The sequence below is a fragment of the Rhinolophus sinicus genome, chromosome 3, assembly GCF_057876585.1.
Source record: "Rhinolophus sinicus isolate RSI-liver-muscle chromosome 3, RSI-T2T, whole genome shotgun sequence".
NCBI classification, from domain to species: Eukaryota; Metazoa; Chordata; class Mammalia; order Chiroptera; family Rhinolophidae; genus Rhinolophus; species Rhinolophus sinicus.
Window position 1 is genome coordinate 42,359,814 of NC_142503.1, and position 1,153,433 is coordinate 43,513,246.

At 39.5% G+C, this 1,153,433-nt stretch overlaps 3 protein-coding genes, 2 long non-coding RNA genes and 1 pseudogene across 26 annotated transcripts; 3 read left to right on the forward strand and 3 right to left on the reverse strand.

The window, feature by feature from the left end:
• Nucleotides 1-15,234: 15,234 nt before the first annotated feature.
• SREK1 (splicing regulatory glutamic acid and lysine rich protein 1) lies at nucleotides 15,235-61,756 on the forward strand. Of its 5 annotated transcripts, XM_074328880.2 has the most exons (13): nucleotides 15,259-15,546; nucleotides 25,068-25,201; nucleotides 30,391-30,514; nucleotides 30,801-30,916; nucleotides 35,472-35,636; nucleotides 35,780-35,958; nucleotides 37,160-37,290; nucleotides 38,156-38,270; nucleotides 43,152-43,271; nucleotides 43,643-44,005; nucleotides 48,752-48,847; nucleotides 54,756-54,900; nucleotides 55,632-61,756. In XM_074328880.2, exons 4-13 carry the CDS (start codon nucleotides 30,854-30,856, stop codon nucleotides 55,779-55,781), a joined length of 1,527 nt encoding a protein of 508 aa, XP_074184981.2. In that variant the 5' UTR covers nucleotides 15,259-15,546; nucleotides 25,068-25,201; nucleotides 30,391-30,514; nucleotides 30,801-30,853; the 3' UTR covers nucleotides 55,782-61,756. The 5 variants fall into 5 exon arrangements, with proteins under 5 accessions (XP_019599704.2, XP_019599695.2, XP_074184981.2 ...); XM_019744145.3 differs by lacking the exon at nucleotides 30,391-30,514 and having other exon boundaries at nucleotides 15,235-15,546; nucleotides 54,759-54,900; XM_019744136.3 differs by lacking the exon at nucleotides 30,391-30,514 and having other exon boundaries at nucleotides 15,236-15,546.
• A 297,650-nt stretch (nucleotides 61,757-359,406) lies between these two features.
• MAST4 (microtubule associated serine/threonine kinase family member 4) lies at nucleotides 359,407-905,056 on the forward strand. Of its 13 annotated transcripts, XM_088796534.1 has the most exons (31): nucleotides 359,423-360,079; nucleotides 512,146-512,299; nucleotides 543,647-543,771; nucleotides 621,953-622,027; nucleotides 650,005-650,036; nucleotides 664,795-664,830; nucleotides 795,207-795,295; nucleotides 828,897-828,966; nucleotides 834,401-834,479; nucleotides 840,332-840,489; nucleotides 842,381-842,456; nucleotides 844,297-844,506; nucleotides 850,076-850,177; nucleotides 852,834-852,966; nucleotides 856,475-856,542; nucleotides 858,889-858,974; nucleotides 865,716-865,924; nucleotides 867,303-867,441; nucleotides 868,798-868,930; nucleotides 869,796-869,961; nucleotides 871,882-871,983; nucleotides 877,266-877,388; nucleotides 877,591-877,703; nucleotides 879,531-879,658; nucleotides 880,560-880,795; nucleotides 884,800-885,000; nucleotides 887,446-887,675; nucleotides 888,244-888,366; nucleotides 895,710-895,846; nucleotides 898,080-898,261; nucleotides 898,587-905,056. In XM_088796534.1, the coding sequence occupies exons 1-31, from the start codon at nucleotides 359,732-359,734 to the stop codon at nucleotides 902,483-902,485; spliced, it is 7,962 nt and encodes a 2,653-aa protein (XP_088652660.1). In that variant the 5' UTR covers nucleotides 359,423-359,731; the 3' UTR covers nucleotides 902,486-905,056. The 13 variants fall into 13 exon arrangements, with proteins under 13 accessions (XP_088652662.1, XP_088652663.1, XP_088652665.1 ...); XM_088796536.1 differs by lacking the exon at nucleotides 621,953-622,027 and having other exon boundaries at nucleotides 359,407-360,079; XM_088796538.1 differs by lacking the exon at nucleotides 884,800-885,000.
• LOC109438131 (large ribosomal subunit protein uL11 pseudogene) lies at nucleotides 544,364-544,865 on the reverse strand (annotated as a pseudogene).
• A 2,651-nt stretch (nucleotides 905,057-907,707) lies between the features above and the next one.
• CD180 (CD180 molecule) lies at nucleotides 907,708-929,314 on the reverse strand. Of its 5 annotated transcripts, XM_074328877.2 has the most exons (6): nucleotides 929,082-929,216; nucleotides 928,328-928,427; nucleotides 927,141-927,234; nucleotides 926,904-927,008; nucleotides 919,459-919,625; nucleotides 907,708-915,969 (listed from the first exon to the last, which is right to left on the reverse strand). In XM_074328877.2, exon 6 carries the CDS (start codon nucleotides 915,879-915,881, stop codon nucleotides 914,241-914,243), a length of 1,641 nt encoding a protein of 546 aa, XP_074184978.2. In that variant the 5' UTR covers nucleotides 915,882-915,969; nucleotides 919,459-919,625; nucleotides 926,904-927,008; nucleotides 927,141-927,234; nucleotides 928,328-928,427; nucleotides 929,082-929,216; the 3' UTR covers nucleotides 907,708-914,240. The 5 variants fall into 5 exon arrangements, with proteins under 5 accessions (XP_074184978.2, XP_074184976.2, XP_074184979.2 ...); XM_074328875.2 differs by lacking the exon at nucleotides 927,141-927,234 and having other exon boundaries at nucleotides 926,904-927,100; XM_074328878.2 differs by lacking the exon at nucleotides 926,904-927,008.
• Nucleotides 929,315-929,460: 146 nt separating this feature from the next.
• LOC141570700 (uncharacterized) lies at nucleotides 929,461-990,770 on the forward strand. Of its 2 annotated transcripts, none has more exons than XR_016020625.1 (8): nucleotides 929,461-929,943; nucleotides 932,258-932,433; nucleotides 932,600-932,706; nucleotides 936,683-936,816; nucleotides 940,126-940,209; nucleotides 987,323-987,457; nucleotides 990,064-990,176; nucleotides 990,287-990,770. It is a non-coding gene; the product is annotated as an uncharacterized LOC141570700 (long non-coding RNA). The 2 variants fall into 2 exon arrangements; XR_016020626.1 differs by lacking the exon at nucleotides 929,461-929,943 and adding an exon at nucleotides 930,364-930,948.
• A 51,219-nt stretch (nucleotides 990,771-1,041,989) lies between these two features.
• Nucleotides 1,041,990-1,067,862, reverse strand: LOC109454892 (uncharacterized). The gene is made up of 3 exons (XR_002138533.2): nucleotides 1,067,644-1,067,862; nucleotides 1,049,695-1,049,838; nucleotides 1,041,990-1,042,090 (listed from the first exon to the last, which is right to left on the reverse strand). It is a non-coding gene; the product is annotated as an uncharacterized LOC109454892 (long non-coding RNA).
• Nucleotides 1,067,863-1,153,433: the final 85,571 nt, after the last annotated feature.

Below are 1,153,433 nucleotides of genomic sequence, written 5' to 3' on the forward strand. Positions count from 1 at the left end.
ATTATATGCACTAGTATTTTATTCTATTCTAGTTAAAAATTTTCTTAATGTTCTTATACCACATAAAGTTGATTAAGAAAGTTTGTTACCAAGAGGAATAACATGACACATGATATAACTTTAAAAACCTAATAACAAAAAGGTTTTGCACTTAATAGCCAAAGTTTTCTTCTAAAATACGGTAAAATTAAAATTAACTCCTCATTAGAATTTTTGTTTTGGTAATGATAAAAGTTTCAAAATTTGAATAAAAGTAATAATTTAAATCTTTTCAGGATATAGACAGGATAGTTTTAGTTTGTATAAAGTTGAGAATTGGTAGTCAAGGCCCATACCCATTACAGACTTTATTTTAATACTAAGTATTATGTAGCAAATCATCAAAACCAAACACTGTCTTACTTTTAGTAACAGTGTTTAAAATTGACCACTCTAAAATTTTAAACCATTAAAAATTATATGTTCAGAGTAATTTATTCACTACAGAATTGTTTCCATAAACTAAGTTTTATTCTGATTCATTAAGGAATCATCAGTTTATCTGAATCTATGAAATTCTAAAATTCCCTACTTTGTAAATTTTTTTCTGACCTCTTTGCACTTGAAGATGTTTATGTACTTGAAAAAAATTTAACACACAAGCATTGCCATAAATAGAACTAACCTTTTAAGCATTAATATACTGTGCTTAAAAGAAAATCCCATTAGCAGCTATGTAGTATTTTTATCAGCATTTATGAAACATTCCAAATTTTTGTATATATCTAGATTGTTTGAAGTAACAGTGAATAGGTAATAAACTAATGCTGTTTAAAGTTGTGTGATTTATTTTATGAATTTCAGGTTGAGATTATTATAAACATGATATACATCTATTTGACCATTGCAGACCTTTTATTTCTGGATATAGAGGAAGTGTAGTTTAAATTATTGGTTTTTAGTTCTGAAGGAAACTATTGGGATGAGAAGTATTTTTCAATTAGTTTGAGGATGGTGAACAGTCATATCTGTTTGAAAGGGTTTTTATTTCTGTTGAAATTCTTATTAGCTTATCCTTTTGGTTTAACGTGAATGTATTTTTTACAAAAAGACATTGAAATCAAAATTAAAATAATTTTATGTTTCATCAAAAGCATTAATGAATACACATAATTGATGGTGAACAAGGGAACAAAATACCACTTCATTCTTTTAAACGATAATCTAGATTATATAGGCATCCAGTTCAAACTTTTAGGTATTCCCCTTGTTTCTAATAAGAGTTCAGAAAAGGTTGACTGGTTTCTTTACCTCTGCAGAATTTTTAAACTCTCCGGATAGTAAGCAAGGTCATTCACAGTTTTGGAAATCTCTTAAAAGAATGCTACCTTTTTTTTTTAGGACTATACAGTCTCTTTGTGAAGATACAAAATTTACTGTCTCCAAAAATGTACAGTCCTAACATCCAAGCATCTGAGAAGCCCATTCTAAACAGAAAGAAAGCACCTCAGCGAATCTCCTCAGGTTTTACTGTAAACAACTAAGCTATTCCTGAACCTATGTATAGGATTGTTAGGGAAGAGGCTGAAAAAATATCCTATTATAATTACCTTTTCAAATAAACAAATAGTTATGATCTCCCATTGGATTTCATGTGGCTCATCTAAGCTGCTCAATCAACCCTCAATTTAATTTCAGGATGAAATAGGAGAAGTTCGTGTATCACCGGTAAAGGAAGAAATCCAAGTTGTAAAGTTATGCTCCCCACCCTACCCCACAGGATTCAATAAAGCTGTTTTTATTTTGCATGAAAAATTGTCTTATTTTCATAAACTTGACCTTTCTTTAAATCTAATCAAACCAATTTTGTTCTTCCAAGGCAAAGCTTTAGAAGGATTCTTTTTTATACATACGCTTTTCTTCTCAATTAATTTCCTTGTCAACAAACTAAAGAAAAATAAACTAAATTTAATGTGATGTGTTTATTACCATAATAAAGTCCAAAGGCAGCACCTTGTATTTATTACTTTGAATTTCATTTTGTAAGCTGAGATTGATTATTTGTACCTATTGGGATCTTTCTGAATCAACCTGCAAGCTAATGAAGTTGCTATTCCTTTTAACTCTTGTACTCCACAAATATGGTACGCATACCTTTTTTTTTTTTAAATCTTGGTCATTGAAAAAAATGCACCGAGATTTGTCCATATGGCATTCATAGGCCCTCCATTTTTTTTGTTGTTGTTTTTAAAATTTTTATTGGGGAACAGTGTTTTTCCAGAACCCATCAGCTCCCAAGTCAAGTTGTTTTCAATCTAGCAATGGAGGGCGCAGCTCACTGGCCCATGTGGGAATCCAACCGGCCACCTTGGTGTTCGGAGCCCTGCGCTCTAACCAACTGAGAAAGCCTGCTGCCCCAGCCCTCCACTTTAACAAGAGCCCCACACCAGATGTGATTTCACTGTCATGTAGAGATCCTGTTTGAATGGCAGACTCCAGTGAGATTTTGCCACATTTCGGAGGAAACCCCAGATTGGTGTCTTTACTGTCAATGCCCTCTCTCCTGACACCCACACATCCACCTGTACAAAGTCAACTTCTGTCTCCAGCTCCTGCTGCTTTTTCATTTGGGGTGACTTTAAGCAGCACTTAGGCTACCCAATTGTCCCTTCCCTAGCTGTCTTGAATTACAGATCTACCATTTAGCTAGTACTGCTTGTGTGAATTTAGGGAAGTTCTTTGACATTTCTATGCCTTATTTCCCAATTTGTGAAATAGGGTTAGTAATACTACCTAGTAAATAATTAATGGATGACAGTAACAAGGTATTAGTATATGTGCTGCCGAAGCGAGCACATAAGTTATTAGAAGAAGAAAAATTCCCTTTTCATAATGTATTTTTATAGCTAGTATCAGAGAAGAAGCAGAATATGAAGGAGCTACAGAATTAGAGATTATGTTTAGACAGGGAGACGGACACCAGGCCTTCTCTAAGAGACTTGAAGCAAGAGATGCTCTTTTGACCTTGAAGAAGCAGACATACTGTGAACATCCTATAGAGGGCAACTTCTAGGAGCTGAGGGCCTTAGTTCTACAACTGCAAGGAATGGAATTCTAACAACCTGAATGAGTTTGGAAGAGGACCCCCCCTCCAGATGAGGCTACAGCCCGGCTGCATTGACTGCGACATGTAGGCCCCTGAGCAGAGTTCCCAGCCAAGCCGAGGATGGCATCCTGACTGACAGAAACGGTGAGGTAATACATGTGTGTTGCTTTTAAACTGCTAAGTTTGTAATCACAATAGAAAACAACTAGCCATAGTTCACTTTCAACTTCCACTCCCCATGACCCGTCTCTCTAGCCAGCAGAGCTGGAGTGGAGCCTGTCTGAGAGCCTAAACCCCTGGCCTTGGCCTTGCGCTTAGAACCACATTTCTAAATGCCCTTTCTCGGGCCCATTCCACTCCCTTGGATCAGATGCCTTGACTAATATTAGCCCTCGTGGGACTTGTTAGATTTGGTGATAGGGGGAGCACACCGTTCTCTATCAGACCTCAGAGCATCCAGAATATCTAGAAAAGATGTCTAACAACAGGGCCATTGGTGTAATGCAAAGCATTTTATTCTGAGGACAATAATGAGTGAAGTAAATGATTTGAAATTTAGAAAGATTACTGCTGTGTGTGACGTGGATGGGGTAGCAGTGACTGGGGTAAGAAACTTAGTAACATGGTTACAAGATTATTGTAAAAGCCAGAACAGAGATAATATTGGCACCAGCCAAGGTACTGGAAATGGAAGTTTAGAGAAAGGGGATCTATATATAGCACATACTTAGAAAGTGTCACGTCAATAAGATGCAGATGGGTAAGGAGGCAGGAGGAAGTAAGGGTGGCTTCCAAGTTCTGGCTGGAGTTGGAGGATAGGTGGTGATGCCAATAATTGAAATCAGGAATAATAAATTCTGGCGTGCACTTGCTTACTTTGGAACGTTTAGAAATGCCCACCTGATACTCAGGAGAAACTAGTGGGAGAGCAAGATTTGGAGGCCTTCAGATTATTATTGTCATGATGCTAACTGGATACAAGGAGCTAGTCCTCATCATAGCTTTTCTGAACTCTAAACTTCCCTGTTCTTTGGTTTTTAACATTCATGCTATGTAATTTAGTAATGTCTTATTGATCTCATAATGTTACGTGTATTAGTTAGTCTCATTTCCAAAATTATTAGAAACTCCTTGATGGAAGACTCTTTTATGTCCATTCTGGCATACTGGGTATGCATTAGGTACTCAACACAGTAGGAAGGACCATTTGTTCCTCTACAATGGAATTTTACATTTCATCCACACATGAAGAGAGAGAGAAAGAGGTGCCAAGACGTCAGAAATACAAGGGAAGTTTGTCTAGGGTCTGTTAGGCCATTGTAAGGATGACTTTGGTTTTTACTCCGAGGGGGAGAGTATAAAATGAAAGTGATAAATGCCATGAAGAGGTGCAGGAGGAAGTTATGCTGACCCGCAGCATAACCAGCTTTGAAAACAAAAGATTTGTTATGTACATATTAAAGCACTCAGCACTTGAGTTCAATAAATACTTGTGGATGATGAATAAATTATACATATGCTGTTCAGATGGTGACATAATATCATCTGAATAGTAACATTTCACATTAGCAATATTCCCAGGCAGGAACATACATTCATTGAAAAACTGACATCAGCTGACTGTCAAAAGTGAATCCTAAATTGGCTGCTTGCCTCCATGTGAGGTTATAATGAAGCTGCTCTTGCTTTAAGAAGAAGTAGTTAAGATGTCTTCTGACTGGCAAATCCTGCGTGGCACTTATTTGATTGAGGTATTATCAGCACTGTGCGCTAAAATATGAGCCAGCTCCTGCTGCTGACAGACTTGCCTGCTCTTTGCCAAAAATCCCATCTGCTCCCTAATCTTAGTTTCTTCACAACCCAACAGCATGTTTGTTATCTTTAGGAACAAAATCAAAAATATCTTTTATGTTAATCACTGTACTCGTGATTTAAAAATGAATTGGACTTAACTGCTTAAGTTTTCCAAGAATTATATATTGATACATCAGGCAACTGTACAAATGTCAGAGTATAGAAAATCTGCTTTTCTACCTCTATTTTTGAAAACTTTCTTGCTACTATGTTAAGGAAATGGTATTTAGCTGTACATAATCTTCTGTTTTTAAATATCATTATTTGTGCTACAGCTTTGGAGATACTAATTTATCAAGCATTAATTTTATTATAAAATATATTGCCAAAATCCAGTTTGTATCAACACATTTAAAAAGAGGGAAGGATTCTACTGGATTAGTACATTAGGCAAAATCAAGTGTTCATTTTTCCATCACTCTGAAAATCCAGAAAAAGCTTTCTATAAAAATAATTGGGGTGGGCCCGGTGGCTCAGGCGGTTAGAGCTCCATGCTCCTAACTCCGAAGGCTGCCAGTTCGATTCCCACATGGGCCAGTGGGCTCTCAACCACAAGGTTGCCGGTTCAATTCCTCGAGTCCCACAAGGGATGGTGGGCAGCGCCTCCTGCAACTAAGATTGAACACAGCACTTTGAGCTGAGCTGTCGCTGAGCTCCCAGATGGCTCAGTTGGTTGGAGTGCATCCTCTCAACCATAAGGTTGCCGGTTCGAGTCCCGCAAGGGATGGTGGGGTGCGCCCCCTGCAACTAGCAACGGCAACTGGACCTGGAGCTGAGCTGTGCCCTCCACAACTAAGACTGAAAGGACAACAACTTGAAGCTGAACGGCACCCTCCACAACTAAAATTGAAAAGGACAACAACTTGACTTGGAAAAAAAGTCCTGGAAGTACACACTGTTCCCCAATAAAGTCCTGTTCCCCTTCCCCAATAAAATATAAAAAAATAAAAAAATAAAAAGAGTCATAATCTAGATTTCATTTCCATGGTGCACATTTATAAAACACACACACAAAAAAACTAAGTATATATGCACCCAACATCAGAAGAACTTAAATAGATAAAACAAATATTAACAGATCAGAAAGGCAAAATAGATTATAAGACACTAATTGTTAGGGACTTCAGTACCCCATTATTAATGATGGATAAATCATCCAGACAGAAAATCGACAAGGAAACATTGGACTTGAACCATAGTTTAGAGAAGTAGACCCAACAGACATATACAGAAATACAATCCTATAGCAGCAGAATACACATTCTGCTCAAGGGTACAGGGAGCATTCTCCAGAATAGATCATATGATAGGTCACAAAACAACTCTGAGTAAATTTAAGATTGAAATCATGCCAAATATATTTCCTAACCACAATGGTATGAAACTAGAAGTCAATAACAAGAGAGAAACTGGGAAATGCCCAAATGTGTGGACATTAAACAACACTCCTGAATAATTAATGGGTCAAAGGAGAAATAAAAAGGAAAAATAAATAATTTGAAACAAAATTGTAAAAACAGCATACAAAACCTACTGCATGTAGCAAAAGCAGTTCTAAAAGTAAAGTTTATAGTGACAAATGGCTGCATTAAGAAAAAAGAAAGATGTCAAATAAATAACCTAACTTTACACCTCAAGGAACTAGAAAAAGAATAAAAAAACTAAGCTTAAAATTAGCAGATCTAAATAGAGATCAGAGCAGAAATAAATGAAATGGAGACCAGAAAAACAATAGGAAAGATCAATAAAGCCATGGCCTGGTTTTTTTCAAAAAGCAACAAAATTGACAAACCTGTAGTTCCACTAAGAAAAAAAGAGAGAAGACACATAAATATCAGAAATGAAAGAGGAGACATTACAACTGATAATAAATTAAATACAAAGGATCATAAAAGATAATGAACAACCATATGCCTACAAACTGGATAATCTAGAAGAAATAAATTTCTAGAAACATACAACTTAGTAAGACTGAATCATAAAGAAATAGAAAATCTGAACAGACCTATAACTAGTAAGAAGATTGAATCAGTAATCCAAAACCTCCCAATACATAAATACAGATGGTTCCACTGGAGAATTCTACCAAACACTTAAAGAAGAATCAACACCAATCCTTCTCAGTCACTTACCAAAAAACTGGACAGGAGGGAACACTCTCAAACTTATTTTATGAGGCCAGAATTATTCCTGGTGCCAAAGCCAGACAAGGACACTACAAGAAAAGAGAATTACAGGCCAATATCCCTGATGAACACAGATGCAAAGTTCTCAACAAAATATTGGTCAGCTGAATTCAAGAGCACATGGGGGGCGGGCTCCATGCTCCTAACTCCGAAGGCTGCCGGTTCGATTCCCACATGGGCCAGTGGGCTCTCAACCACAAGGTTGCCGGTTCAACTCCTCGAATCCCGCAAGGGATGGTGGGCTCCGCCCCCTGCAACTAGCAACTGCAACTGGACCTGGAGCTGAGGTGCGCCTCCACAACTAAGACTGAAAGGACAACAACTTGAAGCTGAACGGCACCCTCCCCAACTAAGATTGAAAGGAAAACAACTTGACTTGGAAAAAAAGTCCTGGAAGTACACACTGTTCCCCAATAAAGTCCTGTTCCCCTTCCCCAATAAAATCTTAAAAACAAAAAAAAGAAAGAGCACATGGGATCCTACACCATGATCAAGTGGGATTTATCTTTGGAATGCAATGATGGTTCAAAAAATGATACACTACGTTAACAGAATGAAAAGATAAATATATGATCATCTTGATAGATGTAGAAAAGTCATTTGACAAAATGCAGTATCTTTTCATTATAAAAGCACTCAACAAATTGGATATAGAAGGAACATAACATAACAAAGGGCATATGTGACAAATCCACACCTAACATCATACTTATCAAGGACGATGTTAGAAACAAGACATGGGTGCCCACTCTTACCACTCCTATTCAACTTAGGACTGAAGTCCTAGCCAGAGAAATCAGGAAAGAAAAAGACATAAAAGGTATCCACATCAGAAAGGAAGAAGTTAAATTACGTTTATAGGTGATATGATCTTGTAATAGAAAATCCTAAAGACTCTACCAAAAAACTATTAGAACTAATTAACGAATTCAGTACAGTTGTAGTATACAAAGTCAGCATACAGAAATCAGTTGTATTTCTGCTCACTAACAATAAAACATCTTTAAAAAAAAATGAAGAGACCAATCCCATTCACAATAGCATCAAAAACAATAAACTACTTATGGATAATTTAAACTAAGAAGATGAAATATCTATGCATTGAAAACTACAAGAATTCATATAACTCAATAGCAAAAAACCAAAACCAACCAAACAAAAAAGGTCTGATTTTAAATCAGACTGAGGAACTGAATAGATACCTCTCCAAAGAAGACATACAAATCGCCAACATGAAAATGTACATGTAAAAGTACTCATTAGTAGTAATCATCAGGGAAATGCAAAGAAAACCCACAATGAAATATCACCTCACACCTGTTAGAATGGCTTTCCTTGAAAAGACAAGAGATAACTTGTATTGACAAGGATGTAGAGAAAAGGGAACCCTTGTGCAATGTTGGTAGGAATGTAAATTGACACTGCCACTATGGAAAACAGTATGGAGCTTCCTCAAAAAATTAAAAATGGAACTACCATATGACCCAGCAATCTCAGTTCTGGGTATGTACCCAAAGGAAATGAAATCAGGATCTTAAAAAGATATCTGCACTCTCATGTTCATGGCAGCATTATTCACCATGGCCAAGATATGGAAACAAACTAAGTGTCTGTTAATGGATAAATGGATAAAGATGACAGAGATAGAGATAGAGATATATATATAAAATTGAGTATTATTTAGCCACGAGAAGGAAGAAAATCCTGCCATTTGTGACAGTATGGTTGGACCTTGAGAATATTATGCTAAATGAAATAAGTCAGACAGAGAAAGACAAGTATTGTATGATGTCACTTATAAGTGGAATCTAAAAAAGCCAAACACTTAGAAACAGAAAGTAAATGGTGAAGAGGTGGGGTAAATGGGGGAAATGTTGGTGAAAGTGTACAGACTTCCAGTTACGACAAATAAGTTGTGGGGATCTAATATATAGCATGGTGATCAGTGTTAATAACACTGTATGTATTACATACCTGAAGGTTGCCAAGCCTTTTTTTAATGCTCAGTTCAAATGTACTTTTGATAATACAAAAAAGCAATCACTGAAAAACATAATACTCATCAGAAAAGAGCACAACTTAAGTTAAACAAGAACATACAGTTATTTAAAAAAAAAAGAAAGAAAACCCTACATGTAAAAAGAGTACATTTTTCAATGTTCTCACCACAAAAAGAAATGGAAATTATGTGATGTGTTGGAGGTGTTAGCTAACGCTATGGTGGTCATTTTGGAATACAGACGTGTATCAAATCAACACCTTGAATTCCTTTAATTCACACAATCTTTTATGTCAATGAACATAAATAAATATCTCAATAAAGCTGGCAAAAAAATTGAAAACAGGCATTGCATATGATTAAAACCAAATATGATATTTAAGATAGATAGTTCTTTTGAAAAAGATTGCAATATTTCTATAAATATGCTTTTGAATTCATTAGCAAGAAAGAGAATTATTTTCCATACTAAATTTTTTCTTTCAATTTTCCCAATATTCTTTATATTTTCAGTTTGTCTGTGAGTTCATCAACATATCCATTTTGGAATTCAACTTGATCACCTTGAATGTTTGCACAAACACCCTCTGTGACACATAAGGTGACATTTGGTGTATTATGGTCTAATTATAAGCCTGAAGGGCTCTGCCATATGTCATTTGAAAGTTGTTTTTCCGTAGAGTTCCATTAGATCCCAGGTCCTATCTGAATTGTTTGTGGTGAAGATGTTCCTGAGGCAGTTTCTAAACTAAAAGAAAATGTAATTTAGCTTGTTTTGTGCTTCGTCAGATTCTAGAATAAAGTTAAATACTAAACATTTTATGAAGTCTCAGGTTGGACACTGGTGGGTTAAATCAGAATGTGGCCCTATTCCATCTCTGATACAGTGGTCAGCCTGTGTGCGGGACGGCCATAATCTTCACAGGCATCTAGACTATATGGAGTCTATTGTCATTTTTAACTTGTCAATTTAATAATCCAGTAATGAGATGACGGTGAGTACAACTTCCTTGTGTGGCATTTGGTAAAATATTTTCTGAGCTTTCCTTACTTTTGTTCACTTTGGTAGGTGATTTTTCAAATATAATAAATTTCTTCTTCCCAGAGATTTCCCTGCTTTGCTTTCTCCCACTCCCTTGATCTACAACCAATGGATGTCATGTAACCTTCCTCCTTTGATTCTTTTAAAACAAATTTACTGAACTAATAAATAGTGAGTCCTTTAGGATCAGAGAATTATCTTATTCATTTTTGATTTTTGCTGGCACCAAACATAGTATCTGTCTTATATGAAAGGATGAATTAATACTGTTAAATTGAATTGTGTCTTTAAGAAAGGATTGTCTCCTTAAAAGTATTTTATTGTCTATGCCAGCACTGTCCAATAGGACTTACCGAAATGATGGACATGCTTTATCTCTGTGCTGTGCAATATGGTAGCCAATAGCTACATTTCTTCCACTCCATGAATTAAACTTGCCATTATTGTCTACTTTCCTTTCTGTTTAAGCTAAGTAAAATAATTTTTTAGTAATTAAAAAAAAAGTTAGGCCAGTGTTGAGGTTCCAGAGCTAGCCTACTAGAGATACCATTCTGGATACTGAAAAAGGGTGATGTGCTTGAGCACAGGAAAAGACTAAGAGTGTCTCCTTCATTTCTGCATGAGTTCTATTTTGAAACACACTACACACATGCACACATACTCGTATACACATACACTAGTGCACTCATGCATGCACAGTTCACACTCCTTCTCTGATTCTTTTTATTATAACCTATTAACCTTTCTTCCAGTGCTTTCTTGTTGTCTTTGGACTATAAGCCGTACTCTTCCTTCAAAGATAGGGCCACTTACATATCCTTCCTAACCTGAAATTGCTTTTAAATTATTCTCTATCAAAATTCCCTTTAAAATTCCATAGATTCTTTGCAGATCTCACTTGTTCAAAAAGCAAAACAAGAAGACCAATCAAAGGCATCAAAACCTTTTCTTGTTTGTCCAGACTCACCTGCATACCTTCACAGCTCAAGCATTCCCTTCCTGTCTCTGTACTTCACAGGAGTGCTCTCTTCAAAGTTACTTCGTGGTTCTAAATCCGATAATTGCATACATTTTAAATGCATATCTTTTTCCTTTTTTGCTGTTAATTTATTTACTGGAGCTAATCTTTCTTATTTTTTGGTTTCTGGTTTATCTTATGGGCCTGAGCCTACTTGTGAGAAGCCCCTCTCTTTCTGCACTGAAACTTTTGTCACTGCTTGTCTTATTGTTTTAGAAGATGTTGGTTCAGTCAGTAGGCAGATGAAACCAAGAGGACTAGTAGAGAAGAAATATATGCAAATTGGGGCCGTGAAAGTGATTACAGAGGTTGCAGTTCTAAAATTTATTTCAGAGGAGCAGGGTTGAGCAGTCTGCAATTGGCCAGAGTTGCAGGGCTAGTTTAGGCCCAGGGTTGGGAACTCTTGCTGGGAGATTCAGAAAGACATCAATGGAAGTAAAGCTACATGAATCAGTTTAGAAAAGCAAATCAGTTTACAGACAGTTTAGAGAAGCGGCCTTTGCTTCTCTAAACTGATTCATGTAGCTTTTTGTCTCAGTAAGTCACATTATGTCTATCAATGGACACATTTTATCCCTGATTTTGGCATCTTTGCAGAATTTGACACCCTCCTCATTCTTTCCTCCCGACTCTTCACTTTTTCCTTAAAACTTTTCTTCCCTAATTTTTTGTGACTATCCTCCCTCCTGTTTTCCCTTCTGGCGTGGTTTTGTTTTTGGCTGTTTATTGTATTTGTCCATTTAATGTTGCTCACTGTATTTCTCCTACTGCATGTATGGCTAGAATAACTATGTTTATTCTCAAGCTTAAATCACATACTATTATCTTAGTGCTGGACAATTTCCTTACATTTTTATTTCAGGAACTTGTCTGTAATAGATCCCAGTATTTTCTGCTCCTTCCTCAGAAAGCTGCTCTTCCTTCTCATGTTTGGTCCCAAATTATGGCACTATCCTCCAGGCCAGAAACATAAATTCCTCCTTCTGCTTTACCATCAACAGAAGATTACTAAATTTACTATGTACTGCTTTTAGAGCTGTGGACGGAAAAGGGGCCACATGTTAAACCTGAAAAGCTCAGGAGACTGAAAATAACCACACAGGATGTTGTGAACATAAAAATTCCTAACTAAGGTGGGCCTTGGCGGGAAGTCATATCCTTGGCCTGTAGCTTCCTTGACAAAGGTCAATCTTTGCCTTAAGTGAGCCTATCTGTTGTCTTTTTGCTTCTAAGATAACATACCCTTGGAATGTAAGAGTAATCCCTTTCCAGACCCCCCAGGGGACACAACCCACCACACTAGAGCGGAAAACTACAAAATCCCTCCTTATTATCTTGTTCCCCCAATACTATCTCTATGTCCTATTAACTATCCTGTACCAAACAATGTAAAAGAAGTGTGTCTCTCCATTTTGCTTTTTATCTAATCCCAGAGATTCTCCCCCCACACACACACACTTTGCTTTCTTTCACCCCCTTCATCTACAACCAATGGATTTCATGTAACCTTCCTCCTTTGATTCTAATGTATAAAACAAGTTGCAAAACAGCCATTTTCCAGAGCATTTTTTCAATCCCTTGAGACTTTGCTTCCTGGCAATTGTTATCAGCTTGGCTCAAATAAACTCTTACAAGCTTTCTCTTAGGCTGGATGTTTTTTTTACAGAAGCTTCGAAACCAGCGATTCTCAAAGTGGGGTTCTCAAATCACCACCAGCAGCATCACCTGGGAACTTGTTAGACATTAAAATTTCCAGGCCCCACTCTGGACCTAGTAAATCAAAAACTCTGGGGATAGAGCCAGCAATCTGTTTTCATATGTCCTCTAGGTGATTTTGACGCACACTGAAGTCTAAGGACCAGTATTCTAAGTTAACCTTAGGGATCCATGGTAGGGCTTCAGGAGGACTGAAAAGCACCTATAATAACGATACAGGATTCTGGTGTCTGGTACCCAGAGATCGTGGTCTCACATACCTGAAGAATGAGAACGCGGACTCAGAAGGAGAGGTAGAGGAGCAAAGATTTTTATTAAAGCGAAAGTACAGCTCCCTTACGAGAGGGGGTCCCCGAACCTGGGATGCCCACTGGCTAAGGCAAAAGGCTCTTATTTTTATACTTTCTCTTGCATGCTTGGGGAAGGGAGTTGGTGGCCTTCTAATGGATTTTTGTCTCAGATTCCCTTTGTTGCACAACCTAAGGGGATTTACGAGATAACCCATTACCCCCTAGAGTGCAATTACATTTTTGCCCTGGAGTGAATGAATCATTTCAGATCCTGGAGTTCCAAGATATGGCTGCCTTTGTTTAGTCTATCAGGGACGTCTCGGTTTACCTAACAACATGCTAGCTAACCTGTCTCAATTATGTCTAAAACTGAATGTGTGTATGTATATATATATATATATATATATATATATACACATACATACATACATATATATATATATATACACATATATATATATTTTTTTTTAACTGATTTTTCACTATTCTTTTTTTAAAAACTTTATTTATTTGTGTTTTTCCAGGACCCATCAGGTCCAAGTCAAGTAGTTTCAATCTAGTTGTGGAGGGCGCAGCTCACAGTGGCTCATGTGGGGATCGAACCAGCAACCTTGTTGTTGAGCACCGCGCTCTAACCAACTGAGCTAACAGGCCGCCCCGCATATATATATTTTTTGAGTCGAGAGCTTTTATTCCGTTTAGTTTTAAATGGGTTCAAGGAATCCCACATTTGGGACTGTTCCTTGCTTTCCATTACTACCACCACTTACCCTTCGAATCACTTGTTCATTGAGTTGCAGAGATCTTCCCAATGTTCACATATTTTGTTTAATGTCAAAAATGCATTTGTTAACATCACTGGTATTTTTAGCAGAAAAGTCTTTAAGTACTGGAAAACTGTCAAGATGATGGATATAAGTTTTACAAAATTTGGATTTTTGCAGGAAAAACTCATGTATACAAATGATTTCTTGGCAGACAACCATTTTACTTGGGCACGTAGCAGAAGTACTTACCATTACTTCACAGATATTAAAATGACATGTATGCTAGGGTGAAGACTTAATAAAATTGTTTTACTCCTTTGTCAAGGTCATTCTTAAGTTAAACTAATTTATTTTAAACATCTTAAATATTGTATGCTGTGAGTGCAAGGAGGTGAAGAATACAAAGTCCTGCTAGGTATTAGTGCAGTTTGGTGCCACTACCTTGATTCTTGCTAGGGTGCCAGCAGTTTAATTGACTATTACTTTTATGCCGTCAGTACAAACGTTAACAAAGTGAAAAAGGTAAACAAAGTCTTAGTTTTATTATAAAAATTGTTTGGCCTTGCGGACCCACTGAAACTGGCCTCTAGGACCCTCAGAATTCTGCAGATGGCATTCGGGGAACAGCTGCCCTAGTGTCACATACTATACTGTTCCTTGTCTGTCACTGGGTTGCAAGTTCTATGTGGACTGTCTGTAACTTCCTTTCATGTGCCCTTGTCTAACAGCGTCTGGTGTATAAAACACTGAATAAATATTAATACCTGCGGAATGAGCGAATAACTGACAAGTTATAAACAATGATCGCACAGTCTTCATCTTACTACCTATATCTTTAATAACTCACATTTTGTAAAATTTTCCAAGTTTTTTCACAACTGTGACGCACGCTGGCCAATTTCTTAATGCTTTGGGGCGGGGCAGCTGCCTGTATGTAATAATGACGCGTTACAGTTTAGTTAACTGTATCTGTGATACCCAAGAGTCATTCCTCCTTGGAAGCTCCGCAAGAGCAGCAGGTCAGGACTTTCCGTTCCCCAGTCCTACTTAAAGATCAAAAAGAGCTGAGTTTCCCACGTTTACTGGAGTACAAGAATTCGACCGAGTTGTAGCGGGGTGCAAAAAAAGATAAAAACCTTCGAGAGGAGAATAGGAAAGAGCAAGAACTACAGCTTCAGGGACCAGGGACCTCGCCCCCACCGCTCCATCGCAATCTCGCGAGATCCGCCGGGTTGCCGGAGCGACGCTTCCGGCTGGCGCGCGCAGCCCTGGGAGCAGGAGAGTTGGGAAATGGGCGGCTAGACCTGCCCGTCGCCTTGAACTCGCCTGCGGGAGCGCGCTCGCGGCCGCGCGTGCTCCGCTTTCCCGGCTCCGTCGCTGACGCGTCGTAGACGTTGGGGAGTGGGAGGGAGCGGCAGAGGGGTCGGGATGAACAGCGGCGGCGGCTTCGGTTTGGGCTTAGGCTTCAGCCTCACCCCTACGGCGGTGATTCAGGTGACGAATCTGTCGTCGGCGGTGACCAGCGAGCAGATGCGGACGCTTTTTTCCTTCCTAGGAGAAATCGAGGAGCTGCGGCTCTATCCCCCAGAGTAAGTGCTCGAGCTCGGTTGGGGGAGGGGCGCGGGCGCCATAGAGATCTGGGGAGCCGCGGCGCGGGGGAGAGCGTGGACGGGGGCGCGCGCGGTGCTCGCCACGTGACCGCCGGGGCTTACCTTGGTGCCCACGTTTGATTTGGGCACCGAAACCCGGAGCCCCTCGGGCGTGCTCTCCTTGTTAGTCGGACTTTAGGGTTATACCTCTGCACTGAGACCTTAAAAGGTTGCCTTTTTCGTGCCTCCCCGACTTGTCGCCGCCAAGTTCTCGAATTCAATGCCTCCCTGTACGGTTTTTTCCCGAACTTAAGATGGCCGCAGGTGGGCCATGAATAGTCCTGGCAAACGCCTGCTGTGCAATGTGAAAATCGCGGAGACCGCCTGAGAAACTGTCCAGTTCTTAGGGCCTAGTGTCAGGCCGTCGTTGCTGAAAAAGCCTGGAACTAGCGCTGTATTTGTTCCCAGGGCGGTGTTCACAAATGTAGCATCATTTTTGTTAATTTAACCGAACCCATCCGTGGTATTAAAAGATCATGTCTATTCACCCTTTTGGCAACAGATTAAAATTTCCTCCTGGAAGGTCACACTGTCGTCCTAAACCTTCCAGAAAAAAATATTAGTTGTTGCAGGATTATCTACTGCATACTTTTAAAACTGGATTTCGACTGGCATTCACAGGTCGCGGACACCTCCCAAGTGGTGTATTTTGAAGTTAAGATTTCCCTCGTACGGTACTATCTACCCACAGAATTTGTAGGGGGTTTGCGGGTTGTTCAGATTCTTACAAGCATAAACTTTTTTAAAGACTAGAGTTTAAAATCTTAAAATCCTGAGTATTTTGTTTACTGTGTCAAAATCCTTTGAAAGAAGGAGAGTAATTGGTTGCCCAAGATTTTTTTTTGTTTTAAAAATTTGTACTTGAGTTTTTGGTTTATTTCATAGTGATACATGGAGGTGTACTTTTAAATTTTCTGTCTGAGTATAACTCATTGCTACTGCCTAGATACTGGTAAAAGTTGGTATTTGGATTTAAAAATTTTACTGTTTAAGTTTTTCTCCTCTACTTTTTGTTTTGAAGTAATTCATGCACACAGAAAAGTTGAATGAATACCCATATTCCCTTCAGCTGCGTTCATCGTTTGCCACAGTTGATTTCTTTCTGTCTCTGTCCCCCCTCCATCTTTACACGCACACACTATTCCTCCTTCCCATCCTTTTGAAAGTTTGTAGTTGCAGACACTGACTATTCTTCCTTCAACACTTAAGTATAAGAACAAATAAATTCTCCTACAATACCACAAGAAATTTAATGTTGATAAAATAATATATAATGTATATATTTAAATTTTGCCAAATAGTCTAACAATTGCTTTTTTTCTTTTCTCAGTCTAGAATATAATCAGAGACCACCCATTGCATTTAGTTATCCCCTTACTCTAGAACAGCCCCCCATCACCTTTTAAAAAGTCTTTTATGACATTGGTACTTTTGTCTTGCAGTTTGTTTTGTAGAATGACTCATAATCTGGTTTTACATAGATTGTTTCTACATGGTTAGATTCAGGTAATACATTTTCGTCAATACTACACAAGTGCATGCACATAAATCATTTTTGACTAGCTGTGGCATATAAGCTTGGAGTATCTTTTGAAAATGCTTTCAGCTATCTTTTCATTTAAACGCTCAGAACATTTTTTTCTTTTTTAAATAGTTGCATCTCCTTTTTTTTTTTTTTTTTTTTTTTTAAAGATTTTTGTAGGGGAAGGGGAACAGGACTTTATTGGGGAACAGTGTGTACTTCCAGGACTATTTTTCTAGTCAAGTTGTTGTCCTTTCAATCTTAGTTGTGGAGGGCACCGTTCAGCTTCAAGTTGTTGTCTTTTCAGTCTTAGTTGTGGAGGGCGCAGCTCAGCTCCAGGTCCAGTTCCCATTGCTAGTTGCAGGGGGCTCTGCCCACCATCCCTTGTGGGAGTCGAACCGGCAACCTTGTGTTTGAGAGGATGCATTCCAACCAACTGAGCCATCCGGGAGCTCAGGGGCAGCTCAGCTCAAGGTGCCGTGTTCAATCTTAGTTTCAGGGGGCGCTGCCCACCATCCCTTGTGGGAGTCGAGGAATTGAACTGGCATCCTTGTGGTTGAGAGCCCACTGGCCCATGTGGGAATCGAACCTGCAGCCTTTGGAGTTAGGAGCATGGAGCTCCAACCGCCTGAGCCACCGGGCTGGCCCCATCTTTCTTTCTTTCTTTCTTTCTTTCTTTTTTTTTAACTTTTGTTTAAGTGTGTTTTTCCAGGATCCATCAGCTCCAAGTCAAGTAGTTGTTTCAATCTAGTTGTAGGATGCAGCTCACAGTGGCCCATGTGGGGATTGAACCAGCAACCTTGTTAACAGCACCACGCTCTAACTAACTGAGTTAACCGGCTGCCCAGAACATTTTCTTTTTTTTAAATTTTTTAAAATTTTTATTTGAAAACTGAGCCATTCTGCCACCCCTCCGGAAGCTCAGCTGCACGTCGGTGTCTTTAATCTAGTTGTGGAGGGTGCAGCTCACTAGCCATGTGGGAATCGAACCTGCAACCCTGTTGTTCAGAGCTTGCGCTCTAACCTACTGAGCCATCTGGTCGACCCTTTCCCCCACCCCAACATTTCTTAATAATTGAGAAATACTTGGAGGAGTGCTGTATCCTTCAAGAATTGGAATCAAGCAGTAAAATGTTTTGTACATGAACCTTGTAAACTAACCTTGCTTTCAAGGTTGTTGTAATGTGTCTTATAGATAGAAGAAATATATCACAGAATATTCTTCATTGCCGACATAAATACCACTTATATAGTTGAAACCTGGGCTTGGGTGGCAATATGATACCAATTATTATGACACTTAGTAATAGGCTGTTTTTTGAAATCAAATGTTAAATTCAGTTTAAAATAAAAAAAAAAGCTCTTAAACATGGTGCATTAATATGTAGTGAATGTGTCACAAACTGTAATATATTTTGCAAAATTATAACATAAATATAACACATATGGGCCAGACAAAATCCTTAACCGGTTTTCCTTTCCACAAGTTCAGTTCCTTATTCCTGCTTTTCAAAGATACTGACATGCTTTACTAACCGCATGTTTTCTACTCTGTAATGAAGCTGTCATAACGCAGTCCTTATAATAAGGATGTATTTGAAAATTTGGTCCGAAATGGATAAAAATGCTACACCGTGTTTTCCCAGAAATAAGACCTAGTCGGACAATCAGCTCTAATGCGTCTTTTGGAGCAAAAATTAATATAAAACCAGGTTGGCATGGTCTTATGTAATGTAATGTAAGACTGGGTCTTATATTAATTTTTGCTCCAAAAGACGCATTAGAGCTGATTGTCCGGCTAGGTCTATTTTGGGGGAAACAGGATACTTAGTAGTTGTACTGAAGACAGATAATTGTTTGCAGTGTTGCGGAAACAGTATTTTGTGATTAATCTTTGGAAGCTGAGTAGAAATTCATTTGTTTTAAATTTGGAAATATATTTCTTTAATAGAATGGAAAATAGTTTCTCATTAACATTTTAAGAATTCAGTTGCTAATATGAAACTTCAGATTTTAAATTTAATTCTTTTGGCATGAGTCAGTGATTCAGTTCTTAAACATTAAGAATTAGTGTAAACATTCATTGTAAACATAAGTCTTGTTTGTCATTTTTTTTTGTGCTGCCACATGATAACTATCCAGAATTTCTATTTTAACTTTTTGCACAATAAATTAATTTCGTATGTTGTTAAAATCTTTTTATACCAGCAAGAAATCTTTGTAGTTTTTTCATTAAGCTTTTTATTGAGGTAAAAGGTGCATACAGAAAAATGCATGGGTAAGTGTAGAGCCCTATGAATTTTCACAAAGTGAGCATAGCTGTGTAACCAGCGCCCAGATCAGGAATTTCAACACCCTGGCTGTGCCCCTGGGCCTTCTTTTAAAGCAGGGGTGTCCAAACTGCGGCCCATGATCCATTGTTAATTGGCCCGCAGCAAATTCCAAAAATATATTTAGTTTACTTAAACCAGGTGAGGCATTACGTACTTCACCTTGAGTGAGTGGCCCTGGTGTTTGTGTATTACCGCATATGGCCCTTGGTGAAAAACGTTGAAAAAAGTTTGGACACCCCTGCTTTAAAGGGTCATCGTATTCTGATTTCTAACACTATGTTTAATACCAACACCAGTGTTGATTTTTTTGCTTGGTTTTCTTCTCTGGTCTTCAGAAGTAGTAATAAGAAAGGCAAAATCTGTCAACTACTTATTTAAGTTTAGTTAAAAATATTAATGTAGTCAATGTAGTCACTTTATGAGAAATAGAGAAAAAGAAACACCACTTGTGATCCTATCACCCTATCAAAACCTTTGTCCATTTCCATACCTTTTCCTCCAGCTGTTTTTATATATGTTTATTTTAATATGGGATAATCAAAGGATTTCTACACCGTGATTGTAACCTCTTCTACGTTCAACTTGTAATAAGCATTTTTCATATTGCTGTTGGGTGTATAATAATACTTAAAAGACTGTAAACTGTCCTGTTTTTGAAATTCTATCATTGGAGATATATTGGTTGCTTTTTTGTGTGTGTGTGTGTTTACAAGTCAGTGAATTTTAGAAGCATTTGAAAATGTGTCATTTTTTGATTGTCATCAGTGATTTGGAGGGCATTCTGGCATTTACTGGGTGTCAATCATTCATAAGAAAGTCTTATACAAGGAAGAAGTGTGCCATCCAGAGTACCTCTGGAGCCCTACTGAGAAGCCCTGTTACAGTTTGTGTCAATATTTTCATACATAAAACTACATACTTTGTCCATATTTTGGATTATATCCTTTTTGATAGATCCTCAAAGAGTGTATGTTAATATAATATTGAACATGTTATTTCCACATTGATTTTTAAGAAAATTTTACAGTGCCATCACCATGTTTAACGAAAAAATAACCAGTTGGGGCCCAGGAAATTTGAAGCTCAAAAAATTGGTTCTGTGATTTTTGCATTAAACTCTCAGAATTACTGATTTTTTTGAAAAATGATTGTGGAAAGTTTTATCTTTAAAAAATCGAAACTTGATTCAACAAATGAGGTCAAAGTAAAATCTGCTTTCTTTAGAGGCATACATTTAGGCAAATGGAATACGTAACCCCGACTTTTAAAAATTAGAACTTTAGTTCAAAAATACATTTTAAAATAATTCTATTTAAATTAAAGGCAAATCTATTTAATAGCTTAGAGGTACTAAAGAGAAAGCTCTAAATATAAGATTTGGAAACATACTGATTAATAAATAAAATACACATTTGTTTACTGAGATTCATCATCTCTATTTAGGCTTGTGTCTTATTTTAGCCTATAGTGTTCAAAATAAAATAATGTTACTACCCCTCCTGAAAAGCTCAATGTTTACATTTGTATAAACTAAATATATATGTTGATCTTTGCTCTGTCTTTTCAGGAAGGTAATTGGAGATGAAGGTGAAGAAAGTTGCTTAAAGCAGTGGAATAGCCATGTCTAGTAGTATCCAAGCTCCTATGCTAATGCTGTTCAGCACAGACCATAATTTTTTCATCAGTTCCTGGGCTTCTCAAATCCTGGTGGCATGCCTTAACATACAGTGGCTTTGCTAACCAGGCTCACATTTCCTATACCTGTTTTAAATTTAAAATGATACCGGTTTCAAGTAGGGGTGTTTGGAAATGTAGTTTCAGTGGTGGCTTGTCAGATTCTGGAAGATTTCAGTGCTAAAAGAGAGTACATTTGTTGGAATTGCTAGGGCTTTAGTAGCTCATTGTAATCATAGATATTTTTGGTTCAAAAGACAGAAACAGTGCTATCCAACTTAGCTTAAGAAGAGACATTATTGAAAAGGTGAAGATTTTTCTAAATTGGAGAATAAAGACTACATGGTACAGCCAGGCCTCATGGGACCTGGGACTGGGAACCAGAAAGGTGTCAAAATACAAGGTATAAAGCTTCTTCTCAGAGGCTTTGTCAACTCAGTTTATTTCTGTGTATTTGTTCAGTTTCTTTATAGATCTATTCTGTACTCATCTAGCATCTGGCTCTTAAGTGACTTCCCAGCCCAAGAGAGAGAATCTGCTTGTTCACCCAGTTCGTTTGGTCAAGCCAATCAAATTACAGATTACTGGTTAGTCAGTGAAATGGGCCCTGGTGTCATGTAACTAGTCACTTGTGGCTAGCAGCTTACAAGGTCTGTTGAGGATTTCACATAAAACTGGTAAGGCCTGCACTAAAAGTATATAGAATGTCTTGGTAGCACATGTAGGAGGGGTGCCAAATTACTTTGATATCTTAAAATGGCTTTCCAGAAGACTTGGAAACTTGATCCTTGAAGAAAAATGGAATTAACATCCAAAAAGAGACTTAAAGAGGACATCTTAAACAAATGGAAGTCAACATGTATACAGATGGCCCAGATGTTCTGGATATGTTCTGGGAACCACAAGTATTCTATTCCTGGATTTTTGGGTGCATTTAGGTGATAAAGCAAGAACAGAAGGGTGCCTTGAGGAAATTGAAGCAGTGGTGAGACATGATAAAAGTTAGAGTTTAGAAAGATCACTCTGGCAGCTTTTGTAGAAGACCCTTAGTAAGGAGTTGAGATTGGAGGCAATGTGGTTAGGAGCCATTGTAGTAGTAATACAGATGAGAAATGATGAGGGCCTGAATGAAGGCATTGATAATGAGAATTATGAAAAAATGTGACAAATATTTGAGGCGCAGTCTTCACAGGATTTAATAAACAGTGGAATTGAAGAAGATGGAAGGGTCAAGGATGGACTCCACATCTCAGAAGTTTGGTAAAAATAGCTTATTTCTTAATACCAAACTGGTAGGGTAGGAAGCTACGTTGTATGGTCAAGCTGATGTACGCATCAGCCACCCCTCTCTGGAATGTTGTTGATCACTATGGCAGATAAAAAGAGCTCAGCAAAGGCCCTTAAAGCTATGGAATAATGACACATGTCAGTTCTGCTCGTAGGTAGCCAAAGCAGGTTGCATGGCTACATTTCAAAGAACAAAGAAGTGGAATTTTACTGTGTAGCCAGAAGATTTGGAAATGTTTGGTGAACAGTACTAATGGCGGTCACATTAGTGGCTGCCAGATTTCTGACTTGGGTAATTGGGTGGTGTCTTTAACTGAGATATGACATATAGGGCAGTGGGCAGGACAGGTGAAGAAGAGTGTTGAATTTAAGACTTAAGGCTGGGCCCAGTGACTTTCAAGGTGTTATATTCTAGCAGGCACTTGGATCTAAAAGTTTAGAGCTCAGGAGAGGCCTAAATTCGAGATTTGGTAATGTGAGGGTGGGTTAAATCTGGATGCGAATGTATTTGCCTCAGTGACGAATACAAGTGCTTGACTTAGATGTTGAGTAGGGGGCATAGTTGGAGTGGTCTGGCCTGAAGCCTGAATTGATGGCCTTAGGGGTAGATTGAGTTGGATTGAGTGAGGAAGGGATAGAGTTTTATCTTTATTTTTGCAACTTTAATTAGCCCGACTAATTATGTTAATAAATTATTGCAAGTTTTAAATGCAGATATATTTTATTATCAAGTGTTTGATTGATAGTATAAATATGTATATTTAGCCATTATCAATATGGGTTTGTTGCTATAGGAAAGATTTTTTCAAAATATTGAATATTTGTGGAATTACTAATTAAATAGTACATTAAAACTGTTTTCAAATTTCTATTAGCTTCAGGTGTACTAAAGAACATAATGGTTAGACATTTACAGACCTCACAAAGTGATAACCCCACCAAATCTACTATCCCTCTGACAGCGTACGTAGCTATTACAATACCATGAACTGTATTCCCTATGATGTACTTTATTTACATCCTGTAATTGTGTGAGTGTGTGTGTGTACACACACACATATAAAATTATAGTTGACATTTAGTATTATTTTATTTGACATTTTATATTAGTTTCAGGTGTATAGCGCAGTGGTTAAGCATTTGTATAATCTATGAAGTGATCCCCTGATAAGTCCAGTACCCACCCAACACCCCACATAGTCTTTACAACATTATGACTATATTCCTGATACTCTATTTCACATCCCTGTGACTATTTTGTAACTCCCAATTTGTATTTCCTAATCCCTTCACCTTTCTCACCCAGCCCCCAACCCCCTCTTATCTGGGAACCATCAGTTTGTTCTCTGTGTCTGTGTCTATTTCTGTTTTATTTGTTCGTTTATTCTGTTCTTTAGATTCCACATATAAGTGAGATTGTATGGTATTTGTCTTTCTCCGACTGACTTATTTCACTTATCATAATATCCATCCATATTGATGCTTAAACTTCTTGATTAATTGATAAAGTTTGCATTCGATTTGGAATTAGGTGATTATACTTTAAGTCCCATCTTTGCCATTTACTAGATCTAGGATTATGGTCAACTTCCTTGATCTGTTTTGTAAACTAAATTACTGTTATTGCACAAGGCATATGTGATATTTTTCAAATGATCTCTTTTAGTATGAAAAATATTAGTGTTTTAAAGTATTGTACATTTGTGTTATATATTAGGTATATATTTAGTTTGGGCTTTTTTTCCCTTACTAAAGGCAATTAAAGACTTTAATTGAAAGTAATTATGGACTGGTTGACAAAATGATTGTTCTTGAAGGTAGTATATTTTGGAATCTTAACAAGATGGATTCACATTATGGAAAAATTGCTTTCATATGTGCTGTCTGGTTTCTATTTACTGTAGGCCTGCCTAGGCTGAACTGAATCTAGTTGGACTTGTAAGAGTCTTTTCTCTTTTGCATATATAAAATATGCAAAATTTTGTTTGTGAAATCTTTTGTCTGGAAAATCATAATGCACTTGCCTAGCTTGAAGTAGTCTAGTAGATGCAAAAGACCTTAATTTTGATTCCATGTTATCTCATTGGTTCTAAGAGCGTTAAGAAGTTTTTAGTGATTTAAATGTGCCAGGGAATCACATTAGGGGGGTTAGAAGTGGTTTCAAAATTTGAAATCTTGGGCGGTGGCTGTTTAGCTCAGTTGGTTAGAGCGTGGTGCTAATAACACCAAGGTTGCCGGTTCGATCCCCGTGTGAGCTGCGCCCTCCTTTTAAAAAACAAAAAAAAAAATTGAAGTCTTGAGAATTGGGGCTTTTAAAAAGGGATTTTTGCCTGTTGATAATGATACAGTGGTTGAACATCTTTGGGTTCAATCAGCTGTTTTCACTGAGATTAAGAATTTATTAATTTAAATTTCAAGTTTTTGCAAATAAGACTATAGACCTGCCTAGCTTGCCTTCAGTCATTGTATACAAATCCCCATTAAAAGAATGCTTTGCTATTTCATGTCTGATACTGATCCTTAGCAACAGAAATTCATAAGTCTTGATTATGTAAGAGTATGGAAAGGGCTAAGAAAAATTAGTGGGAATGACAAAAACCAACCAAATATTTATTAGTCTAATTGTTTTTCTTTTTATTTTGCAGCAACGCACCTCTTGCTTTTTCTTCCAAAGTATGTTATGTTAAGTTTCGTGACCCATCAAGTGTTGGCGTGGCCCAGCATCTAACTAACACGGTTTTTATTGACAGAGCTCTGATAGTTGTTCCTTGTGCAGAAGGTTGGTATCTCACATGTTTTTTTATTTTAATCTCTGTCCTGTCTGTTACTACCTTTGGCTTTTCTAGAAATTGGAAAGTAGGTAGTACTCTGGTGTGTGTGTTTGTGTGTGTGTGTGCATGAGAGAATGAATTCTGGAGAAGGAAAGAATTTTTAATAAAATATATTAAAATGGTTCATTTATTAAGTTTGAGGAATAGCTAAACATTTAAAAATCTATAAATGACTTCTCTGGTTTGCTTTGGCTTTCTGTAGTCAATTTGCAAGTTATAAAGAAAGCTTTCTAAAATTAAAAAAAGTTAAGGTGGTAGGGGAAATAATTTTAAATGTGTAAATAAGCATTTACCTTGGTGTATACAATATTAATATTACATAAATAACAAGTGTACACATTTTGCCAGGTTGGGGTTAAGTGGTATTTATGTTCATAAGAAAAATACTCATAATTTAAGCTTTAAAGTATCCTATTAAGGTAATTTACCTTAATTGTCACTGAGAGTATTACTTCATATTCAGTGTATATGTTTACTATGCAACTGGAATTTTTTTCGCAACTGGCTTTTTTTGGAGGGGTGTTGTAGTTGAAGAAAAATCATGAAAAACAAATTTCATTCATCCGGAGATAGTTGTTGAAGATGTGAACACGGCCAAAGCCTTACAGTTATTTGTTAAATTTTATTACTTAACCTGCTGTAAGAGCTAATTATTACTAATATTTATTTTTTTAGTAACTTCTATTTACAGAACCACTCATATAATAGGCTGTGCCGAATTTGACAGTTCCGGTGTGTAATTAACTTTTATTCAGAGTACTGATTATGGCATGTGTACATGGATTTTAGAATTGAGTTATAATTAAAATGTCTTCAAAATATATTTTCACTGGTGGATGTTTTTTACAACATAAAAAAATTACCTGAAACCATTTCATGTGCTTTCATATGTAATGTTTTAAAACCTCTTTTAGAAATCAGATTAATACTAAAATAACTTAGTGTATAATAAAGTGTGTTGCACTTTCAAGATTTTATGCTTATTTCAGAATGCCTATTCTGGGATGTCAAAAACATTACCGTTAAGACAGTGAGTATCATTCTGTTATTTTTAAAGTCCCAGAATAGGACATTCTGGATTTTTTGCAGATAAATTTGAAAGTATTTTTCTCATGCCTGGGGGTTAGAGTGGGGTAGGGAGAATAAAAATGGATTAAAGTTAATTACCTGCTAAATCTGCCCTTATCTACTCATCTGTAAGGGGACAGTGAGCCCAGAATTGGAGAGCAAGGTGAGAGAAGAGCTGGTAATGGTTTATTTAGTTCTGCAAACCAAGTTCATACCAATTTCATACCAAGTAAACTGCATGGGACAAAAGAAATCAGGTAGAAGTTTCATTAAATGGGAATATTAATTATATCAGAAAATTATGCCACCAGCAGCACAGAATCTTGTAATATGTTAGCTCATTACTGAGTTGGAAGGAAGAATTTTATCATTGTTGCTTTGTTGGAACCTTACTATATTCCCATAGAAATTTTTATATAGTATTTGAGAAACCCTGACCATAATTTGTCATAAATATTCAAGGTTATGGTCATGTAGAGGTTCTTTATTTTGTTTGTTTTACTTGATAGAGATGAGTAAATGCACATAAATTACAGGTTTTGAATATTTCTAATATTACAATTTTGAGATGAAGTTTTGCTATTTTTGAACATGAAACTATAAATATTTTTATTGCAGTTCAGTTATAAGTATTTTAGAACACTTACTATAAAATAATTGAATATTAGAAAAACATTCAGATACATGTTTTTCATTATAGTAAATACAATGGATAAATTTATAGAACATGAAGAACGTCGTAGTGAGCTGTTAAAGATCTGATTATGCACTGCAAGCAAAGTAATAATGTATTATATACCTATATTGCACCAAAAAAGATAGCAAAGTGAGTTTGAAATAAACCAAAGGAAAGAGTTCCAGTGGAGTAAATTCTATAAGAGAAATGTGCTGTGGTGCTGTAAGCAGTCGTCTATTTACTTCACTGATTGCATTCTTTCTTGATGTTATAGGAACAGCATTATGAAAGAAATGAGAAAACCATAGAAAACATTTTAAGTTTTTTCTTTTTCTTTCAATTGCTGTTTTGTTTTAATGCAGGCAGTATTGTGGGAGGATCCTGAACTATAGAAGTAATGTTTGATGTGTAAGTTTCATGCGTATTAAGTATTAGCTATTGTCAATAAAACATGCCATTTGAAAATAAAATATATTTTCATTATACTTGTCCAAATATGACTTCTTTTTGTTGTTGCGTGCATCTCAGATTTATTTTTTATAAATGTTAACACTTAGAAAAAGATAAGGTCAAACATAACAAGGGTGTCAACCTAACCATCAGTCATAACTTTATGTCCACATTTTCTGGTAGATGGATTTTGACTATTAATTTGGTTTTGTATGTTTTCTCTATGTGATATTTGTGCATTATTAGATGACTAGACTGGCCAAGGCAGACCTGTTACACTTGCCTGAGTTAGGCATTGTTTGCCATGCCACTAAACCTGCCGTCAAGTGAAACCTTCATTGGGGAAATGAGATCGGAGTCTGAACCGCAGAAGATGGACGCCCTGTCTCTGTTTTTTATTGTTTTACTTTCATTTCTTTTTCTTTATTTTGTCCCTTTTTTTTTGTTTGTTTTTGTTTTTGTTTTGTTAAATCTATTTCACTTTAACTTGTGAGCTGGTTTTCCAGTTCTTCGTAAATGGTATTCCATTAAGGGTTCATAACATTGCATTGCAAATTATATTGGGAGATGATCAGCAGAGCTCAACCTTAAGATAAAATAAATTATTCCCAGTACATTAGGATACAATGTTGTGAGGCCCAGTGTGAATCTTAATTGGTGTTTGTAGACTGATGAGGTACATTTTATTCTTGAAACACTAAAACACTGATAAGATTCTTAGGAACACTTTCTGATATCAGTGCAACATTTTTGCAGTTTTTCTCCCAACAAAAACCAAAACCCCCAGATAGCATCTTTCTCCCTAGAATTTTAGACATACAAAATCAAGGAAAATAAGTACATTTCTTATAAACATCTGGGGGTAGGAGACAAAAAGAGACTTTCACTTTTATGATAGTTATTCATTATAGAAATAACTTATTTCCTGATTTATAAAGACTTGCAGTTACCTATGTGGGGAAGGGATATTTGAGAAACTGTTGAATACTTGCGTGTATGTTTCTCTGCTTGAATTATTTTTTGTTGAAAAACATTCAGAGGTTACTAGATTTTAAATGGATTCTGAGATTAGAATTCGTACTTTAACTCTGTGAGAGACATTGTTTTTCCTCTCAGTTGCCAAGCATAGTTTGAGAAAAATGTTAAATGCTTAATTTATACACTCAGGTAGTATTTAGAAGGTAAATTTGATAGAGTTCTATCTTGGAAATTAAGCAATGAAACTTCTTGACGTATCTTTAATAATAGTTGGAATAAGGAAAAAATAGTGTGCTTATAGTTAGACTTAAAATTTGTAATAGTTTTTTACTACTGTGAGAGGCAGTGCGAGAAAAAACCTACTGATACTTTATTTTTCAAGCCAAAAATGAAAGGCTTTATAATAGTAAGTGATCAACTTTTGGCCTTTGTTGAATGTACCCTTTTTGTTTGTGTAGTCTATCATACTCTTGTATGAATAGTTTTGCTTATTTAAGTGATAAGTAATTTTAAATTAGGACAACATTAGATTGGAAACCTTAATTTGTTTTTTAGGTGCATAAATTAGGCTAGCAAAGCATAGGGTTTGTACCTTAGGACCTCAGTTGATTTATTATATGTGTTCAGGTTTTATAAATGTTTAAAAAATACCACCTACTTATCACAAAACAGGTCTTATAGCAATATAAGTAGTATAGTATATATGTGGGTATACAGTTAAATGTGTTAATATTAGTAACTAATAAAATGAATTATTTGATGTCTTCAATAAGGCCTACTTACCTTTTATCTATATGCATGATAATAAAGTCTGTGCTTATGCAGAATTTACACTGAAATAAAATGACTTTCTTTTTGAAATTAGTAACAGATTTAGATGTAAAGCTTAGAAAAAAGTAGGCATTTGCTAAAGCTAATAAAATGTAATTTTTCTGTTCCTATAAATAAGGTAACCATCATTTAAAGCAAGTTTTAAAGTCTGTCTTGCATTCCATTCATTTTTAGAGATATATTTAGATAATATTGTTTAGAGGTTTATACCTGCACATCTGGTTGTTACAGAGTTTTACCCCTAAAACCCAGCATGGTGCTTTTGAAAATTTACTCCATATGCGATTTTCATTTTAGCGTGATTTTGTACACTGTGTTTTAAATTATTTTTGAAGAATTTGTGATGAAAATGTATAGCCAACTAATACATAATTGTGAATACTTCTAGAACAGCTTATATGTAGACAACTTCTTTAGAAATTTTTTTGGTTAGGAGGAGTAAGAGAGGACCAGAAAAATGCATTCAAGTTGCAGTTCTTATCAAAATTAGTTGAGTAGAATTCAGTAATTAAATACAGCAAATTCATGTAGTTATTTCAGATTTCATTTTTCAGTTTTTAATTGTAGCGATTTTTTTCTTAGTGTTTAATATTATTTTAGTGTTGTTGTTATTAGTAGGCAGTTAAGATGTTTATAAGCAAGCATTGAGGTATTGACTACCCCTTTTCAGATAAGTATACATAAAATTGGTTCCAAAAGTCAAGGGTTGGAGAAGTTTCCTGAGACTAGGGAAATTTTTATGTTAGTTATTGTCACAAATTTTAGCAGTTTCCGAAGGTATATTTGGAACTGGATACTTTTGGGCATCTCTCACGTTGTTGATGAGGTGCTGCCTTATTAACTGAATGGATGTAGGCCTCCTTTTAAATTGAAGTTGATTACATGCAGTAGGTTTTTGTTTTTTTCCGTCTACTTGAAATTAAATGGAATTTATTGGAAGGGTTATCAAAATTGTTTGCATCACAATAGGTAGTTTCAATAGCAAGATAGGGGCACTCAGGAACAAATTTAAATTCGCACATATTTGTTTTTTCTTTTTCTTTTTTTTGACTAATTTGGTTATTTGCCATTTCTGGGGATTAAACTTTAAAAAATGTTCTTCTTTTCTGTATCTGATGTTCTGTGTGCTATTAGTGATGCAGCCAACACGAACGGTTGTCATGTGTAACACAACTTTCGATCAGCGCGAAAACACCGTCCTGGGAAAGCGTCCATGCTTGATATCGTTTGGTTCATGAACATTAAGTTTCCAGTACAGGTGACCCATAGCTCAAAGTGTTAAATAATTGTCTACATTATTCAATTTTTAAAATAATATTCCATTAATGAGATTGTTAGTCTTTGAAGTTTTGCTCACTTTTATTTTTCCTAGTAGAGCAGGATAAAAGGAAAGACTTAAGTTCTAATTTATTTCTTTATACGGATCTGATAGATAGATTCATTTATTATTATTATTTTTTAAGTGCAAGGGTAATTGTAAAATCATAGTGTAAAGTTTATGTGGTGTTTCTGCTTTCTGTAATGTTTGGAACTTGCCTCTGCAGGTAAAATCCCAGAGGAATCCAAAGCCCTGTCTTTATTGGCTCCTGCTCCAACCATGACAAGTCTGATGCCTGGTGCAGGCTTGCTTCCCATACCGACTCCAAATCCCTTGACTACAGTAAGTACTACACACCCTCTCCTATGAGGGGTAAATGTACAACTGTGCAATCAGTTGACTAAAGAACCTAGAAAATTTTTATTTTAAATCTTTTTTTTTAAATGGAGAGGATTTGAAATGTCTACTTAATTTCTTGTCCTCACGTTGTCACTGACTTAAACTATCTTTTGGAATTACTTCTGAAGTAACGAGATTGATTTAAATTTGAGAACTAAAGTTGATTATTCACTAGAAAATCAGTTATTGAAACAGCATTTTAGGTAGCATGGTGAATTGGAGAATCCAGGTAACTATTTCCTGGTTCGTGAGGACTAAATTTATTTTTAAAATATGAAATGACGCACAGCTATGTCTCAGAAGCATTTGTCTGATTAAGAAGAAAAGGTAAAAACATGGCAAAAATTTTTTTCATTAACTCTCTGGAGTTAGGTAATAATTTAATGCCGCCTCTGATTTCTGAGTGGGTTTAAGAGATTTTGCTGTTACTGGACTCGTGGTTTTTATATAAAAGACTGTGGTCATATTTATTTTAAAAGTCTTTTTTCTTCAAAAATAAATCCAAGACAAAACATAAAACGCAACTGTAATTGAAAGTTTTGTTTAGCTTTGTGATACTGGATAATTAGGGAGTGAGCTGATGAGCTTTAAGATTGTAGTTAATTTATCCAAGTTATAAGAGTGGTTTCTGAAACTTTGAAGTGCAAAATGTTAGATCTTTTAATTTTTACATTACATTGTTTTGCTGGAGACCTGCATTGTTATCCAAGGGGGAAATGCTTTTTAATTGAACATTTGATCATTTGAATTGAGCTTTCCTGAAATTTTATTTTGGGTATGTTCTGGTATATTTTAACATGTTAATTCCTGGGTCATCACCCCTTCAGAAAAATGTTTTCTTGATGTCTTGAAAATTCTTAAGATTTATGAAGTTTTATTGTTTGTTGCCCTAAGGGGGAAATGGTTTTCTCTTAATTCAGCTGTAGATATCTATTATAAAATTTAATTTAGGAGGAATAACGTCAATTAGGCAACAGGGGAAAGGTGGCCCATTGTGTTTTGGCTCCTGGCTCCCTCCCTGACCTTTTTCCTACCTGTTTCTTTGGCTAACCCTACTTCAGCGACATTATATTGGCTTTGTCGATTCTTGGATGTGCCAGGCATATTTCTGCCTTACAGCTTTTGCACTTATTCATCCTCTGTCTAGAACTTTATTTTTCAGACATTAAAAAGGTTGACTTTTAAACTCTTTCACATGAGTGAAACTGTTCATCAGGTTTCTATTTAAAAGTCACATTTTCAGGGAGGCCAGAGTTTCTATGTCAGAAGGCAAAAGTTTTACATCTGGAGTCCAGATCATCTAACCTACCAAAGATGAAAAGGGCAGCTAGGCAGCTAAATACTTAGGTTTCTTAGACCAGTACTAGAAAGTGGATGAATCTGAAAGAGGGTAAGTGTATTGTTACGAAGCCGCCACATGCAACACAACTTTCTGCTGTGATGGAAATGTCTGTATCTGTACTATTGAGTATGGCAGCCACCAGCAGTGGAGCTAGTGAACACTTGACATGTGGCTAGTGTGACTGAGGCACTGAATTTCCATTAAATAAAATTCCACTAACCATATGTGATTAGTGACTACCATATTATATTAGCACAGGTTTAGAAGAATGGTCTAATGCAACGAAGAGACAGGAAAAGTTGTGTAAAAAAGAACTGAATGATCTTTAAATTTGAAAAACAAAGGGATTGGATTAGATGATTTGAAAAAGCCCATTCCAGGTCTATAATTAATATTCCTAGTGGAGAAATTTGCAGATCAAAGGGATTGACAGTTGAGAATACCTGGAAAGGCCTGTTTAATGCTTTAAATCCATGCAAAGCTAACAAATAGTAAGACTCATGTTTGTGATTTAGCTTAACTGTATATAATTCTTTTTCATAGTAAAAATAAAATTAAGGTATGGTTCTCAATTATCTGTGTACATCAGACCATAGAAGACAAAGTGGGGTTGGAAGAGGAGTAATTGTAGAAGCAACACGTGGCTAGAGGCCAGGCTCAGAGGGGGTGGTAGCCTTGACTTTCACAGATTACTCACCTGTTTGGAACTAAGATGTTTTCTACAGCTTTATGATAACTTGAGATGGTGATAGTGAGCAACAAATCTAAGATCTGTTAGTAATAAGATACAGATTATAGTAAATACTATGAGTAATGTGGTAGAGACTAAATGAGACTTCATATAAGGTCAGGGGATGATTGATCTGATGATGCTTCAAGGATTCAGCTGGTAGCAGCAGGGAGAAGAGCTTTCTAGGCAGAAGGAACACCATGTGGCAAGCCCTCAGGTGGGAAATATACGTGTACAGAATGGCAGTCAGTGTGGTTGAAGCATAGTGAGGGGTGGGTAGTATGGCTTTGAGATTGGAGGGTTGATTGCGCACTGATCACATAGGGCTTTTAGACCATAGAAAGGAGTTTGAATTTTATTCTAAAGGTAATTAGAAGCCATTGATGAGTTTTAGGCAGGGGTGAGACATGATTTTTCCCTCCCTTTTTCCGCCTCCCTCCCCCCCATTCTGGTTCAAGCCGTTGTTTCTCAGTCTAGTTGTATAGGACACAGCTCCCTGGCCCATGCTGGTATTATGAGCCTTGAGCTCCCCATGCTCCGGCTGAGGCTGAGGCAGTCAGTCCAAGGCCGTCAGTCTCTGGTCGGCCGCTCACAGTAGCTCATGGCAGCTCTCGCTGGCTGATGGCCACTCAGATGTCTGCCAGCCACTCACGCTGGCCGCCGGCCGCTCATGGCAGCACACGGTAGCTCATGCCGACCTCTGGCTGCTCACAGCAGCCCAGCTCTAGGGAGAGCTGTTGTTCACAATCTTAGCTGTAGAGGGTGCAACTCACTGGCCCATGTGGGAATCGAACCAGCAATCTCGGCTTTAGGAGCACGGTGCTCCAACTGCCTGAGCCAACAGGCTGGACCTGAGACATGATTTGATGTTTTTAAAAGATCATACACTGGCTGATATGACAAGCATATGTGATAATCATTTTATAAACTTGTATTTTCACCTTTAGGAAGTGTTATTAACAGCTGTTAAATCTTAGTTTTGCAGCAGTATAATACATAAATGTTCAAAATTTTCTTAAGTTGTATAAATGGAAATGAAAATGGTAGTGTTTTTTTTTCCTTGAAAGATCTTTCTGTTAATTTTGCAAAACTTTCTATTTTCAAATTCTGAGCTTTCTCTTTTTTAGTTTGTTTCCATTAAAAACATGTTCCTTAATGTTTGAACTGAAAACTGAATTTAGTAACGCTATAGAAGATCAGTCAAGGTTTTTTTTCCTTTTCTTGTAATAGTATGAGTAAGGGTTTAATATTTTAGACTTCTTTTCTTAGGTAAACTGACCCTGTTTTATTTTTAGTCTGTGCATGGTGGTACTCTTCTTTGACTACTTGGTAGCTGGGTAGCTTTAGGAAAATTAATTTCTTGACGTATTTTTATCTGTGAGATTGGCAAAATAGTAACACCTATCTCTTAGGTTTGATATGAGGATTAAGAACCCAGCAAAAATTAAGTACTTTGATTATTGTTAACTATTAGGAACTTGGTTACAGATCAGTGTTGAATGGCCAAGGTTCAGTTGGTTTTCATTATTTGTGAATTCACTCACTAGCTAAAATGTATTTGAAACCTCAAATCAATACTGGCGGCACGGATGCTGTACAGGTACACTCATTGTATTGTGCTCCTCCTACTGTGCTTCACAGATGGTGTTTTTATCACATGTTGAAGGGAAGACCCTCCACCAGCAAAAAGATAACTTTGCTTTGTTGTGGTCGTCTGGAACTGAACCCCTAATGTCTCCCGCGTATGCCTATAAATAAGTGCCCTTTCTGTGGTCTGTTTTAGTGCCATGCTTTTTCACATTTTTATACTTTTTCTTAGTGATTTCACTGTTTACATTAGCCCCCAAATGTAGTGCTAAAGTACTGTCTAGTGTCTCTAAGTACTGGAAGCTGTGATGCGCCTTATAGAGGAAATATGTGTCAGGGTTCATTCAGGAACGAGTTCATAGTGCTTATGGCTGTGAGTTCAGTGTTCATGAATCATAGTATATAGTAAATAATACGTCTTTAAGCAGAAATACACATAAAACAAGGTTATGTATCTATCAGTTGATAAAAATACTGTGACCAGAGGATTTTAGGAACCTAGCCCTGTGTTTTCTGTAGGACCAGTGATTCAGTGTTTAATAATTCAGTGTTTGTGGCAACTTTATAGGACATAACTACTATAAATAATGAGAGTTGACTCTTTTTAGTGTTAAGTTTAAAAGTCGTGAAACTATCTGGATAGTTAAATATTTTGCATTTCTAATTACATTTGAAATATTGTGACCTCAGGTATAATTCAGGCATATACCTGGCTTACAGTCAGGCATTTCTAGTTTCTTCCCATTCTTGTTGAGTTGATCGTTTCTTTTCAAGATTAGAGAATGGTAATTTTTTTTGATATTAACACGAAATGTCTTTGTTTTTGTTTTTTTAAATAGCTGGGTGTTTCCCTTAGCAGTTTGGGAGCTATACCAGCAGCAGCATTAGACCCCAACATTGCAACACTTGGAGAGATACCACAGCCACCACTTATGGGAAATGTGGATCCTTCTAAAATTGATGAAATTAGGAGAACCGTCTACGTTGGCAATTTGAATTCCCAGGTAACTAATTTAGAAGAAACTGAGTGGTAGGACCTCATACTCTTTTGCTCTTCTAAAAATCTTGTTGATTGATAACGTAATATTTATCTGATTTTTTTTTTAAAAAGAATATACTTTACTAAAGTGTTACTTTGTTTCTTCAGACAACGACAGCTGATCAACTACTTGAATTTTTTAAACAAGTTGGAGAAGTGAAGTTTGTGCGGATGGCAGGTGATGAGACTCAGCCAACTCGGTTTGCTTTTGTGGAATTTGCAGACCAAAATTCTGTACCAAGGGCCCTTGCTTTTAATGGAGTTATGTTTGGAGACAGGCCACTGAAGTAAGAAACCCTAAACGAAGACATTTTAATGATTTTGAAAATCTTTAAGTATTTTTCATGTAATTAAGGCTTTTTTTTTCTTTTTAATAGTAATTGGCAATTTGTGGAAAGGAAGACTTTGTGTTAAGTATAAATGAATACCTGAGATACTTATCATTTTAGTCTTTAAGGTTGTATTTGAAGACATCCTATTTCCTGTATTATCAGGTCTTAATTTAATGTTAGCGTTATTTGTATACGTTATGTAATGATCGTAGGTTTTTTTACATAAGCTTTAACAAGTCAGGTTGGTTTTGCATTCTGACTAAACTAATGGATAATTTAGCATATGGGTTGAACTTTAGTAATACAATAATAAGAATTTTGGTAAATCCAAAATCCCAGGAAGAAAATGATATTAAGTACTCAGAAATGTTTTAAATTACACATTTTGAGTTTAAGGTTTGCTTACATCCATTTTTGCAAAATGAAATATTGATGTAGCCTGTCAGATACTCAAGACAGAAATTCTATCTCATGCAGATTATTGAGGTAACAGTTTTATCTGAATTTCATAGGTAATTGCCTTAGTTCTGCAGTTTTATCATGATTCTGCTATTAAAAGATAAATAAATGTTCTTAGTAAATTGCTTGTTTTCTCAGTGTGGAAGGGGTAAAGCGAGACACACCAAATTCATTTATGTGCACCAGAGAAACCACTCTTGACCTAGTAGGAAAAGAGTTTTATTAAATGTCTCCCAAATTCAAAGCTGTGTCTGATTCAGCCGTGGTTCAGGGTTGATTAAAATGGTGCACGTAATATACAGCTTCCCCTTCATCCTCCCAGGGTGCAGAGGTTATGAACAAAATCTTAAATCTAAGAATAGAAATGATTTATTGTGATATTGATGTCAGCATTTTAATTTATTATAATTCTAAGCTGTGTGGAAAAGCACTTGTCCTGGTCTATTCAAGTTGTTAAAGAAGTCAGCTAGGGTTCAGTTTTGTTTCCCTTGCTTTTGGCTTTGTTAGCAAGAGATAATGGCAGGTGGGAATGAGATTAATCATGGTTTTCAGGTTGGTTTTGGTTATTCTTTATTTAGCTATATTCTTAATGTGCTCTCGAGACGTCCATTTATAAATACGTGTCTCATGTAAACGATTGTTTCATGTTTTGTAAAATATGGTGTGCATTTGTGATATGCTAATGTTTTTAATTTAGAATAAATCACTCCAACAATGCAATAGTAAAACCCCCTGAGATGACACCTCAGGCTGCAGCTAAGGAGTTAGAAGAAGTAATGAAGCGAGTACGCGAGGCTCAGTCATTTATCTCAGCAGCTATTGAACCAGGTAAGGCCTTAGTGTTGTTTCGTAGGTCATAGTTTAAGATCATAGAATGTTAGAACTGGGAGGAATTGTAGAAATTATTGTTCAGTCCCTTCATTTTACAAACAAGAAGACTGAAACTCAAGAAAGAGTAAGTGACTTACTAGTGTCAAAAGTCAACGAACTGCTTAGCACAACGTTGTCTTTTCCCACGATACAGAATTGAGACACATTAGCCTGAGTTGATCAGTTTTTTATATTTTAGGGCACAGTAGTGCTCAAAACTGGTTTGCTTAAAGCAAAGTATAAATGTCACTGTGAAGCTAAAAAAAAGGATAAATATATTTAGTGTTATGATTAAGCAGATTCACTTTTCTTTTAAAGTCTTAATTTAAAAAAATTAAAAAGAGAGCCCATGATTTAGGAAAAATACATTCTATTTTAGCACGGTAAAGAAACCTCTTCAGACTTTTGTGTTGCTAACTAAAATTAAAAAATCCAATCTAAAAATGTCTAGATGGTTTACATTTGAGCAGATTTTCTAAATTAGAACTCAGAATTTAGGCTTCAATTCTAGCAAAATAAAGGATTTGAAATCACTGTCATAGGAATTACAGACATGTTATAATCGTACATTATGGCAGCAACAAAATTTTACGAACAGCTGTTTATAATCATCTGGTTTATATGTACTGCTGCAGGGTGGCTGCACTCAACGAGTTTATGCAATGACTTTCTTGGATGTTTCTGAAGGATAATTGCACAGGAGGAGGATGTACAGAGAGTAGGCCCCTTGCACTATATGTGGTACATTCCACTTGTGCCTGATTATTAACTGGGATTTTTAATTGTTCTGAGCTTACACTGCAAAGTGGTTTTTTCCTCCCAGAGTCTGGAAAGAGCAATGAAAGAAAAGGCGGTCGATCTCGTTCCCACACTCGTTCAAAGTCCAGGTCTAGCTCAAAATCCCATTCTAGAAGGAAAAGGTCACAGTCAAAACACAGGTGAGAATTTCTGCTGTCATTTAAATTTTTTTTGGTTTTGTGTTTAAAATAGTTAAGATTTCTGAGTTTTTGCCTAAATATCAGAATTTAGAAATTCAGTAGAGTTCCCCAGGAAGTATGGTTATCATTAAATATTGCTTTCAGTATAATACTATAGTTAAGAATGAAATCTTAATATGTAATTTTTATTCAATTTTCAGTTTTAAAAGTTGGTTTTCTAAAGATGCCCTGTATCTAATTTTTAAAGAGTAAACTATAGTCTTCATACAGAACTGGAAGAAACTTTTCATATTGAGGAAAGGGAACATGTTTATGATGATGCTGAAAATATTGCAACTTCCCCTCCACCCCCCCGTTCACACAAGGGCTGGGGAGTTACCAGATCTTGATTTCAAGTGGTTACCTATCTCCAGTAGCACGAGTCAAATGGGACTCTTTAAGTCCTTGGCACTCTTGGTATTAAGTGCCTCCTTTACCCAACCCACTTTGGGACAGGAAACACCGGAGTCATTCGAAGCTTTAGCTCCAACTATTGTATGGTGCTTGAGCTCTGTGTCTGTTCTATTTACTTTCGAGCATAGCTCTGTTATTTTAATTTTCTTTTTAAATCCGTCGTGTTATGTTTGGTGCAGAGTGGACCTCAAAATGTAAACTTGCAACATCATTTTGATTGGAAGTGCCATAAGAATCATGTCCAAAAGTGTTAAGTTTTATTGTCTTCTTTAAGATGTGGAGGGGGCGTTACTGGAATGTGAAAATGTATATACTGGATCCGAGCTCCGTGCTATATGTGCACACGTACTTAGTCTAAAGAGAAGAGGTAGAGAAAAGTGTGTGTGCATGTGTATGTGTGTAGATGTGGGGTTATTAGAAAAGGAGGGAGGGTTTGAGGGGAAGGAACCAGTGCGCTGTATGTTGAACCTCATCAGCAAGCTTAGTTTAGACTATTTTTCTGTGGTAATCAAGGTGATTGAAACAAAGAGGAAAATCTGATATTTTTTCTTTGACTCTAGTAGGCTGTATACTTCTTGCTATGTACTAGTGTGTACTTCTCTATTATTATTAGTTTGCAAAACCTTTTTTGGGATATGGTTTTACTGTCCTTTCATTCAAAGCTTACAGTAAGGCAAGTTCAGATCCAAGTGAAGGAAGTTGTTTTATGTACAAGGAATGAGGTAGTGCGGTAGAAGCCAGAATTGGAGAAGAAAAGTGGTATAGAACCAGTGGTATTAGATGGTGGATATTTTCATAGGTTGACAGGATGTTGTGAATATAAAGGAGATGAAGAAAGTATAGAATTAAGCTGAGGAGTAACGGCTTCTTCTCTGACAGGAAGAAAAAAGACTAATGACCTGAATCTCATTTTGTGTTGATTACAAGAGCCATGCTCCAAATCTAACACATTAGTGGTTTTCTAAGACTAGAATAAAGCAAAACTTGATGATTAGCATCATTGTTTCCTTGATCATCTCTGGGAAGCTTTATCATTTGGGGCAGATAGTTTATCCACTTTAAGGTTTTTGCTCTTTCTATCATTTTAGGAATATATCCGAATATTTTCCCCCTCCAAGGGTTAGTGGGGGGTGGGGATGCGGTGGGAGGCTTATTCAGTCTAAAATGAAATTTTTAAATTATTCTTATTCATAGATCTAAAATGTAGATCTATCTATGTAGCATTATTAATAAGTTATTTTTGGCATGCATACAATTGCTCCTTTAACAACGTGGGTTTGAACTGTGTGGGTCCACTTACCTGGGGATTCATTTCAGTAAATATATGGTTGGCCCTCCATATCCACAAGCTTAGGATATGTAGATTCAGCTAACTGCAGATGCAAGACAGTGTTTTCGATCTGCAGTTGGGAATCCACAGATGTGAAAGACCAACCATATGCATTGTTCTCTGCCATTTTATGTAAGGGACTTGAGCATTTGTGGATTTTTGTGTCTGCGGGGGGTGGGGGGCGCGGGGGTTCTGGAACTAATCCCCCATAGATAATAATGGATGACTGAAGTTTTTGAGGAGTCAAGATTTTCAACTGTGCGGGTGTCAGCACTGTGTGTGTGTGTACAGATAAATCTGCATATATACATGTATATATACACACATATACATAGACACTTTTACGTACACATTTCTTTTTGTAAGCATACGCTATTTTCATACATGGTTTATAGAAAGACATGTACTTTTTACTAAGTTCTTAAAGAAATAAATAAGAGGATGAGTTCTATTTAAAGGAAAAAAAACCCTTACCCAAAAAACATTTGACTTAAGGATCTTGACACGGAAGGAACTTCCTCCACCTCCGTAGGGGAGGGCAGCCTTTCTTGGCTTCCCCTCCCCTACTGGGGGGTTTGATACCCTCAGCTCTGGTACACTCCACTAGACCTAGCAGGAGTGGGTGCAGGCCCTTACTCTTGAAGGCCCACCCTCTCACACCTTCTGACTGTTCTCAGCTGCTTCTGAAGCTTCCCCGCACCCTGTCCCTATCCTTCCCCTTCTTCTGTTAGGAGGGAAGCAGGCATTTCTTGTCACTCGGACCTTGGCTAGAACTGGGAAGATTGTTTCCACTTTTTGCTGCCAAATTTTTATGTGTTTTTTTTCATAGGGACAGTGTTAGAAAAGGTGGATAGTGCTATAATTATTATTTTAAAGTAAGTAACCTTTACAGACCAGCATAGGAGTTATAAGACATTTTACAGTATTTTAATGAGAAACAACTGACTTACAAATGAACTTTGATGCAACATGATGGTAAGTTGCCTTTTATTCACAGTTTAATTTACAAATGCAATTTTGCATATTATGGTAAAAATGGGAATTCCTAACATTAACTCAGATTTTTATCTTTGGTTGGATTGGATTTGCTCTTGATCTGAAGCTTTTAACATTCCTAGTCAGAAAACTTGCAGACAACTAGTGGGTGAGATAGAGGCATGAAAATATTTAATGTCAGAATTAAAATATAGTAGTTATTCTTGGGCAATAACTTTCAGACTGAGGACACTACAGGGTAAGTTGCAAAGCCAAGTAATCAGTGCTTTTTATTACTTTTATTTATTAGGGTCATGCTTAAATTTTTAAAAGGAGTTTCTTTTGCTTAATTAAGGTTGAAAAACTGTTTGAGTTAAAACAAAATTATTTATATTTTTAGCAAGGTTAACTAGAACAGAAATTGTAAGACTTTTTATTCCATAGAAGCAAAAACCCTTTAAAATATGTGGATGTCTGTAAATGGACTGAAAGTGTTCTAAGTTTTGCATTTTTGCTTTAATACATACTACTTAGGTTATTAGTAAACGGTTTCAACAAACTATGAATTATCTTATTAAAAATGTATGAAGATGCATGCATAATTTTATAAGGCATATAATAGATGAGTGATTCACTTGAAAATTAGCTGTTGGAAAACAAATTGTAACTAACTGGAAATGTGTTTAAAAGCAAGATTTCATTATCAATTGAGGGTTTTCTGGAGGTTTTTCTGGTTTCGTAGCATACCACAAGCATTTAACTATATGTATTTTTTTTATAGATACTTGTTTTAATTTAATTCATGAAAACATGACTATCAGGATGAGTTTTAATTATAAACATACTTGTAGAAGTTCATTTGGCCTCCTTGGAATAAATAAAGATGGAATTTAAAGTTTTCATTTCTATTAATTCTTGATGATGATGATGTTGTGAGTTAAGAGTTTTAAGCATTTACTCTATGCCAGAGACTGCTAGGCCATCAGTTTTCATACATCATCTGATTTAATCCTCATTGATAGCCCTAGAAGATGTAGGTGATACATGGTTCTTTCTCAACTTTATAGATGATGAAACTTAGGCTTAGAGAGATTAAGTGACTAGCCAGAGTTCTCAACAGCTAGTGTGTGGCAGAGCTGAGTGTCAGGGCCATATTGTCTGACTCCAGAGCTGGTGAGTCTCATAAATTTGTTATTAAAGTTGAGTGTATTGAATTTTGTTATATTTTAATACACAGTTCCTAGGATACTTCATTATGGAAAAAAAATCACATCATATAAGCAGTTATTTCAGTGGGGAAAAGGAACCTGGAGAATTTCACAATTGGAATAACAGTTATTTTTCCTGCAAGAATTCCAGTAATAAAGGTTTCTTTTAATAGCTATGTTTATACAGTTATAGAACCAAGGCCACGCAAATCCAACATTTGATTATATCTAGCTTTAACTCGTGAGTAATGATGTTTATTTTCCCGTCACACTAGTACAGTTGTTAGTACTGTACTACTTATAGATTCTTCTTAGCATGTGTTATGACAAACAGCACACAGCAGTTTATAGAAACTATTGAACTGTTAACTCCCTGTCAAGATAAGTTATAACCACAAGCAGGCATATCACATGCAAGCCTAGAGTTAAAGAAAATTTATGGTACGGAAACTTGGACCATAGGGGGAAAAGTCTTCTCTACTAACTGAGCATATAATAATTAGCAAACGAAATTTGTATGAAGAGACAGTTCATATAGCTACTAACATTATTTTACATTCTGTCTTCACAGATGCATATTCTGTTGTTTTATAAGACATTCTCGGAAAAAAATTAAAGAAAAAAAATTAGTAAAAGCCACATCTGAAAATACCAGTTTAAGTTTGACATAGGAAATAAGTTCTTTCTCTGTTTTTATCTTTGTATTCTGGACAATGACCTATTTGGTAAAGTTTCCAGGAAATAAATTTATTTCAGATAATTTAACTGAAGTATTATATAACATAGAATTTTAAAATACTGATATATATTTGTGGGATAGGGTTTAAATTTTTCTTATTTGATAGATGTCTTAAATATTTAAAAATTGAAATTCTAAGAAAAAGGTTTGACATTCTAAATTTTGTTTTTCTTTAGGAGTAGATCCCATAATAGATCACGTTCAAGACAAAAAGATAGACGTAGATCTAAGAGCCCGCATAAAAAACGATCTAAATCAAGAGAGAGACGGAAATCAAGGAGTCGTTCACATTCACGGTGAGTTTTTGGAAAATTAAGGTAATTTTTTTCATGACTTCATTTGTTAAAAATCTGTTGTGGTTTAGGTTTTTAATGAGAGAAAATAAACTTTTTCCTGATTGTTTTAGTAATGATTAATATTGGTTGCCATTGATTTGAATCTGATGGCCATTATGACTCATGAGGTTTCCAGGCTACTGTACTTACTTTTGCCTGGTAATTGTTTCATTTAACAGCTTCATATACAACTGAGTTACATATACATTTATATGTAATGTCTTAATAACTGTCATACATTGTTTTGTGTTAATTATTGAGGAAGGAGAGGGAGGTCCTTTTGGGGAGTGGAATTATTTCAGTTGTAAATCTATTTATTTTTGTTTTTAAAGGGACAAGCGAAAAGACAACCGAGAAAAGATCAAAGAAAAGGAAAGAGTGAAAGAAAAAGATAGAGAAAAAGAAAGGGAAAAAGAGAGAGACAGGGAAAAGGAACGTGAAAAAGAAAAGGAACGGGGTAAAAACAAAGAACGGGAAAAGGACCGAGATAAAGACAAGGAAAAGGACAGAGAGAGAGAACGGGAAAAAGAGCATGAAAAGGAGCGAGACAAGGAGAAGGAAAAGGAACAGGATAAAGAAAAGGAACGAGAAAAGGACAGATCCAAAGAGATAGATGAGAAAAGAAAGAAGGATAAAAAATCCAGAACACCACCCAGAAGTTACAATGCATCAAGAAGATCTCGTAGTACCAGCAGGTTTGATATACTTTAATTTTTTACCCAGGGGTTTAACTGATTTCAAATGAAAACATATATTTTAACTGAGGGGAAAAAATTGTGCAAGTGGAATCAGTATAATAATATCAGAACATTTGCCTCTACTTCCAGAGTAAGTGTTTCTCTAACAGGGAGCTTGACACAGTATTGAACCAATTTGAAAAGTTTTAACTATCCTTTGTAATTCATTATTTTAACCTGGTGGTGGTGGCAGTGGGCTGCTGCTGATTTTCTTGGAGGGTGGGATAGCAGGGGCAAGGTTTTTTTTTTTAAATATAGAAGAATTGATCTCTCAGGCTTCTACATTTCTTTGGAATGGTGGTGGTGTGTTAAGTTTTAATATGTAAAATGATTTCTAAAGTTGCAGTGTTAGTCGTTTCTGTCATTTAAGTTAATTTTTACTGCACTGTTTCATTGAGTGCATGGCATTTAAAATTTGGTTTTCTTTTGTCAATTTTAAGGTTTTGCTTTATTTTTAGGACTGTTCTTTCAATATATTAATAGGTACACTGCCAACAGGTGGCAGCAGGTTGCCATAGTAACAGTGGCAAAATGAGGACCTTCATTGAGTCAAGATTATCTAAACCTGCATCCATTACTCCAGATGATAACCATGACTATAAATAAATGGAAGTTCCTAACTTGTGTTAAACTATATTAAAAAGACTAAAGAGTATATATATATTAGCAAGTTTTAAAGATACTTTAAACATAATTTTTCAGAGAAAATATTATCTGAGACAGGAATGTGTGTGTGTGTGTACGTGTACACACACACATATATATTAAACTGTTTATTTAAAGGTCTTAGGGAGACCCAACCATTCCCAAAACACTTTTTTTTTTTCTGTTTTAAGATTTTATTGGAGAAGGGGAACAGGATTTTATTGGGGAACAGTGTGTACTTCCGGGAATTTTTCCAAGTCAAGTTGTCCTTTCATTTGTAGTTGTGGAGGGTGCAGCTCAGTTCCAGGGTCCAGTTGCCATTGTTAGTTACAGGGGGCACAGCCCAGCATCTCTTGTGGGAGTCGAACCGGCAACCTTGTGGTTGAGAGGACACACTCCAACCAACTGAGCCATCCGGGAGCTCAGCGGCAGCTCAGCTCAAGGTGCTGTGTTCAATCTTAGTTGCAGGGGGCAGAGCCCACCATCACTTGTGGGAGTCGAGGAGTCAAACCGGCAACCTTGTGGTTGAGAGCCCCCTGGCCCATGTGGGAATCGAACTGGCAGCCTTTGGTGTTAGGAGCACAGAGCTCCAACCACCTGAGCCACCGGGCTGATCCCCTATATTAAACTCTTTTAATAGCTTTTATAAAAAATTTTTTTTATGAGTTTATTTTGTCTTTACATTTTTTTTTTAAATTGGTGAATATTGGGAAACTGTGTTTCTCCAGGGCCCATCGGCTCCAACTCGTCCTTCAGTCTAGTTGTGGAGGGCGCAGCTCATTTCCAAATCCAGTTGCTGTTTTCAATCTTTAGTTGCTGGGGACACAGCCCACCATCCCATGCGGGAATTGAACCGGCAACCTTGTTGAGAGCTCGTGCTCTAACCAACTGAGCCATCCAGCCGCCCCTAATAGCTTATTCTTTTTTTGTTTTGTTTTTTAAAGATTTTATTGGGGAAGGGCAATAGAACTTTATTGGGGAACAATGTGTACTTCCAGGCCTTTTTTCCAAGTCAAGTTGTTGTCCTTTCAATCTTAGTTGTGGAGGGTGCCGTTCAGCTTCAAGTTGTTGTCCTTTCAGTCTCAGTTGTCGAGGGCGGAGCTCAGCTGCAGGTCCAGTTCCCATTGCTAGTTGCAGGGGCACAGCCCACCATCCCTTGCGGGAGTCGAAACTGGCAACCTTGTGGTTGAGAGCCCGCGCTCCGACCAACTGAGCCATCCGGCAGCTCAGAGGCAGCTCAGCTCAAGGTGCCTTAGTTGCAGGGGGTGGAGCCCACCATCCCTTGTGGGACTCGAGGAATTGAACTGGCAACCTTGTGGTTGAGAGCCCACTGGCCCATGTGGGAATCAAACCGGCAGCCTTCGGAGTTAGGAGCATGGAGCTCTAACCACCTGAGCCACCGGGCCGGCCTCCCCCTAATAGCTTATTCTTAATGCTAGTATTTGGTTAGGTAATTGCAAACGTTAATTGAGTGCTTTTACTATATACCAGATTTTATGTCTCAGCAGTTTTTCATGACTAACCTTATTTAACCCTCACAGTAAGCCTGTGACGACTATTATATTACCGTGGTTTTAAAACATGAGGAAACTGAAGCTTAGAGGAAACTTTCTGTCTTCTCTCTACTTCAGTATTAGAAGTATACTAGCTCTTTCTCTTTTTTAGAGATTAAGTTTGAGAATGCTCTAACCAGTACATGCTACCTGCTTTAAAAAACTTTCTCAGAAGCATAAAGTTGAAAGCAACAGTATGTGTTAAAATGGGATTTAAAATAAACCAGATCACTGGCATATTTTAGCACACTGAACCAAAAACTAAAGAATTAATTTAACCTCATTTACTGTGGGTATCAGTTGAGTCTTGCAACTGCCCATACACTGCACAGTGTTTTTATTGATTGTATGTCACACATTCTTTTGTGTTTATATGATTGTCTAGACATTTCACAACACCAAATAATGCTTTGATTCCTTTTAAATTCAGTTGAATTTATTTTTTCTGATGACTGAATTGTTTAATTTTTTTTTGTAGCCTATTTAAAAGGCTCTTGATATTTAAGAAAGTTCAGATGTTCATGTTCATTCCTAAATATATTCTTAAATAACCCCTGGGGCCTGGAGAATAAATGCTGACTAACATTAGTTCCTAAAGGTTCAGCAGTTTGGAATGTTTCATGCTTTCGGAAGAACTTGTTGAAGAGTTACAATTTCTCTACTGGTAGCATTTTTCTGCTTTTAAAGTGCTGTTGATTGTTTAGTAAATGGGAAATATTTTAACTATTCAGAAAAATAGTCTGCTTAATATTTTTATTTCCAACATTGTCTCCTAATCTATATTTTTAAAAAAAATTTTGGTATTTAAAAAATGTTTAATGCCTGAAAGCTACTATCGGTAAAGGTGAGTCCAAGAAAGGGAATAAAATATTTATTGAATACCTATCTTGTGCCAGACACTATGCTTGGTACTTTACTAGTATTATCCTAAATCCTCATAATAACACTGTAAAGCTTGTGTTATCTCCATTTTCCAGTTGGAAAAACTGAGATTCAGATTAAAAGTAATATGACCCCAGTTGTGCAGCTGGTAAAGTGTGGAACTAAAATTTAAATCTAATTCTAACCAATTCCAGTTTATCATACAACTGGCTGCTTTTTCTCAAATTAATTGATATTCTAGGTTGCTGCCTATCCAGTCTTAGCGCTCATGATCACCAGCTGGTAGTTGTTAGATATCCACCTGTACATAGTGCTTTCTGGATATACAAGTGAAGTTACACTGGTCAAGGCAGGGCCATTTCATGTAAACTGAAAGTCTGGAATATACTGACTTTCTTTTGCTGTGAATAAGTACTTCAGGTTTTTGCCCTGAGCTATTACAGAATAGCATTGATTGAATAAAATATTGTTGTCTAAGTTCCTCGTTAGGAAGTATAATTTTGAGGTATTCTTGAAATAAAATTGTACTGGAGGAGAGAGAGAGAGCCTTAGGTAGAGTTGGAATTGACTTACTTGTGTTCTCAAAGTTTTTGAGCTTTTCGGTTTTAACATCTGCCATATATACCCACATCTGAGCATTATTTAGGTTTTAATTTTATAAATGAAAAACAGACAAAATGTTTCATTAATCTAGAGTCAGTGTACGGAGGTGGTAAGAAGAACTTCAATTCTAGAAGACTTGATGCTTTCAGCTATGTGCTCACTAATTATCAGCTTCTTGTGAGACTGATCATTGGATATATCAATCATTTAACAAATATATCCTCATACCTCATCTCCTGAATTACGTACATCTTGAAATTCATTGTTTCTAAGTTGACCACCCTTAGAAATGAAGTAGTTAAGAGTATGCATATTTGCTAATATGGTAAGCAAAAATAGTTTTTAATAATAGTCTAGTAATTATTTTTTACTTCGTTATATTTAAATCCCAGGTTTTAAATATTTTACTTATATCTAAGCAACTTGTGCACTCAATTTTAAATTAATAGGACAACAGCAATGAAATGGTAGGAGATTGGAGGGTAAAGCAGTTTCTTCTAAGATAAATTGATGTAAATACTTTTTTAGAGATCTTCTAAATACTTAGGTCTAGAAAGTTCACATTTTGCAAGCCAACTTAGCTTGCAGTTCTTGAAAAGGCCTTGTTAACCTTGCTACAAAATAATCCACAGTGGGGCAGCAAGGAGCCAGATGCATGACAAAGGATCTGATAAGCAAAACACGGTTTAGATGCTAAGGAAAAACATACTTAACTTGCTTGAGAGATTCTGAAACATCCATTAATATGTTTTTCTACTCAGGAAATTATTGTTCAAATGAACTAGGTGAAACGAAGATCCTCTACCCTTTCATATGTGAAATCTTTTCATCAGTCTGTAAAATTTATGGTTCATAATGTGACCTGCATTAAAATTAGATAATAGAATGTGCTCAAAAATGACATAAGTTTAAACTGGCCTCTGAAGAATACTATTTACTTCAGAGCATTAAGAACCCTTCTGCTTTTGCATATTTGAATTGCCCTTTATTTAAATTGCTGTTTTTTTATCTTGACTTTCAGGGAAAGGCGTAGGAGGAGGAGCCGGAGTTCTTCCAGATCCCCAAGAACATCCAAAACCATAAAAAGGAAATCTTCTAGGTCTCCATCCCCGAGGAGGTAAGTTGAAAGTGTGTGCTAAAACTGAGGAGGAAGCAGGGGGAAGACGTTCTCCCTTCAGTCTCGTTTTTAAACTTCATATTTTGAGGCTGTAATATGTAATAGGTTTGGATGGTTCAGAAATCAAAACAGTATAAAAAGTTATACATTGATAGGTCTTAATTTCCACTTACGTGCCCATCTACTCTGTCCCCATAAATAATGACTTTATTTTTTTGTATGTTCTTCTAGTTTTGTACACATACAAGATGAGGATATATATAGTTTTTATTTTCATCTTTCTTATACAAAAGGTAGCACAACATATACACTGTTGTTCACTAACTGTTATCACTTAACTACCAGATCTTTCCATATTCATCAGAGAGAACTGCTTCATTCTTTTTTACAACTGCATGGACTTCCGTTGTGTGATAGTACCTTAGTTTATTTAACCATCCTGCAGTAGAATGGGTTTCCTTAATTTTCCTATTATAAATTATACAATGCTGTAATGAATAGTTTTGGACTTACATCATTTTGTAGTGTGCAAGTATGTAGGAAATTTTTCCAGAAATGGTAATGTTGGGTCAGAGGATAAGTGTGTTTGCAATTTTGAGGGCTATTTCCATTTGCCCTCCATAAGGGTTGGCAGCACCTTGTACTTCAACCAGTTGCATATGAGAATCCTGTTTCCCTTTAGCTGTGCTATGTTATATTATCAAAGTTGTAGAATTTTTGTCCATCTGATAGACAAAAAATGGTACCAACATATAGTAATTTTAGTTGCATTTCTCTTAAAGGTAATAATCTCTTCATACAGAGATTGAAAGCCACTTGTATTTCCTTTTCTGTGAATTGTCTATATACTTTGCCTATTTTTCTATGGAGTCTGTTTTTTTACTGTTTTCAAAAAGGAGCTCATTTGGTATTAGGGAGATCATTCTTTAGTACTTTGATTTCATCATTCTTAGTTTGTCATTTCTTTTTAGGAATTGTTTATGAAACTTGATTTTACAAATGTTTTTGATTTTTATATAATTTAATCTCCCATTTTCTGTCTTTTATGACTTCTAGATTTTGAGTCATAAATTTAAAAAAGTCTTTTTCCATTGCAAGGTTATGACTAATTTTCACATTGTTTTTTCTTGGACTTTATGGTTTTATTTTTATATTTAAATCTGATCCATCAGGAGTTTATCCATTTGGTGCATATGGCTTATGGGTCCAATTTTATTTTATTTTTCCAAATGCTTCTCTATTGTTATAATACCATTTATTAAAAACTCAGTTTTTCTTGGGACGGCCAGTTAGCTCAGTTGGTTAGAGCGTGGTGCTCTTAACAAGGTTGCCAGTTCGATCCCCACATGGGCCACTGTGAGCTATGCCCTCCACAACTAGATTGAACCAACTACTTGACTTGGAGCTGATGGGTCCTGGAAAAACACACTTAAATAAATACAAGTAAAAAAACAAACCAAAAAAACCTCAGTTTTTCTAACACTAGTTTGATATGTTGCCTTTGTCATGTACTACATGTTCTATCTGTTGGTGTCTATTTCTGGGCCTTCTGTGCTGTTGGATTGGTCAGTGTCTCATGCTTTTAGTTATTCAGATTGTACAGTATCTCTTAGTATCTAGTAAGGCCTGTTCTTCGCCACACCCCCGTTGTTCTTTTTTGAGCCTTCCTGACCATTGCATGTTTATTTTTCCATTTGAGCATAAGAGTCAGTTGTCTAGGTTCTAGAAATAAAACCTATTGATGATTTACTACAGTTGATTACGTTTATTAGAGAAAGTTGATAAGGAGCTTTATTAACAAAGCTTTATGATGGTGAATCTTTCTATCCAGGAACATGATACATCTTTCTGCTTATTAGGCCCATCTTGAGTGTTTTGCAGTGTTGGTTTCATGTAGATTTTATGTATTTCCTAGGTTATTTTTACTTTTTTTTGTTGCTCTTGTAAGAGAGGTCTTTTCATTCATTATGTCATCTAATTGGATGTTGAGTTTCTACATAGGAAGGTATTGATTTCTGTATATTTTTTCGTACAACTAACTTACTGATAAGTCATAGTTTTTCAGTTGGTTTTCTGTGATTTTTCTAGGTATAGAAAAGAGAAATTTATAAAAAGCTTTGCCATAGTGTAAGGAACATATTTCCCAGCAGGGGTCTTTTGTTCATTTGCTTGTGGGTTATTGTTTTTAGGTGAGAATAATGGAAGGCATAGGATGCTATAGAAATGGCCATATTTGTATTTAAAAAAAAATTGCTTAGGAAAGTCGAAACTTTTCTCAGGGCGGCTGGATGGCTCAGTTGGTTAAGTAGCGCGAGCTCTCAACAACAAGATTGCTGGTTCAATTCCCGCATGGGATGGTGGGCTGCGCCCCTGCAACTAAGATTGAAAACGGCTACTGGACTTGGAGCTAAGCTGCGCCCTCCACAACTAGATTGAAAAACGACTTGGAACTGATGGGCCCTGGAGAAACACACTGTTCTCCAATTAAAAAAATAAAATTATATATTAAAAAAACTTTTCTCAGTTGCAAACTTAGACAAAAAGATATATATTCACAAGGTGTCACTCTCTCCCCTATTCGTTTTACCTTGTTTTCCCTCCACCTTCTGTAAGTGACCAATTGTTTATTTTAGCCTTCCTTTCTTTTTGCAAAATTAAGCAGATACATATACTTGAATTTCTCCTTTCTTCACAAAAGACAGTATGTAATATGTACACTGTGTGTGTGTGTTGGGAGGGGGGCAGTGACTGTATCAAGCACCACCTTCACCCTGAGTAACTTTTTAAAATGAGAAATAATTCACATCATAAAATTTACCGCTTTAAATGTGCAATTCAGTGGTTTGTTTGTTTATGTATGTTCACTGTGTTATGTAACCATCACTGCTACTTAATTTCAGAACATTTTTCATTTCAAAGAAAGCTCATACCCATTAGCAGTTATTCTCCATAGCTCCTGAGAGCCACTAATCTATTTCCTGTCTCTGTAGATTTGCCACATATAATATGTGTGGTCTTTTGTGTCTGTCTTCTTTGAATGTAATGTTTTTAAGTTTCATGCATATCGTAGCATGAATTACTCCTTTTTGTGGGTGAATCATATTCCAGTGTGTGGATACAACCATGTTTTATTTATACATTCATTAGATGATGGATATTTAGTATTGTTTCCATTTTTTGGATATTATGAATAATACTGCTATGTACATTCATGTATAAGTTTTTGTGTGGAACCATGTTTTCATTTCTCTCAGGAGTGGTAATTGCTGAGCCACAGTTACACTCTATCTGACAAACACACTGTTTTCCAAAGTAGCTATGGCAGTTTACATTCCTGTCAGCAAAGTACAGGGTTCCAGTTGCTTCCACGTGCTCACTGACACTTGTTCTTGTTTGTCTCTGATTATAGTCATTCTTGTGAGTGTATAGTGGTGTCTCATTGTGCTTTTAATTTACATTTATTTCATGATTAGTGATACTGAGCTTTTTTTCCCCTGTGCTTATTGTCCATTTTTGTACCTTTGGAGAAATGTCTATTCAAGTTTTCTGTCCATTTTGAATTGGGTTGGTTTTTTGTGTTTAAGTTGTAGGAATTCTTATATTCTGGATATTAATCCCTTACCAGATACATGATTTACAACTATTTTCTCCCATTCTGTGGGTTGTCTTTTCACTTGCTTGATAGTGTCCTTTGCACAAAAGTTTTTAATTTTGATGAAGTCAAATTTATTTTTCCATTTGTTGCCTTTGCTTTTGCTTTGCTCCAAGAATTCATTGCTAAATTCAATGCCATGAAGATTTCCCCTATGTTTTCTTCTAAGAGTTTTATAGTTTTAGTTTACATGTTTAGGTCTTTGATCCATTTTGAGTTAATTTTTACACGTGGTGTAAAGTAGGGGTTCAGCTTCAGTCTTTGCATATGGATGTTCAGTTTCCCACCACAATTTGTTGAAAAGGTTGTCCTCTTCCCATAGAATGGGTCTTGGCAGTCTTGTGAAAAATCATTTGACCATACATGTGAGTTGTTTTTTGGGTTTTCTATTCTGTTCCATTGCTCTGTACAAGGTGTGATCAACTAATATGGTGAATGTATAAATAAAAAAAAATTTTTTACAGTAAAAATCATGGTGCCATTAATCCCCCTCAAAATACAACCACCTCCCTACAACAAACACACTTATCCCATCGTTCTTGCCACTTTCTGAAGCAGTTCTGGAATCTTCTGTTGTGTCTTTAGTTCAGCTGTCATGACTGCCTTGATGTCCTGAATTGATTTAAAACATTTACCTTTCATCGTCATTTTCACTTTGGGGAAGAGCCAGAAGTTGCACGGTGCCAGATCCGATGAATAAGGTGGATGAGGACACACCGTAATGTTTTTGTTTGACAGAAATTGCCGTACCAGAAGTGAAATAGTTTTACATATTAACCATTTTGAATTAATTCCAGACATCCAGACAACCACAACAGCTCAACTAAAGACACTTACTACAGAGGACTTCCAGAACTGCTTCAGAAAGTGGCAAGAACGATGGGATAAGTGTGTTTGAAACAAGGGAGAGTACTTTGAGGGGGATTACATGACAATGTGTCCTTTATAGTAATAATTCTTTGAGTACTCTTGCCATCTTAACAATATTTAAGTCTTCTGTTCTATGAACATGGAATGTTTTCCCATTTATTTGTCTTTATTTCTTTCAGCATTTTTTTCCCCTTGGTTAAATTTATTGCAAAGAATTTTCTTAGGAATGTTAGATGAGCTTTTCTTGACTTGAGGAGTTATGTGTAAAGATAAACATACACACACAAATGTGTTGCAAATATATTGTCTTGATTTGTCATTTTTCTTTTGAATATGCTAATAGTGTTTTTTTACCTTGCAAAATTTATGTAAGGCAAATCTTTTCTTTTATTGGACCTGAAATTTGGTTATGGTTAAAAAATCTTTCCCTTCACTCACGTTATAAAGAAATTTGACTATATATTGTTTCATTGGAAAAACTTAGGTCTTCAATCCATTTGCATTTATTAATTTATATGGAATGAGATATGGATCCAATGTTAACACTTAATCAAATAATAATCCAGTTATGTCCAAACCTTTTATTTATAAATGATCATCTTTTCCCTAGTGATTTGAGATGCCACCTTTGTTATACTAAATTTTCATATGAATTTAGGTTTGTTTCCTAAGTGTGTTTATTTGTTCCACTGGTCTTTGTGTTTATTTTTAAACTATTCATAATTAAGAGAAGAAAGTTTAGAATTCCATATTAGGGTTAACTATTTTGAGTAGAAGCTATCTATTATGCTTCTGATGGGAAATGCATTATTTTTTTCCTCTAATTTTAAGGGTCTGTTATTTTTATAAATAGAACTTGATCTTTCCGTCTTCTGCTTAACTTTTGCTCTTGAATTGCGGGGCTTCTTTGTAATGGTGACTGCTTAGGGCACATGGGACAATAGGTTATTTGAAGTTCCAATTTTCCTAATAGTCATTCAGTCCTACCTGGGAGCCACATCTTATTCTTTATCTTTTTCATTCCTTTGTGCTAATTCATTTTTTGCTTTGAAAAGGTGGGTTAAAAAGTTATATTTGGTTTTATTTTATCCTAATTACAGTAGATAAACAAATCTCAAAAGTTTCAAAATGAATTGAAAATACCAAATTGTGTTTTATGTGAATATAGGAGGCCTCTGTGAAAATAACTTGTGTATCTTTAAAAAATTAATTAGGGTGTGGATGGAGTAGGTTGGATTATAGGTCCCATTTATGTTACTTGGTCAAACCAGATTACTGATAGGCTTATTTACAATGCATTAGTGTTAGATAAGACTGTATTGTCAACAATATAGCAGGTCTTTAATTTCTTAAAAGTTAACTGACATATTATCAATATTCTTATAGCAGAAATAAGAAAGATAAAAAGAGAGAGAAAGAAAAGGATCATATAAGTGAAAGAAGAGAGAGAGAACGTTCCACCTCTACAAGAAAGAATTCTAATGACAGAGATGGGAAGGAAAAATTGGAGAAGAACAATACTTCACTTAAAGTAAGCAACCATCATTCAGTGTTTAGGTTTTGAATAATTAATAATTGAGATTCTTTATTGCGTAGAAGAAATTTTAGGCTAAAATAGCTCCTTGAGGGCAACAGCATCTTGTATGATTTTCTATTCTTTCATATTTGTTAAATTGACAATCTTTTAAAACTAAATTTTGAAGTGATGAGATAAGAGCTAACTAAAATTTAAACAATTACATTCCTTACTTTAGAAAGTCAGAATGGCATACAATAAGAAAATTTTTAGACTGTCTACATGTAACAGATGTATTTGATTTTATGCTAGGATTTCTACTCGATGCCATTTTCTTCAGTATGTTTGTTTCAACAAATGTGACAGATGTTCTTTCGTTACTGGTTTTTGCTTCTTTGGTATCCAGATTGTAAATCTACCCTGGTATCTTTGGGAGGTATTCTACTCTTTCAGCAGACCTGTCCCACTTTTTGAAGTCAGTGAGCAGCACTTACTGAACACTTCCTTAGAATTTCTGTTCATCTATTTTATTCTAACTTAATTTCTATGGAGTATCCATCTTTTATTAGAAATACAGAAGACATACTGATACATGCTTGTATAACCTATTTATGTGAAAAGGTTATGGGAGAAAATATCCAGGTTTATTAATTCAGAAAAGATATAGTTACATATTTTAGCTATAAGCAGATGTAGCAGGCAACTCAAGAAAAATAATTAAATGTTTATCTTAACATTCATTGCAGGAGAAAGAGCACAATAAAGAACCAGAATCCAGCGTGGGCAAAGAAGTAGATGACAAGGATGCACCGAGGACTGAGGAAAACAAAGTACAGCAAAATGGGAACTGTCAGCCAAACGAGGAAAACCTCTCCACCAAAACAGAAGTGGTATAGGACCAACGGATGCACCTCTAAACACATGCTGGAATCACATCCAAAGCTTTTAATTCTCTTAACAAGTTAAACAGTGAAGAAATCCAGTTGATCAAAAAGATAGCTAACAGCTTTTCTAGTTGTTAGGTGACTTTGGCCATCTTGTTACTAAGAAAATAAAGCATGGACATCATGAAAGTAACATATGTTACCCAAACTCATCTTCTAAAATCTGTACATTTCCATGGTGGCTGACACACTTGTCATGTGGTTTGTTAGTGTTTGCCAAGAAACATTACAAATAAATGGGACAAGGATTCAAATTTGTACTATCCATAAAGACTGGAGACAAGCATTGGAGGCTCTTTTAAAAAGTGCTAGTTACTGAATTTTGTATTGTTTTACCTTTTTTTTTTTTTTTTTACTTTCAATATATGCAGATTGATGATGTGCTTGAAATCGGTGCAAATATATACCCACCCTTGTCAGTGCAGAATATGTAAGAAGTTTTAACATTTACTTCACAGGATTTATAGTGATTGTGTTAAATTCTCACTGTTGTGTTTTCTTTTCCTCACTGTTTAGGACAGCAGTTTTCCTTTAAGATAGTGTTACATATTAAATTGCTTAAATAAGTGGATTAAAAAACAACTGATGATGCATGCTACTACTGTTCTCTTTCAAAAGGAAGAACAGCAGCTGTGTTTGAATACTAATAACAATGCATTAGTATTCAGTGTTTAGAATCATTGGTTTTCCCCACAAAGTAAGCACTTCTTTTTGAACTTTTGACATTTCCAAGCTTTATTATGAATAATACTGCAGTGTGTATGGTCAGCTGTAGGTGGCAAAAGTGTCATTATAAAAAGAAAACTGGGTTTTCAGAATGGGCTATGGGAGCACAAGCTGAAGCTTTAGTGCCTTCTACAATGCGGTATACTGTTTGCTAGAATTTTATATGTGCTAGTCATTCTCAGTTCATACGGAATTTAGATGGATATTCCATTCACTCCTGCAGAGAAGTGTGCAAGTTATATGTCAGAAGAGCATCTTAGTTCTAATATGAGAGGGAGGTCCTGTTTTCAAGAATGACTTTAGAGCTTAAAATGACAGTGCAGTTTTGGGACCATCAGTTTTATACTGTGATTGAAAATGAAGCATGTTCTTAATTTACTTAAAGCAAACCGTTTAGTTGTCTACATTGGATGGCCTTAATTATTACCTCTCAATCATCTTCTCATAAGTGATGTTATACAGAAATTGTAGGAGAATATGTGAGGTTATTTGTTTTATGTTTAAGGATATGTTTACTTGAGTTTAAAATATAGGTCATCCATTATTCTTAGATTCACTTTTTGCAGAAAGTATGTAAGTAGTAAAACGACAACATTGCTAATATTTGCCCCCAAAACCGTAACTGATGGTGTCAGGATTCTTTTCATTATTGTTATATTTCCAGAAAAGTTAAAACCTTTTAATTAGCATGTTACTGAAAAATCAAGTATAGTTATTTTAATGCACTCTAATACAATCAAATTACTCAGTTGCCTTACCTCATGGGAAGTTATTTATAGATTTAAAAAGCTAAGTAGCACATCAATTACTTGGTTTCAACTTGAGTTTTCTTTTAGTGTTAATACTATTGAAACTTAAGTATTTGGTGGAGAATGGAAATTCCCTTATTGCAAGTAATGAAGCCTGGTTTGATTATGAAGCTGCTTAATTACTCTTCATGTGTCCAGAATTACTGTGGTATTTTTTTCCTTTTTGTCACTGTGTACATTAAAAAGTTTGAAAATGCTTTACTATGTAAAGTATAGATGGTCATTTTAATCATTCAACCACATACGGTTGGCTGGTAAACAGCTTATTCTGATACAAGAATGCTTGGTGCATATGGAAAGATCGTGAAGGAGTGTGTCTTGCATCAACAGCTGTCTTATTTATGATATGTAAGTAGAATAGAGCAAATGTTTGAAGCTTTGTTATTTTTAGTACCATTTCTCTAATAAAGCTAAGTATTTTAGAGGAAAGTATTTGTTTATGCATTTCAAACAGCATCTTAGTGTTATCCTGTTCTTATTTTAGTTGCCATAGAAATTGTTTTGACATGGAGAGTGCATGTTTGTGTGGTGTCTATAAAAACAATCATTTAAAGTTTGAGTGTTTTCTTGTACTCTGGACTCTATTAAATGTTTTTTATGTTGTAATTAACATTTAATTTGGGTCCTGGTAATTATTTTTCTTGAATTTATTCAGCTTTAAAATAAAGAAAGACACTAATATGTAAAGTTGGGCATGAGTAGGAATACAAAAGATCTGGAGAAAGTGAAATAATTTTCTTAAACGTGCTTATCGAAGCATGGCTTTCTAGGGTCTTGAAATTTAGTGGGATCTGTGTGTGAGAGTATATTTTCTCTTTGTTCACTTATAAAAGCTGATGTATTTTTTTGTTTATTATTTTCTTTCAAGATATTTTTTTTTTCTCTAAGACTTCCTTTTTATTCTAGATAGATGTTGTCAGAAAAACTTGAGGTAAGGCCAAGAAGACAGCCATTTTATACTTGTTAACCTTCTGTAATTATCGTTTTTAGCTTGATCATACAGAGAGTGCACTCTGTTCCTTAAATTGTAATGGCTCTTCATCATTCCAGACAAATTCTGTTGGTCCTCTTGTTCTTGTTTTTTTTTATCATGCACCTTGAACTGGTAATGTAAGATGCTCCTTCATAAAAGGCATCTAGTTTCACGTGAGAAGATAAGTATAAATCCTTAACTTATGCAACTGTCTCTTTAGTTATTATTTTCCATCTAACTTAAAATTGCAAACACTAATTAGCTTATGATTTTGTTTAGAATTCTTTGTCTCAGTAGGTTCAGTGTGTACTATGTCGATCTTCAGAAGTGTTAGAGGCCCAAATTTTGACATGCCCAATTAAAAACAAACTGGCGTACAGAATCAATGTTTTTGTCAAAAAAAGAAAGTAGTATCTTGTGATATTTTCAGGACCCCCATTCATACATCGTGTTTCCCTGAAAATAAGACCTAGCCGAACAATCAGCTCTAATGCGTCTTTTGGAGCAAAAATTAATATAAGACCTGGTATTATATCATATATCATACCCAGTCTTATAGTAAAATAAAACTGGGTCTTATATTAATTTTTGCTCCAAAAGATGCATTAGAGCTGGTTGTCCGGCTAGGTCTTACTTTCAAGGAAACACGGTAAGTGTATATATCATTTATATATATATATATATGTGTGTGTGTGTGTATGTTGCTATCTTTATCTGAAAACTTAGAAAACTTGATCTAAATCAAGTGAAGATAGTATTCAAGTTTAAGGATTATAATATATAGTAATAGGCTTTTAAAGGTTAAAAATATTCAAAATAATATGATTTTATTGAAATCTTCAGTAGTTGAATTAGCAATTAAAATAAATCCTTTTGAAAGGATATATTGAATAACATTTCAATGAGTCATTTCTTATTTTCACTAAAAGATAGTATCTGAATTTAATTGGGTGGGTTATAAAGTAGAGCAACTTCAACAAAGTACGTTCCTTATATGTTTAAATTTTTAAAAAATTTTCACTAATGTGTTTTATTTTATCATGTTTGTTTACTAATTCATTTAACATTGAATTGTTCTCAAATTTAAAAAGTTTTCAAATTTGAAAGGTGTTCTTCAAAGGACTAAATTATATTTCTGGATGCAGAAGTCTAGTATACGAGGTGTGATCAAAAACTATGGTGAATATTTGCATTTATTACAATAAAAGACACATTGCCATTAATCCCCCTCAAAGTACTCCCTCGTGCTTCGAACACGTTTATCCCATCATTCTTGCCTTTCCTGAAACAGTTTTGGGAGCCCTCTGTCGTGTCTTTAGTTGTGCTGTTGTGGCTGCCACGATGTCCTGAATCTTTTTCACTTTGGGGCAGAGCCAGAAGTTGCATGGTGCCAGATCCAGTGAAAAAGGTGGACGAGGACACACCGTAATGTTTTTTTTTTTTTTTTTAAAGATTTTATTGGGGGAAGGGGAACAGGACTCCACTGGGGGACACTGCGCTCTTCCAGGCCTTTTTTTCCAAGTCAAGCTGTTGTCCCTTCAATCTCAGTCGCGGAGGGTGCTGTTCAGCTTCAAGTTGTTGTTCTTTCAGTCTTAGTTGTGGAGGGCACAGCTCAGCTCCAGGTCCAGTTTCCGTCGCTAGTTGCAGGGGGCACAGCCCACCATCCCTTGCGGAGTCGAACCGGCAACCCTGTGGTTGAGAGGACGCGCTCCAACCAACTGAGCCATCCAGGAGGCAGCTCAGCTCAAGGTGCCGTGTTCAACCTTAGTTGCAGGGGGCAGAGCCCACCATCCCTTGCGGGACTTGAGGAGTTGAACTGGCAACCTTGTGGTTGAGAGCCCACTGGCCCATGTGGGAATCGAACCGGCAGCCTTCGGAGTTAGTAGCATGGAGCTCTAACCGCCTGAGCCACCGGGCCGGCCCCCGTAATGTTTTTATTTGACAGAAATTGCCACATACCAGAAGCGATGTGTGACACACAGCATTGTCATAATGGAGGCTGATTTACAGCGCACTTTAAAACACACCTTCTCTCAACTGTACACGACGGACTGCACCGAACCAGTTAAAACTTGTCACACACTGTTACTGAGGTTCGATGCACTACTTCCCGAATTGAAGATCCCTGCCTTTCCGTTGGATGGCACAGCATTTGCCATATTGTTTGATCATAATGGAAAGGCTCCATGTCACACATCGCTTCTGGTACGGCAATTTTTGTCAAAAACATCAGTGTGTGTCATCACCTACCTTACTTACCAAATCTGGCACTGTGTGACCTCTGGCTCTCCCCCAAAGTTAAAATGACCATGAAAGGTAAATGTTTTTAATCAGTTCAGGACATCGAGGCAGCCACGACAGTGCAAATAAAGACAAAAAAGGGGACTTCCGGAACTAAGTGGCAAGAACTATGGGATAAGTGTGTTTGAAGCAAAGGGGAGAATTTTGAGGGGGATAAATGCCAATGTGTCTTTCACTGTAATAGATTTTTCTGTTTTAAACATTCACCGTATTGTTTGACCGCACCTCGTAAATGTAATAAAATAATCTTTTCAAATAAAATTGACTTTCCTACTTAATCTTGGGTTTGTGGGTGAATTTGTTTTTCTAAGTACATTTTTATTGGTGATTCTTCCCAGAGACCAATACATTATTTCAAAAATAAAAGCTAAAGCTAGGAGTGATTTTTTTGGTCCATATTCTGTTAGGTTGGATTTAGTAGCTAATAACTAGACTTTTTTCCCATGCTATTTTAATATACTTTTGTAGTTTCTAGCAACTTATTACGCTTTTTAGTTTATATTTAATATACCATTTCTTAATCTTTTGATTTTAAGAGCAAGTTTGTAGTCTGTTGCCTGATTTTTTAATTTAATTGTATCTAGCTAACGTTTTAATTTTGAAAATAGGCGACTTTTGGGAAACCACATATTTTACAGCTGATATTTCCTTTCCCAGGATTGGAATGAATAACAGTTCCCTCCATTCTTGATTAACCTTTCTTTATTTCCTAAACGGATGATTTCTTAACTATATTAAGTTCAAATTCATGAAAATAATACTGAGAGAATTAAGAGTTGGAAGAGATTGAGTTCCACTAGTTTAAGGTTACTAGTAGGCAGAAAACTTGAACAGTCTAGAATTCCCTTACTTCCACAGGTTACGTTTGGTGTATTGTGTACGTGTGTAGGTAGTTCAGTCTAATGGTTAGATATTACTCTTAATTAGGTTAATACCATAGTGCTCTTTACATAATGCTGTGGATTATCAAGGGGAGTGTAAAACTTGAACATGAAGATGCTGCATAGGTGGTGTACATTTCTGTGAGTAGGACTACTAAGTGGTACTAGTAAAGATTTACCAAATGATGCTGCTATTGTGTTGTTATATTTTTAATAAAATTAAAATCTTAAAATCTTGCCACTCTTGAGTACTAATTTTACCTATTTCTGACATTTGCACATTTACAGCTTATTTTTATAACTGAAATGTAATAATACGTTATTCCAGGATTTCAAAATTACTACCAATAGGTATTTGAACATTGGCCAGTCTTCATGTTCTGTGGCAATAACTTGACTCAAAGGCTTTGCATATTAAGGGTTTTGGCGTGTCCTAGTAAGTGATAACTGATTTTGAAATCCCCCTTTTGTTTTCAGAATCAGATTCTTAGTAGGGTATTTGTGCAATGAAAATTGTCACTGCTTGTCTTTTAAAGCAATTGGAATGCCTTCTCCCATTCATCAGAAGTATAGGTCCCCATTTGGTGACTGAGCTGTGTACTCAGGGTGGTCATTTAAATGAGAACCTATTAGTCAAAAGTGCCTCTTTTAAAAAATGAGACCGCTATCAGATATGTAAATTGGAATTCTGTATGACCTGATGGTTTGGTTGGTCCAGAGATGGTGATGCTGTATGGCTGTATGCATTGATTTCTCTATGTAGGCCAGCTGTTTTAGTGGCCTTCTGTGATTAAAAGCCATGAGCCGTTTTGGTTTTCAAATGTGAAACTACATGCATGGAGATGGGTGGGGGTGAGCGGAGAGACCTTTAAAGTGTACTTATCAGTAGTGGGTTTGAGTTTCTCCAGGACTTCTTAAAGGAAAGCTATGTTGGGTAGTAGCAGTGTTTGACAGACTTCCAAACAAAACGGCTCTTTGCATTATTTTTGTTGCGAATGGTTACTATTAAATAGTAATTGCTTAAGGAGTATAGTTATAGAACATTTAATTTTTATAGTTATTTTCTTACATTAGGAATAACATCCTAAGATTCACTGAAAAGAGTAGTTAAGTCTTAAAAAGTATTCTACTCTAATGTAGTAAAGCCACAGTGTGATAATCAGGTGGTAAATGGAATCAGATATGTAGGCATGACCTCTAGTATTGTATTTCCCTCTCTCCTGAGCTCCAGTCTTAAAATCCAGTATTAACCTTTATAATGCTGGATATTTTACTAACACTACATTTATCCTGTTCCAAACAAAACGTTGAATTTCCAATTTTATGTCTGCCTCTGCTGTATTATTTTTCACCAGAACTGACAGCTTTCTGGTTCTGCATTGCCACTATTTCTATCTTGACCCCCACCCTCAATGCATTTGCTAAGTCCTAGTTCTGCATTTCCTCTGCAATATTTTAGATGCACCCTTGTATCAGTCCTGGTTCTTAGTTGCATGAAACAGAATCCACCCTAGCAGAAAAGTCATTATGGTATTAGAATTAAGTCCCTTTTCCTTTTAGTCTGTTTCTGTAGCCTACTAATTTGTCTTCCAACCTCAGGACTTTTTCCAAATTCATTTCAACTCGTATGTTGCTACTTAAATCCCTTTAAAGTGGTCTGTAGTTTTGTAATGTATGTTTGGTTTGGGGATAAGGGTTGTGCTACCTTTGTTCATAAACTTTAGAATTCTCCAATAAAGCCAACCTGAGCTTGAATTTCCATTTTATACTACAGGTTCAATTTAAAAAGTAGATTTAGGGTTATTTATGTTATTTATTCTTAAGTGAGCTTTGGTGGTGTGTCTTTAAAGGAATTTGTCCATTTTTTCTTGTTGAGTTTATTGGCATAAAGTTGAGGATATTCCCTTTTAATATATGTTAAGACCTATAATGATATATTCTCTCATTCCTAATATTGTTAACATAAGTCTTTTTTATCCTGATCAGTCTAGCTAGACGTTGATTAATCTTACTTACTGATTTTCTCAAGTAATAGGTTTTTTACTTTCATCAGATTTTTAAAATTGTTTTTCTGTTTTTGATTTCATTGATTTCTACTCTGATTTCTTCTGCTTACTTTGGATTTAGTTCGCTCTTTTTTTCTAGTTTAAAGTGTGAGCTTGAGACCATTTTTTTCTAATATAGACATTTTAATGCTATAAATTTTTCTCCTAGCACTGCGTTAGCTGGGTTCCAATGAATTTTGATACATGTGTCTTCATTTTCATTCTGTTCAAAACACTATAATTTTTCATTTGGCATTGTCTTTGATCCATTGGCTATCTTATTTATTAAAGTATAGTTGGCATACAATATTAACTTCAGGTATACAACATAGTGATTCGACATTTATATAACTTACCATGTGAGATCCATGGGTTATTTTAAAAGTGTTATTTACTGTCCAAAATTTGGCAGTTTCCAAAGATCTTTGTTACTGATTTCTGACTCTTAATTCCATTATGGTTAGGAAAAGCTTATATGATTTGATTCCTTTTAAATTTTCTAAGACTAGCTTTATAGCCCACAAATAATACATCTTTGTTAGTGTTCCATGTGCACTTGAAAAGACACTATCTTCTGTTGGATGAAGTAGTCTATAATGCCCTATCAGGTCCTGTTGGTTGGTGGTAGTGTTCAAGTTTTCTATATCCTTAATTGTCTGCTTTTTCCATCGCTGAATAAGAGCCAGGTCTTGAAATCCCTGAGTAGATTGTGGATTTGTCTTTTTCTCATTTTAGTTCTATCTGGTTTTGCTTTATGTATTTTGAAGCTCTGTATACGTGTTTAGGGTTACTATGTCCTCATATTAAATTGACGTTTTTATTATTAAATTATCCTTTTTATTTCTGGTAACATTCTTTGAATTTTTTCCCTTAATACTAGCAGTCCAGTTAAATGAAAAATAGCATACTGTTATCTTTTCACTTCAATCCTGTTTGTGTTTTTATATTTAAAGTTTGCTTCTTGTGGGCAGCATATAGTTTGGTCTTGCTTTCTTTTTAAATCCAGTCTGACAACCGCTTAGTTGGAGTGTAGACCAGTCAGTTAGTTACGTTGAGGCTGATTACTGAAGTCATCGGCTTTGTCTACCGTCTTGCTGGTCGTTCTCTAGCTCCTCTGTTTTCCTTCCCTTTTTCCTCTTTATCTGCCTTCTTTTGGACTAATTGAATACTTTTTTTCCATTTCATTTTTGTTGGCTTATTAGCTATGATTCTTTTTAATTTTTAAGTGGTTTTAGGGTTTCTTGTGTGCATTTTTATTTTTCACAGTCCATTCAGTAGTATACCATGATGTTTATAGTATAAGAACCTTAGAGTAATATTCTTTCATTTTCCCACACCTAGGTTTGTGCTATTTTTGTCAAGCATTTTACTTAAAACGTTAAAATCGCCACAACATGGTGTTATTTTTTCTTCAAATTTTAAGGAGATTTTAAAGAAGAAAAAAAGATCTCATCTTTACTCACAGATTGACAATTTATGATACTCTTCATTTCTTTGTGTAGATCCAGATTTCTACTTGGTATTATTTTCCTTCTGCCTGAAGACATCCTGTAACATTTCTTATAGTTCAGGTCTGCTGGTGATGGATTTTTTTTTCCCACCTTTTGCATGCTGAAGTTTTTATTTCAAATTAATATTTTAAACTCATTTTTGGTGCATATAGACTTTAAAGATGTGGCTCTATTGTCCTCAGCTTGACTTTGTTTCCAACAAGATGTCTGCTGTCATTCTTATTGCTCCTGTACACAGATGATGGCCTTTTTTTTGTGTGTGGCCACTTTTAAGATTTTATTCTTTCATTGGTTTTAATCAATTTGATTATGATGTGCTTTGGTGTCATTTTATTCATGTTTCATGGCTTGTGGCTCCTTGAGATTCTTGGGTTTGTATGTTTAGAATTTTTATTAAATTTGGAAAATTTCCAACTATTATTTCTTCAAATATGTTTTCTTTTTCCTCCCTCCCCACTTTATGTAGTCTCCAATTACGAATATAATTGTCACTTAAAGTTGTCCCACAGCTCACTGATGCTGTTCATTTTTCAGCTTTTTTCTTTGTTTCATTTTGGATGAACTGTTTTATCTCTGAATTTATTAATCATTTTCTTCTGTAGAGTCTAATCTGTTCATCTTATCCAGTGTATCTTTAAAAAAGTCTCAGATACAGTATTTTGCAACTCTAGTTCAATTTAAGTCATTTTTATATCTTCCATGTTTCTACATGTTTAAATACAATTATAATTTAAGCATATAAAATATATTGGTGACTTTTACCTTTTTGTGTATGCCGAGTAGTTTTGTATCCTGTAGATTCTCCAGAGCTTTGTTCTGAGATGCACTTAATTTTCTCGGGAACTGTTAGGGAGTACCAACTCAGCCGTTTATCTAGGGCTGCTTTTGCCCCATTACTGAAGCAATACTTGGTTCTGAGTACTTGATTCCCTGTGAATTATGCTCCCACCACGCTGTGCGCACGCACACATATGAACAATTTCCACTCTTATTTAAACTTTGGGGATTTTTCCCTTTGATCCATTCTGATGTTTTTTCCTGGGCCCCAGATAGCTTCTTCACATGCATATGCTCATCATGACTCAACTGAAGAAACGGATGTCCCCGTGTGCGGATCTGTGGAGCGCTTTCTCTGTGCAACTCTGTCCTCTGTCCTGTGATCTGTGGCCACCTTGTCCTGAGTGGACTCCCAACATGATCTCCTCAACTCACAACACTGGGTTCTGCCTTGGTTCTCCATCCTCTGATTCAGCCCGTAAGCTTTTCCCAGACAGTAAGCCGGGGCAATTACATGGCTTACCTCCTTTGTTGATCAGGGATCACTGACCTGCATTGCCTGATGTCCAATGAAAACCATTGGTATGTATATTTATTTTTTGGTAATGTTTTCTTGTTTCAAGTGAAATGATAAGCATAGTTCCTGTGTTCCATCTTGTCCAAAAGTGCATGTCTACTGTAATACTTTTTAACCTGCATTTTTTTTTTGCTACATACCTTTTTTGTTGATGATATATATTACCATCTGCAAAAAAAAAAAATGACTAGAATCTTGGAAAGGACTGGTGCACGTGATCGGTCCTAAAGCTTAAACTGTATTATCTTTACAGTAAATCCATCTTTGGATCTGATTTAAGAAAAGAGGAAGGACGAGACAGAGGCTTCAATCCAGTCTGATCAGATTCTTCCCAAATGCAACATGGCCTGTGACAACCAATGAAGTAGGTAGTGTTTACAAGGACTGATTTCTTAGCAGACCATCAAAACTTATTTGCTTAAAGATTCAGGGAGACCACTCAGCCAGAAGCTTGGACATAATGGATCTACTTGTCGCTCCAGGGCCAGGCAGCCTGGAGTTCCCGGGGGCTCAGGAGCGGATTGAGGAGGGGACCATGTCTCCATGAGGTTGCCCTCCTGCATGGGACAGGCCTTCCTTTACCACAGGAGCTGAGTCTGTGTTGCGTATCTTTATCTTTTTATTATTAGTTTCAGGTGTACAAAACAATGTGCTACTTAGACATTTACACCCCTCGCAAAGTGATAACCCCCCGCCCCCAATCTACTACTCCTCTGACATTGGATATAGCTATTACAATTCCACTGACTCTACTCCCTATGCTGTACTCCACATCCTGGGATGGGGGAAAAAGAAAGGGAGGTAAAGGGATTAGAAAGTACAGTAGTACCTTGGTTTTCTGTCCCCGTTGACAAACATTTCGGTTAACGAACGCCGTAAACCTGGAAGTAAATGCTTCAATTTTCCCACACGCCTCAGAAGTCAGACATGTCACATGGCTTCTGCTGAGTGCAAGATCCTGAGGCCTAGCTGTTGGCTGTTTTCGAACATTTCAGAACTCGAACAGTCTTCTAGAACGGATTACATTTGAAAACCCCGAGGTACCACTGTACAAATTAATAGCCACAATATTGCCATGGGGATATGAAAGACATACCTTTGTCTTTTGTTGTCCTGACTTCAAGCTCCTACTCATTGCATGGAGAGCAAGCTAATATCGGAAAGTTTCAGAAGTTAAACCGAGATGAGGTTGCCCTAATCAGGACAATGCAATTATAGAACAAATCACAAAACTAACAATTTAAGCTTAACAATTTAACCAAACTACAACTTAGCAACTTCGATTGTTATCATGTATAGAGTATGATGATACAAGAACAACTAGAATTTTGAAACTATATAGCCAGTTCAGTTTGAGAGCTCCCTAGGTTCATGTGCATGTAGGCTCTTCCGTTAGTTCTACAGAACACTGATAATTAACAGTAATAAATTAATAGCAATAATAAAGAATAACTGTATTCATTAACTGGTTTCTCTGAAACAGGAATCTGGCAGCCTCTCAAAGGAACTAAAATCCAGGGAGGTGGGAGCAGGGCTGCTGCAAGCCTCTTTGGTGCCTTTGTGTGAGTTGGGAAAACTGCCTGTGGGTGCGACCTCATGGGTGCAAATGGAGCTCAGTTTGGAGTTCAGCCTCCCTTGTCTCCTGGTCGTGGACTCTCCATGCAGTAAGACTACACGATTGTCCGTGGGTAAAAAACCTCCTTCCTCAAGCCCCAGACTCTGACTGGCCTGTTTGTCAGGTAGAGGGACTGAGAGATCAGTGAGAACTTTATTAGCTTAAAAAAGGATAAAAGCCTAACTATGAAATTCTGAGCCAATATAAATATGCCTCAGAGGAATAAGAATAAGGAGTCCAGACATCAGTATTTTAGAGCTGGAATAATTTTTGGAAATGTATTAGATTGGTGCAAAAGTAATTGTGGCGTTTGCAATCATTTTTAACCTTTTAAACCGCAATTACTTTTGCACCAACCTAATAGTTTTTCACTTTCTGCCATTTAACAGATGAGGAATTCCAAAGCTCAAAGAGGAAGTGAGTTAGCCCTAGGTCTCACCACTAAGCAGCAGAGTGTGGACAGGTCCTGAAGGCTGTGATTCTAGGCTGTGTTCTTTCCAGGACCCACCCAGTACTCGGCCATCAACAATTTCCTTTCCAATACCATTTTTATGAATTAAAATTTGGATAGATTTCCCCCCCCCCCAAAGTGCCACTTATATTACAACCCATCTCGAAAATACAGATAAAAAGATAAGTTCTCTGATTCAATGATTATAGGGCTACCCAGCAAAGTTATTTATATATAGTATTTGGAAAAATACAGTTTCATTTCCATGGATCATGGCCTCTGACAGTAAGCATTCCATTACTCTTGATGAACCAAGATATATAAGTTAATGCAATTTGTGTTTGAAGATGTCCTAAAAGGCGGATGTAACTTCATTATCAGTACATGACTTTTAAAAGTATTATACTTACTAAAACAATGAGAACATGTTCTAACATCACTCTAATATGATTTTCTGTTCTCCCAGGTCAAGTGGCAAGTTTAATGAACAATTTAATTGCTTGATGAATCAAATATGTCTTATTTTTTGCTCCAAGTGTTCGGGTAACATTGGTTCGTATGAAATATTAGAGTTTCAGTTAGAGTATTTTACCTTCAAGGAATTAAACCTGCCTTAGAAATCACCTCCAGGTTCTCCAAATCCTGTATTGTGCCCAACTTCACTCCCTCACTAATTACTGTTCATAAAATCCAGAAATCTTAGAGCTAGAGTTCATTTTAGAAACCGTTTAATATCAGCTCATTTTACTCAAGTGTCAGACAATAAGACTGCCATAACAAAGTTCCACAAACTGGGTGACTTAAAACACCAGAAATTCATTCTCCCTCAGTTCTGTAGGCTGGAAGTCTGAAATCCAGGTGCTGGCAGAGGCATGTTCTCTCTGAAACCTCTAGGGGAGAATCTGTTCCAGGCCTTTCTTTTAGCTTCTGGTGCTGCTGGCATTCTTTGGCTCGTAGATGCATCTCTCCAGTCCCATTGTCACAGGGCATTCTCCCTGAATGTATCCCTATGTCTCTTATAAGGACATCAGTCATATTGGATGAAGGTCCCTTTTTAGTTCAGTATGACCTCATCTTAAAGAATTATATCTGCAAGAACCCTATTTCTAAGTAGGGTTACATTCGCAGGTTTAGGACTTGAACACACCTTTTTGGGGGACACAATTCTACCCACCACCGCATGCAGCCCTACTACTCCTATGAGTACAAAAACACGACTGGCAGTCAGTAATCACCCTGCTTTTCTGTGGGCTCTTTGCGTCAGGTAAAAGTGGAGTTCAGGGAATCATTATTTACACAAACCATCCTTGTCATCACAAAGCTCAAAGTCTCATGGAAAAACTGACGATACACAAGTCCACCAGTCGGTTTTCATTAGAAAAAATGAATATGTGTAGGACATGGTGTCCATAGTGTGGCTAGGGGAGGCCTGTCTGAGGATACGACACTTGAAGGAACTGAGACTTGAAGGGTGACGAGGAGCTAGCCATGAGGAAGATAAGAAGAATGTTCTAGGTGGAGGGTACAGCAAAACCTAAGGCTTGAAGGTGGGAAAGAGCTCAACAATCTCCAGGGACTGACGGAACCGAGGGGGAGATGGTAGAAGATGAGATCAAAGACGTAGGCAGGAGCCGTAGCCTGGTGGGCAGTGAGGGCTGCCAGACTTTGCACCCCGACAGCTGAGAAATACAGGTACATAGATGCGTATGTACACAACTGGGTGGTGAAAGAGAAGATACTGGGCAGTAGTTAGGCTTTCTGTTACATTCTGGAGGCAGCATCTCAGGATGCTGTAATACGTGTGGGAGGCTGAAGGAATTCAGGACGACGATCGGCATTTTCGTTTGAGCAGTTGGGTCAAAGGCAGTGCCAGTCCATGAAATGGTGAAGCCTGGGGAGGGAGAAAGATTTTGTTGGAGAGGGAGGGGCTGCAAATAAACAGTTCAGTGTTTGACATATTCAGTCTCAGACACTTATAAGTCATCCAAGTGGATTTGTCTCTGAAGCTCAGAGACAAGATCTGGCTGACAATATAAGTTTGGAGGATAGAGTTTAAAGCCATGGGACTACATGAGATTTGAAGAAAGGGAGTAGAGGGAAGACAGTGTCATTGGAGTAAGTCTTAAGAAACCGAAAACAAGCCATGCAATCACTAAGTGTGTTAGTTACCATTATTTTGTGCAGAGCACAGATGTGCAAGGTGCAGTGAGTCAGATTGAGAACCCCCGCCGACCAGTGTGTAAATCTTTGCCCTGGTTTGTCCCGGCCGTGTGACTAGAGCAAGCCATTTAATCTCTCGGAGCTTCGTTCCCACACCTGCAAAATGAGACTAGCACCTACTTCACAGAGCCTCAGTAAGTGCTGGCTTCCTGTCCGTTTCCTCATGGTCATAGGTTTCAGAGCTGGGGCAATGGGGCGGAGGAGGGAGGGCAAAAGAAAAAGATGTTTTGGAACAACTTGAACTTATTTAGGGCTTTGCTTAAAGCCATCCGAACAAAAATCGCATGACACAGGTATTTAATTTAATGCCTACCTAATTCCTCTGTTGAAGGCATGTGCGTTCCTTTATTCCTCTGTTGGTGTGAATTGGGAGAGCCTAACCTGCCTCTGAGTGAGTCTTATTTTCTATGCACTGTATGCTTCTTACTGGGATTCTGCATAATGATATTTATTTCTCATTTAAGAAAGCTCTCGAATGCGAGTCAGTTTCTTCATCTGGGACCCAACTGAGTAAACAGCCGTCAAAAGCAATTTTGATTATCCTGGCCTTCAGATTTATTCACTTCAAGTACCTGCTGGAGCCATGCAATTGTTGTATATTTGTTTAAAAGCCACTGGCAATAAAACAGATCACAGTTATTGTTCTCGTTTGTCAGGTCTCTGCTGAGTTCACACTAGAGAGTGAAGTTCATATAGCAACTGTCCTAGCTCAGTTTTAATGAGAAGAGTTGGCCCATGAGTCAGAATGGGGATTTTGGAGGGATGAAAGGAGGTGGGAATCTGATTTTCACAAAATTCCCTGGTGATTTTTGTTTAGATTGAAATTTGAGAACCATTTCTATATGCTGAAAAAGTTATTACCCATATTTGATCATTAAAATAATTTATTCAGTCCCCTGTTATCACTAAATAAAGCCGACGTGTAGAGTACGGTCTGCGTGAAGTATGTCTCACTTAGGAAAGAAATTGCCTCTGGTCTTTCACCATGAGTTTCTAAAATTTTTTGAACTGTGAGAAACTCGGCACAAATTAAATCTCAGGGAATAGTAAAATATAGAAATTACATATAGTAATAACAAATCACATTTTTCATCCTAAGAAAACAAAGCTTATTCTTTGCTCTTTTTCATAAAATAGTTTTTTGAAATGTGAATTACCCATTAAAGTTTTTGTTCTGTAAAAACAGATGTGAGTGTATGTATGTGTGTGTTATACTGAAGATTTCTAGAAGGCAATCCTGCCTCCATCTGAGCCCCAAACCATCCCTGCAGGCTCCCTGCCACCTGCTCAGAGTTGTCCTCTGCAGCCACAGGTGTTGTGATTGCATAGCCCTAGGGGTGCCATTCACAAGGCAGTCATCACAGATTTGACCATTTTCTGGCAGATGTCAGCCAAGTGTTTTGAGGAAGGAGTGCCATTCTGTCCGCCACGTGAAAACTCTGTATGCCCAGCAGTAGTGCTGCCCCACAGGCCTCAAACACCCGAGTCTCAGCAGGGATTTTCCTTCCAGGATAACCTTGGTCTCAGTGTAATCAGGAACCCTTAAACTACTGCACTGGGGTTGGGCGTGCTCTCGGGGGGCTTGGCTCAAACCCCTGGTCTGTGAGCACCCATACCTTCCTTGTGACTTCTCTGAATTTCTGACCTTCCTCAAGGTCTCCGGGAGTCAGCTTCTTCATCCAAGGGTGCTACTCAGTTTGGCCCCAGATGAGCCAGTCCATTAGGCTTGCCCTGGTCTTCTTTGTTGTTTCAGAAAGTCCTATTCCCCTCCTGGCTTTGTGAGTTCAGAAATGCCGCCGAAGGTCTAATGAGTCACAGGGCCACGCGGGCACTATAGCTGCTTAGCACCACACTGGCTTCCTCACCTTTGGCTCCACCTGTCTCCCAAAGGTCCTCGTCCTGACCTCTGTCCCTTTCTCTGCTGCAGTCTGTAGACCAATACTTTCCCCCAGAAGTTTGCTTCTATTAGGCCCACCTCGCCTAGTCTACCTTGAAGTTCTGGTGAATAAATGTTTTACATATAAATGTGTATTTTAAATTGTTTTACTTCATTTTGAATAGGTTTTACATTCATATAATTTCCCTCCTCAGTGACAAACAATGTAATTCATTTCTTGTGCATCATTCCAGAGATATTTTATTTATCAGCAAGCAAGTTAATTTATATTCATTTTCTCCCCCTTTACAATTAGTAGCTCACCACACACAGGGCTCTGCATGTAGCTTTTTTCACTCAATATTACAGTGAAAGTTTTCCCGCCTCATTCCTGTCATGGACTGATGGTGCAGCAGTGTGTGTCATCCAGGGAAAGCATCCACTCTGCTGGGTGGATGCCAGGACTCACTGGGTGAGCAAGGCTGTCCCTCAGGCCAGGGTGTGGGGGGGAGATGATAACGGGCTCAGACTCTCAAATCCGAGAGGCCTGGCTTGGGTTTTCAGAAGGTTCCTAGGAGAAGGTGGGATTTGGCTGGGGTGTTAAAGGAACTGGGGAGAGAACATGCCTGTCATTGTCTTTCTCCCATCCCCAGGTGACACAAGCAGCAGGAATGAAACCCTCTAATCTGCCTGAGGAGCATGCAAGGGGTTTTCTAGGGATTCAGACTCAGGCATTCTCTGGTAAGCTCCGGGTTGGGGCACTTCAAATATTTTAGGACTTCAAATCCTTCATTTTTCGGTTTGGGGGGGAAAAAAAAAGTGGGTGGAAAGTGGGGTATTTTGGGGATAAGTGGCTAGTGTAAACGAGGGCACCAGGAGCTGCTTTTGGAATTTTCCATTTTGTCCTGCGGTTCAGTAACCCAAACTGTCTCCTAAACATCCATTTTGCTGTCCCAGGATGACTGGGCTAGTTGCATCTAAGATCTTGTAATGCAGGGTCTCAGCTCCCGCTCCCCGCACAAGAACACAGGATATGGTGAGGCCGAAAAGGAACACCCACGGAGCCATGGATAGGTGGTTCATACCACTATATTCTGGATGGTGGATGGTGGAGACACAAAAGCAAACATCCGCCAGTACCCCAACAGGGGGTCTTCCTGCACCCTCCCACTCCTCCACCCCCCCTTCACAGGTGGCTGGGCAGATACAGGCAATAGGATCACTTGCTAGCTGCAATCTGACGAACGCTTCTCTGCCAACCAACCCCCGAGCGTAGCCACGGCAGTTATATCAGTGGCCAATGGCTAACTGGTTACAGCTGATGGCCAGCCAGTCACAGCTGATGACCATCTACTGCCTGAGCCAGCACCTTTCCACGTGAGGCTGAGAGCCTGGAAACTGCTCTCTGGGGCTCTGTCCCCGTAGATCTCTTCAAAAGATGTTAAACGACAGAGATCAAAACCAGAGAAATTATCACTTCAGTAAAAGGAGGCAAGGTTCCTTTGCTGCTTTCATGCTGAAATAGCTCTGAAACTCAGTCTGCCTTCTGTAAGTGTGTGCATGTGTGTGTGCTGTGCCGAAGGGCTTTCCTGAGGTAAAGCAAAGTTCAGGAGCGAGCCTGAGCCGAGCTGTCCAAATTGGTTTCAGCTGACGGCCTTTGTTAGTGCAGGCCGCACGCCTGCTATACGTCTTGTTATTTTTTTCATTTTCTTTCTGAATTCATTTCTTGAGCTTGGGGCCTCAAAAATAACAAGCTTTTAAAATGACTGAATGTGCTCTCAGGCTCCATGGAGCCCAGCTTCCCCCACTTCCTGTTCTAAGCAGGACTCTGGGTCCTCGTTTTCCAGAACCAAGTCCAATAGAACAGTGGCAGGGAGCCAAGTCTGTAAAACTTCTCAGCTGGGGGAGGAGGGAAATGAAGGTTGGGAGGGCAGGAAAGGGAGGTGAAAGTGTGGGTCAGAGGCATGGGGAAAATGCTCACAAGTAATGATTATCTTTCAAAGCATTCTTGAGCAATCTTAAGATCGCACTTAAGTCTGAAATTGCTGAGCAAATGCCTTTTGGTAATAGATGCCTCTTCCGCTCTAGCTCATAGTCTCCTGGACCACGGCAGCTGGCATCTGCAGGAGCCTGCCAGGCACTTATGCAGGCATGACCTCGTAAGAGAGTGTTTGTTCTCCTCAAGAACCAACCCCCACTCCATCAAGATTTGCATCTAGACAAAAACCAGTGAGAGTGAAGCACAACCCAAGAGCACAGAGGAAATATCACATGTGCTGAAATAACTGCAAGGCCTAGGTCATAGGTGACCACTGGACCAGGGGGCTGTGTGTCTGGATGGATCATGAGGGTTTGAAATGGGGATGGGGAGAACGTAAGGACGAGAGCGGGGAGCTTATTGGCAGGGGAGCCCTTCTTGCAAAGACATCTGGGCTGGTGCTGACAGGCTGCTTGCTTGCCCCTTGAGACGGGAACAAGCGTGGTAGCTGTAGCTAACCAGGTGGAAAGCACAGCTGCCTGAGCAGAGCGCTGAGGAAGGGCTTAGGTGTTCAGGGAGCCAGGATGTGAGAATGGATTTATTGGGTGAGGCCTGACTATGTTTCTCAAGAGACTTAGAGGACGCTTCCTTAAGGATAAGGGGTGCGCTGGCAAGGAGGGGCTGGGTGTTTTTGAGAAGCTCAGGGGTGGCTGTCTTTGACAGTGTGACATGCTGCCACTGACCTGGCCTCCCTAGTGTCAATGGGATGATCAGATCCCGAAGGGCAGACACCAAGTGGAGAGCTAACCTAACAGGAGGCAGAAAAAGTCAACTCTGGTTTATAATGATAAAGACCATAGAACTTTAGACTTTACCTTAAGAAAACGCTCCTCCTCCCAGAGCCTGTCATCCACTGGCAGCTCAGACCGGAAAACTAAGCAGTATCCCTGACATGTACTCCCACTACCCCCAAGTCCCACTACCCACAAGTCCTCACAGGTGTGAGAAGCCCTCTCCATCCTCCCGCCTGGGACCAGGTCTTCATCCTTCTGTTCTGATTATCCCAGGAGCCTCCTGTCTCTCTCCCTCCCTGTGAACTTGGTGCATAGTGGTCTTTCTAAACTCAGGGCTGCTCCTGCCACATCTCTGCATAAAATCTTTCAGTGGCTTTCCGGTGCCCTCAGAACAAAGCCCCCTCTCTGGGGTGTGCATGCGGGCGGGGTGACTGAGCTGGCCTCTGCCTGCCTCTCCACGTGGTCTCTGCTCTGTACTCCAGCTATCCAGACCTGCCAGGCAGCTGCTGGCCCCATCCCTCCATCTGCCCTGTTTCCTCAGCCTCAAATGTCTCTTTGGGTCTTGTTGGTCTGGTCAGTACTTGCTCCTCTTTCAAGTCTCAGCACAATGAACATCTTCTCAGTGAAACTTTCCCGAGGCCCTCAGACAGAACTGCTTTCCTCTTGTGCTCTCACTGTACCTAGTTCATCCCCCTGTCCTAGCAAATCTATTATGTCCCAAGTCACCAGCTCAAGGTACAAAAAGGCACAATTTCTTTCCTTTACGATGTATATTTTTGCAATGCATACATGACAAATATGTCTGCACTACATAGGTATATTTTTATTACAAATGTAAAACTATTTACTTGATACGATATCAGAGTGTTCAAGTTATAAAGTGAAAGTTCACTCTCCTCTGGAAAGACATCACTATGACAGTTTGTATGCATCCTTCTACATCTTGTTGCATACACGTGCAAAGCTCATGTAATGATCATTCTGAGCCCCCCGCAGATGGACAGGGAAAAGTTCATCCTGCATCCCTCCTCTCCTCCAATGCGAAGTCTGAGATGAGCTTTGCGAGTCTGATGCAGTCAGACTTTGTGAGGCTTACAGAGAGAACGCTGAACCCCGATTGTTTCACCAGGGCCCTTGTTCTCTGTTGCTGTCATGGTTCTCAAGGTGAAGAGGCAAGGACAGCTCTCTCCCCGTGTTCTACTCTCCCCTGTTCTTCTACCTCGGCAGGACCTGTCCTCTGTCCTCTGGTTCCCTTTGGGGTAAAAGCTCAGACACGAGCCTTAGGGCTGGAGGGACCCTTCCCTCACCATTGCCGTCCATCCTGCACACTGGTCTTTCTGTCTCACATTTCTGGTTTTGCTTCTCACTTTAAAAGCATTCGCTCTGTCCCTGCCATTGTCTAAACAACACAGTCCCAAGCTGGTACTCTGACTTGCAAGGTCCTCCGTGATCTGACCCTATGCGTACACAAGTGGAGTCTTGTTTCTGTCTCCCCTTTACTTCTGGTCACAGACCCTATTCTCTGGCAATAGGGTGGCAATAGGTTAGCCAGGCCTGGCTAACCATGGCACCCATTTCCTCAGGGCCCAGTGATTGGCCCAACGAGCGGCAAGTGGCTCAGATGAGGCCAGAGATTCACCTGCTGCTTTCCTTGACTTCCTAGAGGAAGTTGGCCTGCAGAGGGAGACAGCTGAGGGCGGGGAGAGAAATGGAGGCTATTTTTAGCTCTTGGGTCCAACTGTGCCTGAGGTTGGCAGCATCCCTGGATGTTCCAGTTAGAAGAGCTGATGAATTCTCTTTTTTTGACTCAGCTCATTTGAGTTGTGTTTCAAATACTTCCAGTGGGAGAATCCTGCCTAATGCAGGCTCCATCCATCTTTCCAATCTATGTTCCTTTTTCCTCCTCTGAATATATACTCTGTGTTCTCGTCAAATTCGGCTCCCTGCTACGTGGCCCCCTTTCCTGCCGTTGCCTTCTCAGCTGGGAACACTATCTGCACCCCATCCCCTCCCATCCCATTTCTAAAGTCCGAATTCCACTGCTTCAATGCCCAACACAATGGGCCTCCTCCATGAAAAGTTCCCTCAGATATTGTCTAGTTCATATGGGCAGCGATAACAAAATACCATAGACTGGAGAGCTTATAAAAAAACAGAAATTTACTGTTCCCAGAAATTTATTGCTTAAACACAGAAACTTTAAAGCTGGGAAGTCCCAGACCAAGGTGCCAGCATGGTCGGATGAAGGCCTTTGTCTGGATTCATAGCAGGCACCTTTTCAGTGTGTTCTGTGGTAGAAGGGGACAGGGAGGTCTCTGGAGCCTCTTTTATAAGACACTAAGCCCAGTCACCAGTGCTCCACCCTCAGGACTTAAACACCTCCCAAAGGCCAGTCTCCTAATACCATCAACTTTGGGGGGTAGGATTTTAACATGAATTTTTGGGGGGACGCATTCAGACTGTAGCAGGTTTTATTAATATAATCAAATACTCACAGATTGTTTCTTTCCCCGTGCACTGCAGTCCCAAACTGTCCAAGATAGCAAGCCCTTTGTAGTGCTCAGAGAGAGAGTGGTGGCCTTTTAGGAGTGGGTATGCTGTGCTCTGACAGGGCGCCCACACAGCCCCAAGACAAGGCAAGCATTGCACCATTTATCATAGAAATTGATTTTTCTCCAACATGTATTACTAAGATATATCCATCTTACTTTGAACTCAGAATGTGCCACCGCACAAAAATCACAATAAGCATTGAGCAGCAAGGTCAGTGAAAGGTATTGATGCTTAGAAACGTAAATTGTTTCAGTCTGATCTCGGTGAGAATCAAGAATGGCGCTGCAATTTGCACAAAACTCACTCCAACTGTCTCAGCCTTTTTTTCTTTTTCTTTTTTTTTTTGGTGTGTGTTATTTGGAGGAAGCTTCAGAGCCATAGTCAAGAAGCCCAGCAGTTCACAAGCCTTTTCTTGGCCTGTCCTTCTTTCAGGTTTATGGGTTGGACTCAATTTTGAAATAAGCAAGCCAGCCCAATTTTGTCAGCTATAGAATTAGAGGGTTAAAGTGGAAGGATATTACTAAGGTCATTCCAGTTGGAATTCCGTGAACCCAGAAGATGCTCCAGGAGAGCAGAACCTCATAAGTCTAATTATTGTAAATAAAACAAGTGTAAAAACCACAGTAACACATCGAGCCTGCTTCCTCTTTTGTCAAGTGGGGGATAATATTATCTACCTCACAGGCTTTCTGGTAAGAATTAGAAATAACACTTGTATTTAGTGCTGTATCTGGTAGACAGAAGCTACTTAATAGATGGTTGATGCTATTATTAACATTGCTTGTTATTACTTATGATAGGAGCCCTCAAAGAGCTATAAACCAAATGCTAAGGGGGTGCCATGGAAGGAAGTGAGAAAGACTTCATGGATTTAGAAGGAAATTAAGATGGGTAGCGTTGGGTTTCAGTAGGTGAAAGTGGAGACAGGCCTTTTGCTTACAGGATTTGCTCTGGCCTGGAGAACATTCTCCCTGCTCCCAATTCATACCCACAGCATAATGTCTTTCCCATTAATGTCTTTTTCTAACGACACCGGCAAATAGGTCTCTTTACTTTCCTGTGTTTATGCTACAGTGATCTTAAAACGTCTACATATAACAAACCCCCCAACAGACAATGTTATAACTTTCATTTTCAACAGCCACACATATTTTAAAGAACTCAAGAGGAGAATAATAGTCTGTTATATTTACCAGATATTTTCCATTTTTTGTTTCTCTTTCCTTGTTCCTGAAGATCCAAGTGTCCTTCTGATATCATTTCTCCACTTTCTGAAGAACTTCTTTCAGCAATACTTTTAGAGCAGGTTGGCGAGCAATGAATTCTCATAGTTTTTCTTCATCTGAGAATGTCTTCCATCTTGAGGGATATTGTCCTGGATATAGAATTCTGATAGTTCTTTCCTCGAGGGACTTAAAATGCCTTGCCTTCTTTCAGCCTCTAGGGCTTCTGAGAAGGAATCTGCAGTTATTCAAATTGCTGTTCCCTACAAATAGTGCATCATTATTCTCTTTGTCTTTAGTTTTCGACAGTTTGATTATGATGGATCTGGGTGTGGATTTATTTGTGTTTATCTTGGAGTTGCTGAGCTTCTTGAATCAGTAGGTTTGTGTATTTCACCCAATTCAGGAAGTTCTCAGACATTTTTTCTCCAAATATATATATTTTTCACCACACCCTTTTCTCTCTCCTTCTGGGATTCTGATGTCCTGGGATGCTGATGTCCCTTTTCATTTGTCCCACAGGTAATCTGAAGTTACTCACAGATTCATTCTTTTTAATTCATTCTTTTCCTCTTGTTGCTCAAATTATATAATTTCTTTTTTTCTTTTTTACCCCCTTTCTTCCCTCTCCCCTACCACTCTGGTTCAAGCCATTGTTTCTCAGTCTAGTTATGTAGGACACAGCTCCCTGGACCGTGCTGGTATTATGAGCTTTGCGCTCCCCCGGCTGAGGCAATCAGTGGTCAGTCTGCCACTCACAGCAGCTCATGGCAACTGCCGGCCGCTCACAATGGCTGCCGGCCACTCATGCTGGCCACCGGCCGCTCCTCACGGTAGCCCACAGCAGCACAGCAGCCCTTGGCAGCACAGGCCAACTTCCGGCTGCTCACGGCAGCCCAGCTCCAAGGAGAGCTGTTGTTCACAATGTTAGCTGTAGAGGGTGCAGCTCACTGGCCCATGTGGGAATTGAACCTGCGACCTCAGTGTTAGGAGCATGGTGCTCCAACCACCTGAGCCACCGAGCCAGCCCAATATATTTTCTATTGATATATCTTCACCTTTATTGACTTTTTTCTGTCTTTTCTATTCTGCTATTAATGAGTTCTTTTTGTTTGAAATTTCCCATTTGACTCTTCTTCCTATCTTCTGTTCCTTTGCTGACACTTTCTATCTTTCCGTTCATTTCAAGAATATTTACTCTTATGTGATGGAGGAATTTTAGAATAGCTGCTTTGAAGTCTTAATCAGATAATTCCAACATCTATATCATCTCTGTGTTAACATCTGTTCCTTGTGTTTTCCCTTGGAAGTTGAGATTTTCCTGGATCTTTATGTTCCACGTGAATTTAGATCGTGTATTAGACATTTTGACGATTATGTTGAGACTTTGGGTATCGTTTAAAATCTGTGGAGTGTGTTCATATTTTACTTTAAGGCAATTGACTCATTTGAGTTCAGGTCGCAAGCTCTTAACCAGCCTTTCATGGGTTTCAATGTCAGTTCCTTTTCAAAGCCTTTGCAGTGCTGTTCAGATCTGTCCCATGTGTGTGCCACCACTCTGACACTTGGGTGGTGCTTTATCATTTAGTTCAGCTCTCAAAGTTGTTATGCTGGTTAGCCTTATGTCATTGCATGTACAGCTTGGCGGGGAGCCCAGGGGTTCATCAATAACTTTATGGAATTGATTTTGCAAGCTTCTTTCTTTTTGATTTCTTCAGCACCTTGCAGTTCCCTGGTTAATCTTCTTTTTGGTACTTCTAGAAAGCTGTGGTTTTATTTACCCTGTTCTGCCAAGCACACCCACAATGGTGTCTGCCTACAGAAAGTTGTGCGGGGAGGACACAGAGAACAAAGCAATGGGATTTGCCCCGTTCTTTTGAGAATACAGCTCCTCTGATTAGAGAAGGTCCCCTCCCTGAGTTTTAGTTGTCTGCGGGCCCCTTTTTTGTCACTACCAGGGGACCTGTTTACTGCTCCTGGAGCCAGAACTGTAGGGTTTCTCCTGGAGCTCTCTGTCTGCACTGAAGCCTACCTTTGCTTCCTCCTCCCCACTGGCCCCCAGCACGCCGAGTCCAGGCCAGGGTACACTGGAGTTAAAAACAGGGTAAGCTCTCCAATAGTTCGGGTTACTTCAAATGCTGATCTCTACCCCTGCCCTCCTGCTACTCTTTATTTTGCAGAGCCCTTATATTGCTGCTCTTTGCATTCTGTCCAGGTTTTATAAGTACATTCAATGGGGGTAAAGACAGGGGTGCATCTGCTTACTCTGTTTCCCCCAGAACTGGAAGCTTACTACTCAGAAATAAACATTGTTAATATTTTGGTGTCTTTTCTTCCAGTATATTTTCTTTGTGAACACATATACACAATTGTAATCACGCCTGTGTATAGTTTAGTAGTTCAGTATTATTGTGAGAATTTTCCCAAATACTATTATTAGTATATGAGTCAAATATTTTAAACCTGATTTCAAAGTATTGTATATTTATTGTTGAAATGTTGGAAAAAGGAGAAAATCATGAACAATAAAACAAAGAGCATTTGTAGTCTCACCACCCAGAATAACTCTTAACATTTTGATGTATACCTTTCCACTCTTCTAAACACTGTATGTGTATAAATTACTGTGCATGCTACTGTGAAACTTGTTTGTTGTTTTTACTTGATACATAGTGAATATTTTCCATACTATTTAATAATCTTCTGCATCACATTTTAAAGTCTGAATTGTAATCCATTACATGAAGGTAGCAGAATAGATCAGAATATATTTAAATAACCAGAAATTGTTGTAAATTTAAATTGCTTATAAATATCCTTTCTGCAAGGATATATTTACTCAGCATTCTTAGCATTCATAGAAATGACTCTTTCTGTACATCTCTACTTTTATTCTTAGGATAAATCCTAGCATATAATTTCTGGGACAGACATTTTACATTTATTGCCAAGTTGTTCTTAAAAGAGATGGTACCTATTTAGAATATTAATATATCCCTGCACATATGCCAAACTAGGTATCATCATTTAAAATATATATTCTAATATGATAGATTGAAAGTGGCCTTTAATAAATTTCATTTAATTACTATTTTGTGTATACTATTGAAAATATTTTATGATTGAATAATATTTCACAATGTGGATGGAGCATTCTTTTATTATTGGACTTTTTTGTACTATTTTACATAATTGTGCCATGAATGTATCTCTATCTATAATAGATCTATATCTATCTGTCCTCTATCTAGCATAACTTTCCCCACAACCCTATTTCTTAATTATAGAATTATAGATGTATAGAATGAGGTTACTGGGTCAAAGATTTTATATATATATATATATGTGTGTGTGTGTGTGTATATACACACACATATATATAAATTAATAATGTTGAAATGTTGGAAAAAGGAGAAAATCATAAATGATAAAACAAAAAGGATGTGTAGTCTCACCACCCAGAAATAACTCTTAACATTTTGGTGTATACCCTTCCAGTCTTCTAGTCTCATCTCTCACCGTTTTGCATTTTACACACCAGCCATAATCAACAACTGGCTTCACCTTCCATTCCCCACACTCCCTACAACTCAGCTCATGCATTTATTTTCCTCGTAAGTCTTCCCAATTCTTGGTATATTAGTTTCCTGCACCTGCTGAATAAATTGCCACAAATCTGGTGGCTTAAAACAACAGAAATGTACTCTCTAACAGTTCTGGAGGTTTGAGTCTGAATCAAGGTGTTGGCAGGGCTGCATTTCCTCTGGAGGTTCTGGGGGAACATCTGTCTCTTGACTCTTCCGGCTTCTGCTGGCCTCTGCCATTCCTTGGCTTGTGGCTGCATCACTCCAATCTCTGCCTCTGTCTTCATATCACCATCTCTTCTGTGTGTCTGTGTCAAATCTCCCTCTGCTTCTTATTTACAAGGATCCTTGTGATCTGATTTAGGGCCCACGAGGGTAATCCCTCCATGTCAAGTTCCTTAAGTAAATCCAGTCTGCAAAGACGCTTTTTCCTTAAAAGGTAACATTTACAGGTTCCAGGATGGGACCTGATAGGGTGGCCATTAGTCAGCTTACTACACTTTTTAGAGGCCCTTAGAAGTGTGTGTTCTAGCATAATATTCACTCCCGTTTATAGTACTTGTACACTCACTCATAATGACCTGCTTTTGAGTGTGAGTTCACACACAAGTCTTCCCTCTAAACTGAGCTTCTCAAGGCCAAGGAGTTTATCCTATTAATAATCCCTCTTTTCCACATCCCTAGCACAGTTTGCCGCTCACGGCTGGTGGTCAGGACATACTCATTGGTGAGTGAATGAAGATGCAAGAAGCAGAGTTTGTAATCTATGTGCTATTGAGACTCAATAATCTTAGGAAAATTAACATAGGATTGGTTCCTCAGACATCTGCACAGTGGCATGTTCTGTGTCTTTCCTGATTTCTTTTCATGTCCAGCTGTTGTATTAGACAGTCTCCATTAAACAACCCTGCTCAATCTGGCCTCAGGCAGAGTTACAGCCCTTGGTAAACAGCTATAGTTGGATGGAAGAAGAATATATATTTTCCTTTAACTGGTATATCAAATCTGGAATTTCGTATCTTTGAGGTTACGTGGGGTGTTAAGGTGGTTAATCATGCTGCCTATTTGGGACCTCAGATTTCTCTGGCTTGTAAGTGGGGGTAGCAGGACATCCTAATGGTCCTTCCTTTGTGATGTGGGTTGTCATGGTGTTGTGAGTGGGACTGCCAGGGGCCAGCTGGAAGGTGCTGTGACTTTGGCCTATAGGCCAAATATTTGTGTCATTCCCTGTCTATCTGGGTTAGAATTTATAATAGCTGGGGCATTAGTTGGCTTGCATGTTGTGGGGCACAATTAGGTCAAAATAATCTCCCAAGAGTCTGTTTGCCAAGTGGTTCCTGGTTTTATTTACATTATGCTAGTTGTGCACGGCTGCAGCCAGAATAGCTTCTTGTGGCTGAGAAGCAAATCAGTGTCGTTCTTTGGCAGCAGGTTTTATCAGACCAGAGAACATACAGTATTTGATTTTCTACCTTGAAAATTAGTTTCCTCTCATTGTCTCTCCAGGTTCCTTTGATTGCTGTGTGCTATATTGAGTAAATCAAATTTATTGTTAGCCTAATTTGATAGAGACCAGACACACTCAAAGATTACACTGGTTAAAACCATATGTATTTGAAGACCCTTATAGAGCAAACAGGCACATTTTAAAAATTCTTGAGCAAAGTCTGGATAAACGGAATGATACATTTCCCCAGCTGGTATGGAAGTGCAATGATTTGTATTAATACTCTGCCTGAATACAGAATCCCGAATGACCCCTGTCTTTTTACTTCCATCCTTCCTTGTGTTCTGGTAGGCTGTCCCAAATACCCATTAGGCAACCCCACGCCTAAGGAACATGTATCTCATTTTTATCAATGAGAAAAATTATAACTGTGTTGACAATGAGGGATTAGATGGAGAAAATTGAAGTTGAAGAGGGGAGGGAAAATGGAAGAGAGCTGTAAGAGAGAGCTCTTCCAGCTGGGTGCAGCAACATCCCTTTAAACTTGCTGTACTTGACATTTTTGCAGCACTCGCACTAAAACAGGCAGGCCAGACTCTGCTCTGCTGTGCGCTGGGTGATCTAAAGGTCCAGGAAGAGCATGAAAGCCAAGCTGGGAGCTCAGTCAGAGGAGGGGAGCAGGGAAGAAAAGTGCTGGCTACCAAAGAAGCTGTCTGGAGCCTTGGGCACTGAAACTGGTTCTGCTATAAACCGAGGGCCTGCTTGCTACTTGCAATATATTCTCTGGGGTCCTCTGCCGTTACTGCCAACCAGCCGGGATCGTTGTTGCCTGTGAATGCCTGCAGCCCTCCTCCATGCCCCAATTCTGTAGGCTCTTACCTGGCTCTCAGCCCACACCCAGCTGCTCCCTCTTCAGGGGAGCTCTGAGATGGGTTAAAATGCAGAATCTTCCTAAGAAGTATTTGCATTTTGATAGGGGACTTAAAACAAATTCAACTCTTACTATCATTTTGTAAACGTTGTTCCTGAAGTATAACATACAGATAAGTGCCCAAGTTTTAAGTGTACAGCTTGAGTTTTTACAAGGTGAAGTCACGATCCAGATCAAGGCTAGCAGCACTTTGTGCCACACCTGGGTCACCGTATTGTCAAATGTTAGCTGCTCTTCTGATTTCTATAGCCACAGGTTCGTTTTACACGCGTTCCATTGCATTAGAAGGTATGTACTTTCTTTTGGATTTGGTTTTGTTTGCTCCACATTATATCTGTTAGAGTTATCAATGTTATTGCTAGTAGCAGTGTTTGTTCTTTTTCATCACTATTTACTATTCCAGTTTTTGAAAAATTCCATCCAGTCTCTTGTTGATGGACATTTGGTTTGATTTTGGCTATTATGAACATACACCTATGAATATTCTTAAACATGTCATTTCATGTATGGGTGTGCATTTCTTTTAGGTATATACCTAGGAGTGGAATTTCTGGATCATAGAGTGCATATGTTCAATTGAGTATATATATGGACAAGTTCCTTAGTGGTTCTACCAATTTATACTCCTGCCAGAAGTATGAGTCCCAGTAACTCCATACTTCATCATATTGTTTGGTGTTGTCAGATTTTTAAAATTTGTTTGTTGGTTTAGTTTTAGCCATTCTGATGGGTAGGTAATGGTGTCTCATTATGGCTGTCATTTGCATTTCCATGGTGACTAGTGTTACTGAACATCTTTTCAAAGTTTTGTTAGCTTGGGTATTCTCTTCTGTGTAGTGCCTGTTCAGATGAGAACATTTCTGTGGATGGTCTATCCGCATAACACATATGTATGTGCATATCTAGTATAGACAGATAACACATAATTTTTTATAAGCATAATTGGGGTAATGTAGTATGTGCTTGTGATAGATTAATTGAATTGGCCTGAATTCAGAATTTGCAATATGATTTTACACGTTCTCCCATCAACAGGCAGAGTCAATTTCCCTCAAATCTATGCTGCCCTTGTGACTTGTTCTGGATAATAGAAAGCAGTGAAAGTGATGGTATGTGCCATTCTGAGCCCAGGGTGCGAGAAGCCGGTGTGTTTCCATTCTCTCTCGACCCCTGCCTCTGCCATAATAACAAGCCTTGCTGGTCTGATGAAGAATGGGGAGAGCTGAGAAACCTCAGCTGGTAGCTAACTTAATAAGGTAGCCCTAATGAAAGAAAAATAACCAATTCAAATTGGTAGATGCACATAGTGTTATATTTTAATCTGTATTTCTTTGATTACTGGTAAATAGAACATTAAAAATATATTTAATAACCATTGCTTGTTCATATTCTTTGCATATTTTTCTCTTGTGGTATTTATCTATTTGCAGAACTTTTTATGTAGAAAAGATATTAACTCTTTGCACTATATGCACAAAATCTGTTTTCCAGTTTGTTGTTTCCCTTTAAAGTTTATTACTGGTATTTCTATATTAAAAAGTTTTACCTTTTTATGTAGTTAAATGTGTTAATATTTTCCTTTACAAATCATTTGCTTATGTGCAATACTAAGAAAAATAGTTCCTTTTCTAAAGTTATATAGTTATTTGTCTATGAAATATTAGGGAACACAAATATTCAAAGGAATAAATCTCTAATTGTAGAACATGGGACTTGTTAGGCTAAAGAAGGTAATTTGTGCAGGGAACCAATATCACTTTGGATGCTTTGAAATGCCAGTGACAAAAACTCTGCCGAAAATTAGTTAAAAATAAAGACACACTTTATTTCCAAAACAAGAAATTCAGAAGCATGACAATTTCAAAAATTGGTCAAGTCGGAAACTCAATGGATTTTTTTCCTGCAGACCCCAGTTTTTTTCCATCTTACCACAGTGCCATTCTTGGGGTGTTGGCTTTGTCTTCATGTGGTTCTCCTTGTGGTCACAACATGGCTGCCAGTTAGCCAAAGGGCAACACATTTCCTTGTTCTTGAGTAGTAGTACTTGAGTATCTCCCAAGTACTGTATATATGCTCATCCCCTCTATATAACTGGCCATCTAAGGTCATGTGCTCATCCCTAGATCAATACCAGTGGCTGGGGGAATACCAGTCAAGGATTCTCTTATTTCAATCAGGACCCTCCTTTGAGAGTTGGAAATTGGATGATTAAATATATAACATAATTGAGGTTTGGACAGGAAGGAGGAAAGGGGGAAAGAATGTTGGAGAGGCCATCAACACTGGTTGTTCTGGGTTCTTCTAGGCATACCTCAAATTATTATAGACGCCATTTCCCAAATTGTAGTCTTAGAAAAATGATAGCCATTTCCCATGTAGTCTCAAAAATTTATGGGCTTTGGATTCAACTTGACCTTGACTTGGATCTAGGCTCTGCTTTTAATCTGTGGCATCTGCTATAGCTTATTGAACCTCTTTAAGCCTCGGTTTCCCCATCTGTAAAATGGGAATAATATCTATCTTGTTTGGCACATAGTAGATCCTTAAAAATGGTATTTATCATTATTACCAATCATAAATCAACTCATAATTCCAACTATCCTTAGCTCTATTTTGTCTCAACAAGCCATTTGAGTCAATTTGTGATTACTGTGCTATATATTATTTGCTTTGATTCCAGTTTTAAACATTGACCTGGTTTTTCTTTTCAACAACACTCCTATTTGCCTTTCCACTGCCCTTCTATTTCTTGTGTACATTTATGAGTTTTATGAGTTTTCTGCACTTTACACATGAATGGCATTGACCCCGCACCCGCCCCCCCCGCACCCTTAAGTAAATTATGTCTGACTTAAAGTTTTGAGAGCTTGCATTTACAAAAAGATGATTCCATTCATGGTGAAGTTTCCAACTCTCCAACATGTGTTAAATCATCCTTTGTTTTAATGATAAAAACCAACTGCCTTTTCCCATGCAAAACTAATACGAGTTCTTTATTTGCCTCATGCTTATCAAGTGAAGCTGAGATCCTTTCAGGCATCACTTGTTTGTGTGTGTGTGCTCGTGTGTGTGTTTTCCCCAGCATGACACAAGGCAATCTGTCATCCTGGCAATGAGGAATGAGTCTGTTGGATCATCGGAGGACTGAGAAGCAGAAAGTCTCCTTGTGTTGTCAGTCTGGGCCGATGACCTAGGGCGTCTGCACATATCAAAGCAGTCAGCACTACTGCTTGGGCCATGACCAAATGAAGTGTTTCTGCACTGGCAGCCATGATGAGCTGGTCTGGAGTTGAGGCACAATTTTGTTTTCCCTCCCAATGATGGGAGTGACTGCCTCCCCATTTATCAAAACAATACAGGAGCCATTTGGACCTATTTACTATACCTCAAATATGCCGTACGTAGATATATGTAGTGATTGTTGTGCATGGGTTACCTCTACACAAAGGCAGGGTGCTTCCCCCGCCCCCAGTATTTTCAGAAGCATTTCGATATTTCTCCCATCATTGTGTTTATTTTTTTCTCAAGGGAGTTGCCACATTAGGCCATAAGACTGGAAGATGGTATAGACTAATGATTAAACCAACAGGCTCAAATCAGCCTACCCTAGTTGTATGACCTTGCTCAAGTTAATTAACCTCTCTAAGCTTCACTTTTCCCATCTGTACAAAAAAAGCGAACAAAAACCACTGGTGATATCATAGAAAACTATTTGATCTTTCTCTCAGGTTCGTGGCACAGAGTTCCTAAAACGCTTGTAATTTTCTTAGTGACAAAGGTGTTGGAGCATCTTTTATTCTAATGAAGTGACTCTTGATGGGTCCCTAGATAGCTTCAGGATAAGGGCCAATCTCCAGAAAGACCAAGGCCTGATTACAGGGTTGGAAATTTCATCTCCATCCCCAACTGCTTGGAAGGGGAGAGGGGCTGGAGGTCGAATTCAATCACCAATGGCCAATGATTTGATCATGCCTCTGTAATTAAACCTCCACAATAATCTCTCAGCAATGGGGTTTGGAGAGCTTTGGAGTCAGTGAACACTTCTACGTGCCAGGATGCTGGCACATCCCGCTCCACGGGGACAGAAGTTCCTGTGCTGGGGATCCTTCCCGACCTTGCCCTGTGGACCTCTTCCTCTGGCTGTTCACGTGTGTGCTTCATAGTAAACTGGGGATGCTAAGTAAAGTGTCTTCCTGAGTTCTGTGAGCTGTTCTAGTAAATTAGTGAACCTGAAAGGGGTGGTTGTGGGAACCACCGACTTTGTAGCCAAGTCAGACATAAGCGTGCACGCCCTGGGCACCCAGGACTTGCCACTGGTGTCTGTAGTGAGGGCGGTCTGGGGGACTGAGCCCTTAAACTTGCCGGATTTGATGTTAGCTCTTGGTAGTGAGTGTCAGAATTGAGTTGTAGGACACCCAGTTGGTCTTGGAGGATTGGAGAACGAGGCGTTGGTGTGGGGAAAGCCCACAGATTTGGTGTCAGAAGTGTTGTGAGTAAAAACAGCTCCTACCCCACAGAGGATCACGGTGCCAGTAAGTAAGATAATCCTCAAAAGTCTCGACCATCGTGCGTGGCCCACAGTGAAGCCTTGACAAGTGGTAGTGTTGAGGCGGGCTAGGATTTTTTTTTTTTTAACCAGAATTAGAATAATTTACGGGAGGATTATACTTGCTTATTCACTTGGAAATTATTGTTTTATTCCACTTTTCCCAATTTTAAAGTTAATTTTTGCTCAAACATTCAGCACACCATTCAATTCTCGATTTAGAGAACGGTCAACCCCACTCGTTTCTCTGTGGGATGGCATAGATACTTCCAAATGAGCTATGGGGAAACACGTCTTTGTAGATTAATAGGGTAAAACAGCCTGTCTAATCAGCTGAAAGCCTTTTTGTTTGTTTGTTTGTTCATAATTTCCACCTTTCTCTCCTGGTTTTCTTCTGGAGAAAAAGCTCAGGCTTGATGTGGTTGCCTCCTGCAGAGTTAGTTGAGTGGGGATCCTGTAATTACCTGCTGGGTCACCCCCACAGCAGGAAGGGCTCAGAGGCAGGTCTGAGCCCGGGATGGTTGGGTCGCAGTTACTCTCTGAGCCTCACTGGACTGTAGGAACAAAGTGTGCATGTGAGGAGGCTGGTTGGCCTAATCAGATGGTGTTGAAGACCCAGACATAGCCAGCTTGACCGCCATAAGGCACCGAATCTGGGTTTGGCGTGGAGCCTGCATAATTGATCTCATCATGTGGGCTCTGGGATGAAATTAACTGGTGAATTCATGCTTGTTTTAACTCTGAAATGTCCAGAGGGCCTTCCATTTGGCTGGGTTGTATTCTGCTTGAGCAGTAGCTTTGCAGACGGCACATTTCTGGGAGCGCCTGACAGAGGTGGAGTCTCCAGCCTGATGCTGTTGGGGGCTCCATCCAGAATGGGGTCCAGCCCTCCGCCTGCCTGCACAGTTAGCAGGCGGTAAGTCAGCAGCACCGTCCCGACAACTCAACACGGGCTGAGGAAACGTGCCTAAGGAGAGGAAGCGTTTCCTGCTCCACATCACTCGGAGGCTGTGGCTGAGGTGACCCCCGTCATGGACGGGATCTCCCTTCTTCTGTCCCCTGTCCTCACGGCTGCTGAGAGGGCACTGTCCTGCCTCAGAGCCACAGGGCCAGGACTTGGAGGGAAGCTCATGGATGGCTTTGTGTTCAGCGGAAACATCTCCAAGTGTTGGGGGTAAAGGCTGTGGCTGTCCTGGCCCGGGAGCTCCAGCTGCCCCGTGTGTATGATCCCCCTCCCCGGGCTGTCTCACTAGCGTGCAGCTTCTGCTTCAGAAAGCCCGCGATTCTGCATTTCTAACAAGTTCCCGGGTGATGCTAACGCTGCTGGTTCTGGGACTACAGGCTGAGAAGTGACCGTCTACACCAGAGTGTCTTAAAGAGTGGGCCATCCCAGCAGACGCAGCACCCCTGGGAACTTTCTAGAAATGTAAATTCTTGAGCTTAACCCCAGACGTACTGAAACAGGAACGCTAGCAGTGGGGCCCATAATCCGTGTTTTCACAAGTCCTCCAGGTGATTCTGATGTTTGCTCAAGTTTGAGAACCACGGGTTTCGGGTGCAGGCCCCCTTTATCATTCTGACGTCAGCAATGTATGTTTTCTCAGAAATAACAGAGGGGGGACTTTTAAAATATTAATGGCTCTGGGTAACAGCCACGTTTGAATGGAATGTTCCTTGAGCAGATCACAGTTAACAACTCCTGACATTAGCTGTCCACACCTGGCCATTTCCATTTGGCGAACAGCTGTGAAGAAAGAGGAGGCAAACAGAAATTGTTTTAATTACAAAAGAAGTCCATATTCATTTTTTAAAACTCACACAATACTGAGTGTTATAACCGAAAAAGTGAAGGTTCTTCCATTCCGACTCCCTCCCATTTCCTGGGGAAAGTAACCACTGCTCACAATTTGACATGTTACCTCAGACTTTTCTTTCTTTTTTCTTTTTTTTTTTTGTGCTCAACTAAAAGTTTGTACACAAATACACCATGGAGAGTCCATTTTTAACTATAAAAAGTATAGTACCCTGCATATTGTTCTCCAATTTTCTTTTTGCATCTCACCTTCTTCCGCTGGGACGTGGAAATTTGTGGAGACCTCAAGGCCATATGAGAGCCAGCTCTGTGATCACCCCGTGTTGGCACGTTGACAGGGTACCTGCCAGGGCTCTGCTTCACGGTGCGATGCCAATGGGGAGCAGGGCACGAGGGCCCCCCTGCTTTGGCTGGGCCACACTGTGTCTTATACAACATCTTCCTCTGGCTGTTGCCCCGGAGAGAGATGGTTAGAATATACGTCTCATTGTTTGCTTCTCCTCCCTCTCTCCTTCCCGCACCACACTTGTTGGAAAGGACAAACCTGTTGCTGCTTCTTCCTGTTTAATAGGGGTCATATCTCGGTCTGGGGTCCTAGCTTGAGAGCATTCTACATGATGAAAGACACTGGGTGATCTGAATTGCCTCCTAATTAAGGAGTGGCATCAGTTCCGGCTGGCAGCAATCACTCAGGCTTTAACATGAACAGGTAGAGTGCATTTTGTTGGGTAGGCTGGAGGAGGAGGCTCCAGGCTGAGCCTCCAGAGCTGACTCCTGGCACAACATTGCAGAATTAGTCCACCAAGGGTGATGCGGTGTCTGCCGGGAAGTCAGGAAACCTCCGTGTCAAGTGCAGGACCACCGGCCTCAGCCAGCATCCAAGCAGCAAGGTGTGTGCCCTGTGTTCTGCCGGTGGAAAAGCCACCTCACCGAGACCTGCAATTCTCCGGTGGTGTCTGCTTGGTGAAATCCAGGTAACAGGGAGCCTGGGATCTAAGGGGGTCAGGAAAATGCCGTCTTGTTTTCCATCCTCTGGTGTGTACAGCAGGGCTGTTGGGGCGGGCATTGGTGGTGGAATGGGAATACACGAGACAATCCTACAGAACACCTGAGGACTCGATAGAACAAGTATTATCTCATGCCCCAGCTACCATATCCTTAGGGTTCAAACTCTTCTAGAACTCTTTTCTTTTTAGACTGTGTTACTTCTTGGGTTCAGAAGGCATTATGTAAAGTGATGTGTCCTTCCATTTGTCCTGCACACGATGCTCAACACAGCATCCCCAGGCCAAACTAAGCGCTAAGGAAACCTCAAAGTGAAAAAAGATGCCTGGGGCTGGCCCGGTGGCTCAGGCGGTTAGAGCTCCATGCTCCTAACTCCGAAGGCTGCCGGTTTGATTCCCACATGGGCCAGTGGGCTCTCAACTACAAGGTTGCCGGTTCAACTCCTCGAGTCCCACAAGCAAGGGATGGTGGGCTCCGCCCCCTGCAACTAAACTTAAACACGGCACCTTGAGGTGAGCTGCCGCTGAGCTCCCAGATGGCTCAGTTGGTTGGAGCGCATCCTCTCAACCACAAGGTTGCTGGTTCGACTCCCACAAGGGATGGTGGGCTGTGCTCCCTGCAACTAGAAAACAGCAACTGGACCTGGAGCTGAGCTGTGCCCTCCACATCTAAGACTAAAAGGACAACAACTTGACTTGGAAAAAAGGCCTGGAATTACACACTGTTCCCCAATAAAGTCCTGTTCCCCTTCTGCAATAAAATCTTAAAAAAAAAAAAAAAAAAAGATGCCTGGACCCCAGGGGAGGTACAGTCTGGTGGGGACTCACTGAAGCCACCTCACAGTGACAGTCTCTATTAAGCAAGTGTGATGTACAATTTAGTGGCGGCTGTAACCACGTCATCTCATGTGTGCCTCATGACAGCCCTGCCAGATAAGGGTTATTTATCTTTTTGACAGATGAGCAGTCTGAATATCAAAGGGTTGAATAATTCACCTGTGTTACAGTTAGCACATGCAGGGCTGAAATTTGAACCCAGAACTTGTTCCTGTTGAAGTTAACGCTTTTTTTCACTTTATCTTACTGCTTCCTATAATTGCCTGAGATTGGAACACATTCAGCCCAATTGCATGTTTACAGGGATGAGCAAATTATGGCCCAGGGGTCAAATCCAGTCTGCCATCTGTTTTTTAAAGCACAGCTTCATTGGAGCACAACCATGCCTATTTGTTCACGTGTTGTCCATGGCTGCTTTTGTGGTACAGTAGCAGAGTGGAACAGTGGAGACAGAGACCAATAGCCTGAAAAGCAGGAAAGATTTACTACTGGCCCTTTACAAAGTTTGCCATGATTTAAACAATTCTGAGCTGACTCCTTTTTATCCTTTATCTTTCAAATAAGGGCACAACAGACCTATCATTTGAGGATTTAACCTCTCTGTGCTTAGCTGTGAGCTCTCTTAAGCATATGTCATTACGCGAAACAGGGAAGTCCACGTGACCATGGCCTTGGCGGCCCTGGTTCTGCCAGTTACCAGTTCTATGGACTTTGAGAAATTGCTCAATCAGCCTAAATCTATTTGTTCTCATGTATTCACTCATTAATCCAAAACTATTTATTGAGTACATGCCAGTCACTATTCTATGTGCTCAGGACAAAGCAGTGAACACAACACAGAAACCCCTGCCCTGGTGGAGTTGGCATTCCACCAGGTGGAGGCAGATACTAAAAAAAGAATCAAAACTTTATAGAGTGAAGATGACAAGAAGTGTCATGAAGAAAAGTCAAACAAAATAGGGGAACAGGACATTTCAGGGCAGGGAGAGAGGGTGTAGAGGGGCTGCAATTTTCAGTTGGGTGGTCAGAGAAGCCCGCAATGAGAAGGTTTGCTACTTGAGTAAGGCCCAGAACGAGGAAGGAGAGTAAGGTAGTGAAAATCTACAAGAAAGAACATGCCAGGTTGAGGTGAGAGAAAGAGCAAGGCCCTGAGGCAGAAGCATGTCCAGCATGTTGAAGGAATAGCAAGGAAGCCAGAGGAACAGGAGCAGAATAAACAAAGGGGTACAGCAGGAGAGAAAGGCTGTGAGGGGCTGGGGGACCCTTGCATCTAAGGTCTTATAAGTCACTGTAAAGCCTTTGGCTACCATTAATGTGACAGAAAGCCAATGCAGAGCTTTTGAGGAAGAAAGACATAACCTACTTTATGTTTCAATGGTCCAGTTGGGGTACTTTGCTGGGAAGAGACTGGAGGTGAGGAGAGTGGCCCAAGGTAGAAGCAGTGTGACCAGGTAGGAGGCTACTGCAGAAATCCAGGTGAGAGGTAATGGTGGTTCGGATCAGGGTGGTTGTGCTAAGTTGGTGAGATGTGGTTTAATTCTGGCAATATTTCAAAGGTAGATCCAACAGGATTTCCTGACATACTTGATGTGGGGTATGTGAAAAATTAAATTTTGGCTGACACACCTGGAAGGGTGGAGTTGCCCTTAACCGAGATGGGAAGACAGCAGTTGGAGAAGATTTGAGGGAAATGTCAGGAGCTTGATTTTGGATGTGGTACGTTTGAAATTGCCACCAGATAAGTGTAGGCATTAAATAGACTGTGGGCTCGATGAGTGAAGTACTTGAAATCGATGCCAGGATGTGGTCACAGGAATGAGCGGCTGAGGGAAGGTGGAGGATAAGACAGAAGGACCTGAAAAGGCAGAATACTGGCAAGATCATCCATGTGGGCATTAAAATCCCCAAGAATTTCGATAAGCGTACTGCTGGAGAAAGTGCCAGGAGCCAAGAGCTAAAATCCCCGAGGAATGAGGGGGGTGATGTTGGGCAGGGGCTCCGGAGGTGACTGCAACCCGGGGGGGAGTGGATGGGAAGAGAGATATACGACACAAAGCTGGAGGTGGAAGGAGGACAGCGGTTTACACGGGGTGAGGGAGAAAAGGGCCACCACTTGAAAGGGCTGCAGGAGAAGCAGTATCCTTAGGTTTTAGTTAGAACAAGAGGGGAAGGAAATGGTCCCAGAGAAGGCTGAGGTTAGCTGAGACACTGCTGAGGCCTGGCTGTGTGCAGGAGAGGATTTCAGAAGCTGGGGGTAGGCGATGGTGGGAGCTGGAGGTCAGAAAAGGGCATGTGCAGGTACTTCCGAGTCCTGGGTTTCTTGTGGTGGCTGATGCAGCAGGAATCTTGTGCCTGGTGGTAACCAGGGTGTGTGTGGTGGTGGAGGGTTCAGGGGAGGGGGCCAGAAGGTCTTGCCAGAGCGTGCGGAGTTCTGGGCTTCCTCTTGGCTTCTGTTAGTGACAGCGCAGAGGCTGGATGGAGTAAGGTCTTATCAGGATATAGAGCTCCCTCTGTTCTGGAGTTGTCTCCTGTCACCCTCTTGTCTTCTGCCATCAGAGGCATGGAAGCCACAGCAAGGAACAGAAAGAACTCAGTCGAGCTTAGGCAAAAGGGAGCCTGCTGGAAGGTCTCTCCTGGGCTCTGAGGGCAGCCTGGCTCAGCCGTAGGTGGGAATTCATAGATCCTCTTGAGTCCCTGCTGCTACGACTTGGCCACCAACTTTAGGTCTCTCTGGCTCTCCATTCAGATTTGGGGTTTTGAATTGCTCGACTGACAGCACCGGGTGGCACAGATATGTTTCCTGGGGAGCCAACTCTCTGCATTGTGGGCAAAGATGGGGGAGTTCACAGAGATGAGAAAATGCTTGTGAACTGGAGAGACACTTGCTGGAATGTCTAATTCACCAAACGTAAGATTCTCACCTATACAATGAGGAGCAATAATGATATCTGCCTCATTCAGATGAAGTGAAGAATAAATGAGAGCATATATAGACACCATTTAGCACAGTGCCAGGTATCCAGTTGGCACTCTGTACATATTAGCCATTATTTTTATAATCACGGCACCTAATAATTTTTCATCATACTGAAGGACAAATTTGAATTGTTCCTGCCGTGTGTGAGTCATTCAGCTGGTGAGGAAGAAGGCATGTGTGTGCTGGGCCGGGTGGGACCACTGGGGTCTGGCTAGGTCCCCACCAGGACTCCCAGCAATGGGCATTGACATTTCAGTGTGGCTTTGTTTGTCTCTGCTTGGATCTGAAGGGGCATTGCATTTCTATTTGTATTTTATTGCTTTTTATTGGGGAATGCTCACCTATAAAGACTTGCTTGAATATGGGGACCCCTGATGGTATGAGGACTCATTCTCAGCTAATGCCAAAGGTCTCGGTCAGTCTCCTTCTGGTGCTGTCTGCCATGGCAGCCCCTTCTTCTCCCTGACCTTCTCAACTCACCTCTACGAGCTTGCTTTTGTCTGGTTGCTCATTCAGTTTCTGTTAGGACAGGTCTTGAATGTGAGCAGCCATGCATTCACCTCCTGGATAAGAATTTTAGTTAGTTGTTTGGTTTAAAATTGCTTGGCTTCTGTATCTATCTGAGCCCTTGTGGATAAATGTGGGCATGATGCATTGGTGTGCCCTCTGTTGTGTGCTTTGAAAAGATCATCAGTGCACTATCGATGGAAGCTGTGTGATAAGAAAAATGTGGTATGTGCTGGAATAATTTTGGTTCCTACTAAGAAATCCTGGGAACACTGCATGTACCGAGTCTATAATGTATTATTGAAGAGGAGACTATTATAATTCAGAGCACAGTGATTTGCAGCTACTCCAAGGTCACTGAGACCCCCTCTGTGATCTCTGCATTGTCCCAGGTAGCAGAGAATGCTAAACTGGGGATATCAAATGCAGATTTTTCTGATTTCTTGCTTTATTGCTGTGGAACTTGTAAAACCTGGGCATAATTTTGGGGAAATAAACTGCTATGGAACTGAGGAGTGAAAGCCCCAAGGCATTTTTGACATGAATCCTAAATAGCACACATTTGGAACCTGGGAAATATGACTAATATGACTATAGAAATTCTTTGGGTATGTTACTGATGATACTGTTTGATCAATTTCTTCCAAATTATCCTATTAGATGTTGGGAAAAAAGTAGATAAGTGACTGAAGACAGGTGTTCTAAAATAGATGATTTAAAAAATATTGATGTTTTTATGCCTACCTTCTAGTGACGCACCAAGTTTTTGAAGCCAAGTGCTGTTTCCCCATTATCATGAATGACAGATGAAGAGCCAACCATTAAAACTGTTACGTATTAGGACTTATGTTCAGTCACTACTACTCTTGAAAGGGGCATGGAATAGATACTGGTTTGTCCTCTTTAGAATATCATCGTGTTTTTTCACTTTACTCTCCCATTTTAAAGAATTTCGTGGCAAAATATCTACCATATTACTTTAAGCACATTTTAAAGATGCATTGTGAGATATTGCATGGTTATTATGAAATGAATACTATTGATTCAATTTGCCCAATTATTGGAACAGGTAAATTTAAAAAGTTATTGTAAGTTATCAACTTGAATTGCAAAGAGCCATCATTTTATTGGGAAAAGCAATCCATGAGGCAAACTGTGATATAAGCATTGGACTTTGTGTAGGGGAAAAGATTTCCATTGTCACAGACGATAAAATACAGCCCCCAGCGTCTCCACTTAACTCTAGGCTGAAAAATAAAGAGCAAGCCCGCTTTATTCCCCATTTTTTGGCCCTGTGTTGGATCCCGTTTCTCAGCCATGTTGGGGTCATGGGAGTGACTTACCAGGCAGCTTTCTCACAAGACATCAGAAGAGAATGGACAGTGTTTGTGAATGTGTGTTTGGTGCAGGATCCTGTCCTGGAATCGAGATGCCCTGTCATGAGTGAGCCAGGCCAGTTTCCTATGGACTTGTCAAAGCCGGTGCCAGTGCGCAGACCAAGACTGCAGTCACCTGAGGGGTACAGGTGACTTTGGGCCCCACACAGAGATCCCACTCCACCCGCAAGAAGACAGTGTGGACTCCTAAGTGTAACGCTGAGCTCCTGCTCCAAGAAAACACAGCTGCCATTTGGGTGACGAGCATCCCTTCTTCAAAGCCAGACTATTCTAATTCGCTTTCATTTCCTCCAGTGGACTCTCTCACCTCCTTGCCTTTGCACAGGCTCTTCTCTCTGCCTGGAACACCCCTGCCACCAACCATTCTTCTGGCTGATTTCTACTTGTCCTTCAGAACTCAGCTTAGAGGTCACTTGCCCCAGGAGTCCTTGGGCCTGACTTGGATGCTCTTTGAGCACCCCATGCTCTGCTAATTGAGCCTTTCCTACTCTGCATTGGAGCTTTGCTGTGTACGATAACTGCCTCCACCAGTAGGCCGTAAACTATCTTTTTCAGTACTTTAAAAGAATTGCTTCATTTTTTACATTTAGATCTTGAATTCATATTGATTTTGTTTTGGTGTAAAGTGTGAGACAGGGATCTAACTTTATTGTCCTAATGTGAATGGAAGAATCCTTTCCTGAACCTTTTTCTTACCTGTGCCAAGAAGATCACTACATACTCATTAAATTTTTATTGAGGAATCACTATGTACCACTGCAGGCTGAGGCTGGGGATGAGACATGAGTAAGATACTACTTCTGACCTCCAGAAGCTTACATTCTGTTGGAAAAGACCTAAATGCAAACAAATAATCGTTAGTCAGATCATATGAAATTGCCATTTTTGTAGGCTAAGAATGGTCAAATACTGGCAATTCCATATAGTTTAATCCAGTACAAAATACAGACAATGCCTTAGCTTAAGTTTCCCTGAAAATGGAGCCTGAGACAAACACACGCATGTAGGTTGTTTATTTGGAAACGATTCCAGGGAGCAGTAGTAAGGATGGAGTGGGGGGTGTGGGGCAGTGAAACGGAGGGAGAAAAACCAATACAGGAGGATGTTTTGGAGTTGGCCACTCCTCAAGACATTTGTGCCAATCTGCTGGAACTTCTGGGGAGCTTTTTGACAAAAGGGGAAGGTTGATCCATGAGTGAAGGGTCAAATGCGCTGTGCTCTTCCATGCCTTATGTGCCGAAGCTGCTTCCTCTCCCTGGAAGGCCCACTCCCTACCCTCCTTCCCCATTGTCTTGCCTTAGGTCAGTGGTTCAGAACTTGTCAGAAGGCCTGGGCCAGGAAGTGAGATGTAAGTAGTGTGGGTTTGAGGAGAAGGGCAGTCAGATCACACCTGCATGAAGCTAGTTGAAGTGGGCCTGGAACTGGTTGCAGCAGTGGCTGGAGTAAGAGATGGGGCTGAGAGGACGTGAAGAGGTGTTGGAATCAAACAGCAGCAGTGGTATAGCTAAGGAGGAGGGTTAATTCTGTGGAAGTTTGGCTGGGATGGAGTAGGGCTAGTGACTAGGGAAATGGAAGAAGGGAAGATTGAGCTGAGTGTTCAAGGACTTGTCAGCTCCCTTTGACAAGTCCTGAACCACTGACCTAAGGCAAGGCAATGGGGAAGGAGGCCTTCCAGGGAGAGGGAGCAGCTTCGGCACAGAAGGCATGGAAGAGCACAGTGCATTTGGGGAACTCAAAGTAGACTGGTTTGGCTGGACTGCAAAGCTTAGGGGTTGGAGGTGGGCTGTGGCTGGAGAGATAGAGGGGGGTCAGATCAATAAGCTGATTTGGGAAGTGTATTAGTTTGCTAGGGCTGCTGTAACAAAATACCATAAACGGGGTGGCTTACATGACAGACATTTGTTGTCTCAGAGTTCTGGAGATCAGAAGGCCAAGGAATTGGCAGGGTTGGTTCCTTCTGAGGACGACTCTGTTCCAGGCCTCTTCCTGAGCTTCTGGTGATTTGATGGCATTCTCTGGTGTTCTTTGGCTTGTGGAAGCATCACCCCGATCTCTGCCTCCATGTTCACATGGTGTTTTCTTGTGTGTGTCTAACTCCAAATTTCTCCTTTTTATAAGGACACCGGTTGTATTGGATTAGTATCCATTCTAATGATCTCATTTTAACTTGATTACCTGTGTAAAGACTATTTCAAAAGTAAGATTCCGTTTTGAGGTACTTAGGTTAAGACTTCAACATATGAACTTTTGAGGGGGGACACATTTCCACCTGTAACTTGGGAAATCAGAGAATACTTGGGAGTCAGACACTGAGTTGAGCACGTTCTGCTGGGTTTTGCTGAGCTGTCATCTTTCCCCAGCTCGCCACACTTTGCAATGGGGCCTGAGTGTTGCTTCTTAAGCTTGAACTTGTTTCCTCCCAAAGCTCTGAATTGCATCCAGCATTGCACAGCAGTTATGTGGGGGTGAATATTTGAACACGTGTTTTAGAAAATGTCTTTGTTAAACATGTGAATTTGCAACATCTTCCCAAGGCTAGATCACTCTTTGGTTCAAATTTTATCCCTTGGATTTGTCATAACCCCTTTATTAGAGTGTTGTGTGTGTGTGTGTGTGTGTGTGTGTGTGTGTGTTGTTATAAAATGTTGGTGTTAATGAGCTTGGGTTTTATTAGCTAGGTACTAAGGAGATACTGAAGAGGCAAGAATGGCATAAGATTAGTGTTTTTAAAAGGTCATTCTGAAAGCAGGATGAAGAAGGGATTTGAAAACATCAGAACTGGAGGCGGGGGGCCCAGGCAGATGACTCATGCGGTGATGCTGGCGAGCAGCAACGAGAGCATCAGCTAAGGCTTGGCTGCACAGCAGAGCCCCTGGAACTTTCAAAACATTTGTGTTCAAATGCCACCTCACACCAGTTCAAACACAATCTCTGGAGGCAGGCCCCAGCACTGGTATATTTTTATTAAAGATCCCTAGGTGATTCCACAGTGAGGTCAAGGATGTGAATCATCGATCTAGGACCAGGCAATGGGGAAGGTCAACGGCAGATAGGGTCAGGAGACACTAAGGACGTAGACCACAGGTCTTGATGATTGATTCAATGAGAGTGATGGGCAGGAGAAATATTGAGGGTGAATCTGGTATTCTTGCTTAACTGGGCATTACTATAGCTACCAGGGATACATGATGAATTTCTAAACAATCAGAATATTCTGAGGTACACCTAACACAAAAATTATATTAAACATGACGTTATTTTTCTTTTATTCATATTTGGGGACCTGTCAGTATCTCTAGGACATTGTTATGTACCTAAGTTTATCATTCAGCACTATGCTAGGTGTCCGCATGTAGGAGAGAGGGTTGGATCACAAACTACGGGCCATCACCATCTTCTTATGATACGATTTCACTCACATTAGTGTTCTACTCAGAAGCCTTGAGGGACACACGAATGTTTTTATAATAAATCCCACATTCCTTGCCTGGAATCCAAGACCCACCCCCTAAATAAACCCACTGCTCAGTCAACCTATTTTCTATGGGCCTTAGAATATTTCACTACAAATATTAGTATGAACACTGGGTGTGTGAAATGCATCAGGCACTGGTCTAGGCACTTAATACTATGTTCTTTCTAGTTCTCATAAGAATACTGTATGGTTGGCTATATTATCGATCTTACATATGAGGAAATGGGCTCAGTAATGGTATGTAGCTCTCCTAAGTTTGCACAGTTAGTAAATAGCAGAACTGGAATTGGAACCCATGACGATAGCCCAGATTATACCCACCACACCACACTATCCCCTTCAATATGAGCATTTCCGCTTCGGCCATTTTTACACATGCTGTTACTTCTTTGTGATGTCGCCTTCCTCCAGTGGTGTGCTGATAAACGTTTAACAACTGCCTTTCTCGTTGAAGCTCTGACATGAATGTTGGTTGATGTTTTTATTTACATGAATGAACATGTCAGAACTTCACTGTTCATCAGTGACATGAGGGAGTTCTTTGCTGAATCAGATAGTAATTTTCAAGTGCTGGAAGAAGATCTCAATTTCTTGGTGATCACAAGGTACCAAGTACCAACATGATATATTTTAAGGTTTAACCTGCATTATTAATATTTTTCCATTAGTTCCTTATGTCTCAACAACCAACAAAACAGTAAATCAATCCCTAATTCATAGCGTCTGCAGATTTCTGCTGTGTAGATGCTCCCAGCATGGAGTCGGGAAGAGATGCACAGTAGCACCTTATATGATATAGCATTTCCACCACACAGATGCAGTAGATGTAAAGAACATCAAGAGCATAGACAGCAGTGAAATGCAGTAAAATCATTAGGAAGGGATGAGTTCTGAGTATTTGCTTATATAATAATACACACTATTAAATTATGTAAGTTTACATTAACTTACAAATAAAATATAATTTACTTAATTTACAAATAAAATATAATTTATGTAATTGTAAGTTTTTACAATTTAATTTTTAGTAATGGCTGCATTTAACAACTGGCTGACGATATTCCTGAAATATGTAACTACCAGCTCTCATGAGATAGCGCGAGGAGGCTCCTGCACAAATCTCTGCTTTGCCCTTTCTTCTCCACTGACCCAAATTCAACCTAATCTTCAGGGTCCGGCCAAACCTCCAACTTGCTACCTCCCAAATATATCACCAAGTCTTCCTTCCCACAAAACCTTTCATCCTTTTAGCTGACAATAGTCTTACTTATATTATTGCTCTTTTGTTTTCAGTTGATCTGTTTCACCCACAATTTGTCAACTCTGTGAGGGCAGGGAGCTTGCTTAGCAAACTTTGCACTTTCTGACAATACCTAGCATCATCTTCACACCTAAGGACTTGACATTATGCTGTTGATTTAGTTGTTTTTTGGATAAATTACCCTTCTGCAGTTGTATACGCCCCATTTGTCCTTATAAAGACGAGCACAAAAGTATGAATCCGGTTCCAGGCTAATGGGAGTTTATTGTGTTTGCATAGCTCAGACGCCACTGACTCTGGGGGCTGCACAACTCACTCAGCATGACCTTGGCCTGCACTGGTCACGTCTCCAGAGTCAATTTATTTGAAAAGGTCATCCTTTGGCCCTCAGAGCCCTGGCAGCCCACATCCAAGCATCGTTACTGTGTGGCATTACTTGCCTCCCCGGAGTCACCTCATCCTTTTCTTATGTGGGGGTTCTGTCTACCTGTGGAATTTTGAATGAAAACCCCAGTGGACAGAAGCTCTGTACTGAATTCTGTATTTTGTTCCTTGCTGAGCTTCCATGAATATAAAACACCATCACAAAGGGGAGAGGCAGCAGGTAGAGATCAGCGGTATCCATATTTAATGGAAAGGGAGCCTGAGTTCATAGATGGGAAAACCATGTTAGAAGAAGGCGAGGTTCAATAATTTCCCATCTTACTGAGTGAGCTTCTAGCAAAAACGGAATAAATATCTTATGACAAATTTTCATGAGTTGTGCTTTAAAGTAGTACCACCATTTTAATTCCTAAGGGGGGAAAAAAAAGCAAGCAAGTACAGGATTGTATAGCAATTAATAATCAGGAAACTCCCCTCACCTACAGAAGCTGGGATAGGGACCCACATCCTTCAGCAAGAATCTGAGCTCTGTGACTGGACTGGCCCAGATCTCCACCACTCTTTGTCCCCAGGAGGAAGACATTGAAATACCCACAATCTCTACCCTCTACCAGAAAGTCAAGGGTTGCAAGGCAGAGAGACCCGGAGCCAGAAGCACAGTGGTTCCCCTACCTGTCACTGGCTGTGTGGCTCCCAATGTGGAAGCCACAGTGGCTCTTGGCGAGTTCTCCCAATGACAGCATGACCCAGCAGAGTTTCTTCCTGGTCCCTGGTGGTATATGACATCTTTCTGAGGAAACTACTCTGCTGACACCATGATCAATAGCCATCGTTTCAGTTATAACACCTCAATAGCTATTCTTTCCAGAATCCTGTTTGGGGTTTCTGGGATCTCTCCTGTGTCTCCAGACTTCTCCAACAGGTGCCAGGTCTCTGTAGCTGGGCAGCCATCGTCACTCTTTCAGTATCAAACATACAAATAAATATATTCTTATAATAACTACATCAACAAATAAAACATGGAGTCCCACCATCACCCCCTCTTTCTAGTCATGCACACTCCCTTTGACTTGGACATAGAAGCACCAGTGAATATCTTGCCAGAAAAACCTAGCAAGTTCCGAACTTACACTCAGTGGGACTATGGCTTGTTCTTACAGCTGCTTGCTCATTTAGATTGTTGTTCATTTATTCATTCCTTCAACCACCCACCCTGTATTTGTTGAGCACCTACTATGTGCCAGGCAGCATGGCATGGAGATAGACCAAGTGCTCCCAGTCTAACACCACCACCAGAAAATACCTATAGAGTGCTTAGTCTATGCCATTCCTCACTACCACGAGGTAAATATTATTATTGTTCCCCACTTTATAGGTGAGAAAACCAAGGCACAGAGAGGTTTTAGATGCCCATCGTTACACAGCTAGACAAGTAAATAGACAATTGTTGTTTGATACAGCAGCTGGTGAGGCAGGGAACCCCCCTCCACCCCCACCCCCCGTGCAGGAGGGATACTCAGGTCAGGTGTCAGGTGTGATTCAAACCTAACCTGGTTATGTACTCGCACCCCCACCTAATTCTAGGATTTTCCAGGGGACATAAAATTTAAAAAAGAAAAAAATTAATTGTTTTTAAGCAAAACTGCCAGGAAGGCAGTAACAATAAAATAAAGAAGGGTTCATTTGAAATAGGAAAAGTTTTCAGTTTTAGGGTTAGCAGGACCTTTAATTTACATATGTCTTCAGTGCTTCTGGCAAAACTCAACCCTATTTCTGGGGAAATGGTCTTTACAGTGATGAATTAGAAAGGGTCAGAAAGATTTGTGATTACTAAAGAACTCTCAGGAAACCTCCTCGAAGGAGAAAAGACCAGACACATGGAGCCCATTTCCTCACATCTGGAAGAAGGCCTCTGCAGACACAGAAAGGAGAGCCTTGAAGCAGCAAAGCTGCTTTCAGTGCTGTGTGCTGAATTTCAGTTCCCAGCATCGCGCTAACTCGGGCAGTGGAACGTGAAGTTCACGTGATCTCAGGGCTTTTTACACTGACTTTTTAAGAACTTAGAGGGCATTTGAACCTAAATCATATCACCAACAGTTTGAGATGCTTATAAATACACACTCTGGCTGTAGTCACACGATACCAAGTCCCTCCTCAGCTCTGTCAATTCACAGAGAAAAAAATCAATACAGTGTCCCTCCTCCCCCGCCACCACAGACATCCCCAGATTTCATAGACTGAAAGAAGTCCTTAGCTGGATGTATTCAGCCATTTATATTGTTGTCATGTAGAGACAGCTCGTGGTTTGGTTTCTGTCTTTTTGTTGATATTCTGCTTTGGTGATCAGCTAAGGACAGTCGCTCTGATGAGAACTGAGTTCTTCTGGAGGTATTTTTCCACACCAGATCGGGGCATGACAGAAGTTTTTCCTGTCAGCAAGAACGGAGGGTGATTCCAAAAGGAAGCAGCTTAATGAGCTCTTGGCAGTGATTCTACACTTATCTCTAGAAGAAAAGGCCTAGCTAGGTTGCAGTGTGGTTTGCCATGCAATAATTCTTGGTTGCTGTCTTCCTAACCATGAAGAAACAGTTACTGTTAATCTCTTTAAGTAATAAACGGCATTTAATGACAATATTTGCTTGATACTAAAAGATTCTGGGGGGCTTTACAAATTATTTTTGCCACTATTTCTTCAAATATTCTTTCCCATTCTCTTTTATGATTGATGGTGTCCAACAGGTTTCTTAGATTCTTTCATTTTATTTCATTCTTTTTTCTTTGTTTCTCAGATTGAAAAATTGCAATTGACCTATCTTCAAGTTTGCTAATTCTTTTGCGTGCAATGATCTGATGTTGAGCCTCTCAAGTGAAATTTAAATTTCATCTATTGTATTTTTCAACTCCAGAAATTCTATTCAGTATTTTTTTTTTTTTTTAAGATTTATTGGGGAATATTAGAGAATAGTGTGTTTCTCCAGGACCCATCAGCTCCAAGTCGTCCTTCGATGTAGTTGTGGAGGGTGCAGTTCAGCTCCAAGTCCAGCAACCCAAGTTGGTAGAGCTTGAGCTCTAACCAACTGAGCCATCCGGCCGCCCCTCTGGAAACTCAGCAGCAGCTCGTTGTCTTCAATCTAGTTGTGGAGGGTGCAGCTCACTGGCCCATGTGAGACTCAAACCGGCAACATTACAGCTTGCGCTCTAACCAACTGAGCCATCCGGCCACCCCTATTTGGTGTCTTTTAATAATTTTTCTCTTTATTAAAATCCTCTATTTGGTGAGACAATAGTCTCAGGATTTCTTTTAGTTTTTTTTTTTTTTTAAATTAGTTTCAGGTGTACAAAGCCATGTACTACTTAGACATTTACACCCCTCACAAAGTGATAAACCCCCTCCCCCAATCTACTACCTCTCTGACATTGTATATAGCTGTTATAGTTCCATTGCTCTATTCCCTATGCTGTACTCCACATCCTGTGACTACATATATATAAAATTATAGTTGACATTCATTATTATTTAGCTTCAGCTTCAGGTGTACAGTGCAGTTATCAGGTATCTACACCATCCCTGAAGTGGTCTCTCTAATAAGACATGTGCCCATCTGACACCCCACAAAATCTTTACAACATTGTTGTTTATATTCCCCAAACTGTCTTTCATATCCCCATGGCAATATTGTGGCTACCAATTTGTGCTTTCTAATCCCTTTACCTTCTCCCCCATCCCCACCCCACTCCCATCTAGCAACCCTCAGTTTTTCCTCTATGTCTCTGAGACTGTTTATAATTAGTTTGCTCATTTATTCTGTTCTTTAGATTCCACATATAAGTGAGATCATATGGTATTTATCTTTCTCCATCTGATTTATTTCACTTAGCGTGATACTCTCTAGGTCCATCCTTGCCATTGCAAATGATACGATTTCATTCATCTCTATGGCCAAGTAACACTCCACTGGATAAATGTACCACAGTTTCTTAATCCAGTCATGGGCATTTCAGTTGTTTCCATGTCTTGGCTATTGTGAATAGCATTGCAATAAACATAGGGGTGCATAGATTTTTTCGAATTAGCATTTGAATTTCTCTGGATAGATACCTGAGAGTAGAATTGCTGCGTCATATGGTAGTTCCATTTCCAGTTTTTTGAGATACCTCTATACTGACTTCCATAGTGGCTGCACCAATCTGCAATCCCACCGACAGTGCATGAGGGTTCCCTTTTCTCCACATCCTTGCCATCCTTTATTTCTTTAGGCACTGTTTCCTTTAGGTCTTTGAACATATTTAAAACAACTGATTTAAAATCTTTTCCTAGTAACTCCAGTGTTTGAGGTACTTCAGGGACACTTTCTATTGACTGTTTTTTTTACGCTTGTGTTAGGTTGGTACAAAAGTATTTGCGGTTTAAAAGGTTAAAAATTGCAAACACTGCAATTACTTTTGCACCAACCTAATAAATGGACCATATTTTCTTGTTTCTTTCTGTACCTCATAATCTTTAATGAAAACTGGTCATTCTGAATATTATAATGTGGTGACACTGGAAATAAGATTCTCCATCTTCCTGAGGGTTTGTTGTTTCTGCTTGTAGTTATTATTCGTTTTTTAGTGACTTTTCTGAACCCATTTTTAAAGTCTGTATTTTTTGTCATTTGTGACCACTGACATTTTTGTTCTTTTTTTTTTTTTTAAATTATTATGAAATTTATTGGGGTGACAATTGTTAGTAAAATTACATAGATTTCAGGTGTACAATTCTGTATTACATCATCTATAAATCCCATTGTGTGTTCATCACCCAGAGTCAGTTGTTCTTAGACCCTAGTGGTCAGCTAATGATTGAATATAGATTTTCTTTTCTTTTCTTTTTTTTTTTTTTTGAATACAGATTTTCTTAAATGTTTGGATTAAAAAAAATTCCCAGTTTTTGCAGTAGGGCTCTGTGTGTGTATGTTGGGGTACATCTTTAATAGTCAGCCAGGCATTTTACAACTCTACCTTACTCTTCACTTCCTGCTCATGCAGAGAATCAAGGTCAGCCAGAAGTGAGAGTTCAAGGCCTTCTTAGGTCTTCTCTGAACATGTGCAGTCCTGTGTATGTGTGTGGCCTTCTAGATTGCCAGAAATATGTTGGAGCTTTTCAAAGCCCGTATTCCCCAAAGACTATCATTGCCTAGTCTTTCCTCCAAGCTTTTTCAGTTAGTCTATTTTGTTTTGTTTCAATTGTTAACCATTGCTGCAGACAACAGCAATGAAAATGTCTGCTAATAAATGTTTTTGACAAATAACCCCTGGGTAGTGGTTGTAGTGCTGGATGAGTTCCAGTTAGGTGAGATAAAATATGCTTTTTGAGCTGGTCTTCCCTTTTTCCATGGAGCCACCAGACAGATGAACTAAGGATAATTCTTTGCAAATGAGGTCTGTACTGCTTCTTCTGGTATCAGTACCAGTCCTGGGAATGTGGGCTGTTACGCTTATGGCTTCTGTTAAGCTCAGGAACAGGCAATGGGACTGGGGTAAATGAACATGCCACAGAGCTCACTGTTTTCACTGAGATTCACCACTTTCTATGGATTAAGTGCTCCTAAGGTTGCAGCAAGCTTGTGGTTTGTTTACAGAATTCCAAAAAAAAGTTGATTTTGACTGTTTCTTGCTAGTGTTTTAGTTGCTTTTATGCAGGAGTGGACTCTTGTAGTTTTTTCCTATGCCATTTTCACTGAAGTCACCTAGCCTATTTTTATTAAGGATTGTTGGAATTTTATTCTTGTGTTCTTAGAAGTTCTTTATATATAAGAGATTTTAACACTTTGTTATCATAGTTGCAAATAGTTTTGCCCAGTTCATCCTGTGGTATTTTATTTTGTTCATGGTGTTTTGACCTAGTCAAAAATTTTTATGTTTATTATGTTATCAAATTTGTTAATCTTTTCTCTTACTTCTGGATTTTCAGCTATGGTAAGAAAAATTTCTCCTTCTCTATTCTAGAGCAGTTAATTTATGTTTTCTTATAGTATTTGTATAGCTTCATGCCTTAAATTTAAATCTCTAGTCCCTGTGAAATAGATCCAATTTTATCTTTTTCATATAGCTAGCCAGTTATACTCAGCGCTTATTATCTTTCCTCACTGCTTTCAGATGCCTCCTCTATTGTATACTAAATTTCCATGTGCAGTTAGGTCCAGGTCTGAATTTTCTCTTTTGTTCCACTGGTTTCTCTCATCATGTGCCAATACCACACTGTTATTAATTATAGAGGCTTTATTTTATATAAGCTAGTCTCCTGGACTCTCTACATTATTTTTGTTTTTTTAGGGATTTTTCCCTGACCATTCTTGTTTGTTCTTCCAAAAAAACTTTAGAGTAAACTTGTTTGTGCCAAAAAATGTTCTGATGGTATTTTATATTTTGATTGTGTCAAATTTATATATTACCTTCATTAGAACTGATATGCCAAAATGTGGTATATCTTTGCATTTCTTAAAGTCTCCTTTTGAGCCATAAATGAATGCTTTCCAGTTTTCCTCATACAGGTTTTGGACAGTTCTTACTAAGTTTGCACCCAGGTGTTTTATATTTTGATATCATAAGTGGGGCATTCCCTTCCATTGTAACTGGTTTTTATTTGTCTATATAAAACCTATTTTTGTACATAAATTTCATAATCTATTTTACTATTATTTGTAATAGTGTTCCTGTGGATTCTTTTAGGTTTTCCAGATATAAAATAATATCAGTTGCTGGTATATTATATTTGGGGGTTTTGGCAAGAACTGTGAAAGCCCTACTATAACAAAGTTCTGGATATTAGTATTCAGCAATAAGACCTAAAAACCAAGTCATTCTCTCAGATGCTTCAGCATTTCTTATGATTTTAGGCCTAATCAGCCTCTAAAAGAGAATTCAAAAAGTGACATTATTTATTAGGACCCTCTGTATCTACACACACACACATGCACCCATACATATACACTCAATCTGTTTTGCTTTTTTGTCTTTCAAAAGAAAGTATATGTACAAGGCTAGATATATTCTAAAGTGACATCAAATCCCTACACCTATTGTTTGCCAAAGCTGAGATAGTAATTCCTTGACTTTTGCTGACACCCTTCACTTTTTAAATACAATTTTGTGCCTATCGTTGCTTTTTGTTCTCACTATAATCCTGAGGCAGTAGGTGGGGAGGGGGTCTCCCATTCTAACTTCCCAGAAAACAGAGGTAGCGAGGCCCATCAACTGGCTAAGGGAGGAGCAGGGGTTACTCAGATCTTCCGAGTCTTAATGCCTAGTCTTTCCAACACTCAGATATCTTTTTAAGCCCTTTTGTTGTTATTAAAGCCCATTTCTTACCTGTCCTCAGAGGAATCAGGAACCGCTGCTCAGCATCCCTTTATTCTAATATCCCTTCATATGTATGAATCCTGCTATTTTGTTCCCTTCCAGCTTCCCCTTCGGCAGGTTAAATAGGCCCGATTCTGTTCCTCACAGAGTTTATCTCCCACCTTTTTTGTCAGTTTTAACAAAGAGTTTGTGACTCTTGGGTTCCTGCTCAACAGAGCTCTTCCTCATTATTTTGTAACCTTTATACCTCCTTCCACGGAGAGTTAAATAAAGCCTGTGGATTTTTGATATGAATGTCTGGCAGGCTCCTGCTCGCACAGAAACCTTTCCAGCAGGCTCGCTGATGAAAGCCTCCGTCCAACAACTGAGGCTCATTCACGGCAGATGAAAGACGGCAGCACCTCTGCTCATTCCAAAACCCACACATGGGAACGGTGCCCACGTGAAGGTCCAAATTCCAGAGCAAGTCCCATTTTGGCAGGCAGAGATAGGCTGTAATGACAACATTTAGAAACTGGGAACCACTGGCTAATTACTTCAGGTGAACAGTTCATTCTGTGGAAAGGCACAGTTCTTTCAACTTGTTAATTATGTGTAAAAATTACCCCGGCCTAGAGTTTCATTATTGCACCTGAGCCAGCCTGAAAATTAGAGAAATTAAATACCATAAAATATACGCAGTAAAAAGGAGAATAAACCTTGAGAGTTAACAGCTATCTAGTGTTCTGGATGTTAAAGCATGAAGCATGTCAAGCTTCAGTGATTTTTTTTTAAAAAAATGACACCAGATGCCACTTTTCTTTTAGTAGCCTTGTGTTCTTTTCCTAGCCCCTTCTCTGGATACCCACAAAAAGGTGCCAGATTTCGATCAAGGGAGGGTGTTTCAGCCATCAACCAAGTTACTGGCTTTGTCTTTTTCTAGGAATGATACATGGCTGATAGCACTGTGTTTCAAAGAATATTGTTCCCAGAGTAAGAAAAATGGGTTTATGTCCCACACGAGCAACTCTCCTTGTTTATGAAGAGAGTCCCTTTGCAGCTGAGCGCCACCCCTCTCTTGGGTTCCCTGGTTTTCTGTCACTAAGTCCTTTAGGGAAATGTCAGAACCACTGGCTTCTGAAAAGAAGACTCTCCTCAAGGTTAGTTAGCATCACTTCAGGCCAAGAAGAGAAAGCAGGAGGGGTGGAGGAAACCCCTTTGTATGTTCCTTATCTTAGTGTGAAGAACTGCAACTTATATTGATTAATTATTTGTTTGCAAAGGATTTGTTAGCAAGTGGGGAGAACTTTCCAGAAGGGAGGAATGTGGTGAGTGAAGGAAAAGGTATGAATGACGAGGCTAAGTGAGCACCAAGAGTCCAAAGGCAATTTGATTTGGGTTAAGTCAGAACCTGACTATTGAGGTCCTCAGTAGCATAATGAAGCAGGTGGGACCTCTGTTCCTTCTTTAGCTGGGAAGGGACACTATAAAAGGGGTGTTTTAGAGTAAGAGTCTGGTGATGGTGCGTGTGGAGCATGGTCTGAGGGGCAGCAGTGAGAATGATGGGAGAACATGACATCAACGTCTATTATAAAAGGAATTTGCTCTGACCTTTGACAGAAGGAAGCTGTGGTAGTGGAGAAAATACTGATCTGAGAATTAAAAAAGCCTAAGTTTGAATTCTTATTCTGCCTTTAACTTGCTTGACAACCTTAAGAAACTCTTCTTTGCGCCTCTAAGTCAGAGATGCAACCCAGATGTGGCCTGTTCATCAGTTTTCACTGGCAGGCATGTTTATTTTGGCTGACAAAACGTTTTAGTTTTCTACAGTCCCCACCAACCCCTATTGCCTCAGACGTAACTTGCTTCACACTTCTACATCACCAGCCTGGCTCCTTTAGGTGTGCAGTCTCTGCTACACATTTTGTTAAAACAAGTGTATTTATGTGTTCCTAGTTTGCTGTTGTCTGTTTAGGTTTTAAGTTCTTAGAGTCAGGAAACTATTTAACTTGTTTTCTTTTCTTTTTTTTTTTTTTTTAACTTCTTTTCTTTCAGTAGAATGCTAAGGGCAAATTAGTAATTAATAATTACTATTTGAGAATATTCAAGTACGTAAACATAGATCCTTTCCCTTCTTCCTTAATGCTTCTGTTTTCTGGGAAAACCTACAGCAGTTAGAAAGCATGTTTGGGTAATTGTCATAAGGTTAGGGTTTTTTTTTTAACCTCTGCTTTCCCTGCTCCAATTTGGACCTTTCATATATTTAGAGCCACAAATGCACAAGTGTCTGTGTTTGGAAGGAAACTGGTTCTGGCCCTGTTGTAAATTTATGACAGTGCCTTGAGGATTGTGAGGAAGAGAGACTTGATGGAAAAGCAGCGCAGGAGAGAATCTGAGAGATTATCAGGCTCAACAGCTTTATTTTGCAGAGGGAACAACTGAGCCCCCGTAGGGCAGGGGACTTGTTTGGTGCTCTGTCTCCATCACTGGAGTCCAGAAATCCCTCTGCTGAGCTCATGGCTCATCTGGCTCAGGGTTCATGTTTATAAGAGGCTGTATTCTGCTTTGGCCTTGGCTCAAGACATTCATCTAAAGTTAATTAAATCTTTTAGATTGAATACCCATACTGAGTTGCTAAATTTGCATTTTAAAAAATGGGGGGTAGTGTGATATGTTCTTATAGAATTGAAAATCTGCAGACTAGGTTTATTTTCCCCAAAGATTTAAGAGTCAAGTCACAGAAACCAGATGATTAGAAAAAGTAAAGATTAATTCAATTATCACAGAATTCCAAGTATTTAATCACATTTTGAGATAATTGTTTAGTTATGGTAAATGATTTTTGCTCTCATTTTCCTTCATTTTATTTAATATGAATTATTTTATTGTTCCCAAGAGGGTATAACTTTAAAATGAGTTAAAGTGCTGCAGTGCATTTTCCTTTAGAACATGAAATTTAATTCTATTGCATTTAGTTCACCTAAGTGTTCATCTAAAGATGGGATTTTTCAGTGTTTTTAAAGTTATTGGAAATAGACCTTCTATTTTCCCTCCTCATTCTCTTTTCCTTTCCTTTTTCTCCTCTTCTTCCTTCCTCCTCTTCCTCCTAAAATTAATTCTTCAGCATTATCTCTCGCTTGTAGGTTCAGAAAGCCCTGGCATTATTGGAGCTGGTAAGGCTGCTGGGAGCTCCTGACCTATGGTTCATTTACACATGTAAGGTTCTAGGGGGCCTTTGTGGTGAGCCCAAGAACCCTGAAATTGTGTGCAAAATTCTGTGTTCATGTGCATTTCTCTGGGAAGAGGGTCTATAGCAGGGGTGTCCAAACTTTTTTCAACGTTTTTTTACCAAGGGCCATATGCGGTAAAATACACAAACAGCTGGGCCACTCACTCGAGGTGAAGTACGTATTGCCTCACCTGGTTTATTTAAGTAAACTAAATATATTTTGGAATTTGCTGTGGGCCAATTAACAACGGATTGCGGGCCGCAGGTGGCCCGCGGGCAGCAGTTTTGACACCCCTGGTCTATAGGTTTCATCAAATCCTCAGAGGGCCCCTTAGGTCCAAAAGTGTCACTGATGAGAAAAACAAGGCCCAAGATGTCAAAATAACTCATGCAGGATCACAAAACTGTGTAGTGGCAGACCCAGGAGTAGAAACCAGGTCTTTTGGCTTCTGGTACAAGGCTTTTTCTGTTCCGCCAAGAAAGCAGGCTTAGTTTCCATTTTAATGACATTGTTTATGTGTAGTTGTTATATCTCCTTAAATCTGTACTCTGTGGATGGCTAAGGAATTAGAAATAAATTACTAATAAAATAAGATTAATTGAAACATCAATCAACCTAAACCAAATACCTTCTAAATTCCGAGTGCTCTAATTCTTTTCCTATAAAATTTCACATATTCTGAGTATACCTGATGTCATATATATACTTGAAGACAAAGAGAAAGAAGGATGGAGAGAAAGAGAGACAGGGCGTGTGTGTTGAAGGAATGGGATGGGGTAAGTACAGTATTTTCCACTTACTCATCTCCCCTCCCCTCCAACACTCCTCACTGACTCCTGACCCTGTAGGGCTATGATTGCTTCAGGGCCCTGTGTGACCTAGGAAGGATCTCTTATTCCAGTTTCATGTTTCATTTTAGGTGTTTTGTCAGGTAATAGAGGCTTCGGTTTTATTGTCCACATTAATGTATTAATGTATAATCGTTTCAGACAGAAATATCAACTCCTTCCCCAATGCTCTGATCATGGCCAGCTCATTGATTGTGAACAGCCATGAATGGATTTTAAATTTCTGTCTGAGCCGAGGTGTCTACAATATGCAGGGAGAGGCTTTTTTTTTTTTTTTTCCTATGGTGATAAAGATGATGGTTTAATCTTTCTTTCTCATGGTCTCCTATAATAGAGACAAATCATGCCCAGGCAGTTTAATCATACCTGCCATAATGGAGGCTATAATCCTTTGGATTCTGTTTTATTACCAGTATTTAAGGGTCTACAGCAACTCAGAGTGCTCAGTAGGCCAAACAGCTTGACATCTCTTTCAAAAAAAAAAAAAAGAAAAAAAAAAGAAAAATTAAATTAAATAAAGGGAAGGAAGGAAGACAAAGTTAACCCACTTGTCACAGAGGCTGTTCACAGCACTGGGTCAGGCAGTGTTACTACTGCTGCTTGAGAGGGAGACAGCAGAGCCAAGGGCCCAGAGAAGAGTTGCAGAGGGTACCCTGTCTCTGAGCCTGGGCCACGGACCACAGTCCCCTGAGTGACACCTTACGTGGGTTCCAGGGAGAATGCTGAGGTTAGATCAACTCTGGGGCTTTCAAGTATGGATTTTTCCTGCTTGCTACCCTCTTCCTCCTCCTCCCACTGAGCCCATGTGGACCTCAGGATGATTTGAACCTCCATGGCTGATGTCTTAGGTAGGGTTTGACTCTAATGGACTCTTCAGGGCACCCTTTACCTCAGCAACTGCAAGGGCAGGGAAGCCGCTGCACTCATCCACTGGATTTGCCATCCTTCTCTGAGCTTTTAGGGACAAGTAGTGATTTTCGGCAAGTCTACGGCCTCAGCAGCAAGCAGAGACATCGCTTTTAATTGTCTGGGTTTTACCAACATTTCCTCAGCCTCTGGCTATGGTGGCAACCATATGGCATCACGTTCTGGAGTACACAGCATTTAGTGGCAGCCTACTATCCTCCAGGGAGGAGTGGGAATGAGTTTTTAATATACCAAGACCATTATTTGGCCCATGGGAAAGACCATCTGCCAGCATCTATTACCTAGGGGGAGGGAGAGAGCAGGATGACACATGGCAGGCAAGCTTAAGCAGTTGTATTCCTTGGCCTGTGTACTAAGGGTCTGAGTTCAAAAGTTAGTATCATCCTGGGAACACCCTAAGACATGGATGGCCACTATGACATATGAATAAATCCAAGCACCTGATAGCAGAAACTTCTTTAATTGACTTCTAGTGATTTTTTTGGCAGAAGCTTCTTTGATTGTTTTCCAGATATTTTTTGCATCATTGAGATCAAAATTAGATGGAAGGGAATCGTAAACAGCCTGGCAGCAATTGTGTGTGTGTGTGTGTGTGTGTGTGTGTGTGTGTGTGTGTGTGTACATGTGTACAATAGCACTATATATTCTGGAAGATGTAGTATCTGTGAATAAAGCACTAGTTTAGGAGCAGAGACAGGAAGTCTTTGCAGCAGTGCATGCTGGGAATTCCTCTCTTTCATGTACTCCACTGATTCAAGTATGAAAGAAAAAGGGAGCAGAGGTATGAAATAGATACCTCTGCAACAAATCAAAGATCAATGGATAAAAACCCACACAAAACCGAGATTAGCCTAGCAGATTTGGCGTATCACACTGCCTGTTGACAAACTCTGAGTGGAGATAGATGCTTCAGTCTAGGAAAAGAAAACAATAATATGGGGCACATGAAAAAATTGTGCAAAGCAAAGGGAAAAATATAGTGTCTGGGCAACTCAGATGAAAAGCATACCTTTAAAAATCATCGCCCATAGAACTCAGAAGAAACTTTCACAACACTTCTTGACATTCTTAAAATAGTTCAAAAAGACTTGACCTTTACGAATCAGGAGAGAAAACCAGAAGTAAAAAAGAGCTGTAATGAAAAGGCAGACAGATAAGATAAAAAGAGAGTTAGATGAATCAAGAAAGGTTTGTTCACAGCTAGAAGGTAACTGCAAAATTAATAGTCATACTGAAAGCAGCAAAAGCAGAATTGAGGTGGAAAGAAGCTGAGGGCAAATGTCTCACAATCTTCTTTAAAGAGAGTATATAATATGAAATTAACAATAATCTGGATTTTTAAAGTCCAGATTATATTAACAAAAAAAATGGCAATGGATAGAAGAGAGGAGGGAATGCGCAAATTTCCTATCTTAAATAGAGACACCGGAAAAATAAAACATTCTCTTGATCATGACAGAGAAATATGGGTTAAAGAATCATTTACAGAGGCATTAAATTATTTAGTGTAATGAAAAACAAACTAATCCTGAACCCCAGAGAATATAAATCAAAACCAACTAAACAAGCATAAAAGTAGAAAAAAAGAAAAGTCTACATAGTAAAAGACATGAAGCTAATTAGCATAAAGAAAACATAGAATACTGTGATAAAAATAACAACAACTAGATCAGTTATAATGATAAATATAATGGGGCAAAAAATCCTTAATAAAAGAAATAGAGTCTCATATTGAGTCATAAAAAAGAATCCAACTTTATGCTGTTGAAAAGCAATAAACCTAAGACAAAGTGAAGCAAATGTTTTACATGTAAAAGGATGGGTATAGGTATATCATGATAACGAAAAACAAAAAGCAGGGGTTAATGTAAATAAGATAAGGTAGAACTTAAGAAGCATATTAAATAAGATTATGGGACATTTTATGTTGATAAAATAAACTATTGTCAAAAATATATAACTGTCATAAACCCTTATGAAGCAAATAATGTTGCCTCGAAATATATAAAGTAAATAATGTTAGAAGTAGAAAAGGAATCTGAACAACATCAATAAAAGTTTACTCTGGTATGTGTTTTCCCGAAACTAAGACCTAGCCGGACAACCAGCTCTAATGTGTCTTTTGGAGCAAAAATTAATATAAGATCCGGTATTTTATATGATATGATATATTACATTATATTATAAAGACCCAGACTTATATTATTGTAAAATAAGACCGGGTCTTGTCTTATATTAATTTTTGCTCCAAAAGATGCATTAGACTGGTTGTCTGGCTAGATCTTATTTTTGGGGAAACACAGTATATGTACCTTCTTTTCCAGTGTCCTTGGAAATATTATTAAAATCACCTAAAATGGATCTTAGGAAAAAAATATATTTTTTCAAAAACTAAAAATTAATACAACAGAAACTCCAACCAATGATAAAAATTGTAGAACACTTTCCTGCATAACTTTTGAGTCTAACTGGAAATAAATACTGCAAGTAAAGACGGAGTAAATAAGCATTGTCTGAAAGTCTCATTATATTCTTGATTAGAATGTTCCACTTTAGGAAATTGTGGAAATCTTTTTCTCTGAATAGTATTAAGAAAATACTAGAACAACCACATTCTTAGAATGGTTTCAATAAGATTCCTAAATGCATAGTTTTTCTGAGGTTTCTAAATATATCTTCTAACTTTACTAGGATGCAGTTTTGCCCCTTCCTCCAATTAAGATAATTATTTCTTTCAATGCCAAAACAAAATAAAGCTAACAAAACTCCAAATCTCCAAACAAACAAACAAAAGCAAAAAGCAATAAAAGAAAAAAACAACCCAGCAAACAAAAACAAACCCCCCCAAAACCACTGAGACACAACACAGCAGCACACCGTGGCCACCACCAGCACCATAGCCTCATGATCTGGCAAGCTGCAAGAACTTTGTTGAATGCACATCCTCTCAGGACTCCAGTTTGCATGGTCCCTCCAATCCCTGACTGTTTTACTTATTTGCATGACTTGCCTAGCCGTATGCATTTGAATGTCCAATCTTTGAGTTTAACAAGAGTTTAATTGAGACTTTTGTCTTTTTTTTTTGGGGGTTAAAAGCATTACCCAGGAGTTTGTAATCACAGAATCTGCCCAGGGTAGGGTGGGTCTATTTCCAAAATGTAAAATAAGTTCAGTTGAAGATTGCATGGGAAAGGTGACAGCTGAGGCTCTGCCAAAATTCTAATGAAAGGTGGCTCTTCATTCTTGATTGAGTGGTGAGATAACTACATCTTCCTACAGCAAAATAGAGACATGGAAAGAAGATTAAGCAATGATTGAAAACAGCTATAGATTTATTAGATTGGTTTTAATGATATTTCTTATAAGTGATAGTATTCTGAGGTTGCTAGGTACATCTTCTAGGTGTACTTAGTTCCTAGCTATATTTGTGTTCATTCATCTATACATGCCTCATTTTAAAAAGGATTTGAGGCGTTTACTAAGGCTGTGGCATACCAATGTGTGGTGAATGGTCCACCCCATAGACAAGCAAAAGAGAGGTTTAAGATCAATGATAAAACAGACTAGAAGCCAGTCTGTCTTTTACTAGCACCTGCACCAATAATTCTAAACAATATCAGTGATAAAATTCTCCTCCTTGCCAAGATGGACCATTTCATCATTTATTTTAAAGACAAACAATATTTGTACCGATTTAAAGTAGGTGTTTTTATTTATTTTAAATCATGCTTCAAAATTTCTATCATTTTCTATAAACTGGAATATAGTTAGTGTCAATGCTTTATTTGTAATAAAAATTTGGTTTCAGTGAAAAATGTGTGTGATATGTCTATAAAATAACGGGATTGAATTTCTATAGGACTCAGTTCATGACTTGCTTAGATAAATTGCTGGCTAAGCTGCCTTTCTCTTCAGCTCATTGATCAGCCATCACCCTTAGCCTAGTTCTAGTTGCTCAGTTTCAGGCAGAGGAACTAGAAAAAGTAAAATTCTTGGCATGTGCTAGTGTTTCAAGCCCACATTTAAAAAATGACAGGAAACGTCACCCTAATTTATGTTTTTTAAAAAATTGTCATGTATATCTAGTGACTAGCAGAATGGACATTTGTGCCATATTTAGATTCATAGTAAAATATGTGTTGGATGAATTTTTTTTTCCTAAAATGGTAGATACCTGTATTTTATCATCTGTATGCATTTAGTCTGTATGCACTTTAAATTAGACCTCAAAGCAGTTCCACATATCTTCTCATTAGTTTTTTCTACATCAGACTTGGATTTTTATCTTCCCTTGAGATAAGCAAATGTCAGCGCTTTAATATTCTTTGGTGTCTTATTATATTTAAAAACTAGGAAGCTGGCTCCAGGAAGGCAGGTGAACAGTCACTTGACATGAAAGTCCTATTAATCTGCCTATGTGACTTTCTTAGGAAGATATTAAACTCCTAACTATTCTTTGGAAAAATTAAGATAAGGTAAACATTTAAAAAAATGTAATGCATTCTACACACAATTCTCTTCTTTTGTTTTAAACTGGGGAATATTGGGGAGCAGTGTGTTTCTCCAGGGCCCATCACCTCCAAGTCGTTGTCCTTCAATCTAGTTGTGGAGGGCGCAGCTCAGCTCCAAGTCCAGTCGCTGTTTTCAATCTTTAGTTGCAGGGGGCACAGCCCACCATCCCATGGGGAATTGAACCGGCAACCTTGTTGTTGAGAGCTCACGCTCTAACCAACTGAGACATCCGACTGCCCCTCTGGCAGTTCAGTGGCAGCTCATTGTCTTCAACCTAGTTGTTGACAGTGCAGCTCACTGGCCCATGTGGGAATCGAACCGGCAACCCTGCTGTTCAGAGCTCGGGCTCCAACAAACTGAGCCATCTAGCTGCCCAACCTCTTTATTTTGAGTGATGGGCCCGAATGATATTTTATTTCTCAAGAAGTTTACAGTCTATTACTCAATTTTTAGGTACAAAGTTATCCTTTTTTTCTAGGTGGAGTGTGGGCAGTGGTGTGTACAAGGTAGGGTGGGACAGCGAGGAGGGTACTTGGGCCACAAAGAAAACAGTGAAAGTCTTAGGATTGGATGGATGATGTTGCACCAGCTATAAAGCTGAAGAGAGGTTTATTCCTTTTTTGTCCATTCAGTGCCCTTCTTGTGAGTTGGTCTGTCACCATCAGGCAATGAAAGGGACCAAAATAAAACAGAAACCAGATCAGAGCACTCAAGGGTCTTCAGTGAGGTAGAATTCAAGATAGTGTTGCAAGGAAGAGTGAAGTTGTTTGCTTTGCCCAGACTCAGAGCGTGAGAACAAGTGTGGCCCAGACTCACTCCAGCCTAAAGGAAACAGGGAGGGGCGTGAGCTGTGTTGGCATGCTTCCTTGTCAGCGCTGCCTGTTGGATTTATCACACTTGCCACAGGTGATGGGTTTTGACATCTGAGCCCCATTGTTAATGCATAACTTGTACATATGGCTTAAAAGCCTTTGGAAATCTTTGAACAGAGGTGCTTCTGGGAGAATTACGCATCTCCTGGGAAAGGAGGTAGATGAGGCCACAATCTCCTGTTTTCTGTTTCCTTCCTTAATTTTTGAGGGGAAAAATCGGCATAAAAATCAGCCATTTTATAGCTTGCAGAGGATTGGCTGACAAGTTGTGGAAGGACCAGGAAGGACAGGCACTGTTGTATAGAAAACGCTAATTCTCAGAAGGAGAAACAGGTCTAAAGTTGCTAAACACCTTGTTAGGGGATAATTATGAATATGACTTGGCACTAGAGCAATCAGGCAAGAGAAAGAAATAAAAGGCATCCAAATTGGGAATGAAGAAGTTAAATTGTCACTCTTTGCAGATGACATGATGCTATTTATAGAAAACCCTAAAGACTCCACCAAAAAGCTATTAGAAACAATCAACGAATACAGCAAAGTTGCTGGCTACAAAATCAACATACAAAAGTCCATTGCATTCCTATATATTAACAATGAAATCTCAGAAAAAGAAATAAAAAAACAATCCCTTTTGCAATTGCAGCAAAAAGAATACAACACCTAGGAATAAACTTAACCAAGGATGTGAAAGACCTATATGCTGAAAACTATAAGACATTTAAAAAAGAAATTGTAGAAGACACAAAGAAATGGAAAGACATTCCAGTGCTCATGGATTGGAAGAATTAACATAGTTAAAATGGCCATATTACCCAAAGCAATATACAGATTTAATGCGATCCCCATCAAAATCCCAATGGCATTTTTTAAAGAAATAGAACAAAAAATCATCAGATTTGTTTGGAACCACAAAAGACCCCAAATAGCCAAAGCAATCTTAAGAAAAAAGAACGATGCTGGAGGTATCACACTCCCTGACTTTAGCTTGTACTACAGGGCAACAATAATCAAACCAGCATGGTATTGGCAGAAAAACAGACACATAAACAAATGGAATAGAATTGAGAACCCAGAAATAAACCCACATAAATATGGACAGATGATTTTTGACAAAGAAGCAAAAAACATACAATGGAGAAAAGACAGCCTCTTCAATAAATGGTGCTGGCAGAATTGGATAGCCACGTGCAAAAGAATGAAACTGGACTGCTATCTGTCACCATGTACCAAAAGAAAGAAGTCATTGGGGGCCAGATCAGGTGAGTAGGGATGGTGTTCCAATGCAGTTATCTGTTTACTGGCTAAAAACTCCCTCTCAGGCAGTGCCGAATGAGCTGGTGCATTGTCGTGATGCAAGAGCCATGAAATGTTGGCGAAAAGTTCAGGTTGTCTGAACTTTTTCACGAAGCATTTTCAGCATTTCCAAATAGTAAACTTGGTTAACTGTTTGTCCAGTTGGTACAAATTCATAATGAATAATCCCTCTGATATTAAAAAAGTTTAGCAACATCGTTGCAACAGGTTCACGAACTTAAATGTCAGACCTCGTATATGTATATGTATGTATACATATGTATACACACACACACACACACACACACACATATATTCAGAAGACTCTTATATATTTCAAAGTCCCAAACTCTGGCCCCTTGCTGGGCTTGCCTGAGGCATGGGACAGATAGATCACAGCATATACCTAGGCCTGCCTCTTTTTGGGGCCCTTGAATAAATGAGTGATCTAACTGGAGAGCCGTTTTCTACCTCATACCTTATTGTGAAGGTTAAAGGAGACAAAATGCATGGAAGTGTTACAACTTCCGATGTGAACAGTGATCATTCCATGAATGTTAATTCCCTTCTCCTTAGAACTCTTTGTTAAGAAAATGATTCAGGGCTGCTGGTTGGCTCCGCTGGTTAGAGCACCGTGCTTATAGCACCAAGGTCATAGGTTGCATTCCCACATAGGGCAGTGAGCTGCGCCCTCCACAACTAGACTGAAAAACAACGAATTGACTTGGAGCTGATGGGTCCTGGAACAATACACTGTTCCCCAATATTCCCCCATGAAAAAAAAAAAAAGGAAAAGAATTCATACCTCTGAGTTAGGCCTCCTGTTTGTTTGTTTTTTTTTAATTGAAAAAGATCCGTTTTATAATTAGGTGATCTGAAATTACTGATATTTAAATAGCTACATCCGGATGAGGCTCTCTAGGCCTCCCCACAGGACCTTTGCAGTGCTCAGGAATGACTAGTACTGCCAGGGCCCGCCGGCTGAGTGCAGCGCAGCAGCGAGCCTGTGGGCCGCACCGTGATCTCTGTCTTCTGTCTTACACGTGCACAAGCAGTCAGTTCCAAACATGGCATTTTCCAATACGAAGAGCCGCAAACGATAATTGCTAAAAAGCACAAGCTGCTGAGCGAGCCCCACCTTCAGCTTTTCTTCCCTTGTGAAAGGCGTGAGGTGTGTGGGGTAGGAAACCCTGCAGAAAGACCAAGGGCGCAGGCCTCCCACGAGGCCCAGCCGTACCCAGGTAACGCAGCACCCCCATGGGCGTTCAGACTGAAGTCATCATCCGTGACAAATATTTAGTAAGCCCCACTCTGCGCGTTTGGTTTCTAGGTATAATAAATGAGGTGGCAGAAGGTTTTAGGTTAAAAGGCCGAAAATCCATTGAACACCTGGATGGACATCAGACTTAGGTCACAGATGAATCTTGCAAAAGCTAAGGCAAAAAACGATCTCTTGTTGAAGTATCAGCGCTGAGATGCCAGTCTCCTGATCCTTTCTTATACTTTAGAGCCCTCGCACTTCTGGGGACTCTGTAGGTGCCTGCTGGGTAAGTGCTTGTTAATTTATTGTGTTGTGGATTTTGGAATTCCACAAACTGTTCTCTATTTCAGAAACATGCAAAACAAATTACAAGTGGTGATAGTGTATAAACATGTCTGCATTTGCAGGAAGGAATTTAGAGGATTAAAGACAAATGTTTGTGAGCAGCCCCTTTAGATGAGGGTAACCACTGCTCACCTGTGGACCGGGGAGTGTGTCCTCAGGCCCTGGTACCTCTGTGTTGTCCGAGTGCATTCATGCCTGAGGAGCCCAGAATATTGCATAGCTTCAGTTTGGGCTTAAAGTAGCAAAAGCAAAGAGGCCTCAGCTCTGGCATAAAATTGCCAAAGGACTCATCATGCCAGTTGTCAAGATTTCTACACTCTTGCCTCCTGGGAGCAGTGGGAAGGGGAGAGGAGGCAAGCAATCAAGAGAGTGATAGACATATCAATAAACTTTAGTAATTATGCCAGGGAAGAGAGCATCGGGCAGTGAACAGTGATACAAATTTGAACCTGGACTCAGTCTGACATACTGCTGTCCTTAGAATCACCAGGAGGTAAGCCATTGGACAGGATTTGTCAAAATGTGACTCCACCTGTCAGCTGACTTTGCGGTATAGTGAACTTGAGCCGACACGTGTTGCTGTACCAATTTTCCTTAATCTATACTCTATTTTAAAGTCAGAAGGGGTGAGCGATACGAATATGGTTTGCTTTTGGAGAATCAAGCGGGCATGAGTGATAATGTGATATTTTTCAAATGTACACATATATCTGTTATTCTGAGTGTGTGTTTTAGGTGAAATGATTTTTTATTATGAGGAAGCACAGTAGCATAAAGACCTCAAGAGGACGCAAACCAGAAAGATGTTTTGTGGGTTACATGACTGGAAGTCCAGAGATGGGGCAGACTTCAGTGCTGGCTTAATCCAAGGGCTCTTGCCCCATTTTTCTGGGATGTTCTTAGCTTTGTGGGCCTCTGTGGGTGGCCTTCTTCCTGGGCTTGTATTATCTGGCCATGTCTAGAGAAAGAGAGCAAGGTTTGTGTGAAAGCTTGAGAAGACCCCAGAAAATCTTTTCTCATGTCTCATGGGTCCAAATTCAGTCAAATGCCCTTCTGGAACCAACCACTGGGAGGGGATGGGAATAACATTACCTTTGGAACATTCTGGAGCTGGCAGTGAAATCAGTGTTCCCATATGGGCTGTGGAGGAGTGTGTTTCCTTGAAGAAATCAGGGTTCTGTTAGGAAGGAAGAAGAGTGGAGAAGAGATACTTGAAGACTTGGGGACAGCAAAGTGGTGTTCATAGTCTTTTTACTGCTTTGACTCTAAAATATCTCCGTGTTATGGATATAAGTTTTATTAATTCAACACGTATTGAGCCATTGAACCTGAGCTTGGTACTATGCCAAATACTAGAGATACAAAGAATAATAAAAATATTGTCTTATTGCTTGAGGATTTTACAGTCTGGTGGAGGAGACATATGGGTGAACAAAATCATTATGAGAAATACTAATATATAAGAAAGCTGTTGCATAGAGATAAAGCAAAGTTTTATGAAAACTCCGGAAGAAGCAACTAAATCTGTATAAAAGGAAGCTGAGGAGGAGAGTAGAAATCTGGGAAGATGGGGAAGGTCATCCTGGTCAGACGGAAGAGCATGTGCAATGGGACACAGGCATGGAAGAGGGTGGAATGTTTAAAAAAGCATCACTATTTGTGTGTGCATGAAATGTGGTGAGCATGTGGGGGGTGGTGAGGGAAGGCCCTAGGATCCAGGTCATGGAGAGACTTGGACTTCATCTTGTACTTAATGGAAAGTCAGGAGATAAAGTTGGTAGGAGGAACAAGGGATAAAACTAGAAAGACTGTTCTGGGTTTGCTGCAGAGAATGACTTGGAGGAAGCAAGCCTGAAGGCAGGGAGGTTATTTCAATAGCTAAGTGAGAAACAAAAGGTAATGCGAGCCTGAACTAAGGCAGGGTGGAGAGACCTGAGTAGAGGAGACAGTTACTTCATTCAAAAAGGTACTTGAGTGAAATCACAGAGCAGGCCCTGAAAATATTTCAAACAAGTAGCTGGCCAGTTCTCCAGGCTGCTTTTCCTAAGAACTATAGAGCTATGGAGCCAAGGTTGGGAGCAAGAAGCTCACTGACAGGTAAAAGGAATAACCTCTCTCCTCCTGTGGGTTATAATTGTCCATTTGTGAACTCTGGTGAGGCTGCTGGCTCTGATATTGAGTGTGCTAGAGGATTCCCCAGCCCCCAGCTATGCCTCCTCCTTCTCCCTCCCATCCCTGATTCCTGCAGAACACTCTAGGTCTTCCCTGGAGTTCGGCTGTCTGTAGTGAGCGCCCCTTGGAATAAATACTGCCCCTGAACACTAGGGGGCTCTCCTGAGACCCTGAATCAGCCTGGATGACATCTAGGGCGATGGCTTCTTGCAGGAATATGATGCAAGAGATGGAAGCATTATGCAGCTTATTCAAGCTCAAGTCATAGTTTTAATTTGGGCTCAAAAGACACCTCATCCAACACATATGACTTAGACAAGAAAATCTCATAAAGGTCTCATTTTTCTACTTTACTGATCTTGGTCTTGAATTACATATCTGTTGTGTGAATGAATGAATGAGTACTTATGCAAAATTCCAGGGGAATTTTCAAAAATCGGGGAGAATAGGAAGTAAATCAATGGCTGTTTTCCTATACTCAAGACACGTCCCATCTGAGTGTTATTCTCTATCTACTTGAAATAACCCTTGCTCCTGTCACTGCTGATTTGTGCAGAGACCTTCACTGGCTTCTTGATAGTAAAGGATTTATAGGAAAGAGTGTCTCAGAAGCTGAAGCTTGTGGCCAACTGAACACTTTGAGTGTTTGAACACACATTGGAAAAGTCCTGTCTTGAAGCCTCACTGTCAAGGAATATGCTAGACCATAAGATGGAGTTTATGCTAATCAGGTTTGGATAATATAATACGAAAGAACAGTAAATCCAATGGGTAAAATGGAAAATGGCTGCTGTTCTTGGGTAAAAACATCATTTAAAAAGTCTTAATATTTTAAAGGGGAATATGCTGTTCATTCCTTGGACAAGGCTATTCTTTGGTGCCACTGTCTCTTTAACATACTGTCTGCTAAACCAGGCCTGTACTAGGGCATATGTCTTGGATCACTGGCCCATATTCCTGCTGCTACAATCATCTATTGCGTCTTAAGAAAGCAGGCTTAAGCATCAATTTATATAAAGATTACAAATACAACAGGCCTTAAGATGGTCTATTCTTTTCTGTTATTGCTATTACTATTTTCTGCCATCAGATGTGATTTCTCAAGTTCAAGTCCATGGGGGATGGGCAAGTGAAGTTGAGAAGTGCAAAAAGCTATGCTCTGACCCATAGGCAAGTTTGGTGAATTCCTTGTTTTCCCATCCTAAAAATCATGCCTACAAAGGCTTTTGTATCTAACACCACTAGATGTCACTAAATATTAAGCTTCTTACAACAACTGAGTTGAGGGTTTAACAGCTGCTGCTCCCCTCATTCTATTAATATTTTAAAACTGTATTTGTACTGTATACATTTTCCACATCGTTATTTTTCTCTGAATCTTTTACATTTAATGTGACATTCATTCCTAGGAACACAGCTTCATCCCATTTGACTGTAAGCCAGCTTTTTTTTGGAGAGGGGATAACTCCTCTGTGTGGCAAGTGAATTCACATTTCATTTGCTATTAAAATACTGTGGTAAAAATGTACATGATTCTGTTTTTGACATTGGTGGAATACGAGGTGTGATCACAAAATAAAAAACACTTGTTACAGTAAAAGACACATTGCCATTAATCCCCCTCAAAATATTCCCCCTTGCTTTGAACACACTTATCCCATCGTTCTTGCCACTTTCTGAAGCAGTTCTGGAAGTCCTCTTTCGTGAGTGTCTTTAGTTGCACTGTCGTGGCTGCCTCGATGTCCTGAGTCATTTTGACTTTGGTGAAGAGACAGAAGTTGCATGGTGCCAGGTCCAGTGAATAAGGTGGATGAGGACACACCATAATGCTTGTATTTGACAAAAATTGCCATACCATGGAGCGTTGTCATGATGGAGGATGAAGTAAAGACACTCATGAAAGAGGACTTCCAGAATTGCAAGAATGATGGGATAAGTATGTTCGAAGCAAGAGGGAGTATTTTGGGGGAGTATTTTGAGGGGGATTAATGGCAATGTGTCTTTTACTCTAATAAATTATTTTTTATTTAAACATTCACTGTACCTTTTTATTTTATGTTTTTAAGGAGGGCGCAGCTCACAGTGGCGCTGAACCGGCAACCTTGGTGTTATCAGCACCACGCTCTAACCAACTGAGCTAACTGGCCACCCCTCACTGTATCTTTTGATCACACCTTGTTTTTGTTCTCTGCCATGGTTTGGCTGATCAAATGCAGTGTGAAAAATGGGAAGCTTGATTGCCTTGCTTATTATAATGTAGGCTCCTCAGAAAGTGGAATGCTCTGATAGGGATCAGTGTGGCTTGCCATCCGTGGCCTTCCGACAGGGCCGCCATGTGAACCATCTGGGGAGAGTGAAAAGCCCGTTAGAGTTGAAAGACCTATAAGGAGAAGGTCTTTGCTAAAACAAAACACCTTGCTTTGATGCCCCTTAATCCTTTTATCTGTGTCTAGGCTTCCTTGTCTTATTTTCTGTGACAGCTCTCAGGGGTCCAAGGCCAGAAGAATTTTCTATGCCTTGGGACTATCTATCCCCTTCAGTAATTCAGACAGTAGGAAGGAGAACTTGCTGTGGGTCCCAGAGGGACCCTTCAATTGTGCATTTGATGTTGCTGGCTTTCTTTGTCATGAAGAATGGATTTCAGGGCTGTATGGATCACATAGTCTAAGGTAAAACTTTGGAGTTATAACAGGCTTTACAATACACAGAGTGCTTTCACATCGGTCACCTCACTTCATTCTCACAACAATCTATTAAGGGAGGCGGGATGGGTGTTTTGTTTCTGTTTCACAGAAGAGGAAAGGAAGCTCTGAGAGATTAAATTGCTTGCCCAAGGCTGTCCAGATATAGGATGGGGTTGTAACCTTCACTTGCATCTCTAGGTTCCTGGGCTCTGACACACCTCCCTCCGGTGACACCAAGCTGCCTCCTGCAGTGGCATTGCTGGGGGAAATAAATGGACTGCTAGCAAGGCAACCTCCACAAAGCTGGTAAAGAATCAGAGGTTTGGTGCTGGAGAACTCAGGGCAGGAGCGGAGGGGTCCCTGGTCCCTCTGCTGCCAACTGCACCCTTCCCAAGGCACATACTCAGGACACACTGTCATCTAAATGAGTGCTTGATTGGCACTGCTTACTAAAACTGCCATTTAAGGGATGTGAAAAAGGTGGACAGTACAGAGGAAGCCTATAAAAATACCTCCACAATTGCAGGCACTTTGGAAGAAAAAGCTTCAAGATATGGAGTTGGTTTCATTTAGAAAAGAGAATTGGGAAGGAGAAGTTGAATACTGTTGTCAAGTCAAAAATTAGAACTGATCCTCTCCTAGGAGTGTCAAAGGAGGTGGAAAGGATGGAGTAGAAGGAGGTCATGGAAGCAATGATCCCAGGAGTCTGTGGGATGAATGTCCTGCCTTCCTAGACTGTGAGGGTCTTTAGTGGGTGGGGGAGAGGCTCTGGGAGACTCCTTTAGTCAATATCAGGGGCTACTGCTTAAGGGAACGACCTATCAAGCATTTTGCTAACCTGATGAAAAACACTAGCTAATCACTAAAATAATCTTTTAATCTGTTGAGGGGGATTCCTTTCCTGATGAATAGAGACTTTGAAAATTACTGCTTAATCAATGATGACAACTGAGCTAATTTTCAACTGCAGCTGATATTTGACTGAGACTGGAGCTGAAATTTCCTACCTGTATGCCATCAGGTGTTTGAACTAAAGGCACCTGCCTAGCATTATTTCAAAAAGAGGTCCTAGCTGTAGAATCCATGTTTGTGAATTTCAAAACAGCTTGCTTTCCGGGTATATTCTGAAATACTGGTCTTTCCACCACATCCCTAATTATTTCTTAGCCCCAGCCTGAGTGCCATTTGAGAAATAGGCAGTAATATTTGCCTTTGTTTTCTAGGGTTGGTTTTGCAAGACTAGCCCTTCAGTTCTCATTAAAGCCAATAGTTCTCGACCGTGGCTGCACATGAAACTGCTAGGTGAGCTTTTAAAAATTGCTGATACCTGGGTTACACCCCCAGATGTTCAGATTTAATTGGTTTGGGGTGGAGCCCAGGCATTGGTATTTTAAACAAGCACCCCAGATGATTCTAATGTGCAGCCTGGGCTGAGAACCCCCATGTTAGAACATCTACACTGGGGGAGCTGCTTTCTAGGATGCCCTTCTCACAGGTAGGGGTAACTGAGAATCCTAGTTAGCATAGCTTTCCATTCTGTTTTTGTTGTTTGTGTTTGTTTGGTTCAGTGACAAAAATTTATCCAAATAGCTAAGTGCAAATATTCACAAATCAATAATGATTTTATGTAAAAGCTCAGTCACATTTAAGTGCTAAATTGAAATCTATACCATCACCTAGCTATAATTTGTTCCACAATTTAATCCAGTGATTCTCAAAGGGTAGTTTTCTTTTTTAGCATTCATATCAGAATCATCTAGGGTGCTTTTAACATGCTGGTTCCTGGGCCCCATTCCAAATCTACTGAATGGAGTACTCTGGGTGGAAGCCCAGGAATCTGCATTGTGGCAGTTGTTTCAGGGGATTTTGATAAGAGTTAGCACCAATGGTTTAATTAACTGGTTTTAATTAGTATTAACTGTGTTTGTCCTGAGAGCATTAGTAAAGCTTAGTACTTTTAGTATTTTTGTTTTGTTTTGCAATTGCAAGGCCTCTAACCCTTGTAGCTCTCTGTCCCTTCTCCATCAGAACTATAAACTTTTTTTCTGTATTGGCTGTTTGCTAATGAGAGATATGGCCTGATTTACCCTTTCTGGCATTCCTGACTAATAAAAGGTCCCTTGTATCTTTTCTCAATTCTGTCACAAAGCAGAAAAAGAAAAATGAAGTAGCAGCATGATGTCACTAGTCTGCTTAAAAACCCCATGATTGTCTATTTCCAATTAGCAGTTTCCCTGCCAGCTGGCCTCTAAGTCTCTCCAAGCTTGCCTTGGTATCAGGTATCCAGCTGCTTAGTGTTTGTTGATGTATTTGCATTAAATAGTCCCTTAATAACTATCTCTCACAGGATCAAATGCCTCTGCTTTTTGGCATGGTTTTCTCTCAAGAGCTAGGAGTTACAAAGCCAAGCTCTGCCCATGATGTTGAAAATCGATTAGGGAGCTCAGTGTAATTGTAAAATAGCTGTAAAATGGCTTCACCATGCAGATGAAATCTTTCAGATTCCTGCTTTTCTGTTGTTCCTCTCCTGGTTCTGGCCTTTCGAACAGTAAACAGATTCTGGGTACCTTCCTCATACTTCTATTATCATACTTTTCCAAAAATCAAGCTGCCTTGGATGCAATTCCTAGTTACACTGATGAATTAGTGTGATGAGTTCCAAGTCAAAGGGACTAACTGAAAACTGAGCACATGCTAAGAGACCCTAGTCCCACATCAAACATATGGAAATGCCATAAAAATAAATTATTCAAAGTCAAAAGGAGCTAAGCAGAAATCTTAAAAATGAGAGACTCATTGAAATAAAAACCTCATTAAATAGGTTATAGAATAGTTTCGACACAGATAAAGGAAGAGTTAGTGATTTGGAAGATAGAATTGATATAACTTTTTCATACGTAGTACAGAGAGATCAAGAGATAGAAATATGGCAGAAATTAGATGACATGGAGGATATCCTGAGACTCTCTAACTTGTATCTAACAGGAACTCCACAAGCAAAGAATAGAGAAAATAAAGGAAAGCCAAGACTCAAAGAAGAAATTGCTGAATGTTTTCTAAATATGAAACATGTTCTAGAACCAAAAAGTCAGAATGCCAACAAGGATTAGAAAAGAAAAGAAAAAAAAAATCCAAAAAACATCCTTCAGTAGATTTCACTGTGCTAGAATGACAGAATATAAAATCCTAAAGTCTACCTACAAGGCAATCAGACTGACAACAGACTTTTCATAATTAGATGCCAGCAGACAATGGCAACCATGCTGAAACACTCTGAACCTAGAATTTCACATTCAGCTATTAAGAATTAACCTAAGTCTATTTAATCACTGCTTATTCTTTTGTTAAATTTTGGTGGCTTCCAGGGATTAGTAGTGAGTAGGTCCCTTCTGTACAGTATGGCCACCAGGTAGGATGTCATAGTGAAAGCAAGTCTCAGACCAAATTCTGCCACACTCACAAAAATTTTTGGTAAGCAGGCACAAATAATCTTGTTCTTATAAGGTCAAGGAAATTCTAGTTCTGCATCCTTTAGGCATTTCTACCAATGCCTTGCATAAAATATTCCCTAGAGGCAGATATAACACTAGACTAGAAGAAGGATCAGCTGATCTTTCTGTTTGGATCAATGACAGAGTCCTCTATTAAGTGGTGGAACACAGGTCAAAAGGAGCCCACTGCTCCGTAGGAAGGTAAATTGTTGGGGGGGCCCAGTTTTGCACCTTATTCATGCAGGAGTGAAGGAGGTCTATACAATATTTGTTACCAATTCCATAGCTTGACCACCAATTATTTCAACAATGAAAACATATTTCTATAAAGTTATGCTAATTAACATGCTCTCTATGTTAAGAATGAAATTCTTTCTGAACTGTTTCATGAGATACCCAGAAATTAAACTTATTCCACTATTCCTTGAAATTGGAACTCATATGGCATCCTATTGGTATTTATTGCATGCTACCTTGATTTATGAGTTATTCTTGGGTGCACAAGTTTTGTTTCCTCAATTCATGTATAAACTTCTAGAGAGAGAAACTGTGTCTGGTGCTTTATATCATACATAGTGTCTAGCAGAGCATTCTGTACATACACAGGGTGTGATCAAACAATATGGTTAATTTTTAAATAAAAAATTTATTACAGTAAAAGACACATTGCCATTAATCCCCCTCAAAATACTCCCCCTCACTTTGAAGACACTTATCATTCTTGACACTTTCTGAAGCGGTTCTGGAAGTCCTCTTTTGTGAGTGCCTTTAGTTGCACTGTTGTGGCTGCCTTGATGTCTTGAATCAATTCAAAACTGTTTCCTTTCATGGTCATTTTGACTTTGGGGAAGAGCCAGAAGTCACACAATGCCCGATCCAGTGAATAAGGTGGATGAGGACACATGGTAATGTTTTTATTTGACAGAAATCGCCGTACCAGATGCGATGTGATCACAGAATATGGTGAATGCTGCTGCCGAGTACCATCCAATGGAAAGGCAGGGCTCTTCAGTATAGGAATTGGCTTGTTGAACCTTAGGAACAGTGTGTGACAAGTTTCAACTTGTTCAGTGCAGTCAGTTGTGTGCGAGCCACGGTTGAGAGAAGGTGTGTTTTAAAGTGTGCCGTAAATCATCCTCCATCATGACAACACTCCGTGTCACACATCGCTTCTAGTATACAGCAATTTCTGTCAAATACAAACATTACGGTGTGTCCTCATCCACCTTTTTCACCAGATTTGGCACCATGTGACTTCTGGCTCTTCCCCAAAGTCAAAATCATTCAAGACATCGAGGCAGCCATGACAGCGCAACTAAAGACACCCACAAAAGAGGACTTCAGAATTGTTTCAGAAAGTGTCAAGAATGATGGGATAAGTGTGCTCAAAGTGAGGGGGAGTATTTTGAGGGCAATTAATGGCAATGTATCTTTTACTGTAAAATTTAAACAGTCACTGTATTGTGTGATTATATCTTGTAGGTGCTCAGTGGTTGTTCATTGACTCCTTAGCAAGAGCCAATATGGAACTTGATAGGAATTATCAAAGTTAAGCTTGTTTTAAAGGTGATAGTGTTTTTTGTAAGTGTTTCTTTGCTCCTATATATACATAGTCTCCTTCTGTGTGTCATCCCATGTATCACAGAATTACATACACACACATGCAAAATACAAAGCAGGGGATGACATTTAAGAATGAATTGTGGCAAAACAGCCCCAAATTAGCCAAGAAGTCAAACACAATGCAAAAGGAAAATTCAGAGTAAATAAAATATATTCAAAGTAATGTCCCCCAAAACAGGGCCCAAGACAAGGATTTGAGTTCACATAGTTTATCCAGGAGGTCACCCCAGGATCCCACAATAGAGGATTGGTGAAGAGACAGGGAAGGAAGGAAGCCAGTAAGGGGTATGTGAAAGCCAGTCACCACTGAAGGCACCTGGAGCTCAATCTTCTAGGAGAATGTGGGAGATGGTGAAGGAATTTCCTAGAGTTATCCTGATGGGGCAGCAAGGGACTTCATATTGATTCACCAAGTCTCATCCATCACTGGTTTGGGCTACTTCAGGGGCATTACCTCCCTGGCTCTCCCAGCTTTCCCTGCATATCAGCTGAGCAGAGCAGAATAATAGCCCTCTTCAGTTACACAGTCACAGGGGTTCCTGGTAAGCCATGTTGGTCATGTTGTACGGAGTATAGCTGAGGAGGTATGCGGGCTCCAACAGGTCCACCATGTGTATGCCATGCGGCCCCATGAGGAGATGCTAAGGTGAAGGCCAGGGTGGGAGAGACTCCTGTGGTCTTAGCCAATGGCTTACCTCTCCTTGGGAACTTGTCTCTAACAATTCCCAGCCTTAGCAAGTCAGTCTTGGCTCAGAGACCAGCTATCTGTGCTGCCCTCTTTCCTGAGCATTAGGTCAGGGCACCTGGCTCTGCACTGGGGTTAGGCCACTCACCAGCCTGTTTCTGGGCTTGGCTGGTACAGCTGAGAGGAAAACAGCGAAAGGAAGGCTGTATGTGTTCCGAGGTATATTTGAGGAGGTACAGCTCCTGGAGACATTTGCATTTTAACAGGTGACTCTCAGTCCCAGAAAAGTCCACAGGATTCAAGAGAATATCTTTAAGGTAAGATTTGGACACCTTGGCAGTAGGGGCATGGGAGGCATTTATGGCAGGGGCTGTGGGGACATCAGACTCAAGCAGGTGTCCTTAGATTGTGCCCCTCCCTGGTCCTGCTGACCACAACGGCCATTGTTTCAGAATAGGGCACTGGATGAAATTCCAGTTGTAGATCATGTAGGCACAACAGTCCCTGCTGGTCCCTGCTCTTACCCATTGAAACTGCCATCCCTTTGCTAGGAGCAGGGTCCTGGGACAGAGGGAATTCCCTCTGAGAGGAGCTAGGCTGGGCAGGAGCCATATAGCCTAAAGGGTCTTAAACTACCTAGGTTTACATGCCTGTCCTGTCACTCATCAGATGTAGGATCTTGGGCAAGTTACTTGAAGTTACTGTGTCTCAGTTTCCACATCTGTGAAATGGAGATAATAATGGTACCCACATCAAAGGATTTCTATGATGATGACATGAGTTATTTTATGAGAAATGCTAAGAACGGCTAAGAATTTGGGGCGTAATATGTGCTTGTCAATTATATAGAACAGTGGTGTGGCCGTGAATGCTGGGGGTGGGGGCTCTAAGGAGCAGTGGGATCCAATAGATAGGGGATCAAATTTGTACTCTGCTACCTGTAAGTCACGTGTCCTTGGATGTGTTATTTGGCCTCTTAGAGTCTCAGTTACTCATTTGTAAAATGGAGATTCTAATTCCTATACCAAGTGGTCGTGAGAATTAAATAAGATAAGGGATGTAATGTATCAACACAGTATTTGTCATATATAATAAGCTTTCAATGAATATTATATTTGTAGTAAAATATCTCCTCAAAGATTTAACTTATGTTTTGCCTGAGAGATATAAATACTGTGATGAAACTTGGGAGGTAGCCTTTGTCTTTCTTGAGGTGGGCACAGGGAGGGGAGGGGAGAAGGTAGGGGAGGCACAAGGAAGGGGGAGGAAGAGCGGAGGGATGGAAGGGGAGCTGGCGGAAGAATTGAGGGATCAGCTCCTTGAAGAAAATCAAGATGATCATCCTTTGCAAAATAGCCTTATTTTTAAGATGTTCATTGAATTTCAAAGCTGAAAAAAATCTGCTTGCCCTCTGAGGGTGTAGATAGCAGGGAATCAAAAGGGCCAGAGGGTTCTTGCCACATGAACTAATTCTGCTATAGAACTCCTGAGAGCTCTGACATCTGGGCAATGAGTGTGGAGGGGGAGAAAAAGCCTCAGCTAAGAACTGTTATCCTGGAAACCCATGTTGGGGTGGGCGTCCTTAGTTGAACTTGATGTTGAAGTTGACTGTCCAAGGGTACAGGATCAGGGTGGATGGCAATCTCAGGCTGTCAACAATCAGCTTTCAACAGCCACTCAGGCAGCAGCAAGAAACCAGGGTGGGAGTGGTCTGCCTAGAGACCAGGGCTCTCCTTGTAGAGTGTGAAGGCATATGGGCCATTACTTTGAGGCTGTAGTTAGGAAAAATACTGGACTTATTGCTGTATGGTAGGTGGGTGAATTTTTTTAGAAGAGAGAGAGAGAGAGAGAGAGAGAGAGAGAGAGAGAGAGAGAGAGAGAGAGAGAGAGAGAGAAAGCACTGTACCCTGGATTAGTGGCTCTTTCTTATGTCTTATTGGAGTAAAGATAGGAGAGGTCATCAGTGTTGTCAGAGATGCCTCTTCCCATGGCCTTATGGTCAGGAAAGGTGACTATTCTGATAAGAAATCTAGGAGCTGGACATATGCCCTTCCTTACACAGGATGCCTATACTAGGCATTTGTAACCACTTTGAAATCCATCCATTACTTTCTCCCATTTCATTATCACAATGCTGAGAGTCAGTATTTCTATTTTAGAGATGAGAAAACTGAAGCCTAGAGAGGTCTTGGAACTTGCTCCTGGTCTCGTGTGGAGGTGGTGCTGTCTGATCTAAAATTCCTGGTTGCTTCCAGTATCCCATTCTTCTCCCAGGCGATTTCACAGTTCCCATGTGACAGGCTCCTAGGGTTGGAATTCTATGCAATGGCACTTCTATTGCACTCATTTATTTTCCTTTATTGCTGGGAATCTAGACTTCCTTAAGCCCATAAATAATACATAAATTAGTATGTTAAGCTGATTCCCATCTTTTTTCAACAAGCCTTCAGTTCTTTCTGAGATCAATAAAGCTTAAAAGAAAAGAAAAAGCCAACTCAGCTTGTGTGCGGGTCCTGGACCTTGTGCTAATACAGACCTCTTTCCTGGAGTGGAAGCCATGCTTAACAGCTCAGCTTTCTTGTCACTAATGAGCTGGGATGTGATCAGGCATTCAAAATCGAGTAAGGACTAACTTGGTACACTTGGATCCACACCACTGATTAAACACAGATGGAAAGAAATTTCGTTTGGAGGGGTCATGTACGAGCAGAGGCAGAGAGAGGTGTGTGAGATTTCTTGTAGATGCAATGCTTGCTGTATACCATGGCTGTGCCAGGGCTGCTGAGCTTACCATGGGGGACAGCAGAGATGAAACCACACAGATGAGATGAAAGGAAAAATCACTAAAGAAGAAAACAGCAACAATTCAACACGCCTAGGAACAACAGCAACAATATAACCACCCATTGGCCCAACTCAACATCCAGAAAAAACTACCTACCCACTGAAAAGCAGAGCTGCTGCCAACCCAGATGGCACTTTGGTGCAAAGTGTGAAAAGGCACCCTCTCTGGGTACATGCAAATGTATGTGGGCTGAATTTCAGGTTCTCTCACCCCTCAACCAGGCTCCCTCGTACAGTGAACCCCCTCGCAGCTGTACATGAGGTTCCCAGGGCTCACAGGTCATTATGTCATATTTCTGGCTTTTTCTCAAGTTTTCTTTTTTTAAAAGGCTCAATAGCGCCTTTTTTTTTTTTTTTTTTTTTTTTTAAGGACTATGAAGCTGCAGCCTCTGAGATGATATGTAGATAAAAGATGTCACAGGGATAAGAGCTAGAGAAAGCTTTAACGAGAAGAGCTTAGACCATGTTCAAAGCTCCTCCACAGTGCATGGAGGGGCCCTAGAGCGGGCAGAATGCTGGGGGACACGCCGTGGGTGACACACATGTCAGTGGGCTCTTGCTGGAGCTAAGGCCTCACTCTGATGAGCTGGGCAATTGGAGACTGTTTGAACAGACCAAAGAAAAAATATCAAAAGGCAAATTGGAGTCAGGGAGAAAATGAATAGCCCATGATCTCCAAGGGAGATTGCAGAGGTAATGACAAAGCAGTCAGGTTTTAAAAGGGAGCTGTTATTCCAAGAAAGGTAATTTTGTTCAATTTTATTTTATATATATTTTTTAAATGAAAAAGAGGATGAAGAGATCAGTACCAGCTAAATCATCACTGTCAGACAAAAGATAAATCTTTCATTAGGAAACATTTCTTTCCATGCCCTTTTGACATTGAAGAATATATTTGATGTAAGGATTTGGGGCTTTATCAAAACTGTAATATGCTAAAATAAACAAAAACACAATGTCATGTTTTATTGGAGAAGAGCAGCCATAAAAAAATGGAAGAACTTTCAAGATTAATTGTGTATTTCCCCTATAGGAGCTTTCCTCTTTTTAATCATTTTAAAGATCCATACTTGTGCATGTTGCACATTCAGCAAACATGGGCTCGGATAATGAGAGCAACTGCTTTCACCCCTAGAGATTCAGGTACAAGCTCCCGTCCAGGGTCTTCTAATACCTGCAAAGCTTGGTTCCCTAAGTAGTTTCCTTGTCCCAGACCACTACTGAGACCTTGCTTCTGCACTGACCTCCCCACAATCCACTGACCTCCCCACAATCTCTCCCCATCATCCCCCCACACCACCGAGCCCCCTGCAGGCTCAGCATGCTCTTCATTCTGGGGCCAATGAGAAGGGATAAAAGAAACCCTCTGCAAGAGAGGCGATCTGCTACTAGCCCTGCTGGAATCTGGTGCTCCCATGAGGCTCCTGCCTTTCTTCTGCCTTCACGCCTCTCATTGACCCCTCTTCCACCGGGCCAGCACTGTGCACCACTGAGTTTGCCTGTGATTAGCCTGTGATTGGCCTGTGTCCCTCGTCGTGCCTCCTGCCTTCTGACTTCCCTAGGCTGTTGCAAATCACCCGTGCAGTCTGCTTCCATCCCCCTGGTGAGAGTTCTGCCACTTAGCTGGATCCCACTCCTTACCCTGCACCCTAATTCTGTCCTCACCACCCTTCATCTGTCCCAGCTTTTCTGCACACTGTGTGCTGATTGCTGGTTGTCCTCCTACGGCCTGCAGCTGTGTTCACGCCTTAACTATGTTCTACTCTCATGGACAAATTCGTTCCCCAGGTTACCACCCCCCTGGTCTTACTTACAGAACGGTACCTCAGTAGGAAGAGTCTGTGGATCTTCATTTTGGAGCTCTGCCATGAACACAACTCAGACACACCCTCTGTGTGTGTCTGTGTCTCTGCTCTAGTCTCTGGTAGCTTAGACTCCTCCCCCTCCCCTCAGTATCTTCCCTCTACCAAGAGTCTCTATTACCCATAGTGTGTGCTCCTTATAACTTCACGGTCTACATGGAGCCCTATTGGAGGCATGGCAAGCACTTTCTAAGGGTTCCCCAAGCAACTCTCATAGAACCCTCTGGAAATGACTTTTATCTCCCACTGGTGGCTAAGATCGTTCAGCTGCATGAGTGTTTAGTGCCCTGTTAGGCTAACAAGGTGAAGTCAGCTGAAGAGAGACCAGTGAGGTCTTGAGTTCCAGACCAAAACCCTTACATTCAGTAGTTTAGTTAAATAAGGTTTTATAAGTGAAGGTAACTCGTGGCTACTTGACAATAGTCATGTGATAAAGTTCTGGCAAATCTTGCTAACTTTTAAGAATAGAAAAGGGAGACATTGGATGGCTAGAATAGCCACGCTGGAGACACTGTGTTGTAAGAGTTTTAATTTGGGGGAAGAGCCTTTCTGTTGCAGGGTTGTTCGCGCCATTAACTTTGATGATCTAATTTACCTTCAGTTTTTCCATGACCCAAACCAAGACTGAAAGTAGTCAATAATAAGAGCATGTGCAATTAACATTTTTAAGATACCAATAATTTGGAACACAGCCTGCCTGTTGCTTTGCATGACTTACAAATTGTGCTGTGAGAAGAACATCATGTGAGTCTTCCAAATGTCTGTGGACAGGTAACAAATCAGGCTGATAGAAGTGACCAGATAGGTGCACCTTCCAGGAACTTGGCACCCTAAGCTGTCTGCATGGCTCAGCAAATCAAGAGCTTTGTGTGCACATGGTATACCATGCTGATAAAATCACACACATGAACAAATGAATCACGGAAAAGACCTTAAATCATCTAGCCACTCCTTCCTGCCACCACAGAAACCCCTCACATGACAGCACAGATGGATGATCACACAGCTTCTGTTTCAATTTTTCCATTGGAAGGAAACTCACCACACCTCTTAATGAGGATAGGCTTGAATATTCCACTGTGGGACAGCCTTAATTGTTAGAAACTCCTTCCTTGTGTAGAATTAAATCTGCCTCCCCTTGGGCATAGTTCTGCTCTAGATCTAAACATTCAAATGTATTTTAATTTACTTGAAATGTATACAACTGTAAAAGAGTGAGAGGGTTTCACATTTATTGCAAGGGAGCATGGAGTTTTTTAAAAAAAGAAAGCCAAGACCTCCTGGCTCAGAGCTGATTTGGAAGGGGTAGGCCCTGCCCTCATTATTTCTGTGCTCCCTCCCTCCTGAGATGGATGTAGCTATTTTACTCTCACTGCTCATGGCTTACAGTTCACTGATTCTGATGAATGAGGCGTCTTTTCTTGGCACACGCTATAGCTCAACTTCTGGGACCTTCTCTCCTTTGGGTGTCTAACTGCTCACAGAGGTGGGACTTTTCACAGAGGAAGAGAGGTTAGTCAGCAGGATGCAGTGTGATGCAGATCACACCCCTGTGCCCTTTACCCACCATGTGGCCACTTTGCAGACCCCTTTCTCCAAGATATCCTCAAATTCTTGCTGCTCCTGTGCTGTGAATACCCTGGGCTCTTTGGCCACCCAAAACACTTTCCTTCAGTGAAAGTGAGTCCAGCCAAAGGTGGCAGATGCCCCATTGCAACCATGGCACTGATAACCCAGAGAATCATGCCCAAGGATTCAGAACACTCGGCTGTAATGCAACTCATAGTGGGCGGGACACTTCTTAACAGCAGACAGGGAAACAAGACAGTGGGCAGCAGCTCATCCAGCTGCCTTGCACAACTGTTGCAGCCACGGAGAACACAGCCCTACACCCATGTTCTCATCCCGACTTCCAGAATGTGCTCATTCTTCCAGGCAAAAGTTTCCCAGGTCAGATTGTCCAAAGATACATCTTATTCTAGCTGCTATAGAACATTATTCCTTTAGCCAAGCATCTGTCAGTTCTAGGTGGGATTTCTCGTGGCCAGGAACACCGGCTCAGTCCAGCCCAGCTGAGTGCTCAGTAAATGTTGGCTGAATGGAAGGGTGAACTTGGCTGACATAGGGCTGGTCTTTGCCAGGTAGAATTCTTGAATCCCGGAGATGGTTTTCGTGGAGGGGAGCATTTCCTCATATCGGAGAATCATGAGCTGGTGCAGAGACATAACCCGTTCAGTTACCCACAGGGAAGCCGAGGTAGGTCATGTGGATTAGGAATCTGGAATTGAGAAGGAGAACCTAGGGTGCCCGGTGTGCCCACACATTGGGGTATCAGAGGGCACCTGGGGTCTGACCAGCATAGGAGGCCTCTGAGAAGGGAGTGGGCTGCCTCAGAGGAGACAGTTAATTAAAACCCAGTCAGTCTCAGTAAGTAGGAGCAGGACTGGCTACATAGTTTTCAGGGCCCAGTTAAAAATGAAAATGGGGACACCTTGTTAAAAAAATTATTAAGAATTTGAAGATAACAGCAGAGCACTAAACTAAGCACAGACTCTTCTAAGTGCGCCTGCTCAGGTCACATGTGCATGAAGCTGGCCTGGGTAGGGGTCCTTGTCTGTCCCTGTTTCAGAAGGAGCTGAGCCAGCTCCTCTGTGATGCATTCCTGTTTCACTCTCCTTGGCTCATTGCATTAAACCCAGTTTGCCGGTTCTGGATCTTGTATGTTTGCTTGGTTTTATTCCCTTGCTCCGTTGTTAGCTGCTTATAAATAAGTCTGAGGTTCTCCATAGCTGATAATGCTGGTGCTGTTTACCTAGGTCTACCACGCCCCTGGCAGAAGTGCTTCATACATATGGTCTCTGATCCTTTCAGAAACACTGGGTGCTAAGTATTTTACCCCCACTTTATAGCAGCGCAAAGCGATTTGGCTATAGCCACACAATTTATAAATGACAGAATCCAGATCAGGATGGCTTCAAAAACCCATGTGCTTTCCATTCACCGTCCATGGTACTGATATTCCACAGGATCTGGTCTTTGAGGGCACAATTGTATCCTGTTAATTTTTGTGTCATATGCAGGACCTTGTATATAGCAACTCATATATATATATATATATATATATATATATATATATATATATATATATGCCAGAGTTTATGATAGGAGAAGCAGTCAGAGGTGAAACTAGAGAGAATTAGGGGTCTTGACTCCCAGGCAGCATTCTGCTCACTGTACCAGGCTGCCATCCTGTCCATTTCTGAGCACCCTAAAAGAAAGATGCCTCCTGTAAGCTAGGGGCTTTCTGGATTCTGGGGCTCCGTAGATGTTAGAGGTTCCCCAACTCAGGCCTGATTTGCGCGTCTTCCTGACTCTCATAGACACTGAGTTCATTCCAGCCAAATGCGTTCTCCGGAGCGTCATCTGCCCAAACCTCATCTCTTTTCCAGCCAGAGGCCTGGAAAAGAGCCACTTGCTCTCCTCTCTTTTCCTAAAGACTTAGCCAGGTCAGGTCTGGGTCAGCTATCTCTTTGCTCCTTTCCCTCGGGGTTCACCCTGACCCCTCTCAGCCTCCCAGAGGTCACCTCTCCAGCAGAAGGGAAGTCCCATTGCTATCAAGCCTCCAGGAAAGAGCGGGAAGAGCAAGTGCACACACAAGCAAGGAAATCGTTTTTCACTGATGCCAATGATTCCGCTCCCCACTTTTATGAGGCAGGAGGGGCGGGGGAGGGGAGCAGTTTTCTAGGTGAGGCCATTGTCGGTGTCTCAGGTCTCCTTTTATGCTGAACCAGAGCCCTTTCCTTGTGGGAGCCTGCAGGAAATTGGAAGGGCAGGTTTGGCGAAAACTGTAGAATTCATGTAAAATAAAACCTCATTGCCCTCCTGCTTTCTAAAGCAACACACACACACTTCACTGTGCTTAATACACATGCTCCACCGTGGACAGGTATGTGTTCCAAAGCCTTTGTCTGGGAACATTGTTGTCGCCTCCTGGGCCCCACAGCCTGGACACTTCATTAGGCCCGGCTCCTTGAGACTTTGATCTCATTGTTTCCCCGCCTAACCAAGCTCCCGGGAGTTTCTGAGTTTGCCCACTAATTTAAGAGTCCCCGGTTCATACTCTCCACTCATTTTCCTTTGGATGGGATTAGGTTAGTGCCTCTGTGCAGCTTGGGATCTTACTTAGCCGGTTCCTTTCCCCATGGTTTATAATGAAGAATAAATTGAGAGGACTCATAGGAATATTCTGCTGACTCTTGCTGTTCGAGGAAACGGAGGTTGTGTTGGCAAATCTCATTTGGAAACCGTCACTTCTATGTCCAGAATATTCAGCAGGACAGGTTTTTACATAAGTAATGTGGACAACTGATTGGATGGGCCTGCTGGGCCATGGGGGATTACATCTTTGGAATCCCAGCTCCGTGATGAGATGCCGAGAACACTGCAACTAACTGGAGTTCCCGTTGGGAAGATCCTGTTCTCCTGAGTCCTTCAGCGTGAGGTGGTTCAGGTTTCATGCTGTTTTGCTCATCTCTGTTCCGTATTTAGTAGCAGAGCAGAGGAAGGGAAAAAAACTGCTCTGCTGGTGTTTATGTGACTGTTGAGGCTAATTGTTCATGTGCTGAAAAGAACAAAATCAAAGATCAAGGATCGCTAAAATATTGCTCTGTGTGTGTGTGTCTGTGTGTGCATACTTATTTCCGTAGGTGTTAGCAAGGGAGATGTGAGCACCAAGGTAACGACGAAGACAAGAACACTGTATAAAGACGATTTCCCCTTTTCTTTTGCCCCAGAGGTGACGCCTTTCAGTGGTAATCACATCTTCTGTGTGCCACTTGCTGGGAATCAGTTACTTACGTCCCGTGCACACTGTTGTATCATCATGTCTGTCTTTCAATATGTAATTGTGGTGGAAAGACAATGAGACCATCCGATTTCAGGAATAAGAAGACAGGTAGCATCAAGCTGAAATTTGAGATCACAGCTCTCTAGAAATGTCTGACTGGGGAAAGAGAATTCAATCTCCTGGGCTTGGTGCTCAGACAATGCCTCCAAACACAGGCAGGCAGTGTCCATAGGCCATTAGAAAAACCATTTCCCCAGAATACGTGTCTGTATAGGGGAGGACGAGGAAAAGGTGGGGAAAAAAATGACCTGATATTGTAGCCACCAGAGACTGCTGATGAAAATTGTGCATAGCTGAAAGAGCAAATCATTCTCGTTTTTCAGTGATTGCACTGGATTTTGAAATTAAACCCAGTGGGGAGAACGTACCTGCCTGAGCTTCGAGAGAGAGACATTGGGTTTGTGGGCTTGTGAGCTGAGAGCTTCTCTTTTTCAGGCTCTGGAGCTCTGTGCCTGCCCTGCTGTAGCTTCCATGTGACCAATCTCTGGATTGGTGCTCTCTTTTTCCAGCTGTGCTTGAGGCAGGAAGGAAAGCCAGTTTTACCTTGGGAAGGTGTGGGGGAGGGAAAGAGGGCGGTGGCTCCTTTAGTTAGTCACAGCCCCTCTTTCTGGGTTTTTCTTGTCTGGGAGGCATTAGTCTTACTCCTCAGGCTATGCTTAGGGGTGATTTAAACTGTTCCTGAGGAAAGACTAGCTCTCAGAAAGCCTTAAAGATTTCTAATTTAATTAGAATGTACACAGTGCTAAACCGACAGAGGTGGTGAGGTGTCTCCTTTTTAACCAGGGTTGGGTTCTAAAGCCAGCGTGGAGGGTGGAAATGGCATGGAGCCCAAATTGCGCTTGCGAATCCCTTAACGCACCTGCAAAGTATACTTCAAGATACACCAGGTGAGGCTGGGAAAGCAGCCTCATGGGAGGGATAAGCACTCATCGCCCTCTCCTCTGGGCTCATTTTGGGGCCTCTGCTTTTTCATAGAAGGGTGAGAGGACCGGCAGTATTTAAATTGTTCTTTTAGTCCCATTCAGCCAGGTGAGCTCCCTTAAATTTGCTTAAGGTAGTAAATCCATGTAGGATGCAGATTTATAGCGCCAGTGGGTGGCCCATAAATCTGCATTTGCCTTGTGTAGAAGTGAAGGGAGGGGAGAGGAGGAGAAAGCAGTGGAGAGGAGAGGAGAGGAGGTGAGGAGGGAAGAGGATTGGAGAGGTAGACTACCCAGGTCTCAATGTCCCCAGCCTGATCTAGGGGCCCTCTGGCTTCCCTGTAACACCTTTACAGGGCTTCTAGCTCATAATAACTGCTATACCGGTATTACACTGACAGTGTGCTAGGCTCTCTTCTAAGCACTTCACATGTGTTAATCCGTTTAACACTCATAATAACTCTATAAGGTGAAACTTGATTATCCCATTTTATAGACAAAGAAACAAAATCTTTGAGCCCATTCACAGTTTTGTCCTTCCAGTAGCTTAAGATGAAGATGGGTTTCAGGGCAGAGCTACTGAGAGGAACTGGAACTTTCATTTTCTTTCATGGGGTCCAGTAGGCAGTGTTGCAATGGGAGGGCCTGCTCTGCTTGTCCTGTGCGGCTCAATGATATAGCTACACTGAGCTGCCTTGCTCTCTGGTCTCTGAGCTTTTGCACAGGCCGTTCCCTCTACCTGGCACTCTTTCCTCTTTCACCCCGGGAACTTTTACTCACCACTCCCTGGCTCTTGTACCTGGATTAGGGTCCCTACCACCTACCTCCCCCTCCTCCCCCAGCACCCAAGCTTTGTCTCATCCTCTGACACATCCAGAGGCTCTGCAGGACAGGGATGCTGGCTTCCTTCGGTTGTCTCCGGTGCCCTCAGAACAATGCCTGGCTCACTGTACTCAACGTTTTCCAAATGGATATCAAAAAAACTACTACAGTGCATCTTATCCAGTTTTTAAAATACAGGTCCCTCCCACTAACCATCAGTAATCTGTTACTAAAAATCAGATATTCTGCATGAAAATGTTAACTGGAGCTTATTTCTTATTATTTGACATGGGAAAAATTGTACTGTTTAACACATCAATTCCAAATCTCGAATCCATTTTCTAAAACATAACTGAAACACAGCGACATACCTATATGTGATTAAAACACTTGTATTAGGATGTAAAATGCTTAAAACTTTCCTTTCTAATCCCAGATTATTAATGTGGTCATTGATAAACAACTGCTCTGTGTGCAGCAAATTCTTCTCTTCTAGTGCCATGGCTTTTCTCTCCGGCTTTACTTTCTTATCCAAGTTTGTCTTCAACACTTTCTCAAATTTTGGGGTACTTGTCCAACTCGGGGCAAAAATCAGGTCAAATTATTCAAGGCTTGTGGAAATATGTTCAGAGTAAGGACACAACAGGCAAAGAATGGCTCATACTGAGTATGAAATCTTACCAACTGAGTTTGGAATGTAACTTAAGTCTTTCCCCACACATTTGTTAAAAATGATACATGGAGTTTTGAGGATGTAAACATTTTTTTCCCCTAAAATTTATACATTGCCTGAAAAAGTACGTTCTAGCCAGTGCCTGCTGTTCTTTTATCTTTCCTTTTTTTCCTTCCTTCCTTCTTTCTGCCAAAGTAATCGATTCTATAAAATTTGGGTATGACCTATGAAGGGATCCAGAATACACTGTTGAGGCCTCAGGATTATTTTGAGCTGAAGGCATTTGAAAATCAACAAATGCAGGAAGAGGCTTTCTCTGTCCTCCCCTTATTTGCCTAAAAGCAGAGCCTTCCAAAAGAATTCAACTGTCATACAACCCTTTTAAGGAAGGCTTCCCATACCAGAAGGAAAGAGTGACCCTTGTCACAGGAGATGAGAAGTCAGCACTGGATACATAAATAGACCTTAGTAAAACAAAACTTTCCTTCCGTTAGTTTCCCCATAGATTTCTCCTTACTATTTTTTTTAAATGAAAGTTTATTGGGGTGACAATTGTTCGTAAAGTTACATAGATTTCAGGTGTACAATTCGGTAATACATTATCTATATCTCACATTGTGTGTTCACCATTCAGAGTCAGTTCTCTTTCCATCACCATATATTAGACCCCATTTACTCTCTTCTAGAGCCCCCCTTACCCTTGGTAACCCCTAAACTATTGTCTATGTCTATGAGTTTTTGTTCCTTCATTTTATTGTCTTGTTCTTTTGTTGTTTTCAGTTTTATATACCACATATCAGTGAAATCATAAAGTTCTCTACTTTTTCTGTCTGACTTGTTTCACTTAACATTATAATCTCAAGATCCATCCAGGTTGTCACAAATGGTACTATTTCATCTTTTCTTACCGCTGAATAGTATTCCATTGTGTATATATACCACAACTTCTTTATCCATTCATCTATCGAAGGACATTTTGGTTGTTTCCATGTCTTGGCCACCGTAAATAAAGCTGCAATGAACATTGGAGCACACGTGTCTTTATGGATAAATGTTTTCAGATATTTTTGGGTAGATATCCAGGAGAGGGATTGCTGGGTCATATGGTAATAATATTCTTAGTTTTTTGAGGAGCCTCCACACTGCCTTCCATAGCAGCTGCATCAATTTGCATTCCACAAAAGTGTAAGAGGCTGTGGAGAAAAGGAACCCTTATACAAGGGTTCCTTTTCTCCACAGCCTCTCCAACACTTGTTACTATTTGTCTTGTTGATGATAGCCATTCTAACTGGGGTGAGGTGATATCTCATTGTAGTTTTTATTTGCATTTCTCTCATCAGAGAGTGATGTTGAACATTTTTTCATATGTCTATTTGCCATTTGTATGTCCTCTTTGGAGAAATGTCTCTTCAGGTCCTCTGCCCATTTTTCAATTGGGTTGTTTTTTTTTTGTTGTTTTTGAGTTGCATGAATTCCTTGTATATTTTGGATATTAGCCCCTTATCGGAGGCACTGTTTGCAAAAATCTTCTCCCATTCAGTTGGTTGCCTCTTTATTTGGTCGATGGTTTCTTTTGCTGTGCAGAAGCCTCTAAATTTTATACAGTCCCATTCATTTATTTCAGCTTTTACTTCCCTTGCCTTTGGAGTCAAATTCATAAAATGCTCTTTGAACCCAAGGTCCATAGGTTTAGTACCTATGTTTTCTTCTATGCAGTTTATTGTGTCAGGTCTTATGCTTAAGTCTTTGATCCATTTTGAATTAATTTTGGTACATGGTGACAGACAGCAGTCCAGTTTCATTCTTTTGCACGTGGCTTTCCAATTCTCCCAGCACCATTTATTGAAGAGGCTCTCTTATCTCCATTGTATGCTTTTTGCTTCTTTGTCAAAAACTATCTGTCCACATTTATGGGGTTTTATTTCTGGGTTCTCAATTCTATTCCATTGGTGTATGTGTCTGTTTTTCTGCAAATACCATGCTGTTTGATTATTGTTGCCCTGTAGTACAAGCTAAAGTCAGGGAGTGTGATACCTCCATTATTGTTCTTTTTTCTTAAGATTGCTTTGGCTATTCGGGGTCTTTTGTGGTTCCAAACAAATCTGATGATTTTTTGTTCTATTTCTTTAAAAAATGCCATTGGGATTTTGATGGGGATTGCATTAAATCTGTATATTGCTTTGGGTAATATGGCCATTTTAACTATGTTAATTCTTCCAATCCATGAGCATGGAATGTCTGTCTATTTCTTTGTGTCGTCTTCAATTTCTTTTAAGAATGTCTTATACTTCTCAGCATATAGGTCTTTCACATCCTTGGTTAAGTTTATTCCTAGGTACTTTATTCTTTTTGCTGCAATTGCAAAAGGATTTTTTCTTTTTTTATTTCTTTTTCTGAGATTTCATTGTTAGTATATAGGAATGCAATGGACTTTTGTATGTTGATTTTGTAGCCAGCAACTTTACTGTATTTTTGTTGATTGTTTCTAATAGCTTTTTGGTGGAGTCTTTAGGGTTTTCAATATATAGCATCATGTCATCTGCAAAGAGTGACAATTTAACTTCTTCATTCCCAATTTGGATGCCTTTTATTTCTTTCTCTTGGCTGATTGCTCTGGGGAGGACTTCCAACACTATGTTGAAAAGCAGAAGTGATAGGGGACAGCCCTGTCGTGTTCCTGAACGTAGAGCAAAGGGCTTCAGTTTTTCACCGTTAATTATGAGATTAGCTGAGGGTTTGTCATATATTGCCTTTATTATGTTAAGGTATTTTCCTTCTATACCTATTTTATTAAGTGTTTTAATCATAAATGGATGTTATGTCTTGTCAAAAACTTTTTCTGCATCAATTGGTATAATCGTATGATTTTTGTCCTTTATTTTGTTTATGTGATGTATCACATTGATGGATTTGCATATGTTGAACCATCCTTGTGCCCCGGGGATGAACCCCACTTGGTCGTGATGAATAATCTTTTTAATGATTGTTGCATTTGATTTGCTAAAATTTTGTTTAGGATTTTTGCATCTGTATTCATCAGAGATATAGGTCTGTAGTTCTCTTTTTATGTGTTCTCCTTACCAGGTTTTGGTATCAGGGTAATGTTGGCCTCATAAAATGGGTTAGGGAGGATTGTCTCTTCTTCAGTTTTTTGGAAGAGTTTGAGTAGGACAGGTATTAGATCATCTTTGAATGCTTGGTTGAATTCACTAGTGAAGCCATCTGGTCCATGACTTTTGCTTTTGGGAAGGTTTCGGATGACTGATTCAATTTCCTTACTGGTGATCAGTCTATTTAGGTTTTCCAATTCTTTGTGATTTAGCCTACGAAGGCTATGTGTTTCTAAGAACTTGTCCATTTCTTCTAGGTTATTGAATTTGGTGGCATATAGTCCTTCATAGTATTCTTGATGATCCTTTGTATTTCTGTGATATCATGATAACTTCCCCTCTTTCGCTTCTGATTTTCTTAGTGTCTTTTCTCTTTATATCTTAGTGAGTCTAGACAAGGGTTTGTTAATTTTATTAATCTTTTCAAAGAACCAGCTCTTTGTCACATTAATTTTTTTCTGTTGTCTTTTTGTTCTCTATTTCATTTAGTTCTGCTCTGATTTTTATTATTTCCTTTCTTCTGCTGACCTTGGGTTTCATTTGTTCTTCTTTTTCTAGATCTTAAAGGTGTAATGTGAGATAATTTATCTGAGATTTTTCTTGTTTTTTGAGATAGTCCTGTAATGTTATAAATTTCCCTCTTAAAACTGCTTTTGCTGCATCCCCAAAATTTTGGTAGGATATATTTTCATTCTCATTTGTTTCTATGTATCTTTTGATCTCTCCTCTTATTTCTTCTTTGACCAGGTAGTTCTTTAAAAGTATGTTGTTTAATCTCCACATATTTGTGGTTTTTCCTGCTTTCTTTTTGCAATTGATATCAAATTTCAAAGCCTTGTGATCAGAGAATATGTTTGGTATGATTTCATTCTTCTTAAATTTGCTGAGGCTAGTTTTATGTCCCAATATATGGTCTATCCTTGAGAATGTTCCATGTACACTAGGAAAAAATGTATAGTCTGATGTTCTAGCATGAAGTGCTCTATAAATGTCATTTATGTCCATTTCATCTAAACATGTCATTTAAGGTTGCTATTTCTTTATTTATTTTCTGTTTGGATGATCTAGCCATAGCTGTCAATGACATATTTAGGTCCCCTAATATAATTGTGTTTTGGTCAATTTCTCCCTTTAGTTCTGTTAGTAGTTGTTTGGTATATTTCTGTGCTCCTTGATTGGGGGCATAAATATTGATGACTGTTATGTCTTCTTGTTGTATGGTCCCCTTTACCATTATGAAATGTCCATCTTTGTCTCTTGTTATCTTTTTCACCCTGAAGTCTGTCTCATCTGATACCAGTATGGTACACCCTGCTTTTCTCTGGATACCATTGATTTGGAGTGTCAATTTCCACCCTTTCACTTTGAGTCTATGCTTGTCCTTGTAGCTGAGATGTGTCTCTTGGAGACAGCGTATGCTTGGGTTTAGTTTTTTGATCCAAACTGCTACTCTGTGCCTTTTTATTGGCGAGTTCAGTCCATTTACATATAGGGTGATTATTGATATGTGAGGATTTCCTATCATTCGATGTTTGGTTTTCTAGTAAGACTGTGTCTCCATTGTTTCTTTGCCTTTTTGTTGTCTGTTATTTCTGTGTGGTGGTACTCTATGATTTTCCCCTCAGTTTCTTTTTTTTGTGACGTTACATATTTCAGTTCTGGATTTTTTTTTTGAATGGTTACCATTAAGTTTATGGAAAAGAAAATTTCATATTTAGAGTATTTCATTTTCTTCAGCACGCTTACTTTCTCCATTCCCATATTCCAGTTCCCCCTTTTTGTGTTTTGGTTGTCCCTATTTATGCTGATCAAATAGCCTCCTTCAGTGTTTCTTGTAGTGCAGGTCGTGTGTTAGAAACTCCCCTCAGCTTGTGTGTGTCTGGAAAGGTCTTTATTCCTCCTTTATACCTAAAGGATGTCTTTGCTGGATATATTATTCTTGGCTCATAATTTCTCTCTTTCAATAGTTTGAATATTTGGTTCCACTCCCTCCTGGCTTGTAGAGTTTCTGCTAAAAAATCTGATGATATTCTAACGGGCTTTCCTTTGTAGGTTACCATCTTTTTTTCCCTGGCTGCCTTGAGGATTCTTTCTTTGTTGTTGATTTTTGACAGTTTCAGTACAATGTGCCTTGGAGAGGCCTGTTGGGGTTGAGGTAATTTGGTGTTCTATTTGCTTCTTGGATTCGAGGATTCAGTTCTTTCTGCAAGTTTTGGGAGTTGTTGTCGACTATTTGTTTGAATACACTCTCTGTTCTCTTCTCTCTTTCTTCTTCTTCTGGTATGCCTGTTATTCTTATATTGTTCTTTCTGATGGAGTCAGAAAGTTCTTGTAGAGTTCTTTCATTTTTTGAAGTCTCAAGTCTCTTTCTTCTTCCATCCATTTCATTTCCAGATTTCAATATTCAATGTTACTGAATCTTTCCTCCATCTGGTCAACTCTACTACCTAGCTGTCTATTTCGTTCTTCATTCCTTTTATTGAGTTCTTAATTTCCAGAAATTCTATTTGGTTCTTTTTTAAAATTTCAATCTCTTTGGTAAAATGTTCATGTTGTTCTTTGATTGTGTTTCTGAGTTCATTAAACTGCCTGTTTGTGTTTTCTTGCATCTTGTTGAGTTTTTTAAGAACTGCAATCTTGAATTCTCTGTCATTTAAGTCACATATTTCCATGTCTTTAAGTTCATTTTCTGGAGACTTTTTATTTTCTTTCTGAGCTGTGTAGTTATGTTGGTTATTCATGGGAATTAATGAATTATTATTTCTCTTCCTACTCATCTACAGGAGTGGGTTCTGCAACAGGTTGATAGGAAGAGGTTTTTCTTTTGTTTTCCAGTAGGTGTTGGTAGAATGCTTTATTTTCTCTCTGACTGCAGCCTTTTATTCTCTTTCACACTGTAGTGTTATGTTTTCTCTGCACTATTCCGGCTTCTCACACAATGGGGGATTGCCTGGAAGGCGGGCTTCTCCTCTGTTAACAGCTCACCTGGGTCATAGGGGGCCACGTCCATGGGGGGATGTGGACACTTCTGAAGTTCCAAAGCCCTTCCTGCACCAGATTCAGACCCCATGTGTTTCAGCAGCTCTGTTTACTCCTTTAGATGATTTCAGTAATGCACCTGTTAGTCTTGCCTGTCTGTTGCACAGGGAGTCCTTTGTGGAGTTATAGTTGTTCAGTTTTTGTAAATTCCAGGGGAGATTTCAAGAGGCTCACCTCATGCCACCATTTTTATGATGTCGTCTGAGATAGGGCTTCTTGTTTCTGTTCTGCAGGTAGAGCAGTAGTACATACAAATGCGTAAGTGAAGCAGCAACGAGGAGTGAAGGCCCATGGTGCTACAGGTAGCTGACAAGATGGCGCTGTTCCTCTCAAATGCTGGGAGCTTTCCTTTCTATTTATTGTCCCTTGAAATCCCAAGCCTCTGTATATATACAGTGAGTGCCAAAAAACTGTATACACATTTTAAGAAAGAAAAAAACTGTATTAATATACTCACATGCTGATAACAAAAGATGAATATAAGTCACATTTGACTTCTGTAATTACAAGAGGTACTCAAAGTGGTTACCTTCAGCATAATTTTAATACAGTTTTTTCCTTTCTTAAAATGTGTATACATTTTTTTGGCACCCTGTGTGTGTGTGTGTGTGTGTGTATTCCAAATTCTTTTTTCTTTTTTTAAATTGGGGAATATTGGGGAACAGTGTGTTTTTCAAGGATGTCAAGTCGTTGTTTTTTCAATCTAGTTGTAGGGGGCACAGCTCAGCTCCAAGTCAAGTCGTTGTTTTCAATCTTGTTTGTGGAGGGTGCAGTTCACTGGCCCATGTGGGTATCGAACTGGCAACTTGTTGTTAAGAGCTTGCACTCTAACCAACAGAGCCATCTGGTGCCTGTGTATTCCAAATTCTAACCACTTCTTTGCCATTTTCTTTGTGAGCTCCCACATACGTAAGTGGGTAAACTTTATCTTTTCTCTTGCTTATCTGACTTGTATCAATTTAATTTGCAGGCTCCCAAATACTGAACCTAAGAGGATAGAGGAAAAGTTTTTCCTTCCTGATACCAAGAAATGTTCTATTAGGAAAATGTAAATCAGGGATAATTCTGTAGTATGGGTCTTTATTTTCAAACTTTAAAAAGGTCCACATATGCCTGAATAAGACAAAGCACTGTCTTTTCTGAAGTTTGCCTGAGTGGTGATGCCTCCATGGTTCATCTGTCAGTCCTCTAGGAGCCTACGGCCTGCACTTACCTCTGAGGCTTTAAGTAGGGTCGAATCCCAGTGGAGAAATTTTCCTGCATGGCTCTTGGCTCCTAGCCATCCCTCCATCTCTATGATCTATGAAGATGACCCCAATTCTTACCTCATCAGTTTGATCAGTAGTCTTTGTTATAAAAGCAAATATCTTACTATATAGCGGGGACAGTAATATAGGTTTTCTCTTTCTTTCAACTGGTAATGGAACCTCTGAATTTCACCTGGGCATAGAATGAAGATGACATTTCATAGAATGAAGATGCAGATAGGTGTGGCCATATGATTAGTTCTCACTAACAGACTGTGAATGGAACTCATGTGTGTCACTTCTAGGGTGGTGCTATCTTTTGGAAGCCAGAAGAACAACAAAATTCCCAATTTGGTCATATAAGCAGTTTTGCCCCAAATGGGCCCTGTGCAAAGTACCAAGAGCTCACAGTTGCACAGCTCACTTTCAGTGAAACTAGGAATGTGTTCAGTACCATGGCTGGCATGAAAGAGGAATTCAACAAATACCTATGTGTTGAGTGAACAAAGGGATGAATAAATGACTGGACTACCTGGAGATCTAGGTGTTCATGCTGAATGGTGGTCATCTTTCATTGTTCAGAATAGGCAATTCATGAGCCAAAGATAGTCTAAGCTCAGCTTTCAGTGGACCCCAGGCTGGCTACTGCTGTCACCTGTACCTTTCCATTACCTGTATGAGATTTCTCTAGCTCAGTCATGGTGGCCCCTTTTCATTTTGTGTGGCCATGCGTGATGCCAATCCTACCTCCATGTGATGTTCTGGGGGGTCTATAAAGAAACAGGGTTGAAATTCTGGCCTGCTATTTTGTGGAATTGGTTAACGTGTTCTATATCATAGCCAGTTTCTTTCTTTAAAAAATTCATTCCCTGGATTCAAGCATATATGATCAAATAAAGGAACAGAAACTCATTCCTTGTGTAGCAAGGGGTGAGTACAGTGTCTTGAGGGGAACAGTCTTTCCCCGCACGAGATAAAGTAGGCAGGGCCTTGTTTGAAGCCCTTTTGGGCCCGGCTTGAATGTTGGTCTCAATAGAATCAGGATTTAGGGTGAACCAACCCTCTTGCACAGTGGCTGCAGCCATCCAGGGAGGGAGATGAACCTGACGTGGGTTAAAGGAGGTATTCGGAGCAGCTGGCCTACATCCTTAGCTCTCTTGTCCTTGGATTTTATCTTTTTTATTGGCAAAAAATATCACAAGGACATAGGGCCTCACAGCATTGATTGTCTTGATAGTTTGTTGATTAAGTCCGGGACATGCTGGCATCTGCAAATACATCTTATTAGGTGTGATCAGGCAAGTAAATTGTCCCTGCCCTCCAGCATGCTCCAGTAATTAACTCTAATACTAACAACTCAAAGTTAATCACAGTACGGACAGAGCCAGGCTCCCTTTGTCTGCATGCAGAAGCTCTTTCCCACCATGGCCTCAAGGTGTTCGCTTTGAGACTTGGAGCAGGTTCTTTGAAAAAGGGCCTTTCCTTCCAGTAAAACGGTTCCACATACTATTATTTTAATTTAATTAGGCTTTAAAAAGGTTAACCATGACATTTTAATGGCTTAAGCTCACATTAATATTCTGAGAACACTATTTAGGCTAGCCATTTGTGATTCAAAAAGATGTTTTTTTTCTAGAAAAGGAATTGTCTTTTAGGACAATTATTGAAAAATTGCTGTCATTTGACTGAAATGGGTATTTTGCTACGAAAAAGACAGCTCTTGAAATAAAATACATATAAGATATTGAAAAATGTTAAAACCTTAGCTTGATAGTATTTATCTAGGAGCGAGGGAGTCCGGGCAGTGTGTTTATGGATATTATCCCAGAGATGGCCAGTGTCCTTCAGCAATGAGCAAATTAGCGAATGTGCTTATGACGTGCTGTCTCTTGTCAACCTAATATTTTATTTATTTGCCCGAGAGCTGCTATCTTCATTAGGGAGTTTAGAGAGCAAAGCAAGATGATATTTACTAGCCTGGCAAACTAATAAGCTCTGCTCATGTTTCTTCTTTTGCTATCACGGCTAATTTTTTTTTTTAATAGCCATTCAATATGCTAATGGATCCTGTGGGAACAGGAGTAAACCATAACTTCCCATAGAGGGAGGTAGCAAGGAATAGCTGAGTGTTACATGTGTGTATGGCTACTATGTGCCAAGCATTGGGCTAGCTCTGCGGGTACCGAGGGGCTGAAGCCATGGGCCAGCCTTCCGGACACTCACAGTTAGCAGGGAGCTGGCACTGATTATACAACTAACTTCCAGTATACAGTGTAATAGGCGCTATTCCCTCCCCAAAGCAGCACAAGGACTGAGTCACGAGTTCAGCGTGGTGGGACCGGAGATGGCTGCAAAAGGTAGAGAGGAGCTGGGGCTGGAAGGACTAGAAAGGTTTTCCCAGGAGAAGGAGGGGGCAATCCTGCCAGCAGGCTACTGCTTCAACCACTTGTTCTCCAAGGGACCTGCTCCCTGACCAGCAGCCTCCACGTTACCTGGAGCTGTGAGAAATGCACAACCTCCGTCTCCCACAGGACCCGCTGAATCAGAACATCGGCAGGGAGCAGTGTGTACGTCAGAAGTCTGTGTTTTAACCAGTTTTCCAGGTGATTCTGAGGCTCATGAAAGTTACGAACCTGTGTATTCATGGGCCCTCTGGTCAACTGTGAGAAGTGTGACTTACCAGAGTTTGGTGGGGGGTGCGGTGGAGAGATGGGGTAACAGGTGGCGAGCTTGGAAAGGTCAAGTGGGATCAATTTTGAAGGAAGGGGAGCATATTAATATTTATATAAGCTATGTTTATGTGTGAGTGATTTTATAAGAATGACAGCTTTGGAGCTGGATAACAGGAACCAGTTCAAGCTAGTTTAAACAAAGAGAAAATTTATTGAAAAGATACCATGATAGCTCATTGCTGCCCAAGGGAGAATTCAACATTCAGGGCTCAGGAAGATACTTTTTTTTCTTTCTCTATTTCACACTATTTCCTTAGGATAGATCCCCAGATGTAAGATTACTGGTTCAGAGAGTGTGAACAACTTCATGGCTCCTGATATCTTTGGCCAAAGAGCTTTGAAATGGCTGTAGCAGAATTTGAGGCCGCCAGTGTTCAGCATAAACACAGCTTTCGCTGCGTCCTTGTTTATATCCATCCTATTGTTTCTGACTTGATCCGGGGAAATGGCACATCAGCGCTGGAGTTTGCAATTAACTGATTATTTATGAAGTCAAATATTTAAAATTATGTTTATTTACCAATTGTATATTTTACTTAAAAAGGAGTTTTTGTCCTTATTTTAGCAGGAGAGGATCTATTTTCCTCTCTAGGGACTCAAGACAAAAGGAATTCTAGCAAAATAAAGAGGAAATCATATTAGTTTTGGTTGCTACAGAGGCTGTGAATTTATCACTGGGCACACCTTTGTACTGTCCTCTACTGGCAGCTGAAAGGTCCAAGGAGTCACAAAACTCTTTCCAAATCCCAGCTCTGTCACTTTCAGGCCTTGTGATTTGCTGTAAGTTTCTGCACTCCTGTAAGCCCAAGGTTTCCTCACCTGGAAATTAAGAATTATTTTCCCTATCCACCTACATGATATTTTGAAGATCAGATTGAGGTCAGGTACTTGAAAATGCTTGATAAACTTGATAAAGCACTATAAAAATGTAAGATATCAGTATTATAACTTTGGCTTACCTAAATGACCAATTTCCAAGGGGTCATGCCAGGTCAAGACTTTTGCTGTTGACCTATAAGTAGAGGCATCCCTGATTTACTTCAACTTTTTCACTTTTCACACAAATGGGGCTCAATTCATAGATGCAAATTCAGGATAGACATGGGTGGTGTGTCAGGTATGCTTACTCCCACCAGCAGTCAACAGGCTTCACACATATGTTGAAGGACCTGATATTTCATATGTCCTGGATGCCTCCTTCCCTCCGTCTTCCCTCCCTCCCTCCCTCCCTCCCTCCCTCCCTCCCTCCCTCCCTCCCTCCCTCCTTCCTTCCTTCCTTCCCTCCCTCCCTCCCTCTCTCCTGCCTTTTTTCTTCATTCTTCCCTTGCTCCCTCCCTATTTCCCTCCCTCCCTCCTTTCCTCCCGTCTTCCTTCTTTACTTCCTTCCTTCCGTGGGCCAAGCACTGGGAATAAATAGTGAGCAAGAGCTGACCTGGCCCTCACTTTGGTGGAGCTCGCATGTTTATGCAGAAAGGTGTACTGCCCATGTGTCCAAGGTTGGTATGGATCTTCAGTAGGCTAAACAGGGCTTTACATTTCATGAGGTATGTTCATAGCAACGCATGCATCTAATTCTGTTGCCTGCATCATGAGGAAGGCTGAGAGGCATAATCTGTTGAAGTCAGAGGGGTGAGGTGACTTACCTAAAATCATATAGTAGAAGAAGCTGTGGGCCTGACCCTGTGCTGGGTCCCCTGAAACCTAGTTTGGTGTCTTCTTCATACCACCCCATTCATCAGTCCTTTTCATTCTCATATTTACAGCGGGTTCAACCTAGCTCTACTTTGATGAGGGAATGGAAATGATAAGATTCCCCTACAGAATACTAACTCACCTGAAATCTGGATTGGCTTTTGTTGTGTGAAGTGTATCCACATGTAATTAAGAAGAGAAAACCCAGCAGCCAGAAATTAAAAAGCTGAAGGAAAGTCCCCACTGGCCGAAAAAGCCAGGCAGTGGGTCCTCTGGGGTCAGAGAGGCCGTAGAGCAGAGGGGCAGGGAGGGAGAGGCAGTGGCTCAGCTCTGCTCTCTGACATGAAAATGTCCCCACCAGTCATTGGAATTATGGGAGATGGTTCTGAGGGATGAAGGGAGATAAGTGAGCCAGGTAGAAAAGCTTGCAGAAAATTGAACAAAACCAAAAGAAGATGAGATGGGCTAAAAAAAGAAGCTGCAGGAACTTGGGTAAGAGAAGCAGGCTGCAATCCTTAGCCTCTCCTCATTGCAGAGGGAGAGAAAAGGTGCTGTGTTAGCTGGCAGTCTACACAGCCAGTCAGGGGAAGGGTCAGCCTGAGACTCAGGCCCAGAATGGCAGTGTGAGTGCCTCTTCCGAGATCCTCTGCACATTGTGGCTGTACAGAGCCTGAGTTATTCACCTGATGGCCCCTCCACTGGACTACAGACCCTCAGAGCTGCCACATTCAGCTTTTACCTCCAGCTCACAGTAGGGTACCCCGGGCACACCAGGCATAAGGGATTGTGCTAAGCAATGTCTGCTGCTCAGTTTCTGTTTAATATGTTAAGGTTTTCAAGCCATTGAGATATTTTTCACACAAAGATAAAAATGCTGTTGCATAACACATATTCCCCGACTCACATTAGGTAAGGAGCTTAGAACTGGACTTGGGGAATTATTCTGTAGCATAAATCTACAGGTGAAACAGAGATAACAGCAATTACCCTCTAATTCAGGCCAAGATAATTTTAAAAAAATCCACATCTCTGGGAAATTGCTTCTTTCTTTGCTTTAATCTGAAGGAAGAATGATTTGACCATTGGCTCCTGAATTGGACATGGCCTGTGCTGTCTCATCCTGCCTTCTAGTAGGTAGACATAGCCAGCTTCATCTTCTGACGCCGGAAATAGAAGAAGGAACTTTTTTTCTGTACCTGCCTTCCTACTTTTCTCTTCCACCTTCTCCAGCTTCATCCATACTCCCAGGCTATAATAAGAAGACTTCAGAGACTTGTTGGCCACTGAGTGTCTCCTATTTCTCTAGTATTTTGGGGCCATGCTTCTAGTTGCCAGGCTATAGAATGACTTGAGCCTCCGTCTCCTTTTTAGAAAGCCCACTGTTCTCCCACATCTCCAAGAATTGTAGATAGCCCTATGTTTCTTCTCTAGCTCTAAGTTCCTGCTTCTGGTGTTCTTTTTTGATCTCCTTGTCTGTCATTCTGTACACACTGTCCTTTTTCTGCACATCATCTGCCCGACATGGGCACATCCCCCTTTCCTTCAATTCTCCAGGGCAACCATGCACACAAGGCCATGATGTATGGCAGACTTCACTGAAGGACCATAGGTACCAAAGCTGGTTACATTGCCATATCACATAACAGATCGTTTTTACAAAATCATCAAACATGTACTGGACACCTCTGTTTCCTCATTTTCCCTGGCTCTGCTCACTACCATGTTTGCTTCGGCGTTCCATTTTCTTTTTCTTTCCTTACGTCTCTCATTTCCCTGTTCCCAATCACTATACCCTTCCCTTGCAGATCACCTTTGGAAACTGACTCCCAGGATGAAGAAGGGGAGACACTCAGCTGAGCCAGCCTGTGATGCTCCTGAAATTTACACATCATGGGGCACATTTGGGAAGAGTAACTCCCAGGAGGAGGCAGGAGAACCAGGGTGGAGAGACCAGGAGACTTTTTCATCTTTGGATGATCCTTAGCCTACTTGTTAGTTTCTCATTCTCTATCCTCAGGCTCGCCTGACGAGCTTCCATATCTAAATGTAAAACTGTGGCCAAAAAGAGAGTCTGCAATTGTCAATGCTTCATTGCTCAGATAGTTTCATATAGTATATTCCTTTTGCTGTTAGCTGCCACCAGTTCCAGTTCTTTCTTTAGATGTGAAATGTCACATCTAAAATGTCACAAGATACCAACTAGCAGGCGTCTTGAACGTTTACTGTTGACCTTTGTTGTCCTCTTATTTTATGACAGCTGTCATTGAAGATCAGCAGTTATCGAGCACCTAATGATAGCTCTGGGCTAGGAACAGTGGAATATACAAACATGATTAAGACACGCTTCCCACTCTCGAGGAACTCATCATATAGTAGAAAGTACGTATAAGGTTGTGCTGTAACCTTTAATGCACTTCTGAAAACATTATTTTACACCTGTGAAGTAGGGAAGGCAGAGGATGATCTGACATGAAGAATGACACAATAAAAGCTCAGAGCGATTAAGTCTAGACTTGTGCAGCTAATAAGTGATAGACCAGAACTGAAACCTGGAGTTTGATACCTGATCTAATCCCCTTCCCACTTCCTACACCCACACTTAGCGTATCACTCCAATTCTAAGCACATTCTCAGAAAGAGAAGTATTCTGAAAATTATTGGATTGATTCTAGAAATGGAGGAGCTGCACTAGCTCTTGGGGAAAAGAATATGTTATGGCAGGCAGTAGCTTTCCTCTTTATCTTTTCTTTTAAAAGGCAGTGTCCAAATTTATGTCAGTCTGATAAATCATATCAGGCTGATTTTCAGGAGAATTATTCTCCAAATGTTGACACAGAAACCCCAGAACTGTCCAACTCTCAAATGGAAGGGACACAGAGAGCTTCCATGCACACCGCCAGGCTCAACCCTTCCCAGCACCTTGATGTGTTCACCAAACTAGAAACTCTCCAAACCACACCGTTCAGGGGTTTTTATGGAGGCTTTATTACATAGGCGTGATTCATTAAATCATTGCCTATTGGTGACTGAACTCAGTGTGCAGCCCCTTTCCCCTCCCCAGAGGTGGTGGGTGATGAAAGTTCGAACCCGCTGATCACAGGGTTGGTTCTTCTGGCAACCAGCCCCCATCCAATCTAGGGGCCCATCAAGAGTCACCTCATTAGCATTAACTCAGCTAAATTTGCAAGGGCTTGTTATGAATAACAAAAGATGCTCCTATTACCTCTACCACTCAGGGAATTCTGAAGATCTTAGAAGTTCTGTGTCCGGAACCAGGGACCAAGATCAAGTATTTCTGATTATACCACAGACGTCAATGAATTGCTGTTCATATTAGCATTTTAGTGGCTAAAAAGTAAGGCCCATTCCCAGTGACATTTGTCTGATCAATAAAGTACATCATCTCAATGATAAAAATATACACCACTCCCCCATCCCATAGGATTCAGTAAAGTCACTTTCATATTAAATTTTAAAATGCTGGTCATAAACATTTGTATTTTTTTCTGAGTTGGCTGTCAAACAGAAAAGGTTGTTCACCACTAGTTTAATGTCACTAGTAACCATATGTGTTTCTTGGGGATGTAAATTGTTGGGCTTGTTAAAGCAAAATGCTCCCTAGGGTACTGTAAACAGATGTTGTGGAGGCATTACCCACATCAACAGAGAAAACTTCGCTCGTCTTCTTGCTCTGTCAAAGGAGTTACACTGGCAATACGCTGGGGGGTTCACTCACTCCTTCATTTAACAAGTACCTACTGAGGGCCAGGCCCTGGGCTAGCCCCTGGAAGTGAATGATTAAACATGAGTGATGTGGTCTTTACCTTCATGGAGTTTACACACTAACTGGTGAAGGGCAACAACAGCAGACAAATGAAATGGTTACAGACAGGGTGAATTTATGCAGGAAATGCTCTCAATACTGAGATAGAGAACTGTGGAGGTGGAGGTAGGCATGGAGCCTCCTGAGAGGCAAGGAAGTTTCTTTGAAGGGCCGTGTCAGCCCTGTCTGAAGAATGAGGAGCCTTAGGAAGCCAGTCGAAGCAGGCCATGGGACAGAGCGCTGGAGAGCACAGGGTGGGAAAGAGTTTGGCAAACGTTGAGAGCTGAAATAAGGCTAGTGCGGTTGGAGAGGGGTGGGCTAGGGGGAGAGGAGCACAGTGCAGAGTTGGAGAGGAAGATAGGGGCCATATGAGCAGGCAGGTAGAGACCAATGTGAGGCAGGAAGGCAGAGACATATCTTGGCTTATCTTCTCAAGTGATGGTAAGGAACTGGGATTTTATTTGAAGTGCAGTAGGAGGTCATTGAAATGCAAGGGAGGCAACACGTAGGGAATATGCTGTGGATAATGAGGGACAGGCATGGAATTGGGGAGACTATACCTGTTAGTAGGTGTAGTGGGTATAGGTCAAACCTTAAGAATGCTGCACAAATGGAACTTATCTTTTTTTCTATAACAATCTAGCTTTCAACTCCCCATTCTTCTGCGTACTGGCATCTTCACTTAGAATCTTGAGTGTCCAGATTCTAGACAATTCAAGATATACATAATCACTTCAGAGTTTCTTTATCATTTGAGGACTTGCTCCTCCTCTTTCTCCTTCTCTTTCCCCCAGGGTGCTCTAAGTTCTGGGGTTGGTTTACATACCCTCATGGCCCCGAGGAACAGGATTCTGCTCCTCATCCACCCCCAGACCCAGTGGCTTCCCTGAGATGAACAGTTCCTGTTGGACTTTCATCATCTCTTCTCACTCTTGTCAGGTTTTTGAAAATCAAAACTGTGCTAGCTATGGAGACTACTAGCTTTACCATGAATCTGAAAACAATCTACTTAGAAACTCAGTTGAATTCTGTCTCCTCCTTCCACTGAGGTGAGTGAAATACATGCCACATGGAGCTGTGAGGGGATGCGGCTGACCCTTTGGGCATGGGGTTGGTGGGAGCAAGAGAGGTATGGGACAGATGCCACAAGAAAAAGCATTGGCTGGTAGTTCCAAATGTGCTTTCTCTACATTTTTTTCCACAGAAAGCTTGGAATAACTTCTTCTGCCCCCCTACCCGTCACCTCACACCTCGTGGTCTATAGTGGGGTGCTGGGGCAGAAAGCTAGTTAAGTTCTTTTCATGAATATGTTCCTCCGAGGCTTTCATTGTATCAGGGATGTTACATGACGTGGGAAGATTAAGTTTGTGAACAATGTTGCTAGTCTTTTTTGATATCAGAGGGGTTATTCATTATGCATTTGTACCAAACAGACAAACAGTTAACCAAGTTTACTATTTGGAAGTGCTGAAAAGGCTGTGTGAAAAAGTTAGAGGACCTGAACTTTTTACCAACAATTCATGGCTCTTGCATCACAACAATGCACCAGCTCACACGGCACTGTCTCTGAGGGAGTTTTTAGCCAGTAAACAGATAACTGTGTTGGAACACCCTCCCTACTCACCTGATCTGGCCCCAGTGACTTCTTTCTTTACCCGAAGATAAAGGAGATATTGAAAGGAAGACATTTTGATGACATTCAGGACATCAGGGTAATACGATGACAGCTCTGATGGCCATTCCAGAAAAAGAATTCCAAAATTGCTTTGAAGGGTGGACTAGGTGCTGGCGTCGGTGCATAGCTTCCCAAGGGGAGTACTTTGAAGGTGACCGTAGTGATATTTAGCAATGAGGTATGTTGCTTTTTCTAGGATGAGTTTGCAAACTTAATTGTCCAAGCTCATATCAGGAATGCAAAGCAGAAGAAGCTGCTCAGTTTCTGCTTTGTAGTATCAAGATAAGATCTTGAATATCAAAACAGTGACAATGTCTGTAGAGAAAAAGAAGTCTTGAACATTTATGAGCTAAGATCCTGGACTAAACAATGGGCAAAGAAGATGGGTCAAAATGAGCTTCCTCCATTCTCAACAATGAGGTGTTCCTCAGGCGACAAGAGCAGAAGTGAGGAGCAGACCACTGACCAGGCACCTCACAGAATGTGGCATCATTGGCTTCCAGAAGAGAGCAAGGAAAAGAGTGCAGAGTAAGGCCTAGTTTCCTGTCAGGAGAAATAGGATTCTTTTCGTGCACCCCTCACAACTTAAAGTACCAGGGTATGGGGAAGAGGACAAAATCTGATTGAAAAGAAAGCGGGTGTCCTCAGGTACGAGTTAGGTTTCAGTTAAAATAAGGAGGCAGATGACTTAGTGAAAAGGGTTAGAAGTGGGGGGTTTGTTCTTCATGGAGTGTATGTTCTACAAAAGCTTGGGAGTCAGTCTTGTGAGAGGAGATAGGGTCAGGAGAAATGAAGCTTAATGTTGGTGGAGAAGAGATAATCAGAGAGACTTACATCCTGGACAAAGACCAGACCACAGGACTGTGAGGCTTGATGGGCTTTGTGGCCATGAGATTCCATCTTCAGTAGCTTAGGAAGGACTTGGGCTCCAGAAGGTGCCTTGACCAGAGAACCAGGGATTCCCATCGGCTGCCTTTTGTGACTGAAGGAGCATTTATGAGATTGTGGTCTTTGAAGAAAACAACTGTCATAGTCAATGTCAAACTCTGTATCCCTCAGAGCATTGTAAGCTTTACCTGGCCCCTAGTAGGCACTTAGCGAACGTGTAATGAATGGATATAATGTGTCTTCCCATTGCATTAGCTTGCTAGGACTATGATGCCTCATGGCTTAAACAACAGAAATTTGTAGAAATTCATCTCACAGTTCTGGAGGCTGGAAGTCCTAGATCAAGGTGTTCATAGAGTTGGTTCCTTATGAGGGCTGTGAGGGAGAATCAGTTCTGTGCCCTTCTCTCAGCTTCTGGTGGTTTGCCAGCAATCTTGGAATTTGTTGGCCTGTGGATGCATCACCCTGATCTCTGCCTTCACGTTCGGTGGTGTTTGTTCTTTCTGTGTCTCTGTCTTCACAAGGTTGCCTCCTTATAAAAACACTAATCATATTGGGTGAGTGGGCCCTCCAGACTCCAGGATGTCCTCATCTTAGTTTAACTAATTACATCTGCCATGATTCTATTTCCAAGTAAAGTCACATTCCAAGGTAATAGGGGTTAGAACTTCATAGCGTTATAAAATGTTTGGGAACATACTTCAACCCATAACACCCATCTTTTTGAAATCCACCCCATCACAGTGTTGCATAAACCTAATACTGTCTCTGAAATTTGACTTAAAGCCACTTACTTCTCCCCAGCTCCTCTACTACTCCCTGGTCCAAGCTGCCATCAACATTTACTCCAAATTCTGCTGTAGTCCACGGAGTTGGGTTCACATGTCTCATGTGCAGAAGTGTAGCTTTTTAAATTTTCTTTTAGCTTTACTGAATTTCTACCTCCAGTCACCATGGCGACTGATGCAGAAAGCTCAATCTTGTCACTTCCAGGTTAACTCAGTGAAATTCCGTGATTTCTCAGTTTACTTGGGTTAAACTCAGTCATATTTAAGTATTTCTCTCTCCCTCTCTTTCCTTGGCAAGGCGAGACCATTTCTGTTGGGGGCACGTCGTGGTGCGGTGGCACTGAGGAAGCCCCTGGGTTCATGGTCCACCTGGGCTGACATCCATATTTGTAGCGCTGTCTGGTCTTGAGTGTTGGTTCTGGTGAAGAACCCCCACTGGTATTCACTGAAGCGCCTGGGCCCACATCTCAGGACCATGCTGCTATCTGTGCACATCTTATCCTCATATCGGCAGGACTCATCAAGCGCTTTCCCTGGAAGCTGGGAGACTTTGGTTGCTCTCCCTGCAGGACCCTGGAAAGCTGTCCCCACTCACCCAGTGGCTTGGACACTTTGCAGAGCAATTGGTCTTCTGTGGGTTGATCTGCATGGATCGCCGGTGTCCCAGAGCGCCAGGTGGAAAGTCAGCACCAGCTTTTATCATTCTTGGATTTCCTGAAACCTATTTGAGAGTTCAATTGTCTGTTTTCACAGGACGCACTGTCGGCTGAGTATCATTTCTTTGTCTTTAGGAGCTATAGCCTCATGTCCTCCTTTGTATCCCTTGTCCTGAGCACAGCAACTGACATATTCTAGGTGCTCAATACAATGTCTGTTGGAGGAATGGTTCTCCAGCTATGTTCTGGAGAGAATAGGTGACATCTATGATGGATGACATAGCGTAGGAGTTCCAATGTAGTGAATAAATCATGGGCTTTGGAGGCAGAGCAGACCCACATTCAGATCCCGGCCCTGCCATTTGCTAGCTGTGCCACCTTGAGCAAGTGACTTTTGCTTTACACGCTTTCGCTTTCTCAGACATAGATGTGAAACTAATTCATAGGTTGAGATTGGGTGTAAATTAGATAATGCATACAAAGCATTGAGCATGCCTCCTGCTGCTTGAGTAAGTGCACTATAAATGGCTGCTTTTGTTATTACTATGCTTTCTTTAGCTTCTGTGAACAACTTGCAGATAAAATGGTTTCTGTGAGCTCTGAAGGAGGGACCGATGCTGCTTGGCTTCAAATCCATACTTGGCTAATCATGGAGTTGGGTTCATCAAGCTGAGATGTTGCAGCCTCTGGAAAGGAGGGTGTGGGAGCAGCCAGGGCTGATGCTTCCACCCTGGGCTCCAGGAGAGCGATGGTCTTCCTGGGTTTGACACTTGTATGTCACCTGGCAGAATGCACGACTCTAGCAGCTGTTCATGTGTTCAGATAGAGGGACGAAAAAGTTACTGTGGTCGAAACACAAAAACCATTTTTTTTTTCCTTAGAAGGTACCAGACTATGGATCTGAACTTCATTTCAATTTCTAGAAGCAGCAGAGATAAAGCAGGAGGTTTTAGATTGTGGGGGAGGAAAGAGATGTGTTTTCTTGGCAGGAGTTTCTTTTGGGATTTGGGGTGGAAGCTGCTCTGTGAACATTGGTCATGTGCTCTAATTACTGTAATAAAAAGATGGGATCTTGCTACCTTCCCTTCTCTGTGTTCTGCTCTTCCCCACAGATGTTTGGAAGGCCCAGTGTGGGGTGGGGAAGTGGTGACGTCATTATTTTCTGTCTCTAGGTCAAGCAAGTGCCAACTTGAAGGCCTGCTCCTGTTTTCCACAATTAGGTCTCAGTGTGTTGGGGAAATTTTCCAGTGTGCTCTTCTATTCTGAGCACTGCAGGTTTATTTTTACGGAGGGAACTGACAAGAGTCTAGCAAGTCTGAAATGGTAGGTGAGTTGGCAAGGAATACCGACCTCCTTGTTTCTAAAATGCACCAGAGGAAAATAAAATCACACACGAGTAGTACCCACACACCAAAAATCAACCTATGTTCAGAATGGAGTTTAATGGAATGAGCAGTAAAACAGAAGGCCGAGCTCCCAATGCGACTCCAGCGCTACTGGCTGCCTTGGTTCGCTTGTTTGTAAAATGGGGACAACAGCAACAATCCCACCCAATTAAATCAAAGTTAGTTAATTAAGCTCCTAATAGCAATAGCTGATAGCATGATTTTGAGCATGACGTGCTAGGCACCGTTCTTCACAGCCACCTTTGGAGGTAGGTTTATTATTTCCTAAGGCAAAGGGGAGTTCAAACACATGCCTGAGTTTGTGCAGCCAGGCAGACCGGGGCCAGGACTGTGGCCCAGGTGGTTGGACCCGACCCCCGAAGCCCTCACCACACTCTCCTCCGGCCTCCGTCTTCAAGACCTGCACAGGCCGCTGGTGAGAAGGACGAGATTGCCCTCCACTAGAAGTGAAAGGCAGTGGTCTGAAAAAGTCCATTTTCTTGATAAGGGAAGATTTACTCTGTAAGGGTCCAAATCTAGTGTTAGCCACTTGATGAAGTCTCCACAAACATCTCTCCTTGCCTCTGTTCTTCAGCAGAGAGTACAAGAAAATGACATAATTTTATACCCTAACATATTTAGTCTAACATGCATACTATGTGGCACAGTTGTCCGAGTGCTTTACCTGCATCACTGCCCTTTCAGTTTCCTACCAACCAGAGAGACAGGCACTGATAGTGACCCTTTTGTCTGGTAATAAAACAGAGGCATAGAGAGGTTAAGTGGCTGGCACTGGGTCACAGAGCCAGGACCAAGACTGGATTTGAACTGAGTCTCTGGTTATAGAGCTATTGACCAAGAGTTCTGAATTATGACCCAGTGGAACACGCAGGGTGGCGTGATGGCAATGATTGTCTTTGCTGCTTATGTATTTTTTAATGAAAAAAAAATTTATTGATGTGTGATTGACAGATAACATTGTATTAGTTTCAGGTGGACAACCTAATGATTCAATGTCTGTATATATTGTGAAATGATCACCACAGTCAGTCTAGTTACATCTGTCACCATACGTAGTTACAAAAAACATTCTTTTTCTTGAGATGAGGACTTGTAAGATTTACTCTCTCAGCAACTTTCCCTGAGTCTGTGCCAAGCACTGTGCTAGGAGATTTACGAGCCTGAGCTCACTCAGTCCTTTCCATCCGCCTAGGAATTCAGTGCTGCCATAATCCCGTTTTATAGCTCAGGGAACAAATGGCCGGGTTGAGGTTCAAATTTATGTCTGGAGCACCCGGACACGTGCTCTTTCAGGTATACATCCCGACCTTTCGATGCCGGCCTCAATAAAAAAGACCTTCAAAGGTTGTTGGAGATCAGTATGAGGTCGCCCTCCTGGAGGGCTGGGCACGAGCTCCTCCGCTGCCATCATCCTGTTGCTCTGCTTCCGCCTTCCCCATGTTGCAAGTCTAGGTCTTTCTCTCTCAGCAGTTCCCTGGTGGATAGGATGAGTAGAGGCTGGGAGTGCTGGTCAGTGTTATACCCATTTCAACATCAGGCTAATTTGTCACCTGGGACATGGTGCCATAGCAGGGAGCAGAGATATTGCATTTGGGGTTTGAAACAGGCACAAAGGACCAGCCCAAAGGGAGTCGGCTGGCTAAAGTCCAAGGTCATAGCAGCTGGGGACCCAGAGGTACCCAATAACCATCTAAGGCAGGAGTGGGGCCAGACAGTGTTCATTATTCTATCCCATGGACATTCTTTCTTGCTTCCTTCATGCTAGCTAATCCTGCCTCCCATAATGCCACTTTTCCAGACTCCTTTGCAGCTAAAGGTAACACTCAGAAACAGTCCCAGCTAGTGAGATTTTGGGAGAAGTCCGTTAGAAAGATTTTTCTCTTTGATATAAAGAGAGAGAGATAAACGAGGACAACTCTTTCTCTATCATTTTCTTCCTGCTCTGGATTTTGTTGTGTTAGATACTGACGTTTAGAGCTTATGACCATGAGGAACAAGAGTTGGAGTAAGAGCTGAGCACAGCACCATGGAATAACAGAAAAATGGTGATATAGCTGAGCTACTGAAATAATGCTGGAAACACCTACCTTGGAATTTGTGTTCTGTGAAAGAAAATTGTTTAAGCCACTTTTAGTCTTGTATTAAAGCACCCTAAATGACACATTAACCTCAGATGGTTTCACTGGTCACCTGTATCGATTGCAGCTGCCACTGGTACGGCTAGGCCACTGACACCACCATCCAGCCAAAGCCCTGCAGCACACACAGGGACCTAGAGCTGTGCACCACACACCAGGCGGGCTTGAGATAAATGAACAGAAAAGGGTACATCTGGGGAGGGACAGGCTGATTGGCTGTGCTGTTGGCTCCCTATCTGAAGGCACTCATCACTCTCCTTTGCAACTGAGAAGAAATTTGGTTAAATTACACCTTTTCCCTTCTCGCAGCCTTTAAAGGTGTGTCAAGCTTCAAGACAATTTGTCTCTTGATAATTTCCTTTCTTTTGTAGTAATGGGCTTGTCTCACCACTGATAAGGCAGCCTTATCCTTGACTGACAGACATCAGGTAACCTTTGCACAATCCACTGCTCATCAGCAGCTGTGAGAACTGGGCCATTTGCAAGCTCTCCTCCTCCTCCTCCCAGGGTCCAGTCCTAAAGGCCAGAACTTCCATAAACAGCATGGCTGCCCATTGACCACTCTCAAGGCAGAATCGGCATTCACTTATTTTGCAGGATGGCCAAGACCCAGTCCCCGTGCCCATCCCCATTCTCTCACTGGGGCAACAATCTGGTGTTCAAAAAAAGGGATCAAATATATGGTGATGAAAGGAGAACTGATTGGGTGGTGAACACACAATGTGATGTATCGATGATGTATTGTAGAATCGCACACCTGAAACCTATGTAACTTTACTAACAATTGTCACCCCAATAAACTTTAATTGAAAAAAAAATCTCTTAGGAGCTATTATTAGCACAGTTCACAGGTAAGGTAGGGACCCCCAAGAGCCGTCAAGCGCTCCTTTGTACAGTAGTTCCAGGGTTGTTATTTTCACAGGAGCAGGTCTAATGCATGATAACAGAAGGTCATGCCATCTTCATATGAAATCAGACAATGTTGTCTTTGGAGAAAAACTAGTCTTCATGCAGCAGGACGAAACTCTGTTTACATTGAGGTGTTCAAGAAAGATAATTTTGTTTTTTTTCTGGCTTTATTAAGATGTAATTGATATATAACATCGTGTAAGTTTAAGGTATACAACATCGTGATTTGGTATGTGTATGTATTGTGAGATGATTACCACACTAAGGTTAGTTAAGACTTTCATCACCTCATATAATTATATATTTTTTCTTTTGTGGTGAGAGCTCTCAAGATCTGTTCCCTTAGCAACTTTCAACTATACAGTATGCTTTTGCTAACTATAGTCACCATGCTGTACATTAGTTACCTTATAATTGGAAGTTTGTCCCTTTGACCACCCGCACCCATCCCCATGGAGTCCCCTCTGACAACCACCAATCTACTCTCTAAAGAAACCCAACTTTAAATTTTATAATATACTGTGATTTCTATTTCTGACCGCCTCTCCCCACAACACACAACACACACACACACACACACACACACACACACACACACACACACACATTCTTCTGGCTCAGTTGAAACACATTGTGTTTCCTGGAGCTTTTCCAAGTCTGGGAATTACCCAGTACCAAGGGGTTTGGACTCACTTGGTCCTTGGAGACTGGTCTACCCAGGGGTGGCTTGTGGTGAACACTGTCATCCTGGTTCTCATGGCTCTTTGATGTGGTGATTCTCTGCTGCTTCTGTGCTGTCCTTGCTCCATGGACATCTTTGCTGAGGCTGATTCTAGTCCAATCTGCCATGATGCATTGAACTGTCATTTTTCTCTAGCGTCTTTCTGCTTTTCATTGTTGCTTCTAGGACTTGTCCCATTTTGCTCTTAGAACCCACAGAACAATTGATCTCTCTCCCTTTCTTCTTTCTTTTTCCTTCCCTCCCTCCTTACTCTCTCCTTTTCCTCCTCTCTCCCTTCTTCACCTGAAACCTGAAGAGAAGTGTTTTCTAAAATGAAGGAAATTCTCCCTTCACTTTTCTTCTAGAAACTCTGTTTACGATGAGCAAATTCCCCTTTCCTAACGGCTTAGGCTTTTAAAACAAAAACAAGAAATATTTACAGGCCACTTTGTTACCATTCTGCCAAGTTTCCTACCAACTATTTAAATGCAGGTGTGGGGATGGAGGACAGAAAAAAGAAGACACAAAAAGAAAAAAGAAATCATAGAGTAATATCTCAAAATGCTATAGAACAACATTCTCCTTGTTTAGACGTGCTTCCTCAGAAGGTGACGCCAGTTTACATCTCTCGCTGCTGGGGAGACAGAGCTCTGTGCCCATTCCTCCCTAGACTTTTCCTTTGGGATCTTCAAAGTGTGAGTTGCTGGAGTTTCTCAGACAGAAGAAGCAAGTGGGTTCATAGGCTGGTGGGGGGAGGCTGGGGCTTGTTTTCTCACCTGGGGACTTAGAGTTTCCTGAGGGAAAGATTGAGCTCTGGATCCAAGGAGCTTCAGAGGGAGCTGTGGCTGGTGGTTTGGATTGTGGAATTGAGAAGAGATGAAGAGACAGAACTTTTTAGCAGGTACTTCCTGTCTGAAACCTAAGACCTCAGTAGTGGAAGGAGGGCGTAGTTATAACCTCTGCTCTTTCTGCAATGCACTATTTTGAGAGAGATCTATTTCTTAGACATAACTTGCTGTGTCTGGCTCCCCAAGAGTCAGGGGAACCCTGAGGGGTGGGAGTGGGGCAGGATGGGGATGGCTTCCCAGTCACCTCATGGGATCCAGCCAAGACATAGTGGAAAGGGTCACCCTGATTGCCGACAAGTGTGGAGGGATATGTAGACCAGATATGGTCAAGAGGATGTCTTGTTCCTTGAGACCTCATAGAGTTTGAGGTCACTGATTTATCTCACTCCCAAAGGTGGGCAAGTGACCTAACGGGCAGGAGAGAGAGGCCCTGCCACACTTGGGTTGCACATCTATTTATTCAGTCAACATCAATTGAATAAAGCACATGTGGCAGCTGGCGAAATTTATTTTCCTTGTTATTCAAAGATTAATGAGATAGTCCTTGCCTTTGAGAAACTCAAAATTTGGTGGAAGAGATGGAATTCTACAAAGATGATTATAGTTCTTAGGGTGTGTGTGTGTGTGTGTGTGTGTGTGTGTGTGTGTGTGATCCATTTTCTTACTTTTTTCATGTCTTTGCCTCAATCTTCTCTAAACTATTGGAAATGAGGTTCTGCCCTGTCCCTGCCACCTTTCACTTTCTCCTCCCTGGAGTTAGAGAAGTGGCTTACCTGTTTGCTGGGCTGGAGAAAACTTGACATCCATTGCTCCGCATTACTCTATTGGAGTAATGTGTTAATTGAAAGGTCCCCTCAAAAGGCTTGCTCTTTTTCTTCTCTTTTGAAGCCAGAATTCTCCTAGCAGGTGAGCGCATATGCTCTCTCCTCTGTGATAAGAAACCAGCTCGGTCAAGGGAGGCCTGAAGTTCTCCCGTGGCTCAGTTTGCCAAGGGGATAACTCAGGCCCATTGCGGTGTATATGTTTGGGGGTGTGTGTGGCATATTGGGAAGCTCATTTGGCTGCAGACCCATTGCTATCTCCCATCTGGCTTCATTTGATGTGAATGAAGCTGATATTGTGAGCTGCAGCCCTTGACTCATATATGTTTCTCAGTTGATTTCAAAATCAGACAGGATGGGTATAATACATTGTATCCCTTAAGGCCTAACACAGGATAAGCACTGTAACAAAAATAAGGACAGAGGGCTGTGGGGTCACAGAGGAAGGTAATAGTCAGGAATGCCTTCACAGAGGAGGTGACACTGGCGCTGGGCATTTGTCAGGTGGAGATCCAGTGGCTTGCCAGCCTGCATCTGATGGGTCTTTGCCCCCACCTCAGACTTAGCACAGGGCAGGGCACCTAGCAGGGTCTCTGTACCTGTCTGTAGATGGAGAGATGGTGAGCCCTGGAGGACACTCGCTGGGAGAGATGTAAGAGTCCTCAGAAGCGGGACAGGGCCACCTGCCTGCCACGCTCATGGCCCACCTCCGACAGCACAGGGGCCACATACATGGTGCAAGGCAAGAAGCACAGGGCCTGGCCCATGAATGACCTGCAAGTGAATGCAGCACTGGATGGAAACTCAGAAGGCAGAGAGAAGAGGGCAGCGTGGGAGGAAAGCTATAGGAGTTTAGAAATCAAGAAGAACGCAGGAGCTTATAGCAAATGGCTTTTGAAGTGTGTACTTATTTGGAAGAGAAACCAAGGAGAACAATTCAGTTCAATGACACGCAGTTCAGACTTCTTCTAACACAGAGTGCCAACTTGGAGACAGGATTTTTACTGTGACTTGACAGTGGGTAAAAGCATTAAAGGACTCTGGGAAATCCCACTGCACAAGCAGAAAACTAACTCTGGCTGAAAAGAAAGGGCTGGAAAATTATTATTGAAAAATTGTTTTGCTGTGTTTAATCATTCTATATCGGAGACCTGGATTTTTTCATTGATGTAATTAGTGATTACATTTTCTAGAGGATATTTTTCATGTCAAGCAAATAATGGTTCCAAAGAAGAGGGAGGGTGGAGCTTTGTGGAAAGGAAAAGAAGTGTCGTGCTGATACAGCAAAGGGGTGAAACTGGATTTAGCAAGGACACCCTTCTTTCACAACAAGTTCCTCCCAAAGCATCAGCCAGCAGGAGCTGCTTTTTCAAATGTAGTTGAAACCCTGTGATAACACACTTCTTGGAATCTCCAAGTGATTTGGCTGTGGTGACACTTTGCCAGTTTGGTTCACGTTCACTTAATCTCTCTTTTTTTTCTTTCCTTCTCCTCCTCCCTCCTCTCCCTTCCCCGTGACCCCACTGGGTATTAGAAATACTTAGATGAGTGAGACATAGTCTTTGTCCTTCAAGGAGAGAGGTGAGTAATGACAATACAGTGTGCTAAGTGTTGTGAAATAGGTTAGAACAGGAAGCTGTGTTAGAGGAGCACACAGGATGGGCCTCCAACCAAGCCCGGGAGGAAGGTCACCCAAGGCTCTCGGAGAGGCCATAATGTCTGACATGAGTTTACGAGAGGACTTATCACAGTTTATTACTGGGTTGCAGCTGTTAAAGTCTTCCTTGGAGCTAATGCTTCAAATCAGTCCTTCTCTTTATTTCATTCTCTCCTTAGGGACCTCCTAGTTCTTAACTTTTGACCACCTGCCTGACCCATCCATTATAACTACCATTAACATCAGCAGAATCCTGGATCCCACCCGCTTCCTCGTCTCTGATAGTTCCAGCTGTGACACTTGACCATCATTATCTGCATTGCTCCACAGCCTTGCTCCTTTGGGCCGTGTATTAATTAGGCTTCCCTGGGTTTGAGGATCAAAGCCATACTCCAAAGTGGGGACGAGTTGTGCAGGTCACCGGAAGTAGGGGGATGGCATATGTCTGAGCAAGTGTGCAGTCAGGACTCTTGGAGACCTGGACTATGGCTCTGGAGTGGGCAGCTTGGTGCTCCCCTAGAATGGGGGTTCTGGCCCCCAGCTCAAGTGACTCTTGTGCTGGACATTCCGCTTGGCTCATCTCTGAGTTCTCTGCGGCCTCTGCTGCTGCTCTTTCCCTGCCCCTTCTTTCCCCTTCCTCTTGCTTTTGAGCATCCTCAAGGAATTTCTTCCCCAGTTCTGGGTCTAGTTGGCATTTCTTTGGTAGCATCTTTCTTGACACAGATATGACAGTGTATGTGCCAGGAGCCACCCAGTGTCTGCTTTGCTCAGAATGAGTCCCAGGATATGACAGAAGCATAGGTCGCCACTGACTGCTTGGTCCTGGGCAGTTTCCATTCATGCCCATGCTCTCAGACCCAGAACTTCCAAGCACTCTGATCTTAGCTCCCAGATTCTAGCCTGGGGGTATTAGGTTTCCTACAAGAATCTCCCTGGTACTCCCAGTCTTGATTCTGCCCTCACTCGGACATCACAGCTTCCTACTGTTAGCATGTTACTTTCTCAAAATATTATTGCTTTAAAGCAACATTGTTGTGCCTTAGGATGGACCCCAGAGCTTTGTTTCTAGGGTTGGGGAGTGAGCAGCCCTTTTTTTTAGGGGTTATAACAAACAATATTATTTAATTTTCTCCAATCTGGAAATTAGATACAGATTAGGCAAATGTCACTTTTAGTCATCATATTCTTTTTTTTTTTTTTTTAGTTTCAGGTGCACAAAACAATGTAATAGTTAGACGTTTATCATTTATATCCCTCACACAGTGACAACCCCCCTCCCCCCATTCACTACCCCTCTGAGATCGCACACAGCCATTACATTTCCACTGTCTCTTTTCCTAATGCTGTACTCTGCTTCATATATATATATATATATATATATATATATATATGTATATATGTATATATGTATATATGTATATATGTATATATACATATATATATACATATATATATGTAAAATTATAGTTGACATTCATTATTGTTCAGCTTCAGCTTCAGGTGTACAGTACAGTGACCAGGCACCTATATCATCCTTGAGGTGGTCTCCCTAATGAGACTAGTGTCCATCAGATACCCTACAGAATCTTTACAACATTATTGATTATATTCCCCAAATTGACTTTCATTTCCGGGTGTCAATCTTGTGGTTACCGACTGTGCTTTCTAATCCCCTCACCTTCCCCCTTATCCACCCCCCCTTAGTTTTTCCTCTGTGTCTTTGAGACTGTTTCTGATTAATTAATTCATTTATTCTTTTCTTTAGCTTCCACATATAAGTGAGATCATATGGTATTTGTCTTTCTCTGTCTGACTTATTTCACTTAACATAATGTTCTCTAGGTCCATCCATATTGTTGCAAATGGTAATATTTCCTTCTTCTTTATGGCTGTGTAATACTCCATTGTATAAATGTACCACAGTTTCTTAATCCAGTCGTCTGCCGCTGGGCATTTCGGTTGTTTCCACGTCTTGGTTATTGTGCATAGTGAGCGGCCCTCATGTGAAGGCCCATAGTCGCCAGCACCTAGCCCAGCTTCACCTCCTCAGATGACCAGGCCACTGACTAGCTGCTCAGTGCTTTCTTTGCCTCAGCAGACTTTGTTTTACTCCTATTACTCTACTGTTATAATTCTAGATTACATTACTTTTCAAAATGTATCTTTTGCATCATATCACCAGTTTACATTTTTTGAAATCGAAACAGGAAGTTGAATGTTAGGGGTCTAGCCGAGGCTCAAACAAGGCAGGCAAGCTCCACAAAGGCCCCAGACCCCATCACGCTCCCGGCTGGTTCCTGGAAAGCCTCCTAGGGTGCAAAGCTAGCTCTCTGGGCAAGGTCCACAATTCCCCCACACCTAGTGACTGACACTCCTTTTGGTCACTCTGCAGAGCTGGAGAAGTAAGAGTCCATCTACAGAGCAATAAGTTCAGCCTCAAAAGTAACCCAGTTGAGCTACTGGACATTGATGATTTTTAAAAGACCATGCAGGGTACGTGCTAGTGTATTTATTGGCCAGAATGGGTCTCCAACCTTCTGATATTGGCCAGGTCAGCCAAGGCAGCATGTGTTATGAACCAAGAGGATGTAGTCAGTGTTTCCTTAATTTCAGTCTTTCATATGCTCATCTTCATTTTATTGACTATTATTGACTTAGCATTTTCTTTAAATCAACTCAAACAATTATAAGAATAAGGACCTTAACCTTGTCCTAATCAATAGTACTTATAAAATCATATTCTAGGCATAGGACTTACATTTTTTTCTAATTAACATTAAATAAATTCAGAGTAATTATAATAAAATATTTGCTTATGTACATATTAAATCCTTTTGAATAGGGGAACACATACTGCACTTTGAAAAACACAAACATAGAGGAGCTTTAAGTGACTAGAATTCTGTTTTCATCACTAGAAGCCTCTCTATTCAACAGATTCACCTCCCCTCAAGATAGGGCTTCCAGAGGATTCGCCTTGATGCAGCTATTCCTGATGCTTTTTCATGGTGGAAACCAAAGTCACTTTCACCGGAAACTTGAATTCTTCACAAATGATTAAGATTTCAAAGTCTCTCAACTCAGCAAACATTTGTGTGCTCACTCTATGCATGGTGCTATGTGGCCCTACCTTTAAGCAGCTCTCTTTCCCTGTGAAGTTACAGAGGATGATGGCAAAAGAATGCAAATTTCCATTTGGTATGATAGGATCTTTGTGTCAGAAACCGCGGTGAGGAAATCTGTGGCTTAGGCTGGAGGACCAAAAGGGACCTCTCCCTCCCCTGAAACCCAAACTGTCTGACCACTCATCAGCCACATCAGAGGATAGAGAATGAAACAAACAAGAGAACATGGGGGGAGAAGAAAACAGAGAGAGAGAGACAGATAGCCGGAGGTCCTCGTGTCCATTTTTATCTGCCATGTGTAGAAAAAACATTCACATGCAGGAAATTTGAACACACCATGACCGCATTCCTTAGGAAACAAGGACTAGTCACATTCTTGAATTTCCAGTGCAGAGCACCCCCTGATTCCTGCCTGGGGCACAAGAAGAAGGGACAATAGAGAGGCCATGGTGGAGAATGTGGCTCCAGAAAGATCCCTGCAGGGTAAGAATGTTTCCAATTGAATGATTAGATTTAAAGTTCCATTTCAGGACAGAAATGTTGATTCTTTCTACCACCACCTCTGTGGACAGCCTCCGTTCTGTATCCAAATACAAATTACGTCCATAAATACACACAATAGGATATTATTACGGTAGAGATCCCTCGAGCAATCTCGCCTAGGGCCCAGGTCCCTCCAAGAAAATGCCACTGTATGATGAGACTTTCTTTGATCAACAGTCTCTCCTATAGAGCAAGCAAAGTATGTGCCTTAGATAGGAGCTGTGGATGCACCTGGGCTACAGTTGGGATTGAAGTGTTAGTGCTCGAATGGACATATTGCTGTGCGATTGTCTTCTAGCTGTATGTATGTTTTGAAGGCTGTATTGGACACTGTCACTCAGCAAGAGTCAGGACAAACTCAGCTGGTCCCATTTGAGGAGAAGCCCAAACCCCATCCCCAGGGGTCAGCTTAAGGAACAGGAACAATAGTGGGTCCCTGCCTCTGCTCTTCTACCTGCTGGGATGTTATAAAATGTTAACATGGCGCTGCTGTCTTTTCTCACATCGGTCTGAGCATAATTTTGCCTAAAGTGGTGAGAAATTGTAACACTGAACTCCCCACTTGATCTACGGATCCCTTCCTCTCCTCCCCACTGGGTCTGTGGAGAATGGGGGGCAGAGGAAAGCTTTCTTGGGTTCTGTTCACACGGTGAGCCTGGCCCACTGTGCAAACTCCCATTAATGTAGAGGAAAAAGAACCCACTTTATTTCTTCCATAAGAATAAGTAAATTCGTCCTTAAATAGATGAATGCCGCATTGGCTCTGCACTGATGGATGACACCTTTAAACCATGGCAACAATAAACAGTACTTCATATATTTGTGAAAGAATCAACTGGAAGTTGTCTGCAACCTAGCAATTGCTAAAGGCCACTTGAGACATCTGTCACTTGAAAGGGACAGTCTAAGGGACATGCTCCATGTCACTTTCATGACACCGTCTAATCACCATATGTACATTAATTCAGGAGAGAGCACACTAATGCTTTCGAGCTCCCTAAAGAAAGGTCTAGCAGGAGTGAAGGCTGTGTTAGGCTTTTGAAAGTCCGGAGAGTTGACATAGCAAACAGTCATTTTGCAGGTGTTTTTGTATCTTTTGCATTTCTGTTTTTGAAAGTGTCACTCATTATATGATTCAAGTAACATTTCCTGAAATTTTTGCGAGGAAAAAGCTCCTTTGACTAGATGCATTTATTAATTCTCCCAACAAACTGTTATTGAATGTCTATTGGGTGCTAAGTATTAGAACTGGGAGGGGGGTGGGAACTGTATGTTTTCTTTTATTTGATATAAACACTGTGTAACCCAAGGTTTTCTATATCTGGCAGGAGCACCAAACTAAACAGACAATTCAATTTAAATTGACTACCTCTTTCCATATACAACTTTTTCATACTATTCTCATTTTTATTATTGATTAAACTGTATTATAAAGGGATATATTCCAACTTAAACATTTTCATAACATACAAAAAAGTTTATACATTCTCTGCTCTTTACGTATCGTCCAATCTTACTCCTATTAACTGTGTGTTGTGTATCTTTCCAGCTGCTAAATACACACACATACACACACACACGCACACGCATACCAAGGGAAAGAAGTTTGGAGTGGTCCACCCAGATCAGATAATAAGGAGGTGCATTGTTAGAAGAATTGCAGAAAATAATAAAATTTCCTAAAAATCAGTCTGCTTTTTATTAACACCATGCACCAGCAATTCTAAACAATATCAGGGATAAAATACTCTTCCCTATTGAGTAGATCCCTTTCATCAGCCCACCTTCCCCATTGGTACAGCATTGAAAACACACATACAGAAACAAAATGTGTATGTATATGCATATATATTCAGAGGCAAATGTATCAATATTTGTGTGTACCGCATATATCCTTTGCAAAATACAAATGGAATAACATTATGCGTTATTCTTGCAATATTTTTCTGTTAATTTATATTGGACTTCATTTCACATAATTTCTTGTATATCTAGTTCTTTCTTAATGACTGTCAGATATTCTATTATATGAATGTGCCATAAATTTATTATCCAAGCCTCCTATGTTTTCACCATTAGCATTATAAGTAGATGAGTTTTGTAAATCCAGACTGGTAGTCTTTTTCTTTTGTTATGTAGATTTATCTCATTTACATTTATTTTTTTAAACATATATTTGTGGCACTTACTTTTCTCACAATATCTATTTGGTCATACTATTTCTATATTTTCTGTTTACATTGTTGACTTATTTATTTATTTTGGCTATTTTATGCTTTCTTTGATTTACTTTGTCTTCCCCACTTCTAATAATAATATTTGAAACTTAGAGTTAGTTAAAACTCTATTTCTTGTTTTATCAATGTTGGGCAGTTTTATACTTCATCATGAATTGAAGAGGAAAATTTATATTTTACACTTCCTTCCAGCTTCTTCCCTTCATTTCACTTTTTTTCCCCCCAGTATTACCAAGATTTATAACTTATACAGAACTGAGCTGTGGAAATGTAATTATATATTCAGTGGTCATCAACAGTCCCTTCATCTATGGCTTTCCCATTCATGACGTGACTTCAAACATTTTTTACTTTGGGCTGGCTTGATTTTGTTATCGTTTCTGTCTGCCTATTTTTTTTTTAAAGAAGGGTTCATAAGTGCTATATTATCAGAATCTTTGCATTATTAAAACTATCTTTCTGCTACTTTTAGACATAAAGCATATATTTCTTGGGCCACAGATTTTATCTATTAGAATTCTGTAGATATTGTTCCACCAACTTCTTGCATTGAATATTGTGATGGAGAAGGCTGAGGTCAGCCATTTTCTCCTTTGGGGCAACATGCTTTTAATTCCTGAATGCCCATAAGATTCTGTTTTTATTCTTGAACTTCTGGGTCTCCACTAAGATATGGCTCAAATTTGAGACGTTATTTTTCCTTAGACAAAAATTCTACTTTCTGCAGATTTTAATCAATGGGTTCATATTATCTTCCTTTATTTCAGAAAAGTTTTCTTTCTTATATCTGTGAATATTTGTTCTGTTCTCCATTTTAGTAAAATCAATTATGTGCATGAAGAACCTCCTCCTGCCCTCCCCCATCTATCATCTTCTTTGTAATCTCTTTTATTTAAAAACATTCTTTCCATTTCTTTTTATATGACTTTTTTAAGCTATACACCCCCCTCCACATTCCTGTGTTTTCAGTATTATGTATTCTTCTTGCTGCCTCTTATGTGATTTTCATTCCAATGTTTTTATCATTATCTTAAATTTTTCCAATGTTTCTTTTTATTGTTTTTTTCCAATGCTTTCTTTTTATTGTTTCATATTCTTAGCTTTGATTCTCTGGTTTCTTTATTTTTTCTGTCTCTCCTCAAAGAGCCTAAATTCTCCTTCTTTGAAAACAGAGTTAAGTATATAACATTTTTTTCTCTTTTCTAAAGTGATTCTCTTTATGAATAGTTTTTTTTTTTTTTTAAATCTGCTTATCATTTCATAGGTTTGTTTCTTTCATATTAGGTTCTATCTTTACATGGATTTTATTTTGCACTCTTTGTCCTCACATGTGAAGGGGACAAGTCTATAAAGCAGGACAGTAAAGGGGGAAGTCATGAATGTCAATCTGGGGAACATCTTCTCGGGATTGTTCCCAGATTTCTCTTCCTCTGCTCTGAGGGCACATCTCTCCTCAGGTATTTGCTCCTCCCCCATTTGGGGAGAGTAGATCACCCAGATCAGAGGTCAATGTAGCAAAAAGGGAGACTCCAGCTCACAATTTATTGCTTAAACATTCTTTTTAATAAAAATTCAAACCGTAAAAAATGATGTAGATTGAAAAACAAGTGTACCCCCACACTTAACCCCTTCCCCTGAGGTAACCACTCTTATAGCTTTTTTGTTTGTCCTTCTGGATCAAGTCTCTATGCATTTATAGCTCTATTACTCAAATAGTAGCACAGTGTACATGTACTTGAGTTTTCTCACTTAACAATCCGTGCTGGGGATTGTTCCATATTAGTATGTATCAGTCTACTTCAGTCTGACTCATAGCTGCAGAGTGTTCTTTTAGACTCACACTCAGGACATACGATATAATTCAGGCTTTCTTAGCCATCACACGACTTCTGATAATGATGAGCGAGTATTTTCTTTCCTTTGTGTTTCTTTCCTGCCTCATTGTTTGCTTGAGTTGTCGGGTCTCCTGAAGGCCCAGTAAGGGCCAGGGGACAGAGGCAGGAGTGATCTTGTTAGCCGAAGGTGAAAGAACAACCAGTAATTCCTGCTCATACCTATGTCTGTCCAACCTTAAAGTGGAGGACTAGGAGAAACTTGACTGTGAAAACTTGATCAAACCAGCATTAAAATAGGAAAGAAAATTATGTGAGTTGAAAATGGTACTCTGGATATTTTTTTTCTCTCTAGTTCCCCTTTGTACAACAGGCAATGAGAATCCAGAAGATACCAAAGTGTATTTTGTTTTGGTCTGTCTGAAGGTTGGTTTATACAGCTGGCTTCACTCTGTACTTAAAATGTTTTCCATAAAAACATTAGCATTGTATCTGAGTTGGGACAAAAAATAAGGTAATAATATCAGACAGCTTAAACAGATTCAAGAAAGGTTGAGATAAAATATTGGAAGTTTTAACCTTAATGGGAGAGATTTTTAAAACACAAATCTTGGATCCAATCTCCCAACTTATATTTATTATCTTCCATTAATGAAGATAAATAGAAATTTCTCCAGGGGGTGATTTGGAATGCATTTCCTGGTGAGGTAAGACTTTCCCATGGTGCTTTCAATTGGAGTAGCATTCTGTGTAAACAGAGTCCCCACACAAACTGTCGATGCAGCCTCTACTTACTGCAGATCTGTTGGTTGTAGTGGGAGTGGGGAACGGTGAGCCACTCTTATTTAAAAGGATCCATGGTGAGCATTTTGTACACATCTCATTTAACTTTCATAAACAACAGGATGAGGAAGTTAGAGTCAAATGCATGGGGTCAAATTCTGACTCTGCCAACTCGAATTCTTGGTGAGATTGTTTAACTTCTCTTTGCGTCTATTTTCTCATGTAGAAGATGGGGATAGTGACAGTACCCATTCAAAGGACAGTTGTGAGGATTAAATGAGGTGATGTATGGAAAGCTCTCAGCAGGGTGCCAGGGACATAGTCAGTACTCATAAAATGCCTGATTATATTCGTATTAGTGCTCTTATTACTCCCATTTTATAAATGAAGAAATAAGGACCTATTGAGGGAGTGTCTTTTGCCATGTCACCCATCCAAGCAAGTGGAGCCAGAACCCAGACCCCGGCATGACTGATTGCAGAGAGGAAGATTTTTAGACATGATATTCTCTAGCCTTTTCAATGTGCCCAACATCAAAACTCAAATTTGGGTCTCAAAGCTTTTGGGGGATACTGTGTTCTATAACAAGACAAAATGCCTTTGAACTTCCACATATAATAGATGCATTCTTGAAAATGGTGTTCATGTTAAATCCTGTTTTTTCTTGGCTTTCATTATATGAAAAATTTTATGATTGTACCTTTTATTCCTGTTCAGTATTTTCATTCAAAGGCTCACAAACACATTTGAATACTGTTTTACTCTTTGGAATCTTTGTTATTCTTTCAGAGTTTTCATTCATTTACGAAAGAATTATGCCTCAGCTAGAATTACTCATAGGAGGAACTCAGTAACCATTTTTTGAATGTCACCAGGCATTTCACTAATATGCGTCCCTTTGCCAATTAGTTAGTGCATTCCTAAAATGTTTTACTTAACACAAAAGATTGTTTTATGTAAGGCCAGCTTGGTATTTACACGAGTTGTTTTTGTTTTGCTTTTTAGAAGTATGCAATTATATATGGAGACAAGAATATAGCTTTTGCTATTTAAAAATCTTTTTTAGAAGATAATGCTCAAAATAAATGGAAGCACAGTTGATTCTCATTATTTGAGGCAATTGTGTTCTATAAAGTTGCTGCAGACAATGAACTAGTGAATATTGAACCATTGCTCCCAGAGTAAATATTAGGGGTTAGGTGCCTGTAAGCCTCTGATCACATTTTCATCAATCAATACATGCATAACTTTGCTTTAGGTGTCTGTCTGTTTAAAGACACCTTGTTTAATATATCCTGTCGCTCATTATCATTGAACTCATGACCAACTTCTCTGTAACTCATGCCTGAACCAAGTTTATCTAACACATGTATTTTCTCCTTAAGACACAACACAGCCTTCTTGTGCTCAGGAACACCAGCTAGCACTTCCGCATGAAACATGGGGGCCATTTTAAACACTGCAATCACCAATAAAATGCACGAAATGCAAAAAACGTGGCACTGAACATACCGTGAGAAGGACGCTTGCTTGCAGTGTGAAAGCTGAAGCAAGAAGGCGGAGCATGTCCTTGTTCGACCACAACGTAGGGAACACGTGCGTCAGGCAATTCACATTTTACACTGCTTGGTGTGAAAGTTCCCCTTGTATTGATTTTGAGGTTACAAACAAATTTCAACAAATAGACAAATTTGCAAATATGGAATCTTGAAATCATGAGGCTTGACTGTATTTTGCTTTCAAAATATCCTTTTTTTTGCCCAGTTTCAAGTTTTAATTCAGGAACTATGTAGACTGGTTGCATTAATGCCCTCCATATTGGTCTGCCAGTATCAGGCTCTCTGCCCAGTCTCTTACTTTAATTCCAGGCTTAGCCATGTGACTTGGCTTGGCTAATGGGGTGTTAACAAACCTGGTACAAGAAGAAGCTTGAAAAGCACATGTGCATTTCCTTTTTCTCTCTTGGACTCCTGCCACCACCATGAGAACACGCTGCAAGATGGTGTGAGAGACACGTGGGAGAACAGAGTTGTCTCATACAAGGCCATTTAGACCAGCTGGACCATTAGCTGACAACAGATGCCTGAGAGAGCCCAGCTAAGATAAGCCAAACCTGGCTCAGATCAGCTGGTCCCTCCACCCAATCCATAGACTGTGAGAAATAATCAAAAGTTTTTGTTTTAAGCCACTAAATTTTGGGCAGTTTGTCATGCATCATGAACTAGCTGATACAGGGACTTGAGCATCTCCAGTTTTATCTGGGGGCCTTTAGCCTTCTAGGTCCCCTAGACCAGCATCAGGCAGCTCCTTCTGCTGAAGATCAGTGCCTGCCTCCATCATGTGGAAGATGGAAAAGGAGATAGTTATTTCAACATAGACCAGGAAAGAGAGAAGAAAAAGAATGGCCAGGAGCGAAGGGCATTTGATTGGGGTAGAACCGAGAGTATAGTTTTTCACATCTGCTTACACAGGTCTTAATGAGTAGCTTCCCATACTTTTAATTTAACTTTGGCTTTATTAAAACACAACCTATTTTTTTAAAAAAATTCTTTCCCTGGTATTGGTGGTTATTTTATATATTTTGCACTGAAATGAAAAAAAAGGCGGTGAGGGAAAACGAAGGGTAGAGGTGGAAAAAGGGAGTGAATTATGTACAGAAAATAATTTCTCTCGTTTCAGCCTCGGAACATGAAGGGGAAGGGAATTCACAAGGGGTACAAGACATCAATAACTACAGTATATTTTTCTAGAAAAGCTGCTCGCCCCAAGGCATAATAAAAATTACACTTAAGAATACCATAAACCTTTTAAAAGTCACATTTGGAATCAAAATAATTTTCTTATAAAATATTAATTCTCAAAATGAGTTGTAAAATATGAACACAAAATAGCTTAGGCTATTTTTATTTTTGACAGTAAAGCTAAAATTTCTTAGAGAAAACGACAGCTAGTACAACGTATTTTTCAGAGTCAGTGAATGAAAATATGAGTCTAAAATTCCCTTGGATTCTGTTCCATCTTTTTGCCCACAGTTACTAAGCAGGTACCAGGCTCTGTGCTAGGCGCCTGAGGGACCTCTAGTTCAGACCGTCAGAGGGAGATCTCGAAACACATTGAAGCTAAAAATACAACTTCAGGGTCACTTATCATTCTTTAGTGGTTCTGAACTTATTTCCTGGACCCTGGCTTTTAAAAAATGAAAAGGTAGATCTGAGCTAAAGACACAAATTAGAGGCAATTATTTTAAAATGTAGAAAAAAATTAACTCACTTATTGAAGGACAGCTCTGAGTGGAATTGAATATTCTATAATTAACTGAAAATTACCTTACGGAAATTTATGCTAATGTAATGCTTTACAGTTAATATTAAAAGGATCATTTTTCCGATTTATGAATTTTACTGTTGGGGTTTTTGATACAACAAATATTGGTTTTGGGATGTATTCCTGTGGAACACATGGGTCTCTGGAGTCTGACTCCTCAGGTTCAAATCTTAACTTTACCATTTATGAAATCTATAATTTTTAGGTAAATTTCTCACCCTCCCTTTCTCCTCAATTTCCTCATCTGTCAAATGGAGACAATATTACCTGCTTCAAATGTTTGCTGTGTGAATTAATGAGATGATATATATAAGGGGTTATTCTATGTCAGCGATTATTAAATATATGTTAGCGTCAACTAGGAACTGAGGACTTCATCTGATTATTTCCCAATCCATTTCCTGACTTATCCCTAGTGTTGATTCCAGTTCCACCAACATTCACACCCTGCTTTTCTTTATCCCTGTAGTAGGTGAATTTCAGGCATTACTACATAGGAGAGTCTTTTCCCACCAGGAACACTGCCCTCCTCGTGAAACGTAAAATCAGCACAAATCCTTCCAGATTTGACTGACCACACCTCATGCAGCTTGTTTGTGTGGGAGACTAGAGGAAATGGGGACCAATTTGCCTTCAGACTCTTCAGAGAACCACACTCTAGGCAGCTGGCAAACCCTTTAACGCCCCTCTCTTGTACTCAGGCCTCAACTTGCTCCTCAGATGCAGCCTGGAAATTCTCTCTGGTTGCTGGGTCTGAGAAATTCCTGCCCCGTCAGGGCTGGGCCCTGGCAGTGACATTTTCTGGGGCTATGTAAAGTATTTGTTTACATTTTTGCTGGGTGTCTGTGTTGTACTATATTTCTTTACAAATTCGCTCATTCTTATTTTCCCTACATTAAAATGACCCCCTTATTTACAGCTCCAAATCTCTGGGGAATTCCTGCTCAACCCTAGGAAATCCTATGCAGCTACTGGACACAGAGGCCGCAATACACCTGAGGAAACTGAGTGCCCGTAGTCGTTTTCCTCCTAACGCTTTTCCAAATGTATTGAAGAGCAATTACAAAGCAGAGCCTCTGGCAACTCCCTCTCAGACTAACTGAGCCAACCCCCGGTTGACTGTCAATAGATCAATTTTCATCTTGCCTTATTTAACTTCTCTGCTCTCTTGAGCTGCTGTACCAGAAACAACATAAAGTGTAGGGGGTCGCCAGGGGTAAGAAATGATTTGGAGTTGCACGGTGAAGCACTGCACGGAAAGGCCTGAGTTTGGCTGACCAGCCGCCAGCCATAGTTCTACATCACCATTCACACTGACCTTCATCAATCTTTCCTCTTCCAATTAGCCCCCTTCCCTAAAGAACAGTGACCCGCTCAGTTCCTAACAAAGTTAATTAGGAGTCAGGTCTCTAAGTCGTTCCTCCTTTCCTTAGGGGAAAAACAACAACAACCCCATTTCCAAAAAATGGGGTTTAAAACAAAGCAAAATGGAAAATTCTGTGATGGAGCATAATGACATTTCTGTGAGATGGAGCCATACATGCAGCATGTTTGTCTGGGAGAGACAAAAAGAATGGAGGAAGACTGAGGCATATTGTGTAATACTGTTTAAATAATAACAGTCACAGTAATGGCTAACATTTAATTACTAAGCATGTAAAATATGCCACACATTGTGGCAAGAGATTTCCACATTTTATCTCATTTTGATTTCCATGACAACCCTGTTATTCATTAAAAGGCCTATTACCCTGTGCTCAACAAATAAAAAAAGAATATAGATATGACAGGGATAATATTTTCAAAATATTAAGCCAATGTATTTTAATTTTTCTACCCTGTAGTGCCTGGTAACCATTCTCTTCCCCCACTGTATCAGGTACAGGGAGGCAGGGTTATGGCGTGAGACACAGGAAGGTCAAAGATAGAAAGGAAGAGGAAGTGGGAATCCTGTTCCTTCCAGCCTGAGAGTTATGGGAAGAAGAAGGGGATAAAATAGGGGAAAGATGTGGTGGCAACATGTGAGTCCTGACCTTGCTTCCTCTGGCTGGAGTCCAGGGGGATATATGAATGTGTGTTTACGGTGGGGTGAGGAAGCACTATTAGATTGAGGTACAAGCAGCAGAAGAGATCCTGGTAAGAAGCCATATATAGGACTCATGGAGAGGACTACCATGCAGAATGAAGCACAACCTGGGGCTGACGGGCTGCGTGACCAGAGAAAGCTTGAGTGAGAACTTGGGGACATGGAATGGGATGAAATGAATGTAGAAGTTCCTGCAAGTCAGCAGTGATGACTGGCTGTTTCCATACTATTCCTTTCTTTGTCTTCCTAAGTAATAGAATCCCAATTTCAGGGCAGAAATTCACCCAGATGAAAGACTACATTGTGGCTAGTTATGGCCAATTATGGACAATAAAATGTGAGCAAAAGTTTGAGTGGAATTTCTGGGATGGCTCCTTAAAGGAAGCTGACCCAGCAGGGATACACTCCCCATTCTTCTTTCTATTGCTTGGAGACCGGACACAATGGCTGGAGCTTCAGCTGCCATCCTGTAACATAGAAGCATACCCAGCAAAGCACAAATATATAGGAAGCCTGGATCCTTGATGATTTCATGGAGCTACAAACCCTGGAGTATCTACCTCTAGACTTTTTTTTTTTTGTTTTAAAGTGAGAGAAACGTACTACTAAGAGAGTCAGAGTCTGCATAATGTGAGGCGACAGAGTTTGTGGGAGCAGATGAGAGTGAGAAGATGGATTCACAGTGGTTGGGATGAAGTGAAACTGCAGCTAAGGTCTATGAGGCTAGTTGCTTCGTCTGGGGATTGACTGTGAGTCACTGCCAGATTTTAGGGGTTTACAGTTCCAGCCACGGCTCAGCTAAATCCAAGTCAGCAGAGGACTTCCGCCAGGCTCGGATTTAGCCAAGAGAACAGACTGAAACATGACAGACAGATATCACTGTTGCCAGGCAGAAAAAGGAGACCAGAGGAGTCAGTAGACAGTACAGGGACATGTCTAGATGGATCTTAATTGCTCAGAAAGCTTCCCAAAGGCCAGCTGTCATCATGCGGAGGAGAAACAGGAAGGAACGAAGCACTGCAAGATGGGGTGTTTATGTGAAAGAGACTGAATTAACTAAAGAAACTGCTATGAGTGTTGGGTTGGGCTGATTGTCACTGGATTGAATTAAATTATTATTTTTTTCCCTTACTGCTCAGTCAGCAGTGGAAGTTATGAAGAGGATCAGATCAGATATAGGGAAAAAAAGACACTGGCTACATTTGTTTTGCGGATGTGAGTAATGTGCCTGCTGCCTTGGCTTTCCCACGACATGGGTAGTTTTTATCACCGTTTCACAGATGAGGAAACTAAAGCTTGGAGAAGTTCAGTAACTGGAAAGTCACATGGCTATTAATTATGCTCATGTTTAATATTTCTATCAAATTTCAAATTTGGGCCTCAATCTCCTTCAGGGCAAGAGCAGGACTGGGGAGTTGCCGCAGTCACGGTCTACTTGTTCTGTGTGTTCCATGTTAAGTGGTTGATCAAACCACAATCCATTTTCAGAGCCTCTCCAATTTCTAAACTCCTTTCTGTTAGATCATGTGGTATTTAGGAACTGAGTGATCTTGATCTGACTCTAAAATGCACCGCCTGTGGATATTAACCTATCATTCTTGGCTACTGAGACTATCAACATATACTTGATTTTTGAAATGAAAACTAAAGGCCTATAGACCCAACATAAAGTGACAAAAACTGACTCTAATAGACTTAAAGGTAGTGATTCAACAGGGTACAGCCAAAAGGAGATGACGATGGCCAAGCTGGAACAACTGATCCTGGATCCTTGAACAAATCTTCATAGTTTTATTATTTATTCCTTTGTACACTCATTCCTTCATTCATCAAATATTTTTTTGCATGTCTATAATAAGCCAGGCATAGACTGAGGGGGGAAGAAAATATCTGAGAACAGCTAGGTAGAGGCTGATCTCTTAATGTTCTATTATTGTCCTTTTATTAGTCTGTAATCTTTCCTGCCTTAAATATTTCAATTATTCCAGAAAATTCTATTTAACCACCCAAACAGAGGCCATCTGAAACACAAACAGCTTGTAAACTAAAATGTCTAGGGTAAGTAACAAGATGTGAGAAGTGTATATATGCATATCTCCTCCTAATAGATTAATACCTTTCATTTGTTAATTTCTAGAGTTTAGTTCCGTAAGCTGTTGATAAGATTTATATTTATGATTTATACTCTACTTAGCTGTACTTATCTATAAAAATGTTAAATGAGCATACCCTTAGACCCAACAATCTCACTTCTAGGAATTTATCTTTATAGATCTATTTGAACATATGCTAAAATATATATACAGAGGGTGCCAAAAAATGTATACACATTTTAAGAAAGGAAAAAACTGTATTAAAATTGTAATACTCAATATTTACCAATAACAAAAGATGAATCTGAGTCATGTTTGACTTCTGCAATTACAAGAGGTGCTCAAAGTGGTTACCATCAGCATAATTTTAATACAGTTTTTCCCTTTGTTCAAATATGTATACATCTTTTGGCATCCTCTGTACATATGGTGAAAGATATGTATAAATATATACTCATACTATATATAAATACATATATTTATGTATTATATTTATATATATTATATATGTATATAAAATATATGTTAAATATATGTATTTATATACATTCACTGTAGCATTGTTTAAAATAACAAAAGTCTGAAAATGACCTAAATTCCCCATGCATGTGGCAGTGATAGAGTAAATCATAGTGTACAGTAGAATACTCGGCAGCAGTTAACAAGATTGAAGCAGAACTATAGATCTACTTCCGTAGCTCCAACATGGAGCGATTCCAGCATACATTGTTAAGTGAAAAAATTCAAGGGACAGAGGGATGAATACAATGCTACTATTTAAGTAATAGCCCTTTGGGTGGAAACATTTAGAGAGGAAACCAAAAATGAGAGAAAATATTTCTTTCTTATAATCATTAAAAAGCATGTGTTAGGAGAGGAACCCCACGTTTGAGCAGTATGCCCTGAGTGAGAGTCTAAAAGACAAATGAGCTCCTTGTAATAATATTGATATTTACATTCTACTACAAGGTTTCATGCTCATGACATGGCTGAGGTAAGCAGGGGTTTAAATCAGAAGTCAGAGAATGTGGGTGGCTGCCATACACTGTCCTTGCTCTTCCTCGGATGAGGTAGGAAGAGGTGTGAGGAAAGCAGAAGGAAGTTCAAAATTTGGCACCAAAGTATGGAAGGGGACAGGGAGGGGCAGTGGAAAGCTGTGGGACAGAGGTCCTGGACTCTGTAGGGTAGGTGGACAGCAGCCTTTCTCACTTCCTGCTTGTTTCTTTCCCTAGTATTCTGTCAGTGGGGAAACCTCCCAGTCGAGAAGTGCTGCCCCATCACCCACATTTGGAGATGATGTGCTAAAGGAAAGCGAGAAAGAGAAAGCTGGAGCTCCTCACAGAAGCAGGGTAGCTTCTCTGAGAGGGCAGGTCCCCCAGGGGTCCCATGGTTCCAGCCATCTTTATGTTCCTGACCTTTAATCTTTCGGGTGGACAGATTTGTGGTGGGTGTAGCTCTGTGTCACCATTTCCCTTGTTAATAGAATGTGAACAGAATTAAATATTTGCAAGAGTGGGTGACAGATAGGCTGTTTACAGAACATTCTCATTTATGGTCATTAAATGGGGCCTTTTGAAGCAGTGCCCCTAGAATGTTGACGGTCCCTTTCCAGGAAGGAATTATAAACTCCACACTGTCCAGTGCCTGGTTCCATATGATTTCCCAGAACCTTAAGTGACTTTCCCACAACTCCCCCGCTAGGTCCCTGGGTCTCTTCTCCCCTCTATGGACAAATCCACCACGAATCCTGTTTTCTTCCTCTCCTGGTCTCAGTACCATCATTGGCTCATTCCATACTGCTACGCTCCTTCGCTAGAGAGGAGCAGTTTCAGTTATTGAGGCACAGATACTGGGGGGCTATGGGCCCTCACTTCAGCTGGAATGATGCATGGCACCTCCCCCTCAGCTTGGCTTATTCCTGAATCTTCTTCTCTTCCTAATTTTGTTTAGAAAGTGAAGTACTAAAGTGAAAATATCAACATGTGCTTCATGTGCAGAAACAATAAGCAGCCCTCATGAAGGCTGACATGCGTTAGGTACTGTTGGAGTGGGGAAGGCCCAGAATCCTGCATGTCACAACTGCAGTGAATGACGGAGGCCCGACCCCTCCCTCTGCTCGTGTGGGCTGAGAACCAGAGTCGTGAACTGCTTTCCGAGGTTACACAGCTGGGCCTCCACACGGCTGAACTGGAAGCCAGTTCTCTTGATTCCTAGGGGTGGTTGTTTCCACAGTGATTTGGTGTGTGAGGAGGTTGGTTTTCAAAGGAAAAGAGAGAGGCTATACTTTGCTGTTTCTCCCATTCTGTGGTGACATTAGAGCCCTGCAAAGTTCCAGCCCAAGGATGTGAAGACCCTACAGACTTTGAGGGCTTGTGCATGCCTTCACCCTCTTACACTAGGGTTCCCACTCCCCAGAACCTTTAGCCACAAATGTTGCACTAACATTCTCCTCCCTTCCCACATCCCCTCATTCCTCCTGCCAGCCAGGATCTCCCTCTACCAGCAGACCCTCCAACACCCGCTTCAGCCTCCACCACTTCTGAGGTGATTTTTACATTCTAACTCAAACTGGGGGTAAATTTCCTCTGTCTGTCCTTTCTCCCCAACCTGTTTCAAGGAACATGCAAGTCACACTTGAAAAGGGCAACAGGGTCTGATGAAGATCAAATGATCTGAGCTCCACAAGGGCCTCATGGGCCAGAAAGTTACTACAAAAGTCTGCCTTGACCTCCTGCCTCATGGCACCTGCTCCCCCTCTGCCTCCAGTACTCAAGGGTCCTCTGAGGCATGTGGTCAGGTCCAGTAGCAGAAGATTCAAGCAAGGGAAAGCTTACCTCGAAACACGCTTCTTATGAGCTCTCAGGGCAGTGGGGAATGAGGCTGATGACGTACTACTCGCGGGCTCCAGGGAATGACGGCAGGCAGGCTAGGCCTGGAGACATCCCCAAGGGACTCCTGTTGGTGATGGGAAACTTTGGCTGCTCTGGGTGAGCAGAACCGTGGAACACAGACCCAGGAACCAGGCCAACGGTCAGAGGTTCTGCCACATTCCTGCCTTGTTAGCGTCATAGACTCTTAGCATAGGGAAAGACTACAGAGAACAAGACTTGATGTCCTAGTCAATGTTCCACATTCCCGATGTGCTCACTCAGCGTCTGCTTGCATACTTCCAGTGATGAATATCTCACTACCTAAAAAGGAAGCCCATTCCATTTTAGGTCCCTCTATTGCTATTAGCTGAAATTTGTCTCTGTGACTTCTACTTGATCCAAGGCCTACGCATGGAATGCATAGACCAGTTTAATTTATTTTCCAGATGATACCCTTTCCAATATTTAAAAGGAGGAACCCGTTTCCTCCCCGTCTTCCCAAGTCTCCTCTAGGCTCTGCATCTTTAGTTTCCCAGACACTCTCATGTAGACACACTCCATTTTATCAAGAGAGTATTGAAAAGTCACTAAGCATAGGCTTTGGAGTCAAACGGGTTCAAATTCAGGTTCTACCAGTACATTAACCTAGGAACCTCAGCGTCACCATCTGAAAGTGAGGGTAAAGCACCGTAACAGGGGGAGTCGTCATGCAAGCTTAGGCACTCCTGACTGCTTCAGATTGTGCCCCATCTGTGGAGACTCTAACCCGCTCCTGCGGTTCCCGTGTGAATCAGGAGAACAAGAAAATCTTGACCACATGCTGCGTGGTTTCCAGTGATGTGAAATTCCCATGGGATCTTTCTCACGGACTGTTTGGCATAGTCTCTGACGACAGCGATGGGCACTGTTCTCTTGAGTGGAGGCTCCCACGCTAAATGCTCAGCTGGTACCCTTCATGGTCCCTCCCACTCCTGGGTGGAGACCCCCCTTGGACATTTTCTCTTTGGCCAGCTCCCACGCTCCTCGGCACGAGAGTTCAAATCCATGGAAAGTTAGGTTGCCTTCTCTCAGTAATTGGGATGGGATGGGCTTAAACTTCAAATGTACTTCATGCAGTAAAGAAAGGAAAGAAATACAAAATTGTTGTGCTCCTATCTTAAAATAGTCTGAAGCTTCATCACTGCCCACAACCACGACCTTAGCAGGTTATTATGAGAGTCAGTAGTGTGGTACCAGAAATATCCACATACGGCCTGGCCTGGCCAGGGAGGATGCTCAGTGAGTGATTATTTTCCTCCCAGTAATAATTCTGCCACTGGTAAGTGTGGTAAGTGTGTGGTGCCAAATGGAAAGCAATACTTCAGAAGCAGTTTGCCTGGGCAAAACGGTGTGGAAATAATATTTTCCTTAAGTGGGGCAGCCTTCCTCCACTGAAGCATGTTGAGGCTGCAAAACCATTGTTTGGTCCTGCGTCATTACTATTATCCTCCAGTGAGCTGTCATAAACTAAACTCCTACAGTTATTTTGGTATGTAAACCACAGTCAGTCTAGTCAGGTCTCTCCTGTTTGCACTTCCATGATGAATTTTAAAACTTGTGGTGCATAATTTCATTTTTAACAAATACGTCATTTTATGCTAGAACTCTCTCATCCTTAGCGATCTTATCTGAAAAATGAAAGATTTGGGCTTCATGACCTTGAAGGCATCTCTGGCTTTAACAGCCTCATATTTCAGAAGTTTGTGTTGTCCTTAGATTCTTTCAGAAATTTAACAAATCTCTCACATTCAGCGTGTCTCTCAGGTCTGTCTCCTCTGTGAATCCGGGACTTTTTCCTTGTCTGACAACTTCCAGCCCCAGGACCAGGGACAGAACCTTGCCAGAGGTGAGAATTAATTTTAAGTGTCAACTTGATTGGGCCATGGGGTGCCCAGAGACTTGGTTAAATATTATTTTGGGTACTTCTGTGAGGGTGTTTTTGGAAGAGAGTAACATTCAAATTTGTAGACTGAGTAAAGCAGATTGTCCTCCCCAGCGTGGGTGGGCCTCATCCAATCAGTTGAAGGCCTGAATAGAACAAAAAGACTGACCCTCCCCTGAGTAAGACAGAATTCTTTTTGCCCACCTGCCTTTAGGCTGGGATGTTGCCTGTTTTCCTGACTTCGGACTCCAATTGAAATATTGGCTTTTCCTGGGCTTCAAGCCTGCCAGCCTACAGACTGGAACTGCACTACTGGCTCTCCTAGTTCTCAGGCCCTCAGATCTCTATGGAACTAAATCATCACTTCTTCTGGGTCTCCAGCTTGCTGACTCTCCCTGCAGGTCTTGGGACTTGTCACTTCTGTAATGACATGGGTCAATTCCTTATAATAAATTTCTTTGTGAGAGTGTATGTGTGTGTGCGTGTGTGCACGTATGTATGTGTGTATGCACGCGCGCACACACACCCACACATCTTATTGGTTCTGTTACTCTGGAGAATCTTGACTAATATAGCAGGAGAGATTGCCATCTATATTGACTGAATCTCATCAGCCAACACACTAAAACAGGGTCAGCAAACCATGGCTTCCTTCCTGTTTTTATAAATAAAGTTGTCCTGGAACACAGCCATGTCATGTATTTATGTACTATCTATGGTTGCATTCACACTCTAATGACAGATTTGTGTAGTTATGGCAGAGACCATTCATCCTGCAAAGCCTAAAATATTTACTGTCTGGCTTTTTTCAGAAAAATGTTGGTTAGCCTTTCCTCTTAGATATTGTTGTTTGGTCTGCCTCACTCTTTTCTTCTTTTCTTTATTGTCAATCTTGAAAATGTGGGCTGTGTCCATCTCTGAGCATGGAGCCTTTAGCTTTAAGCTGGTTTGTGCCATGCCACCTAGGAAGGGCTGTTTTAGAGATGGACTGTTTCTAGAACCATTTGTTGAGCAGTCTAGAATTCCTAGTTCTGGCACTATCTATTGTACTATAGGTCAAAATATGAGGAAACAGACTTAAAGTAAGCTGAGAGATTTAGGTAAGACATCAGATAAAACTTCTCAGTAATAATGGTACCTACAGACATTGGTACCCTCAGAATTTTGGGAACTCTACCCAGAGAGCCTTGAGAATGGCACAGGAGTGACCTGTATCATGTAGTTCAGGTATGACTCTGTTCTGAGCTGGAAGGACTGAGTAGATCTCTGCTTTCCAAATGTAATATGGTTTGCATCCAACAAAGAGCATATAAGATACTTTTAGATGACATGTGCATCGACAGTTCTTATTTTAATATTAATATTCTAATTTTAACTAATGAAATAAATATCCTCACTTTAATGCGTGTTAGAAAAAAGAATAACTAGCACATCTAGCTCTAATTTTCTGGTTACTGTGGGCTAAGATGGAGCTAAATAAAAGCAAATCAGTACACAGTTGATTTAAGGAAGCTATGATATAAATAAAATTACAGGTATTAGGCAGAAATGGCAAAAATCTCAAAGTTGGAGCACAGATGACGGAGGCTGGGGAAACACTGGACTCAGTGACACAGCTTGTGTCCTTGTCTCTTGCTCCTGTGACCTTTGGAAGGGTTCCAACATAACTGAGATCTTTAAGGTCTCTTTCTTCCACCCACTGTCAGTGTGACAGGAGAGGTTGTGCCTGGCTAATATGATTTTCAGGGATTAGGTGAGGAGGCCCCGCAGCCCGACCTGGGTAATGACGAGTTCACCTCCCTGGCAGCAGAGGCAGCTTCCCATCCGTGGTGCAGCGAGTGATACAGGGCTACTGATGAAGATGGAATGGCCAGGCCTGCAGTGTTATTAATGCCAGTGCCGGATCTGTGAGCATCTGCAAGTGAAACAAAGTGAGATGCCCTTCACTTAAGCCCATGAGGACAATGAAAGCCAGCGCGCCACTTGGATGGGAGCCAGACTCAGGCCTGTTGTCAGAACAAAGAAATTCATTAGAGGAGATCTCATACCAAGGACTAAAGAGAGAACGAAAGAGGGGGCGGGTGTTGATCGAACAACAACAAATTAAAACTTTGTCCCTTGCTCCGGGATGCACTTAGGTCCCTGCTTCTCGAGGAGATTTATGACATGCAGGCCTGAGAGGGGCTTGTTAATGCCTGTGATCATCAAGCCACACCATCCACTCCTGCCCCTCCCCAGCCATGGGCACGTTTGCTTTCTACAGTCAGCAGAAAAAGCTGTCATGACATCTCTCTGCAGAGGGCAGACTTTCGAACAGGAGGATCTGCTGCCAAAGAGGATGAAGGTCTCTACAGTCCTGTGACAGAGAGTTAAGTGATAGTTTGGGACCCAGATGTTCGTAAGATTCTTGGTACAGAGTTTGCATATTTAAAGGGGGCAAGGCAAGTCACCGAACTTGATGTGGGCTGAGAGTACATGGCAATCGGAAGTGGTGGAGACCATGGCAGCCCAGGCCCCATTTAAAGAGGGGGCAGCCACTGCTTGGTAGCAGCCCATTGTTTAGATGAGGAAATCCAGGCCCTTGTTCCTAAGTCCCCTTAGGGTTTCAGAGAAGCTATATAAAATATATATAAAAGCTCCTGATTTAGAAACATTTAACTTAATTACAATTTTTAAAAAAATACTGAAAAAAGAGGAAAGAAAAAGAAACGCAAGGCTATGAAACAAAGCATGTCCGTGGCCTGGGTTTGGCCTGAGGGCATCTGTGGTCAACAGAATAATGGCCTCCCAGAGATGTCTGTGCCTCAATTCCCAGGACCTGTCAATATGTTATGTTACATGGCAAAGGAGAATTAAGGTTGCAGATGTAATTGAGTTGTTAATCAGCTGACCTTCAGATGGGGAGATGATCTTGAATCATCTTGGTGTTCCAGTGTTATCACAACGGTCCTGAAAAATAGACAAGGGAGACAGAAGAGTCAGCTTCAGAGTCATAAGAGGTGAGGAAGGATCACGTTGCTGGCTTTGCAGGAAAGGGGTCCATGAACCAAGGAATGTGAATGGCCTCTGGCAGCTGGAAAGGGCAAGGAAACGCATTGTCTCCTGGAGCCTCCAGAAAAGAAAACAGCCCTGCTGAAACCTTGAAATAAGACCTGTTTCAGACTTCTCAACAATAGAACTGTGAGATGACACATTTCTGTTGTTTAAGCCACTACATTTGTGGTAATTTGTTATAGCAGCAAGAGGAAGCCAATATGTCCTCTAGATTAAAATTCCAATCTAGAGATTGGGCAGGGGAAATATATGTACATACCGTGGAAGCAGAACACACTGGAGAAATCTATTAGTCTTTTGTAATAACGGGGGACAGATGGAGAGAATGAATGCTAGGCTTGGCTGTTTGAGTTCCTTAGTGACCATTCTGATAAAAAAAATACTGGCTCAGGTAACCAGATGCATCTGTTATTTTAATTCTGAGATAATCAGCCCAGTCCTGGGGGCAGTTTTGGAGCAACGTCCCAGAAGATCTGTAGGTCTGTAGTACCAAGTTTATCATGGCAGAGACCCTCAGTACTTACCAATATCTGTGGGATTGGCTGCATTTCTCCGCCTCCCTTGCAGTTGGGTTGGGGTCACATGGCCAATGAGTGTGAGCAGAAGTAACATAGGCTGCTTCTAGGCCTGGTCCTTCAATAAGCCCATATGATCTCCAGCTCTTTTCTCTTTCCCCGCCATAGTGAACCTGGAGGCCTTGTGTTCCAGGTGATTTAGCTACAAGATAGATGGAGGAGGGCTGTTCCACCTGTGTCATGAGCCAGGCATAAACTTTTGTTGTGTTGAACCACTAAGATTTTAGGATTGTCTGTGGCAATATTACTTACTCATCAGTTACTGAGTTCAAAAATGGACAAAACAAGATCAGGGAGTGCATGTGGAAAGATAAGTGATTGGGAACCCAGGAGAGAAGATATGTATAATGGTTCAGAGTAGGACTATGTTTGTCCAAGTGTTATCTGTAAACCAATAATAGGAAATAAGCATATGTAGGTAGCCAACAGAAGAACACTTTAAACATTTTAATAGACATGCATTTATTTGACTGTATATTAGAAAAAAAATTTCCCTGCATGTATGTCTACCCTGTAATTTCACAGATAGATTTTTGCTCAGGTAGAAGTCAATTAGAAGTAGACTTAAAGAAAACTATTAAATGACAAATACACCAGTGGTATGTAGGAATGGAATAAAATGTGAAGGTGGCATTTGAATAACCGAAATTTAGGGGCCATGAAAGTAGGCCATAGGAAAATAAAGGAGGTTAGGAGTATATCTTTGTAATGTAATCCCTAGGCTTTTGCTGCCATGGCTTTTGCACATATTTAGCTCTAAAATTCTAGGATTTAAAGGGGACCTAAAATACTAGCTTCTTGTTGCCTTAATAAAGATGTCCAGCTTCCTCAGCCTGGCATTCAAGACCTTTTAGATGCCTAGCATCTAATAGTAACTTAACTTTCCAGTTTAATTTCTGTTGACCTCTGTACATGATTCTACCACTTAATTCTACCCATCTTATAAGCCACAGCTCAACCCCCATTTTCTTCATGAAGCTTTACCTTATTGCCCTCAGATAAAAATGATCTCACCCTCTTTAAAAGACTTATAGTGCCTATTCCTGGTACCAACCAGACATACAGTCTTGAAGTTGAGTTATTTGTATAAGCATATTGCTTTCCCGTTTAAATTGTAAGTTCCTGGACGAGACCAATCTTATTCTTACAGTATTTCTTTGAATATTTTATACTTCCTGAGAATTTTCAGTAACATACAATCAATGTATTTATTGTAACTTTTTGTTGTAAAACATCTGTTTCTCACACTTCAGAGCTTTTCAAAGCACAAGCCAAGAATTGCTGGATATAGCAGAATTGAGCTGTCTTATCGCACGAGGGTAACTAATGAGCTTTCTGTTTGAAGAAACTTCTAGGCTGTAATGAAGATGTCTATTGGGAGTGTCATGAGGTTTGCTGCTACCTGGTTTATTAAAATGATAATGCTGGTGAAATGTTTTCAGGCAGGATGTTAAAATAATGATAGCTGCTGAAACAAATAGACCTCAAAATTGAATTTATAGAATTTTATTTCTCACTTACTCAGTAGTCAAGGGAAGTCAGCTTTCCTCAACGTGGTTTTCCAGGAACTAAGATGCCTTCTGTTGTATGGCTCAGCCATTGTCTAAGTCATTTCACCATCTGCATTTAGCTGCAAGAAGATAAAAGAGAATGTGAAGCAGGTACTCCCAGTTTTAAAAAACTCTGGTCAGGAAATGAAATACATCATTCCAACTCACAGTCTATAGGTGAACCCTAGTCACATGGTCACAGCCATATGTCACGAGGCTGGCAATGTGATCCCTAGGTGCTTCTCATCATAATTTTAAATTATGGATTGAAGAGCATGGACAGTGGGTGGATGGCTAACTAACTCTGGCGAACACAGCTAGGGTCAGTCCTCCAGCTGTCTTCCAAGTTTAGCCCTCACTTAACTTGATTTACGTATAAGGAAATGTGGAAGAGTTTGGGAAATAATTGGAACAAAAGAGGAAAACAGTGGAATAAGACTATCTGAGAAATAAGTGAGAAAAACAAAGCCCATCTGGGCCCCTAAATGACTGTCTTAATCGTTTTAGGAGATGAAGAAAGGCGTAGCACAGGTACTGGCGCCCAGCTATGCCGAATTCTGGAACGGGGAAGCATGGATGGAGTGTGGCTCTTCTAATCTGTATGTTTCTAAGAATCGTTTTCGAATTCTCAAGTGGAGGAGTGAAGTTGCCAAGTACTTCCTTCTGGACTGCCTACCCTGTTATGTGGCTTCTGTGAGTACTGGATGTGGGAGAGAAGAACCCAAATCACTGGCTTTTAGGTAGAACACTGTCTTTACTTCATTGCATTTTTACCTGTTTTCTAATTTGAGCTTTATAACATTGTAATTTGGTGTAGTAGGGAATATAACCATATGACGGATGAGAAAAGTGAGGCATGGAAATGATCCAAGCCCTCACATGAGTGTCTGAGTCAGGACTGGACCCTCAGTCTCCTAACTCTACGTTCAAGGCCCATTCTACTGCAACACCATTTGGCCTCGGGAAACAATGGGCCTGAGGTAAAAATGAGAACCAGGTCAATTTTGTTCTAAAATCTATCAGGTCCTCTTTTCTATGACCTTTTGCCCTCTCAGATAGCAGTTCCCCGATTTCAATCAAAACTTGCTCTGATTCCCTTGGTTGTGCTAACTTGTGTCTCTCCTAGAGGCATGGCATTTTTTCTTTGGCTAAATATAAAGGAAGGTGGCTCTAATAGTGGGCATCTTGTGGAAGCACGAGGGCCCGTCCCAGCACCTGTGAAACACAGTTAAACAACCACATACTCCATACCTCCAATTCTGGTTTCAGCCAGCATTGTGCAACTATCACTTCTTGCTATAGCATAAATCACATGTCAAATTTTACAGCTGTGAAGAATTTTAGAAATCACCTGATCTAGCTATTTACATTTGGGTAATAAACATATGACTACTTGAAAAGATGCTCACTCCCACTAGGGATCAGAGCAATGCGATTAAAACAAGCAGACAAAGTCCTCCCCTGTCAGATTGGCAAAACCCGAAACATATCCAATGTTAGCACGGGTGTGGGAAAATTGTTTCTCTCATACACTGTTGTACAAGTATAGACTAGTAACAACCTTTTTGGGGCACTTTGGTGTATTTCAAAGTAAAACTTGAAATAGCAAAAACTTAAAAAGCAATTTAAACAACAAAAATAACAAAAACAACAAAAATTTAAATAACAAATAAATTTAAAAACAAAAAATTAAATTGACATAGCAATTTCACATGGAAGAATCCCTACACCTATGGAGGGGCACAAAATTACATGTTCATGAATAATCATGAGTAATTGTAACTATGAAAAAAATGGAGAAAACCTAACTGCATTTCAATAGAGGAAGTGTTCAATTAATGATAGAACATCCATATTGCTATATTGTGGAATTTTATGTAGCCATTAAAAAGAATGAATTAGACATGTAAAATGGTAGAGATGCTTTGCAAAACACTTCTCAGTTCCTTAAAAAGTTAAACAAAGAGCTACTGTATGACCCAGCAGGTTATAACCAAGAGTATGAAAATATGTGTCCACAGAAAAACTTGCACGTGAATGTTCATAGCAGAATTACTCATAATACTCCCAAAGTGGAATCAGCCCAGATGTCCCATCAATTGATGAAAGGGTAAGCAAAATGTGTTATAACCGTACAATGGAATATTATTCAACCATAAAGAGAAATGAAGCACTGATACATGCTACATCATGGATGAACTTTGAAAACATTACGCTAAGTGAAAAAAGCCAGACACAAAAGGCCACATTTACAGCAGGTATTTGATTAACGCTGTTTGGTTCAACATCATTTTGTTATAACATTGATGAGGAAAAAAAAGTGACTCCTTTGCACATTTTCCCCATGTCTGTCTGCTTGGGTTTTTTTTTGGGAGTCCGGTTTCCTCCCACATCCCAAAGACGTGCCCATCAGATGAATTCGTGTGTCTGCATTGTCCTAGTCTCAGTATGGGACTGAGCACACCCTGAGATGGAAGAGTGTCCTGTCCAGGGTAGGTTCCCACCTGGAACCCTAAGCTGCCAGGACAGGCTCTGGCCACCAGAGACCTTGAATTGGGATCAGTGAGGGGTTGGAAAAGAGTTTCTTACTTATTTATATTAACCTTTCTTAAATGCATGTATAGCTCACATTTATTTCAATGTTTAATATTAGAAGTGTTTTGGTCTTTCTTTAGAAGTTTGGTGATGGTTCTGTGACCAGAAATATGCCAAAGAAGCTTAACTCTTACTTATATTGATTAGGCTATGGTAAAATTGGTTTCATTATACGTCGTTTTGCTTAAAGTTGCAGTTTCCAAGAACTTATCAGTGATGTTAAGTGGGGACTTACTGTATATAAAATGTCCAAAAGAGGCAAATGCATAGTTTCTAGGGACCAGGGGAAAGAGGAAGAATGAGGGAGGGAGAATGATTGCTAATGAATACAGGGTTTCTTAGGGCAGTGATAAAAATATTCTGGAATTAAACAACAGTGATAGTTGCACAACTTTGTGAACAATATATTAAAAACTACTGAATTGTAAACTTTAAAAGAGTGAATTTTATGCATGTGAGTTATATCTCAAAAAGAAAAAGAGAGATTTGTTTGTCTGTAGAAGGGTATCCCTGATGCATTATAGGTTTAAAGAAGAAGTTGTTGGACAATATATAGCCTATTTTTATAACATAACAAAACAAACTATATGAATTATGGTCCAACCAGAAAAATAAAAATCCCTATAAATAGTTAATACAGAGACTTGATTACAAAGGTGAAAAGCACCCCTGCTTTGGAGAGGCAAAGTGATGAATATTACCAGAGCCCAGGAGGGAGAGCACTTCTGGGCACGGAGGGCCTATCCCATGGGAGCTGGAGCTATGGAGGAATTGTAGCCACTACAGAGATGCCACAGGAGAAATACTCCATCTTTTCCCCTCCTCCCCCTCCAACCTTCCCCCATCATAACCTATTAACCATGTCAACTCAGAACCCCGGGGGAAAGAGAGACTGAGAAATATAGTTCCCTGAGTACAGAATAGAGCAAAAGAGGAACAGACAGTGGACAAAAAAACAAACAGGCATTTGACCTACTCAGTGTCTCTCCTTTGCAGCCTGGTATCCATTCTCATCTGCCTGACATGAGGCATGTGTCATGTAAACCAAAAATGTTCTCACCCTCTTAACAAGGGGAGACCCAAAGTCCCATCAGTTGTCATTATTTATTTCAAGCACATAATTTCAGTTAATATGATCCTTCCCAAAGGGCTGGATGTGGCTTTTCATAGTCAGGTGGTCTATTGATTAAATTATAAAGTTAAATACTACTGATACGTATCATAAAAAATAAGGGAAGAGGAAAGAAAAAAGAAAGAATTGAATAATATAAACATAACAAAACAGTCAGAGATGCTAAAGTCATCATTTCTATACCTGGTCATGAGAGTACAGTTGATATTTATCACTTCCTCCTTTCACCACCCTGTCACCTTCTCTGTCACCTTGCCCTTAGCCAGCACTCCACCTCGTTGGGGCTCTTGACCTGGTGGGGTGACTGAAATTACAATTCCTAGAGGCTCTGAGACTTTAGTGAGCATGCTTTTATTGTTCTATTCTTCTATTGATTTTTATTTGGTAGTGCTAAGAGGCCCTTGAGATTATCCCCTGGGCTCAATGATGGCCTCTTAGCCTCCACTGTGTAGTAGCAACCTAATATCCCCTCTATTATTAAAATCAACCCCATTCTCTGTCTGTTGATCCAGTGACATGAAGAAATCCAAGTAACTACCGTGTCTCCCCGAAAATAAAACCTAGCCGGACCATCAGCTCTAATGCGTCTTTTGGAATAAAAATTAATATAAGACTGGGTATTATATTATATTTTATCTGGTCTTATATTATATTAATATACATCCAAGTCTTATATTAATTTTTGCTCCAAAAGACGCATTACAGCTGGTGGTCCGCTAGGTCTTATTTTCGGGGAAACAGGGTAGCTGGCAGTCTCCCCTTCCTTTTCCCTGTGGAAGCAGTCCTCCCTTGGGAACAACTCTAAGATTGTAAGTACAGGAAACAAATCTCTGAGAGTGAGTGTAATAGTGAATACGGCCAGTCCTCTCCTCTTCGTTTCCAGACCCATCTTTTCTGGCTATAGGAGAAAGAGCACCAACCATTTATTGCAGTTTAAAGCATATATTGCATCCTATAGGACAGTACCCAACCTCACAGGGCGTTGTCTCCCATCTGGCACATGACTGGCTCTGTAATAAGCCATTCTATCAGGCCAGCTTCTTCTGGGCAATTGAGGTATATGGTAAGACCAGTGAATTCCATGGGTGTGAAGTCATTGCTGCAACGCTTTCATTATAAAATGGTATCACTTAGAATGTTGTGTGTGATACCATGATGATAAATGTGGCACTCCCTAAATCCCTGGACCGTGGTACCAGCAGAAGTCTGTAAAGCTCATTATACCAGGAAGTTTTGGCATCTTGATGTAATTGAATGTAGGCAGTTGAATCCAAGGTTGAGTCAACCAATCAAGGAAACTATTGGAACTATTTCCAGCTGCATGAACTAGAACATGGTCTGGCATGTTGAGTAAGTGTACCCTTATTGACAAATTCAGCCTCATCTAATGTTATCTGCTATTCTTAGGCTGTCACCCTTAGAATCTGCTTGCACAGCTGTTCTCTAGGTTCATGCTCATAAGAATTAGCAAGGTCTCACTTTTCCTTTGGTGTGTACAACACCTTTTCCCAAAGCGTACATTGCATTTCCCTCCCTAGAATATAGTGGGATGGATTCTATTTATGGGTCCAGAGGTAATAAGAACTAGTAAAAGTGGGTCTTGAGGAGAATAGTATTCCATTACAAGAAGCTGCCTAAGGTAAGATCATTATATTATAGAGACTTTAAGCAAGGGAAGGCTAGTTTCCAGAGACAGATGTAGACAGACTGCTCCATAGGAAAGGGACCTCTGAAGCTTTGCAGGTTCAAGGTTGTAAATGTTATCACATCATCCAAATGCTACCTCTCAAGGCTCAGGATCCCACGTCATTTCCACTAATGCCCCAACATTAACGTATCAAACATGGCTAGGTTTTGTGTTCAGCTTACAATGTTACTCTGTAGCATGCTCTATTAGACTTTGGGCCAAATCTTCAGACATATCTCCACAGTGGCAGAAATAAGAGATTCTCTTAAAGACACCAAAACAGCTCAGTGGTTCTGTACGTGTGTCTGAGCTTATAGTTTCCTTTCTGTAAGCTCTCAGTATCTTTAGAAGCAGCAGGCCACCTAAACAGCTTATACCAGTTGAGCGCAGGAGTTATTTGATTTCCTGCAACCTTGTCTTAACTGGTACATTATGCTGGGCAACAGTCAAGTGATAATTTAAGTAAAGATGTGGCCACTGCATGCCGCCTTCCTTCCATTCCTGAGACCATCACTATATTCATGCTCTAACAGGTGAAAAACCCAAACCAGAATTCTATTTGGAGAAGCTGGTTTTTGAAACCCCTCCAAGAGCTACATCAGCCAGGAAAACAGAAACTTCTCTAGTTTTCAAAATAAAATGAATCTCCAATAAGGTGAATATACTTAATACTACTGAACTGTACACTTAGAAATGGTTAAGATAATTTTCTGAGTGAATCTAGTACAGAGAATTGGTTTCATTAGATGGAGGAACTGAGAAGCAAAGAGAAGACCTGGAGATGACCCGGTGATTAGCAGCAGGGGGAAACTGCTATCACTATTCTGCTAGAGGGACAAAGAGAGATGACAGTATTGAAAGACATTCAGAATCAGGGTCATACTCTAGAAGCTGAACCCGGTGGTCACCAGGTGGGCCTTAAGAACCTGGTGGGTTCTGAAACTGTGCAGGAGATGCCATAGGAGGCAGAGGAAGGCTTTTCCCTCCCTCCTACCCTCCAATCTTCACCAGGGCCTCCCATTGGCGAGGTGACCAACAGCCCATAGATAGAGAAGCGGAGCGGGAAAGGACAAACAGGCAATTGGCCTGTACACTTTGTAGGTATGTATAAATGCACAGAAAAGAGTCTGGAAGCATATACTCCATCAACAAACTAGGCTGCCTTTCTCAGGAGGGCGCAGAGACTTCCAGACAGGCCCTTACCTGGGAAAACTCATGCCTTTGAAGAGAGCGCCCCGGTACACTGGCAAGAGCAGAGGCAGCTCTAGGCAGTTAGATGCAGTCAGCCAACAGGAAGTGGAGCCTGGACTCTCCTGTCAAAATGGGTCACGACATCCTGTCTTCTGTCCCAGGAGGAGCAGAGCAACAATGCTGGCAAGGCTGAAAGCAGGAAAGGATGGTGGCCGGCTCTGCTGAGAGGGGAGAAGTGGTTTCACAGGAGCCGAGGCTGGGAGAAGGGTGAGTGCTGGAAGTGGGAGGGAGGGAACAGCTGGATACAGACCCACTGCTGTCAGTGTGTCAACTCCCAACTCATCTGTACTCCTCAGGAGAAGACAGCAAGGGGTAGGTGGGGCAGGAGTGGAAGCCTCCGAATATTTTGGCCCTCTTATATTTGGCTATGTCACTTCCAACACCTCAATCAGGCAGTGGACAGTGTCTTTTACAGCCCCACAAATCAAATATTCTATTGGGTCGATGCAGAGCAGTCAAGAAGCGACCTGCCTTGGGGAATTGGATGATCACTGTCATCAAACTGGTGCTTTCCTGTCAAGCAGGCACAGGTCTGGCTACAAAGTCATGGTTATTTCATGACCCAGACTCTAGCGACCACGGGAACAGTGGAGGAGTTGCCCTTGCAATCCCCAGCTTTGTTCTGTGGTGATCAGCACTCTGCCTTAATTGAATTATGTAAATATTCATTTTTTAAATGTCACAATGAGGCAATTGCTTAAGCAGAAGGCATATATATTTTTGTGGCTCTTTCTCCTCTGTATTTAAGGGGTCAAGGGCAAGGCAATCCTCAAACACTTTGCAATCCCGGGAGTGCCTGGAACAGGGAGTGTCTGCAGAGCAGGGAGGAATCCCCCCACCCCCCCTTTGACAGGCCTGTGAGATCTCTCCTGGGGCTTAATTACCCTGGTCCTTGTTCCTTTGTTGCTGGCCAGGAGCTGAGGCTTGGACAGACGCTTGCACAGTCTGAATGAGTGCCTTCCCCTTCTGGCCCCAGTTTGAAGGGGGACGTACTGGTCCCTGGGCCCCAGGAAGACCAGGGGAGGCATGCCCCAGCCTTACCGAAGCCCATGTTGGTAGGCCACTGAGGCAAGCCATTGAGGCCTGCCCATCTGCCACGCTGCCTTGGTCTTAACATAAACTGCCCACATGCTGCTGCTGATTCTTATTTATCTGCTCTGGCCTGGCTGGCGGATGTGTTTATTTTGTAGCTGCCAGGCTGGTGGACAGGGTTTTTTCATGAAGAATCACAGCCCTTTCAAGTTGAGTTTTCTTTTTGCCCATCATTTGTTTTTGCAAACATTTCAGGATTAATTGAACACTCTTCCCCTTTCCAACCGAAACACATGCTTGCCTTCCCTGTGCAATATGGTAATCTTGGCATCTGATCATCTCCGCACTCTTTCGTTTCTGAGTTCCCCATGCTGACAAAAGACCAGTCTCAAGTAACCTCAGGCCGCTGTGTTGGAGAAAATTGAGTTTCATTTCAGATTAGCCTCTTCAGCTTCTGTCTCTGAAAAGCTCATTTTCAATAAATCTAGGTTTGGATATCTTCAGGCTCACCTTGAGCATGCTACTGCATATCTTTTGCTCATCTTTTTAATTATAACTGTGGTTTGGAAGCTTCATACAATATGTCATGATTTGAGTAAGGGAAGAAGGGGAAAAGAGCTCTGGGCAGACTTGAAAAAGTGTCAACTAAAAATTGTTCTTCCCTAACATAATTTCACCATTTGGACTCCACTGGAAAAAAAGAGTGAGGAATTGACATGAATGTCTTCTTTATTTCTACAATTTATAAAATCAAAACAAAACCCAAAAATGGTCAGCTCTGTTGTCATTGTCATTTTCTTGTGTGGCTTAATTCTGGCTGCTCAGAAGAGTCACCTGCAGTGTTTGAAATCTCACCTGTGTGTGGTCATCAGAATAACAGCCTCCCAAATATGTCCTAATCTCCAGGACCTGTTACCTTTCTTGTGATTAAGTTAAGGATCTTGAGATGGAGATTGTCTTTGACTATCCAGGTGGGCCTTAAATGTAATCCTTAGAGTCTTTAAAAGTGGAAAAGGGAAGCAGAAGAAGAGAGTCAGAGGGAGATGGAGCTATGGAAGAAAGGAACAAAGTGATGCAATGTTGTTGGCTTTGAACATGGAGGATGAGGGCCTCTAGCAGCTGGAAAAGGCAAGAAAACAGATGTTCCCTGGAGTCTCTAGAAAGGAACTGAATTCTGTTGACACCTTGATTTTGGCTCAGTGAGACGCGAGTCAGACTTCTAGCCTACAGAACTATGAGATACATTTGTGTTGTTTTAAGCCACCAAGTTTATGGTCATTTGTCACAGCAGCAGGAGGAGACTAATAACATCCTGTAAATGAACGTGAGTTCAAGTAAATCTGAATTTGGAAGGGTGGGCCTTTTGAAAGCTCTGTGGGTGGTTCTAGCGGGCAGCAGGATTGGGTACCAGTGGGTCGCACTGTCTCGGTATCCTCACACCTCCGTACTCCTCGGTCCACTGCAATCTGGCCGCTGCTCCCACCACTTCTCTGAACCTCTTCTTGAACACCAGCCACCGCTTGTTGACAAATTCAGTGGGCAACTCTTCCTCCTTATTTCACTCAACATTTGACATCAGTAGCCATTTCCTCATTGGCTTCCCTGACACCACTCACCTGATTTCCCTCTTATCTCTTTGGTCACCCTCGTGATTCTCTGTGGCTGCTGCCTTTCTTCAGCTCAATCCTTCAGTGTTGATGACGTGAGGGTCCCATCCTAGGTTCTCTTCTCTTACTCTATATATTTATTATTCCTGGGATTTTTTTTTTTTAACCTATCACTTTGGCTTCTATGTAATGATGAATCCTGACCTAAATCTCTCGCCTAACTTTCGAAACCATGTATATTCAACAAGCTACTTCAAACTCATTATGCCAAAACCCCCAAACTCCTCCTCCCATCTCAATTCCTTTCCTCTGTATGTGGCCTTATAATCAATGCAGCAGCTTACACCAGAAACCTAGGAATCATCTTTTCTCTTCATGTTCCCTCACCTCCTGCTCCCCTACATCTAATTAGCACATCTCCCATCCACTCAGTATCATCCTGGTTCAGGCTACTTGCACCTTTCCCTGAATTATTGGCAATGGCCAAAGCCATCCCTCAAAAATAAAAATGTTGTAACTCTACGTAAAACACATGAACATCTCCCTCATCCTCAGGAATGAACTCCAGGTTTTTCACTGTTTTCAAGACACAGTGTCACCTTGCTCCTGTTTTCCTGCCTCTTTATCCCCACTCACCCCTCTCCAACTCTATGCCCCATCTATTATGAGCTACTTTAGTCATCTAAATTCACCTTGCGTCCTTTTGCCCCAGACTCTGTACTTGATGGTCGCTCCTTTTAAACACTCTGGGGCTAGCTGTCTTCCCCATGCACCAGTCTCAGCTTAGCTGTTGTCCTGGACTTCTGTCAGTTTTTGGCTGCGTTTACTCTTCCTTTATCATTTTGATTACCTTCTGGAGAATTAGGCCTTTTTACTTTTGTATATCAAACCCACTGTCTGCTCTCCATCACAGAATCTAAAGGGAGTTAGTTCCTTTCTCTCATGGTCCTGGTATAATCAGGTAGATACGTTGTGACCTAAGCTGGTCAATCAGATGTATTCTCCCAGGACTTTGAATCTTGTATAAATAGTGCCAGGATAAAAGCAATTGGAACTGCTCCATGCCAGTGGCAGGGCTCTGACTGGGCTATTCTGGCTCAGAGATCCTGCCTGGGTTCCTGGTTTTCAACTTCCCAAACTGCCTTGATTTCTATCTACAAGCCTGCTTTTCCAGCTGTTCCTCTGATTCTGTTTGTATCCAATACCCCTTCACTAAATTTCTTTATTTTTAAATCAGAAAGAGTTGGTTTCTGTTTTTTTTTTTTTTTTTCCACCTATAAAGTCTTCTATGGCTCCTTAGGCTTCCTATGGGCTTATCTTTATCATAGTAGTTACCACAGTGTATTAAAATTTCACTATACTTCTCTGTTTCTCTTATTTGACCGTGAACATCTAGGGCAGGGACAATACCTGTTCATTATTCTACACCTAGAGCCAAGCACAATGTTTGGTATATAGTAAGCATTTAATAAGCCACTGAGAAATGCACGAATGCAATTTCACTCTTTGAATATGAACAGAACAAGTGAGGAAAAGGCTCATAGTCTATTTTTTCCAGTTTTTCCCAAACTATTGCCAGCTTACATAAATAATCACCAGAAACTTTCAGTAAGTCTTCCTCTGCCCAATGACAAAAACAAGCATATAACGGTGCAAAGCCTAAACCCAACTAAATCTAAACTAAAAATACCAAAACAAGGACTTCCACTTCCAGGAAGATGCAGTAGACATACCTTTTCCTATTTCACTGCCCAAATACACAGAAACCCCCGGACAAACATCACTAATCATTAGGGGAATGCAAATCAGAACCACTTTGTGCTTGTTAGAATGGCTGTCATCAAAGAAGCCAAGAAAAAAGCAAATGCTGGCGAAGATGTGAAGAAAAGGGAACCCTTCTGCACTGTTGGTGAGAATATAAATCAGCACAGCTGCTGTGAAAACTGTGTGGACGTTCCTCAAAAAATTAAAAATAGAACTACCCTATGATCCAGCAATTCCACTTCTGGGTATATATCCAAAGGAAATAAAATCACTACCTCAAAGAGGTATCTGCACACCCATGTTCATTGCAGCATTAGTCATAATACCCAAGACATGGAAACAACCTAAGTCTACATCAATGGATGAATGGATAAAGAAAATGTGGTATCTGTATCTATATCTATATCTCTATATCTCTATGTCTCTATATCTCTATCTCTATCTCTATCTCTATCTCTATCTATGTCTCTCTTTATAATGTGATATGTGTGTGTGTGTATATATATATACGTATACGTATATATATAATATGTATTCTATTCAAAATGTGATACATATATAATCCCCAAAAATATACACAGATGACTTGTATTCATCTTTTGTTATTGGTATATATTATTACAATTTTTTTAAAAAAAATTTTTATTGGGGAATATTGGGGAGCAGTGTATTTTTCCAGGACCCATCAGCTCCAAGTCAAGTGATTTTTTTCAATCTAGTTGTGGAGGGTGCAGCTTAGCTCCAAGTCAAGTCGTTGTTTTCAGTCTAGTTGTGGAGGGTGCAGCTCACTGGCCCATGTGGGAATCAAATCGGTGACCTGGGAGTTATGAGCACTGTACTCTAACCAACTGAGCCAATTGGCCGCCCCTATTATTATAATTTTAATACAGTTTTTCCTTTTCTTAAACTGTGTATACAGTTTTTGGCATTCCCAGTATATATACATATATAATGGAATACTATTCCATAAAAAAGAAGAAAATCTTGCTATTTATGACAACAAAGATGAACTTTGAAGGCATTATGCTAAGTGAAATAAGTCAGAGAAAGACAAATACTATACGGTATCACTTATATGTGGAATTAAAAAAACCCCAAACTCATAGAAAGAGATCAGATTTGTGGTTGTTGGGATGGGCTTAGGGGCTAGGGGCTGGGGGAGTTGGAAGGTGGTCAAAAAGCACAGACTTCTAGTTATGAGATAAATTAGTTCTGGATATGTAAAGCACAACATGATGACTATAATTAACCATACTGTATTGTATATTTGAAAGTTGCTGAGAGAGCAGATCTTAAAAGTTCTCATCACAAGAAAAAAACAATTGTAACTATGTCAGGTGATGGATATTAACTAAACTTATTGTGGTAATTATTTCACAATATATACCTATATTGAATCATTACATTGTACATCTTAAAATGATACAATGCTGTATGCTAATTATATCTCGATAAAATTGGAAATTATGAAATAACCATAAAAATGTAAGAGTACGCATTAAAAATGATGTGTAATTAGTCATATGGAAAATGAAAAACTACAATGCAACGTCATTACACACCATCAGAATGGCTGGCCCAAATGAAAAAATGTTAAGAATGTGAAGGAACTAGAACTCTCATACATTGCTAGTGGGAGTGTAAATTGCTGTAATCACCATGGAAAATGGGTAGTTTCTACTAAAGCTGAACATATACATACACAATGACTCTAAATAAATGGAGAGACATACCACATTTGTGGATTGGAAGAGTCAACATAATAATAAAGATGTCAGTTCTCAAATTGATATATAGGTTTCAAATAATTCCTACCAAATTCCAAAAAAGTGTTTTTATAGATATAGACCAAATTATTCTAAAATTTATATCCAAATGAAAAAGGACTAGAATAGCTAAAACAATTTTGGGAAAAAATTAAGTAGGAGGATTCAGTCTACATAATCTAAAGATTTATATAACTATAGTAATCAAGACTGTGTGATATTGGTGAAAGAATAGACCCATAGATCAATGGAACAGAATAGGGAACCCAGAAATAGACTCACATAAATATGGGTCCAGCTGACTTTTGACAAAGCTTCAGTAATAATTTAACGAGGGAAATATAGCCTTTCCAACAAATGGCACTGGAACTTGGATATTCATAGAAGGAAACAAAGTAGAAATAAAAGTCTTGGCACATGTCTCACATTTTAATAGAAAACCCAACTCAAAATGGATCATGGATGTAAATGTAATATGTAAAACTATATAACATTTAGAAAACAATATATCCAAAAAGCCAATAGGTAAATTAAAATGGAACACTAAAATATTGGAATAACCCCAAAGAAGGCAGGAAAGGAGAAACAGAGGAAAAAAATTGATAGGATAGACAGAAAACAAACATAAAATGATAGACCTAAATCTAACCATATCAATAATTAGATAAAGTGTAAATTACCTAAATACATGAAGAAACCCATCTGAAATATAAAGACAAAGATAGATTAAAAGTAAAGGGATAGAAAAAATATATTGTACAGATAGTAATCAAAAGAATATGGAGTGGCTATATTAATATCAAGGCAGACTTGAGAACAAGAAATATTACCAGCAGTAAAGGGACATTATACGATGATAAAAGAAGATATAACAATTCTAAATGTGTATTCAGAATTTGTCATAGTTTGACAAAATAATAGTTGGTTAGTTTTATTATTATTATTTTTAACAGCTTTGAAATTATAGGCAGAGCCTAAAAGAATGAGTGTAGTCTTTATCAGAAATAAAAAGTCACATTTATTGTATCCTGTAATAGCTCCTAAAACAAATTCCTAGTTGTTTCTCAGTAAACAAAACATCCCTTGGAAGTGTGTGTTCTCTGCCATCGTACAGGTAGGAATTTTGAGCAAATACGGCAAATGGCTCTGATAGGCTAGCTCTTGATTTCTGACCCTAAAAGGTATGAATGTTTGAAGCTATAACTCAGGCCTGGAGTGAGCCATCACCAGTGACTTCACACTTACCGCCCTGTGTTGCACTTTGCAGCGTGCTTTGTCTTCTGAATTAATGAAAATCAAGACACCTCTGGAAACCAAAACCATGGCCTTAGAGATTCTCTCAGTTCCTGGCTTCCATAGCCCCCTCCTTATTGGCTGCAGGAGGCCTTGGTGAGCAGATCTTCATCTGACATTCCACTAGGAAGTATTTCTTGAGTTTTCTGTCTTCATAGCATGGAGGTTCATTACCAGATTCTGATTCTGTCTATGTTTTCTTACAAGGTAAGGGAGAAGGTAAGGGTATAGGCCAGTCTACCTACTGACTTTTGACCCGTCTGCCAACTGTTTCTAAAATTACAGAATGACTAAATGGAGGGAAATCAGGAATCAAAAAGATGTTGGTAGATTGCTGTAATAAAATAAAGCTAAGCATCAAGTCCAAACATTTATGTTTAAAAGATCAATTTCAGTGAAATCAGCATATAGGAGGCCACTAAAAGGAGCCCTGAGGAGACTGGTAGCAAGGTCACATTCTGAGACCGGAGCTAATAAAAATCAGCTTAAAATGGATGAGGACGAAGAGTGCACGTGTACCTACAGACCAATTTCGCTCATGACAATCAGTGCGACAACATTATAAATAAAATATGTGCATAGAGATAGCATATTAAAAGATTAATATTGCATAACCAAAGGAATTTATTCCACGACTGTAAGGATGTTCCAATATTTGTATATTTGCTAATACTTTTCACATTAATGGATATAAATAAAAAACTCATATGATCATCTCTAAGAGTGTTGTAAGGCTTTTGAGAAAATTCAATACCTATTCTTGACTTTTAAGAGAGTTTTAATAAAACGGGAGTCAATAGATTTTACTCTATTATGCACAAGCCAGAATTATGTGAAACCGCAAAAGAATGGAAGCATTCCGATTAAAGTCAGGAAAGGACACACTATCACCAGTATCATTTATTGTGGTCTGATGGTGTTCTTCAGCACTATTAGAGTAGAGAAATAAACAAGTGGTTTAACAGTTGAAATAAAGGACATAAAATTATAATTATTAGCAGGTAACAGCTATTTGCTTCAAAAATTCAAGGCAGAGTAAATTGAAATACTGTTACAGCCAGGTAATTCAGAAAGATAACTGAATGAGGATCATGTATGGAAATCAATAGCTTTCATATATGCCAATGATAATCCATCAGAACAAGAGAACTTCTTGAGCAAATGCAAAATACATGAAATACTTATGAATAAACTTAACAAGAAATGTGCAATATCTATAAAATAAAACTAAGGTCTAGCAAGGATCACAAAAGGAGACTTGAATAAATGAACTGTATACTTACTGATTTAATAGGTACAGAATTGTGTCATCGTAAGGATATGTTCCTAAGATACACTATAATGTAGTTCCAATAAAACACAAACTAGAGTATTTTGGGACCAGGCAAGCTAATTCTAAAATTAGCTAGTTTATTATATAGAAAAGTAAACAATCCAGGAAAGCTACAAAATTTCTAAGAATGAAAAATAATCTTTACTAGATATGGAAACATAATATTCAAAACAGTGAGACGATTAACCTTAAATAAATGACTGAGGAAAAAAAGTCCAGACCTTCATACATAGAGAAATTTATTGTGTGATAAACAGGGCTTTTCAGATCAGAGGGTGGGCTGATTATTGTTAGCACTCAGCTCCATTATTTTTTTTAAATTATAAACATTTTTTATTAGTTTCAGGTGTACAAAACAGCATAGTGATTAGACATTTACACACCTCACAAAGTGATAACCCCAATAAGTCTATTACCTAACACTGTATGTAGTTATTACAATAGTATTGTATTATTGACTATATTCACTATGCTGTACTTTATATCCCCATGACTATTTTTTAAAAATTATAATTGACATTCAATATTATTCTATATTAGTTTCAGGTGTACAGCACAGTGGTTAGACATTTATATAGTATATGAAGTGATCCACCTGACACCATACACAGTTTTTACAATGTTATTGACCTTTTATGTTCTCCTGTGTTAAACAGGTGCTGGCTGGTAGCCAGGATGCTACATTTCCAGGTTCCCTCACTAGCTTCCTTTGCTTAGGTTCTGTGAATGGGAGGCATTGGTTGGGATTGAGGGAGAAGAGGTAAGAAGAAGCCATTTTATGCTTCTGCTTCCTCTTCTGGCAGTAGTAGTAGCATTAATGGCAGGCAATTTGGGCTCCATCAGCACTAATGAGAGTGGTAGTGGTTTCAGCAGCATTATTAAAGTTTAAGTTCCTGGGCTCCTACTCAGTGTCTGTAGTGAGATTACAAAAAAAGCAGTGACCATGCTGCCAGCAGTTAAGCACCAACTGGGTTTGTAGCCCGGGGCACTAGTGGCTTCCTGATCACTGAGGAATATCCCTTTGCTCCTTTAACCCATCCAATGTCTATCACTAATTCACTGCCTTAAATTCCCCTCTGCTTGAAATATCTAGAGTGCTTTCAGATTTCCTGACAAGAACTAACTGACACGAGGAGAAAATAACCATTAGTCAATAAATGATATTGGTGAAATGAGGTAGCCAGCCTCTGGAAAAAAAAGAAAAGGTTTTGGTTCCTTATGCTACTCCTTATACCAAAATACGTTCTAAATGAATCAAAGATTTGAATGTAAAAGAAACAATAAAAACACAGAAGGATATATGGTGGATTAAAAAAAAACTCAGGGGGAAGTTCTTTCTAAACGTTCCAGATAACAAACATTTGACAAATTTAATTCTGTAAAAATTGTTGGGATGACAAAATAAAGTGCTAACACAAAGGAAATCAATAAACAGAAAAATATTTACGGTGCATATAATAGACAAACATCAAAACCCCAATAGAAAAATCAATAAAAGTCATGAGCAGAAAGTTTACAGAAAACACAGGAATTATTTCTTTTTTAAATACTCAGAATTCACTAGTGAAACCATCCGGTACTAGGCTTTTCTTTGCTGGGAGGTTTTGGATTACTAATTCAATCTCCAGATTTTTGGTTTCTCCATAATTCAATTTTGGTAATTTGTATGTATCGGAATTTATCCATTTTGTATGTATCTAGGTTATCCAATTGTTGGAATACAATTGTTCATAGTAGTCTCTTATGATCTTTTTTATTTGTCTGGTATCATTTGTAAGGTCTTCTCATTTCTGATTTTATTAATTTGAGTTTTCTCTCTCTTTTTAAAGTTATTCTAGCTAAAGATTTGTCAATTTAGTTTACCTTGGAAAGTGTTGGATATGCCCATCACCTTGTTTGTGGTGATGGGATCATGGATGTTTACATATGTCCAAATTCATCAAATTGTACACATTAAGTATGCACAGTTTTTTTATATTAATTACACTTTAATGAAGCTGTTAAAAATACTCGGTCTCACTCATAATAAGGAAATGCACATTAAAACGACAATAGATAACACTTTTACCTATCACATTGGCAAAAAAAAATTTGGTAATTCACTGTGATGGTTTAAACATATATCTGCAAAGTCTTTGGTATTCCTCCTCTTCAAGAGAGGGAACTTAATCTTTTCCCTCTGAGTGTGGGCTGGACTTAGTGACTCACTTCTAATGAATGAAACATAGTAGACATGATGGTTTGTAACTTCTGTGACTAGGTCATAAAAGGTCATGAAAGACGTCCCTGTATCCCACTTGCTCTCTCTTGATTCACTTGCTCTGGGGAAAGCCAACGGCTACGTCATGAAGACACGCAGAAGTCCACATGGAGAGAAACTGAGGTATCCTGCCAACAGTCAGCAAGGAACTGAGGCTTTCTGCCAAAAGTCATGTGAGTGAGACATTTTGGAAGTGGATCACCCAGCCTCAGGTAAGCCTTTGGATGACTGCAGCATCGGCCAACCTTGTGAAAGACAGTGAGGTAGAACCATCTAGCTACACTCCTCTAAAATCCCTGTCTCACAGAAACTGTGAGATAGTACATGTTGTTTTAGCTATGAAGTGTTGTAGTAATTTGTTACACAACAGTAGATAACTAAAGAACTCGCTCTGTGGTCAGTGTGTGGGAATAGACACCTTCAGAAATTCCTGGTAGAAATATAAATTGGATCAATGCTATAGAGACATATTAGGCCATATGTATTACAATAATAATGTAATTCCACATCTGGACATACAGCCAAAGATATACTTGCACAGGTGTAAAATATTAGTTAAACAGTTCTATTTATTGTGTCATTTATTGGCAGACTGGAGATAATCTAAATGTGTACTATTACTGGGACTAGTGAAATAAATATGATACATCTACATAATGGAATTGTATGCAGCTGTTTAAAAGAATGTAATTCTATAAACAGGGAACAAAACAATGTACCTACTATATTACCTCTATGTAATACAAAAGGAAAGAATATGGATAGATAATCTTTGGATGGATAACACAAGAGACTGACAACAGTGGAGGAGATGGGGACCAGAAGTGGAAGAGAACTTTTCACTATATATCATTTCTGATATCTTTTGAAAGAAAAAGTCTTTTACCATGTGCATGTATTACCTATTTAAAAAATTAAATTATTAGAAAATTAAAGTACATGAAAGGTCATCCATGATAAGAGATAGTTTCTAAATGTGTAACTGATGTATGGGAAATCTTCTATTACAATCATGACAGAAGACTATCTTCATGCCTGGAATATAACCTAAATCATTGTATTTTCTAGAGAAAAAATAGATTTATGGGAGGTGAGTGGTCTGCTTAGAGTTTAGATAAAGAGAAACTAGACAGTAAGGATTTGTTACTGTTTATGCAAACCAAGGAGAACGGCAGCATTTAGCAGACACAAGTACTTTAGTACTATGGGGGGGGGGGGTGAGGGATATTTATATGTCTCAAGAATTTGAGTTCCCTTGATTTGAATTCTGTGCTCAATAGAGCAATAACTAATTAAACTTCTTTAGGCTTTTACAAGAGATCCTTTTTTTTTTTAAACTAAAGTTTATTGGGGTGACAATGGTTAGTAAAGTTACATAGGTTTCAGGTGTACAATTCTGTATTACATCATCTATATGTCACATTGTGTGTTCACCACCCAGTCAGTGCTCCTTCCATCACCATATATTTGATTCCTTTTACCCTCATCTCCCACCCTCCTACCCTCTTAACCTCTGGTAACCACTAAACTATTGTCTGTGCCTGTAAGTTTTTGTTTCTTTGTTTGTTTGTCTTGTTCATTTAGACACAAGTATTGTAGTCACTATAAAACTAGAGCTCCCATTAGAAATTTAAAAAGAGCATTTTAGTTTATTTATCACTCTTTCAGGAGGTAGATTTGTGTGAATCTAGCCCAAAAGCCTGAACAGCAATGGCTGCCCTGATAAGATTTTCGACACACAAAACTGATAAACAGTATCCACTTAGGTCCCATCTCCCTCTGAGGCCAGTGGAGTAGCCAGCCAATCTCTCTTTTGGCCAGCTGACTCTTTTTAAATATGAACAAGCAGTAAGCATATACAAAGCAAAAGGGAGAGCGCGCTAAACAGTCGTTCCTATGAAAAATCCCTGTGTGATCTGATGGTGTGACCCAACTAAGAAAAGAAGGCTCATAAAGGACTGGGTTCCACAATGATCCCGGGGACCCAGTAATGGAAAATCATCAGTCTGCTGGGATTCCTTGTTAGTCCATTTGGAACAATCTTTCACCTTGTAATTTGAGAGGAATATGACCTAAGATCCTTGAGAAAGCCTAGAATTTCTGCTACCATGATAGAATATCATGTATACTACAAAACATATGCATAATAAAAGTAAAATTGAGATTTGGATGTTGGAGCATCAGCTAGGTTCACTCACTAGCTAAGTAATTTAAAGGACCAACGTTACACCAACCTGGTAGGATCAATTCAAAATGCTTTTTGCCGTAACCAAATGAGGAATTTCTACAAGGTGTAGACCTTTAAAGTCAGACACTCATGCGTAGTTAAATCAGCCAATGTTAACTTGGTGATTGCGCAAAATCAGCTGTGCTGAGCCCAGGTCAGGGCATCTCACTTAAAGACAGTTGCCAGCTTGAGAGGGTGGGAAGGTTAATATCTGTGTTCACTCAAGCATTGAGTTATTAATTTATTTAACTTACGTTTATTGAATGTCTCCTATTTGCCAGCAGCTATAGTGTGTTTTGGGGTAATTTGCTATGAAAAACAGCTGCGGGAACTTCAGACGTACTACCAAGAGAAGATTTAAGGAGGATTGACAGCTGTTTTCAAGTGTGTGAAGAGGGAGGAGGCTTATCTGTGTTATTCCAGAGGGCACAACTAGGGAAAGTGAGTAGATGATAAAGGGTATCAGATTTGGGCATAAACTACAGAAGAACCTTTTGGCTTTGGAACGAGCTGACCAACAATGGAATCCACTGCCTTGCGAAATAGTGATCTTCCGGCCAGTCAAGGGACCTGCCAAAGCGTAGATAAGGAAGATTGGGCCCAGAAAGATGAAATGACTTGGGCAAGAGTGCATGGCCCATTAGGGTAGGATCTGGCTTAGCACCCAGAATGCAAATCAACACAGGCCAGTTGACCATTGGTATGTAATGATTTAACTTTTGTTCTTTTCAACCTCAAAGCGTCATGATGTATTGTAATTTATAATTTTGATGAAACACATGCTGCCAGGCTAATGTGTGGGAGTGAGTCCCTGAGCCAGCAAGCAAATACCCGCATTTCAAACAGACTTTGAAGTTCTATGCTTGTGGGATACACAGGAATTCTTGTGATGTATTACACCTTGTTTTTCCCATTATGAAACATAGTTAATGCTTATGGTAATAAGCAAAAAACCAAAGATAACTAAGAAAGTGAAGGTTTGTATCAGAAATATGAAGTTTCAAATAAATTAGCATGGCATGTTAAATTCCATGGTGACGTGAATCTGTGATGTGAAATTGTTTAATTGAATATTCCACAGTTTCAGCAATCTGCCACAGAGGCGTCTGGGGAAAGATTTAAGAACAACAAGAGTATTCTATGCTCATTCAACTATATTCCACCATCTCCCTTGATCTTTTGCTCTAATTTGAACAACACTGGTTATGAGGAAGGAGAAAGGGTTCCTAGTCAAATCTTATTATTCGGGCAAGAAGTGTGGGGAAGGAATTGCAGGGTATCTCTGATCTGTGATTCCCCCGTAAGTCTGTGCACACAATGGGAGAAGCTGGCTCCATGGGACTTAGATGTTCCAGGTTAGTGTGATACCAAACATAGTCTCACAGCACGGGCACCAAATCCAGATGTTTTTGCCTTTCTCTTTAAGGACTTTCAGGGGATGCCCCCTGTCCCCCAAGTTTCCCTAATATAGAAGTTCTCAAAGTGTTGTCACTTGGGAACTTGTTAGAAATGCAAATTTCCAATACCTCCTCTCCCAGAAGCACTGAATGGAAAACTCCAGGGAGGTAGGAGGGGTCTCAGCAATTAAGTGTTTTTAACAAGCCTGCCAGTGATACTGATATCTGCTAGAGTTTGAGAAAAGACGGAAGACATTCAGGAGCAGGAAGAGTGATCTGGGATTAAGTGGTTGGTTTCATGTCCAACCTTGAGTGCCCAGCCTCCTTCTCCACTGAAGAGGAGACTGCTCCTGGAAGCCAGCACCACCTCTGTCCGCATCCAGAATCTACACGGTTTTCTGCGATTTCCTGGGACATACAGTAGTAAGTAGAAAATGCTGTTAGATGCTTTCTGTTTGGCTCCCTGTGGCCTCGCCAAGGTTGAAGTGGCACCCAGATTTTTCATAAATGGAAAATAGAGATGTCAGCACACCCATGATAAGCCATAAACAGTGATTCAGTTTGCGGAAATTGTGCCGAGACCCCCAAACCAGCTGCTTTTTGCATATTTCTACCTGCAAAGCTGTTAACACAGCACTTTTGTCAGTTCCAATTTTACGTGAGAAAGCTAAAGCCCAACCATTTATACGAGTCATATCTTTTATTGCTAGAACTTTACCAAATTAAGTGTTTAATAACGAAAATAACAAATTCTCTGCCTGTGTGTGCATGGTGTCGTTAACCTAATAAACATTGCGATCTCGGTCACGTCCCTCCTCCCTCCATCAGTTGGTTCTTGTTTTTCTTCTTTATGGCAGGCTGTGTTTATGTGACAGCTGTTTTATATTGATATAAACATGCACCCCACTCCAACTGAATAAATGTCAGGAGAACAGCAGGAAGCCCGTTTCTTCCTGTTACATCCTATCCCTGCTCTAAATGTGTGTGCCCAATAATGACAAGTGACATTTGTGGAGTCCGCACCTGGAAGGGCCCTGGATGAGGGAGGTCTGAATTATAAACCCGAATGGACTTTCCATAGCAGCTCTTGATCTCACCCACTCATTGTTGAGATCATCAGTGTATTCATGTCATAGACAAATGGTAAATATACAGAGGCTGCTGAGAGGGGAAGAGCTGCAGGGAAGAGCGTGGGAGAAAGGAAGAGCCTGATTTCGCATAAGCAGCTGGGAGCAAGCCCTCTATCATGGTGTGGCTTGTGATTTTGAGGAGAAGTCACTAACACTTCTGGATCTGACCTGTTTAAAAAACATATAATACCTGTCAGCCCAAAGTGTTATGTTCCAGGTGGTGCTCTGGTTAGCAGGTGGTTAACTGCTTAATGAAGTCTGTTTCTCTTCTCGTTGACAGCAGCTGACTTCACACCTTAACCCTGAATCTCTGCTCTTTTTCCTATAGCCTGAAGGAAGGAAAGAAGGAAGGAAGGGGAAAGCAAAACACCAAAAATTAGATGTGACGTTCAGAAATTCTAATCGTGGGGTCCTGAATATGTGTTCTCACTGGAAAATCATCTTTAAAAATTTGGGGTGAGGTTCCTTCCTTCTGGGTGGTAAGGGGTAAGGGGGTTTCCTCTGTGTGCACCCCTCTTTTCTCCTGGCTAGGATGCTGGGGGCTAGATGAGGCACTGGCCCCTGTCCTGCTGCTTGACGAATGCCTGTTGACAGCCTGTATGAAGTAATTCTGGGTTTAGGGATGGAAGTAAGCCTCTTCCTATAAACCTCTCTCTAGTAGTTAAAGAAAAGGCAATCTTTTGTAAATAGACCCATCTGGGTTGGCCTTTACCTGGCTGCAGAATTCATTCTGTAGCATGCGTGTTTTTATACAAAACCTCTGTGTGCTAAATAAAGGTCAGTGGAACAGTAGGCAGCCTGTTTCATCCCATTATGTCCTTGTCTCATCACAAACCAGTTTAGCCTCCAAACCCTCCTGACAATACAAGGCAATGAGGGTGGCTCTGCCAAAGAGCTCTGGGTGGCAGGGCTGCCCCACTGTTCTATTTATAGTCATTTTCCTGAACAGCATTCAAGATCCTGGTGGGAGCTGGGGTGGGTGAGACTGTAGCTAAATCATGGCACAGGGACTGACTGAAGCTCTGGGGGGGTCTTGTGCCCCCACAGGCATCCCTGAAATGGAAACTGCCCCCTCCCAAACAAAATGTTGGGGGAGGGCTGTTGGCAGGGAGTTGTTGGAGGAAAGATTTGTGACAATATGTGGGCTATGAAATGGAAGGTATTCCTAAAGAAATTGGGGCTCCAGAGCCAATCAGTGTGTTACCTGCCCAAATATTTTACCATGTAAAGTCACACTGAAATGAATTACAAGAGGAGGCCTGAAGGTAACAGGGTATTGTGCCCTTGGTACACGGTAGGCATTACTCTTTATGTATTGTGTCAAGTGTCTCTTTTCGTCCTGAATACAATGGCTTCTCTCATTTAATCCTCCTAATAATCCTCGGATGTAGATACTTACTGTCCTTGATTCCACAGATGAGTGGAACATGCCTGGGGTCACACTGTGGTTTAAGTGGAGAACCAGGGAATTCTAATTCAGATGCTAGAAATCCGGCCTCTAAACATAACCTCTGTAGGAGTGAGTCTCAAATTTAATGTTACTCCGACTCACCTAGAGATCTTGTTAATAGCAGAAACTAATTCTGTTGGTCTCAGGTGGGGCCTGGGATTCTGTATTTCTAACAGGCTTCTGGAAGCTCTTTGTGCTAGTGGGCTGCTCCAGGCTTCTGGCCACCTTTAGGCAGGAGGTAAATTATTTGCTTAAGAGCCCAGGGCCTGGTCTCCTCTATCTCTGAGCAGAGCAGTGTGCTTCGCATTGAGCCACCTGACCTGGCCACCGTCCTCTCCTTGTTAACCCAGGAAGGAGACGGGAAGGAATTTCCAGATTTTTCACTGTGACACTCTCTCCCAAGCTGCAGAGAAGGCCTTTGCACCTAGGACCATGCAACCACTGGATTCCTGTTTTCATGACCCTAGGGGACAGAGTGTGCAGGAACAAGAACATAATTGCCATGCTGCTTAAGTGCTGTAGATTAATATTGTCCAACCCTACCCCCGGCTCTATCCTTACAGTCTAAACTGCATCTTACAGCCACAGAACACATTTCTGTGCATTTCTCATTTGTACTAGAGGAATGGAAACAGCCCTGGATTGAACCCTAGATTGGAGGGACTTGAAGTCCATTCCCAATTTACGTATTCTTTGCTTGGTGACTAGAAACTAGAAACTTAAACACTCTAAGTCCTCACTTTTTCTGTTTCTAAATGGAGCTAATAAAACTAATCCCCAATCTGTAGTTGAGGAATACTTCAAAGATTAAGGAACTTGGATTTATAAAACAATTTGAGCTCCCTTGGAAATAAGATCTTATTATGGAAAAGTATAAATAATGATATAATCATGGCCAAAATCTGTGAATGCTTGCTATGGCATTCAGGCACTCGTTAGGCTTAGTGACCAACTCTTCTTTTTGGTTTTAAAAACCTCTCCTCATATAGCATTTCCCTGAAGTAGTCAAAAGGAAATGGCCTGCTTGAAATTCACACTCAATTTCACCATCAGTCAAACCCCACTTACGTGCCAAGACACTGTAAGTCTGGAGAGAGAATTCTACATCACCAACCCAGGCTGGAGCCGTGTGTGGCTGGGTCTCTGACCGGAAACAGTCAAAAAATGAGACAACTCCACCGGATGTACCCCATGCAGATAGGCTGTATTGGAACCCAAAGTGTTTCTTACTTTCCCTAAGAATAGATGAGTTCCAGGCAGGTTCATTTTCCCACTAGCAGTTTAGGGGGCTAGCTCAGTTGGAACAGGAAGAGAGTCTGGGAAAGACGGCAGACTGTGAACACCTCTGACAGGCATTTTCAATTCCTTAGCCAAAGTACCACTTCTCACTTCCTGTGCAATATGCAGGGAAATTATTCTTGTCTTAGGGCTAGATTGCTTTATTTGGAAAGGGAGAAGTTCACCTGACATATTATCTGCCAGGAATCAGGCAATTGCATTGTTGAAACGATGATTTATCGTCCTAACAATCTTTCAATCACTTCATTACAAGGTTATGTTTTTGCTTCCCCTGGCTCTTGACATGCAGCATGGAGTTCTCCTGCCTTTTTCCATTTGATTTTCATTTGTTCCTCTGCTTCCTGCATTATGAAGCTAGGGGTTCACATTGCATGTGACAAGGCTGAGGATTCAGAAATCATTTATAAGCAGCTGGGGCAGGGCTGCCCAAATCCAAGTGCACTCAGAGACCTGGAGGGTTGGTTTGTTTGTTTCCTGCCAAACAGATTATCGTTCACTTTCATGTAAAGAGAGGAAATGGTGGATGGAGTCCAGAATTCTCCAAATGTCCCTCAGTCTAATTAATCGCTGCTCACGTGGACCATCTCTTTAGGCTGGTCGCTCTGGTCCACTTCTCTCATTTGCAGTTTTAGTTATGCCCCCTCCTTTGGGACCCCTCTGCTTCCCCTTCCCCCCATTTTCCTCTTTTTTTCTTTTTCCAAGTTCTTACTTTGTATCTGGGACAGCCTCTCATTTTCCTTGGTACCTTAAGATTCTGGTTTCCAAATTGTTTTCCTCCAGTAAATCTCACAAATAAATCTAGATGCAATCCACTCTGTAATCCTAGCATCATCACCTCAATTTCCCTCTCCCCTTTAGTTTCCAATTAAATCTTTAAAAGTCAGAATTGACCATTACACTTCTTGGTAAGTCTGAATACACAGTAGTGCCCGAAATATGAAAATATGGCTATACATGCTGTGAAAACACAACGAATCCCCTTGTAAAGTGCACAAGTGTCATTTGCACCCAGGTTGGGTTTTGGTTCTGTATAAATTGACCACTGCTGTCCTCTACACTGTTCCCTCCTTGCCTTCTCCAGCAGCAAGACAATTAAGGGACTGGGAGAACTGGTTTATTCCAAAGTTCAGGATGGCCCATTTTTTAAACTTTTGATATATAATTTATTTGACATGTTATATATTTATTAAATTAGATCAAACAGAAATGTCGTATTTTTCCATTACAGTTGCCATACAATATTATGTTAGATTCAAGTGTACAACATAGTAATTAGACATTTATATAACTTATGAAGTGGCCACCTCATAAGTCTAGTACCCATCTGACACCATAATATTGTCATTACAATATTACTGACTGTATTCCTATGGCGTACTTTACATCCCCATAATTATTTTTATAACTGGCAATTTGTACTTCTTATTACCTTCACCTTTTTCACCCGTCTCTCAACCCCTTCCCATCTGGCAACCGTCAATTTGTTCCCTATATTTATGAGTTTGTTTCTGTTTTGTCTGGTCATTTATTTTGTCTTTTAGATTTCACATATAAGTGAAATCATGTGGTATTTGTCTTTCTCTGACCCATTTCATTTAGCATAATACCTTCTAGGTGTATCCATATTGTCACAAATGGCAAGATTTCATATTTTGTAATGTACAAAATTGTATTTATATTTCATTGTTGTATATATATTTCATAATTGTATAAATATTTCATTGTATATATGTACAAATCTTCTTTATCCATTTGTCGATGGGCACTAAATTGTCAAAGGGCGCTAAATCTTGGCTGTTAAAAATAATGCCGCAATGAACATGGGGTGCATGTATCTTCTCAAGTTAGTGTTTTGGATTTCTTTGGATAAATGCCCAGAAGTAAAATTGCTGGATCATATGGTAGTTCTATTTTTTATTTTTTGAGGAATCTCCATACTGTTTTATATAATGATTGTACCAATTTCCAATCTCACCAACAGTTCATGAGGGCTCCCTTTTCTCCACATTCTCGCCAACACTTGCTCATTGGTTTATTGATGATGGCCATCTGACAGGTGTGAGGTGATATCTCAGTGCAGTTTTAATTTGCATTCCTCTGATGATTATTTATGTTGAACATCTTTTCATATGTCTATTTGCCATCTGTATGTCCTCTTTAGAGAAATGTCTATTCATGTCCTCTGCCCATTTTTCAATTGGATTGTTTGGGTTCTTTTGTTATTAATTGGTGTGAGTTCCTTATATATTTTGGATATTAATCCCTTACTGAATGTGTCATTGGCAAATATCGTCTCCCATTCAGTAGGTTGTCTTTTCATTTTGTTGATGGTGTCCTTCACTGTGCAAAAGCTTTTTAGTTTGATGTAGTCCCATTGGTTTATTTTTTCTTTTGTTTCTCTCAGGCAAGAGAAACAGACATAACCAAAAAAGACATAACCAAAGACATAACCAAAAAAATATTGCTGAGAGTGATGTCAAAGAGTTTACTGCCTATGTTTTCTTCTAGCAATTCTATGGTTTCAGGTCTTACATTTAAGTCTTTAATTCATTTTGAGTTTATTCTTGTGTATGGTGTAAGAAAGTGGTCTAGTTTCATTTTTTTTTTTTTTTTGCATATATCTGTTCAGTTTTCCCAACACCATTTACTAAAGACACTGTCTTTACCCCATTGTATATTCTCTTCTCCTTTGTCATAGGTTAATTGACTATTGGGCTTATTTCTGGGCTCTCTATTCTATTCCATTGATCTGTCTCTGTTTTTATGCCAGTACCATGCTATTTTGAGTACTATAGCTTTTAGTATAGTTTGATATCAGATAGTGTGATACCAGCAACTTTATTCTTCTTTCTCAAGATTACTGTGGCTATTCAGGGTCTTTTGTGGTTCCATACAAATTTTAGGATTATTTGTTCTAGTTTTGTGAAAAACACTATTGATATTTTGATAGGATTGCATTGAATCTACAGATTGTTTTGACTAGTATGGACATTTTAGTGATGTTAATTCTTCCTATCCATGAGCGTGGTACATGCTTCCATTTATTTGCAGCTTCTTTTTATTTCTTTTTTCAATGTCTTATAATTTTCCAGGTACAGGTTTTTTATATTTTTTTACCTACTTAGTTTATGCCTAGGTATTTTATTCTTTTTGATGCATTTGTAAATGGGATGGTTTCTTAATTCCCCTTTCTGATAGTTCATTATTGGTGTGTAAAATGCAACCAATTTCTGAATACTAATTTTGTATCCTGCTACTTTACTGAATTCATTTATCAGTTCTACTAGATTTTGGTGGAATCTTAGGGTTTTATATATATATATATATATATATATATATATATATATATATACTATATACATATTATATATAAATATATATAATACATTAAAATATATAATATATAAATATATTATATATTATATAAATATATAATATATAAAAATATAAAATATATATAAATATATATAAAATAAAAAATATATAATATATGTATGTAATATATATAAAAGTTACATATATAATATATAAAATATGTATAATATATAAAAATATGTAAAATAAGAAAATATATATAAAATATAAAAATATAATATATATTTTAATATATAAAAACATATAAAATATATAATATAATAAATATAATAAAATATACATGTATAATAAAAAATATAATCACGCCATCTGCAAATAATGATAGTTTTACTTCTTCCTTTCCAATTTGGATGCATTTTTATTGTCTGATTGCTGTGGCTAGGACATTCAATACTACGTTGAATAAAAGTGGTGAAAGTGGACATCCTTGTCTTGTTTCTGATCTTAAAGAAAAAGCTTTCAGCTTTTCACCTTTGAGTATGATGTTAGCTGTGGGTTTGTCGTACATATGTTGAGGTATGTTCCTTCTATACTCACTTTGCTGAGAGTTTTTATCATAAGTGGATGCTAGATTTTGTCAAAAGCTTTTTCTGCATCTAGTGATATGATCATATGATTTTTATCTTCATTTTGTTTACATAGTGTATCATATTGATTTGCAGATTTTGAACCAACCTTGAATCCCAGGAGTAAATCCCACTTGATCATTGTGTATGATCTTTTTACTGTACCACTGAATTCAGTTTGCTAATATTTTGTTGAAGATTTTTGCATTTGTGTTCCTTAGGGATATTGGCCTGTAATTTTCTTTCTTTTGTAATGTTTTTGTCTGGTTTTGGTATTAGGATAATGCTGTTCTCGTAAAATGAATTTGGGAGCCTCAGCATTGTTCGTTCTTTATGGCAGGCCAAAATCTACTTCCTTCTGGTGAAGTCTTCTTGACTGCTGGCTGCGCATGGGAGTATGGGTTTCACTATCAGCTGGCTCTACTTCTTAACGGCTGTTTGACCTTGAGCATAATATCCCCACCTGTAAAACAGGAATGATATTGTGTACCACATGGAATTGTTGTGAGGCTAAAAATGAAATAATTTATGTAAAATATTTAATATAGAGCCTGGCATATGTTATGGAAACGATAATTTATTAATTCTTTCAGTCATCAAATACCTATAAAGAATGGAAATAGTTCCAGTTATGACATAAAAGTACCCTCCCTCCTAGTTTTTCACCACTATACGAACTATTTAAACTGATTAATTAAAAAATCAGTTCTCTCTTTTCCTGCCCTAAAATTTGTTTTTGACCCCGGATGCTGATCTTTTCCAGCAACCTAAGTAGAAGTGGCATTGACTCCATATAACCCCACCTCTGGAAGAAAATATTTCTTTTTTCTCAATAGATTTTTTTTTTTCTCTCAGTGAACAACCATAATAATCATCACTGTTATGATAGGAACAAAAGCACCCTCATGGTTCTCGGGAGGTCTTTGTCTATGCGGCTTTGGAATACTCTGTTTTTACATTTATGACCAAAAGACATCAAACAAACAAAATAGTTCACATTTTCTTCACATTAGGGGACCTTTTCTCACTTATCTAATTCAGTATATTTGGTAAACTATATTTTCGAGAACATTTTTCCAATGGTGGAACCAGCTGCTAGATTGTTTACATTTCTTTCCAAAAAAAAAGCACTCAGGATATTGGTCTGGTCCCTCATTTATCTGTTCCTGCTAGTAATATACTTTGGAGGCACTGTTTCATTTTCATTTTAAGTGCTTTGGATTTTAGGGAATTGAATTTTGTTTTGATTTGTTTAAGGTTTTGTGTGTGTGTGTGTGTGTGTGTGTGTGTGTGTGTGTGTGTGTTATTGCCTGCTCCCTAGTCTTCCCTCTTCTCTCCTTCCCTCCTTTCTATCTATCTTTACTTAAGGCTTCTTTTCCCAAATGAATGCATGATAGATACATGCTTCTTAGACACTCAGTAAGATTCAGCACCTATTAAACTCTAGAAAGTTCTTTTTATTTATTTAAAATAAGGATTCAGAGAGAATGGTCTAGTGTCATGAGCCCTGTCCAAGCTCCAAATCAGGTGATTCAATGGTCAATATACTGGCCGCATGCAGCTCAATTGCTCCATAGTCACTAAGCCCTTGATTTGATTCGACTTGCCTAGATCGATCATTTCACCTCAACAACTTAATTGTTCTGTAATTTAATATATTGTTTATTTTTCTATTATTAGTTATGGCTGTGAAAGAAACCAATTAGAGAGAAAATTATTGAATCGGTGTACCAGGAGGACATTTTTAAATCTCTCTGTCAAAATTAGAATTATAGTCAGAACAACTAAAGCTCTGAATTAAATTTCTGGGTTGATCATTTTTTAATTGATTTGGCTGCTTAATTTGGTCAAAATACCTATCAAATTGATCAGGTGACAAATTTGACTAATATATATATATGAATATATATATATATATATATATATATATATGTGTGTGTGTGTATATATATATATATATATATATATATATGTATGGCACAGAATTTACACAAGAGTCATTCAAAATGGTTATGTTAGCAACTGCATTCACTCATTTATTCAACACAAATGACTAGGCATCCTATTGTGTTTTCTGGTAATCTAGGAGCTGGGGGTTACAATTAGGAGCCAAACAGTCCCTGCCCTCATGGAGTTACATTCTGCTGGAGAAATAGACAATAAGCAAGAAAACAAACAATCCATTTAGAATTTTAACAGAGAGAAGTGTTCTAAAGACAAAGTAAGAGATTACGAAATAATAAACGGGATCATTTACTAGGTATTAAGTGATAAGGGTGAGCCAGCCTGCGAAGGTGACATTTGAGCCACCCACATTTAATTATGGTGAACCCACTGTGCTGCTCTCTTTTTTTCTATCCACCCACCCTCTTCTGGGAGGAAGCCTGGAAATTTTGGTGTTTAATCAATTTCCCTACAACCCACAAGAAACGACTCCTAAGCTGGCCCACATTGCTGTTTCTCAGAGCTTTCATATCTGTGGGTTTTTACAAATTGTAGAAGATGGCATCGATAACCAGATTTTTCTGAAAGCCAGAGAAAACATTTTATGTTCTCTTCTTTGTTCATTCAAACATGTCTTCTCCAATTTTTTCTTTCATCTGTGATTTAAGAGCCCCTTTTCTTTTCCCACAAAATAATGTCCACTGTAAACAGAATTAAGCAAGTACGTAGGCAAAAGTCCATTTCAGGATGTAGAGCCGAACCAGTTGTACCACAAATAGTGTCTCTTTCTTCCTAATCTCACGTCTCAAACACCATCTTAGTCAAGTCCCCCAAACCTTGCTGAAAAAGAGCAAATACCTTTGAAATTCTTATAGTTCCAGTCATGAAATATGTCTGTTGTGAGTTTTTGGTTTCATTTCAGAGGGTTTTTTTCCTCCTTTACTGAAATAATCTAAATAAAGTATTTGAAGCAGTTGGGATATTTTCTACAGTTGTTTAGTTGAACTGATGATGATAATCATATTTAGGAGTTTTTCCAAGAGGAGATCATGGTTGCATGACTGCATCATTCATTCATTCAGTCATTCATTCATTGCTTACCTATGAAGATTCAACACATCTGAAAGAGCAAGACTCAGTTCTGTGGCTACAGGGAAGCAGATTTCCTCAAGGCCTAGGTCATTCTTCAGAAGTAATATTAACAACTAACATTTATTAATACCAGACATTGTTCTAAAATTTTTTTAAACTTAGTTTTCAAGACTTCGTGAATTATCCTCATTCTATAGATAAGGAAGCAGAAAGACAAGTTTCATAAACATTCAATATCACACAACTAGAATGTGGCAGAACCAGGAATAAAATACAGGCAGACTGGATCCGAAGCCCACCTTCTTAGTCTCTGCCTTATACTGTCCATCAGCTGTAACGAGAGTTTGGGGAGGTGCACAGTCAGACAGTGTGACCTGACAGGTTGTTTGTGTCCTGGTATCCCTCCTGATTGGTGGATGGCTCGCTCTGATTTGGGGATGTCAATGCTAAATTGATTGTTAAAAATTACGACAGCTTTAACCCATTTTCTTTATTTTCCATGTGGAGAAGGAGAGAGATTTCTTTTTATTACATGGTATCCCATCACAGCATCTTGAGATATTGCCCAAACAGTTGATTTCCATGCAACTGCTTTACCCTGTCTTATTGCTCACCCCTCTCTTGTCTTCTGTGTGGCTTCATTTCCCAGATAGATAGATAGATCGATAGATCGATAGATCGATAGATAGATAGATAGATAGATAATAGACAGATAGGGAGACAATATATACACATCTATATCTATGTATCCATGGAGAGAGGAGGGAAGGAGGGAGAGAGGGAGGGAGAATGTATTATATAATATAAGGTCGGACAATTAATTTTGCAAACTTTCCACCGTGTAAGCACACGACCTATTGATACTCCCCAGGGGTCCAACCTCAATCTACTTCTCTTCTCAAACAATACATTCTCCTGGCTGACTTTCAACTGACATTGCTCATTTACCACTGAGCAATATCAATTATCTATATCTGTCCTTTCCCAAGATAGTGACCTTTATTTCAAGCTTTCTATTGCTTCAATGGTTTAAGCTCAACAGATCTCAAACTAAAACCCATTCTCTTCATCCCAAATCTATTCTTCCTCCCGAATCCTTTCTCTATAAACCCTGTCTTGGTTAATGCCAACGTTATCAACCTGGCAGCCCAAACTCTAGGACTCCTTTCTCACATTCTGTTACTTACCAAGCCCTATTGATTTTGCTGTTGAAATCTCTCAAATCTGACTTCTTCTCCTCACACCAACATTAATGCATACTTCCCCATCTTTTCCTGGATTAAAAAAATGTTGAAGTATAATATGCATACAGAAAAGTGCATGTATCATTAGTGTACAACTGAACACATGTGTGTGACCAACACGTGGATCAAGAAGCACAGTGTTACTTAGAGCCTTGTCTCCTCCAAGACTGGAATCCGAAACTCCACTGCTGATGTTTAATGACTTTAAGGTTCTTACCATTATCAAAATTCAAATATCCAAGGCGGCCAATCATTTTAAGCCATCGCCAGTTATGTATAGCTAAGTGTGTGTGAATGAATTAAGAACACACTTTAGTAAATGTGGGGAGGAAAAAACCTGGGCCACTGGGCAATTGAGATGAAAATTTCCTCAAGGGATGGAGAGTTCTGAGAGCCATGGTTGGGGATGTTGACCTTGACTATCAAAGATGAACTGTGTGCTGGAGAGTTTTGCAGAAGACAGACTGCTATGGTAGCTAAACAGGGTAATGAGACCCTCTTTCCCCTGAAAGTTCTGTTCCCTCTTTGCATTCAGTTATTTGTTGTAAATAATAATGATGGAAACAAAAGTCAACGTGAAACTCACGAGGCTTTCAAAGTCAGGGTAGGTGAGAGCAAAGAACTGAAAATCCGCTTATGTGAATTTATTTGATTCATGTTATAGCACATTCATTCTTGGCCTCATAATAAATCAATGTGAAAGTATCTGACTTGAACTGCATTTGAGGAGAGATCCTGAATAGCCCATTCCTTACCCATAATTATGTCCGCAGGAAAAAACCTCTCAGAGCAAGCCTTCTGTAAGTTTCTTGTTCCTCTTCTGGATGGCCTCATTCTCAACTTTAGGATTGCCATTTGGACCCTCAGCTAGATTTATGCTTTTGGCCACTACAGTTCCACCTATTTAAATAGCCATTTGATTAGAAAAACGTCTCTAATCAAATAGCTATTCTTTATAGCCATTAGAAGAACATTCAGATTTACTTTTAATGACTAGAAAACAGATTAATATTAGTGGTCAAAATTGTTTCTAAGGGCTTCCTCTAAGCTGGCTTTCATGTAGAAAACAATTGTGACATGTCATGGAGTTATGCCATAATAATTTTTAAGCCCAACTGAATAGTGAGAAGAAGTTTTCAAATACAATTGAGTTACTCCCAACTGTATCAGACATTTATTCAGTTGCCTCTGAAGATATCAACAAGCAACTCAATTGCATCTGATTTCTTCAGGAACAATTGGATTGCTTCTCGGTAACCCAACTGATTCTCACCTTCTTTGGCAGAGCTCAGCTGTATGAAAAATGAAGGACATGTGGTTAAAGGAGTACTCAGTCCATATCAGCTAAGAATTTATCAGATGTCTTTTTGCACCATAAAAGCTGTTGGGTTGGAACAAGGAAAGGAAACAGTAAGGAGGCAGTAACACTTACGTACTCCACATCGATTTTTCATCAAACAGTCTACACTATGCCAAGCACTGTGCTAGATGCTAAGTCTATAGAGACCAGGTAGAAAGACCAGAGTCATTTACCAACTCAGCTCAATTCTTTTTCTGGTTATGAGTCTCTGACTGGGGGGGTTGTGAGTTCATCCTCCATGCTTGATCTACGCACCCCAAGATTTAGGGTTGAATATATATATATATATATATATATATATATATATATATATATATATATACACACACACACACACACACACACACACACAGGATTGTAGTTTAAGCTAATTACTGTATCATATTCTCTTGGCCACAATGATAGATTCAAGAGATGTATATGACTTAACCCATCCCAATCAGAGTGAACCCTTAGATTTTTAAGAGCGCTTTCCAAAAAGACTCTTGCTTTTACTACTATCTGAAAATACTCTTCCTCTTTAGTCCATCTGAGAGGTTTTAGCTGCTACATGCATTTAACTACCACAAAGAGAGAGCTCAAGCTTTCAGGGTCATCATGAGGTTTGAGCACGAAGGCAGTCTAGCGGGACGCTCAGCTAAGGGATATGAAAAACAGTTGCAGTGAATTATTTGATCACTGAATCTAATTGTACCTGAATCCAGCTCTCTACCCTTATACCTTATAGGCCTATACACAACTTTTCAGTTTAACAGATCAGGGTGAAATACTCAGTGGATCTATACAAAAAGAAAAAGGCTGAGCTAAGTGTGTCTTCAATCTGAATCAGTTCAGGGTCAAGGACATTGAGATGGGTAGAAAGAAAGCAATGGAAATAGAACAGTATTTATGGAGCAAAGAGTGGTTGGGTTCTTTCATTTCTGCATGTGCTTTCCACCTTCAGGACAATACTGATCCAACAGGATGAAAAGTAAAGAAACCAACAGTCAAGATTTCCAATTGCATGGCCCCAAGTAACCAAGGCAACTTCTGTTTTTTTCAGTGAATTGATTTGCTGTGTGAGTGACCTGGCCAAATTAAGTAGAAACAACTCTAAGATAAGCCTTAAGAATGCAAAATACATAGGAAGGTAACCAACAGCATGTGAAAAATTTTAATGTGAGCCTATGGAACAGAAAGAGATAGAGAACCCTCTTTTTCATCCAAAATGCTTTCTTGCCCTAACAAAGTAAAAGAGCAAAAATTCTGTGAAATACAACTTGAAGCAGAACTGCAGAGGACTTGGTTACTGAGAACAGCCTGGAGAGATAGTGGAGGTGTCTGACTCTAGGATTTGATTTGAGAGCCACAAAGAAAATCAAGTCTGACCTTAAGATTTTGCCAGACATTTAGGTCTGTTTAATGTAAGAAGAAAAACGTACTACCCAATAGCAATCTAACAGACATAAAATTGTGAAGCCATGTCATATGGCTTCAAATGTTGCCAGATATTTTATATGGCAGTGACAGCTGCTACCATATTATATATCTCTTGTCCTTATCATGGTGGTAAATATGAGGAAAATGGAGGATTGACACTTCATTTCTAGCTCACCTTCTGATATGCCTTCCTACCCTTCACAGGTTGGAAAGCTAAAAGTGTCATTTGCTAAACTCCCTTGCAGCTAAGTTTCTTGAAGAGATTCAGGTTTCTTCAACTAGATACACTCAAATGAGATTTAAAGGTAGAAGTGAGATATTGGACATCTTTCTACTCTCTTTGCCATATTTTGCTGGCAAGCAAAACTTGTGAAGACACTGGGTTTTTCTGCAGCAAGATTTCAGTGTCCAGTCACTGGCTTCATGGATTTCGATAGTTAGCATGGGAAGCATTTATTTATTGATTGATTATTAATTCATTGATTCATTGATCATTCATTCATTCATTCATTCATTCATTCATTCATTCATTCATTGCCAGTTCAGCTCTAGGAAGCATAAGTGTAATCTTACAGCTTCCAGTTGCAGCAGCAATGACTTCTGATCCCTGGATCTCAGTGAGGGTTCCACTGGGGCAATTGGCAATTCTCCTGGGAGCCTTGTGAATCCCCAATTTACTGGCTGAGACTGAAGTAGCAACTCCCTAGATGGTTGAGTCGGTAAGGTTTTTGTTGGAGGTCCAGCCTACCCCAACTACTCTAACTTTTATTATAAATTTGCAAACATTGATGGCCCTCTATTAAATCTGTTTCTACCGAAAATAGCTAGAGTCATTTCTGCTCTGCTGCTACTGAACCTTGATTGAGACAATCACCATGACCAAAACTGTTCATGAAGCAAGGCTCTAGTTTTGATTACTACTAGAAAAGAAACATAAAATGGTCTTCCTTCTTTTGAGAAGTTAATGCTCTAAGACAAAACCCCCCAAAAAACCAAACCCACATATATTTAAGATGAAGAGCAAAGTTGAAATATTATGTACAAGTCAAGGAGGTAGAGAATCAATGGGGCGGATGGGGAGAAAATACAGAAAGTGACTGAGTTTGGTGTGCAGACTGAGTGGAGTGAGGAGAAGTAATTAAAACCAGGAAATCCACAAGCAAAAAAAAAAAAAGAGAGTGAGAGATGACGTTGGATTCTTATCTTATATATAGCATATACACAAATTAAATTGATCAAAGGCCTACACATAAGACTAAAACTCTAAAATTCTTAGAAAAAAAAAAACAAGTGAAAAGTTTTACAGTACTGGATTTGGCAAGGATTTCTTAGATATGACACCAAAAACATAGACAGCAAAAATAAAAATAGGTAAGTTGAATTTCATCAAAGTTAAAAACTTTTGTGTTTTAATGGATAATATCAACAGAGTGAAAAGTCAACCTACAGAATGGGAGAAAATATCTGCAAGTCATATATCGGAAAAGGGGTTGGTACCCATAATAATATATAAAGAACTCCCACAATTCAACTGCAAAAAAACCTCCATTTCATTTAAAAATGGGCAAAGAACTTGAATAAACATTTCTCCAGAGAAGATATATAGATAGCTAACAAGCACATGAAAAGATGCTCAACATCACTAGTCATTAGGGAAATACAAATGAAAACCACGATGAAATATCATTTTACACCCAATAAGATAGCTATTATAAGACACAAACAGAAAATAACAAGTATTGAGATGGATATAGAAAATTGGAACCCTTGTGCATTGCTGGGGGTGGGAATGTAAAATAGTGTAACCCTTGTGGAAAACAGTATAGTGATTCCTCAAAAAATTAAAAATAGAATTATTATACGATCCAGCAATTCCTCTTCTGGGTACATAATCAGAATACAATGAAAGAGGGTGGTCCATGGAGAAAGGAAGAATTAAGAGGCAGAAAACAATGGCAGAGATGTTCTTGAGGAACTTAGGGAGTGGGTTTCGTTTATTTGAGTCACATTATTTGAGAGTCAACTATCTTTAAACTTTTAAAAGAGCAATATATGTATATACTTCAGTTAGTATTACTTTTTAAATGAGAAGTAATACATTTGCACAATGTTGATGGTGTATGTTACACCCAAGGCAGAATTTCACAGATCCCATATATCCATGTTTAAATCTCAGGCTTAATGCCACAGTAGGGCATGTAAAAATCGATTTTACAATATAAAGTAATAATAGTAACAACAATAATAAGAATGTCATTTGAAAACTGACGTGAAGTGATTGTCCAGGTTGATTTGTAGTGGTTAGCCATGTATTTTTATTGCTCTAATTCTTCTCTCTGACATCATGGTGAAAATTTGATTCAATTATGAAAGATAATCTGTTGGGGAGAAGTGGGAATAATGTTTTTAAAAGGAGTTGTGAGTTCAGGAATACTTTGATTTCAAAGTAATTAATTCCAAGGGGAACATTTCTGAGATGAAATAGTGAGGTAGGTTATTTGGTCATGAGAGATTTCATAGTCGTGAAGAAAAAAGGAAGCACAATTATTTTATTAAATTGATGTTGCATCATGAAAAAGAGCTAAAAATGATTGATTGCAAATATAATATAAAGGATAGAAGCATCTGGTTCAGGCATAAATAACAAAGGCTCTTCAACATTTGGCACTAATTTGTGTTTATACGTATGTAATCCCACCTTTTCAAATTGGAATGCCTTTCTCAAGATGAGCTGTCCTTTGTATCAGTGTGGAATGTTAGCACAGGGTGGTATCTTCCTGGCCTGTTTCTTTAAGGAAAAAATGTGCAGTAGTACGAATACAGAGACTGTGGTAGGTGTGTGTTTCTGGCTCCAATTCACCCATAATCACAGCTGCAAACCTAAGAATGGAACAGCATTAAGTCTAGTGTCCTTTATTAGAAATTGGACTTCAAATGTTGAGTACAGAAGTGTTTTAAAGGTTTACTGAGGCTTAAATTCTCATTTCTAATGCAAAAATAACAACCTAGCTTTGGCAAAGCACAAAAAGATGGCATTGTTTTAGGCCTGTCTCTCTGTACTAAAGCGAGCTTGACTCCATATAGCTTTAAGGAAACCAGAGAGAACTAAAGAGTTCCTTCATAGATGGGGCATCAAATGAATCTCCCTTTCATTGGTGACTCATAAAGAAAAGGGTAGCAGCATTTCTTGTCCCTTACTCTTTGGTGGTATGCTGGTCATTAGGCACTTTTAATCTCCAGGCAGACGTGCAGTCCCATGGCCTCCGGCCTCTGCGCTCTGCTCCTAAGAGCTCACAGACTAAGAATCCAGGAGAAATGCATCTGCAGAGAGAGAGAAACAATCATATATATATATATATGGAGAGCTGTATACATATCTCCAATATACCTGTGATAATAGAGGATAATATTTTCTTTAGATTTAACTATTGAGAAATATTCCCCTCCCTCTTTCAGGAAACGGCAGGTTTAAATCTGCCTTCCCTCAATTTTCTGAGGAAAGCTCACTAAGCCATGGCACAGTCCAGAGTGCTTCACTCTCAGCTCGACCCTGACTCAAAGGAGCTCAGTTACTCAGCCCATGGCCGGCGGTAGCCATGACCTCGTGCATAGTTTCAGGTTATGTCCTTGAGAATAACAGGCCTTTGAGAATAACAAGCCCTGTTCTTGTAAACAGCCATTCTGTCTTCTCCTGGGAGAAACGGCTCAACTTTTCATGACCCTTTCTTATAAATCAAAATTTTAAATGAAATTTTTCTTAAAATAAAACAATGAAAAAATCAGTTGCTCTCTGAGCTGACTGGTTTTCTGCTTCCCACTAGCCAACCACCTACCGCTTCCTGGAAAAGTCTGACATGATGTCCCAAGTGTCAAGTCAGCATGAAGCGTTACTAACGCTAAACTCTTTTTATAGATGATGTCTAACTTTTAAAATGAATATTTGTCTTTTCAATTTTTAACTGCATTGATGACACATCTGAATTTTCCTGACAATAAAACTCCAAGTCTTATCTCTTTGCTGGGACAGGAACCTCTATTTTATGTTCTGATCTAAGGAAACACAGCAATTGATTTAATAGAATTTTTCTCCCTCAGAAGTGGCTTAAGTAAGTGGGTGTTTAAAGATTATGTAGACAGCATATAGTCCCTCCACTTTTTTTTCATGCATGAAAAACCTCATCTTGGTGTCTAATAAATTTTTAAATACTGTTTTCAGCTCAGATTTTCTAATCATGAGGCTCATCCTATATTTCAAATTTATCTTCTGAAGATTTGTAATCTCCATGAAAATCCATCAACTGAATCATAGATGAAAATATGTTTTGGATCCATAATAGTTCCCTGCTGCAGGAAATAACAAACAACCAGCTGAAATACAAACACCACCATTATATGCAATTAATTTTTTTTCCTGTAAGTGTGATGGTTGCCAGAACATTTTCATTTCTCCAGGAAAGTACCCAAAGAGCCATACCCAATCGGGTGAGAAGGATGGATGATAATTTAGAGGACAAAAGATGAATTAAGGAGTATCTGTGTGAAACTCTGTGTGACTAGTCTTATTCTGGAAACTGAATTATATTTACCCGAATTATCAGAAGTGGTTGTTTACACACATTTCTGGAAAAACTTTGGAAACGCCCAACTACAGCAGCAAGAACTTTCAGACTGAAGGCTGAAAACGTAGTCAAATGTATTTGGTAACATAAAACCACTGTCTCTGTGGCAGCAAAGGCTGTGGAGAAATCTGCAGGGAGGAAGAGGATGAAAGGCTCTGGGCACTTAGTGCTTTCTGGAATGGAGTTATAGCTCTGTACGGGAGTCTATACATCCAGAAACAGTAGTCAGCTTAGGTACAGTGAAAAAGTGCATGAAATAAACTTAGTCTGAGATTCTTGCATTCTGATGCTTCATCTTAGTGGATGCTACATCTTTAATTAAACCTAATGGAAGTGATTCTTTTAAAAATAAACCTCTATGTGCTTTAACAGAAGTTATTGAAGTTATAAAGGCTATCCATACCGATGATGGTTATTCATTCCTTTAGTATTTTGGGGGACTTCACATGTTTCCTGGGAGATAGAGAAAGCACCCCTTCTTTTGCAAGTTTTTTAGTTTTTTTTCCTGTTCTCCTTATCATTTTGAGAAAGAGGCAGTATGATAGAAGTTAGATAATGTGAGAAATATCTAGGCATAATTTGTACATAGACAGTCTGACAAGATGGGAAATACAGGTAACCAAATTAAAACCTGACATGTGAATATTCCGTAACAGATGAACATATGGAAAATTTCTCAGTTCCCTTCTAAATATACCTTTTGCTCTTCTGCCCCTTTTCCATTCCTCCCAGATTGCATTTTCTCTCCTGTCTTTACCTGTTAATATTACATGATTTTATTAAGCACAAAACATGAGCCTTTCAGAGGCTAGACATGATGTCCATTGCTTACCTCCGTGGAATGTAATTTCTGTGCCAGACATGCGACACATTCTGCAATGGCTTGTATTAGCAACAACATGACACAGGTCCTGACTTGCCTGGGAAGTCCAGATTCACCTCTTCTCCTGGCATCCTTTTTTATTTGGCATTTATTTCAGATTTCTTGTTTTTGTTTTTAGCAACGTCTTATTATTCAGAATGACCTTAAAAATAAGCCCAGATGGGTTTGGTAAACCTCCCCTTTGCACTTCTGTTCTCTGCCAAGGTCTCATCTAGTCGTGTGTGAGATACACGTGTAGTGATCAGAGTTCTCACTTTAACCCGTATTTAAATATAAAGACCACCAGCAGTGACCCATCTCGCTTGTCCTGACCCTTTTTAGATGCAGTGTCAACTAACATTTCTCCAGCAAGAGGCCAGCAAGCGGGACACTGACTGATAAACACAGTACTTGGGAACAAGTAGTGAAGGACAGCTTGCTCATGCTAGCCTACAGTGGGGGTGGAAGTGGCCTACACCGTTGTGCCAGCTGGACACTGGCGTACCAGCCAGTCATGCCAGGCCCTCTAGGAGCAAAAAACAACATTTCCAGGCTATTTGGCATGAGGCTTAGAAGGAGACTGGGGAAATTATAGGTCTGACCATGGAATATGTCCAGAAATAGAGGATGAACAATCCTGCCTTAGTGCGTAGAGAGAAGATTCTTGGTATGCTTTTGTCACAATGATTGTCTCATTTATCAGATGGTGCAAACCAACACTGATTTATTTTATGCTTGGCAACACTTTTTATTTTGCCAAAAAAAAAAATATGTATCCTGTTATCAGCACGAACTTTATTATTATTATTGAGATAAAATCAACATGACATAAAATTCACTATTTCAACCAATTTGAAGTGTCGAATTCAGTGATTTTTAGTGTATTCACAATATTGTGCGACAATAATCACTATCTAATTCCATCATGCAGAAAGAAACCCTGTAACCGTTAGGAGTCATTGCCAATTCTCCCTCCTTCTATTCTCTGGCAATTACTGATCTACTTTCTGTCTCCATGGATTTACCTATTCTGGATATTTTATATAAATGGAGTTATAGAATATCTAGTCTTTTGTGTCTGGCTTCTTTCACTTAGCATAATGTTTTCCAGGTTCACACATGTTGCAGCATGTATCAGCACTTCTTTCTTTTTTATAGAGGAATAGCATTCCATTGTGTAGATAGACCACATTTTGTTTATCCATACATTAATTAACATTATGTTGTTTTCATTTTTGGGCTATTATGAATTATGCAGCTATGAACATTCGTATACACGTATTTGTGAGAACATATGTTTTCCACTGTCTTGGATGTATACCTAAGAGTGGAATTGCTAGATTGTGTGGTAACTTTTTGAGGAATTGACAAACTGTTTTCCGAAATAGCTACACCATTTTACATTCCCAACTGGAATGTACGAGAGTTCCAACTTCTTTAGCTCCTCGCCAATACTTGTTATTATCTACTGTTTGATTATAGCTATCCTAGAGGGTGGGAGGTGGTATTTCATCTTGGTTTTGACTTGCGTTCACCTAATGACTAATGATATTGAGCATTTTTTCATGTGCACAATGGCCATTTGTATGTCTTCTTTAGAGAGATGTGTATTCAAATCTCTTGTCCATTTTTAAATTGTGTGGTTTATCTTTTTATTGTTGAGCTGTAAGAGTTGATTGTATGTCTGGATATTAAACCCTTAATAGATTTATGATTTACAAATATTTTCTCCCATTGTGTGGGTTGTCTTTGCACTCTCTTGCTAGTGTCGTTTTATACAGAATGCTTTTAATTTCTTTTTAATTAAAAAAATATCTTTTATTAGTTTCAGGTGCACAAGACAAAGTAATACTTAGACGTTTACCATTTATATCCCTCACATGGTGTGAACCCCCCTCCCCCCATCCACTATCCCTCTGACATCGCACAGAGCCATTACATTTCCACTGTCTCTATTCCTAATTTCCTAATGCTGTATTCCACTTCTTGTAAGTATATACATACATATATACATATATACATATATACATATATACATATATACATATATGTATATATATAATTATAGTTGGCATTCATTATTGTTCAGCTTCAGCTTCAGGTGTACAGTGCAATGATCAGGCATCTATGTTATCCCTGGGGTGCTCTCCCAAATGGGACAAGTGTCTATTGGATACCCTACAAAATCTTTATAACATTATTGATTACATTCCCCAAATTGATTTTCAAAGCCCCCTGGCCATCTTGTGGTTACCGACTGTTTTCTAATCCCCTCACCTTCCCCTTTATCCCCACCCCACCTCCCATCTAGCAACCCTCAGTTTTTCCTCTATGTCTCCAAAACTGTTTCTGATTAGTTCATTCACTTATTCTTTTCTTTAGATTCCACATATAAGTGAGATCATATGGTATTTGTCTTTGTCTGTCTAACTTATTTCACTTAACATAATGTTCTTTAGGTCCATCCATGTTGTTGCAAATGGTAAGATTTCTTTCTTCTTTATGGCTGCGTAATACTCCATTGCATAAATATACCAGTTTCTTAATGCAGTCATTTACCGATGGGCATTACGGTTGTTTCCATGTCTTGGCTATTGTGTATAACGCTGCAATAAACATGAGAGTGCATAAAGATTTTTGAATTAGAGTTTCGGATTTCTCCGGATAGATACCTAGGAGTGGAATTGCTGGATCATAAGGTAGTTCCATTTTCAGATTTTTGAGATTACCTCCATACTGTTTTCCATAGTGGCTGCACCAATCTGCAATCCCACCAACAGTGCACAAGCGTTTCCTTTTCTCCACATCCGTGCCAGCACTTGTTGTTTGTTGATTTATTGATGATAGCCATTTTGACTGGGGTGAGGTGGCATCTCATTGTGGTTTTTATTTGCATTTCTCTGATGGTTAGTGAGGTTGAGCATTTCTTCATATGTCTGTTTGCCATCTGTATGTCCTTTTTAGAAAAATGTCTCTTCATGTCCTCTGCCCATTTCTTAATTGGGTTTTTTGTTTTTTCGGAGTTGAGTTGAATGAGTTTTTTATAAATTTGTGATATTAACCCCTTATCAGATATATCATTGGCAAATATCTTTTCCCATTCAGTAGGATCCCTTTTTTTTTAATTGATGGTTTCCTTTGCTGTGAAAAAGCTTTTTAGTTTGATGTAATCCCACATGTTTATTTTTTCTCTTACTTCCCTCGTGCGAGGGGATATATCAGTAAAAATCTTACTCCGGGTAATGTCAGTGAAGATTCTTCCTATATTTTCTTCCAGGAATTTTATGGTTTCAGATCTGACATTTAAATCTTTAAGCCATTTTGAATTTATTTTTGTATATGGTGTAAGGAGGTTGTCCAGCTTCATTTTTTTGCATGTGTCTGTCCAGGTTTCCCAGCACCATTTATTGAATAGACTGTCTTTACCCCACCGTACATTCTTGCTTCCATTGTTGTAGATTAAATGGCCATATAGGCATGGATTTATTTCTGGACTCTCTATTCTGTTCCATTGATCTATGTGTCTGTTTTTATGCCAGTACCATGCTGTTTTGATTACGGTAGACTTGTAGTATAATTTGATGTCAGGTATTGTTATACTTCCTTCTTTGTTCTTATTTCTCAAGATTGCTGAGGCTGTCTGGGGTCTTTTATGGTCCCATATAAATTTTAGGATTATATGTTCTATTTCTGTGAAAAACATCATTGGTAGTTTGATAGGAATTGTGTTGAATATGTATATTGCCTTAGGCAGTATGGACATTTTAACTATATTAATTCTTCCTATCCATGAACATGGTATGTATTTCCATCTATTTGTATCTTCTTTCATTTCTTTCTTCAGTGTCTAATAATTTTCTGAGTACAGATTTTTTACTTCTTTGGTTAAATTTATTCCCAGGTATTTTATAGTCTTTGGAGCAATTGTAAATGGGATTGCTTTTTAAATTTCTCCTTCTGATGTTTTATTATTGGTATATACAAATGCAACTGATTTCTGAATATTAATTTTGTACCCTGCTACTTTACTAAATTCATCTATCAGCTCTAATAGTTTCTTGGTGGAGTCTTTAGGGTTCTCTATATATAGTATCATATTACCTGCATATAATGACAACTTAGTTCCTCCTTGCCAATTTGGATGCCTTTTATTTCTTTTTCTTGTCTGATTGCTGTGGCTAGAACTTCCAGCACTATGTTGAATAGAAGTGGAGAAAGTGGGCAACCTTGCCTTATTCCTGATCTTAAGGGGAATGAATGGTTTTAGCTTTCCCCCATTGAGTATGATGTTAGCTGTGGGTGTATCATCTATGGCCTTTATTATGTTGAGGTATGATCCCTCTAGTCCCACTTTCTTAAGGGTTTTTATCATAAATGGCTGCTGGATTTTATCAAATGCTTTTTTTGCATCTATTGATATGATCATGTGATTTTTATTTTTCATTTTGTTAATGTGGTGTATCACATTAAATGATTTGCGGATGTTGAACCACCCTTGCATAGCAGGGATGAATCCCACTTGATCATGGTGTATGATCTTTTTAATGTATTGCTGAATTCTGTTCGCTAATATTTTGTTGAGGATTTTTGCTTCTATGTTCATTAGCGGTATTGGTCTGTAGTTTTCCTTTTTTGTGGTGTCTTTGTCTGATTTTGGGATCAGGGTGATAGTGGCTTGTAAAAAGTGTTTGGGAGTCTTCCCTCCTGGATTTTTTGGAAGAGCTTGAGGAGAATAGGTGATAATTCTTTTTTGAACGTTTTGTAAAATTCACCTGTAAAGCCATCTGGTCCAGGGCTTTTGTTTGTTGGGAGATTGTTGATTACTGATTCAATTTCCTTGGTGGTAATCAGTCTATTCAGGTTTTCTGTTTCTTCTTGAGTTAGCCTTGGAAGGTGGTACGCCTCTAGAAAATTGTCCATTTCTTCCAGATTGTCAAATTTATTGGCATATAGTTGCTCATAGTAATTTCTTAAAATTTTTTGTATTTCTTCGGTGTCTGTTGTCACTTCTCCTCTTTCATTTCTGATTTTATTAATTTGGGTCCTCTCTTTTTTTTAATGAGTCTGGCTAAATGTTTGTCAATTTTGTTTATCTTCTCTAAGAACCAACTCTTGGATTCATTGATCTTTTTTATTGTTTTTCTGGTTTCTATTTCATTTATTTCCGCTCTGATCTTTATTATCTCCTTCCTTGTACTCCCTTTGGGCTTATTTTGCTGTTTTTTTCAAGGTCCCTTAAGTGTGAAGATAAATGGTGGTTAGTGATGTTTCTTGTTTCTTTAGGTAGGTCTGTGATGCTGTGAATTTCCCTCTTAGGACTGCTTTCGCAGTATCCCATAGATTTTGGGTCATCGTGTTTTCATTTTCATTTTTCTCGAGATATCTTTTGATTTCTTCCTTGATCTCCTGGTTGACCCATTCATTATTTAGTAACATGTTATTCAGCCTCCATGAATTGGTGTGTCTTCCAGTTTCTTTCCTGTAGTTCATTTCTAATTTCATAGCACTGTGGTCAGAGGAGACAATTGGTATGATTTCAATTTTCTTAAATTTATCAAGACTTGTTTTGTGGCCTACCGTTTGGTCTATCTTGGAAAATGTTCCATGCGCGCTAGAGAAGAAAGTGTATTCTGCAGCTTTGGGGTGAAATGCTCTGAAAATATCGATTAAATCCCAGTGGTCCAATGTATCATTTAAGGCTGTTGTTTTCATATTGATTTTCTGTCTGGAAGACCTGTCCCTTGTTGTCAGAGGTGTGTTGAAGTCCCCTACTATGATAATGTTACTGTTGATCTCTGTCTTTATGTCAGTCAATATCTGTTTTATATATTTAGGTGCTCCTATGTTAGGTGCATAGATGTTTACTAGGGTTATGTCCTCTTGTCAGATAGATCCCTTTATTATTATATAGTGCCCATATTTGTCTTTTAATATGTTCTTCATTTTAAAGTCATTTTGTCAGATATAAGTATTGCAACTCCAGCTTTTTTCTCATTTCCATTTGCATGAAATATCTTACTCCAACCCTTCACTTTCAGCCTATGTGTGTCTTTTGATCTGAGGTGTGTCTCTTGTATGCAGCATATACAAAGGTCTTGCTTTCTTATCCACTCATCCATGCCTCTTGATTGGAGCATTTAATCCGTTTACATTTAAAGTGATTATTGATAGGTACATAGTTATTGCCATTTTTATTTTTGTATTTAGATTGTTTTCATCTTTCTTCTATTTACAGAAGTCCTTTTAGTATTTGTTGCAATGCTGGCTTGGTGGTAATAAATTCCTTTAGCTTATTCTTTTCTGGGAAGCTCTTTATCTCTCCATCAACTTTAAATGATAGCCTTGCTGGATAAAGCATTCTAGGCTGTAGGCCTTTGTTTTCCATCACTTTGAGTATCTCCTGTCACTCCCTCCTGGCCTTCAATGTTTCTGTAGAAAAGTCATTTGATAGTCTTACGGGAGTTCCCTTGTATGTAACCCTCTGTCTTTCTCTTGCTGCTTTTAGGATTCTCTCTTTGTCTTTAACCTTTGCCATTTTAACTATAATGTGTTTTGGTGTGGGCTTGTTTGGGTTTATCCTGGTTGGAACTCTCTGCACTTCCTGGGCTTGTATGTTGGTTTCCTTCATCAGGTTAGGGAAGTTTTCGGACATTATTACTTCAGATATGTTCTCAATCCCTTGCTTCCTCTCTTCACCTTCTGGTATTCCTATGATGCACATGTTGTTGTGCTTGATGTTATCCCATAGGTCTCTTAAACCATCTTCATTGCTTTTTATACTTTTCTCTTTCTGTTGTTCTGTTTGGGAGATCTCTACTAACTTGTCTTCTAAATCACTGATTCAATCCTCTGCTTCATCTAACTTGCTGTTAATTCCTTCAAGTGAGTTCTTTATTTCAGTAATTGTGTTCTTTAGTTCTAACTGGTTGTTCATTATGATTTCTATATCCTTCTTTATATCGTCTCTAAGCTCCTTAAACGTTCTTATCATCAGTGTTCTGAACTCTGTCTCTGATAAGTTGGTTACCTCTGTTTCTTTTGGTTCCATTTCTGGAGGTTTCTTCTGTTCTTTTATTTGGGACATGTTTCTTTGTTTCCCCATTCTGGCTGACTGTCTGTGTTTGCTTCGATGTATTAGGTAGATCCCCTAGAGTTCTTAGTTCTTGCTGGGTTATCTTATGCAGTATGTGTCCTTTATATTTGACTTGCACTACTTCGTTCTTCTCCTCTGTGTGTGCTCCAAAGGTGACTCTTGTGTTGTGTATATTGTCTTGTTAAAGAAGATCTTTAATTGCTTTTCACTTGTGAGTAGGTGGGGTTAACTCCTAGTCCGACTAGTTGTGAGACTTGGCTCTGCCCACTGCAGGGTGTTCTGCTGTGTGAGGATTGACCACTTAAATGTGGTTTGGCCTCTATGGGCTCTTGTGCCTGTAGAGAATTCCCTCTGGGTGTGTCACTTGTTGGTCAAACCCGGTAGTACTCTGGTTTGGTCTGGAGTTGGCCTCTGGGTGTGTTGAATCTTGTGCCTCTTAAGCTGGGCCCTGGTAGGGCAATTTCAGAACAAAGCAAGTCACCAAGCACAACAATAACAACAACAACAAAGAAAAAATCAAATACATTCACATGTAAAAACAACCGACAACCCCCACTCAACACAGGCAAAGATATCAAAGATATAAAGACAAAACAAAACAAAACAAAACGAAACAAAACAAAAAGCAGTGCCAGTCTTGGCTTAAGCCCACCAAGTAATCTCCAGGTTGTCCTCTGCTGTACCAAACAGTCCCCTGCATATTGTGCAGGCAGAACTGGTCATCTGGTGCCCAGAGTGATGATGGGACTGCAGATTTAGATGCGTGGGGCTGAGGGGTCTGGATGGTAGTTTCTACAAAGCCAATGCAGTTTGTGCCCTTGCCTGCACATATGCGCACTGAGAGTAGCACCATCAGCCCTGTGTCCAGTTCTCCTGAGTCTTAGGGTACTTCTTCCGTGTGTGTGCGTGCGTGTGTGTGTGTGTGTGTGTGTGTGTGTGTGTGGCGGGCGGGAGATTTCTGAGCTGCTGAAAGCCCAGCCTGGAGCTGCGTCTGCCGCCTATTGCTGATCCCTGGGAGTGCCTCCGCAGTTGTAATTGCCCTGCCCTAGGCAGGCCAGAAATGGTGGGGGCTAGGGGATGGAGGGGTTTTCTCTCTCCCAGCCCAGCCGTGTCACACCCTTCCCGCAGGCCAGAAAAGGTGGTGGCTTGGGGTGGAGGAGTCTCTTCTCTCCTTGCCCAGCAAAAATCACACTCTTCCCAGCCTCTTCCCTGGGTCAGAGCTGCACACCAGTCTTCCCAGAGCCTGAGCACTAAGGCTCCTCTGTAATCTGACACTACTCTTCAGTTCAGGGGCCAGTTTAAGTCTCTGGAAGGGCAGGGGTAGGATTGGAAGAGCGGGGTTGGGAGGTGGGGATGGGCGAAGGGCCCAGGTATGGAGTTTGTGTCCTTTGTCTGGCCTAGGGCCCAACTGGAGGTATCAGCTGAGGTTATTGCCTCAAACGCTGAATATGCTGCCTTCTTGGCGGGAGAGATCAGCTGTGGGACATAGGGAAAGAGCCCACCTCCTGGCTTTTGTGTTCTCTGTTCCGTCCTGGGATCCCTTGCATCTCTGCTGCTGCAGATGTGGGCCGCATCTCCACAGCTGAAGGTGCGGGCTCCGCCTCCACTCTGCTCCCTTCCCTCTTCCCCTGCTCGCCCAATTTGCCCACATTCAAGTAATCCTTCCATGAGTCTCTTAGCTGTTCTGTGTGATGAGCAGAGTGTCCTTTGATGAATTATAGATGTCCCATGTGTGATAAGATCCGGAGGAAAACTCAAAATGTGCACCCTGCTGCCGCCATTCCTATGACGTCACTCAATGCTTTTAATTTTGATGAAATCCAATTAATCTATTTTTTTGTTGCTTATGATTTTGGTGTCATATTTAAGAAACCATTGCCTAATCCAAGGTCACATTTACACCTATGTTTCCTTCTAAGCATTTACAGTTTAGCTCTTACTAAAGATCTAGTTTTAGATCATTTGTCCATTTTGAGTTAACTTTGTATATGCTTTTAGGTAAGGATTTATATTTATTCTTTTGCATTTGGATATCCAGTTGTCTCAGCACCATTTGTTGGAAACACGGTTCTTTCTCCAGTGAATGGCACTGGCATCCTTTTTTGAAAATCAACTGTCCATAGTCATATAAATTCATTGCTGGACTCTCAATGATGCTCCATTGATCTACATGTATATCCTTATGTTAGTACCACACTATTTTGATTACTGTAGCTTTATAGTAAGTTTTGAAATCAGAAAGTGTGAATTCTTAAGCTTTGCTCTTTTTCATGATTGTTTTGGCTATTTAAGGTCTCTAAAAACCTTAGCTTAGCATCTAGCTAATGACTGGATAGAGATTTCCTTCAAGGCCTATGACCAAAAAAGTTCCCAATCTTTGCAGAAGAGTTTTGTATATTCGGACATACCTTCAACACCTAGCCAGGAAATTTACAGCTCTGCCTTCACCTTTGCCTTCACTTCCTGTTTCTATAGAGCCTCAAAATCAGCTGAGGTTAGAGCTTAGGGCCTTTTCAGTTCTTTTCTGAGCATAGCCTGAGCATGATCCCAGACATGTGTTTGACTTGCTGAATTCCCAGGAATGTGTCAGAGCTATCTTAAGCCCTTGTTTTTTTAAAGCATCTTACTCTAAGACTTTCCTCCCAAGACTTTTGTTTCATCTATTGTTTGCTCCATTATTTATTGCATTGAGTAGCCGGGACTAAAACAGTTGCCGATAAATGTGTTTGACAGAGTCCTTGCCCCCATAGTAGCTTTAGCACAAGAGGAGAGTTCCAGTCAGGTGAGATAAAGACAAGTCTTTTGAAAAGTTACTCCAGAGATCCACCAGACAGATCCACTAAGAGCAATTTGTAAATGATATCTGTTCTGTCCTCTCATCTACTGATACTAGGAACGCAGGCTGTTATTTTCAAGGCTAGTATTGAGCTGAGAAATGAAGAATGGGATTAAAGTAAGCTAAGAGGCCACAAAGCTCATTGTTGTTATTGAGAGTCAGCCATTTTTCTTGAATAAGCACTCCTTAGGTTGCTGCCAACTTTTGGCTAGTTTCCAAAGTTCCAAAAAATTTGATTCTTACTGTTTTTGTCAGTTTTTTTTTTCATTGCTTTTATGGAGGAATGGGTTTTTGAATTTCTTATCTCCCCATTTTGTCTCAGCAATGGACTTTTAAGAGCACACATGTTTAATGAAAAATTAAGAACTGAACTTTAATTTCTCAGTAAAATCAATGGTGAAGACGTAATCTGAGCAAAATTGTTTTTCAATTTTACCATTCACGGTAGTCAGTGGTGACATCTCTGACCACTTGAAAACAGGAAATACAAATTGGCTGAAGGACTATCAACATCTATTAGGTTGGTGCAAAAGTAATTGTGGATTTTGCAATTATTTTTAACTTTTTAAACCACAATTACTTTTGCACCAACCTAATACTTGAAAAGTTGGTAGTTATTCTAAGAATACTGTGTAATGCAATTTAACATGTACAACTGCAGAAAGTGTGTTTATATATCACTCTGTGAAGTATGACTTTTCTTTGTACATGACTAGAGTTCTAAATTAATTTCTCCCATTTTAATCCCAAATTCTGTTGTACATGTACAAAAAAATGAGGTAATAACTGTCAATGTGTTGTTTCCATTAACAAAGGAAGAATTTGCAAACAGATAACTGATGCCTGTTTTATGTCTGCGGCATCAAATGATATCAGTCAAGTTAACACCAATGATGCTTCATTTAAAAAAAATCAAATTAATGAAGTCAAAGTAAAGCTTTTGGAAGGTCATTGTGTTGAATTTGAAATATTTGACATTATAGTGAATTTCACTGTACTTATAGTTCAAGACTTTAGCATGGAAGATAAAATGCTGTGTTTTTGTAGTCATAATACAAATACAAATTTTGGTAAGGCACAGAATCATAGCAAAAACAATGTTCTTACTAAATTAGGAAACTATGGAGCAGAAATGTATTTGGAATTGGTTGTGTGCATGCATAATTCATAACTGTGTGTTCAAACAAGCTGCAGTACACTACCAATCAAAATAGAAGTTGTAGTTGTTAAGATTTACAAATATTTTTATATATGCACAGAGAAAATAAACTACAAAATTCTAATGCTGAATTCAGAAAGCTGTTTCAGCCTGGCCATATGTGTGTTCTCTTTTCATTGTCCATAATCAATTGGAATTTAGAAAATTCTGAGCCTTTGAAGAGCTCCAAATCCACCTAACTGACCTACCATGGAATACTATTAATGTTTTGTAAATGAGCCCTTTAAGTCTTCGTTGCATTCTGTTTAGAAAATAAGCATTTAATAATAAACAGAGAAAGCATATTAACAGATTATTACTCTGAATAGAAGCACAAGACAGCACTTGTGAAAATATTGGGCTTAGATATTTACACATTTCAATTAAAAAATCAGAATTGAGACTATCTTCCACTTAGTAGGATTTGCTCTGAGCTTCCCATGTACTTCAGCCCCTGTACAGAGTATATTTTCTTATTTTAAATGTCATTGTCTACAGAGAAAAGTCAATTGAAGGTGTCAACAAATTCAAATTTAGTAACTATTAATAAAATGTTGAAAAATATTACAGTAAATTTTATGAAAAATTAAGGATAATTAACTAAGTAATTATACTTTTAAAAGTATAGTCTTCAGAGGGGTAATAGTGACATGCTGTGGGAAACAGATATGACTAAAAAACTGATTAAAATACATGACTATATTCCAGGAGTGATTATTCTCTTTGAAAATGTACAGGTAATCGATATAAGAAAATTTTGAAAATTTTACTTTACATTGATAGGTAATTTTATTTGTAAACATATTAATTTAATTTTTCTAGAAAAGTTTTATATCTGAAAATATTTTGAATATAACTGTTTTGTGTTCATGATACCAATTTGTTAGTTAACAGTAAAATGTTGGTAAAAATTATATAATTGTAATTATTTTGAGTCCCACCTTCACTCAATGATGTCCTGGTTTGGATAATAAATGACATAACCTTAGCTATAGTTATTAGTCATGTACTCAGAATACCGGGACTTCTGGGTTATCATGATAAGTTGATACATTATCTCTTGTCCTGTAAATCCCACCAAAATGACTGTAAGGGAATATAATGCTTTAAATCTATACAGCCAAAGTAGAAACATAGTGACAACAAAGAATGCAAGATGGCAACAAATTGCTATAAGATTTGGGGCAAATAGATGGTACTGATTAAGCAGAGTCAGGATGTTTCAACCTAAGTATTGATAGAGGGACAGGCTCGTCACCTGAAAAACCCCAGCAGCTTCACGACTTGTAGGAAGACAGGGTGAAGCATGGGGCTGAAAATAAGGGAAGAGTCTGAGAGTCTAGACATGCAGTCATTACCAGCCTTTCTCAATTAGGCTTCTGCAGGAGCATTAAGCCCTAGAGAAAGTGGTTTAAGTGACTAGTCTCTCAATTATCTCGAGGACGGCACAAAGCGAGTAGTGCCATTCTCAATGCATAAGAGAGAACTTCCTTTATTATTTGCATTGGCTGCCTTAGTGCATTACAGATTAAACCTCTTGGAGCATCCAGCTGAGAAGGAACAGCCGGACACTCCAAGGGCCCTCTGTCACCTGAGCAGCTACTTTTGAAAACAATGAATTCTGAGACCCTCTGGCTCTTTCCCCCACCCACCAAACATATTTATACCTTCTGAGTCAGAAGATTAGAAGACGCTTCCTTGTGGAGATTGAAGAGCACCAAAAAATAATAAAAAAAGGACCTACAGATATTGACAGTGAGACCCTCCAAACAACAAGTCCTGCCCAGACCTAGAATTTTCAAATCAACATTTTAGTACCTGTCTGTCTCACACACACACCACACACACACACACAAATATATATATATATATATATATATATATATATATATATATATATATATGTTAGAATTCTCCAGGGAAACAAAATCAGTAGAATGTGTGTATATTAATTTAAATTTTTTAATTAATTAAAAAAACTGGCTTATAGCATAGTAGAGGTGGGCAAGTCTCAAGATCTGCAGGGTGAGTTGGCCAGCTTTTTCTTGAGAGGAGGGAACAGCCATTTCTTTTCTCTTTTCTCTTCAAATCTTCAACTGATTAAACAAGGCTCACTACATTAGGAAGGGCAATCTGCTTTACTCAGTCTACTAATTTAAATGTTAACCTCATCTGAAAATACCTTCACAGAAACACCCAGAATAATGTTTGATCAAATATCTGGACACCTGGTGGCCCAGTTGATACATACAATTAACCATCACAACAGTCAACTAAAGATCAACAGGGGTTTGAAGGAAGCTTTGTGTGTAAAAAGCAAAAGCCAATATAAACAAATAGAAGAAAAAGTCCTGAGGAAACAGAGATAATGGGAAATTATAAACTTTAACACTTAATTGATACTCTCAGATAGGTAAGAGAAAATATTGCATCTATAAAACCCAAGGAGCCATAAATATATCTGAACTTGAAAAATAATAGCAGAAAGAGTTTCAGAAGAACATTTGAAAGATAAAGTTGATGAAATCTCCTAGGAAGTAGTATTTAAAAAAAAAAGAAAGGAAAATAGAGAAAATTAAAAATATTAGGGAATGAATGAAAGAGATCTTACACCGAGCTAAGAAGAATTTTAGAAATAAAACATACAAAACGGACAGGGAATTATTAACAAAAGCATATAATAATCTCCAGGGCTGAAGGACTCACATCTCTAGACATAAAGAGTTCATCAATGATAGTAGAGAGGAAACAAAGACATAAATGAATCTGTTCATAAAAAATACATTCAACAAAACTTCACTGGCCACTGTAGTGTGTCCGGCTCCATGCTGGGCAGCCCACAGCAAGGTGGTAAAGACATGCTTGCAAGGACTGCGCAGTCTGAGGGAGAAATTGAAATCAGTAATTTGTGTTTAGGAGATGCTTCCAGCAAACTCTCTGAGGCCTTGGTTACAGGTGTGCCCTGTTCCTTTCCGAAACTCTTGATCCTTTTAAATGGGTGGCAATTTACACTTGAAAAAGAATTCTTAAATTTGAGATATTTTCACAGAGTGTTTTTCAAAACTGTGAGCTTCTCTTTTTTACCGATTTGTTTACACACCATTAAGTATTGCATAAAGTGAAATATCATTGGAATTCTAAATGTCTTCTAGGGAGAGCATAGTCATGCATTGTTTAGCGACAGGGATACATTCTGAGAAATGCACTGTTAGGCGATTGCGTTGTGCGACATCACAGAGTGCACTTACACACACCTAGATGGCACTATCTCTCAGGTACAGCCTATTGCTGCTAGGCTACAGCCTGTACAGCACAGATACTGTCCTAAACACAGTAGGCAACTGTAACACGATGGTAAGTGTTTGTGTATCTAAACCTATCTAAACATAGAAAAGGTACAGTAAAAATATGGTATAAAAGATTTTAAAAATGATACACCTCCATTCACTTACCATGAATGGAAGTTGCTCTGGGCGAGTGAATGGGAAGGCCTTGGGCATTACCGTCCACTACTGTAGACTTTATAAACACTGTCCCACAAGCCCTTTCCCTGCTTCCTTCTGATAGGGTCAGGAATAGAATATTGCAACTGTCAGTGTTGCTCCATGAGCAGGGATGTGGGCTGGTTTGATTGGAAATATGAAGGACAAATTGGCTAGGTAAGGCGTAGGCTACCATAATAGTGACTGTCAAGAGGGAGTGCAAAGTGGCCTAAGCATCAGTAGGAATAAGAAATCAAGACAGAGAGATAAAGAAACATAGGGAATTGTCATGGCGATGTGGTTTTATCTATTGCATGTTGAGGCAGTGGTCAGATTAAGGACATCTGTGGCATTCATAGAAAAGGGGGTGTTTAACATGGAGAAGGTACACAGGATGGAGGACGCAATAGTTTGACTTTGGAAACTTGCTTTTGGTTTTATTGATCTTATCTGACTCAAAAAGCTCTCTCTGGCCTTGAGTTGATGGAAGAAATAAAACTTACCTATGCTTCACAGCATTACAACTTGAAAATATTTCCAAAATACAAGAACAGGCTGGCTCCACACTACCACGAAAAGCTTTCACTAAAATGACAGTGGCACTTAATGCTTGTTACGGTAACTCCTGTGGACCTGTGTCCTTGGATAGGATCTTAGGTCCTCAACAAAGAATTGACAGCAGTGTGCTCTGCAGACCACCAAGCTAGGTGGGCTGTAGCGCCCTCTGCACATATATTACTTGGGAGGCAGGCTCCTTGTGCTGAAACAGGTTAATGGCTGACTGGCATGTAATCTGTGCACTCAAAATTGAGGTGCTATGAGTGAGAAGGAATCTATTGCCACGCTCCACAGATATTACTCCCACCAGAGAAAAGAAAAATTCCTCTTGAACCACATATCCTGACTTTTGTTATAGGAAATTCAGCTCCTTTATAATATTATTGGGATCACCATTGTAAATGCGGTCCATTGTTGACCAAAACTTTGTTATGTGGTGTATGACTGTCCATACTTTTGGATCTTAAATATGCTCCCCGAATTGCTTCATTGTCCCTTTCCTACCCTATACTTAACTTCTGGCAGAAAACTAAGCTCCATCAGGCTGATCTCCTTGGGTCCCTCTGGGCACTACACTTCCCCTAAGACTCATGCATATGGAGCACCTATGCCGGCCTCTCACTGAGGCAGATATGACCCACCTGATTCATAAACAGAATGACTGTCCTGCTTGAACACACCCTTGGGAGGAGTTCTGGTGAGGGCTGAAGGTGGATGACATCCTCAACAAGAGAGGGCATTTGCTGAAAAAAAAAAACGTGATAGAATAAAAGCATCTTCTTCAGAGAAAGGAATCTAGAATAATGCTCTGTCCAACAGAACTTTTTGTGATAATGGAAATATTCTGTGTTACCCAATACCTTAGCTGTGGCTATTGAGCACCTGAAATATGGCTAGTGAGACCAAGGAAGTGGAATTTTAATTTTGTTTAATTTATTTAAATTTATATTTAAATATCCATGCATGGCTAGGGGCTACCATGGTGGACAATGCAGGCTTAGAAAGAAGCTGTAAATGTTTCTGGTTCAATAATTTATGGATATAACATTTTAGTATTTCCTGAACCCATTATTTCCTTCCCTTTAGGGACTAATAATAAGAAGCTAGAATTATAAGGCATGGATTAATTATTTTAGGGAGAATTGAAAGAGGGAGAATAGAGATAGGCTTGGGGAATAAAATAACCCAAGGGGGAAGCTAGAAATAAGAAAGGCAGAAGTATTAACTACTTTGGAAGAAGAGAGAGGGCAGAAGGAAGGAAGGGAACAGTAAACCTGTCAGAGGTGAATGACTGAGGGGGGGGGGGGCTGCAGGCTGCCCATTGCTAGGGGGGCCCAGCTACTGAGAGATCACACTACCAATAGTATGAACTCAATTCTTTAATTCATTTTATTAAAATTAACCACTCATTTATTTTAAGTGATATCTTCCCATTTAAATACTTAAATTACCATGAGTAAATGCAATGTGTTTCATCTTGCTTAGCATAATCAAGGCTGTGATTCTTTTTAAAATGAATAGATGAAGTCTAATGTATGCATTTACTAGTTAATGATATGAACACCAGAATGTGTGCAAAATGGAACACACTGACAATCTAACCTTATATTTTTTTCTGTAACTTATTGACTGATCCTTCCTTAATTTATTGACAGAAAAAATAGGAGCAAAGATCCCAAGGAACTTCCTATTGTTTCTCTAGAATGCATGATGTCATCCCCTCACCTTTGCAGTAAGGGCCCCTACCCTCAATGTACAACTTGAACATATTTTACACACAGACACACACCCACACCCACACACACACCCCTAAGTTTTTTCGTAAACCTGTGGGTAAATGAATGGATAACCTGAGTCATCTGGGGGCTTACTTTCTCTCAGAAGAAATATCAAGTTTCTGTGACCCAGATTTGGCCAAATGATTTTTGTCTTCAGAAAAGTACCAACATTTATTCTAAACTATCCTAGATCCATAAGTCCAGGACCTGAAAGATACTCCCTTTGGAAAGTAAAAGTTAATGTAAAATTTAAACAATTCAAATTTGACTCACAACATTATTATCAGGCTTCATCACCCACAGAAACCATTACTATATCATAGGGACTGTGGTAACAATTTGTGCAAACTCTACAGGTTGATGACATGGTGCTTGACTGAATGGTATTTGTGTAAAATAACAAGAACAGCAAAAAAACCCCCACAAATAGCCATAAGAATACTCAAAGTAGTATACTTTATTATATTTAGGACTTTAAATTGGGTTCTGAAAAGTCAAAAGTCAAAACTTGCTCCATAAGTCTTTATTTAAACAGTTCGAGATTGGCAGGTTAGCAAATTTCTGCAGATTAGCAAGAAAAAAAAAAAAGCACCATTCAGGAAAAGAAAAACTGACATTTTGAATAACATGTTCTTCAGAGAGGCTAGAAATTTTAGCATCTTTTCTTCCTCAGCTCTTTCAGTTCATGTACTAGAAAATTACAAGGGTCCAAGTACAGGTATAGTCACATACGTTTGTCAAAGTGACATTTATTGGGTCTGTCCTCCGTGCAGAAATGGGAACTGACATGGTAGCAGAGATTCAAAAGAGCTGAAAGATCAGATCTTGCTCTCAAGAAACTGCAAATGAAAAGAAATGAAAAACATTCACAATAGTATAGCAAGAGTATATGAATAGAGTAAAATCTCTAGGTACATAATTAATGAAGGCTCATTGAGTAGAGGAATTAAGAAAACTGGGTCAAGTTAATCAGGGAACATTCTTATGAAGTGATTTTGAAGCCAGACTTGAAAGGTGAAATAGAGTTTAATGGATTGATATGAGAGAATACACCCCTCATTGGTTGCCCATCCCCGCTTGAGGATAGGTGTAATTTGGGGCCTGTCTGTATAGCCAATGTTATTTGTCGTATGTACTGGTTGATGGTCTGGCTGAGGTGAGGTGGCATTATACACAGATGCTGTTTAAGTGGCATGCTACAGGACAGTCCGGGGACAGGGTGATATGCAGTGATCCTTCTCTTTGAATGCCAAGTTCCAGGACAATTGCAGGTCAGATGAAGGTACAGATCCTTCTTAAGAAGAGGCAGTTGAGGGCGGGAAAGCATGCTGTACATTTTGAAACAAAAGAATTGCTTAAGAGCAACCTTGGAGGCACCAAGCAAGGAAGGAGGACACTTCAGGGGGGGGCACCCCTGGTGGACGGTGGGGGTGGTGAGGGAGTGATAGGAATCCAGGTGTTCTCTACAACGTGGGACGGAAGGCTATTGTCTATGCCTGATTCTGATCAGATAAGATGGTCACTGCTGTCAAGGCATGGAGGTGGGGTGGGGATGCTGGGTGCTGGGAAAGGCCATGACTTCAGGCAATTTTGACTGACAGGGTGTAGCAAGTGGTGGGATAGGCAGGACTGAGAACATGAGGGCACACTCTGCCTCGGGCCTGTGTGAAGACCTCGCAGAGTTGGTGAGTGACATTTGACTTTTGAATTGGGCCCTGAAGACTCAGCAGTCATTTTCTGGAGAAAGCAGGGTAGGCATTTCAGGCTGTGGGACAAACTGTTAAAACAACGACAACAACAAAACAGGAGCATGAAAAGGGTGATGTGCCCAGAAAAGCTGAATTTGCACCCTGGACAAAAGGCCTGTTCCTTCTGGGTGCGGAGAAAGAAGGAAGAAATTTTGGTTCCCAGACGTATTAGTGCCAAGCAGTATAATGAATCCAGCTTCTAACTTGTAGGAAATCCCACAGGCGGGAGAGCATGTGGGATACGCCATCAATGTGCCATCAGCAAAGTCCAGACTGTGGTAAAATCTGGTCAGGCTTCTGGAGTCCTTCACCAAAAATACTGTAAGGAAAAGAAAAGGGTTCAGGGGGTATTTGCAGGTTTAAAGAGACTTAAAACGTACATATCTTTTTAAATAGTCAAGACTAATTTATAGTTTTTATCACTTGAGTGAAAAACTACAAAGGAACACAAGAAAGACTTCTATAAAAATCAGAATGGTAATTACTTTGGGAGGAAGGGAAGGGCACGTGAAAGGGCTCCTGGGATTGCCGGCCTGTGTACTGACTGACCTGAATGATGGTTGTAAGAGTGTTTGCCTTGATTATCCAGGAAGCTACACATTTGTTTCATGAGGTTTTTCTGTATTTCTGTATAAAAAGCTTAAAAAATAGGATAGCGAGTGACACTTTCCCGAGAGTAAATGGACTTTCATGCAGAGATGGGTATTACTGAGCCAGGGTGACAATGACAGGAAAGGCCAAACACACTAAGGCAGAGATTAGTTCTGCTTCGTCCTGGCTGCTCAGAGCTCCAGAGTTGATGGTGCAGTATTCTCTGCCTAGTGAACCATCAGCTTCCTCACCTGGCTTTTCAAAAGCAGCAACTTGTATTAAAAAAAAACCCCAAATGAATAACAAACAATACCGATGACCCCATGTTCCTCTGACTAGAAAGCCTCAGATCGTTATATCCTACTTTGGTTGAGTACTTAATTTTATTTAACTTGGTTTAAAGCATATTCATTAACTTTTCAGTTTGCCTGAGACTGGGATCAGGGGTCTAAGGCAGGAAAAAAAAAAAGCAGCTATATGAAAACCCGTGACTTTCTCTCTTCCCAATAATCTCTGCATTGTGCAGGCCTGGTGTTGAGTTTCAGGTCATGCTCCTCTGACAGTTGTGCATGTTTGTTTTGTAGTAAGGAATTAAGCATCCCAAACTGTGGATTCCAGCCTTGAATGTACATGAGTACAGCCAGACGTTAAGCAGGAATAATAAGAAAGCAATAAGTAATGTGCTTAAACAAATATGTTCCCAGTAATTGTGTTCTTCAAACATCTAATGCAGATGTCTCTGTTTTTATTAGCCAAGCACCTTCTCTCTCTCTGCCCTTCCCCTGGCACTGGTGGAAGCAGCAGATCTTGAAGAGTGCTTTCCCATAAAGAAGACTGTCAGAATCTCTTAAATATAAACAAATGAAAGTAACTAAGGACTTTTTCTGTGTGTGGTGCTTTTGATACTGGTCCCTGTAGTAATTTTGGCTTGCTCGTTTTAATGAGTAAGGTGTGCACCTTGCTGTCCTTGCATGTATATTAACTCCTCACACAAAGACAGGAGGATATGGTGTGAATAACAAATCAAGGATCAGATGCTTCAGGTCAATAGAGCCTTCACAATCAACACTGTTCAATGTCATAGTCAAGGTCAATTGACTTGACAGATAGAGAAGAGGCTGAGAAAGAACCTTCAATGTTTGAAGGGGATTAGCCATCAAGCATTAACCAGCATGTGTTAACTATTTTATAAAAGATCTCACTTTGAATCTCTCTCATGCTGAACTCTTGCATGGAATTTGTGGGAGAGTAAAATCACAGCTTTCTAGTATACTTCTGGAATGGTTCATTCTAGGTAGCTAACCTGAAATAGCCAGAAATTCATCTAATTAAACACAAAATATTTTTAAAACCATGTTGGATGAAAATCTTTCTAGAAAATGTTTTACACACTGTCCTGAATGGCCAGTAGAAAGATTCCAGAATTTGGTGGGAAAGAGAGCTGGAATACCATGCCATAGCCTTATTTACTAATTGAGTGCTTTGCTTATTATCCATGCTGAGCCTCACTTTCTTAACCTGTAAAATGGGCATAAATATACTACATACTAAATTGGTAAATTGTACCACATAGTAAGTACTCCTCACTATTGGGTTCTCTTAGGCCACCAGATTGCTCCAAACTTCTGTATGTTAAACATGATCTGGGAAAATACCAATACGTGGAAGGGGCACAGAAAGGATGGAAGGATACACTTGACTAAGTTGGAGGATTGATGGTTTGACAGGTTCTAGAGGAAATCAGGGGGCTGAGTAGACAGCATATATGTGATATGCTTGAGAAGCTTTCCCTGCTCCCACCCCACTCTTTTCCATCTACCTACCATAATCAGGATGCCTCCTTTGAAGTCAGACATTAATTCTTTAGAATTTTTCTCTTAAACAGGATGTTGGAGAATGTGGCAGACACCACACAGACCCTGCCCCTCCTCCTTCAAGGAAGTTCTCACTACCCAGCTTCAAGGAGTGGGATTAGTTGTGGCCCTCAGTTCTTCCTTCAGGGTAGGCCACAGCTTTGAGCCAAGATCATTATCTTCTTGGAGCCAATGCCTGAGCAAACAGATAGTAGTTGAGGGCATGCTTTTTTCTGAGTGATCCGCAGCCAATGACTGAGGACAATGGCAGAGCCAGGGCCTAGGTATTTCTGCCCAGTGTGGTTGTCAGTCTAACAGAGAGTAGCTTCCTGTTGGGCAGAGAGTTTGTCATGTCTGCTTCAGTCTGAGAGTTCTCTTTGCCCAATCTTCTTTCTTCCCTTTCCCTTTCATAGGCATTAATCCCCAGTAAACCCTTTGTACTCCTAACTCTTTCTCAGGATCTGTCTGCTTCCTGGTACAGAGGGGAGGGCACACATCACCTGGGGAAGGGAGGGACTCGCACAGCACAGATTAGTGAGTCAGTGACCAAGGGGTATGGTCTGAACGTTTGTGTCCCCGCCCAAATTGGTATGTTGAAATCCTCACCCCCAACGTGATGGTATTAGGAGGTGGGGGCTTCGGGAGCCTTTGCCCTCATGAATGATATTAATGCCCTATGAAAGAGCCCCAAGAGAGCTTCTTTGTCCCTCCTATGATGAGAAGTAGTCTGCAACCTGGAAGAGGGCCCTCACCAGGAGCCAACCATGCTGGCACCTTGACCTTGGGACTTTCACCCTCCAGAACTGTGAGAAAGAAATTACTGCTGTTTGTAAGCCCAGTCTGTGGCATTTTGTTGTAGCAGCTGTAACGGACTAAGACACCAAGAATGGGGCAGGGAACTCTGCCTGGTTTAATGAGGACAAGATAAAGTCGTGAGGACACATTAGGGATTTCCAGGCAGCCAGGGGACAGCTCCAAGAGCTGTAGGGAAGAGGGCTGAACAGATGAACAGTGTCTTCTTAACTATGGGGTGAGGACTGGGGTTTGAGCAGGTATCAAGCAGGTACAGAAACACATCAGGGAGGAAGGGAAGCAGCTGAATAGTGCTTTACATAGATGGCCTTCAACCTTGCAACAACTTTGCAAGTTTGATATTAATGAGAAAAAATGAAATCCACAGGGGTTAAGTAACTTGCTCAAGGGAGTGAATGGTGCAGAACTGACTGATTATAGATCCCTTGCACTGAGATGTCTCTGGAAAGAGTGAAATGAAGATTTATTACTTTTTTGGGGTCTGCTCAACACCTTTGGAAATGGGCTGTCATTCACGTAGCCCTGTCTTTCTCATCATGGGGGTAGGGGTGGGAAGGTAGGGGCAGGACGCAGGCTGACCAATCAGATTACTCAAAATCCCTGGGTTTAGTGAATTGTCTCAGAGAGCGTGTAACCCAAGGGGGGTAGTATTTTCAAGGATTAATATGGATGCTGGGGGAGAGGGTTCTCTTTTTTCTTACTGAGATTAGAAGCCAAAAGATGGTGTAAATCTGGAGCTACTGGGGGCATCTTTCCCATGATGTGGAGAGAGTCTGTCTGACGATGAAGTCATTGTGGTGAAGCCATTTGAGGGCACTTTAGATACATAAGAAAAACGTATTCTTTGTGTTTCCTTGAGCTATTTTGACTTGGGTCCCTGCTATTACAATTTATGTGCATTTTGGCTAATATAATACCAGTTGTCCAGATTGTTCCTGGTGCTAAAACTCATATTGCCTCTGAAAAGTGTTCAGCTGTGAATCAAAACCTAATGTAATTTTTTTGAAAAACAAACATCTGCTTCTAATGGTCCTGGCTTAATACTGGTTACTCAATGTTTCTTAACAAGAAACCAGTTATACTCTTGTATTTGAATCAGAAATAACAGCTTTTCTTAGATTTGTCAAGTAGCATAATACCTTATTCTGACATAGAGTTAGGATATTCTATCTGGGAAATACCTAAATTTTGTAAAAAGTTGAACATGAAAGAAAAATAATTGATCATTGGGTAGAAACACTGAACTGGATTTCTCAGGGTCTGAGAAAAAATGAAAATGAAGATGTTTTAGATTGTAACCCTCAGTCTAAACTGATGTACTTTCTGATAAGGTAAAAGCATGTCACCCTTTGAAATTGCTCATTAAAGATAGGTCTGAGTAGACATTTGGAAAAATCAACTCAGGAGTTAACTCAGGAAATGATTTGTTAGTGCAGGATTGCTGCGACCAGGGAGTTTTCTAATGTTCAGGAAGGGGTTTTAGGTGACTCCCTTACAAGGAAGCCATCTACTTAAGCACAATTACAGTAGTCTGCAGATACTCTATCATCTTGGAAATGGGGAGATGTAAGGACAAGTCTTAATGATTCAATACAGAATATTAAAATAGGAAGGTTGTTGAGTAGTAATCCAGACCTGTACATGGGATAAAGATACTGTCTAGGTCTGGAATCCCAGACTCCAATAATTGGCTTAACACACCCCTCCAGACTTCTTCAGGCTCCACGGAGTTGCCGCTTCATGTTTCATTGGCTTTATAAGACAATTGCATTAGCTGGTGGTTAAGGTGGTTCCACCCTCCCTAAAGTGCTGCTTCTTCCTCTCTGGTTCTAAGATAATATGTCTGAGAGGGTCCTTGAAAGTGCCTTATAGCACTTCTTGTTTGAAAGATTGTGATTCCTATTGTACACTGCTACTCTCTCCCCCCAATTCTGCCACCAAAGTTTGATTTGAGAGATGCAGTCAGTCCTTGAGTTCATTTGCAAAGCCCTATGCCCTCTGACTGCTAACTTGCTGACTTCCTTAAGCTCTCTGTTCTACTCTCTCCCACTCTCCATCACCTCACAGCATTCAACAGTGCAGTTAACATATTAACAAATAATTATTGTACATTTACATGTACCTGGCCCTGTCTGAGGTATTGAGGATACAAGAGTGACAAGACAGACAAATATCTACTTTTTTAGAGTTTATATTCTCTGGATAGCTTGCAAGCAAATACAGGTTGACAGTTGGGAACCCCCTCAACTAACTGCCCCACCCCATTCCATAAATAAACATCTCCAAATCCACATGCACCCTTCCCCACAGCTTAGTAGAAAAGCTGTCCCTTTACCTCTTTAAGGCTAACCTTGCTACCTGACATATTTCCTATAGTATCCTGACTCCTCATAGAATTTTCTCCCATAATCAATTCCTCATTCATGGGTCATCGCCTTTTCCACTTTATTAGTTAGTTTTCCTTTGCGTACCAATATAAACAAAATACAAGTGAAGGCCTCAAACAGCTCAGTCTTTGGGTGGTGGTAGGCTGAAAAAACAAAAAGCAGGCAGGGCAATACGGGTGGTGATTGCATGACAGCAAATGCCCGTGCACAATTTATAGTACATGGACGCATTTTGTTCATGCTTGTGCATTATTAATCAGTTTCCTAGAAACCTTCCTGAACTGAAGAAAATGAAACTCTCGACAAACAGTGATCCCATGAAGACACTACCAACTGGTAAAATCTTCTGAAATAATAAAGCTCTTCCCAGCTGTCTCAGTCAGTTCAGGCTGCTGTTATAAAATGCAAGATTGGGTGGCTTAAAGAACAGGTAATTATTTTCCCACAATTCTGGAGGCTGGGAAGTTCAAGATTGAGTTGCTACTTTTTACTAGTTTTGAAAGTTAAACATCTTATTTTGATTCTTCTTTTTAAAAAATTTTACCACGCACAACCAACTTAACAACATCGAAATGATTGTTGCCTAGTATTGTAGTTCCATCTTATTTTTAAGACCTCCAGCATCAGTTATTATTATTAAAGAATTTTTAATTGACCCACAGAAAATGGGTCTCTTTGCTCAGCCACGCACCCAACTCCTTCCTTTTAGGTTGAATTTCCTTCTTTCTGAAGTATTCCTTCTACTAGACCTTTCAAGTGAGGGTATATGTGAGTTGAAACTCTTTCAGTATTTGTTTCAAATTGTCTTTATTTTAGCCTCATTCTTGAATGATATTTTTTCAGGGTATAGAATTGTGGGTTACCTGTTATTTTCTCTCAACCCTGTGAAGATTTGATTCTATCGGGTTTTTTTGCATTCTATTTGTTGCCAATGAGAAATGTGCTATAGATACTCTGCATAGATACTATCTGTTCCTGCATAGATACTCTGTTCTCTTTGGTTGTTTATGAAAATTTTGTTTTGATTCTTGCATTCTGAAGTTTCATTAAAATGTGACTCATTGTGCTTTATTTATATTCATCTTGCTTGAGACTCAGTATGCTTCTTCAACCTAAAGTTATACATTTAAACATTCAGGAAAATTATCTTTTCTTTTCTCAAACATCAGCTTTAATCCATTATCTCTGGACCAGGGGTCAATAAGCTACAACCCAAATCTGGCCACTGCCTGATTTTACAAATCAAGTTTTATTGGAATTCAGTCATATTCATTTGTTTATGTATCTGCCTATGGCTGCTTCCCATTACAACTGCAGAGCTGAATACTTATGACAGATTGTATGTCCCACAAAGCCTAATAGATTTACTATTTGTTTCCTTACAGAAAAAAAACTTGTCAAATCTCTGCCCTAAACTTTCATTTTGGAACTTCTATTAAACATCAGTAGATTTTTTCATTCTATCCCTTGTGTCTATTAATCTTTATTTCTATAATTTTATTTCTTTGTGCTGCATTCTTTGTAATTTTTTTTATGTGAAGCATTTTTCTGTTATATTTCATGTAGAATTCCTCTCTATATATTAATCAGCATTGGGAGCTGGTTAGCTCAGTCTGCCATGTTTTCAGAACCAGAAGTCTGTCTATCCCTTTAATACACTGTCCTAATGGAAATACTTATGGCAGCTATCAACAAGTGATCTGATATGTTAGTTGGGGGTCAGGGTTCTCTTGAGAAGCAGAACCAATCATATATATGTATATATGGAAAGAGAGAGAGAGAGAGAGAGAAAGAGAGAGAGAGAGAGAGAGAGAGAGAGAGATTTCTTTTAAGGAATTGGCTCCCACAATTATGGAGGTTGGCAAGTCCAAAATCTGCAGGGTGGGCCTGCAGTCTGGAGACCCAGGGCCCAGTTGCAGTTCCAGTCCAAAAGCAATCTGCTTCAAAGTTCTCTCTTGCTCAGGGAATGTCAGTCTTTTGTTCTATTCAAGCCTTTAACTAGTGTGGTGAGACCCACTCACATTATGGCGGGCAATTTACTCAAAGTCCACCATTTTAAATGTTAACATTGTTCAAAAACACCCTCACAGAAGCATCCAGAATAATGTTTGACCAGATATCCGGGCACTGTGGTATAGCCAAGTTGACACATTAAACTTAACTATCACAAGGTCACCCCTTGTCAACTTGGCACCCATATTCACCTTCTTAAATCATACTTAATTTCCAAATAAAGGTAATAAAATCATACGTATCCTTAACATGATACAACTATCCTGCCTGCAACCAAAATGCACTAACCCTTTCCCCAGAAAAGGATGCAAAGAGATGTTTATTCTTCTTCTTGATTTTCCATAACTGAAATATTATGGTTTAAATGTAACAGTACTTAAAATCTGTACTATAAAGTCAATATATCTTATGCTGTATGATTAGGGAATATGAGAAGGAAGAAAACAAAGACATTTACTATATACACATATACACACACACAAACACATTCATAACAAAATAAGGAAGAAATAGTCTTGACAATTACAGTCGTTGTTTTTGTAACTGGTCATGTAGTTGTAGTTAGTATTAACTGTCTTCCAGTATCTATTCCATATTCCTTTCCTGTCAGCAAGCCCCTCATCTGGTCACGGTTCTTTGCCTGGTGCAGTGAACCAAACCCTCTTTCCTGAGGATCTGGGTCATAAGTAGTCCTTGAACTGGGTTGTAGCAGTTGTCTGCTGATTTTAATCATGGGACATGGTAATACTACCAGATGTCCTCAGGGATCTCCTTAGGAGTGTATTCCAGACACTCTTCCTTACCTCCATTGTGGCACAGCAGTCTAGTTTCTCCTGGTAGTCAGGCTCAATCACCCCAACCAGCACAGTAAACTCCCTTTTTTGCCTGTTGATTTAGAGGCAGGAGGAGCCCACAGTGACTGGGGGGCAGGCTTCACTTTCAGTTCAATGGAATCCTTGTGACTCCTGGTGGAAGTACTCCTCGGTTTGGGACTAAGAGCTCTGGGCCAGCAGAGGATAAGATCACAGGAACAGGAAGCAAAAAATGTGCTAAGCAGTGCCAATCTCATTGCCACCCCTTGATTCCTGGAGCCATGATTCCTGGCTATAGCAGAAAAAGAACCATGCATTGGACTCTGATTCACAGCATATACCATCTCCTGGAGAACCTTATCCTAGTCGCATAAGGTATTGCCATCCAGCTGGTGCTATAACTGAACCTTCAAAAGGCTATTCCATTGTTCTCTCGAGCCAGTTGCTTCAGGATGGTGGGGAACATGGTAAAACCAATGAATTCCATGAGTACAGGCCCATTGCTGCACTTCATTTGCTGTGAAGTGATTTCCTTGACCAGAAGCAAGGCTGTGCAGACCACCATGACAGTGGGTAAGGCATTCTGTAAGTCCCCGGATGGGAGTTTTGGCAGAAGCATTGCATGCAGGGAAGGCAGACTTGTATGCAGAATAAGAATAAGTGTCTCTCTCTTTTTTTTCCTGGCACACGACGTATGAAGTCAGTTCTCCTTTCCAGAACTGTGTATAATCATAAACACAGCTGATTGACTTGTCGCAGTTACCAGAAATAAACTGAAACTGTGGAAAGCCCATGAAAGAATCAACAGTGTTTAAAAACCAGGGAAAATACAGTAAATCTTTACATACCACTGAACCCACAAAAGTATTGAAGTATTCATATTCCATAAATCAATCTGAGTCCAGAAATGATTGAGTTAAACTTCTAAAACATATATTCATTTCCCCTTGTACTAAACACAGCCATTTTCCAAAAGGAAACACCAATGACCCATATTTTAAACTAAAACACACACTGCTCTTAGTGCAAAAAGCAGTAATTTAATGCAACTAATTAAAACTCCATTGAAGCAATTACAATGGGTAACAAGATGAAAAAATCGTTAGGAAAGTAGGAGCTTGTCACTGAAGCTCCCATATGATCTTATAGACTAGAAGTAGACTGGTCAGGCTTCACAGACATCAGATAACTGAAGTCGCTAAACTCCATTAAGTCCTCAAATTTCAGTGTCCTAGTTTTTTCTGAGAAGCACTAGAGCAAAAAAGAAAAAGCTATGGTAAGGCAAATATACCATGACCCATGGTAAGGATTGGCCCAAAGTTTGAGGCATAAAAACTTAGTGTTGGTTCTATATATACATATAAGCCATCTAGGTCAAGTACCTACTGAATACTTAGTCATGTTAGTGCTTTGCTGGTTCCTCTGGGGAAGAGCAAAAAGAGGTGTTAAATACTATGAGATGCTTCAGCCTAGTTGAAAACACTTAAACATAAGATAATTAAAGCCCAAGACTGCGTATGACATGGCCCAGGGAGAAAGGTCTTGTACATGACAGAGCAGCAATTAGATAGGGGGGCAGTGACTGCCTCAGATATCAGGGAACTATGAGATGACCAATAGGGCTCCCCACCTTTTAGTTGTTATTAACGCCAAGGATGAACTCACATCCAGAAATACTATGTATATTTGGTTCTCATTTAGATAAAAGTCTTTGTTTATAATTTAAACCACCTAGTCGTTCACGTTGCCTGTAGTAAGAATGTCCAAGGATGGCTAGCCCCCCTAACCTGCTTCAGTTATAAATTCTATGCCCTGGGGATGGGATGGGGGAGGCTTCTTTCTCTGGCTATAAGTACGTGCCTGAAAGGCCTGGATGGGGCAGCCCAGAGCAGGTGATACAAAGTGTGAGAGGACAGAGTGCCAAACAGCGTCTGCCTTGAGAGCAGCCATATCGTGGTGAGCCCTTTTTGCCAGTGCTGTTCTCCCTAACGCTGGACCCCAGATGTCCCTGTGCCTTGGTCTCATCCTTTCTATCTTTCCTGGTCTCTGGATGCTCCTTGCCAGACTGCTGAGCTCAGCCTCCTGCTTCCAATTCTACTTCCACTGATGGCCTTCATGGTTTCTCTGACCTGAGATACAAACAGACCTTTCCTGTTGGTGGGACTCTGAGTCCTACACACCACTGACATCTGAATCCGCTCTGCTCTGGATTATTTCACTATGATGACATAGGAGCATAATCCTTTAAGTGCTTGCCTTTCGGGGTACAGTGTTGGCATGCTGCTCTACTCGGCCTTTAAATGTGGCTATTCCTCGGCATCCTGTGCTTAGCCCATTTCTTTTTCCACCTCCACACACTCTCCTGGGCAATCTGATTCACCCACTACAGCTTCCACCTTCATCTTTTCGCTGATGAACCTCTCCTCCCCCCCTCCCCCCTCCAGTCCTTCCTCCAGGCTTCAGACTATGAGCTGGCTGATGAGTTAAGTTGCAAGCCATGGAGGCTAACTTGAGCAGCAGTGTGAATGATCAAAGATGCTGTGTAGCTAGCAGCATTGTTGGGAAACAAGACTTGAAAATGGGCTGGAAGAAGGGGAGGCCAAGGCTAAGCCACAAGCTTTAGTCCACGGAGGTCCCTGCTGCCCCGAACCCTGGGTACTGCAGTTTGCACTATCGGTGTTGTTCCCTGGAAAACAGGTACTGTGGCCACCTCCACAATGAACCCTTCAGTGTCCTTGCTTTTTTGAGTTACTCATTCCTAATTGAAAGACTCAGATGGGTGCATTTGACTGGTGAAACCTAGTTCATGTGTACATATCCTAGCTGTAAGGGGGCTAGGAAAGCAAATATCTGGCCTTTTAAGATTTTGTGTTGGGATGTGGTCTCTCTCTCATCAGGACTCATTCAGTGTGAAATTTCCCACCTGCACAAAGCAGGAGACATGGGCAATGGAAATAAATAGGAAGAAAGGGAAAGAATGAAGATAAAGGAAAGGAAAAACAAATACACATCACAGAGACATTTATCCAGTTTTCACTGTATTTCATTAGATCACTTATAAATTCTGTGTGTGCGAAAGTGAAATATCCGTAATTTACCCCAAATTGCACCTCCGATCCAATTTCCTTTCTTGGTATCTGCTGGAACTCATTCATCTAGCCAGTCAGGCTTCTAGAGTTATTCCTCCCTTCTTAGAGCCACTGGTCACCAAATTGTACGGATTATACATTATAAATGTTTTTCAGACGCATCTTGCTTTTCCTGAAAGCTATGTTTACATCAGATCAAAAATTCATCAATTCTAGCCTTGGTTATACAGGCCCTCCCTAACTATTCTCCCAGACTCTGACATCACTCACTCCACGGCTTGTGTGACAGTTGCCATCCCATTTGTTACGGGATTATTTGTCTATCTTCCCCTCTTCATCCTCTAGTTCTACTTTCTTCTGCTCTGTCAATGACATCCCTTCAGTTATCTAAAAGTAGAACAGCAAGAGAACCAGCTCTACTAACAGAATTAAATTGCATCATCACAACTAAGATTGCCTCCATCGGCCTTTTCTCACTCTGAAATCAGAACTGCTATGGCGTTGCAGTGCTTTCCTGCAAAACTGACTCCTAGGAAAGAGTAAACTGAAAGGAAAAGATGACAGGCCAAGTACATCACATTTCTTATCAATGCACCCGGACTCTTCTAGACCTTGACTGTTATGGCATGGTGCTTATTCTCATTGCTGAGACAGAGATATGGTAATAACTTCCTAGATGATACTCAGTGGGCCATACCTCCTAGCGTATATCCTTTTATGTTTCCAGCCCATTGAACCTGAAATGAACGTGTTCCTCACTTTAACCATTAGAATTTGGCAGAAATGACCCTATGCTGAGGGACTAAGTCTTGAGAGGACTTGGCAGCTTCCACTTCTGGGAACGGAAAGAGAGTCGGAGGTATAATTTGGGGGAAATGATAGGTATTTCAGTTTCAGACATACAGAATTTGAGGTGCTACTGAAATACAATGGGCAATTGGATAAATGTCTCTTTGGGGAATCCTGAACAACTATATTAGAAGTATGGCTACCCTGCTGGAGAGACCACACAGAGAGACCTCATAGCGAGGCCATATGGAAAGGAAGAGGCTTTGAGATCACATAGGGAAACAGAGAACACCCAACTGTCCCAGGGTTCCAGCTGTACTCAATCTTCTAGCTGTCTTCACCAAGGCACCAGTCATATTGAGAGAGCCAACTTGGATGTTTCAGATCAGTCAAGTCCCCAGATGACCGCAGCCCCAGCTGATATCTACCGAGCAGAGCTGCTTAGATGAGCCCGGTCACAAGGATAATAATATAGTTGTTGTTTAAAGCCACTGTTTTGAAGTGGTTTCTTACATGGTGATAGAGAACTGAAACAGGGGTCATTGATTGTGTGTGCAGTCTTATTTAATTATTCATTTAACCCGAATTTCACTTCCAGGCATTTAGTGTGTTTTTTTCTGTGGGTTAATGTTAGCTATTCAATGCAGAACCTCTCTAGTTTGCACTCAGCACAAGACTTTGATTTTTTAAAAGATGGACTCATTTGATGGCCCTTATCAATATTTGAAGCCGAGAAAAGCACACACATAACAAAACCATAAGCTACAGGCTATAAATTGAATTGGCTAGATTCCTCCTGATCTTTTCTCCATCAGACTCAGCGTAGCACAATTACCGTGGCCCATGTAGATAGTTGTTTAAGACCCTGAAATCGATTGATTTGAAATTCCTTTGGCAAGAAATAAGGACAATGGTAGGTAAGAGGAATGAAGTTTAAATCTGGAGAAATTTTATGAAATAACAGGGAAATAAACCCATGAAATCAAATAGTGTCTGTCATGTTTAAAGATGCTGTCAGTTGACCCACTGACAGAAAGTGTTGAACCCTATATTATGTTGACATTGTATTCCCCTTTACACAGACTAGAGTGGCCACTGGGAAGCCTCTACTTGGCCAGGGACTATATTTCCCAGCACCCTCTGCATCTTGATGTGGTCATTGACTAGTTCTTACCAATAGAATGTCAGCAGAAGTGATGTCTGATGAGCCAAGGCTTTTCAGAAGTCATTACACCTTTTCCATGCTCTTTCCCCCTTGTGTTAGTTGGATATAAATGACTTAGAGGCCTTAGGGGATGGCAGAACTCCCAGATGGAAGGAATCTTGATGTCTGAATCATAGCAAGGAAAAGAGTAATTTGCCAACTAGGAACACCCATTGTGAAAAGTTACATGGAAGGAATACATTTCTGTTGTGTTTGAACTTTTAAAAACTTGAGATTTAGTCATTGCAACAGCTAGCATTACCCTAATGAATATAGTAGTTTATTCATTTGAAAAAATTCATTTTTTTTTTTTTTTACTGATGAGATCATTCTTAGTGTTGAAGTTGTGGAGACATCAATTCATTTTCCTTAGCCTCTGTTGTCACATATAAAAATGGGGCGAATGCTCTGTGTGTCATAGGATTATTGTTATACTAAATGAGACACTATAGTATCTTATTTATTGAGCATTGCCATGGACCAGACCCTGTGCTAAACATTTTATAGAGCTTATCTCATTGGAGCATCCCAATAACCCTGTGAAATAAATTCTGTTAATATTCATGTTTCATAGGTGTGAGAATGGGAGCTCCATGAAGTTAAGTACAAGTCTAATGTGACATGGCTCGTTATGGCAGAGTGAGGATTTCAACCAAGACTGCCTAACTTCAGAGGCCATATGCCTAAGCACTAGGTTGCTTTGATTAGGACCAGCACAAAGCCTGACACGTAATAAATGCACAGAAAACATAATTTTATTTTCCTTCTACTTCAAGGACAGAGGCAATACAAAACATAAGTGTAAATGTATGCGAAACGCACAGCATACACACACACACACACACACACACACACAGCCTTATGTTTATTCATACTCGTAACCAGCTTGGTGTGTTTAAACTAGAAATAAGCTAGAATTTACTTGTGTTCATTGCCAGCACTGCTACACAACATAATAGATCCTCTCAACTGAGAATGTTATTATTTTGTACTTATAGCTGAACATCAGCCACATGATCAAAAGGAGCAGTAAAACACTGAAGAAATGAATCCCAAAATGATTAATGCACTTTAAAGTTACTTGTGAAACATTCATGTTATCGACCTGTTGGACGAAAATTGACAGAAAACCCACCTCAGGATGGACATTACTACAGGAAAGTGCAGGAATGCTGGGTCTCTAAAGACTTTCTTATTTCATTTACTATACCACATATTTCTTGAAGCAAACTCAGTTAAAACATCCAGTCTGAGGTATACCTTAGAAATAGACGGGCCTATAGAGTTTTGGTCATGCAGCATTTTATATACCTGAAGTTCTTTTTAAAAAAATTACAAAACATAATAGGCGTGCTAGTGCTTCCTCTAAAGTCATATCAGCTATTATTAGATTGTCTACAGAACCAAGCTCAAAGTGCTTTTTCAGAAAGGTGCAGCAATTTTCCTCATTCTAATTGCTATACCAAGAATAATTTGTCATCTGGGCTCTGGAGCTGCTGAACCACTTTCTTCTTTCGCCTGAAGTTTCATCACGACAATATGCTTAATCAATATTTGCTGATGTTTATGGTCTAATGCTTATTTACAGCAGGTGCAAAAAAAAGTCAATCCCCATCTGCATAAAAATCTTCCTTAAATTCCCCAGCATGCTGTTTTGCTGTAATTTTAGTAGACAGGTGATTTTTCAAGGCACCATCATGAGTGGCTTCCCCCCATAGCTGGCTCCATTTCCCTACCTGCTGTTCCCTGAAGCTGTGCTCTTATTTGCACCGCTGCGTGGTTGCTCCTTTCAGGCTATCTACTTGGCTTGCTGATGATCTCTCTTTAGTGCTTGGTTTCCACGTGTTGGTCCAGGAATTGGACTTTATCCCTGGGTAATTTAGAACTTGTTTCTAATCCATCAGTTAAGACAAGCCAGAGGTGAGCTATGGGATTGCATTTTTTGGATAACAGCAGAGACCCTAAAATAGCCTTATTGACTCAAAGAATCTATTTCCAATGGATGGTATACAATGGATGGGAATTTAACTGAGGGAAGTCCGTTAACCTTAATGAGAGTCACTTGGCTAATTACCCATCAAGGCCCTGGAAATGTGCATCTAACGACAGCCTTCTCCTCCTCATTTGCTTACTGAAGCAAAGGCGGTGCTCACCTTTCTGCTCTCTGTGAGGGAAGAACAGTAATTTGTAAACTGAAGACAGCGTACAGTGCTCCAGGCAGACTTTTTCCCCCCCCCAACTTTGGCTTCTGCATTTCAGTTAACCTTAGGTTCCTTTAGGCAAAGGGAACAACTTGTAATCCCTTTGTGCTGAGGAGGGAGAAAGCAGAGGAGGGCTCAGCCTCCTGGAGAGACCCCGTTGATCCCTTTGGGTTATCAATGTTTCCATGTGTATTTCTGACCTGCCAATATGCAGGATTGTGCTGAAAATCATGTGAGCTCCAGTGAAGATCTTACATTTTTAAATATCATGTTAGGTTGGTGCAAAAGTAATTGCAGTTTTTACAATTTTTAATCTTTTACACCACAATTACTTTTGCACCAGCCTAATACAAAGTGAAGGCACTGTTTTACTCTGTAGAAATAAAATTTTGGTAGCACCATGCCTTGGACAGTGGGCTTCTTTGAACGTCAGGCAGCAAAAATAAAAGCTGCAGAACTAAACCTCAACATTAAAAGACTGTTTTGTTTGCTTGTTCTTAAGACATGGAAAATATACAACTGCCCTCATCAGAAGCACTTCAAAGACTCCCTGAAGATATATGACACACATTTTAAAATGTAACTGAGTTGCGAGTATACCAGTGCTTTTTTATGAATGTGACTTTTCCCCACCACACATTATTTCTAAAACACTACATGAAGATCTTGCTAAATCAGCTTAAAGAAAAAGGAAAGGGGATGGGGATGGAAATCAAGCCCCTTGGGGGGTTCAAAGGCCAGACATAAAACGACAAGCAAGGGAGAATTAAACAAAGCCTTGTGAGAGAAATCTCAAAACAAGATGCATCAGAACCAATAGAAATTCAAGATCAATTGTGTCAGCAGATCAAAGACAAAACCTAGCCTAGTGAGGAGTATTAACTATTATCAGGGGAGACCCATCCTATGTACTAGGGTGAAATAGACACTTTGCCTCTCTGTGATGATCAAGCTGGCTTTTGAATAATGAAAAACAAACTGAGCAAAGTAGATGCATTTACCCTAGGATTGGGGTTAGAAATTGAGGAAAAAGTATATTAGCTTTGTAAAAGGTGTTCTAGAGAGCTAAGGTACTAGAGATTTTAAGAGCCTAGAGTTCGTCATCCCTGGTGGGGGAGCTATTCTACCCAAACAAGATGTATATCCCATTGGCAGGTATTGTGTAGGAAGATTTCCTCTGACTGTGCTTCATTGAGTAATTCTTGCTGTGTATCTGGCAGGTAAGCAGAAAACCTGTTCCTCAATTTTAATTTAGCAGACTTAAATAAATGCATTGTTGGCTGAGAGTCAGCACCATAGAATAATGGTAACACTCATGGTTAGCCTTGGCAGGAGCAACGGCACAGGTTTGTTCAGACTCTGTTTAGAGACCAGCATGAGACGGAGGGTGATAGACTGCCAGCGCTCTGTCTAGATGCCAGGAGTCTATACTGATCTCCACACTGGAACATTAAAACGATGCTCAAAATGAACCAGACTGTTCATGCAGTACACGTGATGTGCATACCTAGAAAAGTGGAAAAACTTACCATGTATGAGTTTAAAATGGAAATCACTGCTCTTTTATCAAGATAAGACAAGAACCCGTATTCCTGATGGACCATAGTCAATAGTAAAATAATCCTCAATCCTAAGGAACAGAATGATGCAAAAAGAGCGAAAACATCATGAATAAGTGTAATTAAGCAGATGATGCAAAATGCAACTGAACTATCTTATAGTCGTTGTCAACAGGTAGAATAGAGGAAAATGGAACAGTTTAGCTGTTAATTGAATATTTGTGTAATCTCTGTGATGATTGTTAATGGAAAGTAAATTATCACTATGGGGGAATGGAGAAAACTGAACCACTGAGGAGTAAGATCAGCTCTGCAAAATGGGTAGGTGTACCTTGGCTGATAATCTATTGGTTCCTTCATTATAACACAGGCCACACTCCTGCTAAATACATGTTAGGATCTAAAAAAAAAAATTTTTTTAACAAAGATAGTTTCACTAAGTCCACAAATAGATTGATGCAGGAAATTAATCTCCATGAGAATCTAGACAGCTAGTCCTTCCCCAATCCATCTAAAACTCTATCAGTTGATAAAGCTTAGGTAGAGGATGGATGAGAAATTTTAAGATTTGAGATTAAACTTGGGCCTCTCTTAATTTCTTTGGCTTGAACAAAGAGAGAATGGTGAATCATCACTTAGAATAATTTCTTCAATATAGAATGGGTAACACCCACAGCAATCATCTGACACCCTTGTTACTTGTTGAATGAGGATCCAAAAGAAAGATTAAATGACTAACTGAGCTAACGAATTAGTTGAAAGTGTTTTAAAATCTCTCCATCTAATTGTGGACTCACCTATTGCTCCCTTGAAGTACTTTAAATTTTTGCTTTATATATTTTACCCCTATATTGTTATATGCATACAACTTTCATATAATTTTTCTTTCTGGTGAATTGAACATTTTATCATTATAAAGTGTACCCTTTTATCTTTAATAATGCTTTTTGCCTTAAGGTTTACTTTCTCAGATATTAAAATAATCACGTTATTTTTATTATGGTTAGTGTTTGGATGCTATATATTTTTATTGTTTTACTTTTGAACTTTCTATGTCTTTATATTTTTGATGTTATCTCTCATGAGCATTATATGTATTTCTTTTTGTAGATCTTTGCTGGTGATCTTTTTCTTTTAACTGAGATGTTATGTTCACTTAATGTAATTGCTGGGTTATTGAGATATAAATCTGTTATTATATTCTTTCTATTCCCATCTTTCTTGCCACTTTTGGGGTTGATTAGAGTAGTTTTAAAGATTTCATTAAATTTATTGTGGTGACATTGGTTAGTAAAATTATATAGGTTTCAAGTGTACAATTTTATAATACGTCATCTATCTATTGCATTGTGTGTTTATCACCCAGAGTCAGTTCTCCTTCCATCACCATATATTTGACCCCTTTTCCCCTCTTCTACCACCCCCCAGCCCCCTTACCTTCTGGTAACCACTAAACTGTTGTCTGTGTCTATTAGTTTTTGTTTGTTTGTCTTGTTCATTTGTTGCTTTCGGTTTTATATCCCAAATATGAGTGAAGTCATATGGTTCTTGACTTTTTGTCTGACTTATTTTGCTTAGCATGATAATCTCAAGATCCATGCATGTTGTCACAAATGGTAGTATTTCATCTTTTCTTATGGCCAAGTTACATTCCATTAGTGTAGTATTTATTATTTATTTCTCATCCTATTTCCTATCTTGGGAGCTGTTCTGATTATCCATTGTTACATAACAAACCACCCCAAAACTTAATAGCTTATAGTGACCATTTTAGTTTATTTGGTCGTGATTTTGTAAGTCAGGGACTTAAGAACAACTTTGCTGGGCAGCTTATTTCTGATTCACATGACATAGCTGTAGGTTCAACTTCTAAGATGGCTTCTCTACTCAAATCTGCTGCCATGGTGCTACTTGGCCTCTCTTTTTCACTCTTTTTCTCCACACATGATGTCTCATTCTGTAGAGTCTCTCCACTTTGCTTGTGCTTCTCATGGCACAATTGTTCAGCATAACCCCTCTTCTTTTGTGAAGCCTAGCTACTATGAAGCAGAAGTGGAAGCTGTCAGGCCAGTCCACAGCTTTCCTGGAACTGATGCAGCATCATTTTTGTCGTATCCTACTAGTCAAGGAGTCATAAGGCCCACTCAGATTCAAGGGAGTAGAGAAATAGAGTCTGTCACTTATCAGGGGAGAGGCCAGTTCATATTGCCAAAAAGCATGTGGGAAGACAGTGAGTGCTGTGGCTATCTTTGGCAAAAAAATTCTACCACAGAACATACATTATACGCAGTTATACATTTCTTTACTATTTTTGTGTTAGTGCTTACTCAGAGATGAAAACATGAATGGGGTATGATCAAAAGATATGGTGAATGTTTAAATAAAAAAAATGTATTACAGTAAAAGACACATTGCCACTAATCCTCCTCAAAATACTCCCACTTGCTTCAAACATACTTATCCCATCATCCTTGCCACTTTCTGAAGCAGTTCTGGAAGTCCTCTTTCGTGAGTGTCTTTACTTCATCCTCCATCATGACAATGCTCAGAGTCACGCGTCACTTCTGGTATGTGGCAATTTCTGTCAAATAAAAACATTACAGTGTGTCCGTGTGCATGCTATTCACTGGATCTGGCACTGTGTGACTTCTAGCTCTTCTCCAAAGTCAAAATAACCATGAAAGGAAAACGTTTTGAATTGATTCAAGACATCGAGGCAGCCACAAAAGTGCAACTAAAGACACTCAGGAAAGAGGACTTCCAGAACTGCTTCAGAAAGTGGCAAGGATGATGGGATAAGTGTGTTCAAAACAAGTGGGAGTATTTTGAGGGGGCTTAATGGCAATGTGTCTTTTACTGTAATAATTTTTTAAAAATTTAAACATCACACCTTGTATACTGACTTATGGTTTAGAAATTAATACTTTTATCTCTTCCTGGCCAATGCAAAGACCTTACTTACATATACACTATTGTTGCTGTGTATTTTAATTCTATACCTAGTTTAAATCACGTCAGAAATTATTATCACTGTTTTATATAGATGCTGTTCATTTATATTTTGCCATCCATTTGCTCATTGGTTGTTTTTCATCCTCTCTATATCTTATAACTGAGATCATTTTCATTATGTGTCTTTAGTGTTTCCTATAATGTGTCTCTATCGGTAACAAATTCTCTCCTCCCTTTCTCCCTCTCTCTCCTCTCCCTGGTATGAAATTGTTTATATTTCACTTTCATTCTTGAAGGATATTTTTTTCTTGACATAGAATTCTATCTTACAGGTATTTTCTTTGAAGATATCAGTCCATTGTGTTTTAACCATTTGCTGCTTCTTTAAAGATCATATGACTCTGGCTGCTTTTAAGATTTTTATTTTTGTTTATTTGTTTAGCTGCTTTCAGCAGTTCTATCTTGATGCATCTTGTGGTTTTTTTAATTGAATTATTCTGCTCTACATTTGTAGAGCTTCTTGAAAAGAAGGCTTAATGATTTTCCTTATTTTATTATTTTTTTGGAAAATTTTCAGCCACTACCTGTTTAAATGTTCCTATTGCTCTTTTATCTCTCTTTTATCCTGGTGGTTTCATTCCATGTATGTTAGATATTTTTCACTGAACCCCTATGTCTCTTACACTCTTTCCTAGCTTTTTTCATCCTTTTTTGTTTTTATGTTTCATTTTGGATATTTTCTTTTCCAAGCTCCTGAATTCTTTCTTTAACTGCATCTAATAAGCAATTAAGCATTCAGTGAGTTTGTCATTTCAGTGATTACATTTTTTTAGTTCTAGAATTTACATTTTGTTCTTTAAAAACATAGTGTCCATATTCCTCATGGGTCTGCTTACAATGTCTGCTGTTGCTCCTGGTTTTCAATTACATTGTCTTGTCTATTCACGTACCAGATTATTTTTAATCATTCACTGGTCAGTAGCTTTTTAAAAATGCAGAAACAATTTGAAGCATAAGAAGATTTACATTTATTTTTGGTAAACAACAAGGGATAGGCTATCCCAGATCCCCTTGATACTAATATAAGGATTGGTGTTATTTACAGTTAGCCTTTAGTCCAAGCGAGGGCCAGACTATTCTAGTTCACTTTTATTCCTAAAGTGTAGCGCTTAAGGATTCCAACCAAAAGCATGGGAGTTCCTCAGGCCTCCCCTTCCTTGGTGGGTCTTGGACCAGCCTCCCTTGAGGAGGCTGACAAAATCTACACTTAATCTCTTAATCTCTTAAGAGAAGATTTAAAGGCTGAGCTGGTTTTTACTTCCTGTTTTGTATCTTTGTCCCACAGGTCTATACTGTCTTTGTTAGTTTATGCTTTCAATGTTCCTCAAAAAAGCCGTTGTTCTACATTATCCAGTCCAACATTAACTGAAGCCGGAGTCCTACTCTCAAAATATTTAATGTAATATTTATAAAATAAACTGAATTTTATTTTATCCTGGAATTGATTCAGGGAAAATACTAAGAATAATAAAATATTTGCCAGTTTTAAGTTACTTTTTAAACACGATGGAATGTATGAGTCTAAATTTTCTGCAAAATATAAGGTAACCCAAAACTGTTAAATAATAAATGGACTAACCCATTTTAAGTTCTTATACCATTGTCACTCATCCATGTAAAATCTGACTTACATGACAAAATAAGCCTATTTTTTCAAAGTAAACTTTTATGCTTGAAGATAGAAGCAGAAAATCAGTTCCCCAATTCAGAAAAGGTAAACTCAGCATTACAATGGGGAAGGACACTAGTTGATAACTGTAATGTTCACAGCCCAAGTGAATAGCAAGATCTGAAGAACACAGCTTATCTCTATCTAATTTAAAATGATTGTTGAGCAACATCTGGTTATAAGACAGTACAGGCATACCTCATATTTTTGTGCATCACTTTATTATGCTTTGCAGATAATTGCTTGCTTGCCTATTTATTTATTTATTTATTTATTTATTTATCTATTTATTTATTTTACAAATTGAAGGTTTGTGGCAACCCTGTATTGAGCAAATCTACTAGTGCTGTTTTTCCAATAGGTTCAGATGATGGTTAACATTTTTTAGCAATAAAGTATTTTTAAATTAAGATTATGTATACTGTTTTGTTAGACACAATGCTACTGCACACTTAATAGCCTACAATTGAATGTAAACATAAGTTTTATATGCACTGGGAAATCAAAAAATTTGTGTGACTCGCTTTATCATGATACTCACTTTATTGAAGTGGTCTGGAACTGGATCGCAATATCCTGGAGGTGTGCCTCTATGTAAGTTCTACAGGAAACACAAAAACTAGCGAGTCATAAGCTTCCCTTTAGACTAGTTTTTTCCCCTCAGGAATTTGCAATTATCTATTATGTAAATCAGATTTCTGCCTAATATCAAGTTCTATTTTACAAATTCGTAGTACAACAACACAGAAGTGTGGTGCTTGTCAGAAACAGGCAAATGCCTCAATGAAACAAATAAGAAAGCCCAATAAAAAGACTGGTGAGTACCTGAAAACTTAGTATATAATGAGCTGACATCCCAAATCAATGTAGAAAGAAGGGGGTAGTTAATAGATCATGCTGGGACAAATGGTGTTCTGTCTGAAAAAATAAAATTGAACCTCCATATCAAGCAGAGTAAAAATCTAAGTGTAAAAGGTAAAATTATAAAGTTAATGGAAGAATATGGAGGAAAATATCCTTGTGATCTTGAATAAGAATTTCTTAAACAAGACTCCAAAAAGCACAAACTATAAAAGGAAAAATGATGACTTTACACAAATATTAAAGATTGCTGAATAACAAAGAGAATGATGAATAAAATTAATAGATGAGTAACCTTCTGGGAAAATATATTTACAGCATCTAAAACAGACAAAAGGTATACAATGAACACAGCATACATAAGTAATTTCTCATTCAGGTCTTTACTCAAATATTACCACCTCATAGAGGACTTCCCAGACTATCTAAAATACTACTGCCTCCTTACTATTTATTCCCTTAACTTTATTTTCCTTTAAAACACCCATCAAAACCCAACATTATATGATTATTTGTTCATTGTTCTTTTCCTCAATAAATTCCAAGCTCTGTGAGGTAAAGACTTTTTGTCTCTTTTGCTCACTTTACTGTCTTAGCACATAGAACAGTGCCTGACACATAATAGATGCACAATAGAAATTTGTTAAATGAATAAAAAATCTTCCTGCTAATAAATGGACATGAAAAACAGCAGAATCCCATAGAAAAGCATCAGAGGAGATGAGTAGGTAATTACCAGAAGAGGAAATCTCAATGACTACTAAACATGTGAAGACATGGTTAATCTCACATCAAAGCCAAGTAAATGAAAAGAAGTATAAGTAACATTCTCTATCCATCAGATTGGCAAAAATTCAGAAGTCAGAAAACAAAAAGGAAGTAGAAAAGTGGAAACTCTTAAGCACAGCTAGTGGGAGTGTAAATTGGTGTAGCCTTTCTGGCGAGTCATCTGAAAGTAGTCAATGCAGTTGTGTGTACACATCCTACAACTCCCATCCTCCCACTCCTGGATGTATACCCAGAATAACTCTCACACTGATCCAAAAGGGAAATGTATGCAGTTGTCAATGGAAGCATTGTTTGTGGTAGCAAAATGTAGAAAACACTCTACATGTTCTTTACCAGAGAACTTGAGTGCGATAGTATGTATTATGCATGCAGTGGAATATTGTGTAGCAGTCAGACGTAAGAAACTAAATTTACATATAGTGACATGGAAGGAGTTTCTATTTTCCTTTTCCTCATTAAAATAAAGTAATAGAATGTTTAAAACTCAACAATTATCTAAAAGCAGGTAGACAAAAATCAGACAATATAAGTGGCTCTCTGTGTATTTCCTCTGAGTCTGTGGCTGTTGGTAGGAAAAGAACCCCCAACTCGAATAAGGGCTTTCTCTCCTTAGCAATTGTTTGATCCTAAAATCGACCTGATTTAATCAGTTTGCTTATATACTTATTTTACTTTCAGAGGGCTCATTTTCATTTGCGATCTCTGATCTGTTTTAGATTCTGTTTAACATCTACTTTGAGGAATTATTAGATATCCAGTGTTGTTCCTGGGTCTTAATTTGCATCATAGCTTTAAGACGGTATGAAGTTTACTAGATGAGGGCTTCTCCAACTGGGAATCTTGTTAAAATGCAGATTTGGATTCAGTAGGTTTCGGAAGAACCTGAGATTCTGCATTTCTGACAAGTTCTGAGGTGTGACCAACACTGCCTATCCTCAGACCACACTTTGGGTGGCAGAACTACCTGGAACACCTTGGGAAGGGGTTACTTTTAGGACATCTGCGAGCTCACTCTGGGCCTAGTACAATTCTTGGATACGCACATTTAGCAAAAGATTGCTGAGGGGCCATCTGGGGATACTGCAGTATATGTTATTACAAGGGCTTGCTTCCTAGTGCCACCCTGGAGAACGTGAACAGGTTCCTTCAAAGAGCTCAGTGCAGTGGTGTGATGGGGCTGGATCACATCTGAGCCGGCTGCGTGCATCTCATCCCAACACCGTGTTTAGTAACATAATGTTGGTACTTAGAAATCTGCCTTGGTCGTAATATTTATACCATGGATATTGGCAGATGCTATAAATCAGGACTCACCCCTCCCCCAAGGGAACTAGTTTACCAGCACACCACTCTGACCACAGTGTTCAGCAGGGAGGCCAAGCATGTCCCCTTGTGTGATCCAAGGTGGGAACAGTAAATCCCTACAATGGTTTCTGGTTGGGACAAGAGCCCGGTTAGAGAGAAAACACCTAGAAGGATGTAACGGAGAAAATGAGAGAATTACATAGGAAAATGGGAAATAGGGCTTTAAAAATAAAGCTCATTTTCCCTACATCCATGTTTCTTACTCCAATCATATGCAGGCCAACATTAAAAGAACATTATGCCTGCAGTGAGGGGTTTGTAGTCCACACTGATGAACACTTAAAACAAATATCTCATTTTAAGTATTCATAGAAATTAAAAACCAGGAAGGAAAAAATAGAGAGAACATATTATTTAAAACAGGAACACTTTCATTAGAGAATGAGTCTTTAGTGTAAGCTAAGAGCACAAAGGAATCAGGACAGCAACTGGGGAGTTAAGTTCCTATTAAGAGACCACTGTATTGGCTTATTTAATGATGCCTTTTTTTTTTTTTTGCCATACTTTCCTAACTTGTAAAATAAGAGTAAAAATAGCTTTTGCCTGCCTTACTTCCTCACAAGTTCCGTAGCACATTGGGGTAATAAATTAGGTTGAAATAGAAACTAGTAACTATCTGTAAAGTACTTTTAGAAAGAAAAAATGCCCGTGTGTAGATTATTATCTGCAGTCAGAGACATATGCCTTCTTTGGGTGAACTCAATTCTTACAAAGCCCAATTAGAAAAACTAATATGTGTCTAAAGAAGCAGATGCTGTGGAAAATCTCACTGAACCACCACAGGAAAGAGCAGAGAGACGGGTTGACTTCCCTCACTCCGACAACATATTCTGTCATTCGTACAAGTCCTGTGTTATAGCTACTGTATGTGTAATATCTATTCTGTGACCAGCTCAGGGTTGTCATTGCTTCTTCTAGGCATTCATTAATTTAACACTTGAAAACATATTTTTGGGGGTTGAACTTTGAGCTCTCTTACCAAGGAACCAGTCACATCACATATAATTTCTATTGTGATTCAAAATTATTGAAAAAAACCAGCCAGTTACAAAACATAGAAACTATGATCTTGTTTACTATAAACATGTGCACATCTTCAAACATATGGAAGGCTATTTATCAAATTATGTCTGTGATTATCTCAGGGCAGTGTGATTAAAAAAAGTCCTAGAAAAAGTGCTACATACCTCATTGTTGAATATCAGTACGATCACCTTTGAAGTTCTCCCCTTGGGAAGCTATGCACCGATGCCAGCACCTAGTCCACCCTTCAAAGCAATTTTGGAACTCTGTTTCTGGAATGGCCATCAGAGCTGTCGTTGTATTACCCTTGATGTCCTGAATGTCATCAAAATGTCTTCCTTTCAGTATTTCCTGTATCTTTGGGTAAAGAAAGAAGTCATTGGGGTGAGTGGGGAGGATGTTCCAATACAGTTATTTGTTTATTAGCTAAAAACTCCCTCATGGACAGTGTCATGTGAGCTGGTACATTGTCGTGATGCAAGAGCCATGAATTGTTGGCAAAAACTTCAGGTCATCTAACTTTTTTATGCAGCCTTTTCTGCACTTCCAAATAGTAAACTTGGTTAACTGTTTGTCCAGTTGGTACAAATCCATAATGAATAATCCCTCTGATATCAAAAAAGATTAGCAACATCGTTGCAACAAGTTCATGAACATAATTGTCAGACGGTGTATACATATTTGAGAGGGATTTCGTTTTCCACGTTTAAGCCTGTCACTTTTAACTACACCACAAGACCTCAGAGTCAGAAGACAACATTTCCAGAAAAAAGAGGTAAGGGATGAATTTGATTGTCCTTCAGTATTGCTATAGAACTTCATTTCTGAAATGTGTTTTGAAGGCATCTGCTAGATAAAACTCCTTGCAGCGCTACAAGAGGCTTCCACTTACTAGATGATGAATTGAAGTTTTAGGATAAGCTGATTGGTCAAGTCTCTGTAGAAAGTTTTTCTGTCTCACTATCCTATACTTCAGCCTCTGGTTCATGCTGCTTCTTTCAGTCCCTAAAAGTCCTATAACTTGCGCAGAGACACAGCTTGCCAACTGGAACTAGGGTTATGGCAAACTAAGTATTGACATCATCTGGCCAAACACAGAGCCAAGGAAATGAACATGCCTGATCTATGTGTGTTCTGATTTACTTTGGAACGCCATTCCATGGCTCACAAAAAATCAGTTGTACTTTTTCCATAGCGGTCCCCAAACCCCCATACAACTGGCCAAAGGTTAGACTGTTACAAATGGTAAGGAAGGACAGAAAAACCTGCCACATCCTATGTACTCTGAACTGTCTGTTTAGGGAGAGAGTATATATTTGGTGTTATGTTTTGAATATTTTAAGTCCGGGATTTCCATTCTTGACTGTGTGACTTCACCTGGTTATAATTTGCATTTTACTGAAAGAGTCAGTGGAGCGCTAACCCCTTTGGAGACATTACCTCATCAGTCCTCCCCGTGGCCCTTTGGGAGAGACGTGGCCAGGCATGTTAGGAAAGAGAAAGCAGAAATCAGGCTTTTCTCTTAGGAATGCGACTCAGAGGCATGGGTCCCAGTTCAGAAAGGAACATGGACTCAGTTATGTGTGATGTGACTGGTTCCTTGGTAAGAGAGTGAAGTTCGAAATCCATTGTGGGGCTCCTGCACCTGGGGAGGGCGGCAGCTCCTTTATTTCAGGGCACCCCCTGTTTCTGATCCACACAGTGGGGCCAAGGTACCTTCTGGTGGGGGTTCTGTCCTTTTTCTCTCCCATGCAATTTCTTTAATTCCAGAGCATATCCCCAATCCGTTTTGAATTTAGCTCAAGCATAGTCGTATAAACTATCTTGTTTGGTTCTCTAAATGTCAACCTGTAGTGTTTGATTTCTTTGTTCAAATTTTAAACTTTTTATCACAGGGATGATATTCTATGATTTCTGCTGTTGCTCACAGCCCCTGCCTGGCACAGCACAAATCATGCCCACTTCTGCCTACTTCATCCTTCTCTGTCCCTTTCCCCAGCATTGTTTTTCTGATATGTGCCTCCCGCTCAGTGTGTCTCTTTCCCAATAGAATGTAACTTCCTGAAAGGCAGGAACTTTTCCTGTTTTGGTCATTGCTGCATTCCAAGCACCAGAATAGGGCCTAGCACACAGGAGGCCCTCAATAAGTACTCATTGAAGAAAAGAAAAGAACCAATGTTTAGAGGAAAGGCTTAGTAGAGGCCTGGAGATATAGATATATAATATATGTGTATATATACATATATATATATATATATATATATATATATATATATGATATATATGGTACAAAAAATGCCTACACATTTTAAGAAAGGAAAACTGTATTAAAATTGCAATACTCAATATATACCGATAACAAAAGATGAATACAAGTCGCGTTTGACTTCTGCAATTACAAGAGGTGCTCAAAGTGGTTACTAGAGAGTGCCACTGAAATGTTAATAGGCAATAGAGTACTTTGCATTTGCTTAGATTCAAAGAACCCCAGCCCAAGCAGGATTCTAGGTGAGGAAACTGGGGTGCAGAGAAATGAAGTAATCTACTCAAAAGCTGCATGGCTAAATAATGTCTGAGCTAACTTCTAGTCAATGCTGTATACTAAGTCACCTTTAAGAGTATTTACTTAAAAATAAATCTACTGGGACCCCACATCTAGTAAGCTTCCATGGTTTCTCAGAATCCTAAAAGTATCTTAGCTAGTTTTACACTCAGTGATCATAGAGAATTACGTTCATCATTTTGTGTAGCTTCTGGTTATATCTGCTCAGACCAGGTTATACCTGGGTTTAGATAAGTGAGGCAAACCTTCCAGGAAGACAGAAGCCCCTAATATTACAGAGCACCTTAGTACAAATCCACCTGTTCCAGGAGCTACTAAGATTGCCAAAGCCTGTGAGTCCACGAATCATTACCCTGACGGGCGCGCTTCAGAACCCACGCTTTTGAAAACCTGAGCTGGGATATTATAGAATCCGATACTTGTTACCAGGCTGACAGCTTGAGTGCTGTTTCTTGACCAGAAGCAAGGCAGAAATGCTGTGTACTTCACCCAAGTGGGCTCTGATCTAAGGTAATGCTCTCCTTCTCTACTCGGAGATCGTGGTAATCCCTGGCTGTGGGACGGCTTTCTGATCTCATCGCCTTCGAGGCTGTGCGTGTGCACAGAAAAGAATGCTGGAGTGAATCTAAGAGGTTTAGAAACCAATTAAAGCCTCTGTTCCAACAACTTGAATCAAGTTAATACTCTTTGGGGGTACTATACTATGGAAATATTAACTTTGTTCAGGAATAGGCTAGTTAACAATGGATCTTAGTGGAAAAGAAGATAGCAAGGGTACTGCTCATTACCGCCCATGTTAGTCTGTCTCTCTCCTCTGCATTCACTCTTTTATCCATCCTCGTCCCCTGATTTCACCTTCTTCTTTGCCTGCTTCCTCACCCTCTCCCTCCCTCTCTCCCTCTTTCCCACCCTCCCTTCCTTTTCCCACTTTCCTGGCTGGATCTTAGACCTGCCACAATACTCACTGCCACCCTAGTAGTTGGCTCATCCGCAGGCAGGACGGAAAGCAGTCCCTGGCCTGTCCCCTAGTACACTTGTCAAGATGGTCTTCAATATGGTCATTTCTCTTTATTCAAACAGAATATTCAGGGCTGTAGTTTCCTATTGCTTCTGTAACAAGTTACCACGAACTCAGTGGCTTAAAACAATACAAATTTATTATCTTATTTCTGGAAGTAAAGAAATCCTAAACATCAAGGTATCAGCGAGGCTGAGTTCCTTCTGGAGAATCCATGCCCTTGCCTTTTCCATCTTCTATAGGCCACGTGCATTCCTTGCCTCATGGTCCCTTCATCCATCTTCAAAGCCAGTAGCATACATCTTCAAATCTCTCTGTCTCTCTCTCTGTCTCTCTGTCTCTCTGTCTCTCTCTCTCTGTCTCTCTGTCTCTCTCTCTCTGTCTCTCTCTCTCTCTCTCTCTCTCTCTCACTTCTGCTTCCATCATCACATCTCCTTCTCTGACTCCAACCCTCCTGCCCCATTTGTATAGGGACCTTTGTGAATACATTGGGTCTACTTGGATAATCCAGGATAATCTCCCCATTTGCCATGCCACGTGGACGTCTTAGGGAGCCATTATTCTTTCTACCACAGCTGGAAAGCCAGAAATCCCAGAAGCAAGTTACTGATTGAAGCATTCTCATTCAGAGAACAAGCAACTTTAGGACCTCTTGTGGGAAGGAGCTCAGTTTCTGAAAACAAAACCAATAAAATACATGAGCAGGGATTTGCATAGAGATAGGATTTTAGTTTCTTCTGGGAGAATTTGTCTCAATGGTTTGGTTTGGGAAAAGCTGGAGCAGCAGCATGGTCAAGGAGATCTTCGAAATAAACGAGACTCAGGGTTTGACATTCAGCTCCGGTGCTTGCTATGGACCTAGGTATGTTTGCTTAGTTAGAAGCAAACCTCTGTTTGCTTAACTGTAAAATGGGGGTGATAATTCTTCCCTCATAGAGTTGGAGGACCAAAAAAATTATATATGTATGTCATATAGTTGTATGTCTGGCACATAGAGGATGCTTCATAAAAGTTATTGCTTTTACCCTTTCCTTAGTGATTAAAGGTCAAAATGCAGTGACAATGTTGCCAAAAATAATTAGGTTGAGAGTAATCAACTATATGTCAAGCAATGGAATTTTAAAATAAACATGGAGGATTCACCCATACAATCCCATGGGAACTGACAAAATCTATTTGTTCCCATCTGGCTTCAGTCTAACTACATTTTCTGTCTCTACATTGAATGTGGATGTGTAAGGGAAGGCTTGACCTGTCTCATGCCTGTGCCTGAAGAATTGTAGAAACCAAAGGGGATTTCTCTCATTTTCAAATTAGACAGAAACATATCATCTAAGGATTCAGTGCATCTTTAGGTGCCATCCAGCATAAACTCCCAACAAATGTTAGCACTCTTTACTTGTCTTTGCTTTAACACTTTCTACAATGAGATGTTCACTATGTTTTGAAATAGTTCATTGCATTGTTGTGCTATTCTTATTAAAAAGTTCCTCCTAATTTTTAGCCAGGAAACTGCTTCCCTAATGTTTCTATCTTTTGATTCTAATTCTGCCCTCTAAACTTACGAAAAGTTAATACAATTTTCATAACAATTCTACAGATGCACCCACCCTGAATCTCTTCTCCCTTCCCACCCTCCCTCCCTCCTTCACTCCCTCCTTCCTTCTTTCCTTGGTCTTCCTTCCTTCATTTTCTTCTCTTTTCTTCTCTTTCCTTTCCTTTTCTTCCTTTCTCTTTCTTTCTTTCCTTCCTTCTTTCTTTCTCTCTCTCTCTGTCTCTCTCTCTCTTTCTTCCCTCCCTCCTTCCCTCCCTTCCTTCCTTCCTTCCTTCCTTCCTTCCTTCCTTCCTTCCTTCCTTCCTTCCTCTTTCTTCCCTATGTCCCTCCCGCCCTCTCCTTTCTTCTTTCCTTCCTTCTCTCTCTCTTTCTTGTCTTTTTTTCTAAGTTGGAATTCCACAGTTTCTCCATTTGTCATTACTACTTTTTTCCCAGATCTTTCCAGACCTTCTAGTTGTCCTCCTTTTACTGTACTCTAGTTTATGAATGTTTCCCCTAAAAGGAGTTCCCCAGAGATAAACAGAGTATTCCAGATGTGGCTTAATCAGGGCACAGAATGCTGGGAATTATATTTCTGTGGGATCAGAATTATATTTCCATTGAGGAGGTCTGATTTTATCAGTTTTTTAAAAAGTAGTCCCATAAGACTGTTATTTGGCTTATTCTGAGCTTGCAGTCATTCAAATCACCAGGTGCTTTGTAAATAGTAGCATTTGTTTTCCACCATCCTTACCAGTCCAATTGATCTATCATAATGTTTGTTGTACAAATAATATCAAAGAAAGAGAGATAAAAATGAAATAAGTGACCCAGAATGTTACTGCTCTGACATTAGCAATTTTCAATTGTTTATATTCCTTTGTCATCCTTGCTCATAAGCTTATGTAAATTTTATATAGTTTTCAACATAAATGCAATGATTTTTTATACCCTGACTTTAAAGGCTAACCTATTAACATTTTACAAGCTACTACAGTATTTTTTATAATTACCGTCATGTGCCACTTAACAACAGGAATGCGCTCTGAGAAATGTGTCATTAGGCTAATTCAGTATTGTGTGAACATCCTAGAGGGCAAGTACACAAACCTAGGTGGTTCAGCCAGCTTCGCAAACACCTAGACTGTATGGCACAGCGTCCTGCTTCTAGGCTACAGCCTGTACGGCATGGTGCTGTTCAAAACAACACAAGATTAACTCAAGCACACGAGAAAATTATGCAATCAACAGACATGGTAAACACAGGACGTATGAGGCTGCTGATAGTGTAACACGGTATACTGTTTTACAATAAACATTTTTTCATAAGTACAAAGAATCCACTTTAAAATAATGATAAAAAATGTATAAAAATGCATAAACCAGTGATATGGTCGTTTATTATCACTATCAAGTACAATGTAATATTCAAGGTCTAAGTGGTTAACTTGGAGAGTGCGTCTATTCTGGAACCTAAAGAAGAGTCAACACAAATCATAAGTTGCACTATAAATTCTTAGTGACTCTCTTCTAAGGGATCTAGTGCCTCTTTTCTCCCCTGGCAGGAGAGAAAATGCCACTGATGCACCCAGTAAAGCATCACCCCCACACTTACTGCCAGGGACCCAGCAGAATATTCCTATCTGCTGTTCTCTAAATTCACAACGCTGTTCTAAGTGATGGTTTGGTAAACATACCATGAAAATGGGAATGGGAATACTAATGAGTAAATCCGCAGTGGCACTTACGTTAAAGATGATTTTCTAGGAGTAATCTTTAGGCTCTGAAGGATTCTTGGCCAAGTGGATAGGTCAGTAGGAGGGACGAGTTTTGAGAGGGAAGTTCTGTGACATGACTTCTTACGTCACATCACATAGAACTTTGATTCAGCCTGAATAGGGAACCAAACATCTCCTAGTAGCAGACTTACATCTTTATCGTCTTTCCTTTTTCCCTTTTGTTGTTGCTATTCACAGATCAATTCATCCCTTCTACTATACGCACGTGCTCTTTTTAACTTATTTCCCTCCCCACCCCCTGTATTTATAGTTACTCAGAAAAACCTTTCTTTTGCCATGTTATCCTCTCTTTCCCTTCCTGTGCTTCTTTTAGAAGTATATACATTCATGTACACACACCTCTATACCTATATCCTCACAGCCTGCTTATATTTACCTGTTTCAAGCAAAAAGGGAGCAGAGATTTGAAGTTAAACATAATAAAGACTCAGAACCTTCAATTTCAAGAGTATTTAAAAGTGCTCAGAATATTTCCGTCATAATTTTTACAAAGATCTCCATCTGCCCCTTTATTTTCCACTAATTCAACCAGCTTTTACTCAAGCACTAATATTGAACGTAAACAGAAGAAAAAATTTGCTACTTAGCTTCCCCTTGTTTTCTTTTTTTCGATGATAGCTAACTTTGTAGCCTCACCTTTTCCTATTTTTCATTGTAAATCTAAAGCATAGGCAGCAATAGCATGTGGCAAATAGGTTTGGTGGACTATGTGGAAACGTAGGCACCGTTTTATTAGAAATGATTAGAAACAGAGGGAAAGCAGGTGGTAAGGTGGGTTCCAGAATGAGACTACATGTTTGAGACAATAAAAGGCACAGCACGTCTGGCTTTTGAGCTTCAGTCCTTCATTTATTCATTCTGAAGGGGCTTCAGAAATCTTTAAGAGAGGCCTCAAACCGGGCATACGCTTGAAAATAGAAAGGACTCTGGTATGCTCTATCAAGTTCTAGTATATTCCAGTGGTCTGGCCTGAGAACATCACTGAGGGTTGGGCTAAGAGGATATAAACGCTGTATGAGCAAGAAGTACTCAGAATTGTGGGTCAGTGTGCAAGCTTGACATCTCCCAGAGGAAAGAGGATGGGGAGGGCAGTTGGAGGCCATCTGAGTTCCAAACAACAGATGTACATTGCATTTGTATGCCAGAGACCTCTTGTATTTTACAAAGGTCTTTTTATTAATTCACATAGCAAACCTGTAAAACATAGCTATTATCATATTTTATAGATGCTAAGTAATTTGCCAAAGTTAATAGCATATTTGACTTCTCTCTCTCCCACAGCTTCAAAGAATCAAAGCCCTGTTGATTTTTCCTTCAACATGCTACTCACACTCACTGCTTCCTTTTCATTCCATGGCTGTGTCACTTTCTGCCTACGCCCTGCAGTAGCCTCCTAACTACCCTCCCGTCTCCAGCCTGCCTGGGCTTCAGTATATCCAAATATCCAAGCATCGCTGCCAGAGTTCAATGGGAGATTCATTGTCGTAACACTGCTTTAGCTATTTCACTTCTTCCTCATTTAAATCGTTCACTGATATCCCCATCCTGCTACAGCATAAGGACCAAACCCTTCAGCTTGACCCTCAAGGTCTTCCGTTGTATTTCCTCAGCCTACCCTTGCAGTCTGCCTCACTCTACACGACATTCAAACTCTTGTATCCTTTGTACTTTAAACACCACTTGCACTCCATATTCACACTTCTGCTTATCATGTTTTCCCACGTGAAATATCCTCATCTCTTTTCTCCTCTATCCATCTAAATCTGTGCAGCTCAGACTCACCTTCTTGTGAAAAGCCACACTTGGGGTCTGTATCAGCCCTTGGACATTAGTCATGCAGATCCGGGAGACACCTCTTTCATATCTGTTTAATATTGTTACTTCACTTTTTATGATTATTAACTTTTCATGCATTTCCCCATTTTTTCATGTTTTTGCGGTTATGTAGGCAGCTTGGAGGCAACAATCATGTTTTGGACTATTTTGATGTAGCAAGATAACATCTTGAAATATCAATCTTTGTGCTTTTGTTTTCCTCTTGTCCTTGCAAGTGACTTTCTCCCTCTCAGGCAGAGGCATCTACATGCCTCCGGGGGAAAAACAAGAGCAAGAGAGAAAGCAAGAAACCGTTGAAATTCCAGGTTTCTTTTTGTCTTAACTTTCAAAACAGTTCTATTTTTGAGAATCAAAAGGGGAAGTCTGAAGGCTTTATCCCATACCCAGGGTTTATACTGTAACCATGGAATTGGACACAGAATGTGGCATATTGCTCACAGCCTGTGCAGCTGCCTTTAGATTGTTCTGAGACCTAGTCAACATAATCCACGTAGACACCTTCCCTCAAGACCATGGACCAGGAAACTCATAACACCAGCAACCCTGAAAGAAGGCAGAGGACAGGAAGTGAGAAAAAACAGCCCAGCACTAAGACTTAGGAAGACAGACAATGGGAAGTGCCCCTCTACTACCTTATATCCTGTATCTGTGCTGCCCAAGATGGTAGCTGCTAGCCACATGTGACTAGTAAGCACTTGAAATGTGACAAGCAGCTAAGGAATTGAATTTTAATAGACACATGTGACTTGTGACTACACCGTAGGGAAGTGAGAAGCTCTAAAACACCTCACCACAGTCTGTCTGATTCCAGTGGCCGCAGGGTCTGGCACCATTCCTGACACACAATAGGCACTCAATAAATATTTCTAGAATGAATTAATGACACACATTAGAGAAATAATAAATACATATTGACCACTGGTTCAAGATAGACCTGAAGCCTCTTAGCTTCAGAGCTCTCTGTTCTGATCATATAGATGCTACTACAGCTTATTCCATTAAAAAAACTTTATAGGAATTGATTTTTCTAGGGGTATATAATTCCCAAACCATTGCCATCAATAGATAGCTTGCTATTGAGCCTGACAATCACTGCACTGCTTTGAATCTGAAAGCACCTAGACCAAGCTTTCCGAACCTTCAAATTACTCTGTAACACCCTGAAGGGAACTTGGCTAACATGTCTTTTCACTTCTCCCAGTTGAGTTTAGTGTTCTTTTATGTTATATTTGTAACCAGATTGTCCCAGGCCTTACCAAAAGAGATAACCGTCATACTGATATTCAAATCACAGCAGCTGTAGAGGTTCAGTCCTTCTCTGGGTCTCTCTAATGTTCTCACCATTACTTCTGCTGCCTTGTAAGAGAACATTCTTGAACTAGGCACAGCCAGCTTTCCCTGGGAGCTGGTCCAAGCCCTGGGAGTGCCCAGACTCCAGTGTGGTCCAGGACTGACCTCCTTGTTTCTTCCTGGGCCCTGAAGCAGCTGCTTATGTTTTGAGTTGCATTACATTACAGGTTTCATTCTGTTTTGTTTCAATGAACATACCATGTTTCCCTGAAAATACGACCAAGCCAGGCCATCAGCTCTAATGCGTCTTTTGGAGCAAAAATTAATATAAGACCCGGTCTTATTTTACTATAAGACCGGGTCTTTATAATATAATATAATATAATATAATAATAATATAATATAATATAATATAATATAATATAATATAATATAATATAATATAATATAATATAGTATAATACTGGGTCTTATATTAATTTTTGCTCCAAAAGACACATTAGAGCTGATAGTCCGGCTAGGTCTTATTTTCGGGGAAACATGGTAGATCTTTCATCTTCTGGCCCTCACTTGGGGATCAGAACCAGTTCATTAGCCAGAAGAACTAAGCTGAATTAAAGAAATCAACAAATACTTGTGGCTTTATATTATGTGTAAAGCTCCTATTTAAAAAAAAATCAATAGCTATGAAATAAACACCATAATGTTTAATATCCAGATATCTTGCCACACTCCCATCTTCCATGTCCCTTTCCTTCATCTAGAAATCCTGAAACTCCTGTGCATCTCAGAGAGACCCACAAGGATGTCCAGTTACACATGCAGCCAGATACTGAAACCCACCTTGGGCTAAACTGGGAATAATTATAAATAATTCCTTTAATCCAGGGGTTGTCAGACTTGTATCCAAATCATTTGGAGGGCTTATTAAAACACAGATTGCAGGGGTGGTCGGATGGCTCAGTTGATTAGAGCTCAAGCTCTTAACAACAAGGTTGCTGGTTCGATTTCCACATGGGCCAGTGAACTGCGCCCTCCACAATTAGATTGAAAACAATGGCTTGAGCTTGGAGCTGAGCTGCAGCCCCCACAACTAGATTGAAAAACAACGATTTGACATCCTGGAAAAACACAGTTCCCCAGTATTCCCCAATTAAAACAACAACAACAACAACAACAACAACAACAAAAACAACAACACACACATAGTGCTGGGATTCCACCTGCAGAGTTTCTGATTTAGTTGGTCCTGGGTGGGACCCAAGAATTTGCATTTCCAACAAGTTGCCCAGTGATTGCTGGGTGATACTGATGCTGGTCTGGAAAACACACTAGGAGAACCACAGCCTTAATCATTTGGTGACTAGCTCTCTGGAAAATCAGCTTATGGATGCATGGTATTTCCCCCAACTTTACTTCATTTTAGTTTTACATGCCCTGAAACATTAGTTGCTAAAGAACTTTCTTGTCTGAATCCAAGAAGAAAGGAGTTTGAAACATGATGAGAATTCGCAATACCTTCATTCTCAGTTCTAAAAAAATCATGTTTGTTTAAGATTTCTCTAAGCTTTTGGACAGCTTAGTTTAGAGGTGGTAGAAAGCAGTGCTTCACTGGGGAGTCAAGGCCTTGGGTAGTTTAAATCAACTTCACTCTAATATTGAACAGACTTAACTAATTAGGTGCAGCTCTCGCTGCTGTATGAGCCCAGAGGAATGGATCCACTATCAAATGAAGATTGCTATTTTAATTGTGTAATATAAATTATTCCAAAACAAGATCAGACAGAATATGACTCCTTCGCTTTTCATTATTTAGGTGAAGTTTCCCAAAAGCCACACAACATTTACTCAAGTCAATTAATTCATTAAAAAATCCAGTTATCTTGCAGATGTTTTATCCACATGACTTTAAAAAGGTCAGCTGGAGGAAATTTTCAATATCACCAGATACTTTGCTGTCAGGAAAACAAAGCTTCACTCAAAGTGTTTTAGGAACCTAGATTTTTCTCTATGTTTAATTACTATTCTGATCAACAAATTCTACTTTTCAGTGACCGAACTTTACTGGTGCAATTTAAACTCATTTCTTGTTTCTATCTTGTATAGTGTGAATGAGCAATACTGCTAATTACCTATTGGTAATTATTCTTAATTTATTTGAAGACACCTCGTTGCTCTTTAGCTTTTTCTTTTTCATGCAAAATTACCTCTGACCCTATTTAAAGCTTCTGCCATAGATGCTAATTTTAATCTCCTTAATTTGTTCATAACTGTCATATAAACCCTATTTTTTCCAGGCCCTTTTTTTAAAGCCCCCACTAAAATGGAATACCTGGCTCCAGACAGATGTGCCCTCATCACCTGGGCTCTGGGCTGTGAAGGCTCTTAATCCTGTGATTCCTGGATCCCGTAGCCTTTTTCTGCTAAGTCTGAAGTGGGAAAGCATCACATCCATATTTCCTCAGGTCTGAGGAATATGCTCAAGTTGCAGTTTTGTTTTTAGTACTTATTTTTTTTAAATACATGAATTCAAAAGAAGTCACTAGATTGATACAAAGAGATTCAGTTCACAGTTAAGTAAAATGTATAATTAGGTTCAGCTAATGAATGCAATTTAGGTTCATGCTCATTTGGGGTTCACTCGGATTTACTTTAAGGCAAGCTTTACATAAACAAAAGTTAGTTAAGGCAGCTCTCATGGGTATGCACCAAAAATGCTTATTATTGTTATTATTATTATTATTTTAATTGTGAGAAACCTATTACTCTAGGCTACCTCTAGGAAAAGTGAAGATATAGCTAACAGTTGTGGTGCCCTTCGTCCTAATGCTCCACTCCCTGTTACTAACTGAGACCTGGGGGGCTTCCAGCCTCCTTTCTTCCTTTGTGGCTCAAACCCTTGACATCATTACCAATTTTCATCATTCTCATAGTTGTGGTAGAACAGGATGAAGAAGAGGTTTTTCGTCACAAATTATACTTTGATCACCATAGGACACAAGAAACTTACACCTGCTACTTTCATTTCTACCTGCTCATCTTTTGTGATATTGTTGAAATTTTACTTCTTCATGTTTTATTTTACATTTTCAGAATATGTTATTTTTTCTTTTGTTTTAAACAATTACTTTTTTTTTTTAAAAAAAGGTATTTTTTAAAGAGAAAAAATGGTTTCTATTTATCTACATATTTACCATTTCTGGCTCTCTTGATTTCTTTATTCATTTCCATCTGGTATCTTGTTCCTTCTGCCTGAAAAACTTCCTTTAACATTGCTTATAAATCATGTTGGCCTGAAATGAATTTTATTTGCCTGAAATATCTGTAGTTTACCTTCAGATTTGTAAGTCTTTTTATAGGTATTGGATTTTAGGTTGCTATTTTGCTCTTTTCATACTTTAAAGATGACTTTCCACTGTCTTCTGACTTGCATAGGTTCTGATACGAAGCTGGTTACAATTCCTGTCATTATTCCTCTGTACAGACAATATCTTTTTCCTCTAACCGCTTAAAAATTTTTTCTCTTTATCGCTGGCATTAGTCATTTAATGACTATGTGTGTTTTATGTTTATTTTGCTCAAATTCATTGAGCTTTTTGAATTTTTAAGTTTATAGACTTTATTAGATTTGAAAAAAATTGACCATTATTTTCTTAAATATTTTTTGTTCCCTTCCCCCTTTTTTTCTGAGACTAAACTTAACACACTTGACAGTGTTTCACAGGTCACTGATGCTGTTTTGATATTCTTGGTTGCTTTTCTGTTTCGTTTTGGATATTTTAATTATTATGCCCTCATAACCACTGAGCTTTCCTCTTCAGTGTCTAGCCTTCTATGAATCCCATACAGTGAACTTTGCATTTCACATTTTGGATTGTTTTTTTCTGTAATAATTCACTTGAGTCTTTCTTACATCTTCCTTTTTTTTTTTTTTTTTCCACAGCATGGTCATGTTTCCCTTTACCTTCTTAAACAGATGGAGCACACTTATAATTTGTAATAGCAGTTCCAACTTAAAAAAAATTTTTTTTTAGATACTTGTCTGCTAGTTCCAAATGACTCCCTCTGTCATTTCTGGATTGGTCAAATTCTATTGGTTGAGTTTCTATCAGTCGAGTTCTTTTTTGGTTTGGGGTCTTATTTTCCTACTTCTTTGCATGCCTGCTAATTTGTTATTGGATGTTAGATATTGTATATTTTACATTATTGATTGCTGAATTCTGTTGTTTCTTTTAAATAGTGTTGGATTCTGTCCTGTTGCAATTAATTTAGTTGGAATTAGTTGAAAACTTTAGAGACTTCCTTTTAAATTTGATTAGGAGAAGTCCATAAGCTAAAGTTAGCATAAGCTAAAGAATATCTGAGAATTCTGCTCTATGTCTTGTAGATTATGATCGCTTTCTACTCTTGCCTTGTGTGAACTCTGGAAATTGTTCTGCTTACTCCTTCCTGATGGTTATTTCCCTGAATGCAGGTTGTTTCTGCTTAGACATGTATAGATTAATACTCAGCCAAAGATTTAAGGGATAAATTCCCTCATTAAATATCCTCCTGGTAATAAGCTAGTATAATGGTTCAATTTTGTTTGTTTCCCTTCTATTAGAAAAATCACAGTCCCTCAGTATCTGCTGTTCAATGTCTATGTGGTAGGCAGATTCTAAGATGGCCCTCAATGATCCCCACCATCTGGTATTCATATTTTGTGTAACCCCCTTTTATTGAGTGGGGGCTGGATCTAGTGACTAACAAATGGGATATGGCAAATGTGATAGGATGTCACTTCTATGATTATAGAAGGTTACAGAAGACCATGACTTCCATTTTGCTAGCAGACTCTCTCTCTTACTGGCTTTGATGAAGCAAGCTACCATCTTAAAGAGGCCTGCATGGTAAACCTCTGGTCAACAGCCAGAAAGTAACAAAACCTCAGTTGAATTGACCAAAGGAACTGATTCCTGCAACATGAGTGAGGTTCGAAGTGAATTCTTCCCAGTCGAGCATTCTAATAAGATCACGGCATTGACCAACAGCTCAATTGCAGCCTTGGGAGAGAATCTGAGTTAGAGGATCATTCTTGATATTGGTAATTTGTAGTAATTTCATAATAGTTAAACCATGCATGAATCCCTAAACCACAAAAACTGTGAGATAATAAATGTGTGTTGTTTTAAGCTGCTAAATTTTGGGGTAAGTTGTTACTCAGTGGTAGATAACTAATCCAGTCTGAAAATTATTGTTTCACATATGCTATTTTTGTTCTGTCATTTAAGGCAGGAGGATAAATTAGGGTCTCTGTTATTCCGTGTTGGTCAGAAAGAAGTCCCAGACCATTCAAATTAGAATTCGGACATGATTTTGTAAAGCTTTCCAGGTGATTCCAATATACAGACAACTATGAAAGCCACTGTCTTAGACCAATGATTCTCGGCCTTAAATGTGCATTAGATCACCTAAGGATCTTGTTAAATTCAAGATTCTGATTCAGTAGGTCTGGAGTGGGACCTGGGATTCTTCTTTGCAAAAGCTCCCAGATCATGCTGATGCTGCTGGTTTGTGGACCACACTGTGGATAGCAAAAACTGAGATGATTGGATGCTTTCTGTTTATTCCATCTATTAAGAAACTTGGAACAAGTTCCTTAGTATCTGTACCAAGGGATATTTGAGTAGCTCTATCCTCTATATTATCCACTCTCCATTAACTGGTGTCTGATTCATTAATTCAACAAATATTCATTTTATAACTTTTGTATGATAGATGAATTTGCTTGATGAAGAAACACAGCCCCATAATCCCTGGCAATCTGAAACCAGTCTCAGTTTAGTGGAAGAAGTAGGTATGTGAAGAAATACATGATAAAGCAGGCTAAATGTGAAAATAGAAGCACAAATTAAGTATGGATCCTCCTATAGGCTGCAGTGGTCAGGAAGGCTTCTAGAAGAGATTTTTGAGTTGAGTTTGGAGAGAGAAATGGCTTTCAGAGTGAGCACATTGGAGAACTGCATTTTGAGAGTTCCCTCTGCTTCCTCTCACTGCTTGAGAGTCTTAATCTTGGTGTCTCTTGCTCCCATGCAAATTGGATTCCTGGTGGTCTGCCCTGAAGTCTCAGAACCCTGAGCGAGGTATGCAGATTAGGTCCCTTCCTCTGTAGTCCTCGCTGTCTTCACCCTCTGTGTTTAAGTAAACACATTTAAGAAATATCTTTTTATTTTTAGCCTCAAGTCAGTTTTATTATAGAAATGTTTCAAATGTTAAAAATTACCATCTTTCATCTTTATCTCTCCTCATTTCTCTGAGGGTGAGATGGGGAGTAGAATACATAGACACTGGCATGTTTCACATTTATTTTACCCATCGCTAAGTTCCTGACTTTCCCTCCAGGAGAATTATTTGTTGTGAAACTGCTTTCAACACTTTCCCGAAATATTTCAGATAGGCTAATGAAAGTAACAGATGAACTTCACTATGTAGAAAACAAAGCAGACATTTTTAAGCTTTACTCTGTTGGGATCATAAGTAAGAGACTGTTAGTTTCCTTTGTAGAATAGCCAGTGCAATATAGGCTTATGAACTGACAATAACCGAGAGTTTTTCCCCTTGAGGTAGAAAAATCAGCCCCTCAATATCTGTCCAAAATTTTTTAATAAAAATTGGAGAGTAGAGAAAGTCTCGCTCCTCCTCATAGTTAGAACATGAGGTTTCTTCGCTGTTATTATTACGCATCTGAGCCTAAACCCGACTCAAAGTCTCCAGAGAACGTGTGGTTAGAGACGAGAGCTGCTAAGTAGTCCAGCAAAGAAAGTCCTTGCACCTACCCACAGATTATAAAGACATTGAAATCCTAGAATCAAATAGTAAAGGGTTTGTCATCCAAGTTTGGAAGAATTATTTTCTTCCAATTGTAAGGCTCCACTGGTTTATCTTCCCAAAGTCTAAGGAAAGAATCCAAGTGAATAAGCAGTTTGATGTTCCCAATTCTGATTGTGATCATGATGAAGAGAGTAAGCACGGCAGTGCATCAGTGAGCTTTTGCGAGGTAACACACCACTCCAAACAGTAGTGGCATAAAGCAACACACATTTATAACTTCTCACTATTCTGTAGGTTTTATGAGCATTTCTTATCTAGGCCAGCTTATCTGAGGCTGAATGATTTAGGTGGGTGTCACTCAGATGTCTGGATGATTTAGGAATAGCTGGAATAGAGCCCCTACCTATTAGGTCTCTCAGCTTCCAGAAGTGTAGCCTGGGTTTTACACAATAGTGGAAGAGTTCCCAGAAAACCGCATGAGGTGTAAACTCCAGTACATAAGCAGTTTGAAATCTTCTTCTGGCCTCACATTTGCTAATGACCCATTTGCCAAAGTTAATCCCATGGCCACACCTAGAGTGAAGCAATGAAGAAATATACTAGACCCTTCTTTGGGAAGAGTCACAAAGTCACAGTGAAAAGGACATGCAGATAAGGAATTGCGTTCTACCACAGGCAGCCACATCTTGCTTCTCCTGTTCTCAGCAGCCTGGGTGAATCATCTCATGAATCAGTTATTCCAGGCGGTAAGTAATTAAAGACTGGTCATTAAAGGCAATTTTCAGAATTACTTGCTATCAGTCTCCAACCACATACCACTAGGTTTCCACTCTGCCTAAGTCGCTCTTGTCATTTACCCAAAACACCTAACATCTCTGGCCCCTGCACGTGTAGTTTCGTCAGCCTTCAAGGCTCATCTACAGTGAACTCATCTCATGAACTCCCGCGTAAGCGCTGACTCCCAGCCGACGTAGCACTGGTGCGGAATCTGTCCATGACCTCAGTGGATGTGGATGAGCTCTCAGCCCTGTGCTCCCAGACCAGTGTTCCTGACTCTAAGGTTACCATGTAACATCACATCAAAATCCTTCATCTATCACCCCTCTGGGCTATAAATCTTGAAGTTTAGGGAAGGCATTTTGTCTTATTCACCTTTGTATTCCTGGTGCCTCGCTCAGGGTCTGGCTCACAGTAGATGTCTGGTAATTGTTGATAGAGTATATGACACACAGCATAAATGGTGCTGTAGTCAGACAGCTTAAAGTCTGTGTGGAAAGAAAAACAAGTGAAACATTTGTACAATAAATAACATGAATTATTTGCTGTAAGAATCAAGAGGAGGGGAAAATATCTCCTGATTCGACTTATATTCTTCCCTTAAATTCTTCCCTTTCCATCATTTCCTTTTGTCTCCCTCTACCCTGTGTTTCCCTCATGTCTCTAGAAACAAATGCTTTGGATTCTAATCTCCCTTACTTACTGACCTTGTACAAGTTACTAACCACCGAAGGTTGCAGTGTCCCTTTTTCTGAGGCTCTATGAGGATTAAATAAGTTAAGACACCTACAAGCACTTGGCATGGTGCTCAATATTGATGTTTATAATATCATTATCATTATTAGATTTCCAAACGGACTCCTACTGCCTTTGTTCCAGCCCTTGTCATTCCTTTCCTGGACCGTTATAATCACCTTCTCAAGACTTTCCCCCATAACCCATCCTGCAACTGTCACCTGATTACCTTTCCTGAAGGACAAATCTGACCACTTCTTGTTACATGCCTTGAACCTTCTTTGGCTTCCCTTTGCTTGAAATATCAAGTTTAAACTTCTCAGCATTCCTCCAGCAATTCTAGACAATCTGCAGTTCCCTGAATATGCACTGCTATTTTAAACACCCTTGCTTTGCATGGAGGCAGATTTACAGTGATGACATGAGGCTTATGCTTCAGGGCCCCTCGTTTGCACATGTACCTTCCAAGGCTTGGCATATTCTCTAGAACTTGGAGAAGGCAGCAACCCAGGTGGGGGCCTGAGCCAAGGAGCCCTGTTGAATCCAGAGACGATAGTCCTTGGGCTACAAGTAGGGCTGCCAGCATGGCCTCCCCCTCTGCCCAGACCTCAGTGACAACCTTCCCCTGCACTCTCATTGGGTATCTGGGTCCTGTCTTTCACCCTCAGAAGAAAATCTCAAAGTGGCTCCCCCCTGCTTGGGGGCCACTATGACTTAGGCTCGACTTTTACGCACCTCCCCAACCGAGGGCCGCCATCAGGGGATAGGGAGCTTCTCGGGCTTCCCTCTGCCTGACCAAGAAGCTGTACAAAAAGTTAGAGAAACCATGGCTGATAACAAAGCTGTGAATCCCAAAGAAACTTCTAAAACCACAAATAACAAAAAGCAGGTTTCTCTCACCCATATCAGAGGAGGTAAGACTGAATTAATTGTCTTCCAAGTCTCTCTACAGAAAATGATATTACAGAATCCCTCAAAGAGTAGAAGGCCAAAATGGAAGGGGGGAAGTATCATAGAAATGGTTCAGCCAGTTAATTCATTGATAAAAATAATAATAAAAATAATAACACTATGTTGCTCTTCTGGAAGTTGTGATGCCCATGGTACTTATAAGCTTTTGTAAACTTGTAGTTTTGCCTAACTTTATATTTGTAACAATGCATTCTTTTTAAAATCACAGACCCCAAATGTTATTAGCTTCAGGCGCCATAAACTGAATCTGTCCCTGGAACACACAAGGCTCCCTCTATGCGGGATGCTCATTTTCTCTGATGATGGTGTTTAACGGTCCCCTCTAACAGAACTGACATCCGCTTTCCTGGGCCATCACTGTGCCTCATGCATGCACCATTCCTGCTGCATTAATCAAAAATCACTATCTCCCTCTGTGGACTTCTTCAGGACAGGAGACTGCTTTGACCTGCCTTTTTATTCTCTGTACCGAATATGTGTCTGTCACATGAGTGCTTCATAAATGTTTCTTGAATACATGAATGAATAAATAAATGGATGGATAGCTGGATAAACTGGACAGTGAATGGGCATACTCAGAGACAGTTTCATGGAGACATGGAATTTGTGTGATATCTTAAAAGATGATCACTATGTGACTTGGAAGAGAAGAGGTGTGTGGACATTCTTGGTAGTGAAATCGGCATACATAGAAGATAAGTCAGATTGTCAGCAGTTATGGTGGAAAGAATGGATGACTATAAAGGGATAGAACTATAAAGGGAACTTTTTGGGGTGATAGAACTGTTCTGTATCTTGATTATTGTGGCGGGGCCATGAATCTATATATGTATTAACATTAATACAACCACACATCAAAAGAAAAAAGTAAACTTACTGGATAATAATTTTAAAAACAAAGTTTACATAAAAACAACTGGGGCCAGACAAATTGGTATTTTTGATAGACGATAAGAAAATAAAATTTTTTTAATTAAATTTTTTGGGTGACAATGGAAGAAATTTGATATAACTAAGGGATTAAGCTTTTTTACTTCCATGATATAATATAAAAAATAAAATATGCTAATAATTTATATTGGGAAATAGTAGAAGTTAAAACTGAACAGGCAAAGTCAGGATTGACATTTAACTTTGATCCGCTATGGAACAGACTGTTTTGCCTTACAAAGACGTGCAGGTTAGGGGGCCAGTCAGGCACAGCAAGGGGCTCTCTGTCCTCACCAAAGCAAAGGACTCAGGAAGCAGTGAGTCACAGGTATGATGATCAGTGTTTTCTCAACATTTTACAAGAGAAACCACACATGCGTATATGTTTTCATTCTTCTGGCTGATGCTTCTTATGCAGAACAAGAGATCAGAGCAAAGGATTGTGAATCACTTGGAAATGAAGAACAATGGCCTCAGGCAGATAAAGGGGTATGTCAGGTGTGTGGTTTTAGCCAACCCTGAAATATTTGCTTTCAGCGCACTTAGGAGGGTTATAATTATAAGGTGTTAAACCCTCGGAAGTGTCATGCCTACTCAGCACTCCACTTGGTGATCATTAAAAAAAGAAAATAACAGCTTTATTGAGATATAATTTATATACTCACAAAGTGTGCTTTCATCACCACTATCTAATTTTGGAACATTTTTATACAGCCAAAGGAACCCTGTATCCATTAACTGTCATTTCCCTTCCCCTGTCCTTTAGCCCCTGGCAACCACTAATCTACTTTTTGTCTCTATGGATTTGCCTTTTCTAGACATTTCATACAAATGGAATCGTACGATATGTGGTCTTTGGTGACTGGCTTTACTTTACTTAGCATAATGTTTTCAAGGTTTAGCCATGTTGTAGCCTGTGTCACTACTGCATTCCTTTTTATGGCTGATTAATATTCCATTGTGTGGATATACCATAATTTGTTTATCCATTTATCAGTTGATGGACATCTGTGTTTCCACTTTTTGGCTATCATGAATATTGCTTCAATGGACAGTCCTGTACAGGCTTTTGTGTAGAAGTACATTTTCAATTCTCTTTGATATATAGGAGCGGTATTGTTGGGTCATATGGTAATTGGTTGTTCAGGGGAGATGCAGGAGGTCCTGTGATCAGAGGTCTTGACATATTGGGCCGAATGTCCTGAAACATGGAAGCACAAAGTCTCTCTCCAAGTCCCTGTTTCCTTTTTCTCTTCCCCCTTTTTCAATTTCTCTTCCAGTGATCTGCTCAGCTGGCCACACTAGAGAGAAATGCTGCAATTGATTTTTATTGACCTTAAATGCTGCAACCTTGCTAAACTTGTTTATTAGTTCTAATAGTGTTTTTGCTAGATTCTTCAAGATTTTCTATATGTAAGATCATGCCATCTGCCAACAAAAATAACTCTGTTGCCCAAAAAACAGCTTCTTGGTTTATGTGCAGGAAAGAATTCAAGGGCACATCGAATAAGCAAGCAGTGGATTTATTTTTAAAAAGGAGATAGTAGTATACTCTCAAGATGGTGTGAGAGTGGGCAGGCCCAGAGAAAAGCAACTTCCCTGAAAGAACAAAGAGGCTTAGGATTTTGTTACCCTCAAAATAAGGGCTTGAGAAAAAGCAGAGAACCATGTGATTTCACTGATATGTGGTATATAAACCAAAAACAACAAAAGAACAAGACAAACAAATGAGAAACAGAAACTCATAGACACAGACAATAGTTTAGTGGTTACCAGAGGGTAAGGGGAGTGGGGGGTGGGAGATGAGGGTAAGGGGGATCAAATATATGGTGATGGAAGGAGAATTGACTCTGGGTGGTGAACACACAATGGGATTTATAGATGATGTAATACAGAATTGTACACCTGAAATCTATGTAATTTTACTAACAATTATCACCCCAATAAATTAAAAAAAAAAATGAGGGCTTGAAATATTTGAAATTTAGTGGTGATGTTAAAGGTGTTCCCAGGAGAGTCCTGGCTGACCACTCCTTCCCATTGTGAGGCGGGATTTTTGTCCTCATTGTCTCTTGTCGGGACTGTCATGGCGGCACAGGAGGTGGAGATTTTCCCTACCTTTAACGCTAAAAATATTATAATCCATTACAATGATCTAAAGTTCACCTTGAGGGGCAAGATAGCATCCTGGGTCTGCTCTTAGACACCAAAATCTGGTTCTGGACAGTCTGGTAGCTGCACCTTTTCTTAAGAGTGATCTCATCTCCTCCCTGCTTTGTTTTCCTGCACTTCCTCCTTCCTTTCCTCCCCTTTCCTCTCTGGGTCCCTGCTCTGCCCGCCTATGGTAACAAATCTACTTATTCTTTTCCAATCTAATGCCTTCTGTTTTCTTTTCCTTGCCTAATTGCCCTGGCTCAATGAGCATTTTAAACACAATTTAAGAAGACTCAGGAGAATTTAGAATTTCTTTTGTCAAAAGAGGAAAAGGTCAGAAAATGCAGGGCCAAGAATATCTAGGAACCCAGTATCTTGCAAATAAATCTATTTGTTAATGTTCTTATTTCCTTATTCCCCCAATTAAGCCATTTCTCTTCTCTGATTCCTCTGTTTAGGAAGGAAGATGTAAGCAAGGCAGAGAACTTTCACTTTTTCTTTTAGAAAGCATTTCGTGGATATTATCCAAGGTCCCAGTGACCAGCATTTATCTAATTCTCTTTCACCCCCAGTGTCCAGACTTATCCTAAACCACCATACTAGATACAAAGGGTAGAAAAATGTCAATTTTAAACAATAGAAACAAACAAACTTAGGTTGCTTTTCATTTATGTACCTGTGTTGAAACCCCCAACCACTAGATTAGTGACTATCACTTTTTCATTTTTAGCCCCCTTTCTCTGGCTTGGAATACCTGATCTAATTTTTGTTTTAATTCCCCATCTATGTCAACATTGGGAAATAAATGTCTCAACTTGGAGGCTATGTTTATCATTAGGCCTTTGCTGTACATGTAGTATTTAGTCTTCTTATTACATGGCTCATATAGAGAATTTAAAGTGTCAACATAAATTTAATACTAATTTCTCCTAATAAGAACTGAAAAAAATATGGCTGATTGTACAGGGATTGTATAGTGTCAATGGGAGAATATCCAATTTCTACCAATAACCCTGACAAGTCTGAAATAGTGTGTTATTATATTGCACTTTGAGAGGCCTATTTTTCAGGGAAGCAGCTGTAAAAGGATGGAAAGAATAGTGTGCTGTGAGTGCAATCCTGGTTCTGGTTCTTACTCTCCGGTTAGCTTGGTGTGTGGCTTTGGCTAAGTTAAGTTGCGTGGGATCCCTGAGCCTGAAATGAAGAAACTGTACCAAAGAATCCCTGCGAGCGCTCATGTCCTGTGATCCTATGAGTGAGAAGGGCTCTATGCCAGCCAAGTACCCTGCTGGTGAAAAGTACATAACTTTCAGAAAGCATTGTGTACATGCAGTGTATTCATAGCTACCAGGGCAGAAGAGCCTCTTAAAGGAGAGCATATGGCAGGGTGGGGGTAGGGGGTGGGGGGTGATTTTAAATTCCTACCTATGAGCTTCTATTATCTTGTCCCTTTAATGACCATGGAAGGCTGAGTGATTATATGACAAGATGTCGTCATGTGTTCTAGATGAGGATTGATTTTTCCAGATAATTCTTGGGAACAGAGTTCAGCTAACAAGAAGGCAATATAAACCCATAGTCTCCTGAATATTGCTAACATACAGCCTAGGGAATTTTGTCTTTGAGCTCCCCCCACCCCCCCAGCCTAATGATTGACAGACTAGGTGAAGGTCTCAAGAAAGTCCCATCCTATGGGCTCGGAACCACTGATTACCAGCAGTGACTACCCATCCTGGTTTGCACAGGACAGACTCTGTTTATACCTGTTACTCCAGACAAATTATTAATAGGTCCCCTTTCCTCTCTAAAGTCCCCTGGTTTAGATAATAAATTATACGCAGTAAGTCCTTACTAAGTGTCATAGTTAGGTTCTGTGACTTTAGGCAAAATTAGCTGTATTTTACCATAGGGCAATTGATAGAAACAAGAGTTAATTTCCTACAGCATCTCATCAATGTTATAATGAAATGACGTTATTCGAGGACCTGTTGTAATCACCATAAGAGTATACTTATCCCTAGGTCCGTTTACTCAAGTGTTGGTTTTTTTTTAGTAGTAGTAAAATAATTTAATCCCCTCACTTGCTTCATTTTCTTACCTTAATAACAGTATTTGCTTCCATTTGTTCCATACCCACATGCAGCACACCACATGGGCCAACATTTTATGTATAAAATTGTATTCATAGTACCTTGGTGCGAACTATTAGCCCCCATTACAGATGACGAGACAGGCTCTGAGAGGAAAAGTAGTAGAGTCAGAATTTGAACCTAGGTCTATTGGCATCAGAAGTCTTTTGTCATTATGTCTTTGTGTATTCAAAAAACAAAATATTTTTAACTTTCAGGAAATGAAAATTGTCTCCTTTGTATTTTCCAAGTGCTGACATTAAAATTACTAAAGCATTTCAAATCCTGGCATCAACACTCACTGTATATTCTCTCTGTTCCTCAGTCTCCTCTTCAGGAAAATGGGGTCATTAACAGTTCCTACCCCATAAGGGTGTTGTTGGGATTAAGAGGTAATACATGTAAAGTGCTTAGAACAGTGCCGACATATTGAAATCTCTCAATAAATGCTAGTGTTACCATTGTCATTACTGTCATTGCCACCATAATCATTTATATTTGAATTAAGTGCTACACAATGGCCGATAAAGCTGCTGTTCCAATTGTTCTCTGCCATTCTTTGTTGTTCGCAACTGCCCTACCTTATCCTGCCTGCCAGTTTCCTCTTACCTTGCCATCTGTCTCTGATTATATTAACTTTTCATTAACATCTCTTCACTGTTATAATTTCAATAAGTACAAACTATAAGAATTGTATATTTTTATAGTGCAAACATATGCTTTTGCTCTATCTGCCAACTGACTAGTCCAACTTTGAAAAACTGAAGGGTTCTGTGGTAACACTTGAAACATAACTTGAAAAGGAAACTAAGGGATCATGATGATTTTTCAATTTTGCTGTAATTCACAGTATTATTTCATTCCTTAGTTTTTCTATCTCTCAAATGGGTAGAGCAACAGTTTCAAGATTCTTTTTTTTTTAAATTTTTTTATTGGGGAACAGTGTGTTTCTCCAGGGCCCATCAGCTCCAAGTCGTCCTTCAATCTAGTTGTGGAGGGCACAGTTCAGCTCCAAGTCCTGTCGCCATTTTCAATCTTTAGCTGCAGGGGACGCAGCCCACCATCTCATGTGGGAATTGAACTGGCAACCTTGTTGTTGAGAGCTTGCACTCTAAACAACTGAGCCATCCAGCCGCCCCTCCGGAAGCTCAGTGGCAGCTTGTTGCCTTCAATCTAGTTGTGGAGGGCGCAGCTAACTGGCCCATGAGGGAATCGAACCAGCAACCTTGTTGTTGAGAGCTCATGCTCTAACCAACTGAGCCACCCGTCCGCCCCATCAACATTCTTATATGGAAGTTATAGTCTTAAGATGAAGAATTGGTAGTTAATTATTGACTTGATTTAGGCATCGTAATGGTTGAAAAACTTGAAAACATTATCGAAAATCATATAGAAAACATAGTTTTAAAGTTAAAAATAACTTTTCTTCCTATTACCCCCCCCAAAAATAACATGTTCTTTGCTATATAAATTCTTTGTGTATATATTTTTATGTGTTTTTATACATATACATATATAATAACAAATGAAATGAAACTGAAGTAGTTTTGCAGACTTTTCCACTTTATAAAGTATTTTTAACCTCTTTCTGCTTCAATAATATTCAATTTCCAACTATTTTTGGCAGTGGAATTAATTTTCCAAAAAGAATCACCCTGTATGAAATCCATAAAATTGAAGCTTTTGAGGTTGAAGCAGGGATGTGAGATCCAGGGCTCCACCCACGCAGGCTCCCACTAGTTTTCTTCCATCCCTCCCCTTCACCCAGTCTCCCTGAGACATCACCAAGGAACCCTGTGCATCCAAGGATCATTACAGATATGCCATAATATGTTTAAGCAATCTCTCTTCATTTAGATTATTCCTAACTTTTTCCTATTAGTTAATCTTTGCACATATGCTATTTATATACTTATTTATCTCCTTTGGACTTTTTTTTAAAATTTTGTTTTTTTAAATTAGTTTCAGGTGTACAAAACAACATAATGATTAGACATTTACACCACCCCCAAAGTGATAACCACCCCCTGTCCCAAGTCTACTATCCCTGTGATATTGTATATAGCTGTTCCAATACCGGCACCATTGACTATATCATTTGGACATTTTTTAGAAGCAGAAATTCTGGATCAAAGGATACGTATCTTTTAAGGTGTGTTTTTTTTAAATCAATAATACAAAAACTGCCTTTTAGAAAGTCTGTACAAACTAACTTGCTAACCCTGGGCATTTTCATTAAAAATGAAATCCTGGCCAATGTATTCATTAACAACAAAATCAGAACGTTTAGAACCCAAACTAGATGCCATTAAATTAATAGAGGAAGAGAGACAAGATCCCCCACACTCAAAAGGATTTTGTTCTTTCATGCTTGCAGAGAACTTGAAAGCAAAGGCCATACCCTCAAAGAGCTGTATTTTACAGTAAAAAACAAACAAACAAACAACAACAACAAAAAACTGGAGAAAATCTTGCTCATTCCTACAACCTGGGCTAAGGACAGGTCTAATGCAGCAAACACTCTGGAAGTAGGAATCCAAAAGAGTCAACCTGGCCTCAACGATGCTGCCACTTCTGTAAGCCTTGCTGGGAAGAACAGATACAACCTGACTGACCATGTAAGGTAGCTTTACCCGCCATGATGATTATGTATTTGATCTACTGGCTACTGACCCCATCAATTCTGTGGTCTCACTTCAGGCTATGGGAGAGTCCTTGAAAAAGCCATCTAGCACCCCTTCCACACACCTGAGGGTGCTGTCTTGCTCCCGGTCATCTACCACATCACCAGCCCTTGAACCTGAAATACTATGGCGTCCATGAAATCACATTGGGTGGGGGCAACAGCCTCGGGTGAAGCATCTTCTCCTTTAAGTTGGGTAGAATTTTTCTTCCCTTTTTTTCCTCTTAGGGAAGAAATTAGCTTAATTTTTCCAGGAGGTTCTTGTGTTCGTGGCATTGACTATCTTTAAAAGTTAGCGAGGGGTATACAGATCTCTCCACAGAGAGAAACTAACTTGGTGAAAAAGTTGGTGTTGGGAACCTTGTGTACATACCAATGCTTTGCTTTTTTATTGGATTCCTCCTGTTATAGTAGGTCGCTGAGGGTCCCTACATTAGCATGGTACATGAATTTGAAAAGTCTTTTTAATTAAACAACATAAAAGTCTTTCCACAGATAATTTTCTAAATATAAATCATCCTTCAGGTTCTTTTATGCCATTGATTGCAAGAGACTCCCATCCCTGGGCCAAGTGCTACACCCGGGCAGGGAAACTAAACTGTCCTTTTGAAGACCCGAAACACACCTCATCAACTTGACTCAACTCTCCTAAAGATTCTCAACACTTGCTGCACATCGGAATCTTTTGGCGAATGTTAGAAACAGATACCTGGATCCAGCCCCAGACCTGCTGACATTATTGGCCTGGGGTGGACACAGGGCATGGGACTATTTAAGAGCTCCATGAGTGATTCTGATGGGCAGCCAGGTTTGAGCATCCGAATGTAACCCAGTATTTCTCTGATTGTATGTTTTTGTGTAAGAGGTGGGTTGGATGTAAAATCATAACTTTAAGGAAGCTAGGAAAAATAAAGATAGAGATTGGAGGAGAAATAATTTCTCTATTTTAAAAATGTCTCTTTTGCTCTCCTAAACCAAAGCATAGATATTGGGACAAGAGCAAGTTACTTTGTCATTAACTTACCTGGAGGAAAGGTGAGCATCAGGGCATGAATGTAGGCAGTGTAGGAAGAGGCAATATGTAATTAATATCAGTTTAATGTAAGTAACGCCTTCCTACAGCATCATTGCTCAGTGGTGAGTGGTTAGTGCAATCATTCCAAGCTAAGTTTTTGGCTTCTGAAGAAGGCCTTACTTTTTGCTTTGGATCAAGCACTTAATTACTTAATTTGTCTGGAATTTCACTGTGGAACTTCTTACTAAATCCATCAGGACCCAGAGGGTGCCAGAATGATTTAGCAGTTTTATAAATTTCTCTATATTCTCTAGTAATTCTTATTGTATGTCAAATGCTTCAGAATGACAGGAAGATGTAACTTATCAAAATGACTGAGAATGTGGTTGAAAACCTTTTATTTTTTTAATTTAAGAAGAGAAAAGAGCTAAGAAGAAGTCTTTTAAATCCCGAAATTAATATTTAACTAAACATTAAATCTGTTCTTATTCAAGTCCTTGATTTTTTTTCAATTATAGTTGACATTTAATATTATTTTATAATAGTTTCAGGTATACAGCATAGTGGTTAAACATTTATGTAATTTATGAAGTGATTCCCCCAATAAGTGTACTACCCATCTGGCACTATACATAGTTTTTACAATATTATTGACTAAATTCCCCATACTGTACTTTACATCCCCATGACTATTTTGTAACTACCAATTTGTGCTTCTTAATCCCTTCACATTTTTCACTCATCCCCCTCACCCCCCTCCTATCTGGTAACTATCAGTTTCTTCTCTATATGAGTCTGTTGCTGGTGGTTTTTTTTGTTGTTGTTTGTTTGTTTGTTTTTTTTGGTTGTTTGACGTAATTCCTTAACTTGGTTTAAGAAGCTTGGTTAAGCCAGGCTGCTCACTTTTATGTCTCATTCATATAAACTTTACATTAAGTATTTTAAACGCATTTTAACTTCAAATTTTGCAAATTAGACAGGAACCTACAGAAAGAAGAGGTATTTTTCTTTTTTTTTTTTTACATCAATATATTACTCCTATTAAAAATACCATTCTCAGTAATGTCAAATGGTCCTTTGGTACCTAATGATCTTGACAAGAACAAATACAACTGTGTGGATTTGGAATCAGGAGAGAATAGGGTCATTTATTTGTGGTGCTGTGGGAAAGACATTTTCTTTTTCAATTTTCTTCCTCCTTTTTCTTATTACAATTACTGTTTGGGTTCATTATGACAACTCCCATCATTATGACTTTTCCAGCTCACAAGCTGGAGAAAGATTAATGGTAGAAGAAAATACAGTCTTTGGCATTAGAGCTGCATCAAGCTGTTAATATAACAGAGCAGAAATATATGAAATCCATTTATAAGATTTATGATTGTGATGGAGAAAAAGTGGTACGAAGTATAAGATGTTAAAATGCAGAACCTGAAATGTTGGCAGGTGGCATGTAAATTTCATTCATTCAACAAATCTTGAGCATCAATTATTTGTGCATGTCAAACACTGAAATAAAAGGGAACCCTAGGAAGACCAAATACGAAAGGGATGTGGGGTGGGGAGCATGCACAGGGTGCCAGGGGGAGGGGAGAGATACATGCTTTGTTTGCCCATCCTGAAAAGTAGAATTTTGATTGCAATGATCAAATTATAATCAAAGCTTTTGGTGGCAGCTTCTGGGCCTAGGTGTCTATATAATAATGATAACTAGAGATTGTTTAACACACAGCTTTGTTGAGAATAACTGCATCTATAAATGAGAACTATATATAAATGAGAACTATATATAAATGAGAACTATATATTTACTAATTCATTTCGTAGTACACAAACAGTAAAGTTCCGCAGTGAGTCTGATATAAGCCTCTAATTTCTCCTTACCAAAGAAACTGATAACCCTTCTTTAACTGTTATAACAGAGAAAGGTTCTGGTCCAGACTGGGTTATTTTCTTCCAATGAGGTTGTGTATCTATGTAGTGTCTAAACCTATCTATGATGGGTTTGGAGATGCTCACCTGGCTGCAGGTCTCTTATTACTAGTCCCAGAGAGTTATTAGACTTTAACCCCAGGAAGGATTGCTCTAGATTTGGTTTATGAAAGCTCTCCAAATGTTCTCTCTGTGAGATTTTCTTTCTCAACCTGTGGCTTTGGGTGGGGCATTTAAAAAATGCTTTGGAGCAAAAGAGTCATCCTGTTTGAAGCCTAACTATACAGGGCTTTGTCGTTGCTCAGAAATAGGAAGTCCACGACAATTGTGCAACTCCGTTTAGCAAGCTCCCAGGTAGAAGCAGGTTAGAAGTAGCTAGGGGTGTTGCCCTTTAATTACTTCTTGCTCAATATTATATAGGTTTCAGTTAATTGTGCTAGGCCCTGGAGATGCAACAATTAAGAGTCGTGTCATGTCCCCAAGGGGCTAATTGTCTGGGGAGGAAGTCAGATGGTGTGGTTAGAGCTGTGATAGAAGAATGCAGGTGGTGGGGGATTTGCTATGGGATCATAGAGAAAGGTTACTGAAACCATAAAGGCTAAAAGCATTTAAAATTGTGCAAAATAGCACACTTTTTAGAAAGTTGACCACTCCAAAATAATCTGGGAACTTTTTAAAGATTTTGTAGTTGTGTATTCCGATATAAACTGGTAAATCTTGTGCTGTGTTTGTCAAGGTAGCATCCTGTTACTCTTCAAGTTCATTAACTCTTAAAACGTAAGATACATGAGGAGAATGTCAGGGAAGATTTCCCACAAAGATCCTATCAGAGCTGGGGCTTAAGGAGCCAATGACAGTAAGCAGGAGAGAGCTAAGAAGAAGAGTAGGAGTGTTCTTTGCAAGGAGACAAGAAATGGCAGGTTGGGAAAGTTAGGTCGGTGCTTTCCATATGGCACTGGGAGGGGAGCGTAGGACTGGGAAGGAGTGAGGCTAGAAAGGTAAGTAGAAGTGTGATCATGGGGAATCTTATGTGCTGAATGAGGAGTTAGAGTTTATCTTGAAGGCAGTGGAGGAAGGGGAGATGATGAAGTCTTTTGAACAGGAATGGGATAAGATCAGGTATGTATTTTACATAGAACACTGTGGCTGTACCTTGTAGGATGACTTGGGGGACAAGACTAGAGATAGGAAGACCAATGGGAGGCTGATGCAATGAACCAGGGAAGGGAAGCTAGTGGCCTGAACTTAGGCAAAGGGAGTGGAGGATAGAAAGAAACGATGGACTAGACAGATAATTACTTGGACTGGATTTGGTGACTGGCCAACGAAGGGATGAGGGAGAGGGGAAAATCCTGTTTAGTCTTGACCATGAGCCTGAGGGTACTGAATCTAACTAGACCAACAATAAATGTCCACTGGAAGGAAAGAAATTATAATAAACCAAATAAATAAACCAAATAAATAAACAGTTCCCTTTCTTTGTCATTAGTACCACATTTTAAATGTTTTTTAAAGAATTTATTGGGAAAGGGGAACAGGACTTTATTGGGGAACAGTGTGTACTTCCAAGACTTTTTTCCAAGTCAAGTTGTTGTCCTTTTCAATCTTAGTTGTGGAGGGTGCTGTTCAGCTTCAAGTTGTTGTCCTTTCAGTCTTAGTTGTGGAGGGCGCAGCTCAGCTCTAGGTCCAGTTGCCATTGCTAGTTGCAGGGTGCGCAGCCCACCATCCCTTGTGGGAGTTGAACTGGCAACCTTGTGTTTGAGAGGACACGCTCGAACCAACTGAGCCATCTGGGAGCTCAGCTCAAGGTGCCGGGTTCAATCTTAGTTGCAGGAGGCAGAGCCCACCATCCCTTGCGGGACTTGAGGAATTGAACCGGCAACCTTGTGGTTGAGAGCCCACTGGCCCATGTGGGAACCGAACCGGCAGCCTTCAGAGTTAGGAACATGGAGCTTCAACCGCCTGAGCCACCGGGCCGGCCCCTTAAATATTTTTATATCATTCTATTAAAATTTTATTATTTATTTTCAACAAGTAATACATGCACATGGTTCAAAACTCTGAAAACTTGAACAAGGTATACAACTGAGAAGTCTCACTTCCTGCCATCTACTTGTTTCTTGTGTACCTTTCCAGGGTCTTTACGGAGATGCCTATATATAGAAATACAGGTTATCCCTTTTCTTCCATAAAAGATAGTAGCTTATATTATGTAGTGATCTTTACCTTGATCTTTTGTTTAGCTTTGCTATATTTTTTTAATCTAATGGTATATCTTGCATAACTTTCCATATCACTATAAGAGTGGCTTCCTTATTTTCTTTTTACAGCTGCATGGTATTTCTTGGTATGGATGTACCATCATTTGTTAAACCAGTTCCATGGTGTGGGCACTTGAATTATTTCCAATCTCTTGCTATTATAAAAACTGTTTCAATAAGTAATTGTATGCATTCATCATTTTGTGTGTGGGCATGTGTGTCTGTTGGAATAGGCTTGACATATCAAAGGAAAACAGCACTTATATATAGCAGTATATTTTAAAAGTTGATCACTCCAATATACTTGGGAAAATTTCTTCAAGATAATTTGTACACTAAAATATAAACTGGTAAATTTTGCAGTGTGTTTGGTGTTGTAGCATCCTGTTATTGTTCAGTTTTATTTACTTTAAAGTGGCACATGTGATACATTAAGTTGATAATTTTGTGATGCCTGTGAGAGTAACTTGGGATATGACAAAACCATGGCTTGTAGTCATTGAGATTCCATTTTTGGTATCAATAAATAAGAAGTGTAAGTCATAATTTTATGATTTTCTCCTCATATTTCTTAAAGCATCCAACTTTCTAAGAGATCATAGAACCTTGACGCTAGCAGGTCATGGACAGACAAGAGGAAACACATAAACTCACATAACCCCCTGGGCTTCTATATCTCAAGACTGCCTATGCTAGTATTTTTAGATATCAAAAGAAACAGAAACAAATTTTAAAAATCTTTCCTTGTATCTGGGATGTTTTATAGGTAGAAATGAGTTTTAGATAAATGTGCCCGATTACACAATTATACACATTATAGATAAATTTGCTGTAGCGACAAGATGCTTTTCCCTTCAAATAGCTACTGCATAAAACTAACTTTTAGCTTAGATCTTACAATGCAAATCCCATGAGGCTTACTACACAAAGATGTTCTTTTTGCCTATTGGCATGGATTTTGAATGTTGGTGTCTTTTGAAACAATTACAGCCTCTCTGCCAGCGTTAGGCAGGAGGCTGTAACTCAACGTTGCATTTCTGGAAATATTGAATCCAGGAGCCCTGCCTGTCCTAACTCCACGTCTGGGGTTAGAGCCCATTGAGTCTGTGGTAGTTCCATTTGCTTTTGATATTTAGTCAGTAGGAAAATTGAGGATATTCAATTTCTGTAGGTCTTACTTCAAAGCACAGATATTGCTTGGATTATGAATATCCTTGAGCCTTCAACAAGAGAAGAAAGAAAATGCTCTGAGGAAAGGGTAGGTCTTGCCTTTGGTTTTCCTTTAGTTCTGGCCCTTTGTTAATAGAAGCGCATTCTGCCCCTGCAGACCTACCCAGCCTCTGGTGTCTGTTGACTTTCATTATGCCCCAACCTGTCTTCCCCAGAAGTTCTTGTCTTTTGCCTCTCAGCATTGACCTGTGCCTGTCCCCTCGCTCCCTTGCTCTCCCTGTTATAATTCTGTGTTCTATCCACAAGTAGGGACTCTGCCCTATCCCAACGATTCTTAAACCTTACTGTGTTTCAGAATTACGGGAAGTGCTTTTTAAAGTCCAGGGCTACTTGTCTTGTGTTTCTGACTCAGGAGGTCTGGGCCAGAACCTAGGAATCTGCGTTTTAACCGGTAGGCTCTGTCTCCCACCCTGGGTGACTGACTGAGTGAGGAGACCATGCTTTGAGCAACCTTCCACTCTGCTGGAGGAGAGCAGCACTCTCCTTCTGTCAGGAGACTTGGGTTTGCTTCCAGCCCTGCCCCCACCAGTTCTGTGGCTTTGGGTAAATCACTCTAGCTCCTTGTGGTTCTGTTTTCTCCTCTAAAGCATGGGGGAGCAGGGAGAGAAATTGCACTAGAGATCTAAACTCCCTTGCCCAGTTGTCTTTCCTTCTTACCTGCCTGGAAAACCCTAACTCTGGATGACCCTACTATCTGCCCTCTCTTCCCTGCACCCCAGCTATTAAATGTAACTAGAGAAAATCATGAACCCAGGCCTATTGGTGCTGCTCAACCAAGCTCTCAACCCTGGGCAGGTGCTGTGGTGCTCCTCCAGCCAGCTCACTTTCTCATTCTTTACTCGGATCGTTCCAAATGTTCTTCTCTCTCCTCAACTTCAGATCCGACCACTTTCCCCACATCCTTTTCTTTTCTTAATTAAAGTTTGTTAGGATTGCAATTGTTAGTAAAGTTACATAGATTTCAGGTTTACAATTCTATAATACATCATCTATATATATATCACATTGTATGTTCACCACCCAGAGTCAGTTCTCTTTCCATCACCATTTATTTGATCCCCTTTACCCTCATCTACCACTTTCCTCCCCCCTTACCCTCTGGTGACCACTAAACTATTGTCTGTGTCTATGAGTTTTTGTTTCTTCGTTTGTTTGTCTTGTTCTTTTGTTGTTTTCAGTTTTATATACCACATATCAGTGAAATCATATGGTTCTCTACTTCTGTCTGACTTATTTCTCTCAGCATAATAATCTCAAGATCCATCCATGTTGTCGCAAATGGTACTATTTCTTCATTTCTTATGGCAGAATAGTATTCCATTGTGTATATATACCATATCTTCTTTATCCAATCATCTATCAAAGGACATTTCGATTGTTTCCATGTCTTGGCAACCATAAATAAAGCTGCAATGAACATCAGAGCCCATACGTTCTTTATGGATAAATGTTTTCAGACTTTTTGGGTAGATACCCAAGAGAGGGATTGCTGGGTCATATGGTAATTCTATTCTTAGTTTTTTGAGGTGCCTCCACACTGCCTTCCATAGCAGCTGCATAAATCTTCATTCCCACCAACAGTGTATGAGGGTTCCTTTTTCTCCACAGCCTCTCCAACACTTATTTGTCTTGTTGATGATAGCCATTCTAATTGGGGTGAGGTGATATCTCATTGTGCTTTTTATTTGCATTTCTCTGATGATTAATGATGTTGAGCATTTTTTCATATGTCTATTGGCTATCTGTATGTCCTCTTTGGAGAAATGTCCATTCAGGTTCTTTGCCCATTTTTTAATTGGATTGTTTGTTTTTTTGTTGTTGAGTTTATGAGTTCCTTATATGTTTTGGATATTAGCCCCTTATTGGAGGTGTTGTTTGTATTCCCCCACATCTTAACATGTGAACTCACCTTCCAAATCACAGAGAAAATAGGAGCCACAAGAAGGATATTCCTTAACTTCCTGCCATCAAATCTACAAACACTCCTCTTTTCATACCCATCCTTTTCTGCTTCTTTCTATTACAGTGTCTCTCCTCGTAGTTAAGCCAATGTTTTCTTGAATGCTCTGGATGCCATTACTTGATGTTTTCTCATCTCTCCTGTATCTTCAACCTTCTACAGCTATATTCCTACCCCACAGAGATTAGCACTGTTACATATTGATATAGTTCCTTTCAGGTCTTTTTATACATATATAAGCATACATTTTATACAGCATTGAGATTTTTATCAATTAGAGTTCAAACAGGGGAGCAAAGTTACTATGCTATGGGATTTGTTACAGGAATCGGACCTCACATTGTTGCGGGAGGAGAGCAATGAAGGATCACAATGGGGATATTGGAAGAAGAGAAGAGTAATTAATCCTTCAACTAAGAAGCAAGCACATTATCCTGGGTTATCCAGGTAGGCCCAGTTTGATAATGTCCTTATAGGAGGGAGGCAAAAAGAGATTTGACCCCAGTTATAGGAAATGTGATGACGGTTGGAGAAATGCAAGAAAGAGGTCATGAGCTAAGGAATGCAGGTGGCCTCCAGAAGCTAGAAAAGGCAAGGAAACAGATTTTCCCCTAGAGCCTCTGAAGGAGACCGTCCTGCCAACACGTTGGCTTTAGCTTAGTGAAACTGACTTTGGACATCTGGTCTCCAGAACTGTAAGAGAATAAACGTGTGTTGTTTTTAAGCCACAGAGTTTGTGGTAATTCATTACAGGAGCAAGAGGAAACAAATGCACACATTCAGCCACAAAGGGAGATCCTTAAGGGAGCACGTCTGAAGAAGTCTCTTGAAGCTGTTGCCTTTGTTAGCCTTGTCTTCTATGGATCTGCAGCCAGCATCTGATGCTGGGCCTGACACCACTGTTGGTCGGACAGCCAGGCCAGAAGCCAGAAATGCCGGATGCAGAGCAGAGAAGTCCTGGAACCCACTTAGTCGCCTCTCTATCTGCTCTTCACTACATCTGACCACAAACACCTTCAGACAGCAATGGTGGCTATGTCACTTTTGCCTTCTCAATCTCACACAAGTTTCTCTTTTGGCCAGCTCTAACCCATATAGGGGGCAGCATTCATAGCTCTGGGATTCATAGTTCCCCACTTAAGCATTTGACACAGCACATTCCAACCTAGGATCAAATGGTGTTACAGTTTTTCATCTGGCTTTTCCCACTAACAGCAAGAGCATTTTCCTATATGAATGAATATCTTGATGAACTCTTATTTATTTAACCATGCCTCTAATATTGGTAACTTAGGATGTTTTCTGTTTTTTTCTTCTTTTTCCCCCCTATATTACAAAGAGCACTGCAGTAGCTCTGTGCATACAAATCTTTGTCAGTGCTTCTACCATTTCCTAAGCATGTATTCCTAGAAAAAGGGAGTTAAAGGAAGTTACTGAATTAAAGGAAATGAATTTCTATAAAGCATGATGATTCCTGCCAAACTGCTTTTCAGAAATGATGTATCAGCTTTCATTCCTATTAACACTGGGCCCTAGCCAACATGGAATACTATGTTTTAAATCTTGTCAAAGAGGCAGTCTTGACTATTTCTAATGCTAGTTAATAATTATTGTTGGAGAATTGGATGTGAGGTGACCTGGCTGTGATACTCACCTCCAGCTGGCTGGATGGGCTGCTGCCACTGTCCTCCCCTTACCTCCATGGGTGCCTGCACCTTCAGAAGCTTCACTCTGGGTGAATGGGGACAACCTGTTCAGATAGGAAATCCAGCATTTTTCAGTTAAAACCTTGGAGAAATATATTGCTTAAAATTAAATATGTCCTCAATAAACACTTGTGTACAAGGAAAACTGCTATTCCTATTTCACAAATAGAGAAGCAGAAATAAAATGAAAGCAAGTGACTTCTCCAACAATAGCTAGCAAGTCCTTAGCAGAGTGACAATTAGCATTTACAAGGTCTGACAATTAAGTTCACGAACTTGTTGAAATGATCTTGCTAATCTTTTTTTTTTTATATCAGAGGGATTATTCATTATTAAATTGTACCAACTGGACAGTTAACCAAGTTTACTATTTGGAAGTGCTGAAAAGGCTGCATGAAAAAGTTAGACGACCTGAACTTTTTGCCAACAATTCATGGCTCTTGCATCACGACAATGTACCAGCTCACACGGCACTGTCTGTCAGGGAGTTTTTAGCCAGTAATCAAATAACTGTATTGGGACACCCTCACTACTCACCTGATCTGGTCCCCAATGACTTCTTTCTTTACCTGAGGATAAAGGAAATATTGAACGGAAAACATTGTGATGGCATTCAAGATATCAAGGGTAATATGACGAGAGCTCTGATGGTCATTCCAGAAAAAGAGCTCCAAAGTTGCTTTGAAGGGTAGACTAGGCACTGACATCAGTGCATAGCTTCCCAACGGGAGTATTTTGAAGGTGACCAGAGTGACATTCACCCATGAGTTATATAGCACTTTTTCTAGGGTGAATTCGCAAACTTAATTGTCTGAACTCATACTTTCCTAAAGTTTTCAATCATGATTTAAGACAGTTCGAAGTATTTATATTGTACCAAAAACTAGTTTCTGCATCACATATAGCAAAAGCATAATCTTTGCTTGACTGCTAAAACACATTACCTGGCTAATTCCCATTGCAAATGTTTAAATTAATCAGGATAGTTTTATGGCACCCTATCTTAAATAATCGTTTTGATTCTCAGCTTTACTGAAACAGAAATGAAAAAATAAAAGATAATTGTAAAATGCTGAAGTGACCCAAGGAGAAAACCCTACACATCAGAGAATTGTGTGCAGGGGGTGTTGAAGCAGTCTGTGCTACGTGTTTTCACAAATTTATATTTCAGCTGAAATGTAATAGTTAGATGGATAAGCAGTAATTGGTACACTGAGAAAGTAAATTAATGCTGACTTACCTTCTGTCCAAACTGTGTAGTGTGTTTTTTATATACAATCTCAGAATACTAATAAAAAAACTCATTTCCATTTATCAGAATGAGAGATGCCTGAATTTTCTGATGATTGGTTTGCTTTATGAAAGCCTATTTTAGAGTTTTCAGACTGTCTGAGATCCTTAGGGAGTTTCTGCATTAAGTGAGCCAACGCACAAATGAACTTGACACATACAAATTCATAGAAGGCTGAGCAACAAGGGACATGGCACAGATGGTCAGTGGTTCTCAGAGTGGGCTCTAAACCAGCAGTATTAATATCATCTTGGAAATGCAAATTCTTGGGGCACTGCTCAGACCTACTGGAGGTGAAACTCCCGGCGTAGGGCTGTCAGATTTGTGTTTTAACAACCCCTCTGATGCACGCTGACGTTTACTTAAGAACTACTGATCTAGGGTGATGCCTTCATTCTGCAGGTGAGGAAGCTGAAGCCCAGAGAGGTAGGTGGTACTCCCTAATTCACATGAAAAGTTGATGGCATAGCAGGACCAGACTCCCTAGTCTCTAGACAACTTCAATAGTCTCTCTACAACACACAGCATCCTTGAGATATCCAGTAAGGATGAAAGTATGTTCAGCATGCTCCACCAATGCAGCCAGACAAGCTATGTGGCAACATATTCTAGAAAGGAAAACATAGTGCTACAAGAAGCAACCTATGCAAAACTTAGCCACTAAGAATTCACCTCTGTGGCACAGCCAACCAACACTTCAATCAACTAGATGAATAAACGATTACTATAGCTCTTGGTTGGATATTTTAATCATAAACATTCAGGAAGTTCTATATTAATATCTCAAAAGTTCTCACAGAGGTCTGTATGAAATCCACCCAGTTTTCCATCTCATAAAACATAAAAAACTGTGTAGCTTGACCCCTTTGAGTGAATTACCTTGTTGAAATGACCTTATTCATTGTGGGCAGGGAAAAAACTGGGGATGTTTTGTCGAATTGCATCCACATAGTTTCTCTCTATGATCTTTAATCAAAGGGAACTTTTCTATTTCTAAAGGGAAACTCTTGCTGTAATAGCAATGAAAAGAAAATTTGATGTAACTGATTTTTGTGGTATGTTAAGAATCTCACAGATGATAAAAAAAGAAAAAAAATCTAGTTATCTCTAATTCATATTGTGACCTTATTAAATAATTAAGTTTCTCTTCATTTGATCAAGTTGTATTTCACCAAATGGAAGAAGGGATTTATCTGACTGAACTTTTTTCAAAGTCAGCAAGGACATCTTAAGTCTTATAAATATCAAGGATATGATACCTCCATTTTAACAGTTTCCCAGTTCAGCAAGGATCAAATGATCCATGTGGCATTGTCCTTACTAAAATATAGGTCTATTTGTATAATGTAAACACGTATCTAAAATTCCCAAGACATTGGCACTTTTCTTTAAGTTGTGGACATGACTGATGCCTTAAGAAAGACTTGGAGCAAATGCCTATGGAATTGCTTATAAATTCAAGGGTACTGTAATATGTCACAGTGGCATATCTGGAAAACCAGGATGAGGCTGTGGACATAGCATTAACCATCAGCCCAATAGAAATAGAATGTGAACCATATATGCAATTTAAAATTTTCTAGTAGGTAGCCACATTTTAAAAAAGTACAAAGAAATAGGTGAGATTAATTTTAATAATAGCTTTATTTAACCCAATATATCCAAAATATTGTCAACAAGTAATCAATACAAAAATTACTGATGAGAATTTACATTCCATTTGTATTAATTATTTGAAATACATTGTGCATTTGATGCTTACACACATCTCACTTTGACAACTCACATTTCAAGTGCTCAACTAGCTGCATGTGGCTAGTGGCTACAGTATTGGATCACACAGGTATAGACTCACTAGTCAACTGACCAAATTTCTAGATGCCTTCCTTAGGCTGTCTTCAACCCAATCCTAACTATCAAATTGTCAGCCTCAGCCTCTGATCTCTATAAGTAACTCTTTGAAATGCCTCTGGGGTATCGTTCATTACCTTATTCTCTTTTTTTCCACATTCTCTCCTTAGGTTTTATTGCTAGCCATATGGTGATGACTCTCAAATTTAAGTCTCTAGCCCAGAGCTCTTCTCTGAGCTCCAGACCCTCATATCCAACTACATACTCAACATTTCCTCTGGGATGTCTAATAAACAACAAAAATGTAATGTGACCAAAATAAGTACTGATTAGCAATCCCCAGCATAATCACCATATTTGCTCCCCCATGAGCCTTCTTCATGGCAATAAATGGTACCACTACCTACACAGTTGTTCAGCTTAATACCTCTCTTTCCCACATACCCACACCCCACATCCAATCCATCAGCCAACAATGTTGACTCTACTCCATAATATACCTGTGTTCAAACTCCTCTCCACCTCCACTATTATAGCGCAAATCCAAGATGCCATCATCTCCCTCTGGATTACTGCCACCATCTTCTAACTAGTCAACTGCCTATAGTTGAGTTTCCATTTAGCAACTAGATTGAACTTTAAAGCATAAATCGGATCAAATCTCTCCCTTGCTTACATCTTTTCCATTGGTAATAGAACATGAAAAGATGCTAAACATTAGTCATTAAGGAAGTGAAAATCAAGTTCACAATGAGATACCATTTCATGCCCAGTAGAATGGCTATCATGAATAAGACACACTACAACTAATTTTAATGAGTATGTTGAGAAATGGGTACCCTCATCCATTGCTGGTGGGAATGTAAAATGGTGCAGGCACTTTAGAAAGCAGTTTGGCAGTGTCTCAAAATGTTAAACATAAAACAACCATACCACCCAGCAATTCCACCTCTAGGTATCTATTCACTAGGAATGAAAACATATGTCTACACAAAGACATGCATGCACCTGTTCATAGCACTATCATTCACAGTGGCCCAAAACTGGAACAACCTACATGTTCATCAACAGGTAAATGAATAAACAAATGGTGGTACAGTCGTATAATGGAACATCACTCAGCAATAAAAAGGAACAAACTACTGACACATGCTATGGAACCTCAAAAACACTATGCCAAGTGAAAGAAGCTAGACACAAGAGACCATATATTGGATGATTCCATTTATATGAAATGTCCAGAAAAGACAAATTTAAAGAGACAAAAAATAGATTAGCAATTGCATGGGGCTGAATGTAGGAATGTGGAATACCTGTAAGTGGGCATGAGGCATTATTGGGAGGATGAAAATGTTCTAAAACTACTTTATGGTGATGGTTGCACCCCTCTGTTGAGTTATTAAAAAATGTTGAATTGCATACTTGAAATGGATTAATTTTATTATATGTAAAATATACCTTAATAGAGATGTTTTGTTTTATTTTTTTTTTTTAAATACAAAACTTCCCATTACACTTAGAATAAAACCCAAACTCCTCACTGGTCCACAGTGTGGTTGACCTCTACTTACTGCACCTCTCAGACCTTGTTTCCTGTTGGACTCTTCTTTGCTCACTGCACCCCAGCTACATTCTTCCTTTATTCTACTCCTCTAACATGCTCAGTGCATTTCTGTCTTAAGGTGTTTGTTCCTCTACTAGGGTTGCTATTCCCTCAGGTTTTTACATGCTGCCCACTGCTCAACATTCAGGACTCAATTCATAGATCTTCCCCAGTTCCATCTGAGCTAAAGCAGAAACCCCACCCACCACAGCCCAAGTCATCCTGTGCAATGTTGCTTATTTGTTCTCTTCTTCTCTTCATGGCAATCACCAGTACTAGTATTTCAAATTTTTCTTTTGCAAAGAAATAAATAATAATTATATCTGCCCTTCCACCTCACAGGACTGTTTGTGAGGGTTGTATCAGAATTATGTGAAAGCACTTTGGGCACAAAGCTAACTGCTGTTATGTTTCTGAGAGGATTATCTCATAATTCCTTCGGGCCATCCTTCTGTTTACATAATTTGGGGTCAGAAAAATACTGTAAAGGAATGGCTGAGTTGTACACTCTGTATATGCCAAGGTAAAGGAGACAAAGCATATAAAGAACCATTCTATGTGGTTATTGGGGGAAACCAATGCTCTACTGCTGTGTAGGACAAACAATGTTCTTTCCTGTCCCCTGATTCCAGAAGACAGAAAAGAGGACCTCATATACCCACATAGGAAACCAGCTATTCTTCTGGTGACAATGAGGAATCTGTAGGGCAGTAGATCTATTTGTTTGCCCTTTGCCCTTGCCATGGAAGGGGAGGGGGACAAGGACAGAGCACTTGCCATATTTGTTGAGAGTGTAAAACCCCAAATTCTAAACTGGAGTTCAAAACTGGCCTATTTTACATGAGTCACTAAATGAATATCAGAGGGTAACAACATTTTGCTGTCCCTTAACTAAGCTGCTGAATAAGAAGTTGTCCTCCTCTCTCTCTCTCTCTCTCTCTCTCTCCCCTCCCCTCTGCCTTTCTCCCTCCCCCTCCCTCCCTCCCTTACTTACTTTCTTGCTCCTTCCTCCCTCCTTCCTTCCCTCCTTCATCCCTCCCTTCCTCCCTTTTCTCCCTCCTTCCCCTTTTCTTTCTTTCTTTCTTTCCTTCTTGTCTTCTGTAATATTCTTTAAGACTTGATTTATTTAGAACAGTTTTATATTCACAGCAAAATTAAAAGGAAGATGTGGAGATTTCCCATATAACCCTGCACCCACTCATGCATACCCTACACTATTATCAAGATCACTTACCAGAGTAGTAAATTTGTTACAATTGATGAACCTACATTGACACATCATAACCACCCAAAGTCCCTAGTTTACATTAGGGTTCACTCTTGGTGTAGTACATTCTATGGGTTTAGACAAATATATAATGACCTATATCAATCATTGTACTATCATACAGAGTATTTTCACTGACCTGAAAATTCCCTGTGCTTGCCTGTTTATCCCTTCTGATCTTTTCACTCTCCATAGTTTTGCCTTTGCCAGAATGTCATATAGTTGGACTCACACAGTATGCAGCTTTTTCGGATTAGCTTCTTTCACTTAGCAATGTGCATCTAATTTTTCTCCTTGTCTTTTCATGGCTTGATAGCTCCTTTCTTTCTAGCACTGAATAATATTAGGTTGCTGCAAAAGTAATTGCAGTTTTTGCAATTATTTTTAATCTTTTAAACCGCAATTACTTTTCATTGTCTGGATGTACCACAGTTTATTTGTACCATTTACCTATTTAAGGACATCTTGGTTGCTTCCAAGTTTTGGAAATTATGAATAAAGTTCCAATAAACATCCATGTACAAGTTTTTGTGAGGACATAAGTTTTCACTTCCTTTGGGTAAATACCAAGGAGTGGAATTGCTGGATCTTGTGGTAAGAGTAAGTTGAGTTTTGTAAAAAAACCCCACCAAATAAGCCAGGGATTACTTGCATGGTGCTAGGCATTAAGGATGTTGGCCTGTCCACCTGCCCCGCTCCCTCCGTGACTACTTTGGCCCTGCTCTCCCTGCTCTGACTATCAGACCCCCTCAACAACCTTTCCACTCAGAGGAGGAAGACAGTAGGCCTGCATCTGTTGTATGCATTAGGATTAATATCTTCTCTTCTTGCTCAGGAGGAAGGTCAAAATCAAGAGCCCAGAGCCATGACCAGTCTCTCTAGCACAGGTGAAGTTAATAATAAAAGAGTCTCATAAACTACTGTAAGTAAAAACAACTGAAAAACTCTTTAGCTTCCTTAGAATAAAATATGAAGGTGGACATTTTAACTTTTCTTCCATCCACACGTTTTCAAGTTTATATTATAAAACTATTCAAAAATGCACAAAAAGTAGAGAGAATAATATAATGAACTCCCATGTACTCCTCATCCAGCTTCAACAATGATCAATAATAAACTAGTTTCATCTTTCTCCTCTCAACTTGTTTTTTGCTTGGGAATATTTTAAAGCAAATCCCAGCTTTTTTGTGCATTTCCATCAGAGGAGGATATAATTTTTTAAAAAATTTTTCCTATGGTACAATTATACCTAACAAATCAATGATAATTTGAGGTGGACCATTAGGCATGAGGCTACAAGGTGGAATGAGAGGAGAAAGGCTAGCAGTGAAGTGTTCAAGTCTGTATTAGTTTCCTATTACTGCTGTAACAACCTTAAATTTAGTGGGTTAAAAACAACACAAATTTATTTCCTTATCTTGCAGTTTTGGAGGTCAGAAATACACACACACATACACACACACACACACACACACACACACACACACACACCAAAAACAAAACAAAACAAAACCCAAAAAACAAAACACTAAACTGTCTTCCAAGGTGGTTGTACCATTTTGCATTCCCAGTGGCAGTAAGTGAGAGTTCCTGTTGCTCCACAGCCCCACCAGAATTTGATGTTGTCAGTGCTCCAAATTTTGGCCATTCTAATAAGTGTGCAGTGGTATCTCATTGTTGTTTTAATTTGCATTTCCCTGATGCTATATGATGTGGAACATCTTTTCATATGCTTATTTACCATCTATAGATCTTCTTTGGTGAGGTGGCTGTTCAGGTCTTTGGCCCATTTTTTGTTTGTTTTTCTTATTGTTGAGTTTTAAGAATTCTTTGTATATTTCTTTTTTTAATTTTAAATTTATTGGGGTGACAATGGTTAGTAAATTTACATAGCTTTCAAGTGTACAATTTTGTAATACATCATCTATATATCATATTGTGTATTCACCACCCAGAGTCAGTTCTCCTTCCATCATCATATATTTGATCCTGTTTACCCTCTTTGTATATTTTGGAAAATAGTCCTTTATTAGGTGTGTTTTTTGCAAATACTCTCTCCCAGTCTGTGGCTTGTCTTCTCATTCTCTTGATATTATCTTCTGCAGAGCAGAAGATTTTAGTTTTAATGAAGTTCAATTAATCAATTGTTTCTTTCATGGATTGTGCCTTTGGCATTGTATCTAAAAAAGTATCACCATACCCACCCAGGTCATCTAAGTTTTTGCCTATGTTCTAGGAGTTTTATAATTTGGCATTTTATATTTAGGCCTATGATCCATTTTGCAGAGAGTAAGGTCTCCTATTTAGGTTCCTATTTATGCAAGTGGATGTTCAAGTTATTCCAGCACCATTTAAAAAAAAAAAAATTAGAGGTGATGGAGGGCTGGTTGAAAAGGTGAAGGAGGAAGTACAATTGGTAGTTACAAAATAGTTACAGGGATATAAAGTACAGTATAGGTAATATGGTCAATAATATTGTAATAACTATGTATGGTGCCAGGTAGGTATTAGACTTGGGTAGGGATCACTTTGTAAATTATATAAATGTCTAGTAAGTGGGCTAGATACCTGAAATTAATGTAAAATAATATTGAATGTCAACTTTAATTGAAAAATAATTAATTGAAAAATAAAAAATAAAAGACTGTCTTTGCTTTATTCTTTCTCTTTTTAAAATGTACATCTTTAATAACTTTGCTGAATGTTCTCTTGAAAATTCTTTCAAAAGCAATCAAAATTCTCTTTCTCTCAAACTAAAATACAACTTTCTGTCTCAACATTTCAAAACTTTAATCCCCTTATAAATTCTTGAATGCAAAATGAGGCTTTTGCACTTAGAATTGTCATTACTTGTTGCCCTTTAACTTGAATGTTAGTTTTTCTAGGAACAAAATACTCTATTCAAAATACTTTATTTTTTACAGCATAGGTAATATAGTCAATAATATTGTAATAACTATATATGGTGTCAGATGGGTACTAGACTTATTGGAGTGATCATTTCATAAGGTATATAAATGTCTAATCTCTATGTTGTACACTTGAAACTAATATAATATTGTATGTCAACTATAGTTGAAAAATTAAAAGAAAATACTTTCCGTTTAAAATTTTGAGGAGCTTTCCTAGTGTCTGTTAGCATCCAGTGTTTCTGATGAGAAGTCTGATACAAAATTCATTCTCATTGTAAGTCATCTTTTCTCTCTTTCTCTTTATGGAAACTTCCTCTTTGTCACTGTCACTGGTTTTCTGAAATTTTGTCAACATGTGTCAGTACCAACCAGCTCAGCATTCTATGGACTCTTTCAATCTGGAAACATGTGTCGTTCTTCAGCTTTGGGAATTTTTCTTATATTATTTTGCCTCTTCCATTTTTATTATTGTCCTATTCTGGAGGTCCTCTTAAACCATTCACACTCCCTTAATTATGTTTTTTCTTCTTGATTTTGGCTGTTGTTTTCTTACCAATGTGATCACATCTTTAGTTTTTCAGGATTTCTTCAAAATTTCTTGATTGCTGATGACACACTATTTCTACATTTCCAGGACTGATGTTGTATGTCTGTGTGTGTGTGTGTTTCTTGGGATTCGATTCTGGGAGTTAGAATATGCCACATTGATCCAGGTTCCCAAGTGATTATTTCTATAAGGCTGAATCCTGCCTGTCTCACATGTGGAAGTTTCATATTTGGGATTGCATAATGCCGTCCTCAGATAAACTTTAGGAAGAAGTATGAATTTTGTGCATGTAGAATGCAAAAATTATTCCCTCATTGCTTTTGTTCCGTGTAAGTTAATCTTTTCATTCTAGTCTGCCACATTCCTTTTGAGGTTCTACTTTCTGTTAACAGTTGTGGCTGATCTTAATATTCTATTATTTTATATGGAATATAAATGCAGGCATCAGATGGAGGATAGGGTTTAAATTTTCATCCTGTAATTCTTGAAGATCTTGGAAAGAAATAGTTCCTTTATGTGATTCAGAGATGGAGGTAGGGGGCTTTTAAAAACATGCTGCCTGGAGAATTAATCTTATGTCAGCAACACCTTTGTAAGTTCTAAACATTTTAGGAGAAGAGAGATCATTAAAGAAAGAAAAAGGTCATGCTTTTCAACTCCATAGTCCTGGGAACCATTCAAAGGAATAATAATGTTCCAGCCAGAGTAATCAGAGCAGATATGGCTAATAGGTTTCAACTTGAGTTGAAATAAATGATTGATAGGGGCTGCCTGGAGCACAGCTGTGTTGGAAAAGATTTTTGAGGCCACATCTGGGTTCACAGGACAAAGTGTGATTAATGATGTCTGCCATGGTTGTGAAAGGAGGTAGTGGTGGTAGCCATGCCATGTATTTTTAATCCCTGAATAAAAATCTTCTGATGAATAGAACTATTCATCCATGAGGTTGCCAGATTGCAGTTGGAAGATTATGGGCATATTCTGACAGCGTGGAGATAAGATGTTAATGTTATTTGGGCTGATTTTATTCAACTTGTAGGCAGAATGATTTCCTGATTTGGCAGAGACAGTAAGTTAGAGAATAAAGTATGTCATATTTGTGTACCTACTGCTTGGTTTAAACTTGAGCACAGGACCATAACGCCTCCCAGTGCAGACACAAACAGGATGTTATATAGAAAAAGTGGGATATTAGGCTGTTTGAATATCAATCATTCAAATAAAAATTTTCCTGTGTCCTACAAGGCAGGGATGGATTCCTTTTTACTTGCTTGATTTTATGCTTTGTTCAGTCAGTATAGAAAGATATAAATAAGAGTGTGGTATTTACTCATAAGACTTCCAAAAATGTTAATATTGCAGTGTAGAACCTTCTAGTAAATATATATATATATATTATGTATATATATATGTATAGATTTACATTTAAGGGGATCATACTATCATCTTGTTTTTAGCAAATTTTTTTCATTTAACAAAATCTAGGCCTCTTTCTAAATTAATAATAAATATGACTGATTATAGTGTTTAATGAATCAATATTACTTTATTGTATACACACACACACATACACCATCATTTATTTAATCAAGTTTCATAGGTTGTTTCTCATACTCTGGTATTGTAAATAACACTTTGGTGAGTGCCCTTGTACATAAATATTTTTACAGTGATTATTTCCTCAGAATAATTTTCTAGAAGAGCTTTTGCTGGGTAAAATTTATAAATTTTTGTTTTCATTTTAAGAGTTTTGATACTGTCTTCCAGGAAGGTGTTAACAATATGCTTAATAAATCTTAAAGAGAATGACATAGAAAGCCCAATAATGTGAAGAGCATTCCTCTGAGTGAAGAGCCTGAACTATTCCCCACTCACACACTCAGCGAGTCTCTTTTCCTACTTCATGGTATTACGTATCTTGATTGTAGAAATCATTATAATCCCAAAGTGCTGCAGCCAATTCAGAAGCAGGCATATGCTCTGGGGGTCTATGGAATAAAGCCAGATAGGATCGCAGGGGGTTGCTTCAATCGACAGACCAAACAGCTGCACAGTGACAGCTGTCCCAAGACTGCTGGGCTCTCGGGGGGGACTGAGCACTCTTCGTTGTACTTTCTAGGACATGTTAGGCTTATGTTAGCAAAGTATGTAGGTCCCCAGTTCCATTCTATTGATTAATCTCCGAAGTTACCTGCAGGCCTGCAGAGTTTGGAAGGCTGGGGAATGGAGGGCTGGTGAGGTCTGAGGAAGACTAGGGTACAATTCCCTGGGTGGTGGTGGAGGAAAGCAGAGTGCTGTCCCTCAGAGTGAATATTATGAGGTGTGAGTTAGTGATCTCCTTCAGGGAAGATGGAAACTATTAAGGGACTAGGATGGTGTTCTTGTACCTAAATGTCTTTTCTCTCATCCTGAGACACTTCTCTCTTTATCCTGTTCCATCATTCTCTTTTTCCTTGAAGTACTTTTTGACCTTCAGAAGTCCCTTTTGTCATTTGTGTCACCTGAACAAGTGTTGGGTATTATACATAAATACTGGAATAAGTAAATCACAGTAAATAGCATTATAAAGCATAGTTTCTGTAGTTTTTAATAGTATCTATAAAAAGTAGGAAATTGCACTTCAGGTAATCTATACCTGCACATTTTAGGGGGAAAAGTTGTCTAGTTTCTCTTCCTAATAATAGTATTACTATTTAGTGATTCCAACTTCAAAATCTTCACTGTCCCCATCAATTGTTGTGTTTATGCCTTTTAAAAACTGATAGCCAGAACAACCAGGACAATTACCTGTGCACACTGGAATGCACAGTGAGCTTTCCTGAAGGCGTGATGGAAGACTGTTAGCTCACGATTTACAGGGCGAGTCTCCAAACACACCCAAACACTGAGTAGGTGAAATGAACAGTCATTATCAGTGATAACTGAGTTTAGTTTCTGACCTAGAAAATCCTAGTGGCAAACATATACTCATCCCAGGAGACTAGAAAAAAGTACAATATTTCACATTCCATTTGTTTTCTTAGAACATATTAATAGTAGAAATTTTTTCTTTCTTTCAAAAAGAAAAGGTAAAACAAATTATGGGTGGAAAAAATAAAAAAACAATTGGGAAATTAGAAATGTATTGAAATTTATTTCTGGAAATCTTTTACTTGCAGTTTTATATTGGGAATTTGTAAATTTATTTTCTCCATTTAAAAAAGTAGTACTGGGGCCAGCCCAGTGGCTCAGGTGGTTAGAGCTCCATGCTCCTAACTCCAAAGGCTGCCAGTTCGATTCCCACATGGACCAGTGGGCTCTCAACCACAAGGTTGCCAGTTCGATTCCTCGACTCCCGCAAGGGATGGTGGGCTGTGCCCCCTGCAACTAGCAACAGCAACTGGACCAGGAGCTGAGCTGTGCCCTCCACAACTAAGACTGAAAGGACAACAACTTGAAGCTGAACAGCACCCTCCACAACTAAAATTGAAAGGACAACAACTTGACTTGGAAAAAAGTCCTGGAAGCACACTCTGTTCCCCAATAAAGTCCTGTTCCCCTTCCCCAATAAAATCTTAAAAAAAAAAAAAATAGTACTTACATGCTCACTGCAGAAAATTTAGAAAATATAGAGGTTTTAAAAGATTAAAATGTAGTCCCACCATCCAGGTACAACCCAAAAATAAGCAGTTTTGTTTCCATTTATATAGATATCTGTAAAATTTCTTCTCCGCTTTATCTTCTTCTAAGTTTGGATCAAATTTTATACATACTTCTGTATCCTATTTTCTCTACCTAAAGTTTTATCATAAGAATTTCCTCAAATTATTTAATATTTATTTAGCCACTATTTATTGAGTGCTTAAAATGTGTCAGGTATTTTTCCAGGAGCTGGAACTATACCTGAGAAGAAAATAGACACAACTCTTGCCCTCTTGGAGTTTGTAGTCAAATGGGAAGACATGCAATTAAAGAGCAACTATAACTGAAGGAGGGAAGTGTCACAACATGGAGACAGAAAATGTGAGAGTAGCACCTAACTGGGAAGACTTTCTAGAAGAACAGAGCAAATAGCTAAAGGATGAGTAGAGGCTAGCCAGCAAAGATGATTGTTTTTATGACTACATAATATTTCATAATATAACCATGACACAATCTCACTCGTTTTTTATTATTGGACAACTAGATTATACCTGATTCTTTGCCCTTATAAATAACACTATAATGAACAAAATTGTCTTTAAATCTTTGTCAACATTCCTGGTATTTCCTCGTATCAGATTCCTAGAAATTAACTTACTGGGTGAAAGAAAATAAACCTTTTGCAGTTTCTTGCTGTATCCTGCTGAATTGCTTTCTAGAAGGCTGTACTTCTCTATACCCACCCCCATGACCTGATATTACCCACAATGGTACTCTTTTGCTGCAGTTGAATATTATCATTTTTTAAAAAATACCAAATTGATAGGCAAACAATATATTTTACTGTTTTTAAATTTATCTTTCTTTAATTACCAGACAGATTACATATTCTTTTTTTATATGTATTGGCCTTTTAGGTTCTCTTTTAATATAATTATCTCTTTATGCCCTTTATCCAATTTTCTATTTTGCGTGTGTGTTGATATTTTTATTAAATTTATTAAGGTGACGTTGGTTAGTAATATTATAAACGTTTCAAGTGTACATTTCTGTAATACATCATCTATATATTACATTATGTGTTCACCACTCAGAGTCATTTCTCCTCCTGTCACCATATATTTGACCTCCTTTTCCCTCTTCTATCATCCCTCGCCCCCCTTACCCTCTGGTAACCACTAAACTGTTGTCTATGTCTATGAGTTTTTGTTTCTTTGTTTGTCTTGTTCATTTGTTGCTTTCAGTTTTATATCCCACATATGAGTGAAGTCATATAGTTCTTGACATTTTCTGTCTGGTTTATTTCACTTAGCATGATAATCTCAAGACCCATCCATGTTGTTGCAAATGGCAGTATCTCATCTTCTCTTATGGTTGAGTAATATTCCATTACATAAATGTACCATATCTTCTTTATCCAATCATCTATCGAAGGACACTTTGGTTGTTTTCATGTCTTGGCCACCATGAATAATGCTGCAGTGAACACAGGGGTACATATATCTTTATGGATCATTGTTTTCAGATTTTTGGGGTAGATACCCAAAAGAGGTATTGCTGTGTCAGACAGTAATTCTATTCTTAAGTTTTTGAGGAGCCTCCACACTGTTTTCTACAGTGCCTGTACCAATTTATGTTCCTACCAGCAGTGTATGAGGGCTCCTTTTTTCCCGCAGCCTCTCCAACACTTGTTATTCCTTGTCTTGTTGATAATAGTCATTCTAACAGATGTGAGGTGGTATCTCCTTATGTTTTTGATTTGCATTTCCCTAATAGCTAGTGAAGTTGAACATTTTTTTCATATATTTATTGGCCGATCTTAAAAGAAGTGTCTGGGCCGGGCCGGTGGCTCAGGCGGTTGGAGCTCCATGCTCCTAACTCCGAAGGCTGCCGGTTCGATTCCCACATGGGCCAGTGGGCTCTCAACCACAAGGTTGCCAGTTCAACTCATTGAGTCCCGCAAGGGATGGTGGACTCCGCCCCCTACAACTAAAATTAAACACGGCACCTTGAGCTGAGCTGCCGCTGAGCTCCCAGATGGCTCAGTTGGTTGGAGTGCGTCCTCTCAACCACAAGGTTGCCGGTTCGACTCCCACAATGGATGGTGGGCTGCACCCCCTGCAACGAGCAACGGCAACTGGACCTGGAGCTGAGCTGCGCTCTGCACAACTAAGACTGGAAGGACAACAACTTGACTTGGAAAAAAGTCCTGGAAGTCCACACTGTTCCCCAATAAAGTCCTGTCCTGTTCCCCTTCCCCAATAAAATCTTTAAAAAAAAAAAAAAAAAAAAAAAAAAAAAAAAAAAAAAGAAGAAGTGTCTGTTTAGGTCCTCTGCCCATTTTTTAACTGGATTGTTTTTTGGTTGTTGAGTTGTATGAGTTCTTTATATTTTTTTGATATTAACCCCTTATTGGCGATGTTGTTTGCAAATACCTTTTCCCATTTGGTTGGTTACCTTGTTGTTTTATTGATAGTTTCTTTTGCTATGCAGAAGCTTTTTAATTTGATACAGTCCCATTCATTTATTTTAGTTTTTTTAAAGAGAATAATTGTATTTCAAGGGCTTGAAACTGCTAAACTCTGAAGTTGTACAATTTGTGCAAATTAATATGATAAAAAGAGACAATTAAGGTTTGTAATTAACAGATAAATACAAATGATCTGGTGAAAACAATCTAAGTTTCTGCTCTGCTTTACAAAGCAGTGTAATTGATTTTTTTTAATTAAAATTTATTGGGATGACAATGGTTAGTAAAATTACATAGATTTCAAGTGTCCAATTCTGTAATACATCACCTATATATCACATCGGGTGTTCACCACCTAGAGTCAGTTCTCCTTTCATCACCATATATTTGACCACATTTACCCTCATCTACCACTCCCCTCCCCCCCTTACCCTCTGGTACCCAATAAACAATTGTCTGTGTCTATGAGTTTTCGTTAATTTGTTTGTCTTGTTCCTTTGTTCCTCTCAGTTTTATATCCCACATATCAGTAAAATCATATGGTTCTTGATTTTTTCTGTCTGACTTATTTCGCTCAGCATAATAATCTCAAGATCCATCCACGGTCTATTTTCGCTTTTACTTCCCTTGCCTTTGAGGTCAAATTCATAAAATCCTCTCTGAAACCAAGGTCCATACATTTAGTACCTATGCTTTCTTCTATGCACTTTATTGTTTCAGATTTTATGTTTAGTACTTTGATCTATTTTAAGTTAATTTTGGTATAATTTTGGTGGTGATAGCAGTCTACTTTCATTCTTTTGCACGTGGCTTTCCAATTCTCCCAGCACCATTTATTAAAAACTCCATTGTATGTTTTTTGCTTCTTTGTTGAAAATTGTCCACATATATGTGGGTTTATTTCTGGGTTCTCAATTCTATTCCATTGGTTTGTTTGTCTGTTTTTCTGCCAATCTCATGCTGTTTTGATTATTTTCACTTTGTAGTATAAATTGAAGTCAGGGAGTGTGATACCTCTAGCCTTCTTTTTTCTTAGTATTGCTTAGGCTATTTGGGGTCTTTTGTGATTCCATACAAATCTGATAATTTTTATTCTATTTCTTTTTTTCTTTTTTCTTTTTTGGCATTTCTTTGAACTCTTTTTTTTAAATTAGAGTTTATTGGGGTGACAATTGTTAGTAAAGTTACATAGATTTCAGCTGTACAATTCTGTATTACATCATCTATAAATCCCATTGTGTGTTCACCACCCAGAGTCAGTTCTCCTTCCATCACCATATATTTGATCCCCTTTACCCTCATCTACCACCCCCCTCCCCCTTTACCCTCTGGTAACCACTAAACTATTGTCTGTGCCTATGAGTTTTTGTTTCTCATTTGTTTATCTTGTTCTTTTGTTGTTTTTGGTTCATATATCACATATCAGTGAAATCATATTATTCTATTTCTTTAAAAAATGCCATTGGGATTTTTATGGGGATTGCATTAAATCTGTATATTGTTTTGCGTAATATGGCCATTTTAACTATGTTGATTCTTCCAATCCATGGACATGGAATAAATATCTTTCCATTTCTTTGTGTCTTCTTTGCTTTCTTTGAATAATGTCTTGCAGTTTTCAGTATAGGTCCTTTGTTAATTTTATTCCTAAGTATTTTTTCTTTTTATTGCAATTGCAAAAGGAATTGTTTTGTGTTTGTTTGTTTTGTTGTTGCTATTGTTTTCATTTTCCCCCTGGAATTTCTGAGTTGTGTGTGTTGAGTTTTAAGAGCTATTTTTATAGTAGGAATTATGTGGTGTGTATATGAGGAGTGATTTTAGGAATGTTTGTTCTCCAGATGTATCACATTATTTAGATCATTTGTTTCTTATCACCAGACCTTCCCATGAGCAAGAATAGAAGGTTACTTAATGAGCATATATGCTGAGCAACTTTGATGAATGAATAAGCAAGAGAGGTAAAATCTTGCTTTAGGTTCTCCTGTTCCAAGTGAATGAGCATGGGCAGCCATCTAAAGGGAATGTCAAAAGTCCCACGCTGGACAAATATGAAGACAGGTTGGGATTTAAGATAAAAGTGACCCTTATTGACTGACCATCTAGGTCCATTCCCTGTCTTTACACACAGCCAGGAAAAGGAAATGCCCACCTGAGAGTATCTCCTATTTCCAAATGGAGGATGGGTGATGGGTATTAAATCCCAGGGCCAGGTCGGTGAGTCTCTCCTGACAATCCTGTAGACAAGGTTGGGAAAGTGCCTCACCTGGGAGGAGCAGTTCTGGGGCTCAAGAAAGACTTGGATATTTACAATAGGTCATCAAAATATCTCAAGTCAAGTTGCTTCAGCCTAGAACTGAGGGTGAGGGACAGGCCCAAGCAGGTCATAATGGGAATTCTTTATCTACCAGAATGCCAGAGAAATTTTGCTTTAAAGCCTGAATCAGAAAGCCTAATTGGATTGGCCTACTGTGATTTAGAAAAGAACTTAGAAATCAGTAGGAGTACTGCAAATTTTTAATCTGTGACTTAATCCTAATCTAAAGATAACTATAACCTACATAATAACGTCTCCTATTTCTAAAATTATAGTAAACTCTATCATGAACATTTATATACATAAATCTTTTAATGCATCTCTGATTGTTCTCTTAGGATAAAAATTATATTAGACCAGCCTGGGGAATTTTATCCCAAATATTTGTATTTAAAAGAATTGATATTATACTGTACATATGTATTGCCACCCAGATTATTCACTTAGTAAATTGTGAGCATCATTCTATGTTATTAAGTAGTCATTGAAAGAATTGTTTTTCTTTTTAGTGGCCATATGATCATTTACTTTTTGAATATGTCATCATTTATTATTTTTAGCCATTCTCTATTGTTAAATAAACCATTTATTTCTACTTTTTTGGTGTTATAAATATTGTCATTGTGAACATCCTTGTATATGCATTTTATTCAACTAAGAAAAATGGAGTAGAATAATGAACTCTCTCATCTAATCACCCAACTTCAACAATTATCGACACACAGCCCATCTTATTTTGCTTGTAACCTCCAAATCCCACTCCCCAGTGGTTTATTTTAAAGCAAATAGCCCAGGACATTTTTGTTTCATAAGGCACAAAAGAAAGGTGATCATTTCAGGCAGATAACAACATTATAGGGTTTTTTTGTTTGGACATATCTGAAAATTTTAACTCAGCCATTTATTAGAAAAAAGTATTAGAAGAGTCACAAGAAGTAGCAAACAACATTGCTAAAAATGTGGTTCTCAAGTAAACACATCGTTCTTAATTTTATTTTAATAAACTTTAGGTTATGTTTGGTTATCTGAGGGCAAAGGAGTCATTGTTTGAATTTTCTGGTGGAAGACTGAAATAGAGGAAGTAAGTGTGGCCCTTCCTAGATAAACAAATGTTACCCCTGAATCTCTATTAATGGTAAAGAGAGAAAACACTGAAAATAACTAGAAAGCTTATTTACTTTATAAGTAGTATAATATGTTCTATAACTTCATTTTATGCTTTTAGCACTGAAGCTAGAAAGACAAAGAGTGAAAGGATGGTCATATGAGGAGAAAAATTGTTCAGTGTGATACTTTAGAAATTCAGTAAGTGGCTTTTTAGAGTGTGGTATGCCACATACTCACCCACTTTGAGCCATGTGAGGGAGACTAAAGCTATAAACGCATCCCTAAAATATGTAAGTGCTTCACAAATCAGGTATCAGTAACAGACACTCCCCTTTCTTGTAATCCTGCTGTATTATCTCTGTACAGAAAACTCTCCATTCCTTCCTCATTCACACACTCCAGCTCTCTTCAAGAACCTCCTTTTCTACCTTTTGTTAACAAGCAGGTATTAATTACTCAGAGAGAACCAACAAAATATCAGTCACTTGCTTTTAAGTCTTTTCACTCACCCTAAATATTCCAACAAAATTATTTTTTTCAACCATAGGACCAATATTTCCTTACTTCTGTTTTTTAAATATTCCACATGCTTCCTTTGTTTTCCCTCATTGACTTTAAGCACTTAGATATCTCTTTGAAGCAATTAGATTAACCTTTTTTCTTCTCTTGTTTTCTTTAGTGGTTTTTGTTTTATTTCTCCCACCATTCATTTATTTTCAACAATTTTATTTTTCCAACGTTGCTGTATTTTCAAGTCGCCACCTAAGACTCGATTAGTTCTTATTTTCTAATCAACCTCTCTATGTTTTTTTCCTTGTAAAAACAAAAACAAAAACAAAAAACACTGTCAAGGACATGTAGTCACGTCTGAAATTCTTGCCTGCTTTTCTGCTAGTGGAAAGTTAGTTCAATTAAGGTGACGTTATTTTATATCTCTTTTTTAAAAATCATAAGCTCTAACTAGAAAAGGTAACTTTTGATAAGCTTTGCTTTGTAACCCTAGCCCATTCTGAAAGCAGTTTTACGTGTGAAATCATGATTCAGAATTGATTGCTAGGTGGGAGAGAGTCAGGTTTCCTCAAAAGAGAGAGTCAGAGAGATGGTAAGATGGAGAACTTTATTCTAGTTTGGGGAAGAGATTGTCCCAGGGCACTCACACTGTAATTCCAGAGGTACTATATGTCTCTATATATTTCTCTCTCTCTCAATTTCCACTAAGATATCTGAAAAAAAAAAAAAAAAAAAGAACAGAACAGTAAAACAACAAAGATATGTTCTAAAAAGAAGAGAGTTAGAACTTGTGGAAAATTGCTTTAGCAGTAGCCTGGGAAAATAAGCAGTTACAGGAATAAGCCTTCATCAGAAATAGCCAAAAATGTGTCAATTGGGAAAAATGGTCCAGAAATTTGAGATTTGATTCTTGGGAAGGTGAAGGGTAAGTTAATTCTATTTATATTCAGGATAAAACCAGGATTAAGTTAAGCAGTGATTAACAAAATTATAAGCAAGAAGAATGTAACTTTATAAAAAATGTTAAATTTTTAATTGCATCCTTATTATATGTCCTATTTAAAGAGAGCAATTAGTAATATTAATACATATTTGTGCTTATCTATTTTAATGAAGAGTTTTACGTAAAAAAGCATAATTACAAGGGAAAACATACTAATCTTTATTTCTCATTTAATAATATCTATGGGATAGCATTTTGGGGGGTAGCAAAGTCATAACCACAAATAACATTCTGACAACTGACATTATTTATAGTTTAAATGTTTATAGTTTAAGTCCTAGTAATGGAATAAAGAGTCCTTTAAGAATTTCTTTGGAAACCAAAACTTACAAAATGATAGCAAATGTTAGGCCAACTACACTGTTTCCCTGGAAATAAGACCTAGCCGGACAATCAGCTTGAATGCATCTTTTGGAGCAAAAATTAATATAAGACCTGGTCTTATTTTACTATAAGACTGGATGTAATATAATATATAATATAATATAATATAATATAATATAATATAATATAATATAATATAATAATATAATATAATATAATATAATATAATATAATATAATATAATACCAGGTCTTATTTTACTATAAGACCTGATATAATATAATATAATACCAGGTCTTATATTAATTTTTGTTCCAAAAGACGCATTAGAGCTGATCTTCTGGCTAGGTCTTATTTTCAGGGAAACACGATAAGTTACCTTTCTCATAACAAAAAATCATCAGCAAATATTTTAAATTATGTGATTGGATCACTTACTATGTGTATAACCAATATAATTGGATAATATTATTGAAATCTTATCAGACATATTCTTTTGTTCCTGGAAAATCTTAGTTGTCTTGTGTTCTGCTCATTGTATCAATTACATTTATTGGTTAAGAAATGGTGAATATAGTCTAGAATAAAGTAATTTTCATTTTCAAGAAAGGTATTAAATTCCAGAGAAAAGAAAGCAATCTGAAGGCCAAAATGTTTTTGATTTTCAAGAGTTCTTAAGGCTCTTAAGAGAGAATAGGTTTTGGGAGAGATCCTGAAAACTTAGCGTTGTGTGTGATATTCTATGCCCTGCATTTGTATTGTGACATAATAAAAAATATATAACAATGTTTTTCTTTTTGGTATAAATTTAGAGAATTTATACCAGGGGCTCTAAAGAAGCTCCATGTGCAGTATGGTCACTGGGTGGTAGGGTAGGAATGACTGAGGGAGATGTCTGTCCAGGGTTCCCAGGGTTCTGCCCACCTCAGTGGAGGATAAGGTAAGCAGCTAAGAGGAGGGCAAGGAAGAGTGACTAGTGAACCTAAGGAAGAACAGAGATGATTCAGGTTGCGTAGGCTGTGATGGGACCTCAGGTGTTAGCAATGGATGCAATGAGGATGGAAGTTTATGCTGAAGATCTGGAGGGATGAGCTACATATGAGCAGAGTCGAGAGCAAGCAGTGGACACTATAGGAAACACATTCCCTGCCAGGACCATATATCAGTATCCCTCAAACCCTGACCATTTCCAAGAAGGAAAGGCAAAGGGGAATGAGTAGATTCCTGGATTTGAGCGCGCGCACACACACACACACACACACACACACACACACACGTGTTTTAAAACAGAAGGAACTATATTATATGAATGATGGCAAGATTAAACCTACCATCAGCAGAAATGGAGAACAGATAGTCCATTTCAGTTAGCAATAAATAGTTTTTGTTTTACACATCTGAGTCTTGTATCTGTGAAATTCAAATTTGCAACATAAATCATTCCTGTCCACAAAGAACTTATAAGTCTAGAGAGACCTTAATACCTAAAAGTGTTTTCAAATAACAACCCAAGACCACAACAGAAGGGATGTCAGAGACATTCTGATTGTCTACATGAATGTTATGTTTTTCAAACCTGATCTTATTTGTTCCTCGTTCCTCCTTTCTCCCTGCCCCCATAGCATTTGGCATAGTTGACTTGTCCCTGCTCCTTGAAACACTTGTTTACCTTGGTTTTGGGGACCCACTTTGGTTTCCTCGCTCTTTCTGTGATCCTTCTTTTCCTTTGAAGGACACTCTTCCTTTGTGCTTGGGTTCTTGCCTAGACTCTCTACCTTTCCCAACCCAACCCCTAGGGAATCTCATCCATGCTCATGTCTTTCACGATCATGTTGACTCCCACATCTGTGTCTCCAGGCTACTTGTCTCTCCAGAACCCCAGTCGACACACTGAGTTATCGCTAGGATAATTTGAATCTATATCCCAAAACCTATAAAAATCTGTATTTCCAAATTCATCTCTCTGTGGCACAGTGCCTGGCACAAATATTTATTGTAGATATACGTATTACAGTTGCCTGTTTTCTTGTCAAACTCTGCCAGATTGTAAATACCTTCTGAGCAGGGAGTGTCTTTCTCAAAACCTGTTGCTTCCCCAGCATCCGGCACAGTGTATGTCACTTAGTAGATGCCACAATTAACGTTTCCTGAATGAATGAGGATAGAGAATAACTGCTTGGAGTGTCAAGGAGTGAGAGGTGACCCTAGGATTGGGAGGTCAGGGAGAGAATTTCTGGGGGTGTTCTAATTACTGTTGTTATTTAAAGAGTACCCTAAAACTTAGTGACTTAAAACAACCATTTATTTTAATTTGGGGGTTAGGAATTCAGGGAGGGCTTGTTGGGGCATTCCTTTCCTAGGATGTTGACTGGGGCTGTCCTCTGAAGTCCTAACTGGGCTGAATATCCCAGATGTCACCCTTGACCAGTAATTATGCTAGAGCTCAGCTGGGCTGTCAACCAGAGTGTCTAGATGTGGCATCTCCAGCATGGTAGTCTCAGAGTTTGGGGACTTCTTATTTGGGGCGTGGCTGCCCTCAGAGCAAGCATTCCAAGACAAGCAAGTGGTAGGTACATGGCCATTTCTGACAGAGCCTTGGAAGCCATGCAGCATCCCTTCTACTCCATTCCATTGGGTAAAAGCGAATCCCTAAAGGTCAACCCAGATTTAAGGATAGGGGACCTAGACCGAGCTCTTAGTGGGAGAAGTATCAAAGAATTGGAGGACATGGTTTAAAATTGATGTCGAGGGGACTGGATTTTAATTGAGTTTTGGCAGGTACATAGAATTTGAGTAGTTGTTGGATTTGAATGGATGGAGAGAAGGGCTAAATAGGCTTGTCAGTGTATAGAAGCTTACGGGGGACAAGACTGGAGGAGAGTCTGAGTCACAAACAATGAATAATCCAGTTTGGCGTGAACATAAGTTTTGTGGAAGGAGGCTTGGGAGGTGAACCTGGAAATATAGTGGGGCCTTGCGTGCTAGGTTAAGAATATTGGCCTTTATCTTATTGGCATGCAGGGGAATGGCATGTTCAAAGCAGTATTTCTAAAAGATTAATCTGACATGGAGATACAAAATAAATTGGAAGGGCCGGTCTATAAACTAGGAAATCATTTAGAGGGCTGTTGCAGTAATCTTAGAAGTGATGGGACCTGAGTCAGGGAAACAGAACTTAACATGAAAAGGAAGGGATGAATGGGAGAGTTATGTGAAGGCAAAAAACAACAATTGCTAACTGATTGGCTATGGAAGGAATCATGAGAGCTAGAGTGTTGTCTGCTTCCCATAGAGACAAAACAATGTAGCTCAGGTTTCCTGTACCACCGGCAGTCTGAAGAATTTTTTAACTCCTGGGAAGGTAGCTCCTGCTCTCCCATTAGGCATCTAACCGAATAAGTACAATTAGTCTTCATCCAAGCAATATAATATGTAAGAAAATGGTTTGAAATTACAAACGACAGTAGTTGGAAGAAAACATCAAGGGGAAGCTGTTTTCAAAATTTCTCCTGTGTTTCTTCTCCCTGCCACCTGCTTAATAAAATATCACATGTTGAATCCTTATGTTAGATGCCATAATTATGGATTTCTTTATAAAAACCACTCAAGAAAAAAGCAACTCAACAATAATAGCAAGAGCAACAATCAACAAATGAACTTCATACTGTCTGGCGTTGTACCCTATTTGAGAAGCGCTCTTGACTTCCCCTGTTGAAAATCCATATTTCCATTGGTATGAGTAGGGTGAGTTATGGAAATTACTCAATGTTTTTATTTATGGCCCATTCCACAGCTTTGAAATTAAGTTTACATCCTGTGTTAGTAGATATTCATTACCTTTCTAAAATGCCATTTTAAAAACAGATTGCTTGGGGACTAGATGGCAAAGAAGGGGGCATTTCATACTCCAATGGTTGGCCCTGTTCATAAAATGCTACATTTAGACATTCTTCTATATTTATGGTGTATGCAGCTACTTCTACTAGTGGGACATGCTAACTCTCCTGGGCTTCTTTGCATCTTCTTGTTTTAAAATAGTCATTATCTTGTTTCTAGAGTAAAGCTTTTGTATTCTGTAAAATAATATGCATGTTGACAGCAAGACATAAATAATGAAACATCTAAAACAACGTTCCAGCTAGATAACACAATTTGAGAGACTGATTTATACTGGAATTAAAAAAAATACAACAAATGAAAAGGGGAGGTGGGGAAGAAGCAACCTACTAGAAATGAAAAACTAAGAAATAAGTTGTTCTTCACAAAGAACATCCTATATATGGATGCCTGTGAGGCTCAAAAATCACTCAGTGCTAGAAGCAAGTCAAGTCTCCTCTGATTTGATTTTCTTTCCCCCAAAGAAGTCATAATATATATATATATATATATATATATATATATATATATATATATATATATATATATATATATATATATATAGCCTTTCTGTTGGGGAAATGAAAGTACTTCCAAAACAATTTCATAACATTGTGATAGAGAAAATGATGGCAGATTTTATATTAACCTGATCATACAGGTGATGGAGGCCCGGATAAATAGAGTCGGTGACAAAGTCACAAATGGATGCTAGGCCTTCTGATGTACAGCTAGGACTTCAGTGGTTAAGTGAAAAACATGTTCTTATTTTGCTCAGCTCTTTCTCATCTCACAGAGAGCAACTTTTTAACTCCTGCTCATTCCTGTATAGACATGTATTTCCCCCCATGAAATAGGGCTCCTGACTCAAATTTAAAATTTGAATCTCATATTGCAAAATGATATCATAATCAATAAGAGCTAAGAACAAATATCAAAAAAATTAGTTTGAGTATACCTATGCACCCCCACCCCCAACAGCTGTGTGATCATAAACTGATCTACTACAACTTTGGGTAGTGCAGTCATACGTTAGTGCTTGGGGGTGATATACCCTTTGGAAATCTGCTAAAAACTACAGATGACATCCTTAGACAGATGGACATCCACAATTACAAGGGGTCCTGAAGCCAGTACCACCTTCAGTAGGTCCATGAATGCCCTGGTTAAGAACCCAATATCGTAGAAAGAGCATAACTTGAGTGAGACCTTGGCTTAAATCCTAGCCCCACCTGACTGTGTGATTTTGAGAAAAAATATTTAATTTTTTGGCACCTTTTTTTAAATCTGTAAAATGGAAATGGTATCCTTGAATTGGAGTTATGGAGGAGACTAAATGTGTAATACATATTAAGCATTTAGCATAGAGTCTGGCATGTAGAATGTGCTCAGTACAGGAGAATTCTTTTCCTTTCTGAGATATTTAGCAGGGAAATGACTGATGATAGCAGCAGGCACCCTGAAACTGACTCCCTGGCCTGTTCCTACCTGATAGCTGCAAACACTATACCAGTGGGCAGATGCGTACAAGTAATCAAGAGTTGGAGCCTTTAAAGTCTAAATCATTCTGATTTACCCTGTTTGCCAAATCTTTCGACACTCTTTCTACATTAAGATGGTTCCCCATGGTGTGAATCCCATCTTCCCAAGACAGAAGGCAAAAACTCCCACATTTCTGGGTTTCCGTTGCCTCCAGGGTGCAGTTGTGTGACTTAGGCTCTGCCTATCAGATACACATACAGAGATACAGATACAGAAGTGATTTCTGTGTGGAAGCAGGTGGGATGCAGGGCATCCATTTTTCAGGCACAGATTGTAGGAGAGGCAGTGTGGTTCTGGAATCATCAGGAGCAGAGAATCCCTTCTCAGCCAGTTCTGCACAGAGGTTCTGGGGATTGTTCCTGGAAGCTCACTCCAAAGCCTGTTTCTTCAGTTCTTCCCAAGACTCTGTGAAGATTCTAATATCTTTTAATAAATCACTTCCAACGTTAACCTGATAGAATAGGTTCTGTGCTTGGCAACTAAGAACCTGCATTTCACAATGCTGACACATCCCACCATTTTGTTTCATCTTCTTCCCTTTCAAGAGGCTGGACCAGTACATAGTTTCAAGGGTTCTTCAAGTGTTCCTTTTATCCTATTCACAGTACCTCCAGGCGGTGCTTATTAGTTTGGCTGTTTTAGGAAGGCAAATAGTTGGGAAGAAGGTTCTGTGAGCATGACATTAATAATAGTTTGAGCTGAAGATTTTTGTACAATTATTATTTTATTAGAAATGAGGGGCTCTTCAGGAAGGAGGCTACCTTATTACATAAACAGGTTATTTTCCTCCCAAAGTATTTTGGGTTCTTTCAATCAACCTATACAAGTCTTAGACTGAACACACTTTAGAAAACACAGACTGTTAATTAAGTTGGTTTAAAGTCATGTGGTAGCAATAGTTTCATGCATTCATTCAATGTGTATTTATTGTGAACTACTCTGTCAGACATTGTGCTACGTGTTTTTGCCATCAAGACTCTCATAACCTAATAGAAAGACAGGCTGACAATTCCAACATAGTGTGGTAGTAGGATTTGTTTCTGCCATAACTGGAAATAGTCTTTTTTTCTGCCAGGGCACTCTTTTTTTAATCAAGTCTTTTAACCTCCAGTAATAGACATGCCTACTTATACCTGAAAAAGTACTGCTGTTTTCCTAAAATTTGATGGAAGCACCACCCTCTTTGAGGTCAGGAATAAATCTTTAAGTTTAGTATCACTAATAACTTTTGGATGGCATTCAGATGTCTTCTTCCTACCTGCTCTGGTGACCAGCGGGTTCAGGTCAGCACACCAATGTTTCTTAAGAGTTTCTTGGTGGCAAGCAATAGCTGATTTTAGCTAATCCAGTCAGAAGGAAGTTTTATTGATAGCTCAGAGAATCTAAGGAAAAGCCAGATAATAAGACTTGGAAAAGTTCTGGAATGACAGCAGCTCTGGATCTGGTTAATGGGAGCTAATTAATAGCTTTGTCTAGACACTCTGTCCTTGTGTTACTCTTTTCAGTATTCAGAGTCCAAGGATAGTCCACTCCTGGATTAAGGCCATCAAGACTGCTCAAAAAGAAATGGTAACTCCTTAAAAATAAATTAAGATGTCCTTACCAAAAGAGGCAGAATGGATATAGGACATCCAGATACCAAATACGTCTATCATTATGTTTATGCTCCAAGTATATGGTCCCCATGACACCAACCATGGGCATTTTCCTGGGCGTAGCATTGATGTTGTTACTTACAGTGTTGTCCCTAACCCCTACCACCCCAAGATAGTCTACTTGATGAGGGCGAGTTAGGAAAAATCATTTTCTGTGAGTAAGGAGAAAGGAGGGAGGAGGTTTAGCTGTTGCTGGCTGGAGTAGTAGTTTTCAACCTTGGCTACCATTAGATTCACCTAGGGACTTTTGTGTTTTAACGTTTTATTTTGAAATAACTTTAGATTTACAGGAAAGTTGCAAAACTAGCACAAAGAGTTTCCTAATATCCCTCACCCTGCTTCTCCTAATAATAACATCTTATATAACCATAGTATAATTACCAAAACAGGCATTCATAGTGGTACAATATTATTAACTAAACTATAGACTTGATTCAAATGTTACCATTCCCCCCCCCACTAATGTCCATTTTTTGTTGTTCCATCATCATAGTCAGGATCCTACATTGTTTTTAGTGGTGATTTCTTAGTTTCTGTAATAGTTCCTCCCTTTTTCTTTATCTTTCATGACCTTGATTCTGTTGAAGAGTACTGATGAAAAATTCCATACAATATCCAATTTCGCTTTGTCATGTTTTCTTATGATTGGATTGAGGTTATGCATTTTTATTAAGAATACCACAAAAATGATGTTGTACATCATAGCAAGGGGTTCAGGATGTTGATGTGTCTTATTGCCAGTGATATTTATATGGTTAAGTTGATGTCTGCTGGGATTCTCCACTGTGAAGTCACTATGTTTTACTTTGTATTGGTAAGTTTCATGGGGAGAGTTCTTCAAGCCTATGCAAATCCTTTTCTCCTCTTCTGCTCGCTAAATTGAGCATACATTTTTGAGTATCCTGTGCAACAATTATTCTTTGGTGTTTGTCTAATGGTGATTCTCTATTTCCCTCTTTTTTTTACATGTATTACTTGGAATTCTATTGTGAGGAAGTGTTACCTCTGCTCCTCCATTTACTTTTTTATTTTGTTATTTAAATGAAATTCATGAATTTTTATTTTATTCTATGGTTCAAAAATCCAACACTATCATAATTTATTTTGTTGCTCAGATTGTTCTAGCTTTAGCCATTGGGAACTCCTTTAGGCTGGCACCTGTGTTCTTCTGACAAGGTCCTTTTTTTTTTTTTTTTTTTTTTTTTGAGCATTTTCTTAATTTGTGGTACAATGAGTTGTTCCAGGCTCATCTTGTGTTTTTTTTTTGTTTTGTTTTTTTGCCTCAGCCCTAAAATCAATCACTTCCCACCTAGGAAACTTGTTAAATTCTCATGCCCAGGTCCCAGTTCAAACCAATTAAATTAGAAGATTTGGGGGATGGGACACTAGTATATCTTAAAGATCCACAGGTACTTCCAATAATAGCCAAGTTTGAGAACCAAACTAGAGAAGTGCTTTGCTAACTTTAAGGTGGCTATGAAGTTCCAGATAATTTTGTTAAGATTCTAGTAGAGTAGGTCTGAGGTAGGGACTGAGATTCTGTGTTTCTAACAAGCTCCGAGGTCAGCATATTAGCAAACCACACTTTGAGGGGAAAGGACTAGAAGATGTTATTTCCTCAAGTACAAAGAAACCTTAAAAATTACCCGTAGAGTTGCATATTGACTCATGGCTGTTAAAAGATTCACTACTTGCTAGGTTGCTATTCAGCATCATTTTATTTTCTAATTAGTTTGGGTTAATGGTGGAAGGAACTATTTGCCATGCAGTGTAGACAGCATCAAAGCGATTGCTCTAAGAACTGAAAATGGAATATGAAACCACTTGATTCTGAAAGCTAACCACTATAATGAATAAAAATGAGTAAATGTGTTTGGTTGTCTTCTATTTCCTAAACAGGCAAAGAGTACTGAATAAATCTTTTGGAAAAATGAAGAGTGATAATGAAAAAATATGTCAGGCTAAAGGCATAACAAAAAAAGTCCCAGATGTGAATATCCATCTTATCCATCTTGGAAAGATAAATACAAGAGTTTGGAGTCTTCTGTGGGAAATAGGTCACCATTTTGAATTTTGTTTAAACAGAATCCTTCAGGGAATACTATCCTCAGTTCTTTTTGTATATTAGGTCAGTTTTTCCAGCTGTTTTCAGAACATGCATATTTCTGTCCAGCTGCTAAGCTGCTTTGATCTCCCCAAGGTAATTGTTTTCCAGGAGAATGAGAACAAAAAGGTCCAAAGAGACACAAACTATAGTCAGTCAAGTTCATTCTAGTCCCCTTCTACAGAGCCATGCCCATTTGACTCAGAAAATGGCTCTTTGATCTCCGAACGGGGATCATCTTCTATAATCCTCAAGCTTTTGTATAATTGATACTTGCTTACAGTGATACTTAAAAAAGGCTGATTCCCAGTCCTTTAGGTGGGGCCGGGAAACCAGCATTCCCTCCTCCCTTGTCTGCACCCTGGTGATCTGATACAGTGTTCCATATACAGAACTTTGAGAAATGCTGATCTAAGAGATCAGACCAGCAGCACCCTCCCTTTGGCCCATCACAGGCTTATTTTAATTTGCTAACATAGCTTAGTTTTCCATTCTTTTCAACTTTTATGTCAGAGACTCCAACAGCTGCAAATCACATTATTATTTTTTCTCTCTTGTCCTTTTCAATCATCATGTAAACATTCTACTACTTTTCTTCTGAACCTTGTACTGTAACCCTTCCTTCCCTAGAGCCTCAGATAAACAATAGCTTGAGAGGCTGTGATGGCTTTTCCTCCTGACTGAATAGTCAGAAACTGTTATGGTCTGTATTATGCTACAACCTCTGGTATAAATCAGAAACCCCAATCTAGGCCACCTCAATGGCCACCTTTATATTAATATTTACTTTGTCTTGAAATTGTACTTCATTGGTCATAGGGTAGCAGGAAAATCGATCATAAATAATGGTAATAAAAAAATCTATCAAAGGTGAATAAGATCATCTTCATAATCTAAAGATAATGTGATGTTTAGGATTTTTTAGTGTATTAAATAGAAACATGTTTACTTGCAATTTTGCAAAAAACGTTCATTCTGAGTTTTCATGTTCTAACTTTATGTATGTAAGGAAGAAAGACAACTGATTTCAATTTTATTAAATCCTAAACTTAACCCTTAGGAGAAAAGTCATGACTCTAGAAATAGACTAAGGGTGCCATGACTTTTGCTTGAACATCCTCAACCTCAGAGACACAGATTTGGCCATTGGGAGCTCCACCCAATGGCCATTGGAGCTCCCCTTGGCCCAAACCCACAGCGAGAATGGTAGAGACAACAGAGACTCCCAGAGGCAATGTCTCCCATCACTTAAGAGAACAACACAGAAAACTGAGACAGGTGTTCAATTATAACACAATGAACATTTTCTCAGTGCCCAGAGATGTTTGTCCCTGAACCAAACACTTGGGAGTATGTCCAACAGAAAGTCTGGACCCTGATTATCTTGAAGGGGGCTGACCTTGTCCTTTCTTGTCTATAGGCTAATTTAGTTGTGTCATGTGAAGCTACACCATTGGCTTCCCAGGAGTAATGACAAAGTCATTTTATTTTTCTGGCTTTTGCCTAAAGTGACATTGCAGGAGAAAGCCATGCTTTTATACACATGTCTGGCCCCAAAGTCTCCAACATTAGGGATATTTATGAGAAGCTCTCTTGGAAGGATGCTTTCCTGACCACTGAGAAAGATGTTTATAATTTAATTACAATAATAAGATAAGAAAGGTAAACTGTATGATTTAGATAAATCAAAACCCCAGCAGTTGTCCATAGGTATAATTGGGATGACTTTAGGGAACTATTCTGACCTTCTGATCATCTTCAATTTATAGAGTCATTTTGAGTTTGCCAAGTTCTGGTCTGGAAACTCTCAGCCTGAACCATAGTCATATTTTCCCCATGGGTCAGCTGTGGAGATGATCACATACACTGTTTTCCACTGTGTGTGTCAAAGTGGAGTATGAAATCCATTTAGCTGGTCGCCACTAGCACTATTATTTTCCATAAAATATACTAAAAATTTTAGACTGCAATGCTTATAAGATGGGTAAGTATTCTTCCATGGAATTTTATTTGTATTCGTATGTATATATGTATGTATATGTGTCATGGGTTGCAATGAGTTGCTATACATTGCTTATTTGGAGTTAAGATTTAAAAAGTTCAAGAAGCACTGATTTGTACTTGACTTTGATCTGTAGGTGTTAAAAGCATAAACACTGGGGCCAACTTGTTCAAATCTTGGCTCCATCACTTGCCAGCTATGGAAAGCTGGTAACTTCAGGAAAGCTGGAAAGCTGGTAACATAGGGAAAAATTACTTATCTTCTCTGTGCCATAGTTTTCACACATTTCACATATGTAATATGAGAATAATATTTGCTGCCCCATAGAGTTGATATGAGGATTAAGAAAATTAACACTTTGTATCGTGCTTAAAACCTTGCCTGGCATTTAGTAAATGCCTTATGAATGCTTGTGGGGGAAAATATCTGTTCCACAAGTATCCTTTTATATCCTTTTACATATTGAATCAAAACAACAAAGTCCCTGCCCTATGGAATTTGTAATCATATATATATATATTATACATATATACATATATGTATATGCTTTCCAAGTATATATGTATATATACCCATATACACATATATATACTTTCTATATATGTACTTTCCATATATATACTTTCCATATATACTTATATACTTTCCATATTTTATATATATATATATATATATATATATTATTATTATTATTATACTGGAATGTTTTAAAAAGAGTGCCTTGGAATGAGACTGCTGGGTTCAACCACAGTTCTACCATTCACTTGTTCTGTGTCCTTTGGTAAGTTCTTTTTTGACCTTGCAGATCTGTTTCTTCATCTATAAAGTGGGGCTAATAGATAGTCTCCTACGGTTGTTGCCAGGATTAAATGAGACCATCCACAGACCATGCTTAGGGCTCAAGTGATAATAGCTATTATCATTCTTCCTGTTAGTAATTTAGATTATGTCATTGCTTCTACTTTCCCTATGTGCTGAAAAGCAACCCCTCCTCCTTTTTCATGTGAATGGCTTGCTTAAGTCATTATTTCACTTTGGCTGTGGCGAATCAATCACATAGGGGCTCAGATAAAGACCAGTACTCCTGACTAGAAAAGCAATTGTGAAGCCCAGGGTCTACTCAGACTGTCCCACTGTGCTTTCTCTTCAGCCTTGCTCTCACAACTTATCCAAGTCACTAGAATTGTCCTTTTGCCTCAGCAGGTCTTCACAGTCCCGCAGATAATTCTGAAGTGTCACAATGCAAGCCTGATAGCCAGAGTCCATTTTACAGTATGGTTGCCTATGGCAATGGGGGTCACATCATATTTCCTTCCCCTTCATCTCAGGGGAGGAAACCGATCAGAACAAAGCTTGCTGTCTAATATGATGAAGCATTTTATATGATGTATCACTTGTAAATACCGTGATAACATAAAAGGGCTCATTAGCTGAACGGGCTTTCAAATCGAGTCATTCAGTTCTTAAGGACCTTTGGGAAAACTGTTCTGACAAAGAGAAATCTAGGATTCTGGAGGACTCCTGAGCTTGAAGACCTGCTAACTGTTTTTCTGTAACTCACCCCTCATTTCCCATGGCACATTGTTCCTGTAGCACTACCATAGCTTTTAAAAATTAATAATGGAGCTATATTATGCAGCATCAATCTCTTGGTTGACCATAAGCTCCTCAAGGGCAGGGGACCTGCCTTATTCATCTTTGTATCCCCTGCAAGCACCTGGCACACATCTCAATCAATGTCTGTGGAATTGAATTTGTTTGAATTTATATCCCAGGTCACAGTTCCAGAGCTCAGAATAGGACTGGAGCTGAAGGCAAGTGAGGACTCATTTATTTCCCACTACAGAACTGAGTGCTGGCCTCTGAGAAATTCAAGTCACCCCATTACCCCAAAGGCTGCCTCCTCCATCCCCAGAAAGGGCCTTACGGTGATTCTATTTTTGCCTTTGGTGAAAGCTCTTTCTCCTAGTTTTTAGAGGTAAGAAAAATGAAGCACCGGGTCCTGCATTTTGTTGGTTTACAATACAAAGCTAGGAGAAACTAAGTGGAAACGTGGACTCTTTTCATCCTCTGCTGAGCTGATGTGGAGACAGGCAATGTGAGGCCACAGAGCCCTTTCTCATTTAGCTTTGTCTAGGATTGGCACAGTGCTGGGCGTATTCTTGGTCCTAATTAAATACAGGGACATAATTAGTTGTTTCCCTTCCCTTCAAAAGGTAAAAGTCGTTGACTTAACTGTTTAGTTTATAAACAGAAACAAAGACAAAAGATAGTCTTTTGAAAACTCTCCACGTGTCTAAGCCAGGCAGTCTGCTGAAGCTTTATACTATATATTTGCTCTAATTCTGTCCATAACCAGACAAGAAAGGTATATGTCCTCATTTCCAATTGAGGAAATGAGGCCCAAGGAGTTTAAATGGAGAATCCGGGATTGGAGATCAGCTCCGATCGGATCACTATACCTGGAAGTTTCCCCTTTCTCCTGCAGCACGCTGGAGGGTACGTGTGTGTGTTTCCTTTTACCATGAAAGCTCTGCTACTTCTCCTTCTGGTCAGTTTCCTCGATTCCACTTTTACTGAAACAAAGTCCAGTTCTTGCCCAAGGTCTCACAGCCACCTTGGCCATCTCCCCCTGGCGTTCCAAGGACCGCCAGCCACTCCTCCACTAAGTTAGGAGTCCCAGCCTTTGGATTCCGGGCTCCACTCAGCATTCTCCAGGGGACCCGCGCCTGGCCCTGGTCCCGCGAGCCCCAGCACTCTGGTGGGACCGAGTAGCCGGCACCTCGGCCCCGCCTCCCCTACCTGACGCCTGGGCCGCCGGGGGCTCCACAGCCTCCGCCCACCGGCGCGCCCGCCCTGCCATTGGCTCCCCGGGCTGCCCGTCTCCTCCGTTGGCCCCGTTCGCTCCCGAAGGCAGGTTTTGCTGGAGAAGCCGCAGTCCCGGCGGCTCGGGCGCAGCGCGGGAGGACAGTGGAGCATAGAGCACCAACCCGAGCTGGCATGTCCCCGCGCGCGGGAGCCCCCTTGAGCCGCCGGGATCGGGCGGCTGCTAACTTGGCCGCAGGCTGTAGCAACCGTGCGGCGGCCATGTAGTCGCCGGCGGGGCTCCCCGCAGCCCCGGAGCGACTGTGAGAGCGATCCAGAGACCCGCAGCCTGCGGCTTCCCGCGGAGGCGCTGAGTACGCGCAGGGCCCCCACCACCCCTCGGGTCGCACTTTGGGCCGGAGAGGGAAATGGGGGAGAAAGTTTCGGAGGCGCCGGAGCCGGTGCCCCGCGGCTGCAGCGGTCGCGGCGCTTGGACTCCAGCTCTTGCGGCGGCTGCCGTGTCCTCGCCGGGCGCTTCCTCGGCCGAGTCCTCCTCGGGCTCAGAAACTCTTTCGGAGGAAGGGGAGCCCAGCGGCTTCTCCCGCCAGCAGCCGCCGCCGCCGGGCGGCGCCCTGGGCACCCGGCCGCCCACCGCGTGGGCTCCTGCGCGCGTGGTGCTGGAGCTTGGAATCTCTGAGTCGCCGCCGCCCCCGGGAGGAGCCGCGCCGCCTGCGCCCCGGGGCAGCAGCGCGTCCCAGGAGGAGCAGGACGAGGAGGTGGGCGCCGCCTTCCCCCACCTCGGCCCCTCCGGGTCCCGGCTGCCGGGCGACCCCCGCTCTCTACCCCGCACCCGGGCAGTGGGCAGGGCACACTGGGACATGAAGAGGGGGAGGGACCCCAAGTGCTCTGTCCCAAGCCGGGGTAATGACAGGAGCCTCCCTGTGGGTCATTCCCTGTGGTTGTTACCTCTGTGTGGGATGTGGGTATGTGTGTGTCTACATATGCTGCCTGATAGTGTGCTTTTAAAATGTCAAAGCAGCAAAATTCCTTACTGTCTGTATTTGCTACGGTGGGTCTGTGAATGGATGTGACCTGGACGCCTGGCTTGTTCTCACAACTAAGATCTCATTCTCCGAGTGGTTGTTGCTTCTCACTGAAGCGCTTGGGTCAAGGAGGAGTGTGGTGAGAGGCAGAGACAGTGTGTTGGGGGTGGGGACGGGTGTGAGCCGTCCCCGCGGAGTTGCACGGCAAGGTTTCAGTGGCGCCAGCCCCCTGGGATTGCCTGCTGGTGGTTTTGGCTGGTCCCCGCAGCGATTCTTCTCGAGAGGACTCCCAGCTCTCGGTCGGCGGCGCTGAAGTGCGTATCTGCAGCTCCCATTCAGACTCGTTTCAGGGTGTGCAGAGGCGCGCTGGAAGCCAAACTGAATAGCGCCCACCTTTTTCGGGGGCACTGTGTCCACCCTAGTTTCCTGGAAGGATGGGTCCAAAACTTGTAGGTCGCATCCTCACACGTTGAGCATGTGACTTTGGTGTTCTCCGCCAACTTTCGCTGACCTTTTTGTTCTGCCCTTGGAGGACAATTCAGGAAGCATAAGGCTCTTCATGTCTTCGAGATTGTTTGTTTTGGACATTTCTTGCGGGGAAGGCATCTTGATCAGGCAGGGCCATAAATAAAACATCACTTACACAGCCTCTTGTGGAGTTGATTCCTCAGTGCCAGAGTGGTATTTTCCTTCTCTCTGACGGAGTTAGCTTTAGGAAGTGCCTTTTCCCTCAGAGGATGCAAGCTGAGGCCATTGCCCTGACAGTAGCCCCCTGGGATCCCAGCCTGGAGGCAAAGACTAGATCTGGCACAAGGTGAGAGGAGTCAGGTCCTAGCCTGGCAGAGATGGAGCAAACCCTCGCTGGTCGTTGGCTCAGCCTCTGGCCATCGTCATAATCTGCTCTCCAGTTCCCCGTGTAGGAGTGCAAGGATCCTGGACAGGTATCTGGAGACCTACTTTCTAGAACTGCCTCTGCTCCTGAGTTGTGAGACGTTGGATGAGTTGTTTCATTCCTCTGAGGTTCAGTTCATTAGTTTAACCAATGAACTTCAAAGTAAAAGTCATTTCCACACATACACTCTCATTTTCTGATCAGAAATTTAGTTGGGATTCAACGTTCAGATTTATCCTAGCGCTAGGATGCCAGGAGTTAAGCAGAGTGCCACACCCACCAACAGAGTTACTTGACCAAATCTTAGACTGACCTAGGGTTCCTTAGTGCTTTCTTCTCCTTTTGAAGATGACAGGCATGTATTTTCACGTTTGTTTGCTCTGTGACATCTGCCTCAACTTTCAGAGATTAGCCCACTTATCACTGGGCAGCTGGGGGTCTGCCTTAATTTATTGACTTACCAATAGATTATAATTTAGTGTTGTCATTGGTAGAGAAGATAGTAGAGTTAATTGTCCTTTGTTTTCTGTGTAGCTTGGAGGGTGCTCTGTGGCACATGACATGGTCTTGCAGATCCCAGGCAGGGGAAGTCGGGGACTTCTCACTTTTGATCTGGATTCTGTAGCTGATTTATTGCCTGGCCGCGGGTTGACAGTGTTTTACTTTCTCGGAAGTGAATATAATGATAGCTTATTTCACAGGTAATGTGGCGAGGATTGGTTGATTGAAACACATTTTGGAAAGTGGAATGACTAAATAGTACTGGTCAGTATTTGTGAAATCTCAGAATTGGGTGTAAACTGATAAGAGTATTGCAATTTATTGTGTAACTTAACCTGTAGCAGGGGATGCTGGAAATTGTCCAGGAGTGGAAATCTTGATTTGCTCTGAGAATTTTAAATTGACAAAACTGAGGTTTTTTTCCCCCCGTCAGGAGGTAGAGAAGTGATAGTCTTGGTAAAAGGGGTTGAAGTCTCATGACCATTGTCTGGTTCTTACACTGGTGATGGGATGGTGCAGTGGTTCCCAACCTTTTGAGAGGGGGTGGGTTGTGGGCCTTTTGAGAATTTAATGGAAGCTCTTTACCTTATCCTCAGAAAATGCACACAATTATAGATACCATTCCAGAAGTTTCAGTCTGGAGCACTGGGTTATACACACTCAGTTTAGTGGAAAGACCTGAGTTTGATTTTCAGCTCTGCTACCTTAACTAGATGTGGGACTGTGAACCATTCAACTAACATAAGCCTCAGTTTTGACCTCTTTTTTTTTTTTTTTTTTTTTTTTTCAGTTTTTACCTCTTAAATGGGCATAGTAGCAATAGAATTGTTAGGCATTTTATACAACCATCTAATTTAATCCTAGCACGGTATCTAACATATTGCATTGAATGCTAAGTAAATATTAATTTTTCAAGTTCACTTGTGATAAAAAATTTGTGAAATGGAAGTATAAGCTTGGGCTGGCTTATTTATGCCACATTAATCTGCTATCTACATTTAGAGAATCTGAGGCTGTCTGTTCCGTTTATTCTCATTAGGTTAAAGTGGGAAACAGTTTTTACTTACATCAGGTTTTATTATAGCAAGGCACTGTCAGTGTATTGTATGGCAAGGCATTGAGTATAAAGCCTTAAAATGCCTAAGTGCAACCCATAAAATGTAAAGAGGTTCGTTTAGATTTTAAAATTGTTATATGTAGCTTGGGAGAGTCATTGTTTTCCAAAGTTTTTTTTTTTTTTTTTTTTTTTTTTTTTTTTTTAACAATAACTTACTGGGTGAATACTTAAAAAGCAGCAAGATTCAAGTTTCTAGTGTATTATTGCCGTGCTAAATCTTGACAACCTTGTTAAAGCTATTTTGAATATATCTAGTAATGTCAATAGTGTTCGACCTATTTTATATTTTATTCTATTGTTGATATTTGTGTAAACTTACAAAGTCTCTTAGACTTACAGCGACCCTTTACGCTTTTGGTGCTTAAAAACAATATAGGCAGACCTCAGATTTTGCAGGTTCGGTTCCAGATCACCACAATAAGGTGAGTATCTCAGTAAAGCGAGTCATGATCTTTTTGCTGGTGGTGAATCCTGCCTTCAGTGTGAAAAAAATGCAACATCTGTGAAGTACAATAAAGTGAAACTCAATAATATGAAATATGCCTATACTTAGTTTATGTCATGACAGTGATAATAGTTTTTATATACCTAATGTCAAACACAAGATTTAGAGATGGCGCTTTGCTTTTTGTTTAAATAAACTGCCTCTGACTTTACCACTGCTTCCCCAAGCCTGTGGATTTGGGGTCTGTGGGTGTTGAGGCGTAGTGGGCTGCATTTCTGTCAGTTACAATAATGTCGTTCGGAGGACGTTTCCTCTGACAACATTTCTGAGCTTTGCTGTTAGGCACTCGGTCCTGTTCCTTCCCAAACCACCTTGTGATGACTCAAAGTCCTTGGTTGCTGTTTGCTGTGTGCCAGTGAACTCCAATGGGCAGGTGGTTCGTCTTTGTATACCTAGCTCAGTGCCTCTACTATAGTAATAGGTTTCAGTAAATCTATGTTGAATGAATTAGGAAAGAATGACATTTTTGAAAATAGTTGCACATTTGATTGAAGGGTGACCATGTGTGTATTCATCTATTGTGAATTATGCTTAAACGTCTAGGTCTTTTATCAAAAGAACCTCATGGATCACAGTGAAAATGTCATGAACAGTTTTTCCAGGTAAATTTTGAACACAGTCAAATCCCTGATGATTCACTCAGAATGACTGTGAAGGGTCTCGTGTGTTAACTCTGTTTTTCACTTTGTGTTCGAACTTGAAACTTTCAAGGATTCATAGAATGGCAAGGGGAAAAACGGCTTAGTAGTTTAAAAGGATTTTCAATTCAATATTAAGCGACTCCTATATACTCTGCTACACTAAAGGATTTATTTTATTGACATAATTTGGGAAACAGTTCCCCTTATTAACAATTGGCACAATTATGGGATGTCTTTTAACTGGTATATGAGTTTGAGGACTGCTTTTAGTATCATTTTGGATGTGTATATGTGAGGCCCATCACATGACAGTAATGCAGTAGATTAATTTCTAGGGTTCGTTGGGTAAGAGAGTAAATAGCAAAAAGCAGCCATGAATTCAGTAAAACTTTTCATTGCATTTGCATTTTATTAATCACAGCAGCTACATATTTTGAAAAGACAGTACTGCATAAATCTTGGCATGTATATTATTTAGTCTGCTTTTTGACTCAGTACTTCAATAAGAGCCGCAAGTTCAGAAAATCAGTCAGTCAGCCAATGCATATTGAGTCTGCCTCTGTGAAGAGTACTCCTGAGGAAATGAGGGTAGATGAGACAGAGAGAGTTTTGACCTCACAAAGCTTCTAGTGTAGTAGAGGTGATAGTCACTAAACACATGATGATTAATTGGTTTCAGAGGGGGTAAATGATGTACAGGGGAACAGGCTGTGCGGGAACGTGTGCCCACACTGTGTAACTCATTCAGTTTGGGAGGTAGGAACTGCCTCACTGAGGAAGGTGATGTTTGAGCTGAGAACTAACGGATGAGTAGGAGTTAGCTGGGAGAAGGGAAGAGATAAGAGTGATGCTGTAGCAGGAGTCCCCGAAACGAGAGAGGATGGGGGGTGTGAGAGGAATCTCGGTTGTTTGGTATAGAGGAGAGCATGGCGTCGGATGATGCTTGTGAGAGAAGCAGTGGCTGGGTCATACAGCGCCTTTTGGACTTTATTCTAAGGGCATTGGGAGCCACTGCAGGATTCGAAGCAAGGAAGTGACATGATGAGATTTGTATTTTGGGACGGTCTGGCGGCAGGGAGCCCACCTGTTGGGAACTGCTGGTGTAGCCTGTTTAAATGTCTCAGGGTTGGAACTGATAACATGAAATGATGGCATTTATTAATTGGTGTGTAGATGGAACAGGGCGTCTTTCCTGGTAGTTCAGGCATTCCAGGTACACACATATGAAATATAAGAAGAAAAGAATTGAGGTCTATTCAGGAGAATATTTTAGTGTGCACATTAGTCTTACTTTTCCTTGTGATATTGCCTTCAGCCTACTATTTTCTTGAAGGAATATGTGGTGTTTGTGAGCTAGCACCCAGTACCAGAGTCTAGCATGTTTGCTTGGATTTTCCTAGAGAAGAAAGGGGCAGTGTCAAAGAACTAAGGCTTTTACCCTTTCAATCTCTGGCTGAGGTATTCTAGGAAGTGTCAAATATCTATATTTTGCCAATGTTTTGGAGTCAGTGATGAAGGCTATCCATCCCCTCAGACTTTTCCAATACTGTGTATAAGTCCAGTTGTTTTTTGGTTTGTTCCTATGAGGAAGGGTACAGAAGTACGATGGTGAGGGGTGCAAAGAAGACAAACCGTAGAAAGAATCCTGTTTGAAAATTTCTTACAATGACAGGGGTCTACATCCAGGTTGGCTGTCATTAGAGAAAACTGAGTGATGTGTGTGTGTGTGTGAGTGAGTGTGTGTGTGTGTGTATGATGTGCACGTGTATACCTTAGAAGAGATGATTGTGTTTTTCAGATGAAAGATGCCCCATGCTATTTATAGTCAGGTTCTCACATTCTATGGTGTTGCCTGGACAGGGCTGTGCTCCTCGCTTTCTTCCAGTCAGAGTCAGCAGCCAGTGTTTCCCTGCTCTGGGATCAGGGTCTGTAGTGCCTAAGGATGTGGACTAATGACCTTGGTTCAGCCACTTATAGATCATGTGACTTTGGAGAAAGGTTATTAATACTGAGACTGTTCCCTCATTTGTAAGGTGAACAGGCCAGTATTTATTACAGAGGGTCATTATGAGAATTCATGGAAGTTGCTATTATTATTGAGTATGGAAAAGCTGGTTTATGCAGAATATCAGTGCCATGGCCAGGAATAGCAGAAGCCTAGAGGTCGCTTCCCTGGTGGACTACTGCCAGCTTGTCTTGCTGGTAGTCCTGGCAGGCCCTTTCATTCATGAATAGGTAGACAAGTTACATAGTTATCACTTTTAATTTCATGGACAGAGCATTTCTTATGATGTACTAACAGCAAAGCTTTATGGTGTATGGTTCATTAACCCTTCTATTAAAACACTATCTCTCTTTTGCTCATGGAACCTGCTCTTAGTGATCATTTATTAAATAATATCCTAAAAGTCTCTATGAACGTGCAAATTACTCGCTACACCCAGGGAATTAGAAGGCAGCATGTGAGCCATATGGTGAGGCCGGTGAGATGACCCTGTACTCACTTAAGCTTCCTAGGTAAAGATTTAGGGGCTGAGAAGGGAGTAACAAGGAAATTCAGTGATTTTTTTTCTGGAAGCCAACTTTGGTTCATAGAAGCATTAGGGGTGGGGGTGAGGCAGGTAGTCCAGGCCACCCTAACTTTGCAGAGGGGAAATCTGTTAGAAATACGATAAAACTTCTAAAAATGCAAGAACTCATGTATGTAAATTGCCCAATGAAAATTATGTTGTGTCCCTTTGGGACAGTGTAAACAATTCAAGTTTTAAGACAAAAATGCAAATAACCCAGGAACACTTTTGTTACAACTCAAATGCTGGTGCTGTGACTGCAGCCAGTTTTCCTTGCATCACCCTGGTTCTCTGTTCTGTGCACGTGTGAAGGTTGACATTTACACTGCTTTGCATCGTTTAGTTCAAATATTCTTGTTCTCTTTTGTGTCTCCGATAGTTTTTCTGGTTTCTTATCCAGTAATGTTAGTTTGGGGACAGCATAACATAAAATATAATTAAGCAGAAATCTGTTTCTCCAACAGCTGCTGTGTACTTGTTTCTTTCCCTCTCTTAGCCCTTCTCTCTCACCTGGTTTAGAATTCCTGGGAAGGATTGGAGAGTAGCCACCTATATGCTTCCAGGGTTAGGAGAGAAAGCCCTTCCCTAAATGTGAAATGTTGGTTCAGGACCGTGGTCAGCGGTACATACACAAAAGTCACATTTAAGTGTATAGAACTTGTGTGAAATTTCTGGAGGCTTCTCCAACTTCTCTTAATGCAAAGCTTCACTGATTATTTAATGATTTGAATTCATAACTAGACACATGTGTCAGTGAGACAGCTTATAAATTTATACCCTAGGCCTGTACTCCTTTGCTGGCCCATCAATTCCTCTCTTGGACACAGTCGATATAATTTTGATTGCGGTACTTACTTCTGCTGAACCTTTCAGCCTAAATGCTTTGTACTGATATTGGGGTAAGGGGGAGGTAGGGAGGTGGGAAGGAGCATGGCATTACTGACAAACTGGCTTTCTTTTCTTAACAAATTTCATAGGCTATCATGTGGAAAATTAAAATTTAATTTTAATATTCTTGACTTTGTAATTTTGAGATGTTTTTTGGTGGATGGCAAGCTCACCAGTCTTTTGGCCTCTGCCTTAGAACTTGGTCAGCTGCTTTTTTAATACGATGAGAAATTAGGTATAAAGTTCCATCCTAGCTGATAATTTTGTGCCTTTCTCTGTTTGTTTTAAAAATAATACCATCATATCTCAGGTGTCTAGTGTTAACATTTGTCTTTTCAGGCAATTCTTTATGCGGAGATGTCTGCACCTTCTGCAATGCAAGAATAGCCCCAGTGTCTCATCAGGGGTAGGAAATAAAGTAAAATTGGGTTAGAATTGGTGGTTAAAATCTTATGTTGCTGTACAATGTCATTGAGACTTATATTCACAGAAATTACAAATTTAAGATTGCTTCCTAGGGCAATCACTGCTAGCTAAATATGTCAACTTATTGAAATAGAATACAGTTGTGGTGGAATCCATTTTGTGTATAAAGGTAAAGTGATTATTTTCACAAATAGGTTTTTTATGAATAAACTGGTTGCATAGAAATATGTCTGGCTCCTGTACACAACAAACTCACACACAAAAAATGGCATTGTCCCGCCTTTGTTTTAGCTGGAGAGCTTAATTGAAATCACCTAAGGCTTAATTGAAGTCATTATCACCCCCAGGCTTCTCAGTTTTTAAAAGGGAAGCTCTGATGATGCTCTCCTAGAGGCAGCCAAGAAGAGGAGGGCAGAATTCCTGCAGAGAAATGGGCAGCCCCAAATGCTTGTTTGGAGAGAGAGGACCACTGAAAAGTTTTACCGATGGAGGAGGACGCATCTCAAATGAGTAGAGTCCCTATCAGGATGACCCAAGAAAATGCCGACCTTCCCATTCTTGTGGCCCTTGTCAGACTAGTAAGTAGAAGCACCACATTCGGTCAGTGTGGCCTTACAGCTCAAGTGAGTGTGTGTGAGCTTGAGAGCAGAGGAAAATGGGAGGAAAGGACTTGTCAAGGAAGAAAGACAATCTTATCTTTGCCTTATGTTTTGCTACTTTAAATTGTTCATCTGTTGTTTGAAATATTTGTAAACTTTATTTAATGTACCATCTTATTTCTCTGGAGTTTCTTGGGTTTTTGTTCTATGGGCATTAAGGTATCCTAATAAGCTACCTGTGTCACTGTTGGCCGGGAAGAGGACTATGGTTCAAAAAGTGCCTCTAAGACCTTTTTAGGACTAACTTTAGTCATGACGATGGGTGGGTTCTAACCATGGTACAAATTCTCTATTAGGATGAGAGGTAAAATGGAAATTACAACTTTGAACTCTCTTGGTTTTCCTTATTAAAATGTCAATATCATTTTTGTTTTCAAGAGTTCTGCTTTTGAAATGAAAACATTTCTACCTGGAGAAAGCTGAGGGCAATAGTTTTAAAATTATGGACTAAGACTGGTCGAGAAGAGTTATTGACATAAGCACATGACACTTTTGTAACCTGCTCAAATCATACTGCTTAAAATTCCTTTAAAATTATTTCTGAGTCATCACTTTCTGTGTATTACGTTACCTGTCATTCCTTGTTCTAATTCATCCTGTTGCTTTCTTCCCCTTCCCATCCATAGCTGGGTCATCAGAATTTGGAAAAGAACATGAGAAACCACGTTAGTAGGAAGATTTTAGTAAAACCCTTGTTACACAGAAACTTTGGGGGAAAGGCCTTTTTTGGTTACTGAGTTTTATGAGTCACCAAAAATTAATTTGAAAGCTCTTTTTGTTCTTACTTTCTCACTTACATTTTTTCCTTAAGATACTGTGGCGTGGTTTTCCTGACTTATTACTTATTATTCTGTGCCGAACAAGCTACTTTTTGTTTTTGTTGTTTTTAATGATTGGACATCTTGTAGTGCTTTAGGGCTCTCTCTTTGTGCATCAATCATCTTTCAAGACTACTGAAGACATAAAAGTGTATAAAAAGAGATAGCAAGTGAGTAGAAAATTGTGTGTGCTGTTTGCTAACAAAAGTAGATAATCTTGGTTTTTTTTTTTTTTTAACTTTAAAAGTTGAAGATAGCAAGATAAGTTCTGTTTTTCTGAGGGTTGTACTGCACTACCTTTGTGCCTGGAGTATGCCAGATTGTGCATATATTGTTAATATATGTACGGTGATTAAGAATTTGCACAACCTTTTCTGATATTATTACAGTTTTCTCATTTCCATTGTGTGCACATTTTCTATTTGTAGTAGAGTTAATGGTTAATCTCTCTCTCCCACTAGATTGTGAGCTCCTCAAAGTGGGAACGATGTCATATCAACTCAAATATCTGCCGTCGGGAGAGCGGATAGCATATAGTGGACAGTGATACTTTGCACAACATGGCTATTGAAGCAAATTGTGTGACAAGACACCATTCTGAGTGTTTTACCTGTATTTACTCATTGAATTGCCATGCTGCAGCTAAGTGATCCTCTCAACGTTATACAAATGAAGAGGAGAGTAGTGGGAAGAGACTGGGAGAGGAGGGTTTGAGGACGCCGTTGAGGAACACTGTGCATTCCTAATGTCCCAGCCTCTTGGCCATCTCTATATCCCAGAGCCTAGCACATAGCCTTATCTGATGTGGCATTGTGGGGACAGAGTCCCAGAGAGCAGTTTCCAGGCTCTCGGCCTCACATCAAGGGGTGCTGGCTCAGTTATTAGGTGGCCATCAGCTGTAATCAGATGGCCATCCACTGTGGCTGGGTGGCCATCAGCTGTTACCAGTTGGCCGTTAGCCACTGATATAACTGCCATGGCTATGCTGGGGGGTTGGTTGGTTGGCAGCGAAGCGGACAGCAGATTGGGGGTCGTATGGCTCCTGCTTCCTCTGTCTCCAGCCCAGCCGCCAGCAAGAGTATAGCGGTATGAACCCCCTATCCATGGCTCCATTTGTGTTCCCTTTTGGTTTCATCATACTCTGTGTCCACCCGCCGAGAGCAGGAGCGGGACCAGAGACCCTGCATTACAGGCATGCAGTAAGTGATGGCTGAATGAATGATTGTTAAATGAATGAAATACCACTTAGCAGGTAGGTCCCTGTGCATTTGGTATTTAAGAGTTTGGATTAAGGGTCTGTCTGTAGAATTTTTGTTAAGGTCAGGGCTAAGACTTAAAACTATGATCCTGAGTTTTAGGTTGTCAGTTAATGGGTTGAGTAGGTTTCTACAAATGAAAGGTTTTGACTGTAAAACAATGCTTATTTTCCTGTTGGCTTTGGGAAACTGTTTTCTATTTAGATACCTTTTGGGTATTCATTACAGTAACACTTGTAGCAGTAAGCCATTTTTGGCCACACGTTAAAAGGAATTAATTTCTGATGATATATTGACAATTAGCCTTAAAATATTAACAGTGACACTGGGTTGTATTCTTAGTGCTCAGGATAAAGCTGCCATTAGTGGAAATGGATTGCAGGAATTCTGGCAATTTGATCAGTCGTGGATGAGTGTTGGAGTAGGAATTGGGAGGTCTGAACTTTGCCTTGGCTGCTTGCTAGGCAAATTATTAGCTTCCATGATCTCCACAGGTGATGAAATAAAAGGTCCTTTCAGGTCCACATCCAGTTTCTTTTCCTCTTACTACAGAAACAGCAATTTCAAATTTCAAATTTGTTATAGGTATATAATTTGTCATAGAACTGCTAAATCACATTTTTCTTTTGACAAACTTGATAGTCCGTTGTGTTTTCTGATTTCTGAATGGGAACATATTCTTTTATTTTTTTAAAGTGAAGTAAGCCTTTACTTCCTTGTTTCACAAATAAAGCTGGCTGTGAATAGAAACATATTCTTGAAAGGAATTCTCACAAGGACACTCATGGGTTCTTCCTTTCAAATTATGCTGACTTAAACATACAGAAGAAATATAGTTGACTTATGTTTCACTTTTATTCATCTTTTAAAATCATCTGGTATGTTTCTGTCAGTCATCAGAATAAATGTTGAGGGTATGTCCCAGTGTCTTCAAGGGAATTTCACTCTGGATAAGAAGATCAGTTTTGCGTTTTTCTTGACACTATAACATACTGTTGTGTGCATCAGATATTGTTCTAAATGAAATTATAAAGGGTGGAACTTTTGGTGCCAGCTCCTGGAGACACGGACCGCAGAATCAGATCTTTCTCCCATTGAACTATCTGCAAATCCTTCAGTCAGTGGCAGAATCTACTTTCTTACCATAGACTCCAAACAGAAAAGTTTGCAATTTGCTTGCTGCCTGGAATTACTCTTTGGGCCACATGTCACATCACAGGTCTTTCATTCCCATGTGCTAGCCCAAGAACTTCTCATGTCTGAAAATTATTTTTTCATTTAAGAGATTTGTATGGTCTCTGCTCCCCCAGTTAGCACGGCCCTCCTGTGCTGTTTTGGATCCTAGCCACTCAGTCCTGGAAGTGGATTAAAGTTTGCTTGCAAAGTTAAATCAGTCTATCATACAGAGAACATTTTGATGGTTGTCAGATGGGAGGGGGGTTAGGTGGATGGGTGAAAAAGACAAGGGGATTAAGATGTATAAACTGCCAATTATAAAAATAGTTCTGGGGCTACAAAGTACAGCACAGGGAATATAGTCAATAATATTGTAACAACTATGTACGGTGTCAGATGGCTACTAGGCTTATCAGGGTGATCACTTCTTAAGTTATATAAATGTATAACAACTATGGTGGACACCTGAAGTTAATATATATTGTATGTCAACTATAATTGAAAAATAAAAATTAAAAAAATCTATCAGAAGTTGCTTTTTACCAGACTACCCATTTGATTGATTGATTGATAGATTTACCTACCTACCTACCCACCTACCTACCTACCTAGCAGAGGCTGCTCCCACCTAAACCATAAGCCTGAGCTATCGGGGTTGTTTTATATGTTTGTTTGAAAGTCAGTTGTTTGGAATTTGGAGTATGAGTCTCATAGAGTAGTTTTAAATAGTGATTCAGCTTCCAGATCTGTCTACAAAAGTGTAATTAACTTCTAGAATGGGATGATAAAGTCCTAGAAATGGGATAATCGTGCTAGAAGACGTGACAAAAGTAGCATTTTGATCTGAAAGATCAAAGACTGCTTTATACCCTGTGTTCCTTTCCCCAGAGAGGTTAAGTGTTTACGCTGATCAGAGTGGGCTTTCTGACTCTCAGCTGCTCCCACCAGCTGGGAAGTGCTGCCTATAGCTATTTCATGTTGAGGTTTCTTTTGGGGGCACTTAGGGCAAGTCTTTCTTCTCTAGGGTGTTGGGGGCAATATAGCAACTTCTGGAGGCAGATGACTGTGGCATGAGTAATTACTGGCAATTGCTTCTCAATATTTGCACACCTGGATGAGCAGGGCCCTGGCCTCCCAGGTGTTCTGAGTTAGGGAACAGGTGTGTTAGAGGAGAAGGGACCCAATGCTCAGACTTCAATCCAGCTACCTGGTGACTCTGGGTCTCCTCCTGGAGGTGTGGCAGTGACCTTTCTTTGTCTTTAGGACACCTTGATGGAGGCCTGAGACTCCTCCACATATGGGGGCAAATCATTTTAACCCAAAGCAATGTCTCCTGCCATTTTCCAGTTCAGTTCTAAGTCGTGGAAATGTAATGTACAGCATGATGACTATAGCTAATACTGTACTGCATATTTGAAAGTTGCTAGGGTAGTAGATTTTAAATGTTCTCATCACAAGAAAAATAAATGGAACTATGTATGGTGACTGATGTTAACTAGACTTATTGTGATGATCATTTCACGATATGTACAAATATCGAGTCATGTTACATACCTGAAACTAAAGTTACGTGTCAGTTTTACCCCAATTAAAAAAAGGTAGAATGTGGTTACCTCAGAAAACCCATCAGAATGCGTTTTAAATTAACCAAGTACTATTAATAGAAATAATGAAAACTCGTGGCCATTTGTCTAAAACATCATCATTATTATTTTTTGTATAATAAGATTTCTTTGTAGAACAAATGATGTTCTAGTTTGTATGGTCTTGTCTCTCCCTCAGCAGCAGACATTAAATTCTCCCATGCTTTTTCTTTTAATTTCACTCAGATGATAGAATGACAGTCCTATAGATGAGGCTTGAAGAATTGCCACATGTCCACATTCCTTTGGGAACCGACGCTTCCATGTGTGTTTTTAGGGGTCTCTTTCTTTTCTGAACCCGAATCTACAGTTTGAGGAAGGGTGGCCATATCACTCCACCTGGAAGATGTTTTCATTCGTTGTGCTGCGAGCTTTTTGTTTTCTTTTCTCTTCACTGTCTCTTTCTCCCCTCCTCCCATGAGATGGTTATGGCTGAATATGGAATTTGTGCAACTTGTTCTTTTAAAGAGATGGTGAAGATCCCATCAGAATTATTATAGCAGTTCCTTCCAATGGGGGTGTTCCCATCAGAGCCTCACTCAATGTGCCTTTACAGATGATCTGTGGTAATTAAAAGGAAAGAGAAACACAGATTTAAAAAGAAAAAAGATAAATGCAGGTTTACCAAGTGATTTTGTAATGATAAGTGTAAGCCCTGCTGAGAAACATCAGGGGTGTGTACTTTGTAAGCCTGGAAAACCTGTAATCAAATGGGCACTTTCTTGAATTGTTCAGATACTATTACCTGCCGTTTTCAGAAATTTATTTTGACACTTAAGGACATCTAAGGATGTAAATTTAATTACGGCTGCTGCTTTCTCTGTGGGCTTGGATGAAAAGTGGCAGATTATATAACACAATTGCCAATAAGATGTAGTTTTTGGTTTTTTTTAAAGTTAAGTTTCATGGGTATTCAAAATTTTGTTTCTAAACTTGTAATATGGACTGACAACTTTTAAAGCATTCATTCCCTGAAGGTCTTGCGCAGTCAGGCTAATTTTGAGGGGAGTCTCTTTCAGTTTGCGGTTAAAACAGCTGCTTACTTAGTGTATTGTAGCAAAGCAGGGCTTTATTACAGTGGGATTTTGTACATGGGGCTCAATTTAACCTACACTTGCAGGCTGGAGCTCTATATCTGGTATTATTACAGTCCAGGGGTGGTGAGCCTAACAAAGTCAACTTCTTGGGTTTCTTTTTTGCAATGCTTCCCTTTTTCCCCTGCCTGTTGGCCTGCACTTTTGAAAGGCAGAAAGGGAAGACATATTAGAATACGGGGTGGGTGGACATGGGGTCCTGGGAAGAAAGGGTGTTATCTTCGCATGCTGTTTCCATAATAGGTGCTGGTGAAGATATCCTTGGTAGACTCCTCCCGGTACCCAGCTTGCTGCTAACCCTTCTTGCTGGAGGGCAGAGCTGATGTGAAAGTGCGCCGTTGTTTTTCTTTGTCAAGTCAGGAGGTATTTATTGAACCTTTCTGCTTGCAAAACTCTGTAGGAGTTGGAGGGAAGGGAGATGCAAAAGAAATAAAAAATCTGGTCAGTGCCTAAAGCAACATACAGTTGGGTTAGGAGACAGAGCGAGCAGAACTGAATGTGCAGTGTGCTGTCAACAAGTCGGAATGTGGTTCAGACTGAAGGTGGTTTTGGGGAGGGAACCAAGTACAGAACCATCAGCCTGATGGGATTGATCTGGAAGCTGCTTTTCTTAGTGCCTTGAAGATGTAAGACTGGAAAGGAGAAGAGAAGGTTGTACCAGATGAAATGAATTGCCCTGTTAGATAAATTCCCCAGATATAGCTGCAGTCTTAGGAAAGTCTTCCATTTTTCTTTTAAAAATTAACAATATTTAGAAGGAATAGTAGTTAGCAAGTTGGTTTTTCTATATGCTTATGGTTAATTCTCTGGGCCTGTGTCATTTAAAATTACTGGTACAAAATATACTACCAAAATGTAGTATTTTCTCTAATACCACCTTACTTGGGGCTTCATAACTTTCAAATCACGAGTAGTTTTAAAAAGATTTTCATTTCCCCAGACAAGTAAGCAGTGTTTACAACTAATACTTTTTTTAGTCACTATCTTAAGGAAACTTTTTTTGTTTGTAGGGGCAGAGTTTAGGGAGAAAGGATGTTTGGCAGGAATTTACCAGGTAAGCCATTTTGGGTCGTATCTCTTGAGGCTAGCACTTACTTTTCTTGCTTTTGGATATCTTTTGGTGACTCATTTCTTGAAATTTGCCAAGTTTAGAGCAATGATGTTTTTGGCCCAGCTGGAATTTCAGACACTCCCTCAATCTTCTTTTTTTCTTCCTCCTTCAAGGAGAAGCTCTCACCCTCTAGGTTGTTGGCAGGAATCATGGCCTCTGTCAGAGTGGATCCCCCAACATAGCTGAGGACCCACTCTGTGCCTGTGGCAGCCCCTCACCCAGGAGCTCTTAGAGAGCTCTGAGCCATGTGGACTTGCTTTAAAACCTCAGCATACACAGCCTACAGTACCTGGCTTTATGAGGCAGATCCTGTGATTTTTATCATGTAGTTTCTCCAGGCTCAAACCTGTCAGGGTAACCAATTTTCAGTGTTTGCAGGTGGGGAGGAAAATGAGCCAAGTGAGGATAAAACATATTCTCTAAAATATTCTCGGGGCTTTGTCTGTCTCCTTTAGGATTCTGCAAGCATGAGGGAAAATTCCTTCACCAAAGACTTAGTGATTTCCACTCATGCGCTATGAGTGTGGGGTCCCTGTGTGACCTGGGAGCAACTTCCAAAGCCACACAAACTTATAACACAAGGCAGCCCGGGGGATTGGAGAAAATGAGTTTGTAGCATCAGTGGGGAAAACTTAGAGGAGATGGTGTTACTTATAAATGTCCAAGCCATGGTGGAATGATTAGGGCAGTTCTGCTTTTATAATTAACATGAAACTCCCAAGTGAACTTACTCTTAGCCCTATTCCCTCTTCCTTGGCCTCGCACCTCTGATCCTTCAGTCTTCCCTCGGGAAAAATAACAAGAAAGCAGTCTATGAGGCCCCGTGTGAGCGTCTGGCCCGTTCCACTACTTCTTCAAAGATTCTCTGTCCCAGCTATTTTTATTATAACCACAGTGTGTACTTTGGATTTTTGAAATTTACAGTTACAACTATGCTATTAATCTTAACTCGGAAAACAAAATATTCACTCTCTCCACCTAGAGCCTGCAGACAGCTGGCTAATGCATGAAGTGATAAAGTAGAAACTTCCTATGAGACTTGAGTCGTCGGATATGTGAACTTAAGGTTTTCATTTGCCCTTATTGAAATGTATTTGGGGGTCTCTAGAATTATTTGACTCCTAGGGAGGCAATGATACCCCAATTTTAGATGAAGCTTTGAAAAAAATCTTATTGGAGTTTTTCTGTGTTGCAGAACAGAAAGCCATTCAAGGGAGCGCAGTTTTTCCATTCTTTGGAGAGCAAGTTAAGTTCTTCCTGTTCTTTGAGCTGGCAGATGTTTTTTGTGCCAAAAAGACATGGTACTTCCCACACACCACACACCTCCCAATGTGAACGAGCTGCTAGGACAGTGGTTTGGGAGAGCAGGAACGTCATGGGCCACACGCAGGGAGAGGCGCAGGGTCTGTCCTGCTGGAGGTGGGGGTGCTTCTCTGAGGTATGTGTTTATCTGCAGCTAGAGACAAGGCCTCCTTTCTGATTCTGTGTTTTGGGGGCTCATGTGGCAGAATAATCCTTTTTAAGTGATTAAACCTGTGTCTTGCGCTGTGCTTTTTCTCTTCTCTGGCATTTCAAGCAGGAACTGGGACGGTTGTAATTCCTTGCCTTGGGGATAGCTGCCTGGGAGAAAACAAGCAGTTTGAAGTAGAGGTTCTCAGTCTTTTTATAAAAAGTCTAAAACTATAGGACAGAGAATACAGTGCCTTGCAGGGTGGAGGCTGGTTTCTGTTTGAGGGCAAGGAGAGAAGGAGAGCAGATTCCTCCCAGATGGGTAAGGGAGTCAAGGTTGGTGGGTCCTGCATACAGGGTTTGGGATTCGGTGATCTAGGCACTGGTATCACAAGGCCAGGGAGGAGGTCACTGGCTACTTCCCTGGGAGACTGGATTTTAGGCACCTGGCTTCCCGCCTGGGCAAGGATTCCAGTGCCACCTGCAGGGCATGGAAGCACCGATGTGCTGGCCTTCTGGGCCTTCAGAGGCTGGTCGGCCAGAAGATTCAGCAAAGAGCATCATAGGCTGCCTTTTGTGCAATATCCCAGGAGCAACTAATTTTCTTGCCATGGGCCATGGAATAAGAATTAATTTGATTTCAAGAAAAAAGTGCTATTTTCTTTTCTTTTTTTTCTTTCCTTTTCTTTTCTTCTTTTTTCGGACACCTGATTTTGTGAATTGAGGTTTCTTGCCTGCAGTACCCACGATCAAAACTTGGATTCCTGAAAGTGTCTAGATGAGCTGCTTAGCCCCATAAACTTAATCTCGGTCCTGCCCTTCTATGTAATTTTTATTAAAAATTAAAGTATGGTGATCCAGACAAATCAGAAGAAGACACCCAGAGCTCAGTTTCTCAGCTCAAAGTTGTCACTTCTGTCCATCCTTCCCCTTTGCCTGCCCCCAGCAAGTCAGTGACTTCTTGCTTTGGCCATCACCCTGCTTATTATTGCACTGAGCTCATCGTGTTGTGATGTCTTCTCCCCTCACCCGACTGCAAGCGACACACGGGCAGCAACCTTGTCTTATTTATCTTTGTAGCCACAGCAACCTGGTATGCAGTAAATCTTTGTTGAGTAAATAAATGCACAGAGGAAACTTTATGCTGTAGCTTAAGGGACGTCGAAGCTTTAAAATGGGTGCTAGCACTGATACAAGCAGAAGCAGAGCAAGACAGTCCTTTCACTTTGCGTCGTGGGTCACAGGTAGGTGCAACGTGTGAATTTTTCCCATTCTGTGTCCCCCTGTCAAGGTAAACAATTCCGAATGGGATTCAAAGAAGAGATGATTAAAAAAGATTTATTTATTTATTTATTTATTTATTTATTTATTAGTTTTAAGTATTATATGTTCAAATTACATGCACGAATCAGTTTCTAGAAGTCTGGCACTGCTGGCTAGCCAGTTGTCACCAATCAGGCAGAAGTGCCCGGAATAAGACGACTTCAGGTTGCCTGGACATCTGAACAATATATCTAGGGCTCCTGGTTCTCTTTCCATAATTCCTGAAAGTGCTGGTCCAGCAGAGGGTAAAGCCCACAGCTGGCATCTTCGGAGGTAAAGGGTACCTTTTCTGGATTGACAAGTTCATAAGGCCCCGGGGAAGCCAGCGTTTTGCTTTCTCAAGCTCCCGGGATGAGCAGCTGGCTGGGGTCTCTTGTACTCCATCCTCTGAATGGGCAAACATTTAAAAATATTTGCTAGAGAAAATTCTGAAAAGAAACCAAGACTTCCTTGTGTAAATAGTTGGTAAGTACTGCTTCTTTCTTTCCTGTTACCAATTAATTTCCCTGACAGCATTGCTGATGGCTCTTCTTCACAATTGGTTGCTGAATTGCAGTGCTCAATTACCTGTGTAATGACACGCTATAAACACATATAAAGCCAGAAAAAATGGTTTCCACCAAAGTGGCTGAGCCTTGAAAGTACACACCTTGCACATTCACATCTGGAATGAAAGAACATCAAATCTGTCATGAATGATTTGATTGACTGAATCTCCAAAAGGTAAATGAAAACATTAAATTTAAGTATGAGGCACTTAAACTACCTTCAAATATAACCAGAAGCAGTATCTCACTAAAATATTTGGATTTTCTGATGCTGTTAATTAGAAATGATTCTCTGTAGCTATCTAGCTTTTGAAAATATTCGTAAAGTGTTTCAGCATAGGCATTATTGAAGACCTACTATATGCTGAGCACTATATTCATGCTTTGCATAGATTAAATTTTTTAATTCTACCTGCAATCTTGCAAGAAAGGTGGGGGATAGCTCCATTTAACAGTTAAAGAAAGTGAAGCCCACAGAGATTAAATAACTTGCTCACGGTTTGTCTGATTTTGAAGCCAGTACTCTCTTCCTTGGTGGGTCTATAAAAGCAGAGAGGAGCTGATTTTTTTCTTAAAGTTGTTCATGAACAGATTTACCAATTTATTGTTAGTTACATAAAAAAAAATGTCAAAGCATATATAGAACAGAATTGCTGAGGCCTGCCTGAATTCCTGGCTCACAGAATGTGAGGTAAAAAGAGACTGTTTATTTGAAGCCACTGAGTTTGGGGATAGCATGTCTCACACAATAGATAACCATCTCACATGCCTCTGTTCTTTCGTTTTTCTTGCCCTGGATGCTCACTGTGTCCCCACAGTACCACCTTGAGGGGAGTGCACCAGATAAGCACAAATGTGGAATGGCCACTGACCATTAACAAAATTAAAACACCAAAACAAACTAATAAAGGGAGAGAGACAGTGCTCGGGAAAGTCAGGGGCATAATCAGCAAAATAGCTAGGCTGTGTTTCTGGCAGCTGGGGTTGAATAAGGAAATAGGTACCATGGCAGTGTTTGTGGTCACAGCTTTGAGCACATTTCGTTCCCAATGGAGCCTCACACGTCAGGGTTTGACCGGGAAATCCTGATCGTATGTGCCTGTGTCTGCTAACGGCGGCCAGGTGGTTCTGTGAGTGGCGAGGGCTGAAGAAGCATGGGCCTCACTTCCATTCGCTTGTGGAGAGATGATTTACTGCCCAGTGCCGTTTACCAAGGGCCTTTTGTGAGCAGGAGCTGTGCTAGATGTTTTATGGGCATCATGCTCTTTATCCTCATTGCAGGTCCATGAGGTCAAGGAACGAGCTTGGATTTACAGCTGAGGAAACAAGTGTTTCAGAGAACTCAAGAGCAGAGTTGGTACCTGGCTTTCTACAGTTAGTACGGGGAGAGGATTTGGACTCACCCATTTGCCTTTCAAGTGTCCAAGTTTTTGCTCTCAGATTTTTCCTGACCCTCAGCTTGACCTGAGGGCTTTATGTAAAGGACACTGACCTGTGTGCTCAGAGTAACAAAGGATTTTGCACACTTGGCTCTACTTCTTACATTAATTATTCAAGAGTATTTTATAATTTGTAGAAGACTCCCCCCCCCCTTTTTTTTTGTGGTATGTTTTTGTTTGGAAGCATAATTCATTACAAATTTATGTCCTCACTGCAACCCAACTTTTGGACAAACATTAATGTCTCACTACAGAACTAAACACTGTAAACTGAGAAATGAGAGACATGCCAGTTTGAAAGAGCTCAGATGAACTAAATAGGCCTTCTGATGTTTACCCTGAAATTTTTGAGGGGATTCTCAAATAGCAAGGTGGTTATTAAAAAGTGTCATTCCCATTAGAAGTATTGTGCTTTTCATTTCCTTTAGTAGACGGAGAATTGCTAGTGCACAGTTTACAAAAAGAGAAGGATTTTTTTCTGACTTAATTTCACTGAAATGATGGGTATTTGGGAATGTGAGAAGAGAGAAATGAAGAAGGGAGCCTATCTCTCTCCCTTTCTAGAGCATCCGTGTCTTTCTGTGGGTTTTAAGCCAGCAAAAGGATGTTGTCCAACACAGTACCATTTATGAGCACAGTATTCTCTTCATGACAAAGCCCTGGATGCCAGCCTGTCACCCCAAGGCGGGCTGGTAACCCATGTGGAGGACGGAAGGGATAGTGAAAATCGTGGCAAATCAGTGGCTGAAGAGGAGATTAACACTTGTCTAATAGTTCTTGCCATCCTTTCTTAGCGTCTTGATCCTCAAATAGAAGTGGGACCATTATGTGAGGAACTTTTACAGGAAGAACAATAGAAGCAGGATTTACGTTTGAGACTTGGTGGGTCTCCTTATCCTGAACCTGTATCCCTAAACACGATGGGTGCTCTCTAAGGGCTAAGTTACAGCCTGGCCACCCTGTGAAGAGGATTCTTGGTGAGCGAAAGCCGGAGGGTGTGTGTATTTCACTTACTCGGAGCTGTCAGTTCTTATCAACCTTTTGTTAGAAATATTTCTTCTCCCTGAAAACTCATAAAAATTCATGTTGTAATATCAATGCCTGCAGGATCCTGTAGAATTTTGTTGAGCTACTTGTACTCTTTCCTTCTAATGGATATATCATCCTCCTCGTATATGGTCATGCAAATGTGTGTTTGCGAATCAGCATAGGCGGCTCATGTATATGACAAAGTAGGTTTGCCGAGGGAGATGAATAAACTAATTTTCCCCCCACTGGTTCAGTGTGACTAAGATAATCCCATGTATATTCTCAGAAGATTCCATTCTGGCAAATATTTTAAATTTCATTAACCTTGTATATAAATTTTACTGGATACCTTCACAGCATATCGGTTTATAATGTTATAATAATGCTTTGCTAGTGTGTCAGGAAAGGTATAAAATTGATTAGTGGATTTTATATTTTTATGATTAATATTTTTAGCAAGGTCACCTTTTTTATGTTATTAGAAAAAACAGATTTGTAAGTTCTTACCAACACTGTGTATATGCTTGTGTCCTTAAGAAGAAAGTATAATATGAGCCTAATGCATTATGCCAGAATTTTCGTGTTTTAAATATAGGTCTTAAATTGAGGGAAAGATTTAGGTTACTCTTTTCGTTTTTGTTTTTTTTTAAACAGAAAGAAAAATTGATTTGTTGCATCCCTTCCTTTTGATAAAGTGAGGAGAGAGGCAAATATTTAAAATATTTAAAAGTAATGGTTACCCAGTAATTATATTGCATCATTACCAAAATATTCTGTAGGGAAAATCATATCCCATTATTCTTAACTATGTAAGATGACACCTGGGAAGCATAAGTGGATAACTTGTCCTTTTCTCTAGCACTTTTCTTACACAGTGATTATACTGTATTGTGTGGGTGTATTTGTGAATGAAGAAAACACGTGGAACTTGATAGTAGTATTTTCCCTCTACTTTAAACCCTATGGAATTATGCCTGTGAATTAATATGTTTTAAAAGCTCAGTACAATTTTCAAAGTTTGAATAAAGTTATATAGTCCTCAACTTTTATTATGAACAAAGAAGTGAAGTGATCTTGTGAAGTTAGAATGGGCTGGCCTTTGGAAAAAACAGAAGATAGACTTTAGTAAAACAAAACAAAATATAGCATTTCTGGTAGTAGAGAAAAATTTGCTTGATGGGCAGTGGTCTCCTTTATGGAATGTTAATCATCTATAAATTGTGACTTAACATTGTTATGAATTTTATGAGAAAGTGTTTGCTAGTACTTATTTCTTACGTCCTTGTTTTCCCTGCCTCTGTTCATCATTCTTTTCTCCTACCTCATATGAGGGCAATTCTGTTTTTATAGGTCCTGGCTTTTTATGTCTCACCAGAAGTGGTAACTCATTTTGTTAGAATGGTAGTGATCTCAGAAGTGGAGGATCATGACTCCAGCTGGGGCTTAATCAGCCTGAGCAGGTGCGTTCTACGTAAGGGAGACACTGTTTGAATGCACGTGTCCCCCCTAATACAAAGAAAGGGAGACATGGATAGGCATTGACATAGCAGTTAAGTCAGAATTATTTCTAAATAGATTGTTTTCTTTTTTTAAATGAATTCTCTGGGTATCAGCAGCAGTGTCGCATTAATAAATGGAAGAGAGATATAAAGGGAGAGAAGTTGAGGGTGACTGTCTTAATTTTTGCTCTGAGGGATCACAAATGCTTAAGATAAATGAAGTGAGAGGCTCACATAAGTCTGCGGGAGCCTCAATGGTACAGGGCTCATTTTGGAGTGGAATTGGATTCGGAGACTCCAGATAAGAGGGGATGATTATATTAACATGCCCGAAGCCCCACTATGAGGCAATTTAACATGAGGCTTCCCAGGGTGGCTTTATAGTGAGGCTCCAGAATTTTTCCTGTTCCTTTGTCTTGAAGGGTACTATTGGGCGAGAAGTAGTGAGAAAATAGTTAAGCAGCATCTAAGAACCAGGGCCTGCAGAGTAAACCAGGGCTCTTCCATTAGGCGAATAGAGTTGTTTTGTCAGGTATAATTCCACTTTGCATTTTGGTTAATTTTAGACTTTAGAGAAATACAATGTTTTGACTAAAAAGGCATTAGCCATATTCTCCTTGGGTGGTGGTTACTTGAGTGTGTGTATTTATTATGCTGTACTTCTATGTTTTTGGTATTTTTCTGTACATTTAAAAATAAAAATGATTTAAAGAAAAGTCACCAATGTGTCCTAGACCTTTCAGCTCAACCATATTAATTCATTATTCATTTATTCATCACTTCATTTACTCAACAAATACTTACTGAGCACCTACTATGTACCAGGCACTGTTATGGGCTCTGGGAGCACCGTAATGAGCAAAAGAAGTAAAAGTCCCTGATCTCACTGCGTAGAGAGGCGCAGACAACATGTGAAGCGATGTCTTAGCTGGGGAGGGAGATCAGCACATTTTTTTCTCTAAGGGGCCAGAGAGTGAACATTCTAGGTGCTGTGGGCCAGGTGGTTTCTGTGGCAGCTGCTCAACTCTGCCACTTGAATGCACAAGCAGCCTTAGACACTCTGTATATGAGTGAGTGTGGCTGTGTTCCAATGAGACATTATTTACAGGAGCAGGTTGTGGGCTAGATTTGACCTATAGACCATGGTTTTCAGACCTCTCTTAGATGGCAGTATGCCCTAAGGAGAACAGAAAATGAAAAGCAATTTGGAGTATTTTGGTAGGGGGACAAGGGATGTTGTAGTTTTTGACAGGATGGTCAGGGAAGAAGGCTTCACTGAGAAGGTGACTGAAAAAAAAAATGATGTGTTTGGCCATGTGTATATCTGGGGAAAAGAATTATCTGTACAGAGGTAATTGGAAGTGTGAAGGCCCTGAGGTAGAACATACCTGGAGAATTTAAGGAAAGGTAAGACTAGGGTGTTTGGAGAAGAGTGAGTGAGGGGGAGAGTGATAGGAGATGAGATCATAGGCAAAGGCTGAGGATGAGGTACAAGGTTACCTCATGTCACCTTGTAAGCCCCCCACTTATTTTTTTAATTTATAAGTTATTTGGGTAGTCACTAGAGTAGAAGAGTGAAATGATCTGTTTTTAACAGGATCACTGGTTTCATAAGGGAGCTGGAGTGAAAAACCTAGAGAACCAATTAAGAGGTTACTGAGGAAATCAGCTCAGAGATGGTGGTGCTTGGAGCAGGCTCTTAGTGGTGGAGGCGGTGAGAAGCAACCAGGTTCTGGATGTGTATTGACCTTAAGCTCGACAGGATTTCCTCATAGAGTGGAAGTGGGATATGAGACCTTGAAGAGTCAAAGAGGACTCCAAAGTCTTTGGCCAGGTAAACTGTAAGGGTGGGGTGCCATTTACTGAGTGGGACAAATGGTAGAACAGCCAGCCCAACAGCCAGCAGTCTCACTGCACAGAGCCCCTGACCTGATAAAGCACACACCCTGAGATTCAAGGCGAAGCAAAGTTATGTCAGCTGCTGGATTTGTGTGTGCCCTGGTGGCTGTAAGTGCCCAGTTGCTAAGGCTGCAGTCCATGCTGGGGCTTGTTTTTGACCTTCAGTCTGTTCCTGAGGTTCATGCTTTGTGCTACTGTGGGTTCCTGAGAGTCCTGAACTCCTATGGGGCGGGCGATGATTCCACATGCAAATTCTTTGAGTGAATCCATTTTAATCCATAAAGTTATCCAAAGAAATTCTGATACCTAGTGGATCACCAAGTGATCCCTCAAACACATCTTGGCTACAAGAGCCAAGGCCTTATATGAACCATGGATTCCATCCACTATTGATGGTTCTTGCTGTGCTGCTTGTGGAGAAGGTGCAGTACATCCCATTCCACTGTTAGTGTGCATGTAAATAACATGTAAAATTCAGTGCCAATGAGCAGTTTAGGACAGTCACTCCTGCTTGGTGTGTTCTGTAAATTGTCTGCTAAAACAGCTGCAGACTGTTTCACGAATGCATTGCCAAATTTATGACAGTTAAAGTGTAATAATGATTTGAAAATGGTAAGTGGTGGGTCTTGTTTCTAATAAGACAGATGCGTTAGTCTTACCTTTATCTCATCAGGGAGTTGTATGTCAATGCTTAAAATGCTCTGCTGTGTGGTATAGAAGGTATTAAACCCTTTCGTGGGACAGCGGTTGAGAGTTCTATTAGACATCCAAGTGGAGGTGGGAAGAAGGTAGCGTAAATGAGTTTGGAGGTGAGGAAAGACATTCAGGCTAGAGAGATACATTTGGGGAGTCATTAGTGGTAGATAAAGTGGTGGGACCAATGTGATCACTGGAAGGAGTGAGCATAGGCAGAAGGAAACCAAATCCTGAGGTGCTTTGGAGCTTACAGGTCAGGGTGATGAGAAGCAACTAGCAAAGGAGCCTCAGCTGAATGGCCAAAGAGGTGATTTAAGAGGAAAACCAGTGGTGTCCTGGAAGCCAAGTAAAAATGATGTTTTGAGGAGGAGGATGGGATCAACCGTGTCCAGTGCTGCTGACAGGTCAAGGAAGGCTTACTGAGAAGGTACAAGGGTACCAGTCATTGATGACCTCAGAGCAGTGTGGATAACTCTGTCATCTCCATGGGTTTTGACAGTGGTATGTTCATGAGAGAATTTTTAGATCAATGGCTGCAAATAATTAAACTCAGCATATACAATTTGGGCATCTGTGACCTGTGGTCATCATTGCCATTTGTCTTTTAACCATTTAACATCATCATCATGATGACTTTAGTATTATTAAAGAAAAAATAACTTTCTGTGGTAAAATTCAGAGCCTGTCCAGTAAAAAAAGCTTACATAGGAAGATACAAAGCTTCTTTTAATAAGACTTTGTCTTTCCCAATTCAGCCATGTGACTTTGGATTCCTGCGTGTCACTACAGTTTCAGTGGGTTCACGTCATGCTTTTTCAGATTTGCTGGAAATCTGTACAGCTTTATTAAAAAAACACAACCCTTCAGGTTCTTTTGGGCACAAGACCTTCTGTGCTTCCTTCTTCTTCTTTTTTTTTTTTTAAAGTAGATCACAGAGCAATGAAACAAGGAACAAGGAACAAGGCGGGTCCTTGTCAATAGATCAAAGTTGTACGGGAACATTGCAGCCCATCTATTTAGCCAAAATTACATGTTGGTTGTGTACAAATTACTTTATATAACATGGTCAGGTTGAATTTATTCCTGTAGATTGTAGAGGGAATTTTCACTTGTGCTTAGAAGATAGTACTAATAGATCAGGAAACTGGAACAAAAGGAAAATTAAAGACAGAGAGAGAAAAAATAAAAAGTCACGGAGAAGCTGGTACAAGAATGTATGAGAGCAGGTCCTATATGGTTGCTGGAAGCTGGCCAAAACTTGCATCTGAATTTCATAGAATTATAGCAGCCTGGGCTAAGAAAGAAACTCGATTGTTAAGAGATTCAGTGTTCTGAAGGCAAAAACAAAGCAGTTGCTCAGGTGAAGCAGAGTTTTTCTTGGTATTGAGGTCTGACACATTTTCCTGCAACATAGGGAATGTTGAATGCTGAGTGTAGAGTGTCTTCAACCATGTCTCCACAAAAGCTATTCCAGAGTTACCTAAAATTGTGTCTTCCATTGAGGGATAATGTTAAAAGCATGATTAGATACTGTATTCGGGACCCAAACAATGTTACCATTTTTTTGGAGAAAACCTCCACGACTGATATTTGATGCTGTCAGTTTAAGTCATCTCCATGGGTTTTGACAGTTGAGTGAGTGGAGTATAAGCTGAGAGCTTCTTTAGGTTAGTAAGAAGCCTAGTTGGGGCTCTGTGCCTGCATGATGACCACCAACGCCAGGGAGGGGGAGGCACGGGAGGGCTGTGAGGCTTCTTTATTGGACTCCCTATAGATAAAGAAAAACATGCTTGGTATATAAAACTATGCTCTCCCTGCCCCCAGAGTCCTTTAGAAGGCCTGGTGTAAATTCTGGTTCTCACATTGATGGTTTTAGTGAAAAGTAGAAAAGGTGAGGGTTGGAAGAAACACATTTCCATGGAAAACCTGCATCTGATACCTGCATAGTTAACTCTGTGATGAGCCCGGCAGAGCTCTGACTCACATACCCACCTGTGGATGGGCCTTTCCCTTTGTAAGCCTTTTCCTTTCCAGTCCCAGCTCTCTTCCTCTGTTCAAGTTTTAACAAATTACTTACAGTATTTAATATTTAACATAAACCATTTCCACCTGGGCCCATACCTATCTCCATTTATCGCAGTGAAAGAATTTCAAGTAGAGCTTCAGTGTGTTTTCCACTGTTTATAGCAGCTGCTGTCTTTCTATCTCATTGGTTTCCTTTGGTATAATTCACTATTTAGTGGAACAGCCTGAGATAGTGTCAAACCGCTAAGAATTGTCTGCTCACTTGCCTCTGGCTGCTGGGGGCAGGTGCAAGAATGACTGAGAATGTGGGGACCAACATTAAAACAACGTATTAAAAAGCTAGGCCTTATTCATTTTAATCAACTGTAAAGAATGCCTTTGAGTCATTAATATTCACATTTGAGTAGGAATGTGTTTTTATTTTGAAACTCTGAAATATTTGATGTAACTGTTTATTGACTTGGAAGTAACAAGGATGGAATTGTGGGCCTTTTCAGAATGGGGTGAAGGGTGTAACACCCATTTTTAACTCAGTAGGTCTGATTTTTATTGATAGAAAAGACCCTTTTAGGGCAGTGGATCTGATCATCCCTGGTTGTCATTTGCGTTTGGTTCCACCTCGGACTAATGAAATCCCACTCTCTGGACTTTGCGTAAGTGCCCAGGGGACTCTAAGGTGCTCAGATGACTGAGATTGCTGCGTAATTAAGGATGTCCCAAACTCTGGCCATCGCAATGCAGAGTCAAGCTGTAGCTGGTTGGAACATGTTGATGGAGCCTCCCAAACTATCTGTTTTGTTCTCCAGTGTTATCACGCTAAATCTGCATTCTGTTTTCATAGGTGTACTTAGGGAAAGTATAAGAACTTTACAAGTGCAGTGGGGAAAAGTAATAATTTTGATTTTATTTGGGGAGTTGGTTTCAGTAGTATCTGAATTGAAGTTTATCCCTGTTCTACCTTGAAAAAGACTTTGTTATAACATAAGCAGCATAAACAAGGTTACAAGGGGAGGTTAACATAGTTGCTAAAATTATAAGCACTTTACAGCATTTATTGAAAGTCAAACTACTTGTGAATTAATTAATATGTCATTTTCTCGATAGGTTCCTTAAGACTCTACCTGGCAGACCTTACCAACTTGTTTTTATCACAGTATATATATATATGTACAGTTTAACTTGGTCTACTGGAGCTGTTTAAGGATTCTTCTAGTATCTCAGTTTTCTCATATATTCAGAATTTACCCTAGTAGAGAGCATCAGAACTTAAAAAAAAAAAAAAAAAAAAAGTGGTTCCAGAGAGTAATCTCCTTGAATCTCTATTGCCTCATAGATTTCTAAGGATAATTAAACTATTTCATGCTGACTCAGAACTAGTATTACAGACATAGTGACAGTGCTGGGTCATAAAGGAGCAAATGGGAAGGTGTGTAGGGCTCTCTGTCCTTTTACTAAGTGCCCTCAGACTGCTGTGCTCTGTAGTCTATATTTTATATTCTATATTTATTTACATGGTTTTTCTATAGTAGTCCCATTTTTTTCCCTTTTAATATGTTGTCTCTAATCTGCCATGGACCTGGGAACCAAGAAATAATTAGTTAGAATTGTGGGTCAAATAAGAATAAACTGTCTGTCAGTAAAGATCTAAGAATTTTTTATTTTTTATTTTTTTAAATTTTCCCATTTAGTTGACATTCGGTATTATACTAGTTTCAGGTATACAGCATAGTGGTTAGACATTTATATCGTTTAGGAAATGATCCTCCTGATAAGCCTAGGGACGTTTTTTAAGAATAAAATCAATGAATTGCAATGAATGGACTTAACTTTTTTGTTGTTGTTCTGGTTCTTCAGCTATGTTCTAGAAAGGTAAACTTGATGGGTAATTTCTAAATTGGGGGGTAAGGAGTTACTAGCAATGAAGTGGGGCCTTAAATGACAAATATTCTGGAATTTGGAGTTTCTGTGTTTTTTACACTCGTTTATTTCTAAATCTGAATCCATATTTCATTATGCAATCTTGTTGAGGAGACACACACACGGAAAGAAGAGAGGCTACAGCAAGGCCAGTGTCACAGTGAGCTGTGGAGACCAGTGTTAAGACAGTGAATATGGAAATTTATTTAATGCCTTTATGGGGTAGGCAGTGTTCTAAGTACTTAATATGTATAATAAACCCCTCAACCACATTCTCCAAAGTAATATAACTTCAGATATAAAACTATTGGTGATTTGGGGGCATTATGGAGCCAGGCTAATGCCAAAAGCTTGCCCCATACATAACTTCACAATATTTTGTATTTTACATGATTTAATATTTTGGACCCTTCAAATAGTGTCGTGATGAGATTTTATCATGTTAATTAATTCTTGAAATGACCCGTGAGCTAGGTATTAGCACCATCTCCATTTTATAGATGAGGCAACTGAAGCAAAGAGAATTGAAGTAACTCTCTCAGCGTCGCACAGTTAATAACTGGCAGAGTCAGGATTTGATCTGAACCTAGGCAGTCTGACTTATGATCTCGTGCTCTCACAAGCTCTGTTCTGTTGCCTTGAGACATGCTTGGGATGTTCTGTTTATTAGGAACTCAAGTCTGAGTTTTTATTACAAACAAAATGTACTAAACCTTTCCAGGAATAGAATTTTCTTTGAATTACTTTCCTGGGAAAAATCCCATAAGCAATAACCTAGGTGTTATAGGTTGAATTATATATGCCTCACATTCACATGTTGAAGTCTTAAGCCCCATACCTCAGAATGTGACCTTATGTGGAGTTAGTCATTGCTGATGCAATCGGGTCTGATGAGGTCAAATTGAGGTAGGGTTGGCCCCTAATCCAATAGGACTGGTGTCGTAGTAAAAAGGGAAAATCTGGACACAGACATACACACGGGGAGGATGCCATGTGAAGATTGGAGGTGTGCTGCCACGAGGCAAAGGAGTACCTAAAGCAAGGAGAGAGGCCTGGACCGGATCCTTCCCTAGAGCCTTCAGAGGGAGCGTGGTCCTGCCAACACCTTGACCTCAGACTTCCAGCTTCCAGAGCTACCAGACAATAAATACATTTCTGTTGTTTAAGCCACTATTTTGTGGTACTTTGTTACATCAGCCACAGGAAACTAATACAGATTCCTGGAAAAAATTCTCCTGGGTCAAAGAGTTATCCAAAACTCACTGTTATTCAACATCTTCAGAAACTTTGACAAACTGTATAGCTGAGATGCCTATCATTTCCTCCTGGCCCATACCCTTTCCTGGATAACTGTCCGCTCCCATAGCCTGTCAGAGGTAGCTCTCTGTACCGTGTGATCTGGCTCCACAGCTGATTGGACCAGTCTGGGCACATGGCCACAGGAAGAACAATCAGACTGGCTCTCTAAATGATCTGAAATTGAGATACAGAGAGTTGTTTAGGAAGCTGAGATGAAAGGTCATGAGAACATGAGGATTAAGGGCCACCTTTGGGGGGCAGCCTTGGAGGGGTTCCTTGTAAGCAGGTGAATGAATAGAGAAGCTGAGATTCAATAGCAGAGGAGAATGAAGCAGAAGTGGGCAATTAATAGAGACCAGTGCCTCCAGAGTGTGCAAGAGAATTTTAGAGCAGATGTTTTGATTGTTGATGGTATTAAATTTTGAGGTTGAATTATCCTTCATGCCCAGTTGACCTTATATACATGTGGATTTGGGAAGATACCTCTATTGGCTATTATTTAGTTCCTTGTGAGGTTCAATTCTTGTAACCAAATGAACCCTGACCTAAATAGGGGAATGATGTATAGAATGATGATATTCATATATAGATATCCTTCATATCTATATATGAAGGATAGATAATATATGTGTCCCTTTGTAATTTCCAAAATCTATCCCTGCGTTGAATCTAGTCCCTGAAGAGCTGTGTATCTGGCCGCATCATATTGGTCTTCCTAGAATCATATTGACAGATTTGTCTTTTTTTGTCATGAATGCTGTCCGCATTCTTCTGGCTCTGATCAGTATTGTCACATCCATTTTCTAAAAGGGATGTATCAATCCATCTGACAAAGTTTGAGCATAACTATTTTACTGCAACTTACCATCAATGAGTAATGTAATGTTTTAAAAATGTTGGTAATTTTTAAGTGTAAAATGAAGTGCTTTGTTTTTCAGTATGTGGTTTTTTCTAGTACAACCAATTTTGCTTTGTTTTTTCTATTTGCTAACCAATCATTTATATTAATTTCATTTGTAGCCTAGTAACCATTTATCTTTTAATAGCTTGGTGTTTAGCTTGCCAAATTATGGATTTAACTGAGGCGATCCATAGAATCCCTTCCCCCAAGGCAATTATTAGCATTTCTATCCAGAGGGCACACATAACTCTGGTTGTTTTATGTGAGGAATTGCATATTGGCCAGTGGCACGCAACAAATGAAGGAGAGGTAGGAAAGGAGTTTACACCTGCCTTGAGATTGTCCCCCTGGCCTTGGGACCCACAGGTTGCTTTGAATCTTTCAGTGGACAAATCATTTTGAATAAGAGGTGCGCACCTGGAGAGCATCTTCAAAATATTGGGGAGATCACTTCATAAATTATATAAATGCCTGACCACTGTGCTGTATACCTGAAACTAATATAAAATAATACTGAATGTCAACTATAATTGAATATTTATAAGTAATACACACACACACACACACACACACACACACACACACACACGACAGTAGGTGCCAAATAAATGTATACACATTTTAAGAAAGGAAAACAACTGTATTAAAATTGTAATACAATGAGTGATTCTAGCATTCATTTGATTAACGCCATCTTTTCAATGTCATATTACACATTGCTACTGTTAATTCTATTCAACTTCGAAAAGTAATACATAGATAACATCTCTTAAAATGTGTACATTGTTTGGCAACCTGGTGTATGTATATATACATATATACATACATACTATATCTTTTAGTATATATGAGTTCAAATTTTTTCTTCCTATTCATTAACTAATAATTTATGTTAATTTTCTTTGTAGTCTTTTCAGATATCTTGAATTAGTGATGATGAATGCTAATTCCTGGGAATTCTACCTCAAAGCAGTAGAATTTTCTTTGAAGTCTTCTAATTTTACTTTAAGAACCACGTACATTTCGCATTCTATCATATATGTTATGCGAGGTCTGATAATTAATACACACTCATTCTAGAACAAGCGCTACATACCTCATTGCTGAATATCACTATGGTCGCCTTCAAAGTACTCCCCTTGGGAAGCTATGCACCAATGCCAGTGCTTAGTCCACCCTTCAAAGCAATTTTGGAACTCTTTTTCTGGAATGGCCATCAGAGCTGTTGTTGCATTACCTTGATATCCTGAATGTCATCAAAATGTCTTCCTTTCGATATTTACTTGAATAATAAATAAATAAGGAAGAAGTCATTGGGGGCCAGATCAGGTGAGTAGGGAGGGTGTTCTAATATAGTTATTTGTTTACTGTATAAAAACTCCCTCACAGACAGTGCCGTGTGAGCTGGTGCATTGTCATGATGCAAGCGCCATGAATTGTTGGCAAAAAGTTCAGGTTGTCTAACTTTTTCATGCAGCCATTTCAGCAGTTCCAAATAGTAAACTTGGTTAACTGTCTAGTTGGTATAAATTCATAATGAATAATCTCTCTGATATCAAAAAAGGTTAGCAACATCGTTGCAACAAGTTCGTGAACTCATATATGTTAATTTTAAAAATGACTATTTACCACTGTAGAAGAGACGCTTTAGACAGATGTCCCATGTTCCTTCTATGGCTTACAAATACATGTCACCTATTTTGTACCCTTTGGGATACAGGTACATTAGTTTGAGAAGCTTGCTTCTGGGACCTTGGTTGCCCATTTACTCTTGCATGGGAAAAGACCCCCAAGTTATTTTTTTGAGGGAAGTCTGGCCCTGCCTGTAGCTATTTTCTCAACTAGGTTTTCTACAAGGGTGAAAATGCCTTTCAGGGATAGACGCTTGCATGCTACCACCTCCAGCTTGGTAGACATGTAAAACATTTGGTTTGCATGTGAGGGCAACTGAAGTTTTCCATCAGGTAGTTTATGGGGAGTACAACCAGGAATTCATAGCCATTTAATTACCTCATGCTAGATTGGGAACATAATAGTTATGGAGAATTGCCTGAAGAATATGCAGTCAATCCAACGTTTCTTTAAACTAAAAATATTTTATTATCACCGTTTCTTATTTGCACATCATTTGTTTTAATTTATTACATACTCAATTACATATCAGTCTCAGTTAGATGTTTTCAGAGGTCCCTCTGGTGTCCTATTAGATTCTGATGCTGAGAATGTTAGAATTTTAGTAATGAAAAACTTTTCAATATAGTTTCATAGAATTCAAGCACTTTCCTAAAGTGTTTATTGGAGACTAGGTTGGTTGTTTTTTTTCCTGTAACTGGGTGCCTGCCTTTATTTTTTAATTTATTTTTTTAATACATGAGTATCATCTAGTTCTATTAGATGTTCTGAAAATTTGTCGCTGGACCAATTCAGCTCACCAGATGCATGAGTTCCTGAAAACCTAGCTTTAGACCCTGGAAATTAGTTCTGAGTGGTGCGTGGTTGGAGGCTGTAAGCTTACACCACGGCACACTCCCGAGAAAAACCCCTGGAAACCTCCCTCTGTTTACTGTAAGGATCATGTTACGCAGGCCTCTCATTATGAGGACACTGGGGAGAAATTTCTTCCTGAGAGTGTTGCGGCTCCTGGGTAACCAGTTTGTTTGTTCTTAGGAACATTGTTTTTCATGTAACTGATCCTTTTTCTCTTTTTATGCTGCCTATGAGCATGCTAAAAGCCGAATTTGTGGCCTAGCTATGTACAGAGTATAGCACCTGAAATCATAAGTGTTTTGGGTTTTGTTTTGATTTTTAAAACGATTAAACTCAGTTTTAGCCTCATCTTTTTAAAATCTGAAAAACAAAAAAAGAAGTTTCTGTCCTTTTCCCCTTAACTCTATCTTCTTCTCTAGTAGAAAAATGTGCACATTTTGTGAACTGCTTCAAGTGCTTTTTGGGACACATTCAGGAAAAAACTAATTGTAAGAGGCACTGAGTGCCTGTGGAAGCACATACACTGTCACCTTCTCCACAGTAATCAACAATGGCAGACGGAAGTTGTTTGCTCCTGTGTTGTAAGCTTGTCACCTTCCTGTGAGTGCACTGGGGCCGGGCCCAGGAGAAGGCCTGCCCAGTTAGCAATCGACCCAAGCCCTGCCCACTCTTCTGAAACCCAGTGTGAGCCCCTCTGCTTCGCTGGCCTAGGATAGCCCTTTTCAGTGCTCCCTGTCACTAGGACCCTGCTGGTCCTGCCCCATGAACGCCCCAGATGGGACCAAAAGTGCTGAAACTCCTAGTTGGCCTCCAGATATAATCCCTGCCATCCTAGTGTTTTCTTAGAAAAGCTGAGCATCTAGGCTCAACTGGGAGAGGTCTGCAGCCTCTCATTTTTGTACAGCGGGTACATCAGTCCACTTAGGCAGATACAAACGCCACCAAATCTTTCTGGCTTACAACAGCATCATGCTACCTGTCCATCACAGGTCCACAGGGGCATCATGGCCACTTGGCGACCCAGACTCCCTCAGTAGCCTCCATTTCTAATCTCACTGGTAATGGTACCAGAGGAAAAGGTCTCTGGGGTGTTTCCATCGGCAGTTAAACGTACTGGCCTGGATGCGACACGTGTCGCTTCTGCTCACAACTCCTTTGCTAGTGCTTGTTCTATGGCCTACAACCAGGAAGTGCAATGCTGTTATATATGCCTGGAAACGGCGAGAACTAGGACTATAAGGTTAGCTAGGACTAATAACTATCACGCTAGGTTTTGAAATTAGCCTGATGGTTTGTTGTTTATACTCTTCTTCCTACCTTTGTTCCCAAAATATCAATTTTCCAGGCTATGTGAGCTTCAGCAAAACAATATGAAAAGTTTGGGGTAGAAATTAGTATGGGGATGTGATCTGGAGCCATATATGCAACCATTGCAAAATGCATACCAAAACGAATTGTATATTTGTTAAAGAAGGGCATTAAATTGGAACTGAAACTTTCTAACAGTCCACGTGGAAAGGGAACTAGTGAGAAGGAAATTTGGTCCATAAGATGGGGAATTTTAACCCAGAGACTGAGGAGCTGTCTCTGAAGTCCCCGAGATTGTATGCAAAGTGTAGTGTGTGCATATGGAGAGAAGAGCCATGGTTCCCTTCAGATCCTCAGGGGCATGTGTGACCACACCGCCTACCCAAGGTTACAAACCACTGCTGTAAGGTAAGTATAGACCCTTTACTCAGAAGAAGCACGTCTGATCTAATCCCAGGCAGGAATTTCTCCCAGAAGTAGCAGCTATTCCCCTCACTTGTAGTAGACATAATGATGAATTTCATAGACATGTTCATTGCAGCACTTCACAATATATGCTGTTGGAATTCCATAAAAGCTAATTCAGGAAGAGCAAGCAGCTACGGGACTGGGAGTGGTAGGTTTGATACCCAGTGGTGTTGGTGGTTGGGACAATAAGATATGGGGTCAAAGTGCTTCTCTACTGATCCGGCCTATTCTAGATGCAGAAGAGGGAAGAAAAGGTGGGTTCCTTATCTTTCAGGCCATGTACTTAAACGTTGTTTCTCTTCACCCAGTTTTTGATAAGTATTTGGTGGTAACAACATGGAGATTGATAGTATCTGGGGTATAGCTTTCCTGTGTTGGATGTTTACTATGGCAATTATGGCCAAGATGTATACCAAAGAGAAGGACATGCCACCGCGACTTGGAGATGAGCTGAAGGTGTGTCTGGGGGAAGTGCCAAGATTATCCTTAGAAATAATCTTGCTTAAGAGGATGCTTAGTTTTCGTCGCATTCTATGACCTTGAAGATTTTAAACATGGAAATTGCATTTTTTAAGGGGTAAATACTTTTTTATTATAAAAGTAATGTTATTGTTAAAAGTATCAGCAAATTAAATTATAAAAATTAAAGTCATTTGTATATGACCTAGAGGTAACACTACTGCGGAAATACAAGTATTCTGGATTTTTTTGTATATGTATGTACTTAAAAAAAAATAAGATGTGGCTCATAAGACACAAATTAGTAAATTAGTTTTTCCACTTAATATGCATTAAGCATGTTCCATATCAGAAAAACTAGACTTTTGTTTTAAATGATTTTACATTGTGTGGATGTACCATCACTTAACTAATTTCCTTTTGGACATGTGGATTATTTCCATTCATTAAAAAAATTATAGCTGTAAACTATGCTTTGATCACACACTTTCGCACAAATCTGTGCCCACTGTGTGACCTTTTTCTTAGGATAAATTCCCGGAAATTGAATTGCTGGGACAAAGAGTGGATACATTTTAAAATGGTGGATATGTTTGCCATACTGTCCTTTAGAAAAGCAATATAATGTGTATGAGTACTTCTCTCATACTTTTACTTATGTTAAGTGGTATTATCTCTTCTAAAAATTTGTTAATCTGATAGATGAAAATATCTCATTGTTTCAATCTGCAGTTCTGCTAAAGCTGTAAATTGTCATATGTTTGTGGGCACTTTATTTATTTATTTTGTCTAACTTGCTTATTTGTGTCCTTTGACATTTTTCTATTGGGTCTTTTTCTTAGTGATTTGTATGAGTTCCATGTATTTTTAGAGTACTGATCACTTCCTGTCAATTTTAGTAAATAATATACGTATTATGGGGGAATTTATCCATTTGATTGTAGCTTGAAAGTTTTTTCATTTATGTCTATTGACATTTTCTCTGTTTTCTTGATTAAATTTTTATTGGTTTTTGTTTCTGTATCAGAGACTTTAAAATTAGCTACCTAATCACTTTAAGAATCTTCAAGTGTTCCTTGTTCTTACACTGTATGGAAGCTCCTGCTCAGACATTCTTTTATCTTCCATGTGTCATGAGCCCCATTGGCAGTCAGGGGAGGTCTGTGGTGTTCCAAAGAAGGGGTGGCAGGAGCAATGCACTCTGGGTGCAGGCAAAATGGGGATGAATGGCCTGGGGGGAATTTAAAACAATACTAAAACTGACAAAAAGTGAGCATCCTTTCCATTGTCACCATGTGCTAGCAATTCTAAGCAAGTCAATGATAGAATGTTTCTCCCAACCAGGATGGATCTCTTCCACCTTTACTACTTCATTATAATCACTAGTATGTGGACCAATGACCAACTTTAAATGCATAAAATAAAACAAGGGTTATAAAGGAGACCAACTCTATTGAAATATACCAGGGGTGCCAAAAATATATATATACAAATGGACACTTTGGTCAATATTGTTCAAGCAGTAGTTCGCCATAATCAGAAGTGTCTGGACACTAATGGTAACCACTTTGAGCACCTCTTGTAATTGCAGAAGTCAAATGTGACTTGTATTCATCTTTTGTTATCCGTATATATTGAGTATTGTAATTTTAATAGTTTTCCTTTCTTAAAATGTGTATACATTTTTTTGGCACCCTCTGTAGTTATCAAACTATTAAAAATGTAAAATATAGAAAAAGATTTGCTTTATTAAAGCATTGACTGGAAAGATCTAGCAGTGGGTTTAATGATTTCAAAATAGTAATGAGGGTAAAATGATATTTCAAGATATCTAAATTATAATGAGTTAAGAAGATTTGTATTGGTGACAAAGTCACAGGTATTGCAACTACTACTGTAGTTTGTAGCCCACCTTCATAATGAGTAGAAATGCTAAATTTAAGAAGTTGATGAAACAAAGATGGAGCTGTTTACTCATTTCAGTTCATGACCCCATGAATTCTGTCTTTGAATTGCTTGGAGGGGTTTATATACCAAAGGACCCTTCATAAATGGAATAATCACTGTAGCCTTCAGTTTTAAGACTATTTATCTGCCACAATGTTCAGTGAAATGACACCAAGAGATGGGCTAGATGTTGAGTAGCTTGGGATACAGAAGTAGAAGGACTCAAAGTTACCAGATGAGCCAGAAATAGAAAAAGAATCCTGGAGGAGGCTGGGATGATATCTGTGGAAATCCATTGAGTAGTGCATTGTGTACAGTGCATTATGTTTGCCAATGCAGGGAGCAGGACACAGGCCTTCTCACCAAGACAAGTTAGTATGGTGATGATACATAATCATATGTATGTTGAAATGATGGAGGTAGACCTAATTAGAAGGGTTTGTCAGGGAGGGTTTCTTGGAGAAGGTGACATTTAAGCTGAGACCTAAAATGGTGAGGAGGAGGAGCCAGCCATGTGAAGAGTGGGTGAAGAGTGCAGTGAAGAGTTTGCAGGCCAAGGGACCACGTGTGCTGAGGTTGTGAGGTGGAGAGAAGAGTTCGGACCATGTGAGGACTGATAGGAGGCCACTGAGCGTCAGTATGAGTGAGAGGGGAGGAGGAGAATTTAATGAAAGAGTTGGAGAGGAAGGCAGGGCCGGTCTTGCAGGACTCTGTAGGCCATGAGAGGGACTTTAAAATTTACTCAAAGTGTGAAAGAAATGCATTACTGTGTTTTACCTTTTAGAGTAATATGTTCCAATTAGTCTTGAAAATACCTCTCTGGAGGCTGGGTGACAAATCCTGTGGAGGGAGGCATGAGCGGAGGCTTGGAGGGCTGTGAGGAGGCCATTCAGGTGCCTGCGGGGCGATGGGGGTGGCACAGGAGATGGAGGAAAGGAGTCCGCAAGTAGGAAAAATAGGACTTCTGACAACAGGGTTGGGTAGAGCATATGAGGCAGAGGCAAAACTCAGGGCTGATGCTTGGGTTTTTCAGTTTGAATAATTGGTGTCACTTACTGAGATGCAGAAGCAAAGAGGGACATTTTGGGGGGATATTAGTGGTTTTAGGGTTTGGCTTTGTACATGTTTGGATCACTTTTTAGAGAAATAAGTACCAAAGTTTTAAAGGTACTTGGTTACCGAGTCTGGAGCTCCTAGGAGCGCTTCAGGCTGGAGATAGAAATTTGCAGTTAGTAGCATGCTGATATTTGATGATGTAAGAATAGATAACTTGCTAAGGAGAAAGTGTAGAGAGAAGCAAAAGGGTCCTGGTTTGAATACTGAAGAGCTCCAATAGGTAGAGGTTTGGTAGAAGGGAACGGTTAGAAGAATGAGAAGGAAAACCAGAGAGACAAGGAAAGCTTGGAGGGTATGATGTCATAGAAACCAAGAGAGGAGAGTATTTCGGGGACGGAGTGGTCAATGTGTTGATTGCTACTGAGAGGCAGCTTAAACTTTAAAAAAGGAAGAACAAACTGAAAAAAACAAAACAATACTAGTGGGGTGGGGCATGGGAAGGTGAAAGAGATATGTACCTCGTTTTATAGCTATGACTTTGGAACTCAGTAAACATTTTATGTAATTGTAAAGCAAAAGTAAAATTTAAAAATCATTGTGCCTATAGTTAGCAACTCTATTGTGCACTTAAAAATTTAAGGGAATAGCTCTCATGTCAAGTGTTCTCACGACAATGAATAACATGAAAAATCCTTAAAAAGAAAAAGAAAAAATATATCTTGCTTTTTCAATTGGAATTGCACCACAGGATAACCAAATAATTGATGATGAGAAGTTTCACTTTGTAGAAGTATTTTAACTAATAAATGAAGAATTGTTAGATTTAGAATATTATCATTTTGCAAACCCTAATAAAATAATGGATTCAGGCAATGATCATTAATAGCTACTAACATCACACAGACAACCAAACATTATATACTTCCTGATGGAAGTGGACAACACATAGGGTGTATTCTAGCCAAAAGAAAAAAAACAAAAAGCCTGACTTTTTTTTTTTTTTAAAGTCTGACGTTTTTTAAGACAAGACTTCATTAAAATTTTTGACATACAACATTGTATTAGTTTTACAGCATAATGATTTGATGCATGTATTTATTGTGAAATGATTACCACAATAAGTTTAGTTACTATCTATCAACACACATAATTCAACTTTTTTTCCTTGTAATGAGATGTTTTAAGATCTACTCTCCTAGCAACTTTCAAATGCACAACACAGTATTATTAACTATGGTCATGTTGTACATTACATCCCAAAGATTTGTATATTTCAATAACTGGAAGTTTGTATGTTTTAACTCCCTTCACCCATCATACACACACACACACACACACACACACACACACACACACACACACACAGCTTCTCGCAATCACCAATCTATTCTCTGTAACTATGAGTTTGGAGATATATATATATATATATATATATATATATATATATATATATATAAATGAGATCACACAGGAACTTGATTCTGTTCAAATCTCTAGATCTAACTATCAGACATACAGGAGAAAGAGAAACATGTTAAATGACACATGAGGACGCACTCAGGAAAATCTGAACCATGGGAAGCTGTATATAAGCCACATGGTTTCTACAACAAATAAATTTCAGTTAATGAGGACATGGAATTGGAATCCAAAGACTGAAAAGCACTTTAGAACTGTGTCAATCAATTGGAATATATGAATGTTGTTTGCATCTTAGTTCTAACAAACTGAAAGCATTTTGAGACAATTGGAGAAATGGAACAATGACTAGATTTTGGAATTAAGGAATTATTCAGTTTTTTAGATATGATGATATTGTGGTTATGTGTAAAAAGACTTGTTATCTTTTAGAGATATATACAGAAATTTTTACGAATGTAATGAAACGCTGTCTGGCAAGGTGGGGAAGTGGGCAGCGTCAGAGGAAATAAGAATGACCATAGTTGGTAATAAAAGCTGAATCACTATCCTTTCTACTTTTGTCCAGATTTGAAATTTTACATTTCTTTTAAAAATGACTTATTCTTATTCCCATTGAGAATCACTAGGTATCATAATAGTGTTATTACTCAGAATTATGCTGAGAATACTCAGTTTTGAGAGTACTCAAACAAAATCAGTGGCTGAGCACTTTGTCAAATACTAAATTGTATTGCACAGCGTCTTACAACATCTAGTAGTGCTTTTCTTCTGGGAGTTTAGGCTGGTCATTAATAATACCTTGCAGTACCATTTGCTACGACTTCTACATTGTCATTGCTCGTGTAGCTGGAAAACTGGGAAGAAGTGGCACCATGTTCTTAATCTAAAACTGAACCCATAGCTTTTGAACATAAACCATCATGTGAATGTGAATTTCTGAACATAAGCCATTTAATTTGTCTTTCAATGGAATGAATGAGTATTTAAAAAGTGTATATGAGGCTGACAGAGGCTTATGCACAGACCTGTATTCTAGGAGAGAAATGGTTTCTGGTTGGGTTAGTTATCTGACATGATAGAATTGCATATGAGAAGTACTTGCAGGAGAGCCTTAGAAAAAATCCACGTGATATGGTTTTGTTTGCTTCCCATAAAATGTCATGGGGAGAATATTGTCTCAGAAGACAGTACTCTTTGGACTTCCAGGACTGCTGACGTCAGGAAGTCTGTGTGGAACTTCCCTGATTATTGAGGTATTATGTGTTAAAGTTATTGATATGACCCTGTGTCTGTAAGACAGTACATTATGATACTTACATATACTATTTAAAAACATTTATTTTTCAGCATTAGTCACATGTGAAGTTCAAGGTAGCAAAAGGAATGAAAAGAAGTGAGAATCTAAAACTGAATCTAAACAAAATGGATATTTGAAGGGTTTTATTGAGAGATGGTCTTCAGTGCTTCATTTGTTGGTGTTCAGAGGATGGGAACTCCATATTCCATCACCACCTGACAGTACTTTTAAATTTATCTTTGGCTTCAGCTGCTTTTTTCTACCAGCTTTTCACTTTTGACATTCTTTTTGTTTTATTTGTCAAAATGAGTTTCCCCTCCTTTTTGTTTTAAACAACATATTCCTCTGGGTTCAATCTACCTCCAAAAAATTAAGTTGTGTTCCTTCTGTTTAAGTCATCATTAAGAATAAATGCAAATGGAAAATCCATTTACTTCCCTAAATTGTTGCTGATGTTTCTAAGGGATTTATTGGGAAGGAAAGAAGATCATGGCTTGATTTTTATCACAGTCAAGTGACCCAAATAGTTTTCAGAAGTAGAAAATGAATTTTGATCAAGAGTTGTGATATTCATTACAGACATGCCTTGCTTAGCAATGGGGATATGTTCTGAGAAATGCATCGTTAGGTGTTTTTGTCATTGTGTGAACATCCTAGAGGGCACTGACACAAACCTAGATGGCACAGCCTACTACACACCCAGGGTATATCATACAGCCTATTGCTCCTAGACTATAGCCTGTACAGCATGTGACTGTACTGAATACTGTAGGCAATTGTAACACGCAAGTATTTGTGTATCTAAACATATCTAAACATAGAAAAGGTACAGTAAAAATATGGTATAAAGATAAAAAGTAGTACATCTGTATAGGGCACTTACCATGAGTGAAACTTTCAGGACTGAAAGTTGCTGTGGGTGAGTCAGTGAGTGAGTGGTGAGTGAATGTGAAGGCTAGGACATGACTGAACAGACTTTGTAAACACTGTACACCAAGGCTACATTCAATTTATAAAAAAAAATTTGCTTCAATAATAAATTAACCTTAGCTTACTGTAACCTTTTTATTTTGTAAACTTTAAAAAAAAATTAAACTTTTTGACTCTTTTGTAACAATACTAGTTTAAAACACAAACACACTTACAGTGGTACAAAATATTTTCTTTATATCCTCATGCTATACTCTATTTTCTATTTAATTTTTTTTGTTTGTTTTACTTTTAAACATTTTTTGCTAAAAACTAAGACACAAACACATGTGTTAGCCTAGGTCAGGATCATCAAAATCACTGCCTTCCATTTCCACACTGTCTCAGGGGAGGGTCTTCAGGGGCAGTAACAGCATGGAGCTGTTATCTCCTATGATAGCAATGCCTTCTTCTGGAATCCCTCCTGAAGGACCTGTTAGGATGGTTATTATAAAAAAGACAAGAAATAAAAAGTGTTGGAGGGGATGTGGAGAAAGCAGAACCCTCGTACACTGTTGTTGGGAATATAAATTCGTACAGCCAATATGGAGGTTCCGCAAAAAATTAAGAACAGAACTACCATATGATCCAGCATTTTCTCCCCTGTTTCAGGGGGTGATAGTGGTGTTGGCAGTCTAGAGTTATAAAATATTTATTTCAGTTTTATTATTTTCAGCTACATATGTTCACCATTCCCAACTAGGGAATCATGGTTAGAGAAGCTCTTTTTATACTTTAATTAACTTAGTATATTTCTACATGTGAAGAGAGACTTTAACACAGTTTTTTTTCTCCCAAGTAGTTAAATGTCTTGAAAGCATTATTATAATATTAGCTTAATTGCCTCTTTATTTTAAAAAAAGTAAAGGCAAATTAGGCCTAAAGTTATGCGCTTTTATAATAATAAGCCATTTTGAACTGCTTGGAATTCTCTAACAGAGGTAGCAACTATACTTTGAATTTTCACTTTCCAAATGTTGAAAACTTATTTTGTACTTCAAATTTTAGTTCTTTCCCTTTCCTTTTTCTTTGGTAGGACATTCTTCCCAGATTTGATATTTTTTCCCAATGGTTGGTTTTAAAATATTTTACAGAGAAGTGTGTTCTTTATTCATGTAAGACTTAAAACAGTTGTATCTTTTGTTCCATATTGCTCATGCTCTGATTTTACTATAGCAGGTTAAAATGTTCTGGAATTGAGATTGATAGCACAAAAAATTATAAGGCGTTTTCTAACAATGGAAACAGTGTCCTTTTATTGTACATCTCCCCCACCCCCAAAGGTTTCATATTCGTTCCCTCTGCAACTTGCAGCGGGTAAATGTTATAAACCCTCCTTTTGCCATTCAATCAGATAACTGAATGAGGCAACTTTTTGGTCATTAATCACTGATAAAAGCTATACTTTAAAACGTATCTTGTGATAAGTCATTTTGATTGTTTTTAGAGCTCAGCATTTATAAGGGGTGCCACTGGTTATATCAGACATCAGAAATTGAATTGTGACAGCAACATATATTCTAAATCTCAATTATAGACTCTGATTTTAATCCTTTATTTCTTGCTGAGCCTTGAGCTTTTCTAAGGGCTAAAAATTCTCTTCAATTGCTAGCTTTAAATAAGTGACATTCTATCACTACTTAACTTGTCATTTTTACGTACGTAAGAATAACAAAAACACAGTGATGATGTGTAAATCGAATACAATTTTTCCAGAAAGCTAGTATGATTATTTTAGGGAAGAATACAGCGTTCATTATCTATGTTCATAGAGATACTATTAATTTCTTTATTAATGGGTTTTAACACCGAGTATTAGAAAATCATTGTGACCTTTATTTTCCATTTAACCGTAATTCATGTTTCACTTCTCCCTCAGTTTCAGGGGTGGATGACATCAGATGTGCCAGGAGCACTTTATGAAACCATTTATCGTGACTGTAAGAACAGCTAAGTAACTCAACAGTGCCATAGCCACAAGCAGTACCTTAGCTGACAGAAGCTAATGTCAGATGTGAGACTGACGTCATGTTTCTTTGTAATGATCAGGCTTACAGCCTGCAACTTTTACAAGCTTATTGTTATCAATGTGATTGAGAATTTAAATGACTATTAAAATAGCCTTTAAATAAGGTGTCTGACTTAGCTATTTGTCTAAGTCATCGCTGTGAATTTCAAACATGGAGGTTTGCCCTTTGTTTCCAAATGTAATATAACATCGATTGGTTTTTCCAGAGGGGTTAACTGCCATTGTAGGACTACGATTTGGGATTATGAATGTCAGTGCTTCATAAACAAATTTCCAAATGACCTTCCTCTACTGAGTCCCTGGCCAAGTAAGCTGCCTGTTCATAACCTGTGTCCCCATTCTTTTCTGAAAACCTTGGATGCTTTTCAGAAGTTTGGCTCCAGGATCACTGATTGAGACATCATTTCAACATTTTGTGCTTCCAAAACAAATTGTAAAATCTTTAAAACAAAAATGATGAGTTGGAAGAGCCCTCTCGAAAACTGTGTATTCAGACCTCTGATTCATCCTGTTCTCCCCCCAACCTGTGTCCTTGAGTCTAACATCGAAAGAGTTAATGAATTAATTTCACAATGTCTGGTAAGTGGTTTTTACCAAATGACATAGATATTGAATAAAAAATCAATAGAAACAAAAGCTAAGTGTTTCCTGTATCCTGAAGGTTAGAAGGTATCTGCCAATGTTTTGCATAGATCAACGAATTCTTAAAAGAAAAATGACCTAGACTAGCTATCTGCATTGTTTCAAATAAGAAAAAAAAGAGATAAATTAAAATGCTCTAAATAATCTAACTGACTTAAGTGGTTTGTAGTTTGATTGAAGACTTAGTGTCTGTAAAACCAAACAGAATTCCTGTGACATGAGAGTGATGGGTTTCAGGCTTCCTGAGTGAAGTGCAGGAAGTAAAGGCCCATGATATACTCACACATGCCTAACTCCTGCATCTGTTGCTACAGCCAGGCCATAATTGCTTCTTGAGAATTTACTGGACCATTCGGAGAATTTACTGGTCCATTCAGTTTTCATGCCTCTACTTTGCTGTTGTAACCATAAGGGAAAAGCCTGAGTTTTTGAGTTGAACTTTGGAAATAAAGGGATCAAGGTGGGAATTAGACCTAACTCTAGTAACCTGCACTTTAATTACATCTGATAAGTCATTTACATATTGATGTTCTACGATAATGTGACGGATAATCCCAACTTTGAGTGATTAATGTTGCCTGTGTGTGTGTGTGTGTGTGTGTGTGTTGCACTCAGTAATTACATGCTATTTCAGGTTTTGTGGCAATGTGGTGACTTTGGCCCTAATATTTTTAAAAATCTGAATTCTGAAACTGCTTTTTGCTACAGGTCCTAGTTGTTTAAAGGAAGCCTTTCTCAGTTATTTTTTACCCAAGTTCACTGTGCTATGATTAGAACAAGAAGATTTGGGAAAGTTTAACTTGGCATGGCAGAGATTCTGCTGCCGAAAAAAAATATTTGGTGAAAAAAAAAGAATCAAGTGTACAGGATGCTCAAGAGTAAAGTCCAGCTGAAGCAGGAAAATGAAACAGAGTGTCTATTGTGTCTCTCCCACAGTTTATATTTTGGTTTTTATACCGGAAATGCCTTTAGGTGTATATTTAACAGTAGCAGAGAAAGACAGTAATGGCTTGGTGATTTAACTTAGTTTTTTTAATTAAATGATTCTATCCTGTCTGTGGCATTCCTACTGAGTTGTTTTATCCAAGTCTCTTAGGAGCATGGCCTTATTAATTTCAATATTTCATTGCAGGCTAGCAATCTCAGAAGAAGAGACTTGTGCTCGATTCAACTGTATCCTGAGATATTTGTAAATGAAAGCCTTGTCAAATATTTTATTTCCCTTCTGTGTTTCAATATCTGAATTGTCATCTAGGGGAATGGCTTTAGTGGGCTGGATTTACCAGTGTGACTAAAATGAAGTTGGTTTTTACATAATTTGCAGGGAAGTCATACTTGTACAATTAATTCTTGAAGCAAAAATCTTAGAGTTAAGGCCCGCTGTGTTGTGATTGTGACCATCCAATATCAACTGGGATTGTATAAATTAAAATATCCAATTTTAGAATACCTTTTATTATTTCTTTTTTTTTTTTCTACTTAAAATTGCTTGTTTTAGCTGGGTAGTTTGGACATACCTTTGTAAGTGTAAGTAATTGATTTATACATTGGGTTTTAAAAAGTCTATAAAGAATGTGGTGTTCTCCACATGTTGTGTGTCCTCTCCCTTGGTTGGGAGCACTGGGTGTTCCTGCTTTTGTGATGCAATGTTTCCTGGAAGCCCTGGGCCAAATGCTGAATTAATCCACTTGGGTGTCATACCACTTATAGACGGTACTTGGGCATAAATGCTGTTATGAAATTCTGACTGACTTTGAGCTGTTGAGTTTTGTTTCTGGGACATGTTTAGGGTTGTCCAGCAAGTGAATGGATAAAGCATCAAATGAGAGGTGAGAATAATTGTAGTAATTAGTGTCTGAGTACAGATTAGGGTTTCCAGGTGGGAATTCCTGCCCATTCTCAGGAATTGTTTTCACTTTCCCGTTCCTGAATCCCGAGATATAAACTGTGTTCTGCTCTCCACTATGAATCGTTTCCACAAAGTGATGGCTGATAGTACCAACCACCTAGGTTCAAGGAGCCAATTTTCCCAATTTCCCGACCAACTTTTCTCGGGATTCAGGAACGGAAAAACAAAAAAAATTCCTGGAATAGGGGGGATTCCCACCCAGAAACCCTAGCGATAAATAGGAGAAATGTCTAAGAGATACATTGTGAGTAGTACATGTATTTCCCATTGTTGATATTACTGGGTTCAAGGAGCTGGTTTTCCCAATCTCCCAACCAACTTTTCTTGGGATTCAGGAACGGGAAAGTGGAAAAAAATTCCTGAGAATGGGCAGGAATTCCCGCCTGGAAACCCTAGTACAGATGTTGGGCCAGACTCTGTGCTTTATTCCTGGGGTTTCACTATGAGCAGCCCTCATCTGATGTAGAGGGAGCAGAAATGGGCTCTACCCTCTCCCAGTTACTAGTGTTCTAAGGATATCTATGATGCATTTTGATCTAATGCCCTATCAAATCTTCCTCCTTGAAAAAGAAAGAGAAAGAAAGAATCTTTCTCTTTTTATTCTAGCAGCCCTTCTTCATTAGTTACCCTTTAGTTATCTTGAACTGTTGGAGTATTCTCCACTCAGAAGTCACCTCCACTGGGAAGCCATTCTGGATCCCATGAACTGGCCCATGCACCTTTCTTATGTGTTCTGGTAAAATCCTGCCCTTGTTCTTTCACCAGCTTCTCAGCTCCCTGGATTACAATGGCCTCTATATGTTCCTCCTACTAGCTGCTGACTGCATCTCTCATTAGCTCTGCTGAATCCATGGTTCCTGGGATTTTGCTTGGTGCTTGGTGGGGCTAAATACATTCTTGCTAAATTCCCTTCTCAGGCCATTCTCCGTTAACATCAAAATCAGTCCTTAGTACTGCTGTTTCACTATGCTCTTTCAGCATGGCATTTTTATTATTCTCAGTGGTTACCCACCAGCTTCTCACTTTCAGAGCCTATACTAGTTCACCTTTTTATTTATTTATTTATTTATTTATTTATTTATTTATTTATTTATTTATTTATTTTTTAATGCTGGTCTCACTGATTCAGGTAGACGAATTGACCAGACTCCAATTCACCATGTGTTTCAGTCAGTCATTGCCTTAACAATGTTGAGTAACTATCTCCTAAATCCGCTTATTCAATCAGAATTTCTTCTCAGACCCAAGGTTCTCCTGGTTGACTGTGGGTTGTCTGGGCTTGGCTGGTGGCTCTGCTTCCAGGTGTGGGCTGCATGCAGATTTCCATGCAACAGTAAAATGTAGTAAACTAATTAGGAAGTTATGAATTTTGAGTACCTTTTAAAATATAATTTATTTAATTCTAAATTTATGTAATTTAATTTTTATTAATGCGTGTTTTTAACAATGGCCTGTGAGTTCCTAAAAATTTAACAAGCAGTTTTCCTGAGATGGTATATCACTGGGTTAACCTAAGTACGTGAAGTGCAAGAAGGCCTAGTCGTAGACTGCCACTTTGTCACTTCCATTCACGTCCCATTGGTCAAAGCAAATCTCAGGGCAGAGCTCAAAAGAAAATGGGTGGGAAGCACACTGCCTCTACAGGGAGGAACTCCAGAGTCACATGGCAAAGGGTGTGGCTAAATGAAGGGTGAAGAATAAGGGCCAGTGGTTCAGTCTCCTGAACATGTTCCCAACTGGCCATGTTATGTATTGAAACAATAGCTATATTATGTTAACTGCATTTAACCCTATCTTTGCTTACATCATACTTCTTATGGGCGCATTCTTGAACATAAATTCTGTTAGCAGATTTGCTTAAGATAATTCTTTTTTTTTAAAGTATGTCTCATGCAATGTAATAGCTGTTATTTAAAAGAAATTTAGGGTTAAATTTAAAGCCTGAAATTTTGCTTTATATGTTCTGAGGCAGCGTCTGGCAGCTATAGATGCAGGATTGTTATTTCCTAGGAGACTGCTCCTTTATCATTCAGTATATTCTTTTATATTTTTTTCCTCTCTAAAGAATATTGTCTGATATTAATGTTCAGTCTTACTCTCCCTTTGTGTTTTGGCCCTGTGTGTCGTAAGTAGCACCGATATCTTCATAAAATTTATCAAAATTCTTTTTTTCTTTTTTTTGATGATTGATTCAATTCTAACTTTTTTGATGGTTGACTCACTTCTAATTTACTTTTCTGATGGTTGATTTACTTCTAAATATACTAATGATAGCACTAATAATGATTGTTACCATTGATGAGTTAGTTGGACAAATTTCAGATGTATTAGATGACAGTGGATAAAAAGCAGATTACGTTTATTCAAGACAAGGCAGGTCTTCACAGGACTTTTTAAAAAAACCCCATGTGTGATTGTCCTGGATGTAATTTTTTAAAACCTCATGTAATGTATTCTATTTTACAAATTGCATTTACGGTATTGTATTATCTATGGCTGTGTAGCAAATGCCCCCAAAATTAGTGACTTAAAACAGCAAATATTTATTATCTCCTAGTTTCTGGTGATCAAGAATCTGGGTATGGCTTAGCTAGGTGCCTTGGCCTCAGTGTTTCTCATGACGATTGCAAAGTGTCAGCCAGGCCTGCAGTCTCACACCTTCATCCTCAGCTGGGAGAGAAGCCTCATGCGAGCTTAGTCACGACTTGTTGGCGGGATTCAGTTTCTCACTGGCTGTTGGCCAGAGAACTCCCTCACTTCCTTGGTACATGGGACTTCTCCACAGGGTGAGCAGAACGAAAACCACAATCTTTTCATAACCTGATCTTGGAAATAAATGATATCCGTGCCTTGTCTTGTTCTGTTCATTAGAAGCAAGTCATGAGGTCCAGCCTGCGTTTAAGGGGGGGGTGGGGGGGGGAATTAAAGAAGGGCATGGATCTGAGGAAGTGGTGATTGGTGGGCTATTTTATCAGTTGCCTACCACAGATATATTGTATCCCACACCCTATAAAATTCCTGTTTTTCGGGTTAGGAAGTGAGGGATTAGAGAGGTTAAATTATTTGTTTCAAGGGCAAGATGCCAGCATATAATCTAACTGGTTCTTCAGCTTGAAATCTTCTCCATCCCAGAAGACAATTTGAAACAGTGAGGTCAAAGCAAATGGTAGGATGTAAACTTCATGACGGAGGTATTCATTGTACCGTCTCACCCTCTACAGTGCCAGAAATGTAATCAGTATTCCAAAACCACTTGCATTGATTAATGATTAAAAGACAATGATAATATGACTTTCTTAGCTATTCCTATTCCTCTAATCCTCTAATTTTCTTTGTGTTTATTTCCTTAACTACAGAGATATACTACTATATAACAAATACATTTAATATTTTTCAAGCTTCTTAAAACTGGTTGCTCTCCATTGCCTGAGTCTGAAGACTAAAGTAATTAACTAATTTGTTTACAAAGCAGTGACAGTTAGAATTTTGTTTTTATTTCACAATAAGTATAAAGAGCAATTGATAAATAACCATACATATCCATTTATCTTTCTAAATATTCATGTTGCCTAAGAAATAGAATTCAATCTTTAATGCAAGCTGAGAGATAATCACATAGTTTTCCTATTTTTTTGACAGATGATTCTTTGGTTATTCTTTGGTCATAGTAGTTCTTAAGAGTCTAGTTGCCTTAGTGTTTTTCTTCTTTTTTTTTTTTAATAATATGAGTGGCTTTTGGGATTCGGGTACAAGCTAATATTACCTTTAATTTTCTTTAGGTTTTTTTTTTTTTTTAAATTTAAGAAGCAAGAGAGAGTTTTAAGAAAAAGAGAGAGTTTGTTTTCTTTTAGGCAAGTACTCCCATTGCTTGCTTCTCTGCTCTAAATACCAGCCTGAACATTTGAATGATGTGATTTTGAGCTTTTCTTTGTTAATGTGGGTCCTTTGAGAGGGCATATGGCCCTGTTCTTCTGCATGTCTTTAGGGAACGGTTCATGTAGTCATCTATGGTTTGTTCAAAGGGGCAGAGAGGGGCTAGATCCATAACAGATTTTCAGTAGTTCATTCTTGTCATCAACTTCACTCACCTACTTGTAGTCTTAAGTGTTACCAGTTGGTATAAGGACTTAGCAGTTGTCGTTAATAGCACTATGTTGTTCTCATCGCCCAGGCATGTAGTGTACATTCATCTAAGGCAAAGAACATGTTAATGCTTATTCCCACTGAAACCATATAATTTCATCCTTTTGCTTTTGTTCTTTTCCAACATAGAGGTGGCAGTTGTGGGAACTTGCACGGTCCTCAGTATTTGTTACTTCTCTGTTCTCACTTTCGTTACCCTAGTGACCACAACATCGTTGTTGGCCTCCAGTCTTTTATTGCCTGTTTGGTTGTAACTGCTAGGTTAATACTTTGCCAGTGCCAGCGTGATGCTCCCACTGAAAGTGTGGAGGTTTTCTTTTGACCATGGCACCAAATGTAAAGGCTTTCTTCTTGCATTCAAGGCTCTCCCTTATCTGACCCTTCATAATCTGTTGCCAGGCTGCCCAGCTGGCTCTCCTCAACAGCATGTGTCTTTTCTGCATAGGCCAGGCTTATTCGCGTCTCCTTCCTTGGCATATGTTCTTCTAGCTTCCTCTCATTGTGGAATCCCAATCTGGACTCTTCTCCAGTCCTAATGTAATTCATCCACCAAAGACCAGCACAAGTCTCATTTTGTCCGCATAATTTTCTCTGCTAGCTGAGGTCTTGCATTTATCTCTTTCAACATGGATTCCTTTCCTGTTGGGGGCTTGTAATCTATTCCGTGACTTTTGTGTATTTTTCTCTAGATAATGTGTGTTGTTTCCCAGATATATAATAAGTTCCATGAAATTGTAAGTTTTCCAAATAAAATTGTTGGTGTTCAATTGTGAGTTCCATAATGGAGGACCGTGTCTATTCCTTTTTTCCTCCATAGAGCCTGACATTGTGCTGAAGCACATAAACATCCCAGATTCCATTGATTAATTCAACACACATATATTGAATACTTTGTTTTATGAGACACTAGACATTTGGCCTCTATTGATGAATGAATAAGTAAAAATCCCTGTCCTCATGGGGCTTGCAGGCTGGTGAAGGAGGCAAACATTAAATAAATAATGTGATAACTGCTATGAAGGAAACAGTGTGCTGTGATAAAGAAGAATTTAGATGGGACAGTCAGGGGAGACCTCTCTGGGAGATAATGTTTAATAAAGTGCTGATGCTAAAGGTTTGTGTCTGAAACATAGAGAGAAGCATAGGCTAATTCTCCATTAGGCATCCTGAAGGGAGAGTGGTATCTGTCACATATCCTATGCCCTTGATCTTTTTTAGAAGACAGCCAGAAGTGGTTTGGTTCTGAAGCACTGTGGTTGCTATGGAGTAGATAAATGTCTCCAGGAGCTTCATGAAGGACCTGGGGACGCAGATGGAAGGGACCTGAGGATGACGAGTACCACCTTGCAATTGTTGATTCTGAGAAGGGGTGAAGAGGTGAGGAAAAGGTTCACATGGGCAGGGTAGATAGGAACAAATTGAAGGTTTAACAGTTTCTGAAGTCTTTTTTTTTTTTTTTTTTTTTTTTTTTGAGTAAAATTAACTATCAAAGATGGGAATGGGGTTTAGAGGAATGAACAATTTAAACACTGTATCAACATACCATTTTAATAGAACAAATGAAAAAATTTTCACTCGGTTGGAGGCTTCATTCTGAATTATATTCAGATTCTTTTTTTAGCAGGAAACAAGATTCAGTTGAGGGATGAGAGAATCACACAACATGAAATGTGGAAATTCTGGGTTGCTGGGATGTGCTCTCTTGATTATATGATGCTTAGTGGCCAGGTAAATACATCATGATTTTCGTGTTCTTTTTTTAAAGGAATTTCTAAACAAACTCAGTTTTGTCAATTTACTTACATTGAAATTATAGGTTTTGATGAAAATCTATAGAACTGGTTTCAATTATATTTGTTTAAATATTAATAATAATAGCTAATATTTATTGAGTGCTTGACTAAATGCCAGGCATTGAGCTCAATGCTTTATATGAATTACTTGATTTAACCTTTACCACTAACACAAAACTGTGAGGCAGATGCTGTTTCTAGCCTATTAAATCAGGTCAGACATGTTGCATTGCAATTGGAGTCTTAGAATTTTGGTATTAAATGCCTCAAAACTGACTATAGGGTATAATGCTTTAGTTAGAAGATTGCTACATTAAAAAATATTTTAAATTTAGAATGTGGAACTTTTCACAAAGAACAGGCTTAAGCATTTTGTAGCTGAGGAAGCTGAAAGTCAGTAACATGAGTAAATCATTTGTATGTAGCTAGGTTATAGCAGGGCTGGAACCAGCCCAGGTATTCAGTTCCTACTCAGTAATAAAAGAAGGCAAAGAACCCATTTTAGAAACTGGAAATTACTAGAAAGAGCAGTAATCTGGATGTCAAGAGATTTCAGTTCTAAGAGTGAATGTGCCAAAGACCGATAATCTTGATGTTGAGGCAACCTTTTGTCCCAAGTTTCTTTTTCCAGGAAACCAATCTCAGGGTGGGTCCAGCCTGCCTTGCCACAAATACTCACACCTAAGGTGCTCTGAGGAGAGAATACAAAGGAAGCACTCTGAGTAGTTTCTCAAGTTTACACCCCACTTTGGGAAATCACTGCGTGATTACTTGCTACTTCATCATGCGTCATAACGCAATGTCAAGTGCTTGTGTGTTAACATTTGCAGTGTGGAAATTCACTCATTAATAAACAGGTCCAACCCAGCTGAAGCATGATAATGCCTATTTTCAGTGTAAAGAATGGCATGATTCAAAATTTTTACTGTGTTAAAAAAAAAGAAGAAAAAAGAAATTCACAAACCATTAGCAATAAGTCCCCCCCCCCCCTTTATTTTTGAACTTGGAAAATATTTGTTGAAAATTTCAGCCCTTGGAAATTTAATGACTTTGAAAGTTCAGCAGAGGTTTATGAAAGTTGGGAATGGCATCTTGAAGTAGATGAACCAAGAACCTGGTGATGAAGAAAGTGGTACGCATGACTTAGCGGAAGAGGCAAGAAAGGCAGGCTTGCTGGAGAGAGCCCCCCATGGGCCAAGGTCTGGAGGTGGGAACTGCAGAGGGGCTGTGTGAGGGTAGAGACCTTTCTGCTTTGTCTTTGCCTGAATAATGGGCCACTGCATATTAGATATTGCTCAGGGTTTTTTTTTTTGGTTTTTTTTTAGTAACTCTGAAATGTGAATACTGTCTCTATATAATCTTTCATAAGCTTTGTCTTCTCTAACGTATTTTTCTCAAAAATTGCCTGTTTACTTGCTGATGAGGTTGGGAATGTTGTTAAATCCTATACCATTAAATTCCACATTTAATCCTTTTCCATTTATTCAGTAATTGAAATAGCTTCCCTGGATATGTTAACTCTGTTTCAAACAGTGGAAAATAAGCTTGTGTGTATCACCCATCAGTCACAGGGTTATCTGGTTCTTTGTAATTGGGGAAGAGGGAGCCTTGAGGAATATTGATGAGAAGACAATGTGGGTGGGACTCGAGATTCCATTAAAGAAACTCTGATAACCTCACTTGATTAGGTTCACTGGCTTTTCCATGTAATAGAGAGACAATTCTAAGACAGACTGCTTTATTGGCTGAAAGAATGCTTTTTGCATTGCAAACTCATCTCCTGGATCATGTGACTTGACTTTATGAAAAACGAATACCTCCCAATTTTAAAGAACTCTAAAGTGTTAGGCTCACCTATATTTTAAAAATTTCTAAGTGAAATGCTTTCTATCTCTACTGCTTTAGAAAGGAAAAATGCCTTTGTTTATAGCCATGAGACATAATTCTTGGGAATATAGTGCATATAAGTTCAAATACTGGTTTCATTTTTCCCAAGCAAAATTGTGATTTGAAAGCCTACTTGTCTTATTTTGCTTAGTAGTATCCAATATCTCTTTTTAAACATATTTATTTATTTTTGCAGTTGTAGAGTATTATTTACCATATTTTTGAGAAGCTCAGTAAAGGTAAGAAACTTAAAAGAAAAATGCTTGTTCCAGAGGCTTTATAAATTAGCCCTACTTCATAGACCAATCGCTGATCAGCTACATAAAGCTGATCTGTCTTTGCCTTTTATTAATGACAACAACCATTCACTGTTGTCTGGGTATTTGGATGTCTAACCTCAATCAATAGTCTATCTAGTTTACTGGGTGACAAGCATAGATAAAAATTATCATTGTTTTAACAGAGGACACTGTCTTATCACCAGGGAGAGTATCTTCAGCATCTCTAATAAGTTAGCAGTCTGCAACCTGGTCACAATTGGACAATGCCTAGAGACCCCTTAACATTCTAATTGTATCCTCATAAAATAAATATAGTGCTACCCTAATGTTGCTTGGAGAAGAAATTGCACTTTCTGTATTAATGTGCTGATATTCCATTTACCCCCTTAATTCAGTAGCAATGTTTTTCTTCAGCGTTTTACACCAAAGTGAAATCACTATTTGTAATATAATTCCCCACATACATTTCCAGTCAATTGAATTTTGTAAATGTATGGTCCTGAATGAAAGATGCATGTGTGGGTCCTATCAGCAAGGGAAGTTTAATTTCTATTCAGCTTGAGTTCTACTTCTTTCTATATGCTTTCTTCCTATTTTGCTGCCTGTCATTTTCCTTGTTAACTATGAAGATGACTGGAAAATTTGCCTTGGTTACTGATGGGGATAAAGTTCTTCAGTTCTACTCCAATGTGATAAAGCATAGGAACAGTTAAAAAATGGAACGCACCCACATAAGAGACGGCAAAACAGAAAATAAAGGAGGGAGGTAAAAAATTGAAAGATACTTTTGTAAAATCCTCTACCGTGCTCTTACCTATGGGGAAAGATGTTTGTGTTAAACTATACAAAGAATGACTGTATACAAATTTATTGTCTGCATGTGAGCATTTATTTTATAGACACTAGTAAGTTTTAGATCATCAGTTTGCATTTTCTAGTGCCAGGTGCTGCTGCTGGCGCTGCCACATTAGAACCCGCTGACCACCTGTGAAGAGAAGCATTAATTGAAATATGTATAGTGTATAAAGAGAGCTGAGGAACAGGAATACATACAAGCTGCATTATTCTGCTTTTCATATTTGCATCATGAAAATACCTACGTTAAGTAGTTTGTTTTTAGGCATAATTGTGAACATACCATCTTGATTCTCTAGCTAAACATTTTAGGTTGGCCGATCTGGACTACCAACAAATGCTGTTCCATTCTAGAGAAAACAAAATGTCACAAAGTTTAGCCTGTTTATTTCCAACCAAGTTTTATGTAAGTGTAACTGTTAATTGTAGAATGGTTATGGGTTTTCCCCCCTTTCCTTTCAAATCAATATCAACTTAAGTCTAAGCAAGTGGAACTGTCAAGGTAACAACTGGCATATAGTCTTTCAGGAAAACACTATTGAGAAGAGAAACAGTAACTGATATTTTTAAACTGAACTTGTAGAAAAGTGGTGTTTTGTAAAGAAGCATTATGAGGCTGCCGGGGTGTGGTGGGAAAAGGCCTGGTCTCCGAGTCCAGACATTGGGTCTTCTCTGGGTCATTCACTCAGTGACACTTGCATGCCCCTTAGGTATCAGACACTGGACTCTGGTTCACAGGGCAGCAGTGAAGAAATTTTATCCTCATAGCATCCTGGAAGGTAGGTGGAAAAGCAATTACTGTCTGGTATGTGGTAAGTAGCGAGGCTTGGGGCTTGAACTTGGGTCACCTGATTTCTAATTTGTTGTCGCTGATACACCACATTGCCATATAGTATCCACCTCATCAGGATGCTATGACTTAATCATACAATGTATATGCAAACAAATGCTAAAGTGCTTTTCATACATAAGGTGGCCTTGATATACAGGATTGAAAGATTTCTAGGCCAAATGGTGACCAAAACAAACCTTTGTTCCTTTAAAGATCCTATTTATAGTCAACTAGCTTTGTGTATATGCTGTAAATCATAACTTAAATTTTGATGCATTTTCCTATGATATTGGTAATAGTGAATGCCATCATGTATTCATTGAGTCATGCATTTGGTCATTCAGCAAATACTGGTCGATAGTTTCTCATGTATCTCATAGACTCTAGGGATGCAAAGAGGTAGAAAGCATAGGCTTCATGAATGGCTTATAGCCAAATAAGAGAACAACAGATACTTAAAGAGACCATTATAATGCTGTGTAGAGCCTGCTATGGTAAAACTGGGGCTAACATTCAGGGGGGATAACCTTCTCAGAGAGGAGGAGGCTTTTGTTCTGGGTCTTCTAGAATCAGTAGACACTGATAGTAGACCCTGTGCTGGGTAGCACAGTGGTGGGAGGGCTTCCTTGACATGTGGCAGAGTGCTTGTGAAGACGGAGACATGTGGTTCAGCCCTGTGCATTGCTCGGGGCTGGGGAATCACTGTGGGAACATGATGCGCATGAGCAGTAGCCTTGTCTATTCTCCAAAGCCAGACGGCTATGGGATTGTGAAGGTCCAGCCTCACAGCATCTCCAGCCTGACAATGACCAGGATTTACTTAAAGAACATCTGTGAGTGTTCAGTAAAACTTTGTCTTGTTGTCTGCAGTCATTCGAAATTGGTGATAAAGACAACGAAGCTACTTGACTTGCTGGCTGTGGTCTAGGAAACGTCTTTATGATACGTCAATGGTGTTTTTTTTTTGTTTTGTTTTGTTTTTGCAAGCTCTGGGAGGAATTTTAATTTTTGAGATTGAACTATTTTTTGATGGTAGCAAATATTTTGGAAACATAATTTATATACAAATAATCATTTTGTTAATTGCCAAGATAAAAGGAGTACAATTAAAGTCTGTAATTAATATTTTTTATTAGTGGTGCTTGGATTTCCCAGCCCCATATGATTTTCTAAACTTTAATAGAAGGATGTGTCATCTTAAAAGCTGAATTTCTCTTCGCACCAGACAAGTCTCTCAAAACTGTTGCCTTGCTAAAATATGAAAAATCATGTATTAGTAGTTTGTTTTTATTGTTATAAATATGCCAAGTTAATAAGTTTAGGGAAAGCACTATCAAAAGCTGTTGTTTTTCCCATCTCCTGGTCGCACTGATATCTGTGAGGGTTCAATTTGGCGTCAAAGAATACAACCTAAATACAGTGGTTTTAACCTACTGAGGTTCTATTTTTCTCACTGAAGGAAACAATGAGGTAGGCAGTGCATAGCTGATGTCGTACCTCCAGAGTTGGTGTTCCCTTGGGATCCAGACCTTACTCTCCTTATCGTCAGCTGTCCTTGGGGTGTGCCTGTCTCCTTGTGGTCTTACGATGCTGCTCTGATTCCAGTATTGCGTCTCCATCCCAGATAGGACAGAGGCGATAGGTAAAACACATGCTCCTACTGTCTGCCTGGCTAGAACTCCACCTAACCACCATCTTATTCACGTCACCGGCCAGAACTGTCATGTGGCCGCCCCTAATAGCAAAGACATCCAGAGAATATAGGTTTCTTTCTTTAGCTGGGCATATTGCTATTCTGAAATAAATCTGGACTCTTCTAGTGAGAGAGAAGAAGGAGAAAAGGGTATTTGGTAGGCAACAATAATGGATATCACTATATTCAATGTAAGCTCGTCAAATATGCCTGTTCAGAGCCTGAATCTTTCATGCATTTGTTGCGTCACCTTGGAGATGAAATTAATATTTCTTCCAGCAAGAGGATGAACGGAAAAAGAAAATACAAATAAAGCCAAAGTGAACACCTGTATTTGCCTTAAATAAATTGAGAAATAAAATAGTCTACACAAAGAGTTTCTTAATATATTTAACTGAAGGGTGTACTCGCAAATATTTAACAAGATGTAATTCCAAGAGTGCTGGTCAATTTTAGGTCCACCTAAGTTTTTATACTGAAAGAAACAGCAGGATGTAAGAAATTTCCCCATCATAAGCTTGTTTTTCCCCAAAAAATATACTTTTTGGATGCTAACCAAACCAAAAGGAAGCCATGCATTATAGGAGATGTTTTTTCAGTGGTGGTGGTAATCAAAACAGGTAGGTGTGCCGTATATTGTACCCAATATTTAACACTTCACAAAACTTTTTTAAAGAGCACCTAACATGTACCAGGCACTATCACAGGATTCAGAGATAGAGCAGCAAAGAAAACAGACAAAAATCTCTGTCCCCATAGAACTTGCAATCTAGTGTTAAGTGAGTTCTTCATAATTTAATAATTGAGGTTGTGAAAAAAGCATTCTTTGGACTATTACTGCCCTTCCATTTTGCTTTTCTATCATTGAAACTTTTGTTGGCTGTACATGAGACATAATGGCTAATGAATTCAGCTATAGGTTTCAATTTCAGACAGGCAAAACACAGGCAATCAAAAGTTGTGAGCAGAAAGACTTCCTTAGAGTCTGTCAAATGATTTCATTTTAAGCTCTTCATTTCACATTTCCATCATGTAAAGTACCTTAATTACAGAATCCTTTTCTTTCCTAATTAAATATTGTAATACTGTCAAAGATTTTAGTTCTTTAGGCATTTCTTAATGTGTTCAAGAGCACTTAATAGTCTGAACTTAGGGCATGTAAACAGCTTATTTTAAAATTAAAGGGACAGTGTATTTTAAAAGAGCGATAGTTGAGTAATTAGAATGCTGAGCATGCTGAATGCCTTTTATTGCTTCCATCTGTTTAAAGACAATGAAAAGAAGAAATTGGAACACATTCTTTTAGGAGACTGTAGCTTGTTAGCTACAGATTGTACTTTTCAAAAAGAAACATTTAGGTGACCTCTTAAAGATATTTATTTAGTTATGCTCCTTATTTAGGTTTCATGGAAGATTAAACTCATTTGAAAAGTTAGTTAACTTAAACATATTGATAATTTTGATCGTTTATTGCTGAACCTTCTGTATTATGTACTTGTGTTGTATACTACTTTCGATGTTGTGCATTTTTCAGTATTTAGCATAAGTCTTAAATCCTAAGAAAGATACACCTTTTTTGGAATGGTTTTCATCTGTTCATGTAAGGCAGACAGATACAAATTAATCAGTTAATTTGGTTCTTCATTATTCCTTCCTCCCTTTCTTTAACAGTTATTTGAGTACCTACCACAGACCAGGCCCTGATTTCTCAGCAGTGAACAAAATGTAAATCTTGCTTTCATGGAGCTGGGAATCTAGAAGGGGGAGACAGTTAAACAAAATTAATGAAACACGTAATTAATGCCAATCGGTGATAACTACCATGGAGAAACGCAAAACAGGGTAAGGGGGATAAAAACTGATGGAACAAGTTACTATTTTTTGTTGTTGTTGTTGGTCACTTATGTGAAATCTCCTTGAGAAGGTGACATTTGAATAAAGGCCTAAAGGAAGTTTAGGGGAGGGAGTCACATGGCTACCAGGGGATAGCATGGGAGCAGAATATGCAAAGTCCTGAAATGAGCATGTCTGACTTACTTGTTCAAGGAACAGCAAGGAGGCCACTATGGAGGGAGTGCAGTGAGCAAGTGACAGGATAGGAGACGAGTTCAGAGTGGTAATGGGGAAGATCATATAGGGCCCTATGGACCATTTAAACAACTTTGCTTTTTATCCAATTTCAGAAGAAAGGCCAATGGAAAGTTTTGAACAAAGGAGTGAATGATAATTCTTAAGTCTTAAAGCTAAGGTCATGCTGGCTACTGTGTTAACATATTGTGACAAATCAATGTTGAAGTAGGAAGAGACCAGTTGTAAAGTTATTGCAGTCATACAGGTGAGGGAGGATGGTCCTTTGCCGAGCTAGTGACGGAAGCAAAGGTGGTGAGAGGTGGTTGTATCCTGGGTACATTTTGAAGGTTGATCCAAGGATTTGCTAATGGACTGGATGAAGGGGATAAAGGGAAAAGGAGACATGAGGATGACGTCTAAGTTTCTGGTCCAAGAAATGAGATAGAATTGCTATTTATCATGATGTGGAAGATTGCTAATGAAGGTGATAAAAATCAAGAGTTTGGTTTTGGGCATATTAACTTTGATACGCTTCTGAGACAGTCCAGGGTAGATATCTAACAGGCAGTGGGATGTAAGAATTTGAAGTTAAGGGGAGAGATCAGTGCTGGCAATGCTAATTTGGGAGTCATTAGCATATATAGAAAACACTTAAAAACATGGGACTGGATGAGGTCATGAAGGCATGAGTGTAGATAAGGGAGAGAAGCACAAAGAAAGACAAGATTTGTCCAAAAAGCAAGGGAAAAAAGAAAAAAAGAAAAACAGACTCACAAGGAATTCAGAAAATGAACAAAAACTTTAAAATAACTATTAGTATGCTCAAGGAATTAAAAGATGAGATTTAGAATTTTGTCATAAAACTGGAAATTATAAAAACAACTGGAAATGTTATAATCAGACAATGAAATAATCAAAATAAAGAACTTAATGGATAGGTTTCGTGGAAGATTAAACTCATTTGAAAAATTACTTAAACATACAATCAGCAATTCTTACCATACAATCAGCAATTTCAGTCCTTGGTATTTATTTAAAGAAGTTGAAAACTTCTGTCCACACAAAAACCTTTATATGGATGTTTATAGCAGCTTTATTCATAATTGCCAAAAGTTGGAAGCAACCAAGATTTCCTTTAGTAGGTGAACGGATAAATAAACTGTGGTCCATCCAGACACTGGATTGTTATTCAATGCTAAAACTAAATGAGCTATCAAGCCATGAAAAGACAGAGGAAAAAGTTATATATTATTTGATTCCAACTATATGACATTCTGGAAAAGACAAAACTATGGAGACAATAAAAAGATTGGTGGTTATCGGGGATAGTAGGGAAGGAGGGATGAATTGGCAGAGCCCAGAGTATTTTTAGGGCATTGAAAATACTCTGTCCGATACCAGAATGATAGATACATGTCATAATATATTTGTCTAAATGCATAGACTATATAACACCAAGTGTGAATGATATGTAAGGTTCACTGAGTATAACAAATGGACCACTCTGATGGGGGATGTTGATAATGGGGGAGGTTGTGCATGTATGAGGGTAGAGGGTATTTGGGAAATCTCTGTACCTTCCTCTCATTTTTGCTGTGAACCTAAAAGTACTCCAAAAAAAGTAGAGGTAGGGCCAGCTCCATGTACATTTTTTTTTTTAAATTAGTTAACTGAAAGGTGAGTCATGAGAATCTGCATACTGAAAGAGAGAAAAGAGCTGAAGGGCTCTATGGGACATGGTAGAAAGGTCTAACATACATATAACTGGAGTCCAAAAGAAGAGAAAAGGGAAAACAGAACAGAGCAATATTTGAAGAGATCTTGGCTGAGAAGTTTTCAAAATGAATAAAAGAAGAATGGGAAAAGAATTGGATGTGGCATATAGATAGAATTCTTTTGAGCAGTTTTGTGTAAAGAGGAGCAGAGAAGTGAGTTGATGGCTAATGGGACACGGGGACAAGCAACTTTTATATTTTGTTTCTTTTTAGATATTAGAGCATGTTTACATGCTGACGGAATCATCCAGGAGCAAGAGTGTTGGTATAAAAGAGTGGGAAAAGTTGCTTGTGCTATGTTCTTCAGTAAGTTACATTGGCTGGGATCCAGTGGCGAGAATAATACCAACATTTCTGTATAACTGCCCTCAAGTCCATATTTGGCTTCAAGTTATAGAATTAAGAGAGTAGATAGGCTATAAGAATATTATTTCTTAGAAATCAGAGAAGTATTTTAAATTGTGTAATCCTTGTTATCATTGATTTGCTCTAATATTAATAGTATATTTAAGCAAAATCCGTCTCATAGCTCACTCTGGTGATCCACCTGACTCCCACTCCCAAAGTTCTACTATATATGGAGACACTTACTTGAGCCCCTGGGGATGTCCATTAGTGGCAATATTTGAACTATAGAGTCATTAAGAGAGCTGACTTGGGAGACATACTGCTGAGGTTTGAATCACATTTTCTCCACTTTCTAGATGTAGAAAATTGGGCAAATTATTTAAGCTGTTGGAGCCTCAGTTTCCTCATTGGTAAAAGGTGGTGGGATGGTATATTAGTATTTGCACTACGAGGTTATTATGAGCGTTGAATGAGTTAGTACATACACGTTCCTAGAACAATGCCTAGCACATAGGAAATACTCTACAAATGTTTCTTGCTACTATCTGTGGTTCTGGGAAAACCTATTGGAAGTGGAAGAATAGTTCTCATATGGGTAATATGTTACAGCCTCATGGGGACTCTTAAAAAACAAAGGTACTTCAATTCTAATTTGTAGCCAGAGTTGCACTAGCCCTAGAGAGTGGTTACTTCAGTCATTCAGCATTCTCTACCCTCAAGAAGTTTGTACTAGGCTTCAGTTTGTCAAGACCATGTTTACAAATATGCTTTAGGCTGAACCTTTAAAAATTGGCTCGTATTTTTATTCTGGATGACTTCGAAATGTCTGTGATGCTAATGATGTTTAGCTCTACAGATCCCTAATCAGCTAGAAAAAGTATGTGTCATTCGTGTTTCCCATGTCATCTCTGGTAATCTGTATTTTGCTGTATGATTCTCTTGTATGCAACTTTGTAGTCTGGGAGAAATCACACAAATCACAACAAATGAATTGTGCAGCATGCTAAAACTCAAATGGAATATTCATTCCTGCACATTTGCTTTTTATGTGACTTAAAATGTACAGCATTTGCGACAGTTTTTATCACATTGATTCCATTATGGCAAGGAAAGCTAATTTAGTAGAGAGATTGGCTGGAGTGTATCCTCTAATAGAAATAAACACGGAACCACTTTAGTGTCTCTTCTTTTCAAGAACTGCCATTTTTCCATAAAATTTACAAGCCCACAGATTGATAGAGAAGCCCCTATAACTCATGTGGCTGTGACTCTATAATTTTAATTATTATTTCCCCATAAGCTACCAGTATTGAGAAATGTGAGGCCATTTTAAAAATCATAGCATGCAAATGAAATTTAGGAATCAACTTTTGGCATCGTTAGTTAAGGAGCCAGATGAGTGAACATTTACAATGCAGTGTGGCAAGCGCTGGGATAAAAACAAATTCACCAGGGTCTTGTGGAGTGGAGGGGGCAACAGGGAATGAGTCAGAGTCTACCCTGAGGGCTGCAGGAGCAGGAGGAGTAGCCAGATGCCAAAGGGGAGGAGAGAGGGGAAAGAGGGAGAGCATTATGGTTTGGGCTAAGGGGAGGAGCCTATGCTGGAGGTTATCCAATAGTGTGTCCCCATGGGAAGTTTGACTGTAATCTATTAATGCCCATCATGTGTAATTAATAAGAGCATCCCTTTTTACTCACAAAATGAACGGATTTGACAATATTATGTATAATATCCTACCCATGGTTAAGATTTATACAAAGGAATGATACCAGAAAATCTATAGGAGTTTGATTCCTTACTTGCTCTTCTTTCAGATGTCTTATCATTTCTCCCTAGCTCATTAGTCCATTTAGAAATGGTGGGTTGTTCTAATTGTACTACTGTAATATTACTGTCAGTGTCTTGTTCCTCGGAAGGAAACCTTTCCTGTTTTGTTTTTCTTTAATTCCTTTTCATGAAACCAGTCCCATTGTAGGCCATCTGATGCTCTTATCACGTTTCTGTTGGCCCTTGTCCCCTCTTCTTTTCTCTCTTCTTCTTATATGGCCTGCAGTATACTCCCCAATGCTGCTGGCAGCATTATCCATGCAATGAGCTCCAGTTAGCAGCCCCACATTTATGGTTTATCTCAAATTTTCCCCTAATTATTCTCTGTCCTTGTTGATGCTGAGTTCCCACTGCACCACTCATCACTGTGAATGAATTGTATTCTCTTCTTCATTTCACTGCCCACAGACTGAAATCTTGGGAACACTACCTGTTTGCTTGATACTTCTGGTCTGTGGAATGGGGCTGTTCCTAATAATAACATGTCCAACAAATGATCATTGAATTTTTGTTCTCCAGAAAATGGTGATTGGATTTAGTATTCGCATCGTCAAACTGCAATTCATTTGCACCTATTCGTCTTAATTTGAAAATGATAAGGGCCAGCTCCACTATTTATCAACAGTGAGATTAGCTTTTAAAACCTTTTCATTTTGGAGTTTGCTTTAACAGTTGATGACTTAATTTTTTCACATGTATTGAACTTTAGATTGCTTAATTTATTGAATCACCCTCCCTACTCATTCTATATTAAGGAAAATCTTCCACTTGAATTCCAATGAGAAAGTGATTCTATGGGATTAGTGAGTTGGCCCCTAGTTTTGCATCAAATGCCAGACCACTCAGAGTGCAAAGTTGTGCTAATTTGGAACAATTTTATTTTGTATTGATCACAACTTGAGATGCAAAGAAAGAACTAGAGGTATAATTTTCTTGTTAGCTTTATATTCTGTAATTAGACATCAATACCCATGGTCAGGAAGCTTAATGTAGCTAACTCTAAATTTCGAGTGCATTTTTTATATAGTTTCTATCCTGAGAAAGTCTCCTTTACAGCCCTTTTGAATATTAGCATCACCTCTGCCTAATTACTTTGACATTTTAGTTCTCTTGCTTGTAGCAAGTATGCGGGATGTTTGAAACACAATCTCTAAGCTTTTTTCCCTCAATTTGGAATGGGTTTGAAAGATGGCTTTTCTGTTTAGGTTGGTAATTTGTACCCATTTAAGAAAGGACTGAAGTTGGTTGTGGGAGATACTGGGGGAGAGGTCCTAGGGAGAACTAAGCAGCTTTACCACTTGTCCCAGGTAGGTCCCCCAAGAGGGACAGTTCCTTTTTTATAAAATGGGACAGTAATAGTACACACCCCACAGGTGGTTGTTAAGTCTAAATGGTAATTCATGTAAAATGCTTAGAAGAGCGCCTGGCTTATAGGAAGTGCGGAAATGTTAATTGTTATTTGTTATTGGTTTGATATAATTTGGTTTAAGAGAATCCTCAGGACTTTAGACTTAATATCACAAGAAAACTGTCCATGCTTGTAAAATATGGTTTGCTTAATATTTAGAGGTAGTGGAAAAAGATGCTGGGGCTAAGAGCGAACGTAGCCTTGGCTGAATTTGATTTCCAGCTGCTGGTTGCTCAGAGACTGGGAACAGTGGACATTAGCAGAGCTGTTGTGGCAGAGAGGGGCAGAAGCCAGAGGGAAAGAAATCTGAAAGCTACCCTAGACTTGCTGAGGAAAGAAAAGGAGGGGAGTGTCCAAAGCTATAAGAATAAGAGCTTAGAGGACACAGTGAGAATGCCACATCCACAGTACAAGTTCCTTGCCTTAAATCTCAGTCTAGTGCCTGCATACCAGTTCAGTTGGAGGGAAGTTGTAGACCTAGCATGAGAGAATTTTTCTCTCATCCAGCATCTATCACATCTCATGCTTTGTTTTCAGAGAAGCTAGTTTTAAAGAGATATAAGGGTGGTCTCAATCTCTAGCTGATTTGCTCTGGAGCTGGGATACTGCCTATATACTTGCAGTCTAGAAGTGTGCTACAGCTTCTCTAGAATGGGTGTTACTGGTGGGAAGAGAGAGTGCACCAATTTCTTTCTTTCTTTCTTTTTTTCTTTGTTATAAATGAGATCAGTTGTTAAAGTGAAAGGTTCAGTTTGCACATAGCTCTTTGGTATTTTGTAAGACGGCATGGCTAAAGCAGGCTGGGGCTGCTTGGGGTGAGACCAGAGTTGGGTATGGCAGCTGTGGAAGGGAGCTGGTAAGACCACATACAAAGGATTGTGGAGTGTTGTAGTTTGGAGATTCTCTCCCTTGGACTCAGCAGTGTTGGGGGTGGTAGGGAGCAAAGGTCAGGAAAGCAGGAGAGAGCCAAGGCTGGAAGCTCCCTAGGCTGGGAAAGCTGACAGGTGAGGAGAGGATGGACTTGAAGCCACTGGCTGAAGAGTGTTGGAAATGATTCTCCACAGTGCCCAGGCTGGAGGAAAGGGCCTGGAGAGCTCTGCAAGCACCAAGGGGAATTATTTTTGGAATGAGCGAGGGAGTACAGTGGGGAACATGGAGGAAAGAATTACACTTTTTGCCTGGGTCACTGGTGTCAGCATTTGAAAGAGGATGACATTTGAGTTGTGCCTCGAATGAAGAAGAATAGAAGTTTGCCAGGAGACAAGAGGGCAAAGGCAGAGTTAGAGGACAAAAGCTTATCTCCCAAGTGTGGACTGAATGTCTGCCCAGCATTCAGCAAGTAGGGAAAAGTGACAAGAGATGAGCCAGCGAAGCCAGATTACCCCTGGACGTGCAGGGCCTTGCAATGCCTTGCTCGAAGTTTGGTAGTTTACACTGCGGATTGGGGTGATTCCCAGGGAAGGTGTTGCAATTAACCTTCTGCACTCTGTGGTTATAATTTTTGTGAAGCTATTGCAGAAGTTGACAGTCCTGTGTGTCCTGATCTGATTCAAAAGGAAGTATAAGAACAAATGCTCCAAGGTCAAATATAAATGGCTCTTGGAGTTACTGTTATTTTGAATTAGTCATAGATCCATAGATACTTCTCCACTGTGTCTGCTTGATCATATAGGGGTCTTAGTTTTAAAAAACATATAACTAAAATATTTAATATTTCAAGGAGTCATACCAATTTGTAATAATTTACCAACCCTAATCTGTGATTTACTTTGTCCTTGGTGGATCGATTCTTCCAGAGTTTGTTATAAATCAAGACTCTGGAAGCCACTTAATTATGCTACCTGATGAACATAAGCTGTCTTATCATATTTTGGATAAAATATTTAATTGATGAGGAAGTTTTGGCTGGAGAAATTTTCGGAAAAAAACTAATTTTAATTGAAGGTGTATAGAAAAATTTAAGCAAGAGATTTTTTTCACTGACATTGCTGGCAGCATGTCACTAGAACTATTTTGTGCTGACTTCCTTATAAGTACAAGCACAGAATCCGTTTCAAAGACGATGAAGGGCTATGCTTAGGAGGTTGGTTAGAGAAGTGAGCATGATTTTTTTGCTCTTGTTTAATCAAAAAGGTGACCTAAGATGTTAGCTTGATAATTTTTGAACAAACCCAAACATTGCTCACGTATCATAGCTCGCCTGGGACAGTCCCCATTTACACTTGTCTCAGCATAATTATTAACAGTGTCCCCTGTTACTCTAAAATGTCCCCATTTGGAAAGATAAATTACTTTGTTGTACATAGGCCTACCTCCCTGACACACTATTTTTGCTTTGTTGCTATTTAATCTTTGACCAAATGCATTATTTTTTATGTAGTTGCTATAATACTATGCATGCCATCTCATAGTCTTTTTTACTGTATCTTCTCTTATAAATATTTTTCTGCATATTTTTGCTTTTTTTTTTTTCATTGCTGCCAGGTTAGTAACACATGTAGCTAAAACTCAGCTAATAGTGTCAGGTGAGGAGAGCAAGAGGGATTTTGTTGATTTTACTTAACAAAAAAATCTGGAATTAGATGGCCTTGGGCTGCTTAAGGATGTTGTCAAGAATGGAGACCTTGTCTTCCCATTCCGCCATCTTTGGGGTAAGTTTTTAATCCTCCTGCCACACTTCATTCACTGCCTATAGATTCCAGTGGGAAGATGGTGGAAGAGCTAAGAGCCAAAGTGGCCCTGTCAGCTAATTCTGTCTCTTTGTAGAAATGTTTTCCTTACTTCTGTGAATGTCTCATTGGTTGGAAGTAGATTCCATGCTTACCTCTACCTGCAAGAGATTCTGGGAAACTTTCAAATTCTATGTTAGAGGATGGCAAGGAAGGAGGAGGTATGAATGGGAGCCAGTCCACAGGGTCTGCCACAGCTGTAAAAAATTATTTTGTTTGATGGCAAAGTATGGTTTTTGGAAAAATAATTTTCTTTCATGTATTAACCACGACCACACTACTACTCTAATTCTTTCAAATTTGTGTAAGTGCCTTAATTTAGTTTAATGTAAACATATGGTGTTTATTATGATATCTGGTGCTGCTATGAATCCAAACCATGTTTGTCAATATTGGATAGAAGTAACTGAATTACTATTTGTGCCTGAATTTTAGCTCTTACCCAGATCATCTATGCATACGTGCATAGCCCAGGCTCCCGTTCCCATTCCCAAAGAAAAGTTGCCCCTAACCACTGATGTCTAGGAAATATAATCTTTTTGCAAGTTGAAAGTTTTATTAGATGATATGTCCTTCCTTTTTTCCACCTCCTCCTTTTATGCCATAGTCAATTCTTATTTTCTCCTATTCCCTGTAGGCAGTCAGTTTCACTTTAATGTGCATCTTTTTATTTCAATGAGCGATTGCAAAATAAGTTTTATTTCACTTGAATGCATTTGTATTTTATGTTTTGTTGTATGTTTTATATTGCTTCTATTTATATTATTTGCATTTTTAAAAATTATACATCTGCAAGGAGGGTGGAAAAAAGTAGGAAAGAGAAAGGACACATAATATCTGAAAATTAATGTAATATAAAATCTTTTCTACTTTTTTCCCCTCCACACAATGTTTCTAAGAGCAGTTCCATGTTGCTGTATGTACATGTCGGCCATGTCTCCAACTGTTGTCTGGCTTGCATCTGCCCATTTTACTTACCCACTTTGTCCCTGATGGGCACTGCGGTTGCCTCCTGACCATGTCCAGCATTTCCCTTCTGCTTACTGTAACCCCATAATGGCATGGCAGTCTTTCCCAAGGCCTCTCTTCAAGTGCCATGGACACAACTTCATACCTTGTTATTTTCTCGTCCATTTCACCATGGGAGTGGGGCATTGCTCTTTTTAAATCACGAAGGCGACATAAGATGTTAATTTGATAATTCTTGAACAAACCCAAACTTTGCAATCACTGTCAGTGGCCAGCTTTATCAGAGTGCGTCCTCACTCAGACCCCAGAGCACAAACAATGCTCCATTGACCATTTCTCTACATGTTGCCTTATGGACCTGTGAGAGAATTTCCATGGGACTTAAAGACAGGAGAGGAACTGTTGGGTCACAGGATAATCACATACATCATTTTACTTCAGTGGTGCCTGAATGCTTTCTCTAGTGGTCACACCAGGTACAGTTCCCTGAGCAGTTATGCGAGGTTTCCCATGGCCCCACATACCTGCCTACACTACCTTCCTGATACTTTGCTAGTCTGACAGGTATAAAGCAGTAACTCCTTATTTTAATGAGCTTTTCTCTGGTTACTAATGTGTCTGAGCGTGCCATAAAACACATATTTTTGTGTGTATGTTTTTCTCTTCAGGAAATTACTTGCTCATACCTTTGTTCATTTTTTCTACTGGAGTTATCTTTCTTTTGTTGATCCATAGCGATTTCTTGTGTATTGTAGAAATGAATTCTATATCATTTCTATACATTTAAAATATCTGTTTATAGTTTCTCAGCTGTGTATTAATTTTGTCCATGTGTACTTCTTTAGACAGAAATTCTAAATTTTGATGATATCATCATAATCTTTGTTCTTGTTTATTTTTGTAGGTTTCTTGGTCACCATCCTGGTTCATTTCTTTTTTGGTGTTAGATTTTCTAAAAGCATTTATTATACCTTAATTTTAAAGAAACGTCATTTTTACTTAGAATCTTATGAAATTACTGTGCCTTTCTGATACATAAATTGTTGTATTTTTATCTCTTGGAATTGTAATAGTCTAGATTTGTAAAGATCTGCAGGCAGAGTGGTTTAAACCTAATTGAAATAGATGTTGAATGTTTTAGCTTCTTTCATGGGTTTTGAGCCTTCATCTTTCATTAGCATGACAAAGTGGTCATCTCCATGAAATGGTACCTTGCATTTTTATGTTTAGTTAAAAATTTAAAACCAGCATTATAGAGAACAAGACTCTCTAGGATGCACAAAGTCTAAAAAGTCATGAGATGAAAAAATATATAATTTGGCTTTGTTTCCCCAGAAAAGAACTTAGCTACATAAAGGAAAGGTTAAAACTTGACAAGAATGTGGCTAGTCATCATGTCAAAGAATTGGACGTTCTCTTAAAAATAAGAATGGATGTCCTGCATGGGAATTTTGAGAGTCTAAATTTGGGAAGGATGACGTGGGGAAAAATGTTTTATTGACAGTGGGGAAAAAAGTGTAATGACTAATTTTCGGGGGGTTGGGGAGATAACAGGTCTTGAAAGAACAACTGCCTTCCTTTTGAATATTTCTAGAGAGCAACTACTTCCTGGGTTTGTTGTGAGAGAGTTTCTGGACGCTTGTGGTCAAAGACCACTTAGCTATTCTAGTGCTAAGAGATACAAGACTATTTCTTGGCGTGTCTAAATGGATTATAGAGAAGGAAAAATACTAAATTTCTGTTTTGCTTTTGCTTCTTTGCTAAAGAGAATGATAGGACGATTGGAAAGGGTAAGATCAAACTTGGTAAGAGGAATTAGAAACCTAAGATCAGTGAGAAGCTTGAACATAAACACCTTTTGGTCTGAGTTCAGAGTCTCTGTTTTTGATGAATTGCATCCCAGTGTCCTGAGGAAACCTGTAGATGGAATTGCTAAACCTAGAGCCGACCTATCTTTCAGAATTCCTGGGGAGTGAGAATGGTGCCAGAATTAGAGATAGTGGTGTCTAATTTTTAAAAGGGCTAAGAGGTGGATTCTGTCACATTAGTATGGACTCCAGGCGGAATCATAGACTAATTAATCCACAGAGTGTGAGGCTATCATCAGTCAAGAGTCCTTGGCCACAAACAATAGAACCCAACTCTGAATAATTTAAGTACAAATGGGTCTTACTGAAGGATATTGGATATCTTGATGGGAAGCCTACAGAGCCAGTCTCAGGAAAAGGCAAACAGACACCATGGGAGGCCAGATAGCTAAAAACACAACCAGCCAATGCCGAGGGAAAGGAACTGTAACTGTTCGAAAGCTACCGCTGGGGCCCCACTATTAGACACAATTCACTACTGCCTTCTGGGCTCTGCCACCAGGATGCATTCTGAATTGCCCTGGCTTTTCTGTGCCACTGACAGCAAACTCCGAGACCTAGGTAAACACAGCTGTTTGCTGAGCTGAGCTAAGTTGTCCATGCTCTACTTGCCTGTGTGGTGGGAGAATATCCATACAGTTAGCTTCCTTTTTACCTTCTTTAGAAGGAGGTGAAGTTCCCCCATACCTGCCAAGTCTTTCACTTGGTAGAACCTTCAAACATAGGAAGAGCGTTCAGAAATTGGAGAGCCAATGGGAACTGCAAAGGTTCACTACAGTTGTAGGAAAGGAAAGAGATCGCCAGTGAGAACTGGCATAGTTAACTATGGGCCATCCCTAGCAGATGAAACCCATCTTTTTTGATGCTTCAGTTAGAATGGTTACAAAAAAAAAAAAAGGTTCTGAATTTTAGAAAGGCCTTTGCTGAACTCCCCAACAAAAGTCTCATGTACAAGTCATAACTGATAGAACATCTGATCCCAAAGAGTGCTGGGTTATGTGAGTGAAGCCTTGAGGCATTGCAAGGGGAAGAGCCCAGGCTCCTTAATGACTTGGCCAAGAACATCAGGGCATGCTCTTCAAGCCTGCTTTGGAAGGTAAGCGGGAAGAAATAGTGAGTGCACTGAACAAAGAACTGAATCTAACAGGATGAAATTTAATAGGGAAGAAAGATTACATCCTGTTCTGATGTTCAGGAAACCAGCTGCATATATGTGATACATAAAGACGTTACTACTTTACAGCCTCACATGTGGAAAGGCCTTTAACATTTCAGTTGAATGAAAGCACCATGTAGGTCAATAGTTTGATGTCTAAAAACAAAACAAAACAAAGCTCGTAAGGTGATGTTACAGTGTGTTAGTACAAATAAAGTGTCTATCACAAGGGAGAGATTTTTTCCTACATTCTGCGTGAATCAGATGACATTCTGGCCACACTCAAGAATGCTTTTTTGGGGGGGAGAGCGTGACCAAAACGCAAGTGGATATGTGGTATGCAAAGGTCAGTTGAAGAAATGAGTTGTGACCCTGGAGACCTAGGAGAAATGGTTGGGTTGCTATTGACAAGTACAGGCAAGTGTCTGGAAGAAGGAATAGGTGGTATGACCGTCGAGGGCCAAGGTAAACCCAGTGGATGTTGGTTTCTAACACCAAGAGCTGGTTCCACCTTGAAGGGCAGTAGTAAGTTGCACACACTTGTGATCACTAATTATGATCAACTGGGCTGTTGGGGACATTCAACCATTTCACGAGCATTTTTGCCCACATTATTCTCACAGGTCTTAAGATTCCCTGATTGTTGAAGTTTCCCAAAGCGCTTTCCTCACTAGGCGATTGAAAATTTTAATATCCGTACAAGGTTAGTGAAAGACTCAGGCTAGCTTTCAGACCTGGGAATATTAGTTCATCTTAAAGCTGGAAGGGAAGGTTTAAGGAAGAGTGACATGAGATGATAAATACTTAATTTGAAAAGATGGGATCATAAACCAATTAGCAAAGCACTTGCCGAGAAGGAAGTTTTTTCTTAATTGGCACCAGGCTGCCATTACACAAGTGGCAGCTCTTTAGGAGGCTTGTAATTTTCACATTAAAGAGGTTTTACTTTAAACTTATTTTCATCCTTAAGATTTCAGTATGTTAGAATTGCTTGGCTGATGAAGTAAATTCTGAAGGTAATTGTTATGGGAGTTTAACTTGCCAGAGACCTAGAGAAGTCTCTTTCATACTTTAAAAAATATAAACAAGTTGCAAAATAATGGTTCTGTCAAGAAAATTACATATTGATTCATCATCCAGTATTGGGAGCTGGGCTAAAGAGTTTGTTCATAAAATATCTCCTTTTTTGAAGGTCATTTAATGGAGGAGCTGCTTTTAGGGTCTTGTATACGTTGTACCCTGCATTGTTATGCTCTGAACGAATGAACACTTACTGAAGCCTCCTGCAACCATTATTGCCACTAAGAAGAGTTCTGGCACAGATACTCAGACTGGAAATTAAAAAATGTAGAAGTCTTTTTAAGGGTTTTAGCCTTGACGATGCAAACAAGTGCATATGTCTTCTCCAGCAGTAGTATTTATTGAGAGAGATTAGCGTAAAAGTAGTTAGCTTGCAGCACAATTTGAAAATTACAGGCTTGTAAAGGGTCCCCAAGTTATAATGGCTGGAAATGTGCAGTCACCAGAAACTGCATTAGAAAAATCTGTATTTACACCTGGACTAATTTCACTCTTTTGGCTTTTCTCCTTCCCTCTTTCTAGCTAACCCGTCTTTAGTTTATTGTCCTGGGATAATGAAAGACCATCTGAAGGTAAACACTGCTAGTTCTTCATTTGGGGTTTGCCCAAAGTTTATGCATTTGTTCATTTATTCAAAATATTCTCAGCAACATTTGAGTGGCTATGGTGTGTCAGGGCAACAGTGGTGATTAAAGAAACAAACAAACACAAAACTCTCCAGCTGCTCTGAAGCTAGTAGAATTAGAAAAGGAATTCTGGTCTGTTATATGGGCTATGTGAAGGGAGCCTGGCATGCTCTGAGGATGGGTGTGTCCAGGGAGATGTTCTGAGGAAAGACTCTGTCAGCCCAGTCTGGAAGGATGGGTAGAAATTAGCCAGGCACACTCAGGGGAGACATTAGGGCATCTGCAAAGGTGAAAAGGAGGAGAGAGGGGCAGGATATGCAACTGGAAAGGCTGCCGTTTAAACTTGAGGGTAGGGATCTTGCAATGTATTTCTATCAGAATTACCCAACAAACTTGTTGGAAATGTAAATTCCTGGGCCCAACCCCTCCACCTCCCCTCAGATAAGACTCTTGGTCTATGAGTTTTTGTTTCTCATTTGTCTTGTTCTTTTGTTGTGTTTAGTTTATATGCCACATATCAGTGAAATCATGTGGTTCTCTGCTTTTTCTCTCTGACTTATTTCGCTTAGCATTATATTCTCAAGACCCATCCATGTTGTCACAAATGGTCCTATTTCATCTTTTCTTACCGCCGAATAGTATTCCATTGTGTATATATACCACAACTTCTTTATCCATTCGTCTATCGAAGGACATTTTGGTTGTTTCCATGTCTTGGCCACTGTAAACAAAGCTGCAATGAACATTGGAGCACATGTGTCTTTATGGATAAATATTTTCAGATTTTTTGGGTAGATACCCAGGAGAGAGATTGCTGGGTCATATGGTAATTCTATTCGTAATTTTTTGAGGAACTTCCACACCGCCTTCCATAACGGCTGTACCAGTCTGCATTCCCACCAACAGTGTATGAGGGTTCCTTTCTCTCCACAGCCTCTCCAACACTTGTTACTATTTGTCTTGTTGATGACAGCCATTCTAACTGGGGTGAGGTGATATCTCATTGTGGTTTTTATTTTCAGACAATAGTTTAGTGGTTACCAGAGGGTAAGGGGGGAGAGGGTGGTAGATGAGGGTAAAGGGTATCAAATATATGGTGATGGAAGGAGAACTGACTCTGGGTAGTAAACACACAATGGGATTTATAGATGATGTATTACAGAATTGTACACCTGAAATCTATGTAACTTTACTAACAATTGTCACCCCAATAAACTTTAATTAAACAAACAAACAAAAAGACTCTTGGAGGCGGGGGCCAGGTACATGTGACTGTGGAGTTGGACAGTTTGAGAACTGTCTTCTGCGGGAAAGGGGGGCACTGGAAAATGGATAGCTGGTGAGTGCCATGGTCAGAGTGGATGTTAGAAACATTACCCTGACAATGGAGATAGATGAAAAGGACGTGAGATTCAGGATATTGTGATAGTTGAGGAGAGACATGAGGGAAGGGATTGAAGCTGTAGTGTGGTGGGTGAGGAGGGGCAGAGCTAAACTACTTATGAGACAGAATTGACCGGATGTAGAGATCAGTTAGATGTAGTGGGTGGGAACAACTTCCGTATCTGTGGCAGAAATCAAGGGCACTTTGTGTTCAGTAAGATGCACTGTTGTGGAAGCCATCCTGGTGGCAGGTGTAGGTGATGTGTGGGCAGCTTCTGTGCGTGATGTTTGCCATTCCTGTTTTCGTAACTCAGAAAAGAAGCCAGCTAGAATCCCTCTGTGTAGACCCCACTGAAGAAGAGGCCTGGCCAAATGTTCTCTTCCCTGTTCCATAACCTCTTACACCTCTTCCTTCACCACTGCTAAACTTCGTTAAACCTGGCAATCCTAAAGCAAACGTGTTATAGGAAAAGCATCCTATAATAGTTGCACCATTCCAGTGATTCCAAAGAGATAGGAGCTGTAGGCTTCTCGGTGGGGTTGCAGACTTTTTCCAGTGTTGGGGAGGCAATTAGCTCTGCCATTCTGAGCCTGTGTGCTTTCCGGATGTCCTCTGCAGCTTGTGCTTGGGCCGGCTTTTGTGCAGTTATTGTTTGACTCTCACCTTGACTGATGCCATTGAGCTGATGGTGGAACTCACTGTCCTCCAAAGCTCGCATTCTGAACCACTAAGTTCAGTGTAGACTTTTTTCCTTTATGTTACTGTATGTTTTATTAAGTCCTCGACGCTTACTTTTTGATATTACATATTATTTTCTATTGCACACAAATTTACGAACTCCCTGAATATAAATTAGGTGCTCACTTCCCCTTGGGGAAAGACTGATCTCGTGCACCTTGAGGCAGGAGAATTATATTCCTAACAGAGAGCCTTGTTGTAACCGTTGGGATTGGGCCTCTGACATCAATCTGAAATGGTGCCCCTGAATTGAAGGGTGAGCTGGGAAATGTCTGCGAATTCATACTGTTGTAAACCTGGGTCCCTTTCAACTGATTACTTCCTGGCTCCTTTCACACTGGAAAGATGCACTGCACTGAGGCCGAGTTCTGTTGACTTTCTTTGGTAGGATTCACTGGTTTGCAATCTAATTTATTTGGTCGTCTTAGAAGGAAATAAGGGAAGAGCCCGGCAGCAGTTGTTAAACTTGTATCTGTGCTGTCATTCATTGTCCTTTGGGGCCCCTCCGAAGCTCATTGACAGTCCCCTGCGTGCCTGCTGCCAGCGCCCCCTCCCTTAGTAATTAAAGAGGGAATGAGAATGTCAATTCAACTTCTCGCTGAGAGTTGGTGCTAACCACAGATCTTATTTTAGGGCAAGGCCTTTCCCCTCCAGCTTCTTTAAATCCCCTATTAATTCAGATGCTTTATTTACTGAACAAACAAGCTGTGATTTCAGAGAGAACAGTGAACAAGTGCTATCCTTCTGGGGAGGGGGGAAGCTCTTTGTGCCATTATGCTCATGCTGAAGTATGAGATAGGTTTTCCTCCATTCTTGTGGTGTTCCCCCATCCCCCCAAAAGGCAAATATGAAGTAGAAAAAAAGTCAAGTCTGCAGTAATGTAGTGATTTTAATGGACACCCTTTCACTGGAAAGATCTTTGAGGGGTCTTTTCTAGAGAACAAGTGCCCTTGACTTGAGGCAAGTGAACATGGAAACAAGACACTCAGTCTGAGGAGCCAAGGGCACGAGCCTCCCTGCCATCTGGGTCAGGTGTTGGCACTTTCTGCGTGGCAAGCAACGTGTACCTCTGACCTCCCAGTCCTGGGGCAAGTGCCGTCAGCCACAAGGGAGACCATGTATTCGATTCCACGAGGTGCTAACAACCCAGTATCCCCCAGTCCAGTTCTGCCTTACCTCTCCTACCTGGGCCCATACATATGCATACCAAAGGTGCTAACTTTGAGAGTTCATGAAGCAAAAATATCCTGAGCTACCAGATTTACTATCAAAGCACTTTCCACAGTCACAATATTTCAGAGCTAGAAGGGACCCTTAAAGATCATTTCCAGTCTCCTTCTTTAACAAAAAAAGAAAGAGATCCAGAGAGATCAGATGACTTGCCCCTTGTCCTGTAACTTCTGAGCAAGAGAGTCAAGACTTGAACCCAGGTCTCCAGCTCTTCATCTAAAATTGCTTCCCCAGCCGCCAGGCAGGGATGCCATGAGTCAGCACCTGGCCCAGTGTGGCCTGAATCACCCACATCAGATCGCCTGGGACCAACTGAGAAGGCAGATTTCTGGGCGCCACTCCAGGACGACTGAATCAGCATCCGGGAGGGGTGTGGCTCAGCGACCGGCGTCTGAGACAAACTTCCCAGGTGACTTTTGCCACACTGATGTTTGAAAACTGCTGACGGAAGTCCTCAGGTTTTAACTTGGGCTCTGACCTTCCCTTGTTCAACTGCAAACTTAATCCCAAACGTGCTTCTTTGGCCCTAATATCTCTGTATTTTTGCTTCTCGCACTAAAGGGCACGGCTTGGCTGACAAGATAGAATTGCAGGGGGCTCCGGCTGTTTCAGGAATGGACTGTGGTGGTGACAGTGCTGTTATTTAATGCTGATCCCCCTATACCTCTGTCCCTTTCTCTCTTCTCCCAAACTGCCTCTTCATTAAGCGACAACAACAATAAGCTTGCATTCAGTTGTCACTGCTTTCCCGCACATCTCCTCTTCTCGCTGACATTCTAGCTCCCCAACCCCACACCCCCAAATAGCTTTACCATCATAAACGCTTCGGTTTGGGATATTTCAGGGGATGGATGGGTCGGCGGAAGCATCAGTTAAGGTGACTACTGTTCAGGAGGGGGCAGGAAGATGGGCCAGCTGGACAGTCTGTTGTGTGTGTGTATGTACGATTTAACTGCTGAATGCGTAGACAGGTGTCGAGGCTTTATGCTAAATCTTACACATGCTTGCTCTCTGACCTGAATGAAAGCATCGGGTTGGATGGGTCTGCTGCCGCTCCCTATGGCAAAACTTCTGCATGGACAGAAGTTATCAGGCTGTGAGTAGTTATGGATGGACCCAGAAAAGGATTAGAATGTGTCAGTACTGGCCTGGCCTTATGAGCTGGGTGCCTACACTACGGGGGCACGGAGGTTAATTTCACTAGCGTTTTCATTAAGTGCTTTCAGATGCATGTGAGTTCCCGAGGGACACCATGAGGCTTCACCCAGACATTAAAATTGTTCACATATGAAAGATGTTGTTTCAGTGCTGAGACTGATAACAGTGAATTGCATCAAGAAATAAGCTAAAAATAAAGGTAGGTTCAATTTAGTTATGTCTCTGAAGTAGGACCTGTTTTGAATTCTAGACTTACTGTTTGACTAGCATCATAATCAGGAAAAGAGGACAATAGTAGAGCCTATTTCTTAGAATTGTTTAATTAGATAGCACATAAAAGCATGGAGTATAATACGTGGCACAGAGTAACAAGGGAACAAATGTTATGTGTTATCACTGAGCAAGAGAGAGCGAGTGCCATTGATGACATATATGAAGAGATGAAGGGGAGAGAGGGACAAATAATTGCAAAGGAAGCTAAGAAAACCATCTGGCTTGACTTCCTCAAAGACCAACATTTGAAAATGTTGTTTGTTATATGATAGATTGTTCTTTGTCTGTTCTCTTGGCTGGTGACAACAGGGAGCCCTAGATGGAATGGAAGATGGGAAAGCAGTGGTGGGGCCGTTGGGGCAAAGGCCCTGCTAGAGGAGACCTGGCACCCGAGGCTTTCCTTGGGTGGAAAACAAGGTCCTGAGTCTTAGAAATGGGTATTCACTTCCTTCTGACTGACGAGAAGTTCCTCACTATCCCCAAACACAAGCTTTTCTTTCTCTAGGGTGCTGGCACCTTCATTTGGGCTGCCATTTAAAAGATTACATTCCTGAACTTACCCTCAACTCTAGCTATGGAAATTAACCCTTTGGTATCACGTAGGTTGAAGCAAGAGCATCAAGGTAAGAACTAACATTTGGATACCCCTTTACTGTTTATTTCCTTTGGCCATCATTCTGGTACTTTGGACTCTTAGATGCTTTCTGTTGGCTGTTGACCACTGGTATTTAAAAGGTACATGTAGTACCTTTGTGTGTGCCAGGTGAACCAAGCCTCTCGCGCCTGACCAGGTGCAGTAAACATCTGACTTCAAACTGCTGTCCTTATGTGTACAGTCCTGTTCTCTCTCAGTGAAGCAGCCTTCAAGCCAGTCAGCGGGGATCAGGGCTGATGGTTCACTAAAAGTCATGAAAGAGTGTCTCCAAGGTGACTTAGCTGGCACGCTGGCCCCTCTGGGCAGATTTCCCGGCTTAGCTGTGCATATCTAAAAGCCATGTTCCAAATATGTGCCTGCCTTGGGGTCATTAAAGGTTGTGTGCCCCCGGAGGGTCACCTGAGGCTGGGATTTGGTTTGCCCTGGGGTAAGCTAGACCCCTGGGACATACCATCCAGCTCCCTCTCTAGCTCTGAGATAACCAGTGGGGCAGAGTTGAATATCAGTGTTACCCTTTGCATTGTGAGGGGGACTGACACATGCTGCAGAAACTGGTGTCACATTGCCCTGGTACCGAAGCATGCTATTCATGAGGAAAGAAAAATTGGAGTGGATGCAGAGGTGTGTGCCGGAAAATCGGTGTTATGCCTCAGGAATCACGGTATCAGAGCATACGTGTCTTAAGTGTTTTTCACCCCAATCTCTTGGATTTGGCAGAAAAGGCTTTGCAGCTTTAAGTACTAATGTGGCAACCTGTTTGAGAAAACGCAATAGGGCAAGTGAATATTTAAAGAAGCAGCAGGTTCTGTTCCATACTTCTGATGAAGATTGAGGCAGTGTTCTCTCTGCAGAATCTGTTTCAATATCTTTTCTTCCAAATCGGCCGCAGATCAGAGTGGTCCCTCTTCCTGCATGGCCATCCACGCCAGCATGCGCGAAGCACGTGAAGGCTGACAATGAAACTGAAAAAAAAGGAAGGAGTCTATTGTACAACCATCATGGGAAAATGCAGTCATTTCTTGAATCTTTCAGCTATACCAGGAGCTTTTTTTTTTTTTTTTTTTTTTTTTTAATGTTCTATTCTCAAAGAACACTCGTTAATAATTCACATGCAGTTGCCAATTAAGTGGAAATTTCATTTGAAACAACAGTAGGGTCAATTAGATGTGTTTGGAAATCAGGTGGATAAATCGCTCAGAAAGGAATTGGAAAATGCATATACACATACGGCCACATGTGAATGTGGGTGTCGGTGCGTGTGTAGGATTTACACGTACACATTTGGCTAAAAGTCAGGGTTGAAGAAATTGCCTAAAGGGTTAGCTGCCAGTCACACGTCTAATGCGTCACGCATATAAAACGTCAAAATTGTTTTGTCAGTTATAAGCAGAAGGGGTTTTCATTTTCATCCTGGTGTTTCCTGGAAAGAGTAAGGGCTTACAGTAGAAAAGTGAGAGGAAGAGCTACACGGGGGTTTGACTGTCTCGGCGGTTTAGAAATGCTGCACAGAGCAGCCTTTGTTGTGTTCGTCTGCACCAGCTGAGCTCTTGCTGGAGATCAAAGGCCACGAGGCTGGCCTCTGGGCTTCTAATAGTTCTTCCAGGGCAAGAAACAGATGGGTGTGGGCATGGGCACGCGGACTTAACAGAAGAATAGCTCCACACGTGGTTAAATGAGTTCTAGAAAGATAATCTGGCAAATTCTACAGGATCAGAGAAGATAAAACAGAAAGAGCTGGAAGCCGGGCCCAGGAATTAGGAAATAAAATGTTTCTGTAGTTGTTTTAATGGAGACAAATGTAGCGACCACTTTGCTTTTCTTACTTTCTAGAGAAATTTTTCTAAGAGAAATCACTGATAAAATGAGAGTAGATAGGGAAGAAAAATTCCTCTACAGAATGGTAGTGGTTGAGTAGGTGTTTCATAGAAACATCTAGATTCACCATAACTTTGTCCTTTGTTTCATCTTGGGAAACCATATTTCAGAGGGAGATCTTACCACTGTCTGTTAATACAGAAAGAAGATGTCCTTTCTACTGAAGTTTTCTTTAGAGGAAGGAGTAATGCTTGATTCCATCACAGCACAGAGGTTAAAAAATGTAGGCTCTAGCTTCAGACCACCCAGGTTAAAATCTTGGCCCTGACAATAGGTTTGTGACCTCAGGGTGGTAGTAACCTCTCAGAACCTCAGTTTCCTTATTAGTGAACTAGGGATGATAATAACACTACTTAACCTTATAGGGTGGTTATAAGATTAACTGAATTAATATATTTAAGTACATAGAACAGTACCCGGTAAAATTTACTTTCAACAAATGTTAGCCATTAGTAGTTACTACTGCTATTCTTGTTATTATGTTGTATTTATAGTTGTGTACACTGTCAAAAGTGTATGAAATGTTTATAGCAATGTCTTTTTCTGAGTAAGCAAAACACAGTCTCATAATGAGTTCACTAATATCAGAGATTTAAACATTTGTCATGGAAGTAAAAAAATTTGCCATGGAAGTAACAGTATTTCAATAAGATTTAAAGGAAGGTCTCCTGTTTATATTTTTGTTATCCTTCCCACCCCACTCGTCCCCACTACCCAGGACAAGATTTTCCTCCATCACTCCTGTTCTCAGGATGGAACTTAAAAGCAGAACATTTCACAATATCAAAATTCCAACTGTATGCATCAAGTCAGATTGTTTCCTCATTAGCCTATAATTATCTCTTTCCCTATAATTCTTCCCTACTTTCACCATACATTTTATGCCCTTTAAAAAAAAATTACTTTGTGCATTTCAATTTCTCCCTACTCTATTTCACCTCCCATACTCCCCCCCCCCCCCCCCCCGTAAGAGCTTGTGAGCTCTGTGGGTAGGGATTATAGCATGTATATTTTTTATATTGCCAAATGTCTAATTTGGTACCTTATACATGGAAAGCAGTTATACAAAATTTAAAATGTAAAAGTATAGCCATCATAGTTTAGCCTTCTTTAGCTTAACTTTTGTTTTTTTCCTAGTAGTTTTGATTGGTTGAATTTCAACTGCAAAGAATGTTCTTTTACTGACCTGAAGTTGTTTGATTTCATAACTTTCTTGTTTTCTAGCAGCTATATATTTTTAAAGGACAAAATTGACTTTTGAAAAGACATTGATCCTAAATTCAATGGATATTTTCTGTTTTATTTAAAGATGATGCAGCAGTTTTCCAGGGTCATCTGTGTGGCGCAAAACATTAGCTTGTGATTATACTTGCATAAGTAGTTGGGCTCTTCTGACTTTCAAATCTTATATCCACAAGAATTGTCAGACTATTCCATTGTTGGGTAACCCTTTGGCTTGGTTCGGACGTTAATGCAGCATGACTCACTCTCCGTTTCAGTTCATGCCAGCTTCAGATTTGGTTTTTTAGCACAGTTCCTACCAGGTTGGTACCTCTGCATTGGAGCATGTCCATGCCAAGTAGAGCAAAGGGGATGACCTATTTTCCAAGAACGCTCTACAGTATCTGTGACACTGGGCGCTTCAGCAAGGGTAACTGCAGCTTTCACATGTGCACTCAAAGAGGCATGAAGTAACCTTAGGAACGTTCTGGCAATCATACCTCCTGAAGTACTATTTGACTCCATGTCTGTTCATGGTTTCAGACCAAATTTAGGTGAGCTGAGTCTCACTGGCCAGGCTGATAGCCACAGTCGCCATTTGTTAAGGCTGAATGCTCCAGAGGTTGAACCTGTAGGGATCCTGTGCTATGGTAAGAGGGTAAGGATGAAAAGGGGTTGCTGGCTTTTTATGATGCGTTCTATTTCCTCGGACAAGAAAAGTAGCAGTCTTTCCATAGATGCTCTGAGATGGTAGGTGAGCAGAGTGGTATCTTTTCAAGTACTTACTTCTGGACTGAGACACAGAAGAAAGCATGATCACTGCATTGCACAAGATTAACTTATGGAAAATGATTCACATTCAAGGTTCAGTGATTTTAGGGGCTAAGAATTAGGGTGACATTGTGGACTCTTACTAGGCTAAGGGAGAGAGGGAAGAACCTTTCCTGGACCAAGACCGACCACCAAGAACTGCAGTGTAGATCCAGCGAGGACTCTCCTGCCAGCCCTTCCAGTGTGTGGCGACCAGGGCTCTAGTTAACTGAAGAGGAGCAGGTTGTAAAATGTAGTGTAAAAGGTCTGTGTTTAGATTCATGTCCCTAACCTCTCCTCATTAGAATAGCACCACAATAGGATTTCTTCCATTCTGAGCAGGTACTTAATTTCAGGCATTTTATCCTTTCCTTGGGAAAAAAAAAAAAAAAATGAAAGGCAGATCTGAGGGTCTCTTAGTAACAGAGTCTTAAGTCAGTAACTGCTCTGCTTCCAGTTTCTCTTTTTGTTATATAAGCTTTAGTGGAAATGAAATGTTGGTTACTTTGATCTTTATAAAAATTCTTTATATTTATGAAGACCATTAATTGCTACTTGGTGTTCTTTTTATCAGGCTATCCAATCTCATATTGCTTTATCATTTTATCTTAGGTCTCCTCTGAAACATCTTGTGAGCTTTTAGCAGAGAGACCCAGGCCAGATTTGGTGGGTACTGTACCCTGATTAGGGTTTCTTCAATCCCAAGGAGAGGGGGGATTGGTCTCCTGGGAGCCCCTACTGATGACCGTGCTTTTATTTACTCTTCTCACTCCTCTCAACTGGCTCTTCTTATTCATTTTACTTAAGCTTTCCCTTCCCAGAAGCGTTGCTTCCTCTTGCTTTGCTTTCTTCCTGCCCTGCTCTTTCTTCCCTCTTAAACTTCAGCCTAGTACCTTATTGTTTGTTTGACTTACCTTGATCTTAAATTCCAATGGCTTCAAAGTCGTTGGGAATTCTAAGCTTGCCCTTGTCACGTCTGTGCTGGTTACCTTCAGGTTTGTCTGTTCCTGAAGTTGATGAATAACATCTCCAGTGAATATGTAACCTTAGCTCTGCATTTCTGATTAAACCTTTTACTTTTTATGCTAGCAATCATTAAAATGACAGTGCCTGGTAGTATATTGTACAGTACTATCCACAAGGAAAGCATAAGTGTTGCAAGAGGGAAGTAGGACCTCAAATCATATTCTCTAGATCCTGCTGAGTAGTAACACAGACCTTTCGGGTTTTTGTTTTTTCACATGATTTGGGTACACCTAGAGTTTGCCTACTCATTTGGAAAGCTTTACGTGTATTATAGGCACATGATGTGGAAAGTTTTGGGAGCAGTTAGATCCCTTGCCGTTGCCTTAATCATCATAAGTAATAATTAATCTGTATGTGGTGATGGAAAAGCTCTGTTGTAGGGAACCACTGTTCCTGTTCCCCAGTTACTGGGCATGTGACCTTGGACAAGTCATTTAGCTTTTAATGTCTCAGTTTCTTCATTTGTAAAATGAGAACCATGATACTTACCTTGTCTACCTCACAAAATCTCTAATTTGAGAATTAAATAATGAATCATTGGAAGCATTTGAAGAATTTTGAAATATTTTGTCAGTATAAAGTATTTAGTGCTGCTATTTAATAAGTATTTATAGGATTGAAATATGGGAAGGAGATTAATTTTTATGCCTCTCCTGTTATTTTAGAAACCACATAACCCTTATCGAGCAATTGTGTAAGTTTGTTTTCATTGTCCAAGATTAGAGACTATTTACTGAAGTTTTCCTTTAGTTATTGCTTTCCAGCCTTGAGCTAAAACTTTATATGCCATTAGGTACCAACTTTTAGAAAAAAAATTTTTTTTAATTTATTGGGGTGACAATTGTTAGTAAAATTACATAGATTTCAGGTGTACAATTCTGTATTACATCATCTATAAATCCCATTGTGTGTTCACCACCCAGAGTCAGTTCTCCTCCCATCACCATATATTTGATCCCCCTTACCCTCATCTCCCACCCCCCCACCCCCCTTACCCTCTGGTAACCACTAAACTATTGTCTGTGTCTATGAGTTTTTGTTTCTCATTTGTTTGTCTTGTTCTTTTGTTGTTTTTGGTTTATATACCACATATCATTGAAATCTCATGGTTCTCTGCTTTTTCTATCTGACTTATTTCGCTTAGCATTATATTCTCAAGATCCATCCATGTTGTCACAAATGTTCCTATACATCTTTTCTTACTGCTGAATAGTATTCCATTGTGTATACAAACCACAACTTCTTTATCCATTCATCTATCAAAGGACATTTTGGTTGTTTCCATGTCTTGGCCACCGTAAACAAAGCTGCAATGAATATTGGAGCACACGTGTCTTTATGTATAAATGTTTTCAGATTTTTTGGCTAGATACCCAGGAGAGGGATATGGTATTCTATTTGTAATTTTTTGAGGAACCCCCACACTGCCTTCCATAGCGGCTGCACCAGTTTGCATTCCCACCAACAGTGTATGAGGGTTCCTTTTAGTCCACAGCCTCTCCAACTATTTGTCTTGTTAATGAATAGCCATTCTGACTGGGGTGAGGTGATATATCTCATTGTGGTTTTTATTTGCATTTCTCTGATGATTAGTGATGTTGAGCATTTTTTCATATGTCTATTTGCTATTTTTATGTCCTCTTTGGAGAAATGTCTCTTCAGGTCGTCTGCCCATTTTTCAATTGGGTTGTTTGTTTTTTTGTCGTTGAGTTTCATGAGTTCCTTGTATATTCTGGATACTAGCCCCTTATCGGAGGCACTGTTTGCAAAAACCTCCCATTTAGTTGGTTGCCTCTTTATTTTGTCGATGGTTTCTTTTGCTGTGCAGAAGCTTTTAAGTTTCATATAGTCCCATTCGTTTATTTTAGCTTTTACTTCCATTGCCTTTGGAGTCAAATTCATAAAATGCTCTTTGAACCCAAGGTCCATAAGTTTAGTACCTATGTTTTCTTCTATGCAGTTTATTGTTTCAGGTCTTATGCTTAAGTCTTTGATCCATTTTGAATTAATTTTGGTACATGGTGACAGATAGCAGTCCAGTTTCATTCTTTTGCACGTGGCTATCCAATTCCGCCAGCACCATTTATTGAAGAGGCTGTCTTTTCTCCATTGTATGTTTTTAGCTTCTTTGTCAAAAATTATCTGTCCATATTTATGTGGTTTTATTTCTGGGTTCTCAATTCTATTCCATTGGTCTATGTGTCTGTTTTTCTGCCAATACCATGCTGTTTTGATTATTGTAGCCCTGTAGTACAAGCTAAAGTCAGGAAGTGAGATACCTCCAGTATTGTTCTTTTTTCCTGAGATTACTTTGGCTATTTAGGGTCTTTTGTGGTTCCAAACAAATCTGATGATTTTTTGTTCTATTTCTTTAAAAAATGCCATTGGGATTTTGATGTGGATTGCATTAAATCTGTATATTGCTTTGGGTATATGGTCATTTTAGCTATGTTAATTCTTCCAATCCATGAGCACAGAATGTCTTTCCATTTCTTTGTATCTTCTTCAATTTCTTTTAAAAATGTCTTATAGTTTTCAGCATATAGGTCTTGCACAATCTTAGTTAAGTTTATTCCTAGGTATTTTATTCTTTTTGCTGCAATTGCAAAAGGAATTGTTCTTTTATTTCTTTTTCTGAGATTTCATTGTTAGTATATAGGAATGCAATGGACTTTTGTACGTTGATTTTGTAGCCAGCAACTTTACTGTATTCGTTGATTGTTTCTAATAGCTTTTTGGTGGAGTCTTTAGGGTTTTCTATATATAACATCATGTCATCTGCAAAGAGTGACAATTTAACTTCTTCATTCCCAATTTGGATGCCTTTTATTTCTTTCTCTTGCCTGATTGTTCTGGCAAGGACTTCCAACACTATCTTGAAAAGCAGAGGTGATAGGGGACAACCCTGTTGTGTTCCTGAATGTAGAGCAAAGGGCTTCAGTTTTTCACCATTAATTATGAGATTAGCTGAGGGTTTGTCATATATGGCCTTTAATATATTAAGGTATTTTCCTTCTGTACCTATTTTATTAAGTGTTTTAATCATAAATGGCTTGTACAGTTTCTGCTGAAAAATCTGATGATAATCTAATGGGCTTTCCTTTGTAAGTTACCATCTTCTTTTCCCTGGCTGCCTTGAGGATTCTTTCTTTGTCGTTGATTTTAGACAGCTTCAGTACAATGTGCCTTGGAGAAGGCCTGTTGGGATTGAGGTAATTAGGTGTTCTATTTGCTTCTTGGATTTGAGGATCCAGTTCTGTCCACAAGTTTGGGAAGTTCTCATCGACAATTTGTTTGAATATATTCTCTGTTCCCTTCACTCTTTCTTCTCCTTCTGGTATGCCCATTATTCTTATATTGCTCTTTCTGATGGAGTCAGAAAGTTCTTGTAGAGTTCTTTCATTTCTTTTAAGTCTCAAGTCTCTTTCTTCTTCCATCCGTGTCATTTCCAGGTTTCTATCTTTGATGTCACTGATTCTTTCCTCCATCTGGTCAACTCTACTACCTAAGCTGGCTATTTCATTTTTAATTTCTTCTATTGAGTTCTTAATCTCCAGAAATTCTATTTGTGTGTTTTTTTAAATTTCAATCTCTGTCATAAAATGCTCATGTTGTTCTTTGATTGTGTTTCTGAGTACATTAAACTGCCTTTCTGTGTTTTCTTGTATCTCGTTGAATTTTTTCAGAACTGCAATCTTGAATTCTCGGTCATTTAAGTCACATATTTCCATATCTTTAAGTTCATTTTCTGGAGACTTTTCACTTTCTTTCTGAGCTGTCTTGTTGCCCTGGTTATTCATGGCAATTACTGATTTATTATTTCTCTTCCTAGATATCTACAGGAGTGGCTTCTGCAACAGGTTGATAGGAAGAGGTCTTTCTTTTGTTTTCCAGTACCTGTTGGTAGAATGTTTTATTTTCTCTCCGATTGTAGCCGTTTTTTCTCTCTCACACGGTAGTCCTGTTTTCTCTGCACTATTCCAGCTTCTCACACAATGGGAGGATTCCCTGGGAGACAGGCTTCTCCTCTGTTAATAGTTCACCTGGGTCACAGGGCTCAGTGTCCCTGTGGACATGCGGAGAGCTTTTGAAGTTCCAAATCTCTTCCTGCACCAGATTCAGAGCCTGTATGTTTCAGCAGTTGTTTACTCCTGCAGGGATCCACCCAGATAGGTGGGGCCAGGGGCAGGGTGAGTTGTGAGAGGTGGCCCAGAGCAATGGCGGCAACCACCACCACAGCCGGTCCTGCTTCCACAGCTCCCTCCCTTTTGCCGGAACTAGTTGGGCTGCGAATGTGTGTCTGTGGTCCACAGTTCTCGACACTGCTACTGTTCCGCTTCTAGCACCGGGCAGGTGGGGGCGGGGCAAGCTCTGGGAGGGGAGGGAGGGGGCGGCTAGTCTCAGTGCCTAAGGCTTCCATTCTCTGCTCGGCAGTGAGGGCTTAAACCACCATTTTCAGCCTTCTTCCCTCAGTCTTTTTTCCGAGGTCTCTGCTGTGAGCATTGGGTTCAGCCATGTTATATGCTGCCCCCTCAGCCCTGTGGGCCATAAGCGGAGCCCTAGCAGACCGAGTTCTTCCCTCTCCCGCAGCTGCGGTAGTTCCGGGAAGCAGCGAGCTCGGAGCACTGAGCTAGGTCTGCGTCCTGCGCCCGCGTGGCTCCATCTCCACACTTCTCCCCTTCCTCCTCCCCCCGCTCCCGCGATTCCTCCACCTTCAGGTGAATTCAGTAGTGGGCCTCTTCGTCTTGCCTGTCTGCTGTGCAGGGAGTCCTTTGTGGAGTTATTGTTGTTCGATTAGTTGTAAATTCCAGGGGAGCTTTACAGAGGCTCACCTCACGCCGCCATTTTGATGACATCAATTTAGAAGATTTTTAAACTCCATTTTTCCCTTCACATATTAGAATAGTCTTCTATTCTGAGATGAGTAAACACACTCATTGCTCTCTTCTCTTGCTTTATGATCAGTGTATTCTAGCAGCTGACCCTGTATGGGCCTTCTTCGTACTTGTTGGAGTTCTGAGAGAAGAAAACACAATTATTTAAAGAACTTTTTTTATTTAGCACTGCTGAAAATTTAAGGAGGTGACGTTTAAAGGAACCAGAGCAATGGAACTTCTGGTGAAGGTGTTGTCTCTACTTTAATGACCTTATTATCATAGTTCTGGAAATGTGAATGTCATCGTTGGTGGCTCTGCTGACGATATTTTTGCGTAGGATGGCTAATCTTTCTACTGCATTATGAGGCCTGTGGGACATCTTGAAGTACAATATTGATACCTGCTTTCAATTTAGGCTAGTAAAGAAGAATTTGGCATATTTATTTCTGCACACTTACTGTGTGTCTGTCATTGAGTACAGTTTGCTAAGAGACTTACATGGTATTGCCTCATTGGACTCTATCCTCCCCATAACTCATTTAGAGTAATAGTGACTTAGAAAGTATTTAGGTTAGAAACTTGTCAAGAGTTCCAAAACCCTAGGTAAATGGTAGAACAGCACTTGTTATTGTTGTCAAACACTAAAATTGGGTTGGTATTCTCTTTGCACAAATTTTATTTACTAAGAAATTTTGAATAAATCACAGAAATTTTCTTGGGAAAAAATAAGGAATTTCAGACTCCTTTGCTGGAGAATTCTTTATTAAAATCATTACCTTTTTGTACTATTAATTATGATGGCTTAATTTTAAATGACTACTTTTTCCAAATGTCTTAACTCCCCTAGGGCTTTTGCTTATGCCAAAGAAGTATCTTATATGATAGTGAGACTATTTTTAATGTGAAAAGAGTATGTTTCATGCACAAACTTCGTAATTTAATAAAAATTTTAAGAGTAGGTGGGTTACAATAAATAAAAACAAAAGGCTACATAAAAAATGAACTTGGTAATGACCATCTCTTAGTTGTTTATGATAATGATTGTTTTAGATTGATGGTTTATTAATAATGTACAATTAGTGGTACCCAATTTTATTTTGACTCACATCAGAAGAGGGGTTTTATGTGTATATATATATATGTGTGTGTGTGTGTGTGTGTGTATATATATGTATGATGTGTATTATTATATATATACATATATATAATTTTTATTGTAGGAACCCAAGGATCTATATAGACTATATCTAGTGAAAGTCTTATTTTATTTTTGTGTAGCCTAGGAAGATACTGAATGTTATGCTACTCCCTTAGGTATAGTATATATTCTCATTCATTCATTCATTCATTCATTCATATTCTCTCTCTCTCTCTCTCTGTCATTTTCTCTATTGACAACTCAGTCCCATGGGAAAACAAACTTCCCAAAGATTTATTAGAAGATTTAACCTTAATTCTAACTTGGCTGTAACTGAACCAGAGACTCAGGCACAGTGTTCTTCTCATTGCTTTTCCACATCCTCTTTTCCCTATAGAAACTCTTTTGTACTTACAGTCATTCTTTGTTCAAGCCCTCCTCTCTTACCAAACACCACATCTGCTTGGGAAACACCGTGCTAGATGCTACCAAACCCCTTAAGTATGGTCCCAGCTCTCCAGGAGCTTTCAGTGTAGATGGGGCCATAACACATTTAGAGAAAATGCAAAAATATACAGGTGTGAAACAGTGAGAAGAGAAACAAACTAGCAAGCACGTTGGAGGGTAGGAGACTTTCACCAAAGTTGTGATGATCACGAAAAAGCTTTGAACAAGAGAAGGATTTGCTCCAACCTTAAAGTATGGATAAGGCTTAGAGAGGTAGGGACAGGATATTCTACGTAAAGGTGATAGTATGTGCACATACTTGAGGGAAAGCTAAAACTACTTCCGTTGGTTATAGTGGAAGCGTTATAGAGATGAAGTTCACTTCAGATTGATGATGGCCTAGTAGCTTGGCGTTTCTACCATCTGCTAGTGGTTTTCAACATGGACTAAACATCAAAATCGTCAAAAAACTGAAATAATAAGATGCCCAGGACCCAACTCAGACATCTTGAATTTGAACTTCTTGGAATGGAGCTGCAAGCATGAGTATTTTATAAAAGCTCTTAGGTGATTGTAAGGTGTGGATCTGTCTGATAAGCAGGCCATAGGTAAGAGAAACCAATGAAGATATGCTGATCCCCCCCCCCCCCCCCCCCAATGGCTTCTGGCCATCCAGCAGTCACTCCACCTCACCTCAAATATGTCAGAGCTTGGAACAGGCAAAGGCATTCTTCCGGCTGCTACTGCCACTTCTAAGCAGTTGTTCTTTCTTTCTCTTTTGAAATTCTTTGAGGCACATGTCATCAGGTTTTTGCACACACACCCCCCCACACACACAGGCTGTAGCATCTTCCTCGTCATGCCCCATTCATTTATTATCATTACCTCCTTGCTTATTTTTTCTCCCTTTCCCCTCATACTCTTGTCATTCTCAGTAACTTTAGCATCCACGTGATGCTCAAGTCAGCAGTCTGGTCTCTTAGGGCCTTGGCTTGCTCCATCCAATGATGCTTTTCTTGCTCTGACTTCAGCCACACACACACCTTCCTGGCCATACCCTGGGCTAACTGCTCTCTAACTGTGGTCTGTGGACTTTTTGGGAGACACTAGATTCTTTCAAGGGTTTGCAAGGTCATAATTATTTTCATAAGAAATAGTATATTTCTTACTATATCGACATTTGCATGGATGAACAAAAACAACGGTGAGTAAAGATGCTAGCACCTTAGTACTCACAGTCATTGTTTTCTTCACGATCTCTCACTTGCAGGAAATAATGCCAGTTCTTGATGAAGCAGTAAAAATTATTAATGTATTGTATTTCAAACCTTGAGAGCACTTCTTTTCAATATTTTGCATGGTGAAATGGGAAGTATGCGTAAAGCATTTCTGTATAGTGATGAACCACGGTTGTCTCAAGGACATGCATTTGTGTGATTGTTTGAGTTGTGAGCTGAATTAGCCATTTTTTTATCCATGGAACACCAATTTTACTTGAAAGAATGACTGGCAGACAAACTATGGCTATTAGACTTGGGAATTTGGCAGCATTTTCTTGAAAGGACTCAGCTTGTCACTGCAAGGAAAACAACTGATTGTATTTGTTGCCAGTGATAAATTTAAGCCTGCAGGTGAAAATATTCTATTTGGAAAACTTATGTCTACTAGCCTGAGCTTGAAAGCCTCCCAATATTTAAAGGCCTTTCTGATGTGTCAGTGTTTGGAAGATCTGTGCAACTTAGGAAACCAATATTTTCCAAGTGACTGATAAATGATGTTATAAAATCATGCATAGATAAAAGATTGATTAAAAATGCAAGACAGAAGAATAGGGTTAATGTTAGACTACAAAATGTTCATTGATATGGTTTCAAATTCTAATTGAGAATTAAGAAACTAGCACTTGTTGAGTTTCAGTGTAATGTTGAAGATATTTGAAGACTATTACAATATTCCTTCCTTTTTCAACTACAAATATCTGTGTTTGGTCAAATTTTCGTTGTATACTTCAATTAAAACAAGATTGCAACAGATTGAATGCAGAGGCAGATATGAGAAGGTAGCTGTCTTCTTTGATCAGAGATTTGCAAACATGTAAAAGAATGCTACTCTTTTACTTTTTTTTTTTAAATACAGTTATTCACAGGAATATTATTTATGTTAACAGATAATGGATATAGTATTATTTTAAAGTGAATTAGTATTTTGTAAATGTCTGCTTTAATTTCCAATATGGTAAATATTAACAGATATGAGCACAATAATTTATAATAGATAATAGTAACAGTAACTTTTAAGTGTGCCAACGGAGCCTGAGACCAAATGTTTAACACCTGCTATCCTAGGCTAACTCATCACCAATAACTGTAGCACCTCTAAACTCTCAATTTCAAATATTCTATTATCTGACTACCACTTCCTATCCTCCCACTCATGTACACTCCCATTTTTCCTTGGGAACCTCCAGTCCACTGACTCTGCCTCCATTTCACTATCCATCACCCCTCTCACAGCTTCCCTCCTAACCCAGCTTTGAGTATGTTGACTGGACTCCAGCAAATCCCCTGCCCTTCTCTCCTCCTCTCCCTCCCCCAGTGGATTGGCCTTAACACAACCCTGACTTTTTACAAACCAAGCCTCTACCCTCTCTGTACTTGCAGCTGAGTATTTTGGAGATAGTCACTGAACCAAACTCACTGACTAACCTCAGCTCTGCTCTCCCATCTCAGTCCCATTCCCTGACACGACTGTGTTACCTCCCCTTCTCTCTTCTCTAACCTACCCTCTCTTGCCTTGCCCACCCTTACACCCACCCCTCTTCTTTAGGCTACTGTGACCCTACATGCTCCTGGTTTTTTTTGTCCCTGATTGGCTGCTCTTTTTCTGTTTCTCTGAGAGGGACCTTCTCCTCTGCCCAAACTACAAGGGTTGGAGTAAGTAGGACAGGGCTTTGCTTTTGGCTCTTTTCTGTCTAGCCATTGGTTTAAGTGATCTAGCTAATCCCCTGGCTATAAACACTCCTATAAGATGGTGTCTCCCCCAGTCTCTCTCATGAGCTCCAGATTCAGGGTCCAACAGCTGGCCTGGCATGTCCACTTGGATATCTGATGAACATCTTAATAAGCACAGGACAGAGTTCTTGGTTCCCCGTCTCATAAGTGGTATCACCATGTGAATCAATTCTTTATTCCCCTTGTATTCTTCACCTCTCCCACTCAAGTTCTACAAGTTCTGTGATCTCTGCTTTTAAACTTCCCCCTCTCACTACCTTCACCACCATAACTCTCATCCAGGATGCCACCTTTCTCACTTGGACTTTTGTACATTACTAATATCCCTTCTTCCTCCCTATAGTCTATTCCCCATTCATCAGCTTGTGTCTTGTTTAAAGCATAAACTGAATCAAGTCACTCCTCTGATTAAAATCCACTGATGCAAAAAACAAAAAATCCACTGATGGCATCTCAATGCAATTAGGATAAAACCAAATTTCTTTTCACCACCTTCAGGCTCTGTGTGATCCAGCCCCCTTTGCCCACTCTGACCCTCTACACGTATCCCCAGCTACACTGGCCTTCCTTCTTCTCCCATTAAAACCCATCTGCCATCTCAGAATCTTTGAATTTGCTGTTTTTTCTTCCTTCAATGCTGTACGCTTTAGATCTTGTGGTTGCATCTCCGCATCATTTAACTGTCAGTGAAAATTTGACTTCGGTGGAAAAATTTCCTGACTGCCCTAGCTAAAGCAACACACACACACACACACACACACACACACACACACACACACGTCCAGGCATTCTTAGCACATTGCCCTACTACTATATTTTCCTCAGAGAATCCCATGTCCTCTGAGGTGTAAGTGCTTTTGATTTTGATCAACTTTTGTTGATGTTCATCCATCTTACTTTAATTGAGCAGAAGTTCCAAATGCATTTTGTTTTGGTCACCACTCCATCAGTAGTACACGCCTCACAGTAAGGGTATGACTCCAAATTTTGTATGAACAACTTATGTATCAGTGCAGCTGTGATAGAGAAATGAGTTTGGTAGATCTGTGTTGTTGCTGTAATTTTTGGTGTTACTTGTAGCCTGGTTACTTTTTGACCTGTGGACTTACAACTATTTAACATAAGAGTGTTAGGACTAAAATGGAAACTGATAATTTTATGTTTGTTTTATTGAGAGCAAGGAGAGTAATTAATTGTGGTTTGAAAAGGAAAATTGAAATACCTTTGCATTTCTTACCACCAAGAGATTTTATAGAAATCTGCTGCTGTGTCGTGATGGAAAATTCTGATAATTGATCTTTCTCCATCCTAACCTCATACAAATTTTTGTTCTCTCTCTCTCTCTTTTAGTATTCAGATTGTCTTTAATCTTGGTACAATCCTTGGTACAAGCCTTAGATTTCGATGTGATATGCATAAGTATTCTAAATTTTGTGTTAATCTTGTTATGCAGCCCAAGTTTTACAAGTTCTATCAGAATTTTATAAGTCAAAAAGTCACATGGAAGCAGAAATACTTCATATTGGAAGGGTTTATCAGTAGTAAAAATATGTGTTACTTTATTTTTCTTTTTAAACTTGTCAGTGCTTTCTTGTGTGGAACATTTAGCGCATTTAGGAGTATGCTTTTCTAGTCAGTCCGTCCTTGCTTAACCTTTTCACTGCGTTAATTGATTTCAAGTGTGTTCTCCAAAATGTGTCAAAAATAATTACAGTATTTATATTTTTAAGTAAGTACAGTTAAGGTGCTACATTCTATTAAAATAAATGATTAAATTATAAAAATTTCCCATCGTTATTCATTCTTGAAAAACACAAAAATATAGAAAAATGTACATCTGCTTTCCTAAACTTCCTTTCTGGAACATTGAGCTTGTGGGATAAATTCAGACGCTGCAGTCAGTGGCATGGAAATATCATTTGACTATAGACGAACGTCAGAGTGAAAATCTCCTGCGTGAAAGTTGGTCTTTTCCACATGGACTTTTGCCTCTGAATATTCCTCCATTTTGATGTGTAGTACAACAGAATCTGAGGAAATGCTTTCTCTGTATGGAATTTTTAAAATATCATGTAAATTATGTTAGCATGTTAGAATTTCTGGATAACATGTTCAAATGTTCTTTTATTTTTTTAAATGGATTGCTTAATTTATGGTCTTTTAGGTCTTTAAATACCAACATATTAAGAAGTAGAACTTAGTTATGATTTAAGACTGTGATGAGCAAATATGTTTTTAATCTTTTGAGTTGCATTGTAAATGCTGTTTACATTTACTACTTATAATCAGATATTATATTAATCATTAGTAAAATAATATAAGTAAGAACTATTAAAATTGATTATCATCACTAATGACTAATATTATTAAAGTCACTACTAGCACATGTTTTAAACATATTTCAACAAATGGTGATTAACTTAAGTGTGAATTTTAGTAACAGTAAACCTTGGCTACTTCCACATAGGTTCGATGTGCATACAATGATTTTCATGACTTCTGAGATAAATTATACAACTCTCTTTTCTATAAATTTATCTTAAAAACATTCTGAGAGATTATGGCACTGATGCTTTGATGTCTTGTAGTACCTGACTGGATTTTCTTTTGTGTGGTTTTGCCTCTGTTCCAATTTGCAATTAGTAAGGTGAATCCCTGTGTCTCTACTAACAGAGCTCTGTACCTCTTAGAACTAATTTTCTGTGTCACATAGTGATTTGGCTGTTGGCCTGTATCTCCGGCCAGGCAAACCAACATGTATTTACCTCCTTAGTTCCCTGTGGTCCATTAGACCTTGATTTTCTTTCTTTTCTTTTTTAAAAAATATTTTATTGGGGAAGGGGAACAAGACTTTATTGGGGAACAGTGTGTACTTCCGGGACTTTTTCCAAGTCAAGTTGTTGTCCTTTCAATCTTAGTTGTGGAGGGCGCAGCTCACCTCCAGTTCCAGTTGCCGTTGTTAGTTGCAGGGGGCACAGCCCACCATCCCTTGCGGGACTTGAGGAATTGAACTGGCAACCTTGTGGTTGAGAGCCCACTGGCCCATGTGGGAATCGAACCGGCAGCCTTCAGAGTTAGGAGCATGGAGCTCCAACCGCCTGAGCCACCGGGCCGGCCCAGACCTTGATTTTCTGATCTGGCACCATTGAGTTTCTCAAGAGCTTAAGACCACCACTATTTGAATGTAGATGTTTTTTTAGTTAGGGCTACATGTCAAAGATCATTTTTCCTTTTTTCAGAACTTGGTTTCTAGTAAAGACAATATAAATAATGGAAAAAGAAGTGGATTTAAAATGGAAGGAACAAGGTCAAGTCCTGATGCTGGAATTTCATGGCCTTGAGCAAGTCACTTAAACTTTTTAAATCTCTGCTCTTTCACCAAATGATCATGGTGATGATATGTAGCACACAGGGCTGTTAAAAAAAAAAAAAAAAAAAAAAAGTGAAAATGTCCTATAAGCATTAGTTTTCACCTCTCATTTAGAGAACTTTGATTTATAAAAACATGGACTTTTCAAGGTAAAAACTTTTTTTAAATTAAATTCACATACAGTTCAAAATATACCAGACTTTCATATTCATTTTTATTTTATTTTCATTCACTTTTGTATTCACTTCTATATTTTATGTATTTTTTTCTGTTACTAAAGTATATATTTCTTACCTTGGAAGCGTTTTGAAAGAGGACCGTTTTTGCCCAGATCATTGTGGCTCCTGAATGAGTACTCCTTCCAGCGGCCGACTATGAACTTGAATGACTGAAACAGTCCCTGATGTTGATTTGCTCCTTGGCCTCTTTCTTCCATAAGGAGATTGGAGCATCAGGCTGTTGGATCTGCTGGGAGTGTGTAACCGCCTTTATGAAGAGCAGAGTATCTTCATCTCAAGTGATCTCTCACCTTTCTGGCATAAGATTCACTCCTTTTTTTTATTTTAAATTCACTCACTACCACTAAGAATTTGTTAAGAACCTTCTATGGGCCAGGTTCTGGAGATGGCCTTTCCTCTCATGGAGTTGTCATTGAGGTATAGGGAATGTAGAGATGGGCAACACACAAATAATTACATAATGTCAGTATTCAGGTGATGTAAGTGCCAAGAAAAAAATAAAGCAGGGTAGAAGGGGCAGAGGGATACTATGTGTGTGTGTGTGTGGGGGGGTAATATTTTAGATAAGTTGGTCAGTGAAGGCATTTCAGGGAGGGTGACATTTTCATGGAGGCCAGCATGAAGGGGGTGGGCTAGCTTTCCGGATATCTGTGGCAGGAACCCCCTAGGCAGAGGAACCAATTCCCTGAGGTGGGACTGTGGTTGACAGGTGTGACGAAAACAAGGTTAATGTGGATTACATGGAGTGAACAAGGAGGGGCAAGGGGGTAGGAAAGGAAATTAGGAACCGAATAAGGTAGGACTTTGAGGCTTTTGTCAGGATTTGGGCTTTCCTACTGAGGAAGTGTGAGCAACTGGAGTGTTTCGATCCGAGGAGTGACGTGATATGACTTACATTTTAGGACGATCTCTCTGGCTGCTGTGTTGAGAGCAGACTACAGGGAAGGTGGATTGAAGCTGAGAGATCAGTGAAGAGACTGTTGCAACACTTGAGAAGGGAGAGGGCCAGGGCCATGGCTTTGACCAGATAAAAGTGACACGTGACCAGAATCTGGACATATTTAGAGGGCAGATCTGTCAGGATTGGTTATGGATTGAATGCACCTCCTGGTGGCTGCCCACTCCTGACAAGGTGGCTGGCATAGCACTTTATCACCTCATGTCTCCCACCATTCATGAGTGTATTTGTCACAGGTGGTCCTGGGGGTGGTAAGAGGGGAGAGTAAGTTCTCAGCCTTTCAAGAATTTCTTTGGTGCTTTGAGGAAGGCTGGCTTCCCAGCAAATCGATCCAGAAAAAAAGATGACATTGACGTGACAATTCTTAATTTTAAGCTCACTTTGCACAACATTTATACAATAAGAAACCTTAAATTCTTTTGTTTAAAATAAATTTTAAAAGTCAGGATAATATTGAAGGTATTACATGGTATGTGAAAGAAGTGTGATCATTCTCATATAAATGGCCCTACATTTTGAGTAATATCTAGGTTTACTAGTCGGACCCGTGGTATACAGGATAAAGAATGGGAGGAGCCAGATCAGAACTTTCTTTTTCAGGCAGGAAACCTGCTTTTTCAGGGTGGACTCTCTAGGTATGTAGTGATGGAGTATTGTTGTTTTAACAGCTTTATTGGGGTATAATTCATATACCATAAAATTCACCCATTTTTAGTGTACAATTCGATGATTTCTAGTAACTATACAGAGTTGTGCAGCCATCATCCTAATCTAATTTTAGATCACTTCTCAAAGATCCTTCATGCCCATTTGCATTCGTTCCCTGTTCCATCCTTCCAGTGGACTGGTTCTGTTCTTCTTAGGAATGTTCAGAGTTCAGAAATAGCCATTTAGTTTGTCTACAAATCAAATCAGGAAAAAAAGAATTGTATTTATGCTGCATTTTGAACTCTTGAGGCAATCAGAAAATGTGAGCTGTCTTGCAACACAAAGATCGTAACACTTTGAGTTTCAACTTTTGTAGGAACCTGAAGCATTAATGCCTGTGAACACCGCCAGCTTGTCCATATTTCATATAAAGTGCAAGAATGTTGCAGGTGGATGAAGTTGGTTGGTGTGCTGTTAGTGATTGCCACGGTGGAAGAGGCCAGAAGGCTCAAATGGACTAATTTTCAACATTATGATTTTGTTCCTGGGCTATTGTGTTCCCCAGTTTGTGATTAAGACAGAGACTTTTTGAGTATCTGATTTTTTCTTTTTTTCCTGTAACTATTTGTGTCTCATTTTATTATGCTGTGTGTTTGGAGTGCTGGCGTCATTCTTCTAAAAGTACATATAGTTGTGCTGATTCATTTGTTTATCAGAAACATAGCTGTAATATAGTGAGTACTTACCAAATGCTAAGTATCCAACCTCAGTTTCCTCTTCTGTGAAATGGGGATCCTAACAACTACTTCATGGGTTGTTATAAAGACTACATTAAGTAATGTATGCGAAGCACTCAGTCATGGTAGTAAAGAAATAACTGTTCAGTAATCAGTGACTATTATTATGATTAATAACTGTTACTCCTATCTGTAGTATTGTGCCGAGTTTTGAACTACAGGCTGGACTTGATCGCCTGGATCTGCTGTTCCAGCCTCCGGCTTCTCCCTGATGCTTGTTGCTCTCCTCTGCCACGCTTACAAGCCTGCTGCTGGGCACAATTGTCCCTGCTCCTCCACTTTCTTCTTTCATGTGACTTGTGCCTCCTCTTCCTATATGTTAGCATCTCAAGCTCACTGTCTTCCAGGGAAACAGTCACAGAGACATTTCACATATTTTAGGGTGCTGGGTACTCGGGAGCGGGGGAGGGGGTCACATAAGTCAGCACGAGAATCCTGGAGTTTCCTGGTCTGAGATCCGGCTGTAAATGTTTGGTGCCCTGCCGGCACTCATCACGGATCCTCTGGGGACCTGGTTCTTGGATGGGGATCCATTTCGGAAATGTTCCAGAAGCCATCTCTGGAGTGTGACTACTGGAGGGGCAGATTTCATGCTTTTTATTTATGTGCAGTAATTTGGAATTCTGCTTGCACAAATTCATTTGAGATCATCTAAAGATTCAACTTACTGTGCGTTGTCTGCTTTTCCCTGTAGCTTCCTTTTTTCTGTTTTTAATGGCTGTAGCATGAGCATGTTTGGAATGATAATGCCAGAAACCTCACCGTAATTAAATACATGTGCTGCTTCAGTTCTACAAAAGTCCCAGGTGTATTTCTAATCTCTGCTTTACTAGTACAGAGGGATTTTTTTAAAAGATAAAAACAAAATATATAAGTGATTAAAAAAAAAACTGAGCCAAATACATAATTATACAGTCGAATGCTGTGGTGTGATATTGGATGGCAAAGTCAAATAATGTTTCGCAGGAACAGTTCCAGGTCCCCTGAGCCTGCTCTGACACCTCCACTTAAGATGCTGTGAAATGAAAACCTAGTTGACTAGAGAACTACATTTTCAGAATGTGTTCTTATAGCCATATGCCTGGCATTTACCATTAAATATTATTTAAAATCTGAGCACTCATAACTTTTTGATTTTTAACCAGAAGACATGTTTCTGTGGTTCCCTCAGAATATTCACGTTGCTGTAATGAAAGGTTAATCAGTCATTTGACCAAAAGTAATCAATAAATTCAAAGTCCTTTCACATATTGTAATAATAATAGCTAACATTTAAAAATACTTGCAGGGGTTGGGCAGTGTATTGAAGGTTTTATGTAGATTATTTTGTGCCTTCCTCTAACACCTCTCAGAAGCAGGTCCTGTTGGTTCTAGAATATGAGTAGGGAGTCAAGGCTCAGTAAAGTGAAGTAACTTCCCCATGATCACACATGCTCCAAATGGCGCTGTCAGATTCCAAAGCCCCGTGACATTAGCAGATAGTCATGTTGCTTTGGGTCTTTGAGTCTATAGTCAATTGAAGAATTAAAGAATCCATTAAGGAGTTTGATCAATATGAAGATTATCCCTTGGCACTGCCCTATGATTCAATTAGTTAATTTAGGTGTATTTTTGACATGCCTCTCCAGTGATGCTATTTGAGTTGATTGAGAAACTTCTCTGGGAAATATTGCTCTCCTGTCCCCAGAGCCCTTTTTATCTTCAACAGCGCAAAAGACCTGGGGAACAGAGACCTTCATGATCTAATCTGTGCATGTGATGGTGACTATAATCCATGCCCCAGGGCAGAGAAAACTCAATAAATATCACAAGGTGCGTTAGAGGACACAGCCAAGCCTCAGCCCACGCAGCACTCCTAAAGCCACGTGATGTGGAAGGGCAATTTATAATTTGAATCTTAGCTTAAATTCATTGTAAAAGGAGGCAACCTTTGAGCTTAATAAGACATGTTATCCTGTATGTTCTCTTAAGTAACGTTTATTACTTGGCGTAGTGAATATTGTCCATAACTTCCTTTTACTGAATGACATTCCGCAAAGATGTAGAATTTTCTAGGAAAATGTGTGTTCTATCTGAGTAATAATGGAAGAGAGAAATAGGAATTTTTTGTTCTTTAAAATGATCAGATAAAACCCTCAAACTGATGATTCATAAACATTCTTCATTTTCGGTTAGTTCATTTCATTCTTCAGACCAGGCATTTCGAACAATTGCCGTTATGTAAAAAGGGGATTTAGTTCTCTGAGGATAATCCAGCAGTTTGATTTTTATAAATAGCAAGAGCTGAATTAGTCAGTGTCTATTAAATGTTTGACAATAAGACACTTTTCTCTTAGGCCTTATTGGAATGTTTAATAATAATAATAACAGTAATAATACAATTTCTTCATAATCTGATGTAGGTCAAGAAACTACATATGGGGTGCCAGCCTTTCAAAGCTAGTGTAATTTTTCATTGTAATTATACCTCCCTGTAACCCTGACAGCTTTGTGGTACTCCTGGACATTCCCTAGGGAGGCTCCCTTTCCAGTGCCTTAACTTGTTTCCCTACAGGGAGGACTGAAGAGAGCCCAGTCGGTCTTAAGAAGATAGCAGGAAGAGGCCAGGGCTTTCCTTCTCCTGAAATCCAGGCCTTCCTCATCTCCATGAACCAGACACTCATGTTGAAAGTGCTAGAATGGTTGGTCTTTTTGTGGACTGGAAATGTCGGAATGACCAGTACACAGCAGGTCTACCTTGCCACTCATTTGTGAGCACAGCCAGTTTTCCAGCACCTTCTATGGTCATGTTGAAGCCACAGTTCTGTTTCTCATACCTGCGTTAAGTTGCAAGTGGGGAGAAGGTGGCACTTGGGGAGTTTGCCATAACAAAGCATCAGGGACAGGACGGCTTAAACAACAGATGTATTTTCTCACAGTTCTGGAGGCTGGAAGTCCAAGATCAAGGTATTGGCAGGGTTGGTTTCATTGTGAGACCTCGCTCCTTAGCTTGTTGATGACCCTCTTCTCCTTTGTCTTCACATGGTCTTTCATCTGTTTTGGTCTGTGTTTTAATCTCCTCTTCTCATGAGGACACCAGACATACTGGATTAGGGCCCACCCTAATTACCTCATTTAACTTTAATTACCTCTTTAAAGACCCCATCTCCAAATACAGTCACATTCTGAGGTACTAGGGGTCAGGATTTCAACATGTGAATTTGAAGGGGAGGTAATTCAGCTCATCACAATGGGAAAACATTAGACCCTGGCATGATGGAGACCAAGGGCATGTACCGTGGCAAAAAATAGTGCCTTTCAAACTCCTTTCTTTTAAGCAACGGAACTCTGTGTTGACTTCACAGCGTTGATTTCTTTTGCTAGCATACTCTCGGTGGCCTCTATGAAGTAGGTACTGCAAGGACAGTGCTTATGTTATCACTGGTAATAGTAACAGCTACTATTTGAGTGCCCTTATGTACCAAATCTTTTACGTAATTGCCTCTGGTTTTTCCAGGGAAGGGAGTAGTGCTGGTAGATCCATTTTACAGATGAGAACACTGAAAGTTCAAAGAAATTAAATAACTTTTCTGAGTTCACACAACTACCAAGTAAGATTCAAACTCAGTCTTAGTTTGACAGACATCAAAGCCTGTCCTAGTTTTACTACACTGTGCGGCCTCTGCAGTGTGTTTGCGCTTATTATTTGTAGAAAGAATGCTAGACTTGGAGTTGGAAGACAAGATTAGTGTCTTGGCTAAACCACCAAAGTTTGATCGGTTTGAATCAAACTTAACTCTGTCTGAACTTAGTTTCTCACTGGGTGAACTGGTATGGGTGTTAGTATCTCTACCACAGGGTTGCTTAAAGATTAAAAGAGACTGTGAATGGGCCTCGCAAAGTCTTAGTAAACACTCAGTCATGTTGAATTTTGTTGATAAAGGCAGAATTGCATAATAACACAAAGAACCTGGTGTGGGAATGAATCACACCTACTGACACAAGTGAGCCACTTGAACCCTGAGTTTAAATTGTCTGTTCCACAAAAAGGAAAGCAGTGGTTGGAGCACGGTAGCCAGTGTGGACTGTTCCCACCTCCTTATCAGGATCAAGTTTACTGTTGGCTTTCTGTTTTGTCTAAACTTGGCCTTCTGTGTATGAATGGGAAACGTTTATTTTCGCCTGGTGATACTGACCATTTGGCCGTTGTTAAGGTTTTAAATCAGCTGTCTGTAAGAAACTCATTTATTAACCATTAATTGTTAAAAACAACAACACCCAGGAAAGTTGAGATTTAGTTTCCATGCATTTTCTTCGGCCATAAGAGAATTTATTTTCTGGGGGTGGTAGTAGTGTTTCAGAAAATGTAAATGACCAGGGGAAAAATACAATATTTTAAAATGCTGAAATTTTAAAATAATGAGAAAGTGCGATAGAGATTAATAAGGGTTTACATTGAGATATAATTATGGTCTGTGCCAGTGAAAAACATATTTTCTTTACGAGCACTTAAACTGTTTTTCAAACTGAGGGTGTTCCTTCTTTCATGTCTATTACTAGCACTCAAAATGTTTTTTGAAGGGGTTTGTTTTATAGAATTTTCTGTGAAATTCTTTAATTTTTCCTTCTTTTGTTAGATTATGACACATTCCACTTTCCAGAAAAGTACCAAGACTATCACAGATAGTCCCTAGATTTAGCTGTTGTTGACACTTTGCTTTCTTACAGATTAAAAAAAAAAATTCTCAGTTTTCTGAATCATAGAAATCTTTCACTGCTCTCCCTTACAGGTGTCTGAGAATGTATGTTTTGGGATTAACTGTGTTACCTTCAGGGACAATGAAGTATCAAAATGCATTTTTAAAGCCAAATCAACATTCTGACTATCCATTTCCTTTTTACGTTTTATTATAAAACTTATTTTATATTGTTATATGAATTCAATGAAATTCAAAAGAATTCAATGAAATTCAGGTGTGCAGTGTTCGTTTTACATCTGAATTTCCTGTTTGAGAAGAATGCTCAGCTCAGTCCCATATAAACCTATTAATACTGACACTGCTTCACCAGATGCCGAATGTGGGAAGACAAAGAATCACCACAGTGTTTGAATCTCCACCTTGTGACTTAGTAGTTTTGTGATTCCTAACCTCTTTGAGCCTACTTTGGCATCTGTGGGTGTTGCATTCAGTTAGGCGATTTTAAGCTTCAGAAAACGAAGTGTTCCACCAAAATCTGGTGCCATACAGACATGTGGACTGCAAATCGTTTCAAACTCAGGACTGGCTCTCACTTTTTCAAGTTGATTTTTCTAGCTGCCCACCGTATATATTGTGATACCCTTGGATCCAATAGTATAAGGGAAGAAAAGGGCTGGTGTCTGCTGACTCTCTCCTTACTTTCCTGAAGTCAGGAGTTGCCATCTGTGCAATTGGTGTGATCCATCTCTGCTTTAGTCCTCCTGATAGTGCTTTCAGTTCAGCTTCTTTGACCTCTCTCCTGGATTTATTAATTTTTAATTATAGAAACTATGTGACTTTGCATTCAGATTCATTCTGATCTGATTTGCCAGAGGAAGCAATGGTTCACTTTTTTTTTTTTTTTTCAGACAGGGAAACATTGTATGGTTGTTTTAAACTCTACCATGATATGTGGTGTTGGTTATGTTTTATAATATATACCACGTTAAGGTAAAAATATTTACACTTCTGTCTTCTTTTACTTGATAAGAGAACAAAAGAGAAGGACACTGTAGTAGCATCTTGACCTTGTTAGCTGGGCAGGGCTTTTTTCACAGATCATTGTCTTTCCCCTTCCTCTTCTCTAGATGTGAGTCTGCATATTCTTTAGCCCAATGGATTCACTAGAGCATCTCTACTAAATTCTTATTCTACTTTTGTTAGTATAAAATAATAGAATGAATTTTTAGAAAAAAGAGATTCCAGCTCTAGAGTTCTTTTATTTGCAAAAACATATCGTATTCCTCCTGTTAGAAACATTGATTTATTTTTGTTTGCCAGAGAACTAATTCTTCCTATTTCTTTATCGACTGCTTGGGTACAGTCCACGGCCTCCTTATCTTTGTTTCTTTCTCTCACTGTGAGAACAGCCAAACTCTGGGACTGCTCCCAGCCAGTACTTCCCCAAGAGGGATTTATTTTATGAGTCATTTGGATCTAATGATTAAACAGAAAAAACAACATGTAGTGTTTTTTTTCTTTTTTAAACAGAACTCTTGTTGATGTACAATATTTGGAGAGAAAAGTATACACATTATATGTGTATAGTTAGATGAATTTTCTCAGAGTACATTATACCCAGGTAACCAGACCCCTTTTAAGAAAGAGACTATTATTCCAGGTGCCCGCTCACCTCCCTTCAAGTCAGTGCCATTTCCCAGAGATAACTGCTGTCCTCACCTCTCACCTTATGCATTCGTTTGGCCTGTTTTTGAACTTTGTATAAATGCCATCATACAGTATGTCCCATTGTGTCTTGCTTCATTTGCCAAATGCTATGTCTGCAAGAATCCTGCATATTGTTATGTGTAACAATAGTTGATTCTTTCTCATTTCTGTATAGTGTCCTATTACATTAGTTCTTTTACAGTTCTGCAGGTCAGAAGTCTGAAATTAGTTTCATTGGGCCAAAGACAAGGTGTTGGAAGGGGTCCTTCCTTTTGTCGGCTCTGAGGAGAGAATTTGTTTCCTTGTCTTTCCCAGCTTCTAGTGGCTACTTGTATTCCTTGACTTGAAGTTGCTTCTTCCCTCTTCAAAGCACATCACTCTAATATCTGTTTCCTCTTCACATCACCTCTTCCTTAGTCAAATATCCCTCTGCCTCCCTCCTATAAGAACACTTTTGAGATTATGTTCAGGCCTACTGGATAATCGCTGCATCTCAGGGTCCTTAACTTTATCACCCCTGCACAACCCTTTTGCTATATAAGGTCATATTTATTTACAGATTCCAGGGATTAGGATATGGAATTTGGGGAGAGGGGCATTATTCTGACTCCCACACCCAAGTGCAGATACTGTCATATTAATGGGCATGTCTGTTATTTTCAATTTGGAGCTATTCTGGATCCTGCTGCCGTGAGCATGCTTCTTCATATTTTTATGACCATTATACATACACGTGTGTGCATACACATGCATACACACACATATTCTGTTGTGTGTATATCTAGGAGTCGGGCACATGGTCATGTGTAAGTTCAACCTTAGGAGTTAGTGCCAAATAATTTAACAAAATGGTTGTACCAATTTTGTTAAACTGTTGTTTAACAGTAGGAGGTTGTAACTCTCCCAGCAGTCAGGGTAAGAGGTGGCAGATATCTTTTATAAAGAATAGAGCATAGTTAGACCTGACAGCTTTGTTCCAGAATTCAACCCATCGGTAGTCTCCATTTTAGACCCTGTATCTATAATCCAGAACTTTCTAAAGTGTGTTTGTGTGAACAAGGTCCTGAGAGATACTGTAGGAGAAAAGTCTTCCTTTATCAAATGAACTGGGGGAAATAGTGGATCCTGCTGTGACATTCTCTTTGCCGATGAACATGTTAAAAGTTTGAAGAATGTTTTATTTCTGTTTAAGTTTCCCAAATGGATTGAACTTTGACTCAGTTTCTGTATATTGAAGTCCCAAAGAAAATGAGTTCCAAGCAATACCCTTTTAAAAATTCTGGAATAAACTATAACTCAGGATGATTTCTTATTAAAGATATTTTTTTTTAAGAGAAGTTTTAGGTTCACAGAAAAATTGAGAGGAAGGTATAGAGATCCTGCCAGAGTGGTGTATTTGTTATAACTGGTGAACCTACACTGACACTTCATAGGTAATCAAGCAAAGTACCTTAGGGTTCACTCTTGTTGTATATTCTATGGGTTTGGAAAAATGTATAATGAGTGTGTCCACCATTATAGTATCACACACAGTAGTGTTACTGCCCTAAAAATCCTTTGTGGTCCACTTATTCCTCCCTCCTAACTCCTGGCAACCACTGATCTTTTCACTATCGTCATAGTTTTGCCTTTCCAACACGTTATATAGTTAGAATCGTAAACTAGATAACATTTTCAGATTGGCTTCTTTGACTTAGTAATAGATGTATAAGGTTCCCCCATGTCGTTTCATGGCTTGGTAGCTCTTTTCTTGTTAGTGATGAATAATATTGCGTTGTCTGGATGTGCCAAGATTAATTTATCCATTCACCTAGATACTCAGGACATACTGGTTGCTTTCAAGTTTTGACAATTATGAACAAAGCTTCAGTAAACATCCATGTACAGGTCTTTGTGGAGACATAAATTTTCAACTCATTTGTAAAAATACCAAGGAGTATGATTATTGGATCATAGAAAAAAAGTATGTTTAGTTTTGTAAGAAACTGCCAAGCTGTCTTCCAGAGTGGCTGTTACCATTTTGCATTTCTACCATCAATGAATGAGAGTTCCGGTTGATCCACACCCTTGCAAGAATTTGGTATTGACAATGTTTTGAATTTTGGCCATCTAATAGGTATGTACGGCATCTTGTTGTTTTTTAATTTACATTTCTCGATAACATATGATCTGAAGCATCTTTTAATATGCTTGTTTACCATCTGTGTTTTTTTGTGTGAGAAATGTCTATTTAGGCCTTTGAACTATTTTTAATTGGGTTGTTTGTTTTGTTATTGAGTCCTTTGTATATTTTGCATATCAAACCTTTATCAAACGTGTCTTTTGCAAATATTTTGTCCTAGTCTGTGGCTTGATTTCTCACTCTCTTGGAAACACCTTTCTCAGAGCAGAAGTTTTTAATTTTAATGAAGTTCAACTTATCAATTATTTCTTTCATGGATCATGCCTTTGGTGTTTTATTTAAAAATTATTGCCATATCCAAGGTCATCTAAGTTTTTGCCTATGTTCTAGGACTTTTCTAGTTTTGTGTTTCACATTTAGCTCTATGATCCAATTTGAGTTAATTTTCATGAAGGTTATAAGATCTGTGTCTAGATTTGTTTTCTTGCATGTGGAAAATGTCCCAGCACCATTTGTTGAAAACACTATCTTTGTTCCATTGTAATACCTCAGCTCCTTTTGCCAAAGATCAGTTAACTATGTTTATGTTGTCTGTTTCTGGGTGCTCTGTTCTGTTTCATGGATCTATTTGTTCGTTCACCAATAGCATATGGTCTTGATTACTGTAGCTTTATAGTAAGTCTTAAAGTCTAGTAAGGTTAGTTCTACAGTTTGTTCTTCTCTTTAAATTGTGTTGATAATTCTGGGTGTTTTCCCTCTCCATAAAATTTATAATCAGCTTGCCAATATCCTGAAATTACTTGCTGGGATTTGAATTGGATTGCACTGAATCTGTAAAGCAAATTGGGAAGAACTGACATCTTGACAATAATGACTCAGGATGATTTTTCCAAAAAAAAAAAAAAGAAAGTTGTTACAATTTTCTTTTAGAAGGTGAAAACATTATGTCTTTGAGTATTCTCTCCGTAATGTAAAGATGTATCTATGGGGAATTAGAAACCGTCAGAAAGTGGGTTGAATTTGCTTCTATTTAGTTTTCCTTTAGTGAGACCTATGCTTTGAGGAAAAATCGATTTGCATTAGTATGATATTAAATTTTGCACCAGTATAAAGCATAATTTCTATTCACTGGGACTGTGTTGATGGAATTCAGCCAAAAATGGTTGCTCCTGGTATAATTTTTCTCTACCTAGGCCCTTCCGTACTAGGTCCCTGCTTCTACTTTGTCACTTCTCTAAACCAGCCTGCACAGAGGGTGCATCTAGCTCTTGTTTATTCCTTTTCTTGGTCTTTTTTTGGGAGGGGGGGTGTATTGTTTTTGTGGTTTTTCTTATTTGTGCTGCCAGATGACCCTCCTTGTACCATCACAAATAACAGCACCCCTACTCTAGAATATACAGCCTATGCAGAAGCTACCCAGCTCTTTGCCTCAAACAGCCCTGTTTCTTTCCTGAATTACCTATTAATCTCCTGCTGGCACTGGTCTAGTTGAGAAGGAGTGGCTTAGACTGATGAGGCTATGGGATATGAGAAGGAGAAGCACTCGTAGTGGGTAAAATTTAGTTTGAAGTTGAAATAACCATTGTATGTATATCTCTGAACCCTCACTCCGTAATTACTTCATCTCTATGCCTTGGGGTATCTTGTGTATCAAGCTAGACATAATTTGGAATGCACTGTTCAAATAATATTTTATACTGTTTAGTTTGGGGTTGATTACTTACTCTCTTTTATTTCCTTTGCATTTCTCCTTCAATTGGATGAAGATCTTGGTTAGAACTTTTTTCTTTTTTTCTTTTTATGCTTTAGTTTTTGAATTACTTATTGTAAACTTTCCAAATCTTTTCATGGGAGAAATGGCCATTTTGGGGGAATGTTGTGGTGCTTTTCTTAGTAGATTAGTTGTCAGTATTTCTCTTTCCCCTCAGTGCCTGGTGAAGCCGGTGGAGAATTAGAACTGAGGTTTTAATTTGAGATTGAGGATTTCAGTTTTAGATCTAAAGACTTAGAAATGTGACCTGGATCTGATGGCTTCTTAAGTCACTTCTTGATGTGGCCTAGTTTTCTCTCAGTGATGATGCTAATCGTGATAGTTAAATTTATTTCTATGTGCCTGAGACTGTTATAAATGCAACTCTCTCTCTCTCTCTCTCTCTCTCTCTCTCTCTCTCTCTCTCTCTCTCTCTCTCACACACACACACACTCACACTCATTGATCCTCATGATAATCCCATAATCCCACGAGGAAGGTACTTTTGTTATCCCCATTTTACAGATAGAAAAATTGAGGCACGGAGCCTTAAGATCACCCAGCTGGTAAGTAGAAGAGCTGGAATTCACACTCAGACCCCAGAGTCTATATTCTTAATCCTTGTGCTAGACTGCCTCTCTCTGGCTACACATGTGACCTACCCAAGTTTCTTTTCCCTGTGGTCTCCAGTCTTTCTCAACTACTCAGATCTACAAAGGGAGACAGTTTCTGCCTGTGCACCGTTTTGACCAAACAGTTGGGAAAGTCTGTCAGATTCTGGTGTTTTCTCTTTAGGGAACACAAGCACAGAGATCTCTGACTTTAAAAACCCAGAAACTGAGAAGAACAGACCTCTCACTTAAAAGGATAGCATAAGGACCGCTTTCGTGGTATGCTAGGGCCTTCCCCAGGATTAATCCTGTAGCACAGTGATTAGTCACTCTGTCATCCGTCTTCTCTGTATCTTGCTTTGGTCCTGGCTTGTCTTCGGCAGGTGGGGTATTGCCGTCTGCTGGCAAGTACCATTTCTCCAGTGAGAGTGATTTTGTACTTTCCCTCTGCATTTTCTTAAATCCAGTATCTAAATATATTACCCTAAACTTTTTACCATTGCTCCTTCTGTTATGTTCTTGCTGCTCTTTGCCTTAAAGAAAAAAAATCCCACTTTTGAAATGGCACATTCTCGCTTTGCTGCCCCTCAGTGGGAGCTCCGCTCCTGTCGTCACTGGAGAAGCAGTCAGGTTTGTCTGCTGCACTTCGTGGCGGTGGTCCTCCCTGTGTCTCCGCTGGGCTTATTTTGTCTGCTCCACTAAAGAGTTGGCTTCTTTGTTCTACATTCTCTCCTTCTGCCTGTGTTTGAATCTGTTTCCTTTACCTCTGGAACTCTGGCCCTTGAAGTCAACAAACGGGTGTGTGTTACCTCTGAGGGTACTTGAAGACTTCCTAAGAGGAACGGGGCCCATGCAGTCATAAGGAAACTATTTCAGATCTTCACCTTCTCTGTGCATTCTTTCCTAAAATAGGTCTGCTCTGGAAAACACCTGTCCTCATGGGTTGCCTGACTACCTCTCCCAAATCTCGTCATGGTATATTCTCACAGGAAATGACCCCACCCCCATCCCAAGGTGCCAGACGAAAGACCAATCATAATTTTGGCTTGGTGTTGAGAAAGAGAATCAACCTATGGACTTGAAGATGAATCCTTTTGCAAATCAAATGGACTCTAATTTTTTTTTTTTTTTTTTTAACTGAGGATGACCTTAAGCAGTTTGTTAGGGAACAGTGATTATTGTATAAAATTATGTTTAATTACTATGATTTTGGGGCCACAACTCTCAGAAGGAGCTCCAGGAATTAAGTGCCACTAGTAGAATACAACTTCTTCCATTCCCACCAAGTTACTTAGATGAACTAGGCTTTTTACTCTATATTTCTAATGCCCCCCACAAATGGAATAGAATGGCTGTTGAAAAAGTTCTTATTCTAGCAATAAAAAAAATTTATAGATACATGAACGACTTGGAAAAAATAAACCATTTATCTCATTGAGAAATGCGTTTTCAATAAAAATAGACTTTTATGCTTACTTTAATTTTTAATTATTATAAAATTAGACATTTGACTTGTTCAATTAGATTCTATTAATAGTAGTAATAATAATTAGATACAGATGAAATTTTTAACAATTAGAATGATTTAGTAACAGTATATGAAAAATAAATTAATTTTTATAACTATTTTTGTTGCACAGAAGTATGATGATGTGATAAAAAAAAAACACCGTAAAGCAAAGAAGTATTATATCAGGATAAACTCATGTGGGGGAAATAAAATGGACATACAAATTAAAGGAAAAAAAGAACTGTAAATGTTGGGTATTATATTATATCACTATGGTATTTTAGATAAGAATGGACCCATTTAAAAACTTGAATGAAAACAGTTTCATATAAAAATATCACTATTTGCGAAGTGCTAAAAATTAGATCTATGCCACTATTTAAACCTAGGTTGAACAAGTTTAGATGTCAATTATAAATTGTGTTAGGGTGTATATAGTTTTTACATTTTCTTTGGCTGCATTTGGAAGCAAAAATGTTCATAGACCACTTCTCCAAGGAACTTGTCCTGGGCAAGTGGCGTTCATGGTATCCCTTCCTCTGTTTTTCTGCCCTGTCTCCGTTGCACCGCACTAATCGGTGTAATGGAGTCCCAAGGCTAGAAGTGATGTCATGTTTATCAGTTGTATCTTTCCCTTCTGTTTTGGCTCAATCCCCAGTAAGTCAACGTTCATTCAGTAATCACATGCCTCCTATGTGCTCAGCATGGGTGTTACAGATGGAGAGGACCAACTTCTCTCCTAAGGAGCTTGGTCTGTCGGTGGAGGGGGCGGGGGAGGGGGCGGGGAGACTGCCCAGCTGATCCTAGATGGTGAGCGCTCAGCTAGAGGGCAGCCAAGGTTTTCATGTTGCATTAGACCCTAAGAGGAGGGTTTCCTAGCGGAGTTTGGACTTCATCCTAAATTGAGTTCTGAAGGATAAGGACCCAGATTGCACCAAGACTGTTTAGTCAGATGAGGGAGGATGGAGAGGAAGGATTCACTGCTGGTAAAAATGCTACTATTAAGATAGAAAGATTGGCCAACATTCTTGGCCCCACCCTGTTCCTCCCCTCCCCCAAGAAAAAAGGAATGCCTATTTCTATGGTTTTTTAAACATTTCCTCTTTAAATAATTTTCTCATCCAGGCAAAGGACAAAGTATTTTTAACATTATAAAGTTGTAGCTTAGGCTCCTATCCATAAAAGATAGGAACACTTTTAGTTTTGACTATTTTCTAGCAAATTGTGGGTGAGGAGCATATCCAATGTATTAGTTTTGACATATGGTTACACCCAGTGCAGCCTCAGCCAAGCTGTCTCTGGGGATTGCAAAGGCAGAGCTAAATTTCCCAAGTTGGAAAAGAGGTTTTCAGAAATGAATTTCTCACTCCATTCTGAGTGACTTTGCTACCATTTCCCTGGGGAGGTTGCTAGGCATTTAATAGATCTCCATGTTAGGAAAATTCTTCAAGCATTCATTCTTAGGTGTTCCTCCCCCGCCCCCCAACACCCCCCCCCCCCCCCCGCCTCAGCTTCATGTTGTGGAGGCTGCATCTAATTTCCTTTATGTTCATATTGGTAAAATATTCCAAGAAGATTATCTCTACCTGTCATCACCAAGATAGTCCTCAGGTATTAGCTGTCTTAATAATTCCCAATTAAGCACAACCCTGCTAACTGATGGAAGACAGGAGGGAGGCCATGTGCGGGCTGGGTCCAGACCTGGTTCCCACCACCTCTGCACAGCTGTTAGCCTTCCTCCGTCCCAGAGCTCCCGCTGGAACATGAGGGACTTCATTTCAGCTGTGACAATGTTTTGTTGCTCTTGGCCATTGTACAGCAGCTCACATCCTGTGTGTTTTAAAAATATCCTCTTTCAAAGACTCTTTTCTGTATCTATGGGGTTTATATGGTGTGAGAGAAAAAAATATACATATATATTTAAAATGAGTGTTTTGTTAGCTTTGCTAGGAAAATAAAGCATAAGCAAAATGAAAGGCGCCATATTGGAAAATACTTTTTTAAAGCTCCCTGAAGCTTGGCTTTAAGTACAAGTTGTTAAATGATGATGTCTTTTTGCTCACAGATTTAGGCACATGGCCTCTTCTACGTTCTGGTATTTTGTTCGTGTACTAGGGGCTTTTCTTAGTGAAGGCTCTTTTGGTATCTGCAGAATGCTGACAGTTCGGTGAGGTCCTGGAGCCACTTCAGGTGCCCAGCAGAGGCCGCCAAGAGTGAGCAGGATTGGTTAAGCGTGCGGTGGCTGCGTCCTCAGGGGCCACTGGCTCTGGCATCATCACGTGGTACATGTCTGCTGCTTGTCCCAGGTGGCCATTTTCAGGGAAAGGAGCTATGGTAGACAACCTTCAAGACATCTATTACAGGGTTGTGTGTGTGTGTTTGAAAAGAATACAATTTGATTGTTTCAAGAGATACCAACGTTTGGGTTTTTCACTAATTCCTCATCTCCGCAACTTTACCTGGATTGTGCCCTGTATGTATGTAGCCTGCATTTGAGGTCATGTTCCCTCTTGGTTAAGCTCTCTGCTATTTAATTTCTCTGTTGTGCCTTTTGCTTGACTTCCAGTTGAGTTCTTCAGTAAAGCTTTACATTTTGAAAGAGTGACCTTGCATTATTCTTAGCAATACTTTTGTGTATATTCACGTGCATAACTACCGAGCTCTGAACTCCATCTTCTTTTGGTGGTTAAGACCAATTAGAGTTATAAACTGGCATTTTCTAAGACATGTGCAATCTCCCAAATTCTCTGGAGGAGGAGCAGTGGATCTTTCAGATACAGACTGGGTGAAGTGAGAGTCGGAAGTGAGCTGCATGTGTTTGGAAATCACTTTCCTTTAGGAAGCTAAGAATCTACAGTGGATGGCATGACATTGCCGTGCACTCACTAGGGTTAACTACTGCCAAGAGACATACAGCTCCTCGGTTACCACCTTTGGCTTGGTGATTTTAAAAGCTTTCTCAAACCTCAAGTGTTGCAAGTGAAGACGTAACTAAAAAAATTTTTTGGAGGAAATGGAAACCGTTGAACTTCCTTCCCAATGGGAAATCACAGTGAAATAAAGCTGGTAAGGAGAAACAAGAGTTTTTAAAACTTTTCTTTTCCTCCTTAAGCTAAAGAATTTCCTACTGGGATACTAGCAGGTGAGCAAACATTAAGACCAAGTGTTTAATGGTTGATACATTATCCTGAACTGTTTGCAAAATGAGAGGAAATAAAATATTCTTGCTTCACTGTTCAGTGTTTCATGGCTTTGTTTTCCTTAATTCACTGAAATTTAGGCAAACACCAATATTTACTACATTGTTAAAACAAAATGCAATTAAAGCAGACTTCTTAATACAGCATTTGTATTTTGTGTTATATTTCAGAAAGGTTTGCGATCAACCTGCCTGAATTTATGCTCAAATGTTTTTAAGCATTGGCTATAGTCATTGGACCATTAGCTCCCTTGAGGACAAGGAAGAGTTACCTTTATATAAATATCAGCGGTAGGAAAAGACATTCTTGTTTTAATATACTACTACTAATATATCACTTAACGTTTATTGAGCAATTATTTTGTGTTTCTGAAGTAATGGAAGGCCTTCGGTAGTTCATTGCAAAATAGGCTCTCAGATGGTGGGTGATAGCTATTATTTAACGAATGGATTTACTACAATTTTTTTTATTGGGAATGATTTTTTTTGATATTTTTAATGCAAATTTGACATCTAACAATGTGATCACATTTATAGCTCTACGTAATTTGATAATTTTAAAGAATTTTAAAGTTTATATGTATAAATAAGATGGATTTATATTTCTTGTGCTATCTTTTGAACTTTTGATGGCAAGGTTATGCTGGGTTTTATAAAATGAAACAGGAAACTTTCCTTGGTTTTATTCTATACCATGTAGCATTGTAAATAACATAAAAATTCTGTCCCTTAAAGGTTTGATGTTGCTCCCTTGCAAAATCGTTGTCCACATTGTCTATTTCTGAATAGTTATTGAATTGTTCAGTCTACTTCTTGAATCAACTGTGATAATTTGTATTTTCATCGGAATCATCTCTTTTATCTAGTGTTTTAAGTTTTCGGCATAAAATTATATCTATTCCCTTGTACTTGTATTAAATCTCCTTTGTCTTTTTGGCTATACATATCCATTTTCTTATTTCCAATGTGTTAGTGGCATTTTATCTTTTTTTGATGAGCTTTGCAATAGGTTTGTGTATTTTATTGATCTGTTCAAAGAACCAGCTGGTCTGCTGCTTATATTTTAATCCCTTAATTTCTCCTTTTATCTTTTTAATGATTCTTTTGCTTCCCTTGGGTTTATTTGATTGGGTTTTCTTTTAGCTTATTGAGTTGAAGAATTCAATATTTTCTTTTGTTTAATAATGAAAATTATTTTCACTAATAGTAAAAAAAGTTATCACTTTTTTTTAAGGTGACTTTTTCTGACCTTCTTGCTCCTCAAGCTTTAAATATCTTTCCTTCTGTCTTTATTCTTAGCTGATAAACTGATTCCTAAATTGGGAAAAAATTGAAACAGTCGGAAGAGAGCTTCCAGAGACTCCCTGACTCTGTCCCCACATCACCACTCGTATCTCCTCTCTTTCTGCTTGTTGCATAGGTAACAATTCATGCTCCTGTCTAAAGCCAGTTCCTCCACAAGGGCCTCTCACCTGGTCTCCTCTCACCTGGTCTCCTCTCACCTGGTCTCCTCTCACCTGGTCTCCTCTCACCTGGTCTCCTCTCACCTGGTCTCCTCTCACCTGGTCTCCTCTCACCTGGTCTCCTCTCACCTGGTCTCCTCTCACCTGGTCAAAACAAACCACCCCACAGGGGGTGACATTTGGGGTATTGAGGAAATGTTGCTTAAGGGCACAAATTTGCAACTAGTAGATAAATAAGTCCTAGAAATCTAATGCACAGTCAACAATACTGTACTGTAAACTTCAAAGTTGCTAAGAGACTAGAACTTAATTGTTTTACTATAAAAAAGAAATGATAATTATGTAATGTGATAGAGGTGTTAGCCAGTGCTATGGTAGTAATTGTATTGCAATATATAAATGTATCAGATCAATACATTGTACACCTTAAATTTATACAACATGCTAATTAATCTCAAAGATAGAAACCATCTCAGCAATTCTCCCTTCTCTTTTACACCTCAGATTTTCACTCTCCTGGATCATGCCTATCTTCACACAAACATGCTGTTATAGTTCCTTCTTCCATAAACCTTCTCTTGCCCTTGCTTTCCCAGCAGATACCCACAATTTTATTGTTTTACTGGATAAACATCTCCAAACAGTTATTTCTACTCATGGTCTGAAATTCATCAGTCTTTAATGCTTTCATGCCTTTACTTCATAGAGAGCACTCTTGTTGAGTTTATCAGTGACATCTGTGGGTCTTTGAGCTACAATGGTCAGTTCTCAGACCTCATCTTATGTAACACAGTCCTTCCTCTTATGTCACATTGGTGTTCACTTGGCCTCCAGGCACCTCAAACTCTTGATTGTCTTCCTACCGGATCAATTGTTCTCTCTCACTCTCCTTTGCTGGTTCCTCCTTTTTCCTTGACCTCTTAATGTTGGAGTGTCCCAGACCATATTCTTAGCTCTCCTCTTTCGTATATTTTTACTCTATCTTTTGTGATTTTGTCTGGTACAGTGGCTACCATTTGTATACTCATGGTCCCTAAATTTTTATTTCTAGCCCTTACTTCTCTCCCACATTGCAGATAAGCATATCCAACTGCCTACTTTGTATCTCTAATTGAATGTCTAGTAGGCATTTCCCAACTGAGTTTTTCATCTTCTTCCCTATCCTGTTCCACAAGTCTTCTCTATTTTAGTAGGTGGGTGCTTCATCTTTCCAGTTGCTCATGCTACACTGAAATCATCCTTGACTATTTATTCTCTCTTATGCCATTTCCAGACTTTTGGACAATTCTTTTGGCTTTACCTTCAAATATATCTAGAGTATGGTCACTTCTCATCTTCTCTGCTGTCACTACTCTGGTCTGCATCATCACTGTCTCTCATTGTGAGTGTTGCTGTAGTCTCCTAAATGGTCTCCCTGCTTGCATCACTGAACCCCTATGGTCTATGAGGTCTGACAATTAAGTTTGCAAACTGATCCTAGAAAAAGTGCTACATACTTCATTGCTGAATATCACTGCAGTCACCTTCCAAGTACTCCCCTTGGGAAGCTATGCACAGACACCAGTGCCTAGTCCACCTTTCAAAAGCTATTTTGGAACTCTTTGTCCGGAATGGCCATCAGAGCTGTCATCGTATTACACTTGATGTCCTGAATGTCATCAAAATGTCTTCCTTTCAATATTTCCTTTATCTTTGGGTAAAGAAAGAAGTCATTGGGGGTCAGATCAGGTGAGTATGGAGAGTGTTCCAATACTGTTATTTGTTTATTGGCTAAAAACTCCCTCACAGACAGTGCTGTGTGAGCTGGTGCATTGTCGTGATGCAAGAGTCATGGGTTGTTGGCGAAAAGTTCAGGTCGTCTAACTTTTTCATGCAGCCTTTTCAGCACTTCCAAATAGTAAACTTGGTTAACTGTTTGTCCAGTTGGTACAAATTCATAATGAATAGTCCCTCTGATATCAAAAAAGGTTAGGAACATTGTTTTGACTCTTGATTTAGACTGATGGAACATTTTGGTCGTGAAGAATTGGCAGACTTCCATTGTACATTTTGATGCTTTATTTCAGCATCATATTGGTACACCCATGTTTCATCACCAGTGATAACATGGCCCAATACATCGTCTTATCTCTCCAAAAGGTCTTGGCAAACTATGACTCTCCTTTGCTTTGTTAATCTGTGAGCTCTTTCGGGACCATTTGTGCACACACCTTTCTCATGCCAAGATTTTGAGTTAAGATTTTCCTAACTGTTTCTCTATCAATATTTACTTGGTCTGTTATGCTTCTCACAGTCAGCTGACGATTTTGACATACAATTCGATGAATTTTTGCAATGCTTTCATCAGTTCTGCTCCTTACTGGCTGCCCTGGCCTCTCTTCATCAGTGATGTGTTCTCTCCCCTCAGAAAAACGTTTAATCCATTTGTACATTGCCATTTTCTTCATGACATTATCCCCATAAATTTGGATTAACATGTCCCTGATTTCACTTCCACTCTTGCCAAGTTTAACAAGAAATTTAATGTTTGTTTGTTGCTCTGATTCAAGCTCAGACACTCTTGTGATAGCACACAAAAACATGCAACAACAATGATGAACGCCACTCAGCAAGACACCGCCACACATTGACAGGAACACAGCTGTGAGACACTGATATACCGAGCTTATGAAACCTTACCGAGCTGTTTGTACAGTGCTGCCAAGGTAAGCGCATGGTGGCAAGTTCGCGAACTTAAGTGTCAGACCTCTATGCTCAATTGAGCAACCAAAGTGATCCTCTCAGAAGGGTAGCCAGATCAACCCACCTTTCTGTGCAAAACTCTGCAGTTGGTCCACATTGCCTGCAGCGTGAAAGCCCTAGTCCTTTAATGTGACTTGGCCCCTGTTACTTCTCAGACCTTACCAACTTTTCCCTCCCTGACTCCACGCCAACCTAGTGGCTTCCTTGATGTGCTTTGGATGTGCCAGACATGCTGTTGCTTCCGAACCTCTGCTATGGCTATTTCAAGTTTCTGTTAGAAATTCTTCCCCTAGATATCCAGGAGGCTAATTTCCTCAACCCCTTTAAGTTTTCCTCAAATGTCATCTTCTCCTTGAGGCTTACACTGACCACCCTATTTAAAACTGCAGCCCCTCCCCTCAACTCCCAACACCATTTACCTTGCTATAATTTTTCTTTTGTTTACTTAGTGCTTTTCATTTCTACCAAATTTTATAACTTACTGTATTTGTTTATTGTCTGCCTCCCTCAGTAGAATGCAAATTCTAAGAGGGTCAGGGATCTTTGTCTCTTTTTCCTTAATGTGTCCTTAGTACATAGAATAGCGTGCTTGGACCATGGAGGAAACGCTGAATATTTGTCAAACGAATGGTGAACAAAGTCTATGATTTTGCTGTTAGAAATATTGGCTGCAGCTCATAAATTTTGATGTTCAACATACTCATTGTCCTTAGTTTCTAAATAGTTTTCTGGTATTTATAGTCTCTTTCTGAATGGAGATGGCCGTTTAGGGAGGCAGTCATAGTTACAGCAGCAAGGTTGAGGTGTTTGAGGAACAATGCCCTCCTTACTTCCCCAGTAAGTGTCTGAAGTGGAGAGTGGGACAGCTGCTTTATATTTTATTTAGAAAGGGATGTGCTTGAGTCAGGGATGTGGTAGAAAAATTATGAAGTAGTGTCCCACCTTTTTAAATAAAATCTAGTAATGCAGTGAAGTAAGAGTGTGCTGTAAAGGAGAAACATGGGTGCATTTCTGTCTTATCATTACAGTGGGTAGGGACTTTCCAGATTCTGGCAGTAGTTTGTGTTTTTAGCAGGCTTGGTTTTTGGAGGTGCTATGGATAGTCACTCCTTTCTAAATCTCTTCTTTTAAGATGTGCGATCATGGAAGTCTTTGTCCAGAATGTTGGTTGACCATTTCTAAAGCCTCAAAGGTTCTTCTTTTGATTGATTATTAAAATGATTCTTCTTAAACACAAGGAGAACTATTTTGGCATTCTTGACTCTAGCTCTCTTATTAAGTCTGCTTTATTAAGTGGCTTGAGAAATAGCCCAGCCTCAAGTTTGTTTCACTGCTGTAGAAATGGCAGCGCTGTAGATTAGAATTGCTAAAAGCTTTGGTTATGGCATTTCTGACTTTGCCCTTTCAGGGGACTTTATTCTAGAATTCTTGAAAAATGACGTAAAACCTTAGTGATAGGAAAAATGCTGATTATTTTTTCATTATTTACATCACCTTGAGGTGTAAAGAATATGATAAACTTAAGGAAAGTTCTTATTCCCTTCTGAAAAATGTAAGCTTCCTTCTTGGCTGTGTGTTTCTAGGGAAATGGGAATCTTTGGAGATGATACTTTGTGCTTTTTCCCAAGAATGATCTCAAATTGATTGTGTTTTTTCCTTTTAAGTCAGATTACATAGTACTTTTCACATTTACCCAGTTCATTTAAGTGGAAAGACCAAATTACTTAAAACCAAATCACATTTTTATTAAAATATTATGTTTTATGAAACTGACATCTTTTAGTCTGTCTCCTATTTTTTTTTAACAAAATGAAAATGCTTTAGGGAGAACATTTGGTGATGGTGAAATTTACACCAGGCATGTTCTCCCCTAAGCGGTCGCTGGAGCACCTTCCGCCGTCTCCCTGTGCCAAGTACACGGCCAGGATATTTCTAGAGATGGTGGGCTGAAGGGAAATAAGAGAGATATTTTCAAAGTTTGATTCAAGGATATATAATACAAAATTGTCACTTTTAGTGGAATTATTTTCATTGTATTTCCAAGCAAACGTGATTCCACATTGGCCCACCTTGCTAAGCAAGATACTAATTTTCCTTTGGCAGAGGAAAGATTTCTTGTTCATTCTTTGTTCTTTCCTTTTACAACAGTTATATCAACATTTAGTTCTTGAATTTTTGGTTGATTGTTGATTTAAAAATATACTTGTAAGGTGTAGAGCACAGAAATACAGGCAGGGTTTTGTGTAATGAACTATCTTTTGGTTAAACAAGATGTCGAAGAGCAAGTTTTAAACTCACATATAAGCAACTATAATATAGAGGTGGAATTCTGACTGCTCGTGATGAATTATGCATTTGGGTCTAACTTAGTAATTAGAGAGTATATTCCTGTATTGTGAAATGTAGAACCCGTTCAACTAGTGTTATCTTCAATGGACCCTCTATGCTCTAACCATCAGTTTGTTCCTTTTTAAAGGTTCCATTTTTTTTTCTTGTTGAGGACACTCAAAAGTGGTTGTTTTCTTATTTTTCACCTAAATCTGCTTTGCACTTAATGAAATATTATGTCATTTCAAAGAAACACAGGTAGTTTTCTAATCATATGATTTTACTGTTTTTTTCTTTTAAAGTTTCTTCCAGTTTTATTTAATTTATATCTTAAGAATAAAGTGACATACTTTTCTTATTAGAAGGTTAATCTTTTATTTGATCAGAAGAAATATTTTTTAAATGGCTTCATATTTCTTTGCTAGTTTCAAGTATTGTTCACAAATTTATGTTTTAACAGAAATGGCTGTAGTGTGTGAGATTTAGTTTTTAGCTTCAAGAACATATGCATATTTTATCATTCTCCTTACATTCTTAATCTGATTTTTAAAATGATTATAAATATTGGATGTGCCCATGACTTACTACCAACTAAAAGCCTCCTTTTCTCAAAAGAGTAAGATGCCTGATGATTCATTTGCTTTAGAATTTTAATGATTTTAATCTCAGCAAATAGGAATGCTGAAAATATGTATATTAAAAGCTCTTTATATCTTCATGTCAAATTAAAGAATATCTTTTTTTTATAGTATTCACTTCCAAAAGACAACAGATCTCTAAATATTTTTTAGATGGCCTGCTCATACCCCAGGCATAGTGGCATTCTTATATTTCTCTTTCTTTTTGGTCAGCTAGCTGGTGTGTCTAGCCTTATATTTCTTTGTGTCTTTGTGTCTACTTAAAGGAGAAGAGTATGAGGCAAAAAATAGAATGTGTTAAATATGAGTTTGTATTTTCACTTTTTAAAACGCAAACACTTACTTGTGTACCAGCTCTGCAGCAGGCACAGTGATATGTGCTGGAGACTCAAAGTTGAATTAGTTGCAACCCCTGATCTTGATGGTATTCACTCATTTATTCATTAAACAAGTATTTGTTGAGTGTCTCTTATGTGTCAGGCACTGGAATATAGCACAAAGAAATGGAAATGGAGCTGGCATTCCTAGTTGATAGAGACAGACATTAAACAAGGTATTAAGTTAACAATATATATACATTTACTAACATTGGATATGTATTTGCATATATGTGACATGTATACATATAACTAATGTGTGTGTGTGTGTGTGTGTGTGTGTGTAAATATAAGATAGATAGTGGTAAGTGATCAGGAGTAAAAAGAAGCCAGTGGAGGGAGCGAGGAAGGGGGTAGGAAGGCTTGAATATTTAGTCAAGGTGGTCAGAGAAGGTCTCACTGAGGTGAATTTTGAGTGAAGTCCTGGAGGAAGAAGATAAAAACCTTGCCTAATGGAAGAGATAGACACACAGGAAATCTTATTTACATGGGGTAAGATGTCAGACAGATGTGGATATGGGGTATGCTAGGAGCCCAGAGCAGATTCACTTCACCATTCCTTTGAGTGGGGTCTCCGAAGACGAGCATGAACAAAAGTATGGAGGTGAGAGAGAGCAGGTTATACAGGACATGATAGCTGCTGGGTCGTTCCTACTGAGTAGTGATTGAGGCTGGAGCTGTAGGAGATGAATTGGGAAAGTACTTGGGCTTGGTTTGTGGAGTGCCTTGTACACCATGCTGAGGGAGCTTTGATTGGATTCTGTAGGAACTGAAAGGTTTTAAGTCGGAGATTGAAAGGGTCAGATCTGCATTTTGAATAGATCATTCTGGCAAAGGGGTGGAGGTTGATTTAAGGGGGGCCTGACAATATAATGGAAATCAGTTTGGAGGCTGTTCTAGTAGTTCTGGTGGGAGATGTTGACCTAATGTAGGAAGTGGTGTGCAGGGAATGTAGAGTTGAGGGTACAGAGGTCAGGATATATTTAGGAAGTAATCTCAGCAGACCTCGATAGTTGTATGAGAAGGGTAAAGGTGAGAAGAGTCAAGTAACTTTTCTAACCTACAGTAAGAGATGCATTTTATATTACAACTTAGTATCACGTGCTACAAATACACACCTAATTGATTATAGATTATGTTGCTAAAACAAAGATTCCTAAAACTGTATGTAGCATACTCTGATATTTTCTCTTCAGTTCTATTTCAATTTATTTAAAATGCTGGGCTTGACCTGCTAAATTGATTGTGCTGATGGACCATGACCCACAGCGTGGAAAGCACCTGCGTGAGCTTCTTCAGTTTATCTTTTAATAGACAGGACGTTTTCACTTCTCTCAGTTCTTTGTGGTCTCAGGTCTCCATAAGCCTTCCACTCAGTGGAGGAGGGAGACGGTGAAGGCAGTGAAAAGTGTTTCCAAGTTCAATGCACTATGGCAACATTCAGTTGAGGAAATAGTGTGCTGAGCCAACTGATGACCTCCTAGTAGGACAGTTAAATAGCTGCACACAGCATGTCACTGCGAAGTGCATAGATAATGTGTCTCTGCCCAGAGGGTTGTTAGTTGTGCTGGAAACATAGTTTATGTGGTTTTTTTTTTTTTTTTTTTTTTTTTGGGGGGGGGGATAGGGAAGGGAAAGGGATCTCATCTTTTTCTATTCTCTTTGCTACTAAAATGCCAGATACAGGATGGCAGAATTTGGGGTGTTGCAGTTGTGATGTTTGCCTGTGGGACTCTGCGTTAGGTTCATGAAAACATGGTTGGTTTTTCTCTGACCAAATAACTCAGGTTTTTTAGTTATATAATGTGGGATAATCCTACTTACCTGGTCTGTTTGTTTCATGAGGATTAAATGAGATAACATATTAGCACTAGGAAAAATGTGGAACCTTTCTGAGTTTTATATAATAGAAAATGCTAAAATTAAAATTCCCCTATTGGTGTGTGCTGAAATTTTTACCAGAGTATAAATTTCCATAAAAATAATAAACATGCATTTGAATTGGAACGACGGATATTAAAGTACATCTCAGTTGAGGTGGTTCTATAGGAGGCTTCTGAAGGACCTGGGTTCTTTGGAATAACACACTTGAACTGGCTTAGGGTGAACAAACCTTTTAAGCAGTAGTGGCTTTCTGCCCTTTAAATGATGTGAATATATACAATCTTGGATATTTTAATATCTTTGCTGTAGCTGTAGGTTTCCAGTATATTTAGAATGATGAAGCTTACATTTTTAAATATGTGATTTCTTTGAATAATGAGAAAGCCGTGGCTGTAAGAGATTGATTTCTATTGAATAGTGAGAGTTTAGCTCAAGGAAGTTACTGGCGGAAGTCTATGGAAATAGGTAACAGAGGACATCTCCATCAGAAGAATTGTACTGGGACCAATTTTCATGTTCCCTTTAAGGAAAATGTAGAAAACAGGATGAAGGAAGGAACCTTGTTTTCTCTTGGAAGGGGCTGCCAAAGTGTTCCTTAAGGAAAGTCACGATGTCTTTCTTTACACCAGCAGATGCTAAATATGACTTTCTAAAGAATATCACCCAGCAGTCAGTCTCCAGAATCTGGGTGCAGTGGAGGGGATGGAGGGGTAAACTACGAGAAGAGGAAAGGAAGGGGAGTGCCTGTGCTCTGTGGTCCCTGGGTTTTCTGGCATACCATTTGCTTTTTGGTAGGTTTTGCTCTGTCTGTTTTGTAAACACAACACTACATTTTCAGTGAAGTTAATTGAAACCCAAACATAATGTTTAGTTGTTAAATTTGCTTTTTGGAAAAGGGAAAGATGGGCAGCAGCACTTAATTGCCCCATTTAAAAGGAGGGATAAGATAAGCATGCATTTTATTCCAGTGACTACAATGATCGTGCAATTAGGGATGTTTAGTTACGGCTTTTGTACTGCAACCTGAGTAAGAATACTGTGTTTTTTAATTGACGCTGGCCTTTGAAGGGGAGGGCTATCTGTTAAATGATAAAGTACATTAGAAACCAGGTGTTGGTGTGTGCATGTGTGTGTCCGTGTGTACATTTAAATTACAAATAAAATATTTGATGGAGCTTTGTTTAAGCAAAATTAAAGAAATGATGGTTTTGATTAGCTGTATTCCTTAGAACTCTATATGCTTAAACAGCCCTGGTACATGTTTCGCTTCTGTTTTACTGCATGCCCAAGCATTTGGTCTGACTAGTGTTCTTTTTTTCATAATGAAATGTGTATTAACTATGCAGGTCCTTCATAGAGCAGTGTTTTAATCATTCCCTATTGATTTATACATCACTTCAATGCTGCATAGGGAGGGCCTCTTATGCTAAGTCTGCTTCACTCAGATTCTCATTCTCTCTACCTGACTTGCATAATGCTTTGGGACTCTTAATTTTTTTTTTTTGTTTTCCTGTGGGAAACAGTCATGATTAGGAAGCCACAAAAAGGTCAGCCATGTTGGTGCTTTCTCTCAGCTTTCTATAGTGCAGGGAACCAATAATGGGCTTAGAGAAATATTGTCATTGTCCATAAGTGATAATGGGGATCAGAACTTATTTAAAATTAATAAATGCTGAGTTTCCAGCTTTGGCATGAGCCTGAATGATTTATTGCAAGCTGCCGATGCCAAGAGAATGTTTTGCATTTGCCAAAGGAGTTGGGGTAATGATGAGAGGACTGTATCAGGGGTCCTGAGTTTCCTGCAAGGGGAGCATCCTCGGCAGGGGCCGTGAGCAGCCTTCTGAACAGTGGTTGTTCTTTGAACCGAGGGTTGTTGCTACAAGCTGGCCAGTACAAATGGGAATATTTAATTTTTTTTCTTTTGTCTTAATGTTAATTTGAGTGAGAGGAAATGGGGATCCAGTTGCTGGATGAAGGAAGCCTACATGGACTTGAATAAATAAATCGAATCCCTTGCCCCCCACCTGCAACTTTCAGAATCTCATTTGGATTGAAAGACTAGAGCTAGATTTTTGCATGTGAAGAAAACTGCTCACTTCATTGTTATTCATGGTCAAATCCCCAAATCTCCTCCCTGAAGAAATGTGTTCTTCCCAGCAAATTAAAACATCCTTTTTTTTTAGAGGCCAAATGATGATGGCGTCAACTATTGATGAAGATGAATAGGTAATTCTTTTCTCCATTTATACATCCCTCCCCCCTACTGTTCAGAGCAGGGAGTTGGCTCATTTCAACAAAGAGCCAATGTCTCATTCCTCTCCTCTCCGTAGGTTATAGCATTGAGTTAATCTCCTGGTTAGGTAATGGCAGAAAATATTTGAAAATGTGATAGCTCATTATAAGGACATTTGACATAAGCATATTTGCTGATGACAGATTGCCGACCAGTGGTAATTTAAAGGGATTCTGAGCAGTAGTTAAGGTAGAACATTTTCCTCACATTAATCAGTTAAGAGCCGGATAGCCTAAATTACAAATATCTTTCAAAGTCTCTAAGTAAAATGTAGATCTCGGAAGCTGGTTATCATGTGAATGTATTTACGCCTTATTCTTTCTTATCTGCGGTGGTCTTGTTTTTTCTTTTTTCATTTAGTCAAATTCTTATGAAGAAAGACATGAGTTAACAATATATGTATACCCTCAAAATAGGGGAAAATAGTATTTTAGATACGTTGTAGAACATGAAAACTGGGACTAGAACAAGATGTTGACTTAAGAGTTCCAATATATTGGCAATAGAAACAGATATCAAACCCTAATCTAAATAGGTACTGGGATTTTAATCAAGTATGTCCTTAGCAGTGTGACCTAGTTACACAAATTCCTTAAAATAGGCATTAGCCCACCTGTGAAAATGATTGGAGCGGTTAGGTTTTCATTTATGGAGAAACATCATGGATGTGCCCCAGGTGAGTAATTGTTGTTCAGAGGCGTTTTGGAGCTCCCAAAGAGTTACACAGTTGCATAATAACACTTCAGTTTCTTCATGGCATGCTTTATGATAAAGCAGCATTGGGTATAGCTTAGCAATAACCAAAGATCAGAACAGCTGTTATCGGCAGAGCCGCTGGGGTATATCTGTCAGGCGTTTGTATATAGAACAAGGTATTTCAGTTAATGTGTCATGATAGTTTAATTACACCACCTTTCTTGGGAGTTAGCTTGATTTCTGGTTTAAGAGCTTCCTTAAGATGGCAACCTATCAATTCCTGAGATGGCAACCTATCAATTTTTCTTTCTTTAACAGCCTTTGCTCTGCTATTGTTTGGTTAGGTTATATCTACTCATTTCTACAACATACATAGAACAAAAGGGGAAAGAAATGCCCATCACTCATCTCACCTTCCCTATGGCCTTTAAGCTTGATCTTTAAAACCACTCCGTCCTGTTTTTCTTCCCATTTTTCTTAAGAAGAGTCAGCTTTTCCTCTGGTTTACAGTCTTCTAGCCATTCCCACGGCAAACATGGCTTCTTCTTCTTTCTCTGTACTCTCATTTCACTTATCATTTCAGTATTGCCAACTCCCAAATGATTGCTTCTGCCTGATGTCTCTCCTGCTGCTCAGAGCTGGATTATCACCTGTTTTCTTGACATGGCCATCAGGGTGTGCCAGAGACAACCTCATACAACTTGTTTAAGAACAATTTTCTTTTCTTTTTATTAAGGAAGGTGCAGCTCACAGTGGCCTTTCCTCCCCAAGCCCACCACCCCCACTGCCCCCATAACAAACCCCTTAGGGGAAGAACACCCCCCCACCCCTCCCCGGGATCTGACTTTCTGTTTTCCTTTGCCTTTTCTCCCCTCAGGCACAAAGATTTATCACTTTCCTGTCACAACATCTGCCAGTCTGCTCTTCCTCCTTCCTACTGACCAAGGCCCTTCTTAGCTGCCTTCTCCTCCTTCCTGCACTATCCAAATCACCTCCTACGCAACGACTTCTGTCTTCTTTCTACAGTGTGTGCTTCATTTGTTCTATTTCCTGCCTTAAAAATGTCTGCTTTCTGCTTGTCTAAAAGATGCAGTTTGTTTTTGTCAGCACTGCACACAAGACCCTTCACAAACTGACCCTCCTTCCTTTTCCACTAGTGGCTCCCTTCCTCTCAGTCTGTCCCTCAGCTACATAGTGTGGCCCCACTCCTTTCCCTGGTCCTTCTCCACACCACGCCCTGTCAGACTTCCTTGCTTTGCACACCCTGTTGCCCCTGGTAGAAAGCTTTCTCACGTGGCCTCTTCTTCTTGAAGGCTTCGCTGACCCGGGCAGAACTACTCACTGGGTCATCTTTGTTCCTATAGCACTTTGTACACACCTCTATCCTAGCACTCATCGCTTTGTGCTGTAGATATTTATTTAGGAAGCTGACTTGTGACTGTGGTTGCTTAAAGGCAGGGACTGTGCTGTATGAACTTTGTGCTGTCTCTGGTGCCTGGTACATGGGAGGTAGGCAACATTTGATTCGCTTAATGAAAAACTGAAGGATGCCTACTCAATCTGCAGATGGCTTAGCATCTGGATACGTTGTGACGTGGGGACAGAGATGATCCCTTTTTCCATTCATGGCCAGTTCTAGCTCATTAGGAAAAGAAGATCAAATGAAACCAGTGTGGTTTATGGAGGGGGTTGATCACCTTTCTTCTGTTTCCTCCCCAAATACATCTTTCCTTTAGTATTTACATCATTCTATTTCTAAAGATTCTCTTCTTTTTAAAAATATAAGAGGCAAAAAACATAAGAGGCAGGAAGAAACTTTCACTGAATACATGTGTACTCTTTAAGTTTTTAACCATGTGACTATATCACCTATAACTTAATATTTTTTTATTTTTCAATTACAGTTGATATGCAATATTATTTTGTTAGTTTTAGGCGAACAGCATAGTGGTTAGACATTTATATAATTACGAAGTGATCCCGCTGATTAGTCCAGTACCCATCTGACACTATACGTCGTTATTGCAATATTATTGACTATATTCCCTGTGTTTTACTTTGCATCCCCATGACTATTTTGTAACTACCAATTTGTACTTCCTAATCCCTTCACCTTTCTCATCCAGCACCCTCCACCCCTTTCCCATCTAATAACTATCAGTTTGTTCTCTGTATCTATGCATCTTTTCCTGTTTTGTTTATTCATTTATTTTGCTCTTTAGATTCCGCATATAAGTAAGGTCACATGGTATTTTTCTGTGTCAGTCTAACTTATCTCATTTAGCATAATAACCTCTAGGTTCAGCCAATATTATCAACTTATTAAGTATCCTTCCAAAGATATTATATTCATCCATAAGCCAATAAGCATATATTACTCCCTCCTTTACTCTTTTATGAATGGTAACATACTTTACATACTAATCTCTTCCTGGCTTTTTTTCTGCTTAACATTGTATTTGGAGATTATTCCATATCAATATGTACAGAATTGCCATCACTTTCCTTTTCACTAAAGTTTTTTTTTAAAAATTATGGCTCGAACTTTGCTTTTCTCATTTCTGTACTATGTCACCTTTGGAATTTTTTTTATGGCAAGTTGTTATTCTGTTTATATTTAGTCACATATGTTTTATAATTCTCCTACAGCTCCTTTGTGAGTCTTTTTTAAAAAGTACAAACTTTTTGGGACTTTTAGAGCATTCTGAGCAACAAATAGAATCATAGCACTTAGAGAAACAAAAGGAGAAATAAACGTAGATGATTTGTCCAATTTCTTAACTTTTCAGGAGAAGAAAGTGCGGTTTTCCACAAAGGTCCTATTTTCAAGTAGACCTAATCACTAGTCATGAGCCAAAAGGAGTTGGGAGGCATACAATGAAAATGAGTCTCAGGAAAAGATAATACGGAAGTGAAAATTGAAATTATACCTCATAGCAACAACGCTATGACTTTTCCTCAAAGCTTGTGATCATATGCAGCATGACTTTGCTATGTGGCTGTGGAAACTATGTGGGCTATAGATATAAATCAATAAAAAGTCTCTCTCGATATAATTTTTTTCTGTCCTCCCCTGAATTCCCGAAGGCTAAGGCATGTCTCATGACTGTAGCACTCTCTTTCTCTGCAGGGTGTACAGAGATATTAGGAACTCACTAAATGTTATTGGTATTGGCTGGTGAGGACAAATAACTCACAGATCTTCCACAGGCTTGGTAGCTCCTGAGCCACTTGAATCTTAGATGAGTATTATGGGCTGTATTATGTAATGTAGGGCCAGTTCTCCATTGCACTCAAAATTCTTAATCTTCACTGTTTTCTACCTGCTTTGTATCCATTTACCTTCTTTTATTAATAGAAGAACTTAGGTGAAAGTAGTTCCTCGCTGAACCAGTGTACTTTCTGTCCAAGGCTAATTAGATCCTCAGTGTTTTCTGGGTTCTCAGTTTCTAGAATAGAGCTGCCCAGTAGAACTTCCTGAGATGATGTAAATGTTCTATATTCTGCAATGTCCACTATGGCAGCCACTAGTGACACGTGGCTTTTAAGCTTTTAAAATGAGGGTAGTGTAATTGAGGCTGTGTGTTTTTTTTAATTTAAACTAATTTAAATGTAAATAGCCACTTGTGGTTGCAGCTGCTGTATTGGACAACATGGTCCTGAATGCTTGAAATTATATCACTTTGTGTTTCTTTCCTGTTTTCCAGCTGTGTCCTCACCTTCTCCACCCCTTGCAGTATCATTCTGTGTCTCTGTTCTACTTATTCTTTGGTCCTTCCAAATGATACAACCTGGTAGCATTCCATGCTGCACCCTAAAGCACATCTTCTGCACTGGATCTGAGAACATGTCTCTTGGAAGACGCTACAGAGATGAGATGAGAAAGAATTTTTAAAAATTCTGGTGCCTAATGCATTTGTCATTCATGTGTTCGTTTTGACAGCATAAATACAGTGTATGTGGAGAAACTGAGCTTTTTTAAAAAATGAAAAAGTCACATGAACTTTTTTTCTCCAAGATTATAGCCTAAAATCATTTAGACCATTGAAACTAATGAGAAGTGCCCAGCTTGCTGTCTTGGAGCTAGAGAAAATGTTTTCTATTCAGAATTAATCATACAAAATACAGCACCTAGTGTTAAGGATGAGGTTAAAAATGCAGATCTTTCAAATTTAGGTTTCATGCAAATTTCACTTTAGTTCAGTTACTATTACCTGTAAATAGTAATGCCAGAAATATTAAAATATTACTAAATGTTACTTTTCCATAAATGTTACTTTTACATGAATGTATGTATTTTGTCCTCTACAATAGCTGGTGTTTGATAAAACTAAAGGTGTTTTTTTGCTTGTTTTTGGGTTTTTTTGGACGCTTGCAAGAGAGGCTAGGTTAATCTCTAATGTTATATATTATGTAATACACTTATTAAACAAAATTCTGCGTGTTTTTTCTTCCTAGTAGATCAAGAAATACTATTCTAAAATACATGGACCTTGAGGATTTACAGGTAGCCTGAAATTGTTAGCAAAATTTCGTATTTATCTGTATATATGTTTATTTGGAGAGAAGAGCTATAATTTTTATAGAATCTGCAACCCTTAAAGATTAGGAGTGACTTTCGAAATTGAGATATTCCTGATTGCAGGGGCTATGTTTACCTATTCCTCTATCCTGCCATCCCTGGTACAGTTCCCTAAGAGAGAGCAAACTCTCAATACATACCTTTAGAATGGAATTGGAAACCATTTCTTTCATAGCTGATACACTGTTTTTCTTTTAATCTAGGCAAAAGGAATCTATCATAACTTTTATTTTTTCAATACTTCTGATGTTAGGTTTCCATTATTCTTCCTGATATAGTGATATGGAACATTTAATCCTAGAGGAAATAGCTATGGGATTTGGGGGATCTGGAGATGTTAATTCTCCCATTTCCACTGCTTGCTTTCTGTTGGAGCTGACTCCACTGTAAACCTCAGCACCACCTTTTTATAACCTTACCTGACCCTCGTCCTTTCCTGTCCTCATCCACGGGGGGGTTAGTGACTCAATTAACTTTTTTATTTTCTTTTAGAAATTAAACTTTAGGCTGTTTAATGATCGTCTTCCTGCTGTCACTTATACCTGTAACTAGGACAGAGATAGGAGACAGAGAATACTTTAGTAAACATGGGTTTTATTCCTTTGTTTTTGGCCTTTTGTGTATGTGCCATGGCTTGTATGTACTTCCTGCTGGGACACACACACAATTGGAGCTGTATTTTCACTCCGGGTCACTCATTGGATTACTATTTAATAAGATAGTAAATTACCTAGAGAATCAAATGCAAATTCTGAGGAGACGTAGAAAGGCAACCACTATGTAATGGCTGCAGATGACAGTGGGCTAGTATCAGGGGAAAGGAATCCTGCTAGAGTTATCCTGCGACATTCTTTACGTCTGTTTTGGGGAAAAAAAATATTGAATAGGAATAAAGAGAGATACAAGTCGTCATTGTACAGTTCTACCTTCAGGCACTGTTAGTTGTGGTCCATCTTTTTTCTTGAAGAGCTTTCTGAGTCCTGTTGAAGTGGAAGACCTACCATAGATGGTGTGATATAAAGAAATGAAGCTGATTTTCACATGTGATACTTGCAAGGCTATTTTCAAAAGATCAAGATAGCAATGAAGAGAAGTACTATTCCACACTTAAATATGACAAACAAAACAACCCCAGGATTAGGGACCCCAGGGAGTAAATACTCTCTGTGGCCGAGCATGTTGGCAGCCCCTCAGTCACATCTGGGCCACCAGGGTCAGTGTGTAAATTTACTGTGAACATACCATTCACAGAACATACACGCACATGCACAAACCCAGGCCAGAGGACACTTTGTGTCCTCTGTATAAGAAATTATTCCCCAAATTTAGCAGCTTAAAAAAACACACAACAACAAACCACAAAACTAAAGCCAGTGAGTTATTATCCAAAAGTTTTTTGAGTGAGCAATTCAGGAGCAGCTTAGCTGGGTGGTTCTGGCTCAGGGTCGTTTGTGAGGTTGCAGCCAGGCCTGGAGTCATGTGCAGGCCTGAGTGGGGCTGGAGGACCAGTGGATTCCGTCAGGCTGCTGCCATGTTGGTGCTGGCTGTTGTCAGGGTACCTCAGTTCCTCAGCATGTGGGCTCCTCCACTGGGAGGCTTGAATGTCCTCATGACATGGCAGCTGGCTTCTCTCACACACTGTATCCAATGAAATGGAGGGGGAAGAACAGTACAGACCAGCTGGGAGAGATGGAGAGAGAGAAGGGAGAGAACGAGGAGGAAGCCACCATGCCTTTTATGGCCAAGCCAGTTACGCACCGTCATTTTTACCATGTTCTGTTCTTAGAAGCAAGTCACTAAGTAGAGCCTGCAATGAAGGGGATGCTTATTGAAGGGGAGAGTTATTAATGTCTACTTGTTAAAGGGAGGAGTGCCAAAGAATTTCTGAGCGTATTCTAAAACCACCACAAGTGGGCAGCTGGGAGTCCCTTCTTAGCCTAGTGCGCTTTGATCCCTCAGACCTTCTTCTACTTCTGGACTCTTCCCAGGTCTAACGTCCATCATGGAGGGTCTAGTTCATCCTTGAAGCCTGTACTTTGCTGGAAGGAGCTTTAAGCTCTTTAGAGGCTTCTGAGTGAAACTACTACAAGACAAACAAACGTTTCTCTTGCTCATATTGATCACTTCTCTCAGTATAACACCTAAGTCACTTTCTCTTGACTTTGTTGAATCAAAGGGCTTTTCAGGAATGCTTGAGGCGAATACGGAAAGCAGGGAGTGAGATGGATAACAAACCTGTCCTGCCATGTGCATTTGAATTAGGCAGGGCTTTCCAAGTCAAGTTGACGCATACATTTAGCCGTCACAGCATCCTTAACTTGAGAAGAGTTTTTGACTTAGTTCTAGGAAGAACCTGTGAATTGTTCCAAAGTAGAATGGGCTGCATTGTGAGTAGATAAGTCAGGTCCCCTTAGAACTCACGATGCTGTGTGAGCTCTCTGAAGGGTGCTGACACATTCAACCACTCATTTTTACTGAGCACCTACCCTATCAGTTAGGAGGGGTGATAACACTGGCCTTTCAGTGGCTTGAAGCACAAAGGCTTATTTCTTGCTCATACTTTGTATCCATTGGGAGTTGGCTGGGGGTGTTGTCCTTACTCTGAGATAGGCTAACAGAGTAGCCACTGAGCAGTGTTAGGTAAGAGGGCTCTGGACGGTGTGACACCTGCAGTTAAGTGCTTTAGCCTGGACGTGACACACATCACTTTTCCTCACACCTGCTGGTCAGACCTTGTCACCTGGCTTGAACCAACCGCAAGGGGGCAGAAAGTACAATACCAGCCCCGAAAAGGTGGAGAGCCCAGATGAGTCTATGGCTGCCATATCCACATGCAGACACTCTCCTAGCCTCTGGGCATGTACTGGGGAACAAAACCGTCCCTAATCTCTTTCTTCCTGAAGTTTATATTCTAAAAGAGGAGGAGACAAATAAGCAAACAAGTGAAATACACAGTGTGTTAGATGATAGGTGCTGTGGAGATGAATAAAGCAAGAGGGTAAAGAGTGTATGTGTGGGTTGTATGTGTGTGTGTGGGGGTGTCTCTGTATTTTCAAAGGTATTTTTTGGAGTCCAGAGTAGGTGGTCATGATGCGCTCCTTCAGTGTGAAGATGCTGTGATTCAGATCTGCCTCTTGCTTTTAATTGTGGTGAATATTTAGCTACCATCAGCCCTTTTGCACTGTGAACACCTCATACTCTGAGGCTGCTTACATATTCCTGTCATCTGACTTCTTTGACTTCTTATTTCTAACTTGATTCTATACCATTGTTGATGATTAAATTCTGGTCGTGAGCTACTGTGACTACATAAGATTCTGATGTGTAAGAATCCTTAAAAGGTTTTAGGTAGATGGCTGCCCACTCTTAGAGCAGTTATTGAAGTCTTGAATTACTGATACCTTCATTGTCATTTTCCTATAGATCTTATTTTTTTTCCTTCCTGTTAATTAGCTGCAGTGTGAAGTCTGCTTTATTATCGAGTACAAAATGTTTGTATTTAACAACTTTGGTGTGAGGTATGTAAAGACTTGCCTAAGTTTTCAAAAAAACGATTCTCAGAGTTGACTTTCCCACCTTTCCCTATATTCTTATTTACTTGGGAAATGAGGAAATGGCACATAGTTCCCCATTTTTAGTGAAATGCTGTTTATGTAACATAAAATGTAAATTTATTTTACATTTCCAGGTAGTCCTGCTATTACCACCTCTCTCCCCAGACAGAGGACACCACTCGTTGAGCCACATCTTTCTCCAGTTGTTGGAACAGAGGTCATTCTTGCTTATTTTTCTTGACCTCTCTATCTCTTATGGCAGAAATTCTTGTGACGAAAAAAGAGGAGATGGGTAAAACTGATTCACGTCAATCAGAAAGGAATAGCAATAGGGTGTAAAGAATGACTGGGCCCCTTCCTAACCCAGCACCAGGAATTTTTTTTTACATAGCTAATCCTAATCCGTTTCTCATTTTACACATATGGAGCCATTTTAACCTTATTCCAGTCTTCTTTTCATTTCCTCTCCATGGTGCATCTCTTAACTCTTGTCATCTAATAATACCGTCAAATATAAGTAGACATTTGTTCATGTGACACATAAACTAAGTGTCCACTATGTCAGGCCTTTTGCTAAATTTTGGGAACCACAGATAAGAAATTAGGATTCATAGGAGGCAGCAAACATATTAACCAAGAATGGGGTTATGTTTGCCTGTGCAAATGCTAAAATAGAAGAATCAGCAAAGCATTATTGTGTTTTTCCCCACTGAGCAGAGAAAATTATTTTCCATCACTTTTACCATTTTTCCATTCTGGTTTTTGTAACTGGCATTTATTGGGGTGTGCTTCTCGCTCTCTAGAACATGTTGCTTTGGAAATTTGTCATAAATGATTCTTAGGGTTTCTTAGTATTATTATATTTTAAGGGCCGCACCAGGGGGATTGCTCTACATACCTGTCTTGGGAATGCTTGGGAAATTATGGTGGTAGGTCACCAAGAATCCTAACTGCCTGAGGGCTCCTTGGCCTCTGGGAAGAACTGTGTATACACGTAGATGGTTGCTTTAGAACTAAACAGTTGTGCTCAGGACACCATCTTAATGTTTGTGAGTGAAGCGTGAAAGACTGATGTAAACTCTTGGAGGAGACAGAGAGGAGACAGAGTGAGGGCGCCAGAGAGCATGGTCTGAGGTGGGAACGAACAGGAAGTTGCTGTATACCTTGTCTCAGGATGTTGGATGAAGATTGATCTTGAGGAACACAGGGTAATAGTATGTGCTGCTTCTTAAATTTATGTCACGTCTGCCATGGAGACTCCTCAAACAGTTCCTGCATTGTGCGATGCAGAAATCCACAGGAAAGATGTCGTGTTTTCCTCCTTCCATATTCTCATGAAGCATCATCTCCCGGAAATAGAGAACACCGGGTGTTTACATCAGCACCGGGCACTCAGAAGGCCTTCAGTAAATATTAGTTCCCTTTCTCCTTTCTCCTTTTGCAAGCAGTTTCCCTGCATCAGTGAGTCTTCCATAGCTCAGTGATTTGTTTTGGGGGTCATCTTAAGAGGTTTATTAGTTTTAGGGGTGGAGGAAGTAAGGTAGTTCAGTGAGAACGTGGTCTAAACACGGAGAGTGAAAAAGAAAGCAGGCCAGTGAAACCTCTACCACATGTCCAGGTGGGCTGCAACTTGGACCAGATACAACAGTAACATAAAGCTGTTGGTCTGTTGCTGGGTGACAGTGCTGGTACTGCCTGAATGAAGATGGAATAGGAAACAGTATAGGAAGATCCTAGGTCTGACAGCTAACCATGGTCTCAGTCTGTATTGCTCACTAGCTCTGATACCTTGGGCAAGCCACTTAAATTCCCTAAGCCTCAGTTTCTTATCTATAAAATGGGGATGAAAACAATACCATGTTGGAGGGTTGTTTTAAACACTAAATGAGACAATGTGCCTAAAGCACTTAGGATGGTGCCTGCACATAGCAGGTGCTGTGCCTAGCTGGGGGAGGGACTGGTGGATTGAGACCATGGGGAAAGGGGACCTTGCCCACCTACCTTATTTGCTTTTCTTCAAACATGCTGATCTTGTTCTCACATGAGGGCCCTGCACTTGCCATTTCCTGGGCCTGGAAGCCTCTTCCCCTTCCCCTGCACAGCTCTCTCTCCCCCTCTCCTTCCCTTCAGTTCCCTGTTCAAGTGGCTTCCTTTCAGAAAGATGACCTCTCATCACCCGTATCATAGAGTTGCCCTCTTTTTCTGTCTCGAATCCGACTGCTGTTTTTTTCACAGCTTTTACTACCACCTGAAGAGAGGAATTTTGCTTTGACAATTTTTTTTTTTCCAGAGTGTTTGGCACATAGTAGATGATCAGTGAATTTATTGAAGACATCAGGCACTGGCAAACTTGTTCAGTCAAGGGCCAGATAGTAAATGTTGTAGGCTTTGCGGGCCATATGGTCTCTGTGAGAACTGCTCCGCTCGGCTGCTGTCGGCAGAGTGTGGAGAGTATTAAACGAATGAGCGTGGCTGTGGTCCAATACATTTTTATGTCACATGCGGGCTGTAGTTTTCTGATCCTTGGAATATCAATGAGCAGTGAAGGTCAGGAATGGACCTTTAGTGGCTGTGGTGGTTTGAGCTTAGTGGGAATGGGGCCTCTTAGCAACAGAGGTGATGATAACCATTAGAGGAATATGTGGAATTGGAGGACACAGCAAATCCACTGCCCTGGTGGAGAGGCAACCTGCTTCTGGTCGCCACGATGATACAATTGATCGCAGGATTGTATGTTCCTGTGCTTCTCCAGCCAGACCAGCACAGTGGGCCTGGCTCGTCAATAAGAGCTCTGCTTTCATTCGGTGCGAACTGCTTTTTGTTAATCTCTACATAGACGCTTACGTGGCAAAGGAATTCATTGTTTAAAATCCCCACATATTGAGAAGAAATCTAATTTATCTACCTGTAAGTTCAGGCTTTTATACACAAGAGTCGTAGGTTTATTGAAAGGAAGGCTGTCTCTGTGTCCGCTTTGTCGAGTGCTGTTTTCCAGCAGATTTCAAGTTCAAACTTTAAACTTTTCCTCACTGAGTGCGTCTCTTAGTTCCAGCTTGTAGATCCCCATGTATTCAACGCACAGCCCTCCTGCCAGTGAGTCTCAGGCAAAAATGAGAAAATAAAGCCCTGGGGTGTGGGAGCTGGAGCTGGGTCAGAGGCTGACTATAAGTTGCTCTCTGGGCGCATCTGCCTGAGGCTATTTCAGAGTCTGGGAACATCTTATTTGTCTTTCGCTCCTGTAACCTGGAGAAGAGTTTTCTTCCTGCCAAGCAGGGGCATCAGAGCGGAGGGCTCCTCTTTGGAATCACATCTTTTCTTGAGGAATAGATAAAACCATGTGAGGAGGTTCCAGCAGTGGTTGGTCAGCCAATCAGACTTTGAGATGAGAATGGATTCAGCGATTAGAGTGATCAAGTTACTCACGTGCTCATCCCCCAAGGAATGTAGAATATGAAGACAAGTTATGATGGATTCATTTTCTGCAGAATGTCCCAAGCTATTAATTGCTCTGCTTTCTCCATTTTCTTCTGTCTCACTCACTGCATTTCCCACCCTCTTCCTTCTTCCTCTTTTATATCTTCCTGTGTCATTTTCTCCTTCCCATGTTTCTCCTTCCCATGGCTCTCCTTCCCAGGGGGGCTGGCAGGTTAGACTTGGCCTGACTGTTGGGGACTGGGAACCTGGTGGTGGACAATGCCTTGGGATTCAGCCCTGGGATGGTGTGATCTGGGCAAAGGAGAGCTGAGATAGTCACACCACTGCTTAAACCCAGAGTGAGGCTCCCAACAGAGGCAGGGAAGATATGGGGCAGGTCACTGGGCAGGCAGGTAGCACCGAGGCCCAGCACCGTGTCAGGATGTGGTCCCAGTAGCTACATTTCCGAGGCAGCGGTCAGTCAGTGCAAGACCCTGGGCACAAGGCATCCCCCAGACCTCAAACTCTTGGAGTGCAGGTTGGGGAGACAGGGGAGACATCAGGGCAGGAACCTGGTCAGGTAGAAATCTAGGAGTAAGATGGATTTGGTGCTGAGCCAGGGACCTCCTGACTTAAGGTCTTGGAATTTATTGTTTTATGATTATGAAACATATTTATTTATAATTATTTAATAATATATTCATTATTTATTATAATTGTTATTTTTGCTAAGAAAGAAGACGATTGGTCTTCGGCTCTATGGTGGGAAGAAACCCAGAGTGGAAGGGCGAGATGACCTGCACACATGAGCCAGGCAGGGCGAGAACTTCCTTGAACAGCCCTCGTTCATCACTTTCACCTCATTCTCTCTTCCTCTTCCTCTTCCTCTCCCTCTGTCCCGTCATTCTCTTTCTTCTCCATTCCCTTCCTATTGTCTGATTATTTTTCCCCTCTTTAAGAAGAAGTCAGGCTGATAAAACCAGTTTGCATGGCCCTGCAGCACTCGCATCCCCAGGGCTCTCCTTTTAGTTCTGTTACTATTTGACATTTTCTTACTGACTGTTTTTCCTGTTCTCCTAAACTATTTCCATTTTCACCAGGTGAGGCCCCGAAGCTACGGAGAACTCGTGACTCGGGATTCTTAGGAATGCCTTCCCTAAGAACGTGTGTTTTGCCTCTTGGGTCAGAGTTCAGTTTGCTCCTGCTGTGCACAGGAGACTTGCTCAAACAGCCTGTTTTTTCTCTTAATGTAAAATCATGAAATGAATATTAATTTATATGTTTGTCCAGTTAAAGAGCTTAAACATTATCTTCGAAGCAAAGCATATTTTGAAGTTTTTCCCAGAAACTTGTATAAAGTTTAGTTTTACCTTCCGTGGATGTTATTGAACAGAAGTGCCAGCCCTTGATTATTTTCTATTATGGTTCTGATAAAATGAATTAGGCTAAGAAAGAATAGGGAAGGAAAAGAGAATAAACATTTGAGTGCCTCCTCTTGCTAGGAGCTTTCTATTGATCCGTTAACATTATCCACAAGAATCCTACAAGGAGAATATAACTATTCGTTTTTATAGATAAAATTATAATTTGTCCTCTTTATGTGACTGATAAGGAGCTGAATGTGATCCCAGCTGTGGGTCTACCTCAAACCGTGGCCTTCCTCCTCTCCACTGCTCTCTGTTCCCCTCAGGAAATGGGATGTGATGCATTGCCCATGGCGAGATAGTTGGTACCTAAAGATAGATGGTTAAGATTATAAAGGCCCCAGTCATGCTGGGTGGTACCAATGGTGGGAGAAACAGTGCTCTGTCTCTCTTACACCTTACAACGTGGTAGATGCATTTGAAAAGCCCCAAGCCAGATGGCAAATTAGCAACTGTTTACATACCACTCTGTTTCCCTTCCTGGACTGGCTGCTGGCTACCTGAGAAGATCATAATGTACCTGAGTAAGTGCAAGTTGACTCCTCCTTCATTTTAGGCATTCACACCAGCATTGCTCAGCCAACATAGCAAGGAAAAGAAATTAGCTAGGTGCTGGACCACAACTCTGCTCAAAGCCACTGTCGTCCCCGTACCTGACTCTGTCCCCTCATTTGCCATGTTGTGTATGGTTGTGTTTTGTGTCTGTCTCCTGCTCTCAGGTAGCAGTGTCCTGAGGAAGATGACTGTATTCTTTCCGCTCTCTCCCTGCAGCCTTAGCACAATGTCTAGTCCACGGACATCTGGCTAAATGTTTTTCTTTTTAAAGAACTCTGAGTTGAAAGACCATGTGTGAATAAAAGCCCAAAGAAAAATCACACAAGTTGATGCTAATACAGTGATGGATACCAGGGAGGTTGCAGGAAGTACAGTGAGAAAGGGAGCAAGACGTGATAGGCAGGAGATTGTAGGTCTGAGAATTTGGGTCCTGATCTGCAATGATACACCACCTACCTTTGTAGATGGGGCTTGTCTGGGACTCATTCTTCCAAAAAGCAGCCAATTGGTTTTTAGGTCCTTTCCACTGCTAATATTTTGTGGTATAATTCCAACTTGAGGATGCAGCTATAGAAGCCCTAGAAACCTCTGTGTATGCTGTCAATTCGGGTTGAACTAGACCATTCAGATTGGTTGACACCAGGGTCTAAGATCCAGTCTTCCCTGGAGAGACTTCTTAGACCAGGGTTGGAAGAGCAAAGGGTGATAAAGCCCCTTGAGCACGAGTGGCATGAGATTTACAACCAGAAATCATGGAAGACAAAATTAGGATTAACTTTCTGGGGCTGCATGTGCTTTGCCACCAGGAGCCCCTCTCTAGGAGACAGTTTGGAACAGTGGAAGGAACATGGGCTTTGGAGTTAGAAATCTTGGGCTTGATTCCTTTTGTACCTCCTATGGAGCTGATAACTTTGGAGGGGTTAATCTTTCTGAATCTGTTTCCTCACTGGTAAAATGGGAATAAGCATACCACCTACCCGGGGTTCTCCTCTCTCTGCCAGAGGGGGAAGTGGACATATTTTCCCCTCTGACTTTTTACATGGAAGGAAAATGACAGCTGAGTATAGTAATCTCTTCCTGCTTTGTTAACCATAGTCAGAATCTTTACTTATGTCTGATGGGGACAGGATGGTACCAGGGGAATAATGACTGCAGATAAGTAAACAGCTCCAGGCATAAATTAGATGCCTAAATAAAGGTCAGGGAAACATCTAGAATATTAAAGTGACAGGAAAACGGGTGAAACATATGCAAAGTCAAATCCATGTATGCTCTGAGCTTTCCCCAGTGTCACTGCTCTTCAACTAAACTTTGAGAAGTGCTATGTTTTTAAAACCTGCAGTATAATGTTTTCAAAACTGTAATATGTAATATAAAAAAGCTCTATTTCTTTTTTATACCTGTACACTTATTGAACTTTGCTTATGCCTGTAGACTTATTGCTTAATGTAAACATGACAGTAATAACTGAATGCCTGCTGTACCATGCTCTGTCCTTGGGATGTGATAATGTTGCTAGTGGTGGACGTGTGTGTGTGTGTGTGTGTGTGTGTGTGTGTGTGTGTGTGTAGAGATGTTCATAAGCAAAAGAATTGACTTTCTTGAAGTTGGGTTGACAGACAAAAGTGAGATAGTGTTATCAAAGTGCTGATTTACATATTTCTCTTGGAAGGGAAAAAAGAAAATCAATTCTCTTCAGAAATGAAACTAGTGATGCAGCTCTGTTTAAGTGAATGCCATTGTAGCTTGATGTATATTGAGGTGTTTCTGAAACACTTTTTATATTGCTAATTGAAATTTATAATTCAAAGAATTAATTACACAACTGAAGATAGAAAATTACATTGGTATCGAGTACATCTTCTAGTTTAAATACATTCTATTGATGTGTTATTTTTCAAAACATGGACGTACATTGAGAAAGTGAATTGCAATAAACAGCTAAATAGGCTCGGTAAATTAATGTGGCTCAGGAAGTTATTTGCTGAACAAATCTTGTTGACATGAACATTTTTTTGCTAAGATTCTATCTGTGCTCTTCCTCTGTCCCCCTTCTTGTTCTCAAAAGGGTTTAGGATAATCTACAATAACAGATAACTCAGCAAGATGAATAACTTAAAAACAGGTGAAGATAGACAAAAGAAAAGTAAGTATAGAGCAGGGGCATCGATGACATTTTGCGCCAGATAATTCTTTGTTGTTGGGGGCTGTCCTGTGCATTACAGATTCTTTATAGCATCTGTTGTCTCTAGCCAGTAGATACCGGTGGCATTCCCAGCTAAGCTGTGACAACCGAAAATGGTTTCGACATTGCCAAATGTCCTCTGGGTGGCAAAGTGACCACAGCTGAGAACCACTGGTATAAAGTGTCTTAGTATGGGCTCCTATAACATACTACCTCAGACTGGGGGGCTAATAAACAACAAATTTGTTTCTCACAGTTCCAGAGGCTGAAAGTCCAAGATCAAGGCATTGGAAAATTCAGTATCTGGTGAGGACTCACTTCCTGGTTCAAGGACAATCATCTTTTAACTGTGTCCTTGCGTGGTGGATGGTGGAAGGTGCAAGGCAGTTCTCTGTGGTCTTTTATATGGACACTACTCCCATTCATGACCTAATCTCCTCCTAAAAACCCCACCTCCAAATACCATTAAGGGTTCGAAAGATGAATTTGGGGGAAGCACAAACATTCAGTTTAGAGCAGAGGGCAAGGTGAAACCAGAGTGAGATCAGTGCAGCAACCAGATCCATGAGGTCTTGATGGCAACTGGACATGCCACACGTGGTCGTGACAGACAGCAAGCTTTGCCCTCTGGATTCTCGTGGCTGAATTAGAGAGCCTTGATTAGTTATGTGCTTGGTGGTGTTCTCAGGAGAAACCATACCATAACTTAGCAGAAGCACAACTGTTTCTAATGTGAAGCAGTGACAGCATTTTCTCCAGGTTTCTATCTCGCCAACGAGAATGAAGCTCCTGGTAAACAGGGATTTTTGTCCATTCCGTCCAGTGCTGTGCCCAGAGGAATACCTGGCACACAAGTTGCTTAATACATATTTTTTATAAAGAGATGAGTCTTGACAAGGAGAATAGTGTTTATAGGTCCTTCCTTACATGTTTATAGAACAGAGTGGCATGATTCATAGGGCTATTTCTTACATTATTATTAAATGGAAGCATGCATTCTGGGTGGCATAATCTAACATGAATGTCCGTGAAATCAATTAAATGGGCCCCAGAACAATGCGGTTCAGGATTGTAGCTCTCTCAGTGTCTGACTCAATCAATAGTTAGGTTTTAGGATGCTGGGAAGGGGTGGTTGCATATTCTCCAGGCATCAGCGAGTTTATTAAACATTAGTTAAGGCTAAGGGAGGGGGGGACAAGTTTACCTCTGGTGACAGTTATCACCAGCTTTATTAGTGATTGGGTGCCTTTACAGGGCAAGCAATGTGTCGAGCCCTTTTTGTCCATCATCCCTCTGCATCCTCAGCACCCCCGAGGTTTGCACTTCACAGAGGAGTTAAGTGGCTGGCTCAAGGCATGACACTGGGATTCTGTCCCCGACAACTCAAATGTAGGCTATACTCCTGACTGCTCTACTGCTCTGCCTCATGCCCACTGAAAACCTCATAGCAATGGGTGCTCAAGCCCCAGGAGTTCATGTTCTTGAGCACAGCATGAGAATTACAGCCAGAAATAATTTTAAAGCAGTTCAAACTACATTCTCATTTGAGCCATAAAGGGGGAAAAAAAAAAAAAAACTCAGTAAAATTGTAATCAGTTTAATTTCCTTGAAAACCATTTATGACGAAGTATACATGCAGAGATGTGTGTGAATGAGGTGACTTCCTCTATGGGAATGTTAATAACACCACATGTGCGTTTACTGTGTTCTACATACGGTTGTTAAGTGCTTTTCATATATGAATTCTTTTAATCTTCTGAGAACCTCCGGAGATAGGCAGTGTTATTGCTAACATTTTGTGGATGAGGAAACAGGCATAGAAATAGTAAAATGTCTTAATTAGGACAGGAAGTGTCGGGGTTCCTAACCACTGTGGAGTTAATAGGAATCCAGTAATGACTGTCTTGTCTTTGCTAGAGAACTGTGTTCTGTCCAATTTTAAAATATCGTTTGTGGCTTTGGTTTAAAAGTAAGTAAAATCCAATTTTGAAATAAGGTCATTTCAGGCTGCCTTCTGCCTCCCTTTTGGATGGAGATGGTGGAGCAGTTCATGAAGATTACAAGCATAGTCTACGTGGTTTTATAATTATTCCTATATTTTCATATCTGCGGTTTCTTAGAATATTTAATATCAAGAAACAGAATAACTAAACAGTGTCTTCATAACCCTTGTGTTCCTAGTCAGTCTCTTTCTTTTCTCTCTTTCTCTCTTTTTTCTTTTAAGCAAAAAAAAAAAGGCTTTCCTGGTGAGCCCCACTGTGTATGCAGATGACATTGGTGATCCTTTTGAACTAATGAACTTTGGCCTCAGGGCACATGCCTTCTTGGATGGCTCTTTAAAATGCGTGTGCCACATCTTGGAAATGAGTGAGGAATTACACAAAGGAGGAATGGGGGTAGGAAAAGTCTTGGATTGATGGACACAAGTGACGTGATGCTAGTTAGGACATAGTTAAAAGGTCGAATAATTCATTATTTAGGAATCACCTTCAGTGGTAGCAGTGTTAAAAAATTAGCATAGCAGTTTGTATGTGGAAAAGATTCTTTGAAAAAATGTCATTTGTTATAGCCCAAGGGTCTTTCTTTTTTTTTAATACATGAAGTGTTCAATTTTGTCAAAATGCTGTAATTTCACATTAGCATTTTCACCTTGAGTAACATTTGATACAATTTTATTCTGATTTTCCTAACAATAAAAACCTTTTATGGCATGCATTCTTTATTTAACTCTTGTTATGTTTTTAACTAAACATCAGAGATTTGCATTTCATTTGTTCTCTCAACATATATTTACATGGTGGCTTTTATGTGGAGCAGTAGACAAAATAGAGCCGTGGACATAATTAGTACATAATTTAATGTAACTTTCTAGTGGGAGGAGAATAATAAATATAAAAGATATAACATATCATGTGGTGAAAGATGCTATAAGGAAAAATAGAATAAGGAAATAAAATGGTAGATATGCTGTTTTATATGAGTCAATTAGGGAAGGCCCCCTTGAAAGAGTAACGTTGGAATAGAGACCTAGAGACTGGAGGGAGCATAGCAGCTGGTATCTGCAGTGTGTACCCGGCAGAGGAAATGATCAGTGTAAAGCTGTTGGGTGGGAAGATGCCTGGGCCATCTGAGGTCCGGCAGCAGACCAAGGGGGACTGAGTGGAGTAGTCAGAGCAGGGATCAGCGAGGTGGGGGTCGAGGTGGTAGGACCTTGTAGGGCAATGCTAAGACTTTAGATTTTGTTCTGGATAAAGGAGAAGCCATGAAAGACTCCCAGAGAGGATTTAGAGCATCTGTCATGTGTTTCAGAAGGGTCGCTGGCTACTGTGCTGGACTAGGATGGAGGCAGAGAGATCTTTAGGGAAACTATTGCAAGAGAGACCTGGAGAGCAGGGACAAGGAGATGGCAGTCAAAATGGTAAAATGATTGGATTCTGGCTACATTTGGACTTTGAGTTAGAGGATCGACTGATTGGATAGAGAGTAAGAAGTTTAGAATAGTTGTAAGGTTTGTGCCGTGAGTAGCCTGAAAAATGGGGTTGCCATGAACTGAAATTGGAAAAAATCTCTTATGTTCATATGATCATTGTTAATATTTAGAAACTGTAAATTAGAGAACTCATGTGCTTGGGCATGAATGTGTCTGGGGATGAGGTTGGAGAAAACTGTTAGTTAAGAAGGCTGCAATTCAATATTCATCGAGAGTTACAATATGCATTTTTAGAAAGAGATGGATGGTATTACGAGTGGATATTGCCATAGAGGAAGAAACCTATGGTCCTTGTCTGGACATGGTGGCGGTCCTGGTGATGGTAGAGACACTAAACAAAGACACAAAACAGAGTTTTGTGAATGATTTGCCTTTACTTTTCATTTATCTTCCCTGATGGCAGAAGCCACAGTGTAATCATGGAGGATTCTTCTGTTTTTCTCGGCCTGATAACTTGTAAAACAGAAAACGATGGGTGGAGCTGATAAATACAAAGAATATAGATGCAGAATCTGGTGATTGCCATTTCTATAGGACTGGTAATTTTGGAAACTTTCCCCCAAATCTACATCAGATTTTTAGTAGCTGTACACCTTTTGTTGTCTATGCTGCCCATATGATTCCCGTGATACACTGCTAGTAGGGAGCAGTTGTGTATCATTCACAGGTAAGTGGTATTGGTAGGTGCCTTTCTGAATTCTACATTTAATAACATGCCTCTTCAAATGATTTTGTGGCTCAGAACTACAAGAAACTAACATAGGAAGTTTTGAGCAAATCTAGCCCACCACAAATCAATATTTGCTATTGATGAAAGAAGGAAGCACGTATTTCTGGTAAATCTGTTTCAATCAGAATACTTTGCATCTTCCAGCATGCTAGGTAATTATGTGACAGGGAGTCAGAGTCCAGTGTTAGCTTAGTAGAGACATTAGAAGTGTTTGAATCAAGAATGACAATCTCAGGCTTAGACGCCCTTGAACATTTGAAAGTTTAAAAACAACCTCTGTCTTTAGTTGAGCTCTTTGTAGTATGAAGACTTTGGGAATTTAGAAAAGTTGGAAAAGATTAAACTGAAATAATTTAAAGGGCGGTGTCCAAAGTGATATGCTTGATGTCTACCATAAGCTCTAGGGTGTGATGAAATGTTTTTAAAGGGATCATGAGTGTTCGAATCAGGACAAAAAATGAAAAATAAATTGCAGGGCTGCAGTGGACCATTTTGAGAAGCTTAGACTAATTGTAGAAAGAAAAGTAGAGCCACTGACAACACAGCAAATTTGGAAAAATGATCTATTTAGAGAGAGCCCTGTTGGGAGTGTGATTCAATGTGAAGAAAGAAATGGGGTCCTGGAACATTGCACTATGCTTATAGCTTTTTCTACTTATATTGTTTTTGGAACATTGGCAGACTGCACAGTTCACTGCCTCAGTTTTCCCAGATTTAAAATAAGTGCTTCACTCTTGGGATTTTTATTCTGATTTAAAACTCTGGCTTATTAATAGCTTGTGGCTGTATGTACTATATATGTGAGAAAACAGATTTTCTTTTTTATTTTCCTATGCTTTCTCTTTGATCTCCTCGTTCTTCTGTATTCGTTTCATATTTTGTATGGCTTTATTGGAAATATGAAGGAAAGCACATAATTCCTAATTAGGAATGATCTTTTCTCATCTGCTTGTTTTTCCACCCTCTGTTAATTTGTGATATAACAATCTTTCCTAGATTAATTAATTGTAATTCTGCAAGCTGAAATTTTTAACTTCAGGTGAAAAATAAGTAGCAGAAGTTGATGAACCTTAAACAATAAATATTTGCATTTTATGCAGCTGCTACTAGTAATTAAGAGAAAATAACTAAGTAGAATGGACTTTACCTCGCTTGATTGCTCTGAGGGGTTCTTGGTGCATTTACAAGACTAGTAGCTATTATGGAACATTTTGCTGAATGTCTATAGCACATTGCCACCTTGTGGCTGCAAGTTTCTTTTTAATGTAAAAGAGCAAATTTTTAATATTGTCTACATGATATAATCTTTTTTTATATTTTTCATAGTATTTATACTTCACCTTGATAATAAAGGATTTGAGAAATGTCAAAAGAATAAATAGAGTATGCGGTAGGATGACTTAAGAGAACATCCTTTTTCTTAGAAGAGGCATGCCGAAGCATTTAGGGGTGAAGATCCATAATGTTCGCAACTAACCCTATGTGTTTGGAGCAGGACAGAAAAAGAGAAGGAGAGAGAGAGGGAAAGCAATATGGCAAAGGTTAAAAATTCACCATGGTAAAGGAAATATAGGTGTTCATTGTACTAGTCTTACAACATTTCTGTTGTTGCAAATTTTCTTCTGAAAATTTTTTTTAAAAAAATTGGCAAGATAAAAGAAAAAAAATGGGGTGAGGACATAAAATGGAGGCAAGAAGGAGGCAAAAAGAACCTCCACATTGTGTAACGATCTGACTGCATTTGGAACCACTGACGGATTCAGGCACCATGCAGATTTCCTTGTTAAAATTCATTGTCCACAAGGTTTAAGGGTCAAGTATCTTAAGACTAGACAGAAATTCCTCCTTGGAGGCCATCTTGAGTAGGACAGTCACGTAACGTACAGCAGCCTCAACAACTACCTTCTAAAAGTACAATCTGGAATCCCTTTGCTTTGCTGGTCTGGCCTCATCCTGGAGCAGGTACACTGCTAGCTTTTTGAAGACTCTCAGGAAAATACTAAGTGGCAATGAAATACAGTAAAGTGCTGACTGGCAATGAACTTGAGATGGTACTTATTGACAAGAGCTTGAAATCCAGCTGTTCCATGTTAGTGATGAATACAGCTGAGCTTGAGGGAGCGTTGACATCTTGTAATAGCTGAGCCAATTAGGTCTGTTCCATCTCTCAACTAGCTTGGGAGGAGTTACTCACAGGCAGGGTCAAATTTCTTTTTGTGCCATGGTTTTGAATATGCTGTGGTGCATAGCTAGGCAAAGGAAGGACTTCATCCCTGAATTTCTTCCTCCTAGATCCATGATAGTATTAATCTTTAAAAAATCCAGAGAATATAACCAGATGACCATCTCTTTACCATGAAAACAAAATAAAACATATCTCAGTGAAGCATCCCTGAAAATGCCTGGCATTGAGCAGTGTTACCCAACTCCTTTCTATTTTTAAATTTCTACAAAATTGGCCCTTTTCTGTGACAATTCAAATTTCCATGAATATCTTTTGTACTTTTTATATCTTAATAACTATCTGGATATATGTCTATGTGCATGAATATTTTTGTCCTTAATAACTATCTAGACACGCACATATATACGCATATATGCTTATTTGCAGGTGAACATTTTAGAAGATATGGCCTTATTCAAGTATGAGAGATTTTCTCATAAAAGCAGGACAGATCTTGAAGTGTTGTGACACAGGGGATTCTTTTGTAGAACGTTGTCTCTTGAAGTGACTTTGGTTTCCTTGATTCTTGTGACAGGTTTTCTTTTAACAGCTATAAAGTGATATACGGATGTATCGATTTCCACTATGGGCTGTGGCGCTTAGAAATGTCCCTTCCCTGTGTCTACCTGTGAGCACCAAAAGCTTGTGAATTTTCTTTTGTGAACAATTAAAGAGTGATCTGTTGATTCTCTACAGAGCAATATTCTTTATTTTGGGGGGATCATGGCCCACAGAAAGATGTACCTTTTACATAGTTACTTAGGACACACACACATACATGTATAATTTAATCAAAAACTTCATGAAACAGTACTTCCCCTTCCTTCATCGAACTCTGATAATTTCTATTCTATTGCATTGAGAATACTGATCACCATCTATTAAATTTGATTTCATGACCCGCTTATGGGCTGTAACCTCCAGCTTGAAAAACTCTGCTGTTGAGATTTTGCAGCAAGCCCGACCCTCTGTCATATGGAAGACATAAATTCTCTAAACTAGCCAAATTGAAAACAGAGTTGGGAGAGAGGGATTTAGAGAAAGCAAAGGGAGGAAAGTGTGACTGGTTGGTCTTTCATTCTGGTTGTGTGGAAAGTGTCCCAGCGAGTAATGCCCGTCCTTCTCTCTGCAGCTTGACCACATATTGTCCCCTCCGCCCATGCCGTGTCGGAAATGCAGCAACCCAGATGTCGCTTCTGGCCCTGGGAAGTCATTGAAGTTTAAAAGACAGCTGAGCGAGGATGGACAACAGCTACGGCGGGGGAGCCTGGGAGGAGCTCTGACAGGTGAGTCATGAGTGACACGTACACAAGAAGGGATTGCATTTATACATGAGAGGCTCCTGAATGGCCGTGGCGTTCCACGTGTGAGAATCAGTCTACTTAAGAACGGGCCTGGCACTCTGCAGGCCATTTGGTAAAATCTAGTCCAATCCAGAGAGCAGTTAAATTGAGGATTTTATTTGCATATACTGAAGTATAATTTACATACAATAAAATGATCTCATTTTTAAGTGTATATGTGATTTGGCAAATTTATATGCCAGTCTACAACCAATCAAGATATAAAGTGTTATCTGTGCCCCTTCCTGGCTCGTTCCACCCCCACCCCACCATGTTTCCCTGGCCCCAGGCAACCACAGATCTGCTTTTTGTCACTATAGGTGAGATTTATCTTAAGAATGTTATATTGATGGAATCGCACAGTACATTTTATACCTGGCTCTGTTCACTCTGTATAATGTTTTAAAGATTCATCCATGTTGTCACGTGTATCAGTAGTATGTGTTGAACTTTATATGCAATTGCCGAACTGTTTTCAAATTGTCATACTTTACATCCCCACCAGCAACAGGTGTGATTTAATTACTCTGCATCCTTGCCAACTTGTGATACTGCCAGTCTTGTTAATTTCAGCCATTTTAATGGGTAGGTAGTCGTATCACATTGTGGTTTTAATTTGTGTTTTTGTGATGACTAAATGATGTCAGACATCTTTTTATGAGCTTATTGGACATTCATCTATCTCGTGAAGTGTCTGTTCAAATCTTTCACCTATTTTTTTAAATCATGTTGTTAAAATTAATTTGAAAAGTTTTCAAATCCAGAAAATCCTCACATCACTTTTATTGACTTGAAAGATAACATGGGTTTTTTTTTAATAACTAACTCACCATGTACGTTCCATGCTATTAAACTTATCTTTAAATCACTAAAGGTTAGATTTCTATTATTTCACTCCAACTGCTTTTTCCTTTAAATATTTCTGAAAAAACTTTATTGGTTTTCAAACTCCAGAATAAAGTTTTCTCTACATATGACAGTGTTGTCTGCCAGCTCATAAATGGCCTGGAAAATAAGTTGAATTACTCACATTTTATTGGAGAATTATTGATTTTGACTTTTTGGAGATGAAATTTCTGGAAACAGAAAGACTCCAGCCACATGGTCAGTGAAGTCTAGAACACGTGACCCAGCAACACAATGCTAGAATGGAAGGTGAAACTGATCTTGGGCCAAGGAGAAGAAATTCACCAAAATTGCTGCACTTCACTAAGTTGAGGGCAGAAGTTCACACTTGAGTTTTGTCAGTGTTCTAATGCTTGTTAGGGCATTTTCCTTTGTGTCCTTCCATAGATGCACACTATTTGCTTTTTTAAGTGGGAGATCCTAAAGGTTATTTGGTCTAATCCTTATTCTATAGATGAGGAAATTAAATCTTAAAAGTTAAAAGGCGGAGGGGAGTCGAGGAGATTCAGTCAGTTGGCAGAAAGCAGACAGCAGGTTGCACGTCGTGTGAATCCAGCCTCCAGTGAGACTATAGCGAGAAAGAAAGTATAAGAAAGACAAGGATACATCCGGGAAATTTGATTGTTTGCCCATAAGAATTTCCTAAATCACTGGCCAGAATTATTGTTCCAAAATTAGTGGGGCCCAGCTTAAGAGGCACAAGATTCAACACACCCAGAGGCCAACTCCAGACCAAACCAGAGTACTACCGGGTTTGACCTATACGTGACACACACAGAGGGAATTCTCTATAGGCACAAGAGCCGATAGAGGCCAAACCACATTTAAGCGGTCAACCCTCAAGCAGCAGAACACCCTGCGGTGGGCAGAGCCAAGTCTCACAACTAGTCAGCCTAGGAGTTAACCCCACCTACTCACAAGTGAAAAGCAATTAAAGATCTTCTTTAATGGGACAATATATCCAACACAAGAGTCACCTTTGGAGCACTGCAGAGAAGAAGAACGAAGTAATGCAAGTCAAATATGAAGGACACATACTACATAAGATAACCCAGCAAAAACTAAGAACTCTAGGGGATCTACCTAATACATCGAAGGAAGCAAAGAGAGTCAGCCAGAATGGGGAAACAAAGAAACATGTCCCAAATAAAAGAACAGAAGAAACCTCCAGAAATGGAACCAAATGAAACAGGTAACCAACCTATCAGAGACAGAGTTCAGAACACTGATGATAAGAACGTTTAAGGAGCTTAGAGACGATATAAAGAAGGATGTAGAAATCATAATGAACAACCAGTTAGAACTAAAGAACACAATTACTAAAATAAAGAACTCACTTGAAGGAATTAACAGCAGGTTAGATGAAGCAGAGGATCAAATCAGCGATTTAGAAGACAAGTTAGCAGAGATCACCCAAACAGAACAACAGAAAGAAAAAAGAATAAAAAACAATGGAGATGGTTTAAGAGACCTATGGGATAACATCAAGTGCAACAACATGCGCATCATAGGAATACCAGAAGGTGAAGAGAGGAAGCAAGGGATTGAGAACATATCTGAAGTAATAATGTCCGAGAACTTCCCTAACCTGATGAAGGAAACCAACATACAAGCCCAGGAAGTGCAGAGAATTCCAACCAGGATAAACCCAAACAGGCCCACACCAAGACACATTATAGTTAAAATGGCAAAGGTTAAAGACAAAGAGAGAATACTAAAAGCAGCAAGAGAAAGACAGAGGGTTACATACAAGGGAACTCCCGTAAGACTATCAAATGACTTTTCCACAGAAACATTGAAGGCCAGGAGGGAGTGGCAGGAGATACTCAAAGTGATGGAAAACAAAGGCCTACAGCCTAGAATGCTTTATCCAGCAAGGCTATCATTTAAAGTTGATGGAGAGATAAAGAACTTCCCAGAAAAGAATAAGCTATAGAAATTTATTACCACCAAGTTAGCATTACAAGAAATACTAGAAGGACTTCTGTAAATAGAAGAAAGATGAAAACCATCTAATTACAAATTTAAAAATGGCAATAACTGTGTACCTATCAATAATCACTTTGAATGTAAATGGATTAAATGCTCCAATCAAGAGACATAGGGGGGCTGAGTGGATAAGGATGCAAGACCCTTGTACGTACTATATGCAAGAGACTCACCTCAGATCAAAAGACACACACAGGTTGAAAGTGAAGGGTTGGAGTAAGATATTTCATGCAAATGGAAATGAGAAAAAAGCTGGAGTTGCAATACTTATATTTGACAAAATAGACTTTAAAATGAAGAACATATTAAAAGACAAAGATGGACACTATGTAATAATAAATGGATCGATCTGACAAGAGGACATAACCCTAGTAAACATCTATGCACCCAACATAGGAGCACCTAAATATATAAAACGGATATTGATTGACATAAAAACAGAGATCAACAGTAACATTATCATAGTAGGGGACTTAAACACACCTCTGACAACAAGGTACAGGTCTTCCAGACAGAAAATCAATATTGGAACAACAGCCTTAAATGACATATTGGACCAGTTGGATTTAATCGATATTTTCAGAGCATTTCACCCCAATGCTGCAGAATACACATTCTTCTCAAGCACACATGGAACATTTTCCAAGATAGACCATATGTTAGGCCACAAAACAAGTCTTAATAAATTTAAGAAAATAGAAATCATACCAAGTGTCTTCTCTGACCACAGTGCTATGAAATTAGAAATGAACTACAGGAAAAAAACTAGATGACACACCAATTCATGGAGGCTGAATAACATGTTAATAATGAATGGGTCAACCAGGAGATCAAGGAAGAAATCAAAAGATATCTCGAGACAAATGAAAATAAAAACATGATGACCCAAAATCTATGGGATGCTGCTGAAGCAGTCCTAAGAGGGAAATTCATAGCATTGCAGGCCTACCTAAAGAAACAAGAAACATCACTAACCACCGTTTGTCTTCACACTTAAGGGATCTGGAAACAGAACAGCAAAATAAGCCCAAAGGGAGTACAAGGAAGGAGATAATAAAGATCAGAGCGGAAATAAATGAAATAGAAACCAGAAAAACAATACAAAAATCAATGAATCCAAGAGTTGGTTCTTAGAAAAGATAAACAAAATTGACAAACCTTTAGTCAGACTCACTGAAAAAAAGAGAGAGAGGACCCAAATTAATAAAATCAGAATTGAAAGAGGAGACGTGGCAACAGACACCATAGAAATACAAAATATTTTAAGAAATTACTACGAGCAACTATATGCCAACAAATTTGACAATCTGGAAGAAATGAACAATTTTCTAGAGGCACACAACCTTTCAAGGGTAACTCAAGAAGAAACAGAAAACCTGAATAGACTGATTACCACCAGGGAAATTGATTCAGTAATCAACAATCTCCCAACAAACAAAAGTCCTGGACCAGATGGCTTTACAGGTGAATTTTACAAAACATTCAAAAAAGAATTCTCACCTATTCTCCTCAAGCTCTTCCAAAAAATCCAGAAGGAGGGAAGACTCCCAAACACTTTTTACGAAGCTACTATCATCATGATCCCAAAATCAGACAAAGACACCACAAAAAAAGAAAACTACAGGCTGATATCTCTAATGAATATAGATGCAAAAATCCTCAACAGAACATTAGCGAACAGAATTCAGCAATACATTAAAAAGATCATACACCATGATCAAGTGGGAGTCATTCCTGGTATGCAAGGGTGGTTCAACATCCACAAATCAATTAATGTGATACACCACATTAACAAAATGAAAAATAAAAATCACATTATCCTATCAATAAATGCAGGAAAAGCATTTGATAAAATCCAGCAGTCATTTATGATAAAAACCCTTAAGAAAGTAGGAATAAAGGGATCATATCTCAACATAATAAAGGCCATATATGATAAACCCACAGCTAACATCATACTCAATGGGGAAAAGCTAAAACCATTCCCCTTAAGATCAGGAACAAGGCAAGGTTGCCCACTTTCTCCACTTCTATTCAACATAGTGCTGGAAGTTCTAGCCACAGCAATCAGACGAAAAAGAAATAAAAGGCATCCAAATCGGTAAGGAGGAAGTAAAATTATCATTATATGCAGGTGACATGATACTATATAGAGAGAACCCTAAAGACTCCACCAAGAAACTATTAGAGCTGATAGATGAATTTAGTAAAGTAGCAGGATACAAAATTAATATTCAGAAATCAGTTGCATTTGTATATACCAATAATAAAACATCAGAAGGAGAAATTTTAAAAAAAAATCCCATTTACAATTGCTCCAAAGATTATAAAATACCCAGGAATAAATTTAACCAAAGAACTGAAAGAACTGTACTCAGAAAATTATAAGACACTGAAGAAAGAAATGAAAGAAGATACAAATAGATGGAAACACATACCATGTTCATGGATAGGAAGAATTAATATAGTTAAAATGTCCATACTGTCTAAGGCAATATACATATTCAACACTATTCCTATCAAACTACCAACGACGTTTTTCACAGAATAGAACATATAATCCTAAAATTTATATGGGACTATAAAAAACCCTGGATAGCCACAGCAATCTTGAGAAATAAGAACAAAGTGGGAGGTATAACAATACCTGACATCAAATTATACTACAAGGCCACAGTACTCAAAACACCATGGTACTGGCATAAAAACAGACACATAGATCAATGGAACAGAATAGAGAGTCCAGAAATAAATCCATGCCTATACGGCCATTTAATCTATGACAATGGAAGCAAGAATGTACGGTGGGGTAAAGACAGTCTACTCAATAAATGGTGCTGGGAAACCTGGACAGACACATGCAAAAAAATAAAGCTGGACCACCTCCTTACATCGTATACAAAAATAAATTCAAAATGGCTTAAAGGCTTAAATGTCAGATCTGAAACCATAAAATTCCTAGAAGAAAATATAGGAAGCAACATCACAGACATTACCCAGAGTAAGATTTTTACTGATATATCCCCTCGCACGAGGGAAGTAAGAGAAAAAATAAACATGTGGGATTACATCAAACTAAAATGTTTTTTCACAGCAAAGGAAACCATCAATAAAACAAAAAGGGATCCTACTGAATGGGAAAATATATTTGCCAATGATATATCTGATAAGGGGTTAATATCACAAATTTATAAAAAACTTGCTCAACTCAATTCCAAAAAAAACAAACAACCCAATTAAAAAATGGGCAGAGGAGATGAAGAGACATTTTTCTAAAAAGGACATACAGATGGCAAACAGACTTGTGAAGAAATGCTCAACCTCACTAACCATCAGAGAAATGCAAATAAAAACCACAATGAGATGCCACCTCACCCCAGTCAAAATGGCTACCATCAATAAATCATCAAACAACAAGTGCTGGCGCGGATGTGGAGAAAAGGGAACGCTTTTGCATTGTTGGTGGGATTGCAGATTGGTGCAGCCACTATGGAAAACAGTATGGAGGTATCTCAAAAATCTGAAAATGGAACTACCTTATGATCCAGCAATTCCACTCCTAGGTATCTATCCGGAGAAATCCAAAACTCTAATTCAAAAATCTTTATGCACTCCCATGTTTATTGCAGCACTATACACAATAGCCAAGACATGGAAACAACCGAATTGCCCATCGGTAGATGACTGGATTAAGAAACTGTGGTACATTTATACAATGGAGTATTACGCAGCCATAAAGAAGAAAGAAATCTTACCATTTTCAACAATATGGATGGACCTAGAGAACATTATGTTAAGTGAAATAAGTCAGGCAGAGAAAGACAAATACCATATGGTCTCACTTATATGTGGAATCTAAAGAAAAGAATAAGTGAATGTACTAATCAGAAACAGTTTTGGAGACATAGAGGAAAAACGGTTGCTAGATGGGTGGGGGGGTGGGGAAAAGGGGGAAGGAGAGGGGATTAGAAAACAGTTGGTAACCACAAGATGGCCACGGGGTTTTGAAAATTAATTTGGGGAATATAGTCAATAATGTTGTAAAGATTTTGTAGGATATCCGATGGACACTTGTCCCATTTGGGAGACCACCTCAGGGATGATATAGATGCCTGATCACTGCACTGTACACCTGAAGCTGAACAATAATGAATGCCAACTATAATTTTGTATATATGTGTGTGTGTGTGTGTGTGTGTGTGTGTGTGTGTGTATATACATATACTTACAAGAAGCAGAGTACAGCATTAGGAATAGAGACAGTGGAAATGTAATGGCTCAGTGCGATGTCAGAGGGATAGTGGATGGGGGGAAGGAGGTTCACACAGTGTGAGGGATATAAATGGGAAACGTCTAAGTATTACTTTGTCTTGTGTACCTGAAACTAATAAAAAAAAGAGATATATCAAAAAAAAAGTTAAAAGGCTCACCTCTATGCTTATTAATTTCTCTTAGGAAATCTACTTGCTTTGGTCAAACTATTTTTGACCAATAGGAGGGACAGAAATGGTTCTATCTGACTTTTGCTAAAGTAGTTTGCTTAAAAGTTTAAGATAATGCAAGGGTATAGTTCTTAATGCAGATATATAACCTGAAACGTGAAATTGGTCTTTAGTGTTAAAAAGAAAAAAGACTGGGCTTGGTTCTCATTTCATAATCTCAGCAGCTCTAGCAATTCCATACTTATATAATTTAGCTTGCTATATAATTATTTTAGGTAAGTCTTTGGTCAAATAATTTTCAGAAATGTTCAATAGTATTTGGAAGAGCTTTAAAAAATCTCTTGGGCATCAGCCAGTTTTTTAAATACAGTTGCTTGAAAGTTTTATTGGAATATGAAGAAAACATTCTTAATTGGTCCTCTAGGTAGCTTAGCTGAGGATTTAATGAAGTAATGTATACAAAATACGTACTTAGACCAGTGATGGGCAACTCTGAGTATTATGTGCATAACTAGTTGAATTTGGGGTATTTGTAGTTCGTTGATAGAGAATCTGGGCTTGTAAACATCTGTATGGAGCCCTTATCAACTGGGTTCCATATTGTGTTGGGCACTTAGGCTCGTGTCAGTTGTTGGAACAGAGAGAAGAAAATATCATCTCTGATCTTTAAGAAACATGGTTTCTATCCATTTTAGGCAACTATAATCACATATGATCTTACCTTGGGATACACCCTGTTGCTAACTTAAATTAAATCAAACTGATTTTGCCATCAAAAATTTGTCCCTGATATATTCTGTAACTTAAAAGACCTGCCTAATGCTTAACTTCATTTTAATCCAAGAATCTCTTCTTTGGCAGTTTCTACTGCTTTCTTTAAAACAAAGACACTGTGAAGGCTTCATCTACAGTCTGAAAATGTTGCCACCCAGTTATCCTTGATAAGTCTCACTAAACTCTTTACTCTCTGATAGAAAGAGCTACAATTTTTTCATCTATTTATCCCTAATAAGAATGACAGCTAACATGAAGAACTTACTATGTGACAGGCACTGTTTTTGGGAGTTACATTTATTGACTTACTTAACTTTATAACATCTCTATGTACTTATGAGGGAGCCACAGACAGCTTGAGTAAATTACACAAGATCATGGTGCTCATAAAGAGCAGAGCCAAGATTTGAACTCAGGCATTATAGCTCAAGAGTCCATGCTTTTAACTATTACTGTGTTCCTAGCACAGTAAGCACCCATTAGGTTTCCAATAAATTCAAGCCCAATTAATTGGAGTGAATTCTAGGTGGGAAAATTTTTACTCAGTTGGAATCTGGGGCTGACTTGATCTGTAGATCTCCTGGTCCCCTAATTGCAAAAGTAAATTATAACTAGGCAATTAATACATAACAAAAAATGTTAAAATTTATACATTTGTTAACCCAGTAATTCTGTTTCTCAGATTTCATTATAAGTACAGTAGTCATGAATATGTACAGAGAATAACTAGTTATATTTACAGCAGCACCATTTGTAATAATAAAAATAGCATATTATTTAAATAACTGGCAAAAGAAATATTGGTTAAAAATATTATGCCATGGACATAAAATGGAAAATAATTTTAAACATTTAAAATCTTGTTGTAAAAGAATATATGTTTTACTATTGAAAGAGAGTCACTGTATTTCTAATGTGAAATCCCATTACTGGATGGTCTCCTAGTATCTCTTGCTTCATAGGACGTACTATAATTATAATTAAATAATTGTGTCTTTAATAAGGGAAAGGAAAACAATCCCTGTTAAAGAGTTTTCCCCAAATGAGGTGATGGTTGCCTGGGTTCCCTTTATAAATGGGCATGCGAAGGATGCAATGGCCTTTTTTACATACTGCAATTCAATCCGTGACACATTGTTTTGTCCCTGATGTATGTGTGTGTGTGTGTGTGTGTGTGCACGCGCGTGTGTGTAATTTGGTAGCGTATTAGTTGGTGACAATAATGCTATATAACCAAGAAATTTCAGTGGCAGATATCAATAAATATTTCTTTCTTGCACATGGCTACAGGTCAGCTGGGTTTTGAGTGATTTAGCCTGGGTTCTGCTGGGATTGGTTCTAGGTTGCAGTTTGGGTTCAGATCTGTCTTCCTTGGACCAGCAGCTACTGAAGGCATCATGTTCTCCTGATAAAAGACAGGAGCATGAGAGTGTGCGTCCACATACACAGCACATTTCAAGCCTCTGCTGACATCATCTCTGCTAACTTCCTGTTGGCCAAAGCAAGGCACTGAGTCAAGCCCAGGTCAATGGGCAGACACATACTCCACTGATCCTGACACCTTGGCAAGAATATAGATATGTAACGCTACTAGAGGGGAGTGAAGAATGGGGATGAATAATTCCATCATAGTTAGCCTCTCTTTCTCAGCAATCTTTTACAATAAAATATTTACATTTACCTATTTTTATGTTAAAACTAATATGTGTTCAATGTGAACAATTTAAAAACTCCAGGGCACTATTAAAAAAAGCCCATAATTCCACCACACATATCCACACGTGGTCAAACTTTTGACATTTTCTTCCTTAACTAAAGTTTTGAGTCACCTAAAAAGGTATTGGATTAAAGGAAAAAGCAACCAGTACCTTTTTTGCAGGACTGGCATTTAAACAACTAACTCAGAGTTTCCCATGCCCATCACTGCTTATATATATATATATTTTGTTGACTGATGGTGTTTTCTGCCTTCATGGCCCGCAGCTTGCTAAATAGACACCCAGAAGCATCGTGTAAACATTGACTGAGCTTTGGAGCTTCCTGATGAGTAAGGCAGCATTATTCTAATCATTGCGCAGACCCTTTCAGGAACATGGGTATGTGATAATGTGCTTGACAGTTCACAGCAAGGAAGCTGCGGGATGAAGGGCAGAACCTCAGGATCTTGAGTCCTGGCTTCTTGATATGCAAATGATGCCCTGAATCCTAGTCTGGCATCCCACAGCTGCGATGTACGATGTGCGATGTACGCATGTTGCAGTCCTAAGAGTCAGAAAAGGAAGGCTTCTTTTCTTCATGAAGAAAGTTGTGTTTTTTCAAAGCATGTTGGGCTGTTTGGAATGCAAAACAAAGAGAACTCTATATCCTCATATGTATGTGTAGCTTGCACAGAATAATAAGAAATACACATTGTAAACAGTATAAACTAGGCTCATGATGTCCTATCTTGGGGGGAAACATTGAGAGAGTTTTCCTCTCTTGGACTATGGAAATCAGTTTGGAAGAACATCTGAAAATGTAAAAGAAGGCATTTCAGAGTAAATTTTACTTCAAGAGGGAAAGGAAGAACAACACAATCTCGAAACATTCTTTCCTTTAAAATTAACCCAGAGGCCACAACGTTTGAATGCTGTGTAGAGCTTAACAGCTTTCTCATCCTAAAAGCCTCCTTAGCTCAGTGGGCAAATCTGAAAGAATTCAGATTAAAGCAAATTTACATAAAATATGTCTATTTTATGGGTAGCCTTGGTATTTAGTAAATATTTCACATAAATACCTCCCATATTCTCCAGATCTCTTCCCTTTTGTAGTACTATCAAACTATGCCTATGTAAAAATGGTGTGTTGTTATGCTACATGCTGTAACAAGCAAACCAAAAAAATATCAATGGCTTAACATATTTTCTTGCTCATGTAAATGTTTTGGTTTAGCAGGCAGCTCTCTACCTCATGAGGTACCCACAATTCTCCCATATATATTCTTTTAATTAAAGTTTATTGGGGTGACAATTGTTAGTAAAGTGACATAGATTTCAGGTGTACAATTCTGTAATACATCATCTATATATCACATTGTGTGTTCACCACCCAGAGTCAGTTTTCCTTCCATGACCATATATTTGATCCAATCTCTTTTACCCTCATCTATCAACCCCCGCCCCCTTACCCTCTGGTAACCACTAAACTATTGTCTGGGTCTATGAGTTTCTGTTTCTTCATTTGTTTGTCTTGTTCCTTTGTTGTTTTCAGTTTTACATCCCACATATCAGTTAAATCATATGGTTCTCGACTTTTTCTGTCTGACTTATTTCACTTAGCATAATAATCTCAAGTTCCATCCATGTTGTAGCAAATGGCACTATTTCATCTTTTCATATGGCAGAATAGTACCATCTTTTGGTTTTGCTCTTCTTTATGGCCTTGAGATATTCTGCTTCCCTCTGAGGGAAACAGAAACAGAAAGAGGAAAAACCTTTACAACTTCTTTAGTCACAGCCTAGAAGAGACACACTTCATTTCCATTCACATTCTTTTGGCAAGATCCCTCATGTGGTCACAGTGGAATGCAAGGCTGGTTGGTGATGGTGCAGCGGGTACTAGAATGGTCCCTGTTGGGCTGTTGCCTCCAAGTCCAATTACAGAAGGGTTAGGGGCAACATAACACTTATAAATTGGGGAAGACTAAGAAGAAATAGATTTTAATAAAGAAATAGGATGTGGTTCGTTCCATTTTAAGTTTGAAATGCCTATGAGCTATATTAAGTAGATATGTCACTATCTACTTGATAGTAGAATCAGAAGTGGAGACAATTGTATTTGAGAAGGAAAGGATTGGGTCCATCTGAGAGTGAGAAGAGAACAAGAACCTGTCATTGGATTCAACAGTATAGTCACTGGTGACCTTGGGAGAGTACGGAAGTGTGGGTGGAAGCTAAATTGGAGTGGGTTAAAAGCAAACGGTAAATAAGGAATTAGAGGTAGCTAATGTGTTGATAGGTAAAAGTGTAGATAGCTCTTTGAGAAGTGGTGCTTTGAAAAGGTCTAGAGAAATAGGGTGTGAGCTAGAAGGGCATGAGGTATCAGAGGAAGCCTGCAGGTGTGTTGGTTAGGTGCTGATGCCCCGAAGAGAAAGGTGATAGCTAAAGAAGTGAAGTGATTTGGAGGAACCTAGCAGGGTATCCAGAGCACATGTAAAAGGGTTGGCCTTTTATAGGAGGAAGAACACTTCCTCCTTTGTAACAGCAAGAAGGAGGAGAAAATGGATGCAGAAGCAGGCAATTTATCTGTACAATTCCATCTGTACATGTGGAATACTACTCAGCAATAAAAAGCAACAAACTATTGATGATGCATGTGAGTCTCCAGAGAATCACTCTGATTGACAAAAAGCCAATCCCAGGGGGTGACACACTATATAACTCCACTTGTAGGTAACATTCTTGGGAGGACAAAATTATAGAAGTGGAGAACTGATGAGTGGTTGCCAGGATTTAAGGAGGGGGAGGTGGGAGGGAAGAGGTGTGATTATAAATGGACAAAACAAGGGATTCTGTGGTGATGGGAATGTTCTCTAACTTGACCATATCAGTGTTATTACCCTGGTTATAACCAGGGAAATTACGTCCTATACTTTGGCAAGATGTTACCATTGAAGGAAGCTGGGTAAAGGATACCTGGGATCTCTCTGTATTATTGTTTACAATTGCATGTGAATGTACACTTCTCTCAGTATAAGAAGTCTTATTTTTAATGGGGAATGTAGTCAACAATATCGTGATAACTATGTGTGCTGTCAGGTGAGTACTAGACTTATCAGGGTGATCACTTTGTAAGTTGTAAATGTCTAATCACTATGTTGTACACCTGCAACTAATATGATATTGTATGTCAACTGTAATTGAAAACAAATTTTTAAATATGTTTTCTTTTTTAAATGCCTCCTTTCCAGATCACTGATTTTAATAAATTTGCTTTTAATAAAAAGCAGGCAGTTTAATAGACTTCGTGACTTCACTTTTCTCAATGTATTATGAGACCCCTGAGGGAGGGCTGGAGAGAGAAGGAATTGGAATAGTCTTGGAGAATAGGAAGGATTTCTTGGAAACATTGACAGCCCATTTAAGGTCTGAGACTATGAATTGAAAGTGAAGTCTGTCTACGTATTTGAGGAAAGTATTAGACACCAGGTAAATTTGTGTTCTGAGAACAAGAGTTCTACAAAACATAACAGAGAGGTCTGGTCGAGGGTCATTCAAGACAGTGGTGGAGTGGGAGGAGCTGAGCTGTATAAGAATGAATGGACTTTCCGTGCCTCTGATGGGGTTTCTCACGGGTAGAGCTAAAGCCCATGGGAGGCTGGAAGGAGGACCGGAAGCTGGGACCTGGGTGTGCGGTGGGGTTGGGGACTGAGCAGTGGGTGGGCGAGGTTTGACTTAACCAGTCCCTAAAGGATGACCGAAATGTTAATATTTTGAAATCTGACAAATTTTAAAACTCTTACAAGTCAAAGATCTTTACAATTATTATAAATGGTGCTCTGTTGTGATGTTCTCAATCTGGGTTCTTGGCTCTTGGCCAACGGGGAAAAAAACAACATCCAGATCCACAAATAATTCCCACTTACAGTTTTATTGGCTTAAAAACATCCTGCTTCTATTGGTTTTAATGTCTCTCAATAATTATAAAATCTCTATGCTGAAGGTATATAACTGGGGTAAGGGATTCTTTTAAGTTGGTTCAGTGTTCTGTTTGAGAATTTGTGAAATTGTTCATCAACAATAGTTTATTAAGCTGGAGTATGTCGCTACACAAATTTCTAAGTCCATTTGCATCTTCTTTCTGGTTTGAGAGCTTGATTTCAAGGAGCCTTTAAAACTGTTTGCTGTCTTCACCACTCCTATGTCAGTTTGTGTCTGGATGTTTTGTTTGCTAGGTAGGCGTTCTAATTAGAAGATGACTCTTTCGGCCTAGTTGTGTTTGCTGTTTCTCCTTGCCAGGCTAGGGAGAGCTCATGAGACCTTGTCCTAATGGGATGCACAGCTGCCTGCTGGTTCCTTTGGCAGGTGCTGCCTCCCAGTGGCTCTGTCGGGGAGCCTTCGGCTGTAGCCCGTCTTCCGTGCAGATGGCCTGCTGATGAGTCATTGCTCCCTCTAACGGGGTGATCACGTGCTGGTGCTAGGATCCCTGATCACCTGCTGGGTAGGAACTGCTAAGTGCCCACCTTGTTCAGAGCCAAGCTGCAGAGTTCTTTCTGAAGATCAGATGTTTCCTTCAGGCATTTTGCACCAACGTAACCTACCCAAACAGTGCTGAAGTCAGGCATGATGTGAGAATTAAGTCAAGAGTCTCAATGAGGACTTGAAGAATCGAATGCATGTCTCTTATACTGGGAAGCAGATGGGGAACGGGGCTGTTTGCTTGGATGTGCCCATGAGTTCCACAGAGTGCCGGGAGCCAGGCTTGATCAGCAACTCTGACTCTTTAGAAATCTGTTTTACAATTCTGTACTAGATAGGGTTTGAAGGACATGAAAGTTAGTCCTGAGTGTTAATTAAAACGTCCTTGGTAGAAGACCCAGTTTCTCTTAAGATTCTTGAAGTGCCACTGCAGAGCAAAAGGTAACATGGGCCTTAAATCATTGTTGACATAAAATATCAAGATGGCGAGGGCAGAAAAATGAGTTGCATATGGAGATGCAGCTAAACCATTATCACCTACAAAGTAAGTTGACCTTCGCCTGAGCGTGTTGGATACGGCAAATCAAATACAGTGACTAAAATGCTTCAAAATACATCAAAGGAGGGAATGTCTAGTGGTCATTTAAAGTTTTTGCTGGCATTATTTTAAGTTGTTTTTATCTAAATATATTTAGATAAGGAGGCTCTCTGTCCCAATTAGGCAGATGAAGAAACTTGGTTTATTTCTAAGATGCATGATTATTAGGGTCCACAAAGCACTAGGCTTTCTTGTTTCTCTCTTTCCCAATTTCTCCCATTCTCTCCCAATATTTCACTCTCCCTTTTTCCCTCCTTTTCTCTTTCCGTCCCTGTCCCTCAGTCCCTCTTGTTCTCTCAATCTCTCCCCCTTATTTCTTATGTTCTAGTGTGATTCTATAAATAATGGACTTTGGTTATTCCTGAGAGAAAAATGAATTTATTGAGTCCATATATCAAAAATTCAAGCTGTTTGTTCTTAAAATTCCCTTTAGAACAGAAAATTTATTTCAGGTTTTTTTAAAACAATTTTTTTTTAGCACTTTATCAAGGGGTTGAATTTTTTGAAGGGGCATAATTATGTTCCTTTTTGTTTTCTCTCCACTCATTGTTTTTTTTTTTTTTTACTTCCCTGAAAATATGTTTCATTCTGATAGGATGTACTGAGGCCTGGGCATAGCTGGACATGGTTTTTCTCTTCTTCCTGTATTGTGTATTTTCAGATTCTGAAAAGCATGTGGATTCCAAGCTTATCTTCTCAGTTCCTCATATGTGTGGTCTACAATAAATGAGTGGTTTTAGCTTTCTGTGACTCTTTAGTATATATAAGAAAGCCACAGAAGTTGAAGTGATTATATTATAGTTAGGAGTATGAAATATAAATAATAGAAAATTAGTATTGACGATTCAATTCCACACACAGCATTCCTTTAGTTATTTGGATGGGAGAGATAAGGTTGGGGCAGGAAGATGGTAGGTACTGTCATTTCCTGCCACACTGGAGCCCACGTACAGTTGGACATTGTAACTGGCACTTCTGGTGACATTTTCTTATTACAGTCCAACTGCAATGCAGCTGCACAGAGGTGTATGTGAGGTGCTAACTGCTCTTGTGCTGGAATTGGTAAATTAGACCTTACGTAAATGCTCTGGACAACACACGCCTGGGAGTTGGGTGCTATTGCAGTAGCAACGAGGGGAGAAGTCGATCAGAAAAAGAATGGGATACCTGAGTTAAACCAAATGGGATTTAAAGGTAGAAAGCAAGTGACTTGGCTGAGTCTGAGTAGAGATAGCATCTTGCCATCTTCTACACCACTGTTTCAAGATGTAATGGAAAGGGCATGAAATGGGGAGTTGAGGCCCAGATTCTGGCCCCAACTCAGCCACTAAGTAACCATAGCTTTGTTTCTGGTTCTCAGTGTCCTCATCTGTAACATGAATAGGTTGGGCCAGATACTCTCAAGGTTCCTTCGAGTTGGAGTAGTAAATTATTTCAGCCACCAAGATGAGAGAGAAGGGAAGTCTTTGCAGAGACTGGTTTGCCTTCATTTTTTCTCATTTCGTCCCATTCACACCTACATTCTTTCTCCATTGTTGAATGCGGAAGCCTACCTTCTCCCCTTCAGGAATTTGTCAGTGATGCCCTGTCACTGTCCTCTGAAACTGAGCGCACCAGGCCATTGAGCTCAGTGTAAAACATATTTTCAGCAGCTAATCAAATATCAGGAATGTCGACTTGTTTTTTTACTTCCTGGAGGGAAACTGAAAATGAAGCTGATTTTATGTCAACTGTCCAGGAAAAAAGAGTAGGCAAAGAAATGCAAATGCCACCAACTGGGAAGTTTAAAGATTTATAAAAATTAGTGTTTCTGATATATTAATGACTCTGGTGGTGGTAGCCTGCATTTGTCTTTGTCATGTTCCATTGTCATTCAAGTACTTAATCAACGCATATTGTCAGGGCTAAATTTATTTTCCTGTGTCTGCCTAGCCAGATAATTTCTCTGTTCTTTGACAGTCCTGTGTTAGGTGCCTGCATGACTGCCAGGGCCTGAAGGGAGAGCTGAGGGTAAGTCTCCTCCTTGCTTTGAACTCATTGCTGACTTGCTCACTGGGGGAGGGGGAGAAGAGCAGGTAAAACTTTTGAAAAGAGAACATGTCTGTTTCCCTCTTTTTGAATAAGAACACAGGTGGAACATGACCACTGTAAATGATTAACGCTGCACCAAATTAGGCTTGAAGACAGATTTTGCATAAAGTAGCACAGCCCCCAGCTTTCAAGTCCCTGTAAAGGATGGGCGTACAGTATGTCAGGTAACGCCCATGGGCATTCGTTATGTGTTTGTTTACATGTATGCGTGTGTACATGGCATTGTGCCCTTGGTTTTTATTTAGTGTTCCATCATGTAGGATGCACCTGCATTTTTGCCCTGAATTACTCTAGAGGACAATAAAAATTATGTAAGTCATTGCCTTTTTATTAGAACCTCTGAAACAAATATCTCAGAACAAGGAAAAGGGGTTAGCTTGATCTGATAAATTTGAATTCTTTCTTTTAAGGGATGAGAGCTGGGTATCCCACCATGTTTCTGTCTTTTTATTGGTTGCCAGGAATCTCAGTGAAAAATAATTCTGCTGTTGTTTTTTGTTTTGCTTTTGTTTTTGTTTTTTTTGCTCCATTTTACTACCCTTTGGCTGTGGTGTTATATGTAAATAACATTTTTCAAAAGGGGAAAATAATACATGCACAAATCTAGATCAATGAGACCCACCTTAGGTGCATAATATGGGAAAATGAAGCTCATAATCTCTAATATCCTATACTGCATTCAAGTTCCATTCCTAAGACATTTATATCACTTTTGTTGATTGTTTCATCGCAATACTTTCACTTTCTCCACCCTACTACCACTTCATACTGTTTTCCTATTACAGCATGAATCACTTTTAACCTGCCATTATTTGGGTATCTATTATCCCTTTTACTAGTTTATAGATTCCTTCAGGAACTTTTACTTTTATCCTTAAAACAAAGTCCCCTGCATTACAAATACTAAGTGCTCCGTAAATAGTGTTGCCACACCATAACCTAGAGGGTATTGTGCTAAGTGAAATAAGTCAGACAGAGAAAGACAAATACCATGTGATTCACTTATATGTGGAATCTAAAAAACAAAATAAATGAACAAACAAAACAGAAACAAACTCATAGATACAGAGAACGTTTTGATGGCTGCCAAATGGGAGGGGGCTTGGGTGATGGGTGTAAAAGGAAAAGAGATTGAGATGTGCAAATTGCCAGTTATAAAGATGGTGATGAGGAGGGCAGGATAGGGGCTATAGCCAATGATATTGTGATGAGTGTGTGTGGTGTCAGATGGGTACTGGATTTACGGAGGTGATCACTTCATAAGTTACATAATGTCTGATCCCTACATGAAACTAATATAATATTGTATGTCAACTGTAATTGAAAAAAAATTTTTAATTAAAAAATAGGGAAAAAATAATGTTGCCATGTAAAATACACATGGCACCCAATTAAATTTTTAATTTCAGATAACTAATATTTTTAGTTACTATGTCCAATGTAATATTTGGGACATATGTATTAAAATTTATTTGAACTCAAGTTTATTTAGGCATCCTGTATTTTTATTTGTGAAATCTGGCAACTCTATCAGGTAATACAGAAGTGGTTCTGTACCCTAGGCATTACAGGACGTGTTGTCTCATGGGGATACACGTGATATGAAAAGCAGGGGGTTAGCGTTCCTACATATTAGTACAGTATCTTTTCCTTATGTGTGTTTTTTCCTCCTCTAGCTACTTAGTCACCTTGGAGATAGGACCATCTTTGCAGACGAACTCAAGCAGATTTGATAAATAACATACACTTTGACGTGTGAAAATCTATGTGCATAAGCCCCACTGCCATGCTTTCAAAAGCCAGAGTGCTCTCTATGGATGCAAATAATAGGAGATTAAATCTGTTTAATGAAGTGGTTAGAAGAAACTGATCAGGCTCTCAGTGTTGAGAGTGACCATTTGGCACATCATCGGAATCACCAAATGGCTGCGTTCCCCCACCCGAGCACACTGACTCCCCATTCGCATGGCTAGTTCTCTGAAAGGGAATGTTAAGTAGCCTAGTAATACTGTGCTTGAAAACAGACAGCAGCCCTGGAGTTTATGGCTTTTGATGTCATCTCAGCTTTCGGAAGTCAGTGGCTAAGTAATAGACCAGAAACGGAAAGGTTGTATTCCAGCCCTACACCAGTCATTCATTTGCAGGCAATGCTGAGGCAGTCATGAGACGAATCTCGGCTTTGATTTTCTCTTCTTAAAACCAAGGGCAATGTCATGTTATGTTTTGTAAAGCATTTAGTGATTTAGAATTTCATTCAGGGCATAGGGTTGCAGTTTGGATAACAGTGGTTCCTAGACCCTGTTGTTTTTAAACCAGGTAGAGTGAACATTAACTTTCTAGTAAGGGAGGAAGGAGACCAGGTGATAAGTCCCTGATTGAGATCTCTAACCCCAGAAATAGGGGCTTTTAACAGACTAGACTGCCACTTGGAAGTGCTGGAGGGGCCCTACTATGTGGTATTTTTGAAGAAATATTTTATAGTTGTAGTCTAGATTCTTTGCTCATTCTTTAATCAGTATCAACGAAACATTTGTTAAGACAAAAATATTAGCTCCTTCAGGGAGCATACATAGACATACGGTTTCCAGGTGGGAATTCCTGCCCCTTCTCAGGAAATTTTTTCGCTGTCCCATTTCCGAATCCCGAGATATAAACTGTTTTCTGTTCCCCATGATGAATCATTTCCACAAAGTGATGGTCGATACTACCAACCACTTGTGTTCAAGGAGCCGATTTTCCCGATTTTCCCGACCAACTTTTCTCAGGACTTGGGAACAGGAAAGCAAAAAAAAAAAAAATCCTGAGAACGGGCGGGAATTCCCACCTGGAAACCCTACTAAATATTGTTATTGAGGAGGAAGAATTTGAAATCTGGTTGGAATAAAAGCCAACATGGAACTAGAAACTGTCCCAAAGAAATATACATGGAAATACACTGTTACATGAATTAGATCGTGTGTAGATGTTTCCTTGTAAAAACAAATAACTTGTTAGGAAATTTGGACTTGTCTAGAAGTTTCTGCTTAGATATGAAGTATGTTTATCCCTCTGTGGCGGGATTTGTCCTTTTTGTTTCTCGTGTGAAACTCCTGATCCCCAGCTCCTCCTTGGCTTCTGTCATAAGTGTTTAGCTCTAGGGCAATTGTCAGAAGTGATCAGCATGTCAGAGCTGTCAGTGACATTTGGCTACGTGGATGAAAGCCTCTTGCTGTGCAAAAGGATGTTATTGAGTGGGATTCACAATTTCCCCCCAAAATAAGATACTAACTGCAAATTGTCCTTAAGTACATTGAGGGTTAATCAGCTTACTTTGAAAATGCACAATATTTTGTGGAGGTGTTGGACTCTTTTGGAGACAGCTTTTAGAAGAGAAAATCAAAGCCAGGAGAAGTGACATGATGTTTTTAGTATCAAGTTTAAGGCCACTGAGTCTTTTTCATTATTGTTATTGTTGCAAAATGAATAATTGAACCAAATTTGAATATTCTTCCAGGCAGTATGGAACTGAAAAATGGACAAAATATGAACCCTGAGAGAAATATAGGTGAGAAGCCAAATGGAAAGTGAAAATGCACAGACCTAAGTATGTGATTCTGTAAAAGTTCAGTGTGCGGGGTGTGATGTGGGGCTGCAAATACAGATGATTTACGGTCCCAGTTCACACAAAGTTTACAATGTAGAGGAGCATGTTGTGTACAGAAATGAATGGCACTCTGTACACGCATCCACAGATGGTGTGGTGTGGGAAGAGAAGTCTAGGAGTACCCATGGTTGTGGACTTAATGCCAATGATGCCAAGGTGGGTAAAAAGCATCCTGGAAGGGGACCCGAACCACCTCTGAACACAAACTGTGTTCAACACTGTGCTGGGCACTGGGCACGTGTTACTTCTCCATCACTAGAGATCTGGAAATGGGAGCTCAGAGAGGGAATAGAATTTATCCAGGGTTCCCGAGATAATAAATGGTGAAACCAGGATGCATACCTGTGTCTGACTGGTTTTCCACCCAGTGCTTCCCAATTCACTTGGTGAATGAAACAAGAACCAGTTATCCCCAAAGTGCACCGTGCTGGGGAGAATTTGATCCAGTCTGAGGATGACACCGAAGAGGAATGCCCTTGCCGGGAAGAGTTGTTAAGCAATGAAAAGTAGAGAGGGTAAAAACTCATTGTTTATTGCTGGCCTTCTATTTGCTAGGCAATATGATAGGCTCTCTGTTTATATCCAAATTAGTCCTCACCATCAGCCCACGAGGTTGGCCAGTCATCTCCGTTTTATGGAACACTTAGGGGAAACTGAGGCTTGGGGCTTAAGAACCCTGACCAACCTCACACAGCTACTACACAGTAGTGTCAGGCTCTGTATTTTGGATATGACCCTTGTGAGGGGGGCCAAATGGTAACAGACTTGTATTCAGGAGTTCCATTTCATTAGTTTAAAAACGGAATGTATTTCCAGGATCCAGAGAGGGTGGCGATCATGTTAGATGGAATGAAAGTTTGAAAGGATTGGACTAACTGGGATGAGAAGTCAGAGTGTGACAGGGGAGGAGGAGCTGACTCTTACTTGTTTGATTATTATTTTGAAGAGGGCATGATACCAGTCCTTGGGGAGGTTTCAGAAAGGTGTGGAGGAAGCAGATGGGGGAGAGGAAGGAGTAAGAGGAAGAGAGAACTGGGAGCTGACACGTAGTTTAACAGCTGCTCCACATATCCTCAACTGACGCTGAGAAAAAATGGTTCTATTTATTTGCCGTTTCCTTCCATATATCTTCCCAACAGCATTCATCAATATCTGTCATTTCCCAGAGGGTTTAGACATGTCTAGCAATTCATTCTGCTGAATTATATTTCAATACGTGGATAGAGAGTCAGATTGCAGATGGTAACTCTGACCTGTGCCCAGTGTCGCTTCAATACCACCACCATCCTGTTCCTGGGTGCCCTCCCTGAGACAGATACTTCGAGCATACTGCTTGGTGTCAGATTCTTGTTACCATGTTCCCTTTAGAGTAGGCTCTATGGAATACTTCTTTAAAAATCAATTTTAAGTTGTCACATTAGCCTTTGGTCTATACAGCTAGAGCTTAGGGAAAAACCATTATGTATTTTTTTGGTTAGAGTTTTAAATCCAGAGAATCACCATCAGAAGGGAGACCACCTTGGTGGTCTAAGTGTGTCAGGAAGATGCTAGCCAGGGCCAGGTCTCATTGCAGACTCAGAATTTGCTGGGTATTGGGACACTGAAAGGCAACCAGGTAAGTACCTACAGTAATAGGCACACTGATGCCTACTACGCTCTATTTCATGCATTAACTCATGTGACACGAGTATCTTCCCTTCTTAGAATTTGACTGAGTGTCGTAATCTTGGTGGATGAAAAGAAATACTTCTCCTTTAAGAATAAGTTAAGGGAAAACAACAAAAAAGGAAAGGCCAAATATATTTCTCTGTGAGTCTGGATTTGAATTATAGCCATTTAAAAATATACTGTATGTTGGCATTTTTGCCTCTTATCAAAAAACGGCAAGAGTAACAGGGTGGCGAGCTGTGACTGAGGGTGGAAAGACCCCTGCTCCTTTGAATTATCTTTCTACGTTACCCACACCGAAAGTTATTTTTTATTTGAAACTGCAGCTGCAGTCAACAGTGGCAGCGGCAGCTTGAGATATTGCTCCATAGCCTCGCGGTTTGTCCAAAGGCTTTGATTTCTGTAGTGTAGTCATAATGTGTTTTGTTATTTTTCCACAGTCCCTAGCTCTCTCATGGTATGGAATTGGGTTTAGTGACCCCTTGAAACATTTGTCATGTACTCAGTCAGTCTGGCTTGCCCTAAGCTGTTATTTTCTACTACCTGCTCTGTCTGCAACAAGCTTCCTTTTCAAGCATCCCCCTAACTTTGTCACCAGGCCCCCGGGATTGGTGATGTTGCCTTGCCATTCTATGTTAAATATAGAATGTTGGTGACAGTACAATTGGGTTTCTCTGGTGGATTTGAGTCTTACAGCAAAACAGGAGTTGAGAGACTGCTGCATTGGGCGGTGCATTTGATTCTGACTTTGATGGCCCATTGGCATCACCATGCGCTGACTACCAACTTCCCAAAAGACGTGCATGCTTTCTCCCTTCATCCTTTGGTTTCCTTGTGAATTGGAGATCCCTTCAAGGTCTTAGGGTCAAAGCTATGTTTTGGACTTTTCTTGTGTGAGTAAATACACTTTTTTTTTTTTTTTAAGGTTAGAATAGCAGCTCGATATAGGAGTCAGTGAACTTTGGCCTTCTCTGGTCACAGGTCTGTTGGTTTCTCAAATTATATTTATTTATGCCATTAAGAAGAATGATTTAGCAGCAGCACCGATGCCGCCTAGGTATAGTTATTCTTTTGCAGTGGGGACAAGAAATTGGAAGTCAGTCACCCGTGTCAGAGGGAAGATGAAAGGAACCATGTCTCTGTGTGGTAGTAGCACTGCTGAAGATGAATAAAGGGAGGCTATAATTGCCTGAGAGTACGGCAGTCACTATGATGGGAGAACCCATGTTTAAGAGTGAGCAATGGGGCATATCTTGACTGAGCAAGAGGAATATCTTGATGGTGATGGAGTACTCTTGAGGGCGATGGCTGCTGACGCATGGATTCTGCTCAGATTCAGCCAGTGCCTTATCATGATCTTTAACCTTTCTCCATGGAGGGTTCTTAAAAAAAAACTTAGTTCCTCTGACTTGTAAGTGATTCAAAGGGCTGAAGTTATTAAGTGTGATTGGTAAAAGCAGGTGCTGATGTCGTTTAGTGGGGATAACTCCCTGTGGACAACAAAAAGCACCTCCTTATTTTTCCTCTGGAGTTTCGGAGAAGCAAGGGAGGATGGTTTTGTGTGTGTGTGCTTGGTAAACTCTACATAAAAATTTTACCATGTGTAAGTGTGCAATTCAGTGCCATTAAGTACATTCACATAGTTGTGCAACCAACTGAAACTCAATACCCATTAAACAGTAGCACCTCATCCCCCCCTCTTTCCAGCCCCCAGTAAACACTTGTACTTTCTGTCTAAATGAATCGACAGTTCCGGGAACCTCATAGAATATTTGTGGAATCATCTAATGTTTGTCCTGTTGTGTCTGACTTATTTCATTTAGCACATCCTCAAGATTCACGTTTTATCATGGGTCAGAATTTCCTTCCTTTTGAAAGCTGAATTATATTCCATTGAATGTATAGACCACATTTTGTTTTTCCATTCATCCATTGATGGACACTGTGGCGTTTCCACCTTTTGGCTATCGTAAATAATGCTGCTCTCAACACGGGTGTATAAATATCTATTTGAGTCACTGCTTTCAACTTTTATGTGTTTACCCATAAGTGGAATTAAGCATTGGGGGTTAAAATGGCAGGGATGTTCCTCCTACTTTAGTGGTGGGTGTGAACTTTGTGGGGGCAACTGTGAGAACTTCGGTAGATGCTGAGCTGGGCAGCAGCCTGGCAGTTGAAAGGTAAAGGTATAGGATGAAAGATGTGAGCATGTAGCCCCATCTTCCTGCTCATGGCACCAGCACAGTGTTAGCTTCCCATTGTTCTTTTTGTCCCCCTCCCCCTCGCCTCTATAATGCTACCCTCATTCTCCTTCCTTCTGTTATGTGGCTTCCCATCTCACCAAAAGCAACACATTGCTCACCTCAGCTTCCCTTGGTTCTTGGTTGATTGCTTAGGGGGGATAAACAAACTTTTTCAAGTTCCTATATATAACTGAGCACCAGAAGCCATATCTAAAGACTGCTTTGTGGCGTAGTTACTAGGTCTTATTTTCCCTTTGATGTCCTTTTTGTACTCCAAGAGAAATAACCCAAAATATAAGCCTGTATATTTTGCTGCTAAATCTATGTTGCACTTTTTTATTGGAAGCTTTTAAATCTAATCAGTTACCATTATTTCTTGATAATAAAGTACATCTCCAGAGGCTATGTTTACTTCTTTATATAGCTATTCTGCTAAAATTATTGCTGGCCTGATATTTTGCCATTTCAGAGGGATACTTCAAGCTTTGGGGTGCTCTGAGAGCATGGACATATCTCATGTTTGAAAGCATGCATTTATGGAGGTCTTGCTTCTTGTTTTTTTTGGAATTCAGGATGGAAACAAAGGAAAACACATATCAGGAAAGAGAGCACATGTAGCCTAGATATAACCAAGACACAGCCTGGTCTAAAATCTCCTTATTTTCATATATGACCTGAAAGGCTCTGGATCGTCCTGCTCAATCTGTTAAGTAGAGGCTCCATGACCAAAACTAACAAGAAGCAGCACAAAAGCCCACTTAAATGACCCACACATCTCTGTGGTAAAGCCTGACAAGTTCTTGGATCACGCTGGCCAATTGATTCCAGCTTTATATGGAACTCTATTTATTGCCTCTAAATTTCTAGTTACATCAGTAACAGATATTTAAGAAATGTTTCAATAAATATACCAGAATTTTAGAAATCTGTTTCTGAAGAGCACAGAGCTGATCAAAGTTCCAATTGCAAGAACAAGCTCGACTCAGTGTTAAAATATAGCTGCCAGATTGCTAGGCAGGCTCACCTCTCGTACAACAAATTGGGAATGGTATTATCCATTAATTTCCACCCTGTGCAGCTGAATAATGCAGTTGACAGATGCTAATTTTCTTAAATTGTAGGCAGCAAATGATGCATGAATACAACAGCAACACACTTTTTTAGAGGCTCTTGGTAGTCATCTGAAAGTGGATTTATATAGTTTGATGGAATCACTACCAACTATGGCACAATGCTAGTGCCTTCTAATGACTGTCTTAAATCCATCTGCTGTCCTCTTTTCCCTATTAACACTAATGGGGGTCTAGGCAGAAATAAGACATCCCATGTGTTATGCTAACAGACCCTCCAATTTATAACATTCATGTGATTCCTAGAGAGACTCATGCAAGAATAAAGACATCTAAAATCTCACCTGTGACACGATTATAAACATAATTATATATATGTATATATGTTCCCTCGCTGAATTGTTTTTTCCAGGGGCTTAACAAATTTTTTTTTCTTGCTCACCTTATAATTTATTGTGTGTTGAATGGCTCTTTGTATTTCTTTTTTTTAATTTTATTTTAATTTTACATTTATTGAATGCTCCTTATATAATGTATTTTCTTTTTTAATTTTCAACCAACCCATAAGTTTACCCCTATTTTACAGCTGAGGACCCTGAAGCTCGGAAAAGTTCATGAATAAGTGGTAGAATCAGTTTGGAGAGGCAGAATTGGTACTTGGCAGTCTGACTCTAGAGTCATCTGTAACTAGAACAATTAATTTTTACCATCATTGGTGAGGACCTTTATGTTCTGCTTGGTGGGCTAAGTTCAAAAACTTAATTCAAACTCATTTCAGAACTGTTCGGTTATTGAACATTCAAATCATCTCCTTTTGGCTTAGGGTCTGTTGCAGTAACAAAAAAATTGAAGGCTGGCAAAGCCTCTCCTTGACCAAACGCTAGGGAGTCTCTTCTGAGCCCTCATTCTCTAGTAGGCTTCAACCTTGGCCATTAAAGACTTGAACAAACAGCTACCTAGTTTCTAACAGCTCAAGGCCACATCCTCAGGATGACCCCGCTCCCCTTCAAGTGCCTGCCTGAGAAAACGCAAGGCTGCCAAAAGTTTTTACTGTTTGTTCTGGCCGACAGATAGGGTCGCTGTCTTCCTGTCTCTATGGGAGTGTAGAATCCTAACTTTGATCATTGCCAGCTGGCAGACAGAGCTGGACTAATTGCAGTTACAATGACTAACCCTTTGTGATTTTTCATTTCCCTGCCTTGACTGAGCCACCCCACCCCCACCCCGCCGCCACTTGCTCCCTGCCCTACTCTCCTTCTCCTGTTAAAACAACAGTTAACTTCTATACACATCAAAGGTGAGTACAGTTCATACTGGACTCTTTTCCTCTATTGCAGTAGTTATTACTGATGAAAATCTGTCCTCACCACTTTAAGTAGTGTCAGGCTTTGTTTATCTGTGACAAAGCACACCTATGGTCTTGTTACCAAGATAAGATTCAAGCAAGAAATAGCAACACATAAAATGGAGAAGGTAGTGTTAGACAGGGATTTCAGAGGAGAAGACGGTATGCCTGTCCTGTTAGCAGTGGTTACTGCTTGCTTTAAATTGTCCTGTGAGAACTGACAAAACTGAAAAGTGTGGTTCGCAGTGTATGGAGAGAGAGGGACGTGGCTCTGGTTCTTTGTGTCCCCCTCCTTTAGTGCTTGTTCTGGATCTGTCAGGAGTCTGACCTCCCACCTGCAGGATCGCCAGGCTCACTGAGCCGGGATCCTACATCTGAATTTCCTGCACTGAGGATTTATTTGGGAACTGTCTCTGCTTCTGTTCTGCTCTCCCACTTGCAGAAAGGGAGACTTTTCCAGTCACGGTTGCCATGAGTTTCACATTAGGATGATGGTGAGGGTCCTTATGGTTCCATTTTGTTCCCACTCTCCATGGAACTTCTCCCCGGGCTTCTTGCATCCCCATCCAGACCCCTTGGAGAACCCCCACCATCACCCAGGCCCCTCCCTGATGTGGCCTGAGGAAATATGTTTAGGGGTGAAAGGAATGTGTTCCTCGACTGCCACGTTAGATTATGGAACACTTTTTCTGATAGGAATAATTAAAAGCAATATTATATAATATACACAGAAATTAATAGAGAATAATTCAATATAACTGCATGTACCTGCCAGCCAGCTGTATCAAAGCTTAATATGTGCCACATACTTCAGATACATTAGAAAAATTTAATATTACATTTATTAAAACCCCAAGTAAAAACTTAATTCTTTAAATTTTTAAGTTCAACTAATAGACCCCATTATTCCCTGCAGATAATTTTTAAAACAATAAAATATAGCATATTTCTCCCTGGACCCAGTCCCCATTTTCCCTGCCAGAGATAATTACAATTCTGAATTTGCTGTTTATCTTTTGCACAAAGAACTACTGTTCTTCATTGTAATATTATTCAATATTTCTTTTGTGATCTGGCCTAAGAACCCATGTTTCATTTTGTTGCTATGGTGGTGGGGAGGATGCATTGAGGAAGTTAAAAGTTCTTATGATAATGTGAATAGTGATAGTATATTGACTGCTTTCCATGTCCTACGTGGAGTGCCTTACATGCATTATCTCATTTAATGTTATCTGCCATTTCCCATCTTTTCAGAAGATTAACTTTATATATGTATATATGTATAGGGAATTCCATATATATATGGAATCTATATATTGTATAATACATATATATAATATTTTCATACAAAAATAGAATCATTCTATCCTGTAACTTGTTTTTTCATCTAGGCACGTGTGATGAATATTTTCCTGTGATAGGATTTGGGCTTCAGAGTAAGAATCCTGGTTTTGCCCAATTATCAGTTGTGTGCCCTTGCCTCTTTATGTAACCTCTCTGGGCTTTAAACTGGAGATAATATTACCTGGTATCCTATCAGATTGTTAAGATGTTGCAGTCCCTGGCATACAGTAAGGCCTTTAACTATTATACTATACTACAAAGAAAATTTAAGAAAATAATTTGCTCAGTTTTACTCTCCCTATTTAGACTCAATTAAGTATTGATCAAATAATGTGGTTTAACTTCATATCAGTCAATAAATGTTTATTGAGCACTCACTAAATGCCCAATCCTGTGCCAGATACTGGGGATACAGAAATGAATACCTATTTCTTCATCTCATGGGGATTATAGGGAGATAGTCTATAATAATAATAATTTTCTACTAAGAGGAAAAAAGGCTGATTTATAGAATTCTTTAGTGATTTAAAATGTTTGCCCTTTAATTTTTTCCATGATTATATTAAATTCTTCAAGTGTTTTCACATCTGCCCTTACTTTTCTTTAAAATGAAGCATCTGGGCCAGAAGAGTCGTGAGGCCAGAGTACATTCTCTCCATCATATAAACCTTGACATTGTGTAGCTTCTATGCTTCCTATTAGACCTCTCTCTGAAACATGAACAAAAAAAATATAAAACAAAATACAGGAAAAAACAGGAAGGACCAGAAATAAAAGTCTATGAATTTCTGATTACTGGAATTTGGTGTATTTTTAGCAAGTGATGTCCTTCAAATAATGAGAGTTATTTCTATGACAAAGAAAATATTTATTCCAATAATACTGATGCTAGCCTTCCTAAGTGCAGTCTATAATTTTCCTGTCCTTCTTTATTAACATCCTTCTTTAGGCCTCTAAAGGGGGCAGATTTCCCAAAGCTTTAGTTCACATTTCAAAATAAGGCGAGGAAAAAACTAAAAATTCTTGACTTTAAATGTGTCATATCCTGCACAAAAATATAGCACAATGTTTTTGAGATGGTGACCAGCACCACAAAGTGTAATTGCATTTGAATTTTCATTGATGGGGTTTACGCTTCAGTTAATTGGTATTTCCAAGATTTATTTGCTTAGAAAAGATCATAATCTGTTATGTGGAATTGGGGGCAGCAAGTGACAAAAATCAGTATGATTCCATTTTTGCAAGAAAATACAGGTTACAGTTGGAAAGTTTGGCAGAAAATCACTGAAATGTTGTTGGTGGTTTACCCTGGTGTGATTATAAGTGAGTTTTTCTTTATAAATATTTACGTTTCCTACTTGTGAGTGAAAAGAAACCAAACCCAAGCAAAAATGATAGTATTCATTTTTACTACTATTATGGCTAAATAGCTAACATTTTCTGAGTGCTCTATTTATAAAATCCTCTAATCCCTTCAACAAGTTTGCATAGTCGATCCATTTTAGAGATGGAAAAACCAAGGCCAAGAGAGATTGGCTAACTTTGTTCCTCAATGTCATTCAGCTGCAGGTTAAGATCTCAAAAGCAGATCTAGTTTCTCTAGAGTCTGTGCTTTTACTCTATAATAAGAGAGTGAAAGAGCAGTTTTGGCAAAACAAGAAGCCATTTTTCACTTTACAATTACAATATATATTTCTGAAAGCACTTGAATTAAAGCATTAGACCTCTCAACATGGACAACTGATAAGAGCTGCCCCAGCTCCTGTACTTTGATAGTGTTGGTAGTTAAGTTAGCACACGCACCAATAATCAACTAGTTAAACTATTGCAGTCATTATTAACCAGTGGGATATGTTTGTGAAGTGCATGCCACAGGTAAGAGAGTGGGGCTGTCTTACAAAGAGCAGATCTGCTGGGGAAAATCCAAAGAATAAATGTCACTTCTGCTTCAGGGCAACCAGTCATATATGTGGCTGCTGCAATCCCTCCTAATTCTCAGATGTACAAAGCTGGGGTCCCCACATGCGCAGCCCTTGGAAGAGATTTTGTGGGTTGCCTGCCATGTCCCTTTGTATTTGGGGGGAAAGAAGTGCCCACTTATTCTTTCATCATTCAACTAATATTTAATGAGCACCTACTATGGCCAGTCATTGTGTCAATATTGGGGCAGAGCAGATAAAAATCTAACATGGTCTCTGCTTTTACTGAGCTTCACTAGCATGTGAATACTCATGTCCACCTTAACTTCCTGAAATCAAAAAGCCTCATTTCTTCTGCGTTGATAATGAGTCTAGTCCATGTACTAAGGAAGTAATAGTGTAAATTGGTACAGCTATTTGACTTTCAAAGACATACACATATATATCTGAGTTCAAAGTTGATGAAATTGCTCAGTGAACCTAGACTGACATTGATGTCCTGATTTATGCAAATGGATACAATTATATGTCCTGTGGACACGGTTGGATAAGTAACCAGTGCTTCAGAGAGAGAAGCTGGGAGAAAGAGGCACCAGCCCCATTTCACCTTGAAAGAATTCCAAGTCTTCCTTTTGTTGGTCGTGAACTTCACTTTGCTGACTCTGTTCTACTCTATTCTAGTAGATTCCTAGATCACTTTCCATATTAGACATTTTAAAAGTACAGTTGTAAATGCACATGTTTATTTTTATGATGCTGAGAATGTGTTGTATATTTATATTCCTCCTCATCACATTCCCAGGGAATAGGCAGAAGTAATGAGACGTTTTATCCTGCCCTGGCTGAAAGCTACAGATGCTGGAGATGAGGTTTTCTTGGGTTTACGTGGGAAATTAGGGTCAGAATTTGCGACTGGATCTCGATTTTATTAAAACAGTTTGTCTCAGGTTGCTATTAATAACTGTAATTACACAGTATGGCAGAAGTAGTATAGAAGGATGGTCAAGAAAGTATCTGCCATTGCCACGGAAGTGCTACCGTTCTGCCTGCCCCTTACATTGTCTTCTCTTTAATCCCAACAGGGAGGTACCTCCTTCCAAACCCGGTGGCGGGTCAGGCCTGGTCAGTCTCGGCGGATACGTCCAACCTTGTGCGCATGCGCAGCCAAGCCCTGGGCCAGTCGGCACCCTCACTCACGGCCAGCCTGGTGAGTGTCCTTGGGCTCTGTCTGTGGTCAGTCGGGTATGAGCTGTCTTGCCACCACCCTGGGGACTATTTTAAGTTTATTGAGTTTAACTGGATTTGATCTTACCCATATTTAACATTAAGCACAGATCTGGCAATGTGAAATTCCTTGCTTTCAGTGTGTGCTAGTTTTTCCAATTCCCTGGCATAGCACACTGGTTGATCTTTTACCTAGATTCAATTATGAACCTCTTGCCCAACTTGCTTTATCATTTGCTTTTTCTCCCTCTGTACATACACATGCTTCTACATATATATGAACCTACCTGCAGTTTTTTTGAACTATTTGAGAGTAATTTGTATATATCACGGCCTTTTATCACAGCTATCCACTTCAGTAAATTTACGGCTGATACAAGCCTTTTATCTACTCATCCATCTGTATTTCAGGTTTATCAACTGGCTGAGTGATGTCCTCTTATGGCTCTTTCGCTCCTCCAGTATAGGATACAGTCTAGACAATGTATGAAATTTAATTGTCATATCCATTTAGTCTATTTTTTTCTCACTGGTTGTCAAATGATCTTTAATTGAAATATTTTCCTTTGTAGTCCTTAACTAGCTGGGCATTCCACTGCACCACTGTTGATGTGGTATCATGAGGGTGGTGGCCATCAACATTGCAGCCCACAGACTGGGCAGTCCCCAAGATCTCTTTAATGGTTCCAGAGAGTTCTCTAACTAAAGATTGGTGTAGCATCTGTTGGACAATGTAGGCAATCTCATCAAAAGTGATATTTCTACTGTGCTTAATGTTTTTTTTCTTCTTTCTGTCTCTTGGTGGTTCTTTGAGGGCTTTGATGATCAGGTCAGAGGCAGAAGTTACTACCTCAATCTGGCCCTGTCTGTTCTGACTGGTCAGTTTCACCGTAATCCTCAGACCCTTCCAATCACTGGTTGCTTTAGCGATGTCATCACCAATCTTTTTTGGAGACACAGAGGGCCGATCTTGGGGTCCAAGGCAGATGTTGCACCGACTTCCCCACCAGTGCACCTCAGGCATACAATTTTGATCTCAATGGGGTCAAACTTCACCAGCATGGTCGAGGCGGCTTGTGTCGGATAAACCCAGATTCCGGATGACCCAAGAAAATTGCACCTTAGCCTCCTCTCAGTCGAAAGCCAAAAGCTATTTAGTCTACTTTAAACTGGAACTTTTCCATAGCCTTTCTTTGCCTTTTTGACATCGACATTTTTGAATACTGTGTGCTCCTACCCATGTTATTTATTGGAAGATTTCTCATATTACATGTATCTGATATATCTGATATATATTTTTTTAAATTTATTGGGGTGACAATTGTTAGTAAAATTACATAGATTTCAGGTGTACAATTCTGTAATAACATCATCTATAAATCCCATTGTGTTCACCACCCAGAGTCAGTTCTCCTTCCATCACCTTATATTTGATCCCCCTTACCCTCATCTCCCACCCCCCCACCCCCCTTACCCTCTGGTAACCACTATTTTCTGTGTCTATGAGTTTTTGTTTCTCATTTGTTGGTCTTGTTCTTTTGTTGTTTTTGGTTTATATGCCACATATCAGTGAAATCATATGGTTCTCTGCTTTTTCTGTCTAACTTATTTCGCTTAGCATTATACTCTTAAGATCCATCCATGTTGTCACAAATGTTCCTATATCATCTTTTCTTACTGCCGAATAGTATTCCATTGTGTATATATACCACAACTTCTTTATCCATTCATCTATCGAAGGACATTTTGGTTGTTTCCATGTCTTGGCCACTGTAAACAAAGCTGCAATGAACATTGGAGCACACGTGTCTTTATGTATAAATGTTTTCAGATTTTCTGGGTAGATACCCAAAAGAGGGATTGCTGGGTCATATGGTAATTCGATTTGTAATTTTTTGAGGAATTTCCACACTGCCTTCCATAACGGCTGCACCAGTCTGCATTCCCACCAACAGTGTATGAGGGTTCCTTTTTCTCCACAGCCTCTCCAACATTTGTTACTATTTGTCTTGATGATAGCCATTCTGACTGGGGAAAGATGATATCTCATTGTGGTTTTTATTTGCATTTCTCTGATGATTAGTGATGTTGAGCATTTTTTCATATGTCTATTTGCCATTTGTATGTCCTCTTTGGAGAAATGTCTCTTCAGGTCCTCTGCCCATTTTTCAATTGGGTTGTTTGTTTTTTCGTTGTTGAGTTGCATGAGTTCCTTGTATATTTTGGATATTAGCCCCTTATCAGAGGCACTGTTTGCAAAAACCTTCTCCCATTTAGTTGGTTGCCTCTTTATTTTGTCGATGGTTTCTTTTGCTGTGCAGAAGCTTTTAAGTTTCATATAGTCCCATTCATTTATTTTAGCTTTTACCTCCCTTGCCTTTGGAGTCAAATTCATAAAATGCTCTTTGAACCCAAGGTCCATAAGTTTAGTACCTATGTTTTCTTCTATGCAGTTTATTGTGTCAGGTCTTATGCTTACGTCTTTGATCCATTTTGAATTAATTTTGGTACATGGTGACAGATAGCAGTCCAGTTTCATTCTTTTGCACGTGGCTATCCAATTCTCCCAGCACCATTTATTGAAGAGGCTGTCTTTCCTCCATTGCATATTTTTAGCTTCTTTGTCAAAAATTATCTGTCCATATTTATGTGGTTTTATTTCTGGGTTCTCAATTCTATTCTATTGGTCTATGTGTCTGTTTTTCTGCCAATACCATGCTGTTTTGATTATTGTAGCCCTGTAGTACAAGCTAAAGTCAGGGAGTGTGATATCTCCAATATGGTTCTTTTTTCTTAAGATTGCTTTGGCTATTCAGGGTCTTTTGTGGTTCCAAACAAATCTGATGATTTTTTGTTCTATTTCTTTAAAAAATGTCATTGGGATTTGATGGGTATTGCATTAAATCTGTTTATTGCTTTGGGTAATATGGCCATTTTAACTATGTTGATTCTTCCAATCCATGAGCATGGAATGTCTTTCCATTTCTTTGTATCTTCTTCAATTTCTTTTAAAAATGTCTTATAGTTTTCAGCATACAGGTCTTTCACATCCTTAGTTAAGTTTATTCCTAGGCATTTTATTCCTTTTGCTGCAATTGCAAAAGGAATTGTTTTTTAATCTCTTTTTCTGAGATTTCCTTGTTAGTATATAGGAATGCAATGGACTTTTGTACGTTGATTTTGTAGCCGGCAACTTTACTGTATTCGTTGATTGTTTCTAATAGCTTTTTGGTGGAGTCTTTAGGGTTTTCTATATATAGCATCATGTCATCTGCAAAGAGTGACAACTTAACTTCTTCATTCAAATTTGGATGCCTTTTATTTCTTTCTCTTGCCTGATTGCTCTGGCAAGGACTTCCAACACTATGTTGAAAAGCAGAGGAGATAGGGGACAGCCCTGGCGGGTTCCTGAATGTAGAGCAAAGGGCCTCAGTTTTTCACCGTTAATTATGAGATTAGCTGAAGGTTTGTCATATATGGCCTTTATTATATTAAGGTATTTTCCTTCTATACCTATTTTGTTAAGTGTTTTAATCATAAATGTCTTGTAGAGTTTCTGCTGAAAAATCTGATAATCTAATGGTCTTTACTTTGTAGGTTACTGTCTTCTTTTCCCTGGCTCCCTTGAGGATTCTTTCTTTGTCATTGGTTTTAGACATCTTCAATACAATGTGCCTTGGAGAAGGCCTGTTGGAATTGAGGTAATTAGGTGTTCTATGCACTTCCTGGATTCGAGGATCCAGTTCTGTCCACAAGTTTGGGAAGTTCTCATCGACAATTTGTTTGAATATATTCTCTGTTCCCTTCTCTCTTTCTTCTCCCTCTGGTATGCCCATTATTCTTGTATTGCTCTTTCTGATGGAGTCAGAAAGTTCTTGTAGAGTTCTTTTATTTCTTTTAAGTCTCAAGTCTCTTTCTTCTTCCGTCCGTGTCATTTCCAGGTTTCCATCTTCGATGTCACTGATTCTTTCCTCCATCTGGTCAACTCTGCTACCTAAGCTGGCTATTTCATTCTTAATTTCTTCTATTGAGTTCTTAATCTCCAGAAATTCTATTTGGTTCTTTTTTAAAATTTCAATCTCTTTCATAAAATGCTCATGTTGTTCTTTGATTGTGTTTCTGAGTTCATTAAACTGCCTTTCTGTGTTTTCTTGCATCTCATTGAGTTTTTTCAGAACTGCAATCTTGAATTCTTTGTCATTTAAGTCACATATTTCCATATCTTTAAGTTCATTTTCTGGAGACTTTTCACTTTCTTTCTGAGCTGTCTTGTTGCCCTGGTTATTCATGGCAATTACTGATTTATTATTTCTCTTCCTAGACATCTACAGGAGTGGCTTCTGCAACAGGTTGATAGGAAGAGGTCTTTCTTTCGTTTTCCAGTACTTGTTGGTAGAATGTTTTATTTTCTCTCCAGTTACAGCCTTTTTATCTCTCTCACACAGTAGTGCTATGTTTTCTCTTCAGTATTCCAGCTTCTCACACAATGGGAGGATTCCCTGGGAGACAGGCTTCTCCTCTGTTAATAGTTCGCCTGGGTCACAAGGCGCAGTGTCCCTGTGGGTATGCGGAGAGCTTTTGAAGTTCCAAAGCTCTTCCTGCACCAGATTCAGAGCCCGTATGTTTCAGCAGTTCTGTTTACTCCTTCAGGGTCCTCCCAGATAGGTGGGGCCAGGGGCGGGGTGAGTTGTGAAAGGTGGCCCAGAGCAATGGCGGTGACCACCACCACAGCTGGTCCTGCTTCCACAGCTCCCTCCCCTTTGCTGGAACTAGTTGGGCTGCGAATTTGTGTCTGTGGTCCACAGTTCTCAGAACAGCACATATTCTGTTCTTTTGATCTGACACTGCTACTGTGCCGCTTCTAGCACCAGGCAGGTGGGGGCAGGGTGAGCTCTGGGAGGGTAGGGAGGGGACGGCTAGTCTCAGTGCCTAAGGCTTCCATTCTCTGCTCGGCAGTGAGGGCTTAAACCACCGTTTTCAGCCTTCTTCCCTCAGTCTTTTCTCCGAGGTTTCTGCTGTGAGTGTTGGTTTCAGCTGTGTTATATGCTGTCCCCTCAGCCCTTTGGTCCATAAGTGGAGCCCTAGCAGTCCGAGTTCTTCCCTCTCCCGCAGCTGCAGTAGTTCCGGGAAGCAGTGAGCTCGGAGCACTGAGCTAGTTCTGTGTCCTGCGCCCACGCAGCTCCGTCTCCGCACTTCTCCCTTCTCTCCTCCCCCGTTTGCACGATTCGCCCACCTTTAGGTGAATTCAGTAGTGGGCCTCTTCATCTTGCCTGTCTGCTGTGCAGGGAGTCCTTTGTGGAGTTATTGTTGTTTGATTAGTTGTAAATTCCAGGGGAGCTTTACAGAGGTTCACCTCATACCGCCATTTTGATGACATCTCCTATATCTGATATTTTCTCATGGTGAGAATCAGGTCTTTGCACTCCAGCCCAAAATATGACATTGGTAGTATCGTTTCCTCTCAGGACACACTATCTGCAGGTGCATGAATGTCCATTTGACCCTCACTGTGATGTTAATTTTTTTCACCCAGTCAAGGTGTTGCTCGACTTCTCCACTGTAGCTAGACTTTTTCTCTTGTAATCAATAAGCATTCTACGGGAAGATAATTTCAGGCCATGCAAACATGCTTCCCTCATCAAAACTTGGCCCTAGATTTCCATGATAATGGTGATTCCTGTCTGGACCCTTTTTTTCTATAACTGAAAATAGTCATTATTCCAACTCCAATACTCTCTTCACATTTACCAGTTCGCACATGGTATAAGTATTTGTGTATTTGTTAGTAGCACAGACTCCTACATTCCTTTTGTTTTATTAATGTAGACCTTTATATTTAACCATGATGCTTACTAGAGTTTTGTTTTCTAGTAGGCGTATTACTTCTCTATTTTAACCTTTGGCACAGCCTAAAAGTATGTACAAGTTATTTTTGCATTGGTGCTAGAGTTGTATGATATGGAAATAGTTTTGTAAACATCTTTTTCTGATGATGATGCAGTAATACTGAAGGTAGAAAAAATGTATACACATTTTAAGAAAGGAAAAAACTATTAGAATTGTAATACTCAATATATACCGATAATAAAAGATGAATACAAGTCACGTTTGACTTCTGCAATTACGAGAGGTGCTCAAAGTGACATCAGCATCCAGACATTTCTGATTACGGCAAGCTACTGCTTGAGCAACGTTGACCAAAGTGTCCATTTGTATACATTTTTTTTGGCATGCTTGGCATATAAATCAGTGTGTTATGATGCCTTATAATTTTATGCATTGGTAAGAAATTATGTTGGATATTTGAGAATCATTCCATAATGCAGCCTCTAATCCTGCTTTTGCCATTAGGCAACTGTATAAACTTTGGCAAGTCACTTAATTTCTCAGATTTTATCACCTCATCTGCAACTGCAATATGAAGAGAGGTATAAATAGTCTCTGGTATTTAATTTTGGAATTCCCTGATTCTATTTTCTACATATTAAAGATTCTGAATCTACTGAATAATTATCCCTAAAAATGTTTCTCTCAGGATATTTTATGACTTCAAAATTGACTATGATCTTTAAGCCAAAATTCATCTTTTTCCTCTCATAAAAATTTGTACTTATTTTTAAAGGGTATAAAGTGATGATAGTTAGCATTTTCCTCATCTCCCCCCCAAGTTCAAAGTTACTTTTTCTTCTTGGGGAATTTTGTTAAAAGCTTATGTCACGCTAAGCATTTACGTTTTAAGGAAAGAGGAAAATTCCTCACAATTAGTGATTATTTTTCAAAGCAGAAGTGCTTTGGAGGCCACTGCAGTGTTATTCTTAACACTTAAATAGTGATCTTGTATGTTTATTGCCAAGCAAATCATTCTGATTAAAGTAACACTGTCACAAGGTAATAATCATATCATCTAATAATGGTAGTCACATATTCAAACACAGAAACGGATTTACTCATTGATAAAACACATGCCAGGTGACTTAAGATATTTGCGAATAAGGCAGAAAAATAAGGAGGACTAGTAAGACTATTAATAGAAAATGCAAGGAATAGTTCCTAAATATTCTTTATCAGAGTCACTTAAATTATGAGCTTATCCACCCTGAACATTTTTGTAGTGTTTGCTTAAGAGCAAAACTATCGAAAATGCTAAAATACCATAGAAATCAAACTTAAAATAGTGCCTGGCACATAGTAACAAAACTCACATGTTAGCAGTGTTACTGTCACTACCATATGATGGGCAAGCTTGGGTACAGAAGCCAGACTGTGATTAACTATTTACTGCTAGGCAGCGGATGTTTAAGATGTAACCCTCATCGTATCTTTCCTTCAGGGCTTTCATTACTTCCTAATTGTAGTCAAAGGAAAACTGTTTGTGGGCTGTTTGACCAAACCTTCTGTCTTTCATGTTCGGTTGTATTAAGTGCAGCAGCAGCTGGAGCAGAGCTGCCAGGCAGAGCACCCTCTTGATTTCCTCATTGCTCTGCAGCCGTTGGCCCAGGTTTCTATACCATATCGTTGTTTTCAATGTGTCACTCAGTACATGTTAATGACTTTTCCTGCGTTTGGTATCCTTTGCAGAATTGTTGAAGTGAATGTTTCATTTTCTTGGATTGGATTACATCTAAATTATCTCTGCTGATTACAACTCACAGATTTGATAGGGAATGACGCCGAAAATGTGGAAATACACACCTATTCGAACTTACTTTTTCTTTTCTCCTCCTCCTCCTCTTTCTTTTTCCTTAGCTTTTAAACAAGCTGATGTTTCTGGAAGTACGTTGTACAATAGAACATGCTTCACTCTGACCTTCTCTCCTGGCCACGATCCTCGCCCCCATTACGCTCACCTTACAGCTCTAAGTCAACCTTCCTCCTGACTCTCTTTAGCATGTACCACGGTGCGCCTTTGTTTCAGTTCTTTGTGTTTCTGTCTCATGTTCCCCTGCTAGACTGCAAGCTCCTTCAGGGCAGAATTCCTGTCTGATCTTTCCAGTCACTGCTCCTAGCACAATGCATTGCATGCGGGAGGCATTCAATAAATAATGTTGATGGAACAAATAATTACTCCTGGAAAGTGACAGATTCCTTTAGTTGCAAGGCGAGAGTGATGGTGTGATTCCGTGTGTTGTAATGTGTGGCCTAATAAGATCATCCATCTAAAACCTTTTTGGTTGTGCTGTTCAGTGTGCATCTTACAATTGCAATTACCCTTAAAGTCCGTTTAACGGGCCAAATCCCATTTAGTTCCACACGAGCCACTCAGAAAATATGGTGACAAAATTACGAAGCGATTACAGTGTCCACATTCAAGGAAATTTCATTAATCTGCTTGTAAGCAGTCATATTGTCACATTGGTTTAAATATTCTGTTCACTGAATATTTAATATTTAATATTCTCTTCACTGAAGTCTTCAGTGAAGCAACAGAATATTTAAACCCATATGTGTTCAAGTATGGAAAAATAGGGATCAAAGTGGTTTATGTCCAATGACAGCATTACAACTTGATATAACAGAATTTCATGTTCAATACAACATACATTTCAGAAAGAGAGGTATTCATATGTAAGTAAGGTATAAATGAAGGCCTGTGGGTTGGTCGGTTGAATTTTAGTAAATGCATAACCTATAGTGATTTAAATGCCACAGGCAAGCTGGAAGGTAATGCTAAATACCTTCTCAAGGAGGAGATTAATTCCTAGCCCGGAGTATCTAGTTTTCCTTGGCAATGCTAAATGTAGTTGTGCTCCCTCTCCCAGACACATTGGGCATTTCAGATAAATGGCATGTTGCCAATTCCTCCTAAGTGGCCTGGTAGCTGGCAGAATACATGCTCAGCCAGTGTCCGCCTGCTGGGACACCAGCCGGGAGTGCTGATGAAGTGTCAGATGTATACTTCGTATACATTAATCTGAAGAGAAGAAAACTCATTTCCCCATTTGCTTCTTCCATCTTTCTGTCCCTCCCCACACACATGGGTAGTTTATCAAAGAAGTCACAGTCGTCAAAAGCAGGGGGATTAATACAAATGCTGCTTTCTGGCAAGAAAAGATGGAAATTTCAGGAGGCAAAAGCAGGACCACTGGTGACTTCGTTTTCTGTAGGAAAACAGGGTTGCAAGCCTTGGTGGTTAAAGTTTAGAAATGGTTTGTGTGCCCATCATAAGAAACATTCACTTTTTTGTGTGCTTTGGAGTAATGGATGGTAGAAGCACAGGGAACATTCGTTTCCAGTATTTTTCTCCAATTTTCTGTTTGAATTAAATCATGAGACTTACCTGTTTTGTTTGTGTGAGTATCCGTGTCACATTCTTTCTCACCGAGGTCTTCCAAGACCATCCTGCCCGAAACTTTTCCCCACATTGCAGGCCACACCCGCACTTAATTCACTCACTTTTCTCTAACGTTTTATCCCCTTCCAATATACTACATAATTTGCTGAGTTTATGACATGTCTCTTACTACGCTAATGAAAAATTCATCAGGGTGGAGGTATTTTTCTGTTTTTCTCAGCTATTTCCCCAGGGCCCAGAATAGTGCATGGCACACAGTAGGTTCTGGCACACTGGAGGAAGCCCTGTTGAACGTGTACACAATACATTTCCTTTCTGTACATTTGTAGTGCACTAGAATGGAATCCTGTTTAATTCTTTTTTTTTTTTTTTGGTGTTTAAATTTGTGATTAAGTTTTTAAGTTTATAGTGTTTAGCCTAATGAAGAAGCTATTCATCAAGCCAGAGAACAATTAACTGTGCAAACTGTATTCAGGGATTAAACTATAGTTGTTCAGTTAGAAAATGAGAATGAGGGGGAAAAGCAGCGTGGTTAAGAGATCAACTCCAGTCTCTACTACTTGTTAGCTGTGTGAGCCTCACTTTCTTCATCTGGGAAGGAGGGCTCACGGTTGTAATAACCTCATGAGGTTAGTGTGAGGATTAAGTGAGTGAACTCCTGTGCAGTACTTTGCATAATGCCTGTCACTCAAATGTTGGCATGGGTGTTCCTGGGGTTGGTAGGAAAAACGTTTCTTGGGGGTTGGCAGCTAGGGTTAGCCGAGATGGTATTATCAGAAGCGAGGGAAATAAGCACATTCTTCTCAAATCGTTTGATTTGAGGTCGTAGTTTAACCTTTTTGGCCTTATCTCCTTGTACGATTGTGGACCAACTTGTTTCTTTCTTCTTCATTTTCACTCAGAATTCACCAGCCCAACAAACTGGAAGATACGTTTCTAGAATACTTAACTTTTTTGAAGAGGGAAATGCTTTCAAATATTGTTTTTCAACTTTTAATATTAGGTTAAGTGGTATAATTTTATGTTTTTTCAGTGGCCCTCTTTTGACATTGTATCCATTTCTTTTAATGAAAAAATTATGTTTCATGATGTACTATAAATATTAAAACCAAACTATTTAAACTGTAATATATTCAGAGAATCTTGATGAATATTCATCTTTTCTATCTGCAAAAAAATGCATTATGAAGAGTCAGGGAAAATTCACTAAACATATGCAAAAGTGCATTTTTCCTTTTTAATTCATTCAGAATGTACTGACATAATGTCAGCATTTATTTAGGGTACAGACTTTATTTGCAGTCATTTAATATTATATCAATACTTCATTAGCCTTATAGCTCAAAAACCAAAACCTGAGCCGAAGTCCAATTAGTTAACTCTGAGAGCATACCTGTTAAATATTGATGTAGGAACAATTTGAATGCCCTTGGATAAATTGCTTAACAAAAGTTGCAGAATACAACTATAAATTAGCATTTCTCCTTAGCCATTATGACTCAATTGAAAAGCTGAATAATATTCCAATGTATGGATTTATTACAATCTATGAAACTATTTTCCCCCCTTTTAGGTTATTTCCAAGTTTTTCCTCTTGCAAGTAATGGTGATAAGCAGGCTGTTAATAAGTCCTTATTAGCCTCTATTTTTTCAGGGTAGCTTCTTGGAGTGGGATTACTGTGGCAAAGGATGTGAGCATGATGGAGTTCTGCATACTCTTGCTAAATTGTTTTTAGGAATGCTGTATACATTTACGCTTCCCTATATGGAGAAAGTGCATCTGGCCAGCAGCCAGCAGTCAATAGTGTCTTCTTAAAAAAAAAAAAAAAAAAAAAAGACGTAATTTTGCTTGTTGATTAGCTGAAAAATAATTACTGTTTTTGAAATTTATTTTTTGATTTTTAGTGAAGTTGATATAATTATAGGACATGTTGAACTCATATACCAAAGCCCTCCAGATAAAGCAATTTTGAAATTAGAGTTATCCATGCTTCCTCCTATAACTTCTTCCTTCCGTTCCCCAGATCAGCTTACCATACCAACTGTGGGTAACCTTCCCCGCTCTTGGGATCCAAGCACTGCTGAGTGTGATTACAATGTATGTAGCTGAAGGCATTATTCCACAGTTCAGAATTTTTTTCATCTGGAAAGGAGTAATCTCAATTGTGAAATAGTGCCTTCAGCTGTGGACATTATAATCAGCGTCTCAGGGGTGCTTGTATTCCAGGAGTAATACATCTCCTAGTTATTACCCTCTGAGCTAGGTTCTGTTTATAGTGAAGGGATGAATTTTCATAACTCAGTGCTGAAATAGCGATAGGGAGCCCTGAGCAGATTATTATAGGTCAGGCCTAATCCATGAAGATAAATCTCATTACAGGCTCACCTGGGCCCATCCACAGAGTAGCTGGTTTAACATGAGTCTGTAAATCAAAGATCAGCTTAAAAACAAACAACAAAATCCTCACTATAATCTAACTACTGCCTCTGTGAAGAGTACTCTAAATGTGCATCTTTACTCTAAACATGCTTGGGTGCCTTGAGAATAATTAGCAGAAAACATACAAAGCACATTGTGATTCAGTTAAGGAATAAATGAAAAACTAATTATTTGGGGGAGGGGGGAGATTTTTTTTTTTAAATGAAATTCCATCCAGAAGTAGTCGCTGAAAATTTCCCATCCTAGTTTTCTCTTCTTTATATTTTGCAAAGACTAAAAAATATTCATTACCTCATGTATGTGTTGTCCTTCTGGGAAGGTTGGGGTGCCTATTGGAGTGGCTCTCTGTGTGGAAATGCCTAGACAGACTGGTCAGGTGTGGACTTCTAGTTATCAAAGGCACTTGAGAGTGAGTGAGATGAATGGTACCCACAAATATTCTATGGGATTTAAATAGAAGAGATGCATACCCTCTTTTAATTGTTTTTCATCATAGAGGAGAGCAAAATGAATGTATAATAGCAATACCATATACGTGTGTGTATGTGTGCGTATCTATATATCTATATATCTGTATCTCTCTGTCTATCTCTGTGTGTATGCTAAAGCTTAGGTTTCGTTTATTCCCCATTTACCCAACTGGTGGACCTATTTGGGAGCTGGCCAACCTGTTCACCAAGCATTATGAGATGATCCATAGAGCTGCCATCTCATCTGTCTTATTCCTCACTGTGTCTTTAGCACCAACAGCAATGCTTGGTATGCATTTAGTACTTAGATAATGGTTGTTTATTAACAAATGTTGAGGAGGTCTTGATTCCAAGTTTTGATAGTTTTTCTAAGGCTCCTGTTGTTCTGCTTCCTGGCGCCCAGACTAATTGAATGGTTGGGATATCAAGGATGTGATTGGGTTGTGCGTCTGTGGAGATGAGGTAAAGGTGGTGAAGCAGTCATGGCAGCCATCATGGAAGTGTCCCTTGGTGTACTGTTGAACAAGTACCACTCTGGTGGTTCCTGGTGTGACACAGCTTGCCTTTCTGGTATCCTTTGGTCTCCATGATAGAGTATCAGCACTTGCCTATTTGCTATCTTACTGTCGAAAGGATTCTGAAGCTCAGGAGAAACCAAAAAATCCATAGTATTATAATTAGACAATAGTTCGTGAGAGGGAAGGTATTAGGATGTAACACTACCTTTATTAGGAAAAATGAAAAATTATCATTTTAATTCATAAGCTTCTTAGGCTTCCTGGTTATTATGGCTCTGGAAAAGCCAACATACTTCAATACCTTATTTTTCTAGATATACTTTGGTGGTTAGTGGAATGAGTAGTATTGGTAATTATACTTACTCCTCCTTAGTTGGTACCTGAAGTATCTAGTGTTGAATTCTGGATCAATGTGTTCTCATCATGCTCATTTATCAGTTAATTAACTATAGCAATGAAGTCCCTATGACACAACTAGTATTAAAACCTACATGGAAAAGATGTGACATGTCTTGCTTTTTAAGGAGCTTCTAACCTAGTTGAAGTAAGGCTTCTGAGAAATCAGAGAGCAAAGTAAAAGATAATAACATGCTGGATAGTTGGAAGCTGTGAGAATTTATATGTGTAGAAGAATGATGTGGGCTGCAGGTTTCTGGAAAGTTTTAGTTAGACAGGATTGAAGCTTTGTATCTTCAGGTATTTTAGCCAAAAGGAAATGAAGTCTTAATTTTTGTTAGATTCAATGATGAGATGTGAAAAGGCTTATTGGATTATGGAATATTTTCTTTGTGATCTGATGCTATGTTAGTTTGTTTTTAAGGGAAGAATGGAGTAGTGTAGCAGGTGTAACTTAGCTGTTTGTGATGTACTAAATTCTTGCTTCTATTGTTCAGGCCACATCAGTCTCCATTTAGAGAAAAAGCTTAAACAATGGGTGCTAACTAGCAGAGGATATTTTTACAAATAATATGCAAAGGCATAAAGCCCTTGATAATTCTGAATTCACACTAGGACTGATCGTCATTCCAAGCCCTGCAAGTTTGCTTCCTAAGAGTCCTAACTTCTGTTCCTTCTTTCATTTACGTATTTTTCTTCGTTTCAATCCAAGATGATCCACTACTAAAACTTGGGTTGTTCTCTGGAAGGTCTATATCCTAGCAATCTAAGAGTCTAAGATGCCACATTATTTGTTTGTGCTGTAGGATTCTGTATTCGCTAAGTAATAAATGGACTTTAATATGATGTGGATCTCTCTCTCTCTCTCTCTCTCTCTCTCTCTCTCTCTCTCTCTCTCTCTCCAAGAAAGCAGGGGTACACATTTATCATTCTTTTTTCAAGAATAAATGCTTCTTCTAGGGCTATTATGAAACCATTGCATAAAACCAAGTTGTTTGTCTTTCATCATAGATGCCCCATGCTTTGCTTATACGTATAGGTGCTCTTAAGTATGTTTATTTCTTTCCTTGTTTCTTTGTATAAGTTAGTTGTTTTGTGATTTTTTTTTTTTTTTGGTTCCTAGACACAAGCAATAAGTTTTAGCCTGATAAATAATGTGAACTAGTGATATAACTTTGTCCCCCCTTTTTTCATAGCTCTGATCAAAAAGGCATTAATTAAACTTAAAGGCATTAAAAAAAAAACTTCTGTGTTTTTCCCATTTTCTGGAAAACATCTATGCCCTTGAAAGATTCACTTTATGGAGGGTTTCTCATCTTTAAGTGCTCCTAAAGTTTGGCAAAGTAACTTGGGCAAAGTGTACAGCTTACCATTCCCCAAAGGGCATCAGATTCCTCGTATCACGCCCTTCCTTGTTCTGGAAAGAAAATACCTTTCTATGCAGCAACCTACGTTAAAAAAATTTTTTTCCCTACTTTTTTTTTTTTTTTTTTTTTAATTTTGAGTAAGTTTATTGTTACATTTTTGCAATAATAGATGAGGTGCAACTCCCTACTTTTTGCCTGGCCAATGACTGTGTGTCCTTTAGCACATGCGCTTATCTTCAAGGAAGCCTTCCCAGCACCTCCACCCACCCTCACCCCAACCCGGGTCATACAGCCCTCCTTCGAATTGCACATGTCTGAACCAAAGTATTTATCACATGGGCCTGGAATAACTCTTTGCTTGCCTTCACTCCTCTTCCTCCCTTATCTCCAAGTGGTCTGATTGTCTAAAGAAGTCAGGAAAACGATTTGTATCTAATGAAGATGTAAGATTAGAATATCGTTGGATGGGATCCTACAAATGGCACTGCATGAAATATCATGGGTTTATATTAGGGTGTGCCCATAGCACCTCTGTACATTTTAATTGACTTTTGAGAGCCTTGCTTCTAAAAATGAATCCTGGAATTGGAGAATTTTATGGATTGAGAAGGCTTCTAGTCACCTCTCTCCCCTTGACTGGAGAGATTGTGTGCTTCAGTGGCCTTTGTCTAAATTGTGATTGTTTCTTACAAGCACTTGATTTAGAATTTAATTCTTATAGGCAGTGTAGAGTGATTGTTAAGAGCATGGGCTCCAGAGCCAGGCTATCTGGGTTGGAATATGGACTTTACCACGGACTAGATGAGTATCTTGACCGAAGAACAAAACCTCTGAAAAATGAGAACTGTTAATGGTACTTGTCTTACATGGTTGCTGATAGAATCAAGTGAGATGGTACATGTAAGGCTCTTGGAACCCATAGGAAGCGCACAGTAATGGCAACTGTGGTATCTTTTTCAAGAGTGGTAAATAGATGTATTTAAGAAATCAGGGAACTTCAGTTTTTTAAATGAATATTTGAAGTGTATGGTTTAAAGAGTTGATGAAGCTGGCCTTGTGAAGTATAAGCTTCTCTATGATTATTTTCAGATAACTGCTGTTTCCTGCAGGATAATTCAAAAGGCACAAAACTTGTTTGAAATTACAAGTTATAGGAAAAGGATAATGTGGTGTTTTCAACATGAAATCAACTTTTAGGGTTGATGTCATTAAACAATAAAAAATAAAAAAAGGCAACCAGAAGAAAGCTACCCCAACTCCTTTGTTTTCACTCCTCTCATTGTATTGCACAAAAGACTCTCAGGATCCTGGTCTTCAGGAGTATACTTTTTGTATTGAACATATGACTTTCTTTCTATCATTTGGCCAGGTGTAACCAAGTTAGGGGATGCCTGTTGGGCCTCTAACATTTTTGCTGGCTCACCCTATCAGTAAAACATTTTTGAGTATGCAACCCTAATATGGGAATATATTTAAAAATGATTTACATGTACTTAGAGGGGGTATTAAAAAATATTTCAACACACAGAACACTTACTACATGGTTTCAGCAGGGGCCTGGAGTCAGCTCAGTTTGCCAGGTCTTAACCATTTGGTTGCCACATCATGGAGAGGTGTTGGGGTAGGTAATGAGAAAGATGGAGTATGTGCAGAGTGCTTGCGGCAATGGCTGTTTGCCAACCTGAAAGGAGGTATTTTAGCCATCAGAATTGGCACATATCAGCTGAATATCAGCGTGAATATCAACTTTTTTGTACTAAAGCCAACAAAAAAGAGGAGATATAGAAAATGGAAACTGAGATACTAGTATTTTTTTCCCTAAATCCCATTTGATAACATTCTGCACCCCTTTGGTACCCATATTCCGATTTGTGTGTCTGTGGAATATTCTATAAGGTCTGCCTTCTAAACCTGCCAGAGTAGAGCTTTGTTGATTGAAAAGAACTTTGAATATTCAGTGAGGTTGCTTTTTCTTTTTGGAAAGGTTCATTTTGTTTTACTTTTAAGTGGAAGGAATAGCAGATTTTTGCTGCACATGTCATTAACTGCCACTAAATTGACACAAATGTTGACAGTTATTGTGAGAACAGTTTCAAAGCTAATTATGTTAATTAGAATGTAACATACTAGTAATTACATGTATTCAAACATCATACTATCACTTTCTGTGTTTTATTCTCCAGCTGTAAGACATTCATTCATTTTTTGCTTGAAAAGCTGCCGAATTATAGCTAACAAATAATTGCCAGCAAGTAAAAATTGGTTCTTTAGAAATATGCTCTAATTGGTTAGCTATGTAAAAGACAGAAACAAATGTTAGCATGTTAAGCATATAAATTAGGAATATTATGAAATCCTTAGTTTGAGGCTTTTCATTTAAATAAGCCTTCTTATTGCAATTAATATTGTCATTTGGTTTATGACCCTTAAAAATATGTTCCCTTTCAGCATTTCTTGGAGTCCTAATTTAGCTTTCTTATACATGTTAAAGGATTTGCAATTTAGATTTTAATTTGATTTCCATTCTTTAAAATGCCATTTTTCTTGTATTTCATTTTTATTTAAAGCATGCTTCTCTCTGTATTCATGGAAACTAGGCATAAACAAACTACTAGAAAAATCAAGTTTTAAGTGAGCCAAAAACATAAAACATTTTAATAGGCATTTCACATAATTAAGTATTTGAGAGCCCAACCAGAGAATTATGGCCCTTTGGAAACAAACTTTATGGGGCGTGGTTTTCCTAATTTATCCTGTTACAGGTCTTTAAAAAATAGCATTTTTAAGATTGATTTTAAATCCTCATCAGTTTTTACATATATGTAGAGTGTTAAATATGCCTGATGATTTTGTGGCCATATCTACAATAGTTTTGATCTTTGTAGCTTTTCAGAGTTTTGAGTATATGTTTTTATGATGTGAGTGACCCTTTTCTAATTTGAGTGCATGTGGGTTGTTGTTGTTTTTTTCTTTCCCGATTGTGACCCACATAAATCAGCCTAACACTTTCGGTGCCATGACCTTGATTCTCTAGGACTTGCAATATACTTTTCTCTATTAATTAGACTTACAGTCTGGCCCCAGCGTGATGTGCTCAGAAGGGAGGAGAATTTCTTCTTAACACCACCTCTTATAATGACCATTACATAATTCTACTGGCAGATGCTGTGTTCTGCTGTCTATTTTTCTGCTAAGATTTTTGTTCAGCATGTGTAGAGCTCCTGTCATCCTTAGGATATACTCGCAGGCCCTTTGTCTTGCTTTCTTTACTAATTGTTCTTCAAAACATAGCAGATGATGAAAAAGACTGGCATGTTTGGAGTTGGGAAACTTAGGACTGAATTCTAGTACTGACGTTTCTTGGCTTAGTAATTCTGGACAACGGTCACTTAACCTCCTTGGGCCCTGGTGTCTTCATTAGTAGAATGGAAAGGGTTAACCCTGACAGTGTTGTAACAATTAAAGAACATAACACATGTCAGATATAACTGCTAAGCATTCTTTGTGTGTTTCTCTATTCCTAGGCTCTCTATCCTATAATCAGTCAGTTTGTCTATTCCTGTGCCAATATCACACTTTCTTAATTACTCTAACTTAATAACAAGTCTTATTAACAACTAGTCAAGAAAGTTCCTTTATGTCATTGTTATTCTTTAAGAGTATTGGCTATATTTGGCATGTTTATCTTCTGTATAAATTAACTTGTAAAGTTCCACAACCTGATTGAGATTTTTTGATTAGAATTATGTTAAATCCTGAGATCAATTTGGGAAATTGACATTTTTATGATGTTGGGTTTTATTATTCTGGAGCGTAGTATATTGCTCAATTTACTTAGGACTTCTTTAATGTTTTTTAATAAGGTTTTATTATTTTCTGCTGAAGGAATTTGTGTATCCTTTGTTAGATTTATTCGTAGGAATTTTAAATAGCATCCTTTAAAATTAGACATGTATACCTGTTTGCTAATGTATGGAAATTCAATTAGCTTTTGTTTATTGATTTTTAAATTAATCAACCTTGCGCATTTTTGCTGATTCTTACTTACCTGTAGATTTGGGGAATCTACAGGTAGTATTTGGGAGTATTTCGTAGACAATGTAGACAATGATGATCGGCAAATAGTGACAGCTTTATTTCTTTCTTTTCCAATCTTTCTAGCTTTTTTTCTTTTTAAAAAATTTTACTTCATCAACTCAGACTTCCAGGATTATGTTGAATAGAAGTGATGATACCTTATCTTGTTCTTAAACCTAAAGAGAATATTTTGGACGTTTCATATTAGGTGTGATGAATTCTATGGTGCTTTTGTGGGTAGGGGATGCTCTGTATCACGTGAGGAATGTCTGTTTTTGTTCACTGAGATTATTTTTAATATCAAATGCCTTTTCTGCAGTCATTGATGGTTATTGATCTTATGCTTTTTGAAAAATTACAACATTGTCATGACGAACAACTTTAAAAATACCTTTCTGCATTTCGTTTACTAGTATTTTGTTTAGGATTTTACCACCTATGTTTACAAATGGTTTTTGCTTGTAATTTTATTTTCTTGTATTACCTTTGTTAGGTTATATGAGCTCAACAAAATGAATTAGGAAGATATCAGTTATTCTTGCAAAAGTACAATAATGCTGCGTGATAAACTGCAGTTTTTCAGTGGCATTTATCAGTAGTATTTATTTCCTGCTGTGGGTGTGTAGGTTGGCTGGGGTGGCTGCTTTGGGCTGTGGATCTGTGGGTTGGCTTGACTTACATGCAGACTACGGGTCAGAGTCATGTCTTCTCCGTTTCTTATTCAGGGACCCAGGGTGAAGGGCAGCACTTACATGTGGTGTGGTTTTCTCATGTTGGAGGTTGGAAAGTACTATAGGTATGAGCAGAAGCACTGACTACTTTTTAAGAACTAGATTTGGAGCTGGCACAGTACGACTTTTGCCCATCTGGGAAAGCAAGCCACATGGTAAAATCAGTGAGGTAGAGAGGGGGAGTGAGGCAGTATTTGCTAAACAGTAATTTTATCTACCACAGGGAAAGTTCCTTTTGTTTCTTGACTATTCTGAATACTGTCTATACACAGCCATCTGTACCTGATCATTTCTTTGCAGGGCACTTTTGATGGATCCAATTTTAATGGTTATAAGACTATTCAGATTTTTAATTTCTTCTCGAGTCAGTTTTGTATTTTGTAATGTGTGAATTTGTTTATTTAATCTAAGTTTGAAAATTATATTTGAGTGTGGTATCTGCAGTTTTGATTCCTTCCACATTTTTAAAATATTGTTTAGTTGTGTCCTCTCTCTCTCTCTCTCTCTCTCTCTCTCTCTCTCTCTCTCTCTCTTTTCTTGATTAGTTTTGCCAGAGGATTGTCTATTTCATTAATTTTGAATGGTGTTTGGATTTCCTGACATGCTTAGCAAAGTATTTTTCCTTCTCAGATTCTAACAATATTATCTCATATTTCTTGTCATATCTTTATGGCTTAATTTTTATTGTTTAAATCTCTGATCTATTTAGAACTTATTTTTGTTAAGGAGTAAAAGAAGAGTTCAGCTTATTTATTCTTTTTCCAAATGGCTCGCCAGTTATTCCAGCACGATTACTGAACAACTTCTCTTTCCCCCCCATCTATAATACCACTTTTAATGTATATATAAAGTGCATTATGGGTTTATTTCTTGACTCTGTCTGTTCCTTTGATTTGTGTTTCTGTATTTATGTCTTAAAATCTAATTCTTACAGTTTCATGATGCTTTTAACATCTAGTAGGGCCGCTAGAGAAAAACCTTGTTGTTAAATTTATCTTCAATTACATATAAAAGACTGCTCCTCATTTTAGTATTTTTCTATCTCTAGAAATAGCTTCCTTACTTTGAAAACCAGTGAGAGGAAAAAAAATCATCCCTTGTGAAAATATTAAATATCCGCTACTTTTTAAAAATCCTAGTTCTTTTGGGTCATCAGTGAGGAGAGAAACCATTTCTTCTTTTGTCAGGTTTCCACATTCATCCTTCTGGCCCATGCATTGTGCAGCATTGAAGCACCATTCACCTGAGCTTTCACGTGGGAAGTTCTCGTGGGGTTCTGAGACACATCATCCTGGACCTTGCTGTTCCCTGGAGCAGGACTCACTGATCACTGCAGCCACCAGCCTAGGAAACTGAGCCTGCTGGCAGGTCTCCAAAGGCTGGGCATATTTTCAGGGACAGGAGGTGGGATGATGAGGTCCAGCATTCCCTCTACATGTGGAGTTTTGCCTCCTTTGCCAATCGCAGGGGCTACTGCTTTGATTTCATGAAAGGGGTGACCGGTCTTCCTAATTGTATGCAGTTGTGAAATCATAAATGCCACCAACTGCCGTGCTAGCTGTCAAGATGTTCTCTGCTGTGGAAACTTTCTCTTGGTGGCAGTGTCACAAGAGCCACCAGAAGGAGAAGTGAAAAGTTAATCATGGCACCCCTTTGCTGGCATAAGCTGTTTTCCCAGACTGTCTTTATTCTGAGTTATTCAGAACATCCTCTGCCTCTTGTGCTGACGAGAAGGCCGTGCGCAAAGGGGGACGGGTACTGACAGCATACAAGAAATAATTCCCCTCATCCATCAAGACTGACAACCCTTGCATTCCTCTTCCTGTTAGAGGAGGGAGAGGCTCGAGCAGGATTGAGTGGTCCCCACTTGTCTGGCATTTTAAACAAATCTGAATTTGATAGGAAATTAACTAGATGCAGCCAAAGTTGCTGGTGGCAACACTTCTCACTAAAGTCTTCAGCCTTTAGCCTGTCCCACAAGACTGAAAAAGATGTGACAAACTTGCGTCTGAATTGTGACCATCCTCTGAGCCTGTCAGTGCTGAAAGCTCTTCATTAAGAGGAATATCCGATACATACGATACATACGTATACATACGTATACGTATACATACGAGGGCAATGAAACTACATTTTTGATATGGTAGAACTCGATTTCGTTTTCTGTCCCAGGAATCTAAGGTCCAGTTGATCAGTTGGGAAATTCAGGATTAGGTAACTTCGGTGTTTTAGAAAGTTGTTTATTTTTCTATCGTCAGATGGCTCATTCCCACAGGAAATTTAGAAAATTTCCTTAAAGGTAGGGATAAAAATTATGCACAATACGCAACCATTCTTAACATCTTTTCTCTAAGTGTAGATTTTCTTTTTCTTTAGTGCATCCCAGTAACTTGCGACAGCACATATGCGTTTTTCATTGTTCACATCTCTTGTTTTCTCCAAGATGCCAGTCTTGGGCTGATTACCTTTCTGATTTTGATTTCACCCTCTGGCTTTCTTTTCTGCCCATTTTCCTCTCCTGTAGTTCATAATTCTGGCAGTAGAACTCGAAGGATTTCCTTAATCTCATCCAGTGCTAACCCTTTGTCCCAGTGGCCCGTCTGACCTTTGCTACCCCTCTTTTATTCATGTGCTCTCTTCCCTCTGATTCTCCTAATTCCTGTGCCCATCTTTCCAATCACAGAGTTTACATTCTTCTCTTCTTGGGAGTGGTGTTGCTGAGGGCGCCGTGCCTGGTCTGTTATTTCCTCCTTGTATGCCCTCTCCTCAAACAAGTGGGCGACCTGACTCCTGAAAGAATGTGTCCCTCAGACAGTTGCTGCCCTAAGAATGAAGTCCTCCAAGTTCCACTGCTGTCAGCCCTTTTGTGTCGGCTGCATTAATATCAAAGGCGATATCCCTAGGCATCTCTAGATGGCAGCATCTACCTCCCCTTGCCTTGAGGCTAGAATAGAAAAGAACAGTTGATTGTAGTCCCAAGGATAATGTTTAGCGTGTGGCCCTGGTCTCTACAACGCATGTCTCCCCTTGTCCTTTCTTCTGTTTCCAAGTGCATTTTAAACTCCGCAGACAATCATGAAGTGGGAATATCCAATATATTTTCTTTTTCTGGATTCTTTAACAGTCTCCAACTGGTGAACCAGAGACATGAATTGAATTATTCAGTAGTGTTTTGTCCAGTGTTTTGTTGTGAGGAACATTGCTTTAAAATGTAGCCTGGGGTTTTTTGTTAGTGATTTTTTTTTTTTTCTTTTTTGAGGAATGCTCACAAGGGCTGGTGGATAGGGCGGCTGGAAAGATGTAGGAACTGAAATGCTAAATACTGGGCCCTGTTCTCCTAGTTCTTGGCAGGATTCTGGTGTGTGAAACTCTGGGTTGATTTTTGAGCAACTCGGTTTAACACTGATGCCAAATATACAGCCCCAAATCAAATAAATTATGTTGTTTCCTGGTTGCAAATACATTAAAGATAAAGATAATTCAGAGTCGCAATCAAGCACCAGAGAATGTTTAGCTTTAAAAAAAAACAAAAACATATATATTTATATATATATGTATGTATGATTTTGTTGGAATGTTTAGCTAGTTGTGATTTTTGTTGTTGTTGTTGTTTTTTCACCTGTATGTTCCCCTGTGAAACTTTGGACTCTTGGAAGCCCAGGAGAGCCATGTCTTTGTGTCCCTTGTTGTCCTAGGTCAGACCCAGCACACACAAGGAGTCCCAGAAACCAGGCTTACACTAACAGCATTTCTCTTTGCCCTACATTTGGTCGTGGTGCCTGATAACCGTAGCACAAACCATTTATCTCAGAATATTTAAACACACATTCTCTCTGCCTTAACTTCTGCGTTCCGGTGGAATTGTGTTCAGTTGATTTAAACAAAATATCCAACAGCTCAGCGAGAATCTGCATTCCATTGGATGTGGTGCCTCTGTCCCCGGGTCAGCCTTTTCTCCGTTGCTGTGAAAATTAAACCTAAGCAAAAGAGGTGAGCCAGATTCTGAATTGTAAGATAGAGTTTTGTCCTTTATTGGGAAACATGCCGGTTGAAGGGGTTCTCCTTTTCTGAAGGGTATCTTTTAAATGAGACCCAGAAGTGTTCCCAGGGTAAGGAGAGACCATTTCTAACTATACACCCACGAGAGCCTATTTGTGTGCCAGCATATGCCCCCTTCACCCTTTATTTTTCTTTCTTGGTGCCTCTCACCAGAGTTTGAAACCGAAGTGCCTTCCCCTCCCCACCCCCAAATGTGGCGTTTCGACAAACAGCGTTGGACGCAGAGGAAAAGGAATATTAATTGATCTGGGAGAGAACTTACACAGAGCTGGCTTTTCAGACATTTCGTCGGTAATTGGTATCAGAAATACTCTTGCCATGTTACTTTTCTAATAAACAAATAGGGGAACTCTGATTTCAAATAAATAAATAGGAGAGCCTCATGGTCATTTGTGACATACATCAATACAAATTTGGAACTTTATGGTTGGCAATCGGGCAACAACAATCTCACAGTGTTCTCATGTAGGGGATAATCTGCCCAGGAGGAAGGAAAAGAAGTTCATTCATTCCGTTGATATGATCCTTCCTTCAGTGCTGCTGATTTACATGTTAACAGTAATTATTTTTTAATACAAGAATGTATGAAAAAGAAAAAATTAAATAGCCCACAGGGTTGCTATCCTGTGACATTATTATAAAAATGCAGTATTAGAAAATTCTAAGAATACAGAGAGGTATAAAAAGTGATTCATTACTGCTTCTTGTCCCTCTTCCCAAAGGTAACCTATTGCTAATTGTTTCTTGTTAGTTGTTGAAGAAAAAATTACGTATGTCTCCAGAAATATATATTATTAAAATGTTTATATACTGTTTGAGCCTCACTTTTTAATTTGATATAAAGATCTCTCAGATCAGAACATACAGCTCTGCTGTGTCCCTTTTCATGGTGGCACAGTATTTCATCATGTGGAAACACCACTATGTAAATTGCTGGGCCAGTCCTGAGGGGGTGGCCTCTCAAACTAGTTTAAAAGCCCTGCAGCTCTGACCCATTTGACATCTGCTGTGAGAATGCTTGCACACCATTATTTTTAGTTGTAGGATGCTATGTAGTTGTTGGTGAGGTAAGTTTTCTTCCAGTGTGTAATCAAGATGACTTAGAGTGTATTGCATTGTATTAAAGAAATGCTAGCTGTTATAACAAATACAGTTGGAGTTCTCATTGGCTTAGAAGTTTGTTATTGTTTATTTCAATAAACAATAGAAGTTTATTTCTTCTTCACCTACAGGTCATTGTGGCAAAGATGTGCTCTGTTCCATGCAGTCATTCAGGGACTCAGGCTAACAGAAGTTCTGCCATGCAAGTTATGTCCCTGCCAAGGCCCCCCTGGGTATTGACACGGAGATAGTAGTAGTTTACGGTGAAAGACTGCATGGAAAGTGTTAATGAATTGGTCAGATCTTGGAGAGTGGCACACATCTACCCTGTAGTCTGCTGTGTTGAGCTCAGTCTTGTCACCCCACCCAGCTATAAATGAGGTTGGGAAATGTATTCTAGCTGCATACTCAGAAACAAAAGGAAATGGTTTGATGGACGTGTACATAGCCAGTTAACATGGTCAAAATCATAAATTGGGACTGCCACCAAAGCATCAGTTGTCATCAGAAGTGGTACATCTGGCTGCCTGTCTTCTCCCTGAATGTTCCTGGGATTGAGACCACTGGCAGTAATTCCAGAAAGGATGCTCTCCCCTCTGCTCTGCAATCCCTGTCTTTCTCCACCTCCACCCTCACAGTTCTTTAATGACTGTGATAGGGTTTGGGCTGTATGCAAAGATCTTAATCCAAACAAACTACTGAACTTGATAAGAAAAGAGAGGTATCAAATGGGATGAGAAGGTTTTTCTGCATCCCCCGGAGGCCTTTCCTATGAAAGTAGAAGTGCTGGGAATGCTGTGATCGCTCTATAGAACAACTGTGTGTCTGTTCCCTCTGTCTTGCTGTTTGCAGGAAAAACATCACTGAGGGTTTTCCAGAGGATGAATTTCTGGAATAGAGGAGGGCCAAGCATGGACAGGAGCCTGGCAGAGGCCCAGAAAATCTGCCAAACTGAAGTGGCTCATGTTGGCCTCTCTGTGTTATACCCCCACCCCCACCCCAGCTCCCTGATAGTTGGTTCCTGAGCGCTGGAGAGAGCTATCAGTAATGCTCTGCTGCCCTTAGCCTCTGCTGCTGAGGACCCCAACCTGGCTGGGGCAAAGAGCACATGGTTTATGGCTGCCTGCAGCCTGATTTCTTGAGAATTGGGAAAGATAATATATTACTCTGTCTCAGAACTCTGGTTTTGTTTTTTAATGATAGCATTTTAGGCTGGCAGTACAAAATGAAAAAAAAAAAAAAGCTCTATTCTTGGTATATAGATATGTTTTCAGAGTCAGAAGCACTTAAAATACAGACTCATCTAAACGTTTGAACTTTAACTGAGAAAAATGATCCAGGAAATGTTGAAAAACAGGTACTTTGTTCCTCTACACTCCCTCCTCCTTTGCCACTCACTCTTTCTTGTGTTTATTCAAGTAAGCTGGATGTATATTAGGGCTTGGGAAAGCCTCAGACTATCTCTGATGTCTTGATATAACATGTAGTACATTCTGGATAGGTTAACACGTGTTAAGCATTTTAGTCGTCAGTCATGTCAAGTGACCATAATCTGGTCAACATCTTAATTTAGTCCTGTCTTGTGTCCTCATGCAGTGGTTTGTCAAGGAGGCAAATGGATACATTAAGAGGCACAAAAAGACCTATTCTGTTATACTCAAATGATGAAGGCATTGCACACTTCTTAAATAATGGTACCTGTCAGGTTTTTGGACACTTTCCTAAGAAAGGAGAAAAGATATTAAAAAGATAGCTGCAAATGCAATAGGGACTGATGGAGAACCTGGTGACTTTAGGAATCGATACCATAATTGTGTACTGGTGTACAGTTTATCAAAGTACTTCAAAGTATTTTGCAAAGGAGTTCAGGAGGGCTTTAATTTTACAAATGAAGCCATTGATGGCTGACTGTAGACTGCTTCTTATCCACAGTCTAGGTCTGTGGTTGAGTCAGGAGGCAGAGAACAGCAACGAACAAAATAAAGGACAGAGAGGGCCAGTTGGATAATGGTGTGATCTTCTGCATTAGACCATCTCCTGTCGATAAATATCATTACAATACATTCAGTGGGTGCCGAGTTGACCATGGAGCCACACAAGACCAGGAAGTATGCCAAGAACCAATCAATAGAAGATGTATTACTGAAAATTAATATTCTACTGCTGAATTATTCTTATTGATTCAGGGATTTTGAAAGTGGCCATCTATAATTTTATGAGAAAAAAAAAAAAGGATTTCTATTCCTTGACCAGAAGACCAAAATAACAGGAAATCCCATCTCTAACACAAAACCTTGCACCTTGGCTCAGGAAACATAAAACTTGTATTGTGTATCCTCGGGAGGGCCCCGGCCTACGTTCGCTTAAAGAGGTGGTAATCTTGCAAAGCCACATGTGGTAAAGCGTGATTTGCCCTCATCACATCTTTGCTCTGATAGAGCCCGGGTTTAATAATTACTCAGAAGAAACATTCACAGCAGAATCTGCAAAGAGGAAAAATAGATATGCTTATGATGTGTGAAGCGGCGTCAGATCTTTTAAGTCGAGGGCTGTAAGGCTGAGGGTGGAAAGGGGAATTCTGAGAGTTTGGGAATGGAAGGTTCTCCTGCATTCCCCCTGAAGGGCGGTGAGGCTGTGCAGCTGGTGGTGAATGTCAGTGTTTGGGAGCTGCTGCCCTTGGTCATGCATGGCTCCCTCCTCATCCTCCCTTCCTTTTCCATCTTTCCTGTTTCCTCATTTTCCTTCTGAAGTTCCCACTCTCATGTAGTGACAAGTATTATTTAGAGCAGATAAAGGAGGATGGTGAAAAGAAGCAGCATCACTAGGTCTCAGTTTTCGCATCTCTAAAATGAAGGGTTTGAAATAGATGATTTCCAGCTCTGAGATGGAGTGGTTCTAGGGTTCAGCTGAGACCGACCATCCTGATTGAAGCATTTCCTGGAAAATGTTCATGAGAACATTTTTGCAGTTTCTAAGTTTTTAAAGAAGTCTAATTCCTGATAAAAAATATTCTTGGAAAATCTTGCTCAATATATAGTTATTGACCACTTACCACCTTCTTATAGGGAGCTTTTCATCTCAAGATTTTTCTACGAAGTTGGAAAATACATTTTTGTCTGCATTGTATTTTCACAAATATTTCCAGGAAAAAAATGATAGGGAAACATTCACAAGTGGTGAATCAAGGCGGAGAGTATAAGCATACTCATTGTAGTATTCTTTTAACTTTTCTGCAGGTTTGAAAAATTTCAAAAAAAATGTTGGAGGGTAAAAATATTTCCTTCTCCCTTGTGGAAATTAAGACAAATTAAAGAAAATGATGTAGTCACTGACTTTTCCAAGGGCAATCAAGAGTTATATGGAAGAACCTAGAATAGATTCCAGTTGCTCAGTTGCCATTCTTGTGGGTTTTAGCCCATATCTCCTTCCTAAAGGAAGGACAGATGTAGGAAAGTGTTTCCTCCACGTTCTGCTTGAGAACAAAGTGTCTCTGAGCCTGTTAACATTACTGTGTGTTTTGACTTATAAATCATCCAGGTGGGCAAAGTGGATGCCGGTCAGCTTTATACAACTGCTAATTGAATGGCATAAGGTAGACATTTCACTATCGGGAAGAAATGGGTGGTTCTAGTTCTGAACCTAGGATTTTCATTTCTGACAGTCTTTAACAGAAAAAGGAGTGCATGGTAAGCAGTATTTAGTAGTGAAGCAAGGAGTGTTAGGTACAAATCTAATAGTCTGAAGGGGAGACAAAATCAGAATTTCACAGAATTGCTTTTAATTACCTTATTGTCTAGCACCCCTGGAAATTTAGGAGACGCATGTCAAACCTTTCCTGTACTGATGGCAGGGCTATGCATATGTGGGTTAAGAGGAAAGATGGGTTTCCAGGGGCAAATTTGCATGGAAATAGTAATATGTGCCTGGCACTTTTCACCATCTCATATCACTTACCCTCTGGAACCTCAGGGAAGGAGGTTCTCCAGATATTTTCCAGAGTTTTGTGACATTACCTGGCCTAATAACAAACAATGAAATGAAAGTGTCTGTTTATGGTTTGTACACCACACTGACGTCACGGCATTTGTAAAAAGCTAAGACTCCATTACTCTGTGTAGTCAGTTCTGGGGGAGCCTCTGGGTAGATCATCAGCGTCCAAGGAAAACGATCACGTTCATCCTGGTCTCAGGCAAGCAGTGTCCTTTTGTGGGCCTTTCATGACCTTTGGTGGCCTCCCTTTTCGCCTCATCAAGATGATGAGCAGCCGTGGGTATGCAACAGAGGCCAGCAGTCCCCTCAGTATCATTCACAAGCACCTTGATGGGACAGACTCTGTTTCTGGTTGTTTACGCTCCTCTGAAAAATAGTTTCGCTGATCTTTAGCACCATTAACTCAGAGAATCAAGAGTTTTGAAAGCTGGAAGAAGGAAACAAGTGCACTGATGCGAATGGTATTTTGTCCAGTAGGTGGCGCATCAGCAAATCTAATTTGCAGCTGATAGAAATATGTTGATGAAACGTACATAATGTTATAAATCAATGTTACCCCAATAAACTTAATTTTTAAAAAGTTGTATCCATCCATAATGCCCGTGAGAGAAAGGTGTGTTCTTGTGTGCAAGGTTGTTCACCAAGTCAACTGGAAAAAAAAAAGAACAGTTGGACTATTTAAAACTAATTCTCTCCTAAGAAAACTTTCAGGAAGAACTTTTTAAAAGCTAATGTCCAGTTGAAATTAAAATACTTTATCCTTTCACATGGAGATTTTTTCCCCATGACATTTGGGCTGCAGGTCACTGCTTCAAGAAAGAGAATGCTGTTAATCTTTATAGCTTTTTGAGTTTCAGAGAATAGTATATGGTAGACGTTTTAGTATCCTAGATTTGTATATTTGAATTTTGTGCAGAAAGTGGTGAATGCTTGAGATGGAGAAATCCCTTCCAGTAACTTTTAAAAACATTTTAGTGGAACATGTTAAGTGTAACTTCTTGAAGGAATAGACTTCATGTTGCTGGAATGTATGAGTATTAGTAACTCTTATTACATGTACAGTTCACCATCACAACCAAATCAGTAACTCCATGCTAAGCGTGTATTAGTTATGGTTCTTATATTCAAAGATGGTTAAAGATGCTTTTTGGAAGCATGCAAAGGAAGCAACATTCTCACTTCTTAATACAAGTATCCTCTCTAAAAGCGGAGTAGTGAAATTCGTAGCGGGTTTCTAAAATGTGCATTTATTTCTTAATGAATAAAGGTTTTCAAAAATCCTGCCTTCCAGTAAAGTATTAGAATTTCATTATATTTTTTTTCCTTAAAGAAATCTGTATTTACCCTGATGGGGCTTAGGGTAAGGGATCTCTGTATATTGTTTTACAAAATGGAATCATATTTCCTCTATTAATTTTGTAGCTAAAACAGTTAGTATACACACAGCCTATTGTATCTAGTTTTCTTTAGAGGACAGTTAAAGAATACAATTAATGGGCTCCTCACAAATGTCCTTTCCTGCTGTCTCACAGGAGAGTGGTGACAGGCGTTCAGGGTTGTCAGGTGAAGTATGAAATCATCACCAGAGTTCGGGTGGTATTGGAGAAACCTCACAAAGGACAAGATGAAGGATCCTGTTTGCTTTTAATAATTGAGTCATGTAATGTGTTTAGTAAGGCCAAGACAGATAGGACTTATCCGGTTCACTGAACTTCAATTTCAGGGGAAGACTGTACAAAAAGTGCCCTGTCTTTCCATGAAAATGCTAGTCTTTGGTGAAAAGAGATTAAAGTCGTGTTCTTTTATGGTCACAAGAGTCAGTCCTTTCTTTGCCTTATTATTTCTCATCACCTCTCTTCCCTCCAGCTCTTTTCTCAAGTTATATACTAATCACTTACAGGGAAGATTACAGAAACTCTGTAGTAAGGAGGTGACCACTATTAACCCACTTAGTATTCCGATACCCTTTTGACCAGTGGTTCCCAAACTTATCTGCACAGTGGAATCAACTGGGGAGCTTCAGAAACCACTGGTGTCCGGGGCCCACCCCCAGAGATTGTGACTTAATTGTCCTGGGTCTGATTTTAGTTTTTGTAATTTGTAAAAAAGACCTTCCTGTGCAGATAATTCTCACGTGCAGATAATATGGGAGCCACCACTTACCTCTTCTCCCAAAGCCTTCTTTGTTCTCCACCCGCCCTTCTGAGGTCATCCTCCCTGTGCACTTGTGCAGCAATGGCACCTTGAGTGTTTGTCTCTGTGTCTCCACCCTTTGCCCTGCAGTTGTTTATTTATTTACATGTCTTGGGATCCCATGACTGAATTCTGGTGGGACTGTCTTTTTTCTATTCTCAACATCCATCCTAATGACTGACTCATAGTAGATGCTTAGCGACTGGTTTTGGAATGAAGGGGACAAAATATGTATCTATATATTAATATAATGATTGAAACAAATTGATCCATGCACTTTTGACTCAGGTGTTTTTACTGCTCAGGTAGGTATTTCTCCTTTACTTGAAGAGTATAGATTTTCTAATCTCCGGTCTTTTCCTAAAGCAATGATAAGGATATAAAATTAAAGAAGAATGTGTTCTGTTGTGTGGTATTAGCTTTAGTCACAAAAGGCAGCTTTAGATAAGGGGACAAAGGAGGACTTTGTCTGTGTTCAATAAAGCTCAAAGAAGTGAGTGTAAAGTGTCGTCAATTTCCAACAGAATAATTCCCTGTTGCCTTACTTAAAGAATATTAATTTACCTAATTGATGATAATCTGGTCAGTTTATTGTAGCTTTAAAAATGAAAATCAGTTACCATATCAAAATATTCATTGACGTGTCGGGGACTTTTAAATTTTTATTTTATTTTATTAGGTGATAATGGAATACATAATTGTTAATGTTTGATTCTAGCAAACTACAATTAGTTTCTTTGAAACACATTGTGCATTAATGATATCATTAAGATTAATGAATACAAATGAGCGGGGGATTTCAGATAGAAAATAGTGACTTTATATCAGTCTGTAAAACTTAAGATAGATGTCCTTTATTTTTAAGGATAATGTGCTAGAGCCCCTGCTGCATTTTCATGTGGACTAGGGAGAAATTAAAGCTAAGAAATAAAATCAGCTGCTAGGATCAAAGTTTTAAAACACTTACTGTCATTTTTTTAGGGGGAGATTGTTGTATATTGAGTTCAGTTAAAGAAAGCCACCGGTTAGTTTTACTTTAAGAGCATTTTAAAGACAGCTTTTAATAAAAATTTCCATGTCCTATATGTATAAAAGTGCGTGTATATTTTGGTGCTTTGAAAAAATAATTGTAATAAATCATTGTTCATTAAAATTAGATATGCCTTTATGGTGTTATTGTATATTCCAGATATTCTCCTATAGACATCTATTACATTTATATTTTTAAAATATTAAGAAAGATAGACAAGTGTTTGTTTTTCTTGAGCTAAGAGATGGAGAAAGGAAAAAGGGAGCAGTCTTAGGGAAGAGTGATGGACTATAAATACATAACCTGACCTACAGAATCATATGGTATTTTGAGTATTAATGTGTGACTGTATGTTCCTATAGTATAGAGAGAAACTTTGCCACTAAAAACCAAAACCAGAAAACAGATTTATATATGGTCTGTGCAGTTGTAATTTTAGCACTGTTTTCAACATCTTTTTGCTGAGGTAGATAGATATAAATGTTGTATCTTCAGGTAGTGCTTAATGTGACTTCTCCATAAGTAAATATCCTTGGTCTGACCTTCATTCAATGCTTCTATTTCTCTCTCTATATGCATATACGTGTATGGGTGGATACCCACACACTTGGGTTTTTATTTGTTTATGTGTCTATTTGAAAGTTTTGTGGGCAGCCCTTGCCCTTGAATTGCTATTAGAGTTGTGGTAGGATGGATGATGAAAATATAAGAGGAAGGGGTGGGATTTTAGAACATGGTTATTGTCTGGGTGCTGGGTCCCAGCCTGAGAAGCCTGAATTCTTTTGTTAGTGCTGCTTTTTTACTGTTTTCATGACCTTGGGCTCTTCTTTTAACCTCATTGCCTCACTTTCCTTGTTGGCAAATTATACCAGTCTCTTCCCTTTCCACTTCACAAGACACTGATGAGGATTAACGAGGTAGATTCCAGAGCACATTTTGTGTTTCTCTGAAGAGTACAGTTAAGGGAAGCTAGAAGACAGGGTTAATATCACAGAGAAGTGGGACCCACATTGCTTACTGTGTTATATGATAGAGTCCTAAGGAATACTTACTCTCCGTGAGCTGAGAATGAATTGCAGGCAGCAGCCCCATTTCTACTCACTTCTGAATTGGATGACATGTTAGTGCAGGATGATGGAAAGAAAGTCCAACCAAATGGAGGGAGTAGTGGAATGACAAACAGGATTCAGGGGGAACATCTGACTTCTGCATGCTTGCCTGAAAGAAACCTAGTCATTTTTTAAAAATATTGTTTTAATCATTTATATATAAAATGCTCAGACCTATTTGGCTCCTCTGTGTTTGTAGTAAAGTCATCAAAAGCACTTGGCTATGTGTGTTCTCAGCTCAAACCTCAGAGTTAATCTAACCTGATGCCTTCAGGTAGAATAAGGCTCTGGACATAATCGTAGAGTTTAAAACAGTCAGCTTGCACAAGGCTCTTTAGATCTATATTGTGATGCATGCCACAGTATACACATACGGTCATAGAAAGAATGCATGATTACTTCACGTATGGAATCCCATCTCAGTTTTATTTAGCATGCTGTGTTTGGTCAATCAGCTTTTAATTTCAAGGTGACTTGCTTGGTTTTTCTCCTTAGAAGATTTTCCAGATTATTTTTCTACCTTGTGTTTACTTTTTTTTGAGACATTTACCTAGGTAACAGCACATTTAATCTAGAATTTAGCTTCTTGTGTAGGATTAAAAAAATGTTTTTAATTCATGCATAGCCTGAAAGTGCTTTTATAATCTCTGATTTAGTAGCTATACTTGGAATATAGAGGATAGAGTTCAAAATTTAAAATCATAACCTTTCTTCATCTTTTATCTCTAGGTGTATCTCATCACTTTAGGAATAATTTTAGAAAGGCCTCTCTGTTTAAGAAGCTCATAAAATGCTTCATCGATGCCAAGGGTTTTATCACATATGCCGGGGGTGCCAAAAAAAAAATGTATACACATGACTTGTATTCATCTTTTGTTATCAATACATATTGAGTATTACAATTTTAATACAGTTTTTTTCCCTTCTTAAAATGTATATACATTTTTTAGCACCCTCTGTATACACACACATACTGACACACTTGTTTCTAAAGCTCATGTAGTTGGTCGGCATCCTATAGTGGCAGCACTGCCAACATAACTTCACTCATTTACTCCCATCTTGATCTATATGTTAATACGAAAAATAGGGGTTTGCTAATATATGAGTGCATGGTCCCAGGGTTAGCTGTGTATCAGTTAGAGATGAAGGGACATAATTGAAAAGAAAATATTGGAGCTGTTTCTAATTGTCAGGCTTTCATAAATGCTCTCGTACGAAAAAAATGAAGTTGTATTACCCTGTTTTATTAGAAATGCTATATTTTGTTGGATCCGTGTGTTCGCAAAGTAGAGAATATTTTCCTGCTGTGATTGATGTTAGGGCATTTATGAGGATAGTCTGCTATATTTCATATGTATATGAGGGTGTCATTGTTAAAATGTTCAAAAGAAAATTATGTATGTGATTTATATTTTATTATTTCCTCCTAGGATGTAATTTTTTCAATACCATGATTCCTGTCATATTGTCAGTAGTGATTTGATGGCTAATATGCCAGAAATAATTAGATAAAAAAAGATGATGGCAACGTCAAGACAATATAGCTTTCTTGTGAAAAGCCTTACACGGAATCGTGCGTGTTGCATTGTAGAAATCACCAATTGTCTACATTTAAAAAGTCTTCAGGATTACAGGCATGATGGAAAATGGAGCTAGATGCAGGAAGCGTGGGATGCAGCATATTTTATAGGCATATGCTTGCTACTGACCCCACCTGCAATTTTTGCTAAATGAAACATGTGTTTTAGAAAATGCTCCTCTTTGGATAAAGTCAGGCTTTGGTGTATTGTTGGTGGGAAGGTGTCAGATCTTCTCTTTTCTTTTTGAGTCAGAAAAAATTCATCTTTCCTGAGAAGGCAGCCTGCCCTTTGTTTTAGTGTCCTTCCTGACAGATTTAAAATTTTTCTTCTTTGGTGAGAAAGAGGCACATACAATAAGAACTGCTATTTCTTAACCTTTTTGTCCTTAGAGATGAGAACTTGATTTTAAAATTTCAAATAACTATTTAAAAATATCGGACAAGGTAATTGATGGTTTCGGTGTTTTTTTCCCTGAGTATCATATCTCCTGGGACTTTAAATAGAATGGAACCTATTTCCAGGGGTCTTTTTTACTTTTGAGCATTGATGACACTGGTGATCAGTATCTGGTTCCCTTGTGTGTTACTTGGATAAATAGTAAATATTTCTAAAGATTATACATAATAACATTGGCTAGTAATACTGTGATACTACAGTGTTAGTACTAGGAATGAAGATGGGTGTCAACCTTAGCCAAGTATTTAAATTATTCTTGGAGTGAACATGAGGGCTGTAGTATGGATTTTGGCCCCATGTTTCAGCATGTCCCTGGGGTCAGAACACAGCTTCCTGACTTGGGAGAGGGGTGATGTGGAGGGACTGCTGGGAAGCTCAGCCCTGCCTTCAGCCTCTCGTATGTCCCTGGGCAGGGCGAAAGAGCCTGGAAACCAGGAGGATAGCTGAGTGGCATGGGAAGCAGATGCTTGGGATGGTGATGGCCAAGAGGAGGGGGGGAGTTTGGAGATATGGCTTTGGGGTCAGTAGAGAAGGACCAGGTGTCCAGAGTGAGTGGTAGGGGCTGCTCTTACGTTGAACTCAGTGGGACCAATTTCCCAGTTTCCCAGGAGGTGGCCTCCTCCTCTTGCCAGCCTCCTGATTCTGAGCCCGTAGCAATACCTTCATGTTACACAGGAGAAACTAAAGCTCGGGAGAGTAAAGGATCTTTCCCCAAGCTACCAGGGTTTCTCCTCTGCAAAGCCTGACCAGGCACTGGCTGTCAGTACAGGGTACTTTCTTCAAAGGATGCTGGAGAGTCAGGACTTACGGAAAATGAAGGGAGAAGTCAAGGTTGGAATTTCCCCTGCCTTTCTTCTTAGCACAGCTCAGAACAGGGTGAGCAGCCTTGCCCTGAGTCATCTCACCTGAAAGGAAAGAATACGTTCAAGGGGGGCCTTTCCCTGGTAAACTCCAGGAAAGATGAAGAGAATCAGACTAGAAAATCCAGAGCTGCCAAAACCCCACAGGTTAATGGGTATGTGTGTCATGCCTGGCACAGCAACTAGCATGGTGCCCTCGGTTTTATGGAATTCACTTCATTATACATAAATATGTTGTACATAGAGCCATATAGCTTTGCAGCCAGGAGGATGAAGAGTTGTTCAAACTCAGAATGGAGCCCCTTGAGGCCCAGAGACAGTCAAGAAGAAAGTAGAGGCCACACCCCATAACTTGTCTGTGGCCAGCACTTAAATTGACACAGAGGTACGACTGTATTCACAGTACTGGATACTGGATGCATCCTCATGAATGGTCTATTTCTCCTTTGTAACTTTTTATGACTTTTATATTACTTTTTTAAACTACAGCACCCTCGTTAGCCACTGGCATTCATCATATGAGTGGAAAAAGTAATCAGTGAATGAATCGAGGGATTTATCCACTTGGCCATATTGGCTTTCCTTGGAAATGAACGTAAATAGAGACATATGAACCCTTTGGTCTATTGTCTAAAAACAGGATACGGCAGTTAATGCAGTATGTAGCCGTTTGTCCTGCTAAGAAGCAGTGATAGCTGCCACACGTACACAGGAAAACATTAAGGGGACATCCCACCACAAACTGTGGTGATGCTTCTAGAAATCACATTCTGAGCAGGCTGAGAACTGTGACTTGTGGACAAGTAAGAGAGGTACTTTTCTGACTCTTCTTCCTCTGGCTGCTGCGGAGGTAGAAACCTCCTCCTCCACCAGGAAATGGTCCTCTCACTCCCCTCACACTTCACCTCTCTTGGCTTCTGAGTCAGTGATCCAGGAGCCGAAGGCTAAGAGCTGCAGGCAGGGAGTGGGATAAGGCTGGTGGAGTGCGGTGGGCATGGTTACGCTTGGAAACATCCACCCTCTTTGGTTTTTACAAAGTTTCTCACCGTGTTCTTCCCAGATGTTCCCCCAGTGAATATTCAGTTGCTAAAAAGTGGGTAGAAGCAGATGGTACCTTTACTTTAGAGTAACCAGTGTGGAACTAGTGAAGACAGGTAACTTGTTTCCATATGTCTGAAAAATATCTGAGCATGTAAATCAGGTGACAAACCTGTATCCTTGTGCTAAATGGCATTACTGTGGACAATGTTTACAAAATCTACCCCCTTGTGAAAATGTATGCAAACCAATGCTTCCCACCGCTTCCCTGAGTTTCTGTTAGAGTTTGGTGTTGTTTTTGTTTCCATGAGCCATTTATTGTAATAAGGAGAAAAATTAAATGTGACGCTTGTTACAGGGCCCATAGATTTTGAGTATTCTGTGAAGTAAGTTATGCCCACCACAGAGTGAGCATGTGGTGTATCCATACAAATAAGTTTTTTTAAAAAAATCAAGTACCAGGAAGCCACTGGCTTTAGATTACAAGCAATAAGAAAGCCTACCAGATTTTATTTAACTATACATTCAGGTTGGTGCTTTGTGAATTGACTTACAAGATTGTGAACATATTCCATGAAGGTATAAAATGACAGGAAAAATGAGTTTATTAATGGAAATTAGGCTAGACCCTAATTACCTGCGAATAGTGTCATCATTTGAAGTTTTTATTACATTTTAACACATGGCTTATCTTGATGAGAAAAAAATATAGCAAAGGGTAAATGTAGCAGTTTTCCTTTTACTATTCCCTCCGCTAAGCCATTATTGCTCGATGTTATTTTTCAGCAGCCTTTCATTTTTGTCCCAAATGTTTTTGCCTCTGGCTGGTTTTATTTCTTTAAAATGTGTGTGTCTCACTTCTCAAAGTGATCCTTTTTGACAGGTAATCGATATTTTTTCATACCAGATTTGATGGTGCAATGGTCATAATCCTCATCTTAGGCTTAGTTAACAGTTGAATACTAACCTAGATTTGTATCTCAAAATATTCCTTTGTTAAGAAACGTACGTACGTTTCACCCTTAGCCAAATTCCTTTTTAGTCCTCCCGCCCACTAAACCATGCTAGCTGCCAAGTGCCTACGATGCCTAGAGTCCACTTATCTGGGATACATGTCACCTGACTTTTTACAGCGTGTCCTTGAAATGTCTTCTGATAGTGCTTCCAACTAGCCTACTCAATTGGTCACAGAAAAGATACTTGTACTTCTTTTTTTTCTTTTCTCCTGGAAACCTGTGATCTTTATTTCAAGGGGAAAAGCTGTTCCTTTCCTTCTGTTTACTGAGAACTTGATGTTCTCCATTGGACCCCAGTTTTTCAAAAAGGACCAGCTCAGTGAAGATCACAGTCCTCAGTACACAAGTACACTTGTGCTTGGCTTTGGCTTTTCAAAGTTCAGCTTCTTTGGTCAAGGTGTTTTTTTTCCCTAAAATAAGTTAGGACTTCGTTACACCTCTGTACACAGATAACAATGACACTCTAAGTTGGTAAATATAGTCTGACCTGCTGCCAAGGCTTTTTGTCTGAAACACTTCAAATTCAGGGAACTGTTTACGCTTTTCTCTCGGGAGGATGACTTGAGGGAGAAATGGCAACAACTGTCATTGCTTTTGTTTGCATTGAAGAGAAAGGTCTTCTTTCTTTAGGAAAAGATTAAAGTACAGGCAGGCCTGTCAAGGACGGGTATCGCCAGCTTTGCAGGTTGCCTGCGGATAGCAAGCCCAACTCTCCCTCCTTGCCCTTACAATTTTTGTTTTCATTTCTTTTCTTCTTCTTCTTCTTTTTTTTTTTTTTTGTCTTTCCCTTTAAACAAAAACGTAGAGCTTTAAAAGTCTTTTTAAAACAACTGTTTGTGCTTGAATTTGTTGGTACATTTCGGCTTGAGCGATGACCACATTGATGCTGTTTCTTTGCTTTTAGAGATGACATTACTTCTCCACATGAGAGAGAACTAAATACTCTGGAGTTTTCTCCCTTACGTGGTATCAAAGGAGCATGTCTAAATTGTACAGTACACTGACACCCTTCTCTGCTGATGCCTCTGCTAGTGGTGACATTTCTTGACAAGTTTTCTCTTTGTGTCCGGAGATGTAGCGAAGACCGTTAGGGAACATAAAAAGCAATCAGTTTTCCTCAGTGGTTAGATTCATAAATCCCTGAGCTATTTTTAATGACGTAATCTAATCAATTGATATCAAGCCTAATAGTGTGTTGACAGCCAGAAAGAGACAAAAAGCTGGTGTAATAGCAGGTGGAGGAGTAAGGAACCATTAGACACTTTCCTCCCCACCCCCACATTTAGAAATCACTAGATATTTGGACTATGTAAAATCCAGGGATTACTGATTTTTTTTTTAAATTATGTCTTTTTCCTGACTATCTTTCTTTCAAGAAAATCACTTTGTCTAGTGAATAGACTGAAGGAGGAGGTGATTCCCAGACAAACCGCAGATAGTCCTAGTGTCTGCCTCTCAGACCAAACAATTCTCTCAATTTAAATATCTTTAGAATGGAAATCAAGGAGGAGTAATTTATTATAAATTGGTAGTATCATATATTGTCCCTCCTGTGCCCGGCCAGTAATGAAAACTTCATATTCATCTCTTGGTTGCTTTGAATTGAAATAAGATGAGGATGAGCGGAGTAAACAAGCTGAAACAGACTGTGAAATTGCACATGATGGGAATTTTTTTTTTTTAGCGGCTTATAGACTATAAATAGGTTAATATTCCACCTAATGATGGCTCTTAGAATTTCTTCTCCCTTTTCACATTTTGGTCAGGTATCCACAGAACTAAGTTGTTATCACAAGGGAAATTAAAATCTAAAATGTTTCTATCTTTGGGCTAGGCACTGACTGGTGAAGTATTTATGTAAATGAATTGGCTTTCATGCTGGGAGGTGTCAAGTGTTCTCCTGTGGCTGGAGAGCGACCACCCTGAGCCCTCTGTTTTCAGGTTTTCAGGCAGCCTGTGTGTGTGTGTGTGTGTGTGTGTGTGTGTGTGTGTGCTCTGCTACGCTTTTTCTTTGATTCCATCAGAAGACCTGAGTGCGCCAGGCATGGTGGTGCTGCTTGGCTGACCAGCTGTGCCCCAGTTTCTCACCGTCCCAGTCAGTGACTGCCTTTTACAGAGGTGTCTGTCACCACTGATTTACTTAGCCTCTTTGACCTCATAGTTGCTCAGAAGAGGCTTGAGCTGAAGCCACTGCCAAAAGCCATTTACTGGTCGCCGGGAATGCCAGAGCCAGCACTGTGAAGAAGAAAACATAGGGATCCCACAATTTCCTGTCTGATAGCAAGAGCCTCCTCCGCCTGGATAAACGAATGCATTAAGGTGCCTGAGCCCACTTGCTGCGCGCTCCCTCCGAACTGCAAGCATTCGTGATCTCCGAAGTTGCTGGAGTGAATAACTAAGCGGGACCAGCTGACTGCGGGCTCCAATCAGCGAGAGCGTGATGTAAGTGCTTAGCAGCTGCCGGCTCTGAATTAGCGTGCCGAAGTAGAGGTAGCACAGCATGGCTAGACTGTTGTGAGAGGCTCAGAGAAAGCGGAGGGGGAAATGGATGAGTCCAGCATTCTAAGACGCAGAGGGCTCCAGGTAGGAGATCCTTCCCTTCTTGAAATACAGCATTGTCAGCGGCCAGCCATTGAGGATTTCGAAGTTCCCTTTTCATTCCTTTCCTGGGCACAAATATGTGCACAGTTCTTAGTATCCACTTGGCAACGTGATACGTGAAGTCTCTAGTTACCGGGCTCAATGACACATCACAGGGTTCAAACGAGAAAGGCTCTTTTGTCAGAGTCAGTGGATGCAACTTTTTAGTTTGGTACTTTGGTGGTTGGTGGTTTTTCTGCTGGTTGTTCAAGAATAGTTAAATTGTGGCTGGCAGTGACAGCTGATGGGTCGATTTGGCTTTCTGTCAAGTGTCTGGGAAGTCTGTCGAAGGTAGCAACTCCATTCAGTTCTGGGAACACAGGACCCAGTTTTGTGCTGGGATCCACCCCGTGTGGCCACAGCATCTGTCTGACCGCCTCGCAGATGTGTGCAGCTGCTGAGAGTTTTCCTCCTGTCAGTACAATGAAAGTTTCTGCTGGCAGTTCCATCAAAGTTCAGTCTAATTTGTTTATGTTGAGATGAGGAAAGATATGTATCTTATTGCCTTGCTTTTTGTGCCCAACTTTCTCTAATTAAATCACTCTGACTTTAGTTGTACAAATGTATTCCAAGTTAAAACTTGGCAAATTGGAATATATGAAAAAAGAAAAAAAAACAACAACATCTGTTGGCAGCTTGTAAGTTTAAGGAAGCCAAGACATAAGTATGTTCAAAATTAGTATGTTTAACTCCTTGGTAACTCTTTTTTTCCTGTTGTGTAAGTGACGTTTTTCTCTATAAAAGAATCTAATCATTAACTTTTGTCAAACTCTCATCCACTATTTTTGAATTTTTTTCTTAAGTGCATGCTTGAGAATACAGAATACACGGCACGTGTAGAAATGCTTCCAGATATCCCTTAATGGTCTTTGACTCACACTTGGTCTGGCTGTCTGTTTTTTTGTTCTAAATGGCAATTATTAATATTATTCATGTTACTCTACTGTTTTAAGGATTGTTTGCAGGTAAACAAAAGAGGGATTAAAGAAGTTGGTGTTAAATGTCATCTATTGTTCCAAACCTAAGTAAACAGACTGCCTCTTTAATGATTTTCTGTGTGGTCATTGTTTTGAATGTACAGTGTGGTTAGTCACTGCTGTGGATTTCCTTTTCTTTGTTTTCATCACATTTATAAAGTTCTGGTAATGCACAGCTGTTTGTGTGGGTCCACATCCTCTTTGGGGTCACTGGTTAGATATGAAAAGTCTCTTTGTTAAAAAGATGATAAACTCCAATTAAACTTCTAAGGGTTCGGATTATTAGTAAATTGATGGCAATTCTGAGAGTTGTCTCCTTCGTTTAATTCACTTCAGATAATTTTTAAATGCATTTTCGATATGACACTCCTTTTTTGGTTTATTTCTATATTATATATTATCACAACTTCAGAGGATTTCGGTGAAACATGGTGCTTTTGAGAAGGGTAGGTTTTATAGACCTTTTAATTTTAGAAATAAATCATTATTGTGGCTATTTAAGATATGGAGTTACTTTCTATCTAAAAGCTTTGCAACGAAACAAAGGAACATTACTTGTTAACGTAGTACGTAGAGTGTTAGAGCCTCATTGCACTTACATACTTTTACCACACCTGCCATAACCTACATAATCGCTAAAGAACGTCAGCTTTCTATTATGCGTGAAATAAATGCCTTCCCTCTGTGAGAAATAACAATACAAAAGTGCTTAAAAGTTCTGCCTCCTCACAGTTATGACTTTACTTTTGCTTAAACAAAGCCTGTTTTTATTTTACTCCCATTATATCTAATATTTTTTTTTAAAAGACATCACATATACAGAGTAGCTGTTTTTAGAAATTCCCATATAAGGAAACTATTTACAAAATACAAGATGTAAGTATTTATTTGTATTACAATAGATGTCACTGTGGAGTTCATAAGAGTAACGCCACCTAGTGAATTTAAGAATTAAGTTAATTTTTGTAACAGCTATATACGATGTCAGAGGGGTAGTAGATTGGGGGAGGGGAGTTATCATTTTGTGAGGGGTATAGATGTCTAACTACCGTGTTTCCCTGAAAATAAGACCGGGTCTTATATTCATTTTTGCTCCAAAAGATGCTTTAGGGCTTATACTCAGGGGATGTCATCCTGAAAAATCATGCTAGGGCTTATTTTCCTGTTAGGTCTTATTTTTTTGGTAAGCAAGGTATTACATTGTATTGTATACCTGAAACTCATTAAAAATAAGAATTAAGTCAATTTACAAACATGTATGTGTGTATATATATATATATATATATATATATATATATACGTTTCACATATATATAAATGTTTCACATAGTATAATATATATATATATATATATATATATTATACTATGTGAAACATTTTTACAAGCAAATGAGGTACACCTGTAGTAAACCTAGGCAGAAACCTACACATTTGTATTCTTAGTTCTACTAGGTAACCTTGAACAAGTACCCTCTCTGTTTCTGTTTATTCTGTAAAATGCACACTGTAACATAACACTTTTGAGTGGATTAAATAGGAGATAGGTATAATTAAGTTTTTTCAATTAACAGCGATAATATATATATATATATATATATATATATATATATATATTAGCATGTAATAGGTACTCAGTAAGTATTATGTTTTTGAAGAGTACTGATTTCTGTTCTTTATAACATTCCATGTCATTACTAGCAAAATGAAATAGTTATATTTTTACTCCAGGTTTGCTGTTTGAATTTGTCTTTAAGTTAGAAGAATCACCAGTAAAGACAGTAAACATTATTTATTTACAGGGATCATTATGACAGGCTATAGGATTTTATATATGAATCTGTTGGTCTGTCACACTGAATACATGCTTAGTGTTAGATGCTTAGAACTGGAACTGACCAGTTCTTTAAATAGCTTAAAGTCTCATGTGAAAAATCTAGAGCACCCAAATATTCTAATTCCCTAAAATTTAACTTGATAATAATATAGTATATGTTTAGTATAAAATAATGCAGTCTACGTTTGGCACCTGTTTTTCGAATTTCAGTTCCTCTAGCTCTTCAAACACAGCCATGCTAGTAGTATATTTAAAATTTGGACTTTGAAAAATTATTTTTAGTCAGAACATATAATTTTTCAAGGCATGACTACCTCATAAAATGGCAACGCGACGGAGTTGTTCATCTTAAGTGACTGCACTTTTCCATCTTTTCTGTGGACTGTATTAATATTTCCAGTACTACTGATAGCACTTCAATCACTGCCTTTGAAATGAGAAGGAGAGAAAGAGGCCCCAATGGCTTCCACTGTTAGAATCTGGGAAACTTTTCAGATTGCATCTCAAAACATGGGAAGCTCTGAAGGATAGATGGGCTTGGGCAGACCTTGGACTTGGGGCAATTTGAATTTCTAGACAGGTCTAATTCGTCAAAGGATAACTCGTTCTTTTTGGACCTAATATCCCTCATACATGGATCATATTTTTTAACTGTCAGGGAAATTAATTGTTGTAGTGATTTCTGTTATATGTTTCCCTTTTGTTTGTTTTAATGAAAGTGTCCCTTATCCCTAATGTGATGGATCCCAGGGCTGGAGACAAATGAACAGCAGGCATCACTAAAAAAAGGAGGAGTCACTAAAAGAGGGAGGGTATCCCTTGAGAGACCTCCTGCAGTCCTTTCCTGCCATCCTGTGCTTTTCTTTGTCTGGTGTCATCTTCTGTTGATTTCTCCCCTCCCCTAATTAAATGCTACCATTTCAGTCCACTTCTAGACTGTCACATGCAGCCAGAATATATATATTTTTTAAATCCTATATGATACAGTTAAGAACTAAATGTTTATAATTTAGACTTCTAGATTTACATTTAAGGTGTTTTTGTTTCGTTGGCTTCTTTCCCCCCAACACCTGACCTCATCCCCCAGCCTTATTTGAAGCAACAACATGAAGCTAACATTCTTACCTTGGCCTAGGCTCTGATTTTCCACTGGTCTTGATCTGGAATTCAATTTTTGAAAGCAAAGAAGCAGGTGGACTCTCACCTTCTGACTGGGTATCAAGCTACTTGTGTTTCACAATGCCTGAATGTAGGTCATTCCATTCATAATGTCTCAATGTTTCTTCTGTGTCAACTTTAATGTGATTATGGATGTGTTTACACTTTACCTGAACTTTAATAGCAGGATCATTACATGGGAGTATTACTCTGTCCTTAGTCATTTGAAGACTCTGGGTTATAAAGAAGAAGCCCAGCTGGAGGGTTATACTAGAAACACTTCTGATAATAGTACTTTGAGCTAAGGTTCTTTTGTTTGTCAAAGGTTCCAGAAAGGCATAACGACTTCTTTGGGACATAAAAGAATCAAGATGGTAAATGAACTTACAGTAGTTATGAGCACCTAATTCATTAGACCAGTTACGGCCATAGCTCAGTGATGTTTCTTATCCACTGGAGTTCAAGTTCTGTCTCAGATAGAGATAAAATACGATAGTTTTAGTTTCCTGATCCACAGGGGATAAGGATGGCGTGCCCTCAAAATCTTGGTTATTCAAATTCTTATTTTGTACTCTAAGAATTTTGTTAAAGTTTTTTTAAAAACAGTGCAAAATAAACGAATTTGAAAGCCAGAGTTGGAGATGAGACCCGAAAAGCAGACTGAGGGTAAATTAGATGTGCATGTTTGCTCCGTCCTAAGGTAGATATAGAAAGTCACATGGCGATTTTAAACCAGGGGAGCGAAGTGGGGATCTAGGCTGACAAACAGGATGGATTGGACAAGGGCCTATTGAATGAAGCATTACTTTTAAAATTATTGAATTTATGAATCTGTTACACTAAAACTATAAACCCTTTGAGGATTAGTGGTTTTAGTCACGTATGTGTCCAGTGACAATGAGTAGCTGTCACGTTAGACAAGTTTTTTAACTGCTCTGACCTCTGTATCCACATCTGTAAAAAGGGATTTAAAAAAGTGAAGTGTTTCAAGATTGAAGGAGACTAAAGTAAATTTTTTACTTTAGCACCGTATCTGGCACATAGTACTTACTCAGTTAACCTTAATTTACTTCCCTCTGTATTGCCACCGAGGCTTGCATTATGAGGTTTTACGTAATTAAATGTGAGTTTCAGGCAGGGTGTGGCAAGAAAAATGACGGCGTGCATGAATTGGATGACGTGAGGAGAGTTTAACAAAAGAGACTATTTAACAGGGGTGGCCAGGGTGTAGGGAGAGTTTAAGAAACAGCGCAGTCCCCGCGCGAGAAGCAACAGGGGGCCGCTAACATCACTAGGCCTGAAGGGAGTGATGGAGGAGCAGTTAGAAACCTGGAGATAGAAAAGGCATGTGACAGGTGCCTTAGGTGAAGGGACATGGCCAGCCCATGGTGACTCCACAGGGAGGTGCCAGGGGGATATCTCAACCTTTCTTGCCCCTTCCTTCTGAATTCTTGCTGGTGCTTCCCTTTGGCAAACCCAACCAGAAGACAGAGGCGGAGCAAGGGAGCATGTATGTCATCCAAGTGTGCGAGCTCCAAGGCCCAGTATGGGGTGGAGAGCAGACCTGGATGGACAATCGAAGTATAAAACAGCATGGTTTATAACGAACGTGTGCGCGCGCGCGCGTGCAGGATAGCCCTGTGGGATAGCAGGAAAGAGCATGCCTGAGCTTTGGAGTGTTCAGGGCCATCCTTGCTGCTTACCTGTATGATGCTGGCCAAGCCAGTTAATTCCTAACCAATAAAATATACTTATTTGCTGTAATACACCTTGCTCTTAGCATTTTGCCAGGCAAAGTCAATGTTCAAATTTCATAGTGCAGATCTCTGGGGCCTGACCTGCGTTCAAGCATTTGAACGGATTTAAAGCTGCTTTTTGTGAAAAGTTATGGCCCCCAACTGTTTCTTACTTTTGTGTAATGATGCCTTTCCAATAATCCTCCTGGAAAAATGTTGCTTCTTCCCTTGCACTTTAGTATCTACCTGTAGCGCACGGGTCTCTTTGAGTCAATAAGTCAGGAGACCTGCGCCTCACGTCCTGCAAGCAGTCTCAATTTTGACTCTCTCTGCTCTACAGATCCTGGCTCAGAGAAGGGATGCGTGAGAGGAATAGCCCAAAAGACCTCTTACCCTTCATTTCCCAGGTTCCCTGAGGTCTGCCCTACAGCAGGTCCTATCGCACTTAGACTGTCCGTACCTGCTCCCCTAGAAATCCCTTTACAGTATAACAACTTCACATTATGTCCTTGCCTTTTATTGAGGGTTGCTAAAAGAAATGGCTGTGAGAGACCACTTTGCACTTTGTGTAAAACTCCCCTTGAAGCCGTATCCGTTATGTTGTGCATTGTCTCTTATATTAGGCCCACATGAGAAATTAGTTTCGAGTTCAGTACCCGGAAAGTTTTTTCCTCCTTAGGTGAACTGGTTTGCTTCTTTCAATCGGATAGAGAGCTGGCTGTGTCTTTCCACTTGCCTAGCTGATTAGAACAGCATTTCATAGTCAGTTGAGATAGCTTTCCAGATAAAATGAGCCACCACCTCTGCACGGCTAGCTCTTAGCTCCTTCTTTTAAGAGCTGTGTGGTTTTATTTATTATTGTTTTTTAATATCTTAAGATGCCTGAAAATATTTCTCAACCTAAGACCTGAAACTTTACTAATGTTGCATTTTAAATGGTGAAATTTAAATGAATAATTTTTGAAGATGAAAAGAGACTAAAAGACCAGCTAGTCAACAAGCTAGATAAACTGTAAATATTGAGAATTACGTGAACTTCCAAAGATAAGCATGCAGCAACCACTCGTTTTCTTGTTGGCACCAGAGTCTAAAGAAATCAAATAGGGTGTTTGAATTTACTTGAAACTTACATTTTGAATAAATTATAAGTAATGATAGAGCTGTTTAAAATGTCGTAGAAGTCATATATTTGTATTGGAAGCAACCAAGAGCAGGGAGATTGGCAAATAACTTGTGAGACACACATGTTAGAAAACAATGCTGCTATTAGAACCATGCTTTTGACAAATATTTAATGATAAGGGAAACATTGACAATAATAATGCCAAGTTAAAAAAAAAAGACCAGGTTACTAACCTGTATGCATAATGTATGTACAACTGTGTAAAAATGTATAGCATACGTATGCACACATATGCATATACATATGTGTGAGGCAGGGCTGAGAGAGAGAGAGAGAGAGAGAACAGGATAGTCCCATGGGAGAGAAGGAACGAGCATGCCTGAGCACAGGTCTGTTCAAGGCCATCCTTGCTGCTTAGCTGTATGATGTTTGCCAGGCTGGTTAATTCCTAACCAATAAAATACACTTATTTACAGAATTGCTGAGGATTAATTAAAATGAGGTCTCAAAAAGGTTAAAAAATATCCATCATATCTAACAATTACTAAGAACCTATTTTCTTTTTCTTCATTGTCATCAGCATCTAAACTAACAGGAAGAAAATGCAGTAAAATGTTAATTCGTTATATCTTGATGGTGGGAATCATAAGAATTATTGTTCTTCGAACTGTTCAATAGTAAGCATGTATTACTTTTATAATCAGTTTAAGAAATGGGTCTGGGAGGCCTAATTTAATTTTTTTGTTTCATTGTCTAAGAGAAAACTTTATACTCCTCACTGCCATCAGTGAAAGGCTCTTAAAGACTGCTTTTTGTTTTGTTTTTTTTAAAATTCTGTTCGTCTTTCTGGAAGTGAGAAAGGTAAATTCGTTCCATGTGATGCATACCGTGTTTCCCCAAAAATAAGACCTAACTGGAAAATAAGCCCTAGCATGATTTTTCAGGATGACATCCCCTGAACATAAGCCCTAATGCGTCTTTTGGAGCAAAACTTAATATAAGACCCGGTCTTATTTTCGGGGAAACATGGTAGCTCCAAATCTTAGGACAGGAGTTCAATTGAGGCTGCCCTTTTGAACCATCTGGAGAGATTTATAAAGCCTAGGGCCTAGATGCAATCCCTATGGGCTCAATTAGCACCTTTCAGTGGTGCGAAGCCAGGGTTGAGACCAACTGCTTCTGGGGAGTTTGGGTCCAAGGAGCTCCCAAGTCATGGATGTACCACTTCTGTGTCTCCAACGTATGTCTGGCAGGCTTTACAATGTATGGCAGAGTTTTGGTCTCCTTTCTTCTATTGAGAGCTGGGTTTATTTTTATGAAGAGGTGGGTGAGGGGTGGGTATATTCATTGTACGTGTTTCTTGACTTCCCACATAAAGGCAATAGTACTAATGTTAGAGCTCAAACCATTAACCAGCCCAGCTTGGGGCACAATTAGTATAGTGGTGTGGCTGGAGGCAGCCCTGGGTCATTACCCTGACAGGACCCAGGACATTGGTGGTGTCCAGGTGCAATTTTACATTTTTTTTTTTTTAAATTGCTGGCACATGCTCTGTGGTTTACATCAGGAAACCACCTCAAGGGCATGGTAAGACAGTTGCTTTGCCCCTTGAAGCATTCTCCTAATGCTCGAGATAACAAATGCCTGCGATTTGGAACCCATATCATAGATACTCATTAGTAATGTACATGCTTGTATTCTCAAAACATTTGCTATTCTATTTAGATTGTGAATGTGAATGCTTCTGATTAAGGCCATTAAGGACAGACTCCGTGCTTTGTCTTTCTTTCAATAATTGTTTAATAATAATAATAATAATAATAATAATAGCAATAGTAGCATGTGTTGTACAGGTTTGTGTCAGAGGACTGAGTGTTGTGTCTTAAATATACACTATTGCACTTTTATTCTAGGCTCTGGCAGTACAGAAATGAGTGCAATATGGTCCCGACCTATGAGGCTTTTATAGTACAGTGGGGGAGACAAACAGCAATTTCTGCAACAGCAAGTGCCACAACTCGTGTTAGTCACAATGGGGATGGAGCCCAGCTCTGCTGCAGGAGGCCGGGAAGGATTTGTGGAGGTGGGGATATTTCTGCCTGTTGAAGAAGGATGAAGGATGAACAGGTAGGTGCTGGTTAGGCAAGAAGGGATTTCCAGGCAGGGGAAACAGCAGGGTGTGCACAGGTGTGGTGGCCAGACAGGTTGCGCCCTTTTCAAGGTACTGCACATGGAGCATGTGAGAGGCAGGAAGTGATGAGCAGAGTCCCAACAACGATGACCCATTGAAAGATTTGGACTTTTATCCCACAATAGAAGCCACTTGAAGATTTTAAGCAGAGTACAGAAATATTTGACCAGTTGTCAACTGTTCTGTCACCTGTTAATGAAGAATGCCTTGGAAGGAGCCAAGAACAGCTAGGAGGTTAGAAATAAAGAGGTGAGAGATGATACTTCGGATGAGATGCTGACAGAGAAAAAAAAACTGAAGGTGGAATTAACAGGACGTGGTGACCTCTTGGGGATGCTGGTAAATGAGGTGGAAGAAGCTGGAGGTGACTCTCAGGTTGCAGGTGTTATGACTAGAAACAAATAAGCAAATATAAATGACTTGGATGGTGAGAAGATGATTAGTTGTTCCTGTGTGTCTTGAGTTTGAAGCACCTGTGGAAGCCTTCAAGGTAGAGATTTCAATAAGCAGTTGGATATGTGTACGGGCTTAGACTTCCAAAGAGAGTCCAAGCCTAGATATAGAGTCTGAAGTCATCTGCTTTAAATAATTAATTGAACTAGCCTCTGAATAAAGAGAGAACACAATTTCTCCCAGACTAATAGATTTCCATTAGAATAGTTTTCAAGAATTACTATGAAGTGTATTTTAACACTTATTTTGCAGGACTGGTTAAAATTGCATAGAGAGCAAAGTAGTTTTATGGTTTAGTGTCAGGCCTTGAAAATAATGTATCCAATTTTGAAGACTTTTTTTTTTTTCAAATTGCTTCCAACTTTGACAATTTGCCTACAAGTCTCATTGCAATACAATTTTGAAAAGGCACAATGAAACATCTCAAACTAGAGGCTGTAATGGAAAAAGCAATTCATTCTTAAATGAAGATGATGAGGTTGGTACTATATTGCTTGAAACAGAGAGTGAATTTAAAACCTGAGTGAGATTACATCAAATTCAGCCAGGATTTCTGTTCCATTTGAATGGAATATCTGTAATTGAAGATAGGACGTACAATGAAGAGACACACAACATATGTACAATTTTATCAATTTTCTGACATACTGTTTCCAATTTGTGCATGTATGTACAAAGACATTAAATCATACTGAAAAAAAAATAAACTTTTTTTTTTTTGGTAACAAATGAGGATCCAAGCTCAACTTTATTAGCTGCAATACTTCCTGAGTTTCTGCTTCATAATTTAGGATGTTGAGGACATGTAAATCCCTAGGAAAGTGGTGGGGAGTAAGAATATATTATAATGATTTCAAAATGATTGTAGAAAACATTAAGTGTTTTTTAATGGATTTTTTAAAACTTACTACTCAAAGTTAGTGAGATATTACCTAGGTTAAGAAATATTTCATTTGATATCATTTTCACCATAATGATATTTTTCATGATGAGATACTGGTAGTTTTATATTTTCTAATTGCCTTGTCTCTCAGTTTTAGCATTGTTGTGAAGCTGACGGTGGACTAATACCATTGATTCGACTATTTACATTTTTGCATTAAAAGTTTATTCCACATACACGTTCTTAAGCTCACAGATTCATTTTCCATTAACTGTTTAACAACCAACTAAAAGACATTATGGTAAATGCAAACTGAATTTGGATGGTGTGGTAGATTCAATTATTCTCTTACATTTTCACTCCTCTGTGGTAGAAACACACATTTACTCCCCTGCCCAGGCCTCATGGTCTCAGATTGAGCAGAGATCCTTTTTCCTACTTGACTCTGGGCTCAACTGTGTGACTTGCTTTGGCCAATGAGCTGTTAGTGAATGTGTCACAAGCAGAGGATGGAAATATACTTGTGCAGTTTCCACCTTGCACTTTGGTGACCTGCCCTGAGGAAGACATGCCTAGGTAGCCACTGCTCGTTTAACTTGGGTCCCAGGACAAACTGCCATGAAGCTCACCTCTGTGTAAGCCTGAAAGGAGCCAAACCCAGCAGACACACCTGCAAATGTGAGAATAAATCTTTATTGTGAGCCACTCGTTTTGTGGTGGGTTGTTACCCAGCGTTTTGATGGCACTGACGAGTAATCCAGGGGCAGGCTTGTGTTGCGATCAAGAGCAGTGGCCTGATGGCTACTAGGCGGCTGTGTGAATGGCGAGCCACAACTCGCTGTCTTTATGATCCCGGGCATGCTCCTGTCTGCTAAACTTTAGTTCTGCTACCAGTAAGATGGGAATACTATTTACCACCAGAAATGTTGTACAAATAAATGAGATGTATGCATGTAAGTTACTTTGAACAGTGTCAAGCAGATAGTAAGAACACAATAAGTAGCTGTGGCTGTTGTTACTTTCTCAACAGTTGAGACTTCCTCTTCCTCGGCTTTTCTTACACCATGTAGCTTTCCCACTTCCTGGCTGTGTGACTGTAGAGCAGGGTAAAACTTCCCTGAGGCTTAATTTTCTTTTCTATATAATGAGGTTATTAACACTTACCTGGCAGGCTTATGATGAAGATTACAGCAAAGGTAGGCAAATGTCTTAGTCAGGTTAGGCTACTATAACAAAACAACATAGATGGGGTAGCTTAAACAATAGACATGTGTTTCTCACAGCTCTGCAGTCTGGGAAGTTCAAGGTCAAGGTGCCACAGATTCCAAATCTGGAGAGAGCCCTCTACCTGGTCTGTAGATGGCCACTTCCTGTCTGTATCTTCACATGGTGGAGACTAGATCTCATGTCTCTTCCTTTTTTTTTTTTTTAAGGACATTAGTTCCATCATGAAGGCCCCACCTTCATGACCTCATGACTTCATAGCCTCACCCTGATTACCGCCCAAAGGCCCCACCTCCCAACACAATCACATTAGGGCTGCAGTGTGTGAATGGGGGCTGAGGGGCACACACGTTCAGTGTGTAGCACTAACCACAGCTCAGTGAGTAGGTACTGCTATAAATAACTTTATTATTGTGTTCACTATCCATATACCCCTTCATTCTTTCATTTATTTCTTTAATCTGAAGTCTCCATTCCTAGTTTTTGAGTGCCTACTCCGAGCCGAGCATAACACTTTGCACTTTTGACTTTCCCCTGGGCTTCTAGATACCCTGTTTTATTAAAAGGAAAGACAAAAAGACTCTGGAAGACAGAAAAGGAAAGACTAAAAGTGCTGTAGTTGGAAAGCCGTGATACATTGATCATGTATGTCATTCAAATATGTAACCCTTGTGTATTTGCTATATTTTTGTTCCTACGGGCTTTAAAAAGTAACTCCTTTGGCATAGGGCCTTTTTAAAGGACTACAATAGCTGATGTGGAGCCAGCAAAGACTTTTGATTGGAGGATTGAAAATGCTGCTTAGGAAAGATTAAGCATTAGAGCTGATGGATGGGGTTGCAGTGTGGAGTGACGGGGGTGGGCTCATATTTATAGCATGTCTATGTTCATGTAGCAGAGCTGGCATCGAAGATGTCTTTGTTTTCAAGGGACCAAAACTGCTAAACTTCCCTTTTGCCTGCTGTAAAAATGTGTGGATGTGTTGGCTCTCAGTGACCTGACTTCCACCTGTTTTTCCCTTTTGTACAAGCCTTGCTGTGTGCTGCCTTATCTACTCTATTGCCGTGTGTGTTCACTGTCCACCCGCGCTAGGAGCTCCTCATGTGGTATGCTTCCTGTCCAGAATTTGTTTCATAGAAAACCTGTGTTCTCAACAGACTGGCTTTGAAATCGTTTTGATCTGTATCAGCTGGAATAGGTTTTGAGATGCTGGATATTAACTTCTGCATGCCACTGTCTCTAGAAGCTAATTGACTGATTTGGGGTGGAGGAGAGATGAGAGCCTATACGTTTGACCAATTTCACAGAACTTACCTTGCAAACTATTGAAATGCAAATACAGACGACACTTAGAGACTCGAAGAAGAATTCGCACATTTCAGTTCTTTGTTTTCTTCTGAAAAAGAAGCATTCAAAATTCATGCACATTCTATTATTCATGGGCCTTCTCTTTAGGTTCCGCTTGTATGTCTAGATAAATCTTATCACCATTATTTAAAATTTCATGAATGAAACTTTGCATCTCTAATGCCATAGTAGCCTAGACAACTTTAACCAATCAAAATAATTTGAAATGCAGCACTTAAATGAGATCTTGTGTGTTTCTGTGTCTATGCATTTACATAGACACCTATGTCGTTGCCTTATATACAGCTGTTTTTATTTAAATCTGCTTGGGGTAAAATGGGCAAGAATTAAAAAACTCCTTATGTTGTCTTGCCCCAGAAAAAACCTGACTCAGTATGTGGTGGTTAGAAGGCTTCCGTAAGACAGCACTGATGTCAAAGCACTTTGTCTTTGTTTGATGGTTGTCTCAGCAGTGGTCCTAAACAGGACACTCTTTCCTGTGCTGTCCATTTACCTGTAGTTCTAAAGCAGTCACCCACCACTTTCCATGTCAGGTGCTTTAAAAGAACACTACGTCAGCCAGGCAGTTCCTCCGTGATTTCATCTGCTCTACAATCGAGCCTTCCTGGAACATTTAATGATTGCAAGAATCCCTTTTTTCCTAAGCTGTGGTTTCTTCACCCATAACAAAGGGGAGAATAAATTTCCTAGCCAGATCCAGAGCCCTTCCCATCTAGCTTCCTGCCTAATGCCTCTTGGTGCTGGCATTAACTTTTTCTGATAAAGCCTTCAGTACCTGAGAGGCTGACTATCCAACGTTATGTTTGGAAGAAGGAACATAGGCTTAAGTGAAATCTGTTGTTGCGCCTTGTGTCCTCAGAGAGGTGATGCTTTGAATGAAGCTTTCTGTCACTTTCTGGGAGCCATATGAAAATGGACTTTATCGGTTCTCTTTGCACTCTTGAAGGTTCCGTAACTTCCAGGTAGGGTTAGTTGTTCTGGGAAAATAACAAATGTTCATGAGGCCTCTGATACACATTTGGGCCAGGAGACATCTGTGCCTGTGCTTAGAGCAGAAAGGAGTTGCAGGAATCATTGTGACTGGACACTCTTTCTCACTTTCAGCCTTTTTGTTGTTTGCAGGCCCTCAGATTTGTTTCAGTGGCTATGCTGGGGTGGGGAGTGGTGGTGAACAGTAGCTGCATCATTTCCTACCTCCTCACACTAGGAGGGTGTCTTTCATTATAATAGTCCTTCCTGTCATTGTCAGAGCTTTCCTTAAGTTGTTCTCAACTGAAAACGGCTGTGAAGTCTTCAACAACTGGTCCCAGTCACTTCTCTCTCTCTCTCTCCTTCCCTCCCTCCCTCCCTCCCTCCTTCTCTCTCTTTGGGCTGTTGTTAGTTTCTACTTTCCACAGTTGTCCCCCTGGGTTTTCTGAGTTAAGAACTATGACCTTTTAAACTTTCAGGCACACATTTAATCTTCTTTCCATATTATTAAAAACAGCATTACCTTGGATATAGCATAAAAATATTGATTTGATTTGAGAAAGCATCTTTGGATTTTATATCTCTTTGTTGAAAACCATGATCAGCTACATGCTTCTAGCACCTTCTGCTCTTCCTGTTATTAATTTACGATCTATGGGAAGTGTTTTACTTCTTCATCATTGGGCTAGTCTCATGGGAACATTCACTCACTCACCCAACAGATATTTGTCATGGGTTTTTAATTTGTGCAAGGCTTGGGGATACAAGGACAAATAGTATTCAATCCCTTTCATCTTCTGGGAGCTTATAACCCAGAAGTGGAGAAGGCAGACGAGTAACTGGACAATTAGATACAGAGTGATAAGTGTTATGGTGGTTAGCCTGTCACATAGTAGGTGCTTAATAAATGGATGAATGGATGGGTGGATGGATGGAGTATAGAGGATGCCATGGGCACATAAGAGGATGCTTATCCAGCAGTGGGGTTATCAGAAGCATAACATCAATGATGTCGGTTGACAACTGATTTCTGTTCTGTTCCTGTTAAGTTTCAGGAAATTTAGGGGGAGATATCTAGTAGACAAGAGGCTATGTTTGAGCTTGGAGAGATAATGAAAAAACATGGCCTGGAGGTAGAGATCTAAGTGACATTATCCTGTGGGTGCATGAGTCACCCAGTGCAAGTATGAGGCACAAGAAAAAAGGGGGACCTAGAAAATAACCCTGCTCCATTAGGATCACTAACCTTTAGAAACACTTTATTAAGGACAAAATGTATAAATAAAACATGTATTGATTCATTTGACAGTATTTACTAGCTCCAACTCCATGCTCGGACTTCAAGGGCGCTCTATGGCAATCCTCAGAAACATGAGCATTTATTGAGCTTCTAAGTGACGGGTCTCATTCTAAGTGCCTTACAGGTGTCAGCTCATTTCACTTCTGCAACAACCCCTTGAGAAATGGACCGTTATCCTCCGTTTTCAGAGGGGAATACGTGGGAGCCAATGAAACTTTCTGAGTCTCCAAGTTCACACAGTTACTAAGTGGTAGAGCCTAGTTGCAAGCCTAGATGCCAGGATTCAAATCCCGGCAGTCGGACCACATTCTTAAAGATCTTACGATTTTTATGTTTTTTAATTTTTATTTATTTATTTTTTTGCCTCTCTGAGGTGAGCAAAACAGACAGCCCAACTCTGATAATTGTCATCTACTGTGACCAGTTCAGTAGAAGTTGTATCTAGGATAATATGGAGCCCAGAGATAGGTGTGGCCTGGTATTCATGTGACGGTAGTAAGTATTAATAGTAATAGATATTAGATAGTAATGAGCTCCAGTTATCCCAACTTCTCCAGTGGCCTTGAGGTGCTAAAGCTATGTTGTATTTTCATAACTATAGGCTTAAGTATCGGCTCTGGATGTTTTATCCCTGGAAGGCAGGATCAAATAATGCCCACTGCCCTAAGAGGCCAGCTGTCTTATTCTATGGAAGGACAGCTAGTTTGTTGCTAGAAATTAATGACTTGGGTTCTAGAGAAAACATAGCTAATTATAAATTATGTAATTGTATTATAAGAGGTATAGTATAGTTTAAAATACCTGATCCTTTCTCCTGAAGCCTAGAAGGATTTCATAAACTAGTTGGTATATGGAGAGCCATGCTATTAAACAGGGAGAAGTGAATAAGGCAAAAAGATGAAAGATGTTAAATTTTAGTTGCTATTTAAGGTAATTGCCATTCTTGCAAGATAGTGTCAGAGACATCCAAAGAGATGTGGAGATGAAATGGTGTCTATGAACAGTTATTTTTATTATGGAAAATAATTTTGGGTTGGAGCCTATAACTTTGTACGACTTAACCACATTGAGACCTTACTGAGTTAGAAGACGTGGTTCCTTGATGCTGAATACCTCTGTGGGATCCAGTCTTTTCTTGCTCTTTCTTAGCAGCTCCTGATTTGCATCTGGTTGTGGGAAAGCTGACTCCTGTCCCGATCTAGGAGAACATGGGATGAGATGGAGCCAACCAGTTTATTCTATCCCATGGCCCACAGTGATTGCAGGGATGGCATGTGACTTCAATTTAGTCTAGCAGTGTGAACTTCTGTCCCTGTATTGGGGCAAAATGGTTTTTCATGTTGGGCTTTAAGTAAGAAATACATAGTCTAAGAGTAGCTTGAAGCTATTTTGGGTATATGAAGAAAGCTTGCTTTAGAAAGATGGCAATGCCATGAAAACAGATGCCAAGAGATGGGCCAAGAGATGCAAAGAAACCAGGCCCATAATAATGTAAAGCTGCTGAATCAAAGTTTGTCTGAAGCAAGACCTCTTAGGAAACTTTTCAGTTAAACCAGTGGGTAACTCCTCTATATTATTTAAGCTGCTCTGTATTGGGTAGTTTGTTACTTGGAACAAAAAGAATCCTCACTATATTGTGGTTTTTACTTAGTTACTGTTTGCTTAAGGTAGCGATTTTTCCTTTTGAATATTTAGAAATTTTTGTTTTGCTGCCAAAGTCAATTTAGTGTGTTTCCCTCCTCAAATATGTAGCATTTTCTTCTACAAATATGTCTTTGATTTGTTATTTTACAATGAAAATATGTTTCAGTATATGAATAATTTGTTTATAAAGAGGTTATAAGAAGCAAAAAAAAGGTGAGTCTTAAGGAATGAAAAATTTTCAGTGACATTTTCAATAACAAAATATTTCCTTCTTTGAAGGATTAGTATGTTTTTGCTTTTACTCAGCTAACCCCTTAACAGCAGGCAGATATTTGGTTTGTTTAGCAAGTAAAGAATTATTAGGCATGACTTGTCCAGTAATCAGTTAGCCTAAGTTGTTATAATTTTTACCTTAAATGATTTGACAGTCATAAGTAGCTGATGTGGTAAGTCGGCATAAGGCTTTATGTCATTGTTAGGTCATTTCTGCTCTAAACAAATTGTTCACATCTGTTGGCTGTTAGATGCAGTTGTACGAGGATTGGGGTGTGTGGAACCAGGACATCCTGGCCAGTGAGCTTTTTAAACCTTCCATTTCTTTTTCATCTTTTCTTCCCAGCTTTCCTCTTCTTTCCAGTGCATTGACTTTATGACATGGTCTCAGATTTGTGGTCTGTTGTGCTTACGATGGAAGATCCCATTCCTTAAATGCTCCTCCCAAGCCATCTGTTTGTTTGTAGCTGCAGCATTTATACACCTGGCACAGGCAGGACCATGGCTGGGGTGCTCACAGCAGAAAGCTGTGTCACACATGTGGAGGCAGTTGACTTTCGTCCTGGCTACCCCAGCTTCATGTTCTTTTCACATCATCAGTTGCTGAGGAGAATATTGGTGAAGGTCATAGCCTCTCCAAAATAGGGAACCTGTTTGACTCAGGGAAAGTGATTGGGATAATTGGGGGTCTCCTTGTTCTGGGTTCTCTTGGTTCTTTTGGATATCTTTGAATTGTGTTGTAGCCAAACTGGAGTTCTGTGGCCAAGAGGTTGAGCAGGAAGCATTTTTTTGTGGAGTTGATGGGGATATTGAGGGTTCTAACTTTGCCCAATCTACTCCATTCTGCTTCTTACCCCAGTGGGAGATTGAGGAAGCAGCAGACCCTGCATCTGTTACCTGACCTTCACTAAGGAAACACCTCTGCCCTCTGCTTGGAGCTGTCTGCCCCTCCAGACACCTCCCTTTGCTGCCCAGATCTTTCTCCTTCATCCTACTTCCCTCCCATCTCTGCTCTCTCCCTTTCCCCTTCCGTTCGCCCTTTCCTCGCTCTCCCCTGTTCATCTCCCTGTTCCCGTGCCCCAGCTCCTTTTTCTCTTGCCCTGTAGTTTTTCATTTATTCCTCCTCATTTTTCTTGAGTTTACTTGGATTCCCCCCCCACCCCCGAAAAGCAATTTTCCACTTTAAACCCACACGCCAGTGTGTCCCTCTGCAGACCCCCAAATCACCTGGCTCAGCTTTTGTCAGACACCATCATAATTGCCTGTTATCTTGTCTTTCTCCGTGCCAGGAGTCTGGTAAACGTCTTGAGATTAAGAAAATTGTCTTGTCCCCTGTTAGATACCAAATACGTGGTCTGCAATACGGTCAATGATCAGTAAAGTTTGTTATTTCTCAAGGGCTACGTTCCATGTGGTTTTATTTCTCACTGTGTTGTTGAGCCATTCTATTATGTATCTATGTTACGTATTCTTTTTATAATAAGAACAGGAAGTTTAGAAAGAAATGTAATGTGTGAAATAAAGGAGCATCTGTGAAGGTCCATTCCTATGTTAAGGGGGCCCTTGGCGAGAAGCACATTACCTCACAGGCCTGAGGCAATTATTTATAGGGGTTACGTCAGCCGGAATAAAGGTGATAAATCCTAGGTTCTTGTCCCTGCACATCCCGTGACTCACTGCAGAATTCCAGGGCAAGAATTTGCCTGATTTGCATTTCACTGCCTCTGTAACTCCTCCAGGGTCAAGGTGTAGAACTTTTCTGTAAAAAAGTGTCCCTTTTTCTTCCACAGCTCACACCTGAATTAGAGAATCACAGATGCTTAGACTTAGAGCATCATGGATGTGTAAGTCCAAGAGAGACAACTTAGATTCAATCCAGCTTGCTTCCTTCATCTTCCAACTAAGGACACAAAGTTTCAGACAAATAAAGTGACTGAACCAAAGTTGTAGAAATAGTATCAGAATCAAAATGTTTCCATTCAGTCTGTGCACTCTGCCGTCCTATGCAGAACAAATGCTTGAGTTCTTTTGTGTGGCCACATTTAAACTTTTAAACACAGGCAGGCCTCGGAGATGTGGATTTGGTTCCAGACCACCGCAATACAGCCAGCGGTGATCTTTTTGCTGTTGGAGGGTCTTGCCTTCAATTTATAAAAAAAAGCAACATCTCTGAAGTGCAATTAACTGAAGCACAATAAAATGAGGGTTGCCTGTAACAACTGTAAATAAGAAAGTGGTCCTTGAGTAACAGAAATGATCCCAGTTCAAAAAGTTCGCTAATATCCTTGAGTGACTCTTCTGATTTAATTGTGAAAGATTGTCCAGAGTTGTGGCCACCCCTTATTTTCTAGACTTTGAATAAATATGTGTTTCTTAACTGTTTAATTTTATATGTTAGGAAAGTAAAGCAAACTGAAATATTCTCAGGGGCTAGAAACGTAAGATACATTTGTAAAGCCCACTAGGGCCTTAATAGGGAGTAGTGAGGACTGTGATCAAAGTAGGGAGCATGTGTCTTGCCTAAAGGCATTCAAATTCCACTTTTATTTGGAAATCTTAACCAGAAAATATCTATAATCTTTGAAACTTGTGTTTATAATTCCTTTCAAACCCAGGCCCTTGGGGATATATATATATATATATATACACACATACACACACACACACACATATATTACATATATATAAACATATAGGATATATATATATATATATATATATATATATATATATATATATATATACACTATTTTAAGAGGTTTTTTTTTAATGTTGCATCCAAGTGGGAAAAATTTTCTCTTGGAGTGGGGAGAGGGTTTCTGTTGGCAGTAGAGTTTGCTTAGGCAGTATTTATATTCAGTGCATGCTGAACATTTCCCCATAGATGGTAATCTCAGTCTTTATTAATTTAGAATGTTTTGAAATCATTCTAAAAACAATTGAGACTTGAGCACAGTATTCTATCTTGGCCCTGTTTATTTGTGTGTGTGTGTGTGTGTGTGTGTGTGTGTGTGTGTGTAGGAACCATAATTGTATGTATTTACATATCGTGCTCTCTGTTCACATGTAGCCACAGAAAGACTTAGCAAAAAGGCTTAGAGAAAAGAAAAAGAAGCCAGCAGAGCATCCCCTGAACTAGGGTTTAATGGGAGAGTGGGCAGGGGCAGCAATCTAATTGATTAGTCTGCCAGGCAATTTGAACCAGCTGTTAGTTACAAATTTTTGTTATGCAAAATTGAACACCCATGACAAGAGCCATGAGGAAGCTGCAAGTAGCCTCAGATGCATTCTTTTTTGGGCTGGCCAGTTGCTCTTCAAGGACAGTTTAATTTGTGTGAGATACTATTTCAGCTCACTGTCTCTTTCATTCCTTGAGAAATGACTCTTTAGTTACCCTTTTCTTAATGTTTTAAAAACCTAGGCTACACAGCTAAAACCCTTTTTAGTTTTATTAGCACACATATCACTGGGTTATTACAGCGTGCACACTCCTCTCTGGTGAGTCTCCGTATCAGCGTTATCTCGGTGCACGTTTCCTTCTGTATGTTAGCATTAATTAATTGTGGAAAAATCCTTTTTAACACAGTTCCTATCTATACCCTTCCTTTTGACTGTTTTCAATTTGCTAAGCGTTACCTAATTCCCTTGTGTTGTCTATTTTAGAGCTGGAGAGGTTCTGGAGGATTGCCTGGTCTGATCCCCTTATTGGGTAGCCGAAGAAGTTATCTGACACTAGCTAAATTCCTATTATTTGTAATGAATAATGATTTCCATGAACAGTTCTAGTATTGGGCTCAAGTAGTGAAATAGTTTGAAAATACATAATAATCTTCCACATTGTAACTGATGTACATTAAATATTAGATGCTGTGCTAGACTTGATGTATATTAGCTTTAATCCTCAAAGTGACCTGGCTAGGTATGATTAACCCAATTTTATAGAAGGGGAAACTGAGGCTCGGAGATGTTCAATAAATTGCCAGGACATCATTGGACTTGTCTGTATGGATACAAACTTGTATTTCTTTGGATTCACAATTTATGCTTGCCCCCCTATACCATGGTCTAGTCTTTTCTTATTCCAAACTGATTCGGCCAAATGACATTTTAAATAGCTGAAATCCATTAATTTGTGCTATATTCCCCCCAAATTAGAAGCACAGCTAAATTTTTATATAGAAAATGTAATTCCAGTGCAAATTCACAAAGCTCAATTGTGTGTGGTGAGTTTACCCATATATCTTAGTATTCTTCGAAGGATACTCTAATAAGGTGGGAACTGTCTTCCATGCCCAAATAGAATTCCTGTTACATTCCTTTTGGTGAGGGAAGAGGTATGTGTAAAGCGTGATGAGATGAAGAGGAAGAGTACGGTATCATTGCGTGTGAAATTGGAAAACAAATTGGATGACATACTGGTCTTAACACGCCCATTGTGGGTCGCATCCCCCGGATGAAGCCCAAAGGGTGTCTGATGGGTGGTTAATACATCCTGAGTTCTTCAGTGATTCCCCCACTGCTGTTCTGGGTTCTGTGTTCCATGGCCTTATGCCATGACTGGCGGAGAATCAAAAGATTGCTTCCAAAGAAAGTTAACATTTGCTCAAACCGTGGCTGGTGGAAAACGGTATTAGGAATGGCAAGAGAATAGAGGCCTGTTCAAAAAGGCTGCATAACCCATGTGATAATTTAGTTAACATTCTCCCTGGGGTAAGTTTAATTATTCTAGTCACGAGTATGAGAGGTCTGATTGTGCCTGTATATATTTAAATGTGTCACTGAAAAATCATTTCCCCTTGTCTTTTTTTGTTTATTCCAAATGGTCATATTCCTTTTAAGTCTTCCCAGAGCTGTTTGTGTTGCTGTGGGAAAGCTGATGGTATTTTTTTAAATAAACAAACAGGATTTTTTTGTTTTATGAATAAGCTAGAGAATGCTCTTGCTTTTATCAATTTGTTCTTTCCATGCGGTATCACATGAAAAGGGAAAAGTTCTATCATGAAAGATGGAAGTCTCACATAAGTAATATTGTTCAGTAATGTTTAAATGTTTCTCCTGGGTTTACACTGTGGTCGCTGAGTCTCCTCAGAGAGGAAGAGGAGAATGTAGCTCTCCAAGTAGTTGAGTTGGAAAGTATTACGGAATGTTTGGACATAAAGTTTTCCAGATCACTGCTTCACAAGTTTTCTGCCTGTGGGAATAGTTTTCTGAATGAATGGAAGGAAAAGGCCTAATTCCTGTAAGAATTTTTGTGGAGAATATCAGAATTCTTTTCTAAATATATAACTTATGTTTTGAGCAGACAGAACAAACCTGTAGGTATCTTGCATGGAACACACGTCCATTAATATGTATTTAACAGACTATAGAGTTAATAGACATTAAACATTTGTAACAAGTCATAGTTTAAAATAGGTTAGTGGAGTTGCATAAACAGGATTGCCAAAAAAATTTGCCAGCTTGCCTTTTCCAAGAAGGTGGGGTCAGTGTCTTTTTTAAGTTAACTTCTATGTTCACACTGTCTAGCACATAGTAAATGCTTATTGTATGAATGTGTGAAAGAACTAGACTTAGATGTCAGATAAGCTCTGTCTAGACTATATAGCCATGTTCCTGGCGACTTTCAATCATGGTTAATGCGTATATTGGTTAGCTGTGGCTGCATAAGAAATTACACTAACCTGTAGCTGCTTCAAACAATAACCATTTATTGTATCAGTTATTGTGGGTCAGGAATCCAGGTGCAGTTAGGTGATCTGGCTCCTGATCTCTCACAAGGTGAAAATCAAGGGATTAGCTGGAGCTACAGTCCTGTCAAGGCTGGACGGGGGGAGGAGCTGCGTCCCAGGGGACTCATGTGTCTGCTGGCAGGATTCTGCTCCTTGCAGGTTGTTGGAAGAAGAGCCTCAGTTCCTTGCTGGGTGTTGTCCAGAGTCTGCCTTCCCATCTTTTGTTCCTTGTGACGTTGGCCTCCCCATAAGGTAGCTCACTGCATAGCAACTCACTTCCATCAGAGTGAGCGAGTGACAGAGCAAGAGAGGGCAGGCAAGACAGAAGTCACAGTGTTCTGTCACCTCATCTCAGAAATGACACCACCTCACATTTGTCAGATTCTACTCTTTACATGTGAATCCCTGAGCTCCACACCAAAAGAGAGATTACGAAAGAGCGTGAATAACCAGGAACTGAGGATCGTTGGGAGCCAGTTTAGACACTGCCTAATAGAATTGGAAAAGGGAACAGATTGTGTCCTGAGAGCCCCTCCACAGACAGAACTAATCACCCCTACCTCAGACATTATGATCTCTTACATGCCTTGACTTGAGCTCTTATCTCATTGCGTGTGTGTGTGTGTGTGTGTGTGTGTGTGTGTGTGTGTGTGTGTATTCTCCCTGACATGATTTTGAGTTCCTTGATGACAGGGACCTTATGCTATTTATTTTTGTGTCTGAGATACGTATGTTGTTTGGCACTTAAATATTTAAAAAATAGTGGAATCCGTGAATTAGAGAAAAATGCATTCAGAGCTGTATTAGATGGTGTTTGTTCTCTTAATTTTCCTTCTCCTGAACACAGAGCTGGAGGAGAGGATTTGAGGGCAAGTAGAAGGGATATGGAAGAAAAGCCAATATAAGATTGCTGCAGCAGGCACTAGGAATGTCACTGGGACCTCCTGAGACACATTTCAAAAGAAACACTCCCAGGGGTGGCCAGTTAGCTCAGATGGTTACCGCACGGTGCAGGTTCGATCCCCACATGGGCCACTGTGAACTGCACCCTCCACAACTAGATTGAAACAACTATTTGACTTAGAGCTGATGGGTCCTGGAAAAACACACTTAAAAATTTTAAAAAAGTTAAAAAACAAAACAAAAACCCTTCCAGAATTGTCCATTTGAAGGACTCCTTATAGGAAGGTGGAGCATTTACCCTCTGCCAGCTCCCGTCCCCTGTTGGGTGAAGGTGGTCCCAGAGTAATTAACTCCTCCTCACCTTGGGTAGGTGAAGTAGGTTCCCATGGTATTGGAGAATGCCTGGGTCAAAAGTCGGAAAATGCATGATGAGTTTGTTTGAGGTGGGACACTGTTATAACGCAGCAGGTTGGTCTGAGTGTGCTCTGAGTACCTTTTGCAGCTAATATTAGACGGGGCGTGCGGGGACCCTGGGGAGTGAGATGCAGGCTGCCCAGGGAGTCTGCCACACTGGCAGAGGGGGGCTGGCGCCCCATCATAGGCAGGCCTTGATGGTCAGGTGGGAAAGTGGGGAGATTAAAGACTTGTTCGGCTTTTACCTAGAATTTAAATGAATAAATGCTTTTGTATAGTAGTTTCTGGAAGATTTATGCTACTTTATTTTGCTATTTCCACTTGAACCAAAGGAAAAGTGAGATATTGATCTCCGTTTTGAAGGGTGGCTAATTGCCCTCACATGTGCCAGTCAATGTCCATGCTGTCTGCAGGAAAAGATTAGAAAAGCCTGTGTGTTGTCTTTATCAGGAAGACACACACTGACTGATTGCCTTCCTGATTTTAAATTTGATTTTCTTTTTATCTGATTTTGAGTCCAACACTGCATTTGCACAAAGACAGCCTTTATGTCCATATTATTATAGGAAGATCTTTTGATTGTGCTTTAAGTATTGACCGGTTTCTTGACCAGCTGTTAAATATGGTCTTTAAAAATTTGAAAAGTGCACAAAATGCTGAAAAGTATAGAGAATGATAAACACCTCTATCCCTGACATCTAGAATTAAGAAATGTTTACATTTTGTCATTTTTCTTCAGATAGTATTTTTAATGAGAGCAATTGGACATTATAACAAGAAAAAAAAATAACCTTGAAACATAAGAAATATAACATGACTGGAAACTCCTCCCAGGCCTTTGTTTTCTCATCCACCCTCCCTCCCATGTTAATGGCTCTGTTAGAATTAGGCTATTGATAGAGCAATAAGGTTTTGGTGTTGTCACGCAGGGTGTCATGCAGGGTCTCTGGTCCCGCTCCCCACAAAGGATACAGGACATGGTGAGGCCAAAAAGGAACACCCACGGAGTGGTAGATAGGGGAGTCATACCACTATATTCTTGCTGGCTGCATCCACCTCTCTGCAATCCACAATCTGCTCTTGTTAGCTCAGTCACCATCTTGCTAGCCCCCATTTTTCTTCTTGCTAGCGTAGCCACGGCAGTTATATTAGTGGCCAATGGCTCACTGGTTACCGCTAACGGCCAACTAGCCACAGCTGATGGCCATCCAGTCACAGTTGATGGCCATTTACTACCCGATTGAGCACCTTTCCACGTGAGGCCGAGAGCCTGGAAACTGCACTCCTGGTTCTGTCTCCACAGGTGTTAATAGATATTTGTATGTCCTTTACAAAATATTTTGGCACACTTGAGGGCACCAAACTTAAAAAGCCCACTTGACCAGTCAGTGCTACCTTAAAACAATGGTTCAATATGTACTAAGGATGCCAAAAAAAATGTGTACAAGCGGACACTTGGGTCAACATTGCTCAAGCAGTAGTTCGCCGTAATCAGAAGTGTCTAGATGCTGATGGTAACCACTTTGAGCACCTCTTGTAATTGCAGAAGTCAAACGTGACTTGTATTCATCTTCATTGGTATATGTCATGCGGGAGACCCTGCTCGCTGCGCCATTTGTCATGCAGGGAGGCCTGCGGGGTCTCTGCTCCCGCTCCCCATACAAGAACGCAGGATATGGTGAGGCCAAAAAGGAACACCCACGGAGCCATAGGTAGGGGAGTCATACCACTATATTCTCTCTGGCGGCACTATACTCTCACTGGAGGCTGGATCCACACTGTCCGCAAACCGCCATCCACACTTGCCAGCCCAGCCGCCATCTTCTTGCTAGCCCCATTCTTTCTCTCTTCTCCTTCTCTCTTCTCCACTTTCTCGGCTCTCCTTCGTAGCCGCAGCAGTTATATTAGTGGCTAATGGCTCAATGGCTACAGCTGACGGCCAACCAGCCCCAGCTGATGGCCATCTACTACCCGAGCCAGCACCCCTCCACGTGAGGCCGAGAGCCTGTAAACTACTTTCTGGGGCTCTGCCCCCACAGTATATATTATTACAATTTTAATAGTTTTTTTCCTTTAAAGTGTGTATACATTTTTTGGCACCCTCTGTATTATTATTGATGGATTATGACCAGTGAGAGGTTCTTTGGGGTAGTGGTTGAAAGCACTGACTCTGTGGCCAGTCTGTCTAGATTTGAATCCCAGCTCTGCTTCTTACCAGCTCTGTGACCTCAGTCACGTTTTTTAACCGCTTTTGTACCTTTATTTTCCCACCTGTAAAATGGGGGTAATAGTAGTGCCCATTCCATAAAGCTGTTATGAGGATTAAAGTAGTTACTACCCGTGATGCACAAGAGAGCCTAGCACACAGTAAGTGCTACGTGTAACTGTTAACTCTTTACAAACTCACATTTACAACAATATTTACTCTCCTCTAAGGACTTTGCAATTTGATTGAGACAATAACATGCTCCCCTGGTTTTTATTGTTGCACAAGAAGAGCGTTTCACATTTAGAGAAGTGTTGCTCACAGCTGGAAGTCATAGAATACCCCTTATTCCTCTAGAAGTAGTCAGGATCAAGTATTCCCTCGGGATTATGTATGCAGGAATTAAAGACAAAAGTCTTACAATGTTTCTTTAAATATCTGTGTCAGCTGCATAAGATTAGCACATTTTTCTTGGCAAAGAACACCTTTTCCTTTTTTTTGGCTGGAGTATTTTTTCGTCAGCAGCCTTTCTTGTTTTTCTTCCCCAACACTTCCTCTGCTTCTATCTTTCTGTCATCTACCCTCATTCCATTCCTCAGGCTTCAGCACTTCCCTCCCACCACTTCCCCATCCTCTAACTTAAAAACAAAACAAAACAAAACAAAACAAAAAATTGAAAACCTGGGCTCATGGATTGTTTAGCTGTTTCCTTCCTGTTTTGCATTCCCCTAGGTGTCTGGGACAATCAGAGTGGCCGTGCAGTGACAGCCTGGGAAAGTCACGGTGTCATTGTAGATGTCACTGTGCTTTTATAATGCAGTCAGGGATGCGGGGACCGGTGGCTGACAAAGCAGTCCCAGGTCTGATGCTCTGAAGGTAGGCTCTGAAGCCATCTGCTTCTCGCTTGCTGTCCCTGCTCAGTTATTTTCAAAGAGGTTAGTTAGCCCAGGATTTGCCTTATAATCGGGGAACTAGAGGTATCTATTGTATGCTTTTGTTATATTTGATTTTTTAATGTTGGAACAGGGGATCTGAGCCATTGGTATCCCCACAAAGCCTGGAACTCCTGCATCTGGTCTCTATTATTGTGTTCATTCACAAATGTAGAAAATGCTCAAAATCCTCACAAAATCAGCTGTGTGGATTTTATAACTAGAAGTGTGAAGTGGGTCAATGTGTGAAGTGCTATAAATCAGCCATTACTGTGAACCATCATGACACTGCCAGGCATGTGCTGAGTATGGTGTATGTGTTATTTTTTATGGAGGTGGCTGGTAGTATCCCCGTTTCACAGATGCAAACATCTGTGGGTCTTCTGGATTTTTTCCAACACGATAGAGTGCTTCTACACATGCTGTGTCTACCCCACAGGGCACAGCCTCGCATTGGAACTACTGTGGAGAAGCCAAAATGTAATTGTTTTACATTCTCAAAATAAAAGTCCATTTGATTAGAGTGGAGAATGGAATTATAGCAATGCTTCCTGAACAGGAGGATGGTTTTATTTGTATCTATATAAAAAGTTCATGTCTTCTAAGCGTCCAGGGCCTTATTAATGAGGGGGAGTGACAAAATGACCTTTCATCCATTTGCTCCACTAAAGAATTTATAGTGATTATGCTGCTGGTAAAAGATGTGATTGTCATTATATTATGGGTTAGCAGCATTATATCGGGTGTTCAGTGTTGTAATTACTATTGGGGCATGTTTGTCGGCCCTCAATCTGTTTCACACATGAACCTATGTGATAAGCAACTGCAAAATGCCCCAATCTGTGAAGGCAGGCTGAGTTCCCTTTCTGGGACCCTGGCCGTTTCCCCCAGGCCTGCTGGAACCGATGAAACAAATCAAAACAGCTTTGCGGAGTCTAGTATATCCTTCTGCTTAATTTTCACCCCAATAAGTCTAGTTACCAGAGCCATATTACTTGCTGGCAATACTTTACTTTGGGTACAACTCAGAGCTATGTTGAAAATTTGATTTTGCCATCAGAAAATTGCTATACCTTTAACATTGTTTTCCCTCCAGATTTCCCTGTGGAAAATTGGTTCTCTTAATTTAGGTATCTTGTAATTTTTCTCATTAAAAAATGTGTGGCATGTGATATCATTAGATTTTTTTCTAAATTGAAGTGACTTAAGTGGGTTGACATATGTGCTGCAGTATAATTGTGCTATGTTTTTGGAGCTCCAGTCAGTAATTTCATCCATAAACTTATCGTCTATAGTAAAATATGTTAGCTGGTCTTTGACATAAAATTCATTAATCTGAATCAATATATAATGTTCTGAAATACTCTAACAAAAGATCATTGACTGATGGGTAAAATAGAGTCTAAGACCCAAACATTGCTCTATAAGCAGCAGTAACCATAAACATTTTCTAAAGAGCAAGTCAATTCTGTAATTCCCAAAACACACATATTATAAAGCCTACAAGAAATTTGAACTATGACATGAGCTCAATAGTTGAATTCAGTTGTTTTTAAAACCAGGTATTCTGAATATCTGTGATTTTTACAACAATGAGCTAACTTTCAGAGTGGGTCATGAAATTGGAAACCTTCAAATGCATCATGCCTAGCTATAGATGTGAATGCTGTGGTCCAGGAAGGTTGGTGGTAGGGAGGAGACTAGCCTCCGTGAGGTCTTTGCCCACTAAACCGCAGAGAGGACCCCAGCTCCCTTCTCCGTGGAATCTTGGTGGATTCCGTGCAGACTGGCTTTCAGCTTTCCTAATGTTGAATACCTTTAAAAGACAAATTGAAACGGACCAGTGTTGGGAAGTAACTTTGAATTCAAATAAGAATTTCATCAGGAATACAATCCCAGGATTTTCCTTTGATTTGAGACTGCAGACCTACTACCAAAATTACATTAATGTGAAACCTTGACAGAACAAAAATCCCCATCATTTGATATGTGGTGCTTCACAGATAACGTCTCGTTCACCCCTTGTCATTGCTGGGGCGTGAAAGCCAGAGAAGAAAAGTACCGTGTGGCTTCTCTACCCCGATGGTTTGCCTCTCGTTAAACACAGAGGCATGTCCAGAGAGCTTCTGTGCTAATGCATACATCATGTCAGTCCATCAAGGGCAGTTTTAAGGTGGAACAACACATGCTGTTTAAGAAACTAGGACTGAGCAAGGATGAGTAAAGGGAAACACTCCCTATGGCTGCTGCTATTAACTTTTGCTCAGTGATCCTGTGGGTACCTTATGTCTTCTTTTGACCTCCAAGTCACTTTGCACCTTGCACCTTTCCCCACGTCTCTCACTCCCCCTCCTTCCCTGTATCCCTCCCTCCCTCTCCTCTTCCCTCACCTCCTCTGTCTCTTTTTCCCCCCCCGCTTGCTTCTCTTCCTTCCTCTCTCTTCCCGTTTTCCTCCCTCCCTCTTCATCCTCCCTCCTTCTTTGTTTCTCTCTCCCCCTACCCACCTCATGAGATCTGCATCAAAGAGCTCCGTGTTCTGTGGCATCTGGTTGGGTTCAACCCAATGAGGGAGCAGGAGATGGGAGGGAAGAAGGGAGAATAGAGAATATAATAGAAGTCATTGTTCTCTGGCTGCCTTCCTGTTGCTTTAGCACAGGTTGGCTGAGTGTTCTTCTGAATGGAAGGGCACCTCTCACGGGACCCTCCATAACCAGCTCTCTGTTTCAGGTTCTGGAAGCACTCCCTCCCTTTGCCTCTTCTGGCCTAGGAGTGGCGAAGGAGCTTTACTCGTTTTATTCCTTTATAATAACTAGTTCTTTTATCAATTATTTTTTCTCAAACAACCCAGTCTGCATATGTCCTCTGTTTCCCTCAGAAACCCTGACTGAGACACTGGGTATGGATGGGCTGGCATAATTAAGCACCATATAGATACATTTGCTTCAGTTATTAGTTGATAATTACTTACCCAGCATCCACCAAGTGCCAGGTAGAGAACAAATGAGAGAAAGCTCCTGGTCTTGGGGGCCTTATAGAGAAAAGATAAAGGTCTACATAGACAATGTAATACAAGGTAGTAATAACTGTTATGAAATAAGGGAGGACAAGGGAAAAGGGGGTGATGGGGCTCCTCTTTTAGGGGAGGGGACATTTGAGCATCCCCGAATGGAGTGAATGGGCAAGCTTTGCAAAAATACTTTAAAGGAGTGTTTCCCAGTGAAGGGAATCACAGGAACCCTGAGCTGGGAATGTGCTGGAAGAGCTCCAGGAACAGCCCAAAGACAAGTATGGTCAGAATGGAGTGTGGACGACAGCTCTAGGATCCAGCCTAGTCGCCAGGGCTGGGTTGCTCCAGGCTTTGCAGGCCCTGGGAGAGCTTTGGGTGAGTGGAAGGGAAAGATACTGGAGGGTTTGGAGGAAAGTGATGTGATTTATTAGGGTGGTTTCGTCTGCTGTTGGGAGCATAGACCCTGTGGTGAGCAAAGGTAGCAGAAGAGATATATGACACTATGGCTGGAGTCTAGATGAGTTGGCTGGTGTTATGGATTGAATTGCATCTCCCTCAAAACACATTGAAATCCTCACCACTGTACCTCAGAATGTGACTTACTTGGAGATAGGCCATCTCAGAGTAGGTGGTTGGAGTTGAGGGGGAGAGGTTATGGCAGAGTCATAAATGCCAGCTTATGGTGACCTGCCCCTTCTCCCCCCGAAAAAACACTGCGAAGCCTGGGCTGCTCACTCCCGTTGTCTGCCACCCAAGGTGGTGTAGACCCCATTGGTTACACACAGGTGACTAGTCAGTACACAGACATTTTTACATAGTGTTTAATATAGACATGTTCATAAATATTAGAAGAAAAATGTAACTTGCACATCAAAGCCATGCTTTCAAGATGTTATTACTTAGCTCATCATTAACACTTGAAGTATTTAATTTTTTTTTTTAAATAGAGAAGGCTTTTTAAAATAATATAAGAAAAGAATAGTATACATAGTAGATGTAATAGTACATACACATAGTACATGGATATGGGAAGAAATTAATAGGTAAATGACTGACATTCGGGACACAAGCTGAGGCATTTGTAAGGAATTGCTAGGTAATTCCTATCTCATCACAGTTTAAGGACCATTCCGTTGGCATGGCCTTGAATTGCAGGTCAAGTTATCCACTTCGTAGGCAGAGACCTACATTTGTTTAAAGAGGAACTAGACCAGATCAGAAAATAGGGTGCATTGGCAAGTGTTGTTTCATGATGCAAAATATGTTTCTTACCGAGCATCACAGTGAGAAAAGTTAGAAAGCCACTGTCTTAGGGTTTGCTTTCAGAGATGGGGAGTATCCCTTCCTGAGCCCATTTTGCTGACTCTCATCTTGAGCCAAGTTGTAAACCCTGGTTTGAATGAAGGCAAGAAAAAAATGATGTTCTTTAATCTTTACAAGGCTATTAATTATGGAAGTTTCATAAATTATTGTGTGATTAGTTCCATGAATTTTAGAAGCCAAAGATGTCATCATCAAAAAACTTGCTCCAAGCCTCTTCAATAAACGGTGCTGGCAGAATTGGATAGCCACGTGCAAAAGAATGAAACTAGACTGCTGTGTGTCACCAGGTACCAAAATTAATTTAAAATGGATCAAAGATTTAAGCATAAGACCTGACACAATAAACTGCATAGAAGAAAACATAGGTACTAAACTTATGGACCTTGGGTTCAAAGAGCATTCTATAAATTTTTTTTTTTTTTTTTTGGGGAAGGGGAACAGGACTTTATTGGGGAACAATGGTCAAATTGTTGTCCTTTCAATCTTAGTTGTGGAGGGTTCTGTTCAGCTTCAAGTTGTTGTTCTTTCAGTCTTAGTTGTGGAGGGCGCAGCTCAGCTCCAGGTCCAGTTGCCGTTGCTAGTTGCAGGGGGCACAGCCCACCATCCCTTGCGGGAGTCGAACCGGCAACCTTGTGGTTGAGAGGACGCACTCCAACCAACTGAGCCATCCGGGAGCTCAGCGGCAGCTCAGCTCAAGGTGCCGTGTTCAATCTTAGTTGCAGGGGGCAGAGCCCACCATCCCTTGCGGGACTCGAGGAATTGAACTGGCAACCTTGTGGTTGGGAGCCCACTGGCCCATGTGGGAATCGAACCGGCAGCCTTCGGAGTTAGGAGCACGGAGCTCTAACCGCCTGAGCCACCGGGCCGGCCCAGCATTCTATAAATTTGACTCCAAAGGCAAGGGAGGTAAAAGCTAAAATAAATGAATGGGACTATATGAAACTTAAGAGCTTCTGCACAGCAAAAGAAACCATCGACAAAATAAAGAGGCAACCAACTGAATGGGAGAAGATTTTTGCAAACAGTGCCTCTGATAAGGGGCTAATAACCAAAATATACAAGAACTCATGTAACTCAAGAACAACAAAACAAACAACCCAATTGAAAAATGGGCAGAGGACCTGAAGAGACATTTCTCCAAAGAGGACATACAAATGGCAAATAGACATATGAAAAAATGCTCAACATCACTAATCATCAGAGAAATGCAAATAAAAACCACAATGAGATATCACCTCACCCCAGTCAGAATGGCTATCATCAACAAGACAAATAGTCACAAGTGTTGGAGAGGCTGTGGAGAAAAAGAAACCCTCATACACTGTTGGTGGGAATGCAGACTGGTGCAGCCGCTATGGAACGAAGTGTGGAGATTCCTCAAGAGATTAAAAATAGAATTACCGTATGACCCAGCAATCCCTCTGCTGGGTATCTACCCAGGACATGTGCTCCTGGGTATCTACCCAAAAAATCTGAAAACATTTATCCAGAAAGACACATGTGCTCCAATGTTCGTTGCAGCTTTTTTTACGGTGGCCAAGACATGGAAACAACCAAAAAGTCCTTCGATAGATGAATGGATAAAGAAGTTGTGGTATATATACACAATGGAATACTATTGGGCGGTAAGAAAAGATGAAATAGTACCATTTGTGACAACATGGATGCATCTTGAGAGTATAATGCTAAGCGAAATAAGTCAGACAGAAAAAGCAGAGAACCATGTGATTTCACTGATATGTGGTATATAAACCAAAAACAACAAAAGAACAAGACAGACCAATGAGAAACAAAAACTCATAGACACAGACAATAGTTTAGTGGTTACCAGAGGGTAAGGGGTGTGGGGGGTGGGAAATGAGGGTAAGGGGGATCAAATATATGGTGATGGAAGGAGAACTGACTCTGGGTGGTGAACACACAATGGGATTTATAGATGATGTAATACAGAACTGTACACCTACAATCTATGTAATTTTACTAACAATTGTCACCCCAATAAACTTAAAAAAAAAATGTGTTCCAGCTTCTAAATGGCACATTTCTTCCATAGTCATTTGGATCTCTGATTCTTATTTTGATATGCTTGGTAATTGTTAAATCTCCTCAGCTTGTGAACTCTTTCAATCAATTTATTTTCGTGGAGTTTTTGACTTTGCATGGTCCTAGATTGCTTTATTGATGTATGGGGCCCCTTTACTCAGCCCTGTTTATAAGAACTTTGTTGTATTTAAGTATAGTGTTTAGTAAAACTTCAATTGGGAATGAAATATATTTATCACAGACAAAAGGATGTCACAGAGTTGGGTGAAAAAGTCTATTCTTATCTGAGAGTACATGGGATTTTTTTCGGAATTACAACTGTTTTGAATGGACTTCTAAAAAGTCTAGGAGCCCTTAAAAGAATTATGTCATGGGGTGGCTGGTCAGATCGCAAGCTCGTAACAGCAAGTTTGCTGGTTCGATTCTCACATATGCCAATGAGTTGTGCCCCCCCCACAACTAGATTGAAAACAACGACTTGACATGCAGCTGGAAAAACACACTGTTCCCCAATATTCCCCAATTTAAAAAAAAAGAATTATGTGATATTTTGGTTTTGTTTGTTTTTTCTTTGATCTTATGTTAAAGGCTGGAAATGTCTAATGATAGATTAAAAAGATACAGTTTTAAATTTTCCTCGTGGCTCTGATTTTGAGATAGAGTAATTTATACATGATTGAAAGAATTAGGGTTTCAAATAATCTGATGTCAGCCACTAAATTTATTGTGCACCCATTATTTCACACCTGGTATATAGTTTTTCACAGAGCATTCTTGTTAAAATGTTTATGTGATGCAAATTAGGCTAAAGTACTATGCTGTCAGATCTGTAATGTTTAGGGAGCAATAATTTCTTTAAAAAGTTTGCTCTGCAGTGTTAAGGGATGTTTCTAATTTCTAAAATGACTTAACAGGAGAGGGCTTGATGAAAGCATTTAGCACAGAGATGGAATATGTCTCCTTAAGTTTCCAGATTATGCATATATCAACACTTCTTTTGTCGTCTTTTGATAGTTTATTTCCATAACTGAGGTCTGCTACTTTTATTGGTGGTGATTATCACAGCCAAACAATTTTGGTTAAGTTGACCTAAGCAATATAATGTGCTTCTGTTTCCACAAAAGTAATGGTGAGACATCCAACCCTCCTTCTCCCTGCCCCCTCCCCTTGCAGTAAAGGGGCCCTATTTGCATATGTAAATAAGCTATTTAGTTGTGAGCTCTGTAGGGCCCACCTAGGTCCAATCTGTTATTTTGCTGATGTTGATGGCATTAGCCAGGAAGTAGCTGGTGCCAGGAGACTGTTGTCTCAGTCAGGAATGACACAGATACTAGAATCTGACTGCTATCATTTAGGAGGAGATATGGATTCTTGAGGCTAAGAATTTGGGAAAAGAAAATGAAGTCACGAAGTTTGAGGCCTGCGTGATAGAATGTAATGTTTTTATTGAACATAGAACACTATGTGTACAAATTTGTCATAGAGGGACATTGGTTTTTTGTGATACAGCTTATGAGAGCCCTGTTCACTTTTTAAAAAATTTAAAGTACTTCGTAATTGAATTGATAGATCTGATGATACTCAGAGATGCATTGTTTGTACCTTCCCTAGATGTGTCAGGGAGTCTGGCCTGTAACAGGACTGGAAAAGGGAAAGCAAAAAACTTTTAATAAATTAAGGTCCCTCCAAAGTGAAGAAGCAGTCATGTCTAACTTCTACTGAATTAAATTCTTCTCAAAATGTCCTTTCCAGGACTCAGCTATGTACACTCTTCCACAAAGTCTCACTGTCATCAGACTAACTCTAGAATACGGGAGCAACCCACCACCAACTTTTTTCAACAATAGAATATAATATGATTGTTTTATTGAATATTAAGACTAGTTTAAGATATGAGTCATATGGAGAAAAACTTGCTATGAGCTGTTCACAATTCCCTTATTTTCATTCCATATGCAATTCATTAAAATGACATGAATCCTTCAGGCTGTTCTTTGGTTTCTATTAAGATGTATTACTGGAATCTGTATTCATACATTGATTATTTCATAGACCTATTTGTTCATCAAAAGCAGACTATTACAGATTCATCGTACTTGACAATAAATGAATACAATGGAGACCAGGTTTCAAAAACCCACCCACCCTCTCCATTCCCTTTAAGGATTGCTTGCTCTCTTTAAACCAGCCTTCCACAAACTGGGATTCAAGGCTTACCATCAGCATCTGTTCCCTGCTGAGTTCATGGTGCAATTAGCTAATTAACAAAACAAACAAACAAACAGACAAACATTTTCACCTTGGAGTCAGAAGAAGAGCAATAAACCACAGGCCCAGATTTAGTTAATTTATACATTGACTGTAATTGTGTATTTAATGTTGAAATTAATTTTTTCTTTTCTGAAGAGTGGGAGCCTGGCACTGTGCATTAGAACTCTTAAATGGGTTATAATTATTCCAGAGGGACTTGAATAAGTCTGAAAGTTCTCCAGATATGTTAATGAGGATAATTCTTTATTTACATCTGATAACTTTTAGGGAGAAAAGAGAATTAAACCCACTTTCTGATAAACCATTAAATTTAAAGAAGAATTTGCAAATCAAGACAAATAAATAATCTGTGATTTTTAAAAAAGTTGTTTTTTATGTGAAAACTATTGACCGTATTAAATGGGAAGTCATATTCTGTTGTTTGTTTGTTTTTGTTTTGCCAAGTATTCAGTGAATTAATGAGCATCATTTCTGCTGTTAAAGCTGTGGTACATTTTCTAGGTCAACTGAGTTTTAAGAGTCTTTCCTTGCTTTTTTTTTCAGAAGAGGCTAGGGAAAGAATGCATATTGGCAGGGCAGTTACTAGGAAAAATATAATCCTGATTTGCAATCTGCTCCTTGTGACATTTCCTTTTTGAAAGGTAAGCGTTATACTTTGGACACTGAAGCAGTGATTGTTGGCCATTCAAGTGGGTGTGATTGATCCATGGCTTAATAGTAATAGAGCTGTTATTCTTAGCAGAGGAAACGAATTCTTATGCATTGTAATTCAAATTTTCATTTTTGCCTAAGAAGAAGGTCTTTTCACTTTCCTCTGTCAACACACAGCTGAGCAAATGCTCACACTCATCTGAAGGCTGTTTTGTTCTCTGTGTTGTCTCTCTCCTGGGACAAGGGGCTTTAAGCCCCAGGGCATCTCTGAGACATCTCTGTTTTGCTTTCATCTCCCCATCCCCAGAGTTGATGCTCACAGTGGATAGTGCTTGCTTCTTAAATTCTTGTTTATTATTGTCCAACTTTGAAAGAAGGAGAAGTTAAACACTGTATACCATTTATGGAGACCCCTATTCCAAACTTCCCCTTTAAAATAAAACTTCCTTGGTTGTTTTGTGTGTGTGTGTGTGTGTGTGTGTGTGTGTGTGTGTGTGTGTGTGATGGAATGAGTAATGAGGAGGTGTTAAGTCTGTGTTGTACATTTGTCAAATATATGTATGTATACACACACGCGCACGTGACATTAGGAGGGCTGGATACCCTTCCACATAGTTTTAATCTCTGAGCCAATAAAATTGAATTGTATTTAGGGGCAGAGATTTTGGTGGCTGCCAGATACCAGAAATTCATGATGATGATGACAGGAACTACCTAGGCTGGAGATTTTTCATACTTTTGATACAATTTCCGTATCATTTTTGTGATATCCAAATGGGTGGCAAGTCTAACTCTAAGAATGCCCCTTAATGCCTTATATTATTGTAGGAGGATGGACTTCATGTTCTAGCTTTCCCTTCGTATCCTGGAAATACAATTAGAGATGATAGACGATCATAGAAAAAAATAAAGATTTGATGGGAAATAGCTGAATACTGGCTGTGTTCATGACTTTATTTCACATGCATATACGAGGCTGTTTTGAACAAAATGACTACACATGGCATGTGCGTTTGTGGGGGAGAACCTGTCGTGTGTTTTTGTTATTAGATTTTAGCCAAACAGACAAAGTACGGTGCCGTTAAACACTGTCCCTCTTCCTTTTCTGACCATTTTCCCGTCATCTCATGCCCCATCTACTCCCTTCCCACCTGTCGTTCATTCCCCATCTTTCATTCACTGTCAGGAAGGGCAGCCTCCGAAGAGCCATTTCAACTCAGCCCGACATCGCCAGAGACTAGTGGACCCAGCTGCTTCAAAAGTGAGTGTGTCCCAGTGCCCTGCGCGGGCGGCAGGCATGCATGGCATGTAGCTCCCTGCAGAAAGTGGGGATGTGGGGTTTATGCTGGTGCATTCGAAGGCCTCCAAGCAGGCAAAGTCTTCTCTGTTAATTCAAGACCATCCACACTAGTGGAGTTCTGGTAAATGTTTAACAACCAGCCCTGAAAACAAACGAAACCCTGGTAGGGGTAGCATTTGCTGGTTTCTGTGGTATAAATACTCCCACCGCGGCCAATTTCAAGTCGCACTGTGACAAACCTGAACTCAGAGCTGGGAAGACATGCCCAGTAGAGCGCTCTTATATAATTTTCCCACCACACAGCTATAGTTGACATAAACACTAGTAAAATGTAGCAAAATAATTCCGAAGTGAATTTGTCTTGAGTATTATCTCTGTTCTCAATACAGTGTATTTAATTGTAAGTTTAGATATTTTTAATTGACAGTAATGGCTGTGTTTAACAACGGGTTTGTAAAATAACCCCAAATTTACTGAGCTGGGGTGCAGCGTGTTACAGATTTGTCGAGAGTAGTCTTAAACCAATTTAGTCATGTCCAACTCTTAATATCTGTTTGACCAGTAGCAATAACCACACAAAAGTGGCTGAGGTTTTGGGTAAGAGTTTGTTAATTCCACAATTCTGCCTGCTCAAGTTAAGTGCAGGCCAATTCTGCTGCACACAGATTTTATTAAACAAACATTTATTTTTGTTTGTTCTTTGGCCAGGCACAAAGCCTTCTTGCAGGCTGTGCTCTAACCTCAGTCAAGTCCCTGCTCTCTGGCTTTGAAGTGTTCCAGCCAAACCTTTTCGGAGAGTTCCACCCAAGTTTGACAACCTGACCCCTTTCGCGAGGCAGGACTCTCTCACTTCTATAGTGAGTGCATCACACAATGGCGCTCCTCTGACTCAACTGCTGGACATAAAGCCATCGAGTCATTGGACCTCAGGTGCCCGTCCAAAGGGTCCAAGTTACAGGCCTGCTGAGATTCTTAGGCCCTTGTTCATGCAAAGGTGGAAAATGTCTCTCAAATGATTTTGCCAGTTCACTTGCCTGAAATACCACTAGTTTAAACAATGAAAGGTTGTTTTTAATATCCATCATGCTGACTATTAAGCCACAATTTTGATTTCAGCCATGAAAACCCGTTTCAGTATGCCAATTAACAAACTCGCTGGTGTTGACTAAGATATAGATACCTGTGATATGATGCTAGCTGACCACCCTAGGGGAGTAAATTATAATTAGGACCACTGACTGCGTACAGGATATAATTTTACATAATTCAGTTGACCCTTGAACATCGCGGGGGTTAGGGGCACCAACACCCCTGCGCAGCCAGAAAACCATGTATAACTTTTGACTCCCCCAAAACTTAAGTATTCACAGGCTGCTGTTGACCAGAGCCACACTGATAACATAAGAGTTGATTAACACATATTTTGTATGTTATATATATATTGTATACTGCATTCTTACAATAAAAGTAAGCTAGAGAAAAGAAGATGTTATTAAGAAGATCATAAGGAAAATACATTTATAGTATTTATTGAAAAAAATCCACGTGTAAGGGGACCCACACAGTTTGGGGAAATGAACCAGCTTTAAATAAGTCAGATGGTTTCATCGTACAAGATGCGAATTTTGCTAAAATAGAGCATAGCTCAGAGTGCAGGAGGTCCTTCTCGGACCCCACCTGAGCGTTAAGTTAATGAGGCACTAAAAACCCTGTGATTAAGCACATCCACTGCTATACCTCTTGGTCAGTGGTGTTTTAAGGACTCACCTCAGCATAGGCCTTTGTTCCTCCTCCTCCTTTTTTCTGTGTTCATTTCATTCTGCTTTGGCATTTTCAGAAATACTGTGCCTCACCACGCAAAGTGTTATATCTTGCACTGTAAATTAGTGGGCTTTCTTCTGTTGGTGGTGAGAGTCTTCTTGTTGTCCCATTTTGTTTCGACTGAGAGCCATAGCTCCTTTTTTGAGACAAAAATTCTAAGAGGAACTCATTAAACTGCTATAAATATGTCTGGTGCCTTAATATGCTGTGTAAATAAGTTCAGCCATGTTACCAAATAGGTATTAAAGGTCCGATCCTATGCTCCCCAACATATTGCAGTAGTAGAAATTTGAGAAGGGCCTAAAAATCTTTTCTAATATCAAGAAGTGACTGGGGAAGCCACTGCTTGCTGGTGGATATGTTACTTGGACAGTAAATAGTAAATGGAAATGTGTATCTGTGTAGCCAGTGACCTTTCATTGTAAACACACTGGTTTAGAATCTGTACTGTATTATTTTCAACTCAATAACCTGACTTGTAATAAAATAAAAACAAAAACCAAAAACAAAAAACAAAAAACAAAACAAAACAGAAAAATAAACAACTCTTGCAAATTACAGGTGCCCATGTTCTGAGGGTCCGTAATAATTTATGGTAAACCAGCTACCAAATCTTTTGAGAACACTGATTTTGTTGTGAGTGGCATTGTGTAATCTTGAAAGAAGTGTGAGCAAGTAGAAACATTTAATTTTCCGGGAGCCATATGGAGTGGTGGAAAAGATACACTAGACTGGGCTGTACATTAGGTTTTGTCATAAACCAGCCCTGTGGCCTTGGGGAGCCATGCAAAACTGAGCCCCCATTGCTCTCGATTTTCTCATCTGCATAACGAGAAGACTATATGAAATGTTCTCTTAGTCAAACTATGGAATTATTTTTCTTTTCCATCAAGGCTCTTTATAACCAGATATTTTACCATTTAGTCTGAGATTTTTGAATGGCATTTCTCCATCCTAAAATCCCTCTACAAATGGCATCATGTGTCATTACTTGCCAAGTATTATTATTAGGCCGTCTTCTATCGGTGTCTTCAGTAGAAGGTAATTTTAAAAACAGAATTACTTTAAAGCTATGGTCTGAAATACAGACCAGAAATAAGGGGCTTTTTTTCAGCTCAAGGAATTGGCTTTCTAAAATTTTTTTCGCCTGAATTTGTTCTTAGTCTTAGAAAGACTTTCGTGCTTTGAGTATAGAAAACCAACATTTAAAACTGTTTTATTTGAATACGAGTAAAGGGTTAAGAGGAAACCAAAGGTATGTAATGTACCTCTAATTGGCTAAATTTATCCCCTGGGAATTTCTAAAATGTCTTTCACTTTGAAAATATGCTCACCTGCCTATCCCCAAGTATGAACGCTGCAACACAGCAAACGAACAAAGAATGAAGCAAAACAGGCAATAGGAATAACAGTTCAAAGACCACAGAGCAGTTATTTGTGGTGCTGGTAAAGGCCCCTGTTAAATAAAAATCAATTCGATATGGGAGCATCGGGGACACAATCTGGGAGACGAGAGGTGGACAGAAAAGAACGCGAGTGTAGAGAGGATTAGTTTTCAACTCTCCTGGCATTTCAGGACAAAAGGATGATGAAGATTTATTCTAGATGAGCTGCTATTTTCCATTGGAATCGCTGCTGATCCAAAATAAATAGGTTCGTAGAGAACTGTATTGAAATTGTGAGCATGTGAGAATAAGAAGTGGTAGGCAGAGCATGTAATAAATTTCAAAACCAGAAAGTGTTGTAACATTCTATCCTCTTTTCAAAAACAAACCAACCTGCCCACAGAGGCAGATAATCTAACTACCAAAAACCTGCAAATAATTCTAAAACACATTGTTTCAATCTGCTGTAGGACTTGAAAAATCCTTTACACTAATTCTCAGCGATTTCTTTACCTTTTCCTAATGAGAACAAGGTTTATAAAACCTGGGCTCCCCTGCTGGGATGATAAGCCCAGAGCTCTCTCAGAGCAGATGGTCTTCTTTCCTCCCTACTATAAACCTTTTACGATTGATCCTTTTTTTCATTTTTACCTATCTGAAGAGTAAATGTCTTTGAGACTTTAGAAGGCCACTGTTCAGACTGGAAAAGGAGCTGCACTGACCAGAGTTCATAGTTGCAAAGACGATGTAGAGTAAAAGCAACGGAAATCATGGAATTGTGTGTAATAGCAAGAGAAAATAGGTTGATTTTTAAGCACTAGGGGGATAGGCTTTAAAATAACTACATTTTTGAGCCTTATTATGCAGTTTCTGGATGGTAATTAACACCTTCCTAGTCCCAGGAATTTCAAGTGTTAAAGAATAATTTCTTCTTTTTTGGAGGATGTAATGCTTGTTACTATATTTAAGGATGTAGAAAGATGGGGAAGGGATTGGAAAGACTGGTTACCATAATTATTCTGGGAATATTTTAGTCAGCTTGTATGCTGTGCTATGTAAACTTTTTTACAAAGGCTTTTAGGGGTGATTCATTTCTAATAGGAATATTTGAAGCAGGTTATAGTTTTTGTTTTTACATCAGCCATTTTCAAATTACCTTTGTCCCAGCTGAAATAGGCATGCATCTCATTCATGAAAACTATTAGCTGTGACTTTGTGCCAATTACTTAATTATTCTGAGAAAGCCTCAGTTTCCTCATCTGAAAAATGGGGAACAAAATAATATTTATCTCATCAGATTGTTTTGAGAAGTAAATGAGATAATGCATGAAATTTTTTTTATTATGCAGGCATTTAATGAATACCAGACAAATTATAATTATCCTTTAAATTGTGATTACTCTTAGTATGGTTATCAGATAATCATTATTCAACTTTTCAGGGTTCTTTTTTCCCCATTTTGTAAAATAAGGGGTTAGGACCGGGTGATCTTTGAGGTAGAATGTCTGCATTGTCAGCTGTCTTGTAGAGTTCTATTTATTTTTGTGTGTGTGAAATGCACTCAGCAGTGTGTTAGGCACGGAGGAATATAACTCACAGAATTTGGTTCTTACCTTCAAGAATGTAATATAATTAGCAAAGCCATATAGCAGAGGAATAATAAGTTGTGTGGTAACAATATCAGCGCAATGTGGATTTCTAACTGAAGGAAATCTGTGCACGGCAGTCAGAAAAGGCTTCCTGGGTTTTCTTCGGGTCCCTGACAGAAGGATAAAACTTTTTAAACAGCATGAGTATAGGCATGAACATTGTATGAATGCATGTAGTAAAGTCATCTGCCAGACTGGAATGGGGTATGTGACTTGTGGGAATGTGATTTGAAGTGGACGTGGAAAGTATGCTCGTGTCATGGTCCCCAGGGTGAAATGTGCATGGGCTTTGAGATCATGTAGACCTGTTTTCAAGTTCTGTAGCCTAGCTCTGGGGCCAAGGGAAAGTCTGCTGTTTCCTTATCGATACAGCGGGGAAATAATACTATCTACTTCATTAAGAATATTGTTATAATTAAATGGTCTGGTGCAGCCATCCCATAGAGGAATGGCTGTTTGGGGAAGTAAAATGGCATTACTTACCGTGTTTCCCCGAAAATAAGACCTAGCTGCACCATCAGCTCTAATGTGTCTTTTAGAGCAAAAATTAATATAAGACCTGGTATTATATTATATTGTATTATATTATACCGGGTATTATATTATATTTTATTATATTATATTATACTGGGTATTATATATTTTATTGTATTATATTATATTAGACTGGGTCTTATTTTATATAAGACCTGGTCTTATATTAATATCATATTATATTATATTATATTATACCCGGTCTTATATTATATTCTATAAGACCCGGTCTTATATTATAATGAGACCGGGTCTTATATAAGACCCGATCTTATATTATATTATAATGAGACTGGGTCTTATATTAATTTTGCTCCAAAAGACTCATTAGAGCTGATGGGCTGGCTAGGTCTTATTTTCGGGGAAAGACGGTAGTTAAATTGGACACAGTCTGCCCTATGACCCACCAATTCCAACCTGAAAGAAGTGGCCTGTGTCTGAGGACATAGATGCTGCTTGCAGCATTGTGGCTGTACAAGCAAGTTTGCGGGTGCTACAGGTCTAGACAATTGAGAGAGTGATTGGGAAAATAGGATGAATACCATTGTGTAACGTCCAAGAGTTAGAAGCAACAGCCTGAAGGGGCACATAGCAATGCATATGGTCCCTAAAACATATTACTGCATGAAAACAAGACTTAAAAAAAAAAAAGAATTCTCTAGAACCATACTTTTAACGTCAATTAAAAATACATGCCCACCATACAATTTACATTTCCTAAGAGCTCATACAAATAACTGAATATCCATCAGGTACATTAGAAAGAAATGTTGCTTGGGGGCAGGGAAGAGGTGGGGGGCATAGGAGTGGAAAGTAGATACAAGTAAATAAAGTGATAGGTGCCAATAATGTGCTCTGAACTAAGGAGTGTGAGTAACCCTACCCTCACCTCTACACTTGAAATTCCCCACGTAAAAATAGATAGGCCAAGAAATACTATTAAAAGAGACTTAAATGTTCCAGAAGTGGAAGCAGCCATGTGTGACGGAAGTATTGCTAGTACAAATGGAATAGCTAACACTTAGGCAGCCCTGACATGTGACCAACATGGTTCCAGGTGCTTTATACACAGGACGAACTCCTGTACTCCTCACAGCAACCTCCGGAGGGCAGTACTGTTATGGCCATTTTGCAGGTGAGGAAACTGAGGTATGGTGAAATTAAACCACTTACACAGGACCACAAAGCTAGTAAAATGGAAGCCAGGATTCAAGCCCAGGCAGTCTGGCTTTTGGATCACTGTTCTTAACCATCATGCCTTTCTGCCTCCAATGGGCATAACGGAAGTGGTGAGTGAGAAGAGATACTTTCCACACACTTGACACATGCCTGGCAGTCACAATGACTTCCTTTCTGTGCAAGCTGATAAGTTTTTGTTTTTGTTTTTGTTTTTGAAATTGTAGGTACTAGTGTGTGCATGTGTGTAAAACTTTTCATTGAAATACAGTATACATTCACAAGGGTACAGCTTGATGATTTTCTATAAACTGAAAATCCTGTGCAACCAAGCACCCAGATCAAGAAACAGAACACAATGGCCAACCCTGAAAAACAGAAACTTCTGTCATTTTTACTGGGCATTAAGTTATGCTGCTAGAAAGAACATAATGAAAAACATAAACCTTTAAAAGTAAAAACAGTAGAAATGTCAAACATTTTAAAAATTGCTACAGGTATTAGATGTATCTAAGGCATAGGAAAAACCTCTCTACCTTTCATTGATTTTACTGCAATTAGTTGCTTCTGTTATGACTGGCAGAGGGGCACAGATGACTCAGTAAGGAAAACAGAAAAGTCTTTCAGTGAATTTAAGGCAACCTCCTGTAATCAAAGGATAAAACAGATTGAGCTTCAGGCGTTAGACATAAATAAATAGACTAGATAGATAGATAGACAGACAGACAGACAGACAGATAGATGGACACCTACATGGTTTGGACCATAAGGAAGCCCTTGCAATGGACAGATGAATGATATTTTCATCTCTCCTCTAGCCATTCTTTAATTCTCCTGGACAGCTGTCTTAAACGTTTAATCTCAGCTCTTATGGACCACTTGTGCCACTTTGCAGGGCAAAGTTATGATAATATACATCACAGGGAAAAGGTAATATTTGCCCACATTCCAAATGATCAATTCCCTTTTTTCATGCTCAAGAAGAGCCTCATGTGGCGTGTTTGGACTACACTTCTATTGTGCTCTATCTGCCTGGCAAACTGTGCACAACAATTCACTGCCTTTGGTAAGACAGCACAGAGGTCAAACAACTTGCACAAGGTCACAGAGCTAGTAAAAGGTGAAGCCAGGATTCAGAGCCAGTTAGTCCCTGCACTGAGCCACCATGCCACACTGTTTGCCACCACCATCTAACTGGGGGGTCAGCCTCTTTCCCAGGGGATGGCCTATACTGGGCAGAATTCCTCAGGTTTCAGAAGGAAGGCAACCACTGTATCCAAGGTGATACTCTTTTTGCCTCAAGTGTCAGAGGCATCCTTTGACCTACATACCCCTCTCATGACACACTGCATCGACCTAGGAATGCTGCAAAGCTGTCTGAAAAGTGTTTATTCTCCTCATTGTTCCTACATTTATCTCTGCCAGTTTACAAGGATTTTTTTCTCTCTTTGGGCTTGTCAGACCCCTAACAATTCAATCGAAATATGGGCAAAGAACACCTCAATGTTTTCAGCCTGTCCTCTCTCTACTCAGATGCATACAAGTAATTTCCAAGGAAAGTGGATTCTACTTGTTTATTTCCCATGATGCTCTCTTTAAGGTATGATATAAGCACAGTACTAAAACACTCAAAGTTGCAGGGCTAACCCATATCTTTTGAAATTCAGTTCATAAACAAGTAGGTTCTAGAGCAAATTAAGCCTGAAACATCTCTGGAGGCAAAAATGACAAAATTGAAGCTGTCCTACTTCAGGCAGGGGTCTTTGGAAAAGACAGTAATGCTGGGGGAAAAAAGAAGGCAGCAGGAAAAGAGGAAGACCACATATGAGCTGGATTGACTCCATAAAAGAGCCGTAGGCATGCGTCTCCAGGAGCTGAGCTGGGCTGTTTAGGACACGAGATTGTGTACCACACTGAGGCATATGGTCCTCAGGAGCTGGAGCTGATTCAACAGCTAATAACAGTACAAACTAAGCATATCCATTCTGTGTCCAGGTACTGGGATTTAGTGCTTAGACTCGAAGGTGAGTATAGCCAGCTGCCTTTTGAAGAATCAGTCCCTAATCTCTTTTAAAACATCTTTTTTATAGAAGTATAACATCTATACAGAAAAGTGCAGATATTTTAAGTTTGATATTGTCCCACAGATCTTAGACATTGTTTTTTTTTCTGTAAGAGAAACACATATCCAAAAGTACATATATCAATGAATTTTCATACACTGACTATACCCAAAGAACAGCACCAAGATTAAAAAAATAAAATAAAACTCAGAGCATCTCTAGTATCCCAAACGACCCCTCGTGCTATCCTTTTAGCAATTTTCATAATGGTTTTAATTTTTATTGTTTTTATCTTGATCTTGTGTCTTTCCTGATATTGCTCATTTATTATCCAGTACAATGACATTTTTTTCCTCTTTGTTTTTAAGAAGATGGGATTGGTCTTCAAAATATAGGTCAAATAAAGAACAAGTATAAAGACCGCAATCACTGTGGCTTTTAATATTTCAATAGTTGGAATTTCTATTTTAAGTCCATTTGAAAGTTATGACTGAAATCATTAAGGAGAAAAAAACTAGCTTGGCCCGTTTCTCATTGCTAACACAGATTTTTGCAGCAGTTATCATTTTCTCTCTCTCTCTCTCTCTCTCTCTCTCTCTCTCTCTCTCTCTCTCTCTGTCTGTCTCTCTCTTTCCAGCTGGCAAAGGTTAAGTATACATAGGTGAATTGTTACAGCCCCACCTTTCTTGTCCTTAGGTGGATTTTTGTCCCCAAGTGGTTTAAAAAAAACTGGTGAGTTGCATTTGTTGACTTTTCTCAGAGTCATCAGAGCTGTGCTTCCCAAAGACTTAGGTACCAGGCAATTGGCCAAGATGAGATTAGCAATTTATTTGGAGGAAGGGTATAGGAAATCTTTTTAATTTAGAGGTGAAAAGATCACAGAGTGGGTTAAGTACAGGTTACCCAATTTGGCTCTAGATTTATGAAGAACTACAGAAATCATCTCTTTGCCTTCAAGGAACTTCTGTATCTTGTTTGCCCCCATATCCCTCCACCCCTCAGGCAAAAAGAAAAACAAATCAAAACATAACCAGCAAGTGTTATCTTGCCTGGGGATTCTGTGGGTTCTGATACGGTTTTGGAAGGAGTTTGTTTCCCAGTAGTACTTGAGAAGAGCAACCTGACCAGCTCAGACAAACTTGCTGGCCATTGCTCAGTGACCAGGATACTTTTTGTAAGTGGCTTGAGTATCTTCATAACTCCATTGCCTGTTTTAACATTTTTTTTTACATTCATTTGTTTTATAGGTACTCACTTCCCATTACTTCACACATATTTACCTACTCCCTGCCTAAAAAAGATTTGACTAAGATGTGCGCAACTATGGTTTTCTTTGTGTTTATTCTGCTCAGGATTCACTGAGACTCTCAGATATGTGGTTTGATACCTTGCATTAATTTTTGGAAAGTCCTTAGCCATTATCTAATCAGATATACCTTCTACCTCATCTTCTGTCCTCTCCTTGTGGGACTCCATTTATACCTGTGTTCGGCAGTTTGATATAGTCAGTCCCACATGTCTTAGACACTCTTTCTTTGCTTTTGTTGTTAGCATTGTTCTCTTAGTGATTCAGTTTGAATGATTCTATCATTTTGACATAAACTTTGTTCAGTCAGCTGCTAAGTCCATTTCATTCTGATATCTTTCAGTCTAGCATTTCCCTTTTGTTTATTATTGTTGTTGTTTCTGTGTCTCTATTGAAATTTCCTATGTCTCTATTCATGTTGTCATACGTGTTTGCCACTGTATCCTTTAGCATAGTTATGTTTGAGTCTTCAATGACGCCAAGATGTTGCCTATCTCTGCATCTGCTTGTATTGCCTGTTTCTTTTCTTGACCATCTGTTACAACAATACCCAGATGCAAGTCAAGTAGAGGGCACCATAATCCAGCACCCTACTCAAGCGGTATGACATAGGAGAGACACACCTTTTTCTGGAGCTAAATATTATTTACCTCAGTTTCTAAATGTTTGGCATGTACTCAAAATTATAGACACATGGAGAAGCAAAATCTATTTCTGAGGCTTCCTCTTTCACTTAGGATGTAGACACCATCCTGTTACCGTATCATTCAAAAGAAGCGGAGTAAGCTATACAATCATAAGTTTAAAAGCTCATGTAAAAAGATAAGGTAAATTCCAGAAAGTGATACACTCTTGACAGGAAGGCGGGGGCTCATGGCTGGCTCTCACCCCTGGCAGAATGGCAGAAAGAGGAGGCAGCTGCCAACAATGGGTTAGGGAAGAACCAGGACATTTTACAACATACTTTTTATTTCTAGCTTTTCCTCCTATCTTCATTCCTATTGTTCAGAGTAATGGTCTTTTGTGATTGTCTACATCCTAAGTGGAAGTGGAAGTCTCAGAAATAGGAAATTTGTCCAAGGAGATCAGGAAGTTTGCCAATGGGAAAAAGAGAACAAAGATAAGCCTTGGCCATTGATAAATAGGGGCCCAGTTGTGTTATTCTGTCAGCTATAGACACATGTGTATGGTAACAGTTCCTGGGTTTATCTTTAACACAAGGGCTATGGTATGGTAGTCACGTGTGTTTATGCTTTGTGTTCATTTCTTTAGAGATTGAATCCCTGTGGTGCACAAGGAATTGTTGTGTAGTTCTCATTTTCAGTGTTCTCTTGGATTTGTTGTGCAGTCCTGCAAGGTGTGCTGAAGACAGTTTAAATTACAGCATAGGGCACCTACCTCTTTCATCACAGTGCAAAACATGACTGAAATTCAAAGTTACTAAGTGCAGTAAGTGGTATAGAACATGGTAATAGTTTGGTGTCTATTTTCTTACGGTCATCATATCATTGTACTAAAACGAAGACTCAGATAAACCTACATTTCTCAAAGCATGTTCTGTGTACATAAGTGTCCCCCCCTTCAAAAAAAAAAGTGTTCCTTGGTCCCATTCATTTGGGAAACACTGCTGATCATGGCCCTTGCTCCTGTTAAATAGAATGCTGATAATTGTAAAAATCTTGCGGAAATCGTTCAGTAAGTCAGTTCTCTGAGCTGTATTTAATTAGGTGTTTCTCAAACTGATTTGAATATAGAACCTTTTGTCAAGGAACTGGATATTTTTCTTGTCAAGTAACACCCATTAACAAAGTTTTTTGGGGAATGTTGAGTTAAATGGACCCTGTTGCTCTTTATTTTGGGGAATATGAATAATTCATATTAGCTGCTGTTCTGCACACCTGGAAAACATTTTCCCCACTTCTTTCTGATAAGGAAGCTTGCACGTTGAGGGGAAGGAAGAGCTCTAACCCAGAAGTCTATCTGATTGCAGCATCACTGCTTAGGGTCTCCTACTTAGAACAGTGTTAATGTTGCACTGTGATGCCAGTGAAGGTGTATACTGGTCTCAGCTGCCTAACTTGTCCAAGGACTCTCCCGGCTTGCTAGTCCAGGAAAATAAGCTAGGTCAGCTGTCATATCCCCCCAAATAAGAAGAAATATAGCTAGCTTCCTAGACTGCAATTGGAGAGAAAGGTCAATCAATATATTACCTTTCCTTCCTTCTGTTCCTTGCCTGCCGGCTGAGTTGTGCTTTCTCACTGGTGGTAGTAATCTCGTCTGCTAAATTTTATTTTAACCTTGCAAATAGGTTAAAGGAAGGGCACAGTTAATAATGTCTTCTCTCATACACTTCTGAGCATATTATTGGGGCTGAATCTTGCTCCCCCTTTCCCCCTAGCCCTACACAGTCCAGCTCAGAAGGAGAATTATGCAAGTAGCTGGCTTTATTTATTGCGGGAATTTCTCCTAGAGCTCCGCCATGCTCTTGCACAGACAGAATACAAACATTGTTGTGATTTTTGACAGTAGCTGGGATCTGTGTGGAATAGGGGTTTTTCAAAACATTTCTCAGTCAATATGTTTACTCTACTTCACCAGCCATGCAGTGTGATACGGTGCATCACCAATACTTGAAATAGACTGCAACAGGAGGTCAGAATGGAGCATAGATTTTCTAACACAGCATGTTAGATGAAATGATTTTGTGTACTTTGAAGTGGAAAATTCAATCAGAATTTTCCACACTTTTTAGTTAAAGCAACACTGTTATTTATTGATGAAAGGTAGACTGAGAAAAATACAGAATGCAAACACAGTAGACAACAAATCTAGCATTATTCCTGGTCATAGCACGAAATACTTTCTCTCTTGTAATTTAATGAAAGCTACATGAGCTAAAAAGGGCCTGCTTAAAATAGACTATAGAATGTTTAGAACATATGTCAACTTATTTAGCATGTATGTGAATAAAAATGGAATCTGGCTTTTTATGAAGTTTGTTTTTCACCTAGGTGGACTCCATGCTTTGCAAAGAGCAATTACAACTGCCCAGGTCATCTATTTTGGCTTAGTTTAAAGTAACAAATCTTATTTGGAAAGTACCTGAGAGTATCCATAAGAAATTCAAGAATAGATTCGCTAAGCTTTCATTCAAGTAGGCTTAGAGAATATTTAAATTTATTACTAGTTTTTATCTGTCCTTTGGTGCACAGAAGATACATCAGCATAACTAACCTATTATGTAGATGAACACTTTATACTTTCAAATTGTAAAACTTTAGGATTGCAATGTCAGATTTGTGCATGAATATTTAAGATACGATAATAACCTAATATCAGCGTGCTCGATGTGTGCAAGTCACTTTTCTAGATACTTTACGTGTATCATTTAATCATCACCTCAAAACTATGAGCTTTTATTACCTGTCATTTCCAGTGAGGGAAGAAAGCTGCAGAGCAGGTCATTTGCCCAAGGCCATACTCCTAAGCCAGTTTTCTGGGCCACTCTGCTTAGCAGCCTCCTTGAGTCATTGCCACCTCAACACTTTCCTGCTGGTGGGACTAAGGACTCTGTGGGTTAGCAACTTAATTCAGTTAGCCAGTGTATAGCATTTAGCACATAGGATTTTTATATCTAGATTCTTTAGAAGAGACATAGAGTCTCTTACTTTGTTTCCCCGAAAACAACACCTAGCCGGACCATCAGCTCTAATGCATCTTAACATAAGACCCAGTCTTATTTTTATTGTAATATAAGATCAGGTCTTTAATATAATTATACTATACTATACTATACTACACTACACTACACTACACTACACTACACTACACTACACTACACTATACTATACTATACTATACCATACCATACTATAATTCCACGTTTTATATTAATTTTTGCTCCAAAAGACGCATGAGAGCTGATTGTCCCGCTAGGTCTTACTTTTGGGGAAACACAGTATATGTGGAATCTAAAAAAATCAAACTCGAAAAAATAGGAATGGTGGTCACCAGGGGCTAGGGGTTGAGGGGGGTGGGAGAGATGTTGTTTAAGGGTAGGTACTTGCAACTAGTAGATAAATAAGTCCTGGAGATAGAATACACAATACGGTGATTATAGACCACAAAATGTATTATAAACATCAAGTTTGCTAAGAGACTCGATCTTAATTGTTTCCACCACTAGAAGAAATAATCATGTGACTCAATAGAGGTGTTGCTTAATGCTAGCTGCAATGGCAATCATATTGCAATATAAATGTATCAAATCAATATGTGTACACCTTAAACTTATACAATGTTATATGTCAATTATATCTCAATAAAAAAGAGACATAATTCTTTAGTAGTCTGTTTTACTTAGTTACTGGTTTTTTCCTCATTGACACATAATTCAATTTAGTGTAATTCAGTTTATTTTCCATTTTTTTACTAGAGTTTAAAGTGACAGAACCATTTAAAAGCATTAGCACCAATTCATCAGCTTAGCTAAATAGTGCAGCTTTGAAAGATACTTTAGGCTGCCTGTAACTTTGTATTCTTCAATGTTCTAAAGTTGATTTTCCCTCTTTGTTCATATTATTTTATAGTATAGTCAGTTTTTACTGTTGTTGTTTTTTTCTCTTTTATTCTATAGTCAGTGAATCCAGAATCAACTATCAATTTCAGGTTTCCAAGGTAATCCAGTGTAATTCAGTGTGAGAACACATAGTTTCTGTGAAATACAGTAATCGTGTCAATGCGATAACATCTAGTGCTTTTAGTTTTCAAAGAAAGAACCTAATTAGTATAATAGAAACCAAAGTGGAAGCTCACGCCTGAATTACACATGGAAACATTCACGTATTATAATGGGAAAATCCTCCTGGCTTGCAAACTACTATTATTATTATTGTTGTTGTTGTTGTTATTGGTTGACAAAAATAAGAAGCCACCTAAGAAAATTTTCTTAGGTCTCAAATTTAAATATCCACCGCTTTTGTAGTCCTTGTGATCCAAAAACATCATAAGGGATCATTTTGACTTTGGGAGGATTCTGTATTTGTGGTGAGAACAGAATTCAATCTTTGGGAAGAAGCAATTAAAACCCCAAAGGCTTTTATTGTTTTCATTGCAGAAGGAAGGAAGGAAGGAAGGAAGGAAGGAAGGAAGGAAGGAAGGAAGGAAGGAAGGAAGGATGGAAGGAAGGAAGGAAGGAAGGAAGGAAGGAAGGAAGGAAGGAAGGAAAGGGCGGAGGGAAAGAAGGAAGGAAGGAAGGAAGGGGAAGGGAGGAAGGAAGGAAGGAAGAAACTTCACGGCAAGGTAATATTTTCTGCTAATTAACAGCCACAAATGTGATGCCATTAAATTTGGAGTCTCTTTGGCTAACTTCAAAGTCATTAACATACACTGTACAGCCCTGACAAACCTATTTTGGAAAAAAGGAACCACGTAGACAGATCAGAAACCAGTGATTCAAAGCTTTTCTTTCTGATAGAACCTAATCATAATTTAAGGAATATTTGGTCATTTTCTTGGGGTAACCAGCCCTCCTAATGCTCAGAGTTGGTGGTGCCAGAGTTGTCTTGATGCCCTTGGATACACCCTTCCAAAACTGACTTGCCAAGTTCAGTACTAACTATTTTTGGAGAGTAGCAGGAATGCCTTTAGCTGCAAATGACAGAAAACTCAACTAATAGTGGCTTAAACAAAGAAGGATTTATTATTTCTCACTTAAAAATGTTTGTTGGTTGAGTGTCTAGAGCTGGGGCGGTATCGGAACAGTGTCACCACAGCTGCTTTGCTCTGCCATCCTTAATGTGGAGCCTCTGACCTTGGGCAAATCGCAACGTAACTTTTCCAAGATTTAGTTTTCCCATCAGAAAAAAAAAACAAAAAAAAAACGGTGGTAACCCTTCCTGTAATTGTGTAGTAGGTGTAAGCCTTAAATGAAATCCTGTACGAGAAAATGTGTGGCCCAGGTGCCTGGCATTTACTAGAGCAAAGTTGATGTTTAACACTGTAACATCGGCCAAAGCAGCACCGGTTTTCATAGTGGTGTTAGAGGGGAAGGTGTGAAGTAGGAAGTAGGGGATCCTATCTAACCTCTCTTCTTCAGTCTTGAAGTTCCCAGTTCTGGCATACCACCCACTGACGTTATCTGAAATAGTAATTGGAGAACATACTTTTTTAAGAAGTCAGATACCCTTTAACACATACTAGGTAGGACCTATTACTTACGAAGTAAAATACATCCGGAACAAGCCAATTGTTTATTTTATTCTGTGACCTCTTTACAATAAATTTCACTACCATTAAAGGCTTAAGTCACATTATTGATCATTTGAATATGTGTGTCATTAATCTTCCAAAGTCCTCATACATTTTATATGTACATTTTAACTGTTGTCTTTTGCATTTAGATGGAGAAGAATGGTCAGAAGAAAGCAGACTTGTGGGTATTAGGTTCATGTAGCACATCAAGAGCTCCCTTGAGCTGATTTGCCTGTCAATGTCTGCACTAAAATAGGTTTTCAGAATAGTGACTGCTAAGCTGCGAGGTGTCCTTAGTAAATAAAAATGATTAATATCAGTTGAATAATTAATTATCGCTGGTCAAATAGTCTCATCCAATTCTCTTCCCTGGTTCTATAAAAAGTCTTTTTCTTTTTGCATTAATGTTGTCTGTAGTTTTAATGGGACCTTTGAATTATCTGATCCTTAAAAGTTGGTTCATAAAAGGATATTGATTCTTTAAATTAGGGGTGGTTGAAATGTTGTTCATGGGCAAACTGGTCTCCTCTGATGGAACCTGGAAACCACTGTCAAGAAAACTCATCTTAAATCTGTGTTAAGATATATTTTTTTAAATGATCATAACTCTTAATGATGAACTCTGGATTGGACAGTGATGTTGGTGTGGAAATACAAGGAAACCGAAAGGGAAAAGTGAGACTCTGTTAGGCAGGGTTCTTTCTAGTTGCTTAATTTTTATTCCCAGTCATTGATCTTTACTTCTTTCCTAGAGCATTTTCCTGGAGAATGAGAAGATTCTAAAATCAAATAAGGCTTTTGAACGCTGAAGATGTTTGCCCTGTTCCACAGAAGAATCCTATAGATTTATAGTGATCCAAAGAGGTGTCTCATATCCACGATATTAACTAGCTTTTTAGAAGCTTATGAACATTGTAGCTTTTATTGATTCCAGGGAACTGTACCCAACAATAAGCAAAAAAAGTCGATGGTAACTTTCCTCCCATATAGGGGTGTGCAGATCAATATTTTGAATTTACTGTAATTTGCTGGTAATGAATGGAAGGACTGAAAAAATTGTGGAGCCTTGTGGGGCACAGCTGTGTGGTGTTGCCTTTTTATCTAAGCTCACTGTAGGTCACAGGCTTTCTGGAGTAACAAGAAACATAGTTGAGTGTCAGGGTTGCTATGCATATTTATCAAGAGCCTTCGTAAGTCTCTTCTAAGGGAAAAAAGAAAATGACGAAACTTGTCCATGCTGACCTTAATTTTATAGTCCTAAAGGACCTCTAAACGTGCACTGTCTTCAAGGCAATTAAAATTCTAAATATCTAGCATCTCTGTTTGATCCCCTTCTGCTAAAGGAATTTTCCTGCTGATTGGTAACTGGGTGTGTGATTTCACTGAGGCCTGATTGGTTTAGAATCTTCCAGTTGTTTCACAACTGGGCCCAGGTTCTGCATCCAGAGAGGAAGAGGCAGGGGTCCTGTACTCTTGCTCTTTGATTTTACCCACTTCTTTTTATCTGAGCTCCCACTTGTGCTCTGGGGTGCCTCATCTAATGTGAGCAGAAGGCTTAGATAGCAACGGCTGACATCTATGGGGCTCTCGGGTTTCAATGCAGGGCCTGTATTCTCAATAATCTTCTTAACACCTTATGACATACACTGTAATATCCTCTTTTATAATTTAGGAAACTGAGCCCTAGAGAAGTTAAGGAAATTTTTCAAGGATACTTTCTAGCATTATCTAAGATTAGAATATAGGTATACCTGAATCTAGGTCGTGTTCATTTAATTACTATGAAGTATATAACTGACTTAAATATGGTATTTTTTTTTTAGTGTAAATTTCAGTTCTCATATATGTTTTCTTGTTTAGCTTCTTTTGTTGTGAAGGACTGTGGCTTCTCTAATTTGATCAAAACTAGTTTATTCAGTTTCAAAAATGACAGACACGTTAGCTTGAAAGAGATAATTCCTCTGTTCTCTGAGAACAAAATAAGCACACAAAATATGATATGACTGTGGAATGAGAACTAGTAACCTTGAGGAAATAAATGCACTTCACTTAGAATGTAGTGGGCAGGCCGTAAACTGGAAATGTTATTAATATCAGTTCTAGTTATTACTCAGCAAACCCTGCAGAGAAGCATGGAAACTTTTGACTTAGGAGGCAGACATCCCATACATAATACTTAATTGGAAGGCAGTAGGTATATAAATATTTGATTCCCAAGCTTGGTTTTTTGACGTCAAGGGTGTAACATGTTAGGAAGCACCAGAAACCACAGTAAGTGGTTGGAAAGGAAGCTTGTTTCCTTTGCTCATTTATTTGAGGTGAGCTGATTATTCGACTTGTTACGCTTCTCTACTTTAAAAGGTCTATGTTAAAAGGAACACATTTGCAAGGCTTTGCTTCAAGTAAAATCAGTGTCTATAAAAATAATTTCAGTGTGAAATTTGCTTAGAAAGAGCTGCAAAGATCTTTCTTGTCGCTCCTTTCTCAGAGTGATTGTCAGTGTGTTATCAACTATGAATGCAGCTTGCTACCCTTGGTGAGGGGCGTCCAATGGTGCACATACACCAGATCTTTCTTGGTGGTGGGAAAGAATTAAACTGCTCTGAACTTGGGCTGATGTGGATTCAAAGACAAGCTAATCCACTTACCCAGCTCCATGACCTTGTGTAAGCTACTTAACCTGTCTGTGTCTCAGTTCGGTAAAATGGAAATAATTGTGAAGATTAAATAACATAATGTACATTACTATGCAGTAAATGCTAGGTGCTGTTACTAAGCAGATGAAGGCAAATGAGGTCAGTAAAGAAAAACGATTTCCACCATTTGTGTAAAATTATGACATAGAAAAGGGGTTTGATATTTAACATCCATGCAAAAATGACCTGGGATGCCAGCCTTTGCTCTTTTTATCGTACATTGCAACTTTCCTGCCCATCAGGGCCCCTCTGGCCTAACTTACATGGTTTTGCTATCCCCTCATCCACATTCAGATACGTAACTTCTGAAAGGCCCTAGGACAGTCCTTTTTCCTAATCTCTGGATGGGGCACCCTGCCCTTAGTTCCTAAGGTTCTAAACCTTCCCAGAAGTTGAGCATTTCTTCTCCCCTCCTGTAGATTCTGTGCACACATTTGTCTCTTGAATCTGCCCCTGCTCTCCCAGCCCACTGCCTCGTTTTCTTGGTCCTGACACTTGGCCATGCATCCTGGACAATTGAATAAGTCTCCTAATTCCTTTCCCATTTATCCTCCACCCTGATGCCAGTGATCCTTCTTAACCTGCTGATTTGACCATATTGTTTTCCTATTTAAAATGATCCATGATCTCCTGATTGCCTATAAGATAAAAGGCAGACCCTTCCAAAACCCTTCTATGGTTGGCTCTGTCCCTGCCTCCCTTTTCATGTCTTGTTGGTTTTTCTTACTACCCTCTGTTCCAACCATTCCAGTTTTCCCAAGAGCTCCGTGGTGTTGCACTCCCCCCGGCTTGGCTACATCTGTTCCCTCTTCCGGAATGTCCCTTTCCTCGCCCACTCCTGAGGCTGCCTAGCCAACTCCCAGGCAATTTATGAAAGACGAGGCTCAAGTATTGTGTCACTTGGGAATATTTGATCTCAAGGCAGAGACAACACAAGTTAAACTGGTTTAAACAATAAAGGGACTTGATTGGCTGATGTAACTGTATTACATGAAGAAATCCATGTCATAGGCAAAGTTAGGTCCATTGTTTCAAAGATATCACCCAAGACCCAGTTTCTGTCTGTGTTTCTTTTCTGCCACCTTTGATGTCTACCCCTGTGGTGGCTGTTAGCTTCCTGGGGTTAATGCTCCTTCTTTTCCTGCTAGTTCCCTTGGAAAAAGGAAAGTTCTTTCCCAGGAGTCTGGAGCAAACATTGTTTTGCATCTTGTTTTCCCAGAGTGAATCACATGCCACCTTTGAACCAATTCCTTTGGTCAACCAATGAGCTTTGTCATTAGCTAAATTTAACCTAAGCTGAGCCTTGCTGTTGAGAATAATGTCAGTTCCACTAGATTTTGTTGTCATGAGTAGCTGGGAGCATGACTGGGCAAGAAACAGTCCTGGCCCTCCTCAAACTGACGACTCCCTCTCTTGGTACCGCTGCATCCTTGGAAAAGACCTCTCTCTATGCCAGGCCTTTCCACACTATATTTTACAGCAAGCAAAGTCCTTTATCCCCAATGGCTGGAACAGCACCTGCCACATTGTCTTTATAAAAAGTGTGTGACGGACTAAAGGAAACCTATTTTGCTTGCTTTAATCCCCAAATGTGCCCCTTGCCTTCCCCCTTGACAAAAGATTTTGCTTTCTGTGTTTCTAAAATTGTGGGACTACAAGTGAATTGCTTCAGTTTTGTTTTGCTCTTCTTTAAAAGGCACCTGTTTTCACCGGTACCTTTCTTCCTCGTTAGAGGAAAAGTTGCCCTCTTTTTAAAACAAAATAGCAATGCTAGCCCTCTCCACTTGTGTGTTCATTTAAGCCCCTCTCTCAGTTGCTCACATCATCATTCTGTCCCACTCTCACAATTTTGCTTCCAAAATTTGAACCTCCTGGCTTTGTGACCCTGGGCAATTGCTAATCTCCTCTGGGCTTTCCATGGGAACACTTGTCCTGCCAGGTAGACAGGTGATTTTGTTATTAAATTCATAGACTATGTTTTTCATGAGAGCTTATAGAACCAAAAGAGACAGGCACCCTTATTGTAACTCAGAAGCTGTGTCTATAGAAATGGCCTAAGAGACTACGCCAAAGTCTTGAGGTTGATGGCTGTTTGTTTGGGTTCATGGTAGAATAAGTCAACTTGGAAAGAAAGGAAAAAGGTAACTACTGTCTTTTGATTTTCCAAGAAAATGAATATGCGGTTTTGATCAAGTAAAATTTAAGTGACAACCAGCAAACATTTCGTGTGTACCTTTTATGGATTACTTTGTTGAACTTTACTACCGAAAGTACATGTATTAAAGTGCATTATGGTTACAGATAGAAAAACAGAATGAAGTAAGACCTGCAAGAAAGGGGAGGTCCTTTAGGATTCTCCACCCATCTCACGTTCTCACTAGGCATTTTAGTGGTATTTTACAAGTTGGATGGTTCGAGTGTCCCAGCGGAGCTCTACCTACTGTTTTTCCAGCTTTACTCTGCAGGTTTTCTTGCAGAAAGCCATGTATCTGATGGGCAGTTCACTGGGTTTTTCCAGAGTTGTTTGAACATAAGCCCTTTTGCCTGCTGCTCTGATTCAGAACCAGGCCTTCATGGAAGATCTGGTTCTTCTGTGTGAACTTTTCTGTCCTCTGCTTCTGCTTTCACAAGTGACTCAGGAATGGAGGCCAGAGAAAATAGGTCCAAAAGCATTTCTTTAGGGAACCACTCATGGATGAGCCTATTCCACTAGCTAATTTTATACTCTTCTCGGGTAGGGGGAGTTCCATGTAAGGTACGTTTCCTTGCCCTACAATGCTTTCCACTTGCAAAGGAAATAACTGAAAATCCAAATCGTCACTTCTATGATGACAGCCTAGAAAAGTAATATTCAACAAAGAAAAAGATCTAAAGGCAAAATGGTTTATGTAAAGAGTCCTTAAGGGGAGTTAAAGTACTAACCTCTACTAAATAACTTACATAAACAGTTCTCTCTAGATTCTCTAGGGGTGGGGTTCAGGCATTGGTATTTTTAACAGCTCCCTGGGTGACATTAATGGGTAGCCAGGCCAGGCTGCATTCAGAACTCCTGTTTGACCTGAATTACCTCATCCGCTTTTATTTTCTCTCTCCTGTTAGCATTTACACATTCAAGTTATACTGCATAATCTTGTACCTGGTGATACTGCTTTTGTTTTGAGAGAGTGTGTGTGTGTGTGTGTGTGTGTGTGTGTGTGTGTGTGTGCAGGTGCGTGCATGTGTGTGTATGTTTCCCAAACTAGCTTTTAAATCTGTTGATTTTGTTTCCTCCTAATGTGTTCCTAGCAGCACTTGAGACATTGCCCTTGTACATCTTGGCTCTTTGAACTCTCTCCCTAAATTAATGGTTTGTCTGTCAGTGCAGAGTAGTTGCAGTAACCCTCGATGATAGCTAGGGTAAGGCCACCGATGACTAATTAAGGAATGACAATGATGGAGAAACACATGAACTTTAAATCTAATGGTTTCTGGAACATAGTGAGGAAATGGTATGTGCTGGTCATTGCCATTCTATTTGTTTGCAGGGTTTCTCTTTGGAGAAAGGGGTTGCTGAACTTCCAAATCCTCTTCCCTTTTTTTCGTTCGAGTATGAATCTTGGTAGACTTGGTCCCACCTCCCACTATGCTGGGGAAGGGAGCCAGCCAGTATTCCTTTTTCCTGCTCCCTTGACAGCTGGGGCAGAGACTCAGGTGTGATCACACTGTCAGTCACAGGAAATGGCTAACTGCCTGGAATGATGAAAGAAATGTGCTGGGACATTTAAGAGTCCCTCCCTGGGGTCTGAGCTGGAGTTGAGCATTCAGTGGCAGTGTCCTCACTGGGCTATTCCCTGGGTGTGGCCATCATCTCTGGGGTTCAATGTCCTGCTACCTGCCCATTTTCTGACCTCGTCTGTCCATCCGTTTTGTCACCTGTGTGAGAGCTGGTATCCACTCAATAGTTTTTACTTGTTAGCCTCATTCAGTTTCTATGGTTTTAAGAACCCCGGCCACTGTGTAGTCCAACGTACCAGTTAACAACATGCAGCACAGTTCTCCCCACTTTCAGGTGTTAAATGTTGACCTGTCTGTGGCCCTGTACGAAGGTGTGCCTCTTCTCCTTTTTCTACCTGTTCTCTCCTCCTATCTCCATCAGTCCCATGGCTCTGTGCACCAACTTGTATGATCATGGCTGCGAAGTCTATCTCTAGCCCTGACCTTTCTCCTGAACTCAGTTTCTTAAGTCCAACTGCCTATTTGGAAATTTCTATTTGGAATGCTTATAGATATCTTGACTATTATGTGTTCAAACAGAACTGTTCTTGCCTCCAATTTCATTTGCTCAGGCCAAAAACTTTTGACTGGTTTTTTTTTTCTTCTTTCTCTTTCACATTCCATATCTAGTTCTTTTGTAAATTCTATAAAAACATATTTCAAATGGGACAGCTTTTCACTATCTTCACTGATTGTGCTAGCCACAATCTCCTGTCACTTAGACTACTTCTATAATCTTCCAAAAATTGCGATTAAGTATTGCCTTAAAATAAGCTTTGAATATTTACATAGTTTTTGTACAGCCCTTCCATTCTCTACCTTAACCTCCACCCCCTATCTGTCTTCATTTCTCCCTACCTCTCTCTAGAAAATTGATTAGAGAGAATTCCTACATACCCTTCCACCAGTTTCCCGATATTAAAATCTTACACAACCTTAATACATTTGTCAAAACTATGAAATTAACATTGGTACATTACTATTAACTAAACTATAAATTTTAGTCACATATCACCTGGTTTTCTATTAATGCCCTTTTTGTGATCCAGAATCCAGTCCGGGATCCTACATGGCATTTAGTCTTCATTTCTCTTTAGTGTCCTCTGACCTGTGACAGTTTCTCATTTGTTCTGTTTGTCAACCTTGACAGTTTCAAAGAGCGCTGGTCACATATTTTGTAGATTCTCCCTCAGTTTGGGTTTGCCTGACGTTTTTTCACGGTTACACCAGAGTTAAGGATACTTAGGAAGAATGCCATAAAGGTGAAGTCCCTTCTCTCACATCATACCACGGACACAGGACATCAATGGGACTTATCATTGGTGGTGTTAGCCTTAATCGTTTGTTTAAGATGATGTTTCTTTACTGAAAACGTGCTGTCCATCCCATTCTCAAGGGAAAGAGAATTAAGCTCTACCTCTTGGAGGAGGGGATATCTACATATATTATGTGTAATATAATACATGTAAGTCTCCCTTCTCTTATAAATAAAAAACTGACCTATCAGTTAAAAAGAGTAGTTCAAAGATTTCCCTAAGTCCAAGGTCTGAAAATTAAGTTCGCAAATTCATCCTATAAAAAGTTCTACATGCCTCATTGCTGAATATCACTATGGTCACCTTCAAAGTACTCCCCTTGGGAAGCTATGCACTGACGCCAGCGCCTAGTCCACCCTTCAAAGCAATTTGGGAACTGTTTTTCTGGAATGGCCATCAGAGTTGTTGTCGTATTACCCTTGATGTCCTGAATGTCATCAACATGTCTTCCTTTCAATATTTCTTTCATCTATGGGTAAAGAAAGAAGTCATTGGGGGCCAGATCAGGTGAGTAGGGAGGGTGTTCCAATACAGTTATTTGTTTACTGGCTAAAATCTCCCTCACAGAGATTGTCGTGTGAGCTGGTGCATTGTCATGACACAAGAGCCATGAATTGTTGGCGAAAAGTTCAGGTCGTCTAACTTTTTCTCACAGCCTTTTCAGCACTTCCAAATAGCAAACTTGGTTAACTGTTTGTCCAGTTGGTACAAATTCATAGTGAATAATCCCCCAGATAGCAAAAAAAGGTTAGCAACATTGTTGCAACAAGTTCGAAAACTTAATTGTCAGACTTGTATATGTGGTCTGTGTAGCAATATTATTCTATTTGTGTATGTATATCTATCAACTCATTGAATAGTATAAATATTTTTTAAATTACCATTGTGGAAATTGTTGCGCATACTAAATATGGCAGTGTTCTCTACTGTCTTTATGGATGAAACAAGTTATTTTCTCCTTGTGAGGCCCACAATCATTTGTTGTGACCATCTTTTCTTCTTGGACACCCAGAAATTCTCTTCTTGGATTTGGGGAACCCTGGGGTGCCTTCAGTCCTATCAAGGAATCACAAGAAAACAGGAGGGTTCTTAGACAAGATTAACTTTACCTTTATTTTCAATGTACATACTTGCTAGTTAACACTTTTAGAAAGGAAGAGAAAGGATACTACACTATTAAGCAACTAATGATATAAAGCATTCTAAAGAATATTACACATCACTGAGTAATCAATAAAAGTGAAAATTTTTAAGAATTTAATCTTAAGTGTATTCTTAGTAATTTCTTTAATCTATGTGATGATTAATAATTATGTATTGTTTAGTTCAGATTGATGCTTCTGCCCTTTTTCTCTCCCCACCCTCCTTTAGCCCTCCTTTAATTCTTACCTGATGCTAAATTTTTAATGCATGCTTCAAAGACACTAAGCACACACTTTGGTTTGTGACGGGGACCAATACCACATGTGTTGTCTAATTATCTAAGTATGTGTTACTGACCTTATCCTGACATTAAGGAAATGAAACGAGGACACACGCACCAAGTACCACAGGGGCTTGGGCAGTAAGTGCCTTGATGCTGCTCATTTACGTCTGACCAGTGCAGACTTACCAGGCTGCGGTCCCCGTGTATTGGAGCGGCAGCCGCCCCTCACTCGGGCTGCAATTGCTTAGTCCGCTTGGTATTTGCAGCCCTTTGCAGCTACTGTTCACAAGGTCTTGGCCACAGTGCCTTCATTTCTCTCACTTTATTACCATCACATCTGATTCCAATTTGCTACCAAATTGAGTTTCCAATCCCAAGCCTGACATTCAAGCCGTCAGGTGGATTAGCTCCTTCGGCTTGGTTAGCGTGCAAGCTTCAGGTCAGTTGACAAGTGGCCTATTAAATGTACTCGGCGCCTCATCTTGGAACCTGGGCTGCCGTCCTGTGGAGCAGCAGTGCTGGGTTACACACCGTAACCTTTCTTCTTGTTTAGAACTCATAATTCTAGACCTATTGGAAATACTTCTGATTAAAAACAGAGTTGGTTTTTATACCTTATCGTGCTGTTTCAGCAGTTTTTTCCCTCAGAGCAAAGCAGCCAGCTTACAGTCCGGTCATTTGGTGAAACAATGATTGATTCAACTCTTTGGGATCATTCATTTGGCCTTTTCCCTTTTATAGTGATCTATTTGCATATAAAGTTAAATAACGTCTGATTTTTTTTTTTTCCTGTTATGAATGCTAACACATTAGGTGCCTCTCCTTTTCTTTGTATGCTCCTGTCAGATCAACTTCCTGGACAGAGCAGTGTTTACTTATTTGAGCTTTAGGCGTCTTGCTATACAATGAGTCTCAGTAATTCTTTTCTAAAAGGAATATAGTCTGGTGAACAGTTACTTCTAGGGCATTCTCTTTTTTTTCTTTTCTTTTTTATACCCGAATACAAAACTAATTTCTTAGTACTTGTCATAACCAAATATACATATATAGAAAATTACTCAATGGTTTTCCATTTACATTTTAGTTCCCAAGGAAAACCGTTTTAGTCAGAGACTTTTCTCTTGTCATTACAGGCTTTAGTAAATGAAGGTATGTTTATGTTTTAGAATCAGGAAGCCAAGTTCAGCAAACACTGTAATTTCTTGGGGTTAATCAAGGATTAGAGAAAAAAGCAAAACAAAACAAAAAAATTAAAGCATTTCCCCACTGAACCTTGCAGCCCTTGGGGGGGGGGGGATGTTATCTATTGGGAGAAGGAAGAAGATACAGTTCCTAAAATTGTTGATTGTTTCTTCTTGCAATTAAACAGTGATATTATTATTATAATCCTGTATCAAAATATATTTGTCAGTTTAAAAGTAAGGCAATATATTTAAAGCAGCACCTCACCACTGGTCTGCTGCTCTCAAGGCCGTGTTCTATAAGCTGTGCTGGAGGAAACTGCACTGTTGAGAAGATCTGAGGCCATTGTCCAGGACAAACATTTAAGGAGCCCATAAAAATGAGGGACAGGAAAGATGGGTTTGAAGATTTGGGGGAAACACCTTTCTAAAGAGAATGCTCCAGCTCCTGGAAGACAAAAAAGTAAATGATAATTATGGAAATGAAAAAAAAGAAAAGAACAAATTTGGTGGAGACTGAAATTTTCAGTACATTCTTTTTGAGTTTAAATAGCCAGATGACTCATTGTTTCCTATTCTTTAATGGTTATCATCAAGTAATCATTCTTGAGTACCCCAGCTTCTGAAAATTTCATTAGTGGGTGGAGGTATTTCTGTATCCCTTTGTGTTGGTTGGCTTATTTGCTTTTTTTTTTTCCCCACCACCCCTCTATAATTAGGTAGATAATGAGCTTAATTTGAGATAAGTGTGAGAGCACCCTTTTAAAACTATAAAGCACTCTATTAATTGTTGTTGCTGTCTGGTTACCTTTTCAGAGGTTCAGTAACCTAATTTTAAATATCCTAAGTCATAATTCACATTTGTTTTTAAAAATAACACCAGAAGGAAACCTTTTGCTTTATTTTTAAAAAGTAAAGTATAATCTTTGGTATGCACAGTATTTTGCCTGAGTTTATTTCTGTTGGGGGCAGATAGTCTGATTTAACTGCCCCTTTCATTTCATCTTTCATTTAATTATAGTCCTGCAAAATTTCTCCTACTTATATCTGTTCCTCTTTGGATAAGTCCTTTGGTTCCTCAGATTTTCCTTATGCTCAATTATAGGGCCATGTAACTCAACTCTGTATTTCATTGTCAATGCCTTGGGAGGATGGATGTCTTTTCTGCTCTCAAATTTAGATAAACTGTGTTTGTAACCTTAAACACAATGTATAAAAAGAACAATGTAAGAAGGGGTCTAGCATAGAATTATGACACTAAAATCTATTCAGTATAGAAAATGCAAAATCAAACGTAGTGAAGGATGATGCATTTTTTGTTATCCATTTACTGTCTCAGTTGTCTAAGCTTAATGTAGCATTTCATTTTTTCCTTTGCAGAAGGAGCTGAGTCTTCCCAGAAGAGGAAGTTTGTAAGTAGCACAATATTGTTTCCTTGTTTTGTTTTGTTGTTCTTTTTGTATAGTTTGTAATGTGATTATTCTCTGACTTATTAGGTTTTCAGTGGCAAATGGAATAGTGATGATAATCAACTGAATTATGAAGACAAAAAGCTTTGCATTTATTTATAAATGTCACATATTAATGATTTCAAGATAGCTTCAATAAAGTTTCCAGGGTTTTCCTCCTTATGGGCATTGTAAACCAAAATACATATTTATTCCTGGGAGAAAATTAAAATTAAAAAAATCTGTGTAATCAAGCAAAAACATTAGTTGGTCTGCAGATAGTACAAATTGACCTAAATCAAGAATTTGTGTTCTATATGATCTGGAAATCTATGATTGTTCTGTATACTATGGATTTTACACAAAGTAAATGATATACTTTGCATTTGAATTGATGAAGACTTTGAGTCAGCCAAATTTTCTAGTATTAGATCTAGGTCTTACTGATTCATGTAATGCTCTGGTATTTAAATAGCAGATTTATGAACCTTGACTTGATTTCTTATAGTGAGTTTCAACCTTTTATTTGCATAAATCACATTTTATCCATTAGCAAGTTGCAGAATGAAATCAGTTGCCTTTACTATTACACTGAATTTAGGGTAGATTTGTTATCAACTAGTACTGTGTAAGGGCTGGTCTAGAAATATTTGGATTTGGTGTCTGATTTATGTTGAAGAAGTTAGTGGACGGGGGCAATGTCCTCTTTGTAAAACAAGTATAATATTTCAGTTTATGCAACTCAACCTGGAGGATTAGAAATGCACATGTTGACTGTTGAAAGATAGGGGTACGTTCTGTTTGACTAAATTTGGGAAAACTTCAGCCTTTGCCTCTAGGAACCAAAACATCATCGGCCATGAACAGTTCATTACCATTCATTTTGGTGCCTAGTTTTTCACAAGTTCAGGCTGCTGGGAGGACACTGGATCACTATTCTTGGAGAATGGGCCTAGATAAGTTTTCACTAGCTCCCAGCTTGTATATATCTGTGTGCTAGAGGTTAATGGCCTAATAATTTACCGTAGAGAATGCCCTTAGATCAAAAACTTTCCTTCTTCTGAATCTGGATTTGGACTCTTTCACCGAGACTTGTAAAAGTCCTAACTTTTTGGTATTTCCTATCATGATGAGAAATAAGAAACAAGAAAAAATAAAACTACATCAAATGTCTTTATAGAAGAAAACATCTTTTCCCTTGAACTTTAATGTTTAAAGCATCCTAGATTTGTCTTTTATACTTTATTTGAAAACTTTAGAACTTCAGCCAAATCTTCTTTTTTAGCCTTTATAATAGATTACATGTTTTCCCCATTTTTGAGTTAACATGCTTTCTATCGATTGTTATTAAGGTAATGTTAATGAGCATATTAGATTCTCCATATCTATTTATGGGTCATATCTCCTTTTGTTCTTGTATAAATCTCAATTCTGTTAATGGTAACTGATAGCCATGAATTGATGGGGGAAATATATGATAAATAAAATATTTAAATTTCTCTACTTGAGAGTATTAACCTTCAGTGAAAAAAAAAAAAAGGATGATGGCATAAATTTGTTTGGAATCCATGACTTGAATCCTTGGTAAGAGAAAGTTAGAATTACATTTAAGCCAGTTAAAAGTCACTTCCTAATAAAAATCAATTGATCTATCAATCAGATGATGGGAAAAAAGCATAGTGTATATGTCAGCACAAATCTATCCTTTTTTAAGTGAATTCTGGAAAAATTAATACTTCTAAGTGAAACAAACCCAAAATAAGCATACTGTTTTGTATTTTCTGTTAAATGCAAATATTCCCCCAAAGAATTAATGATGTATGATATAGGTCCTCTGGGATTTAATGCCACTCAGCATTTCCTGAGCCTATCACATAGAAGAAGCCAGTAATTACTCTTCTCATGCAAGGTTGTTTTCTTACTGAGAAAAAGGAAATACTTTTAAAAATAAATGCCAGCAGGATTTTAATACAAATCGAATGAAGACGGGCACAAGTGTATCTTTATTAGGTATTGAAGCTGGCCAACATAATGGTACTTGATTATTAAACCTGCTAAACTTCCTCAGTTTATTTACCACATAAATCCCTCCTGCATAAATGCTTTCAGGTCTCTCAGTACCTTCTCCCAGAAAGATTGAGGATTTGATCCCGCTGCTCTGTTGAGTCTTCTTTCCGTGTTAACGGTGAGAAACCGCACAGCGTGGTGTGTTCCCCATTGCCTGTGGTTACCCAGCAATGTGATTGAATTTGTCAGGAGGTGTGCACCTTCACAAAGGCTGTGCTCTTCCAAGCGGCATCTGATTTTGTTATATCTGCCACTTCTGATTTGTATGTTCTGAAGGTTAATGTTTTAAAAATACATTTTTACCATTCAGACATGTCTGAAGTTATCAGATTTAAAAATGTTTTGGTATTGTTTTAAATAAGCTTAATTTTTATATCCAGAATCATATAAAACATACATATTTGTGATGTATATATTTATTTACATATATGTGTACATATATGTATGCATACAGATACGTAGGGTGCCAAAAAAATGTATGCACACTTTAAGAAAGGAAAAAAAATGTATTAAAATTATAATACTCAATATATACCAATAACAAAAGATGAATACAAGTCACATTTTACTTTTGCAATTACAAGAGGTGCTCAAAGTGGTTACCATCAGCGCAATTTTAATAGTTTTTAATACAGTTTTTTCCTTTCTTAACATGTGTATACATTTTCTCTTTCTCTCTCTCTCTCTCTCTCTCTCTCTCTCTCTCTCTCTCTCTGTATATTACAGCTTTCACAAATAAAAGAACATAGAAAATAGGCTTTTATTTTTATTACTAATTAAAAGTATAAAAAACTCAAACCATAATCTGTTTAGGAAAAAGTAATTCGCCTCCTCACTAATTTGTAACTAATGATCATTTTCTCAAGAACTAACTTGAAGTCTGTGTTGTTTCATATGTTTTTTTTTTTTTTTTTTAGATTTTTTTTTTTTTTAAGATTTTTTTTTTATTGGGTAAGGGGAACAGGACTTTATTGGGGAACAGTGTGTACTTCCAGGCCTTTTTTCCAAATCAAGTTGTTGTCCTTTCAATCTTAGTTGTGGAGGGTGCCGTTCAGCTTCAAGTTGTTGTCCTTTCAGTCTTAGTTGTGGAGGGCGCAGCTCAGCTCCAGGTCCAGTTGCCGTTGCTAGTTGCAGGGGGCGCAGCCAATCATCCCTTGCAGGAGTCAAACCTGCGACCTTGTGGTTGAGAGGACGCACTCCAACCAACTGAGCCATCCAGGAGCTCAGCGGCAGCTCAGCTCAAGGTGCCATGTTCAATTTTAGTTGCAGGGGGCGCTGCCCACCATCCCTTGTGTGACTCAAGGAATTGAACCGGCAACCTTGTGGTTGAGAGCCCACTGGCCCATGTGGTATTCAAACCGGGAGCCTTTGGAGTTAGGAGCATGGAGCTCTAACCGCCTGAGACACCGGGCTGGCTTCTGTTTCATATGTTTTAAAAGGTTGCAAAGGCAATGATTGTGAACTTTTTGTTGTTTTTGTTTTGTTTTGGGTTTTGTTTGTTTTTGTTGCAAAAGGCAACAGACAAGAGAAGTCAGGGAAACTACTTTCCAGACGAGATGTTACTAAGTAACCACGTTACCCCAGATGGATTCTCCAGAGCCTTTTCCAGCCCTTTACCTTAACTTCAAGGCCTTCGATCCCATCTCTCATCTGGCTCCCTTGATAGCTGGATTTTTGTCTCGTTCTCTTCTTCCTTTCAAGGAGGAATTTAGCCTTTTGCCAAGGTTTCTGATCCCAGATGGTTTCAGCAGTTTCCATCTGTTTTTCAATTAACTAAAGCTGTCATACTCTCTGCTCCACCTCCTCTCAGCTACCTGTCAAAATCTATATATCCTTTGAATAAATAATGATAGGAGGTAGACAATTAAGTTCGTGAACTCATCCTAGAAAACGTGCTACATACCTCACTGCTGAATATCACTATGGTCACCTTCAAAGCACTCCCCTTGGGAAGCTGTGCACTGATGCCGGCACCTAGTTCACCCTTCAAAGCAATTTGGGAACTGTTTTTCTGGAATGGCCATCAGAGTTGTTGTCGTATTACCCTTGATGTCCTGAATGTCATCAAAATATCTTCCTTTCAATATTTCCTTTATCTTTGGGTAACAAAAGAAGTCATTGGGGGCCAGATCAGGTGAGTAGGGAGGGTGTTCCAATACAGTCATTTGTTTACTGGCTAAAATCTCCCTCACAGACAGTGCCGTGTGAGCTGGTGCATTGTCGTGATGCAAAAGCCATGAATTGTTGGCGAAAAGTTCAGGTCATCTAACTTTTGTACGCAGTCTTTTCAGCACTTCCAAATAGTAAACTTGGTTAACTGTTTGTCCAGTTGGTACAAATTCATAATGAATAATCCCTCTGATATCAAAAAAGGTTAGCAACATCGTTGCAACAAGTTCACAAACTTAATTGTCAGACCTCGTACAGTTATACAATGAAAAATGCTCTACAGCAGGTAGAATGAATGAGCTGGAGTATATGTATCAAGTTTAATTACCAAAAATATAATGCTAAGCGAAGTTAAAAGCATATTCCAGATACAAGATGGTATTTACATTGTAAAATTTAAACATATACAAAGCAAGATATTGTATTGTTTCTGAATGTAAACATTTACAGTAAAAGTAGGAAAAACTTTCGTGGGAAACAATTTTACAGTAAAGCTTACTTATCAGCGGAGGAAATGAAAAAAATGGGATTTGAGAGGGCTATATAGAGAGTTTCATGTATATCATTAATGTGGTATGTACATGGATGTTTATAATGCACTCTCTGCCTTTTGATATTCCTGAAATATTTTATTTAAAATGCTCAGTAATTTTATGAAGGTAGAATTCAAACTGTTTTAACCAAATATTTATGGAGATGTAAAAATAACTTGAAGAAAGATTTTACAATGATTGGAATCTCTGCTGTAGCAGGTACCTATTTGTTAATGCCAAAAAAAAATCATAGGGGAAATTATGATGATAAATTTTGGTACCCTTGAAGTGCTTTATGATAGACTAACCCTGGAGGTGGAGGAAATGAGGCAAATGAGATGATAGCGTATGTAATGGTGCAGTATGACACGCAGCTGCAGAACGAGACGTGTTGTTTTAAATGTTTAACCTTCTAGGAGACATGACGCTGGCTGGTCTTTGTCTTCCATAAGGTGGCCAGCATGGTACCGCATGCAGTGTAGACGTTTGTACATCCTTTACAAGTTTGTCTGTCCTCCCCGCTAGCCTGTGAGCTTCCCAGCAGAGTGAACCACCCAGCTGCTGCTTTCTAGTTCCTATCATAATATCTGCTACCTGAGGACATGAGCTGGACCGCTCGTGCCATTTTCTTCTTGGTTTCAAGTCAGTGTGGAACACATAGACTCCCTGGACGTTCTTTTCATTTTTTTCTCATAACAGTGACTCTGAACTGTCCTTATTTATGAAAGTGCTAATAGTGCTGTGGGTCCCTTATCCGGTCTCACCCATATTTAGAACTTGGGTCCTGAAATGACATCTCTAAGTGGAAAAACTCTCTGGGAGGTGTTGTTTTCAGGCAGGGAAAGTGGGAAAAGGCTAAAAGCCTGAAGTGTGAATTAATGGATGGTTAGGAGTAAAACCAAGGTGTCCCTGGCAGCTACCCTTTATTTATAAAGGACCCCTTTGTGTTTTGTTAATTGCCCAAATAAACAGCTCTCCACGACAGAGAGAGCTTCTCTTTTCATGGAATTCCCTGGAGAGAGGAGCAGGAAACTGGCTGGGGCAAGTTCCCTTGCCTCCTCCACTTTTACTTTTTAATGATCTTTCAGACTTCTCTGCACAGACATGAAGGAAACTGCACTGTCTATTCTCACTCAGTAAGTAAAATCTCCTTGCTACTCAAAAGAGCTTTTCTTCTACGTCTTTTAATCATGAGCATGAGAGCACTGTTTCATGGAGCCCTGTAGGTCTGGGATCCACAAAACCCAAAGCCTGAGAAGCACCTTGGATGCACAGAAGTCCTGGGAAAGTGTGTTTCAGCAGGCTGGGGTATTGCTGGGAGTATGGAAATTACTAAAAGGCAACTTAGAAGTCCTCTTGGCTTATTTTAATGTCTTGATCTAGTAACAATCCTAGTACTGGATAGAAATACCATTTCTATCTCTAGAGTTGTGTTCCCTCTCCATTTACCCTTTCATCATTATTCTAAAAGTGGATGGGGTGTCGTAGGGCTGGCCATGGGATAGGTAGGATGGGTGTCTACTGGCATACAAGCGTTTCAGGGCCGCAGGGAGGTTCACCTCCCTGTGCAAAGGAGACAGGCATCTGAAGCACACCTACCCTGGTGCCAGACATCCCAGTACTAAATTCATTCACTTAGGTCTTCAAGGTATTGTCTCTTCAGTGTCTCATTCAGTACATACCTTTGGTCAGGGTGTCACCGAGCTGCCGTGGGCACAGTAGGTGACCATTCATTAAAGGGATGCTTCTGGTGGATTGATAGGAGACATGGCTACCAGAATTATCAAGAACCATTTTGCCACATGTATAAATGAATGCATGTATGAAGAAAGGGTGATGAACTTCTTTCTAGTTGTGTCTTTCTTGGGCCGGGAGAGGAAAGGGAGTCCAGATATGGGATAGGTAATGAGAACAAGCAGCAGAGGAGAGAGTGTCGTCCGAGTGATTAGCACGACAGAGGCAAAGGAACCTGAGGGTCACTGGAAACTTCTGGGTGGAGCTGGGCCTGCTGGGTTTAGAAGATAGTTTGTAGATAGTTTATCACTGTCCACATAGTGAACTGAATGCACTGGATTAGGGTAGTTCTTAGGTTGGAATTCCTCATTTTGAGGCAAGACGGGAAGCGACCTTCTATGTAACTAACTCGGCTTGGGGTGATGTAATTGGCATACATAGATCCGTGTATTTTTGAAAAAGAAGACATTCAGGCCAATTGTGTTTCAGCCAGAATGTACTACCTTGACGAGCTGTTTAGCAAAGTAGTTTGAATAAAATGAGGTTATTTCAGGAAAGCAAGGAGAGGGAATCACCTTGGTTTTATAACTGAGTTGAATTAGATTTACGAGATTGTCAGCAAGGTGAAGGCAACATTTCCTGAAAGAGAGAGAAAGAGCTTAATTTAAGCAAAATAAAGGACATGCAAACTGTATTTGGATGAGTTTCAAAATAAATTTAGTTTTCTTCATAGTACGTTCTTCCCTCCCACCCCCACAAATATTGAAGCAAGAATTCAAAGTATCTATTGTCGAAGCCAAATGGAAGTCCAGTGTCGTTTTGAATGTTAGAAACCCAGAAACAAAACGAAAAAAATTGAGTGTTGCGTCTGAATTAGCATTTAAAGTGGCATGTTTATATAAAAAGAGAATGGTGTAATATATCCTGAGAGTAAAGAGAGGAATTCAGCCTGTGAAAGAATGTCAATTGCATTTATATATTCATCGAATAGCCAGCTTGGTATTTGGTATGTATTTGCAGCATCCCTTCTCACGCCTGCATTCATCATCTGTGAAGTGGATAGGGGAGGAGACCTGGGAGATAGAAACAATGTAGAATTGATCTTCTTACCTTTGACAATTATAGGAAGACCTTGGGTTTGCTCCAGAGGAAGAGGGGTTAGACCACCTAGGGCGGTTTATCAAAATATGTGCATTTCCAAACACACTGGGGAGTGCCAATCAGAATCTTTGTGTGTGTTTGTTGGGGGTGGAGGCAGGGGAAGCCGGAGGTTTGTGGACTTTCAACCAAGTCTCAAGGTGAGTCTAAACTGACACCCACACTTAAGAAGTACTGTTCTTAGGAGAATTCAGGGTATGTATAGTGGCAAAGTGGGCTTCTTGATGCACAAAGGCGTGAGGGAAAGTTCTCTATTTAATATTTACTAGAATAATTTTTTAGCAAACCTGAATCAAATAGGAAGTTAGGGAGAGTTTTTCAGTGAGCAACCCTTTAAAGCAAGACTTATATAGGGTGGCCCACAGAAACAGGTGGATAGATACCTGTGCTTTTTCACTGAAGCCGCCACCTTCGCTGGTCTGTCACTCAGTGTGCATTTCAGAGCATGGACACGGGACCCACACTGCCTGGATTTCAATCCTAGCTCTGTCATTTCACTAGCTATGTGAACTTCAGATATTACTTAACCTTTATGTGTCTTAGTTTCCTCATCTTTAAAATGGGACTATTACTCTATCCTGGAGTGTTTTGAGGATTAAATTAGTTAATATTTGTGAAGTGTCTGTAACATGCAGTAAGTACTATGTAATTGTTTTGTTAAACACACAAAACATATTGGGAATTGAGCCTTTCCCCACTCCCCCAATCACTTATTTTTGTCCTGTAGTTAGATGAAAGGCCTCAAATAGGCTGAGGAAGTTCCCTTAAAACCGGATAATTTGAGTAGGCTTTTCTGAGGGGCTGGTTTGTTTGCCAAGTCTTGTGTCAATGCAGAGGTGTTCAAGTGGGCAGTTAGCTCCATAGCCTAAGGTCCATCTTCCACTCGTACCCGTGATGGTCACTGCTGGTTACAAGAGGTTTCTAGGTGTCCTGTGGAGATGGAGCCCACATATGTTCTGGCTCTGTGTCATCAGATTCTGAGAGGACTGCCTGTGCTGAGTGGCCCCTCTTCCAGAACAATCCATCATTTTGGACCCGCCAATCCTTCTTCTCAGCAGAGTAGACAGGTCACTTCTTGAAAGTATGTTTTGGGACAGACAGGTATTGTGGAAAATGAAGTGGGATATTATAGATACCCATGTGGAAAATTTTAACCATAGGGTTTCAGAGCTGGAAGAGGCCTTAATTGAAATCTTATGATAAATACCTTTGATAAGTGAGGAACTCAGAGCTCAGAGGATGTGAGAATTGCTTGCGCTTAGATCATTCCTTGACGGTGAACTATGACCAGAATTTAGGGTTCCTTCCCTACCAGGAACCGGAAAGCAACCTTTCCTTCTTAAGGGCAATACACTTGAGTTGCACCAGATCATCAGCAAGGATACGGGTGTGCTATGTTCCATAAAGGCATGCATTTTAGCATCGACATTCAGTGTGGACCACATAAAGGGTAGACCTGACAGGCTATGCTGGACTTCACCATGGTGGTCATGATGTCTTTGAACCTTTTGGAAAGCATGGCCTCAAACTCTTCTTGAGAGTTTATCCTTAAAACTGCAACCAAAGGGAAGACCTTGCTTCTCATACATGTGCCACGAGGATGTTAAATTTGCTCAGAGGAATAAAGAGACTAGTGACAGCGACACTGGTGGGGTGTGGCTGTCCCAGCTGCAATCCCTGGCAGTCCTCTAATGCATCCATTATCCAATGAGACATGTGAGCAGAGCAGCTGACTTCTGTATTGTTCTCTTTACCTCATTGTGCTTTAGTTAGTCCTGACTGTGGAAAAGTGGGCGGTCACTGGAAGAGTTTGATTGTGTCTTGGTGTTTCTCCTTACATTGTCTGCCATTTCCTCTGTCATTCTGACTCCTGAGAATTCAACTCCCTGCCCTGTTACTCTTTGCAGCAGCCTACTGTCAGACCTAAACAGCTGGGGTAAAATTATTTCAGGGTTTCCTTCCCTGCTTTTCTGCGATAGGGGCCCCACTCTGAGAATTCTGACTGGTTATTTTTTTCATCTGAATACACATGCATTGTCTTTTAACGTTGTCATATGAAGTTACCACTTCTGGGATGAGTTTGAAGACATTCATGCTTATGAGTTGGAACATAAGACGTGCCCATATTGAGGGAAAGATTTTTAAATGCCTTTATTCTAAAGCTATAAACTAGTATTTCAAGAAGTATTTCCATATTTTATCGATGCTTATGTGAAAGTGTTCTTATTCTGTTAGAAAACATTACTTTGGTATATGCTTTATGCTCTTTGTTGTGCAGGAAAAATGATTTCTAACTTTTGTCTTGTCATAGAGACCAACGGGATTAGCCTTGTGGTGACATTAGCACTAATTGCCAAGCTTTCACGAAGGTTTGATTTTCCAATGTGTCTCTTATTGTTATTGGTGGTGGTGGTATGCGCTTTTACTCAAGGAAGTCAGATGTGAGACAGAGGTTATCTTTGTATTTGTTTTTGTTTTTCGAAAACTGAGCAGGGTATTTGCTTTGAGGAGTTGGCACCATGTGACAGCCGCGTGTAGCTGCTGTGGAACAAATGCTGTTTACTGCAGGGACAGTGGGGACCTGCCCCCAGGCTGGCAGCAGGACAAAGGGAGTGAGTGTTCTGTTTCATTCTCAGCTCCCGTGGCCTCTCTGCTGAGACCTGAACAGTATTTGCTCTGCGTGGGGCACATGAGCCTGTGCACCAGGGGGTTTGTATTTCAGGGTATAAAGCACGGTGTTTAGTAGCTTAACAAATCAAGAATCAATTATCTGGGAGAATAAGCAGAAGGTTTTTTTGTGTCTAGGATAAATTAGTTTAAACGCTAAAACCAGTCCTTGTGGATTAAAGAGCACTTGGAAGCAATGGAGTATATTTTTAAAATGTACTTGACATTATACACGGAAATGAAATTAATAGGTCAGTATATTGGTTTCAGGCCTTAAGGGAACAAGGGTGGCTTTTTTAGGTGGGATTCTAAGGCATTGCCAATTTGTATGTAAATGTACTTGATTTTGATAGAATCACAAGGAGAAATACTGTCATCAAACATCTGGTTAAACGCATGTTACTTAATTATTATCTTTGAGAATTCAGGCTACTTAGCTCTATTCTGTTTTCTTTTCTGAGAGATGTTGGTCAGCTATATCTTTAAGACCACAGTAGGGATGGTGATGGTGATGGCAGTGGTTGTCTTTGGACACAAGGGGAATTAGAGTAAAGATAGTTCAAATTCATACTTCTTGAGGATCTGTCCAGTCTCTCCCTACCCAACACACACCTTTTATCTACCATTTAACATCCCCTAGGCTGTATTATGTGAAGTACCCAGGAATTAGGAATTCTATTTGTGTTAATCCACAATAGAACTTAAAACAACACAACAAAACAAAACTCGAAACAGCTTCCTCTCATGAAATTCCATGTAGCATGAACCAATTTTCAGCTGTCCCAGGATTAGCCTGACCCTACATAGTCTAGTAGTTAATGCTTTCCATAGCAGCTAACAGTTATTCCTCCCACTTTTTTTAAAAATTGCTTTATTGAAGAATAATTGGCATGTACGAAACTACACTTGATGTACTAAATTTCATAAATTTTGACAAATGTATATACCTATGAAACCACATCAATAAAATATCCATCTTCCCTAGTAGTTTCCTCTTACCAATTTACAATCACTCCCATATGATCAATCAGGCAGTTGCTAGTATTTTCCATGCCTAGTTTGCATTTTATAAAATTTTAAATAAATGAAATGATACTGTTTGTACTTTTTGGGGGGCGTGGGTCTGGTTTCCTTCACTCAGTATAATTATTCTGAGATTAATCTATGTCATAGCGTGTGTTAATAGTTCATTACTTTTTATTGCTAAGTAATATCCTGTTGAATGGACACACCATAGTTTGATTATCCATTCACTTGATGGACATTTCGGTCCCTCATAGGTTTTGGCCATTGTAAATAAAGCTGCTGTACGTGATTGGTAAATTTTCTCCTAGCTTGCAGCTTGTGTTTGCAATGTCTTTACAGTATCTATCAAAGAGCAAAATTTTAAATTTTGATGAAGTCTAATTTATTGCCTGTTTTTTTGTTTGTTTGTTTTTTTCCCCCAGAAGACTTATAGTTTTTGAATGTATATTTAGGTCTGTGATCCATTCTGAGTTAATTTTGTATCTGGGGTGAAGTATGAATCAGAGTTCATGTTCTTGCATATAGGTATCTGTTCCAAGACCTTTGTTGAATAGACTGTCCTTTCTCCACTGACTTGCTGTGTACTTTTGTTGAAAGTCAGTTGTCCATATGTGTGTGTCTATTTACAGACTTCCTATTCTGTTCTACTGACCTATTTGTCTTTATATCAGCACCACCCTGCTTTATTACTGTATGTTTTCAATAAGTTTAGATAACAGGTAGTGTTGATCCTCCAACTTTGTTCACTTTTTTCAAAGTTTCTTTGGGTATTCTAGGTTTTTTAATTTTGGAATCTGTCAGTTTCTACAAAAATGTCTGCTGAGATTTTTATGGGACTTGTATTAAATCTATATAGATCAATTTCTGAAGCTGTGAAGAGTTTTCCAGTGGTATAGTGAAACTCTCGTCTTGGTGACAGATTAGAGACAATAATGTGTAAGTTAATACAGTGTGGACAGACTGGGATGGAATTGTCCCCCAAGATGTACTCCTGGAGGAGAGGGGTGACCCAGCTGGAGGAGACTGAGTGACCATAAGTGACAAAATACTTTGTCAGAAAGATTGCTCTCATAGAATCTCAAGAGAAATGTTTCGGTGTTTGGTTCTGAGAGTAGCTCAAATAAAGATTTCAAGCTGAAGTCAGAGGGAACTAGCCACATTTCTATAACAACGGAGAGCTAAGACTTGGCATGGGAGTAGAGGAGGAAGAACGTGTCCAGACAAGCTTCAGGTCTAGAACCTCATGTGGTTGTGTCTAGTAGAGCAGAGGACCACACGGCCTGGAAAGATTGTGATACAGGGAGTACTTAGGGAGTCATCATGCTTTAACGATCCTGCAATGACTGAGTCTTATAAAACAATGGAGGTCAGTTGGACATTTGAACTTACAGTTGGTCTGGAACAGTGGTTCTCAACCAGGGGTGATTTTGTACCCTAAGGGGACATTTAACAATGTCTACTGACATTTTTAACTGTCACAACTACTGGGGAGTGGTGTTTCTCCTGTCCATCTATCGGGTAGAGGCCAGGGATGCTGTTAAACATCCTACAAGGAACAGAGAAATATCTCCCACCCCCGCAACAGAGACTTAATCTACCCAAAATGTCAATAGTGCCAAAGTTGGGGAAGCCTGGTCTAGAGAGCAAGGACAAGAAAAGACAGTGGAATGAGAGTGGAGCTGATTGATTGCTCTGACACCTCTTGTCTATATTGTCTTGGGAAATACTCTCCTGTGGTGACTGTGGAAAATTACCCAGGATGGTCAGGAATTAGTCTGTGCAAATCTTCTTTGGGCATGTTTCCAGAAGATGTCTAAAAATATTACTATCAAATAAAGCTATTTTAACAAAAGCATGCTTTGACTACAAATAAAAGAAATGTTGACCCTTTGAATTAATTTACTTAAGAAGAAAATATTTGTTTGGACATGGCATAATAAACTCATAGGTGAGTTTATTAATTGAGATACTTTTGATTACAAGTATAATAGAAAGCCTAACTCATAATGGCTGAAAAAATAAAGGAAACTTACCAACTCTTGTAACTAAAATGTTCCGGCTTCTTGCCAGGGTTGATCCAATGGTTGAATATTGATACAAAGACCCAGTTTCTAGTTCATTTCATGGCAGACTTCCTTCCTAGCTTACAGATGGCTGCCAGCAAGCAGCTTTCAGGGTTACTTGTTCTTATTCATTCTCATGAAGAGAGGATTTTTTTCCTCTTACCTTTATGGATTCCTCTTTGATTGGGCCATCTTAAATTATGTGTCCACCCTCAAATATGGTAATATTTATAGTGTTACTCTCATTAGCTCAGGCCAGTGCTGCCCAGTCGGATAGCCACTAGCCATATGCGGCTTTTGAGCTTTTGAAATACAGTTAGTCCAAGTTGAGATATGAAAAAAAGAGTTTGAAATATCGAATAATTTTTATATTAATTACATGTTGAAGTAATAGCATTTTGGGATATATTGCGTTAGAATACAAACATATTATTAAAACTGCCTTGACTTGTATCTTCAATTTTTTTTTTTTTTTTTACTGGGACTACTAGAAAATTTTAAATTATGTAAGTGGTTCCAAATTGTATTTCTGGTGGACAGAACTAGTTTAGACCACTGAGGAGTCCCTGGGAATGGGATGGACTCTTTCCCACCCAAACTACGTGGCAGATACACATACTGGAGAGAGATGGAATGGATACTGGGCAAGCAATCAAAAACGAACATTATGTGCCTGTCATAAGCAGAGAAGAGACTATTGGTTTATTTACAACTATCTTACTAAGGATGAATGTCTGCAAATACTACAACTCTACTTCCCACGATAAAAGCTAATATTTTTTTCTTAAATATATATTTTAAAATTATAAAATTAATATGGTGCTCATAGTAGCTAGTGAAACAGCACAAAGATATACTAAGAGAAACTAAATAATCCTTATCTCCTCCAATCCCTGTCTCCACTCACCACCCTAGGGCAGACATTGTTAGTCTTGTCTGTACTCTCCTATCCCTTACTTCATGTGCATAAGAGTGCATTCATTCGCACACACTGTTTTGTTGCATTTGTTGCTGCTGTTTTAAGAATGAGATTGTAGCACTCACTCTTCAATTTGATTTTCTCACCATGTCAGTCTTCCAAGCCAGTATCTACAGATTTATTCCAGTCTTTTTAATAATTATATAATAGTCTATATCGCAGTATAGTATATATCACATTTCATTTAACAATTTCTGCATTGATGGATATTTCATGTTATTTCTGGTCCCACCTCTTCCTCTGCCCCACAACAAACAGTGCTGCAATAAACATCTTTGTACCTATCTCTTTATGTACTGGTCCTTTTTTTTTTTTTTTTTCTATAGGATAGATTCCCAGAAGTGGAATTGCTTGGTCAAACGGTATGTGTGTTTTTTATTTTAATAGATATTACTAGATTATTTTCCCCAAAGGAATAGCAAATCACATAAGAGTACCTATTTCCTACATTCTCACCATCATTGGATGCCACCTCTCCCTTTGGTTCTTGCCAATCTTTTCATCTATGATCATTACTTTTCTTCACTGCCACTGACACTGAGTATATTTTCACATGTTTATTGTTCATTGCATTTCTCTTTTCTTCATTTAATATTATTTCCGCAGCCCATTTTCTATTTTGCAGTGTTTTCATTTTACAGTTTCGGGGAGGTATTTTGTTTTAGAAATGTTAATCCTTTGTTGTATGTGTGCAAATATATCTTTATAATTCTAGTCTCTGTGTATGATGTCTTTTGCCAAATGAAAATTGTTTATTATTATTTAATCAAATATATTTTATTTTTTCTTTATTGCTTCTTAGTTATCTGCTTTGCTCAGGCTGGTGTTGTCCATCTCAAGGTCATACAAATATTCTCTTAAATTTTCTTACTCTAGTTTTAAATTTTATAAATGATATGAGATAAGAGTCTTTCTTTTTTTCTTCCCCTACTGGATAGTTAAGTTACATATATCCTAGTTATAACGAGAAATTTTATTTTTCATGGGACTGAAATACAAAAATATGTCATATATATTTGGATAATTTCTGGACTCTCTATTCTCATCCCTATATGTCTGTTTCTATTTCAACACCATTCTGTTTTAAATGTAGTGGCTTTATAGTGAGTTGTAACGTCTGGTAAGTTTTTCTTCACTGGTCTTCTTTTCGTACTTTTCATGTTTGTTTATAGCCTTTTTAAATTTTTTTCATTTATTTCTGGTTAAATTAAATTTAAAAAACTTAAAGTTGGGCAGTTTCATTGTAAATGTTTTGAATATAAAAGGTAATATAATAACACATGTGATAAATAGAACTAAAAAATTAATATTTCTTAGTTTGGGGAATCTTAAAGACAATTCTTAATTTTAGATTCATATTAATGTGATAGTAACTTATTTGGGTTTACTAACATTCTTAATTGCTTTTTTGGAAACTTTAGTTGTTATTTTATTAAGGTAATAAATATCTTTGTATTTTTCTAAAGGCATTTGAAATATTGGAGCTAAACACTAAAACTGTCTGCAATTAAAAATGATAGTAATACTGTTTTACAAATGAATAAATATGCAAGTACATATGAGGTCTGTATTTGACTTGTGAAAGCAAAAAAGACATCCCCATGTACTTGGTTATAGAAAAACAAAACAAAACATTAGTTTGTTCTATAGCCAAAATTAAATGGTGAAATAATAATGTATTGTGATTTTTATTGAATGCTATACTTGGAAAAAACGCAATTATGTTTAAAAAAACTGAGATTCCTATACAATTCCTAGAAACTTTCAATGACATTATGATTCAAATAAGTGGATTGGTTTGGCAGTTTTTTGCATGTGAATAAATACTAAAGATGGTAATTTAGAAAAGGGGAAAATTAATTATGTTAAGACCAAAAAGGACTTACTAAATATAGAGTTAAATTTAAACTTTCCATATTAACTTATAATCCTCATTAAATCAAAACCAAATATAATTTTTCTGCTCTGTTCTAAGGAAGGTAATGAATAGTCACCTACTGACTTCTATTCCTTACTCATATGAAACCATCAAGTAAGCACTCACTGTACTCCAATTTTGGTCTTTAATATTAATATTACTTTCCACTAAAGGGCATCAAGACTTTTTGGAACATAACTGGATTGATTAGGATAGGGAAAATTTGGGTGGTTTGGAACCCTTTTTCTTTTGCTGAAGAACAAGCATGCTTTCAAACAGTATGTGGAGGTTAAGCTATGAAGGACAAATGAACCAAATTGAAAGCACTGGTCAATACTGGAAATTTAAGTGACAAAGGAAATAAGAAGAACAAGTGGAACTTACCAAGAGCCAAAAGCCAATCATGTTATATCAAAGGTGACAAATGACAAACCGTGCTAATAGGCATATCATGTTTTCAAAAAAGCTGTATTTTAATCAACTCAAACCATGTTTCCTGTACTCGTTTCAATCACCATCAAAATTGAAGAATTGATAAATGTAAATATAAAAAGGTATAATTTCAGTATATTTTAAATATAATTATGCATTATGTAAATTCTACATTGTTACTCTTAAAGTAAAATTGTTTTTAAAATATAAGAGGCTATTGCAGGAACTTAAAATCACAGTAAAACACAGTAAATAAGGGTATTATAAGATTAATAATAAAATAATTTTGTTCCTTTTCCTTTATAATACTGTCACATATTTAAGCCTCCGATTTGCTCTAGGGCTGCCCAATCCTAAAGACTCTGGGAAGATAGAATTGCTTAAATAAGGATAAGGAACCTCTCTGCTTTAGTAAAACAAATAAACACAAACAACCACCGGTGAGCAGGGATTGGAGTAGCTATAGGAGTCCACAGGTAATAAACAGAGTTTTTATTCTTAAAGCCAGAAAAACTGCAGTTGCATCCGTGTACCACCATATTCAAAAAGCCACTATGATTAGAGCACTTGAAGTGATAAACTGGGAAGATATAAGCACTAGAATAATTAAAAATAACATTTACAGGACTTGAGAAATGAGGAAGGAGGTACCCCAAAATGGCAACATTGGGTAAAAGTAATCATATATATTGATTTAAATGAATCAATTACTGGTATGTTGAACCCCTCAGCCTTACGTGGGCAAGTGATTATATTATTGTACTGACCAAAATACAACGATGTACCTTCAAAAACATTGCTGGTGTAATGTTCCTTAAGGCCAGGGATATCTTTCATGGACCTAATGAGATAAGGTAAACTGGTACCCACTTTAATTCACAGGTATTCTCGATCTAGATCAAATTGAAATAAAACAACCTTATGTGACACTGTACTTCTAAAAGATGAAAATATTTTACCACCAAAAATTAAAACTGAATCAGGTAAATGTTTTGTGCACATTAATGATCAATTTAAGAGTTGTGCAAGTTGCCTACAAATGACCAAGGTACAATGTAACCTCACGTAACATTGTCCTAATTTACCACTATCCCCTTGTTCTTGTTAAAATGTTACCCTTGTTAAATATTCCTTTGTGGCTTGGCACTATCTGAAAATTGTCTCAGAAGAAAATCTCACCAGTTTCCCATCTTTATTTTGCCTTAATCCACCACTAGAATATGTCCAGCCTGCTACACATAGGAGGTAGAACAAAACATTGAGATGTGAGATCCAACGTAAGCGTGAGACTTCCAAATTGCTTCACTTTTAAAACAGGTCTGTGTCGGTGATGCAGTGTGGTATCACCAGAGAAGATATAATTCCTTTGGAGTGAGGACCCACTCTATCCCTGGGCTCGTTGTAGACATTATAAATCAGCTGTAATTGTGAGTCTCAGCACTCGTTTGTTCTGCGGTCAGGTCTTCTGGCCATTAAGAAATGTGTTGAAACTGCTCTATTTATTCGGGTGAAGCCACTGAGTCAGAAGTCATTGACCCTTATTTGTTGTGCCTTACAGAGAAATAGCTCCCTCTTTGGGGAAACCTGTTGTGAATGAGAGACATGTACTGCCAGCTGCATTTAACTTCCAGGTCAAGTTTTTTCAAAGGATGAAATTTTTAAATGACACATTAAATTTGGCCCCTTGTTATTAATCCCCACAATATTTTTATCCATCTAAATGTTTAAATGTCAATCTTCTTGAGTTTTCTGTTGTCATTTCTACTGAAATTCACATTCTAATGAAATTACTGTTTGCAAAAAAAAAAAAAATAAGACAGATACATTGGTCCCTTCTCCTAGTATTGTATTTATAAAGGGCCAGTGTACTATCCCTTAGAAAGGGATAGGACTATTGAAATGGATTGAATAGAAACTTCAAAAGTGAACCTGTCAAAGCGATGATAAAAAAAAGTGAAGCTGTTTTAAATATAATTGCAGTTGTATTCAGTAGTGGGGAAAAAAGTCAAAGCATTTCTCTTGAATGCCATCCTGAGGTGTGGAACATTGTGTGAGAATGGGTAGAATATTCCTGGGAAGGAGCACACCTCAGCATTCTCCAGTTCAGGACAGCACATGTCCCCCTACCTCCGATTTATCTGACCAGGTTTCCATCAGCTCTGTTAAGGCCCCTTCGTTTTCATCTTCTTAGATATCCAGCCATGGAGCATAAGATCACTTTTGTAGGGACACAGTGACTGAACAAATATTTTCTTTTACATGGTGCTTTCAGAAGAATCCTTTTATCTCTTAGATGGCTAGGCTCCTTGGATGTCTGAACAATGAAGAATCTGAGTGAGCTATTTCTACACCAGAACCCCGGGAGCTTAACAGACTTTGAAGTGGATTGCTCTTCCTTGTGGGGCCACAAAACGTGGGGTTTTTCATGGTTCTTGCATTGATGTCTGCAAAGCCAGCTGGCTTTGTATAATGAGCTCCAATGCAGTATAACTGATTAAAAGAAACACCAGGTAGTTGAAGGCTTTCATACCCAATGTGAACCTGGCCGAAAGAATGGTTCTCTTGGGGTACATTAATTTTGGGGAATCTCACTCTCTCGTCTGTAGGGGTCAGCCAGTGGCAATTAAGATAGGTGTTGGCTGCAGGAACCTTCAAAATGAAGACTGAAAAAAAATGTCTGTAGCCAGCGATTGGAAGAACTGACTTGAAAAGAAATGAAGCTGGCCCGTGAGGCTTGTAGGTGCTTCTGGAGGTTGGAGCTCACACGCTTCAAGTTATCCTCTAATTCTTGGCTTCTTTTTCTTGTGATGCTAGAGCTGCATCCTCCTGAAACCAAAAGTTCCACTGCCTTGCACCTCAGGGCAACCCTCACCCCTCTTCTTTGCAGAGTGTAAAGACTGTATTAAGGAGCCGCGCACTTGCTTTCTTTGTTGCTCACATGGAAGTCTCTCTGCCCATGTTTGTAACCTTGAACACTGACCTTAGACTACGAACAGTTGTATATTTTAAGTTGTTTTGAGGGTACGGAAGAGGAGACTGATGAAACTTGGCCTTGTAGGTAGAAGGATTCAGAGATGTAACAAATTGTTTTCTGGTTTCATAGCCTACCATCCAATTATTGGGAAATGGGGTTTGGAGCAGAAGGAAGAAAAAGCTCATCTTAAGATGAGCTTTAAAAACGTGTCATAAAAGAAGTAGCGGGCCCTGGATTCAGTTGTTTTTCCATCATCAGGAAACACTTGAATCCTGCAGTGTATGCTGTGTGATGGGGGTTTAAAAACCGAACCACCTCTGCGTTTCATTTTCTTCCTGTTACCCTCTCCTCTTATTGACTCATGCGATTTGGTGCTGCTTTGCTGTCAGAGTAGCAGTGGCGGAGGACCAGGGACCTGTATTCCATTGAAATAGCTAATTTCAGAAGAGTTTGTACATTTTGACCCCTCTGAACTTCTATGTGTCCTTTCAAAGAGGGAAGTAATTCAAAGCTGGAGGCATTTCCAAGAATTGTTAGTGGAGAGTAAACTGATATGACCCTATTATTATGGTCTTTTTCTGACTGATAATGTAGAATTTATAGTATCTTAATGAGTAAGGGCTGATTGGTCTTTGTAGAAAATAATAATTTAAGTAATAGTTCTATCAATCACACAGGTGATTATTATAGAGGATCTAGAAAACACAGGAAAAAATGCATTCAAAATTACGTCATTATCACATAAAGATCAGGTAGCTTTAAAAGCAGAGAATTTAGCTTTCACTTGTGTCTTTTGATGCATTAAATAATTTTTCCTTTAGGTATTTTCAGCATTACACTCTCTTAGCATTTAAGAAATGGGGTAGCATTTTATTTTACAGTGAAAATTCTTAGATCATAAAGCATTAATCATTTTTTCCTGGCTATTTCCGTTGTAGAAATATATAGGAGTATAAGGAATAAAAGTTTTTATCCATAATCTCATCTCACAAGCATTTTATTATATTTCTTTTCAGGCTGTTTTCTAAATGCTTGTTACTTGATAGTTATTGATTCTTGGCGTGCATTTCCTTTCCAGCTGGGAGACACTTTCTGGCACTGACCAGTCGTATATGAGCTGAGTGCCGTGCTGGCCCACAAAATTTGCTGTATCTTCAAACAGAATCAGCCAGGAGAATGAAGTGCTGGGCAGTTTCTCGTGGTCATGTCTAGTTGTTTAGGGTACTGAGGCATTTCCTTACTTTCAGTCATTCGTTTTATAAAATTTCAAATGGTAATAGTTTCCCTACAGCTGTTAGCGGTATTTGCTTAGGTTCAAGGAAGCTTGCACTTTCTATGTGCAGGAAATCACTCTGAACAACACATTTTAATAGGCTCCAGTAGCAACCAAAAAGATGCTATATTCATTTAGGGAACAGAACAGATTTTCTTTGTTTTGCTTTAACACTTGGGGCTTTATACGATTTCCCCAGAAACCAGTACTGCAGCCATTCTTAGCCAAGTTGTGATTTGTAGCATATTTTATTGATCAGGAGGGTTTCCCAGAGTGCCTCAGGATATATCATTAGTGTGACTTTGTGCATGCTGTCCTGCTGGAGTGGAGGCTCCCTGGGGTCAGGGAGTTGTGTTCCCGGCTATATCCTCCGTGCTTAAAACCATGCCCAGCATGTAACAGTTGTTGCGTAAATAGTTGTAGAATATTCTTTTGAGTGTTTTAAAATCACATTATGTCCCTTACTGCCTAATACTAACTCATGGACTAACCCATTAGTTAGTTAGTTGATTGAGCAATTATTGAATTCCTACGTTAAATTGTTCAAACTTTTGGTAAAAACGTGCTGTGCTTTAAATGATAGATGTTGGGTCCTCCACTTAACATAGCTGAGCTTAGTCCAATTTTATTTTACTTTTTGCATTTACGTCTTTCATGAAAACAGATAAGAGCGATGAATTCAGTACTGATTAATGTTTTAACGTTTTTCCAGCCCTTTATATAAAAGAGTGCAATTTAAATGTAATATTATCCTAAATTCTGATTTGTCCATTTTGGCTTTTTGTCAAGGAGAATTTTAAGTATAAGTGATGTAGGCTTCCACTTACGAATCTGAACTGAGGAGTGCCAGAAATAGCTATGCAAAGTGTACTTGCCACCGGCTTGTGGCTTGTGCCACAACCTGTATCACAGCTTTATTGAGGGAAGGCGGCAGGTCACACAGATAAATAAAATAGATATTTATTTGATAGGAGTAAAATTAAGCTTTCGCAGTTACTACTCCCATGGTGTGAATACATTTATCGGATAATTATTCTTTTGCTAGATGAGGGAAAGATAGGAAAGAGATAGAAAGGGTTTTTTAAAAAGTAACCAATGGGACTGTGACCAAGGAGTAGCATCGTTTTAGGTGAGTTGTTTTTCGTAGTAAAAGGATAAAGGCGTGCGTGAGAGCAATAAATGACAAATTCATATTGGTGGTTACCTCTGGGGGGAAAAGGGAGAACTGAGATCAGGGAAGAGTGCTGGAGCCTCAGTACTGCTCATTTGATTTATCAAGTTGAGTAGTTGATACACAGGTAGGTATTCATTACGTTATTCCTTTCATAGACTTGTTATTACAAATAATAAAGGACAGTGGATATGCATGGGAGTGAGATTTCCTCCCCTTCACTTTTATCATTAAAAGGTTTAGCTTTCTTCACCAGCTTTTTCAGCCTCTGCCAGTTCCAGTGCTTTTCAGACAGATCCTGTGTTGAAAAAGCCAGGAGAGGGAAAGTAAGGAGAGTTGTTATATGGAAGCAGAAAAGCCACATTTAAGAGATACTGACAAATAGAATACCCTTAGATATTTGAACTTACTGAATCATCAGAGGTGAGTGGTTACAACGCCTCCCAATACATAATCATTTGCTCCTACTCTTCTTTCACTCAGTTCTGCTTCTACGTAAGCTTTTGGCAGCTACATATCTGCATTTCTATCACGTGCACAGACTTTGAAACATAGGCACCCAATTTAAAAGCATATACCTTCTCATTATCTTGGTCATAGTGATAGATAATCCTTGTTAGATTGGAAGGTCCTGTGGCTTCCTCTCACTCTCACCCCAGCCATCAGTGAATATTCCTGGAACTGTGCCTGGAAACTGCATGGCTGGAGCCCCAAGTATGTGAATGATGGCAGCTGGAAATTATGGGCCTTAAGAAGTAACGTGAGGCACACCGAGACATGGACACTTGAGAAAAAGGATAAATTGTGCCAGACCCAGAGAGGTGGGTGAGGATGCTCCAGCACCCCATGTATTAGTTAGCGAGGGCTGCCGTAACAAAGTACCACAACCGGGATGGCTTAAGTAACAAAGTTCTTATCTCAAAGTTCTGGGGCTAGAAGTCCAAGATCAAGGAATCCGCAGAGTTGGTTCCTCATGAGGGCAATGAGGGAAAGACTGTTCCAGGTCTCTCTCCTAGCTGTTGGTGGTTTGCTGGCACTCTTTGGTGTTTCTGGGCTTGTGGATGCATCACCTCCATCTCTGCCTTCATTGTCACGTGGCATTTTCCTTGTGTGCGTCTGTGTCCAAATTTCGCTCTTTCATAAGGATGAGGGTCCTCCCTCATGACCACATCCTAACTTGATCGTCTCGAAAGACACTATTTCTAAATACGGTCACATTTATAGGTACTGGATGTTAGGACTTCAACATCTTTTCGGGGTAGACACATACCCCGAATCCATAATACCCACCCCTGCTTTCTCATTCCCACTGCTCACATCTGGAAGGCAGACTCCACCTGCCAGTAGGCGTTGTCTAGCTTGAGCTTATGGTCTGTCGAATGTCTCCTCATTTTTTCACTAAATTCCTCTGAATGGGCTCCATAGCCTGCTGACAGAGCGTGAAAGGACTTTGGAAAAACACCATGATAAGACAAGTTCCTTGTTAGGGAGATAGCAATTGAAAGTTGCATTTGCCAGAGAACAAAGCCAGGAAGAAATATGAGTTGCTCCTTGCTACTGTTTCTTTCTCCCTTCTATCCAGGCTCGTGTGTCCACCTCATTAGAGCAAAGACTAATCTCTTGAAATCCAATCAATTCTACTTTACATGATGGCAAATATACTATTTCTACCACATTACCTGTGAAATAGGCCTTTGTAGATAAACCTGGAAATCTTCCCCACAATTTATAACATTGTTTCTCTGAAACAGAGTCTGGTGTCACATTTCAGATGCACCTTCAGAGCACAGCTGAGTGTGTTGAAATAAGCTGGGGAAATGGATTTGGGCTGGACTAGAGGGCATGGCAGCTTTCTCCCTCCCCAGTCAGGATGCATGTCAGGATAAGATGCAGAGGGACATTCTGAGCAAGTGTAGTCTTCCCTGATAGAAGGCTGTCACCTCCCTGGGCAGTCGTGTCTCTTTGCTGACCAAGGCTGGGCCTTCAGGGACCTCACAGATTCCGCTGAGATAGTTTTATGCCCAGAACTAAAACCGGCTGGGACACTGCAGAGACATCCAGCTGTATACCCCATATCCATGACTCCTTCTACTGATAAAACTCTGATTTTTTTTGTCAAGGTGGTAATGTCCTCAACTAACAGACCACAACTACTAGCCTCCTTCCACATCTAGGTATAGCTGTGGTATTCCATTTGGCCAATGAGAGCGAAGCAGAAGTTGCTCAAGGGATAGACAGCTGGTGGGGATCTTTTTTCTTCTACTTCCTCCTTCCTGTTTGGAATGCATTTGTGTTGGCTGGAGCTCTGGCAGCCATGTTAGTCCATGAGGTGAACATGAGGATTGACTACCTACTGAGCATAATAAAACTGAAAGGTCAGAAAGGCTTGAGTCTGATAATTTGGTAGCCAGCACAGCACCCCTGGACTTCCTGCTTCTGAACCTCTTTTATATAAGAAAACAATAAACTGTTTTGTTTAAAGCCATATGTTTGAGTTATCAAGTATACCTAATGGCTGCAGTCATACCTAATACTAACTGATCCAGAGACCCTCCCCACAGGAACCCTAAACACTGCCCTTTAGAGTATACAGTAATCAGAAAGCAAAGCCTACTCCAAGGAGAATGAAGCAAAGAGATTTATTTTTCCCCCTAAAATCTAAAGAAAAAGGAGTGTGCTGTGCCTCATGACGTCTTCCCCCAAGACATCTTTTATGTGAAGTGGAAGAGAAGACTCTGAAATGTGTTCCCTTCACTGTTCCCTTATTTATTCAACACTCTATTTCCTAGTAGCATAGATGGTGTTAGTCATTACCGCTTTCTGCCAGCTAACATTTAGTTTCAGTAGCATCACTATCTTGGCAGTACAACACTGTTTTGAGTGCTTTGCTTTTTACCGTTGTTTCAGAACGTTGAATAGAAAACAGAGAAAAGAATGTGCTGATATCAGTGATTAGAAGTGTTGCTCTCATAAACCTAATGCAGCTGACACCAGAGGGAAATTATTTGATTTTCCAAAAAGGATTACTACTTAGCTTCAATCAGACAGTCATTGTACTTAGGCCGGTGATGTGTGTAGTTGACAGTGAATGAAAAGAACAAAATTAAAGGACGCGGACAGATTGGAAGTGTATCAGTGAGGGTGTATGAGGGATAATTAGGTAGTGTGAATTGTTTTTCTGTCTGAAGGAATAAAAAATTTCCCCAAAATGTATATTTGACTCTCTGACATGTTTTCAGGGATGTAGGAAGCAAGAAAGTAGAGAATTGCCTTTGTACATGGATTCACTATCTTTTTAGCAACTGAATCTCTGATATGATGCAGTGATTGGGAGCAAGCAAGGGTGAGGGACCCTGCTTCACAACTGCACAGTGGTGGACCTGTGAGGAAGGAGAAGCAGAGCTTATAAAATTGTAGCAGAACTAAGGTTGTGTATTTGGTGTTGTGGAGGGGACCCACTTCACACAGCTGTGTAGGGTAAATAAAGGTTATCCAAAAGCTTTCTTGAGCCATCTTGAATTATTCATGTTTTTCTCCATCTCTGGATTCATAGCTGGCCCCTAGAGATGCACATTTTCATAGAGGTCCAGATTTAGAGGAAACATAACTTCTTAGAACTTACTTTATCTGTAACAAGGCGAAGTCCTTTTCTAAGTGCCTTATTTAAAGTCACAACGATGTGAGACCCTAAAAAATATCTACTGCCTGAGGAACTTATGAGGCAATTAATGCTGTTCACTTATACTCAGTTTAAGTATATAAAATACCATATTTTCTCACTGAATACAGTTTTCCTTATTCTATTTTTATGTGGTTTCAAAATTTACTGGGGCTTTTAAAGGTCCACTCCTAACCTCAGTTCCTACGTGTTACCCTGTTTCCCCCAAACTATTGGGTTTATCAATTGTATGTTCACCTTTCTCGGTGCTTATCAGGATCTTGCTTCTTTATGGTGGAAGAGGAATTTCTGCACTAGTTTTGGATACACGTCTTTTTTCCTTTACTTTTTTTTTGGGAGGGTGGATGTTCGTGGGGAAGTTGGTCAAAAGAGCCCAGTTAAGTGATTTAAAGAGTTGTCTTAACACATTCCTGAGGAAGTTATTATAGTTACCACTTGTAGGTGAGATTGGGCAAGCCATTACATTGGGTTTCAGTTATTAATTTCTAGTTGTTAATCTGCAGCAATCTGGAAAGTTGGAAAAGTGTTTTAGTTATCCATACTATCCCTGGCCCCCATCACCAAAAATATTTGGATCCTATTAAGGCAGCGTTGCTAGCAGGAGGGTGTGTGTGTATTAAGATACTGTAAAAAGGGGGCAGCACGCAATTTTTCAAATGTAGACAGGATTCTAATAGTTGCCCATTGAAATTCCAACCATTATGGGAATACTGACACCTGGCCATCCTGTTGGATGGTATCACCAGTCTTTCAAGTACATGGAAGGAGACCTGAAGCCAGGTTATCTTCAGGAAATTAGGGAAATACTATAAAAAGCGTTTAGTATCCAGCATTCTTTTTTCAGGGGCAGTGATGAAACAGAGGCTGTTTTCAAACAATAACATAGCTGGTAAGAAATATCACATACTGACGGCTTTCCGTGAACTATCCCTTCTGAATGGCTCTGCATAAAATCTTAATCAGTGAAGGCTTTTTGTAGATAAGTCTGTCAAATTTCAATTTGAATTATGTGAGAGGTTTATGGAGATGAGTAGGTAAGAAGTCTTCATCAGGAAAAGCTCTGTCACCTTTACTGGGAAAGATGCCAAAACCTCATCGGTTTTATAAGAGATTGGCCTTTTCACTGGGAATTCTTGGGCATGGAGAGGGGCTGAATCTGAGAAAGGAATGTCTTTTTTTACCTTTTGTTTGCTTACCCAAGTAGTAATTTCATAAGCTATCTTTTCCATAGAAGACTTTAGTTTCATTATTTTTTCGTTGGGTGGTGTGATTTCAGAAGTGGAGGTGACTGAGAACTCTAGGCCACCCGACAGCTTCTTGTTTCAGGAAATAACACAGTTGGTTTTTTCATGAAACTAAACAAAAGGAAAAAACGTAGAGAAAAAAGGAGATCAAATAAACTTCTGTTAAAATTGTGCTTCATTGTGAATTAAATTCCCTGCACGGCTGGTTCTTATTTAAGACCAGGGATGATGAAATCTTGATATAATGGCTGCAGTATAAACTGAAGAGGCGGTGAAGGTTTTCTCCACATTGGGGTTGATAATTAGATGTGTGTGGGTCATCAGTTGGTGATACTTCTGTTCCTCAGAGCGTGTCTGCAATCTTTGATATCTACCTGAGTTATGCAAGTACTTTGCACAGTGTTTATTATGATTTTTCTATTAATCTTTGGCAGAGAGAAATTTGATGTTTTCTCTATGATGAATCATGAGATTTAACAATTAAATCCTTTTATTTATTTAAAGTGTGCACTTGAGTAAATAAATTTCAATAAAACGTTGTGTTGGGGTTTTCAAAATATTGCTTAATGGTTCTTTGGCAACCTGTAACCGCAACTCTTCATAATTATTTCTAATCTGATAGTTGTATCCTGTAAGTTTCACCTAAACAGGAATCATATTTTGAAACTCGTAAACACTGGAAAGTCAGAGATCCTTGGCTCTTCAAAGGCTAATATGACTAACCTTTTGCATATCTCAACTTTAGTATAATTTATTACCACATTTAACCATCCATAGATTCTGTCCATATCTCTAATTGAAGTGAACTAGGTACTCATATTTCTGATAACTCCCTCTGCCCTCATTGTACTTATATGCCCCTCTTATGTAGAAAATTTTCTGATAAATAAAAATATTTCAGTGATGATGAGATATTTATTTATTTATTTTTATTATTAGTTTCAGGTGTAGAAAACAATGTAGTAGTTAGACATGTATACCCCTCACACAGTGACAACCCCCCTCCCCCATCTACTACTCCTCTGACATCGCACACAGCCGTTACATTCCCACTGTCTCTATTCTTTATGCTGTTCTACACTTCCTGTGACTATAATAAATAAATAAATAAATAAATATATGTGTATATACATATATATATATATATGTATATACATATACATATGTATATATATAATTATAGTTGACATTCATTGTTATTCAGCTTCAGGTTTAGGTGTGCACTGCAGTGGTCAGGTGCCTACACCATCCATGAAGTGGTCTCCCTAATGAGTTATTTTTATAATTGGACTCCTTACAGGTGACATCATGAGATTTGGAATTGTATATACTTGTATTTGAGCAAAATTTCCCAGCCAAATCTATTAATAGCTCTTCCTCATTCTTTCACTGATACAGCAAGTTATTTGCAATTTTTTTGGTCCCCACTTTTTTCTTTCCTTGGTGCATGTCATTGTCTCATTTCCACTTACTAATTAAATAGAATAATTCATTTCTTACAAAGCATTCTTATTCTCTAAATAGTCAGGTGTTCTCATATTCAGAAAGGTGTTCTAAACATTCAGAAAGCTGTGGACAGCTTTCTGGAATCTTTGAAATCCCTGAAATAATTATGTGTGTGTGTGTGTGTGTGTGTGTGTGTGTGTGTGTGTGTGTGTGTGTGTGTGTTCTGTGGCTTCCATTTGATTCTCAAAAGCCTCCTTGATGGCCCAAAGTTAAGGACTATTTTGTTTCCCTCAAACAGACCTTTTCTTTCTCCCTAGGTTTTAAGCAACTTGTGCTAAGGCAGTTTGCCTCACACTTGTTCTACGTGGACTGCCCAGCAGCAGAGGGGTGGGATGTGGAGATTGCTGACTAATCTTAATGCTCCGCACACCAATGTAGTTTGAGACATTACATATAGAGGTGTTCTCCTAATTGGAATGATGTGCGAACTTTTCAAAAGAGAAATTTTTTTCACACCCATGATGTTGACTTAAACATATTTAACTTGATGATACTTAATTATGTACACAGGAGAAAGTCCAGAATATGTTTGTATTAATGGTTTTACCACTGCAACTAAAACAAATAAATACAACAGAATTGCAAAGAGTAATGCTTAAAATGACAATGCCAATTTAATATTACCTATTCATGAGGCTACTTTGCTGCAACTAAATTATCCTTAGCAATATGAATATGCCGCTGACTGCTACAGCACCTGCTTGCTTCATTTGTTTATTGAGTTGGCATATTTATCCTAAGGTCTATTCTCCTCTGATTTTTCTGACAAAAAGCCTCGAGTAATGAATGGTTCCCTACTGCTCCATGGTACCCTTTGGCGCTCACTTTGAGTCATATTTAGACCACTGATCTTTTCTCATTAGCTCTGGACAATTGGCATAGTAATAGTTGGCTAACTTGATCATTAACACAATGGAAAAACGACGCTGAAATCATGGAGCAGTCTAAAATTAAAGGGTAGTGATTGTACAGTTCATATTTTTAAGACTATCAATGAAATCTCAACAAAAAAATTTTAAACTGTATTAAGTATTCATATTTCCCTAAAAATCCTTTTTGGCCTCCAGTTCGAGGAGCACTGGCGTAGAACATATGAAGGACAAGAATTGGTGTAATTACTTTTAGTTTATTAATGGACGTGACTTGATTTATAGGTAGACCGATTTAATATTTATACTTCAAATAGGTGAGCCATGGGTTTAATTAATCCTCGTCTTCATGCTCTTTACTGAAATACTTATGTGTACTTCAGCTTTGTATTTTTTCTGTATTTGGCTTTGGTTGTTTCTTATTCCAAATCTAGCCTTGCTTTTAGCTATCTCACTGACTAAAGATAAACTAAGCTGGCAGCACAGGAGGGATCCCACAGGCGGGTGAGAAGAATGTCGACAAACCTTGTCAGTGAGTTAAAAGGTGCTGGACCTCTGCCGCGAGTAGAAACATGGTGCTCTTTACTTGGTGATTCCATGCTTGCTCCAAGGATGTTTCCCCAAAACATCTGTCCTGGACAACAATAACTACTATAGTTAAGATCAGATGCTTTTTTTCCAAGAGGGAATTCTCTCTTCTAGTCCAGTTCCGCCGCTTTGTAGCGATGTGACTTTGCCTCTTAAGATGGTAATGACGGAAGAACATTATGAAGATTTACTGATATGGTGCATCAGAAATGCTCTGCACAGTGCTTGGCATGTGCTATGCGCTAATACATGTTTGCTGACTCCTACGCATTCTACTGGCCCCATAAGAAAACAATCCAAGGTATCTGATTTTTGATTCATTTTATATACAGAGTGAGCAAGTAAAGGCCTGTGAAGAGGCTTCCCCATTTCAAAACTTAGTCATTAGAGCATCATACTATGCAGTGCAATGTTTTTGGCATAGCAGTTGATCTACTTTTATTATTATTAGCTCTTATCTTGCAACCTCCTTGCTTCTCACAGAATCTGCCCTTCTCCAAACTAGTTATCCCTCAGCCCCTTTAAATTCTCTGAGCCATTTTTCCAGTTCTGTCCTTTATTCCCTCTCTGTCCTGGGGGACTCCATGGCGAGCTTTGGCAGCTCAGTACTCAGTGTGACGCTCAATCCTAATGCAGCAATAGCCATATTTGCTGCCATTGTTAGAGTTTTGTGCTCCTTATTTGCCAGCTGCTTCTCCATAGACATTTTTCTCTGAGTCTTTAATTCTGAGGCTAGGTTTTATTGTCTTCGTATTATCTCCATTTAACTCATGTGGAAACCAGGGCCCAGAGATGTTTAATAACACAGCTGGTCATCGGTAGCAAGAGAATTCAAACTCGGGTCTTCATCGCTCCTTTGACTATTCCCTTTGTTTCTTGTCATCCTTCTATTCCCATCTTAGGTGTTAATTTGGGATTCATGTATTTGGGGTGAGTTATATCAACGGAAACTTATTTATAATAGCTTGAATTTAAATCCTGGCTTTACCACTTAATCGCTACATGACCTCCGATAAATTACATAATATCTTTAATCCTAATTTCTTTCATCCATACCGTGGACATGGTCATAATGGCACCTGAATTAGGAGTTATTATAAAGATTCAATGAAATCCTATTTCTAACAGTTCCTGGTATATATTAAGCATTGTGTAGGTGTGTTAAACAAATACGATGAAATGACTTCATAACGTAAAGTCACTGAAAAAGTCTTTTCATGTATATTTTCCCAGCAATGTCTTTTTCTTAGGTGATAATCTTCATCTCTGAGCTCCTATGCTGCCAGCATTTGCTTTAGAAGGTTATAAAACTGAAGTGTTTGGGTCCTTGGTAGTATGCTCACGATCATTAACAATATCTTTTTTGCTAAACAGAAATACTTTCATCCATTTCTTACTTTCTCAGCCCTTGGATCTCCTCTCTCCTCCTTAGTACAGTGCTTGGCATAAAATGAAAAATGTGAGAACTATATGTTATTTCTATTTTTCTTTAATATAATCTACCCATTGCTTTCTGTCCCTCTCAATCTGCAAATGACAAATTGTAGTACACTTTCCCTCACTGGAGGTGGAAGGACAAGATTGCAGGCTTTTCTATGGGAAACACACAGAGAAAAACAGTTACGTTGTGTTAAAACACTGAATATTTGAGCACCTCCTGTGTGTCACCACTGAGCATCTGGGTGTGAAAGCATCGGGGAGATGCAGTGACTAGGACACCGCACAGCATCTTCTCCGTTTCATAAGTGCTCTTTCAAATTAGCATAACAAAATATTTCCCACCAGAGGAGATTGGGTAACCTCAGTGCACTTTCACTTGTGCTATATCATTTTTATACTACTAGACTGTCTTTTCATCGTTGAATCTTCAGTACCTAACAATGTCTGGCACCTAGTGGCACAAAATAAATGTTTGTTGTCTATATGAATTTGTAATTTATTTTGGTACATAGTAGGACACAATTTTTTCCCCATTTTGCTAATCAGTTATTCCCTTCTCCCATTTCTGAGTAATTCTTTCCCCACTGGGTTGTTAAATTATATTTAATATATGTCCTTTATTATCACTTTCATTTCTGTGCTCTATATTTTCTTTAACTGGTACTACACTGTTTTTAAGAACTGTAGACATATATTTTGATATTCGCTCTCTTTTTCAGGTTTTATTTGATAGGATCATCTGTTACTTTTTTTCATTTATTCATTTTTTTTTTCAGATAAATGTTAGAATCATATTTGAGATTCTTCCACCATGCCACATTTCCCTAAGTGGAATAATAAAAGTATATATTTCATATAGAAGGAAGTGCCATCTTATGGTATCTTCCTCCTAGGAACATTTGTTATATTCATTTAATGACACTGGTATTAGTTTATCATTCTAAAGTGTGTTTTTTTCTTATAGATCACATACTTTTATTAGTTTCAGGTGCACAAAATAATGTAATAGTTAGACAGTTCACCCCTCACAAAGTGATAACCTCCCTCCCCCAATCTATTGCCCCTCTGACATCATATATCTATTACAATACCATTGACTCTATTCCCTATGCTGTACTCTATATCCCATGACCATATATATATATATATATATATATATATATATATATATATATATATATATAAAATTATAGTTGACATACAATATTATTCAGCTTAGGTGTACAGTGCAGTGGTCAGGCACCTACCCCATCCATGAAGTGATCTCCCTAATAAGACATGTGCCCATCTGACACCCTACAAAATCTTTACAACATTGTTGATTGTATTCCCCAAACTGTCTTTCATATCCTGTGGCAATATTGTAGCTACCAATTTGAGTTTTCTAATCCCCTCCCTTTTTCCCTCATCCCCACCCCCTCCCATCTAGCAACCATCAGTTTTTCCTCTATATTTCTGAGACTACTTCTGATTACTTTGCTCATTTAGTCAGTTCTTTAGATTCCACATATAAGTGAGAGCATATGGTATTTGCCTTTCTCCAACTGACTTGTTTCACTTAACATAATGTTCTCTAGGTCCATCTATATCATTGCAAATGGTAAGATTTCATTCTTCTTTATGGCTGAGTAATACTCCATTGTATAAATGTACCACAGTTTCTTAATCCAGTCGTCTACTGATGGGCATTTCAGTTGTTTCCAAGTCTTGGCTATTGTGAATAGCGCTGAAATAAAATAGGGGTGCATATATTTTTTTGAATTAGCGTTTTGAGTTTCTCTGGATAGATAGAAGACTGGAATTGCTGGGTCATAAGGTAGTTCCATTTCCAGTTTTTTGAGATGCCCCCATACTGATTTCCATAGTGGCTGCACCAATCTGCAATCCTACCAACAGTGCACAAGGGTTCCCTTTTCTCCACAACCTTGCCAGCACTTGTTGTTTGTTGATTTATTGATGCTAGCCATTCTGACCTGAGTGAGGTGGTATCTCATTGTGGTTTTTATTGCGTTTCTCTAATGATTAGATCACACACTTTTTTCAATTGATATCTTTGAGTATTTGTGTGTGTGTGTGTGTGGAAATAGAACCTTTTTATAAATCACATTTGCTTTTTGTCACTGGTAGCAAAAATATTTTTATACATTTTTATGTGACTTGTCTATGGTTCTTAACTCTTTTGTTAACTCCAGTAGTTTTTCAATTGATTACATTTAGCTTTCTAGATATAAAATTGTATCATGTACTAATAACTATTTTAATTTTATTTTCCAATGTTTTTCCCTGTTTTTAACTGAGCTATTGCACTAGACCCTATTCTCACATAAGCATTACTTAGTGATCATGGTAGGTAGTTTGTTCCTGGAATGCTTCGTGTGTCTTATTAAGATAAATGTAGACTGTTACTGTGAAATATACTCTGTGGATGTAAGAATTACTACAATTAAAAGGGCCATATAAGAGAATTTTTAAAAAATGTTTCACACTAATTTTGTTACATAGTGTCTTTTTCATATTTAATTGAGAGTTGCTTGCTATCCAGAAAGAGAAAATGGCTTCAAGAGATCAATAAGTTTCCTGAATTCAATGGACTGATTTCTTTTAATCAGAGGAGCACTGCCTTGGTTGGTTGTACAATAAGAATGTTAATTTCTGTGTTCTAGTCATGAGTTTAGAGAGTTGGGCAAAGACCCTCTGTACTATCAGTTGAATGCCCTAGATAACCTGTACCCTGGGAACAGGGACAAGTTAGAGGACTGCTAAATTATACCAAAACTGTAACCAACCTGGAATCAGCTCAGGCTGTGAATGGATTACGGTGATTTATTCTCTGTCTGCCAAGGAGAAGGAGAAGGAGGAGGAGGAGGAGGAGGAGGAGGAGGAGGAGGAGGAGGAGGAGGAGGAGACGAAGCCTCTCTGGTAGAAAACATCATTTAGAGTATACACTCTCAGTAGGGGGTAATATCTTACCCAAAGGACTAAAACTTGCTTTTTTAGGGGTGAAGAACATTTAATATTACAATTGTTTGTGGCCCTTCAAAGGCCCACAATACATAAAGAGATATATAGTATATCTGTATTACTAAAATGTCATGGGCAGGGTGGGGAACACTGATTTAAAGCCTCTTCAGTTTTTTACTTACTACACCTGATAATCAAAAGTTATAGATATACTAAGAGGCAGGACCATATGATCAAAAGACAAGAGAAAAGAAAGACAATATAATTTTTAGTCACAATATTGCTCCAGAGATTGATGTTAGAATGTGGGGACTTAAAAGTAAAATGACTAATATGTTAAAGAAAAATAGATGAAAATTTGGAAAATTTTAGCAGATAATTGAAATTGTGAAAAAAGAAGCAAATAGAAAACGTTATAACTGAAAAATACAATATGTGAAATTAAGAACTCAATGGATAGATTTAAAGCAGATTAGACATAGCAGAAAACAGGATTCGTCACCTGGAAGACAGATTAATAGAAAATATCCAAACTGAACCGGAGAGAAAAAGTAACGTACGCATGTATTTCCACTAGCTAATAATTAGAAGAACCACCTTTTTCCATATCCCTGGCAGTAATCAGTATTTTAACACTGTTTATATTTTGCCAATTTATGTGTAAAGTGATACTTCATTGTCACTTTAATTCACATTTCATTTACTAACAAAAGACTTTATCATCTTTTCATTTTATTTTGCTATTTAGATGTTCTTTTAAAAAAAATATCTATTCATGCATTTGCCATTATGCCTCTGGGGTCATTTGTGTTTCTTTTTTTATCAATGTGTACATTTTTTGTATGAGAAATATAATCTTTCATGTCCATTACAAATATATTTTCTAGATCTATATATAAAATATTTGTGATTAATATGCTGTTTTATTTTGAGCAAAGTAATCTCAATTCTTTTACTGAGAATAATACTGGAAGGCTACATAAGATGCCCCAAAATAGCTTTCACAATATGATTCTAAACTACATAAGAATATAGTCATTATTTTCTATATTCCAGACTGTCATGTATATATTTGTATATGCATGTATCTTATAATTACCCTTATATTTAGCTTGTCTGACGAAAGCTCTTGGAGACAACTTTGTGTTCTCAGTTTTTTCATGACTTCCTTCTTGTTCTTGGATTAATTAGTTTATACCTAGAAATTAATTATATAACCGTTGTTTAATTTGCCAGTTAAGCATTTATTTAGGTATAATTAAGTACCTAGCAGCTTTCATACAGATTGAGATTATCACTCTGTTAATACTCATAAGAGAGTGTTTCTATGTATGAGAGTAAGAGACAGCAAGTGTGGTGTTCCTCTGTAGATCCAAAATTGTAAGATTATTGGCATACATATGGACAAAATATTTCCAGTGATTTCTCCCTGTCATGATAAAGTAGGCCTGGTAGGTATCATGCCTCTTTTTCATTAAAGCTAATGATGTCATGAAAGATGGGATTATTTCCTTATTTTGGCTTTGGAGACTGGCTATCCTAGTTCTACCACTTGCCACCCCACTTAACCTTGGACAAATTAAATAAGCTTTGTAGGTCTGAATTTCATTACCAAAGAAATAAAGTTGATGATAGCATCTGCCTCATAGAATTAAATGTGATAATGTATGGCAAGTGCTAGCCCAGAGCAAGACCTTACACGTGGAAGTTGTGGTTAGCATTTCCAGTAAAGCCTGTTCACGTTGTGGTTCAAGTACAGTGTTGAACAAATAGCTACCAAGCATGAAAATACAGAGGTCAGACTCTGAGATGAAGGAGTCTTTAAAAATTCTTCCCTGTTTTCTAACCTTGTTCCTGGTTTTAAAAAGTAAGCAGTTGACTGTGGGGAAGTTTGAGGTGCCTGGAAAGTTCTTATCATTATCTTGTGGAATCTGCAGCACAACAGTTAAAATATATTTATAAAACAATTTAAGATAGCAAATTCTGAGCTGTTCATTTGTTTAATGGAATTGCATGGTGAATTCACTTTCCTAAGTTTTGTCTTTATGCAAAAATTATTACTAATAGTATTTAAAACTTTTTATTTGAATGTTTATTTGAGTATGTGAATATTTCCATTCTATCTCCTGGAACACTGGGCTATCAATTATAGTACTGAGAAATATGTGCTTACAGAAAAACAGTGCTATCTTTTCCCTATGGTAGCATTCTGAAATGTTTTGAGGTTATGCTTGATGCATATGCTTCACTTTCTTTCTTTCTTTTTTTTTTTTTAAATGAACATTAGAGCATGATAAACGGTAGAAATTTCAAAATAATTCTGGAGTAGCAAAGGTATGCTTTGCATGCACTGGTCTTCTCTAAGCCAGTTTCAGTTTTTAAGTAACCTGAAGGATTCTTGTAAAATTATTGCTGCATATCTTTTACAGATATCAACTTTTAAAAATACAAGTAACCCTCTTCCCACTTTTTGCTCTATGGATTGGTTGGAATTGATGTGTATGATTCCTATTTTTAGAACATTGTAGGGATATTTTCTGGTTTTGTTATTTTAAAAAAAGTTCATAATTTATATTTTATTCAGAATGTCCTTGATGAAGCTAATTGCTTTCTGCATTTCAATTACCATTGATTTCTAAAATAATATGCTTTTTTCCCCCACCAATAGAGAAAATTGGTCCTGAATGGCCTATACAGTAAACAAGAAGTTTTATTATGTATAGCGGTCTCAAAGGTCGCAATCACCTACTCTTTGGTTGTTCTGAGTGTTTCTAAAATACAAAATTTCAAAGCCGTCTTTGGATTATACCCTCTTACTATTAATAGTTAAAAGTTTCCTCTCATGACAGTAAAGTTAAAACTTATTAAGTTAGTGGTAATTTGGGTTTCAATTGGAACTCTGTATTACAGTAATAGAAGACATTAATACTTCTTTCTAAATAAAAATGTTTCTTTATCAGAGGTAACATTTGTAAAGCATCAATCAGAATGTTTGACACAATACATATCAAATCTCTCCTCTCCCTCTTCCTCTCTCCTTTTAATATGTGTGTAGTGTTACTTCTGATGCCTCTTTTCCCCAGAGTTACAGAAACATAAATTTATAGCTATATTCTGTATCAGTTTTCTATTGCTGTGTAATAAATTGCCATAAACTTAATGGCTTAAGATAATATCCATTTATTAGCTCACAGTTGTGTAGATCAGAAGTCTAGACAGGGCTCAGGTGGATTCTCTTCCCAGTTCATGTTTTTGGCAGAATCCAGTTTCTTTTAGTTGGAGAGCTCACAGTGGCTTCTATCTTTTTGGGGGAAGGCAGGAGAAGCAGTTCTGACATTTCACCTTTTAACCTACTTACCTGATTAGGGCAGGCCCACCCAGGATGATCTCATTTTGATTAATTCAGAGTCAGCTGATTAGTAACCAAATCATGGGAGTGATATTCCATTATCTTCACAGGTTTTCCCACAGTGGATGGGCGGGGTAGTATATAAGAGTACAACTTATTACGGGTCTTAGAATTCTGCTCACCATGTCCTGGGCTTTTTAAACTTTTCTGTGGAGAAGGAGATCCATAAACATCTGTTGATAACTTCCTGGATGCTAAGGACAGTGTCATGACCTTCATTTTGCAAATGACGCACTGAGACTAACTCACTGGGGCAAAGTCTCACTGACTTCAATAGCCAAAGAGAAACCTTGGGGGCAGAATGTCCAACTGAATGAGAGCTTCGTTTTTAATTGCGTTTTCACAGTCTCAGGTTTTCAAATGAACTTGTTTTTAACAGTTCACAGTCAGATTGGTTGTTTAAAACTTCTGAATACATTTCCCCAGTGAAGCTGTGCTATAAATAATGAGTGAGTTCTCAGGCTGCTCCACAGGGTCCGACTTAATACATATGCTCAGGAAAGTTGTCTTCAGGGTAATCCAGAACCTCTTGGGTCCTAATCTCTGAGCCCCGTGGAGGCAATCAAACTGCCTGGCTCAGTGCAGCTGCTATGGTTGCCTTGTGTGGCACAGGTCATCAGAGATGGAAGTCCGCAAGGCTCAGGCCACCCAGGGAGGGCAGGAGCAGGTACTGCCACTCAAAGGTAGGAAAATCTTTCAGCATTGTAAAATTGGGATCACATTTAGTATATCAATTAGGTAATTGTTATATTCTGTGTACAGAATCTTATTATAGCTGTATTGTCTTTTACAGAGAATCAGTTATCTAGTCATATCAGGTGTTGAAATGGTGCCATTAAATTTGCATAGTAGGTTTGTATGAAACTATTCAGCAACCATTTTTTATCTTTCACTTAGCTTTCTTTAGCCCTGTTCCTTTAAATCTGTATAAAAAGATGGCGTACAAGGCTTATATCCAACTAATATGTACATGTTAGATGGAATAGTTTTAAAATAACGCAGCCTCAGCCTCTCTTTTCCTCTCCTTCCCATCTTGAGTTCCATCACGTTCTTCCTGTCTTTAAAATGTGCTTGAGAAACGAGGGAGCAACATAAACGATTCCCAGGGAATCCCCACTGGAGAGAAGGAAGCACTCTCCAGCTGAAATTATTGAAGAGAATTGAGGAGCTGCTCATGACTGGAATAAAAGAGGAAGTGTGTCTGTGGAAGGTCAGATCGAAAGTGACTGAGAAGGAAAGATATGAGCCGAAGGACTATTTGGTTTTATTCCTCTTTAACTCTTTGTGTTGCTTTGGCTTCTATTTTATACCTCCGTGTCATGCTTAGTGCCTTAGATGCAATTATTGAACTTTATGGATCTGAGGAACTAAGTACGATGTTGGCCTAAATTTAAACATTTTTTTTTTTTTTTAAATCCTAAATTTTACTTTCTTTTCATTCACTGCCTCAGGTAAAATAAATAAATAAATGAATTCTGTTCCCTTTTGATCTTCATTTCAGGTTATTCAAAATGTATGGCTGACAGCCTTCAAAGGAATGATGCAGGCACAGGATGTTTTATTCAATGTATTGCTGTTCTGCCCTTTGGTGCAGCTATTCAAGTTGCCATGGAAGTGCCTGAAAGGTTGTCATGGATTTCGCCAATAGTAAATGACAAGTGGTAATATATAGAGTGAATGTTCTAGATGCATTGAAAAGGACTGTTGCAGCCTCTATTTCATGGAAGTTGGTTTCCCATGTAATGTTCAAAGTTCACTCTAAATTCTTTAGTCAGATAGATTCAGGTCTTACCTCACATGTAATGTGTGGAGTAAAAATAATTTAGAATGCAGTTAAGAGTGGAAAACACATTAAAGCACAGAATAACTTTTTTTTTTTTTTTTTTTTTTTTAAGATTTTATTGGGGAAGGGGAACAGGACTTCATTGGGGAACAGTGTGCACTTCCAGGATTTTTCTCCAAGTCAAGTTGTTGTCCTTTCAATCTTAGTTGTGGAGGGTTTTGTTCAGCTTCAAGTTGTTGTTCTTTCAGTCTTAGTTGTGGAGGGCGCAGCTCAGCTCCAGGTCCAGTTGCCGTTGCTAGTTGCAGGGGGCACAGCCCACCATTCCTTGCGGGAGTCAAACCGGCAACCTTGTGGTTGAGAGGACACGCTCCAACCAACTGAGCCATCCGGGAGCTCAGCGGCAGCTCAGCTCAAGGTGCCATGTTCAATTTTAGTTGCAGGGGGCACTGCCCACCATCCCTTGCGGGAGTCGAGGAATCGAACTGGCAACCTTGTGGTTGAGAGCCTGCGCTCCAACCAACAACTGAGCCATCCGGGAGGCAGCTCAGCTCAAGGTGCCGTGTTCAATCTTAGTTGCAGGGGGCAGAGCCCACCATCCCTTGCGGGACTCGAGGGATTGAACTGGCAACCTTGTGGTTGAGAGCCCACTGGCCCATGTGGGAATTGAACCTGTGCCTTCGGAGTTAGGAGCATGGAGCTCTAACCGCCTGAGCCACCGGGCCGGCCCCAGAATAACTTTTTAAATAGATGATTTTTAAGAATTCTGTGCCTTTGGGACAAATGGCATTCCCTTTTTTTGCCCTCCTCCTTTAGGATGTCCACTTCCTTTTTCATTGGCTGCAGTGAGGTCTTTTGAAGATCATTACCTTAGTGCCCTCTCATGAAATGTAAATAAAATGAATGATTACAGCTTGATCATAGACCTAGTATTTATGAGGTTCCTAGTAACTTGCTTCATAAATTTAACTACTTGTATGTGAGTAAATTCTCTGAGGGACAGTCAATATAAGAGTATTTTATTTTTCTTTCCTATTTTTTATGACGTACTAATTCTTTTCACCTCTGAATTCTTTAGCGTTGTTTCTGCCCTAGAAGAAGTAGATTCCTGGAAAGTGTATATATATATATATATATATATATATATATATATATATATATATATATATGTATATGTATGTATATGTATGTATGTATGTATATATATATATATATATATATACATACATACATATACATATATATATACACACACACACATATATGTATATATATACACACACATACATATATATATTGATTGATTGATTGATTGATTGATTTTTACAGTCCCCGTAGCATTTGAACGAGACCTGAGTTTCTGCCTGATCCTGACCTGCCAAAGGAACATTGGAATAAAGGAATACAGCTTTTCCTGCTAATTCCTATACTGTATCAATCTCTGCACAAAGATAAATGTATGAACATTTCTCTCTTCTGCCTTTTCTCATAAAGCACATCAAATTTCAAGTCTGTACTTTGATGGAAATCACAAGGGAATGGGTTTACGCTATTCTCTGATTACTTAGGGATTTCAAGTATTTTAAGCTTTCTACTTTGCCATCTAGATATTGGCAGCTAGCCTCCCACTCACTGTACTACTCAGCAGCACTTTCCCCTGCAGTTTTTTCTTTCTAGAAGAATTATTATAGTGAAATTTCCGTAGGACAGTTTCTTCCCTGCTGTAATCCTTGCCCATCCTGCCAGGCATTTTCTACGGCAGGAGACAGAATAACCCTTAAACCTTGTTGTACACGTTACCAAAGTCTGTTTGGGCTCCTCAGGAAAAGAAAGTAAAATGTTGATTTGAATTTGAGATCATGGGTACATTTCATGTCTTAATGTTGGGTCTCAAGAAATCCACTCTTAGAGGCAGTAGCCTGTGATATGAAGAGGCAGCTTGGTAAAGATTTAATTATCTGGTGCAGTCAGAGGACTCATTTTTTTTTTCTCTTCCCTGCAAGAGATGAAGGAAAGTAGGATATCTAGTTGACAGGCTTCTCATATGAGGTGACTGTCCCTCTTATCCACAGGGCAAATGTTACAAGTCCCATCTCCTTCTGAGTATCACCTTTGTAAAGAAGCAGGTGGTCTGATGACGGAGACGGTGGCTCATAGGACTCAAACATGCTCGAAGGCTGAGCTCCCAAGTTGGCTGAGCAGACAGAAAGGAAAGGCAGAGTTCAGAACCCGTGCCATACTGTGCATTGGATTATCATGGAACCAAAGCCCAAGTTCTGTTGCAGTGTGGGGATGATAAGATACAATCTGATACCAAATTTTAGGTTACGTGGGAAGGGGTAAGAAATTGCTGGTATCCACATATAAACTGTCTAATGTCACCAGAGATTCCTCTTGAGGAATTTTCTGCTCTTTGGCATGATGACAGAATTATCAAAATATGTGGTTTTATACTTCTACTCTCCCACCTCCCGTTACCCAAAGCCTTTTTGTTGCCTCTGCCCCCCCACCCCCCCACCCCCACCCCCACCCCTACCCTGGTCCAGGGCAGAGCAGAGCACTTCAGCCTCTCTCTCAAGGTACCTCTCAGCTTTCCTCGGGAGCAGTGACGTGACTATTATTGCTATTCACAGATGATGCCATCTCCGTCACTGGCTTGGATGAAGTGAAGTAAAACATGGCATGCTGGACTTCTCAAGATAACTCAGAGTAGTTCTGGTTTCTCTAATCCAGAATGGTAACTAAGCCTTCTAGAAATAATCTCCAGTTAATGTTTTCACCCAATAGCCTGTGACTATACTTTGAGTCACTTTGTTAACTGTTAATTAACTCTTGCTTTGTCAAGTATTTATGGAATTCTCCTATGGTTGAGCACTGTGCTAATGAAGCATTTAGTATAAAATGGTAAACAGAAAAGGCACGGTTCCTGCCCTTATGGGGTTTATATTAATATGTTATTTAAAATGTATTCTGATTGTGATAGATGCTCTGAAGGAAAAAGGCAGAATGTTCTAGGTGAGGATAATTGTGGGTCTAATTTAGATTGAAAGGTCAAGGGATACTTCTTTGAGCAAGTGATATTGATATTGAGGTGAATATTTTCATTAACTAAACTAGAAGAAAGGCATTTTTTTCCAAGATAAAATTTGAGCAGTTCTGTTTCGTCATAGGGCTCCTCAAGCAGTTGAAATCATAGATCCTTTATACATATTTAAATTTTAGAGTGCTGACCAAGAAAGAAACTTTAAGTATTACCTCCTTCTCCCCCAAAAAAACAAGTAGAATAATTCAAAATGTATAAAGTGTTTATAAATAAGAATTAATATCAAGGGGAAGAATATTGGGGGCAAACAAATATTTGAGTAAAATGGTTGAATACAAAAATAATGGGGATTAGAAACAAATGTACCATTGCAAGATGAAGATAATTATTTATTTTGGAAAGAGGAAAGGTCTGAGTTCAGATCAATAAAGTCTGAGTAACTACTATGTGACAGAGAATGTGCTAGGAAATGAGTAAGGTGTCATGTCAACCTTCCACAAGTATGCCTTTTAGTTCAGAGCATATGATGACCTTCAACAAACCCGAAAACCAAAAATATTCAATATACTGTCCTAAGAGTCACTTGCTTTTGCAGAGGGAGCAGGTGTTTTAACACAATGTTATCAGTATTAGGTCAAGAAAATACAAATAAAGTTAATTAGGACTTGAATGGATCTTTAATGAATGTTATACTGTGCGGACAGAGTCCCAGAGAGCAGTTTCCAGGCTCTCGGCCTCATGTGGAAAGGTGATGGCTCGGGTAGTAGATGGCCATCAGCTGTGGCTAGTTGGCCGTCAGCTGTAACCCTTGAGCCATTGGCCACTAATATAACTGCCGCGGCTGCGCTGGGGAGTGGAGTCGAGGAGAGTCGAGTCGGTCGGTGGGCAACAAAGCAGACAGCAGGTCGCAAGTCGTGTGAACCCAGCCTCCAGTGAGACCATAGTGGTATGACTCCGTGTGTGTTCCTTTTTGGCCTCACCACATCCTGAGTTCTTATGTGGGGAGCAGGAGCAGAGACCCGGCAGGCCGCCCCGCATGATATATACGCTATTATTGTAGACTGTATCTTCCCACTCCACCTTCCAATACTTGATGAGTATTCATCAAATCGATCCTTATTAGGCTATAGAAAGCAATGTCAGTAAATTATCCAAAGCATAGTATTAAAGCTTCTCTTCTCTTCCTAGCTGGCTAAGCTTGGACAAGTTAATTACTACATCTCTTTCTTCAGTTGTAAAAATGGGGATAAGAATGCTAACACCTAGGTGGAAGTGTGTGAAATTGACACATACGTGGTAAATGTTGGCGTACAATACTAGAAATTAATAATGTTTTAAGAAGTTTTGGAAATAACTTTCTCCTAAATAAAATTTGACTAAAAGAAAAACATAAAAATTGCAATTAGCAATTCTTTAGAAGATAATAATTATGGTCAACCCAAATATTACAAATTTTAAAACGTATTCAGGTTCTGCTCAGGAGAAAGTCAATAAGTTAAAATGTGTTTTTTAGCATAGTAATCTGGAATGTACTTTGTTCAGTGACCCATCTCCATGTACACCTTAGTGATCACTAGATATTCTTGCAAAGTTCATTGACCTTCAGGTTCCATAAGACGCTTATTTCAGCAATTCCTAATGTTCCTGAAAAGGTGCTATATTTGCCTCGAAAGATTATAATTTTATTTAGCTATTTGTGGAAGGGATGGGAATTGGAGAAGGATTTGCAGGGGATGGAAACAAAAACTTTGTGTTTTGCACTGCATTCTCTCTTTGGTTTTCTTCTTTGGAGTCATAATGCCAAAAAGCTCCAACTTCTTTGCACTTGGGGGGCAGCTCTTACAAGCTGCAAAACGTAGTTGACTGTGAAGGCCCTGAGACAGGACATACTCTTAAAAACTTTTAAAATAACACAGTGACAACTATGTGAAAATATCACATTAACAACAACATGAAAATCTCTGCATTGCTTGGCTAATTAGAATAAGCAGGGGTAAGGCCTCATTTTTCTCTCCTGCTCACATAAAAATGTGAAGTCCAAGCAGATGTGGTGACCACAAAGCCAACATCAGTCTTGTATTTTACCTATTTTACTCTTTAGTAGAACTTGGAATATCAGGATGAAAATCAGTATAAGATCCATTGTTAAGGCAAATAAGTTTTGATCAACTTGTCCCTCCCTCCGTTCTTTCCTCCTTCCCTCCCTTTCTTCTCCCAGAATATAGCCAATAAAACCTTCTCCATAAAATCCTATTGTTAAGCCAAGAAAACATTTTATAATAAAATTAGGAAATACTAATTTTTTTTTTAAATTTCCAGTAGGTTTTTTACATAGTAAGTATTCCATAAATGTTTGCTGAAGGAATGATGGTTACCAAACATGCAATTTAAGAAGTAACATTCGTTTTTTCATCACTCTGCTAGTCTCCACGGCAGGCATTGCACCCAGGGATATAAATCTGACATTTTGTTGTCATGACTTCAAATGGCAGAAAAACACATACTTATGGGTCATCTCTTATGGGTCATCATAACATTTCATAATAACTAAAGGGTACATTTGACTTGAAATTGTGTATGATATGCTGGGAGAAGAAGTTTCAGAAACATGAGCATTTTTTAAAAGAAAAATGTAGACTTTCAGCGATGATGCAAACATTGGTGCCTCTTCTTTAAATATTTTAAAAACCTGATGTCCATAAATGTTCATGATAACATTTCCCTAACAGAGATTAACTACTGCATATGGACTTTTATGTTTAAAATTCACTGATGCTGATTTGAATTCTTCCTTTTTTCTTTCAACTGCTATAAATTTACCATTCTCCCCTCCTTTTTAAAAGATACGATTTTTCTTGTATTTGTAAATCTTCTCTTTTAGTTCTCTGAAATTCTGACTTGACCATTCTTGGTCTGAGACTAAAAAAATAAATTCTCTTCTGTGATTTATTCTGAAGACCCTCCGCTCTGGATCAATGAGAAAATCTTTTTTTTCCCTAGTCTCAGAAATGTGGTCTGGTTTCTCTCCTTTTTCCCTTTGAAGGGAAAAGGGACAACTCTCATCCCTAATCCACTCAATGGATGTCTCTTAAATTAAGGGTTCAGAATGTGGTCTACTGTGAAGGGCACAGTTATGCTAATACATGGAGGACAGTGGTGTAACAGATGCCATTTTGCATTCGGTGGTCATCTAGAATCCTGGGAGTGGAAGGATTTTGCATCTATTTGTAAAATTCTCATGGAATGTCAATTGTGGAAAAATCTTAGTTGTGTAATTTACAACTTGAAAATCAAAAATTTATTTAAAAATCAGACATCATTAGAACAGCTTATTAAAGAGGTCCTTTCTCTGCTAATGTGCGTTAAGCTCCTGAAAGAAGACGGTATGGCTGAGAATGGATCAGGCCACATGTAATTAAGCAGTTAACAAAAATGGAAAACAGGAAGGATAGTGCTATATTCCAAACCTCTGATAATCTGTTGGAATAGGAGATGACAACCACTGTGTTGCTGAGTGTGGAAATAGAAGAGCTCTTTCAGGAGATATCACCTCTAGAGATTATTTTATAGTTTGTGAAACTTTTTGACAAGTTCTGTGTCATTTAATTTAATATTTTTGTCTGTTGGCTGTTTTTGACATTCAGAGTTTTTCAACAAGAACCTCCAGCTTACCTGATATCTGACTTTATGCATTACATTTCCCCAAATGCTATTAAAAATCAATTTTTGATATGAGTTAATATGTTGAATATATTACCTAGAAAAATACTCCTGGAATAATTTTGTCAAATAACTCACTGTCTATATTTTATGATCTGGGAAAGTGTAGTATACTGTAATAAAAAACAATGAAGTAACTGGGTTCAGAAATTCTGGTTTAAAATCCTAGCTCAATGACTTGCTAACTAAGAAACTTGCATACTTGGGCAAGTAATAATTATTTTGGTCCCAGAGAGAGCCATGAAATTTACCCATTTACTTTAGGATTCTGTATTTTCTGTATATTTGGCTTCCTATTTTCCCATGGACTTGTTCATGTAGTTTGTTTTCTATTTTCTCTATTTCTGATTTACTGCTTTGCTTTGCTTCATTTATTAATATAACAAATAATTATTGAGTACTGTATGTGTGTATTTGTATGTATTGTTTGAAATCCTGCCTGGAGTGATGATGCAGAGAATAAATAACATTTTTAAAAGAGGAGGTTTATATGAGAAGTTTGTGAGAAAGTTATAAAATCTAAAATACCTTCTTTGCTTTTATGAGAGATGCAGCTTGAGACTTTGAGGAATCCCCAAATTCATGGGCTTGAGGAATTTTCACAAACTGAGCACATCGGTGTAACCAGCACTTAGATCAAAAAATAACATTATTTGTACCTCAGAAATGCCCTTCATACTTTCGGTGACGACCAACCAAGCACTGCCCCACTCCACCCCCATAACTACGTACTATCCTGACTTGTAGTAGTATAGGTTGGTTTGGCCTGATTTTAAACTTCATGTAAGTTGAGTCACAGGATAGGTACACTTTCTTTTTCTTATCTTTTTTAATTGTGATAAAATATACATAACATAAAATTTACTATTCTAACCATTGTTAAATGTATAGCTCTGTGGCATTATGAACCTTCACATTGTTGTGCAACTGTCACCACTGTACATCCACAGAAGCTTTTCATCTTTCCAAACTGAGACTTCATACCCATAAGACACTAACTTCCCATGTGCCACCCGCCAGCCCCTGGCAACCACCATTCGACTTTCTGTCTCTATGAATTTGACTATTCTAGGCACCTCATTTAAGTGCAATCATACAATATCTGTCCTTTGACGGCTGTCTTACTTTACTTACCATAATATCATCAAAGTTCATCTATGTTGTAGTGTATATCAAATTTACCTTCCTTTTTTAAGGCTGAATAACAGTTTATTTTTCTATATAACATATTTTCTTTACTTATCCATCTGTCAGTGGACACCTGGGCTGCTTTCACCTTTTGGCTATTGTGAATAATTATTATGAACATGATTGTACAAATATCTGTTCAAGTCTCTGCTTTCACACGTTGTGCATATATATTCCCCTCCCCCCAGAAGTGGAATCATATGGTAATTATTTAATTTTTTAGGAATTATCATACTGTTTTCCACACTGGTGGCACCATTTTACATTCCTATAGTTACACTTTCCTTTCCTCAACATTATATATGTAAGACGTAGCCATATTGCTATATAGTTGTAGGTCATTTATTCTCATTGCTGTGTAGCATTCCATTATGTAAATGTGCCCCTATATTGTTTGCCAATCTACTGTTGATGGGCATTTGGGTAATTTCCAGTTAAGCGCCATCACAAGTAGTACTACTGCAGTACGTATTATAATTAGGTCTTAAGGTTCTGTCGTTTTGTTGAGCTGTTTTATTTTCTTACATTATAGACAGGAAAGTGGTTAAATTAAAGAAATTATTTGTACAGCTTACAAAGCTTTCTGATTGTATCACTTGGTAATCTTTACTATCACAAGTGAGAATATCCAGCCCAAGTTGGCCGAGGAGAAGGGACTTGTTGGATTGCATAACTGGAAAGTTTGGGTATCCAGCTTCAATATGGCTTGACCCATGGCGTGATCAATTTCATTCACACTCAACTCTCATTCACACTCAACTCTGCCCTTGTCCCTGTTGGTTCTGTAGTAGTGGAAATTAGGCAAAGGGCCTGGAAATTAGGCAAAGTTTCAACATGAGTGAGTAAAACAAAATTCAGACCTACAGCAAGGAATTACTGGTATGATTGGCAGTCATCTTTCTTTTTAAATTTAATTTTATTCTTATCAAAATAATATGCATATATAATTTTGAAAGTTGCCCCCAGGCTTGTGAAATACCGTGGAGTTCTGCCTCCCCACTCCCACCCCAGTCCTGCTTCCCCCAAAGAACTACTTCAAGTCCCAGGGCTCTTTCTTTTCATAATGTCCTCCACAGTTCACAGTAATGCATTTATGCTGCTCTTTTTTATTTATCAATTATGTACATTATATATTGACTTCCTATTATGGAACATGAGAACTTAACTCTTATTCTACCTCTTCTACCTCATTTTTCAATTCCCCAACTACCCCAAATAGTTATATCACTGTTATAGTATGATTTATTTTTTGCTTAAATCAGTATTCAGTGCTCATATTAGTTTGACTATTTACATGTTAGTTTTCTACTGCTCCTGTGACAAGTTACTACAGACTTAGTATCTTGAAACAACACATATTTATTATCGTCCAGTTCTGGGAGTCAGAGGTCTGAAATGGATCTTACAGCGCTAAAATCAAAGGCTGCATTCTTTCTGGAGGTTCTGGGGAGAATCTGTGCCCTCCCCATTACAGCCCCTAGAGGCCCCATCTTTCTGACCCCTGCTTCTGTCACATTGCCTTACCTGACTCTGGTGCTCTTGCCTTTCTCTTTTCCCTTGTGAGGACCCTTGTGATTACATTGGACCCACACAGATTATCCAGAAAAATGTCCTTAAAATGCTTAATTTAATCACATCAGCAAAGTCCCTTTTGCCATGTAATCTGTTCACAAATTCGGAGGATTATGACATCTTTAGAGGGGTTATTATTCTCCCTACCACCATATATGTGTGTGTGTGTGTGCGTGTGTTATATATATATATGTATGTGTGTGTGTGTATATATATATATATATATATATATATATATATATATATATATATATATATATGTATGTCTTCTGCTGCTGCTTCTTCTTTCCTCTCCTCCTTGACCACACATGCCTTTTTAAGAATATATAAATAATTAAACATTCAAGGAGAGTGAAGCTTGCCATCACTCTTGCCTTAGGGTTTTATATGTTCCTTGCAGAAGCCTTGAATTTAGAGCTGGAAAAAACTGAGGACATGTTGGACTGGGGAGATCTGTTCTTTGAATTTCATCTGAGGAGTCAAAACCCTTATGTTTAAATCCCATCAGCCCATGTGCCTCAGATCCACATACCTGGCTGGACTTGTGAGCCCACCCCTTCCACTATAGCCTTGGAGCAGCTGTGGAGATCATTTTGTATGTAGTTTGGGTCATCGTGCTTTGCAGAATTCCATATCTAGGCTGCTGCTTGGGTGTGGCATGGGCACCCCAGCAATTAAGTTTCTGTGACTTTGAGACATTTCTGGGGCTCTGGCTATAAAAAGCCATTCCCCCCTGAAAACAGGACAGAAGCATGTGGATACACTTCGGTTAGTAACATTGCTGATAGAAGAAAATACAGAATGAGAAATGAAACAATAAGACTGCTGTTTATTTTTCCTAAGCTGAAGGCAATAAAATCTGAACCAAGACGTTTTCAGCTGCGTAATGTTACTGAGGGCCCTACAGAAATTGACCCCATCTTTAAAGCGGGGTTTCTAGAGCACCACTATTGATTTTGTGTTGGATAATTGCTCGTTGTGGAGAGCTGTCTTATGCATTGTGGGTATTTAGAAACATCCCTGGTCTCTATCCACGAGATGCCAGTAGCAGCAACCCCCTCCCAGTTCTGACAACCAAACATGTCTGCAGACCAGATTGAGAACCACTACTCTAGAGAACACCTAGAAAGACCCAACCTTAAGGCATGCCCCTGGGTTTGTTCAACACCCATATTGCCACCATTCATGTGGCCAGGGTGTTCGTTCCTGTAAGAGTAGAAGGCTGTTGACCTTCGGCCTTGTTGTGTGCGTGTCTTCCTAGTCCTACAGCGTACTTTACCCCGGTGTCCTCCCGTCACCCAGCTCCCTCTAAAATGCAGTGTAGTGCACCGCTCAAGTGTAACTTAGGTTCCTCCTCTGCACGCGCGTGTGCATAGCTAGTCCTTAGTGTGTGCCTTCCAGCCAGCGGGCGCCTTTCTGGGTCCTCCTGTGGTAACTGAACATGTCCCGATTCTCCAGGTTCTTGGAGGGCACTCTCTGAGGTCACTGTTGGAACCCTTTAGTCAGCTGACACTGCGGAGAGCTGTAAGTATAAGGAAAGGGAAGGCCAGTCTCTTAAGTGGGTGGGTCCCGCAATGTAGGAAGGGTCCTTCATTCGTTTTTCAGCAGATATTTATTGACTACCTGTGTGAGCTGTTCTTGGCACTGGGGATACACACAACACACTTACCTTCTTGGATAGGGACAGAGACAATAAACAAATAAAAAATATTTCAAATTATGGTAAGTGTTGAGGAGAAAACCACAGCAGGGTGAGGAGAAGGAGAGATATGTGTGGGGAAGGCCTGCAGTTTGAAACAGGACATTTGAAAGTCTCTGGGGAAAAGAGCCCCTGGCAGAGTGAGCGGGAAGTGAAAGGCCCAAAGGTAGGCCTGTGCTTGGTGCATGTGAAGAACAAATGGCAAAGAGTGAGGGTGAGCGCTGCAGGGCAGGAGGCCAGGCGGGGTGGGAGTGTATGTGTCACACGGAGCTTTGGAGGCATGGTAAGAAAGAACTCGTCTTCAAATTTTTATTAGACAGTATTTCAGACATGTGCTAGAGAGAACAGTATAATGAACCCCTTATCTACCAGCACCCACGTTTAATAAATAATAACTCATGGACACTTTTCCTTTACATGCATTGTATCTTACATTCCCTCCCCAGATTATTTTGAAGCAAAGCCTGAACTTACTATTTTAACTTGGAATATTTTTGTATGTATCTAAAAGATAGGGAATTAAAAGTGATCCTGATCCCTGTACTAAAAAATAATTGGTTAGTATTATCAGATATCCTGTGTGTATATGTACACATATATATTTAACATATATATTCAAGGCTGGTGTGTGTGTATGTATGTATGTGTATGTTTGTTTTTTTGTGTTTGTGTGTATGTGTATATATCTATATATCTACATATACCCATATATCTATCTATCTATATCTATATCTATGTAATATTCTAAATATTTGGTTATGTTTTTGGTTTACAATTTGTTTGATATCAGGACCCCAAAAGTTCATATGCTGCAATTAGTTGATATGTCTTGTAAGTCTTCTTTAATCTTTAGGTTCTTCCTCTATTGCTTTCATATCCTCACTCTGAAAATTTTTGTTTAAGAATCCAGGTCATTGTTAGAGGGGCAATGTTGCTCAGTCTAGTTTTTGGTGATCACATCTCTGTGATATTGCTTCACACATTCCTTTGTCCCTATATTTCCTGTAAATTGATATTTTGATCTAGAGGCTTTGTTGTTATCCAGGGGTTATGGCTTTTTTGGTAAGACTATTCCATATGTGTTGCATCAAGAGGCATACATGGTGTGATCAAACAACACAGTGAATATTTAAATAAAATAAAATTTATTACAGTAAAAGACACATTGTCATTAATCCCCCTCAAAATAGTCGCTCTTGTTTCGATCACACTTACCCTATCATTTTTGCTACCTTCTGAAGCAGTTCTGGAAGTCCTCTTTCGTATTTGTCTTTAGTTGCCCTGCATTGTGGCTGCCTCAACGTCCTGAATTGATTGAAAATGTTTACCTTTTATAGTCATTTTGACTTTGGGGAAGAGGCAGAAGTTGCACAGTGCCAGGTCCTGTGCTTAAGGTGGATGACAACACACCATAATGCTTTTATTTGACAGAAATTCCCGTACCAGAAGCAAAGTGTGACACAGAGCCTTTCCATTGTGATCAACAAATACAGTGAATGCTGCTGCCGAGTGCCATCCAACAGAAAGGCAGGGATCTTCAATACTGGAAGCAGCGCATCAAACCTTAGTAACAACGTGTGACAAGTTTTAACTTGTTCTGCAGTCAGTTGTATGTGAGCTACGGTTGAGAGAAGGTGTGTTTTAAAGTGTGCCGTAAATCATCCTCCATCACGACAACACTCCGTGTCACACATCACTTCTGGTATACGACAATTTCTGTCAAATAACAAACATTATGGTGTGTCCTCATCCACCTTATTCACAGGACCTGGCACTGTGTGACTTCTGGCTCTTCCCCTAAGTCAAAATGATTCAGGACATTGAGGCAGCCACGACAGCTCAACTAAAGACACTCATGAAAGAGGAGTTCCAGAACTGCTTCAGAAAGTGGCAAGAATGATGGGATAAGTATGTTCAAAGTGAGAGGGAGTATTTTGAGGGAGATTAGTGGCAATGTGTCTTTAACTGTAATACTTTTTTTTTTAAATTTACACATTCACCGTATTGTTTAATCACACTTCGTATAATGACCGGTTGTCTCTCTCTTTGTGGTGACAGCAGTCATTGATGGTCATAGTCTAGATCCGTTGATTTATTAGGGTTTGAAAAACGGTGATGTTCTAATTTTGTCTTCTTTATTTACCCGTTGGAATACTTCTCTAAAGAGAATCATTTTCCCATCTATGAGGTGAGAGTTCTTACCAAGAGTTCTTACCATGTCTACAATTCATAGGGAAACCAGGATAAATGCTTGATTTGTTTTTTCCCTTTACCAGTTTTCAAAATTAATAGAGGAGTTCCCTAATGACTTATAAAGGTAATCCTTGCTTGCTTGCTTCCTGCCCTTCCTTCTTCCTTTTTTCCTTATGTTCTTGAACTCATGGCTTTAAATATTTGATATATTTTAATACATTATTATGATCATTCCTATTGAGGCTTGATTATCCTTTTTTTTTTTTTTTTTTGACCAACATTACTAAGCTTTTGATTTCTACTTGGAATAAGAGGGAAGCTACTGGAGGGTTTTGAATAGAGGAGTGATGTATTCTGGCCAAGATCATTCTGAAGTTTGTGTGGCCAACAAAGAGTTGTGGGTATGGAGGGAAGTAGAAAGATTAGTTAGAAGGAAGTTACAGTAATCTAGCCAAGACCTGGTGTATCTTGGATTAGGGTGGTTTAGGTGGAAAGAGTGATGAGATTCTCAATATTTTACACTACAAAGAAGCTTCGGAGGGGGGAGAGAGGATGGGGGACAAAGTTGATCTCTCCTTGTTTTCCATTATAACTTTATTTCTTCTTATTGTTAGGCTTTTATATTAATTATAGTTGTTTGTTTGCATTTCTGTCTGTCTTTATGGTCACTAACCAGTGACTGTGCTCAGTGTGGATTTGTTGGCTCTAAAAGGGAGGAGGCTGGTTAGTTCTGTGAACCTGCAACAGGAGAAGTTGATTCTTAATTGAGATGAACAAATACCCCAGAGCAATTTGGTAGGTTAGGATTTAAAGAAGGGTTCTAGGATTATCACATGAACCTCCTCTGGCCCACAGGTACATTTGTAGAATTCAAAAAATGTGACCCTCTAGATGGGTGCAGAGTTGAGGGTGACTTTTGTGAAAATGAGGAGAAATAGGGTTAATGCAATCCAGAACCATGGGAAAGCTTCCTCTTTGCTTCCTTCCTTTCCTCTTTTCCTAGCACCTTTGTACAGGGCACAACCTGTACGACTGCACATGGTATCCCTGCTTACTAAGGCCTCTGGGATAAAAGTAAACACACCAGAATGTAATCCTAGCCCTGCCATCAGTGATGTGCCCTCAGTTTCTTCACCTGTGAAAAGATAGCGTTTAACTTCATGGCCTTTTAAATGGAACTACTTGAGCACGATTGTTTTACCACAGCTTGGCTATGGGTATGTGGACAGCAGATGCTCGAAAATTAGAATTCTTACAAAAATAAAATTCTAATTTGTTTTAGTATTTCTTCTCAACAAACCAGTGGTTGCCAAATTTTAAAACATTTTAAAATGCGTTAGAGGAAGTGAGTCAGATATGTTCTTCATACATGACAATAGAAGTACACTCAGTCCCAGTTATGAACACTGTGAAAAATTGAGTTCCTTGAATAAACACAGGATGAAACTTTCAGGCTTTCAAAATATATGTTCTCCCTTTCTTTCGTTATTCACATATGATTCATTTTGTAAAGTATGTAGCACTGCGACGTTCTTAAACATCAGCTTTAAAAATAGAAATATAAGCTCCTGTCACTTATGTTTCCAGTTGGTATTTTCCCATTCTAGGGTTTTGCCTGTTCACACAAGTCTTTGCCTCAGAGTTCAACTTCCCACAAACGAATGCACTTAGTTTATTCCTCTTTCTGGTGATTGCCATATATAGAGAAAAAATGTCATTATTTTCACTGGGCACCATTCCCCATGTCTTTCCTGTGGAACATGAGTGATTTTGTTAATTCCACCAAGAGTAAGCCGAACTTCCTCTGGATGGCCGAATTCTATTTGATACCATCACTGGGAGGTGGGGAATTGTCAAGGGTTGGAGAGATAAACTCTTTTACAAGTAAGATACTGTTGCTTTATGTATTTATTTTTTTCCAGTCTGCCTGGTGAAAAGGACTTTTCATTTCAGTGAGGTGAAAACTGGGTCTGTGAGTGGAGTGACTTTCTTTAAAAAAAAAAAAAAATCAGAAACCAATTACTTGATATGCAGAGCTGAAAGCCTCATTCCCTTAACGAAATCAGTGCAGTGTGCACTGCCGTTAACCTCAGCAAAGCGGCTGACATCTCTTGATTACAGCTAGAGGTGGAAGGACCCAAACTTGCAGGATCTCCTCCCCCTCGAGAGACTGTTAGTCCAGTCCTTTATAGAGGTTCGTTTTGGCTCTCTGTCATCACCGGGACGCTGGCAGGGGAGTGCGTGTCATGGTTACAATACAGTGTGGTAACATATAACAACCATGAAAGCCCAGCGGGAAAGGCTACAGATTCCGGGGCTGACCTTGGAGTAAGTATTGTCTGTCTTTAATATTTTAATGCTTTCTGCATGGCACTCGCTTTCCTGCGACCAATAGCTATTTAGCATTTGTTTGTACTGACAGCTTCAGAGCACTGCAGTGTGAGGTGGAGGAACATGTCTTAAATGCATGGCATTTGGTTTCAGCTAATGTGGAAACCCAGACCCTGCATTTTGCGTTGCAGTCAGAGGAAAAGCATTGCTGCATATTTAAAGTTACTAAACCTCAGTGCTGGAAACATCTTAACAGCTCATTTGGAAAGAATGTGTCAGCAGGCCATGGTGTGTCTGTCTTTTTCTCTTTCTCTCTTACTGTTTGTTTATCCCCACGCTGTCTTTTTCTAAAGAAAGGCTACTGTCTGCATTGAATAATAGAAGGCATGACAATGGATTAGAGTGCAAGAGAAGGGTTATTTGTGACATTCATTAGATGTGATCAATGTTTTATCTGTACAACAGAATATTAATGAACTGTAGTGCATTTTGAATCCTCTCTGCAGAGTCTCCAGCCACTGCATGCAGTGTGTTTACCTAGTTGAGCTCTGTGTTTGCTTAGCTTTTTTTTTTTTTTTTTAACCCATTAACTCATCTGACTGCCTTCTGATTTGGTGTCACCACGTTGAAAACGTCCACATCTAATCTCTGGCGCAGAAGTTAAACATCTGTGATGCAGGAAGTGTCAGCAAATTTTTATTTTAAATCTGTTAGTCAACGATACAGAAGCTGTGATTTAGTCTGTGCTGGCACCCTTAAAATAATATCCAGTGAAATATAAATCGGGTAGAAAAGTACAAATATCCCTTCTTCTAACTTATAATACAGATATAAAATTACATTTTCATTGAAATCTGTACAGACCCACTCATCTCATGTTGGAGTAGTTCCAGAAAGAGACTGCAGGAAGAAAACTGTACCCAGTTCCTAGTATTAATTATTTCTCTTGAATTCTGTAGATGCGTCATACAAGAGAAATTATTTCCTTAATTAGTAAATTAATAAAAACAGGATATTTCTGAAGTGATTGGAATACTTTTCTAATCAGTTCTTGCTCCAAAATTGTACCCTGATTTTATACTAAGTACTCACTTATAAAAAAAAAGTTATAGGGCTCTTACAATCTTCTTCTTAGATGTGGCATTTTTCATAATAGATACGAAAAATATTTACCTATCACCCTAATATTTTGCCCTCAGCTCCTTCTCTACCCTAACATTCAGCCCTCACCATCTGTGGGGAAAAATTTAATGGCATACATTGATTCTTCCACGTAACCCTCCTCTCTCCAGCATTCTGGAAATGCACAGCTAAGATACCCATAGCTCTCAGTTCAAGACTCAGGAACACTAACCCTAACCCAGTTTTGCTTTCACCTCTGTTTCTGGTTGTGCTGCTTCCTTGTTTTCTTTGGACTTAGCATGTATCATTTCACATTATGCCTTTTCTTTCTTTCGTTTTTAGCATTCTTGTCCATGTTAAAAGGAAATACTTCAAAGTAACTTTTTAAAATACACACTCAGTTGTATCAAATGTTCTGCCTCTAATTTGAAAGACTGAGGTATGCCACAAGTTTTATGATATTGTCAAGGATAACACAGGACATACAAGGTCAGCTAAACACTAAGATACCCTGGATTTTGTTTTGGTCTCAGGCCACACCCCCTGGGTCTAGCCTCTACCCTGGTAAATGTTAATGTGCATTTAAAATAAATTGCTCCTCCACTTGAGCCTGACACAGTAAAACAGAGTCTCATTCTTAAATGTCATTGTAGTGTTAGCATGAAATTGACTTTGAACATTTTGTTTACCTTGAAATGTAAAATTACTCTTCGGTAGACATAGCTAATTCTACATTCATTCATGGAGGAAGCCAATTCTGCAATCTTTGAGTAAATTCAGTTTCTAACCACTGCAGAGAAATGTTATAATGGAAAGTCTTATCATTGATTTTATTAAAAACAGATCATATGCATATAATTTTAAATATTTGGGGAATTTATAACAGACCAGATTTGTAGAATGGTCTTTGACTATCTCATGAGACATTACTGCTTTTCTTTCAGGAGAGTTTATTCCATAGGTAATGCAGCCGCGGGCTATGGCCCTAGCATATGTTATATTCTGTAGGTGTAATTCAGAATTTTCCATATCACTTATCAATAACATGAGACATTTTCTGATTCCTACTTCAGAAATTGAAATCCTGGCTATGAGACCCCAAAATATATAAATATTTCAGAAATTAATGGATCGTTAATTTATTTAGAAATTTATGACTTTTATTTAGAAATTTGTGACTTGTAGATAGCGTATGGGTGGCATTCTAGTTTCTGAAAAAGAAAGTTTTTTTTTTTTTCTTCCTTTTTTCAATTGAAGTTTGGAATTAGGTTCACATGTGCTTTGTAGCACACATCATGCCTGTCTCAGCTTGGAGACATGGAGTAGTGTCAGTGCCTCTGCGTGCTTATTTTAGGACTAGAAGGGACAGATAAGACTACTCAGAGACATTCATGGCTCTATCAGTGGGCATTCCTGAGAGCTTTCCAGTGAGCTGCTAAGTTAGAGTACAGTATATTTAAGGGCAGCAGCTTTTGAATGTGCTCTGACTGTAAGGAAACCACTTGCCTAGTTTTCCAAGTACTGACACCAAACCAGAGACTAGTTCTGGGAGATAGAAAACTTGACTCTGTTGAAACATTTTGTTTAATAAATTGGAGCATTTTGAATGATAATTTTATATTTCAGTTTAAGGCAAATCCAGCCAAGTCTCAATTATCCATATAACGGGAAAAGGAGATGGCATTAAGAATTTTGTAAGTCCGAATCTGATTTTAGCTGCTGTTGCCACGTCTCTGTTCCACGAAGGGCACAACAACCAGCTGGAATGAGCCAATAAGTAGCTCTGTTCCAAGACCCTGTTCTCTAAGTTAGGAAAACATGGTATCATGCAGAGTCATGGTGCAGTGAAAAGGCAGCAAAAGATTCTTTAAGAAACTCGTTGCACTATAGCAGGAGTATCTAGTGCTCACTTCAGCCTAAGAACTGGTGTCAGAATACCTAGCTAATTCTTATTTTGATTTTGCCATGTGAAAATAATTGGGAATGATTTACATTAGCTTCATACGTTGATAGATCTATTGGCAAAATTCTTATAAAAGTAAGCTATCTGACAAATTGAAAGTTTTCTCTCTTCTCTAAAAGAGAAGAGACACGAATCTAAAAGGAAAAGAAGATAAATGGACTGTAAGCTCATCACCCTATGATGCATAGTTGAGAGTTGGCTGGTAAATACACTTGGTGGGGTGAATGGGTTGGTGGCGGTGGGGATTATAGTGGGTCATTGACAGATGGATTTGAAAATACCTCTCTGGAAAGTAAAATAGTTTATAACTATGTGTAAGGAATTTTGAAGTTATTTATCATGAATATAAGAACACTTTTAATCATTACCCCTGAGGATTAGAGAAAATCTTGTTGGGTGCTTTTCACTGCAAAGTACTTAAAAACATATTTCCCTACATGGAAATGTTTGTTGCTTTGCTTTTTGAAAACTACAATTTTTAACTTGAATTTTCTATTGTAGGGTAACTACTTCCCTTTAGTTCTGCTACAGGCTTACCACTGATTCTTAATCAGAAATAGAATATACTCATTATAAAACAGCACTGGATTTTCTTTGCAAAAAAAATCACACGTCGAAGATAGCTGCCAAGTTGCTTTGTGACAAAGGAAAGGCACAAATGAAAATGGCAGCAGTCGTGTTGCCAATGTGCATTTCAGCAGGAAGCATTGTACTTGTTCCATATGATAGAGCTGACAAAGGACAAGTGATTAGATGATTGCCCGGTGGTATTGATAGGCATGTCATAGTGATTCTGGCCTAAAGGGAACACAGTCCCTTCAATGAGCTATGCTATTTTTACTGCCATCGTTTCTCCCACTTGGAATGATATTATTTTAACTTTCAGTCTCACTCCAAGGAGCCTGAGTCCAACCCCATCCAGCCCAGGCAGCCCCTGTAGTCCTCTCTTCGCTTTTCACTTCTGGAGGTAAGCGCACTCCAGTGCCGCCGGCTGGGGTTCGTGGGGCTTCGTCTTCCCTGTCCCTTCCCCTGTTCCCACCGTGGCGGTTGAACACGCGGGACTCTACAGTACACAATACATAGTTGTGGGTTTTTTTTTTCTTAATTGTCATCCTTGTGTTAACATAGAGAGAGAGGAAACTGGTTGAGCTGTTTATGACTTACAAGAGCACTGAGACAAGGTGCTGTGCTTATGCCATTTAGTACATCTTACTAGTACCTCACATACTGTCTGGTGATTAGTTGTTTGTTTGACTCCTGTGTGAATATTGCGGTTTGTCCTATTGCTTCCTTAGGAAACGAGCTGCACTAAATTGTACAACTTTTCATCCATCTCTTACAATGATACGATTTATTGCAATTTCTAGAAAACATTGCCTAATTTGTGTTAGAGTATCATAATATCTGTTGCCACAAATTATTTTGTATCCTGTTGTTTACAGGCTAAAGTATTTAAAGTGTCTAAACGGATTAGTATTTTTAAGTCTTTTTCAGAATGCCCAGTTACGTACCCCACCACCACTTCACTCATAGGCAGCTATATAAATTCTTTTTCACTGTTCTTTAGAGAATTGCACCAAGGAACTCTACTTGCATTTTAGCCCAGTTTGTGACAAGAATACATGATAGAAAATACTTCTGGTGTTGTATGTATAGTACATATGTTCTAATGGAATCTTCATGAATTCAATATCTATGGATATAGTGAGTCTTCCCGTATCTAATCAGAAGATACACATAGAATACCCAGCATTCCCTCCTGTCTTTTTTCCTTTTAATCATAAGGGGGAAAGTAGAATCAAGCTCTCATTGATGGAAAGAGTGACTTAAATTATTTATTAATGAATACTTTTTTTTATAAATGCAAATGAATGAAAAATTTGCCACTCATGGCCAGTTCCTTAAAATACTAACTTAAAAGCTTTATGCTTAGATGATATCAGTGGAACAATTTAACAAATTTGTTCCTCTCATTTTTCTAACATAAGACTGAACTAGAATCTGTGAAGAAGAATTGACGGGGGAAATGGATTAATGGTTTTGAACTTTGGTTCTACTCTTTTACTGACAGGATTATATTTATTATTATAAAAGTGACTTTCAACATGAAAGTTCCATGTAATAGCTTTATAAAGCATCCTCTGAATATAATAGATCCTAAAGCATAGGAATAGTTTTCTAACAATGCATAGAACTCCATTACTCTTGTAATTTGTCTATTTTGGGTGATCCAACCAAAGTAGTTGTAACAGGTCTTCATTAAATGTTTGCATTTTCTTTATTTTTCTTTCTCAAGACAATAGGCTATTCAAAATGAAGGTGCTATCACTAGTAGAAGAGAAAAGAGTGTCAGAGTAAATGCTATGGTAGTACAGAGGAGGAGGAAGTTCTGAAGAGTATTTTTGAAGACAGATTTTTTGGAACTGGTTATGTTTGAGCTGGACCTTTAAAAATCTTGGTGTTTCAATGGGCGAGTTTGTGGTGAAGGACAAAACTAGACAAAGAATAAATCAAAGGCAAGGAGGTGAGGAAGTGTGTGGCACGTTGTAGAAATGATGTGTATAGCTGGAACATAGGATGGACAGAAGAGAAGAAGAGCATGGAGTTACACAGAGTTGGTATGGACTTAAAAATTAATTTGGGAACGTGTTATGTCAGGTTTTGAATACTGAGCTAAAAATTTTGACTTTCATTTTGTCAACATTTCAGAGTGGAAGATTTTTAAAAAATATTTTATTGGGGAAGGGTAACAGGACTTTATTGGGGAACAGTGTGTACTTCCAGGACTTTTTTCCAAGTCAAGTTGTTGTCCTTTCAGTCTTAGTTGTGGAGGGCGCAGCTCAGCTCCAGGTCCAGTTGCCGTTGCTAGTTGCAGGGGGTGCAGCCCACCATCCCTTGCGGGAGTCAAACTGGCAACCTTGTGGTTGAGAGGACATGCTAGAATCAACTGAGCCATCCGGGAGACAGCTCAGCTCAAGGTGTCATGTTCAATCTTAGTTGCAGAGGGCGCTGCCCACCATCCCTTGCGGGACTTGAGGAATTGAACTGGCAACCTTGTGGTTGAGAGCGCACTGGCCCACGTGGGAATGGAACCGGCAGCCTTCAGAGTTAGGAGCATGGAGCTCTAACTGCCTGAGCCAACCGGGCCGACCCCTGGAAGATTTCTTTTGAATAAAGAAGTAACCAATCCGATTTCACACAAGAAAATTTACTTTTACCAGAATTGAGACTAGATTGGATTTTAGAGAGAAACTCCAACAAGGATGCTAGTATAATATTACATAAGTAACAAATCCTGGATTAGGACAATTGCAATGAATTCAATGAATGTTTGCAAAATACTTTCTAGTTGACCAACTGCTTTCATCTACATTATTTCATTCAATTCAGTCCACCTGAGACTACTGAGGAAGGAAAGAATATTGCTTCTGTTTATAGATGAAGATGCTAACACGCCTAGAGATTAAGTAGCTTAACTAGCCTGGGATTCGAAATGAAGTCTCAGATATTTCCACTGTGACTAACGTAAGACGTACATAGTACTGTGAGATCATTTACACTGAGTTTTAGTTATCTGGTTTAGGTAGAACTTTTGACCTCCTTTAGCCATTTTTTCCCCCGGTGCCTCTCTCAATGCCTAGAATATAGTAAGTGTTTGAGATGTTTATTAAAGAATAAATAAATGAATTGGAAGTAGAAGCTGTATTAACAGTGCTGTTTACAAATCAACCACCAAATAAATATATAATAATACAGTTATAATTCTCACAGACCAGGAGTGTGGGAGAAGATCTGTTCCACGCAGTCATTTAGGGATCCAGGGAGTATTCAGCAGATGGCCTTCAAGGTTGCCCTGGGCATCAACATCCAGCTGGTGGAAAGGGCAAGAGCATGAGAGATGAAGCACACATCACTTCCAGTCACATTTCATTGCCTAGAATTTTGTACTCTGACTACACTTAAGGGCAAAGGAGGCTGGAAAATATAGCTTGCATGTGTCTAAGAAACAGAGAATATGAATTTGGTAAATAGCAATCTTTGTCATAGAAGTTGATGAAAGAAAGTTTCCCACAGTAGGTGTTTAGTAGATAATTTTGCATGAATGATGGACACTGAGATTGCTAGCATTAGTTGAATGGAACCCCAGAAAGCAGAGTTGGAGAAAGAGGGAAATATAGTAATGATGAGTCGGGCCTTGAACAGATTGAGACATCTATAAGTAGGGATGTGTGGTGGGCAGCTTGGAATTGGGTTTATCTGATAGTGTGCCCTCCAATGATCATCTAATATTAATTATGGAGATCCCAAATATGTTCATGATATTAACACAAAAGAGCATTTATTTCATCCCTGAACAGACCTTTCTTTTCTCCCAGTGATTATGATGCGTCAGATTCTTCTTTGTTTCTTTTTTATGAGCATCAACTGCATCTTTGCTCTTTGGAGGAGCTGACACGCAGAGTTTCTTTTTGTTTGTTTGTTTTATTTTTTGTTTTTGTTTTTTAATTGGGGAATATTGGGGAACAGTGTGTTTTTCCAGGGCCCATCAGCTCTAAGTCAAGTCATTGTCTGCGATCTAATTGTAGAGGGCGCAGCTCACTGGCCCAAGTGGGAATCGAACCGGCAACCCTGTTCTTCAGATCTCTCGCTCTAACCAACTGAGCCATCCGGCTGCCCCAGAGTTTCTAAATATGGCAATGGAAGATTCTGTTCCTTTCATAGTAAAGCCCTGGAGGCAGACTGTGCTGAAACGTGAGTTAGGTCTCCATCTCCCTGGGCTTTTCCAGCGCACACTTCCTGAAGGTTGCCCAGAAATAAGAGATCTGCAGCTTCAGGCAGCTCAATTGCTAAATGAAATTTACGTTTAGTTTGGTATGTCTCAAGAATGAAACCTTGCCCTGCTGCAGGGAGGCTGCAGCAAGGCAAATTTTGACTCAGTATGAGGGGAAGGATTTTCTAAGAAAGTTTTCTGGATGTGGAAAGGGCTGCCCCATCAGACCATCAGTTTTATGCCACTGGAAGTTTCCCTAGAAGGTCAAGTTCCCACTTAGCTGGAAAGATGTGGAGGTCATTTTTGTATTCAGTGGAGTATTAGACCACATTATTCCCAAAGGGCCTTCCATTCTGAAATTTGACACTTTTGTGATCTTCTAGCACAGCTGGAGAAAGGCAAAATACACAACTGGTCCACAAGCTAAAAAAAAAGAAAAACAAATGGCCAGACTATCAGTTTATCAGTACCAATGTGACAGAGAACATCTTAAAAACCTGAGGTGGAATTTTTGTTTTCCTTCCCTTTCCCCCTTCGGAAGCTACCATAGACATTCAGGATTTCCACAGTCCATAGTGCGTAAGTTGACAGCCGTTTAGTGGCTGTTCATATAGTGATGACATCAGTGCCTCCTGAGTAATGTGAATGTAACCTAAGCCAGCTTGTAATCTCAACTATGATTAGATAGCAGGATTCCAAAGGAAGTTACCTCATTTTACATTCTTGGCATCTATATTGGCATCTAGCATGCCTTGCCCTCAATAGGGACCCAAAAGTAGGTTGGGGCTGGCCACCACGACTCAGTGAGATTTCTGTCATAATGCAGTGATAGACTTTTGTATCTCCATTGCATGGCCCAACTTCTGAGTGAATGGCAACCATCAGAGAATCTACTGCACTTCCCGTGCTCCTTCTATTTTATTCCTTCCATTCTTTTCTTGGGCTTTCAGTTTGGTTCCTGGAGTCTCAAGGTAATAGACACATAGTCAGCTTTGCTGGAGTTGGCAGTAGAGCAGGTATGACATTTCTGCTCCTAAGTCCCTGTCTCCCTGTTTCAGCTGTAACTAAAAACACACATGCCATGCCACACTGCTGGTAGGATACAGCACCAGTTTCAGAGAAGAATATTGCCACCATGCTATAAACTCCGCTAGGAACATTGTTTTTGTCTATTTTTCCCCACATGTGTAACTGCACACCTAAAATGGTGCCTGGCATACATAGTCTAGTTTCCATAAATATGAATGGATGGGAATGGATGGCTGTTATTCCCTGGGACTCAAGCCTGTTCTCATGTTTTCACCTGTACTCAAAACATGGCATACACATATGTGGTATGTATGCTTTGAGAATGGTGCTGATACCCTGAAAGGTAGGGTATGCATTTTGATTCTTCCATAAATATTAAACTATAGCCATCAAATGTAAAAAGTGACCAGGTATCAATTATAAGTAAAGTGAAGTTCAAGGACAAAGCAGAAAGTCTTTATTAAAGGAAGGTAAACCTCAGGGTATATTAGAGATTATGCCTGGTTATGGTGTGGGACAGAGAAAATGTTCTAGAAGTCATGGCAGATCACACCCTGAAGAGAACAAGTCAATTTAAGGACAGGTTGTTAGAATGTAAGCTCCATGGAGAAGAGGCCAGTCTGTCTTGCTTACTGCCATCTTCCCTGGCACTTATAATAGCACTTGGTCTATAGTAGATACTTAATATAATTAATTCCTGGTTGTCATTGAATGTGCTTTGAACCAACAAGAGAGTTCTGAATTGGGGACTTTGGGCGGGTTACTTTTGCAAACAACCAAAGCCCTCGGTCCTTCAGTAATTCAGTATTCCCTCATGGTGTGATCCCTCTCTAGTCTATAGCTAGGTCATTGCCTCCCTTCTTCTACTGGGCTCCTGTTCTTCAGTGCACTGCAGACCTTGCCTGAATAGCTTCCGGCACCCACGTTACCTGACAGGCCCTGGAGGAACTGAGTTTCGGGGCCCCACACACTAGGTGCCTGGGTGTTGGTCACTGCCCCCACCGCATACACGCTTTGTGACCTTGGGCAAGTCATGAACTTCATGGACCTTCAGTGTCTTCATCTGCAAATCCCACCTTCACTGACAATATAAGAGTAATAGCTTAGAGATATTTTGCATGATAAATTTGTATTAGCAAGAGTGGGACCTAAGGGTAGGGGCCAGGACAGGTAAGACACTTCTTTAAAAGAAGACGGCATCAGGGACAATTGACAGTTTTTCTAGGAGCTTGTCTCTTTGTCCCGTTGCTGCTAGAAAGGTTACTGAGTATTCACGGCTGCCTGAATTACCCTCATTTCACTTGTTGCCATGGTGAGGGGCAGACGTAATAAGCATTTACCAAATCTGTGGCAATATGTTGTGATTTTTTGTATCTCCTTTTCACAGGAAGCCTGGATGTGTGGCAAAGTCACCTGACTTCCAAACCTTTTTAGTTTCATTTACTTTATAGGATGAGCAGGACCATTTTTTTAAATTTTATTTTTATTCTCTCTCTTTGAAAAAAATCTAAAGAAGTTGGCACCAGATGGTAATTTTTTTGTACTCCACGGATACCAGTCCCTAGGCTTTTGTGAATGCGATGGTTTAATGAATTGCCTTATGCATCCCTGAGTTTTATTTCTGAATTGAGATGTCGGACGGAATTTGTTGAGTGCAGGTTCTCCAAGGAACAGCTCCGCTGAGCAGAGATGAGCTTGATGATCAGCACTTTGCTGGGCCTGTCGTGTGGGGCCGGGCAGAGATGGGGAAGGTTGGCAATCTCCAACATCACTGCAGGGGCGGTGGAGGTGTGGACAGGCCAGTTAGCACTTCTCTTGGCTCCACCCGGGTTCTGCCACCACCTGGAGGCTTCTGTTGCTTCTAAGAATCCAAGGAGGAAATGAGATGATAGGTCTATGGTATCGGGGTGCTGGGGGGAGGTGGCTATAGACTCATGTGGTTAGCAGTAATAGGGAAAGGCGAGTTTAATACATTTCCTGCAGACAGATGCTCAGGTAGTTTCCTTCCATCTTTCTGGAACACATTATGTTTTGAACTGATATTATAAGTTACCTATTATAAAGGTACTGAGCCTGGGGGATGAGGTCCTGTGAGGTCACATGGCAAGCAGAACCTCCAGGTCCCTTGGGTCCCTGGAGCACAGGAGTCTTCCTAGAGCCTCACTCACGCATAGGTAGGTGTCTCCGTATGCCAGGCCTCAGAGCTGTTCCGGGGCTTTGGTTCTTTTCATGATGATTCTCATTTTTTTTTGTTTGTTTGTTTTGTTTTGCGTTCACCTTTTCATGTTGATATTTTTATTTGGTCTACTGACTTGAGTGGGAAGCCAGAATTGCTAACTTAGATATTTGCACGTGCAGTAGTGTAGTTTCCAACCTTTATTGAGAGCTTGCTATGCTGACCCTAGTGCTTCACATATATTAACTCACGCGGTTCTCGCACCACGTCTGTGAGGCAAAGGGTACTATTGTCATTTTACAGAGGTGAAAACTGAGGCACAGAGAAACAGACCTATCTCTAGAAATATACACCTCGGTTTGCCCAAGTTCGGGTCTATGTATGTGTATTGTCCCAGTGTGGTTATGAAAAGTGTCCCTATTCACTTTGAAACCCTCCAAGTTTGGACGACAAATTATATCCACTTACTATATCTAGAAAGCGGCCCGATCTGGTTCAAACTCCAGCATCTGGAGAGAGAGCCACTCTCAGTCTATGGCACAAAGCTGCACTGTCTGCGTTTTCCTTCAGCACACTTCAGTTTGCAGTCATTTACATCTGCATTCAGAATAGAATATTCTATTCGCAAGGGAGGTGATTTTATTCGTCCAGGGCTCCTCTGCTTGGTTCACTTCACCATACACGTAAATTTTCAGTCCTCTGTTGAGAGCACAGTTATGGGGTGGGGGAGCATGTTTTGAGTTGTGATGCCCTACATTCCTCTTTAAAAAAAAAAAAAAAAATTAGAGCCTAGAATGATGCAATGAGGGTTAAATTGGTTTCATTTTGGAAATCAGGCCATGGGCCCCAGCGGTTCTGATATCTGCCGCTGCTCTAACCTGAGCCGTCTGTGCCCAGCTCGCTCAGCCAGGGGCCCTGCTGCTGCTGTGGGGATGACACTGCCTCATCACTGCTGTGATGGTCCCAGGCCATTTGAGCCCTATTAGAAGACAAGCCTTTTTAGGCCCGAAGAAGGAGCACCATGGGCAAGGAGCCAGGAAACTTCGTTTGTAGCACCCACCATCAAACACTCCTTTGGCTCTAATCGCTCAAGAATGTTCTTTGTGAATTACATAGGCTTCCTGGACCAATCTTGTGATGACTTTACTGAACCAACTTTTGGAATTTGGGTTTTAGAATATACTGAAATTACTCTATGCAGCTTCAGCCGTTATCGCTTATTTATTAGATCACCTTGGCATAAATGAAAAAATTATTTTGGTGTGTGTATTGGGGGCGGGGGAAGATTCTGCCCTATATTCCATTTTGGTACAGCGTTATTTTATAGGGAAAACGCCATTTCACATCATTGTTTTAAAAAAACTATTTCCTACACTTAAAATGTGGCTACAGCTATTACCACCTACTCTGTTGATAAGGATAATTAAATTGTGATATTCTTTGAAAGCATAAGATTGTAATGATAATGTGAAGCACAGAGGTGTCTCAGTAAGAGGAGTGATACAAATGCAGGATTTTAAAAAAGCAACGTCTCAAGTTTCTCCAGCATTAACACGGGGATAATAATATCTCTTGGAGGTGGTGTAAGAATTAATTAGGTAACATTTGTGAAAAGTTCCAAGATGACTGTTCTGTTTTAACATTATTAGCTTCATATTGCTCTTGGAAACGCAGCATTCAAAATGAACTACAAAACCTGACTTTTGTAGCAAGGATGTTGCATGTTCTAATTGAACATGACAGTGACTGATGAGATATTATGAAACTGGGATAGCTGTGCTAATGGTCCCAGGCAAAAAGGAGATGGGCTAAAGTTCATGGATTTTTTTTTTTTTTTTTTTGCTTTTCTCTAACTTTTCCCGTGACAGTATGGTCAGCTGAATTATTACTGGATCTAGGTAGTAAAACAGTATGGAGTTACCACAAAGTGAGGGAACATTTATTCTCCTGCAACGGTATCAGATGTGTTTTTCCTCTTTACGTGAAATAGGAATTTGGCTCAATGTCAAGCAAGTTCTGAGTCAAAATGTCATCTTTAATTGTTCTCTTTTGTTTTCAGTGTGTGTGATGAGTGCACGTGCGTTTATCTATTAGGAAATCTTGTTCATTCTCCCTTCGTGATCTACTTTCCTCCTCATCTCTGTGGACCACCTTAGTCCATCACTTTTCCCTGGATTTGCCTCCTAACCTGCCCTCCTGCTTTGGATCAGTCTTTGCCCTCCTATGACCTAGTCTCCATCTAGCTCTCAGAGTGATCTTTGTAGTGTTTGTCACTTGTCTGCTAACGCCTTCCAGTGGTGGCCCTCCCGTCCTGCCGAGGATGCCTCTCACTCATTTCCTTCTGGCCACGTTGGACTCTGCTTTATCTTGACCGCTCTAAGCCTGTTCGTGTCAGGGCCTATTGTCCCCTGTTCCTGAAATATTCTCCCCCTACCCTTTCACCTTTAAAAAAAATCCCAAACCGACACAAAATTTTGGAAGAATAGTCCAATCAGCATGCATATTCACCTTGATTCACCAATTAACTTGCCGCACTTGCTTTATCTTCCTGCTTCCTTCCCTTTTAGCATATATATATATATATATATATATATATATATATATATATATATATTTAATTTTTTTACTGATCTATTTGAGGGTAGTTTGCAGATATTCAGACACTTCACCCCTAAATGCCTCAAGATTTATCTCCTAAAAACAAGTACATTCTCCCTCATACCCATAATATTATTATATCATTATTGTACTTCCAAATTGAACATCATCCAACTATTACCTGATATGCAGTCCATATCAAATTACTCTGATTGTTCAAAAATAGTTCTTTATAGTTCTTTTTTTAAATCCAGGATCTAATTAAAGATTATGTATTAAGTTTTCATGTCTTTAGTCTCCTTTAGTGTAGAATAGTTTTATTTTATTTTATTTTACTTTACTTTATTTTATTTTTGGTCTTTTCCTAACATTGGCATTTTTCAAGAGTACATGACAACTGTTTTGTTGACTATCCCAACCACAATCTCAATTTATCCCATGGTTTCTTCATCACTAGATTTAGGTCAAACATATTAGGCAAGAATGGGAGATGATGATGCTTTCCTCATAGCATCACATGGGGAAGTCCAAAACCTGGTGTTTGCCAGATTTTCCCCCTTGTGGTGCTGTTTACTCCTTTTGCTTTATTAAGTAATCTCTGGGGTGACATTTTGAGTTCACGTGACTATCCCCTTCTCAACAAGCTTTCATCCAGTGGTTTTTGTGTTTACTGATGACCTTATTAATTGACTCAGATACTCTCTAGCTGTATGTTGAATGACAGCTTTCTAATTCTATATTAGCTAGTGATTTTCAGTTGAAAAAGGATTTTTCCTCCTTCCTCTCCCATTTTTAGGAGTATTACTATTGATTCATCCATTTTTTAAGGAATAAAATAGAGAACAAATACATATTTGTTATGTAATAATCCATGGCCATAACCCTTTTTTGTTGGTCAGGTTGTCCTAAAATTCGTCAGTGGGAAGCCTTTCAAGCAGAAGCAGACTCCTGGGCCCTTTTGACATGACCCCATTAGTCATTGAGCACTTCAGTCTGTGGCACAAAATGTTCTAGTTGTACAGAACAGCAAGAGAAACACTCTTCTCCTCACCCCCAATCACCTGATCTGCTTCACTTTCTTAATATCTGTACTAAGTGTCATTGCAACAGAGGCCTTCATCAGTCCCCCTAGGAGAGCCCTCCCCACCCCTTTTTAAACTTGCTTCATGGTATTTCCTGTGGTGTGTATCTCCACTCGATATATAACATTTGTTTGTTTGTTTGTTCATCTTTCCCAACTAGAATGAAACCACCAAAACTGGCTAGGATTTACCTATTTTGTTCACCACTGGGTCTCTGGAGTTTGGTACATAGTATATTCTCAACAAATAACCTGTTGGAAAAAAATGAATGTATGAATTCCCCATCTTGAGCCTACATCAAGGTCTTTTACATTAGCTATTGGTTTTCTATTTTTTGACACTGAGAAGAATCAGGCTGCAGGGGGTTCACATTCATTCATTTGGACTTTGCTGCAATTTTACTTCTCGTAGTTCTCCTGCCTTGGGATTCTGGTGATATTCGCAACCATTACTAACAGTACGTCACAAATGACATTCCCTGCAAGGCACTTGGCAGTGACAGTGGAAGCATTTAGGATACAATTTCTCCTTCTTCAAACTTCTTTGAACAGAAGGTCTGGCTATTTTAGAATTAAAAAAAAATGAAAAACTTGACACCGTGTTATAGTTTTTATGTGGGATCTCATGCTGGTAACTAAAAATGGAGTGAAATAGAAGTTTTATTTTCTAAATGAATAAATAATTATTTATTACTAAGTATATGATACCTTAAAAGCCTCACGGGACGTGCAGAGTTCTGCTTATCCTCAAAGAATTTCTATTCCAGTTTAGATGAGGAGAATTAAGAGAAGAAGAAGGGCCAGGGATTGTGTGTTAAGAGTGTAGTTAGTCGATAGAAGCAGTGGGCTGAATGGTGGCCCAAAGCTGTCAGATCCTAATTCCTGGAACCTGTAGATATCCTCTTATTTGGAAAAACAGCCTTTGCATGTGTGATTCATTTAAGGATATTGAGATGAAGGGATTATGCTGAATTATTCTGATAGGCCTTAAATCCAATCACAAGCCTCCTTATAAGGGAGAGGCAGAGGGATTTCCACACACAGAGACGCTAGAAGAAACAGGGAATAGATTCTCCCTGTCTAGCCCCTCCAGAGGAAACGTGGCCTGCTGACACCTTGATTTTGGCCTATTGATGCAGGTCTTGGACCACGGCTCCTAGAACTGTGATTAGGTGGATTAATATATTTTTGTTGTTTTAAGCCACTGAGTTTGTGGTAATTTATTATAGAAGTTATGGGAACCAAATATAATGGTGAACTGTACATTCTCTGATTTTTATTGTGACTGTCAGATAACCATGGGGGAGCTATGTGGTTGGCACTTTTACCTCCGTTTCATAGAAAAAGGAGCAAAGGCTGCAGGGAGTCATGTAACTCGAACCAGGTTTTCTTAGTCCAGGGCTCCTTTTGTCCTAGTACCCTGCCTCCTTCTAATAACTAGAACCAGTGAACAGTACAGACTGCTCATAAAAATTTGTTCATAAAAGAGACAGACCACTGTGGCCTGAGAGATCAGGGCCAGACGTGTGGAACCTCAAGGGCACCCTTAAAGCATAAAGACATTTAAAAAGTTGGAAGATGACCAGCCCTGTTTCCCGTAGTCCAGGCGACTTATTCCCTTTTCAAGTGCTGTTTTAACCTTCCAGATTTTGAACGCCTTTGAGCATGTGTGTGGCCACATGTCTATCTATATATGCACGGAAGAGAGAATCCCTTGGTGTCTACATGACAGTAGATTTTTGGCTCCTTGTCATGAAATGATTGCCTCTGCAGTTTCCATGTGCATGGTGGCTTCTTGACATGTTACAAGCAATGGGATCTGGGTAAGCCTATCCAAGGATCCACATAAAAGCCACGGACTTAACTGCAGTTCCAGGCTTCCAGGGCCTTTAACCCCTCTTGGAAAGCACTTGGTTTGGCTCACTCTGTCTCTCTGGCAGCCAGAGAGAAAGATTCTCCTGTTGCAGACTCTGCTGCAGACCTGCGCTTTCAGCCTCATGCCCTGCACAGCTGCTCCCACTACTTACCCCAGTGATAGGCCTTCATGTTCCCTATTTTATTCAGTAACCATCTTGCTTCTGTGAGCCGGGGGTGGTGGGGAGATGAAGATAAATGAGATTCCATCTCTCCCCTCAGGGAGCTTTCAGTCATGTATGAGAAACAGACAAAGAAACAGCTAGTCTGATGTGTGGGGTCAGCATCAGGGATGTGATAAAGATACCGTCACTTTTGTGACTGGGAGGGATCCTTTTTAATGTCAGGCATTTTGTAGAACATACCACATAATACCGTGACTGAATATGTCTCTTGATTGAGAAAAGATAGAAAGCATAAAATGACTGTGAATTCTAGAACACTTAAAATTGTCCTTATTCATCGATTACAACAGCAGCTATACCCATTTGAATAAAATACTAATGCCTCTATGTGTGGCTTTGTTTATTCAGGCCATTGGTAATGTTTGGCCTGACAGATTCCTCCTCACAGTTCCCTGGGCATCAGTCACTGTCCTCCAGTGTCATAAGCCATCAGGCTATACTTTGAGCTTCTACTGACCGACCATTATTTCATTCCAAAAGATTAGAAATATATATATATATATATATATATATATCACCACAGTTAGAAAAATAAGTGAGAATCCATTCCACTTGATGTTATATTCTTTTGTGAAAACAGAACTGAAAGAATGTGACAGAAAATTGTTTTATTGTTTTATCAGTTTTTGCATAACTTTGTGCATTCCAGTGGCATTTTAAAAATATGGCAATGGGGCAGAGGATTTGAACTCAGTACTTGGAACTCTAAAATTATCCTGTCTCCAAAGGCATTTTCATTTCTATTCTCTGCCTCTTGGGAACTTCAAAGTGGATTTTACTTTTCAATGCAGAATCTATTGCTGAAAGTAGTGTTGTTATAAAATTACACACAAAAAAATTTATATTGCTTGCTTATTTTGAGGCACTATTTTATTATATGTATAAGTTTGTGAGTGTGCCTATGAATGAATATGAGAGAGGATTATTTTGAAATATCGTGATTATTTTAACAGAGTATTAAAATCAGAAACCAACTTTCCCTCCAAAAATTATGCAGTTTAAGAGCTTCCAAGGTTAGATGGCCCTTGGGTGAGCTGTACTAATGAGAGTACGTTTGTTCAAGGGAAGACCTAAAATGTACCCATTCTACTTGACTCTGTTTAGAAATCAGCCTTCTTAGGAAGTCATCCTAAAAGTCTTTGTAAGTTGTAACGTATCAGTCAGTCAGAAAACGTAGTCAACTCCAGTTGGCTTGCTCTGCGAATGCCGTGGGAGATGTCAAGAAGGGAAGACGTTCTGATTTTCTTGGAGCTTGTTTTGGTTTTAAGTAATAATTTGGTTAAGCCTAGACACCTGGAAAAAACCTAAAATGTAAAGGATTGTATTATGAAGACTACCTATGTGGGACAGCCAGAGGATTTGGGAATTTAAAAGCAGAATTGGAACCGTACTATGAAGGTTAGTTAGGAGCGAAGTAAGTGAGAGGAGAAAGGAAAGTCATGAGGGGTGAGCAGAGGAGTGGGAAGAAAAGGGAGGGTGGATACGTGTTCAGGGGTGCAGAGCTTGCTCAAGAGCTGAAGGGAAACTAGAATGTGTAGATAGTGGGGATTTTCATGGAATAGAAAGTCTTGAAACAAACTGTTGAGTGTCTCCCAGGCCAGTCTACAAGCCTTAGCTTTTATTATTTCAGTGTGGGACCCGTCTGAGGTTTTTAACCAGGAAAATGGCAGGTTAACAAGATTGCTGCACTCGAGAAATAGTGTATGAACAGAGTGGAGAGAAGCAAAGTGCAGAAAAGAAACAGTACGAACAGAACCAGAAAGACGACTGAGTAACAGCAGGAAGACCGTGAAGGGTATTGTGACTGAAGAGTCCGCAGGACCTTCTGAAGGGTGGGAGGCAGTATGTAGATTGAAGGAATTGTGGTATCTCAGAGAGAAATAGGGAAGTTAGGAGAAAATTCCCTATTGGAGATCACAAGTTCACTTTTAATTATGTTGAGCAATTTCCAGTCTGAAATTGATGGCATAACAACCAAGTGGAAACATCCAACATGCTGCTGGAGACGCATCCCGGAGCTGCAAAGTGTTTCCAAGACTTTATGTATAATGTGGAAGGAGCTGTGGGGGGTATCAACAGAGACACAGAGGCCTCTTTTAAACTGTGAGGGGTTGGCACATGCTCTACGAAATCCGCATTGCTCGTTGTTCCATTGGTTGGGGTCCAGATGAAGGATAAAAAGTGAACAGTTTCCAGTTCGGGCAGCAGGGACTAGCCTTGGGAAGGCATGTTCAACTACAACCTGCAACTGAGATTTCTTGAGTTCAGTTGACTGGAGAGGAAGTGCTCTCATTGGAGAAACACCTGAAAAGCCTGAAATTCGATTCGGGCCCACAGCCTGTAGCTCCTCTAGAGATGCCCCAGAAGCCGGGCAGAAGAGCTCTTTCTGCTTATGGTGCCAAGGAGGAGCCTGAGGAATTCTAGCAGTAGCAAAAGTCTCGCTCTCTCCTTCTCCCCCTCTCATGGAGGTGGACGGCAGGGTGGCTGTTAGCCAGACTACCATTCTTTACTCAAAAAGAACAAGGATTGTGCTAAAGAAAAAAATAACACTGGACTGAGACCCCAAAGCTCTGTGCAATTGACTATGGGGGAGATCATGTGGGCACAAAAACTTGCAAGGCAAAATTTTGTAACCCGCCGCCTTTTCCACATTATCTCATTATAAAATACAATGTGTGACTTTAAATAGCATTATTTATTTTTAAGCCTCCTAGTGAGGGGTGCATGCAAAATGTTACCTAGAATTGCTGAATATATTGATTTGATGAATGAAACTGTTTAATATTAATGTTTTCATTTATTTGGAAATTATCAGCCCAAAGTAGACATTTTTATTTTGGAAGGTCATTGACTATAAGCAATTGATCATTTCTCTATTCTAGGCATGGTTAATAATAGATAGGTCTTTCTGACCACTCTGGTAAGATCCACTCAGAAATGTGTGTTGAGAAGGATTCCGAGGGGGCTTAACGGGGAAAAAAATAATAAACACTATGGTCAGTCAACAGTACTTACTGTAGTGATGGAAGGGATGAGGATGGGGGTGGCAGCTCCTGTGCGTAGATTTGCCAATGGAAATTGTCTTCTGAAATTGGCATAGTTGCATTGAATTAATTTTGATGGAAATTGTCCAGAAGCTTCAGGTGCTTCTGAAAAAAATAAATGAGTAAAACAAAACAAAACAAAATTCCTCGTTTGTTATGCTTGGAGAGCATGCATTCCATCACCCTGTAAATTGATTTGGGCTGTTGAGAGATAAGGAAGGCGAGGGCCTGCCTTATTTTTGCCCCATTTAATTGTGGGATTTCATTTTTCGAGAGACTCCCTGACCCACTTTGGTTCTGAGCGCTCTGAAGTGGTATTGCTTCTGAAGAAGCATTGAAAACTCAGCATCTCTGCCAAGATCAATTTGTCTCAGTAATTGTGAAGGGCTCTCCAGTTTAGGGACACTTCTCACATACAAACTCTAAAGGGTTCCTCATTAAAGCCCAGTGAGGTCATTCTTACTGTTTATTTATTTGAACTGTATTCCACCACTTAGTTTTTTTGTAATGCTTGAGGCAGCCCCTAGCGTTGGGAGGCCTCCCCTTTGTGGGAGAAGGTGTGGTGTTTTTCCCATTTTATGGGTGAGGAAATTGGGATTTACAGAGATTAAGTTATTTGTCCAGAGTCTCAGAAACTAGAAAGTGGCAAGGCCAAGACCCGGCTTCTCCTTGTGTGATGGCTTTGCACATCTCAGCTTTCTGCAGGTGGCGTGTTCTTTCTTTATTAACATCGTCATCAGCCTTATTCCGTTCTGAACCATGGAATCATTGTGTGTGTGTGTGTGTGTGTGTGTGTGTGTGTGTGTGTGTGTGTGTGTGTGTCTGGGCCTCTGGGCTCACCCACCTTTAACTTCTGTCTTTTCCTTTACTTAAGGAGACTAAAGTTGATTCTAATACAGTCATCCACAGTTATCTGTGGTTTTGCTCTCCACAGTTTCCAGTGACTTGCAGTCAACCATAGTTCACAAATATTAAATAGAAAATTCCAGAAATAAACAATTCATAAGTTTTAAATTTCATGCTGTTCTAAGTAGCATGATAAAATCTCACACCATCCTACTCCATCCTGCCTGGAACATGAATCATCCCTTTGTCCAGGGTATCCATGCTGTATGTACAGTACAGTAAGATATTTTGAGAGAGAGAAACCACATTCAGATAACTTACTATAATATATTACAATTTTTCTAGTTTATTATTATTGATCGCTTACTGTGCCTAATTTATAAGTTAAACTTTATCATAATTATGTATGTGTAGGAAAAACCATAGTATATGTAGGGCTTGGTACTATCACAATTTCAGGCATCCACTGGGGATCTTGGAATGTATCCCCTGCAGATAAAGCGGGACTACTGTGAGCGTTTGGTAAATTGTCTCACTTGGTGAGAAGGGTCACCCAGAAATGCAGTCGAGTGCTATGAATGTGTCTGGACACCATTACCTGCATAGGTAGGAAAGTTATGTCATAAAGGAGTAGTTAAGGATGACAGGAAATTTTTATTATTTATCAAAGTGTGTATATCTGAAGTCATCATGACAACTTCTTGGAATCTCCTGTTGGTCGTCAGCGAGAACTAGAGAATCCTAAAAGCATTACGTCAATAAAAATCACTTAAAGAACTGACATTAGAAACAAAACTCATGTTTCCCAGGAGAATGTCTGATTGCGGCTTCAGCCCGTGGAAAGCCTGGGCTGTCTTGGCTTAGTTAATGGCATCTTGCTTTGACAGCCTTTTGTTCTCCCTAGCTGATATTTTGGCGGCGGATATCAGCACATCAGTTAATGTGCTTTCCCTCCTGTAGGAACTGATTTGACTACAGTTATGTTAGCTCATATTTTCTCCCTCATTAAAGTACCTATCTGCAATTTGTTCAAAGGAGATTGCCAGCCTGTACCCACTGTTGGAGTGTGGTGCCCTTTTGCTGGTGATTAATTTGTCCAACTACCCAGGGTTCATTGTCTAGTTAAATTTAGTTTTAGTATCAATCTGAAGTACACTGCAATATGTATTAAGGAATGCGACCCCATTTATCAGAGTTATAGCTTTTATTTAGCACATAGCATTTATGTAGCATTTTGTAGTTAGGGAGCTCAGTGGTGAGTATTGCTTTGGCTGTATAGCTGGCTTCATTTCACAAAGGTAGATAGATGGTTTAAAGTCCCAACCCTTGATTGCCAGTGAGCTTTTCTGATGCTCTCAACACCTATGTGTAGCTTCTTCATTGAGAGGATATGAAATGTCACTAGTGCCATCATAAATGGCAGCATTTGTGGGTGAGACCCTAAGTTAAATCACAAGATAGGTTTAGCTCTGGAGACGTTAGTTGATGTCACTTATCTTTGTGGTGCTTCCTCTCCATGATCACAGATGGCCACTCGTTAGCTTTGTTCCAGCAACCTGAATGTGTGACTCTCAATCTGATCATTCTCATGATTTTGACAGACGTTGGGATTTAGGATGGTGGTTTAACGGCAAATAGGGAGTTATTCAATTCAATGTCTAACTTATCATTTGCAAGGCACATCTAGCTTTGTCCCTTGCTTTAAGGGACTTGGCGCTATTGTGTCTCTGAGACCCAGTACACCTCATCTACAAAATGGGGGTACTTAACATATTTCTTTCAGGGTTGAGGATGATGGAGTACCAGGCACAGAGAAGGTGATCAGTCAATAGTTGCTATGAAGCTGATGAGGATGAAGAATGGGAGTTTGGAGTTATTTCCTTATGTGATGTTGTGACTTGTCGACAGAAGGTCTGTTCCAGTGGTATACCTTTTGTGAAGTCTTATTAAAGGTAGAAATCCTGGAGAAGAACAAAGATGTAGCCTACAATATCAGATTATGAAGTGTAGAATATTGAATATCAGTAAATGTAAACAGAGGGAGGACAGAAACATTTTGGACCATGCCTCTCAAAGTCTTTTGGCCAGATTCATTTTGCGCATTAGCTGCTGGCGAGGCTATATCCTAGGCTTCAAGGATACGGCAATGGACAGGATGGAGAAGGTCTCTGCTCTCAGAAGCTTATATCTTAGTTGGTTATGGGAATGGGGGAAAGAGGACCTACTATAAAAAAGCCAGGAAAACACCAGAGAGTAACAAGTGATTTGCATAGAAATTAAAAAGGGTGTTCTGGTCGCTTGTTTTTCTCTGAGGAAGTGACAGGTGAGCTGGATCTGAATGATTGGAAATAGACAGCCATGAGAATACCAAAGCAAAGGCTTTCAATGTGGAAGATCACCCGGGCAAGAGCAACCTAAAGAAGACTGGTGTGGGCAAGGGGAGGGTGTGTGGATGAGGTGGGAGATGGGCAGGGGTGAAAGTATCCATAAGTCAGAGTTAGGGATTGGCTTTTCTCTAAGACTGATGGGGAAGCACTTGAGGTTTTGAAATAGGTGAGTAACATGACGTGATTTGTATTTTTATAGTTTCTTCCGGCTGCTGGGTAGTGGTTAGGCTGAGCTCAATTTAGAGGTAGGCAGTAGTCTAGATGAGAGATAATGGTGACTGGACCCAAGGGTAAATGGTGAAGCTGAAGAGAGGTGGTCGGATTCAGGCTGTATTCTGAAGGGAGGATGCATAGGACTCCCAGGGGATGAGTTGGAAGAGGGGTTTGAAGGAAACCCCCTCAGGGTCAGCTCCAAGACTGTTGGCTGAGGAAACAGAGTAGATGGTGGGTCTGTTTAGCAAAGTGGGGAAGACATCGGGAGGAGCAGCTTGTGGCAGAAAATTTAGAGTTTGGTTTTGTTCACGTTGAGTTTGAAATACCTATATGATACCCATGTGGATTATGGAATTCCAAAGAATGGTTAGGTCTGGAGAAGCAAATGTGGGACTTGTATGCCAGTAGGTGGTACATAGGCCATGGGACTGGATAAAATCAATGAGTAAGAAGTGACTCCAGGACAGTTCCTGAGACACCACAGGTTATAGATGTCCAACTGAGGACTGGAGGAAATGTGGCCAGGGATTAGGAGACAACCGGGCAAGTGGTTTCACAGAAGGGGAGTGAAGAAATTTCAAGCAGGAGAGTGGTCCCCTGTGCAGCGTGATGTCAAAAGATCAGTGCTGATCTGGGCATAGGCAATGGAATTAGGCCAACGGGTGGCGAGTGAGTGAGGGAAGAGGCAGGTGAGTGGGAGGTAGAATAATGTGGGAGCTAAAAGAAACACTTGATAAAGGACAAAGACCCTTATGATACTTTATTGCCACTTAAGTTGAAATCTGTATTATTTCTATCTTGAAAGGTGCTAGATTTTCCTTTTGGGCAATTGAGGCTCTTGGTCATTGCAGGATACCTGAGAACTACCCGTTTTGAGGCCTTTCCCTTCCCTGTTGCCAAATCAGAATTATCTTTTGTGCCAGCCTTATGGGAGCAGTAGGCCTGGAGAGATTTTACAACTTAACCTATTTCTTTTCCTTCGACCTATAGCCTGCCTACGCATGTCTGTGTACTTGAAAATGGCCTGTAGGGTAGGTACAATAGGAGGCCAGGCTTGGAGGAAGGCTAAGATCTGGGGAGGTGGAACAAGGGTGTGGTGGATGGGAAAGGAATAGAAACAATTGACTCAGGGAGACATATCAGCAATGTATTTAACATGGTAATGAAAACTGCACTGCGTAGTCAGCAATGATGGAAACCTGGGTTTCACTTATTACTTGCATATCACCTACTTCTGAAAGATGTTTGAAGCCTCCTACATGTAGACACACATTGTAGAGCCACCCACTCATCCTACAAACATGTATTGATTTCCAATAATGACCCCACAGTAGAAGCTGGGCTACCCAGATGGGTGACCCATGACTTTCCCGCAGGGAAAACAGACATGAACACAGTTAACTGTAATATAATAACAGAAAAGGTGAGGGAGGATTAATTCTGTCTGATTCAGTTTCAGTAGGGAGCTGTTTGGCTGTAGCAGGATGAAAAGATACCAATCAGGAAGACGAGGAACTAGCAGGGAAGCCCCTCCTACACAGAGGGCATGGCGGGGGCAGATATGGATGGTTTGAGGGCATGTGCTGTGATTACAGCATAGGGAGCCATGAGGTCTGGGGAGCGCAGGGGTGGGGAACAGAACAGAAGGAAGTGTCAAGTGCTGAGGTTGGAGAGAGAGACTGAGACCAAGTGAGACCAAACTGGCCTTTATTTTGGTAGGCAGTAGGGATCATAGGTTGGTTTGTTTGTCTTTTTTTAATAGAATAATTTGCCAGTAATCACAGAAATTCTTTGCCTTAAAATATAGGTTTTTAAAAAACATTTTTAAGTGACTTTTGTTTTTTAGAGCAATTTTAGGGTCACAGCAAAATTGAGGAAACGGTATAGAGATTTCCCACATACCATGTACTCCCATCCCCATACATGCTGCATAGCCTACCCCCATACCAGCACTCCCCACCAGAGTGGTACGTTGGTTACCATGGACGACCCTACATTCACACATCATTAGCACACAAAGTCCTCAGTCTACATTAGGCTTTACTCTTGGTGTTGTACACACTGTGGTTTTGAACACGTGTGTAATGACATGTATCCATCATCATGTATCATACAGAGTATTTTCACTGCCCTACAAATCTTCTCTGCTCGGCCTATCCATCCTTCCCCGCAGCTCCAACCTCTGAAAACCACTGATCTTTTTACTGTCTCCATAGTTTTGCCTTTTCCAGAATGTCATTTGGTTGGAATCATACAGTATGTACCTTTACCAGATTGGCTCCTTTCACTTAGTAATATCCATTTAAGATTCCTCCATGTCTTTTCATGACTTGATAGTTCACTTCTTTTTAGCACTAAATAATATTCCATTGTCTGCATGTACCACAGTTTATCCATTCACCTACTGAAGGACATCTTGGTTGCTTCTAGGTTTTGGCAATTATGAATAAAGCTACTATAAACATCTGCATTCAGGTTTTTGTATGGATATGTTTCCATCGCCTTTGTGTAAATTCTGAGGAGTGACATTGCTGGATCCGATGGTAAGGATGTGTTTAGTTTTGTAGGGATCATAGGTTTTTAAACAGAAAAATAATTCACCTTTATTATAGAAAGAGAATTTGTAAATGTAGATATCAGTCCATATTTTGCTCTGTTTATTTCTAACCCTGTGTGTCCAAATGCTGAGAGAACATCAACCCTTAGATGAATTATCAACACATTAAATAAAAATGTCTAAAACTGATTATTTTTCCTTCTCCAACATTGTCTATATTTTGTTTCGTACAAATATTCAAATGCATGTGTGTACTCTTATCACCTTTCAGTATCCTAAATATGAATTCATGGAGATTTACTAGATTCTTTGTGCTACTTTATGTGCTAGAGAAAATATTTCTTGATGTTTGTATATTTAATAGCATGAAAAAGTAAAATATACTCTTTAATGGCTGTATTTTATAAGAAGTTTTTGCAGTTAAAATGTGTGTGTATGCCTGTATGAAGTTTATGGGGAAAAATGGGAGCGTCTTGGTTTAGGAAGATCTATGTCTTGTAGGTGACACTTTTTAGCCTTTTTAAGTGAATTTATAAATGAAAAATAAGTCACACTCTTACAGTTTATTTTACAGCACATAGTGTATGCTGATGAATCCTGTGCAATGTGTTTTTAATATCAGAACCTTTCAGAAGAGCTGGATGCCCAAGTGGCTGAAATGGCTTAGGACATAAACTGCTAAAAAGTAATTTCAATACTCTTAAGGAAAATTTAGTTCTCTGTGATGTATATTTCATATGTAAAAAAAACTAGTGAAAGATGTGGTATTTTTTTTTCTTTTTCTTTTTCTTTTTCTTTTTTTTTTGTCTCCCATACCCCTGAGAAGTTAATGTTTTAAGGAAAACACTCTAAGATCATGTCAAATATTTGGTTTGGTAGGATTAATATTTTACTAAGAGTGACTGTGGAAGTACTGTCCTAGTTTTAGGGACGATTATGTAAACTAATGAGCTCCATCCATTAAAAAATTTAGGGAAAGAAAAAACTATTTATCATGTGGGTTACACTGACTGTACTTAGAGGACACTGAAGTAGGTGTTAAATACTTACAATGGGGTTACATTTAATTAAAGTTGCTCTTTTTGTGATGCTAAGATTACTTATTATCACAGGGTGCACATGTTTAATATTGCTTTATTTAAATGAAAAAACAACTCAATGATTTGTTATTCTGTGCCTTGCTCTGCACTGGCTTAAAACTCACTCTTCACTTAAGTTGAGCATGCAGCTAACCTAAAGAATTAGTTACCTGGGGAAGTTGTAATTACATGTCTCAGCCACTAGAGGGAAAGTGACACTAGTATTTATTCTGGGGCGAAAAGGTATTTACTCTCTCTGATCCTTTCCTCACTCATTGACCCTTAACCCGGAAGGAGTTACCCTTAGTATTGTGATCACCCCTGCTCCTATCCTAGAGAAGAATCTCTGGGAAGGAAAAGGCAGAATTAAGGGCATTGGTCTGCCGTGTTTCCCCAAAAATAAGACCTAGCCGGACAATCAGCTCTAATGCGTCTTTTGGGAAAAAAATTAATATAAGAGCTGGTTTTATTTTACTATAATATAAGACCGGGCATAATATAATGTAATATAATATAATACCAGGTCTTATATTAATTTTTGCTTCAAAAGGCGCATTAGAGGTGATGGTCTAGCTAGGTCTTATTTTCGGGGAAACACGGTAGGACTTGGTAGATGGATATGTCAGCCCCAAATGTGGGATCCATCCAATTCCTTCAAGACAGTTTTGCTGAGGAAAGTAAATGATTTTCCAGAACCACTTCATTCATTGGTTTTGAAATAGCATAGCATGATTAATGCTTCTAGGCCCTATTCTCAACACAAAAATACTAACATAAAAAAAAATAAATAAAAATAAAAAATATATATATAAAAAAATACTAGCATAAACCTAGCAACAGTGCTGTGAGGTAAATACTCTTATTTTCACTTCACAGACTAGGAACCTAAGGCACTAAGAGGTTAAATGACTTACTCAATCACAGAACTAATAAGTATTGATGCTGTAATTACAAACCCAGGCAGTGGCTCCAATCCATGTTCTCAACAACTGTGCAATATTGCCTTTCCGTACACACCCAGTTGCCCAAGCACGAAGACATCCATTCATAGAATTATGACAGATTTGAGTTTGCAAAGTGGAAAGATATTTTGATTCAAAAACACAAAAAAGAAAATTGCAGAATTGAAATTTATACATATTTTATCTATGAAAACATATTTTTTACATTTTAACATGATTGAAATCAGGTTGTAGCTTATAGTTTTATTAGAGGAAATAAGGTATTTGGCTATAAACATAATATATCAACTTCATTAATCATTACCTTTACCAATCACAAAAATGTAAGTTTTGAAAACAATTTGTATCTTAGATCCTTACACTTCAAGAAAATTACCAGGTGTGTGTGATGGTTCTTCAGATATGAAGCAAAAATATAAAATACTTATAACATGTTTCATAGGGAAAAAGGTTTAGTGTGGGATGTGGTAATGTTTGACTGTTTGTCATATGGGCCTCCAAAGGTAAGAGTTCCAAGAACCTTGACATTTTTAAATGACCCTGAATTCTGACTCGTCTCAGATCCTCATAACCACCTTCTAACTATGTCTTTCTCTCCTCCTTGTGCATAATCTGGTTAAGGCTACTTATTTTCCCTTTAGGAAGCCAATTATTCTCATCAAGACTTCAAAAATAGTAACATTATAGAATATCTGGGGAGAGCTGTTTCTCTTCATTGCTGATCATTGATCATTTGAGGTTCTCATTGTCTCACTGAAGTACGTGAGAGCCCAGAATTATTTAAGCAAATTGGCCTGAGTCTGTGACATTCGGGAATGGAGGATCAGCAGTGATGCAGCTGTGTGTGTTTGGTCAAAACTAAACACTGGCACACAAGTGTAGGCCAGTGAAAATACTATTTTATATAGTAAAGTGTTATTCCTTTTCTCCACTGACATTTTAAAACCAGCTCTTTTAAAGAAAGAAGTACAGTTTCAGATACATTTTTTAAGGGAGTTCCCACGAATCTACTAAACACATATTCGCACTAGGCAAAAGTTTTTTCAACCAAGAAAGATGGGAACATTTTCCTAGAATAAGTAAAACATGGTAATTTTTAGTAAAAATATAAAATACCTTTTAGACCATCTATCTTAAATCTCTGTTTTAAATGATACTTATATTCCACATCTGATTTTCATTAATTTTTTTAAATCTGTAGTCAATGACAGAAGAGTCTAAGACTCTATATGTATCTACACACCAAGAATTTTGCTTTTGTAGCTTTATTCTAGATCTCTCCCTTAGGGCATTTGTTCTCCTGCAAGCCCACTCAGGTTTCATAGTGAGATGCAGAAGTGAAATTCAGATTTAGAGTTTGTCAGTTGTTGACAGCTCTATGGAAGGTTCAGTGTGACAAGAAGTTAAAATAATTTTATAAGGTGAAATTTATGGTGGCATTTATTACTCATTCTTTGCTTATTCTCTTTTACCAAAGAAATAAAAATAAAATTTTATATGGTTTTGGAAACTCTATTAGTTTTATTTTGAAAATCAGTAACAATTTTAATTAGAATTGTGTTTTATTAATGAAGTCAGTTTTCATACCCAAATTTAAAGAGCTATAGGTCCACAATTATTGTATGTTAATTTCTCAGTTGATGATAAATTTGTCTGGTTATATTTTTCTATGAGATTTTTTTTTAAAGTTACTTAACTAGTCTTAGAAACTTTTAAATGTGAATCTATTCTAGAGTTTCCTAGAATCTGGAAACTTTCCTTGGCAGTTAGATATGATTTCATTGGGGGAAACATTTTTTTTTTAATTTATTGGGCTATTTCTAGGAAAATAGCATGTTATGATTTTAGTTATTTCCTCCTGAAATGCTGATTCTTTGGATGAAAAATAAAAATAAGCAAGTTTCAGAATTGTGCCAGTGAAAGCATCTCAAGACATGACTGAAATATAGGACCTTAAATTCCTACTTCATTCAGAGAAGCAATTATGCCCTAATCTATTCTGTGGTAGCGAGTGGGGGGGGGGAAGGGATGTCACAGACTCTGGGCATAAGACATTTTCCCGATACTTATCATTCATTTATAAAAAGGGACTGGGTTTCATACTCTGGTCTGTTCATCTGTTCATTGTTTCCTATTTGTTATTTTATTTGCTTACCTTGGTAGTAGCTCATTGAAAAAAGTTCAATAATTTATGGCATGGTTCATATTTATTAAATATCACAAAGACTTCTTTTCCCTCCAAAATTGTTCTTGTTTGGATACATGTGTTATCCGATGGGCTCAACCCATAGATAACATGTTGACTGGTGGATATTACCTATCTTATATTTAAAAAATACATGCTAAAATAGCCTTTGTGATTTGGGAGACCGGGTCAGAGCTCTGCAGTTATGAAAATTACATGCAGCAGGCTTTGCTCCCCAATACAATTGAAAGTAACACATAATAACTTAAGTTTTAGGTACCCTCCGGATAATTGGCAGCTCACTGAAATATATCTCATCCCATTTCTGGGACAGAAACTCTGGATGTATCTTTCTGAGCTATGAATTCTGCAGTATTGTTTTTAAAGCTGTGGTACGAGGCAATGACAAAGGATAGATGGAGGAAATGATTATTTTGAAGGGGAGAGAAAGGACTTTGATAATGTCAAATGCCACTCAAGATGTTCAGTGATGATTATATTTATCTTTTAGCCCCTAGCAATTTATAGTTTAGTGTTTCTGAACAATTGAAGGTTGTGCCTCCCTGAGCCCCAAACAGAGTCAGCCTGTATCTTCCCACTTTCTGTGTGTTTTTGTATCAAGCAGTGTTATTTGAAGGTAGTTAGAATTGCTCTGGGATGATGAGTTGTCAGCAAGTCAAATTGACATAATCGTGGAGCAAGTTACCAAAGACCAGGAAATAACTGTTAAAATATATAACATACTTTAATATGTATTAAAACGACAATAGCAAAAATGAAAGAATAAAATGAATCACTTGGGATGAACAGTTTTCAGTTTTTCATGATGCCTGTAAGTTGTTTTCTATATGCCTGTTGACCTCAAACAAATAGACAGATATTTCTCTAGCAAAATGGGTTTATTCAGAACAACACAGACTTGCAATTTAGGACATGTGGTCTAATGGTGCACTATGCGTAAGTCCAGAAAACAAAAGAGAGAGGACTGTTCTTTTATAAAGAAAAGGGAGGAGTTCAGAGGGGCTGTTGTAAACAAAGAGTCTATTGGAGGAAACTGAAAGTTCAAAGTATAGTGGCTTTTTATTGGATGAGTTGTAACAGTCTTTCATTGGCTAAGTGGTTGCTGAGGGTGGAAAAGATCCTCCTTCATCCCATGGTGGTAGTAGAGTAGAAAAACATCTTCCTCTTGGAGATGGAAACTACCTCTCTTCCTATTTGGGGTAACTGACAATGAGAGGTAGGGTGTGAGCGCTCCCCCCATGGGCCCTCTCAACTCCAACTTAAATGAGGTTTCTGCTTATTAATATTTACATATACATGATTTTATGTGATTGTAATCAGGCCGTATTTATGTATTTTTCTGTGTTTTTTTAATGTAACATTACCATGCTATTATATTATCTATAATGATCATTTTTGGTGTCTGTATAATTAGTAAATAGGTAATCTACCCTTGATGCCTGTGTGGAAACTAAAACAGACAGTAGTATATCTACATCAGTTATAGATAGTCCTTTCAATGCAAGGTTTTGCATCTTCTATTTTTCTCTATTGAAAAAGGGTGTGGAGGTGACATGATGGCCACCACCCTTTGGGAGCCTATCTCCAGACTCTGATTGGTAGCATTATCCACTAAACGTGGACTTCTGCAGTCATGGGTAGACTCTGCCCAGTACCTACTTCTTGTCCCTTTCTTCAAAACTTTCAGTCCCCTTTAAAATGTAAACCCAGCTGGATAGTCACATCTTCAGCATTATCAACTAAAACTTTAATTCTTAGTTTTAAACCCTCAGATGGGGTTGGTTGACTACAGAACAAGAGCAAGATCAAGATGTAGGATTTGCCAAAGAGGAAGAGGGGCGATGGGAGAGGAAGGAGATAGACAGAGGGGGCTGATTGCCAACAGTCACTCTTATTGGCTGTGTCTGTCCATCTTTGCAATTCCTCCTAAATGGGATGGGAGGTTTTGCTGTGGAAGTGGACGTATCTGAGCCATGAGCCCTGGGCTGTGAGGTGGTCGCCTGCCGATGGCAAACCTTGACCACTACTGCCGTGGCTCCCTCAGTTCTCATCTATCTTTCTCATCTATCTGTTCACCGCAGTGGGATGTGTGTGTCCATCATGTCCCCAGTAGTACTTAGTTTCCAACCTTGGAAAAAGGTCACTCTGCCCTAGTTCCTGTTTTCAGTCCTCTTTTCAGAGGAGATAACATAACATTTAACTTCAGCCATGCTTGTTGTGAAGGGAAGTAAAAGCTAACAGTGCTTTTTGGTTCATTTCTTAATGAGCTGTTAAAATCTGCCTAAAAATTATAGACTTAAATTGTTATTCTGTTTATTAAACATCATAAAGATTGTCAATAATAACAGTGCTTTAAAAGAAAAATCATCCAGCCAGTTAACAAAAGGAAACATGGTTTCAGAAGCATCCCCCTTAGGGCTAGTGTATAGAAGTTGGAGAAATAGAAAAATAACATTTTTTTTAACTTCACCCTAGAAAATAATGTGTGTACATCCAATCATTCTGCTGACTATCTGCTGTGTACTTTGAGAGCCTAATGTCTAGTGGAGAATTGGACCTATAAACATATAATCATGCTGCAGTAGAATGACTGCTATAAATGAGGCATCTAGATGCATAAAATTCATTGGAGACTCAAGAGAAAAAAAACACTTATATTTGCAAGAGAAAGTCAGGCAAACATTGCTGGAGAGGTGACCTTACAGCTCACACTTAAAAGATGAGCAGAAGTTTTCCAGGCAGAGGAGGAGGAAATTCTAGGCACAGGGAACAGGATGTGCAAAGGGAATGAGGGATGGCCAAGGGATCTTAAAGAAATTCAACACTTCTGACAAGTACGTATTTTATTATTATTGGAGCATAAACCACCGGGGACATGTGTCAAAGGATGAGGCAGAAAAGATAACAAGGGACTACCTCATAAAGCATTCTCTTTGAGGAGGTCTTGATTTTCCTTTGAATAACCTCTCAGTCCTTAACGTGCATAATAATACGTGGGCACTTTGGTAGAATGCAGATTCCTGGGTTTCACTCCAAGAAATGCTTAATCAATGGGTGTGGAGGAACCTCCCAAAATCTGCATTTCTACCAAGCACTCCAGATAATGCAATGATGGTAGGACAGAAACCCCACTTGAAGAAATATGGCTAGAACAATGGGAGACATTTAACTTTGTTTTACGAGAGAGAAACATGCACACATTGGAGTGGGGTAGCTTTGGAAGAATAGTCTGGAGTGGGGATCAGGAAGGGCACCATATTACTCCAGGCAAACGGTCATGGAGGCCATGACCAGGGTGTGGCCAGTAAGGAGAAAACATGAAAATTTGTTGTTCTTTTATCATTTACATACAGTAAAAACTTACCCAATTAATTTTTCTCCCATTTTCTAATTTTCCAAACTAGTGTATTTTTCTGCCACTTTTAAGTGATTTGCTCTAATCTCTTCAATTTTCTATTCCTGCTGTGTAAATGTCATCTTGCCTTGTTTTTCTTTTATCCTCGGTATATTAACATTCTTTATAATTCTGTATGTAGTTCATTTCCTAAGATCCACCTATAGAGAAAATTCTTATTTCACATTAATTGATATTCATCCATCACCTATCTGCCCCTATCTTGGATGGCATGATGGGCTGTTATTATAGTTTTTATTAACTGAAATAACTTCTTTTTGAAAGTTTTTGGTAACTATGAACGTTAATATGGTTGGTGTCCGTGACATGTATGACAATACATTGGTTCCAAGAATATTTCTGTGGTTGGTACAAGAAACTTGGTCTTTGCTTTCAGTCTTCACAGTCTGGCTAAATAAAGATAGTAAAGTCTGAATTGTCTAGCCTCATGGAAAATAGCAAGATTGTGTATATTGGGGAGAGGAGAGAAGTAATCCCAAATTATAGCTAGTATGATTTTTTAAAGTTAAGAACACCGTTTTTTACTGTATACACATTTGGCTAATATTAAAATTAAGCTTACTTTTCAAAAGTACATGTTTTTTTCTGAGCAATCAACGAAGAAAGCTTTCATGTACAGTACAAGGGCGTGAAGCAGGTCTGGAATTCAAAACTTCTTAGGTAAAATGCACAGCCTGACCAATCTGTAAATAATAGCATATATATTCAACCACAAGCAAAGCAACATATGGATTTATAACCCAGTCAGCTTTGAAAATACATACTGGCCCAGTTACCATAGACATGTAAGGTTTTATGTATAGAAAAGAGATATTTTTCATTTTTGTATCATAAAATTCCCAGGAGTTGGAAAGACTTCTTTTTAATAGCAATTTCAGTAGTTATTTCTAAGATTTGTAGAGCTTTTACATATGCATTTTATTTTGTTTGTCAACAAGTATCATTCAAATTTGATGAAAATGTCTGAGTAAAAGTGTATGCTCTGAAATTTGTAACTCTGCAAAGTATTCTAAAATTGTCAGGAACTTGACCTTTCAGTTCATAATAAAAAGACTGTCAAATGTGTGGCTTCTGGAAATTAAGGTTTTTTCCCTAGTTAAAAATAATATAAATTCATACAAATTATTAAAAAGTATAAACAGGAATAGAATCAGCCATAATCCCACATTCATGGATGTCCATTAAAAACATCTTTGTTTAGTTCCAACTTTTTGATTCACATACATTCACATATATTATATTTTAAACAATTTATATCATAGAAGTGCTCCAATTTTTTTAAAAAATATATTTTGGGAGCATTCCCACTTATTAGATAATTTTTTTAAAAAGCATCGTTTTAGTTTCCTGCGTAACAAATTACTACTGTAACAAATTAAGACAAACTAAATGGCTTAAAAGAACATATGCTTACATTTTATTCTCCTAGAGTTCTAGAGGTCAGAAGTCTGAAATCAGTTTTGCTGGGCTAAAGTCAAGGTGTCAGCAGGGCTGAGCTCCCTCCAGAAACACGAGGGTAGAATTCCTTGACTTTTCCAGCTTCTAGAACTGCATTCCTTGTATTTCTTGGCTCAGGGCCCCTACCTCCATCTTCAAAACCAGCAGCACAGATAGCATCTTGCTTCAACATTACATTGCCTTCTGTTGTCCAATGTCACTCTGCTTCCCTCTTATAGCCACTTATGATTACATTTAGGACCCAGGTAATCTAGGATAAACTCCTTGTCTCAAAATCCTTAATTTAACCATATCTGCAAAGTTCATCTTGACATATAAGGTAGCATATTCACAGGTTCCAGGGATAAGAACCTGTCTATCTTTAGGATCTATTATGCTGTCTACCACAATGGTCTCTATTGGTTTTATCATATCTCATTTTTTTGGCTATTTCAATATTAACAATTGCCTTTATTTTGGACCTTTGGATTCTCCCCCCACCCCAATATTATGCTATTATAAAGAATTCTGAGATTAATTTCCACGTGCATAAATTTTTGTTCATATACTTGATTATATTTGTATAAATCCTAAGATGTCAATTTATAATTTAAATATATGCATTTGCATGTGTGTACTATACGTCTATGTATATATGCACACATACACATTTATGTGTTACTGTGTATTTCTGTTCTCCAGTTTGCTTTCCAGAAAGTTGGTTAAGAGAACTTATCTCCTTGTGCTCTCACCAGCATTGAGTATTATTTTTATTTAATCTTTGCCAGTTAAACGGGTAAAAATATCTGATTAATGTTTTAATTGCATTTCTGTGATAACTAGTTAGAGTGAACACTTTTCATGCCTCACATCATATTTATCCTCTTATGAATTAATATATTTTTAAAATTTTTTGTTGGTATGAAATTGACATAATAGATATAGATACTAAAACTTGCTTGAGAACTCCATGCTGAAAATATTGTGTCTTCACTTGACATATTGTCCTTGATTTGTGTAATAATTTGAATCCACTTTAACAATGGATTGTTACAGAAGCACATGTTTTCTACCTCCGTCTGTGTATGTTCCTTATATGGTACTTAGAATGGAAACTCTTGCCTCTTATTTTAATGGGATGATTTTCTATACCTTTAGATGTCTGACCTGGAAAAATATTCAAGAAAAGAAGAACTGATAAATTAACCTTCATCCTATATTATAGAAAGGTCTTAGTGTCAGTTACTAAAGGGCGAAATATAACTACACTCACCCACTGAAACCAAATTGACACTTCTTATAATTGCACTGTAATTTGTGCTCAGGAGAAATGGTGTATCTTAGACCCAAGCTTCTGGATCAAGGAGTAGGATGTCCTCGAAGTTAACTCCAGACTGGGAGCCTTAGGCAATGATTAGTAACTGAGAGTCATTGTTGCAGTCAAAAAGCATTGGCCGTTCTTACAAACTAGTTATATGCATATACGTGTATACATGCATGTACTTATGTGTGGTCTGTATTTTCTGAGATTTTGAAATCTGAGACCCGGTCTTATATTAATTTTATTTTATTAAAATAAGACCCAGTCTTATATTAATTTTTGTTCCAAAAGACGCATTAGAGCTGATGGTACAACTAGGTCTTATTTTCGGGGAAACGGTATCATACAAATCAAGGAGTCACTAATTTGGGAGAAAAGTGCTTCATTTTCCATATCTATCTGTTTTCTTCTCTTGGATTTTGTGAAGTTATTGGTTATTTGCTACATTTTCTGAGCCTCTGATTCTCCTGGGGTCTAGGAAATACCTGAGGAAAATGTTATTCTCTTCCCATTCTGGTCAGTCTTTCACCTGTCCTTTCCCCTCTTGGCCCTTATCCTTCAGTCTGCCCTTGGGGATTATGTAGTTAGCTCTCTGCTAACCTATCAGGACATATAAATCAATTTTACTTTGTTTTATCTATTCACTTTAGAAATCTGAATCTCACTATCTTGTAGTATTGTTTAAAAATGTTTTTAATATTCCAGGGATGATATAACTTTACTTATTATTCATCTTTAGGTTTTTAGCATTCAGATATAACCCTAGAAGTTAATTTTTATTCATCTTTTTATTTACCTTCATAGTTTAGTAATGTGAGCAAAAAGAAAAAAAGTTTAGTAACACGAGAAGAGCTTTCTTTCAACCTGCTCCCAATTGATGCAACTTTCTTCACATTCTTAGCCCAGTCTTTAAGCTTTATTTCTCAAGATTGCAGTGATTACAAGGATTGCTCATTCAGCAGGGGCAATTTGGTATCTGCACTTCTACCCTTAAACTCTCAAGACAGCATTTGGAAGGACACCAAAGTAGACCTGTAGGTGTGGACAGCTTGGGGAGGTAGTCATTTCTAGGTGCTCTGAAGATGGGATGGACAGAGGTCAAAGGTAATTTATAGCAGAATCCCCAGACTAGGCCAAGGTCAGGTAAAATATCAACCCCACTTTCCTTAGCATCTTCTCAATGGAGCGGCCTCATGGCCAGAAGATCAGTGCAGGGAGCTGACAGCTTCCTCAGCCTCATACCTACACTGGTAAACTTAGCCTCCCATAGTTTCTGAGTTTAAGGCAAGGCTCCAGTGATATAACAGCGTTTTGTGTAGGGTGGGGGGAAACCCTACCAAATGGGCATGGGGCAGAGGGTGGGAAGTAGAAAACAGTGAAAAGGACCCAGAAGTATTTGTGTGTAGGAGGGGAGTAAACTGAAGAATTTGACCTTTTTAAAAAAAATTTTATTGGGGAATATTGGGGAACAGTGTGTCTTCAGCTCCAGGACCCATCAGCTCCAAGTCAAGTCTTTGTTTTCAATCTAGTTGTGGAGGGTGCAGCTCACTGGCCCATGTGGGAATTGAATCTGCGATCTTGGTGTTATGAGCGCTGTGCTCTAACCACTGAGCAAACCAGTCACCTGAATTTGACCATTTTTGAAATACTCATTGAGTCCTAAACTAGCATTTCAGTAGGATGCAAGCTTATTTTTCAATCTTACTTCCCTTTCTCATAAAAACCATGTCAGATAATACTATCCTGATTAAATGAATGAGTCTTCTGGATCACAAAGCTTGTCTACTACTATGTAGGCTTAGCTATTGTTCAGTAAGTAGAAAATCTTGCTGAATATCTATATATTGACCTATACCAGCTATTGTCTTAAGAATTTCCAATAATCTCAATTCTCTCTTAGTTCTGTAAGCAGCTTTTTACTACAATTGCAACTAAACTATACTCTAGTTTCTTCTCATATAATTATTTTGTCTGTAGGAAAATGTCAGTAGTTCTGACAATTTTAATTCTTGTGTTTACTGACTGCGCTACCTTCTGAATCATAGGTTCCCAAATCAAGTCAAGCAGGTTAAAAGACAAGTTACACTTTAGTGTCACACCTACTCTTATCTTAAATGAGTGTGGGAATAGATCAGCCACTTTCACTGTATTAACTAGTTCACTTCTGGATCTTCATGCACTTTACCTATTTTCATTTTGGATACAACCCAAATTCTCCCAAGACTTTTAAGTGAAAAAACAAACAAACAAACAAACAAACAAACAAACAAAAAAACATGTTAAAGTTAAGTACAGGTAGTTAAAAAAAACTTGTGTCCTTACCCATCCCTTTGAGAATCGGCGTGATGGATTCCCCAGATAATACAGAGTGGAGGTAGTAAGGACATGTGCTAGCCAGGTTATGCATCATTCAATCAAGTGAAGAAATAAATGTTTTCTGTCATAGATTTATCCATTTTTAGTTGCTCTCATCCTTATGGGTGTTGCCCAAATGCATGGGCTTTTCTAGAAGCCCATAGCGAGTACAACAGTTGGGAGGTACAGAGTCATCAGGTCTTAAAACCATCCAGAACTTGAGTCACACCCACTGCATCTCCTTCAGGTTCCCTCTTCTCCAACACCCTTATTGGGACTCCTCCCTTGTTGTTTCATCCTTTTTCATCTTTGGATCCAGACTCTTCCACATAGTTATTTCAGTCTTCAAGGACAGCTATCACTTGTTCCCTGAAGTTTCTCTTCTCCATTTTCAGCTCAGAGTTCCTTCAACCAATAATTTATGCAGTGCGCTTTTAAGTCCCCTTTTACCATCTTGATTGTGCTTCTCTGGGAAGCCTCTAATATGTAGTTATCCCTCTTAAACTTGGATACCTAAAAGTGAGCAATGATAAGAATTATTCCCTGGATTTATCTTTGGGGATCAGGGTGGGGAAAAGGGGAGATTCAAAGACAGTTTCCCTTGGATTTTGTTGTGACATTTCTTAGAGGCATGTTAAGACTTGAGGAATGTTAGCACACCTGTTTCCAGTTACAGAATGTAGATAAAAATGAGTCAATAAGAGAAAGTCTTTACAACTTAAAAATATCCTCATGGGTTGTTAAGAATTTAGAATTGAGGAAATCAACTGACCTGCTACTACTGCTAATTTTAGAGCATCTTAGGAGAGAGAATAGATACCTGAGCATCTGAAGTGTCTCCATTCAAAAAACGTTTAGTAAGTACTTATAAATCAGGAACTGTCAGATTTTAGAAATACAGAGATCAATAAAACATGACTTTCACCTTGAGGAACTCACAGACTAATAGGCAAGACAGTAGTAAACAGTCCCTTATAATACAGTGTAAATAGAAGCTCAGTAGGGGAATGTTCAGGCACCATGAAAGTAGAGGTCACGGTATGGGGTGCTCACTGCCCCAGTCTTACCATCTCTCTGCATGCTATTCTTTTATCTTCTTCTTATTTCCAATGTTTATGTGAAGTGTATTCTAGACACTGCTTGAAGGGGTTTATATACGTCATCTCATTTATGTGGGTCAACCTCTTAGAGGTTAGTCCTATCATGGGCCCCCATTATAAAATGGGGGGAATGGGCGGAGAATAAGTGACTTGCCTAAGGTCATGGTAATTGTTGGATCCAGAATTCAAATCGAAGATTTTTGCTCTTAACCAATGTTCTGTGCCATCTTTCTTAGAGGGAACTTTTATATAGAGCAGTGGTTTTCAGTCAGGGGTAATTTTACCCCTCACCTCCCAAGGAGTATTTGGCAACGTTTACAGACATTTTTTATTTTCACAACTGGCACCTATTGAGTAGAGGTCAGGGATGCTACTTGAATGAGATAGCTACCGAACAAAGAATTATCCAGGCTAAAATATCGGTAGTGCTGAGGTTGAGAAAAATTGCTCTGGACCTGTGTCAGCCTTTGTAAAAAGTATCTTTTAAATACCTAAAAAACATTTTTAAAAAGCAGAAATGGCTAAGTGTGGGGCAAAAACACTGGACCAAGCCCCTAAGTATCTGGTGAAGTGTATTTTGTTACTGGTAAAATTGAGAAAATATTGCCTTCTGTGTCTACCTTTGTAGGTTTCTAGGATCTGAGGAGGCTTTGGGAGAATTTGAGGAGCTAATGCACGAGAAAGACCTGTACAAGAGTTATGATCAGAAATTCTTAGAGTCCTTGGGGTGGAAATATTTCTGTAGGTCACAAGAATTAGAGAAAGAGGATCCCAAAGCAGACACCTGTCCTCAGTTTACCGGGTCTTCTTTGTCAGCTACCCCCCACCTACTTCTTGTCACCCTCTTGTTTCTGGAAGCAAGTTTGTTCCGAAGTATTTACTGGATGAACTAAACCATTTTTTACAAGTTATTTTTTGCTTTCTTAACACACACACACACACACACACACACACAAAATTAGCATCTCTTGCCACATTACACCAGATTTAAAACAGCTAATTTAAATTGTACCTTTTTTTCTTTACGTACTTTTATACAAGCACTTGTGGGTTTGAAGAGTTATTTGAATACCATGCCTGTCTTCAAAATGAATAGCAATAGCATTGATTCCACCTCCCCTTCATTCCTTCCTTTCAAGCTCTGAAGGAAAATAATTCTAGCATGTGTTAAATAAAGGCAGGTAGTGTCTTTACTCATGGTGGTTGATCATTTTCTAGATAAGTCGTTGCAGTCTGAAGCCAAACAGGTGTGCACCGTAGTAATTCATCAAATGGATGTAAACTCATAAATTTAGTTTACAGAGGTGAGCGTGGCATCCTCTTGACATGATTTTCTAACCCAGCAAACAGCGTCTTGACAGAGTAATGACCGACTTCCTCGGCGTGTTTTAATGGTGATCCATTCTGCAGTGAATCATAGATCAGCCTTCAGGTGTGCGCCGCGCACGCACACTTCACCTAGTTGGGGAGCGGCGAGTGGATTTATTTATTTATTTTGGGGGACTGATCCATTTGGGACTCTGGGCTGGGGGCGCGGCAGGGCGGAAGATGCTTGGGTGTCCTGGCTGCTTCTCCCGGGCTCCCGCCCAGGTCTCCGCCTGCTCCTTTTCCCATGAGGCCCCGCTCCTCCGGGGAGTGTCCGCTGCGGGTGGGAAGGGTCCCCGCCGCCCGGCCCCTTTCAGCACCAGCCTGGGGAGGCTACACAGAGGTGTCCTGCTCAAGTCTGCCCATAGGCCAATTTTTGTAAAAGTGATTTCAAGTTTCCTTTTTTGGGGGGAGGGGAGTAGAAGAGCAGCGTTTTCCATTGAAATTCTTTTCCTTGTATGTAGATACCAAAAGGAAACTCAACACTGGGCATGTTCGGATGTTGAATGGTTTACTGATAACAAACAGCCTCCCGGAACCAAGACTTAAAATAGTCGTCTTTCCCCCCCAGCCTCCCCCCCGCAGGAGCTGCAAATGGTATCTGCCAAAGAGATGACAAAGTACCTTGGAGTGAATCACACAGACAGCATTTTGAGCAGAACGCACGGCCCAACTCTTGTAATTACTGTTTATAGCTGGCTGAGGCTGACCAGGAGAGGGCAAACCCAAGAGGAAATAAGTTTCTTGAACCTTGGAGAAATTGGCTGTATGTTCATGAAAAGCTGGGACGGGTCCATCTCAGACGTGCTCCAAGTTGTTCTTGAGACCACAGTCTGCAGCACGTTTCCTCTGGAGGGAGTGAGCAGATAATTGGGATCTTTTTTTTTTTTTTTTTTTTTTAACCTCCCCTCCCCGTTTTGGTCGTATGGCCTTGAACCCGCAGTGAATTGAAGAGAGAAAGGAATGGATATGTCTGACCCCAATTTTTGGACTGTGCTCTCAAACTTTACTTTGCCTCATTTGAGGAGTGGGAACAGGCTTCGTCGAACACAAAGGTAAAAACGCGGAGATCCTTTGCCCGGAGAGAGAGTGCGTTGGCTTCCGAGGCAGCTCAACTGCTGGAGCTGCCTTAGAAACTGGGGTTTTGTTTCTTGGGTGACAGTTTGAAAAGTTTATCCCCTCCCAGGGGGGCACTGTTTCAGGTGTTCTTGTGGATTTGCTGGGGAATCCTGGTGAAGGTGCTTCTCAGCCGTCCTCCTTTTGAAATGTGGATAATAAGAGGTTGAATTGTGAGTGGAGGGGAGAGAAAAAGGGTAGGGGGAGGAGATACTCTAAGTCTGTCTCTTTGATCTGATCATGTTTATCCATTTCATTCACCCAGACATCAGGGCTTCTGCTTCTCTTTGTAAAGCCTTTCAGATGTCCCCTCTATTAAATATTTGACCTTTATAAGACGCAGATATACAATGCAAAGATAGCCTGTTTCATATTGTCTGCTTAAAGAGGAAGGTGTGCATAACTTTGCCACTTTGTTTTTTTACTGCTTTGCTGACATTTATTTCTAATACAGGGCTGGCCTTTTCATTTGGTAACAGATATTTGACAGAATAGGTGGTGGTGGGGAAATAGACTTTTAAAATCAAGATGAAACTCACGCCACAAGTGAAAGGCAGTTTAGTAAGTTGCTGACACTTGGGCTGAGAGAACATGGCTTTTTTATAGGAGGTGTTTCTCCTCTCTCCCCGTTTGTGTCCAGCACAGAAAGGTGGCGTTATTGTGGTGTTAGAGGGGCACACCCTCTGAATTGTATAAATATAGATTCTTTGTTTTTCTTCAAAACTTGCCTTGCACATACACGTGAACACGCCTGAGAGCAACAGTGTAGTCACATAAACAGGATGCAGGCTATCAGATTTGGAGCTTCATAATCTCTGCATTACAGTGTTTAAAGAACACACACAAAATGGTTCATTCTCTTGGTTATACTTGTAACTTTTTGTAGCATAAATGTGGATATGTAATACTTTGGAAAACTTAGTGGTTTTTTCTTTTGAATTTTCCCACGGTATTTCTTACATTTCAGCAGCATCCTGGAATACTCGAATATATGCTATTTATACACACATATATACATAGATCAAACAAACACAAGTGTGTGTGTGTGAGAGAGAGAGAGAGAGAGAGAGAGAGAGAGAGAGAGAGAGATCTCATAGAGTTTTATATTAGATTCTAAAGTTGTGCCTTTTGAATAAGGTCGCTCGCTGTGCTTTTGTCATTCTATATATGTTCAGAGACACTCTTGTAGTATGGGTCATTTTTGTTCAAGCTGTGTCATCCATGCACCAAACCCCCAAAACAATGAGTCATTTGAAGAGAGACACATGCTGTACATGAACAAGGCTGCCACTCCTCATGGCAGTAAATCCTCTAACTTCTTACCTTTTCAGTTTGTCAGGAGACCTTGAATGTGTGTTAGTGTAGTCTGGCTGTGATGCAGCCTCTCCTCTCACCTGGAGCCAGTGCTTGCAGCGATAAGTCTGCACTGACATCATCCCTATGTGTCTGAACCTGAAAGGCAGTTGGAGCCTTTTTTCCCCCATCTACCTGTTGATACAGTATTATTGAGTCAAATGCGTGAAGAATTCTCAGTCTCGTTTGGCCCTGGCTTTAGGGCAATATCTCTGCAGCTCACACACTCCAATTCAGATAGCTCACACTGGCAGAGAGCCGAGGTTCCAAAGTAACCTGGGTCCTTCCCAGCAAAATGGGAGTGGGTGAGGGGCTGTCTCCACTCCCCAAGTCCTGGACCCATCTCTTCAGTTTCGTGAAACAGAGGGAGGGGGATTTTTTTCCCTACCTTCTAAGAGGTTGTCACAGCTTGTTTGTTACTGGGAATTTCCAGGATTCACCAAGTTTGGAAATATGTGTCCTGAGAATTATCTGTATGTACCAGGGCCAGCACTGCTTTACATTTATTATGTAGATTCAGGAAGATGAAGGGCAGGTGTCCTCTTCTCCAGGGCAGTGTGTGTAGCTGTTGCATTCTCTTGTTAGACAGTGATCACTTCTGGCTTGGTGACCTTCCCTAAGGACGTGTAGCATATATGTAAGCCTGATTGTTCCCCTTTTGCGACCTCCCTGAACTGCTCTAAATCCTGTCTCTTCCAGGGTCCACATTTACTCTGTTCCTTATTTGGCTGATCAGATTCCCTAAAGCTGTCCTTTCAAAAAGACCTGTCCATTCCCAAGGTGCCCCTCCTTTCACCAGCCTCACTGAGGACATGCCCAGTGGTCAGGGGAGGACGCCTTGCCATCGCCCTCAGTTGGATGTTCTTTATCCCTTGGAATATCTTTCCTGCCCAATCCTAGTTTCGTTTCTGCACACTCACTGACTTTCATTCATTTTGCATATTTAATCCGAAAGATATGTTCTGACTAACATTGTAATCCAGAGGACTTCATCTTAACCTTTTCTTTAATATCAGCTGCTCGCATCTATCAAAGAGTAAAATCTGGCTTTGAGCATGTGGATGAGCATCTTAGAACTCCTAAGGATGGGATGCATCTACCACCTAGACAAAAGAAAGAGAGGTTGGATGGTTGCAGACTCTTCCCTTAAATCTATATTAAGGTAGAAATTGTCATCACGGAAGCCTTTGGTTTGCTACGTCACATCTGCCCTGCCAGTTCAGCATGACATTGGTTGATTGACTTGTCGTCTCCCAGGAAAACTTTAAAGGTTTATAGCCCTACCTGGGCCTATAACTCCGTGGGTTCCTGGGGAAAGATGCCGACACACTTACTCCCAGGTGCAGACACTTTACATAGTACTCATGAACTCAAAACCTCGTACTGTGTCCCAAAGATGATAATTTTTTCCCGTCATTTCTTTCTGTTTTGACTGTGGCAGACATTGGGTTGTCTGGATGCACACTGACTTTGTCTGCTGTTTTTCTGCAATGCTCACATGTTCCGTTGGAAATGGTTTCTGTTTTATGACTGAGTTTGCCCTTCACCCCCCTCCTTTGTTTCCTCATGGCAGTCTCTATACAATCATTTACCTGCTGCTTTGAGGGACAGAAATCTGGGCTGCATAGACAGGTTATTTCAACCAAAATTTGTTGTTTTAAACTGAAGTAATAATTGCATGCTTTAGAGACTATACGTTTCGTAGGTTTGTGGATATTCCGTTCACTTGAAGAGCCCCTCACATCGTAGAATCGCAATGAGTTTGCCCGCTTTATGTTACTGCTTATGTTTATAACATCTTTTCTTTTCCCATTGGATTAAAAACTTTTGAGAGGAAGGGTTCAAGCTTCTTCTCTGTGTCATAGTGTGGAAGACTACCATTGCTTTCTAAATGTTGCTGCTCAGTTTTGAGATTTACCTTTAGTTTTGTTGAAGTGCAGTCTAGAGAATCTAGAAGATGCTCGATTTTTAATCTATCATGTTTTCATAGGGCTTAAGTGATAATCATTAAACCTCAGTGACCTAAATCAATAAAACTTTTATCCATGTCAAGGGACAGTTTGTGACTCAGCAAGTTGGGCAAGTTTGCAAAGGTATTTTTCTGAGAACCCATGGGATAAAAGGTTTTTTTTCCGGTTTTTGTTTTGTTTTGTTTTGTTTTTTGCTGAATTTGCATCACTCAGCAGTTGCCATGAACAGCAGGTATATTCAGGGATCTTCAACTAACTGCTGTAGTTGTCAGAATGTATTGGATTTTTATGTACACTGCATCTTCTTCCCTTTAGAAACATCTGTAGTGTTTGGTGAGATTTTCTTTTTGTTTTGCTCATAAATATATGTCTTTAAAAAGTATGGAGAATACATTTCTCTCCTGCCCTGACATGTTGGGTATTAGTGAACTTGTACTCACCCCTTTTATGGAAAGACCAGTTAAATCCACGTTCTTAAGCATCAGTTGTGTGCCTGGGTACCGTGACCCAAAGTGGAAAGCCATAGGCTTGCCTTTGGTGAAGATATACAAATGAACCATTGCGCACTAAGGTATAGAGAAGTATTTGCAAGGTACATATAAGCCAGAGGAGTGGTCAGGAGGTAAGAGATTTTGGTCTCGAGGAGCCAGAAGACACACCACATAGAAAAGGCAATACCTCAGGGAGGTTTTGAAGGATAGGTTGTTGGTATTTATCAAACAGAAGGACGGGGCTTTCCCAAGGGGCAAAGGGAATGGTGTGTACAAAGGCATAGTGGCCTTGGCAACAGTCAAGGGACTATACATACACAGCTCCGTATTGCTGGAGCATAAAGAACCAGAAGCATAACTCAGTCTTGCTGAAGCATGAAGTTTAGACAGGAGATATAATATAGCACAATGGTTAAGAGGGTTGATCTGAAACCAGTTCACCCAGGTTTAAACGATATTGGGCAAGTCAACTTCTTTGGACTTCAGTTGCTCTGTTTATAAAGTAGGGACAAGTAAATGACTTATCTCATAGGATTGTTGTAAAGATTAAAATGTGATCATATGTGTAAAATGCCTAATGCAATGAATGGCACATAAAAACTCTCAAATTCTATTAATACTGTTACTGTCATTACAAGCAGATGCGTGGTGGATGATGAGGCTGAGGAGGGACATTGAGGCGCTTGGTATTTTTTTGTGGGAGCTTGGCCTATCCAGTGGGACGGCGACATGTCTAGCAGCACTGGGAGTTTGGTTCTGGGAGTGGATGGTGAGACCTAGAAACCAGTTAATCAGTTATTACAGTGACCTGTCTAAAGGTTTCACAGGCCTGAACAAAGAATGTGGTGAGATTATGCCTTTGAGAGATGTTAAGGATGTGAAATTGATAGAAGTTGATGAGCCATTGGCTCTGAGGGATGAAGAAAGGTTTCACAATGGCCCTGGGGTTTTCAACTTGAGGAATCAGGGAGATGGAGGGACCACCTATACATAAAAGTGTGTGTGTGTGTTTGGGGGGGGGGGTGCACAAGAACTTGTACTCACCCCTTTTTTCTCCAGAAGCTGAGTTAATCCACATTTATTGAGCATCTGTTGTATGCTGATTACCATGGAGCACTGATTCCTTCATTCAGCCAGTATCTGCAGTCCCAAAGTCCCGTGCTGGGCAAGGGATATAGTGGTGAACAAGATAGAGTGCTTGGGCCTCACAAATGAGCAAGCATCGGAATAAGTCAACTACCAAATGGTGGTTAGTGTTCTGAAGGCTACAAGCAGGCGCTGAGAAGTAACAGTGTAGGGAGCTACTTTTAGATAGTGTGGTCTGGGACTGTCTTTTGAGGAGGTAATAATTAAGGGGAGACCTAAAGGATGAGAAAGAGCCACCTGTGGGAAGAGTTTGAGGGCAGGCATCTGAGAATAGTGAAGGCACTGAGGCAGGAAAGAAAGAGCCCCAGGCAGGCAGTTGGATGTGTAGGTCCACGGCACTCAGCGAGGCTGGACCCGAAATAATAGTCTTGGGAGTCATCATTAGGACAGTCAGAGAAATAAGTTAGATTAATCGGTGGGAAAACTAGAGATGCCCCATTTAAGGAGTGGGCAGAGATGCAGATCGGTTCAGAAAAGAGGACATGGGGAGAGTCCTGTAAGAATGAAGGAAGCTAGCAGAGTGTTCTCATAGAGATCCCAAAAACAGAATGGTCAACACTGCCACTTCACAGAGATGAAACCAGTGTGTGCATTGTATCTGGCAGCTGGGAAGTCATGATGACTTCAGTGAACAGCAGCAGAGTGATGGGGGCGGGGGCAGTGTGATGACGAGCCAGAAGGCAGTAGGTAGTGAGGAATTGGAGACCATGGATGGTAACCACTCTCTGTGGGTAGCTAAATGCGGCAGTGACACATTATTCTGTCCTATAGCCTCTGCATATTCACAGCTGGCCAGTCAGCCCTCTTCCCTGAATCATATCCCCTTACTCATTGTTGCTCACTTTGCTTCATTGCCCAAATAGGCAGTGACAGTTTTCTTTTCACCTCCTCTCTGGAAGTTCAAGTTCTTTCCACAGCAGTATGAGTATCTCTTTTTAACGTGTTTACAGTTGAAGTTTCTCTGTCTTGAAAGCCCTGGCCTGAGCGTTTCCAGCCCCCACCCATCACCACTTGGTCTCCTCCTGAGCCCAAGTGGTATATTTCTGCCTTTCCTTCCAGCCTCTTCCGCAGGTGGCTGAAACCTGCAGCCCTTGTGGCCCCTCCTCTCATCCTCTCCACACCTGACCTGCAGGCTCTGCCCCTCCCTGAGTCTCTGTGCCCATTTTCTCCCACTCCTTGCTTTGCCCAGGCCTGTTTTATAACTGCTTCCTTTCATCCTTTTCCTTTCTTCATGCACTAGATGGTACTTTCTGCAGGTGGGACAGGCCCGCCTGTCACTGCAGGGCTCGCCCTTCAGTCCTCTCTCACAGTCAGCTCTAACATTGGTAATATTCCAGGAGGTCCTCGCTCCTGAACCCCCCCCCCCCAGCCTAGTAAGGGACAGTCCTACAGAGAAGCTGAGACCCCAGGCCAGGAGCTTCCAGCAGCAAGCTGAGTGATTTTGGTGGAGAGCCTGTCCGTCCCACACCAGAGCAGTGTGTTCTCACAGACTCTGTATGCACCTTGTATACTATTAAGCTTACCAGGTACAAAGGATGTGAGCAGGAATATGTACATTTTGCAAATGTTGCTTTTAGCCTGTAGTGTAAAGCTCAGAATAGAGTATAGATTGTTTTGCCCCTTGACTATGTAGGTCTTTTGTGAGGGAAGCGGGAGGCAGAAAGGGAGGGAGGAAGAAAGGAATGAGGTAGAAAGGGGGAAAGGGAGAGGCACAAGATTGCAAAAAGTGGATTTCAAAAGAAGTGTGTTAAAAATGTAGAGCATATTCTCCATGGGCAGGCATGGGCTATTCATTGCTCTAATTGGTCCACACTGGGAGGGAGTGTGTACACAGTGTGCGGGTAGAACACTGTGTGCTTTTATGGCTTTGCTTGCTTCTCTTTATACGTCTATCCTGGTATCAGAAGCCTGAGTATAATGTGTTTCAAACCGGGGAGCCTTAAGCCTGAAGATAGAGACCATCTGCCTTCTGGGCTAAAACTGGCAGATGTTGGGATTCAGAAATCATTTGAGTCCCTATATGGAGATGGCTCACAGAGGAGAATGCCTGCAATAGGGCTCATTCTGAATAATTCAGGAGATTCCCCCTTGTATTGGTTGAAATGGAAGTAGGCTGCTTTCTCAGGAAGATTAAGAATGGAGGCCCCGAACCCCCACCTCCTCCCGTACACACCCATATCTAGTGTAGGTGAGCCGTCACCAAGCTATTTTAATGTGAGCTGTCTTTGCTACAGTGAACCTCGTTATTTGGGGGTGACATCATGGTCACTGAGTAATCCCTTTGAAAGTTAAGTGGTAGAGACAAGAAATTAAAATGATCCTGGGGCTACCTGGATGAAAGTAGGCACAGGGTGTGAATAAAACCATTTATTAAACACAAAGTCAGTCTCTATCAGTAGAAGTCTTGGCTGTCTAGTAGTAAACTTGATTTTTGTGATAAGTGGCACGTTGTGTAACTAGGGAGATCTCTAAGTAAAAGTTCACCTGGTTGTTAATACTTGTATTTCCGGTACTTTATTTTCTTTTTCTCTATCTTGGCAATTAGGAAAGTTCCCTTGTGAACTTGGCTGTAAATTCTGAAAATGTTGACCTTAAACCTGATTAACAGAATGAGGGGACCTGTTGGAGTTTTAGCTACACTAATGGCTATTGGACATGTTTATTAGAGAAGGTCATTATGCCGATTTCAAACTGAAGCATCATGTTATTTTGTTTTAAAGAAAAAAGAACCCAAACAGAGAGTTTAGGCTTTTGAAGGTAAAATGGATTGGTAAGAAGACTAGACAGTCATTAATGTTTATCGTTTATCGTAAGCTCCCCCGTTGCTTGCTTTATTATAGAACCCTGGGACTTTCTACATTCTCCTGACTTTGTGGTTTTACATTTATCAGTGACTCCGATTTTGTTACAGTTTGAGGTCTCTTAGGAAACTGTAATTGCAGGCAAAAATAAGGGCAAAGTCCAGAAGTCCAGATCTTGACATGTGGTAGGCCGACCACCATTTGTATTCTGAAGATCTCGAATAAGCTTTTAGCTCTTCACAGGTAAGAGCCAGCGCCTCATCCCTGGACATTTTCTAATCTGACAGGAAGTTCAAATTGCAGGTATCTTTTGTTGGATAAAGGATTAGGTTCTCAGTGAATCACCTGGGTGGAGGGAATGAGGAACTAGTGAAACTTGCTGAGGTCTCTTAGGGTCATAGAGTCAGAGAGGGAAGAAAATTGATGGAGTCACCAGGCTCATTTTGCCAAAGTTGCTGAGGCTGTCTTTTCTATGCTTTATTCTGTCTAATTTTAAACATTACAGTTCACGTTGATGTCTCAAGACCCTAACTTTGACCTTACTGCATTTCTCTCTTGAGAGTCTCTATTAGAATATTATCTAGCCACTGCCAGATTTCTTAGCTACTAAATCTAAAGAAAACCACTGAACCCCATAGCTTGCATAAAAATCACCTATGTCCCTTTAACATTCATATCTTTAAAAATGCTATATGATGGGTATCTTTAAATTAGATTTATTGGGGTGATCACTTCATAAATTATATAAATGTCTAATCACTATGTTGTATACCTGAAATGGATATAATACTGTATGTCAACTTTAATTGAAAAAATGAAAAAAATTATTAAAGGGAGAAAATTAGAGATTATGATTATTAAATGTTTTACAGATATATGGAGGGGTTAAGGGAAAAAAAAAAGTATGTTTGACATGGGAAAAACAGCTAGCTGAATAAAGAAAGCACTCTAGGAAATATGGTAAATGAAACCTTTGTTACTGTAAAACAATAGCTGTTAAGTGACTCTTATGTAATGTTATTTCTTAAGTCCGATTTGGAATGGCTTGATCTTGGAACTCGAGATATGATTCCTGTAAAAATATTACTTTCACTTGGCTTATCTCAAGACTTTTGATACAAAATCAAAGGCTTTTCCAAGTAGATTACCTAGGTCAGCCACTGAGAATTGGGCATACTGAAACCATGTCGGATACATTATTTTTTTTCCATGTAAGGATTAATTTTACCTACTTGGTATTCTCCGTTCTAGTACCTATCCAGATAAACACAAATTATTTGCTAATCCAAAAAAATGGTTCATTGCAAAAAATGGTTAATCTATGCTTGCTCAACCACTCCAGAGGGCTGACAGGTGGCCACGCAGCTGACAGGCACACTCACCAGACTCAGCAGGTTGAATGGATGATTATGAATTTGCATGTTCCATAAACCATAGATACCTAAGCAAAGGAACTTTTTCTCTTTGATCTCAAGTGGCCGTAGTGGCCAGTGGCGGGGACAGGTAGACTATAGGGTAGTTCAGGGTGCTTTAGGTCATAGTTCTTGTCATGTACTCTGCAAAGTGAGCTTCTATGCCTATGAACTATATGTTTTAAGATTTTGATGTCTGGGGTTAGATGTTTGGACCACAGAGTTAGTAAGGAATAAAAATTGCCATATTTTTACTGTGTGACCTGTACAATTTGTATGTAGCATTCTTTCTCAATAGGTGTCTTGTCTCCTGTCAATTTCAGATAAATTAGCCTTGGAAATCTAGGCTTTTTAAGGTGAAAAGTCAATAGTGGTTTTTATAAGCCTTCTTAACGTAGGAATTCAGGCTCAAGATCAGAGCTCTGCTTTCTTCAGTCCAGTTCTTGAATCTTAGTGGTTTTAATGTCATCTACCCATGGCCATTGCCAAGATGCTCTTGTGATATAGGTAGACTTTAGTTTTCTTTGAAATTGTGATTGATTACGTATCATTTGATGGCTTCTTAAAAGGAAACTCTTTAAATAAGAGAAATTGTGGTTTGTCTTACCTTTTGAGATTTAACCTTAAAATTAGCCTACCATTTCACACCAGACCTAGGGTGATTTGGGGGTCAAAAGCTACAGATAATTGAGCTGGTTAGATCTTAATATGATGCAACTTTTTGATGCTGTTCCTAGGAAATTCACACATTCTGTGGTGTGGGTCCCAGGTTTATAATCCATGAAGAAAAGGGTTCTGACACTTGGCACTGACAGACATATTCAGAAACGTTGTATTCAAGCCAGAGTAAATATATATGCCCTTTACTCTTTCTTTCAGTTAGCAGAAGTCACTTCTAAACACTTACTTTGGCATTAAGGAAGCTCGTCATGACCTATTGTTCCAGAAAGATTATAGTTCTCATTTTAAGCCAGTTTTCTAGTTCCCATGTAAGTGACATGCCCAGCCTGGAGCACAGGAAACAACCTTCGCCTTTCAAACCTTCCATTCTTTTAGGTGTGTCCTGCGGTCAGTGGCTTGTAGCTGTTTCTTCAGCCACGTAACAGGTTTGATTTGAAATCTATTTAATAAGAAACTAATATGTTTGGAAGGGATTCATGGCCCAACATTTATGGATTTTGTTGGGAAGTTCCAGGTGTGTATATATCTTAAACTCTATATAGGGCCTATGGGACTACAGTGATTTTGATTTTGTTTTGCTTTGTTTTGTTTTTGTCTTCTAGTTATAGAATTTCTTAAAATGCCTTAGGGATTGGATTGGAAGGGGGTAGCCTGAAAGGGCATGTAGCTCCTCTTTCCTTTTCTTTGGCTGCCTTAGAAGCACTAAAGAGGAGTCAAATTATTATAAACTGAACCAAAAGATAGAGAAACCAGAAGCCAAGAGCTGGGGACTAACCTCTGAAATATGGGAAGTTGATTACATTTAAAAGTACTTCGAGGGGGTTATTTTTGACTCACACGTCTCTGTGACCTGCTTTGTGGCTTGTGGATGAGCTTGAATCACCTTCTGAAGCCTCATAGCCTACTTACCTAGTTTGACTATCTTAAACTTCTGTGGACGGGGTCTGGGGATTTATCGCATTGCCTCATTTATTCATTTGTGTGCCGGATATTTATCAAGTACTTTTATGTGACCAGGGCTTTGATTATCACCTGGGAAAGAAAGATATGTGTGGCATGATCCTTTTCTTCAAGTAGCTCAATCTAGTGGAGTTGTCAGACAACTGCAGTAATATGTAATAACACCAGCAAAGGAGGAGGTACAGGGAGACTACCTATTGAGGCAGTTTGGTATATGTTGTCTCATATCTATCATGTCTGTTATGCAGATGAAAAAACTTGAAACATAGAAAAATTAACTGTCTCCAAATCTCACCAGTAGTTAAGTGGTAAATCCAGATAAAAACTTGACTATCCTCTTTCCAAAGGCAATATAGCTCCAATAATGTTTTAATTATTGAAAATAATATTTGTAAAAGAAGATTTTAGTATCTTAATTTTTATAGTACAGCAGCCTTCTGGCAACTGAAAGATATTTATGGAATATAGAGCCTTGATCATTTGGATCTTTGCTATAGAAATGGCCCTTCTGTCTGAGGGAAGAGAGTGAAATACGCAGATTTTACTTTATTTTAAAATTGCCACCTGCTGATTCACTTTCCCACTAATGGAAACTGCATGACTATTCTCCTATAATTTTCTCATCTTAAAGTATCACAGTTTATAATGGTATTTGAATGGGCTTGTGTTTTTAAAATTGAGGTTTTTACTTATGGTGTAGCTCTGAACAGCTGCTATCTTAACAGGCCTTTTGAATGAATAACATCCCACTGCACTCAAGCTTATTTTTGTGAGATTTCCTTGTATTTTTTAAATAATATCCTGTACATTCATATGAGTGTATATATTATGCACATCTGAAAATCCATGCTGATTTTGTAATAGTGCATATAGGTCATTTCATAGAAGGGACGAAAATACTTGAATCTTATATGGCAGTACAATGTGAATGCCAGAAAAAAAATCTGTTGGGAGATTTTAGAGATGGATTCTTCTTTACCTTTTAAAAATATAATAATTCCTTTTGAATTATGCTAATTAAGTTTTTAAGGAGGTGAGTTGCTGGCATTCACTTAAATACATCTTTTCCTTTGGAGAAAATCACTATAGAGAACTAAGAAATAACTGTTTTGTTATACATAAAACAAATGTATGAGAATAAAATATAAATAATCGACAACATGCAAAAAAGTACATATTGTGTCTAAAATTCTGTACACCACAAAAACCCTTCACTGGCCATCTCTTAGGTCCCAGCGTTACAATATATGAGCTGCTTTTGAAGAATAGCTGCCCTTTCCTAAGAATGGAGTGAAAGAAGTCTACACTTCAGGTGCTTTTTTTAATGTTAAAGAAGGCGTTTTTTCATGGCCACTAATCCAGGTGCAAGACTACTTCAGATTCCTACTGATGAGGGTTCACCACTTCTATTTCCTTACTCTAGAAAAAGAAAGTTCAGACAGCTAGGTGTGTTTGTTTTGTTTCTAAGTACGGATTTTTGAGATATAGTTTACATACAGTAAAATCATCCTTCTCAGGTATGCAGTTCTATGAATTTGGGCAAATACACTCATATAGCTACCACTACACTTAAGATACAGAATATTTCCGTCACCTCAAAAAGTTTTATGTTTTTTAATTGTTTGATAATGCTAGTATAAGATTAGAATAAGATGTTTTGTTTTGTTCTCCCCTGCCCGGCCTTTAAAAAAAATTAGCTCCATATTTTATTAAGATTTGATTAGTTTTTCCCTAGTGTCTTTCTTCTGTTCTGGAATCCCAGCTAGTATACAACGTTTCATTGTGTAATCCTTTTGAAAAATCATTTTGATGAGGAAGATGATTAGCACATAGTATGATTACGTAGTTGATAATGCTAAATTGGTACCAAGGAAATGCATCAGAATGAGATATCTGAAAGAAAAGTAGAAACTACCTAAGTTGTGTGGTTCATCATTAATTCAGAGGGTGCATACACATTTTAAGGTAACATCTCTTAAAATGTGTATACATTTTTTTTTGGCATTCCTGGTATATAATAGCCCTTTTGATACTACACAGGTGAAGAGATTGTAAGAAACCAGATAAATTCGACTAGCAGGAAATGATTAACAATAATTTGGAGTTGTTTATTGGTGAAAGAAACAGGGCCATGAGGTGGAAGATTTGGAAGTATATCGTTGAAGACATAGGCTATGGTTGTTAGAAAAGAAATACTCGTATAGATACCAGAAGGAATCTTTGAGTTTGTTAATGAGAGTGAAGACAGAACAAAACATACATTTTACAAAAGATGAATTCAGGATACCTTATTTGCTTTGTAAAATAATTTATCATGTCTTTCCACTATTTTTATTCTATTTAATTTCAGTGGAATGTATATAGCTTTTAAAATAAAATTTAAACTTAATACATGCTCAAGACAGAGAATGGAGAAAAGATAAACAACCATAAAGAAAAAAATCACCCCAAATTCTAGTACTCCAACATAATCAGTATTAAAAATGTGGTACTATACTTGTAACTTTTTTTTTCTGGCTGCATGTGTGCACACATGTGTACATACATATCACAAAACTCATATTTGATTGTGCCTCCTGTTTTATGCGCTGCTTTATTTCCTTAAAGAAATTCTTTAAATACCCAGCTTTACAATGTAAGATTTCCAGAAATTTTAAAAAATATCCATAATGTACAAGAAGGCATTGCGTGGGGGATTGCCTGTAAAGTTGTGGGGAAGCGTTTGAAATTGTGCTCTGAGAGCTGCTGAGCTAAAGCGCAGCCTCACCTGATGTAGGCGGGTCCTCAGCCCGCTCACTGGTTAGCCATGAAGGAGAGGTCATTGACACCATGACGTCCGCTTGGATGGTCTCACACTTTAGGTCTGTTTTTCTCCACCTATATTCAGATCTCTCTTGAAATGTTCCCTTTAAACGTACTAATGCTAACAAAGATTCCAATTACCATCTCTCCACAGGCTTAAATAAATGTTAAACCTCAAGATCTAAACTTTATCCCTTATGTACGTGAACAGGTTTGCCAGATGGCAGGCCAATTAATATATTTTTGCAAGGTGTAGAAATGTTTTTTTCTCCATAGGGGAACAATGAATCCATCTGCTCCATATCTTCCTTTCCCCTGTGTCCTTTGGGGAAAATCACCATTTCATTTTCAGAAATAATTGTGCAACTCTTTAAGTGATCCTTTTTGCTTTTTTTAAGGCAGATAGTTTTAATAATTGAAACTTTTTCTTACTATACGAATTTAAAGAACCCCATGTCATGGATTAAAAAATATGAACATCTAAGTTTCATCCAGGGTATTATTATTTGTTGGGCATGCAGAATCATATGTTAAAAAACTGACTCATAAAAGGCTTAAGTGGGAAGCCAGTTTCAGAAACATATAGTTGAACCCCCTTATTGTAAGATGAGGAAATTAATGTTTAGGTCCCAAAGTTTCAAGCTGGTAAACAACTTGGAACTTAGATGGACTTGGAACCTAGTCTTCAAGTTCCAAATTAGGACAACCTTGGTGAAAATAGAATTTTTGACCTCTTGAGGGGAATAAAAAGAATGGGAACCTTGAATAAGGTTTAACTAGGAGAAGTAGCACACATGTTTATTGCCTACTCTCCCTTGAGTTCAGGCACTGAACTGTACACATTTCCCCTATAGTTTCTTTTCTTACTAAAGTGGCAGTTCAGATCAGCAGGTGATTAACTATTTGTCTATGTGTTGCCTCCAACTCTGTTGAAGTTCCTGAAGAATTAGCGCCACATCCTTTTTAAAACACTTATATAGGTGCTCTCTGGGCATGGGAGGAATGAATTACTGAATATATGAATGTCAATGGGGTTGTTTTTACAAAATCTTCTCCGGGAGTATTGGAATTCTAGGAGAGTGACCATATAGCTTTGCTGTAATCTGATGCATTACAATACAGTATTTAGTTCCTTATCTATTATGGTATGAAGGAGGTTAGTACTGAATATTCCAGAACCTTCTCTGGGGAGGAATGTTTCATCTATAACCTTGTCTACCAGCATTTTTTCCATCTTTCGTATTTTGTTGTAGATGGTCCTAGATTGATTAATGTTGAATGAAAGAAAGAATTTAGACCTGCCAATTTTCTTTTTCACCCAAGTTACTCCTCTTCTTTATCTGTATTGAGCCATCTATATTAATTCCTATAGTAGATAAGAGTTCAGATTTTGGATTCAGGCAGAACTTTGGTTGGAATCCTGACTCTGAAACAAACTAGTCATGGTCTTGGCAGGTCACCTTACTTTTGATATTTGGATTCCCATCTTTAAGTAGGAAAGATAGCCAGCAAACCTTTATTGTGCCTTAAGTAAGATAAGTTATGAAGCAGTTAGGTCAGAGGTAGACAAACTACAGCCTACAGGCCAACTCTGGCCAACATCCTGTTTTTGTACATAAAGCTTTATTAGAACATGGCCACACCAGTTCATTTAGGAATTATCTATGACTGCTTGTGCTCCAATAGCGGAACCTGATAGTTGTAACATGAGACTGCTCTGCAAAACCAAAAATACATACTCCGTGGCCATTTACAGAAAGACCTTGCCAACCCAGGCCCTAGGACAACGCCTAGCAAGTATAACCACTCAATAAATGTTCATTTTACCTTCTTCCCATTGGTGATTTCAGGTTCAATCTTACTCCTGTAGCACTCTTTAAAGAAAAATTGGTCAGGTGTGGCCTTCTCTAGTAACCATTCTAATGCCCCTGCCCACTTGGGAGTACGGCCAAAGCCTTGAGCCATGACACATGGCGGAACACATTGAGAACGGCATCTCCACGGCTTCCACACCCTGATCTGGAGCATGTCTTGACTTGAATTGGGTGCTGTGCATGTTACAGGAATAGAACTTTCTCTAATCCAGATGTAAATACAAGACAGTATTTAGTTTGTAATATATCCCATTTTGGTTTAGATTATTTCTCTCTGTACAGTACTAGGTATATCCAATCCATACTTCTTCCAAAGCTTCCTAACACAATCCCCCAATTTTTCATTTCTGAATATACTGAAAAATTATTCAACATTCTGAATACTGTGTTTAGCAAAGGACCTTCTGAATTCTCAATGCAAGAATTTCCTGAAGTGACTCTGGGCCATTGGAAAGAGAAAGTTCTCAAAGGAGTGATGAATTTTTTGTTTGTTTGTTTTGTGTTTTAAGCAGAATGAACTGAGTTCTGCAGCAGTTTAGATTAGGGGCACCCTGGTGTCCAGTCGAAAACTAAGACAGGGAATAGACGGTTGGAATGTGTTCACTGAGGACTTTGTGATTGATGGCTACACACGTAACAGAGAGAGAGGTGGGACCTTCTGAGAGCTGTTAAGGGCAATTATGCTTGCTTTTTATTTTTTATTTTGAAAACTGTATTGAGGAGTGTGTTTTCAGAATAATAAAGGGATTTTAGAAACTATTTTTACATAGCCTTGTGTCTTTAAAAAGTATATTGTGAAGAAATTATAAGGTATTAGCTAAAATTTTTGTAAAGTTTTGATTCGTTCTCTTTGCCCTTCTCTTCCAGCACATTTTAGTGTTTCTGAACAGGCCTGTTAGCATTTATCCCAACATGTTGTAATTCTGTGTATAGTTGTCTGAATTCCCAGCTGATTGTAAATGTCTTGAGGAAGAGACTTTATGCCAGCATAGTGCCTGGCACATAATAGGTACTTAATAAGATTTATTGAATGAAGGCACTCCACAATGAGCATATTCATGCATATAGCTTTTTCTGTCTTTTGGAACTATTTCCTTCGGATAAATTCCCAGAGTAGAGATTTCTAGGACAAAGTGACATGAACGTGTTTATGAATCTTGATACATAATGCCAAGTAGCTTTTATGTCTGCTTGAGGTTTCTTCCAAGTTTGTGACTCTCATATTGTATGGTACATTATTGCTAGTTTGGCAGTCTGGTGTTCCATATTTTCTCTAGCAAAAGAATGACAGGAGGGCACATCCTCGCCAGATTCAAGTCTGGAATGAACACTGCATATGCTTTAGGATGAAAAGCTTCTACAAGAATAAAAATCCCTCCCGTTGGAACTTGGGGCGTTGAGGGAAGTAGGCAGCAGGAGCATAGTGTAGGATAAAAGAAATTTTTATAGGGACAAATAACTCCTGCAGTTTTATTACTATTCTGAACCTTTACTGTGCTGTTATCCGTATTTCAAGAAAGGAATTGGGTGTTTTTTACTTGCTTTTTTCTCCCTCAACACATTTAATGTTCAAATATGAAGTATTCCTACATGCAAATTGCTGTACATGCACATTCCAAGGTCTGCTTTTATCAAGGTTTGAAACTGTCTAATGTATTATGCATTTCCATCTTCAATTGATCTGATTTGTGTGTGTTGAAATAAGATTGAGCCTCCATTCTATGACGTTGGGCAACGCTGGCTTTTTCTGAGTTTGATATTTTCTTTTCCCTCATCTAGTATTGGGCAGGTTCATAAATTACCAATGATAAATAGCCATATTTACCTGTGGGTGCCAAGTATGCGATTGATGAACACACAATCACCTAAATGCCACCTTATAGACGGCATATAAATTTTGGGGGCTGAGCCGAATGGAACAAGGGCAGTGTTCAATTAGAAATACCTTTGTGGAGACTGAGTATTCTAGTGAATAGCTTCTTTTGAATAAGGCTCAACAGGTATTCTAAAGAATTTATCAGTGTTCTGTTATATATTCCATTGTATATTCTCTTCTAGCTTAGCTTCAATCCATACTCAAAGCCAAGACTTCAGTCTTTGGAAAGATAGTCAGATAAGGGAGTTAGAAAAACTTCCTACATGGTAGATTTGGCTTTCAGAATATCCCTCATCTGTCCCAGTAAACTAGTGTCCAGGGACCTTGAACTAGTTAGAGATTTTTTAGGAGAATCTTTGAGAAGCCAACAATTACATGGTAGCTCTTGACCACGCTTTGGTCATTCTAAGCTGCAGCTGTAAAGGACTCTATGAGCAAGGAAGTCAGTGTTTCCAGATTCCCATCACTTAAAGGCCTTATGGATGAGTGGCTGTGGGGAATCAAATTGGGAAAGTCTTTTCATTATTTTATTATTCAGACACCGCCAAAACCCATCTCCTTTATATGGATTGGAGTGAAGATGATGGAGTGCAGATTCTCCTAACTAATAACAGATTCTCCTAACCCAAATAGCTTTAACTCATTCAAGATAAGAGTAGTTTTATGCTGAGTTATTTATAAACTTATGAGGGGAGGTCAGGATAGTGGGATGGTTATGACTAGTGATAGTTTGAGTATTTGAAAGACTGTTTAGCAAATGTAACATAAGCATACCTTATTAACTTTCTCATAGTATGCATTCATTCCTCTTTTTTTGTTGTTGTTGTTGATGATTGGCTCATCCCTTCTCCATTCCATTCAAGCCTTTGATTTATTTATTTTTTAGGGTTTAACATTTTTTTAAATTGTGGTAAAGTCCACATAACAAAATTTACCATCTTTGCTATTTTTAAGTAGTACATTTTAGTAGTATTAAGTACTATTAAGTAGTATTAAGAAGTAGTAGTATTAAGTAGTATTAAGTAGTATTAAGTAGTACATTTTAGTAGTATTAAGTACATTCACATTGTTGTGCAACCAACCTCCAGAACGCTTTTCATCTTGCAAAATTCAAACTCTGTACCCATTAAACGAGTCCCCATATCCCTCTCCCCAAACCCTTGGCAACCACCATTCCACTTTCTGTATCTATGACTGTACTCGAAGTACTTCATGTAAGTGGACTTATACAGTATTTGTTTTGGTTTTTTTTTTTGGAAAGTTTTTTCATTGCTGTGACTAGCTTATTTCATTCACTCAGCATAATGTCCACAAGGTTCATCTTATGGCATGTGCCAGGATTTCCTTTCTAAAGCTGAATGATGTTCCATTGTGTATTGTATACGTATACTACAATGTGTTAATCTACTCACCCATTGATGGGCATGTGAGTTGCTTCCACCTTTTGGTTATTGTGAATAATGCTGTTATGAACATAGTTATACAAATATCTTTTCGAGTTCCTGCTTTCAATTCTTTGGGTTTTTACCCAGAAGAGAAATTGTTGGATCATACGGAAATTCTATTTTTTTAATTCTATTTTTAATTTTTTGAAGAACTGCTATACTGTTTTCCAGAGCAGCTGCATCATTTTACATTCCCACCAACAGTGCACAAGAGTTCCAATTTCTCCATATCTTCGCCAATACTTGTTTTCTGTTGTTTTTTGTTTTTAATTGCTATCCTAATTGGCGTGACGTGATTCAAGTCTTTTATTTTCACTCATTTTGTCTTTCTTACCTTTCTGTGACCAGTGGCAAAGACTTTTAAATGTGTTTTCCAGAAAAGATGTAGAATCTGCATCCTAAATAATGTTTAAATACTGGGGGGGGGGGGGGGGGGGTGCAGTTGAAGATAATCCTTTTTGATGGTAAATAGATGAACTGGTTTTCTGTTCCTTAGATGTTTAAATTCTAAACTAGCTGTTGGATACCTTGGAAGAAACTTGTGGTTCCACATATACTGATGATGATGAGTGAGTAAAAGAAGGGACGGGATGATGGATTTGAGAGCCCAGTGCCTTAAACAATGCCTGGAACACTCTTGCATTACATACTCTTTCTTTTAGGGCTCTTCTACTTTGTTTTTTCTTTAGGGTCAGTAAAGCCGTAAAGTATAATGAAAGGAGCCCTGAAGTGTGACCCGGGGATCTAGTTTCTATTCACATTTTCTGTTACTAACTAGTTGTGTGACATTGGCAGGACTTCCTGGGCCCTCCACTGTTTGTTTACCTGTTTGTTTTTCAAATCATAGATTCCATTGGCAGTCTGGTGAAGCCTATGGACCACTTTCCAGAATAATGTTTTAAAATGCATAAAATAACCTGCGTTGCATTATAAAGAAAACCAGTTATATTGAAACAGTCATTAAAACGTTTTTAAAAGTCGTGACGCATGTGATGCTTTATTAGCACATCAGATATCAAGGTTTAGAGGTGGACCTAGTAACTACCATAATTTTGAAATGATAATGAGTATAAATGATTTTTTATTATATCTGCAGCAACTGTAACATGATATGAAAATATATGTGATTTCTTTTGGTGACAAAATCAAAAGGACTGCTAATACTGTGAATGTACATGGAAGAAATGATACATTTCAGTTTGTGGTGAGTGAAAACCTGAAAACAAACCAAGTCCATAGACCCAATAAGTTCTGTTCATAGACCTCTCAGAAGTCCATGGACTCTAGTTAGGAATAGCTGGATCAGATGCTCGCCGATGTCCCCGGCAGCTCACACACTGTGGTGGTATAGAGAAAGGCTGACCCAGATGGCCTCTCGAGTAGATCAGAACACTGACTTTGGGCCTGACATAGTTAAGCAGATCTTATACCACAAGAATAACCTTTGATTCACCTGGGAATCAAAGTGGGAAGTAAGCAGTGAGAAATGTGCTGGGTGTTTACCAGTCACTTTTAGAGTCTATAACTAGGAAAGTCCAGGAGTATATAAAAACATACAATAACAACGTCACAGTGTTGGTCATCACCCTGACCGTTTGCCTTTCGAGGGACCTAACAGCCAGGGCTTGTGGGAATATGGCTGTGTCCCCTGCTCTGTGTGTAGTAAGTTGTGTCCTTTACTTACTTACATTAGAGGAGGCCTCTGTCTCAGCATCTTGCCATCAGAACATCACCATCCCTTTGTCACAACAACATGCATTCCTCTAATTAAACAGGGCCATGGATGTAGAAAAAGCGTGTGCCACACCTACGTGCTTGCCAGGCTTGAATTGTACTGCCCAGATGGAAAGTAAGATCTTTGAAATAAAAGGAAGTTAAGGAATAGAATAATGGTGATAAAGCATTTCTCATTTACTAGTCTTAAAGTTGTTTTCTTTCCTAGGGTGTATAATGATGAAGTTCTAAGTATGTTCTGAATGAGAGGAAAGGCAAGCAAATTGGATCCTAGTACTTTCAGAAAATGGAAGCTGTTCCTTCTCATCACCTACCCACCACCTTCAACTGTGCATTTTTCGAGAGAATATTTTTTGGGAAGAGAGAGAACTATGAATGCTTTTAAATGTCACACCACTTGCCTATTACAACATCTCATCATGTTAGTTTCTAATGGACGGGGGGGATTCTTTTTGTCCTTGGAGTTGCATTATAAAAGCCACCATATTAAGCAAGGTACAGACTCTTAGCCTAATAGACCTGAGAGTGGAATGAAATGTTGAGATTTAATTTGTCCATCTGCTTGTGAAAGGCAATTCATGCAATCATAAGGATGCTTTGTAAACATGGAGTCATTTTCAGGTTAAAAGATCCTCTACCAAATTAGATAGGAAGCTTGAAGCTTAGGCTGTAAGCAATTTTTCCTCCTTCAGTTGCTGCTATGGATCAATATCTTTTATTGACTTTTCAAGGGTTTGCATGCAATTTTCTATCATGGTCGTTTATGCTAATCAGCATGAAACAGAATAATTGTAAATCATAGCCCCTTAGGCACATTTTTTCCCTCCTGTAATACTTGAGACCACAGAATTCTGTTCAAAAGACATGATAAAAACAATCCATCATTTTTTAGTAACTCATGGAGCTGATATAGATGTGGATGGCAAGCACGTCTTCCTTCTTTATCTTTGGGTTTTGCCTTATATTTTAATTGTAAATGCAAATAAATGAAAATGAAACTATGAAATCAGGTTTAAATTAGGCAGTGAACATCCAAATATATTATGTTAAATATGGAAGCTAGACTAACTATAATATATCCTATTTTAATGTTTTAGATAAAGTTTTTAAACTTTATCTTCATTGGGAAGGCGTGTTTACATAATTATTGTACATTGTCAGAGTTATTACTCTAAGATGTAGAAGGATATTTATTTTCTACATACTTAATGATACAATTCAGATAATTAGTAGAGAAGATAGCTGTTTTTTACTTTCATGTTGTACTAAGATAGATGGTTTGACTACTGTTTACATTTATTTGTAGTACAGAATTCATTGAAATATATAGTTATTACAAAAACAAAGTAAAATATATCTGTCTTGACCAGTAGCTCATGCACACATACTTATGTGCTTTATTCTTATCTGAGTCCCAACTATGCTGTGGAGGCAAAGTCACCGCTAGCTGTGTTCCATATCCTTGTATACACCCACAGATGAATGTCAGTGTGTTATGCACAGAAGCGTCTGGAGGCGCTCATGGGACCTCATGGTACAACTCCAAAGGAAACCCCATTTAGTGATGGGCTCTTAGACATCGTGCCTGGATGTGTATACAGTGGGTGCCAAAAACATGTATACACATTTTAAGAAAGGAAAAAACTGTATTAATTGTAATACTCAATATATACCGATAACCAAAGATGAATACAAGTCACATTTGTCATCTGCAATTGCAAGAGGTGCTCAAAGTGGTTACCATCAGCGTCCAGACATTTCTGATGATGGCGAACTACTGCTTGAGCATAGATAACATCTCTTAAATGTGCATACATTTTTTTTTTTTTTTGGCACCCTCAGTAGTTTTTTCTACCCATGGGACTGCATGAAAAATGGAGGAGCTTCTTTCTAGTTTTCTTTAGGTTATTCCAAATTAAAAACTTTACCTATCAGAATGGAAAGTAGAAGCTTTACATTCCCTACGACTGATAAGCCTTGTCCTCATGAGAGTTTTCAGTCCAAAAAGGGTTTGTGGATTGTCAGTGAATAGAAAGTTGGATGAGGAAGGAGTTGTTTTGCTCTTAGTCTGTTTTAAGCAATTTAGGTATGAAACCTCCTTACTTCCTGGAAGCCACCCCTTAGGGTAGAATCTGTTGCTATGGCCACCTCTGAGTTTAAGAAAATATGCCTGAAGCAGGGGAGATTTCACTGGGAGCTGGGGAGCTGTGGAGCTGTGTGCATTTCTGCTCACGTCCTCTGCATCTGTTTGTTCATGAATTCAGTAAACATTAGTTGAACCCCTTTCTTTTGTAAGGCATTGTGCTAGGGAAGCAGTGGCAAAAGAGGGAGATCGTGCCTGCCCTTGTGAAAGCTTGCAGTTTCCTGGGGAATGTGGTGTGGGTGAGCCTGGGGGTAGGAAGACAGAAAGGATTAACAGGAATTTACAACATTGTGTGTGATTAAGTGTCTGTGCTTATCTCCTCTGAGCTGTGTCATGGTGTGGGGGGAAAAATAGGGTTTTGAGAAATAAATGCTGTCAGAGAAATAAACCAGTGGGTGGGTGAGAGAGGAGTCCGTGTAAGGTGGAAGAGAATTATTCTAGGCAGACACAAATACCTGTACACAGAGCCCTTGGAGTGAATGTTGAGGAGAAATTTGATTAGAGTGACAAATAAAGGCCTGGAATTTACTCTGCGGGCAGGAGAAACCACTGAAGGGTGTTACACAGGACAATGGTGAGATCACATTTGCCCAATGGAAAAATTCCTGGCCGCTGGAGGATGAATTGGAGTTGGGCAAGGAGGCGGCCAGGATTCCAGTTAGAGCTTCAATAGGCTTCCAGGTCAGAGGTGGTGATGATACCAAAACCAAGTTGGTGGCTGGGAGGGTGAAGGGAGACATTCAGGAAATGGGATTTCTGGAACTGGATGGTCAGTTAGATGGTGATATGAGGAAGGGCAAAAGAGTCTGTACCCTTTCTTCTGCTGTAGGCTGTTGGGTAACAGTGCTTGTCACTGAAATTAGAGACCCAAGAAGCAGGGCAGTTTGGGTAAAGATGATGATTTCAGTTTGGGACTCATTGAATTGGAGCTTCTATAGGTTCGTACAGCTGACTGTTGGATACTAGGGTCTGGTACATAGGAAAGTTCCAGGTTAAGAGTCGTCCACATAAAGATTAATGAAGAGTGCCAAAGTGAATTAGTGTTGATTATTTCTCTTCCAAGAGTATCAAGTTTTTAGAGCTGCCCAGACGCAAGGATTGAATCTAATCTTTCAGGCCTTCTGTGTTCCCAAGTGATATGGAGGTGGGGGAAGAGATGATTTGCACATGGTTTAAGTAGTGTTTTCTAGGTGGGATGAGCCACAGAACTGTATACTTATCTTTCTTACCATAGGCATGTATGGCTGCTTTTATTTTGGAGTAATGCTTGAAATTTAAGCGTCTTTGATCAAAGAAGAATCCTATAGCTACTGAAGTTTCATGGTACTGCTGGCATTTTCCTTATAGTTGAAAGTATATTGGGGAACCTCCTGTATTTTCTTTCTCTAAGGGAAAAGAATTAAGGATGGAAAGAGAAGATAGGAGGAATTCAGTAAGACATTGGGGTTGCAAAATTTTGTGGCATAGTGTTAGTGCTTTTTGAAGGTTGGGTTTTAGTTTGCTTTTTCACTCTATTTTTTTGACAAGAACAAAAAGAATTTTCTGTTTAGAAGTCCTCTGTTGGCAGCCTGATTTCTGGGTCCACACAGAGAAAAAACGGGGTGGACAGAATGGTTGGAGTTTTAGAAGGAAAGCATATTTCATCATATGGAGAAAAGGATAGGAGGACGAAAAATGTGAGTTCATTTTGGTTGAGATTATAATCTGATGTTTAACCACATACCGTGTTTCCCCGAAAATAAGACCTAGCCGGACAATCAGCTCTAATGCGTCTTTTGGAGCAAAAATTAATGTAAGAACCTGTCTTATTTTACTATAATATAAGACCGGGTCTTTATAATTATAATATAATATAATATAATATAATATAATATAATATAATATAATATATATAATATAAAACCGGGTCTTATATAATATACTATAGTTTAGTATAATATAATATAAAATAATACTGGGTCTTATATTAATTTTTGCTCCAAAAGAGGCATTAGAGCTGATGGTCTGGCTTGATCTTATTTTCAGGGAAACACAGTAGCTATCTGTGGCCTTGAAAAGTTTATGCTCTGTACAAGTCTGTACAAAGTTGATCCTAATTAATCTGAAAATAAGACTCATGCATTATTTTTATACATTTTGAATTCTTCTGAATTACATATTACAAAGTTTCATTTAATGAAATTTTTAATTTAAATTAAAAAATTTAGATATGTTTAAAGTTGAAATTTACCTTGATTTCATGATTCGGTGTGAAATGTTATGTATGTTTAGGAACATCTAGAGAATTATGAATCCACATTCCAAATTGAGTATATGTTATGTAAATATTTTGTATACATGTGGATAAATGTCATTCGTTCACATCCTTCACATTCTTACAGGTCTTCATTTAACAAATAATTACCAAGGACAATACACTATAAAAGCTCTATAATTAATTTAGGAATTCCATGATATGATACCTCTATTCTGTATCTCTTTTGCCTTATAGTCACAGAGGCAATATTTGATGGGTTAAGGTTGTTTTCCTTTTAAACTTTGGCTTGAACCAGGTTGGTACTGAGTGAAAGCTCTGAGGTAACCGTTGATGGTTATTGGATAGCTGTTGTAAAACGACATATTCATCAGTTTGGTTCTTGAAGAGGTAACCATAGCCCTAGTGGCAGAAATAGATCATCTGAGTGACATTTTAACTCAGGGAAAATAACAACAACAACAACAACAAACCTTCTCATTTCTGTAAAGTGTCATTTCAGAGCAATCCTGAGGTAAATCGGTCAGAGATCCCAGGGATATTTGGAATAAGACCTGTTTTGTATATAGTAATGAGACTGGTTTAAAACTCCTTCATTCTATTTTGTAGTTTCAAGTGGCATTAGTTTGAAACATTAAAATCAAATGAGTTTATATATTTGGAGCACCTAATGACTTGTAAATGTTCTTTGCCTCTCCACGGTCCTATCCTGAGTGTTTATGTGCCTCTCTTACTGTGTCTCATTGTATAGAGCCTTGACTGCCCCAATACCTGTATTTTTATTTAGCATCTCGGTTCAGTAGTGCATTGTGCCAAAGAGACCAAGGTCATGAGTGTTGATCACATGCCAGTCAACTTTTACACTGAAAATTATTTTTCCTATAGCTTCAGCTGGTGCTTCAGAACTGGCTGATAATAGCTGATTACTTTTGCTCGAAGTATGGATGAGGCTGCCTAACTTATTAACTATACTAGAAAAAATAAAACTGATGTCCATTGGGTGGAATCTTTCCAAATGGGGGATAGTCTTTTTTTCAATGGGAAGGGAAGCGTTTACTTTTATCTGTGGATTATTCCCCCACCAGAGTAAAATGCATGCATTATTTCAACAGGCTCATTAATATAAGTTATTGGTGGATAGAGATAATTGGTCTTCATAAAACTTTGCCCCACCCTGGTGTCCCCTGCATAGACAGAGAAACTGAGTTCACTGGCTCCTTCAGCAGAAAGCACTAGGTATTTCGGGGAATAGATGGTAGAGGAGGGTCATCTCTTGTCATTTCTTTAACCTGATTTATTGCCTTTGAATTTTTTAATAAGGACATATTTTAAGTTCTGTCTGGGGACCGAGAGCTCTGATCATTCATGCAGTGAACTTTGAATAAGTTGGTAAGATTGGCTGGACCCTATTATCATAATGGATGGTGACTATGTGACATTTACAATGGTATGCTCCATTTGCACTAAAATAAATTAATTTGTATTTAAAAATAATTTACCAGTTTTTTTCCCTATCAAAGCTAAAATAGAGGTTATTTGCATGCAAAGTTAAAAACTGAAAAGCTGCCTGCAGACTTCGTGAAGATTTGTTGAATATATGCTAATTGATGCAACCCCGTTAAACCTGATTGCATCAGTCTGTTAGCTGGAGAAGGGGCAGGCATCATTTTACTCTCATGTGCCTACACTCTAAGTTGTTAGATTTTCTACATGCACAAAGATTTTTATTAAGTGCATATTATTTGTGAGGCCTATTGACCTTACTACCTACTAACCTGTTTATAGGTCAGAATGGTGGTTCTCCCTGCCGAGTCAGTTTTAATTTCAGCTTCTTTCCTTAGAGAACTAATTTGTACAGCTCTTCCAGGTGGAGAATTAGATCACTGGTATCCTTTGCTGCTTATGATACATGTGGAAATGAGTCAGTGGAAAATTCATTTACTCATCGTGACCTACTTCTGTCACTTGCACTGAAGGTGTACTGATTTGTCAAAAGCCATCTGTCCCCCTTCCAGAAACTTGCTCCATTGCTACTTTAACCCCTTATCCTATAGGTTCATTTAGGATATTTACAGTTACCTACATCTGTCTATCAATTATTCTGTTGTACATATAATCCACTTTACATTGAGTCCCTGGAGGCAAGGGATAGAATCTGACTTTGTATAGCTCTCAGCACATCCTGACCAGTGATCACTGTTTTCTAATGAAGATTCTAGGCTTTTGAGGAGAAACCATAATATGATAATTTTCACTAATTTAAGACAGGAAGATTTATCATGTCAGGGTTTAGTGTGACCAGATTCTTCCCTCCTCCATTTTCAGTAAAACTTTCCTTTCCTCATTTATATTAGCTTATTCTTACAGGTTACTCATTTATTCAGCAAGATTTAATCAAGTGTGCCTTTGGGTCAGGTACTGCAATAGGGTCACGGACAGAATAAAATAGATGCTTGCCAGCAAGGAGTTTATAAGAGTAAGACCAACTTTAAACACCATTTAAATGTGGAGACGTGCAGAATATTCCACACCAAGACCAAAATCAGGATTACTTCATACCTAACTTTGCTCCTCTCAGCGTCAGCCTTGTCTGTTTTGACCGGAGGACTCACCTGCTCCACACGCCATGGACGGCAGTGTGTGAAATGGTTTACCGGAGAACTTGATGCAACCAATGACAGGATTTATTGAGAATAACAGAATTCTAAACTCCAAAAAAGAAATTGGTGTGCATCATATTGTATATTTTATGAAATACAAATACACAGACACACATATGTATGTATAGCAACCACAAACAGCACACAGTAGCTCCCATTTAGTGCTGTTCATTTCATGTCCAATATTGTATGTACCTCGAAGTATTAGAAGTTATATACCATAGTTGCACATTGAACAAGGTACATTTGAGTTTAGCATTATTTAAGATAACTATTTTATTTTTTAGAATAATATAAAAAATCGTTTAGCCCCGGTCTAACCATATTTACAGCCTCGCAGATGAGGATTGAACAGTGTTACGGTAAATATATAGAGGAAATAAGTTGGAAACCTCCATTTGATGAGTAGAATAGTATTCTTTTTGAAACCCATCTCATTCTTGGCAGTTAATTAGTTCTTACTGTAAACAAATCCTTGAAAAAGAAAAAGAAACTCTTGCTGACTTGATATCACTTTACCATTAAATTAACAAAAATGGGATTTTGTTCTCTGCTAACTGATAGAGTTGTGAGCATTACTTTATTTGGGTCTTAATTTCTCGGTGCTGTTTACAGATTGTTCCAGATACCGCTCCTTTTGAAGGAGAATGTATAGAGAAAAAAATTCAGGATCAGACTGAACATGTTTGTTGTGATAGGTGACAACACAGGCATGGTTTATATTCTAGAAAATGTTCTGTGCTTTTCGACCAAGAAACAGAAGCTCCTGGTCAAAATCATTAAGTAAAGCAGCCAGTTCTGAAGTAACCGAGAGCTAGTTAAGCAGAGTTCCAGTGCTGAAGCAATGCTGTATGGTGCCCTATGAATTTTGTCACCTTAGAATGATCTAGGTTTTGCAATATGATAACTGATTAACTTTAACTCTACTGTGGGAAGAGAGTCTGCCTGTGTTCACTTTCTCATTATAGTTGTCACCTTTATCTTTGCTTTTGCAACCACTTTCTGTGATAAGCAAAATAAGTTCAAGTTTCAAAGGGAAGTAGCAGGTTATTGTCAAATACTAAGGCAGTGTGAATGTGTATCTACACACGCCATCCATCTGGAGATGCGTGTAAACAATGAGGTTTGCGAACAGGTTTTTACACTGTATTCCATTTCATTATAGGTATAACCCCGTCTATCTGTTTGGTTCTCAATGAAAGAGGCCCGTCATAGCAGCTTTTCACATCAGACCACATTTCAAACAAGAGATTAGAGCATAAGCCAGTTGGCCAGTGACTTAAGTATAAAGTGTCTTATCTGGCTTTGTGCATTCTCTTCATTTAAACAGCTCACCTAAAAGGCTTATATCTTTTGTTGTGGCATCATCATAAGCCACACTGGAACATTTAGAATTGTTCCTTAGAGTTTATGCAGATGTTTTCTGTTAAGCTACCTTTATGTAAGGTGTTGAAAAGCGACATACCCTTTCTGAGCCCTGAACTCCTAAGGTGTTTGAAATGCTTGCTCTATGTCACCTCAAGAGCATGACATTTCTGCAACCTTTGGAAAAGGCTTAGGTAGGAAATGGATGGGGTTTGTGCCAAATGATACTTGTGGGCATTGGGGTTGGTTGTGTGCATAGGGTATGTAACAATGATTCCCAACGACAAATCCCCTCCATTCACTCTGTGGTGCTGGATTCCTAAATTACGTTTCTCCCCTTTGAGTCTATAGTCACAAGTTCCATAGTGAGGACCAGGTGACTTTCCTGAAATCTCTGGCTGTGTAATAACAGATGGTTCGTTCCATATCACTAACCGCAATACTGGGAGCTTTATGCTTTCTTAACATGTGATGGTATGATTCTACTTTGATTTGGCATTGCAGCTTCAACTTTGTAAGTTTCTGCAAATTGAATGTGAGACACTTTATATTCCAACGCAATATGGTAATCACTACCCGAATATAAATTCAGTAATTAAAGCTCCAAAAGGAGTGAATCTATTTAACAATAAATGCTGGGAAAAGATGATGTCTGTAGAGTTCTTTATTATTTTAGAGTAACTGGTGATGTCTCCCACAATAAAAATAGTGGGCTCTGTGTGGATGTTCTGCAAGTCTTCATTTATGAGTATACTTGTGAAACTCAGAGGGTTAATTTAAACACAAAAAGCTTCCCCTGAAGGACTGCTAGTTTAGAGTGGACCATTCTTACCTGCATTCACTTTCAGACCTCTCCTACTCCACGGTTGCATGTGGAGCTTTTATTGGCATTTTAAGTCAGGAAGACCTTTTTCCTTTCACTTCGCTGTTTGTTGAGTTGACCAAAGTCTAGCTGTGTCTCCCCCCATCATTAATAACTGTTAGGATTGGGCCTGGTCCGGCTCGGATTAGCACTACTGTGACAGACTACACAACCAGAAGCCATGGGTTGCAATTAAGGGGGCGCACACGAGCTCTTCATTAGCACACTGTGTGGTCAACATTCTGTGCTTTGTTTAGTTCATGTTTAAATCAGGTTCTGAGGAGGGCTAGGCTTTTGCTAAAATAATAAAATGACATTTTTTGATGATTTCCTGAGAGAGACAGTTTCTGGTATTCTGGGTTGCTCTGAGTGAGTTAGGGCTGGCTGGTACTTCCCAAGAAAGGGAGATCTGGTGTGTCTTATTTTTTTTTCTATTATAGCTGCTTTCTCTCTCTCTCTCTGTCTCTCTCTTGCCGCCTCTGTCTCCCTTTCTCTCTCTCTCTCCCTTTCTCCCTCTCTTTCTCTCCCTCCCTCTCTCCCTCCCTCCCTCCCTCTCCCCTTTCCTCTTTATTGAGGTATGGTTGACATCTGAAATCTGTACATATTTAATGTATACAACTTGGTGAGTTGGAGATAAGTATACACCCATGAAACCGTCCCCACAGCCTATGCCGTACTGCAGCTGCTTGATGTAACCTTTCTGATATGGGCACGTGACGTGGGAACCAGCAGGTGCTTCCTACTGATCTGAATTGCTCGTAGTCCACGCCGAGCTGGAATGACGAGTCCTGTCATAAACTGGTATGTGGTACTCCTGCATTTCTGCGGTGGCATGAACATCAGTAACTGGCACTTGCAAAGCAAGCTTGGCTCCTGTTCTTAACTCTTTCCTGCTCACCTTTGTCCCCCAGCCGCGTGCATGTCCCCACGAGGCCTGTCTCTTACCTCTGAGAGCCCTGCTTTGGAAAGGAGTGGGCACAGGTCCTGCTCACTCACAGTCGGATACACAACCAGACATCTACCTCGGCCTTCTCTCCATTCCCGAGCCCAGTCTCGGGAAAACTCAGCCCATCTTCCGTTCCACCCCTTCCGTTCCCAGTAGAAGTATCACTCAGGCTGTTTTGTCCTGAGGGCAGGGCCTGGATGTAGGCTTGCCTTTAGGCTGCCTCCTAACTTTTGCTTCAACTCCTGAAACCAGAGCCCATGAAACACCCTCTAAGGCCCAGGATCCCAGACTCTAAACACAAAGATTTCATGGAATGGGGGAAGGAAAACATACTTTTCATTCTCCTTCAGTGGAAAGAATACCACAAATTAAGATCTCAGTAAATTATCCTGTCACAGAATACATTTGTCGCTAACTCTCTATCTACCTCCTTCCATTCCTCTTGGGAATTGTGGCTGGCGGTATTTAAAAAGGCATCTGCTTTTCTTTGGAAAATGCATATTTTTCCAGACTATGAAGTTATAGGATTCAGGATGAAAAATTTTTGAAAGCTAATGCACAAGCACAGACACATTTAGATACCCATCTTCCCATCACTGAGAAGTAATCATAATTATTTATGTATATTTCCTTCCAATCCACTTTCATGCATTCTACATATTTTAAATAGGTTTGCTATCAGGCTTTGGACTCTATGTTTTTCACCTCTGTCTCTGTAAGCCTTTTTGAAATAATAGCCCATCTTGTGATTGCAGCGTAGCTTATTTAACGACGTCATTCAGGGTTTTTAGGAGAATAAGACTGATCATTTGTTCTGCATCATCCTTGTTCTCTGTCATCTCTGAGAAAGGTCAAAAAAGGGATGTGTGTGTGGGGAGGATGTTGGATAGTAAATTGGCTTGGTTAGAAACAACAACAACAAAAACTTCCACAGAGAGGAGGCAGTTAATTTTAGGTGGTTGATGAGTGATCTTAAGAAAACAGTGAGTGGGCAAGCGGAGAGATTTTGTTGGAAATTCTAGCTTTTCAGTTCTCCGGGGAAAGAGTCCTCTGTTGGCCTTAGTCCTGTGCCCCTTTGGACTCTTTCTTACCTTAATTCTGGACTTTTTTAATCATTTGATTTCAGGCTAGTGACTCAGGCAGAGCTAGGTTTTTATTGTGCTGTAGATTTTTTAAAACATATATTTCATTCCGTATATAAAAAGCATTTGACGGACACAGTGACCAATAAATGAGCTACCCCTAAGAAAAGTGCAAACCCTATTTCTATTCCTGAATCTTATCAATTGTTTAACGACATTTTAAAAAGATTAGGGAAGTGGATTTCTTCGTTTTTATACAAATTGATTAACTCTTTCTCATAGATGAGTTAGAGATTAATCTTATTGAGGTAAAGCCCTATCTTGCACGAGGAGGTAGAAAACTAATCAAAGTTCTTTCTATAAGAGGAAGTTTTAATGGTTGAAAAATGGCTACTCTCTGCAGCAAGGCTCTGACAAAAGGGCCAGGAGGATTTGGGGGATAGAGTTATCGTTTATAATTAATACACCGTTAGTTCTGTGGTGCCAACTCATGGCCAGTATTTTTTTTTCAACTAGAACACAAAGACTAATTATTAGTTCTACTGGTATTTGCTGTAATACAATAATTTAAAACTTATTTTATAAATGGAAGTATATGTTTTAGTTGAACAGTGTATTATAGACATATTAAATAATCTTCCTGGGACCTTCCCCAACCCCTCACTTCCTATTTCCTATTTCTCAGTGATAAAATTATATCGGTTTTAAGTTATCTTTACTTTCTGTAGTACTTATTTGAGAAAACGCTTTAACCTGACTAAGATAGGCACAATTTGCCTACCCGGATATGAAACTGTTCTTGAACAGGTGCATTTCTAATTTAGATGATTGTATGTTGATTTACTTAATTTTATTTTGGTCGTTAGTTTTTCCTTTTAAACATGACTGCCTAGTTTATGTCAAATCATGGGTACACAGGTTCCCCTCACCCCCTCAAATACACAATGTCACCTAACTAAACAATGAAACTATTTAAAAGCTCAGGGAAATGTCTCCCTCCCCAGATTTCCTGATTGCAAACTCCTAAGCACATTTCTTGGGTCCTGAACCAGTCCTCGCTCTGCCTGGGGCAGAGACACTCTTTAAACAATACTAGGGGATTTTTGGTGAGTAGTAAAACTGTACATCAGAAACACAAGTTGGTTTGAAACAAGAAAACTAAGTTGATGGTCGTATTGGTGGAGATAACTTTGTCTCATGAAACTGATTATCAGCAGGTGCTCGTCTCCAGTTTGTACAAAGGTCACTTGACCGATTTGCTCATCTGCCACTGTGGTAACTCATCTGCTTTCTTTTAAAATTATTTTAAAATATTGAACCTTTCAGATGCCAAGTTTCTGTGTGATTTTTTTTCCTAAGTAAAATGAGAAACAATTTTTGTCATGTGAAGCACATAGCATCATATTTGTGGTGTCCTATGAGGCAGATTAGCCAATAGCGCAGTGTTTTGGCCGTTACTATAGAATTGTGTGAGTGCAGAAACTTTGGTGCCTACTGTATAAAGTCAGTGCAGCTAATATCCAAAGACCCAGGCAGAAAACACTCTTCGTGATGTGAGTGAGCCCTACAAGTTTACGATATACTGTGAATGGAAATATTATGTGACCACAAAGCTAAAGGAATGACTCACTTGGTAGTTATGGACATTTTATTTTCAAGATGGCTGAGCTGCATTTTTGTTTTCATATGTATTTTGATCTTTCAATAGGATTTAGGGTCTGTTTAGAAAAATAATAAGCAAAAGGAGCCAGTAGGAAATTTCACATTCATTTCTTTCATACTATCACTGATTTGTTTTCAGTAAGTTGAAATAGCCTAATTCTAGTCTTGATATACAATTGCATTTCCTGTGAGTTACTTAAGATCCTTTTCAATATGGAAATTTTACACAGTAGGGTGCCATCTCTCTATATACCACTGAATTTCTGCTTAGAAATGTTTTCGTGTGAAGGTCAAGGATTCCATAATTTAATAAACAGGAATCCAGGAACACAATGAGCAGGAACTCTCTGAGTCACTGCAGGGAATGTAGACTGCGTTTAGGTTGGATGCCTGGTGAATAGGCTGAAGAGGTGGAGTTGGTGTGTTATTCTGGAGCTCAGGGTACTTACTAATAAGGGCCAAATCCCAGGCTAGGCACGAATGAGGTCACCTCTTTAAATCCAAGGCTGGACCTATGAGAAATAGGTGGCCATGCCCATAAGAGGCAGGCAGCAATTTGAGGGGCATGAAGCCAGCATTAAACTTTTCCTTAGTAACTGACACTTTTGTGGCACTCTAACTTGTCGAACTCCCGCCATAGTTTTAATGTAATTCACATAATTCAGTGAAACCTTTTTCTAAACACATTTTCATATATGTTCAGAAACATTCTCATCCGTGTTCTCTTAGAATCTGGAAGGTCTTTGGGAGCAAGAATCCAGAATAAAGGAAAGGAATGACAGCTTGAAAGAATAAGGTGCAACAGAAGGGTCCAAGATTTGGGGTCAGAAGTTTATATAACTTGTAATATGTAGATTTTATAATTTTGAGTTTTATTTTGAGATGTATCATTTATAAATACTTCAACTTAAAAAAAAAGCTTGTCTCAATAATACAGTCAATATACCTTATTATAAGCTTTAGATCTTTTGCTGGCCAAGTTCACTTCCTAATAGATATGACAGTGTGAGTAAGCCATTAGTCCTTTTCTCCAAAGCCACTGCATACAAAGGCGTTTCACATCACAGATTTGATTACTGTGTTCTCGAATACTTAAAGGGTCAGCTATCTAGAAATAGAGAAGCAAAAATAGCTGTTTTAAAGGGGGCATAATCCAGAAACTTGGATTTAATTTTAAAATCTATTAAGAAACACTGGAACAAAAAATTCTGATTCACACGTGCTTAAACACAATTCCCTTCCCTAGTTGTGTCTGACTGGACCAGCTGGTTTGGGCAGGGATAAGGACGCAGTGCGGGCTTGCCATGGATAATCCATGTGTTGGGTCATCTGCCTTTGGATCCTTGAGAATAATACACTGTGGAGGAGGGGATGTCCAGATCATGACATCTCACCCGTCTGTCCACCATGAGGCCAAAAAAACTGTGTATACTACTATATTCCAGGATAAAAAGCATGCCCCTTTTGGTAACATTGGGGTGTCTGCCCATCTAGGGCAGGCTTGCTGCCTCCAAAATACCCTCACAGTCTGGTGTGAAGCTTCATAACTTGACCCACCTCCTGTATCTGACCATCAGGCTCCAGACTCAGAACTCTGGCTTGGTGAATACCCCAAAAGCAGCTCCATCTCTTAGGCATGGAGCCATAGTTACCAAGCTCACTGATTCATGTGTGTGATCCGAATGCTGAGATTCATTTACAAGGATAGATAGAATCATTATTGGGCTTAGTATCCTTGAAAGTTCTTATTGTCTACGTTATAGACATTTTTAAAAAATGATTGACAGTTCAGGCTCTGAAGGCAGACTGCCTGGGTGTGGATTCCAGCGCTACCATTTATTGGCTGTGTGATCTTAGAGAAGTTTCTGACTGTCTCAGTTCTTCAGTTTTCACATCTAGAAGGTATGGATAAAAATAAGTCCTGCCTCACGGGATTGTCATGAAAATTAAACCATTGCTTGGCATGTGTTAGACACTTAGCCAAAGTTAGCAGTTACTACTGTTCTTGTTATTCACATTTGGGGAGACCTCTCTATGAAGCTGATCAGAATGTTGCTGGGGGGGTATGGTGGCAGAGCGAGGCTTGCTAAATGGCTTAAATGATTAGCGGCATTGGGGAAAGATGGACTGATACACACGGTTTTAACAATTGATCTGAAACACCGCAATCTGTTGGCTCAGTCCCTTGCATGTTGCCTGTCTGAAGCCTTTGGCCGGTGCTTGGATGGACACTTGAACCTGTGGTTCTGTAGGTTTTGTTTTTCTATGTTTCTAAAGCCCACCAATCTTCCTTATTGTTAAATTCTTTCTATAACTATGTTAATATTTGCATTTACTATTAAGCCTGGCTTCCTTAGACCAGCCTCTTTATCTCTGGCATAATTTACTGTATTGTATTAATTTTAGAAGTTAATTCTGTGGGCAATTTTATGTTTGTTGTTCCAAGATCCTTGAGGAACAGCCTTAATGTAACATTTTAAGTCTGAAAACATATATGCATGAAAGAATGTATGCAAGAGAGACAGACCAAAATGTTTTATTTTGACAGCTAATGTTTATGAAGCACTTACTGTGTGCCAGGCTCTATGAGACTGTCTTTATACATTCTCTTATTTAATCTCTACATAGCCCTCTGAGGTAATTCATATTCTTATGCCCATATTACAGATCAGTAAATTGAGGTTCAAGGGGCTGGAATTTGAAATCAGATCTACCAATGGTGTTTCATAACTGTACTACTCCCCTGAAAAATAGCCAGTTCGTGAATCTGAAACAGGACTATCTCTTCCTTTGTGGAATGGAATTATTAGACATTCACATAAGTAGTTAAATATATCTCCATTCATAATGCAGATTTCTAACTCTGAATGTGTCTCGGTTGTGGGAACCACACACACCTTCCCTTCCAGGGCCCTGTTTGCCACTAGTTGGTGGTAGTGCTGCCTTGGCAGTCACTGCATCATCTTCCAGAGTTAAAATTCTGTTGCTCAGAAATGACAAGAGTAAGAAGCATTCTTTACCCACACTGAATACTGAGCAACTTAAAGGCCAGCATCTTCTGGTATCTCCCCAGCCCAACTGTCTTTAGCAACAGAATTGGTTCCTTGTGGCCAATTTCATCTTTGCAAAATGAGAGACGACTAACAAAACATCCGTGGATGCAAATGAGAATAAGAAAAGACAACTGTCAAGTTAATTAAGAGGAAACATTCCTTCGACCTCTTATTTTTTTCTGTGCTTTTCACCAAGGTGGGCTGTTGTTCCTTACTCAGAGGGCTGCATCCCTCTCATGCCGGAAACAAATAGTGGGGTGGGAGGTACTGAGTGCTTAAGTGTGGGATGAACACACAGCTAATTTTAATATCCATTTGGCAGTCGTCCTGTTGTTTCTCCGTTTAGGAAACATTTTCTTTTGCCCATTATCACAGCTTTCACATTCATGTCATTAAGAGAATGTCACTTTGCAAGACACTGAATTAGGCGCAGCTAGCAACCGAACATACTGAACAGAAAGAAAATGGCTTTTTGCCACATGACTTTTCCTCCCAGAAAAGAACAAAGTGGAGATCTGATGTTGGCTTTACGTGCCTGTGTGTGCGCGCGCGTGTGTGTTCCGACTGTGGAGGCACATGGAACCAGGGACAGTTCACTTCTGGGCAAAGTGTGATGCCAAATCATTGTCAATTCCAAATGCTTTAGAGCTGGAAGGGTGTAAAGAGTCCTGTTGTTCATTCTGGGCTTGACATAAATTCCTGTTGAGTGTCATAAAGGGAGATCCCGTGGTTACGGTAGTCAGTGCCCTTCCCTTTCGTGGGCCGGGAAGGGATGGCTCCAGATGACTCTGAACCAGAGAGAAGGAACAGAGTTTTTTATTTTTATGGGTAGTCGTTAACTATGTAGCTGAATTACCCTCCTGGATTAAAATATAGCCACCAAATTAAATGTTTCTAGGTATAGCAAGTTAAACTGAGATTTAATTTCTGTGTGGAGGAGCCTGGAATGGGTAAAACAGCATGATAGCAGTTCAACTGTTATGTGATTTGGATATAAGAAACTCGTCTAATCTAGCTTTATAAAACCATTGACCATTTCTTAAAAGCAATAAAAGTAGGAGATAATAGGTACAGGACGAAGGACTTAATGGTAAAATTTGATTATGGTCTTTCCAAAAAGGCAGATCGGGATATTAGATTTATGCTGTTGTGTTTACTCTGATTTGCCACCACTTTCTACAGCTTTTTAAATATTTATTTCCTTATCACTGGCCAACCGAGAATAATGCAATGCTGTTAAATTAAAGTGATTCAAAGTAATTTTTATAGTTGGACTTTGAACTTGGTTTTCTGCTACTTAGAAAAAAAATATATATATCCAAGTGTGACTTATCCATATTGAGTATGAAACATGAGAGTTAAACAAAAATGTGTTTAAAGCGCATGCATTCCCCCAACACACACACACACACACACACACACGTAAAATGGACATTTAGAAAAACATTTGTTTCTATTTTGCTCATTTTCCCATTGCTCCCCAACATGTCTGTAGACTTATTTTTGGCCCCTGAGGACAACCTGAGGCCTGGGTGTTGGTCTGGTCTCATAGGCGTTTGACCCTGACCCTTTATCCAGTATTACAATTGGGGCCGCTATATCCACCCCTCCCCCAGCTGTTTTCATTGCCACTTTGATAGCCCCATCACAGGAAGGGCCAGCCAGGTGATAACAGCTCTTTAGCCTTACAGGACAGATTAAACCATAGGTTTGAATGACTCCATACAATGTTTTGGCCAGATCAACCCTTGGAACACTTTCCCTAGATACAGTACGTACCCTTCAACTATTAGATCAGAATTAATTAACTTTAACTTCCTAGCACTCTCTTCACACCTTCATCCCAAGTAGGAACAGTCTGAGTTTCGGGTCTTTCATGTAAGGTTTGAACTGTTGTGCTCTGCCTGAGTTACCATTAATCCAGAAATCACCTCATCATTGATTCTCCCGGCCCTTAAGAGTCCTCATTCAAATAGATGACCTGCCCTGATATTTTAGGATTCTCTGGGGTATACAGGCTTTATACCTCCTATGATCGTGTGATCTGGGTTGCAGATAAATTACCCTAAAAAAATTCACAGGTATTGAGACCCTTCTCACTTTAATTACTTTTTCACTTCTAACATTTCAGCAGTTGAGCTTACCCTGCTACTATAAATCTCTTATCATTACCAAGTCCTACTTGGCTTTGGCCTTGTGTTAGGCCCGTCTCTTAATTCCACTAATTATCCCACTGTAATTTCACTCAGAATGAATTTGTCTATCGGTGTTCCCAGTAAGTTGTTTCACACCATATATTCCACACTATAAACCTATCAGCTCCTCATGTTTTCTCAGTTTTTATGTGGCCTCGATCAGTGTCATAATGCCGTCTTGGACAAGTTTAATCTTATAAATTAGACTGTGTTTGTCCAAGTTGAATTATAAACTTCCCAGATGCAGGAACCATATTTAGTCAGTCATTTAAAAATATATACTGACTGTCTAGTCAAGTCATTTTTGTTTTTTGTATTTTTCTGGGTACCCAGAGAGTCACTGTTCTATAAAATATAATATTTGCCCTCAAGGGACGTATCCCCCTTCCTAGATTATAATTTCCCTGTAGAATTCTCAGTTTACTGAATGAATGAGATACCATGGAGTGGGTGCTCTGCCTGCCAGGATCACTGTGGTATAGTATCAGCCCCCCATCAGTCACATGCTAGCATATGACATCCGAGCTCACCATGTCAGCCACATAGAAATAGCTGTGTTGGTGTGTCTCATTTTGAAATAGTTATTGCACAAACTGCAATAACTAAGAAAAAAATAGGTTTTAAAAATATTTTTGTATTAGGCAGATCACTGAGATTAAGGGCTTATTTTGGGAAGACAGAGGAAATGGAAGGACAGTTTGCCATGCATAGTATATACTATAAAATTCTGGTACTTATTATTTGTGAAAATGGGTTTCAAGGTTGATTGGGATTTTATCTCACACTTTTTAGATGGCAACAAATTTTTGTTTGTCCCTCTCTTCCAGATTCTGCCTTAGAATACAGTTACCTGTGAGTCAGTCTTCTCTCTTCTTTTATACTTTATACACTTTGAGAATGTTTTCTTCATTTTCTGATCTCCCATGGTACTTTGTATATAGGAATAGAAGACATTCCGTAAATATTTGTTACATTGAATAGTGTCTTGCTAATATCTGTATGTTCAGCCATTTCTCTCTTCCTCTATGAAGACAGAAAATTAGTCCAGACTTCACTACAGGCTTATCTTAATAGATTAGATATATTTCCAAGAAGTGTTGTATACTGTAATATATGTATTTCCTATCTATTTTTCTCAGAATGTTTGAAAGCTTGGAGACCTATCCCTTTCTCTAGGCATATAATTAGCCTAAATTTTCTGTTCATATGTGAAAATAGTACGAGCACCCATTCATTTCCATTATAATTAATGCTTTTAAAAAGGCGTTTTTCTACTAATGGAAACGTTAAGTTCAAGTATCAAGCCGATAATATCAATAACAAGCATTCATAATTACATGCCCTGGGTAACTATAAACTAGATTGTTGCATTTGTGCAAGTCAGCAAAGGCCTGAAACACTCAGGCTTGATAGTCACGACAGTATCAGCACTTCTCCAGTTTTGGGGGGCAGAAGAGCGTAGAGTGGTGTAATGCTTGCATTGACTGTTGGGGCCATTTGTTTTGCATGAATTGTTTTTTTTTTTAATAAAATACTTTATTTTAAAGTGGAATCACATGAGATGAGTGTGATTAAAGACGTATATCAACTTCCTAACTGGTCTCCCTACCTCCTCCTTTGGTTATTTCACTCTAGCAGCCAGCATGATTCTCTTCAAACAGAAGTGAGATTATGTTCAAAACCTTCCAAAGGCTTCCCTTTCCACCCAGACTCAAAACCAGTCTTCATACTTTGGCCCGCATGCTGCCTCAGAGCTGTGTGAGCCCTGTCCTCTTCCCCTGCCTGTCTGTGCCGCTTGCCTCTGGCTCTCTGCACCGCTGCCACGCCGGCCTGCTTGCTGTTCCTGGAGCACTCCCACCTCAGCCCTTGTTCTTACTGGGTGCCCACTCCTTCATCCTTCTGGTCTTACTCAGCTGTCACCTCCCCACTGAGGCCTTTCTGGACCACCTATTTAAAATTGTGATTTCCCACGTCTGCACTCCCTGTCCTACCTTCTGCATTATTATTTTTTCTCTGCCCATCTCTCTCACGTTATAAACACCATCACCATCTCCCATACTATAAATTGTACTAATTTCCTGTGCTTATCATCTGCTTCCTCCTCTTCCAGAATGCAAGCCCCTCGAGGGCAGCAGGGATTTTGTGTGTTTTTGGACTAGTACCTAGTATATATATGAGGGATGCAAAAGTAACTTGTTGAGTGAATTAATGAAAGCCTGGTTGGAGCCTTGATTTGATGGGCCATAGGGAAGATACGGGCACTGCCTTTTCTTTACGTAAGTCACAGAGTATGTCACAGACAGAAATAGTAATGCTTTGTTCTCTGCCACCTTATAAAGAGAGCTAGTGCTTGCTTATCCGGCCAGCTCCCAGACGTGGCCTTGCTGTGCTGTTCAGGAAAAGGGGTAGAGCTGTAGACTTGAAGAGGCCCAGAGAAAGAGTGATTTATAAAAGACAAAAATGCAATTTCTGGGGGAAGACAGTAGTATGAAGACAGAAATGGAGACATGGGCAAGGCAGCCTCTGAAGGAAGGAGCAGGATTTGGGGGGGAAGTGCCAAAGAAGATTTTAAGGAAGATTTGCTTTATATTGCCTAATATAATTTTTCTTTCCAATACAGCCTCAGAGATATTTTTAAGGCTTATGCTGATGCACAGAGGCCTAGATATTTCATGCTGCAAAAAGGAAAAAGAAATGTCCATGATATATATAATTTTAGTACATTTAGAGTTCTAAAATTTGTTTCAAATGAATAATCTAAAAAAGAATGAATTAGACCCATATTTATGTTGCCATGGTTAATGTCGAATGAAGAAAAGTAAGTTACAGAATATCTATAATGTATAGTGTGTGCTAAAGTATAATTTATAGAAAAGTCAAAAGCATGACTGTCAGAAACAAAATGAACATGTGTCAAAGGTTTTATTTAAGTTATTAATTAATGAGTGCAGCCGTAACATATTAAAAGAGGCTCAAAGGAGATTTTGAAACACACACACACACACACACACACACACACACACACACACGCACACATACGCACAAACACATTTTCCAATCAGGAATGATAAAATGGATTTGCTAGTAGATGCAAAACGGATTCATATTTTATAGGACAATTATATTAAATGTTTGGGGTCATCTTTCCATGGAGTGGCTGGCAATTATACGTGTACCACACAAAATTAATTACATCATTATGGACAAGAATCATTTGCATTGCTGCCATTTTCTACAGCTTCTACCCCTACAGAGTTTGTCAGTAGAAGGACAATGACATATACACACCTGTAAAGGCCAGATCATCCCTCTGAGGGTTCACTAGGTAGCCTAACAAGCCTCTGAAAGGAAAGCCATTCGTGTTTTGCACAATTCCAAGCCTTTGTCAGTTTTTCCTGATATGGATACCACTAGTTGGAACTGTGAACACACTCATACACACATGTTGTTTATCAGTATACGTATATGCATGCTAAAGTACCGAAAATGGATGGGAGAACTACAAGCCAGGATTCTTTTAGTGGCTTGGTTGGGGAGTGGAAAATGTTTATTGGTTTGAACATCAGAGGGTACCTTTCTTTCAATCTCATATATATACATATATTTGGGAAAAAATATGGCAAAATGATATAGTTGGTCATTTCAGGGAGTAGGAATTACTAGATTATCTTTCTATATTTTAAAAATTTCTTAGACTGCCCCTGCCCCAATACGTTTTACTGTTTCTCTAAGCTGGTCCAACTGCTTCGTTGTAAAGATATGGAAACAGAAGCCTCACTGGTTTTTCACATGTGTCAAGCAGCACCACATTGGCGAGACCATTTCTGCTTCCAGGTCTTGCCCAGTCTCCTCCATTTCAGCCTTCCTCTTTGTTTAAGGAATATTCAAACATTCAGATTCTATTAAACTATTAGGAAATCGTTAGCAGATGTTCACATCCACTAAAGCTTTGGTCTATAATTGGTCCCCTGTGAAAATTTATCAAATTGTTCATCAAGATGAATTAATAAATTGGAGCCTAGGTTTTCAGAATTACTGGGGCTCTTCTTATGCAATTCCCTGTATGATTACTGCCCCTCAATTGTGGTCAGTCATATGTCGTACTGAGCGCTGACCTTTTGAGGCAGCTGTGAATGTCAGAAATGACTGCCTGTTGGGGTTTCCCCTCCTCGGCTTGTCTTGCCATGGTTAGACATGATTGGTATTCCTGTCTCAAAATGAACGTAATTTAACATTTCAGCTACTCGGAACAGTTGCAAAAGGCCACAGCCTGGTCTGGTGGGCCTCATAGCTTTTATAGCCGTGGTAGGGGATAATTAGCAGCTTTTTCTATCAGGAGAGATGTGACAGATCCACATATGAAATGTTGCCAGGTCCCACCAAGCCCTTCATGTGGAGTCCCGCGCGTAGGGACAACCCAGCAGCCATGAAATATGGGTGCTTTGGACCAAAAGTCCATTCACCACGTTCACTTCCCCTCCTTCTTCTCAGCAGCCATATTCCTCTTCATCCTTCACACTGAGTCTGGCCTGACATAGGTGAATTCATGATTCGTCTCTGTCTTCCAAGCACATTGAAGGTGGTGCTGGCAGGAATTAGGAGCTGGGGAAGCTCCTTGTGAAACTGCTTTGGTGAATGGGGACGGTGGACTCGAAGGACCACGAGTGGTACCCTGTTCAATCCTCATTTCACCTGCTTGAGCCAAAACACCAGGCAGACAAATCAAACATTTCCTTCTGGTGGCCTCATGTCACTCTAAACATTTCCACCTGAGTGCCCATCCAGCTGGACCCATCCAGCTGGAACATTCTTAAGCAGAGTGTTCTGTCCCTCCCTGCCTTGCCTCCCAGCCCCCGGGGGCCGGCCCGCCCAACTCACTCAAAGTATTGTCACTGTCTTCCCACCTTCCCGTGCTTCTTAGATCCCAGGTCCACTGTCAGCGGTATTTCTCTGTCTCTCTCTCTCTCTCTCTCTCTCTCTCTCTCTCTCTCTCTCTCTCTCTCTCTCTCTCTCGTCTGTTGGTGGAGCTTTCCAAGGAGGAACCAAAGGAATGAGGTAAAAAGAAATGCTAACTGGCACCTGTCCTAAAACATTGTTTCCCCTCGCCTTTGTCTGAAGTTGTATATGGCTGTCTGATGAGGCTACATTAGATTTTGCAAGTGAAGAATCTTGACTGTGATGTTGTACCACCTTCCCAATTGAGAGAACAAACTGAGCGTGTTATCCGCAGGCAGAGCAGGTGTTTCCATGTGTTGCTTCAACTGGAGAGCCAAGGAGGAGGAGGTGCTTTGTGGAAAGTGGATATTCCTGTATTTGGCTTTCAGATTGAGCCTGGGCAGGGTGAATGGCTTCCATTTCTTCTTAATGAAGTGGAAAGAAAGCATTGTGGGCTGGGTAGCTGAAACTTGAGTTCGTCACTATTCTTCAGTTTCATTTTGGAATTATATACCTTTGTTCCTAAGGCTGAAAATGGGATAACTCTACAAGCTCAAATGCTAAGATGAGGATACATTTTAAACAAGTTAGGAGGTTTCTGCTACTGTAGAAGTGGTGTTCCTGTTTTACTGGTAGGACGTCACCTGTTTTTTCTCTGGGTGACACTGCCTGAGAAACAGCAAGGCTGAATCAACTTAGTGATGCTGGTGAGAGAGAAGGGACCTTGGTTTTGCCCAAGTGGTGATGTTTTCACTATTTTATCACTTTATGGATCAAATGAGTGTGGTGTGGTCACCAGCACCTGAGGAGCTGCGTCACACTTGGATGCCATAAGCTTCTCCTTTCATCAGCAGAAAGGAGTGTGATACCTGGATGAATAAATAATGACGACAAAGGTCAGCTCAGCATTTTGCACCAATGTCATTATGAACATGGGTGGTGCCAAGTGTCGAGGCACTCTAGCTAGTAAATACTCATAGGTCCTGTCCACTCAGAGTTTTCTCATTGTGGCATTAAATGTAGATTTTAAATCATTTGTTGGGAATCAGGTACCCAGAGCAATAAGATTAGGTGACTGTCAGAAATATCAGATGCAAGTAACATGGAGATTGAATGACCTCCCCTCCCCCTAAACCTTGGAAAGTTATCTTCAGAATATTTTAGTAGGGATCCCAGAATTTTAAAAGTGTTTATATACCAAGATCTAAAATACAATATAAGAATTCCCCTTTACTCTTAAGAATGTTAGCAGTAAATAAATTCATTTGTGAGGCCAAGACACTAGTTCATGAGTTTAGAGATTTTGTGTACACATGGAAATCTCTGTCTTGACCTGTACTTTATAAAGTCTGCTTTGGCCATACTGAGGAGCATTTCACATTTAAAATCTTCCTGTTTGATTGTTGAGAGATTGAGGAGAGCTCCAAGTCTGTTACAATTTTAATACTGTCTAGCTTCATGCTGAAGGTCCATGTAGAGGTTAGAGAGGACACTTTAAGCTTTGATCATTCATAGCATTTGTCAATGAAATACGCCTTCGATTATTTAAGGTTTTGAGTAACACGTTACCAGTACCTTAAATATGGTAAACTGTTTAAATTCTGAAACAATTTTTTTTAACTTCTGTTAACTTGCTCATGTATTCATGAATGAAGATCCTGTTTTTTCCCCACTCTAAATTGCATTCATAGTCACCTATTTATAAATATTACACATCTTTATAGAGAGAAGGCAAACACAGGATGAATGTAATATAAAGATTTTTTCATATTTTTATATTTTATATTTTTATATTGACCAAACAAGTATTTTTCAGGTTTCATGTAGATATTTCTTTTTGAGTTTTTTTGTACCACATTTTAGAAATCAATCCTTTTTACCCTTTTTGGGTAGACTTTTAAGTAACTGATAAAATTGTGAGAATTTTTTTGTGTTTTTCTTTGTTATAAATCTAAATTGTTAGCTGTATATTTTGCTTGTTGTGGTAGTGTAATAGTCATTCTAGTTCTTATGAAAATTCAATTTTTTAAAATTTTCGTTAAGTCAGCATATTTCACTGATATCCCTATTCAAGATGTTCATCAGATTGCTATTTCTGTTGATTCGCATTCCTTATTCATTTGATTTACATATAGAAACATTAATAATTGAATGAGAAAAATCTTCATAAATGATTTAGATCAAATACTAAATATAAAAAAAATAATACAACGAACAATTTTTGTGACAGTTAACCCATGTTTTTGTTAATTTGCTCAAGTTAACAAATAACTTTGCTGCGATTTCCAGGATATAAATCTATCATTTTAATACCTTTTATTAACAGCAACTTGATATATTTACAATATCTGTATTGAAATGAAAGGAGACATTAATTTGAATTAACACTAAGTACATTATACAGTTTGTTTTAAAACAATCACACAACCTGATTTAATGGTTATGAATTTAATAGGTCAAATATGGTTCATGATAGATGAGTTGATAATATCACAATCCACCTTCAAAATCAAGTATCAAGGGTCTATTCCTATTCAACAACTTCTTTAAGGCTGAATAAACATGATCTTAATTAAACTCACAGATAATGCCAGGGGATGCTGATTACTCCAGTAAGGAAAATAAAGTGATGCAGCCTGACCTTAAGAAATTATAAATATGGTAATGTTGGCAAATGATAATAAGCAGCAAACATCTAAGAGAAAGGATTGGTGTCCAAGTCCATATTGCTGAAATAAATTGGGTTTGGTTTTGAAATGTATTATTTGTATTATTTAGAAGTCAGGTGAAAATTCCTGTTTCAAGAACCTGCTCTAATAGAGATATACTCTGAGTTAAGAAGACATTACAGTAAACCTTTAATAGTGGATGAGGGCAGCCCAAGTGTAAGAGGATGGAACCAGAATGCTCTGAACGCTATTATAGGTGAATTCAATATGGTAACCTCCTAATTTTTATTACCCTTTTCTAACTTCTATACTGATAATAGGAAATGATATCCACCTCACCGTCAACCAATTTTGCATTGGTCTTATTCTTTGAGGCTTGTGAGAGTTGCTTTGGAATCAGATTAGCCATTTTATGACTTTCTACTAACAGAAACAGGAGCAAGTAGTTGCCTAGTGCCCATACCAGTATGCAGCAATTTATTTCTACTCACTGAGTACCAGGACAAAAACAGTGGGTAGTGTGCGTGTGAAAAAAGGCCTTCACTGTTATTTTCATACAAACTAGTATCTGTTTTTTTGATTCCAAAATATTTCCCTAAATAAGGAATTTGAATGCAGTATACAAGATGAAAAATGAATGAGTAGTGAAATACATTTATCTTAGGCATCAGCTGTTCTATTGACAAAAGACACAAATATGGAATTTGTCTAAATAATTAGATTTTTAATTAGTGTATCATTGTAAGATTAATGTCATTATGCTTCATTGCATGTAATTTTGTATTAGACATTTCTTGTCAACAAAGATGCTACCTGTGGTTTGCTGATTTGAATCCTTAATTTATTACTTGTGTGCATGGCACGTCACATATTTGCAGTAAAGAGCTGAAAGAAGGCATTTGATTATAACTTCACTGGTGGTGAGAAATATTGATGGTGTTGTACTATATGAATACATTATATTTTCTAATATTCAAGAGGCAGCCACCCCTTAAATATTAGTGAGTGCATAGCAACTTGCAAACATTTTGGCAATATTATGAGCAGATAGTCTATGCCTGCAGTCTATGTCTCTGTTGAATATATCTGATGCTATATTCTCTTTTTAAAACTGTTTTTACTTTCCTTTTGACAGTTGCCGGACAAGCAACCGGAAAAGCTTGATAGGCAATGGGCAGTCACCAGCGCTGCCTCGCCCCCACTCACCTCTCTCAGCTCATGCAGGTAAGTAATTACCCTTTTTTTTGCGTTTCGTTTTACTTCTTTTTGCTAGTTTTCAAAACAAGCCAGGCGTTTTGAAATTCAGCTGTGTCTTCATAGCTTGTTATTTTGGTTTTCCTGTCGTTTTATCACTAAGTTGTTTTTTCTGATAAGTTGGCCCAAACCCTATCCTTGCTTTCAGTGTTTGGACTCTAAAATCGAGAATTCCTTTTTATATGGGGTCCCTTTTCAATGATTTCTTTCTCCATTTCTAAATTTGTGGATGATGCAAGACGTATTTCTATGTTAGGATTATCTTTAGAAAATGCATGTATTGGTTCACATGAAGAGGATTAGTGTTAAGAACTGTAGGGGAGGAAAAATACCTTTTTCCTTTACCTTTCTAACTTCTCCACTGGGAACCCAGTAACCAGAGACAGATTAGCAAAAGAAAAGCATACCAATTTATTTAATATCAGTTTTATGTGGTGTAGGAGCCGTCATAAGGAAGTGAAGACCCAAAGAAACAGTTAAACCTGAGTGTTTTTAAGCTAGGTTTGATGAAGTGTGGCAAGTTGTACAAGATGTGATAGGGCAAAGGTGAGCTAATTCTTGTAAACTGGGGGAAACTTGTTCGTTCAGATTCCTTCACGTCCCTTGTCTTTAGAGATAAGGATGCTTCTTTCCTCCAGGTATAGGGATAACACCTATCACGTGAGGGTTTTATGATCTGCTTTAGGGACAGGTCAAAAAGTTCTTCCTGCTTATACCATTTTCACATTCCTTTAACATAAAATATTCAATATACCAGGATGATGTATTTTGGGGTTGCATGTGCTACACTCCATCAGAACTATTTAGTACAATTTTTCGCAATTGAACTTCTCTCTCATATATATATAAACTAGCTATTACAAACAGTGAGCAGTCTAGAATATGTCTTTTCTTGTATGTGTGCACAAGTTTCTCTAAAGTTTTACCTGTCAATGGCATGTATAATTATCTATTTCATATATAACCATTGTAAGGACAATCAAGATACAAGAGATGAGGCCCTTGGCCTTAAGTACTAAGTGTAAGGAAGATAGAGCCATATTACAAAAACTGCAATGAAGACTGCTTTCTATGCTGTGTGTGTGTGTGTGTGTGTGTGTGTGTACTTTAAAGTTCTATCCTAAATGGTGCGAAGAAGAGGTTAATTCCAATCAGGAAAGTCTGGGAGAGTTTGAAGGAGCTAGTTGCTCAAGATGTTGAAAGATGGGCAGACTTTGGCAGGTAGCTGTGTGAGGAGAGAAAGGGAATTCCCAGTGTGTGGATAGAGCTTGGGATGTGTATACTTGATGGTAAGAGAACATAAAGATGGAAAGAGAATTGAAAGTCAAGGAGTGGAAGGAATTTTGATTTTGAGTGCCTTTCAAGGATTTGAGGAAGATCTGTGTTTTAGGAAGATGTCTTCAGGACTGTGAATGATAACGGGTTGAAAGAGTGAACATTTAAGCTCCATCTCTACTGTAAACCCTAACTTAACACTGATGGCTTTCAGATGGTGTCGATTTCATATTTGAAAGTAGGGCTCTGACTCTCCCCCAGGTGTTCGTGAGGGTAGGGGTTGGGGGTTTTCAAGTTGAGAGTGGGAATTATCTGTAACATGTTTGGGGAGAAGAAGTGGGAGACAGAGGTAATTGCCTCTTTGGAATAAAATTTTATTTTCTTCATAGTAATAAGTAAAAGACGGTAAAGTTAAAAAGGTAAAAGATAAATTGATAAAATCATGACACTTGTAGCAAAGACCACTAAAGTCCAGAAATGCCGCTCCCAGGTTAAAATTTAGAGAAACTCTTGAACATATACATGAGAAGACATGTTCCAGATGCTCATAGCAGCATTGTGTGTAATTTGAAGCAACCTAAATACCTATCAGTGGGAAAATGGAGAACTGAATTATGGCAGCATCCTCTACAGAGCACTGTGCACGTAGAAGAAAATTAACTTGCACTGCGCATAACTGGATGAAATTCAAAGATAATATTGGGCAACAAAAGCAAGTTGCAAACGAATGTTATTTAAACCATACATGTAAGGTTAACATACAATATTTACATACAGTGTTTTGTTTAGGGATACACACACACATGTATATACATAAATATTTATGTATATCTTCATTTATAGTAAGAGTACAAAGGAAAACATGATAATTTTAAAGATCAATTGCATGATAGTAATTGTCTCTGAGAAGGTGTGAAGGGGATGTAATTGGAGAGAGGGATAAGCAGTTGATAATATTATATTTCCAAAGCTGTGTGATGAGTATACAACTGTATTATTACCATTCATGCTTTGGAAATTTATATTACATCACTGTCGTAGTAGTAATAGCTGACAGAGGATCAAGAAAGGACAAATACGTTACTGAGGGCTGGAATTATATCTTTTTTCATCTTTACATTCCTCCAGCACAGTGCCTGGCAGCATATACTAAGTGTTAAGTGAATGATGAATTCTCTTTCTTACATATAATTCAATAGTGATTAAAAAAATTAATCCTACTCCTCTGTATAGTGTTCTGTAGTAATTGCACCACACTTTATATGCCTGTTGATTAGTCTTTTATTGCTGTGATTTTCTTCAGTTCATATTGAGATTAGAGAAAATGCGGTTAAGACTTTAATGATCCTTTTCATATTTTTTTTCCCTATGTAGACTTAGCTTGAATTCTTTTCCCTTCAAACATAATTTTAGTATTGCATCACAGGAGTGGGCAGAGAGGAGCCTGTCTTTCAGGTTCTAAGAGTATTTTTCCTTATGTTCGGGAGCCAACAGGTTGTTATTCACTCAGAAGCTGTAGAAATCTGTCAGACTTTTTGTGACAAATGGCATTTATCACAGTCTGATAGATTCCTATTTCTGTATAAAAAGAAGAAAATGTAAATTACATAGAGAACTCGTCCTCATGTCTCGATAATGTGAAATACCTCCTCACTCACCATGCCTCTTACCTCGTCCTTCTTAGTGCTGCATCCTCTGTCATGTATCTGATACACAGAATGCCAGGGGAGGGTTCCTAGGTGTCTCCATGAAAACACAAGAAAGAAAAACGGCCATCTCTCGGTGGTTATTGATCCAAAAGATAAAGGTAGACTTTCTAGTTTTCTTAGGTAAGGATGATGTGCGTCAGGCCACTCAATCACTGACACATGAATTTATACCCATCAAATGAATCAGTAGAGATGAGAACATTAATTTATTTGTGTAGATGTGTCAGGAGTGCTCTTGAGGAAAAAGGAAGGCTGGCAAAGTGTTCTGGAGCTTATCTTCACAAACAAAGTAGTGTTTGTTGAGAGCCAGGGATTCTAAAAGAATAGGGCAGTCCCAGTAAGAAAAGAAAGGTAGGATATCACAGGCTCCTAGTTCCGGGAAGATGCTAAGCATGAAATTTAATCCAACATCCCCAAAGGAGAAGACTAGTACATCTCTCCTAAAATAAAAATTTCTGTGTAATAAACAAAATCAAAACAAACAAGTGTGAAAAAATATTTTTACGCATATAACTGACAAACATCTGAATGCCTTAATATACAAAGAGCTTGTTTAAATTGATGTGAAAATTGGTGACTGCACCAGGAGAAAAATGGGCAAATGATTTAAAGGGCACGTCACAGAAAAAAATGGCCAAGAAAAACATATGAATTAATTGATCATTCTTTGCAATCATGAGAGGAAAGTGAACCAGAATAATGAGACAGTATTATTTGCCTAGCATATTGTCAAATTTTTTAAAAGTTGGTAGAATCCAATGATAGCAAGGTATGACGAAGCAGTCCCCCTCACACGATACACATGTCGATGTGAATTTGTACAACTATTTTGGTTAGTGGTTTGCAGTATTTAGTATTTCAACTGCATGTAACCTTGGGTGCAGCAAATCTATCTGTAGTTTATCTTACTGATATTCTCACAGAATAACAGTAGATATTAAGTCTAACATTGCTTGTAACTAGCAAATGGAAAGGCAAGTTGTTACCATGCTATTATTTAGCATGTTTTACGATAAGGGGCTGATTTGGTACCAAATGATTCAAGCATATAATCTAGCACTGAATGGTTATTAAGGATGAAGTAGACTTTTGTGTTCTGATATTAGAAAGGTGCCTGAGGAAGCTTGTTAAGTGAAGAAATGCATTGTGTAATTTTATGTATGTGTGTGTTTTAGATGGCATATACACATAATACACACTTGTACATTTATGCATATTTATAGGGAATTTTTGGAAAGAGAAAGGAGAAACTTAGCAGTGTTTATCTTGGGGGAATAGGAAGGGAGGGAAATTAACATGCAGTGGTTTCATAATAAAATAAGTCTCTAAAGATAAAACCAATAAAGAAAACAAAATAATAACCTGCATTCATTTTCTATTGCTGTGTAATAAATTACCCAAAATTTAATGGCTTAAAATGATATCTATTTATTAATCTTATAGTTTTATAGGGAAGAAGTGGAGGTAGCCTTGACTAATTTGAGCTCAGGGGTCTCTCAAGGTATCCTAAGGCCAAAATCAAAGAAAAGTAGAAAATCACAAGTTCCTCGTTCCCTAGGAACCCTCACCTGGTTTTTCTTCTCAGGCTGTAGCATATGGCCACAATCAAAGTGTTAAGGCATGGGCTCTTTTCTGGAGATTGGGGAAGAATCTACTTCTAGACTCATGTAGGTTGTGGACAGATTCAGATCCTTGTGGTTGTAGGACTGAGATCTCCATGTCATGCTGGCTGTCAGCCTGAGGCTTTTCAGCTTCTAGAGGCCTGCAGTTGCACATCCAGTCATTCTCAGGCTGTGCGTCTCTAACTTCTCTTGGCATCAACCAGAGAAAATTCTTCTTTTTAAAGGGCTTCTCTGCTTGGGTGAGGCCTACTCGATCTCTGTATATTAAGGTCAGCTCACTTGGGACTTTAATTACATCTGCAAAATCCCTTCGTAGTGGTACCTAATGAGTGTTTGCTTGAATAACTAGGGCACAGGGATCTTGAGGAGACCATATTTCAATTCTGCCTTCCACAATATCACTTCCACATCTTATTTTGATTCAAACGGTAAAAGTATGAGCTCAAAGAGTAATATTTAGAGAGGATGAGCCACAGGCCAGATGTAGGTAAATAACTGAGACTTACTGACTCCCGTCTTCTAAAGTCCAAAGAGCAAATGTTGTGTTATTGGCCAAACTACCTAACCTTTTGTGTCTTCAAAAATTATTTTACTAGGAATTTGCAGGCGACTACTTAGATTCATTTATAAGGGGGTTTCTGGAAGGAAAGATATAAAGGAGTCTCTTTCCTATTGGAAAACTCTAGGAATTATTAAAGATAGGAAACATGCCTAAAAACGTCCATATAACCTGTTAGGTTAATATCTAGTTGGAAAAACTTGAATTAATTGTATATAGACATGCAAGATTTCCGAAGGATTAGTCACCACTGTATTTGCTGCTGTACTGTTAACCAAGACCTTCTTCAAAGATGTAACTGAGCTAAAGGAGGCAAGTAGAGTGGAAAATGATCAGAGAAGTGGAGATTGTATGAAAACAATACAACTCCAAGTAGAAATTTGGAAAACCCCAAAGAGCGTTAGGGTAGGCAGGTAAGGACTGGGTAACAAAACAAAGTACCCTAAATCCCACTCTTCAAAACGAATCTCTCTGAACGCATTCGCTCATTATCTTCCCTCCTGCCGACCTCCAGCACTGGTTTAACAAACACTACCCAGTGTATAAATTAAGGTAGTTTCCAAGTAGAAACTATGAGACACCATGTATATTTTTTTTTCAATAGAATTTTTATGATTTCAGAAAATTGTGAGGACCTTCCTCTTTGGGACTTGTTTTGGACTCTCTTTTTGAGTCGCACATGAAAATTGTTCTTTCCACTTTACAGCTTGCCCTCCTTGCATTTATATGCATTTATGTCAGTTGTCCTCATTTATCAGATGTGACCCTGAGTTGGATGGAGTAAAAGGCAGTGGTTTTGTAGACAGGCATGCTGGTGCAAAGAACTGAAAGTTAATAGTCTGGCAATGAAGTAGAGATAAGGAAAAAATTAACAAGGTGGACTAATGAATTCAAAGAAGGCAGTATGGGATAAAACAAAGTTAGTAAACATTCCACAGTACCCGAGACGTACTTGAGAGTATCCCTGATGTTGGCAAGGGACATAACTTCATAATAATCCACGGCCTTGGGAATGTGAACCCTAAGCTTAGAAGATGCGTAGCCGGGCAGTAAGGGATGTAGTAAAGCTTGAAATGTTTGCCCGAAGTGCCACCCAAGTCCCTAATCTGCTTACCAACATCCACAAGACTCTGTGCCTTTTTTAAAATGTGGTAAAATCTCACAAGAAATTTTGCAGGCTCTGTTCACATGACTCTGATCTTCAAGGCTGACATGGTTAAAAATTAAATGGGATTTTCTGATTGTAATAGTAAAGCCAAGAGTTTGTAGAAAATATGAGAAATTACCTGGAAAATATAAATCCCCTATAAACTCACTACCGAGAGATAACCCCTGTTAACATTTTATTGTGTCTCTTGTCTTTTTTTCCCTATATGCATTGTGTGTGTGTGTATGTATGTATGTGTCTGTACATCTATATGTATGACTGAAATGCATATGTTGAAACATTTTATTTTACTGCACCCTTACCAACACTAACCTTATAGTTTATCAGGTTTCATCAATATAAGCCAACCATAATATAGCATTTTTTCTAGTTTTATCAAGATATAATTGACATACAGCATTGCATTAGTTTAACATGTACAGTATAATAATTTGATATATGTGTATAATGCAAAATGATTGCCACAATAAGTTTGGGTAACATTCATCACTTCACATAGTTACACATTTTATTTCTTGTGATGAGAACATTTAAGATTTACTTTTTAAGCAACTTTCAAATTATAATTCAGTATTATTAACTATAGTCACCGTGCTGTACGTTACATCCCCAGAACTGATTTATCTTATAACTGGAAGTTTGTGCCTTTTGACCACTTTCACTCATTTCACCCCCACTTCACCCCCACCTCTGGCAACCACCAGTCTTGTGTTTTTTTTATTTCCTCCATTTTATTGCTCTCTGAATATATAAGATTTTTTTTTAAGATTCCACATATTAGTGATATCATACAGTATTTGTCTTGCTCTGTCTGACTTATTTCACTCAGCATAATACCTTCAAGTTCCACTCGTGTTGTCACAAATGGCGGGATTTCCTTTTTTATGGCTGAATAGTATTCCATTGTGTGTATATATACATATATATGTCATATGTATATATCAAATATATATGTATATGTTTACATACATGTATCAACTAGATATCACTTTTGTGTATATATATATCGTGTGTGTGTGTATATATCATATATATGTATATGTAGCAAATATATCTCACATTTGCTTTATATACTCATCTGTCAGTGGACTTCTAGGTTGTCTCCATGTATTGCCTATTGCAAACAATGCTGCATTGAACATGGGGGTGCAGATGTCTTTTTGAGACGGTAATTTTGTTTCCTTCAGATAAATACCCAGAAGTGGAATTGCTGGGTAATATGGTAATTCTGCTTTTAATTTTTTGAGGAAGCTCCATACTCTTTTCCATAGTGGCTGTACCAATTTACATTTCTACCAACAGTGTGCAAGGGTTCCCTTTTCTCCACATCCTTGCCAGCACTTGCTATCTCTTGTCTCTTTGATAATACTCATGTAACATGTGTGAGGTGAATGTCTTAGTGTGTTTAATGTGCATGTTTTATTAATCTTTTGTAATGTCATTGATATTCTTTTCTCATTTGCTGTTGGACCTTTTTAATGATGGGTTTTGATTAACAGAAGTTTTTCTTTAATTTTTTTGTGGTCTAATTTGTCAGTCTTCTTCTTTCTGATGTCTTTCATTTTTGTTGTCATTGTGTCTAGTACTTGTAGAGTTTCATTTCATTTTATTAACAAGGCTGGTCTTGCTCTAAGAATCCCTGTTCTGACCTCACTGCTTCTTCTGTCCTCTTTAAGCTTGACAAGTTTAATATCAGTGACGCATTTCTTTACCTTCTTGTACTCCTTAATATGCTGTATAGGGTGATGGTTTTCCCAAGCAGTGAGTGAGTTTTTGAGCTGCAAAAGTTTTTCTGAATTCTACCTAAACTTTATAGACTAGCCTACAAAGGGAAGAAGATAGTAATCACAAAAGGCATCGAAACTGGCCGCAGGGTGACTCAGATGGCTCAGGTGGTTAGAGCGCGAGCTCTGAACAGCAGGGTTGCCAGTTTGATTCCCACATGGGCCAGTGAGCTGCACCCTCCACAACTACATTGAAGATAACAAGCTGCCACTGAGCTTCCGGAGGGGCAGCCAGATGGCTCAGTTGGTTAGAGCGTGAGCTCTCAACAACAAGGTTGCCAGTTCAATTCCCACTTGGGATGGTGGGCTGTGCCCCCTGCAACTAAAGACTGAAAACAGCGACTGGACTTGGAGCTGAGCTGCGCCCTCCACAACTAGATTGAAGGACAATGACTTGAAGCTGATGGGCCCTGGAGAAACACACTGTTCCCCAATATTCCCCAATAAAAATTAAAAGAAAAAAAGACATCAAAACAGTTTTTCTCCACTCCCTAGATGACTAGGGGAGATTATACACTTAACATATTTCTGCTCAGATGTCTCTGGTACGGTCAGGTTTGCATGCAGCACACAGAGGGGAAGCTGTTTCTTTTGGAGTTTAGTTTGCTGATGGGAACAACTTAGTCAATAGAAATGAAATGATCTTTAGGTACCAGTGAAAGATTTCTCCTTAGACAAGGGGAGACGAGGGATATAGCCCTGAATGTAATAGTGCCTTTGTTTCATTTATTTTGTGACTTTCATTCAAAACTCATTAGCCGGTTTTTCATGTTTTAAATATTATTTGCCAAACTGTTTAAATCTGCTTTGCAGATCTTTAATAAAAATGTTTATTCAGCAAGGCAGTGACCTCCTTTGGCCTCATAGACATGCTGGTACAAGACAAATGCTCCCCTTGCTTCTTTGTGTTTGAGTAATAGGACAGAGCAAATTGTGTGCCCACGGAGTCATGGCAAATTGATTGTTAGCCTTAATAGAAATTAAGTGTCTTGATGCTCTATATAACCACTCTGTGTTTTTAACGATAGCAGCTTTCTTTTTTTACTCAAGAGGAGAGGAATCTCTGATATGGTTATTCATTGTCATTATTTTTCCCTAATTATAACCAGGTCTCAACAAAATCAACCTAAACTTGGTGTTCAGTTCAGAGCTTGAAGTCCTCCTCATGGAGTTTCATTTTATGTAGGTTAAAATATGCTAAATCAAATGGCGAAACTTAGTCAACCCTGGGTGGAACATCACCCGGAACTCATCTGGTTTTATCAAAAACTTAACTGGGCCTGCCACCAGATTTTTTCAGTCTGCTGTGTGTGTCCAAGCTATATGATTTTACAATGCATCTGTTCTGTGATTTCAAGTATTTCATAAATCAGTTTCTCTGAATTATGGAAAATACCATCTTTCTTATTCCATGCTGTACTCAGGGAAAATACGATCTTTCTTATTCCATGCTGTACTCAGTTTTACTGTTTAGTCCTTAGCCTCACGGGTTTTCTTTTTTTTTTTTTTCTTTTTTTTTTCGTTTTAAATCTTTTGCCTTTGTGTAATTGCCAATTGTTGGTCTGAGTAATGACATATCTTGCCCTTCCTGCTTAAGGAAATGGATGATAAAATCAGATGGACTGACGTCAGTCAGTGTGTTTTCCTACTTTTTGGTTATATTGCTTTGTGTTGAGTCACCAATTGGGTATATACCAACATCATTAATATTTGTTAATTTTTTCATGAAGATTCATCTGCCCTGTGACCAGCGTTTATCATTTTGGTCCTTTGAGAAGACTGCAGTGTTTACATGTAATCTATTCCTAATAATAATTTAATGACTGTCATATTTCCTATTCCCCTCATCTGTAAATGCAGAATTTAATCAGAATGGCCTCTGATTTCATTTTTTAATCTCTCCTTTATTATAAATTAAAGCTTTTGGAAGCTGACTGCTAAACTTAACTTTAAAGCTCTCCTGTGTTAACAAAAGTGGTATTAGTTCTTTAGGTTTTGTTTTGTTTTTTTGTTTTAGAACCTGGGTGCCCTGGGCAGCCACTCAGGAATATTTCACTCCTCCATGCACTGGGAAGGACTCTTCATTCCTTTTTTTCAAATCATCATTTTGCAATTTTTTTGAGTGTTTATGCATCAACTGCAGATTTTCTCTGGCTTGGTTTGATTGCTAAAGTACCAATTGGATCTTTACTGCATGTTTTCTAATTGACCGTATTCAGTGAGATTAGATACAGGGTGAGAGAGAGTTGATCAAAGGTGGCTTCCCAATGTCTTGCTGAGAATATGGACAGGTCGAAGGGGCACTTTCTCTGGATGGAGGAGACAAGAAGAACAGATCTGAGGTAATACTTAAGAGTTCATGTTGCTGCATATTAGGTTTAAGATGAGACATCTAAGTGACATAAATAAACAAGTATTGTTACATGAGTCTGAATCTCAGAGGTTGAGTTTGTGCTGGTGATATCAGTTTGGAAGCCATCCATTCATAGATAGTATTTAAAACCTTAGGAGGGGATGAAAGCATTGAAGAAGAGCATTTGGAATGAGAAGGCAGAACCTGGGGTGAGGGCGACAGTGCCAACATTTAGAGGTTCTGAGAGGACAAAGAGCCAGCAAAAGAGGACGGAGGGAAAGAGGAGAATGTAGAGTTTCAGAATCCCAGACAAGACCTAGGGCTCTCAGAAAAAGGGAGTGGTTAATTATATTATTATCAAATGGATGTAGTATATATGTTTCATTGTTTTGAAAATATGTGACATGTATTATTATGTCTTCTAAATTTCTGAAAATTTATATTCTTCAAATTGCCTGCCCGCCCACCAAAAAGAACAAACCTTTTTTTTAAATCTACTATTTGAAAAATTAGAGCTTGCCTTATATTTAGGGTTGCTTTTATTCCAAAATACAGTGCTAAATGGTCACCTAGAAAGTAAAAGGGTACCTTTAAAATCCTTGCTCAATCGCTTCTCTCCTGACCCTAGAGGTTTTCAGAGCTTGATGCTCTTGGACTGGACAACTTCAGTGGCTGTCACCACGGCTGGTGTTGCTGATACATTAGTGCTCTGGCACACTCGTCGCCAGCTTAAACCCAAGTTATCTCTGAACTTGAGTTAGAACTCCTCCGCTGTGTGTACATACAGACACTCTGCTTCAGCCCGTTAGCTGGCGACAGTGTGTGGATTTGTATCACAGAAAAACTAACTGTTCCGCGGAGTAAAAGAACTCGAGGCAGTGGTCCCGTTAGCATGGGTATCAGCCAGCTGTCTTCATTAAGTGCCCAGTGCCCTTGATGGAAGACTAGGTATTCAACACAAAGTGGGCTTTACCTATTGGGCAACCTGCAAGAGAGGTTTCAAAATCTGTATTTCAAATTCAACTACGTACGCTAAAAAGCTTTTCCTTGTTTTTTCTTTTTCAAAGAATCTTTTTTTTAAAACTTTTTATTTATTTTGAGTGTGTTTTTCCAGGACCCATCAGCTCCAAGTCAAGTAGTTATTTCAATCTAGTTGTGGAGGGCGCAGCTCGCAGCGGCCCATGTGGGGATTGAACCGGCAACCCTGTTTTTAACAGCACCAGGCTCTAACCAACTGAGCTAACCAGCCGCCCCTAAAGAGCTTTTTCTTAATGATCATGCAGCATTGCCCTCTCTGTCTGTGAACTTACTCTGGCATAATTACAATATCAGCTTTAATGACACTTTCACGCAGATTTTTGTATTTACTGTGAGTCCTCTATGAAAGCCATGCAAATTGCACGCTTTTCAAGTTCTAAGCTTTTATGTTAGGAGTAACAGTGGGTAAATTACAGAGCTTGTCATAATATGTGACGGTGTACATACACTGTGGTAAAACCATCACAAGTTCAGAGGGCTCAGCTGGAGGAAGAGCATCCCATCAACACTCTGCTTCGGAGTTGATAGCAGAGTTTGGTTTCCCTGTACTAGTGAGGAGAGAGGCGGATAAAATTTAGAGGAGTGTGCATACCGGAAAACTCATGCAGTTTAGGCAGAAGAGATGAGATTTGCTTTTTAAAAAAAAGTGAAATATTTTACGTTTTTAAAAACTGTCTTTAAAACCCCCTTTTCCTATTTATAAAAGCTATACGTATTTATTTTAGAAAATTTGGAAAATGCAAGAAAGTATAAAGGAGGATATAAAAGCCATCTATATTTTTAGCCACCACTCAAAATTAAACACTTAACATTTGGGTATTTGTCTAAATATCTATATGTTACATATTTACATCTATTATAATATTTATAACATTTATGGGTACATAAATTTGTTCCTGCAAACCTAAATTTATGTATACACATACATTTGTATATACATGTGTAAGTATGGGATCATAGCTATAATTTTGTCTAGATCTTTTGATATTATTTTGAGATTATTACATAACGTCAAATATCTTTTTTCCTCAAATACGTGGTTTTAATGAGTACAAAATATTCCATTTCATAAGTGTGCCATAGTTCTTTTCCCCTAGTGAATATTTTGGCTGTTGCCAGTTTTTTATGCTTATAGGTAATGTTGTGGTGAATAGTATTATACATAATACTTTGTGATTAACTCTAATTAGTTTCTCAGCGTAATCTGGGAAGGTATTCTTTAAAGTACTAGCTTTCTATTGTCTTGTATTTGTATTGCTGGGCTGTCCATTGTTGTCTGGCTTAGATTTTTGAGGCCCTGAGAGTCAGAGATTGGGTCCACAGGAAGTGTTCTTTAATGCTTGCTGCAAATGACATTTAATAAGCATCAAGAATGTGTTGTGTGGGCACCAAAATAACTGTACATGTATCTAAGTACATCTCAAGTGTGTCCTCGCTAGGTGAAACAATAGCTAGTCTTATTAAACTTCCAGGAACTTTGAACCCAGTGACATCACGGTGACCTGGTGAAGTTAGTGAGGTAAATGAGGAAGGAACTATTACAGAAGGTGGCAGAGCTGCTCACACTTCACAGTGTGTGGAGGACTAGATTCTTAACCGCCAGCTTTTATGTAACTCAGTAACTGCAACCTGAGCCCTGTTAAATTTGAGATCTCTAACAACTGATAAAGTATTAACTGGCATATATAATAACACTGGACCTCCGGGTAAAGATGCAGATTTTAGCTCACCTCTGCCATGTGTCAGCCGTGCTACTTTGGGTGAGTCACTGTCTAGGTCCCAACTGCCTTATCTGTAAAATGGAACTAATAGAACTTGCCCTTGGAACCTCATACGAATGATTAAATGTGACAGTACTTGCAATATTACAAAGTGCCAAACAGTGGGAGGCTTTAAGAAATTACTAAAGTATTATCAGAACCAATCTGAATTCATAATGTGGTTAAAATGATAGGACACCGTACTGTGTAAATATGAAGCAAATTGGAACGCAGGCTCGTTGGCTTCTCCAAGTGGATGCTGACAGTGGAACGTGGCATCCTTGTAACAGTCTCTGCTGGGACACATTTGTCGTAGTCTGTGATATTTTCATCTTGGCATACCAGCCTTGGGAGGTCCCGCAGCTCGTGTACTTACTCTGGCTTAGAGCTGATTTGGGAAATGGACAGAATTTTAAGAAAAAAAGAAAAAAGTCAATGCCAGTGGATCAGAACCTAACCCCGAGGGGCTGCCTCGGGGATAGGGAGTAGGAAGGGTATTTGGGAGTGGGGTCTACAGCCCCCCAGTCCACCTTTGCTTCAGCCAGAGGAGATCAATCTTTGCCACATTTGGGGCTAGAGAGTAATCCTTTGCTTGAGCTAAAGATGAAGATCAGAGCCAGGTCCAGAATGCTGCTTACTGGTCACTGCCTCCTGCCTCCTTCTCAGCGAGGCCCTGGAATCTGGCCTTGAAGCCCAGCCAGACAATCAGTTCTAATGCGTCCTTTGGAGCAAAAATTAATATAAGACCCAGTATTGTATTATATTATATTATACCCAGTATTATATTATATTATGCTGTGTTATGTTATGTTATGTTATGTTATGTTATGTTATGTATTAGACTCGGTCTTATATCATAGTAAAATAAGACCGGGACTTATATTAATTTTTGCTCCAAAAGATACATTAGAGCTGATTGTCCGACTTGGTCTTACTTTCAGGGAAACACGGTAGTTTTACAGGCATTGTGTTGTTATAGTTATCATTTGTGGTGTGTTTTAAGGACAGAGAGAAATTCCAGATAATTTTAGGAGTGAACTATGGCATAGTGATACTTTAAAAGAGTAACTGGTAGTCAGGAAATAAGCAGGGTAATAGAATACTAACAAGTGCCCACGTGACTACATTAGGTCAAGGATGGTCAGCATGAAGCAGCACCTACCTCGTAAACAAGTGGGACTATGTTCATCTTGTCTCCTTAGATATAAAGAAGTTACATTTTGGGTTAATATTTTTAAAGTTTTACGGTGGTCTCTTATCAGTCATGTATGACTTTGAACAATTCTCTTATCTTCACTTGGCTTTAATTTCCTGTCCTGTTAAAGAAGGAGATTGTATTACATTCCTTTTTCTAATATTGTTAATATTGTTTTTAAAATATTTCTTCTAAGGCTATATGACTCTTTATTTCTAGTTTTGTTTTGTTTTAAAGGAGTCCTTTTCACTCCGTGTTCTCAGGATTAATTCATATTGGCTTTGTGTGCTTCATTGGTAGCTTGCTTTTAGTACTCTAGGGTCTGATGAAAAATGATCTCTCAACATCTAAAATATTAAGGAAAAAAGTTAGGGTGGGACAGCAGTTTGGACTCTGCAGACCTAAGATAGAGGGAGTGGGGCATGCCTGAGTGACCCACAAGCCTATGCTGGATGTGGTCACTTTTTTCATTTCATCATCGTCTGAGAATGGATGTTCCATTTGGAAGAACTTTTGATGGGGAAACTGGTTGTACTTTGAAGGCCATCCCCCTTACTTATCTGCAGTAGGAAGAATACATCTCCGTTTGTGGTAAGGATATCTATGCACTGGAACACTTAGGCCTAAAAGCCTCCTTTTGCACATATGAGAATGTCCAGAACTCTACCATAGTTACCCGAGTAACCAGCCAGTCATTAAAGGAATGAATTGAGTTTTGAAGTTTTTGAGAGAGGGAGAGAGCAAGTGAGAGAAAGAGAGAGAAAGAGAGAGCCTCAGGCAAAGACCGTGCCTCACTTCAGTGTTTAGAGATGTAGATCATCATTTTATTATTTTTTAAAATTGAGATGTAATTCACATATAACATTGTATAAAGTTTAAGGTATACAACTATTGATGTGATAGATTTGTATATTGCAATATAATTACCACCATAGCATTAGTTAATACCTCTCATTTTATATAATTATTATTTCTTTTTTGTGGTAAGAATGATTAAGATCTATTCTCTTAGCAATTTGAAGTTTATAATACAGTATTATTGACTATAATCTTTATGCTGTGTATTGGATCTCTGGAACTTATTTATCTACTGGTTGCAAATTTGTACCTTTAAACATTTCCCCAATTCTCCAACCCCAAGCTCCCGCTAACCACCTTTTTAACTCTGTTTCTGGGTTCAGCCTTTTAGATTCCACATGTAAATGAGATCATACATGTCTTTCTCTGTCTGACCTATTAGCTAGATGCCCTCAAGGCCCATCAATGTTCTTGCAAATGCAGGATGCAAATCATTTTAAATAGGACAAATACAGGAAAGGAAGCCGGTTATTTAACTGGTAAACAGGCCATGTACTTGTGGGATCAGTAATTTGATTTGGGTACAGACACATTCTAGCATCCTTGTAAACTGAAAGAAAAAATACACGTGAACTGGTTCACGTTTGGTACTTTGTGTCATTAGTTCAGTAGGAAATGTGAGTTTTAAGCTTATCAATAGTCATTTCATTTGACAGTTTTGATTTTCAAAAAAGGAAAACCAAATGCAAATCCTTCTCCCCTCTCCAGAGACCCAAGCAAATGTTTAACATCAAGAGATGTACATACCTCTCCGGACAGCACATTTCACATAAGCAGTAGAAATCTTTGTCAGTAGTTCCGTGAATCTGTTTTATGTCATCCCTCCTGTACTTGTTGTCAGCATAAATGAGGGCTGTCCATTTCTTCGGATGATAGGAGGCTTTAACCATCCCTGTCATGAATACACGCCTATCTAACCTGAGTCCTACTTACCGTTTTGTTTCCTGAAACTGTCTTTACTAGTAGCAAGATAGATGTTATAATACCTAAATTTAAGTCACTGATGTTAACATACCTCAGAGTGAGTGATGGGTTGACTTATGGGTTATGTTTGTTAGCTAATTATGCTTTTACTGAAATATCTGTAACATCCTTCTGTCCCCAATTTGTAACATTGCAGTAATACTGATGTAGAAAATTTATGTGAATGTTGGGATTGTGGTTTCGTGAAACCAAAGAATGGAAGCACAGACCAGGGAGAAGCGAGGAGTTGCAAAAGAGGATAGTTTACAGCTCTTGAATGAGAGGGAGTCTCGATTGGGTGCCCAGTGACTGAGGCAAAGGCTCTTTATATCTTCCCTTGCCTATTTGGAGAAGGGAGCTGGCGCCTTCTAATGGAATTTGTCTATCAAGTTTGCTCTGTTTGTGCATCCTGAAGAGATTAACGAAATAACTCATTTCTGTCTATCAGATCTGCTCCGTTTGTCCGGCCAAAAGGGATTTATGAGATAATTTATTAACATCTAGGCGCCGTTATATTTTGTCCTGGAGGGAATGAGCCATTTCAGAACCTGGAGTTTCAGGATATGGCTGCCTTTTGTATATTCCACCAGGAACCTTCCTGTCTACCTAACAACATGCTAACTAACCTGTCTCAATACTGGACATTGAGACTATACCAATGATTGGTCACATCTCTATGAAGAATTACCCCTATGTACAACACAACATCTCGTGATTCAAAAACAGTTAGTTCATGGCTGGACCTCAGAAACAGTGTGACAGCCTCATAGGCAGAAGTCAGGAGGTAAATTTTACACCCCTGCACTGCATACCCTGACCTCCAAGACTTAGTATCTGTGCCAACGACCAAAATATCTGGCAGTCACCTCCCACCACAGCAAAGCTGCTTGTAGAGCTGACCAAAGACTTCCATTGCCCTCCCAACAGCTTTAACTTTCTTTATTGGATTTGAAAAACTATGCTTTCTGGTATTAAACATCCACACCTTTAATTAATTTACAACTATGTCTTTTTGGTGGGGGATCAGATAAAAGGAACAAATGCAATAATCCAGGATAATATTAATGAACACTTTCCCAAGTTGGAAGAAAAACTGAGTAAGATAAACAAGAAATAAAACTCTTTCCTAGATATAGTTTTGTGACTCTTAAATTTGTAAGCAATGAAGGAACAATACCAATAAATAACTGAACAGAAAACAAAACAAAACACCAAAACTGATTGCTTACAAAGGAATAAAATTCATGCTGGTCTCAGACTCCCCTTCCATAAAACGCTGGGTAACGGTGTTGAGACCAAAGAACTCCATTTGCTAAGGTTTTCTGTATATGTGCCATGTGTTAATATATTATTATGTATTTGCGGTTACATAAAATTTACTTTCCATGTATTTGCTGAGAAACTGATGCAAAGTTGTGCAGAAGAAGACTGAGAGTTAAAGAATTGGAAAGATGGCGTATAAAAGTACTATGGTGAGCATTAATAGAAAAATGAAAGTCTGAAAAACCTCTTTAAAATGTAATAGTATAAATCGTGATTCACTAATAACAATATAGATCTAGAACTCATCAACTAAGATGAGAGATGGAGGTGTGGCAGAAGTACATATATGTATATGCTTAGTTTCTTGATTTTGAGAAGTGGGTCAGGGAACAAGATAATACTGTATTCCTTTTGAATTTATTAATTATTCGGTTGGTGCAAAAGTAGTTGCAATTTAAAAGGTTAAAAATAATTGCAAAAACTGCAATTACTTTTGTACCATCCTAATAGTAAAGTATGCATTCAGGTGTGTTTCTTTAAACATTTAAAGGTTACAACTTACTAGCATGAAAAGCAATGATTTCCTTATATGTCACAGAAGAAAAGAAAAAAGAAAATATTTATACAGCACTGAGTAAGAAAACTATCACCCAACTTTACTTTGAAATATAAATGTTAACATTTAATTAAAACTATAAGAATTATTTAATGTAAACTACTGAGGTTTATCCCAGAAATGTTAATTTGTTTAATATTATGAATACTACTAATATGTCATTTCAATGGGTCATATGTTCATCTGAATAGATGTTGAAAGAGCACTTTATAAAATAAACATCCATTTCTGCTAAAAGTTCTTCAGAAAAATAGAATGAATAGAGAATTCCATAATATAATAAGACATATCCAATTTAGACAAATGTCCGATATCTTACTTGAGTGAAATACTAGAGGCATTCTATTAAAATCTCTCCTCATTAATATTTAACTGTATTCTAGAGGTTCTTTGCAATCAAACAACACCATAAACTTGAAATAAAATCTCTAACTTGAAGGTGGTGAAATTTGTTATATTCAGATGATATAAATAACCTAGAATATCCAAGAGAATTAAGTATATACATATGAAAATTAGTAAAAGTATTCATTAAGTAGATTGTATATAAAATGAATATATAGAAATTAATATTGTATATCACCAATTATAACCAGTTAGAAATGATGATGAAAGAAAGAAATCAATTTATTATAGCATTTCACTCTCTTTTCCCATAACCCCTCACCTCCCCCCCCAAAAAAAAATGGGGCATAAAATACCGTGCCTTCGAAGTAACCAGAAATAGACTTGAAAACCATTGCTATGAAGAAACAAAAAAACTTTATTTGAAAGCTAAACTATTTTTGAGCAATGGAAAGACATGTCACCTTCACTGGAGAAAAGGCTAAATAATATAATTTCTCTAAATTAAGTTATGGTTCTAAAGCAATTCCAATCAGAATCCCTGTGTGTGTGTGTGTGTGTGTGTGTGTGTGTGTGTGTGTGTGTGAGTCTGTTTCCTTCATTGTGAGCTCCACATTCACTCTGTCTAGTTTAAACAGAGGAGTAATTTATTAAAGTGTGTTAGGTAGCTCACAGAATTTGCAGGAGGACCAGAGTGAGCATTGCATTGCAGGCCACATCGTTGGAAAAGCACCCAGACCACAGCATGTGCCAGAACCAGTCCTGGCTCCTGCTGCCCCTGATCCCTGGATTCCAGAAACTCTGACACTGTTGCCCCACCCCCCAAGAGGGATGTCTCCACCACCACTTTTCCCAGGTAATTGATTTCTTGGCACATATTTCCTCATATTGCCCTTTTTCAAGCCAAAGTTGAATTTAGACTTAATTGGCTAAGTCTCGCCTACGGTGGCGTTGCAAGGAAAGCTGGAAAAGTTGGTGGTGGCTTTGGGGGAAGCAGGTCTCATAATGTAGGAAATTCCTCTCATATAGAGAGGCTGCTCAGAAGATACTGGGTAACCATAAAGATGACAGACTATCACTGTGGTAACTTCATGTAATGACTCTAAGGTACATTTAGAAGACTGAGGAGATACAGTTTGGCCAAGTAAATTCAGTGAGTTAGACCTGACTACCTGAAATTATCACATATTATAAAGTGATAACAATGCAAACTGCCATTAACACATGATAAAAGCATTTGACAGGGAATGATGACATGAGGGGAAAACATCACACACTACCAAGAAAGAAAGAGTTTAATCTGCAAATGGTATTGGAAAAATTGGCTATCTAAAGAGAATACGTGAGGTGAGCTTTCTTCATACTATATTATTAAAAAGATTTTCACATAGATTTTAAATTACCTGTAAAAATGAAGCCCTAAAATGGAAAATTAATATCTAATTGAATAATATGTATCCAGTTGAATAATATGTTTAGGATGGCTAAATTGTTTCTGAGCATGAAAAAGTAGAAGAAATCACTAAGGAAAAAATTGATAACATGAATATATTAAGAATTTAAAATTCTGTAATTAAAAAACGCCATTAACAAAATGAAGACACTGACAAAAACTGAGAAAATACCTGCAACAAATGTAATGGACAAAAGTTTAATGTTACTACCCTGTTCCCCCGAAAATAAGGCCTAGCAAGACAATCAGCTCTAATGCATCTTTTGAAGCAAAAATTAATATAAGACCCAGTATTATATTATATTATATTATATTATATTATATTATATTATATTATACCTGGTCTTATAGTAAAATAAGACTGGGTCTTATATCAATTTTTGCTCCAAAAGATGCATTAGAGCTGATTGTCCAGCTAGGTCTTATTTTCAGGGAAACATGGTATATTGCTGAATAAAAATCTTTTTTTTTTTCTTTTTGTTCTGAGTTCATTGTTGGAAAACATTAGGAAACTATGTAGTAGAACATTTTCCTTAATTTTTTTAGTTAAAAATGAGATGTTAATTAAATATCCTAGGTAAAACCGTTCTGTGCTAGGATTCCAAAATTGTAAATCCTCTATCTTGTAGGGGGAAAATCAATGTTTTGTTTTGTTATGGCTTCATATCATAAAATTTAAAAGCGAAGCCCTCCCTGAGGCATTATCGTGTCCATTTTCCACCTGAAAACACATTTTTAATGCTAGGTTTTTAAATCATTCTGTGAAATAATTAACTATTATAACATTTGAAATTTCTTTTAAAATTATAACTTGATGAAATGAATAACCAAATGTGCATGGTGTTGTTATTCATTATCTTTATTTTATGTCTCAGTAAAGCAGAGTCAGCAATTCCTACTTTAGTGCCCTTGGGAAACTAGATCAGGTCCAACATCGGCCAAGATCACTGATGATGTACTCAGGTGTGATGCCACTCCTGTCTGCCTGCTCCACTAAAACTGGGATCTCTCAGTGGCCGAATCCAATGACTTCGTTGTATTCAGCCTAAGCACCCCACAGAATTTGATACCAGGAACCATTTCTTATTTCCTGAAGATTTCTCCTCCCTTGCTTCCTATGACACTTCCTTCTGTGTTCCTGTCCTCCTGACTGGCTCCTTTTTGTTTCCTCCTCTATTTTCACTATTGGGATCCCTTGGGTTACATCCTTTGTCATCCTGTTACTTGTGACTAGGGCACTCTGCTTCATTCGCGTGTGTGCTGATTTCCCCACAGCCTTAAGGTGGGCCTGGACATTTCTGCTGAAACACAGATACTTGGAGCTTTCTCCACCTGAATATGTCCCCCCAGTACCTGTTATTCAACACGGAGTTTATCATCGTTAATTCTGTTAGAAGACTAAAATAACGCGGTTATTAGCAACATCATCTACCTGGTCACCCAAGATACCAGGGTAGCAATCTCAGCCTCATCTTTTGACACACCCTCCCTGCTAAGTCTTACTTTCCCTCTGATATGTTTTTACACCTGACTCCTTTCCCTAGCCACTGGTTCAGGGATTTTGTAGTAGAATAAGAACTGGGCCCCCCACTTTGTGCATGCTTTCATTGCCTGTGCCACCTCTATCAACTCTCTCTTCTACATTGAAGCTAGTTTTTAAAGACATGATTGATATTAACTGTGTCTTTTAGCTAAAGAAACTCATTCCATGGTTTGCCATGACATACACGAATGTAGTGGTTCCCAAAATATGATCCCCAGACCAGCAGCTGCTGGAGACTAGTTAGAAATACAAACTCTCAGGCTCCAGCCCAGACCTGCTAATTAAGCATCTGCGTGGTGGTGCCCAGGAATCTGTGGTCTAACAAATCCTCCTGGCGATTCTGACGCACTCTACAGTGTGAGAATTACTGCACTGCAGGCTCTAAGGCCTGGCTGCACAGCCGAATCACCTGTGAAGCTTAAAAAAACTCACGGCCCACACCAATTAAGTCAGAAACTTCCGAATGTCTGGGCTGGCATCAGTGGATAGCTTTTTAAAAGCTCCCCAGAGGATTTCAATACATAGTAAAGTTAGAGAACAACTTTATCTGTAAAATTCACTTTCTTTGGCGGAATCTAAAGCAGTGTTTCTGAGATCTGAATGCATGTGAGAATCACCAGGGAAGCTTTAAAAATGACTGCTCCTGCCCCCACCCCCATCCCCTTTCTAATTTAATTGGGCTGAAGTGTGACTTAACCCTTGGGGTTTTTTATGTTCCCTAGATTATTAATAATATATTATAAAGTGAAGCTAAGTTTAAAAATCTCTGTTCTAAAGCTAGGATTCTGAAACTAGTAAATGCCTGAGAATCACGTGAAGCACTTGATAAAAGTTGGGACCCCAGCCAGGGTCCCACCCAGGTGAAGACTCGCCTGAAATACTGCCCTAAAAGTTATTTCCAACCAGCCACGAGAGTTTTCTAGTGTGATCCTCATCCATCTTCTGTGCTCCCCGCCACCGTTCACTGCCCTGCCCTAATTTCCTGCAACCTCCCCTTCATGGCACCAAATTACTTGGAGATCCTTAAATGTGTCTTGCTTAAATCATTGGAAAACATGTAGATTGTTCAAGCCAAAAAAATGTCTTTAATCAATTGATTAGCCAGTTGGAAAAGAAGTAAATTACACTACTATTTCACGCCTTATACCAAAAAAACAAACAAGCAAAAAGAACAAAAAATACCTATGTAGATTAAAAATAATAATAATAATAATGAGAAAAAAAGAAACCACGAAAGTATGAGAAAAAGATTTGGTTGCATTTAGAATATAATTTGGGAGTGGGGAAGGCCTTTCCAAACAACGTCCAAAACCTAAAAGCTATAAAGGAAAATGGTTGATAAATTTGATTAAATAAAAATTTCACAGGACAGTTACCTTAAGCAACATTAAAAGGTAAGCAGAAATGTGAGAAACATCTTTGGTGAATTGAGAGAATTGCCTCAATGTGCAAAAAACAAAAACAAAACAACAAATCAATTAAAAAACAAAAAGATTAACATAATTCAAAGGAATTCAGCGTGACCCAGGTGGTTTGTACAAAAATAAACACAAATGGCCACTTAACATATTAAAAGATGCTCAGCTTTACTCATAATCTAAAGAAACGTATATCAAAACAATGGGATACAATCAAAATCTGAATAAATTCCATATTACCAAGATTGAGGGGGAGATGGCACCCCCTGGTGCCCCGAGTGAGAATATAAATTAGTGAAGTGTTTTTGGAGAGCAATTAAGCTTTATGCACTAAAATGAAAAATGAATCCACTCTAGAACCTAGCAGGTCTGCTTCTAGAAATTTAGCTCTTCCATATAATCACTTAAGTATTCAGAAGATATTCAGGGAATCATCAAAACACTGATATCAATCTAAATATCCATTAATAGACTACTAAGTAAGTTATGGTACAAGAAATACTGGAATATTATTTGGTCCTAAAAGATACATTGACTCCCCTTACCTCCCTGCTGCAAGTTTTATTGACGTATTGTTTCTGTATAACATATATAAGTTTCAAAGTGTGCAATGTGATGATTTGATACATGTACTAGTACGAGTATATATAACAAAAAGATTAACACAATAAGGTTAGTGAACACCCCCTTCACATAATTACTTTTTTTGTGTGGTGATAACATTTAAGATCTATTCTTAACAGCTTTCAAGTATATAATACAGAACTGTTCATTATAGTCACTATGCTGTACATTAGATCCCCAGAACTTATTCATCTTTTAGCTAGAAATCTGTACCCTTTGACCAACATCTCTGTATTTCCCCCACTCCTAGTCCCCGGCAACCACCATTCTACTATTTTTAGGAGTTTAGGTTTTTTAGATTCCACATATAAGAATATACAGTAGTTTTCTCTGTCTGGCATATTTTACTTAGCATAATGCCTTTGAGGTCCATCTATGTTGTCACAAATTCTTTTTTATGGCTGAATAATATTCCATGGTATAAATATATACCACATTTTCTTTATCCATCCATCCATTGGTGGACACTTAGATTGTTTCCATGTCTTGGCTTTTGTAAATAATGCTGCAGTGGGATTGCAGATATCTTTTCAACATAATGATTTTATTTCCTTCAGGTAAATACCTAGAAGTGGAATAGGTGGGTCATATGGTAGTTTTGTTTTTAATTCTATGAGGAATCTCCATACTGTTTCCATAGTGGCTGCTCCAATTTATTATACATACCCACCAATAGTACACAAGGGTTCCCTTTTCTCCACATTTCACTAACATGTGTGGTCTTTTTTTTTTTTTTTTTGACCATAGCTATTCTAATAAGTGTGAGGTGCTATCATTGTGGTTTTGGTTTGCATTTCCCTGATAATTAGTGATATCAAACATCTTTTCATGTACCTGTTGGCCATTTTTATGTCTTTGGAAAAATGTCTATTCAAGTTCTCTGCTCATTTTTTAATTGGATTTTTTTTTTCTGTTGAGTTATATGAGTTCTTTATATATTTTGGACAAAAACCCTTTATCATATACATGGTTTGCAAATATTTTCTCCCATTTGTTAGGTTGTCTTTTCATCTTGTTAATTGTTTCTGTTACTATGTAGACACATTTTAATTTGATGTAGCCCCAGTTATTTATTTTTGCTTTTGTTGCTTGCACATTTGGTATCATATCAAAAAAGACTGTTGCCAACATTGATATCAAGGAGCTTTTTTTCTATGTTTTCTTCTGGTAGTTTTACAGTGTTGGGTCTTACATTTAAGTAAGATAAGTATCTGTTAATTTATTTAATATGCCAAGCTATATGTACCTGTTGTGTACCCAATTTTTTATTCAGAGGGCCATAAAGACCCTGTCTTGCTTGTTAAGAGAGTAATCACATTTCTGCCCTGCCTAAATACACCCCAACATACCTGAGGGGTTCAACACATTGTAATTAATACCTATGGCTCCTTTAGGTGGTGATTCTCTAAAGGTTGATATTTACACATAGAATTTCAGGGTTGTGTGTGGTTTGCAACAGCTCCCATTACCCCACCCATCAGTTGCTAAGGATTCTATGCTAAAAATGTCATGGGCACATGTATAGAGCATAAATAGCTTAAGGCCCTAAATGAACATGTCGCTATCATGGATGAGGGCAAATCATACTGTCTGCAAAGAGGAATGACTTGAATAATTAAAGTGACCTTATTTTTGTTTCTGATAATCACGTGTTGAATTGAAACCCCATGCCTTGATTTTAACTGTCTTAATGATTTAAAATGTTCTAATATTATGTGGACCACAGAATAGGCATTCTGACTATGCGAAAAATGAAAACATGGGAGTTTAGTTTTAAGTCGAATGTTTCATTCATTTACTGTTAGGTACTGAATAAAATGAAAGCTGGTGTTTCAACTTTAAACAATCATATGATGCGTGTTGATAGTAAAAGTGTAAACAAGATTATGATTCATGGGTATTTTCTTCCCTATGTTTTCCTTTTACAGAGACTTTTAATCTTAACCCAAGACCATGATACACAGCTTAGATACAGGGTGTTTCTGTTGTAGAGGAAGGGAAAATAGTGGAAATAGTTGAGTTTAGAGGAGATTAGCAATCGAATCAGACTAAGGTATGTGTAATAACTTATTTGATTAACCTAAGAGGACACGTATGGGCAGGTCGGATTTCTGGAGTGTTCACACGGTGGAGTGCTATTTGTTTGGGTTGACAGGGAAGGGCCCTCAGGTCTTAGTGCTGTTTTGAGAATACTTGGAAGTCAAAGAGAAGTGAATGTATACAAGGGACATTGAACTAATATACCTGAGACAACAAGGAGGGAATTTGAGTTTCAGAAGAAATAGGGAAGTAGAAAAAAAATATCCAGCACTTGCTAGTTAAGAGCTCTAAAGGGCAAGTGGAAGTTTTGGAATTGATTTACAATGTACTAGGAATTGCTAAAGCCATGGCTCTCAACCCTGGCAGCATATTATAATCACTTAATTTAAAAGGGGGTAGAGTAGGGCCTGGACATCAGCATTTTTAAAGCTTCCCAAGTGTTTCTCCTGTGTATTCCAGATTGAGAACTGTTTATCGATCTAAAGAAATGGAAGAGGAAAGTTAGAGAAAAGCATTAGAGCAAAAACAGTCTTGGGAGCAGGGGATTTCCAAGATCTGTATGGTTTATGGAAACTGAAAGTCAAAATTTGAATTTGTTAGATACGTGGCACATTACCTATTATTTTATTATGAAGCAGTAGAATCGAGTGTCTTGGATTCTTTTAAGTCTGAACATATTTGTGAAATTAGAAATGGAAAAACAGTGATTTAAAAGAAAAAAATATGTATACATATTTTGCTTCTTTGGGATAAAATTCCTCTGTACCAGAGGCCAAAGGGACTTTTGGCATTTGTCAAATGGAACCACTTTAAATTTAGTATTTATTTTAACTAAGAGGAACTGAAAGGCAGAGGTTTATAACAGAGAATACATTTAGATTATATTATTTGCAGGTTATATGAATGTGCATCATTTCATTTAAACACTTCCTCTTTGCTAGAAATTACTCAGCAATTGAAGAAAACAATCTGAGAACAACCAATTTCCTGATCGCACCTATCCCTCTTCTAGGTAAAAGGGGGATTCTTTGTATCTAATTATGTTAAAGAATTGAAACCCCTTCATGGAACTTAGAAAAAGAATAACATGCACACCTCAAGTTACATTCTTTAACTCAGTCTTTTATCCAGATTCAGAGATTAATCATCTAAGACTAATAGAATGCATTAAGTTTCATAAAATTGCACGAAACTACTGTTACAGTGGCTGTGTTCTTATTCTTACCTCCCCTTCTTTGACCTTACAAATGCTATGCAGTAACTTTAAGCAAAGGCTGAAAGTAATCTCTTCCCTATTGCCGGGAAGATGAATTACTGTAGGTGGGAAGAAAACATACAACTAAAAATCAGCTTTCTTCATTGCTCTTGACATTCACCAGTCTTTACTCGGGATCACCTTGAGATGTGACATCAATTCAGAGTAATAAGGAAGGGTCAAAGAAAAGCTAAAACATTCTCAAGAACCCATTATAACACATCTCCAAGGGATTCATGTCAGTGCCACAGCATTTCAAATACGGTACACGAATTCCAGAGGAATGGCTCATGAAATGGAGACAATAGACACGTATGAGTCTTATGACATAGAAATTGACCTGTTATTGGAACTCTCTTTCGCTCCCTACATGTTTTCCACCCTATAACCTCATCAGTCATTCCTTAGAAAGCATTACATGTACATTTAACAGTCTGTTGTGACCCAGTACATTCTCTATATGGTGTCGTCATTGAGAGTTTGTTTTTAGTCAGTGATTTTGATACATTTAAGGGCTTTGTTTAAGAAAATTTCTTTTTCACGTGAATAAGAATCTGGAATTGGTTTTGCAAGGTGAGTCTGGACTTGATGATGTGCATATCTGCTTCTATTAGTAGATTTTTAGCGCTTTGGGTCTTGTTCACCTATTTAATCTATTCTAGCAGGTAGTTCAAAACTGTGCTGCATAAAAATAACTTAATACATAATTAATTGAATCAGAAAAAAACCAATATGTTTACAGTTTACTGTGTAACAGAGACTAAGTTAGGCACTGTAAAATCAAAATACACTTTTTGTGTATCTTCACATATCACCAGAATTTATCCCTCACCAACATTTAGAATTATAAGTTAGTGAGAGGAAGAAAGAAACGGAATATAGTACACATGTCATTATATTTCATTCGGTTTGCCTATAGTGGGTGACAGGAGACAGAATGATTGAAATTATCATTATCCAGACTTCAGTATTTAGCCTGTAGAATTTTCCTTCTCTACAAATCTTTCCCTAGCACTATTGACTGGTTTGAGTATCTGAAACAGATCAGGGCTATTAAATCTGTTAGGTACTAAATAATGTGAGTTGGAAAAATGTTATTTGCTCTCAAGTACAGTAAAAGCTACAGCATAATTTTTAAATGTTTAATTAAGTAATATAGATGTTATATATGAGAACTGCAACTAAATGTAACCGGGTTATGTATAATAGCATACAATGTGAAATATGAGTACATTTTATTTGAAATTATTTGAAGTGGTGCCTCCGTAAGTAAGAGTCTAATGCCTACCCAGGCATTCAAGTTTTGCTCTTAATTTTCTCACACTCCCTAACGCTGTCATCCCTCTGTCTTCCCCATCTCAATGAATGCCACTATCTACCCATTTATTTAGTCCTAAAATCGAGGAGTTATCCTTGTTTCCTCTCTTTCCCTCGTCATTTCACTAAATCCAGTTTTTCTGTAAATCCTGTTAGCTCTCCTGCCAAGCACCTACCTGAGACCCACAGTCTCCCTGTGTAAGGCACTGTGGTCTCTTACCTTGGCTGTGCTAGTCGTCTCCTAACTGATCTCCCCTTCCACTCCTGCCTGCTTGGAGTCCCCTGGCCACAGAACAGCTAAAGAGATCTTTCTAACACGTAGATAGATTCGCACCACTCCCCTCTGTGTGATGGAGGATTAATAACTATTTGTTGAATCAATCAGTCAGGGGACAGTGTAGAATTGGTGCTGCCTATAGAAGGATCAGTCAGCATTGAAGGGACTGGGAAAGCCAAAAGAGATTCAGAGGGCCTAGATTTCAGGTTTTGGTTCACTGTATATAATCTTCTCTACTTGAAAACCCAAGCATATATATCTATACACTGGCTACTTCACAGCTTACCCAGAGACAATTCCACTGAAGGCCAATCAAGGTTTTTCTGTCCACTTAGATTCTAAACAGCTGCCCAGGTTAATTAATATTCTGCAATTATATCTGGAGGGGAGCCAGTTTCTGAGACAGCTGTCTAAGGGAAAGGAAGATTTCTAACTCTCTTATATCAGCTGGGTTTGGTAGGGAAGACTCAAACGTCTCAGGTGCTTTGAACTATTATTTTTCATCGTTCACTCAGCCTACGGTTACTACATAACTAACTGTTCCATTGCCCACTTTATCTGCTGGCATTCGTCTTATAAACAGGTCTTAGGTTTGATTCTGTGAAGTTTTAAGGTGTTTAAGCAGTGTCATTTCATTGCCGAGAATTTCCTACAAAGCGAAAAAGAAACACAACACTGATTGTTATTGTGTAAAACCTCACAAGTCACTTGAGCGAATCATCAAGTAATAACAACAAGGATTCAGATGGGGGCTTACTCTTTGATCCACCAGGAATTTCAATGGCAATTATCATTAATTCTTGTATTCCCTTAGTCCTGATAGAAAAATCAAGACAACCAGAAACTATCATTTTGTGAACAGACAGCTATTAAAATCGCATTAATAATCTATAGTGGGTATAGCATATGCCTTTTAAAAAGATTTGCAGCTTGTTTCTCTGTGGTGAAGACACAGGACTCCTCCAACCTAATTACAAAGCAATCAAACAATTTAATTAATCTGGAAATCACTTTCTTAACAATAACTGCCTCTACAATGAGGCACCCTGTGTAGCACCATTAGGTAAAGTAGCATTTTGATATACTGCTTATTTATTAGCCAGGATCATTCCCCCTGGGGATCATGGAGTTAATTACCTGCCTAAAGTCTGACCACTATTAAGGTTTACTTCACCAGGTCAGACACATCAGCAGCAATACCAGCAGTCTATAAAGCATCCTACCACTCAGACATCGAAGAGCCGGCAAATCCCTGGGAGCAGCAGGATTTGAGTTATAAGCAAGTGCTGCACATATGGGCAGAGAATTAACTGGCACCAGTTTTCATCTGAGAGTCTCTCAGGTATTGCTCTGCAGATGGGGGATGCATTCAGAGAGCAGTGCTGAGAGGAGTGAAGGTCATGGATAGGACTTTGGTTTCAATCCGTCTTGCTTTCTCATCTCAGGGAAGATGTGCTTGGCCACGGCAGTCTGCTCCTCGTCTGTGAGTTCAGAATATAAAAGGCACGCTGTATGATTTGATCTGCTCTAAATTAGTGATTGTTTTGATCACTGCAACTAAATGGTGCCCCTAAGCCTTCAAAGACCAAGTAGGTAACAGAGAAATCAATTTTTATTTCAAATAAAAAAAAGACTTCAAAGATTGTCCTCTACCTATCTAATCTGTTAATCTTGTAATTTCTCCCAAAAGAAAATTGAGGAGTTTTCTATAATAAAGTGGCACAAAAATCTGCAGAGTACTCAGATACCTTGTTCTGCTACTGCCACTCCCATCCCACTTTTCTCAAAGTTCCCTATCAGTGGGGCAGCCATTCTTCCAACCTACCCACATTGAAAACATTGGTCATTTTTAGTATGTAATCGTTTTCGTCGCTTATTTCTTGTTTTAGTTTCAGGTGTACAGAACATAGTGATTGCACACTTACAGCCCTCACACAGTGATAACCCCAACAAGCTTACTGCCCATCTGACACCGTACATAGCTACTACAGTATCGTTGACTGTAGTCCCTATGCTATACTTTACATCCTATGACTATATTTTTTTAAATTATAGTTGACATTCAATATATACTATATTAGTTTCACATGTACAGCATAGTGGTTAGGCATTTATATATTTATTAAGCGACCCCCCCCCATAAATCTAATACCCATCTTACACTACACATAATTTTTATAATATTACTGACTGTATTTCCCATACTGTATTTCCCACCCCCATGACTATTTTGAAACTACCAATTTGTACTAATTTATAATCCATCACCAATTACGCTTGGTTTGCTCACCAAATAATTTTTCTGTTGGCTTTCCATGTCCTAATCTAGCTGCTCCTCCTCAGCCATTTCCCTGCCCACCGACCGACACACTCAGGCCAGATTAAAATTCCTAGTGTCTCTCTCTGGCCTGAAAACGATTCTTAATGCCTCCCCCTAGTTGGTACCAATAAGCAATAGTTCGCAACTCACTGACTTTACCAGTTTGCATTCCCTGCTTCCAGAGAGCCTGTCTCTCCTGCATTGCCCTGCTGTGTTTGCGTTTTTCTGTCCCCTTCCTGAAGTCCCTCCATTTCTTCCCTTGAGCTTGCTAAGCTGACCTCACATGAAGCTATAGTCTCTTGTCCTGAAGGAATTATCAAGTACTCCAGTTCACGTCACTCTCATTTTCTCTAATATCTCACTACACGTAAGAGCCTTTGTGATAATGTGAGGGTGTGTGTGTGTGTGTGTTTGCATTTCCATTTAGTTCTTCAGTCTGACATGGAAAGAAAAAAAATCTGTGATTACTAAGACAACACAGATGGCTCTATAGCCTTGAAGTTGAAGATGTGCGAATTTAGGTTACGTTTTATAGCAGTGAAGGAGGCATGAGAAGAAAATGGGGAACATTTTCAATGAATGGGCCTGGAAAGCAGCAGGAGACAGAGAGGCAGAACCTAAAGCCTAGAAATGGTTACTGGCATCCTTGATTCTCTCTCTCTTTTTTAAACAGTTAAATTATCCTACCTCTGTATCTCTACCTCTGTCCATCCATTCTCGAAGTGATGGGTCACCATGTATTATAAGATGTTACATGGCTTCCTGGGACCACTCATTAAAATCTCCGAAAGTGAAAAGGCATTTAAGCTAATTCCCTGTTTTTCCCTCTTTCAGATTCTTAAATATATCTAATAAGCGCTCTCTAGTTATTCTCCGTGATCTCATATCATCGCCAGATACATAGTGTTTTCTTGACAAAGAACACAGGGCTAAGAATTTGGTGACAAGTTTCATTGGCCCTATTATTTAGGGTATATAATAGAGTAGCAGGGATTTTTCCCAAAATGCCTTGGCTTCAAACAATCAATTGTTTTGTTTCTCCTAATAATTTATTGCTAGTTTGCTCTGTATGGGGTGTAAGCAAAGTGAACATTTTTTTTTTTTTCCAAATGAAAAACAAAATTCACACAAAGATTTCTGGCATTAGATTTGTTTCCCTTTAGAAAACAAAATTTTTAGCCCTCTTGAAATTATGAAGACCTTTTAAGGAACATGAAGAGTGATTGTACAAGCGAGGGGGAAAAAGGCTGTTGAGAGAAGTTGAAAGCACTTAATTTAGCTGGGTAGATAAATGGACAAAAATAGTACTGGATTACTGGATGGCAAAAGCAGAACCCATTTCTCCAGGGGCCCAAAGAACAACAGATGCAAAGACATGATACATTTGATTGCAGCAGGGGGAAAATGCTTCTTGGTTCTCTATCCACCAAGAAATGGGCTTTCCAGCACTTCCCAGTTAAGTGGCTTTAATTTTGCTGTCTGTCATAAAGTTAATGGCATCTGTTGAAGACATCACTATAAAATTTGCAACCTTAAGATAACTGAAAAATTTCAGTAGAGGTGTACACGCCAGTCCAGAAGTCCTCCAGGTAACAGGAAACGTATCCTCTTTAATGTGTTAGTCTATTCTTTTTACACACAGGTAATAAATTGTTTACCTTTACAGCTAGGTACTGACTTTAATATGCAATCTTGTATTCTTTACACCTAATTAGAATTGTCACTTCCATTACAAAATCAGTAATGTGGCAACTGGCTTGCTGTTAAGGATTAAAAACAGCTTCCTGATTATTTCCGTGTTTCAGGAACATACAGAATTAGTTTGCAGCCTTTCTTTACCTCCTTATTTAAACTAGCTACAGACCCATCGGGTCCTCAGATAATTCTGCCAATCTAATTAAACATGCAGAGTGCAGCAGGGTGGTCTGGAGTGTCCTGAACTTCCCCACACCAGCTGCCTGCCAAGCTTTCTCAATGATCAGCGGCAGGCTGAGTGTTCTAACAAGCCCCTGAGGAGGTGTCCTCCTTACAGTGAGCAATCGTGCTCCACCCGCCTTGGAAAGATTTGGGGAGAATACCCTCCACGAGCCTTTGTGTGGCTGTGGCTTTCAAAGGCTCCCTGCCAGTCACAGCCCAGCCGCTTGGGAGCAGAGGGATCTGTTGGAGAAAGCAGTAATAAGGGGCTAATCCTACTGGGCCACTTGGGCCATGCTGAGATGCATCTGGGTCATTTGAGAACCCAAACTGCTGGGTTCTTCCCAGTATTTTATCTCTAGTTCTAACATATCCATTTACCTTTAAAACATGTACTTGGGAAAATAAGGATTTATTTTCGAGAACTCAGACTTTCATACAGTTTACTGTAAATAAAAAATACTAAGGCTACTTCCCTAAAATCGAAAATCCCTCTCACCCCCACCCCACCTCCCACCGCTGCTCCATTGAAGCATATGCTTTTCCATCCATCCTGCTGTTTGAAATGTTAGCACATCTGGAAGTGTAAAAATCAAGACATTTGTCTATTAATTATTCAATACGACAGATATTCAGATTATTAAATATATAGAGGACTGCTGGTTGGTGATATAGGAGAATGTGTTTATTCGTGTATCTTGCACACTTGGAAAGCAGTGTTGGAACTCATTTCCCCCTCCCTCCAAATTCTTGTTCCAGGTAAAACTAAAACATTGTTGGGGAGATGGGCATTTTACAAAGTGTACAGAAACTTACTACTAAAGAGAAGAAGATTCTAGCTATGGATAATGATACAAAAATAAAATCACTTTGTAAATTATTTTCCTTCTTTCTCTCCATAGGAAATAGCCCTCAAGATAGCCCAAGAAACTTCTCCCCCAGTGCCTCAGCCCATTTTTCATTTGCACGGAGGTAAGGACTTCTTTTGAGTAGAATAATAAAGTGTTACGTAGAGAATCCCATCCCCCCACCCCCACTCCCCACAACTCTCTCCTGCACCCCTGCTTTCTGCCTTGGGGGGGTCCTGCTCGTTATCATCTAGAGCCTTCTCTGAAGCTCCCCTGGCCAAAGATAGCATCAGGCCACCACAGAACTTGTTTGCAACACTCCTGCTTTAACAATTTCAGTAATTGCTGCCTCATGTTAGAGTTATCTCTGCCTCTCTTGGTCCTTCACTAGATGGCAAAACCCCCATCTAATGAAGGCCGAAAGTGAGCATTTCTATCTTTCTCACATCCCTTGTACATGCAGGATGCTCACGGTTTTTCTGAATCATCTGAGCTTATGTTATATAAGGACTTGATTCATCTGTGTGTCCTGGTACAATATGTTGTTGCTATTGTTGTTGAAATGCTTTTTTTTTCTTTTATACAAATGACCTTTCTTGGGATCACAAAGTACAAACGCTAAGATACCCCTTTACTGGACAACGTCAAGCCAGCGACTTAGTGATCCCCTGAGATAAAGCCATGCATGAACGATAGGAGGTTTTATGTTTTCTCTTCCTTTAGTTAGAATTGGGCACCAAATATCAAAGATACGTGTCTCCTATCTGAGTCATTGAGTCAAGAGGAAGTGTGGTTACACCAAGGAGAGTGGGCATATGATCTCATATTGAACCTGTTCAGTTCCCCGTCTTCCTCTGTGATTTTGCCAAATTAAAAGAGTCTAGACAGCTGCCTCTTCTATGTTCTGCATGTGGAAATAGTGTACTTCACCCTGTCAGATTCAGACCTTCACCTTCTCAAGTACATACCCAGTTCTCTTCTGCCTTGGAAAAATATGCAGAAAACAAAATGCCTCTTCAGCTAGGTCTCTGACTATTTCGGATAAATCGAGTTCATGGTCTGAATGTCCTAGATACTTGCTGAATTTTCCTCAGAGACCTAACTATACCTTGAAGTGAATTAAAGTCACACTTCATAAAGACACATAAGTAGGATTAAAAAAAAATAGATTTGTTTTAACACGAATCACTAACCAGCAAAACCTGCAGTGTCCTCCTGCCATTTGTGAGCTCCTAATGCATTTTATGTTACTAAGTCCGGAGAAGAGGATCTGTTTGCAGTCATTTCAGAATTCTCTGTCACTGAGATTCCCTTGTAAACGTCACACATTCCCTACCATATGTTAAATGTGCATGTGTGTAAGGTACCAGCTTCTCCACCACGGGAGGACACGAGAGTAATTAAGACGTGACCTCCAGGGAACTTCTTTAGACCCTGCCCTGATGTTCCCCAGTCCCACTTTTATTCTTCTACATCCTTGTTTCAACTTTGTAAAGAAAATGTGAAAATTGACTGGTTCCACAAATCCTGTCTTTGTCCAATGATTATTAATTCATGGTGGTGCTACTCTTCTAAATGAAAAGGAAAAAATAGTCTTATAAAAGTTGATAAAAAAGAACCTATAGTCTTTAGAACACATCTCTTTTGAAAAAGGGAATGCATTTAATTATTTGAAGTAATAAGAAAAATGCAGTCTCATTACAGCATGCATTTAAACATGACAGAACTCATAGTCTCTTAATCTTGCCAGATTTGTAAAAAATGAAGAGAATCTAATAATTAAGTGGGTGACTGGAGGACAGATGAATCTGGTTTCTTCGCTATTAAAAAAAATACACAAACCCCAGGCATGTTAATTTTTGACAAATAAACCATAAAGCGTGACAGAAGATTATCACAGGAGACCTCGGGTTCATTTTGCATGAATTTCCAGATGGAACTCCCTCCACACTCTTCAAAAAGGATTAATTTAGATTAGGACATGAGTGATCATCTTTTAAAACTTGTATTTGAGTAAATAGAACCCTGTGTTTGCTATGAAAATTCAAATTGGCATATTTTTATTCATCTGGGGTCTTTCTCTTCCATTTTAAAGTTGATTTTCATTTAGGAAACATGGAAATTCCACTCAAGATTCTCCATTTGGTATACATTTCAGAGCTCTTGACAAGTAATACCATTTTCAGACTCCAGTATTTTATTATTTTGTATATTTGGTCCAACAGAGGAGAGAATCTGCCTTGTTTTTAAAATTATTCTTGAGTGAAGGGATAAAGATCAGATTATTAACCTTTCCTGATTTTATACTATGTGCTAATATGGTTTCTGATCTTATACCAGAAGACTTCCCCTGTAATGTAATAGTTTACTTACAGACTGGAAAACATGATGATACACACTTGATTTCCATATTATGTAATACACACTTGAGAGTAAAATTATCTAGTTAATTTTTTAATAGTGAGTTAAAAATAAAAGAATGCAAATGAGCATCGTAATATGGTTGATTTTGTTTGAAGCAAGGAAACATATTTTTCCTTTGCTAACTGTAATAGTGATTTACAATCCATCTGATTGTGGAGTTGACTTTTTTCCCTTGGTGATAAGATGGAGGTAATAACATTGTCCTGCCTTTCCCAGAAGTTGTGGAGATTTACACATTATAAATAGCTTTCACTTTCATTCAACATATAGTGCTCTGAATAAATGCCACGAGTGTCTCCTGGTTGCCTAGTTGTTATTGACCAGGTTAAATCTCAGAATATATTTCCACAGGTAAATTACTGGGACAGACTTGCCTGCTGAGTTCAGGTCACAAGACACCTGGAGAGCACTGGTGGGCAGAGCGACCTACTTAGGCGCTCTTGCCCAATTTTGTCTGGAGTGAATTTTAGTTGGTTCCATTATATTGGCCTAGTCAAACTTCAACTAGAATATAAAACGTTCCACACTGGGTAACTATAACAAACAAATAAAGAACTCTGCTTCTCTTTATACAATTATAATAGCCAGGTTGATATGGGAACTTTTCATTCTTTCTTTGTTGTACATCATGTTAATCTAAATTATTGTGAGTGGTGTTGAAATGTTGGGTTGTTTTTTTTTCCCAATCTCTTTGTATCCATCAGATGTTTTTCCCTTCTTACTTTTTCATTTAATGTAACGCTGAGATTTCCACCCACAAAGAAAACATTTTTTTCAAAAAAGTCTTGTTGCTTTGGCAAGAATATCGTCTTGTCTTCAGATAACATTCTATTGGTAGCTACTGCAAAGAAAAGACAACATTGTTAGTAGGATCCAAATTGCACTGGTGCGATAGCTGTTTTGAAAAAAAGGGCCTTCTCTTAAGTACTGCATATAACATATATATATATATATATATATATATATATATATATATATATATATATAGTAACTTCTGATGTGCAGTTGTCATGGTAATGAAAATGCAGTGGTCCTTTGTGCTCCATTTGAGTAAATAGACACAGACAACTTAGGGGACTTTATGAGACTTGAATGATTTCTGGTCCATGGCTGCACAAGGCACTGAGCACATTCTTGTTTAAATATCTTTCTAGTTGTGTGTTTTCCAGACTAAGCAAATGTAATTTATGCTTCAGAACTAATAAGAACATGTCTCCTCTTGGAATTGTTCATTCATCTGAAATATGTTCATGGATACCTGAGGGAAAGGAGAGTTAATGAATCACAAAACAAAATCGTAGTGGGGGAAATTGTGTCCCTCACTCTTTCCAGAGACTAGTTTCTGCTAATTGCTATTAAATGGACTGAATAATCCTTTTAAAATCATATCCTTTTCTTACTTTTAACAATTAAAGGTGTTTAACATATGAAGTACAGGCATGGGTTTTTAAGTCTTTAGTAAATAGCCTAATAAAATAGAGCCAACCTGTATCCATTTAATTGATAGCTGAATATCTTTAAGTGCATGTTGTTATAATCATTTTTTCTTAAACCGTGAATAGTTTCAATTGTTTAAAAATATGTTTAAAGAACTTATGACTTCATTCTCCCCATTCCTCTCTTTGGTATATTTATAAACATCTTATTTTGCTTCTTTTTTTAAAAAAAAACAAACATACTTGATTCAATTGTACTCCGATCACAGAAATGACAGGTAAATTTTACTAAAATCTTAACATTATAGTATTCCTGTAATTTGTCCACTTGAATTTCTCCATTTTGTGTTTGTGGACCATTTGCATTTCTTGCAGGCAACATCCATGGTAGCCTATGATTATATTTTCCCTTGAATGTAATTTAGGCTAACTGTCAATTTTTTGTTTTTTTTAACATGAACATCTAATTGTGACATTTCTCAAATTCAAATGTAATGCTGTTGAATCCCCTGACTTCAACTTACTGTGTTTGTGGTAAATTTGGTCCACTCTTATCTCTCACTTGCTAAGTCAATATAATCACAAACTACAAAAAGTCTATATGTGATACTCCATCTGAGAATGCAATAGAGTTCTTTATAAAGTGTGTTTCTCCTATTTTCTCCTCTGCAAAAGTGCATGTATTTATTTTCACACTGTTACTTGATTCTGAAGGCATAGTCTTCCTCGGAGTTACTAATAAAGTAAAGGCTCTGGAATACCAGAGATTTCAGAAAATTTGCTTTCTGGTGTCCCCTTGCTTTAGCAGCAGTATTATCTCTATTACTTCATTAACTCACCTGAGACCCTTGTAATGACCCTAATTCATAGCCAGAGTGCAACCCAGAAAGCTACCCAGCCTATCACTATTTGGAGATAAAAACTACTCTCTTCGAGACTCCTGATGGCTTTGCCTCTATGATGGGGCAGACAGCTCTACTCTTTGCATTCAGTTCTATGCCTATTGCAAAATTTTCATTCCGCCCCCGCTGTCAGCCAGAGCTGGACTGCATACTCATAAACTCTGCAAGAGGCTTTTGCTGCAACACTTTTTAAAGCCAGGTCATGTCAGAATGTAATAACTCTTAAGAGATTCTGAGCATAAGGCCGGTCACTTTCTTAGCACTAAAGTTATTTGCCACTTAAGGCTTAAGCCAGCCATGAGCTCAGTGATCCCTTCTTCCCCAGGCATGATGAGTAGGACTGTTCCCTTGAAAATAATAAGCAGGAAGTCTTTAGGATGCAATGAAAGTCACCACTGGCTCTTGTGGCATCAGGCCCTTCCAAAGATCATGGCCCCGGTTATGTTTCCAAATAAGAATGGTTTTCCTCCTCCCTTTCTGTTTTTATCCGTTTGAATCTGCTGAGTCTGACCATTGTAATTATCCCTGGTATTCATTTTGTCAAAGTGTATTAGCGAGAGATCAATAATATGGATCAACCCATTCACTTTCTCCTTGTTTGGGCGTATTGATTCAGTTTAAATAAAAGTCAACCTGCTGTATAATGTTTGTTTACCCTGGCCCTTCCTGAACATTTCCACGTCCTCACTGACTGTGTTTGTGTCATTTGTTTGACTAAAAATACTCGTTTTCCCTGGGGTTCCCCTGTAACAGTACTCCAGGGTTGGCCTAAGCTAATCTCTCACCTTCTCAATAGGACTGATGGACGCCGCTGGTCCTTGGCTTCTCTCCCCTCCTCTGGCTATGGAACAAACACACCCAGCTCAACGGTTTCTGTAAGTGCCTGACTTTTTTCCTCCCCCCACAACTATAGGGCTCTTATGCAAACAGTGTTTTCTCTGGGTGTTTCCTGGGAGGAAGAAGATGAACGCTGCATCTCTGCCACTCTAAATAGGTTACGTATCCAATGATGAGCTGACAAACACAAAAAGGACAACCTTTTTGCCGCAAGCTTTTAAACTGTGGTGCACAAATTAAGTAAGAATCACAAGTTTGAAGGAGATCAGGAGCTTTCATTTTAATATCATTTGGTGCAGTTTGGGGGGAAACACAATCTGGTTTTAGTTCTTTGGTTCCACACCAGTGATAATAGTATTGAAATGCCATTAAACTTTGATGGCCTGGGTCTTTGTTTCCTGTATGGCTTCTATGCAGGGGTTTTGTTTTTGTTGTTGTTGTTTTTGTTTTTTGGGTTGTTTGTTTTTCTTCTTCCAAGGAAAAAAATGGCCTTAAAGTTCTCTCTGCCTTGTAGGTAAGAACTTTCTTTTAAGGAGAGATAAAAGAACTTAGTATAAGTTCAGATAAATAATGAGACATGATGAAACCATGTAAGTAGGATAGAGGAAGAAGGATATTCTCTTGCCTCAAACTATAAAATTTCAGCAAGTGCCAAAGCAATGACTGGAAATGATTCAATAGATTAGATATATGCTTTTTTGGTTTAAATTTGTGATGTTTTGGGATATCTGTCTCTGCAGAGCCTGAGAAGCGGGTGGTCTTTTAGAACAGTCCCAGTATGTTGTATGTGTTCAATAAATACCTAATGGAGTGGTCTGAATGCCCTTGTGCCAGCCAGGAATACGGACCTGAGGATGTTAGAGCCCCCTCTGATTCAGTTCCATTTCGTAAAAATCTGTGGTTTATTGAATAGGGCTATCCATCTATTTTTTCCTTCACATACGCAAACACTGTGCCAAGCATATAACATCAACCGCTTAATAACAACTGAATTGAAAAGAAGCTATAATTAAATTTATAAGTACTAACTGGTATCATCAATGCTTTATATCCTGTGTTTCCAGAACTCCAGATACAAAATAATTGGGGTTTTGGAGCACCTTTACAACTGACTTGTTAAAATCTGGATGGATTATTTTTACCATCTCCTTACAGTATTTTATTGAGGAGAGGTAATTTATTCTCTTATCCATTATTCCATTCTGTTGGGGTATATGAGTTTATTGTCCATTTAGATCATTTTCGCGAAACATCCTGACAACCTTGAGTAGTTTCAGTGGCACATCATTCTCACATTAGAAAACGATGCTTAAAGCTCCTGAATGGCTTCAGTGAATAAAATTTTCAGTGAATAACAGTAATGTCACCCTTGGTTATTGTGTCAGTAACCCTCATTGGTCATTGGCCCATATTTTAGATGTTGAAAACATGAACAACCACAGTGTGAAAATGAATGCTAAAATTGATTGAACAAAAAGAAAAGAGTCATTTTTGAAATTCTAAGTGTTAATCTTTCCCAGACCCTTGGGCATATCCAGTTAGCACCCAGCCACCAATAAACAGAATATTTGACTCTTTGTTCAGTGGCTTTCCCATACATATTCTCATTTAATATTTCCCATGCCCGAAATTTATATCATGTCTCTTAACTCCAAAATTTTTTTGTTTCAACTGTATCACCTTGCTTTGCCCTCTAGTCAAGTTTTATTGTAGTTTGGATACAGAAATTTCTCTTTTGCAAGAAAAATAGGGGAAAGGGCAGACTCTTTCGTGTTTCTAGCTCTAACTAGTATATCATACATCATTTTGAAAGGAAACCTATTTTTTTTTTTTTAAAAGGGTTTGCTACATAGAATCAGACCCCATTTGGTACAAATAATTTTTACAAACAGTTTTTTAATAAATATCATGTGCTCGGCATTTATCTATTTACAATGCATTGGCTCATTTAATCCTAGCAACATAACCTATAATGTAGTTGCCGGTGTTGTCTTCATTTTATGAATCAAAATTATGAAGCACAGAGAATGAACTGAAGGACTGTTTCACAACCCCCTTGTTTTGTCAGTATAGGAATACAGGAAATGGGCTAGACCTGGGCTCTTGGTTCTTTCTAAGGAACTTTCATGGTATTTCTTAAAACAAACCTTGTAATTAATAAATCTGACCTACTCATCTGTCATAATGGCGCCATTGCTGTCCCTGATTTCTATACGTGCCCAAAGAAGAGGCCTCCTGAGACAGTATTAGTCACACACACACATAGTCTGTGCTTCTAACAGCTTCTGACCAGAGGTAAGACAGCTTTTCTCTGAAGTGTTTATTTTATTGAAGAAGGTGGTATCATGTCATTGTTAATATCATTTTCCTGTTCGGTCCTTCAAAACGAAATTTTAGCCTTCAAAATTACTCTTTTTGCCAAAAGACAGGACTTGGAGTTAGGTGCTGTTGCACAAAAGTTCAGCTGTCTTTTCTCCCTATTAGTTGTTAAAAATGATGAGTGAAAATTTGAAAAACTTCTTTTCATTTCTCTCAGTTTCTTTGTGTTCTTGTCTTTTAAATGTTAGGGTGAAAATTGTGCAAAACTGCTTAGTAGTTGTATTTTCTTCTGCTTTAAATCTAATCTGAATCACTCTTAGATTCTTATTTTCTGGGTTAACTGTTAGTCGTTTAGCCAATCAAAAATGCATTTTAATTATTTTTAAAATAAAAATATGGAACACATATAAATGAAATTTAAAATTCTTTAAAAATATAGCTTCAGTTTTACAGATAATTGTGAGCTGAATTTCAGAACTTCTTATGCTGAAATGTAAACATCACATCTGTCTCCTTTGGATATTATAGAAACTGCAAAATTGTCAAGTGTTAAAAATGCTATATTCTGGAATTGGAAATATTAGGTGATATGAAGTTAATCAGTTCTCCCAGACAATATTTAGTCTTGCAACTTCTTTTAACTTCAAATTTTGCAGTTAAAATCAATTTGTGTAACTTTTCCGAGGTAATATTCAGATGATAATTTTTAATTTTGAGATAAGTAGTATGGAATTGCAGCAGTAGTAAGATATCCCCGCTTATATTTCTTACCAGATAAATTATTATCTGCTAAGGGAAGGAATGCAAATAAATACAATATGAGATATGACTATACAATGATATTATTTTAAATAAATAGCAAATAGAGAGTTATGCATGCATATGAATACTGTCCTTTGCAAAATGGTCATCTTGAGAGATTAAAATGCTTATTTGAATGATATTATTACTCAGAACATTTTGGGGAACAATTCTAATTGCCTTGAGAACTAACAGCACAGTTTTTGTGTAAATCTTCACTCTTTGAATGTAGATTTGATTTATGATATAATCAGAGATCATATGCAAACTAGTTGGGTGATGAGACTCATTGACACCACACTTGAGAGAACATGCTAGAAATATAAGGAATGAGACTCAGTTTATTGGGAAACTCCCAAACTAATTCTTGAAACTCTTGTAAAAGTGGTGTTCCAAGGATGTTTTGAACAATGGAGGTATGTTTTCAATTTAAGAGCATGAGGTCTTTGGGACACAGCACCTGCACTCCCTGTTGTGCCTGAAGCTCCCTTCACTGGTTTTGCAAATTCTCCTTTGAGTCCCTGACCTCTGCTGAATCCAAACCTTGCATTTCTCTATTGTTCAACATCAACTCATGTTTTGGGTCCCATTTGGTACCTTTTGAATTCCCAGGACATTTGGCTGGCCTCCAGTTGTTCCCAGTGCTAGACTCACGCTAATGTCACCCTGGTCCCATTTACACCTTGCTTGCTCCAACTGAGCTGAAACAGGCTCTCTCCCCAGAGAAGCTCGTTGCCTCCATGCTTCCTTAATACTGTGAAGGTTACTATACTTACTTACACCACTGCATCTTTCAGTTTTACATATTCCCCATCAGTAAACACAGGGCACATTCCTTATGGACTTCAGTTACATGGAGATATATATATATATATATATATATATATATATATATTGCATAACCACAATATTTTCCTCTTAGAGTTCACTCATGTTAACATTTTGTTACATTTGCTGCAACTATTTTTTGTATAAATTTTTTATTTTGTTTAATAAATACAATGTTAAATAGACCAGTAAAGCCTCTCCTACCCAATCCCTTCGTTTCACCTCACTCCCTCCACAGAGGGAACCACTCTCTTGAAGTCTCTTGGTGTCATTCTCATGCAAGTAAAGGTCCATAATACTTTATGTGAAACTCTTGAGCCTGCTGTGTTTTGCAATTAATTTTCACATTTTAGAAAGGTAACATGATCCCTGTACTGTACATAGCAGCCCAGAAGCAACTGGGCCAGCAGTTCACAATCAAATATATTAATATTTCTACAGCAACCTGAATCAATATTCACACTAAGTAGATTAAATACATATTATAAATAGTTTCCCATCAGTTCAGTTGATGCTTTGCCACCAAAAGGGATCACTGTAAACTTTTGAATATTCTTCTAGGTTTGGGGGTTTTGAAATCTTAGATACAGAGTTATGGACATTGATTTACCTTTGAGACGTATGTACAGATTCTTAATTCTGTTTTTCTGTTTGCTGATTGCCTTGTTTTTGCTTTTATCACTGCTGCTTTTTTCCTGTTTGCATTGATTTTATTATTCTTTTCCTGATTTCTTGAAATGACTTAGTTTATATGTTTTATTTCTTTTTTTTCATAGTGAAAATATTTAAGGGTGTGCCTGTACTTTCTGAATAGAGTTTTGATTTATCTCATAAGTCTTTCTGGTAGTGTTCTCATTTTTATGGTTTATAAAATAATCTCATTATATTATAAAAATCTCTGTCACTGTATGTACTTAGTAACGTTTTGCAATTTCAAGGTATAAGGATATTTTTGAGTTCTAGTCATTAATTTCTAGCATTACTGCATTGTGGTGCTTCAGTGTTTATGAAGTGTGCTCTTAACCTAATGACTTTTGTTAAATGAAAAATAACCTATTATAACTGAATTTTCAAATGTGTGGTATCTTTCAAAATATGCTTATTCTAACCGTGTTTCCATTACTCAAAAATTTCTCCATCTCTTTTGTTAGAATTGCTTACAGAGTTCACTGCCCAATAAAAACAAAAACAAGTCTCTGCATTATAGTTATATTTCTCAGATTGATTAAAAGCAGTGTTATTTAACCATTCACCTTTTATACCTTGCCTTGCTCCAAGTAATGAGTGAAAATTTTTAAAAAGCAAATCTATACTTAAGGGATTAAAAATTCATCACCACTGAAGCTGTTAAAAAATAATGATAGTCTTAGCTAAAGAAAAAAAAAAAAAAAAATTCCAATTTTTAAAACAATGGCATTTAGAGAAAAGTATCTTCTGTTCTCCTTTTCACCCAGGGCACATATCGATGATAATTGCATCAAAGGGTACCATGCTTTGTAAGAGAGATCTCATTACCTTATTTATGGTTATACGTCAGACAATTCATTTTGTGTTACTTGCCTAAAAGTCACGGTGTTCGATTGTAAGCACTCAGTTGAGAACTAATCTGTCATTTAATGCACCCAAATTCTTCCTCCAATTATCACTTTCTTGCTTTGGCTTTGACTGGGTCCCATCCATTTTTGGAGCCCGAGTTTTCTCCAGAGCGGAAACTGTCTTCGGGGAAGTTGTTTTACAGACAAATGAGGTGAACTGTGGAAGCCATTTTGACCTCCCAAAGAAAGTATCAAGGCACTATCATGTTGGCATTAGTTATTGTAATTATAACATGAAAAGGAAACAATAGAAAATGGTGGTATATCAAGTTTTAGTGATTTGATCTCATTGTCACTTCAAGAATTGTTTTGAGGTAGTCACATAACTTCCCTTTGGTTTGTTTTAGTCATCCTGTTCCTCCCAGGAGAAATTGCATCAGTTACCATACCAACCAACGCCAGATGAATTACACTTCTTATCGAAACATTTTTGTACCACTGAAAGCATTGCCACGGAGAACAGATGCAGGAACACGCCCATGCGCCCCCGTTCCCGAAGTCTGAGGTGTGTAGACCTGATTGAAAAATGTTACTTATTGGATTATCTCTTTTCAACCATTTCAAGGAAGACCTTTGGTCCTCTAATTCATATATGCGTTAACTGATTTGTGAACTACTATATAGTGTGATTTTTTTCCCCCATCTATACATGATATTGTTAATTACCATTGAAAAGCATCTTATTATTTTTCTTTTAAATTCTCACAATTTATTAATTGCTGTAGTAGCAGTAATCACAGTGGATTAAAAGGATCACCTATAAAAACTTCTAGGCATTGGAAATTTCATTGCAATCTAATTATGGTGCAAGAGCAGTTAATGGTTTAAGAGGGAGAAACTTGGCTGAAAAGGAGTCAGATTCACATGTAGAATTCAGATCCCACATTATAAAAGTCCACCCAGATCTTTCATTCTTCCTTCCCATCACCAGTCTTACTTTCTCACGATTATGAACAAACTGTTAGGAGTATGTCCCTTGAGTTTTGTGGATGTCAGATGTAGGTCATTTGACATTGAGTAAGGCCGGTTTTATTTTGACCTTGTCTCAAAAAATACTAATATACATCACAGTTTGGTTCTTCAGGAAGCAAACTTGAAAACAGATGAGGGTGTTTATTAGGGAGTACTTGGGTGTTTATTAGCTCAATAGCTGTGGAAGGGAGGGGAAGAAGCAGGATTAGGCGGAGGGAGAAGTCGAGGCACCATACAGGCCCAAAGCTGTGCCTGACCCCACAGAGAATGACGTGACCCTTAAGAGCTGCCCCTCCAGACCAAATGGCTATCTTTTATTTCTCCGCCTCAGTCATTGGATATAGTATCCTAGGAAGAACGTGGCTTTCGGTGAGGACCTGGGACAACAGGTCCTTCTATGCAGGGGATCAGGTCAGTCTATCTCCAGGTCCGCCCAGCATGAGATCTTGATGCTACAGAATTGGTGCACTTTGATATATTAAGGTTTTATTATAAATAATAGTTTGTCAGGTGTTCAGTTGAATATTTTAGTTTACTGAGAAGGGTTTTCCCTTTGTACTTTTCTTATTTAGCATCATAAACTGATAGTAAGTATAGCCAAACTCAGTAATTGTGGGATGTGTTAGATTATTTTGAAATATGAAATAAAAGACCAATTTTACAAATTCATTTAATGGCATTGTATTTTACTGCACAGGTAGGTGCCCTGTAGATTTGATGAGAGGAGATCCTAGGATATCTAGAGCAAGCTATCTCCTCCCAGGAATATAAACACGCACGCCGAAGTTACACCACTGTATACCACTAGGAAGGAACACGGACCCACTACTGAAATAAAGAACACTCACAACAATTTATGCCTCTGTTTCATATTGTACATAGTGCCGACCTCAGCATGCCAAATAAATAGTTGCTAGGCTAGAAAATGAATTTCAGTGGTGACACCTGTGCCATGGAAGGCTCCTAAACCTCTTCAGTGGGACGTGGCAGAGCGCAGGTGTATGATAAAAGTGTGAAATTATACACTTGAGCATGTCCTTGATGTTGTTTTTGTAGCTACCCTATTTTCTTTTATACTGTAGTTCATTAATTGGGGTCCAGAACTAGTACACAAGTGCATGCTCCATACAAAATATAATCTCAATTGAAGAATGTTTTCTGAATTAGTTATATAGTATGGCTGTAATTAATTTGTGGTATTCTACTTCTTGAGCTTTCTTTTTGATTCCTCTTGAGGGTGTCTCTATGTTTACGGGTATGTATGTGTGTGCTAATGACTGATTTTGTAGTTTATTACCTAATATACATTTTTTTTTTACAAAGACTGCATAGTACTTTCGATGCAACCAATTGTTTATAAATAAAAGGCTTATTTTCATTTCATGCTGTGGCAAGTTTAAAAGGGTAATTTGCTTTGCTTGCAGCCCTGGACGTTCTCCCGCCTGCTGTGACCATGAAATAATTATGATGAACCATGTCTACAAAGAAAGGTTCCCAAAGGTAATGAGTTGAATTGAAGATGCCTAGCATGGAAACATACAGGCAACATAGGTTGAGCGTCTTTAAGGTGGTTTTAAGGGAAGTAATGGTTCAATCTAGCAATGATTGGCATAAAACAGCACCATCGCCTTCTTAGAAAGGTACCAAACAGTTTTAACAACTGTTGAGAGCTGGCCACGCTCTTTGCTGAACGGGCTCGAAGGTGAGTCCTGCTGGCTGCATGTACCACCATTGGGTGAGCCTGGTGAGGTGCTACAGGGAGAGTCGGCTTTGAAAGGCCTCTGGACACTGTGCTTCTTAGGCCCACATTCCGGGCCTGCTCCTGTGTTGTCAGGCAGAACCGGTTTTCTTCCTCAGAAGCCTATAGACTAGTATGTCATGAAAGTCGTTTTTGTTCTTTTTAACCTTATTTTTCTTTCCTATGACTTCCTATCTTTTTAGCAATTATATGTCTAACCCTGTTGATTTAGTAGTGAAGGTTCAGTTGCAATGTTTCCTCATTAGACTAGCAAAAGGAAGTTGAGCCAGAAAGCACTTGGTGGAGGGTTGTCACCAGGTGCCCTGGCTTCAGCAAGCCTCTGGCTGATAGTCCCTGTCCCCTCATTTTCATGGCTTTTCCACCAGAGTGTTTCTACACGTGTGGGAGAAGGCAACCTCTCCCTTTGGTTCCTGTTCTCCTACACCCCGCCCCACCCACCCCCACTTTTGTAACCCTTGGCAAGAGAACAAAAGGAAATCTTTGGTTTCATGAATCAGGAGTAAAGTACTTATTATTTGTAATGAACCCAACATTGATGCCATTGATCAAAGCCATTTCAGCCCATTTATCACATGTGACTTGTTCACCGGGGAAACAGATCCTGACTATACTAGTTAATACTGGTTAGGATTTTAGAGGGGAGCAGGAAGCAGAGGAATTCCTTGGGTAGGCAATTAATGTAAACAAGGAGTATTGACTAGGCCATAGGGAATCACAGAGAAGGAAATGAAAGTTGGAAAGGAAATTCAGATTTATGTTACCAAGGCAATCTCCTTGGCCTTCTGCACATTATGTAGCTTTTTGAGAAAAGGATTAAGGTGGTGTAAGATGCTTATTCCTCATCCAGGAAAACATAGCCAAGAGAATACACTCTTGGCCTGCCCTGTGGAACTCTAGCAACAGTCTTGATTTTTGAATACCTCGAAACAGAGCTAATTGATATTTTTGACAATCTATCTGAAAGAGCCCAAGATCTGAAATGAAAGCATGGTAACATTCGACAGATATTGAGTTATTTAAAGAAGCTTATTACATGGGCCATTTTACACGTGATAGGGCATAGCAAAAATGTAATTATCACCCTGGGATATTCAGTTTCTCTTATATATCTGAAATCTTTCTTTCACCTCGCGCTACTTCTTTTTTTCCAAATAGACTTTATTTTTTAGAGCAGTTTTAAGTTCACAACAAAATTGAGCAGAAAGTACAGAGAGTTCTAACTATTCCCTTACCTCACATATGCACGACCCCCTTGCATCAACATCACTCACCAGAGTGGTCCATTTATTACAGTTGATGAACCTCTGCTGACATGTCATAATCACCCAAAGTCCACAGTTTACATTAGGGTTCATTCTTGGTGCTGTACATTATGTAAGCTTTGACCAACATCTAATGACATGTATCAGACCATTACAGGATGAATAGCATACAGAAATGAGGCTTCCGTTATATATAATTTCTAGAATTCTATTTACTAACTTAGAGGTCTCTGAAAATGCAAGCTAAATGTGATGGTTGAGTTGTCCACAGGTACGTTTCCTTGTATTTTATCTGTGTGTGCATGTGTTCTCTAAATAGGCTACAGCTCAGATGGAAGACCGTCTAAAGGAAATTATCACCAGCTACTCTCCTGACCACGTTCTTCCCCTAGCAGATGGAGTGCTGAGTTTCACTCACCATCAGATTATTGAACTGGCTCGAGATTGCTTGGATAAATCCCATCAGGGTCTCATCACCTCACGATACTTCCTTGAATTACAGCACAAATTAGATAAGTTGCTACAGGAGGTAAGCACCATGCACCATATAAAGTTTGCTGATTTGTATTGCTTGTCCCCTGAAAAAAAGAAGCATTTTCTGAGAGCATTTGCTTAACAAGTCTTCACCGTGAGCTGGAGTTCATATTCCAGGGAAGCAAAGAAGAAGAAGGGAAAAAAACCTGATTGCTACTTGCTGTAAATTGATTCTGGTCACCCTTTATAGTAATAGAAAGTTAATGCACTAACCTTTACAGGAACTCTGGGACCTAACAATCTGTGGCTCTAGGATAAGTGGATTGTGAGGGATTTTGAAGCAGTGATTTCCCCGCACTTAGCCATAAAGTTATAAATTGCCTGAGTGTATGTGTATTATTTGATGATGCTATCTAGTTCTAATATCTGAAAAAGCTAAATGGAAAATTGCTGGCTTCTTCCAGGCTGTGTGTCCTATTAATTAACCTGCATGTGGTGTTGGGTGGTAAATGGCAACTTATATTTTCATTAGTGTCAGTTATGCTTCTAAGAAAATAACCAATTTCCAAAATGACAGATAAACACAGGGCTTGTGTAAATCCAACACTTGCATGCCTAGCTCCTGATAATACCCAGGCCAGGAAGGGAGTGTGTGTGGTGGAATGGAATTAGTACACAATATTGCTATTCTAACTGAAATTGATCAGCCACAGCCTACAAGTAAAACCTATTTAACCTATGTATTTGGGTATATTGCATTTCTGTATCTCACAGGGAATAAATTATGCCCATGTAAACATAATCAAAGATTGTTTTCTCTAAGCATGAATATGTAAATAATTGCATGGAACTGAAGGAAAATATTAGCATCCTAGTTTTCTAGAAATCCATCTGTCCTTTCCTCCAACATACTGACTTGTGGCCAGATAAGAAGATCCCTCTCTGACTAGCAACCATTATTTTTCTTCCCTTTCCCACCCAAGCCTCCCCACTGAGTTTTCTATACTCTGTTCCCGTTTCTCACATCTCAGCCTATTGTAGTCCACTGAGGCAGTGTTTCTCAGGCTGCCTTTGGGGATGAACACATTGTTTTTGGTGTTTGTTGTTAATTTCCAATTTGATATGGACCAATTCTCCTATAAATTAAAATGAAAATTAATTTACAGGAAAATGATGATGCATTTGGGTGTTCCAGCAGTGTAGAATTGCCGTAAGAGTTGCTAAATGCTTACTCTCAATATGGTGCTTATAAATCACAGACCAATAACAGTTCATGGACTGGTACCAGTCTTTGGGCCACAGTTTGAGTAGCACTGCACTAGAACATAATGTCTGTATGGGCAGGGATATTATCTAAGTTCACCTAGGATAAGGTGTGACACATAGAAGGACTCAGTAAATATGTGTTGCATAGGTGGCTTCTGACCCCCTTTCGCTAAACTCACCGATAAGAGTTCAACTCCTCTCTCCTATTCCATGACCACTGCTAGCTCAGGCCCTCATCCTCATGGGTCTGCCTCCCTTCCATTACTCACCCTTCAAATTCATACTTCTGTGCAGCTACAAGATCATCTGTCTAGCTTCCTTCAGAGACTCCATTCTGCCTACAAAACCATAACGTGGCCTGTGGTCGTACCCTCGGTCTCGATGCATGTAGCCACAGTGCATTGTAATGATCTGTTTCGGGGCCTCATTTCACCAGCATCCACTGGGTTCTTGGAGGGTCAAGGATCACCTCCAAATCATCTCTAACTCTCTGGGTCCTCACTCTGTGCCTGGAATTTATTTGGCTCCTTAGTAACTGGGAGGGAGGCAGGGTGGGAGAAAGATCAGAATAATTGATCTGTTGTGATTTGTCATCAACTATCTAATTCTGCTGTTCCTTTTAATTAAATCAACTTCTGGAAAATGCAGGAAACACTGTGCATATTACTTTTTATGAGAATACCTTGAAAATGATATTTGTTAAATGGTGCATTTTTAAATAGATAAGAAAGGAACTCTGTAGTCAGTCTCTGTGAGATACTCGTTTCTTAATCACACAGTTCTGTCCCAGGATATTACCATAATTACCAGTTTAATCCTTTGTTTTTCCTGCCTTCATAGGCATTCCCTGAGAAGGATACAATTGATATCCAAAGCTACTTACACTGAAATCTCCCACTTAATTTTGTTTCTATATGATAGACTTGGCAGATTGTTTCATGGCAATTTAAAGAAAAACATCGTAGGGTTTCAAAACTCATCTGAATGGCCCATATAATTGTTAAAATTGTTGATTTTTAGAGAAATTTCTCTTTAGGGCAGAGAAGCATGTATACTTGTGGCATAAAGGGCATTGTTGGGTATGGATAAGAAAGCTTTCTTGTTTATATTCACAGGTAAACATTTCCATCAGTGCTTTTGTAAAAATTAAAACTCTCTTCAGAGTCATGTCTACAATGTCTTTCCAGAGTTTGGAGCAAAACGGTCTCAGGGGAGCGTGCCCCTTTGGATGGAGCCAAATTGTGGGCACTCGCTTTGCCGTCCCCATGACGCTGTGTTGTCAGTTCCCAGCTGTGACACTGTGCTCCTGCCTGGCCTGTCTCCCAGTCGCTTTCCCCATTGTCAGTCTTTTCCATACCTAGGTCTCTCTGAGGTCCCGACTGCATGATTTAACTGATGCCTTTTAAAATCCTAACGTCCAGGTCAATTCCAGATGAATGCTTTTATGTCTCCATTCTTTGTGTCACTTAGGTGTAATTAGCCAAAGAAAATAAAAGTCTTTGGAAACTATAACCTACCCTCAAATCTGGGTCTCAGTATATTGTATAGTGGACAACACTTAAAATACAAACAAAGGGGATCCATGAGTGCTGGAGCTTCTTGTTAGCAGTCAAGAAACTACTACTCTTCTCATGCTGTGTGTGTGGTTTTTGTTTGGTGGTGTTTTCACAAAGCTGCTGCCACCTACCTAATACTGTTAGTAGGTAAAGTATCATTTGAGTTAATACAAGCCATTGTATGTTTTGGCCTTAGTTATGGCTGATAATTCTTAGAAGTTAGAAGTAGGAATGATCTGAGTAGTTTTTAAAATGGAATTTGTATAATGTAAACTGTTTTTTTAAATTTTTTAAGATACAGAGTTCTTGTTTCCCTTTGAAGTGACCACCAAAGCATGTTCAGGCTTTTTAGATTTCCTTTACATTTCTGAATTTTTAAAGCAGTAATTATTATAGTAAGAGGAAATTCAGCCCAAACTGTCAATCAAGAAGTTAGGTGGGATTTTTCTTTTTTGCTACATCTTTAAAGTTTTATCTTTTAGTTTTGATTAAGGATAAACCATAAAGAAGACATACGAGGTGTGATCAAACAATATGGTGAATGTTTAAATAAAAAAAAATTGTTACAGTAAAAGACACATTGCCAGTAATCCCTCTCAAAATACTCCCCCCTTGCTTCGAACATACTTGTTCCCATCCTCTTGGCACTTTCTGAAGCAGTTCTGGAAGTCCTCTTTCATGAGTGTCTTTAGTTGAGCTGTCGTGGCTGCCCCGATGTCCTGAATCCTTTTGACTTTGGGGAAGAGCCAGAAGTCACACAGTGCTAGGTCCGGTGAATAAGGTATATGAGGATACACTGTGATGTTTTTATTTGACAGAAATTGCCATATACCAGAAGTGATGCATGACACGCAGCATTGTCATGATGGAGGATGATTTATGGCACACTTGAAAACACACTTTCTCTCAACCGTAGCTCACATCTGACTGATTTCACCAAACAAGTTGAAACTTGTCACACATTGTTACTAAGGTTTGACATGCTGCTTCCCGTCTTGAAGATTCCTACCTTTCCATTGGATGGTCCTCTGCAGCAGCATTCACCGTATTTTATGATGACAACAGAAAGGCTCTGAGTCACACATCGTTTCTGGTATGGCAATTTATGTCAAACACAAACGTTGCCTTATTCACTGGATCTAGCACCATGCGACTGCTGGCTGCTCCCTAAGTCAAAATGACCATGAAAGGTAGTAAATGTTTTGAATCGATCCAGGACACCAGAGCAGCTACAACAACATAACTAAAGACATGAAAGAGGACTTCCATAACTGCTTCAGAAAGTGGCAAGAATGATGTAATAAGTGTGTTTGAAGTGAAGGGGAGTGTTTTGAGGGGCATTAATGGCAATGTGTCTTTCAATGTAATACATTTTAAAAAATTTAAACATTCACTGTATTTTTTGCTCATACCTCATATACTTATTTCTTGGCATTCATTGTATCTTCCAAAATGTTTTTGTTGGAAAACAAAAATTGGAAAGAAATCTTAAAGACAGTTTAAATATTATGTATATCTCCTTATAGATATGTCCTAGCATTCTTACGGGTTACTAGGACCTATAGTTATAGTTACTAGTTGGTTTGCTTTGAACACATTCCATTCTAAAATTATTCACCAAGGGTCGTTTTTCCTGTTTTTGTCTTTCAAATGTTATCTGTTTTGCTTTTGAAGGTATACGATTTTTGTACCTAATTTTTAGGAAGTTGTCTTTGATTTGGTGGCTTAAATTCAGTAGTCATTTTACTGCTAAATATCATCATGGTTCATAGATTTGGCCTGTTTGTTAGCTCTTTCCATGGGAGGGCTGGTCCTTGTCGGAATGAAACACATTCAATAATGATTTTGAATGTTTGTTACTGTGTCTGTGACATTACATTCTTTTGCACCAGTATCACCTTGAATTTTTTTAATCTTTAGAGAAAAGTAAATCATAACAATTTAAAAATTAAGAAGGCCTAAAAGTGAGTATGCTTAGAAGTTTACACTTAAACTTTTAAAACTGGTTTTATATCTGCTTTGATACAGATTTACCTCATTTCTTCAAGAAAATATCATTGAAAATTAAAATGACTGAATAAACTGGGTTTTGATCTCAGGATATTTGTTGTGCTTCGATTTCACATGCAGGCAATATGTAAAATGCAGCTTTAAAAGTTTATAAGTCAGTTAAATTTCACTGAGTTGAGTGTCTATATATTATTTATTCAACATGTTTAACAGAAATCATGTGTATGTATTCAAGTATAAATAAACATTATCCACCTAACGTTTGAAATAAGTAATATGCATTTATTACATATCATGAAATAATTAATTTAGAGACTAAATATATTATTATGTAAAATATATTTCATGAATGTGTTAAATACCCAGGATAACAAAAGAAGTCCTTCTCTTGGTTAGCCATTTCATACATTTAAGACATTACATCTGGAAAATCAAGGTTCTCCAGCAGATGCCCACTCTGTTTGTACCATGTGCTTAATGTGTCATGAGCTTTTAATGTCTCCTTCATTCATGGTTCACAGTAGGAGCCCTAACTTTTAATTTTTTCACACAGGGAATAAATCAAAGTTTTGCAATTAGAATTTAGCTAATAGAGTCATTTTGTAGATATAGACATTTAATAGTGTCCATTTATGTAAAGATAACGTCCACTTATCAATCTTTTAAAAAGTGTTTTCTAAAGCACTTAATGTTAGAATATTTGCAATTATCTAATTAGCATGCTTTGCTGATTTTCTTTTCAGTTTAATGGAGCAACTCTGTTTCATCATTCTTTCCATTGCTTTTTCATAGGCTCATGATCGTTCAGAAAGTGGAGAATTGGCATTTATTAAACAGCTGGTCAGAAGGATCTTAATTGTTATTGCCCGCCCTGCTCGGTTATTAGAGTGCCTGGTAAGTTATCCCTAGATGTGACTCCATTATTTTTTGTTAACTGTGGGAAAGCCTTGGCCATCAGAAAGCTCCCATTTCATTTGGCTTCAAAGACCAGAGCTAAACAGAGTCAACAGGAACTACAGTTGTGAATGTTTATGATGATACCTTATGTCATTTTTGTTTTCTGGCTTTTAAGTAAGAATTCTAGAACCTGTGCTGCATCAAGTGACAGTCGTATCACAGTCTGATCAAACTTAACAGATGCTCATGAAATATGTGCTCACCTTATCTCAGTGTAATCACTGTGTTACAGCTGATTTAAAATACTTGCTGAGCCTCATTTTTTCAGTTTCCAAAATGCAGAGAGAGGGAAATCAGAGATACAATATAATTATTTTGTTATAATTATTTATATTTTTTAAATGTGGCATGTTAGACATAAGTGCTAGTGAGCAGCCCATTGGGAAAATACAATAGGGCCTCATCCAGACCTGAAGAAATAAGACATTTACAGATTAGATCACTTTATCATTTATGTATATTTTTGGTCTGATCATTTTCTTCTTTTAAAATTTCTGTTTTATGTAATTTTGATTGAGATTTCATTTAACACTGTAAAAAATATGAAGCTTTGAACATAAGAGTAGATTTTAAAAGGGCTTAACATAGTATCAAAACTCATTTTTAAGTTGTATTAGCCATTAAAATATTTTTAACACAATGTACAATACAGCTTTTCAGAATTATACATACACTCACATATACATATATGGTTGTATTGCTATTGTTTTGCCATTATTTTAATTAACATTTGTAGCTTTTTGTACTAGTGAGATGTTCACAGCCCCATAAACATATATCAGTGCATAGTGAGACACGGTAGAGGAGAAATCTTGAGGGAAAAGGTGGGGGGTGGGGTGGAGTAGGGCTTTGCATCAGTGTTCAAGACCCTTAGAAGCACAGAATCAAAAGCACCATTTGGCAGTTAGTGTCCCTGGGAGGATAAAGGGGAAAACAAACTCTGGATGCCTCTGGGAAGGAGGAGAACTGTGTGACTGGCAAATGCAGGTAAAAGGACGCCTTAGTTTTTATTTATTGTCCTAGTGTACCTTTTGAATTATGCACCACATGCATGTAGTTCTGTCACTTTTTAATTTGGGGGAAAATACCACTTAGCATTAAAACTTGTTTCTCTGGACAGCCGCAGATAGGCTCAGAGAAGATCGTGCCTTCAAAGAGGAAATGAAGTTTTATAGTAATTACTCCTAAGGAGAAGAGAAAAAGTAAAAGCGTGACCCCTCAAAGACAGAAACAAGTGAATTCAGGAGTAGATTTGAAAATGTTGCTGCTTTCAGGACTGCTTAAAGCTCAGAGGAAAGTGGAGTTTCAGAGTTGTGGGGAATGAGTTCCCCAACCGGTGGTCTCGTGCCTGCAGTTCCAGGCTTGCCCTCTCATTGCAGGTGTCTGTAAAGGGAGACGTAGTACATGTACTGGCCTGGCTTTATTTCATTTGCAGCAAGCTTTTTTTTATATGACCTTTAGAAACTCTTGAATAATTGTCAGGTGAAATCTTGATTCCAAAGTTTCCTATTTGAGTCATTAATAAAAATAGGAAAAATTCTGGGTGGTGGAATCTAAGAAGTAGGACTGAAAATAGCAACTGTAATTTTATCAACTTTAAATCTGTAAGCATAATTGTTTACAACATGTAAATCCATGCATACATCTAGAGTAATGTGATTCTGAAGATTTTTACAACATGCTAGAAGCAACAGACACCAATGAAAGTAAAATACATAAGAAAAATGTGCTACGGATTTTTTAAAAATGGAGATAATTGGAAGCACTAATTTTATGTTTTCCTTTCTTAGCCTTCACATTATATGAATATTAATGACTTAATTTTAGAGTGTACTGGTAAAAAGTGATAATTTTGAGCTTTTTCTTTCTAATATTTTTGGACACTTGTGTACTACGGGAGTTTCCTGCAAAACCGTTGTATTCTAACATTACTCCTTTTGTATGTGGCTATTTGTGTGGAGACAGAAAGTGAATCTTCTGGATGAGATTCCCAGATTTTAAAACTTTGCTAAAAACGCACAATTAAAAATTCAGATCTCTGTGTGTTTTCACTAAGATAGATATCTTAAGTGGAGGATAGTACCTTCAAAGTTACATTACATGGAAATTGGAAATGGTCATTTTGTTTGGGTTACCAAATACATACCGTGTTTCCCCGAAAATAAGACCTAGCCGGACAATCAGCTCTAAGGCGTCTTTTGGAGCAAACATTAATGCAAGACCCGGTATAATGTAATGTAATGTAATATAATATAATATAATATAATATAATATAATATAATATAATATAATATAATATTTATAATATAATATAAATGACTGACTCATATTAATTTTTGCTCCAAAAGACGCCTTAGAGCTGATTGTCTGTCTAGGTCTTATTTTCAGGGAACACAGTGACTGAAATGCCTTAGAAAATAGACTTCGAATATGAAGTGGGCATTATATACTTTTTGAAGCCATTTGCTTCCTTTCTGCATAAATAGCCCATCATCATGTCTGTCCAGTATTTTATTGTGACTCAGACTCATGTAATAAAACCTTAGACAGTTTTGTCCCAAAGAAGTATCCATGTATGTTTGTCTTGTGCTAGGAATTTGATCCCGAAGAATTTTACTACCTACTGGAAGCAGCCGAGGGCCATGCGAAGGAAGGACAGGGTATTAAAACTGACATTCCCAGGTACATCATTAGCCAGCTGGGGCTCAATAAGGATCCTTTGGAAGGTGAGTCACCTTGGTTGCTCTGACCTTTCACTTGCTTATGCACAGTGACCTTGTAGAAGAACTCAGTGACAATTTTTTTTTCCCTCATGTTTTGGCTCTGTCTGTTGAAAAGTCCAAATGTGGGGGGCAATTGGGATTTGAAGGAAATTGCTCTAAGTTGAGTCCTGAGGAGCAAGTGAACAAGACTCACTAGAGTGTGGGGACCGCCTCGCAGTCCTAGCAGCCTGTCAGCCTGGCAATGCCAGAGTGCCCCGGAAGTGTTTAGATTTCAACCTTCTGAGTGTTTTTTTTCTTGCAAAGCTCGGTTGGGTTCTTCTCAAGGGTGCTTTTAATTTTGAAAATGTTACTAAAGAAATTAATTATAATTCATTTAAAGTTGACATTTAATTTAAAGTAATTTAGAAGTCAAGTAACTGATGGTAGATTACTTTAAATCTGGTGCAGTGTTGGTACATAAATTTTTGTTTACTTGTTCCAAAAAAGTCTGAATATAGTAACATAGAAGAGAGCAAGTGGTGGGGGATAGGGGGCATGTTTCTTAAAGCTTACATAAGAATTTATGGTTAATTCCAATGAAAAAATAAATAGGTCTACTGCTATTAAATACAAAGATGAGAAAGCACCCTCTTAGTAATTTTTTTTAAAAATCTAGTGTTGGGAAACCACTCCCTCCTACACCTTTTTCTACACCTTTTATTGTTTGGGATTGTCCTTTAAAACATTTAGGTTATATACTGCCTAAAAGGACTCAAAAACAATCGTAGACTCCTTCATTCAAAATTGTCTTCCTGGCTCATTACATTGAATTTGCAAACAGTGTTTGTCTTGCTCGCATTGTTTGTAATGATAGTAACTGTTGGCACCGACATTTTTCCGTCTAAAGCCAGGGAACCTGCCGCTCCACGTCCCGCTCTCCTATTTCCCCCTGCTTTGTTTGCACTTACAGCCATTGCGTCTTTGCTTCCAGGGAAATGATGCATGCATTACTGGGAGATAATGCCAGATAAATTTATACTGTACTGAAAGCAATACCACAACAGATTCAGCACTTATCAGAGACTGGTGGCTGCTTTTGTGAAAAGTTCCCTGGAGAGAGATTTTCCCCCATGGCTTTTAAATTACCATCTTTACCTTTTTGAATCATGAGTCTTCAGAAATGGTTTAAATCAATGAAATAAAAAGGGCAGATGTTTAATGGTATTTAGATGAGTTTTAAAAATCTCTTCAGGCATTACAAAATGATGCCTTAGTTTCCTGCTTCAAAAGCTGACTCTTGGTTCCATTCCATTACTACCCACTGCTTACAAATAATATGTGTTTCCCAGATAATAGTTATTTAGCAGAAATTCTATTTAAAACAGAACCATTTCTTAATTTGTTTTTTTATGAAAATAATTGGAGTGGGGGAGGCTGTCAAAGTATATTATGGTGACTCTTCACGCTAGTATAGTTAAGGTTGTGTCAGCCCTTGGATTGTAGACTGAGTGAGTTCTTCACAGTTTTCTTACCTGGCAGTAAATATCCCTGTAGGCTGACCTTTGCGTAGGCAAATAATCTGAAGCTCATTTATATACCTTCACAGAGTCTTTTAAAAAAATTAATAGGGATCTTTGACAGGTTTCAAATACAAATTGATCACTAGAAGTTGTGTTTTTAACCGGACACTTAATTTTCTTTATTCAGATGTGAGGCTAGTTTTTAATATACTTGTTACCACTTAAAATGTGATTATTACAAACTCTGATCTACACTTGCTTCCTTTTCTTGTCTACACCTACACTAACACACTAAAGAAAGCCTGACCTTTGAAGGTTAGGACGGAAGGTCTGGAGTGGGACCGCCCAGGACTGCGCCCTGGCAGCCAGCACTGCAGGCTGTGTGACCTTGATCATGCTAGTGATGAGGCTCTTTGTGCCTCAGTGTTCTTTCCATATAAATAGGGTAATGGTACCCATTCATAGAGTTGTTTTCAGAGTTACTTCAGTTCATTTCTGTACCCAAGGTGTAGTAATGTTTAATAAATGTTAGCTGCTGTTACCATTTTATTTAAACAATATTAAAATTACCCCTTTCCTTAAAAGCCCCTCCAAGTGAAGACATTTTAGTTCACCTTCTAGTTCATAAATCTAAAGTGCTAGTCACATAGGATATTGACAGCATTTGACACCAAGAAAGCATATACTTTGTACTGAGCTCATTTTTATTCTTGAATTTACCCTACAGGTAAACTGGGAAAGTGAGTGTCAGTCTCCAGTTACTATAGAATCTGGGGTTTATTTTTATCCAAAGACAATATTCCAGTGTTGTTTTGCTTCATCTTTCATGTGTCATCTCTTCCCCAAAAAGGATGATTATATCTGTAAGAACATGAATACATGAAATAAGAGCCTAAGAAATAATTTTAGATGCATATAAAATATACAACTAAAAACTATAACTTTTTATTGTACATGTTCAAGTTTTTAAAATTAGAAAATGCATGTTACCTGTGATTCTACCACGCAGAGATAACCCCTATTGAAGTTTCGGAGAAAATTTTTTCGTACTCTTTTTTTTAATAAAACATGTTTGTTTTGTTTTTTAAGTATAAAAGTCAAAATGAACAGTAAAATGAATTAGATTTGAGTCTTCAAGAAAGCATGACAGTGTGGGTTGAGCAATTAGACGCCTTTGTCTCTTTTAACTAGACCACCAGGGTAGTATTTAAGCTAGAGGCATCCAGCCCAGGATTGACTACATGATACAATCAATATTAAATAACAATCAACATTCAGTGAGCACTTAATTTTGGTTAGTCAACATGCTAAAAGTTTCACATGCATTGTCATAAATAATACTCATGGAAAGCTCTGAGAGATCAATAATATTGGTGCCATCTGACATGGGAAGAGCCTGAAGTTAAAAGGTCACGAGTAGTAGGTGCTGATGGGGATGGTAACCCACGTCTTTTCATCTCCAAACCCCTCTTAACCACTACTATTACTTCCTTTCTGACAAACTGCAAATTCTTAGTGTACTAGGTGGGCTATATCTTAGTGGGTGTGAAGGAGCAGAAGAAATGGTCACTACAACTTAAGAATCATCTCTGAGCTGTAGCCACTGCTTCTCTGATGCCTGTCAGAGGCTGGGAAGACTTGCCTCTCTTGGATATCTCATTACAAGCACAGTCGTTGACTCCCAAATCAAATCGTTTCCAAGCTGTGGTGACTGCGTCAGCCAGTCAATCCTGCTAGTTGGAGCAGAGGCTCAGCTCTAAAGTACCTGTGTCTAGGTGTTCATAAACATTGGGGATCCAGGGAAGGATACATAATGAATAATTTCCAAATGTCAGTTGCTGGGTCTTGCCATTTTGAATTTAAGATTTTCTCATGGATTAATTGGAGCATGGAGTAAATTTTTCTATTTTAATATTGGAAAAGTTATTTTTCCTTTGTATTAGCATGGTGCTCTTGTCTAATTGCCATTGCCCTACTTTTCTTAAACATTGTTTTTGTTGTTTTAAACTTAGAAATGGCTCAGTTGGGAAATTATGATAGTGGGACAGCAGAAACACCAGAAACAGATGAATCAGTGAGTGTAAGTACCTTTCTTGATGAAATATGATGTTTGTTTTTCTGTTTATGGCATCTGGAGATTTTGGCTGTGCTTATTATTTGTTCGACAAATATTTATTGTACTTCTATGTACAAGGCATTAGGCATACGATTTTAGCCCCTCCCTTCACAGAGAAAGGATCTTTGCTATCAATGAAGTGGTGCATTTATTACTGGGAGATAATAAGGTAAAAAGAATTAAAATGATAAAGTTGAATAAGATTTATGAAGAAAACGGACCATGTGCTAATAGAAAATAACATGAAGAGGTTTACCTTAGTCTTGCCAATCCAAAAAGATCTCCCAAAGAAATGACACTTGAGCTGAGATGTGAGCTGTCATTAGGATGGGAAAGGGCAGAGGGAACATTCCAGGCCAAGGGAATGTTATGGGCCAAGACTGTGACATAAGGGGGCAGAGTGCATCTGAGGACGAAGAACAAGGGAGACAGTAGAGACTGGAGAGCTGAGGTAAAAACTGGACGCAGACGTCCTTGTTCATCTTCGGCAATTTTTTTTCTTTCAAAAAATAATGGGAAGCTGTTGAGCTTTGGAAGAAACGTATGGGTATTGGGGTGGAGGGGAGTGGACAGGGCAATGACCTAATCTGAGTTATAGCTTGAGAAATATCATACTGATGACAGTGTAGAAAGTAGATGGGACAAGGGGAGCAGGCAGAGGTGACCATGGGGAAGCCAGCTACGAGGCTGCTGCAGTGGCACAGGTCAGAGGTCCTGGATGCTGCTGTCATTCTCCTTAATTATGAACACCAGAAGAGAAATCAGGACGCAGCAGGTTGGAAGTGGTCAGGAAAGAGGGGCAGCTGTGTAGCCTGGGGGCTGAGAACCCAGGCTGTGGAGTCACATTGCCTAGATTTGAAACCTGACTCCACCTCTTGCTAACTGGGGATCTCTCCATGCCTCAGTTTTTTCATTGGTAGAATAGATTTAAAAGATTAAACAAGTTAGTTTGTGTAAAATGGTTATGACAGCACCACATAGTAAATGCTAAAGAAATGATGGCTGGTTTTGTTTATTTTATTATCATGACTGTCATGATTTTGAATGTGTTGAGACTGAAGGTCCTTTGAGACGTGTAAGAAAAGCGATCAAACTAGCAGCTGTAAATAAGGTGTGGTATCTTCTGGCACTTGGGGGAGTTTTAGGTGGAGGTCTAAATGACTTAGGAGTCATCCATCGACATACATGAGGTCACTCTTCGATAGGGAAGAGTTAATGAGATGAGGTGGTCCCAGTCTTGAGCTATATTTCCTGGGATGGGGCACTGGCAAGTGATGACTAGGGCCAGGTCCCATGGCTGGAAGCCAAGGGGAAATAGAGGAGAGAGTCGGTTGGTTGAGTTGAGGAGGTCAGTTAGCCCAGAGGCCAGGTGTTGGGTGAGTCAACTGTGTAAACACTGAAGTCACCCAGATGGTGAGAGAATGCAGGCAGAAAGAAAGATGGGAAGCTGGGTACCCACATCTTCCAAAGATGAGTGGATGGCAGGGTCAGCGGATGACAGCACGGAATGGGGGAGGATGGAACATAACCTCAGAATCATGAGGTTTCTTCCAAAGTTACAGGAAGGGAATTCTGCGCTCTGTAGAAGGAGCAAAGAGGTTGGTAACACCCTCTCAAGGCTAAGAGTAGATGAAATATGAGGGGGAAAAATTTTTTTTAAGCACTGGACTTGTTCTTGTCCTTTCAATTAAACTTTTTAAAGAGCGCTCTTTGAAAATTGAGAGCTAAACCATGGTAAGACCTATGGTACGGGAGTAAAGAAAGGCAGGTACTCCATGCGTGGGTGTCCCACTTGTTGCCAACTACCTGTTTCCAACAAGAAAGGTTGCTGTAGGAATGAGACAGGTGTGCTGTGGTCAGGAACAGAGAAGCCACAGCACACACCAGCCCATGTATAGCTACTCGAGCCAATTTTTTTCTGGCTAACTGAAGCCAGAGGAAGGTTTGGCATTCTGGGCTGGACATCTCACAATTTTGAAAGACGCGGATGAGGCTGCATGGGGCTACCCTGTTAACTTGAGTAGTTAACAGGGGTAAATTAAGATCGGGAATTTTCAAAAATTTGGTGCCTTCATCTCCTGGAAATGTGGGTTCACTTAAGTGAAATGTAGACACTGTCATGAAATGCAGTTTATCAGCACTGCTCTAGGAAAGTTGATCTTTAAAGCTGTCCCCAAGTTCTCTTGCTAGAATATGCCATTTCAACATAGTAAACAACAGAGCATGTAATTCAAATATTATTTATTTTGCTATTAAAATCATTTTCTTAAATTTTCAGTTCTTTTTTAATTTCCATATTTTGTTTTCAAGAGCTCTAATGCTTCCTTGAAACTTCGAAGGAAACCTCGGGAAAGTGATTTTGAAACGATTAAATTGATTAGCAATGGAGCCTATGGGTGAGTAATTCAAGAAAATTCTCTATTGTATTTTAATATACTAGAGTGATATATTTTTCACATTTATCTTATGCCAAATAGATGTTGTATAGGGACTTTAGTTTTCAGATCACTGTTCCTTCACTGATGTGTATAACGTACAGCCAAAATAATTTTTCACTGGATACTCCATCAAAAAACATATCAGGCAGCCTGGGAGTTATTTTAGAGGATAAGAGAAGAAGACTAAAAATAAAAATTTATGAAGTTAAGGAAAATTTTTATATATGCCTGCTTCTGCCCCCTTTATTCTGCCCTTTTGTGTTCAGGAGTGACTGACTCTTGGTTGATATAGAAATATGCATGCATACACACACACACATTACATACACACCTGGATATATATACACGAGGTCGGACAATTAAGTTCGCGAACTCATCCTAGAAAAAGTGCTACATACGTCATTGCTGAATATCACCTTTGAAGTACTCCCCTTGGAAAGCTTTGCACAGCTGCCAGCGCCTAGTCCACCCTTCAAAGCAATTTTGGAACTTTTTTCTGGCATGGCCATCAGAGCTGTCGTCGTATTACCCTTGATTTCCTGAATGTCATCAAAATATTTTCCTTTCAATATTTCCTTTATCTTCGGGTAAAGTAAGAAATCATTGGGGGCCAGATCAGGTGAGTAGGGAGGGTGTTCCAATACAGTTATTTGTTTACTGGCTAAAAACTCCCTCACAGACAGTGCCGTGTGAGCTCATACATTGTTATGATGCAAGAGCCATGAATGTCTTGTGAAAAGTTCAGGTCATCTAACTTTTTCGCGCAGCCTCTTCGGCACTTCCAAATAGTAAACTTGGTTAACTGTTTGTCCAGTTGGTACAAATTCATAAAGAATAATCCCTCTGATACCAAAAAAGTTTAGCAACATTTTTGCAACAAGTTTGCGAACTTAATTGTCAAACTTCATATATACACATATGTATATATAGATATACGAATTATGCATTTGCACATCTGGATAAAAATATTATATATACTCAAATATGTATAAATTCATATATAGCATTACTGCTTGAGGATTAGCCAGTACTTTCTGTCTGACTAGCAGCCAACCTAGTAGGGAAGTATTTAAATAGGAATACTCATTTAAAATTAAGAGCAATACACTTCTTTTAGTCTCTGTATTACACCAGGATTGTTTTCCGGTTGAACACTGTGCTATAATCTGATCGCATTAGTGATTCCCCTTTCTCAATCCATTTTTACAGACACATGATTTTCTTCTCATGACAAAGGGTCAATAGTAATATGATCTTTCTGAGTTGCTAATAAATAGTTTGAAAGGGCAAGTAATACACAAACTATATCCTGATCCATTTTAGACAGCCCAAAAACGCTAGTATAATTATTAATCCCAATATTGTCTGTATATGGAGAGCAATAAGCAATCTCCTAGACATTTATTGCCATTTATCACACATACAAGCAGATGAGATAAAAGTGATTTTTGTTTTGCCACAGGGATGTTTCTCCTTACAATGTTTTTTTTTAACCTCTGATACTTTCCACACCATTAATTTAGTGAAGAACTTAAATATTTGTGAGTTCTTCCTATGCTTCACTGATTTGCTTTCATGATTATGTCAAAGGGCATATTTCCTGATGTGGCTTATAAATGCCCTCTCATGTTTTGTTTTTGTGATATTTTATTTCCTTCAAGGACCTCATTGAAACTTTTCTACCGAAGAAAATTGTTTTCGTCTGCAGTTCTTTGTGGGTTTTGTTTGTTTAGTATTTGTTTTTAGTTCTTTTTAGTTTGGGAAATCTTTGGGGATTTCTTCCTTCATTAGGGAGAAGACTGGACTCTGATTTATGGGTTTGAACACTGCTGTATTTTACTGGCAGTGGAATTCTGGAATAAGAGTATCTGTGAAACACCACTTTTATAAAATGTGGGCAGCTATCTTAGCGGTATTTGAGTTCTAATTGATTGAGTAAACTCATTTGTAGTGCAATTAAACCACTGTATAGTAGATGAGGTATATCACACTTTGGGGACTGGTTGGGAATATACAAGAAGTTAAACAAGCTGTGAATCAGTAAACAGCCACGGATGCAGGCCAAGTCATTGATGGGTTCACAAGCTGCTTGCAGGAGCCTCAGCCAGTCAACTAAGACATTGTTTTTTCTCTTTTGCTCTTCTCAGATTTAATCTCTCATTACATTTTTGACAAATTTCCTTTCATATGAATTTTTTCTAACTTTAGTTTGAGTGGGGCTATGCCCATTGGTCCACCCAGCTAAGATGCTGATTACAGGTTTAGGTGAGCTGACTGAGCAAATGGGTCCCTCTATGGGTAGCTGAACTGAGCTGTTGGAGGCTTCCTTAGGCACCCCTTCATGTCAGTATACTGTTCACGTCAGTGACTCAGAGTGACACTGATTCCATGACTGCTTGAAAATTGGTGATGTTGGGAACGAACCCTCTCATTAACAAGTTTATTACCTGTCATGCTAAATAAAACACGTCGTGGTTTCTCAACATTCTGCTTAGTGACAAGTCATGTTATAAAGCCAATTCGCTAATTTGATGAGCATCTGATTTCCTTCTCTGTTTAACATGTCTCAGATCCCTGACTGAAAGTGAAACATCCCTTCATTCCAACTTTGCACTTTGTAGAAAGCTAACGCTTAGTGTGTGCCAGGCGTTGTACTAGTTCCTTTATGTCTCTTCTCACAAGAGCCCTTTGTGGTAGTTGATATTGTTTCCTCTTAGATGTGGAGAAAGAGAGGGTCAGAGGCATGGTCACAGGCACTGATTCCAGGCAGAGCTCTTTTTTGATTCTAAGTATTCTTTTGTTATAACTTCTGGGCATCTTAATTGGGGTATAGAGGTCTTTCTTCTGTTGAGCACGTTTTAAATTACAACATGGGATGTTTTTAAAGTGGAAGAATAAAAATGACTTTCAATTCTAAAAATGTAAAATAAATAAACAAGTAAACAGAAAAACTAAATTTGAAAGACACAGCATGTCTCCCCCACTTAGCTTTGCTTTCTTGTCTTGATGCTGATTCTTCTCCTTCAGCCTCGAAAGGACGGGAGTCAGTTATCTGACAGACTCCTGTGCCAGTTGACGTGTGCCCCATCTCCCGCACATTCTCTCCCTGTAGCCTTTCCTCTCATCAGCTTTCCTCTAACACATGCATCTCATTCCCACATGCAGATTTACTTGCACAGATTCATGTATTAGGCTCTCAGATTCATGCATAATTTTATACGCATTAGACATTCACACTCCCGTTAGGACCAATTCATTCTGCTCCAGATCCTGTCAGCTTCTGATTCCATTTCTCCCCCCTCCCACACCTCTGTTCTGCATGGGTGGGGCTCAGAGAGAATGAGGGCCCCCCCCAGCTGCCCCTCTCCTTGCATCACTTCCCACTCTTCACTTTTCCTATTTCATGGGGAGGTCAATATAGGAAAAGAGAGGCAGGAAAGCCTTTCCATAGAAAACAACCCTGGCAGCCAGAAAGCAGAGAAATGTGGGGCTGAATCCGTTCACTCCACTTTTATAACCTTGGGAGTTTTACAGCTCTGCTTAGTAGTATTAGATGTCTGTCCATTGGCGGCTGTTTATCTGTCTCTCTTGGTCTCTCTCTCTCTCTCTCTCTCTCTCTCTCTCTGGCAGAAAGGGAGGAAAGATGTATGTGAGAGACAATTATTACTTAAACATATTTCAGCATTAAGAATAATATGCCCAAAACAGTACAGAAATGTAAAAATGAAGAACATAAAAGAAAACAAATAAACAAAAATCCAGCTACATCAAATTTTAATTAACAAGTCTAGTTGACTTTTGTAACTTGATCAAGATATGTGTGTCCTGAGGCAGTGATATCTCAAGCTACCTTTAGGATTAATTTCAATTGGTAAAGGTCAATTTCCCTTAGGATTAACTGATTATTTTTAAATACAACAGCAAGGGAAAACAGAAAGTCAAATCAAATTTTCTGAACTGCAAATGTAAGAATAAAGATTGAAGCCATTTTTTTTACACAGTGCCACTGAAAACCCAGTCTGCTCAAATTGGGCCTGAGGCATCGTTCTCTTTTGTTCTTTCATAAAATTGTATACAACTCCATTCTTCTTCCTCTACTTCCTATTGTTTTCAAACATATTGCTGAACAGTTATTTACATAAGAAATGGTGATTCTTGATTGATAATCAAAATGGCAACCTTCTGATAGTCTAACAGTAAAGTTAATAATATCGTATGTCTGAGGAGCCTCAATACTAAACTTAATATTAAATATTGAAAGGAGAGAAGAAAAAGTAAGCCGTATTCCAATTGATTCTCAAGACTAGGCAAGCGATAATATAAAGATACTATTTGTTTTCCTGTTATCAATTTGAATTCTACATTTCATTAAGAAATAGATTCTCTATTTAAAAAAATCCCTCTTCATGACAGTGTTTGTATACCAATGTTTGTCTGATATTGAAGGTGAGGCCGAATTATTTTCTATGCTCCCACATATTTTTCTGTGCTGCTACCAGCACCTGAGTAGGTGAAGTTCAAGTTTTTACATTTTGGTTTTATCCAGTCAGTAACTGGAAAAAAAATATATTGTGAAAGCCTTTAACCTGATTTAGAAAAAATGAGTAGTTGGTCAGTTAACTAAAAAGTTGGTCAAAGTAGGAAATCATAAAAAAAATTATATGTATGTTAAACATTTTAGCTTAACCTGAATATACATACATTTAGTAGTCTTTTGATATAAATCCTTTTTAAGACAAACAATATAAATCATACTTATAATACTCGTACGTTATTTCTGTTTTCCATTTTTAACTTCTTTAGAGATGAAGCAAGAACTGAAGCAATCTGAATGTAGGAATCTAGATTTTTATTATTTTCTCAGCTTTTAGAAATCTTCTCACCCATACTAAATCAATAGAATTTTATTTAGTGACTCACATTTATCAATACTTTCCAGAGCATTCTGTTCATTTTTCTTACAAATAGCAATACTTTTCCTTTTTTCACACTCATGTTTCATCACTTTAAAATATTTGTTTAAATTAATCATTATATCAAGCCTAGCCCAGGAAAGCACTGGGCACCCAGATGGCCAGCTGTCATGTCAGTTTGTTGTACTGTAGGAATAACAGCACCAGATTATTCCTTGACTTGGTTATACAGAATGTGTGTAAGAGAGCTTTTTACTGTACAGTAAAGGAAAAAGTAGAAGGCCAAAGAAAGGAGAGAGAGAGAAAAAAAAGAGCAAAGCAAAAAAAGATAATGTTTAAACAGAGACCAAAAAAGAAAAGTGTAATTTTGTGAGTGAAGGGAAAAGATGGCAGAAATGAGAAGACAAAGATAAACATACTTGAAAGAAAAATTAATCCATAGTTGAACCCTTAAGGAAAAATGTGAATATCGATTAAACTGAGATTCAATATACTTAAGGTTTATGTAAGTGGACCGCCCTCATATACTGGTTCAGCAGGAATATAGGGAGACTTAGTACCCTATATTCATTTCTCAAGGACAATGAATGTAACTAGTGGAAAATGCATCTCAGATCAGATAACGCCTCGTTTTAGGAGGCAGACCATTGGATAGACTTTACTGTGATGGATTACTTTTGAGGTAAATTACTACCTATTTGATCATTGCATTTGTTGTAGGGCAGCTTCATGTAACCTATTACACACTTCTAATGACTGATAGCTCTTTAGGTCAATTATTACTTATCTGAGCATTGCCTAACCTGAGAGTTCAAACCTGTTCTCCCACCATAGTGACAAGTGAGGAGTAACTCATGAGAAAAGGAGCCAATCCAAAACGTTTTCCTTGTTGGCCATCATTTCCAGGTGGGGTTTTAAGACTCCTCCCAATTGCTTCTTCTCCCCCAATCATTCAAAGCTCCAGGGCTCCCATTTTCTCCGGACCAGCCAGAATTGGTTGGGTATAGTAGTTGGGGGAGGCTTTTGACTGAGATTCAGTGCAGGCTGCTCATTTTACAGCAGAGTTGCCTGACACCTTGGCTGTGGGTCGGATGGAGCAGAAGTCATTGTTTTATTGGCCCACTTTTATGTTGGGAAATGCATTTCCTGTTGAAACAGGCATAGGTGTGACTCATGCCGAGGTCTGTAGTGAGGAAATATACTGCTCTTTATTGCAGGATAGCCTCATCGGACCTATTTGCCACTTCTCTTTTATCTGGAAATTCCATGGGAAGCAAATTACTCTCCAGTTGGAAGCCAACTACGCTAAGAAACTATGGTTCTTTTGCAGAGCCTCAGGATAGCATATAGAAATAATTGCTTTAGTCAGTTGAGAAAAAAATGCCTAACATATATCTAATGCTAGGAAGGATCTTGCTCTCATGATGTGTATGTACTTTTTTGTTCATTCTTTCCTGTTCTGACTTACATATTAGATTTTGTTTTATTTGTGGAAAAACTGAAAACATAGCTCACTCTTGAGAGACTGTTTCCTTCTTTCAGCTGAGAAGATAAATTTGATGCCTTATGTATGACCTCTGATCTTTATTGAAAGAACTGAAAAAATAACATCAATCTAGCCTAAGCACTTTTGCCTGGAATGAGATGTTTGTAGCTGCCAGCATAGCTTGTGTGAGTTGAATTGTGGCTGCCATGTGAACTTAAAACAAGTGGATGACCACAGGGTTTACTGTAGGCAGAAGAACGCTCTCTTCTTGTGAACCCCAACTTTTGTGCTCCTTTTCAGGGCAGTCTACTTTGTTCGGCATAAGGAATCCCGGCAGAGGTTTGCCATGAAGAAGATTAATAAACAGAACCTCATCCTCCGAAACCAGATCCAGCAGGCCTTTGTGGAACGGGATATCCTGACTTTTGCGGAGAACCCCTTTGTAGTCAGCATGTATTGCTCCTTTGAAACAAAGCGCCACTTGTGCATGGTCATGGAATATGTGGAAGGTAAGGCTGTCTCTGACCCGGAGAACATGACACCTGTACCCAGAAACTCCTCGCTTCTTTGTGCCGCTGAAGCTTTCTGTATTTGTGCCACATAACGATTGTATCCACCGAGGAACTGAAGCCAGGCAGTGAGATGGCTGTATTCCCAGTCATTATCTTGTGATAATTGCTTGTAAAGGGCCTGCTCTACTATAACAAAGGGAAAATTAGTGCTATTTGGAAAAAAAGGTTGTTTTTCTTTGTTAATGGCTTTTAATCCTAACTACCTCCTCTCAACTGGTCATTAAAGTTAGACTATAGGGGATGGGCTTTTTCCTACTTATTTTTATCACGTATCATAAAACGCATTTGTTACAATTGATCTTAAAGAATGAATTAAAAATATATCATTTTTGGTCTGTAGTAGGAAATTAAAAAGGACTTAGGGGAATGGAGATACATTCAAGAAAATCTAGCTTTTTTCTTCTTCTTTTTTTTAGTTTTGTGTCTACCTTTTAAGTGCTCCAACTAATTTATTTCCATCAATTTTACATTAAATTTCTGAGTGTTTAAGTGGCTGTGACTTGTTAACATACAGTTAATAAAATGAATTGATCAGCAAGGGTCAAAGCAATGTCTAAAGCATCTAATTTAAGTTCTTGTAATTGTTTGAACAGAATCCCAAAACTATAAAACTGGAAGAAACATTAAATATCATTTAGTTCAACCTTTTTATTTTGCAGATGAATGAACTGAAACCCAAGAAGGGGAGAGAGTTACTAGATATAAGACAAAAACAGTTTGCCTGATTTCCACGCATCGTTCCTTTCACCACACCAATACTTTGCTGTATTAACCTTTGTTGCGGTTACTTTAACAATAACTAACATTTTTCATGTGTTTACTATGTGTTGGTAATATTTTAAGTTCTTTACATAAATTGCCTCATTGAATCCTCACAATAATCCTACATTGGATGACACTATTACTGTACTGTTATTACAGATGAAGAAACCAAGACAAGTTTCCCTAAGGTCTTCCCACCTGTAATAGTCAGTGTTAGGATGTGAACTCAGCCTGATTCCATGTTTCATACTGGTACATTTTAAATTGTCACCATATTCCTAAAATTATCCTAGCAGTTTTTCGAATTTCAGTTCCACTTCAGAGCCAAACCTTCTCTCTTAGAAGTATTGCTCCTTAAATAAAAATCTCTACTTTCTTCACACCATGTCGTAATTCCAAACATGATTACTTAACACACAGTCTCCGCTTACAACTATATGCTGTGTCTGCGGGTAAAGTCCATTCTGCTTTGGAATTCTGTAATCCAAACTGATGTTCTTCTTCACTCCTAGCTGATACTCTACCTGCTACATCTTATTCTTGTGTTTTATAGGGGGCGACTGTGCTACCTTAATGAAGAACATGGGTCCTCTCCCTGTTGACATGGCCAGGATGTACTTTGCTGAGACGGTCCTGGCCTTGGAATATCTGCATAATTATGGAATTGTACACAGGGATTTGAAACCAGACAAGTATGTTCAGTGATGAAACATGTCTTTTTTTCTTTACACATACAAAAGTTTTCTTAGGTCGAAAAACCATTTTTTTTAATGCTGCTTTGCACATTTTAAAATTCTTTCATAATATGCTCAAATGAGTTATTTTAACAGTATGATACTTTTTATATAATCTTTTAGAGGTTATGATGCTTCTAATAAGAGCTTGTAAGAAACCAAAGAAAAGGATGATTATGAAGCCAGGGTTAGTTAATTTTTTTAAAAGCTTTATTATCTAAATTTTAGAATAGCTACATAGGCTGCTTCTGGTTGTTTTCTGTATAGTTTCTGCATTTGGTATCATACTTAGATAATACTCCCCTACTCCAAAATGATATACTTGATATATTCTATTTTACTCATAATTTAATTTTAAAAATCTACTCTAGAGTTCATTATGGTGTCTGATCTGAGATACAGATAGACTCTTTTTCTCTAAATGACTAGCTATTCATCTTGACACCATTTATTAAATGTTTCATGCTTTCTCCGCTAATTTGAAAAGCCTCTAAAAGCATCACATGTTCATATGTAAAGCTTTTATGTGTGCTGAAAATTGTATGATAAAATTAACTCATGCTCATTCCAGAAAATTTGGAAAGTGCCAAAAAATTTTTTCTTTAAATGTTTTTGCTAATTCACAACATTACCAAACAAAGACAGCTATTAGAATTTTAACATATTTCCTCTCAGTAGCTTTTTTTCCCAACTCCTCTATTCCTTTAATTTTTTAATTAATTAAAATTTTGATTTTCTCTCTAAAATGAAAAAAAATTAAATATAAGCTCATAAAGCTGTCAAATATGAATTCTTTGTATGAATAAGAAATGTAGGTTTTGTGCTTAATGAGTAGAAATTTAAATTGGAGCCAGAAGTTGAAATCTGAAACAATACTACATTTTCCTGTCCAAGTGCTTTTATGTCTCATTTGAATCACAAATAGGTTGCTTATCTTAGTTCCTGATGTGTGACATGGTATTATTGGTAGCCTTTTGTCTGCTGTTTTCTTATTCTGAAAATAGATGTCAGAGTTCCCTATTTGAGTTTTTAGGTTGTAAATGATGCTGCTGTAGCTGTTCCAACAAAGATTAGCTGGGCAGGGTCTCAGCCCTACCTTGTGAATTACACTCAGCTGCCAGATGCAAATATTTGACATGTTTGTGTGACTTCATCTCTTACCAGGCTGGGTTTTGTAATAAGGTTGACATCTATATACTACATAAATAGTCTTACAAATTAACAAGGGGTTGGGAGAGAGCCGAAAAAAAATAAAAGAAAAAAAAGACTGAGCTTCTAAGTGAGTGTTTTAATATATGTGCTTCTGCTTCATAGTTTGTTGGTCACTTCCATGGGACACATAAAGCTGACAGATTTTGGATTATCCAAGGTGGGGCTAATGAGCATGACTACCAATCTTTATGAGGGTCATATTGAGAAGGACGCTCGAGAGTTTCTAGACAAACAGGTAAGCTTGCCTGGTATTCAGTTCTATAGAGAAATGCAAAGTCCGATGTCGTCAATGAATTTGGAATCAACTTGTGTAGGCCATCTTCACATTAGTACTGGGGGTTTAGATGTCTGTATAAGCCTTAGTAAAGTGCAAATTGCCTCCATTTTTCTCCCTGGGCCTCTTTGAACTGTCCATTCCTCCACATTCCTCCCCCAACATTATGGTCTATTAGCAAGACGAATGATCTAATTGCACACAAGTGAGAGTGTGAGAGAGACAAATGGAAAACAGTTTTTGTAAGGAATCCAGGAGTCTCAGTAGAGTATTCGGGAAACTCCTGATGCATTGCATAATCACGGGTGCTAAAATCCGAGCCATGGCCCATTTCCCTTTAAGCATGCCTCATTACCGCATGCCCACAATCTGTTCGTTGTAACTTAAGGTAAACACATCTCAACTGTCATGCTTCTATGAAGTAACCAGGGTGTGAATATATTTTGGCCATATAAAGGCTAACACTGTTTCTGCTAGTGACAGAGAAAGAATGCCTTAGTATTTCAAATTTAAGGATTATAAATGCTTTTTAATATTGTAAAATAAGTAAAACTACAAAACAGGGTTGAGTGCTCAATTTGAAATAACACATTACAAACAATTTAACACTGGAGTAGAAGTTTTGAACTTCCCTTCTTTTGTATTTAAGTAATTGATTATATTCAGTGTTAAGAACACCAAATGGCTGTTCCTAAGTTCTTTGTCCATGTGGTTCCATGGGGTTGAGCAGGTGCACTCTGGGCAAAATAATTGATGTTTGGCCCTCTTGCTTATTTTAATTCATGCCTAGTATTCCAGTTATTCTAATACTGCAATCGTCTTGTAGGTCTGTGGCACACCTGAATACATTGCCCCAGAAGTGATTCTAAGGCAGGGCTATGGGAAGCCTGTGGACTGGTGGGCAATGGGGATTATCCTCTATGAATTTCTGGTTGGATGCGTGCCATTCTTTGGGGACACTCCAGAAGAGCTATTTGGACAAGTCATCAGTGGTAAATATCATCAGGAGTTATCTTTAAGCCACTGTAGGGAAGCAGCTATTTAGTGTAATTCTTTGGAGTATCGCCGTATTTACTACTGAAATGTTAACCTTTATCAAACAGTTTAGCCAACAAATTAAAAGAACTCACTAATCATAGCACATAACTGACTTTCACAATATCAAGAGAGTAATTTGTGTTGAAAATTGATCTGAGGAAGTTTTGTTAACATGGAATTTGGAAATGTACTGGCAATGTAACCAGTTTTTATGGTGTGCTTTCTCTGCAAAAGAAATTGGTGTGGGATTTGCAAATGAGTTTATTGCCGTCCAGTCTTCCCTTCCATAATAGCAAAGTTGCACCAGGAAAGAGAAGGTTAATGTGGGTAACATTTACATAAATGGGGAAAATGGCTAATGGCACAACGAAGAAATTAACAAAAATGTAATAAACTCTAAAACAAATGTCTACCAAATAATAAATAATGAGAATGGGAAGGAAGCAAATGTAATCCACAGATTGTTAATGATTTCATTGGTAGTTGTTATGGTGTAATGTTATTTCTGTAACAGCTGTTCATCTTTCATTTAAAATTCAATAACCTTTAGATCTTAACCTGCAAGCTGACCCCTAACTATTGTTATGCAGCTTGTGGCAAAACTAAATGATAATTAAATAGGCTCTATTACTGCCATACCTGCTGTTTTTATAAATTCCCCTGAAGCATAGATCAGAAAGGCCTCTCTTTTTCAAAGTTTGTCAGTCATTACTGATATCTCCATCACCCACCTCTAGTCCATTCTGGACTGTGCTTACGGGGTCCAAGAGTGGAAATACATGGAAAATTCATGTTGGAGCCTCTTAATCACAGCATTATTTTCTATCACTGACTTTGCAAGTCAGGCATATTTATAAATTTTAACAAAGTAGATTTGTGAGTTGCCTGCAGTGAATAACCCTTTTATATGGTATCTGAGCTGTTTATGGATTTATAACTAGACTGTTTTCTGATATACCAAGGCCTGAATGGCAAGAGGAATCAACTGTTTAATTAACACAAGCAGCAAATGCTGGCTTTGTTCTCGATGCCTTACGGCTCAGATGCATATTCATGTTTTATTTTCCAAATCAGATTTAAACTGCAGCAGAGGAAGCTAGAGGCAGGCACACACAGAAATAATTCATGTTTTTTATTGCATTTTCATACACACAAGCATGCACACCTATCTTCAGGCAAACTCCTTTAGAATGTAGAACATATTCTAATATTTATGACAGATTTTAAATACTTCCATTACTATGATTACTTTGATTTTTTTTTTTTTTTTTTTCCCGTCTTCAGTCTTAGCATTTTGACCTTTCCTTTGTCTCTGGAAATAGTTATTTTTACAAAATTACTTTCTGCTTCTTGGAGCTGCAGAACCTATGGCTGTGGCCCAATTCTAAGTTGAGGATAGTAAGCGAGAAAGTCTCAGAGATGATCCCTGGAGAGGTGGCCACCTGAAACACAGGTGTTCAGCGTTTCCACTATATTAAGTCCTCTTAACTAGAAGGAGCAATTTGTTGTGAGTCACTTCTGCCAAAGAAAAATGAATCAAAAAGGCAAGTGAAAGATACCACTTATTGAAATAGTCTACACCTGAAGTTAATATAAAATAATATTGAATGTCAAAAAAAAAAAAAAAGAAAGAAATATTCTCTCCTTGCCTTGTGAAAAGCTGTGCTATTCATGTCTTGTGAAACAATGCTTCTCAGCTGACTGGGCCTAAGAATCAACTGAAGATCTTGTTAAAATGCAAATTCTGATTCAGACGGTCTGGGGTGGGGCCTGAGATTCTGCATTTCTAACAAGCTCACAGGGCATGTCCATGCTGTTGAGATGGGGACCACCTTTTGAGCAATAAAGATATAAACAACTTTTCTTCCTTCTAGATGAGATCAACTGGCCTGAAAAGGACGAGGCACCGCCCCCCGATGCCCAGGATCTGATTACCTTGCTTCTCAGGCAGAATCCCCTGGAGAGACTGGGAACAGGTTAGAGCACATATGTTTTAATTTTGCTAATATGCAAGGAATAATGTCTACGTGGAGCACTCAGGTTTGTGTTTGTGTTTTGTGTTTTGCATCGGAAGCATCTGTTAGTTGATGTAGAACACGAGCACAACACGCGATGACAGTAGTATTTTGGCTTCTTTGTCTTTGTTGTGATTTTTTTTTTCTTTCAAAGCAGAAATTATTGTTAATTTGTTTCAATACATAAAATTTCCCTAGAAGAAAACCTCAAGGGCACATGTAACTCTTCTGTCCTGAAAAGCATGCATCTTAAATAATTTGAAACAGAGGATTAGAGATGTGGAGCTTTTTTTTTTTCTTTTTTTTTTTTTTTGGTGTGTGGAGGTTTTTTTGAAAAATATATATTCCCAGAAGAATTTAACCCAGCATGTTACTGTCTACAGGCTTTGAAATGGGTTATCAGTTCTTGAACTAATTAATAGAAATGAGTGCCTGGGGTGGAACTATGCTGTCCCATCATGGTGATCAGCACCAAGGCCCAAGAAAGACGATTAAAAACCATTGCTCTTCAAGGTTAAGAAGATAGTAGATTTGTTAGTTTGCTGGTTATTTTTCCTGAATGTTCTGCTACCAGTTTTTTATTTCTGCCCCTCCTTTTCCTTTTCTTCCTTATATTCTGAATAGACAGACTTAGAGATTCCAATATAGAGTCCTAGTATGTGAATTTATCTAGATGAGACTAAATATTAAATATAAACACACACCCACACCCACACACACACACACAATGTTTTCAGTATTCACAATTTCAATCAGTGATAACTGGCGTGATGGAATGTTTCATTGTACTCCATTTTAATAGAAATATCAGAAAATATGGCAGCAACGATTTTCTCCCCCCTTTTTTCCATGACAAAAATCATTTGCAACAGCTCTAAATATTTATCTTACGTTGTTCTCCACATTTGCCCACAGCTTCCCCAGTTGGAGAGCTCTGTTTGTGCTTAAGTATGGAACATTGCACTGCTAGAATTTATGATGATGCGTTAAAACCCATTGGCCAAATCTTTATTTTATAAATAAAGTTTTATTGAAACCCAGCAATACCATTCATTCATATATTGTCTATGGCTGCCTTCATACTACAGTGGCAGAGTTGAGTAGTCATGACAGACTGTCTGGCCCACAAAACCTAAAATATGTACTAATGGACTCTTTACAGAAAAATCTTGCAGACTGCATTAGAGAATCAAAGTTTAAAATCAGGGCTCAATTAGGAAAACTGTTTTGAGTTGAGCTTCTTAATAGAGTACGGTGTGCCTTTTTGCCTATTTCAGTGGATGTGTGGAAGTTAAAGACACAAACGCTGGAGTCAGACTGACTGAGTTTAAATCTGAGCCGTGTGACCAGGGGAAGGTTATTTCCCTTCTCTTGCCACAAGTCCTCATCTGTAGAATGAAGCGTATAGTATGTAGTGTCACCTTGCAGGATTATTGTGAGGATAAAAGATCACCCACTCTGGCACTTAGAACCAGATGTGACACTGCTGCTGCTGGTATTGTCGTTTTAATTTTCTGCATGTATAATCTCATGCTTTCCCCTTTGGACATATGAGATAAAGAAATGGTGGTGGTGCCCCTCCCTTGGAGCTGATTGAACTCTTTGAACAGAGTACTTTACACTTCTTCCCACCCTATTTGGTTTTTCCTTTCTCTGAAGTGACAGAGCAAACTTGTTATTTCCCCCCCTCTGTGACCTGCAGTCAGATTTGCTTTATGGTTCAAGAGATAAGAGTCGCTGTCAAAGAATTGGTGTCAAGGCTCTGTATGGGGCATAGTTTCGAGGAGTGATTTTTTTTTTTCACTCACTTGAGCCGAATATAAGTAACATTGGTGTTTTAAGATTGGCCTGCAGCAATCCAAATATCTATTTACATGTCCTAATCAACTGTCACAGAGAAGCACTGTCCTAAGGTATGACTCAAATTATATTAGAATCAGCCCACCCCTTCTAAAGAGTCCCCTTCCCTTCAGTGTTCATGTGTCAGTTTGGAGAGTTTTCCCACTTAATATCCTGCCCATTTCCCTCCTCTAAGGATACTTGGATTCTTGACTGGGCCTGATTTAATGAGACAGGACTATGATGAGGGTCAGCACGTCCATGTTTATGTATTATAGGCTGCAAGTTCTCTCTCTGCACGTTTTCTTCTGGACTGCTACTTTTGGTCTTTTCAGGTTTGACAGTTTGAAAAACAAATCTAGCAGAAGCTCAAAAGAGACATTTGAAAGACCCTGCCCAAGCTCTTAGCATTGTCAAGAAGTGCTTGCCAAACAGGCAGGTCCAACGTGACAGGTCCCAGTAGGGCTCAGCGAATGAGGCTGAGAATCCCACAGGCCTGCCATGCTACTTCCAATGACAGCATTTTGGATTTAATGCATATTTAGCGGGCAAAATAATGCACCATGAAAATGTGCGAATGCACATTTGCCCAAGAGACTAGAGAGGCTGAGAAAAGGAGTGCGAAGAGCATAATGGATGTTTAAGAAACTTTCATGAAAGGAGAGAAAAACTCAAGGGAGAACATTAGTGCCAAAGCATAACTTGCAATTTGGGAACATGTACTTGAACTAGACTTTTGAACTTGTAGGGTATTGCGTTGGCTTACTAGACTTGAGAGCTGCTCATATGTGACTGACTGTGACGTATGTACCAGCTGGAGGTCTGGAATAGTTCCTTCATTGCCCTGAAGCTCAGTTTCCTAATCTATGAAAATGAGTATGTTATGCACTTCACAGGACGATGTGAGGAAGAAATGCAAACATACTCATGAAGGTATCTAGTACATTAACCTAGTGCATAATAAGGGCTCAAAAAATAATTTGTTTCCCTTCCTTTCCTGGTGAATTCTTACAATGAGAGCTGTCATTTGCATTTCTTACGTCCAGTGATTTGCATTTGGCTCATTTGGCTCATAATGCCTGCTTCTATATCGTACCAACAGTTTAGCCCAGAGGTTGTTTTTCCCCAGTGTGTCCCTTTAATTTTTTTGTTCCCCATCGCTCCAAAAGCGCATGAGAAATAGGACCCAGTGATAAGCAACCTTTTCTCAGTGGTGCACAAAGACCAAAGTGTGAGAAAGGTAAGCTGGCTCAGCAGTGGGCTATGCCTCCTTGGGGAGGACCCATTTGTCATCATCCACAGAGATGAAGCAAATGCTCTCATAACTTGTGTCCCAAAGGGTGGCAGGCAGGGGAGTGGAAAACCAGACACTCTGGATATGGTCCAGAAGTGCTATTTGAGTCCTTGGCTCTAGAGAACTGTGCTTTTCTGGGTAAAGCTGAGTGACCTTGGAGTATCAGAGCTGCCATTTGGTGTGTCCCCATGAGCAGCAGCTGAAGTGATGGTCATTGTAGCATAGTGTGTGTTGGGCTACAAAGTAGGGCTTGACTTTTTGGACCTCAGTGCTGTTGACACAGTTAGGGAGTTGGGAAAATATCTAAGCCCTTTACCTTCTCCAAGATAAGATGACTTGAAGAAGGTGTCACTGGCAGCTATGTTTGGGGACACTGATTGGTCTGGATGAGAGGCAGGATGCATGGAGGACGGGAGCTGGACTCTGCAAAGGTGCCATGAGAACAGCCTCAGGAGTCGGCTGTTTGTCTCAGTTCCCCAATACTGGTAGTTGTGAATCCATTTGCAAATTGATACAAGAAAGATGGCAGGATAAGGATCCAAACTGAAACATGTCTTCCCTTTATATGGCGTGTGAAAATGGACCTGGGTGTTTTCAGATAGACATTGTTCAGCCCTCCAAACCTTCCTCACTGGGGAATTGTGGTTCAGTATGCTTTGTTGCTTATCCTTAGTTTCCCCATCCCAAAATGCTTTCTTCGTGGGGTTACTTTCAATGATGTAATTAAAGGAAACACAATGCCTCTAGTATCCAGTTCAATCCTTGTCAAAAATCAGCCCTTGCATGACAGCTGCTAATGGTATCGCTGTTCTCATCAACATCAGACTTCAGTATTGTGCTATGAACACGGAGAATGTCTGGATAAGATCCTGGATAAAGATTCTAATCAAATGCTTTGTAAAGAAGAATCCATTCTCTTAAGGGGGGTGATTTCCCCACTTTGTTCTTTTCTCTCCACTCCGTTGGTTTCAGAACACTAGTTTCTCCTGACTGGGTTTGGAGCTCCAACCTGCACCTTGTGCTAAAGGGGCCTGCTAGGGACAGAGCCACATTTGAACCACTCAGACAGCTCCCCACCCCAAGATCCAGCCCATTTTTCATTCAGCTTGCATTTCTCTTCCTATTCCTTTTGTGCCCCACTGAGGAAAGAATGCGAAACAAGGGTGACAACAGCATTAAAGAGGCATTTATACCCCATCTAGAAAGGCATCTCCTGGCAGGGAGACTGATTAGACCCTGGTATTAGTCTTGTGAGAAATCTCTCTTCCTCATATTTTTTTTCAAGGTTGATTCTTCCTTGTCTCCTTTATCAACAGTGTGTGTGTTTGTGGCAGGGCAGTGGCCTGATTCTCACGCTTTGATTTTATGACATGTGTACCGTCTTCTCTTTACATGGGGTATAGTGTAATATTTTGATGGGGCCTGCCCTTCAAAATAACTCTTTAAAATCATGAACTGAGTGAAACACATTTCACTGAATTGTGCTCTCGTACTGACTTGGCAAAAAGAGGCCTAAAACTTAGGAATTGTGATTGATGTTTGTCACATGCATTATAAGTCTGTCAAACAGGTTTGCCCATTTCTTAAAAATCTGTAATCCACAGAATCTAATTCTTACCTGTGTTAATGAGCAATCCAATAAAGTTGAATGGTAACCATTATGTACTATTTAGGAAAAATTCATCTTTATTAACCCAACCTTCAGGGAAAATATTGTGAACACATTTTGCTCCTTGTTAGAATTTCTTTGGATTTCTAATGAGCAAGTCTGCTGTGGGCCAATGTGTGTCCACATCCCCAGGTTCAGCGTAATGTGATTTTAAGTGGCCACATCATTAACCTTTGAAAAATGGAGGAAGCCCTGGAAAAATTAACAGTGAAAAACGTGCCATAGCAACTGCTCTTAGCAAAATCAAATCTGATAAGTAATGGGGGAAATTTTAGATGTTTTTGTTATAGAATGAAAAGGTAGGACTTCCATGACTTCTTTATTTCTCTGTTGATTGATTTTTTTTTTTTTGATTGTTCTTAAAAACAAATGTTTTACCTTTATTTGGAGGCTAGTTTAACACTTTCTCCTCTGATTTTCCCCTCCACTCTCCGCCCCCAGGTGGTGCATATGAAGTCAAACAGCATAGATTCTTCCGTTCTTTAGATTGGAACAGTTTGCTGAGACAGAAGGCAGAATTTATTCCCCAACTGGAATCTGAAGATGACACAAGTTATTTTGATAGTACGTGCATTATCTGACATAAAACATTGTTTGGCCTTTACTTTGTAGAAAATTATCTTTACTTTTCATTGAACCTTCCAGTCTAGAACCTATGAGTTCTTAAATGTACTGTGACTTTGAGACAGAAACTAATAATTAGAATATCTAAATTAAAAGCTGACATTTTGAGTAATTGGAACTGTTCCCAAACGTTTCTCTGTAGCTCGGTCAGAGAAATATCATCATATGGAGACTGAGGAAGAAGATGACACGAATGATGAAGATTTTAATGTGGAAATAAGGCAGTTTTCCTCGTGTTCACATAGGTTTTCAAAAGTAAGTGAAATATGGTGTGAATATACAGGGTGTCTCTGGCCAGATAGTTGGTACCTCTCAACAGCTGGAAGTGACTGTGAAAACAGCCTACAGTGTTTTGGACTTGCGATCTCCTGACTTACTATTCCTTCTTGTTGAGGAAAAGTGACCCCACTGTCTTGATAATCCAGAGTCCCTACCCCCTCTCAGGAGTATATTTCTCTGTTTTACTCTCCACAGATTGCTATCTTTTTTCTTGGAGGCACAGACTTGCCACTCATAGCCATATCTTTGGAGTACATTATAGCTATGTATATGCTGGCTGCCTTGTGTGCCCTGGTCTAGTTCAGTGCCAGGCTGTGGATGCACCCCCCGCCCCTATTTCTTTCATGTTGTAATGAAGAACGTTGAACTCAGTGTGTTCAGAGCCTTTTTCTAAGTACCACACAGATTACACTACGAAGGAGAAGGCTTAGTTCTTGACAAAACCTAAGACACTTGGGGATAGTTGATTGTGGAATGAGAAAGTCTGGTAACCAACAATACAAAATGATGTGAGTTAATTAAAGAGGCAGGAGGAAGCCATGCTAGAATTTTGGAAATGGTAGAAGATAATAAAGTTAATGTTTGAGAAAGATGTTTTTTTACTGAGAGTGGTTAGATGAAAACAGACAAACAGAACAAGGAAACCTGATAATTCTGAGACAGGGCAGCAGGGCTCTAGGAAAATAGAAATGGACCTAGAAGGCACCCTCTCTTCCTTTTGCTATTTTCAGTAGCTATATATTTTCTGTTGCCATTTTGCATGATACCCTTTAGCTCTTCTGTAGCATTTAGTGATTTTAGTGTTCTGTACCTTTTTCTAAATGACTGCCTAGAATGTATTTGCAAATTGGCCAGCACACGAAGGACATAGAGAGGTAGGGATTTCCCTGGAGGGTGTGCTGGCAGGTCTGTCCCAGGGCCGGGACAAAAGCTTTGATATCACTGAGTGCTGCCTGGCTTTCCTCAACTACCTGTTCTCTGGCCCATCAAAGCCAGCCCCTCAACTGTGTTTCCTTCCTGCTGTCTCTTGTTCCTTAACCACCTTCCTCCTAACCCCAGTAGATATAGGTGGTTGAAGGGCTGTTCCCATGAAAGCAGCAAAAGGCCGAGTTGGGCAGTAAGAAGTGCTTCCTGGGCTGGGCTGTAGCTCCCTATTTTACCTTTCAGCTTTCCTGTGGCACAGCAGAGATCTCAGCTTTGCCTAAGCTCTGATCCCCTTCAGAAATCCAAGTACCAACATATGAAGCTGCCTGTCTGTGTGTGTGATTTATAAGCCAAACACATACCTCTGACTCATAACCAAATATGTACCACACCCCTGCCCTTCCCCTCCCCCCCCACATCCTGAAACAGGTAATTTATTCTTCTCTTCTCACTCAATTCCAGTTCATTTTTCTTCTTCCATCCCGACTGGTAGCCAGTAAATCTTTATCTCTGTGATTTTCTTTTCCTGATTGACTTCATGGTTAAAAAGTAATCTGACGTGTGCATTGATCCCCAGGCCTAGAAACCCCAATGCATCTATGAGTTTTGTTTGCAGATACAAAAATCCATAACGAGATATGGTGAGAAGGTGATAAATTCATAGCTCCCCACTCCAAAAGAAAAAACAAATTATACATTGGCCATTCATCTCACAAGTAAACAGCATTGGAAAGTACCGCTGAATACACGTCCCGATTCAAACTTTAGTCATACTCTCAGGTTTTTCTCCCAAGATTTGGGTTTAGTTTTGTTTTTGTTTTTTTCCCTGACAAACTCTTTCAGGAAGATGTTAATAAGCACTGACTTCTTACCTTCCAGGTTTTCAGCAGTATAGATCGAATAACTCAGAATTCTGGAGAAGAGAAGGAAGACCCTGGGGACAAAACCAAAAACACAGCTTTGCCATCCACGGAACCATTAAGCTGGAGTTCAGAGTATTCTGAAATGTATGTGAAATGCCTGTTAAAAACTATCATAAGCAGTAGCTACTAGAGCAGTGGTTCGTAACCCTGAGTGTGCAGCAGAATCGCCTGCGGGGCCTGTAAAAACACAGGTAGCCGGGCCCAGCCTCAGAGTTTATGACCCAGTAGATCTGGGGTGGGGCTGAGAATGTGTATTTCTAACAGGTACCCAGGTAATGCTGATGCTGCTGGTCTGGGAACACACTTTATGAACCACTGCACTGAGTCTTGGTTAGGCTTATCTAAGGTCGATTTATACCTGGTTTCTTCCAAAATTCTTCCTGAACACAGTTGCCTAGTATGCATATATGTATGTATGTATGTATACAGGACTTTGTTTTTGTTTTTATTAGTTTCAGGTGTACAAAACAACATAATGACTAGACATTTACACCCCTCACAAGTGATAACCCCAGCAAGCCTACTACCCATCTGATATTGTACATAGCTATTACAATACCATTGACTATATTCCCTATGCTGTACTTTATATACCGTGACTGTATGTGTATATGTTAATATTTTATATTAGTTTCAGGTATATAGTGCATTGGTTAGCCCTTTATATAATCTATGAAGTGATTCCCTGTGATGAGTCCAGTACCCATCTGATACCCTAAATAGTCTTTACAACATTATTGATTATATCCCATATGAGCTCACTCATATGTGGAATCCAAAGAACAGAATAAATGAGCAAACATAGCAGAAAGAGACTCATAGACACAGAGAACAAACTGATGGTTGCTAGATGGGAGGGAGATTGAGGGATGGGTGAAAAAGCCGAAGGGACTAGGAAGTACAAATTGGTAGTCACAAAATAGGCACAGGGATGTGAAATACAGTACGGGGAATATAATCAATAATGTTTTTGTTTTTAATTAAGACAACAGTTATCCACATCCAACTCATCAGATACTGAAAGCAACAGACGTAAACTCAGTTCTGGCCTGCTCCCCAAACTGGCTATTTCAACAGAAGTAGAACAAGATGCAGCTGCTCCCTGCCCCGGAGACCTCCACGAGGAGCCAGAGAAGCCAGCCCTTCCTGCTGCAGAGTGCACTCAGGAGGAGCCCGAGGTCACCACCCCGGCCAGCACCATCAGCAGCTCCACCCTGTCAGGTAAGCACCTGGGCGTGGGGCGTGCCATCCAAACATCCCCACATTGAGAAGTGACTGCCAGTGCTGAGTCCTGGACGGGCCTAGCCAGGTCGGGGTGATGGTGACCTGTGCTACTACACTCCCTCCATGGCCCCACTTCTTGGGCTTGTGGGATGAGCTCCGAAGAACTAAGATCAGATGCCTCAGGCCCATCCTGAGTTCAGAGCCACATAGCAAACCATTCTTGCTTCAGCTTGACCTGACAGCCAGGCTTGGTCTTCACAGTTGGGTGTCGGTGGGGTCCTGTGGTGACAGTCAGAGCACACTAAGGGAGCGTGTACTCTGGTGGTGAGGCAAAGGCATGTCTCGTGGGGTTGCATGTAACTCAAAGTTAGGAGTAAGGGGCAATATCAAATAGTCAAATGGTCAAAATTGTCCTCAAAACTGTTTTAAATCACCCATAAGGTACAGCAAAAAGCCACTTTTCCCTCTTGTGTTGAAATGGGTGTTTGAAATGGAGCTGGTTTTTATTAAGGGGCCATGATGTACCAAATGACTTCTCTCTCCACACCAAACTCCCGGTGAACACAGAAAGATGCTTACACTGTGAGATTCACGAATAACTTCTGTGCACCTGGGACTCAGAGGGGAGAGGGGAGTCGGAAATACCAACACAATCCAAGTTGGTATTTTATGTGCATATAAAACCACTCCACTGTAGACAAAAGTTGCCTTCCCAGTCTGTGGGCAACTGGAGTAAGAAACTCTTGAAAGACATCTTTGTTTGGGAGACAGTCAAATGGTTTGGGCCTTTTCTGTGGAAATACTTTATAACGCCACTTGTATGTGAAGTAACCTTCCTGAAAACAGGAATAGTGTTTTCACAGGTTTTTTGAATACTTAGTGTATCATAGATACTTGTTGGCCCTTAATAATAGATGTGACCTCATTTGAAAATCAAACTTGGCTTCCTTAGAGCAAGCCCTTAAAGTGCATTTAAAATATTATTTGGTTTATAAGAGTTTTATGCATAGCGTATCCTTCTACAGAGCAAAGCACATTTATGCTTTTTTTAAAAGAAAATAAAACATGGATATGGCTTTGGGTTGCTATAATAAATGTTTTCATTAAACAATATTCATTATATTATATTGATAACCATGAATGATTCCAAGAATTTTCATGAACATTTTTTAAACTAATTGAATATTCATAATGTAAATTTTTTTTTTAATCATTTCAGAAAAACAAATTTAACAGGCTGGGTTTATTTTAGCCTCATTAAAACATTTCGTTCTGTGGAGGAGCTTCATATGTACTTATAGTTTATCATGGGGAAAAATAATGTTGTTGTTTTCTTTCTTTTCTCTCTTTACCTCAGCACTGTTTCCATCAGGATAATTCCGCTCATCTTAACTTTATAAAGCCAAGAGAATAGCAGTGTAAAAGTAGTGTAAAAACAACCTAGGAATCTAGAATCCCTGACCATTTTTAATTGAGCTTGGTAATCAAATCAAATGTAAATATCTCAGTATTTTATATTTACAGTTACTAAGGTCTCTATCTGTTTCTTAGTGTATTTTCTTACTCTGAGTAGAATATATTTACCTCCATTTAAAATTTCTTAATATGGTGAATTGTTGATGATCTCTTAGTCTTTACAACCCACCAACTATCAGAAAGGTGGGAGGTAAAGGGAGGAGAATGGTGTCTAAGCATTTGATAGATTACTTTCATAATTAAAAAAAAATCTGCCTAGGTCTTGCCATGCATTTTGATTAATAGATTCAAACCACCCTCTCTCTGCCTCCCCCCATACATTCACTAAAAATAATCAAAGACGTTGGGGGCTGTACAGAATAGCGAGATGAGCTGATTTGCTCATAGCCAAGGGTAATTAGGAAATCTGAAAACCGTGACTGTAGTAAAATTAAATTTGTTGATTTTCATATTGCTCTGCCATCAAAAGGAAAGAACCCTTGACATTTCTAGAACATTAAGATGACATTATCCACTATTGGCAGAAAAGAAACACAGGCTTATGTATAGTGCTATGAAATGAGATGGTGGAGGCAAAAGAGAGAGATGGTAAAAGAGAACACTATATATTCACCCTCTGGCATTTAGGGACGTACAGCTATAGAACCGTTTCTCTTTTTTCATGATTACATTGTATTTGAATCAGGGGAAAGTAAGTGTTGAACTCTTAGGTGTAGTGCTCAAATGCATTCAAACAAATTATTCACTGTAAAGAGATTCAGCTTTTCATTTATGCTTGTCAATGATATTATCCAAACCAAATTAGAGTGGAGAAGGGAGTGTTTAACTTATCAAAAAGTAAGCTTAAGGGTTTTGAGATGAGATTTTTGATTTGTGAAGCAGTTTTTATCAGTCCTTCACCAGTTGATTTCTTTATTTAGAGGGAAAGGAATAGATGCACTGTTAAGTAAAATTCAGTTGGGCATATAGGAGTAGAAAGATTGTAGACATTTGCCTTATGGTTGTCTTCCTTTGTAGGTCAGATGGCTGTCAAATGGAAGTCCGTGAATCTTCCTGTACAGACAGCACAGTAGATGGTCATGAACTGTGCTGTGCCCAAACCCACTCTCCCGTCGCCAGCTTCCTCTAGCTTTGACCCTATACAGTCTGTGCCACCTTCCAGGAACTAGGGCCAAACTTCAACTGTGCAGTCTAGTGCTGCATATGTTACTTAAGTCTAGTTAAGCTTAACTTGTTCCTAGGGGAAGAATGTCATGTGGTCAGCACTTTAAAGTGTCGCGGCTGGTCTTTCAAAGGATCATTTATTTTCTGTGTGGTTTTAAATTCTCTATGTGGATTGTATATCTTAAGGTGATAATAGTGCTGATGATTTTTAAAGTACACAATTAGAGCATTTATAAGTAAAAATGAAATAAGTATTTTTTTTCCTGAAAACACAAAGATTTGTTATTAATGATTTAAACAAGAAAGAAAGAAAGAAATCTGATAGCCCATGAAAGAAAGCATAGGAGGAAACACAAGGGGTGATCATTCAACTTTTTTCTCTGGGAGACTCAAAATGTCAGTTTGCTCAAGAACTTTTTTTACTCTTGGCCTGTGCACCCGACTGACATCAGTGATTTTCCATTTCTTCATCCTCCTACATATGTGGTTATATTCTCTTATGATCCTATACTGAAGGAAGTCCTAATTTTTTAACTGCAAAAAAAAATAAATCTTCAGTTTATGTTAAAGGTTAATGAAATTGAAAATAAAGAAGGCATGGCTGGCTTAAAAGGGAAGGGATCTCCCTGCTGGTCCAGTAACTTCGGGGCAGATCAGCATATGACACTGTCTAGATTAAAAGCCAGGAAGATGCAGGGAGCCATCGAGTAATATAGCCAGTAATATCCTTTGTCTTTTCCCATGAAATCTACAAGGAGCTTAGAGTAAAAAGTGTGAGAAGTCAAAGGAGACCCTTTAGACACTTTTCTATAAGTTGTGTATCTGAGCCTAGTTGTCCTGTGTGTCCTGGGAAGATGGTAGGAGATGACACAAGCCTAAGTCTACATGAAGTGATTAAATGATGTCCACATATCAAAAACCATTATTAACAGCATTGCTAACAATGATCATTGTTATCAGAGGACGATATACAATAGGTGGTCCTGGTGTTCATAAGGTGTTGTTTGGTTCATAGCATGGCCTTCCATGGTGGGGTAGGGGGGAGAGTTGTGTCTATTAGGCTGTAAAATATAGATTCTAGAAAATAATTATTCTAGTTAAATGGAGTCATTGATTAAGAATCAGCCGACTTGTATATGACTAGAATGAAACCTGAATTAACATCTCTTTCATCTTTACCTCTTCCATTTTACCTTTCTCAAACCAGTCATGTGTTGTTAATGTTTGTCTGACACCATATGGACTCATGAGCCATGTGGGAGTATGTTTCCCAGCGTCTGTCCTTCCTTCTCTCTTGCCCTCTCCCCACCTCTCCTCTCCCCAATTTTCTTGAACATGTTTATCCCTTCTTCTTTGTACAGTTGGCAGTTTTTCAGAGCACTTGGATCAGATAAACGGACGAAGCGAGTGTGTGGACAGTACAGATAATTCCTCAAAGCCATCCAGTGAATCCGCTTCTCACATGGCTCGGCAGCGCTTAGAAAGCACAGAAAAAAAGAAAATCTCGGGGAAAGTCACAAAGTCCCTTTCTGCCAGTGCTCTGTCCCTCATGATCCCAGGAGGTAGAGAGACATCTACTCGCATGAAATTGTTTGATTTGTGCATGTGGCCCCCTCCCCTGCCTCTGGTTTGGAATGCTGATTGAGATGCAAGGTTGTTTGAAGCAGCAACTGCACCCAGCCCAGCTCTCTAGAGCTCTCCCTGCAGAACCTCTGGAGTTCCCAGAGAGCTTGTGTGCTTTATTTCTTCTCACTTCTCTCTGCATCAGGGAATGAAGTAGGCTTCCTTCCCACAAAGCCTTATTGCTTTTATTTGTTTCCCTTTCTTTTCTCTCCCCTCTCCCAAGTCAAGTGACAAATTTCCCTGTTCTGAATAATTTTTCTTCCCTAGACTATGCACCATTTATGTTCTTTACAGAGCAGTTTGCAGCATCTATGTTGGAAAGCTAAGTGTAGTTTTTCTCATCTAATTAATGAGGAAATAGGCATAGTGAAGTAAGGTGTTTTTTTTATTTCTGTGGATGCAGAGAGTCACAGACAGCACTAAAATGAAAAGTTTTCCCAGCCCTGTCTGTGGAGCTATGCTTCCTCCTCCTGGTGGTCACATCAGGTTCTGCCCTGTGTTAGAAACTGGGCTTAATTATGGTTTTGTTGAATTGCGGTATTTTTCTACAACCTGGTTTTGCCTTTAGTAATCACTAAGTCTGTAATAATTCCATTGGCAGATATGAAATATGCACCCTAGTAGTTGTGACTTCTCACTCAAATGACAGCAAGGGAGTAGAAGTGGCAATTGAATTGTATTACAGATGGCTTGCATTTGGAAGAATACAGACCATGTATACAAAGAAATTGTTTAGAAATTTCAAATTTGTGCAGAAAGAAGCTGGATATAAACAAATGCTCATTTGGGGATAGTTCTCACCTACCATATTCTATTCTCTGGGAGGGGTCCCATTTAGCAACATAAAATAAACACCTATCCCCCCAGTTTGAATTCCTATTCAAACCCAAAGGCAACACCCCCAGTGCAGCTGCAGTTGAAAAGGTGAGTATGATGTGGGTCAGCCACTTTTGAAAGCCAATGAGAAAGCCTACGTCTTGGTCAAGTAGAGCCAGTATTCAATTTGAGGCGATAAGGGAACTCATGATGAGGTCAAGGACCCAGGACCTGGCTTTTCAGCAGTTTGGGCCCAGGTGTCCACTCTGTCCTCTTCTTGCTGGCATGTTTTGAAGTCCCTGCCCACCAGTGTCTGGCTTTTCACCTGGCCACTTGATTAGATAGCAGGTAGTCAGAAAAGAGCACCAACATGCCCCCTAAAGTCAGAGAGTGAAGGAGCATCGATAGTGATACATTTAGCTCATTGTTCTACTTTGGACAGACATCAGAATTGGAACGAATGATGGTGGATATTCTCCGCTTACTGTGGCTGCGGTGCTACTCACCACACCGGTGAGTCTTCAGTAGCACTGGCTCCAACTGAGCTGACATTTAAACCTCAGTATCCTTTGCAGATTATTCTTTTTCTCTAACACACACACACACGCACACACACACACACACACACTTTGCATAACTAGTTAAAATCTGTTTAGAGTCACATAGCTGCAACAGTGATATGAACTATAAATAAAAAATGTTTGCTTATAAAACAAGGAAAACAAAGTAGAATTGGTGTTTTGGAATATGAACTGAATTTCTCTTAAAATTTCTATATTTCACCTGCATCATCCTCTCAGAAACTTTATTAGAAATACAAGTAATATATGAAGAGAATCAGTTGAAACCACAGTAATAAGGAGTGATTTTTTTTCTTTTTTTATAAAGAAGTTGCCCTTTCAGTGCTTTCTTGACCAAAAATGTTCAATCAGTAGTATTAGATTGGTGCAAAAGTAATTGTGGTTTAAAAGGTTAAAAATAATTGCAAAAACCACAATTACTTTTGCACCAACCTAATAATATTATTACATTCAATAATAATATAAAAAAGACCCTGGTAAAGTGAACATTTCTTTCTTGGCCGTGGGTACTTGAAAAGGACCGTGTTAAAGTTGCTTAGGGCAAGATTTGGAGCCTGAGAATCTTACTCTAGTCCAGACAAGACAGTCTTTTCTGTGTGAAGGTGGACTTCAAATGTGTGTATCCGTGATGTGTTTCTTTAATTAAAATAAAATACATTAAATAAAAATGTCACAGCCAGATAGTAGCTAAGGTTTATGTGTGTTTTAATTAGCATAGAGAACTAAGAAATTATAACTTTAGAGTATTCATTAAAAAATTAGTTAAAATAGAGACACTTTTGAAGTTTCCTTGACAGGTTTTGAAATCCATGCTAGTTACCAACAAATTTTTTTTTTTTGTTATTTCTTCTTTATTTTTCTATTGGAAATGAATGAATTGGTTTTGCAACCATGCTCCCAGCCTCAGCCGGTAGATGTGGTAAAGGCTGGCTGCATTCCTGTCTGTGTGACTAGGATCAGCTTTGATGACTGGCTTCTCTTTTACAGATATGTTTGCTGTTTCTCCCCTGGGAAGTCCAATGTCTCCCCATTCCCTGTCCTCGGACCCTTCTTCTTCACGAGATTCCTCTCCTAGCCGAGATTCTTCAGCAGCCTCTGCCAGCCCACATCAGCCCATTGTCATCCATAGTTCAGGGAAGAACTATGGTTTCACCATCCGAGCCATCAGAGTGTATGTGGGCGACAGTGACATCTATACAGTCCACCATATTGTTTGGGTAAGACCAACAGCCTCTCGTGCCTTGTTATCTTTCATTCCCAGCCAAACGGGGGAATGGATGCATTGGCCAATGCACAGTTAACAACAAATGTTTTTTCTGTTAAGCTGGCATTTGGGACCTATTGCATTTTCCTTTAGTGTTCTTTCCCTTTACCTATGTGATGGAATTGAATTTAGCAAACAGTAATTCTTTCTCATAGTTCTGTCCAGTTTTCATATTTGATTGTCCACTCTTTGTACCAAACTGTTAGAAATAGTCAAAGCCAGTCCTATTTCCATCCTTCTTTTATTTTTTCTTAGCTTTCCCCCCGCCGGCCTTCTGTTTCTTTAAAAAAAAAAAAAAAAAAGCTACCTTCTCAAATTACCTGAATTTTTTAAAGGAACCATAGGAATTATCCTGCTTTAGGATGATGACGGAATAGAAATAGTAACTGTGCCTTTTTGACTTCCTCTTAGAAGCTTAAGGATCTTGCTAATTAACTCAGAGTATTCTGCCAGAAGAAACTATAGGCATTAGGGTTGTCATTTGTTTCCTTACAAGTGTATCCTCTCCTCTTGGACTTTAGAATGTAGAAGAAGGAAGTCCAGCATGCCAGGCAGGACTGAAGGCTGGGGATCTGATCACACACATCAATGGAGAACCGGTACATGGACTTGTCCACACGGAAGTAATAGAGCTCTTGCTAAAGGTATTGTCTTTTTTCTGTCATGGCCATACAGATGAGGCAGGTAGCCAGGAAGAACTAGGACCAAGAATTCTATACTTGAGTTCTAGAGTTCATCTCTGATGCACTGACAGTCTCATCACTGAGAAAAGTATTCGTTAGTCTCAGGTTTAATGTTAAAGACAAAGATAGGAATTCTCTGGTTTTATATTGTGGAAAACATGTCCAATGTCTGCACAAACACTTCCTACTTTTATTTCGCTTTTTATTCTAAATAACAAATGGTAAGGGTTCTCTTTGTTTTATGTACTTCACATAGGGAAATCTGTTTGGAAATCAAGTATTCCCAAAGGTGATTTTCTTCAGGAAGATTCAGGAGGTTTTCTTCTATTATAGTAGAAGACAAAGTGGTGTTAAACTGTGGGGTCTGATCTGAAAGTTTAGTCTGAGAGTTGGATTTCCTTTGAAATTGTGAATGTAAACACATATACTAGAAATTATATAAATAGGTGGTAATGGAAGAAGAGGTTCTAGCAGTCATTAACCCCACTCCCCTACCCTATACAAAGGATTTTGAATGGAGATGAATTTTTATTTAAAACATAAGCTGAATAAAGCCTAGAGAGTAGGAAGATCACAGAAAATATGAATAGGAGTGTTCAGAGAGAATCTACACTGATCCTTTCACTTCTGTTGAGTTATTTGTTTTGCCACCTGCTCACTCTAGAATTTAAAGTTATAGCTCTAACTATGATTCTAGTTAAAACAAATAAAGATGCATGTAAGTTTGATTTTTTTTTTTCCAGAAAAAAAAAAAAAAAGACTACTTTATCTGTGATCAGAAACGCAGTGTCTCTATTTGTAGGAAAATGGATTTTTGGATGACCTCTTTCTTCATGAGCACTGTTAAAAGGCGACCAGAATAGAGACGTGAGCCAAGGCTGCAGATAATCTGTGGCCTATTGAGAGACAAAGCATAGACACAGATATGTCATTTAAATAACGTGCATGCAGATAATTTCTAGAACACTGGCTCTGAGGCATGTACCATAGTAGACATTAGTAACACAGGAATTAAGGTATGGTCCTTGCCTTCAAAATGTATGGAAGATGCAGGAGATGTGTAAGCAGATAAAATACAACTTAATGAGTCAGGGTTGTAGCAGAGGGAGGCATTTTATACTTTTGTAGAAAATATTCTATGAGTGGGGAGAGAGATCACAGGGAAGTGACATTTAACTGGAACTTGATAGAAAATGAGGGATTTGGACAGTACTACAGGGAAGTGGGTGTGGGAAGCCTTCCAAAAGTAAGTTCAGTTAAGTGACTTTTCTCCTTTCTTCTCTGTCATTCCCCCAGCCAACATAGGTGTGTGCTTCAAAAGATTCTGGTCTGGCCTAGGTTCTGTGAGTAGTAATAGCATGTATGCTCAAAAATCCAGTGTCAAGTAGCAGATTGTAGGAGAGTTACTGCCATTGATTAATTCACAGCATTAATGAGATTTTGGTCTTGGGCTCAAGCCCCTTGGGGGTTGGGGGCTGCTTTGCTGTCATTTGTACCCAGAGGGTGTTCCGCTAACTAGCCAACTTCCTCACAAATGCATGCTTCTCATCACCAGAGGGATAGGACTGAATATGGAGAGAACACTGCAGAGCCATAGGCAGTGCTGGAAATCAGCTTATGGTCATGCTGAACACATAACAAATCTGACGGCAGCCCTGCAGGAGACATGTGGAGTTACTATTAAAATTTCCCACGTCCATCCCAGCATTTACCCAGATCCTGGTATATAGGTGATTACTCAATAAATGTTCATGGAATTGAGGTGGCCCATGGGGTTCTCCTTTGCTCGCTGTCCAAAAGTCACCATGAGAGGAGCCAAGTACCTCATGACTAGTTTTGTAGTATCTTGACTCCTGTCTTGTTGTAGTTGCCATTCGGTTTGGTAATAAAAGACTTAAGATGAGTGAAGTAAGTTTACACTTTTGCAATCTGGCTACTAAGTAGAATCATGCCACTTCTGGCACCTATATGCCATAAGCCTTGAATTTTTAGTTTCATTCACCATCTATCTCTGATAATATTCTTTGTCCAACTGGCAGGGCTATCCCTCTGTCTACTATATCCAATATATAAGCCTTTCCATTTGGTTAGAGACCACAAAGATAGACAGACAGAGGTGCTCTCTATCTCTAAAATGCTCCTTGAGCTTTTCTAGAGCTCTTTTACCATTTATTTTAGGTACTGTTTCCCTGAAAGTAAGACCTAGCCAGACAATCAGCTCTAATGTGTCTTTTGGAGCAAAAATTAATGTAGGACCCATATTATATTATGTTATGTTACGTTACATTACATTACATTACATTACATTATATTATATTATATTATATTATATTATAATGTAAGACCTGGTCTTATATTATAGTAAAATAAGACCAGGTCTTATATTAATTTTTGCTCCAAAAGAAGCATTACAGCTGATTGTCTAGGTCTTATTTTCGGGGAAACAAGGTAATAAGCCTGTGTTTTGTAGCTGAGCTTTTCTTAGTTGTTATCACACTATTAGAGCTTTCCCATATCTTGGTATCAACAATTAAAAGAAGGACAAAGGGATTTTAAGTGGTAACATGTTTGTCCTTCTGCATTCTTTAAAACAGTGTTGTCTTTTATGCAGCATAGCTCCTGCCACAGCATATCTTTATATAATTTCACATGTCTGCTCATAAAATCAGAAGAATAAATAATAAACTGAAATATTGTATCTTTACAATACAAATATTGTATCTTTGTGTTGCTGAAATATAATTGATCATTTTCATCATTTATTTTATATTTTAATATGATTCTGGATTTGAAAAACCTCTCTTCCTTCTTCTATGAAATGTGAACGTACATTTCTCCTAAAGGTCTCTTGGCAGAATCACATGATCTCATTTATAACATTTTCTCCTCATCTGGTTACGAGGTGCCTTCATGCCTACATCTAGTCAGTGTGTATCTCTGAAATTGTGTAAACATGCTGCAATGGAGAGCCACTGGCGCCCTGTGAAGCCATGGCATGCTCAGTCCTTGTCCCATGCAGAGGATCTTGCCTCTGGTTCATAAAGGAAGCACTCAAGAGACGTAACCATTATAACAAAACAAAGAGGATGCAAGGGATTCAATTATCTTCCCAGTGAGCTGTGTAATCATGCAGCTTCCTTCCAAATTTAACCAGCGATCTTGAACAAAGTATAAAGTGGAAGAGGAAGAAGAGACATCTCATAGGGCTGCATGTATGTGATTAGAAATGCATGCACAATACTTATTTATTGTTTGGATTATACACGTAGTCAGCATAGTCCCTGTTTGTTTCATGGCTTCACTCTAGTGGTGGGTGGAGGCCATATTGACCCAGTCATATCCCCTGCTCACATGATAGCCTGCCTGGCTTAACCCCTCTCATCCAGGAAGCACTAGACTCAACCACGTTGCTTTCTTAGGATAGCATTAATTCAAATCCCCAATGCATAAGAGAAACCATAAAGCTTCATCAGACCCTGCTTCAAAAATTTCCTTTCCATGAACTCTGGGAAACCTTTGGATATTAAAGTGGGGACCATCAAATGGCCTCATTATTACTACCTTTGCGTATTAGCTGAACCCCCAAAATGTATAGAACATTGTTTTAGGTACTGCAAGGGTCCCACAACGAATGACACATAAGAATGATAGGTAACAGAGATTGCTTTACATGAATAAGCTCAGGTAATCCTCATACCCTCTGAGGTCGGTGCTATAAATACAAATGTCCCATTTTACACATGAAGAGATTAAAGCAGGGAGAAGTTAGCAGGGCAGCCCAAGCTTATCTGCTAGGAAGGGACAGAAGAGGATTTGCAGTGTAGCATTGGAGTCTGTGCTTTCGACTCCTACACCAGAATGCTTACGCGTATACATGAAGTTCTCCGATTGCCAATAAGTAACAGTGTGATGTTCACAGGGAAAGACAGTGGCAATACCAGGCTACAATCGAAGTGTTAAACATAAGGAACAGACGGGAAATATGGCCCAAGTTCTGAAGGAGTGGTGGCCTGCCACCAGGGTGGACAGGTGTGACGAGTTAGGGGTCATCTGCAGAGCTACGAAGGCTGGTTGGAGATTTAGTACGTGGGAAGGGGATGAAGGGCAATCTAGGTGAAACAAAGAGAGTTCATAAAAACTCAAGGGCAGGATTGCTCAGTGTGCTTGAGATGCATGAGTAAACGAGTGTGGCTGGAGCCTAAGGTTCAAAAAAGGGATGGAGTGTGCAAGATGGCTGGGGCCAGTGTGGAGTGTGTGAATTAGGTCAAGGACACAGGTATGCAGGAAGAGCATCTTTCCCCATGTGCATTTTACAGAGAAAGAAATGTAAAAAGAGCCTAGCTCAAGAGGTACCCAAGGCTAACTGATAACTAACTCGGAGCCAGATTGAGAGAAGAGATTGGATAGACTTGACTTCTGCTATTGTATTCAGTTCAGCCAGCTTAAAACCATTTCTCTCCCACTGTGCATTAATCACACAAATAGTTTAAAGTAAAAGGGAACTACTGAAATTTAACAGTCTGCTGGCCCCATTTTTTGTTGTTATTTTTAAACAAGTACCACAGAATTTCTCTGATAGGAGGTTGCTCATTTTCCAAGAGAATTTATTGAGGATAACCGATCCAGTTAGTGTCCCATTTAGACAACCCGTGCTGTAGCGGATGGATCCACCAGGGGGCAGATTTCCTGTTTCTCAACTATTCTCTGCAAAGTTATTTTTCCAGTCGTTTATGATTTTTGTAATCATTAATGTTTCTAACCAAATACTGGTACTCTGCATCTTTTGTGTCTGTATTTCCCCTTAGGAAAGTTATCTCTTATTGTATTTCCATAAGTTAAGTGAATTGTCCTCTGGACCAGCCTCTGTAGAAGGAGGAGGAGGCGTCAATCTTCATGACTTGAAAATACTTTAATATTCAAAATGTGCTTTTAAAAATTCCAGGTGAATTAGATAAAGATATAAAAGTCAATGCTGAATTAGGTTAGAAAAGGGTGGAACTGAATTCAAGTAATGAAAGACTCCCAATGATCATTATGGCCCTGTGTGCCCCCTCTCTATATGAAAGTAGAAAAGGATTGAAAGAATTTCAATGAAAGATGAACTCTCACCACGTTTGTGCCCTTTTCCTTCACCTAAGGTATACGGGAAAAGCTAAAATTTTAGTGTGGTCTCACTCAATTTCTGATGTGAAGACCCCATTTCAAACAACCTTCTTTGTTTTCACACTTGCAAGCTGAATTTTCCATTTAAAAATAAATAGAATGTTCAGTCTCTACTATCAGATAAATGTTTATTTTTAAAGTTTTGGCATTTGCATATATAACATATAATTTATTCTTTCATAATAAGTTTTTTTTCTTCAAGTTTAAGTCCCATGTCACTAAAATGTTTCTTACAATTATGATGTTAGATGTGGGATTATATGTTCTTAATATGTTTTAAAAACTCTAAAAATCAATTATAAAACACCAAGACTTTTAGTAACTAAATTAGATGTGAAACATGAACAAATCATCCCCCAAAGAAATACAAAAGAAATGACCAAAATAAATGAAACAACATCCATCCAGTTAATTGTCAAAAAATGAAAATTGAAACGATATAACTCTTTTCTATAAAATTGGTAATTTGTGTAACATTAATATTCACTTCTGACAAGGCTGTGGTAAGATAGGTACTCATGTGCTACTAGCAAGAGGATAAATTAACAAACTTTCTGGAAAATTGTGTATCAGTATGTACAAAGAGTCTTTAAAAAGTTCAAATAGACCCTTTGATTCAGGGCATGGAGTCTAATTATATAATCTAAGGAAAATGTCAGAGGTTAGGACAATAATATATAGATAAGGATCTTTATTTCAATTGAAATTGAAAAGCAGAAAACAACAGCAGCAGAGAAGTAGTTAAATTTTGATTCACCCATCTCATGGAAAATTACAATACAGCCAATAAAAATTACATTCTTAAAGAATATTTAATGATGAAGGGAAAGTTTTTCAAAGTTATATAATGTGAAATGAAAATACAACATAAACCTAAATATTAGATTAATTTAAGATTAAAATTATTTATAAAGTATGTCTATAGATACGCAAAATATACACATGCCTGACAAAAGACCTGCAGGAAATAATACTGAAATATTACTAGTATTAGCGAGGTAGTAGGCTTTTCAATGGTTGTTATTTTTTTGTTTATACTCTATTATTTTCTTCTTATAATGGCATCTTATTACTTTCCAAATTGGGGGGTGGGGGTTACCATTAAAACAGTCAATCCTTGTTTTTTCAGTCCCCTGCCCCTACCATACTTAACTCCCCATTGCTTATTACCACAGAGCTGAATTGCTAGGTGTCTTCCAGGCATAGGCTTTTTAAAAGGCCCTACTCCTTTTACTTTTAATCTTTTCAGAGTAATCAGTACCATTTGTGACTTAGAAAGGACATGTTTCTCCCCGGTTGTTAAGAAATTCCAGGAGAGGTCATTGATGCCAGAGTGAAGGGGATCAGTCCTGCCCACCAGCCCTGAGCGTCCCTCAGCCTGACTTCTGACTCCATTCTCCAATCTGCCCCCAAGGCCTGCCCAGCAAGCCCCTGTCCCAGGCCTGAGTGAGAGGGCCCACAGACTCACCAGGAATTACTTCACCTCGTGTGACCTAGTTGAAAAGAGGTGGTTTCATACTCACTGGCATAAACTTTCCAGCTCTGCAAGCTGACAGGTTTTATGGTGATAGGAAAGGAACCTTTTAAAATAATGAAAAATAAAAGTCTCGTTCAATTCTGTTACTCTTTGATTTCTAGGTCAAAGGAAAAACACAAAAAAGAAAAGAAAGAAAAATAAATCAACCAAGAGCAGACAGCCCCTGGGCACATTTATACTTAATACATATGGATGAAGCTGACTGTTATTTATAGAGCCTTTCCATGTGTCACACTGGGTGCTAAAGACTTTACAAACTCTATCTTTTGTGTGATCCTCAGAGGAGCTCCTGTGAGACGGGCTGATTCTACTGTTAGATAGGACAGGAAGTGGAGACAGAGGAAAGAGAAGCAACCTCCTCAGGTCCCAGAACGTGGATTTGAACTCAGATCTGTGGAGTGCAGAGCCCACCCTCTTAAAGAAATGTCACATTCTGCTTCCACCCAGTCTGTATTCCCTAGGACTTCATTGCTTAAAGGGTTATTTCGAAATGGAAGTCCTTTGGTATGCGTGTCCTTAAGTATCTTTGTCTTTGAATCTCCTATCTGTTCTGATCTTGTTTTTACAGCGTTTCCCTTTAATACCATCTCACTTTTTTTAACAGAGTGGGAATAAGGTGTCAATCACCACTACACCATTTGAAAACACATCAATCAAAACAGGACCAGCCAGGAGAAACAGCTATAAGAGCCGGATGGTGAGGCGGAGCAAGAAATCTAAGAAGAAAGAAAGTCTAGAAAGGTCAGTTAAAGCAGTATTGTTTGTGGGTTTATCGTGTGCCCATGTTGGAGGAAGTTACTCCCTACTTCATTTAAATGCTTATGTATGAGAGATTTTATGCTGTGGTTCACATATATTTATACATTTAGTTCATGTTCGTAATAGCAGGTTTACATATGTAGTTATGTTGTAGAAGAATTCAGATTGCTTTTTCTCAAGTGTGAGAACCATGAAAAGCCCTTTGCTCTTTCTTAAGCCTCTAGAGTTCATTTCAGTTGAGTGGGATTTGAGGAATTGGACCTTCAGGGAGTTTAAAGCATTAAATCTACATTAAATAATGTCCTGTGCATTATCTAAAAACAAACAGTTGCTATTTTTTAAATGCCAGATTTTCTGAAATAGCTATATCTTTAAAACATTTAAGTAAGCCTAGAAATAAAAGGGCTTTGTTTTACTGACTGAAAATCTAACTAGATTACCCGGTTGCCATCTGGGAGGCGCCACGAGCATCTTCCTGTGCTCTGTGCAGACACTGGAAAGAGGCGGGTATGTGTTTGTGGTGGGGACATTCCTGGCAGGCTGTGCTGCCTGGGTGTGCTCCCTGCACAATAGCGCAGCAGCCCTCCTGTACCCATTTGAGTCTGATGTGTCTGGTCATATTAAAAGGATTTTTGATGCTAGAGATGTAGAAAAACAAGCAAATATAAAAGGAATGCTTATCAACTCCAGGAAAGACAAAGTTATACAAGAAGGAAATAGAATTGTGCTTTTCAAGGCCCAGCTGTGAACAATGTTTATAGTGTAAAATGAACACCAGCCTTTTTTCTAACCAAAAATTTTGATTTAACTCTATTGGGAGGAATAAGAAATGGGAAGTATATTTAGTCAGAAGGTGGAAGAGGATTGGGTAAGAGTTTAATTCTCATCTTCTGATATGATATCAACAGATAATTTCTAAAATCTGAAAACTGAAATATAATGTAAGCACATTACTTAGCCATCCGTATGCAGGCAAATGGGAGAAGAAACAGATGATTTTTTTTTTCTTCTTCATTTTTTTTTTAAGGGGGGGCGGTGTGTTTTTCCAGGGCACATCAGCTGCAAGTCAAGTCGTTGTTTTCAGTGTAGTTGTGGAGGGCGCAGCTCACTGGCCCATGTGGGAATTGAACCGGCGATCTTGGTATTATAAGCATTGCGCTCTAACCAACTGAGTCAACCGGCCTCCCAAAACAGATACAATTTTGAGTGGAGAGTGGTTTCTGTGGGGAGTGAGCAAAAGGCAGAGTAGGGGAGTTGTTCTTTTTTCATTATAAGTTTATAAAACTATTTGACTTTTTAACCCAAGTGTACTTATTACTTTGATTAAAATTACACACACACACACACACACACACACACACACACACAAAAGGCATCAGTTCTGAGATGCTGCTTTTTTTTAATGTGTGCTTTCCATTTGGATTGTGCTTTAAGTCATATAGAACACAGTGTGTCGAAGGGGTGGCAGTGTTAAGCTCACTAGGGTGAGTCAAGCTGGCATGATGGCAGAGGAACTCTGTTCAGCCACCTGTACTTCTGAGCCTTCGGAAGCTGTGCGTTTCGCTGTAAGATATGCTTGTTGAGCGCTAAATACACATTTGCTTCTGTGGCAGTGTGGTGTCTGCCACCCTGCTGAGACGATAAGCTTCAGTTCACCTCTCGCAGTTTTTCTGTGTAAATGTACAGCCTACATGGTCATTAGGAATATTCAGAAGCCCACAATGGAATAAGCACAGCAAACGGCCCCTCGAAGATAAAGCTTCCGCTCAGTGTGTCACCATTAAAGAATTCTGTGTCCAAGATGATCATTTTTCTTTCAGAGATGTACTTTGTATTATCTCTTAATTAAGTTGTGTCAGTATATCTGGGGGTATGTACTCAGAAGCTTTCAGGCAAAGAATGCTCTCCTCATAAACCTGACAAATAAATAAATGAATATACACATAATATAGTTTATATTTTTCCTATGTTCCCATCTATTCTGAACGTCTTTGGAGTGAAGAGAAGAGAGCTTCCATTGTATACTATTAGACACTCTTCCTTTCTAAGTCATAAAAATATTTTTAATGTGGAAGTGGGGTCCTGCTCTTTAATAGGATCTGCCATCATCACTGTCTCCAACACAGAGGAGCAAGCTGAACGCCGTGATATTGTAGGGAGGCAGGAGTGGTTCTGAAGGTAGAATCTGATCATTTTCCTCCTGTTTTCCCTCTAGGAGGAGATCCCTTTTCAAAAAACTAGCCAAGCAGCCTTCTCCTTTACTCCACACCAGCCGAAGTTTCTCCTGCTTGAACCGATCGCTGTCATCGGGGGAGAGCCTCCCGGGGTCCCCCACTCACAGCTTGTCTCCCCGTTCTCCTACACCCAGCTATCGATCCACCCCCGACTTCCCATCCGGTGAGTGAGTCTCCTGGCCAGGACAGCAAGGGAGGGTAGAGAGGAGATCCAAGTTTCCATGTGAGATCCTGAAATATATGAGGATTATTCCAGCTTGGAGGTCATAGGATAGGTTTATTTGAACCATTCATTAAAATAAGACAGGAAGTGTTGGGTTAAACCTTGGTGTGGGGATCTTTCTCTAAAAAGCATTCATTCATTAGAGTTGGATGCTAAGACAATCTGTTGACCTTTACCTGACCTTACCTAAAACAGTTTGGGCTGGAAATGGGGAAAAGAAAGGGAAGGTGGCCATTGCTCACAGCATTCTGTTTTCCACCCACAGGTACTAACTCCTCCCAGAGCAGCTCCCCAAGTTCTAGTGCCCCAAATTCCCCAGCAGGCTCAGGACATATCCGGCCCAGCACTCTGCATGGGCTGGCCCCCAAACTCAGCGGACAGCGATATCGGTCCGGAAGGCGTAAGTCAGCTGGCAGCATCCCGCTCTCCCCCCTGGCCCGGACACCCTCTCCAACTCCACCACAGCCCACCTCCCCTCAGCGGTCTCCATCACCTCTGTTGGGACACTCCCTTGGCAATTCCAAGATCGCTCAAGCCTTTCCCAGCAAAATGCACTCCCCTCCCACCATTGTCAGACACATCGTGAGGCCCAAGAGCGCAGAGCCCCCACGGTCTCCGCTGCTGAAGCGTGTGCAGTCAGAGGAGAAGCTCTCGCCCTCCTATGGCGGTGATAAGAAACACCTGTGTGCCCGCAAGCACAGCCTGGAGGTGACTCAGGAGGAGGGGCAGCGGGAACAACCACAGCGGGAAGTGACGTTGCAGAGCCTGGAGGAGAACGTGTGTGACGCACCTGCCCTCAGCCGGGCCAGGCCTGTGGAACAAGGCTGCCTGAAACGCCCCATCTCCCGGAAGCTGGGAAGGCAGGAGTCTGTGGAAGACCTGGACCGAGAAAAGCTGAAGGCCAAGATGGTGGTGAAGAAACCAGACAGTTTTCCAGAGAAACAAGAATCCCACCAGAAAGCCCATGGACGTGGTAGTGATGTGGACAACCTCTCTACTTTGAGGCTAGAAGAGAGAGAGAAAAGAATATATCCAAAAGCTTTAGAAAGGTCAAATCACTTTGAAAACAAGGCAGCTGTGCCGGAGACCCAGTCCCTGGGCAGCCTGCTGAAAGACGCTCTCCACAAGCAGGCCAGTGTGCGGGCCAGTGAGGGTGTGACCTCAGAGGGGACAGCAGCTGGCTATGGGCCAGCACCCGGGGACCACAGCCAGGGCACCTGTGACTTCAAACGAGCCTCCACTCCTGGCACCTTTCAAGACGGTCTCTGTCACTCCACTGACAGGTCTGCCTCTGGGAAGGGTGACAACACAGAGAAGGCTCCCCAGGCCAAGGAGTGTCTTCGATGTGAGAAATTAGACAACAAGCTGGCCAACATTGATTACCTCCGAAAGATAATGTCACTTGAAGACAAAGATGACAGCCTCTGCCCTGTGCTCAAGCCCAAGATGACATCTAGTGCCCATGAATGTCTGCCAGGGAACCCAGTCCGGCCTGGGGGTGGGCAGCAGGAAGCCCCGCTGGCCTCGGAGAGCAGAGCATTCATCAGCAGTGCCCACACAGCTCAGATGAGCAGTGTCTCTTTCGTCCCTCTCAAGGCCTTAGCTGGCCGGGTGGATGGTGGAGTGGAGAAGCCAGGCTTGGTTGCTCCTGAGTCACCTGTCCGGAAAAGCCCCTCTGAGTATAAGCTGGAAGGTAGGTCTGTGTCATGCCTGAAGCCAATTGAGGGTACTTTGGACATTGCTCTCCTGTCTGGACCGCAAGCCTCCAAGACCGAGCTGCCTTCCCCAGAACATGCACAGAGTCCCAGCCCAGGCAGTGACACGGGGGCCTCTGTGCCTCTGTCTCTTCCCAGCAGCGGTGGGAAGAAGGGTGACACTGCTGGTCAGAGGGAGCCTTCCCCTGCTGGCTTCAAGATGAATAAATCCTACCTGCTCGAGCCTCGGTTCCCACCACCCAACCTCGGTCTCCAGAATTCACCAGCAGCTCCCCTGCCTGACCCAGAGCTAAAGCGGGACAGGAAGGTTTCCCCTGCCACCAGGAGCCTGGTGACAGAAAACGATCACCCGCGGAGAGAGAGCGGCCCCAGCAAACACCCAGACCCCAGCCCTGACACTAAGCGCCTGCCCTTCCTGGAGCAGAACCTGCACAGTGCCGACCTGTCTGGGCCACGTGGCCCACTGCCACCCGAATCTGTCCCCTTGAGGGAGAAGCTGAGTGGGAAGGAATCGTCCGAGAGAGGTCCTTCCGCAGCCAGAAGCGAGTGGTCGGCTGCAAGGAGTGATGTCCGCAAAGACCCCTCCATGGAGCTCTGTCCTCCCGAAGCTGCTAAAACCAGTGACAACGCTAAAAACCTCCCCTCTGTGGGAAGGACCCGCCCAGATCCCTACACACAGACCCAGGCCGTGGAGAAAGCATGGGGGTCTTGTGGGAAAACAAACCACAGAGACGGCCGAGATGAGGGGAGGCAGCTGGCCAAAGAGGCTTCTTCTTTGCTCTCAGTGGGGACTCCCGGTGACAGGGAGCTGGGCAAAGGAAGGAGTGGCGTGGAACACAAGCCAGAAGCCCCTCCTGCCAGGCGATCTGTGCAGCCACCTGGAACTGAGGGTGGGAAGAGTGAAAAGCTCTCAGGTCTCCCGTCTTTACAGAAAGACAGTCTCAAGGAACCAGAAAAGAAAGAACAGCTTCTACAGCATCTCAGCAGAGGCTCTCAGCCCCAACCGATCACCAAAGAGCTGCCCAGCCTGGCCGCTCGGCAGCGCTGCGGTTCACCCAGCCGCTCTTCCGGCAGAGAACTGGGGAGCAAGCCCTGTGCTGCAGAACCCAGCCCGGGCCTCCAGGACCCGCCCAAGCCCGCTGCTATGCACAGTGAAAGCAGCAGCCACAAGTCCCGGCCTGGCCCTGACCCAGGCCCTCCAAAGTCCAAGCACACAGACAGGCCCCTCTCTTCCCAGAAGCCAAGTGCTGGGGCTGCAGTGGTCAGAGAGCCTGGTGCACAGACCCCCTGTGGCCCTGGCCGAGAGGGGAAGGACAGCAGTAAGGGCATGCTGGATGTGTTCCCTATCCCCTCATGTTCCCAGAACACAGCCAGCGATGCGATCGGCCAGAAAAGAAGTGGACCTTCAGTCCCACTGCCCCCTGAAGGGGTTCCTGTGGACACCAAGCTGAAGCCCACCAGTGGCGGGCATCCCCCTGAGATGCTGGAGAAGCCCAGGTATCTGCCACAGCAAGGATACCCAGGGGTTATTGAGTCTGCAGACCAGAAGCTTCCCACTGTCAGTGAAAAGCTAACCCTGTCTCCAAAGCACCCCAAACCATCCACTGTGAAAGATGGCCCCCCGCCATGCAGACAGACAGACAAGAGCCTCAGTCCACAGGCCACCACCATAGACAGGAAGTCTGAAGGGAAGAAATGCACTGAAGCACTTTATGTTCCAACAGACAGCCGGAAGCTGGAGGCCAGCCTATCCCTGGCACACGGTGAGGCCAGGCTGAAAGGCACAGAGAGGCCACCAGCGGTGGTGGGGAAGGGTTTGCCAGAGGCCAAGGGGAAAGGGCTCAGTCCCCAGAAGCCACCGACTGAGGCAGGCAAGCCTAGCGGCATGAAACGGTCACCCTCGGCCAGTGGGCAGAGTTCCTTCCGATCCACAGCCCTCCCAGAGAAGTCTCTGAGCTCCTCCTGCAGCTTCCCTGAAGCCAGACCAGGAGTTCGAGAGTCCTCAGCAGCCGTCAGTGACACCCCTTCTGCCAAGGCCAATGGGGCCACGGCTGATCCCGCAGCCCCCAGCAGCAGGGACCCTAGGAAACCCCTGTCTGGGGGGGATGGCGGAACCCAAATGACAAAGAGCGACTCTTTGCCATCTTTTAGGAGCTCCACCATCACTCTAGAGTCACACCACCCCAACCCAAATGTGGTGGGGGGAGCTGGCCCCCGGGACAGGGCCTTCTCCGTAACGGCCACCATAGGAGAAACCAAAGGGAAAGAGCCCGCCCCAGCCCAGCCTCCTCAGATTAGGAAACAGAATGTGTGCAGAGAAGTGACCAAGCCGTCCCCTGCACCCAGCGCTGACCGCCCCATCACCCTTTCTTCTGAGAAGGACTTTGTGGTCCGGCAGAGGAGGGGGAAAGAGAGTTTGCGGAGCAGCCCTCACAAAAAGGCCTCGTAACGGGGCAGGCCTGGGTGGCACTGGGGAGACCCAACCTGAATGTGTAACTGAGTCTTGACTACCTTTCGAAACCAGCACTGTGGGAACATAGCCAGGCAGAGCCTGGAGCCTCACTGAAGAAGGGGAGAGAGAAAGAAAAGATGAAAAGAAAGAGGGGACCTTCTTCCAAATGCCTTCCCAATTGTAACCGGGAAAACTGTTACCAGATAGTGTTTGTACAAGAAAACAATGAAATACCTTTTACTGTTGAGGGTTTGTTGAGGAAAAAGATTTTCTCTGTAAATATCTGGCAATGTGTTTGGTTTGGGATGTAGAGTCTAAACCTTGCTGCTGATGGCGTCGTTTACTACAGCTTTTTAAAAAAATAATAATAATAAGATTTTTGCTTTACCACTTCTCATGTAATGAAGCGAAATGCTTAAAACCGGGTTTATGTGAAAGTATAGATACACCCATATTCGTGTATATACACATCCACCCACATGTTTTGGTCTGTGGTTTAAGAGACTATTTCAAGGCTACATTTTTCTGAGTTCAAACATCCTAAGTAGAGATAAAGATGCAAGAAAGCCCTAAATACAGTAGATTGTGAGTTCTTAATGTGTAGTTTTAACCAGAGAGTTTGATAGTACTGTATCTGGCTACCTGTGTTTCCAGATCTAAAGCAAGAACTACTCTAATTGCTGCATTTGGAATCGTCCTCCATTAGGAATGGCCAGAACAAATGGAGTGAGCCGTCTTCATTTCATGGTCACCCTAATAGACAGTTTGAACCTGGGTCCACCTGTCTGAAAGGCCAGCTGTCCCTGTCCCTGTGTGTGTATGTGGGTCTTCAGCCAAGGTAGAGTGGGGGCTACAAACACACGTCGACTTCACTTCTGTTCTCCTGCTTTTCTTCCGTTTATGCTCTTAAACTCAGGCCTTTATGCAGTGAGTCACTAGTCTAAGAAGCACACATTTTGTAGTCGTCCTGCAGCAGCCTTGCTCATGGAAAGAAAGGACAATTACTGACTGCACACAAACCTGCTAGTACTTAGGTCGAGGGATAAGCATCAGGCATTGGAAGAGGTTTTAAATTTTCTTTTTTGAGGAAAAGAAGGGAAATGGGTGTTGGCATCATAGCATATATATTAAGGAATAATCAGGACATCAGATACATTTTAATACATAGCTGGGGCCTTATGTTGTAGACGAAGCTTGCTGTTTTTAGCAAGTTCCTGGGTTTCACATTCATTTCTGATGCATCGAGTAGCTCCATACATTTCATAACATGATCTCTTTATTCGTATGCAAAAAAAAAAATAATACTGTATTACTAAGAGCAGCATTTTTGTAACAAAAAGACCTGTTGGAGCTATTTGGTGCTTGAATGTGACTGTCCTTTTTACTTTTGCTAAGCCTTATTTAAATTTTGTATACCATGGAATATATAGAATTTGTCCAATCATTTTAGTGCTGAGGGGTTTTTTTTTTTGTTTTTTGTTACAGTTTTCCTGGTGGTTTGTTTTGTATTATAAGATGGCACTTGCTGACATAATTACTAAGGCACTAAGATAAAATACACACAGATAAGTATTTATAAGATGTTTGAGATCCATAGCAGGAGTTTTTTTTGTTGTGACTGTTATATAAGAAAAAAAAATTGTCAACAAATACTAACCCAGCACCCACACCCTCCCAGGGTTATCTTAGTGTCTTCAGGCTATAAAATTATTCATCTAAGCACAGCATCATCTTATAGCCCTGTGGATTGTAAATCATTTAGCGAGGCTGTAAACTCCACTCCAAAACAAAGGCCTTACTTAACCGACTGCTTGGTTGTCCTTCATTGTAAAATGAGTTGGCAATGGCTTGCGCTCGTGTACGCACGCACCAGCGTGCATGCACACACACGGATAGAAAAGAATAGAAAAAGTCTCCCTGCTTCTATTTTTTTCCCATGTAGTGTTAGCCAGTCCCCATCACTACATTGTGAAGTTGTAGAGGAAACAACTATTTTACAAGAACTTAAATGGGTTTCAAAAGTGGTCTCAACATTTATAATTCATATCTGTGTTTGGCGATTGTCATAACCCAGTGCTTCTGCACTCAGATATCGAGATAGGTCTATTGGGGAGGCGGTTCATGGTTTACAGCCTTTGCTTTTTAACTGTCTTGTTTCCTTTAAAGCACAATTAGGTGCTCGTTTACAAAAGCTATTTTTGTGTATATTTTGTAGAGTGTATTATCATTTTTGCCAAATACGTTTTTGCATTTTGGATGAGTAAAGAGTACTTAAGGTTGCATTAATGTAATACCTGTTTGTTGTTGTAAACCTCTCTGATCAGCTGATAGAAATTCTCCTGTGTTCTCTTGGTCAGTCTCCTGTGATTGTAAGATGTGCTCCTCGGTAGTACTCCCAGCAGTAGATTTACCAGCTTAAAGTTTGTTAGGATCTGTGCAATAAAGTGTTTGCAGTCTTATTTTCTCTAAGAAATTCCCTATGGATGTCATAATTGTTGTATATTGAACAAATATTTATACTTATGCAGTTGCATAACATTGAAATAAAAATTTAGCATGAAAAGATAATGACTAATATGTTTTTTTACATATACACATAAACATACCATCTTCAGAATGTTACGGACTATAACTCTGTATTATAGAAAGTATGGGTTTTTGCAGATTGCTTTTTGTTGAGTGAAATGGCTTGCTAATTTTTTACAAACATGTTCCATTCTTTAAGATTCTCCTTTCTTTAACTCCTTCCTGTTTTCTACCAACCTTCTTCCTTGCTTACAAAACTTACCAGCTTCCACACCACGCTCAGCATCTCCCTACAGTAGAGATGCCCTTTCTCAGTGACATCACCTTCTTCAAGTCTTCCTAAACCTTGCTCCATCAATTACCATTGTGTCTTCTCATCTTTCTTTTTCTCCTTTCCTGTCTCCTCATGATTAAAACCATTGAAAGCATCAGGAAGGAAGGAAGCAACCTAATGTTTATTGCCTACCTATGATGGATGGACGGATGGGCGGATGGGCGGATGGGCGGATGGGCGGATGGATAGATAAATAGATAGATACTTAGTACTGGGCAAGATGCTTTTCGTTGGCCATCTCATTTGAACCCCAATACAATCTTCAAACTAGATGATAGTGACATCCTGTGGGGACAGAGCCCCAGAAAGTAGTTTACAGGCTCATGGCCTCACGTGGAAAGGTGCTGGCTCGGCTGTGGCTGATTGGCTGTCGGCTGTGGCCGGTTAGCCGATTGGCCGCTGATGTAACTGCTGTGGCTACAGAGGAGAGCCGAGGATTGCCGAGGAGCCGAGCAGAGACGAGAGCGGAAGAGGAGAGTGGAAGAGACGAGAGGAACAGGGTCGAGAGAGTGGAGGATAGTCATCAGTCGGTCGGTTGGCGGAAAGGCGGACGGCAGGTTGCGCGCCCGGTGAATCCAGCCTCCAGTGAGACCATAGTGGTATGACTCGCGCATCTATGGCTCCGTGCTTGTTCCTTTTTGGCCTCACCATATCCTGCGTTCTTGTGTGGGGAGCCGGAGCAGAGACCCCGCAGGCCGCCCCGCCTGAAAAATGGCGTGGCGAGCAGGCCTCCGTGCACGACAAATGGCGCAGCAAGCAGGGTCTCCCGCACGACACATCCCCATCTTACAGATAAGGAAACAGGCCCAGATAGACTGGAATTTTACACCCTATAAAGAGGGCTTGGATTAGAATTGAGATTTTTCTGGTTCTAACGCTCCTGACCTTTCTAAACATTACCAGGTGTTGTGTAATTGAATTCAGATCCAGGTCCCTCTGTGAATGATGTAAGCCATTTCATTTCTCTTTACATGCAGAAAAATCATATGGTGCAAAGTTACAAATTTGATGATTGGTGGGAAACCATGAGCCAAGGAAGCTAATTGTTCTCTGTAATACAGCTCCCTTATTAGTTCCAATTAATCAGCAGGCAATTTCCCATCTAGCATTTTCGGTTCACAACACAAATGTAACATGAAAAAGTGTTGCTGTATTAACTATAGAAATTTGCATCCTTCCCTATAGAACAGGCATTAAGGAACTCAGTGGTAGAACAGTTCTCAAATTTAACTTCCCTCCTACCAGTATGTTTGTAACTCATTCCTCAAAGTAGTCTTCTTATATTATTCCTCTTTTATTCTACTTCTTACTCCAGTAAATACCGTACACATCCCCTATATCTAGGAAAGCTAGACATGACCATAGCTTTGTTGAACCTCAGTTTCATTACTGTTTGCATATCAAAAGTCAATCAGTCGGCCCAGGTTCAAGTTCTCTGGCAGTTCAGACACCTCAGGACCTGGACTGGAGTCATTAGCACCAACCCTCAGAAAAGCATGCAGCAGCTTCTCACTGAATTCTGAGACTGTGCATTCCAAAAGACAAGATCGTTGTCTCATAACATCACAGGCTGACGGTAGGGCTGCCACTTCCAATACTTGCATGCAGGCAAGCAGTTCAAAAAGAATCTGCTCCCAAGACTGAGGTTGCCTGTGCTCTGTGACGTGCCAGTCAAGTCTGTTCAGATGTGGGGGAAAGAAAGATGGGTTGCATGTGGTTACTCGTTATTGTCCCACACAGCTGTACTAAAAGTCTATTGAGGTTGTGCAGCTGAAAGCGTCTAACAAATATGCATCTGCTGTTTCATTGAGCACTGCACAGAGTTGGCTGTCAGCCGTGGGAGGTGAAGCATGAAGATGTTTGCGAGACCTGAAGCAAGCATGTGGCAGCAAGCAAGTCTTCCTATGTCGGGCTGGCATCACCATATTCTCTAGCCCCGAGCTGTCTAAATCCCTTGCCTGAAAGTTTTGTCCCTTTGGAATACACACACTGTGTTAAATGGTGCTGTGCTGAAGTGACTTTCCTGGGCTGGAGACAGATTTGTTCTTGTTGGGACCGAGGGCAGTTCCTGTGAATGCCCAGCTATGTCCATCAGCACAGCGTCACCCTGTAAGGAGAGTCCCAGCTGCCCGGACGACTGCCTGTTTCAATGGGGGAATTCTTAGAACAGCTATGGCTCCCTCTGTCCTCAAGGAAAAGGAAAGAACAACTCATAAAGCTTGGGCTTGATCATTTGCATTTGAAAACACAAAGCTTAGAAAAAGGCTGTCTTCGTTTTCAGTACCTGTAAATTCCTACAACCGTTGACCTTTTTATTCTTTTTGTCCCTTTGTAAAAACAAAAAAGTCTTGCAACAAAATGCTCATTTTCTCTTTATTGCTCAATACATTGTCATTGAAGCAAATTAAAAAAGCGAGAAAAATGTTTGAATCACTATAATCCTACAAGCCCTCTGTCATTCTTCAATTTACACAGATTTTGTATTTTTCCAACAAAATGAAATAATAGTTGGCATATTTGGTAACTCTTTTGCTTAGCAATAAATCACAAATATATTTCAGTGTGTATGGGTATACTTCTGCAATGTTATTTATAATGGCTGCATGGCATTTCATTTTATGGCTGTGCCATATTGTTTTCTCTTGTGTGCAAAAAGTAGAGAACCTCAGATGCAGGTTTTTGAGATCCCTCCTACTCCTTTTAATCATTTAATTTATTCCTACATTCCCATCTCTCTCTCCCACTCCATAGGCCGCCATGTTAATGGTTTTTCTTTTCGTTGTCTTACGAAATATAGATATCATTGCTTTGTATGCAGCTACTTTTAATTTAGAAAAATGATCATGTTAATATGTTATTTGAGGGTTGTTGTTTTTCCACCAAGCCGTATATGATGGTTCACAAACTGGCCACCATACCTGGAGGGCAAGGAGAGAGTGAAGAAAAAGGCAAACCACTCCAGATTGGTAGGTAGCAGTTTTTATAAGCAAGGGAACTTACAAAAAGGTTTGTCTTGGGTGATTGCAAGAGAGTAGCTCTCTCTTACCTTCCAGAATCTTCAAAGTGTATATAGAGGCCTTAATAGGGTTCAGTCACATTTACCGTCTAGATGGTGTCAACAACACCTTACTCTCCAGATGCTTCCTCTTTGAAAATAGTTCCCACTGTGGGAACGTTGGGCAGAGAGTATATTCCAAGGACAGGGGAGGGAGTGAGGAGCCTATGATTGCCAGGGTCAGCTGGTGGGTCAATTGGCAGTCATGTCCTCTCAACGACCTCCCACAACACTACATGTTTAATGTTCAGTTACATTGCTATAGCTGTATCTAATCCATTGCTTCTGACTACTTTATAGTACCCCCTGGGGTGTCTTCCATATTTTACCTATCCATTTTCCTAGCGGTGAACACTCAGATTGGGACTTCCTCCTCCATAAATAATGCTGTACTGGATATAATTTTGGAAATGTGAAATTTGCTTGGGATCTATACCCAGAACAGAATTTGTGCTTCACGTATTTAATTTGATTAATTATCGGTACCTGGTCCTAGTGGCTGCACCAGTCTCCACCCACAAGCAGTGCATGCAGTTCCTATAACCCCCCATCCAACCCACACTATTTTCCAGTTTCTCTTTTTGCCAGGCTAATAGATTTAAAATTTGATCACATTGCAGTGTGTATTTCTCTATTTCCTAATAGAATCAACATGTTGATAATGTTGTTATCCCACTCAAGAATACAGAATATCTCCCTGTTTGTTCAGATCATTCCCTGATTTATTTAATCATTTATCTATCATTGGATATCTAGGTTGTTTCCAAGGATGACAGAGAAAAAGGGAGACCCAAGCTGTTTAGAAAGCCCATGGACCAGCATGAAGGGAGAAGGAGGAGATGGATGGATGCTCCGGTGGCCCCTATCCCCTGCTTACATTTGCAGGATCTAGTATGTCTTTAACAATCAAATGCTTAGAGAATATTATCTCAAGATGGGGCAGGGTGGGGCGAGGGGCAAAAGAAGGATGTTCAATGAAGTGCACTGTTCAAGTTTTCATGGGCAATGATAGCTTTAAAAAAAAAAAATCTGTAGATGAGTTCTTTCCTTTTCTGAGACCCACAATATTTAATATATTATTTCAAAGTGCAAATAGCTGGGCTGGAGTGGGAGTGCATGGGAAGAGGTGAAAGCAGGGTCTGGTGGTGGCAGAGACTAACAAGCTGCCTGTCAGGATGTCTCACTCTTGGTTTTCAAGGCTTCTTAGCCCTCTTTCCTATTTTATTAGGACATTTCCTCTTACAGAATATGGAGAACTTCTTCAGCTCGTTTAACTCATGGAGCCACCGCATGCTTTTGCTATTTTTTGATAAAATTAAGATTAGAGAAGGATTTTACACAAAGTCATTTGGCTGAGACTGGGCAACCCCAGTCTAACAGAATCCCGGTATCTAAGGGGGTACACAGAATCTGTTTTGTAAAGAATCCCCCAGATGATTCTTCAAACCATTATCTAGGAGCCACACTAGGTTGGCCCATTCCTCTGCAACCTTTAGGCTAATTACCCCCATGTTAGACATTCTAACTCTTACCATATCAGGCACTTGATTCCAGCTCAACACCCCTCACCCCCATCATGACTTGCTTAGAACCAACCACATCTTCCCTTGCTGTAATTCACGTTAATTTTCTCTGCAGCATTCAGAGTAGATAGAGAACAGTGTCAGCCACCCCCTCTTGCATCCTATGCTAATATACAAAAACATTAAAATGCCATTTATTTCATACTTTTGTAAACTTTAAAATCGTAAATGGCACTTATTGAGGAATTAGGCAAGTAGGAATGATATGACAGTTCCCTGGCTTGAAATTTTACAGGCAATGCCTGTGTTTGGTTGGGTCTGTGCTGTGTTCAGTTAACAGTGATGGCTGCAGGCACAGGGGAAAGGTACAATTTGCTCCCACGTAGTGGGTGTTGCAGCTCACGCAGAGAGTCTTCTATGATGGAGGCCAGTCAATTTTTTATGGACTTCAATGCTGTTTGCTTCAGTACACTTTGAAATGCAGGGTCAGCTCACTGAGCTACAACATGCAATAATAACACATTTTTATAGGAGTAGCTTGTCAGAGCAGCAACAACATGTAATACATAAAACCAATAAACACACCATGTCTACAGATTCTATCCTAGTAACCAGGATAAAGCAATAAAATTGACAGCAGCCATCAAAAAGCTCCCTTCCTGACTTTGTAAGGTGAATTTACTGGTGCTTAAAACAGAGGAGCTGTCACAAGCCTTAGATCAGTGTGCAGTTATGGAATAGCACGTTGCATTGCATGGAAGGGATGCATGCCTGGGAAATGCAAACGAGATGGGCAGCTAACATTTTGCTGGGGCTTGGGACCCTATAGTCCTCAGTGTGATGTAATCCACATCAGAGATATGCTGCAGAATGCTTTAGCTTTTTCCAACCTATACATTAAATATTACAGAGGACAGTGTGGCTATGAAGTGGTAGGTCAACAGTTAATATTTCCTGCCTACAGCTTACATCCTTAAGACAGGAAGAGTTTAAATTTGCTAGAATACACAGGGAACTCAATGGGTTGGTGTTGTCTTAGACTGAATTCTTAGATATGGACTTCCATACTCTGTGATATGAAGGAAGGAAAGGGAAGGGAAAAAGGAAAGAAAAGAAGGAAGGGAGGGAGGGAGGGAGGGAGGGAGGGAGGGAGGGAGGGAGGGAGGGAGGGAGGAAAGAAGGAAGAAAGGAAACAAGGAAGGAAAGAAAGAAGGAAGGAAGCAAGAGAGAGAGGGAGAGAGGGAGAAAAGGGAAGAAAGGCTGGAAGAAACAGCAAAGAAAGAGAAAGAAAGAAGAGGGAGAGAGGGAGGTACCAGTGAGCATGGTTTTTGTATCCTCATGGTCACCACCAGCAATATTTCCCAAAGTTTCCAGAGTTGATCATCTAATTTGCTACAAGCAAATGGACATAATCAACACAACAAAATATCTATGTTTCCTGCCACATTCCTGCCTGAATTCTCAAAGGTAAATGGGTCCTGCATTAGGGTGGGCAGCAGGGGTTGATGCAGTCAGCAGGAGATAGTCTTTCTGGCTTGGAAGTGTTAACTGTCTGACCTTTCTAAACCAATGCTGCCTTCAGGTCTTGGAATAAGGGGCCTTTTCTGTAGCAGCAGTTAGGAAGCTGCCTGGAGGGGGCCCTGCTCTGCACACTTAGAGAGTCTGGCCACAGCAGCCATGCCTACTTCTGCAGTAGGTCGCCTCTGAGCCTGATACCCCACGACAGAGGGCCTTGGGCACTGCCAGACAAAAGACCAATACCAAACAAGCAGTGGCTTGGATTGGCCTTCTCCGAAGGGTACCCCACCAACCTAGACTTGTGAAAGAAATAAAGGTGGCTCAGGGGCTGTGTCTAAATGCCCTCAAATTTTCAGCACTTTCTTTCTCTCGAATACTCCCTCAGGAAAGCTGAGGCAAACTGCCTTCTCAGGCTCCTGTTTTCCCTAATGCTGATATTCAAGGTAATTAAGGCCGTTAACTGTGTAATGTTCCATTTTATTAGCAGAGTAGTGCTCCCTTTGCCCCCTTACCAGGCCCTGGCCACCTAGGGCTCAGAGGGATTTGCTACCCATTCATCTCTGCCACCTCTCTTGGCTTTGAAAGAAGGATGCCTTTGAGCTCAGGAGTTAGTTCGGAGTTAGCTCAGGACAGGGAAACCAAGGTAGAATATCTTGAACACTTCTCCCTGTTTCCAGAAAGTAAAGGGGAAGGAGATGGACGCTTTTGAGTAAAACAGAGGTAATGTGCCTGCTAATAGGCCCTTGGTAAACTGTGGCCTGGGAATTCATTCTCTGGGAATCCTCACTTCTCACCAGTCCTCAGGGCAGCAACAGGGTGAGATGAGTGCAGCACCCACCTTGGGAACTAAATTTAAGGGGGCACCAAAATCAGCAATGAAGATAAGCAATATTTTAATGTAACACGAAACAAAATAAAAACTAACACAAAACCTCTACGCTGAACAAACTCTCAGAATTTTAAACAATGGCAGGACTCGTATTACTAATTTTTCCTTTTACCTCGAGCTCTATTATAGGTCAGCATGGCACTGTTTTGGATCCTGTCTCTGTTTAAAATTTTGATGTTTTATTTATTTATTTATTTATTTATTTATTTATTTATTTATTTATTTGCATTAACTTAAAGTTTTAAAAATATTGCATTGAAATTTTTTTGGCTTGATTACTGAGTTTTTTGGTTCCCCCTTAAATTTTATACCCAAGGCAAGGGCCTCTTACCCTGGCCCCAGCCTTGTGTCCTTAACCCAGAACTTGTGGAAAAACTTGGCTTCCTATCTAGTACTGTACAAAATATCCCCTGAGACTAGCAGGGCATTTGCAGTGAAGATTTATGGCTCCCCTTCACTAGTCCATTTTCTTTCCTGCTTTATCTGAGCATACAGGGGTAAAGAGGAGCTGGTCCCCAAGTTTCCACTTTGTTATTATGTCCCACTGTCATGCCCTTAACCTAAGGGCTCAGAAATTCTGATTGGATATTAATCAAATTTTACTTTGCTATCCAATCAGAATTTCCTAACTATGAGTTACCATCTCTAACCTAAAATTGGTTAAAGAACTTAATCTAGACCTTGTAGGTGCAGCACCTAAGTACAAGAGCGCTCACAGCCGCCACTGCAGACTTGAGAAGATTGAGCCCTGCAGGAGGGTGACCCTTGGCCTTGGGAAGTCTAAGTCATCACCCTGCCGCCTTCCCAGTCCTGTCTCTCTCTGCATTCACGGGTCCTATTCCCTCTTTGTCGCTGCTACTTCCTTAACTGACCCCTGCAACTTCAACAGAAACGGCTTCTCACTCAGTCAGCTTATTGTGTTTCTGACAGACAGCTAGTATGTGGAGATGCTTTCTTCTCTAGATGGCATTGTAAAAGTGCTATCTCAATTGCTGTCCCAGGTGAATCAGAATTGGAGAGCTGGCCTGGGAACCAAACCACTGTTTATCGCATAGTTCCTGTGGGAAAGAAGCTTCAAAGGACCAGACATCCAAATGAGAAGAGCAGCTGGACCACAGCCCACTCGGCTCTATAACGTAAAGAGCAACAACACCAGGTTGACAGAAGGAGGTCCCCTGGTTCTCAGGTGACGGTGGCCAATGCAGCAAAAATCCAGAAAACTTGGGGGAGGGGGATCCCTTTATTTATTTTAAGGGGATGTCTTTATTTATTTATTTTGTGGCTATTTGCAAAGCAGTGGCATTGTGGAGACCTTAGACACCTAAGGATTCATGGAGTCAATTTGATGACAAGATTTATTTCTCAACCTCTTCTTTTAAATTTATTGTGTCTTCCCTTTTTCATTTAAAATGTACATCAAGACTTTATCCCCAACAAGTTTCTCAAAGGGCTACACTATTGGGAACTCAGACCCAAGCACAATGCCTGCATTGTGAGAGGGAGAGTGGGAACTGGGGTCCTCAGCACGACCAAGCCATGGGTGTTGATGGTCTCCTTTTAGGGTCAGGGTGGGAGGCGCTTTGAGGATGTACATGAGTGTGAGGGAGATGGCCTTCTTGTGGGTTATTCCTTTTGCCTTTCCCTGCCGTGGGACCTCCCTCAACTTCTACCCACCTTCCATGTGAGGAAAAGGCTCTGTGTCTCTCACAGCTGCGTCTGGCCCTCTGGCTTAATTCGGTTGACTTCCCAGAGAGGTTCATTAGTTCTGAGATTCAGAAAAACACAATAAATCCCCACCCAGCACCGGGAACCCATCTGTAAAGTCTCATCAGTAATAGACAACAGTTCTTCTACTTAGGGCAATTTTGCTGAACACATTTATTTGCCATCTCTAGAAACCTTCAGCACTAAATGTGCTGGTATTTCCACCTAAGAAGGAATTTAACTGAAAAAATGAGCAGAATGGTGAGTAAGAATGAAAATACGACAAGAAAGAAAATGCCCATGGCCGTAATTCCACAAGACAGTTTGACCTCAGACAGCTTAACTCCCGTTAAAGATGGGGGGTTTGCACACACAGTCTCCTCCGAGCCCTCCAGTTTATGCAGGTTTTCTTTGTACCATGTTATGAAATGAATATTTGAGCAAGTGCAGTCCAGGGGATTGTGACTTAAATTAATGGTGTTCTGCTGGGACAAGATGGGGAGGAGAAGAGGTGGGATGATGCGAATGCTATTGGCAGCCAGATTGAGGTAGGTCCCCTTCAGGTGGCTAAGAGCACTGATGCTATTTCCTGTCAGGCTGTTGTGGCTTAAGTCTATATGTCTCATTTTCCCAAGACTGTGGAATGCTTCCTGGTCTACAGAGAGGAGCTCACAGGAAGATAAAATTAGAATTTCCAAGCTACCTACTGTCTGAAGGAGGTTGGTCTTTGAGATGCTCCCATCTTGAAAGCGATTTCCCTGTAAATTCAGATACCGGAGATCCAGTAGGCCTTGTAGAAGGTGCTGATTGCTGGTATTGAGGAGGCAGTGAGAGAGATTCAGAGCCTGCAGGCGAGAGAGGCTTTGGAAAGGACGTTGTAGAGCTTTAACATGCAAGTGGGTGAATGCCAGGTCCAGGAGTTGTAGCTTAGGACATTCTTTGAATGCCTCACTCCGGAGACCGATGGGCATATTGTAGCTCAGGTTTAAGTACTGCAAGTGGGACAGGTTTTTGAGGGGCAGATTGCAGCAGTCAGAAGTCTCTATATTACTGTGACTTAAATCAAGTCTCTGAAGATTTTCTAGTTTTTCCAAACACCCAACACCGAGGTCAAGTTTTTTTAGGTTACCTTTGATATAGAGGTCTGTAAGGGTTGGGAAACTGGCGGCATTGATTTGACACAATTGGTCAAAGTTATTTACATTGAGAACTAGTTTCTTAAGAGAGTTCATGCCTTCAATCCCAGAGGGTAACTCTCTCAAGTGAGTTTCAGTCAGATCCAATTCCTGGAGTCGTGTAAAGCACCGAAAGGTAGTAGCTGACAAGTTAGAGAAATGGTGCTTCTGCAGGTTGATGCTCTCCACAGACATGTCACAAAGTCCTGCAAGCATGTCTGAAGTAAGGTCTCGCTTATCAGTGTCTTCATATGTTCCCAGCCAGAGACACTGAGTAGTAGAATTCTGTAGGCCTTTTAATATAACAGACAAGTCAAAAGTGCCTCCAAATTTCAAACTTTGGAAAACTTTGGAATGGAAAGCCCCAGGCTCAATGTCTTTAATGTTGTTGCCATTGCAGTTAAGGCTTAGGTTGGTGGCCTGCTTCAGAGAGTTCACATCTTGAGTAGAGAGATAGTGTATAGCATTATTCTGAAAATCCAGAACTTTCAGATTCTGTGTTGGGAAGTTTACTGGGAGCTTAATGGAAGAAATATGGTTGCTTCCAAGATACAAACTTTCCAAGTTTTCCAGATTGTGCACTGGGATAAACTGGAGATTGGATAATCCTGTTTGGATTAAGAAAAGATGCTTCAATGACGTGGGCCCATTAAGTGATGTTTCTGCCATGAATATCAGCGGATTTCCAGTCAACACAATTGTGTTCAATTGATGATGGCTTTGAAAAGTGTTTTCATGTACCCAGTTAATCTGGCATCTTAAAAAAATAATAGTATTTAACAATAATTGATTAGAAAAATGACTCAGTCACAGTGACCTATAGGAACAAAATCATCATTTGTGTATAGTAAAAACTGAACATTATTATTCAAAATAAAACATAAAAAATCTTTTTCAGTAACCATGATGGCCTGGTGAATGAATTACTAGCCTCGGTTCTGAACATACTGATTTAGATTTTTCTTCCAGATATCTTGCCCCTTTCGATTGAACTCTCAGAGGTTTGTATTTGGAATTTAGGGAGTAATTAGTGGTTTGATTGTAGGAAAAATTAAACCATTATTTATTATTTTAAGTAATATAAAACTTGTCATATATAATGCATAACGTATAACACATGACATACTATACATGAATCTGTGCCACTCTGAGCCAGTTACGTTTCTCAATGTCTATTTTTTTCATCTAAAAAGTAGAGAAATAAGGATTACTTTATAGAATGAATGTGAATCAGATGATATATATGAAAAGGTGCCCTGGTGGCGGAGAGCCGGCGTTTAGTGAGCCACATGTACCAGTGGCAGGAGACAAAGCTTGGCGATAGGATAGGAAGTCCTATCAAAAATCTGCAAACAACCAAGACCCTCAAAAGGGACCCTTTCAGCGGGCGACCTTAAAAACAGAAAACTCACAGGGAGAGTCCTTGAGGATATGTGTTTGTCTTGACTTTGGCTCTGAATGGAACAAGAGCAACAATAACGATAAGAGAAGTTTCCTCCTAGAGATTCCCCAACCATAAGCTTCCACTCCTGAGGACTGTAGGCTGAATGTATGTTGTTTCTGTGGACCACCCAAAAGAAACCCAAGTGGAAAACACAGGTTAAAGTGGATCCAGGATGGTCGTGACTTCAAGTAACTAGTAGAAGTAAATAGAAACCTTTTCTGGAGTGATGTGCTTATTTAATTTTTAACAAGGAAAACTTTCAAATGTACATAAAAGTAAAGAGAACAGGACAATGAACCTTCATATGTGTATGACACGGATGCAGCAATTCTCAAGGTTTTGCCATATGCGTTCCTTGGCTTCATCTATTCCCACTCTCTCTCCTGAACTATTTTAAATCGAATCCTAGATTTCCCGTACATAGTGCAGTAGGCATCTCAAAAAAAATAGACATTTTCGTAGCCATAATGCTATTATCATATGTAACAATATTAATAATTTATTGGTATTATCTAATTCCAGGAAAGCATTTTAAACACAGACTTACACAAAGTTCCAAAAGATAGATGAGCTCAAAATAAAAATTCTCTAAGCACGTAAGGGAAACACATTCTCCAAAGTCAGCAAAATAAATAAATAAATAAAAAGAGAAAGAGAAAGAGAAAGAAAGAAAGAATTCTACAGAATCAGGTTTAAAAACAAAGCAGATACCTGAATTATCAGATATATCTAATTATATATGCTATATAAAGAACACATGCTATGCCTGATATATATTATCAGAATATATGATAAATTATGTTTATATCAAACATGTTTGACAGGTTAATAAAAAGTAAGAGCCAACAGGAAAATAATATTAAATAATTAAAATAATATTAAAACTGATGTGCTATATTTGTAAAATGAGAAATCACTGAAACTTATTGAAATGGAACAAGTTAATAAATGAAATTAGAAAGCCAGTGTATAGTCTGTACAAGAGATTAAACACAACTGAAGAAGAATATTAATGGACTAGAAGCAAATATAAGAAAATTACTTAGAATATAGTCCATAAAACCAAAGAGATAGGAAGCAAGAAAAAATACATTAAGCTATATGAAGGATGAATGAAAAGATGCGATATACGTCTAATCAGAGATCCAGAGGAAATAAAAGAGAGAATGGGGACAAGCCAAGGTTCAAACAGATCACGGCTAGCATGTTTTAGAATTGACAAAAAACACCAGTCTCATGTTCAAGGAGCCCAACAATCTACTCAGTGCATCACTGTATTGTTATAGCATGCCAAAGACAAAGAGAAGCTATTGAAAACTTCTAGAGAGGAAAAGATAGATTGCCTTCAGGTGAATAATGATTAGACAGATAGATGACTGCCCAGCAGCAATAATGAAAGACAGCAATGATAGCATCGAAGGGATGAAAAATAAATAAATAAATAAATAAATAAATAAATAAATAAATAAATAAGTAAGTAAGTAAGTAACTCAACACAGAATCATATGTCAGAAAATACTCTCTTCTAAGAATCAAAGTGAAATAAAGACATTTTCAGAAAAAAAATAAAAAACGGGCGTTTACTGCTAACAGACTCTCACTAAAGGCGTTTCTAAGGATGTACTTCAGGAAAAAGAAAAATTATTTCAGAGAGCAAAGAAAATAGAAGACATGTGGATAAAGCTAAAGGCACAATGACTGTTTAGAGCAATAAAAATGGTGTCTAACTTGTGGCCAGATAAAAGGCAGGGTAAGGTGAGGGAGCAGAGAAAGAGGATTTTAGAAAGCATGAGGTCATACTATTATCACTTTTTGGAAGTAAGAGAAGAAGAAGCTTAGAGCCCTCCAGCTAGAAAAGCTCTCCTCGTCCACACACTCCCTAGACATGCTGTCAAGTCATCTAAAAATGAGAAATGATAAAGGACAGAGAAAGTCAGTTTCCTTGGTGCATGATAGGTAGGTAGCAGAATTTTTGTCTCTTATCTGAAAGGGCAAAGCTTTCTCTCAAGTTTTCTAAGCATGTGCACATGGCGTCTTGGCTCGGGACATGGCCTGTTGTCATTTGGGAGACTGGACTGGGAGTCAGGAGAGCAGAGTTCCCGTTTCCCTACTCTGTGATCTTAAGCAAGCTCACAAAATCTCCCTGAACCTCAATTTCTTCATCTAATGTGAGTCGGACGGTCATATTTACCATGCTTCCCTCAGAGTGGTGGTTGTGCAGATGAAATAGTATTATGATGTGAATGCTCTCCTCTCCTGCTCTGCAGAAGCTTAAGTTGACAATCAAAGAAACAGAGCTGCTACAAGGGGTACAGACTCCATCCACATACAGAACCCTTTCTCCCTCTTCCAGGCACACACATATGCTGCATTTCCCTTTTGTTTGCTTTCCTTATTTTCCTGTGATACTTCTGCCCACTGCTTCACAAGCACTAGTTCAGCATTTGCAATCCTGATTCTGCCTCTAAAACCAAATAATAGAAATTTTGCCCTAGTTTGTAGGAAAAAAGTTAGAAGATTGTGTGCGTGTGTGTGTATATGTGTTTCTCCTGCAGATTTTTCTTAAAATGTTATCACCCAATGGTGGAATATAATATGGCAATCTGATTTAGTACAAGATTTGTTTTCAGTTTTGTTATCAATATTCCTTAGAACTTAAATAGCACTACTGACCCAATTTAAACATACAGGATAAGGAGAATATCTCTGTGCCTCCCAAAAGATCCTGAAAACAATTGAAATGCAAGTCGTGTTATTACTTAAGTAAAACATAAACCAGACACACGGAACTCAGACACATACCTGGTTAAATCCAAAAAGATAAGGTCTATGAGTCTGCTGAAAGTTGTAACTTGAATTGTGGGCAAGAAATTAAAGCCAAATTCCAAAACTTCTGTTGTGTTTGGTAGAGTGTCAGGAATGCCTCTGAGACCTAAATTTTCACAGTTGTAGGTTTTGTTGGCTTCTTTCTGATAAGAGAAACAATGTAAGTTGATATCAGACTTCATACTTTGATTGACTAGCAAAATTAAATATATACGAGGTCAGACAATTAAGTTCGCAAACTCATCCTAGAAAAAGTACTGCATGCCTCATTGCTGAATATCACTATGGTCACTTTCAAAGCACTCCCCTTGGGAAGTTATGCACCAATGCCAGTGCCTAGTCCACCTGTCAAAGCAATTTTGGAACTTTTTCTGAAATGGCCATCAGAGCTGTCATCGTATTACCCTCGATGTCATGAATGTCATCAAAATGTCTTCCTTTCAATATTTCCTTTATCTTCGGGTAAAGAAAGAAGTCATTGGGGGCCAGATCAGGTGAGTAGGGAGGGTGTTCCAATACAATGATTTGTTTACTGGCTAAAAACTCCCTCACAGACAGTGCCATGTGAGCTGGTGTGTTGTCATGATGCAAGAGCCATGAATTGTTGGCAGAAAGTTCAGGTCATTTTTGTCTCTTTTTCACGCAGCCTTTTCAGCACTTCCAAATGGTAAACTTTGTTAACTGTTTGTCCAGTTGGTACAAATTCATAATGAATAATCCCTCTGACAGCAAAAAAGGTTAGCAATGTTGTGGCAACAAGTTCACGAACTTAATTGTCACACCTCGTATGTTATCTTTTGAGCAGCAATCCCACTTCTGGGAGTCTTTATGAAATACCTACTTTCAAAAACACAAAGTGACTTATGCATAAGGTCATTCATTTTAGCATTTTTTTGTATTAGCAAAAGATTGACAATACCAGATTATCCTTCAGTGTAGGATTAGTTTAACAAAATACAGGACATTCACAAAATGGAATCTTCACCAGCTGAAAACGAAGTGAATAAGATGTCCACATGCTGATATGGGGTGATATCCAGGTATACTTTGCAGTGAACAAAGATAGGGACCAAATGTACATATTATGTGTTTAGAGTCAATGGTATGTAGTACATAGTATATTGTAGCTACATTTTCATTAAGAAAGTATATGTGTATTTTCTTATATTTGCAAAAAGAAACCATAAAAAAAAAATCCAAAACTGGTTTTCTTGCAGGGGAGGGAAGGAACCAGATAAAGGAGCAGGAATAGAAACAAGACTTCCCTGAATATATTTTGTTACATAGTTTTGATTTTGGATGTATGAAAATGTTTTATTTCAGTTTGAAAGCAAATCAACTCTAGATTAGCATCAACAAAATTAGGCAATGAGACAGTACATGCTTCCTGATGTGATACGATTAGGTACACAGTACCACCTATGAGATATTCTTGTCTCCCTCCACCCCCCACCCCCCACACAAAAAAATTAAAGCTTGAATCCAGTCAAGACTTTCGGCCTAACTTCCAGTCTACAAGTGATGTGGGGGATTTAAGTTAAACAGCACCACAAGGTAGCAATCAACCAAATGCAGAAGATACGATATCCTATAGAACAACTGACTGTTTTCTCATCATGTGAATGATGTGGGTGGAATTGGAGGAGAGGGGAATGGGAAGTGAGGAGACTGCTCTTGTAAAAAGAGACAGATATAAAAGCTACTTAAGAGACATAACCAAAAAATAATAGAGTCACCCTTGTTTAGATTCTGATTCAAATAAAGCATTTAGGAAAAGACATTTTGTAGACTATCAGGAAACGTTGAATGGGGATAGGATATTAGAGTATACTAAAGAATTATACATTTTGTTAATGATAAAAGAAATGTTCTTATTTTTTCTAAATGCATTTTGAAATATTTAGGGGTAAAATGACACCATTTTTGAAATTTGTCTTAAAGTATTCAGGCAAAAATGGAGGGGAGGAGTGGATGGATGAAATTAGTAAGCAAAATGTGGATGTTTGTTGAATACTGAGTGATACATAGTATATGAAGATTCTTTGTAACTAACTACATTTGTTTATGTTTTGAACTTTTCTTAATATAACATTTAAATGAACTAGTTGTGTGGCACAGATCTTAGATCATGGGACCGTGCGATCTTGAAGTGTGAATTAATTTTGGATTTCTGAAACTGCAGGGTACTGATCCCAGACCCTAGCATTTGGGTACATAAGCTCAGTGGGACCACCAGATCCTGTGTCCCAGGAGAGTCCTAAATTCAGAAGTCTACCAGTCACTGCTTGTTAGATGCCCTAACTCAAGTTGCAAATCTTGGACTAACTAGGTAAAAATGGGAAGGAGTCGGTTAGAAGTCTATAGAATTATGGGGTCATAATTTATGTGTATGATGCCTTAGGATAAAGGGTATACCTTTAAAGGGTATACCTATGCAGGTATGAAGGCCTTATGGAGTCTATTTTGTAGGTAGAGGCTCCACGGAAAGAAAGAAATGTTCTCCAGGAAAAGCTCACTGGGACACCATCTCTCAGGTCATCTCAGGCTCCGTGTGGTTTCATCCAACCTTTCAGACCCTGCCTTTCCCCTGACCACACAGTGGTCTCACGAGAAGCCCCATTGAGACTGCTCTGCTTTGGGAAAGTCCTGCAATCAAACTCTAGATAGCAGATTTCCTCATACTGAGTTGCACACAGACCTGCTTAGCTAGAAACAGAAGACTGCACACATCCTCCTTCACTCTGAAGCGTGATGTTTTAAAGACGTCACCATTGTAATTGCTTTCTGCTTTGCTCCCTCCACCTCCTGCTCAGTGCTGCACTCTTTTGTAGTTATGGTAAGCACGCTCATCTACAGGAAATCACTGGTTTTCTTCTATATTGTGACAATATTGCAAATGTCACTGATGAAAACGCCATATTTATATTTATTTGTAATTCATTTTTTGTTTTATGGACCCAAAGTCCTCTAGGCACTGCCACAAATCCCCCTAATGTCCTTGAATGCACATTTTGCATTTACAACTTAGATTTAGCTCACTGGTGGGGAAAAAACACATGTTGGTAGACCCCTTTTTGGTGCCCATGAGCATGGACAACCCAGCGGGAAAATGTATGTATAGCTGCTATCCCCGTAGCTGCTAAGGTTCAGATTAGCTTTGAGAGGACATTTTTCTATTCTGGTCTCCACTGGCATAACTTGGAGAAAGGGGCCTTTTCTCAATTTGTCTTGCTCTATTTTGGCCCCACAGCAAAAGGCTCCATGTTGGCAATTCCCTCATCTTGAATATATAAGTCCCCGTGACACCTAAATTATTCGTCTTTTGTTTTTTTACTAAGCACTTCACTGTATTAATGTGATTCAGAAAGTTGAAAATCCAGCAGAAACCCTATTGAGCCAGTGGTTTGAGAGAGCTTCCAGCAAAAGGAAAGGCAGGCAAATAAAGTAGCGCAGTCTGAGCTCGGTGAGAAACCAAGGACCAGTGGATTTAATGCTACCGAGGGGGACTGGGAAGCCACCAAGAGCTGTTCATCTCTAGTTGGGGAGAAGCTGCCGTGAACTGTTTGCCCTTGATTCCTGGGAGAAAGAGGCAAATGACAAAAACTGTAGCTTATAAGAGAATTTAAAAAGCAAACACATTTCAGAGAACGCGCTGGCCTCCACACACAAATTTTACACACGTGGCCTCTCCCTTTGGCTTTCATGCACACTCCTGCACAATCAAAACCACCATTTCAGATATTACAGATGGTGATGCCAAACTCCTCATGCTCTCAAATCATTTCAGCAGCACTTAATTGCTTTCAGCCTATTGTATTTTTTAAGGCAGAAAGTACATGTGCACACGTACACACACACACACACACACACACACACACACTTGTTCTCATTCTTTTATTTTTGAGAGTAAACTGCAGATGCCATGACCTTTCTCCCCTAAATCTCTTTTAAAAAAGATATTCTCTCTACAGTCATAGTGCCATTCCCAAAAATTCTGATTATTTAACATTGGTGCGATATTATTATTACATAGTCTACATTCAAATTTTACCAATTGTCCCAATATTGTCTCTTATAGTCATTTTTGCTCTTCCAATCTAGCATCACACATTACATTTATTTTTCATGTCTCTTTAGTCTCCTTTAATCTGAGATAATTCCTCCAGCCTTTCATTGTCTCTCATGACATCCTTTTTTTTTTTTTTTTTTTTTTTTTTTTTTAATGAATACAGGCTTGTAGTTGACAGGATGTCCCTCATTTGGGTTTTCTTCTCCTTCTCTTTCTCCATTTCCTTTTCATCTGTCCTCATGACTTGATTCAGCTGACACAGTTTTGGCAGAAATACTATGTCAGTGAGGTTGTGTGTCTTTCTTGCTGTCAGTATTCTTATCAAGACTTTTTGAGAGTGAGTTCTGATAGTACAGCACAGGATTGCAGGACAGCAGAACGATAAAGTCCCAGAAAGGAAACGCACAGGAGGCAGAAAGGGAATACAGTGTGCCTGTTGCCACTGCCCAGGGCTGGGCTGGAAGGCAGGGCCACGTGCTCAGTTGCTTTTCCAGGCAGACACCTACCCCTGCTTTCGCAGCCCATGTGGTTGTGGTTTCTCTGAGCTCCATGTGGCCACTTCCTCTAAACGCAACCTTCATTCTCTAGACCTCCGTATGGGGTCAATTTCCAAAGTCACTTCCTCACTCTTCTACTTTGGCTGGTTCTATTGCAGACAGTACCTTTTCTGCATGTGAACTCATGCAACCAGCAGGACGGTGCAAGGCTACTTGGTATTCAGGACAACTGCCCCTTGCCCACCCCCATTCCGAGTCGTGGGACATTAACTCAGAAACACTGTGTGCTGGGACCTACACCAACCTCTGGTCTCATGTCAGAGCTGTGCCTTTTACACAGAGCAGGACTCCCAAGTGTTACATCTATGTTTGCAATTCCTTTTCCCTACAGATACTTATTTGCATTTTTTCAATCAGGATCTTATTTTGCTTCTTTCTGCTGTATCTCTGACTCCCTGCTGTCCCACTGTATGTTCTCTTCTCGCAAGTGTTGAAATCATTTTCTAATTTAGAATCCTTTGAGTTTGACTCTAGTGGTGATTCCCACCTTTTCGGATGTCTCATCTGCACTTGGCACATGCAGCAGCCAGCTCCTCCATGCACAAGAAATCGAGACGCTGAACCCTAGCCCTCCCCCCCCCACTCTCCCCCCCCAGCGTTAATCACTCCTCTACCCAGAGATAGCAATCTGACTGAGTCGAGTCCCAGAGTAACAGTTATTCTCTCCAAATAAAACAAAACAATCCCAAGAGAGCATAGTCTAAAAACTGATGTCAATCTGAATCCTCCAGACAAAGGGCATTCCAATTATGTGCAGTTCATTTTGTGTTTGTCTCCAGTCAGACTGCGCGGGTTCAAATCCCAGCTCTCAACCACCAAGCTGTGTTCTCTGAGCCTCCTTTTCCCCCAACTGTAGATGGAGGACAATAACGCCTCTTCACAACCCTGAGGATTAATTGGCTAATATATGTCAAGCACTCCCAAGGGGAGTTAGCATTTCTCTGGACCATCACAGCATCATGTCATTATATAGAGCTGTTGGGAAACCCTTGTATCCATGAACTATAAATGAGTTCTACTAAGCACCCATCCCTCCGCCCATACCTAGGACCGAAGGACTGTCTCCTACAAAACACGGAATTCCAGCTATGCTTGGCATATTTGTCAGCCTCCAAAGACTTGGTCATGGGTCTAATTTTGTTACTTATGATACAGAGAGAGAGAGAGAGAGAGAGAGAGAGAGAGAGAGAGAGAGAGAGAGAGAACATGCAGTATTTAACAGGAAAGATTCTATATGGAGTGCTTATTGTATTACTTTTAGAACTTTCCTAGGTTTGAAATTTGTTTCAAACAAAATGTTTTATTAAAAAATTCATCTCGACTCCTACCTCACTTGATATGCAAAAATAATTCCAGATGGGCTATAGATCTAACTGTAAAACCTAGAATTAGAAATCAATACAAAACAATAAAACTTCCAGAAGAAAACATAGGATAATATCTTTTGGGGGTAGGTGAAAATTTCTTAAACAGGACAGAAATGTACTGAAAGTAAGGGAACCATGTTAAATCAAGCTACACTATAATTACGGACTTCTGTTCATCGAAAGGTGTCATTAGGAGAGTGGAAAGGCAAGCCACAGAGTGGGAGAAGATATTTGCAATCTCATTAAGGACATGTAGCCACAGTACATAAAGCACTCTTACAAATCAATAAAAAAAAAGACAGACACCTAAAAGAAAATGGGCAAAAGACTTGAAAAGTCACACACACACACACACACACACACACACACACATCCCACAAGGATATGCATATGGCCAACAAAAGTATTCAAATGTATTCAATTTAATTATCCATCAAGAAAACAAAAATTAGATCCTGGTGAAATACCACTACCCATCCATCAGAATGGGTTTTTTAAACAATAGCAAATGTTACTGAGGCTGTGGAGCATTCAGAACTCATATACATTGCTGATGAGTGTAAATGGGTCCCAACACTTTGTTAACTGGCGATGTCTACTATAGGTAAGCATGTGTAGGCCCTGTAACCAAATGCGTCCACTCCCTGCTCTACACCTAGTAAGGATTTGTGCATTTGCTTGCTGAAGACATAGATAAGCATTCCAAAGCAACAGCACTCATCATAAGCCAAAAATTTGAAAACAATGCAAAATTCCATTAACGATAGAATGAATAAATAAATGGTGGCTTGCTATTCACAATACCATTCAGCGATGAAAATAAACAAGTAATTGCTTCACATACCATCATCAATAAATCTCATATATTTGCTGTTGAGTGAAAGAAGCCAGACATGGAAGAGTACATGCTACATGATCTCATGTATGTAAGATTCACAAAGAGGCAAAACCAATCTATGACAATAGTGTATTGAGTGTTCTTGGGGGCTTGTGACTAGGCCGAGGTGTGAGGGGGCTGCTGAGGTGCTGAGGACTTTCTGTTTCTTGATCTGTGTGCTGGTCACATGAATGTTCACTTAGTGAAAACTCACCGAACTGGACGCGTAGGATTGGTGAACTTTTCTACATGTATGTTTTACTTGAATAAAAAGTTTCCTAAACTCAAAACAAAGCAAAACAAAACAAAACAAAAACCTTGTTTTCAAGATAGGGCCTGATAAGCTGATGGAGGTCACGTGAACCTATATACAGTCTGTGGTTAGTTATGCTAATGCTAGAGAGGAACAACTAAAGAGGAAAGGAAAGCAAGGGGGAGGGATGGGAAAACGGGGGGTCATTTGCATTTGGAAAAGGACCAACTCTAAGGCAAAAGCTTCCTCTCCCACCACTCCCACTTTTATCCCACTTGCCTGCAGTTGCTGGTCCTACCTTCTAGAACAAGCTCTCGTCCATCTTTGTATCTCCCAGTAACCTCCTCAGTACTCACGTAGAGTGAAGGCTCAATACACCGTCTTAGAATCTTGCCGCCAAGAGCTCATACATGATAGAGGAGGCCAAGGAAAATGCAGGTCCAACGTTAATCAAATAGGTCCCAGGGCATTTAAAATCGGAGTATGTTCAGAGGGCTGCAGATAGGTGGTTATATTAAGTTTCAAACAAACTTACCCAAAAAGAAAAGCACTGACTGCAGCACAGGGCCAGGCTTGGAGATCCTGGGAACCTCAGCACTACTCTTGCCACCTGAATCTCACAGAAGACCCTGGAACAGGCAGCAAAAGGACTAGGGTGCTCTCCCTGCCTCTTTTTCCTTCCCTCTGCCAAACAGGAGCCATTTGCAAAAAGGGACTGGCAGCTCTGGGGCCTGGTGTCCTCAGTAGGAAGCTAGACTGGACCAGTGTTTCCATGGGCTTTCCAATTCTCCCAGGACTCTCTTGTGGGCTTCAGAAAAGCTGATGGGGCTTTGCAGGAATGTGGGGATTTGAGAGTTGAACTAGTAGGCTTAAGAATGTAGCATTTTAAAAAGCCTGCTTCCCAATGAGCTGGGATGTAATGGTGATATTATCCTATCTGGGGTTGTAGGAGATGAATGACAGACCTACTTGATCCCCACTCCTACCTTCTCATCAGGCCACCTACATGTTTGTGTGAAACTGACCTTTCAACCTGCATGAGGAGATAGCCTTCTGGGGCTGACAGAAACCTCTTAGTCGCCCCTTCTGTTATGGGCTGAATTGTGTCCCCCCAGATCCATATGTTGAAATCTTATCCCGAGTACCTCAGAATGAGACTTTATTTGGAATTAGGATCTTTAAAGAGGTAATTAAATTAAGATAAGGTCATTAGGGTGGGCCCTAATCCAATATGACTGATGTTTTTATAAGAAGAATAAATTTGGAGGCAGACACATACAGAATGAAGACCATGTGAAGACATAGGGAGAAGATGGCCATCATCCAACCAAGGAGAGAGGCCTCAGAGGAAACCAACCTTGCCCACATCTTGATCTTGGCCTTCCAGCATCCAGAACCGTGAGAAAATAAGTTTCTGTGGTTTAAGCCACCCAGTCTGTAGCACATTGCTACCAGCTTTAATTTCCCCGGGGCATGGTGCCTCCTCTTGGTCTGAGCCCATCCTGATTCCATCTGAATAGCCGACTAACAAGGTTCTGTTCTTGTCCGCCTCCAGGCCTATTCCAGTCCTGCCTGGGATTCTTGTTCTTGCCTGGCAGGCCTTTGCCCTGCTTTCCCTTATCGTTTTCCTCTCTGTGGCTCTCAAGCACCACCTTTCTACATCCTGCTTCTCCTGCCTCCACTTCTGCTTTCAGCCCCAAGCTAGGAATGCAGCCCACCTACCCACAGACTGATGGTTCTTCCTGTCCCCGGTCTTTGGCCAACAGGCCATGTGGTGCTGCACACTTGCTGGGGTCAGAGACGGTGCGATGAAAGTTGAAGCCTGTTAGAAGATGGCAAGAGACTAAGGTCCTTCTCTTTTCCTTCTTTCGCCACCCCCTCCAAGAACTTCCCACAGGTTGGTAAATATTATTATGGTCCAAAACAGAAGGTGCAATTTGGCTCTGTTCTCGGATGTCACTCCTGTGGGTTAGGAAAACAGATGGACGGCTGTCCAACTCGAGCGCCAGACTCATTCAGAGTGCTCTTCGTATGCTCTAAAACCTGGCATAGGTCATCTTTACTATTCCCCACCCTGAGAGCCAGGAAACCGAAGGACTGTTTGGGATAGTGGCCATGTGCTAGGATGTTGGACAAACAGCTCCTCTGTGCTGGAAGCAGGTTTGCAGGGCTGCTCTTTGCACTGGGACCCTGTTGATATTTTATGTCTCAATTAGGATTATTTTGGGGGAAATTGTTTGCAGAAGAGGAAAACTCTCACTTATTCCTACTAAGAATCTACGTTATCCCCCCGACTGAGCTCTTTGGCTCCTTTTCAATAATAAAACAAAGCACAACACAAAACCTTCTACACACCGTGTGCCTTTTCCGAGACAGTAGATGTTGGGATGCCGAGGCTCAGCAGAGACTGCAGGCTGAATCTCAACATTTCCAGGCAGTTTAATTTAGATAATAAAGACAAGAAGTTTGGACTCACCTCTGTGCAATTCTTATCCAAGGAGGTGATGACTTTACAGCTGGCAGAAAACAGCACCACAAACAGGAAGCAGCTGACAGGGGGAGCCATCAGGGGACCAATGCCACCCCAGCTTAGGGGGCTTCTCTAATGCCTGGAACTGAGAAATCGAATCAAGCTATGATGGCCTCAGAAATTCAGCAGCCAGAGAGGTGTTCAGAATGGTGACCTCAAAACAAGAAATACTCTTGACTGCTCAGCATTTGATGGCTCTGTGCTGCAGAAAAAGGGAAGTCCCTTTGCATACCACCCATCCTTGCCAAAAATAGCTGAGGACCCAGCCCTGGGATGGTCTAGTGCATTTCCTGGCAAACCCAAATCGGTTGTGCAGCCCTCTTCGGCTGGTCACATGGACACAGTGCAATGGTTCCTATGGACTTTAGGGTTTGGCCAACTCCAAGAGCTTCTGGTCCCTTTCCTTAAGAGAGGCTGTGGAAGCAGGCAGCTGTCCTCACAAAGGACGTCATTTTGTTACTTGTCCTAGGCAAGTGACGGGGAGAGGTGCTGGGGCATGCTTCAAAGGCAGAGTACTCTGCGGGGGCGGACGTGAGGACTGAGCCCAGCAGTGGTGCCTGCTGGAGTTGGGAACTGGAGCGAGAGGAAACAGGGTGATCCTAGAAAGGGAGTGGAGCTGCTCCTTGCACTTCTGTTTCTGCCTTGGCCATCTCATCAGTATCCACTTCTGGTCTTGGTGCAGGAGGAAGACACATCCATCCCTCCACCTCGTGATTCGGGCCTGCTGAAGCAGCTGGGTGGATGCCCCTTTCTTCCCTCCCAACCTGACTCAGGGAAGTAGAGGAGCAGTCTGGCTAAGAGGGCAGAGGTAAGGATGTCAGCCTTGGCTCGATTTCTTCTTAGCAATAGCTTTGGAGCAAGATTGCAGTTCCCCTCATTATGGTGCAAGGTGTGGTGGTGATTAAAGGAAGCGAAAGTGCAAGCATTCCTCACTGGGCTGAATTTAGCTACCCTGTTTCCCCCCAAATAAGACCTAGCCAGACCATCAGCACTAATGCATCTTCTGGAGCAAAAATTAATATAAGACCTCGTCTTATTTTACTATAATATAAGACTGGGTCTTATATTAATTTTTGCTCCAAAAGACACATTGGAGCTGATGGTCTGGCTAGGTCTTATTTTCAGGGAAACACAGTACCTCAAACATTATCTGTTCTCCAACCTTCTGGCATATAGGAGATACTTAGCATTACCATTCTCCAATTCCATTTCCAAGAGCTCAACTAACACAACAATTATAGTAGCTAGCATTTGTTGAGCACTTATTATGTGTCAGACACTGGGCAGGTTTGTTTTTTTTTTCTTATAAATCTCCTTATCACATATTCTATCAAAGTGGTACTGTTATTTATCTCACTTCATCGATGTAGATACTGATGTTTAGAGAAATGAAATGACCTCTCCAAATCCACACAACTGGAAAGTGGTGGGTGAGGGCTTCAGATGCAGGAAGTCTCACTGCAGAGACTGTGCTATTACGCTCCATAGTTTAAGAAAGAATGGTGCCTCCTCAAGGAAGAGAGGATGGGATGAAGAAAGTTCATCAGATTTCACAGCAGATGCCAAAAAGCAGAGGGGGTTGGAGAAACTATGTACTAGGTGCTGCTCTAAGGCGATTACAAATATTTAGACTTTTCTGGTCACATCTAAAATGTCATCCTCATCAACAAAAGCACATCTGAAGATGCTTTTGGCAAAACACAGACTGGTGACAGACCTTCTTGCTTTAAAGAAGGCACGCATCATGTGTAATTGGAAGAATCTAGACTGGAAGGAGGGCCAGACCCATTGCTTATCAAGGGAATGAACTTGGGTAAGTAATTTCACTTCTCTGAGTCTGTTTCCCATCTGAAAAATGGAACAGGAATTCCAATTCCTGTTCTGCCAACATCACAGCGTAATTATGAGGATCAAATGGGATCATTTATGTGAAAATGCTTTTTTAACCTTAAAGTCTTATATAAATATGAAGTCTGTGAGGCAAAGACTCCTCTGAGTAACCAATTCCAATGTCATGTAAATATCACTCTCAGGAAATTGTCTCCTACCCCCAAAACATTGAAAAGGCATATTACTTTTCTTCTTAAGGAAAGGTTTGATGGCTCAGTTAAGATTTTGTCATTTTCTAAGGCCACACGATTTGCATATGATTTGCATGTGTTTGCATAATGGATTCAAAAGACTCACTGCAACTGTGTAAGAGTAAAAGAGAATAAATGAATATGAGTGACCTCCTGCCACAGCATTCAAATCAAATATTCAGGGCATAATACCCTGAAATAGAAAATAGATTAAAATTTAAACTATTGTAAACAGATAGGAAGATAGGTTTAAGAGCTCAGAGGCAGGAATGAAATCCTTATTTGTTCCCAGGTTGTAAAGAATCACATACTCTTAAAGGTCACCCAATCCGAATGATTTTCATGCCTGAATTCCCTCCTCTGCATCCCCACTCCGTGCCTTTCAGTGGACAAAAACAGACACACTGCATTATCTTCCAGTCTTTTCTGAAAATGTCTCAGGTGATAGAAAGCTTACTATTCTGGCATTAGTTTTTTTTCGGCAAATTTTGACTGAATGGTTTTATTCTGAACCTCTGTAGTCTTTCCTCTAACTTCACTACAATTGACCTTGTTTCCTCAGGCCAACAGAACAAGTTCAAGCCCTTTTTCTACCTTCCAGTCCTTCACGTATTTGAAAATAGTTATTATGCCCACGAATCATCTCCTTTCCAGGTTAAAAATCTCTACTTTGTCCCACTGTGTCACAATTCATGCATTATAGTCCCTAATAGTCTTTTCATCTGAATATTTTCTAAATCTCCCAATAAGAACACTGACTTGAATTCTGGTCCTAGCTTTACCATTCAGTAGTTGTGTATGCTTTTCCTTTTTAATAATACAGATCTGGGAAAGTTTCTCTGTGTCTTAATTTCCTCACCCGTAAAGTGATGGAGTTGGACCAGCTTATCTGTAAGACACTTACTTCTTCATCTCAAATCCCATTTCTCCATTTTAAAACAAAGCTTTCCATTTTAGTTATGAAACAGTCATTGGCTTGAGCCAATAAAATGGACTTACACTGGCTTTTTCTTGACAAGTGCTTTTTCTTTCCTACTCCAGGTGGTCTTACACCTTCTTGGCCAACGTGAAAAATGAAGAGGTTTGGCTCGAGCAATGGGCATCACGACTGCTGCAAACCCAATGCATTCACAGTGCCCTTAGGGACGGAAATGCCATCACCCATTCTAAGAACGATTCTTGCACAGATACGGAGAAGGAAAGAAAAAGATGATCAGGTAAGTCACCGGAAATTCATTTATTTCTACTGATCTGTAAACACGTCAGCGGAGAAACAGCAGATTAATGGACCCAAGACATTTCATATAGTTCAAGTACCCTTATATGATACATGTACACACATCCCACATCATTCTTTTGTTGTCGTCCTGTCTTTTATTCCAGGCTTCCATGCAGTGCATCCCTTGGGTCAGCTGCCACCCATGGGTGACTCTACAGAACTGTGCTTTCCTGTCTGGGAGACCTGTGCACTCACTGCCCTGTATTTCCAGGTGATTATAATCTGGAGTGATGTGGGGTCCTAGGAATCCTTGTTTGGCTCTTCAAGCCCTTTCCTCAAAATAACCCAAAGGTTATTTACTTTCTTTCAAGGGTGTGCAAAACAAAATAATGCTTTTGTGATCCAATGTTAGCAAACAACTACATGCTTCTGGGCACCAGATGGTATTAAGCTGTCTTTTTACCCCCTTCCGTACATTTAATTTTTGTTCTGCTTTTTGGGTCATGCCTGCTTTCCTCTCTACCCCCAGATAATTAAATCTACTTGCATCTAAAATTCTACTGAAGCTTAAATATTCTAATGTATTTTATGGTCAATTTTACTCCTTACCATTATATTTCTCCATATTTATTTATTTACAAATTATTATGACTCAAGGTTCAGAGCCATGAAGGCCAGAAGTAAATCCCCTCTCAGAATCATCTTGACATTTCTCTGAGGGGTTCCCTGCTGTTCTCCCTCGTGGGCACATTGAAACAGCCCTCAGGCCTTCTTGTCATGCTGCTACGTGGCTGCCTCTGCAGTTGATGGCTCTTGCGAGGTCACAAGCCTAGACAGAAGTGATGCTATGTCCCTCTTCCACCTAGAGAGAGGACATGGCTTTCTCACATCCTGCTTGAGTCCAAGCTCAGTTTTATTGATGACTTCACAATGCCACACTTGACCCGACTGCTCCAGAACTGACTATTCCTCTGCCCTGTTATTGACGGCACCACTGCCACCACCACCAACATCTCCAACAAAGCAGGCCCAGTATCTTCATATGACATAGCCAGATCACCTCCACCACCAAAACACTCCAGGCCTTTTCACATCTCAGAGCCAAAGCCTTCCTGGCTTCTGTACTCAGGGGAAGGGGGAGTTCTTCCTTTTGTAATCTGGGGACAGTCTTCATTTCCTGCCCTAGGATTCCTCTATTCCCCAGATGACTGATATTAGAAACATACACACCTGAGGCGTGCACTGTAACAATTTAAAAACTCTCTGGTGTTGGGGCATTTCCCCAAGTCTAGGTTTCAGTATTACCTGTGGTTGTGTGTGTGTGTGTGTGTGTACAGATATGCATATATATTTCTAGAAATATATGTAATATGTTACAGTATCTGTCAAGCCTTCACTTCTAATTAAACACACGATCAGTGCCATTTAGTAACTTCTCTTTCAAATGGCATACTTTGTAAAGGCAGAAATGTTAAAGGCATCCTTAGGGTTTTTCTCTGAAGCTTTACATGAATATGATATTAACAGGCAGTGAGATATGGGGACTAAACCATAGGACTGGAAATTGGGATTCTGAGATACACTCTCAACTCTGAGATAAAGTAGCAGTACAGTAACATCAGAAAATGTAAAGCTAAAAAGAAGCTTGAAAATAATCTAATCCAGCCCTGCCATCTTTTTTCTTAAAGAATGGAAAAGAACAACATGGGTCTACCATTTCTAACAGCTGAGATTATTCACATTATTATCAAGCCATTTACTTTTGGGCCTTCTGAAACATTTTTCACACCCTGTCTCCTGTCAGGCTTTTTACTGGGAAGCATGGAAGGAAAGGATTTTCTGAACTAGCAAAGAGGAAGGCAGCCATTTCTGTAAAGGACAATATAACATCCTTTCTTCATTCTGGTGAACCTCAGAATGTCCCATCGGGACTATAGGAAGCATTGGTAGGGGCTGAGATGGTGGTGTTTTGAGGGGGCCTTGTTCATCCCGCTGCTTTCTGTGGAGCATGGACTCCCTTGTGTGAGTGGGGTTAGTAACAGACAGGCATTCGACAGCCTTCACTGGTATCCATCTTCAGGCACATCTCCCTGTGTGACCTCAGACAAGTCATTAGCCTTTCAGAATCTCAATTGCTATAAAAAGGAAAATGGTGTCTGCCCTGAGCACTCTTTCACAAGAGTGCTTGTGAACGAAGGCTAACCCATAAAGGACTCTGAAGAATGATTTATTATTTCCACGGGCTGGTGACTAGGCTGGTCCCTCGCCCTCCGTCAGCTTTGTGTTGTTAAGGAGCAGTTCCTTGCAAGGCACAGTAAAGCCAGGGACAAAAATAAACAGACGACTAAGAAAATGTACTCAGGGAACCTTTACCAGGTGCCAGGCACTCTTCTTGTAAGAGCTTGGCATGCATTATCTCACATAATCTTCAAAATAATTTGTTAAAGTAGGTCCTAGCCTTATCCTAAATCTCTAGGTGAATAAACTGAGGCCAGATGGGTTCAGGGAGACACACAAGGTCCCAGGTCAGAAAGTAGAGGATGCGGGACTCCTGCCTGGATTTGTCTGGTCCCAGAGTGATGATATTGGCCCTCACCACACTACCTTTCCAGAAATCCCCTTGCTTAGAGCAGAAAGAAGCCCAGCGCTCAAGCTGTGGGGCAGGAAATTTACATAGCATGGAAGTCCCAGGCACTCGGTTCCCAGTTTGCTGTCCTCTGCAGGGATTCTTCCTGGCAATTATTTAACAACCACATTTTCATTGGATGGAGAGGGTATTTGGAAGAGATGTCAGCCTTAGCAATGTAATCAGCTAGACTGAAAGCAATCAAGATGCCATCTGGACAGACTCTGACTTCCTGCCCAGAAGATAAAGACATCTGGACTTAGTAAGTGCCAGGGACATGCTGACTTGGTCTTCAGACCTGTGGGCCACTCCTGACTTCACACAGCTGCGTGGTTTTTTTTTTGTTTTTAATTATGCATAATCTACAGCTCTGAGCTACTGCTTAGCTGCTGCATGCCTGATTCTGTTGGCCACCAAGGGCTTCCCTGCTCACAACCAGTGACCACTGTGAGCCATGGTGACTTCCCAGTGCTAAGGAGATGGATTGACTACAAAGGCCACTGTAAATAGTCCTCTTTAATGATGGAGCAGGAGGTGGCTTGCCCCAGGTCCAATTTATCGTTGTAATTAGGGCACATCATGACTGCTGATTGTTAAGTAGAGCTGAGAGAAAATATGTGTACATGCAAAGAAGTGAATTAATGTGGCTCACCAGGTTTGCGTAGCCTCTATGCTTACTGCTGCTCCTTCCTCCTGCGAGGGAGGCTCTCTCCAGTCACATGAGCTCTTGAGTAGTCAGCCTACATGCTGGTGCCATGGGTAGAGGAACAAGGAGCTAGGGGAAGAGCTGAGAGACTAGAAGTCAAGGTTAAGATTCTGCTCAGAGGGCTTTTATTGTGGCAACATCTGAACACTTGCTCATGTTTTCTACACAGATTTCTAGAGATGGCTTGACTCTTACACAGCAGAGTTGGAACCAAACTATTCTCACTTTTACTCCCCCAGAGAGAGGCACTATTTGCCCCCAAGTAGACTCCTGAAATCCCAATTCCCATAAATTGCACTAATAAAACCTGTTCCAAATTTCTCTCTTAGCTCCTGTATAGTTGGAGCCTAATAAAGATTTTGGGTTTGGGGGAAGGTTTGCAGATTTGGGGCAACCCACATTTGAGAGATTTTTTTATTTCAAAATCATGAAAAATATTGCATTTACAAGTGTTTATCAAGTTGCTATTGTTTCTGATTTAGAAACAAAACAAACCCCAATAGTAGGAGTTTAACAGTTTGGGTAGAGATAGAGAGTTTGTCAAAACCTTGCAATCCCTCAGCCTCTGTGCTCAGAAAAAAGGCCTCTTTATTCTTTTCCTGTGCCTGTCTCATAAGCACATTTCCTTGCCTATTTCCCATTTCACCTCTATTACATTCACATTTCCTTTCCGAAAATCTTTTTCTATGAAGTCTGTTTTGTTAGCACTCAGTCCTTGCTTCTGTTGTTTCTCTCTCTAACTTCCCACCCCTTGCCTCAGATTTTTATATTCCTTTGTACTTTTGAACCTCATCTTTAGCTGTGGCTCTCCATCATCTTACCACCCCATTTGCCCCTTATTCATCTGATTGCTTTTCCATCATGTTTCTTGGTCTCTGGAAGTCTCAGGCAAAACCGTTTGTTTTCTTTCCTTAGAACTTTTGTTTCATTGGCTCCCAGTCTTCTGAGGTTGCCCAGATGCCTGATCAGGTCAGCGGCCAATACGCTTGGAGAGGAAACGTACCTTGGATCTCAGGTCTGAGCTTCCAATGGGATGTGCCTGCTTTGAGGTAAGTCTGGGAGTAGTGGGCCCTAAATACTCCTAGGATGCATCACACCCCGAGCGGCGTGGTACTGACCAACACAGCAGGCAGTTCGCTTCTAAGATGGTGTAAATCTAGCTTTTGGCCTTTTTTTTTTCCATGTAAGTATGTGGAACCTGTAGGGAAGAAAATAGGAAGCCAAGAACTGACATGTCTTGGGATCTTTAGCAAGGGAGGGAAAATCCATTTTGTCTTGCTGAGTAAACCTACATTGTGATAAGACCAGCCATAAATAGATATTAAGGTAAGAACAAAAGCCTTTACATGGAGATACAATCAACAATGGCCATGTATGAGAAAACTGTAAGATTGTAGCTTCAATTCTAGCATAATCTTCCTCTTTGGAACATAATCTGTTTCTGTTGCAGTCTATTATTAACAAACAAACAAACAAAACAAAAAAGAAAAAAAAGAAAAAAGAAGAAGAAGAAGAAGAAGAAGAAGAAAGAGGAAATTCTAAGTCTCTCTTTTCACTTTCTAAACATAGTTTAATTTGCTTTAAATAAGTGTACCATAAAAATGTAAATTTGTAGAACTGATAAAATAGAATGATTTATTTTACCAAAGGACCAGTTTATTTATGACTGCACTGCATTGTAGAATTCCTTTACACTAACCAAATCTACTGCTTTTTTTGATGACCCAATTTTTCAAAATTGAACTACACGTATAATCTGCTGTGTAAAGTGAGGCTGACTTGTAGCTTTGAAGCATGTGCACATTAATATTCAAAAGCCAATAAGAAACCAAACGAATGACAAAAAAGATTTGCTTCATATAAGTCAATAATGTCAGAACCAGACTTTGAGCTCGCAGCCCTTGTGTCCTAGTCTGTGGTTTTCTGAGGAAAATGCCCCTACTCCACCAACCTGGGTGGGGCAATGCCATTTTATAGTCTGGAGACATCAACTCTGAGGTCAAAATGGTGCTACTATGGGAATGGCTGAACTTCCACCACAGTCAAGACCTGTGACAGGTTGTTGCAGCCGTGCTGGCGCCAGGCCTCAGGCTCTGTTTTTCTGCAGGGGATGGAGTGGGAAACTTGTACTAGGCCGAAGGTGGCCCATTCCCAATCCAGAATTCTACCAGGAAAATAGCCTCACCATAGGTCGCAGTACTAGAGTAAATGTGCCTTTTTTTGAGTTGTTACATTTTTCTTCATACTGTCATTTGCAAAATTGGGATTGGAAGTTTGTGTTTTTTTTTTTTTTTTTAATTACAACTTAAAATGCCAACTATTTACCATCTTTACAAGGAAGCTGGGGAAAAAAAGTTATTTTTTCCTGAGAAAATAATAATACCTAGCACACAGTGCTTCCTATGGCCAGGTACTGTTCTAAGTATTCTACAGATATTAACTCACTTAATCTTTACGACTACACGTGGAGCAGTCATTTCTGGGGGAAGAAAGACAAGGAAGCTAAATGAATTGCCCGAGGTCATTCAGCTACGTGGCTAACATAGGGCTTAAACCTAATGTGTCCTGTACTGGCGATAAAATAGGAGAAGGAAGGTGACTGTGAGGTCTGAAGAAGGGAAAAAGCCACCAGAACAACTAGTTTGACCCAATGTTTGGAAGAAACCTTTGAACCCTGTTCTCCGCCCCCACAACCCTCTCTGAAACTGCTGTCAAGACAGGGTGTAAACTGTGGCCAGTGCCTCTGAGAGCAGAGAGGGGTCCTGATTTAGAAGTAAGGGATTGTATATGGAGAAGGTTCAAGGTGAAATTCAAGAGACTCTGCGCAGCCACCCTATCTCTGCAGGATTTCAATCCACTTTCCCTTTAAGGCTAGAAATGAAAAATGTCCTTTGGGTTAGGGTCTCATGGTCAAGAGCAGTGCCGGCCCGCTGCTCTGTGATCTCCAGCTCAGCCTCATTCCCTAGTCACTTTCTTGCCCTTCACGTACTCACACAGTCTCCTGTTGTTTCATTAAAGAGAAATCCCATTGCCTGGGCTGACTCCACACATCCTTCTGAACAACACAGTCCACTGGAAACACAATGGGAGCTTTATATGTAATTTTAAATTTTCTTGTAGGCCCCTGCTATGGACTAAATGTTTGTATCCCTTCAAAATTAACCTGTTGAAGTGCAAATCTCCAATCTGGTAGTATTTGGAGGTGGGACATTTGAAAAGTAATTAGGTCACGAGAGTGGAACCCTTGTGATGCAATTTGTGCCCTTAGGAAAAGAGATGCAAGAGAGATGATCTCTCTCCGCCACATGAGGGAGGATACAGCAAGAAGGCGGTCATCTCCAAACCAGGAAAAGGGCCTTACCAGACCCTGAGTCTGCCAGCACCTTGATTTTAGACTTCCCAGCCTCCAGAACTGTGAGCAATGTTTGTTGTTTAAACTACCTAGTTGATGGTGTTCTGTTATAGCAGTGTGAGCAGACAAACACACCCACGTAAAACTACAAAAAGAAGCAGGTGAAATCAATTTTAATAACATATTTTATTTAGCTCAATATTAAAATATTATAATATCAAGCAATGTAGAAATCAGTGTAATCAATGTAAAATATTAATGAGATAGTTACCTTCTATTTTCCATACTGTGTATTTCACACTTATGCCACATCTCAGTTTGACACTACATTTTCATGGGAAGTACTTGAGCTGTATTTCGATTTCACAAAATGTACAGTTGAAAAAGTAGATTGACGTACCCAAGTTGTTCCAAGCATACTTAAATTTGTTCAATAATTAAAGACTATCAGTTTTTATATTTAAATGAATTAAATGAAATAAAATTCAATATTCAGTTTTTCAGGTGCCCTAGCCACACATCCAGGATTCAAGCGACCCATGTGACTTAGTGGTTACCTTTTTGGACGGCATAGTTCTAGAGGCTAGAGAGAAATGAAACTAAATAACCAAGGTCAGTCAGTTCACATTAAACAGTGACCTACATCCATAATTTATTTACTATTCTTCTCTGTGCTGATAATGAGGACACCGGAAACTGCAAGGAAGCCAGGAAGTTTGGGGTTTTGACACCAAGTGGTATCAGATTAATTCCTACCTACTAGTATCCAGCCACTGGCAGTTATTTTGCAAATGTTAATCCTGCCACCTAGTGACCACTTTCTGAATGTCACATGGAGATTACCATGTAGAAAATCCTGTGTTGACTTCAGCATAGCCACCCTTCCTGACAGCTTTGAGACTTTCCCGTGGTCCTGGGCTGCTGCTATGCCATCACTGTTTTAGGGTTGCTTTAGCCATGCCCCAAGTAAGAGCTCAGTTGTCATTTCCCCTCTATTTCTCCACAGCAGCAAGGTGCTTGGAGTGAACATGTCTCAAGTGCATCCTACACGCCAAGTACTGTCATGGAGAAGATTTCCATTCCCTCAGAGGTAAGAGTCCTTTCTCTTGTTGTGCTTGGTTCTATTACAGCTCCTGAATCTTCTGTTCACTTACGTGACTCCGTCCTCCATTGAATTGTGGAATCTGTGAGGACAATGTCTTGTTTATGTTTTTTGTCCCCACAGCCTAGTTTGCTATCTGACAAATGTCAGTTGAATGAATGGATAGATGGTATAGCTATAAATTCACAGCCCTGTGTAGCACTCTTACCACATTTCCCCAGGTGGGGCGTCTTCCCTTTTCCACTCTCAGTATGAAACATATCTTTTCTTCAGCCCTCAGTTTCCCCTTTATTCCATCATACGCTCAGCACATACTTATCACATGTCTTGCATTTTGGAAATATAAAGTTGAAGTTGGGAACTCCATAACTTACACCCACCAAACTTCCAAACCTATGTGCACCTGCACCTGTACCTGATCCCCTTGGACCCTATGCTATGCCCTCCAGATGTGCTCTGAGTCCCCTGGACCACTCCTTGGAACCACCTGGGAAGCTTTAAAGGTGACTGGCATCTATGTCCCAACTCAGAAAATCTGATGTCCTTGGTCTTGGTCTTGGGTATGGAAATTTTCAAAATTGTTCCCTTTCAGCCTTCTCAGGCGTCAGCAGGTAACTCTACCCTCACTTGCATTTCTAATAGTTTCTACTCTATTGGGTTATTTTCCAAGTTATGCATAATGCCTTAAACTCTGCTATCTGAAAATAAGAATGAAAATATCTCTGATCCAATATTTCCTGCAACCATGTGCTCTCTTCATGCACTTTCCAAACTAACCAAACTTCTAGGATAAGTTGCCCACAGTGGCTGTCTCTGCTTCCTCCTCAACCATTCACTCTTAAGTCTGCACCAGACTGGGTTCTGCCCCAGAGCTGATCACGCTGTTGTTCACAAACAGTTACCTCCCTTGGCCTCCAAGACCCCATACTCTCTCTCCCGTTTCTTTCTCGGTCTTCCTTTCTACCTGATCTCTCAATGCTGAGAGTTCCTCAGACATGGCGCTCGGCCGTCTTTACTTCTCATTCCACTTCTCATGCTTTCCAGTACCTGGGACCTTGGGTTTTTTAACCCCTACTCAGACCATTCCAGCAGGATCGCCACTTGGTCTGCCTCTCTATTAGGTGTGTGACAGGCATCTCAGGTTTTATGTTCCAACCTGAATCTTGATGCCCCCTACCCTTAGATGCTTCTCCCACAGTGGGTTCCCATTGCATTAGTTTCCTTTGGCTTCTGTAACAAATTACATAAGCGGATCACCTTAAAACAGCACGCATTTATGCTTTCATAGTCCTGGAGGCCAGAAATCTAAAGTCAATTCCACTGGGGTGAAATCAAAATGTCAGCAGGATGATACTTCCTCTGGAGGTTTTAGGGGTGAATCTGTTCCTTGACACTTTCAGTTTTTGGTGGCTGTCAGCATTCCTTGGTGCATTAATGAGGGTTTTCCAGAGAAACGAAACCAAGAGTGTATGTTTCTCTGTGTATATAGCTTCATTATAAGGAACTGGCTTGTGCTACCATGGAAAGTAAGAAGTGACAGAATCTGTAGCTGGCAAGCAAGAGATTCAGAAGGGCCAGTGGCATAAATTCCAAGCTGAGGGCAGGAGAAGATGTATTCGCTAGTTCAAACAGTCAGTCAAGAGAAGTTCCCTCTTACTCAGACTTTTTGTTGTTTTACTCAGATCTTTAACTGACTGGATGAGGCCCACCCACATTAGGGAGGGCAATCTTTTTCCCCCTGGCTTCCAATTCAAATGTAAATCTCATCCAGAAACATCCTCACTGACACACCCAGAAGGATGTTTTGACTAAATATCTGGGCACCCCATGGCCAAGTCAAGTTGACACAAAAAATTAACCATCACACTTGGTCTGTGGCCAAATTCCTCCAGTCTTCAAATCTCTGTATTTCATCTTCACATTGTCTTCTCCTGTGTGTATATGTGTCTTTTACTCGTCTTCTGCTTCTCTCTTATGGGACTGCACTTAGCGTCCACCCAGATAGTTCAGAATAATCTCCAGAGCCTTAAAGTAATCACACTTGCAAATACCTTTTTTTTCAGAAGGTAGCTGTGGGGACAGAGCCCCAAAGAGCAATTTCCAGGCTCTCGGCCTCATATGGAGGGGTGCTGGCTCGGGTGGTAGATGGCCATCAGCTGTGGCTTGTTGGCCGTCAGCTGTAGCCATTGAGCCATTGGCCACTAATATAAATGTTGCGGCTACAGAGGAGAGCTGAGGAGAGTGGAGGAGAGTCGTCGGTCAGTTGGCAGAAAAACGGACAGCAGGTCGCACGTCCAGTGAACCCAGCCTCCAGTGAGACCATAGTGGTATGACTCCCCTACCTATGGCTCCATGGGTGTTCCTTTTTGGCCTCACCATATCCTGCATTCTTGTGTGGGGAGCGGGAGCAGAGACCCTGCAGGCCTCCCTGCACGACAGTAGCAGTTACAGGTTCCAGATATAGGACATAGATATCTTTTGAGGGACCATTATTCAGCCTACTACACCAATTTATATAAACTTCAATCCAGCCAGTTTCTTAAACCAGAAATTTGGGACTCACCTTTGTCATAAAATTCTCCCCAACCCCATCTAATTCCTGTATTTTCTATCTTCTAAATAATCTTGAATCTGCTCAGCTCTTTCCATCACCTCTGCCATCAACCTAACCCAAAATATAGTTTTTCCTGGACTATTTTAATAGTACATTTATGTCACTGTAATTATCTTCTTATTTGTGTGAATTGTTGAGTATCTGTCTGTAGTCACTAAATTGTAAGCTCCATGATGGCAGGACCATATATGTTCATATATTCACCATTATATTTTAGACCCCATTGTAGTGTTTGTTATAGAATAGGTACTCGATAAATACTTACCACATGTATGAATGAGTAGATGGGCCATTTCCTGCCATGGAGGAGCTCCTAATCTGATGAAGCAGACAGTCAACGGCTTTTGCCCATGAAATACTTTATTTGCTCATTTAAACTATGGTACTGGCAGCCGTCTATATGCCAGTCATTGTAGTAGGCTCAAAGGAGCCACCAATTAACAAATTGTATAAAATTCCTTGCTCTCATGGAACTTCGCACTTTGGTGTGGGGAAAGAGAGAAAGTTTAATAAATATATAATAAATGCACTCTATATATGTGCGTGTGTTTACATATAACATTAGAAAGTGATAAATGATATGAACAAGAACAGAGCTGTTCAAAGGGGATTTGTATACACTTACAATTTTAGGTGGGGCAGAGCTTTCTGAGTAGCTATTTGATAAAAGGCCTGAGGGAGTTGAAGGAATGAGTCCTGACTTCATCTGGGGAAAGAGCTTCCCAGGCCATTGGAACTGCATTTGAGGAGGTTTCTGAGGCAGGAGTGGTCCTAGGCAGTTCAAGGTGGAGGAGGAAGCTGGAGTGAGTGAGTGAGGCTGAGAGGAGCAGGAGGTGAGGGTCCAGGGTCCATGGGCCAGACTGTGTAAGATCTTGTACAGCAGTGGAAGGACTTTAGCTTTTCCTCTGTGTAAGACGGGGAGCCTTTGGAGGGTTTCCAGCAGAGAAGGGACACTACTGACTTACATTTTACAAGTATCCCGCTGGCTGTTGTGTGGACTGCAGGGAAGCAGGGGTGAACACAAGAACCCTGGAGAAGTCGTGTCAGTAATCAAGGTAAGAGATGATAGTTGCTTGGACTAGGGTGATAGATAGTGACAGAGGTGGTGAGAAATGGGCAGAATGTGGATCTATTTTGAAAATACGGCCACTAGGATTTCCTGATAGATTGGATCTCTCTCTTTCTGAGAGAGAGAGAGAGAGAGAGAGAGAGAGAGAGAGAGAGAGAGAGAGAGAGATATCAAGAATGACGCCAAGGATTTTGGCCTGAACAACTGGAAGCTAGACTAAATTCAGTTTTGTCTGGAACTGCTACCCCAAACATCTTAATTTTCTAAAGTCACTGGAACGTCTCAACAGCCCTGAACTTTCCAGACAGCTGCAGGGAGTTGTCATCCATCCTTCCCTAGAGAGTGTCTGATCCCTTCCCTAAACTTATGCCCCACTCCTGGCTCACATCTGTGCAGGGGGTTTGGTCAGTTCGCCTTCAGCACAATGTCCAGCCTGCAGCCCACATCCCATCGTGACACCTAGTGCATCCTTGGCTGTCCTTTTCAGGTTGATGTGAATCCTGAGACACTGTGTGGGGTGTCCTTCTGACCCCAACTTGGTGTTCACACCCAGGGCCCTAGGAAGTTGGCCTGATTATTATTTTGCTCACAAAAGTTTCTTCTGGTTCTGGTCCAGAACTGTTGACGACATTCAGTAGCCTCTGGATCTCTGTTGGCCCAGGTGGCCTGGCCAAGTGCCACTTTAGGTAACTGTGCTCTGTTTACTCAACTTCCTCTTGGATTATTAATACTCTCATGGACAGAGGCTTTGGGCTAGTCTGTGTGATAGGTTCAGTGAAAAGATCATTGGTGGCTGTCAGCATTCTGTTAAGAAGCTGCAGCTGTTATGAAAAGAGGCTCATTTTCCCTGCATTTGTGCGGTTATGCGGGTATGTATATCGGGTGCTGTAGGGCTTTGGGAGATGTTTTGGAGAGTCAGTGGCAAGAACAGTTGTCTGTGATGGCCCTGTTTTGACCCACTCCCTCACCCCACATAAGCTTCTCAGCGAGTTACACGGCGGGGTCAAGTATCTCATGTTTCTTCCCCTGATGAGGCTCAGGGGTGCCACTCTTTCTTCCAGTTTTCAGTTGCCTGGTGGACCCTGTGTGTATGTGCACATGTGTCAGCAAACCCATAAACCCATGTCTACTTGGAAAGAAAAATCTCTAGGGAGAATGGATTTAAATTTACTCTCAACTGTCTGTTCAGGATTGGTCGATGTTCATTGTTAATTTAAGTCACCAGCTTCCTTCCCAAATGCAGTCACGAGCTCTCCGAAATTCTACCAGACCCCCTCAAAAGTCAACATGCAAACAGCTCTGGCCCTACCCTGATTCCGTCCCCCCTCCTGCCATGTGGTTGCTCCTCCGATGAGGTGCATTCTGGGTACCCTAGCTGTCAGCAGGGGAAAGTGAAAGGCTCAGCAGGTATGCAAACAAACAACAGGAAGTGCTGCAGACCTCCTGGTTGGGGAACTGAAAATGGCCCAAACAGGGGATGCGTTCTTCAAAGGTTTCACATCAAAGTTGTTCCAACTGAAAACCGCTGATGAGGGGGAACTGAGACTTCACTGCTAGTCCCATGAAGCCAGTGGAACACACAGCCTTGCCCTCGCCCTGATCAACTTCTTAATTTACACCTCCTGTGAGTTCTGCTGTAACAAGAGGACGCAGTCAGGGAGGTTTGGGACAGGAGCCAAATACAAGGGACTCCACATTACCTTCTAGAAACACCCCGTGACCTAGTGCAGAGCTGAGCCTATGCAAAAGTGTTTGGGATTCTGATTCAACATATTATAGCTCATTGTATGGGGGGAAGGAGGGGGGAATTTATCTTTTGCTATCATGTAATCAAATTAAAGTGCAAGACCGTGTTTTTGTCAGTTTTCTGAAAGTGTTTGCAGCCAAACCCTTTATGAAGCCTTTACTCTTCCATGTAATGTTTAGACTTGCTGGAATCAGCGGGAGGCAGGTGTGACAACATTGAGGGAAGCAAGCGCTCTGGTGGTGGCAGCATTTCCTCCAAATGCCTCACAAGGCGTTGAAGTGACAGCCAAGTCTGCAGGGAGCCTATCTCTGGGGATGTGAGCAGGAAGAAGCCCCTCTGAGCTCTTGTCCAGCAGAACCACAGCACTTTTCCGGGTGCTTCTGGGGTCTAATTGGTATAAACGCTTGAATGCTGATATCCTCTGATATATTCCATGTGAAGACTCATTTATTTAGCATTCACTCTGGGCCACACAACACTGTTCTAAGGGCTTTGCCATGTATTAACTTAGATTTATAAGTTACTGCATTGTTAAGAGCAAACACCAAGTAGCACATGAGTGTGCATTGTGTCCTTTTGTTCCTATAAAAACGTAATTATATTTTATATATATATTTGCAAGGGAGGGACAACTTCTGGAGGAGTACTCAAAAATGGTACAGTGGTTGTATTTTAGGAGACTGAGACACGTATAGAGTGGGAAGGAGAAGACTTTACATTCAGTGCACTTTTGTTCTGTTCAAATTACTTTTAACCATATAGGATGTATTCCTGTTTCAATAAAAAATACATTTATTTTTAAGGAGAACGAAATGAAAACTTTACAGTCCAAGGCAACTTTGTAGGTCAGATGCTGTGGGCTGACTCCTGGAGCAGGACAAGTCCGATGTACTGAAGTGGATAGAGTACTTACTGGAGGGGTGGGGGGTGGAGCGTGGGGGATCTTCAGGGAGACCTCTTTTGACACAAAGGAGTTTGCGATCCTTGTGACTAAGCAATAGCTCGAATCTCAAATTGGAAGGAGAACTGGAAATAACATGTAAAGTTCACTTGACAGAAACCCGTGTCAAGCCAAATTGAGAAATGTGAGATTGCACCTGTAACTTGCCCGCAATGTATATATCGTTTCTAATCCCACGGTTGCCTCAGCCTGAAAGACAAGCAGGCCTCACTTTCTCCTACTACTAGGCTCAACCCAGCTGGCGAAAAACCTGTGATGTGATTATTTGTACTGTTACAGTCAGTCAGGAGACTGGTCCAGTCATCTCCTCAGATATGCAGAGGGATGTCACTGTGCTAAGGTTGTGAGGGGTCCAAGGCAACTGGGCCCCAAAGCCTGCCACTTCAAGGCGCCCACTGTCTTACAGAAATAACACATGCACCATGAACTCTAACAAAGCTCCTCTGGGATAAGTTCCGCCAGAGGAATAGAGAGGGTAGCTGATGGGGTTTCAGAGAAGAGAAGGATTACATTAGTCAAGAAGCAGCCGGGACACTTAAAAAGGGCTTTGCTTGCCATTTAGGACTTTGGTAGAGGGGAGGGAAGATGTTTCTTGCAGAAGACTGGCTTAAGCAAAGAGAGGGAGGTGTGTTTAGGGAACAGAGAAGTGAGTTTGGTTGAAATGCAGGAGGTTTGAAAGGGAGTGGAAGGTGAACAGGCTGAAAAGTTCTTGAGTTCCGTGTTATGTAAGCAACGGGAGGCATTTAATGGTTCTGAGTACAGGAGGGTCCGGATGTACACCTTTCAGGAAGATGGCCTCGGAAGGGCCTGGCCCTGGGGGACGGATATGCGGGTTCTCTATGATTAATTTTCGAGCTGAGCTAATGAGAGTCAAGGAGGAAGAAAGAAGAAGTGGAGACATTTACAACTGGTTTTTCAAAGGGCACAGAAGAGAAGTGATGACGGATTGGGTGTTGAGAGAGGGGAAAATTGGGGAAAGTTTGAGGCTTACTGGCTCAGAAGGAAGAGATGGAATAATTGAATCTGGCGGCAACAGTGCTAAGGAAGAGGATGAGTCAGCACAGTGTTATTCTGGGGTTGTTGGACCCAATACATACAAGTCTGAGACTGACGTTGAGGAGAGAAACTGAGATTTTGGGGAAAGCGAGCTCTGTAGTGGGAACAGTTGAAGCCAGATATCAGATAATTTTTGCAATTAGAGATTTTTTAAAAGAGGAAAAAGAAAATGGTCAAGTAAGAAAAGCCTAAGAACAAGGGGACAAGACAGACTAATAAGGAGATGGGGTGGAGTCTCAGACTTTTAGTTATGGCAGTTTAACAGAGGAGTTTGTGATAAAGCATGCCACCCACACCAAGAAGGTTGAGGAAAATGAGTTGGAAAAACTACTGTTTATGACAGCTGAGAGATCACTGATGACTAAAAAAAAGATTTCTATTAAAAAATATAGCTAACCTACAATATTATATCAGTTTCAGGTATACACCAGTTGTTCAACATTTATATACCTAAAGAAGTGATCACCGTAAGTCCAGGAAACCGTCTGACACCGTGCTATGCTGTCACAATATTATTGGGTATACTCCCCATTCTGCACGTTACATCCCCACGACTCATTTGCTCCATACCTGGAAATTTGAACCTTTTATTCTCTTCACCTTCCCCCCTTTGTAATTTTTTAATTACAGTTAACATTTGATATTATTTTGTATTAATTTCAGGTGTATAGCGTAGTGGTTAGACATTTGTATAATTTAAGAAGTGATCCTCTTGACTAGTTTAGTACCCACCTGGCACTATACATAGTTATTACCATATTATTGACTATATTCCTTATGCTTTGCTTTATATCCCCATGACTATTTTGTAACTACCAAGTTGTACTTTTGAATCCCTTCACCTTTTTCACCCTGTGCCCCAGTCCTCCTCCCATCTATCACCCTGATAAATCTAGTACCCACCTGACACCATAGATAGTTATTACAATATTATTGCTTATGTTCCTTCTGCTGTACTCTACATCCTCATAACTACTTTGTACCAACCAGTTAGTACGTATTGATTCCTTCCCGTTTTTCACCCACCCCATCAACACCACTCCCATATGGCAACCATCAAAATGTTCTTTGTATCTATGAATATGTTTCTGTTTTATTTGTTTATTTTGTTCTTTAAAGATTCTACATATAAGTGAACTCATATTGCATCTGTCTTTGTCTGGCATACTTAACTCTGCACAATAACCTCTATCCATCCATGCCCTGCTGATGACAAGAACCCATTCCCATCCATGGCAGAGCAATATTCCATTGTACGTATGTACCACCTCCTCTTTATCCATTCATCCATCATCAGATACCCAGGCTTCCTCCACATCTTGGCTAGTGTAAATAATAATACAATAAACATTTGGATGTACACATCCCCTTGAAGTAGCATTTTGGGTTTCTTTAGATAAATACCCAGAAGTTGGATTACTGGGTCTTTATTTGTTTCTTGTATAGCCTTTGTTTTAAAGTCTATTTTGTCTGGTATAAGTATTGCTACCTTAGCTTTTTTGTTGTTTTTATTTTTTATTTTCATGAAATATCTTTTTCCATTACTTTACTTTCAGCCTGTTTATGTCTTTCAATCTGAAGTGAGTCTCTTGCAGGCAGCATATGTAAGGGTTTTGTTTTCTTATCCATTCAGTCACCCCATATTTTTGATTGGAACATTTAATCCATTTGCATTGAAAGTAATTGTTGATAGATATGTAACCATTGCCATTTTATTCTTCATATTTTTAATCTTCTTTTCCCTTCTTTAAGAAGTTCCTGGAACATTCCTTGTAATACTGGTTTGGTGGTGATGAACTCCTTTAGTTTTTTTCTGTTTGGGAAGCTCTTTATCTGTCCTTTGATTTTAAATGATAGCCTTGCTAGGTAGAGTACTGTTGGTTGTAGATCCTTGCTCTTCATCACTTTGAATATTTCCTGCCACTCCCTTGTAGCTTGCAAAGTTTCTGTTGAGAAATCAGCTAACAATCTATGGGAGCTCCCTTATAGTTACTAGTTGCCTTTCTCTTGCTGCTGTTAGGATTCTCTCTTTGTCTTCAACCTTTGCTATTTTAATTGCAATGTGTCTTGGTGCGAACCTGTTTGGATTTATCTTGTTTGGGACTCTGCACTTCCTGAGCTAGTATGTCTGTTTCCTTTTCCAGGTTAGGAAAGTTTCCAGTCATTATTTCTTAAAATAGGAAACTGTCCTCATTTTTTTTTTCTTTTTGCTGTTCTGATTGGGTGTTTTCTGCTACCTTGTCTTCCAAATTGCTAATTCGATCCTCTGCTTTGTGTAGTCTGTTGGTGATTCCTTCTAGTGCATGCTTCATTTTAGTTATTGTATTCTTCATTTCCAACTGGTTCTTTCTTATGGTTTCTATGTCCTTTTTTTATGCCTGCTATCTCTGTGTTGAAGTTCTCACTAAGTTCCTTATAACCATTGTTTTGAACTCTGTATCTGGTAGTTTGCTTGCCTCCATTTTATTTAGTTCTTTTTCTGGAGTTTTCTGCTGTTCTTTCATTTGGGATGTATTTCTTTGTTTCCTCATTTTGGCTACCTCTCTGTGTTTGTATTCATCTGCTATGTCTCTTGCTGGGTGGCCTTATCTAGTAGGTGCCCTGGCACAGTCTCCCTGTCACTGGCTCTGGGTGTTCCAGGAGTGTCTTTGTGTGGATTGTGTGTCCCTCCTGTTATATTTGAGCTTTGACTGCTATTGACATGTCAGTGGGTGGGACTGACCCTCAGGCTGATGAGCTATGGGATTTAGCCATGTCCATAGCTTACTGGCTGCTGTGCTGGAGGGCTTACCCCACTGAGTGGGATTTGCCTCAGTGGGCTCTGGTGCATGTTGAGACAACCCTTTGGTTGTGCCATTTGTGGGTTAATTGGGCAGTGCTCTGCTGTGGTCTGAAGCCAACCTCTAAGTATATTGGTTCTGGAGCCTCTGCGAGGGGCTTTGGTGCAGGCCCATGTAAGCCACTGCCGGTGACTCATTGGGGACTACCTCGTAGGAGCTACAGAGAGATCCATGGTTGATTGCTGCCTGTGCTGGATCTGGAGGCATGTGGGAGAGGCCACATTGTGACCTGAGGATGGCTGCCACCAGTACTGGCCCTGGGGTAGCTCTGCAAAAAGCCAGAACACACTGAGGCCTGCTTCCACCTGGTGCCAATTGCTAGCTCCAGTAAAGGTAAGGTTCAGCCACCAATAAAGCCTCCTGCAGCATGGAATTGGGTGTGGTGGGGTCTCAGTGAATTAGCAAGGCGGAGATGTGGAGCTCAGCAGACCAGTCAGATTCAGATTTGACTGTAAACGTAGGGGGCATGCTCAACACAGGAAAGATGGCTCCCACCTGCTGGCTGCAGGGGTGAAGGACCCCATACAGGGAAAATGCTGACTGTCCTTCAGGCCTCCCACTGAGACGCCACACTTCAGTCTGCCCACCCCCTGTATATCTCTGACACCACTTGAGTCACCATCCCTCTGCTGGAACATAGGGTGAGTCCTGCGAGCAAGTCTGTGTGTGGAGCCATTTAAGAGGATGGCTATGTTTCTCGAAGCCTTCTGTCCCACCTGGATAGTTGGAATTCCCACTGTTTTTCACAGCCATATGTTGTGGGGGCTCCTCTTCCTGGCACCAGTACTCCTGGCTGGGAAGCCTGGTGTGAGGCTAGGGTTTCTTGTTTCTCCTGTGGAACCCCCATGGCTGAGATAGCCCTCCCAATTTTTATCTGCCACATGGAGGTTTGGGGCCAGTTGCGTTTCTACCTTTCCTACCCCTCTCAGTGTGGCTTCTTTATATCCTTAGTAAAGCTTCTGTTTAGCCAAACTTCAGATGGTTCTCCAGGTTGATTGCTCTATAACTTAGTTGTAATTTTGATGTGTTCATGGGATGAGGCAGACACAGACTTTATCTACTTTGCTATTGGATCATTCTCCCCACCAATGACTTTTTTATTTTTATTTTTATGAGGGCACAGCTCACAGTGATCTATGTGGGCATCAAACTGGCAACCTGGGTGTTATTAGCACCACACTCTGACCAACTGAGCTAACTAGCCACCCCATCCCACTGATGACTTTTAAGAGAACTGTTTTTGGAGATTTTTAGATCAAGGAAGCCAAAGCTTTAAAGCATAGTTTGCAAATTTCATAAACTAAATCCAACCAGAAGAAATATTTATTTAATCCTCAATATTTAAAAAAAAAAAAAAAAAAAAAAGATTGCTAACATTTAAAATCATTAGATTTAATCTAAAAACTCCAAATTCCAAACCTAAGTGGTCGATCTGGCTATTCAGCGCCCTCATTACTATGGAACTGGAGGTCAGCTGGAACCCCTGTATCCAGGGTGTGGTGGTGGGGGGGAGTGTGGGAGGTGGAGGTTTGCCCCCTCCAGTTTGCATTAGCTGCACCTAGCCTCCTTTTCACATTTCTGCTGCCTGTCTTTTTCACTTTTGGATAGGGCATGTGGAGGTGAGGAAATATGGGTCATTTACTCTTTTGAGTAGACTACTCTTTCAAAAGTTTGGAAATGATGTGCAGAAGAGAAAGAGGATGGTAAATCATGGCGCTAGTAAGAAGAAAAGTGGGTATGTTAGGCTAATGAAGACTTAAGTTCCATTTGCTGTTGTCCAAGAGAAAGAATAGGAGGTTGAAGAGGTGAGGGAGGAAATAATTGACAAAACCAAAATTATAACTGGAACTGAGGAAGAAACAGGCTTGGAAAGGAAAGAAACCTCTTTGCTTTTGAAACAGGAGGGAGAAGCAACAGACAGAAATGGCAAGGTGGAAGGCATCTTTGCAATGGAGTGGGAAGAATGAACAAGAAAAGCTGGGATTGATGTCATGTGTGGGAATGCTAATAAAAAGGGGCTGAGATCACGGCGGGATTGGCACGTATGGAGAGGACTCTGGGAGCAGGGCAGTAATTTGGCAGCCTTCAAGTAGATATTTTAGAAGTGTTTGTTCAATAATCATTTTTTGATGGCAAAGAGAAACTGACTTTCTCTTTAAAAATTGCATACCTATGTCTATATTGAAAAAATAGAGTTTATTACATACACTGCTTGTAGCATAACCTTCAGACTTAGTTAAAAATTGTCTTTTGCCGCACAGATTTCTGAAGTAATAGGGACTCTTTTTTACTAACTATAGGGAAAACTACATAAACGGTAGTAAAGGTTTGTTCAAAGTGTATTTAAACGTTTCTTTTTCTGACTTCCATGATAACAAAGCATTTCCCATTTTTCTTTAGTTTTCTTTTTCTTTCTTATTCTTCTTTTTTTTTTTCTTAACCACTTAACTTCATAGAAATGAGTGTTTCAAGTTGAGATAATAATCGCAATTACTTGTTACCGGTAAATAATATTACTCCCTGCATTCTGCAGTTTCTGCATTTCAGTGGCCCCTTGGTGATGACTTTGGCTGTTCTGTCAGCTGATTTCAAGCTCTGTGACTCAATCTGTGGCCCATCCAACTTGTTAGAGTTTACCACAGGGAAAAGGCAGTGCCATGCTGGATACTTTTAAATGTACACAATAATGGAGCCAAGAGTGGTCTTCAGTTTGGCCAGTCACAGGAAGAGTTGTGTATGGAAGGCTGAGTTCACTGGCTACATGTTGTATTATAGGTTTATTTATTCTCATGTTGGGTCAGTGCACCTTCCTGAAAGTTGGTACTTATAAAGATGCTTGGATGGCCTACTCCTTTATGTGGATTGGGTAGGGTTTAGGCTGCAATGTGGAATGAGTTTGCTCCTGATATTATAGAGAATGTGAAAGTAGGCAAACAAAAGGACCACTATGCCTCAGAGAGGGACATGCAGATTTGTGGCAGAAAGATAAAGGGAGAGACCAGAATAATTTTCTCAAGACGCCAACAGGGTGAGCATTGAAGTGGATCCTGTGGGCCCAGGGTGGGCAAGTGGGGTCAGAATGCAGTGTGGACTGATGGTGGCTTAGAGGTTGAGGGGAAGAAGAGAAAATACAGGAAGCTGTAATCAGATTTCAGACTTCTAGTCATTTTTAGTGAAATACTCATTTTAGTGAAATACTTTAAAAGTTATTTTTTTAAAAAAATGCAGCCCTATAAAATGATAATTTAAAAAAACATTTCTCTATGATGTGTGAATTGCTTCAAGGGCTGTCACTATAAGCTTCATGTGAACTAAAAACACTTCCTGTTTTCAAATTGTCTTTGGTCTGCTGTGAACATACAAGTTGTAGTACATTTGTGGTAACTCTCAAAAGAATAGATTTCTCACATGACTGAACATGACTCATGACTTCAACTTTCAGTGTAGTTTTTCAGTCAGTCATAACTGAGCAGCATTGGTCGCTAATCTGTGCTGTGCAGTGGGAACCTACTTGGATATAGTTAAGTCTTGTTAAAATTATTTGGTCTGACTTCACAGAGGGATAAACGTTGTTATCATTGTGGCCATCTCTCCACCTCCCTGAGTCTTAGTTCCTTTATTTTAAACAGTGATGGGGTTAGAGTGGGGGTAGTGTCGGCTGATGGTCTCAAAAACACTTTCCTCTTTTAAATGTCAGCGAACATGACAATAATCTAGGATGCTCCTTAGGACTTTGAATGTGCTAAAAGGTAAACTGAGGCATATTAAAATATTTAAGAGTTTATTTGAGCAAACATGGATTCTAATTGGGCAGAGACAAGCCAAAGGTAGTAAGGGGGAAGCAAGCAAGGACATTGTTTGATTAGCTGTATATAACTTAAGCAGGTGCCTTATTTGGGAAAGCCTAGGTTCTTTGTGATTGGTTGTTCTTAGGTTTTGATTTCTTAACCTTGAGGTATTTACAGGCTTAGGTTTGGTTTGCTTATGTAGGCTGCCAAGGCATTAAAACCACCACAGTGTAATGACCTCCTTGTTTCATTAATTTAACAAATGTGAGGAGAATGAGAAGGCAGCAGCACAAACTTTTCTGGTGAGAGTTCGTATTTGTTTGGTTTATGTTAGGAGAGCTAGGCCGTTTGTAGCATTATTACCTCAAAAAACTCTTCTGAATTCCAAGAAGGCAATTTTTGTCAATTACATGTTTAAAGCTCCTCGTAACTCGCATATACATTGTTAGTCTAAACACAGTAGAGCTGTTTAGGGAACCCGGGGAGGCCTTGTATAATCAGTGTGTACGATATATTTATTCTTATTTTGTAGGATAGAAGACACGGTGTTACTACTTTAAATGATTCTGGAGCTTATGTTGCTTTCTTCCTTGTTTTTCTATGTGTTGTGGCATGTTGCTGCTCTCTGTGATCTGGCACCTGCCCCCACGATGTGTCTTTCTTCAGCGATCCCTCTCATGAGCGCCTGCAGGAACTGAAACATTTGCAGGGAAATTCTTAAGGAATGTTGTGGGTCCCAGTTGTATGCATTTTCCCTGTCTTTTTGGAGCAGTCAGCCTCTAAGCAGTGTGCTCACTGTTGTACTATTACCACATGGGAAAACTCTGGGAGAAAGAAAAGCTCATTGACTCAACCTGGCTTCGCTCTTCCAATGGCCAGAATCCCACTTCCCAAATCAACATGTAATCTTCTCCATTGAAAAGGTATCATCCAGTGCTATTCCTTCAGGTACCTAAAGAATTTCTTGATTGGATGTCTGCAATGTTCGTTTGGTAGCCGAGATTATTTTCTGCGCAACTCTGCATTGGGACATGGCTGCCCTTCCTGAAGGTGATAAGGTAGAGCTGGTGAACTCTGGATTCCCAGCATTTAGCTACCAGGTCTCCTAAGAACTCATGCTTTGTGGGCACATCAAAACATTTCCCCATAATATTCCAACATTTTCCTTTCTATTTTTTTCTTGGTTGATCTTGCTAGGGCTCTAAAAAGATTTTTTTGCTTGTTTATTCTGTGTTTGTTTCTAGCTAATCAGTATCTGTTCTCATGTTGGCTGTCTAGTTGGCTAGGTTTAGTTTGTTATGGGATCCACTTCACACTGGTATGAGGGGGTAACACTAGCTGATGGTAACTAAAAGGAAACAATAAGCTATTTAATAGACAGCCCTGTGGACAGGGTATTGTATCATGCACTTTACACAAATCATCTCTAATCTTCCATGCTAGGTAGGTACTGGAGGTTTGGAACGGTCACATGCCTTGCCTAGGGTCACACAATGACCAGTGGCTGACCATGAATTTGGAAACAGCTGATTGCCTGCCTGTGGGTACTCCCATATACCATCTGTCTCCCCACAGGGACTAGAGATTTTCTGCTTGTGGTGACACATTTGGTTTCTCGTCTCCAGCCTTTTCTTGTTCTTCTAACTTCACTCATGGGCGCGTCATAGGTATTGTGTCTCCATTCTTTCTGTCAGAACATAACCCTTCGAATTTAAACCTCTGTTAAACACACAACTTTTTTGCAAAGCTATCACTGAATAAATCTTACCTGACTTTGATCAAATTGTCCCATTGCTGGTGTTATCTGGTTATCAAAAGTCTCCAGATAAGGCCTGAGAGCATTTTATTCTTAAAGATAGTACAGTTAATTATAAACAGTTATTAACGTTGAAAGAGTTGTCATGGTTTTTAATGATTTATACCTAATTCCCAAAAGTATACCTGGCAGCTTTAAACAGCATATGTAAAACTATTCTGTATTTTGTGTACATTAATCCTTTTCCCAATTAAAAAAACCCATGAGATAAGAATTATTATTCTTTTCCAGGTTCACGTAATGAGAAAGTAGCAGGTTTAAATTCATGCCTCCTTTTTCCAATGCAGAAGCTCTTTCTACCACACCTACCTGCCTCTTTACTAAGTTATTTAAATGTTAATTACCAGATCCCTCTGTTATATTAGTGTTTCAAGATTAGCATTAGCATTAAAATTTGCTCTGAGTTTCCTGGTAGAAAAGAAAAAAAAATATATATATATATATATATTATATATTATATATATATGCCGAGGGTGCCAAACAAATGTATACACATGACTTGTATTCATCTTTTGTTATCACTATATATTGAGTATTATAATTTTAATACAATTTTTTCCTTTCTTAAAATGTGTATACATTTTTTTGACACCCTCTGCGTCCCTCTGTGTGAGTGTGTGTGTGTGTGTGTGTGTGTGTGTGTGTGTATACATGTTTATATATATTTAGAGAAAGAATGTTGTGGTAATGAAATATATGTATTCTTACACATTTAAACATAAGTTTAAAATGGTAAAGTTCATAAGGAAATTTTCACTAAATTAAAAAAGTCAGACTATAATTAAAATGACAATATTTGAAGTCACTGGGATTCAATTCCAAAACGTTATGAAATGTTTTCTTTGTTTATTTTTTTAAATTTTGTTTTTAGTTTCAGGTGTACAAAACAATGTAACAGTTAGACATTTACACCCCTCACAAAGTGATAACTCCCCCCAATCTACTACCTCTCTGACATCTTACATAGCGGTTACAGTTCCATAGACTATATTCACTATGTTGTACTCCACCTCCCATGAATGAATACACACACACACTCACACACACACACACACACACACACACACACACACACACACGAGGTCTGATGAACTTGTTGCAACACTGTTGCTAACCTTTTTTGATATCAGAGGGATTATTCATTATGAATTTGTACCAACTGGACAAACAGTTAACCAAGTTTACTATTGGGAAGTGCTGAAAAGGCTGCGTGAAAAAGTTAGACGACTTGGACTTTTTGCTAACAATTCATGCTCTTGCATCACGACAATGCACCAGCTCACATGGCACTGTCTGTGAGGGAGTTTTTAGCCAGTCAACAAATAACTGTATTGGAACACCCTCCCTACTCTCCTGATCTGGCCCCCAATGACTTCTTTCTGTACCTGAAGATAAAGGAAATATTGAAAAGAAGACATTTTGGTGGCATTCAGGACATCAAGGGTAATATGACGACAGCTCTGATGGCCATTGCAAAGAAAGTTCCAAAATTGCTTTGTAGGGTGGACTAGGGGCTGGCGTCAGTGCTTAGCTTCTCAAGGGGAGTACTTCGAAGGTAACAGTAGTGATATTCAGCAGTGAGGTATGTAACACTTTTTCTAGGATGAGTTCGTGAACTTAATTGTCAGACCTCATAAAAAGTGCTACATACCTCATTGTTGAATATATATAATTATAGTTGACATTCCATATTATTCAGCTTCAGTTTCAAGTGTATAGCACAGTGGTTAGGCATCTACACAGTTCATGAAGTGTCCTGCCTAGTAAGTCCAGTGCCCATATGACACCCTCCATAATCTTTATTGATTATATTCCCCAAACTGTCTTTCATATCTCCATGGCAATATTGTTACTACTAATTTGTACTTTCTAATCCCTTTACCGTCTCCCCCATCCCCCCCCATATAGCAACCATCAGTTTTTTAATTCCCCGTATATATCTGAGTCTATTTCTGCTTTGTTTGTTCATTTATTCTGTTCTTTAGATTCCACATATAAATGAGATCATATGGTATTTGTCTTTCTCCATCTGACTTAATTCACTTAGTGTCATATTTTCTAGGTCCATCTATGTCGTTGCAAATGATAAGATTTCATTCTTTTTTTATGGCAGAGTAATACTCCATTGTGTAAATGTACCACCGTTTCTTTATCCAATCGTCTATTGATGGGCATTTTGGTTGTTTCCATATCTTGGCTATTGTGAATAGCGCTGCAATAAACATAGGGGTGCATATATTTTTTCGAATTAGTGTTTTGGATTTCTTTGGATAGATACCCAGGAGTGGAATTTCTGGGTCATAAGGTAGTTCCATTTTCAATTTTTTGAGGTACCCCTCAATTTTTTTGAAGTACCTCCATATTGATTTCCATAATGACTGCACCAATCTTCAATCCTACCATCAGTGCACGAGGGTTCCCTCTTCTCCACATCCTCGCCAACAAACTTGTTGTTTGTTGATTTATTGGTGATAGCCATTCTGACCAGGATGAGGTGTGAAAAGTTTCAAAAGTAGGTGATTTAAAGCACTGACTCAAATCCCACCCACCTCTGTCCCCACTGGGCCCCCCCCGCCCCCCGTCATGGACAGGTTTTAAATGCCAGTCTGAAGATCTCACCTATTTGCAGAAAATCCTGTTGCTCAAAAGGCCCCTAATGTGTGTGTACAGTACAAAAATCCCACATATCTCTATTTCATTTTGAATGCTGATCTATATATGTATATATATTTAGTTTTTATTGGGGAATGTTGGGGAACAGTGTGTTTTTCCAGGACCCATCAGCTCGAAGTCAAGTTGCTGTTCTTCAATCTAGTTGTGGAGGGTGCAGCTCGGCTCCAAGTCCAGTCGCTATTTTCAATCTTTAGTTGCAGGGGGCGCAGCCCACCATCCCATTGAGCTTGCGCTCTAACCAACTGAGCCATCTGGCCACCCCTCCGACAGCTCAGCAGCTCGTTGTCTGCAGTCTAGTTGTGGAGGGCTCAGCTCACTGGCCCACGTGGGAATTGAACCAGGAACCCTGTTGTTCAGAGCTTGCACTCTAACCAACTGAGCCATCTGGCCACCCCTGCTGTTATATTTTTCATCTCTACCTATGGATTATATCATCATGATTGGAGATACCTCTTCGAGGCCTCCCCTATCTTTTCAGGGAACTGATCAGGGTCAGGCCCATTATATGCTCACTAATTAGTGGCAGACAGTCAAAAGTGCTTTGAGGCCATGAGAGGAGAGTGCATGAGTAAATAGGGGAAAAAATGGAGAGGACACAAATGCCTGGCAGGAGAGATTGATTGTGCAAGAGAGTAACCGGCTCTGTAGCTTCACAGTCCGCTCGCAAGACTTCTTATTTAGGCTTCCATAACCTCAAATGTGGAGATTACAGCACTGCATGTCGGTGCTATAGCACTCCCCTCCACCACGGATGGGACACTTAGCAGGGTCTGCCATGACTCCAAATTGGGGTAGATATTCAGGCAGATGTTTGTTTTTTGAATAACCAGACAGGCTGTCTCCTGAGAGCTGACCAAAACTGGAACTTGGAGGAGGTTCAGCTGGCTTTGGTTCAAACCAGACAAACTGAAACAATGCTAACAGCCAGGGGACAGAGTCTCAAGACCCTGCGAGAAATGGTTACTCACCTTCGGGCCGAATTCTGTGAGCTCTTAGCCTGAGAGCCCTTCTGCGCTCTCTTACTACACAGAACCATGAATGCAGGTTCTGTTATGGGCAAGGATAACGGTTGAAAATTTGCAAATAATATTAAATGATATTGCAGCCATGTGAACATGTCATAGGTAGAAATGACAGAAGCGTACACAATATGGAACATTATTAGGTTGTAAACTATTAGCCTAAACTCCTCACAGAAATCCTAATGCTGCCATTTATTGTATTGACCATCACAAGAATGTCAGGCACATCTCATTGTCTGGACTCAGGTGGATAAAAAGGATAATGTCTCTAAGAGTGAAATAAAATGGAGGGCAGCATCCTTAAGGCCCTCAGTGCTACCTGTGTTTGTTAATATTTTGGAAGTAGGTGGTCTGCTAAGGGTAGTAGCAGCCCACCATGGTCATTTGGGCCTGGTGTCTAACAACCCCTTGTGTGTTATAGCTTCCCCCTTTTGGGTTGGGGCATGAAGCATAGAAGCCCGGCTAACTCCATGGTTCTCTCTCTCTCTCTCTCTCTCTCTCTCTCTCTCTCTCTCTCTCTCTCTCTCTCTCTCACACACACACACACACACACACACATTTGTATGAGGGAGGGCAAGATGGAACATTAGAATGTGATTTAACTTTCAGAGCTTTAAATGAGAGTCTCTTTGTTAGTGAAAAGCAAACAAAACAAACTGGCCACGGGGTCAGCGTGCTCTGGAATGCAGAATTGTTTGTCGCCAGTCAAACAGCCGCCTGATGCTGGGTTTACACAATGTTTCAGCAAACCGAAACAATGAGGACATTTAGCATTAACTCTAGGCCTGAGCCATTAATTCAGAATGGGGAAGATCAGGGTCACCAACTCTGATCCTTAAGGCTCTCAACAAACAGCTCTGCCCAGGGCCAAATAGTTACTTAGAGCAAATTGTCCAAAGTTATTGAACACCTAGTATTTTGCCAAAGACTGTGGATAGGAAGATGCCAAGACCCAAACCCCTTCATAGGGCATGCTTTCCAGGGCTGTTCTGAAGTCTTGCTGGCAGAGAAACTAATGATGGGGAGGTGTCATTGTTAAAGTGATTTTCATTTTAGACAAAATGTCCTGTGTGAACATAGTAGAAGGAAATGCCCAAGTTCACCTACCAAGTCAGAAATGGTCCCAGAGGAGGGAGCCTTTGAATTGCAATTTGAAGGAAGAGGAAAAGTTTTCCAGGGCCATAAACTGGAGTTGAGGGGGTAGGAGCGGAGGTGCATGCTGGACAGAGGAAAACTAAGTGCGAGGTGTGAGGAGCATGGGTGTTCCAGAAAGTACTAAAAGTAATTTAGTGTGGTCACACTTGAGTGGGGAGTGGCAGGAGATGGGGGTGCGGGAGGTGGTAGTCACATCAAAAAGGATCTTTGCACACGTCAGGCTGGTGCTGACGTTTTCTCCTGTGTGGGGAGCGATGACAGTGACAAATTTTGATCCGAGGTAATGGTTTGGCCATGTTTGCTTCTTAGACACTCAGTGCAATGTCCTCAGGAAGACAGGTGAGAGGGTGGGAGACTGGAGGGGGTGAAGTGGTCCTGTTGGGGAAGTAGAGGGCAAGTTTGCAGTGGATGCTCTGACTGGGATGCACTGAGGAGTTGTTAGGCCCAGGTAAGTTGTCAGAGACCTGCCCAGGCATCTGTGGGATTCACGAGGAAGACAGCGGGAGTGAGTCAGTGGTCAGCTCCAGGTCCAAACAAATGCCAGGGCTTGGAAATGGCTCTGGGCAACCCCAGGGCCTCTGCTGGCTCCTGAGAGCCATTCTCAATGCTGGGCAGTGGCTTCACCACTGGCTTGGGGCAGCAGGGACTGGACATCCAGGCTGTGCCAGCTCTGATGGGTGCATCTGGTGGCCTGCTGTTCTGCCAGTGTCTGGAGCACAGCAGTGGGTCTTAATAAATATTTGTTGATTGAATAAAGCCAGGCACTAATCCAGGCGCTAGAGATCCAGCAGTGAGCATATCACACAATAAGCCTCTCCTAGATGAGCATATATTCCAGGTGGTGAGACAAGCAATCAGCAAGAGAAATGAAATGCTTCGAAAGCTAGATGTCAAAATGCACTGTAAAGGAAGAATGAGGTGGGGAGGGTGGTTTGCAATTTTAAAAAGTGTTCAAGGAAGGCTCACAGAACAAAGACCTGCAGGAGTTGGGGGGCACCCATTTGGACAGGTGGGAGAAAAGCCTTCTGAGAAGAAGGGAGCCAGGGCTGAGATGTCGAGCTGGTTGTGTTGTTAGCATGATAGGGGGCAGTAAGGAAGCCAATGGCCAGAGTGACGTGTGTGAGGGTGGAGAGGTGGGGTGAGGGCAGGGGTGTGTAGGGCTAGGAGCCTTCGTCCTCTACTCTGACTGAGATGCAAGTCTAATTTCCTATCCCTGCTGCCCGATGCTGTGCACCTTTTCCCTTTCCTGCCCCTTCCAATCACAAGGCACTGGGGCTCAGTGTGGGATATTCTCTGCACAGCTGGCCCACACACATGCAAAAGCCAATGCCATGGAAATACAGAAGAGACAGGAGGACGGCTCTGTATTCAAAGGGCCTAAAGAGCTGTTAGCAAGCAAACACATGCTTTAACTCTTCATGTAAGGAAGCACATTGGGATGTGGACTAATATTAGATGACATTATGGAATAATTCTTAGTTTGCTTAGGTATGATCATTCTATTAAGGTTATGCAAGAGAATGTCTTCATTCTGACAAGATCCATGCTGATATATTTTGGTGTGCAGTGTCATGCCACTTACTGTCAAACGATTCAGTGAACACAAACACACACACACACACCACACACACCACACCACACACACACCACACCACACACACACACCACACACATCACACCCACACACCACACACACCACACACACACACCACACACACACACACACACCACACCACACATTACACACACACACCACACCACACATACACACCATACACACACACCACACACACACCACGCACCACACACACACACACCATACTCACACACCACACCCACTCACACACACATACACCACGCACACACACACACCACACACACAAACCACACACCACACACACACACCACACACACTACACACCACACTCACCAGACCACACACACCACACCCACATACCACACACACAATCAAATGGATACATACATACATAGATAATGCTAGAATATGAACAACTGTTGTATCTAGATGGTTGGTATATAGATACTGATTGTACTAGTTTACCAACTTTAATTTTGAAAAATTTTCATGTTAAAAAGTCAGGACAAATCCTTTCTACTATTGTCTGTTTCTTGTGGCTCTGCTTTTGGTTGCCATTATTTATTCTCAGGAGATTCTGCCCAGCCCCCTAGGCAGTTTCTGTACCTTGAATCAGAAATGTTTGCCTCTGGAGACGTAAAGGAGACGCAGAGCATAGGGATCTGGGTGGGATTTCTGGTGGGTGGCACACCCCTTTCGGCTGGCAGACCCAGAAAGAGCAGGACCGTGACGCAAAGGATGGTGGCTGCCTCACAATTTTAAGAGTCACTTCTAGGGCAAGGCAGGGCAAAGAAGAAATGCAGCCTTGGAGACAGAGGCTAATTCCTCTCTGGAGTACGTGCTTTTCCCTGATGTGGAGGTTCTAAATTATTCGACTGTTTACCTGCTGCGTGACTTGACAAAAGGGTAATGTGATTTAGAAACTCAGCGGTCAACCAGAAAGTCTATTTCCAGTCAGGCACTGTCAGGGGATTGAGCTCTGCTGTATTAAATCCCAAATTTAATCCAGGGGCCAATATGTCTGTGAATATTAGAAAAGCTCCATTGCTCTGTGCATGGGTCACATCAATTCCTTATGGTATTTTCCACGTGGAAGCTAAAAAATCATGCCTCTAGAAAGCTGGGTTTAGCACCTTTGGATCTCCTGATGAAATTTTAGCATATGGTTAGGATGCGAACATTTATAGACACACACACCCTCTGCCAGCCACACAAGACCGAAAAATAAAAAATAGCCCTGGAAAAATAACTCATATTTCAGAGGAAAGAAGAATGGAGGCTGTAATATATAAAGGACTTCCTAAAGAGAAAGTTCTTCATAGACTTTTACTTGGTTTCAAAAAGTCTTGTTTTGTTGCAGCAATAACAGTAAAAGATAAAAATCATTTGAAATTAAGAGAAGAAGTAGAAAAATGGTCACTGTAAGTTTTTGTCTAATCTCAGGATAGTAATAATAATGATAGCAACGGCAACAAGAGCCAGCATTTATTGAGTGCTTACTATGTGCCAGGTACAGTAAGCACTTTTCACATTTAACTAATTAAATTCTCATGACAGCCCTAGGAAGTAGCTACTATTATTATTTTCATTTTCAGGGAGCTGAGGTCTAGAGAAATTAAATAAGTTGTATGAGGTCACATGGCCAGTAATGAACAGATAGGGTATTCAAGCTCTATAGCGAAGCTAAATAAAATTCTATCATATTTTTCTAGAGTCATAGTTTTATTTTATTCTTTCTCCATTTTAAGATTTGTTTTGGTCCCTCTGCAGGATTACAGTATATTGAAAATTGTGGTCTCATACATTCCTAGCAAGCCAGGTCTCTAAGTGGTCTCTTTAGAGTAGTGATCCCCAATCTGTGACTCTGGACCTTGGGGCACCAATGATTTACTGTAACTACTAACAATAGCTTGCTATGTGCCATGCCTTTTGCTATATACTTCACATGTTTTATTTCAGTGTTTAAAATTGTTTTTTATACTCACAATTTAAAAAGATAGTGTTGTAAAGCAGGACCAAGTTATACATATGTATTTGGAATAAAAGTTTCCCAAAACAACACTTACTTTTACTATGTGGGATACACTTGGTTATTTTCCATTTTATTCTCTTTCATTTAAAGAATGCTGTTTGTGACATGTTAATGGATTTTATGTCCTGCTAAGTGGTTTATAACCCATTGTTTAGGAAAGCACTTCTTTAGCTCATTTCAGTTTTCACATTAATGAAGTCAATATAATTTTAATACCCGTTTTACAGATGAAAAAACTGAGTTAATTTGTTCAAGGTTATACAAAGAAACCGAGCTCTATGGTTTATACTTGGGATTATATTCCTTTTTAGAACCGATGTCAGTTATGTTAAAAACAGCTTTTTGACTAAATTCTTATATTCTTAGTGCATTGTCTGTAATCTGAATAAAGACAAGGTCTTGCACATATGGCTATATGAGCACTGTTCTTGGTCTAATACATGCAGATGGAGTTGTGATTTATAAAATTCAAGTATTTCTAAGTAAATCTAAATTTATGGTAGCTTTTAGTTATTATGCATATTTTCAATAAATGGATTTAAAAATTACAACTTCTATTATAGGGAATCTGAGGAATTTTCTGAAATTGGAGTTGCTTTTTTCCAGGAAATGGATTGAAACATGGAGGCCACACCTTCAGATGTCTGGCTAGCAGGCTTAACTGGGGATTTGTGAATTACATCTTTAGTTTCACCTGCCTCTAACTGAACTTTAGCACATGCATCAATTATTTGTAGGCAATAAACCACAGCAGCAGTAGCAACACTTGTGAGTTTGTCACCACTATGTAGAAGTTACTGATACTTTTATATCGCCTCACAGTGTTGCAGATATTTCAAAATATCATTCATGCTCACCATGTCATCAAAATCATGCTAGTTATCAAGTCACCATAAGATCTTGATACACGTACCGATAAAGAAGTACATGCATTAGTATATCACATAATTTATTCTGTAAGTTTAGTAATTGTGTTTCAATATAATTGTATGTTATGTGTTTAAATACATTATTGTTTAGAAAATAGAAGGAGGAAAGGGGTCCCCGGGCCTCACCAGACTGCCAAAGTGGGCCATGGCTCCAAAAATCTATTGAGGGTCATGGCTAAATGAGAGGATGGGTCTTGAACATAAGCTGAGGGTCTCTGGGTTGCCCCTTTAGAAAAGGGTCATATTTCTAACCATCCTTTTAAGATCAACATCAATTATTGTGAACAGTCTAGCAAAGGGAGAAATGGGGTACTTGCTAATTCTAGGCGATATGGATACCGAGGCACAGCAAGTTCTTTGCTCCTTCAGATGTTTCTCTTGTCTCTGTGTCTGTCCCTTCATGTTCAATTTCACATCGTTGCCTTCTTCTTATTATTATTTCTCCATTGGTATGACCATGCCTCTTGTCTTTGGCACATAAATTTATGTAAGGAGACTTAGAATTACCGTATTTTGATGTGTATAATGTTCTCCCATGTATAATGCGCACCCATGTTTTTGGCCCAAATTTTCAGGGGAAAAATAATCTTTCATTTTAATTTTTTAATTCAAATCTTTGTTTACTTTTAGGTACTTGTTTTTTTTGTATTACAAAGGAATTTTAGCATTCAGTTTTTAACATATAATATGAGAAATTTTATGTAACAAATAATGACAAAACACAAGAATACATACAAGGTATAAGAAATTTTATGTACTGGTAACAAATTTATGATATTTACACATTATAGAAGGTCAAGAACTCTTCATCGGTTCAAGTTCATCGTAAGTTCAACAAAACTGATGATCCTATTCCAGGGCGTTATTTTGCATATGGATATCATTATTGATTTCTAGAGTTACACTTTTAACTCATAAGCATAAATAAAAGAATTAAAAAATTTATATAGATATGGAATTAGTACTACCCATGTATAATGCGCACCCTTATTTTTGGGCAAAAAATTTGTGCACATACATGGCAAAATACGGTACTCTGTTTTGCCAAACTTAACTTGATTGAGAAAGTCATCTTTGTTTATTGGATGCCCATTGCCCATGGTCTCAATAAAAAGCCTAAATAGCTGATTTTCTTCTTAACTGGATGGGAAAAACTTACATGTCTGCACTGAGTCCTGGCATTAGCCTTCCGGAATTACCATACTGTTTCGCAGAAGTAAAAGGCCAGGGAAACGACCATTGGTTTAAATTATTTCTAGGCCTGCATTGTAAAATGCTGTGAACACTAATACATAACAGACCTATATTCTCACAAAAGTCTCTGCTTTGTTGAAGCCTCAAAATGGTTTTCATTTAGTTTTGTGTTAAATTTAGCCATAACGTTCTGTACATTTACAGAAAAACAAGTTAATGTATATTCTATGAATTGAAATGTTTGACAGAACTGAGTTATTTTAATCTTGGGATCATTAAGATACACAAAATTTAATTTACCTCTGAAATTCCTTTGAGATGATATAACTCCCTTCCATGATATTATCAGAGTTATCTTTTTTAGAAACAAATTGAATAACTCCCTTCCTTTTTTATGATCTGTCCATGTTCCTCTATTGTCAATAGAATGGAGTATAAAGTGATTAGGATGAGATCCAGGGTTTCATGGTCTGGGCTCTGTTACCTCTTCATGGTTGACCATTTTCCCACATGTTATTTCAACCTTTCTAACGTCCTTGTATTTTCCTGCACACATTTTGACTTTTCCATCTCTGCACAGGTGACTCATTCTCCCATTCTGCTTTACTTCCTGGAAAACTCCTATTGGTCCTTTGAAATCTCTCAGGCATCACCCTCTTTCTAAAGATTTCCCTTATATTGACGTCCAATCATTGCTACCCATCCACCAGAGGTAGGAGAAATTGCCTGTGTTCACATATTCACTGGTGGCATTGATCTGAATAGATTAAAATGGTTTATTTACAGAGTTTGTCCTCCTTTAAATTGGAATTCTCTGTTACCACAAGGAGAGTGTCTTCATCTCTTTATTCCAGGTGTCTAGCATGAGGTAGCTATTCTGATGATGGTTGAAGGAATATGATCACATAAACCTAATTGATGGTGTGCTGGGAGGATGGAGTGTAACATTTAAGCATTGCACACGATATGGGTCACTTCTTATGCTCTTTCTTATATCCTTTTAGCCTACCTTTTGGCTCCAGCCTTTGCAGTGACAGTTATGTGCAGTTGTGACTTTTTAGCTCCTTGCCTCAGCTGTACCACATAAATCTTGCTTTCTGATCTGGGGTTTTTCTGAGCCTGTTGTTTGCAGAGGCCAGGTCAGCCATTCTGGGCACACTGCAAGAAGAAGTTAACTAAAACCCAATGCGGCAATGATGGGAGTTGGTGGATAAGTATTCTCCCCCATCCCTGCATTTCTCAGGAAGACAGGGGGGCTAATTCCACAAAGCCACTCAAAGCATCCCAGGGCATGGAGCTGCAATTGCCTATCCCAGTGACTAGATCAGTAAAGAGTCCTTGGATGGGCGTCTCCTCCTTCCCTGTTTTAATCTGCCCACTTCTGTACTCTTGTTCCTTAAAATCACTTCCCAAAATAAATGATCTTGTCTCAGACTCTGTTTCTGGAGAGAACCCAGATTAAGATAGCAGCCCTGATTTAAAACCAGCTTCACTACATTATATGTATTTTTGAGAGATGTTTGGAAATTGTTCGCAAGTCTCATAAGGTAGCCATTAAATAAAGATGGTGTGGAGAACCAGTAAATAGAGTAGCATCCACTATGTTGCATACAAGTGTGCTATAAAGTATGAAATGTTTTGGGAATTAGGCATTCTTCTTCAGTTAGGAGACAGACTCAGACAATTGCTCACTTTTGTGGCAATACTTCTCCATAATTCTACAGCTGTGTCCTAGGTGGTAACTGAATAGTGATGTTTTGATCAGTTTTACAGATGGCGAGGCCCTAGACACAGCAGACATGGCAGCTTTCTCTGAGCAAGTGGTAAGGCTCTAGAAGACACATGTCTTTCCCATAGAAGGTCAGTGTGAGGAGCTTGGGTGTGAAACCCTATGCTTCTACCAGAGGGCTGGATGGCTTGCTCTGCTCTGTGTGTGTGTTTCTTTTTAAGAACAAAATATGCATTCCAATGTCTGATTTTAAATATTGTAATACTTGGATTACAAATAGAAAAATGAAGTTTTTTGAAAATGGAAAATATTGGGCAGTAAAATTAACATCGGAAACCCTGTGCATTGCCAAATGCTTCAATCACAGAATTTTTGTATCTTTTGCAGTTAGAAGAGACAGTCAAGGTCCCTCAGAGCTAGAGACCAGATGGTTTCTAAAAGAGCCAGGACTAGAACCCAGGCCCTTGGAGGCCCCTTCTCATGGTCCTTCTGGTAGACCACAATGGCTTCTCTTGATGACCGTTCTTTTAAATCAGAGGCTGGCCAATTTTTTCTGTAAAGGTTCATACAGGAAATAATTTAGGCTTTGCCAGCCAATGCTTCTGTTGCAGCCATTCAATTCTGCCATTATTGTGTCAAAGCAGCCATAGAGGATACCTAAATAGATGACTGAGGCTATGTTCCAATAAAGCTTTATTTCCTAATACAGATGCTAAGCTGATTTGGCCTGGGGGCTACAGTTTGCTGACCCCTGTTTTTTATACCATTGGAGTCATGGCGATTTCTGCTTGGTAGTCACCAAAAGGCTACTGGGTCCTAGAGAGTTAAAGCTGCCCCTCGGCCTGGTGGTGGGCTGGACTGTTGCATCATGGCCCACACATGACTGGGCTTCCTTCCTGGTCTGTATATGGTCAGACTCTGAGCCAGCAGCCAGGAGAGTGAGCTTGGCACCCACAGCACTCCTGTTTCCAGAAGGAATCACAAATTCCTTCCTGTGAAGATAAAGGAACAATTGTATCATGGGAGAACTTACTGGAAAGTAATGCAGGGTCACCAGGAAGGAAAGGAATTCACTTCTCGGTCACAGTCTTCAGTCACTCAGACCTGCAAAGGTCAGCTGTCTGATTTTCGCAGGCCTCCAGGGTCCTCCACTCACTGGATAACACATTGGGTTACCGTGATTCCTGGGGCCCACTCAGAGCTTCCTTTGGCTGCTGTAATCATGCTTTCATCCTCATGGTCAGGTACATAATTACCGCCACTATTTCACCCTCATTTGTCATCTGCTGATGCTAAACTTTTGTTCCTGTTCACCATCTTTCATCTTTCACGAAACTTGTTAACTTGACTTTTGAGTCTCTCACCCCATGCCCCTGTCTCTGGGACCTGGTCCCAGGACTGAAGCCCTAGAAGACAAATGTCTTTCCATAAAAGGTCATTGTAAGGAGCTTGGGTTAAACCCTATGCCCATGCCAGTGGAGTCACTGATTGTTCCGGTAAATGCATATTCGTGTTTGTGCATATATGACCAGGTGTTCATGTGTACGCCTGCGTGTATGCATGTGTGTGTGTATCTGAGCTTGACATTTAAATCAGGAGGTCACCTTCCCCTTGGGCATTGCTGCTTAGGGAAGGTACTTAAGAAGCCTGGGCGCTCTTGATTTGACTCATGAGTGAATATTCTCTGGCCATTATTCTTGAGTCTTCACTCCTTTCCTCTCACTTTTCATTATGTGAATCCACATCATGGTCCGTTTCAATGTTGAAAGATTCAAGGATTTTCAAAGTCTGGATGAAAATTTTCAATGGATTTAATGATCTAATTCTCACAAATGACTGTGCATTACCTGCTACTGAGCATGAGCTCCTAATGAATGTCTAAATCCTTGGAGTTGAAGGGAAAAAAAATCATATCTTATTATTATTTCACTCAAGTAGCACTCTAGCCCCTGGGGAAAGGGATGCTGGTAGTTATGTGACAGGGAGCAGAAATGAGGAAGAAGGAAGGAATATTTGATTATTTTTTTCATAAACAATTCTGTTAGCACCTGGCTATGGTTCTAGCTGCTGTGAGAAGAATTCCAATGGCTTTAATATTCCATTGTTTGTGGCTGGGAAGCATTTACTTGCTGTTCAGAGCTGGCTGTTTCTCACACTGGCAACAGAGCAGAAAATGTGGGCGAGGTAAGGGGAAAACTCGAGCCAAAATGCTTTACATCAGGTTAGTTTTCCCTTTAAAGCTCCCTTTGGAATTCCTACCTCTCCTCCTTTTGCTTCTTCTTAATAAATCTCGGGTTCATTTTCAGCTACACTTCCTTCCCCTAAAGAATGGCATATTCTTAAGTGTACGGGTTCTGCTCTGGGGCTCACATTATAGCTTTTTTGTTAGTTTTTAAAGTGGCCTTCTTTGTTTTGATGAAATCCTTATCTTTTCCAGTAACACTAATGTTGAAGAATGAGTAATGAGTACAAATGCAAAAACAGCTCACAAAAAGAAGCGAGAAAGGTGGGGGAAGACAAGTAATGGCGGAGGGATGAATTTGAAACGGCTCATTGCCACAAGGTGGTGCTGTTAAAACACCTCATTTTAAAGTCCTGAAAAAAAGGTTGCAAATAAAGAAGGGAAACACAAAAGTAAAGAGCCTTTCACACAGATAATACTTTGAATCACAAAAGTGGAGTGTGAGTGTGTGATACTTATTTGTGTGTCTTTATATTGAAGATGTAATCATTTTAAGAAAAGGAAATGTTATAGGGAGCAGTGATAGGATGTGTTGTTTTTTGAGGGAGGTGTTTTACGATTGATACTCTTATAATTCAGATATTAAAATATTTTTATTGAATATTAAATACGTTTAATCCCAATCAGATCTTTCCTGTAATCTTCGGAGTCTGATATTGTAGACACGAGAATCATGGGTTAAGTTGACCATGCCTTAATCCAGTTTCATTCTACATAGAGAGCTTGCACACTAGGGGCGTTTATTTGAAAACAAATAGTGCCCCATTAGGGGAAACATGAAGCCTGCATGTTCTCAGATGTTCTGGACTGCTTTGGGAACTTGGCGTGTGGAAAGCTGGTAAATTAATACTTGGAAAATAATTCCTCACTTTAAAACATGTTGCCTACTACGAGATGTCCTTGATGGCAGTACCATTGTTATTTAAAGTGAACGTTTTCAGTTTGTGCATTCTGTGAGTGCCTGGGGTATCCATTTACCGAAGGACAGAAATGAAAAGCTGATAGTTTGCAAATGTTGTACATTGAAGGTGGGGTGTTGATGTAGTGGTCCAGATAATCTTACACTTGAAGAAAGGGCAGGAGTGGAAAGTGATCTGATGCTGGTGAATAGAAGTGCCCAAAACTTTACATTGAAGCTCCCTTATTACATCTCCATAGCAACTCTCTGAATCAGATGACGTTAATATCTGCATTCACACGGAGAGGCTCTGGGAAGTTTAGTAACCTGTCAGCTGTCACAAAGCCACTGTGTGGCAGAATCAGGAATTGAGTCTAGAAACTATTCAAGGGAGAAAAATTCAAAGAAGTGAAAGGGAAAACGTCTAGGTTGTCTTGCAATTTGTATTGAGATGAAACTGGGTTTTTTAAAAAAAATGTAGATCTCTTTGAGAAAAAAAAAGAGACCTGCTCAGTTCCAATGCCTGCTTCCTCCACAACCAGATGAGCTCTCTATATATAGCATCACGCACGCACACACACACATACATACATACACACACACACACACACACACACACACTTTTTTCGACTTCTCTTAACTAATTTTCATCAACTTCTATTTTAGCATAATTATAAGATCTTTTTATCATCCATAAAGCAAGAAGCCAGGGAAAATCGCCAGATTTTTTGCCATAGCTGAGGAAAGCAGCCCAAGTCAATCATGAGTACTGTAGCTGTGATAGCTCCCAGACAGTTCATGCCACAGAAGCATTGACCCAGCTGGAAATACAATTCATTGTACAGATATCAAGTGGTTTTGCTTAGGGAAGAATTATGTTAATGAGAATATGTAACTCCAAGGATGGTGATACATGCTAGATACCCAACACGCTGGCAGAATCCGAGCCTACAACAATATACAAAATAATGCTTTTTGTTTTTTTGAAGTGTCTGAAAGAACTACATCTACATTATTAGATTTTCTAATGAATTCTATTTAGGGTAGCAGTGTTTAACCTATATTTAGCAGAGGTTCTTCTATGTCCATCTGGGAAGCTATGTGGCGGGAAAGATTGTATGTGGTCAGGTGATGGTGTGTGTGGAGGGAGCGTAATGGGGAAGGTAGGCTTTGACCATCCACCCCAGCTTATTCTGGAGCAGCAGGTATTTCTAACACATGTAGCTCTTTTGTATATGTGGACTATTAAATTTTAACGTACATTGGGGATCTAAGTGATTTATTTAGGACAATTCATCAGAGTCATATTTAAAATATTCGTATTTTTTGATGATTTTAAAACGATGAGAGAAGATCTCTTGTGTCCTATGTGGATATCAGAATTGAATGTCACACAATATTTGAGAAGAAAAAATCATTGTAGATCTCAGAGAGATGTATCACAAAGGGATTGAATTCCTAATTTGATATTAAAAAATGGAATCTCATTCTATGATGACAAATCTTGAACCCGCTGGAGGCTGATCAATATAAAAGTGAGAGCAACTCAGGATCAGTCTTACAGAAGTAGAAGACCTGAGGTTTATGTTGAAGTTTCTAATTTTTGTCGTGTCGTGGTTCTGAAACATTGACCGGAGTGCCATTTATTTAGTTGTCCCTTTGCTCATTTACTCAAATATATTATGAATAGGTCTCAAATGCTGACTGTAGAGACATGTGTGAGTCGGCATACTTGGATCAACTGACAGCTGCAAGACTTCTTTGCTTATGAGAAAAGTGTGTTGTTTATATTCTAGCCAACTAGTTGTATTTTCAGGACAACATCTTTGGTGTGGAAAAAGGACCACCTGCTTGTTGTTGCAATTGCACTGTTGCCACTTGCCTCTTCTGCTAGCGATTTGCTGCAGTTGAAACATAGTGTGACTTGGTCTAGTTCCCAGCTCTTGGAGACCACAGGAAACAGACAGGTACCTGCTTGATTCTCCCAGGCTGTAGACATTCCCTGGCATGTGTTATGCAGTACACACTGCACTTCCTGTCATGCCCACATCCAGCTGTCAGGCCCTCACCCGGAGGGCTTGGGGAGATACTTAGGAGAATTTTGTTGATTTGGGCTCAAGGTCAAGCAATCTGTTTTAGACTTTAGGAAACTTAGTTTAAGGAATACGAACAGGTCTCATAAAAGAAGTTTAGAGAATTGGCTGGCAGGTGGTTTATTAAGGAGACTTAAGAGTCATACTTTATCTTGGTATTTAATCAGTTAATACACTATTAAATATGATATTTTCTTTTTTATTAAGAAGAAGGTTTTCCTTGATAGTAAAGTGTTGCCAAGAATATAGCAGAGTCTTTGGTGATTTCCTGTGGAATACACTTTTCGCATTTCTCTTTTTTTGATGCCCAGTCCTCCCCCTGTATGGAGAAACAACAGAGGGAAAAGGAAAATTTAGAGAAAATAACCAAATACAGGGTCAGGAATTAAACTGAGATTTTGGGGTTCCAACTTCAGCACACTATTTTGGCATTATTCATAGCCAACCAAGAATTTATTTAATAGCTCATCAATAAGAACTTGGGACTGTGGCTCCATTTTTGAGATTCACATACAAAAAAAACCATTAGGAAAGCAAATCATACATTTATTACTAATTTATTTATGCAAAATCTCATTCCATAAAGGGAACAAAGTGGTCTGCAACAATAATACATGCAATAAGGTAGTGGTAAAATATAAAATGGAAGAGCTGAAAGATACAGATCAGGACAAAAGGCTGATACAAACTTAAGCCAAGGTCTTCCTGTAGGTTGCAGGAGGGCTCATCAGCTGTTACAATCCAGCCTACAATCCAGCCTCCTGGTTGGCAGCAAGCCAAGCTGAATCTAAGTGTAAAAGGACCCCAGACAGAAAGTAAGGAACTTGGAAGGCTTCCCTGACAAAATATCCTCTCTGAGTGCTTAGAATTCTCATCACTCATTTCACTGCACACTAGATTGTGAAAAAGTTTAATAGGGTTAATTTATCTGTATATTGAATCACCATTTGTTGTGAGAGAATGGGACAGGAAGCAGGTATGTCTTGTTGGTGAAAGGACGTTAGGTTGGGAGCTTAGCAGCTGGGACCCAGGTAGGCAATCCCATGCCTTGTAGCTGGGGAGAGAGACCGCAGTGACCGGGCAAGGAGCTCTGATGACAGACGTGGCCTACACCATAGTTTTGGTTTTCCTCACATTGCTCTTAGTGTAATAGATTACAAAATAAAAGGAAGCAAAGGATTTGTAATTTTTTATAGAGAAATATGTATGTTTCTTTCTAAGATAAGAGAGAAACCTGGCAAGGGATGTTTTCTTATAAGATCCAGAATGCTCTATTTGACATTAGCTCTAACAGGATCATTGTAACAAGGCCAAATTAGCATGATTTTATTTCACAGTGTTTTGTAAACTTTCATGGGTCATATTGTGATGCAAGGCACAGATACCTGCAAACAACTGTAGGCTTCCTCTCTGGGTCACCTTGACAGTGATTCAGCTAGTGCAGGAGCTTCCCTCTGCCAGGGGGAGATATTGTGCCCAAGCTCATCTTCAAAGGGTGGCTTTTCTCCCCAGCAGGGAAACCCTCAATCTTATATGGGCCTCAAGCTCCCTGGATGCTGTGTGGCTGGCTTTCCCGACAACTCCAGTAAACAGCTGACATCTAAACCCGGCCCACCTAACAGCAAGAGTCTGTCTATAATTCCTATCACAAAGCCACTTTCTCCTGCATGTCCTGAGCAAAGGTATAGAGAAAAGGGGCTTGGGTTCTTTTACTGGTGGATAAGCCACACAGCTTATCTAGCAGCATGCCCTGGCCACCTCTCCATGGGGACAACATGTGACCCGGCCTCCTGTACTCTTGTTGAGCCTAACTGTGCAAGCCTCCACTGTCCTCACTAAGGTCCTTTCCTTAAACCAGGGGTGTCCAAACTGCGGCCCGCGGGTCGACTGCGGCCCAGATCCATTTTTCATTGGCCCGCAGCAAATTCCAAAAATATATTCAGTTTACTTAAATAAACCAGGTGAGGCAATACGTACTTCACCTCGAGTGAGTGACCCAGCTGTTTGTGTATTTTACCGAATATGGCCCTTGGTGAAAAATGTTGAAAAAAGTTTGGACATCCCTGCCTTAAACCGTGTTCTGTCACGTTGTACTTCCCTCTGAGGTCCGTGCATGACAGATTGCACCAGCAGACCCACCTTTAGAACAACTGCAAAGGAAATAGAAGGAATAGTCTCGTATAGCCTGGTTTCAATTGTGAGGTCCCTCCAATAACGTATAGCAAAATGGCATTTTCTTTGTAATTAAAAATCCTCATGTTCAGGATTAACGCTCAACCTGGAGGTAATTGATTCCTTTTCAGGCACCATTATAGCCTCACAGGGTGGAATGCTCCCTCTAACTTAAAATCTAATTTCATTACTGTTAATTGTGTTGCTCTCTGTAGGTGAGTACTAAGCAGGCCATAAAGTGAAGTGTTTATGGTCAGATTTCCTACTGACGCCTGAGTGAAGGAGGCAGAACACTGTGGAACACAGTCACCGTCACTAATGATTATTTATCCAGCTCAGATGGGGTGCTTACTGGCTGCATGCTCAGTGATCCTAGCATTGGTAACACATTTGGGTCATAAAATAGTGAAAACACAGTTAAGCCTCGTGCAAGGGTCATCATTCAGTCATTATTCGTTTTATTGCTATTGTTGTTGGAACATTCGTTAATGCGATTCTGTCCTCTGAATTGAACTTGAACCAGGATTAGTTTTTATGACAACTGAGGACATGGCTCACAAATGGGGGAAAATAGGATTGAGTGGGTTTTCACAAGTCTTTCTTTTAAGCTTTGTGCCTGAATATAGCAGAACCCTGCTGTTTTGTTGTCTTTCTTTTAACATAGTTTATTGTGTAGATTCAAAGCGTTCACAAGTCTGTAGTGTCTTCTAAAACAGAACATTTGCTTGTAATTACAGCCTCGTATCATGTGTTCAGTTCACTTATGGATATTGAGAGCTATCTACCATTTTCAATACTAACAAAGGATTTTATTAAACCTTAGACAAACATCTAAATCATTAAGTACAATAGAACATTGAGTGCTATTTAAGTTGAAGTGTTATACAGCGATAGATAATTATAATAATAGTTTGAGAATTACACATGGGAGGAAGATTTGCTCTCTTTAGTTCATTTTTAACCCCTAGCTGCACAGAATTTTATTGATCATTGACCATAATCTTTAGTTCAAGACATGTGTGGTTCAATATTTTTAATAGAATAATGAACACCCATGAACCCACTGCCCAATTCCAGAACAAGGATATCACCAAACATAACATCTACTCATACTATTACTCGTTATGGTAAATTAACCTGTATTGCCCCTTCTTGGTTGTTTCATTATCATATCGTTATTATTATCATCATTATTATTTCCTTGAGCTGAGCAACACTTGAAAATAGATTTTAAAAATATAATGGCTATTAAATTTTACCCCCACAGGCTATGTAAACTGTATGCCATAGAAGATTAAGTTAATAGAACCAATTCTGGTTACTTCTAATTACCATGCTCCTTTGCGAGTTCTCTATTTGCGTTCTCTATTTGCGACTGAAGCTGCAACTACATACCTAACGAGAGAATGGTACTCCTCACAGGTATCAACATCCCATGTTCCAGAGGCTTCCTGAGAGTTTAGTTGTGATCCTTGGTTGATTAATTTGTTCATTCATTTATTCAGAGAACATTTCTTGAGAGCCAGGCACTGAGCTTGGTGCACTAGGGTTTCAAACGGCAAGTGGGGGAGGCAGAGTTGCAGAGAGATCATTGTCATGAGAAGCAATGAGTGTGAGAAAAGCTCGGTGCAAAGGAGGTTGTTTGGGCAGGAGAAAGTGAGGGCAGTTCTGTCTGTTCTGGAAGAGCTAGGACAGAGCACAGTGGGGAGGTGATGTTTGACATGGGGATTTTCCTGATGAAGAAGAGGTGGAGGTTTAAGGCAATACTAAATAAATTTAATCTAATGGAGAGCAGGGAGGGAGATTTGGGGCTACATCTTAGCTGCTTCTCCCTCCTCTGAAAGCTCACTGGCTTTATCAAGTTGTTCATACCGGCCGCTAGCCAGGGAATGAAAATAAAATACAAAAGTATACTGAGATCCCCCACCCACACCCCCTTAGCTGGGGTTTATTCTGTGCAAATCCTGCTGGAGCTAGATTTTGTGAAGGAACAGAAGGATACTTGTACTGTCTCAGAATGTGCGATGGACAGATACCATGAGCAGAGAAGCACATAATTGTGAGACGCCATTGTGGTTCCAATATTGCAACTAACCCTAAAGATAAAAAATGTGAAAGATAAAAAAGTGTGTTGTAACATCAGTAATATTACAGTGCTATCCCAGAAGTCATTGTCCTTCTGTCTGTTATATAGGCACTCAATTCTGTGTCCTCCCTACAATGCAAATACAAAGTGCATTTGGAAAATCCCAGAACCAAACAGAATACAGTACCCTCTGAGGTTTCGCCTTCATTTGTTTGCTGGAGATAATGGGGGGGAAAGAGTTGTAAACAAAGATTAGGAAAGCATCATTTGAATTGACTCTGGATGGCATACACACAATGTGATATATAGATGATGTATTACAGAATCGTACACCTGAATCCTATGTAACTTTACTAACAATTTTCACCCCAATAAACTTTAAAAAAAAAAAAAGAGAAAGCATCATTTGGGGATACAGTCTATATAACGATGCTGTAGCAATGATTCTTTGTATCTTACAGTAATGGATTCAAATGCTTATAATAATATGATTCTGCAGCCAGAGCAGACAGCAGATTTCTGTGGACCTGAGTCTCTCAATTAGATTTCCGTGGTTTAGCCACAGGAAGCTATCAGAGGTTAAAGACAATTTTTCTCAATGATGTGTTATGAAGAAAAATGATCAGTATGTAGTTTTCCTTACTGCCTTTCCATCTTGTAACATTTTATTTTCTCTGCTTTCTTCTGCCATTGTCATTACGGCTCTTCATCATTACAGTTGTGATGAATGAGTTGACACTGTCTTTGTGCCCACTTTCTAGACTTATTCTCTAGTTAAGAGAGTCTGTCCTGAGTGCTAGAAGATCTACCTGGAAGCTCATCTGGAGTTTCCATGAACAGCCCCCTTAGGTGGGCACCCAGGTTAGGTTCACAGCTACCATTTCTCCTCCCTCTCAAAACCTTAGTTCTAACCCTCACCCCCTCCATCAAGTGGTAAGGAAGGCCATTCAGAAGTTTCATTTATTAATACATTTCCTCTCAGCATATGGGCTGCTCTCAGGGGCTGTCCTGAAAGTTATTTCAGATTTCAAAGGGATAACCTGAGACTCAGGGGCAGAGGTAAGACACGGCCAGGCAGCGACGGAGAAGAGCAGGGCACAGTTACGTGGACACTCTGCAGGGTTTACAGTGTTCTTTTCCCTGCCGAGGCTTTGTACTCTGCGGGAGCCTTAGAATGGCTCAGTCTCATTTCACTTCTTTGGACGCTGTGGGAGCCCTCTGAAGGTGGAGACTTAGATATTCTGTATTTGACGAGCAACAGAAACTCATCTTTAGGATCTGACCCCTGAGAATGGGTCACAATCTGTAATGACACCTGAAGAAAGTGGTAGGTGGGCCTAGAAACCCAGGAACCAGGGTTCAATTTCTGTATCCTCTTTTGATTTTTAAGGCACGTTGGATTGGATTTTTTTACCCATTTCACTTATGTCAGTTTTCTTCAGTGATATAAGTGGGTAAATAACTCATGTTTATCTCTTCCAGCCTGTGGGACAAGGTGGGGAAGGTGAATAGAGTCCCTATCCATCACCCCACTAAGGGCAGGCAGGGGGATTCATCGCTTCCCTTCCCACTGAGGACACAAGTTCACAGAGCAAAAACATTTAAACTTTTCCCTTGAGCTATAACTGAGTAACATAAAAGCTTTAATAAGCTTTACTGAGTTCTTACAAATTCTAAGTCATTGGCTCCTCACAGTACATTTTAGGGTTGATTACAACCCTAAAATGTACTGTGTTTCCCCAAAAATAAGACCGGGTCTTATATTAATTTTTGCTCCAAAAGATGCATTAGGGCTTATGTTCAGGGGACGTCATCCTGAAAAATCATGAAAGGGCTTATTTTCTGGTTAAGTCTTATTTTCGGGGAAATACAGTAGGTACTACTATTATCATTCCATTTTATAGACAAGAAGGCTGAGGCCCAGAAGGGTAAAGTAACTTTCCCAAAGTCATCCAGTTAGTAAGATGTGGAACAGGAATTCAAACCCCACCGTAATCTCTGGAATGTGCACGCTCAGTCCCCACGCTTGGCTGAGACTGCCGCCAGTGCCGGCTGGATCTTCTCTAATACCTCTTGGGAAAACATATGCTGCATGTTAAAACTGAAAACAAACAAACAAAAAAAAAAAACAGGCTCATATAACATCTGCGTAATAGCAGATAACCTGTACTTTTGTGCCCACCATTTTCCAGGTAGTATTTCAAGTACAGTGAACCTTCTCCTAAGTAAGGCGGGTCATGATTTGGAGATTGTTGGTCTTTTCAGTGACCTGCCTACCTTTCCTAAGATTTAGGAAATTTGTATCCATGGGCTTAAACTGCAAAAATGTAGATAAAAGAGAAACAAATTGAACTGGCTTCTCAATTGTAAAAGCTGAAGAAAAGTGTAGAAAAATCAATGGTGGTGTTTTGATAGTCAAGGTCAAAGAATGTGTTTCCTTTTCCAGAATGAACCACTTCTACTCTGTCAGACTTTATAACCTTATATAATTTATGTACTCCCCTAATGTTGGAGGCTCAGGGAAACTCAGCAGAATTGCTCTAGGAAACCATCATTAATTTCGATGAATTTTGGATCCTCTTCTGGGGATTATGTTTAATGCCCTGTTTTATAATTCCAATGTTCTATGTGACATTTGAGCAGTGAGTGTTTTCCCCTGATGTGGCATTGAGATTAGACACCCAAATTGTATTGATTTGTAGCAAAATGAAATTTTTTGTTGTTGACTTGTTCAACTGTCCTTGTCTTTGACTCTTGTTTTCCAACTTAGGGTAGAAAATAATTTGCTGAAATGTCCAGTCCTTCTGAATTTCAGAAAACAAATGGCAACAAAGAGCCTTTCCAGATGATAGCACTTCCTAATTTGAAAGTCTCATTTAATTTAATATTGAATCTCTTTGGGCACTAAATTCCATAGCTCTCCAGTTGCAACACAGGTAAAGATGCTAGTTGGTGAGTGAAAATAGGTTGGGAATGAGCAAATAACTAACATACATTGAGTACCTACTGTATACCAGGAATTATGCTAGTGTTTTATACATGTTTCCTCATATAATTCTCAAACCAATCCTATGAGGCAATTACTAATCACCCCATTTTACGATGAAAGAAAATAATATTCCAAGACTTTAAGTATTTTCTCCAAGGACTCAAATTAAATAAGGACAGAGACTGAGATGCAAACATAGGTGTGTCTGATTGTAAAATGTGTGCTGCTTGCACCAAACAATGCTCACCACAACTCAGAAGACCTGAGTTCATTCATTTAGTCATTCGTTCCACAGATTTTTATTGAGCATCTGCTCTGTGTGATGTATTCATCTACTCCCTGGTTATTCAATAGTGTTCAAGACAGAAATTCTGACTATTCTGAGACCTTGCTTTCAACGTGGAGATAGGGGGAGATAGGTTGATGAGAAATGATACACCATGCACAAATAAATTAAAACTTTGTGATAAATGTTTTTATAAAAATAAAACAGGAGGATGTGATCAGAGAATGACAGGATCTACTTTAAATGGGATATTCAGAGAGGACCTTGTTGAGCAGGTGACACTTAACCCCAGAGAGCTTTGAATGATTAGAAGGAGCAGCCATCCAGAAAATAGCTCCCAGGGAGAGGAAGAGCTTGCAGAGGCCCTGAGCAGGAAACGCTTATGTGCAGAGCTGAAAGAAGGCAAGGCTGGTGGAGTCCACTGAGAAGAGAGAGCAGGTAGGAGACATGGTTGGAAAGGTTCCCGGGAGCCAGATCATGTAGAGCTGTATGGACCAGAGTAGGACATTTGGGTTTAAGACGACCCTGGATGGTTTTAATCAGGGGAGTGAGTATTATAATTTATTAATTTTTGAAATGCAAACAATGGATTAAAGGAAGAAGTGTGAAGTCAGGAGGACCAGTTAAAAAACTGTAACAATAATAGCCCAGGCAAAAGTTGCTGGTACCTCGACCAGGGTGGTGGACATGGGAAGATGTGAACTATTTAGGGATGCATCCTGGAGACAGTCAGGGCCAGCTGGTGCCTCTATATACTAACTTGTGTCACAAGTGAAATGGGTGGCTTTTGAATCACAATTAGTATCTTTGGACATCAAATTTACCCTTTTAAGAATGAGGACAACTTGGATTCCTGTTGTTGTGTAAATCTAAGCTTCACAATAGCCAGTTGTAAAATGTAACAGAGAGAAGATTATTTTATTTATATAATAGCAGATATTATAAGATATATGAAGACAGTATTTGCTTATTGAGAAAAAGCAGAGAAAACTTGAATAAGTAGGCTTGTTCCTAAAAGGAACAATTAACTCAAATTGTAAGGCTATCAATTCATTCCAAATTATTCTAATTGTGTAACACAGTTCTAACAATAATACCATTTTTTGGGGGGGAGGGAGATGGACAAAATAATTCTTAAATGCGTTTGAATGAATAAGCGGTTGGTGATAATGAAGGGAAAATTGCCCTCTAAGACATTAATATGGCTTTTAAAGCTGTAATAACTAAGAGATAATAGTGGCGTAGGAATCAGGAGAATAGTATATGAAATAGAGCAATAATTTTAGAAGTGAACATAAGCATATATAAAATTTTAGTAGAAAATAAATATATAATTACAAATGACTTATGAATTTATAGATTATTTAGTAAATAGTGTTGGGACATTTGATTTAATAAATTGTAAGAAACAAAGTAGATCTTACACCAAAAACTGCTAGATTGATTAAATATTAAATGTAAAAAATACTTTGAGGTGCAAGAAGAAAATTTAAGTATTTTTATAAACTTCAAGTAGAGCGAGATTCTTTTTTTGATGATAATGTCAATGACAGAAATCAAAAAAGAAAAGAATGTTTTAAATTCTCTGCAATTAAAAAATCTAAAACTTAAAAACAAATGAAAAAATTGGGAGACATATATTCAACACATTTTGGCATGTGGTTACTATATAATGAGCCCTGAAAGAAAAATGAGCCATGACATGAGCAGAGTTCACAAAAGACCTAATACAAGTACCGAAAAACATGAAAAATGTTCTACTCCCAGTGCTAATTAGGGAAGAGCAAGTAAAACATTCATGAGGTCTTATTATTTCCCCTTTTCAATTGGCAAAGATGATAAAACGCTAATACCCAATGTAGGTAATGCTGTGGGACAAAGGATGCTTTTTAATACATTGCTGATGGGAATGACAATTCACACTCCCCAAGGTAATTTGGCAATATGTGAAAAACTTATATTTTGTTTCAAGGAATTTATCTTAAAGATATAAACATGTGTATATGAAGTCAGCTATTAGGACATTTATCACAGCACTGTAAAATGTCCAAAGAGAGGACTGCGCGTACATTATGGTGCAGGGATAACAATGGAAAACAGTCATTAAATATGATGTGGTAGAAGTGTATTTTTTTGGTATAAAAGACTGCCAAAATGTATTTCAAATGAAAATACGAAGCTTATATAACGGTATGTTAGGCATTATTTCCAACGCTGTTTTGTGTGTGTGAAATTGTGGGTGTATGCACAATGTATGCTTATTGATTAAATATTAAATGTAATATTTCTTACATTGTATCTGAGAGAGTGTGGTTATAATTGGTTTTGCTCTCCTTAATATATGTCTAATAAAAAACCGCCTTTATCATAAACATACTTTAGAGCACTGTACCTAAGATCATAGGCGCTGGGCTCGGATGGGCCTGTGTGCCTCTACCAAATGTTTGATACTGGTTAGCCAACTATAAAATGTCCACCTATAAAATGTCCATCATAAAAACAGCTACTGAATAGATGGTCGTGGTAAAGTATGCGTAGAAAATGTATAGCATATTTTTGTCACAGGTATTTCTGTTATCTTTTTACTGTTGATATTTATCAATAACAAAAAATGCTCAGAAATAAATAAAACAGAATAGATTAACTATAATTCTATGAGGATTGGATAAGCAGCAGCTCTTCTTAGAGGGTCAAAACCAATAGTTTTCTTTCTTTTTTTCCCAAACAATAATTATTTAACATAATTTACATAACTTCCTATTTTATTTATTTATTTATCTATTTATCTATTTATTTATTTCCAGTTTCAGGTGTACAAAACAACATAATGATTAGACATTTACACCCTTCACAAAGTGATAACCCCAACAAGTCTATTACCCCTCTGACGTTGCACATAAGTATTACAATAGCATTGATTGTATTTTCTATGCTGTACATCACATCCTGTGACTATACATACATACATATATGTATGTTAATGGTAGTTGACATTCAATACTATATTAGTCTCAGCTGTCAACACAGTGGCCAGGCATTCATACAATTATGACCTGATTCCCCCCTGTCAAGTCCAGCACCCATCTGACACCATACAGTTTTACAAAGTTTTTGACTATATTCCCCATACTGCACTAGATTTTATTTCGTATTTCTCACCTGCCCCAGAGTTATCTCTGGATTGCACAATGCAGGTTGCCACCAGCCAGGGCAAGGTAGTTATCACTCCTTGCTGGGATTATAAAACTACCTTGATGTTACTATTTCTGGATGTGATCCCCGAGGGTCCCACATCCTGTACAGTTTCAGTTGGTCAGCTGCGAAACTACTTGATTTGGAAGAAGAAAAATAGGCTTAGAATAGTACCGGAAAAACCCCTAAGCAGTACTAATGTTTCCCCGACTGATGAATAAGTAAGATAGGGCACATTAAAACAATAGTCAGGGCCTCTGAAAGTTTGGTTTGGTGCAAAGGGTTTGTGGTACAAACACCAGTGCATGTGATTTCTTCTGAAATATGCCCAGAAAGGGACAGAGGACCAGTCTGTGGGTTATTTATCACTGAAGATCTCTTTGTTTAGACCTGTGGTCGTACCATGCATGTTTCAAGAAATAATATTTTCCAAAATGGTGCCTCTTAGGCTTTTGTTCAGGTATGCATATGGTTATCTGGGGCTTAAGGTGAAGCGGGAGAATTAATTATGCCTTAGATGAGTGCCTAATTATTGTCAAACTCTTGATTCCTCACTCTCCTTTTCTCCTCTTGATCAATTACATCTTCCTCTTCCTTATTTGTGAAATGCACTCATCAACTGCTATCAATTTTTCATTCAGGAATGGGTAGATTTTACGGCTGTAAGGAGTGCTTTATCCACACTTGTTTCATATTTTTTATATATTTAAACACACTGACCCGTCTGAAGCCTGCAGGGAGTAGAGTGGTAATGAGTTACAGCACCTCTTTGCCTAGTCTTTCATGCTGTAAGTTAAGAAAATGGATAAATCTCTGGAGCTGGCCAGTGGAATTGTTTTCCACCAGGCATTCATTTGAGTCACAAAAGAAGAGCTGGATCCAATAAGATATATGCAGGCTGACAAGTGGCTTATTTAACTTAATATGGAAAAATATAAAATAATGGGAACTAGGTCAAAAATGGCAAAAAGGATTAGGGCTTAAATAGAGACAGGCTTCCAGACAATGAAGGGAAGAGGATTTGGCAGTAATAGTGTCTCTAAAGTCCGACCCATCAGCTTCACGTCTGGCAGTAATTAGGAGGCCAAAGGAATAGTGCAATGAATCAACTGAGGACAAGAATGGAAAAGAGAAAGGGTTGATAGACTCTGTGGAGCTGGATGGCCTTACGGAGGAAGGGAAAGGCTTGTAGGAGGCAGTTCCCCAAGTCAGAAGGAGACAGCAGGGAGCCTCATCTCTGGCCTCTTTTTGGGTGGCCGGGTGATTGACACACAGGAGAATAGAGGAGGCAGAGTAGTAGATGGAGGGCCTGGTGAGAGCAGAATGAGGTTTCTTATCAGAGTGACCTGTTGGGAATTCAGGTACCACCACACCCGACTTCCTCAGTTCCCCAGTTTGCTCCCTGTGGGTCTTGTGGCCCACATGCCACTGCTAATTTCCATCCAGCTCCTTGTAACCAGACTCGAAGAAGTCAGATATTTAGTAGAGTCCCCTTAGTTAGGACTCCTTCATCGTCCTTAACATCCTACCACTGAGCCTTTTTCTCCCTAGCTTCCTGCCTCCCAGGGAGGCCAAACACTCTCAGACAAGACAGCCTTTTGGATTGGATTCTCCAAGACTTGCCATTCTGTTCCGTTATTTAACCAGGATACATACCAGCTGGGCTGAGAGTGCAGCTGGATGTCTTTCAAGGCTCATCTGAACTTCAGCTGCAGCGTAGTGTGTGTGTGTGTGTGTGTGTGTGTGTCTGCATTAGGGATGCCAGTTCATGCTGGGAAGCTGAGCAGGAATCCTTTTTCTTCCATTTGCTCTGCAGAACAGCATGGGCAAGGCGGTGCCCCGTCAGCACTCTCAGGCAGTTAGGATCACTACAGCAACAGGGGAAGGAAGTGCGCAAAAAGAACCACTGGCACAAATAGACATGTTGAGCTCTGGAATCTGAATTCAGATGTGGCTCTTCTTTGGCATTTGAAACAAACACTATCTCCCAGGAGGATGGGCAAAGCACAGGGCATACAGTGCACACGGTGGCTTTGTTGAGTCAGTTCTCAGCGAGGCTGGGGTGAGACTCGGAGGCCTCTTGGGTATGACAGGAAGTACCGCGGCCAAGCTTAGCAAGGCCCACACTGAGGGAGGGAAGTTAACTCTCATGAGTCACCTGAGATGCCTAGCGTGTCCTCCACCAGGAAGGACTTTGGCATTGGCCTACAGCTGTCTCGTGAGGACACTCGCATTGTTCACATGGACAGTGTCTCCTAATAGGCCGGCATGACAGTTTGATGCCCAGATATAGGACAATAGACGCTGTGATTTGGAGACTTCTTCCAGATTTATCTTTCAGGACTCTGCTTAGTGACCAAGATATATCCATGCAAGCTCAGTTTTTAAATACTTTGAAAACTAAAGTTAATTCACTCAATCGGAAATAAGCATTGCCTGGGGCATGGAGAGGTATGGCCATGAACAAAACAGACATAAATTCTTGCCCTCAAAGCTCCTTTATTCTTGTGGGTAGTTAAGAAAAACAGAAAATAAGGTATTATGTATAGAGTATGCTAGATGGTGGTAAGTGTTATGTAAAAGAAAGACAAGAGGAGCATAGGGAGTGTCAGGGAGACAGCTGAATTTGTCTTGAACTATCCGGATGTCTGGTATAATTGTGGCTGTCTAGGTGATTATTTTCAGTTATAGACATTCAGTTTGTGTGAATAGTAATATTCTTAGATTTGTATAGTGTATTATAATTTTCAAAGCCCTTTCATACCTATTATTTCCACAGACTGTGCTTCTGCCAATTTCATGTAGATAAGCAATTTGCTCCATTCAGGCACCGATTTGCACTACACTAAATTTGCATTTTACAATACATTGAGGTGACTTCCTAGAAAAATGCTCTTTTCCATCTTACGACTGTCTTAAAGGGACCTGCGTCCATTATTCCCCGGGGAGGCAAGAGTGTGACTTCTTCCCAGTGGACTCTTGAGGAACTCTGAAAGGAGGAGGAGGAGTTGAACACGTCAGCACGTTAGGATTCTGCTTCACTGTGCAGGATATTGGTAAGTGTAGTCCCATTCCTTTGCCACATATGTAGAGCATGTAAGTGACAGAGGGCCCTGCAAACCCCTGCAGTTACATATGTAGGGACACTCCCCAGTCAGTCACTGTCAGCCTGAGGCTCTGGCACCTCGTCTCCAACTTGGCTGTACATTTCTCCTTGGGTGTCCTACTTTCACATCAAAGTCATTTTGCCTAAATGAAGCACATCCTCTCTGGCTGCTCCTTCCAATCTGGCTCTTCCTCTTGAGTCTTAAATCTTGGAGGATTCCTTAGAACCCTCCCCCCCCGCCCCTTTCACTCCCCACATGTTTAGAAATCTGCCCTTTCTTTTATTCATGTTTTCCAATGGCCTCTAGGCCAGAGCAGGACCTATGAACTCTGAACAAATGTCTAAACAATTGCAATGGTCTCTTCACTGGTGACCTCAGTTTCAATTTCATATTTTATTCCTTTTCAGCCTCTCATCCTCTGTGGGCACAGACCTCATGCTCTAACCTGACCAACCTGAGAGTTCCTTGCAGGTTTCCATTCTCTGTGCTCTTATCACCCCTCCCACCAGCTTCTGATGACAAGACCCAGACCCCCTTCTCTTTGCCCTTTCTAAATCTGATTCATCCACCAAGTTCTTGTTCAAATGCAGCCTCCTCAAAGATAGGCTTGCCAGATAAAACACAAGATGCCAGTTAAATATGAATTTTAGGTAAACAAATACTTTTTTTTTTTTTTTTTTTACTGTATGTCTCGAATATTGCATGGGACATAATTATACTAAAAAATATTCATTGTTTATCTAAAATTCAAATTTAACTGGGCATCCTGTACTTTAATGTGCTAAGTCTGGCAACTGCAAGATGCCTACTCTGACCTCTCTACTTCCCAGAGCTCGGTGTGGAAGGCCTATGGCACTTATTCACAACCTTGAATCTTTTAACAAGACGGTAGTAAATTAAAAACCAGCTCTGTTTGTGTTTTTTAATTCAGTGATTACTGAATATCTACTATGTGCCAGGAAACATATAAGGCAGTGTGCAAACAAAGATAAAAATAATACGTGTTCTCTGTGGTGCTTGGGTAGAGCAGCAGGACTTAGCACGCAATTACAATGCAGCGTTTTGGTGGCTACGGTTCATTATGTTCGCTATGGGGTGACTTCTTGGAGGAGCTGTGTCTCGAAGGACTACTAGGTATGATGGAGACAGAAAGAAGCTCTTTCTGGGTAGAGAGACAAAGATATGCAGAGGCCCAGGTGAGGGCGAGATTAGGGCGTGACCAGGAAGTGTGAAGAAGCTCATTGTTGTTTGAGGGGGAGTGTGTGGTATAAGATAACATATGGTACATCTGGAGATGTAGTTGTTAAACATTTACCAGCACACTAGGGAAGATGAGATTTAGAAGGAAGACAAAAACCAGGTCATGAAAATATTGTATGTCATGCTCAGGAGGCTGAGCTTTATCCTGAAAGCTATGGAGAGCCATTGAACCATTTAGAGAAGTGAAGTGCTCAGATTTATATTTCAGAAAGATAACTCAGAGAGTGGATTCAGGGAACAAGGCCAATTTAGAGGCAGCCACGGTGATGCATGGGAGAGATGCTGAGGAGGTGGTGTCATGCCGAGTCTCTGGTTCCGCTCCCTGCCCAAGAACGCAGGATATGGTGAAGCCAAACAGGAACACCAACGGAGCCATAGATAGGGGAGTCATACCGCTATATTATCGCTGGCGGCTGGTCAAGACACAGGAAATAGGATCCACATGATCCGCAATCCACCGTCCACTTCTTTGCCAACCAACCCCCCCCCCCCCCCAGAATAGCCATGGCAGTTACATTAGTGGCTTATGACTAACTGGTTATAGCTGATGGCCAGCTAGTCACAGCTGATGACCATCTACTACCCGAGCCAGCACCTTTCCATGTGAGGCTGAGAGCCTGGAAACTGCTCTCTGGGAATCTGTCCCCGCACTTCACCCCTCCAGGGTCTCGCCTCACAATCTACGCGACAAGCATTTTACGCGAGGGGCCCTGTGTCGTATCAGCCTATAGGCACCTACAAGCAGAAAGGTAGTCGTCATAGGAACCAACAATAGCAAATTCCTTCCAGCTGGGAGGATACATGCTAGCTTTTTGTCCTGGGAAAGGAGGGTCGCTGCCACTGGCACCTTTCCCCGTTTGTGGTACCAGACCTTTATGGCAGTGCTTGGGGTCCCTTGTGTAGTTTCAACATGTAGCAGAACAGGGGACCTCATAATAGGCGAGAGCACATAGGTTCCCCGCAAAATCGTCCTGGCATCAGGACCTCCGTATACCACAGTCACTTGCCGTGGTCACTCGGCCACCACCCCTGGCGTCTCTTGCAAATCATGGGTCAGATGAGCCCCCCATGGGGCTATCAGGCCCAACCACCAACAGTGGGGGCTTTTGACCCACCAGGGCCCAGTCCATTGCTGCCGTTCCCCTGCTTTTAAGCATGTGGGTGTTGGCAGCACAATGTTTCCATTTCTGCTATATCCTGCTTTCTTGTGCGGGGAGCAGGAGCTGAGACCCTGCATGACAGGTGGGATGGGGGATGGACACATTCAAGAGAGGCTAAGGGCCTGACACCAACAGGACCTGTGGCCGAATTGCATATGTAAGCCGATGGAGGGGAAGAAATGAACGTTCCTGGCTTGGGCAACTTCGGGGATGGCAGAAACATTCATCAAGTGAGAGGGAACAGGAAGGTAAGCAGGTCTCGGGGGTGGGGGCTACGAGGAGATCCAGCTGAATGTGTTTTATTTCACACGTGGTACTTATTATATTTGGTTGTATTTTGTTCCTCGTCTCTCCCCAGGTGGACTCTGATCCTTCTGAGGTCCTGGATCGTATCAACCCACCAGGGTGTGCCCCAGCACCTTTCACTCGTTACCGCTCCTCGCAAGCTCCCCTCACTGCACACAAGTACATGAAATCCCCAGCTAAGCCGACAGCAGCTGCGACCAATATGGTCTGCACAGTTGTGAATGGCAGGAACTTTGAGCCGGGACACAATTTCACCCCAAAGATGTGTTTCTCCTTTGAAGGAAATTAAACATCCAAGGTGACCTTGCCCCATTCTGGGCGGGAGGACTGCATCCCACGGTGGCAGAAGGAGGCTGTGGGTCAGTGGGGTGATGACCAGGCCCTCAGAGACCCTGCTCTCTCTCTCTGCAGAACCCCATAAATCCTTCCACAGGGAATAATTCCCTTTGGATCGAGAAAGCCCTCTACATTCCTGAATTCAGTGAAGGCAAAATGTACAAGGATTTCTGAGAAAAGTAAATGTGGTGTGAGCGTGATCCCTGGGTGTTACTATGTACAGAGAAGGGCTTCCCTGCCCCCTCCTTTTTTTTTTTTTTTTTCTCCCTTCCCTGAATGGTGTTCTTTGCTCTCGAGTTAACTCATGCACTGGATTTGGTCCAAGTACATTTTGTTTCTTGATTTGCAGCCAGGCTTCTCTCAGTTGTGGCACATTCTCCTCTTTGCTTCTCTCTTTTCCCTGTCCCTTTCTGTCTTTTCATAATTATTTAAACTTTTCCACGTGACTGAACTGATGCAGACGAACACCCACCACTTAGGTAGAGCTTCTACCGTAGTGGGGCCAGAGAGACTCTGAATGGCTGGCCCCTCACTCAGCAACAGCCTGCAAGGCAAGGTATGTCTGAAAGCAGCTGAAGCAAAAAGCGTTTGAACTCTGCCCCCTGCCAAATGATTTCCAGATGTGTAAACTCCAGCCTCCCTCTGTTCTCTGACTGTAGCCCTGCCAACATACATCTGCAGATTTCTAGTGCACAGGAAACATGAAAGAGTATCTTTTACAACATCTGCTCTCTTTCCCCAGCTCTCCTCCTGTGTCTTCATGGACTTTGCCCTGTATTTCATCTACCCCCTTCAACAAATTCATTAAGGAATCACTGCACAACTCCGTTTGGCCCTCAGATGCCAGCTTGTCTGTCTACCTCCAGAGCCTGTTATTGGCTTTCTGGACAGTTGACCAAAGCCCCACTAGAATCATTACAGACACATACTGGACTTGCTGTAGGAGAAAAGACCCAAGTTTTCTCCATTGGGTTGGTGCCAGTCCACAGGCTGCAAAGGGAAAACTGGGGCATAAGGAGGACAGAGCAGAGCCCTGAAGATGAAAACGCAGGTCTTCATGAAGAGGTTGCCTGCTGCACGTCCTTGGGAGGGGTGAGGCTTTCAGGGCACACCTATGTTCATGGATGTTTGGTTTCTTGGAACAATCAAGGCAGGCTTCTGTAAAATCAGAGGTATTTAGGTGCAGAATGAATTCCTTGACTCCCCACCCCCAATCCCCTGGGGTAAGTCACCCATCAAGCTGAGAGGACACAAGAAGACCTGTTTCTTAATGTAACTCAAAGGGGCAGAAAGAGTCAGAGACCCTATTGGCAAAATAGAGCAGGAAATTTTTTACTGAGGCACTCACTCTCACTAGAAAAGTGATTTTGAGTGAATAAATGCTTAACCTCCATTCTGCCCTTCATCCATATGGACTACCTAGCTCCAGCTCAGGGAACATGGAATGGAACCAAGTGACAAACCTGGAGAGGAAAACAGGGTGCACTATGGAAGGAAGCAAGCAGTTGAAAGGGCCTATGGGCTCAGGGACCGGAGAGAGGAGTCGGTGAGAGGTCCCCTCTGACCCAGGAGGTGTGTCCCAGGCACGCAGGCCCACCTGGGAGGCAGCGGAGCTCCCAGGGGCTAAGGAGAACTGCTTCTGATCTCTCATGCAGGGTGAGCTATTGTGGCTTTCTGGACCCTGGCCTCTGATTTGAAGGGCATAGTAGAGAGTGGGTGACACTTACATTCTACTTTAATAGTCCCAAGCACCTCAGTTGCTGGCTCTCAGGTGAAGCCCTAAAATTTGCTGGGCTGTTGCCATAGTAGCCTCCCTCTTTGAAGCAAGCACGCAAGCAAACAAACAAAAACAAACAATCAAACAAACCAAAAATCCTATCAGCCTCATACTTCAAGTAGGATGTGCTCCAGAAAAACAAGGGGAGGAAATACAGCTGGTTCTGGAATCTCTCTCCTTCCACCCATACCTTCCTGCGCAGCTTCCCCAGAGACATTGGAACACTCCTGCAGCTACAGTAGCTCCTTCCTAAAGAAGAGCAGAATCTGTAGATTCTTTCATATAAGGGTGGGTGAGTAAAGGGTAAACAAACCTTTTCCTTCTAAATGAGAATTTGACCTTAGGTTAATGGTATACCTCTGTTACCCTGACAACCTCTTAAGGGTAGGATGCAAACTACATTTCCAGGCAACTTTGCTGATGATAAAAATGACCCCTGACGTAAATTGCAACTGGACTGGGAGGAACTACAAAGAACCATGAATTCTTGCTAAGGACACCATGCTTCGGGCTTCCCTGAGTGCAGTGAATTTTGTAAGGGGTGATCCTTGGGGACAATGAAGGTTACTTCTAGAGAGTTATTGGCTCCTTTGGGAAGTGAGGATTTTAAGCCTGGTTAGCTCCCGCACCTGCCCAACATGGATCTCAACCCTTGTACCTGAGCTATCCTGGGGAGAAGTTAATTTTGAATGTCTGATGCAGGCTGATTGAGTGAGGTCGTACTTTCACTGATGGAAACGCCTAGTGCTACCCTGCTGGTGACCTGGGGTCCCACTCTTCAGCCTTCTGAGTAGTCTGAGTGGACTGTAATTACCTTGAGAGTGAATGTGTAGTTGAGGCTAAGAAGACCTTCTGGTGGGTGGTAGAGGGTATATGACTGACTTCCTGTTATATAAAGGAAGGGGGAAGATATACTTATGGGTCCAGAAACCTGTCCACGGTGCCTCCAGTCACATTCGTAGGGCACACTCTGGCTTTAAGACTTTCAGTTCCACCTCAAGTGATGCCCGGAAGAAAATGGGTGGTATCTGATTTTGCTTTGCAGGTACCTAGTACCCAAGGCTGTTAGAGATATAAAAATCACAATGGACTTCTACTTGGCCCTTCTTACCATAAAAGCTCCAACTTCAAAATTCAAGGAACATGTGAGAGGGCTTTCCACCTTCTAAGTTTATCTATCCCAATTATAAACTTGCTTAGTGTAGAAATAACTATTGGTTCCACTGTGAGATGGACTTGGGCCAGAATTTCATTTGTCACCTGTCCTCCATACTTTCTTTTCCAACCAGAGAACAGTATTAGGTGACATTTGTGATTTCTTGGTAGCAGTTTACAGTTTGAATCCACTTGTACCCTTTCTCGAATTATCTCTGTATTCTCCTTTCCCAATATAGTTACTCTAGTAACTGGCTATCGGTCACTTTGGGGAAAAATTAGGGGACTGTTTATTGGATATACTTGTAATGGATTTTCAGTGGTCTTCAAGGAGACACAGCCTCACCTTCAATCACCAGCCTCTGGGTCTATGAACTCATTAAACTGGGAACTCAGGTGAAGGGCCATGATTTTTCCATTGTAGCAGCTGACTTCAGCTGTCTGCCCTCTAGCTCTCAAGGTTTTTGATTTGTTTTGTTTTTGTTTTTTAAACAAAAGTCAAGAAACACTATACTGCTGTGGGGACAGAGCCCCAGAAAGCAGTTTCCAGGCTCTTGGCCTCACATAGACAGGTGCTGGCTCAGGTAGTAAATGGCCATCAATGTGATTGGATGGCCATCAGCTGTGGCTAGTTGGCCGTCAGCTGTAACCAGTGAGCCATTGGCCACTAATATAACTGCTGTGGCTACGCCAGCAAGAGAAGAGAAAGATGGGGGCTAGCAAGAAGATGGCGGCTGGGCTGGCAAGCGTGGATGGCGGTTTGTGGACAGTGTGGATCCAGCCTCCAGTGAGAGTATAGTGCCGCCAGAAAGAATATGGTGGTATGACTCCCCTACCTATGGCTTCGTGGGTGTTCCTTTTTGGCCTCACCATGTCCTGCGTTCTTGTATGGGGAGCGGGAGCAGAGACCCCACCGGACGCCCTGCACGACAAATGGTGCAGCGAGCAGGGTCTCCCGCACGACAACTGCTGTCCATCTGTGTTACTCCTCAGAGTACTATGATCTGTATCAGACATTGTCACAGGCTTGAAGCAAAGTACCGTCAGGTCACACCTGTGTAAAAATAATCAAGACCTGGGCTTTTGCTGCAGCAGTAGCTAGAGTAAGAGGTATGAGGTAAGAAGATTTGAAATGGAACACAGATGTGGCTGGTACACCTAGGCCAGGGGTCATAGTCTATGTTGGCCCCAGGTGATTTCTACCTCCTGGCATTGTGGAAGCCCCACCTTCTAGCCAATAGAGTATGGCGATGTTGAGTAACTTGCTTTGGCCCAATAGAATAAAGTAATATTGTTGGATGTTACTTCTGTGGTTAGGTTACCCAAATTGTGAGCTCCGTCTTACTGGAAAATTATCTTTTCTGTTGGTTTTGATGAAGCAACTCGCTATATTAGAGAGGTCCTCAAAGAACTAAGTGTGGCCTCCAGCCCAGAGCCAGCAAGTAACTGGAGCTTTCATTCCAACAGCCTCGAGAAACAGAATCCTGCCAATAACCAGGTAAGTGAGCTTGGAAGTGGATCCTCTTCTGGTTGACCCTCAGACGAAACCCTCACTTTGACCACAGTGTTGTGAGAAACTGTGAAGCAGAGGTACAGCTAAGTTGTGCCTGGGTTCCTGACTCAAAGAAACTAGGATATATATATATATATATATATATATATATATATATCCTAGTTGCTTTAAGCTGCGAAATTTTAGGGCAGTTTATTACTAGGATAACCAAGGGTCTTGGTTTGTCTCTGGAACTGTTCCAGTTTTAACACTGAAATTTATGTATCAATAACGCCCTCCCCCTAGTCTTGTAGTATTTATGGTGCAGCAATAGATAACTAATACACTTATGTATATGTTATTTCTCACTTATGCAGCTGTATCTTCAAAATGGATTCCTAGCAGTGGGTTTTTTTTTTTTGGGGGGGGGGTCTAAGTGGTAAATTCATCTGGAATTTTATTAGATATTTCCCAACTCCCCTATGTAAGGACTGTACCATTTAGTACTACCATCTGCAGCATCAGAGTGTGTTTCTTCGTGCTCTCCTAACAGGATGTTCCTATTATCAATTCATTTGATAATTAACTTAATATTTGATTGTATATGTAAGTGCAAGCTGGCTCAAATTATCTTAAAGAAATACAATTTAAACATTACTTAACACTTATAGGATTAAAGTGCATGATATACTTTGTTTATTCCTATGATCTCTTTTCACTGAATTCACAAAGGGAAACAAATGAACCTAATTGAATCTAGTCACTCTTTGACGGGCTGGGTGTGGGTATATGTCTCCTTGACCTCATTCCCTCATAACTTGGTTTCATGTAACTGGTTGACTGAACTTTCAGTTTCACATTCAGTTGCTACGTGAGTAGAGTTAGCCCAAATGGCATGTTTAATTTCAGTACTGGACTAGGTACCAAAGGAATATGTGATGTGGTAGAGGGAAGAAAATATGGTGGTTCGAGTGGACCTCTTTGTGATTGCTAGCAGATTTGGCAGATTCAAATGCCTACGTTCTCAGGCAATTAATGCAGGGGAAGGAGCATGTATGGATTAAGAAGCGATGGACTGGGTAGCATATGCGCTCTATAAATAGTCAACGCCAGCAGTCATGTGACCATAGGCACAGTGTTAGAGCTTTTCAAGATAAACTGAAATTATAGTTTTAGGGAAATATTTAATTGTGGCTACTTAAAGTACACACACACACACACACACAGCAGCAGCAGCAGCAGCAGCAGCAGCAGCAGCAGCAGCAAAAATATGTCCATGGGCCAGCTTTGTCCTGTAGGCTGCCAGTTTGGGGCTATGGGAATGTGTAAGGAGGGGAAAAATGAATCAGAATTTACAGAGCACCTATGGGCTATTGTTTTTCACCTAATCCTGGGATGGATGTGTTATCTATCTAATTTTCCTGATGAGGAAACTGAAGCTTGAGGAGGTTAAGTAACTTGTCTGAAGTCGTATAACAAAATCACGGCAGATCCATGCCCAAGTCTTCAGCCACTTACATCTCGATGCCTTCCACCCTGCCACCCCAAGGTCAATGCTCTCCATGGTGTGAATGATCATTCAGTTTTCTTCACTGAATGTTCCTGAGCTGAAATTAAAATTTAAATGAAGTGACTCCCTGTTCCTCTCTTCTTTGTTACCCCGTGGAGTAAACCAGACAGACACGTTCATCTTTACTGCTGTTTCAAAGTGTCCTTGGGTGGCTGTACTGCCTAGTGCTCCATGGAGCCTCTGCCTGCTGTGTGCACAGTGGCTTCCTTTCAACCGGAAGTGCGCTCAACAAAAACTTTTCAGTTTTGATTCCCTCTGGGCTGGTTTAAACCCCTCTTTTAAAACACATTATTGGGGTGAAGGGAGCTCAAACGAAGGTAAAATTAGATGAGGAGCCCAGTGTAGGTGAACTGTTCTGCCTTACGTCCTGTACCTGGCAGAGCTCGTGATTTTGTTTAATATGCCCTCTCTTTACAGGCCTGGATTCCCCACATTGCTCCCCCAGGATAGTCTGTAAGGGGATGTGCATGGAGGATTTGTGAAATGTTATGAATGGGGCTCTTGTAAACCGAAATGAGGGGAGATGCTTCAGGCCCATGGGCTATCAGTCACGGCGGCGGCCGAGCCTTTGGATTTTGTAACCTGAAGAGGCTCATTTATTGTTATTACTGTCGTCATCATCATCATCACCACTTCTTCTGGCTCTTCTTTTATAAATATGCTTTTAGTCATTTCAATCAACAATTCTCCCTATTCTTTTCTCTTATCTGGTACTTCACTTTTTTTAAGGTTTTAGAACTTGCAACTCTGTACCTGTTTTATAGATTTAATTGTGTTTTCAATGATCCAGAGAAAATTGTCTGAATTCTTTAGAGTCAAAATAAGTTGGCATCTACCAAGTGCACAACTACATAGTTTAATAAGGATGTGTTTTGGTACTCTGAGTACCTGGAGTATTAACATAAGAAGATGGTGTTTAGTAATTTGGCTGCTAAGGTAACTTTTTCCTAATTTGTAACAAATAACAGGGCTGGGTACTCTTTTCATGCAGTTCTGAGGACATAGAGTGGTGTGACTTATAAGTTACGTGTTTCTATTCATTTTCAGTTTAACTGACAAAGGAAAGAGCAAAGATTAGCAGATTAAAATTATAAAAATCTTTTATGAGATCAGCACATCTGTTCTGAGAAGGCTAGACCAGGGAAGAAATGAAGGTATCTTTTTTAACTTCTCATTTTTAACTTTCACTTTGTAGTTTTTGGTATCATTTAAAAAAGTTACTTCAATTCCTGAAATCAGGAATTGCATGTGACTGCTACTAATAGAATCAAAATACCAGTGGCTTTAACAACATAAGGCTCCTCCTCCCTTCCCCCCCCTCCCCTTTCATGTAAAATAGAGGCAAGCGGTCCAGGGCTGGAACAGCGCGGCTCATTGGGCTCATGGTCATTAGGAACCCAGGCTCCTCCTTCATTTTTCTCCTCCAGCCTTAGTGTATGCTTTCTGTATTCAAGGTCACCTCACTGTCAAGGGGTGGCTGCTGGAGCTCCACCCATCACTTCTGCCTTTCAGGCTTCAGAAAGAAGGAAAGGAGATAGATAAAGGCAACCGAATCCCAGTTTACTCAACTTGTGAAGACCTTTCCCTGAAACATTTCCCAGTAACTTCTGCTTAAATCTCATTGACGCCTGTACCTATTCATATAAAAGAAGTTTGGAAATGTGGTTTTGCAGGTGGGCACATGGTAGTGTCCAACTGTGCAAATAGATGTCTGTTACTAAGGAAGAAGGGAGAATGGCTGCTGGCGGGCCAGTAGCAGCCTCTGCTGCAGTCACTGTGGTTTTACTTCCTGCTCTGGGCAGACCTGCTATTGTGGTCTGATGGTGAAGGCAGGGGGAACCGTCCAAGGAAGAGCTACGTTGGTCAGTGTGATCCAAGAGTAATTCACCCAGGGCCCACTTCTGTTGTGAGATTAGGTATGTCTACTCGTATCTTGGTATTACTGTATCACAATGTGATGTATTGTTTTCTTATGGCCACTGTTACATCATCATAAACTCAGTAGCTTAAGACAACAGAAATTTACTTTTTTACAGTACTTGAGGCCAGAAGTCCAAGATCAGTCTCACTGAACTGAAATCAAGGCATTGACAGGGCTGTGTTCCTTCTGGGGGCTCTAGGGGAGAATCTGTTTCTTGCCTTTCCTAGCTTGTGTTGGTTGCCAGCAGTTTGGGGCTTGTGGCTGCATCACTACAATCTCTGCCTCTATCTTCACTTTCTCATCTGTGTGTCTCAGAACCGCCTCCCTTATAAAGGTACATGTGATTGCATTTAGGACAGATAATCCAGGATAAGTGGCTCCTCTCAAGCTCCTTAATTTAATTACATCTTGTGCCACGTAAGTTGATATTCATAGTTTCTGAGGATTAGAATGTGGACATATCTTTTTTTGGGCCACCATTCAGCCTACTACATTTGGTGAATAATTCATGTCCTAAATTGCCTTGTCTGCCATCTTTGTAACAATTTTTTTCTGGTTGATAACCCAGCAAAGACTAGTTGGGTTTCTTCTAACTATATGAAAACGTATTACATAAATAGGATAAAAATCATACAAAGAATCAGACATTTATCTTCTTCTATGTGTTATTGACATTAACTAGTGTTAAACTGAGTTGTCAGCCTATTATGACTTTGTATTTTTGGTTCCTTTATTTATTTATTTATTTTTTGGGCAAAAGTCTATTTTTCTTCTTATATTATTATTTTTTTAAAAAATAAGGTTTACTGAAATATAATTTATGTAATAAAATTCACCCATTTTAGCTGTACTTTTGACAAGCTGTACTTTTTAGCTATGGCTTTTGACAAACATATACAGTCATGTAACCCTGCCAAAGTCAAGGTATAGGATGTTTCTATAACCCCCAAAATTTCTGTCATGCTCCATTGTAATTAATCCCTTCTCTTCCCCTCCTCTCTACAAACAACCGATCTGATTTGATTCCTTTAGATTTTGCACTTTCAACAATGTCATAACAATAGAATTATACATTATGGAGGCTTTTATATCTCACATGTTTTACTTAGATAATGCTTTTGAGAGTCATCCATGTTGTTACAAGTATCGGTAGTTTGTTCCTTTTTTACTGCTGAATAGTATTCCATCATACAGATGTACCACAGTTTCTCTCTCTCTGAGTTGAAATTCACTTTGGTTATTTCTGTATTTTTACAATTATGAATCAAGACACTATAAACATTTGTTTGTAGCTTTTTATGTAAACATATATTTTAATTTCCTTTGGGTGGAAACTGAGCAAGGAGTATTGCTGGGTTGTATGGGAAATGTATATTTAACTTTATAAGAAATTGCCAGCGTTTTCCAAAGTGGCCATAATGCTTTTTATGCCCAAAGACAATGTATGAGGTTTCCAGGGGCTCTGCATCCTCACTGACCGTTGTGTATTCTGGGTATTAGTCCATTATCAGACATGCATTTTGTGCATATTTTTCATAGTATACAGCTTTTCATTTTCACAACTGCCTTTTATGCAGCCAAAACTTTCCATTTTGATGAAGTTTAGTTTTAACAATTTTTCATGTTTTTTGTGTCTAATCGAAGAAATCTTTGCCTAGCCCAATGTTTTAAAGATTTTCTCCAGTTTTCTTCTACAAATTCTATAGACTTGGAATTTCACACTTCGGTCTGTGATCGGTTTTAGAGTCAATTTTTGTATTTGGCATGAGCTATGGTGGGGTTCATTTTTTTGCATATGGATGTCTAAATTTTCAGCATTATGTGTTGAAAATCCTTTTCTTCTCACCTTGTCACCTTTGTCAAAAATCAATTGATCATGTATGTGCGTGTCTATTTCTAAACTCTATTCTATTCTCCTGTGTGTGTGTATCCTTTCCCCAGTACCACACTGCCTTGATCATTGTAGCTTTATAGGAAGTCTTAAATTAGATGTGACAGTTCTCTACTGTGAAATAATACACACACACACACACACACACACACACGCACATACACGTGCATATGCGCACACACGCATTGGTCTCTGCTCTGCATTCTGGCACAAAGCTTCTAAAATTCTTGTAATTTCCTAAGTGACAAGAGCACTAGGAGCATCTTTTGTTCTAAGATTTGGTCTTTGACTCTGGTTCCTACCCAGGCCCCTAATTCCCTTGGAATATCCTGAGTGAGGCAACTCTGGGTGGGTGCCTGGATGCGGTCTGGTCACCAGCCATGGTTAGGAACTTGGAACTTTTAGTCCCACCTCCCATTCTCCAGAGAGGGTAGAGGGGCTGGAAATGGAGTTAATTATGGGTCATGCCTCTGTATGAAGCCTCCGAAAGTATGGGGTTCTGAGAGATTCTGAGTTGGTGAACGTATGCAGTGGCAGGGAGCGTGGAGCCCCTGAAGAGGGCACAGAAACTCAGTGCCCCTTCCCACATACCTCACCAATGGATCTCTTTCATCTGGTTGTTCTTTTGTAGTGTTTATCATACCATTTTATAATAAACTGGTAAATATAGGTGAGTGTTTCCTTGAGTTTTGTGAGCCATTCTAGCAAATTATCGAACCCAAAGAAGGAGTGAGGGAATTCCAAGTTATAACTGGTCAGTCAGAAGCACAGGGGACAACCTGGAACTTGCAATTGGCATCTGGAGTGGGGGAGGGGTGCAGTCTTGTGGGACTGAGCCCTTAGCCTTTAGGGTCTGACACTGTTAACTCAAGGTAGATAGAGTTAGAATGGAGTTAACTAGTAGAATACCTAGCTGGGGTTGCCGAGAATTGCTGGGTGTGGGGAAAAACCCACACATCTAGTGTCAGAAGAGTTGTGTGGTGGTAGTGTGATTCAAGGAGACAAGGAGAAATGAGGTTTTTCTATACATCCACCTTTCTTTTTATTTTTCAAGTATTTCAGCTATTTCAGGTCTTTTATAACGTTTAGAATTAGCTTGTCATTTCTTTAACAAAGCCTCTGGGATTTTCATTGTGTTTGCAATGAAATTGTACTTTAATTTGGAGAAAATTGGCATCTTAACAATATTGAGTCTTCCAATTTCTGAGCATGTTTTAGCTTGCCATTTATTTAGGTCTTCTTGTAAATCTACTTTAAAAAATATTTAATTTATAATCATTCTTTTTTTTTTTAGTATAGAAATTACATGTTTTTTCAAATATTGGCCTTGCTAAATTCACTTATTAGTTCTAGTAGCCTATTTATTTTTAATTCTTTAGGATTTTCTATGTAGATACTCATAGTCATATTTTCTGGATATAGAGGCAGTTTTTTTCCTTCTGTTCCAGTTGGATATCTTTGATTTGATTTCTTTTGTTGCCTTATTGCACTGGATAAGACCTGTAGTAAGATGCTGAATAGAAATGGTAAGAGTGGACAGTCTTGCTTTGTTTCCAACCTTAGGGGAAAAATATCATTCTTTCAACATTAAGGATGGTATTAGCTGTATATATATATATATATATATATATATATATATATATATATATATATATATATATATATGCTTTATTAGTATGTGGAATTTCTTTTCAATTCTTAGTTTGCTGAGAGTTGTATCATGAATGGATGTTGAATGTTATCAATTCTATTTCTGCATTTGTTGAGATGATGGTATGATATTTCTTCTTTAGTTTCCTGATATGATTGATTTTTGAATGTTGAACTAACCTTTCATTCCTAAGATAAATCCCATGTGCTGACAGTATATTATTCTATTTGTATATTGCTAGTTCAATATTTTCATGTGTTGTTGAGGATTTTTGCATCTGTGTTCATGAAGGATATTGGTCTGTAGTTTTCTTATAATATCTGTGTTTGATTTTAGTATCAGAATAATGCTGTTCCCCTCACCCCCACCCCGTTATTAATTCTCCTTATTTTTGAAGTATCCTCAAACTGACTTTTGTGTTTTCTTTCATTCCCCAGCCCCTTTAATCTTTAAATATGTCACTAGGACCACCTTCACCAAGTTGAGCTTTCTGTGTATAAGCCTTCTTCTCTAATATGAATATTTAACATATATCACAAATAAACATGATGAAAATATGAACTATCTCCCATCCTCCCATCAGTCAGCCCTAATTTTTCTAAAAATGTCGGGAGCAAATGGAGAGGAAAGTGTAGTAGGAAGAATGGTATTTGTGTGAGAGTTTGGGATTTTTGTTCATGTTTTGCTTCTACCTTCCTATTTGCCAACATTTATTGGAAGAATTCCAAGTTCTAGAAATTTAGATATCCTTTATACACATTGTGTCATAGTCTTTCGTACACCATCTAAATAAGGAATTTGTATTTTTCCGCTAAAATGTGAGGAAATCAAGGTTTAAAGGAATGAACTAGCTTTTCCACAATAATACTCTCAGCAGGGATTTGAAGCAAGTTTGTGCTGTCCTTGATGTCAACCACCTTCATACCAACTTCAGCAACCTAAGACAGGGACAGCTTCACTGGTCCCCATTCGCTTCTGACCACACTCTTCTCTTGATGTGGCAAGCCTGAGAAGGTCTGGACCAACGCTCTACAACCTCTTGCCAGTTACCAGTGACACGGAAAAAGGTCCCAGTGTGTGCAAAGTCATAAAGAGGTGGTCAGAATCCTTCCCTTTTTGTACCTTTCTCCTCGTTGGAGCCAGAAGGTGAATGAACCTCCTGTCCAGTGGAGGGGAAATACCTGTGTGCTGGTAGAGCTGATAGTTAAGAAATCTGTGAAGTTCCTAGCAGAGGACCCTTACCCCTACCTGAATACACACTTTAGATCACAAGTGGCAGGAAGTAGGGGAGAGGGAAGAATGAAGTAGCTAAGAAGTTGCAGCAACTCAATAGATAGAAAGGGGATTAGTGAGGGGGTATGTCTGAGAGACAAGAACACTCAGTGTGTCTCTTTCTCTTAAGTCTCTTTTATGTAGAAACTGTAGCCCAGAGGCATAGGAATATGGAGCATCTTTCCGGGCACTCTGAGATATGTCTAATATGTTTCCCTTCCACAAGGGAAATTAATAGAGCCCTAACAGGTAGAAGTTATCTCCTGGGAACAGGCCAGGATTAAAGGAAGTAGTGGCTGTGGAATGGGGCAGCTGTTGGGGTTTGAAAACCTGAGGATGTGGAACTGCTCATGGAGACTTCCCCGTTTCTTCACTACCCTGTTTCTGTACTCCTTTCTGAAAAGCTGACTTGATAACATTGTCCATGGGGCCTGTTCATCTCAGACTTGGGAAAGACTAGAGATAATATGACTTCCTGTTCCTAAGGCCTATCGGTTGACTGCCTCTGATTGTATTTCCATAGCCCTCCCTGCCTTGCTCACCTGGAGCCCCCCAGGGCACTGACCATTCTTGTCCTGTTCTCCCCTGCCCTGGAGTCCCATCCTTATGACTCCTTCTTACCCACTGCTGTGGAGGTGCTGAGGCCCAAGACCCCCGTTCTGGCCCTCTGAAGCATTCCCTCTCGTCCCTATTTCATCTCTGCCATATTCCATTCCAGTGCATCCTAACTGCCAAGATTTTAATTGCTGAAAATTATTGGTGCTCTCGATCCTAGAATGGCCAGACCCAGCCACTCTCCTTATTTGTTCAGTAGGGTAAAAAGACTATTTTCTGATCATGTGAAAGTAAAGAAAAGCATAAATGGAAATAAAAGTAACCTATAACATACCACCCAAAGATAACTACTACTAATATTGTATTTCCTTGTTTCTTATTTTTAAAAATGCATTCTACAATCAAGGATTGTATCTTGTTTTGCTACTTAATATTTATCAAGAGTATTTTTCTGTCTTTAAATATCATTTGAAGATAAATTATTAATGGCTGCAGAGTGTTTTGCCATTTGGATGCAAAATATTTTAGTCAGTCCACTATTGTTGGACATTGGATTACATGTAGGATAGATTTCTAGAGTTGGGATTTTTTGGGAAAGTCTGGATATTTTAAAGACTTCTCATATATATTGCTAAATTCCTTTATAAAGAGGTTCTCCTAATATGTACTCATTGCAGTTACCTGGTAATGCACATCTAACCACATCAGCAAGTATTTGGTTCTATTCTTGTCTTTGCCAATTACATAGGCAATAAAGTGTAGTTCCTTGACTCAATCACTTTATTCATCAATGAGTGTTTATTCTCAGCTCTGCCATTTACTATTTGTAGGATCTTGGCCATCCACCCCCTTTTTCTATAACAACAAAATGAGGGACTTTACTAGTACTTTATTTTAATAAAATGGGTACTGTCATAATAGCTTCTTTGTTTGTACTTCAAGGTCCTTATAATAATGAAATAAGAAATGTAAAGATATTTTATAAACCATGAAGCAACATCCAGGTATATTGAGCCTGTCGCATGACCTGCAATCTTCTAGGTCCTTCGGGGAGGAAGGATATAAAAAACATGTGGGACATGATTCTCAGAACTGAAGAACTTTAAAAAATGGTGCTATTTGACATGTGGCATCATTACAGCCACCACGTGTCCAGGGTGTTTGGGACTATTCTCCTTTCCCCTGCAAATTTCATGTGTCAGACATTTTGCTTCAGTTTTTGGTTCAGAAATATATTAATCACAGATGTGATGCCTGTTTTACAGCAAAGTTCATAAACCTCATTGGGGCAAATAGGCTTCAGGATTGTTTCTATAATAATGTTAATTTTTTTAGTTTTGAAAGATGCAAAGTGATAGTTGTGTATATGCATTATTTCTTTTGCTTTTGGTGAGCCTGAAACCACAGGGCTGCTCTGTGTGTGTGTGTGTGTGTGTGTGTGTGTGTGTGTGTGTGTGTAAATATATACATTTGCATACATATCTTTAATTGGTAAAAATGTTCTTCCTCCTTTCAGGAATAGTATTCACATGACCAGTTTCATTTTTCCCTATGACATAAAGTTGATTTTGAATCAGCTAAACACAAAGGAGTGCCTTGTCTCAAATATTTTCTTTCTTTTTATTTTACTTTCCAGAAACTTGATCCAGCCAATTGAAATCTTCAATCTTAGCCAAAGTTTATTCCCAAATTGATACTTAGCCTATAGTCTAATCCCAAAAGAAATAGTGCTTTTTTCTTTTTTTCCTGAAGATTAAAGTTCCATAAAAGAAAGCATTTTCATAAAGAACATATGAAAATATTGTTTCTGCAATATTTCTGAGTTGAGAAGCAAGTTGCGCCCATTGGTGTCCACACAAGCAGAGACACTGAAAGAGACAAACATTCTCAGTGATTGCTGCCTCAGCTTCCATCTTGTGCTTTCTCTGATGCAGAACCATAGGGCTAGTTGATTTTAATAGGGAGTAGTGCTCTGTGGCTTCTGATACTTACGATTTTAAATTAGTGAGCCCTTAAACCCATACCTCTTGTGTGCTAACTTCTTCCTGGTCATTTCTGAAGTCAACGACAAGCAGAAACCTCCTACCTTTTGTTTCCAAGGATCTGTTGATCTGACCATACTGACATAAACATAAAGTCAAATAGAAGTTTCTAACCTCAGGGACCCCACCTAGATTCTGAGGTCTCCTTAGATGGAGATTCTAGAAATTGGATGGGGAGACTGAAATAAAATCGGGTCTTCTCCATCCCTGCCCACCCCTCTTCCTTCTTTCATCCCACTCCTCTTTTACCACTGAGGGGCCTTGCATTCTTCCCTAGAGAAACTGAGGACCCCTGGATGGGCTGGTGTTGGAGGCCAGCTACCTCTCACACCACCATGCAAACTTATTCCCTCCTCTGACTCTCCAAGGTCAAGTGGGACACAGATTATCTAAGTACAGAGAAAAGGTTTTCCACAGATGATTTACTGAGTATATAACTCTAAGAGTATGCAAACTGACAAACAAAGTCCTGGTTCATCCTGTTCAAGTGCTGGGAGTGGGGAGAACAGAGAAAAGCTTATGTTGAATCAAGATCTGTGACCACTCCATCATTTCCAGTTCCTGACATTCTCCTACCTGGGTACTCTTTTGGGTGAACATGATATCAACTTAAGAAATGAGACCAATATGCCCCTGCCTGCACCACGGAGACCCCCGGCTGAAGTGTGGGAGGAAGGACAGAACCTTCTGTAGGCTTTCTGAGCTGTACACTTTGAGAGTTTCTATGACAGTTGCTTACACACCCCCTTATTGAAATCAAGGCCCAAGTGAGCCATAGTTTTGATGGAAAAGTGTCACATCCTTTAGGTGGGGTGGAGGTGGGAAAAAGCTGAGAATAAATTTGCTGGTGGACTTCATATTGGCGTGAGCCTGTGATCTTGTGTTGGTTTGCATAGCTAGACTGGCTTGTCCTCTGTATGAATCAGGTTCAACCAGGGAGGCAGAAGTGGCAGGAGCTACACATTACAAGGAATTGGTTTAAATGATTGTGGAAGCTTAAATCCATGTGTGGGCAGGCAGTCTGGGAAGGAAGGTCAGGAGCAGGTTGGAACCCCACAGGCACAGGCTGAAGCTGTTGCAGGAAGGGAGGGAGGGAAACAATCATAGACCCAGATGCTACTTGGAATACAGCCCAGAGAATGCCCAAGGCTTCTTTAAAGGGCGTCCACTGATTGTCAGGCCTATCAAGATAATCTTGCTTAAAGTCAACTGATTAAAGACGTTGATTAGATCTGTATAAGCCCTTCCTAGCAGTGCCTAGATTAGTGTTTGAATCAATAACTGGGAGATGGTGTGTTTGCTACAAAATGTCTGCTGCCCTCCTTTCTGTCCCGATAGTTTAGCCTAGTCAGCTGGACATATCAAAAACCGTCATACCCTTCCTTTCTTCCTTCTTAAAAAGATTCAAACTTGTAAATTTAAGACTTAGAATTCAAGTATTTCCAAAGCTCAGATTGGTTTTTTAGGATGCTTGTCATTGGACAAACTCATGCTGTAAGCTAGAACTATGTCGCATGTGTCCTCTGTGTGGAGTGCTCCTTTGGCCTTGTCCCTCCATCTCAAGATGCCTGTTTATCCTCAGACGCAAGGCACTGGCTACTCCATGGGCTACCTCCAACCCCAAATCACTCCAGGCTGGGCTAAGCCTAGAAGCATGGTCGGCAAAGATTTATGTAACTGGAGAACCAACCACTAAGCATTCAGAAGAATGACTTTAATATGGAAATCTGCGCCCTGGCCAAATCTGTGCACATGGAGCAGCCACAACAAACGGCTGTAAACAATGGCAATTGTGCTGACTTCACAGCACACACAGATGCAGCAGCTTTGCAGACTCATCTTAACAAAGGGATGACTGGAACTTGTTGGGAAACAATCCCACATTGTCTTCCATCAGTCCCTCCACATGGGGCAACATTCTCCCAGCTCTGCAGAGCACTGAATGCATGGGTGTGAAGCATGGTGGGGCAGTCAGGAGATAAATGCCAACTCCCCAAGATCCAGACCTGCTTGACGCTGGATCTGGACCTTATAAAAACAAGGCAGCATTAAAACTGTCAATCTAAGCAGTTATCATCTGGGGAGGGTCCTTTTATCAATAGACAAGTCTAGAGGTCTGCCCTGGGATGTGTGCGGAATGTCTGACACGTTACTCAGCCCAATGCCACAAACTGGGAGACCATTTATCTCTTTTCCCTCCTTAGTGTTTAGCTGATGTAATTACATGTTTGTGCTGTTACAGTCTGTTATTTACCATGAGATAATGCGCGGGCAGGGGGTGGGGAAGCAACTTGAGTGCAGGAGCTGGAAATGCACAGATCATTTACTTTAATGGCTGTACAACCTTGGAAATGATCTGAGGGGTCAGAATCCCATGACAGAGTAGTTTATCTCAGGACTCAGCATCCAACCGCAGCATAACCTCCGGGTTCTCTGCCTTGTTAAAGAAATATTGAACAGGGAAAACAAGCCTCTTTCCTTCTGGTCCCAGGAAGAGGCACTCAGAATATTCCCTGTTCTTGACTCATTTCCTGTGTGATCTAAGAGATGGGCAACTTTTCTGTAAAGAGCCAGATAGTAAATATCATAGGCTTTGTGGGCCATGTGGTCTCTGTTGCAACTATTTAATTCTGCCCTTATAGCATAAAACTCAGCCACAGAGAAAATGTAAATGAACAAGTGTTCCAATAAAACTTTATTTTATTGACACTGAAACATTTTGAATTACATGTGATGTTTATGTGTGATCAAATATTCTTGTGATGTAAAAATGTACAAACTATTCTGAGCTTGTAAACCATACTAAGACAGGCTGGAGGGTCAGACGTTTTTGGTTAGAAGCCCTAGACCTGGCCTGAGGTAGCTCAACCTTAGTTTTCTCATCTGCTCTCTGGAGCCAGCCGCATTTCTCTAGCAGCCCCATGTAGGAATGAAATAGTGATGGAACAGGGTCAAAAAGCCATGAATTTCATTTCAAACATTGTTTTATATCAACTTCCATTTTTTTCTCATCTTCATTGTGGGTTTTGAAACAATTCCTTCCTTCTTAGCCACCTGTATTGAGAGTCTTGCTCATTTCAAGGATTGTAGTGGTTTCAATGATATAAGCTTGTCACTTAGATTTTGAAGTGTGAAAAGTCACTGAATGTCAACATGCTGATGGGGCCATTTGAGGTTCTGCTGGTGCTAGTTCAGCCTGGCTTGAGTACCCACCGGAGCCCACTTAAAAGCTTTGTCATGTCTTTTGTCTCTGCACAGAAGAAAACCTTTCCTCATCTGTCCTTTCATTGTTACTGTGATATCTCGCTTTTGTATAACTTTAAATGGAAGAAATACTTTTGAACACCGATGTGTCAGACATGATTCTGTCCTTGAAAATATAATAAGCTCTTTGGATAACATTCTTTGTGAGAATTTAACTACAACATGCAAATTTTGTTTAGGTCTGAACAAGGTTTAACAAACTTTTAATTTTGCTACATTTGCTTGGGGGGGATTTCAGGCTCCATGACCTCAAATAAGAGACTAATATGGAGGGATATGCAAAAGAGAGAGTGGGTCACAAAACCACCTTTTGCCTTTGTCTGCACTGAGTCTGTTCTTACAAAGGAGCTGAGATAAGCTGACAATACTTACTTTCTCATCCTTTTGGCAGAGAACAGAATTACACTAACACTGACCCCGCCCTGATTTTCTTTGGCAAAAGAAGACAGAAGGCAATGGTTTTGTCCTTTTAGTGGATTGAGGTTTGAAAAGGAGTTTGGAGTACAGTTCGTAGTAAATTAGATTGAAAATCATAGCATCATTCTTTACTCAAATGACACATGGCCTCTGAAAATACTAAAAAGCTTTATCAGCCACATGCAAAATTCTAGCAAGCAAGGACCTATTCCTCCACTTCCTATTTGCAGATATATAGCAGGTCCAGGGAGCCATCAGTGGGCCCAGCGAGAGTCCAGTCCTGAGCTATCCTAGCTCTTAATGGTTGTTACCTGTTCAGGGTCATTCTCAACATGGGAAGCGGCTTTGGGCTTGAGTGCAACACAGTTTTTCCCAGCCCAGCGAGAGGGAGTATAGATGGGGTTCAGGATTTCCTACAGTGAGTAAAAATTTGCTCTTCTTCAATTTCATTTTCACCTGAACATGGGACACGCTGCCTCCTGTCGACAGTTGCCTGCCATGGAGGGATTTGGTAGCATAGGAATTGCAGCCCTAGGCCCACACTCCAGTTCTTCACCACCTGCAGTCCCTGCCACCAAGAGTTAGTCATTAAGTTTTTACCTCTGTCCCATCTCTCTCTAATACATGTGTGCTCGCGCGCCCCCCCTCACACACACAGATGCACACAATTTTGTAATTTTTCACGCAAGACCAAGGGCAAGGCATGGTGCTTATCCACAAATTGTACAAAGTGTGACTAAACCTAGATGTGCAGGGGACAGGAAAGGCAATGCTCAATACTAAGAAGATCGAGTGTACCCTCAGAACCTTTAAGCCCAGGTACCTGTTCCTCTCATTTTCTGGTCAAACAAATAATAAAGGTAGATTGCATTTCTCTTCACTGTTCTACCCAGAAATAGAAGGATTGGTTCCATGTCAGATACAAAAAGCATTCATTTACTATATCAAATGTGGATTGAGCGATTACTACATGCCAGCCTCTGAGCTAGAGATAAAGGATGAAGTGATGAGAAAAACAATGATATTCCACTAGCTAGGTGTGCCACTAATTAGCTGTGTGACCGTGGGCAAGTCACTGAATTTCTCTGGGACTGGACTGAATCTCTAGTATTGGCTTTTTCTCTGACAGTCTACGAAGTCAACACAAATGGGGGAGGGGATGGACAGGCTAGCTTTGGTGTCAGAGACAGAAAAGATTCCTGAAAGGAGGTTCTCTTTGGTGGCAATAGTATCCAGAGGGACGAATAGGAAAACAGTAAATAAGGCAACATCCACCTGACACTGAGGAGAAAGAAACCCATTGGAAGTGGCGGTCCCCTTCTAAAAGGGATCATTTGCTCCTTTCAAAATAAGTAGGTTTTCTGCTGTGCATTTACAGGAGAAGGGGAAGGAGTTCTCCTGTTTGGCTGCTCTTTGCCCTGCCTTCCTGCCCCTTCATTGGATGGACTAAGGGCTCTAAATCTCTTTCAGCAAGTGGAAGCTCCTTGAATTCTGAGGACTTAGAATGTTAAGTAGAGTGAGGAGGAAAACTGAAGGTCCTGAAACCACTAAGAGCAGCCTTGCATTATATTCGTTAATATGTTGATGTGTCTCTGTTTCCTCATTTTTACAAAGGGAGCTGACAGAAGTCTTCATGTTTTGGTAATGACTTACACGTTTCAAAATAATCTCATATGCATGTTTCTTTCACTCCACCAGGGAGATAGGTAGGAAGTAAGGCTAATTTGCATTAATCTTTTGATAATGGCCTATCTTGTGAACAGCTTATCTATGAGAAGCTTTTGTACTAGGACTGTAGTAGCCTATCTACCATGACTTTAGAACGGATGTTTTAGGGGCCCTTCAATCTTGAGGTCTCTCGTACTTACAGCAGTTACAAAAGATGGTCATTGTGAATATCATTGGTCATCCTCAGTGCAAGATTCGAACCCTACACATAATGAGAGCTGGATTTATTTCTAGGAACACGTCGCTCTGTTTCTCACTACTGGCACAAAAAGTTCTTGGAAGCATTACAGATTGCTGAGGCAGGCATGGGGGCGGTGGGTTCTAGATGCATTGAGCTAGCATTTCCCAGGTAGTGGGCTTTGTAGACAAAGCACCAAGTACATCTAAGTCATTTATTCTTCCATCTAGTTGTCTCTAACTTTTCAGGATGAACTTAAGAATGAAACAGCATTTTCTTTATTCTCCATCCCAATAGAGTTCTGAAGGATTCTTGCTCTATTGTGCGTTGAAAGCCCTCATTAGCCATGCAAGCACTTCAGAAGGCAGTGAGTGAGTGACTCATGTAAGGTCCCGAAATAGTACTGAGGAAAATTGCTTTTATGTAATTTTTTTCTCAAAATGTCATACTGTGAATACTTATCTCAGCAGAAACATGTGGGAAAGATGGCATCTTCTTGGGCCTGTGGGGATAGCCTGCCTCCAAGACCCATGGCATGCCTTCCAGGCCTCCAGGAGCCACCAGCAGCTTGAGGGCAGCTATTGAGGCACAAGAGGGGCGTGAACAAGTGAAAGGAAGCCTGAGAAGTAGCATCTATCTTCAACTTCTACAGCACTGCATTTATCATATATACCCCCAAGAGGTGACATTTGTTTAGTTTTTTGGTTTTGTTTTGTTTTGCTTCCAAATATAGACTCTTAAATATTTTTTAATTGTAGTGAAATATACATAACATAAAATGTATCTTTTTAGCCTTTTAAGTGTACAGTTTAATGACATTAAGTACATTCACAGTGTTGTACAACCATTACCACAATCCATCTCCAAAATTCTTTCATCCTTCCAAACTGACACTGTACCCATTATGCAATAGCTCCCCATTCCCCCTGCCCCCAGCTACTACCATTCTACTCTCTGTCTCTATGAATTTGACTACTCTAGGTAACTCACACAAGTGGAATTGTATAATATTTGTCCTTTTGTGAATGGCTTATTGCACTTAGCGTAATCTCTTCAAGGTTCATCCATGTTGTGGCCTATGTCAGAATTCCCTTCCTTTTTATGAGTGAATAATATTCCACTGTAGGTATATTCGCATTTTGTTTATCCATCCATCCATCGATGGGCACTCGGGTTCTTTCTGCCTTGTCACTCTTCTCAGAATGCTGAGAATAATGCTGCTATGATCATGGGTACACAGATACCTGTTGCAGTCTCTGCTTTCAATTCTTTTCCAGAAGGGGAACTGCGAAAAACAGACTTTTAAAAATGCAAAGGGAAGGTCCTGAGGTCACACAATTTATACAGCATCAGCACTTTGGAAGCGAGAGGGCAGAGGTAGATGATTCGGAACTCACACCTAGTGCGACCGGTAGAGAAGCAGTTGCCCAGGCAGCGTGGGGAAGGTGAGCTAGGCGGGCTTGATCTTAAATGTCAAGCTATTGGTGAGTGAAGGATTAGGCCTTGAAGTACTCCTGGGTGAGGTTGTAGCCAGCTTAGAGGGAGTTCCAGAAAGCCAAGGCAGGGCCAGCTCTTCCAGGAGTCGTTTGAATGCACACTGCCAGGCATCCATGGAGAGGGTTGGCAGCAACTCTTCTTCCCTTCGCTGCTGGGGAGGCCCTGCCATGGGCAGCTCTACCTCTTGCCCAGTGATGGCCCAGCACCAGGATGTCTGCTGGTTCTGCCATGTGAGAAATGCGATGATCCCAGAATGTGCCGGGCTTAAAGCTGCTCTAGGGTGTAAAGGAAAGGGCACATTCCTGTAGCTGCCTGGATTCATTTGGCTCTTGGGAGGCAAATCAGACTCTGGAGTTTAACACATGACTCTTAAGAGGTCCCTAAAAGGTGGCTCTGCTGTGTGCACCTTCCTGGCTGTAAGCCTTTAGGTAAGAGAACAAATGAAGTGGGCAGCCCTTGGAAGCCATGGCAGTGGCTTAGAATAGTCACTCTTGGTGGCCTGGAATGGTCTAATCTGGTACCACTACCTCCCCTCCTTGGAACAGGCCCAGCCAGTGCCCCAGGGACCTGCATTCTTGCTCTGTGCTGACTCTCCATTAGGCAATGACTAAAGCACCCAGATAATGACCGATCTTGGAAAGGTTAGCATTCTACATACTTGATTAAAAAAATTATGCAACTAGTGTTCTACATTTTCTTAGAATCTTTGCTTCTCTAAGGACTAATTCTTGGTCTTGCAAAGGGAAGGAAGCAAGGAATCCAAAAAAATATTGGTCCACAGTAATTTTCAGTTAGCACCCCTCGCCAAGTGATAAAGATATATTACATGCTCCAAAGTTCTATGAGAGCCCACCCAAATCCTTGCTTCATTGCCTAAAGGGACCCCAAAAGGGGTCCTCCGCAATATAATAGCTTACACTTCAGGCCTGGATTTCAAGAGGATTCATTAGTCAGTGGCAGGGGTGGGGGTGGGTGGTTGGCTCCATGACAACTTGGAAGGTTTACCATTGATTTGGAAAGAACAGCAGCCCATGTTCTGAATAGAGAGAGGGAAAAGGGGACAGAGTTCTCAGCTGAATGCTAAAGAGAATAAGATGAAACTGCTTCAAAAAGATGTCCCGCCAGCAGTAGACAAGGACACTTGTGCATGTGATGGATGGTTTGAGCAGAGTCACATCCAGGAGTGGACTGACAGGGATAAACTGGGTGTTCACTTTAAACGTAGCCAGGCAGCTCTCATCAGAACGTTCTTTCCCCAGAATTTTACAAACAAATAAGCAAAACACTCAATCTGTAAATAAAAACAAGGGTGCACTTCTTTAATTGTCTGGAGTTATTACGGTTTGCCCTGTTGGCCCCTTTAGAGTTGAGTGGCAGCAGAAGATACCGAGTTTTATGAAAGTTATCTTGGGAGTGAGATATAAACAAAAATGACAGAAATGTATTTTAATGATTCACAAAGCAGCAGAAAGAATTCTGTTTTAGGAATCAAGGGAAATGTAACTAGCTTTGGCTCTGCTGAAGTGCTGGCTACTCAAAACTGGAGATATTTTAGCCATTGGGCCCTCTGTTTTTTCCGTTTATAGTGGGGTAAGAATGGGTGGGAGACAGTTGGGTTAGATGTCTTTTGCTCATGACCCAGATAGCTTCATGGACCTTGTGAACCCTCCCAAATAGTTTGCAACATGTGTTTTCTGGAGAGACGACTCACTGCTTTTGTCATATTCTCTAGAGTGATCCATGGCTCCCCAAATGTTAAGAACTCCTCAAATGGATCCCTGAATATCTTTGCTGTCTTTGAATGTGCTGTCGCACATCTGCGATTCTAAGATTATTTTGATTTAGTCTGAGGGGGCTGTGATGGTGTTTTCCCTAAATGTCTTCTGCTTTCATTATAATGTGAGAACAGTTGCAGGTACGTGCCCTGGTCCACTCTTATTTCCTGGTCTTGGCTGGGCTCTCTGGGGAAAAATAATTAAGAATGAAGGAAATCTGAGCCTTTAGCCCCTTTAATCTTCCTAGTTCCTGATTGTGCCTGTTCATTCCACCCCTGCAGGGGGCTCAGACAGCCCCAGTGTGAAGCTGGAGCAGGTTTCTGCCCCGCGTGCTTTGCTCCTGGGCCCCTTTCATCTTTGCTCCAACCCTTCACCCAAATATGCCTATTTGACATGTCTTTCTCAGATAGTTGACTATAATTGAAAAGCTAAATGGTGAGTGATCTTTGGGCAGGTGAACTTTTCAATACGCACAGACTACCCTCTGCCTCTGATGAGGGAACATCTACTGCTAAATTATTAACCTTTAGCGTGCAGAAAGGGGAGGAAATGGAGGGATGTGTTGTTTTTTGAAGGGGAGAGTGCTGGGGTAGGTTTTCATAGAGGCTGAACTGGCTGGGAACTCCCACAGATGAAGCACATCAGATCATTCTGTCCACAAGCATTTTACAAAACAAAACGAAGTCAAATGATCTTCTGTTCAGCATACACAAAATTCACTGTTTCAAAACACTTTCAACATGATTTTCGTTCCTTTAGATTTCTTGTTCCAAGGATTTGTACCCCGCCTGGCAGGGAATTACTGAATACTCTGCCCCATGTCTTCTGGCCTGAGTGTGAGCTTCTCAGTGCAATGCCACGGATGGCCACAGAGGGAGACGGGCTTCCTAACAGGAGTCGGGGTGTGGGGGTGTTGGGGCGGGGAGATAGTTTTGTCTATATTTACCAACGGCTGTTCATCAGGCATTATTAATAGCTTAGCTTCCCTTGAATTGTGGGGAAACTTTTTCCCTGAACTGGCACCTCGGATTGTCCAGTTCTAAGGCACAGGGCAAAGTGAGCTGACAAAGAAGTTGCTGGGGCCCTGCTGTTAAAGGTTAGCTTCTGTCTCCTTTGGACCAGTTGCTAAAGCACCAGTCAGGGTTGCAATCAGGAGACCTTCCTGTGTCTCTTAGAAGCTCTGTGACTTTGTTATTAGAGGATAAAAAATTCAATTTAAGCCATTTAGAATTCTGAAAACCATGTCATTTCTTTCTTTTTTTTTTTAATCGAAAGCTCTCCTCCATCAAAGACATATCAAATACACTTTTTTTAAAAAAGGAATTGTTTTGTGGATGCAAATTCATGGATTCCATTTCACACTCTTTATCCTTAGTGTTTCAGATGCTTAATAGCATGAATGCCTGTGACCTCACACTTCAGGTCACTGTGTGATATGCAGAATGAATTCCAATAATTTTTGAAAGCTGGGACAGTTCATCATTTCCCTTCCACTTAGTGATTCTCTTTTACCAGCCTTATTATTTTCTCCAGAATATTTTAAGAAAAAAAAAAATGTATAGAAACATTTTTATTCACATAACATGTTACCAAAGCCCTCTTGTGGGATGAGGTTTTATTCCTGAACAGGGGCCCTTTGATAGCTGAAAATTTGGTGTTCAGCAATTATTGCTTTTTGAGAACTCTAAGTACACCAGCATTGCAGTTTTTGAAACAATCGTCTCTTTTCTCTGGTTTCTCATCTCATTTGGCTCCCACAGAGACATGAGACAGGCCCTCTGTTTCTGTTTAAGTAGAACAACTGACATCTATGGCCCAGCTGGTAGTAGAGAGGTGGGTCGACTGATTCAGGCTTTTCTTTCTTTCTTTCTTTCTTTCTTTCTTTCTTTCTTTCTTTCTTTCTTTCTTTCTTTCTTTCTTTCTTTCTTTCTTTCTTTCTTTCTTTCTTTGTTTCTTTCTTTCTTTCTTTGTTTCTTTCTTTTTTCTTTCTTTCCTTCCTTCCTTCCTTCCTTCCTTCCTTCCTTCCTTCCTTCCTTCCTTTTTCCAGCTGAAAATTTTATATGGGTTTGTTATATGTTTGTTTAATCTTAATTCAGGCTCTTCTATAAAAATCCTGAGGGGAGAAAGAAAGCAAACCTTCAACATACGTGTTGAACTTGGAATAAGAAACTTTAATCCTTGGAAAAACGGTATTTTGTAAATTGTGTGATTGCAACTAATCACAACCTGTGGCAGGCACATTTTGTTTCCCATTTTAATATTCAGTTCACACAATCATGCATTCAAGTGGCCTTCGAGTGTGTACTTTCCCTACATTTTCTTTAGACCTATATTTATTTTATTTGCCTGAAACCCAAGTGGCCTATAGAAAGTAAACCAGATGTTTTCCATGGATAGACGGTACACCGGATGGTCAGAGCCGGAGCAGGTTTGCTGGTGGCCAGCTGTTTGCTCACACTCTCCACATTGCTGTGTATTTTAAATGCAGAGAACAAATAAAAGGCTCCGTTTATTGGGCATTTAGTGCTGCTGGGCTCTGTGCTCCATGCTTCAGGTTCCTTAGCTGATTTATTACATGAGCTTATGAGGCAGGTCTTCTTACTAGGCCACTGCTTTATGGAAGATAAAACCGAGGATCAGGAAGATAAATAACTTTTCCAAGGTCACAGAGATAGAAATTAGAAAGCAAAGCTGGGGTGTCTGACAGCAAATCACTACTGTGCCGTCTCACTCTGACCCAAATGTCAGCTGAGACCCTACTGCCAGTTCAGATATGAACAAACAACATCGCCTGGAAACTCATTCCCATCCCAAATTGTGAGCGAAGTCCAATAGCATGTTGTCAGTTTCTGGGGACACATCTTCCTTGCAGGAGCGGTGGCTCACCTCAGTGATGAGGGGCGTGGGCTCTGGAGGACAGGAGTGACACATCTGTGCCTCGCCCTCCTCCTACTTTGCAGGGTCCTTGTGAGGATCAAACCCGTTCACGCATATCAGTGCACAGCAACGCTCAGGGCTAGCCCTACTGATTGCTCCGGAGGTTGCTTCTGGACCTAGGCTTCTGCTTCTGGTAAATAGGTTCAGTTTATGGAGGGTCTCACCCTTAGGTACCTGGGTGCCACCCCTATCTATGCCAACCCCCACATAGGTAGGAGTTCCACAAACCTACCTCTGTTTCTCCAGATCCCTGTATGTGTGTTTAAGAGGTTTTACTGAGGATTGAAAGAATCAGAGGAATCAGGGGAATTACCTCTCCGTTTCTCAGAAAAAGCACACAATCGCAGTTGAAAATTGGACGTGCTTTTTCTTAAAAGTGGATGTTATTCATGTCATAGTCGTTATTGCCTTGTGTTCTGCTAGTCCCTGTCCTCACAGTCTCACACCCTATTTTATTAAAATGTTTTCATAAAGAAATAGTTTCCTAAAGAGAATCTGGGAGCTGGCTGTTAATTTCTTCTTTTAACTCTGACACTGATTTCAGTGAAAGGAGACCTTTTTTATTATTGGTTCTCCTTTTCCCTCCATCCCTCCATCTTTCCTCCCCTTTCTTCCTCTGAAAACTGAGGGTGGAGCCCCTGGGAAGTCATTTTCTGAGAGTAGGTTGTCCCTGGGCAGGATATGCTTAGTGTGCCCCTCACCCAGGTGGCATCTCCCATCCTGCCTCTGTGGCCACGACAGCAGGACAGCTGGGTAGGGACAGGATGCACATCTAGACTGCCTCCCTCCCATCAAGGTAGGCGCTCACTCCCTTGGGGAAGAGAAGCAGGGAACAAGCAAAGAGGTGGCAAGTGGCTAGAGGAGAGGAGAGCCTGGGCAAAAAGAGGAAATGACTAAGGCTGGGCTGACCCAGCAGAAGTATGGTTAATATAAAGTATATGTGTGTGAGTGTGCATAGACATACACGTAAGTATTTTTCTAATTATATAATCAATACATAAAATTTTGGTGAGGAAATTTGGAAAATATGGAAAAACCCGAAGGAGATAAATATAAATAACCATAGTTTCACCATTTAGAGAAATCCCTGCTAGAATATTGCTTCCTTTCTTTCCAATTGTCTTACCGTGACTACACACGTGTATATAATGTATATTTTAGATCAGAAATGACCATATGCCTGCTCATTATTGATAACTCTGTTTAGGCCTAGATAGAATAAATACGCTTTTGTCTGACACAGGAAACCGACCCATTGGCCTTCTCTCATCTTTTCAGTATTCTCAGAGCCTATGCTCTTTTGCAGTGAGCTCACCATTTAGTTTAATTTGCTCGGCTCAATCACGTGCATGTCAACATTTGCACTCCTGCTCCCCTCTTTCAGAATGCTTTCTTGACCCTAAAGCTAAGTCGAGATAGCCTCAATTCTCTGTACCTCAGCTGCCCCCATCTGGAGCGCCCACACAGAAGTGCCCATTTGCAAGTGTTTACACATGGGTGAGCTGCAGGATACACCTACTGTTTCTTCACAGGTGCCTGTGAAATGGATCTCTTCAACATTCAAAAGCAAAGCATTGTAATAGTAGGCGTGGAGGTGGAAGCCTACATTGTGGTCCATTTCCTTAGACACAGTTTTATAATCTGCAAAGTGGAATATTAAAAGTGAGCACTTGACCCAGGTTTGTTGTAAGGATCCAATGAGATAACTTGGGAAATGTGCTCAGCATAGTACACATGATAACGGAGAGTATTCAATTTATAAATATAATAGTTCACCAACTTCAAGACTATAGAATAAAGTAGCATGCAGTATTCGAGTGATATTTTCCCAAGGGGAACCATACAAGATGGAACTTTACTGCAAAGGATAACCGACATGGAAGGTGAGGTGAAATGGAAGCAATCGCTACCATTGAGTACTTCCTACCTTTCAAGCACTTCACAGGGTTTCATTTAATTTTCACTGCAATCCTATGAAGTGAATACCACCACGTTGTCAGTTAGAATATTTGAACTCCCAAAGCAAACTGATTTAAATGATGAGAAAACTCATTCTCTCTCAAAACAGGAAGTCCAGAATTAGAGCAATCTGCAGAGTTGATTGATTTAGCAATCCAAAATGTCAAGTGCAACCCTGATTCCTTCTCTCTCATCTGCCATCTCTACGCTGGCTTCACTCTAAAGCTAGAAGCAAGATGGTGGCAGTAGTTCCAGACATCAGAGCCAAACAGCCAAGTCCCCAGTGAGAGCATGTCTTCGTGTGGCTCTCTTAGAAGTGAGAAACATTTCTCCAAATGTCTGCAGCACATTCTCCTTTACATTTTAGTCTTCCGAATTTTGCTTGTTTCTGAACAGAACCAATCATTAGGAAAGCAAATATAGTCATTCTTAGATCAATCAGTTCCACTCCTGGAGTTAAGGGTGGGATTAGCTGCCCTGAGGCTCATGCCTGCATGAGACGGGGTGGATACCTGGCAAAACTGCGGTCTTGTTAAGAAAGAAGATTGGATGCAGGATTGGCACCCAACAGCATCCAATTAAAGGATCATCCCTTTTTTTTCCAGATGAGGAAATTGGCAATCAAAGAACTTAAGTGTCTGATGTCCTGTGGCTAGCAAGGGACAGAGACAAAACTATGATATAATCCATGTTTCCTCTAACTCCAATGATTACACATCTCCAAAACAGGTAGATATATAGCTGTCCTGTGTCTTTTGCAAATACTCAGACCATGAGAGTGCATTTGAAGCAAGATTCTTTTAGGAGATTGTAAAAGCTGATGGACCAACTGAAGCCGAACACTCAGCAATGGGGAATGCAGAGAACTTGTGGAGCCAGCGTGACCTGGCACAGAGCCACAAGTGGGGTGGCGCCTCTGGAGAAACAGCAGGGGTGAAAAGGCTAGCCCTTCAACAGTGACAGGTCATACCAAGAATACGCGCAGTCCTGTGCCAAAGTCCAAGCTGTCGAAGACAGTGAGACGGAAAGTAGTGTTCTCGTCATACATCAGTGACATATTCAATGCCAGCCTCCAGGTTCTATATTCTTCACAGATGTTTACTTAGCTGTTCACGGTGAGATCAAATAGAGGTAAACACCCTTCTCATCAGTATACATGGTAAAAAGGAGAATTTGAAGAGTCAAAGTTTAGCCTGAGGCCCCAAAGTTAGAAACTGAGTTCCTCCACAGCCACATTCCGATCTCTGCGACAGCCTCATCACCTGTCACTCTCTTTGTGTGCCCATGGATTCCATCCTTGACCTTCCCCTCACTGTATGTGCTTTCCTTAACTCTTCGAAGATAGCCTGGATGCCAGTGATGCTTAGGGCTGTGTTTCAGACTCCTGTCTTTTGGCTAAACTCCAGGACTTGGTCCCAGGGACCTCTGGACAGCTTCATCTGGTCACCTCAGAGGCTCCTCAAACTCTGTATGTGCAAGACCCCCACCAAAACCAAACTAAGATTTGTTTCTGCTCCACAGTCTTTCAAGTAGGGTACCGCCATCCAGCTGATAGTGCACGATGGAGTCCTTTGATCATTTTGACTCCTAACTCCTAACTGATGTGTAAGTATTTACATGTCCTGCTATTTCTACTTCTCCTATCTGGTCATCTCCATCTCTCCATTTCTGTTGATTCTGTCCGACTTTAGGCTTTCATTCCTTCATGCCCCTGCTAGTTCAATAGTCTTTGCCTGTCCTCCTTCCCTCCCTCCCTCTCTCTTAGCCATCAAACCCGCTCTCCATACTGTCACTGAAGGTATCTTTCTGAAACACAGACACAGTCACACCACTTCGCTGAATAAACTCTTGACAGGGCCTCCAGTGTCTATAGGATAAAGTTCAGAATATCATATAAGGTCCTACAGACTTGTCCTAATTTGCCCCTAGAGGACTTTCTTATCCCTTGAAGTACTAATACATAGATTTCAAGAATATAGACCCAGCACACATACTCCTTTTGAATTCCCCAAATAGCACCAATAATTTCCTCTTCTGTACGCCTCTAGCACTTTGTACATGCCCCCATACAGTGCTTGAGGCATTATATTGTAATGTTGTGCCCCCTCTAAACTGGGAGGATCATGTTTTCTTTGTAGCTCCCATTTAGCTAGTAGGACCTGGAAGATAAGTGCTATTAGAAATGAAATAACTTCTTTCAGCTAAATATCTATGTATGGTGAACATTTGCGATTAAAAATGAAACTAACCAATGCCTATGTTTCAGTTGTTCTTAACTTTTCTTTTTAAACCTTCACACAGGCAACATACGTCCCTTGTAACAACTCTTATTTTGAATTACGATCCTTATGCCTAAACAGCAAGGGTCATGCCCTTTTTTCCTCCCTGTTCCTGGAAAATCACTTCTCTAACCCATTATAAGTATGTTTGACATCATGAGAATATCAATTTCAAGTTTATACTTTATACTAGGCCTTGTTCCTCATTGCTGTATATGTATGAAGTCATTTATTTGAATTATTCCAACAACTCAGTGATCTTGGTACCACTGTTTTTTCAATTTACAAATGAGGAAACACCACACAGAGGTTAAATAACTTGCCGGCGATCACATCCCTCGATAAGTGAGGGAACACAGAGAGGACCCAGGCTGTCCTGTTCCAGAGCCAATTATCTTAACCACTAAGGGGCTTTGGAACCACTAACTATGGCCTCGTTTTCATCTTATAGTCACAGTTAATCACTTATTCTTACAAAAGATGTTACACCTCAATTCAAATCATGAGTGGTAATGAGCAAATATGAATATGTTTGAATTTCCTGCCTCTGGCATCTCCTAGCCGGGACTTAGTTGTAATCAACACATTTGTCTACTGATGCTTGAAATCAAGACATTTCATCTCACACTCACCTAAGTTTAATGATCATTCCTCATGAAGAGAGATAACCAGAGAACTGAATCATTAATTTGCTAAAATATTTGCCCCAGTGTGCACTGTAGATCTTTTTCTCTTTTACCCTCTTAAGAGCACACCCATCTTTGTTCTATCTACCCTGATAAATGACAGAGATCTTGCTGCAGACTGGAAATTCACCTACTTGGACCTTAAGGAAGAAAGTAAACTGAATACATACACCCCCAATCAGCAGCCGTTAAAGTAGGAGGCTCTAATTACTCTGCTTGAATTTGAACCTGTGTTTCTAGGGAGTCTGAGTATTTCCAATCCTCAGGTGGAAAAATCAGTAAATTTTCTGGTGCGTGCGTGCGTGCGTGCGTGCATGTGTATGTATTGGGGTTGGGGGGTGGAGGCAGGTAGTGAAGAAAAGGAATAAAATCAAATCCAATTGCAACATCAAGGTTACTTATCATTTTGCTTACACTTTGGAGAGAAGACAAAGGATCCTGTCACTCCAAATGTAGCATACATTGCCCTATAGGTCTTTTCCATTCTTCTGCTGTCTTTCTCTGTCTCTATAATTCTCCCCTTCCTTCCTCTCTTTCCCTTTTCTCCCTTCCTCCCTCCCTACTTCCTCCCTTCTTCCTTCCTCCCTCCCTCCCTTCTTCCTCCTTTTTTCCTTCCTTCCTTCCCTCTTTCCTTCCTTCTTTTCTTCCTTCCTCCCTTTCTTCTTCCTTCCTCCCTCCCTCCCTCCCTCCTTCCCTTCCTCACTCCTTCCTTCTTTTCCCATGGTGTTAGGTCATTGTTTTTTCCTTGTCAGTGCTATTGCACAGTTTGCTGTTCCTTCTGTGTTTCTTCCGGGATCAGTTCGTGCTTTTGTGTGGTCTCTCTTCACCTCGAAGGCCCACCCCTCACCTTGACACCTGCTTGTTTTCTCTCCATACCACCCACTTAGGCTACAGAATTCAGTATGAAATGTGTACTAAACCGTGGCCCTGAGACAGTCTCCCCCTGTGGATGGGGAAGTCCTGTTTTCCCTGGCTGCCCTCCGTGGCTCCCTGACTGTAGGGTGACCATACCCTGTCTTCTTTTGTGGGTTTGCCTTTTTGCTCAAATCAAGTGTCCCTGCTTAACATCAGTGACACTGTGTGAGGGCTGCTCCTAAGAAGTAGAGGACACTGGGATGGAAGGAGTCATTAATTTGTAGGGCTGGAGCAGCCCTAGGCCTGACTTGTTGAGATCATATAATTTGATCTGATAAGCCCCATGGACCACTTACAAGAGTTTGGCATAGTTAAGTACTAACCAATGATCTTTCCCTTGTTTTAATTGTTCCCTAACTTATTTTTCTCCACAAACATGTAAGGCTTGCTCAGGCTGCCCTGGTGGAAGAAGTACTTTGGGTGGTTCAGGGAGGGAGACAGATTTTAAAGTGTGTCAACTCAAACTCATTGGAATCCACTCGGTAATGTAATATCATTTACTAGATTGTGCATTTTACTATGCATTGTGATTGTTATTGGGATATTTAAGTCTCATTCTTTCTCTTTGTGAAAGACAGAGAGGGACAGGGAGCCAACAAAACACACACACGCACACACACGTTTGATGATTTACTGTTCCATGGAGCGCGAAGGGGACGGAATGCCACATTTTTGGATTCCCAGGCCAGTGGACATGTGTTCCTCGCATGCTGAGTTGCATCGACCTTTGCTATCTGGTTCCAGGCCTGTTGTGCAATGTTGAGTGTTGGGAGGCCTTCCCAGTGCTGCTCTGGAGAGAGAGAAGTCCTGCTGCAGGCTGACTCCCTAAGGTCAGAACATGGAACTTCCCTGGGCAACTGAAACAGGCAGTGATTCACTTCCTGTCATTAACAGGGTGGGAAAGATGTCATTCACAGGGTTCTTCAAGCTGGAAAAGCACATTATGCTACATACTCAATTTCCTGATGAATGGCATCAGCCCTCCTAATTTCCTGTCAGCAACGGTGCTGCTTTTGGATATTTCTAGATTCTGGAGGCTGTTGGAACACATACTAAGTGGTCCAGGTGCTCCGTGTGCAGTAAGGGGAGAGAGAGGAGATTACACTAACTCAGCCATGGATGAAAATAGTGACATCTGCTTTCTCCTCGTTGATGTATTGATGTTTAATATCTTCAAGTTGCTATAGAAGCTTTCTAAATATTTAGGTATTGGATCTCAGGTTAAAACTTTCATGTTTATGCTCACCTGGGCGTAAATTAGTGAAAACAAAATAAGCAATAAAAAAAAAAAAAAAAAAAAAGCAAACCCAGAATTCAACCTCCTATTTAAAATTGTAATGTGTATTATTTATAGAGAATTCTATCTTGGGAGGCAAACCTACAAAAAAGAGTTTGCATCAAATGTTCTATTTAGTTCACTTTTTGATATTGTAGGATTATATAATCATAGGTTTGCATTCATGGAATGTTCCTTTTCAAGGAACTCCAAGAATTTAATCTTCTGTTTATTGGGAGAATGCTCTCAGGAAAAATAAGGTGGTATCTAAATTTCCCTTCTTAAGGTGGCAAAGAGCCTAGAGTCACAGAGAGGTTAAGTGATTTGTCTAGAGTCACACAACTGGAGTTGAGATCTGGTGTGAAACATGCATATTCACTTGCCATTTAATGCTGCCAGCACTTGACATTGATACTGCAGCTCAAGTGACTAACAATCTCTCTGTATGGGGTACCTGAAAAATATACCTCAGGCCATAGACTGGAGTTCAACCTTATCAATTCCTAGAGCTTCCACATAATTAATCCCTTTTCACCCCAAGAGCTTTATGAAGTTGGTTTTCTACCACAAATGAGAAAATTGAGACTTACGGTCACATAGCTGACAGAGATAGTGGTAGGATTTGAACTCAAATCTACCTGTCTTCACTCTATTGGGTGCTTGTGGAACATATAAAAGCAAACAAATCTGGACATTAAACAGATACAGCAGGCAGTAGGTTCATGATGTCTGGGGAGTCAGTGTTCTAAGAGAAACTGAAGAGTAAACATTTCAGATAAAATTTGATTTGCTAGTTCCTGGTTACAATAAATTTGTTAGTATATGTGTCCTTCTGGCTAGCATTCACATTCTAAATGAAAGCGATGGTTGTTGCAAACATGGTTTTGCTATAAGTGGGGAAAGGAAAGGAGCATAAAGGAAAGGAGGCTGATTGAAGAGAACCTCTTCATAGTGTGGCCTCGGTGGCTCTGTTTGTTTTTGGAAAGATCTAATTTGGGGCAAGGGCACTGGGTATATATAGAGAGAAGAGGTACAGAGAGAGAGAGAAAGGGCGTGAAAGGCAGCTGTTAACAAGATGTAATTAACCTTGAAGAACCCTAGCAACCTCCTCACCTCACTCAGAAAGATAGCAAATAACTAAATACCAAAATCCCAGAGAGGATAATGAAAACCCAGGAGAGAGGAGAGAAGGGATCAGAAATGAAGAGCTGGGGAAAGGAGAGATTTCTTGCTCAGGCCCACTTTGCTGATCTAGGAAAACTCCAGCTTGGGAATCAAAGTGTGGTCCTGGTATCAGCATCACTTGGGAACTTCTTACATATCAAATGCTCAGGCCTTTCCCCATATCTACTGAATCAGGAATAGTAGGGTGGGGCCCAGCCATGCAGGTTTTAGCAGGCTCTCTAGGTTTTGGATGCATCTAATCTTTGAGAAGCACTGTTTTAAGATATTCAGAGCCATCCAGGTGATCTCTGATAGCAGAGTGAGAGTGAAGCTTGTCACAGATAACATTTTATATTTATTAATGTGATTGTTTGATGAATAGTCATGTGTCATACTAGGCTGTAAGTTCAGATTGTGTAACAGAGGTGGTTAGATGCTTGCCAATCATGTTTATTCTTCTGGGTACACAGAAAGACTACATTTCCCAGTCTTCCTTGCAGTTAGACTGGGTCATATGACTGGGTTCTGGCCAATGTAATATCATGTAAGTGAGGTAATCTACAGGAAAGCCTAGGTCCTGACAGGTATACTGACAGCCTATACTGGATCATGAGAAATTGTTTATTTGTATTAAGCAACTAAGATTTTGAGGTCATTTCTCACAGCAGCTTCTATTAATTTCTCTGGCTAATACAGATTGTAAGTAAAAAGAGGGCATGAACTAGTTCAGTTTTTGCTCATAATTGTATCCAGGGTGATATTCCAAATGTTAACAAATATCAGGATACTGGGACAAGTCAATCCTCAGGAATGTTGACTGCATTGCTGAGTAGGGTGCTGGAGGACCTCTGCATTAGCAGGTATTGACCCGTTAGTTAAGGGATTTGGGGAAACTGCAGGGGTTCCAGAGGGAGGGAACATTTGCAGTGTGGAAGAACTTCAATATTTTAGCAGTCCACCCAGCCATTCAGATAGATGCATGCCAATTATATCACTAATGCTTAATATAAGCCTGACAAAAATAGGTGTCCAGTGCATATTTGTTTGAATTGAAACCAGACATTTGAAGTGAGGGTACAAATTGCAGACTCTATTGGGAGTCCCTCCTGGTGTAAATAGTCCATAGAATCTAGAGACATCCACATGGGGTCTATTTGATCTATAGCTGACCCTTGAACAATACTGGTTTGAACTGTGTGGGTCAACTTATAGGTGGATTTTTTTTTTTTTAGTAATATAGTTGGCCCTTCATATTCATGGATTCAACCAAATGCAGATTGAAAATAGTATTTTCCCATTCTCAACCTTGAGTTCAAGGTTGGTTGAATCTGCAAACATGAAGAGCTGACTCTAATAGTCAAAAGTTATATGTGGATTTTCGACTGTGTGTGTGTGTGGGAGGGGTGTCGACCCTTCTAATCCCTGCATTGTTCATGGGTCAACTGTACTTCTTTACCCTAAAAGACGGAAGAGGACCTCTTATTAGAATGGTGAGTCCTTGACCTTTGTTAGGCTTCTGAATCCAGGTGCTTAATGAAATTTATGAGTTTCCGTGCTAAAAGAATGCACATATCCACATAGTATAAGGATGTGGATGCTATTTTAGGGGTTCACGTGTCCTTTGAGCTCTACCTCCAGGAATGAAGAGTAAAACAAAAAGGAAAGTAATTTCTAAAAGTGACTAAGTGTGGGCTAGCACCTATTTTCCTTTGAGCATAGAATATGGGTACCTCATAAAAATGGGATTGGTGAGGTTTCTGCAGGGTGTGTAAATTCCATGATATTTTGTTTTTTCTCAGTTCCTGTCTTCTTGCCTATAGCAAATAGCAGCATAAACTTTAAAAAAAAAACAAAAAAACAAAAAAAGGGTTTGCATCTTTTTATGGAAATGGATATTAGCATTCATGTCATAATTTGCAAATTGAGTTTGACTTATACATTAGGGCAGTGGATAAAAAACCTGCATGTTATGTCCATGTGCTTCCTTTTCTGTCTCAGCTTCTTCTCAGAGAAACAAGAGGTTCTTCACGCTGCCAGAGCCTGTTTATTTTAACACCCACCATAGGGGGAACCACCTTCCTGTTCCCCCACTGGATATAAAAACTGTTGGATGGTGAATCCTGCAGATCTAAAGGGAAGAATTTCTGGCAGGTGGGATGTTGAATGATTCACTTCCTGAAGTTAGTGCAACGAGAAAAATCTCATTCATAAATGTTCTGACTTGTAGCAACTTTAACTTTAGTAGGTTTTTATTACTGGATCATTCCAGACCCGGATGAGTCTTTGACACAGTCTGGCGAGATGTGAAGCACTTATTATTCCCAGTGGCCTGACCCTAAAATAGTTAGGGGCCACTGCCGGAACCAGAAATAGTCAGTCATCCTTGAAGCAGAGGTCAAGGTGATGCTAGACAAAATGAAATGGTAAGTTTTTTAAGGTACTGTGAACTCAAAAATAACTTCCACTAAGGTTTAAAAAATGTAGCTGCCTAGCCCCATTGCTGTCAAATGAACACTTATTTCTTCAAATCTGAAAATTGAGTATTTTTGGGAAAGGGCTTTGGAGATCCTCTGCAATTAGCAGGTGAACTTGAAGTTCTGAAAGATGAAGGAACTTGCTCAAGGTCAGTGGATCTAGGGGGGTTGGCAGTGCTTCCACCTGGTTGGAGCAGGGTTTCATGGAGAGGTGTAGTGAGAATAGAGCCAAAGGTTGGCCAAAATAAAGGGTGGAGATTGGATTGGAATGCCTAGAGAGAATTTGTGCTTAAATTCTGTGAGCCATAAAATATTGCTCAAAATCTCTCGAGTATGAGAAAGAGGGAACCAGTGCCAGGATTTGTCCAGGAGACAAGTCAGGAGGGGAGAGACTAGGCACATTCGGTGGGTTTGCTGAAACAAATCTCCTGTTTAGTGATTTTGCCTTGGACCTTCCCTAAGTTTGCTGCCCAGACACTTGGCAATCCACACCCTTGTGCCTGGAGGAGACCCGTACACGTGCGGTGGGCCGGCGAGCCCGGACACAAGGGTGCATCAGGGAAGGAGGACAGGAATGAGAGCGGTAACGTGGAGGTCAGGGGTGAAGTTAGAAACAGAACTGGAATCAGAAAGAATGTCAAAAGTCATAGAATCAGGATGAGTCAGGAGCTGAGGGGCCCGTAGGATTTTGTGATCCTTACAGTATAGTTCACTAAAGCCAGGGCAGCAAGGCAGACCACCAATCTCCAGAGAAAGAACCAACATGTGTTGGGCCTGTGTGACCGGTGCTGTGCGTTACACTCATTGGCTCCTTGCAGGTCTATCGCAGCCCCCATCTCCATGTAACTGAGGCTCAGAGAGGTTTGGATATTGATACTGAATCACACACTGACTCCACCAATGCTGGAAAGAGGAGTGGTCTGGATGTATTTAGTGACCATCTGGGCACTGAGGTAGAGCTGTCCTGGGAGAGGAAACTGATTTTCATCTGGTATAAGAGGAACTGGTGACTTGTCTTTCCCTCAGGGTGCACCCCTACCTAGGTGCTAAATGGAAACCCCAACAGGTCCCAGAGGAGCCTGTGGCTGTGAAAGCTGGGGGTTGCATCTGCCTTCTTTTCACATAGCATGGCTGATGGAAATCTGATAATCATACTGTGTATGAAACTGAGGCCTGTGCTAGGCTTAAGACTGGGCCACCTCCTCCCTCACTGAGATCCCTACCATTCTACAAGGCAGATGAGTCCCTCTGTTCCTCAGGAGGAAAGAACAAGAGAGCAGGAAATGGGTCAGGCACAGGTCATGAGAGCATCTTTTGCTGGGGAAACACACTTTTGTATTTTTCTATGGATCCCTTAGCAAGACTGCTAAGACAGTCCAGAGTCAGAATGTCTGAGTTTTGATCCTGCCTCTATCATTAACTGGTAACTAACTTCACCAAGTTATTTTCTCTCCTTGAACCTCAGTGTCCTCATCTCTAATTTGGGGCGAATAATAGTTGTCGCCTCATGTATTTGTATTTTGGGACTGAAGGAGATGATATACAAGAGGACTAGATTAGTACCCACATAGTGTAAGCCCTCAGAAATGTTAGCTGCCACTGTGATGGTGATAACGACTTTGTAGTCAATACCAGTAACCCACTACTACCCATTTGCACGTTAGCAATGCGTTGTTTCTCATATTAACCTGGGAAGGTGACACTGAATAGAGATATTTTGCTGGGGGCTGAGCTAATGAAGAGAGAGATTTTTGGCGGGCTGCCTGGAGGAGTGAGGGTGTACCACTCTTGAAAAATTGCTTCTTAGCGGGTGAAACGGATGCTCTTGGATGACTCAACGGAAGAATTGAGCTGCAGGGTAGATGATGAGGGAGAATTTCCTCACCAGCTGTGACTGGTGAAACCGTAGCTCAAGTGCCAGTAGTGAAGGTGGTAAGGGGTGAGGTGAGGGAGAAAAGAGGGGGGTAGTGGGAAAGATCACCATTGGCTAGAAACCTCACCAGAACCTCACGTCAAATGGGAGGCAGCTCATGAATCAGCATTAAAAGTCCTTCGTGAAGATCTTGTGTGCAGCCCCATGAAAAAGTTTATCTTTCAGATGTGACATTTTACTGTGATTAAAACTAGTCTTGATGAAGTTGAGCCAGATGGGGGAAGGAGGTGGAAGTGGCCTGTGAACTCCTGTCAATTCTTTGTGAGGTGAAGAAAATATATAGGGATTCTCTCAAAAGCCTCAGTAGACCAGTAATTGCAGATTTTGTGTAGTTCTAATGAGATAGCATTTTAGTTTGGCAAACACATCGGTGCTGTGTGTCCCCAAAGCCCAGTGGTATTTGCCTGCTTGGCTTTTGAACTCTGAGAAGTGGCATAGCAATGTGCAGTAATCACAGGAGATTTCAGATCTCCAATGGGTGTAGACCAGAAACATCTTAGCACAGGGCTTAAGAAAACCTCACACTCTAATTATGTGCAGAAAAAGGTCATTGGGTGGAATTTCCTTAAGAAGGATTCCAGTGTCTCATACAGAGAAGCCAGCAGGCTGGGGCCATTTTGACATCCTGCTGTAAAGCCAGATTTTTTGCACAATTTCCATGGAAAAGTGGTGAAGAATTCTGTAGTCATTAAGTCTATGTGATTTTGGAATGCTTCCCCTTCTAGCAGGGGGGCGGGGGGGAGGGCTTTGGTAAAGGGATTTTAACAGAGTGATGTATGTGGAAAAAGTGGGCAGATTTAAAAATAATCAACACATTCTTGGGGTTCATGTGACTAGATTCTACTGCGTGGTTTCTTTGAAGTGCTGGGTCCCTGGACTGAATTTGTAAACTCATCTCATTGTGGCCTTTGGGAACAGAGCACGAAACCTCTGTCATGGACATTTATGCTGGGGCAAAAGAGAACAGAGGACAATTCCCCAATATTCACAACATGTTTGGATTCGAGAGGGTGAGCTCTCACTGGAGAGGGTGTGCGTACGTTTGTGGAATTTTCCTGTGTCTTATACAAGATGCAGCAATAGTGCCATGATCGCCAGGTTGCACAAGATCACGCAGGCCAGGAGAGGCAGTAGATGACAACTTCAGATGGGCTGCAGGTGCCTGAGGTAGAGGAAGGCAGCAGGTCTATATATGTCTGTTTCTAAGGCAAAGTCTAGTTGGTGTGAGCACGTGGGCAGGCCTTACTTCAGCATTTACGTATTGTCCTAGGAGATGGGTTGGACTGAATTCACCTGTTTAGACAGCCTTACCTGGCAGGGAAGTAGGTATAGAAGGTTTGAGATGAGAAGATTCTGTGTCAGAGCTGAGACTCTTTCTGGAGCCAGTTCACTATTGAAGCTGTCTTCTAAAATAACATGAGGACTTCCTACTACTTGCGTATTAACATACATTTAGGATTCCTATTCCTAATAGCATTGAATGACTTAGGTCCACAGGCCAAAGACCTGAGAACCCTGGGAGCTGACTTTGAGGTTTTAGCACGGCATTCTTTCTCCTCAGCCAAACACACTTTCCCCCTCCCGCCTGCTGTTGACGGTGACAATGAGTGATTGCCTGTTGGGTATTTCTCTCCTCATCATGTTTTCTGGTTACTTTATTTCTGGTAGTACTTCCGCTTTTCTAGGATGGAAAATGAAAGGCTGATGTTTGGTCCTGTGGAGGGTTTTACATTTGCCGGTGCAGCCTGTAGAGTATAGAACTCAGTGTATAGTCATAAGCGCAATTTACCAAACCCTTCCAGATCTCTCTCTGTACATGTGTAGGCTGCATATGCTGGCCTCCTTATAGTTGGGAGGGACCATCTGAGAAGACCTGGTGAATGAGTTGTAAGCAGTGACATGTACCACCTCTGAGTTGGAGTATCTCATTGCCAATGTGAGACCCTCCAGAGCACTCCCTTCCCTCTGGAGAACGCTTATGATGGTGACTTGACTGTGATAAACAGACCTTTCCTACTGACTCATGATAAGCAATCTGTGTTGCTTTTAAGCCATTAAGATTTTGGAGTTATTTGTTATGACAGCATAGCTTGGCCAGTCATGACCAATTTAGGTAGTTACCTTTTATGAGAATTCAGGATCTGCTTTCCCTGTTGTGGAGTAGCTGGCTATGATGTTAGAGGTTCTAGAAAGGCTATTGTACCTTAGAATATCACTACCTCTGAATAGCTCCCATCCTGCCCCTGAGCTTGCCACACCTACCTGAAGACATGTGACTTAGGGCAAACTACTCTGTCGTTCTGAGCCTTTGCTTTCTATTATAACTTTAATATAAGGAGTTCGATGAGATCTCCTCCAGGGCTACTGTTGGCTCTCTGCTACATGGCTCAATGGTAAATTGGTCTCCTAGGCACCTATTCTGGTAAGCCTAGCAGTCGTGAACTACGCTTGGCCGAATTCATGGATCTTTCTCTAAGATCTCAAATGCATCTTCCCTTTGCCAATCCTATTTCCAACTTTCCACATGGTTTATTTCTTCTACCTTATTCATTCAGCCACAAGCAGTACAATTGTCATCTCCTCAGAGAGGACTCCTTTGAAGCCCAATGTAACGTAAGTCACTCACTCTCATGTCACCCAATTTCATTTTCACCAAGGCCCTAGCAGCTTAGAGTGGTCACATCTACTTATTATTTTATTGTTTATTGTCTGTTTCCCCTTCTAGAAAATCAACTGCACTGGAGCAAGGATCTTGTTTTTTTTCATTCAATGCTCTATCTCCCACACTTAAAACCAAACCTGGCCCATGTAGGCCCTCCGTTAACACTGGTTGAATTGTTGCCTCTTGTGCTCGAGGCTATGGAAGCTAAAGGGAACAGCAGCCCCAGCCATATGTGAGCAGCCCTGCATGTCCCAGTAAGCAAGCTGCGACCCAGGGCCTGCCTTTCCAGGCAGAATATGCATATAAGAACTGGTTTGTTGGGAACCTAATCAAAACAGAGGCATTTCCCCTGGTGGTTCCTACAGCTGGAGAATGAAACGCATAGAATGCATTCTTGTCAAAGTAAAATGTGGGGACTTGCCAGCAACAAATGCACAGTCCGTCTGCCTGTAAGGATCAGGGCAGCAAATGGGAGACAGGAAATGCTGGACCCCAGGAGTACCCGAGGCTTTTGTGGCTGCTGACCAGCCCTGGAGTGAATGCTGCTTTATTTATTTGCTCAGAATGATTACAACACTTTGAAGGAAGGGCTTTTAAAGAGGTCTTCATTCCCAAGACTCCCACTGTATACACTTGGCAGTGAATTTCCTAGGAGTTGTGCGAACATTGGTTTCATAAAATTTTGGTCTTTTCATGGTCCATTATCCCTTTAAAATATACGTATGTCTTCTCTGTACCAGCCAGAGAGTAAAATAAAATGTTGACAACAACCTCTCATTTGATTTTGTAAGGGAGAATAGACTAGCTCAAAGTAGCGTCTAAATTGTCTTGCAATGAGTTAGAAAGGGTCATTTTGGAAGCAGATATATCTGCCTTCTTCTGTCACTTCCAGGTGATATGAAATAGAAAAGTCAGACTATTGAAAAACTGGTTTTTAGAATCCCTAACTTTTTAAGAGAATATTCATTGCCAAACTCCTGCTCTGTTGATTACCAATAACGTGGTCCTACTCCCTACATGAATGTTGGGCAAAAGCTAACTGAGCAACTTGGGGGTGAGTTAAATTGATCAGGTGTTTTGATATTGTCTTTAAGCCTCTGGAGAGTCAATGAATTCAAATTTCTCATTCAGAAATTAAGATTAATTGACTTTAAAATTTTTGGCTTTTAGGCATTATGCATTTTTCATTTTCTTCTTCCGGAATCTGGAGGGAATGGCCAAGCTACTCACGCCCCCTTTCATACCCACGCCATCTCTATGTGCACAAGAGGGCTTCCCACCACCCAGGGAATTTGGCATGCATGGGATATGGTCGGTGAGCAAGCTGCGGCTGCTCTCAGCTTGGTGCAGAGAATTGGGTTCAGCATAATCTCTGCACAAGGGCCAGTCTATTCAGGTCCCACTGTTGGCAAAGCAGCGAATTGCTCTTTTGTGGGAGGGGGGAAAGTCACAATTGGTAGTCTGTTCCTTGATGGACACAATAAAGAAGCAGGGTGGCCTCTTTTCCTGAGCCCAGGACAAGAATTCAGGAGCTTTGCTTCTTGTCTCCAGCTCTCCCATTAATGGGTCCTGGGCCTTCGGAGTCAGCCAGCTAGCTCTCTGTGACTCAGCTCTTTTCTTTGCCATTGGGGGTTGTCAGATTAATTCTGGAGCTGTGAAGCATGTCTAAAAAGGCCTTTGAAAATGCCGGTTCATGTAGAATGACTAGCTATAGTCTATGGTTTGAGAACTGACACAAAGGTTGGGGTATTTCCCTTTTTTGGTAGCGGTCTGTGGCTTTCTGGGCAGAAGGTAGGGCTGGCCCAGCATGGAGTTCTCCTGATCTTGTCCCCTTCTTATGGGACCTGACCCCACGTTTAGGAGGCTTGTCCTGGCAATCAGAGCCAATAAGCTCTACCATGTCCCAAGTCTCTTCTTACCTCCTCCTATTTCTCATAAAAACTCACTTCTAAATGTCAAAGGGTTTGAACAGATGGTTTACATAAAAGGAAATATAGGAAGTAAACCATGTAGAATAAATACATAGCTTTGAAAATAATTGAGGAAGTAAAACCAAAAACTTGATTTAGCAGGAGTCACTGTAACTAACTGATCATACCGAGTGGCCTAAGAGGACAAATGCACATGAATTGCATGTTAGGACTCTCTGTTGTCCTAGTCTGTTGGGGCAGGGATCTGACATGCTATAACAACAGCTACACACTTAACTTTGAGGACCATACTCCCAAAACAAAGAAAGAATGATTTGTTTAAAAGTCTTCATAGCAGTGAGGTGTGCCCATTACAATACACAAAAGAGAAAAATCACCCAAATGATGATCAGTGGAGCAATATTTAACTCTGGTTCTTCCTTATGAGATGTTATATATCAGAATGGGGGTAGGAGTTAGAGGGATACATAACCGCCACTCTTGCAAGCCATTGTCACTGGTAGAAGATAACATTTAGGTTCATGCAAGGACATTATATATGTGACATCATATTTATTTAAAAATACTTTGTGAACAATGGTTGTCACCGTGTAAAAAGGCCTTTATCTGTCCTATGACTCTCCAAAATGCACTCAGAGTGACGGGCAATGATATGGATTTGTTTCAAAACTTATTTATTTTAAAACATGAAGTTTTATAATGAAATGATAGTAGCAAAGCAAACAAAACAAGCCGCAACCATTTTGCAGTGTGTCTCTCTAGGACAGAGTTAGGAATTTTTGCTTCTCTTTCTCCCTAGCACCTGGCACAACACATGGCACATAGTTAGGGCTCAGTGTCTGTTGGCTGAAAGTTGTGAAAGACTGCCAATGAGATTAGAACCAGGCTTACTGTCAATGAATCTGTGCAAGTATATTGACGCGAATGTATAACCATTCCGCCTTCCTGTCTTGCCCCCCTTACTGGTTGCAGCAGATGCTCACATTTTGGGGACCTCTTCAGCCATTGCTAGGGGTTCCATGACTAGGAAGGAGGCATCACGTGCCTAAGGCCTGAACAGCACTAACTTGGCCCAGTCCACGTGGGCACAAGCTGAGATCACCACAGCTCCGTGAGGCCTTTATTCTGCATCAAGGTGTGGGGGCGCCCAGGCTCGGTGCAGAGAGGGACATGCCTCGTTCTCTTCACTGTCCCAGCAGTTGACAAGAATGGTGCTGAGCTGCTTTTATCAACAGCAGCAAGTCACGGATCTGGCAATAACAGCAGCAGTACAGGTGGCCATTCCATGGAGGATGCTAAGATTGATTTTGTGTTTTTCTTTCCATGTGGTGATCTGCAGGACTATGCCCTGCTGAGTCAGCATTATTGGGCTCCTGGGCTTATCGCAGGAAGGGAAGACAAACAGTCATGCATTCTTGATAAAGTAGGTTGAAGTCATTTAATTAGCATATCTAAAGATAAGTGGCCTAATTTTTATATCCCAACTTAGTGAAAAGTGAGCAATCTGAGGTCCATAATCATCCACAAAGCTCGATCAAATTCCTTGTTATGAATGAATTCCTTGGTCAGAGTAAAAAGAGGGAATGCAGATGTTGGAAGAACAGAGGAAAGAGGGCTTACTATTTAAATGTTCCTTGGTAGTGGTTTTGTTTTAAGTCAGTGCAAATGGGATGGCACGAATGATGTTATAAGTTGGGAGGGCTCAGCATGTGTATTGAGACATATGCATTCCAAGTATTCAGCTTTTAGGAGCACGTGAAATACACTGGAGTTAAGAGAAGTTGGACCCATAAGCCTCCCATCTCTAATGTCTTGGATCATATGTGCCATGCTCTTTTGGGGAGTAAATAATAAATGGTTGTGGCAAACCTGGATGATAAAATATGTGATGTGAATGGCAATTGTATTCTCTCAGTCAATGACCAATACATATTTACTAAGTACTAAATTGAGTTCTAAATAGTCTCTGGTTTAGGCCCACAACATGGGTTTTATCTTGATGGTGTATATTTTTAAACTTTGAGGTTAGGTTCAATCAATGAACTTCTCGTTTAGAGTGTCTGGCATATCTCCCACGAGCACTGTCCATTAAATATAAGACAGCAAGATTAAATTCTATGTCAAATACTTCCCATCTTGACGATTTGCTTTGCCGTCTGGGTTTATGATGCTACTAGAACAACTCATTTGTAATCTGTTTAACTGGCCTAGTCATCTTGGTGAATTTATAGCTGTGGCTACTTGAGAAGGTAATAGAATGAGGCCACAAAATGAATAATTGATTTGAAATGTGTATTGATTAGGACCTCATTAATGAAGAATAAGAAAATTTATGTTTTTGCGTATGTAGAAGGAGTTTCATATTATTTAGAGATGGAGTAATAGGTCTCTCAGTTTTGTTTTCTTGTTTTTCTATGGCTGGACAAGAGAGGCCCCTATTTTCTGAAGCACCTATGGCATTTATCACATCCTGCCTCATAGTCAGGCTGTTCATTTTGTATCACTCACTCTTTCACCTAGGTTTTAAGCTTCTAGAGGTCACTGACTGTATCTTAATTTCTGTTGTATTCCTCATACAGATTTGAATTTAATAATTCATGCATCTTGATTGTGTAAACACTGAAATTTCTAGGAAACTATCCAGAATTAGCTAAGGGTGTGTTTCCGTCATGTCAGAACTCTGCCGCTTTTTAGAAGCATTTTGACACCTTGCCTTAACTCACATCTCAGTAAAGATTCTTATAAATTATTTCCAAACAGGTGAACTTTTCTGAATGTCATGGGTGAGAAACCATCTGGGAGTCTCATCGACTTACGACTTCTCAGTGACACTGAAGATACAGTCCAAGGTTACAGAGCCCGTTCATCACGTCTGCTAATGTCCTTGGTCTTTGAGGGAACCATAACCATATGCATACCTGCTCCCTCTGAGCAGACTCCTTTATTTGCTTGGCAAACACTGGTTCATATGCTACCCTGAAAATGAGGTTGAGTCCAGGAAACGGCCAAAGAAGAATCAGAAATGTTTCTGCAAAGAAAAGCAGGGTGTCCAAATTCACACGGAGCCAAGTTTTAGAGTGAGAAGTACGACTCTTCATTTGGTCTTGCATAGTCACACCTGAGTTTCTGTTGGAGGATCATGGTAAAGGTCCTAGGACCTGTTAACACCTGTGACCTTCCAGAATCATGTCAAGAGACAAGGCTTAGCTGATAGTGCTCTAGAACTCAGATCGAAGGCTTTTTGCACAGTTTTTACATATCTTGAGCCGCCATCTCTGTTTGGGCCTATTTTTCTCCGTTGCTTTGAGCCACAAGCTCCCAGATACGCAGGTGAGTCTTGATGTTGGTGGTGGTGTTTGACTCAAGGTTAGACTGCACACTGCTGGTCACCTCTCAGCCCAGTGGAGTCTTGAATGCATAGGGGCTGGGAGGCTGCATTTTCCCTGACATACCCAACCTTTAGGGCGTGGTGGTGTAGGAATATATGTGACACAAGGTACTGCTTGTGTTCTTTGCATTTTGAAACCCCCAACCCCAAGCCTTTCTGAAGGGTGTTTCAGTGGGTCCAAACTGTCTAATACCACTTCCTTGGACCCTCTCCAGGGGTTTGAGGAATCTGTGCCTGGAGAAACTGTGCACTTCCACCAGGCCTGACCTGAGGAGAGAAAAATGTGCCCTCTAGCCATGTCAGCGGGTGTCCGCAAGCCCTCAGAACAGAAGCCTTTGCAGGGGTCTTATTTAGCACTCTTCTTTAGGAGAAATTGCCCATGCAGGTAGGTTCCTAATGTGTGCAGTTTCCCTCCTCCCCTCCCTGTCATGAATATGCATGAATTTGGGTATAATTAGGTCGCAGAACAGATGCTATTAATCATATCCTTACTGGGGGAGGTCATATATGGTACCGCATAACCACAGGTACAAGATTTCATTCCCATTTGGAGCTTCTTGCTTTCCTTTACTAAGAGAAGGTAAAGGAAGACCTAGCATAAAGCTGTAATACCTGCTGTCTGTCCAAAACAGGGCTCTCTCAGGAGCAGATGTTATCTGGCAGGGGAGGACTTGATTTCTGGTGCCAATGATGATTAAATAACAGCAACTGGAAAATAGCTTTGGTACCCAGTGCCCATTGCCATTTCTCATTATTGTCAGAATGTCTTCAATTGCCCAGGGGTGTATTTTTTCCTCTTTGTTATTGGTTTAGTTATAGCAATGCCATCCTATGGGAGAGCACTAATTAACCTTCTGTCAAGAAATCAGCTCTGCTATATTGCATGTGACATTAATGACTCTGTGTGTGTGTTTCAGGGCAAGTTTTTAAAGGTGCTTTCCTGTTTTGTTAATATTCTTGACACCTTGAGAGGAAACAGTTTTCTAGCAAATACAGATGTATGCAATTCTCTGAGGTTGATATGGGTATTGTTATGCTATTAGTACCTATTATAATAAAATGAGGATGAACAGAGTGTAATTTAGTGAACTACAAAAAAATTCTCACAGGAGGAGAGAGGGAGGGAAAAAGAAGGGGCAGGTTGCCCACTATACACAAGGCACTTCACAGCTCCACAACCCTGAAAAGTAGGATTCATTCTCCTTGTATAGATGAGAATATCCAAGGTTCTGAGAAGTTGTAAAACACAGAACCAGTGGTCACACTGAGATTGGCATGATTTCAAAGCCTGGGCTCTTTTCACAAAAACAAGTAACAACTATGTAGTGCTTGATACCTTTCTAGGCATTCTTCTGGTCATTATGTCATTTACTATCCATAGCTGTCCAGTTTGTGGCTTATCTTTAGCAAACATTTAGGTCTTTATGTGATGAACTATTTTAACTTAATTCCCAGTTCCATTTTATATCCCAGGTCTTTTTTCCCCCGTCTTTTCTTAGTCCCATTTCTTATGCCATCTTATATTCTTATATTATTTATGGCAGCTCTCTTAACTCCTTTGTGAAAGAGCATAAAGTGTGACTAAATAAAAATAATTTCACAACAACCTTGTAAGGTAAATGTAATCATTCTCTTTATTTTATATTAGAGAAGTCACTTGCCTAGGTCACACACCTATTAAAGTAGGAGAATTGGTGCCTGAATTTAATTCTTTGATCTCATGCTTATTTCACTGTACCCATGGCTTATTAAAAAACAAACAAACAAAAAAACCCAAAAAACTAATAATGGAGAAAAAAGCCCTAGACGCAGGACATATTGATGACAGCTTATGCTGAGAGGTGAAAGAGTAATATACTCTTTGAGGAAAGAAAAAATGAGCGCGATGGAACATTTTCACCTTGTACGTGGTAAGCCGAAAGCTAAGTTGGATATAGAATATTATTAGAATATTTCTGTAGATTCAAATACATTTACTTTTGTAACCTGTTTTTATTACTTGGGTTATTAATTCAGACATAGCATAAAAATAGTTTACATACCTGAGTTGGTGACCAAGATCTTATTTCTTTACTGGACCATTGAGTGAGAGTGACTTCATCCCCATTAGTACTGTTACTAAATATTTACCCAAGATCTTCTTAACATAAGGTGCTATATATGATTTAGTGTCTTCTCTGTTGAGCTTAAAAAGTAATAGTAGCCTTACCTCTATTGTAAAACAAGGTAGTGCACAAACAAGCGTTACTTCTTAACAGACAATACTCAAATCCACATTTATATATAAATACCCTTCCTTTTCAATATTTGAGACCTCTGAAAAAAGCTTTAGGGTTCAGCCAACCCCACCTTCACCCAAAGTGTAAATCAGAAAACAAAAGCCAAGGCAGAGAAGTGATTTTCTTAGAGTTACCCAATAGGTAATAGCCTCTAAGGTCTGAATAACTTCGGTGTGAAGATCAGAATCATCTTGCAGAGATTTTTTTCAACCAATTTCTGTACTACAAATCCATATGGAGTTTGTCAGTTACTTCGCTCTGGAAAAATCAAGTAGAGTTGACCTGTTTAACATCATGTTTCCCCAGAATGGTGATGTAAAGATAGTCTTTGGGTTACGATTCCTGTCCTAGTTGTAGCATAAGAAACATCATCCATTCCACCTACAAAGCTAGAAAGCTCCTTCTAGGAAGAAATAGCTTCTGAGCCTCGGAGGCACTGCCCAATAATAATGTGCTTCCCTAAAAGGAAGTAACACTGAAATGACTTGGTCAGATTTCAGAACACTGAAGGAGCCACATTTTCTAATGGGAGAAGTCAGCTAGGGGTTGCCAGCAAGGTAAGATATTTATCCTCTTCTCACAGAAACATTTAAGTATTTGGGAGTTCTTGTGACATTTCACTTGGTGGCTGGAAGGGAAAGACCATCCTGAAGCCTTAAGCCTACATCAAGGACTCTTGTTGCATTCACCAGGGAACTCTGTTTTGTTGGCGATGTGTACCTGGCAAGTGGTAAAGTGCAGTTTTATTTTCTGGTTCCCATTGTCCTGTATACAGATGTCCCAAAGAAAACCGCAAAGCTGGAGGTGAGGGATGGGGGTGGTGGTGATGAAAATGAAGGGCAAGGCTTACTAGGTCAAGGCAGAATTTGGACCTTTCGATATCATTTTGGCCACTATGTCATCTCGCTACCTTACCTCAATTTCTAACATGCTTCTCTTTGGATGTAAATTGGGAAGCATTTATCCCGAGATCTTCATTGGGAAAGGACACTCTAAGAATGGAGACGACACTGAGAAGGTGGATGAAAGGAATGAGAGACCAAACAGGCCCCGGCCCCACTGTTTGAGCCTGGGATAGAAACAAGTTTGAAACCTGCTCTGTTTCTGGATTTTCTAGTAATTGATCTGAAAACTTTCCTCTATTGTCCAAGCCATTTTGAGCTGGAATTTTTGTTAATTGCAATTGAAGTGGTTATAAACCTGCAGGGATGATTTCTAAGATAGGAAAGTTTGGATGAGGGGAGGAAAGGAGGAGGGCCAAGCAAACACTCAGAGCATTTATTTCAAAATTTGTCTACAGAAGATCTCCCCCCACCCACCCTCTTTCCCCCCCTCCCTCCCCCTTCCAATTCTTCTCCTTCTCCATCTCTTTCTGTCTTCCAAAGTACTTCTGGGGGCCGTATGGGCTTGTAGCAATATCTTTCACTTTGAGTTCAAATCCCTTTTGGTGATCTGACAAAGAAAGGTTTAACAATTAAGTCCTAGATGGATGTTGAAACATCTATTCAAAATAGCTAATCTTATGTGAATGATGTTTCTAAATTGCTGCCAAATTTTGTAAGACCTACAGATTCGTATAATTAATTAATCACTTGAACAAGAACAACTTCTCAACAGTGAGAATTCCAATGAGAGAGCAAAATGTGGCTTTTGAAAGAGATACTGATAACTTCCTGGGATTCTCTTTTCACCCAGAACAGCTATGGTGCAGTTACCTGACTTTGATCCCCTAAAACATAATGGGGCTGATTGAAGGATACACAAATGAATTAGGAAAGGCATCATTATGCTTTGCCTGGGGAAATTATAACTACAGAAAATACTTGAAGTCGTGTTTTACTGCTATCAAATCGGATCTGTTTATGTGTATGTGATTCATGTTTTTTCTGGACGTTAAGGTGAATGGAACCTGGTACGCGGCCAGATCAAGGTCTTGCACTCCTTTCCCATGATAAACCAAATGCTTTTCTTAAAAACAGTTGATCTATGGAGTTTAATGCCAACTCCCAATGTCCCCTCTTTAACAGTAGATGCAGAAGGTGGCATACATATACAGTTCATTTCATTTTGAGTCCATTTTGTGGTGCGCTTGTTGTGTGCTTGCTAAAGGGAGGCTTGGCAGCTGAATGTTCTATCTCAGAGCAAAATGGTCTCTGTGGTCTGTTTTACGATTCCTCCTCAAGTTTATTACCAGAGTTTTATATAAGTCATTTGTTTCCTATTTTACGCTGTTCCAAATTGTAAACATGCCACAAGTAATTTCCCTTTCTCCTCTTCTTCTAAACCTTATTTATTTATTTTCGGGATGCTTATAGACACATCTTGATGTTCCAAGCACATCTGTCACTTGTGTGCCCCTCTGGGATCAGACTGATTTTGGCTGGGAACTGGCATCTTTGAGATCTCAGGACAAAGGGCTCCAAATCAGCTTTCCAGATGTAAGAAGTGCCATCCCATTGTTCCATCGAGTGAATGTAGGCTGCGAGGAGACAGAGTGATGGATATACTGTGATTCTTTGATGCTATGGATGAACATTTTCTAAAAATAACCTTTTATTTTGAAATAATGTTAGGTTTATAGAAAAGTTGCCAAGATAATACAGAGAGTTTCCCTACCCTGCTCACCCAGTTGTTTCCGTTGCTAACATTTTACATTACCATAGCACATTTGTCAAAACTAACAAACAAACATTGTTACAGTACGATTAAGTAGACTCCAGATTTTATTTGTATTTCACATGTTTCTACATTAATGTCCTTCGTCTGTGCCAGGATGCAATCCAGGGTTCCACACTGCATTTAATTTTCATGTCTCCTTAATCTCTGGTCTGTGATACTTTCTCAGTTTCTCTTTGGTTTTCAGGACCTTGACAGGTTTAAGGAATTCTGGCCAGGTATTTTGTAGACATTCCCCATTTTGGATGTGGCTGATATTTTTCTCATGGTTAGACTGGGGTTACGGTTTTGGGGAAGAAACCACAAAGTAGGTCCCTCCTCTTGAACTTGACATGTTATTGTTAGGGGGTACACGATATCAACATGACTTTTCAGTGATGAGCTTAACCTTGATCATTTGGGGAAGGTAATGTTTGCCAGCTTTCTCCACTGTGAAGTTATTAGTTTTCCTTTTCTATACTCTCTGCTTTGGTTACAAATCACTGAGTCTAGTCCATGCTCAAGAGGGTGGGGTTTAAGCTCCACTTCCTGGAGGGAGGATACCTACTTACAGTTGTTGGAATTCTTCTGTCAGAAAGATTTGTGCCCTCTCTCCTGAATGATTTTTTGAGATGTCGATGTAATGGAAATCTTCTGAATCCATAAGAGGTCTAGTGCTGTTTGTTTGGGAGCAGTATAGACTTTGATTTTGCCACCTGTTTCCTTGGGAGCGTTAGGAGACATGAGAAAATTTCTGGGGCAGTCATTTCTGCATCTCCCAGACTCAAGGGCCCCATACTTTAGATCCTCTCTGGCCTTTGTCCAGGCATGTTTTCCCCATATGCCCGCATAGAACCTGCATCACTCCGTCAAGATCATGCCTCTTGTACCCATGACCCTGGAATTCTCTGCCCAATGACCTTGAGCCCGCTTCCAGGACCTCCAGGGTCCTGTCTCCAGGTCTGTCTCCAGAAGGCAGACTGGGCCACTGCTGTGCAAACTTGTAGGCCTGAAGGGTGGTCCAATAGCCGCTGTGGATGCCGTCTGGGTGTGTAGTCTGGGTGTCCACATTGTGTGTGGATAAAGGTGCAGGATAGAGCTGGGTTTGGGAAGATAACGCGACAGTCCACAGGTCAGAGGCTGGGGTTGATTGTCGCCAGGATGTCATCCTCTGATGTCATGTTCTGGTACAAATTCTGAGAATTCTACTTTGGAATCTGGTCATCCAGGTTGTTGAAAAAGTATATCAATGAAGGTAGGAGAATAGAACAAATTTTATTTAACAATGTGCTTGCTTGATTTATAATTCAGATATGTGGCATGTGGGCCTCCATTTATGCTCTTGCCCTAGGCTCTGCAAATAACTGAGGCAGGTCTGTTTATGTGCAGAATTAAATGGAGAAAATGTCCAGGCTGGTGGCCACAATCTGCTCGCCAGCTCTGGCACTCTGGAACACCACGTACCCCAGACAACAGCTCTTACTGGGCCTCTGGAAGCTTCCCTTGGGGCACAGTGTCCTATAAATTCCTTGAGAAGCATGAGTGGAGGGGCTTCTCTGCTGTCATAATGCGGGGCTTGTTTTTGCTGTTGTCTGTCTAGAATCCGTTTTAGCTACCTAAAACCTGCTTTCACTCTTCTCTACTTATCCAACCATTCATGATCTGAAATTTTACTTTCTATGAAGTTTTCCTGGATTCTACAAACCCCTTCTTCAGAGATGTGATATTGTTACTCATTTGTAACTGTGGGTTTCTACAGGTCACTGCCCTGTTCTTCTGGGTACTTTTAATACAGTTCTGATCTGAGGTCACTAGGTAAATAGTGGCTCCTGGACTAGGGGTCCCACACTCTAGGTTCTCCCAAGGCAGAGTTGATGGAAAACTTAGCATGGTTTTACACTCAATGTGGCTAAATAAATATAGCTATTCCATTTTAAAACCTATTTAAATAAAATACATACTCATATTTGAGCAAGGCCGAGAGAAATGCTTAAAAATAGATGCAAAATAGATGGTTATTCACTGATCATTACTGATTCCTTAATCCAATCATTATTTTCTCCTAGGTTTATTAGAATGTTTTCTCTGATTCATCTGCAATTGTTTGATTCAAAGGTTCTTTTGGGGAAACATGAGGAACTCTATGATTTCAAATAACCCTAGGAGGTGCCAAAACCCTGTAGTCACATCCTAATCAAAGAGACTTTTTGGCTTGTAATGGTCGTTTTTCTTTCCCAGCCATTCATGGGCCTCCGTGCTGCTGTTTCTTGTAATCTCTCTCCCCCCCACCCCTTTTTCAAGTACATATAAGAGAACTGCCTTTCCATTTTTGGGGCTAAGCCAAAATCCACAGAAGACAAATTAACCAGAGGATGTGCAGGTTGGAAGGAACTCTTCCCCCTCCTAACACTGTCTTTTTTCAGTAAATTATTAAAGGTATATTTTTCTTACTATTTTTTATAGGTTTGCTTCTCTAAATACAATATATTCCTGCTCTGTGTTTACTAATGATTGGTTTTGAAAATAAGGTCGCCATGGCTCTAATAGAACGTACCTAAAAGAAAGTAAAAAATATTAAGGCTTTAAAACAGAGATATGAAATGATTTTTTGGTAAAACTTCTATAACACAGATTTTCAATAGATAGTTATACAATTATATAGTTTATATATAATACACAATTATATGGTTTAACATTTAGTTATATTCTATCTTGTACTGTTCTTTGCTATTTTATTCATTCAGCCAACAAATCTATATTAAGTATCTACTACCTTAGTCTGTGTTCTAGGTGCTAAGACTAGAGCAGTGAACACACAGACAAAAATTATAGGTCTCAAAAAGTTTCCATTTTAGGGAAGCCAGACGGTAAAAAAGAAATAAGTGAACTACCTGCTCTGTTAGATGTTGATAAGTGTTATAGAGAAAAATAAAACAGGACGCAGGGCTCGGAAGTGCTGGAGGTGGGGGTGGGGAGTTGCAGTTTAAATAGGATGGTCAGGAAGGTCGTACAGCAAAGGTGACATCTGAGCAAAGATGGATGGTGGTGAGGGAGCAAGACTTGGATCTGGGAGACTAGGCATACAAACTGGCAAGTTAAAAGTACTGGAGGAAGCAGTCCTGGTGTGTTTCAGAAATAGGAAGGACATTAGTAGTTGACAGCAGTGAGTGATGGGGAGTTAGAGAAGAGCCTGGGGTGCCAAGTGGGGGCTGGTTTGTGTGGGGCCTGGTCGACCACTTTGGCTCGCACTTCAGTGAGATGGGAGCCATCAAAAGGGTTTGAGAAGAGGAATGATATGATATGACTTATGTTTTCAAAGGGTCACTATGGCTGCTCATGGAGAAGGGTCCAGGTAGAGCAGGAAGAAATGCCAGTCAGGTCAGGAGGCTGCTGCTATAATGCCAGTGCAGAAGGTGTTCCCATGTGGCTTTAAAACAATTTTGTTTCTAGTCCATGAGATGGAAAATTGAGATAAACTGCGTTAAGAATGATTTCTGGCATCACCCAGCAGTATCCATTACATTTTTCAATAAGCTCTGCTTTGATGGATATTATGAGGAGTTAAAAAATCAATCATGGTCCTAAGGTAATGTTCTGTCTATAGGGGAAGGCAAGAAAAACACAAAAATGCACAGAAAATGCAAATATGTGTAATCATCTATGCTTCCATCATCCCGAGAGCTAAATAATTGTTGCTGGTGGGAACAGAATGAGTAACGAGAACCAAGTGTGGTCAGGCAATAACCACCCAGAATAAATTGCTAATCAGAAGTGGAGCTAAAACAGGCTGATAAATAACAAGATTACTTGATCTGGAGAAGGAACCTGCTTCCCCTCATACCGGTAATTATATCAATGCAGAGAAAGACAACTTGGCTTTCACTGGGTTACAGCCAGATGATGTAAATCAATTATACATTTCAGGCACCCTCTCCTGCCGTCGCCTGGTGGGGTCTAAGCAGCTTCTGATCCAAGTTTGCATTGCCCGAGCAGGTTAATGATGCCTTTGAACCTAGCTTGTCTCTGCGCAGGAAAGCTTGGGCTCAAGGCCACACAGAGCCCAGCTTTCAGACTTGAGCCTGCACACTGATTACCCAGGGATACACATTCTGATCCAGGAGGTCTGGGAGGGGCTAGCAATTGTTTCTAATAAGCTCCCAGGTGATGCTGATGCTGCAGATACATGGAACAATTTGAATAGGAGAGCACTGGGGAGAAGGAGAGTCCATCAATGGGAGCAAGACGTGGAATTTGAAAGAAGTGGGGATAAAAATAAGAAATGTGTGGATTGAATCTTTCTCTCCATTCTCTCTTATTTGAGAGTTTTCTCATCCCTCCCTTCAGGGCTGTCTCCCTCTCCCCTCCTTCCCCCTGCCCCCACCCCGACACATGCTGGACCAAGAGATCTGAATTCTGTTGCTGTGGGGCCGGACCTGGACATTGGTGTTTTTAACTGCTCCCTAGATGGCTGTCACATTTGGGCTGATTGGAAACACTGGTTTATCATCTTTTAAAAACTACTTATATTTATCTTTGGACCTGTGGGGACAGAGCCAGGAGAGCAGTTTCCAGGCTCTCGGCCTCACGTGGAAAGGTGCTGGCTCAGGCAGTAAATGGCCATCAACTGTGATTGGATGGCCATCAGCTGTGGCTAGTTGGCTGTCAGCTGTAATCAGTGAGCCATTAGCCACTAATATATCTGCTGAGACTATGCTAGCAGCAAAATGGAGGCTAGAAACAAGATGGTGGCTGAGCTAGCAAGCAGTGGAGTAAGGGATGCGGATCGTGTGGCTGCTGTTTCCTGTGTCTCCAGCCCAGCCGCCACCGAGAATATAGTGGTATGATTCCCCTACCTATGGCTCCATGGGTATTCCTTTTTGGCCTCACCATGTCCTGCATTCTTATGTGGGGAGCGGGACCAGAGACCCCGCATGCCACCCTATGTGGCACATGGTGCAGTGAGCAGGCTACGGTGCCTGCTGGGGCTCTCCGAGGGGCGGTGGAGCAGTTTGTGCGTGTGGGCACTCGGTCTTGGGGGGGGTTGGGGGGAGCACCTGCCGGGGAGCTGGACCCCCGTGGAGGGGTGGGAGGGCATGGACGGTTCTCCGGCCAGGGTGGGCTGGGGAGGGCGAAGGTTGTTGCGGCCTTGGGGCTGGGAGGTGGGAGGTGGGAGGTTCTTGCTGGAGCGGCCCGATGAGGGACTTGTGGTGGGGGGAGGGGCGCTTGCTGAGTCTTCCGTGGGAGATGAGGGTGGGGTCAGGGTTGTCCCTCACCCCCAGGACAGCCCTGGTGAATGACTGGGGACTGTGGAGAATTGCTTTCCGTCCCTGGTTTAGTGGATCGTTTGACTGTTTGCTTGGGAACATACCACCATGTGTGTGGCACTGGTGGTTGTTTGCTTTTGTGTCTTGACCGGCTGTCATTGAGAATGTGTGGGCACCTTGACTGTGGGTCGCTGTTGTTGCAGCATGGTACCCTGAGAAACCCTGGCTGAGTCCAGGAAGTCGGGCTGTGCCCATGGAGGTTGGCAGTGCCCTGGGGGCCCTAGCTGAGTCGGGGGGGGGGGGTCTGGCTGTGCCCGGGGGTGTGGCAGTGCCCTGAGGGGCCCTGGATGTGCCTGGGAAGACTAGTGGTGTCCTGGGAAGCCCAGGAAGTATGGCTGTGTCTAGCAGGACTGGTGGTGCCCTGAGAAACCCTGGCTGTGTCCAGAGAGCCTGGCTGTGTCCAGGATACTGCATTCACCTCCAGGCTCCTCACACAGGACCACTCGCGGAAGATGCTTGTCGTGTAGATTGTGAGGCGAGATCCTGTAGGATTGGAGTGTGGGGACAGAGCCAGGAGTGCAGTTTCCAGGCTCTCGGCCTCACGTGGAAAGGTGCTGGCTCAGGTAGTAAATGGCCATTAGCTGTGGCTAGTTGGCCATCAGCTGTAACCAGTGAGCCATTGGCCACTAATATAACTGCTGAGGCTATGCTAGCAGCAAAAATGGGGGCTAGCAAGAAGATGGTGGCTGAGCCTGCAAGCAGCGGAGTGAGGGTTATGGATTGTGTGGCTCCTGTTTCCTGTGTCTCCAGCCCAGACGCCACCGAGAATATAGTGGTATGACTCCCCTATCTATGGCTCTGTGGGTGTTCCTATTTGGCCTCACCATGTCCTGTGTTCTTATGTGGGGAGCGGGAGCTGAGACCCTGAACGACAGCCTGCATGACAAATGGCGCAGAGATCAGGATCTCCCGCATGAGAGACCTATCTTAATTCAACATATAGAATTGCTATATGTAATTGAATTATTAATAAGTGATTTTGCTGGTGATAAGCTACACCTAACATGTAACAAAGTTTCTCATTGCCCCAGTTTGGATGTTACCAGAGAGGAGAAGCAGAATGGCACTGCTTGTTACCTGGACTCCTAGGTGCTCCCAACGGCCTCCTAAGTGGGCTCGTTCCCCTGTCCATCCTCATAGTGCCACCAGTTCTCTGGAATCTACTGTCAGTATCACCAGGAGCTTGTTCCAGATGCAGAATCCTAGGCCTCTGTCCCAGACCTATGGAACCAGAATTTGCGTTTTAGTAAGAACCCACTTTCACACTTGAGCATGTCACTCTCTGAGTAACGCCTCTGACTGCTTGTCACTATGCAGTGCGAGTTCCTCAACTCAGGGCTTCTGAGTCTGTTGAGGACAAAGGAGGTGCCTGCTTTCCTTTCACTGCTTTTTCTCTCTGTGCCCAATGCTGCCATTTTCAGTCTATCAGATGGTGGTGTAGCAGCTTTCATCTTGTGAAACCAAGCACTTGTTGGCTGCAAATTTTTCTCTTAAGTCAAGTTCTGGTTAAATGAATTTGCTTTTGGGTCGGCACTGATTTCCGAATGCCGAGGTGTATGAGTGGGGGCGGGGACATGGTAGCACTGACATTCACAAGGGGGTTGTTTCACGTGTCTGGCTGATTCTGGTTCCCATGGAGCATCTTGCATTTCTGTTGTAGGGCTTCTGCTCAGAGATGGCCTCATCATTATAACACTCTGGGCCCCTTTTGCTCCTTTCTAGACTATCACCTTGACAGCCCAGGTTTCATAAATGTCCCCATTGATGAATGGGAGTATCTGTACTCAGAAATGAACATGCCAAAAGCAGCTCAGGCTATTTTCCCCATGCAGCTTCCTGTCATTTGTGGTGTTCATAAACCACAGGGCTCAGCACTGACTAGCGGCTGTTTACAGAGCTCCGGTGGTAATTAAGTCAAATTGGATCTGCTCCCTTAGTATGGTGAAGAAATATACTGACATCTATTATGTGCAAGCTGGATTGGAAGGGAGTGCAAGCAATTCTTGTCAGTTTTGATACATATTCAAGCTTGAGAGCATGTGAAGGAAGAGTAACGTCTGTGGGTGAACAAAGAATGCTATGTCAGAGGCAGAACTGCCATTGGAACCCTACAGCACAGGTTCGGAGGAGAGGAGAAGGGAGGAGAGGCCAGATCTCTGTGGTTGGGATGAGAGGAATGCACAGAAATTGAAGGGACCACTTTCCCTGGAGTATCCTGGCTGGAGTGGAGAAAGAGTTAGTGGGTAGAATAGACACTCTCTGTGTGAACGTCACAGAAATATCCACTTGAAAAAGCACTATCGCCCACCTTCTGCCCTGGTCATACTCTGTCACAAATCTCTGTCTTGTTTTGCTTTTTCATAAAAGTGATCACATTCTGAAATACTCCTATTTATTTATTTGGTTACATGCTTATTGTTTGTCTTTTCCACTAGAATTTCAGCTACACGAGAATAGGGACCTAATCTGTCCTGCTCATTGCTATACATTTAGTGCTTGGTACTGTGCCTAGAAAATATTAAGAGCTGTATTAGTTTCCTGTGGCTGCTACGATAAATCATCACAAATGGGGTGGTTTAAAATCACAGAAATGTGCTCTCCCAGTTCAGGAGGCCAGAAGTCAGAAATCAAGGTGTTGTCAGGGTTGGTTCTTTGCAGAGGCTCTGAGCAGTGTCTGGTCCATGCCTCTCATCCAGCCTCTGATCATTGTTGGCAATCCTTGGAGTTGGTTCCATGGCTTATATCTACATCACTCCAATTTCTGCCCCCATCGTCACATGACCTTCGATCCCCTATTTATCTCTGTGTGTCCTCTGCTCTTTTCTCATAAGGACAGTCATTGGATTTAGGGTCTACTCTACTCCAGCATGACCTCATCTTGACCAATTACATCTGCAAAGACCCTGTTTCCAAATAAATGACATTCTGAGGTTCTGTATGGATGTGAATTTTGGGGAGATACTGATCAACCCATGATAGGTACTCAACAAACATTGTTAACTCAATGAGTCATATGAGGTTGCCTTTGACTTTCAGGTTTAACCTTCAGAGGAAATAGAAGACAAAAGGAAAGTGAGGGCTACCTTTCGTTCTACATCATCTAGGGTGTAGCTCAACCTGACTGCTGAGTTGAGAACCCCTCTTTTCCCCATGAATACTCCAATAGGAAGACGTTGGAGAGGGGATGTGTATGTGTGTGTGTGTGTGTGTTCAACTGTATCATTAGCAGTGCTCTAGGACTAAGGTCCCCATGTGTAACTGGGAACTCTGACACTGGACTCAGTGCTGGGCTATCCAGGAAGCTGAGTGGGGTGAGGGCAAGGAAGGATCCCAAAGAAAATGAGAGCCTCTACAGAAAATATTTGAATTAAAAAAATTGTTTGAAAAAGCATCAAAGTCATGAGAAAAATTAGAGTTTAGTTGGATTTCCTTACACTTACATTATGGGTTAGGGTTATTTTAATTTTGAATTTCATATGGCATGGAGTAACTGTAATGTTCCCTGTGCTCTCCAGTGGTTTTATTCCAGGCCTATTAAACCCTAATAGTTTTGAAACCTTGATCAGAATAAAGGGGGGGTGAGGCAGGAGAGAGAGGTCATCTTTCTAAGCTTTTGGCAGTTTCTTTTTAGTTAGAGGTTAAGGTAGATTCCTCAAGTCTATAAATTGGTTTATACATGATAAAGCCCAAATCAGATTCAGGACACTGAGGAGTCCAGAGGCTCTGCCTGATGATATGGAAGTCACACTTTCTTGAGGTCAGAATTGCATCTCTGAGGGATGTTGACCAGAAGGGCCAACTAAGGGCTAAAAGGAAACTATGTTCTATGGAGATGCCGAGAAGTTCTAAACTACTTGAAGTCCAGTCAGAGTAAAGTATGATCTCCTTCCCTTCTTCCACAACATTTTGTGGGCCTGAGAGGACTGAGGGATAAGCTGGATGCACCACCTGTAGAGTGGCCTGGTCTGTGAATCCTTGGATGGGTCGTGTCCCGTAGCCTGCTTAAGGTTTTATTTCTGCATTGTTATTCCTTGGAGTATCGCCTATCCTGTCTATTGTGAGACATTATTTCCTGGCCTCAGCCATTCCTGAGGGTGTTAGTGCTCAGGGAGAAATAGTTCAGGGAAAAAGACAACAGTCTGAACAACTAGGGATGAGCCGCCTAGTAATGACTCACAGGAGGGATGAGTTGCCGAGCCCAAGATGGCTGATTGAGGTAGCAAGTGTCAGCTAGGACTGACTTATGCGATGTGTAAGCATATCCAAAAAAATTCAGAAATAGTTGAGGGAGGAAAATACCCCAAAGATTGGGCTTGTTGAAGTTCTGCAGAATGGGTGCTCAGACCACTGGTGTTAAGAGGCAAGAATGATTCAAGATAACTCCTGTCAAGGGAGATGGGACACCTGGATTACATACTTAGTTCATATTCTTCCAGAGTTGCTGGTTTTTAACTTTTGATATATTTTGATTCAAATTGTGTGCTGTTGTTGCATTTTTTCTCACTTATCATTATTCACTGACCATCACGAATTTCCTTCTCTGATTGATCTGCGCGTTGCTTTGAAAGTGCCACATCAACAGCCATTGCACCAGCAGCGTGCGGTTGAGCTGCTGAGGTCTGGCAGCCAGCTTAAGCAACACTGTGTGTGGGACTCGTGTGGGACTGGGGTTTTGCCAAGTCCTAACAGGCAGTCAGTGATGTTCACTCACAAAAGTTTCAGCCGTGGCTGAGGCATTGCATGGAAGAATATTTGGCATGTGATATTGACAGTGTTCCTTAATTCAGAGTAGCTATATTTTTTAATGTAAATAGCTGACAATGTCTTGTTATGTGGACTCTGGACATGGATGTTTCAAAGCATGTGTCCTCTTAGAAAACAACTAGAAATTTACACCTGTTCGCATTATATGATAATCATACTTGTGAGTAAAGTGGAAACATGGTCAACTGCAATGACTGACGGGTACCCTCCCTCTAATGTGAGGAGGAAGTTGGTTCTGTTCCAGGGTGAGGAAAGCCCAGGGTTAACTGAGGTCCTTGCATATGCTAAGGTGTCTCTGGACACCTAGTTAATCCCAAGGACCCCCTCTACTTTGGAGTCAATGACATCTTCTCCCCAGCAGAAGGCTGGGTTTGAACTTTTTATGGGTTCTGATAACAGCTGGGGATTCCTTTCCCCTTCTGTTTTCCTGCCACCCACAGCCTCCCAAGAGGCAGGATAAAAGAAGTTGTCTTGCTTTTCCCTTTTTCTCTGGCTTTAATTTCCTCCTCTTCTTTTGTGTTTCTGAAACTTTAAAACAAGCAAATGAATAAAATACAGCTCATCCCCATTCTGAGCCTTGCTTTCCTTTCTAATGTCCCCCACCCTCCCCAACCCCGATGGCCCTATACCCTTTTCATACTGACTTTCTTCTCAGTTCCCCCTTCTCTCTTCTCTCTTTGTAGTATTTAGGATTTGGGTTTGTCTCCTTCAAAGTAGAACAAATAACAGTGGCTTAAGCTAGATAAATGTTTTCTCTCTCAGGTGACACTATGTGCTTATAGGTGATCAGAGGCAAGTCAGTTCTGTGTGGGGTTCTATGGACCCAGACTTTTTGTCCTGCCACCCGTGGGTGTTATCCTCATGCTCTTGGTCACTGTTGAAACTCTGTGACCCCCAACATCTGAATTCGCTCCCAAAGGAAGGGAGAAGGAAGGTAAACCATAACCTGGTAGGTGATGAAAATTGTCCTCAGCACTTCCATTTACATTATCTGGCCACATCTGGTTACAAGACAGGTTGAGAGAGGAAGTCTCTTGCTGGCAGCCAAGTGTTCAGTTAAAACTAAGGGGCTGGGGCTGGCCAGGTGGCTCAGGCGGTTGGAGCTCCGTGCTCCTAACTCCTAAGGCTGCCAGTTCGATTCCCACAATGGCCAGTGGGCTCTCAACCTCAACTCCTCGAGTCCTGCAAGGGATGGTGGGCTCCGCCCCCTGCAACTAAGATTGAACATGGCACCTACCTTAAGCTGAGCTGCCTCCGGGGTGGCTCAGTTGGTTGGAGTTCATCCTCTCAACCACAAGGTTGCCAGTTTTATTCCTCGACTCCCACAAGGGGTGGTGGGCAGCACCCCCTGCAACTAAGATTGAACAGGCACCTTGAGCTGAGCTGCCACTGGACTCCCAGATGGCTCAGTTTGTTGGAGTGTGGACTCTCAACCACAAGGTTGCCAGTTCTACTCCCTCAAGGGATGGTGGGCAGCACCCCCTGCAACTAGCAACAGCAACTGGACCTGGAGCTGAGCTGCGCCCTCCACAACTAAGATTGAAGGGACAACAACTTGACTTGGAAAAAAAAAAAAGTCCTGGAAGTACACACTTCCCCAATAAAGTCCTGTTAAAAACAAAACATGAACAAAAACTAAGGGGCTCTATTGTCAGAGGAAGGAAGTGGAGAATGATGTGAGGCAGCAAATATCTGTTTCTGCCATACCACTCATGCCATTAAACTAGACTTATATTGAAAGTGACTGAAGACTGGGGGAAAGCAGACTAGATTGCAAGTTGCTAATGGGAAAGAAGGAAAATGTCCAGTAAGTCCAAATATGTTAGTTACCCAGTCATGCCCTATAAATATACAGCCCCCAGAACTGCTCCTCAGAAGGTTTTATAGGTTTTGTAGGGAGCATAAAGAATTCAACTTCCTGGGCATTAATGGCAAACCAGCATGGGTTCCAACCCAGTTCTCCTTCTTACTTGCTCTATTAGACTATGGCAAGTGGTTTAACTTCCATTAAAAATGAGTTTGGAGGGGAGGCCAGTTAGTTCATTTGGTGAGAGCATAATGCTAATAACACCAAGGTCGCCAGTTTGATCCCTGCGTGGGCCACTGTGAGCTGCGCTCTCCTTAAAAAAATAAAAATAAAAAAAATGAGTTTGGAGTTTGGGGGAGAGGTTGGGCTGAGGATTTAACTTTGGAAATCATCATCTTTCATATGGTATTTGATGAGTTGGGATAAGACAATAAGGATGGATTTCCACATGTGGCAAGTGGGGATAATAGTGATACCTATTGTACTGTGATGGTTAGAGACAGTGCATGAGAATTGATTCTTCTGATGCTTGGTACAAGGTGAGCTCTCCAGATATGTTGGCTGGTGTTTTTTCCCACAGGAAAGAAGTTGTTTTGGAAGCTGTATATGAGGTCCTTAAATTAGAAATCCATAAATGGAAATGGCTCTCATAATAATGCCCATGATGGAATGGGAGCTCTGTGATGGGGAGATGGGGGCTCCTCATGGAGCCTGAAAGAAGCATCTTTTATGGGTGTGTTAGGTTGGGTGTTTCCAGAAGACAAAGATTTGGGAGGTGGTGTTAAGAAACGCTAAGTATAAAGTAGGGAAGTGAGAGAAGGAAGGGAAAGAAACTGATGATGGCACTGTTAAGTAGGTGACTGCTGTACGCAGCCAGGGCTCAATCCTGCTGGGGAGCCAAATGGGATAGTGTAGAAATGTCTCAGGTTATCCACCCAAGGAGCTAGCAATCCACCAACTTCCACCAGTTGTTGGTAGAGGTCTGTTCCAGGGGATAGTAACTCCTTGGCATTTCTGCTCACTCCACTATCCAGCTCAGTGGGCCAGAGAAAGCCCTCAGTCCTCAGGCAAAGAGGCATAGGCGCATGCAGGAGGGAGCCACCTGGTTGGTTAGTGCTGAGGAGACATAGGAGAGGTTCCCATAGGTTGGCCTCTGCTATACTGGGTGGCCTCGGCCAGGGCATAGACCTTCCATCTGTGGTCTAGGGGTGGTGCCTGTGAAGGTGCTGTAGGATGCCATGCTCTTGCATTTTCCAGCTATGCTGTGACTCTGTGCATTTGAGGATAATTCAGTCATTTTCAGTGTTTAATAACAACCAGGTTCCTTTGGTAACTGCTATGAATCAATGCCTAAGACCTTTTATTTTTTTCTGAAATGCAGGTTGATGTGGTGAGTGGCCTTATACTTCATGGATCAAGGTAATCTGGCAGTTAATCTTGCAGCCAAAGGTAAGATTCTTACTCTGCTTAATCATGACTATGATCCTAATGGACTGAGTGATTTCATGGTACCAGGAACCGTGCTGAGCATATCACTGTGTGATCTCATTTAATCCTCATGGCTTCCCCATGATGTATGCATTATTCCCATTTTGCAGATGAGGAAGCTGAGGCTTAAAATTTGGGACAGTATACAAGATGATTGCTTCCTTGCTTTTATGATGTGATGAATGCTTATGCCATGAATATACTCGCGAGTCTCAGTGAGTTTGTGTAATTTCACCTTAAACTCTTCAGAAAACAGGTGCCACACATACCCACACTGAGGCCTCCATCTTGTTCTGCGTACGCTCTAATTTTGCATATCACTTTATTCCTTTCCTTCTCTCCTTTTTCTCCTAAATGTCTTAAGCTAGGCAAAAGAAAATAGCCGGAGGTTAGCTTGTCAAAGTACAGCACATATGGTGAGAACAAGAGCAGAAAGAAACACAGGGTATTCTAGAAGAATGCTTCAACAAAACACTGCCCATCTTAGTGTGTGGCAGTCAAAAGGCAAGCTCTATAATTTATACAGAGAGTGCTCTGTGTATAGAAGGCCAGCCTTTCAATTTACTTGGAAAAATAAATCGAGTACTTCCGAAAGGGCTTCTTCCTGTTGAGTAAAAGCAGAGAGTGCACATAAATAATGGCTTTCCATTCAGTCTGCCTTCACCCTGTCAGAGCTGGCCCACCTGGGGATGCGCCTAAGCCGGTGATATGTTGTATATTCTTGGCCCTTTTTCTAGTCAGCCATTGTAAGTACCAGTGGGGAGAGAAAATTGTGTATGTGGACATATTTCCAATCAGTTATCTCAACATCTAACTCCTTTTATACAGACTGGGAAATAGCCCTCAGACAGTAATGAATTCTAATTGTAGCCAAGGCGAAGAAAAAAATATAATGGAGTCAATTATTTAGATGTACAGAGCTCCACGCCTTGCAATCCCTTAGAGCAATCTGGTCCTTTAGATGAGTCTGCCATCAGGATGCATTATTTCTAAACGAAAGCTCTCATTGAATTTGCACAAGGCAGCTCTGGTGAGTGGATGTATTGGTAAAAATCCTCAGATGTCCTGGGAGATGCTTGTTAGCAACTGGGTACTCCCTGTGGTTTCTCCCCTATAATTGTGTACTGCAGGCTGGCATGAGGAGTGTAACCTTCTTTTGAGATGTGAAAATGCATTAAGTTGTGCTATTATTTTGAAGCCATGACTAACGCTGGAGTGAGCAATATGGAATAAATATACACAGGCCAGTCTGCACTGTTTAGAGTTCTTGTAACCTCTTCTTTCCTCCTTGTTTCTGAAAGCACCCTTGCAATTTCTTATTTTAGGCTTTAAAGAATAAAAAAATGTATGGCAATTTATACATATTCATAGTTACATTTAAAAATTTGGGGTGGTGCGTACAGGATAGAATAAAACACCAGCTTTTTTTTTTTCGAATTACCTTTATTTGTTCATTCAACATTAATTGAGCAGTGACTCTGTGCTGGGCACGGTGCTTGAATACAAGTACATAAAGATAAAGAAGACATAAATCCTGCCCTCAGGAAACTCACAGCATTACTCATAAAATAAATGTCACCACATTGCATGACTTTTTGGGTGTAAATAATGAATACACAATGTATAATTCATGCAAGTTATCCAGATATAAATCATAACCCCTTCAAAGGTACTAATTGTAAATAAGGTCTTTTACTAGCACATGTGCTTGCTTTGCACAATAATGATATTAAAGAGAGATTATATTTTTATCATAGATGTCAGTATTCAAACTCTAAATGACTCTGTTATAGGCCTGCAGGATACAATTTGATTCATATTTTTTTTTGCATTGAGGGAAATTTCAAAAGTCTAAGACACTGGTGTATGTTATTGCTAGCAGCCCTACAGACTTACTTATATGACCTTAACTCTTTTTCACATTCTTTTGCAGCGAGAGTGGTATCTCTCCTGTCCAAGAGTAATTTCTATATCTTTTCTCTGAGTCCTATCCCGTTACCCTTCTGAGATGTCTATGTCAAGTCCCTGCCCCTCTTCCTGCTTCTGCTGAAACTCCCTTTGTAATGAGGTGACTTCCATCACGATGTCAAAGGATTCTAAACTCTCCATATTAAGAAATCCCCTTCCTGAACTCCATGCTCCTCCTATAACTACTCCATCTCTTCAGTTCTCTTTATAACCGATCTTCTAGAATGAGTCATGTACAGATTTTCTCTTATTTTTCTCCCATTTCAATGCAACCATCTATAAATGCAGCATCATAATTCCACTGAAAAGATTTCCATCAACTAATGACATCTTTGTTGAAAGCCAATACACACAGACACACACTCACACACACACACACACACACACACACACACACACACACACACACGGGGGGGGCGGAGAGAGAGAGAGAGAGAGAGAGAACTGACTGACTCTGGGTGGTGAACACATGATGCAATATATAGATGATGTGTTATAGAATTGTACACTTGAAACCTATGTAGTTTTGTTGACCATTGTCACCCCCATAAATTTTAATAAAAAGTAGGGGAAAAAAGAAGGCTAATAAATAGTTTTCATTTTGAGTTACTTTATTTCTCTGCACCACTTACTGTTGGTCACTCTTACCCTTTTAATTAACTTAAAAATATATACAAATGTAATATACACTCAAGGTAAAATATTCCATCAATACTGGAGGTACATGAAGTGGTCATTTATAGTCCCCTTCCCTTCTCGGTGACTCTCCTGTATCACTTTCTTAAGGACCTCTTTTTGACAGTCTCTTGTGTGTCCTACAAATACTCAATTCAGATTCAGCATGAAAAAATACAATGAGAGCATACCACACATATTGTTCTTTTCATGTAATATAATTTGAATATCTTTACATATCAAAACATGTAGATTCAATTTTTGAGAACTGCAGCATATTATTGTCAACTCCCTCCTTGAAAAGCTCCTGCTCTCCAGACCACAGCAATAGTCCGCCTTCCTTTGTAGGCATCTTCTCAATCTGCTCTGCAAGGACCAGTTCCTGGGCCTTGTGCTAGTCTCAGAGTTTCAGCTCCCACCTTCTCCATGGTAGGTATCACCTACTCCCATTCACTGTTATGTGCTGTTGTCTCTCCAGTCTTAACCTCCTGTCCACATCTCTTTTTTAATTTCTATGCTTAATTGCCTACTGCATACTTCCATTTGACTATACTGTGAAAATGTAGAATTGAAACAGCAGGAATTCAGCTTAGTATCCTTCTCTGTTCCCATTCCCTAAGCCTGCCTCTTCTCTCAAGTTCGCTATCACAGTAAATGCTCTTCCCACACAAGTGGCTACTATCAGATACCTGAGGTCATCCTTAATTTCTCTTTATCCTAAACCTTCACATGTAATCATCACTTCTTATTGACTCTAACCCTAAATATTTTTTTAACACAGCCAACTTATTTACATCCCTATTGTTATTTCCCTAATATAAGCCACCATAATTTCTCATAAAAATGATTGCAGTAAACCTCCTAATAAATGGCCTTTCCTTCAGTCTTCTCCCACTGCAACCCATTCTTCCCACTTCAGAGTGATATTTCTAAGACACAAAACATGACAACTAAATTTTTTCACATGGCTAATAATAGCGTTCAAACCCCAAACTTTGGTCAACGCTCTCATTATTTTGTGCCTAAATTCTCCACAAGCCACACTGAACTTCCTACACGAACCAGGCCATTTCTCCTCTGTGGGATTTGCACATGTTGTTGATTTTCCCAGAACTGTTCTCCCTCATCTGCATTCCCTGAGGCAACCTGAAACACATTCACCTTCTGATCTCAACTTGGATGTCATTTCCAAAGCAAGATTTGCTACCCTTTCTCCTAAATCCGGTTCTGTGCTCATCTCACACTCTAGCCCATTACACTCGTTGCAATTCTAATGGCATTGCTCTGTAAGGGCTTATTTCCTTGTTTTCCTCTCCCTCTGTACTATAAGCTTGTTGGAGACAACAATCGTGGTTATCTTATTTGCAGCTCTATTTTTCTGTCCCTACTGCCTAGCCAGAGTAGATTATCTTTAAACATCTATAGAGTAATTTGATCCCATAAAATGATGTCCACCTCATGAGAACTGACAATACTTTCCTGATTTCCTTTCTGTTGATTGGGATGGGGATGTACCTATGCTGTGTGCTTTCTCCTAACCCCTGCTTCTCCCCAAATTATTTATATATATATAGGGTTTTTTTTTCCCAGGGAACTCAAACAGGAACTAGACTCCTCGGTTCTTAGTAGAATTAGGAAATGCCTAATAACCTATTCCAGAGTTTGCCCGAGTTTATATGCACATCTTTTCTGGGATGGTGTCTTCCCAGGGCAAACGTCTGTCCTTGGTATTGGACACTTTGCATGTGTTTCTTTTCATTATTATGAGGCTGCAGTATCATTCTGACTCTCAGTGGACCCCTTCCCTGTAGCGGGCAGGCAGTCATAGCATTGACCCAGCAAACACCTGAATCCTTGAATTCTCAAGCGTTGACTACATGCCTCCAGAGAAACTGGAAGGTGAGGGGAACATTAGATGCCAAGGAAAATTAAAAAATGCCCAGGACTTTACTACAGGGCGTTTACTAATTATTGGCAGGAGAAAATGTGTATGGCCAGGATGATGGGTCTCTTGAGCTCTTCACCATCCTATGTCTCCGTGATTTAATCACTAGGGCTAGCCTTGGGCCAGATCAGCGTAGTTTATAGAACTCTATGCTGCTTTTACTTAGTGATGGAGAGGTGTGATGGATCCATAAAATATGTGGAATGCAGAATTTATACAATTTCTGATTGGATTTGGGGCATGGGACTGGGGGGAGTTGGGAATAGGTTTCTGTCTTGGATAACTAGACAGATGGTGGCCCCCCTAAAAGGAAACAGAATAAGAAGTAAGTTTAAAGTTAGAAGATGAATAATGTGATTTTAGACATTTATAGTTTGAGTTTCCTGTGGGATATTCAGGTGGAGATATAAGGTGTGACGCTCATGATAAATATTGTACTAGAGTTACAGATTTGGGATTCCTCAGCATATAAATGGTAATTGAAATTTGTTCAACAGAAAAAATTGGCTCTTCATTTCCTCTACAATTGGGAGTTCAGACAAAAATTCCCCATTCAACTCTGCTTCCCTTTTGCTCCAAATTTCCACACCATTTCTTTCCCCTTCCTGGGTCCAGCACCATCTCTTAAAACCCCAGCACAGATGAGAAACCAGGTGCCTGGGAAGGAAAATCTGAGAGTGAACATGAGAAAAGCAGAGGAGCCCTTATATTTGCAGAGGTAGCCAGAGGCAGAGGAACTCACTGGAGAGACAGAGAAGGACCTGTCATGAAGTTGGAGGGACTCCAGGAGAACCTGTCACAGAAGCTAAGATGGGAGAGCTTCAAGAAAGGCAGAGTGAGTGGTCAAGAAACCTGTTCTCTGAATTTCTTTCAGAGCTGGTAAAATCTGGGTTGCCTTGGAAGCATTCTCCCAGAAGACAGTAATCACAATTGTCCTATTTCTTGTTGTTTCTTATGATTTAAATTTTTTTTTTTTAATCTTTAACAAAGTTTCTAGAAAGAGCCAGAGTGAAGTAGGATGGAAGGTTTCCCTTGGGGAAGTCTAGCAGATGGGGGAACTAGCTACTTTGGGAAGCTAAATTTAAAGTGATTCACCACTTCATAAATTGTATAAATGTCTAACCATTATGCTGTACATCTGAAACTAATATAAAATAATATTGAATGTCAACCATAATTGAAAAAAATAAAATGAAATAATTTTTTAAATAACGTGATTCACATACCAAGTCCTAGCTGTGGATGAAAGGCTCAGCCAACTTTTTTTCAGTCCCTCATCCCTGAGGATGCCATTCCGTTGGCTTTCTGTCTTGAGTAGGACTGTTTCCGTATGCTTGGCTCGATATTTGAGAACTCTTTTCTTACTTATCACTGAGCCTCTCTATTGATCATAAAGATAGGTGCATGCTACTTCAGGATGACATTCTTTTTTAAATTTGTTTATTAAATATAATTTAGTCTTGTCTTTAAGTTTTTAAAATAGGTTTGACTTTTTAGAGCAGTTTTAGGTTCACAGCAAAATTAAGGGGAACGTACAGAGATTGCCCAAATGTGCCCAGTTCCCATACATGTGTAGCCTCCCCATTATCAACAAACCCCCCGCTCCCCAGGCTGGTACCTTGGTTACAGGTGATGGACAATGGCACATCATTATCACCACAAGTCCATAGTTTACATTAGGGTTCACTCTTGGTGTTGTACATTCTATGGATTTGGATAAATGTATAATGGTATAATGGCATGTATCCACCACAAGATGTCTTTTGAGCCTTAAATTTGACTAGGTTACAATAAGAAGCACTAAAATTTCAGTTTACAAAACTCAAATAATGGGATTAGCCATACCTATTCCATCTCTTGAGGAAGGGCTTCAGGGATGTGGTGAAGGTTATGGCTGGAGTAGATCAGTGATGCTTGCTTTGCACATTACTTTGTAATTTTTTTTGAGTCATTTTACATTTTGTTCACAGATGTTTTGATGGGCTATGCCCTAATGTTCTCAAGTCAAAATATCCTGTTTTGGGAAACAGGATCCCAAGTACATGTTGTATTGCTTTATACCTGTAATTGGAGAGGGACTGTAAGCTAGTGAAAGGATAGAGCAGATAGTAGCAGCAGTTCTTTCAAATATGGAGTAGTCATTTTAGCTACTTGTGGCCATGTTTGTTTTAAAGGCAATGGAAAGGGAATTGAGTATCAGGCATTGTTTGGGGTGCTTCCCATGCATATATTGTTGTGCAGGTATTATTATCTCCATTTTTACCCAGGAGGGAACTACTGATCAGAGAAAAGAACTTTTCCAAGGTCATAGTGTGTAGGCTGCCAACATTCATGACTCGTATCGTAAAGTCCCTGATGCAGGAAGACTTCTTAAGAAAAAGCTGAGGTGTACACTTGATTTGGGGAACACAATGCCTTTATCATAGTGTTATTTTTGTTTCAGTGCCAATAACCACAATATTTTTCCAGCGAGATACTGATGTTTTGTCTTTCTCCCCCTGCTTGCTCAAATGAGTCAGAGACTTTTAAAAGCTTAAAAAGGTAATTGAATACACTGTCCTTGTAAAAGCATTCAGGGCTTAAGGAGGTTTGACTGTTCCAGCTTATGGTAAAGAGGAGAATTATATTTTTAAGATAATTACATGTTCCTTTTGATAAAGCAAAAACATTCACAAACACAGGCGTAGTTTCAAACTGGTCTGCTGAGCTGGCTGCTGGCTGCAATTAGCTTGTGGTAATGGTTCTCCATTTCCCTCGGGAAAAGGGGTGTCCTTCAGAACCTTAGTGAAGAAAAAGCAGACTGGCTCAGGGGGTCACCCTTCACATGTAACTCAGCCACTGCCTTAACCTAGAAGGCCGTGGATGAAGACTATGTTACTCATTGATGGTTAAGAAAGACATAGGAATCCCTGGGAAATGTCAACTAAAGTTGTATAGCAAGTTGCAATGTATTATTTAAACTGAGTGATTCAATAACTTGAATTGAACTAACATTCGTTGATTGCTCTTTGTGTCCTTCACTGTTTTCCTCACATCTGTCAGACCTCTATGCTTTCCAGGGCCAGGACTCCTCTGTATTCTCTCCATCTGCATTCACTGTGTTATCCCAACTCATCAAGTACTGTTTGGAAGGTGATGACTTCCAAAGTTAAACCCTAAGCCCAACCTCTCCTCCAAACTCCACACTCATTTCTAATGGCTTCTTTGACATTTCCTCTTGATGTCTAGTGGACTTTTTAAACTCATGTACAAAGTGGGCTGATCTCTTGATCACCATCCTTCCACCTTCCATCAGCCCATCCTTTCTGTATCTTAATAAAAATCTGTCCTTCCAGTTGCTCAGGCTAAAGAAATTTTGAATCATTTTTGACTCCCCTTTATCTCACTCTTTACATCTAAACCACCAACATCAAATCCTATTGGCTCTATCTCCAAAACATATCTAGAAGCCAACCATTTCTTGCCACATATATCTCTATCATCCTGGTCCGGGCAACTGTTTCTTCATATCATTCTCATCCCTATTCTCAACACAGCAGTTACAGTGATCCTTTTCAATGAGATTTAAAAGAGTTCTTCTGCTCAAAACCCTTCAGTGATTTCCTTATTACTTAGAACACAAGTTAAAATCCTTATGGTGGTCTGCGATACTCCCCATGAGCTGCTCCCCCCAACCACCCCATCTCCTCTTTCCACTCTCCCTCTAGCTCGCTTCGCTCCAGCCACACGGATCTCTCTGCTAGTCATTGAACACACCAGGCACAACCCTCACTAAGAGAGTTTGTTAAAACATGGTTTCTGGACCCTACCTCTAGAGTCTGTGATTCATCAAGGCTCAGAGGTGGGGATGTGACTGGTAATTTGCAACACTAAAATGTTTCAAGTGCTATTGTTACTGGCATTTCAGGGATCACAGCTTGAGAACCACTAGTGGTATGCTGATAAACCAGATATGTAGGTGGGTGAGTACAAGCCCTGATGTACAGTGTCTGCTTATTTCTGTGATATACGTACTTCCACTGTGGCCAATTGCAAGCTCCCAGCATGGGATCAACTGTCTCACAAAACTCCTAAAATGTTTGTAATTGGGTCTCATGAGCACACACGGGAATGAAACCACTGATCTAGAACAACTCTCTAGGGCCTGCTTGGGAGAATGGGTTGAGGAAGGGAGTGATCGCTTATTTTATACCTCCTACATGCTAGTCATTGTTTTGGTCCTTGACATAAGATATTTCATTTGTTCCTTATAACAAATCTGAGATTATATCTTGATAGTTCCTTTTTTCTTTAGATGAGGAAATTGAGAAGTGGAATTATTTCTGAGTCACAGAACTGAGATCTGAATTCAGTGCTACCTGAACCCCAATTCCCTCTCCCTCCAAAACAAACAACAACAAAACACGAAAACATAGTACCTGAATCTCTTTGGGTAGAGCCATAGCACTGGGGTTATCATTGCAGGGATAGGGAATGAAAGATACATGAAGCAAAAGGTAACCTACAACACAGATATAGGTATAGATTGACCTCAGAGGTGACTAAATTCTCTTCAGCTTGGTTTTTGGAAGGAAGCCCTGATTAGTAAACCTATAAATGAAGTAGGCTGACTACATGGGGCTGCAGCCCTCAGAGCAGATCACAGCCCATGGGCCAAGTGAAGCTAGAGAACGTGTTTCTTCCCTTAGTTACTGCCTGATAATCCGGGAACCAGTAAGTGCAGATCAAAGGAGACCACAAAGCTCATATATTGAGAATTCTGGTGCCAGGTGCTAAAATAACCTTCCTTTGAGGGCAAGTAAATTCTCTCGATTGATGGAACAGAAGTTGCTCCAGGCAAAGGCTCCACTTGTTCCTCTGCTTAATTGCCTCACTACCCTCATTCTGGATTGAACTTCAATCACTTTACTTTCTAAGCTTGGAACCCCTGGGACAGGTTTCCACTGGCATGCTTTGTAAGCAACGGGGGCGATTATCCAGGCATCAAAATTGCTTTTCTCAGGTCTTTTCTAGCCAATCTCAGTCTCTGTTCCTCCAAATTGCCTGGAACACTGCCCTCAGCCTCATCATCCTGTGCTGGTGGAGACCTGGTCTCAGGCTGGGCCATCTAGATATCTGGTCCAAATGAAAAGACTCCAAACCTAACTATGACAAACCTTATGCAGACCCCAAAGTCCAAGGCAATGCAAAGCAAAGTCCAGTGTGATGAAAGTCAAGTTGCATATCCTGAGCTGCCTTGATCTTTATACTTTTTATCAGGCTATTGGCTGAAGAGCTTCTGGGGCTCCTTTCCCTGAGGTATTTCAATAGGGCTTAGAGTAGCAGAGGAAAAATAACCCTGAAGAAGATCAGGGAAGCCTCCATCTCTCTTCTACAGGTGGACAAGCAGGGAATATTTCATTTTTAAAATCATTGTTTATGCATTCATTTATTCATTCAAATGCCATTAGAGATGTATAGTGGAAAACAAGAGGGAGGGATATATCACTCTGTTGTCAGAGACCAAGGGACGCTTCTTGGAGAGCTTCAGGAAAGGTTTTTGGAGATATAGTTATGAGGATATAGTAGGTAGAAGGAAAGGGAAAACAGTTAAATGACCAGAACATAATGAATGTCTGAATTTTTTTTTTTTTTACCTACCTTAAAGGACAAGAACCAGGTTAACCCCATCAAAAAGTAGAGTTTTCCTAACTTATTCTCCCTCATCTCAGGGCTTTCTTGCAGCCCTCAAGATGGGTTAAGGAGTGTGTTGCCATTTCCCTGTGTCCTAGTGACCCATACCTCAAGGCCAAAGAACAGAAAATGACACAATGCTCTCTGTCCAATAAGAATCTACTCAGAGTCAGTAAAAGATATATACATTTTGGAGTTCCTGTCACTACTTCTCACCTGCAGTAGATCTTTGACAGGACCTAATAACAGGTAAAGAACAAAAGCGCCACCTTTACAATGATAAAACCTTAGTTTGGATGGTGGTTGTATGACTCTAGGCAAGGTGGCTGACTGATGCTAAACCCAGACTAGGCAGAGTCACCCACCCAAACACGGGCATGGAGGAGGAACAGGAGTGACGTGGCCCCTAAAGTGAAAAAAGCAAGATGCTGGGAGAAGCAGGCTCCATTTATTTTTCCCATTACCACTTCCCTTCCCTGGGGTAGAGTGAAAAAGGGTGGGAGATAGACCAAGATTGTTGCCCCTCCACCTGGGACTATCATGCACTCATCAGAGAAGGAAATGACGGCCAGGGATTGTGGTTGTGGGGAATGTCCTCAACAGAGACAAGGTAAACTTCTTCCACAAAACAGAACCATTATAAAACATTCCCGGTGGGCATTTCTTTTCCCCCCTTATATGAGGTGTTGAGATGGGAAAAACTTACCTCACAGAAATTTTAGTCTCTGGCAGGCCAGCCCTGGGAGGGTTCCATTGACAGTCTTTTCTGGCAGTCATGAATAAGAAGAGGTAAAAGAGAAAGCTCCTGGCTCAGAGAGAGACAGGACTTTGGAGCCTCTGAGGCTTTGGGAATAAAGTGGATTTAACTTGACTCCATCTCTCCAAGACCTTATTAAAAGAAGAAAGGATAATGGGGATTTTGTAGGGCAGGAGTAGAATAAGGCTGAGTTTGTGCTCTCCTAGGCATTCAAAAGAGAAAGAAGGAAAGAAGGACCAAATATGGAATTGGACTTCATTTCCAAGCATGAACCTTCATCACTTTCATCAGTAGCCATCTGGCATGCAGTGTTCTGTGGCATTTCTCTAAAATGACTGGCAACCTCCAACAGTTTCCTTGGCACTGCCACTGAGAAGCCTCCGTTCTTAGCAATGTGCTAGAAATAGTCAAAGCTTCATACAGGCAGGTAATAATACCGTATTCAATCCCAGTACAATGAAGCCCTCGTTCTTGTGTGATACCTCCAGATGCATGTTCAGAACTTCTTTGTTTTGCCTCCATCTCATGAGGTTTCTTGAAAGAGGTGCCATTAATGGAGAAAAATAACAACACACACACACACACACACACAAATCCTTCCGTCCTTTGGGTTCTGTATCACTGTATTTATAAATACTTACAGCACTAATAACATGGTGCTATAATTGTCTGTTTATATATCTGTCTCTTCCAGTAGATTTTAACACTTAAAGGAGAGCAAACATATCCTTTTTATCTGTTTATCCTCATTATTGAAAACGGATGGACAAATGTTTCAGTTTTATGATTTTCCCCCCAGTACAATTAGTTTACAACAGGTAAGCCAGTCACTCATTTTCAGAATATAAGCGAAACTCTTAATTTTCCAAGAATAGATGGTTCTTAAGAGGATTTTTTTTTTCTAAGAAGTATGAACCTTTTTTAAGGTGCTATATAAGAAACCACGCCAACACTCAAAATGGGTCTGACCAATAACCCCAGGACACTTTCCACAAGCACAAATGTGTTTGTTCTGGTGCTCTAGCCAATATTTAGAACTGGCAATATGATTGGACTAACTTAATCCAAGAATTTATTCAGGCTTTCAAGAGACCAAACTGAATCTCTTAGCATTTTGGAACAGAAAAAAAAATACCTGGGAACAAAACACACACAACACACACACACAAACACACACACAGATTTGAGAGCCCCATAAATGTTTATGATAATCATGTATAAGAAGTTTACGCTACAGAGAAGAGGAAACACAGAACCAAGACTTGGGCAGAACTAAGTTCTTTGAGGAAAGGATCCCATAGAATGGCACGACACTGCAACATTCTATTATAAAGAAAAATTCTAATTGAGCAGATAACTTCCATTGATTCAACTTGTATGTTCAAATAGAGCTCTACATACTTGCATATGCTAGACCTGGTTTCTAAACCTGCCACTCCACGTAAATACCTGTGTGTGTGCATATATACCTTCTACTCATTAATACCCAATGATGTCAAATGCCATGCTGAACCAAATGAAAGCATCTGTAGACCCCAGGTCATGGCTAAGTTGTATATACAGTGTTTGATACAACAAAATTCCTGGGCAAGTAAAGAACTTGGACTATATCTTGGAGATTGTCATCATGGTTTTTGACTTGTAATAGAATTTTCTTGTAAGAGTTTTCAGAATGTTAATGTTCTGATATAGAGTAGCTTCTCTAGCAGGTTGTGCTTCCTGAAACTGTGTTGGCTTTGATAGTATTTGTTTGTCTTAGCATTTGGTAATCCTCCAGGATCTACCTTGTAGAAATTTCACTCTTAAAATGCACATGTAAACACCAAGAAAATCTGGAATATCTGTATAGAGAATGCATTTTTCACTTGATCACCTACAAAACAGCAAGGATGTTTGGTTTGTTAAACTAGCTATATCACCTTTGCAAAGCATTGTTTTTCAAACTTGGAAACCATATAGGCTCCTTTTAAAAGCAAAAGCAAATCCTTTAAAATTCCCTTTGAGGTCCTTGGAACCCCATTTGATTGACATGGACTTAAGAAACCAGGGTTTTAACTTATGTAAATATCATTTACAAGGGAATATCAAAGACCCATGCTTCCTCTGATAATCAAATAAGGAAATATATAGCAATCATTTGGCAGATTTTTACAATCATAGCATCAAAGGAAGTTAAGAACAAAGAGTGTACCTATAAATGAGTTCTGTAGAAATCTACCGTCCAAAAGTCTGGATATTTTGAATCTCAAGTAAACGATGAAAAAGAACAAATGGTTCCTCACCTTAAAGATCTAAAGATTAAAGAGAAGTAAGCTTTTGAATTATATACAGATAATTATGACAGTTATTTTAAACCTTGCTTTAAAAATGCTTACAATGTGCTGTACAGCCATTTCTCTTGAAGCTTGAGTTCCTATAATGCAAGTTATTAAATTGCAAATCAAATGTAATGTCAATTAAAGGACACAAATTGAACAACGTGGACCCATTAATTAGAATATGTTTGGAATTTGCACCCCAAAGTAAACCAAAGCTCTGTAGACAATGTTGAAGTGTTTTGAGTACTTGGCCTTTTTTTTCTACTTCTCCTTAGTGGTTTATGATGGAATTGCCAGCACTGTCATTGAGGGCAAAGATAACAGAAAGATGAGTCCCCCAGGGAGGGACTGAAGGGCTAACAAAAAAGCATTTACCCTATTTAACCAACTTACTTTTAGCTTGCAATAATAAAACATTCTTAGACCATAAAAAATTCCTTGATGATTAGAACCCTGAAGGATAAACCAGTTTATTATGTGAATGTGAATTTCTTTTTTAACAGATTTTACTCCATTGAAACAAGTATTATTTTTAACCGTTTTTGATAGCCTGATGTTTTTAAAGTTGGCACTATCATGTTACTAATCAACAGGTTGATTTTAATGTTGTTATATTTTTATTTTACAGTATTTTTTAAATTAATTTTTATTAAGTTTGTTAGGGTGACATTGGTTAGTAAAATTATATAGGTTTCAAATGTACATTTCTACATGTTGTTATATTTTTAAAATTAAGAACTTTCTGTTCCTGTGTAAATGCTTATTGAATGGAAAAAGATTAATAACTTTGTTGAACAATAACTACAGTTGAATCCTGGCGATTCAGACTATGACATTATTATGACAGAAGGGCCATCCATCTGGTGATAACAAACTTAATTTAAAATACCCCGTATCTGCAGGGAAAAGTCAGTATTTAAGACTACACACTTGAACATCATCTCTGAATTTTTCCTCTTTATACCCCTGCATTCTGTTATAACAGTCTACCCCTCGACACTTAACAATAAGCACTTTCATTTTACCACACCGTTTTTTTATGCTGTTATGTCTAACTAGAATACCCTTTCTAATCAGTTCAGGGGGGCAAAATTTTATCCATTTGGGACAGTTTAAATTTCATGTTTTCCAAACCAGTCATCCTTGTGATTCTTTCTTCATGCCGTGTTGACTGTGGCGCAGTTATTGGGCTCCTGTTGTGTGATAGTTCTGTAGTAGAAGGAGAACATGGATGTTGGAGTCAGAAATACACCGTCGTGGATTTCTCGTTCAGTCTCTCAGAAACTGGCTGTGAGGTCTTAGGCAAGCTATTTAACCGCTCTTAAGTAGGCTCAGTTTTCTCAAAGTAAAATGGGATAAACTACCCTCCAGGAAGTTTGTGATGCCTACAAAAAATACTGGGGTGCCAAAAAATTGTATACAAGTGGACACTTTGGTCAACATTGCTCAAGCAGTAGTACTTCACTGTACTCATAAGCGTCTGGACACTGATGGTAACCACTTTGAGCACCTCTTGTAATTGCAGAAGTCAAACATAACATGTTTCTTTTGTTATTGGTATATATTGACTATTACAATTTTAATACAGTTTTCCTTTCATAAAATGAGTGTACATTTTTTTGGCACCCTTTGTATATGTACACACAGTTCCTATCGTATAGCAGACACTTTAGTAAATGGTTATTTTTACTGTACAGATGTTTGTTTCTTATTATAGTTAACCTCCTTGAAGTCAAAGACAGTCTTATCTATGTTCATATGCCTAGCAGGTCAAAACCTAGAGCAGGGTAGTAGGTGGTAGCTTAACAAAGGTTAAGTGATGGAGTGAATGAATGTCAAAGTGATTGAATGAATGAACGGCAAAATATCAGCAAAAGTAAAGCTGCCTCCTGAGTCTTCAGATTGCAATCCGCATATTTAAAGTACTGAGAAAACCTCATTCCCGTTCCCAAAGTCTGTTGTAATCTTTTTCTTTATAATCAGATTATTCAAGTAGTTAGAGCCTGATACTAAAGAAGTTGAGGCCTTTGATTCCTAATGAATAAACTAACTGTATCCAAAAGTTGCTGAGGATATTAACTACAGGGAATTATTTAGAAATGTCTGAAATTACATTCCTGGCAGTTTGGGTGTAAGGAGAGGTATGATCAGCCCAATGACCTTGGTGTATTTCTGCCCATTAAAAGTGGGAATTTTACTTCAGAAGTTGAGTCCTAGAGATGATACTGAAGCTGGGAAATTGATGAGTCAGATAATTAGAGGATTATAAGATTATGACCCATGACCCCTAAATCTCAGTATTGGGTACCCTGTGATGGTTAATTTTATGTATCAACTTGGTTGGACTTCAGTGCCTAGACATTTGGTCAAACATTATTCTGTATGTTTCTGTGAGAATGATCTTGGGTGACATTTACATTAAACCAGATTGCCCTCACTGATGTGGTTGGGCCTCATCCAATCAGTCAAAGGCTTGAATAGAATAAAGGGATGACCTTTCCTGAGCAAAAGAGAATTCTCCAGCAGGCGCTTTCAGACTTCATCTGCAGCATCAGGTCTTCCTGGTCTGTGGCAGACTGCCTTTGGACTTGAATTGCAGCTCTCTCTTGAGTCTCCAGACTATCAGATTCCTTCATCAGATTTTGGACTTGCCAAATCTCCACAACCCCATGAGCCATTGCTTTTAAATATCTAGCTGTTGTTGGATGGGAGTATATGACAGATTCAAATTTAAAGCAGCACCGATATAGCCCAAAGTATAATTATTTTGTTTCAGGGAAAATACGAAGAAAATGTACAAAAATGCAAAAGAGAATGGAAGGCAACACTGAAGGCCATAAAGAAGAAACAGGTGTTTGTGTAAAACAGCAGGCAGAGACTGACTGTAACCTGGTTTAGAAATGCTCCTGCGGGAATTGCTGGAACACATACAGAATCCAGCTTTTGGCTGTAGCCAATCCTTGATTCTCTAAAGGAAGGTGGAGGAAAAGAGAAGGAGGATAGACCATGTCTCTATTGTGTAGATGCCAATTGAGTAATGCATAGCATATGAGATATGTTTTTCATTAACACTATGCCAAAAAGATTTTGACCCACCTGACTGTAGAGATGAGTGGATTGGCGAAACAATTAGCGTATGGAATAGATTATGAAGAAGGTCATCTTAGCATCTGGCTTACTAAAACTCCACATTTCCTATAAGTCTAGGACATAAGAAGAGCAATTCCCATAACAGATTAAAGCCAATAACATTTGAAGAACAACTAAGTTTCACCCAGAGTGAACCTTATATTTATTAACATGGTACTGATTTCCTGTTTGCTTTTTTTTTGAATCAATATGGAAAATGATCTTTAACCCCTAAAAAGTCATGAGGACTAAATAGTCAGACGAGTGAATGTTGATGAAATAACCTAATTCTTCACATTCATTTTGACTTCTCTGTGTGCTATTTATATGAGTTGATGAGTTTTTCAAAGACTCACTGGTTAAGTTCAAAGTGCTGACAAGTAGTAAAATTTAGCTTAAGAATCTCAGAAGCCCATTTTCTCCCCCTTTTTATATGCAGAAATGTTTGGAAAAAGGACACCATGCAAAATTCTTGGAAGTTTAGACTGTGTAAGATATTTTTAAATCAAAGGGATTAGACTGACAAATTTTCCTCTTCATGGAAATATAATCAAATTGTTTAGCTTTTTCAGGCTGAAGGATATGTTAATTTCAAAACCTATAGATTCTAAATTTATTTTTTAAATCTTTGGGAAGAGAATTAACTATGAAAAAAGAATGCCAAAATTCATAATTGCTGTGTAAAATGAACACCACCACCTCCCCCAAACAAACAAAAAATTACAGTTGACCCCTGAATAATATGGGGGTTAGGGGTGCTGATCCCTTGCATAGTTGAAAGTCCCCATATAACCTTTGACTCTCCAAAAAACTTAGTTGTCCCTTGGTATCTGTGGGGTATTTGTTACAGGATCCCTTCGCGGATACCAATATCTGCGGATGCTCAAATCCCTCATATAAAAATGGCATAGATCAATGCAGACCACTGCCCTCCCATATTCACAGACTCCCAGCTGCAGATCAAAAACAGTACAGTATTTATTTTTAAAAAATCAACATCTAAATGGATCCATGAAGTTCAAACCTATGTTCAACGGTAAACTGTAGTTGTAAAATAGGAATGCATTTTTAATTTTGTCTGGCTCAGGGGACAGGGTGAATAATAAACTGCAAATAGTACATCAGCAAAGCTGTTCTAGTCCAGAGGTTGACAGACTATGACCTGGAGGCCAAATCCAGCCCAGTACCTGTTTTAATATGGCATGTGATCTAAGATTTTTACACTCTTAAATGTTTGTGAGACATAGTAAAGAAGAATGTGCAACAGAGTCCATATGTGGCCTGGAAGGCCTAAACTGTTTACCATCATTCTCATTTCAGAAAAAGTTTGCTGAGTCCAATATTGTCTAAAAATAAGAAAGGATTTAGAACCACTCCACCTTTTCTGTGCTCCCTGGCAAACTGCATGTCTGCTCTGAGCCTGCTCTCTTATCTGTGACTTGGGAATGATTAAACCCACTGACCTCACAAATAAAAGGAAATCGGGGGATGTGGGTGGGCAGTTTAAAAACCATCACTTGCAGCTAGACATTAGTATGTACTGAAATCCAAAACTTGTAGCCTCTTTCTATTGGGAATCAAAAAGTTTCAGTGGCACTGCTTTTAAATTGAGGGACAGAGAAAAGATGGAGTGTTATTTTACAGCAACTTTTTTGGGGTGAGGGGGCAGGGAGACAACACTTTTCATCAAATTATTTGCTTTGAGCATGTAGTGGACATTGCCCCCAAATCTGGCCCTGGTCCATAGGAACAAACCTGAGTTATGGTGTATCTTTGTTGAGTAGATGAAGTCTTCCTTCCCAGATTGTGTCAATTGTCATGAAAAGTGACTGTGCTTCTCAGTGTAGTGAGGGGAAACTAATATACTTGGAATCAAACTCCTTTTGAGCACTCTCACTTTGGAAGCATGATGATAAAAACAGAATGTAGTCTCTTGAGAAATTACCAAGGCTGAGACACATGTGAAATGCCAGTGTCTGGAACAGTGGAAAGTTACATTAATTTCCTCCTGAGAACTAGGAAAGATGAGAGGAGACCCGAAGCCTATGCAAATAACGCTGGGGATATCTGTTGGCATGGGGGAAGCAGAATGAGACAATTATCAATAAGTCAAAATAATGAAAATGATCATGTATTGAGCAATTACCACTTTCCCGATCTGGGCTAACCACTTATATACATTATTTCATTTAATCTTCTGAACCACATTATGAGGTGGACAATAATTACCTCCATGTTATAGGTGAAGAAGCTGATCGAGGTTACAGAGAAGGTAAGGAACTTGTATAAGGTAACCAGGAAGTTCTCAGGAAGAGATGAAGCAGGGACAGAGCAGGCAGCAAAACAGGTAACTGGCGGAAGTCCTGAAACCTCAATCTTGATAATGAAATATCTAGATTTTTATTGTGATGGTTACATCTGTCACCCAGGTGATACCCTAATGGAAATTATTTAAACCAAGGGCCCTGCTGGTGTTTGAGTAGTGAATTTGATGCAGGAGGAGAATGCAGAGGTTTAGAGATTTTTTTTTTTTAACAATTCACTCACGTGCAAATTAGTGAAATAAAACAACAAACAGTTTTCTCCCTTGATTAGATTCTTTACTAGACATTAGCTTAGTTTACTTGCAAGTAACAAAGCCTCAAATATTTTACAATCCAGATTGTTGTGAATTATGTCAATATAATTCTCCACAGAAAATACTAATTCACGTAATTCAGAAAAAGGGCTCGCTGTGTGCGGACTCAGAGGCTGGAGGAACAGCCCTATCTCTGTTCAGTCAGATTTCGGGTCTTCATTTCATAGTGTTTCAATTCTCCTAACCCAATTTTCCTCCCCATGGAGTGGATACTTCTGAAAGGTCCTTTTGTTCCTCCTTATTTTCTACCACCACCTGCTCAGATTTTTGTATTCAAAACCTTGAATAAAAGTGCATAAAGCCTCCTCAGACTTCATGCCCCCCTCAGCCTCTTTACTTGAAGTGTCTGCTCTAGAGCTCTGCTTCACAGTGAATATCCGTGTCTCTGAGGGATGTTCGCAAGTGTAGTAACCTGTCTTGTCCTGCAGACATGTGCGGACCCCTTTGCCATGGTCTCATAGTGTCCTTTCTGAGCTCAGTACTCTTTCCGTGTGTTCAATTAATCCTTACAACAGCTCCATGAGGTATGGGCTCTTAGTATCCTCTTTTTACAGGTGAGGAAATAGGAATGAATCATTTAAATAACTTGCCCATGGACCTGCCACTAGTAAATTCTATGGAAGCAGGATTTGAACCAAGTCAATGTGTGAAAGAGAAAAAGGAGATGATGATTAGAGGAGAAAATTTGGTCAAAGGAAGGCCTATTTTGTTTTGAAATAAAAGAGAATTGCATTCCTCCTTCCCCTGCCCCCAATTCTGGACCTATGTATTTTTTAATCAGCAAAATGCCCGTGTTAGATCAAATGATTTCAACTTCGTTGGTTTGTGTGATGATAGCAAAATCCCCCCCCCCCCCCCCCAGCTGTAGACTTCTCTGTAACTCTTAGTTTTTCTTGCCTTACCTATTCTTAGCTCATCTTGGGTTGACACCTAGAGAACTATAGACGTACCAGCCTCAATCTATAACCCCTGATACTTCAAAAAATCGAATCTCTTTCTCTTATTCTTCATATTTAAACAGAAATGAAAAGAATATGCTAAGACAATACATGATACAAAGCTGGAACAGACAGATGAGTTTGAGTTTCTGGATACCATGTGTGAGCCTTCTGGTTATATATGCAGGACAGAGACAGTGATGGAAATTTCTCTGTCAAGTCTCTTCATGTCACCAGTCTGGGGCCCTCCTGACACCCAGCTCATTGCAGCAGAGTTAGAAGGCATCTTGAGGATTTGTGCAGGTGGGATAGAACAAAAGGACAGAAACAGCGGATCAGCTTTTAATGTCTAGGACACTAAATCAGGATTAACCTTTTTTTGGCTTTTATGCTGATGAGATTTAGAGAGCCCTGCACAGTTGCCCAGCTTCGAAGCAGACTTTTTGCTAAATAAGGTTTGTATTGTTTCACAAATATTAATCTAGAAGCATCTCACTAGTTAACTCCCCTGAATTGAAATCTATACGTTAATTTCAAATTCTCTTTGAATTCATTGGCTGTTAGGAGCATAAAAATCTTTGTCAAGCTATACGTTAATGGGAAATGTAAAACACCGCAGACATTTTCTCCAACTTCGTTTTCCAATGTATCTATGGATGATATCTTTCTTCCAACGAGATAATTAAGTACTTGATGGCACTTGTCTGTCCGTTATCTAACATTCGGCAATAGCTTAAATATGTATGTCACAGGTGAGTCTGCAACTCTTCTAAATGGCTAAGGATCTTCATCTTTGGGGGAAGTAAGATTTGTAAAGTTATACTACACTCCAGGCACTTATTTTCTATGTAAACCTATTTAATTTTTAAAACAGCCTATGTTAAAATGAGGACACTGCCATTCAAAGATGTTAAGTAACTTGCCTGCAGCAGGTGGCAGAGCCAGCTTTAGACTCACATATTGTGACTCCACATCCAGTGCTTTATCCTTCCCCCATCCCCCCATATGTTAATGTATTCTAAAGCCTCTAAAGAAAAGTGTGAAAGACCCTGGGCTCTGGAGGCAGAAAAACTTCCATCAAAAGCCACCTCTGCTGCTACCCTTGTGTGACCCTTGGAAGCCATTTAATCTCGCTAAGCCTCTATTTCCTTATCTGTAACACAGTGATAGTTCTAAGTACACAGTTGTTTTAGTGATTACAGGAGACAGCGTATGCAAAACATTTAGCATGTTGTCTGGTACATAGTTAGCTCTCATTCAATGTACCGATACCTAGCTCTCTTTTTGTTTCCTGTTTTAAGTCAGGCCAACTGGATGTTCTTGGGAGACTAACTCATGGGGAAATTTCTTTTTTTAAAACATCATCCTTTTTGAAGTATGTTTTGAACCTCCCTAATGTTACGTGTTTCCACGTTTCCCCTTGTAATGGAGTTCTGTTATACACAAGCAGGGTTTCATAAGGAAAGAGAAATAAAGTTGTTTCTGGGCTAGTTGGATCCTGATTAATATCCACTAACGACAAGGCACTGGGACTTGGTTAATGGCCTTGTATTATATCACCAGCTGGGCTCACCTAGTCATTGTTTATTTAAAAAAATTCTTTATGTTCTAGTTTTTCTGCAGACCACACTAGACTAGAGCAGAAGGCTTGAGTCAAAGCTGAAAACCCTGTAGTGTTATAATTTGGATGTTTAGAGAGCTAAGCTGTGGGGTGAGGTCTCAAGGATAACTTAGAAGGACTGACTCCACTTCTGATGAAACACTCTGTGCCGGCTGCCGGGGGTTGTGCCATCAGAAGGAGCTGCTCCATCAGGAAGGGCTTTGGGCTCTTCACTGACCCACCTCCTTGATGGGGCCTTACATGGACCCATCAATTTCCTGTCTGCAGGAAAAAGGTACAGCCAGTTTTCAGGCCACGTACAATTACTGTATGCGCTAATTTGAGTGCCTAATATAACAACTGTGCAAATCAATAGCTCCAGAATTAGACTTGTCCCGCACAAACGAAGCCATCTACTGAGGAGTTGGTGAGTCCATAATTTGATGCATACCCTGCCGTTCATTATCGTTAACATTATTGTTTATTTTTCTTCAGCTTTATCTTATTTTGATGATTCCAGCTACCGTTGTCCTAAGATAAGCTCTAACTTTTATTTCCTGCAAAATAGTTATTTCTTTTTCATTTTATATAATCTACTCTGTTGCCTGAGCAATGTGCATCATTTATATAGAGAAACTTGTAAACATATAACAGCCATTTTCTGGCTTTGTAACAATGACATTTGACCTTAGGGGAAAACTGTGCTTACAATGTCCTTTGTCCTCTGAATCAAGCCATATCATTTTCGTCACTGTCAATGCTGCCCAATTGTTACGTGGAGAAAGAAAATACCACATGTGCTGATTTGATTACATAAACATTTGGTTCTCCCCACATTGCGTGGGTACCATCATGTGAAATATATTACATACAAAGGCTTAGGCCTTCGAACCTGAGAGTTATTCTGTCTGTCCACTTTATTCCTCTTTGTTTTACTGCTTGGATATTGGCATTTGTGCACAGATTGCTGTGAAAATGCCCATTAGCACCTAGGGCGTCTGAGAAGTGGCTTGGGAGATGTAGGCAGCTGATGCTGATTTGGGTTAATAGCCTCTTTATGTCAATGTCCACATTCTGGAGCTGATAGAAAACAGTAAGATTGTTCCACCCTCATAACTTATCGGTCATGTGCATATGTGTTTGTGCATAAGTATCTATGAACCTAGGGAAAGATATAGAAAGATGCAGTCAACTTTTAACATTAATTCTCACAGGTCGTTAGGGTTTACAGATACAATTTGATACTGTCTGATTTCTTATATCAGACATATAGTAGTTAAACAATCCAAGCAAATGAAACAAAAGGCAAATAGGACATATGAAGAAAAAGTTATGAACAAAATCAGTGCTTACAATTTAATGTGCTTATAACCATCTGTGGATCTTGTTAAACTACACATTCTGATCTACTGGGTCTGGGGTGGAGCCTCTGGTGCTGCAGTTCTAGTGCGATCCCAGGTGATGCCAATGTCATGGACCAGTCCATCCACCACACTTTCAATAGCAAGGGCTTCAACTGGAAATACAGCGGGTGCCAAAAAAAATGTATATACATTTTAAGAAAGGGAAAAAAACTATTAAAATTGTAATACTCAATATGTACTCATAACAAAAGATGAATACAAGTCATGTGTATACATGTCAGGACTTGGTCCTCATCAAGAAAAATAAGGAGATAGTCTTGTCATTGATTTTTAGTTCTGCGGTTGTTTCTCCTACAAAAAGAGAGAAGAGTCTAAAAATTTCTCAAGTTCAGATTAAATTTAAAAATACTTCAAACCAGACTAGGGAAATGGCTTAATAGGCAGCTGATTCCTGCAGCACGGTGCTGTCACAGAGTTTGTATCCCACATAAACAATTATATTGAAAACAATCAAGCATGAATTTACTTTAAAAGCATCTGCTTTAGCATAAAAAGAATTTATGCTCTTGTAGAAATAAAAGTTAAAAATCATTTGTGCCCAGTAGAAAGTAAGTGCAGTTCGTAGGAAAGTAGGAGACAGGGCAACTTGAAGATAAGTACAAGGGGCATGCAAAGAAGGCTGGATGACCCAGGTGGGAGGCTGAACTTGGACTAAACTTATAGCCCCAGAAGGGTTGGATGGTGCAAAGAGGATAGGCTGTCTCTTAGATGATGTCATTATTTCTAGAAGGTGACTCTTGGGTGCTTGAAAGAAGCTTAGAGTTTTTCCTAGCTTCAGGTTTCATGCAGCTGAAGTGGGATTAACTACTGATTAGCTAGGAATTGCTGACTAGGGTCAGCTCTGTTGGGCAAAATCTCCTTCTCCTTCTCACATCCTCATATTCAATTACTCTGACTAAAGTAAGTATTTGGTTTGTGTCTGCCAGATGGTCAGCTTTCATTTCTCTAGGAGAGCTGTTCATTAAAGTGGATTAGGGAGAAAAATACTTGGTAGGAAATGTATAAATAAATGAATTACTTATTATATCTTTGTGCTATTATCTGAAGATTCTGTAAAGGAAATAGAAAAATACAGAAATACTTCTTAACTCAGATTCCTGCTGCTCTCTAAGCAGATTAGGATGACAGTCGGCCAGACCGCCTGCCTCTTCAGATGCAGCCCTGTGAGCGTGGCTTATAGCACATTATGACTTATTTGGAGTATGGACTGGTTGGTGATTTTTTTTTTTTGTCTCTTGTCATAATTCAAATGGGTAGCTTTTTATAAATATTATCACTCTCATGTGATTTTATAACATGAATTTTGTTTGCATATGATTGTATGTCAATTTTTTTTTCAATAGAAGACAAAATGATATTTGTATGAAATGCAATGAGAAGAAAAAACTTCTATGATGAGAACGGGTTTAAAAACATTTTCAGAATTCTGTTCAAGGTATTGAGTTGAGGCTGCTCTATTATATGCAATTAAAATATAGCTGGTTGTCCAACATAGAAGAGATGGATTTTTCACATTTCCAGTTAGTGTAATTGAATTGGTGACATGACAGTTTCATTCAATGAACCAATTAGTTCTGTGATTAGTGACAAAGAGTAGGAATAGAAAAGTGTCAGTATACAAGCATTTGCAAATTAATGCTCACCTTACCAAATCAGTGAATTCAGAGGTACTTGAATTTTCTTTGAGTAGATAATTTTGATTGACCATGTTTACTGGTTCAATTTTTCAGACTTAGCCTTTTAGGTTACATGCAGGTGCAGAATTTGAAACATGGAGGAATAAGATTAGGGATGGAGGTACAGAGCCCAAGGGAGGCAGAACTTTCCAGAGGCTAAAGGATCAGTTCTGGAAAATGCATTTCTAGATTCAGATCCCAATTCTACCACTTACTGTCTCTGTTCTTTTGGACGAACTACTTAATTTCCTCATCTTTAAAATGATAATCTAACACCTAACAATTTTAAAGCAATTACGAGGTGTAAGATATGGTTGTAACTACTTTATACAGATTACTTCATTTAATTATTACCAAGAGGAGCAAGTTCATAGAGTTGGGGGAGATGATAAATGAGATAGTGCATTTAAAATTGCCCAGAAATGTTAGTGGCTGCCAACTATGGTTCTGATTTGTGTTGACTCCTTACCTCTCATCGATCAGAGTCCATCACTGGCTATTTATCAAAGTTAGCAATTTGTAAAATGTTGCTTGAGAAGCTATTATGTCTGTAATTGGATATATTTGAAAGATGTAAATTATGCTTTTAATTTTTCTGCAGATAGATAACTTAGAATTAAATGCCTCCTGAACTTACCATGTTTTCCCAAAAATAAGACCTAGCTGGACAATCAGCTCTGACACATCTTTTGGAGCAAAAATTAATATAAGACCCGGCCTTATATAAGACCCGGTATTATATTATATTATATATTATATTATATTAAGACCGGGTCTTATAGTAAAATAAGACTGAGTCTTATATTAAGTTTTGCTCCAGAAGACACAGTAGAGCTGATTGTCCGGCGAGGTCTTATTTTCGGGGAAACATGGTATATAGGCACTTTGTCCAAAATCCTCCCCAAACATCCAGTTTTATTATATATTTTGAGTTCTGATATAACTGTAGAAGTGTTTGACAATTAGTTACTTAGCAAGAAAACATTGTTTTCAAACTCATAGTCATTTGTAAGAACAAAGAAAACGGTGGCTCCCTTTAGTTCATATAGCATTAATCTATGACAAACAACCTGAATATACATATCTAGCTATCTAAAATAAGCAAACTGTTCTGATTGCACTAAATAATTAGCATAATTCACCCATGCACTTAACAAATATCTATGAGTGCCTCTATATGGCAGGCACGGTTGTAGGTTCTGGGGATAAAGCAATGAACACAGGAAAAAATACTTCTACTCACAGCACTCAAATTCTAGTAGAGGAGACAGACACACAGACAGGTAGTAAATACATACATAAGTACATGCATGTGGGGTGTGTGTGTGTGTGTGTGTGTGTGTGAAAGAGAGAAAAAGAAAGAGAGAGGGCAAAGCTAGAGTTTTAAACAGGATCCCAAAGAGGACCACTATGAGGGGGTGACATTTGCTCAGTAAGTGGATTGTTAGAGGGAAAGCCTTTGCTCTCTGCCAAGATGAATGACGCCCAAAGTGTATTTCGTGTGCCCTGAAATATTCAGATATGCATATCTATAACTCAGCAGTAGTGGCAGGCAGCCAGAACTGGACAGTGCTGCAGAATGGGGCTGAGTGTGTGACAGCTTCTCCAGCAAACACTAAAAATTTCAACCGCCTAGGAAGAATTCTTTTTTGTTTTTGTGTCTGCCCTTCTTCCTTCCAAACAGTGTTGGGTTTTCCCAAAGACTTCTTTCTCCCAGATCTTGGACTTGCCTGAAGGCCCTGGCACATCTACCAGATGGGGTGCTTGAACTTTTTTGAGTTTAGAAAGATGGAGCGAAATCACCTGTAAACTCTATCTGGCATTGTGAGCATATATTTTTACCTCCTTAAAGAAGAAATACAAGGTTGCCAGCTGTGGTTAAATTATATACTCATTCTACTTTTTAACCCCATCTTAGTAAACATTTCATCTTTGTTTTGCTATATTGCATTTTTGGGTGTTCGAAATCAGGGGAAGAAGGGCTAACCACTGCTGGATTTTCTGTCTTCACTTTGCAAAAGGAAAAAGGACTCATCTTTTCGGAAAAATATGTTTATTCAATTTTAGGTTTTTTCATTGGAGGTAAGGAAAGTCCTGAGGATAAAGTAAACCTAACTTAGGATAGGGAAAGGGATGGGAGGAAGGGCTGTAGATTCCATCCTTACTGCTTCTCTCACTGTGAGCTACGTGGGAAATTACCTCACAAAAAGATTTGCAGTATTTCCTGTTGCTGACCTAACAGTCTCAAAGGGTTAGAGCACTTTACACACACACACACACACACACACACACACACACACACACCCCACCCCCCCCAGCATACCACTTAGGAACTTTTAAATCATGAGATTAATTTTATTATCTCTTCAATGTTTTCTTAAATGGGAAAACTCATATTTCTAGGAGGGGAAAATGATCAGTATAAAAAGTCTCATATTCAGGTTCAACAAATTGTATTCTAGATAATAGAAAACAAAAGACAGTGAGAATTCTTCAAAACAAAATTCCTGTTTTTCCCATTCATCTCAATGTGTTTTGTTTTTAAAATAATTAAAATTACAGTAGACCCTCATTCACAGTTTCAGTTATACACAGTCAACCACAGTCTGAAAATATTAACTGGAAAGTTCCAGAAATAAACAATTCCTAAGTTTTAAATTGGGTGTCATTCTGTGTAGCTTGGGGAAATCTCGAGTGACCTGCTCTGTCCCACCCAGGCCGTGAACCATCCCTTTGTCCAGCATCTGTATGCTGTATACCCTCCACCCAATCGTCACTTAGCCGTATTGGTTATCAGATCGACTGTGGAGGTTGTGCAGAGCTTGTGTTCAAGTAACCCTTATTTTACTTAATAATGGCCCCAAAGCACAGGAGTAGTGATGCTTGCAATTCTGGTAAGCCAAAGAGAAGCTGTGAAGTGCCTCCTTTAAATGAAAAGGTGAAAGTTCTCTAAGAAAAAAAAATTGTATGCTGGACTTTTTAAGATCTACTATAAGAATGAATCTTCCATCCATGAAATTGTGAAGGAGCAGAAGTACAGCACAATACGATATTCTGAGAGAGAGAAACCACATTCACATTACTTTTATGACAGCATATTGTTATAGTTTTTTGTTAGTTATTGTTATCTCTTACTGTGCCTCTTGCATTGGTATGTATGTACAGTTGACACTTGAACAGCATGGATTTGAACTGAGCAGGTCCAGTCATATACAGATATTTTTCAATATAGTCGGGCCTTGGTATCTGTGGGTTTTGTACCTGTGGCTTCAACAAACCACAGATTGAACACAGTGTTTTCACATTCCCAACCACGAATCGAAAATACTGTTTTTGGCCTGTGGTTGGTTGAATCTGCAGTGCCAAAGGTCTGACTGTAGTTAAGTTTTGGGGGAGTCAAAAGTTATATGTGGATTTTCAGCTGCCCAGGAGTCAGTGCCCCTAATCCCTGCATTGTTAAAGGGTCAATTCTATAGGAAAAAACATAGAGGGTTTGGTACTATCTGCAGTTTCAGGTATCCACTGGGGGGTCTTGGAAGATGTAAAGGGACTACTCTACTCTGATATTATTTTCAAATTTCATTTTATCTAGTTCCTTTATGTCTCATTTATTTTCATTTTGTCCCCTTTATTTTTTAAAGTTCTACTGGTAGAATCTGTTTCCAGCTGCTTTTTTTATATAGAGTTATGAGATTTAAGCATTTTTATCTGTGTTGAAAAGATAATAAATTAACCTACACTTCTCTGACATGGGATCCCTTATGTCCAATTGACGTCATTTGCTGCCCATTAAAGTCAAAGATATCCTCAGTGGCATCAGGAGGAACTCGGCTCTCCTTCCTCTTCCTGTCCTCACAATGCTCATTCATTTTTGAGTCTCATTCATTTTCGAGTCGACCATCCCATTTATGTGGGTAACTGACAAACCTTCTTCTCTGGGCCTGCCTTCTCTCCTGAGCTCCAATTTCACGTCTCTCTCTCTCTCTCCTGATAACTTGGTGTCCTATCCTTACTTCAATTCAGTACATGTAAAACAGAACTCATGTTCTTTCTTGAAGTCCCACTCTAAGTTTCCACATTTCTTTCAGTGTGCCTCCATTCTCACTGCAACTGGAAACTTGTCTGCCTTTGTATCTTCTTTTCCTACCATTCCTTATAGGTAGCAGTCATTGAGGGTCCTATCCCATTGACTTCCCTTCTACACCCTTCCCTTCTTCTCATTTGTATTTCCCACCACCAGCGCCCCAGACCTTGACCCTGTTCTCTTCACGTCTGGATGATAGAAAACATTGCTTCACTGATCTCCCCTTTTTGCCTCCCACTCACCTCTCTTTTCTTATTTTCCATCTAGTTAATATGTGCACTAGGGATGGGGCTATGCCTTAGAACTTTTGTATCCCCGGAAGAGAAATGTCCACAATATAGCATTCAAATTCTCTTTTTTCAAAAGGACAAAAGGTCGTTTGTGGTATTTGCCATGTGTCCCAGAATAGAAATTTGATACTCAACATTGTGCAGACTTTATGAAAAACTACTGTGCATATACATCTACTTTCTATGGTTATTAGTTGGCTAGGAGGATCTTTAAGGTATTTTTCAACTTTTACATTTCTCAACTCTAAATTCCCCTGATAATGGTAGTGTCAGGCAGGTTGTACACATGCACCACAATGGGGAAAATTGTAATTTAGGCTGCTAACACACATTTTTTTTTCCCCTTTGGAAAATTGTTTATTTAAATTGAGAAAGAGAATGTTTTTGTCTTATTTTTCTTAGTTACTTAAAGATTTTTAATTTACAGTGTACATTCAACTATAAAGATAAAATTAGACTCAATGAACTATCTATATTAAGCAAATATTCAAACTCAAGAAGAAATAATTCAGTCTGCCAAATGGTCTTTTAAAGAAACCTGAGCAGGAATGCCATAAGTTGACCAATAGTGGTTCTTCGTCATAAGAGAAAGCAATTAATTTGTTTTGAAAAAAGAGTCATCATTTATTTAACCTTTCTCTTTTCAGTGTGAGGAATCTGGGAGCATAGCACAGGTATTTTTTTAAATGTTTACCCAGAAATATGACACCTGTGTTTTGGATGGAAAACAGTACTTGTTTTGCTATGCTGCAGTTATAGGTAAACTTCATTTTAAAACACCACTTTATTTAATAGAAAATAATGACAACAGTAACAAAACAACAAAACCCATCATCACCACCCCCAAAACAAAGAAGAAACCTTGTATTTTTCTTACACTAAGTTAGATCCAATGTTTTCTAGTACTGCTCTACTGGAAAAGGGAAGTCAATGCTATCTTTTTATCCAATTTCTTTCCTCCATCCAACTCATATGCACATAGCACTCATTGTGAAAGGAGCCTTGAGAAGGCTGCTGGACATATGTCTTCAAAGACAGTTCATTATTTATTTTTGCACTCTGTAGAAATTTTAATTGCTTCTTCTCTATAGGACATGTGAATCTCATAAGACTGCAGCTTGCTCCAAGAAGGTGAATTCCTATTTCTTTATAGTGGATATCACACATGGTCCTTTGTGTCATGTAACTGAGAAAATCCTCAAGAAACCCAGGCCATCTTAGTGACCTGAATTTACATTCAAAAGCAGAGGAATCATGTGGTAGAATCATTTTCTGTCCAAACCACTGATGCCTGGTTTGTACATCAATCCCTCCCCTAAAACATTTTTTACTGAAGTTATCAATAACTTCCCAAATTGCTAAATCCAATGGACATTTTACTCATCTTATGTGAGCTTTCAGTGGTGAACTCTTCCCTCTCTCTGAAAAAAACTACCTCTTGGTTTTCATGAAGCCACATTTTTTCCTTTCTTCTCCTTGGACAGGTTTTACTTAGGTTCCTTTGAAGGTATCTCCTTCTCTTACTGGCCAATAATTGTCGCAACGACAAGGCTCAGTCCTGAGCCCTTTACACTGGTCTTACTCTACACTCTTCCTCTAGGCATTTTCATCTACTTCATGGTTTAAATCCCAACTATATATAGACCAATTCCAAATTTCAGAATTCCAGAACCTCATATTCGAAAGGATGTTCTAAAATTCATTTCAGTGTACCACTGAAATCACAAACAACCTTTTTCCCAAAGGTGTTTTCATCAGTTTTCCTCCTCTCAGTAAATGGCACCTCTATCAAACCACTTGTGGGGCCAGAAACTAGGAGTCATCTTTGACTTCTTTCTGTCCTTCATGCTCCACATCCTGGTGGCACTTCTAGCATATCTTTAATCTCCCTCTGTCTCTCCATCTTTGCCTTCTCAACCCTGGATCAACTCAAAATCACATTTCTCCTACGTGCTTTCATAGCTTCCTGTCTTGAGCTTCCTAAATTTTTCCTCCTCATCCTAATAGCTTTTCAACTCTTATATCCAGAATGGTCTTTTACACTTCACATTGCATTTTACACCCTTATTTGAAGCTTGCAAAGTCTTCTTATTGCATTTAGGATCAAATACAAACTCTTCAACATTGCTGGTGCATAAGGCACTGTGAGATCTGACCTCTGCCTACTTCTCTGACCTCTGCCTACTTCTCTGGCCTCATGTTGCTCAGGATAGGTTCTCAGTTCCTAGTTATTCTTTTGTTGTTAATCCCCCCGCCTCAATTTATTGAGATATAATTGACATGTAACATTATGTTAGTTTGTGGTGTACAATGTGATGATTTGATAAATGTATATATCTTGTGAAATGTTTACCACAGTAAGGTGAGTTAACATAGCTTTCACATCATATAGTTACCTTTTTTTTTTAAATTGGGGAATACTAGGGAGCAACGTGTTTCTCCAGGGCTCATCAGCTCCAAGTCATTGTCCTTCAATCTAGTTGTGGAGCGCGCAGCTCAGCTCCAAGTCCAGTTGCTGTTTTCAATTTTTAGATGCAGAGGGCGCAGCCCACCATCCCATGCAGGAATTGACCCGGCAGCCTTATTGTTGCGAGCTCGTGCTCTAACCAATTGAGCCATCTGGAAGCTCAGCAGGTGCTCGTTGTTTTCAATCTAGTTGTGGAAGAAGCAACCCACTGGCCCATGTGGGAATCCAACCAGCTACCCTGTTGTTCAGGGCTCATGCTCTAACCAACTGAGCCATCTGGCCACCCCTCATATAGTTACCATTTTTGTTGTTGTTTGGTGAGATCATTTAAGATCTACTCTCCTGGCAAGTTTCAAGTATATAATAACTATTGTTAACAATAGTCACCATGCTGTACATGAGAACCCTGGGATTTATTCATCTTATAACTGGAAGTTTGTACCCTATGACCAACATCTTCCCATATTTCCCATCCCCCGCCTCCTGGTAACTACCAGTTTACTCTCTCTTTCTATGAGTTTGATGTTTTGAGATTCCACATATAAATGAGATCATACAGTATGTCTTTTTCTGTCTGACTTGTTTCACTTAGCATAATGACCTCAAGGTCCATTCATATCAATGCAAGTGGGAGGATTTCCATATCCTTGCTAGCATTTGTTAAGACTATAAAGATCATTTTATTTAATGGAAATAATACAGTACTCCTGTGTTTTTCATAATAGTCATTCTAACAGTGTGAGGTGATATATCATTGTGGTTTTGGTTTGCATTTCCCTCATGAGTAGTGATATTGAACACCTTTTCATGTACTTTGCTCATTTTTAAATTTGATTGTTTGTTTTTGCTATTGAGTTAAGTTCCTTATATATTTTGTGTATTAACCCCTTATCAGATATATGATTTGCAAATATTTTCTCCCATTCCTTGGGTCTTTTAATTTTGTTGTTTGTTTCATTTGGTGTGCAGAAGCTTACTGGTTTGATGTAGTCCCACTTGTTGATTTTTGCTGTGTTGCTTTTGGTGTTATATCCAAAAAATAATTGTTAAGACTGATGACAAGGAGATTTTTCCCTATGTTTTTTTTCTAGGAGTTTTATGGTATCAGGTCTTATGTTTAAGTCCTTAATACATTTCAAGTTAATTTTTGAGTGGTATGAGGTAGGGGTCCAATTTCATTCTTTTGAATGTGCATATCCAGTTTTCCCAGCACAATTTATTGAAGAAACTATTCTTTCCCTACTGAGTATTCTTGTCTCCCTTGTCAAATATTAGTTGACCATATGTGAATGGGTTTATTTTTGGGCTCTCAATTCTGTTCTATTGGTCTCTGTGTCGGCTTTTCTGCCAGTACCATACTATAGCATTGTAATAGTTTGAAATCAGGAAATAACTCCAGCTTTGTTCTTTTTGCAAGATTATTTTGGCTATTCAGGGTCCTTTGTAGTTCTATGCAAATTTTAGGGTTGATTTTTTTTTTTTTTTTCATTTCTGTGAAAAATACCATTGGAATTTTGATTGGGATGTCATTGAAAAACATGATTTGGGGTAGTGTGGACACTTTAACAGTATTAACTCTGATCTTTTAACATGTATTGCCTTTCCCTTGTGTCTTCTTCAGTATCTTTCATCAATGTCTTATACTTTTCAATGTATAGATCATTTATTTCCTTGATTAAATTTATTCCTAAGTAGTTTATTGTTTTTGATGCTATTATAAATGGTATTTGTGGAGAGTGGGTTGTAGGCTGACAGGCACCTGAGGCCTCGCCCCAACATCTCACCCCAGAAAAATTTAGATAACACAAATTAGAGTCTGTGAGACAGATCCTTTCGGGGACTTTACCTCACCTTTGTGCTTACACCTTACGTCTCCATGTGGGGCCCCAAAAGATGGTTGGCTAGTCAATGACGGGTAAGATTCCTCAAGAGAGGAACTACCTAAGCCAGACACAGCCACATAGGGGCCGTCTGGAGTACTCAACCCCAAAAAGATGGCTGGTTAGTCAATGACAGGTAAGATTCCTCAAGAGAGGAACGACCTAAGCCAGACACAGCCACATAGGGGCCGTCTGGAGTACTCAACCCCAAAAAGATGGCTGGTTAGTCAATGACGGGTAAAAGTAACCTAAGCCAGGCACAGCCGCATAGGAACCATCCAAAAGAACTCGACCCCAAAAGATGACTGGCTAGTCAATGACGGGTAAGATTCCTCAAGGAAGGAACAACCTAAGACAGACACAGTCACATAGGGGCCATCTAAATACTCACGGGGTTGATAGAGGTGGACATAGATCCCCACCTTCCCAACCCCCCCCCCCCCCCCGGCCTAAGAGAGCTTCTGCCTCTGTGGCTATATTCAATAATGATGAGTAATTCTTGATGTGATAACATCAGTTCTCCATCTACTCTTTTCAGTAAGTTTCAACATAAGGTTTTGTCCCCTGGAGAGGTACATACAACAATTACTATTTCATTCATGACTCTTTTGTCAGACTAGGGTGATTTAGTTTAATTCTATTTTTCTGGTTTTATGTATGAGACTCTTAGGCCGCAGCTTAAAGGAAAAAGAGAATGGGGATATGTAGGGAGCGGGCTGTGAGCTGACTCTGCCGCAGCCCGCACAGCCAGGAGGTCTTGGCCTGAGGGGGAAGGGTGAGGAGATTGAGAAAAGACGTGGAGACAGGAAAGCTGGGATCGGGAGGTCCACCATCCATGGATGGCGGAGCAGTGGCACAGTTTTTTATTTCACACACAGTTTTTATACAGTGTTAGGACAGTTGTCTATACAAACAAGTATTAGCAGAACAAGCAGGTATTACTAGAACATTTGTTTTATGTATTGGCGAGTTCGTGTGTCTGAGGCTGCATTAGTGTGATCTTGTACTTCCTGGGAAGATGTTGAGGTGAGGCTTCCCATGGGAATGACCTTGCAGGCTGCAAGGCCCTTGTCAGCTCACAGCCCACTCCCTACAGGTATTTTTTAAATAAATTTTTCAGATAGTTCATTGTTATTGTGTAGAACTGCAAATGATTTTTATATGTTGATTTTTTTTTTTTACCTGAAACTTTACTGAATTCATTTATTCTAACAGTTTTTTTTGGTGGAGTCTTTAGAATTTTGGATACACGTGATCATGTCATCAGCAAACTAACATAGTTTTCCTTCTTCCTTTCTGATTTGGAGGCCTTTTCTTTCTCTTTCTGGTGTAATTGCTCTGACTCAAACTTCCTGTACTATGTTGAAAAAGAATAGTGAGGGTGCTCACCCTTCTCTTGTTCCTGATCTTAGAGGGAAAGCAGGTATCTGTGTAGTGGCAGGGGCCAGTTGCAGACATATGTGTGGTTGAGAGGGCCAAGCCTACTAGTAAGGGTTGTCATCTGCTGGAGCCCTAGCTGTCATCTTTTGCCTACAGGGTCTCACCAAGGGTGTTTGCACAGCAGTGGAGGTCAGTGATAAGAGTCAAGCCAGCAGGATACAGGTACACAGCTGAAGGCGCTACCTGTGAGCTCAGCAGTGCAGGCCAGCAACAGATGTAGGGCCAGATCTGGGCCCACAAGCAGCTGTTGGAGACACTGGCTGTTTGCATACATCCTTGTAGCTCTGGGATCTCAGCTGTATTCCCACAGTAAATAGAGAAAAATCCCTTAGTTCTTTTTAAAAATCAAAAGCACTTCTATTTTTTTTAGTTATACTTGACATTCAATATTATTTTATTTTTTAATTCTATATTTATTATTTAGTTCTTTTTAAATAATTAATTAGGTTGGTGCCAAAGTAATTGCAGTTTAAAAGGTTGAAAATAATTGCAAAAACTGCAATTACTTTTGCACCAGCCTAATAGTTTCAGGTATACAGCAAAATAGTTAGACATTTATATAATTTATGCAGTAATCCCTGATTAGTCTAGTACCCACCTGATACTAGACATAGTTGTTACAACATTATTCACTATATTCTCTATTCTATACTTTACATCCCTATGACTATTTTGTAACTACCAATTTGTATTTCTTACTCCCTTCACCTTTTTCACCCATCTCCCCAACCCCTCTCCCTCTGGCAACCATCATTTTGTTCTCTGTATCTATGAGTCTGGTTTTCCTTCCTTAGTTCCTGAAACATGCTTTCCCTGTCTCATGGGCCTTGGATTCCAGTTTCTAGAACACCTTCCCCCAACTTTGCCTGACAATTCCTACTTATTCTTTGGTAATCAGCCTATAAATCACCTCTTCAAATTTCCTTTAATCAGGAGTCCCTCTTACAATCTCTCATTGATCCCTTTATTTTTCACTCATAAGTCTTATGTAATCCTGTATTTATTTGAGGTTATCTCCCTCATATCACACTCCCCAGGAAACTTCAAGACCTGAAGTTTCTCTTTCACTCACTCTAGTTTTTGTTTTGTCTTTCCCTAACATCCACATAAATACAGTGATTCTCTGATTGTGTGCATACCTCTTCTAAGCTCCCCAGGTAGTGAAATCATGTTGGTAACCTGAAATCAGCCATGGTGAGGGTATTTGCACCCTGAAAATTAGTAAATGTTACAAATCAGACACTCCTTTCTAACCACCAGACCTGTGTGTGTGTGTGTGATTTATTGGCCAATTGCATTAGGCACTTTCCTTGCTAACTGGTTTATGCTTTATCTCATTTGACATAATAGTTATGTGGTAGATATTGCTATATTCTTATTTTACAAGTAATGAAATAACTATGGAATTTTCAGAGTCTCATCACTTGTAGCACAAATGCAGCATAGTTGGCACTTAAATATTTTTAAGTAATTGAAAGATTAACTTGGTGAAGAAAGACCTGCAAAAGAAACATTGCTTATTATTTGCCTATTCTCTTTAATAACTAAGATCCTGATGCTGGCTTCTTGCAAGATTCAGAACGTTAATCTTCTGTTTTAAGTGTTTTTAAATGGTACGATATATTCATGTTTCCTTAGTACACTAACCCCTAATACCTTCTCCATAGCAACAATAAGTCATACATGCCAGTTGAGTATTAGCTAGAAAGTTTAAGGGAAATAAATATGAACTAAAAGCTGTGTACCAGGCCAAATTGTCTTTCAAGGGTGAAGGAAATAGATTGACATCCTCAACATGAAATAATTCTGGGAAATAGAGTTTTTGAAAATCTACTATACTATGAAACCCAGCCAACCAAGAGATGAATCAAAATAAAGAATAAATTGGAAAGTTGTTGAAAAAGAACTGATGTTAATCTTTGAATATTTTAAGTTTAAAACGTGAAAGCACTGTGAGAACTTTGCTTGTGGAGCTGGATCTGAATATTATAAGCATTGAGCATATAAAAATGATATAAATAACAAAAAAGATGTGAAGGAAGATTAAGTAAAAATAAATGTAAGGTATTTATACTTTATCTCTTACGGGGTCTCAATGGATATTGCTTAAAGTTAAAGAAAATTGTTCTTGTTTCTTAAAGGTTTTACATATTATGTTTTGAACACTGGAAGAATCTGTCTAAATCGTAGCTATTCTTTAATTTCACTATGGTTCTGTTAAATTCAAGTATAATTAAACAAGCTTTTTATTCAAAAGTAGAATGTGTAATATGGATCTATTTTAATAAAATGAGCTCAATATAGTCATAAATCTATCTGTATCTTTTATTTGCCCATATTTATAGAGCGATGTCTAGAAAGTTGTCTACCACACATCAGTGGTAATTTGGGAGATGAAGGTGATTTTTTAAAAATCTCTGTTATTACTAAGCAGGCATCACTTTTACAAAAACAATACATATTATACAATCACCTAATACTTCATTCCCTTAAATCTGGTGATGATGAAGAATTTGAATTTAGACAAAATATCTCCTAGACAGTAATTTTGTTTTGTGTACTTTAATTAAACATATTGGTGAATAAGGAATCAACCCTAAACTAGTCTTAAAATATAAGTAATTTGGATATTGGAAATTAAATCTCTGCTTGAGTTCAATTGAGGGGTTAGGTTTACACAATCTCTGCTCTCTCCATTTGTGAGGCATCCCAGGGCATGTCTTTGGGAAGCAAATCATGTGATTTCCCCTTTTAGTTACCTTTTGGCTAATTATGGTAATTATGAAACAAGCTGCAGGCAGCAAGCAAGCATGAAGACTTGAATTTTACTCTTAAGAATTAGTTTTGAGTTGCTAAACTGAGGCACAAGATGCACTATTAAAAACATTTCTGTACCGGTAATAGGTATCTATGCAAATAGAAGAGAAAAATTGGTTGGATGTGTTATGGGGCTTGATCCTAAGTTTAAGAGAGATTCCTTTTAACAAAAGTCTTTAGAAGTAGGACCTAAAACCAATGTAAACTTGAGTACTTATACTTGATATATTTTGAGTGGTGTACCAATACTTCGAAAAATATCATCCTTGTTAATTGGTAAATGGTACAATGTTCCTCATCTTGCTCCAGCTCCCAAGGCTGCAGTCACCCCAGAATTCCTTTCTTTTCTCCAATGCAACTGCCATGTAAATTTTTTCTCAGCAGAGTCACACAAAATGAAATTAATTTATTTGAACTGGTTAACACCATTCTTTAGCTGAAAACTGCTATTGTGTGGCCAGATAAAGAATTTTTTGTTTGCTAGTGAAATAAATACTTCTTACCCTACAATGTCTTAAAATATAACATTATTATAGCATAAATAAATGAAATAAGGTGGCATTTGGGGTGAACCCCAAAATGATATAAGAATTCTGATGTCTAGTGCCTGGAGATCTTGGTCTCGTGTACCTGAAGAATGAGAACACAGACTTGGAAGGAGAAGTTGAGGAGCAAAGATATTTATTAAAGCAAAAGTACAGCTCTCTTGTGATAGCGGGGTACCCAAAATTGTGATGCCCACTGGCCAAGGCAAAAGGCTCTTATTTTATACTTTCTCTTGATTGCTTGGGGAAAGGAGTTGGTGTCTTCTGATGGATTTTGTCTATCAGATTTGCTCTGTATGTCCAACCTAAAGGGATTTGTGAAATAACCCATTTCTGTCCATCAGATTTGCTTTGTTTGTCCAGCCTGAAGGGACTAACAAAATAACCCATTTATTCCCAGAGAGCAATTGCATTGTTGCCCTGGAGTATATGAGTCATTTCAGAGCCTGGAGTTCCAAGATATGGCTGTTTTTGTTTATTTTACCAGGGACTTCCCTGCTTACCTAGCAACATGCTAGCTACCCTATCTCAGTTTGTCTGGCGGGGGGGGGGGGGGGGATTGACCCAAATTTCAAGCTCAAGTTTACAGATAAAATATTGGAACCAAATCGTTGAAAAACTGTGTATTGCAAAAAAAAAAAAAAAAAAAGGTAGAATTCTTTATTTCACTTATGCTGAGCACCTATCATTAGCAAGGTTTATCAGGAAGAAACAAAATACCTATCCTGGGGGGGACATATAAAATGTCAGGGTACTTCTAATTTAGTGAAACCATTAATAAGATATAACAATGTATGTTTGAGTGTTAAATGCACGGTATCAGATGCACATGTCATCCAAAGTGAGAACGTATAAAGTTATTCAACTGAAAGAATATGCTGCAGTTTGTCCAGACTTGCCTGTGTTTGAACCACTTGATGTGTACTCTCATGTATCACAGAGGAATTGTAGATAGGAAATGTTTAAAATACATTTTCCAATATTGAAATTATGAAAAGTCTTCCTCTGGAGGAAAAGAAAGGAACTACACATCTTGTTTATGCTATAATAATTTTATATTTTAAGATATTATAACATAAGAAGTATTTATTGATTAGTGGTGATGGGAAAGGATATGTCGCGAACAGTTTTTTGTTTTTTTTTTTGAATTTTTATGAGTTTATTGGAGCCAAAACTGATGATGATTGCAGGGAAGCAAGATCTCAAATGCTCCAACCCTTTTGTAATAATAGTTTTTAGAAGTCATTTGGATCTACATTGCGGCCTAGCATCAAATATAAGTGTCACATAGTTATTAAGCACAAATGTTCTGAGAGTTTCCCAAGGAGAGAATGGCATTCTTGGTTCTTCTCTTCTGGCCCCTCCAAGGGAGTATATAATTTACATTTTTATGGTGGGCCCCTGTGAACAATAAGGTATTCATTGTTTTGCAAACTGGCAGGGCCAGTTGTAGATTATCTCACAATAGGTGGCATGTGTTCCCTCACTAGTTCCTCTCTGGAATCTTCTCCATGACCTCCTATGTCTTTCCTGTGAGTATTTTCCCCTGTGAGTATCCAGGCCAAGCTCAGTTCTTCTGTCTTTCCTATAATTTATCCCTTTGGTACGAGCCAACATTCATTCTCCTTGCCATCCTCTTTCCTAAGAGACTCCTGATGTAGTTTAGACATATACCCTTTTCCCATGGCCATGTGCTTCAGGAGAGGCTAGCCTATCCCTACTACAAGAAAGTAGATTCTGATTGGCCTAAGCCAGTTGTGGCAGTTCAGTTTGTTTGCTGGTGATTGGTTCAGGCATTGACTTATGCTGTGTTTTAGGCCAATGCTGCATGAATAAAAGTATTCTATGGGCTTCTGCGGAAAGCTTCCTTTTTTTTTTTTTTTTACAAAAGATAGAAGAAAAATATGGCTTTTCCCCCTACCTGGGAATATTGTCATATTTGGTTACAATACTTGGAATATATACCTTTTGACCTGAAATAGGCATAGGTACCGAGCGTAGAGTCAATCCGGGGAAGAGAGCAGAGCCTAGAGAATTATAGGAAGATAGAGGTATTTTAGGCTTTGTGGTCATAGGAGCTCTGTCACAACCACTCATTTCTCCTGTTGCTGCACAAAAGCAACCCCAGAGAATATATACACAAATGGCCAAGGCTGTGTTCCAGTAAAACATTATTTACAAAAAAAAAAAAAAAAAAAAAAAAAGCAGTAGGCCAGATTTGGGCTGTGGGTTGTAACTATCAAACTCTGAACTCGAACCCAGCTTGGTTTGTATTCTGTGACCTGTTTCTACACACAACACTTCTGACGCCAAACATGTGGGTGTTTTTCCTCAGGCCAACCAGTTCTCTAGCTCTCCAGACTCCTACTGGGTGTCTTAATTCAATTCTGGTACTAACTACAGGGAGTTAACGCAGACCCCACAGGTCAAGGGCTCTGTCCCACAAGACTGCTTCTACTTTAGATGCCAAAGGCAAGCCCCAGACCACCAATACTTCTGACTAACTGCCTATAAATCAGGGGCTTCCCACCAGCCCCTGATCAGGTTCAATAATTTGCTAAAATGGCTAACACAACACAGGAAAATACTTATTATTACGGGCATATTATGAAAGGTACAATTCAGGAACAGACAAATGGATGAGAGACATCAGTTAAGGTACGTGGGGGGAAGGTTTCACAGAGCTTCCTTCCTCTTTCAGGCATACTGCCTACCCAAGGCTTTGATGTATTCACTGACCGAGAAGCTCATCAAATCTCATTGTTCACGAGTGTTTATAGAGCTTGATTTCCAGCCTTTCATCGTGTTCCAAAGGTTGGAGGGTAAGGTTGAAATTTCCAACCTTCTAGTAACTTGGTCTTTCTGGTGACCAGCTCCATCAGGAGACTATCTAGGGGGCCCCACCCTAAGTCGCCTAATTAGCATAAACTCAGGTGTGATAGGAAGGGGCTCATTATGAATAACAAAAGATGCTCTTATCACTTAGGAAATTCTAAGGGTTTTATTCTTAAAGAGCTCTGTGCCTGGAACCAGTGACAAAGATGAAATATATTATTATACCACAGTATGTGTCTAGAACTCTTCTATATTTGTACTTTGTTATATGTGAGATCATAAATTTTCTAACTTACTAAGGCAGTTGCATCTGAGTTTTTTCGTTACTTGTAGCAAAAAGCATCCTCAGAATCATGATCTTGGGTAATAGGGTAAGACCCATCTCCTTTGCTCCAAAGTCGAGCCTCTGTTGTAAAAAGAAGCCTTCTGAAGACAATATCATTGTCTTTGTTTAATCGACTCTTGTTTCCAATGACTCAAACCTTAGGCTTAATCAGAGGTAAGCAGAACTCTAAGTTGGTAGGAGGTCAGTTGTTCTAGAGCAAATGAGGCCTTGTGGAAAATTCTGAATGCCATTGTGTTAAGAGCTGCCCACCTTGTTCATGGATCTAGATGGAATGTGTTTTTGCTGGATGTGTTCTCTGGTTGTGTTGTGATGACTGCAGACCATGCTAAAGTGTGAATGCTCCCATTAACTTTTCTCACGGAAGATCTGAATATGACATCTTTTCCATTTCCCATTAGCGTCTCTCGTGAGCTTTACAACTTTTGAAAAAGTTTATGTGAATGCTATTCAGGAATGGTGAAAAATGCTTCTCAGAGAGAGGAGACAAGTGGTTCCCTGAGAGAGAAATAATTAAGATGCCCTGTGATTAACTCTTTCTCGGTTTGGTCACTGCTTGCTTCTAGCCTTGGTGTAAATCTTCATAATGTAACTATGAAGTTTGTAATTAAATTCTTCTGGCCACTTTGGAGTATACCAGGAATGGTTTAATTACTTTTTATGGGTTATTGTCATGTATTTCCTCAGGGGGCTGCCTGTTTTGAGTAATTCCATTCTTTTGGATTACATATTGTTATTCTTAAAATAGACTTATATTTCTCTCCTTCTCATACAGTATTTTAAATAAACAGAATGCAGAATCTCTTTGAGGATCATTGTGTAGGAGGTCCAAGTACTGTTACTTATTTTGAAAAGACTGAAAGCTAGAAGTAAGGAAAGAGGACACATAAGAAAAAAAAGAAAAAAAAAAGCTTAATGCTAGAGGCAACAAAAGAAAGCTATTACAACTTTCAAAGCTCAACAAATCCTGCTTGAATAAAAGGTCTGATGAACACATTAAGACCTTGACCAACCAACCCTGCAGGAGACTTGAGGTTAACTCACCCCTTCTGTTCTTGGGGTTGGACCCTGCATTTGTTCTGCTCTTTAGATCTACCTTTGTCCACCAGATATTCAGTTAAATTGTTTTTCTTGGATACAGTGTATCTCAGATGATTAAAAACAAAGTAAATGGTGTTTGAATCTGTTTGTGTTAGCAAGTAGCACATCCCTTTATGAGGATGATGCTTTTACCATCCACGTCTTCTGTCTATGACTTGCTAAATTCCAGTCAACAGTTTCTTACTTCACAGCAGTCACAAGAGGCATTCCTTGAGATCCACTAGTTTATCTTCCCATGGAAGAAAGTCCTTGTGGGAGTCCTAAATACACGTGTGCAGTGAAATTTAGAATTTTTTTTCATATCTCATTTATTGAATCTTTATTATCTTCTCTGCTTGTATCTACCCTAGAAACACTTAGGTTTCTGAGTAGAAGGGGTAGTTTGCAGGCCAGGGTATGACTCACAAATATAAAAACAAAAACAAAACTTCAAATGTTATCTAAAACTTGACTCCATCTTTATATTTGATGAATTAGAGTTTAGTGAGTTTGAGTCTGGTCTACATAGGGAAGGTGAAAAAAAAAAAAAGGATCAAGTTAAAGGTCAGAGAGCAAGAAAGCAGCCTTCCCTGACTGCAAACATTTTTCTTTCCCAAAGTCGAAATACTGTCTAAAGGCTCCTCTGCTTCTAGGGATATCCAAGGAAACATCCTTCTGGCATTGCTCCTTCTTTTTTGTTCCACTCGTTTCTGATGCCTCCAGGGCTGAGAGGTTTGAATTAATTGAACAGAACAAAAAATAACGAGACTTTGGCTCTTTGTAATTTTTTTTCTTAGATATCAAAATATAAATTTTTGCCATTAGAGACAGTGGTTATGTGAAGAGATTTGTGTTTTCTAAGCACAGGGAGCAGCTGGGGCTGAGGTGGGATGGGGAAGGAAGTGGTGGTAGCCCATGGGATGTTCTTTACCAGAAAAGAGATAATCGCTCTGATTGGTCAATAAAGGACAGCTTTCAATTCAGTCGCTCTTGTTTTTTCCTTGTTAAGCACAGTCTTTTTCTGTTATCTTAAGGAGTATCTTAATACTTTTTTTTCATATTTATTAAAATCTCATTTTAGTATCTGGATGGAAGTTGCAGAGATATTTGCCAGGATAAGGAAGCTTGTCTTCTAAGATTCACTCCAGTCTTTCTTCTATTCCTGCATCTCCCAGTTCTCTGCTGTCTCTCTCACCAAACATGGCAAAAATTTAGGTACACTGTGTACCCGGAAAAGAGTTAGGTATGTATTTTGTGTGTCACTTGAGAACCTGATGAAACAGTTCTTGTTTTGATCCAAAATGGAGTTGAAATTGTAAGCACACATCTTGTCAGTTCCTGAAGAGAAATCTCTTGTTGATGAAGATGCTTGTTTCTTTTCATCTGACCTGTTTGGGTAATTCAGATTAGAGTATAAGATAATAAAAAGAGAACTGAGGCCCTCAAAGAACAAAGCCTATTGCTCACCCCTTCTTACTGGTATTCCCTAAGGCTCTACTTTCTCACTTTCTTACTCTAAGGACCCTCCCTGGGCCTTCTCACCCAATCCCATAGCCTGAGTTTTCTAGTATTTATGCTTATTATTCCAAAATCTGTATCTCCAACCAAGATCTCGCTCCTGAAACCAAGCACTACATATACAACTATAAATTTAATATGTAGTTAGAGGCCCAAGAGGACATGTTCAGAACTCAAATCAGTACCTTTCCCCTTCATTCAACTGCTCTTTCTGTGCTTCTTTAAATTGTTAATAGTTACAGCATACACCCAATGGTCCAATTGTTGATTCCATGCCAGAAGGAAACCTCATATGCATTTATGCTCTTCATTCCCATAGTCACCACTCTGGCTGTGATCTTCGTCATTTTTCCACTATCTATTGTCATTCTTTCCTAGATGAATCCCTGCCTCTACCATCTCAACCCTGAACATCATTATTTTTTGAGATTTACTAAAATATAATTGACATACAATAAGCTGCACACATTTAACGTATACCATTTGCGGAGTTTTGAAACTATCATAATAAAGACAATGCACATACTGTTTGTCCTCAAAAGAGTCCATGTGCTCCTTTGTAGTCTCTCTCTCTCTCTCTCTCTCTCTCTCGCTCCTTTCCCCACAAATCGCCGTTCCTCAGCAATCACAAATCTGCTTCATGTTACTATAGATCAGTTTGCATTTCATAGAATTTAATGTAAGTGGAATGTTCTCTTTTTCTGACTTCTTTCACTCAGCACAATTGTTTCTTCCTGCCCCCTGTGCCAGCTTCTTTTAAGAATTTCTATCACTGTTTTTTAACCAACTGAATTGTGATGAAACTTAGTGTTATTATATGCGTGTTTCTTGTGCTTGGGGTTCATTTAGATCCTTGAATCTGTGGGTTAATCTAGTTTATGTTCAGTTTGGAAAATTTTGTCATTTTGTCCATTATTTTTCTTCAAATATTTTTCTGTCAGAACTCTTTTTTTTTTTTTTTTTCCCCCCGGGGACTCAACTCATATATATATATATATATATATATATATATATATATATATATATATATATATATATATGGAGCTTGAAGTTTTTGCACAACTTGCTAATATTCATTTTCTTTTTTTTTTTTTTGGTGGGGGAAAGAGAGCTTTTATCTCTTTGTGTGTCATTTTGGATAGTTCCTATTACTATGTTTTCACATTCATTGGTGTTTTTTCAGTAGTGTCTAATTTTTATTAACCTTTTCCAGTTTATTTTTCATCTCAGACATTGTAATTTTTTTCTTTTTGGTCTGAAGAGTTCAATGTAAGTATTTTAAAAATATCCTTTATATCTCTCCTGAACATGTTCAAACATTACTTTGACATTTGGACATTTGGTTATAACTTTTAATGTACTTAACTACCAATTCTGTAATTTTTGTCATTTCTCAGTTTGTTTCTGATGATTGATTTTTCTCCTCATTATGGCCTATATTTTACCCCTTCTGTGCTGAAACCTCTCTCTATACAGAAATCTCGGTAATTGAGCTCATGTTTTTCCCTCTTCTCTCTGGAGTCATTAGTACTGCCTGTTGTCAGTGTCTGCAAATCTTCTTTTATGTATTTTGTCTAGTTTTTTATTGTTGTTGTTTTTGTCGTTGTTTCATAAAGAAGATTAAATCTGATTCTTATTATTTCATCTGGGCCCCAAACCAAAATTTTATTATAACTTTTTTGTACTATTGCATGAATTACTGTTCTGAATCTCGAGTCTAATTTTGTCACTCTCTTACTTAGAAACGCTTGGTGATAACTTTTTACCTTTAAATCAAAATTCTAATTTTTAATTAAGGTGTCTAAAGCCCTTCACATTATGGCTCTTTCCACACTCATTTTTGGCTTTTAATGCTCCCTTTCCCACCCCACCTCCTATACACATAGGCACCATGTAAAGAAGACACATTATATTGAACCCTAATTCATGGAATAAACCTTCCTCTTGTTTCGACCATGCTTTTTTTCTTTGTGCATACCTCTTTTCCTTCTCAGGCTAAAGTGATCTTGCCTGCTATGCAAGTCTATATGTCGTAGTTTAAATACAAACTCTTCAGTAAAGCCTTCTTTGATTTTCTCCCCACTTTTCCCATCAAGATTAGTAACCTGATATTCTCTCATCAGGACATTTTTGTTCCTTATGAAGCTCTTACCGTAGTACTCACTGGTTTCCCTCACTAGACTGAGAACACTTCCAGGGCAGGACTTGGCAAATTTATTCTGTAAAGGGACAGATAGTAAATAGTTTAGAGTCTGAGGGCTTTGCTGATCTTTGCTGTGTATTATTTTTTGTTTTTCTTTGCAACCCTTTGAAAATACACAATTTATTCTTAGCTTGGGGGCTGAGCAAAAACATGCTGCAGTTTGCTGACCTTGGCCTTAGAGGAGAGAGATTATATTTCATTCTTTTACTCAGTAGAGTGACTGACTCTGAGAAGTAGCTCAATAAAAATGTGCAGATCTTTAATAATGAACACAAAATAGCCTATAATATTTGAATGCTTCATACGTGGCAATAATTCTTCCACAAACTTAATGTAGGTTATATCATTCGATTTGCACAAAATCAGGTCCTATTGTCAGCACCATTTTATAGGTGAGGTTGTTGCGGCATCGAGAAGGCTTTGCCCAAGATCGTGCAGCTGCATATCTTTAAGAAATTAGAACAGGAGTAGAACTGGGATAAAGGCAATTGTTTCTGTTCTTCTGTTGAGTTAGGCTCCCAAAAAGGACAGAATGTCCTTGTGATTCATGTATTCAACATCCTTCTCTCTGATGAAAAACAAAAGTAGATCGACATGTATCCACAGAGTCTTTAACCAAAAGATTACATGAGTTTCAAGGGTAAGCAATCACATCTGCTCACTTTTATGTTTATCATATAGATGGGAAAAATGACAACTGGGTTTCTAAGAAGATTGTTATTACTTATTCTAAAACGTGAAAAGTCTTGTATGTATTACCCTCATCATATTTCTTTTTTTCTTAAAATTTAGAGAAGTCCTCTTTAAACATAATAATATCCCTCAAACAAAACACTGCCTAACGTAGTTATCTTCAAAGCATATCTGGTTGAGTTAGAAGCTGAAGAAACATATTATTTGAAGCCACACACAAATGTTTTGTTTATTTTTTATTTTTTAATTTCTTGACCAAAAAGGAAAAGATAACTGTCTTTGTGTTTTATAAAAATAAGTTACCTCACTGCTGACAGTTTGTGACAGAGTGAACTAATATAAGCTGATAATAAGAATTTCGATGATGCCTTTTGGAATTCCCTACTGAGTAGACTCTTTAGCATAGTGGAATTGGAACTCCAACAATCAATCGAACCATTATCAGGAAACAAAATACCTGCCAAGCAGCTGCCTTTTACAATTATGTGATGATGATCTTTATAGGAAAAAAATTACAGTGGCATAAAAAGCACCTGCTGTCAAAATTAGCTTTTAAAAAAGCAGAAACTGTTTCACTGGCATAACTTTAAGCAATAATAATTATTAGGACATTTGAAAGCAAATGAGTAAATTAGTACGTGGTTTGGAATTAAATATACAATATATTTACATGAAGAGAAATATTGTAAAGACAGTTAATTTTCTCCACTGGGAATTACATGTGTTTTATTAAATGGCAACCATACACTTCTCTGTGCTGAATTCTTCCAGCCGGAAGACAGATGCAAGAGGGCTACAGGGGAACAGACGTGCTGAACCTGAGGCTGCGCCAAAGCAAGGCCTATTCTTTGCAATTATGTAACTGGCATTTATTTCAGTTTCTAAATATGAACCCCTTTGACTTTTAATCACTGACATTTCTGCTTCCTTCCAGCATTTTATGTCGCTTATGTCATTGTATTCCTAGGCACTGTTATTGACAGCCAAACAAACAAAAAGCAATAAAAGTAAACAAAAAAGAAAATGGCATGGTAGCAGCATAATGTGAGCAGCATAATGTGTTATGGGGTAGTCACTGCCTATTCTCGCAAATATCAGGGTTACGTCTGAGAACTAAGGAGAACTGGAGTTGTAGATGTGCTTTACACTCCTTGAAAATTAACTGCTGTCCTGTGTCCTTCTCTGAGGACACATGAATCCTACTCACCAGTTCAGTTTAAGTTGGGTCTTATAGCTGAAAGCTGAGAGGACCAGAGCTGAGTCAGCTCGACTGGTGAGGGAAACTTGGTCAGGGACAGCCATTGAGTCCACATCCTTGGCTCACCTGGCATAAAGCCACACTCCTTCCGTGGTACAATTAGCCGTCACACAGTGAGTACGGAGGTGGGAGCTCTTGTCCCTTACTACATTCAAAAAGGAATTTCTCACATGTTTTATGTGGGCAACAACAGTGCCACAGCAGGTGGGGCTGAGAGGTCCACAAATGTTCTCTCTGGTGAATGAGGTCATTGAATAGCTATACGATCAGTAGAGCTGATCGTTTAGTAACATATTTCTAAAGGATTGAGCACACGGTATAGGTAAGTTGGGAATGTTTCTTTTACTTATTACATATGTGATTTACCTGCTTATTATTTTTTACATGTGGAAGCAGAGGTTCCCTGAAAGAATCAAAATCTAGGGAATGATTTGCTCATTTCTGCTGCTTTAGCATGAATTACATTTAAGGACAAATCCGATTTCCTCCGTGTCCTTGATCGTAGTTTAAGCCCCTATGGAAATGACATTGCTTCTTTGGGGTTACTATGAAATAGCCAACTCACTGGAAAGGGCTTTCCTAAATGGCTTCACACATTGCTCTCTCTTCTCTAACGCCACTGACGTCTTCATTTTCTCCCTCTTAGAGTCACTTGTTTTTTAGTTTCCATAGCCTGTGCTCTCCGGTCTCATTCCCCTTCTCTGTGGGCAATCTTTGTTTTTAACCCCCTTCTAGTTCTTGTTTTCCATTTAAATGTTACACTAGGACCTGACTTTAGGCTCCTCTCACCACACGCTGCCTGGGAAATGCCATGACATCAACTTTTACCCTAACGAGTGTATCACTTACTTTATCACTGGTCCCCAACATTCCCTCAAATTCCTTGCCTCCATTTGTTTGTTATTGCTATTTGCCTTTATTCATGGCTGCCATTTCAAAGTAACAGGCACTAACTTCATAATCTTTCTTCCAAACGTGCCCCAACTTTTTCCTCCTCCATCTTTTGACAATTGCTTCTCCATATCCCTTGCAACCAGGCTTGGAATTTTAGCAACTCTGAGTCTTCCTTCTTCCTTGTCTCTCATCAATCAATGGCCTTGTCATGTCAATCTTATTTCTAAATGGTTAAGAAATGGTTCTGGAACCAGGGGTTATGTTCCTTAATGGAAGAACTTAGACAATTTTTAACATTTCTGTGCTTCAGTTTCTGCATCTGTAAAACTGAAAAATAGAACTCCCCTCGTAGCATTGTTGTGAGAATTAAATGAGTTACTTACTTATTTTCAGAACAGCACAGGGTGCACAGTAAACACTTGATAGATGTAAGTATTATTATAATTATTATTAATTGTTGCATGTGCCGTCCTGTTTCTGTTCTCACTGTAACGATGCTAATCCAGGCACTTGTTACTTCTTGGTTGGACATTAAAGTAGTTCCTAATCGACCTCTGTATCCCCAGGATCGTCTCAGTCCAATTCACCTTACAGTTTGATGCCAGATTCATCTGCCAGGTGGCAAAAATTTTTACTTTCTTGCTCAAAAACATTTAAATTAAACAATAAAGTCTTTAACGCTTTCGTTTAGCACTGAAGATTCTGTTCTGTTTTCCATTGTTATTTGTTACTAGTCCTTTCCATTCAGCCCAGCCAAGATGAATGTCTTACTCTTCTCCATTTGCTTTCTGCTCCTTCTCACCTCCTTGTCTTTGCTCACGGGGAACCATCTTCCGGATTCCTTTTCTCCTCCTGTTCTCTATGTGACCAAGGCTTCTTGATTTGTGAAGCCCTGTTCAGAAGGCTCTATCTATGGAGACTTCTTTTATCATTTCTATGGCCCCACAGGAAGTGTTATGCCTTTCCTTGTACCTCCCACAGCAGTTTATCTGTATAATTCTTAATAATTTTTTTTTTACTTTCTATTTTATGTTTTAGTTACTAAAGTACCTTTTAATAAAATTCATAACTTTATAGAAAATTTATACTTGATAACACTTTAAGTTCTCAAATCTACACAGTGCCTTACTTATGGCCAGTGGTTTGTACACACTCGTACATGTTGAGTGAATAAATGACTCTCCTTGTATCTCTGGGCCCAATAAGGAACTTTCAGCTAGTGCCCAACATGTTTTAAAAACATCTTATATGATTTGAAAAAAAGGAACCAAGAAAACATTTTTTCTTTATTCAACATTATTTACTATTTATGGTAAAGCCTTTCTGACTCTCTCTAGTAAGAGCTGGCATTTGAACTCTTAGAAATCACAACATTGGGGAGTCATCATGTACTTTAGAGGGACTGGCCAACCCCCTATCAGGAAAACTGAGGCCCAGAGGGAGAGAGTGACTTATCGGATGCATATCAAGTTATCAGTAGCTGATATCTTGGTAGCAGAGACTGCTGATGAGTTCTGTACTTTTGAACTACCGTGTTTCCCTGAAAATAAGACCTAGCCAGACAATCAGCTCTACTGTGTCTTTTGGAGCAAAAATTAACATAAGACCCAGTATTATATTATGTTATATTATATAAGACCCAGTCTTACATTATAGTAAAATAAGACTAGTCGTATATTAATTTTTGCTCCAAAAGATGCATTAGAGCTGACGGTCCAGCTAGGTCTTATTTTCGGGAAAACAGAGTGGCATGTTTTCCTTTCTGTTTATTCTAAAATAATCTCTTTGTGGTCTAGGAAAGGTAATTAGAGTTCGAATAAAGTCTCTTTCAAACTCTAATTTCCAAACAGAAAAAATACTCACCATTTATAAAGAGGTTATAATTAGCATAATGGGGCATCTTGAAGAATGAGACAGTTCAAACTGATGAATGTGTGATACTTAAATACGAGAAACATTCAGAACACTGGAAGCGGTGGGAAAGGAAGACATTAGTGTTCATAGGTTCTTCCTGAATGACAAGAACCAACTCACAGATTTTCATATATAAGACTGTAATTTGCACGCTGCCTTCCCGTCCCTCTATCACACAGTTATTGTTTCTTTCCTCCTTTCTCCACATTTTGCTCAGAGAATGGTTTTCCTTATCTGTAAAATGTAGACTATAATGTTAACCTCATTGGATCTATGAGAATATAATAAGAGAATGTGCATGAAGCAGCTAGCAAAGCAAGTGCTCAGTGACTGTTAGTCCCCATTTCTTCTTGGTCCTGTAGCCAAAAGACAGCAGATGCAGAGCATGTATGTCACCGTTCTCAATTTATCCTCAAATTAGACATATCAACGTCCCAAGGAGAGCCTTAGAATCCCTTTCAGCACAACACTACCGTGTTTCCCCCAAAATAAGACCTAACCAGAAAATAAGCCCTAGCATGATTTTTCAGGATGACATCCCCTGAACATAAGCCCTAATGCATCTTTTGGAGCAAAAATTAATATAAGACCTGGTCTTATTTTCGGGGAAACACAGTACAGGCAGCTGCTATCAATCAGATGGAGTTCACACGTGAGATAAAACTTGTCATCTTGTGCTGGATAAATGAAAGATGATTTTTTCCTCATTTCTAAATACGGTGCAGCTACATCTGTCTGCTTAGTCCCCACTGCATCTGAGTCTAGCACTTTGCCTTCTGATTTTGTTTTTGTTCAGGTTCCAGTGATGTTCTCTCATGATTTCGGTTTCTTTTCCCATATTCTAAAATGGGTCCAAGAAATCAATGATGTGATTTACTAGGGTTTTGATATATAAAGTTATACTGTGCAAAGTTGATTGTAGTAACTTTGTTACTTTGGTTATTCATCAATTTTCTGAAAAGAAAAAGTATTTCCCATTTTTAGAAAAAAAACTATGATTTTCAAAACACATTTTTTTTGAAAGTTTGAAGACCAGACTAAAAAACAAACAAAAAAAAATAGTAGAAGTTGACTGTGATATTATATACTTGTAGACACTTTCCTATAAATCAGAGAACCTTAATTTGAATATATTCTCTTTGAAGGTTTTGGAAATTCTTTGATTAATTTCTATTCCTTAACTGTGTAATCTATAAAAACCAGAATAAGACTTTCTGCTTGTTATGAAGATTTACAGGAGATAATTCATGAAGAGCACTTACTGAGCACAGAGCCTGTTCCTGAGTTAGGATTTAAACAATCACAGAAATTATCATTAACTTATCCAACTGTATTTTCAATGCAAAAAAAAACCCACCAAAAAACAAACAAAAAAAATGAGAAAAGTAATTCTGTAAACTTTCCACTGGGAAAATAGCATCTTATTTCCTTCTTCTGAAAGAATGCATAACCTGTGACAAAAATCTTGAACTTGAAAAAAAATTGCTTAATGAGCTAATTTATCAGACTTAGTGAGAGATGTAATGACAGGTTTTCTACATTTGAATTCTTTTTTAATAAAATAATTGCCTTTAAACAGTCTATAGAAAGCTAAGATGGTTTTTTGAAAAATAATCTTAACCCAGGTAAATGGTATAATGAAACTGATTGTACAAGTTTTGACTCAGTTAGGATTATACTTTATATTTAAACGTATCTCAGTAGAAGGCTATATACTAAACTGTAAAGATAATGTAGCTTGATGATGTTGGGGATAGAATTAGAGGTAAAGGTTTTTTTTTTTATGTACATATTTTTATATTACTTGAGCTGTTGTATAACTATGTACTACTATTATTTTTTTTAATTGGGGAAGGGAACAGGACTTTATTGGGGAACAGTGTGTACTTCCAGGCCTTTTTTCCAAGTCAAGTTGTTGTCCTTTCAGTCTTAGTTGTGGAGGGCGCAGCTCAGCTCTAGGTCCAGTTGCTGTTGTTAGTTGCAGGGGGCGCAGCCTACCATCCCTTGTGGGACTGGAGGAGTTGAACTGGCAACCTTGTGGTTGAGAGCCCACTGGCCCATGTGGGAATTGAACTGACAGCCTTTGGAGTTAGGAGCATGGCGCTCCAACCGCCTGAGCCACCTGGCCGGCCCCTGTACTATTATTTTTCATAGTGAATTTTTAAAAGACTGTTAAATTGTTACTACAAGTCACTTTTACTTTTGGCCCTGGTAAAATTATGCTATAGCTGAAGATTGTGGTCTGTGTTTTCTGCCTCCTTATTCTGTAAGATTTGATTCAGTGTCCCTTTCCCCTTATTGCAACATCCATGTTATTTTTCTATTATAATTTACTGCCAAAAAGGGTATACAAAATTTATACATTCTTAAATAGAATTTTTAATAGCATACATTGTTGTCCTTCTAAAACACATTTGTTATTCAACAAAGATGAAAGTCATAAGGCCAGACTTAACGTTCCCGTGCTTGAATGTCTTTTTCTTTTTTCTTGACACAAAGAAATGGAAAGACATTCCATGTTCATGGATTAGAAGAATCGACATAGTTAAAATGGCTATATTACCCAAAGCAATATACAGACTTAATGCAATCCCCATCAAAATCCCAGTGGCAGGTTTGAAAGAAGTAGAACGAAAAATCATCAGATTTGTATGGAACCACAAAAGACCCCCGAATAGCCAAAGCGATATAAGAAAAAAGAACAATGCTGGAGGTTTCACACTCCTGATTTCAGCTTGTACTACAGGGCAACAATAATCAAAACAGTGTGGTACTGGCAGAAAAACAGACACACAGACCAGTGGAATAGAATTGACAACCCAGAAATAAACCCCATAAATATTGACAGATAATTTTTAACAAGCCAAAAGAGGAGGGTTTTTAAGGGAGAGAGACTTTCTGGCTCCATAAAGTTGTATCATTTAGATGTTAGAAGTGTTCTGCTGTGCTTTGTGCATAAATATGAACCTGGTTACTGGATGATATGGTGATTATTGACTGACTGATACTGGTGGTTCTGCACCAGTATATGTAGATCATATACACCAGTATGAGAACTTTAGTATTTTTTCCCCCAGTGAAATGAAAAGCCATTGCAGCATTTTGCGCAGATGAGTGAGAATATCTGCCTAAGTTTTAAAATGATTCTGGCTGTTGGGTTGAAACTAGGCTGAAGGGAAGTAAGGATTGAAAACAGTAAGGTCCCTTAGGGACTATTGCAGTAATCTAGTTGAGAGGGGATGGCAGCTTGGGTAGAGAAGGAGAACAGGTGGTAGGAAGACTTGGCCAGATTTGGATATGTTTGAAGGTAGAGCCAACAGGATTTCATGGTGGATTGGCTATAAAAATGCAAGCGTCAATAAAATTAGAAGGATGTTTTTGGCCTGGCAATTAGAAGGATAATATTGCCATCCTCCACGATGCTAACCAGTGTTTCATATCAATTCTCAACAACGGACAGGTGAACAGTTCATCTAGAAGGGGCCAAGGAAAGGATCGATCCTAGTCTTCATCGCCTCTTTTACCTCCTAGTTCTGAGCATTCTTCCAGCTTCTTCCAATTTGTATCTGATTTAGGTCAAATGAATAACCTCATATTAGGATTAATAGGCGCAGAAGAGAATGATTTTTATCACTTTCTTCAGTTGCTGAAAGTTCAAATTTCAAGTGTAGAATCTTCATACACTGCCTTAAGGACACTGTTATGATTCATGTTGTGATTAGTATTCACACAGCCATAGAGCACTAGAATTTAAGGAGATGCCGCTCTCATGTATCTGCACAGCAAGCAAATGTCTGCTGCAGAGCTCTGGAGATTTTAGGAGTGCCTATTCTTATTATCACTGCAGTGCATCAGTGCCACTGTATTAAATGTTACCCCTGGCCCAAACTGCATCAGGTTTGTTTTTTTTTCCATTTATGTATCTCCTGCCCACTTTTGCATGGATGACATCAGACCAATTAAGCCGTTGTGAGAAATCTGCCAGCTATACACCATCATTTACTTATATTTCCCATTCGAATAACATTACGTGTTTCTTACCCATATAATTCATAGGAAAGACTAGAGAAGACAGTTGATCATTTCTCCTTTAGAAATGTTTCCTATCTGGCCATGACTATTGGATAAATGAGGTTTTTATTTTTGTAAGAATATTATTATGTACTTTCTCCTTGCTACCCCAATGGCATGAGAACATTCTGTAATCATTATTTTCTGAGAACAGTTAAAGAAATCAATAGAAACCAGGCGGAATGGCTGTAAATGTTCTGGAACAACTGTTAAAGAGAATCAAGGGACTAAAGAGAACAAGATTGGGTATGCTTTATGCTGCAAGCCCTTTAAAAAAGGATATTGATAGAATATTTTTCAAGGACTAGGATAAAGCTGTTTCCTTCAATGAACTATTTATTTTAGTCATTCCATGGTCTTTCCTCCTTTTTCTTCTTCGACTGGTTAGTATTCCCACTAATCACAATGTGGTAAACAATCTTTACTAAAGAAAGCTTTTTACTTTGATGCATCATACAATGCCCTTAGTGAAGAAATACAACAAATGATGTAATTGGCCTGAATAGGACCTGAACACCATTTGTCCAGCTTTCCATGGAAAAGATAAAAACAACTTCATGTGCCTATTAAGGTCAATGGCAAAATATATTTTCTCTTTATCACTTTCTTCTCTTTCCCTCTTCTTATTTCCTCACACATGCACAGCATATACACAATGGTAATTCCTGCAGATAGAGTGAAATGGTCTTTCAAAACATGACAGGAGTGTCAGTGGAGTTCTGTGTTCATGGATTAGTTAAAATGGCCATATTATCCAAAGCAATATATAGACTTAATGCAATCCCCATCAAAATCCCAATGGCAGTTTTTTAAAGAAATAGAACAAAAAACCATCAGATTTGTATGGAACAACAAAAGACCCCAAATAGACAAAGCAATCCTGAGAAAAAGGAATAATGCTAGAGGTATCACACTACCTGACCTCAGCATGTACTACAGAGCAACAATAATCAAAACAGTATGAAATTGGCAGAAAAACAGACGTACAGACCAATTGAATAGAACTGAGAACCCAGAAATAAACCCACGGAAATATGGACAGATGATTTTCAACAAAGGAGCCAAAAGCACACAATGAAGAAAAAACAGCCTCTTCAATAAATGGTGCTGGGAGAATTGGATAGCCACGTGCAAAAGAATGAAACTGGACTGCTATCTGTCACCATGTACAAAAATTAACTCAAAATGGATCAACGACTTAAACATAAGACCTGAAACAATAAACTGCATAGAAGAAAACATAGGTACTAAACTTATGGATCTTGGGTTCAAAGAGGATTTTATGAATTTGACCTCAAAGGTAAGGGAAGTAAAAGCTAAAATAAATGAAGGGGGCTATATCAAACTAAACAGCTTCTGTACAGCAAAAGAAACCATAGACAAAATAAAGAGGCAACCAACTGAATGGGAGAAGATATTTGCAAACAGTATCTCCTATAAGGGGCTAGTATCCAAAATATATAAGGAACTCATACATCTCAACAACAGCAACAAAAATAACACCAATCCAATTAAAAAATGGGCAGAGAACCTGAATAGATGTTTCTCCAAAGAAGATATACAGATGACAGACATGAAAAAATGCTCAACATCACTAATCATCAGAAAAATGCAAATAAAAACCACAATGAGATATCACCTCACCCCAGTCAGAATGGCTATCATCCACAAGACAAATAGTAACAAATGTTGGAGAGGCTGTGGAGAAAAAGGAACCCTCATACACTGTTGGTGGGAATGCAGACTGGTGCAGCCGTTATGGAAGGAAGTGTGGAGGCTCCTCAAAAAATTAAGAATAGAATTACCATATGACCCAGCAATCCCTCTCCTGAGTACCCCAAAAATCCGAAAACATTTATCCATAAAGACATGTATGCTCCAATGTTCATTGCAGCTTTATTTACGGTGGCCGAGACATGGAAACAACCAAAATGTCCTTCGATAGATGAATGGATAAAGAAGTTGTGGTATATATACACAATGGGATATTACTAAGAAAAGATGAAATAGTGCCATTTGTGATAACATGGATGGATCTTGAGATTATTATCTAAGAAATAAGTCAGACAGAAAAAGTCAAGAACCGCATGACTTTACTGATATGTGGGATAAAAAACTGAAAGCAACAAGGGAACAAGACAAACAAATAAAACAACAAAAACTCATAGACACAGACAATAGTTTAGTGGTTTCCAGAGGGTAAGGGGGGAGGAGGGTGTTAGAAGAAGGTGAATGTGGTCAAATATACAGTGATGGAAGGTGAACTGACTCTGGGTGGTGAACACACAGTGTGATACATAGATGATGTATAACAGAACTGTACATTTGAAACCCATGTAATTTTACTAACCATTGTCATCCCAATACATTTTAATTAAAATATGACAGAAAATACACTAAAGGAAAGGAAAGTGAGAACTGGCCACTTGAACTAATAAATCTGTAAAATTCCTCAGACGTTGTTTTCTTCAAGCAGAAAAGTGAGGAACAGAGTTTCCCATATCATGCTGAATATGAGTTCCAAATAGCATCAGAACCACCTTCCTTTCTTATCTCTACAGATCCAGGCAAGAGACTGTTTTCTGACTACTTTCTCATGAACACAATATAAACAGGGTGATCATGTGTCCAACTCATGGAGGATGACTCTTGTCCTTGCATAGTTATTGAAACGGTCCAAGCTTCCCAGTTTGAATAGTAAATTATAGGATCATCCTAGCCATAAGAGATTCTGATCTCCAAAAAGTTGCACTTTGACTAAACGAATGAGCTAAATGTTACTTGAAAGGTTTTTAGAGATTCATGTCTGTAGAGCTGATCATCATGCTCGAACAAATTCAGACTGGTTCAGCAGTCCAGGTGGTCATACTTCTATAGTCCCATGCCACATGAAGCCATGTTTCCAAGGTATGGATTGGTTTTTTGCTTCTCCTCATCTTCCTAAAACAAAGCAAGAAGTGTGGCCACCAATAAATGCCTGCTTTTTAAAATTCTGTGGGGGGTATAATTTAATCATGATTGGAAATATGTAGGTCCCAAATTTCAAGCCTTGAAAAGTTTTAGCTATTTAAGAGTTTCTGTTGACAGGTAAATGCTGAAGTGTGTGTGTACGTGTGTATGAATGCCTTCCTTCTGCGTGGGAAAAGAGAAGCTGATAACCTCTAGTAAGGATCTTATAGTTCCATCCAGGGCATAGAAATTATTATCAACTTTATCTTGCCTCTATTAACAAATATAAAACTTGAAATATTTGAAGCTTTCTGTAGGCATTGGAAAGCAGACAGCACAAGTCTGTGACCCTTGAGAGAAGGGACATAGACGAGGGGAACTCCACATTCACCCTTGCTTTCTGGGTCAGGGTATGTTCCAAGTGCCTACACATGAAAGAAGAGCTCACACAGAAAAAAGCTATCTTGCTGGACAAAGGAAATAGATTTCAAAGTTTGTAGGGTATTGAAACTTATAGGGTAGGGTATCAGAGTGCAGGATACTGTACAGAGAAGGAATTTCAGAAATCTGAATATAGGTCTTTCTGGGACTATAGCTGACTGTGCACGTATAGGTCAGACTCTGACACGCTGGGCAGAAAATAGTTACCGAAGGCTCTTAGATGAATGGGTATTCTGAAAGGAGCATAGGATTGGGAGTTGTTGGAATTCCCAACATTCAGAGGGGAGAGACCTCAATGAACATATTAAATGTTTGGTTGAAATGCTAGAAGGCCATGCCTTAGGAGTGGGCTACGTTAGCCCTGTAGTGGAGGTTGGTTTAGCCCTGTCCTAGCAAAGCCTTTAGCTCTATGAACCTTTTCAGTATTTACACAAGAGAAATGAAAGCAATATACTAAAATACCCAGTACCCATGGATGGATCTCAAAAATGTGCTGGGTGAAAAAAGACAGACACAAAAAAATGTATATTGGATGGCTCCATTTTTATGAAATTCTATCACAGTCAAAACTATTCTATGGAGAGAGACATCAGTGCTGTTGCTGCTTCTGTGGGTGATGGGCAGGAATTGACTGAAAAGGGGCCTTAGGGAAAGTTTTCAGATGATGAAAATGTTGTATATTTTGACAGGGGTAGTGGTTATGCAGAATTCTACATCTGTCAAAATTCATCAAATAAATATGAGATAATAATTTTTAAAAATGGTCACAAAAGAAGCATCTACTCCCATCCCAGAGAGCATAGCAGAGGGAAGGGCACTTCCTACATTTTGAGGGATGGGAAGGCGGGCGGGGGAGTTCTCTGCAGTTCCACACAGAAATTCACCAGTTCAGCCTGAAAGACGCAAGATCTATGAGATGTCTTAGCCCTCGGTCACTCTAAGTTGAAGGGTGTGGTGGCACTGAATTGAGGTGTTTTGGATCAGTTATGAGGTGACTCAGAGTTCATTTCCTTTCTGATTTATAGCTCCTTTTCAAAAGTGTTGTCCAAAACTAGTCTGGAAATAGAATGGTAGGTTGAGCACTGGGCCTTAAGTTTAGCTCCATCTTCGCTATCCTGAGTTAATGTGTTTGTGTCAGAGTCTTAACTCTCGTAGACTTCAGCTGTGGAATAATAAAAATTCTATCAGATGATACTTGTCTAACATATTGGCATGTAGGAATGAAAAAAATGGTGAGGAAAATATTTGTCATTATTTCATGACTATAAAAGCTCTCTCTGTCTCTCCCTCTCTCTCTTTCTCTCTCTCAACCTTCCTCTCCCCTCCCCATAAATGAACTTGGGCTCTTAAATTAAGTGATTCATATGATTTACCCTCATGTAAATGTGTGTTTTGCTGGTAGTTCTGTGTGCGTTTGCTAAATTAACCATAACTGTTAAAGTCCTCACTGTACTCTGACTCTTCTTCCACATTTGTTCTTAAGATTAGAATTTCCTTTCTGGAGAAGATATGCTTTTAATAAAAGCAAAATTATATAAGCCTTGCAGCTCAAATTGAAGATGGGACTTCTAGGAAGCTTTTATTTAGAGAGAAACACTTAAAGCCCATAGTCAATATGTTTCTAGAGTCTTCCAAGACTCAGGATAAAAAGTCTTATTAAATTAATATATCATTATACCAAGCTCTAAACATGAAAGTTCCTTCATTGCTCTCCCATAAACCTCTGAGCTTTTCCCTTCAGTTGTTATCTTGGTCTGGCATGCCCATGGCCATATTTTTGGCCCAGTTATGGCTGGTTGTGTTCTTCTAAGACCCACCTCTATTGAGACTGTGGTTAAGCTTTGGGTGGTGATCACTTCCTCTTCTGTGCTTTGATAGCTGACCTGTGGACACCTTGAGGGAAGGGGCTATGCTTTGTCTTGAACTGAAAATGTACTGTATAGCATGCCATGACAACTCTGCTGAATACACAAACAAATGAGGGAATAAATCAGTGAATAAATGAATTAAGCTTGTTAATTTCTTAAAGTTCATTTAGGCATTCAGAAAAATATGCGTTGCTTTTTTGAATATATCATAAAGCTTTTATAAAGGAACCCCCATTTTATATGGAGCCCTGGTATATTTAAAACTATCTATTAATGAGTTTGTTTTTATATCTGGAATGAATGAATGACCTAGAATGGATATGAATACTTTTGCTATGTGGCATAAATGGAGTCACCTTCTTGTATATCCTGCAATCTTGGTGCTGTGTCCCAGCTGAGTTTGTCTCACATACCCAATATAAGGCCATTTTCACAAATAGGCTAACGGGCTTGGTATAAAACATAATACACTTATCTGGCTTTTGTGAAGAGGATTATCATGTCTAACTGAGAAACATTACCTAGTAATTAGTCTTAGGCTACCTGGTTAGTTAAATGACCAACATATGTTTGACTGCCCTACTTTTATTTCTCAGTAGAGGTGGGGTTCTTGGGAAATAAAACGGCAATATTGTCTGTGATTCATAAATGGATCTTTTGTATCATAGGTAGACATTTTCAACTCCAAGTCTTCCTGCCTGGGAATGGGGAAGCACAAGGAGGTCTTGTGGGGGTGGGGGGTGGGGAGGAGGAGACAAGACTGCCTGGATATTGTTAAGTTATAAGACCTAGAACTTTGCTTTGATGATTCTCTGTGTTCCTGCAATTACTTACATAGCATGTGTTTTCTTGATGAGACTGAGCTACATAGACACTGGGTCACTGTGTTTTCTCACTCTGTATTCCCCATATCCATGCACTTCGTGAGCAAGTAATAAGTAATTGTGTAATGCAGGAATGAACTGGGATATGCAGTACAGATAAAATGCTACTTAAAAGTAATCTTACTATCCTGATATTAAAAAAAGCTATACAGGTAGTGTTTTTGCATCACTTATTTTCCACTTACATTGTAGTTAAGTGCATATTTAATCATACTAGCAGACTGTCAACTTCTTGTCCAGAGGAAATACTTCCAATTCACCTTTACAGTTCCTACAGTGTCTATATGCATGTTCATCAGTCAATTAGGTCATTTGTTGAGTGAATGAATGAATCCTAAGGAGCCCTTAAAGTGACATTTACTGGTACCTACTTATTAATAGTCAATGAAGGGACTATTGAGAAAGCAAGGGATTTTACCTCTATTTGTATCAAATTCATCCAACATTTAATCAGTGACCAATGTTTTTCTTCCTGGGCATGAGACATGTAGAGGCTCTGAAGGATGCCTTTTTAAAGTAGGATACTCTGGGCAGGCACATCCCTCCGTGAGCTCCTAACTCCATTATTCAGAACTTTAATTATAATGCCCTTTTATTGGACAATCGCTCTGATTCCCCTAGAATGCTGATGGGCAAAAGATGCTTTTAATTATATATCAACTTGGTTTGTGACTGATCAGCAACAAGATTCTGGTTATTAGAGAATCACATTAAGCATGTGGCCCTTGGGCTAAGGACCTTGATTGAGTCCTTGGCATGTGGTCTATAATGATGGAAATAAGAATTTTCACTGTTTGCTCCTACCTTGGGGAAGACTTTGGCAGAGAGGTCTGTGAACTTTCCCTGACTCCTTGTACAACCTTATTCAGTCTGTTATTATCTATGTCTCAACCCAAGGAAAATACACTGTGCCCCATGCCTTCTTCCAGGGTCTTTCCTGAGCTAAACTCTGAAAATACCTTACATTTGCAAATAGAAACAAGTGGCCTATCTTTCAGATGGACTGGAGGTGGGGGAGCAACACATAGGTTTTTAATGGTTTTATGTTGTGGGAATGGGAATGCGAAAAATAGCCAAACAGAATGAGGGACAGAGATTAGCAAAATGTTTTGCATGGAGAACCAGAGGGAAAAAAAAATGTAGGAGGTGGGGAAACGGAAGAACTAGAACCCTGATATGCCATGAAGGCCAAAGGCATGGAGAGTTTCAAAAAGGGGGAGTTAACAGGAAAAAGGGTCATCTAGAGAATACAGAAAACAAGAACTCAGTAAATAAGCAATTTGACTTGTTAGGAAAGGGCTTTTGGAGACTCTAACATGTGCCATTTCACTTTAGGAGGAAAGCTGATTGTAAAGACATAATGAAGAAACAAGTGATGAAAAAACTGGAAGCAATGACCATAACCCACTTATTCTATAAATGTGGCCATGTTCTTTGGAAATCACTTTTTATGTCTGTTAGCGTTACTTTTCCATTATGTTGGCTCAGTTTGAGTTATAAAAACTTTTGCCTTGAGTAAGAGAGGGAAAAGAATTTCCTGTAGCTGGGGAATTTGGGTAGAGTTGGCAAGGTTGCCTCTTTGGCCATCTTGACAGTCAACTTTTTTCTCCATTTTTAGTAACACTGAATGGCGATGAGTGGTTCTGTTTTGACATTAGACATACTTTTGTCATTTCCATATTCAATAAAATGAGATCTGAGTTACTACAAGGGCAAATTTGTTGAAGTACCAGGGTGACAGTGGGGAGGGCGTGAAGCGGAGGAAGCATGTGGAAGACAGCTGAGAAGACTAAGATTTGGGGGATGTGGTGGAGGCCAAAGGCAACAGATTTATTTTAGACGCAGAGATTCAAGGTCTCAGTGCTTGACATTGGCCTTGGGTTAGATGGATAGGCTTGTTTGTTGATGCTCTCATAATGAAAGTCAAGAGAAAAGTTAATTATGTTAGTGGTTTTGCTCCTTCTGAGTTCCTGTGGCTGTGTGCAGCTCTGATTTAGCCTGGAATGGGCTCAGGGGTGTTTTTTGTAGAAACTCTTGTTATGTTGTTGAAGGAAGGTCTGTTTACCATTTGCCTCTTGTATTGCTTCAAGGGATGGAACAGGGGGGAGTCACTGACTTACAGCCCAGAGTCTGGTGACCATTCTGTCTATTATTTGCTTATGATCTTCATCAAACTACCCAACATCTCTAGATCTTAGTTTTCTTGTCTGTAAAATGGCTTTAATAACACCTGCCTATCTTCTGGGATAGCTATAGGCTCAGATGAGATATGTTAAAAAGTACTTTAAAACTAAAGAATGCATTGTGAATAAAATGCAGTGTTATCAAATATCTGTTGGCCATCTGTATGTCTTCTTTGGAGAAATGTCTCTTCAGGTCCTCTGCCCATTTTTTAATTGTTTGTTGTTTTGGTGTTGAGTTTTATAAGTTCTTTATAAATTTTGGGTATTAAACCGTTATCAGATGTATCATTGGGAAATATCTTCTCCCATTCAGTAGGCTGTCTTTTCTCTTCTCTTCGCTTCTCTTGGCTTCTCTTCGCTTCACCTCGCCTCTTCTCTCTTCTTTCCTTCCTTCCTTCCTTCCTTCCTTCCTTCCTTCCTTCCTTCCTTCCTTCCTTCCTTCCTTCCTTCTTTTCTTCCTCTCTCTCTCTCTCTATCTCTCTCTCTCTCTCTCTGTCTCTCTCTCTGTCTCTCTCTCTCTCTCTTTCTTTCTTTCTTTCTTTCAGAGTTGATATCTAGTTTGATATCACTGTGTTCAGAAAAGACATTTGATATGATTTCAGTATTCTTAAATTTATTGAGACTTCTTTTGTGGCCTAACATGTGGTCTGTCTTGGAAAATGTTCCATGTGTAGTTGAAAAGAATGCATATTCTGCTTCTTTAGGGTGAAATGATCTAAAAATATCAATTAAATCCATCTGTGCTAGTGTGTCATTTAAGGCTGCCGTTTCCTTTTTGATTTTCTGTCTTGTAGATCTGTCCATTGGTGTCAGTGGGGTGTTAAAATCCCCTACTATGACTACATTACTGTCAATTTCTCCCTTTATGTCAGTCAATATTTGCTTTATAAATTTAGGTGCTCATATGTTGGGTGCATAAATGTTTACAAGGGTTATATCCTCTTGTTGGATTGATCTCTTTACCATTATGTAATGTCCCTCTTTGTTTCCTATTATAGCCTTTGTTTTAAAGTCTATTTTGTCTGATATAAGTATTGCTACTTCAGCTTTTTTGTTTGTTTCCATTCATATGAAATATCTTTTTTTCCATCTTTCTGTGTGTGTCTTTCGATCTGAAGTGGGTCTCTTGTAGACAGCATATGTATGGGTTTTATTTTCTTATCCATTCAGTTACCCTATGTCTTGATTAGAGCATTTAATCCATTAACATTTAAAGTGGTTATTGATAGATACATAATTATTGCCATTGTATTACTCATTTCAATATTTTCTCTCTCCCCCCCCCCCCCCCCCCGCCACCTTCTTCTTGTTCTTAAAGAAGTCCCTTTAACATTTCTTTAATACTGGTTTGGTGGTGACGAACTCCTTTAGCTTTTTTCTTGTGTGGGAAGCTCTTTATCCCTTCTTCAAATTTAGATGATAGCCTTGCTGGGTAGAGTAGTCTTGGTTGTAGGTCCTAGCTTTTCATCACTTTGAATATTTCTTGCCAATCCCTTCTGGCCTGCAAAGTTTCTATTGAGAAATCAGTTGACAGTCTAATGGGAGCTCCCTTATAATTTACTGGTTTCCTTGCTCTTGCTGCTTTTAGGATTCTCTCTTTTTCTTTAACCATTGATATTTTAATTATAATGTGTCTTGGTGTGGGCCTGTTTGGGTTCACTTGTTTGGAACTCTCTGTGCTTGCTGGATTTGTACGTCTATTTCCTTTGCCTGGCTGGGGAAAGTTTTCATTATTTTTCCACATAGGCTCGAAGTCCCTTGCTTTCTCTTTTCTCTTTCTGGTACCCCCATGATGTGATTTTTGTTATGCTTTATCTCATTTTATTATTTATTTTTTTCTTTTTCCTCTTCCGTTTGGGTATTTTTAGCTACCTTGTCTTCCAAATCACTGATTCAGTCCTCTACTTCATCTAGGATGCTGGTGATTCCTTCTAGTGCATTCTTCATTTCAGTTACTATAGTCTTCATTTCTGATTAGTTCTTTATTGTGATTTCTATGTCCCTTTTTATGCTTACTATCGCTTTGTTGAAGTTTTCACTGATTTCATCTATTCTTCCCCTGAGTTCCTTGAACATTCTTCTAACCATTGTTTTAAACTCTGTATCTGGTAGCTTGCTTGCCTCCATTTCTTCAGTTATTTTTCTGGCGTTTTCTCCTGTTCTTTCATTTGGACTCTGTTTTATAAAACACTCTGTGTTTCTTTATTTCCTTATTTTGGCTTCTTTTTTGTGTTTGTTTCTGTGTATTAGATAGATCTGCTACATCTCCCTGTATTGGTTGGGTGACTTTATGTAGTGGGTGTCCTGTGGGGCCCAGTGGCACAGTCTGCCTGGTCACCTGTGCAGGGTACTCCTGGAGTGTCCCTTGTATGTGCACTCCTTGATTGCTTATAATTAAGCCTTGATTGCTAATGGCATATCAGTGAGTGGCATTGACCCTCAGGCTGACTGGAGGTGGGGTTTGGCCATGTCCACAGGTTATGAGCTGCTGTGTGGGGGGCTTATTCCATGAAGTGGTATTTGCCCTTGTGGGCTCTGGTGTCTGTTGAGACTGCCTTTTGGGTGTGCCACTTGTGGGACTAATTGGGTGGTGTTCTGCTGTGGTCTGAATCCAATCACTAAGTATATTTGTTCTGGGGCCTCTTATGAGGGGCTCAGGTGCAGGCCCAGGTCAGACAGTTTGTGATAGGCCAGGGACTACCTGGTAGGTGATACAAAGTGATCCATGATTGGTTGCTGCCTGTGCTAGACCAGGAGGCATGTGAAAGAGGCCACACTGAGAACTGAGTCTGGCTGCAGCAAGTGCTGGGCCTAGGGTAGCTCTTCAAAAAGCCCCAAACACCACACGACCCTCTGCTACCTTCCAGCCCTTATAAGACTCATGCGCTAACAAAGGCTCCTGTGTTTTATACGAGTTGGGATCTCAGGGAATCACCAGAGTGAAGGGAGTGGAGCTCACCAGGCCAATTCAGATTCAGATTTAGCCATATGGGGGAGGGTTCAACACAGGAAATTGGAGCTCACCTGCTAGCTGCACAGGAGAAAGATTCTACACAGGCAAAATGGTAACTGTCCCTCCAGTCCTTGCCTTGAAGCCACACAACTCATTCTTTCCCTGTCTCTCATGCCTCCTGAGTCACTTTCCCTCTTCTGGAGTCCAAAGTGAGTGACTGTGAGTGAGTGAGTCTGTGTTCAGGCCCTTTAATAGTACATCTGGGTTTCCTTCAGCCTTCCACCTCACCTGGGGGGTCAAAATCCCCACTGTTTTTCACAGCCAGATGTTGTGGGGGCTCCTCTTCCCATCACTGGTACTCCAGTCTGAAGAGAACAGAGTGGGGTTGGGATCCTTTGATTCTCTGGGCAGGACTTCCATGGCTGAGATGTCCCTCCCGATTCTTAACCACCACTTGGAAGTGTGGGGCTAGCCCATTCTGCCTCTCTGCCCCTCTTACCAGTCTTGACATAGCTTTTTCTTTATATCCTTAATTATAAAATGTCTGTTCAGCTAAACATCCGATGGTTCTCCAGATTGATTGTTTTTCAATTTTGTTGTAATTTTAATGTGGTTACTGGAGGAGGCAAGCACAGCATTTATCAACTCTGACATCTATTCTGGTTGCCCCAACAATCCCATTGTTATTTTTCTTTTATTTAGTTTTTATTTATGTAAGGTTCATAGAACATTAATAATAGTGTACCATGTATTTTTAAAATTGATCAAGTAATACGCCAATGTATTTTCATTTTAAAAGTCTCAAATAATTAAATTAAAACCCTTCGGTATATCTTATCATCAGAGGTAACTGTTGTTGTCAATTGTACATACATCTTTTTAGACATTTTCCCTATGCATTTGCATTTATATAAGTGAACATTTATGAAACAGTTTCTCATGGTGTATGCTTCACTATAATTTACTTAACAGATTCTTTACTAGTGATTATTTATATTGTTTCTAATTTTTATTATCATAAATAATAACAAATAGCTTTACATATAAATGTCAAATGCATCTCTGTTCATTTCTTTCAAATAAATTTATAGGATTACTGGGCCAAAGCATATAGTTGATATTATCAAGATTATTTCAAGAAGGTAATATATATTGATATACATCTTTCATTATTACAAACCAGGAAATTTTTCATGATGAGTGAATGTACTCATCTATCTAATAAACAAGGGGAAAAAAGCAATTGGAAATTTGGAAAGAAAGTTATAGAAGAAAATCACAAGACAAGCTAAAACCTATTCTGAGTTACTGATTGTGTGTAAGACAGTTGTTGATGAAACCACCAAGTTAAATCTTCACTGGACAGGTAATTCAGGAAGGAGGAGACAGACTGATAATCTGAACACATTGTGTAATTTCTCTATATTTAAAATTGCTATAAACACTGCTAGCTTCAGGTATCCCCATATAGCTATTTCATTTTATATATTACTTTGCTTTTAGTTTAGCATTCCATTATTATTTCTTTCTTGAAAACTCATCCTATTATTAAGCTTGTTTTAAAGTGTTTTGTGTATGTGAAAAGTAGGATGTGATATTTGTGGTTGGTTTATGAGTTTGTTTAGACTCCTGAATTTTATCACAGAGTTCACTAAATTTTACTACTTGAAAATTGAAATAGATGCTTGTTAATAAAGACATATTAAAAACACACATAGAGACATATAATAATCCCCGTTCATAATATTTTACCTAATCTTTTTAATTTGGAAATCTCTTGAGAAATAATATTGCTTGCTACAAATACATTTTCCACAGATATTTAGCAATTCCTTCAATTTAAAGACGCTTATATTCTTTTGCTAGTTTCAAGGAAAACTGAATTAAATACTTTTACTTTAAAACCGTGTGCAGTGTGATTTATTTTTTAAATTATTATTTTCATCTGACCATATGCATAAAATGTAGTCTGAAATGTTTGCAAAATGTTAATAGCTATTTCTTTGTGATAAATTTTATATGACTTTTTGCATTCTTCTTTTTTTGTCCCTTATTTCTTGAGTTTTATGTTCTAAGTGTGTATCATTTTTACAAAGCTGTTAAATGGCTTTTAAGAAATATTGCATCAATTTATACTTCTAATATCGTTGTACAGGAGCATAGGTCTTATTATACCTTCACCATATCTTTTTTTCATTTTAATATTAACTCTTGATGGGTGAAAATGATGTTTTACTATCTTAATTTATATTTCTATAGTTATTAGTTACATTGGATATTTTTCATTATTTTTTATTATTCCTCACTAGTAAATATGCTCTTTGTCAGTTTTTCTGTACTTGTCTTATCAACATCTATAACATGAAGAGAATTTTAAAGACTCTTTTCATTAATCACTTTTTTAATTGAATTTTTTTTTATTGAGGTAATTGTAGATTCATATGTCGCTATAATAAATAATACAGAGCAACCCCTATCCACTTTTTTCAGTTTCCTCAGTGGTAAAATTTTGCAAAACTACAGTATAATGTTATAACCAGCATATTGGTATTGATAGAATTTAGAAATCTTAATTCAGATTTTCCCAGTTTTCTTGCATCGCGCGTGTGGTGTGTGTGTGTGTGTGTGTGTGTGTATATACTGCGTTTCCCCGAAAATAAGACAGAACCAGACAATCAGCTCTAATGTGTCTTTTAGAGTCAAAATTAAAATAAGATTGGGTCTTATATTATTATTATATAATATATATTATTACATGATATATATTAATATAATATACTATAATATCTGGCCTTATATTATTGTAAAATAAGACTGGGTCTTATATTAATTTTTGCTCCAAAAGACGCGTTAGAGCTAATTGTCCAGCTAGGTCTTATTTTCGGGGAAACACGGTATTAAGTTCAGTAAATTTTGTCACTTGTGTGAGTTGGCTTGTTCACCACCATAGTCAAGATTCTCAACAATTCCAGCCAACACCATAGGGATCCCTGGCCCTTTTATAATCACAACCTTCTTCTTGTACCAGTAACTTCTACAACTACTAATCTATCCTTCATTTCTAAAATTTATTCCTTCAAAGATGTTATAAAAATAGAATCTTATAATATGTAACCTGGACATTTTGTAGCATTGAGGAAAATGTCACATGACAATGATTTTTTGTTTTGTTTTGTTTGGTTCTTTCCCCTCCTCTCATACTTGAGAGCAATTACCCAGACTTCCTTGGCTTCACTTTTCTCTTCTGAAACTTTTGGCTTCTGGAAACTCTTGGGTTTTCAAAGACTCTCATTCTCATCTCAAGTGATTTCTGGCTGTTAGAAATATGTTTTGAAGTATCGTAGAGCATGGAATGGCTGTGGCCAACGATGAGAGGGAAATGAAATAAAACCTTGTCTCAAGTTATGAGAGCGAGAAAACCCCCAGAGCAGTGAGGGCAAAATGAGTATTTCAATCCTGTCATAATTCCTCTCCATAATGTGTGCCCACAGAGACACTATAGCAGAAATCCACAGTTCTGCCTGAGGCGCCTTATCAACACAGCATGGCAGAGTTGTCACAAACTTGAAGGAAAGGAAAATACTCCTTTTTCGCTGCTATCTTTCATAAAGGAAACAAACACCAGGGCCCTGTACATTTTCCCATTTTTCCTAATTTTACCGCTGTGTCCAGATGTCTGGTATTCCCTGGGTTCCACAAGTCCTACTCTAGAATATTCCTGGAAGAAGGGGCCCCTGCCTGTAATGCCCACTATTTTCAAGGCTTTAGTTAGACAACAGTGTGGTTGTCATATGTTGATAAATTAAGCTATTTTCCCGTGCTGGGGTTGGAGCTTTTGAAATATAACCAAGCTTAAATAAATTCATAATAAATATTTGCAAAATGCAATTCAACTATATGTTTATAGGAGAAAAATAGGTGAATGTTAAGCTACTGGAGAAGATATTAACATTAGGGTATTATTATTATAGTGACTAGCATCTCATACTATAAAGTTGGTCAGTGGATGAAATACAGGTCGTTTCTTCCAATGACACTATTTATCATTTGACCTCTCCTTTGTCTGGTATTTAAGACTAAATCCCAACCAATTCTGGTCCTCTGACACCCCCATTTTCCCTTAAGTTCTATCCAAGTTTCAGGTTTTATCTCATGCCATTGCTAATCACCTTATATAAAAATGAAGGACTCTATAGTACTTACAACCAAACAACTATTAATTGATTGATTGATTGTCTCCTTGAACCCTGCCCACCCCCACCCCTACCTATTGTCTGTTCCAAGAGGGCAGGAATGAATATTACCTGTTTTGTGCACTGTTGTGTCCCCAGCTCTTGGAACAATGCTTGTCATAAAGGTCTCAATAGATGTTTTGGGATGAATGAATGAATCTGTATGATAATTTGGGAAGGTAAGTATTTTCTCTTATTTTTATAAGTGAAGTCAACAGTGCTCAGAAAGCTAAAGTAATTTGTGTACATAGCTTTAAAGAGATAGAAGCAAATACAGACCCAGGAAGCTTTTCTAGTCAGGCTAGAAAAGAACCAGGACAATATTTACAAAATGGTCTTGCTGATAAATAATACATTATCATATGATCCTTCCTAACACTTGGATTGATTGAAAGAGAGGTTATTTAGGAACAGGCAGTACCTTAACTGGAGGGAATGTGTTTTTCATGGTATCTCAGACACACTGGCAGGTCTGCTGGACAATGTCTGGGGCCAGGGACCAGCTATGGCGCTAGTCCTACAGTCGGGCTGTGTGCTGGCATCTGCCTGAGAACTCTGAAAGAATAGATTCTTGGCCAAGCACACTTTCAGATAAAATACGTTTGCACGGCATCCTGGCCCTGGCTCAACCGAACTTCTAACACTTTCTTTCATTCAACTTTGGAAAGAAGCTGTGGTGTGAGCATTTACCAGACACCCTCTTTGCTGTGTCTGATCTGCTATTTAAGCCATTTCCATGTAGGAAAATGGGTATGGTGGGATGTTTAACATTTCTTTGGAAATGTGAGAATTGAGGGCGAGAGTCTATAAAGGAATAAGTCCTTAAAGATGAGAAAACACTATAAATCTGAAAGAGAACAAGAGATCAAAGCGAAAGGGAATATTTTGATTTTTTTACTATAGGTTTACTTGTACATAATAAAAATATATGTGTACTCTTTTTCACATAATTCTATCTTCTTTTCAAAAAATAAAACATACTGTTTTTTTTTTCCTTTCAAGCATTATATTTGGTTGATTTTCTTTTCATCCTGTTTTCCTATTTCATAGATGTAGAAATACCTCAGAAGACCTTGGTGGAAGTATAATTGAGCTTTCAGTCTAGTGCTTTAAAAACCCCCATGTCGCAAAGTCTTTAGCCTGACATATTTGGCTGTGATTAATCACTCAACTTGATTCTATTCTTTTTATTCATTTCAAAGAGACTTCTCAAAGATCCATGAAAATACAGTTGCAATTCTTTGCTGAGTGGTAAACGTATTTATTTACATGCACATACATACATAGGCTTGTGCTGGCAGCCTTGCTGACACAGAACCCTGGTACTCAACCACGTATGTGGTCTATCAGTAACATATTGGCATAGGTACTTGCCTGAGGTATAGGGAGTGTGTAAAGACAAGCTAAAGGGAAGGATTTTACTTGTTCTTTAGCTCCAAAAGGCACCACGAATGAACCGGTACAGATACAGAAAAGGCATGAGGTCTGACCCCATGTAGGAGTTCTGCGGAAGTCACTGGGAACTTGTCCAATTTAGGATAATTTATGCTTTTCATACTAGGATGGTGGGATACCCCAGGAGCTGCAAAGTAATCAGCTGTCAAGGGAAATGAGGAAGCAAGATGAGCTTACTTCTGTTTCTCGTAGAATTTTGGGTAGCTAATTTACAAATAAAGGCTGTCATATTAGTAATATTTAGACTGAACAGTGGGCAATTATTTTATAATAATTATCTAGTTATAAAAGTTCTCATAAATCTATTAAATTCATCCTACTAAGCATAACCAAGGGACATACCGTTTGTTGTTTTAATAACTGTGAATTACTAACACCTTCCCTCTGGTATCTTTTCTGGCCTAAAGAAATATTTTAAATATGGAGCTCTGTACTCAGTAGATATATCCACAAACACCTATTAGAAAGTGAAACAGATAGTTTATTCCATTGTAGGAAAGCTATCCAAGACAACAGTACAAATCTCAACTGAGTAAATTCTATAGCCAATCAGTTGAAATGGTGGTTAATTTTTCCTGAAGTCAAAAACTTGTTTCATGGAAGATTGCAAAAACATTATTGTAAAAACCGAGGGATAGGAAGCCCTTCTCCCGAATATATCTAGAAACATTATACACCTGTCCTGCCATCATTTCATCCATTGGCTCCCTCAAGTTTTTGTTCTAACTGACAGAAGAGGGTAAGAGAAACTAAGTTATCACAGTACTCCACCATTTGAAGAGGTAGTAGGCAGAGGTAAAGTCCATTTCATCAAAATAAAAATAACATGGAGGAGCCAAACTGAGTATCAGTTTGGCAGAATAAGTTGGTCTCAAAATTCACCATGATGCTTGGGTAGTAATGTAATTATCAGTCTAAGTCACAGAAAAGCAGGTAGAAAAGGGGAACAGCAGTTTCTCTCCCTCTCTGTCAATATCCGTTTTTTCTTTCTATTTTTCAGTTTCTCTCTCTCTCTCTCTCTTTTTCTATTATTCTTCATTCAATTCTCCTAACTTAGATTTCACCTGCTTAGTCCTGACTTCCTTGGGAGGCTTTGTTTCTGAGGTTTATTATCCGCTTGTGGTCAGAGCCTCATCTTTAACTGTTTCCCATTCTCTGGATCATTCTGTTCTCTCTTTATCCTCTTGGAATCTCCTCTGGTTGAACACAATCCTAAATGAAGAGATTTTAAGCCAGAATGGAACTTGAGCAGGAAGTAAGGGAGAGGTTATGGGGTTGACCTCTCTTATGGGGTTGACCTCTCTTGCTAATTCCTCTTCTCTCCTCTGTTCACTTAATGTATTCTGAGGTTCCAAAGTCAAACCCTGGAATTACACAGAGTACGGTAAGTGACCACGCAGGGAAAATGGAAAGGATAGGAAACCTCACTGAACAATGATAGGAAAAATCATATACCAATGCAGTATTATGGATGATTTAAATTTTATTTAAAATTTTTAAACTAATGTTGATTTCAATTGTTAAGCTTGGTTAAAATGAATTTTATTTTTTTATTTTCCAGTTTCCTCTCAGACCATGCATTTTTAAATAGAAAAAAAATTGCTTACACTGTTAAGTGAAAATGAAGATTCAGCATTACGTATATAATCTAGTTACAAAATATATACAAATTATGACAGAAAAACAAAAATAGAGGGAAATATGCCAACCTGTTTGTTAGGAGTGACTGTTTGAATGATATAGGTCTAAGGCTTATTTTGATTGTTGTTGTTTCGGGTCTTGTGTTGTCCAATTTTGTTCAAATACATGTTTTACTTTTAGAACAGAAAATATAAAGCGTACTTCACTAAAATGATGTCCCTTCTTTTCCTTTTTATTAATGACCCAGGTTTCCAAAAAAAACAAAACAAAACAAAACCCAAAAACTTAATATAAATCACAAAAGGAGCATAAGAGCAACATTCTTTGCTTCTTAGTTACTTTCATTTGAAAAAATACATATTTAATTAAAACACTATATTTAAAATATAATTTACCCCTCTTTCTCTTGTGTAAAACAGCACTATGGAGCACTGTAAAAACAGTATTAGACTAGAATCAGGCAATTGAAACCTCAGTTCCACACGTGCCCTTCACCGTCTAAGTGACCTTAGGTGACACAAGATTCTCCCTCTGCTTCAGCTTTCCTACATGTGAGGCTGAGAAGATTGGGCTAGTTGATACCTTCTGGTACTTTCTGCCTCTAAATACCTACTCTTGCAGTATCTCCTCTCTTTCTAAGGCTTTTTACTTTCCCTCTCTCTCTCTCTCTCTCCTCTCTAAAAGGATATAGTGATAAAGGTCCAAGATTGTAGCCTCAAGGATTTTAGCAGTATGTGAGAAAAATATTTTTAGCTAGCAACATTACATATGAGAGTTTTTATGACATTTATGAGTCTGTGATATGACTGCATTTTTGCTTGTGCACATAGCATCATTTTAATTCTTTTTCTATCTCTAAGCCAAAGATTTTGAAGTTCAGCAATACGTTTTTAAAGAAATGTTTTTTCACCCCACCTACAAAATGATTGGCCATGATGGAAAACAGTAGTATTATACATTTACTGCTGCTTCCAGGGGACTTTTGATGGGATTATACAGGAAGTGTGTTTTCAGTTTATAATCCAAACAAATAGTGACTCTTCTAACACGTTGAAAGAATGTCCTGATACATCCTTGATGAAATCCTTTTGGATTTTTGAGGCTTACTCTCTTGATCTTACTTCTTCAGTCAGTTTGGCCACTGATGATACACATCAATGTTTACTCATTAATAGCACAGAAGATACAAACCATGGAGCAGAAGGATGAATGGAATCTCAGAACTAGTTGGTTTGCATATCTGTAAGAGAACCGGGTTCTTGCAGTTGAGATTCAGTCCAAGGAACAGAACAGCAGGACAAATAACGAGAGTGTTATTGATGGTGATAATAATAGTGGTTAACAGTTAGAACGTCCTATGTTCTAGGCATTGTTCTAAAACTTTAATGTTATAATTTATTTAATCCTCAGGACAGCCTTATGAGGGAGGTGTCATTTTTAGCTCTGTTTAACAGAGGAGGAAAAAGAGATGACGAATAACATGTCCAAATCACATGACTAGTAAATAGCAGAATTGTGATTTGAACTCACACAAGTCTGTCTGTAGAGCCTATTCTTGTAACCACCTGACTATTACCTCTCTGCTAGTCAATATTTAGCAATCTGTGCAGAATCTAGACATGAATAAAGAGCAAATTAGATATTCTGGATTATATATGTTCCTCACTTAATTTTTTTTTCTTTAACTTGAGATATAGTTGACATATAACATTATATTAGTTTCAGGTATACAACATAATGATTCAATATTTGTATAGATTGCAAAATAACCACCACAATAAGTCCAGTTAACATCCATCACCATACTTAGCTACAATTTCTTCTTCTTGTGATGAGAACTTTTAAGACCTACTCTCTTAGCTGCTTTCAAGTATATAATACAGTACTGTTAACTGTATTCACCATGCCTTACATTATGTCCCATTATTTATTTGTTTTGTAAATGAAAATCTGAACTTTTTGATCCCCTTCACCCATTTCGTCTATCCCCTTCTCTCCCTGCCTCTGGTAACCATCAATCAGTTCTCTGTATGTATGAAAACTTTTTTTTTTTTTATCCCACATATAAGTGAGATCATATATTATTTGTCTTTGATTTATTTCAATTACGTAGTGTCTTCAAGGTCCATCCAGGTTGTCTCACATGGCAAGATTTCACTCTTTTTATGACTGAATAATATTCCATTATGTGTGTGTATATATATATATATATATGAATATATGTAATGAAATATTATATAATGAAATATATATAATGAAATATTATATATAATATTTCATTATGTATATTCACATATATTTATATACACACATATTATTTATTCATTCATCCATCTATGAGCATTTAGGCTGCTTCCATGTCTTGGCTTTCGTAAATAATGCTGCAATGACTGTGGGGTGCCTATATCTTTCCCACTCAGTGTTTTTGTTTCCTTTGGATACATGCCCAGTTGTAGAATTGCTGGATCATATGGGAGTTCTCTTTTAATTTTTTTTTGAGGAACCTGGATACTGTTTTCCTTAGTGACTATGAAAATTTACATTCCCACCAACAGTGCACAAGGGTTCCCTTTTCTCCACAACTTGTTATTTCTTATCTTTTTGAAAAATAGTCATTCTAATGGCTGTGAGGTGTTATCTCACTGTGGTTTTGATATACATTTCCCTGATGATTAATGAAGTTGAGCACCTTTTCACGTACATGTTGGTCATCTGCACATATTCTATGAAAAAAATGCTTATTCAGATCATCTGCCTATTTTTAATTACATTGTTTCCTTTTTGCTATTGAATTGTGTGAGTTCTTTATGTTTTGGATATTAGCCCCTTATCAGATTTATGGTTTGCAAATATTTTCTTCCATTCCCTAGGTTGCCTTTTTGTTTTGTTGATGGTTTCCTTTGTTGTGAAGATTTTTTATTTGATGTAGTCCCACTTATTTATTTTTGCTTTCTTGCTTTTGCTTTTAGTGTCATATCTAAAAAATTATCACCAAGACCTTTGTCAAGGAGCTTACTGCCTATGTTTTCTTCTGGGAGTTTTACAGTTTCAGGTCTTATGTTCATTTTTAATCCATTTTGAGTTAATTTTTTGTGTGATATAAGTTAGTAATCCCTTTTCATTCTCTTGTATGTAGCTGTCCAGTTTTCCCAGCACCATTTATTGAAAAAGATGTCCTTCCCCATTGTATATTCTTGGCTCCTTTGTCATAAATGAGTTGACCATATATGCGTGGGTTTATTCCTGGACTCTCTATTCTGTTCCATTGAACTATGTGTCTGTTTTTGAGCCAATACCAAACTCTTTTGATTACTATAACTTTGTAATATAGTTTGAAATTAGGAAGTGTGATACCTCTAGCTTTGTTCTTCTTTTCAGGACTATTTTGGCTATTTAGGGTCTTTGGTGGTTCCATACAAACTTCAGGTGTTCCTCACTTTCTATTCCTTGTACTTAAGTCCTCAGCCTGCTCTCTCCATGCTATCCTGTCACATAGTGTCGTTTTCTTCCTAACCAAATATTTGCCAGGGTCTATGCATGGAGATTTAGAAAGAAATCTAAGTTTAGGCTGGCGTAAGGGCTCCAAAGTTTGGAGATGAGCAATGAAGACACAAGATATAAAGTAACACTCACCTATGAGTAGGGAAACCCATGGTCAATTTCCAGTTCAGCCGTAGATACCTGGGCCCCAAAGAGAAGACTGATTCATTGGGTCAGGTATGGAGACTTGTAACTGTGTATGTAATTTCCCCTCCAAAGTAATTCTGGCACTCGTCTCAATTTTGAGAATATCCAACCTAGAACATAGAGAAATTGAAATATCCTGGGGTAAAATGGAAAGTGAATCATTACTCCATATTTATGTTCATCTCTCCATAAAGTACTCCATAGGAGTACTTTAACAGCGTAATCCTGCAGGGCAAAAGGAAATAATAAGGATCTGCAGCAGATTTACCCTCCAACCCCTATACTGAATAGTTCCCCACTATCACATGATTGATGTCTCCCCAACACCCTCCCCTCCCTGCTGTTGTAGAGGGGAGCCTGCAGGGGAAGGAGCGAACCTTGTCTAGGGAATCAAGGAAGATTTTTCAGATAAGGTGATTTTTGATAGAAGGCATTTACAGCTTGGGTCTTTATTTGGACCCAAATATTGGAGCATTTTAAAGCCTGATCGTGGAGAGGTTTATTTTGGAAGAAATTAAGACCACTCAGTGAATGGCTCATTTGACTCTATCTAACCAGGATTCCATTCCATGGACAGTGTTAGAAATTGCCTCCTTTCCTCACGTTGCCCCACCCTAACCTGGCCTCCTTAATTCTCCTCCTGCCTATCTAGATCCACTCCTCAAATGAAAGCATTTAACTAGAAATTTTATAGACACATTGGTGTATTTTCATTTTTCTTGACTAGCTGTTTACTTGTGCCCATTTTGGGTTGCATTTACGTTTTTTAGTTGTTAATTTTATTATCAAATATTTGAAACATATAGACAATTCAGAAAATAAGATGATATCCATATTCCTATCTTCTGTCTTTAGCAAATGTAAATATTTTACCCTGTTTGGTCCAGATTATTCTCATTTATGAAGAAATAAAATGTCATAGAGACTGTCAGTGTCTTGCCCCATCTTGCCACTGGCATCTTAATGTTTGTTAAGGAAAATACTTCGGTAATATTGATGTTTACCCTGCCAAAAATGGCATTATATAAGTACTCTGAAGGACCTTAGGGATCATATACTCCAACTTCCTTTGATAATAGAGTCCTGAAGAGTCTAGTAAGTAGGCAGGGTTCCAGGAATATGGCAGAGTTGGTCACCTAAGTGTGTTGTTTTTCTACTACTGATAGGTTTGTGTGCTATATCAGGAATGTCTACAGGAGTGTTGGGAAGAGATTCACATTCCCATTTTGATCTCTAGGGTTTGTCATATCATCTGATCCTGTCTATCCATCTTTATTCCCACTGCAGCTGGCCTCATTCAAGCCCTTGCTAACTCTGGGTGATAGCAGTAACTACCTTGCAGGCCTCCCAACCTTCCAATTTACGTAGCTCTTATTGCACATTTCACACATCTGGGTGTCATCAAGTCTTTTTTGAGCTCCCTGGTGTACCCATCTCCGTGTGTGTTTTGGTAAGGGGACAAAAAAGAGGAAGTGATCTCAAACATTTATTGAAGGCTTACTATCTGCCAAGAATTGTTCTATGAACTTTATATGTGTTAATTCATTAAATTATCATTGTATCTCTATGACAGTTATCCCTATTTTAAGGGTAAAGAAGCTTAGGCATTAAACGAGTAAATGACTTGCTCGATTTTTCTCAGTTAGTATGTGGTGGACCTAAGGTTTTAACATGTGCCATTTGGCTCCAAAGCTTCCTGATTCATCACCATGCCACCCTGCCTTTCATGCAGCTCTTGCTAACAAGGGAAGATCAAGCCTATTTGGGGGCTTCATATTCTTGTTAGTCTTTAACACATAACGTGCTTGGTCAGATTCTTCAAAAATTACTCTTTTGCCTCTTTTGAATGAGTTGTTGAGCAATTATTTTGAAGTTGAAGTATCTGAAACACCAACATATTCCTCCATAGGGACAATGCCATTAAAAGTAGTCATATTTAAAGGGAAATCCATAGTCTATTTAAGCCCAAATAGTCTTTAATAGAGTGTAGCTAAATACACTCATTTGCAATAAGAGAAAAAGAGCAATACTGTCATAATACTGATAAAAGAGAGGGTGAAATATTATTATAATTTACTCTTAGGTGACTGTGCTTAAGGGTAAAAGAGGGTGAGGAAGTAGAAACTGTAGAAGATTTTAGATTTGTGAGTGCTTTAAAAAGTCTTTGGAGAAAAGTGTTTTGTTATGTTTACTTTCATTTAAAATGTAAAGGCTTCCCTTTTATTTGATATAGTTGTCTAGTAGTAATGGTTTTTATACTTCTCCAAAACAGCAAGAACTTTGTTGTAGTTACCATGTGCATCTATAACCAAGAGAAGATAAGAGATTTTGCGGAAGTAATTAGGCAAGCGTTAGAGAAAAGGAGAGAGAAAGAACTTATAGTGAATATATATGCTTGTTTTGTAAATAGAGATCATTTGAGCTATAATTACATTAAAAAATAGCAGTAGAATAGATGGTGCATGTACATGCCTTTGAAGTGGAGAAATGACTGTGAGGAAAAGAGTTTGAATCAGAGATTTCCTTCTGCTGGTTAATATGTAGTAGCACCATTAATTCAAACTAACATGGTGGATGGAAGGACCAGGAAACTGTGCGAGCAGTTAAAAGCTGATGTTCCCGATGGACATTTGTAATTTAACATGTACTTTGTATTTCTCTGATGTAAAGTATATTCTTTCAGGTTTAAAATGGATTAGGCATGCTTTTGAGGAAATTACATTAAAATTCTTTTATAGAACACAGAAGTGAATGCTCTGTGTAATTGTTGTTTTTTCACTGGGAGTGTTTTCCCTTCTCTTTTTTAATTTTTCATGGCATTGCCAATGTACCTCTGCAGGGCCTCTTCTTTTAAATCTATAGTTATTCTTGAGATCTCATGATGAGGGATGTAAGGAGCATTGCAAGAGTGATTTCAAATAATCTGCTGTGTATTGTGGCTGGGACAAGGTTGCCCAGTTATTTAGGCTCAGTGCTATTCCTGTTCCACTTTCCTATATTTTACTTCTTTGTTTCATGACACAGTTAGTCACTGGAGTGGACATACATTTTTTAACTACCATAGCAGAAAGCTTGTTTCTTATTATCCATGGAGCTGCAGTTTACGCTCAGCCTTGCTTGAAGTGAAGAGGAAGTCCTGGATTTGACATTGCTAAGGGATTAGAAACATTGCTGCTTTCAAAATATGTCACCAGGTTGTTAATTAAACGCTAAGACAAGTAGCTGGAATTGAATCAGTTCAAGAGAACCCTTCCCCCAACAGTGCTCCGATTTTGACCCATATAAAATACACATGATTTAAATCTTATTGAAAACTTCTAAGGGCTCCAATGTTAATAATTTCTCTTTTTTTTTTTTTCAATTTGTGCAAGGAAGAACAAAGGACCTGAAAAAGACTGGTTTATTTTCATTTTCATTGCCTAGCTAATGATATTGGCATAATTGATTTAAAATACCTGCTGATTTGAAGTGTTGATGGTGTAAAGGTTTATAAGTCCTGCTTATGTGATTCCTTCAAATCACACAATACTTTGTTCTTAGCAGATGTTAGAAGAAGCTCCAAAATGGACATTTGTTTCCTAGAGGGTATAAAATCTGACTTGTCTAAAATTCTTGGAAAAGTAATAAATACCATGGCATCCTATTTATTTTTCACTTTCTACTTGGAACTGCAGCTCTGAAACGTTTCGTTGAAATTGTTCAATTGCATCACTCAACTCAAATCAGTGGATGCAAAGCTTTTTCTCCTAATTTCTGAATTTATAGGTCCCAAGTGAACTGAAACTGGTGATTTCTTTCTGCTGAATAGCAATTTGGAGAGGATACTTTTGAAATTTTGTCTAAGTAAAATTTCAGAGAAGCTCCTTTGGATCTTTTTTACTGGGAAATAGTAAGCAGAGTGGAAAAACATGGCTAGCTTTACAATCCCTTTACTGGATACATATTAAACACCCTAATTCCACACTGATGTTTCAGAAACTTTTTACGTAAGAACCTTGATAAACACTATATGCGCATACATTGTCTACCCCCCTTTTTGGTTTGAGATAGGATTGAACATGACCACGTTTTAAATGCTCATTAATAAAATATATTTTACTAGTAAAAGTAAAATTAATAAAGAACATTTTTCTAGTTTCTTTGTTACTTGCAGCCACCCTAGTGGATATAGATGTAGAAATGCAATTTTTAGTCACATAAAAAAAAGTTCATTTTTTTGGAATCTCTTTAACAATTATTATTTAATCATACCTTACTAATTTCTACTAAATATTCTATTGTTACTCACTGGAGAAGCCACTTAAAGAATAACCTGTGCTATATAGGAAACCTTTATTATAGAGTTAAACTGGGTCTAATAGATTGGGTGTATGTCTTGCTTGTGTAGGGTATATACCGTGGCAGGTAAAATATGACATATTTTGATGAGTAGCTCATTGGGGGCACATCTGGTTAGTAACATCACATTAATTTTTCCAGGAAAAAAAAAATAGAAATAATACATAAGTCTAATGTCAATTAGCAGAGATGGAAGGATGCAGAGGAAAGGGCTGTAGACTCAGATTCAGAACGGTTACTTAACCATGTGGCGTAGAAATACCAGAATGATCCAACATCTCTGAACTTGTTGTTCCCACTATAAAACGCAGACAATGACCATTTGCTATGAAAGTTAAATGAGTTACTCTACAAAAGCATTTGGCAGACAGTAAGATCCTGTACAACTGCAGCATGCCTAGAACTTCATGACTTTTCAACTTTGATCAAACTGATACTGATTTCTTTAGGAAATTTCACTTGTTAAAAAATGTGACTTTTAAATGAATAATTATAGGTTTGTAGAATTGAGGCCTGAAATGTGGGTCCATATTTGTAAGGATAACACATAGTAGCCAAGTTGACCTGTACCCCATCACTCTAGATAGAAATGTTGAGGACAATTAGACCCAGAGAGGTGAGGCCAAAGTGTGACTGTATCATTCATTAGCTATGTGATGTGGGATTAATTCATGTACTTTCCTGAGGTTTTTTTTTTTTCTTCTGAATGGTCAACCACAGTTGACCTGGGTAACTGAAATCATAGAAAGTGAAACCTGGGATGAGGAGGGACTACTGTAAATAGCTTTGGCAAACTCGCAGGTGCTATCTAAATACAAGAATCATTATTAGTGTCAAGAGAGTTCCAGGATTTCATATGATTGCTCATTAAAGTGCCTAGAGAGCTGGAATGTGAAATCCACATTTCTCAATCCTAGTCCTTGGCCAGTCATCTGAGATATCAGCCCACTGGGAATACATCTGGCTTAGGCCACATTGCTTAACTAATTTCCATGGGAGGTGTTGGCTCATTAAGCAAGATGTTTCTATGAATCAGATAAGAGCTGGCCTAGTTGACTTCCATGGTCCCAATTCCGAGAATTTAGAATTCCAAAATTAAAATAGGAGAAGCTCTTCTGTGATATAAATGAGCTTGAAAATAAAAACGTCAAGATTATTTAGTATTAGCATTTTAGAGTAGAGTATTTGCAAGGAAAATCAAACACAGTCACCAGCAGTGTTTAGAGCAGGCTCCAATTTTCCACAGGAAATGGGGAACTCTTTTTCATTGTAGCCATAGGAATTGGAATTGTTTATTTCCACATCCATATGTTTTGTGTCTGGCAATGTCCCAGGATCCTGAAGCCCAGCAGGTCATCCTGACCCCACCCCAGTATACCCTCAAAGTTCACTCTCATCCTTCTCTTTACCATATCTACAGCCTCCAAACCATTTTCCTCCTCTTACTCAGTTTTCTTCCTCATATTCTCCCTGTCCCCATCTTCCAATACTCCCCCTTCTTCCTCATTTGCTGAGTTTTAATTATGTACATCCAAAAGCATTAGGAACTAAGGTCAGTAACTCCAATTCTTCCATCTCTTTAGTCAACACCAAACCAGTATTAACCTGAGCAAGTGCGGGCAGAGGGGGACGGAAGGGATGTGTCTGATATCAGAGATCAACCAATTTGGATGGAATAAACAACTTTCTCTATCAAACAAGGGCAGGCAGAATGCTCTTGGCCTCTTTGGAAGAGCTCTTTCCCATCATGCCTTGTGTTTTCTCCCAGAGCAATTCTGACTTCTTCTTGCCCACCCTTTCCCCTGGACGTCCTTCAGCCCGCTTGCCTCCCATGTCTTGGAGGCATTAGTGCTGGCTACACAGCGCTCCTTGTGCTTTTTTAAATTCTTTACACTTCTGCTGCCAGTTTTGGAATGATTCATGACATCTGCATCCAAAAGATTAGTTCTCGAAAAACATCTCCCTGGTTTCCTGGTCTCATTTGGCTGAGGTGTTCACTATCTTAAGCCAAAGAATGGGACAGGAGAGAAGTTGAGATTCTTGCAGAATCTTGCCCTGGTTCACTCATGGTTTGCCACATTTGCTGAGGTTTCCAAACCTGATGTGGAAGTCCTGGTCTGAAATATAAATGTTCCCTCTTGGTTATTCTATGCATTTCACATTCAAATTCAAGTAAATGTGTGCTATTACGTATTTTACAATGCTCTTGCTTACAGCTGAAAATTGCATTAATGCTGTTTGAGTAATTGTAATTCTTCCTTTGGCCTCGTCACATGATTTTGCGTCATTGATTTCCTTCACTTTCCTTGGATAATGTCATATTAGCTGTTGGTGTACTTAGAAAAAATTTTTTTTCTCAGATTAAAGTCTGTCTTTCCTCCCCCTCTGCTATGCCATTCCTAATTATGTACCCTCCCCCTTTACCAAGACCACCCAGAGTAATTTCTCCCTCTGGAGTGTTTACAACCTTCAAAATCTTGCACATCATAAATGAAAAATGGTGGGGTACTTAAACTTTGCAAATACAAATAATTAATGCAGAGTCAATACAGTGTATGACAATGATGAATAAAATTGTGTTTTTGGCATTATTGTTCTGATAAATTTAAGTATTCTTGAGCCACTAGTAGTGCAGCCTGAACTATCAGAAATCCCCTAAATGTTTTGATACCGCCACATGTTGTATTCTGTCACATTCTCTGTAGGACTTTGCATGACAGTAACAATGCATGGAATTTTTTATTCAAATGCATGGATTTTTTTTTTTCTCTGCTCTCTTTTTAACAGATGGAAATGGTGCGTTTACTGATAATATTTACATTAAATAGTAGGATTTGAAATTTTTCATTTAAGCAAAGATCTTGGCAGATATGTTTTATAGAACATCATAATTTGTTCAGATGTAATAAGAGGGGTGTATAATTTTACTTCAAGGAAGAAAATTAACAAAAGCAAGTCAGCAGAATTAGTGAACTATGTAACGGAGAGAAAAATAAAACCCCTGTACATAAAATGTGAATATATTTGTTTGTGTACCTTGATATGGCATTACCATTAGTTCTGCCAATAAATATTCCAAATTTACTAGGTTTTGCAAACATTTCTTAGCACGAGGGCTTCATGTAGAAAATAATAGCAAAGTAATAATGCTTTTTATAATACTTACTGTATGCTAGGCACTGTGTTAAAGACCTACACATGTTATCTCATTTTATTCTCTGGACAAATCAGTGCAGTAAATATTATTATAATCATCATTCTTGTTTTACATATTTGGGGCTCTGGTTATAAAGATTAGGTAACTTGCTTAAGAAACCCAGCAACTGAAGGCAGAATTTGAGTACATTTCTCTCAGGCTAGAGACCCTGCCCTCAAGGATGTTGCTAACCTGTGGAAAACTCACCTTTGAGGAAAATGAGAGCCTCTCACAGTGGAAGACGTTAGCCTGTGGGAGGTGGAATTCTTTTCCTCTTTCCTTTTATTTTTTTGCTTTTTATTTTTTTATTAAATTTATTGGGGTGACATTGATCAATAAAATATATAGGTTTCAAGTATACAATTCTATAATACATCATCTATATATTAAATTGTGTGTTCACACCCAGAGTCAGTTCTTCTTCTATCACCATGTATTTGACACCCTTTACCCTCTGGTAACCACTGAATTGTTATCTGTATCTATGAGTTTTTGCTTGTTTGTCTTGTTCATTTGTTGCTTTCAGTTTTATATCCCACATATGAGTGAAATCATATGGTGTTTGACTTTTTCTGTCTGACTTATTTTGCATGATATCTCAAGATCCAACCATGTTGTCACAAATGGCAGTATTTCATTTTATATAGTATTTCATTAGGTATATCGGGGGTGCCAAAAAATATATATACACATTTTAAGTGATGTTAACACTTTGATCAAACAGTAGTTTCCCATAATCAGAAGTTCCTGGATGCTGATGGTAACCACTTTGAGCACCTCTTGTAATTGCAAAAGTAAAAAATGACTTGTATTTACCTTTCGTTATTGGTATATATTGAGTATTACAATTTAGTACAGTTTTTTCCTTTCTTAAAATGTGTATACATTATTTTGGCACCCTCTCTATCTTCTTTATCCAATCACTTATTGAAGGACACTTTGATTGTTTCCATGACTTGGCTACTGTTAATAATGCTGCAATGAACTAGGGGTACAAATATCTTTATGGATAAACGCTTTCAGATTTTGGGGGTAAATACCCAGAAGAGGGATTTCTGGGTCATATGGTAGTTCTATTCTTAGTTTTATGAGGAACCTCTATACTGTTTTCCATAGCGGCTGCACCAATTTACAATTCCACCGCAGTGTATGAGGGTTCCTTTTTCTCCACAACCTCTCCAATACTTGTTATTATTAGGTTGGTGCAAAAGTAATTGGTGCAAAATAATTGCGGTTTAAAAGATTAAAAATAATTGCAAAACTGCAATTACTTTTGCATCAACCTAATACTTGTCTTGTTGATAATAGCCATTCTAACAGGTGTGAGGTACTATTGCATTGTGGTTTTGATTTGTATTCCTCTAATAACTGGTGAAGTTGAGCATCTTCATATGTTTGTTGTCCATGTGTATGTCTTTATGCAAAAATGCAACCAAATGAAGGGAAGAAGATATTTACAAACAATACCCCTGATAAGAGGCTAATATCCAAAATATATAAAGAACTTATACAACTCAACAGCAAAAAAAAAAAAGTCCAATTACAAAAATGGGCAGAGGACCTGAATAGACACTTCTCCCGTGTTTCCTTTCTTGTCAAAACTATTATCCTGATTCTTTTTAAGGAGGGATGAAATGTCCTTTATAACCTGTCTTAAATATATTGCTTTTTCTTGAACAAACTGGAATTTACTATCCCAACCCACCTTGTATTATGGTCTTGAATGGTTAAACTGTTTTTACTTTATATCCAAGTGAAACCCAACCAAATTTCCCCTCTGGCTGAGAGTGAAAGTAAAAGATAGGCAGAAGACTCTGGTTGGGATAACAGTATGAGATAGATGAGAGTAACAAAAGTGATGATATAAATGTAGAGTGGTGAAACAATAGTGCTGTTTCAACAGTCTATTGATTTCAACACTTGGGGCATAAGGAAAGCCAAGATTTTGGTGGAGCACTCTACTTACATTGTTAATAGAGTAACTGCAGTCTGTAATACAATAATTTTAAAAAGCCAGATTTCTGTTCTATGAAAGTTTGAAGACTATATTTGATTCTCATATGGAATTTTACAAGACTATTACAATAAACAGTGGAGGCGAGTAGTAGGATCGTTGAGTGGGTAAGAAACAGAGTTATCGAGGCCAGATTCACTAACGATTTCAGATTGATCCAGTTTAGGATAACAGTTATCTGTTTGACTGATTATAGCAAAAAGATTCACACTAAGAGAGTTTCTCTGGTTAATTGCCTAACGCTATTTTATTCTAGCCTCCATAAATACAGTCTGAGGTTACTTCCGCAATGGCAAAGAGAAGTGTTTTCACTTGCAAAAATTCTGGTAATTTACATATTTTCTGAACAGTACCAGTAAACGATTTGCAAAACCAAAGGAGAATAAACTGATGCTTTGTTACATTGCCTACCATATGCAAAAAACATTGTATTACTTTGTCTTTTTTAAAATGTACCATACAATCCTTTTCTAATGTAGAAATAGTTGAAACCTATTTTTTTTTTCTTTGAAAAACATTCCTAGAATAGAGGGCATTAACACAAAAAAAAATTATGACCTTAAAGTGTTGGAGAAAATTTCTTGCTAGTAAAATGACATGCCAAAACTTTCGGGTCCTTAAAATTACCTGCATCTTGATTAGATGATCCTTGGAAGGTGGAAAGAAGTTCAGTTGGAGTCTCTGTATTATGAATCTATCCTACACATGCTATAAGATTAAAAGTTTGTTGTATTGATTCCTTCTGAAAATTTCATTAATAAACTTAGAAATTTAGGTTTAAGGTTTTGAAGTGAAAGGACCTGGTTTAAATTGTAGTTTTGTCACGAACGAGTCATGTGTCTTTAAGAGAATTGCTTAATTTATTATCTGTTCACTTATCTGTTCTCAGTTTTTTTCATTAAGAGCAGAATTTCCCTTGTAGTATGGTTGTGGAGGTTAAGTTAATGTATGCAAAATACTTAACAAATTGCTTATATGTAGGAATCGGTGTTTTTCTTTCTTTCTTTTTTTTAAGATAGCACATGTTTTAGCAGCAGCAGCAGCATTCATATATTCTGTTGGAGGTATAAATTTTGACCTAAGATATGTTATACTTTCAGATATGTACAGAGAATTAGACCCCTTTTTGTGGTCTTTAGTTTTAATCTCAAGGTGTATGAAGGAAGGCAACCCCAAACTGATGCAACCTGAACATCATGGTATATGTATGTCTCATTCAAATGGTTCTCACTTTTGGACTGGATTCTAGAGTGAACCAATTTCCAAAGAAGAGAAGTGCTGGGTGTAGAGAAAAGAGAAAAGGCTCCTGTGAGCATGGCCAGCCTCCCAGGAATCGCTCAGGCTGGCTCCCATGTGCTTTGCTTTGCTGTGGTAATTCTTCTCAATACCCCTCTCTGCTTCAGCTCCAAACTTTAACTGGGGTTTTTATTTCACCCTCGGAGGCCTAATACCTGACTCACTCTCAGGACTTCTCTGGGACCAAATACCCTTCGTTTTACAAATCTGCAACTGGATTAAGTGGTCTTCTACGCCTATACCACTGCAACCCTGAGGTACCTGCCTTGGCAGAACAAGGGAGATCAGAGTTATGGCCAGAAGCAGCCAAAACATTCACAGAGGCTCTGGAACCATCTCTTCCTAAAGGTCACATTGCTTAATAATAATCTGGAAAAGGAATCTATCAGAGTAGGAACCTTAAAATAACTCAACCCCCATGTGCTATTTTTAGGTACTTAATATAAATGCTCTGTTTCAGGGCCGTCTTTTGTTCAGAGTTGGGAAAACCCTGCCATGTGGGTGGTCTTGGGGGTTTCACTTGAGGATGAGAAACTTGTCCATTCATATTTCTATCAACCAGAAATTTCCTTTCTTTCTTACTCTCACTTGATTAGAACGGTACTCTGCATTTTTCTCTGATATTTCAATGAGTAGCCTTTACAAACTTTTTTTTTTAACCTGTCTGCCAAAATGGCCATGAATATCATTGTCTGATGGCTCACGTGGAGCTATAATCTAACACAAATGATTCAAATTCATATTTGGTCCACAGGGTACCTGTGATATTTTACACTGTGCATTTCAAATACATGGGGCTTATTTTCATATTGCACAGGTATAATCAAGTGAAACAAATTTCAGTGGTGCAGGGAAGGTAACAGAATAGTTGTCTAAATTCAGTCTCTCTCCTCTCTTTCCATCCTTCTGGGTGGTTTCACCATGAGCATAACGAGCCAAACAGTTGCTTGATTAACTGGCAGGAGAGTTCCTAGCCCTCATGACTAGTAGCTTTATAATCCTTTAGTAAAAGTCAGCAGGGCCCTCTGGCTATTCCAAATAACTCTGGAATTGAACAAACTCTCACACAAAGTAGTTTTCCTGTAGAAAATGGCAAGGGGAATATAACAGGGCTGAGGATTTTCCTTCAAGAATGAGGGTAATTTGGAATTCAAGCTCATGTTTTAAAACTGATCTATTTGGAGGGTGATCATATGTCTCCGCGTGTACTTACTGTCCTGGCATGATCATTTGTGGTTCTTCGCATGACGCTCAAAAGTGCCTGGGTTTGGACAATTAATTTTATGGCTACTATACTAATAAGGGACATGGGGATTTGGAGCCTGAGCCCTGCCTATGCAATCTTAATATGAATATTAGAAGCTACCTACAGGATGTACACCTGGCAGCACACATGCCTTGCAGAATAATTAATGTTCTTGTAAGTTCTATGCTAATAAATGCTCTTTCTCAGGTGTCTAGTAGCTGAGTATTTAATAATGTTCTTTGTATAAGCTTGAATCAATCACAGCTTAATGATTATTATTTATACCCATTCTCATTTTAAACTGTAGAGGTATCTTATAAAAACAGGCCTAACAAGAAGAAAAAGTGAGAAAAATTGGTGAAAGAAAGAAATAAGGTTAGTGAAAGTAAGAGGAAACCTGGGATACAGTTATTACTGCAAATGTATGCCTTAAAGTCTTGTAGCAACAAGCCAAAAAAAATTTTTTTTTGAGCTTCCTGGCAGCCAGTGAAAAGAAACACAATCAGTTACATGAGTCACAGTATCCACAGGGAAGAAAAAAGAATGGTAGGAATACGAGAGACGTTCATGCTGTTCAATACCAATACTAAGCACAATGGAAACTTGTAGGTGCTTAGGAAACTCTACCCTGTCCCACTTGTCCCACTCCTTCCTCTGCAGCCCTACGGTGGCAATTCCTGTCAGCTTGTTCCCCAAACGCTGCTCTCACGTTATCTTCTTTTGCCATTTTTCCACCTGACCACCAACTGCACCAGAGTGCCCTGGACAACTTCCTTATGTCACTGAAATCACTTAACCAGGGTTCCATCTGCATCTAAATTAATCTGACTCAGTGTCTGTCATCCTTGGCCACTTCCCAAAACACCGTCTTCTCCAGGAATCCATCCTATGACTCGCGTCCTTTATTGCCTTGTATAGTTTCCTCCCCACCATTTTTTTCTACTGCCTTTCATCCCAATTCTTCCCATCAGTCTTCCCTTCACCAATCTCCCCAATATCCTCTTTCCTGAATTTTCCTCCGGGTATTGCCATAAAAGAAAACTGACTGGTCTCTGAAAACAGCACTTCTTTTTTATCTTGCGATGCTCTCTCTGCCACATGCCACATGCCATCAGACCAGGATTGAATGGGTCCCCCTGAATCCCTATTTCTACTTCCAGGTGAATGCGTACCCATTCTTGTGTGAAAATGCTTCTTCTGTGAGGTCCATGCCATTGTGATTATCCTTTTCTTGACCCATCTTCCTCACATGAGTCACACTCTTACTCATCACTCCAATGTCCAGATGGACCACACTCCTAATGCCTTAGCCTCCAAATTTCTTAATCTCCTAATCACATTTGCTTCTACTTTAGCAATGCACTCCCTTGGCCACATTCCAGAAGAATTCATTGTCTGAAATCGTAGCTGCAATGTCATGCTTTGAAAAACACCTTCTTTACGTCTATCGATATTACCTTTTACCTCCCTCAACCTTCTCTTCCAGCTCACTGAGACCTTCAGTGTTTTGAATCCTCTGTCGTATACAGGTCAGTCACCACTTTAGAGGCTGTACTTTCTCCTATTTAAAAATTTCCTGACTCAAAATACCTTACTTTCTAATTCTCTCACCAATATCCTCTTCCCCCCTTATCTTGCTGCTGCACTTTTCTCATAATATCCAACTCAGGATCCATTTAAGCTTCTGCATTTGACTTCTACACTTAGACTTCCAGTTTGAGCTAGAGAAAATCTCACGCCATTTGAGTGTTCAGATTGATGGTATTAGTGATTCCCAGCCTGACTGTCAGGGATTCTTTGGTCTGCAACCAGTCAGCTCTCGCTCAAATCCACTGATGGTTGTTCTAAACCTTTCTCCTACCATGGATCTGAGAGCAACTTGAATTCAATTTCTGGCCCTGGATGGTACATTGTAGTAAGTGTTGTTGAATTGAGTAAGTATTGAGTAAATGTTGAATGAATGAAACCTTCACACTAGTCTCATTTTCCTTATCTCACTTCCTCCCCATTCACGGGCACCTGATACCCTTGGCTCTTGTTTCATGGAGAAGATAGAAGCCATCCTAAGAAGATCTCTCTCAACTTCCTGCACCTCTCCTCTCCTTTATTTCTCATCAGTGAATAAGGTATTCACATTTGTGAATACCGGACTAATCTCATCCACTGTGTTCTGAACCCTTTTGCTGACTATATTCCCCAACATACACCCATTCTGTGAACTTTATATATGATCTTTCTTGTGTATCTTCAGTTATTCATTTTTAATGAGCTTCACTTTCAATGAATAAGTTTGTCCAAGGCTTTTATAATTTAATCCTAAACTCCCTCTCTTTGTTCTCTTTTGAAACTACTCTTGCCAGTATCCCAAAGTTGTCAAATCTAGCAGGTAATCTCCCATACTGTTGCCTCAATCTTCTCTCTTGATTATTCCCTTTCTCGACACCATCCTGCCTTGGTATGTGTGATGCTTTGTTGCTATGTCTTGTTGCTTCTCAGATACCTTTATGGATACCTGCCTATTTATTCATACTTCTAACAGATGTGTTTCCCAGAGTTAAATTCTCCTTCCTCACACTGTCTCCTCTCATTTGGTGACCTCAGCCAAACTCACAGCTTTGATCATGAACATTGTGATAAACCTAAAGCTGCTTCGATTAGGGTCTCACTCTCGGAGGCTCTGATTTCTAGAAATTATTAATTTCTGTATGATCTATGGACACTTCACAGTGAAACATATCTAAAACCAAACTCACCATCCTCTAAATCCTTTTTATATTAATTACTTGTGATTGATGCTCCTTTCCATGCTCATTAAACCTAGAAACATCCAAGACCCTCTGTTCTCTCTCCCTGTTGCATCTAGTCAGTCTTCAAGTGCTGTCAATTCCGCCTCCACATTATTGGTCATTTTCATGCTCTTCCTTCCATTTCTATTGTCACTGTCTTAGTTCAGGTCCTCTTCATTTCTTATTGAATCCCTACAACACATTCCTAACTGGTCTCATTGTCACTTAAATGCATCCATTATTTAGTGAGCAGTGTGATTTCTTTTTTTAAAGGAAAATTTGAATGCATTGCTCCCTTGCTTAAAATCCCGCCATGTCTCCTATACCTTTTAAAATCAAGTTCAAAATTCCTAATTGGGTACATAAGGCCTGTGTTGATGTGACCACTCTCTGCTTTGTGGCCTCATCACTCAACCATAGCAATATCATGCATTTGCCATTTTCCTCAGTGCCCCATAATTTTTACATTGTGACTTTGCCCAAGTCACTCTTCTGCCCAACCTACTTGGTTCCCATTCATTCCCCTGACTCAGATCACCCTTTCCAGAAAGCCTTTTCAAAAACTTTCTGGAATAGTCAGGCCCCATAGCGTGCATCTTCAGATGCTGCTGTTTCTCATCTACTAAAAGACTGCAGGCACCTCAAATAGGGATCGTTTCTCTCTTACTTGTTATCTTTAAGCCAACCCTACCTCTTGCCCTGACTTATCAGAGTTTTCACAAATAGCATTTTCGATTCTGTAACAGATTCTAGAGACCAGTTTAATTCTTACCCAATAAAAGCACAATCTTAAGGCAATAGCTTGTTACTGCTACTATACATAAACATACATGGTAAAATGCAGAGGTGAAAGGACCATATCTGTGTAGCTTTCACCACTAATGCACTATTAGAATGCGTGTGTCATCCATTACCTCTTGCTGTATCTCTTTGCAGCAGCAGATAAGGAAATTGAAGTTTGGGAATACTAAAAGTGTGTAAATTCAATTTTCAGTTATGTATTATATATAGAAAGGTAAAATATAGCATTATATATAGAGAGATATAATGTCATACTTAACCAAAAATTTTCATTATTTCAGAAAGTATTCTCTACGGAAGCTTTGTTTTAACTTTCCACAATATTACTGTACAACTTCTAGCACTTTCACAATTTTACTGTATCATTAAATTCTGTTCAATTTCTCACTTCCTAAACGCATTTTGGCTTGTGTTTGATAATACTTACAGTTCCCCAGAACTTTAGTATTTACAGGGCCTACCTATCATGAAAGGATGTGATTCAGGCAGATTGAAGTCTTACTTTGAGTGTCTGCAACTGGGCACCCCAACCCTATTTAACTTTGGGTTTGTGAGTCTACGATCTGGGACTCTGAGTCACCTGATTTGCATACAATATGTACAATTTCAAGCTCTTTGGAAGTCCAGAATCACAAAATCTTGGGGGAAGGAAACTTAGTAATATGCTAATTTTTCATTGCACATTGTACCTATAGTGTTTAGTTTGGTCTAGCTTTCTCTTTTTGCTTTACTTGAAATTGTATTTCCTGTTTATATGAACTGGGGTTATCCAGAGGCCTCAACAGGCAATAAATCCTGCAGAGCACAGGCAGGCTAAGATAGGAAAACATTCTTTCCCTCAGTGCAATGGACAGAGCTGCTCTGGAGCCTGCAATATCATTTTTATGTTTTTTTTTTTTTTCTTTTTCTTTTTTCCCCCAATTCCCAGTGTGGGTTGTATAAGAGAAAGAAGCAAGAGCTGCAGACCATTTCTCTCTATTCCAGTTCTCACTCAGAAAAAGCTCTAGGAAGCAGATTGGTGATTGTGAGTAGGAATAGAATCATACATGATCTGATGATGATAGTTTAACTATGAAGAGAATCAAGGCTAAAGTTATTTCTAAAATCTCTTCTCGCTCCCTGCATTTGAATTCTCTAAGATAGAAGTATGAGAAAATGTTTTTCTTTGATCTACAAAATGAAGTGTATTTGGAGAAGTGATTTTCTCTGCCTTTTGGATTATTTGCTTAATTTATTAAGTTGTCCAAATAACAGAATATTATTGTATTAGGCTCTCCAGTCAAAACTCCTGTGTTATGGATAAAGAAACTGAGGCCGAGATGACATTTTTTGTAATATACTGATTTCTCTCTCTTTTCCCATTCATCTCTAATTTTTTATGACACACATTCACTTCCCTTGCCTACCCCACCCCCCACCACCTTGCCAAACATACTTCCATTCAACAAATCCTAGTTTTGTTCAGAGTTTCCTGGCAATAGCAAGCTGAGTGTAAAGCTCGGGTTCCTGAGTTCTCTCCAATAGTCACTGAATAAGTAAAACTCAAATCACTTTCTTTTCAAACATTTCAGAAGAGAGTGAACAGAGGGGGCTCATGCTCCTCAAGCTCTCCTGAGCATAGAAGGAGAAATTTTTAGGAAAGCACATCTCAAATCCTTGAGACCATCCATGATGCTCAATGAAAGCTATCTAAGATCCAGTTTCTGGAGAAAAATCCAGGAATTTACAAGAACAGTTAGGTTTTTAGCAAAGAAAGGGGCAAGATGAGATAGGAAGATGTAGAGGGAAAAAAAGGAAGTGTATACAGAGTAGGGTTAAAAGAGAAGAAACTCCCTCAAGTGACCAGATGGCCAAGATCTGGGCAATAAATCTCTTGACAGTTTTTCAAAGTCTGAAAACTCTGTGTTTATAAGTCAGCTAAAACACCTGCTCGAGTTTCACTTTTGGGTTACTTATGTTCTATAGAACTTAGCTTGAGTTTTAAAGGGTGATGAGTGATTAGTGAAGCTGACCCTGATCCCTTTTGGGTTTTTCAAATTAAAAGAATTGTATTTTGCACAGATTACATGTGTGGGTAAAGAATCTGCCATCAGCTTATTTGAAGAGGAATAAACAATGGGATGGACTCTTAACCTGTCCATTAACTTTTTATTTTGAACTGTAGACTCACAAAGAGTTGCAAAAACTAATACATGGAGGTCTCACGTACTCTTCACCCAGCTCTCTCTCTCCTTCCCCCATGACAACATCTTACATAACTAGAATTCATTATTAAAACCAGGAAAATGATAGTGGCATAATTCAATTAATTAGACTACAGATCTTACTCAAATTTCGCCAGTTTTTACAAGTACTCATTTTGTATGTGTGTAGTTCTAAGAAATTTTATCCCTTGCATAGATTCATGTAACCACCACCACAGCCAAGATACAGAACTGTCTCATCATTGCCAAAGGACCCCTTCATACTACTCCTCTGTATTTACCCTTTATTAACATTTTATAGGATGGAATGTACCTGGTGGCCCTTTTTCTTTATTGTTCTTTGTGAGACGGGGAACATTTTTCCTTCTAAGGAAAATTATAAGAATATTTTTGTTTTTAAAGAATATTGTAAAACATTGAGATAAAACTTTCTCTAAAATTGTATGACATAGGTGATATATATCATATGTTGTATGATATAGTTCAAACTCCTAATATTATTCTTGCACAGTGTCAAAGTCTTTGACAGGAATAAAACCCCACTGTTTACAGGTGTGAGTGATGGGTATGTAATAGACTAAAAAGATGCTATGTCAAATGCAGTGAAAGTTGCTCTGTCTGGTCCTATTAAATGAGAATTTTGACCAAAGCATGAAATCTTTTTCCTGTTTATAGAGGTGAAATTCATGTTCTAACATTCCACTCTTTTTATTACATATTTTGGATAGACTAAAGAGTGTCTTACAGGTGAATTGTTCTTTGAGGACAGCAGGAAAAGACATTTTTGGGAATTCTTTACCTAAAGGTTAAAAAGTTAAAAATCAGATGGTCTTTAGAGAAGGGAATTTAATAAAAACCTTTGTGTTTGAATTGACATAAGAAGTCCTTCTATAAACTTCCAAGAAGCAAAAGAACAAGCTACTCTATCCTGATGATTAGTAGGTTAACTTCTTGTTGGTGGGGTTTGAATTCATCTGAAGCACACATTATCATTATGTTTCTTGGGGAAAGCTGTTACAGAGATAGACTAGGAAAACAGCCAGGACTTACTCTCTCCAACATCAGAGTTTGAGAGATGGGACTCTGCTTACCACTGTGGACACCTCCCTACAATGTGCCACACTGAACTGCAGAGGGAAGCTTGCCATGGCTCTGCCCAGCATATTCTGAGGGAAGGTATTGTGTAAGGCAGAGCTGACACCTCTAAGGACGTCGTCCTCAGAGAGTTTAGTTAAGAAGAATGAATGACAAAGGGCGAATCTCTTCTTAAAAGACCCTGAAACCAGGAGCTCATCAATTATTCTCTTGGAGCAGTGGCTCTTAAATTTTATCATGGATAATTATGGCTGGGGTGCTAATTAAAAATATCTCAAAATAAATATTTCTGTTTAGTGAGGCCTGGGATGATAGCTGTTCCATTCTCACTGAGCCCCATTAAGTGTTTCTGGTACAGATGTTCTTGCCCATAATCCACATTTGGAGAGAAGTGCCCCAGGATTGCACAGTCTGC

What these genes read in the sequence shown, in the direction of transcription:
- SREK1 (XM_019744136.3), top strand. Translation starts at nt 15,386, where the DNA reads ATGAACAGCGGCGGCGGCTTCGGTTTGGGCTTAGGCTTCAGCCTCACC. An exon ending in CTCCAAATCCCTTGACTACA is followed by an intron (nt 30,917 to 35,471) that starts GTAAGTACTACA and finishes TTTTTTAAATAG; the next exon opens with CTGGGTGTTTCCCTTAGCAG. An exon ending in AGGTCTCCATCCCCGAGGAG is followed by an intron (nt 48,848 to 54,755) that starts GTAAGTTGAAAG and finishes ATATTCTTATAG; the next exon opens with CAGAAATAAGAAAGATAAAA.
- MAST4 (XM_088796534.1), top strand. Translation starts at nt 359,732, where the DNA reads ATGGGGGAGAAAGTTTCGGAGGCGCCGGAGCCGGTGCCCCGCGGCTGC. An exon ending in CCTCACTCACGGCCAGCCTG is followed by an intron (nt 543,772 to 621,952) that starts GTGAGTGTCCTT and finishes ATTCACTGTCAG; the next exon opens with GAAGGGCAGCCTCCGAAGAG. An exon ending in ATTTGGACAAGTCATCAGTG is followed by an intron (nt 869,962 to 871,881) that starts GTAAATATCATC and finishes TCTTCCTTCTAG; the next exon opens with ATGAGATCAACTGGCCTGAA.
- CD180 (XM_019746054.3), bottom strand. Translation starts at nt 929,171, where the DNA reads ATGGCTCCCCCTGTCAGCTGCTTCCTGTTTGTGGTGCTGTTTTCTGCC. An exon ending in TGGATAAGAATTGCACAGAG is followed by an intron (nt 919,626 to 929,081) that starts GTGAGTCCAAAC and finishes TTCTCTTATCAG; the next exon opens with AAAGAAGCCAACAAAACCTA. An exon ending in ATCTTTTTGGATTTAACCAG is followed by an intron (nt 915,970 to 919,458) that starts GTATGTGTCTGA and finishes TATTTTTTTAAG; the next exon opens with ATGCCAGATTAACTGGGTAC.